Source organism: Ambystoma mexicanum, chromosome 3p, assembly GCF_040938575.1.
Source record: "Ambystoma mexicanum isolate Mex_15411 chromosome 3p, UKY_AmexF1_1, whole genome shotgun sequence".
Lineage (NCBI taxonomy): Eukaryota > Metazoa > Chordata > Amphibia > Caudata > Ambystomatidae > Ambystoma > Ambystoma mexicanum.
This window is the reverse complement of record NC_090925.1, coordinates 774,401,247-775,385,331: the sequence shown is the minus strand read 5'-3', so window position 1 is coordinate 775,385,331 and position 984,085 is coordinate 774,401,247. Positions and strand designations below refer to the sequence as shown.

The window sequence follows — 984,085 nt, the reverse complement described above, 5'->3', positions numbered from 1 at the left end:
TGGACTGAGCGTTGCTAGGAGAGTAGGTCTCAGATTTTCGTGCGTCAGGTTGCGGGTATTCCGTACTTGGATAGGGCTTTGGCTGATAGTAGGGTGTTTCTGAAGTTTAGCTAGGACGAGAATAAAATGTATGAGGAAGTGGTTGGACCAGGGGTCTGGTTCAATGGCTGAAATGTTGATAGTTGCATTTGCAGCAAGGATCCAGTCTAAGGTGCAACCTTTGGAATGTGTGCGTGCATCTATCAGTTGGTTGAAATTCATATCATTAAGAGCTGTTGTAAGTGTAGTGGCTTTGGGGTCTATGGCATCATTGTAACCTAGGTTGAGGTCGCCTATAATAATGCATCTTGTTAGGGGTTTCATGAATGGAGTGATCAAGAGTGGGATGTCAAGGTCGGGGTGACTGGGACCTGGTTGTCTGTAGATAAGGAGCAAATTAAAGGTGGTTTGGGGGTCAGTAGTTAGTTTCTCGAGTAGCATTTCATACCACGGTGTGGTGGATATTGTGCAAGGCCTAATCTGCAGGGAGGATTTGGCATTGATGGCGACCCCTCCGCTTATGGCGTTGAGGCAGTCTGTCCTGAATATTGTGTAAGAAAAGGGCAAGAGGCATCATGAAGCCAGGATTCAGTGGTGGCTAGTAGGTCCAAGTGATGTTCCAGGATAAGGTCATGAATGTCTATTGCATGTGCTACTAGGGATCTGACATTGATCAATACACATTTTAGGTCCGGTATTTGCTTTGAGAGGGGAGTGGGGTAATAGTCCAGAGCAGCTGGCAGTGTTTTGGGTGGTGTGATGAAGGGGCCCGGCTCCGATGGCTTAGTCTGGCCAATCTATCGGGATGGGCACACCCTAGTTCTCAAAACCACCCCTTCTGTTCAGACCCCTCTCTACTCCCCTGCCCTCCACTCAGTTCCAGCCTACTCCCCACTCCTTCTCAGTTGTGTCTTCACTTCATGATACGTGGATGTTGTTCAATCATTGTCATCCCGTTTGGAGATGAAGAGCCAGGTTTTTAAACGTTTTCTGAATTTTAGTTGGTCTTTCCTAGTTCGTATTTCTCTGGGGATGGAGTTCCAAAGTTTTATGGTTAGGCAGGAGAATGCTGATCCACTATGTTTTTTACTTGTGTATGGTTTAGGTTCTAAACGGATGTTGTCTCTGGATCTGAGTGTTCTAGTCGGCTGGTAGATGGTGATTTTCTTTTGTATGAATTCTGCTCCTAGGCCATGGATTGTGCTGTGTGTTATGCACATTGTTTTGAAGGTGATTCGTTTTTTAACTAGGAGCCAATGTAGCATCCTCAGCACTGGTGTGATGCGGTTCCTTCGTGAGAGTTTGAAGAGAAGTCTGGCGGCTGTGTTCTGTATTTGCTGTAGTGTCCTCAGCAAATAGTCTGGCATTCCGAGATATAAGCTGTTGGCGCAGTCCATCCTGGACATGAGGGTGCTGATGGGCAGTGTTTTGTGCGCAAAGGAGAGTAATCGTAGAAGCTTTTTAATCCTGTGCAGATGGTGGACGCATGTCTTATCACGCTTAGTTGCGGTTCTAGTGTTAACTTGCTGCGCATTATCATTCCAGGGTTTTTGACAACTTTGGATGGTGTGGTTGGTGTTCTCAGTTCCGTCGGCGATGGGATGCATTGGTTACTTCCTTGGTTGTTGGATGTAATAATGATTTCCGTCTTGTCCAGGTTGATTTTGAGGTTTTTAGTGTTCATCCATTGGTAGAAATCTTTGAGGCAGTCTATTAGCGTTGTGTTCTCTTGTTTTGTTTATCGCCGATTTTGTAGATGATTTTGGTATCGTCTGCGTAGTTTTAGCAGGTGAAACCGTGTCTTTTGATGAGGTTGATTAGTGGCATCATATAGATGTTGAAGAGACACAGGCATAACAAGGATTCTTGTGGTACTCCACAGGTGGCGTCCCGCGGTGTGGATTTGAATGGTTTTATCCATACTGTTTCTGTTCTTTCAGACAAGAAACATTTGTGGTGCGCTGCTATTGTGAATGAATTTGTTTTGTTTACCTTGAAGGAATTTGCCTTTTAAACTGGCACTGCGAGCTGCTACTGTGCTCTTGCCGGCATCTCTGCGCTTTCTGGAGGAGGCGGGGCCACATTTGCCACGTAATCCATCACGTGACCCAGGACGCTGATAAAACGCAGAGGCTGCCACCCGAGCGGTGTGTGCTGCTATTGTGAATGAACTTGTTTTATTTACCTTGAAAGAATTTGCTTTTTAAACCGGCACTGCGAGCTGCTACTGTGCTCTTACCGGCATCTCTGTGCTTCCTGGAGGAGGCAGGGCCACATTTGCCACGTGATCCATCACGTGACCCAGGACGCTGATAAAACGCTGAGGCTGCCGCCCGAGCGGTGTGTGCTGCTATTGTGAATGAACTTGTTTTATTTACCTTGAAGGAATGTACCTTTTAAACCGGCACTGCGAGCTGCTACTGTGCTCTTGCCGGCATCTCTGCGCTTCCTGGAGGAGGCAGGGCCATATTTGCCCGTGATCCAGCACATGACCCAGGACGCTGATAAAACGCTGAGGCTGCCGCCCGAGCGGTGCGTTAAGCCCGTCGGGGTAAAGGACGGTGACTGTTGTGCGGCTGTTTGGTGGCGTTGGCAAGACGATAAGACGCTGAAATTAATACAGTCTGAGCCACATTGATCTGCCCCCAGATCTATAAGGGAAGACAGAAAATACTTAGTGGAGACTGCGGGCAATTAGCCTTTGATCCACTATACGCAACAACGATCTGGGAGGCACACACAGGAGAAAGCCCCGGAAATTGGCATTCAAGAACTCAACTCTTCGTAATATAATTAAAAAAAAAAAAAAAAAAAAAAAAACAACGCCCACGACACGTTAAAAATAAGCCGCAAAACAGTAACCAAAAACTACATACAAGAGAAAAACATACCCTAGAGTGCCCGAACGGGCAAGAAAGTGTGTATCTCTAAAAATCACTCTCCGAATGACACGAACAACAAAGCGCGGGAAACCCGTTGAACTAACACCCCCGCACATGAATCTCAGAAGAAAGACAATGGAGACGCCAGAACTACAACATGAAATGACCAAACTCTGTGGTAGCAACAAAAATACAACCCCTAGAGAATGTAATACCAAAGAATCACCAATAATTACTGTAAGTGATACCAATACAAGCGGAGCAACGGAAAGAATTCAAATAATGGCACCAACAAATGAATGTGACGGAAACACCAGAGAACCTTCTCCTCCAATCTCGAAAGCAGATATGAAGTTGAACTCCCCAATTAAAAAGATACAAAATACATCCGAACCAAAAGAGAAGCCTGTAACAAAAAGTGAAAATGAGAATTTAGCAACAGGAGACATGAAATTTGAAAAAAAAGAGTTCATGAATGTGGAACGAAGCGATAATACTACCCCTGTTCAAAAGAACAAAATCAAAATAAAGAAAGAGGATGAGATAAAGGAAACCGAGAAGAATCCAAAGCTGCCGGCCCTACAAGAAGGAAAGGACGAAAAAGAAAGAAAAATTATAACCCAGCAGGAAAAGGCTGCCAAAGCACAAAAGAAATGGCAGGCCCTATACGAAAGCCGTAGACACTCGCAACAACTGGACTCAAAGAAAAACGAGCAGACAAATCCAAAAACCGCAAGATTATCCCTTGATATAACAGAAATTGAAAACCTAATGAAGAACCATGAAAGAAGAAAAGAGGTCTTCGGCAGCCCACCATCACTCGGAAAGAAAAAAAGAGACAGACACTTGGATACAAAAGCAACAAAAAGGAAAAGTACGAACACCAAAAGAACAAGAATTCCACAACAATGACAGAAGATCACAAAACAAAAATGATTGGCAAATCGAATGCGAAGAAACACAAAATCCAAACCAAGAATTATCAGACCAATGCAGATGCGATCAACATACTGAACAAGAATTAGCATCTACATCGACTTCAATGCTAGACCTATAAAATATGCTGATCACAACTACAACACAATCATTATTGCCATACATGCAGCTGCAAGAGGCACTAGTAGATTCAATAAAAGACCAAACAACACTCATTGCATTGATACATTCAAAACAAAGCTACTTAGAACAATGTATGATTAAAATACTGGAGCGACTAGAAATCGAAGCACAAAACAGCCACCTATGGCAAACTAGGCTATTTGACATCGCACGCAGCGACAGAGCAGAAAAAACAGATCTGACTCACGCACTAATCACAATGATGACACAAGGAAACCAAGAAAAACCAAAGCAGATGCCTCTTTCAAATCCCCACAGTTTAAGCAACACGTCGACATGGCAAGAAGGGATGGATAACAGCGATCCCCCAAAGATTGCAGAAAGACAAGAAGCAAAAAGCAATCTCACTTCCGTAGAAATAAATCTAATTGACCTTACTGGGGAACCTCTTAAAGTGATGAATACAAACAACCACATAGATAGAGACAAAGGAAAAAAGGAAAGCAAACCAATTGATGATAAGAAACCTATACTCGATCGGAAAGCAAAAGAAACGTATGAAATTTTTGCGAAAGGAAACAAGACTCAACTCAACAGAGAGCAAGATAAAAAAGGAATAACACCCAATAAAAAAAAGCAAAGAGGGTCACGCGCTTTCCTAGGAAACCTGACGAATCCCCAAAAAGAACTGCATCCAAAAATGAACAAATTAACACAGCAGAACAAACAAAAAAACATCAAACCCAAAGAGAACAAGATAGGTCTAGACCACAACGACGAAGTCATACTAATAAATTAACTAATCAACCTATCAACTTATACGGAAGATGAAACTGAACAATCCGAAGAAGCCCAAATCGAAATGGCAGAGACATCTTTGATAACGATAGATCAATATGAAGAAGAGCACCCAGAAGAAGACCATAACCAGGAAGAATCCGGATACGAAATGAAACTTGATGAAATATCAAAAATTGAATGGGAAGATGGCAATGAAACAACAGCGGATGTAAATCAATTCACACCGACAAGGGAATACCAAAATAACAATGACAATGATGAAACAACTGATGAACAAACAGGAAAAGTAATACAACTACCAATCTTTGTACTCCCACAAAATCAGCAGGCAGAAAAAATAGACAAGAAAATAAAAATAAAGAGAACAACAACAAAAAGCGATAACTTAATCATGAACCGCTCCAATGTGCTAAGACTGATACAAGCTATCCCAAATATGACAGAAATCACAATGAAAGATATACGAACAGTAGAATTATTTTGTGATGAAACAACAACGGACCAGGTGAAAATCACCTTTGAATCTGAAAAATCACTGAACAGATTGCTAGACAATAAACATATCTGCAAGCAGATAGGCTTCGAAGTGACCTTGATCAAAGAATTGCAAAATACAGAGTGGAGGAAAAAACAAAAAATATTAAGTTGGAGCCAGACTGGGATGAACGAAAGTAGTTGCGAAATGGATGATGCCTATGAGAAGACACTATCTGAACACAAGAGAAAAGATGACAAGTATGAGAATAAAACAAACGACAAGAAAGACTATCAAGACCGTCACAACCACTACAGAAAATACGGAATATGGAGGCAACAAGACAATTCACCTATAAATACAGAAGAAAGATACAACCAAAAAAGATAACAATTTAAAGAAGACAACCTGCAAACCACCACGTTATGCTCATGGAACACCCGGGGACATAGCCATTTATTCAACACAACAAACCCGAATCTTATATCGGCTGACATAATCTGCATCCAAGAATCATGGATTACGCAACCACCGATATCTGACGGCTACACCATACTAATGAACCCCGCAATCCAAAAGCAAAAAGGCAGACCGTCCTCTGGACTTCTAACTATAATCAAAAATGGACGAAACATCGACATATTAGAATATGAAAACTTAAACCCGTGGATACAAATTACAATACTTAAGCACAAAGCGGGAAACAAAGAGAAAGAATCCCCAACAGTGATTCATAAGAAGGACCACATATGGGCGATAATGAACCTATATTGGAACCCGGCAGGAATAACGGATGAGAAATTTATAGATATGGTAACATCAGCAATAGACAACACCAAAGGAAAATATAATGAGACAGAATTTATATTATGTGGAGACCTAAATATCCACATATTTAATGAAAAAGGAGAAGAAATAGAAAAATCTCATCTGTCACCCCGAGCCAAATGCTGGACCAAAGAACTACTATGCAGGAACTTAAGAAGATCGGATAGCATCGATACAATAACTGGAAGGCAAAAGGAAACCTGGGCAAGAGGCAAGTCCATCGCCATAATTGATTACATTTACATGACTGAAAACATACATGAAGAACTGAGGGAATCAAGAAATATTAAGACAGAAGCAAGCGACCACTACATAATAAAAAGATCGTGGAACACTGGAAAAATGGTAAACAATTAACTGGTCTCAACAAAAATCGAAATAAACAATGGAAAAAACAGATTAAGAATTGGAAAAAAAATAATGGAAGAACTGCCAAAAATAATGCATAACTCAACATTAGATGAATTAGAAAAATCAACTATGGATGGCTACTTTTACCAAATAGATGCCAAAATACATCAAATGGAAAGCAAATAACAAAGAAACACACCCATGCATATAACGAGAAAATAATAATAAAGAAAAGAGAATTGAGAGCAAAAATAAAGAGGATGAAGAAACAAAATCCATTGGAAAAATACAAGGAAATTAAAACAACAAAACAACAATACAGAAATTGGATAAAGAACAACAAAGCTATGATAACACAAGATGACGCGGAGAAAATGCTCCTGACACTAAAGAATAGAAACATGAGACAACTATGGTCGTTACTACACGATCAAACGCAAACACAGAACAGCATGGTCACTGATGTACCAGAAGCAAGATGGACGGAATATTTTAAAGAGATCTATGGAAACAATGATTCAATGAAAGAAGAACATAACACACAACAAAAAGCATGGCAATGGGAATATGACTATGAAGATCTAGAAAAGGCAATAAATACCCTAAACACCTCCAGAGCCCCAGGTCCAGATGGCCTTTCCAACATGATAATCAAGCAGAATGCAGTAGTCTGGACAGCGATATGCGAAAGCATCTTCAAGATGATACAAAACACACAATAAATTCCAAACACAAAGACACAAGCCGTCATAATACCCATATTCAAGCATGGAGACAAAAAAGAACCACAAAACTACTGACCTCTGGCACTTTTAAACCCTTTGGGTAAGATTTTCGCAAAAATACTACTAGGGAAACTGGACAGATGGGCAAATAAAGAAAAGAAATACGCAATGAGACAAACCGGATTCATCAAAACACTGGGCACTAATATCACTCTATTTTTACTAAATCTATTGAAACATGAAGCCATAATAAACAAAACACAAATTTACGCCGCCTTCGTAGATCTACGGCTAGCTTTCGACTCTGTGAGTAGAGACATTCTATGGAAAAAACTGATTGCATGGAAATGCCCAACTGATATCATCGAACCGATTAAACTCTTATATGGGGATACCAGTGTGAGAGTCAGACTATCGAGAGACGGTTCACTCACGGAACAAATCAGAACATGGAATGGCCTAAATCAGGGATGCCCATTAGCAGCTACTCTATTCCACCTCTACATGGCCGATCTGGAAACGAACATTTACACACCGCAAATAAATCCTCCAAAAATAAACAATACAGCCATACCCTGCATTATGTATGCTGACGACATATTGCTTCTTGCAAAAACACCGAGAGGATTGCAGATTGTACTAGAAAAACTAGAAACATACCTGACAAAGAATAAACTGAAAATAAACACGAAGAAAAGTAAAGTCATGTCTCTAAAGAAAGAAAATAAGATCAATCGCCAGCTCCCATCTTTCCACATAGGAATGGAAATAGTTAAAACCATAAAATATATTGGAATATGGATCTCCCAATCGCCAACAGAAGAAGAATGGGCGGTACACCTCAAAGAAAAAACCTTATCCTTAGCCCGGCAAGCGAAAATATTCCATCGAAAGTACGGAAAATTCTCAATGACCCCAGTAGTTACATTTTACAAACAAAAAGTAACGGCCATACTAACATACGGAGCAGACTCCATGATAAATATCAACTCCAACATCTGGGACAAACTAGAAGGGTGCTTCTGGAAAAAAGTACTAAACCTGCCGAATTCACTACCCATCACACGAATCAGAGCAGAACTTGCACTTCAATCGCTCAAATTCATTGCCTCATGGAAACAACTTGATTTATACAGGAAAATTATGACCAAAACCAATACCCCACCTCTGGAAATATACAGAACGGGGAAAAATTGCAACAGAGAACATGCCTTAGAAAAATGGAAAACAGCGACAGAAGCGAAAAGAGAAGAGCAAGATATATCGATGGAAATGTTATTAGAGAGACTGCAAAAAGCGAAAATAAAACTAAAAGAGAATGACTGGATGAAGACTAACCAAGAGAAAAACAAATATCGGCATAATATACATAACCCATTTGATAACAGAAGAATTAACCAACTACCTTCATACCTGCAAATATTTCCATCTTCAAAAATCAGAGATACATTTATGAGACTTCGGTTGAACATCCTCCCGACACAAGAAATAATGGCAGCTAGAAAACAAATCCCCATAAGCAAAAAATACTGTCGGTTTTGCAAGAATCTCAAGATGACCGAGAGTTTACATCACATAATCATGATATGCCTGGCATTGAATGAAAAAAGACAACAATCGAGAGAATGGTTCATGAACACTGAGACTGCACTAACACCTGAAGATCGCTGGGCGAGGATGATATCTGGGAATGAGAAAAAACTGGTTGCCCTAATAATATCATTCTGGCACAATATCATGAACAATAGATGAGTACGACAACACATATACATGAGGAAAGAAAACAAGAAGTAAGAAAAAGGACAAAGCTCCCATAGCACTCGCTTTGTAAAATGAATAAAGATCACAAGAAAAGTAAGATGAAAGGTTTGAATGCAAACCAAACGTTTTATAAAAAAAAGAAGAAAAAAAAGAAACATTTGTTCCAGAGCAGCAGCGTGTCGGCGATCCCCATTTCTTCCAGTCTCTTGATAAGGATGTTATGGTTGACTTTGTCGAATGCCGCAGAGAGGTCGAGTATTAGCAATGCTGAGATCATGCTGGAGTCTGTGTTTGTCTTTAGGTCCTCCCATATTCATGATGTCTACTATCTTGACATGCAAAAAAATAAAGCTGCTTTAAGTCACTAATCAAATGTTTTCAACATCATGAATAACACCAAGCTTGAAGTTTGTGACAAAGAATCTGCATATCTATGTTTATTACACAATTTATTTTATTACATATCTTAAATTGCAGAAAGTACAGAGGGGTTAACGAGATTTTTTAGGTTGGCATTATCTTGCATTCTGGGACTTAGAGTTTACCATTCAGGATGTGAAAATTAAAGCCACAAAGATATTCTTTTGGCTTACCATGTTGCTATAAGGATTTACATGTTCTCATGTGGCTTTATTATACAATTTGTGTTTTTTTCTAAGTAAGCTCTATAAGACACTAGGTGGGGCACCCAGCATTGCTCGTGTCCTGATCGAGTGGTGTCTCATGTGCCCTGGAGGAAGTTGCTCTTGTTGGCAAGTCTTGCTTCAGTTTGCTCTGGTGTCTCATGTGCCCTGCAGGATGTTGCTCTTGTGCTTTTGTCAGCAAGTCTTGCTTTAATTTGCCCTGGTGTTTCATGTGCCCTAGTGGATGTTGCTCTTGTCCCCATGTCAGCAGTTTTGCTTCAGTTTGGTCTGGCATCTCATTTGCCCTGGAGAAAGTTGCTCTTGTCCTCTGGTTGGCAAGTCGTGCTGCTGTTTGTTGTTCTGTTTCAGAAGCTCTTGATATTGATTTTTGCTTTGCATCAGATGGAGCTTTTCCAAGTGGTGTTTGTTTTTTGTGCGGCAATATTTCAGTCACACAATGGCTTCAGCACATTTGAGAAAATGTCGAAAAAAGATTGATTGTGCTCTCTTCTCGTGAATGAGCTTAATTAAACTGTAACCTTGCCATTTCCCATATTTGAAGTGGCATGATTAAACATTATTTTTTTTTAATTCCCTTTAAAAATGCTTTAATAAACACTTTCGATCTGTCTACAGTAGTAATACATTTCAAAGGAATAACCAACACATCGAACATTTAGCTTCAGACACCTCAAAATGTTGCCTCCTTCTAGTACCTGCTATAGTGAATCGGGGTAAATATCAGTAAATGAGGGTGTCTATGGATTGCATTTTTTTGTATCCAAACAGACTACAATCTTGCCCCAGACAAAAGAGTAATCCATGCAAAATTTGGTATAAATGGGTTCAACAGTGTGTATTTGTATAGCCGGACAAACATACACACATACATACATTCAGCTTTATATATAAAGATTAATGCTGTAGACCTTGAAATCCAACAAGTTGAGCCAAGGTTTGTGATCCTGCCCCCGCCCCACCCCGCTAACCCAGAGCCCAGGGAAGAGGCAGAAAGTTTAGAGCCAAATAAAGGAAGGAAGGAAGGAAGGAAGGAAGGATGACACACCACAGGCACAGCTTCCTGGTGTACCGGAAACCTGACACTGAGAAGTGCTGTCCTAGAGCAACAGGTTGAACCATGGACAAGACCCGACAGAGAGGAAGTCGGACTTGTATTTCCACAGCCGGTGGAGACACTGCCTTCCCTGTAATGCACTGCCGCAAGAAAAGAGACTGGTTGCGGGTGGAGGGTAGCGGCACAACGAAGAAGCCTGCAAGGAGCTAATACTGTGAGGGGCCTAAAAGGGGCTGAAACTGCAAACAACCCATGAGGAGTTGCAATTGAGAGCATCGTAGGAAGGGGAGAACCCAGAGAACAAAGAGACCCACAAGGGGCCAAAAGTGTGAATACCCAACAGGGGAGTAAAAGGAAACAAAGAGACCTGCAAAGGGATACCGGTGAAAATATCTGTGAGGAATCTGATGGTGTCATCACTTCTTTCCCGGCATCAACCTCTTCCCATGTGGCCAGGAGACGGCAGCCACTGCCTGATCCTAACCGTGGGGGCATGGCTATATGAGGGAGGATCACATGGAGGGAGACAAGTTCCGGGAGAGTATCAGGGCACCATTGGACACGGCATGGTATTTCCCTTCCTCTCCTGAGGATACCCCATCCATACTCAATGCCTTAATGGCACATTGTTACACCTCCCCTCATCCACCTAGGAAGGGCACTGAAGACCTAACAAGATCTGTATGTGAGCCATCAAAATCTGACTTACCCTCTAAGACTCATGAAAACATCTTTGCAGACTCTACCTACAAGTTATTCAGAGCTAACTTGCCCTTAAAGATCACTGAGAACAGTTACCCAGACTTTACATGTAAAACATCAAGAATGGACTTCCATGCCCATAACTGCAAGAATACTGGGACGAGGAAGATGTGCTGAGTAATTCAGAGCAGAAAAGACCAAGGACACAAGCTGTGCTCTAGTTGTTGTGAGCGCATACATGTGGCTGGGAAATGTAAACAGCAGAAGCAACTGACTGAGGTGCGCTGCTGGAGGGAGAAAGCTGCTTCTTTCTGTAAGGACCCAGACACCGTGGGGCTACCAGGAGTTCTGTGGAGCCATCTGGCTCAAAGAGGAAGAAGAGGAAAGCTGACCGCGAGAGAGAACATGTTGCGGGAATGCCAGAAGCCCGACTCAGGGCCCCTGGGCGTTCACAGGTGCTGAGCGGCAGCGTTTGCCTTACTGAAGTTTGATACAAAGCAGAAAGGCCCAGCAGGAACCACGAGAGGCAGAGAAGCCAAGAAACAAAGGCGGCAAGATGGGGAAAAACGCTGAACACCTGCCATCGGCTTGCTGCGAGAGGAACGAAGTATGCCTACAAAAAACGGTGAGTCCTCAGAAGAGAAACAGGGACACTGGGGCGTATTGACAGACATGCCTAAGTCTAATAATTGTTAAGGAAGCAAATGAAGTACACGAAAGAGAAGGAGCCAATGAACATTTCTTTAAAAGAGAAAACCGATGAAAAGTAAGAGACTTTCAAGTTTGTGAGTGTATGCAATACACACTTAAGAAAAGCTCTGGCAGGATAGTGTACTAGGCAGATACAGCATTAGATAAAGCAAACAGAAGAAGATATCACATTTGGAATTGTGTGCAGATCCCACATGAGAAAAACCCTTAAAGGAGAGTACACCAGGCAAAGTAAAGCTGCAAGTGTTTGCATTTAAGAAAGCCGTAATAGGAGAGTATACCAGGCAGTTGCAAGTCTGTTCATATAAGAAAGCCCTGGTAGGGAAACACACCTGGCAAGGACAGACTGCACAGTGTATAAGAAATATATCACCTAAGATAAAGAGCCAAAGTGTTTTGTGTACCAGTTGTGTTGTGGATCAAGAGAACCTCAAGGAACGGATATCTTTGAATATACAACAGAAGGAAGAGAAATCCAGGGGAACGGAACAACCCTCTGGAGCAAGGAACTCTATTCTTCTGGAACCTTTGTGTTGGAGTTATGCATTTTCCTTTTTTGAACATTTATAAATCACATAAGGCCAAAGACATTCTCGTTTTCACCTTAGAGTTTATTTTGTTAGAATGTAAGAGCCAGAATAGTACTTTGTACACAGGACGTTTTACTTTGGACATTCCGACATCCAATATACCCATAGTTTTGTTTGAGGTAGGAAAACACCTCTTAGTGCAGGGACAGAGAGGCATTTTCCCAAAAACTTTTTCGTTTGTTAATACAAGTTTATGCCCAAAACCATAAGTCTCTGTGTCAGTGTCTCATTTCTGGTTTCTCACATATCCCATTGGAGGCAGACATAGCACAAGAATCCTAAAGCCAAAAAAGCCCAACAGCCTATGAGAAACTGACAGGAACTCCCCAGCAGGTGAAAGCAAACCAAAAAGCCATTGGCCTGAAGGGCCAAATAGTTCAAGTCTAACTAGAAGAGATAACTTCAGTAATGCATGCTATCAGAAGGAAATAGAGACTTACTTTGAGAAGCAAAGCAAGTGACATTTTGAATACCAATCACTTGTAAGTGTAGAAAAGCTTCTTAGAACTGTTGGGACAGGTTACTTGGAGCCCCTGATTAACCTTTTCTAGGGGCAGGAATAGACCCCCAAGTACTGAACCTTGAACATTTCACCAGGCCTGAGACAGAGAGAAGAACTGCATTGGGATCAGAAATCAGCCACCCAGTGCCAAAGTTTAGTGAAGCGAACTGTGATGCTGGAAATGCCTTATGGAGGGACAAGGCCTCCTAGTCCTTGTCCTACAACTTCTCTTTGTGTGTTTTCTCTATGTTTTCTGCCACTGAGGTGTATCCTGGAACTCTGGCAGTGCAGATGTTCATGTTTTCCTTTTGGTGCACAACACCCATGGGATACACTTATGGCACCCATGGGCGGGGGGTACACCCTTGTACCCCTTATGTGTGTTTTGGGCACCTGTGTGTTGTCCACAGAGAAGGATATGGGCTGGTGGCAGCTACATGCTGACTTGGCAGTGGCTCTGAGTGTCCTCCATTTTGGGACACCCACGCCTTGCGTTAGGAATCTTGGTTTCTATTGCCTTTTACCTTGTTTCCCAAAGACCTGGGAAGCCCTGTCTCTCTTCCCTTCCCCCTCAGTGGCTGTTGGGTGGAAATACCATACATGGCTCTGGTGCTGCCTCCTGTCAGATTGACGGGAGCCTTCCCAGAGGATGTGTGTTTTGGTTAGACCCTAGGTCTGGGACCTGTGTGAATAGAGTCTGAAGTGAACTCACATTCTGTGTTATGGGTGTCTGGTTCCTGTGTGTGACACAATGACAGAGACAGCCCTGACTGAAACTGATATGAATGCAGTGTAGTGTGCTGAAAGGCTGGGTACTTACCCCAATCCACATTCTTTGTTATGGGTGTCTGGGTGGAGTGAATGGCCGGAATGCCTGTGAGCCTAATTGGCTGCCTGCCTGCATGAATGCCCTTCTGCGTGATTGGTTGCTTGATCCTGGCTCAGCCTGAGTGAATGGGAACCAATGTGTATAACAGGGGACCTCTCATTCACCAATTTGTTCAGAAACTAAAGTCAAAGCGGAAGCAAGAAGAAGCTAGCTGTTCCCTGAAGCCCATCTGGAGGAGAAGTCTGCGGCTGCATTTTCTTCATGTAATCCAAAAGCTGCCGTGTTCTTCCAAAGACTGATCAAGAGAGGACCTGCAAAGGAGACCTCTCCCCGAGCTATGAGGGAACATCGTGCAAAATGCTGCTCTTCATCTGAAGTGCCCTGGAAGCCAGTCCTGTGTACCTGCCATCTAGAGAAGGGGTCTTTGTGAGTCCTGAAAAGGAGTGCCCAGACATCCAGAGTACATTGGGGGTCACCCAGGGTCCAGAGGTGTGTTTTGTGACCGCTGGAAGCCATTGCGGTCTACTGCCCAGAAGATGGGGTGCCCTGGCATGGTGCTGCTGGACACCCGGAGCTGTGAAAGATCCAAATTGCCCAAGAACTTTCCAAGGGACATTCTTGCCATCATCACTGACCACTTTTTCCCACCAGAGAGAGAGTCCAGAGTCGCTGAGTGCAAAGGAAGGTGCATCGGAGGGTTTCCCACCACAAGAAGCTAACAAAGACCTCCCGAGGGTTCAGACTTAGTGAGGGTCAGAGGTCCACTCCAGTGGTCGAGTCCTGGTTGCCAGAAGCCATCCAGAGGTCTGTGCTGCGGCTGCAGTACCAAAGAACGGGACAGTAAAAAACAGGGATATTCCGAAACCCGACATCAAAAGTGACCTATGCAACCGTCGCCGCCAGAAGTCATCTAAGGGTCACAGGGGTCTTACTCTCATCTCCAAAGCCTTTAAGGAGCCCACAGCAAGTTTCATCTTCCCAGGACGTCTACAGTTGGAGAAATCATCGACCAACGGAGAGCACTGCGAAGGGCAAAACTGCTGCACTTCAGATATACTTTGGCTCCTTTTTTACTTGTGGACTCAGCATCCCAGTGGCTCTGTCTTTCAACGGGGGTCCACCCTCGGAGGGAATCGTCGAGTGAAACGGAAAATTCTGCCACTTCACCGGCCAATGCACCAAAGGTACTGTGACAAGGAAAAGCATCTTCTAGCCTTGGGAGTCGTCCAGGGGTCCCAGATTTATCTTAGATCCTCTTCTCCTGTGGCCTCCCAGGTACTTTGGAGTGGTAGAACCTTTTAAAAGAAAGTTGAAGGCTATTGAACAATATTGGACTGAGCTGTAAAAGACAAGACAAGTTACTCCCTAACTTTTCCATTATAGATTGCCCAGGTGGGGGGACCTTAACACAGAATTGTATCTCTACCCTGAAGAAAGCATTCTGCCACTGTTCACAAATAACCTGCCTTTCTTTCATATTCTATGCTGATCCACATCACTTAACAATTCACATGCCTATTTAAAACTGTCTGCAAATAGTGCATCTATTACTGAATTTATGTATTGTGTGGTACCACATAGAGTGTATATATCTGCCATTCCTTGAATAAGTATTTCCAAGTACAAAGTATTAATATTTAAATGTATATATGTGGGTAGCAACCCTATTTTATATAAAGAAGCTGTGTTATCACCTAGCATAGTGTGTGGACATTCCTTTTGTGGGGTTTTGGGGAAACATGCCTGCATTACCTCCTGAGAGCTTAAGTCTTGGTTGCTCGTCTATTCTGCCATAGTAGAGAACCTTGGCTGGGGTCCTCTGTCCCTTTGTCCCAACCAAATAGAGGGCAGAAGTACAGCTACCCCCTCCAGTCTTTACACTAACTTACGTAGGCCAGGTAGATGGTTTAGGTTTTAGTGGTAGGGCTAGCATAGTATAGAATAGGTTTTGGACGGAGGACAGAATTTATGTGAAACATCCTGACAAGCACTTGTTTGTTATTTTTGTTGAAGAAAGGGAACCTCATCGTAGACTTGGGCTAATCTAGGTTTTCTTTTCTTTCATAAATACCCTTGAAAGATGTCTTCTTGTCCATCTCCTATGTCTGACTTACCACAATGTCCATTGATTACATCGCCTGAAAACTGAAAGTCAGCCCGGACTTTGATGTGAGTTTTCAGCAGATGAAAGGGCATAATGTATGATTGAAGGTCTCTTTGTAGTAGGTCCCCGTGTCATAGGAGCATGTGCTGTGGGAGTGTGTGTCTCATCGGAGCGTGCTTAGTAACAGTGTACGTCGTTGGAGCATGTGTCTTAGGAGGGTGTGTCATAACAATGTGCACCATAAAAGTCCGCCTTAGGACCGTGCATAGTAACAGTATTTCATAGGAGCATGTGTCATATGTGCACATGTCGTACGAGCATGTGTTGTAAGATTGTGTGTCATAGGAGTATGTGAGTGTGTCATAGGAGCATCTGTGTGTCCTAGGAGCGTGTGCATGTGTGCATGTTGGTGTGTGTGTTGTGTGAGTGCACGTCGTAAGAACCTGTGTCCTAGGAGCATGCGTAGTAAAAGTGTGTGTTATGTGAGGGGTCAGTAATGTGATGCTCATGACTGGATTGAGTTTTCTCAGGATTTGCCTTTTTTATTTTACATAAAATTATAACAAAAATCCTAACTAAACCTGCTCTACCGGGAGATTCCCTACCTATTCTAAGATCTCTGGGAAAACTCCTTGCATGCACAAAACTAACCTTCACACTAAACAATATAAACATTAAAAGCAACATAAATACAACATAAATAAAAGGTTACCAAACACTGAGTCTTGGATGACTTCTCCGGGTCCTAGGCAGATCCTGCTCCCCCAGGAATATCCCAAACTCAATTTTCTCAAAGGAAAGTCTTGACCAAAGTCGGAAAGTTCCAAAGAAATAAATGTTCACACAAATAAAATACACTAGCAAATGTCTCTTCTTTGCGTGGTGAAAAGATTCTTCCTTTACGGTTCCACAAAGAAAAGAAAAAGAATAGATGAAGTTGAAGACAAAAGTACCTCTTCCACTTTGACAACAGCTTCTCTGCTTTCAACTTCTGCAGTGTCTTATATGCAATGTTTGTCAGGATGCCTGTGCTTAAAGGCATGGTCTAGTAAAAATTTTTATTGTCCCTAAGGGTCGGCCATGTTTTTTTAAGCCTAAGTGGCTCGATTTTAGAAAACTTTCCTATGGACCTTACCCGAGTTTTCGTCCATTGAACGCACGCGAAAACAAGCACCAGGGAGCCGTCATTTTCTGATAATCCTATCTTTTCCCCGATCGCCCTGGCTGACCTGCTTTTGCGGCACTAAATCAATTCCCCCGCCCCTGAGCCTGACATTATCAAAACATTCATATTCCCCGCCTCTCCCCGTGACGTTACTGTGCTGAGTAGGCAAACGCCCCCAGTCGTCTTCTGCGCGACTCCACACAGAACCCGGAAACCAACACAGATCAACTCACAACACAGCGCGCCACAATTCGGAATATGAAACTGTACTTTAAAATGAAACAGCAACATGGTACTTTTGGTAAAGTACATTTATTTGACATTAAATGTTTAGAGAATATTCAGCAATTGACATATGAACTCCGGAAGCCATTTATTTTCTTTTATCTGTATCTGCAATAACTGTTCCGTTTCATCTTGAGTCACGCGCTGTTCCTTTATGGTACACAGGGTGTTCATTTTCGTAAAAAGGATTACAATTGTGAAAACATAACACACACCTGGGGTCGACAGCACAGGTACATATCACCGGCTAACCACGAATGAAACATTGTGTTCAACAATCAAATTACAAGAATTCCAGCTCTGATGATGACGCTCGATGGAGCTGTCAGTAGCCATACCTCCTGATGTTGAAAAACATCTATAAATGTTGTAGATGTGGCGGACGCTTCAGCATCTCCCTGAAAGACAGTACTTGCATTAGTATGGATAACACTAATTATAACTGAAAAGATACACCAGTGGACGATAACTAAGGTGTATATCAATTGGAAAGCAGTAACCAAACATTCGGTAAAATAATTACACGATAGAATAAAACTATTACTTGACATGCATAAAACAAGTATGTAGCGGATTAGCCTAGTAAGATTACCTGATACGCGCTAGAAGTGATTGATAACTGCGACCACGTCAAGGATGTAGAATATTCTTGCTTCAGATTCAAGGGATAGTCAAGAAGTTGTAAAGGTCAATTAATGATTGATAATGAAATGCCAATATTAAAAATAGCCATGTAAGCTGACAGAATACTTGAAAAATGCTCAATACAGCACAGTTCCCTGTCCCCATATATATATACATTGCGTTTGTGGGTTATGAAATCGAAAAAGAATATATTGATAAATGTCAATATTCAAAAAACTATACACTCATATCAATATCGAAATTATTACAAGGGATAGAACACCTACAATATCTATTAATCCATTCGGCTACACACTACCGCAAGGCCGAAAGCTAAATCCGGACACTTGACTCACCGGTGGCGGAATGTGGACGAATAGAGTGGGAATAGCGTTTTCGCGCAATTTCCGTGTCGTTCGCCTTTTATTCTTCTTTGTTACCCAAGAAGTTGTGTACATGTCCAAGGAAAAGTGCCGGCTGCAGATGCAGTATCGATCACCCCTCTTGTCCTCTAAGACTTGTTGGACTCTACTTTCCAGCTCATCCATTGGATATCCGCAATGTCTGACCCATTCTCTTATTCGATCAACAGTTTTCGGGAATACATGCATTGTAGTTCCTTCAGATTTCGCATGGGTCTTCGAAGGGCAACCGCTAATCGAACAGGCAGGCATTGTTGATAAATCTGAAAAGTAAATATCGACATTATTATACAATCTTCAAGAGTAAAGATTTGATACAAAAGTAAATGAATCATACAATGATCAATGCAAGGTTTGTTTTGGTCGCAGGAACTATACCAGTTCATTATGTGCTGCTTAGTATTTGCATAAATTGCAGAAATGTATAATTGATGTGACTGAAATCTGAACATGTGACTCGTCCCTTGGATGTTCTGTCTTGCACGAGAAGGAAACATGCTAACATTATTGACTGGACCCCCGAAGGATGCAATTCAATCACAATAGTCACAGATGAAAATAAATAGATCTATTGATAGCATAGCAATGGAAACTCAAATCAATAACAATGAGACCAATGCACATAGCACTATTGTGTACTTTACTCGAAAATAGATAGAAATTTAAAAATCTGCGAAATATGACCAGGATACATGGCCTTACCTTGACCAACAAACAGTTGGATTCAGCAAGCAGAGCAGTATGTTGCGGGAGAATAGGTGGATGGCCACAGGTAGCGCACTGATGGGTATGCTCGAAGCGGTCACAGAAGTTCACGGATAGCACGACGACGAGCAGATTAGCATAGATCTCAGTGGTTCCCAGGTAGCACGTTCAAGAGTTGACTTGCAAAGCACAAAGATGTTCTCATGAGACATATCGAGTGGTTTTTAAAGTATTAGAAACTGGGGTGTGTTTGTGAATGAATGACGTATGTATGTTGTGGTATTAGGGGGGCGGCCTGCTTGAAGGAGAGGCCTGCCTGGAGACACGGGGTCTGAGGAGGCCATGTGACCGATGGCCCCTTGGCGTGGGACACCTTTTGAAGTGTACATGCAGTTTGGCACCTTGGCCGTTCGCGCCCCTGACAGCCCCCCATGCCAGCGCTCATCCCCGGGTGTGAACCGCCTTTGATAGAGGGGGGGTGGGATGGATGGGCCTGGGGCGTGCAGATAAGGCACAGGAAGACTGCTGAATGGAGACACACTTATGTGGATTGCAGGGGGGGCGGCCTGCCTCAGGGGAGGCCTGCCTGGAGACACGGGGTATGAGGAGGCCATGTGACCGATGGCCCCTTGGCGTGGGACACCTTTTGTAGTGTACATGTAGTTTGGCACTTTGGCCGTTCGCGCCCGTCACAGCCCCCCATGCCAGCGCGCATCAATATATCGTTGCTTATCATTAACAAATGCCACATACCGGAGATTCTTGTGAGCACAGACACACACTTCAACCGGTGTATTATAGTGGTCAAGACTGTATAATCCAATGGTAAATGTTAGTATAGATATATGTGTAACTTTTATAGAGACATAACCTACTGAAAGACTTTGAACAAGTGTGTTTTAGTGCATGCATTATCGAGAATATGTTATGTTAGCTTAGATAGATAGTGACCACCCTGCTTCACAGCAACCAGACCTTCACCCATTCGGAGCACAGATGTCTGACGTCCATCCTTGAATGGAGACACACTTGATTCATTTAAAAAATCGAGACAACCGTTGTTAAAATATATGTGGTGTTTTATTTTGTATCTTATTTTCATGACACAAAAATACAAGACTTTAAAGATTATACATGTCAGGTTGCAGCCAGTGAGAGAAAATCCCCTGTACTGACCGCTGTCACTCGGGAACGTTTCTCTAATGGCACGAACGGCACAGGCGAGTATCACTCTTCGAAAGCAGTGTCCAAGCCTCCCGTGAAGCCACCATGTAAAGGAACGATAGGCCACCAGCCTGTACCACCTGTGAAAAGGAATGAAACAAACTGTTTTTAAATTGTCAATGACAATTCTTGTAACTAATGGCATTTTACACAGACAAATGCTATCTAGACAATGCACACTATTCAACGACTTACATGCGTTACAATGATATGTAGATGTAATTTTGGATATAGTAGAAGACCATGAAAAAGGAGTGGCATGACAAGCAGAGTATACTTACTCGTTACTCGGATTACGAGGACGAACAGTTGCTCGAAGTTCGTGCATAAGCACCATCATTATTCTCAACACGGCCCGTGTGAGGCAGGCTGCCCTGAAGTCTGGCAGCTCGGTGATGCATTGCGGTCGTGGCTCGACTTCCGAAATGTAGGCCAGGCATCCGGAGTTTTCTCGGCAGCAGCAGTTCTCGTCCTCGGTTGGCATTAGCTCGCACCGATTGCATGTGCACCAGGTGGAGACGCCGTCCATTCGACTAGGCCCAGGCTCTTCATCTGTTGATTCGTCCTGCCAACTGCCGTCCGAATCCCCATCGTTTTCGCGTGCTTCCCTTTCCAATAGTTCCTCCTCGGTATACTCGGGCTCGTACATGTAGGGCATTATTGTAGCCATTGTGTGTTAAACAAACTAAAATAATTTATAAGGGTGGTACTGGTATCTGTTCACACGGGCTACAAGCGGTGAAGGTAGCTGACCAGAGCACAGAAACGACTCACAGAATACTCAAAGTAACACAGAGAGAGGAATGGAATCGAAAATCGTCTGCTGTGTGTTGTGAAACGGTCTGTTTATACTTATTGAGGAGAGAGGCGTCCTGCCATTTCCATGGCGACACGTCATTAGCTGAAGCGCAGCGAATGTTGACACGAGACGTGCTTTGGCGTTGGGAAATGGGCGGTACGAGTCTGCTGATGACAGGCTCAGGGGCGGGGGAATTGATTTAGTGCCGCAAAAGCAGGTCAGCCAGGGTGATCGGGGAAAAGATAGGATTATCAGAAAATGGCGGCTCCCTGGTGCTTGTTTTCGCGTGCGTTCAATGGACGAAAACTCGGGTAAGGTACATAGGAAAGTTTTCTAAAATCGAGCCACTTAGGCTTAAAAAAACATGGCCGACCCGTAGGGACAATAAAACTTTTTACTAGACCATGCCTTTAAGGTTTGCTCCTCTCTCAGCTACTCACTTCTGCGATAGAACTGTGAGTGCAGGCTCCCTGCCCCACAGTTAATTTCAGCTGCTACTCCTTCCAGCTTATATTGTTCTAACAAAATATTGACAGCCAGAATCCTGCTACTGCTACTACAAGTTCTGCCATTAGGTATTTTGCTGCTACAACTGCAACTTCAAGATAGGCAATTTCCACAAGACATCTTCTACCTCCACAGGTTGGCAAGGCACTCTTCGTTCTATGCCAAAGAAAGGGCAGCCTCTTTGCCTGTCTTGCAGATACCATAGAATCTGCTTCTAGCTTCTAGACCACTTCTTCTTCCAAATAGTCTCTGCCACGCAGATATGAAAACAACTTCTGTGAACAAACACCCAGCTCCCTTCCCCAGCTTCTTATATACCTCTCCTTCAATGGTTACCCCAAAGCTGTTGTGCCACTCTTCCAGCTTTGGATGAATATTTTTGGGTAACAATAAATTCAACAACTTCAGAACACTGGTATACAGTTTATTTATCAGTCACTTGTTAGACACTTATACAATTAGCAAAACTGTTTCAAAGCGCCCACAGGGCAAACAGGGTGGCAACAGGGGAAGGTAGACAATGAATTACAGCAAGGATAAATAATTATATTAATAGTACAAACAAATAATGAGAATAAAGGGAAGGGGAGATGAACCTACTATGCAGTGTGAGTGTTCAGAACGTGCAAGTGCCTAGGGGGTGGGGAAGGGTGCTTTGATGCTCATGGAGAAGTGCTCAGGGTAAGTGCTAAGAGGAGAAGAACGTAGGTGCAGCCACTCATGGGTCGAGTGAGCCCAGGTAAGTGCAGCAGAAAGACAGCGGCTGGGATGAAAGATGTGGGGGGTCAAGGCCCAGAGGACACATAAGGGCCCTGCACATCAGTCACTGCTGTAAGATTAGCAGGGAAGAGAGGAGGAGAAGGAAGCGGTAAAGAGAAAGGTCTTGAGGCTTTAATGGAACTTAAGGAGGTCATGCTCAAGACGCAGAAGGGGAGGGAGGCTGTTCCACAGGAGGGAGCCAGCCGTGGAAAGTTCTTACATGAGCAGGATTTACTTTTATAAAGTTCACTCTGTGGGCTTGGGTAATGCTTGTTCTGGCTTCAGCTTCAACTACTTCTATGACTTCCGCTTCAGCCTTTAAGGTGTTACAAGATGTGTATCTTCTACTGAAAACAAAATCAGGCCCATGCGATTTTGTTTCACTCTTGAACTGCCACTTCAAAGAGAGACACGCTCCCACCTTTCGGTCAGCACTCAGCCTCCAATGTTATCGGGTAACATTGTCTCACGCACGGCCCCTTTAAACAATACTTGCAACTCTTCAGGAAAATCAGTCTCAATTCAATTAGGCTACCAGCAGCATTCTATGTGTTAATTGGAGACACGCAAATGTTTGGCAAGAATGTAATGCTGATGTTAGGGAAAGGAAAGGCTTTTATCACACGCAAGCATTTCACATAATGCGTGTTGCTTTCCCATTAATAAAAAGACTTCCCACTTCTGCGGTTCACTTCTACTTGCTTAAATGTGAACGTGAGTGCAATTAAAAGCTGGCTACAGTTACCGGCAAGAAATTTCTGCTGCTCAAGCATACAAAGCTTCCTTTTCTGACTCCCAATTAAAACGACTGCAGGCTGCTGCTGCTTCCCGCCCCTTCCAGTGCTGCCACAGCAATTCAGAGTTTGGGAACACAGGACCAACTCAGAGTTTGCAGGTGAAATCTCCTCTCTACTCTGGCGTCCCTCTTGTGGTCACATTTCCTTGTGAACTGCTGGCTATATGCTCTGTTTCATCGTCCTTCCAGCTCCTGCCCCAGGTCCTGCCCCAGCTTCTTTTTACTGCTCCTCCCTGCTGCAGCCTTTTATGCCCCACAGGTGGGCTAATTAGGTTCATGTATAGGCCCTCATGATTAATTGCCTGACCTTGTCTAGAGTCATTAGGCTTGCCTGCCCGACCTGGACTGCTGTATGCCTCTTCAGCCCTACACTTCTTCACAGTCCCTGAGGGATTCTAGTACTTGTAGTTTAATTCAAGAATATTTGATTTCTCTAATTCTTCAAAAGGTTTTAAAATTTATTTTCTTCCCAGATATTATTAAAAGTAGTATTATACACAGATAAGAAATGGAAGGGCCAGTTGCAACGTGCTCTCACTCCCTTTGAGCAAGTATTGAATACACATCTGGGTACCAAAGGCCTTATATCCAGTATATACAGTGCACTCATTGACAGGGGCCACCTCCCCACCCCAAGCGTCAAGGCAAAATGGGATGCAGAGCTAGGTTTGGAGAATGATCAAAAGAGATGGGATGCCATATACAGGGCGGTATGGAAATCCACCATTGCGGTGGTCATCCCCCTGTCAGTCGACTACGAGGTAGACCAAAAAACCCTCAATTTCATTTACACCACCATCCAGACCTGGATGGCCAAAAACTGGCTCTGCCTCAACAGCGAAAAGACTGAACCTCTTATCATCGGCTCTCCAACCACAATCAAAAAAATGGGCCCTTGATATGACTCCTTTCTTATAGACAGCTCTCGTATTCCTGTATCCCAGTCAGTCAAAACACTGGGAGTCGACCTGGATTCCAACCTCACCATGACAAGACAGGTGAATGCTATCTCATCAGCGGCAGCCTACCACTCAAAACTTATCACTGCTGCCAGGCCCTTCCTAACGCAACAAAACTCCCTTACCATTGCCAGAACAATCATAGGATCTCGCCTAGACTACTGCAACGCACTCCTACTAGGCACATCAGCCAAGAACATCAAGAAACTTCAAACAGTGCAGAACAATGCTCTCAGAGCAGCCACAGGAATCTCGAAAAGAGAACACATTTCGGACACCAGCAAATCCGTCCACTGGCTGCCCGTTAAAGAACGCATCCTTTTTAAATCCCTTGCACTCACCCACAAATGTCGCCATGACACAGCACCTCGCTACCTCGCGCAAAGATTCTCTGCGCCTCCATCAAGCAGACCTGCTAGATCTGGTCAAACCTACCGTCTTTCTATTCCCAAAAGCCTCACGATTAGAGCAGGCGGCTCCAGCTTCCCAGTCCTTGCGGTGACCAACTGGAACCTGCTACCACCCGCCATCAGAGGCATGGAATCCCAAACGGCCTTCAGAAAAGCTTTAAAAACCCTGTTGTTCGTGTAAGCCGCTCGCTCGTCATGCCTACCTGTAAGGCATTTGACCACTGGAACACTGTCTGTCAGGGCTGGGACAATTGGCAGTATTTTGGGGCTTGTTGGGGGTGTTGGGAGGGCCCTGGGAAGTCCAACCACCTTGTACAGGCATGTTCTCCTTCCCTTTCGCAGAGTAAAGGCCCAAGGAAGGAGAACCGCCAAGAGACTACATTACCCAGCAGGCCGTGCGCATCACGGGCCTGCTGGGAGGAAAAGGAACACACGCGCGCTACTGCGCATGCGCGAGCCGCGCCCTGAAAGCAACGCTCGCAATACTGACCTTCGGCTGAGGAGGACGTGTTTGACTCGAGCTCCTGCAGGCACGCCTACGCGGGGCACCGCCCGCCAGCTCAACCCCCGGCCCCGCGTACATGAAAAGCTAAGTACACGACTTTAATATTAGACAGCTGATTTAGCCCGTGGGAGGGGATCGCACTACACGCAGAAGAAATAATCTGTTGACATTCTTGGAAGCACGAAAAGACGAGTTAAAGTTTGCATGCAGAGCATGAATACTAACCCGGAGTGGGAGTTAGCTTGGCGGTGAAGCAACCGCATCTTTAATAACGATTTTAACCCTTAGGGAGCGTTCCTTTGGAACGGCAATTCGCACGCACGTGCACTGACTTTGTTTTGCTATTTGCAGTTATATGTTTGAGCGGACTGCTGAGATTTATCACGCCCATCAACACGAAGAGGCTAAGGACCACAGAACACTGAGCTAAGTGTTTTAGCACCTCGAGTGCATGTTATTGTTTGTTACTATTGTACTGGGTGAAGTGGGGAGTTTGTAAGCTGCATACTGGTGGGGATTTACCACAATATGCTGTGATGTTGGTGGGTTTGCCTTCATGAAGAAATGAGGGCGAAGATTTTAATGCAAAGGCAGTGAGAGAATCAAGATAGCACTAGAGAATACTATCTAGTGGTGAGTTGGTTAGAGGCTCCAATACAAAGGTCTCCACAGGAAGAATTCTGAATGATAGTTGTGAGAGAGTGTGAGTGAGCAGCTGCAAACAATCAGCAGCAAGTGGAGCACTGGAGCCGAGGAGCATGTTTTCCTAAAGACCCCCTGCCCATCCATTGTGTTTCCCTAAACCTCTTTCCGGTGGTCCTGAACTCCCTCTACCCATCCACTCAACGAACCCTAACCCTCTTTCCCCAGAGGGTTGCGTGGCCTGTGGTTTCTATTTCCCAGGTGCCAAGACCCAATGGGGAGGGAGGAGTTCGTGCTGCCTCTGCGCCTTTCAAGAGAAGTGAGGATCTGACAGAATTGCGAGCCCACGTATTCTTTTGGCGCCTAGGCAGCACAATTATGGCAGACATGGTAGCTCTTCTCCAGGACCTGAAGGCCGAATTGGCAGCAACCAGACAGGATTACCAGAATTTAGCAGGTCAAGTCCACACACTGACTATCCAGACTCAAGCCAAAGCAACGCCCTTGCCTAGACAACCTCCGCCGGTGCCAGTACAAGTGCAGGTAGCCACTGAACCATCCCTGCCTTTAGCTGCCCCAGAGAGGTACCATGGGGACCCACAGAATTTTAACCAATTCATTATGCAGTGTCAGTTGCACTTCTTGACCAAGCCAGGAATTTTTAGGACCGCACAAGCGCGCACTGCATTCGTAATATCCTATCTCACGGGGGATGCAGCTTCTTGGGCAACACCACTGGTTCGCAAGGATGATGCCGTATTGTACGACTGGGATACCTTCTTGGACGAATTCGGTAAAATATTTAACCGTAGGGCAGCAACATTGATTAAAGATCGAGAACTGCTAACGCTGAGGCAAGGAAGCAGAGATTTGGTTTCGTATGTCACAGCTTTTAACCGGTTGGCAGTAGAAACCGATTGGCCCCAGGAAAAGAGAATGGCCCTATTCTATCAGGGTCTAAGGGAGGAGTTGAAAGATTTAGTAGCGCAAGTAGACCCCCAGCCAGAGAACTGCTCCACCATGATTGATCTGGCACTACGTCTCGATCAGAGACAAAGTGAACGTCGCCAAGACCGCAGAAAATGGGACAATAAGCCTATGGTCCGGCTGGATCAACAGAGAAACACCAAGTTAACAGAGAAGGGAACCGAGGAACCAATGCAGATTGGGACCATACGAGGCCCCTTGACGAAAGAGGAAAAAGAGAGAAGAAGGAGAGAGAAGTTGTGTCTCTATTGCGGAAAGTCGGGCCACTTCGTCCGAGAATGCACCAATAAACCATCCGCCAAAGGAACCCCCTTGGGAAACGCCCCAGCTCGTCCTTGAGGGGGGTGAGGGTGAGCGAATCTGAAGACACCCCAAAGATGCTAGCAAATATACATCACACTCCGTCCGCTCATATTATGCTGGCTGGTCATCTGGATGTTCAAGGAAGGCGTATACCAGTGTCGCTTATGGTCGACTCAGGGGCCACAGGTAATTTCGTAGATGATCAAGTAGCTAAAAGACTAGGTCTTTCCTTGGTGACTAAAGAACAGCCAGAACAAGTGAAATCTGTGGACGGATCACCGTTAGTTTCAGGCCCGATCACTCAGCATACGCAGCCCATGCAGCTAGAGTGTGGGAAGGGACATCAAGAAGTTATTGAGTTTGATGTGATTTCTGCACCACAATTTGGATTCATTTTGGGCTTAACTTGGCTAAGACTCCACAATCCAGCGGTGGATTGGGCCGCCGGTACACTACAGTTTTCATCAAAGCATTGCCAGACTTATTGTAGTATGGGGAAGTGCTGTCCCCACTTCATCGGAGGCAGTACAGATATGGTTTTACCTGAAGAGTATGAGGAATATCGGGATGTCTTCAGTAAGGTGGCCGCCGAGATTCTACCCCAACACAGGCCTTTTGACTGTCGCATAGACCTGGAAGCGGGCGCTGTGCTGCCTTGTAGCAGGATATACGCACTCACTGAAGCCGAGAATGAACACTTGAAGGAATACATCGAAACCAATTTGGCAAACGGCTTCATACGGCATTCTACGTCTCCAGTGTCCTCCCCTTTATTTTTCATACCGAAAAAAATGGGAGACTTGAGAACTTGTATCGATTATAGGGCGATTAATCGCATTACCATCAAGAATCGTTACCCGTTGCCCTTAATCCCAGTGTTGTTGGACCAAGTACGAGGATCCACTGTTTACAAGAAGTTAGACCTGCGAGGCGCGTATCATCTGGTACGCGTCAGAGAAGGCGACGAGTGGAAAACGGCCTTTCGGACCAAGTTTGGCCTGAACGAATATCAGGTCATGCCCTTTGGGCTGTGTAACGCCCCCGCAGCATTCCAGCACTTTTTAGATGAGGTGTTACGTGGTTACCTAGATGTTTTTGCCATCGTATACATCGATGATATCTTAATCTTTTCTCGCAATGCTGCAGAACATCAGGGCCATGTGAAAGCTGTTTTACAAAGATTGCGGGAACACAAGTTGTGTGCCAAACTAGAGAAGTGTCAATTTCACCAAACCACTGTTGAGTTCTTAGGATTCATCTTGTCACCTCAAGGCATCACAATGGATCAAAAGAAAGTGCAGGCCATAGCCAACTGGCCCTCTCCGAGTTCTGTGAAGGATGTTCAAACAGTGTTGGGATTTGCCAATTTCTACCGCCGGTTTATTGACGGTTTTGCCAAGAAGGTCCAACCCATTACGCACCTACTACGAAAAGGAGTTCCTTTTCAGTGGAATGAGAAGGCTGAAACTAGCTTTCAAACTTTGAAGGAAGCATTTGTAACAGCACCAGTGTTGCAACATCCAGACCCTTCTAAGCCTTACATTGTAGAAACCGATGCATCAAGTTATGCGGTGGGTGCTATTCTGTCGCAGCGTGATGACAATGGACAACTACATCCAGTCGCCTATTACTCACGAACATTGTTACCGGCAGAACAAAATTATGTAATTGCAGACAAGGAACTGTTAGCTATTAAGGTGGCCTTCGACGAGTGGCGTCATCACCTCATGGGAGCCCATCATACTATATTATATGATATGATATGGTATTTGTAACGCGCCTATACACAAGTGTTTCAAGGCGCGACGAGGCAGGGAGGGAGGGAAACAAGGGGAAGACAGACAAACGATCCTACTAGGCCAGGTGTCATTCAGATCGGGCAAGTGCAGAGGTAAGGGGAAAAGGAGAAAGTGCAGGGGGAGGAGGAGGGGGGGAAAGTGCAGTACACGGTAAGTAGCGTAATAAAATAATAAATAATAAATAAAGGGCCAGCTGGTGGCAAGTGCGAGGTAAGTGCAGAGCAAGTGCTAGGAAGGGGGCTGTAGGGATACAGTGACAGTCCCACAGTGCAGGGGGAGCCAGGGAGGCAGTGCAAGTGGAGAGTGGCTGGGCCCTGGACCGAGGTCACTGAGAGTATATCACCATATATACCGACCATCGTAATTTACAGTTCTTGAAGTCTGCTAGGGCGCTTAGTCCAAGACAACTCAGGTGGGCCATGCAGTTCTCAGAATATGACTTTGTCGTCACATATCGACCTGGAGTGGAAAACCGAAAGGCAGACATACTCTCTAGGTACCCAGAGACACCTTCAGCCCTGTCAAAAACCATAGACGAACCCAAGCCCATTGTGGATTCAGCACGAATAATTGGTAGTGTGGTAGTAGACGCCATATTTGAAAAAATCCGGAAGGCCATGTCAGCACAAGATCTGGTGCTATGGGCTAGCAGGGGTCAAGAACAAACAATCAAGGAGGGGTTGCCATTCTACAAATCAGCACTTTACTTACCTACTATACCGCTTCAACAACAAGCCATCAGATGGTGCCACGACTCCCCTTTCGTGGGCCACCCTGGAACACTGAAAACCAAGGAGCTAATCATGCGTCATTTCTGGTGGCCTAGTGTACAAAAAGATGTGAAACAATATGTATCAAGATGTGAAACCTGTTTAAGGAACAAAACTGAACACAGAAAACCTGCAGGTCAGCTGCAACCCCTTCCAACTCCTCCGACACCTTGGCACACAGTATCGTTGGATTTAATTGTCGAACTCCACCAAGTCAGGGATTTTCAGCCATACTTCTTGTTGTGGACTACTTAACTAAGATGGCTCATTTCATACCTTGCAAGGGCACACCAACAGCCAGCATGCTAGCAAATCTGTTTTTACAAAACGTGGTACGGCTTCACGGTATACCGTATGGAATAGTGTCAGATAGAGGGCCTCAATTTACTTCACGTTTCTGGCAGGCCTTTTGCAAGACAGCAGGGATTGATATTCGCTTGTCCACCAGTTACCATCCGGAAACAGATGGTCAAACCGAGAGACTAAATCAGACTTTGGAACAATATTTGCGTTGTCTGACTCAAGGAAAAGAACACGAATGGGCAGAAGTAATCTGGCTAGCCGAACTGGCTTACAACAACGCCATACATGCATCAACCAAGGTCACCCCATTTTATTGTGCCTACGGCTATCACCCACGATTTCAGCCGGTGCCACATGACCCAGTGCCCGAAGTTCCGGCAGTCAAAGAAAGACAAACATCTGGAGAGCATCTGGCAAGCTGCGCAGTGCAATTTAAATCTTGCTAAAGCTACTTATAAACATCATGCGGACAAGAAGAGGAGACCAAGTCCTCAATACCAGGTGGGGGATCAAGTGTGGCTTTCGACACGCAATCTACACCTACAGGGCTCCCGCAAATTTAGCCCCCGCTTCATTGGTCCATTTCAGATTAAAGCTCTGGTCGTCCCTGTGGCAGTAAAGTTAATCCTACCCCCATCCATGAAAATACACCCTGTGTTTCACATCTCATTACTAAAACCAGCCCCAGCTTCCATAAGAACCAAGAAACCCCCACCGGTCTTGAGAGATGGCGTCCCTGAATATGAAGTCCGCAACATCCTAGATTCACGCCGTAGACGGGGTTCCCTTTGGTATTTGGTGGACTGGAAGGGATATGGCCCAGAAGACAGATCGTGGGAGCCCGCATGTAATATTCATGCTCCTCGGCTCCTACGCCAATTTCATGCATTAAACCCCACTAAACCAGGACCTGCTGGAGGGAGGGGGAGTATTGTCAGGGCTGGGACAATTGGCAGTATTTTGGGGCTTGTTGGGGGTGTTGGGAGGGCCCTGGGAAGTCCAACCACCTTGTACAGGCATGTTCTCCTTCCCTTTCGCAGAGTAAAGGCCCAAGGAAGGAGAACCGCCAAGAGACTACATTACCCAGCAGGCCTTGCGCATCACGGGCCTGCTGGGAGGAAAAGGAACACACGCGCGCTACTGCGCATGCGCGAGCCGCGCCCTGAAAGCAACGCTCGCAATACTGACCTTCGGCTGAGGAGGACGTGTTTGACTCGAGCTCCTGCAGGCACGCCTACGCGGGGCACCGCCCGCCAGCTCAACCCCCGGCCCCGCGTACATGAAAAGCTAAGTACACGACTTTAATATTAGACAGCTGATTTAGCCCGTGGGAGGGGATCGCACTACGCGCAGAAGAAATAATCTGTTGACATTCTTGGAAGCACGAAAAGACGAGTTAAAGTTTGCATGCAGAGCATGAATACTAACCCGGAGTGGGAGTTAGCTTGGCGGTGAAGCAACCGCATCTTTAATAACGATTTTAACCCTTTGGGAGCGTTCCTTTGGAACGGCAATTCGCACGCACGTGCACTGACTTTGTTTTGCTATTTGCAGTTATATGTTTGAGCGGACTGCTGAGATTTATCACGCCCATCAACACGAAGAGGCTAAGGACCACAGAACACTGAGCTAAGTGTTTTAGCACCTCGAGTGCATGTTATTGTTTGTTACTATTGTACTGGGTGAAGTGGGGAGTTTGTAAGCTGCATACTGGTGGGGATTTACCACAATATGCTGTGATGTTGGTGGGTTTGCCTTCATGAAGAAATGAGGGTGAAGATTGTAATGCAAAGGCAGTGAGAGAATCAAGATAGCACTAGAGAATACTATCTAGTGGTGAGTTGGTTAGAGGCTCCAATACAAAGGTCTCCACAGGAAGAATTCTGAATGATAGTTGTGAGAGAGTGTGAGTGAGCAGCTGCAAACAATCAGCAGCAAGTGGAGCACTGGAGCCGAGGAGTATGTTTTCCTAAAGACCCCCTGCCCATCCATTGTGTTTCCCTAAACCTCTTTCCGGTGATCCTGAACTCCCTCTACCCATCCACTCAATGAACCCTAACCCTCTTTCCCCAGAGGGTTGCGCCACCTGTGGTTTCTATTTCCCAGGTGCCAAGACCCAATGGGGAGGGAGGAGTTTGTGCTGCCTCTGCGCCTGTCAAGAGAAGTGAGGATCTGACACTGTCTGTAAAAATGTATAACCTATGATCATTGCAAAACTGCCTGTTAACAATGTATAATTTATGCCTACCCCAACCCCTGTAACTAAGTCACATTCTTGAAACAGCGCCACGATGCCTCCGGGCTGCCAGGCGCTTTACAAATAGAAAAATAAAATAAATAAATAAATAAATAAAATATAAGATGCATAATTGCAGGATCTTGATGCAATGGCACCTGACTCCCCAGCCCCTATCCAAAATGTACAAAGGGCTTTCTCCCCTGTGCTGGAAAGGATGTAAACAAGTGGGTTCTTAATGGCATCAGTGGTGGGGGGGCCCCCTGTATGCAACTATTCTGGAAAGAGATTTTGGGGTTGATACATCAGGTGGAGGGTATCAATAGAGTTTTGCATCCGCTGCTGGTCCTCTTTGGAGTGGAACTAACAGGGGAAGAATACACCTTTCACCCACACTTGCGCAGAAACCTGCTGCTGGCAGCCCAGGTCTGCGTCACGATAGAATGGAAATCCCCAACCCCACCAACACAATCGTCTTGGTTACACAAAGCAAAGGAAATATATGATATTGAAAGTCTAACGGCCCAGCTAATGAAAACGCATAGGCATATCGACCAGCAGTGGCTCCCCTTCTTGCAATATTATAGAGAGGTACAGATACACTCGGGGGGGGCAACAGCAACCTGGCTCCACAAGTGGCGGCGGAGCACATACCCACCCCCACAATCGCCTATTAGTCTCCAGCCGCTAGGTCTTCAGGGGTGTAGACCAGCCCAAACTTCACCCTTCAGCTGCCTGAAGTAAAGTGCAATAGATTCAGACCTTCTACAGTACCAGTTTCCCCTTAGCAATTGGAACCCCAGGGGAAAGGGAGGGGGCCAGGGGGTTAGGGCGGGCTTTTGATGCGATACTCTCTCCACATCTTCGCTGTCACCATCTTCCTTCTTTCAAACTTTGTTTTTTTTTCTTTGAACCCTACGATTTAAAATGTAAAAAATATTATATTTGTGATCTAAATGTTCTTTTAGCTTATGCTATAATGTTCAATGTTGTTGTACTTAAATATCGCAATAAATAAATATTTTTAAAAAAGAGAAGTATTGTAAAGTTTAGCTCTTTTAGAGACAGAAGGGAAAGAAAAAGTGTACCGCTCACCTGGCTCCCACGGAGGCGCTGGTCTGGTCTGGGTTGCTGTGGCCTCTTCAAGCGTGATGCGCAGAATTCGGACCACCGATTGAACAGGACCCCCAAATCTTGCTTGTCTGGCCCGTAGGAATATCCTTCTGCAGATGAGAAAGGGGATTAACTGTCTGCTGAATAGTGTGCTTGCTCCCCCCTTTCCCCCTTCGTTCTTCTCCGACTTCCTCCAAAACCCCCGGTTTAAGCTCACCTTATGGTTTGGAAGGATGAACTCTCCATCCTGCTTCTGGTGCAGGGGCGCGCGTTCGTCCAGTTACTTCACTGGTTTTCAGAATGGCGCTGGCACATCCACTTGACTTTTCTGAGCGATACGCCGTAAGTATGAAGATGCAAAAGTTCAAGTGTGAGTCTCCTTTTATGTTGTTTTTTCTGTCCTTTATTTCAGGTGCAGAACAAAGGCGATGCGTTGAGGGGTTAAATTGCCGGTGGTAAAATCAGGTGAGTTAGTGATGAGGGCGACCCCTCTAAATTTCTTTATAATTTCCCAGTAATGTCTTTTGTCCTTTCCCCATAGTGGCCGGGGTGCGGTACCTGCCAAAGATGGGGCGCCGACCCGAGATGTGGAATGGTTCACCAAGAAAAGCCGCTTTTAAATGGAAGTCTTCTTTCAGGAATGCTGGCGTGAAGATTCCGGATGCAGGTAAGAAGGTTGAATAAGTTCTTGGTTTTCACCTTTCTCTTCTCTTATTCCCTTACAGGTGTTCCAGGTTCGAGGCGGGCGTGGCTGGAGTCCAGATGCAGGAGCAGACACGGTGAGCGTTCAGCTGCTGGGATGCAGAACAACGCGAAGCACGTGTGGCTGTCCGGGCGTGGCTTAAATAGCTTTGGAAGAAGTTCCAGGTGAGTATTCTTCCACAGCCCCACCCAAGTAACAAAATAGTTCCTTCAGAAAAATAGTCCCTCCTAAGCCTCATTTGGCTTGGTTCTTCATGCAGCATGGTCTGCATCAGGTGAGTGTGCAGCATGGTCTGCTTCAGGTAAGTGCACCAAACACTTCCCCTTATGAGCCTGGCGCCTATGGCGCCAGGACCGATGTCCAACATGAGCCTGGCACCAACGGTGCCAGGACAGAGTCCAAAGAGCCCCTATAAAGGGCCGCTGGGCTTTTACCCGGGGGCGTGATGCCTGCTTCCGGGGGTGCTGGGCCTGGCCTGGTGTTCCGGGGGTAGGCATCATGACAAAAGGTCACATGTTCATTGTTCCTGTTGGAATACCATTAATATTCTGGAGGATATGGGAACCTAGATGTATAAAAGATTGATTTCTTGGGTTCAACACAAAGGAGTCACTCTTTCAGGTTTTAGCTTTTCATCCTAAATAGGGGATCGAAATGTATCAAAATGGCAATAAGCCAGTTCTCCCTCTAAGTCTGGTTTAACAGTATTCCTCTTCAAGGAAAAATACCATGTCTCACCCTGTGCAATCTCCCCACCTCCCTGGGCCTGGGATCCGCCCAGGTGATCCTCCCACAGTACACCATCTCCAGGATTGGGATCAGGAAGCGTATGCCCTTTCCTGGCCACCTGGAAGGAGACTCTAGGTAGGATTTTAGAGGAGGATCGACAGGATTCTCCATAGTTATTAGTACAGGTATGTTATGTTGATTTATATCTCACACTGCTGCCATTTTCATGGTCTCAAGGTGCTCGGATAAACAAAATTTAATCTCACACACTTACATCTAGGGTTTTAATATAACATTTAAGTTAATTCTGCTTATGCACTGTATGCCTCCTATGTGTCTGAAAGCTCACATTAAAGTTAAATTTACCATTGGTGTGCGCTCTCACTACGTATATGAGGGGTATATGACTTTTAGTTTGTACGTGTATGCAAAGTACATCTCCTGAAAACTGACATAAAAAGTCAGACCTGACTTTCATGTGAGTTTTCAGATTTAAATTGCCTAATGTATGAACTGTAAAACTCATAAGCCTGTTTGTACAGCTTGTGCACATTAATTACACCTGAAAACTGATATCAAAGTTAGCCCTGACTCATGTGAGTTTTCAGGAGATGTAATGGTGTAATCTATGAACTGTGAAACTCATACGCCTTGGGGCCCATGTCATAGATGCAAGTGAAGTAGGTGCACATGTCGTAGGGGTGTGTCGTAGGAGCGTGTTTTGTAGGAGCGTGTGCTGTAGGAGTTTGTGTTTTAGGAGCCCATATCCTAGAAGCTTGTCATTAGTGTGTCTCACAGGAGTGTGTGGTATGAGGGTGCACATCTTGTGGCGGCACGTGTCATAGGAGTGTGTGTCCTATGAATGTGCATAGTAAGAGTGTGTTTTATTAGAGTGACTTTTACATTTTGTACTTGTATGCAAAGTACATCTCTTGTAAACCGACAATAACAAGTCAGCCCTGACTTTTATGCAAGCTTTCAGGAGACTTCATGTATTCAATGTGAAACTATAGAACTCATATGCCTCTTTGGATAGTTTGTGCACATTAATTACATCTCCTGAAAACTTACATGAAAATCAGCCCCATCTTTTGTGTGAGTTATCAGGAGATGTAATGTTGTAATGTATGAACTCTGAAACTCATACACCTCTTACTATAGTCTGAAAGATGCACACTCATTCTGGGCATGCACCAAATATAGATACAAAGTCGATTTTCCAATGAATTTTTTCAGTGTGGCAATTCCTGATGAAATCTAGGTGCATGGCAAAAATTGAAGGGGACAATTTTAAGATATTTTGGCCGAAAATTATTTTTTCTTTATGGGGAAACCCCATGTTAAAAGCTGTTCAAAACGTGATCGCAGAAACATTTTATCATAATATGAAGCCATCCATGAAAAATTTGGAAATTTACCATGCACAGGCTGCTGCCTCGAAATTTTACTGTGGAATGTTTCCAGATTGTTTCATGTAGGGTTCAAAAGTTAGAAAAGGATTTTCAGGGGCCGTGGTCAGCAGCGGCAAAGGTAGCAGTACTTTAGGTGTGTTCCCCGGTACCCACCCGCTCTCGGCTTGAAAGGAGAGTTAAATACAGCCTAGGGGGAGATCACTGTGACTATAATGGACAAATACCATGCTTGAGGGGCTGTAGTGGGGACCGTGAGGATCGGCATAGAGATCTATCCAACAACAGAGCCGCTTCATGCTGGGCATGGCTTGTCGTGAGGCCCGGCAGGGAGTTGGGAGTGGAGCAGCCACCCGGAGGTGGGAATGAACAGTAATCTGAGCCGCGGACTACGGCACGGTGCACTTGCGGGGGGGGGGGGGAAGCAACCCACTCTGCAATCGATTCACTTGTCCCTGAGAGTTGCGTGGCATGCAACCTAAAGCCTCTGTGCAGCAGTGGGTCGGTGCAGCTCCCCGAGGTGGACCAGAGGATGTTGGCAAAGAAAGAGAAGACACTCTGGCTGTGAGTTTACCTGATCCCTGGAGCAGTGGAAGGTGTGGTCTGGTGCCCCCGCTCAGCTCCGTGGAGGTGAGATCAGCCAGGAGAGAAGGGAACCCAAAGGGAACCTGCAGGGAGGGACCACAGACAAGTTGCCGCCTCCGATAGTGTCAATGAAAGGGGTGCCACCAAGAAAAAAGAACTGCCATGCTGCACAGCTGAAGGAGGCACCATGAACTTGCGATCTCAAAGGAAGGCCCAGTATCTCCAGACTGGCAGCCACAGATCTGTGGCAATTAAGTGAATGGGGACTGCTCACTTGGCCGCTCAGTGCTTTGTATATTACTTCCTGACGGGGGAAAGTTGATTGTCTCTTCTTTACTGATATACACTCAGTTGGATCCGGATCACAAGGTAACGCTACCGTAAACACTGCAAGGAGATCAGGGCTCCCCACGGTGGGATGCCCCACAAAGACACTCTGCAACCCTAAACAGGGGACATGCAAATATCACAGTGCAACAACCCCAGGCATCTCATGCCAGAAGGTTTTAATGAATAAGCAGAGCAAGAAGACCACGAAAAGGAGGCATGGATGCTTTTGTTGACACCACCTCTTGCTCCCGCCAACAAAATAAACCTTGATGGGACGAGTGAAATCAGACACAAACATGGGGGAGTAGGACACAACAGCACTCCAGTAACATTTAACAAGCAGGACCTTATAGTGAGCGACCTACAAAATTCAATAAATCAAGAACTCTCAAACCAGAAGGAAGAAATTGAGAAAAATATAACTGAGATAAAACAGGAACTTGCCGCCATGGGAGACAGGTGGAAGTGTGAGAAACCTGAAGGTGTCTCACTCACTGGTCCCTGGGGATCTGTCATCCAGGGGGCCAGGACACGGCCATCGCTATTGGATCCAGTCCCTGGGGGTGGACCAGTGCGGGGGGGGGGGGATCACCTGGATGAGGGGTCTTCAGGGAGTGGAAGTGGGATACCAAAGGGTGAGACGCGGTATTCCCTTCCTTATGACATCTTTTCCCCATCCTGCCCAGTAGGATATTTAGAAACTCTATCCCCCTTTCCAACGCAAACACTTTCTCACACCGTGAGTGACAACCGACTAAAACCAGAGCTGTTTACCTGACGTGTCCCAACACAACGGTCAGGCAGAATCAGGCAATTGCCGACAACTACACACATCTGTCTGCCCTTTCCCTTACCCATAGAGAAAAAAGGCAGAGCATGAGAGCACATTCTGAGCAAAGCCGAACGCACGAGAAAGCAGTTATTCAAGAACGGCAGTTCAAACGGAGGAGAAAGTCGGCCAGACCTGAAAGGACGTCAAGGAGGGAGTTGCCCTTGCCCATTTCAACCCAGGTCTGCAAAGCCTCAGACAAAGGAAACATAAGACCAGGAATCGCAGCTGGCGAATGGTGTAACTGATGTCAGCGGTACATGGAACGCTCCTGCACTGATAACCAGTGCGGGGAGACGCGGTTGCCATTGTGGTACCGTCCTTGACTACAGCAGCAAAAGAAACGCCAACGAGTTCAGCACAGCCGGTGAGTCGGAACAAGCTGATAGGGGACAGGACTGTGTTAGGCTCAAGTTTGCAGTGGCAACATTAACAAGATTGACAGACATAGGTCTTTGTTGTGAACGAACTTGGTACCAGAGATAGAGTGGTCAGGCGCCACATGGGCACTCATTCGAAGGTCTCTAGCTGGTACCCCGCTCCTGAACAAAGAGAAAATGGAATTACAAAAGTATTGAAACAACAAGTAACAGAAGGCCCTAGGGAAGGGCGGCGTGAAGTGTCAAGGTGGTCATAAAAGGGTCAAGCAAAACCCTTTCTACAATCAAAAGTCCTTGACATGTTAAAGACGTTTTGACGATTGTGAAATTGCGAACCCGACTGAGGGAATTGCATTTGCGCCCGGCTGGGGGGAACGCTGTCCGAACTGTGTTTTTTGGGAAGCCCACACTTGCCATAGGCTAACAGAGTGACCCGGCGAGACGTGATAACCCTTCGGAAGTCTCTGTTTAAAATTGGTAAGCGCTTTGGAAGATCTGAGCCCAGACGAGGGGGACCTAACTTAAACATTGTGAAGTTGATTAGAAAGACATTGAGACTTTTGAATATTACAAATTAAGTGCTTGTGATTGAAAGGGGGTAGTGAACCCGACTGAGGGACGTCAAGAGAAAAGCTAAGGGAAGTGAATCCCACTCTGTGAAGAAGCTAAGTGAACTACATTGTGACGACAAGTATGAACCCGACTGAGGGATGTCCACAGTGAGTGTTTGGTCTGAGCCAGACTGAGGGAGGCTGACAACTGAGAGAAGGATCAGAGCAGGCTGAGGGGGATCCAAGGGTGAAGGGTAATTGCCCGATGTGAAGGTTAGCAGAAGGAACTTTTGTTTTGTTGTTTTGGCATATCAGGCCCTCTGAAGCAAGGGGCTTTGCATGAGAAGAGACTTGGGCGTAGAAGGCCCTGCTATATAGAAAAGGAACTGTAAGCTCTTGCCAGGGAAGCCCAGGAGTGTGCAGTGCTCAAGAGTCCCGCCTTGTCCTGTGCTAAAAAACGCAGGGAAGGGAGACCCCAGCCATAACATCCTGACTTATCATTTTGTGAAAACTTCTTTCTTTTCTTGTGAACATTATCCCACACTATTTTGTAGCATAGCGGTAGGGATTGGCAATATTTTCTTTTAGTATAGGCCCTTTTTATTTGACTTGACTCTACTAGGACTGTATTATTATTATTTGATGATCGTAGCTTGCTCCCATGTTAGATTTAGGTTTAGATTAGACATTTATCACGCCCATTTTTACAGTTTAATAAACACCCTTGAACTGTGATCACTTCTATCTGTCTTACTTTGATACCATGCCTTCCTTACAATAGACAGCAGACCAATCACCCAATGAACTCACAGAGGACCATCCCAAAGTACAAACCAAACTGTCCTCTCATTACACAGCCTAACCGAGCAGCCGGCACTCAAGGGCAAGAATTTGACCTAAAAGAGGCGGAGAGGCTTAAATATCTGCAAGTTAGGCATTCAGTCATGCACACGTGATTGTTAGGGAGAATTATCTTCAAAGGCTAATTTCCCTTACCTATAGAGTCCCCCAGCAGCTTTGCTGGATTTGAGGGGTTTCTTTTTTTCTCCTGCTAAGAGTGAGACCCTTTTTTTCCCACTCTTAGACAGATTGCTAGTGTATGTTTTAAGCTATCTTGTGTGCTTATGGTCTATGGGGTTTTCTCACCCTCATAGGAGTAATCCTTTTAACATGTGTGGCACACAGCACCCTCTGTGCCGTACCACAGGGTGTCATAGGGACCCCCAAAACAAAGACTCCATACCCCGGGACTGACTACTGTCTCCCAGGGCATGTAAAGTCCCCATTGACTTTACTAGTCAATAATTATGAACTAAACCAGTACAAACCATCTTACTATGGAGGTACTGGGAAGGGTTAATAGTTTTCCACTGAAAGTGGTTACTACCGTAAATATTCCACCGCAAATATTTCCCTATGGGATTTTCCCATTGTTCTAGGCTACCACTTTTACTGACAGCCTCTAACATACGGCTGGTTTATTTTAATATTAACTTTACTCCGGTAGGTTTTTATTGCCAGAACCTTAATAATATTTCTTTCTCTTGTCTTTCTCTGAAATCCTAACCCGGATCGGGGATCCTTTGTTCGTCCTTTTGGCGGGCTTCTGCACAGAAGCCCTCCTCTGAGCGCCACTGAGTCTGGGGTAGACAGGATGTGTGGGAGGGGGAATAGGCACCCTGGACAGGGTTACCTGCGCAACCCAAGTTGCACTCTTCCCTGATAGGCTGGGGGGTTCTCCCGCCAGGAGAGCCACCCCACTGTGTGAGTGAAAGCTAGGCTGTATGAATGGGGGTCTTGCTGCATAAAAGCAGGGTGCTGAGGACTGGAGGACAAGACGTCGCCACTGGAAATCAGAAACCGAAGAGGAGAGAAGCTGAAGACATCTGCAATGACTGAACCCCCGGTGAAGCCCTGCTGCAGATCCTCACCACTTTTCTCCAACGACTTGAGAATATCTTCCTCTGAAATAGTCTTCTTCCCTTGAGCAGGAGGGGCCAACCAGTTCGCCAATCACCTTCCAGGACCTGCCTTGGTCGAATCACCAGTGCCCTGCACTCGGAGACCGGATAGCCAGGCACCCGTCCACCACGACCGCGATTTAAAGGAGCGTACCTTTTTTTTAGTTTTGGCAGCACCGAGGCTGGTTTCATCCCTGGGTAGTGGAGCAACTCGAACCTTCCTCCACGACGAGAGTCTCTCTTCCTCTGCTGGATCTCCCGAACTGCAGGAACTGCCAGGAACTACCGCCACCGCAGGAGCCTCTTCCACGTTTAAGGTACATTGTTCCGCCAGGCCTCCCGTTTCGTTGGGTATCGCTAAAGGTGTTTTAAATCCTTTACTTTCCTACTGGGTTGGCCGCCCCTATCGTCTAACATTGTCTTTCACCTTCTGTGACCACCTTTTCAAATCGTTAAACAAAGACTTGACTGCAGCTACTAGAACATTTTGCACCTGGGCACTTTGCCATGTACCATTGACTCTGGCACAGGCCTATTGACTTGGGCTAAATTTGTTACAACTGCCTTCTCTAGATTGCTTCTCACCTAGAAATGTGTTGGTGCACCTAACTCTTATAACCACCTTTTTCCTTCCCCCCTTTTAAACTTGTGAAGTGCCATTTTGCTCGGTTTTCATCTAAGTATTGCTAATACTAAAGTATTACCTTGCTTAACTTGTTCACAATTTACTTGGGAAGTGTTGCTGGTGTGTTAAAGAGTCTAACCCTGCGTAACTTATTTATTCATTTATTTATTTTAATTCTTGTAATGCGCCAACATGCCCGTAGGCCTCAGGGCGCACATAAAACTGAACAAAACAAACAAACCCACATGGCAAAGAATGAAGAAGGGTCAAAGAGTTATTCCAGATTGAAGAAGTGGGTTTTTACTGCACGTTTGAATACAGTGTAGTCCTGGATCTGCCGCATGTGGGCTGGGAGTTTGTTCCATAGAAAGGCACCTTGAGCGTCAAGAGTGGTACCTCCAAATTTGGCTGTCCTATATTTTGGATGCTTGAGAATAGTGGCAGAGGATGAACGAAGGTTCCTCGCGTTAGATTTAATGCTAATGCGGGCTGACAAATAAGTAGGGGTACAGAGGCTGAGGCATTTGTGGGTCGTGGTCAATATCTTGTGCGTTATCCGATGTTTAACGGGAAGCCAGTGAAGTTTTTTCCTAAAAGTGGAGATGTTTGTACGACGGGACTGATTGAAGATATTACGAACAGCATTATTCTGAGCCACTTGTAATGATTGGATGTTGGAGGCTGTGGTGCCCGCTAAGAGGCTGTTGCAATAATCCAATCTTGAATTGATCAATGCAGTGGACTGAAGGGCACAGTTTTCTTCCGAAATGAATGGTCGAATAAAACCTATTCTTTTATTTATAAGACCGCAGCTAGATTTAATGCTGGAGACATGGGACTTCATAGAGAGTTCTTCGTCAAGTACGATGCCCAGGGTCTTGACTTTCTTTTGGACGAGAATGGTATTGTTGGCAATATGGAAGCTAGCATAGTTGGAGTCGAGTTTCGCCTGGGTGTTTTTTGATGCTATGATGAGGAGTTCAGTTTTTTTGTCGTTCAGGGCAAGAGAATTGCAGGCCATCCAGTCTTGTATGGCTTTGTATATTTTGTTGATGATTACTGTATCGCTGCAATAGGAGCCACTCAGCTGTATGACCACCTGAGTGTCATCAGCGTAGTTCGTGTATTGCACTCCTAATTTGTTTAAGAGGTCAAGAAGGGGACGGATATAAAGATTGAAAAGCAGAGGCGATAGACAGACGCCCTGAGGAACTCTGCATGTCTGAGATATTGGAGAAGATTGATCATCGCCAACACAGACCCTCACCATTCTGGGACCCAGAAAGGAAGCAATCCATCTGGATGCAATTACGGAGCAGTTGGCGACCTCTCCGAGCCTTGACACCAGTAAGCTGTGATCAACTAGGTCGAAGGCTGCAGAGAGGTCTAATAACATGAGCAAAGCAGCTTGATTATTATCAGCTATGCTAGCTAAGGTAGATTTAAGATCTAGCATTGCTGTCTCAGTCCGTGACGAGCCCTATAGCCCGACTGACGGGTACCCAAGATGTTATATTTTTCGACATGGGCTTGTAACTGTAAATAGGCAAGTTTGTCAATTATCTTGAGAACATATGGCACGTTGGTAATGGGCCTGTAATTGTCGTTGTTCGCTGGGTCAAGATTTTCCTTTTTCAATAAGGGTGTAATCCACGCTGATTTTAACAGTTCCGATACCAGGCCCTCATCAAAAGAGAGATTGACCAGTTTGGTAATCCATGGAACCAGAGTTTCTAAGGACTCCTTAAGAAAGACTTGTCCTTTCCCTCCCTTTTGAGAAATTGTTAGAGTGCCATTTCTGCTTGGTTTACACTGTGCCGTTTTGCTCAGTTTTCACTCTTGCTCAAACTTGTCTACAATTTAAATAGGGAGTTGTGTATACTTTTCTTGACTGATTTAACTTACTTTATTAAAAGTGATTTGTGTGTGAACATCAGAGTGTGTAAAATAAATATATATTCTTTTTGATACAAAGCTTTGGTCAGTGTTTCCTTGTTCCATAGTACTGAAGCCCTAAAGTGTAAACCCTGAATACTGCTCATCTCCCTCTTGAGATAGGTCTGACTGCTTAGCCACAGCTACCAACTAAACCTGTGTGGTACAGACTGATACCAAATGAAATTTATTGCATATACCTGTAGTCTTAATCTTCTGTAGTGCTCCCTAAGGGAACTGCACAGGATTCTGCCTAACACTGGTGTACAGCGGTGGGATAAAAGTATTGGATTTACATTTTAGAGTGCTGCTAGTACCTTGGTTCAATTAACCACAAGGCTTAACAACCCCTAAAAGTGAATTAAAAAAAAGTCAACTATGGAAAGCTATAGCCAGGAGACCCTCCTTGTAAATACTGCTGATTATTTAAGGGATTTGTGCAGACAGAAAAGTCTTCCTGTCAAAGGCAAGAAATCAGAGTTGATAGAAAGATTGTTAGAACACCAAGGTCTGGGGAGTGGAGCTGTAGTGCCTACTCCTCCAGCAAATGTAGCAAACATTGAGGATAATGTTGATGATGTTATTGTTGAAACAGATGAGGAAGTGGAGGATGACAATATAGCTCCCACTGGACCTCTACCTGCTCAAAGGCCTCAACCTGTGGCTACTGGACCTTTGTCAGGTCCCACATTAAGTCCTGAATGTATCCCTCTAGAAAAAATGAGACTTGAACTTGAATTCAAAAGAATTAGTGCCCAAACTGAACAGAAACATCAAGAACTAAGGCTCAAAGGGCCTCATTAGGACCCTGGCGGAGAGGGTATTACGCCAGCGTAGTGCATGGCGTACCTCTCCGCCATACTACGAGTTCCCGTAGCGCCATGGAGGTTTTCTCCGCCTGGTTTTACCAGCCGGAGAAAACCATGGCGCTACGGGACCTCGTTGTTAATTACGCCACCGTATTTTACGGTGGCGTAATTAACTCCTTCCCCACTCCCATTATACCCTATGGGGCGAAAATGGGAATGGGGAAGGGCAGAATGGGGATTGGGGATTTACCGCTCCGCCGAGGTCGGAATGGGGCGGTAAATCCGCCAACCCCCATGGCGCTATCGGCGGCTTTCCGCCATGCTTCGCGGTGCATTTAGCACCGCGAAGTCCGCCTGGGTCGTAATGAGGCCCAAAGAAATGGAGCTCAATCATGAGCTAGAGATGAAGAAATTGTCTTTGGAAAATCTTTCTCTCCCCAAATCCTCGAGATCCTCCAGTCCAAAAAGACCCTGGATGCCTAAAGAGATTGTGGGTATGTATGAACCTAAGTTGATCCCCTGGTTATTCTCTAGCCCCCCCTCCCTGTTACATCTGATGTGGTAATGGAGTTGGGGGAGGTGGATAGGATGGATTATGAATGTGTAAAACTAGCTCTGATAGCTAGATTTGGGAATACCCCTTCCCAGTAGCTTATGTGGTTTAGGATCCTCAAAAAGCATGATAGTACCCCTTGGGCTACTTGGGTGAATGAGTGTTTGAAAAACTTAGAGGGATGGATTAAGGGTTACAGGGTGAACACTTATGGAGGAATGAGAAATCTTGTCATTTTGGAGTCTATCTATGATGCTTGCTCTCCTGAGCTCAGACAGCACTTGGCTGATTCAAAAGAACTAGATTCCAAGAAGCTAGCTAAGGCTGCTGACTTGTGGGTTGCCAACAGGGCTACTCACAAGGATTCAGGGGTCACTCAGAAAAAGAATGAGGGAAAGCAGCCTAAGAATGACAACAAAGCGAATTCAAATAATTCCAATCCCAAAGAGGGCCACAAACAAAATTCTAAGGGTAAGCCACAAGGGAAACCGAATCCGGCTAGTGTACCTTCCGGTCCCAGACCAGAAGGGGGTCAGAGCAAGCCACCATTCATAAAGACATTTGGGAAATGTTATGTTTGTGGTTCAACTGACCATGTGAAAGGGGATCCCAGGTGTAAGGGTAAACCTTCAGGGATCCACACGGTCTCCTTAGCCTTCACTCCAGATGAGGAAGTACCAATGACCAGTGGAAACTTTCAGCCACTAGCTGAAGACCCCATCCGAGTCTCAGCTAGTGTACCTTTAGTATCCTTTGAGTTGTGAGAACAACAGAATTTAGATGTGTATAATTCTATCACAAATAATACTAAAGAGTATTATAAAGACAGTGACCTAGTGAATGGTCAGGAGACCCCTGCCATTAGGGACACTGTGTCCAGCATAACTGTGGTGGATGAATCTTTTTTCAAGGTAGAGGATGTTGCTAAGGCACCCAAATGCCTCACCAAGTTAGCTGGAGGGCCTGTGCAGATGCTTCCCCAGTTACCAGATCTCATCCAGTGCAATGGCATGACTGTCAGAATACCTGTTAGTATCCAATCTGAGGTACCTGGAAGGGTGTTGTTGGGCAATGGTCTTAAAGATCTTGGAGTAGTGTCAAGTACTCCCAGACCTACTAGTAAGAGACTACAGGAGCTCACCAGACCTGCAAGGGAGAGGACCTTGAGAGGCTCTCCTGAGGAGATGATAGAAAAATAAATCACTCCTACTCCACTGGGGTTAATAACTGCAATTTCTAAGCAACAAGAAGCAAAGGGGAAACCCAAGACTTCCAGAAAGAAACCAGCAGGAAGCACTCCAGTGCTGCCAACCAGGAAATCTCCTAGGTTATCAAAAATCACGCCTGTGATTCCTCCTCCAGCTGAGGCTGAGAGGGAGGTACCACCCTGTGTGGTTGAACTGGAGCCTGAGGATTCAGATCTAGTAGAAGGCCAGGATCATATTGGAGATCTGGACCCTTTGCACTACCCTGAGCTGAAGTCTTTACTGGCAGAAGGTGGCCCCAACAGGGCAGAATTCAGTAAGGGGCAAAGAGAATGTCCAACTCTGGAAGGTCTTCGCCACCAGGCATCTTCTCAGCTTGAAGGGCAAGAGCCTGGGAAGTATAGGTTAAACTGGGAAGATGGCCTCTTCTATAGTGAACCGACTGAGTCCACCCCTGGAGACTACAAAAGACTTGTAGTGCCCCAAGAGAACACAGTCCAATTCTTGCAAGTAGCCTATGAGATACCTTTGGCTGGTCACTTGAGTTTCAAGAAGACCAAGGAAAGGCTCTCACTTTACTTTTATTGGCCTAAAATGGGGGCTGAGGTAGATAAGTACTGCAAGAGTTGCCACACCTGCCAAACTTCTGGTAAGAGTGGGTCCAAGAACGTTGCACCTTTAGTGCCTCTCCCTGTGGTGGGAGTACCATTTGAGAGGGTGGGAATCAACATTGTCGGTCCTCTTGACCCTCCAACCTCTTCAGGCAACAGGTTTATACTTGTTGTAGTAGACCATGCTACTAGGTACCCTGAAGCAATTCCTATGAGAACTGTTACAGCTCAGGCTGTGACTAAGGCTCTCCTTGGTATTTTTACCAGGGTTGGGTTTCCTAAGGAGGTAATATCCGACAGGGGGTCAAATTTGATGCCCCACTACATGAAAAACTGTGGCGTTACCTACAAATACAATTCTCAACCGCATACCACCCTCAGACCAATGGGTTGGTAGAAAGGTTTAACAGAACCATGAAGAGCATGATAGGAGCTTTAGAAGACCCCCTTAAGAAAAAATGGGATCTTCTACTGCCATGCCTTCTCTTTGCATTTAGAGAAGTCTCTCAGGAGGGAGTGGGTTACAGTCCCTTCGAACTTCTCTATGGCCATCCGGTCAGGCCGGATCAAGGAGGGGTTGGAGAGTGCTCCTTCCCCCAAGCCAGTCAGAGTCACTGACTATGTTTTAGGACTCCGGAGGAGAATGTCACACATGATGGTTGAGGCAAGTGATGACTTGAAAGCAGGTCAGGCTCTGGTTAAGCATTGGCATGACCAGAAGGCCAACATGGTTGAGTTCGCTCAAGACCAGCTAGTTCTTGGTATGGTGCCAACAAGGCAGAGGGCCTTGCAGGACAAATGGATAGGACCCTTCAAGATTGTGGGAAAACATGGAGAGGTGAACTATCTGGTGGACTTAGGCAATCCTAAGGAGGCTCCCAGAGTCTTTCACACAACCGTCTAAAAGCTTATTTCTCGAGACCAGAACTGGGAGCTTTGCTTCTAGCTGCAGCTCAGAAGGAGGAGGAGAGTGAACCTCTGCCTGACCTTCTCAAAGGCAAGCCTTTAGATGAGCAAATAGAAGGAGTCCATCTCTCTTCTAACCTGACTTCTGAACAACAGGAGGAGTGCAAAGTTTTGTTAAATCAATTTGCTCCCTTGTTTTTTTGTCTTTCACCAGGCTTGACCCCTTGGGGCCAGCATGACATAAACACTGGTGACTGTTTACCTGTCAAAAGCAGGGGGTACAGAATGTCATGAAATGTAAGAACCCACATCAAAGGAGAGGTCAACAAGATGCTTGATCTCGGGGTCATAGAACCTTCTACTAGTCCATGGTCTAGCCCAGTTGTGTTAGTACCCAAGGCAGGATCCAAGGAGTTGAGATTCGGTGTGGACTATAGAGCTCTAAATGCAGTCACCAAGACTGATGCCCATCCTTTGCCAAGGACAGATGAGCTGGTGGATAGACTTGGTTCAGCCAAGTTCCTCAGCACATTTGATCTCACGTCAGGCTATTGGCAAGTAGCCCTGACAGACCATGCCAAGGAGAAAACTGCATTCTCCACCCCAGTTGGCTTATACCAGTTTAAGGTTATGCCTTTTGACTTAAAGAATGCACCTGCTACATTCCAAAAAACCAGGTTCTGAATGGGATGGAGGACTTCTGCATGGCATACTTGGATGACATTGCAATGTTCAGCCCTACTTGGAAAGACCATGTTGTACACCTAGGATATGTTTTGCAGGGTTTATAGTGACTTTTTCCACAGTCACTATTTCGACATACCAATATGTTGAACCAAAATTGCCGATTTTTTTTTTCAAATGCCTTTTTTTTAAAAAAAATTTGGGGGGGGCTTTAAGAAATATATATTTTATTTTGCTAACTAAACAAAACGAAACCCTAGAAAATAAAAAAAACAATAAATGCGAAGAAGAAAAATTCACCAATTTTGGTTCGACATATTGGTATGTCGAAAAAAAAATTTCAAACTATTAACTGGATACCGTTTTGCAGGCTCTTGAGCAGGCCCAGCTGACCATAAAGGCAAGCAAATGTCAAATTGGTCAGAGTAAAGTGGTCTACCTTGGACATGAGGTAGAAGGTGGTGAAATAAGGCCTTTGCTCAGCAAGATAGAAGCTGTGCAAAATTGGATAAAACCTACTACTCAAACCCAGGTGAGAGCCTTCTTAGGTCTCACTGGGTATTACAGGAATTTCATTGAGACCTATGGGACCATAGCTTCTCCACTGAATGTGATATCCTCTCCTAAACTGTTAAGAAGGTCAAGTGGAATGAGGATTGCAATCAGGCATTTGAAAGCCTAAAAAGAGCCCTTTGTCAAGCTCCAGTTCTAAGAGCTCCTGACTACCACCAACCCTTCATTGTGCAAACAGGTGCTTCCAATACAAGTATGGGTGCAGTCCTTAGTCAACTGGATGAGAAAGGTAGGGAGCATCTCATTTGCTTCATCAGTAGGAAACTGAAGGAACCTGAGACAAGGTGGGCAACTATTGAGAGAGAATGTTTTGCCATTGTGTGGTCTCTGAAGAAGTTTAGGCCATACTTGTATGGTTCTACCTTCACCATTCAGACTGACCACCAACCCTTGAGATGGTTGATGCAAATGAAAGGGGAAACCCCAAAACTGTTAAGAAGGTCAATCTGCCTCCAAGGTTTTGATTTTACCATTGAGCACAGGTCAGGATGTCACCACCAAAATGCTGATGGTCTCTCTAGGATGTTTTTAACCGACTAGAGGTAAGAGACTCATCCAGGAGTGGATTAGATCCTCCTGTCCCTTAGTCTGGGGGTGGGGAGGGCGAGTGTTAGGGATAATTCTCTTCAAAGGCTAATTTCCCTTACCTATAGAGTCCCCCGGCAGCTTTGCTGGATTTGAGGGGTTTATTTTTTTCTCCTGCTAAGAATGAGACCCTTTTTTCTCGCTCTTAGATAGATTGCTAGTGTATGTTTTAGGCTATCTTGTGTGCTTTTGGTCTATGGTGTTTTCTCACCCTCATAGGAGTAATCTTTTTAACATGTGTGGCACACAGCACCCTCTGTGCCGTACCACAGGGGTGTCGTAGCGACCCCCAAACATAGACTCCATACCCTAGGACTGACTACTGTCTCCCAGGGCATGTAAAGTCCCCATTGACTTTACTAGTCAATAATTATGAACTAAACCAGTACAACCCATTTTACTATGGAGGTACTGGGAAGGGTTAATAGTTTTCCCCTAGTGTTCATTTTCGAGGGGGTACCGTACAGTCCCTCTCTCAAATGTTTCTGGCTGGTGGCAGTGGTTACTACCGTAAATATTACACCGCGAATATTTCCCTATGGGATTTTCCCATTGTTCGAGGCTACCACTTTTACTGACAGCCTCTAACATACCGCCGGTTTATTTTAATATTAACTTTACTCCAGTAGGTTTTTATTGCCAGAACGTTAATAATATTTCTTTCTCGTGTCTTTCTCTGAAATCCTAACCCGGGTCAGGGATCCTTTGTTCATCCTTTTGGCGGGCTTCTGCACAGAAGCCCTCCTCTGAGCGCCACTTAGTCTGGGGTAGACAGGATATGTGGGAGGGGGAAGAGGCACCCTGGACAGTGTTAACTACGCAACCTAAGTTGCACTCTGCCCTGATAGGCTGGGGGGTTCTCCCGCCAGGAGAGCCACCCCACTGTGTGAGTGACAGATCCTCACCACTTTTCTCCAACGACTTGAGAAGATCTTCCTCTGAAAGAGTCTTCTTCCCTTGAGCTGGTGGGGCCAACCAGTTCGCCAATCACCTTCCAGGACCTGCCTTGGTCGAATCACCAGTGCCCTGCACTCGGAGACCGGATAGCCAGGCACCCGTCCACCATGACCGCGATTTAAAGGAGCGTACCTTTTTTTCATTTGGGCAGCACCGCGGCTGGTTTCATCCCTGGGCAGTGCAGTAACCCGAACCTTCCTCCACGACGAGAGTCTCTTCCTCTGCTGGATCTCCTGAACTGCAGGAACTACCGCCACCGCAGGAGCCTCTTCCACGTTTAAGGTACATTGTTCCGCCAGACCTCCCGTTTCGTTGGGTATCGCTAAAGGTGTTTTAAATCCTTTACTTTCCTACTGGGTTGGCCGCCCCTCTCGTCTAACATTGTCTTTCACCTTCTGCGACCACCTTTTCGAATCGTTAAACAAAGAATTGACTGTAGCTACTAGAACATTTTGCACCTGGGCACTTTGCCTTGTACCATTGACTCTGGCACAGGCCTATTGACGTTTAGTTTAGTTTATTGATTTGTATCTATTTATCTACGTGGGCTAAATTTGTTACAACTGCCTTCTCTAGATTGCTCCTCACCTAGAAATGTGTTGGTGCACCTAACTCTTATAACCACCTTTTTCCTTCCCCCTTTTTAAACTTGTGAAGTGCCATTTTGCTCGGTTTTCATCTAAGTATTGCTGATACTAAAGTATTGCCTTGCCTAACTTGTTCACAATTTACTTGGGAAGTGTTGCTGGTGTGTTAAAGAGTCTTACCCTGTGTAACTTGTCCTTTCCCTCCCTTTTGAGAAATCGTTAGAGTGCCATTTCTGCTTGGTTTACACTGTGCCGTTTTGCTCAGTTTTCACTCTTGCTCAAACTTGTCTACAATTTAAATAGGGAGTTGTGTATACTTTTCTCGACTGATTTAACTTACTTTATTAAAAGTGATTTGTGTGTGAACATCAGAGTGTGCAAAATAAATATATATTCTTTTTGATACAAAGCTTTGGTCAGTGTTTCCTTGTTCCATAGTACTGAAGCCCTAATGTGTAAACCCTGAATACTGCTCATCTCCCTCTTGAGATCATTCTGACTGCTTAGCCACAGCTACTAACTAAATCTTTGTGGTACAGACTGATACCAAAGGGGATTTATTGCATATACCTGTAGTCTTAATCTTCTGTAGTGCTCCCTAAGGGAACTGCACAGGATTCTGCCTAACAGTGATTACGACAGGCAGCTACTTGACAGCTTACATCCTTTGAGAAATGGATATAATCAGGCAAATCCAATTTGAGAAAGTTTGTGGGTGAAACACTCTGAAGATCTCTCCCCTATGCCTAAGACCAGTATGGGGAAATTCCAGAAGCCAAAATAGGAAGCATCGATACTGCACTTTTATCTGCAGGACATTAAACTACAGATCAGAAAGAGTAGTAATTCCAGAGCTCCTCGGACAAATGGCCTATGTAATTAGGTTTTTAAAGGTGATCCATTGATGTGTGTGTACCTATTGAATGAATTGTTAAAGTTGATGGTGCAGTTGAACCAGATCCCGGACACGTGGAAATTAGCCCATATTGTCCCGATCTTTAAAATGGGTAATAGGGGTTACCCACTGAACTACAAACCTATTGCCCTGTTTGATGCAGGCTCAAAGATTGTTGCATCTCTCATCTTGAACAAAATAAAAAGTTGAACTTCACTTAACGGTATTTTGAAACCCAACCAAGTAGATTTTCAGACAGGAGTGCGAACATCAATGGCTGGATGGGTTTATTGACTCTATCCAAAAATTGACTTGGGAGAAAGGGGTGGCAATAGTATTTGCAGTGAATATCGACTGGTCCCTGGCTTTCGATAAGGTTAATCGGAACAGTCTATGGATAAAACTGGGGAACTTCAGACTGGTCTGTTGAATATTCTTGCATATTTGCAAACCGACTCTGCCCTGAATGTTTGGCTCAATATGGCTGGAGATTCCCCCCCTTGAAATTCCAACTTTTAGAGGCCTGTGCTAGGGGTGCATTTTAGACCCTTTTTTAAATTTAATTTATACTTAGCAGATCTTGATCAAGCCATGGAAGGGGTGTCTTTTATTCTGCCTACAATAAAAGATAGGAAGCGCTACTGGATGATGTACACTGACGATTTAGTCCTGTTTGATTGTACCCAAGTAGGGTTACAAAGACTAATCAATCCCTCTGAGGAATACACTAACAGAAATGATTTACTTGTTAACACGAGTAAGACAAAGGTGTTGAGATTTTCCTCAGGACAAAAAAAGTCAGCCAGAGTTGGTGGCCAGATGGACGAAAACTAGAAATTGTCAATAACCTTAAATACTTAGGTTTTAAAATGTATGTCCAACCAAGTAAGATTGCCTTAATAAATTATTTTTGTGTTTTAGTTCAAAGTACTTTTCACAATTGTTTAATTAATACATAAACAAATAATCACATACATCACATGTATCATATATTAAATCACAATCCTCTAATGTAAATATTATAGCTAGAATCCACATATCTTGTGTTAAAAACAATATAATATGTATACATATCCACATGTTTCTTACTTATGTCTTCATGGTTTTCCCCTGAAATAAGTAGATTTTGTTTTATTTATAATCTTAAGCAAGTGATGTAACCTGCACCCTTTTAACCTTATGCCGCTTCCAGAAGTGCCATGATTCTTTGCCACAGTTTAAAGAGAGTCATATTTAACTGGCTATTGCTAGCCAGTAGGCATTTCCTCCAAAAGGATCTACTTTTATTCTCAGCCAAATCACTAACAAAATCCCCAAGATAATTAATATACAGGTGTCCTTGAGTGACAACGGGTCAAGACATGTTGGATGGGCTCAAGTAGACTGTTTACCTTACATAATCTACAACCCCTTTGCTGAACCGGCTCCCCAATCCTCTGCCCTGAAACGCACAGCTCAGGAAGTAGGTTTAGACGTAAATACATAAGGAATTTTCTTAAAGCTCGGGCTTGTGATATCAGTAAGTATTTCTGGGGAGTCAAGTACGAGATTTGACAATTTACATAATCAGTGTCGGTTCTCAATTTGGATAGATGTACGTGATTTGTTCCCCAGTCCCACATTTTCACTTATCCATAAATTCCTTTCTTAGAATATACTACTCCTTCTCCAATGCTGGAGTCCATCCAACACACACAAACAATTCTAAACAATGGTGCTTAAAAACTCCTAGTTCCCCCGAATCGGTGTTACGCATGTTGCCTCCCATAGGGGACAGCAAAGGACATTTAGGCTCCTTCGTGGCTTTTATATACAGAAGACTAAGTATCAAAGAAACGTGACATCTAATTGATATTATACCCAGCTCCAACCTTATGGCCTGTATAGAAAAACTGTGCCAGGCTAGGTTATCGTCTCCAGATCCGGCCCTACAGCCTATTTAATGATTCCAGGTTTAGATGGTACATTACTTCAAGATCATATACTGTGGCCGGCACAATACACTGCTTAAAAATGTTAATTATGCCAGCCATTTGATTGGTAAATGTCCTGTGAGAGCATGGGCATTAGTCTGTTTCTCCTGTATCATTACTTTATATTTCATCTCTTGGCTAATGCGCACACACAGATAATGACTTATAATCTGCAACGCGCTCAACACATGTATTGGCAATATAGATGTTATTTCCCTTCCTCTTATTTGGCCCAAAACACAAGTATTTTGTCTTGTCGAAATTAATGAAATGAAAGTCATTACGAGCGGTGTATCTGGATAATTGGTCAGCGGAATGGTTCAAACCCACCTTAGTGTGGTCCAACAGCACCACATCGTTCACATACAATATCCAAAATACCCGCTGATCCCCTAACTTTTGTGGAAAATGATTGCACATTGCCAGGTACTCAGGTAAATCTGCCGTGTAAATATAAAAACCATGGGTGGCAGCACACATCCTTGCTTTTCAGTCTAACTTGAACACGCGTGTTAGTGTACAATTCTCTAGGTATATGTAGTGAATCATGTGGCATCCCCCAATTTATCAATTTTCCCCATAACATCTCACGATTCACAGTACCAAACAGCGATTTAAAATCGGCGTACAAGTGTAACGGGGATTACAGGGTTTTAAAGCCTTATTGATAAGAGTATGCAGTAGTAACAGGCTAAGGGGGGGTACTTGAGCCGGCTCAAAAACCAATCTTTGGATTCTATTTTTCTCGACCCACTGTTTCACTCTGTTGAGTACAAGTGCACCAAATAACTTCCCTGTAGAGTCTAACACGGATAGCAGCCTATAATCAGAGGGGTCTGCTTGCTGGAATTTTGTATACACTGGAATGATAATAGCTTTTTTCTAGCTATCCAGAACTTTACCTTCCTCACAGACTCTAGAGAACAGGGTCATTAGGATGTTGGCCCACCACTCAGGATAATTTGTTATCACCACATTAGGAAGGCCTTCAGGACCTAGGGCCCGCAAACCCTTTAATTTCTATGTTTTCATGATAATATCTAATTTATCAAATCACACGTCTAAGTATTGCTACCCAACCACAGAGGGCACATGACCAACAGGCCCGTTACCTCCATAAACATTTTCAATATGGTCCTTCCCCGCAAATTCATCTTTAGGATTGATAATCCATTCCACTTTTTTTCCTCCAATATCATTAAAGGATCTCCACAAATGTTTTGTGTTGGTATTCGTTAATATTTCCAGCATTCTTTTACAACTGAGCGTTCCTGCTGGTCATTTGCCATATTTTTGCCTAGTTTCTAGATTTATTTCTAAGGGCAGCTAGTAATATATCTGATGTTTGCCTTTTTATTGTCCTAATCCTTTTCCTAAAACCGCATTTCGCTTCTCGGATTCTCTTATCATAACATCTGTTGCTCTCGTCCCATGGCTATAGATATATCTATTACCAATAGGGACAGCATCTTTTATTGACTTCATGTACCAGGTAATTATACCCTGGGCTTTACCTTCCATGTTATTCCACAGCTCCTTAGGCCTAAACTTGGCTAAATGATCATTCATGGCCCTGATATTTTTATCTGTCCATGTGATGCGTTGTTTACTTTTGTTTATTTCAATATTTCCCATTTTTCTAGATAGCTTCGTAGGTTGCCTTATAGTCATGGTTATTGACAATGCATGTTCACTGTGGGGGTTAATCTTGGTAGTTAATTCCTGTAAACAATCTATCTATCGCAAGTGGAGGCCCCAGGTACGTCCCCACATGTACGACCACACACAATAACACTAGAAGCCCTCATTTCATAATTAAAGCAGTGAGCATTGAGATAACCACTAATCAGCCTACATGCATCTCCTACTTCTACCATCCATTCGTATTTTATTTATTTATAAAGCGCACCGGGCCCTGGGCCAAATGGGCGCATAATCTTAGAGAAAAGATTTAAGTTACATACAGTAGACATTATAGACACAATAGTATCATGAATTTCGGCTGCAAGCAAACTAAATGGCGGTACATAAACATTAATGATTAACATCCTTTTTCCACCCATTCCCTCAGGATTTATAACTTCCACTAAAAGGACATTGAGGGCATTCTCTGTGACCTCCAATCTCTTTGCTGAGAAAGCCTTAACCTGCCCAATGATCAGGCTACCTTTTGGCTCTGCCAATGGGCCCTCTACAGCTGGAATCTGAAACAAGGAATAACCATCCGGGATTTCTTGAATAAGCCCTGTTTCCAGTAATAGAAAACAATCCTAGTCACACAGTATCTTTTGGCTGTCATCACCAGACAAAAGGTCAGTGTGTCCCCTGCTGTTCAACAAAAGTAGCTTTACAGATCATGGTGGTTCAAACTATTTACAGGAAGGAATCCAGTAAGCCATAACCACTCTTACAATGCTGAATTCGGATTTCCATAACTACCTTCCGCCCTTGTGCCGTAGTCGTGATAGCCAAGCCAATCGTTCGATTGCCATCATCAATATTACTACCTCTGGGGACCTCAATGTCTTCATCACCAGCTCTTTTCCGTAACTGTAAATCGCAATCTCTTTGCCGGAGAACTTGAATATAGGGGAACGAACCGGGTTAGATTTGACAATTTCAATATCGTACATCATTTTTAGCAGACGGCAGGAATGGAGCCCTACCAGCTCTACCTTATCCTGAGAGTAGCAGTGGACAATCGAAGGTGGGTTTTTACTATTTTCCATTTGCTCCACCAAATCCGTATCGCTTGATAATATAACACAAATATGTGGAACAGAATTTAATACCCTCATTATTGCTTGACGGTTCAACTATTCATCCTTATCACCAGGAAACAAATGGCAAATGTCATTTTTTTTACTACCAGCTGCCGGCATACATCCACTTTCATTGGATTGGTGTTATTACAGACCACAACCTGACTTTTTGTTTTGGGTACCTTCTGTGCAGGCGTGGACCCTTCTGCCATAGTGAAGGATACAACCTCTATACTTTCCTTATCATCAATTACATCCTCCTCCTGCTATGTTTTATTAATAGATGTGTTAATTAACCGGCTGGTTAATGTCCCACCCTTCTTTTTCACTCTGTTCAACTTCCTATTTGCGCGTTTACTGTGTTTTTTTGTGCATTTGCCAGGCTGATGATTTCTATGACAGTACTAATCTTGTTCACCTTCTTGTCTGAGTCACCAAGCTGGATGTTCTTCGATTTTATTATAGTAGACCGTTTTAATCGTCTTCTCTCCTTCGTTGTCAGAAAAATACTACCCCTCACTTCCTTTTGAATTCTCTAGGGATGTTTAGATCCGGTCCATATTCACTCGTCGCCTCAGTGTGTGAGTTGTGTTTGGTTCCCAGCTATGTTGTTGTTGAAAGGATGGGTTGCAGTCAACAGTGAATCAGAGATTTCGGTAAGTTGCAGGGTCAATTCGTTCAAGTGCATACTGTCCAGTGGCCTTTGAGTGGGAGCCAGCATGGCTCCTTGGTCTAGGAGGAAGAATCCTGCTTTTCTAGGGTTTATTTTCAAGTATGTGCTTGACATCCATGATGAATGGTAGCAAAGCCTGTATCGAGGCAGGCGATGTCCTGGGGACCTCAAACATTTAGGTGTAGCTGAGTGTCTTCCATGTATCGGTGCCCCGAGATGTTGGATTCGGCAAGGAGTGCCCCCGAAGGGTCCGATGCATAGCCAGACTAAGACCGGAGACAGAAGGCAGCCCCGTAGGGAATTGCAAGTTCCATGTAGTGTGCCAACCTCAGGAAACACATCTGGATGGCCTGGTGCCTCCTAGATCAGTGAGAGTGTGAATATTACTCTAGACCTCTCAACTGGTGGTCCCCATACACCAAGTGAAAGCACCTTGGCCTTGACTGGGATCCGGAATACATTGGATTTGAGTGATGTGTGGGTCACACTTCTCCCTAGTGAAAGTCAGTATACATGCCATTCTCTTCCACATTACTTTTATTTGAGAATGGACTATATTTTTGTATCCAATGCTGAAATTGACGAGATTGCAATAGCAGATCAGGCTGAGGTCGAATGTGTAAGGCTTGAGGTAGCCTTGAAGTGGTGGTCACAGTCAATTCCAGCTACTTTGCTACTAGATGTTGCCCCAGTAGACTAGTGTATGTCTGGAAATTTTGAGGCCTTTTTTCAGGGTAATGGTCAGTGAGAAGTTGTATCATATTGAATGCACATAAGGCCTATCTTCGAAGGGAATTCATTAGTTGTGCTGCGCATAGTATGCAATAGCAAGACAAAAGTGCGGTGCTGCAGAGGAAAAGAAGCTGAGCAGTGCTTCCCAGAAACGAGACAAGAGGTGGATAAGGTGAGACGCATCAGGGCCACGGAGGAGCCGACTATAATGTTTGAATTGTAACAAACCATCATGAGAGTGAAATACCCTGAGCTGCTTTGACATTTTAATACCAAGAGGATTCTGCTAATTCTCGTTCTGAACGTAGGATCTGGCACACCCCACTTTCATAGTGCTCCCTGCCAAAAAAACAGAATGCACACATGCACCTTATTGCAACCATCTCCCGACATGCCCAGCAGCAGGGCAAGTTCAAAGGTAATATATGCATTCTTGAACAGAGCTGATGGAATCCAAGGTTCCAGTAGACAGAGGTTTAAAACCTTATAATTGTGTATCTCAAAAGCCTGATGGCAGCCGTTAAAAACTATATATAATCCACCTTTACTTTTGACTTGGTGACTACTCAGACTGCACAAGTATATAGCCAAATGCATTTGATGTCATAGTCTGGTCAGCTTGGAGGACAATGGGCCTCATTATGAGCATGGCGGTAAACGTGCCTGTATGGCAGGCACGGCTACCGCCATGCTCGCTACCGGCACCGCCTCCCGCGATTGGGCAATAACCGGCCCATTACGAGCTGAAGGGGCCGGTAATTGCCCATTCGCGGGAGGCGGTAATGCTGGGCTCCCGATCTCCATTCTGCCCAATAGGGCACAATGGGGGGTCAGGAGCATGGTTGCACCGGCACCGTTCTGGTGCAATCACGAGTACTGCTCGCGGGTGCCGCACAGCCTGCTAGGTAAGACCTGGCGGGCTGTCAGGAACCCGCGAGAGAAACTCAGAATACGGCGGTACGGTATGGACGGTGCCGGTGCTATACCGGCACTGTCCATACCGTACTTCAGGGTCGTAATGAGGCTGACTTATTTATGACAGGTCCTGCTGTGTAATGAGCTGCCTAGGCACAGAGAACCCACAACATCCATTTTGGATCGAGCGCAGGAGGCCCTCTCTTCAATTGCCCTAAAATGGGTTGCCACCTTCTTCCAGGGAACAGGAGCAATCCCTGGGAGGTCCCCTGGCAACTAGTGCTTCAAGGAGAGCCATGTCACTTCAATGGCCACCTCACACCAAGGTTCTAATTACTGGAGTACTTTTGATACAGACAGAAGGGGAGGAGTTAGAACAAACCAGGAGAGAGTTTCAGTCCAGAGAGGGGTCTCACCATCTTGGATAGGGCTCCTGAACATCCTGTCCCCCTCAGCACTTCCTGCAGACAAGGTACTCTGGGTATGACATCAGAAGGCAAAGGACACATGTTACAGCCGCCAGGGTTAGCCTCTTAAACATCGGCTTGCTATGGACCTAGCCACTTTAGCATTTTGCCCAAAAAATGGGGTAGGGAGACACTCACCTTAGCCGATTCATCCTTGGACAATGATTTATTGGGACCTTATTCTGGTTCAGTATACTCCAAAGTCCTCTGCCAGAGGAGAAAAGACCAGAAACTTACAAAAAGAGGAAATCTCTTCTTTCTAACCATCCCAAGGACCTGCCTTTGGATGACCAACTTGTTGGACAAAGCCTATTGCAACTGAGACTCTAGTATGGAAGAGCCTGCTCAATCGAGGTGACAGAGCCCTACTGGTTGGGAAGGGTAGATGAAATGACTTAGCTTGCGCATGAGACACTAGACTTAGTTCCCCAGCACCCAAAGCACTGAGAAAATGGCCCAGGCTCTGCCTGTACCTCAGAACCACCTAAACACTGGTTGGGCACCTTAATCGTCACCCAAGCTGCTGCCAGGGAACCACTAGATCCATCTTTGGCCACCTCTGCATCTCAGACTTTTGCTCGACACTAAAGCGCTGTTGTCTCCACATCTCAGACCTGCTGAATCTTAGAATCCCAAAGAAACACTGCCTGCCTGTTTACCGGCTTCTTAGCGCTCCAACTTGAGCCAGCCCAGCCTTCTTGTTGCTGAAGGCAAGCCTCTGATTCTACAAATTCAAGGCTGTCTTTAGGTGCCGCCAACCTAACATTACCTGCCATTTCCCAGCTTCTTGGATCTGAAAGCCATGAGTGCACTGCATTGTTGGATCCAGCCAATGTCCCAATGCGACTAGATACCTGCTGCATGCCGAAAGAGCCTAAACTCTAGGTTCGATGCCAAAAAACTTATGAGAAAAGAACTAAAAGATATTGTAAGCGGCTCTTTCTCCCGATCCAACTGAAGGGAGCTTAGTCCATTAAGCCCCTTTCTCTACCTTTTGAAAGACATTCAATTATTGTTATTTTGCTGCTGAAATCTTTGCTTGAGCACCTATCCACAAACCAAGAGTGTGCATTTATTCTGAATGTCTGGTTCTAGGTTTTCCCTTACAAGTGTGGGCCTTTAGTGTTTTTAAGAGCTGTGTGCATTTCTGTTAGTTTAATTAAATATCCTCTTTTTATAGAACATTAGGTGCCACAATATTATTGTTTGGATTGCTTCCGTTTCAGGTCACAGCCCACGTTAACAAAAGAGGCGAAGATAAATCTGCTGGGCTGTGCCCTTTTCACATTCATGACCGTAGCTTGAGAGCCTGCAATGGCAGGTTCAAACCCAACCAACCGGCTGTGGATACCTTTTTTAGTTACAGTGGCCATTCGAGAATCGATAACATTCTCATTAGAATGGAAGAATGACTTTTGGTTGACAACTTTGCGGTTCATCAGCGAAATGAGAGTGATCACAAGACTCTCACATGTACCTTACAGTGCAAGGCTGGGGATGTGACGCTAATTCAGGGCCAGCCATGTGTGGTGGAGATTAGCATAGCAGGCCATGGTAGGTGAAAAAGTAAAATGGGTGGATGCTGAGAGGAACAATCGAAAGCCTGAAATTTATGGCCTTATACTGGATGATATTGATGCCATCTGTGGGGCCCCTGTTTGTAATCAATCAATACTGTGTCGTTATGAGGCTCTCTGTCCTGTCCAAGAAGAGAGCTCACATCCAAGCCCGCAGCATGTCCAAACTCTTCAAAATCTGCAAGGAGCTGGCCAATCCTACTTCAGGCTCCACCTCCCCTGTTCCCTCCCAGGCCCTCTGCATGGCTCTGGCTTCTCACTTCACCACTAAAATGCAGGACATCCTGTCCTCTCTCTCCTCTTCCTCTCCCTCTACCTCTCTTGGCCCCCCTAGGCCGCCTCTCCCTGAGCTTTCTCGTTTTTCTCTGCAATCACTCCTGACAATGTTTCTAGAGAAGTCCGATCGAGGAAAGTGTCGGCCAAGCAGGTGCTCCACTTGTCCTCCAGAACCATCAAGGACCACATCAACACCCTCGCTCCAGCCTTGGCCGATTTCTGCAATCACTCTTTTGCCACTGCAGCCCCCACCCCCTTGTGCACCCCTCCTGAAGAAGCCTTCCGCCAGTCCTTCCTGTCTGGCAAACTAACACCCGATCTCTATCACTACTTTCCTGTGCAAACTCCTGGAAAAGCTGACAATCTGTTTATTGCAGCCAGAGGCACAGAAACTGCTCTACTGAACACCCATGAAGATCTGCTCACTAATCCTGACTCTAGCCTTCCTTCTGTCCTTATTCTCCTTGATCTTTTCTCTGCTTTTGACATGGTCAATCATGCCATCCTGATCAATTGTCTCAGTGAGAACCTGGGCATCACAGATCAAGTCCTGGCTTGGTTGATCTCCTTCCTCCTAGACCGACCCTTCCAGGTCCAACTTGGGCCCTTTCTCTCCACCACCTCTCTCTCCACATGTGTTGTTCCCCAGGGCTCTAATCTCTCACCCTGATTTTTCAATCTCTACTTGGCCCATTTGGCCCACCTCATCCCTACCTTTTCCTCTAAGTTTCAGAGTTACATTGATGATACTCAGCTCTCCTTCAGGCTCCCCTCAGCCTCCTCTCCTCTCTCGCTCATTGCTGACTCTGTGATTCAGGAGTGCTGCGCCTCCAACGGGTGTGCAGTCATAATGTCGACTGCAAAAAAGTCCCAAAAAAAAATAGAGTGTTTTTTTTATTTGTATATTTTTTTGAGTTTGGGTAGTAAAAATAAACAGAGGGATGGGGGGGAGGGGTAACCCCCCCCCCACCATTAAAAAAACAAAAAAAAAAAGATTTTTTTTTTAAGATATTTTTGTATTCGACTTTTTGGAATTCGACATTATCACTATGAACAGCTCCAACGATCTCTGCTTTAATGCCAGTAAGACTGAGATCCTTCTCATCGGGACACCTGCTGCCGCTTTCCTGGTTTCAATTTGGCCGCCCTCCTTGGGCCCTCTCACTGCGCCTTTCTGTTAGGCAAAAAACCAGGGTGTCATCTTCGACTCCACTCTCTCCTTACATCGCTAAGAAGGCCCACTACCAGCAGCACCTCCTCAGAGGTGCTCTTCCTTTTCTCACTTTCCCCCAGAAGCTCACTGTCTCCAGAGCCCTGGTTCTCTCTAGGCTGGACTACTGCAACAGCCTCTTGAAACTCTTGTGCCTTGAAACACTTGTGTATAGGTGCGTTTATAAATGCCATATATCATATCTTTCTAAATCTGCCTTACTCTACTCTCCGCCCTCTGTAATTAATCCAGACTAGAATTGTGAGACTTAATCTTGGCCTCAAGCCTCAAGACATCAAACTGTCTCTTCCTAAACACCTTCCTTCTCAAGCCCTTCGCTCAGCCACCTACAGCTCTCTAAGGGTCAGACTCTTCTCCAAGCAGAGAGTGGGGGTAGCTCTCTCTCCTCTGCAGGTGCCTCCCTCTGGAATGGCCTCCCTGCCCCTTTCAAACTTGAGCAGGACCACCTGAGGTTCTGGAAGCAGCTCAAGACCTTCCTTTTCGCTTGTCTCGCTGTCCCCTGCTGACCTACTTTTCTGCTGCGCTGACTGGTTGCCTGGCTACTGTACGAAACCAGAAGGTGTCTCACCCATTAGTCCCCAGGGTTCTGTCATCCCGGTGGCCAGCACACAGCCATCACTTTTGGATCCAGTTCCTGGGGGTGGACCACTGCGGGAGGATAACCTGGGTGAGGGGTCTTCGGGAGTAGGACACCTGATGTGAGGCACAGTATCCCCTTCCTTTTAACACTTTTACCCCATCCTACTGGAAAGGATATTTAGGAACTGTACCCCTCCCCTTTACAACACGAATACTTTCTCACGAACAGCCCGCTATGAGAGAAAACAAGACTAACACCCGAGCAGTATACCTGACGTGTCCTAATACAATGGTCAGGCGAGGTCAGGCAATTACTAATCATCACACACACCTGACCTCCATTACACTTACCCACACGGATAAAAGGCGGAGCACGAGAGCACACTCAGAGAGGCAAAGCACATGAGGAAACAGCAGTTTCTAGACAGCAGCTGAGCAAGAGAGGAAAGACGGCAAAACCGAACTGGATCACAAGGAGGGAAATTCCCTTGACCTTTTCGACAAGGAACCGTTACTTTCCAGAGACCTTGAGAATATAAAGCGTAAGACCAGGAAACCACACTGAAAAATCCTACATTCTGTGTCAGAGATACCTGGGGCCCTCCTGCATCAATAATCAAGGCAGGGAGAATCCCCAGCCTCTGTGGTACCGTCCTTGGCAAGAACAAAGTGACTTCAGTGAAATCAACACAGCCGGTGAGTTGGGGAGACCGATACAAGACCGGTCGTGTTCAAGCCAAAGTTGCAAGCAGCAATATTGTATGGCAAGCTCTGGACATTGTTAAAACGCTTGTGATAAGAGACGCAAGTGAAGTTGAACTGCTGATGAGTGGTTGAACTTTACCTTTGACAATGTGATCTGGCACCGCTTGGGGTCTCCATCGAAGGTCTCCAGCTGAGAAGTAACAAAAGTAGATACATTTGGTCCAAGCCCAGCGGAGGGAGACCAATTGAAAAAACAACAAATGTGAATCGAAGTGGTCCTGCGGCGGGTCAAGCAAAATCCTTTGCACAATTAAAAGTCTTTGATTTTGATGAAGTAGAGAAAGTTTGAGAAAATACATGAATTTGGTCCGAGCTCGGCCGAGGGATACCAATTGAAGGGTTTGTGTTAAAGTGGGTCTGAGCCTGGCAGAGGTGGAGCTGCGGTGAACAGTAAATCACCTGAGAAGTTGTATAAGGGAAAATCCTGGGAGAAAGGAACTTTAATGTTTTGTTGTGTTGCATCAGACCTTCTGAAATAAGAGACTTTGAATGGCAAAGAGACTTTGGCACAGAAGGCCCTGATGTGAGAGTTTTGAACTGCATCCTTGTATTAGAGAAGCCAGAGAGTGTGCTAAGCCTGAGTGTGGTGCCTTGTACCGTGCTGAAAACGTGGGGAAGGGAAGCCAACGGCCTGAATATCCTGACATATCATTTTTTGAACACTTTTCTTTTGCATGACATTGTTTCCCACACTATTTGTATTTAGAATTAAGGATTGGCAATATGTTTACTAGTATAGGTCCATTTTATTTTGACAGACTTGACTAGGATTGCGTTATTATTATTTGATGGTCATAGCGTGCTCCCATCTTTAGATTTAGGATTAGATAGGCATTTTTCAAACCCAATTGAAGTTCAATAAACACCCTTGAACTGTGATCACTTGTGTCTGTCTTACTGTTTGATACCATGCCTTCCCTACACTACCCTCAGAACCTCCATGGGCACCAGGCTCGTCCACGACCAGAGCCCCTGCACTGCCTTCGGGCCCACCACGCACTTAGGGGCTGTATCTGTTACCCTACAGTTCACTGCCTCCTTTGCACTTACCCTGAGACGGCTGGCCCGGCTGCACTTACATAGAGCAATGCTGCCCCTGGCACTACTCCTCTCCCTCTGCACTTGCACGATCTGAATGACACAAGAACTTGTAAGATTGTTTGTTTTGTCCTCCCTCTGTCTTCCCTACCTTGTCTTGTCGTGTACAGGTGCATTATAAATGACTCATATATCATGATACTAGGTTTGCAACCTGTCTTCTCTAAGCCTGCTACAACTGTTAAAAAGAGGGTGCTTAAACAAGCGAGTTGGTTCAACGAAAGTGCAGAATGGCAAAAAAGGATCTTTTTTATATATGTAAAGGAAGGCCCGCCTGTGCCGAAAGCGGGGCTACGTTCTCTTAGTGCCTCCTATAAAGTGCTGACTAGGGGGAAAAAAAGCCTCCGACAATCAGGACCAATGGGACGCCCTTATATCTGCATGCAAAGAGGGCAATTTCCAGCTTTTCTGGAGGATGGCAGCAGGGAAAGATAAGAACGCTCCAAATACCCATCAGTGTAGCATACCATCTTTTTCATGGCAAAAGCACTTTAGGGAGCCATTGCGATTCAGTAGAACATTCTCCCATTGAGAGTTTGGAACTCTCACATCCCATTACGATGTTGAATTCAATCGAAGGGACAGTGAAACAAGTAGCACACAAATCACCTGTGCCCTCATCAATTCACGTTCCCTGCCGGCACACTGCCTTGATGTTCATGATCTCATTAGCAAAGACAACCTGGACCTCCTCTTTATCTGTGAGACCTGGCTTACGGACACATCTGGCCCTTCGCTCTCTCTTAGCAAAAAGAAAGAGGTGATGGCTGGAAGGTTTAGAATTAATCTTAACCACTGGCAATGCTCTGGGCAACCCTCCAGACCACCATTCTTCGCCTGCCAAGCCATTACAGAAGGGAAAGACCATATGCAAATCAGGCTTGGCCCCACCCCAAAAGGGGCAGTCCAGTCCGAACTGCTAGGCCACATCCCTTCTGCACGAGACCACAAGCACCCCCAAACATGTTTCGCCCTTGTTGGGGCTCATCAGTGAGGAGTAGCGTGGGTCTCTAGGCCCAGCAGGCACGGGACCCACGTCTGGGCATACCCGTCCCACTCGGGGTGACATAGCAAAAAGAAAGAGGTGATGGCTGGAAGGTTTAGAATTAATCTTAACCACTGGCAATGCTCTGGGCAACCCTCCAGACCACCGTTCTTCGCCTGCCAAGCCATTACAGAAGGGAAAGACCATATGCAAATCAGGCTTGGCCCCACCCCAAAAGGGGCAGTCCAGCCCGAACTGCTAGGCCACATCCCTTCTGCACGAGACCACAAGCACCCCCAAACATGTTTCGCCCTTGTTGGGGCTCATCAGTGAGGAGTAGCGTGGGTCTCTAGGCCCAGCAGGCACGGGACCCACATCTGGGCATACCCGTCCCACTCGGGGTGACATAGCAAAAAGAAAGAGGTGATGGCTGGAAGGTTTAGAATTAATCTTAACCACTGGCAATGCTCTGGGCAACCCTCCAGACCACCGTTCTTCGCCTGCCAAGCCATTACAGAAGGGAAAGACCATATGCAAATCAGGCTTGGCCCCACCCCAAAAGGGGCAGTCCAGCCCGAACTGCTAGGCCACATCCCTTCTGCACGAGACCACAAGCACCCCCAAACATGTTTCGCCCTTGTTGGGGCTCATCAGTGAGGAGTAGCGTGGGTCTCTAGGCCCAGCAGGCACGGGACCCACGTCTGGGCATACCCGTCCCACTCGGGGTGACATAGCAAAAAGAAAGGCAGGCTGAAAAACGATGGTCTGGAGGGTTGCCCAGAGCTTTGCCAGTGGTTATGATTTATTCAAAACCTTCCAGCCATCACCTTTCTGTTTTGCTACCTTCGCTCTCTCTTGCCATCCCTGCTGGTTACACCATATAGAGGCAAGACCGGGTTGGGCAACGAGGGGGTGGGGTAGCTGTCATAGCTAGAGACACTATCTCCATCAGGCAGCTCAACAGTGAACTATGCCAAAACTCTGATCATCTCCCACTAAAACTGTACCTCTCCCCGAACTGTTCCATCACCCTTCACCTCGCCTACCGCCCCCATGGCCCTGTCACTGACTTCCATACCTCCTTGATTCATGCACTCTCAGACAATCTGAAGGAAACCTCCAAAATCATGTTGCTTGGCGACTTCAACCTAGGTCTCAATGACCCTGCTGACCTAAACTCTGCTACCCTACAGAAAGCCCTTTCAACCCTAGGATTCTCTCAAGCCATCTCACAGCCCACCCACGAGAAGGGACGCGTGATTTACTGGGTGTCCGCCCACAACTGTTCAATCCTGGTCTCGGATATCACCCCCATCCCCTGGTCTGATCACCACTTTATTAAATTTAGCACCTTAACCACTAAGGGGGCTCCAAAAGGAACTACTCCTTTGCCTGCCGCTCTCTCGAGAAGCTCCCGTAAACTCACCAAAGAGAACATCATGCCCCTCCTCGCAGTACCACCCCTCCAGCCACCTTTCTCCAATGATCCCGACCTCCTTGCCTCAGCCTTTAATGGAGCCATCTCCTCAGCGGTCGATAAAGTCGCACCCCTCACCTTAAAAAAAAACAAACATGCCAATGCCTGGTTCACCCAAGAACTAATGGAATTCTGTGCTAAAAAGAGGGCAGCACTTGCCACTTGAAAAAAACACCCCACAGACGCCTCCAAAGCAGCCTTCAAAACCATCTCCAGAGATTACAAAAACTCTGTCACTCAGGCCAAGGCGGCATCTTTTAACACCAGAATTGCCAACGCCAAATCAGTAACGAGAGAAATCTTCTCCATCTTCAGGGAGCTTGAATCTCCCGCTCCCCCCCCATCCACCATACTAAAAGACACTGCATGGTGCAACAAGATTCAAACAGCCCTCCTGGACAAACTTGAAACATTGCATACTAAAATCCTAAACCACCAAAAAGCACTCTCGGACCTCCTTCCCAAACCTCGCGACATGGCGCCTCCAACTATTCCTGAGAACCCCTCTCCTGTGTTTAACTTCAGGGATATGACTGAATCTGAGGTCTGTGCTCTCCTCAACTCCATCAAAGCCTCCAACTGTAAAGGCGACGTCTGTCATGCTCAGGTCATCAAAGACTGCGCTTCTGCCCTCACCCCAGTCATTACCGCCTTTATCAACTCCTCCTTCCAGACAGGCCGCGTCCTACGCCACTCAAAGAAGCATGGGTCTGCCCGCTCCTGAAAAAACTATCACTCGACCCTCTAGTCCCTGGGAACTATAGGCCTATTACCACTGTGCCATTCCTACTAAAAATTCTGGACAAAGCAGCTTATCTGCAAGTCCAAGAATTCATCGAGAACAACCACCTCCTCGGTCTGCGCCAATCCGGCTTCCGTCCGAGACATGGCACGGAAACTGCCTTGCTTGATCTAAAAAAACAAATGGACGATCTCAGAGACATCGGCAAACCCGCGCTCCTTCTCCTACTGGACCTCTCCGCTGCCTTCTATCTGGTGGATCATCAGACCCTATGTCACCACCTCTCCACCGCAGCTAATTTCTCTCCAAGCGCCTGTACCTGGATAACCTCTTTTCTACAGGATAGAGTCATGAAGGTTTTTTCTGACTCTTCATGTGCCGACCCTAGTCACATCAAATGCGGCGTAATACAGGGATCCTGTATTGCCCCCACATTATACAATCTCTTTACTAGGCCACTCTTCTTAATTCTGGACGCCCTAGGCATCTCTTACACCAACTACGCGGATGATACTCAGGTATTAATCCCACTCTCAGGTGACTACCAGTCTGACCTTAACACCCTCAATATTATTGTCATGCCGCGAGGCGTGTGGAGCCTGTGGAGCCGCTGGCGGCACAGATACTAGCCCGTCACACGCTCCGCTCACCCGTCACGTTCTCCTGTAGCACCGTTCTAGTGTTGCGCGCTGACGCGACTCGGAAGCTTAAAGCCTCCCGCTTCCGGATCACGGACGCGTTGCAACGCTTCCGGTTTCCTTTTCCGATAGTGCTCTACGCTCTGTGCTTTCCGCAGCTTTCACGCCCGTGTATTTTCTTGTCGGTCCCCGATCCCTATCGGGTTCCGTTCCTCCTCTATTACTTGCCTGCTCCTCAATACTCTGAGCTCTTTTCTCTTTTCTCTCCCTCCAGTCTTCTAGCCCTTCCCCTGTCCCATCTTTCATTCACTCTGTGTTCCTTACCTTTTCTCCGTTCTGTCTTCCTGTACCAGTCTCCTCCCTTGCTTCATCCCATCTTCCTGCTGGATTCCCTGTGTACCGGACCCCGGCCTGTTGATTTCGGATTGTCTACTCTACCGCTTGGTCACCTTCTTCTGTTGCTTCCCAGTGTACCGGATCATGGCCTGCTATTGGACTGCCAACTTCTCCTGGTTCTCTTTTCTTGAACTGGGGTTCTCCCTGTGATCACCCATTACCTTTTGGACTGCCTTCCTCCGGAGCTCCTCCAGTATATCTCCGCTGATCATCTCTTCAGCCAGGACCCGTCTAAAGTCTACATCTCAGGGGTCGCTCAGGGTTTTTTTGTGCCTTCGGGCTTTTTCCCCCTTTTTGGCGTTCCCGGAGGGGGGCCCCGGGCACCCTTTTCGGGTAGCACGGTGGCTTCCTTCCGTGGCCGTCCTTATCTACACAAAAAAAAGGAGCGACCAAGAAGAAAAGGAGAGAAGGGTACGGAAAGGAAAGAAGAAGGTGAGGAGCTAGGGGAGGGTGGAGAATCGGAAACAACGTTCTCTGACGAAGATATCTCTGATCCCAGTGACAACCATCTACTCTACCATACAATCTTGGATGGCAGAAAACTGGCTCCGTCTCAATAGTGGGAAGACAGAACTTCTACTAATTGGATCCTCAGGCACCCTAGGAAAACTGGACGAGCAATACTCATCCTTCATTATCGCCAACATCCCCATTGCAGTCTCCAAAGTTATTAAGACTCTGGGAGTGTACATCGAACCTGACCTATCCATGAACAGGCAAGTCACCTCTGCATTAGCATACCACTCCAAACTGCTCAACGCAGCTAGACCCTTCCTCTCCCAAGAAAACTGTCTCACTATTGCCAGGGCGATTATCGGCTCCAGGATCGATTACTGCAATGCACTCTTTGTAGGGACCTCTCGCAAAAACCTGGCTAAACTCCAATTAGCTCAAAACAACGCTCTTAGAGCCGCCACAGGCACCTCAAGACGCGACCACATCTCGGAAATCAGGAGGATGGTTCACTGGCTCCCCGTCAGGGAGAGGATTGTGTTCAAAACACTGGCCTTGACGCACAAATGCCTCCATGGGCTGGCGCCACCCTACCTAGCCCACAGAATCATCCCCCACACCACTTCCAGACCATCTAGAACAGCCTACGCCAACAGAATAATTGCACCCATCACACACAAAGTGCGCGCTGGCGGCTCAAGCTTCCCCACCATGGCTGCCACCCACTGGAACGCTCTCCCACCAGAACTGCGGCAGATTGACCCTCACGCTGCCTTCAGGAAAGCCATCAAGACTAGGCTCTTTGTCTAAACAGATGCCTGAATAGCCTTAAGCAGATGCACTCACTGTTTGCCTCCCTGGAATGCCGATTGTAACTTTTCACCATGTATTTTATCACTCTGCACCAAGTATTTTTGTGGGGCCGCATTCTTGTAATCCTGAATCATGCCTTCTTACATGTCCTTCATAGCGCCTCAATGCCCGAGGGCTGCAGTGCGATCTATAAATATAAAAATAATAAAATAAATAATGAAAGTGCCATTAGGTCTCTGATGGGCGGTAAAGCCCCAGGTCCAGACAGAGTCCCAGTTGACCTATATAGGGAAGAACCACAGATTTGGGCCCCATTTCTTTCCTGTGTGTTCAATGCAGTTATTAAAATGGGAACTGTTCCTCAATCTTGTTGTTCAGCTGAAGTTGTTCCTATATACAAGAAGGGCGATGGGGACCTCCCTGGGAACTATCGCACAATATAACTTCTTGACGGAGCAGGAAAACATTTTGCCAAAGTTTTGTTGGAAGGTCTGCAGTATTGGGCTGAGTCAGCCGGGATCATCAGCTACTTACAGGCTGGGTTTCAAAAGAGGACAAGCTCAATAGACCAGTTTGGAACGAATCCTCAAGAAATACAGTCTTAAGCAGGGCAAGGGTTAATGCACTCTTCATAGACCTTAAAACTGCTTTCGACTGTGTCCCAAGAGAATTGGTGTGGCAAGTGCTGGTCAAGAAGAATATCCCTAGAGATCCATTGACCACAAGCCAATCAGTGTATCGGTCCAACAAAGCGTCTGTTAGATGGGGCCTAGGAGGCAAGCTGCCTGGGCCAACTGATGTCCAGAGAGGAGTCAGGCAGGGGTGCGTACTGGCGCCACTCCTCATTTAGTTTATACATTAATGAGGGGATTGAAGAGCTGGTGGTGTTTAGTCTGGACCCCCCCAACCCCAAAGAAATTGGCAAATCTACATTTCCTGACCTTTTCTTTGCAGACAACGCGGTCCTGCTAGTGAAATCTCCAATAGGACTCACATTTATCCTGGCAAAGTTTTGGAGAAAGTGCGAGAATCTGAGGCCTGAACTAAATGAAGAGAAGACTAAAACAATGGTCTTCAGGCGGACTGAACAGGCAGGTTAAGCTACATATAAGTGTCAAGGGGGTTGAACTCGAGCAAGTCACCAGCTATGATTATTTAGGGATCAAGTTCTCTGAAAATGGGTTATGGCCCAAACAAGTAGCAAAGGCGACTGCAGCCCTAGAGAAGTACAACAGGTGCATAAGATGTTTTTATCGTAGCCACTCTAATGGAGCAATTACCCCAGCTCTCCAACTGTACCGGTCCCAGGCACATGCCTCTGCCTGTTATGGAGCCGAGATATGGGCCTGATCTAGTATCCATTCTATGAGCATAATCGAAAATAAGTTCTTGAAACTTCTCCTGTTGCTACCCATGAGCACTCCTGGCGCAAGTCTACGCATGAAATGTCATCTCCAACCAGTTGCGGACTACATCATATTGAAGCCATTGTTATACTGGGCTACATTGTTGTCCTCTCTGGGACTGGCATGCTACAGGGAAGCATTAAGGTATATAATGGGCCTCATTCCGAGGTGGGCGCAAAGGGATTACCGGCACTGGTAAGGACCCCAGTGGCGGTAATCCCTTCGCGCCCTATTCCGAGGTCCCTTTGAGGCTCCGTCCTTAACTCCTGGTTTTACCAGGCGTTATGGACGGGACCCGCAAAGGGACTTCAGAGCTAATAACGGTACCGCAATTTGCGGTACCGTTATCAGCGCCTTCCCATTAAGCCCTATGGGGGCTGAAATGGGAATGGGGAATGGCTTTTTCAATGGGGATTTACCAGTCCCGCAACTGTCAGACTAGACCGGTAAGTCCCCATTGAACGAGGGCGGATAGCACCAACCTTGGAATGAGGCCCAATGTCTCTGGAGGGGTCGAGTTCCCTCATGTGGCTGAAACATATAAAAACATAGGGCCTCATTACAAGTATAGCGGTAAGGCAACAACAGTGATGGTAGTGCTACCGGCACCGTTGCTTACCGTACCATCATACTAGGAGTTGTTCTCACTGGTCTCGCTCTGCCCGCCAGGTCCTACCCGGCGGGCATTGCAGCACCCGCGAGCACAATTGTGGATGCACCAGCACCGCTATGAACGGTGCCGGTGCATCTGAGCTCCCCAGTACCATTCAGCCCTATGGGGCAGAATGGGGATGGGGAGTCCCTTATTACCGGCACCCGCGAATGGGCAATTACCGGGTCCGCCAAACTCATCATGACCTGGTAATTGCCCATTCGCGGGTGCCCGATTTTTTCGCAAGTTTGAAGGTAGCCTCCCCTTATTACAGGCATGGCTACCTCCAAACTTGTAATGAGGCCCATAGTTAATGAGGTTGAATTTAGGTCACCTATGGCTAAACCCGGAAGCCATGACTAGTGAAGCAAAGGGGCTCATCAAACAGGCAAGTGTTGAGTTTTCCAGGCACTCTATGGTGGCAGCCTGTGGAAAACTCACCACCGGCCGAAAATATTTAAGAAACAAGGCCGGTTTTTGCTTTGAAGCCTATTTGGACATAGTGAGCCCTTGTTTTGCGTGAAGCTTCTTTGTTGAGCTCTGCATCAACACTTTGAAGTGGGCCCGTACACCAAAGATTGGCGTGGGAACCATAGGGTGGTGTATCCAATGGGTGGAGCAACTGAGGAGTCTATTGCCCATTTTGTTTTGTTTTCGTAAGAGTTATGATGACCTCAGAACAAAATACTTGGTTCCGCTGTTCAAGCAGGTCGATACTGGAAAGGTCGAATTGGCCTTGGATCTCTGTGCAGATACTGGCAATATAGCAGTGGCTTTTACTGTTGCCAGGTATGTACACAGAGCGTTGGTGAATGGATTAAAAAATAACAGTGTTTTTGCCTTAACTATTGGTTGATTCGTTCTGTTGCAGTAATGGTTATGCAAACCAGGAGCATGAGTTTTAAAATAATTGTACTGTATCGCACTGCACTTTAACCATCGAAAATTACGAGATGCTGAAAGAGTTTTTAATAGGGTTTAAGCTGTATGTTATGTCACTCTATTACTAGGTGCTTTGTTATTAGTAATGCTTTTATGTAATTGTAAGAATTTGAATGATGTTATGGCCATGTGTCAGCATTGCATTGCACTTTACCAAATAGTAGTATCAGTCGTTGATTCAGGTTTCAGGCAGTGGGAGTTCCTCACGCAAGTCCTTGTCCCAAAGCGGGAGTCTCTCCTCGTGAGGTTCTACTTGCCTCAACCTCTAGGAAGGGTATTGCAGAGCAAGATCACCTCCCTAGCCTGACATGGGGCTCCACTTTTGGGAGAAGGGGCGAATTCCCTCGATTCGTCACAGTCCTTGGACCTGGTAGAATTGCTACTTGGTTGACTTTGGTGGGTAATGGTCTTTCTGTTTTATTTTCATATACGCCAACAGTAGACGGTTGCCTTTCTCCTTTCAGGGTTTTAGTTTGTTCATGTAATATATTTGGAAAGGCTTTTTTCCAATCTGATTGCGGGAGCTTTTATGTTGGCAATAACAGGAGTTCAGTAAGAAAATAGGGACTAAGCCAACAGCTTGTTATGGGTTGCAGGAAGTAACCCCATAACTTTGTCGCAAACCTTGAAGCTTCCTAATTGGGCCTTCTCATTATAGTTCTTCTCCTGTCTAACCTTTGCGGTTTGCATATTGAACTTAATCAGTCTTTGCATAAATTCCATTAATTCCTTGCTATTCTGGATTAAGTGGCTATCACTCATGTGTCTATTCTCCAGCTCTTTGCATTCCTCTTTCAATATATCGAAGACATCCCAGGGGTTCTGACCACATACTAGTTCAAATGCGGAGAAGCCAGCCTAGTCTTGAGGGGTTTAACTAGCTGCAAAGTGGGCCCAGGGAATTAAATCATCCTAGTTCCATCAGTCTTTGGTCACCAGCTTCCGCAAGAGTTGTTTGAAGGTCTGTTTTAACCACGACACCTGGCCATCCTTCTGGTGCTGGGAGATGGAGGTTAGAAGTGTTTTGATGTGCACCAACTCCTTCATTTAGCGCATAAGCTTTGACATAACACTACTCCCTTGGTCTGTTAATATCGCCTTAGGGAACCGTACTCGGCTGAAGAATGGTATCAGGACCTTGAGTGGAGGACTTTAGTGGTGTTTCGGAGTAGGAAGACATTCGGATATCTGTTGCATAGTCAATAATAGCTAAGATATTCCTTTTCCCAGCTCTCGGTGGCTCTGTGGGTTCCACAATGTCCATACCAATTTCACAGAAGGGAATATCGATAATTGACAATGGTTGAAGAGGGGCTTTAGGAACATCAGCTGGCAATGTCTTTTGGCACAGGGGACAAGCGGCACAATGGTTCTTAATCTGTGTGTAGACTCCTTGCCATTTTGTTAAGTCTTCTCTTATCCCAGATGCCCCATCAGCAGGTGGCTACAAAACAGTTCCAGAAGGCCGTCCTGGAGCTAGATCACTCTAAACAGCTGGTTGCAGTTGACACCATTGCCTCTTGGATTAGAGTCGACCATGTGGAGTGTCCTCCATGTCAATGAAGAGGGGAACCTTTGCACCCTTCCCTTTTTCACGGATCAGATTGTTATTTGCCTGCTCGAGTAAGAGGGGTTAGAGGGTGGGCTTCTGCAAATTCCAGCGGCCCTGCACCCAGAGCTCCCTCATGGGCCTTGTCAACCTGTCCTGCCTCTGTTATCTTTCCAAAGCCGGCTCCACCTTGTTCTGTGTTCTCTAGGTCTACGACCTCTTCCTGAACAACCCACCACATCAGTCTCCTCGTCTGAAGTTTTGGAGACCCTCCCCCACTCCACCTGACTTGAAATACAGCCTATGTGCCTTTCCGGTGTGCATGGGCTGGCACTCTGGGTCGCCCTAATCGCGTTGGCCATCTTGGAATAGTTCAGTCCACCGGCTTGGTTGCTGATATTTGGCCTTTTAGGGTCACAGTGTCTCCAAGCAGGGAATTCCGGTGAGTTGGCTGCTCTTGGCTTTTCCGATAAGTCAGTGACAGTAAGTGGAGTGCTTTTATTCTGTTGCAGGACCCTGTTGAGGCATCCTGGATTACGTGGTCCTTCTAATTCTGGTTCCTCATTCTTCCATGCTAAAAAATGAAAGCAAGAGGGAGAGCAGTCCTGCAGCAAGGGTGATACGTGCCGTGACTGGGAAAGAGGTACCAAGTGGACAATATACACACTCTGCGTCAGGGGTCCCTAGGTCTGGGGTACTTTCGGACACCATTATAATGCCACTTGAGTCCTGGGGAATTTGACAGGGACTCATTGTATCCCTATCACACACCTTACCAGATTCTCCTCTGAGAAAGTGCAATTCCTGTTGTGCCTATCTCCATCACGCAATGAGGGATGGTAGATCATCTCAAAAGAGCAGTCATACCGTGCAAACTCATCTCTAGAGAATTTCATGAAAGGACCGGAATATCACCTGCATGTACAACCTCAATGGAGCCATCAGTCCACATTTTCTAAAGTTGCTTTACCAGTAAGTTCTCATGTTTTGTCTCCCTACTCCCAGTAGCGTTGATGGGTGAGTGAATGATCCTGCCCTCTCAGTCTGGGGTGTTATGTTAAATTGAGTTATACCACAGACCGTTACCATTGGCATGGTGCCCAGGCGCTCACGTGGTTCTGCGAGAAAGTGGGTTGGGTAGGTTAGTGAGAGAAGAGGGAGTAGGATAGAGGTTGTATTTTTCTGTTGCTGCTTGTAAAATCAGGAGAAACTGGCATCTGCAAGTCTGCTTTCTAGGTGTGTTTGGGTTGTGTGCACTGGAGTTATTCTGTCCGGAAGGTCAACGTCCAGTGACTAGGTTGTATGTTTGCAGTAGTTCGTTTTTCTGGTGAGAGTGTGTGTGTGTGTGTGTTTGTGTGAGGTGAGACTGATCTGTTAGATTGTGTGGGGTACGCTGGAGAGGAGTGTGGAGCGGGCAAGGTTAGTGGTTGGTAGGGTGTTTGTTTTATTATTGGTTCCAGAATGTCTACTGTCCTTGGATTATCTTGGGTCCCCGGTGACATTGTTGGCAGCATCCGTTGTATAGTGATCATTGAGAGTTGAATAGCCAGGTTTTCAGTCATTTTCTGAAGGTGAGGTGGCCTTTTGTCCTTCTTATCTCCTTCAGGATTGAGCTCCATATATTGCCAATTATACGTGAGAATGTGGTTCCTCTGAATTTCCTTTTTTTGTATTGTTTTGATTTGGTGTGAGACGCAATTGCTACTGCTCTGCTGGAGTGAAGGAGTAAAGCGTCTACTCAGCCCCACACCACTTCTGAATCAGCAGCTATCCTAATTGTAAACGTCAGTCAGAATTGCTTCATTTTGGCACTGAACCATAAAAACTTTCTAATTAAAAGAAAATAACTACAGTTTGAAAAGTAGAGGAAATATTAATAGTTACTCACCGTAGTGACTAACATACTCTTAGTCCATAGTCTACTTTCCTCCATATTGCATGGGCGTCGTTCGCTAGGGACGGGAGACCGAACCTTTTTCATCAGAAAAAACCTACTTCCCCTTTAAATTTAGAGGCGTGCAGGGGCGCGGCCCTGGGAGCATGGGCTCCCCTGAATCCGCTGATCAACGCCACTCCTCACTCCCCATTGACGCATCAACAATATTTACCATTGCCTAATGACACCAGTATTATTAGGGGGGAGGATAGTGGGACCTGTGGAGGAAAGGGGACTATAGACTAAGAGTACATTAGTCACTACAGTGAGTAACTATTAATTACTCTTATGTCTTGTCCCCTTTCCTCCATACTGCATAGGCAATTACAACTGAATGCAGCCTCAGGTTGGAGAGGAGACCCTCCTTAGGAAAATAGATTCCTTAGAACCGCATGCCCGACAGCCGGGTCTGATGTAGAGCCAGCGTCCAAACAGTAATGCTTACAGAAAGCCGACAGGGACAGGCTAAAGGGGGAGGTTGGGCCGGATGAATGAGTCCCTGTGGGGAGGAGGAGGGGCTGGGTGAGTGGGGGTAGGTCTAGAGGGGCCAGGGGATGTAGGATAAAGTTGGCCATGGGGAAGAGGGCCCTGAATTGTGGAGGGGGGGGGTGTAAAGGTGGGTCCAAATGTGGGGAAAGGAGGCATAAAGGGTGCTGGATGGAATGGACCCCACCATTTCTTTTTTATCCAGCTCTACCCCCTTTAGCCTGCCCTGCCTCCTCCTTTATTTACCCTGCACTTCCTCACCTCCACAGTCCCGCCTCTCTGCTTTCTTCCACCCACCCATTACCAGGGAACCTACGCCCTGCCCCTCTATATCTACCCCCACTCACCCAGCCTCTCCTCCTCTCCACATTCATCCAGCCCTACCTCCCCCTTTAGCCTGCCCCACCTCCTTTACCCTGCACTTCCTCGCTTCCACCCTGCCTTTACCAGGGAACTCTTTTCATAACCAATGAACCTTTCAGAAGGAGCGTGGGTACCCACAACTGTAAAAGGAGATTACCCAACTATTCTATTTATGTGCAGAAGGCAGGACTCGGGGGCACCCCCCCACCCTACGCTGTAACAGAAGCACTTAACTTCTAGGCCACTGCAGTTAGCTGGTATTTGGTGAAGTGGGGGCCAGATGTTCTATCCTCGTTGGCTTCAGTGAACATGTTTCACAATGCAAATGGATATGCTCTCAGGGGCATGCAGAAGAAACATATATATGCCCAAAAGCTACTCTCAGAAGCACAGCTACCAGTGGCAAGTGCTTGGTCTTGGAATGCTGGAGACCTGAGTTCTAATCCAATGTTCGGAATCTCCTGGGGGCATGTTTTTTTATTAAACATTTTTTTTTTACTGAAAATGGGTATGCATTGCCCTGCGCGATCAGCCAACAGCGAATGCCCCTTCAATACCTTCATTCCTACTAACAGTTGTGCCTTTGTTTTCTGCACTCTGGCCCTGGTAACACCCATACAAAAGCTTGTCTCTCTGGCCCCAACTGACTGGAAAAAATGAGGGGAATCTACGGGTCATAGTTGATAAGATAGTTTTACTGGGACTCAAACAGGACACCTTCTCGAGGTGCTGCGAGGTGGCCACCCGCCCCTCCATAGCAAGCAAACCTGTTGTCATGATGCCTGCCCCCGGAAGACCAGACCAGGCCCAGCAGCCCCGGAAGCAGGAATCATGCCACTTGGAGCATGCCCAAAAGCCCCAGTTAGGGGCTGTTTGGGTACAGTCCTGGCGCCTATGGCGCCAGGCTCATAAAGATAAAGTCATGGGTGCCAGGCTCATTATTGATAACTTACCTGAGGCAGACCATGCTGCTTGAAGACTCAAGCCAAATGAGGCTTAGGAGGGACTATTTTACTGAAGGGACTATTTTGTTACTTGGGTGGGGCTGTGGAGGAATACTCACCTGGATCTTCTTCCAAGGCTATTTAAACCACGCCCGGACAGCCACACGTGCTTCGCGTTATTCTGCTTGCTGCAGCGTAACGCTTACCGTGTTTTCAGCAGCTCCAGTCACGCCCGCTTCAGTCCTGGGACTCCTGAAACAAGAAGACAAAAAGGATAAAAGTTAGAACAGGAGTTTAAACTTTAATCCTTACCTGGATCCTGATCTATTTCGCCACGGAACTGAAAGAAAGAAGTCTTTGAAGCATTGCTTCGCATTCCTACGGCGCCGCAGTGAACTCACCTGCTTGGCGGTACTTCAGAATTCCATCACGCTCTCTCCATCCCGCGGCCTCCCTCTGACACCTAAGGAGACAAAGACAGCAAGGTGAGCAAGGGGACTCTCTAAGGCCATACAAGCTACCCCCAAGGACTTACCTGATTTACCACGGGGGTCTCACCTCATCTCGGGTCGGCACAATCAACTCTGCTTCATCGCCGTACCACGGCCCCTAAGGGGAAAAACACAATAGACTTACCTGAATCTTACCAAGTGCCATTTGGAAATCTTCGAGTGGATTAATAGGCAACTTGCAAGGAATCGGACAGAGTGAAGAGCAGACATTTGAACTCTTATGAACAATTGGACTTTAGAGTCGATACTGGAACTCACCAATTCCTCTACGCCAGTGAAGTAACTGGTCATCAACGCGCCCCTGCGGTCGACGCAGGATGGAGAGCTCATCCTTCCAAACCATCAGGTGAGACTAAGGAGGGGACATCAAGAGTTATCAGTGGGAAGACAACGGGAGTGGGGAAGGTGGGTTGACACTCAATTCCACAGGTGGTTAATTCCTCTTCTCCTTTGCAGAAGAATATTCTTGCGAGCCAGACAAACTAGGCTGAGCGGGCCAGTCCAGTCAGTCATCTCGGCGCTACACGTCACGCTGGTGGAAGTAAAAGCGGGCCAGTTCCGGTCGACGCCCCCGTGGGAACCAGGTGAGCGTAACACCTGTATCAGCATCTCATCAGCAACTGAATGTGTCACCTGCAGGCTACACATAGGATGCTGCAGTAGGTGCATTAACCCAATGGGCTGTCGACCCTCCTTCCTCTGAGAGCAAGAAACTTGAATTTCCATGTTGTCTTCCTTAGGCACATTAAATCTATCTTTCAACCCAATTCAGAGGATGTTTGTTTCACAGATAGATGATAATCATTGTGAGGTGTGAGCCACTAATAGCTAAGCAGGTCAGTTAAATCTTTGACTTTGTCATTGGGGGTGTATTGATATGCGCAGGGCAGTCTTCTGTCCTCTGCTAGTGTATGCTCTCTTATTGATGCTTGTTCATGATTTTTAAATTGAAACATTCTGCTCTCAAAAGTGAAAGATTTCGAAGACTCTTGATGTAGCGTGCCTTTCCCACTCTTTGCCCTGGGGGTGAGAGGGCTGCTTTCTGCCTTCAACTTCCTCAATTATGGAGTGGCTGGCTCCACCACTGACAATCAGGGCCTAATCTTGGAGAGAAACTGTCAGAGGGCTGCACCCTCAGTCCTCCACGCGTCCCTAACGCTCCCAAACGCGATCACAGCCCTATGTCCTATGCATCCCCTCTAGTGCAGCGACCTAACAGTTTAGGGTTAGGATCTGTGCTCTTCCATGTAGGCCTGGCCAACTGGGCTCCAGAAAGTATCACAGTTTGCTTTGGAAACCTTAGTGACAGTGGCCTAGGTGAAGATCTTGCTGGAATACTGATGCCTTTTTCCTCCCAGAAGCCGCCCGGGAGCATAGTAAAATGAAGGGATGTGCCTGATCAGCTGCCCTCTGTTTACCCTCTGCCTAAGTGACATTAATTCTGGGCTCTCCAGGCACATGTATTAATTCAGGAGAGAGCGAGGAATAGGACGTCTCTTTCTGCAGGCACAGTGGGGAAGACTCGGAGAGCTGCATGCCCGAGACATCTTTCCTTGTTCCTCGCTCATTGTTGTGTTCTCTAACTTCTAACTCTCTGCCAGGCCAGCCCCTGTTTCTTTTACTGCCAACCCCCGACCTCTTGTCTTCCACCTACTTCCCGCTCTATTATGCCTTCTCCTGTTTTGCTCTCTTCTATGGCCCTTTGAAAAGGAATGCAGGTCTAGGTAAGCCTCACGAAGGAAATCTACCAACAAAAGATGCGTCCTCACTTATGGGAGGTGTTGTGAGACGAGTAAGAAGGGCTGAAGGGGTGATTGGGTTGTTGAGTTGGGAAGCAGCTATGCCAGCAGAGGAGTGTAATGGTGGTGGAGGAGGCCTTGGTATGTGGAAACGAGTGAAGGTAAGGTGACCCAGGGAGGAGGAGGTACCAATTAAAGTCTGCCTGCGAGTGTGAGTGTGAGTGTGTGTGTGTGTGTGTGTGTGTGTGTGTGAGAATTAGGGTGTGTGGTGGTGATAAGACCAGAGTGGGAAGGAGAGGCGATAGAGACATAGACCACGAGATGTGGAGACCAGAGAGAGAAGCAAGAGTTAAGACAGAGAGTAGAGAGAGAGGAAGAGAGAGAGAACAAGAGGGGGAAGAGATCGAGAGAGGAAGAAGGAGAGATGCTCAGAGAGGGAATGGGTGACACCAGGAAGTGTGTGGAGAGGTGCAGAGACCTGGTGTTGCTAGCAGAGTTGAGGCACAGAGACCGGAGCGGGTGGGACAGAGGGTGGGGTGAAACAGAGGGAGAGACAACCACCAGGAAATGTTCAGAGAGGTGCAATAGAGACCTGGTGCCGGTAGCAGAGAGTTGAAGCACAGAGAGAGAGGGAGAGGGTTGTTCAGGAGAGGTTGGAGGAGTAGCGGTGGGACCAAGAGAGCAGAGGAGTGGAACAGTGGTGGAGGAGAAGTTGGTATGAGGAAAAGAGTGAAGGTAATGTGTCACGGGGAGGAGGAGGTGCCAATTCAAGTCTGCTTGTGAGTATATGCAGGGTGTATCTGAACGGGAATATGAGAGTGGTTGAGTGAGAGCCATAGGGTGTACAGTGCTGGCAAGAGCGGTGAAGAGACCAGAGAGAGGAAAGGAGGGGCAATAAGAAACAGAGCAAGAGAAGTGGAGACCAGAGGGAGAGAGAGGAAAGAGTTGAGATACAGAGACCTGAGGGAGGAAGAGTAAGAACAAGAGAAAGATAGCGAGAGAGGAAGAGGGAGGGAGAAGGCGAGAGTCAGAGGGAATGCCAGGAAATATGTGGAGAGGTGTGACAGAGACCTGTTGTCGGTAGCAGACAGTTGAGACAGAGACGGAGAGAGAAAGAAGAAAAGGAAGGGAAAGGAGGAGACAGAGGGGAAAGGGGAGGGAGAGACATCAGGAAATGAGTGGAGAGGTGTGACAGAGACCTGGTGTCAGTAGCGGACCCCTCTCCCACCCATCCAAATATAGGAAATGAAACTGCTGTGGGACCTACTGTAGGAATCCCCAGGGAGAGACAGTGCGATAAAGTTATGACCTTTAGGCCAGAGTCGTCAAGGCTTTGCAGACTCAGTAAGGGCACTCCTGACAATAGTTATTTAATGCCAATACTTGGCAAAGGGTATGAGGGAAGCCTGGGCTAGGGTGCTGGGCTACCTGCCAGGATGAGGGCTATTTAGAAGTTAATCTGAAAGAGAACACAGGGAGAGAACAATGGGCTCCTGACAAATGTATGTAAAGAGCCTCAAACAGACCTGAATGTTGTAACCTCCTATCTATGTACCTGTCACACTGTCACAGGTGGTAGACATTATGATGATGGGTTAACAGTGGAATTTTATAGAGAATACAAATCCCTCCACTTTTTTGTCCAACGACCTCAATGAGTACGGGATGGTTGCCTGCCAATCTATGAAAGAGATAGATGTAACCCTAATATTTAAACCTGGGAAAGAGTGCAACAGACATGACAGCTACAGGTCCATTTACTTGTTGAATCTTGATACTGAGGTTTTAAAGTTGTGGCATCTAGATTTTGCTGAATGGTGTTATGGTAGGCAGACATAGTAACGCCAACATCAGAACCTTGATAGATATGATAAGCATTTGCAAAGACCATCCTCTGGCGGATCACGCAGTAAGTGAGAATGCACAGAAAACCTTTGACCCGGTGAGCTGTCCGTAACTCAAATATGTACTGTGAAAATTTTGATTAAGTGTGTGGTTTACATGTGCACATCAATCAATCAATACAAGATCAACCATTCTGACTAATGGTGTCCTTTGAGGGGGCCATTACTTAAAAAGGGGACATGGCACAACTGCTGTGTCACTGCTTTTATTTAGTTTGTCTTACCATTTGCCAAAGCCATCAGGCAGTGCCCAGAAGTAGAGTGATTAAGGCTCAATGAAATGGTGTATAAAAGTGCCTACAGTGCTATGCACAGGACATGATTATCCTAATGAAAAAACAACATCGAGGTGAGGGCCACACTAACAGGCTGAATAGAAAGTACTCTGCTATCTCCGACTACAGAAAGAACTGGGAAAAATCCAAGGCCTTCCCCTTTTCAGAGGTGTACAAAGTTGGTACATGCCCTGAGAAAGCTTCTGAAAACCAACTTGTCAATGCTGGACAAGGAACAAATTACTTAGCTGTAACTGTTGTTCTCCAGCATGGGCCTGGCATGGATTCACATGCTCATGAATATTCCCTGTTGTCAGGCCGGGAATCCTCGGTAAAAGAAAAAACAGTTTCACTTTCACTTACAAACGGTCTTTATCCTATAAACCAATCACTGAGCCCAGCCAATGACTGCCCTCTCGCTAAGCCCCTCCTCTGGCAGCCATCTTCGGATTTGGTAGCATGTAAAGTGGCAGTATGACCAAGAAGAGCCACAGAGGGGCAGGAGGGAGGGTTTGCATGTGAATCATGCCAGACCCATGCTGGAGAACAACAGTTACAGGTAAGTAAAGGCAGCGAGTTTGTGGAATACCCTACCAACTACCCTCAGGTTTGAATTAGATCTCAAATCCTTCAGGAGAAATCTGAAGACTCTTCTCTTTGGTTAACTGCCTTATCCATCATCCCTAATATGCTAACTCAGGCTGTCTTGTCTTATATGTTTAGTTTCCCCGTGTTCATGTTTAGCGCCTGGATGCCTGCGGGCGTTTATAAATATATAAATAAATAAAAGTAACTTGTTACTTCTCCAGCATGGGGTCTGGCATGGATTCACATGCTCATGAATAAAGAATAAATAGCAGTACAACATTACACAACCACGGGATGTGGCAAGGCTCAACAGAAGCAATTACTCTTACCTCCGGAACAGGCTCACCTTCAAGCGAACTGGTTGTGTAGCACAGCTTGGCCACCTCTGGACTCCTCTCTGGAATCCCTGTCGATGCAGTAGAATCTTGTGAAAGTGTGCATGGACTTCCACGTAGCAGCCCTGCAGATGTCCATCAGGGGCACACCACTCAGGAACACCGTTGTCGCAGCAATCGCTCTGGTGGAATGGGCTCTCGGACAGCCGGCCAGCAGTCGGTTTGCCAACCGGTGACAGTGCGTGATACAGCCGGAGAGCTACCTGTAAATGGAAGCTTTGGACAAAGCTTTCCCATGGTTCACAAGAGCAAAGTTCACAAATAGTTGAGACGTATTCCGGAAACTTTGTGCGTGCCACGTAGAACTTCAGAGCACGCGCCCCATCCAGCGAGTGCAAAGTCCTTTCAGTCGGCGATGAAGATTTCGGAAAGAACACAGGCAACACCAAAAGCTTGTTGAGGTGGAATTCCGCTTGAACCTTAGGCATGAAGGAGGGGTGCGTCCAAAGCACCACCCTTGTGTCGTGAAAAGACTGATAAGGCCGCTTGCAGGACAGGGCCTGGATCTCACCTACCTTCCTGGCAGATGTGATGGCCACGAGAAAAGCAGTTTTCCAGTAAAGGAACTTGAGAGGGGCTTGATGCAAAGGCTCGAAGGGGGGCCCCATGAGCCTCATCAGTACCATGTTGAGTACCCACACCGGGGCAGACGCCATCTCCGGCAGCAATGATCAAAACAGTCCTTTGAGGAACTCCTTGACTAGACAGTGTGACCAAAGAGAAGACTGTCCCGGAGACCTAGTGTAGCAGGAGATAGCCAACAGATGCACTTTGATAGAGGTGTGCGCCAGCCCCACCTTGGCCAAGTACAGAAGTATGTGTGGGGCCATGACCCTCAGAAGGTTGATCTTCTGCGTCCGGCACCATGTTGCTAAACGTTTCCACTTGTGCCCATAGCACCAGTCAACGACGCTGTGGCCCTGGCAAGGACCTCCCTGCAGTCCGCCGGCAGCTCGTACCCTCCGAACTCTAAGGCTGCAGTAGTCAGGCCTTCAGGTTCAGCGACCCTGGGTCATGATGTAGGATTGCGCCTCCTTCTCTGGCAAGCAGATCGGCGACCACTGGCAGCTTGACCGGGGCCGATGCTGACAGGCTGAGAAGATCTGGGTACCAAATCAGCCTCGGCCACACCGAACATAGGGAACGCATACAGGAGCAGGACTTCCCACAGGAAGGAAAACATGTCCACCATGCTCCTCGGCTGGTGGAACCTGCTGGCGAATCTCTGGCATTTGGAATTCATCCCGTTGCAAGCAGATCGATCTGGGCTCTGCCCCATCTGAGGAAGAGGATGTCCACTTGATCCTGTTGAAGTTCCCACTCGTGGCAAGAGTGCAGCTCCCTGCTGAGGGAGTCAGCAATGGTGTTCTTAACTCCCGCCAGATGAAAAAGAATAATGAACATCCCTTGGGCGACGGCCCAGTGCCACAAATCCTGCGCCTTTCTGGAGAGCGCTGGGGATCTGGTGCCCCCCTGCTTCCTGATGTAGACCATTGTGGTGGTATTGTCCGTGAAGACCCTCACCATCTTGCCCTTGAGGGACAGAGGGAATGACTTGAGGGCCCAGAACACTGCCCGCAGCTGCGGAGATCCCTTTCCTCCGGGAGCCACAAGCCTCTGACGTGGAGACGTCTGGTGTGGGCTCCCGAGCCCTCCAGGGAAGCATCTGTGGTGACCGTCTCCTGGTACGAGGGGCTCTGGAAATCCGTACCCCCGGCGATGTTGGAGCACACACCCCACCGTCTGACCGCTCGACAGAACTCCTTGTCGAGAACAATCTTGTTTGTGAAGCTTCCAGATACCTAGATCCACTGACCGTCCAGGAATTCCTGAAGGGGTCGAATCCGCAACCTGCAGAGTCGGATCAGGTAAATGCATGACAACATCATGCCGAGCAGCAACTTGATGGTCTTTACTGTGGAGGTCTTCAGCGCCAACAGCCATTGTGCCTTGCCCTGCAAGGCCACCATCCTCTTTTCCGAGGGGGCCGCCAGACAAGAGACCGCATTGAGCATGGCCCCCAGGAACACAGCGTTCTGCGATGGTATCAAGCAGGGCTTTGGATAGTTCATGGAGAACCCTAGATCCGTCAGCAGCCAGACAGTCCTTTCTGTGTGTTCGACGGCTACTTCCCTTGACTTGGCACGGATGAGCCAGTCATCGAGGTACGGGTACACATGAATCCCTTCTAGAGGTAGATGGGCCACCACTGGTGCCAGGCACTTCATAAACACCCTGGGCACCGACTTCAGCCCGAAGGGAACTGCTTTGAATTGATAGTACTTTGCCTGTACAACAAAGTGCAGGAACTTCCGATGCTCCTCGTGAATGGGGACGTGGAAGTATGCATCCTCCAGATCCAGCGACATCAGGAAGTCTGCTTCCTCCAGTTGGCCGAGCACGTGCTGCAACATGACCATCCTGAATTTGTGGGACTTGAGGTACTTGTTGAGATGCCGCAGGTCGAGAATGGGACTCCAGCCCCCGGTCTCCTTCTTTAGCAAGAAGTATCTGGAGTAGACTCCGGAGCCCCCCCCGAGTCGATTTGGAACCAGCTCTATTGCCCCTTTTCTTATCATGGCCGTACTTCCTGTAGGAGCTGAGGGATGTGCTGCTCCTGCCAGGCCACTGAGGGTATCCGCGAACGCTTCTGCTGGAAATCTATAGTGTGCCCGTGGGCTAGAGCGCCCATCGGTCGGTGGAGATCTTTTCCCACTCGCTGACGAAGACCGCCAGCTGGCCTCCGACCGGGGTGCATGGGTGGGGACCCAACATCCTGACCGGTTCAATCTTGCTTCGGGGCCAGCATGCCACCTTGAGAGCGATGACGTCGGCCATCTCCGAAAGCCTTGGAACGGCCGCTGTAGGCCTCCTGGGTCATGGAATGGGGGGGCTGGCGGTACGAGGGTGATCCCCCACCGAAACACTTTGCCGGATTTCCATCCTGAGGCACGAAAAGAAGGACGATTTTGCTGAAGCGTGCCAAGGGCACGGGCCGACTCCATGTCGGTCTTAATGGCTTGCAATGATTTGTTGACGGCCTTGCCAATGAGGTTGCTGAACCTCCTATCGAAAGTTGGTGGCTTTAAACCAGCCACGACGACGGAGGCAGACACCATTCCCCATCTGTCAGAACCCTGTGTCTGTGATGTCCAGGGCCACAGTGATGGCATGGTCCGATGCCACCTCGCTCTCCAACAGGATCTCAAGCGCCTCGACCCGTTTGTCGTCAAGGAGAAATTCCAGCAGCGGGGCCATCTTATACCACAGCTCCCCGTCAGATCTGGCCAGAATCGCAAGCGCATTCGCTGCCTTGACTGTCGTCACTGCCGAGTAGATCACCTTTCTGCCTACAGCGTCCAACTTCTTCTCCTCGCTGTCCAGGGGAGCGAAGGCTGAAGATGAGGGATTAGAAGATTTCTTCATTGCAGTTGCCAAGACCACTGAGTCCGGGGAGGGCTGCGACCGTAGGCACTTGGGTGCTGACTCCGACACCCAGTACTTCTTTTCCAGCCTGTCTCTCTTCGCCAGGGTTTCTCATCAGTGCCAGGCCCTCATCCCAAACGTCATCCAGGAGAAGCACCGCCAGAATAGTCTTCCTCTTGGCTGCACGTCATTGGTAAAGGAAAGCTTCCTTCTTGGTCTCTTCTGGCATCAGCTGGAAGAGCTCAGACACACGGGCGACCATGCGTGGAACGACCCCACTTCGTCCAGGGAAGAAGCACTCGGCAGCAAAAAAACCCTGCCGTCGTCGTCCATGTCCGTTGTCGCCGTGTCCGTCCCCATATCCCTAGGGGTGAGGGCATGTGCATCAGTTGATGAGGTGGCTTAGGGTGCAGTCTTCTTTTCTTCGCCGGCGTTGTGCCCTGTGCCACCAGGGTCAGTGCCAGAGGTGCCGTTGGCATCCTCTTTTGGATCTCAGACACCAGTGTGTGGAGAGTTAAAAGGATGTCCAGAAATACATCCCTTGGAGGTGTTGGGGGGCAGGATTGCTGGGTTCAGCGGCCACGTTGTCACCGGCATTCCCGCCGTCATCCCCCTTTGTGTTTCTGCCGTCGTCATTCCCTACGTCCTCCGGGACCGTGTGAAAGGACACCAGGTCCTCCTCGTCTGAAGAAGAAATATCTGTGCCCTGGAGCATGGTTGAGGCCTCCACTCCCCCCTCTTTTTTGTGTTGTGAGGGGTCGGTCTCTGGCTTAGGGATGGCATCCTCTTCTCTGGCGTTTTCTCTACCGGCTTGGACGAGGACTCTCGCCTCGGTGGGAGGGCCACTCTGGGCACCATCGGGGTCCCCTGGACCGGGTCAGCTCCTTTCGCCTTCGAGAGGACGGCTGCCACCAGCTTGATTGTCGAGGATGACTTTGCCTGGATCACCTGGGCCTTCAGGGGCAGGTTGGACACCTATCCCTGCACCTTGGTCTTCTCCGGCTTTTCCTGCAGCTTCCCTGGGTTAGCCGATTTCCTCTTCGAAGAGGAGCTGGAGCAATGACTGGAGATGGAGGCAGACGGTGAAGATGAGCGCTCCCTGCTCATTGCGGGACCCGCTTGTGCGGCGACTCTGACGGAAACGGACTCAAGGTGCTTGGCCTTGTCTTGTGCCCCCACGGATGGAGCACCCTCAAAGGACTTAGAAGCCCATCCTTGGACCGGCCGGTCCTGAGGCATGCCCCTGCTTGCCACATGGGGTAGAGGCTTTGGTGTTGAGCCAAGCCACCAACCTACTGTGACGATCCTTGATGGTGCGCTTGGAGAATCCAAAGCAGATCTCACAATCCGCTTCCCTGTGGTCCGCATGGAGACAGTAGAGGTACTGGGAGTGTTTGTCCTCCACAAACACATTCCTCAATCCGTAGCTGGAGCAGAGCTTGAAGAGGGAACCTCTTCCTTCTTCTCCTCCGACATGCGGTGTAGGCCCGATGGCCTCTGGAATCTTCGATGAAATTCTCGATGATTCTTGCCCTGGAGGTGTGTTGAAAGATGCTGACAAACGGATCCCTGCTTGCCGGGCAAAGGAGCAAAAGAGCACACAGGCTCTGACAAAAATTTGAACTTTTTATCGAAAAAGCACGATAACGTAGAAAAGCTCTTGGAGCAAAACACAAGGACTCCCAACACTTGAACATGCAGTGAAAATCTGAAAATGGCTGCCAGAGGAGAGGCTTAGGCAGAGGGCAGTCCTTGGCTGGGGGCAGTATGGCCCAGAGCTCAGTGATTGGTTTATAGGAGAAAGACAGTTTGTAAGTGAAAGTGAAACAGTTTTTCTTTTACAGAGGATTCCGGCTTGGGGACGAGGAATATTCATGAGCATGTGAATCCATGCCAAACCTCATGCTGGAGACGATTAAGACTATGTCGAGATGGGAATGGCTTAACCTGTGGGTGAAAAGTAACACTGATGTGGCCTCTTTCCTCAAATCTTCCATACACTGCAAACACTTCTGCTACCCTTGCAGAAGAAAGATGTAGAGGGGAAGAGAATGCCTTTAGGGACTTCTGGTGGTTTGTGGGGAAAAGTCAGACTTCCTGTTGAAGGGAAACAAGTGAAAGGTGTGGCATTTAGACTCCCTTGTCTTTTGGATGGTGTAAGGAATGCATGGTATCATGAATGAAGACAGACACAAATGAAACACAGTTTAAGGGTGTTTATTTAGAAAAGATGGGGTGATAGAAAGCCTATCTAGCCCTATATCTAAGGATGGGAGCAAGCTCGACCACCAAATAATAAATAACGCAGTCCTAGTAGGGTCTTGTCAAATCAAAATGGCCCATACTAAAATAAAAAAAAAATGAATGCCAATCCTTACGCTATTGTCATGATGCCCGCTCCCGGGGAGCCGGTTCAAGCCCTGCGTCCCCGAAAGCGGACATCCAGTCCCCAAGGAAGGACCCAGCAACCCCATATAGGGGCCCTTTGGACAGTGTCCTGGCGCCTATGGCGCCAGGCTCATAAAAGACATCAGTCCTGGTGCCATAGGCGCCAGGCTCATTATGGGAGTGCTTGGGTGCACTTACCTGATGCAGACCATGCTGCAGGATCCCGGCCTCCTTGAGGCCTGAAAGGAACTACTTTACCTGTGGGACTAATTTACCATCCGGGCATGGTCGGGGAAGGATACATACCTGGAACTTCTTCCAAGGCTATTTAAACCCCACCCGAACAGCCACACGTGCTTCGCGTTGTTCTGCATCTAGCAGCTGGACGCTCACCGTGTCTGCTCCTGCATCCTGACTTCTGCCACGCCTGCCAGCATCCTGGATCACCTGCAAAGGAAGAGAAGAAGAGAACAGAAGAAGGAAAAGTCCTTACCTGCTAAAACCGCATCCCGGAGACATCTCGCCGACAATCCTGAAAAGGAAGACTTATTTAAAAGCTCATCGCGTCGATCGCTGCAGCGCCGCATTCAACTCACCTTTACAGGGTGCCTCCATGTTCAGCAGCGATCATCCGGATTCGCAGTCACGCCCCCGCGCCTAGGGAGAAAAAGACCAGAACAAAAGGTGAGAGAGAGAAGGGAATAAGGAAAGCTAAATCTCCATGTTAAGACTTACCTGTTGATTCATTCCCTCTTCATTTCGGGTCCGCGCCGCATCCTGGCATTTCCGGACCCCGGCCCCTAAGGGGAAAAAAGAGACATCAGCGTTAATGAGCGAATGAAAAGACATTACCAAAAAACGCTCATTAAAGACTTACCTGATTTCTACAAGGATTTCACCTCTCATCTCGGGTCGGTGCCTGTTCTCCGGCATTCCGTACCCCGGCCCCTATGGGGAAAAAGACACGAGCATTAGTACATTAATGCATGGACACAAGGGGAACCTCTTATCAAAAAACTTACCTGGAAGCCAAGCAAGTTTGGTTCTCACCAATCCGAAAATCCAGTGAAGTAACTGGATACCAACGCGCCCCTGCATCAGAAGCAGGATGGAGAGCTCGTCCTTCCAGACCCTAAGGTGAGACGCTACGAGGAATCACAGAAGGGTTTCGAGGAGGGTGAGAGGGGAAAGTGGGAGTCCGATTGCATTACCCCGCAGACAGTTAATCCCCTATTTTCGCCTACAGAAGGATACTTCTGCGAGCCAGACAAGCCAGATTTGGGGGCCCGGTCCAGTCCGTCTTCCGAACCCTGCGCATCATCTTAGAAGAGGTCATAGCAGCGCGAACCAGGCCAGCGCCTCAGTGGGAGTCAGGTGAGCGTTACAGAACGCAAAGCCTTCCTACAAATTCCCACCCAGGTGCTATGGAAAGTTCTGAGACTGATCAGTTGGTCCAATTACTGGGGGAATTACGGGCCGAAGTACATGCCGCTCGTCAAGAGACTAATGCCCTCAGGAGGGAATTAATAATATCAAAGGAAAGAACTGATGACCTGGCCAGACAGCTTTTGCAAGGTCAAGCTGGGCAAACTCCTCTACCCGGTTCCGGAGGGAACCCCACTCCTGTGGTTTCCAGTAACCCTGTGCAGATGAATCTACCTGGAAACATGCCGCTGGCCCCACCCGAACGCTTTGCTGGGGACCCCAAACGATTCGGCGTATTCATGAATCAGTGTTGTTTGCACTTCCTATGCAGACCTGGGGCCTTCCCTAATGATCAGACCAAGGTAGCCTTTGTATTGTCATATCTCAGCGGCTGCGCTGCCGATTGGTCAGTTCCACTGCTTACTCAAGATGACCCGATTCTCTGTGATTTTCAAAGGTTTCAAGCAAGCATGGAAAGGTTATTTGCTCGACACTCTCAGGGGCAGGCTCTGGATGACGAACTTCTATCCCTGCGACAGGGCAATCAGGACCTCCTATCCTATATTGCAACCTTTAATAGACTAATTGTGGAAACGGGATGGCCAGAGGATAAAAGAGTCACGTTGTTTTATCGAGGTCTACGCAGAGAACTTAAAGATGTCTTGGCCCAAGTTGTAAATCCGCCCCAAGAATGCACAGAGTATATAGACTTAGTGGTTCAATTGGATCACAGACTTCAAAACAGAAAAGCAGATCGGTCCAGGTTTGAGACCCGGGTGTTGGTCAAGACCCATGCTAATCCCAAGGGAGTTGATGTCTCTGAGCCTATGCAAATTGGAGGGGTTAAAGGACCCTTAACTCAAAAGGAACGTGAAAGGAGGCGGCAGTTAAAATTATGTCTTTATTGTGGGAATTCTGGACACTTTCTACGAGATTGCCCGGCAAAACCGCCCCGAAAGGCTGTAGGATCCGCTGATAAAAACCATGAAGACTCTGTTTCGGGAAACTACTCCGCCCGACAAGTGTAGGGGTCAGCTTGCCGAGCTTGAAAAGTAACTCTCAGAGCTCGCATTTCATTGTGCCAATGGTTCTCGTAGATCCAGAACAGCCTAAGCGGTTGCATGCAATAAAGAAATACATCGATAGTGGGGCTATTGGAAACTATGTGGATCGTGAATTGGTCTCTAGGATTAACCTCCCTCTCCGTCCTAAAACCAGCAAAGATGTCATCACCACAGTCGATGGAACTGAAATTGCCTCTGGACCGGTAACACATTCCACTACTGAGGTGACTCTTATTGGTCCAGACGGCCATCGGGAGGGTGTTGTGTTTGATGTAATCAAGGCTCCACAGTTTCAGGTTATTCTTGGAATCCCTTGGTTAGAGACACATAATCCTCGAATTGATTGGCCAGCTAAGAGAATAACCTTCCCGGACTGTACACAAACCTGCTACCCAGAAAACCTGAAGATTAATCTAGCATCTGTAACCTCTGCCTCCATGCAACTACCTCCGGAATACCAAGACTTTCAGGACGTCTTCCAAAAGGAACAGGCCAACACGTTACCTCCTCACAGATCGTACGATTGCCAAATCGATCTGGTGCCTGGTACACAACCCCCTTGTAGCAGGATTTATGCCCTTACCGAACCTGAGAACCTGCATTTGAGACAATATTTGGATCAATACCTAGCTAATGGTTTTATTCACCCGTCAAAGTCCCCGGCATCCTCGGCTTTGTTCTTCGTGCCCAAAAAAGAAGGCGACCTTAGAACTTGTATCGATTACCGCGCATTGAACCAGATAATGGTTAAAAACCGTTATCCTCTGCCTCTGATCCCTCAACTCCTTGACCAGGTGAAGGACGCTTGCATATACACCAAGTTAGATCTCCGGGGGGCTTATCATCTGGTACGAGTTAAAGAAGGCGACGAATGGAAAACTGCCTTCCGTACTAAATACGGATTATTCGAGTACCAGGTGATGCCTTTCGGATTGTGTAACGCGCCAGCTGCCTTCCAATACTTCATGAATGATGTCCTTCGGGAACTCATTGAGGTTTGTGTTGTTGTATATATCGATGACATTCTGGTGTACTCCTCTTCAGAATCTGATCACAGAAAATACGTCAGGGCAGTACTTGAAAAACTGAGCCAACACAAACTATTTGCTAAATTGGAGAAATGTGTTTTCCATACCACAGAAGTCGAGTTTCCAGGTTTCATCCTGACACCCAATGGAGTCCGAATGGACTCAAGAAAAGTGGATGCCATCCTCAAATGGCCATCACCTAGCTCTGTAAAAGGGGTTCAAAGCATGCTCGGCTTTGCCAATTTCTATCGCAGGTTTATCCCGGAATTTTCACGCGTGGTACAACCCATTACTGCACTCTTGAGGAAAAATAAATATTTTGAATGGTCTGAAGAAGCCGAGCAAGCCTTTCAGGATTTAAAAGCTAAGTTTACCTCTGCACCTATATTGAAACACCCGCGTTCAGATCTCCCTTATGTCGTCGAGACTGACACATCCAGCCTAGCCATGTGAGCTGTCCTGTCCCAAAGAGATCCCGAAACCAACCAACTGCATCCCGTAGCATTTTGGTCCAGAAAATTCTCGGCACCCGAGGTTAATTATGCAATCACGGACAAAGAACTGTTAGCCATTAAGTCCGTTTTTAAAGCCTGGCGGCATTATCTGCTTGGCGCTCGACATACCATCACAGTGATCACTGATCACCGGAATTTACAGTATTTGAAAACCACCAAGGCTCAGTCATTACGGCAGCTCCAATGGGCTTTGTTTTTCGCTGAATTTGATTTCGTGATTACCTATCGACCTGGCTGCAAGAATGGCAAAGCAGACACTTTATCCCGAATTGGAATGGGAGAATCTGATACAAACTCAGAACCAGTACCAATAATTCCCGAACAGAGGATTCTAGGCATGACTTTGTTACAGACGCTTGAAGACATTCAAGCCAGAGTGAAACAACTCCTGGACCCTACAACCTTACAGGATTGGATACAAAAGGGATCAGACTTTACCATAGATAATGGTTTACCTTATTTCCAAGGACGCTTATTCCTGCCACATAAGGAATTACACGAACTAGTTATTTCCGGTTATCATGATACATTAATAGAGGGACACCCCGGTATTGCCAAGACAGAGGAAAAGGTGAAACGACAATTTTGGTGGCCCTCTTGGCGAAAAGATGTTAAATCTTTTGTGATGTCCTGTGGTGTTTGCGCCCAAAATAAAAGTCAAAAGAAAAGACCAGCCGGTCTCCTTCAACCTCTAGACATACCGCCAGCACCCTGGCACACCCTATCAATGGATTTTATTACGGACCTGCCTCCTTGTTCGGGGTACAATACTATTCTGGTAATTGTGGATTTGTTTTCCAAAATGGCCCACTTTATTCCTTTGAAAGGTTTACCTTCAGCTTCTATCCTAGCCAAAGAATTCCTCGAAAATATTGTTCGGCTACATGGATTCCCATCTATACTAATCTCTGACCGGGGAAGCCAATTCATTTCCCACTTCTGGCGCAAATGTTGTCAAATGGCGCAGACCTATGTAAGATTATCGACCAGTCACCACCCTCAGACCGATGGTCAGACCGAGAGGACAAATCAGACCCTTGAGCAGTACTTACGGTGTATGTTACAGCAATCTGAAAGCAACTGGAAAGACATTCTTTGGATAGACGAATACGCATATAATAATTCGGTACACTGTGGAACTGGCCACAGTCCTTTTTATACTTTGTTTGGGCATCACCCTCGAACCTCAAACCTTGACTCACCTCAGAACCTCGGAATGCCTGCAGTAGAACATCTGCATTCTACAATTACCCAAGCCTTCAAAGAGGCAACTACGCATTTACAACAAGCCAAGAGAAAATACAAGGAGAATGCTGATCTACATCGGAGTAAAGCACCTCCGTATCAGATTGGGGATCAAGTGTGGTTAGCTACCAGACATTTACCACTCAAAGGGCCTCAAACTTTTAACCCAAGATATCTGGGACCTTATTCTATTACGGCAATAATTAACCCAGTGGCTGTTAAACTTGATTTACCAGCTAGTATGCGAATTCACCCTGTTTTTCATGTGTCACTTCTGAAACCAGTGGTACCCGGAACCCGACTACTCAAACCTCCAGAACCTATTCTAATAGATGGGGAGCCCGAATTTGAAGTGAAGAACATTTTAGACTCAAAAATGTTTAGGTCAAAACTGTTCTACCTAATTGATTCGAAGGGGTACAGACCTCAGGAGATGTCGTGGGAACCCAGCGACCAGGTGCATGCACCTCGATTAGTCAGGAAATTCCACCAACTCTTCCCAGACAAACTAAAACCCCCGGAGGGAACATCTTTGGGAGGGGCCTTGGGGGGGAGAGGGGGAGGGGGAGTGCTGTCATGATGCCCGCTCCCGGGAAGCCGGTTCAAGCCCTGCGTCCCCGAAAGCGGACATGCATTCCCCAAGGAAGGACCCAGCAACCCCATATAGGGGCCCTTTGGACAGTGTCCTGGCGCCTATGGCGCCAGGCTCATTATGGGAGTGCTTGGGTGCACTTACCTGATGCAGACCATGCTGCAGGATCCCAGCCTCCTTGAGGCCTGAAAGGAACTACTTTACCTGTGGGACTAATTTACCATCCGGGCGTGGTCGGGGAAGGATACATACCTGATTGGAGGAAGGATACATACCTGGAACTTCTTCCAAGGCTATTTAAACCCCACCCGAACAGCCACACGTGCTTTGCGTTGTTCTGCATCTAGCAGCTGGACGCTCACCGTGTCTGCTCCTGCATTCTGACTTCTGCCACGCCTCCCAGCATCCTGGATCACCTGCAAAGGAAGAGAAGAAGAGAACAGAAGAAGGAAAAGTCCTTAACTGCTAAATCCGCATCCCGGAGATATCTCGCCGACAATCCTGAAAAGGAAGACTTATTTAAAAGCTCATCGCGTCGATCGCTGCAGCGCCGCATTCAACTCACCTTTACAGGGTGCCTCCATGTTCAGCAGCGATCATCCGGATTCGCAGTCACGCCCCCGCGCCTAGGGAGAAAAAGACCAGAACAAAAGGTGAGAGAGAGAAGGGAATAAGGAAAGCTAAATCTCCATGTTAAGACTTACCTGTTGATTCATTCCCTCTTAATTTCGGGTCCGCGCCACATCCTGGCATTTCCGGACCCCGGCCCCTAAGGGGAAAAAAGAGACATCAGCGTTAATGAGCGAATGAAAAGACATTACCAAAAAACGCTCATTAAAGACTTACCTGATTTCTACAAGGATTTCACCTCTCATCTCGGGTCGGTGCCTGTTCCCCGGCATTCCGTACCCCGGCCCCTATGGGGAAAAAGACATGAGCATTAGTACATTAATGCATGGACACAAGGGGAACCTCTTATCAAAAAACTTACCTGGAAGCCAAGCAAGTTTGGTTCTCACCAATCCGAAAATCCAGTGAAGTAACTGGATACCAACGCGCCCCTGCATCAGAAGCAGGATGGAGAGCTCGTCCTTCCATACCCTAAGGTGAGACGCTACGAGGAATCACAGAAGGGTTTCGAGGAGGGTGAGAGGGGAAAGTGGGAGGCCGATTGCATTACCCAGCAGACAGTTAATCCCCTATTTTCGCCTACAGAAGGATACTTCTGCAAGCCAGACAAGCCAGATTTGGGGGCCCGGTCCAGTCCGTCTTCCGAACCCTGCGCATCATCTTAGAAGAGGTCACAGCAGCGTAAACCAGGCCAGCACCTCCGTGGGAGTGAGGTGAGCGTTACAGCTATAACAAATGTGTGCGGTAAAAGGGTGTATGCAAAAGAAAACCGTGTTCAAGAAAGTGTGCACCAGGATGACTAACAATGGGGTTCCCTTCCCCATGTTTTCAGCATGGGACACGGGTGCACATTCGGGCATTGGAACACTCTTGGCTTCTTCAGCTCAGGGATGCAGTTCAGGATATAAGCCAGGGCCTTCCGCGACAAAGTCTCTTTCCAAAACAAAGTCTCTCATTCGCAGAATACCTGGGCACACACAAACCAAAGTTCCTTCTTTTTAGGATCTCAAAGTTCTCAAGGCTCAGGTTCACAGTTCATACTGGGTCTCCCTCAGTCGGGTTCGGCCCCCTTTTAAACACAAAGTCTCAATATGTCTCCTTCAGTCAGGCTCAGACCCTTTTAAACACAATGTTCGTTTACAGGTCTCCTTCAGTCGGGCTCAGACCTTTCACAAGGGATTTCAAAGTTTCTTTAGGTCTCCCTGAGTCGGGCTCAGACCTTATCCTGATGTCGAAGACTTTAGAATGTGCATATCTTTTACTACAGACCTCTGCAGGACCACTTGACTCCCTTCAACTCACAGTTTCTCACAGTCTTAAATGTTTGTCTAAACAGAGACTTTCGATTGGGTACTTTCACTATGCCAGACCACTCTGTTACTCTGTAGCATCTGCCCACAGTTCACAAGTTATAGGCAAGGTGCAGATGTCTTTGTGGTTGTATTTCCACTACATGTCCCATAATGTCCCTTTCCTTATGGTTAAATAGTGGATTTCATGCTCATAAAAAAAATTCATGTATTTCTGACAAGTTCCAGCTTCAGTCTCACCTGCGTGCAGTATTATGTAATATTGTCCCCATAAATAAAGTCACTATACATATATTTGCTGGGAAACGTTATAGGCGTCATTATTTATGGGGACAATATATGGGGTAAATGAGAGCAGGAGTTGCACGGGTTTCCCCCGCTCCATTTAAAAAAATGTGGGTGTTGCGGGTTTGTCCCCCGCAGGTTCCATATGATAATGTTGCCTCAAAAAAACTGCGCCATTCATGTATGGCATCATTTTTGCGGGGACATTATCACATGGAACCATGCATGCCGGGTTGCCCCTCTCTCAGAAACTTACCGGCCACATGATGTTGTCGGGAAAAGACTTGTAGCTCTCAGATCTGAGGTCAGGGTCTCACCACCTGCCCCTGTGTTCCCCTTGGGATCAACATCCACCCAGGAAAAGCAGCACAGGCCTCTATCTGGCCTGCTATGAGCAGCCCTCCTTGCTTTTTGGCCCTCTCTCCAGGCTGCAAGCCTCCAGCCACACTGGGACAATATTCTGGTGTCTTGCTTTTGCTTGGCCCAAACAGCAAGTGGGGGTGGTGTTGAGAAGGGATTCCCTGCCAGACTCAGCCACACAGCCTCCCTTCAGTTCTCCCAACAGATTATCCCTGTTCTGCCAGGAACTCCACCTCATATACACCTGTGTTTCTTTAACAGGCTGCAAGTGTGAGTTTTGGGCTGGGTCTGCCGGTCCTTGCCAGACTATTAGTAGGACAGTCCAGTATTAACATGGGGCAGTCTGTCTTGTCTCTCAACATGGTTTTGAGTAATCTTTATTCTTCTTAGTCGCCTCCTCTTCTTCTTAGTCTTTTTTGAAATTGGGGAGGGGGAGTTTTGATGGTAAAATGTCCTTTAAAAGGCAGAATGGATGTGATTGAGCGCTTGACCCTGCTTGGTCTCAGTGGGGCAAGGCCAACGCATATAACTAGAGGTATTCTTTCTAGTTGTAGTACATGGGCAACTCAGTGGGGTAAGGGAATTATGGGAGTTGTAGTTTCCTGTTGTGATGAAGATAGCTTGTGTAGAAAAGGAGTGATGTATTAAATGTCCTCTGGGTTTAGAAGAGGGGGGGACTAGGTTACTTTTAAGGGTTAAAAGATGGTTTGATTTCCCATGGTGTTTTCGCTTTCCCTTTTTTAAGTTAAAGAGTTGGGGTGTGACAGGGTTCTGCTGACAATATCCTCTAAGGATAGAGGGGATATATTGGGTAAGGGCGTGTCGGACAATGGGGGGGAATACCGCATCTCGCCTGAGGGCATTCCTCCAACAGTCCCCAAGGACCCCCTGTCCAGGTGATTCTCCTGCACTGGTCCACCCCCGGGTTCAAAAGGCGATGGCAGTGCCCTGGCCACCTGAACAAAGAATCCCCGGGGTCTATATGTGAAACCACCCTCAGGTTTCTCACAATGGTCATTGAGCTTTTGTTTTAAGGGATGCTAGGCACTGGTTGATGGAGCAGCAGGGTATAGGGGGCAGGTCGCTCAGTTGGTTATCACTAGAAAAGTCTTTTTGTGCTCATCTACCTGAACAATGGGTCTAGAAGCACAGGATACTCAAGCAGGCTAACACTCTTACAGTCGGTGTCTTGCATGGTCAGGGCTTGGCTCTCAGCGATAAAGGAGAGAATCTTTCACAAGGAGATCTCCATCTGCGTTAACCTAGCGTGGAATGACACACTGGAGGTTCTATTGCCCTTTTTGGATTCAAGTGGGGATCTTGAGAATCTGATGTGTGGAAATGAAAGAGTGGTGGACTTTGGAGTATCTCTGGTAATGAGATGGACAGATCCACTAAACTGCAGTGTTTGCTGATAGATTGGATGCCCTTCGTGATGGGAGATGTTGCTTGGATGGCAGCTCTTGCTGCTCTTCTCCTTGCATCCCCTGTTTCAACATCTGGCTCAGCTCATCTGGCAAACCCTGCCTTCAACCAACTTGTGGGGAGAGGAAGACAACAAGACGGTTGGTGCGTAGAATTGGGCTTCGAGACAATGGGTTCCCAATTGCAGCTTGTGTCTACATAAGGCCAGAACAGGAATCTGGACCCACGCTTGTAATATACACAGCAGCAGATTATAGTTCACATATATTTCGCCCAAGCGTAGATGAGTGACCTTTTGCGGAACTGTCACAGGGCACCTGGGTCCCTCCAGCTTGTATTTTATGGGACTGGCGAGAGTTGTACAGCTCTAGACAGATATGGCAGAGAAAGTTTCCTTAGAAATGGGTAGCGATTTACCTACGTACTCCGGGAAGGTCCTGCTACATTATCCTATTCTACTAATGGAAGTGAGCCAACTGCACAGACTTTGGTATGTCAGTGTTCGAAAAGATTTCTCTTTTGGGCACTTTCCCTCCATATTCTATGGACCCCAAAACATTTTGCTTTTGTTTTTGAACCTGTCTTGACTTTTTGCAGGAAGTGAAGCCATCAGCTTCACTCCCTTGACCGTTTGCTCATTTTGTTATGGGGAAACTGATCAGTCCTTCACATTATCAGCATTGGGAGATGTGAGAAACCAGAAGGTGTCTCATCCGCTAGTCCTCAGGGATCGGTCATCCAGGTGGCCAGGACATGGCCATCACTTTTGGATCCAGTTCCTGGGGGTGAACCAGTGCGGAAAGATTACCTGGGTGTGGGGTCTCTGGGACACGGTATCGCTCTCTTCCCTGCAACACCTTTACCCCATCCTACCCAGTAGGCATATGGAAACACTTTCACACGGACAGCCCGCTCCGGAAGTAAACCGACGCACACGCGAGCTTTGTACCCGACATGTCCCACTACTATGGTCAGGCAAGGTCAAGCAATTAGTGGTAACCATTCACACCTGACTTCCATTAAACTTCCCCACACAGATAAAGGCGGAGCATGAGAGCACACTCGGAGCGAGGCAAAGCACACCAAGGAACACCAGTTTCGAGGCAGCAGCTGAACGAGTGACAAAAGACGGCAAACCACAAAGGGTGCACAAGGAGGGGGATAACCTTGACCTTTCAGGTGGAAAGCCGTTACTTTCTAGACACCTTAGGATTTCAGAGCATAAGGCCAAGAAAACAGACAGAGGAATCCTGTATTGTGTGTCAGAGATACCCAGGGCCCTCCTGCATGGCCGATCGAGTAGGAGAGAAGCAGCAACCGTTGTGGTACCATCCTTGGCTCCAAGATTAAAGAAAGATCAACATAGCTGGTGAGTTGGGGAAACAGATGCAAGACCGTTCTGTGTTGAAGTCAAGGTTGCAAGCGGCAACATTATATACAAAGAGCAAGGATAAAGATTGCTGAACACGCATCATGAAAGACGCAATGACAGCTTAACGGTTGATGGATGTTTGAACTGTAGCAAAGAAGATACAATATTCGTGACAGAGAGGTCCGGCACTGCGAGTGTGCTCAATCGAAGGTCTCTGTAATATATGCAAACAAGAAGTGGCAGAAACGAAATTAAAAGATAAAGAATAAGAATTGGTGTGAATCAAAGTGGTCTTACAATGGTTTAAGTAAAACCCATTGCACAAATCAAAAGTCTTTGGTTTTTTATACAAAGGGGTCTGAGCCGAACGAGGGGGATCCGTGGACCGAGCCAAGATGAGGGAGACCAATTGCGAACATATGAATGTGAAAATCTTGATAATAAAGGAACTTTGGTGTTTGTCACGTCAGGCCCTCTGCAATAAGAGACTGTCTTTGGGAGAGAGACTTTGGCAGAAGGCACGGATACCTGTGCTTCAAACTGTTTCCTCGTGGCCAAGAAAGGGGGTGTGTGTGTGTGTGTGTGTGTGGGGGGGTGTGTGTGTGTGGGGGTGTGTGTGGGGGTGTGTGTGTGTGTGTGGGGGTGTGTGTGTGTGTGTGGGGGTGTGTGTGTGTGTGTGGGGGTGTGTGTGTGTGTGTGGGGTGTGTGTGTGGGGTGTGTGTGTGTGTGTGTGTGTGGTGTGTGTGTGGTGTGTGTGTGGTGTGTGTGTGGTGTGTGTGTGGTGTGTGTGTGGTGTGTGTGGTGTGTGTGGTGTGTGTGGTGTGTGTGGTGTGTGTGTGTGTGTGTGTGTGTGTGTGTGTGTGTGTGTGTGTGTGTGTGTGTGTGTGTGTGTGTGTGTGTGTGTGTGTGTGTGTGTGTGTGTGTGTGTGTGTGTGTGTGTGTGTGTGTGTGTGTGTGTGTGTGTGTGTGTGTGTGTGTGTGTAGCTCAAACATGCCACCTTGTCCCGTGCTGAAAATGTGAGGAAGGGAGGCCAACTGCTCAACTATCCTGACATATTATTTCTTGAACACTTTTCTTTTGCCTACATTGTTGTCCCACACATTTTGTATTTAGAAAGATTGGCAAAAGGTTTATTAGTATCAGCCCTTTTATTTTGACAGAGACTCCACAAAGGCTGCGTTATTATTATTTTATGGTTGTAGCTTGCTCCAATCTTTAGATTTAGGATTAGATAGGTGTTCAACCAACCCACTGAAGTTCAATAAACACCCGTGAACTGTGATCACTTGAGTGTGTCTTGACTGTTTGATACCATGCCTTCCTCGCAGAACCCGTTTCCTTGCACACAGCATCTTACAATGCAGTACAGTGTGGATACTTTTGTATCACCCTAGTCTTTTCCACTTGGGATTTTAGGTTACTTTTATATGTGCCTAAAGACAAGCTGGTGGAAGCAATTACATCTTTACATTATTTCTAGTGTACCCATTAGGGTTTACTGCATGTGGCGACTAAACGTGGCTAGTGCCTTAAAATGGCCATGCCACGAGATTTCTTGCTTGTTCTTTGACCATATTGTTGTTTGGCCTTCTTCCTGCCTTTTCAGATCAGGAAATCTCTTAGATGGTCATGCATTCAACCGGGAAAGCTGCTGCTTTGGCGGGCTACTGCTGACTGTGTGTTTCTGGACTCAGGAAGTGGGTGGGACTGTCTGGTCCCACTCCACATCTGGGGCACTAGAGAGTCTAGGTGTGGGGCATGAGTGAAAGCCACAGTGGTCCCTGATTGGAACACTACTGGCTGTTCGAATGGTGAAGATCCTTACCATTGGTGGGCCTAGACTTGCTTCCAGTCAGGAATTTAGGTTAAGGACTCCTGCAGCCATTTCTTGAAATCAGCATTGGAGCCAAGTATCCTGTGTAAAAGAGTGGACGACTCCCGAAGAGGCCTGGCATCCTTTCCTGTGATTCGGCCGGTGATGCCCTGCTGGACTACCTGATCCGAGAGTGACCAGATCGATGCTTCAACCCTTGGACTGGGGGATTAACCAGTCTCGATGCATTCTCAAGGATCCAGCCGTCATGAGCCTTCATAAGTGCCCCTGGACTACCCGGTCAACTGACCACCTCTCCAGAGGGCCACCTCAGTAGAATCGTCACTGTTCCGCGATCGTTGTCAGAACTTCAGTGGTTGCCAGCTCGTGCCACAAGTCACCTTCCTGCCCAGTTTCAACTTCCCAGCCTCAGAGATCCTGCTTTAGAAGTTCTTCTTCAATCGCGACTGGAGAGATGCATGCGATCGTCGCTGTGCGGTGACCGTCAGTGGAAGTCGCTTCCCTGTCTGCTGTGAGGTGTCCAGAAGAGTCCTGCAGCAGTGAATCCTGCTTGCCTTCTTTGCCAGTGGTTGCATTCTGCACCAGCAGCCGAACAGAGAATACCTCAGACATCCTGCACTGCAACAAATGTCAGGAAAACCTATCTCAAGCGACCCCCAGTCGACCCATCTAGTCATATTGGAAAATCAGAGTCAAGGGGTTAAGTAATTGCAACACATTCTCCCCCATTATTCCAGGTCATCGCTTTTTGAAAGTCAGATCCAAAATCTTGTATCTTAAGGATAGGAATAACTGTACTGACCTGTAACGCTGTTGGATAACTTCTGGAACATTTTGGCAGCACAAGAACTCTTCCTACACCAGTCCCCTTTCCTAAGAAGCAGTTTTGTGACTTTTGGGCACAAGCCCCATACATCATAGGGATTAGACTTTTAAGTTAGGGCATACTTCTTGTGAACTGGTTTCATTCTACTGCCTCACTACTTACCTTCATTTTGTTGTCTAAGTTACTGAATGCATTTCTAAGAAACAAAGGAGACTGAATATATGTTTGATAATGGAGTATTACCTGCTTATTTCCTTTTCTAGTGTCTGCTGTTGGGCCTATAGTGAATGGAGTATTTTTGCACTTGCCTGTCTAAATTGAATTAGTGTGTGCTTGATTGTGTGGTCTCATTGTGGACCCCTGACTCCACTCACTTTCACCTGAGACTAAGCCTTTACCACTCTCCATGCTTACCTTGATTGGGTTCGGCAAATCTCTCAGAGTTCCCCTGTTCACTATAACTATGGTGGCCTCCTAAAATCTGTCCACCAGGCCAGAGTCTAGAAATCCATCTCAACAGTCAGGGCGTTAGTGATAATCAAAACAGAGATGTTATGCTAATGGGAATGTGGGTAGGCACTTGTGTGCTCCAATCTAGGTTGGAGAAAGGACAGTAAAGGAGGAGTGATAATCTAGTGATAATCTAGATGAAATCTGGGGATACTGCGAAGGGCTACATGGATATGGATGTTGGAGTAGAAGAACCATGGTGGCAATTGGCACTCTCCTTGCTTCATGAGACCATGAAAGTGTGCATGTTCCTTTTGTTCTTTACCCTCCTCCCCAATGTTGTATAGTCTACTGTACTTCCCTATGTGCTCTCCTAATGTGCCTCCTAGATCGTATGTTAGTCTTCAAAAGTTTGTATTGCCTACAGTCTTGGACAAAAAGATGGACTTAAAAAAAATGCTTCATGTATGTTTAGCTAGGGGTTTGCCATTTTTGGGAAGACAGTCTGGATTTCTTTCAATTACCTGCGATTTTCAGAATGTCTTGCTTTCTTTTGTGAACTGCTTCTAACACTCAAGTCTTTCAAACAAAGTGGTCACCTGAGCCTCTGCCCAGCCCCTTTTTGCAATAAGCTAGCTGGCCTGACCACAAACCCCATTCACAGAGGTTTTTAGGTTCTGCTCTGTTACAAACTCGCTCTCTGGCTGCTTTGTCCCTGGAACTTGAAGATGGCAGGTCGGCTGACCTGCTGGGGGAGTTTGCCCACCATTTTAAAACCCTCACTTGGCAATACTTGGTTAGTGCAGTGGCTGGGCCGTAACACGGGTTGGGTTTTTTGCTGCCAGAAGTCCAGTCTGGATTTCTTGAAAACTCCAGGTGACTAAACATCTGCTGGATTAAGGCCTTTACTTTGGGGACCATTTGTGGCCCGTGTTACCGCTGCATACCGCCAGGACCTTCTGCTTGGCTGTGGTGTGGGCACCCAGAGAATAGCTGCAAGGTCGTTTTTGTGCTGCTCATCATTCCGGGCCGTCTGAAGGTGCCACAAACCGTTGTCCTCATCCTGGGACCGTTTTCTGCCATGCTGATGCCTTTTGTCGCCCTGCTGCTGGGACCCACTTGTTCACTCTACTGGGAGACTCCTTTGTCAGCTCTTTCACTGCTGGCTAGAATGTAGGGATCCTGGGAGGAGCTTCTGTTTCTTTTCTGCATTGCTGTTGCTTTCGTTAGCCGAGGGTTCAGTCCCAGTGAGGCGAATCCTACAAACTGCACCTGTGAAGAAGAGCAGTCTACTTTCTGGGTTGTTTTGGTTCCCTGGAGTCCTTTCCACCAAATCTGCTGTCGTGAGTAATTACCCTGGGGTACTAGAAACGGTTATTCAAGACATTCACTCCTGGTTGTTTCCGTGGTAGTGATTCCTGGGAGGCGAGTCCTAATTGCGGTTCCCCATAGACTTGCATTGGGGAGACATTCTGTTCTGCAACATCTTCATCTGGGGTCCCTCTCCGATCTATGGAACTCTGCCTTTGCATCTCCTGTTGCCTTCCCTGGGGTTGATTGTTTCAGCATCTGCACCTGTGAGGTAGAGGTACTTCCCTCCTTCAGTGTGGATGGGCCTTTAACTTGTACCATTATCTCCTATGGAACTTTGAACTGATATTGAAACCTTCTTGAAGTGACTCTGGGGTACTTACCTGCCTCTTGATATTTCTACTGGATCCTCTAGGCGTTCAATGAACTCTGGACAAAGGCTCGCTATTTCAATACTTACCTTTGATTTTCTAACCATGTTTAAAGTAATCCCTTGTATTTCTGCACTGGTAACTGTACTTGAAACACTAACTGTAACTGGTAACATTACGTATATTTTTTCAGGAAACGTAGCAGGGAGGGGACCATTGTTGAAAGTCTTAGAGAGGGTGGAACAGCAGTGAACATTAGCAAAAGCTTCTGAGACCTTAATGTATTGTTCTGGGCAACTGGACATTATTCCTGCATTTAGGTTGTTGGGAGGGAAATGGTTTATTCCACCCCCCTCACCACTCCCCCATGACACGGATCTCCCTTGCACTGAAGGGGGAAGACGTCATCCCCTTCCGCACAACAGTAATCAGTGTTAATTACGTATTTATTACTAACAAGGAAATCATGCAATTAGACTTTACTAACGCACAAAGACTCCATTAGCCATCGTTTCCTAGGCCTGAAAATGATCTCTAAAAGTTTGTCTCTCCCTCTGCCCTGCTCCTCGCACTCTCAGCTCCAGCCCCCACCCCACTGCCTCCTGTCTGCTTCGCACAAACCCTGTTCTCACAGAAGTTCAGCCATTCATTGTTGCAACCTTCAGTATCGCCCCAGAACAGATGAGCTCACTGTCCTGCGGGAGACCAGAGCAGGCCCCCGTCTGAGTGCACATTCGTCTCCACTAAGCTGCCAGTGTCCCTCTTTGACCCCCACCCTGCTAAGCTGTAAACTACCAGGCCCATGCCCCTCTGTCCTTTGATACAGATACACATCTGGCCCCCTGTAGTGACCCAACAAAGACCCCCTCGAGAGCCCCGTCCCACATATATTTCTTTCCAACCATAACACTTGTCTATTCGTACCATGAGGCAATAGGTAAATCAAAAACCTCCAAGGTGGGCACCTGGGGCAGGGATTCTAGGTTTATGGGCACTAAGGTGCAGAGGGTACAAGGCCTGCCTATAACTTGTGTATGAACTCTGAAAGGCACCCACATGCCTACCTGACTTTATGAGGGTCATTTGTCTCATGCTCACAAATGCTGTTTTTGCAAGATCAGTTAATCAGGGAAAGTGCCATTTTGCTAGTCTGACCTTCGCCTTGCAAAGATGAGCCCAGCTGATCCACGTGCTGCTGGAGTGATGACTAAGCACTCACCAATCCCATAAGCTCAACCCATATGGATCCATACTGGACTGATGATCTGGCCCAATCAAGCCACAGGATTGTATATTGTAATGTGATGTCATTTGTGACACTGAATGCCTTCTTAATGTGCTGCCCGTGTAACTGTTGGCAGAGCACTCTCCGGGCAGCAGAGTTCTCTGTGTGCACAATTTTCTTTATGTAAACTTTGTTCAACTTGCAATTTCTCTCATGGTCTCATTCCCTACTGGGGTGTGTCCATTACTCAGATTTTGGGATATTGTGTCGGGGAGTGGGCACCTTCACTGTCCTAGCAAGTCTAAATTAATGGTGTTTTGTGTTTTAGGCCTGGGGATTGTGAATCTATTTGCCTTTGGGTTAAATTGTGTTTCCCACCTCCTGCCATATGTATTAGGGGCTGGCTACTAGGCCTAGGGTCTTTCTCATCTTCTAGGGGTGGGATGTTTCTTTTATGACACTGCATTTGGTTGTGCAGGTTCCTAGGTGCTTAACTACCTGTTGGGTTGTATAGTATAATTGTCCTGCCCATCCTCTTGTTATTTTATATTGGGTGCGGGCCTTGCAAATGACCCAAATATAGAAATTGGGTTTGGGAGAGTCCTTGTATAGGCATTACCTTTTTTATACATATACTTGGCATCTTTTTTAATACTGTATATTAATGTTTAAAGTACTATTCGAACTGATCGGGTTTCATGTGTGACTATTAAAGTATATATTTTTCAGTATATCAGTGTGATGTATTTTCTGGATTTAGGTTTTTGGACTAATTTTACCTCTGTGTCAACAAACGACCCTTACCTGAGAGTTATGTCTTGTCGCTGTGCCCACGCTACCCACATTTAAGAGAGGTTTGACTTCCCTTTCTTGTCAGTGTTTTAGCCTTCCCACTAGGGCTAGTTGTTGTAGCACCCTCAAGAGAGGGTGGTACAAAAACGGCCTTGACAGACACCCTAGGGTTTTTAGACATGCTCTGTCTATATATTACCCAACTTTACAATTTTTTTACCACTTGACTACAACAATATAGTTTGACCTCCCTCACAGAATGCTCGCGGCAGACTAATTAAAAAATGTACTATCAGAAAATCAAAATAATGTTGAGCAGCAAACATAGACCATATGCAAATTTTGTTTGGAAGATTGATAATAACATAATTGAGGAAGTAACATGTGCACCTGGGCGCAATGAATACCTCTTTGGGTTTGGATGAATTGGCGCAGGTGTACACAGCCCCTAAAACACTTCGTAGATTTTAAGCTATAAAATCCTTCATACTGATCAAGGGTGGCTTTTCCATGGAGGGCATGCTTCACGCGTATAAAGTCAGTATTGCCCCTCTTATGCTATAGAATTTTGTACAGATAAATAAGCAGACTGGCTGTCCCAATTGGAAGGCAAACTTTGGCGTTGTAATTTAGGTATGTTATGTTAAAGGTACTTATATAGCGCACCGTCACCAACGGAATTGGTCTCCAGGCGCTCTGGCGGATCTGTAAACAGGAAGGACGGGTAGGGTTAGTCGGGAGGAGGGGAGCAGGAGAGTGGGAGAAGTGATGACTTGTTGGCAGCTTCAGCTCGTTATACACCGAGTGCTGGGCTTTGGTGCTAGTATCGGATCGGGCGAGACCTCGAGTACTGTAGGTGATGTTTATGTGTTGTTGATGCGGTGTGGTAAAGTGTGTGCAGATTGCTGGGAGAGAGATGGTTGTGTGGCTTTGTGTGGTTTAATTATGAAGAAGATTGAGGGTTGGGTAAGTGGGGTCTGTGTCGTGATTCAGGTACTTCCGATTCCGTTAGAGTTGTATCGCTGTGGGTTGGGTTGATGCTGGTTCCTCATGGGCCGACTAACTTTGTTGGTGCTGTGCTGACCCCGCTGTATCATAGTGGGTATGGTTTGGATTGATAGGTGCTTCTGAACCTTTCTTCGGGTGTTGGACTGGGTTGGTAATATCTCTATTCTCTTGTTATCTAGTGTGACACTGGTCAGTTGAGGTTTGTAATGGTTCAGGGTCGGAGTGGTGTTGATATGGCGTTCTACTGCTTCCGTCTTAGTGAGTCTGTGTATTCAGTCGTTAGTTTCCTCCCGTCATGACTGTCATTCCATTGGTTCTTTGGTTTCTGTGGGGTGAACATCCTTGGGAATTTTCACTCCCAGTCGAGGCCCTTCGACTTGAACTCAGCTTGATATCATTAACTAGCCAAGCTAAAAGAAAAAGATCACAGTTTCTCCTTAAAATCTTGAAAGACAAAAGGGAAATAATACTTGGCTGTAACATGCAAGAGGGTGGTAAGCAAATGTATGAGACATATGCCATGAGTTTATTAAAGCCGGATCTACGTGAACATTTCGAATAAAAAATACTGAGGCTGAAAAGGCAGTTTGTTTTATTTGAAATGTTCTACTTTTTTTGCACTCTTTTAAAAAAAAAAATGGAGGGTGAGACCCATCAAGCTCCCCCAACATTCCCCCTATTCTGATCCATTCCCTTACCCCACTCCCCCATCTATTTATTTGCAAAAAAGGTGTATTCCCTCTAAGTGGCATTTAATGAATTTCAAGCCTGTATTGGCTGGACAATTGGAGAGGATATGCCCCATTCTGTTGCCAGGAAACCACTGATTGATGAGGTTAACACATGGGATAGAGCAAGAACCATAGATCATATTCATGGTAAGACCACTTTGGCTGAATACTATAGAGAAGCATTTCCACACACGGAGCCCATGGAATTCATTAAACAAACAGTTGATCAAGGTTTATGTCGTTTTATAATGTTGTTAAGGTTTAATTTGCTTCCCTCCAATACGATTACTGATGCCTGGAAAAATATCCCTATTGAACAAAGATTATTCAGTATGGAGAGGCTTGAGAATACCAGACATTTACCAGACATTTATTGACCCAATGCTCGGCACTTGCACAACTATACACTACACATTATCAATCGTTATCAATCATTTTGAGTTTTGAAAGGAAGATATTTGGGATGATCAATTCTGGTCGAATTATACAGGGCCAAATCTAGGGTTATTTCCAACGCTGCTTATTTAATATGGAAGCACCTTATTACTAAATGGAATTTTGTTCAAAGGATGTGAAATGAAATTATTTAGAGGACATTTTAGTTTAGCTTTAAAGTGTAGCTCAGCATTTAAGACGTTTTTTTAGTAGATTTAACATGGAACATACCACTAAATGGGACATTTTCGCTCTAAGGATGTGTAATGAAATTATTTGATGAAATGTACGTTTTAAATTGTATCTTAGCATTTATGACGCTTTGGTAGAATAGTATTGTAAGGTCTTAATTCTTTTGGTATTTATAATAAATTGTTTATGTTTAATGGTTTTAATTCCAAAGAACATGGATCTTAGTTTCTGCCCATGTCTTTTTCTCAACCACAGTGGCATTTTAAAAACGGCTACAGTTGTGGTGTACCAATCCATGTGTCCACCAGTATCTAAACCAGGTCGCCAGGCTGGATTAGTTACACCCAGGTACGTGCGGTTTGTAGATGTGTGTGTGAGCATACATGGACTGACTAATCCATCATGGCGACCGGGTTTAGATAAGCATGGCACCGGGAACCTAAATTGATATTGATATTTTATTTGTATTGCGCTCGTACACAAGTGTTTCAGAGAGTGACGAGGCAAGGGAGGGGAACAGGGGAGAACAAAACAACGATCTTACTAGGCCCAGTGACATTGAGAACGCGCAAGTGCATAGAAGAGGGAAAGGGGAAAGGAGTGGAAAGTGCTGAGCAAAGGAATACAGATAAATAAATAATATAAATAATAAAAAGCAACAGACAGTGGTAGTGCAGCCACTAGTGGTGCAGCCAGCAAGTGGCAAGTGCTGGGTTAAGGCCACAGACAGGGTGTGTCTGGTAAGTGCAGAAAAAAGGGGGGGGGGAATGCATGGTTACAGATCCAGATTCCAGTGCAAGGGGTTGCCAGTAAGCAGTGTGGGTGGGTGGCAGGGTGAGCAGGTACCTGGGCCCGAAGTCAGAGGGTAACCAGATGCACAATGCCGAGACAGAACAGGTCAACAGGGGAGCGAAGGAAGAAGCAAAGAGAAAGGTCTTGAGGTGCTTCTGGAACCGGAGATGGTTCTGCTCAAGTTTCAGAGTGGCAGGGAGGCTGTTCCAGAGGGAGGCCACAGCCGAAGACAGATCTACCCCAGCTTGTTTCTTTGAAAAACGACTGACCCTGAGGGAGTTAGAGGTGGAGGAGCGAAGCACTCGGGAGGGAAGGTATTTACAGAGGGACAGCTGAAGGTATTTTGGACCTAGGCCCCAGAAAGCGTTGTGGAGAGGCCAACGGGTCTTGAATTTAATCCTTGCAACCACTGGGAGCCAATGAAGAGATTTCAGGGCTGGAGAGATAAGATCCCAGGGCTTGAGGCCAAGGACAAGTCTTGCGGTCCTGTTCTGGATAAGTTGCAAAGGGCAGAGAGTGGAAGCAGGTAGATTTAGATGGAGGCTGTTGCAATAATCCAACATAGAGAGAACCATGGCTCGAGACCCACTGACCTTCTGGGGGAAGGAGAGGAAAGGCAGAATACCTCTGAGGAGGTGCAGTAAGAAGTTTGACTTTTTAGAGACACCAGAGATGTGGGCAGAGAAGGAGGGCGTGGATTCAAAGATTACCACAAGGTTCTTAGCCTCGCAGATGGGGGTATAAGGAGGGCCAAGGGAGGCCGGCCAGAGAGTGACAGGAAACGAGGGTGAAGGTGTGCCGATGAGGAGGATCTCCGTCTTGCTGGCGTTCAGGCAGAGATTGTTGGCGGCACACCAATCCTGAATGGCAGATAGGCAGTCAGAGATGAGAGAGGGAGAAGAAGTGGCTGAGGGAAGCCTGAAAAAGAGTCGAGTGTCATCAGCATAGCACTGAAAATTGGAGTAGAAAATGGCAATGCGCTGGGGGCCCTTTGCGGGTGCCCTTTGCGACCTCACATGACAGCTGACGCAGGGCTTTTTTTCCTTGGTCTACAGATGCATCAACACGGTGTCTGAATACTGACAGCTAGATTTGGTTGTTACTGTGGCTTCTCCCACATGGTCTGATTCAACTGGTTATTTGAATTCAGGCCTTTTCAATGGTTTTTTGCCACCGGTTAGTCAATCCACCCCCTCTCCTTTGCCCCGACAATGAAATGGCACTGCCTCCCTTTACTAGCCAAACAACCCCAACACCCCAACCCGTGGCATGGTTCACGGGTGTCACCCTCGGTTAGCACAGTGTTTCTCTCCTTTTTTTTCCAAGATAGATATTTTATTTATTATTAGCCAAAGAAATAACAATTAAACAGCAGACATCAGTATTGGCATAAGCTTAAAATGCCACAGTTCATTGTAGTGATAATAAAATCATAAAATGAACATATATTTAATTCACAGTGTTGCTTGGCCGTGGAACCAGGGGTGGAGGAGAAGAGCTCCGTGTGGGGGAGGGTGCCTCGACTTGTGATTCAGTCTAGACAAGGGGCGGCGGGAGGCTTTTGCGTGAGGGCTGGATAGCGAAGTGCAGTGATCCGTTCCACCATGGCGATGTCCCAACGCTTGGCCCACCATAGTGGGATAGAGGGACCCTCAGGGTGCTTCCAGAGACGGGCGAGGGCTATCTTGGCAGCTGTTAATAGGTGTGTGCACAAGCGGGTTGCATTCCCTGACAGCGGCAAGTCCCCATCCCCCATGTCTCCCAGCAGAATGATTCCGGGATCCCACGGGATACTGAGACCTGTGATTGCTTGGAGTTTCTCTCCTTTTTAAATGTCACTGGTGGACACATGGATTGGTATACCACAACTGTGGCCGTTTTTGAAATGCCACTGTGGTTGAGAACAAGACATGGGCAGCAACTAAAATCCATGTTCTTTGAACTTTCCCCACAGGGTTAGTTGCAAACATAGGAGAACAATTAAAGACACCTCCTTCCTTCCACATGTGTTGTCCTGAAGAGGGCTGGTCCCAGGTTGCGCCGGAGCCCAGTTAGCGCCCAAAACTCGAGTTGACATTTCCCTATTTTCACAGTCATTAGGTTGCTCTTGGTTCTATTTCACCTTCTTGTAAGGCATTGTAGTTTTCATAATCTACCAGCAAGACCATCTCATTTGCCTGGGAACTTGTATAAAGGCCTAGGCTTGCTGATGGAAGTAGATTATCTTTGTATTCTTTTACCCACATTGGGTTATAACCGTTTTCATTGGATATTTGCCATTACTGTTGTGCGTTTCTTTATTTTTTATTTTTTGCTTAGTTTGTTTATTATGTTTGGGGTGAATGTGATGCGATTGTTATACATGTGTTAGGTTGTGCGGTGTGGTCCTATTTTCTCTTTTTCTCTCCTATGTGAAGTCATTCTTGTGTCCTCACGATGAGAATTTTTTTTTTTTTTTGCTGGTACAGGTGGCAATATGAAGCATTGCGATCACCTCTGCCATGTATTGATGTATTTTAAGTGTTTTTGTTTTTCCTAAAATGAATACATTCTTGACATCAAATTGACTCTTTGAAATTATTTTCTTCCTGCGTCCACCCTGTTGGGCACAGGTTCCTTAAAATAAATTCTGTAAATTACAGACTGGGGCATTATTTTTGTGTGTCTGCTTGAGAAGCCTTAGACCCTCGTCTGAACAAATTTAACTCTGGCCTGACCATCCTTTTTTGTTTATAAGCTACCATTGTGAGTCAGGATTAACTTGGTGGAAACTCCTGCCTTACAGTATAAAGCTTTTTTTTCCCTAAGCTCTTACCAGAGGACTGTTGAAAAATAATATCCCTAACAGTTAGGGTTAGCTGTGTCACAAACCAGAGAAGCGGAGTGGAGTCCTTAAACTGAAGGAGACTGCTCAGTGTACATACAGTTACGTGGTCCTACTCTCTGAGATCCTCTCATGCTCAAATCATTTCACTGCCATATATACACCCTGGAAGGCATTTAATTCAAACAGTTCTATACTTATTGATAAGCATTCATACCAACACATCACTCCAGTGAATATTTTATTTGTCTTTTTGTCACAGAAAATATATTTTTCTCCATACAAAACAAATCACAGAACCTGTGCATCACAAGTAAGCTGTGCAATAGAACTGAGATCAAACAACAGTAGGACAACGTGTGATGACGCAATTTGGCAACCGAGTCCACGTGGTCCCCAGCATCATGACAGTGCACATACATTGGGTTTGATCCTAGCAATTTTCAACAGGCTGTGCCACACATGTATCAAAACAAAAGGTGCCAAAACAGTCCTCATTGGAATGTCAGTGCTCAAGGAATGCATTAATTCACCCCTCCTTTAAGAGCACATGTACTGGAACAAAGCTTTCTCTGCACGGTCACTGCTGCCTGGATGGCATAGGTTAATATGCTACAGTGAGAAGACCTGCTAAGCCCTCTGATTCCCACTACAAGCCACTGCTCTGATTCTGAAGGCACCAATTGCAGGCGTTCTGGAACATTCGCATCCACGGCGAGACAGTAAGGGTGCGGCGCCAGTCCGTGGGCATCCAGGGCCACTGCCAGGTAAGAACACAACGTTCTGGGTGGGGCATCATTGCGAGGTGGCGGCCATCAGCTGAACAAAGCCCTGCAATGCCCAGGGGTGAACCATTGGGGTTCATAGGGTACTCCTGAGTGGGCTCTCCAGAATCATCCATGTAGCGGAGAGGGGCTAGTTGAAGCGATGTGACATCATTTAGAATCTTGGCACTGCGGAATCGCATTAAACCTGCAAGAGTAAGAAGAGGAGATGTGAATCAAAGAAACAGAACTTAATATGTTTACGTGACTATTTTTACTACAGACTGTATTCATCTGCAGTGAAGCATCTCAGTTTTCGCTACAGTTCCAGTTAACAAAATGAAGGACCTGCCTACTCAAATAGGCAACCCGTTATCACCTCTGCAGCATTTCTAATGCTGCCTTGACCCAAAGCGTTCTCTTTCTGCGTAGTGCTCTCATACCTTATCCGCTGCACCGCCACCCCTTTCTCAAAGCCTTGTCCAGTCGTCCTAAAATCATTTTACTTCTATTATCAGAGTGGTTTGCCCTTCTCAAGGCCTATTCTTAGACTCTAGCAAGCAACACACCTTGTAGCGCAAGGGCAGCAGTGCTGACTGGGAGGATGCCAGCATTATTATTATATAAAGCAAGGGGGAAAGGCATCCCAGCGGTACGGATACTCAAACATCTGGGACGCTCTATCAAACAGAAAGCTAAAGGTGAAGAAAATCCATCCTCCTTTGCAGCACTGGCATTCACAGGGATTCAGGACAGCTGTGCTGATGTCATTATGTGTGAGGAACTAATGTATGCTACCACCCTATAAATAAAGTTCGAATTAGCTCAACCAATCAGGAAGGAGAATTCAGAGCAAATTCTGGACACAGAGTCTGGATCTGCTCAGAATTTTCCATCTTGAGCAGCTGGGTAAATCTGAATATCCTCTCTGGTCTCTTTCCCGGTACCACACTAGCCTGCTCATGGCACCGCAGCCCCCACCTGTCTCTCCCCAAATGGCACCACCTGCGCCTCTGGACCTCACTCAGACACTGGCTCATGTAGCTGTGTCCCTGCAGCTACCTCTGTAGCTATGTTCACACACAGCTGCAAGAATGCTGCGCCCCAACAATGCTGCCACACTTTATCCTTTTAGACACTAGATGAACCTTGGCCCTGGCGCACCACGCTAGAAGCCATGGGCGCTGATAGTCTTTGCAGCCGTAGAGGGTAGGATTCCTGGGCATTCGTTTTCCATAACCCTCCTTAACACCCTTGCTCTGCTCAAAATGTTAAGTTGGGGTTTCCAGGCATCTAATGCCAAGGCAAAGGCTTAATGTTTCAGAGTGGTAATCTATTCTGCAAGGCTAATGTTCAAGTGCTAGCAGTGCACCCTGCAATCAGTGGAAGATTAATCTTCTGAAAGAGGTGACACTAAGGAGGGTTTCGCCATTAAACGTTCATACATCAGGTACTGCATATGATTTAATCTAGGTCAATGCAGATTGTAGCCAATGCTTAAATGTAGGTGAATGTAAAATGCAGCTAGTGTATTGTAATATGCACATGTTATATTGCACATAAATGTCTTCCCTGCTTCACATATCTTGCACAACACCTCTACCATTAGAATGCAGCCATCTCCCACGATACAATTCGGTCTAGCTGCACACAATATCTGTTGCATACTCTCCAGCCTACCTCTCGGCACCCACCCATCTGCTCAACACGGGTGACCAGCAGAGACTTGGCCACCCCTACCTACCTTTGAAACTGCCAAAAGGCACTCTGATGAATTTAACATACTCTGGTCTCCAAGGGCGTTCAACCTGCAGCTCGTTGACACCACACCAATGGTGAAAGGCCTTATACAAATGCCTATTACATTACATTAGTAATGTTAAGAAAAAGAGGGTCCAAACAGAACCACCAGCAACTCCCTCTCATAGCATGTAGAGGCAATGTTAGTCAGGAAAATGTATGTCAGTGTGAAGAGCTGCCGGTGGTAACAATGGAGGGTCATGGAAACTGTTGACAAAGTCAATGGCCCTCATTAGGAGGTTGGAGGTAACCATGCCGCATTTAGCGGCATGGTTGCCTCCTTACCGCATACCGGGTTCCTCAAATGAGGACTTCCCGGGCCATGCCAACCTTGGCGGACCCGGTAATTCCTTGTCCGAGGAACCCAGACCCGGTCCATCCCCATTCCCATTCGAGCCCCCATAGGGCTCCATGGAAATGGGGAAGGAGCTAACGTTGTTAGCTCCCTGGTCTCCTCGCGGGACCCGATAAGGACTTTGCGGGTCCCACAAGGAGACCTCGTAATAGGGCGGAATGGGTTTACCGGTACCGGTAAACCCATTCCGCCAACCTCCAATGCCCAGTTAAAGTTCCAGGATAGAACAACAAACCGTTTCAGATGGAAGTAGTGAACCAACCCCTTCAATAAATTAAAATAGATATATCGGCCAAATATCCCTCAACAGTGCATACATTAAGGCCACTGTGAGACGAGGACAACAATAACTCCAACAACATAGCCATTGGACATGAAGTCAATGGGCAACCACAGCACCACTGCAAACTTTCCACCCATGGGCATAAACTACCTTTGATGCTATATAGAATAACATCACCACATTAAAAATCTCTTCTGCTAGGATCCAATTCTGGTACCTCAGCATCTCAATAAAAAAGCAGGACAAAAAAGCAGGACAGTTGAGGGTACGATCCATGCCCCTCCCCACAACCCCCTCGACAGACCATCCTTCCACAAAGGGAAGCCAGGAGGATAATGGTCCCCCTGACTTTCTTTGCCAGTGTAACTGGCAAGAATGCATGCATGATCTTGAAGTAGCGCAATCCACAATCAGGCCATGTCCTAGAGACCATGCGAGAGGGCACTCCCTCTCTGAACAGGGGACATATGTAGTTCTAACTTGAGGCAAACAGATTTGACAATTTTACCGCCTGATGCAATGCTCAACTGTGGAAAGTCGCCTCCTGACGGCACAAAGCACTTAACAGGACTTTCTCATTTCCTGCCAAATTGGTACCTGAAAAAGTCCTTCTCCCTTAGGGACCAGAACCAGATCCTCATTGCATGTGGGAAGGGAGTAAGTTGCTGAGACAATGCATTCTTGTGGGACTGTTACAACATTCCTCTGATGTTTGGGAGGAATGTCACCAGGGTGAATTGGATGGCCCAGAGTTCATGAAAGAGACTGATCTCTGATGCTTGCTCGGCCTGTTGCTGACTCAAGTCAGACATACGACTTCCCCAACCAAAAATAGGGGCATCTGTCAAGTCAATTATGGCCACAGGTGACAATATAGTTCCTCTTCAGAGTAGACTGGATGGATAAGCCCACCAGAGAACATCCTGAAGCACCGTAGCTGGTACCATAATCCGAAAATCCAACACTCTCTTCAATTGGGATCACACCTATAGTGCCCATTATTGAGACAACATCCAGAGCTGTGGCTCTCGCACTAGAAAGATGGACAAAGCCATAAAACCCCAGAGGTGGAGACACACTGAAGTCTGCAGAAGGAAGTCTGGCTTGAACAGGCACTGACAGATGTCCTGTACACACATAGGAGAAGAGGGGAGCAATGTACACAGCTTGAACTTGCCCTCCTGTGAACTGAATGTGGTTTGAAGGTCACAGATGGGACAGATAGTACCCTAAAGACCTAAAAAGTGGAGGAGTGTGCACATCTTCAAGGCATGTACAATAACCAGAATGATGAAACTATATTTGATGATCTGGCCTTGATCAGATGCCTGTCCTCCAGAAAAGGAAAGAAGTGAATCCTATCCCCCTCTTCAGCTGGCCTACCATTGCAGTTAGTACATGTGTGTCAACCCACATGGCTGATGTAAAGCAGTAGTACATTGCAATGTGACCCAACACCACATGACAAACCCCAGGTATTGCATTAGTTGCAATGATAGCTATGTGAAATTCCACATTATGGAGACAGAAAAAACCAACCAATCCAATTCTACTTCAAGAATCTAAGCCAAGGTCGCCATTTAGCCATTTTATATTTTTAAAAATACGTTCAACGCGTGAAGGTGAACAATAGGCTGCAGATCATTCCCTTTCTAGGGGACGGTAGAGTATATTGAATAAAAGCCTCTCCTAACTCGCAATACAGAAGTAATACCAGATTAAAATAACTTTATGAGGGGATGGGCTGGAGGGTGAGGAGGAATGGAAAGGGAGGAAATACCTAAACAAAAGCATGTGGTCAGGTAATCTGTGCCCGCTGATCCTAGAAATTCGAAATTCTACACTCCAGTTCATAGGTGTAGGAAGTTCACCTCATTAAAGAGGTTTAGAGGAGGAGGGGCTCAGGTTGCACAGAATGGTCTGTTAAGGTGCAGACCTTAGTGGTACCTTTGCCCATGCTAAGGAATATGTTTTTATTTATTTTGCAATTTATATAGTGCGCCAAACCCAGGGGGCATCTGGGCGCTGAGCTTTACATGTGACGGCAGTACATGAATCAAAAAACAGGGTAACAAATATACCATGTGCAGCAAATATAGAGGGTAACATATACACATTACAGTTATGGGATACACCAATAATGATAGTAGGGCAAACCTAGAGGGGGGAGGACAGGTTGCTGAGTAGGTTGGGCATGTTTTTGTGAACAGAGGGGCATACTTTACTTACTGGATTGCGGTAAAAAGAGGTGTGTTACTTACCTGTAACTCACGTTCTCAATCATTAGTATTGATCTTAGATTCACATGCTTTGAATGAAATGCAGGATGAAATACACCAGGGTATGGAAGATTTGTACAGCACCTTCCCTACACCAGAGGGACCAAACACTACAAATAGTTGAGGTTTTCTGATAGAGCTTAGTACGGTCAATTTAGTATTTCAAAGCACGTACAACATCCATGATGTGAAGAGTTCGCTCTGTTGGGGATCCTGGAGAGCCGAGGAAAACTGTTAACACAATCGGTTCATTTAGGTGGTAAACAAACTTTTGGCACAAAGCAAGGATTAGTGCGCATGACCACGTTAGACTTGTAGAAGGTAAGAAATGGTCTTGTGCCAGAGAGCTTGGATTTCGCCCACTCTATGTGCTGAAGTGATGCCGACCAAGAAGGCCAACTTCCAAGAAAGGGACTTAAGCAAAGTGCTGTGTAGGCGCTGAAAAAGAGGACGCATAGGCCTTGTTAGGACCACATTATTATGGTATTTATTGAGCACAGACCTAGCTTTGAGAAGCAACTGAACAAACTTTTCAGAGGTAACAGAACAGATATACAGTGGGGATAGGATACAGAGGGGCACAGAGGAGGGCTGTACAGGGTGACTGGGAGGAGAGAGGCGGACATAGTCTAGCGGTCAGGTGGCATGGGGGCGACGTGATGGCCTAGGTGTTGGAGGAGAGACTCCTTGAAGAGGTGGGTCTCAAGTTATTTTCAGAATTGTAGGAGCGTGGGGGCTAGTCTGATGCTGACGCGGCATAGGCACAGAAGACTTGTTTTCTGGTCCCTTCCTTTTTGCAGCCGCAGATTTCAAGTCTGCATGTGTCCTGGCTTCTGGTGGTGGGCTGTCCAATGGAGATGCTGAGTTTCTCCGCGAGGTAGCTGGGTGACTTGAGTGCGACTGCCTTACAGATGATGCAGCATGACTTGATGGTGATTCAAGCATGCAGTGGGTGCCAGTGAAAACCGAGGCAGGCTCGGGTGATGTGGTTGTTTCTGCGTAGACCCGGCATGCATCCATTTGTACGACACTTCTCAGGGGCACAAGGGAGGACGAGAGGCATTTGAGGAGGGCATGGTCCTCATCCAGGTGGGATAGGACCAGTGCTTGAACGATGGATCTAAAGCTGTCCAGGGGGAGTAAGGCCCCGACTTTCTGCAGGAGGGAGAGCTGATACCATGCTGTCCGAGTTTTATTAGCTATGCGAGTCTTGAAGGAGAGGTGTTTGTCGATGTAGAACCCAAAGGACGTGGTGCAGGAGGTGAGCTTGGGTGTGAAGCCCTCGGGGTTCATGGTTGATAGCCAGGTCAGTAAGTCTGGGTGCTCTGTTATTGGTGAGGTGTAGGAATTTGGTCTTGGAGGGACTGAGCTTCACGTATGCACTGGACATCCAAGACTTGATCAGTGAGAGGCAGGTTTTGAGCCTGTGGATGTCCATGATGGAGTCAATGTTGAGGTATAGATGTGTGTTGTCGGCATATTGGTGGATGTGGATGTTATGTGTGGCTAGCAGGGCTCTCAGCGGCTCCGTGTATAGATTGAAGATCATTGGCAAGAAGATGGAACCCTGCAGATCTCCACAGGTGGCTGGTAGCATTGGTGATCTAGAGGAGTCCATCTGAACAAACTGCTGGCGGTTGGCGAGGTAGGACTTGCACCAGCATATGACAAGGTTGTTCATGCCGATGTAGGGTGTCCATGAGCGCCTGGTGGTCTACTGTGTAGGAAGTGGCCGAGCGGTCAAGCAGAACCAGGAGGCAATGGTGGCCGTCATGGATGTTGAGGGCGTCAACCACCACTATGGTTGCCTTCTCTGTGCTGCATATGGGTCTTAATCCAGATTAGTAGGTTTGGAGGAGATTGTTGGTCTTGATTTGTTGCTGCAGTGGCACAGCATTCACTTTCTCGATGATTTTACCTAGGAAGGGAAGATGAGTGATGGGGCGATAGTTACCTAGGGTGTCGGGATCCAAAGTTGTTTTTTTAGTAGAGGGAGGATATGTCCTGTCTTTAGGGTCAATGGGAAGGTGCCTTGGGTTAGGGAGCCATTGATAATCTCCAGGTAGCGAAGGAGAGCTTCCGCAGGGAGGGTCATGTTGGGAGGATGTCGTCTGTATACGATGTGGCTTTGAGAGCGGGCAACGTTACCAGGTCCTTTGTTGTCACTAGGGTCGGTAATATCCTCTTCTTCACAAGAAGACTCCGTTTCACCACCCTCCCCAAGCTCCTGACCTTCGTCCTTCTTGGTTTTCCTTTTCTCGTTGCTTCTCGGTCTCTGCTTTTTTTTGTGAAGATAGGGACGTCCAGGGAAGGATGCCACCGAGCCACCGTAACAGGTGTGATGGGGGTTAAACCTCAGTAAACATCAATATAGGGGAAAAAGCCAACAGCACAAAAAAACTCTTGAGACTTCCACACAGTGATCGTGGAGCAGGCTTGAGTGGACTGGTAGATGAAGTGGAGAACGTGGAGCAGACGGTAGTATCAAGGCGGCAAAGCAATCTGAAAGGTAGGCTGAGGTCTGGTTCACTGGCCGGGGTGTTGAGTACAAGGTGCGTGGCAGAGGCAATCCGAAAAGGCAGGCAGAGGTCTGGTACACGGGCTGGCTGATGAGTACAAGGTGCGTGGCAGAGGCAATCCGAAAAGGCAGGCAGAGGTCTGGTACACCGGCTGGCTGATGAGTACAAGGTGCGTGGCAGAGGCAATCCGAAAAGGCAGGCAGAGGTCTAGTACACTGGTGGGCTGTAGAATTCAAGGCGAAAGACAGAGGCACTAAAAAAGGAAGGTCGAGATAAGAAAACAGGATAGTAAGAAAAAGAATCCGAAGAGAAGATAGAAGCAAGCTGAAAATAGGAAGAGAAAAGGAGAAGGGACAAAAGGACAAAGGCGGCTAACGGGAGAGAAGGAAGAATCGGAACGAAGGAGAGAGAGAGTAAGAAGGCGTGAAAGTAGGAGGAGCAAGCGGGCGGAACAGAAGCTAGGAAGGGCTCCTGGAGGAATATGGGAGAGGAGAGGGGAAGGACAGATGCAAGCTCCAAAAACGGGAACATACACAGCGAGAGCGACGGCAATACGGGTGGGTAACCAGGCAACATTGCAACGCGTCCGTAACCCAGAAGTGGCTGAATAAATACCTCCGGTTACGTGCGCGTGCAAGAACTAGACCGGTAACACCTGCAAGAGGGAGAACGTGATGGAATAAGCTATGGCAGACCACAGCGCCAGCGGTTCCAAAACCGCCAACCTCGCCGAGACATGACATCTGTAGAGAGTATCTAATGTTGTCCAGGGTGTGAAGATTTTGCGAGAAGGGACGTGAAGTGGCTCTGTGGATGCAGAGATGGTATCTATGTGCTGGTGAATCCTGCCGATTTTGTCGATGAAGGTGTTGATTGCGATGGATTATTTGATGGAGTGTGGTATGGCAGGGTCGGGTAGCAGGTTGATGCAGTGCTCTACTGCTTTGAAGAGGGCTCTGCTTTTGTTGTTGGCGTCTGCTATGGTGCTTTGATAGGAGGCCTTGGCTGTGTTGATTAGTTGTTGGCGGGTTGTTCAGAGTTCCCTAAGGAGCGCCAGATCCGATGTGGTCCTGGAGCGGCACCAGGTTCTCTTGTTTCCCGATGATTCTTTTGCTTGCAAGTTCTTGCATGTACCATGGTGTGTCACGCCACTTACCTGGAGACCGGGGTCCTCTGCTCTGACTCGCTCTCCTCCCTCTTGGCGGATCTACCCGAGCTTCCGCTTGCGGGGATCCGCCATGGGGAGAGCTTCTGGGGTTCCCGTCGGGAGTCCTCTGCGCATGCGCGGGAGACCACGGTCTCGATTCCGCGCATGCGCAGTTCATTGGGCTCTCTCCTCAGCAAGGGCTCGCGTTCCGAGCCTCGCTTTGGATGTGCCGGCACCCAGTAACGAGGCGGCTTGCGTTTCAAGCCTCTCTTGGGTGCCGGCCATCCTATAAAGCGAGCCTCGATCAGGAGCAAGTCACGTCTCAACGCGGTTTGTCCTGATCGTGGTCACGCTCGTTACGCTACTTACCTGTTCTGGCTCTGCTCAGTCTCCAGCTTCAGCCTGCATCCTTCCCTGGGTTTCTTGCCCCTGCAGCCTTTCTGGTCCTTCTCCCTTTGGGGTCTTGGGGATCCTGTTGGGCTTCTGAGTTCTCCCTGGGGATCTGTTTAGTTTTCCCTGGGTTCCCCTTCTCACTCCTTCCAGTCCTGTTCCTGGTTTGGTTTCCCAGTTCAGTTCCTGGGTTGGGTTCCCAGTCCTGTTCTGGGGGTCAGGTTCCCACACTCTGCCTGAGTCATCGCCTGTTTCCTTTGAAGCATTGAGTCTCCCAGCTGCTTTCAGTCGGATCTACCATCTGCCTGCGATCCCTGTTCCTCCAGTGTTTGCGGAAGTTCGACTCTACCACCAACTACGGACTTCGCAGTCTTTGGACTTACTACATCTGCCTCTCCTGTCAGTGCTTGCACTGTCCTGTAGCCACGCAAATCAGGAGAGTGCGTCCCGTGGCGTTGGGAGTAGGTCCAGCTTCCACCCTGTTTAAACCTAGGGTGGCGGAGAGGCCGGTTCCTCGCGTCATACGCTCATAGTCAGTCTGGCTGCCACGTCAAGATCTTCTTCCAAGTCTTCAGGTACGCTTCACTCACGAGATACCCAGCTTAACATGGTGTTGACAGTTGCGGTTGGCAAGCGCGTTGTTCGGTCGATGGAGGCTGTGAGGAAAACATGGTGTCAAACAGTGAAACAGACAAGTGATCACAGTTCAAGGGTGTTTATTGAACTTCAATGGTTTGATTGAATGCCTATCTAACACTAAATCTAAGGATGGGAGCAAGCTACGATCATCAAATAATAATAATGCAGTTCTAGTGGAGTCCATCAAAAGAAAAGGGCCTATACTAATAAACCTATTGCCAATCCTTACTTCTAAATACAAATGGTGTGGGAAAACGATGTATGCAAAAGAAAAGTTTTCAAGAAACAAGATGTCAGGATAGTTGAGCAGTTGGCTTCCCTTCCCCAATGTTTTCAGCGAAGGACATGGTGCCACACTCTGGTTTCTCTGCCACAAGGATGCAGTTCAAAACATAGGTATCTGGGCCTTCTGCGCCAAAGTCTCTTTCCCAATAAAAGTCTCTTATTGCAGAATGCCTGGCGTAACAAACCAGTACCAAAGTTCCTATCTCATCAGGATGTTCACATTCACAAGTTCTCGGGTTCATTGTTCACCATGGGCTTCCCTCGATTGGGCTCGGACCATATAAGGAACAAGTTACTTACCTGTAACTGTTGTTCTCCAGCATGGGTCTGGCATGGATTCACATGCTCATGAATATTCCCCGTCGTCAGGCTGGGAATCCTCGGTAAAGAAAAAAAACCAGTATCAGTTTCGTTTCTGATCTGTCTTTCGTAGTAATAACCAATCACTGGTCTCTGCGTCATACTGACCACAGCCAATGACTGCCCTCTACCTAAGCACCGCCTCTGGCAGCTATCTTCAGATTTGGAAGCACGTGAAGTGCCAGTATGACCAAGTGGAGAGACGCAGAGGGGTAGGCGGGAGGGTTCGCATGTGAATCCATGCCAGACCCATGCTGGAGAACAACAGTTACAGGTAAGTAACTTGTTCCTTCTCCAGCATGGGGTCTGGCATGGATTCACATGCTCATGAATAAAGAATACATAGCAGTACACACATGCACAACCACGGGAGGTGGCAAAGGCTGAACATTAAGCATTACATCAAACTCAACATTAAGCATCTTACCTCCTCACCAGGCTCACCTGAGGCGAACAGGTTGCGCAGCACTGCTTGGCCGACCCTGGACTCCTCCCTGGAATCCCGATCGACGCAGTAGAACTTCGTGAAGGTGTGCGTCGACCTCCACGTAGCAGCCCTGCATATGTCCAGCAGGGGCACACCAGAAAGGAACGCCGTGGTAGCTGCGATCGCTCTGGTGGAATGGGCTCTCGGACAGCCAGGCAGCGGTCGGTTTGCCAACCGATGACAGTACATGATACAGCCGGAGAGCCATCTGGAAATGGAAGCCTACGAGAGAGCCTTCCCCTGATTGACAGGTCCAAAGTTCACAAAGAGTTGTGACGTCTTCCGAAAACACTTCGTGCGGTCCACGTAGAACTTCAGCGCTCTAGCCACATCCAGCGAGTGCAAAGTCCTCTCAGCCGGCGACGAAGGCGACGGGAGGAACACAGGCAACACCAAGGGTTCGTTGAGATGGAAGTCAGACGGTACCTTGGGCATGAAGGAGGGGTGCGGGAAGGAGGGGTGCAGGAAAGGGCCTGGATCTCTCCCACCCGTCGTGCGGAGGTGATGGCCACAAGAAACGCTGTTTTCCACGACAGAAACTTCAACGGGGCCGAGTGCAGAGGCTCGAACGGAGGTCCCATGAGCTTGGTCAGCACCAAGTTGAGCTCCCACGCCGGGGCCGGAGCCTTCACCGGCGGGAACGATCTGAACAGTCCCATCATGAACTCTTTCACCAGACGATGAGACCACAAGGACGTCCGCCCCGTGGTTCTGGTGTATCGGGAGATCGCAGCAAGATGAATCTTGATGGACGCGTGTGCCAGACCAGCTTTGGCCAGCGTCAGCAGGTACGGCAGTACCTGGGATGCGTAATCCGTAGAGGGTTAATCTTCTGTGCGTGGCACCAGACAGAGAACCTCTTCCATTTGTGTCCGTAGCATTTAAGAGTCGAGGACGCCCTGGCCTTTGCAAGAACCTCTCTGCAGTCGGCCGGTATGTCGTATCCCCCAAACTCTAGCGCTGCAGGAGCCAGGCCTGCAAGTTCAGCGATTTCGGGTCGTGGTGGAGGATGGCGCCTCCTTCCCTGGAGAGTAGATCCGCGTCCACCGGCAGCTTGATTGGCGGGGACGTTGACAAGTCCAGAAGGTCCGGGAACCATATCTGCCTCGGCCACGCAGGTGCGACGAGGATCATCCTGCACCGTGACCTCTTGAGCTGGTTGACGAGCCGGATTAGCAGTGGCAAAGGAGGGAACGCGTAGAGGAACAGGCCCTCCCAGGGGAACGAGAAAGCATCGCCCATGCTCCTCGCCTGGGGAAACCTGCTGGCGAACTTCCGGCACTTGGAGTTCGTCGCCGTCGCAAACAGGTCGATCTGGGGTGTGCCCCACCGTCGGAAGAGGCGATCCACTGCTGAGTGAGTCGGCGATGGTGTTTTTTATCCCCGCCAGATGAAACGGCACCAGAAACATCCTTTGGGCGACGGCCCAATGCCACAGGTCCTGCGCCTCCTTGGACAGTGCTGGGGACCTGGTTCCGCCCTGTTTCCTGATGTAAAACATGGTGGTGGTGTTGTCGGTGAAGATCCTCACCACCTTGCCCTTGAGGGACGGAAGGAAGGACCTGAGGGCCCAGAACACTGCACGGAGCTCCAGGACGTTGATATGGAGGGACTTCTCCGTCGGGAGCCAAAGGCCTCTCGCGTGCAGATTTTCGGTGTGCGCTCCCCACCCTTCCAGGGAGGCATCCGTGGTGACTGTCTCCTGGTGGTCTGGGGTCTGGAAGTCCATCCCCGCCGTCAGATGCGCGCGGGTGCCCCACCACCGGACCGCTCGGCGGAAACTCTCGTCGAGTGTGATCCTCTCCTCGAAGCCGCCCGTCGTTTGGATCCAGCGCGCGTCCAGGAACTCCTGCAACGGGCGCATCCGGAGCCTGCACATGGGAATGAGGTAGATGCAAGAAGACATCATTCCGAGGAGGGACTTGATGGACCTCACCTTGGCCGCGTCAGAAACCAACATCCGCTGTACCTTGCCCAGGATGGACCTGGTCCTTTCCTCCGACGGGGAGGCCAGAAGGGACACTGTGTCGAGCTTTGCTCCCAGAAACAGTGCGTTTTGTGCGGGTACCAGGTGGGACTTGGCGTAGTTCACGGAGAATCCCAGGTCCGTGAGAAGTTGGACGGTCCTTGCCGTGTGCTCCACGGCGAGCTCCCTCGTCTTGGCTCGGATGAGCCAGTCGTCCAGGTAGGGGTAGACGTGGATCCCCTCGCGGCGCAGCTGCGCCGCCACCGGTGCAAGGCACTTGGTGAATACCCTGGGTGCTGACCGTAGTCCGAAGGGGAGGGCTTTGAACTGGTAGTGACGCCCTTGGACCACAAACCTGAGGAATTTTCGGTGCCCCTTTAGGATGGGAATATGGAAGTAGGCATCCTCCAAATCCAACGATGACAGGAAGTCTCCCTCCTCCAGCTGACCCAGGACGTGCTGGAGGGTGACCATCCGGAACTTCTGCGCCTTGATGAACTTGTTCAGACATCGCAGGTCTAGGATAGGACGCCATCCTCCCGTCTTCTTCTTCACGAGGAAGTATCTCGAGTAAACTCCGGAGCCCCGAAGCCTCTTTCGGACGAGTTCGATGGCGCCCTTCCTGAGCATCGCCCTTACCTCCAGGAGAAGCTGAGGGACGTGAAGCTCTTTCCTGGCCACGGGGGGGACGCGCGGGCACCTTCTTTGAAACTCGAGCGCGTGGCCCCGGGCTAAGGTGTCCAGCACCCAACGGTCGGTGGAGATGGACTCCCACACGCTGACGAAGCTCGCCAGCCGGCCTCCCACCGGGGTGCTTCGGTGGGGGCCCGACCCCACGGCCGGTTCAATCCTGTTTCGACGAGGCTTTGCCGCCTTGACCTCCTTGGCGACGACGGCGGGGTCTGCCAGACTTGCCTCGTCCTCTGTAGGCCTCCTGAGACGACGAGCGGGCCGCTTGACGGTAGGTGGAGAAACCGCCACCGGAACCTTTGGAGGCGCCCTTGCCTCCGCTGCTCCGAAAGGGCGTCCGTCGTTGCTGCAGAACCCCAAGGGCCCGGGCCGTCTCAGTGTCCGCTTTAATGGCCTGAAGGGAATCGTCCACTGTTTTCCCAAACAGGTTGTTCCCGTCGAACGGCATGTCCAGGACTCTGGTCTGTACGTCTTGACGGAAGTCCGTAGCCTTTAGCCATCCACGCCGCCTAAGGCACACGCCGTTGCCCAACTGGCGAAACCCAGTGTCGGCGATGTTCGTCGCAATAGTGATGGCGTGGTCCGATGCCACCTCACCTTCCTGTAGGATCTCCAGGGCATCCGCCCTCTTGTCGTCCGGTAGGAAGTCCAGCAGGGGAGCCAGTTTGTACCATAGCTCCCTGTCGTAGCGGGCCACGATAGCCAAGGCGTTGGCCGCTTTAATCGTCGTCGCTGCAGACGAGATGACCCTGCGTCCCATAGCGTCCAATTTCTTTCCCTCGCCGTCCGGTGGGGAAGTCGATGTGGAGGCCGCACCCCCCCGCTTTCTTCCTGGCCGCCGCGGAGACGACGGAGTCCGGGGTAGGCTGCGCCCGGAGGCACAGGGGGGCCGCGTCCGGGACCCGGTACTTCTTCTCGTACCGGTCTCTTCTAGCTGGCGTCGTGGAAGGGTTCTTGAGGAGGGCGAGGCCCTCATCCCAAATGTCGTCCAGTAAAGGCACCGCGAGGACCGTCTTCCTCTTGGCCTCGCGCCGTTGATAAAGGAATCCTTCCTTTTTCTTCTCCTCAGGGCAGAGTTGGAAAAGCTCAGATGCCCTGGCGATCATGGAGTGGAACGATCCAATCTCGTCGGGCGGAGAAGCCCTGGTGGGAGGTGACGATGGTAGATCCTCGTCGTATACCTCGTCGTCCGTGCCCGTCGCTGCCGTGTCAGTCCCCGTATCATCCCCTCGGGTGGACGGGGAGGAGGGCTGGACGGGGCGCGACGGCTGAAAAGGAGGTGGAGGGTGAATCCTTTTCTTGGGCGGAGGAACACCAGAAGGTCCCGGTTCAGGATCCCCCGCCGGGAGAGGTTCCTCCGTCGGCAACGGTAGTCTCGTCCTTATCTCTGAGCATTAGGACTGTATAGCCTACAAAATGGCCGCCGAGTTGTCTTGCGGCGCTGGCAGAGGGGAATCAGACGGGCGATCAGGGGCCCCGTCGGCACCCTCGACGATGTCGTCATCACCTGCATCGGGATCCATCCCGACGGGCCGGTCTTCTTCCACGCCAAGGCCCTGGTTTAAGACCTCGATCAGCTCTTCCTCCGAGGTTGAAGTCGAATCTACGACGACGCCCTGCCCCCCCTTTTTCTTCCCCGCCGGGGATTTCACAGGGGTCCTATCGATGGGTACAAAAGAGGACTCCCTCCGAGGTGGCAGGGAGACTCTGAGCCCCGAGGTCGCCACCACTGGTGTAGCCTCCACAGGCTGAGCCAGGGCCGCTGTGACAGCTTCGATAGAGGGCTTGGCCGGATGGATTAAGGCCTTCACCACCTTAGGTGCGCTCACCGCCTTATCCTTGAGGGGGGGGACACTGCCTCGCTCCCCCTCCGATGGGGCCTTCGAGCTCGACCGGGGCCTCTCCAGGAGCTTCGCCGGGTGCTCGCCCTTCCTCTTACCCGACCCAGAGCGTTGGCTCGTGGCTGAAGGTGCCGGGGAGGGTGCGGCCTGCCTGGCGCCCGTAGAGCCCGATCGTTCGGCGCTCCCGGTGCCAGCGGACTCGCGGTGCTTGGCCTTGTGTTGGACCCCCGTCGCCGGGGCGTCCTCAAAGGTCTTAGAAGACCGCTCGGATTTCTTCCTCTTCTTCTCGCCTGACAGGCTCTTCCCTTCCAGCCAGTTGGCGAGACGTTGATGGCGGTCCTTCATGGTCCGCTCCGACATAGTGCCGCAAAACGCACAGTCCTTCTCCACGTGCGTCTTGTCCTCATGTAAGCAGTAGAGACAAAAGGAGTGTTCGTCCTCCTTAAAGACGTTCTGCAGCTGGCATCCAGGGCAGACCCTGAACAGCTTTCCGGGCGTCGAGCTTCCCTTCTCCTGGGCCATGTCCGGGCCTGAGAAGCTTCTGGAGTCCTCCAAAAGCGTAGCTCGACGAATTCTTCACCCTTGAGGGGCGCAGACGAATCCGACACGGGTCCCCGTTGATCGGATGGAGAGTCGGTGGAGCTTGAGGCTCTTTTGACCGAAAAAAACGAAGTTTTTTGAGAAAAAACGTGAAAAAAAAGCACTAACGCTCGAGAGCAATAGCACGAGGATCCCAACACATGAACGTGCGGTAAAAATCTGAAGATGGCTGCCAGAGGCGGTGCTTAGGTAGAGGGCAGTCATTGGCTGTGGTCAGTATGATGCAGAGACCAGTGATTGGTTATTACTACGAAAGACAGATCAGAAACGAAACGGATACTGTTTTTTTTTCTTTACCAAGGATTCCCAGCCTGACGACGGGGAATATTCATGAGCATGTGAATCCATGCCAGACCCCATGCTGGAGAATCTCACTTTTTTTGTTATCAAAAGTCAAAGTCGACTGTGCGGGGGATTTTTCTTAAACCATCGCAGGACCACTTCGATTCACTTCATCCATAAACTTCACTTTATTGCTTTTGTTTCTGCCACTTTTTGGCTGGGTACATCACACAGAGAACTTCGATTGAGCGCACCCGCGGTGCCGAACCACTCTGTTACTTTGTCTCGTACCTTCTCTACTTCATATTAAAGTTCAAACATTGATCTGCAATTGAACATTATTTGCGTCTTTCATCACAGGTTAATATTCTTTGCTCTTGCGCTCTTCAAACAATGTTGCCGCTTGCAACTTTTTTTTTAAACTCTTTATTAATTTCCAACACAAACAAAAATTAACAACAACAACAACAAACACTGCACTACAACTGGCACTTCGTGTTGGGATCAGCACTCTATCATCCATCTCCTTGGCACATCGGCTCGGCTCCCTCCTTGTTTGTCTATAATGTTCAGTATTTGATCATCCCTGGCTCCCGCATTAGGCCCCTTGCGGCATGTCCATAGCCCCCACTGAGTTCCTTTGCTTACATTGTCACCGGAAATTCAATCCTCTGGCCCGCTAGGGCCCGTTGTGTCTTGCCCTTCTGTGCTGTTAAACAGGTCCAGTATGAGAGAATTCCAGGCTTGCATTTGAATCCCATCTGCCTCCGCCCTCATTCTTACTGTGTCCCAAAAGTTAAGTATCACCGGGCAGGACCAGAACATATGTGTCATATTCGCCTCTTCTGTCGCACAACATGGGCAGCTTTGGGCTTCATCGTGTCATTTGCGACATTCTCTTGGGTGTGAGGTATACCCTGTGCATGAGGTACAGCTGCATTTGCTTGAATCTCGCATTTCTGGAGACCTTTTTGGCATACTGAAGCGTCCTGCTCCACTCCTCATCAGTGAAGGTCCTGTGGAGTTCCTCTTCCCATCTAGCTCTTGCTTGCAACGCCCTCTCATTATTGCTATGCAAGAGCTGCTCATAGATATCGTGTGTCCTCCCTCTGAGACATCGTACCACGCGTCCAGTACTCCCTCACTGTCCCCTTCTCCTGGCAGTGTCCTCCACCTCTTCTTGATCCTCTGTATCATACTACTGTACAGTAGGAATTGTCCGCTGTGTACTCCCTGTTCATCCATCAAGGTCTGAAAATCCACCCACTGTCCATCTTTCCATAGGTCTCCAGTCTGTGCCACTCCCACCCCCACACTGCACGCAGTGGGAAGACAAGGATTTGTCCAGAGTAGGGGTCCCGTGACCATTGCATCTTCCACGCTCTCCTCCACAGGGTCAGGCCCAGTTCAACTACAGTAGGGAGTGGTTTGGCTAAGGCTTTGTCCATCCAAGGGTGCTCCCTCAATTAATAGTGCCATATTGCTGGCTGAAAAAGCAGTGTATCTATGGATGTGTCATCCCCCCCAACCATTTTACAACAAATTGGAGTTATCCTGCCAGATAGTAACGTTCAAAGTCTGGCAACCTGATCCCCTCCGCTCTCATAATCCCTCTGTAGTGCGTTCAGCGCTATCCTGTTCCTCCCCCCCACCACACAGGAACTCTGTTGCCAGTGTGTGTAGGCGTCTAAAGAATGGTCCGGGATGTTATATGGGATATTAGTGAAGTAATACAGTAGGTGAGGCAGGACCGTCATCTTGAGTAGGGCTGCTCTCCCCATCATCCCCAGAACATCATAGATTTTTCCATTTTGGCTAGGGTCGCCTGTGTGTTAGCCGCGTGCGTTGCTGTGATGCTGTGGTGATTGTTCACCCCCAAATAGCAGAAAGTGGTTGGTGTCCATGTGAGTCCTAGACTCGGTAACTGGTCAGGGGCGCCCTTCCTCAAGCCTGCCAGTGGGGAAGAGCAAGTGTTTCTCCTTGTTGATCGTGATACCAGACAGTCTGGCAAATGCCCCACTGCTTCTAGTAGATCCGGCATATTTTCCCTCGGGTTCCCAACATAGAGGAGTATGTCATCTGCATATATCGCAATTAAGTGTACCACACCGTCTATTTCTATTCCCGCGTTCCCGTACTCTGCCCTAAGGAAAACAGCAAATGGCTCCAAAGCCAGTATATATTGCATCGGGGATAGTGGGCATCCCTGCTTTGTACCCCTGCCAATCTTCCACCCCTCCGAGATGTGCCTACCCATTTTCACCCTTGCTCTGGGTTCACTGCAAAGAAGCCGTATCCAGCGGAGGTACCCCTCCCCTATCCCAAAATGGTCAAGAGCCCCCAGGAGCCAATCCCAGTTCACTGAGTCTAATGCCTGAATGGCGTCTAGCGACCCCACCGCGCAGTCCCCGTTTCTGGTTCGTGCTCTCAATAACGTGGTGGAGTCTGCGCAGATTCCATGTCGTGTTTCTCCCTGGTACATATACCATTTGGTCTGGGTGTACCAGCGTGGATATTACCTGCTCCCGCTTGCAAACTTGACATCAACACAGACCGGCCTTGCATTGGTCTCCCCAACTCACCGGCTGTATCGATTTCTCTGGCGCTGCTTTGATCCTGGGGCCAAGGACGGGACCACAGCGGCTCCTGCTCCTCCCAGACTTGGCCAGTCATGCAGGAGGGCCCCGGGTATCTCGGACACACAATGCAGTATTCTTCAGTCTGGTTTTCTGGCCCTATGCCTTTTAATTTGAAGGTTTCTGGAAAGTAACGGTTTCTCGCCGGAAAGGTCAAGGTTATCTCCCTCCTTGTTCTCCCTTCTCATTTTGCCACCTTTCTCCCCTCGTTTAGCTGCCATCTGAAAAACGCTGTTCCTTTGTGTGCTTTGCCTCACTCAGTGCACTCTAGTACTCCGCCTTTTATCCGTGTGGGGAAGCGTAATGGAATTCAGGTATGAGTTAACAGTAATTGCCTGACCATAGTAGTGGGACATATCGGGTACAATGTTCGCGTATGAGTCGGTTTTCTCCTAGAGTGGGCTGTCTGTGTGAAAGTGTTCTTGTGGGAAAGGGGGGGGGGCAGGGGGGAGTTACAGTTCCCAGGTATCCTACCTGGTAGGATGGATTAAAGATGTTATAGGGGTGGGGGGGATACTGCGTCTCGCTATCAGGTGTCCCGCTCCCCGAAGACCCCTCACCCAGGTGATCCTCCTGCACTGGTCCACCCCCAGGGTCTGGATCCAAAGGCGATGGCCATGCTCTGGACACCTGAGAGAAAGATCCCCAGGGACTAGCGGGTGAGACACCCTCTGTTTTCTCACAAGGCTGAGAGGGTGGTGTTGAGTGCTTCCAGTAGAGATGCAGTTCGGTTGGGGGAGTTCGGTCCATGTGAGGTGGAGGTTGGTGAGGTCTTCTGTGAGGGATTCCATCTGGAAGTTCTTGAAGGTTTGTCCAATGGGTTTCTGCTGCAAGTGCTTGACTGCAGTGGTGTGCAGGATGTTAAAAGACACGGCCAGGTGGTAAAACCAGTCAAGCGGGAGAGGAAAGCTGCAGTGGAGGGAAGGCAGTGCAGTGATGATTAGGTCGAGGATGTTACCTTTCTTGTGTGTTGGGCCTTCTGTGTGCTGTGTGAGGCGGAAGGTGTCGAGAAGGCAGTTGTGAGCTTCCTTCTTTGGTGGCCTTTCAACTCCCAAGCCGGTGCTGGTAGGTGGATAAGTGCGAAAAATACCTTTTAGGAACTCCTTGACCACAGAGAAGCTTTGGAAGAGGAATGGGTGTAACGGGATACTGCAGCAATGTGCACCTTAATGGATGCATGTGCTAACCTAGATTGGGCCAAGGACAGCAGGAAAGCAAGATGTCCTTTGGTTGAACGGTACGAGGATCAAGCCCCTGTGTCAAGCACCAGCTGGTAAAACGCTTCCATTTGTTTTTGTAGCAGACAAGTCTGGAAGGGGCTTGTGCCAAAATGTCTTTGCAGTTTTGAAGTAATGTGATGGATCCAAACTCTATATGAGAACAGGAGCCATGCCGTCAGCTTTAGAGATGCCGAGTCGTGGTGGTGAACGGCACCCCTGTCTCTGGATAGCAGATCTGGACGAAGAGCAAGTCTGAATGGTGGGCAGAGCGTAGTGACAGGAGGCCAGAGTACCAGAACTGTCTTGACCATGCAGAGGCCACTAAAACCAGTCTGAACTTGGCTATCAATCTTGCCATCATCGGTATCAGAAGGAACACGTACAGGAACGGTTACTCCCTGGGAATTCAGTTCAGAAGGCATCCCGTAGGCTCCCTGGATGCAGGAACCTGCTGGCAAAAAGAGCACACTTACTACTTTAGACAGTGGCAAACCGGTCGATATTCGGGGTACTGCAGTGGTGGAGGACTTGGAACAGTTGGGACTGGTTCAATTCCCACTCGTGGAATGAGCTGTGTTCCCTGCTGAAAGAATCTGCTTCTGCACCTCCCATGTGTTCAAAACACCATGGCAAAGGGATAAGGAGATATTGGGTTTCAGTGCCCAGTGCCACAGGGCCTGTGCCTTCTTGGAGAGGGCGAGAGACCTGGTGCCTTCAGTGAGAAACCTGTGTTAAAGACTCCAATCAAGCAGTCCCACTAAGTCAGTGCCTTGTCTGGGATTGCTCAAGGGAAGCCCTTATTTATATATTTTTATGTCCAGTTCGTGTACTCTGGATGACAACCCTTATATAACACCCCTCTCTTAGAATCCCCCTGACCCCACTGAGCCAAGAAGTAAGTTTGTTTTGCAAATTTAAAAGGTTTATTTGAGAATTAAACAATATATATATATCGCACTTTTATAATAAATTAATAATTGATATCACACTTAGACATATGACAGTGAGTGATCAACAATGGATGATGTGATACTAGCACGCTGGTTTAATTACTTAGGAGTAGTATAGAGGATAAGGTAGCTGAGAATGCTTTATATGGTACACGGAAATGCAAGGTGGAAAAGAAGCAACACAGGAATAAACTTGATATGATTTCAGCAAAACATAATATAATCACTTTTCCCCTTTTGGCAATTCACCCCCCCCCCCTCTATGCAATGTAAGGAGGTGGAAGTAACACACACAGTTTTCAGGAATACAATCACAGTACCATCCGAATTCAGTTCCCCCTAGCAAGCTTAGATCACAAGGATGATTTTAAACACAGGCAAAATCCTTTTAAATGTGTTGGCAATGAAGTGAAAAATATACTCAAATTGCTTTTAATTCCCTATAGGAGGTTCTGGGTGAGTGAGAGATACTTTAAATCAGTTCAGGCTCACTTTAGCAATGCTCTATGAATGATTGTCAGGCTGCAAACGAATTTCAGCAAAGGAAAGCAAGGAGCTGCTATTTTGACACGTGAAGAAATTGAGCCAAATCGCAAATCGTGGCAATTTTCCCGAGTGCGTCGAGCCCGATTACGGAAAAAGTATAATGAATAAAAGGTTGGTTCTGGGTTCGTTGGAAAGCCCAGAATCCTAGCTTTAAAATGTCATTCCTAGGACAAACGGTTCAAGAGATACGGACGATTTAGTGCAGGTAGATTTTCAGAATTGAAATTACAGTTTCAGAATGACAGATGCTCTTTGGAAGGTTTTGAATCAACAGGATAGACACAATTTCTGAAGATGCAGTTCTAATAGGTTAAAATAGCTTGAATTAGATTATTTTAAACTAAGAGATTGGTTTTGCACAAGCCTCAGGCTACTCACTCATAATTTTGGAAGGACTGGGCCTCGTTACGGATCTGGTCAACAGGTTGGATTGGACTTCTGTCGAGTGGTTCTGAAGTCACAGCGATCTGGGTCAGCTCTGCCCTCTGGGTCTGTCAGGCACCGGTTCTGCTCACAGCGGTCTGGTCTGGGTACAGCTCTGCTTTCTGGTCTAGTCTGTGGTTCTGGATTCAGCACTGCTTTCTGGGTACTGGCACAGGGTACTAGCCAGAATCAGACAGCTCAGCCCGGCTGTTTGAATAGTTTGGTTTGGTTGCTAGGTTTTGAAGGCCTGCTGATAGGAGTTCAGCTGTTGGGTTCTAGAGTTCTTGGAGTTTTGTTCTGGAGTCAGGAGTCTCTGGATGTGAAGTCTGAAGTCTGGATGTGAAGTTGTCTGTCAAATTGCTGCGCAGAAAGTGAAAAAGAAAGTCCCTGTCTGGCTTCCAGTGGCTCTTTGTATGTGTTTTGAAAATGGGTGGGTTGGCTATTTCTGCATGCCCAACCCTCTCAAGATTTGATAGGCCAAAGGATACTTTGGTCTCTGATTTGAGAAAGGATAGTGTGTCAGAGTGATGTCAGCCATTTACGATCTATTGAAGAAACGCCCCTTTGCTTTTACCTTAGAAATCATTTTTCATAACTACACATATTTCCCAGATACAAAGTTGTTTGACATTACATGTACATATTACAGATTACTTAAAGTACATTCTGGCCCAACTCTGATCTTCCTGGGGGCTTGCATTAAAAAAATGACAACTTATTTTCGTTTTTAGTTGATTTACCAATATCGGACGTTTACCAAAAATGGCACACATGTACACCGCCTTTCTTCCCATATTCCATTAATTTACTAGGTCTCTAGCATAAACACAGAGTCTGTAGTATTAATAATTAGTGGGGTTTTGGCTCAGAACATCACAGAGCGACCAGCCTAGTTTTGAACTGGGAGTGAATGTGTCAATTTAAAGATCCCAAAGTTGTACATTTCTGTCATCTGGTTACAGTTAGTTATCAGTGTTTTTATAAAACATATATTTGCCTTCAATTCAATTCACTTCAGTGTTCGGGTCCGCCCATGTCTCTTCTGCCAGACAGAGCTCTGTTTACAGTCCACACCCAAATGAACATACCCCATTCAATGGCAAGAGTCTATTGTGTCGGCTGAGGTCAGCAGGCCAGGGGGCCACTCTGCATTTGGTTAGCATGTCCATGTGATCTCCTGGCTTCTTGTGTGTAGTTCTGAGGTGAGAAGGTTTCCCAGCCTCTTGCAATGTTAATTGAATCAGCCTGTCTTCAGGGAACAGCAGGTGTTTAAATTTTTAATTAACCAAAAAGGCTTTGAAGTTTCCAGCTGTCTCAGGAGGCTGGCAACTCCTGAAGTACAGTTCTACTGTCAGAGTTTAGACCGCTAGTGCCAGCTTGTGTCTAAAGCTGGTACTGCACCTATTTTTTTTAGGAGTTGTCCTGAATTTTACAGGAGGATTTTGCTTGACAGCTCTAATCCTTGCTGCCATTGTTTTGATGGGCATCCTTCCAGTAGAGTGGTGATGTGGAACCCCCCTCAGAAAGGTTGAATCTCTAGAGTGGTCTTGTGCCTCTGATTTTAGCAACTTGTTGACATCAATTAAAAACAGATTTTGAACACATTGAAATGGACATTTTGAGCTTGCACTTCAGAGAAACAGCAGTGATTTCAAGGCGCTTTTGGTCTAACAGGCACTGCTATTTTTCCTTTGGCACCACCTTTCACCCCTGGCGCTTCCGGTCCATCACGCTTGCACTGGTGTGTGGCAGGTTAGGCGACCATTTTGGTGTGCGCAAAACTGCGCGGTTCTCATGGTTCTGGGATAGAATGATGGGCGGCGACAGCTCAATCCCCACATTTACCCAGTCTATTGATTTAGTTTTGTTCTGGAATAGAATGATGGGCGGCGACAGCTCATCCCCACATCTACCCAATCTATTGCTTTAGTTTTGTTCTGGCCTAATAATTCAACATGGGTCAAAACCCTTGACACCTGAAGGTGTCTCCCAGACTAGTCCCCAGGGATCTGTCATCCAGGTGGCCAGGACACGGCCATCGCTGTTGGATCCAGTTCCTAGGGGTGGACCATTGCAGGAGGATCACCTGTATGGGGGGCTCTCGGGGAGTGGAAAGGGGACACCGATGGGGGAGATGCGGTATCACCCTTCTTATAACACCTTTTCCCCATCCTACAATGTACGATAATCAGAAACTGTAACCCCCCCTCCTTTTCGATACAAACACTTTCGCACACCACGAAAGACAATGGACCAGCACCAGAGCCGTTTACCTGACATGTCCCAACACAAGTATCAGGCAAAGTCAGGAAATTAACCAGAAGCACACACACCCAAAGGCCCTTTCCCTGCAGGGATAAAAGGTGGAGCACGAGAGCACATTACGAGCAAGGCAAACTGCACGACGAGACAGCTATCCCAGGGCGGCAGTTCAAGAGGAGGAGAAAGGCGGCGAGAATCGAAGGGGTGACAAGGAGAGAAGAGACCTTGCCCTTTTCGACCCAGACCGACAAACCCTCTGTGAAAGGAATCATAAGACCGCAAATAGCCAGTGTGTGTTGCAGCAGATGTCAACGGTACACAAAGCCCTCTGTAAGAAACCCATGGTGGCAACTGAAAAGACAGACAAGTGATCACAGTTCAAGGGTGTTTATTAAACTGTATAGGTAGGTTGAAAAAATGCCTAATCTAAATCTAAGATGGGAGAAAGCTACGACCATCAAATAATAATAAGGCAGTCCCAGTTGCGTCTTGACAAATAAAAGGGCCTATACTAAAAAGGAAACAATTGCCAATCCTTACAACTAATTACAAAAAGAGTGTGCGATAGTGTTCATAAAAAGAAAGAAGTATTCACAAATGATAAGTCAAGATGTGGTAGCCGAGGTTCTCCCTTCCCCACATTTTGAGCACGTGACAAGGCGGGACTCCGGAGCACAGCACGCACTCTAGCTTTCCCAGCACGAGACGACAGTTCCGTTCTCAGCTATCAGGACCCTCAGTGGTTAAGTTTCTTTTCTATAAAACGTCTCTTGCCTTTGAGGACCCGAAGTGTTCAAAATAACAAACAAAACTTCCTTCTTGATTGCACTTGGGGTGATGATTCTCCACCCCTGGGTCCCCCTCTTCCGGGCTCAGACCCCTCTTGAATATCAGCCTCTCTCCGTCAGGTTCACTATGGCTTGTATTTTAAAAGATTTGGTGTCTATTATTTTCACGTGTCGGTGGGTGATCGCTTTTCACTCCTGATCCCTTCTTCCGGGCTTGGATAGCTGTCGCGTCATCTGCACTGCCTTGCTCGTAGTGTGCTCTCATGCTCCACCTTTTATCCCTGTGGGGAAGGGAAAGGGCCGTCAGGTGTGTGATCTGGTCAATTGCCTGACTCTTGTGTTGAGACATGTCAGGTAAATGGCTCTGGTGTTAGTCCGTTGTCTTTCATGTTGTGCAACAGTTTTCGTGTCCGGAAAGGGGGTAGAAGGGTAGAGGGTCTGAGAATACTTCGTGGTAGGATGGGGAAAAAGTGTTATAAGAAGGGGGATACTGCGTCTCACCTGTCGGTGTCCCACTTCCATTCCTCGAGGGCTCCTCACCCAAGTGATCCTCCCTCACTGGTCCACCCCCAGGAACTGGATCCATGATGGCGGAGTCCTGGCCACCTGGATGACAGATCCCCAGGGACTAGTTAGGGAGACAACTTCAGGTTTTTCACACGTCCTACAATAATCATACGGACAGGGAGAGACGCTTGTTACCGTGGTACCGTACTCGACTCCAGAGACAAGAAAAGCCAAGCAGTTCATCACAGCCGGTGAGTCGAAGGGAGAACCGATAAAAAACTGAACTGTTTTGACCGAAATCGTAATTAAGGGAAAAGCCAGCTGCAGAGGGGTCCAGCACCACGTGGATGCTCACTTGATAGACTCTGGTTCATTTCACTATTGTTGAAACTACCGATACCAGAAGGCCTTAGGAGAGTGGCAAGGAAAAGGTCAAAGTGGTCATAGAGGGGTCTAGCAACACCCACTGTACAGTTGAGTGTTTGACCAGCACGTTGTTGGAAAGCTAAGGGAAATGAAGCCTGCATAGTGAGAAAATAGAAGGTGGTTGACAATCGTAAAGCCGGCTGAGGAATGCCTGCAGAACGGTGAAAAGCATGATGCCCCAATGAACATTGCGTTGACCAGAGTGAACCTGACGGAGGGATGTCCACAGGGGATTGTTTGAAAAGACATTAAGATTTGTGAATGCAAAAGGAGAAATGTTTTGGAATGAAAGCTGGAATTAACCCAATGGAGGGAGGCTGCTATTCAAGAGGGATCTGAGCTCAGAAGAGGGGGGGATCCAGGGGAGAAATGTTATGACCAAACGTACATATGGAAAGGAACTTTTTATGTTATTTTGAACACATCAGGTCCTCAGAGGCAAGAGACCTTTCTGTCGAAAAGAAACTTAAGCACCGAAGATTCTGATACAGGAGAATGGAACTGTAGTCTTGTGCTGGGAAAGCTCAAGGCTGTGCTGCGCTCAAGAGTCCTGCCTTGTCCTGTGCTCAAAACGCGGGGAAGGGAGACCCCTGGTTAGAACATCCTGACATCATTTTTGAACACTTCTTTCTTTCTTGTGAACATTATCCCACACTCTTTTGTATTTAGGTGTAAGGATTGGCAATATTTTTTTTTTTAGTATAGGCCCTTTTATTTGACAAGATGCCACTAGGACTGCCTTATTATGATTTGATGGTTGTAGCTTGCTCCCATCTTAGATTTAGGTTTATATTAGGCTTTTTTCCAACCTACCTATACATTTTAATAAACACCCTTGAACTGTGATCACTTGTGTCTGTCTTTACTGTTGCCACCATGTGTTCCTTACATATGGTGTCAGTAATGGGATGCGACTCAATTGAAACTAATAGGGGAACCCTACAATTTCAAAACCTTAGCCAGAGAGCTTCTAACCCTTCCATCGCCACCAAGGAATCAATAGGAGTTGATATATGTAGCAGTAGGGAAGCTATTATCTCCCCTGAGAAAAGAGGAATGATTCCTACTGACTTGGTTTTGATACCCCCTCTGGCGTGCTACATAAGATTGGCCCCGAAATCTGACCTAGCATGGAAGTTCAGGATAGACGTTTTAGCAGGCGTTATTGATCCAGAGTTCCGGGGAGATGTGAAGGTTCTCTTACAGAACCATGGTGAGATCCCTTTTGAGATACGTCGTGGATATCAAATTGCACATGGTTTTCGGAAAGAGCTCTATTTCCTCAGTTTAAAGAAAGTGAACCAGATAAAACAAAAAGAGGTAACTTGGGCTTTGGCGAGGCTGATAAATCTAACATCGAAGAAAGGAAGGGAGAAGAGCCTACCATCTATCCTGACCTGGCCATCCCCCATCGAAATGATCCAACTCTCGGTGAAGCTTTTCTACAACCAATTCTGTAAGGAGAAGGCTCAGAGAAGGGAAGCCCCTTTTTCTTCTTAAAACACAGATTGCTTTATAGAAGAAAGACATCTATGGAAGGTTTAGTAAAAATACAGTTGGTAATACCAAAGAGCCACCGAAAGGTTGCACTGGATATCGCACATTCCCATTTTACCGGGGGGCATTTATGACAATATAAAACCCAGGTGCATTTTAGTGGCAAGTTTTACTGGCCAGGTATCCACGCCAATATAAAGACCTTCTCCAGACATGAAAAATATGTCAAAAGACCAGCACGCACATCCCATTACCTGCCCCTCTGAATCCGTTGCCGATCATAGAAGTCCCCTATTCAAGAATCAGTATGGACATAATTCGACCTATAGAGACATCCAAACTAGGCAATACATATGTCCTTGTGATTGTGTATTATGTGACCCGATATCCTGAAGCATTCCCAATGCGAAATAATACCACACAGTAGATCCTTAAATGCCTTTGCCCGTATTTCTCCAGGGTTGGCTTTCCCAAGGAAATACTAACAGACAAGGGTTTGAATTTAGGAGTACGTTTATGGCCAAAGTCAAAGAGCTACTCCACATTACCACCTTGCGAACTTCTGTGTGCCACCCCCAAACCGATGGCTTGGTAGAAAGATTCAATAAAACCCTGAAGCTAATTTTACAAAAATTGGTAGATAAGGAGGGGAAGATTGGGACCGAATGATCCTGTGGGCACTATTTGCAGTAAGGAAAACCCTCAGGCTTCCACAGGTTTCTCTCCTTTTGAACTGCTCTATGGTAGAGAGCCCAGAGAGGCCCCCATTCCCATCTCGCAAACCGCCACCAGAATGCAAGAACATATGAAATTGGTTCGAAACTTAGTTTGTGCTCATATGGAAAAGGCCCAGAGCCAACAAAGTATAGCTCAGTGGCAACGTGCTGGTCTTGGAAGCAGGACGACGCATAGCAACCAAGGTTCGAATCCTGGATCCGTGCTTAGAAACCTCTTTGGTATTAAGCGCGTTATAAAAAAAGAATTATAATTATAAGTGCAGGAATCTCGGCTGACTAGGCTCTCAGGAGCTGCAAGTCCCACTCCAGGGTTTCAATGACAAAAGCAGTCCTTGTTCTCTGGCTCCCAAACATGGGGTAGACTGGCACACACCTGCAGGGGACCTTCGCACGGTGAGGTCCTGGGTTCCAGTGTGGCTGGCTGAGGCAGGTCTTCCTCCAGTAGCAGGCCACCAACAATGTGCCCTGGGGATGGTTGGAGGGCAGAGCTTGCCCTTGCTTTGGACTACCTGTCTTAACCACCCAACTGGAGGACTTTGAAAAGGACTGCTCTTCCAACAGGGTCCAATGAAGTCCATAGATGATTCAAACAAGGAGTAAGGATACCCCTTCTTTTAAAGGCCACTGTCTACAGGTAATTGGACAAAAGCAAGCCTGCTCTAAGGGTTCAATATCTGTTCTTAGACCAAGTGGAATATGCCTTCAGACATCACATCCAACATACTTTGTGGTAAAGGAAGTGGAGGCAACAGGAAGGAAGAGAGGTGGTGGAACAATCCTCCAGCGCTGTTCTGAGCTCCCTCTGCCTTTACTATATCCATCCGCTTCGCTTGTCAATCGCATCAAAGGTCCTTTCGGTATGCAACACCCTGGTGCGAGGCTAGTCCTTTTGTGAAGCGTATCTTGGATTCCTGCTCCCAAAACAGCTTTCTGTGGAGTGGTTGTCTCACTGCAGAGGGTGCTACCTGCCCTACAAACCCCGGAACAGCAGGGACAGCCTGGCTGGAGGGAATACACAACTCTTCCACAGCTAAGCTGAGCTGTGCTCATGGGTTAACATGTGTGATATCAAATGGATGTGGCTTGGATAATTATGAGAGATACTAGCCACCACACTTCAAACTCAGGTATGGCTGAATCTTACAGTTTAATTATCTGCCACAATACCAACTCTCGTAATGATGTTGTTTTTGGAACAGAGGTGCAAATCTTAAATGCAGCCCTTGTGCAGCAGGGGACTTGGCGGTCACTACACCAGTGCAGAACTGGACCTCTGTAACTGCTCTGTGCCACTGGAGAGCAGGCACTGCAGATCAGGGTACTATTCTGGCAGGGCGCAGGTGGATACTATGCTTTTGGCATGGTGTTCCTGAAAAGGGGACATAGTTAGCAGGTCACTCTTTCTGAGTTGGAATTACCTGCATCATTATATTAGTTGATACAATTTTTAAAAAGCCTGGACTTCTACACCCTTGCCAGATTTCAATTCCTCACAGTATCCCCACCACACTTAACGGTAAGGTTATGTGTGCTGTTTAAAGATAGCAACAATTCCATGAAGACAGTGCCTCCCAGTAATGACAGTCATGGGGACTGATCAGTCTCCTTATAAAAGTGAGCAAAAGCTAGGTGAGTAAAGCAGAGGGTAGCTCACTGACACCAAAAATTCAGCTCTGAATGAATCCCATTGCAAAAAGATGACCATCCTCTATTCTTGTCCTTTCCTTCCACCAACCCCATCTTTAGGAATCTTTCTCTTGAAAGATGCTTTTCCTCCTGGAGGTCTAGGTTTACTTCCTGTCACCCAAAATACTAACCACTACAAGCATTTGGTAGCAGATGTTGGGTGTGTGCAGGGCAATGCAGCCTCAAGCCCTCTCCCAGTTAATGGAAGCTACTGCATGTTGGCAAACACAGGAATAAGGTAGGAGAGACCACTGATGTTAACAACTCTATGTTTACTCTTATTAGGGAGTCCAGTGAAGAGCCAGTTCTGCACTTTTCTTGCTTTGTTCCCAGTCTTTCCCTGGGCATTGCAGACCTAGGGTGTCTAGCATGCAGAATGCCACTGCCGACTCGTGCTGTACTAATATGGCTGGAATGTGACACTGGGGCAGCCCCATCCTGGATTTTGTATAGGAGGGTCTGGAACCATTTTAGAGGTCACTCCCTGGAAACAGGTTTCCAAAGAGTGAAGGTAAAGCAGAGGCGAGACGAAGGACTGCTGCTTAGGAGCAAGTATTGCCAAAGCTATCCACTGAGGAACACCTGGGCCTAGGCCTACTTCAGCGACATGGTCATGCTTCTCTTTTCATAATGTCCTTTTGATTCTCCAGCTAGTTGGCGACAGTCTTCAAAGCTCCTGGGATGGGACCTCTAAATAGAACATATCTAATCTACCATCTTACAACAGGGGGCTGCCTATTGGATTGGTCATCTCTGTGGACAACGTTCAGACCCTTTTAAACTGCCTGAAGATGTATAATAGCATTGTTTTGCTGAATGTTCAAGCACCTAAATTGGACTTTATAGAACCAGGATATGAACTCTTATACTTTGCTTTTTAAAAACAAATAATAAGACTATATTTTTCAAAATCTATGCACTTTCACTTTAAAACGGTCAACTTGTGGCTGGTAAGAACTATTCAGTTTCAATTGTGTAACAAATAAAATGTCTTGAGTGACCCCTTTAGACGCGAACAGTTTATTGCATTCATTGCTAAATTTGTACTTCCCTCTTGTAGATTTTCATTTTCTGCACACACCTTTTAGATACAAAATATATATTTTTCAGTAGATACCGTCACAAATGGCCTAAGAAATACTCTGAGTCTCAGAGACTGATCAAAGGTGATTTGATTTCTCAGGGCCCTTGTGTCATCCTCTCTCATCTAGTAATCCATGGTTCTCCCTAGCCCAGGCACCCCTACTTCCCATGCTGGTATATACCGAATATTGATCCCCTACTGCCTACATTCTAACTTGTACTAGAAGAGAAGACCCAAAGGCAGTCCGCTTGCTCTGTAACCTTCCCAAGGGACTTGCTACACTATCCAGCGGTTGATTATCTAAAAAGGGGTTTGGATTGTGCCTTTCGGACACTCTGCCCGATTTGGTCTCCTATCACGCCCATGTTCTCCTCTCACTACTCTCCCCCCTTTCAACTGCACCCGCTTCCCCTCATCTAAAGCCTTTTTCTGTCCCTCCAATGTGTCTCACTCCTTCAAAGCCATGCCTCCATACTACTGTTCCCTCCTCCACACTACTACAAAACTTTTACACTACTACACCTACTCACTAGTACTACAACTCGTTCACATCTTATACTCAAACACCCTTCACTTACACTTCACATTCACCCTCTCTCCTAAACACACTTGCATACTCGCCAACACACTGCCACTTGCACTCAGTAACCTTGCCTCACTGGATCCAAATTTTTCCTCTACAATCCACTCCACTCTCCTTCCTCCTGCTGGTCTCTTGGTCTGCCACCTGGTGCTCCTCTCACCACACCCAAACCACCCACAACTTCCTGTTTCCTAGGGTCTCTTAACACTCACCCAATTCTCAGGTTGGTTTGCGCTCCTTGGCTAATCTGGCCCGGTTTTACCAACCAGTGAGGTGTTAGATACAAGAGATCCTTCATATAGACCCCTTAAGCCCAGTCACCTTTCTCTGCAATGGCCCCCAAGGAACAATGGCGGTTTGTCTCAGATAATGTCCCAATTCGTGTTAGGGAGTGGCCTGGCCACAGCTATGGTATGTGCAGTCTTATTTAGTGCGGTTTATGCCCCTAATGGTCTAGGGGGCTGGCTCCATTTCCTTCCAAGGTGGCCCTGTCAAAAGAGAAATTATATTGTGCCTCCTATTGCAATAAATCTATGTATATTGGCCTACGCCAAGCTGCTTGAAGGTCGCTTGCGAAAGAATCCGTGTTGCAAGGTCCTGACCTTAAAATCAATGTAAGTCGCCATTTTAGGCCAATCCGCCATTTTAGGATTCGCTTTGTAAAAGTCACCCTGTGAGTTAAAATTGTGGACGATGTCATTCCAAAATACAACATGGCCGTCTTGACCTCTGTACATAGCTAATATGTAACTTGCCTGCAGGCCACTTGTTGAGGTCGTGAACTGAGACCTTGTCCTTCATTGACTTGTGTGTAAGGGATTACTCGTGTAAAGAAACTAATCTACGAGTATCCTATAAAAACAATGTATTCAAATACTGAACATAGAACACTTGTTGAACCACATTGTGTTAATGTTTAAGAAGACTAACATGGAAAATCCCAGATTACACAGTTGCTGTATAGGCTTGTTGATACGTGTATTAAAAGCAAACCAGTTATCTGCGGTTGTTCGAGACTTGGCATGAACCCTAGATCGGTGATGTATTAAGTGGAATATTAACCCGAAGTGGGGCTGGACATCATGCTCACATAGTGTATAAAAAGCCAATGCATTCTAATGTACAGCGTCTCCCACTGAACACACTGAACTACGCTGGAGTTCGTTGTGTTGTACTGAGGTCCGATAGCTATCTGATTATGCTCTGTTTTTGAAACTGGATTCAGTATAAAATAAAGTACTTTGTATGTTCCTCTGTAACCCGTGTTCGGTGTATTTCCTTTTGGGGTACTCAGCCTCGATATTGTTTTCACAGTTGGCGCCCGAATAGGGACCCTCAAGATTGATGCCGGATTGTTGAAGGTTGACACACGCTATCGGACTGGGATCGGACGGTGTGACAAAAAGGGGCCCCTGTCATGATGCCTACCTCCAAGGAGCCAGGTCCGACCCAGCAACCCCAGAGGCAGGCATCATTTTCCCCCGGGGGAGTGCCAGCGGGCCCAAGCTGGGGCCCTTTGGACGCAGTCCTGGCGCCTTAGGCGCCAGGCTCATGTTGGACCTCTGTCCTGGCACCTTAGGCGCCAGGCTCATAAAGCTAGACATGTGTTCAAGTGTTTTAATGTGCACTTACCTGATGCAGACCATGCTGCCACATCCAGGCCCTCTTGAGGCCTGAATAGGAACTACTTTACCTGTGGGACTACTTTCCACCCGGGTGTGGTCAGGGAAGGATACATACCTGATCGGAGGAAGGATACACACGTGGAACTTCTTCCAAAGCTATTTAAACCACACCCGATCAGCAACTCACGCTTCGCGTTGTTCTGCTCCTCGCAGCTGGACGCTCACCGTGTCAGCTCCTGCATCTGGACTTCAGCCACGCCTGTCAGCATCCTGGGTCACCTGCAAAGGGAGACAAGAGACCTACCAGCTAATCTGCACCACAGAGACATCACCGACGATCCTGAAAGGGAAGACATCATTTTTAAAAGCATTTCGTTACGATCGCTGCAGCGCTGCATTACACTCACCTTTCCTGGGTTCCTCCATCTTCAGCAGCGATCATCCAGATACACAGCCACTTCCCAGAGCCTAGAGAAAAAGACAAGAATAAGAGGTGAGAGAAGGAAGGGAATAGGAAAAGCCCAGTTTCCTTCTAAGAATTACCTGTTGGGTCATTCCCATTTCATTTCGGGTCTTGCTGCTTCCAAGCAGGACCCCGGCCCCTATGGGGAAAAAAGACAAAGACATTAGATGAGCGAATGCAAAAACATTACCTGAGCGCTCATCTAGGATTTACCAGATCTTTACTGGAACTGCACGTTTCACTTCGGGTCGGCGCCATATCTCCGGCATTCCGAACCCCGGCCCCTATGGGGAAAAGACATCAACATCAGCGCTTTGTTGCAAGAAGTCTCCAAAGGAATCTTCATTCATCACCTGAAAAAAGACAATGAACATTATTATTTAAAGCTTGAACTTTTGAACTTGCAACAGAACTTTTACAGCGCCTTACCAGTATAATCAAGCTTACCTGAACTCCCATCCAACCTCAATCCAGTGAAGTAACTGGGTTCAACGCGCCCCTGCGTCAGAAGTAGGATGGAGAGCACCTTCATTTCAGACCCTAGTGTGAGACTTCACGGGGAATCGTGGAAGGGTATCGTGAAGGGTTGGAAGAGAGTGGGAGGCTTGAGCATAACTCAGTCAGTAGGTAATACTCCCTTTTCACGCACAGGGGAATATTCCTGCGAGCCGGAGAAGCAAGAGTAGAGGGCCCTTCCTGTCCATCTTCAGAGTCCTGCGCTTCACCATTGAAGAAGCATCAGCACTCGAAGCCAGACCTGCGCCTCCGTGGGAATCAGGTGAGCGTTACAGAACGCGAAGCCTACCCACAATTTCCCACCCGGGCGCTATGGAGACTTCCGAGACTGACCAGCTGGCCCAGCTTTTGGGGGAATTACGGGCAGAGGTGCACTCAGCCCGCCAGGAGACGAACGCTCTCAAAAGAGAACTAATCTTATCTAAGGAAAGAACTGATGACCTAGCCAAAAGGTTATTACAGGCCCAAGCAGGGCACACTCCTTTACCTAATTCCGGAGACATTTCCACATCAATGGGTTTGAGTAACCCGGTACAAATGAATCTACCTGGACACATGCCTTTGGCCCCGCCTGAACGTTTTGCGGGGGATCCCAAGAAATATGCCGTCTTTATGAACCAATGTCGTTTACGCTTTCTATGCAGACCCGGAGCCTTCCCTAACGACCAGACCAAGGTAGCCTTTATACTATCTTACCTCAGTGGCAGTGCTGCCGATTGGTCTATTCCATTGGTAAATCAGGATGATCCCATTCTCCAGAATTTTCAGGGCTTCCAGGCCAGCATGGAAAGATTGTTCGCTCGACACTCTCAAGGACAGGCCCTTAATAACGAACTGCTATCCTTACGACAAGGTAATCAGGATCTTCTGTCCTACATAGCCACCTTTAACAGACTGGTTGTGGAAACTGGATGGCCAGAAAGCAAAAGGATCACATTGTTTCATCGAGGCCTGCGCGGAGAGCTTACGGATGTTCTAGCTCAGATAGTAAACCCACCCCAGGTCTGCGCAGACTACATTGACTTGGTGGTTCAACTTGATCACAGACTTCAAAATAGAAAATCAGATCGGTTCAAGTATGAAAACCGAGCACCGATCAAAACCCACGCTACCTCCAAGAGTACCGACGTATCTGAACCTATGCAAATCGGTGGTGGTAAAGGACCATTAACGCAGAAAGAACGAGAGAGAAGGCGGCAAATGCAACTTTGTCTGTATTGCGGGACTTCCGGTCACTTTCCTCGAAATTGTCCAGCTAATCCACTTAAGAAGGTGGTTGGAGCTACTGATAACGAATTAGTGACACCTGATTCGGGAAACGACCTAGCCCGGCAAGCGTAGGGGTCCGCTTGCCGAGCTTGAAAACTAACTCTTTGACCTCGCATTTCGTCATGCCAATGGTGCTTGTGGACCCAAAACAGCCTCAGCAGTTGCATGCTATAAAGGCATACATCGACAGTGGAGCTATTGGAAATTACATAGACCGTGAATTGGCTTCCAGGATTAAGCTTCCTCTCCGCCCGAAAGTAACCCAAGATGTCATTACTACAGTAGATGGAACCGAAATAGCCTCAGGGCCTGTAACGCATTCCACTGTTGAAGTGACACTGGTGGGTCAGGATGGGCATCGGGAAGCAATCGTGTTTGATGTGATCAAGGCCCCACAATTTCAAGTAATTCTTGGAATTCCTTGGTTAGAAACACATAATCCCAGAATTGACTGGCGAGCAAAGAAGATAAGTTTTCCTGATTGTGAACCAACTTGTTATCCAAGAAATCCAGCTATGGGTCTAGCCACAGCAACTTCCACCCCTGTACAGCTACCGTCAGAATACCAAGAATTCCAAGACGTTTTTCAGAAAGAACAGGCTAACACGTTACCTCCCCATCGGTCTTATGATTGCCAGATCGATCTGGTACCCAATGCTCAACTACCTTGTAGTAGGATTTATGCTCTTACGGAACCTGAGAACCTGCATTTGCGTCAGTATTTAGATCAGTACCTAGCCAATGGTTTTATTCGCCCGTCCAAGTCTCCTGTCTCTTCAGCTCTGTTCTTCGTGCCAAAAAAAGAAGGCGACCTTAGAACGTGTATAGACTATCGCGCCCTAAATCAAATAACGATTAAGAATCGTTATCCTCTGCCCTTGATCCCTGAGCTTATCGACCAGGTGAAAGACGCTTGTGTGTACACCAAGTTAGATCTCCGAGGAGCTTATCACCTGGTGCGCATAAAAGAAGGCGACGAATGGAAGACTGCATTCCGCACCAAATTTGGGCTCTTCGAATATCAGGTGACGCCCTTCGGTTTGTGCAATGCACCTGCCGCCTTTCAGTACTTTATGAATGATGCTCTTCGGGAACTTATCGATGTCTGCGTCATTGTTTACATTGACGACATCCTGGTGTACTCTTCTTCAGAATCTGATCACAGAAAACATGTTAGGGCAGTTCTTGAGAAACTGCGCCAGCACAGACTATTTGCAAAACTCGAAAAATGCGTTTTTCATACCACAGAAGTTGAGTTTCTCGGATTCATCCTGACACCTCAAAGAGTCCGAATGGACTCGCGAAAGGTGGACGCCATCCTCAAATGGCCATCTCCAAGCTCGGTGAAGGGAGTTCAGAGCATGCTCGGCTTTGCCAATTTCTATCGAAGATTCACCCGGGAATTTTCCCGAACAGTCCAACCCATCACCGCTCTCCTAAAGAAAAACAAACGCTTCGAATGGACTCTTGAGGCCGAACAAGCCTTCCAGGACCTGAAAACCAAATTCACCTCTGCACCTGTATTGAAGCACCCGCACCCAGATCTCCCGTACATAGTGGAAACCGATGCTTCCAGTTCGGCCATGGGAGCTGTCCTATCGCGAAGAGACCCAAAAACTAACCAACTACACCCAGTGGCCTTTTGGTCCAGAAAATTTTCTCCTCCTGAAATCAACTACGCAATTACCGATAAAGAGTTAATGGCCATCAAATCTGCTTTCAAGGCTTGGCGTCACTACCTTCTCGGGGCAAGACACACCATCACCGTAATTACGGACCACAGAAACTTACAGTATTTAAAGACGGCCGAAGCTCAATCTTCACGACAACTCCGATGGGCTCTATTCTTTGCGGAATTTGATTTTGTAATTACCTATCGCCCTGGCTGCAAGAATGGAAAAGCAGACGCCTTATCCCGGATTGGCATGGAAGAACCTAATTCGAGCTTAGAACCTGTGCCCATCTTACCTGAGCAAAGAATCTTAGGCTTAACTTCATTGCAATCTATTGAGGATATCCAAACGCAAGTAAAACAACTTCTAGACTCTTCAACCTTACTGGAATGGAGTCAAAAGGGTCCTCATACACCGTTAAGGATGACTTACCCTACTTCCAGGAGCGGTTGTTTCTGCCAAGTAAAGAATTGCAAGAACTTGTTATTGCCCATCATCATGAATCTTTAATGGAAGGACACCCTGGTATCGCTAAAACGGAGGAAAAAATCAAACGCCACTTCTGGTGGCCTTCTTGGAGAAAAGACAAAGTCTTTTGTACTGTCTTGTGGAATTTGCGCCCAAAACAAGGCTCAAAAGAAAAGGCCAGCCGGCCTACTTCAACCCTTGGATATTCCACCGGCACCATGGCACACCCTGTCAATGGACTTTATAACAGATCTGCCTCTTTGTGCTGGTTACAACACAATCCTTGTAATTGTGGACCTATACTCCAAAATGGCCCACTTTATCCCTTTAAAGGGTTTGCCTTCAGCTTCCACCTTGGCCAAGGAATTCCTGGAGAATATAGTTCGCATACATGGTTTCCCTTCCATTTTAGTCTCGGATCGTGGAAGTCAATTTATCTCACATTTTTGGAAGAAGTGTTGCCAACTAGCACAAATAGATGTGCGGTTATCCACCAGCCACCACCCCCAGACCGACGGACAAACCGAGAGAACCAATCAGACTCTCGAGCAATATCTTCGGTGCATGTTACACCAATCCGAGTTAAATTGGAAAGACATCCTTTGGATCGCAGAATATGCATACAACAATTCAGTGCATTCTGGAACCGGACAAACCCCCTTTTATACTTTGTATGGTCACCATCCTCGGACCTCTGATCTAGATCCACCTCTGACCCTGGAAATGCCCGCAGTAAATCATCTGCATTCCACAATAACCCGAGCCTTCAAAGAAGCTGCAACTCATTTACAGCAAGCAAAGAAAAAGTATAAAGAAAACGCTGATTTGCACCGAAGTAAAACTCCTCCTTACCAAGTAGGAGACCAGGTATGGCTAGCAACTAAACATTTACCCCTCAAGGGCCCGCGAACCTTCAATCCCAGATTCATAGGACCTTATCCCATCAAAGCTATAATCAACCCAGTGGCCTTTAAACTGGATCTACCGTCCAACATGCGTATTCATCCAGTTTTTCATGCATCACTTTTGAAGCCAGTACAACCAGGAACCCGATTGTCCAAGCCTCCAGATCCAGTTCAAATTGAAGGGGAATTAGAATTCGAAGTTAAAGACATTTTAGACTCCAAGGTGGTAAAGTCGAAACTCTTCTATCTTGTTGACTGGAAGGGATATGGACCTCAGGAGAGATCGTGGGAGCCTAGTAACCATGTCCACGTACCTCGATTAGTACAAAGGTTTCACCGGAGATTTCCGAACAAGCCCAAACCCCCGGCGGGAAGAACCTTGGGAGGGGCCTTGAGGGGGGGTACTGTCATGATGCCTACCTCCAAGGAGCCAGGTCCGACCCAGCAACCCCAGAGGCAGGCATCATTTCCCCCAGGGGAGTGCCAGCGGGCCCAAGCTGGGGCCCTTTGGACGCAGTCCTGGCGCCTTAGGCGCCAGGCTCATGTTGGACCTCTGTCCTGGCGCCTTAGGCGCCAGGCTCATAAAGCTAGACATGTGTTGAAGTGTTTTAATGTGCACTTACCTGATGCAGACCATGCTGCCACATCCAGGCCCTCTTGAGGCCTGAATAGGAACTACTTTACCTGTGGGACTACTTTCCACCCGGGTATGGTCGGGGAAGGATACATACCTGATCGGAGGAAGGATACACACGTGGAACTTCTTCCAAAGCTATTTAAACCACACCCGATCAGCAACTCACGCTTCGCGTTGTTCTGCTCCTCGCAGCTGGACGCTCACCGTGTCAGCTCCTGCATCTGGACTTCAGCCACGCCTGTCAGCATCCTGGGTCACCTGCAAAGGGAGACAAGAGACCTACCAGCTAATCTGCACCACAGAGACATCACCGACGATCCTGAAAGGGAAGACATCATTTTTAAAAGCATTTCGTTACGATCGCTGCAGCGCTGCATTTCACTCACCTTTCCTGGGTTCCTCCATCTTCAGCAGCGATCAGCCAGATACACAGCCACTTCCCAGAGCCTAGAGAAAAAGGCAAGAATAAGAGGTGAGAGAAGGAAGGGAATAGGAAAAGCTCTGTTTCCTTCTAAGACTTACCTGTTGGGTCATTCCCATTTCATTTCGGGTCTTGCTGCTTCCAAGCAGGACCCCGGCCCCTATGGGGAAAAAAGACAAAGACATTAGATGAGCGAATGCAAAAACATTACCTGAGCGCTCATCTAGGACTTACCAGATCTTTACTGGAACTGCACGTTTCACTTCGGGTCGGCGCCATATCTCCGGCATTCCGAACCCCGGCCCCTATGGGGAAAAGACATCAACATCAGCGCTTTGTTGCAAGAAGTCTCCAAAGGAATCTTCATTCATTACCTGAAAAAAGACAATGAACATTATTATTTAAAGCTTGAACTTTTGAACTTGCAACAGAACTTTTACAGCGCCTTACCAGTATAATCAAGCTTACCTGAACTCCCATCCAACCTCAATCCAGTGAAGTAACTCGGTTCAATGCGCCCCTGCGTCAGAAGCAGGATGGAGAGCTCGTCCTTTCAGACCCTATGGTGAGACTTCACGGGGAATCGTGGAAGGGTATCGTGGAGGGTTGGAAGAGAGTGGGAGGCTTGAGCATAACTCAGTCAGTAGGTAATACTCCCTTTTCACGCACAGGGGAATATTCCTGCGAGCCGGAGAAGCCAGAGTAGAGGGCCCTTCCTGTCCATCTTCAGAGTCCTGCGCTTCACCATTGAAGAAGCATCAGCACTCGAAGCCAGACCTGCGCCTCCGTGGGAATCAGGTGAGCGTTACAGCCCCACTGAACGAGACGCAACACCTCAGCAGCGCTGCACGACCCGATCCCTGGACTATTAGCTTGTGGTCTGAGACGGCATCTTCACGAGGGTCCACTTATCGAGGCGGGCAGATTTGCCGAAATCACCATACACGAGGTAAGATTAGTTAGGTAAAATTCTTTGAAATCCGATCGGACCTCCTTAGGTTTGTTCAGGTGAGTCGTGACCCGACTCTTAATTCAACCCTGAAAATTTGAATTTGGTGCATTGTATCTGCAGACACAATTATTGACCAGGTAACACCAATAATTTGATATGCCTGGGAAATTGTCTACCTGCTTCAGGGCGTTGTTCCGCAGCGATAGACAATCTTTGGAATTTAGCCGTCCGGCACCACAGGAGGGGTCACCGGCATGTACTATGTACTGTAAGCATGGCATTGGAAGTATAGTATTTAATGACATTTGGCATAGACAAACCAGACATGCCTCCGAACTTCAGTGGCCAATCAATGGTAGTTTTGAAATCCCTCGTATTAAGTATTTAGAGTCAATTCTATTAAAGAAAAAGGCTAGACCTGCAGCATTTGATGTTTTGCAGAATTGGAAAAAAGAATCGTTGCAACAACTTAAAAGTAGAGAAAAGCATGCGCACCTTCATAAGACGAACGCCGAAAAAGCATTATTGTATGATCAAGATAAACATTCTGAATCGACTAGGAATATGGATAGGGCTTTCTCACTTGGAATTCAAAAAATATATCCGTCCGAAGACCTCCATGCTTCCGATTAATTTATAGATAAATTGTTAAATGAACGAAGGCCTGGTGCCTCTGCGTCACCTCTGTATGTTCCTCTTCCTGCTGCTTTGCCTCTTCCTCTTGTTATTCCTGCTCTACCTGCTGTTGTTCCCGTTGTTCCTGCTCCTCCTAATGTTCCCCTTCCTCCAGCTCCTCCCCCTCTTCTTATCGCACCATTTACAGTACCTCCATTGAATTTGCCTGCTCCCTCTCTTCCAAGTGGTCCTGAGCCGCTTGTAATCGATCGAGGTGCAGGGTCAAAGGTTGTCACTCGCAATACTGTACCACCGGAGAAGAAACGTGAGTTAATTGCATGGGCTAAGCATTGTATAGAGAGGGATGATCAAGCTAATGTTTTTGCCACACTTTGTAATATGGATAATTTTCCTGAGAAAAATGTTTTTATTGAAGGTTTAGGGATTCAGTTATGTGCAATGTGGGGAGAATTAAGTGATACAGATCTCCCGCATGGGTTAAGGGATCTAAATACTTTAGCGTTTTCTAGAGACACTGTGGAGAAAGTAAATGAGCATATCGAGAGGTTATTTGGGTATAGAAAGGAGTTAGAAAAATTGCAGAATGAGGATGAAGAGGAGGAAAGTATGTATGTATGTACAGAAACGGTTCCTTCCTTGTCGTAAATCGATATCTGAGGAAGCACGAATTTGTACGAAGGACGCGCTTAGATGGATTTCGGATATGTCAATAACTCCAGTTGAAGTATATGACACATATAGTCAGTATACGCCAGAAATGCAGAGGAAAGTGATACAGGTAATGATAGAGTACCTACAGGATGATTGTGTAAAAAGAAAGATTAGTTGTCCCACAGGGTTATTGAGTATTTACAAGAGAGCTTTTTCATTTGACACTTCGACTGCTTTAGCGCTCGATTTAGCTCTGTTGCTTAGTAAGCGTTCGGAGTCACCTACTTCTCAGTTGCCTATGAGATAGGTTCCTCCGACATTTGTCCCGAAGGTTGAGATTGCGGCCGATGCTGCACAGGGTATAGTCGCTGTGAACATTCCTGCACATTATGTATCACAGTTCGTTCACGTCCCGTTCTCAAGACAGGAAGTGAATACTATTAGGCAATCTATTCATGATATTAGGAAAAATCCGACAGGATTCTATAAAGAACTAGAGTCCGTCTTGCAATCCTCAGTATTCACCATAGGTGATATTGATTTGTTATTTCCTGTACTCCTGCCTGTAGATTTGTGGAAGCAAGTTAGAACTATAGACGATGTGCCAGGGTTGGGAGATACATGGACAAATATAATTAGACTCGATGGAGAAAGGCCAGCTGGTGAAAGGCCACCACAGGTGATATTGACTTTGCCTGATAGAATCATTGCTAAATTGAAAACCATAATTCCAGAGAAAAGAATTATATGGGACAAACTTACGGCCTGTGTCCAAGGAAAGTCTGAGGGTGCTACCGAGTTCTTTAATCGGTTCGAACAGGTATTCTCGGATTTCAGTGGACAAGACTTAGGCACAGAGTCTGGGAAAAGGTTGTTTGTGGACAAATTTGTGCGTGGATTGCTGCCTGACATCCAGTCACAAATGATGTCTTCTGAGAGCACTTGGCAGGCAAAATCCCAATCAGAAGTGCTGTATATGGCTCAGTACTACAAGAACCGTGTCAATAATGAAAAAGATAGGGTTGAAAAACGAAAAGACGATTTGAAAACTAAAGTGCTATTGCAGCAAATTGTTAGAGGCCCCAGAGGGGGTCAGATTAGAGGTCAGTATGTCCCACAAGGGAATGTGCCCTTGGGTCCTGTGAACATTAACCAGTGTACTTATTGTCGTCAAGAGGGTCATTGGCGAGCACAATGCCTCGTCCTTCAACAAAGGTCAAATAATACATTTGGAAATATGGGTAGACGATCTAGAGGTCGCCCGGGTATATCGCCCGATGTAGAGGTCAGTTTACACAGGATCCTCAGCAACCCTTCTCGCAGGATAATCAGAATTTGAGTGTGGACACCAGGAACATATTTGATCATCCTTCTGCTGCATATTTATCTGAAGAACTTCCTTTTGATGACATTCTGTTTCGTTAGGATTGCCCGAAGCAGGGTTTGGAACCTACACCTATTCCCATCAATCAGAAAGGTCCCTACGTTGAAATAATGGTGAGAAATAAGAAAACATCAGTTTTTGATAGACACTGGAGCACAGAAGTGTTCCATTGATCATTCATGGGTTCCAAACATTCCACTGTCAGGGCAAACCAATGTTTCTGTGGGGTTTTCTGGCACAGCAGTTGTTTGTCCGGTTTCTTTGCCGGTACCTATTTCTTTGGGTCCCTTTACGGACCACTGTCCATTTCTGTTGACTTCGAATTGTGGAGAGAACTTGCTAGGGTTGAATCTGTTAAAAGAATTAAATGCAGTGGATTTATTGTTCTTCTGATGGAGTGCGCTTGACGATTTCACCACAGCAATTTTCTGTCTCGCAATTCTTGACTAGACCTTTGCCGCCAGAATTCACTAATGTACCAGAGAGCTTGTGGGCTGTTGACGACAATGATGTCAGTGTTTTACAGATTGAACCTGTTAGGATAGTTTTGAAACATGGAATTGAGCTGCCATGTATTCCCCAGCATAAGATTTCAGTTGAGGGCGAGCGAGCTTTGAAATGCATGGTTTCCGATTTTGTGCATCGCGGGGTGATTGAAGAAATTTCAGGAAGTTTGTGTAATAGTCCGATTTTACCTGTGTACAAGAAAGGCGATAATGCAATTCCATTCCGTTTCATAATTGATTTACGTGCCATTAATAAAGTCGTGGCTCCACAATTTCCAATTGTGCCTGATGTAAAGACAATCCTAACCATGATTCCAGCTACAGCTCCTTACTTTAGTGTGGTGGATCTAAAGAATGCTTTCTTTAGTATTCCTATGCACAAGGATAGTAGATACTTGTTCGCGTTCACCTTAGGGGGACGCTTGTTCACATTTACTCGTGCACCTCAAGGGTACACAGAGAGTCCTAGCATTTATAGTAGGGCTTTGAAAGAACAACTTGATACCCTACCTGTACATTGCTTCAGTATGATGATGACTTGCTTTTAGCTGCTGACTCTGAGAGCGCCTGTAAGGAGGGCACTGTGTTATTGCTTATCCATCTAGCTAAGCATGGTCACAAAGCTTCGCTTAAAAAATGTCAATATTGTTGCCAGGAGGTCGCCTATTTAGGCTATCTCCTGTCAAAGGAGGGAAGAAGATTGACACCTGAAAGAATAAAACACATTTCTGGCATGTCTGTCCCAAATACACAGAAGGAAGTTAGAGCCTTGATAGGTATGGCTTCTTACTGTAGATTGTGGATCCCAGATTTTTCACTAGTGATCAAACCGATGTTGGCTTTGATGAAGAAGGGCATTTCTTTGCCATTGCCATGGAACGCGGAACATCAGCAATCGTTTGACTTGCTTAAGACTGCATTATGCTCTGCACCAGTTTTGGGCACACCAAACTATGAAAAGGCCTTTGTGTTGTTTGTGCATGAATGTGATGGATGTGCTTTGGCTGTATTAACGCAGGAACATGGAGGGAAGAATAGGCCGTGCAGTTACTTTTCTTCTGCCCTTGATCCTGTAGCATGCACTTTGCCAAGATGTTTGCGAGCTGTCGCTGCTGCGTTTGTAAAACAGAGTGAGGGAATGGTCCTAGGCCATGATCTAACCCTGATGGTGCCCCACTCTGTAGATGTTCTACTGAACCGAACTCAAACGCAACACCTCACTTCTGCGCGGTTGACAAGATATGAATTGATCTTGTTTGCTCCTCACATTCAAATTAAGAGGTGTTGTGTTCTTAATCCGGCTGAACTCCTACCTTTCCCGCAAGATACTAAATGCGGCAATGAAGAGCCACATGATTGTCTGTATACTACTGAACAAGAGAGAAAGGGTAGTATTGATTTGAAAGACACTCCTTTGGATAATCCGCAAGGAGAACTGTTTTGTGATGGCTCCTGCTTCAAACTTCCGGATGGTTCATCCACAGCTGCTTATGCAATCACCACATTAAGCACGGATGTAGAAACTAAGAGGATCACGCATAATTCTCCGCAGGCCGCAGAGATTATAGCATTGGCCCGAGCTTGTGAACTTTCCGAAGGGCTTCTTGCAGTAAATATATATACGGATAGTAAGTATGCCTTTGGGGTGGTTCACAACTTTGGGAGACTTTGGTCAGAGACGGTTTCTAACTTCACATGGCACCAAAATCCAACATGGCTCCCTAATAGTACAACTACTCTCAGCGCTTGCGCTCCCTACTCAGTTAGCAGTTATGAAATGTGCAGCACATCGAAAGGTTACAGATGATATAGGGAAAGGGAATGCTTTCGCTGATCAGATAGCTAAACAAACTGCTACCGATCTCCTTACGGAGATGTATGTTTCAAGGGAGACTGTAAATGCTTATGCAATGGATGAGGGTGTTGGGTCTGTATGGGATATCCAAGCTGATGCCACGTTAGAAGAATCCAAAAGGTGGGCTGAATGCTTGGGGAAACTTGATGATGACGGGTGTTGGGTGGATATGGCGGAAGGGAAATGGCTACTCCCTGACGCGTATGTAATGATGATGGTCATCATGGCCCATGGTCCTACGCATGTATGTGCCCAGAAAATGACATAAATGTTAGAGAAAGTTTGGGTAAATGACAACATTTTGAAAATTGCCCAGTGCTACGTCAGGGTTGCATGATTTGCCTACAACACAATGTGGGAAAGGGGACAGTAACTCCAAGGGGAAGTTATGGGCCTCCCTCTGTCCCCTTGGAAGTGATCCACTTTGACTTTATTGAAATGGAACGATGTGAGAATAAAAAAAATGTGCTGGTGGTTATCTGCGCTTTTAGTAAATGGGTTGAGGCTTTCCCTGTTAAAGATGCTACAGCCATGACTAATGCAAAAATCATGTTAAGGGAATACTTTCCGCGGTTCGGGCTACCAAGAGTTATCTGGTCGGACAATGGTCCACATTTTGTCGCTACTGTAATTCTGCAGATATTTACGGCATTACGAATTGACAAACTGTTCCATTCGGCCAGACATGCTGAGCGCGCCAGACTAGTAGAAAGACACAACAGTATCATTAAGAATAAGCTCGCCAAGACGTGTGCCGGCACCAGACTAAAATGGCTGGACGCCTTACTGATCGTGTTGTTATCCATGCGTACAACCCCTCAAACTAAGACTGGGCTCTCTCCATTTGAGATGGTTATGGGGGAGCCCTGCCAAGATTTGGAACCTTCCTAAATGCAATTCATTGAGAAATGTTGAAAATGTATTACTTTCAGATTATTGCAGCCAGTTGACTAAAATCCTGTATTTGATGATATCAGGTACGAGAAGCGCTACCTGTGCGATACGAGGGCCCAGGCCACAGCATACGGCCTGGAAGCTGGGTGCTCATCAAAGCATTTGAGCGTTCTTCCTGCCTTGCGCCTCGCTGGCGTGGGCTGTTCCAAGTCCTGTTGGTCACCCAGACAGCGGTGCGGGTCTCTGGGAGAAAGAACTGGATCCACGCGTCTCACGTCAAGAAACTTCCTCACCCTATGCCACACGTTACAGAAGAAACAGAACCCCTCGCTGATACTGCAACCAACGATCCCAAAGCAGTAAGTAGCACTGAGAGTGTGTCGGAGAATCTCTCTGAGCCCGTGAGGCTTGGGAAAGCTGCCATTTTGTCTCCACACTCTCCAAAAGATTTGCATCCGGAAACTGCTATTTCAAATTCGGCATCTTCACTTGTTTCCGACACGTTGCTTCCAGCAGGAAGTGACAACATTGTTTCCGGATCAATCAGTACTGGGAAAAGTAAGGTACAATCTGCGTCCAAGAAAATAGACTTACGGCACGGTTTTGCTGTGCATTTGAAGAAGAAAAGGATCATCGAGGGCTTGTTTTTGCCCAAATTTAAGAAAGGGGATTCTGCCGGCTAGGGTTGTGGAAGGACTAAGAAGTCGCTCGACCGGGAGGTCACCAGCAACAAACATTGGGGTATCTGTTTGAGGACTACAATGCCTGCTACCGCTCGTATGGAACTTGTAAATAAGGGGGTGACCAACCGGGACAATGGACAAAATGCCTGGGCCCTGAAAATGTATTGCTGTATTTTTATAATGATATTTGGGTTTTTAATAGTCGCTGCCTTAGGATTGTGGTACCTTGAGGAAACTCATTCTTTAGAACTTTTGTTACCTACTGAAAGTATACCTATTGTTCCTACTCCCTTTGTACATTTGCATACTCTATCCCCTAGGGACTCTCAGCATAGACAAAGGTACCACAATAACAATCTACTGCTTATCATGAATGCTACGCATGCCATTTTTAATAAGTCTAACTGTTGGGTCTGCTCACATTTACCGCAACACGGGGATAAGGGGCTACATTGGTATATTCATCCTTTGCCTTTGACAACTGCTTGCAATGCTTCTCTTAGAGCACTGTTCTTTGGCCGATGGAATGATAGCATCTCGGGGAACTTTGATGGCACCAATTTGAATAGTTTTGGGAAACGTGTTTTGACTCCCCTGGGATGCTCGCTTTTTGCAAACAGGTGTAAACCTAACGTTGCTTCTATTAGGCCTTCTGACAGACTGTCTCGTCCCTTCCAATCTTTGATTTCCTTTAAGATGGCTCCAATAGGCAATAAGGATGCCATGCCTCCTTCTTACACTGTTAATCATAGCCCCGATTCAGTTTTTTTGCATACAGAGGAATGGAACTCAGTCAATGGGAAATCTTCTAGGTTGTGCCAACGTGGCAAATTTGACTGGGGAAAACAGACCTTTGTATGTAGGCAAACCTGTCTACTTTGTCTGCGGTAATGTAGCATTCCCATGGTTGCCCAGGGATAGGCAGGGAACCTGTTATTTAGGGATCCTGTTACCTGGGGTGTTTATAGCTAGTACAAGAGAAGTTTCAAAGGCTCGTCCACGGCGGGACGAGAATGGTGACACCGCAGCACAAATCTTGGGAGATCTAGCTAAATCAGTTGTGCCATTTTGGGGGCAGATAGCGAATTCAGAAGATTTCAGAAAACTAGCGAGAGTACTGGAGAGAACCATCAACCGGACCACGGACATACTCTATAATATGACGTTAGAACAGATGGCGATAAGACTAGTAGCACTTCAAAACCGGATGGCATTAGATGTAATTCTGGCTGAGCGTGGTGGAGTGCCTAAATTAGTGGGGTCCGCTTGCTGTGTTTTCGTACCAGATTCCTCCCCAACCATCTTTAAGGCAATACAGAATTTGCACGTCCTTAGTTCAGAAGTACATGTTCCCGAGGGAAACTGGGATCTTAGCGCTTGGTTCTGGGACTTCTTGCGATTTTGGGGTTGGAAGGTACTTTCGGTCTTGCTAATTATTTTGGGAATCCTGTTTCTTTGTTGCTGTATTCAGTGTCTACCTGGTATGTGTCGATGCTAGGGGGATGTTGCGCACAAGCGATAGGTTTGATAGGACAAAGTGTATGCCCCAGATAAAACTTCCAAAGAATATGTGTTGAAAGAAATTTTAGCAAATGACCTAATGGCAATAGATATTTCCGACAGCGATTCGGGATGCATGGAATTATTTGCAAGGAGATCCAAAGTAGTTTTAGCACTTGGAGGGTTTGTCAAAAGAGAAATTATAGCATGCCTCCTATTGCAATAAATATATGTATATTGGCCTACGCCAAGCGGCTCGAAAGTCGCTTGCGAAAGAATCCATGTTGCAAGGTCCTGACCTTAAAATCAATGTAAGCCGCCATTTTAGGCCAATCCGCCATTTTAGGTTTCGCTTTGTAAAAGTCACCCTGTGAGTTAAAATGGTGGACGATGTCATTCCAAAATACAACATGGCCGTCTTGACCTCTGTACATAGCTAATATGTAACTTGCCTGCAGGCCACTTGTTGAGGTCATGAACTGAGACCTTGTCCTTCATTGACTTGTGTGTAAGTGATTACTTGTGTAAAGAAACTAATCCACGAGTATCCTATAAAAACAATGTATTCAAATACTGAACATAGAACACTTGTTGAACCACATTGTGTTAATGTTTAAGAAGACCAACATAGAAAATCCCAGATTGCTGCATGGGCTTGTTGATACATGTATTGAAAGCAAACCAGTTATATGCGGTTGTTTGAGACTTGGCATGAACCCTAGATCGGTGATGTATTAAGTGGAATATTAACCCGAAGTGGGGCTGGACATCGTGCTCACAAAGTGTACAAAAAGCCAATGCATTCTAATGTACAGCGTCTCTCACTGAACACACTGAACCACGCTGGAGTTCGTTGTCTTGTACTGAGGGCCGATAGCTATCTGATTTTGCTCTGTTTTTGTAACTGGATTCAGTATAAGTACTTTGTATGTTCCTTTGTAACCCGTGTTCGGTGTATTTCCTTTTGGGGTACTCAGCCTCGATATCTTGATTTTGTTTTCACAACCCAAGGTGGGCGTGCAGTGCGAGGCTCTAGAACCAGCTGCATAGGCACTCTGGCTCCGCATTTGGTTGTTTGCTTCCTTCCAGCGGTGGTTCTAATCTGCTCACGCAGGACTCCAATCGAATGCGCAGGCCCCCTCTCATGTAGGGTTTTGTAAGTGCCTGCACATGGGGTTCTGCTGTTTTTCTCTGGCAGGTACATGAGGAGCGCAAAAGAATCAAGGCCCTCTAAACTGCCATCTCCCTTTGGGTTAGGACTGGCTCTGGATTCCTCCATGTTAGGCCTCCCACTCCGGGCTGAGAGGAGTTCCCATCCCTTCTTGACAAGGTCAGGCTACTGACCATGTCACTATACTATACTGATTGGTGCGTGTGATTAGGTGTGCTCGCTCTGCATTTATTACTAGTCCCCTCATAAGCATAAAGCCAAAGTTTATTACAGTGACGCTTTGGACAAACTTGGTGGAAACCATACATAAATTAAAGGTTTGTTTTTCACCAGACAAGGTTACAGAAACTTCCCAAGATACTCCTACGGGTTTACAACTAAGCGGGAATCGATTAGCAATTTGAACGCAGGGATTGCTTCAGATAAGTGGGGGCAGAAAGCCAATGCAGGCACAGAGGGTGAATGTCATTGATAAATGATAAACTAGCAGAATCTAGTTCAATGTACAAAATAGCGCTCTGGGAGAAGGTTTGCTTAGTATTGGGGTCTAGAAAGTTTGCAGAAGATCTGAATCATACAAGAAAAATCGAGTTATACGTTAAATGGCCAGAGACTTTCCAAGTGGCTGAGGTGGCCTGGAGAGGATGGACTTGTATTTGAAGTGCTTCTACTGCAGGCTTGCAGTATCAGCTGTTTAGGAAGGTTGACAGGAAAAGAAAGTGGAGAAGAACTGCCACTCCTGATCACCTAAGATCAAACAAAGAGCACAAATTCCTGCTTCAGAGGTACAATCAGCTTGAGATAAACTCTCCAACACTGGTGAGCAGTGAGCTATTTCTGGCTAAACCTTTTTCAGCAATAGTCTTCAGTGTCGAGTTTAGCATGGCTTCTACAGCCTGAAAAGTCTTCCTTGCATTCCAAAATGCAGGTATTCACCATTTACATAGCATACACCATAAACTCAGCCTCATTATGAGTTGGAGCGGTGCGATAAAAAGGCATATCATTACCACTGCATTACCGCACAACTATGAGTTTGGCGACAAGTTGGAAGATTCAACTCCAGCTAAGAGCTGGAGGTAAATCTGCCACCTTTCTGCCAGAACTCTCCGCTGTGATAATTCTGCCCAAATCCCCCATAGAGTCCTATATACTTCAATTAAATGGGGAGTAACACCGCCACCACCACTTGCAATTCGACGGTAATATCGCCGGACCAAGTGGCAGTAACAGTAATACAGTTTGGTGGTATCTCGGCAGATGTACTGCCGTGATACCACAATCCCGCAATGACGCGGAGTGTACTCTTGCTTGGTGATTTTTAAAAAGTGTTTGATTTTATCCAATTCAATGGTATTCAATTTATCAACCTTGTAAGGATGCAGGTCATAGTTGGCCCTGCCAGGAATTTAAGGGTTGTGGACGTTTAGGTGTAACCTGTGACCAGCACTTATTGTGCAGTGTTCAGACTAGGTCTTGTTACTATGCTTGCAAGGAGGAGTCATTGTAGTTCTTTGAATACTGCTCCAAAATATTACTTGTCCTCCCATCAAAGACAAGGAACACTGTAATCCATGGTTTGCTCAAGAGGTTTGTGCAATATTTGCTTGCGATTAGACGTTGCACAATTATTTGTTTTTAGAAATATATTTGTTATACTTTATTTTGCAGTGTTGTGATGGGTTCTTTAAGCAGATACCAAATATCAAAGAAAGACAATACGGAAAAGTAAAAAGCACATGATCTAGCCAGGTATTTGTATATGGTAATGTTTATTTGTGAAGCGCCTATACACAAGGCAAGTGTTTCAAGGCGCTCAAGGAGGGAAAGAACAGGGGAGAAAAACAACATTCAGAGCCCTTGAGTTTCTGAACGATAACCAGTCTGCACAGGCAGATTAAGTGCACGTAATACAGTTAAAGGGATGGTCTAGTAAAAAATGTTATTTAAAAAATAGATAGGCAACATAAAAAAAAAATACTAGCATTCTCCGTTTTAAAACTTCCTATGTAAAATTTTGAGCTATTCAAGCTCAAAATTCGCAAAAGCAAGCACATGGGCACATCCATTTTGTGAAATGGAGGCCCTCCTGTGCTGGCTTTTGCTTTTGCGGCACTAATGAAGGAAAAGCCAGCCAGCTGTAGTAAACAAAGGCTACCGCTGGGTGGCTTTCCCTTCATTAGTGCTGTAGGCGGAGGATGGGGACCGGAGACCAGAGCAGGAAAGCTGCAGCTGAATCTCCATTTCACAATATGGATGCGCCCATGTGCTTGCTTTTGCGAATTTTGAGCTTGAATATCTCAGAATTTTACATAGGAAGTTTTAAAACGGAGAATGCTAGTATTTTTTTTTATGTTGCCTATCTATTTTTTAAATAAAATGTTTTACTAGACCATCCCTTTAACAGTGTAGATAACAGCAAATAGGTCCGACAACGACTTTGCAGTTGTTCCAAGAGCATAGAGGCGTCCCGTGCAGGAGGGGAGACAGGGAGTAAAAGATAGACGATCTTCAAGGCATGGTACGTTCAGATCGTGCAAGTGCACTGACGGTACAGGAGAAGGGAGAGGGAAGAGGACAAGTGCAGGGGGTAAAAAAGCCCTGCAAAAAGCTCTCTCTCACCCACTTGCACACATCTGTAAATGTACAAAGCGTAAACACCCAAAGAGGACGTAACACCAAGGATATCCCGCATCATTACAAAAGAGAAACACCTCCATAATAAGCTGAGATGGACGGAACCCTTAGGACTACTGCTTGCCGGAATAAAGCAAAACCGCCACATACCTTCTCCATGTGCAACCCAGACTCCAAGCACGGATCCAGCCATCCCCTGCAGCATGATGGAAGGGCTATCCTGGATACCCACGCTAACAAATCGAGACTCAAATCGCCCGGAAAGATTGTGGCTCAATAATACCCCTTGATTGATGTCTCCATCTGTGAGTGAAAAGGAAGGGTAAGTACCTGAGTAAGTGAATAATTTCAGACCTTAATACACCTGTCCAGCTCTGAACTTCGAATCATTTCATTTTTCTGACCGATACTTTTTATACAGGCATTAATATGTTATGCTAAATTGATTTGCACCGCTGCCATGTTCATGTTCTCCAAGCGCTCAATATGCATGAGTGCGCCAGTTTTCACTGACATCCCTTTGTCAAGTGTGTATTTCCACTTGTGACCCAGTTTAGACCCATATGTCTCTGTCCACATCCACTGCTTGTCAAATTACATGGTCTTTACCCACATCGGTTTGCCAGAGTCAACAAGGCTTTGCCGTTTGTAAGGCTAAAATGTACAATTGGAATTGAAACAATTAGCAATGGGTCACCTTTTCCTAAATGTTCTTGCTTCTCAGAGATCCAACAATGATCTTTGTAAAAAGGGTCTACTAAGCACTGAACAAGCAGACACCTTTACAAAACAGATGCATCGGCTAATGCAGGAAGCTCTCAGTGAGGACCCAGAATAACAGTTTCTATGCATAGGAACGCTTTCTCAGTCCCCAGTTTCTGCCCCAGCCTCACGTGTAAGGGCATTCTGCATAGACTATGGGACAGAAATGACCCTAAAATAGGCAATACTTCCCAATAGCTTACCTCTATGTTCAGTCCCCTGCTCATCAGGTGCTACCCAGCCCAAGAGGGCCATCAGCTGGCAACCATTACAAACCCCCAGGCTGAAGGTGTCGCTGCGTCTGCGGAAAGCTTCAAACTGAGCACGGGCGGTGGCATTATAAATGACAGATGCGGCCCACCCTAAAAAAGGTACAAAGTACAAATAGGGATTTAATCTCCATCTTTGTTCCTCTTGACACATTCAAAGTAACTTCTACATGCCCTTCTGACAGAGATACATTGCCTGAATGCCAAGGATGTGAACATGCATGCCATTGCAGCGCCCGCTAATTCACGTGGCAGGACAGAGTGTAACACATACTGAAACACATTTGTCAAACATATGTCAGGCCCTGTGTACAACAGAAAAAGTTCCCAAATGGAATCAAAACGGACACTTCAAAGAGATAACAGCTCTAAGACTATTAAGGATGAAGCAAAAAGCTACTTTCTGGTAACACTAGTTTTGCAGTTTGGCATCTTTTTCTAGATCATTTTGCAACTTGGCAGCTTGATTTCTTTTTAGTATTAAAAAAATGTGTGTAGGCATAGAGTAGTGCCTTCCGATTCTCTCTGGAGTGAAGGGGGCCAGTCTTATCTGCACTGGTAACTTGCTCTAGAGACTGGGTGCATATTAGGAAAATACTTGTCTAACTCTTACAGTTCGTCGTTTCCAGCCTGGCAATGTTGCAGCTTCTGGTGGTACACTGGCTTCCGAAGATGGAGTTTCTCAGCCAGGATGAGAGGTGGTTTGGTTGTGACTGCTTTGTAGGGGATGCAGGCCATCTTTCTGCACCCCTCCTCCACCACCACCCCCAATCTCTTTCACTATGTTCAAGGTTTGCTCTGCGCAGGGGTCGTAAACACACATTCTGCTGCGTTTTACTTCATTCTCACAGATACCTAGCATATCTGCTGACTCTTGGTTTTCCCTGACCCTTTTTGGCAATTGAGGTGATATTTTCAGCACACTTGTCCCTGCAACTCACTGGCAAGTATTAATTTTGCCCCAAAGTTACCAGTACAGCGGGACCTGTTGTCTCATTTCTACTATTGTGTAGCAGTACTACCTGCCCTATGGAGACTGGTTCAGAGGGACACAGTCGCCAATTACCATTTCTGCAAAACGTGTTTCTTACACATTTGTTAGAGTTTCCTAGACAGGCAGGTGGCAGTATATATTTATTTTTACCTCTTCAACTGAAACACTACTGCACACCTTTATTTTTACTACAAATGTGCCTTTTGGCCACTACGTCTGCCTGTTGTTCAAGCCTTTTCTCTGCAGGGCACTGCCATTGTTGGCAGTCCTTCTCCTGCTGGAGCTAGGAAATTGGCCAAATATTGTCATGCCTCTTCGCAAAATCTGTCCAGACCCCAGGGAGAGTAGCTGTGTCCATGGAACTGATGAGGAGTTGTTTGGGGTCCAGATTGACAAATACACAAGTTGGAAATTTTAGAGCCTTTCTTCAGTCAACCAATGGAACAATACTCCAAAAGGTATCCAGTGAAAACAGCCAACCCAAATGTAGTCAGTACAAAAGGCATGGTGAAAATACATCTGCAGTGAAAAAGTTGCCAAGAAAAAAGTAGTCAATATATGCAGCTGAAAAGTAGCCAAAATGTTGAATGTAGTGCTGCTACGGTAATTGTTAGGGTGAATCGTGGTTTAGTAGGTTTATGATTGCCTGGTTTAGGGTTAGGCTATGGGTAAAGAAAAGATGTTTGGGTTTGGTTAGTCGTTAGGGTAGATTAAGTGTCAGGATTAGTGCTAGGGTAGGGGTTATTGTAAGGCTAGGGCTAATACAGTAATGGTTTGTGCAGCTGTTGAAGAAAGGGATAGGGAGGTTGGAGAGAGGCTGGGAATGTTGGCGTAGGACAGTAGTTAGGATACACCTAGTGGCTAGGGTAAAGTAAGCATTGGGGTAAGTGGTAGAGTTGCAGTCTTGGTGAGGCCATGGTTACTATTGGAGCAAGGGTTTGGGTTAGGGCAGGGGATGTGTAATTTGTGATGAGCTGGTGATAGGGTTGTAGATGGGGTCACTGTTCATTTTCTGTTTATTTTGTATCGAGTAACATGCCAATAAAGTGCTTTAGCACGCTGAAGGCTTAATGTTCTGTAAGAGTTTGCGGTAGAATATGAGTTGTAATTAGAGTTAGGGGAAGGTTTAAGAATGGAATAAGAGTGATTGTGGAGGTTTGGGTCATATTTACGGTTAGAGCCTTGTACTTTTGTGTATTTAAAAATATTTTTACATGTGCTGCTAGAAAAAAACATTGGTTAAGCAAACTCACGAAGCTCTGCCGCTTTTGACAAGAGGAAACCTACTAAAGGGTTCTCCTTCTCTTGAGCCAGTACAGACAACTTCTTCCTGCTCTTCATTTTGGCAGCATGCTCCTGTCTCGTAGGACCTGCAGATTAGCTCCAGTCCAGAAGGTCTGCAAATCCTAAGAGGGGACCCCATCTTAAATCTGGACACCAAGCTTTGTACTTGTGCTGCCCTTTGCAGTGCAACAGAGGCACAGAGGTACAACTTTATGTCCCTCTAAAGCCCTCGCATGACATGGCTGCAGTGTTGTGCGACGCAGGTGCGCAGGAGACACTGCCCAACGACACGTAGCACGTAACGCAACTTCTATGCTCCTGTTAGGCAAGATTGTATGCAGTACCCTGTGGGAGAATGCACCAGCCTTGTCCTCTTGGCAATAGTTAACCCAATCTTTGGTATAAGCATGTACGACACAAGTTGGTAGAGTGACTGAGCAGCCAGGCTCATTCTCAAGAGGGGTCAATGTGAGCTGTATGGTTGTAAAAGAGTTTCAAAGTGACAAGTATCCAAATAACACACACTCAAGGTTTCTTGATTAAACAATTATTTATTAATTTAACAGTCAGTTTGAATGAGCCTTATTTAGAAGGGTGCAAATATGTAACACAAATATACTTCAGAATACACACTCAGTTTCAATAAATTAGTAGATGCCCATTTGGAATGGCACACAGACGATTCCTACACCCTCAGGTGACTTCAATAGTAAGAACACTGTGGACACTAATATATAACTGGTACATTTAGAGCAATACTGAGGTTGGTGTCAAAAGGAAAAGATCAAGGAAGGAAACAATGATTAACAAGTTTCTCAAACAGGTAAGTACTTTTGAACCCCCCAATGCAAAGTAGATTAACCCTTTCCCAGCTATACAAGTAAAGAATGCATGACTTTTTGGAGGGATAGTTAAAACACAAAGTCAGAGGTTAGAAGAGTCTTCAGGGAGCCAGGATAGCCAATGTCAATTGAGCAAAGTCTAGGGGAGCTGAGGCACTTCTTGAAGGTAAGCAAAAGGTCTTGCACAATGTTAGAGAGTTTTTGTTCAAAATGAAATCACTGTTGGGCCACAAGCTGGGAGACTTGTGATGGGCAACGCTGCAAGCAACTCTGCAAAAGGCAACAATTGCTCAACTGAGAGCAAGTAAGTTACACAACAAGAGGTAAGTACCCCTTAGTTTACAGTACCCTTGGAATGAAGAAATTGGTTCCAGCTGGCTTCTGTTCCTGAAGTAGTATGGCAGATCCTGTTTTTCCTGTTCTTCAGTCGTGGGGACAATATGGAGGATATCTGGGGACTCCTAAACTACGATTTGAAGGTCGGCAGCAGCAATGGGCAAAGTTCAGATCAGCGGTACTTCGCAGTTTCAGCCTTGTGGGCTTTCCTTGCTTCATGGGGTGCAGCACTGTTGAGGTGGCTCGGGCTTGGTTAGTCCTGCTTTGAGGGAGTCCGGAGGATCCTCCTGGAGCTCGGGTCCGACTTATAAACAATGCACTTGATTCTGGTGTTCCTCTCCCTGGCACTCGGTTGCTGCAGCAGCAATGGAAGTACAGTCAGCAACGAGAGGATTTCCAGATGAGTTCTTCTTGGGGTTGATTGGTCCACCAACACAAGGGGAGAAGTCGCCCTTTGCAGGGCTTCTCTAGTCGAGGCGAATTCCGAGCTTCAGCACTGCAGCAGGGCTTCACCGGGCAAACTAACGGTCCAGGAGATGCATCAAGCTTCTCTTCCAAGTTCTTCTTATTCCTTCGTCCAGTGGTCGACTCTGCCTTCCTTGCAAAATACCTCCCCTTTTATGCAAGTCTCTCCCATTCATTCACAGCCTAGCTGTCAATCACACAGCAGGGTATGGGTCATATTCAAGGTCAGCCAGCTGGCCAATCACCTCTGGGTGCATTCCTGTAACCAAGGAGACTAAGCACAGGGAGTTTCGGGCACCTCCCTCGATCCTTCCATGCCAGACACACTGGAGCCAGAGGCGGGCTTCACCAGTGAACCCCGCCAAAGACAAAACTGACAAAGGGACCAAACTTGGTTAGGTGTGCAGAGTAAATATCAAGAAGGACCTTTCCAACAAGAAATGCCGAAAAAAGAAGACATGCCATTTTGACAAAATTTGCACCCATGGGTGCTTTACTGCAGCTGCAACGCAGCCCGTGGTAAAAACACACAATCGTAGGAAAAAAGTAAACCACTGCCACCAGCCATTAATTGTAGAAAGGGTAACATAAAAATGTTACATGAAAAAGTAGACAAAGGGGATACTAAGTAACCCCTCGTGCACTATATGGAAGATAGTGTGTACTGGGTCTACAAAGTTACAAAAGGTAAGTAAAGTCAATTTCACTTTACTAATCTTGGCAACAGTAGTTTATCCAAGAGAAGCTATTTAAACCTTTGGGAAATCTAAAGGACTTCCCTGTGCCACTGCACTGAAGGTGATATGTGTCACAATGTAAAAAGATGATGTCTATGGAGTGTGTCAGACTCAGAAACCAAAAGAAACAGTGTTCAGATCAAAGAAAAAATACATGCGAGAGTGGTAAAAGGGTCTCACTCTCCCCAGGATAAAAATGAAAAGTCCTAAAGTCCAGCAAAAGAGCTTGGGGTCTCTACGGTCGAAGGGAATTATCACATTTCTGAGAATTCTCCTTAACAGCTCCCGAGCTTTTAACACCCAAGGATCGGACCCTCTGCGGCAAAGCCCTCGCAGGACAAGGCCGTGGTGTTGTGCGACGCAGGCGTTTGTCGGCGAAAGGGTAGCAGCGTAGGTTGCGAGCGCAGACGATACTCCATCCGCCTAACCGCAAGTTAAGAGTGCGGAGAGGGAGAGTAGCACCTCTGCACTACATGCAACTCCCTGACCTTGCACGTCCGTCCCCATTTGCCCGTCTCCACGTGCGCTCCCCCCCACAACTCAGTTTCCGCTTCTCCCGGCCTTGAACACCCTTCCACTCTTTGCCCCTCTCCATGTGCGCCTTCCCCCCGCTTTTTGGGTCCTTCTCCACCCTCTTCCCTCCCCCTTCACGTCCCCGGCCCAGCTGTGACTATTTATTGTATATTTGTTGCATTGTTTGCAATCACTTCTTACTCCTATAGGTCCCCTAGGGTTACTAGCATTTTGCATATTTTGTACTGTATTTGCATTCCCCTCTCACGCTCTATTGTATTGTGACTGTTGGAGTGTATATTTGTTGTGTTGTTGCATTTCTCTTCTTACTCCTCTAGGTTCCCCAGGGTTACTAGTGTTCTATGTATTGTTGTACTGTTTTGCATTTCCCCCACTCACACTCTTGTCCCCCTCTCCCCAGAGGTCTCTTTTGTACTATCACACATCATTGCACTGTCTCCTTCTCTTTAGGTCCCCACCCTCTCCAACTGTTGTTTCGGTACTCTGTGCTCATTTAACCCATCCACCTCGTGTGCCTTCCACCTTTGTGTGCCCCTAGTGTGTGTGACCTCACCCCTCCTGCTTGGGCTGCCTTCTCTTTTCTCTCAGTCTCCCACCCCTCCATTGTGCTCTCAGTCTCGCCTATCTTCTCTAACTACTATTCTATCTCCTATCCTATCCCTCTCACCAGGTCTGGTAGGAAGAAGCTCAAAAGGGATATACTGGTCTCCAGCCCTGGCCTCCCTATCGCCGATACCTATACCAGGGCTTCCTCCAGACAGACCCTCACTGACATCCTCTGACGTTCCCTCTCCAGGCCTATGGACCCCTCATATGGTATCTGTCTTCTCTCCTTTTTGCTCCTCTCCCATTAATGGTGGCACTCAGTGGGAAGTTCCACTGGCCCCCTTCCACTCCTCCAAGACCATAATTAAGGTCTATCTGAATGGCACTGTCTTGGTCCAGGGCCTCTAGCCCAATCTCCTCCTTTTCGATAGACGCTTCCCACGTCTGATCAACTTCCTTTGTTCTCCTGCTTTTCCTACCTGCATCTCTTTGGCTCCTCCGCCATCTTCCTCTTCCGCTACCTCTCTAGCACCCTACTCCGCTTCTCTGGTTGCTCTGCCAACTCTCTGGCACCTTCTTCCTCTCTGACTACCCTGCCATCTCCTTCCTCCTCTGCCCACTCTCGGGCACCTCCAACACCTCTGCAGGGAGTACCTCATGCCTGTACCCCTCCATGGAAGTCTTTCAAATGTGGCAATCTGTTCCACGTCGCTACCCTTAACTTTCGCTCGGCTGTCAAACACTCCTCTGACATCTGCCGACTTCGCAAAGAACTTGATCTGGATGTCCTAGGTCTCACCGAGACAGGGTTCACGCTGGCTCTGTCATGACTTTTCACACTCTCCTCCTCGATGGCTACAAGATCCTCTCCGAACCCAGAACCAACCGTCCAGGAGGTGGAGTAGCCCTGATCTTCCTGGAGTGGATCCCTGCTTCCGTCATTCCTATGCAGGCCTACTCCTCCTTTGAATGCCTGGTCTGCAGGCTCTCCATCTCTCCTGGCCTCTCTCTTACTGTGGCCAACACCTACAGGCCACCTGGCCAGGTCGCCCTCTTCCTCTCCGACTGGGCCGACCACTCCTCTTCCCTCCTTACCTTAACTTCTCAACTTCTCCTCCTCAGAAACCTCAACATCCACTTGGATGCTTCTAGGTCTTCTAATCTCATCAGACATTCCCCTCTCACTACTCCTTGCTCTTGGACTGACCGCTTTCTTCTCTCCTCTCACCGGTCACTCTCTGTCCCCCAGGTAAAGCCGACCCTAGTACTGCCACCCACCTTCCGGCCCATTTAGCGGGTGTCAGTGGAGGCTTTCGCGGCTACTTTCAATCCTCCTCCTAAACCTGCGGCTGACTCACACTTGTGACATCCCTTTCCAACCTGCATCTCTCAATCTCTAACACTCTTCATGTCCTTGCCCCTGTCATGAGGATCCGTATGAAGCCTACATCCAAGTGCAACTCGTGGTACGAGTCCGAGCTTGCCACCCTTAAACGCAAGTGTAGGGTGGCTGAGAAGAAGTGGAGGGGATCAGGATGATCCTTCGACAAACTGATCTGACGCCAGCTCCAAATGGAATATAGACTATGTCATGTCCAAGAAGAGAGCTTACATCCAAGCCCGGGTCTCTCCAGAATCTAACAACTCGGCCGAAAATCTGCAAGGAGCTGGCCAATCCTGCTGCAGTCTCCACCTAACCTGTTCCCTCCCAGGCCCTTTGCACAGTACTGGCTTCTCACTTCACCACTAAAACTCAGGACATCCTGTCCACTCTACTCTCTCCTCCTTCTACCACTCCCGGCCACTCTCTGGCCATTTCTCCTCCTTTATCCTCGTTCCCGTGTTCACTCCTGACAATGTTTTTAGACAAGTCCGACCTATGAAAGTCTTGTCAAAGCAGGTGCTCCCCTGCTCCTCCAGAACCATTAAGGACCACATCGACACCCTCGCACCAGTCTTGGCCGATTTCTGCAAGCACTACTCTGCCACTGGAACCTTCCTTTCCCCCCTAAAGCACTTGCTTGTGCACCCCCTCCTCAAGAAGCCCTCTGCCGATCCTTCCTCTCGGCCAAACTACTGCCCGATCTCTAATACTCCTTTCCTAAGCAAACTCCTGGAAACGCTGACCATCTCCCAGCTTACTCTACATACTGAATCTGTTGGGTGTCTCCATGACCACCAGTCTGGCTTTAGAGCAGCCTGAATCATGGAAACTGCTCTCCTGAACACCCGTGAAGACTTGCTCTCTAATCTCGACTCTAACCTTCCTTTTGTCCTCATTCTCCTTGATCTATCTTCTGCTTTCGATATGGTCAACCACACCATCATGATCAATCGTCTCAGTTGATAACCTGGGCATCATGGGTCAGGCCCTAGCTTGGTTGACGTCATTTCTCTCCGATCAACCCTCCCAGGTCCAACTTGGGTCCTTTCTCTCTACATGTGGTGTACCCCAGGGTTTTAACCTCTCATCCTGGCTCTTCAACCATTACTTGCCACCTCTGGCCCACCTCATCTCTACCTTCTGTTCTAGCTCGCCTTCAGGTGCCCCTCAACCTCCTCTGCTCTCCCGCTCATACCCGGTTCATCTGCGAATCAGGAATGGTGTGCCTCCAACCCTCTCTGCCTTAATGCCAGTAAGACTGTGATCCTTCTCATTGGGACCCCTGCTCCTGCTTTCCCTTTTTCACTCTGGCCGCCCAACCTGGGCCCTCAACCCGCACCTTGCTGTGAGGCGGAGAACCTTGGTGTCATCTTCAAATCCACCCTCTCCTTCGCTCCCCACATCTCTGACATTTCTATGAAGTCACACTATCAGCTGCACCTCCTCAGAGGTGTTATTCCTTTTCTCACTTTCCCCCAGAAGTTCACTGTCTCCAGAACCCTGGTTCTCTCTAGGCTGAACTACTGCAACAGCCTTTTTCTAAATCTGCCTGCCTCTCCGCCATTTGCTACTAATCCAGAACAGGACTGCAAGACTTGTCCTCGGCCTCAAGCCCAGGGATCGTATCTCTACAGCACTGAAATCTCTCCTCTGGCTCTCGGTGGCTGCAGAACTCAAGTTCAAGACCCTCTTCATCGTCCACAAGGCTTTTTGGGGTCAGGGACGACACTACAAACTCTCTCTTCCTAAGCATCTTCCTTCTCGAGCCCTCCATATATCCACCGCCAACTCTGAGGGTCAGATGCTTCCCCAGACAGAGTAGGGGTAGTTCTCTGTCCTCGGATGGCGCCTCCCTCTCGAACAGCCTTCCTGCCTCGCGCAAACTTCAGCAGGACCACCTAAGGTTGCGGAAGCAACTCAAGACCTTCCTTTTGGTTTCTGCTTTCTCTCCCTCTACCCTGCTGATGCTCCTCTCTGCTGGGCTTACTGGTTACCTGGCTCCCCACTGAACCTCACGGACACCAGGCTCCTGCACAACCAGTAGCCCCTTGCACTGCCTCCGGTCCTCCCAACCACTTAGCGACTGTATCTGCAACCTTACAGTTCCCTGCGGTTTATAGTGATATTACCGAATTACATTATGTCGAAAAAATAAAAGTCTAAAAAAAAAATCGAATTTATTTTGTTTATTTTTTGTTCGAAATGGGGGGGGTCCCCCCCCAAACTCAAATTCTTTCTTGTCTTACCCCTTTTTTTTTAGTTGGGGAACCGAAAAAAACCCCCCCAAAAAATAAAACATTCGACATTTCTTTTTTCGACATTTTCTTTTTCAACATTATGACTTTCAACATAATGTTTTCGACTTTCACTGCACACCGTCCCCTGCCTCTCTACACTTACTTGAGCCAGCACCCTGGCTGCAATTACTGCGTTTTGCCATTGCACCCTTCCCCCAGCCCCCTAGCATTTCTCTTCCCTCCCCCTCGCATGATCTGAATGACACAAGGCCTAGTAAGATAATTTGTTTGGTCCTCACTCCGTCTACCCTTCCTTGTCTTGACGTACCTAGAAACATTGGTGTACAAGCGCATTATAAATGACTTATCATGCATCATTGATCTGCTGCTGCTTGTGGCCTCCAAGCTAAGTTTACCCACCAGAGCTGAATTCCTTTGTTACCTCTTCATTGACAGCAGGCGCTTGCTGGGTCACCTGAAAACTGATCACGACGAGAGATTTGGTCTGCCCTTCTGCAGCAGGACATCTACAGTGGCCTTCGTTCATCAGGATACGGAGGTCCAGCTACTGGCACCAACCATATCCGAGGGTCCAGAAATGGAGACTGGAACAGCTGCCAACCAGACCAAACCCCGAAGCTCACCTTTGCACCTGTGAGGTCTGGACCTTCTTCACCACAACCAATAGTGTGAGTAGTCTTCCCCAAGACTTCTGACGTACCCCAAGTGCCTGGTCATCTGAGTGGGGGTCTCCTGCACGTGCTCGCATATTATTCCTGGTTTCTACGGACCACAAAAGACTCCACATGCCCCAAAGTTCTTACATGCTGCAATAGTCTTTGACAGTGGAACGTAGGTATTTACTGTGGGATCACAGACACCTCAGATTGGTGGCTTCTCCCTTTTTCTTCTGGAAAGCACTGCATATACTTACCACTGCATAGCACAATGAGCATGACATTGTCCTATGTTAACATATGGGAGAATATTTTTGTATGGACTAAACCTCTCAAAAATAAGTAAAACTGCTTACTTGTGACATTAGCTTAACATTTGCTAAGTGGGGTGGGGTTGGATATTTCAAGTCCTGACCATTTTGTAGGATTGCCTTTATTTTTTCTTGAATATTTTGATATAATTGAACCTACATAAACACATTTTAAATCAATAACACTATAACATAAAAAAGCATTATCTACAGTATCCTTATCAACAATTTCCCATTGCACACTCATCACCATTCACTATTATCCTTCATACTGAATCCACAATGGCCATAATGCATGAACCCTTCTCTGCTCAATGCCTCACATTCTATGAGAAGATAGAAAATGCTCCCAATGATGGATTTGTCACATATGCCGATATCACTGTGTACTCAATAATTTTGCCCAGATACCCACATATTCATGTTTTCTGTTTAATAAACTGAAATAACATATTTACAAGGATAAAAATGGCAGAAATCGGTGGGAACACTTCAGCAGGTCAGGACGCCGGCTCCTTCCAAATTGCAGAACAAGAGCATGGACTAGGCAGAGCTTTAAGTACCACAGCAAAAAAGGGGCTGACCTTCACCAATAACTAGAGTGGCATGGGTGCAAAGGGTCAAATGTTCTACCATATCGGTTGGTCAGTAGGGCTGCCATTCAGCCCACACCACCCCAACAGGAAGTGAGAGAGGGAGCAAAGGGATCTACAGTGGTGTAAACCAGTTAGAACCAACATGGAGGCTGTCATGTGACCTCACAAAAGACCGTCAAGGTCAGAGTGGCCATTTTGAATCTACATTATGGCTTCCCCGAGTAAAAGAAGCTCTACAATACAAATACAGATTTAAAAAAGAAAGAAAACAGGCTACAACTGCAGCAAAATGGTTTGCACAACTGGTGAAGCCAAAACAAAAGCAATGCAGTTGACACCAACCTACACCCAAAAACCAATGTAGGGTGATATGATCACCATAGGGTGAAACTAGCGAGCCTCAGAGGCGCCCCTGGGAACCAATAACTTACCTTAAGACAAAAAAGTGTAGCAATGGCAGGGGGACTTCAGAAGAGCAGATGAGGCGGGTGTGGAGTCTTTAACACCCTTCCAGGCAGTGGTAGCTTTCAGCACCAAGGCAGTACGACCTTGGCGGTAAAACTAGTAGATGGCAGCAGACCGCCCGGAGAGCATACCGGCATGGAAGACTGACCCAGCACACAAATGGAGTTAGTAAGAGGCCAGAGAATGCCCAAGATGGATGTCCATGAGCAGAACATTGTAATAATGGAAGTGCTGTGCGTGCATCTCATTGTAGCACTGGACCACTTCCACACCCTCCTGAGTCTAAGCCTGACTGCTCTGCTACTCTACATAGATTGTGTTTGCGTAGACATCATTGTCTTCCATGTTCTCCATAACAGGCTGCCTCTCAGAATCCACTGCAAGGGTTGATTGTGAAAAGCCATCTTAATACCTATCTACCCATAGCTTCTGATCGTCAAAGGTGAGTAGCACTAGGAGAGGCCACTCAGATTGGGAGTCCAGGGCAAAAAGTAGTTGGAAGAATTTTACTTAAATTAAGTCAAGCTGGTGATCTTTTGCTGAGCAGTGACCATCGCTAGGATCCAAAAGGAGTTAACCTAGAAGTTGCTGTGTTGTCTTCAGACTCCTCTGAACACCTCGGAGGGCGGAGGATCAAAATCACTTTGTAGCAGGGACCCTCGCAGACAATTAGTGCGATATATGTCTTTCATTATGTTAGGAAAGATGGCCTTTTTGCTGCTTTCCTCCCATAGACATCTTTTGGACAACCTTTCTTTTTGCTAGTTTTGAACCCTGTCCTGACTTTTTGGAGGTAAGTAATTCTTGTATGCACTACTTCTCTTGCCAGTTTGCTCATTCTAATGGGGCAACTGATCGGTCCTGAAGACTATCAGTACTGAGAGACTATGTCTCCCTTTGTGAATTTCTTGTATTGTTACAATTACACACATGACCTTACAGTTAAGTACAGTGAGATACTCTGAATCCTTATAACTTTGAATAATGGTGTTTTTGTTACTTTTTACAATGTGCCCAAGACAAGCTGGTGGCAGCAGGGATACCTTTAGTTTTATACATTTTACTAGTGTACTTTTGGATTTATTGTGAATGGCTACAAAAAGGTGGCTAGCACCCTAATATAGCCGTGTCACAAGGTTTTATGCTTGTTCTTTGGCCATATGGTTCTTTGGCCTTCTTTTTGCCTTCTCAGATCAGAAAATGCCTTATATGGAAATGCCTTTTCCAGAGAAAGCAGTGGCTTTTGCGGGATAAGGTGATGTTTGTGTGCATGGTCAGAGGAGGGGAGCTAGGACTATCAAGTCCCAATCCACATCCCTCGTGCCTGAAGGTCCGCTGCTGGGTAGATGTTGGGGCCAGGGGCTATTAATGATTGGATAGCCACTGGCTGTTTGAATGGTGCAGATTTTTACAATTGGTGGGTTTGGGCAAGCTCCCAGCCCAAATCTTGGATAAGGAAGTTGTTTCTTACCTGTAACTCCATTTCTCCAGCGTTGGTATCTTTCATAGATTCATATGCTGTGAATATTTCCTGTCGTCAGGCTGGGAAACCTCAGTAACTTTAATATAGCGGTTTTCCTATGGAAAACTCTGACACAGAGTGTCCTATCAACGTCTTTATGGCAGGCCCGGCTCCAGGAATATTCATCTGGGTGGGCCAGGTTTGTGATAAGGGGGCCGAAATTTCATTGGGTTTGGGTCTAGGAGCACCCTAAAGAAAGTGTTGGCATCAATCCAGATTTACCAGATCCGTGATCCAGCAAAAATCTCTTGCCAGATCTGGAAATACACATTTGCACCGCTCTATAAAAAAAAAAAACGTACAGTGGAAAAGGAGAAGCAAGGAAAATAGTGTTGCAAAATCAATCTACTTATCTTCCCTTCCCATCTGCTCTTCCCGTGCTATTATGTCCTATCGTCCTCCACCCCCAGTCACCTTCCTTCAGCTCCCCTAATCACTATTCCCATTTACCTCCACTCCCACATACTCCAACCAGCCGCCAACATGTCTTTCTTAGCCTGGCTGGGCAACATTGAGGGTGATGCATCCTCCACCTCCTCTGAGAGGGCTGAGCAGTGAGGCCCCCAGTCTTTGTACCATCTCCGATGGTGTTCGCCCAACAATGCCTTCCTGAACACTGTGGCTACACCCAAAAGGCCCTAGAGGAGGTGCTTGTGGTCCCTCCATCTTATGTGAAAGATAGATTTCCCCCCCCAGAATACTGAAGTAAAGAATATATTTTGTTTCTTAGAGAATTACGTTGCATTTTTGCAGCACATTTTAATTGAGTTGAGGGTGTAAAGGGAGTGCTAGCATGTAGTAGATAGTGCTATGACTGGGAGAGCTGCATGAGGAGGAAGACTGTGTAGGTTGAGGGGTTTCCGGCCTCATGGTATCACTCCTGGTGGGGTGTGGCAGGGAGGAGCGGGCCTTGCTTCCCTGCCATACCTCTGTACATCATCGTTTGTTACATACTGGTTATAATATGCAATTGTCCATGATGACTTTTTGTTTGATGGGTTTACTTTCATTTGCTATTGAATAACACAATTTTGTTCAATAAATGCAGCCTTATATTTTCAAAGAAAGATGTGTGTGTGTGTGTGTGTGTGTGTTCTTGGCGGGTTCCAATGCGTGTGCTGCCCATCTATGAAACCATGAGTGGAGCATTTGGAATAGCTTATAATGCAGAATGAATCACTTCTTGGGGCACCTAATTTTAGCGGGCACGACATAGTGAAATTAAATGATGTGTACAGGATCACACACTTTGCTTAATTGGTAAAGCCAGAATTTGAGCCTAACCTGAAATTTAGATACTTGACCATGCATCTTCCAAGCTCATCTTGGTACAAATATGTTTTGAAGTTTGGTTTTGAATACCTACAATAATACTTAATTGTATACAGATTACTTTAAAAATGCACAAGTCAAATGATAAACCAACCTGACAATGTATTCATCATTGTAGAAATGTTTTAAAAAATAAAAATATTTTTATTAGTTTATTCAAACAAACAATACAAACCAAACTTGCAGTGCATATGGTAACATTTCAATTATGCTCGTGTCTTGCCATACCATGGTTTTTGCCTCAGCCCATTTCTGTAAATCTTCCCACCATACTTATAGTCATGGTCTGTGGCATGACTTCTACCCCATAGCAATTCTCCTCTTTGCAAGTGCATACGCCAGGTCTTTTAGTTTGCTCACATGCTTAAGTTTACGTGGTCTAGAAAACCCACCTATCAAGCAGGCCCACACTGTATCCACCACAATCTTAATACCCCTTTCTGCTAGTCTGTGTGCCACTTCACCCCAGAAACGCTCAATGACTGGGCATGAATGAAACATATGCACCATTCTAGCATTCTCCTCATCACATTTGGGGCATGCTTGCCGTCTTGCACTTTTCAATCTAGCTATCCTCTGGGGTGTCATATACGCCCTATGTGTAATATATAGTTGCATCTGTTGTAGTCTTGCGTTCCTTGACACCTTTTTGTGATACCCTTGGGCTCGTTCCCACATCTCATTATCCATCGTGGCTCCCACTTCCGCCTCCCAGTCCTGTCTCAGTTGTACTACCTCCTTTCCCACTTTGGACATCATCAACTCGTATGTTCTGGATATCTCATGTCCCCCTTCTGCTATGTCATATATTGTATCTATGGTAGCGTCTGGTTCCTCTCCCAGTACCACTTCGGACAATGTCCTTCTGTTTCTCCGCACCACTCTACGATACGTGATATACTGGCCTGTGTGTAACCCGGTTTCCTCCCCAACACTTCAAAGTCTATTATAGTCCCCTCTTGCCATATATCTCCCATTGTTGCTATCCCCACCGGTTACCAGTGGTTGCTGATCATCATCCTTAGTTGCTTTTCTTCGCCCGCCAGCGCCAATAGTGGTACCTGCGGGGAACACGGGAATGGGTTCTCCATCATCTGGCATGCCCTGCGCCATATCTTCCACCCAAGCATCATCAACTTTGGACGCCCTTCCATTTCTTCCTTGGGCAGCCACATCATTTCCTTTAAATAGAATGGAGCACAATCCTGTCGGAACAGCCTGGACTCAGAGGTTGCCTCCTCTGAGAGCCATATTGCAGCTGGCTTGCTATATAATAAACTTCATAGTTAGGCAGTTTTATACCCCCTTTGTCATATAAATTCTGTAGCTTCCAGAGGTCACTATTTCGTGTTCCATGCCAAAGGAAATCCCTGCACATACCGTCTAATCTAATGAAGAACTTCTTTGCTATCAAGTGCGGCATGTTCCCAAAGTAGTGCAGGAGCCTGGGTAGGACCACCATCTTCAACAATGCCCCACGCCCCATCATTGCTAAGGGCAGCTTCACCCAGACCCTCATGCAATTTTCAATTTTCTTAATCGCTGTCTCTGTATTGTACTGATGCTCCTCTTTCACCGTATGGTATATATCCATCCCAAGATATCGAAATGTGTTAACCTCCCATGGTATCTGTAACACCGGTAGCTGTTTTAATGGGATCCCTTTATATCCACCCAATGGGAACATGCTAGATTTCGGGGGGTTCACAGCTATGCCAGACAGCCCTGCATCTTGGTATTATCGTCTCCCCTCAACGCCCTTTCTAATTCTTTCTCCGTTTCCTGTAGCTCAGCCAGGATCCCTCCTTGCAGCCCTTTGGACTTTGCTATGGCTACCCCTTTCATCACAACTTTAAAGGTCTCCCAAAGCGTACCCGCCGGTCCACACTGCCAGTATTTATTTCAAAGTAGTTAATACTCTCCTTCCTCATATCCTCCCTAAAAAAGGGGTCTTTCAGCGCCTCTGCTCTGAGGTGCCATGCCGGGATCCTCGCTCTTGGGGGCGATATTGCCATCCTAGGATTAATGGCGAGTGGTCTGAGATGACCCTCGCTTTATATTCTGTCTGCGTGATCTCCGTCATTATTTCTTGCGTGGCAAAAATATAGTCCAACCTAGTATGTAGTTGCTGCGGAGCAGAATAGTGCGAATCCATTCCATTTTCCCCATCTGATCTGTCTACCTTAGGGTTTAGTATGCAATTAAAGTCTCCTCCCTAAATCACCGCTCTCCCCGCACACGTGCTGAGGTTGCTACACAGGGTTCTAAAATATGCCGCCGTGTTTTTATTCGGGGCATACGTATTTATAATGCTTATCTCCCTGTTTTCCACCAATCCCCTCATTATGACCATCCTCCTGTCCGTTTCAACTATCGTCTGTAACAGCTGAAACGGGACATGCAGCGCCGATGATCACTCCCCTAGCATAAGCCGAATATGATGAGCCCACCACAGTCCCCTTCCATTTCTTCCCGATCATCTCCATCTTATCTTGCGTCAGGTGAGTCTCCTGCAGCAGGGCTATGTCTATCGTCTGTCTGCGTAGGCATAGCATAACCTTATTCGTGTTTAAATAGCTGTTGAGCCCTCCGACATTCCAAGTCATTATTTTAAGATCCCCCCATGGCTTGTTAGAGTTCCACTCCTCCCCCCACCAGTGCAGTCCAAATCCAAGTGTATTTCCCTTCTATATAGGCTGGTTTCCCAACTTGAACTTCCCTTAATTAAAACACAACAAACACCCCAACCTCCGTACCTCCCACCTCCCTTCACTGCCCAAACATCACCCTCCCCAACTGTTGACCAGCTCCATCCCTGGATCTCAGGCACCCCCGCATCTAGCCCTTTCTGGCAATAGCCTGTACTCGCAGCTCAGCTGGGTAAAGTCGCCCTAGTGGCTGTCTTACTACTACTTCCTGGGGGTAGGTTGCCTTCATCCTGCTGCTCCTGTTTACTTCAAGTTCACCACGCTTAATGCTACCCAGTTTACTTGTGTATTTTATACTCTATATTCCAGTCCAACAAGTTCAACGAGTCCAAGAGTATCATAATACAATTTCAATGTTATCTGTCTTTGGCCCTCCCCTGTTATCTGTGCCACAGTCATCTCTGGGACTCCCCCCTCCCCACCCTTATGCCCCCCATTTATCCTTTAATTATGCATGAAATATCCCCATCACTTATCGTGCTCCTCGTGATCCTGCTCCTCATCTCGTTCCGGACAGCCCTGCAAGTCCAGCCATGCCGCCGCTTCCTCTGGGGTATCGAAAAAAAAAAAAAAACGCTCTACTTTTATGCAGGACTTTGAGCTTCGCAGGATACAAAAGCATGTACTTGATTCCAGCCGTGCGCAGTGTTCTCTTGACCGCCACATAGCTGTAACGCTGTCTCTGCACCAGCATGGTGTAATCGGGATAAGCTGTGATGGTTGCAGATGTCCTTTCTATCGTTCCACCTTTTCGAAAGTACTCCAAGATCTTCTCTCTATCTTTATAGCTCAGGATCTTTGCAATTAGTGTCCGAGGGGGGGCCCCGGGCCGTGGTTTCCTCATCAAGGCCCTGTGTGCTCGTTCAACAGTAAATCCTTGTGAGAGCTTGTCGGCCCCTATCTCTTGCAGGATCTTATTCTCCACATAGTCCGTGGGGTCCTGGCCTTCCTCCCCATCCGGCAGGCCGACCACGCGGATGTTGTTTCGTCTTGCCCTTCCTTCAGCTTCTTCTGCTCGGTTCTCGAGGTTAGCCACCTGCTGCTTCAGTATATGGACCTCCTTTGCGTTGCTTGTGCTGGTTTCTGTGTTGGTTTTCACCACACTCTCTAGACCACTTGTTCTTTCTGCCAGCGCTCTGACATCTTGTCGCAGCAGGGGGACCTCTATTCCTACTGCATCTATTTTGGTCTCCAAGGCAGTTTGTAGGTCCGCCATTGCTGTCCCCCATGTGGTTTTCAACTCTGTTATAGCTGCTAGGATCAGGTGGTTTTCTTTTGCCAGGGTACCTTCTACGGATGCTGCTGCTGCGCTTTGTGCCGGAGCGGTAGGAGTCTGCTGCGTCTTGGCGAAGTCGTCCATTGTGGGTTGCTCGCTCTTGGCCTTAGGTCCTCTCATCGACATCATGCAACCCTGCTTGTGTATCCAGGTCCAGCTCTTCCGTAGCGTGTGAGTTCTGTTTCCCTGTTCTTCTGTGACGCCACAGGGACAGTTGGGGCCTGGAAGCGTTGTCCTCAGAGGGCTGCGGTATATGTTAGTATGCACTGTGTTGTGTTTCGAGTGGGTTGTGTCCTCCCACATCCTCAACCGTTGTTATTTCTTCCTATAGACCTTCTTTGACTCTTGGCAGAGCCATCCGTCGTCTGCACGTTCTATACCCTGTGCGCCCGTGTTCATACAGGTCCTGCAGGTACCATCATTGATCTGGCTCGACCCTGCATGCAATGTTTCCACAGCTGTGGTAATCATTAGCCTATTTGTTTTTTTCCTAGGGCCATTAGATGCACCTCCTTCTCCACCGCCACTACGCCTCAGGCTCATATGGTACTTGGTGCCATGTGAAAACCTCGATGAGAGCTTTTCTACAGTGTTGGCATTCAGCTTGCCTGCCGCCTTTATTCTTTTTGTGTTATCATCCAGCGACTGCCCAGGATAAGCTAAATTCTTGCTCAGTCCAATTACTATCATGCCAGTGTTCCTCAACGCTTTGTATTCTTGGGTAACAGCGTGCCAGCGTGGGTCCGACTTTATTGCATGGGTCCCATTTTCTCTTTGGGGTGGCAATACTAGATTAGTTACTTGGGCACATGTTCCCCAGCAAAGTAGGAAAACACTCCCTCCCTCACTGTAGCAAGTTGCCGGCGTCCGGCATCCGTGTCCCTTGGGCACCAGTATGGCACTTCGCTTGTGTGGGGTACTTATTCCTTCTAATGTGATGGCAGGGCAACGTTATGTTCGGTGTCTTATCTTGGCTTCCGCAAATAATTGCAAGCAGGAATTTATCATGCAAGCCGCGCTGGCTCCCACTCGCACAGCACGGCTCGTTCACTGTTTGTTTAGAGTAACAGTGTTTCCTTTTTGCCGGCTCTGCACATTTTGCTACATTCGTGTCTGGAGCTCCGCCGCTGTTGTAACCAAAGATCGCTGAACTGTATCTACTGTATCTGCCGTGCAGATCGCTCCGCCGCTCCGAGTCCCGTAATTGGCCTCAATAGCATAGAACGTTGTTTTCTATGAGCGAATTCTGCTCATAATGTTAGGAGCGAGCAGATGCAAAGACAAAGCACCGCGTGAACGCTGAATGCTGGTCCTCTTCCTTATTCTCCGCCGCACAAATCTATTCAATTACTCCTGCGGCCGCGGCTTCGATCCCTTTGTTGTCCGCCATCTTGCGTTTCTTTGTTTCCATACAGCTGCATTCTTAAAAGTCCTTTTTCTTCTTAATACTTCACCCGATTCACTTGCTTTTTTCAGTTGTTGCGGGGCACCTGTGCCGATGCCTCGGCTTTCATTTCTGAGGAACGTGGGTCATTTTTTCTGCGTGATATTTCGGATCAGTGTTGGATCCACAGGAGCTGTTCAGCAAGGCACGTCCTACTCCATGGCTAGATAGCCACCCCCCGTAGAAATATGTTCATGAAAAGAGTAATTAAGAGGAGCATTTTGTTTATTAATCCTAAATTGCACAGGAAGGGACAACTCCAGTTTGCACTTTTTGCAAAAGGGGCAATTCATTAATTTTTGCTCTTTGCATTTCCACTACTTGTCTGGGAAAGTGTAAATCACTTCCACAATTAACGATTGTGGAAGCCAACCACAATGGATTCCTTTGGAATCTGCCTGCTTTTACCAGGTGTAAATGTCAGACGGATGCCAAAGGAATCGATTGTTTTTTTTGCCAACATAAGAATACATGCTGGTGGAAAACCAATCTGATTTGGCAGGGGGACCTCTGGTCTCCAACCTCACATGCCAAATCATACAAAATCCTGCAGGTCATAAAAAGTGGAGATGCATGCATTTATAACCACTTCGTGCACTCTGCTTTGCTTGCAAAATTACCCCTATGATTGTAGCTTTGTTTTCCCCATCGTAAATGGAAGCATATAGGCTCCAGCATAGACATAAATGAGAATTAACAAAAAATCTCATACAGATACAAAGTGAAATGAAATGAATGACAAGATCATTGTTTCACACCACTTGTTCTGTATCCTAATCATCCAACAATCACACTTAAAAAGCTTGTTAAAACCCTATATAATTTAAAGAAAAACGTGCCACAGCAATGATCACTACCTGTTACTTTTTCTCATCTCTAATGACTTTCCATTAATCACTTCCTGTTATAAATAAGTTGCCTCTGAGACATGTTAAAAAGATACAACCTCAGTGGGAGGCCCTGTGCAGCCCTGGCTGTTTGTATTTGGGATAGAGAGGCAGAGCAGGGGGGCATGGGCATTTGTCCAAGGTCCAAATGTTGAATCCACCTCTGATTGCACTCTTTAAGAAATATTTAAATACTGCTTTTTAGTTTTAAAAGATCTACCCCATTGTTATAATTTGCACGCAAAATTGTAGGAAACTCTTCTCTCGTGTTATTTTAAAGGTGCTTTTTAAGAAATTCCGGCACTGCCTAAACACCCAGGATTTACATTATACTTTCCAAACAAGACCCACAATGCACATGATGTATTCTGTTGGAATGCAAACTCTGTTAAGTTACTCAAACAGTATGAGCTTATAAAGTCGGTACTTAGTTTGAATCATGAAAAGTTCTGGCAGAGTAGCCTAGGCTTCCACACAGACAAGGATACATTCATTTAGGTCGGAGCCCCATTTTGAAGTATGCATGAGAAGATTCGATACTGGTCCATACTTGCCATCCTAGCCTTATTTTCAGGTAGAGCCTTTTTGGACCAACTCAGTGAGGTGCAGCTTGATTACCTAGGCGTAGCAAGCAAGGTACTCAAATCTGGGCATATACATGCTCACTTCGGGAGACAAACTGAAACCAACATGTATTGACTAAGCCAACAGCTTGGGCTTTTCATTAGGCATGGATAGGCATTTGCCAGGCTCTGTTGGCTTTGCGATTGCTTGTTTAAGACAGTACTTCAGGCAGAGGCATTGACAAAGATATTGCTTATAAAATCAAGTGGCACATTAAGAGTTTTTTTTAATCATACCAGGAGCACATTTATAGTGGCAATTAAGTAATTGAACACTAAAAAATACTTAGATATAACCCTGGCAGACCCTGTATAGCAACACGCTTGGTGTTAATTTGTGATAGAGCTTGCTCAAAGAGTTCCAGAAAGGTTACGTTTTGGTGGCAAGAGGCAGGTAGTTGGTGGTAATGCCATGTGCTCTAACATAGCCATGGCCAGTCATTGGGTGGGTAAATGACGAAACACACCCATAGGATGTGTGTTTCTCCTCAAATTTTATCTCCATCCTATATGTGTTCCACTGCATGAGTTCTGGATTGAACCTAGTAGGAAAAAGTCTGAATCAATTATAACCACTGGCATTGCACTGGCCAGCCTTCTTTACCATTGTTTGCAAATCAGCCCTGGCCCATTCACCAATGCGAAAAGCCCTTCCTAACTGCTAGACCACAAGGCCTAAACATGCATGTGGTTGCTGTGTTCCAATGCAGAGGGGTCATGGCCTAGCAATTGAGACTGGGCTGCACCTTTTGCTGGCAGCACCAAGAGTAATTTGGTAATGGGTTGTCCCCTTCGGTAATGGTACAAACATACTGCAGAATTATGACATGGAATGTTGCGCTGAGCAACGGTAGTGGTAATGTTTAATTCAAACCTTATTTTACTACACTCCAGAATTACATTTGTCTTACTATCAACCTTATATTTTTACTTATACTCAAGTAGTTAATGCAGCAGAATAAATACTTTGAATGTAATTTATAAGGTCCCCCAGTTAGATGATGCACCTTCTTCAGAAATCTGTGTTCAAGCAACATCAGCTGTAATTAATTATTAAGCATGATGCAAAAAAACGTTATATTAGTACAAAAGATAAACATGCTTTAAATTACAGAAAGCAAAACTGATTTTAGGTTTGAAAAAATAGTTGTAGGCAGCCAGCTTGAACAAGTGTGCTGCCTCATTTATAGATGTGAATGGCCCTCCATCTCCCTGGTTATGTCATTGCTGTGGGGCATACATTTCTATTTCTATATATTGAGCGCCAAAGCCCATAGGCATCCAGGTGCTACATCATTTTCTAGGGCATGAAAATAAATCCTAGCTGACCTCCTGCAGTTCAGCCTCTCAGAATGATATCTAGGAGGTTGCTGCTGCTGCATGTGTCGAGTGAAATCCACCCTCACACCCATATCTCCTTAGGTCCCACTGGCATGGCCTACTTTCTAGGGGGGCCAGAAGGGGACCTTGGGGGGCCTGGCCCGCCTGCTAGAGCCGGGCCTGCTTTATGGGTGCTTTAGGCTGCACCAATAGGACTTCCAGTATAAATAGCCCGGCGCCGCAGCTTCCCTTCAGATTTTAACCTCCCCAAAATAGAGAAACCCGAAACGTATGTTTGCCTGAAGTGGGGAGGCCGGAGGGCGCATGTGAATAGACGACACAGCAGTACAAGAACCTGGAGGTGCAGAACAGGCAAACAATACCCCTGAACCAACAATAGAAAAAAACACCCATATTCAATAAACATGACCGAAAACATTAATAAAATCAAAAAACCCCGGAAGCTGTGGGGGTCTACCTTATTGGAACAGGTGCTGGTGGTCCGCACGCCCCACCTGCGCATCCTCCACATGTTGTTGACCCAGACAGTAGTGTCTGGTGAAGGTATGCGGCACCGCCCATGTTGATGCTTGGCAAATCTCACTGAGCGGAATGCCTGCCCAGAGCGCTGCTGACAATGCCGCGGATCTGGTAGAATGGGCCCTGGGAGTGGAACGCAAAGGCTTGCCGGCTTTCTCGTGGCAGAAGGAAATCGTAGAGGACACCCAACGGGAAAGGCCTTGCTTCGAAATCACCTTCTCCCTGTTGGAGGGGCCGAAAGCCACAAATAGTTGCCTCGATGTCCTGAAGGACTGAGTCCTGTCGAGATAAAACTTCAAAGCCCTCTTGACACCCAATGAATGAATCGCTTTCTCCGCTGGAGTGGTAGCCTTTGGAAAAAATGAGGGTAAGACTATCGTAGTGTTCTTGTGAAACTCCGACAGAATCTTAGGAATAAAGTGAGGATTCATAGACAGGAGAACCTTGTCCCTCATGAAGCGCATATATGGCAGGCCTATGACCAGAGCCTGAAGTTCAAAATCCCGCCTGGCAGACGTAATGGCCACTAGGAAAGCGACCTTCCACGTGAGAAACTTCACCATCGTCTTGGGCATGGGCTCAAACGGTGGTTTCATGAGGGCCGAGAGTACCACATTGAGACTCCAGACCAGAGAAAACCTCTTCGGGGCGAGGGGGGGAAACGTCCTAAAAATGACATTGAGGAAATGCTTAATCAATCTGTCGCTGAACAGAGGTGTAGAGTTGCGCTGCCTCGTGAACCTGGAGATGTCAGCCAAGTGGACCTTGATCGATGACAATGCCAGACCCCACTTCGCCAAAAGTAGACGATACAGCAGAAGTTGCTGCAGCGAAACCAGAAATGGTTGCAAGTTCAGCTGCGTCGAGCACCAAACAGAACCTTTTCCACTTTCGACCGTAAGACACGTTGGTAGATGGCGCACTTGAGGCTGCCAAGATGTGGCGACAGTCACCCGGATTCTCTAGGTGTCCAAATTCGGAGTGGTCAGGAGCCACGTTGCAAGGCTGAGGGATCCTGGGTCGTGATGCCACACTTTTCCACCGTCCTGCGACAGCAGATCCGGCTCTGACCCTAGATGGAGAGGATTGTCACTGCTAGGTGAAGAAAGTCCAAGAAAAAGTCCAAGAACCAGGTCGGTCTAGCCCAGAACGGGGCCACCAGTATCACCTTGCACTGAACCTTGCGCAACATCTGGATCGTCTTCCAGATCAGAGGAAATGGAGGCAACGTGTACGCGAACAGGCCCGTCCACGGGAATGAGAACGTGTCCCCATTCGAGTCCGGATGAGCCACCCTGCTGGCAAAGAGACGGCACTGCTTGTTCTTCGGGCCCACAGATGACATGATGGGGCCTGAAAACACACTGGAACAGCAAAGGCTGCGTAGAAAAAACAAAGAGCAGATTCTCAAGAGAGAACACGAGGTGATCCTAACAGTTTGGAGACGGTTGAAATCTGAAGGGAAGCCGCAGGGGCGGGGCTATTTATACTGGACGTCCTATTGGTGCAGCCTAAGGCACCCAAAAAAAAGGTTGATAGGACACTCTGGGTCAGAGTTTTCAGTAGCAAAACCGCTATATTAAAGTTACAAAGGTTTCCCAGCCTGACAACGGGAAATGTTCACAGCATGTGAATCCATGAAAGATCCAATGCTGGAAAAAAGGTCTCCTGCAGCTATTCGACAGATAAACGGTGCAGCCAAGCTCTCTAAGAAGTGCAGCCTGCTGACGACCCACAGCCGAACCCTGAAGCTGACCAGCATCGACTCCAGTGCTGTCCGGTGAAGCCCTACTCAGTCCTGTTATCATGAAGACCCTTGTTGGTGCTTCGACTGCTGGACCAGTAGGAACAACCAGTCTCTACCAGATGATCCATGCCTTTAGACGTGTCCCTCAACTAACCAGTGGACTGATGAGCTCCGTTCTGAGTGCCTTTCAACTTGTGTAATGTGAGAAACCTGAAGGTGTCTCACCCGGTAGTCCCCGGGGATATGTTATCCAGGTGACCAGGACATGGCCATCTCTTTTGGATTCAGTTCCTGGGGGTGGACTAGTGCGGGAGGATCACCTGGATGAGGTGTCCTCGGGGAGTGGAAGTGGGACACCGGAAGGTGAGACGCTGTATGCCCTTCCTTGTAACACCTTTTCCCCCTCCTACCAGGTAAGATACCTAGAAACTCAACTCCCCTACCCCCTTTCCTGACGCGAACACTGTTAGGCAAGATTGTATGCAGTACCCTTTGGGTGCACTACAACAACCCTGACCTCCTGGCAATAGGAACCCAACCTTTGGTATACGTCTGCACTACACAGGTTGGTAGTGTATTGAGCAGCCAGCCGTATCACAAGAGGGGTCAATGTGAGCTGTAGGGGAGTTACAGAGATTCACAGTGACACGTATTAAAATTAACTCTTACACACAAGGTTTCTTGATTAAACAATTATACATTTATTTATCAGTCAGTAAGAATAAACCTTCTTCAGAAGGGAGCAATATAAAGCAACACACAAATACACTCCAAAACAACACTCTTAGTTGTCTAAATCACCAAATACCCATTTGGGATGGCATACAGGCACTACCTACACCCTCGGGTGACTTCAATAGTTAGGGTGCTGTTGACATTAATACATCACTGTTGCATTTAGAATATCGTTGAGGAGTGTTCAAGAAAAGAGAATATAGAATAAAACAAGTATTCACACAGTTATCCTTAAGGAGGCAAGTACTTTCAAAATAACCCCCCAATGCAATGTCAGTTAACCCTTACCTGGAAGGAAGGTAAAACACATAGGCAAGGGAGAAAAGAATCATTCAGGGAGCCAGGCCAGCCACTGTTAAGTTAGCAGAAGTCAAGGTGAACTGAAGCACTTCTTGCAGGTAAGTAGAAAGTCTTTCACAATGTTCAAAAAGTCTTTGTAGAATAGAAGAAATCAAAATAGGGCCACAAGCTGATTAGGCTTGTGAGGTAGAGAAGCTGCAAGCAACTCTACAAGAGCAACCGAGACACGTCTCCAACAAGGACAAGCAAGGCAGCACAGCAAGAGGTAAGTTCTCTCAGACATTACATTACCTTAGGATGAAGAAAAGTGCAGCAGGTGACTTCTGTTCCTGTACGGCTCTGAAGATCCTGGTGTTCCTGGACCTGAGTCGTGGGGACAAGAGGGAGGATGTCTGGGGACTCCTGCACTGTAATGGGACGGTCACTGACCGCAACCGGCAAGCTTCAAACAAGTGGCACTTCAGTGTTTCAGCTCCTCGCGTCTACCGCAAATCGCACCACCGTGGTTCTTGGCTGTCGAGATGGGCTTTGCATGCATCTGGGGTCCCGCACTATGTTGAGGGGGCTTAGGCTCGGTCAATCCTGCTTCCTGGGAGTCCGGAAGATCTTCCCAGAGCTCTTGGCCAGTTTAAAAGCAACACACATGATCTGGTGTTCCTATCCCTGGCTATTCGGTTCCAGCAGTGTATATTAAGAGTGTATATTTCCTGAAGTGTATTTGAGTGTTACTCTTATATTGCTCCCTTCTGAAGAAGGCTTATTCTAACTGACTGATAAATAAATTCATAATTGTTTATTCAAGAAACCTTGAGTGTAAGAGTTTATTTGAATACTTGTAACTGTAAATCTCTGTGTAACTCGACTACAGCTCACATTGACCACTCTTGGGACAAGCGTGGCTGCTCAACATGCTACCAAAACTGTAGTACAAGCTTATACCAAAGGTTGGGTTTCCTATACCTGTAGTCAGAGTTGTTTGTAGTGTTCCCATAGGGTACTGCATACAAAATTTGCCTAACACAGGGGCTTCTCTGTCGATATGAATCTGGAGTTTCAGTACAGCAGCAGGGCTTCACCGGGCAAACCAACGGTCCAGGAGTTGCAGCAGGCATCTTCTTCAAGGATTCCTTCGTCCAGTGTTCGACTCTGCCTTCCAAGCCAAAAAGCCTTACCTTTGATGCAGGTTTCTCCCATTCATTCCAGCCCAGCTATCAGTCACCCAACAGGGTGGCTGTCCTTGCCGGACAGCCAGCCAGCCAATCACCTAAGAGTGCATTCCTGTCTCATAGGAGACTAAGCACAGGGAGTTTCAGGCACCTCCCTTGCGTCCTGCCCCGCCAGACACCCTGGAGCCAGAGGCGGGCTTCACTTGTGAATCTCGCCAAAGGCAAAATTAACAAAGAGACCTGGTTTGGCGAGCAGAGTAAATCTCATGAAGGACCTTTCCACAAAGAGATGGCGAAAAAAGAAGACCGGGGCCATTTCGACAAAAATGGCACCCATCTGTGCTTTACCGTGGCTGCAAACGCAGCCCGCGGTAAAATCACACAATGCTAGTAAAAAGTAAACCACTGCTACCAGCCATTCATCGAGGAAAGGGTAACATAAAAATGTTACATGAGAAGCTAGAGAAAGGGGATACTAAGTCACCCCTCCAGCAATCTATTGTAAGATAGTGTGTGCTGGGTCTAGGAAGTCAATTTCACTTTACTGCTCTGGGAAACAGTAGTTTATCCCAGAGAAGGTATTTAAACCTTTGGCGAAATCTGGAAGACTTCGCTGGGCCACTGCACTGAAGGTGCTTTGTGACACAATGGGCCTCATTACAAGTTTTCCGGTCCGGAATGCGGTGATTCCGCGGCGACAGTAATAAAGTTTCCGTGTCCGCAAGGTTGCGGAAAGATAGGCCAATTATGTGCCGTCGGTCGCGCGCACCACACGGACGCAGAAAAGGTGTCACTGTTGCCACGGAAACACCCACGTAAATGGACATAGCGGCGCCACAAGTAGTCTACAAACCGTGTCCGCGGCCGCTGTCACGGACATGGAAGCGGAAATACCATGATCACGAAAACCGGAAACAGAAGCGGCCATCATATAAAGCACAATCCATTGCCATCCAGCACAAGCCAAATCTACACAGTGAGAAGGCAGAAAGGACCACCAGCATGTCTGCCAGGATTCCTGCCCAGAGGCAATGCAAACAGCGCTTTAGTGAGGCGTAGCTAACTGTATTAGTCGACCATATAGTGCAGCATGCTGAGATGCTGTTTAGTGCAGACCAACGGCGTGCTACACAGCAGCGCAGGAAGGAAGTGTGGGCGGAAGCTGCACGCAAGTGCACCGCTGTGTGCGTGACTACGAGGAGCGTCAAGGACTGCCACAAGAGGTGGGACGACCTCAGACTGAGGGTGCAGAACCTGATCTGAACACACCGGCAACGCAGCAGTGGGACAGGTGGAGGGCCCCCTTCCCCACTGAGGCTGCAAACATGGGAAAAGCGCTGCAGCAGTGTCCTCCACCTTGAGGGCATCCATGGGATCGGGGATGCTGAGGCAGGAGTGAGTCCACCTGCAGATGCTGGTAAGTGCACAAATATGAATGCCATATGAGTACATGTTGAGGCCAGGAGTGGCCCAAAGGACCCATTAACAACCCCCCCAGCCAGTGCATGAGTGGCCCAAAGGACCCATTAACAACCCCCCCCCACCCCCTCAGCCAGTGCATGAGTGGCCCAAAGGAGCCATTAACACCCTCCCCCACCCACCAGCCAGTGCATGAGTGCCCCAAAGGACACAATCATGATCCAGATGACGATCCGCATCACTACAATACATGACCGTCGACAAGCATATGTGTGTAAATGCTACTGTTAACTGATCAACCTGTCGGATGCATGTGATGCACCCACCAGGCATCACCACACAACTAATTGCATGCCCTCAGTGTCCCCACAGCCATATCAAGTGACAGTGACACGGCACAACAGCCCAGGCAATCGACTCCTGCACGTGTGCAAGCCAGCGCCCCTGCCCAGGAGGATGCTGCCAGCAGTTCTGCAACTCTGTCCCTAGTAGCATCTGGTACACATGTGCCGGCCACCAGCACCAACATCTCCACCATCTCCACACTGCCTGATGCAACACAGGTGCCACGGGCACCCATCATGCCTACACAACCCACCCCAGAAAGTATCTGCACTGCAGAGGAGGCAGCAGGTAGCGACAACAGTGGACCGGCACTGCAGTCTGATTTAGGGCCACAGGGGGAGGTGCCCAACCTTGATGACTTGGCATCGTTCCATGACCTGGAGTAAAGCCCACATCACTCCGCAGTCCAATGATGTCACCTACCCCCTCAATGGCTGAGCTCAATGCCTGCATGCAGCGGATGGAGGAGCAGCAGGATACCCTCACCCAGCTGGTGGAAAGGCAGCTTGAGGAATCCAGGCTGCAGAGGGAGAGCTACAGCACATCTGTACGTCGCCTCTCAAGGTTGATTGGACGCTTCGCCACCACAATAGTGACCCTGGCACACCATGTGTGGGAGGGCAATGACAACACTTCGAGAATGGCCGAGTCCATGTTCATTGCCCACCAGGCATATCTTGCACATTTGCCACCAATGCCAGCAACAGTGCCATCCACTAGTACCACCCCATCCAGCTCCACTTCTGCCAGTCCATGGAGGCGCTCAAGTTGGCTAACAGGGCCCTCGGGCAAGGATGCACAAGCGCCGAAGCGCACACGCAAATGATGGCATGTGTGTTTGGCACTGCAGGACACATGGGGACTAGAAGGGTGTAAGGGGGTGGGTACATTTAGGTGGTGGGGGAGGTCCATTAGGGGGTTAGTGTATTGGGGCCTGGTTGGGGGTGGGTATGTTTGGGTGGTGGGTGGGCACGGGTGTACAGCTTTCCTAACCATTGCACCTCCTTCCCTGTTGTAATGTTATGAATATATCATCATTGAAAAAAACATTCATGAGTGGACATCCATCATTTCATTAGAAGTACATCAATTTATTTACTGGCATCGTCATATCCATGCAATGCTGTTATGTGCAGTCTCTCAAAAGTAAACGCGAATCAGTGCATCCTGTGCTCGTTGTCCATCTAGTGCACCCCCAGGAGGAGGTGGAACCATCCCATCTCCATCTCCATCTCAATCTTCATCATCTGCGTCTGGGGGCACCGGAATGTTCCTGCGCAGGCACAGATTGTGCAGCATGGCACAAACGAGCGTAATTTTATCCGTCTTCACTGGGTTGTACAGCAGTTGACCATCAGATCTGCTTAAACAGCAGAACCAGGCTTTCAGTAGTCCAAATGTCCTCTCAATCATGCCACGAATGCGGACGTGTGCCTTGTTGTACGCCTCTTCATGCTTGTTCCTTGGCCTCTGTACAGGTGCCATCAGCCATGGCGTGAGTGCATATCCAGCATCACGTAGATGGGATGTAGATGTGGGGGACATGTCAGTGGGTGTTGAATCATGTCTTCATCAGATGCAGTGCAATCTTGTGTCATTGTTCATTCATGCAAATGTGGCATGCAGTGGTTGGACCGGTGGGTGATTACCATTCCTTGGTCATTGTAGTGGACGTTGGCATCTGGACATTGACCAACGCTTTGGTGTGCATGTGTACTTTGCCCTGCGGGTGACATTGGTTGGCAAGTATGGCATTGTGCAGTGATGTGCACACATGGCAGAGTCAATCAGTCGACTGTGATGATGTTGTCGATGCAGGATGTCTCATGTGCAGGCCTCATGTGAATTGGGAGGGCAGTGCTACATATTGTGGGTGGAGGTATGCAGTGGCTACAGGTGTATGGGCCAGTGGCAGTATTGGCTGTGTGTGTAATGTGGCAGGGTGCGTACAGGCACACTGTGGCAACCTGTCATGTGTTGCTTTGTGATGTTTGGGTTGTGCTGTCTATTCAGTGAATGGCCGGGGGGGTGATGCATGTGCAGTCGCAGCAGCCCACTCACATTGCTCATTGCCCTGGACACACACACACATCCCTTCCACAGGGCCAGTGCATTGGCAGCTGTACTCACCCAATAGCCATGTGCTTTGTCCAGAATAGTGTTCCATGTACCGTGGCAATGTCGAATTCCGCAGTACCATTGAGTCATGTGTTGAGCCCGGGAAATGTGCGAAGCAATGTGTTATCACTTGTGCGGCATCACATACCATCTGTACATTCAGTGAGTGGTACAGTTTCCTATTGCGGAACACCATCTCGATTGCACGTGGTACTGTGAGCTCGATGTGGGTGCAGTCGACTGCACCTATGCAATTTCGCATGCCTGCAATGGCATGGAAGGACAACTTGGTGGCAATGACCTGGGGAAGGATACGGGGTAGGGCGATCTGTTCAGATACATGGCGCAACAGGGCATGCAGTACCTGTACCAAGATTTTAGAGAAACAGGGTTGTGATACGCCGTGCAGCTCACCAACTGTGTTGATAGGTTCCGGTGCCAAGAAAATGCAGTACTGACACAACCTTTAAGGGGGCGAGGGGGTGGCGGTGGGGATGTCAATGTGGCTGCTGATGTAGTCCTCTTTCATGGTGGTGATTTACAGGATTGTTGGACGGTCCAGCCGGTATAATGTGTGGATCTGTCCTGGGATAAGGTTCCAGGGTGAGGCCCTGACGCATGGTATTGCAGGCTGCCTGCGGGGTGGTGCCGGCTGGACAATCGGGTTTGCCATGGGTACAGGGTTGGCTAGTTGCCGCCTGCACCTCCTACGCCTCCGCCTCCTCCTCCTCCTCTGCACCATTATTGCCATCATGTGTGGTGCTGCCTGTTGGTTGAGTAGGCCCAGACCCAATGCTACTAGAGCCGCTGCCTGTATGGTTCTGTTTGGAGTTGGCCTGGGTGTGGCCCTTTTGTGGCTCCCAGTGGCCTGCTGGGTCCAGCTGGGCTCATTTGGTGCACCTGTCGTCTGATTCAGGTCACCAGGCACTGTTTAACGTCATGTTAGCGGTGGCAGCAATACCGCCACTGTGGTCACGGTTTTAGCGCCATTTTTGTGGTGGTGTTTCCATGTCCATGCTACTTGTGATGCTCGCGGTGTTTAGTATTGCTGGTAACGGAGGGGTTTCCGTGCAGGCGAAGTTTACGGGTGCTTACACTCTGCGGTGGCGGTTTATGGTGGTGCTATTTCCGGGTCCGCAGGTCATAATTCGGCGATCGCGGAAACGGTGCCGGTATGGTTATACCGGCAGCGTTAAGTCCGGACCGGAGTACTTGTAATGAGGCCCAATGTAAAAGCAGTTCCAAGATGGCAGTTTAACATGAGGAGAAAGACTGCGAGATCAGAGAGGATTGCAAGGAGGGGGATTGCCCTTGGCCTTTTCAGAGGAAAGAAATCACTACTTTCATGAAACCTTGTGGATAAGAAATATAAGACCCAGAGATAAAGCTTAACAAAGGAGCATTGTGTGTCAAAGGTACCCATGCCTTTCCCGCATAGACAACTGAGGCGGGGAGAAGCGATTGCTGCTGTGGTATTGTCCTTGGCTCCGACAAGAAAACCGCTCCAGTAAAGTCAGCACAGCCGGTGAGTCGGGGAGACTGATAGCAGACCGGTCTGTGTTAGAACCAAGGTTGCAAGCAGTAACATTGTATGAAGAAATATGCAAAGAACAAAGTACAAGGCGTGCATGGTGAGTGACGCGAATTGAGTATCCAAGGAATACCTGAATTTTTTGTAAACCAAGGTAGATACCATACACAGAGTGGTCCGGTGCCATGTCGGTGCCCATTCAAAAGCCTCTGTACGGTATCCAACAATAGGATGTAAAAATTGTGAACTGGGAAATCTAAGTGGCCCTGCAACGGGTCAAGCCAAACCCTGTGCACATTTGAAAGTCTTCGAAAGCTCACGCAAACTGCAGTTGGTCCGAGACCAGCTAAGGGAGACTAATTGGAAACAAGGGATCTGAGCCCGGCTGAGGGGGATCCGGGGTGAACCGTGAGTCACCAACATATGTGAATATTTGGAAACAAACTTTTTGCTTGTTTGACAAATAAGGCCCTCTGAATCAAGAGACTTTGCAGGAGACTTGGGCATAGCAGGCCCTGATGCTTGTAACGGAACTGTGTCCTCGTGCCGAAGAAGCCCAAGAGTGTGCTATGCTCGAGTGAACCGTCTTGTGCTGTGCTGAAAACGTGGGGCCAACAGCCTGAACATCCTGACTCATCATTTTGTGAACACTTTTCTTTTTATGAACATTTCCCCGCACGATTTGTAAATTAGTGGTAAGGGTTGGCAATAGATTATTTTGTTTTTTAAGTATAGGCCCTTTTATTTTAACAAGACTCCACTAGGACTGCATTATTGTTATTATTATTTGATGGTCGTACCTTGCTCCTATCTTAGATTTAGATAGGCGTTTATCACAACCTTGAGACGGTTTAATAAACACCCTTGAATTGTGGTCACTTGTGTCGGTCTTATTTGATACCATGAATTCCTTACAGTAACAAAACACAAGCTCCTGCATTTTCAGCCTTCTTGCATGAATGGAAGCTGTGCTGGGCTTGCTCCTTTGTTCGTCCATTGAAGACTGCTTGTCGCCATCTGATTTGTGGCGACTCCCGGTGCAACACTCGTTCAATCCCTGGGGGTGTCCTGAGGTGGTCTGCGCTCTGCAGAAGTCTTCACCTTTCTGTGTTCTACTGGAAGCTGTCTGGAACTGTCCCAAAAGCACGAAGACCGATCAAAACTAAATCCTGCATCGGAAAGAGCCCTCTGCACCAAACGACCACTGGGGCTTCCTCGACGAGTCTAAGTACAGAAGATTGCGTTCCCAACGGATTCCGGAACACCAGCAGTGGTCTCTGGAAATATTTGAGGCAGGGCGTAAGAACTTACTCATTTCTGTGGTTTCCCTTTCTAACCATAGGGTTACATGGGTGTAAAGTCCTGTCCCTAAATCACTCTTTACTGACTTTGGTAAGGATCCCTTCCTAGGGCTATCCTAAGGATTGGGATTGAGTGAGCTTACTTTCCTGAACTTTATCTAACTTTTTGACTCTTGTTAATTATAACCGCCGGCATCACCAATCTCTTCATAAACCTACCTGTAGAGAATATACTCTGGAATCGATGCCTTTTGGGCACATGGCCCCCAACCATCTTAGGGTTGGACTTTGTAATAGTAAGGAAAGCTGTTCTATGATTATCCTGAAGTGTGGTTTCCATTTTTAAAACATATGAGTATGTACAAGTCTTTCACTGGTCATTGAATCAAATGCTATTCTATTTCTCCTAATGGTGAATGTATATATCTATGTCATAAGGGCTTGTGTGACAATATTTGCCATGAGGTTTCATTGCTTAGTGTGTATTCTAAAAGCATACTAAATCATTGAATATATCTTGTACTTACCGGTCTAAATGGAATTACTGGTTTTGCTTTGTGTGGATTCATTGTAGCCCTAGACCTCTCTTACACCCTTCCAGAGACTAGGCATTGCTGTTCTGCTACCTTACTTTGATTGGGTTTGGCTAACATTTGTGTTTTCCCTGTGCATCATAATAGGATGGTATCACAAAATCCTCTCCCCAGGGATGATTTTGGAAATCCATCTTAACACATTGACTCCAGACAGGTTCAGTAGACACTCAGCTTGGCAAGTGAACTTCAGCTACTCGCAGGCTCCTCTTCTGGAGATTCAAAGCACAGTTTCAGCGTTGCAGCAGAGCACAGAGGATACCCATGAAGATTTCAGCACGAGGCTGGATAGAAGTCCTTGTAGCAGAGCAAAGCGTGTACCGGTTGTTGCAGGCCAACTACAGAGGTTCAAGCTCCCACATCTGGAAGAGGGCAATGCAGGTCGAGCAAGTGGTCTGGATGGTACTTGACAAGGTCTCCCCTGGTGAGCAGGAGTTGAGGTCTGAAGCGGTAGTGTTGTGAGCCAATGCTGGTTTCTGCAGCAACGCTCTGGCATCTCATGGTCGGCACCTTCAGATCTCTTCAGGTGTAGTGGCAAATTAGTTTCATGGCTCCTTGTCCTTATAGCCAGAAATTGGGCTGGATATGATCCCAGCACTCAAGAAAGGGGCTTAATTGAATAGTTGCCAGCCAGCTTCCCAGAATCTTCCCATTAGCTGCCATTTCTCTGGAGCAATGTGGATTAAGGAGGACAGCCTTCCCCCCCAACCCAATTCATGCCATTTGAAACATACTGGTCCCCCTTAGCAGGCTTTTCCGGGTAAAGGCAGCAAAGATACATAAATAACGGAAACCTTGCTCCACTTGGAAAAAGAGAATGATGGTCAACAATTTTAAGTACATGATCCAACTAAATTCATTGTCATGGCTAAAAAGGCAGTACTCACTTTAGCATCTGAAAAAATTGTAAATAAGGTATTGACTCAACAGCCTGTTTGGGAAAAGTATGTACAGTAACACAAATATTACATCTGACAAAATGAGGGGGTCCAAAAAGTTCCCACAGCATAGCATGTAATTTGATTTGTGCTGCACAGGAAAAATGCACATCATAAAAAGGGTAGGACACCCCATGCACTGGCAGGCTCATGGGCTACAGAGCCAACCCAAAACAGCATCGAAAAAAAGGGCCCCTGGCAGGACTTCACAGAAGGCAAGGGGTTCTGCCACAAGAATAACACAGATGCAAGAGAGTTTACCCAGCACTAGTACACTGGTAACCTAAACTAAGGGAACCAGTGTCCCTGGAACAAAACAAGCAGCAGGGAGTGAGGTTGACAAACCTCCCTCATCTTCAAAGTCAATAAAATATCCAGACAGTGCAGTGCTGCATGCTCCAAGGAAGGGGAAGATGTTCAAAAAAAAAAATCTCCCCAACAATGATGATATTGCAAGCTTAGTCAGTTTGCAATAGATTTTAGCGTAATATTTAATTGATTACTTGTCGCCATGTGTGCTTATAGGGTTCCACTGTATCCTGCAGTGCAATTTTCCAATATAGACTAGTATGTTTTTAGTCCGAGTAAAATACAGTAAACTTATTTAAGCTTGGAAAAATCCTCAATGAGGCGTTTCCTTCAGATGGTTTTAGGCAGTATTTCATGCTCCAAAGCTTAATGGGATGAAGTAGCAATCGAAGCTCATGCCGGGTACACCGTCCATACGTTTTATTTTTAACACTCACCTTTGGCCGATCCCAATACATCTGCGTAACTGAATCCTCCAACAAAGACCAAACCCCTGAAGGAGTCCAGCGTCATTGCACCCGAGCACAGATCCTGCATGGTAACATCCCACACCTGAGTAAGGGAACAGAAGAGCAGTGAGAAACATACAGGCCAGTCCCAGGTAAGGAAGGAATGCACCAAACAGGAAGGGGACATCTGCATCTACACTTCTCAATGATCACAGACACTAGAGAGGAGCGGACTCTGTTTAGGGACTACACTACAGGGGGAGCATCTGAGTCTCAGTCTGGAGAATAACCAACACCTGTGTAATAAATTATCAATGCTGTAGAGCTGAAGACAAAGGTTGGCCTTTTCGCTGGTGACATGGGCTGGTCATTTCTAGAAGGCTCAGCTTATATGACTTATGTCAATAGACAAAAAAACTCATGACAGTGTTTCATTAATCCTTTCCACTCCAATGCTTTTCTTACCTGACATTCAACAGTAAGGAGGGAATAGCCACTGACATTGGATTACCAAATAACCCTAAAGGCAATGCTGATGCAGAATACCCACAGAGCCAAATATGTGGGCTTCTAGCACCAAAACCATCCAAAAAGAGAGGAACCAACATTACTTTGTAAGATTCAAGTAAAAGAAAATCACAGGAGATTTAGTGTGGGAATGAAGGCTCACTATTGGCCAATGCAATCTGAGCTGAGCTCACCTGAAATCCAGCCATAATAAGGGAAGCTACCATCTCACGATCTCCATTACTTCCCTCCTCCCGCAGAACAGCAACTCTTGGGACAGAATCGCCTGTTAAGAGAAAGATACAGGATTAGAATTTAATCCAGACATGTACTCTTTTCTTACTGTGCCTTAGAGAGGCTCAGCTTCACCTCCCTGATAAGGTTCAACAAGTGCTAAACACATCTGGGGTTGCTGATGGTACTCCTGTTCAGAGGAGAATGGTCTAGAATTTTGGTGTTGGGCTGCCCTTGTGGATGGGTCCAGACTTCTATACAAATGGTATTTCTCCTCTGTGAAGGGTGTAGTGGTTGTAGACCCTCTGAGAGGAAGAAATTCCATAGAACAGGTTATTTGAACCATGTTCATCCTTAGTAAAGGGGTTCCCACATTGTTTATTTTAGAATTGAATCAGACACACTATTCGGGCTCCCCAACATATGACTGCACTTTAAACTGTGCACATGCACAGCCTGCTGTTGTGCACACAGCACCACAGCGATGCCCCATGTTATAGAAGAGCTTGAAATAAAACCACATATTGTAAGTGAATGCTTATACCGAAAGCATGCCACTAGTCATCTACTGCCTTCCATTTCCAGAACAGCTTCTTTACCAGCAGATATCACATTAGCACTAAGAAATAAGCTACTTACCCGTTAATGCCGGTTCTCCAGCATTGGTATCTTTCATAGATCCACATGCTCCACATGCTGTGACTATTCCCCCGTCAGGCTGGGAATCCTCTGTAACATTGAGTAGTTTAAACTTAAGGGGGTAGTTCTCTCAAAAATGTTATGGTTTAAAAGAATTGGCCATAATGAAAAATAAATATAAAAAATATTTGTACAAAAAGATCCTATGTACGATTTTTAGGAAATCAGTCTCAAGGTTTGCACTAGGAGGCATCTATTTTGTACAATTAAGCAGCCTCTTGATTTTTTGTTAATACTGTTCTTGCGGCATTAATCAATCAAAAGCCCCCTACTGGGAGCTTTTACTTACTGTTCCTGGAGAGCAGAGAATGCTGTCAAGCAACAGAATATTGAGGCAGCCGCTGCAAGCCTATGTTAATGAACTTCATAAATATAGAATTGCAGCGGCCGTCCAAGTATTCATAATTGCCCTGACTTTTGTTTTAAGTTTCCAGGGGCAGCCGGGAAAATTAAAACAAAAGTACCGGCAATTATAAATACTCTGCCGCACGCCGCAATTCTCTTTTCACGAGAGGAGAACCTGTGGTCATGGATTTAGGATTGCAGTGGCTGGAGTAAATATAAATAGAAATTAAAGAGTCGGGGCAGCACTCACAAGGAGCACAGGGACAGCCTTCCATCATTCTCTGCTCTCCGACATCAATAAGCAAAAGCTCCCACTAGGGGGCTTTTGCTTGAATAGTGCTGCAAGAGCAGAGTTAACATGAACAGAGGAGGCTTGTTCATTTCACAAAATGGATGCCTCCTAGTGATTAAAAATCCTGACTGAGACACATTTCCAGAACATTGACAATTGTTTTCAAATATATTTTTCATTATGGCCTATCTTTTTAAACCATTACATTTTTGAGTGAATTACCCCTTTAAACTGAACGCTTTCAGTCTATTGTGTGCTCTAGTACAGTCATTTTTGGGTCATACTGCCCACAGCCAATAGCAGCACCTCCCTTAACTCCTCCCGTCGGCCATCTTCAGATTTGGCAAGCGCACGCGAGTGCCAGTAAGAGCCAAAAAGACTGGCCATGTGGGGTAGGTGGGAGATCGCATGTGTCTAAGAAAGATACCAATAATGGAGAACTGGAGTTATAGGTAAGTTACTTATTCCTTCTTCATCATTGGATCTTTCATAGATTCACAGGCTGTGAATAGATTACAAAGCACTATTACAGCACTTATATGGGCGGAGGCAAGTTCCCAGCATAACTTACCACTGGAGACTTACTAACCTCAAGCAAAAAGGCTCAGCAGAACCGACTAGCCGACTCCAGCAGAATCTCTGTCGACATAGTAGAACCTGGTGAATGTATGCACCGATCTGCAGGTGGCTGCACAGCAGATGTCAGGCAGTGGAATTCCGGAGAGAAAAGCAGTAGTTGCAGCCACCGCTCTGGTGGAGTGAGCCGGGGGAAGTTGATGACAGAATAAAATGCAGGCTGCAATCCATGTTGAAATGGAAGACTTTAAAAGAGCCTTCCCAGGCCCAGAAGGTCCAAATGAGAAGCAGTTGATCTGTAGTATGGAATGACTTAGTACGTCTTAACACTGAAAGGACCGGGGAATGGGGGGGGGGTCTCATACCTGAGTGTACCTTTTATGTTCACACATTAGAAGACTCAGGTTGGTCTATTCTGTAGGGGATATTTATGTCAGGGTTTTTTATTTTTTGTTTAGGGTTCGCCCTCTTGTGAGGTACTTGGGATTTCTTTAAAACTGCTTCATAGATTAAAAACCTTTTTTTTATTTTATTTCTCTATCCACAGGATGTAAAAAAGAAGAAGATACATGTATATGTATTTCTGTTGGATACTATGCTTGTTTGTCTTGAGACATAGTATCGGGTGATCTCAGAGTCTTTTAATTCAATTCTCCCATGTTTTTTCTCTACTGGTCTTTTTCGTTATTTTTCCAGAATCCAGTTAGAGATTTGGATGGGTCCCATCTTGTTTTGGAGAATCAGACCAAAAAAGGCCCACAGATTTTCAAGCAAATTTTCTACTTGTCTTGGTTATTTTGGTAAAAAAAGCTGCAAAAAGCCTACCGGTTTCAGTGGCACTATTGAGTAGAGGCCACATTCATCAGGTCTGGGCAGACACTCAAGATATGATGTGTCAAAAAGGTTGCTGATTTTAGAATTGATTAAGACAGGGGATCCCACCCAGTACGTACACCAGCAACCAAGCACGGATCGGCACCCTTTACGAACCGGCTTTATGGGATCCTGACTTGAGCACAGAAGATTCCACAGCATGACAACTTTTCTCATGCTCTCTCAGGAAGTTACCAACGAACCCTTCCTGAGCACACGGATTGATACCTTTGGGGATCACCACACTGGGTGGGATCCCATGTCTTAATCCATTCTAAAATCAGCGACCTCTTTGTTGACACATCATATCTTGAGTGTCTGGCCAATATTTGAGGACACCTTACACTAACGTAATAAATCTGAAGATGGCCGACATGGGAGGAGTTATGGGAGACGCTCCTGTTGGCAGTATAACCCAAAAATAACTATCCTAGAGCACAAAAGTGACTAAGTTAATCAGTTTAAGTTTAAACTGTTCTGTGTTACCGAGGATTCCCAGCCTGACGACGGCGAATATTCACAGCATGTGAAACTATGAAAGATCCAATGCTGGAGAACTTAAAACATCTGAGCATACACAAAATGGCATCTGGACAAGACTCTTTGGAGATCTAAGCTCTACCTACATAATGCTACTGCCTGAAATAAAAGCACTCTCTCTAAGCCTTACATGCTACTCCTCATCTGCACTCAGGCCCATCACATCACATCTCAAGCTTCACTTTAATGTAAGGAACAAGTTACTTACCTGTAACTGTTGTTCTCCAGCATGGGTCTGGCATGGCTTCACATGCTCATGAATATTCCCTGTCGTCAGGCTGGGAACCCTCGGTAAAGAAAAAAAATCAGTATCAGTTTCGTTTCTGATCTGTCTTTCTTAGTAGTAACCACTCACTGGTCTCTGGGTCATACTGCCCCCAGCCAATGACTGCCCTCTCCTTAAGCCTCGCCCCCGGCAGCCATCCTCAGATTTGGTAGCACGTAAAGTGGCAGTATGACCAAGTGAAGAGCCACAGAGGGGTCGGAGGGAGGGTTCGCATGTGAATCCATGCCAGACCCATGCTGGAGAACAACAGTTACAGGTAAGTAACTTGTTCCTTCTTCAGCCTGGGGTCTGGCATGGATTCACATGCTCATAAATATAAGAATACATAGCGGTACACACATGCACAACCACGGGAGGTGGCAAAGGCTCAACATTAAGCATTACATAGACTCAACATTAAGCAACTCTTACCTCCTCACCAGGCCCATCTTCAGGCGAACAGGTTGCGCAGCACTGCCTGGTCGACTGTGGACTCCTCCCTGGAATCCCGGTCGACGCAGTAGAATCTCGTGAAGGTGTGCGTCGACCTCCACGTAGCAGCCCTGCAGATGTCCAGCAGGGGTACACCAGACAAGAACGCTGTGGTAGCAGCGATCGCTCTGGTCGAATGAGCTCTCGGACGGCCAGGCAACGGTCGGATTGCCAACCGGTGACAGTGCATGATGCAGCCGGAGAGCCATCTGGAAATGGAAGCCTTCGAGAGAGCCTTCCCTTGGTTCACAGGTCCAAAGATCACAAACAGCTGTGATGTCTTCCGAAAACTCTTCGTTCGGTGAACTTAGAACTTCAGCGCTCTAGCTACATCCAGGGAGTGCAAAGTCCTCTCGGCTGGCGATGAAGGCGACGGTAAGAAAACTGGTAACACTAAGGGCTTGTTGCGATGGAAGTCCGACGGCAACTTGGGCATGAAGGAGGGGTGCGTCCTCAGCACCACCCTCGTCTTGTGAAAAGGTCAAGTATGGAGACTTGCAGGATAGGGCCTGAATCTCGCCCCCGCGTCGTGCAGAGGTGATGGCCACAAGGAACGCTGTCTTCCACGTCAAGAACTTCAACGGAGCCGAATGCAAAGGCTTGAATGGCGGGACCATGAGCCTGGTCAGCACCACGTTGAGCTCCCATGCCGGGGCTGGCGCCTTCGCCGGCGGGAACGACCAGAACAGTCCTTTCATAAACTCCTTCACCAGGCAATGAGACCACAGGGATGACTGTCCTGCAGTTCTGGTGCATCGGGAAATCGCTGCCAGATGTATCATGATGGAAGCATGAGCTAGTCCAGCTTTGGCCAGCGACAGTAAGTACGATAGCACTTGAGGGGCCGTAATCCGTAGAGGGTTAATCTTCTGTGCACGGCACCAGACAGAGAACCTCTTCCACTTGTGACCGTAGCACTTGAGAGTTGAGGACGCCCTGGCCTTTGCAAGAACCTCTCTGCAGTCCGCCAGGATATTGTACCCTCCAAACTCTAGTGCTACAGGAGCCAGGCCTGCAAGTTCAGCAACTCCAGGTCGTGATGAAGGATGGCGCCTCCTTCTCTGGAGAGAAGATCTGCGTCCGTCGACAGTTTGACTGGTGGGACGTTGACAGGTCCAGAAGGTCCAGGAACCAGATCTGCCTCGGCCACGTCGGTGCGACGAGGATCATCCTGCACCGAGACATCTTGAGATGGTTGACGAGTCGCAGTAGCAACGGCAACGGAGGGAACGCATATAGGAACAGGCCGTCCCAGGGGAACGAGAAAGCATCGCCCATGCTCCTCGGCTGGGGAAACCTGCTGGCGAACCTCTGGCACTTGGAGTTCGTCGCTGTCGCGAACACGTCGATCTGGGGTTTACCTCATCGTTGAAAGTGTCGATCCACTTGATCCTGACGCAGCTCCCACTCATGGCACAAGCGCAGCTCCCTGCTGAGCGATTCGGCGATTGTGTTTGTCCCTGCCAGATGAAAGGGTACCAGAAACATCCCCAGGGCAACGGCCCAGTGCCACAGATCCTGGGCTTCCTTGGACAGGGCTGGGGATCTTGTTCCTCCCTGCTGCTTCCGGATGTAGAACATCGTGGTGGTGTTGTCGGTGAAGATCCTCACGACCGTGCCCTTGAGGGACGGGAGAAACGACATGAGGGCGCAGAACACTGCTCGGAGCGCCAGTATGTTGATGTGGAGCGTCCTCTCCTCCGGGAGCCAGAGGCCTCTCGAGTGAAGATCTCCGGTGTGCGCTCCCCACCCCTCCAGGGAGGCATCCGTCGTCACCGTCACCTGGTGTGCTGGGGCCTGAAAGTCTGTGCCCGCCGCGAGATGGGCGTGAGTGCCCCACCACCAAATTGCTTGGCGGAATACCTCATTGAGCGAGATCTTGTCCTCGAAGCTGCCCTTCGCTTGCATCCAATGGGTGTCGAGGAACTCCTGTAGAGGGCGCATCCGAAGCCTGCACAGGCGCACCAGGTAGATGCACGAGGACATCATCCCCGAGGAGGGACTTAATGGACCTCACCCTGGCCAAATCCGAGGCCAGCAGACGCTGCACCTTGCCCAGGATGGCCTTCGTCCTTTCCTGCGACGGCGAGGCCAATCGCGCCACTGTATTGAGCCTGGCTCCCAGAAACAGTGCGACCTGCGACAGAACCAGGTGGGATTTGGGGAAGTTGGAGAATCCCAGGTCCGTGAGCAGCCGGACAGTCTTCGCTTTGTGTTCGATGGCGAGTTCCCTTGTTCTTGCTCGGATGAGCCAATCGTCCAGGTAGGGGTAGACGTGGATCCCCTGCAGGCGCAGCCGCGCTGCCACCGGCGCTAGGCACTTGGTGAATACCTTGGGCACCGACTTCAATTCTAATGCGAGGGCCTTGAACTGGTAGTGCCGTCCCTGGACCACGAACCTGAGAAACTTTCGGTGTCCTTTTAGTATGGGGATGTGAAAGTACGCATCCTCCAAATCCAACGACGATAGGAAGTCTCCTTCCTCCAGCTGGCCCAGCACGTGCTGGAGGGTGACCATCCGGAACTTCTGTGCCTTGATGTATCTGTTCAGTCAACGCAGGTCCAGGATGGGATGCCATCCTCCTGTCTTCTTTCTGACGAGGAAGTGTCTGGAGTATGCTCTGGACCCCGGAGCCTCTTTGGGACGAGCTTGATGGCTCCTTTCTTGAGCATCGCCCTTACCTCTAGCAGCAGTTGATGTATGTGGTTTTCCAACCTGGCCACGGGAGGAATTTGGGGGCACTTCTTGAGAAAATCCAGAGTGTGCCCGTGGGCTAGGGCATCCAGCACCCAACCGTCTGTGGAGATGGACTCCCACACGCTGACGAACTTCATCAGCCGGCCTCCCACCGGGGTGCTTCGGTGGGGGCCCAACGCAACGGCCGGTTCACAGTCTTGCTTGGAAGCGGCCTTGCCGACGACAGCGAGATCCACCTGACTTGCCTCGTCCCCTGTAAGCTTCTTGCGACGAGGAGCGGGCCGCCTGACGGCACGTTGAGGAGCCACCGCCGAATCCTTTGGAGGCACCTTATTTGCCTCCGGAGTTCCGAAAGGGTGGCCGTCGTTGCTGCAGAACTCCCAAGGCCCGAGCCGTCTGTGTCGGTCTTGATGGCCTGCAGTGACTCATCCACTGTCTTTCCGAACAGATTGTTCCCGTCGATGGGCATGTCCAAAACCTTGGCTTGCACGGCTTGGCGAAAATCCGTCGCTTTGAGCCACCCCCGCCGTCTAAGGCAAACGTTGTTGCCCAATTGGCGGAAACCGGTGTCGGCAATGTCCGTGGCTACCATTATGGCGTGGTCCGATGCCACCTCACCTTCCTGTAGGATAGCCCGGGCCTCCACCCTCTTGTCGTCTGGTAAGAAGTCCAACACGGGGGTGATCTTGTACCACAATTCCCTGACAAGATGACTCGTCGCCCCATGGCGTCAGTTTCTTTCCCACGCCGTCCAGTGGGGAAGTTGAGGATGAAGTCAATGGCCCCCCCCCCGCTTTCTTCTTGGCTGCTGCCGAGACGACCGAATCCGGGGTCGGCTGTGCCCTCAGGCACAAGGGGGAGGCGTCGGGGACCTGGTACTACTACTCATACCGGTCCCTCTTGGCAGGCGTTCCTCGCCCCAGATGTCATCTAGCAGCGGCACCGAGAGGACCGTCTTCCTCTTGGCCTCGCACCGCTGGTAGAGGAAGCCTTCCTTCTTTTCTTCGGGGCAGAGCTGGAAAAGCTGGGATGCCCTGGCAATCATGGCATGGAAGGAGCCAATTTCGTCGGGCAGGGATGCCCGAGGAAACGGCGACGGGAGTTATGTCCCATTGTCATCCGTCCGCGTCGTGGCCGTATCTGTTCCCGTGTCATCCCTCGGGACCGGGGAAGGAGACAAAGGCTGAGGGGGCCCTGAGGACTGAAATGGTGGGGCTGGATGAATCCTTCTTCTCTTGTTTGGAGGGCTTCCCGATGGGCCCGGTTCAGTTGGGTCGTCCGTCGGGGGTAGGAGCAATTTCGTCCTTATTTCCGTGCATAAGGCTTGGATTGCCGTCAAAATGGCCGCCAAGTTGTCCTGCGGCTCGGGCTGCGACGGGCCCGATGGTTGCTCCTCCTCCACAGGAGCCTCGTCGTCGCCACCCTCGCTCTCATCGTCCCCCTCGTCGGGATCCCTCCCGTGGGACCTGGCCTCTTCCAAATTCTTGTCGAGTCCCTCTTCGACTTCGACCAGCTCCTCCTCGGAGGCTGTGTTCGTAAAGGGCACCGCGCCCCCCTCTTTTCCCACCGGGGTCTTCACGGGGGTCTTCTCGATGGGCTTAAAAGAGGATTCCCTCCGCAGAGGCTGGGAAACTCTGGGCCCCGAGGTTGCCTCCACAGGCTTCACCAGGGCCGCAGCGACTCCCTCAATAGAGGCCTTGGCCGGTTGAATCAAGGCCTTCACCACCTTGGGCGCGCTTGAGGCTTTCACCTTAGGGGGAGGGTCACCGCCTAGCTCCCCTTGGCCAGTTCCTTCGAGATCGACCGGGGCCTCTCCAGAAGCTTAGCCGGGTTCTCGGATTTTCTCTTCCCCAAGCCAGAGTGTTGGCTCGTGGTTGATGGTGTCGGTGTAGGTGCACCCTGCCTGGCAGCCGAGGAGCCTGACCTTTCGGCGCTCCCGGTGCCCGCAGACTCACGGTGCTTTGCCTTCTGTTGGGCCCCCGTCGCCGGGGCGCCCTCACAGGACTTAGAAGATCGCTCGGACTTCTTCTCACCTGCTGGGCTCTTGCCTTCCAGCCAGTTGGCGAGACGGGTCCGATGATCCCTCATAGTCTGATCCAACATGTTCATGCAAAACGCACAGACCTTCTCCATGTGTGTTTTGTCCTGGTGAAGACAGTAGAGGCACTTCGAGTGCTCGTCCTCCTTGAACACATTCTGTAATCCGCATCCAGGACAGTTCCTGAACAGCTTGGATCCGGGCGTCGAGCTTCCTTTCTCCTGGGCCATGTCCGCGGGGTAGGCCTCAGAAACTTCTGGAATCCTCCAAGAAGTGTAACTCGCCGAAAACGTCACCCTTGAGGGACGTAGAAAATTCCGAAACGGGTCCCCGTTGGTCCGAAGTAGAAACGGTGGAGCTTGAGGCTCGATTGACCGAAAAAATGAGATCAAACTCCTTGAAAAATCGCTAAACGCAGTAAAAGCTCGAGAGCTATAGCATGAGGACTCCCAACACTTGAACGTGTGGTAAAAATCTGAGGATGGCTACCAGGGACGGGGCTTAGAGAGAGGGCAGTCATTGGCTGGGGGCAGTATGACCCAGAGACCAGTGATTGGTTACTACTAAGGAAGACAGATCAGAAACAAAACTGATACTGATTTTTTTCTTTACTGAGGATTCCCAGCCTGACGACAGGGAATATTCATGTGCAGGTGAATCCATGCCAGACCCCATGCTGGAGAAATTGTGACTTTCCTCAACCCTTTATATCATATCTGATCCATCATTGTTCCTATGAAGGTCCACTGCTCGCAATCACACCCTAGCTACTGCTAAACCACATCACACATCTCGTGTAGTTTTATCATCATGCTCTGCAATACATATTTTAGCTTATTTAACTATGCAGTATATGGCACGGTATTCTCTGTTCTGCCAAGTGCATACATTGTACGTAATGTAAATAAACACCTTTAGTCCTGGATTTCATCTGCAGATCACAAGAAGCAGACTCAAACTTGCAAGATATAGCTGTGCAAGAGGACATCTCAGACAGAACAGCACAAGGGGACATCTAATACACATAGAACAGACAATGATCTCTGAGACATAAATGCACAATAGGGCATCACCAGGACATAAACGTCAAAGATGATCAATGTGACATAACAATAGGACATGGCAACTCATGCAGCGCAAAGGGTAAATTAAAAACATTTAACAAAAGAAAAAAAAGAAAAGACCAAGACCCCATCTCCTAGAGACCACAAGGCTTATATGCAGCAAGTAACATACACCAGACCAGGACAGATGGATTTAAGGGCTTCCACAGTGCTACTAAGGCATCCATAGTGCTACCATCATCTCTAAAATACTGCACGGATCGCTTAACACCTTAAACGTCAAAGATGATCAATGTGACATAACAATAGGACATGGCAACTCATGCAGCGCAAAGGGTAAATTAAAAACATTTAACAAAAGAAAAAAAAGAAAAGACCAAGACCCCATCTCCTAGAGACCACAAGGCTTATATGCAGCAAGTAACATACACCAGACCAGGACAGATGGATTTAAGGGCTTCCACAGTGCTACTAAGGCATCCATAGTGCTACCATCATCTCTAAAATACTGCACGGATCGCTTAACACCTGGCAACCTAAAACAGTGGCAACTGATAACCAGCAGAACTATTAGCATCAATGAGTGTGACAAAAAGAGCTTGATTACCCATTTCTTGGAGAAGTTGGGATTTTTCTGATGGGTTGAAGGAGAGCTTGAAAGAGGGACCACTGCGTGTGCGCAACCCTGCTTCTTCCTGAGATGCACACATTGGGTTTGTTTGCAGCCTCTCCAACTGAAAGCTGGTGGACTCCCACAGCCCTCGTAGGTACGCAGTCTCTTCACACAGTACGCTCTCGCTATTTACACATACCTTAATCTAGAAGAAATCAATGGGACACATAAATGGACTGATCATCACATTGATTATTGGCCATGGTCATGTGAGTTTACACAAAAGGCAAAATGCTGGATTTCACTCAAAAAACCACAAAATGTATGGGACATTCAGGAAAGGAACCACGGTCCTGCCACACATGTTATTCCTTCTTCATTTTGCTGCTAGTGTCTTGATCCCCCTTATCTCCAGCCCATCCCTTTAAATCCTTCTGGTCTCTGAAGCATGCTACAAATCATAAACTATAAAGAGACCTTGCTGTCTGAATACTTACCGCCCATTGCTTGGTCATTAGGCCCAACTATTCGCCCTGGCAGATGGGCCAAACTCTGGTTAGCTAATCAGCTACTAATTTCCACAACTCCTTTTTTTGCAATGTTTCTCCAGTAGTGGCAAGATACCTGAAATAGCAAATAGCCTCCACTGCAATACTACCTAGACCAGTTGTTGAAATGATAAATTACAGAATCCATAAAGCCTGGATAAGCTAGCTCTCTACTTACTTTGCTGCCTGCATTTGAAAACAGTTGAACACATAACGTTTGCAATTTCTCCCTTGCTGCACATCACAAGCATTGTCATCACAATTTACATTGTTAGTGGTGCGGGTGTCCAGAGTGTTTGTTCATACAACAGGGAGCATAGAGAGCAAGAGATTTAAGTGCAATGTACCAAGGCTCAAAATCTCCAATGTATACTACGCGAAGAAACCATCTCCCTGCTCTCAAACTCCTGTCTCTCGCCAATTGCACCAGCCATCAACACATTTATTGTTATATTCTCATTCTTCCTTCCTTCCCACAGTTGCAGGGCTACATGGACTCCAGATTGTACCCATATCTAGAACGCACTACAGCATGCATACCCTACCACACAAGCCTTAAATGCTGCACCTGCTGCTAGTCATTGGTGAGTTATAATTGACAGTTAGCGAGTAACACATGGTGTGCTATGTGGAGAATTGAGTTGGAAAGTGAATTTGAATGCATCACTAGTGACTCAAAACTTGAAAACTTTACCCCTGACAAATGTTGGGAATCTCCACTTCACTCTGTCCTTTCTTTGCAGGCCTAGAATCTAGGGATCCACACTGTTCTAGGGCTTTCTACACTCCTAGGCTTAATTGTACATTCCTTGCTATTAAGGTGTTTTACTAAACTCCACCTGTTGTAGGACTTCCGAAGACTCACTCTTAGGAGTACAGGGCTCAAACTCTTAGGTTTGGCCTGAACTACTGTTAGGACAGTTTTTCTAAAGTCCACCCAGGGGATTCGTAAAACTATACCTTAGGCAATACAGAAACTCCAACTCTTATTATAAGGCTGTACCAGCTGATATTAGCGTAGCAATGACAGAGCAGCCAGGCTTTTCGTAAGAGGGTGAGAGGGCTGTAGATGGGTACAAAGAAACACTGGTACACTGATGTATTGTAAACATAATGGTTTATTTTATACATACACAGGCAAAGAGAATTCCTTAGAAAGCTAAGCACTATTATCACTCAAACACAATAATAAAAGCCAACACAATACTTATGGTATGCAAACCAGGGTATAAACCTTATTTAGAATAGCAGTAGGCAGTTCAAGTCAAGCCTAGTGATACACATTTAGAATGGCAGTAAGCTATTCATGGGGAGTAAAACCAGATTAGTAGACTTTTGGAATGACAGTATGTAATTCAAGGTAAGCAGACGCTATTGGCAATAACCTACAGTGCTATTCTGTACCAGGAATACTATAGTTATACCAACACTGTTACAAGTATACATGGCCCCTTGCATAAGTTAGTCTGTTTCAGGAATAATACAATTACACTACTAGCTAACAGGTAAGCATTTTGTAACTTATATAACTTCTACTTCTCGCAGGAATGATAAAGTTACACCAACAATACTTTTCAGAATAGTTGAACACAATTCTAAGGTAAGCAATAACTTGTGAATTACTTTTCAGAGGGGCAGTAAGCAACTCATGGATACGTAAGAAATCAGAATACACACTTAGAATTGCAATACGCTATTCAAGGGGAGTAGAACCCAATTGGTCATACACTCTAACAATATCTTTATTACAGGAATAGTTTGTTATACCAATGTTACTTTTCAGAAGAGTGGAACACAATTCTAAGGTAAGCAAGAGCTATATCAGACTTTCTAGAAAGGCAATAAGCAGTTCAAAGTAAATAAGCACCTAATGTTACACATTTAGAATGGCAATACGTTATTCAAGATGAGTAAACCCTACTGGTAGACACTTATACTTATTCAGATTCAGGAATAATAAAGAAATACCAACTCAGTTAGTTTCTAGAAAAGTGGAACACAATTCAAAGGTAAGTAAATAATTTGTTATAATTTTCAGAGGGGCAATAAGCAACTCAAAGCCAAGTAAGAACTTCGTAACACTTTAACGTATTTTGTTTCAGGAATCAACGTTGCACACCAACACCTTTACAAGTAAGCACTTTGCAACACTTGTTGTATTTTCTAGTCAGAGGCCTAATACTTAAATATCCTTCCCTATTTTAATGCACAGGTGATCTCAGAGGCAGAAGAGGAACATTAGTGGTCTAGTGGCCAATAATAGGCAGGTCAGGAGAGGGCTCAGATGCAGGAAAGTCAGAGTTCCTGAGGATTCCTCATTAAACAAGTAGGTACAGGCTTTAGAGTTACTATAAAGTGTTCAGGGACTTCATAGAAGGCTCCCTAAATGTGTTCCAGCATTTGGCCTCGGTGAACGTTAAGACCGAATTCCCAAACACACAAATCACCCACTCATCTGCACAGGAGCGACACAAGCCTTTAGGCAAGTACTACCCTCAGACACCCAGTACCTCAGCGGTGAAGAAGAGCCTGCAGACAGACGCCTTCACGATGCAGCAGCACAGGACCCGGTCTCTGGATTGTTGGTCTGGGTGACGAAAGAACTGATACTGGATGGGAACTTGCAACAGCAGTCAACAGAAAAGGATCCCAACAAAGGATTCTTTGGTGCTTCTCGTGGCTCAGTGGATTTGGCACCCTTTTCAAGGTACCAGATGAAGGACTGTTGTCGCTGGTCGGATTTGCTTTGCTATTTCGGTCCTGCACTCTGTTGAGGGGACTTCAAGGAGTGGAATCTGGTCTCTGGAGGTCCAGCAGGAGCCCACCAAAGTTTCAGCAAGAATCAGATTTTGCAGGACAATGCACAGAACACATGCTCAAGATCTCAGGGTATTGGTGGTTTGCAGCTCAGGAAGGTCACAGTTCATCAGTGGATGGCTCGAAATCCAAGCCATCGCAAGACTGATGGGTCCCTACAGTCTCTAAGCTGGAGTCTTCATCTTCAGGACTCTTATGTTGCTTCAAAGAAGGGGTCAGCACAGGCAGCGGTTAGACAGCAGGCAACTCTGGTCGATGGAAGTAGTTATAGCAGTCTTCTCCTCTCTTCTTCGTCTGATCTCCTGTTCCAGTCGTCGACTGTTCTTCAGCTCCAAGATCCAGGCTAGATATACAGGAACCCACACACCTCTGCAAACTCTCTCTGTAGTTTACAGAAAGGGGTGGGTGGCTGTCCAATCAGGACAGCAAGCTCCCCAGTGGGAACTGGTTTCTCTCAGGCACACCAGAACACAAACGTGAGCAGAGCTTTGGAATCTCCCTCACTTCCTGCCTTCACAGACATGCTGGAGCCTCGGTGGGCTACACCAGGGGTTCCAGTCAAAGACAAAAGAACAACCAGGACCCCCCCCCCACCCCCACCATGGATGGCAGAAGGACCCAGAAAGGACAAGCACAATCAATATTGTGAAAAAAAAGAAGCCACCATTCTAGCAGAATGGTGACCCTTCTGTGCATTACCGCGGCTGATTTGACAGCCTGCATGTAATATTAACACACATGCAACTTAAGTATGTCCACTGCCACCAGCCATAATAGTATGCTTGGAACAGTGAGAAAGGGGATACCATGTATCTCTGCAGCACTCCACATAAGGTGGAGTGTGCTGGTCTCACTAAATAATATGTAAAGGGGCTGAAGGAACAAGTTACTTACCAGTAACTATTGTTCTCCAGCATGGGTTTGGCATGGATTCACATGTTCATGAATATTCCCCTTCGGCAGGCCGGGAATCCTCTGTAAAAGAAAGTTTCACTTTCACTTACAAACTGTATTTCTCCTCTAAACCAATCACTAAACTCTGGGTGAAACTGCCCACAGCCAATGACTGCCCTCTCCCAAAGTCCCTCCTCTGACAGACATCTTCTGATATGGTAGCATGTACAGTGGCAGTATTACCAAGAAGAGCCGCAAAGGGCAGGAGGGAGGGTTCGCATGTGAATTTATGCAAGACCCATGCTGGAAAACAATAGTTACAGGTAAGTAACTTGTTCCTTCTCCAGCATGAGGTCTGGCATGGATTCACATGCTCATGAATAAAGAATACATAGCAGTACAACATTACACAACCACAGGAGGTGGCAAGGCTCAACAGACGCAATTACTCTTACCTCCGGAACAGGCTCACCTTCAAGTGAACAGGTTGCGTAGCACTGCTTGGCCGACCTTGGACTCCTCGCTGGAATCTCTGTTGACGCAGTAGAATCTTATGAAGGTGTCTGTGGACCTCCATGTAGCAGCCCTGCAGATGTCCAGCAGGTGCACACCAGACACGAACGCCGTTGTCCCAGTGATCGCTCTGGAGGAATGGGGTCTTGGACTGCGGGGCAGCGGTCGGTTTGCCAACAGGTGACAGTGTGTGATACAGATGGAGCCACCTCAAGATGGAAGCCTTAGACAAGGCCTTCCCATGGTTCACAGGATCAAAGTTCACAAATAGTTTAGACGTCTTCCGGAAACTCTTTGTGCGTGCCACGCTGAACTTCAGAGCATGAGCCACATCCAGCAAGTGCACAGTCCTTTCCGCCGGCGACAAAGGTTTCACAAAAAACACAGGCAACACCAAGGGCTCGTTGAGGTGGAATTCCGGAGGAACCATTGGCATGAAGGAAGGGTGCGTTCGAAGCACCACCCTTTTGTCGTGAAAAGTCAGACATGGCTGTTTGTAGGATAAATCCTGGAACTCACCCACCCGCCTGGTGGAGGTGATGGCCATGAGGAACGCTGTCTTCCATAAGAGGAACTTTAGAGGGATCTGATGAATAGGCTCAAAGGGGGGCCTCCATGAGCCTCGTCAGCACCCCGTTGAGTTTCCATGCCGGGGCAGGAGCCTTCACCCAGGGAAAGATCGAAATAGTGCTTTGAGGAACTCCTTGACTAGCTGGTGTGACCAAAGAGAAGAGCGCCCTGTAGATCTGGTGTAGCGGGAGATAGCCGCCAGATACAGCCTTAATAGAGGCATGTGCCAGCCCTGCCTTGGCCAAGGACAACAAGTACAGAATAATCTGTGGGGCTGTGACCCTAAGAGGGTTGATATTCTGCGACCTGCACAATGTAGCGAAACGCTTCCACTTGTGCCCATAGCACGATGATGTTCTGGCCTTGGCAAGGACCTCCCTGCTGTCAGCCGGCAACTGGCATCCTCCAAACTTTAGGGCTACAGGAGCAAAGCCCTCAGGTTCAGCGATCCTGGGTCCTGGTGCAGGATCGAGTCTCCTTCCCTAGTGAGCAGATCTGTGACCACCAGCAGTTTGACCGGAGGAGACGCTGACAGGCTGAGAATATCTGGGTGCCAAATATGCCTTGGCCATGCCAGGGCAATGAGTATCATCTTGCATCTGCACTGTTCGAGTTGATTGATGACTCACGGCAGGGGAGGGAGCGCGTACAGCTACAGGCCTTCCCACAGGAAGGAGAACGCATCCCCAATGCTCCTCGGCTGATGGGACCTGCTGGCTAAGTCCTGGCATTTGGAGTTCGATTCCGTTGCAAACAGATCGATTTGGGGTCTTCCCCACTTGAGGTAGATGCGGTACACCTGATCCTGCCAAAGTTCCCACTCGTGGCAGGTGTGCAGCTCCCGGCTGAGGGAGTCGGCGATGGTGTTTTTGACTCCTGCCAGGTGAAAGCAGATGAGGAACATTTCTTGGTCGACGACCCATTGCCACAAGTCCTGCGCCTCTCTGTAGAGTGCTGGGGACTGGGTGCCCCCCTGCTTTTTGATGTAGAACATTGTGGTGGTGTTGTCTGTGAAGATCCTCACCACTATGCCCTTCAGGGAACACTGCCCGCATCTCCAGGATATTTATGTGGAGATCCTTCTCTTCTGGCAGCCACAGGCCTCTGGCATGCAGACATCTGGTGTGGGCCCCCAAGCCCTCGAGGGATATATCCATGGTGACCGTCTCCTGATATGGGGGGTTCTGAAAACCTGTGCCCCGGGCGATGTTGGAGAGGACGCCCCACCACCTTATCGCTCGGCGGAACTCCTCATCGAGGGGGACCTGGTCTGTGAAGCTTCCAGACACCTGTACCCAGCGAGCGTCCAGGAACTCCTGAAGAGGTTGCATCTGTAGCCTGCAGAGCCGGATAAGGTAGATGCACGAAGACATCATGCCGAGCAGCGACATAATGGTCCGTACTGTGGCGATCTTCAGCGACAACAGCCATTTCACCTTCCCCTGTTTGGCCGCTACCCTCTCCTCCGAGGGCGATGCTAGGCAGGAGACCGTGTTGAGCCTGACTCCCAGGAACATTGCGTTCTGCAATGCAATCAAGCAGGACTTTTGATAATTCACTGAGAATCCCAGATCCGTCAGCAGCTGGACGGTCCTTTCCGTGTGCCCGACGGCCACTTCCCTTGACTTGGCCCGGATGAGCCAGTCGTCTAGGTACGGGTACACGTGAACCCCCTGTAGACATAGATGGGCCGCCATTGGTGCCAGGCACTTCGTCAACACATTGGGTGTCGACATCAGGCCGAAGGGGAGGGCCTTGAATTGGTAGTGTCTTCCTTGCACCACGAAGCGCAGGAACTTGCAATGCTTCCTGTGGATGGGAATGTGGAAGTATCCGTCCTCCAGATCCAGTCACGTCAAGAAGTCTCCTTCCTCCAGTTGGCCGGGCATGTGCTGCAACGGGATCATCCTGAGTTTTGTGACTTGAGGTATTTGTTGAGACGCCGCAGGTCTAGAATGGGCCTCCAGCCCCCATTCTTTTTCTTTACTAATAAGTATCTGGAGTAGACTCCGGAGCCCAGGAGTCGTCTTGGAACTAGCTCTATCGCCCCCTTTCACAGCAGGGCCCGTACCTCTTGCAAGAGATGAGCGATGTGCTGTTCCTACCGGGCCACCAGAAGGATACGCAGGCATTTTTGCTGAAACTCCAGGGTATGCTTGTGGGGGAGAGCATCCAGCACCCATCTGTCGTTGGAGATCTTCCACTCGTGACGAACCGCGACCGCCAGCCCAACGTCTTGGCCGGTTCAGTCCTGCTTCGGCACCAGCGTCCCACCTTGGGAGCGGCGGGAGCTCTGTCCACCCCTACTGAAAGCCTTGGAACGGCCTAAGTAGGCGTCCTGTGTCGTGGACCGGGAGGGGTTGATGGTACGATGAGGAACCTCCACCGAAAACCTTAGTCTATCTACTGGACTTTCCGTCGGAGGCGCGAAAGGAAGAACGGTGTTGCTGAAGAATGCCCAGGGCACAAGCCGTCTCCGTGTCTGTCTTGATGGCCTGCAAAGACTCGTCGACGGTCTTCCTGAAAAGGGTGTCCCAGTCAATGGGCATATCCAGTACTCTCGTCTGGACCTCCTGGCGGAAGTTGGTGGCCTTCAGCCAGCCTCGACGCCAGAGACAGACACTGTTCCCCATCTGTGTGAAATCTGTATCCGCGTTGTCCAGGGCCTGGCATGGTCTGACACAACCTCCCCTTCCTGGAGGAGTGAGATTGCCTCTACCAGTTTGTCGTCAGGTAGGAAGTCCAGAATAGAGGCCAGTTTGTACTGGAGTTCTCTGTCGTACCTGACCACCACCGGCAGCGCATTGGCCGTCTTGACTGTTGATAGTGTAGAGTAGATGATCCTTCTCCCCATGGCATCCAACTTCTTTCCCTCGCTGTCCGGAGGGATGGAGGACAAAGACGAGGGGTAAGATTATCTCTTCCTCGCCGCCACCGATAACACAGAGTTTGGCGACGGTTGCGACCATATGCATCTGGGTGCGGACTCCGGCACCCAGTATTTTTTCTCCAGCCTATCCCGCTTGGCTGGGGCTGTGGCCCGGTTCTTCATCAGGGCCAGGCCCTCCTCCGAAATGTCATTCAGGAGGGGTACTGCCATGATGGTCTTCCTCTTTGCCTTGCGTCTCTGGTAAGTTATGATATGGCATTTGTAACGCGCCTATGCACAAGTGTTTCAAGGCGCGATAAGGGACATTCCTTTTTGGTCTCTTTGGGGTCTTAGCTGGAAGAGTTCGGACACTTTGGTGATCATGGAATGAAATGACCCAATGACCCAACCTCGTCGAGAGGGGACGCCCTCAGCTGCGGCAAGCCGCCCGCCGTGACAATGTCGTAGTCATCGCTGTGTTCATTGTGTCCCCCCTTGGGGGGGAAGGAGTGGGTGGCAGAGGTTGATGAGGAGGTGCTGGGTGGCCCTTCCGCTTTTTCGCCAGAGGTTGATCCGAGGCCGCCAGTGTCAGGGGCATCCTCCTCTGAATTTCCAACACCAACATGTGCGCGGTCGAGAGTATGTCCAGCGACACATCTCTTGCAGCCGGTTTGTCAGGCTTACTAGGCCAATGAGCTGCCGGCATTTCCATCGTCTCTGTTTCTGCTGTCGTCTCCGGCTGCGTTTCCGTCATCATCGTCCCCCATGTCCTCATGGATCGTGTATATGGGCCCCTGGTCTTCCTCGTCTGATGACGAAACATCAGTTCCTTGGAGTAATACTCGATCTGAGGACGCCTCAACCCCCACCCCCTCTTTGCACCCTGAGGGGCTGGATTCGGGCTCAACTCCACCATCCTCTTTGCCGGTGTCCTCTCCACGGCCCCAGTGAAGGCCTTAGGGACAGGTACACTCTGGGCATGGCCAGGGCTACCTTGACCAGGTCAGCCTCTACCAACTCGATCGTTGAGGACAATTTCTCTTGCGCCGTCTGTGCCTTTTTAGGCAAGTCGATCGCCTTTTCTTGCACCTTAGGCTTTTCGAGCTTCTCCTGCAGCTTAACCAGGTTGGCCAATTTCCTCTTTGAGGAGGAGCTGGATCGATGGTTGGAGATGGAGGTAGATGGTGAGGCTGAACACGCCCTGCCCATTGAGGGACCCGCTTGCACGGTGACCCCAATGGAGACGGACTTGCAGTGCTTGGCCTGATCTTGGGCCACCACAGATGGAGAGCCCTGAAAGGACTTAGAAGCCCACTCCTCAGACCGGCCGGTCCTGGGTGAGGGATGCCTCTGCTTGAGGCACGGGGCAGAGGCTTTGGCGCTGAGCCACGCCGCCAGTCTACTATGACGATCTTTCATGGTTCTTTTGCTGAACATGAGGCAGATCTCGCAATCTCCTTCTCGGTGGTCCGGGTGGAGACTGTAGATGCACTGAAGGTGTTTGTCCTCTAAAAACACGTTCCGCAGTTGGGACAGAGCTTGAAAATGGAGCTTTCCTTTTTCTTCTCTTCCGATATGCTTCCGGAGTGCGGAGTAGGTCTGATGGCCTTCTGGAACTTTCTAACACTCTATGATCATTGCCCTTAAGGGGCACGACATTCACAGACAAACGGATACTCGTTTGTCAGCCAATGTAAAGAAAGAGCACACTGGCTCGGTTTGATAAAAATAGGACTTTTTCTTGAAAAAGCGTGAAAAACAGAACAGCCCACAGAGCAAAACTCGAGGACACCAAACACTTGAACGTGCGGTAAAAATCTGAAGATGGCTGCCAGAGGAGGGGCTTAGAGCGAGGGCAGTCAATGGCTGGGGGCAGTATGACCCATAGTTCAGTGATAGGTTTAGAGGAGCAATATCCTTGAGATATGGTCTGCAAGGTAAGTCAAGAGAAAATAGAAAGGGAATGGACATGCCCAGTGATTGGGCGCTTCTGGGGGGGGAAGTAGCACAAAAACTAGAGGAAAAGGGAGTCGGGATGATTGTGAATACAGCATGGACTTGCCTGCTGGGGGGGTTCCCCAGACCGCAGAAACTTAAGCATATTAACAAATTGAAAGACCTAGCATATGTGCTCGTAAAAAGAAGGATTGCCATGGGATGGAAGACATGTCATAAGCCACGAGTGGAGGTGTGGTGGAAAGATTTGCAAAAATGGGCGGAGGCAGAAACCATGGTATGGCAAGAGGCAAGCACTACAGGGGGTGAAGAGGAGGCGGGAAGCTTGATGGCATGGAGATTATTAATAGCGGAATTGTTTGGAACAGTACAAGACCTGACAGGATCCACGGTGTGCGAGACCCCACCACGTGAGGCAGATACGGAAGGCTTGGAACAAATAGGCTCGTCAGGGGGAGGGAGGGGGGGGAAGCAGTGACCAGAATAACTTAATGAACATTTGTATTGCTGATGCATACACTGCGTGTTTGGTTTGTATTGTTTTTGTTTTGACAAAATAATTAAACAATGTTTTAAAAAAAATAAAATAAAAATAAAAAGGGAAGCCCAAGGGGCAACATTGCACAGAAAGTGTGTGTGTGCTGCCTGTATATGCCCACTGGTTATAGGAAAGGATAGATTCAAAAATATACTATGGAGAGTCAGCAAAATTACTCCCATAAAAAGAGGAAAAGAAAGGGTGAGTGGGGAAAAAGGTTCCCACTCACTGAGGAACATGGAATAATCCACAAGTCCAGCAAAAAGTGAGCTTTAGCATAGAAATTCAAATCAAACCTAACAACTACTCAAACGGTTTGGTAGCTATGGTCGAGCAGCCAGATTTAGTCTAGGAGGGAGAAGGGCTGTAGGTGAGTACAAAGACCTTTGAGCACACATAGTCAAGTAAACATTTACACACTGTAGTTATATACAAGTATGGTTATTTGTTATATAGACTAAGGCAATGTTAAACTCAATATGCAATTCAGGTAAGTAGAAATAGTTCACACAGATAGACATATACATTAGATATTGGCTATTGCAATGCTCAATTCAAAAGGGGACATTTAGATGAATAACAGGCAAGTAGTAAGAGAAGCATCAGGTTAGCAAATCATTTCATAAACCACATTTACTGGAAGGAGCAATACTGGTAGGTAAATAACTTTGTAGGCCTTAACTTTAGAAGTCCAACCCTACCTGGGGAATGAGTGTCTCAAGGGTCAGATGGAGGCAATGGAGACCAGTGACACCTGGGCGGCAGAACAAACGAAGGCACATTTTGGCAAAATTATACGTTCTCAGAAGATGCTTTTCGTAGCAGGTAAGTCATGGAAATTGATTCAGAGTATTAAGGGTGCTAGTTAGGCCACCTGAAAGGTTTCAACCCTAAGCACAGAGGTCCTGAGGCCATGTGAAAACACAGTTGGTTTTTCCACCCCCAACATGACTCAATAAGCTCTGGAGGAGCGCGGAACACACAACAAAGACTCAGGTAAGCACCCGAGATGGAGACAGTACCTTTTCTAGTGAAGAACAACAGTGTCACCAGCGGGTCCCCAAGATAACACACAGAAGCTCTGGTTCGGGTCTCTGGCCTTGGAGGCTGAAGGAAGAACATTTGGCAGGAGCAGACGATCCGAATCGGTCACAGGGATGCCCAGCAGACTATCTTTGTGGAACCAGTTTGGGGAGACTCAACACAGGCTTCATAGCAGAAGCGGTTGTCACCAAACAGACTTTCATCCTTCATTTGGTCCACGACTCAGCTGAGGGAACTCCTACGATCAGGATCAAGTCGCTCTAGGCCCAGACAGATGGCCACGAGTTTGCAGCCAGAACCACACTTGATGAGACAATGCACCGCAGCAGTGCCAGTGGTCACAGTGTATTCAGAGATTGCAGGCCCCAGAAGTTTGCAGCTCACCGTGGGATGGCTCAAACTGTAGCTGGTCTCGAGAACCAATTTTGCCCATCAGTCCAAGGGAGGAAGTCGCCTGGTCTGGATCTTCCCTGTCGCACAGAAGAGAGGGCTGGAGATGTATCGGTCACTCAGTCGGCTCTGGCAGTCGCTGGGGCTGGCTGCAGGCGTCGTCCTTTCTTCTTCGGACTGGATCTTCCAGAGGTTGACTCTTGCTTCTGCATCAAGACCCTTGCCTTATATACAGGAACCCAGCCAATCAGCATACATGCTACATTGAATCTTGGGGTGGTGGATGTCGGAACTGGTTCAAAGCAGACATACTGGAGGACAAAGACCTGGGGAGTTTTGGTGTCCTCCGAGCTTCCTGTCCTCCCAGACATACTGGCGCCTCTGGTGGGCTTTCCCATGGAAACCCGGCAAAGACAAAAGACAGATCAGGAGCTCTCCCACCCAGGTCAGCACAAGAAGGCTCAAGTAAAGACAAGTCATTGTGAGTTGGCAAAAAAAGAAAACCTGCACCATTTTATGTCAACAGCTGCAAATACAGTCTGTGATGTAAGTTTTACAAAATCAGTAGAAAATCATCCACGGCCATTAGCCACTGCAACAAGAAAGTTCCAGGAGAATTGAGAAAAGGGATACTGTGTGTCCCCTCGGCAGTACACCTAAGGTGGGGTGTGTGATCCCACAAAAAGTGTAGTTAGGATAGAAATTATCCCCCTATCCTGGAAAAATCATGTTGGCACAGGAAAATAAAAGAAAACCAAAGAGGGAAACTCAAGGAGCTTCCAGCAACGCTGCACAGAAGGTGCTGTGTATGCAATAGTAAAATACAGATGCACAAAAAGATGGAGCAAAGCAGGCCATCAAGAATAACCAAAAAGGGTTCCCAGAGTCACAGAAAAAGGAGTGAGGAAGGAAAACGGTCCCTACTCAGCCAGGAGAATCTGACAAAACCCCAATAGTCCAGCAAAATTGCTGGGGGACTCACCAAGTGGGGAGAATTACACACAAGGTGGAAATTCTACCTAACACTGGCCCCATCTGTGCTACTTCTACCCTTTTACTTAAAATAGTGATTTCATGATGCTTGCCACAATGATATTCTTCCTGGATTTGCTGATGGACATCAAAAATTCCTCTGCTGGTGCACATACAGCTACTGACGGATGCTGTGAGATCTTGATGCGGACACACAGCTCTTAATGATGCTGTGGTACATTGGGATGCTGCTGCCGAGATACACACATCTCTTTACCACTGACGCAACATGTCCCTTAATATGGCGTTAGTACTTTGGGATCCTGCTCCTATGAGGACAGACAGCAGTGTACAAAATCCATGGTGAGGTGTAGGAGAATGAGTCCCCAATGCCTAGACTCCATAGGCACCTCGTCGTCTTATTTATCAGTGGTTTACAATGTGGGTGCCCTGGACCGATCAGTGGTTTCAGATGTAGGTGTGAGACCTTACAACACACTCAGATCTTGCTGCCAGATCTCAGTGCTTTTAAAGCTCAGGGAGTGCCTTACCTTCCAGAGCATAGAAGTCATGGAAGAGGTCATGGCCCATTCCTACTAGGTCTCAGATGCAAGAACGAACGAACGAACGAACGAACGAACGAACGAACGAACGAACGAACACACTACATTAAAAAACAGACAAGAGCAGCAGTCGTTAAATTCCTAATCCTTAAAAGCTTTTATCAGTAACATTTGAAATAATTTTTATATACAAGAAATTATTTAGCCCGAAGCGAACCATACACCCTGTAAACACAGGGCTGCACACCATCCTGTGGTGTCGGGAACATCAGCACCTCAAGTTCTTGCAGTCGCTTGGAAGGGCACGTGTGTTCCAGAGTCCTGGTCTGATGCTGCGGAGAGGTCAGGATGTGGATAATCTGACAGACAGCATCCAGTTATCTTGTGAAGGACTGGCATGTCAAGCAATTCCTCCTCGGTCAACACGCCAAAAAGCACATATCACTTCCTCGGTGCAAAGTGCTCAGTGTCACTCTCTAAAATACATGGGGCCTCATTACACGGACGGCGGTAAGGGTTAACGGTCACCGTTAAAGGCAACGGTGACCGTTAACCCTTACCGCCGTACGACGAGGTCCCTTTGCGGGTTGGAGGATTTAACGCCAGCTTCTTGCAGGCGTTAAAATCCAACCCGCTAAGGGACCTCGGAGCTAATTACAGCACCGCAAAATTGCGGTGTCGTAATTAGCGCCTTCCCCATTTCCATAGAGCCCTATGGGGCAGAAATGGGAATGGGGAAGGGCAATGGCGGAAAGGGGATTTACCGCCCATCCAACCTTGGAATGGGGCGGTAAATCCCCTTTCCGCCAAGGCGGTGCCGGTATTTTACCGGCATGAGCCATGGCGCTAATAGCGCCATGGCTCACCGCCTTCCGTGTAATGAGGCCTATGGTCTTCTAGGGCTGGGTGCCTGGTCAGTGATATTAGCACGGTTGTTAAAGCATTTCTATCTAAACTACATGAAAATAGCCAGAGCAGGTTACCTCAAGGATTGTCCATAGGCCGATTTCGGCACTCCAATTTGGCACAAGACTCCTGCTAAAGGGGTTAATGATCTAAAACACAAGACAGTGCAGATAGAAAGAGCAGCAGGATTCTTGCAAACAACATAGACCAGTCAAGGACGTACTGCTCAATTAACAATCTGGGCAAGAAGGGATACATGTAGTCAATTCCCGTTATGTTTATAGCGGACCTTTCATTTAGTATATTGAAATGCAAATTGACCTTGCCTTCACAGCAAATGGCCAATACGAAAAATGTATCAGTTTCCTGTGAGCCAGCACTACAAGCCACAAGGTGCCATCGGCATATGATTGCATCAATGAGCGTTCTAAATTGTGCTGAAAACTATTCACTTACCAAAGAGCCCGGTCCCTTCCCTGAGGTATGCCCTATGTTCAAGCACTCCACTCCTGCCTCTTGGTAAATCCGAGACACCGTATCCACTGCAGACTCTGGTACCTCTAAAACCAAACCCAGCTCTTCTGCAAACAGGAGATCAAGGGCTGTAGAGAGAAAATGACCGTCAGGCCCACAACTTTGAGGAACAATACAGTACAGAATTCGTGCATGTCTGAGCTAACATGATGCAGTAAAAGTGCCACCATTATGGTGTTTTGCTTGCCAAGTGCAACAGTATTTCAGCAGCATCCCCCCCCACCCCCCACCCCCCACCCGAGCGGGCGAGGAGTGTTGGCTTCATTCACGTGGCTTTTTGTCATTGTCGGATTCATTTTTTAATGGTCGGATACATGTCATCAATAGAACATGATAAACTCATTTTCTCGTTCAATAATGCTCATAGGAACGAAAAGTGACTTTAAAACTAAGCAGAAAGCTGCACGTATCAGCTTTACAGATGTATGCAGGCAGGCAGTAAACTCAATGCAAATAAGAGGTTGCCAACCTTCGAAACATTCGAAGGCATATGGTTAAATACGACATAGCCATGCAATGTGCAGCTAGGGATGACATTCTGTGCTCAAATGAGTATGTTAACATGGAGAATGGACCTCTGTAAAGAGGACATGGAATATGGATGCCGTCTGCCTGAAACACTTACCAAAAAAGTAATCACTTGCTTTGGGGTCGTTTGACTTTTGTCTCACAGAGGAACTTCACCAATCTGTCACTTGCCTTGTGTACCAGTCAGTGATTCAAGTTTCCTTACCGATAACTGATTATTCCTTGAGGGGTCCTAATCTAAGGACTCACATATTTCCCCATTCTAATGATGCAGCTAATCAGAACGTAGACCATTTCTCCTGTTTATTTCAGGGACAAACCGCATGGCACAGTTGGAGGAGGACAAGCTTAGTGGTAACCCCATGGTACTTATTGCCCTGTGCCCAGGTAAACCAAGCACCAGTGATACAACCGCTGACCCTTAACCTGTGGGTAGAAGCCCAAGAACATTCCCAGCTACGAATTTGGGACATTCTATAAAATAACTTACCTCCCGACTTACCTGCAAAGGTTATAAAAAACAAAAACACACATTTAAAAAAAAAAGACTTGCATGCAGAATTACATGGACTGTGTTTACCTTAAACCCCGTTTGGACAGTCTTTTATTGAAGGTGCCCAGTAGCAGAGGGGTCTCTCAGGCTCCCATTTTGGCACTAAGGATATTCTATCATCCTACACAGGTTTCAGGCAGTAGGTTGAAGGCAGTTTTCAAGCAATTATACTGCATTGGCAGCCAATGGGCTAACACTTTTCTTTTTTAAATCCTGCTCTTGCCATTGTTTTTCAGGGCTTCCTCGGCTCAGGGAGAACACGAGGGGGCCTAGCCGGTTTAGGTCCATTGATTATCCCTCTCAGTTTTTGTGGAGGTGGCTTGGCTGAGTGGCACTGCTGCTGACCAACCAGTATGGATGGTAAAGAAAAAGTGTCTAAAAAGTAAGACACTCCCGTCCCCTGCACACCACATATACTGAATAACACAATCAAAAAGTTAATAGCAAGTATTGCATTTTTACTTGTGTGTTTCACAAATTAATCTGATTAGAAAGGTAATGGATACACATTACAATTTGTTTCAAGTAAAAAAAAAATGCACTAAAAGTAACCCCTATAACTTTCGGGGTGAAGCTTGGTTGTACAGCTATTCGAAGCTCAACGCTTTTCGGGGTGTGAACCCCTTCTTCAGGAGCAAGTGATTGTGTAAAAATATACATAAGGAAAATCAATCAGGCTTTTATGCTCTTTAGGATTCATACAATTTAACAACAGCTGACAGTGGTATATATTCAACATTGTTAAGATAAACCGGCATCTCCAGAAAAGTGGATCACTGTGCTGATAGAAAAACCTTCAGGCTTTAAACATGGCTATGTAGTTGATGTGCACCTCTAGCATCTATGTACGTGACTACTCCGTTCGTCTTATTCATGGGATGACCCACTTCAGTCCATCCCACCCTTCAATTGCCAAGTCATTAGAAAGTTCGGCCTTAACGTTATAGGAGAATGATGTTAAAATGGTTGACCATTAGAAATAGCCTTTATTATCCCGTTATTAACCTTGATAACTACTCTCACAATTACTTGACAATATTGCCTAAATATGGTAAGTTTAATCCAACTCACAGAGTTCCTGCCTAAATTCCTGCCTCTAATGAGAATTGAGTAATCAACATCGTTCTGGTACCTGAAGTCCTAAGGGACCATCATTGGATTCAGTGTTAGCCTGTGGGATGGCTGTCAGGGGCACTCTCACAGTGTGCTCTCTCAACTAAGTCTCAGTGTCCTTCAATAGAGTCCGTCAAGTAGAAACACTCCTATGATGGAACATTAGAATTCCAAAGTTAGGGGTATGAAAATTCAATTCAATCCAGTTATAACAAATCTGGCTGCGGCACACTCACCTAATAAGAGAATGTCCAGCCCTGCACCCAAAGTGCTTTTGCATGATACGCTATTGAAGAAAGTAGTAACAATATACTATATTGGTGTGCGCATATAGTTATTTTCATTGCCTAGTCAACCAGTATGGATGGTCATCTGACTGATTCGCAGGCACCTTTGTGCAAGAATTTGTGGGCTTTTTCCTTTTTCTTTCTCTTGGTGGTTTGCAGCCCACGTGAAGGTCACAGCTCATCATGGAATGGTTCGAAAAGCAGGTCATCTTACAACCGATGGTCCCACCATCCTCTTCGGAGTTCTCCTGATGCTTGGAAGAAGGGGTTTAGCAACAGCAATTACACAGCAGGCATCTTCGGTCATCTGAAAGCGGCTGCAGATAACTCTTTTTCCTCGTTGATTCTTCTGTTCCAGGGGTCAGCTTGTTTTCAGCCTCAGGATCCATGCCTTTTATGCAGGATCCCAGCCAATCAGCACCCATGCACCATTCAAACTCTGAATGGCGGCTGCCCTTCAGGACAGTCAGCCACCCACTTGGAACTGGTTCCAGGCAGGCACACCAGAAGACGAACAGCCGAGCTTGGGAGTCCTCCCCCATTTCCTGTCCTCACAGACACACTAGTGCCTTGGCAGGCTTCACAGAGGATTCACGCCGAAGACAAAAGTCAAACCAGGACCTCCCCCACCCAGCACTGCAGAAAAAGGACCAAGAAGGGACAAGCAGACAGGAATGGTGACAAAAAGACAGCCACCATTTTGGGTCAATGGTGACCCTTCTGTGCACTACCACAACAGAGTGCAGCCTGCAAGTAACAATTGCACAAAAGTACGTAGGATATAACCACTGCCACTAGCCATTCAGGTTAGCTTGCCGCTGTAACCAAAAGGTTATACGACTAGTGAGAAAGGGGATAAAATGTAGCCCCTCAGTACTCCACATAAGGTGGAGTGTGCTGATCTCACAATAGGGAAAGATAGGAAGGATAAAAGTATCCTCCTATAGTGGAAAATAAAAAGGGAAGTCCAAGGAGCTCCCAGCAACACTGCACAGAGTGCTGTGTGATGAAAAAGTCAAAAGACAGATTCTTTAAAACCTGGAGGAAAGCTCAACTCCAAGAGAAACATATCAAAGGAAATTCTCATTCTTTTACCCTCTCCTTTGGTATACTTTAGGAGTGTGGAAAAAGGTTCCCACTCAATCAGGCGAACAAATAAAAAATCCAGTAGTCCAGCAAAAAGTGCTGGGGGACTCGCATGTGGAGGAGATTGTGCATAAAAATTAAAATCTACCCTAACACTACTTGTTTGTGCAACTTGGATGCAGCATGTTTGCGAACCTGCTGAAGGAGTTTTCCCATGCATCCTGCCATTGTTGTGATTTTATGAAGCACTCGCTTGACAATACTTGTCAAATGCAGTGGCTTGGGCATATCCTCCACTCGGGAAAGGATTTCTGGACCGTTTAGCGCAGCATTCTGCTGTTTACCACAAGGATCATCCACTCAGTTGTGGGTCGCTCTGGTGTCCAGAGGTGTACTAAAATGCCATCACTCCACCAGATCATCAGCTTGGGGCATCATACAGTGCCTCCAGATGTTGTCCCCGTCCTGAGACGGTTTGCTGATGTGCCGCTTTCTTTTGTTCGTTGAACTTCTAGGGGCCAGTTTTTAGGTACCTACCTCTTCCTGCGTTCCTCCTTTCCTAACGTAGGATTGAGGGTCCAGGTCCTGGAAAGAGACCTTGTATCTTTTCTGCAATCGTAGTGTGCCCAGGGTGCAAGTCCCTGACAACCAAATCCTAAAAACTGCACCTATCGAAGAGAGCAGTTTACTCACTGGGTTGTGTTGTGATGCTGGAGCAGTTTTCCCTGGAACTACTGACCCCAGTTCCTACCTCTGAATCCTCAGGTGGCTGTTGATTGGCGATGCTCATCCTCAGGTCTAGTCTCAGTTTCAGGGTAGATATTCCTTGGGGGCCTGTCTTTGCTACAAACCCCATAGAGTTCTATTGGGTGGGGTCTCCTATTCAGCTACCTCTTTATCTGGGTCCATCTTCCAACCTCTGGAACACTTTCTTGAGGTCCCCTTTGGCCTTCCCCCTCAGGTTGCTTGTCACATAACTCACTCTGGTGGGTAGATCACCAGATGATCCTTTAACTTTTCCCAACAAACATTCCTATGGAATGCAAACCTGCTTTGGAACTTTGCAGAATAGACTCTGAAGTACCTACATGCCCCTGGATATTTTATCCTGGGTCCCCTAGCGATCCAGTGAGCTTCTAGAACTGACCTCTGATGATTTTTAAAGTCATGTTCCACATTTCTGCAATGGGACTGCATTTTAACATTGTCACTAAACTTAGAAACTCTGTATTAATGTGTCCCTAAACTCTATGAACAATATTACAGTTTCTAAAATGTTACAATAATTCTTGAAAGCATTTTGCTTTGATTTAAAATGTTTTTCTGCTTCCTAAGGCTTGGATGTATTCGCGGGTGTACATATGCATTAAATTTAATATGATGCCCTAGGGGTTTATGGATTTTTAACATTTTGCTTCTGGTAAAAATTGCATTTCCCTCCCAAATAGATTATGTGCTTACCATCAGGTCGAAGATCTTCCACATATACTTGGGCTGGGTTGTGCCTTTAGGGCACTGTAAATAATTGTGCAGGCCAATATGGTTTACCTCCTTCCTCGCTAGGTTATATGGTTCTATAGTCCTCCCCATCCACCTCCCATTATTTTATAATGGGTGCTCGCCTCTGGTAGAAGGTCCACATATGGACAATGGTGTTAGGAGAGCCCTTGCATAGACATGGCTGTTTTTATCACATGCTTGGTATATTCTTAATACTTTGTATTACACAAGTACTTAGTTGAACAGAAAGTTTTAAATTTGTGACTTTTAAAGTGTATATGTTTCAGTATATACATGTGGAGTATTGTTTAGAGATGTGTGTGGAGTAATAGTACATTCGTCAGCCTGCTAGGCCAACCTGAGAATTAAGCCTCGTCTCTCTGTCCACGTTACCCACCTTTAGAAAGAGTTTTGTCTTTCTTTTCTTGTCAGGCGTGTTAGCCTTCCCCCTAGGGTTAGTGGTTGTAGCTCTCTCAACAGAGGGTGATACTAAAACTGCCTTAACACTCATGAACCCTTCCATGAAAATAATCGACAGTAAAATGTCGAGGAAGCCGATCCTGAATGAAACATTTCCGAATTTTCCTTGGATAGCTTTATTCTTTAAAATAAATGTGTTGATCCCGTTTTGAAAAGCTTTTAATATAGGGGTTCTCGCATATGGAAAACCCCCCAAAGATTTTCATCCCAAATATCTCAAAATTGTTTCCTTCGATTTTCAAGATTGTTGGCATGCACATGACAGAGCTATTAATCGATGCACTGAAATTCTTTTTGAAAATCGAACTAGTCAATTTCAAGATATTCACATTTTAAGATTTATCGATAAACAGGGCATGCACAGAATAGGTCAAACATTTTATTTCTGATTTTTCCTTTCACAATAAAAACACATTCACAATAACGACCTTAAATTAGACAGTAAAATAAGTTTCAAATATTTCCCCCCCCCCCCCATAGAATTACAATTAGAACATATACCGTGGGTCAGATCAAATATTCATTAGATGCTCATGACCTCTCTTGTCCTATATCGTGCATAGTATGCAATATCAATTTTGCAGCAATATAAACTCTGCCAGATTATATAAAAATTGAGCATCCTCAGAGTTAAATACAGCGGACATAGTGCCCTTAAAAGACCCGATATTATGGCCTTGGAAGTATGGTTTTAACCATTCCTTCCTGTCCTTTTGATACTGCTCATGAATTAGGAGAAAGTGAGCCAGATCCTCATCCACCTCGATGTGGTATAGGTATTTTGTGGCACCTTCAGCCAGCTCGTACCAAGTAGGGGCAGTACATTCAAACAGGCCAGAATTAGTCTCCTACCTGCTGGTGAGTTTAGCTGAACAATGGAACCTGGACTCGCCTTGAAGTACTTCAGATCTATGTACATTTCCAGAGAAGAGAGATTTGGTTTTTACTACATCAGACTCCGGAGCCTTTTTTCTAGTCCAAGTTTGGATGTTTAATTTGGCTTGCTTCAGAGTGCCCTTCACTGAATTGTCTCCATTTGTTGTTATGAATTCACGCCAGAGACTGCACCCAATCCTGGCCACTCAATTGTGCCCATGCGCTTGGATGTCTCCATTCCGAGAACCCTACAAACCACATTGGGGTTGTCTGCATGACCTAATTTGAGTTTTGCAAAATAAGATAAATATCTGGACTGTGCTAGTAATACCACGATCCGGAGCCCCAGCTCAGTCCTCAGTGAACTACTTGGGCTACCGGATGAGAGGCCCAGTAATTATCTCAGGAACCTGTTCTGTGCTACCTCCAGGGGTTTACAGTCCTGGTGTCCCCATACTTCACTTCCATACAGCATTAGTGATGATACTTTCAGCTTTCAGACCGCCATACACTTTTCCAACCCTAACGCTCCATATAGATGGTAGAATCTCAGAAGCCACCTAAGTGCCGCCTTTCAGTCTGGTATTTAATAGGTGCGCCCCATTGACCATGCCTAGAGAACATCAAGCCTAAATACATATAGGAGTCTACTACCTCAATTGGTACTCCTTTTATATTCCAATTGCCAAGGTTTACATTGCTTGCCAAAAATCAAAATGTTGGTAGATTTAGCTTGTTCTTTTATAGGAAATGGTTGGCATATGTTAGTCCATGCTTGAGGCTTCTGGGGAGTTAGTGCCAAAATCACTATCGTCTGCGTACAGTAGGGCACTGTACTCAACCTTACCTAACCTTGGGAGGAGAAGCTTATTATCGGCTCTACCCGAGTTGAAATCTGACAAACAAGATGAACCACAATTGGGCAAACGGACAGCCCTGCTTTACCACCTTGTTGGTATCAAAATAAGGGGTAATGCCGCCTGCGCACCTAACTGCAGCCTTGGCGTCCGGATAACAGATTTGAATCAATTTCAGCAGCTCCGGCGGCACCTGCCTGAGCCCAAACCTGTGTCATAGAGTGCACCTGTCTATGGAATCAAATGCCTTCTCCAGATCGAAGAATGCTGCGTACACAGTGCGCCTCTCACCCATACAAAATCTATTGATGATTGTGCTTATTGTTTTGTTTTATTGTGCATTTGTAAGGCGCTTCTACATCAAGTAAATTGTGTTTCACAGGGCAACAGGGAGGGAGCATGGGAATGAAAAGCAAATGTAACGATGAAAGATAGAGGCGGACCTACTAGGCCTTGTGAGCATTCAGACCGTGCAGGTGCAGAGAGAGAGTGACTTGGTGAGAGCGGTCAGCTGCCAATAAATAAGTAAGTGCAGGCTTGTGGTGGCATAGGCCAGTGGGAGCCAATGCAAGTGCTGGGAGCGGGCATATGCTAAAGGTGACTGGGTGTGGGCGGCCAGGACCCAGGAGGATACAAAGGCCCTGGTCACTAATCTCAGCAACTGTGGGGTTTAGCAGAGGAGGGAGGAAGGGAAGGAGGAGATGAAAAGAAAGGTGTTGAGGAGCTTCTGGAATTTGAGGAGATCCAGCTCAAGCGGAAGAGGAAGGGTGGGTAATAGTGGAGAAGCCATGCCTGAAGTAAGCTTGGGATGTTTGCAGGATGTTATCTCGGCTACCCAATCCTCGAACTGGATTAAAATACATTTGGCATAAATGTTCGATGATATGTCCAGTAAGGAGATGGGTATATAACAGTGGGGATCGTCTAGAGCATCCTTTTCTTTTTTGTTTTTTTATTGTCTTTTTAGTACACAGAGTACTTTATAGAAAAATACACTATCTACATTACACAAAATATAAAATAACCTCATTCGAACGGCCATCATCTGGGCCTGCCGCTTTCCCGTGCGTCAGTTGATCAATGGCCTTAATGATCGCTGGCTACGAGAAGATTATCTTACTACAGGTGTAATTACCAGTGGGCCGAGCCTTTTCCCGTTGCTCATCACAGAAAATCCCCTGGAAGTGTGACACCCATGTATTCTTAGTGATCATTCCTCCTGGGGGGTTCCCTTCTTTTCTCCCATCCTTTGGCTACCAGTTCCCAAAATAGCATATAATTGTTGGCAGATACCGATCGAGACAAAAGATTACACTGTTTCGCTGTATTTTCATGCTTCATATTTTTTTGCAAACCTTTTATGTTCTCTTTTCTGTTGGTATATTTGGCCAGCCAAAAGGGTACCTCCACTAATTGCTTTGTTCAAAATTCTCTTCTGTTCCCTACAGTGGGCGTCATACCAAGGGGCATGAACATGTGTGAGGAAGGTATTCCTTGAGTGCCAATTGTGAACCTCACATATTTTGTCCCGTAGCCACTTCATCTCAACAGAATATGTAGAAGATGCACATTTCATACATGTACACTACTATATGTATGAACACTCTGATCACTTTTCATATGTATATAAGACCTTTAGGGGATGTAATTTGCATACATCTACTAAATGTAAAGCTCCTATACTCCTCGTATACATATTGAAAACTTGCATCAAAGTTATGTATAACTTTAATGTGTGCTTTTATATGTAGAGGAGGTGTACAACAAAAGCAAAATACATGTACATCTTATACATGAACTGTACACACACGTGTACGAGATGTACATGTATGTACATTAATATACGTATGAAAACTCACATTAAAGTCAGGCCAATTCTCATGAGATGAAAATTGCCTACATGTAGGAAATGTTCCACTTTTATACACCTTCAATACATATAAAAACTCACAAAGTGAAAACACACTTTAATGTGTTTTTCAAACTTCTAGGAGGCGTACGTGACATGTGCATTTCATGATTTTATACTAAACACTCACCAGCTACTTACACGTCCATACACTCACATGCCAAACAGTTGCATACCAAAAACTCATGGGCAGTACAACACACTCACGCCACACATTCACAATCAATATACACATCCATGTAGGAGATGTACATGCATGTTTGGATTTTTTTTTTTTTTTTGCTGCTATCCTCTCAGGCTTCTATGGGACACCCTTTTTATTTGCTATGTTTGGGCCCTGACCCGACTTTCGGAGTAGGTAAAGCCTTATGCTTTACTTCCCTTGCCCTTTTGCTAATTCCTATTCTTATGGGGAAACTGACAGTCCATAAGACTATCATAACTGAGACACTAGGTCTCAGTAAGTGAAATTCTTTTATTGTTACAACTGCACAAATCACCTTACAGTGAAGTGCAGTTAGGATACTTTGCATCCTTATATCTTTTACTATAATGGCTTTTTGGTTACTTTTACAATATGCCTAGGATGAGATAGTGGCAGTGGATATTTTTCTGTGTTTTTGTTTTTACTCACACATTTTTGCATTTCCCGCAAATGGCTAAGAAGGGTGGCTAAGCATCCCAAAATGGCCATGCCACAAGGTTTTCGCTTGTTCTTTGGCCATATTGTTCTTTGCCTTCTTCCTGCATTCTCATGTCAATTTCCAGGGGTAAGCTGCTGCTTTCACAAGCAAACAGGTGGGCTGTGTGTGAGCCCACTGTAGGGGTGGGCAATGTCGGCTCCCAGTACACATCCTGCCCAGTCGCTATCCATAATTGGGTAGCCAGTGCCGGTTTGAATGGTGCAGATCCTTACAGTTGGTGGGCTTTGGCTCCTAGACCAATTCTGTTTTTCCCCACAAGTCCAGGGGTTGAAGCACTGACAAGGGTCTTCTTGAGATCAGGCAGAAGAGCCAGGCTTCACTGGAGTTGGTGCTAGTCAGCTGCAGGGGTCGTCCTCGGGTCAACAACATGCTACCAGTATTTGTGGAGGACTTGGTCCAGCACTGATATGAATAATGGCTGCAGGTTGTTATCCAAGTACTGGATTGGAATCTCTCCCAGGTCCACCAATGGTAAGGAGCTGCACCATTCAACAGGCAGAGGCTATCCAGTTATGGATAGCCACTGGCCACCACATCTGCGCAGCAATAGACATTCTGACAATCCCAACTCCCAAATCCAGGCTCACAAACACAACACGCCCCTTTGCCTGCAAAAGCAGCATCTTTCCCCGGGAAATGGCATTCAATTTATGGAATTTCCAGACCTGAGAAGGCAGGAAGAAGGCCAAAGAACAATATGGCCAAAGGACAAGCAACCACCTTGTGACACAGCCATTTTAGGGTGCTTGCCACCTTTAGCAGCCCTCTGCAGTGAATGCAAAAGTGCACAATTAAAAGGTATAACAAACAGTTGTAAAATACCTGCTGGCACCAGCTCATCCTAGGCACATTGTAAAGTAACCAAAAAGCTATTACAGAAAAAGTTATGAGGATACAAAGTTCCTTAACCCCACTTTAAGCTGATGTGTGCAATTGTAATACAAGAAATTCACAAAGACAGTCTCTCTGTACTGATTAGTCCATAAGACTACCAGTTCCCCATACGAATGAGCAAAAAGATTAGGGAAGTAAAACACAAGGCATTACTGACCTCAAACAAGTCAGGACAGTATTCAAAACAAAGCAAAAGGAAAGGATGTCCATAGAAATCTTTGGGAGGAAAGCAACAAAAAGAAAGTATTTGCTAACAGACAGCCACTGGCCAAACAATCTGCCCAGCAACAAACACACTGTAGCTTGGATGTGGACTGTGTACCCGGTAGGGTTCATAGAGTCAGAGTATTGTTGTACTGCCTTGTCAGACCCAATTACTGTGCAACAACTTCTTGCATGTCTAATCCAATGTATGCCCTTGTTACATACGGAAATTGAGCCCTCAGATGTATCTTCTGTCAACTTTGGAATGACACACAAATTGGAATGACACACAAATATAAATAAAACCAATGGTTAACAGGTAGACATACGTGGGGAGGACTGGGCCTTATAGGTCAATGACGGTAAGACTACTGGTTTTATAGACACCATTTGTCTATTGTTTCACCTGGTCTTGGAGGTAGCAGGCTAAGCCTAGTATTATTGTGTTCTAGCTGTCAAAGGGGGTAGAATAAGATCCTCGAGCTTAGATTTTTGAGATTTAACAATAGGGCATTTAACTGACACATGTGGGCCTTTAACATGGTCTGTCAAATTTCCTTGTGAAGGTTTGTCAGCAAATTTTCGAGAACGATTCCCAGACCCTTTTCCCAGCATTAATAAGTCTCAGCATTGTTCCAATTCCAGCCTTACATTTAAAACAATCGCCTTAACATGTAAAGTTCAGCTTGCAAACAAGAAGTAGTACCCTAAATTTAGTAAATGACTAATATTAAAGATGTCAGGAATGTTCATATACCAAATCCCCATTCTATATATTTGGGTCTCCGCCTTCTTTCCTTGACAGAGAGCTGATGTGTATTGGGGATTGTGAGAATCCAGAAGGTGTCTCACTTATTAATCCTCGTGTATCTGTAATCCAGGTGGCCAGGACACACCCATTGCTATTGGATCCAGTTCCTGGGGGTGGACCAGTGGGGGAGGATCACCTGGATGAGTGGTCTTTGGGGAGTGGAAGTAGTAGACCGAAGGTTGAGACCGGGTACCCCGTTCCTTGTAACACCTTTTCCCCATCCTACGCTGTAGGATATTTAGAAGCTCTACCCCTCCGCCCCCATCTTTCCGACACAAACACTTCCTTACACCGTGACAAACAACTGACTAACACCAGAGCCGTTTACTGGACATATCCCAACACAAGGGTCTGGCAAAGCCTCCGAAAGGGGAATCGCAAGAACGTGAAGTACAGCTGGCGTGTGGTGTGACAAGCGCCAACAGTGCACAGGGGCCTCACGCGTTGGTAACACAGGCGGTGGAAGGCACGCTGGCTACCGTGGCGCCGTCCTTGACTCCAGGAGCAAGACAAGTCAAAGGGTTCAGCACAGCTAGTGAGCCGGAGAAAGCGGATAGCGAACCAAACTGTCTTGAGCCCAAGGTTGCCCTCAGCAACATTATATTAATGCGAGGAACTTGTCAACAAAGAATGTGTGTGTGTGTGTGTGTGTGTGTGTATGAACTTCTGGGAAAGCCCAGAGCAGGGTTAGCTGCAGAGTGGTCAGGTGCCGCAGGTGCGCTCATTTGAAGGACTCTGGCTGGTCCCCTTTTTGGGGACTACAAACTACAAATACCAGAAGGCCCTAGGAGAGGGCAGCGTGAGGTGTCAGAGTGGTCCTACAAGGGTCATATCAAATCCCTTGTACAATCGAAAGTCTCTGACCCAATGCCTAAAGAAAGCTAGGGGAAGTGAACCCCGCTTCTGATGAGATGAGCAAATCATGAATTGCATTAGAAAAGTAAAATGAACATTGTGTAAAAATGGCTACGTGAACCAGACGTAGGGATGCCAAAGGAAAAGCTAAGAGAAGTAAATCCTGCATCGAGATAAAAGCAAAGTAGACTGTGAAATTGGCAAATGTGAATCCTGTTGAGGGATGCCTGCGAATCGTGGTGAGGCAGGATACATTGTGTTAAGATTAAGAGTGAAAGGCTGTCGCGAATTCGACAGAGGGAGGCCCACATATTGTGAGCTAAGGCAAGTGTGAACCCGACAGAGGGATGCCGAAAGAAAGCTAGGGGAAGAGAAACCTCGCTTTCTGATGAGATAAAGCGAAGCATGAATTGTGTTAGAAACTCATGAACTGTGTTAAAGAAGGCCGCAGTGAACCCGACGGAGGGAGGTTCATGTTGCAAGGAGGATCCAAGCCCACAGGAGGGAGATCCCAGAGGTGAAGAGCAATCACCCAAGGTGCAAGACCACTGAAGGGACTTTTGTTTGTTGTTTTGATCCAGCAGGCCTTCTAAGGCAAGAGACTTTGTAGAAAAGAGACTTGGCCGCTGAAGGTCCTGACAACGTTGAATAGAATTGTGAACCTTGTGGTGGAGAGGCCCAGGAGTGTGCTGTGCTCAGAAGTCCTGCCTTGTTCTGTGCATAGAACATGGGGAAGGAAGACACTATCCATGCCATCCTGACTTATTTTGAGAACACTTCTTTCATTTCTGTTTAACATTATCTCACACTCTTTTGTAACTTAGTGGTAAGGATTGGCACTATTTTATTTTTAGTATAGGCCCTTTGTATTTGACAAAACACCACTAGGACTGCCTTATTATTATTTGATGGCTGTAGCTTGCTCCCATCTTAGCTTTAGGTTTAGAATAGGTGTTTTTCCCACCCATTCATACAGTTTAATAAACACCCTGAACTGTGATACCCTTGTAGTGGCAACAGTAAAGACAGACACGAGTTCCTTACAGGATCAACTGAGGATACTGTAATCCTCATTATTAATCAATGTTTTAAAAAAAAGTTTGTAACAGATCAATAGCCACTTCCATCCCAGTAGACAACATACAAGACTCATAAGTAACAGTATTTACATTTCTTGCAGATGTGGTTACTAATGTAAAGGGAATCTCATTAAACTCATTTAACGATATTCTGTGAACATACACGGGAACACAAAAATAACGGCCACCCTATAGTTCAGGATTTCTTGCTACCTCACATAAGCAAGTAGTTCACCTGTTTCTTTAAATGTTATATGAATGTCAGATTTTGAGCTACATCTTGGATTGCGTGGACAATTACCATAATATTAGTATCAGGCAGTCTCATTGCGAGGAATACTAGAGACTGCATATCATCTGGATTTACTGTTTTTATTGATTTAAATGGTTTCTTATTCAACTCTTTTGTAGTTATGCATTGATTTACTCCCAGTACCAGAGATGATTTATAGGTGACAGAGGATAGCAGGGCATCGAATCCTGAGAGTAAATTCTCAATCTCCCCAATCAAAACATTAGCCTCCACTATAGGTGCCAAGAAAGATGTTGCTTTTGCTTTAGCTGCTTTGCTTTAATCGACGTCTATGGGACACCCTTTCTTTTTTGCTATTACCTCCAAAAAGTCAAGTCATCAGGCGAAGCCCTTGGCTTTACTTTCCTTGCTTTTTGCTCACTCTTACGAGAAATCTGATCAGTCCCTAAGACTATCAATACTGGGAGACTGGCTTCCTTAATGGATTTCTTGTATTGTCAAAACTGCACAAATCACCTTAAAGTCAAGTGGGGTTAGGATACTTTGTATCCGTATACGTTTTCCTTTTGTAATGTTGTGGTTACAATTGCAATGTGTCCAGGATGGGCTGGTGGCAGCAGATATTTTTCTACTGTGTTTTTTTACTTCTAAATTGTGCACTTTTGCATTTTACCGCACCAAGATTTTAGCCTGTCCTTTGGCCATTTTGTACTACAGCCTTCTTCCTGCCCTCTTGGGGCTGGAATTGCCAAATGTGGAATGTCCTTTCCAAGTCAAAGCCTCTGCTTTCCTGGGCAAAGTGGCAGTCTGTGTGTGTGGCCGATCTGGAGGCTGGTCTGGTCCTGTCTGGTTCCAGCCTACACCAGAGCCACATAGTGTCTACTGCTAGGTAGAATGCTTGACCAGTGGCTACCTATGAGTGGACAGCCCAAGCCTATTTGAATCCCCATCTAGCTCCGTCCTCGCACTTAGCATGTGGACCTTCATTCCCCTACACTCCCTGCATTCCCCTGGCACTCATCCATCTGGCCTCCCGCTAACACTTGCTGAGCCCAGGGGTCCTCTTCTTCCCCTCCTACTCCTCAGCGCTTCACACTCTCCACTCCTACCTGCACTTCCTTTCCCTAGCCAGCATCAGCGCTTTCCGCACTGACCGGCCTCCTCTCCCCCTCCTCCTTCTCCTCCCCCCTGACCACTCCCCTGCACTTCTGAATGACACAAGGCCTAGTAGGAGCATTTTTGTTTCTTCTTCTTCTTCTTCCTTTCTTACATGTATAGTGCACTGCCATTGTACAGGGACAAGATTGATAAGTACCACAAGCAGTGGGTGGTAGAGACACAAGGGGGGATACCCCGCTCCTGGCCAGGGCAGGGCACGCACAATAAGGGGGTGTTAGAACACATGAACACATTCTTAGCAGCAAAGTATAAAGGCAAGCAGCTGAATAAGAGGAAGGAGATTTTAGATATTAGAAAAATTATTGAGGACGCAGAGGACCCTGAAGAGGGAGGGGCGTAGATACCCATGGAGGAACAACCGTAACAGGGGGTGGGGGATGGGATCTCAACAGAACATAAGGGATTATATCGGTTACGGGCTCGCCCAGCAACGTGATACACTACGCCGACATTTGTGCCCACCCTGGCCACCGCCCGCTACTACCATACGTTTGTACCCCAACTCCCGCCCCACCTCTGGACTGTAAGGGACAGAAGGAATTAGTGGCGGCGCTGGCGCTTTTAAGAACAGCACAGACAGAGTAAAAGGAAGTGGATTAAGATGAATGGAGGGTGGGAAAAAATCTTATTTAGACTGGATAGTGCAGCAATAAAGGATGTGTACGGCGGGCAAGCAGAAAGCATGGGCTATGGGACAGCGAGGTCCGATAGAGCAACAAGACAACAAATTGAGGGAGGATGAATGGGATACAATAGACTAGTTTGAGGATGATGAAAAGGAGGCGCAGCAGGCACCAGAGATAAACCCACAGGTAGAAAGCCTGTGGAATGAGAATTTAAGGAACAAGTTTGGCCAAGAGGCGTTGGCTAGAAAGAAAGAGAGGGGTGGACAGAGGGAAGGTAGGAGGACGGACACGCAGATGCCACTGCTACACAAAGGTCTGGGTATGGCGTATTATGTGCCCTTGGCACAGATTAACAAAAACAATTTAAATCAAGGCACCCCTGCCCCTTACTGCAAGCGCTGGGAAATGGATTTATGCATTTGAACAGACGTCCCTTTAGCGATGGGGGATATGAAAAGCTTGTTGGTAGCAGTTGTTGATCAGGCCAGATACATATGGGTGAAGGCGGGATAACCAGGGGGTGAAATTGGATGACTATGCACACAATGGGGCACCTTTTAACAACTTAAGGGCACAAGCGTGGGATGCATTACGGCGAACGTACCCTGATATGGCAGACTTACAATCTATAATGCAATACACTATGGGAGAGGATGAGAACCCCGCACAGTACAAGGTCAAACTTCAAGAGATGTGGAGGGCGGAGACGGGAGACCAGTGGGACCGATCAGTTCATCTTTTTTATTTTGTAAAAAGGGGCTTACCCAAGGAGGTGCACAAGGTGCTCGACAAGATAGTGGGCATTGAATCGAAAAGGTGTGAGGAAAGTCAGAGGATAATACACCATTGAAAAAGAATTAAGGAGCGTGAAAAGGAAGCTGCACAGTGGATACAGGCAGAGGAAGCTACATTGGTACAGCAAAAGCTAGCTAAAATAGTTGGAGAAAGGACGGTACCCACATCTGCACAGATAGAAATGACAGGGAACACCCAGGTTCTCGCAGATGTGAGGACAGCTGCATTTTGGCCAGCAGGAGAAGGACAGTGGGGGGCATCAGCATCCCAGCCCCGAGTGGCAGCAAGGAGGTCAGCAGTGGGGAAGAGGTGGGTTCAGAGGACAAAGGGGGTTTTGGGGGATTTGGAGGGATGGGACCCCGAGGGGATGGATGGGGCCCTTGCAAAGTTGGGGCTGCAGGAAATAGGGACTTGTTGCAAGAGACTGTAGGAGCAGGCAAGGGACGGGGTATAACCCTGTGACAACCTGAATGATAGTCCGGCCAGGGAATACTCAAAGGAGGGTTGGTAGGGACTGGAGGCCGACAATGCAACCCTTCTGGAAACCGAAGCAGAAACGCATACATGCCACGAAACTCACGGCTACGGCCGTGTGATTACAGACATTACAAAAGCATCGGCTCAGGCAGCCGCTGGAAGGGAAATGACCCCTATAAACGTTTTACACATCAAAAGGCAGCAGATAACTGCTGCGGTCAAGCCGCTGTTATAATACCAATAATAGAACACCTTACGAGCGAGTTAGCACGGAAAGCAATACATGACAGAACAAAATAGAATGCCGCACTGATGCAAAGTAGAACTCACCATGGCCTTTACAACTGGAAAGAACGAAAACCAGCGTTCTCCACGAGGCACGAATGCAGCCTCCATTATGGCGACCAGGATCCTCAGAGGAAGGGGGCAGGGCTTGGAGGAGCTTTTCAAGCTTTCGGGCGGGGAAGCCTACTGATTGGGTAGAGAGGTTCAAGCCCCTATTTAAGGAAGGAAATGAGGAAGAACTGAGAGATTTGTTTCCCTTCTGTTTCAGAGGACAGCCGCTCGCGAGGAAGAAGCAGATACGTTCCGTTGGGCATACGAAGACTAACCTACACTTTTTGCCATATCCTCTAAGCAAACCTGCTTATTACGAATTTTGGGCACCAGAGAGGGTGTTACACCCACCTTAACCTTTCTTTTTGCTTTTTTCTGAAAGTCAATAAAGACTAATTTTTGTTAACCTAACGCCGGCTCATAGTGATCCCTTACAAACCCACATAGCAATTATTGTTTGCAGCCCCAGCCACAAGAGCAGCTCCAAATTCCAAATTCTGTACTGTATGAGATACATCAGGCATACACCCATTTGCCCCCTCTGCCCCAGGTGCAGAAATGGAAAATCCACAAGCTGCTCAACCACATGTGCTCCCGCCCAACGCTTTGCATGGAGGACACATGCACGCAAATGACGTGGTACCTAATGGCACTGTGGTACCCTACCGGGGGGTCAGCGTCAGGAGAGGTAACCCTTTTCTGTTCCCAGGTAAAAATACTGACCCTGACTCGGACAGCCCACAGAAAGCTCTTGCGTGCCCATTACTATCCATGACAGTTCATTCTGACGAGGAACCCATGGGTGGGTGCTGAGATAGGAAACTAACACTCCTTCATCGTTGACACAGGTGCCACTAAATCATGCATCAATGAGGGGAAACGTCCAGCTATTGGGTGAAACTGTTGACTCTGGGGCTGTCGCCAAGGTTCCATACACTAAAGAGGTTGACATTAAAATAGAGGAGAAGGTGGTGTGGGCTCCCCTATTGTATTCCGAAAGTTCCCTGATAAACATGATGGGCCGCAACCTGCTTAGCAAATTGAACATGACTATCTCTTTCACAGACAGTGGGATTGTATGTGCTGCCCCAGAAATGTGTGCCATGAGGGCAATGGTCATCATATATGCAAAAGGAAGAGACGTAGTGGTTCGCAGAATTCTCGTGGACCCAGACATGTTCATGTACGGGATCACTGTGCTTCTTGAGGTGGTACCCCAAATTGGCAAAGGTTGCTGATTTTATTTTTCACCCTGTGGTGGCCACTGAGCTAGCGGCCAGAATGATATTGTCCCTAGATTTGCAAGGTCTGGTGGTTTCGGCAAAGAGAATTGTTGTCATAGGGATTGACCATGATGGATGCGAGTGGCGCACGGTGCTATGTATCGAGTGTCTCATAGGGAAGTGACTGATGTGGAATTGTTTGAAGCCAAACCAGATGATGGTGAAATTATGGTACAGTACCGGAAAGTTAAATGCCCTCTCAAGGCCCTTTCAGCCCTGCCCCACTTCACTGACAGAGACTTAGAGCAAGTACCCGAAAGACTAAGAACACCCATGATGTAGGGCTGTTACATGGAGTGACTGAATAGCACTGAAGCCAGGTGCCATGTTGCCCAGAGTGAAACAGTACCCACGGGGCGGAGTAAGGGATTATGGCACCATCACTGCCCTATTAAACCAGGGAATAGTGCCATCTACCTCCCCATGCAGCACGGCTATTTACCCTATAAAAAGAAAAGTCAAAGGGGGGGGGGGGGAGTTGGAGGATGATCCAGGATTTGTGTCCCCTAAGTTACATTGTACAGGCTGAATTTCCTGTGGTCCAAAGTCCAGCAACAATACTTTGTAACATCCCCAAGGAAGCAACCCACTTTACTGTGGTGGATCTCAGAAACGCTTTTCCATTGCACCCAGACTTACAATACCTCACATGGGGGTGAGATTCGAACAGACAAGATTGCATCAAGGGTACTGCGAGTCAGAGTATTTTTAACAGAATTCTCCACGCAAACGTATGAAACATATAGGTACCTAGCACCATCATCCAGAACGTGGATGACTTGCTGGTGTGCAGTAACAGCGAACACCAGTGTAGAAAAGACTTGATAATACTCTTACAGCTTTTGGTCCGCAAGGGCTACAAGGTCGACCAGGCCAAATTACAGTATTGCTTGCAGGAAGTATTGTACTTGGGGCAATCGGTACCTGTGAATGGAAAAAGTATCATACCTGATCGTACCGAATCTGTACGCGCCACCACAGTGAAGGAGATGCTAAAATTCCTAGGCCTAACAAACTGATAACAAGGTTGTCTGGACAGAAGACATGCTCACCAATTTTTATGCCCTCAAGGAAGTGATATCTACTGCCCCAGCGCTAGCGACCCCAGACTACTCTCCGGAAGTTTACTTATTTTCTCACTCCAACAGTCAACTTATGATTGCAGTACCAACACAAACAGTGGCACGTTACATTTATTAATGCAGGGACAATTTGCATGCAATCTGGCACTTGCTGCTGTGGTGTTTGCGTTTGACAAAAGCTCCACCATAGTAATGGGGTGCTCCGTCACCTTAGACGTGGAGCATGTTATGTTTGCTATCCTGTAAAGATCAAAATCCACTCTGACAACACAAAGAGCGTCTGCCTATGAAATAATTTTGTCCAGCCCAAACATACACACTGTAAGATGCAAAACAGTAAATCCGGCTACATTTTTGACTGAAAAATGCACAAACGAAGACATGGCCCGAAAGGATTGTGTATCCTATGAGGGGAGGGGAGGACGACATTCCCAAAGCAAAAGACAGCCCACTCGAGGGGGTGGAGGGGTCCTATTTGTTGATGTGCCAACAACAATTAACCAGTGAATGGGTTGAGACACTGGGGCAGCTGTGGTGCGCCTTGGGGACGGTGAATACGAAATATTAGTGCACATAAGATTACCCATGCACTTTTCAGCTCAGGCAGCGGAGCTTATAGCACTCATAGAAGCGCCACAAGCGTTGCAAGGGTGCCACGTGACCATCTACTCTGATTCGACGTACGTCACTACAACAGTGCACGCCGGTCTTGCGCGTTGGAAAAGGAGGGGTTTGAGGAGGGTTGACAGATCCCAAGTTCAACATGTCGCATTACTAGATAGGCTCATTTTTGCACTCCGACAACCATCCGCAGTGGCGGTCGTAAAATGCGCCGCCCACAGTAATAACACAGACAAGGTCTCTCTCTGAAACACCACCGGAGATGCAGCGGCCAAAACAGCAGGATATCCCATGTTAACACCCAGCGTAGAGCAGCCCCCCCTCTATCCCCTATAATGCCCTACAAACTGCACAGATAATGGAGTTATAGGGAACAGCCCTTGTAGAGGAAAAGCAATTGTGGTTAAAAAGACGGTGTAAACAATCCCCCACTGATTTGTTATGGAGACAGGAGGCGACAGGAAAAGCAGTTATGCCACAAAAATTATTAATAGCAGCATTTGACCAGCTTCATCATCCATTGCATGTCTCCAAGCAGCACATCGCTGAAGACATCCAGGAAGACTGGTTTGTCCCAAACCTTCAGGAACACTTAACCAATTTGGTTATTTACTGCACCACATTTCAGAGGTACTGCACACGGATGACACTGCGAACAATAAGAGGCTCTCTGCCCCGGCCGACTGGGCCATTCCGCGAGTTGCATATAGACTACGCAGATATGGGCGAGAGGTGCAACGACTCCAGATACTGGATTGTTGTCGTCTGCCCCTTCTCCGGTGGGTGGAGGTGGGACCATGTGCACATCCATATTCCAAATGCGCAGCTAAAGTTTTACTGCACAAGCTTTTTCCTCGATGGGATGTGTGCGATCTATTGAGGTCAGAGAGGATAAACAACCGTCTAATGAGTATAATGTCCAAGCCCTCTTCCCCCCCCCTTTCACCCCCCTCTCTTTCACCTTCCCCCTCTCCCCCGTTTCACCTTCCCCCCCTCTTCTCGCCCCTCTTCTCCCCTCCTTAACCCCCCTCTTTGCCCCCCGACCCCCCTCCCACCCTCCCTCCCTCCTCCTCCTTTGATTATATCTTTCTTTGAATAAAATAATTGCTTTTCAGAAACAGCCAAAGATGGTACCAGCACTCACAAAGGACTCCTTGTGTATTAAGAAAAATATGAATGATCATACTGAGTCTAGGTTTTCATATTCGTACTAATGTGTCCTGCATTATATTGCAGGGTTGTTTGCAATTTTTTATGTTTGCATTAGGCATTCATTTAGGAGCCGTTTTTATATGGGGTCCACATATAAAAAGCAGCTGGGGGTTGTTTATCAAAACACCACTGCTGATAACGTATATTAGAACACTGGTACAAATGCTAACTTACAAGGCAGCAGTAACAGTTCTGTCAAAAAGAGTATCCAGTGCTTGCCAAGACCATATTTGGTGTTACAAGGACTTAAATATGTGGCAAACTAGTGGCAAGAAGCGATGCTGAGTTGCACGACAGGTGGCTTGATAGGGTTTGAAGACAGGGTTCTGGCCCAGGTGAATGCAGCATGTGTACCCTTCTGGATTGACCATATGTCAAAATTGACATGGATAGAGGCAATGGAAAAACCAGTCAAAGTGCACAGAGAAGAAACATATGGACTATGCTTTTACAATGAGGGGACTGTTTCTGTAGGGGCCAATGCACGTTGTAATACGACTTTACTAATTCAAGACCTCAAAAAAGGCACAGCTGCAGTTATGGACTATTATTGGGTGTGTGGTCAGCAGGCGTAATTGCACCTCCCACCATCATGGAGGGGCTACTGTTCGTTAGATACCTTGCACACAGCACTGCTTGTAATACCCAAAGAGCATCCTCATGGAGGGCCGGCGGACTCATCACCACCAATGGCAGATACCACCTTCCGTAGGGCCTACCCGAAATAGGTTATATGCCCCGGAGTTCCACATCCTCCCTGAAAGCAAAAGAAAAGAGAAGCTCTGGAGGAAGAAAAGAGCAAACTTTATCTCACGGTTCATCTGAACTTCTCAGTGAGCTACCCGATGAGTACAGACTATTCAGCGGCACAGAAACCTTTGCCTCACTGTTACTGCCTGGGGTCCAAACGGCGACTAACGCCAAATGGCTGCAGATTGGCCACTGGGAACTGATACACCGGGAAAATTACACAGAACAAGGGTTCAATACCATAAAGGTAGAGTTGCGAGCATTGCAGCTGATGACGATGCAGAACCGCTATGTTGTTGACCTTCTCACGGCGATGGAAGGAGGCGTGTGCAAAAAAGAAGAGATTCCTGTTGCACATTCGTGCCTCCTAATGATGCAGAGAATGGCTCCCGCTCACAAATAGCAGTCATACACACCCTAGGAGTACACATGAAAAAGGAATTTGGAATACAAAGTGAGGACTGGTTTGACAGCATTTTCTCCTGGGCTCCGTCCTGGATGGGAACAATAGTAAAGATGTTGGTACCAGTGATCGTGTTCGTCGTCATCTGCACCTGCCAGCTGGGCCTCAGATGCTGTGCCAAATGGCCTCAGTTGGTGTATCCAATGCACCTTGTGGTACCACAGAACACGGTACCCAGACAGACGACCCAAATAAGCCCTGCACGGTCCGACTTGAACATAGTTGACACCTCCACGGCACCATTACTAGACACCCCCACTAAAACCGGAGAACTTTACAGGACAATTTGGTTGTTTTAGCTGGGGATGGGGGATGTATATACATGAATTGCACCCCTGAAGAATATGCCCGGTCTGGAGGAAGTATGCGCAGCATGTTTAGAGCATGGGTTCCTAAGGAGGGATCGCCACCATATTTGGAAGCTTAACGGTTAGAAAGGGTACAGATATTGGAAGAGAACGATTACTGGGGCTAAAAGGGGGAAGCAATGCAGTGGAATTTGTTAATATAGAATTAACAAAAGGGGGGAATGTTGGGAAGGAGAGAGGATCTTCCCACACCCCTAGCTGATTCTGAATGAGAAACAAACAAACCCCACTTCGAGATAGCAGGGGTCAGTGGAGGATCACGCAGGAGAGCACATAATTGTGGAGTGCATGCATTAGGAGCTACATAGTAGAGGTTGAATGTAAAGGCCATCTTAGCTATTGGCAGCCATTTTGGAACGTAGACCCAAGTGCAGCGAAAGCACAAAACGGGTTACCAGTAGGCTTGTATTATTGTCAGAGACATAATTCACACCATAAGTAAGCTTCAGAGAGTTACAAGCCATTCATTGTCTCAAAGGTTGCAGACCTTCACGCCCCAGGAAGAATGTGCTCTGCAAGGCCACGAGAAGGAGGCAGAGCGCTGCTTGGCAGTTACCATTCTGCGATACAGATGGCATGACCTTAGCCCCCAACACCCCTATGCATCAGAACTACAGCCTTCCTAAGCTTTCATCCAAAGACCTCGACATGCCACTGTGTCAGCCAGGCCCAGACCACCGACCATAAAGCTGTAAGACCCCCAATCGATCAAAAAGATCACAAAGCAAGGCTATCTTGCCTTCAAATTTGGGTCATGTGATTTGTGCTGCGAGGTGCCAGGGAGGGATTCAATTATAGCTCAAAACGAGGGTGGAGGACCGTGGAGACAAGCCAAGCAGCACCCACGTGGACATAGACGGACAAGAAGGCTGGGACCAATGGCCTAGTATCCCCTATGAAGTGGGCTGCCCACGTATAGGGTCACTCCAACCAGCCTTGCAGGTTTGTACTGTATGTAATGATGACATTGATGCCACAAGGCGTCCTTTTAGCTTGCTGCACATCCCATTTTGGCAGAACGTTTGGCGGCAGCAGAGTCCATTGCTGATGCATTTATATTTTGTAGAAATAAAAATACTTGTTATCCTTGCAAGCAGTGTCTTGGGCCTTTTTGCCTAGCAGGTTGTATTTTTTCTGGTGTGAGCGTGCTGGGCGTGCCGTCAAAGAGCAAGTCAACAATATTACAGGTAAGTCTGATTATTTTTCTATCTTTCAGAACAGCTTTTAGAACAAACGTTTGAAAAATGATGGAATGGAATCAACCAAAGTTTATTGTAAGGTTTATTCTAGGGGAGACATGGGCAGCTGATTGAATTACAAGTACTAACAACCATGATTCTGATTTTCCCAAGTGACTAAGCAGGTCGACTGGAAGTTACTGGAGGTAGGTTTTCCCACTGTTGGATCCAGTAGAAGATGCCCAGAAGATGCAGGTGCAGAGATGATTTTGTTGGGTCCAGGGGCTGTGTGCAACACTTTTCAATGAAGAAATGTAACAGGCACCGATGCAGACCTCTTCAGGACACTTCATCAGACAGGGGAAGGCAAGTTGCATCGATGGCTACCGCACACCAGTGACAGCAGGTGTCTTTTCAGTCGTGGTTGAAGAAGACCTTCCAGAGCAGGATCCTTTGATGGTGGGAAGCACAAACTAGGCAGGGAGGAATCTTGTGGCGCGAGAGAGATGGCGACCACTAAAGTTCCAGCGGCGAATGTGGAACAGCAACGATTCTACAGAGAAAGCCCACTTGGGAGTTGGTCAAGTACCCCGGGTGGTCCAGGGAGACTTCCGAAGGCTCAGGTCAGCTGGATCCTCGAGAATGCATCGAGACTGGTTGGTCCCACCAGTCCAAGGGTTGAATCTGCACTCAGGGGCTTTACAGGTCAGATAGTCCAGCAGGACTTCACCGGGCTAAACGCAGGAAGGGATGATAGGCCTTTTCAGGAGTCATCCACATCTCTTCAGTTGGCTGCTCTTCTACACAGGATATTGGCTCCAGCGCTGATCTGAAGAAATGGCTGCAGGAGCCCTTATCCTAAATCCTGGCTGAAAGCAAGTCCAAGCCCACCAATGGTAAGGATCTGCACCATTGAAATAGTCAGCAGTGGTCCAATCAGGTACCACTATGGGTTTCACTCATGCCACCCACCCACCCAGAGTCTCTGCCACCACAGATGTGGAGTGGGACCAGACAGTCCCACCCGCTTCCGGAGCCACACACAAACAAGGCATCACTAGCCTGCGAAAGCTGCCACTTTTCTGGGCAAGTGCAGTACCTTCTGTGGGATTTCCGGACCTCAGAAGTCAAGTGAAAAAGACTAGGTTGATACAAAAGTATCCCCACTGCACTGCATTGTAAGATGCTGTGTGTGATGTGTGACGAATCCTATGGATCCCTCACTAAAACCATGTCTAAAGTCTCTTCCCAGGTGGCCTGGGGAAGGCAGACGTTTCCTTATCCCAACCCTGGGGTGGTGTACTGCAGGAGGCTCACCTGGGAGGAGACAAGGACTCAGGGTGGTGAGGGGAAATCCATGGAATGAGACATTGTATTTTTCTTCTGACGGAGAGCTACCACTACACCAAAGGAGATCATAACTTATTGTCATTGTAATGTCTCTCAACCGGATAGGAAATGCAAGGCTGTGAAATCTAAACTTATAAATTCAGAGCACATTATATCTAAAGTAAGACCCTTATTTGGTACCCCAAACTAAATACCCTCCCCAATCCCAAAGGTGCAAGGTAAAGCATTATGGAAATATTTCCTCCACACCATCTTCCTCTGGGAACGTTAACTCTTCCAGCCCCTTTGTTAAAAGTATTAAGGGAATAACACCTATCTTTCAAAATATTGCTGAAGTTGAAAAACCTAACTTTTATAGGAAAAGCTACAAGTCCCAGAATCCTAGAGGGACTGAGATGAAGAAGTGGGCTGGAGAGGCATAAAGGTGTGGCAGTCAGACAAAGCCTAGCAGCCACTGTAGGAGTCAGGCAATTGAACCCAATGGCTCACACATGAAGCCTGTTAAGCAAGCTCGAAGGCATAAAAGGCCCCAGCCAGAAAGGAGTAGAAGGAGCTGGAAGGCGGACTGGAAGGCTGACTGGAGCAGCAGTAGTAGAGAAGAAGCACAAGGCTGGCAAATCACAACAAAGTGGCAGAACAGAAGGGATATCAGAGCGTGGAGACAGCAGATTTCACCTGCGAGCTCTGAGAGAGCCCCTTTCTGTCAAACTCTCAATTGCAGAGGCTGTGCAGCGGAAGACATGCAGAAGGCTGAGTTTTCCCCATTTCTTCTTTTTAAACTTAATTTGTATTTACATTTGTTAAGAGAACAAGACATTTCAAACATAAGGATTCCAATCGCTAACCATGTTACTATCAAAAATCTTGGCCACCATCCCCTACCCGACCACCCCCAACTGTTCTACCCCTAGCCTCCCCCCCCTCCCTCCGCCCCCTCACAACCAATCTCGTTCAGTGGTGTTGTTTCCCCTTCACCAATGTCTCGGAGGCTCTGTCTGTATTTAAGCTTTGTTGGCTCCGTCTGTGGCCTCTCCCATCTCCTCCAGAGTTCAAAAACCACTCATGTGCTTATTCGACTCCCAACGTTTCCCTCATCCAGCCCCCACTTGAGCAACAGTGCGCTCCACTCTGCATGAAACTCACTCAACCCATCGTTCACTGCTGCGGTCAACCTCTCCATTATCATCATGTCATGTACTTTCCCCGGAAACTTTTCCAACACTGGGCTATGGCCAATCGCCCTGCTCTCAAAATTGCTTCCCACATCTTAGGGAGCTTATATTCTTCCCTGTCCTTTTGCAGGATCCTCAAGAGCATCTTCAGCGGGTCTAAGCCCAGCTGTATTTCCGTAACCACCTCCATCCTGCTCAGCACCTGCTTCCAAAACACCTGCAACGTGGGACACCGCCACCACATGTGGGTCAGAGACCCCTGCTGTCCACAACCCCTGGGGCACATGGTAGAGGCTCCCGCAAACATCTTGGACAGTCGCATGGGATCTCTATACCAGTCCATCAGCATTTTGAAGTTGTGTTCTATCGTCTAAGTGAAAAGGCCACCCTGGAAGGCGACTTTGTAAATTCTTGCCCAGTCCTCCTCTGAGATTTCTTCCCCCACCAAGTCTACCCAGTAACTCTGGAATGTTGGTCTCTCCTGTAGACAGGTCTCATTTATAGCTTTATACAGCCTGGACAGGATGCCCTCTCTCATGGTGGATAAGTATATTAACTTTTCAACTGCTGTTAACTCTCTTGCCACTGATCTTTCCCACTTTGGGTCCGTTACTATACCCTTGATGCAGAGATATTTGAATACTGAAGTCAAGTCCCTCCCCAACACATCCCGAACTGCTGCCAAGTCAAGAAATGCCCGTCCTTAAATAGTTGTCCCACCCGGTCAAGGCCCATATTTGACCATATCCGTGAGGGGGTTAGCCCCTGGTGCCCAAAATCAAATGGCGGCCCCCATACTGAGGACATAGGAGAGGGCCATGTTGTGAGTCCATGGGTGCCCCTGGACTCACGCCAGATTGATCAGAACACCCCCAGATTGGGATGAGACCTTAACCGTTCCGGGAAGGACCGGATCAAGGACCAAAGAAAGTCCCTCACCTTCAGCAGGTGTGCCACCAAAACCTCCAAATACGTCCAGTAGATCCTCCCTCATATGCTCAAGCATCACCCTCAGTTGGGCCGTCTTGCAATACAGGCAAATGTCTTGGAACCCAAATCCCCGCTTATGCCTTGGGAGTGTCAGTGTCGCCATTTTTACCCCAGGCATCTTTTCCAGATTAATCTATGGAGCTCTCCTATTATTTCTAAGAAGAACTTCTCCGGGAGCTATCTCGGGATAGCTGTAAACAGATAGCAGCCTGGGGAGCACATTCATCTTTATTGAGGTCATCCTGCCATACCAGGTCAGTATGAGGGGATCCCATCTCTTCAGGTCAGCCATCAGTTGTGCCCGGAGGGGGGTCATAATTGGCTGAAACCATCTCCTCCAGGTCCCTAGTTACCTGAATACCCAAATGCTGTATGCTCCTTTTGTCCACCCCCATACTGGGGCTCTGTTTCTTAAGTATCGCATGCGTTGAACACCGTCACTAAATACGGGCCAACAATGACCTGAAAAGTTTATAAAACTTAATCGAGAAATCATCCTCCCCCAGTGCTGACCCCACCTTCATCCCCTTGATGGGCAGTAGGACCTCCTCTGCAGTTATGGGGCATTTGAGGTTCTCGACAATTTTCTCAGGGAGCCCCGGGATGGATAGTCTCCTCAAAAAATCCTCTAACTGTACCTCACCCCATTCCGAGGCATACTTCATTACTGCAATGCTTTGAACATTCGTTTCCGATGCTTCTGGAGTCATAGACGGACCCTCGCTCCTCAGTCTTTATAGCTCCAATGGTTCTCCATTTCCTCTCCTCCCTCAGTCTCCATGCGAGCATCTTATCCGCCCTGTCCCCTTTCTCATGACATTTTTGTTTCTGGAACAGGAGGTTTTTTTCTGTGTCCTGAATGAGAATGGCCTTCAATTGTGTTTTAAACTGTCGGAGCTCCTTCGTTTCAGCCAGAGAGATCTACTTTCCCTGGGTACCCCCCCCCCACCGCCCCAGATGTATTTGTGCTATTTTCTGACACAGTGGGTTCTCCTTCTCCCCCCACCCTCTCTTTTTTCTTTTTTGAGCCTATCCTTATCAGGACCCCCCCCTCACCACGGGTGGTAGCCTTGAAGCCCTGACAAACAGATTGGATCCCGACCTCTCCTGTATCATTGATGCAGAATTATTCCTGGATTCCCACGAGTAGTTCCTGCTGCACTTATCTTTTAACAGGTAGTCATTGCACCTCCAGCTCACCCCCAGGGCCCGCTGTCCTCCCCATTTCCACCACGACCCTCACCATATCATGGTCAGACTATGGGATTGGGGAGACCTGGGAGTCCAAAACTTGTGCCTTCAAGGTCGAATCTACCATTACCACGTCTATGCGCAAGAAGGGGTTGTGTACTGCAGAAAAAAGGTGTATGGCCTATCACATTCCAGTGGAGGTGTGAGGGAGTCACACAGGCCCAAAATCTCATTTACTTGCTTAAAGCGTTCTGAGACTACCCGTTTGCCCTAGCTGGCGGTCGCACTCCCATTCTCTTGCGGTCCCTTATTGGGTCCAACACCATGTTCAAATTAACCCCTCCCCCACCAGTTGCCCTTCTGCAACCACAATCGTCTTGTCACAGACCCCTCCTAACAAAATTCACACTAGCCCACGTTTGGAGCGCACACTGAACCCAGCATACGCCTGGAGCTGTGCAACTGTCCACATAACTCCCGTTTGAGTCGGCTAATACAGGTTCCACCAGAAAGCCCAGCCTGGATGAGATCAGGACTGCTACCCATCGCCTTTTTTTCACATCAGAAGCCATGATCACTTCCACCCATCTCCCGGGATTGTACCCGGGCTCTTCACCCTTTGGCCAGTGTGTTTCCTGGAGACACATCCAATCAAGTCGTGACCTCTTAAATTCCAGGAGGACCATTGATCGCTTGTTCAATGAGTTGAGGCCCTGTACGTTGAGGGAGCCAATGAACTTTTCACCAGGACCAGACATCACCCTGCTGTCAGCACTTCACATAAGAACCTCCTCTGCCGAGACTGTTCCATTGATGAGCCCCTAATGCCTGGGCCCATGCTGCATACACCTCGTCATGAAAAGAGACACCCTGAACATTACATAACACAATCCCCCTTAACTCCTCTCGACCCCCACCAGGCATCCAACCCCAGCCAGATTTATCACCTCAGACGGGATTAAATCACCAGAGGTCCTCCTAAAACCCGGACCAGCTTAACTAAGCTCTTTTCCTTGAGCCCCCTTCCATCACCATGTTTCTCAACAGAAACAAATCCAAACTACCCCCCCCCCCATCACAGTCAGTCACACACACTTCTTATCCAATAAACTGGCTGTTCTCCTTGAGCTCAAGACAGCCCAGCCGGGGGGGGTATTGAGTTTCATAAATGTACTTGAGCCTGGGACTTTGCGCCTGCGTGCCCCTTTATGCGCCATCGCCAATCTCCAGGGTTTTTCTCCTCTCCTTGCACCATTGGTGCTCCCCTCCCATCAGCTCTCTCATGACCCTCTGTATGTTGTCCTCCGTTACCTGTTTCTAGTTATAGCCATCGCCTTTAAAGGATATAGAGAAGGGGAAGCCCCATCTGTAGCTCACTCCTGTCTCGTTAAGGCATTTCATGAGGGGGGCACATAAGCGCCTCTTTGTCAGTGTAAGCGAAGACAGAGCCTGGTAGATTGCTATTTTCATATTACCCAGGGCTATTGTGCCCTGGCCCTTTGCTTTTTCCAGGATTTTTTGCCTGTCCGGGTAATTGTGGAAGTGTGAGAGAACTGATCGTGGTCCCCTCCCAGCTGCTCCCGCCCTGTGCACCCTGTCAATTTTAGGTTAATCGATATTCTTGTCGCCAAACAAGACCTTCACCACCTCATAGATGGTCCTCCTTAGGTCCCTTTGCGCTTCTGCTTCTGCTTCTTCTTCCTACTCCGGGATTCCAAAACATCTAAAGTTGTTCCTCCTCTCACGGTTTTCAACATCATCCATTTTCAGGGCCACTTCACCCCCCCCCCCCCCCCCCCCTTTTCTACAATTCCGCCAACCTCATATCTATTTGAGTCTCCATTGTCTTGAGGGAGGTCAGGTTGTTCTCGACTGGTTGGAGTCTTTCGTCCATTATGTCAATTCTGACATTTATTCTGTCCACTTTCCCTCCAATGTCGGCCCTCATCCCCCTTATCTCCTCCAGGAGGGAGGCAATGCCTCTCTTGATAGACAGTGTCATCCCCTGCCTCTGACATATTGGAGTTCAGTGTAGCTCTCCGACTCCGACCTCTGGAATTCAAATTGTCCCAACTTCACCCTCCAATCTATGGGCGGATGGGGTCCTCTATTCTGGATTCGACCCTACCAGATTCACCGGAGATCTCTTGCGGCGCAAGTGGGTTTTGTCTCCATGTCCAGGGCCACCCTTCACACTGCTCCCTTGGGGGTGCTCTCTTTGTGCCTCCACGTCTCCTCTGGGTCTACACCACCTGCACAGGTGGGGGCCATGGCCTCAGGTCTCCACACACCGGTGGTTCTTGGGATCTCGCCTGATGGTGCCGCTAGGGCGGCTTGCTATCCTCTTTGCCTTTCAGGACCTTCCCCTGGTTTCACCGCTTTCCCCCATCGCCACACTCTTTCTCCTCCACCGGGACTCATAGGCGGGCATACACCCCAGGCTCAACTCCGGGGGCGCACACCTAGTCACTGCCCTTTGTGATTATTTTGTGCCCAGAGACCAAGCGTTTTAAATGGCTGGGGCACAATGGGGCGGGCATACGCTCCTCTCCTTCAGGGAGTCTACACCTCTCTCACCAGCTTCCCAGCTCTCGGGAGGCCCGCTTCGCGGCCCTTTGTCTGTCCCAGGTCTCCACTGGTCTCAATGTGTGTTGCTCCTTGCTCCCTGTTCCTTCTAGGAGTGTGTGGTGTTCTTCCCCCAACTCCTCTACCCTTCTTGGTTCTCTGCCGCCTGAAGGGGAATACTTTCCTAGGCGGGCACACGCCCCAGGCTCCTACCTGGAAGCCCACACCTAGTAACAGCCTCTCGCGGTTGGCTGAAGCGCCGTGGAGTGGGAACGCACTCTTCGCCTTAGTCGGGGGGAGCAGGTCCTCCACTGTTGGCACCCCCCATGCTTTATGGGCCCCCCACGGACAAGATTCTCTCAAGTTCAGGCCCCCACCAGGTTCCCTGCGCCCCTGGTGCATGCGCCACCTCCTTCCCCAGGCGCTCCTCGCCTTCCGATTGCATTTCTGCAGGGGGGGGGTGAGGCGATCACAGCCGGCGCGCCAAGGCCCGTTTCCCCAGGGCCTACTCACCTCTGGTCTCTCCTCAGCGTGCCCGTGGTGGTCTGGGCCATCACAGCTAAGCTCTTCGCCAGCTGGATTACTTTCACTTTCCCGCTGGCTTTTACAGCACAGTAATCTCAGCCCTCCCGTGTCAGATTTACTCTGTTTTTGGACCAGAGTGTGGCCTAAAGTGTCCAGGGTCACATGGTCTCTGGTGGCACCGTCCATGGGGATCAAATCGGGGGCTCAGTCCGTCTTCCGGCCTGTGGGGTCCAGAGATGCACGTTCAGGTTGCGTACATATGCGTACCGCCAGGTGGCCTCGAGTTTTCCCCATTTGAACCGTGTTGCAGTGATTGCAGAGCTGTGGAAGTGCTGCAGGAGACTAAAGTCAAAAGCAGAAGGCAAGCCTCGGGTGATGGGAGAAAAGGTAATGTCCACAGTGGATGGACCGAAGACACCTGTGCTGGAAAGGGGTGTGGGTCCCCAGCAGGCAGGAGCAGCAGAAGTGGAGGAAGTCGAGAAGCAGTGAAACCCGCAGAACCAGTTTTACTGAAGCCAGTGAGTCAACATGAAAATATGCATTAACTCCAACGTGAGTCAATTAGGAGCTGGTTAGTTACCGGCAAGGCTCACGCAGTGCACTTGAATGCCGTGCTGGACTCACTGGCTTCAGTTTTACAAAAAGGCCGTCCCCTACTCTGTCCAGGACCGGGGATTTTTAACAGTCAACACAAATAAGTGTCCCGACAGAAAAGTGAATCTAAGCAGGAAATGATTTCCTATAACTTGTAAGGTGTAGAGTATACAAGGCAAATTCAAAAGTAGATGCCTATAGCTATTCTAATACAAATTTAGAATATTCATCTTTGTATGAAATAAATCACTTCCAGAGACATATTGATATTTTTTCTTTGCAGCATTATATATTCTGTAATTATTTTGGCAAAGCATATCTATATATAAAAAGGACATGTGATCCATTTTGCATAACGCAGTACAATGTTGCAATGTGTGGAAAATTCCACTCAGACGTAAAATAAACCTTCAAATATTTGTTGACATTACCTACATAAAATGAGTTAACACAAAGAAAAAAGGAATGTAAGAGCATCTAATCCTCTAGGGAACCTATTAGATAGGGGAAATCCTTTATGTAGCTAATAACATACTATTGTTAGAAAACCCGCCACAAGGGTCAACTTTTGGTTTCAAGGGTCTAGGTAGGGCGCAGTACTTATGTACTAGTACTGAGCAGCCACAAATGTGTGCCTGCAGAGATCACACAGTTCGGCAGTATCCATGTCATTCCGCCTTCCTCAGGACCAAAAACTATTATTTTACCAACCCCCTCTCTGGTGAAGGTGGAAGTTCCCACCGGGAGGTACAAGAGGCTCATGCGCTGCTCCCCTTGTGAACATTTCAGGAGGCAGTTCACTGTAGAGCAATAATCATAGGGCAGAGTTGTACTGCAGTCGTAATTAGGCTGCGATACTAGGCTACGGGTGAGCTAGTTTCGCTGTTAGTCATGCCACTATATCAGATGGATTCAGATCAGAATGCCCAAACGAGTACAAGCCGATGCCTGCTGACACTTCAGCAACTTAATGCTGGCTGCGCATATAGGAAGGCAACTAGCATAGGACCCCCTCCAAATCTTCTAGGTGAATTTATCCCGCCTCCCTCCCAACCAGTGTTGCGCCATAGGGATATGCACACAGACTGCTGATGCCGATCCATGTGACATGACTAACAGCGAGACTAGTCCACCCATAGCCTAGTATTGCAGGCTAATACTCACATAAAGACATTGTGCTTATATTGCTTATTATATTGTGCTGCTATATAATTGTCTTTGTATATTGGTTGTTTAGTGTGAGGGCCAGTTTACTCATGCTAGAGAATGCTCCCTTAGTCTTTAGACTGGGTAGGGAAATCCTCGGTACAGTAGCGCAAGCAAGGTATTATTTCATTACATTTTCATTAATAAAATGGCCTAGTTTGATAAATCTACAAGCAGTTGTCCGCCTTGCATTACTGACCCCTCACAGATGTTAAAAAAGTTACGAAAAAGGTAAAAGGACAAAAGGAAAACATGGTTTCCCAGTACCGATAGTGAAGGACTGATCAGTTTCCCCATGACAAAATGAGCAAAAGGCAAGGGGAGTGAAGCTGAATGTTTCACTTCCCTGTAAAAAGTCAGGAAAGGTACAAAAACAAAGTATGAGGGTCCAAAGAATATGGACGGAAGGCTGCCTAAAGTGAGATGTTTCCGAACAGCAGTCATGCCAGTCAATAACAAAAAGAGTGAAAATGTGTACATGGTCTACAAATCAAAGGAACTCTAGAACGAGGGACTTACTAATGTTACAATGTACAAACTACATGTAGAATTCACAGAGCAGCGTACATCCGAGTGTACCGGCCATTAGCAGACTGCCCAAACTAACGTGGGCCAGCGTATCTTTTCAAATCCACACTGCACTACTCCCTAAACGGCCCCTTCCCCAGTTATCCTGGTTGCCCATACTGCTGCTCTGAGATCAATAGGCATGTAACGCTCAGGTATAAGCAATATTCAATTCGGTGGAACAGCATACCACAAACAAGTTAGTGTGTACACGTATATGCAGCAGTGGTTTCTTAGTTACTCCAAGATGAAGAGGCCAACTCTTTAGATGCCCTGACCTGGAGTCAACTAGCACTCACTAATGGAATACTGGGTTCCTGGTTCAGAATGCAGGGCGGCAATACATCGGGTCGGTACACACATTTGCTGCACAGAGCCTCAGGAAAGAGGGGTGTTGTGGGGGGGTATGGGTGGAGCATCACCCTCATACAGTTGTGTTCAACTATGTGCACCCTCAGACTATGGCAATATGTACTGTACCAACTATTTAGACTCAGTAACAATGCAAAGACGATTTATGCCTTCCAAACCATGGTAAGAGTCAAAAACAGACATGCAAGGAAGGGCTTTCTGGGTCGTTATTTTATGGTAATAGGTTTATGTGATCATTGGGACGTGCCAAAGGGGCTCCTTAATACGCTAGTACAGCTCTATACTGGCGGTTTGGTCGTGGTGAAGCTGGTTAACTAGGGTCATAGTACAAGGAAGATCAGAAATAACTGGGGCCTGAAGCAGGGATGACTGTTTGCACCATTTTTACTCAACCTTTATATCACATACCTACCAGATAGACTCAAAGAAATTAGCAACTTTCCACCTAGGATTATGGGCACTCATGTAAGAGGGTTGGCCTATGCGATGCGGTTGATCAATCCTACTGGACCATACTCCCATAGGATTCAGGAGATCACTTAATGCCCCGTGCAAGTTTGACAGAGCATGACCTTACCATAAATATGTCCAAAACTAAGAAACCTGGTCTTTCTAATAATTGGCCTTTGGGTAATTCCAGCACTTAGTCACCCTTTTTCATAATAAGCTTAGTGAACAAGCCACCTGGGAGCACATCACGACTAAAATCTTGAGAAACGTGGGAGTACTTAGCCATTTGGCAATAGAGTTTGGCGGATTTTGTCTAAACGGCACTATCGAGGTCCATCGTCCAATCTGGTGCCTTCTGTATTATAGGGTATTAACGTGGGCCTGGTACACTCCAGAAACAGATTGGACACACTAGAGGGTATTATCTGGAGGAAGATTTTAGGTCTTGCTAATGCTGTTCCTATTCTGGTTATTAGATTGGAATTGGGGATTACTTCCATGTTTGTATTAGCCATGATAAAGGAAGGAACCCTGTATGTAAAAATACACCGGTGTACTTCATCCAATTTGGGCATTGATACTTTGAGCCAATAACATAAGTAATTATGTGTGGCTAAACCATATCTGCAAACGAGTCCAAGCATTCCTTTATATGATTGGCTGGCACAGTGAGTGGTACTTAGTGTACGAAAAATGTATTGCACAACTCAAAAAAGGCTTACAACTGGGACAATATATATATATAATCGTGAGCTGGTCCTGAACAATAAATCTACACAGTCTTTGGCATGCTATATTTTTTACGGTGGCCAGCCTCAGCGGCACTTGCTAACATTTCCGTGCCCTAAAATAAGGACATTTCTATTACTTTACTTTGTTAGGAAGTTTTACTAAAGTCCACCCATTGTAGGACTATGGAAGACTCACTCTTAGATGCACAGGGTTTCCAATTGTTAGAAATGGTGCAAAGTACCCAAAAGATTTGGTAACAATGGCTGAGCCGCTAGGCTTGGTCTAGGAGGGACAAGGGCTGTAGATAAGTACAAAGAACTCGGGGCACACCTCCACACTGTAGTATTATAAAAAATATGGTATTTATTATAAACACGAAGTCAACTAACAATATTATAATCACAAGTAAACATTCACATTTATACAGTAAGACATTCAAGCATTACTCAAGGCAATAGACTTTGATGAGTACAGGTATGTAGTCCGAGTAGTAAATCAATTCTTGTAACCAACATTAAGTAACCCAACACAGATACTGGTAAGTACTTTTAAGCATCTTATACTTCTGCCTCTGGCAGCCATCTTCAGATTTGGTAGCACGTGAAGTGGCAGTATGACCAAGTGAAGAGCCGCAGAGGGGTAGGCGGGAGGGTTCGCATGTGAATCCATGCTAGACCCATGCTGGAGAACAACAGTTACAGGTAAGTAAATTGTTCCTTCTCCAGCATGGGGTCTGGCATGGATTCACATGCTCATGAATAAAGAATACATAGCAGTACACACATTCAAAACCACGGGAGGTGGCAAAGGCTCAACATTAAGCAATTCTTACCTCCTCACCAGGCTCACCTTAGGCGAACAGATTGCGCAGCACTGCTTGGCCGACCCTGGACTCCTCCCTGGAATCCCGATCGACGCAGTAGAATTTCGTGAAGGTGTGCGTCAACCTCCACGTAGCAGCCCTGCAGATGTCCAGCAAGGGCACACCAGATAGGAACGCCGTGGTAGCTGCGATCGCTCTGGTGGAATGGGCTCTCGGACGGCCAGGCAGCGGTCGGCTTGCCAACCGATGACAGTACATGATACAGCCGGAGAGCCATCTGGAAATGGAGGCCTTTGAGAGAGCCTTCCTCTGATTGACAGGTCCAAAGTTCACAAAAAGTTGTGACGTCTTCCGAAAACACTTTGTGCGGTCCACGTAAAACTTCAGCGCTCTAGCCACATCCAGCGAGTGCAAAGTCCTTTCGGCCGGCGACGAAGGCGACGGGAAGAAAACAGGCAACACCAAGGGTTTGTTGAGGTGGAAGTCCGACGGCACCTTGGGCATGAAGGAGGGGTGCGTCCTGAGCACTACCCTCGTGTCGTGAAAAGTCAAGTACGGGGGCTTGCAGGAAAGGGCCTGGATCTCTCCCACTCTTCGTGCGGAGGTGATGGCCACAAGAAACGCTGTTTTCCACGACAAGAACTTCAATGGAGCCGAGTGCAGAGGCTCGAACGGAGGTCCCATGAGCTTGATCAGCACCACGTTGAGCTCCCAGGCCGGGGCCGGAGCCTTCACCGGTGGGAACGATCTGAACAGTCCCTTCATGAATTCTTTCACCAGACGATGAGACCACAAAGATGTCCGCCCTGTGGTTCTGGTGTATCGGGAGATCGCAGCAAGATGAATCTTGATGGATGCGTGCGCCAGTCCAGCCTTGGCCAGCGTCAGAAGGTACGGCAGTACCTGGGGAGCCGTAATCCGCAGAGGGTTAATCTTCTGTGCGTGGCACCAGACAGAGAACCTCTTCCATTTGTGTCCATAGCATTTAAGAGTTGAGGACGCCCTGGCCTTTGCAAGAACCTCTCTGCAGTCGGCCGGTATGTCGTATCCTCCAAACTCTAACGCTGCAGGAGCCAGGCCTGCAAGTTCAGCGACTTCGGGTCGTGATGGAGGATGGCGCCTCCTTCCCTGGAGAGAAGATCCGCGTCCGCTGGCAGCTTGATTGACGGGGACCCTGACAAGTCCAGAAGGTCCGGGAACCATATCTGCCTCGGCCACGCAGGTGCGACGGGATCATCCTGCACCGTGACCTCTTGAGCTGGTTGATGAGCCGGATCAGCAATGGCAATGGAGGGAACGCGTATAGAAACAGGCCCTCCCAGGGGAACGAGAAAGCATCGCCCATGCTCCTCGGCTGGGGAAACCTGCTGGCGAACCTCCGGCACTTGGAGTTCGTCGCCGTCGCGAACAGATCGATCTGGGGAGTGCCCCACCGTCGGAAGAGGCGGTCCACTAGATCCTGTCGTAGTTCCCACTCGTGGCACGAGCGCAGCTCTCTGCTGAGCGAGTCAGCGATGGTGTTTTTTATCCCAGCCAGATGAAGCGGCACCAGAAACATCCCTTGGCCGACGGCCCAATGCCACAGATCCTGCGCCTCCTTGGACAGGGCTGGGGATCTGGTACCGCCTTGCTTCCTGATGTAGAACATGGTGGTGGTGTTGTCGGTGAAGATCCTCACCACCTTGCCCTTGAGGGACGGAAGAAAGGACCTGAGGGCCCAAAACACTGCACGGAGCTCCAGGGCGTTGATATGGAGGGACTTCTCCATTGGAAGCCAAAGGCCTCTCGCGTGCAGATTTTCGGTGTGCGCTCCCCACCCTTCCAGGGAGGCATCCGTGGTCACTGTCTCTTGGTGGCTGGGGGTCTGGAAGTCAATGCCCGCCGTCAGATGCGTGCGGGTGCCCCACCAACGGATCGCTCGTCGGAAACTCTTATCGAGTGTGATCCTCGCCTCGAAGCTGCCCGTCTGGATCCAGCGCGTGTCCAGGAATTCCTGCAACGGGCGCATCCGGAGCCTGCACAGGCGGATGAGATAAATGCAAGAAGACATCATTCCGAGGAGGGACTTGATGGACCTCACCCTGGCCGCGTCCGTAACCAGCATCCGCTGCACCTTGCCCAAGATGGCCCTCGTCCTTTCCTCCGACGGAGAGGCCAGAAGCGACACTGTGTCGAGCTTCGCTCCCAGAAACAGAGCGTCTTGCGCGGGCACCAGGTGGGACTTGGCGTAGTTTATGGAGAATCCCAGGTCCGTGAGTAGTTGGACGGTCCTTGCCGTGTGCTCCACGGCGAGCTCCTTCGCCTTTGCTTGGATGAGCCAGTCGTCCAGGTATGGGTAGACGTGGATCCCCTCTCGGCCCAGCTGCGCCGCCACTGGTGCAAGGCACTTGGTGAACACCGTGGGTGCCAACCTCAATCTGAAGGGAAGGGCTCTGAACTGGTAGTGACGCCCTTGGACCACGAACCTGAGAAACTTTCGGTGTCCCTTTAGGATGGGAATATGGAAGTAGGCATCCTCCAAATTCAACGACGACAGGAAATCGCCCTCCTCCAGTTGACCCAGGACGTGTTGGAGGGTGACCATCCGGAACTTCTGTGCCTTGATGAATTTGTTCAGTCGTTGTAGGTCCAGGATGGGACGCCATCCTCCCGTCTTCTTCTTCACGAGGAAGTATCTTGAGTAAACTCCGGAGCCCCGAAGCCTCTTTGGGACGAGCTCGATGGCGCCCTTCTTGAGCATCGCCTTTACCTCCAAGAGAAGTTGAGGGACGTGATGTTCTTTCCTGGCCACAGGGGGGACGCGCGGGCACCTCTTTAGCAACTCGAGCGCGTGACCCTGAGCTAGGGCGTCCAGCACCCAACGGTCGGTGGAGATGGACTCCCACACACTGACGAAGCTCGCCAGCCGGCCCTCCCACCGGGGTGCTTCGGTGGGGGCCCGACCCCACAGCCGGTTCAGTCCTGCTTCGACGAGGCTTTGCCGCCTTGTCCTCCTTGGCGACGACGGCAGGGTCTGCCTGACTTGCCTCGTCCCCTGTAAGCTTCCTGTGACGACGAAAGGGCCGCTTGACGGTAGGTGGAAAATCCGCCGCTGGCACCTTTGGAGGCACCCTGTTTGCCTCTGCCGCTCCGAAAGGGCGGCCGCCGTTGCTGGAGAACCCCAAGAGCCCGGGCCGTCTCCGTGTCCGCCTTGATGGCTTGAAGGGAATCGTCCACTGTTTTCCCAAACAGGTTGTTTCCGTCGAACGGCATGTTCAAGACTCTGGTCTGCACGTCCTGACGGAAGTCAGTAGCCTTGAGCCATCCACGCCGCCTAAGGCACACGCCGTTGCCCAACTGGCGAAATCCAGTGTCAGCGATGTCCGTCGCAATCGTAATGGCGTGGTCCGACGCCACCTCTCCTTCCTGCAAGATCTCTAGGGCTTCCGCCCTCTTGTCGTCTGGTAGGAAGTCCAGCAGGGGGGCTAGTTTGTACCACAACTCCCTGTCGTAGCGGGCTACGATAGCCAAGGCGTTGGCTGCCTTAATCGTCGTCGCTGCCGACGAGATGACTCTGCGTCCCATCGGGTCTAATTTCTTTCCCTCGCCGTCCGGCGGGGAGGTTGATGTGGAGGCCGCGCCCCCCCCCGCTTTCTTCCTGGCTGCCGCGGAGACGACCGAGTCCGGGGTCGGCTGTGCCCGAAGGCACAAGGGAGCCGCGTCCGGGACCCGGTACTTCTTCTCGTACCGATCCCTTCTAGCCGGCGTCGTGGATGGGTTCTTGAGGAAGGCGAGGCCCTCATCCCAAATATCGTCTAGTAGAGGTACAGCGAGGACCGTCTTCCTCTTGGTCTCGCGCCGTTGATAAAGGAAACCTTCCTTCTTCTTCTCTTCCGGGCAGAGCTGGAAAAGCTCGGATGCCCTGGCGATCATGGAGTGAAACGATCCAATCTCGTCGGGCGGGGAAGCCCGGGTGGGAGGTGACGACGGGAGATCCTAGTCATAAACCTTGTCGTCTGTACCCGTCGCGGCCGTGTCAGTCCCCGTATCGTCCCCACGTGTCTTGGACGGGGAGGAGGGCTGAACAGGGCGCGATGGCTGAAAAGGAGGTGGAGGGTGAATCCTTCTTCTCTTAGGGGGAGGGCTCCCAGAAGGGCCTGGCTCCGGGTCCCCCGTCGGGAGCGGTTCCTCCGTTGGTGGTAACGGCAGTCTCGTCCTTATCTCCAAGCATAAGGACTGTATAGCCAACAAAATGGCCGTCGAGTTGTCTTGCGGCACTGGTTGAGGGAGATCCGACGGGCGATCAGGAGCCCCGACGGCATCCTCGACGCCCTCGTCGTCTTCCACGTCGGGGTCCCTCCCGACAGGATGGCCTTCTTCCATGCCAGAGCCGTGGCCTAAGACTTCGATCAGCTCCTCCTCAGAGGCTGAGGCCGAGTCCACGACGACCTCCTGCCCCCCCTTTCTTTTCTCCGTCGGAGGTTTCACGGGGGTCCTGTCGATGGGCACGAAAGAGGACTCCCTCCGCGGTGGCAGGGAGATTCTGGGCCCCGGGGTCGCCACCACTGGTGTAGCCTCCACAGGCTGAGCCAGGGCCGCCGCGACTGTCTCGATAGAGGTCTTGGCCGGATGGATCAAGGCTTTCACCACCTTAGGTGCGCTCACCGCCTTCTCCTTGGGGGGAGGGTCACCACCTCGCTCCCCCTCCGATGGGGCCTTAGGGCACGACCGGGGTCTCTCCAGGAGTTTCGCCGGGTGCTCGGCCTTCCTCTTACCCGAGCCAGAGCGTTGGCTCGTGGTTGCCCGGTGCCAGCAGACTCGCGGTGCTTGGCCTTCTGTTGGACCCCCGTCGCCAGGGCGCCCTCAAAGGTCTTAGAAAGACCGCTCGGACTTCTTCTTCTTCTCGCCTGACGGGCCCTTCCCTTCCAGCCAGTTGGCGAGACCTTGATGGCGGTCCTTCATGGTCCGCTCCGAAATATTGCCGCAAAACGCACAGTCCTTCTCCACGTGTGTCTTGTCCTCATGTAGGCAGTAAAGGCAAAGGGAGTGTTCGTCCTCCTTAAAGACATTCTGAAGCTGGCATCCAGGGCAGACCCTGAACAGCTTTCCGGGCGTCGAGCTTCCCTTCTCCTGGGCCATGATCGAGATGGGCCTGAGAAACTTCTGGAGTCCTCCAAAAGCGTGGCTCGACGAAATCTTCACCCTTGAGGGGCGTAGACGAATCCGACACGGGTCCCCGTTGATCGGATGAAGAAACGGTGGAGCTTGAGGCTCTTTTGACCGAAAAAAGAGAAATTTTTCTGAGAAAAAACGTGAAAAATAGCACTAACGCTCGAGAGCAATAGCACGAGGATCCCAACACTTAAACGTGCAGTAAAAATCTGAAGATGGTCTATTTTTGAAATAAAATTTTTTGGGGCGAACCATCCCTTTAAGAAAGGACAAGTCATCAAGAGTTGGCAAAAAAGACGACAGTCACCATTTTAGTACAATGGTAACCAATGTGTCCCTTATCACAGATGTGACAGCAGCCTACGTGTATGTTCCACTAAGAATTAGGTAGAAACAATCCACTGCCACCAGCCACTTGCACCTTAAAACACTTGTGTATAGGCGCGTTATAAATGCCATATCATATCTTGTCACTGTAATAAGGAAATTACAAAGTTGAAAAAGGGATACAATGTGTCCCCTCAGCACTCCACATAAGGTGGGCTGTGCATATTCCACACAAAAATAATAAGGCAGGATAAAAAAGTATCCCTCTGTCCTTGGAAACAGTAGTTCTCACAAGGAAAATACAAAAAGGGCAGCTCAAAGAGCTCCCAGCAACACTGCAATAATACATTGCAGATGCCTTAAAAGGTGGAGGAAAGCATTAGTCCAAAAAGGTATAACCAAAAGGGTTGAACATTTTTCCCATAGACATGGAGTGTGGAAAAAAGGGACTCACAAGTGGGAGAATACTGCACTAATGAATTTCTACCCAACAAACGAACCATCTTCCATGCCTTGCTACCCTTGGCCCTAGGGTTGGTCTCCCCATTGACAAGAGGTGTTGCTGTCTTGTGATCAAAAACATGGGCAGGAAACCGTTTGGCAACTTTTGCACGAGTGTCCTCGAGTAAACCATCTAAGACAACGATACCTTAAGCCAGTTTGTCCATTCTTCTTTTATTAACAAACACAAATGTTTGAGAGCTACCCAAATCTCTCTGGCTATTGCTCTGATGAAGTTATGGACTATAATGGAGAAGGAATTGCCACCTCTCGGAAAGACATAGTGCTGACCAGGGACTATAACCCAGAACTACACTTAAATGTATTCAGTGTAATGTTGAATGGTTTTGATATCTATTGAATGTAATGATGTCTAGTGATAAAGTATTGTCATATATAAATAATACAATACGATAAAATACAATGTGTTTGAGATATTGTATTTTAGGTTGGGTTGACCTTTCCTTAATGAGCTCTGACTGTGAGACGATTATTTTACTGCAGGCGCTTTTATCTGTTTACCTGTAGTTTTCTTATTCCTCTCTTCCCTTTCTTTTATTGTATGTGCATAGTGTGGAAAGTTTAATTTTAAACTGTTAACACTTAATTTAAAAAAAAGTAATACGTTAACTGCAAATATCTGAGGGCTTTAAATAATGGACACCGAGTAGCCAGAGTGGTGCGCACATATAATGTAACGCATAGCCTTGGAGGAAAAAATGTAAACAGCCCACGTTTGCTTTAAGCAACGGAAAGAAAACCATGCATTTCACTTACTTACATTAATGGATGGAACAGGGACAAACTGGTCCATTGAGAAATGGGGATATTTCCTGACTGAAAAGGTCATAACATTCAGAAAGGAAAGAGGAAACCTAGAATGTGCATCTCCTTTTTGCCATTCATCCTTCATACTCACCGCTGACTCCAGGCCTAACAAGGTTGACTTCCAGTCCACAGTTTCCAGCAAACGCCATCTCCAGCAGGCAGGTAATCAGCCCACCATCACTGACGTCATGGCCAGCGCTCAGGACAGTCTCTGCAAGGCAAGAAACACATATGTAAACTAAGTGTCAAGCTGAAGTGGTCTTTGCTCACGGTGAAACGACAGGACCAAACTCCTCTGCTGAAGGTAAATAGAAGAATCAATTAGTGAAATAATGGTGTTAATCCAAGCTACCGTTGGTGACAATACTGAAAGAACCCACACAACTCTTTCACAAAAGAAAGCATGACTGACCACTGGTGCTACCATCTCATATAATGAGAACATTGACAGCACCACCAACCATGCTCCAGAATGAAAGTTGTGCCTCGCCTACAATGAGGCTACCAAAACAGTGACACTGTCATGTAATTAAGATGGAACCTTATAAGAAAATTGAGATTGTTGCAGACGGGAGCAATCGACAGAGGAATATGTACTTGCCCAGGGCGTTTAAGAGAATGTCAGACTACCAACCTATGCAATGCTTCTGTCAGAAGAGATGGCTAATCAAAGAACCAAAAACAAACAAAATCGTGGTATCCCGCTACACATCCAACGTATGCAGTATGGCTTGTGCTGCAACACAAGGGTTGAAAATATCACCTTTGCTTTTCAACATATACATGGCCCCACTCTTGAGACTCAAAGGTCATTGCCTAATTATGCAGATATTCAAATTATTTTCAAAGTAATATCCTGCAAAGGCTCAGATGCAGCCCTCACCAGCTCCTCACTCAAGAACGCGAGTGATGAGAAACAACCTAGTACTATACCCTAACCAGACAAATTTCTTGACTTTGCCCACCAACTACCCACCTCCTACCACCCTTATATGCAGCAATGCAATCGCCAAACGAGATTGACTGTTTCATGGGTATTCCAGAAGTGGGCACGAATTTAAGCGCTTTGATGGGCAGAGGACGATCCTGGAACTACAAATTGATACAATTATTCAAAGAGGTGCTTTTACTACTTCGACTCAGATGGCGAATACCCTTCTTTACCTTTCCACAAAGGACCATCCCTGCCATATCCCCGGTTTTAGGAAAAAAACAACTAAAGTATATCCCATAGCATGCCGGCTCACATTCATAAAACAATATATTGTTACATAAAAAAGCCTAGCCACGACACAGAAGCAGATTGATCAAGAATGTAACCCACAAAAAGTCTGACCAAGCCGGAAAAGATGTGGCTGCTCCGACCGCAAATGCCCATTCACATAGCCAATAGTTAATCTATCCTAAAGACAGACATGTTGAAAACAATTCTGAACCACAACATTAGTGGACATTAGGGCGATGGAGAGCAAAAATGTCAAGCTCCTGGGTTGCTCCCAGGCAGAGAAACCATTTTAGGTCTCTCTGCCTAACAGAAGAAAGCAAAGTGAGGCAATGGAAGCTAAGGTGTGCGAGGAGTGGGCCTTGGTCCCAAAAAGGGCCTAGTGTGCGCTGTTGCCCTTTTTTGTGTCTTTGAGTTGCATACTTTGGATTTGTCCACATAGAAGAAAGATGTGCCTTCAGTATGATTGAATAGATCAGAGACAACAAAACATAAATTTAATATAAATATCACCAGGTATGTAGACTTTCCATCAAATTATTTCCAACGAAGAAAAGTGCATCGAATGCATATTTTTGATTATTTATGTGGGGTAAAGGGTTAATTTTGTTTCGGGTGTGTTTTTAAGGGTTAAAAACAGGGAGCAAGGTGGAACCCCAAAAACATTTTTTTTTTTTTAAATTGGATGGTACTTATCTTCGATGGAAAGACATGCAACCATATCACCATCTACAATTAACTCAGTGGAAAGAGGTACTTAAAGAAGTTATCAAATGAGCAACTGAAGACGGCATCTAAAAAAGGAAAAACTCCCACCTTCTTTTTGGCCAATGCCACCTTAATGTAGTGACAAGTGCAGTTACCCAAACCTCCCTCCTGGTTGGACACCATCAAGTGGATATCATAACTCATTTATAACACGCCTGTACACAAGTGTTTCTAGGCGCGACAAGACAAGGAGGGGAAAACAGAAGGACAAATGACGATCTTACTGGGACTTGTGTCATTCAGATTGAGCAAGTGTGGGGTAGATGGGAGCGGAGAAATGCCAATCGGTTTGGGGGGGTTAGGAGAAGTGCAAGTGACTCAATAAGTGCTGCCAGAGGGTGGCTCTTAAGTGCAAAGAGAAGGGACTGTAGGGTTACAGATACAGACCCTTAAGTGCTGAGGGAGCCCGAAGACAATGCAATGGCAACTGGACATGCAGGAACCAGGGCCCGAGTTCAGGGGTGGCCAGGTGACCAGTGTGGGAGCTATCAGGGACATTAGCAGGGGAGAGAAAGATCAAGCGGAAGCAAAAAAGAAGGTCTTGAGTTGTTTCCGGAACCGGAGGTGGTTCTGCTCAAGTTTGAGAGTGGCAAGGTGGCTGTTCCAGAGGATCGAATACCTACTCCTCAATTGAGGATAATCAAACACCACACAAAACATCTCCCCAACAGACCACTGTTTATTCTTTATCACTTTGCAACCAGCCTTCATCTAAGCAAGCTCAAACATTGTACAACAAAAACACAATACCTCACACTAGTCATGGCTACAGTTCAGTACTAACATCTTACCTTCTAGAAGTTTCTGTGTTGCATTAAAACAAGCAGCAAGTATCTCGGGATTCTCGAGATCAGGACATTGGTCTCCGAGCTGCGAGTAGCACTGGGCCAATGCACTCCCCCCAAGACGGTTTCGACTGGAATTAATAGGCACGTACATGAGTGTTCCTGAAGCCAAGAAAAAAAAAAAAAACATTTAATAAGACGGATATCCATCGGATGCAGGTAACACCTATACATGGGCGAAGGAGGTCTGTAGAGCAGTCAGTCTCTCGCTCTCTCTCACTCCCTCTAGATCTCGCTAAGCACACCACTAACCACTGCCCCACATCCCTTCAGGTTTGCGTGCAGTTTCTCCAGGGACTGAAGCTAGGATGAAAAAAATGGTCACCACCACAAAGATCCGCCCTTTGCAGTTGTTCGCACCGACTCTCATCTCCCTTTAGAACACTTTTGGAACAGCACTAGCTAAATGGGACCACAAGATGAGCACCAGCCAAGACATACACAGCCACATGGAAGCTCAGCCAGACAACGCATCCCGACAGAGAGCATTGCACCAAGCCCATTTATCAGAATTGCTCTGAAATACAAATAGTGTGGAAGAGATGCAGGACCAAGATAGTTTGCAATTCACCTTTACATTAATCCAGCTAAGTAGAGTTTCTATAATACAAGACAATTGGACAACCATACTAGCCTTGTGGTTGTTTTCTGTCATACAGGTAGATAAGCTGGTTGATAGAAATTCCTGGTGGTAGATCATTAACTGCAGGGTTCGAAATTGAGGGGAGGTGGGAGCTACCTTTTGGCTCCTAGGGCCAACTGGTGCCTTTCAAACATGTAAATGTGACATCAACTTTGAGTATTTGGGAATGTTAGTAAAGAATAATTATAACACATCTAATACACATTTAAACACAACGGTTCATACAAAATGGACACAAGGTTAAAGGAGCATCCCCCAGGAGCTGGTTTTGGCTCCTACTCATCAAATCTCAATTTCAAACCCTGACCTGTGCACAAGTCTCAGAACTAGAAAGCTGACGCTGCAACAGGTTAGAATGCACATTTATTTGCACATGGACTGAACGAGAAAAAGGAACTGCTCAGGGTGTGGGCACGTCCCCTGAACAGTGTGTGTGTATGTCGGTGATCTCGGAAAGCATTTAGCTTTTCAATTAGCTGGGTTATGGGTATACAACAGAGTTTAACAGGTGAGGAATGAAGTGACCTGAAAGAGACTTTCGCTTCACTGGTTCACTGAACTTCAATAAGATTGGCCCACTGCCCAGAATTGAAGTCACACAGATACCATCTTGGTTTCTTGAATTTACAAACTAATCCCAAATGAGGGTCATAGCCCTCACTTGAATACGTGCATACATTAGTAAATGGAACACAGTTCCTAACTTTACCTTTGCCCCCAGGGTTCTTGAGGTCAGGGGTCACTGTAGCGGTAATATCAGGACAGACTGCATAGACCGAGATAACAAGGGCCCCTGTTGAGAAAGGTTTCAGAGAGAAATACAATACACATTAGCTGCAGAAAGCAGTGATTTAGTTACTAAATGTCAAGAGACTACCTTGAATGCAAGCAAAGAACTACAGCATCTGCTAGTGACAATGGATGTTAAAGCACTTTATACTTCAATCAATCATGTTTTGAGGGACAAGTCTGCATCATACTATGTGCACATCGAGATGTTGAAAGAACTATTGTTATTTACTCTCGAAAATAATGTGTTTTTGTTCGATAATGTGTATTAAAATGCAAGAAGTGGGCATAGCTATGGGGGCAAGTTTTGCCACAGCCCTGTCCAATAATTTCATGCATCATTCTGAACAGCAATTTGCACTGAATAACTCTGTTTTCAATGCTCACATTCATTTATGACGACATTACATAGATGATGTGATAATGGTCTGGTCTGGCTCATTTGAGCTCCTAATGGAATATTTTGTATATCTTAACTCTAAAGATTGGGGGCTTGCTTTCACTCATGCATGCAGTATTGATTTTTTTGGACTTGAAAATGAATCTGACACCAACAGGGTATGAGATGCATACGTTTAGAAAAAGTAAATCGGTTAACGCGGTGTTACATGCAACCAGTTGCCATAAAAAGTCAGTTATATCCAATATCACCAAGAGGGAATACATAAGAGCCAGACGAAATTGCAGTCGCACAAGTGACTTTCTTACTGAATGTGAAGACATTAGAAGGAGATTTATGGCCAGACGCTACAAAACAGTGACATATGTTTTGTTGGTATAGCCAATATATAATTTGTTGATGTACTATGCAATGTGTCACCTCATGGTTATTTAATGCATTGAATTGCACCATTCCACCCAGACAGACAGTAATTACCGGGGCATATTTGGCATGCACAGTATGGCGTCACACCAGAAACAATATAACATTGTAAATCTATACAGTGCACCCACTGGATGTAATGCTAGCAGTGGTTGCCATGGAACCTTCTATCAAGGTGTTAATTCAATAGTTGCTCCACAGACAATGGAATAGTGCAATCACATACACGTGACTGGGAACCCCTCAGAAATTGAATCATAATTTTTTAGAAATTGGCGGGGTAACCCGCGAACAGGAGAGCCATTTAATGGACAGTTCGCTCAGCTGAACGTTGTATTTGTAATCATAAATTGTAATCTGCAAATGAATTGGTGAAGGTTTGAGTCAAGCGTCAATAATGTGTGCAAATTGCTGCATGTGTTTGCAAGTTATAATCCCAACATTCTCAAAGGATGTTTAAGGTTAGGTGTTAAGATGGTGAGCTTTGACTGTACAAGTCTGGGTTATCCCTCACCAAGATGGCGGGCATGTTGGGCTGCTTCCTGCATAATGAGCACCAGTCGAGTGTTTCAAGTATAAATTCAGTTGCTACAGGGAGGCGCTGCTTGCTCCACAATACTTTGAAGTTGAAAAGCATTCACCATGTAAGGGCGCGCTGCATCATATGAGCCAGACAGGTTGGCTGATGGGGTGGGGAGGGTCTTTGTTACTGGGACCAACATTAAGTCCTTTTCGTTTCTTTCCTTTTCCTCACCTGCGCCGCATGCGGTTCCCTTATGTCCTTTGAAATACAGCAGATGGGTATTCCACAATTGTGGGGGGATTTAACTTCTTGATAATTGAGGTAAGACCTCTTTGGAAGTCTTTGCACATGACAATCTAGGAGTGGCGTGTTAATGTACCACATTAAATCAGAATGTAAATCATGCTAATCGCAAACATTGTGGATATCATCCTTCTAGATATGCAACTACAGACTTGCAACAATCCTGAATCGTTTTAGGTAAGTGGCCTGACATGGTTATAATGAGTATCATTTTGTGAGGCCAACTAGTCCAGTAATCGATACTATTAATAATGTGTAACAGGAGGTTTATGTTAATTTGGATTCTATTTCGCTCATGTAATTTTAGTACTTACCCAACACGCGTGGGCGTGACGAGGTTTAAGGTACGCAACCATTAAAAAAAAAAATGTCATTTAGTTTGAGATTGTTATTTTATGGGTTTGAATTAGTGAGCTTGGGATGTTCATACCAATATGGGTCATTATTGAATGTTATGGTGTGACACAATCTGTGAAACATGGACAATTTCAAATGGGATGTTTATACTTACAAATTGTTTGACATATTATATGTGAAATGTGACTCTTGACATGTGATTGCAAAGTAATTCTGTGATCTGCCCCCAACCCCCCCTTTCTTCCACCAATCCTTTCTGTGTGTTTTTTATACCGTCTATTGGAAACGTATCCTTTTGGCATCTAATGATGCAGTGAATTTGAACATGCATACGCATTATATATGATTTTGTTGGACCAATTTTGGTGGTGTTTTATTATCTATTTGTGATTGATAAAACACTCCCGATGCATACTGGGCTTATGGTTATCTATAATTTATATTTTGTATTGTTTAAATTACACATTTGATTGGCTTCAACAAATGACAATAATTGTATGATGAAATACACACATTGGTTAATATCAGCCTCAGAAGAAGAGCTGTGCTCAAAACACGTGTCCACTATAACCAATTTACTGATCTTATCCACATAAAAACTATTGGTGAACATGCGCAGTGTGATTGTATCATTCTTTTAGTTCTTCAACTGGTGGAGTTCCTGGGCAGGGGTCCGACGTCCAGACGTAATCACCCTCTACCAATCACCAAGTTGTTTGTTCTGGATTAGTTTGTAATTGATTATTACCTGTACACGCACTGTGGTTCCCAGTCTCTTTCTGCCATGGTTGATCATATATCAGTCCCAGTGAAGCCCTGCCCCTATGTCTTGATCTCAAGAAGACCCTTGTCAGTGTTTCAATCCCTGGAACGATGGGAACAACCAGTCTCAACCTCTGCTAAAGGATCTGTGCCTTCAGAAGTGTTCACCAGTTCTCTCCTTGGCTACCTCGCTGCAGCCATTGCCACTCCGTGTGCATCCTTGGAACATGGAGGACCTTAAACATGTGTTACAAGATGCCTGCTCCTGCATTTTCAGCCTTCTAGTCCCAAGGGACAGTCATACAGTGCCTGCTGTAAAGAACTCATGGTGGCAACAGTTAAGACAGACAAGTGATCACAGTTCAAGGGCGTTTATTAAACTGTATGCATGGGTGAGAAAAACGCCTAATCTAAAACTAGAGCTGAGATGGCAACAAGCTACCATCATCAAATAATAAGGCCGTCCTAGTGGTGTCTTGCCAAATGAAAAGGACCTATACTAATGTTAGGGAGAATTTTCAGTTTAGTGCTAAATTCCTCCCACCTTAGAGACCCCCAGCTCTTTTGCTGAACTTTGGGACTTTTATTTTTATGTGTTTTCTGCGTTTTTCTTTGACTTTGGAGTCTGACAAACTTCATATGCATCATCTTTACATTGTGTCACACAGCACCTTCAGTTTACTGACACAGGGAAGTCTTCCAGATTTCCCAAAGGTTTAAATACCATCCTTTGGTGAAACTACTGTTTCCATGAGCAGTGAAGTGAAACTGACTTTACTTACATTTTGTAACTTTCTAGACCCAGCACACACTATCTTGCAATAGGGTGCTGGAGGGGTTACTTAGTATCCCCTTTGTCTAGTTTCTCATGTAACATTTTATGTTACCCTTATTACAAAACTCCATGTGCTTATTCCCCTTGGTTACAGGAATGCACCCAAATATGATTGGCCGGCTGGATGTCCTTGGAGGACAGACACCCTGCTGTGTGAGTGACAGCTAGGTTGCAAATGAATGGGAGAAACCTGCAGAAAAGGCGACTGGACAAAGGGATCTGAAGACGAACTTGGAAGAGACGCTTGCTGCAAATCCTGGACCGTTGGTTTGCCCTGTGAAGCCCTGCTGCATTGTTGAAGCTCCAAATTCGCCTCGATTAGTGAAGCCCTGCAACGGACGACTTCTCCCCTTGGGTTTGTGGGAAACAATCAACTCCAAAGCAAACTCGTCTGGACATTTTCTCGGAGCGGACTGTACTTATATTGCTGCTGCAGGAACCGACTGCCAGGGAGAGGAACACCAGATCGAATGCATTGTTTTTAGGTCCGACCAGAGCTACAGGAAGATCCTCCGGGCTCCCATGAAGGATTGAGCAGGCCTGATCCACCTCAACAGAGTGCTGGACCCCAGATGTGAGAAAAGTCCATAAAGGTATCCGAGAACCGCAGTGGTGCCGTTTGTGAGAGCCGCGAGTAGCTGAAGTCGCGAAGTGTCGCTGATCTGAAGCTTGCCCATTGCTGTCGCCAACCTTCCATTCGTAGTGCAGGAGTCCCCAGACGTCCTCCCTCTTGTCCCCACGACTGAGGCCCAGGAACAACAGGATCTGCAGACATACACAGGAACAGAAGCCAGCTGGAACCAGTTTTCTTCAAACCAAAGGTACGGTAAAACTAAGGGGTTTCTTACCTCTTGTCGTGTAGCCTTGCTAGATCTCAGTTGAGACTTGTCCTGGTTGCTTTGCAGAGTTGCTTGCAGCTCTGCCCCTCACGAGCCTACCAGCTTGTGGCCCTACAGTGATTTACTTTTGTTCAAAGACTTCTAAAACTTTGTGCAAGACTTATTTACCTACCAGAAGTGCTTCATTTCACCTAGACATTTGTTCAATTAACATTGGCTGGCATGGCTCCCTGAAAGACTCCTCTTACCTCTGACTTTGTGCTTTAACTATTCCCCAGGAAAGGGTTAATTTACTTTGCATTGGGGGGTTTAAAAAGTACTTACCTGTTTAGGAATATTTGTTAACCATTGTTTTATTTCCTCCTCTTTTCCTTTTGACACTAAACCTCAGTATTGCTCTAAATGTACAAGTGATATATCAATGTCCACAGTGTCCTAGTTATTTAAGTCAAATGGGTATCTACTGATTTATTAAAACTGAGACTGTGTAGTTTTGAAGTATATTTTTGTGTTACATAGATTTGCTCCCTTCTAAATAAGACTTATTCAACTGACTGTTAAATTAATAAATAATTGTTTAATCAAGAAACCTTGAGTATAAGTGTTTATATGGATACTTATCACTGTGAATCTCTGTGTAATAACCCTATCTCTGTGTAATAACTCTACAGCTCACATTGACCCCTCTTGAGATAGGCCTGGCTGCTCAGTCACTACCATCTTGTGTACATGCTTATACCTAAGGTTGGGTTAACTACTGCCAAGTGGACAAGGCTGGTGCCTATCCACAGGATACTGCATACAATCTTGCCTAACAACTAAAATACCTATTGCCAATCCTTACAACTAAGTTAAAAAAAAAAAAAGAGTGGGATCATTTTCACCAGAAACAAAGTAGTGTTCACAAAATGAAAAGTCAGGATGGTATGGCTGGGTCTCCCTGCCCCACGTTTTAAGCACAGGACAAGGAGGAACTCCTGAGCACAACAATATTGTCAGTTTTCCACTCCAATATGGCGGCCTCTCTGCTACCCCATGTCTATGTCAGTTCGAAGTAACGGGCCACACAAGGCGTGTTTTCCTTTTTTCGCACTCTAAAAGCCTGCTCATTAAGGGCTCTGAAAAAACAAATAACTCTATGGCACGCAATGCGTCAGTTTTGTGTCGTTCCACCAGAAGGTTTAAATCTGCATGGTTAGGGATGCAGAGTTAGTATGCTGTGTTTTCGAGCGAGCAGCATCGTATAATGACGTTCGCCCACACAAAAGGTAAGCCAGCACTATTGGGATGGCCGGTTGTCTTTTTTTCAAAAGGGTTCAGACGCCCAGTCACCCGATAGTTTTCTTTTCTTTTCCCCCTCTCTCCTCCTCTCCCTTGCCCCCACCCTCTCCTTCCCATGAGGCGGGTATGACTATTTTTCACTTTTAGTTAATTCGATGATCCCTAATAACTGTGGGAAGCATTGACTGCAAGGCGGTTCACTCTGTTCCCGTCACTAACACACAAGGACAAGGTATAGATTTGAGTTTGATTCTGGCTGATTTGCACACCAGCGGAGCTCCGGGAGCAGCAACCGGCTTGCTGCCCTTGGAGACCTGCATCCAATTAGCCTCTAGTTGCGGTTTTGACTGTGTAACCTTGGTTGCTGTAGGTTTGGATCAGTAGGACTAGTCCCAATTGGTCTTAGACCATGGAACTCAGGACACGGTTATGGGTTGCTACCTCCAAGCTCTTTTTTCCTTTTTATTGCCCCATTTCCGGGTGCAGCAATCGGTTTGCTGTCCCCGGAAATTGATTTGGTCAAACTTTGGGTGACGGAACATGATAGTCTCCGTTTGGGTTAGGTATAACATGCCAATCACACACATGTGCACAGACCAGCACATAACTCACTTCAGGAACCGAGAGTAGAAGGTTCGGATTACGAAATATGCCCATAAACAGGTCCGTTAGATATAGTGTTAACACATTTTAAAGGTCACAGGTGTACTTGCATGACTGAGTAAAGAAAGCATGCCGTAAAAGCGTAGAAGGATGTGCACATTTTCAATTATGGCTGCAAAGGCTACTTTTTTGCAAGCACTCTCAAAAACTCTTCTTGTTAAACTTCCAACAGATTCTATTGGGATGAGCTCCTTTTTGGTCAACCTTTTTTGCCTACAGCGCAGATGTTAAGAATTTTGCAGCAATTTGCCGCCACATGGGTTAACTACGGTATCTCCCTGTGGAGTGTGACCTAGATCCCTATTGCAAAGGTAAACAAATGTGAGGTATTCCTTGGAAGTACTGAATGACTAATCGCATAGTTCCTTTGTTTAGTAGTCTTTATTTGTTTTGTATACTACAGAGACATACTTGTGTGCAAGTCTGGCATGCACAGTATTGGCACGAACATTGTATCAGAGTGCCAGTTTTTTCTTTGGCTCCAGAGAAACTGTAATGGCCCGTGGCCTGCTCCGGGCAAGGTACATCCTCTAATAAAATATGGATGTGCTTACAGTATAGGTATGGTAGTTCTTTTCCCACAAGAATAAAGCATCTTTTGGTTAGACAGGCCTGAGCTCGTCTCGGATTGGGTCCAGGCTTTGATATATAGAGCCAAATGTGGCTTTTCACAGTCTGTGGCTTTTCACAGTCTTTGGCCACACCGTGTTGTGGCCTTTGCAGTGCACCTCACTCCCTTTGACTTGGTGTTGTCCCGGGTGGGTTTTGGTTTTTACAGTGAAGGTGGATGGTTCCACAATCCTTTAGACAGATGAAATTGATCTTGATTTAACTTTTTGAGTGATAATATGAAATGAGCCAGAAAAGAGATAGACTGATTCACCAGTAGGTGTTTTCTATTTTAAGGTTAACTTAGGAGGATGGTGTTTCAACTCCTGAAATCAATTTGACAGATGCAAAGAGTAAACAATGTTTAAATAATTTTAGCAGTTGAGAATACTGATCTAGATATGTGCTTGTTCTCTTTTTTTACGAAATTCCTGCAGACAATCCATTTAGTCAAGCAAATTGAACACACACCTTTGTGATCAAAATTAAAGACTGCTTATATGTCCTGATGAGGGTGTTGGTTGAAATATTTCATCAGCAACCAGCCCCGAAACTCGAGTCGACACGAATATCATTCTAGTCTATCATTTTAGGATTTTGACTGCTTTTTGGTCTATATAAATGTATCTGGTGAATTGTACATGTTCAGAACAATTTGAGAATATGTGCCAATGATGTATGGTTAGATGATAAATATGTATTTGTTTTAAAATGTCTAATAGATAGTCCTTATGCATTTAGAAACAAAGGTTTACAATAGCATATTTTGCACAGTATGATTGGTTGGTTTGGAATGAGGATGGGCATGATTGAAGTGTATGAATAGGTATGGGGGATTACAATATGGTGTGTTTTTTTTTATATATAATGGAACTGCATTATTATATTTGCTGATTTTTAATTACAAATTGTAGCAAGAATTTTAAATATTGTGTATCAATGATTGCCAGTTTGTGTATACTGTCTCTATATTTATGAATATGATGATATCTGGAAGAGAAAAAAGAAAATATGAATATAATAAGAAAAAATTGATTCCACAATAAATGTTTCATGAGTTTTTAAATTAATCTCTCTAAAAGGGATTGGTGTGTGAACAATTGAGAAGCAATAAGGAATGCAAAGAAAGTCTGTACATGTCTTCTGACAATTGTACTTTTTGTGATGGAACTCTTGAGCACAGCCCACTCCTGGGCCTCTCCAGCACGAGGCTCTCAATTCTATGTCAAGACCAGAGGCTCCCATTATGCTTCTCTTTCTTTTATTCGACAATAAAGAAAAAGCTCAGCAGCAAGATATTTGTGCACCAAAAGTAAATGTGCCATGAGTAATGTGCAGAAAACAGGTGCACCCAATATATATAATAAACATAGCAATATAACAGTAATATAACAGTAATATCTTAACATAAAAGGTAAAGGTCTCTGAAGAAACTACATTTCCCAGGGAGCTTAGCTCCAGTTCCTTTAGAGGCAATCAACACGTGACCTAGTCCACCAATAGTAGTTCAAATCCACTGCATAAACAGTCCTAAACATGATGACACTTCCTCTTTCTTTGCTACTCACAGCAAGAGATAAGTACTTCATGTTTAGCACTGCTTACGTCATGATTTTATAATTTAAAGATAACGTTGCGAAATGTCATAATATATGTTTACTGCATGGTATAAGACTTATACGAATTTTACTTTCAAAATGTATTTAAAAAAAAATAATAATTTGTACTTTTATGTTGAGCTCCGACGTCAGTCCTCTGACCTCGGAGACCGCTTCACATGGTCACAGCTGATCAACAGTTATTTATTTGGCTCGTCGAGCGGATCCCCCGACGGCTCGCGCCGTCTTCCCCGCAGCTTTGTTGCGCTCCTGAGGTAACGGGGATCCGGCGCGGCCTAGTCGGACCACGCTGCACCGCATGCAGGCTGCCAGGGGAGCTCCTGCTCTCCAGGTCCTTTCCTCTACATTCCGGCGCTCGAGCGCGCATGCCCGTTATAACGGTTCTTGCAGCTCGAGCGCCGGAATCTTTCCTCAGACAAGAACGACAGTTTCTTCTCGCATATATCAAAGAAATTTCCTATTCAGCATATTAAGAACAATTACAAAGCTGAACAGAAATAACATTACTGGGCAGTGAGAGAAGGCGTTCAGAAGCCCAGAAAAGAAAACAAAAAAAAAGTGAGTAAGGTGCATTTATTTTATAATGGCAGGAAGTACTCGCCTCAATCAGATCAGGCTTGGTCTGAGGCTGAGGGAGATCACTGCTACATAGATGAAGTGGCAATGGCTAATAGTTTACAGAAGGTTCTGGGATCCTCTGTGGAGACCAGTGTTAAGAAAGCTGTAACGGATATGCTCATTCCCATACAAAATCGTCTAGACACTATGGAGGAGCATTTCAGAGTGACCTCCCCTCCTGGGAGGAAGAGAACAAAGCAAGGAAAGCACCTTACCGAAGGGGGATGTACACCGGCTTGCAAGAGTAAAAGCTCTATGATCCCCCCCCCACCCCCCCGAGCCAGCCATCTAATGCCACAGCTGCCGTAACGGACGCCTTCTCAAGGCTAAAACAAGCATTCATGAATAGGAAGGTAACCCCTTCCCATCAACCCTCTTACCCTGAGGAGGAAACCAGGGGAACTAGACCCTCAAGCCTGGAGGGACATAGACAGGGCTCGGAAGAAGAAGATCATAACAAGAACGTCTACGACGCTGATCGTTCTCACTCCTCTTCAGATGAGGAATTTCATTTTGAGGATTCAAGACCCTCTGCATCAGGGATTGCGACAAACCGCATCCCTAATGACTCAACCGGGACCAAACCTTCTACTGAAGGTACATTTACCCCGGAAGACTTAATACACCCCAGGTCCACCGACTGGGGACCATCTTCCAAGACATCGAGTTACATCCACCTTAGGCTGCGCAAGCCACTTGATAAAGAAGTTCGGGCCAGACTACGTGCTGAATGTCCACGACCAGACATTGCGGATAAAGTAGCTCTGACTCAAGAGCTCGATACTAAAATGATTACCTTTCTGGGTAAAAAAGTTAGGAAGGGTATTGATCGCACCTGGAAGGCATGCCAGGATAAAGTACTGGACATAGCAGGTCCACTAGCAAAAATCTTCGATCTTGCGAATGCAGCCATCACCTCATCGGACCCAATCGACCAAGTGATACTGTCCGGTTGGGTCCAGAGGGCCATTTGCCTCTTGGGCAACGCCAGTTGCGGCATCTCAACAGAGCGGCGGAAAGGCATCCTATACAAGATAGATGCCAAATTAACCGAACTGGCAGACACAGAATCTGGCCCAACTGCGCAAGGCCGGCTTTTCGGAGACCCTTTCATGAAGGAGAAGACAAAATTCGTCGGGACATTCACGGCGTTGGACACAGCACAGGCTTCAATAAAAAGAGTATTTGCAACCAAGGTTTTCTCCAGGGCCGGACGAGGAAGCAGTCGCTCTTCCGGCCGTTACTTCTTCGGCAAGAGACCTCAATAATCCAGAGGTCAGCATAACTCCTGGCAAGAACGCCCTGACACTTTCTTCCCCTCGAGAGGTCGTGGAAGAGGGCGTCCCTGGAGAAGAGCGGCTAGATACCCAGCCCAAAAACAACCCACAGGTCAGTGTACTGATAACTGCGCCAGCGCCACTAACACCTATAGGAGGGAGGTTAAGGATGTTTGCAAATGCTTGGGATACCTTATCGGGAGATGCCTGGGTCAGGGACACAGCTCGGGGTCTACACCTAGAGTTTTTTACACAGCCCATTCAGACATGTCACCCCACTCCCATAATAATGTCTCTATTGGACCAAACCGCTTTAGACAGCAAAATACTCAGTCTCCATCAGAAGCAAGCGATTCGCCCCTGCTCAAGTCAGGGAGGCTTCTTCAGTCCCATTTTTCTGGTACGCAGGAAGCAAAAAGTGCGCCCAGTCATAAACCTCAGAGCGCTCAACAAATTCATTCTTTACCGCCATTTCAAAATGGAAGGTATACACATGCTCAGAGATTTTCTCAGACCGAACGACTGGCTTATGCGCCTAGACTTAAAAGACGCTTACCTCGCAGTACCGATTCATCAAACACACATCAGTTACCTCAGATTTTCCTGGAGAAACCGAGATTGGGAATTCACAAGTCTCCCATTCGGACTCTCTTCGGCGCCTTGGGTATTCACCAAACTCTTAAGACCTGTAGTAGCTCGATTAAGAGAGCAAGGTGTCCGTCTCATAATTTATCTAGACAACATTATTTTCATGGCCCAATCACAGGAGTTAGTTCAGAAACAAACCGAACTGGCAATAAACTTGCTACACAGCCTAGGTTTTCTTATAAACTGGGAGAAGTCAGTTCTACTTCCATCCAAAAATATAGAATTCCTAGGATTCATAGTGTTAGGGAGAATTCTCTCTTTAGGATGAATTTCCTAACCTAGTGAGTCCCCCAGCAGCTTTGCTGGATTTCTGGAGTTTGTTTTTTTCTCCTGCCAAGAGTGGGACTCTTTTTCTCCCACTCTTGGACATGATTTATGATGTTCCTTTCACTGTTAATGTGTTTTATGGGCTATGGGGTCCTTTACTCCATAGGGTCTCATGTGTTTTTACTATGTGTGTTACACAGCACCCTCCATGCAGTGACACAGGGGTGTCATTGTGACATACCACCATAAACTCCATACCCTGGGACTGACTACTGTCTCCCAGGGCATGTAAAGTCACCATTGGCTTTACTAGTCCCAAATTATTAACAGAAACGGTACAAACCATCATATTGTGGACGTACTGGTCGGGGCAATTCGATTGCCCTGGGGTCTGTTAGTCGAGGGGGCACGTCTCCGTCCCCTCTGATCGAGTTTTGGCTGGTGGCAGTGAATACTACTTTTTATATTCGACCGCGAATATATCCCTATGGGATTTTCCCATTGTTCAAGGCTACCAACTTTAATTTAATTATTTAATTCTCATAGCCTCGAACATACCGCCGGTTTATTTATTTAATATTAATTCGCCGGTTGTTTTTTTTTTTTGTGCCAGGACTCGATTCTAAAATGGCATTTGTGTTCTCTTCTGCAACTCCAACCCAAGCCGAGCCCTTTGTTCCACGTTTTGGCGGGCTTCTCCACAGAAGCCTCCAAAAGTGGTACCACTCTGTCTGGGTACCACAGGGGGTGTGGAAGGGGATTTAGGCACCCTGGACTGAGTTACCTTGGTAACTCAAGTCGCACTCTTGTGTGACTGGCCCAAGTGGTGAGCCGGCATGTTTGATTGACAGCTAGGCTGAGTGAATGGGGGTGTGCTGCATAAAAGCAGGGCTTTGGGGACTGGAACTTCAGAAGTCGCCACAGGACCTGAGAATCCGACAAGGGAGAAGCTGAGCCGACCTACCACGACACCACCGGTGGAGCCCTGCGGAACCGACTCACCACTTCCCGACGACAGAGAAGATCTCCCGGCTGGAGAGGCTTCTTCCCCTGACTGGTGGGTACAACAAGTTTACCTTCTTTTCTTCGCATCCCAGGACGTCTTGTCGTCGAATTGCCCGTGCCAAGCACCCGGCAACCGGATAGCCACTTACCACTGGACCGCGAATAAAAGGACCGCTCCTTTTACCTGAGAACTCCGCAGCTGGTTTCTTCCCTGGCAGTGCAACGGACTCTTATCTTCCTCCCCGACGAGTTCCTCTCTTCCCCCGGACGAAGCACTGACTTGCATCCGCTGCCAGGAACAACTGCCCCCGCTGGAGTATTCTCACCACTTTAAGGTACCGTGTCCGCCAGGCCTCCCTTTCTAAAGATTGCTACAAGGTAATAATAATCCCTTAACCTTCTGGACTGGGCTGGCCGCCTTGACCCTCTAACTGGTCCCTTTCTTTTGGTCCAACTCTTTCTGAACCTTTGCAAGACTTTTGTGCACTTCAACCGTGTGACCTTGGACACATTTCGTTCTGATCCTCTTAAAGTGGATCCGGCCTTCTGAACTCTAACTTCGCGGTTTTACTTGCCTCCCTCTCTTGTTGTGTTCTTGTGAAAGTGTTGGGATCTGTTTCAAATTATACTCTGCTTTTCTCTCCCTTTTAAAACAAATTATTAGAGTGCCATCTGCGTTAAGCGCTCACCGCTGTCTGAAAATAAGTGGGGCTTTACTTAAGACTTGTCTAATATTCTTCTAAGGGAGTGTATATCTTTTAGTGACCGTGTTTTTAACTGCTTAACATTAGTGCCTGTGTGTTTTTCTAGATGTGGTTTTAAATAAATAATTATATCTCTTTTACACCAAGCTCTGGTCAGTGTTTACTTGTCTACTGTGTCCTTTTGACCTATTGTGAATACTCTGTATACTGCCTAACTCTTCTTGAGGGAAGTCTGACTGCTCAGCCACAGCTACCAAGTGAATCTGTGTGGTACAGACTGCTACCAAGTGGGTTTACTAAATCTTTTGCAGTGGTCCCAGAGGGAACTGCACAGGTTTCTGCCTAACACATAGTGGATACACAGAATTCGCAGCTTCGACTCCCATCAGCCAAGATTTACTCTACCAAAAGAGAAATAAGCAGACTCTTACAGAAGAACATGTTCTCTCTCTTCGAGAACTAGCAAGAGTGATAGGGCTACTTTCATCTTCCATTCAAGCAATATTTCCCGGCCCTCTTCACTATCGAGAGCTACAAAGACTAAAAGGCCAATACTTAAGGAGAAACCTGTCTTATTCTCAACTCCTGACACTGTCTCCTCAAGCGAGGACAGAGCTCAACTGGTGGCTCACTCACATGGAAGCCTGTAACGGCAGAGCCATCTTCGGCTCCGCTCCAGATATTATTATAAAGTCGGATGCCAGTCGCTCCGGTTGGGGAGCGAGATGCGGTCCCATAGCCACGGGAGGGACTTGGTCTCCTCAGGAGCTGGACCTTCATATCAATTGTCTAGAGCTTCTTGCAGGTTCCTTTGCAGTGCGCTCTTTTGCCAAAGACAAAGCGAGTTGCTGTATTTTACTAAAGATGGACAACATCTCAGCGGTAAGATACATCAACCATCTGGGCGGCACCAAGTCGAGACCCCTAGCAGAATTAGCCAAGGACTTCTGGAATTTCTGTCTGGATCACCAGATTTCAGTTACAGCGGAGTACCTTCCCGGCCTCTCAAATGCAGTAGCGGACTGGTACTCACGCCACTCGACAGATTACAGCGATTGGAGAATCAAGAGAGGTTTTCCTCCGCCTTCAGGAGATCTGGGGTCCGATGTCCGTAGACCTCTTTGCTTCCACACTCAACTCCCAACTACCAACTTTCTACAGCTGGAGGCCGGACCCAGCAGCAGCTGCAACAGACGCATTCCTACAGTCATGGTCCCAGGGAATGCTGTATGCCTTTCCTCCTTTCACTATGATAGCGAGGACCCTGGCGAAGGCCCGTCAAGAGCATGAAAATCTGATCCTTATAGCGCCGGTCTGGACATCTCAGACTTGGTATCCAGTTCTTCTGGAACTTTCTATGGATTCTCCAATCCTACTACCCCAGTTTCCGGATCTCCCATTAGATCCATCAGGTCAGCGTCATCCTCTCCTCCTCAACAGATCTCTGCCCTTAGCAGCCTGGAGGATTTCAGGTCAAGATGGAGAGTCCCAGGCATGTCTCACAAAGCGGTCAACCTTATTGAAGAGAGCTGGGCTCCTAGTACCCGGAAGAGATATTCCAACTTCGAGCATCTGGAGCTCCTGGTGTCGTGAGAAAGGATTACATCCAATTTCAGCACCTGTAGAAGAGATTTTGAATTTTCTAGCATCCCTAGCGGAAAAAGGGCTCGCCTACAGGTGTGTGAACGCTTACCGTTCAGCAATTTCCGCAGGTCATGACCTTATCCAAGGAGTACAAGCAGGAGAACACCACCTCGTCTGCAGGTTGCTCAAGGGTGTAAGGCTTACCGTCCCACCTCCAGCTCGCTATGACAAGCTTTGGGACGTTAATAAAGTACTGAACCTTTTTCTGGCATGGCCTAGTAACGAAGAACTATCACGTACAGCCCTATCTGGCAAACTCACTACTCTACTCTGCTTGGTCTCCTGCAGGAGAGTCTGAGACATCAGAGCTCTAGATCTAGCAGGCAGAACCTTTTCTCCTGATGGCATTGTATTCCATATTCATAGAAGAACAAAGTGCAATTCCAGGGTGATTTCCTATCCCGCCTTTAGAGATCAACCAAAGCTCTTCTCGGTTAAATGCTTGAAAGTCTATGAAGAAAAGATGGCTCCACTCAGAACCTCCCCTAACGGGCAGCTACTGATCGCGCTGCCTAAACCGCACAAAGCAGTATCAGCACCGACCTTAGCACGTTGGGTCCGGTGGACGCTAGCTCAAGCAGGGATAGACACCAAGCATTTCGGAGCCCACTCAGTTAGAGGAGCCATGGCCTCCAAAGCCTTTCAGGCAGGAGTTTGCCTAGAAGATATCATGAGGATGGCAGACTGGGCAAGTGAATCAGTATTCAAACAATTCTACCTAAAACCGGTAGATCAGCCAGCATCTATTGTGGTAAGTAAGCTTTAAACAAGCATAAAGGGGAGCCTCCGGTCTTGACATAGAATAAAGATTTTCCATAATAACTTACTAGAAAGTCTTAATTCTATTAAAGACTTGGAGGCGAGCATTATCCCACCCGGCGAGAAAATAACAGCACCTTACCTGATGTTAATTAAAGATGTAATGAAAATATTAATGTTCTGAAATTTACATGTACCCTATCGGAATACCTCCACGATTTTCTCCCTCCCTGATAAGGGATCTAGGGTTGTCATATGCAAGAGACTAAAAATTTTCGTTTTTCTTGACAGCGCCTACAGACAAGTCCGTCTGATCACGACCCGACACAAGTTTTTCTTCTTCTTCAAGTTAGCTACAGTTATCTTCTACTATGGACAGGTAAGTTCGCAGCCCAGAAAGAGGAAGTGTCATCATGTTTAGGACTGTTTATGCAGTGGATCTGATCTACTATTGGTGGACTAGGTCACGTGTTGACGGCCTCTAAAGGAACTGGAGCTAAGCTCCCTGGGAAATGTAGTTTCTTCAGAGACTTTTACCTTTTATGTTAAGATATTACTGTTATATTGCTATGTTTATTATATATATTGGGTGCACCTGTTTTCTGCACATTACTCATGGCACATTTACTTTTGGTGCACAAATATCTTGCTGCTGAGCTTTTTCTTTATTGTCGAATAAAAGAAAGAGAAGCATAATGCTCGCCTCCGAGTCTTTAATAGAATTAAGACTTTCTAGTAAGTTATTATGGAAAATCTTTATTTCAGTTCAACGATACCAGAACTTTCAGGGGCCAAGTCTCTTTTCTACAAAGTCTATCGCTTTCAAAGGCCTGATGATCAAAATAAGCAAACAAAAGTTCCTTCTGTAATCTTGCACCTTGGGCGATTGCCTCTTTGCCCCTTGGATCTTGCTCCACCATGCTTAGATCCTTCTTGCAATTTAGGCCTCCCTCTGTCAGGTTCACTACGGCCTTTCAAATGCACCTTGCAATATTCAAGAGCCTTAATGTCTTTTTAAGCAACTTCTAACTGTGGACAACCCTCAGCCGGGTTCACTCTTGTCGATACAATTTTCACAGGTGTAGCCCGGTTCACTTTTGCCAATTACACAGTTCTGTAAGGGACTCATTCTCATTAGCTTTTCCTTTGGAATCCATCTGCCGGGTTCATATAGCCATCTTTAACACGGCTCATGAATTTCTAACAGTTCATCATTTGCTCAGTTTCATCAGAAAGCGTTGGGTCCCTTCCCCCAGCTTTCTTTCGGCAATGGGTCAGACTTGATTTTACAGGGGATTTGCTGTGACCCATGTAGGACCACTCTGACACCTCACCCCGCCCTTTCCTCTGGCCTTCTGGTATTTGTAGTTTCAACACAAAACCAAAGGGGCCAGCGAGAGTCCTTCGAATGAGCACTCCTGCAGCACCCGACCACTCTGCAGCTGGCCCTTGTCTGGGCTTTCTCAAAAGTTCAAACACACACACAAGTTCTTTCTTCTCAAGTTCCTTGCGTTCGCATAATGTTGCCACTTGCAACCTTGGGCTCAACACAGTTAGGTTTGCTATCAGCTTCCTCCGTCTCACCGGCTGTGTTGAACCTGTTGGCTTGTCTTTCCTCTGGAGTCAAGGACGCGGTACCACGGTAGCCAGCATGCCTCCCCACCTGTGCTATCAATGTGGGAGGCCCCTGTGCACCGCTGTACCTCCTGGTCTTGTGATTGCCTTTTCGGAGGCTTCACAGGTCTGAGTTGAAAAGAGCAAGGGTAGTTCCCCCTTCGTCCTCCCTCCAGGTCTCGCCACCTTTCGCCTCCGTTTGAAGTGCCAGTATCCTGAGTGCTTGGGTTTTAGGAAAGGATCCCGTCGGTCTCAGCCTTGCAGCCTCCCTCCTCTGTTCCCAAGAGCGATTGCCTTCCCTTCTCCTGCAGGCTCTTTTTAAGCACCTGTGAGATGTTAATGTGCTGCAGTTGTGTGGGTGGGATTGGGCCTGCCCGTCCTCATTAACAGGACAACCTGCTGTTAGTAGAGGAGAGTCTGTCTTCTGTGAATTAGTGCTTTTCTTGTTTGCACTCTTCATTAGCCCGGTTGCCTCTTCTTCTCTGTATTTGTTAGGAAAAGCGGGGTGAGGTGTGACATGGAATGACACTGTATATCGTTTCTAAGAACAGAGTGGGCATGTTGGTGAATAGGAACCTGACCCAGCCTGCTCTTCTCACTGGGATAAGACCACTGTATATTGTCACAAGCTTCCTCCCCTTTTTGGCCTTTGGTTATGCATGATGGATATAGGGATTGTGGGAGTTGTAGTTCTTGTCCAGATGAAGGAGACAAAAGGTATTGTTGTAGGTGCATGGGTTTTGAATGATAACCTATAGCGACTGAGGGGATTTTGGGCAGGGATATACTGGAACAGGGAAAATACTGCGTCTCACCCGCAGGCGTTCCTCCCACAGTCTCCCAGGGTCCTCTTCCCAGGTGACCATCTCTTGCTTATCCACCCCCAAGGTTGGGATCCAAAAGTGATGGCCCTCCCCTGGCCACCTGAGTCAGGGATCCCCGGGAATAGCATGGAGAAACGCCTCAGGTTTCTCACACTGCTCCTTTGTTCGCTCAAAGACTGCCCATCACTGCTTGATTGTGGTGGGTCCCATTGCAATCAGTCTTCTTTGCTCCCTGGATGTGTCCAGATATCGCCTGCTCTGCAGAAGTCTTCATCCTTTCGTTGCAAGGCTGTTAAGCTGGACAGTGTCTGGAACCGTAATACAGGTACCACAACCGACTGAAGATAAATCCCATGTCTGAAACTTACCTGTGCATCCGTGACCCACGGGCTTCCCTCAACCGTATCAACCTCAAAAGGACATGTCACAACAGAATCTGGAAGAACCTCAGCAGCGGTCACCGAAGAAATGGGAGTAAGGGGGTTAAGTTAACACAGCGGTTGATTTTCACTCCTATCCTCCAAAGGGTTACATGGTGTAAAGTCCTGTCCCTATCCCTCTCTTTCCTGACTTATATCGGTGGTGATCTAGTCAAGGATCCCCTTCGGGGACTACCCTAGTGTACAGGGATTGAAAGAGTTACTTAGGAACTCTGAACCATAATGACTGGCATCAACCAATCACATAATAAATCTACCAGATACCTACCTTCTAGAACAGATGACTTTTGGGCAGTAGGCCCCAAACCAACTTAAGTAATAGAGAACGATTATAGAGTTGCTAAACATGGTTTCTACTGTGTTTTATGCATACGACTATTTACCTGTATTGCACTGGTTTTGAATCAAGTGTTTCTTTTGGCAGCATAGTTAACAGCGCAGTGAATTTTGGGTAGCACAGTGTTTCTTCACTTTCTACGCCTGGGAGGTGTTGCCTCCAATCAACTTCATAAAACCACCTTCTCCCGCGAAGCTTGCCGCGAAGTGGAGAAGCTAAGTGGCAGTCTGCAATGTTTGCAGAGGACTTTGGATAGCACAGTGTTTCTTCACTTTCTACTCCTGGGAGGTGTTGCATGCAATCAACTTCATTTAACCACCTTCTCCCGCGAAGCGGGCCGCGAAGTGGAGAAGCTAAGTGGCAGTCTTCAGTCCGAAGGCAGAGGCGTGGCACAATCCGCTTTTTTCACTTGTTGGATGACCGTGCTGGAACGGTAAGTACCAGCTGCCCCTCTAATTATGCCCACGTGGCTGCTTTTCTAGCGGACTTGTGAAAACCTATCAAGCAACTGCGAAAAACCTCATTTTCCAGAGACTGCATGGTTACTGTTTTTCCCTTTGATCTGGGAATGGAGTTATTACTTTGAGACCGGCTTTTTGATTTACGATATGCTAAACGCATTGTGCCTGGTCACGTGCAGAGCTATTTAACAGCCACGGTGTACTCCAGGAGACCGCAGGGATACTTCTGCCTATGTGTATCGTGCTGCCGTTTGGGGTTAATAGCTGATTCCATATGGACTGTCTGGAGAGACATAGCAGAACCAGTCTCTTAAGATCTTGGATTTTTTCTCGCTCTTTTCCTGATTATACCTTCTGACTGTACTTGCTGTGTCCCAAAGCTACCCTTGACGGTAATGAGTAGTGTCCCTGATTTCTTGGGTCAGACGTGCCAGTTACATTGACTAGATCTTACAAGTCCATACAGCAAACATGCGATCAGGCTTACGAAGCCAAGCGGGTCGAAAACACCAACTGGGCCCTTTAAACACCCTGGAACCAGCGGCCATGTCAGAGTGTGCTCTTTTGCTTGGCAGTAACAATCTGGCTCCTCAGATTCTGTTGGCGTCTACCTCGCTGTGCCGGTTCTCCCCTCCAAATTACAGGGTGGAGATGCCTTGCTTGGCAGCTTGCGCTGAAAATATTGATGTCATCCAGGACCTCATTTGAATCTAAATATGGATGATCAGTTCAATCCGGCTGCATTACCTACTTTGGTTTCAGCACTCCCAGCTATTGCTTGGAATGTATCTGTTGGGACTTCATTTGCCAATTCCTCAGCTTTGTTTAAAATTCCTCGAGTCAATAACTTGCCCTGGCCTATTTCTGGGCAACGCTTTATAGATTACTATTTTGAAACATCAGCAACTACAAGTACTGAAATGAAATCATTTCCGGCGGTAGGAGGCAAAGCAATGCTGGACCACTCCGATGTCTGTGCAGGAAAACTTTGGTGGCCTTAAAGACCTTACAGATATCAGCATCATTGAATTTGCTGATCAGGCTGTGAACCAGGATGTCAACTGAGAGCCGACTGTCTTTGATAATGCTGACAGTGTGGTCCAACAAACGTGCGATGCATCATTGTATGGCTCCCTGTCTGATCTTACTAATCTCATCGACAGGTATGCTATTAGCAATGGACAAGAGAGACACGTTCAGGTACAATCTGACTGCTCTGCGGAAGCTGATGAACAACAAGAAATCCCTGCTATGCATAGGGAACTTGATGAAAGAATTTACCTGACCCATCCAACGGTCTCTGCTCTTAATATGGTCCTGAGCTCATTTGTTTCGCTCTATGATAACATCTGGGCTGAACTAAAGTCAACAAATGTATTGATGGCTGAGGTGAATAGCAAATAGGCCCTGGTTCGAGTGATCTGGTAGCCGCCTTTGGGGGGGCTACAGACAAAATCTGCTGCTGCTGAAGACATTATGGAAATAATTAAAATCTCTGATACTAACATACCTATGGGTATAGACCAAAGGGTATAGACCAAACTCTCACCAACTGTACACTCACAGGGCCGAAGGAGGGGCTTGTTTCGCCCAGTTTGCCATGAAAGGCAACACCAAGGACATCTCAAGAATTGACTTGACGAACGACCATTGTGTACCTAAGATGTCGAGTACGCTTGGTTCTGATTATCTGGACTGCTTAAATCAATCAAATATTTTGATGATCTTTGCAGAAATTCCAGCCCTGGCCCTGCTCTGTTCCTCGGATATTGACAGAGTGGCCTTTCCAGACAGGAATAATCCAGATAACAGTATTATTTACCTCAATTCCCCACTAGTAAAAGAGCGTGTCCTCTCTCAGCGATCCAGCCTTCTGGACCTAGGGTTTGATATCAGCCAGTTCAACACAGAGGATGGGGGTCCTTCGGGCAAAAGAAAAAATGTGAGAATTGTGGTTCAACCAGGTGATAATGTGAGTATAAGAGAGGGAATGGTGGATGACCGAAGGTATGAGAGCAAAATAGACTGGGCTGCTGTTACATCAACTTTGTGGCGGAAACCAGTACCTTAACCGAGTAAATCCGGGGGCAGGGAGCAGAGAGTGATATACCTGTGCCTTAAATCCTGGAATATTCATGGGAGTAGCAATCTCTTTACCAATCCCACTTGTCTGGCTAACTTAAGAGAGGCAAATTGCATATGTTGCAAGAGACTTGGTTGACCTCTACCCATGTTGGATGGTTTTCAAATGTTCTTCATCAGCTAAAGCAAGTGCTGGAGGGAGGCCATCAGGGGGTATGCTTATTGCTGTGGAAAATGCCGTAGGCCTTATTGGGATCTCCCTCAAAAATCTACCTTTTGGTGCCATGGCGGTGGACCTATCCTCCCCAGATGGCACTTTGAAGATCCTGCTTGTCAACATCTATTGGCATAACGGTATCTCAGAGATTGACTGCCTTGTTGAGAAAGCGTGTGGATGTATTGATGAATGGTCTGCTAGTCATCCAAATGACGGAAAATTTGTTGGTGGAAACTTGAATGCCGATTTAATAAAGCTGCATGGGAATTGTGGGATTCTCTTACAGAGAATAAAAACATCACCTCCAAATGACAAGCAGGAAGAACGTGGTATTTGAGACTAGGGGCCCTTGGGTTACAGCCTCTGGTGGGGAACATGATTACTCAGCTAAACTAATCAGAGTGGCATACCTGGCATAGAGGGAATAGCTCCTCCTTATTAGATTACGTATTTGCTGATAACTATATGACTAAGTGCAAAAAGTCTGGCAAGAAGAGCAAACATACAATGTGGAACATTGGAGGGATGTCCGTTAAGAACACCCTGGGCATTGTATAACTGGGGTTCTACTTTGGGGCGGATAAAGGTCTAAAACCAGGTATTGATACACTGATGCAAACGGCAGTACAGTTACAATCTCAGCTGCTGAAAATCGATCGTAACTTCGGTAGATTCTCACTTAAGCTGGATGTTATGTTCTTCGAAGGGAAAATTGTCCCCAAAATAATCTATGGCCTTGAGTTATAGAGTGGTATAATATCTAAAACATTGGATAGAATTGAAAGCAGGTTGTGGAGGAAGATCCTTGGCGTGCCAAATGCAGTACCACTGGCAGCCATTAGCTATGAACTTAGGGCCATCTCATTATGGGCCCAGGTGAAGTAGCGTACCTTGTAATGATTTGTCAAACTTCTTGCACCCATACTTGACTCTCTATTTCGGTTATTAGGTGAAAATCTGAACCCTTGTATTGATCTGGTCCAGTTTAGGACAAGATGTGAAGCGATCTTGTCTAGAATTGGTTTCGGATCTTGAGACCTTAATTAACAATCCCCTGAAAACCAAAATGTCTCTTTTTGATTAGACAACGGATGCATTCCAATCTTATGCATCCATGAGCCACCAATCCGATGAGCATAAATCCTGAGGAACGCTCTCTACAATTCTGACTCAATTCCCAAACCGATACCATCGAGGGTTGCTACTTCCGTTACGATGGAACCTTCTTCCAACCAAGGAAATATTGCTCAGGAGAAGACAAATTGCAGAGGAGGTCAGATGCAGATTCTGTAATCTCAAATTGGAAATAATAAAGCATCTAATGCTCGAGTGTGAAACATACGTTGAGGTCTAAATATATGATGCCTATGTGAAATTACCGAGCAGGATGTACTGAGGACACTATATGGAAACGATGCCTCAACATGCAGAATGTACATGAGGACTTGGCATTATCAGGCTTTATCAAAAGCCATAATATTCTGAAAAGCTGATGGAACATTTACTTCTTACTACTCTGTATTTGGTGAACTGTTTTACTGGAATGTAGATATTTACTTTTAGATTTTCTTCTTTGTTTTTCCTCTTATCCTTTTATTTTCTTCTGTTGGATTCTTCTGTTCAAATTACTCTGAATGATCGATTTATAGGAAAAGATTCAAGGTGAAACGATGTATAAGATACTCTATTCGAGAGTATGTGGTTTTGTATATAATCACATGAAGGTCTGATTCTTTTTAACATTTAATCGGTGTATCGTGTTTTTGTATATTGTACTTTGGTCATTTTAGCTGTTTTCTATAATATAACATTTTGTAAAGGTTTAATTTAAACCGAGTGCAAGAAAAACTTTTTTGAATGCTTTTTTATCATCTCACAATGAATGTATATATGTGTTTTATAGCAGGTATGTGGCAATATTTGCTCAGAGGTTTCATTGCTTAGTGTGTATGTTAAAAGCCCAATAAACCTAAGCAGTTCAATCCCCAAAAAGAATGGGGCCTTGTGCCCCAAAATTACAGGAGCCACAATGATTCTTCCCGGAATGTATCTGTAGCAGGTAGTTATTGTGTTGGTGATTGTTTAAATTCGATATTCAACAAGGCCACTAGGTTAGTACATTTTGTTCTCATGTTTCAGGTGATACATCTCAGGTTTGATGACCAAAAGACAGTGGAATGTAATGTTAGGATACAAAGGGACTGGTACCCAATGTGAACAGGACGACGGGGGAGGTGGTTTGCCTTTTCATACTCCTTGACTCAGATTTTCCCAGATGACTTCATGGCTTGACTGTTAGTCACTGGAGGTTGTATTTCCTGCTGTTGGTTCCGGTGAGAGGTGCCCAGGAGCTGCAGGTGCAAAGATTCTTCCGGTCAGGTCCAGATGCAAGATGCAACCGCTGTCTATGAAGAAATGTAAGATTCAACAAAGCAAACCTCTTCGGGACTTCACAGGATGGGAAAAGCGAGTTGCAGCTAGGGCCACCTCACAAAGATGACAGCAGGCATCCTTCCAGTTGTTGGTGAAGAGGTTCATCTAGGACAGAATCCCTTGATGCTGAGATGCAGAAAAACGCAGCGTAGGCAACTTGTACCACAAGCTGGCGACCACCGAAGTTCCGGGTCTAACCAGGGAACAGCGACGCTCAGGGGATGTAGTCCAGGAGAGAGCTGGTCAGTCCACCGCGTGTTCCAGGGACACTTTTGAAGGCTCAGGGCGGCTGAAGCCCCAAGAAGGCGTTGAGACTTGTTGGCCCCACTTGTCCAAGGGCTGAAGCATCACTCAGGGTCTTTAAAGATCAGGTAGTCCAACAGGGCCTCACCAGGCCGACTGAAGATCCAAAGAAGACTCCTGGAGAGGCCTCAGTTATGTGGTTTTGGGAATGGGTGTATGTCATAAATACAGCGCAAGCACTGCAGAGACTTGGCTGTCACTGCAGCTGTGGCCCCTGAACCTGCTCTGTGCCACAGGAGAGAATACGCTGCTCTGCAGATCAGGGTACTGATCTAGCAGGGCACAGGTGTATACTATGCTTTTGGCATGGTGCCTATGAAAGGAACATCTGGTAAGCAGATCATCCTTTCAGAAATGGAATTACCTGCATAATTTTATAAATAACAAAAAAAACCCAAAAAAGCCAGGGCTTCTATGCTCTTTCCAGATGGCAATTCCTCAGAGGGATAGTTTGTGGGGAAAGTGTTAGTCCGGGGGCAGTATGCCAGTATACATGTGCGTGGCGGTTGTATGAATGCGCGTGTATGGGGCTTCAGTGTGTGGGGTGCAGTGGGCATGGCTTTGTAGGGGTAGTGTGTGTGGGGCGAGTGTGTGTGTATGTGTGTGTGTGGGGGGGCGCATTTTGTGCACATTGGGGAGGCCTCTTGTGCATGGGAAGTGTTAGTTTGTGGGGGCACTTTGTGTTGGGGCAGTTTCGTGTGGGTGGGTAGCGCATGTGGTCAGAGATGGCTCAAGAAATATGCCAAGCCCCAGTGACACTGCAAGGTTTTTTTATTTGATTATTCAGGGCTCTAGGGCAGTTCCTTTCTCTTCCTACCTCAATATAAATTGACCTAACCTAGGTGTCGCTACTCCCTAGGCTTGTAGTTACACCACAAATACCACCCTACTGTTAAGATCTAAAAGCAGAATGTCTTCTCCGTTTAAACTCCTTCAGGGGCTTCCTATACTGTCCGTACTCTATCCAGTGGTTAGTAATCTAAGCCACTCTGCCCATTTCAGTCCGGGTTCCATCTCACCCATGTATTACTCTCCCTTTCACTTCTTGATGTTCTCCACTCACTCTCCTCATGCGTTCACTCTTCCTGTCGCCTAGGTCTTCCTCTGTCCCTCTGATGTCTCTCACTCCCAAGTCTTGCCTCCACCCTTTCATGTTACTACTTTCTCTTGATACTACTTGTCCCGCTGTTAGGAAAGTTCTCATGGAGCAACTTTTCCTCCATATTCTATGGACCCCCAAACCTTTTGCACTTTGTCCTGACTTTTTGAAGTAAAGTGAAGCCTTATGCTTCTTTTCACTGGCTGCTCATATGTTATGGGGAAACTGACTAGTCAATCAGACTGCCAGTAGTGTGAAACTAGGTTTTTGACTTAGTTCTCTGTTTGGGTACTTTATTACCATTGCACACAGAATCGGCCAATGTAGTTCAATGGGGATATATTTTTTATCACTCTAGACTACACTCAAATGAATTTTTAGTTACTTTTTAAATTGGCCTTAAGACAAGCTGGTGGCAGCATTTACCTTTTCACTATTTGTACTGTATTTTTAGTAAGAGCCTTCATGTTTACCACGTTTGGCTACCAACTGTGGCTAGTTTCCGAACATGGGCGTGCCACAAGGTATTTGCTTGTTCTTTTGGTCATTTTGTTTGTTGACCGCTTTCCTGCCTTGCCAGGTCAGGAAATTCCTTTTATGGCCAAGCTCTTGCCTGGCAAAGACTTGCTCTTTGTTTGGAAGCCAGTAAGTGGGATGGGACTGGCTCACGCCAATACACAAACTGGTTTCTTTATGTCTAGAGTGTATGATTGAGTTTCACCAACAGTGGTCCCTGATTGAACCACTGCTGGGGTGTGTGTGAGGGGCAGATCTTCATTGGTTGGGCTGAGTCTCTGTACTCACCTTAGTTTTTCCATATGAAGAGGAGTCCTGCAGCCATTCCCCAGAGATCTGACGAGAGCCAAGTATCTTGCATAGCCGTGAAGAATTCAGAAGATCCGTGGACCAATCCAGAGAAGGCCTGGCGATCAACTTTGCTGTAGTTTGGGTGAATCCCTGTCTGGCTACTGATCTTAGAAGACCTTTTAGAAGACCTCTGCTGACTGAAGATACTGCTTCGAAGAAAACTACGGTTGGTAAGTTTTTTCTATTAACTATGAGATTCTGCTGTCTTTTTTTCTGTTAGCTAATGTTTATTTATTTCTCTCCTTTGACAGGTTCTGTGAGGAGAAAGCGTTGGTAGCCTTACCCGATGTCAGCGGAGAAGACGCGAAGCGAGCGCTTCAGCGCAGGCAGGGCTTAAGTAGCTCCCTCTTCAAGTCAATGGAACGCGCTGTCACATATGAATTGGATCTTGCGGTAGGCATGTTTGGAGTATAAGGCCAATGTTAACACTATGAAAGTCCATGGAAACTGATGGTGGGAGTGGTGCAAATGCCATTTATGCCAGGCTAACATCCACTTTAGACACACTGACTGAGGTATTGCTCCTGGCTTATCTGGGATCCCTGAATGTATACTGTGCTCTTTGGCTGAGATCATGACACTCTTCCAAATCTGTGTGTGCTAGAAGCAAGTATCGATTGCCAAACCCACAGGGAGGTTGGAACAAGCACAACGTGCCCCTAGGGCCATGGACTCCTCATCTGATTTCATTGTGGATCTAACCCCTTCAAAGGGTTTCACTGCGATAACGGTCACAATAGACGCATTTACCAAGATGGCTCACTTTACCCCATTAGATGGAGTCCCGTCAGTGCCCCTCATGGCTGTGGTATTCCCGAGGGACATATTCCATTTACACGGTCTACCAATATCCATAATCACTGACAGGGGAACTCAATACACTTGTACATTCTGGAAGACTCTTTGTGAATTGATGGGGATAGAGAGCACCAGCATCTGGATATCACCCCCAAACAAATGGACAGACTAAAAGATTAAATCACACTTTGGAACAATACTTGTTGTTCTACCACTAGTTCTCAAGATTCTTGGCCATACCTACTCCCCATAGCAGAATTTTCCTACAATAACCCTTTGCACTCAGCGACCAAGGGGAGTCCTTTTTTGCCATTCTGGCTATCACCCCAGGGGTTTTCCAGAGACTATATGTCCACCCTCCAATATTCCCACTCTGAATGAATTCCTAAGGAGAATACAAGAAAACCATAAGACTGCTCATCAACAGGAAATATGTAGACCGACATAGGAGAGAGAACCTAGACTGGGACATTGGAGAGAAGGTCTGGCTTTCTTCAATGTTTCTTCCCAAATGGATTCATCCCTCAAAATTCTCCCCTCGCTCTGAAGGACCATTTACCATTTCCACCAAAGTCAATCCTGTGGTTTTCAAACTTCAGTTGCCACATACCTGAAAACGCATTCATCCTGTATTTCAGGAATATCAGCCAGATGCATTTCATTTCTCTACTAAAACGATGAGACAAGATACTACCTCCTCAGAACCAGAAGAATATGAGGTGTCAGAAATCTGTGACTCCAGGTACTTCAGAGGCTCTCTATAATATCTGGTTCACTGGAAAGGACGCAGCATACAAGAACAAACCTGGGAACCGGCAGCTCATCTTCATGCTCCTGTCTTGGTACGCCGGTACCACAGGCAACAGCAGCCCTGGAAACCGGGACCCAGTCGGATAAGAAGGGGACATACTTTCACAGCAACCCATTGGCCACTGTGGCATCGCTGGTGTAAGGGGCGACGGACACTCCATTGCGCAGTGTTGCGCTCCAGGACTGCGAACGTTCCATCATATTGCCCGACTATCTGTTGCTGCGGTCTAGATGCTATTCAAGATGGCCGCTCGCATTACAGCATTCACTCTTAACCCGGAAGAGCCCAACGCGTATTGCGTTGCAACCCTCATCACCTCGCTGTGTGGTCAAGACGCTTGTTGCCTTTCCTTTGGTACACTTTCCTTCCTTGCATTCCTGGTTCGTCCTCATTCTTTCCCTGGATTCCCGCATTGGGTTCTCCCCACTGCTTTCGCCTTCTTTGTTCTCCCGAGCATTGCTTGTCGCATTGGCTTCTCCTTGCTGCTTTAACCGTCTGTGTTCTCTGCTCTCTTTTCTCTGCTCAGAAGTTGGCTTCTCTCTGCTGCTCTCGTCCTGTGTTCTCCTGCTTTCCCTTCTCCATAGTACCCTTTGTTGTGGACTTCTCAACCCAACATTCTCCTTTCAAACTCTTATGAAGACGTGTTGTCTAGCGCTCCCTCCAACATTAACCATCTGTAACAGCTCCTGCATACTGTGATCGTTCTGAGGGCTTGGATTCTTCCAAGATCCACTCACAGAGGGTTTTTGTGCATTAGGGCTTTTCCCTCGTATCTCGGGGCACATCCTGCCTGACCACTGCAGTACCCTATATGTGGTATCCTACACGGGGTCATTGTGGCGGCGGAGCAGGATAGGACTTAACTCTTCCAAGATCGATTACGGGACAAGTCTAAAAGCAAAAAAGGAAGTCCAATTCATCTTGAGAGGATGTAGACATCAGATTCCAAAGACTACAAGCAGGAGATATCCAAGACCACCTGTAAGGACTCTGTATCAACTGCCAAAGGTGTGATAATTACACACACACACACACACACACGACTTCCATCGCACTTCCCCATACAGATAAAAGGTGGAGCACAAAATCACACTCTTAGCAAGGCAAAACGCACAAGCAAGCAGGAGTTCAGGAATGGCAGTTTAAACCGCAGAGAAAGGCAGCGAGATCAGACAGAATGACAAGGAGGGCAATGCCCTTGCCCTTTCCAAAAAAACAGAACTGCGACTTTCAAGAAGCCTCCAGGAAAAGAAACTTAAGACCAGGGATTGCAGCTGATGAATGGTGTAGCGTGTGTCAAAGGTACACTGGGCCCTCCCGCATTGATAGCCAAGGCGGGGAGAAGCGATTGCCGCAGTGGTACTGTCTTTGACTCCAAACGCAAAGCAACGCCAACAAGTTCAGCAGAGCCGGGGACTTGGAGAAAGTGATAGCCGACCGGACTGTGTTATGCTCAACGTTGCAAGCGGCAACATTGTATGAAGAGAACGTGAATACAAGTGAACTTTGTGAAAACAAGATAGGTACCAGATACAGAGTGGTCTGGCGCCACGCGGGTGCTCACTCGAAGGTCTCGGTTTGGTGCCCCTCCCCCTTGAACGGGGAAGAATTATTTAACTGTAAAATCGATGCAGCGGGTCACATTAAATCCCGTGCACAGTCTATAATTGTCTGTATACTGAAATTGGTCTGAGCTCGGCCGAGGGGGACCAATTGTAGGAAATGGGTCTGAGCCCAGAAGATGGGGATCCTGGGTGAAAAGTAAAACACCTGAGAAGATTGTTGTGGCAAATGTGAACCCGACTGAGGGAGGCCTAAAAATTGAAGTTGGTCTGAGCCCGAATGAGGGAGGCTAAAGGTGAAAGAAGGATCGGAACCCGGCTGAGGGGGATCCAGGGTGAAGAGTAAATCGCCCGACATGAATATTGAGAAAGGAACATGCTTTGTTGTTTATGGTGCATCAGGTCCTCTGAGGCAAGCGACTTTCCATAAAAGAGACTTGGGCACAGAAGACCCTGATATTGGTGAAAGGAACTGTGACCTTGTGCCAGAGGAGCACAGGAGTGTGCTGTGCTGGAGTGACCTGCCTTGTTCTGTGCTAAAATCGAGGGGAAGGGAGGCCAATCCTGACTTATCATTTTGTGAACCTTTCCTTTTTGTGAACAGTGTCCCACACTATTTTGTAGCAGAGCAGTAAGGATTGGCAATATTTTATTTTTTAGTATAGGCCCTTTTTATTTGACTAGACTCCACTAGGACTGTATTATTATTTGATGGTCATAGCTTGCTCCCATCTTGGATTTAGGTAAAGATTAGGGGTTTATCTCACCCATTTTGCAGTTGAGTAAACATCCTTGAATTGTGATTACTTGTGTCTGTCTTACTTTGATACCATGCCTTCCTTACATAACCGAGACACCTAGTGGGAACAGAGGGCAAGTTTTTCCTCTGGTCTAACTACAGGGCGGCATTCCAGGCGGCTTTCATGAGGGGCTTCCAAGGGACACTCATTCTTCTGCATAAAAGAATCCCATTTCAGCTGAAGGATTTGTGTTGGTAAGGGGGGAGTTATATGGTGCCACCTGGGGTATGGTGGCTGTGTACGCACCCCCCGCTGCTGGCATCCGATATTCTTTGGGAACTGCAGACATTCACCCTCCAGGGCCAGGCCGATGTCCGGGTGCTAGGGGGGGCCATTTCAACGAGGTGATGGATAGAGGATTAGACCGAACGCACATGGGCACCAGGAACCCATTGCTATACACTAAACTGTGCTCCTTGGCCACCGACCTGGGCTGGGTGGAAACGTGGAGGCGGCTGCATGCAGCGGAGAGGGGGTTCTCCTTTTTTTCTGGGGTTCACACCTCCATATCTAGGATAAACTATTTCTTTATCCCATCCGCCACAACTCGCAGGTTGCTGTCTGCTAGATTCTTGGCCACTCCCCATTGGTCATCAAGTTGAAAAGAGGGCAGTCCAGGCCCGCTGGATGCTGGCGCTTGAACGCCTACTATTTGAGGGACCCGGACTTTGTGGAAGACATGTTAGCCAAGACTGAGGAATTTAAGACCAACACAGGGACTGTCGACACTCCTGTTACATGATGGGCGGGCTACAAGACATTGCAGGGAGAGGAGCTTTTGCTGGTTGCAGGGAGGCGCTAGAAGCATAAGATAGTAGTGGAGGCTGCAGAGCGGGAAGTTGAGTGGGCGGAGGAGGAGCTCCTCTCCTCTGGGACAACGGAGGCGAGGTTGTCATTGACCACAGCGCAGGAACACCATGTGCAACGTGGCACTAGATAATGCCAGGGAGGTGCACTGGACGAGACAACGTCACATACATGAAGCAGGGGATAAGGCAGAGAAAATGCTGCCATGGTTAGAAAGGAGGGAGAAAGGGAGTGGGCATGTACGGGTTACAGGATGCACAAGGGCGGGATCTGGCAGAGGACAAAGAGATTGCAGAAGCCTTTGCACAGTTTTATGAAACTCTCTGTAACCCCCCACATCAGTGAGCTCCGGGGATTGGGGACAGCTATGCTTGACCAGGAGCCCCTTCCAAAACTCACCGCTCAGGAGGCTCTTGGTATGTAGGCCAACATCTCTGAGGAGGAGATCTCTGCTGCAATGACACAGCTGCAGATGGGTAAGGCACAAGGACCCAATGCTTTCCCGGTTGAGGTGTGGAAACGACTAGGTGAGCAAGTGGTGGGACCACTGCACTGCCTTTTTCGCAGTGCAGCCGGGAGGGGGCTCTCCTGCCGGATCTCCGAGCGGCAAACATTGTGGTTCTCCGGAAGCCAGGTAAACCACCGGAACAGTGTGCCTCCTATAGCGCGATTTCACTGATAAATAGCAAGGCAAATATGCTTACCCGGGTTCTAGCTAATCACTTACTGGGGGTAATTGGCTCCCTGACCCCACCCGGACCAGTGCAGATTCATGCCAGGTGCAACTGGCCATGGGCTTGGCAACCGAAGTGCCACACTCACTGGCCCTCCTCGCGATGGACTTCGAAAAGGCTATTGACTCTGAGATGGGACAAGCTTTGGGAAATCATGAACCATATGGGGTTTGGTTGGAACTTTCTGTCCTGGTCCGCCTACTTTATACTTTTCTGGTGGTGGCAATTTGGGTGAATGTAGTCTCTTTGCAGGTCTTCTCCCTTGGACGGGGTATGTGGCAGGGATGCCCCTTTATCCCTGCTACTATTCACACTGGCAGTTGAGCCACTGGCGATACAATTTAGAGAGTGCTCAGACTGGGAGGGATTCAGATGGCCATGGGGTATGGGGGAGAAGAAAGGGTATCACTATACGCTAACAACCTCCTAATATACATGACCAACCCAGGGGTTTCCTCCCTAGTGATAACCTGTAAAATGGCAGCATACCAAGATCCCACAGGCCTGCCCATACATGATTGCGACCTGCGGCTTTAAATATCTAGGTTTCCACCTAAGCCTGAACTTATTCAACTTCTCCTGGTTTAATCTCTCCCCCATGGTGAACAGGTTCGCATTAGATGTAATACACTGGGAGACTCTTCCATTGGGCCTGCTGTACAAGGCGGCTCTATTTAAAATGTTAACACTTCCCAAATTCCTCTATGTCCTGCCGAATGCCTCATTAACAATTCCCAGACACATCTTCATGGAAATTGAGGGATCCCTACGTGGGCTGCTCTGAGGGGCTAGGGGGTCAGCCACAAGTGGCATTGAAGACGCTACAGAGGTGTCTGCGTCTTCTTCGTTATTTCTCAGTGGAAGCTACTGAACCCCACAGTTCCTCACCGACTGCTCTGTGTCCTACTGATTCTATAATTCTAGCAAGACTCAGGTCAGTCTGGGGGGAAGGGGAATTGGATAAAATAACAAAAGACATTGGAGCGCTTCCTGATTCGCTGCTGGGCTCTGTGTACATGAATTAGGCAAAGTTATTACAAGGCACTTTCAACAGCCAACCCTGAATCACCTGCGTTTCCTCTGCAAATGCAAAGATGATTTAATTCAACTGTAGTTGCACTGGATGAAAACTGTACACCTGTTATTGAAAAAACTTTCTTGCATACTTCTGTCCAACTTTTAAAATGGAAAGTCTTATTTATTAAAGTCTTGCATTTGCGATAACCATAACCTTGCTTTTCTTCTTGAAAACTGTTTTCTTATCTCTTCAAATTTTAGTGCAACCTTGTATCCTTACTCCATTAGCCTCTACTTTCATTAATTGTACTTGTTACGCTCACCTGGCTCCCACAGAGGCATTGACCTGAACTGGATAGCTGCGGTCTCTACCAATGTGATGCGTAGGGCCGAGATGACGGACTGGACTGGCCCACCTAGCTTCGTTTGCTTGGCTCGTAGGAATATTCTTCTGCAAATGGAGAAAGGGAATTAACCACCCGTGGAGTTGAGCGTAAATCCCCCCAGCCCCCGCTGTTCTCCCCACAGATCACCTTTGATGTCCCCTCTTATAGTCTCACCTGATGGTTTGAAAAGATGAGCTCTCCATCCTGCATTGAGCGCAGGGGTGTGTTGATAACCAGTTGCTTCACTGGCTCGAAGGAATTGGTGAGTTCCAGAACAATATTGACTCCGAAAAGTATGTAGTTCGTAAGAGTTCACATGTCTGACTTTCACTCTTGTCCGATTCCTTGCAGTTGCAGCTTGACCCCAGCGAAGAGTTCCTCGTGGTAGCTGACGAAGTTCAGGTAAGGATTTGGCTTATCCTACACAGTTCAATAAAATAAGGCCAGAATGTAACCTGTTGCTTGCTCCCTTATTCAGGTTTGGAGAGAAAATATGAAGTTCGGGGAATAATGCCTCCGGCGGTAAAATTAGGTAAGTCTATTGTGGTGAGAAGAGTTCCCCTTGTTTGTCCCTTTGTCTCACCTTGTTGTCCTTTTGTTCCCCTTAGGGGCCGGGGTACGGCGAGGATGCAATGGAGACTGCGCCGACCCGTGAAGAGGAATAGTACCCCCGGCGGTAATCAGGTAAGTCTATGGGGGTAATTACTATTGCCTCTGTTTATTCCCTTGGCTCACCTTTGCTGTTCCTGTGTTCCCCTTAGGTGCCAGAGTGCGGCGGGAACGTGCAGAAGGATGCAGTGGATCGTGAGGATGCTGCAAAGGCCGGTGAGTTCAGCGCGGCGCTGCAGCAGACGAGGTGGCGAGCATAAAATGCTTCTTCCAGCTCGAAGGCACGGTGGATCCGGAATTCAGGTAAGGATCGAAGGTTTTGCTCTTATTCTAACCTCTTCTCCTTCTGTTCCTCCCTTTTTCTAGGAGTTGCAGACTCGAGGCGGGCGTGGCAGAAGACTGGATGCAGGCTTGCAGACACGGTGACCGTTATGCTGCTGGATGCAGAATAACAGGAAGCGTGTGCTGCTCTTCGGGCGTGGTTTAAATAGCCTGCAAAGTAGTCCCAGGTAAGTATTCCTCCCCAGCCACACCCGAGTAAAAAATAGTCCCTAGGTAAAATAGTCCCTTCCAAGCCTCATTTGGCTTGGAGCTCTGCAGCATGGTCTGCATCAGGTAAGCTTGCAGCATGGTCTGCATCAGGTAAGTTCTACTCTATGAGCCTGGCGCCATAGGCACCAGGACAGACTCCATATGAGCCTGGCGCCATAGGTGCCAGGACCACACCCGAACATGCCCCTAGCAGGGGTTTTTGGGCTTGCTCAAAATGACTTGATGCCTGCTTCTGGGGTTGCTGGACCTGTTCTGGTTCCCCGGGGGTAGGCATCATGACAGTACTGCTTTTTATCAAAGTGGCTTAAAACATTTAAACCATGCAATGCAAATCTGTACTTTTCTTTTCTAGAACCAGAGAAATATCTAAGAAAAAACAACCACTCACTAATGTCAAAGAAAATGGCCGCCCGATTCCTCAGAAGAGCAACGAGCTCCAAAGTGACTACGATGCTTCCAATTCATGGAGTTATCCACTCAGCGGGATCTTGCATTATTTTCTACCTAAGGTAAGTGTATAACTTGAGTATTTACTTTCTATTCTAAATTTAGTGGCGCAAGCTGCGACTTCCAACGCCATCTAGTGGCGAGCGCGCAATGGCAGTTAACTTTAATTTCATTTAATAATACAAGTATTTCATCGGCAAGCCGTTAAAGATTTCCCTGCACATATCTGAATGCGCCTTATCTTTTCAAAGCAATAGCAAGTGTAGATTAAAATGATTAAGCTTTGCTACTCAGGATATATTAAAATGTAGAAATAACTGTCTTGCTCCTTTCATACAAGATTCTTCTATTTCTCACAAATGTTGCTTCCTTTATACTGTTCAATCAAATGCTCGAAGGTCAAAGAACATCAGAACACCAGTCTCTTGCCAGTAATGCAGTTAAAGAAGTAAATTAGAACTAGAAAAAGAAAAGAAAAGCAAGCAATGCAATTGCAGCACTCCCACAGGTAAATAGTTGCTGCAGCTGTTCTACCATCTTCAACTTCTGTCCTGAATGATATGTTACTGAGAAGAAACTCCATCTTGCCCTGGGTTAGTGCCCGATCCTCCATCTTGGAGATCGCTGGATTAAAAGGATAAGGAACTTGGTATGCATTTTCTTTTGCTCCCAAGCCCCTGAAACTGTTGGCGCACAATTAATCCAGCGTGTCCTCACTCCCAACCTAAATCTTGTAAGCCGCCTACCTTAAACCCTGACAAGAGGTTGTTATGGGAGGGGGTATATGTCTGCCCAATCTACGCAGGTACAATTGGGCCACGCGACTCGAGGCTGTGAATGACTGGCTGCATGGCGACCCGACACTCCCGCACATTGAGTTCAAGTGCAGGAGGATGAAGGGTACAACACCTAGCCAGGTATTGTACGCAGGGGAAAAAAGAACAGGGGGACCCTCCCCAGGTTGAGTCGGCACACATGCCAAATATGGGCCGAAGCCCATCTGGACATTGGGTGGGGGAGCAGACCAACCCTTGCTCAGCCCATCTAACACAAAGCACACCTAATTGAACTGTTGAAAGTGGGATACCTCAGGAGCTGGGAAGCTAAGTGGATAACCACCCTGGCAGATATTTTGTGCAGTGAGGGCCAACTTAGTTCATTTGAGATACTGCAGGGGAAGCATGGTTTACCAGGGGGTCGGTGGGAGAGAGGGGGAAGGTTTGGATATGTACAAATCGCACACACCATGGGTGCCCAATTCCCCTCTCTTGCAGGTGCCCCGAGCAGACCACCCCTGGAGGCTAATCTTCTCCCGGTTGGCATGCCCTCCAAAGTACCGTCTACATTGTACCAGGTGATCATGGCCTTCAGGGCTTAGGAACTGACCTGCTTGAAGGAGAGATGGGAAAGGAATGTCGGGCAATTGGAACCAGAAGAGCGGGTTTCTGAGGGAGGTGGGAATTGCGGCCAGACTGCAGCTAATACAATTTAAGATACTCCACCAGGCGTACTACTCTCATACCGCACTGACCAAATGGGGCGCCGTGGAGAGTGATGCAAGTTTTAGATGTAGGCAGGACGGTGGTACCTTTTTTCATATACTGTACGCAGATCCAGGTCTTCTGGGGAAAATGTTTGCGTAAACTGTCTGCTACAGTGGGCACTAGCACCAAAATTGATCCCAGATTCACGAACCACTGGGGTTCTGCGGAAATGCCAGAGATTGAGCCAATGGGTATCAGAGGTGAATCGTTGCTCATCCCTAGAGTGAAGAGTGTACAGAGCGAGGGGCTCACCCCAAAAATGTGTGAAAGTATGGGGCAAATGGGTTGGGGGAGGGTTCAGAGTGTTTTGTAGCTGGTTCTGCCTCAGCCCTGGATTCTCATAGCAGAGTATGTAGAGCCGCCAACACCCTAAGTTTGTCTTATTATGTTCTCGCATTTATCACACTGCATGGAATCTGTTGTAACATGCTTCTACGTACCTATGTTTTTTTTTCTTCTTTTCTGTTTATGAAGAAAGTAATAAAAAGATGTTAAAAACAGTTTCACTTTCACTTAAAATGTGTATTTCTCCTTTAAACCAATCACTGCCCTCTGGGTTATACTGCCCCCATCCAATGACAGTCCTCTCTCTAAGACCCTCCTCTGGCAGCCATCTTCAGATTTGGTAAGCATGTAAAGTGGCAGCATGTTAGGGAGAATTCTCAAAAATGTGCTAATTCCTCTCTTCCTTAGAGACCCCGAGCTCTTTTGCTGGACTCTAGGACTTTTATTGTTTGCCTGGAGAGAGCGAGACCCTTTTTCCCCACTCTCTCATGTATTTTAATGTGAACCCTGTTTCTTTTGGTTGTGAAGTCTGACAAACTCCATAGGCATCATCCTTTACATTATGTCACATAGCACCTTCAGTGCAGTGGCACAGGGATGTCTTTCAGATTTCCCCCAGGTTTAAATACCTTCTCTTGGATAAACTACTGTTTCCAAGAGCAGTAAAGTGAAATTGACTTTATTTACATTTGTAACTTTCTAGACCCAGCACACACTATTTTACAATAGGGTGCTGGAGGGGTTACTTTTGTCTAGCTTCTCATGTAACCTTTTTATGTTACCCATTTCTCACTGAATGGCTAGTGGCAGTGGTTTACTTTTAACTACCGTGGTGTGCATTTATTGCGGGCTGTGTTCAGTAAAGCACCCACGGTGCCATTTTTGTCAAAATGGCCCTGGTCGTCTTTTTTTGCCATTTTGTTTGTGGAAAGGTCCTTCTTGAGATTTACTCTGCATGCCAAACCAGGTTTGGTCCCTTTGTTCGCTTTGCCTTTGGCGGGATTCACGAGTGAAGCCTGCCTCTGATTCCAAGGTGTATGGTGGGGCAGGAAGAGAGGGAGGTGCCCAAATCTCCCTGTGCTTAGTCTCCTAGGAGACCCAAATGCACTCTGTGGTGATTGGCTGGCTGACTGTCCAGCAAGCCATTACAGAAGGGGAAAGACCATATGCAAATCAGGCTTGGTCCTACTCCAAAAGGGGCAGTCCAGACATGGGTCCCGTGACTGCTGGGCCTAGAGACCCAAGCTACTCCTCACTGATGCGGCCCAACAAGGCCGAAACATGTTTGGGGATGCTTGTGGTCTCGAGCAGAAGGGATGTGACCTAGCAGTTCGGGCTGGACTGCCCATTTTGGGGTGGCTTGGCAGGCGAGGAACTATGGTCTGGAGGGTGCCCAGAGCAATGCCAGTGGTTAAGATTCATTCTAAACCTTCCAGCCATCACCTCTGTTTTTGCTTTGTTACCCCGAGTGGGACGGGTATGCCCAGACGTGGGTCCCTTGCCTGCTGGGCCTAGAGACCAAAGCTACTCCTCACTGATGAGGCCCAACAAGGCCGAAACATGTTTGGGGATGCTTGTGGTCTCGTGCAGAAGGGATGTGACCTAGCAGTTCGGGCCGGACTGCCCCTTTTGGGGTGGGACCAGCCTTATTTGCATATGGTCTTTCCCCTTCTGTAATGGCTTGGCAGGTGAAGAACAATGGTCTGGAGGGTGCCCAGAGCAATGCCAGTGGTTAAGATTCATTCTAAACCTTTCAGCCATCACCTCTTTGTTTTTGCTTGGGTAGTAGGCCTGTCACACCTACTACCCCAGGAAATGTGGGACTCCACCCGGTCCATCACTGAGTCCAGAATTTGTGTATCTTGAGAAAATGAGACTTGAGTTAGAATACAAAAGATTACAAATCCAAGCTGAAACCAAACATCAGGACATCAAACTAAGGGAAATGGAAATACAACATGCTCTTGAAATGAAGAAATTGTCTCTTGAAAATGTTTCTATCCCAGAGTCTTCTAGATCTTCCAGTCCAAAGAAACCTTGCATGCCTAAAGAAGCAGTGAGTATGTATGATGCGAAATTTGATATTTTGGATTGGTTGGGTGCTTTTGAATATAACTATGGGATTCAGGGTTTCACAGGGAATCAGTCGATTGCTTGGTTAATGTTGAGGCTCCCCCAGGTTGCAACTGATGCTGTAATGGAGGTGGGGGAACTTGAACGATTGGAGTATGAAAATGTGACTCTACCTTTGATAGCTAGATTTGTGAAAACTCCTTCCCAGTACCTTAAGAGGTTTAGGACCCTCAAAAAGACTGCTGGTACCCCTTGGGCTACCTGGGTGTGTGAGTGTTTAGGGTTACAGAGTGAACTCCTTTGAAGGAATGAGAAATCTATTTTTGTTGGAGTCTATTATTGATGCCTGCTCTCCTGAGCTGAGACATCACTTGGCGGACTCAAAAGAGATTGATTCCAAGAAGCCAACAAAAGCTGCTGACTTGTGGGTTGCCAACAGGGCCACTCACAAGTATTCTGCGGAAACTCAAAAAGGATGAGGGGAAGCAGCACAAGAATGAGGACGAAAAGAATTCTAAAACCTCACATCCAAAAGAGGGCCACAAACATAAGAAGGGTAAGTCATTTGGGAAACCAGGTCAGACTAGTGAAGCCTCTGGTGCCAAACCAGAGAGCTCAGCAGAAACCCACATTTGTCAAAACATTTGGTAAATGTTATGCTTGTGGGTCAAATGACCATGTGAAAAGGGATCCCAGATGTGAGGGCAAACCTTCAGGGGTCCACACTGCCTCCTTATCCTTTGTCCCTGAGGGAGAAGTTTGTATGGCAAGTGGAAACTTCCAACTATAGGCTGAGGACCCCCATTGGAATCTCAGTCAGTGTTTCTTTAGTGTCCCTGGGTCTGTGGGAACAGCAGAATGTAGATGTGTATAACTCTATACCAGGTAACACAAAAGAATACTACAAGGACAGTGTACTCGTAAATGGTCAGGAGACCCCTGTCATTAGAGACACTGGGGCCAGCATCACAGTGGTGGATGAAACCTTTTTCAAACCTGAGGATGTTCCTAAGGCACCCAAAGGCCCCACTAAGCTTGCTGGAGGCCCTATCCAGATGGTTGCAATACTACCAGTTATCATCCAGTGCAACAATAGGACTGTAAGAACCCCTGTCAGTGTACAAAGTGAGGTGCCTGGGAGAGTCCTGCTGGGGAATTACTTAAAAACTCTTGGGAGTTGTATCAAGCTCCCTCAGGCCTCACAGTAAAAGGAAGCAGGAGCAGACTAGGAAAGCCAGAGAGCTCACATTAAATGACGCTCAGTGGGTTTTTACAGAGGAACCTTTAACAACCAGTCCATAGGAAGAACAAACTTCTATTTCCAGGTAGAAAGAGACAAAGGGGGAAATCCAAGGTCTCAGGAAACAAGAAATGTAGCACTCCTGTGCACCAAACCAGGACATCCCCGAGAGGACAGCCCAAAGTCACACCTGTGACTCCTCCACCAGCTGAAGCGGAGTGTGAAGTTCAACCAGAAGATGGTGAATCAGCTACTTATGACACACAGCTGGAAGAAGACCTTCCTCCTGTTGGAGATCTGGATCCTAAAGACCATCCAGAGCTGCAGACTTTGCTTGCAGAAGGTGGCCCCTTAGGGCAGACTACAGCAGAGGTCAAAGAGTGTCCTACTCTTGAAGGACTTCGCCAACAGGCAGCTTCCCATCTGGAAGGGTTAGAGCCAGGGAAGCACAGGTTATACTAGGAGGATGGCCTCCTTTACAGTGAACCTATTGAGTCTACACCAGGGGACTAGAGAAGACTTGTAGTGCCTCAGGAGTGAGACCTCAGTTTCTATAGTTAGGCCACGAGATTCCTTTAGCTGGTCATTTAAGCTTTAAGAAGACCAATGAAAGGATTTCTCTCTGGGGCCTGATGTAGATACACTCTGTAGAAGCTGTCACACTTGTCAGACATCTGGCAAGAGCGGAACCAAGATTGTGGCACCTTTGGTGCCTCTCCCAGTGGTGGGAGACCATTTTGAGAGGGTAAGAATCAATATTACTGGTCCCTTAGACCCACCAACATCTTCAGGCAACCAATTTATATTGGTGGTGGTAGACCATGCTACCAGGAATCCTGAAGCCATACCTATGAGGACTGTTACTGTTCAGGCAGTGGCTAAGGCCCTCCTTGGCATCTTTACCAGGGTTGGTTATCCTAAGGAGGTTATCTCAGACAAGGGATCCAATTTTATGTCCCACTATATGCAGGCCATGTGGAAAAACTGTGGAGTAACCTACAAGTTCTCAACAGCCTACCATCCCAAACCAATGGGTTGGTGGAAAGGTTTAATAGAACTATGACGAGCATGATAGGTGCTTTAGAAGAACCCCTTGCCATGCCTTCTCTTTGCTTATAGAGAAGTCCCTCAAGAAGGGGTTGACTTTAGCACCTTTATGCTTCTCTATTGTCATCCGGCTAGGGGTCCATTGGCCCTAATCAAGGAGGGGTTGGAGAGTGCTCCTTCCCACAAGCCAGTGAAAGTCGCTGACTAGGTATTAGGTCTCCGAAGGAGAAGAACAAGTTACTTCTTACCTTGTAACGTTCTTTCGATGGGATGTTCCTCCGATGTATTCCTTATCTTTGATAGATCATCTCCTAGCTTGCTGGCCTCTGAAAATATTTTTCAGTAGAGGGCGCTGCGCGTCGACGTCCCGAGCCGATGTCCCTCGACGGCCTCCGTATCGGCGCCGACGTCACCACGCGTATAAATAGACTCGCGCAGCGTCCGTTGCTCAGTTCCGTTTTGACGTTAAGTTGTTTTACATGAATTGGTTATTGACCTTGAAGGAGTGTAAGCTGCAACCACAAGGGAAGTATTACTGTAGGGATGGATGGGAGGGGCGATAAGGAATACGTCGGAGGAACATCCCATCGAAAGAACGTTACAAGGTAAGAAGTAACTTGTTCTTTGAAGGGATTGTGTCCTCCGACGTATTCCTTATCTTTGATAGACTCCCATAGCAGTGGTGTGCAGTTGGAGGTGGGAGTAAAATGCCATGTTTCCTTTTAGGAATGAACCAAATGTAATACGGCTTTGCCAAACCTAGTATCTTGACTAGAGGAGGAATCCAGGTTGTAAAATCTTGTGAAGGTATGTGCGGACGACCATGTGGCAGCCGCACATATGTCTCGAACCGGAACCCCTCTTTGGAGGGCCAAGGAGGCTGATATACCCCTGGTTGAATGAGCCCTAAGATTTTGAGGCGGCTCTTTCCCTGCCAGTCTGTAACATTCCAGGATGGCCAAAATAAGCCATCTGGAAATGGTTTGTTTTGTTATCGATAGTCCCAACTTGTGCCCTGAGTAACCCACGAACAGTTGGTCTGCTTGCCTAATCCTAGCAAGTCTGCTGATGTAAAAGCTTAACGCCCGCCTTGGGTCCAGCCTATGTAGCCTTTCTTCCTCTTTCACTGGATGGGGAGGCGGATAGAATGAAGGTAAAGTAATTTTCTGAGTGATGTGGAATTCAGAAACCACCTTTGGGAGGAAATTAGGCTTCACCTGTAGGACAACCTTGTCTTTATGAAAAATTGTATGAGGGGGTTTACAAGATAGAGCTTGTAATTCGCTCACCCTTCTAGCAGATGTTAAAGCCACTAATAAGACAGTTTTAAGGGTGAGAAATCTTAGCGAACAAGAGTGGAGTGGTTCGAAAGGAGTACCCATCAGGAAATTTAAGACTAAATTTAAGTCCCATAAAGGAACCTGGAAAGGTCTTGGAGGGTAGACATTAGTTAATCCCTTTAGAAATTGTATTACTAAGGGTAATTTGAAATACAAAGGTTCTTCCGCAGTGCGCTTGAAGATCGATAGCGCTGCGAGATAGCCCTTGATAGTGTCAACTTGAAGGCCTGAATTTGCCAAGTAGAGTAGAAAAGATAACACTGTTGGTGTACCACATGAAAAGGGGTCGATATTCTCTTCTCTACACCAGCTGCAAAACTTGTTCCAACGGCAGCGGTATAAAGACTTTGTTGCTGGCCTTCTGGCCGAAAGCAACACTTCCATGACGTCATCAGGGAGGTCACAATCCTTGTATCTCAACCTTTCAGAAGCCAGGCGTGAAGGTTGAGGGTCCTGATGTCTGGATGGAGAACCTGACCTCCCTTCTGTGAGAGAAGGTTCTCCTTGAGTGGAAGACGAATTGGAGGGCAGATGGACATGTCCAGAAGGTCTGGGTACCACGTTCTCCTGGCGCAGTCTGGGGCAATTAGGATCATGTTTCTCCGGAATCTTCTCAACCTCCTGATCATTTGAGGAATGACAGGGACTGGTGAAAACGCGTACAGGAGTGGAAACCTCCCAGTCCACTACGAACGCGTCCCCTAGAGCTCCTCTCGGGGGAAATTCCCTTGAACAAAACAGATGGCACTTTCTGTTGGTACTGGTGGCAAACAGATCCACTTGAGGGGTTCTCCAAAGGGCGAAGATCCCCTGAAGGACTTCCTGAGCTAGTTCCCACTCGTGGGAGACTGTGCCCTGCTTGCTCAGAGCGTCCGCCGTCAAGTTCTTCTCTCCGGCTAGGTGGACTGCCGATAGAGATTCCTTCTTGAATTGCCCAAAACCAGAGATGCATTGCCTCTCTGCACAGTGGTAGTGATCCTACGCCTCCTCTTTTGTTGAGGTAGTGCATGGCCACTGTGTTGTCCGTCATTATCAGGACATTTTTCCCCTGTACAGATGGCAGAAAAGCCTTCAGCGCTAGTCTGATTGCTCTCAGCTCTAACAGGTTGATATGTAGTCTGGACTCTGATGGAGACCAACGACCGCTGATGGTCAAGTCGTTGGTATGGGCTCCCCACCCTGTGAGTGAGGCATCTGTGACTACTGTTATCTCCGGCCATGGTTGCCAAAACAGTTCCCCCTTCAAGATGTTTTGCTGGCAGGCCCACCACTGAAGGTCTCGAGCCACCTTGTCCGGAATGTGAAGGAGGTCTGTCATTCTCCCTGAGAATTGCGACCACTGAATTCTCAGTGCCTACTGAAGAGATCTCATTCTCAGGCGAGCCTCTGGCACAAGGAAGATGCAGGATGCCATGAGGCCTAGCAACCTCAAAAAGTCGAAGGCTGGGAGACTTTGGGCATTTTGAAACTCCGTGACCATCTGCAGAATATCTTGAGCCCTCACCTCTGGTGGCGAGGCTTTTCCCAGGGAAGTGTCCAGGACCGCTCCAATGAACTTGAGTCTCTATGATGGTATTATCTGTGACTTCTTTAAATTGAGGGAGAAGCCCAGTTTGTGAAGGAAGTGGCAGACATAATCTAGCTGGATCTGAGCTTGTTCCGAAGATACAGCTCTGATCAGCCAATCGTCCAGGTAGGGGAAGACGTGGATCCCTTCCCTCCTTAGACTTGCAGCCACTACCAACATTAGCTTGGTGAAGACCCTCGGGGCGGAGGTCAGCCCAAATGGCAGAACTCGAAATTGATCATGAGGGCCGCCAATTGCGAACCTCAGGTATTTCCTGTGTTTGAGATGGATTGGCACATGGAAATAAGCATTCGGGAGGTCCAGAGATACCAGTTAGTCCTGGAGCTGGAGGGCTTGAAGGATCTGAGAGAGAGTTACCATCTTGAACTTGTCCTTCCTGAGGAACTTGTTCAATTCTCGTAAGTCCAAGATAGGTCTCAGTCCTCCGTCTTTCTTCGGTATGAGAAAGTAGGGGGGAGTACCAGCCCTTGTTCCTCTACGCTACAGGTACCGGTTCTATGGCACCATTCTCTAGCAGGTCTACAATTTCCTGCAAGAGGAGCGGATCTGGAACTCTGAGAGCTGTTCCCTGGTGGATGACTCTGAGGGATGCGTAGAAAAGGCAGGCAGTAACCTTGGGCAACTGTCTCCAATGCCCAAGCATCTGACGTAATAGCCTGCCATTCCGTCAGATGTTGAGTTAACCTGCCCCCTTCTGGTGTTTTGTGAAGAGAGTCCTCAGAGCGGTTTGGAGGCAGCTGATGCAGATGCCGAGGGCAAAGAGGCACCTGCTGCGGCTTTTGTGTTTTTACCCCGTCCACCTCGGGTGAATTTCTTCTGACCCCTTTGAACCGGCTGTCCTCTGCCCTTTCCGAATGCGGAATAGAAGCGAAAGGACTTACCTCTCCAAGAGGTTCCTGAGGGGCGATATGGTGTCTGACGGATTGCAGCTCCTAAGGATTTTGCTGCTGCCTTTGATGTTTGTAGTTTTTCTAAACTGTCATCCGCCTTCTTACCAAACAAAGAAGAGCCGTCAAAGGGCATATTCAAGAGTCTGCTTTGCACATCTGGAGCAAAACCAATCTTTCGCAACCAAGCAAATCTCCTGGTTGTTGTACTTGCCGCCATGGCCCTGCTGATACGGTCAGCAGAATCGATGCCAGTCTGAAGGGATTCGCACATTGCGTCCTTACCATCCTTAAAGATGTTGAGAAACGCTTCCCTTTTTTCTCCCTCCCAGAGGCAGTCAGCCGCTAATGAAGTACACTCCCAAAGTGTGTGGCTGAACCTTGCGAGCGTACAAGTAGCATTGATGGATTTCAACGCCATGCTACATGCGGAAAATACTTTTTTGGCCATAGAGTCATATCTCTTATCATCCCTGTCCTGTGGAACAGTAGGGTAAGCCGATTTACTACCTGCTAAAGTAGCTGCCTGAACAACCAGACACTCCGGAGTTGGGTGTTTGGATAAATATTCAGGGTCAGCAGAAGACACCCGATATTTAGCTGATAATTTTTTGTTAACTGCCGGGATTACCTGTCACGCTCCGCCGCGGCTGGCGTGCATGGAGCCGATGGCGTTGGAGCGGCCATTAGCTGTTCCGCCACGTCTCCATGCAACGCTCAGTGGCGGTCTAGTCTTCCGGCCGGCCGCCGGGGGAGATCGCTTTTTAGCCGCTCCTACCCGGAAGTCTGCGCGTTGCAACCTACTCGCGTCAGGCTTTCGGGTTGGAGCGCTCGTAAGTTTTTCTCCTTTTGTGTGCTGCACTGCGCCTTTTCTCGGTGCCGGCTTTTCTTCCCATCTGCTAGCGCCCTTCCTCTTGTCTTTCTGTGTTGCTATCGCCCTGGGACTCGCAGGCTCTCGCCAGGTTTAGCAGGGAGCTTAGTACATATTATCCCTTCCCTTTTCCTCCAGCTTTCCCTATCTCTCTTGCTACAGTATTCTCACGGTCTGCCCAAGGTTCTCCAGTCCACTTTTTACTGCATGCTACTTACCTGCCGGCTTCTCATACAAAGACTTACCTTCTGTTATTTTCGAATTGAAGACCATCACAGTCCATCACCCAGGGGTTTTTTATGCCTACGGCTTTTTCCCCTCTGGTCTGAACCGGAGGAGGGGCCCCCCAGACCTTCTATTTGGAAGTCAGGGTGGCTTCCCTTTGGGGCAGATCCCTTTCACAAAAAAAAGGAAAGAAGAAAGAAGAGCGGTGGAAGAAGCGGTTCGGAGGAACCTTACATTCAGAACTCACAGGTGAGGAGGAAGGGGATTGGAGTGACTCGGAAGGGGTGAAGAGAACACCTGAATCTGACAGTTTGCAACGCCAAAAGATTCCAATGGCTACCCCGGAGCAGTTACAAGAGTTGGTAGCCGCGGTTCAGGCTATGAATATAGAACTACAGAACGTCAAGTCTGAGAATGCCACCCTGAAGCAATTGTTCACTAACCGAGACGCACGGGAGTTTGATTTGCCTCCCATGGCCTTGTCCTCCGGCAAGTTTGATGGAGCCCCTAAACGCTTGAAGGAATTTTTGGAAGCATGTTCTGTCCATTTTGCCTTTCGTCCACAGACCTATTCCACAGACCACATAAAAGTGGGATTTATGGTGTCTAATATGACAAGCAATGCCCTGGCTTGGGCTACACCTCTCGTCACATCCAACGACCCAGTTCTTCGGAATTATGATGCCTTCCTGTCTGTGCTGAAACAGACATTTGAACAGCCCGACATAACACTTGTAGCGGCTGAAGAGCTACTCGAAGTGCAGCAGGGATCCAGTGATCTGCTTTCCTACATTTCCTCTTTCAAACGGTTGGCTACAGAAGCAGGGTGGCCGGAACAGGTCCAGTATATCCTCTTTCGTCGAGGTCTTAGGGAGGAACTCAAGGACGAGCTGGCTCGCATAGCTCGACCCACAACCTTATCAGATCTCATGTCGATGGTTCTACAGATAGAATATAGACTCTCTGAACGAAAGGCTGAAAGGAGGAAGCAAAAGACCCCAGTCACCCATCCCGCTGGAGCCTCCTCTCTACCTACCATCCCATCCTTGTGCCATAAGGAAGAACCAATGCAGATCGGAACAGCTCGGCCTCCTTTGACACCAGAGGAAAGAAGACGACGGAGAGAATCTGGTCTATGCATGTACTGCAGATCTAATGCCCATCTACTTAGAAACTGCCCAGCTGTACCACCTAGGCGGGCGGGAAACGATCGACCTCGGACCTAAAGGGGACTAGCATCCGAGGTCTAAACCTTAGTCCCTATGTTTCTGTTACCGTTTCGCCCCAAGTCCCAGCAATGGATGCGCGTCTTATGGTAGTAGCTATCCAGTTGAAGACAAGACACGTAGAACTTACCACCATGGCTCTGCTTGATTGTGGGGCCGCGGGGGTGTTCATGGACACAGTATGGGCCAACCAGCAAGGTCTCATCCTCTTGCAACGTGAAGATGCTCAGAAGGTGGAAGGGGTGGATGGTACCCCACTCTCCTCCGGACCTATTACTCAGTCCACTGAGTTCCTAACTGCGACCATCCTTCAGCATTCCGAACTGATACAATTTGATCTCATCAGAGCGGCTCATTTCCCGATTATTCTCGGGATTCCATGGTTTAGGAAACATAATCCAACTATAGACTGGAACCGCAACACTATGGCTTTCGAATCAGATTTTTGTAGACAGAAATGTCTCGTTCAGCCGCAGGTTGATACGGTGCAGATCATTACTTCTGAAGATAAGAACATTTGTGCTGTGTGTCGGATCCCTCCAGAATTGTCGGAATACCAAGAAGTGTTCAAGGAAACTCCGGTCCTGGACCTGCCTCCTCACCGGCCGGAAGACTGCGCCATAGAGCTAGCCCCGGATGCCCTAGTACCCTTTGGGCGCATGTTTTCGTTATCCGTGACAGAGAAGAAGGCCCTTCGTACCTATCTGGACACTCATTTGACTAATGGGCTCATTCAACCTTCACGGTCCCCTGCTGGAGCCTCGTTATTTTTTATACCCAAACGGGATTCTCTGGAGCTAAGACCGTGTATAGACTATCGTGGCCTTAATAAGGTCACCATCCGGGATCGCTACCCTATGCCGCTTATTTCAGACATCCTTGAGGCCGTACAAGACGCCTCTGTCTTCTCCAAATTGGATTTACGGAGCGCCTATCATCTCCTCCGTATCAGAGAAGGGGATGAATGGAAGACGGCGTTTAGAACTCCTTTTGGTCTGTTTGAGTATAGGGTTATGCCCTTTGGACTTGTTAATGCTCCAGCCGTTTTCCAGCGCTTCATGGACCGTCTATTCTCGGATTTGCTCTTTCTGAATACCATAGTTTACCTTGATGACATCCTAGTGTTCTCATCCTCTCAACAAGAACACACCCAGCACTTGAGAACAGTACTTAACCGTCTTCGATCTCAACACTTAAAGGTCAAAACAGAGAAATGTCTCTTTAAAGTCTCATCTGTGCCATATTTGGGGTATATCCTTTCCTCCGAAGGCATCACGATGGATCCCAGGAAGGTGTCGGCCATCCTGGACTGGCCAGCTCCTACTTCCCTTAAGGAGGTTCAGCGCTTCCTGGGGTTGGCAAACTTTTATAGGAAGTTCATAGGTCAGTTCTCCCAAATAGTTCTACCCATCACCGCCCTTCTCAAGAAGGAGTCACGACCTTTTCTCTGGACAGAACAAGCGGACCAAGCCTTTTTAACGCTTAAAGAGAGGTTCTGTTCTGCTCCCATCTTGAGTCAGCCAGATCAAACCAAGCCTTTCATTGTAGAAGCAGACGCATCGGCGAGAGCCCTAGGAGCGGTGCTTCTACAGACTAGAGATGGGAAGGAACATCCAGTGGCTTACCTCTCAAAAACCCTCACTATCAGTCAGAAGAATTATTCGGTGATTGAGAAGGAATTACTGGCATTGAAGGCTGCCTGCGAGGAATGGAGACACTTACTACAAGGAAGTCTGCATCCTTTCACCCTACGTACGGATCATAAAAACCTACGGATCCTCAGGAATATGGAATGTGTGAACTCTCGACAAGCACGCTGGGCTCATTTTTTCAGTCAATACGATTTCATCATTACCTACATTCCTGGAACCTTGAACGGTTTGGCAGATGCTTTATCTAGGCGCAACGTCCCCGAAGTACTACCAGAACCCACACCTGAGTATATGTTTCCTAGGAACCGTCTTGTGGGCCTGGTCTCCGCCTTTCTCCAAGAGGTCAGAATAGTCACTACGTCCGAATCAGAGACTCAGATACCTCGGAACCAACAACACCAGGTCCGATGGTCTGATGGTTTATTGTTGGTGGGTCAGAAGTTGTTCATCCCCACCAAGACCCTACAATCTGGGATCCTACGTTGGGGCCACGACCATGTGACAGCAGGTCATAGAGGGATAAGGGGTACCTTAGATCTTATTTCCCATTCTTTTTTCTGGCCCACTCTTACCCAAGATGTCAAGAGACATTGTAGAACTTGTTTGACCTGTGCCAAGAATAAGAATCCAACTCATAAACCTTATGGCCTCCTCGAACAACCGGAGACCCCTGTACAACCGTGGTCCCATATTTCTACAGATTTTATTGTAGATCTACCTCCGTCTCAGGGCTGTACCTGTCTGATGGTTACTATAGATTCTTTTACCAAAATGGCTCATTTCTCCCCTCTAACCGGAGTGCCATCTGCTTCAGTCATGGCGGAAGTTTTTCTTAGGGACATTTTCAAGTTACATGGATTGCCTGAGAAGATTACCAGTGATCGAGGAAGTCAATATACCTCCCGATTTTGGGCAGCGCTATGTCAGCGTTTGGGAATCGAACGTGCCCTTTCCTCGGGGTTTCACCCGCAGACTAATGGACAGACTGAGAGGCTTAATGCCTCCCTTGAACAATATCTTAGGTGTTATGTTAATAGCGTACAAGATAATTGGGTATCCCTCCTACCTACTGCGGAATTTGCATATAATAATTCCTTGCACTCAGCTACAGGTCTTAGTCCTTTTTTTTGCACCTATGGAATACACCCACGGGGATTGCTTCCCTCTTTCAAATCCTTCTCCAATATACCTACGCTTGAATCCCATTTAGCTGAGATAGCCACCGCTCACAAGTTTGCTCAGCAAAGTCTACGCCAATCCCGCAGTAGGTATAAGGAGCAGTCGGATCGATCTCGCCTTCCTTGTCCCGAGTGGAAGGTAGGTGACAGGGTATGGCTGTCCACCAAATATTTACCTCGATGGGTTCACCCGAACAAACTTACTCCCCGATTTCTGGGCCCCTTTAAGATTGTCAAGCAGATAAATCCGGTGGCCTTTAGACTACAACTTCCCAGAAGTATGCACTGGATTCATCCTGTATTTCACTCCTCCTTACTCCGACCGGTTGATTCTGATACTCCTTACAAACGGAAACTAACCATACCTGTAGCCCAACAGCCTTTCCCCGAGGAATACGAAGTTTCGAGTATTCTGGATTCCAGGTATCGACGAGGGCGGCTGGAGTATTTGGTGGCCTGGAAGGGGTTTCCCCATTCTGAGGACTCTTGGGAGCCTGAGTCTTATGTACATGCACCCAGGCTGACTCGACGGTTTCACCGACTCCATCCGGGTAAACCGGGGGGTGTGGGCCGTGGAGGGGGGCATACTGTCACGCTCCGCCGCGGCTGGCGTGCATGGAGCCGATGGCGTTGGAGCGGCCATTAGCTGTTCCGCCACGTCTCCATGCAACGCTCAGTGGCGGTCTAGTCTTCCGGCCGGCCGCCGGGGGAGATCGCTTTTTAGCCGCTCCTACCCGGAAGTCTGCGCGTTGCAACCTACTCGCGTCAGGCTTTCGGGTTGGAGCGCTTGTAAGTTTTTCTCCTTTTGTGTGCTGCACTGCGCCTTTTCTCGGTGCCGGCTTTTCTTCCCATCTGCTAGCGCCCTTCCTCTTGTCTTTCTGTGTTGCTATCGCCCTGGGACTCGCAGGCTCTCGCCAGGTTTAGCAGGGAGCTTAGTACATATTATCCCTTCCCTTTTCCTCTAGCTTTCCCTATCTCTCTTGCTACAGTATTCTCACGGTCTGTCCAAGGCTCTCCAGTCCACTTTTTACTGCATGCTACTTACCTGCCGGCTTCTCATACAAAGACTTACCTTCTGTTATTTTCGAATTGAAGACCATCACAGTCCATCACCCAGGGGTTTTTTATGCCTATGGCTTTTTCCCCTCTGGTCTGAACCGGAGGAGGGGCCCCCCCAGACCTTCTATTTGGAAGTCAGGGTGGCTTCCCTTTGGGGCAGATCCCTTTCACAAAAAAAAGGAAAGAAGAAAGAAGAGCGGTGGAAGAAGCGGTTCGGAGGAACCTTACATTCAGAACTCACAGGTGAGGAGGAAGGGGATTGGAGTGACTCGGAAGGGGTGAAGGGAACACCTGAATCTGACATTACCTCAGGTGTTTCCCAGTTTGCCAATAGTCTCCTTTGTAATGCCGCATGAAATGGCACCACAGGATCTTCCTGTGGACCTTTGACAGGTCGTCTTGCTGAAAAGCAGGTGAGGGTGTGGACCATCCCATAAACTCCATTATCCTTGCCATCAAGGTTCTATAAGGGGTTTCAGCATGTTCCCCTGGGTCTGGTGTGGCAAATTCCACTTCTGGGGAAGTGTCCAACCCACTTGCTTCCTGTAGGGTTTCATGGAGGTCTTTCAACCTACCTTCCTCAGAGGTAAATTCCTCTGCTGCAGGAGTTGCAGATCCCTGTAACTCAAAAGGTCTTTCCTGATCTGAATCCTCCCCTTCTTCATAAATAGACGATAAGACCCTGGAGTGGTCAGGTCTTGAAAATGGTATAAATCCCATTTCCAGAGCAGAAGGAGCCAAATTTGTCATGATTGGCTGAGAAAACGTCGACGCAGACGTTAAAGGCTTCGAAGCCATCGAAAAAGGCGTCGAGACAGGTGGTAGAGGCCTCGAACTTGAGAGTATCGGGATTCTACTCGAGGTTGTCGATGACATTCTTGTGCTCGAGGCTCTGGGTATGGCCACTGGCTGTGAGGTGGCCGTGGGTTTATCCTTTCTCGGCGTCGACTTGACTGACCTTTGCGTCGAAGAACCCTTCAATAACGGCATCGCTGACGCCGATCTATGTGTCAAAAGGATCTTCGGCGACGAAGACGCAACTTTGCCTTTACTCGAGGGTTTGTGATGCTCTCGAGTGGCTTTTTTCGCAGGGTACTGCGACTCGCGGCTTTTGATTTTTCGGGTCTTTCACCCAGGGTATCACCCTCAGCAGTCTTCGAGGGGTCGAGCCGCTTTCTCGAAGACGCTTAGCATCTTTTTCCTGAATTCCTCCCACTCAGCCTGAGAGCTATGTTTTGTGGGGCAGGAGACCCTTTTTGGGGAAACGGAAGAAGACGAAGAAGGGGATCTTAGACGTCTCTTTTTTGAATGCTTAGATCTCGAAGAGTGATGGGAACTGCTTCGAGACCTAGAACGAGAATGTCTTTTGTGATGGCGAGGAGACGAATGTCTCAACTCCGCAGAGGAAAGTTTCGAAGAAGTTTTAACTGCCTTACCTCTCTCGAGCTTCCCCTTATGCTCCTTCAAGGCTTTCGCCGTCATGGACATGCAGTCCTTGCACTCTGAACAATGGTGCTCGATTCCCAGGCACCACAAACCGATCCTGTGAGGATCCGTCAATGACATTTTCTTTCCACAGTCTCGACATTTTTTGAAGCCGGACCGTGGAGTCGTCGGTTCGGGTGAGGAAGCCATTGAGTACGAGTCGGTATTCACGAGGAATATATTGATATTCCTGACTGAATAACTAAGCAACGAAATTCCGAGGCCCCACGAAGCGCGGAAAAACAGAACTGAGCAACGGACGCTGCGCAAGTCTATTTATACGCGTGGTGACGTCAGCGCCGATACGGAGGCCGCCGAGGGACATCGGCTCGAGGGACGTCGACGCACAGCGCCCTCTACTGACATTTGTTTTTTCCCCGAGGCCAGCTAGCTGGGAGATAATCTATCAAAGATAAGGAATACGTCCGAGGACACAATCCCTTCGGATAACACACATGATGACAGAAACTTCTGATAACTTGAAAGCAGGTCAGATTCTGGTGAAGCATTGGCATGACCAGAAGGCCAAGATGGTTGAGTTTACTCAAGACCAGCTAGTTCTAGTTATGGTACCTACAAGGCAGAGGGTCTTAAAGGACAAATGGATTGGACCCTTCAAGGTTGTGGGAAAACTTGGAGAGGTCAATTATTTGGTGGACTTAGGCAATCCTAAGGAGGCCCCCAGGGTCTTTCACACCAACTGACTAAAGGCCTATGTCTCTAGACCAGAAATGGGAGATTTGCTTGTAGCCTCTGCTCAGGAGGAGCGTGAGCCTTTACCTGACCTCCTCAGGGGACAACCTTTAGATGGGAAGATAGAAGGAGTTAATCTCTCTTCTGATCTGACACTGGAACAATAGGGGAACTGCAAAATTCTGTTAAATCTGTTTACCCCTCTGTTTTCACTAACACCAGGCTTGACCCTTGGGGCCAGTATGAGATTCTAACTGGTGACCGTTTACCTGTCAAAAGCAGGGGTTACAGAATGTCAGACCATGTAAGAACCCACATGAAGGAGGAGGTCAAGAAGATGCTCGATCTTGGGGTAATGGAGCCATCTACAAGTCCATGGTCTAGTCCAGTTAGATTAGTACCAAAAGCAGGATCCAAGGAGTTGAGGTTCTGTGAGGACTACAGAGCTCTTAATGCAGTCACCACGACTGATGCCCATCCTTTACCTAGGACAGATGAGCTGGTGGACAAACTTGGTTCAGCCAAGTTCCTCAGTACATTTGACCTAACCTCAGGCTATTGGCAAATAGCTGTGACAGACCATGTCAAGGAGAAAACTGCATTTTCAACCCCAGGAGGCCTCTACCAGTTTAAGGTTATGCCTACCCTCTCCTCCGACGGAGACGCCAGGCACAACATTGTGTTGAGTCGGGATCCCAGAAATAGCGCATCCTGCGATGGAGTCAAGCAGGACTTTGCAAAGTTCACCGAGAACCCCAGATCTGTCTGTAGGCGAACAGTCCTCAGAGTGGTCGACAGCAATCTCTTTCGAGCTGGCCCGGATGAGACAGTTCGCAAGATAAGGGTGGACGTGAATCCCCTGTAGTCGCAGCTGCGCTGCCCCTGTTGCCAGGCACTTGGTGAAGACCCTTGGCGCCGACTTCAATCCGAAGGGAAGGGCCTTGAATTGGTAGTGCTTCCCTTGAACCACTAAACGCAGGAACTTGCAGTGCCCCTTATGGATGGGGATGTGCAAGTATGCATCGTCTAAGTCCAGCGACGACAGGAAGTCCCACTCTTCCAGCTGTCCGAGCACGTGCTGAAGAGCGACCATACAGAATTTTTGGAACTTGATGTATTTGTTTAGTCGACGAAGGTCGAGGATGGGCCTCCAGCCCCCGGTGGTCTTTTTCACGAGGAAGTACCTTGAGTACACACCGGAGCCCCTGAGCCTCTTTGGGACATGTTCTATTGCGCCTTTCCTTAACATGGCCCGAACCTCCAGCAGCAGCTTAGGGACGTGGTTCTCCTGCCGGGCCAGCAGTAGTATTTGGGGACACTTCGGTTAAAAATTCCCGGGTGTGTCCGTGGGCAAGAGCATCCAGCACCCAACGGTCGGTGGAGATGGTCTTCCACACGATGAAAAAGTTTGCCAGCTGGCCTCCCACCGGGGTGCTCGGGTGGGGGACTGACGCCACGGCCGGTTCAATCCTGCTTGGACGTCGAAGGGCCGCCTTGGGGACCCTGGCGATGATGTCCTCCTCCGAAGGCCTTGGAGCGGCCCCTGTTGGTCTCCTGGGTCGGAGAACAGTAGGATCCTTGGAGGATCCTGGGGAATTGCCGCCTGAGGTCCGAAAGGACTGCTTCCGTTGCTGAAGAGTGCCCAAAGCATGCAACGTCTGTGTCCATCTTTACTGCTTGGAGAGACTCATCCACAGCCTTCCCGAAGAAATTGTCCCCATCAAAGGGCATGTCCAGCTCCTTAGACTGAACATCCTGCCGAAAGTTGGTGGTCTTGAGCCAGCCACGACGATGAAGACAAACGCTGTTGCCCATTTGGCGGAACCCTGCATCGGCGATGTCCGTGGCCACTCTGATGGCGTGGTCCAACACCACCTCACCTTCCTGTAGAATTTCCAGTGCTACTGACCTCTTGTTGTCGTGGAGGAAGTCCAGGATGGGAGCCATCTTGAACCACAACTCGCGGTCATAACGAGCCACGATGGCGTGGGTGTTTGACGGCCTTGATGGTAGTCGCTGCAGAATAGATTACCCGTCGTCCCATGGCATCTAACTCCGTGCCCTCGCTGTCAGGCGTGGTGGAGCCCACCGAGGCCGAACCACCCGAGGACTACTTCCTAGCCGCGGACACCACAGAGTCCAGAGAAGGATGGGCTCGTAAGCATTTGGGCATGGAGTTTGCCACCCTGTACTTCTTCTCAGGGCGGTCCCTCTTCACCGGGCCTTGCAAGGGTTCATCATGAGAGACAAACCTTCGTCCCAAATGTCATCCAGGAGTGGGACCAGGAGGATGGTCTTCGTCTTCGCCTGGGTTGATATAGGAAGCCCTCCTTCTCCTCCGGAGCGAGCTGAAAAAGTTCAGATGCTCTGGAGATCATCAAGTGGAACAAGGCAATCTCATCCAGCGGTGAAGATCTGGGCAGTGGAGATGGGAGGTCCCCTAACCCGCCGCCATCGTCCATGCCTGTCGTTGCTGTGTCCGGATCCGTCTCATCATCGGGGAAGGGGGGGGGCAGGGGGTGGGGTCGACGGCAGTGAAGGGTGACAAGGAGATGGAGAGTGTACTCTCGTCTTCTTGGCCCGGGGGTTCCCCGGTGTGGGGGGGGAAGGGGTCAGCCAGCACGGGCGCCGTGGGCGGTGCCGCCGGCGGAATAGGCATCCTTGTCTGAATCTCAGAGACCAGCGTATGCAGTGCCGAGAGGATGTCTGCCGAAAGGTCTCTAGGAGGTACCTGAGGTGGGGGTGGCAGCTGAGGTGCAGGCGGAATAGGTTGCTGGGGCACCAGATGTGAGCCCAGGCACACGTCGCCATGCTGTTCCTCAACTGTGTCCTCGCCGTCGTCACCTTCGTCAGCACTATGGATGGTTTGTAGACCGGTGAACTCATCCTCAGAGGAGATATCTGTACCATGGAGGGCCACAGCGCCCCCCCTTGTTTTACTTCCAGCGGTGAAGGTCTCGGGGAGATGACAGGTATGCTCTTGTCCGGGGTCTTCACTATGGGCCGGAACGCAGCCTCCCTCCTAGAAGGAAGGGACACCCTGGCCTTAGGGGTCATGTACTGTGGGACCGTCTTGACGGCCTTCGCCAGAGACACTGCCACCCCCTCGATGGAAGGCTGGGCCTTCGCCGGGTGCACTTGGGCCTTCATGGTCAGGGCCAGTGTCCTGTCCTGCTTGACCTTCTCCTTAGGGGGAGAGTCTGAGCCCTGCTCCCCCTTGAACTTCTCTGGTAGGACGTACTTAGGCCTCTCCTTGAGTTAGCCAGGATGGTTGGACTTCCTCGCGGCCTAAGATCCTGAGCGTTGACTGGTTATGGAGGCTGGAGACGGCAAACGTGGCCCTGGCCGCAGAGGAGCCCGTCGCAACGGCGCTCCCGGTGACAGTGGACTTGTGGTGCTTAGCCTTCTGTTGGACCCCCACGGGAGGGGTGCCCTCAAAGGTCTTAGAAGTCCGCTCAGCCTTCTTAGAACTGGGAGAGGCATGCTGCTGGGACCCACCCGGAGAAGGGGCCTTGGCTTGTAGCCACTCATTCAGCCACCTGTGCGATCCTTCAACGTGCGAGGGGCCATCTCCTGGCTAAACGCACAATCTTCCTCCTTGTGCTTCAGGTACAAGCAGTAAAGGCATTCAGAATGCTTGTCGTCCGAAAAGACATTCCGTGAGCCGCAGCTGGAGCAGATCTTGAACAGGGGAGTTAAATCCTTCTCCACTGACATGGTCCACGTGGCATAGGCCTGAAAGAATCTTCTGGAAACTTCCACGAAGAAACGTGATGAAATTCACCCTTGAGGGGCGCTGAAGAATCTGAAAACTGGTCCCCGTTAATCAGATAGGTTGATCGATGGAGCACAAGGCCCGATTGACCGAAAAATAGAGTAATACTTTTCCAAAAAGCGAAAAAACGCAGTAAAAGCTTGAGAGCTAAACACAAGGACTCCCAAAACTTGAACGTGCAGTGAAAATCTGAAGATGGGCGCCAGAGGAGGGGCTTAGGTAGAGGGCAGTCATTGGCTGGGGGCAGTATGACCCAGAGCTCAGGGATTGGTTATTAGGATAAAGACAGTTCAGAAATGAAACTGATTTTTTCTTTACCGAGGATTCCCAGCCTGACGATGGGGAATATTCATGAGCATGTGAATCCATGCAAGACCGCATGCAGGAGAAATCGTGTTCTGAATGGGATGGAGGACTTCTGCATGGCATACTTGGATGACATTGCAGTGTTCAGCCCTACTTGGAAAGAACATATTGACCACTCAAGATATGTATTGCAGGCTCTTGAGCAGGGCAATCTGACCATAAAGGCAATTAATTGACAAATTGGTCAGAGTAAAGTGGTCTACCTTGGACATGAGGTAGGAGGTGGTGAAATTAGGCCATTGCCTACCAAAGTACAGGCTGTACAAGACTGGACCACCCATACTACTCAAACCCAAGTGAGAGCCCTTCTAGGTCTCACTGGTTACTATAGGAACTTCATTGAGAACTATGGGACCATTGCTTCTCCCCTAAATGTGATCTCTTCACCCAAATTCCCCAAGAAGGTTAGGTGGAAGGAGTGCACTACGGAAGCCCTTTGTCAAACTCCAGTCTTAAGAGCTCCTGACTGCAACCAGCCCTTTATTGTACAAACTGATGCTTCCAATACAGGTATAGGTGCAGTTCTGAGTCAGCTGGATGAGAAAGGCAGGGAACACCCAATCTGCTTCATCGGTAGAAAAGGACCCTGAAACAAGGTGGGCAACCATAGAACGTGCATGTTTTTCTATTGTGTGGTCTTTGAAGAAGTTTAGACTATACTTGTATGGATCTACTTTTGTAATTCAAATATACCACCAACTCTTTAGATGGTTAATGCAGATAAGGGGGAAAATCCTAAATTATTAAGATGGTCAATGAGCCAACAGGGGTTTGATTTTACCATATAACACAGGTCAGGGTGTAATCACCAAAATGTTGATAGCAAAGTCTGACCGACTGGAGTAAGGAGATTCATCCAGGGGTGGATTAAATCCTCCTGCCCCTTAGTCTGGGGGGGACGAGTGTTAAGGAGAATTCTCTGAAATTTGCCAATTACTAGCTCTTTCGCTTGATTCTAGGACTTTAATGTTTTGCCTGGAGAGAGTCAGACCCTTTTTTTCCCCACTCTTTCATGCATTTTAATGTGACTTTGAACTCTGTTTCCTTTGGTTGCGGAGTCTGACAAACTCCATAGGCATCATCTTTCAGATTTCCCCAAGGTTTAAGCACCTTCTCTTGGATAAACTACTGTTTCCAAGAGCAGTAAAGTGAAATTGACTTTACTTACATGTGTAACTTTCTAGACCCAGCACACACTATCTTACAATAGGGTGCTGGAGGGGTTACTTAGTATCCCCTTTATCTAGCTTCTCATGTAACATTTTTATGTTACCCTTTCTTCACTGAATGGCTGGTGGCAGTGGTTTACTTTTAACTACTGTGCTGTTCATTTACCGCGGGCTGCGTTCGCAGCTGCAGTAAAGAACCCAAGGGTGCGATTTTTGTCAAAATGGGCCGGTCTTTTTTCGCCATTTCTTTGTGGAAAGGTCCTTCTTGAGATTTACTCTGCATGCCAAACCAGGTTTGGTCCCTTTTTTAGCTTTGCCTTTGGCAGGATTCACGAGTGAAGCCCGCCTCTGGCTCCAGGGTGATTGGTGGGGGAAGGAAGTGAGGGGAGGTGCCCGAAACTCTGTGTGCTTAGTCTCCCAGGAGACAGGAAGGTACTCCTAGGTGATTGGCCGGCTGACTCTCCGGAAAGGACAGCCACCCTGCTGGGTGACTGACAGCTAGGCTGCAAAGAATGTTAGAAACCTGCATAAAAGATAAGGCTTTTTAGCTTTTAAGGCAGAGTCGGCCACTGGATCAAGGAATCCGAAGAAGAACTTGAAGAGGACGCCTGCTGCAGCTCCTGGACTGTTGGTTTACCCGGTGAAGCCCTGCAAGGACGACTTCTCCCCTTGAGTTGGTGGGACCAATCAACTCCAAAGTAAGCTACCTGGACAGCTACCTGGACATCCTCTCGGAGCTGGTTGAAGGAACACCAGATTGTGTGCATTGCTTTTTAGCTGGTCAACAGCTCCAGGAAGATCCTCCGGACTCCCAGGAAGCAGGACTGACCGAGCCTCAGCCACCACAGAGTGCTGGACCCCAGATGCAAGGAAAGTCCATCTCGACAGCCAGAAACCGCGGTGTTGCTATTTACGGTAGAGGCGAGGAGCTGAAGCACAGAAGTGCCACTTGTTTGAAGATTGCCGGTTGCAGGCGGTGACCGTCCCATTGCAGTGCAGACGTCCTCCCTCTTGTCCCCACGAATGAGGCCCAAGAACACCAGGATCTGCAAAGCTGACCAGGAACAGAAGCCATCTGCTGCACTTTGGTTTCTACAACCTAAAAGGTACTGTACTGTCTAAGAGAACTTACCTCTTGTTGATTAACTCTACTTGTTCTCCGTTGGTGAGACTTGTTGTGGTTGCTCTGTAGAGTTGCTGACAGCTTCTTTGCCTCACAAGCCTAAACAGCTTGTGGCCCTACTTTGAATTCCTCTCTTCTACGAAGACTTCTAAAAACAGTGTGCAAGACCTTTACCTACCTCTGAGAAGTGCCTCAGTTTCACCTAGACTTTTGCTCAATTGACTTTGGCTTAGCCTGACTCCCTGCATGACTCTTCTTCCCTCTGTGAATGTGTTTGGTCTTCCTTCCAGGAAAGGGTTAAGGGAGTAGTTTCTTACCTGTAACTCCATTTCTCCAGCGTTGATATCTTTCATGGATTCAAATGCTTTGAATATTTCTCCGTCGCCAGGCTGGGAAACCTCTGCAACTTTAATTTAGCGTTTACCTATGGAACACTTTGACACTTTAGTGTCCTATCGACGTTCTTTTTGGGTGCTTTAGGCCACGCCAATAGGACGTCTGATATAAATATCCCCACCCCCACTGCTTCCCTTCAGATTTTAACCTCCAAAGTAGAGGGAACCCAAACCCAGGTTTGCCTGCAGGGGCGGCCGGTGGGCGCATGTGAATACATTAAAGATACCAACGCTGGAGAAATGGTGTTACAGGGAAGAAAATACTCCCTTCTCCAACACTGGATCTTTCATGGATTCACATGCTGTGAATAGATTACATAGCAGTACAACCAATGTGTGGGGGTGCATCATAGACAAAACAATCCATAGCATCTTATCACATACATGAGACAACCAACCCAGCAAGTGATGAGAGTAAAATAGAAAAACCCCTGAAGCTGCGGGGCCTACCTTACTGAAACAGGCGTTGGCAATCCGCTCGGCTCACCCTGCACATCCTCCACATGCTGCTGGCCCGGACAGTAATGCCTGGTGAAGGTATGCAGTACCGCCCAGGAGGCTGCCTGGCAAATGTCCACCAGCGGTATCCCAGACCACAGCGCCACCGACGATGCTATGGACCACGTAGAATGAGCCTTCGGAGCTCCCCTCAAAGGCTTGCCAGCTTTCATGTGACAAAATGAAATTGTAGAGGAAACTCACAGGACAGTCCTTGTTTGGAAATAGACTGCCTATTGCTGGAGGGCCAAAAACGCCAAAAACAGCTTTTTTGACTTCCCGAAGTCCTGTGTACGATTCAGATACAATTTGAGTGCCCTCTTACCGTCCAGAGAATGCAGGGCCTTTTCTGCCGGCGTAGATGCATTAGCAAAGAACGAAGGTAACGCAATAGCGCCAAGTTTGTGAAACGCTGACGCCACCTTCGGGATAAACTGCGGGTTAGGAGCCAGGAGAACGTTGTCCTTCATAAACCTTAGATAGGGCGGTCAACGACCAGTGCCTGCAACTCCGACACTCGTCTGGCCGAGGTAATCGCCACTAGAAAAGCCACATTTCACGAGAGGAACTTCAAAGAAGCCGTCAACATGGTTTCAAGAGGAGGTTTCATCAAAGCCGAAAGAACCACAATGAAGATCCACACCAGTGCAAACCACTTGACCGGGGGAAATGTCCGAAATAGCCCTTTAATAAAATGTTTCACCAAGCGATCACTAAACAGAGGAGCGCCATGCTGCCTTCTCGTGAACCTAGAAATCGCAGCCAAATGCACCTTAATGGATGATAACACCATGCCCCCTTGTGCAAGGTGTAACAAGTACGGGAGAACCCGAGCCGGGGAGACGTTCAAAGGCTTAATCTCAGGGTGACTCACCAGGTACAGAATCTCGCTCTTTTATGACTATACGAGACATTGGTAGAAGGGGCCCTTGACGCCTCCAAGATCAAGCGACACTCCCTGGAGATCCCTACATGACCGAACTCTGAGTGATCAGGAGCCACGCCGCCAGGCTGAGAGATGCTGAATCGTGATGCCACACTATGCCGTCGTCCTGAGACAGGAGATCCAGATCTGCTCCCAACTGAAACGGCTCTTCCACCGCTAGATCAAAGAAATCTGAAAACCACATCTGCCTGGGCCAGAACTGGGCAGCCAAAAATCACCCTGCACTCGTACTTCCGAATCCACTGGATGGTCCTCCGAATGAGTGGAAATGGGGGAAAACGCATACGCAAAGAGGCACGTCCACGGTAACGAGAACGTGTCCCCCAATGACTCTGGATGAGCCCCTCTGCTGGCAAAATCCGGACACTGCTCGTTTTCCCTCGAAGCAAACAAGTCTATCGGAGGAGACCCCCATTGCCGGAAGATTCTTGCCACCTGCTGCGCCTTCAGCCTCCACTCGTGCAGCTGACTGGCGTCCCTGCTGAGTACGTCCGCTTGAACATTCAGATCCCCTGGCAGATGGAAAGCGACAATATTGATTCCTTGAGCTAGAGACCAATGCCAAACATCCTGCGTCTCCTTCGACAGGACACTGGAATGCATGCCCCGCTGCTTCCTTAAATAGAACTTTGTGGTGGTATTGTCCGTTAACACCCTCACCACAGATCCGGGGATGCGTGGAAGAAGCGACTTCAGGGCCTAGTGCACCGCCCTTAACCCGAGCACATTGATATGCTACGCAGTCTCCACCCAAGACCATAGGCGCCTCACCTTATCTGGGAAGCGTCTGCCACGACTGTGAATTGGAACTCTGGCTCCAGCAAGGGCATGCCCCTAACAAGATTGGTCATGTAAGTCCACCACCGAAGGGCGTCCATCAAGCCCTTGTCGACCACCAGCTTGTCTGACCATAATCCTCGACTCTTAGACCACCTGTCTGCAAGGAACTCCTGCACCTGCCGCATGAACAGGCGGCAATTGGGAAGAAGAGGGATACAGGATACTATGGCCCCCAACAGCGACATGTAACCTCGGACAGAGATCACTATGCCCCCCTCTCCACTAGCCTGCCTTGGACCGCAGCTTTTCCACTCGCTCGTTGGAAGGTTTTACCAGATTGTCCTGGGTAAGAAACTGCAGCCAGAGAAACACCAATTGTCTGGACAGGGTCAAGTACGATTTGTCGAAGTTGACGGCGAATGCAAGCCATTGCAAAAGTCCCATGGTCGCCATTAAAAAAAAAAAAAAAAAAAAAAGACTCCCTGCCCGTTCCTGCAACAAAACCCTTACCAACCAATTGTCCAGGTAGGGGAACACATGATGACCCTCCCTCCGGAGGAAGGCAGTCACCGGGGCCAGACACTTCGTAAACGTCCTGTGTGATGACTTTAGGCTAAACGGGAGGACCCGGAACTGATAACGATCTTCTCCGACCACAAAACACAGGAACTTGTAGTTGTAGTGTTTCTGCCTCATCAGGATGTGAAAGTAGGCATCCTGCATATCTAATGACGCCAGGAACTCGCGCGGTTGCACCTAGCAGATGTCATCTTGAAATTCAGTCATTGCAGATTCTTGTTCAAGGCCCGAAGATCTAGAACAGGCCTCGACTTGCTGTTGTTTTTTTTTATGACAAAGTACCGGGAGTACACCCCCTGGCCCTGCTCCATGACCGGAACTGGTTCAATCGCCCCTTTCTCTAGCATGAGAACCACCTCCTGCCACAAGATCGGAAGATGTGGCTGCACCACATGCAATGGCGGAATAGGGACCGGAGGATGCCGAAACTCCAAAGAGGGGCCGAGACGTACCGAATCCAGCACCCAGCGATCTGATGTTATCCGTTGCCGCTCGTCGACATTGGTTCGCCACCCTGCCCCCCAGCAGATTGTTCATAAGGCAGTCATTGTTGAGGTTTTGACTGCCTTCATTTAGCAGCCGAGGCCTGCAAACCTTTCTTTCGCTGAGCTTGAAAGTCCCTGCTTTTTTAGCCGACTGGACTGATCGCTAATAACCTTGAGATGAGTAGCTGGATCGCCCGTAAATGTGATCTCTGGAGGAGGCAAAACCGGGCATTCCCTGAGGCTCCACGAAAGGCTCGAAAGGAGTGAAAAGAGCGACCACTTTGCAAGGAACCCAAAGACTGCCGTTTCAGTAGCCTCCGTCATACTTTTCAGGGCATCAATTTTTTCGCCGAACAAATGTTCACCCTCACAGGGCATATTGATGACCTTATATTGGACCTCTGGATGAAAATCTGTACACTTCAGCCAGGCCTGCCGTCTGAGCACCACCCCATTATTAATGTGCTTAAACCCAGACTCTGCCAGGTCCACTGCAATATTGATGCTGTGGTTGGAGGCCTTCTCCCCCTCTCGCACCAACAGCATTGCCTCCTTACGGTGTTGCTCCGGAAGATGTTCAAAATTCAGGGCTAGCCAGTGCCACATCTCCCAATCATATCTGGCCATAATTGCTGAGGAATTTGCAGCCTTCACAGTCATAGCCCCCATCGTCAAGACCTTCTTCCCAAAGGCATCCTGTTTCCTGGCCTCACTCCCAACAATTTGGAGACAGTGGGCCTCATTACGACCCAGGCGGTAAGTTACCGCCTGGGCCGTGACTTTACCACCATGGCGTAAACTATGTTTACGCCATGGTGGTTGGCGGACTTACCGCCCCATTCCGACCTTGGCGGGGCGGTAAGTCCCCAATCCCCATTTACCCTTCCCCATTCCCATTTTTGCCCCATAGGGCATAATGGGAGTGGGGAAGGCGTTAATTACGCCACCGTAAATTACGGTGGCGTAATTAACTCCATGGTCCCTTAGCGCCATGGATTTTAACACCTGCTAAAAGCAGGTGTTAAATCCGCCATGGCGCTAAGGGACCTCGTACTCAGGCGGTAAGGGTCGGCGCTGTTTACGCCGGCGTAAACCCCTTACCGCCTGAGTGGTAATGAGGCCAAGTATATCTGAAGGAAAGCCGTGGGGGTGGGGCTATTTATATCAGACGTCCTATTGGCGTAACCAAAAGCAACCAAAAAGAACGTCGATAGGACACTAAAGTGTCAACGTTTTCCATAGGTAAGTTAAAGTTACAGAGGTTTCCCAGCTTGACGACAGGGAAATATTCACAGCATGTGAATCCATGAAAGATCCAATGCTGGAGAACTAACTTTACATTGGGGGGGGGGGTTTACAAAAAGTACTTACCTGCTTTGTGAATATTTGTGAGATCTCTTGTGTCATAATAACCATAAATCAGATTTTAAATGCAACAGTGATATATTAATGTCCCCAGCACCCTAACTATTGAAGTAACCCGAGGGTGTAGGTAGTGTCTGTGGGCCATCCCAAAAGGATACTTACTGATTTAGGAATATTAAGAGTGTATTCTTTAAGGACATTTGAGTGTTAATGTCATATTGTCCTTTCTGAAGAAGGCTTATTCTAACTGACTGATAAATTAGTAATTGTTTACTCAAGAAATCTTGTAAGGGTTTATTTGAATACGTGTCACTGAATCTCTGTGTAACTCCCCTACAGCTCACAATGACCCCTCTTGAGATAAGCCTGGCTGCTCAACACGCTACCAACCTGTGTAGTACAGACGTATACCAAAGGTTAGGTTGCTATTGCCTAGGAGGTCAGGGTTGTTGTAGTGCACAGAAAGGGTACTGCATACAATCTTGCCTAACACAGTATGACCAAGAACAGCCGCAGAGGGCTCAGAGGGAGTGTTTGTATGTGAATCCATGCCAGACTCATGCTGGAGAACAATAGTTACAGGTAAGTAACTCACACCTTCTCCAGCATGGGGTCTGGCATGGATGCATATGCTCATGAATAACAAATACATAGCAGTACAACATTACACAACCACGGGAGGTGGCAAGGCTCAACAGAAGCAATTAACTCTTACCTCTGGAACAGACTTGCCTCAAGCGAACAGGTTGCTTAGCACTGCTTGGCCAACTCAGGAACTCCGTCGTCCCAGCAATCGCTCTGGTGGAGAGGGCTCTCAGGTGGCTGGGCAGCGGTCGGTTCGCAAACGACAGTGAGAGATGCAGCCAGAGAGCCACCTTGAAATGGAAGCCTTGGACTTGGACTTCCCATGGTTCACAGGACCAAAGTTAACGAACAGTTTTGAAGTCTTCCGAAAAGTCTTCCGAAAACTCTTTGTGCGTGTAAAGTAGAACATCAGGGCACAAGTAACATCCAGCGAGTGCAAGGCTCTTTATGCCAGCGACAAAGACTTTGGGAAAAAAAACTGTTAACACCAAAGGCTCGCTGAGGTGCAACTCCGACGGAACCTTCGGCATGAAAGAGGGGTGCGTACGCAGCACCACCCTCGATTCGTGGAAAGTCAGGTATGGTTTCTTGCAGGATAGGGCCTGGAACTCACCCACCCTCCTGGCAGAGGTGATGGCCACAAGGAAAGCCATTTTCCACAAGAGGAACCAGAGGGGCTTGATGCATAGGCTCGATGGGGGGGGCCCTCCCATGAGCCTCGTCAGAGCCACGTTGAGTTCCCACGCAGAAGCAGGAGCCTTCACCGGCGGGAAAGATCGAAAAGTCCTTTGATGAACTCCTTGGGGAGTCGATGAGACCAATGTGAAGATCTTCCTGAAGACCTGGGATAGCGGGATATAGCCGCCAGATGTACCTTGATAGAGGCATGCACCAGTCCGGCCTTGGCTAAGGATAGCAAGTATGGAATAACCTGCAGGGCCGTGACCCTCAGAGAGGTAATCTTCTGAGACCAGCACCACGTAGTGAAACGCTTCCACTTGTGACTGTAGAACTTCAAAGTCGATGACGCCCCGGCCTTGGCAGGCCGCAGGCAACTCATATCCTCCAAACTCTAGAGCTGCAGGAGCCAAGCCTTCAGGTTCAGCGATCCTGGCTTGTGATGAAGGATTGCGCCACCTTCTCTTGTGAGAAGATCCGGTACCACTGTCAGCTTGACTGGAGGCGAGGCTGAGAAGGTCTGGATACCAAATCTGCCTCGGTCACGCCAGGGCGATGAGTATCCTCTTGCATGGACACAGAGTGTGTTGACTTGTACCAGAAGAGGGAACAGGGGAACGCGTATAGGAACAGCCCTTTCCACTGGAAGGAGAACACGCCCCCCCATGCTCCTCGGCTGGTGGAACCTGCTGGTTCTTGGAGTTTGCCGGACTTCGCAAACAGATCTATCTGGTGCTTGCCCCACTTGAAGAACAGGCGGTCCACCTGATCCTGACAAAGCTCCCACTCATGGCAGGAGCGCATTTCCCTGCTGAGGGAGTCTGCAATGGTATTCTTAATGCCCGCCAGGTGGAGAGTGACAAGGAACATCCCCTGTCCGACGGCCCAGCGTCACAAGTCCTGCGCTTCCTTGCAGAACGCTGGGGATCTGTGCCCCCTTGCTTCCAGATGTAAAACATGGTGGTGGTGTGGTCTGTGAAGATCCTCACCCCCTTGCCTTCCAGAGATGGGAGGAATGACTTGATGGCTCAGAACACTGCCCGTAGCTCCATGTTGTTGATATGAAGATTCTTCTCTGGCAACGACAGGCCTCTGGCCTGCAGACATCCGGTGTGCGCTCCTCATCCCTCTAGGGAGGCGTCTGTGGTGCCCGTCTCCTGGTATGACGGGCTCTGAAATCCTGTGCCCATGGCGATGTTGGAGGGAACGAATGCCCCACCAAACTATAGCCCGGCAGACTAATCGCTGAGATATATCTTGTCTGTGAAGCTTCCGGACACCTGAATTCAGCAGGCGTCCAGGAATTCCTGAAGGGGTCGCGATTACAACCTGCAGAGCTGGACGAGGTAGATGCAGGAGACATCATGCCCAGTAATTACTTGATGGTCTTCCCCAGAATGGCCGCTATCCTCTCCTCCGAGAGTGACGCCAGGCAAGACACCGTATTGATTCTGGTGCCTAGGAACATTGCATTCCGTGATGGCATGAAGCAGGACTTTCGGCCAGCACCCCTCAGCGGGCGCGAATCAGCCAGTCGTCCAGGTACGGGTATATGTGTATGCCCTGTAGACTTAGATGGGCCGCCACTGGTGCCAGGCATTTGGTGAACACTCTGGGGGCCGACTTCAAGCTGAAAGGTAGTTCCTTGAACTGGTAGTGCTGTCCCTGCACCACAAAACATTTGTTTTTTCTTGTGAATGGGGACATGGAAGTAGGCGTCCTCCAGGTCCAACAATGTCAAGAAGTCTCCTATTTCCAGTTGGCCGAGCAAGTGTTGCAACGTGACCATCCTGAATTTTTGGGACTTAGGGTATTTGTTCAGACGTCGTAGGTCTAAGATGGGCATCCAGCCCTCTATCTAGAATAGACTCCAGAGCCCCGCAGTTGCTGAAGAACAAGTTCCATCACCCCTTTTCGCAGCATGGCCCGCACCTCTTCCAGGAGCTGAGGGATATGCTACTCCTGATGGGTAACTGGTGGGATCCGCCGACACCTGCAATGAAACTCCAGAGTGTTCCTGGGCGAGAGCGTCCAGCACCAATCTTTCAGTGGTGATTTTCCACTCGCTGGTGAACTTAGTCAGCCGGCCTCCCACCGGGGTTCAAGAGTGGGGACCTGATATCCCAGCCAGTTCAGGCCTGCTTCGGCGCTGGTGTCCTGGCGGTGAAGCTGTCCTCTGCTACCGTATGCCTGCGAACAGCCTTTGTAGACCTCCTGAGCTTTGGATCTGCAGGGTTGACCGTACGCAGCGGAGAAACCTTCGGAAGACTTGCTCGACTTTCCCATGGAGGAGCGAAAAGAAGAGCTATGCTGCTGGAGTGTGCCCAGGAAACGGGTCATTTCTTTATCTGCTTTGATGTCCTGGAGGGACTTGATGACCTAAAACATTTTTTTTAAAAAGAAAGAAAATCTGTCCAAGGGCATGTCCAGTACCTTTGCCTGGACCTCCTGACGGAAATTCATGGCCTTCATTCAGCCTTGGCGACAAAGGCAGACATTGTTCCCCATCTGCCGAAACCCTGTGTCTGCGACGTCCAACGCCTGGAAGGGTGCTGTCGATTGCGCCCCATCCGCCTTGGGGGCTGCTTCCGCAATGAACTCGGACTTGCGGTTCTTGGCCTGGTCTTGTGCCCACATGGAGGAGGCGCCCTCAAAAGACTTAGAAGACCGCTCCTCGGACCGGCCAGTCCTGGGTGAGGCATGACCCTGCTTGAAGCACGGGTCGGATACCTTGGCATTAAGCCAAGCTGCCAGTCTACTGTGCCTGTCCGTCATCTTCTTGGAGAAGCCAGGATCTCGCACTCCACTTCCTTGTAGTCCGGATGCAGGTAGCAGAAGCATTGCAGGTGCTTGTCTTCCACAAACACATTCCGAAGCCCGCATTTGGTGCAGGGCTTGAAGAGGGACATTCCCTCCTTCGCCTCCATCATGGTCAGAGAGCACGAAGTAGGCCCGATGGCCTTCTAGAATATTCAACGATCTTTGCCCTTGAGGGGCACTGAAATTCACGGACAACGGGTCCTTGCAGTCGCCAGATGGAGAAAAGAGCACACAGACTCTTTTGGAACAGAAATAGAACCTTTTTCCATTGAAAAACACGAAAATAAGTAGAAGTAGCTCAAAGAGCAAACTTGAGGACTCCCAACACTGAAGCGGGCAGTAAAATTCTGAAGATGGCTGCAAGAGGAGGGGCTTAGAGAGAGGACTGTCATTGGATGGGGGCAGTAGGACAGTGATTGACTTAAAGGCGACATACAGTTTGTAAGTGAAACAGTTTTTCTTTTACCGAGGATTCCCAGCCTGACAGGGAATATTCATGAGCATGCAAATCCATGCCAGACCCCATTCTGGAGAATTGTTATTCTTTTCAAGGCAGAAGCCTTTTCTTATGTAGTCCTTCCCTTATTCTATAGCATGAGTTTGCTCAGCGGTCGTAGAGGTACCCTACCTGTCTAGTTGCCAGCTGTAGGCAGGGTGAGATAGAGGTCAGTTGCAGGCAAAGTCTGAGTTCCAGAGGAAGACTGTTCAAACATGTAAGTATTTCACTTTAAGGTTAGTTGAGGGTCCAGGGACCTCAGAAAAGACACCCTAGGAGGATTCTGCAGTGGCCTGGGTGAACTGGATGAGTGGCCTCCCAATCACAGAAAACACCCCAAAGCTATACAGAAGGCTTAAGGTAGGTAAAATACCCCACCCAACACAGTACCTCAGCACGGAAGAAGAGTTGCAGCAGGAAGACTTCAGGATCTGCAGCCAAAAACCTCGTCGATGGATTCCTTCGTCAAGAAGACGGAAGACCGGACTTTGCAAGGACATTTGCAGCAGGGATCACAGGAGAAGGCTCCAGGCAAGAGTTTCCTCGTGGCTGGATGCTGCTCTGTGGATTTGGTGCATTTTCAGGAGCACAGAAGAAGACAGAATATTCCTGGTCGGATTCTCATTGTTTGCAAGGTCCAGCAGGATGCCCACAAAGTTTCCGTGAGATTCGGAAGACCGTGCACTGCACAATGGCTCGAAGTCCCAGGGTATTGCAGCCCCGCAAGGTTGCAGCACGGCATGGGATGGCTCAAAATGCAGGTCGTCTTGAGTCTAGTGGGTCTCACCAGGCTCTGGGTCAGGGTCGTTGTTTTTAGGTTTCCCGGGTCGATTGGAAGGAAGGGCTACAGCAGGCTCCGGTTACACAGTAGGCTCTGCGATAGCTGGAAATCGTCTAAGCTAAGGTTTCTTCATCTTCCTCTTCGGTTCCAGTGGTCGACTACTTCATCAGCTTCCAGGATCTGACTTTTATGCAGGAACCCAGCCAATCAAACAGCCTTGCAACATTCAAACATGGAGGGTTGGCAATCCTTTCAGGACAGCCAGCCTTCCAGTTTGAACTTGATTCTTGCAGTCAGGCTGGAAGACTAAAGGCTGCAGAGTTCTGGACTCCTCCCTACCCACAAATAGATAACCTAACCTGGAGTATGATCGATTAACCAGTAAATAAATGGAGTGTTCCCAGTCATCCCTGTGTGATACTCTCCACAATTCCATAAGGTCTAGCTCAGACCCCACTCTAATGAAAGACCTCATTGACTTCAGCCTGTGTACCATATCTGTGCTAGAGGTCCGGTCCAGATAATTAAAATCATTGCCCCAGATAAAAATGTCGCCCCCCCCTACCAAGCGCGCTAAAGCCAGTACCGACAAAGTATTCCTCGTTGTCTGCGTTAGGCGCATAAGAGTTTACTATACAGAAGCATTGCCCCTCCAATCTCCCCTTTACCATGAGGGTCCGTCCCAACGAGTTTCCTTTGGTTGATTCGATATGCAACGGAACCTTACCCTCTACCCAGATCAGAACCCGCTTAGCGCACGATGAGAATGTAACCCCTACAACTACTCCCTCCACCCCCATTTTCTACAAACCTCTTCCAGGTCCGGGCTTGTTAAGTGTATTTATTACAGCAATGCCACCGGGACCCTATTTCAAGTGCTATACCTTGAATCGTTTGGCCCTACTGCCCAAGCCCCAGACATTCCATGTCCCTATCTTAATCGCCATCAGTTCCCATTAAAACCTCTGCTGTACTCAGATCCCTGCCTAACACTGTGGGGTGTTGCCCCCTGTCCTGAAAATTCATCCCAACAGGGTTGTGTATGAAAATGTCCTGTTTTGTCACTTAATCTGACTGTTGTACTAACTTCTAACTAAAATCACCCTGTCCTCCTCAACTCCCTGCCTCCCTCCTCTCCCATGCCCTCTTCTCCAAAACCATATATCTGCTCTTTCAAACAAATTCCCCCCAACCGTGCCTCCTCCCCCACTGCTCTCCTTCACTCTCCCCCCACTACCAACTCCCCTAATGCACTTCTATTGCAAAAACCTTCTCTCTCAATTGCAGCATGCCCATTCTGCAAGCCTTCACTGAAATATGTGATGTAACCCCAGTCCATCTACCCTAACACTTACAGCCCTCAAGGGTTAATGGCGCTGTGGTCAGGGGTGTAACCATGCTATCAGCCTGGCCTCCAGGTTACTCTCACTCCCGTGTCTCTCGCTTCGCCATGGTTCATATTCCTGTGAAGGGTCTGCCTCCATTCCCATCTGTCATCTCCCCATGGGTCCTCCGCCCTTCATTTCCTGCTGTCGGGTTGTGTCCCCTCCTTGCCGTCTGTCTCCCAAGTCGCCGGCTGTCCATCCTAGACTCCAACCAGGACCAAGCTGCCAATGCAGAAAGAAAAGAAACTTGAGTTTCCCGTCGCCCAACACTTTTAGCTTTTCCGGAAAAAATAGAATGTACTTCAAATGATGTTCGTGCAGCTTCCGTTTCACTGCATCGAAAGACCTGCACTGTTTCTGGACGCCTTGCGTGAAGTTGGGGAAAACAAGGCTCCTCGCACTCCCCTGCTGGATACTGGCGACTCGCCTCCTGTAGGATCACATTGCGGTCCCTAAAATTAAGCAGTTTGGCCACAATCGCTCTGGGGGATGCTCCTGGCGGTGGTTGCCACCACGGCACTGGGTGCCCGCTCCACGGTGAACAATTTCAAGAGGCCCTGCAGGCGTAAAGTTTCCAATACCAAGTTTTCCAGGAACAGTTCTGTGCAATTATTCTCCTATCTTTCAGGCACCCCACCAGTCTAATAGTACACCTTCAGGAGTGGTCCTCCGCTCCATCCTCGAGAACTCTCCTAGCTCCCACCAGGGCATTAACCTGATTTTGCATTAGTGCCAGCGCGTCTTCCTAGTCACTAACCAGCTCAGATACCCCATCATTGACCACCTTTAAGTCTGTGCGTACCAAGGACAAATCCACCCACACCTCCTGGATTTTGCTCTCCAGAGCCTCTCAAGTCCTGTATTGCCACCATCAAACTTTCCATTGTCACCGCTCCTGTTACTTGCTCAGTCCCTGCATTATATTCCGGCCGGACCGTGGCCTGCTAGTGCCGTCTCGGTATTGCCCCCATGTATTGCCTCCATCCTCCGTTGTCCCTTCACCAGCACTCTTCCTTGGGAGGGTGAATCCAAATCTGGACTCCGGGGGTGCCTTGCCCACAGCATTGATATGTCCGTCTGGTCATATCTGGCTTTTCAGTGCCTATCCAATATGCTTCCCCCCAGGTCACATTCAACCTTTGTGCTTCCATTCACTGCTCTCTCCCATGTGCTGTTGTCTCCTTTGCCTGCTATAGCAACCTTCACCCCGAGATCCTATGGTTGCACTGTACTCCCGTACTGTCCCACTGCAAGCCCTGCACTTATATGTGCAAGAGCCCTCCTCCTCTTGCTTGTTGGTAATCTAGGTTTCCTCCTCTGCTGTCCTGCGGGCCCTACTCCAGGGTGCCCGGCTATTGCTGTTCCTGCAGTCAGGAGCTCTGCTTTCACTGTGTGCCAGGGCTCTGCTTTGTACTCTCTATCGGGCTCTGGGTCATTTTTCAATACCTGCTTCGTACTTGCAGGCCGCTCCGTGCCAGGGATCCTGTTGCCTCTCCGCCTCATTGCCACCGGCACTCTAACAGGAGTGGCCTTGTCCACTTGTTCTCTTCCCCGCCCTCTGGCACTGTCAGGGCTCCACCTGTGCTTCTCCCGGGGCATGCGCGGGCAAGGCTCCCCCTTCCAGTGGCTTCCCAACATTTGAGTGCCTCCAAGGAACTATGCGGCAGCCGCTCTCCGAGTCCCCTCGCAAGATGGCCTACGCCTCAGATGAGGCTGCCTCACAATGCCGGTTCAACATTGCTTCTCCACTCCAATTATACTATTCTGAAGCAACGTTCCCAGTCTCCTCCACTTCCTCCTCACGGTCATTCAAAAAAGGCACATATTAGAATCATTACAGGATGATGTTGGGCCATCCGCAGCGCTCTGCATGCTCACGTCTTCATAGCTCTGCTGCTGGCCACGTCCCCCCCAATCAAGGCCTCCATCTCATCCCACATTTGTTTCTTTCAATCTCTCTCTCCACCCTGGGGCTTCCTGCCTTCTTAGCCTCCACTGGGTTTCTCTCAGTCTCTCCCCACTCCAGGGTCCTTCTCATCCACACGCCGCACTCTGGATTTTCTTCAAACTCTCCCCTCTGTTGGTCGATGCTCTTCCTCACTCCCCACTGTGAGAAACCAGAAGGTGTCTCACCCACTAGTCTTCACGGATCTCTCTCTCTCTCAGGTGGCAAGGGCACGGCCATCCCCTCTGGATCTAGACCCTGGGGGTGGACCAGTGAGGGAGGATCACCTGCGTGAAGGGTCTTCGGGGAGTGGGATACCGGATGGAGACACAGTATCCATCTCTTCCCGACTCACACCAGACTTCCATTACACTTCCCCACGCGGATAAAAGGCAAGGGCACGAGAGCACACTCTGAGGAAGGCAAAGCACATGAAGGTACAGCAGTTTTGAGTCGGCAGCTGAACGAGAGGAGAAATACGGCAAGACACAAGGGTTTTGTGAGAAGGACAAACTCCTTGACCTTTTTGGCAGGAAGCCGTTACTTTCAAGAAACCTTCAAGGCAGAAAGTGTAAGATCAGGAAACCAGGCTGAAGAATCCTGTATTGTGTGTCGGGGATATCGAGGGCCCTCTCGTGTAACTGACCAAGGTGGCGACGAGTGGCAGACACCTTGGTATCATCCTTGGCTCCAAGAACAAAGAAATGACGGAACAACACAGCCAGTGAGTTGGGGAAACCGGGGCTAGACCGATCTGTGTTGCAGCCAAGGTTGCAAGCGGCAACATTGTAAAACAAACTAACATTGTTAAACGCGTGTGATGAGAAGCGAGTAAAACTACATTGCTGATGAATGTTTGAACTTAAAATGAAGGAGACGATGCCATTGACAGAGTGGTCTGGCACCGTGAATGTGCGCAATAGAAAGTGTCTGTACAGTATCCCGAAAAGGGAAACGCAAGTTGATGTAAAGTACAATTGTGTAAAGGAATTGAAGCTGTCCTGCAACGGTTTAAGCAAAGCCCATCACACATTTGAAAGTCTTCGATTCTGGTGTCAAAAGGGATCTGAGCACGAAAGAGGGGAATCCATGGTCCGAGCCCGGATGAGGTAGACCGATCTTGAATTTATGAATGTGAGAATCCTGACAAAGGAAAGAAAACTATTGGTTTTTGTTTGCCACATCAGACTCACTTCAATAAGAGACAGTCATTGCGAGAGAGACTTCGGCGGCAGGCCCTGATGCCAATGTGGTGAACTGTTACCCCGTGGCCAAATGAATAAATAATAAATAAATAGTGTGTGTGAAGCCCGCACGTGCCGCCTTGCCTCGTGCTGAAAACAAGGGGAGGGAAAGCCTACTGCTCAACTATCTTGACATATCATTTCGTGAACACTTTTCTTTTGCATACATTGTTATCCCACACTATTGTGTATTTAGAAGTAAGGATTGGCAATAGGTTAATTAGTCTAGGCTCTTTTATTTTGACAGACTCCACTAGGACTGCATCATTTGATGGTTGAAGCTTACTCCCATCTTTAGATTTAGATAGTTCTACCAACCCATAGAAATTCAAGAAACACTCTTGAACTGTGATCACTTGTGTCTTCACTGTTTGATAACATGCCTTCTTTAAACCACCCTGGGGTTTCCTCTTTCTCTTCCTACTTTGGGGCTCCCTTCCTTCCAATTTCCCCACTCTGTGGTTTATCTCTTCCTCACACCCTGTCCTGTGGTTCTCTTTTGTCGGTTTCCCCACCCTGGGTTTCTTTTGCCTCTCCCCTCTTTCACTCCCCAGCCTGGTGTTTCTTCTTCCTCTCCCCACTCTGGGGCTCTTCCTTCTCTGTCTTGCTCGCCCGCCTGCCTACCTCTCTGCTGGAGCCACAGCGTAACTGATTACTGTAGGCAGTGGTCCTTGGGAGGGGTGTTGGACTGGTTCGGCTCTAACACATCAAGGATCCACTTGCGTGACTCGTCCACTGGACTCTGCTCGTCCCTTCTCATGCTCGCTGTTTGCGGCTTCTCCGGCGCACATTGGTTCGGCTCTCCGAGGTGCTTCGTCTCCGGTCTCGATACCTCCCAGCGCTGCTTCGGCCACTTTTACCTTGTGACTTGATGCACTCTCGTAGTGCAATCGCCGAGTGACAGGCAGAGACTGGCATTCTCTTTCTCTCGATGGCCATACCTCCTGTGGTTTTCTTGCTGCTGTTAAACGCCACGGTCTTCCGGATTCTCTGCCCAGATTATTTTTTCCCTGGGCGCTCCTCCAGGAGGTGGGGTCAATTGTCTCGCCACAGTCTGCCAGGGGAACTGGGCAAAAGGAGGGTCAGAAACCATGTCGGCCATGATAAAAAGGTGTAGGGATGTATCATATCACCTAGCCGCTGCATACCGTAATGTGTCTTTGGAGGGCCCGTGACTTGTAACATTCTCTGGGGTCTTCATGTTCCCTAGGCGGGGGAGTCATTTCCAGAGGGATCCTGCTTTACCTATCCCCTACAGGGTCTTACGCATAGCAGGGTCACCTCCCTAGTCCCAAACGGGGTGGGTTCCCATTGGGGAGAGGTAACCATCTCTTTGGATTCTTCACAATGGGCAGTGTGTCTGGGTCCAGTATGTATGTTTGTAGTGGGTAGGGCCAGCGTTTGTGGTAGGTAGGTGGGGGAAGAGTGTTTATGGGAGTGATCAGTATGCATAGGGTGGTCAGTGTGCATGTTGGCCCTGTTTGTATGGTGGGGCAATAGAGGTGTGGGGGATGTGTGCGAGGGAGTGTGTACGTGTGTGTTAGAAATGTAATCAGCTCATAGCTTCCTATATCTCCATAATCTACAAAGTCCCCAGGTGTGTTCAGAAAAGAGGTCCTAACAACCAAGCTCCATAAAAAATAAATGACGAAAGAACTGGACTTTGCGTACAGGGCGCCGACAGAGGGGAGACAATTGTTGATGCTTGTGAGGCCATATTTCAGTTTCCAATTTCTGGGTGAAAACTGTGCCAGCAATTCAGTGATTTCAATCTTCATCAGCAAACTTTCAGGAATAGATCTACACCTGACTGAAGCTGCAGGAAGGACTCTGCAATAACTCCCACAATGTTGGAGGATACCCAGGGCATCTTCAGGCACAGCGAGTAGTTCAATGACCACATACAGGGGGTGAGCAGGCACAAAGAAGCAGGACTGGTGAACTATGGCTCCAGAAGGCTCATCTTGTGAAACAAGCAGCATCAGCACAGCAACAAAGGTTCAGTCCTACAACAAGGATGTCTGCAAAGTTTAGAGCTCCAGGGCTAGGCTAGGTCTGCGCAATGGAGGAGTAAGCCAGGTTCAGGCGTAGTGACTAAGGTTTAAAGGACAAGAGCACCAGAGCAGGATTCAGGACTAGTTAGGCCCACCATTCTATGGGAGGGAGGCCCCAGGTACAGGACATCACTGTCAAAGAATAGACCTTTGTGATCCTCCTGGCTCTTTCCTGCTTCTGGATGTTTAGCGCCCAGATGCCTTTTTGGCCTTGACTGCGCTGAATACATCCGTTTACATTACATTTGCTTCAATGATAAATGGTCTAGCACCAGTCCTCCCGTGACGTTCTGTGGTCTCTGTATTCATGGCTCCGTTGTCCAATTGCCGAAGGTTGCCAGATCCTCCTCCCCATCTAATATATGAATTCCTGGGCTTTGGGTGACTCCATTTATTTACTAGAAGGACCTGCACCATTCTAACAGGAGATGGCTGACCATTCCTGGATAGCAAATGTTACACTGTGAAGTGTAAGAACTGCAAAATAAGAAAATTAAGGGTAAATAATGTTTCCCCAAGCTTTTAAATAGGGGGTAAGTGTCCCCCTGCGCTGGTGGCCATAAGGACTGGCTGGTGCCCTCAAATCAAGCGAGTTAAGCCAGTGAGTGAGTTTTTAAAAAGCGCTCACTCCCAAAAATCGTTCCAGGATCCCACAAAACATTTAAGGTATGCTGGGGGTGTGGAGACTCCCATTGAAGCACACCAAAAATATTTTCTGTTTGCAATTTTTCCAACACATTTTAAGAAAGGAGTAAGAACTTGAGCTATAACGCACCTGGAGCTTTCACGGTCTCTGCACCAACTCGTGCTGCCATACTGAGAGAGTCCTTGCCACCATCAACAGCAATGCCCAGCTCGGCCATGACTTTACACATTGCAACACAAGCATCGTACAGTGCTGCACCCTCGCCTGGAAGCTTTGCAGCCCACATCCAATTTCCACTGCACTTCACATCCTAAAAGAAAGCAGGAAAACACAAGCATAAGCTTAACTGTCGACCTTGTGAATACAGGCCATACTGTATTGGATATTCCTACATTCACAGTAGTAACACGCTGTAAAGTCAGCGGGGGGCTCTGTACTAATAACCACTATATGGTTGGGATAGAGGCACAGAGGAACCCCATCCAGGGCTCTCAAATGGTAACATTGGGCAAGCAGCCACGGCTGAGAATCAAGGGAGCTGATGCAGGCTGGCTCTTAGGTACAGTGTATTCCCAAGCCCCCACAAAGGAATGTCCACACACTATGTTAGGCGCTACCTTAGTTCTTTCATTAACTAACATGTGTATATATACAAATAAATTCGATTCACTTTGTACTATGAAATTCTACTCAAATAGCTAACACAATATATACAGTTCTATGGGATCGGGGTTGAAAGAATGAGGTAGAAATGTTCGAGGGAGAAAAGACCGAAGATTATTTTTCCAAAATAACCTTTGGTCATTTCTCCCCTGAACATTTATGACTTGGACCACATCCCTATCCACACCCACACCCAAACCCCAATCCCCCTACTTACCTTGCTTCCGACTCGCTGTATCCCTGCAACACCTTTTCCCTTTCACCATTGTGATCGGGAACTGGCGCCGCAGGGTCCTTTTCTTTTTTTTTGGGATGGCTGGGGTGGACGCCCCCACACCCCGTGCTCACAATATGTTGAGGGGGCTCAGGCTTGGTCCTGCTTCCTGGGAGTCCGGAGGATCTTCCTGGAGTTCTTGGCCAACTTAAAAGCAATGCACACAATCTGGTGTTCCTTTCTCTGGCTTTTCGGTTTCCAGCAGCAACTCTCTGGAAATTCAACCAGCTCAGAGAAGGATGTCTAGGTGGCTTACTTTGGAGTTGATTGGTCCCACCAACTCAAGGGGAGAAGTCGTCCTTGCAGAGGCTTCTCTGTCGATACGAATTTGGAGTTTCAGCAGAGCAGCAGGGCTTCACCGGACAAAACAAAGGACCAGGAGTGGTTCTTCGGTTCCTTCGTCCAGTGGTCGACTCTGCCTTCCAAGCCAAAAGCCTCACCTTTTAGTCAGTTCTCTCCCATTCATTCTAGCCTAGTTGTCAGTCACCCAGCAGGGTGGTTGTCCTTGCCGGACAGTCAGCCGGCCAATCACTACAGAGTGCATTTGGGTCTCCTAGGAGACCAAGCACAGGGAGTTTCGGGCACCTCCCTCACTTCTTGCCCACCGCAGACACCCTGGAGCCAGAGGCAGGCTTCACTTGTGATTCCCGCCAAAGGCAAAGCGAACAACGGGACCAAACCTGGTTTGGCACGCAGAGTAAATCTCAAGAAGGACCTTTCCACAAAGAAATGGCAACAAAAATGGCACCCATGGGTTCTTTACTGCAGCTGTGAACACAGCACGCTGTAAATGCACACCACGGTAGAAAAAACAAAATCACTGCCACCAGCCATTCATTGAGGAAAGGGTAACATAGAATTGTTACATGAGAAACTAGACGAAGGGGATACTAGGTAACCCCTCCTTCACCCTATTGTAAGACAGTGTGCTATGGGTCTAGATAGTTACAAAGTAAGTAAAGTCAATTTCACTTTACTGCTCTGGTAAACAGTAGTTTATCCCAGAGAAGGTATTTAAACCTTTGGAAATCTGAAAGACTCCCTGTGCACAATGTAAAAGATGATGCATATGGAGTTTGTCAGACTCCACAACCAAAAGAAACACACAGAGTTCAATAAATCACATTAAAATACATGAGAGAGTGGGATAAAGGGTCTCACTCTCTCCAGGTTAAAAGAAAATCAAGTTCTCAAAATCCAGCAAAGTTGCTGGGTGTCTCTAAAGTGGAGGGAATTAGCACATTTATGAGAATTCTCCCCAACAGGGGTCTTCAGATATGCACATACCCCCCCCCCCCCATTCACTGAGGCTGAGCTAGGCTCAGTCAGCCAATCACACACTAGTACATTTATCATGCAGCACCCAATCAGGCTCATCACATTCAGTCCATTCACCCGAAACCAGACACTAAAAACAGTTGGTGTATTGGGGGCAACTCCTAGCCTTACAGAACACACCCTGCATTCACTCCAGTTCCAGAAAGGGCTGGCTAAGGCAGACCACAGGAATTGTGACAACCAAAACCAGACACCCACAACACAGAATATGACTTGACTCCTGTCTCCATTCAGTCAGGCTCCTACAGTATAGCAGGGGAAGCCCCAGAGCCATATATGGTCCTTCCAGCCAACATCCAATCACGGCAAGAGAGACTGAGCCAGAGCTTCTTGGGACTTTGAGAAACAGGAAGGCAAAGGCAGGAATCCATGAGGCTTTCAGTGGCCATCTTGCCTTTGTTCAGGAATCTATTGATTCCTATGGCAGGGCCTGTATGTCCCAAAATGGGGGAGACGCAGAGACACTGCCAAGTTGGCATGTAGCTGCCATCAGCCCATTCGCTACTCTGTGGGGCAACACCAGGTGCCCAAAAACACACACCAGGGTTGTACCAAGGGGTACCCCTACACATGGATGCCATCGGGGTAGCCCATGGGTATTGTTCACCAAAATAAAAATAAAGAGCTGCACTGCCACAGGTTTAGGCTGGACTCCTGTTGCAGAATAACACAAAAACACCAACAGGGAAGTCAGGGGACAAGGAGTCCCTGTACCTCCAAAGCATTTCCAGCATCAAACATGCTCACACAGGCCCATTTGTGCTTGCACTGTGGGAATAAACAACATTGTACACATTTCTCAATATATTAACTCTAGTACCCTTCATTTATTAAAAAAAGATATCAAATTCTATTGGGCGTCCTCAAGTACATGGTTGGTATTGCAAGGACTAAGAGGACAATTAGCATCAGAGTTATTACAGTAACTGCTTGCAAACAGTGTTTGCTTGGGTTGACTCTATGGCTCTATGTGGCGTCTTCGGTCCGCTTCGCGCTTATGCAGCGTAGCTTTGCCGCTTGCTTTCCACTATGCACTGCTTCCACATCTTTCCGGTTTCTCTCGTGGCTCCACTTCTGCACACCTGCCTTCCTTCAGGTTCCAGTAAGTATAACGTTGCTTTCTCGAACTGCTGAATTCCCAGAAATCTTCCCTTGGTTCCTGGCATCTCTGCGGCACGTCCTGCTCGCACAATGTTCCTCTTCCTTTTTGCTGGCGAGCCTCTTGGCTCCGCCATACCGGTTGGTGCTTCCAGCTTAGACACGCCACAGATAGATGCAAAGTCTTCTCTCGAACAGCAGCTTCCAATAGTTTGCTTTCCATCTTATCTTTAAATGTCCCACATACGGTGCCTTCTGAAAACAATTAGCACACTCATTGTACTTGAGGATCCTTCTTCTCTGCATCGTTCATTAGAACTGAAAAAGGTACTCTTAGAGCTTTTACTTTTTAGATTAGGGATGGAAATTTTGCCTCCAGGGTTTTGGGAAAAGGTTTTGCTATTTTCCCTAACGGGGAGAATGGACGCATGGCAGCAAGCCATTAGGGCATTGCGTATAAAGGGGTTTTCTTCATGGGCAAATGTCTCATCCAAAGAAGCTGTGCTATCATCTCAGTGGCTGTCTCCTCCCGTGTGATCCTCCATCATATAGCCGCCCCCAGGGTAAGGATCAGGTAGTGGCTGCTATCCCCTGGCCACACGGGAGGAGGTTACTGTCGGGGAAACTGATTGGATTCATCACAGCAAGTACAAAAATACTATATTTATATGCCAAAAAACACACTAGAAAATGAAACAAGCAGGTAATATCACACAACACTCTAAATATAAAACATATATACAGTCACCTCTGGTTATAGAAATGTACACAAATCACCCAAAAAGGAAGGTAAGTAGTTATGCAATAGGAAAACCAGTTAACAAGAATAGAAGCCCCAACCTTTTAAAGTACAATAACAAAGTTGAATGGGGCCTTGTGCCCAAAAGTCACACAGTTACTTTAGGAGAGGGGACAAAGTTAGGAAATGTTCCTGTGATGGTGAAAAATGTTCCAGAAGATTTCACTGCTTTTGCAGTCAAGTAAGATACTTTATCTTTTAGGGCAGCCTTTTAAAGTTAACGGTTAAAAAGCGAAGGAAAGGAATACATCAAAGTTCTTCACAAAACTTTAGAATGAATGGAGGCGATGGGGGAAGCTGTAAGTATTGCGATTACTCACCGCCCTTGCTCCGATTTTCCCAAGTGAGGTCGACTGGGAGTTGCTGGAGGTAGGTTTTCCCGCTGTTGGATCCAGTAGAAGATACACAGGAGCTGCAAGGAAGATTCCACTCGGGTCCAGGAGCCGAGTGCAACTCTTTGCGAAGAAGAAACGCAGCAGGCACCGATGCAGGGCTCTTCAGGACACTACCAGATTGGGGGCTGGCCGGTTCCAGCAACAGTCACTGCACAAAGGGCGACAGCAGGCGTCTCTCCAGTCGCAAACAAAGGCAGCCTTCCAGGACAGGAACCCTTGATGCTGTGAAGCTGAAGCTTTGCAGGAAGGCGACTTGTTGGACTAGCTGCCGACCACCGAAGTCCCACAAGAAAACACAGAACAGTGACGCTTCTGGCGCAGTAGCCCAATTCAGAATTGCTCAGTCCACAGGGTGGTCCAGGGACACTTCTCAAGGCTCAAAGCTGTAGCAACGCAAGAAGACGTTGAGATTGGTTGGTCCCATCAGTCCAAGGGACAAAGCACGGACGAGGGCCTTGTGAGATCAGGTAGTCCAACAGGGCTTCACCAGGACAGTTGCAGGAAAGGTCGCCAGGCAGCTACACAGGATACTTGGCTCAGTTTCTGATCTGCTGGAATGGCCTCATGACGCCTTATCCCAAATTCAGGTGAGTGATCAAACTGAGCCCTCCAATAGAAAGAATCTGCACCACTCACTAAGCAAGCAGTGTTCCAATTGGGGACCTCTGTGGGTTTCTTTCATGCATTCACACCCGACTCACTTGGCACCAGTTTGTGGATTGGGACCAGACAGTCCAATCCCACTTCCCGAGTCCACACACAAATGGCATGCACTACCCCGTGAATACAGCAGCTTTCCTGGACAAATGCATGACCATATTAGGGATTTCCTGAACCGAGAAAACAGGAAGGCTAAACAACAAAATGGCCAAACAACAAGCAAAAAATCTCATGCCACGGCCATGTTCAGACACTAGCCACTGTTAGTAGCCAAATGCAGTAAACGCGAATGGGCATACTAAAAATAAAGCAAAAAAAGGTAAAAAGCTGCCACCAGCTTCTCTTTAGGCACATTAAAAATTAACAAAAAATCCCACAGGTAACGGCCTAGGGTGACGCAAAAGTATCCCCATTGTACTACATTGTAAGATGCTGTGTACGATGTTAAAGGTTCTTGCGTTTACCCCAAATTGTATAATATATTCACAAAGCCATTGTTCGATAACCTAGACCATCTGGGTGTCACCTACACTAACTATGCAGATGACACCCAGATCCTCAGACCCCTCTCGGGTGAGTATGACAAGGACCTGGCTTTGGTGAACAAAATATACCTCATCATCCAGGCCTGGATGGCCCCACACGGCCTATGCATGAATGATGACAAGACCGAGCTTCTAATCCTCGGCTCCACATCCAACCTCAACAAACTAGGCTCGAATTAAACCATCTTCAATATTGATGGCAACACCATTAAAGTGGCAAGAGAAGTAAAAACATTAGGTTTCTACCTCGACTCTGCCTTCACACTTAACAAGTCGGCACCATGGCCTCCTCCACAGCCTACGCATGTAAGCTGATTAGAGCATGTAAACCATTCCTGTCGAAAGAAAGTTGTACAACCTTAGCAAGAGCACTTATCCTATCCAAACTGGATTATTGTAATGCTCTGTACCTGGGGACAAACAAATACATCATCAAGAAAATCCAAATTTCGCAAAACAACGCTCTAAGAGCAGCTCATGGCATACCACGAAGACCACATTTCACATCTGAGGAGACAGATCACATGGCTCTCTACCAATGACAAAATCTTGCTTAAAACCCTATCTCTAACGCATAAATGCCTCAATCACGCAGCCCCTATCTACCTCTCTGAGAGAATCACTAATAAATCCACTACACGCCGCACCAGAACTCAATTCAGCATGTATAGTTGTACCTATATTTAAGCTAAAAAAGGCAGTGGGGTCCAGTTTCCCTGTCATGGCAGCTCAAGCATGGAACACCCTACCCCCTCACAGAGAGCCGGCCAACCCATGTACATGTTCAGGCGCAACATAATAAAATGGCTTCTCACCAATGACACAAACGATAAGCCCTAATCTTATACATACAATGACATTGACTATTCCAACTTCCCTGACTCCACCTACTATCTCTCGCTGACCACTAAGTAACTTGCTTACTTTTGTACTTCTGTATATACACTCCTTAAGTGTGCTTGCTTTGCATCATTTACTGTATTCCTGTTTCATTGAAGCTATTGTATCTATTGTAACTAAGCCTAAAGTATAATTGTAAATCACTTTGCAAAAGGCGCCCAGATGCCCCCGCGCTGGGTGCGCCATACAAAAAAATAAACAAACTAAAGAAGGTAAGAAGTAGAAAGTGAAAAAGGGAAACAGATTCTCAGTACTGACAGTCTGAAAGACTAGGAAGTTTCCCCATAACAAATGAGCAAGGGGAAAGGGAATTGAACCGAAGGACAAAAGTCAGGACAGGGTCAAAAACATTAGCATAAAGTTTGGGGGTCCATAAAATATCGACGGAAAGTTGCCTAAAAGAGGAATCTTTCCTAGCAGCAGCCATAAGGTACAAGTTACTTACCTGTAACTCTTGTTCTCCAGCATGGGCCTTGCATGGATTCACATGCTCATGACCCTGTCGTCAGGCTGGGAATCCTCAGTAAAAAGAAAGCAGTTTAGCTTTAAACTGCTCGTCTCCTCTACAGCACATCAGTGTCCTTTGGGTCAAACTGCCCCCAGCCAAAGACACTCGTCCTCCTAAACTCCACCCCTGGTGGCCATCTTCAGATTTGGTAGCGCAAGTAAAGTGGCAATATGAACCAAGAAAAACCACAAAGCAGAAGAAGGGAGGGTTTGCATGTGAATCCATGCAAGAACCATGCTGGAGAGTAACTTGTATCTTCTCCAGATGGACAGTTACCAGAAAATCCCCTTCCTTCATAAGGTTAAGCACCTGCAGCAACGTGACCATCCTGAACTTTTGGGATTTTAGGAACTTGTGGAGGCGTCACAGTCTGGGATTGGTTGCTACCCTCCTAACTTTCCTCACCAAAAAAGTATCTGGTGTATACTCCAGAGCATTATTAATTAAAGAGGAATCCTGGTAGTTAGTGATCCACTAGAGGGGGGAATTAAAGAACTACTCTGTCTATACCCCGGAGGGGAAAACATTAATATATACTAGGAGACAGAGTTCAATAACAGGTTGAACACCACCATCAGGTATCTAAATTACTTAATAAATCTTTAATACACAAAAGTTCTAAATCACATCACTAATATGAAAGCATAAATTCCTATACATAAACTCTATTAAGATCAACATCTAAAAAAGAAGAAAGGATTTCGTCAATTTCCAACAAATGGTATGGTAAGACATAGATATACATTACATTCAGCAAATCAATAGCTATGTAGTACAGTTTCTGATTATTGTTTGATAACATCAGTTGGTCTAGTCCTGTAAACATCCAGGACGTTGTCTCGACATGTTTCTGTTCTTGGTAGGTTTACTCAGAGAACTTTTATCAGGAGAGTTAATAAAAATCACAAAAATACAAATATTAAAAGCATACACCGTTATGTCAGTGGAACAGTATAGAGTATGCGTGCAACCTGTAGATAAAACACAATGAGAAGGACAGATAAGGAGCTTGGAACTAGCTAGAGAGCATCTGTCAAATTCCCCTAAATGGGAAAATAGAGTACCAAGCGATAGGTTATAATTACCTTTTGTGGTGCTAGTGGGGGCTCACACCATAAGTCAATCAGGTTGTAGTCAGCTAAAAATTGCTGGAACTCTGTAATAAATACAAGAGACACCTAAATCAGTGTTTCTCGAAGGAGGTAAAAAACTGGGCGAGAGGTTCCATAGTTACAGTCAAAAAGAAGTTGTTAAAATGGTGCTCACCTGACACAAAAAAAACAGCAAATGAGCTGTGCAATGAGTCGTGACAGAAAGAGTGTGGTGGAGCTCTTGTAATGGCTCTAGACGTGAAGAGCTGTGGCCATTACTTTTAAGTAGATAGGTCTGTTTGATGGCCAGAGGCGTATCTAGAGTGAGAAAAAAAGAGGCATACTCTTAAATGTAGTGTGATCTCTAAACACTTCATGAAACTCAATATTTAACGAGGCAGAGTACCAATGATTGGACTCGTTCCAATTTGGCTGTCCTATTTTCTGACCACGTAGCCTGACGTTCGGAGCTCCGAGCGCAAGTACGCATGATCACCATAGTAACCAATATACACACTGTGCTACTGTAACACGCCCCTGTTAGAGACGCTGGCGAAGAGCAAAAGCACTGCACTAGAAGCGTTTAAATTATCCACGATCGGGAAGAACGCCGTCGAGGTATGTACACGCGGCACCATGCCAACACCGGTCTGCAGCTGCTATTAGCAACAAACGCAGGCTGCACAGTTATGCATAACCCACTGCTTTCATTTCTATAGATGCAGACGTGTACCAAGGACACCTGTGGACGTCCCATATTTTGCGAGCCACTGCAGTTAGTTTTATAATTACGGGCCGATTAAGCTGTCAAACCAAGCGGTAAGCGTTTTGGTTTTACACTTTATAGTTCTACCACGCGGGTGTCGCACTACCCCGATTTTGTACAGTTTTTTCTACATTACATCTGGCGCTATTTATATAGATACGTGCCCCCTCCTACACTTGGCTAGCACTCCTCTGCACTCTTGGGCTCCTGGTTTTTTCGGGTGTGCTTACACCCGCACACGCCTATGGCCACATTTTGCATATGTTTTATGGACACAGCGCTCCTAATACGCTACTGTCTTTTTTGCAATAATGTCACATATATTTAGTCATATATGTTGATTATCCACTTATCTCTTTTTATGAAGGTACTCTGCCTCGTTAAATATTGAGTTTCATTAAGTGTTTAGAGATCACACTACACTTAAGAGTATGGCTCTTTTTTCTCGCTGTAGATACGCCTCTGGCCATCAAACAGACCTATCTACTTACAAGCAATGGCCACAGCTCTTCACGTGTAGAGCCATTTCAAGAGCTCCACCACACTCTTTCTGCCACGACTCATTGCACAGCTCATTTTCAGATTTTTTGTCAGGTAAGTTTAACAACTTCTTTTTGACTAACTATGGAACCTCTCAAGCCCCGTTTTTTAGCTCCTTCGAGAAACACTGATTTAGGTTTGTCTTGTATTTATTACAGAGTTCCAGCTATTTTTAGCTGACTACAACCCGATTGACTTGTGGTGTGAGCCCCCACTAGCACCACAAAAGGTAATTATAACCTATCGCTTGGTACTCCATTTTCCCATTTAGGGGAATTTGACAGATACTCTCTAGCTAGTTCCAAGCTCCTTGGCTGTCCTTCTCATTCTGTTTTATATACAGGTTGCACGCATACTCTATACTGTTCCACTGACATAACAGTGTATGCTTTTAATTAGGATTTTCATGATTTTTATTAACTCTCCTGATGAAAGTTCTCCGAGTAAACCTACCAAGAACAGAAACATGTCGAGACAGCATCCTGGATGTTTATAGAACTAGACCAACTGATGTTATCAAACAATAATCAGAAACTGTACTACATAGCTATTGATTTGCTGAATGTAATGTATATTTATGTGTTACCATACCATTTGTTGGAAATTGACGAATTCCTTTCTTCTTTTTTAGATGTTGATCTTAATAGAGTTTATGTATAGGAATTTATGCTTTGATATTAGTGATGTGATTTAGAACTTTTGTGTATTAAAGATTTATAAAGTATTTTAGATACCCAATGGTGGTGTTCAACCTGTTATTGAACTCTGTCTCCTAGTATATATTAAAGTATACTCCAGAGCCACAAAGTGCTGTGGGACTTGTTCTATTGCCGCTTTGCATAGCATGGCCTGACCTGAACCTCCTGCAGCAGCTTGGCCATGTGTAGTTATTGTCGCGCGACAGGAGGAATGTGGGGGCACCGGTCTTGAAATTCTAAAGCGTGTCCCTGCTGAAGAACATCCTGCCTCCATTTGTTTGTGGAGATCTTTCGCCACTGATCAACAAAGTTTGATAGCCCGCCTCCCACTGGGGTTCGAAAGTGGGTGCATGGGTACTGGGCCGGTTCAGGCCTGCTTGGGCGTCTGCATTCTGGATGGAGGTGACAATGATGATGCGTGCCACTGTGATAGGCCTTGAAGCGACCCCGGTAAGTCTCCTCGTGGTGGAGCAGGAGGGTTAACGATAAGTGGTGATCCCCCTTGAACGATCTTGAGATGTTCCCCTTTAGGGAACAAAAGGAATATCTTCTCTGCTGCAAAGTCCACATAGAGCATGCCGTCTCCAAGTCGGCCTTGATGGCCTGGAGGGTGTCATCTACTGCCTTCACCAAAATGGTTGTCCCCTTCGAATGGCATGTCGATGACCTTGGTCTGCATGTCTGTGCATACATTTGTGGCCCTTAGCCAACTATGGTGTCAGAGGGCCACACCATTGCCTATTTGGCGGAAGCCTGAGTCCGCTATGTCGAGCGTGACACTGATGGCGTGGTGCAAAGCTACTTCTCCTTCCTGGAAAAGGGGCATGGCTTCAACCTTTTTGTCATCGGGAGCAAGTCAAGGATGGGTTGCAGTTTGTACCACAGCTCCCTGTCGTATGTTGATAGGATGGCGAGGGCGTTGGCGGCCTTGATGGTGGAGGCTGCTGTGGTAATGATGTGCTTGCCAGCAGCATTGAGCTTTTTGCCTTCCCGGTCTGGAAGAAGCATGGATGATGAAGAGGGGTTAGATGACCTCTTCATAGCAGCAGTTGACACCACAGAGTCCGGCGATGGGCGAGACCTGTGGCACCCGGGAGCAGAATCTGGAACCCAGTATTTCTTCTCCAGTCGGTCACGCTTGGCAGGCATGGGATTTGGAGCCTTCATGATTGCCAAGCCATCCTCCCATATGTCGTCCAACAAAGGGACTGATACAATGGTCTTCTTAGTGAATTCCAAAGCTCTTTCTATGGATTCTTCTCCCGCAGATTACTCATCTTGCAAGATATTTTTCCACAGCTCTGCTGTTCGGAAACTTTTTCCACAGGGGGTGTAGTGGACCTCGAATCGGCCGTCGATCATCGATCCGTCTTGTGCGCCAGACATATAACATGTCACTACGCCCGTGCCTCAGTTCTTCCGAACTCCCCCCGCCCCTGAGCTCAACGCTGCATATGAAAAATGGAAGGAGGCTAACCAGCCTTGAATGTAGCAACTATGGAATAGAAACCAAAGGATAAAAACAATCCAATTAGAAAAACATTTTTTTTTTGTTGATTTTACAACTGAGATGAGCACCCCAAAGCCATCGCCAACATACTACATGGAATCAGAAGTGAAAAGCCACACACCTTGAGCAGGGAAGGCCGGGCGGGGGCATGAGGGATCTGGGGGAGAAGAATCCATAGAAAGAACATTATGGCAAGGTAATTTCTCCTTCAATGGATTGCTTTTCTTACGCAGATTCCTCATCTTGATGGACTCCCCAAGCAGTAAGCCAAAGGAGGAGGGCAGAAAAGGAATTACACAAGCAGGTTCTGCAGAACCACTCTGCCAAACCGTACATCAGCCCACGTGTCCAGAGCATAATGCTTCATGAAAGTAGGTTAGGAGGACCACATTGCAGCACAGCAAATGTCCTGATCAGGGAGCCCCCTCTGAAGGGGCGTGGAATTGGAGACTCCGCTGGCGGAGTGGGCCCAGATACCCGGTGGGACTTCTTTTCCTGCCGACTGGTAGCTCTCGGATGCATAAAATGATCCAGCGCGAGATGGTCCGTTTAGTAATCACAAGACCTTTGCGTTGAAGAGAATGGGCGACAAACAACTGGTCCGTCTTCCTGAACTCTGCTGTGCAGGCAACATAAATGATGGCTCTTTTAGGATCGAGGCGGTAAAAACGCTCCACTTCGTTCGAAGGGTGGGGAGGAGGGAAGAACACCGACAAGTCAATAGACCACGAAAGATAAAATTCCGAAACAACCTTCCGAAGAAAACTTTGCTGGACCTTAAGAGAAACCTTCTCTCTGAAGAAATGTAAAAAGGAAGGCTTGCAACATAAGGCCTGCAGCTCACTAACTCTCCTGGCTGTTGTGAGGGCAATCAAAAAGGCTGTCTTAAGGCACAGCAGCCTAAGTGAACAAGAATGCATAGGCTAAAACAGAGCAGCCATCAGAAAGGGGAGAACCAGTTTATGGTCCAAATACGTAACAAAGGGAGTTGGCAGGAATTTATTGAGAAGGCCTCTCAGGAATTGGGCCATGACCAGTATGGTAAAAAAGGAACCTTGATCCGGGGGACCTTTTCAAAACAGAAAGGGCCGCCAAATACACCTTGACTGTTGTAACCTGAAGACATGAAAAGGCTAGTGACAGCAGGAAATCCATCACCTTAGACGTAGGGCAAGAGACGGGGACAACCTCGCCCTCCCTGCACCATGCCTTAAATCTTCTCCACCTGCACGCATTCAGAGATCTTGTAGATTGTCTGCGTGTAGCCAGCAACATATCAAGAACTTCCTCAGAGAGGTCCCAGTCATCATACCTAATCCGCTCAAGAGCCATGCATGTAGGTTGTGGGAATCCGGGGTCGGGTGTAGAATCCGACCCTCTGACTGGGTGAGGAAATCCAGTCGCTGAGGCAACCGTTGAGGCAGACAGATCCAAGAGGTTGGAGTACCATGTCCTCCTCGCCCAATCCGGGGCGATCAAGATCATGGTCGCTCGAAACCTCTTCAACCTCCTGTGAAAAACCTGAAGTTGTCTTCCTGACTAGTCCCTGGGGATCTGTCATCCAGGTGGCCAGGACACGGCCATCGCTATTGGATCCAGTTCCTGGGGGTGGGCCAGTGAGGTAGTGTCACAACCCTCAGCCCTGATCCCCACTGGCAAGCCCATTGGCCAGGTGGAATCAGACTTCGGATCGCAAATAAGGCCTGGCATCCGCTTCACAGGCCCTCTTGGGGCCAGTCCTGGCGCCTTTGGCGCCAGGCTCAATTAGGGAAAGACATCAGTTTAAGGAACTACTTTATTCAGGCTTTCAACCAACATGGAGGCATCCATATAGCTTGATTTCTAGAACCAAGCTATGCGGTATAGTGTTTTGGGGGTGGTGGCCTAGGGACTACTTTACCTGGACTACTTTGCAGAGGCTATTTAAACCACACCCGAACAAGACAACAGGCTTCGCGTTACTTTGCTACTAGCAACGTGATGCTCACCGTGTCCAGCTTCTCACGAGCCTGGCAAGATCCGGACCAGCAGAAAAAACAAAGAACATCGTTAGCAGCAGAATCTTACCGGCAATCTCCATCCTTCACTGTTCACAGCTCCTGGGCAGCTCCGTTTGGATGGTTTGCCGCCCGGATCGAAGGACCTGAGAAAGGAATAAACACATCATTAAAGAAGGTAGTAGAGACATGTCAACCACGAACTGCTCAGAGACTTACCTGGCTGGTGGTTGTTTGACCGGTATAGCTCCGGAACTCCATCCGCGCTGGGAGCCCACTGCGACCTACAAAAACGAGAAAACACAGGTCAGTGAAGAGAAGACATTGACGCGCTGCGCAAAGCACCTACTTACCGCATCATAGCGCTATTGTGCGCCATCATTCTCTGGCGAGAACCAGCCTACCCAGTTCGCCAAGCGGACGCTCCGCGCACCTGAGGGAGATATAAAGAGACATTATTGAACAGCGAAAAGGCATGCAAGAATAACAATGCCATAAATCGCAATCAGACCTACCTGAAAGACATTACTTGGGCCGCTGTCAGTGAAGTAACTGGACCACAAGCGCCCATGAAAGGGAACGCGCCCTGCCCAGAAAGCAGGACGGAGAGCCCACCAACTTCGATAACAAGGTGAGAAGAGAACCCGGAGGGGCTGAAATCACAAGGGAGGTGGGGGAAACATTACCTTGGCCGTCCAGTCCTAAACAGTCTTCATTTCCAGGCAGAATTCCACCGAGAACCGCACCAGGGAATCATTGAGAAGGGCACCGGCGACCAACTGGCAGGGTGGTGTCCCCGTGGATACCAGGTGAGCGTAACAGGTAGGATCACCTGGATGGGGGTTCTTCGGGGAGTGGAAGTGGGACACCAACGGGTGAGAAGCAGTATCCTCCTCCTTGTAACACCTTTTCCCCATCCTACCCCAAAGAATATTCAAACACTCTACCCCCAGCCCCTTTCCGACACAAACACTTTCGCACACTACGAAAGACGGACAAACACCAGAGCCGTTTACCTCATATGTCCCAACACAAGGGACAAGGGTCTGGCAAAGTCAGGCAATTGACCAGAATCACACACACCTGACAGCCCTTTCCCTTCCTCCACAGGGATAAAAGGTGGAGCAGGCGAGCACCATATGAGCAAGGCAGATGCACGATGAGACAGCTATCCAGACACGGCAGTTCAAGAGGAGGAGAAAGGCGTTGGACCCGAAAGGCTGACAAGGAGAGAAGCGACCTTGCCCTTTCCAACCCAGGCTCGCAAAACCTCTACAGAAGGAATCGTAAGACTGCGAACAATAGCCCAAGTGTGTTGCATCAGATGTCAACGGTACATGGAGCAGGTCTACGCTGATAAGCAATACAGAGGGCGACGCCTGCTACTATGGTACCGGCCTTGACTCCCGATACGGAAAAAGACAAATGGTTGATCACAGCTGTTGAGTCAAGGGGAGAACCAATAAAGAAACCAATCTGTGTTGAACAAAAGTAGCAAACATCTCATTGCAGAAAGTACAAAGAACTGTTAATGTGAAAGGGGGAAGCCAGCTGCAGATGAGCCAGGCACCACGTGGGTGCTCACTCGAGAAGAGAAACTCTGGCCGATTATCCGATGTTGAAACTACTGTTACCAGAAGCCCTTGGGACGGACGAGAAGCGGGTCAAAGCGGTCATACGGGGGTCTAGTAAAATCCTCTGTACAGTCTAAAGTCTTTCACCGGAAGATGATCGTAAAGCTAAGGCAAGTAAATCCCACATTGTAAGAAAGTGGAAATAACAGTGTTGACAAGAGTGAACCTGGCAGAGGGTTGTCCACAGTGAACTGTTTAAGGCATTAAGATTTGTGAATATCACAAAGGAGATTGTGTGGAAACCCGTAGTGAACCCGACGGAGGGAAGCAAACATTCGAGAAGGGTCTGAACCCGGAAGAGGGGGATGCAGGGGTGAAAAGGCATCACCCAACGTACCATTGCAAAGGAACCTTTTTTTTTTTTTAACATATCAGTTCCTCGAAGGTAAGAGACGTTTTACAAAGAAAGAGACTTGGCCATCGGCGGTCCTGATAACAGAACTGTCGTCTCGTGCTGGGAAAGTTCGAGCGTGTGCTGTGCTCCAGAGTCCCGCCTTGTCGCGTGCCCAAAATGTGGGAAAGGGAGACCACAATTACTGGATCCTGACTTATCATTTGTGAACACTTCTTTTCTTTCTTGTGAGCCCTATCCCACACTCTTTTGTATTTAGCGTACGGATTGGCAATGGGTTTTTCTTATTATAGACCCTTTTATTTGACAAGACGCCACTAGGACTGCCTTATTTTGATTTGATGGTCGTAGCTTGCTCCCATCTTAGATTAGGTGTTTTTCCACCATACCAATACAGTTTAATAAACACCCTTGAACTGTGATAACTTGTGTCTGTCTATTCTTGGTACCATGCTTTCCTTACAGTCCTGAGAATTAAGAGGATGGCGGGGATCGGAGAGAACGTGTAACAGAGGGAAGGTCTAATCCACCAGAATCGCATCCCCCAGTGCACCGTTTGCTGGGAATTCCCTCGAGCAAAACTGTTTGCACTTCCCGTTGGCTTCTGTGGCAACAGATTCACTGCTGGGGTACCCCAGAGGGTGAAGACCTCTTCCTGCACTTCTTGCGACACTTCCCACTTGTGTGAGACCGTGCTCTGCCTGCTTAGAGCATCCGCCAAACTGTTCAGTGTCCCCGCCAGATGAAATGACTGAGATTTGATTCTCTAGCAACCAGTACCACAGCTGCATCGTTTCTGTGCAGAGGGGACAGGAATGCACTACACCTTGCTTGTTTAAGTAGTGCATGGCCACCGTGTTGTCCGTCAGAATCAGGACATGCTTCCACTTGAGCGATGGGGCGAAAGCCTTCAGGGCTAGACAGATGGGTCGCAACTCCAGCCTGTTGCTATGCCACTTGGCTTCCGATGCAGTGCAGAGGCTGCTCATCTGCAAGTCCTCGCAATGAGCTCCCCAACCCTTCAGGGACACATCCGTGATCACTCAGGCCTGAGGCCAAGGAGGCCAGAAGGGTTCTCCCATCATCAGATTCATGCACGTGTCCCACCAGCCGAGTCTGCAAACTACCTGGCTGGATACCTTGAGAGGATCTGAGAAAGCTCTCCGATACTGGGACCATCGGTCCGACAGGAGCCACTGAAGAGATCTCATTCGCAGTCTGGCCTCTGGCAACAGGGAGATGCAGGAGGCCGTGAGTCCCAAAAGGCGGAGAAAAAAAGCTGCTGGTAAGGTGGCGTGGTCCCTGAACAACTGGACCATCTGTTGTATGTTGTTGGCTCTCTCCTTGTGGGTGGGGGAAGGCCTTACCTGCCAGAGTGTGTACGACTGCCCCAATGGACTGGTATCATGTGGGACTTCTATAAGTTCAGGAAGAAGCCCAGCCTGTGCAATAGTAGACAGGTGTCGTCTAGATGAGTGAAAACCTGTCCTGCTGACTTCCCCCAGATCAGCCAGTCATCCAGGTACGGGAATACATCGACTCCGGATCTCCTGAGGTGAGCTGCGACTACCGCCATGAGCTTGATGAAGAACCTTGGAGCGAAGGGCAACCCAAAGGGCAGCACTTTGAACTGATAGTGCTTGTCCCCAATGAGGAACCGCAGGAATTTACTGTGCTTCTGATGTATGGGCACATGGAAGTAGGCATCCTGCCGGTCTATGGACACCGGGCAGTCCTGAGGCTCCAGAGCCTGGAGAATTTCTCTGAATGTCCCCCATCGTGAATTTGTCTTTTCTCAGGAACTTTAGAGCCCTGAGCTTCTTTTTTGGGTACCAGGAAATACTAGCCTCGCCTCTCTCATCAGGAGGCACCTCTTTCACTGCACCCTTCGACAACAGGGCTCTCCGTTCTTCTTGGAGCTCCTGTCCCGGTTGGATCGGTGAAGGTGGGGGTCTGTCCGGAGGTTTTCACAATAAGGGGAGGCAATAACCCCATCGAATTAACTGCAAGCCCAGGCATCAGAGGTCATCTCTTTCCGCTGGGACCAATGCCCTGCCAAACGTCCACAAACCGGCCTGTCATGGGAGGGGAAAATCAAAGCGGCTTTGAAGGCGCATTGCCCCCACCGCAGCTGCTGTCTGCTGGTCCTTAGAAGCTCCTCTGCCCCTTCTGGGATGCGAGAAACACCTGTGCCCCTGCCTGGCTTGCGGGGGCTGCCCTTTCCTGCCATAAGACACATAGCGCCTATAGCCTCTGCCTCTGGAGGCAAAGCTGAAAGCAGGCTTAGCACAGCGCCCAACGCCTTGGCAGCAATTTTAGACTCCTTGAATTTCTCCAAAGAGTCATCCGCCTTCCGCCCGAAAAGCACTCCCCCTCAAAAGGCATATCAAGGCGGCAGTTTTGTACATTGGGGGAGAAGCCTGAAGTTTTCAAACAGGTCTGCCTTTTAATAACTACTGCCGATCCCATGGCGCGGCCAACACAGTCAGCAATATCAAGGTCTGTTTGCGAGGACTGCTTGGCAGTTTCCATCCCATCCTCCAACAGCTGTTGCGAAACCGCAAGCTACGTTTGTGACCTTAAGAGTCATGCTGCCGGAGGTAAACCGCTTTTTGGCCAAAGAGTCAATCATTTTCCCTTCCCTGTCTGTAGGAAGATTCGACATGCATACCGTGGGCCTGGAGGATATAGTGGCAGCCTAAACCACCAGTCCTTCCGGGGAAAGGCCAGATTCTAGAAGTGAATCTTAACACACACATCACCCTAAGGTAAAGTACAGTTGGGATTTACAATGTGCCTAGGATGATCTGGTGGCATCAGATGACAATGCATTACTAACCGTAAAAGCATTTCTGATGGTTGTATCTGCTTAGATTCACATGCTGTGCATAGTCCGACATCCAGTGGTCACTGCGGAGTATTGCATTTTGTTTTTCGTAGTCGAAAAGGGGACGTCGACAAGGCGTGTCTGTAACACTATCCCTATAGTGACGTGCGGTGTACCCACAATCCCTCACGCGTCGAGGTCCGCCTGTTTGTATTTCTTCTGCCCTGAGGGAGCCTTCTAGACGTGAGTGAGTACAGAAAAGAGAGAGATATAAAAGGATGTCTATGTTCCTTCCATCCGAGCGGGGAGGAAGGGTGGGCGCATGTGAATCTAAGCAGATACAACCATCAGAAATGCTTTTACGGTAAGTAATGCATTGTCTTCTGATGTTTGTTAATCTGCTTAGAATCACATGCTGTGCATAGACTAACGATCAGTACCCGGAGTTGGAGGTGGGTTGTGAGAAGGAACAGTAGAGAAAAGGTGTCTTAATACTGCTTGTCCCACCTGGGAATCAGCTCTAGAGTGGGCATCTAGACAGTAATGTTTTGTAAAGGTGTGTACAGAACTCCAGGTTGCCGCTTTGCAGATGGACTCAAGGGGAACATTTGCAATGAATGCTATGGATGCCCCAGTGCCACGAGTAGAGTGTGCTCTTGGCATGAAGGGTAGTTCTCTCTTAGCAAGAGTATAACAGGGAGTGATGCATTGAACAATCCATCTAGATATAGTGGACTTTGATACTGCACCTCCTTCTCTTCCTGCTGCCACCGAGACAAAGAACTGATTAGTCTTTCTCAGTGGTCTAGTTCTTTCCATATAAAACATGACAGCTTTGCGCACATCAAGTGTATGCAGGATTCTTTCTCCTAGATTTGAGGGATTTTGAAAGAACGTTGGTAGTTCTATTGACTGGTTGACATGGAATTTCGAGATGAATTTCGGTGCAAACCTTGGGTGTGTGCGTAGAACCACCTTATCTCTGTGAACCGTTACAAAGGGGTCTAGAACAGAAAGAGCCTGTAGTTCACTTACTCTCCTAATGGAGGTGATAGCTATTAGAAAAGCAGTTTTAAGAGTGAGGTCTTTAAGAGTTGCCTTGTGCATGTGTTCAAAGGGTGAACCCATGAGCCTGGTGAGTACCACATTTAGGTCCCAGCCGGGAGCTGGGTTTGCTATTGGAGGGTGTATCCTTTTTACCCCTTCCATGAAGGCTTTGATCACTGGGACTTTCCACCACGACACTTTGAGTTGGGGAAGTGGTGTATGCAGAAAGTGCCGCTAGGTGACTTTATAGAATAACAGTGACGAGTGTTAGGTTTTCTAGCTTCCCTGAGGATGTCCATGCACCTTTGTGGAAGTTGTAAATGTCCAAATTCTATGACCTCAGAAGCCAGGCTGCTAAGTTCAAGGTTTGAGGGCATGGATGCAGTGTCCTGCCCTTGTCCTGTGACAGCATGTTGTACGGGCATGGCAGTTTGACTGGTGGAGACAGAGACATCAGATGAGCGAACCATGGTTGCCGGGCCCACATTGGGTCCACTAGTATCATGGTGGTTTGTTCCCGGTGCATCTTGTGCACAATTTTGTTGAGAAGGGGAGTCGGGGGAAAAGCGTAAACAAATTTCCATGGAAAGACCATGGAATCGATAGACCGTTCCCCTTGGACTGGTTCTGAGGGTACCTGGAGGCGTAATCTTAGCATTGTGAGTTCTCCAGAGTTGCAAACAGGTCTATCTCTGGGAAACCCCACTGTGTGAAGACGTCGAAGACGATGTCTTCGTGTAACCCCCATTCGTACTCTGCGGGCAGGGGGAAATCTCTGCTGAGTTCGTCTGCTAGCAGATTAAGTTCCCCTGGTACATGTTGTGACAGTAGGAACATGTGTCCGAGAGCCCACTTTCAGATGTTTTGGGACAGCTTGGACAGTCCTGGAGAGTGGGTTCCCCTTGCTTGTTGAGGTAGTACATGGCTGTGGTGCTGTCCGTGAGGACCATCACCGTCTTTCCTTGTAGGTGCTCCTGGAAGGCTTTCAGTGCCTTGAACACCGCCAGTAACTCCAGTAGATTTATGTGCTTGGATGCTACGCTCGGAGTCCACACTCCGTGCGCAGTCTGATGGGATAGATGAGCCCCCCATCCTGTGAGGGATGCGTCTGTGGTTAGAGTGGCTTCCACTGCGGGTGTGGCAAAAGGTTTCCCTATTAGCAGGTTTTCCTTTGTCCACCACCGTAGCAAGAGAACCAAGGCCTGCGAGACCACCACTAGATCGTCCCATTGTCCGCTGGCCTGACACCACTGGTTGTTGAGCCACTCTTGCATTGGGCGCATGCGCAGGCACGCGTGAGGTACCAAATAAATACGACACCATCATTCCTACCAAGCGCATTGCTTTGCGTAGCGTAACCTCTCAACCTGCCACGTATTGGGGGATCTGAAACAGCATGTTTTGGACCCTCTCGTTGGAGGGGAAGACAAGGCCGTCCTTTGTTCGAATTAGAGCCCCTAGAAATTGTTTGATCTGGCTGGGGTCTAAGCTGGACTTCTTCTCATTGATGGAGAAGCCCAGTTGGAACAAAAGGTCTACAGTCTTTTGGGTATTGGAGAGGCATGTTTCATAAGAATCCCCTGTTAGGAGCTAATCGTCGAGGTAAGGGTATACTGGGATGGACAACCTGCGCAGATGGGCCGCTGCCACTGCCAGTACTTTTGTGAATACCCTTGGTGCTGATGCTATCCCGAAGGGTAGCACTCTGAACTGGTAGTGTTTGTTCTCTTTCATGAACCTGAGGTATTTTCTGTGCGCTGGCAACATTAAAATATGAAAGTATGCATCTTTCATGTCCAGTGTTGTCATGTAATCCCCTTGTGATAGCAAGGGGATTACTTCCTGTAAGGTTACCATGCAAAACTTTTGGGGCTTGACAAATTTGTTCGCTGGGCGCAGATGTAATACAGGGTGCATGGTTAGGTCCTTTTTGGGTACAAGGAAGTACACTGAATAAATACCTTCCGTTACCTGAGATAGAGGCACGACCTCTATAGCTTCTTTTTCCAGTAGCTGTTCCACTTCTTGTAGAAGTATGGCGAGGTGTTCTGGTGTCATGCGTCATCCCCGTGGGGGTCTGTATGTTGGGGAACTGTTGAATTCTATACAGTAGCCGCGGGCTATGGTTGATAGTACCCAACGGTCTAATGTTATTCCCTCCCATGCTGGAAGAAACAATGTTAAACGGCCCCCGACCGGCGATGCATGGGAGGGGACCCGAATCTTCGGGTCATTTGCTGTTATTGGCCTGGGAGCCTCTAGGGGTAGAGGCCCGACCTCTCCCCTTGCCACGGCGTTGGCCTCTCTGATTGTACTGGCCACTATTACCCTGGTTAGAGGACCAGTTGTTGGCAGAGTATTGTTGTTGTTGATTCTTCTGCTGGCGTTTGCCACGAAAAAGGCGCGTATTGCCATAGCCGCGTCTGTTAGGGGGCCTAGAAATCTGGTCAAGGGTCTTGATTGTGTCAAACTCCTTTTTAGCATTTTTTAGAGCCTCATCAACTGCCTTACCAAAGAGATTGGTATCCTCTATAGGTTTGTTGATCAGGGAAGCCTGTGTTTCAGGTTTAAACCCTGAATTGCGCAGCCAGAAATGGCGTTTGAGGAGTATCCCTTGGACTAGGGAACGCCCAGCAGTCTCTGCAGCATCTAAAGTGTTTTTAACGATGCTTTGGTTCACTAGTGTCCCTTCCGTGATTGTGGCCAGAAGGCGTGTACGCAGGGGTTCTGGTGCCTCTTCAGCGTCGCTACGTAGCTTGCTCCACTGTGCGACTCCTTGCTGAGAAAGCGGCGGAAGCTGTGATTCTTTTCCCCAGTGCATACAGCTTTTTCCCCTCCTTGTCTGGAGGTGCCTCGCTGGTGGACAGTGGCACCCCTGCCCTCTTCCTTGTATTTGTCACTACAAGGGAGACTGGTACAGAGTGGCCCCTGACATATAAACGGTCAGCAGGAGATGGACTGAAGAGTTTCTCTATTCGAGGGTTGACCCCTCTGACCAACGCAGGAGTGGATAGAGAAGGGGTGATTCTTCTTTTTACTGAGGCCAGGAGTGGAATGGTTTGACTGACAGGGGGTTTCTCCTTAATTACTTTTTCCACAAAGTCAATGTCGGGAGAGGTCTCCCCTGTGTCTAATTCGAAATGTGCTGCTGCTTTGCGCAACAGTGCATTAAACGTAGGCTGGTCATCTATAGGAGATGTGTTCCTAATAGGCGAGTCTTTGGGAGGAGATAGGATTATGGCATCAGGGTCAGAGTACGCTGATGGGGACTGCCAGGGGTGTGAGGTAACTACCTCTAGTTCCTCTCCGAAGCCCCCTGCACCTGTATCTGGATCTTCTTGAAAACCCTCCTCCTCTATGTTTCGTTCTTCGTCTAAACCCAAAAACTCATCCTCTTCCTGAAAATGTTGTTCTTCTTCAGTGAGGTCATACACATTTAATTGGTCATGCGAAGGATTAAACAGCCTAGGAAATTTGACCCTGGGGTCCTTCTCTTGGTCTTTTGGGTGTTGGTAGGTTTTGGGTTTCCATAAACCTTTCCATCTTCTCCATACAGAAATGGAGTCTCTCCAGGGTTTCATGGGGTACCCCTGAGTAGTCTGGGGGGGGGGGGGGGGGGGGGGGGGGATTAGTGTTTTCTGCCTGGAAACGCTTTGATCTCTCCCACAACATCGAAGAAAGGTTTCTGTCGTCGTCTGAAAAACCTTCCGGTAGGCCAGGAGTCCCTCTAGATGAAGGGGGAAGTTCTTGGCTCCCCTTCGGCTTTTTCGGCATGTCTTTAGCCCTTTGCGCGGTATTCTACGTGTCTTTCATCGTCCGCTTATGGGTATCGGCGGAAACAATCCTCGCTGGGCTCTCGACAAGTAAATTGTCTGTGGAGGTTTCTGGTCTCGATGTTACGGGCGTTGCGTGTTGTACTGCGACGGGCGCTCTTACATGGAGCGTTACGTCAGATGGTTTTGGGGTAGCGCCTTTATTTGTGGAAAGCCCAGTCGCTGGTCGCAGCTGCGTTTGTGAGTGGGGCTTTAGACTCTTACGGTAGACACCGGGGTGGCCCTGCGTCTCCTTCGGCGCTGATGGATTCTTCGTCTTCGACGAAGAAGAGCCTTGGGTTGTGTGCTTCTGGGAGTGAGTCTTTTGTGCGTCCTGGTCGTTGGGGTGGTCATCCCCATAAGCAGGGCGTGAGCTGAGCCCGTCGGGGACGGACGTCGAGGAGCACGAGCGCTCCCTCGAGAGGTTTAAGACTTCCGCAACGGAGGTCATGTTATCACCTTCCTCGTCACTTTCGGCGACGGCGGGTGAGGAATCGGACTTCGACATGGCGTAGGCCGCCCACCTCTTGACTCTACGTTTTTAGAGTTTTGGGTTTTAAAAGCTGACAAGCCGCGAAGCCGTCTTCTTTATGATCGAGGGGCAAGCAACGATTACAGCGTTTATGCTTGTCCTTCCAGGTGTACTTGCCCTTGCAGCGCGGGCAAAACCTAAAGGGTGTCCTCTCCATAGCTGAGGCAATAATTAGTGGTGATAACAACCCCGAGGGAAAGGAAAAGGAAAGGCATTCTCGAAAGAGAAACAAGATAGTTCCACCCCCACTCTCCCTACTGTATGTTGGCCGGCGAGGCCAGGCCACGTGTTCGGCAGCGCCGAAGGATCTCCTCCGTCTCGTCTCCTCCGTCGTAGATCTTGTTTGGCAGAGAACCAGCTTCGCAGCTACGTCGAGGGGAGGGATCTTTGTGTTAATGTAATAAGTCAGGACCAAGGTCCAGGAAATATGTTTTGCAATGTCTCTCGAGGAGCTCCGCGTAAAGGCGACCAAAAGCTGGGTGAAAAAAAACAATCTGAGAGACCTCGACGCGTGAGGGATTGTGGGTACACCGCACGTCACTATAGGGATAGTGTTACAGACACACCTTGTCGACGTCCCCTTTTCGACTACCAAAAACAAAATGCAATACTCCGCAGTGACCACTGGATGTCGGACCTATGCACAGCATGTGATTCTAAGCAGATTAACAAACATCAGAAATATTTTTATTAACATTTTTCAAATAAACTACTTTGACCCCCCTCCCTCCGTCCCCTCTTCATCCAACACCCCCCTCCGAACACCGGCAGAGACAGCATAACATTTTTCTCCATTTCAATTTGGCATCAAATATTCTTGCTTAGTTAATATTCAACAACCTTATAGTATGTGGACACCATTATTGTACAAAGTCACTGTTGAGAAAGTCCAAAACCAATGCCCATTCTTGTCGACATTTTTCCTGTTCCCCTTGAAGGTTATAGGTCATCCACTCCAAGGAAATAAACACCCACAGTTTAATTAACCAGTCTCTTACCCCTGGTGACTCCATTTTCAAGCACTTGCGATGACCAGCCATGCAGCTATTACCATTAACATGAATGCTTTACTTTTAATTTTGGTAAGCAAACAATTTTCCAGGTCAAACAGACCACACAACCATTCTTTAGGTGAACATATTACTACAGAGGAAACCAGTTTTTTAATCCGATTTGTGACCTCTTCCCAACAGTACAATTTTCGGCAAACCCACCATATATGCCACCAATCGCCCTTCCCTTCCCTCCTCGCCAACATCCCTCAGAGGAAGTCAGGAACATTTTCTGTAGTTTTTCAGGGGTGAAATGCCATTGGTACATGATCCTATACCAAGCTTCCCTTCTCCGGATAGACCTTGTTAATTTTAGGATGTTTTCCATAGATATTCCCAATAATTTCTCGGTAGGTCTGTCCAGAGTCTTTTCCCATTTGTACATGTACCCCCAAGCATGTCCCTTTTCTTCTTCTGTCAGTATCGAATAAAGCTTTGACACTATTTGTTTATTCCCTGAATGTGTGGTAACACATTTTTCAAATTTAGTGAGCTCTCTCCCCGCCGCTTCTCGCCCACCAGATCTAGCTAACCAATGTCTCAGTTGGTAGTACTCCAACCTATCTTTTTCCTAGAGACCCAGTAATTGTTTGCATTCCTCAAACAAATAAATGTTCCCTCCTTGCATCATATCACGCATCTTTGCGCAGCCTACTTCCCGCCATTCTTTAAATGTACCCTGTATTATCCAAGGCTGAAATTGAGGGTTCCCAAATAGTGGGGTAAATGGTGTTGGGCGTGTAGCCAAAGCTCCTTTAATAGATGATCCCATATATCAAAAACCTAGTACTAGGCTAATCTGCGTATTTATAGTCCCATCTTGTCTGTTTAACAACAATACCCCTTCCAACGGGGACCCTGCCACTGCCCCATTCATTTTTACCCAAGATTTCTTGGTATCCCCTGTAAACCATTCCCGGAGTACCCATAGCTGTGCAGCCTCATAGAATTTTTCAAAATTCGGTAGGCCCACTACCCAACTTTCTCTGGATGCCATCAAAGTTTGGTATGCAACTCTTGGAGTTTTATTCCGCCATAAAAATCTCCTAACGTCTTTATTCAATACCTTAAAGTAAGACAAAGGAACTTTAACTGGAAGAGCTTGAAATGTACAGAGCAACCTTGGCAGGGTTACCATTTTGATAGTGGCTATCCTACCTAGCCATGAGATTTGTAACTGAGTCCATTTCCCTAGCTGTTTCTTCATCTTCTGCAATAATTGCGGGTAATTACCATTGAACAGCTGGGAAACCTTCTTTGTTATGTTAATTCCCAAATATCTAATAAAATTGTCCGCCACCGCCTCTTTAAACGATGAATAGGAGGAAAGAGTCTCCTTCTGTTGCGTGAATGAACCTAATTCCAAAACCTCCGATTTCCCCATATTTACCTTAAGACCTGCTACTCTTTCTACATCAGCCAATTCTTCCAACAATGACGGTACGGATCGTTCCAGTTCCTTCAGTGTCAACAGCATATCATCTGCGAAAGCCGCAATCTTATGATCCTCGCCCCCAAATGTAATTCCTCGTATATCCTCTCACTGTAATTTTATATAAAAATGGTTCTAGATATATTGCAGTGGTGAATGCGGGCATCCCTGTTGTGTGCCCCTAGCAACTTTTATACTACGAGACAACCATATTGTGGGAGCTTGATAGTTAGCCCGCATCATCCAAATAAATGTAGCCCCCATTCCCATCTGTTCCATCGCAAAAACTAAAGGCAATTCTACGCGATCAAATGCCTTTTCGGCATCTAAAGACACTAAAACTGCAGGATTCGGTTTAATATTAACTTTTTCAATTAAATGGGCAACTCTCCTAATGTTATCCGAAGTCTGTCTAGCCAATATAAACCCGGATTGATCCATATGTATCAAATCAGGCAGGAACTTCGCTAATCTTGCTGCCTGCCAATATATCAGTAAACAGCTTTGCATCAATATTTAACAGGGCTATGGGTCTATATGACCTGCATTTCGTTGGGTCTTTTCCAGACTTTCCAAAAACCACCACCTTTGCCTCAGACATAGTTGGTGTCACGGCCCCTTTGACCACTACCGTTTTAAATAGTTCCCTTAATAGCGGGACCAACTGCCTCGCATATTTCTTATAAAAAAAATTGACGGAAGCCCATCTAGGCCCGGTGCTTTGTTTATTGGTAACGCCCTTATTGCCTCCAGCACCTCCTCACTAATTCACCTATCTAGATTCTCCTGTTCCTCCGTTATTATAGGCAGATTTATCTCCCCGTGTAACATATCTCTAGATAATCAGGGAGACTAGATGTGTATAATAATTCGTAGAATTGGGCAAATATTTCGTTATTTCCTCCGTCCCAGTAACTATTGACCCATCAGGCTGTGATATTCGCTGTATCAGCTACGCAGCCTCCATTCCCTTCAGATGTCGGGCCAGCAACCGCTTTATTAGCACAGACATAATATCTTTGTTTAGTTAGAAGCAAAGATCTCTCTGCTCTCAGAGTTCACAATATATTCAGCTGATTGTCCATTAAATTGAAGGAGTTGAATAAAGCCCTCGTTCTATGTTTAACTATAGCCATTTGGCTATCCTGCACTTGGGACTCCAGATCCACTTCTGTCTTGGCCCTCTGTTTCTCCCCCCTGAACTTTTACTGCTATGAGTTCTCCTCTTATCACCGCTTTGAAAGCATCCCATGTTCCCTCTGGCGAGACTGATTACAATTAATAGAGAAATACTCCATTTTAATTCTTATTTCCTCAGCTGTTCCTTCATCGTGCAATAATTCACTGGGGAAAGTCCAAGCCCAGAACCCAACATGCAGTCCCTTATGCCTAAACTGAACCGTTAAGGGGGCATGATCCGACAGAGCTATGGATCCCACCTCTATTCCTTTCACTTCCCCGATTAGTTTGTCCGATATGTCCGATACCCATACATAATCTATTCTAGAGGGGTTGATATATGTGTGAAAAGCACGTTTATCCCTTTTCGTCCCCCCTCTTCATCCGCCATACATCCTGCAGTGTTATGTTTTCAAAACTGTTTTTTAATGGCTGTGAGGGTTGAACTGCTCCTTTCCCTCCACCTCCACTCCTGTCTACTTTAGGATCCCAGGCTATAATAAAATCTCCCGTGAGTAGTATTTCCCTGCCTACAAAATCTTCCAAGTTGCTAATGGCTTCCCACAAAAATGTCCCCTGTCCTGTATTAGGTGCATATACTGTTGCCAAGGTAATTCATTTCTGTTCCATTTGTAGCAGTACGAAGCAATATCTTCCCTCCATATCTGCTACGTATCGCAGCACTGATGCCCATAATGTATCTCTAAGTCCTATCATTACCCCCAAGGTCTTCCCAACTGCGCTGGATTGGTATATTCTAGAGAATCAGCATAATATCCCCACTAGTTTTCCTGCAACATAATGATATCCACATTTTCTTTTTGGAGTATAGCTTCCACCTTTTTTCGCTTCACCAGGGAGTTTAACCCTCTCACGTTATAAGATACAACCTTAAATGTGTACTATGTAGAAACATTCACTATTCAACTCAAATAATTCCCCTATAGACATCATTTCCCCATCTGCTTTAACTCTGCCCCCCTTCACCTCCCACCCCACCTTCCCCAACTTACCCCACCCACCCCACCAACCGATCCCAGGCCTTCGATCCTATGATACCGTCAGGAGACAACCCCCAAGCCAAGGCCCGATGCAAACCAACCGGGAAGTATCCTACCACCTCCCTTGGATTCCAAGACATCCTCTGCCAGCCCTCCTCTCCGGCCTTCCCTTGAGCCAGTAATTTGTGTTCATCCATGCCCTTTTGTTTGTTTGTTTATTTGTTTGTTTATTTATTTGGTAATGCGCTCCAGGCCCGTGGGCATATGGGCGCAGCAATACAAGAGGACTCGAAACTTAGTTATAATGCCTGACTCAGGCTATTACAGAAAAACAGTGGTCGCTTACAATGGGTGATACAATACATATAGAATAACAAGGGTTAAGCGCATAAGAATAACATCTTAACAAGGTTGTAACGTTTCCGCTAGGATGAGGATCGTTGCATGTCGTTGTTGTGCAGCCATTTGAGAGCGTAAGATCTGAATCTTGTGTAAGGTAAAGGGCGTCTAAGGTCGGATGGGAGTGTGTTCCATGATTGTGCAGCTCTAACTGGGAAGCTCGCTCCGCCCGCTGTGGTGAGTTTGAATCTAGGGACTTCCAGTAGGAAGGTGTTGGCAGATCTCGTCAGTCGGTTAGAGGGTCTCCAATTGATTCTTTCCGCTAGGTAGGGGGTGCTTGATTGTTGAGGCATTTAGAAGTGAGGGAAATAGTTTTAAGGAGGATTCCGTCCTTTATCTTTAGCCAGTGGGCTTCTGTCCGGTGTTTGGAGATATGCTCTCTGCGTGGGATGTTCAGAGCTGCTCTAAGAGCGTTATTTTGTAATCTCTGGAGTTTGTCAGTGACCGACTTATTTGCACCTGAGTATAAGGCGTTGCAATAGTCCAGTCTGGACATGACAAGGGCATTGGCCAAGGTGAGGCAGCTGGCACAGGACAGGAAGGGTCTGGCGGCACGGATGAGTTTACACGTGTAAGTGGTTGAGGAGGCGAGGGAGTTCACTTGCTTTTTGAGGGTAAGAGCTGAGTTTTCTTACTTAAAAATGCATTTCTTCTTTTAAGAAGTTTCTTCACCCCTCTTTCCATCCCCTCTGCCTTGTCCTTTCTCTCGAGGACCTGTCAAGTTTGCTCCTCATCCACCCTTCTTCCCAGTTACCAGTGACCAGTTCCATCGTTGCATTCCCCGTTGAGCGAAGGGCCCCACGCGTCGCTCTTTGTCCCTCTTCTTCCTCGATGTTCAGCAATACCAGTCCTTCAGCACACGTTGTTATACAGTGTTGTAATCGCTCCAGAGTGAATAGCAACCCGAATGGAAACGTCCATTTATACAAAATCTTTTTTTCCAGCAGAGCATGTGTTACTTGACTCATACCTTCGCTTCTGAAGTGTCACCAGTGCCAAGTTTTGATACAGTTAAATTTGCATCCCGTTAATTGTAACATCCCCTTTAACTCTTGCTGGCCGTAGAACACTTCAAAACATACGAGGTGACTGCAACCAAGACATCTCTAGGTCTAGTGCTGGGTTCTCTCCTACTCGGACCTACTCTATGGACCTGATCAATCCCAAAATCATGCGGCACCAAATTGCCAAAGCATTGTTGCACCATAGTTTTTAGATCAGTGTCCGAGATTGTCTCAGTTAAGCCTTTAACGCAAATACTAGACGATTCTCCAGATCTTCAGCTTGTATTTCGAAATTGTGTGAGATTTGCGCCAGCTGTTCCAAAAGTTCACTGTTCTGTCGAACCACCTCTGATGTCTCCGCCAGACCTTGCTCAGTGACATCTACTCTTTCACCCAGCTCTTTCAATTCCGTCAATGAGGATCTCAATTCTTCACATAGCAACGTGAATTGTAGCTGGAAGTTATCTGCACGCCTCCCTTTCATCTCTCTTAAGCATTTTTTGAGGTCTTCTTTGCTGAACGCAATTTCACACGCTTCCGGGGTATCCCTTTTCTCTCCCACTGCAATATCTTGCTTATTATGTCCTAATCCTGTATCTCCACTTTGTTTCCAAGACCTCCCAAGTCGGCCTTCCTGTTCAGCATGAAGTTGCCTCCTTTTAGCATGGGTACCCTTATTCTTTAGATTTTGGCATTAGGATTTGTTAAAATGTCCTTACAGGCTCACTGTACTTCTACTTGTCCCCTCTCTGCTGGTTTCCACCGATTTTATTGGAGTGACTTTATTGTCTCAGCTTTGCATAGGCCATCCACTCTTATAGCCACATTTAATTCATTGCCGCCTGACCAGCTTTTCTTCAGCTGTAGCCTTATTTGGAGGGAGAAATTGCTTTAATCTATCTGGAGTAAAACTAAAATCAACCAAGCACCACTGCTGATGGCAGACACCAGTCGCTTGCTCTCTAGATTAGTTGCAGCAGTAGAAGCACTCTGTCCCCATAGGTTTATGCGCCATAACCAGTCCACCACACCCTCTCTCTCCCAGCCTCTGAAATCTTTACATCATTATCTGCACCATGCATGGGTAGAACTCCCCTTGAGCCGATGTCTGCTCCTCAGGACTTTTTCGTTGCTCCGTGCAAATCCTGGGCCACTATGTATTAGCTCCTCCTCCTCCTCCTCCACCTTAACGATGTTGCTGGTCCCTCGAGAGAAATTGTTCACACCAACCACTATATTGCTTCCCTGGGCTGCATCATTCTCAAATTCCCTGCTTACCGTCGGGGTAATGCGCCTTCATAGTCTCCTACACACGCATTCACGGGTTCCTAGTGACTGTTTCGACAGTCAAAGTTTTGAATGGCAAAAGTTCCGACACAAAAGTGTCGAAAAAAAGTTTCGCATTTTTGGGGTGGGGGGGGGGGGGAGGTTCCCCCGAAACTGCTGTTTTTTTCTTTTTTTAACACTTATTTACCTATACTAAATAAATTAAAATAAACCCTTTATTAAATAAATAAATTCAGAACTTTTTTTCGACACTTTTGTGTCAGAACTTTTGACATTCGAAACTTTGACTGGACACCGCATTCACGGTGGGAGCCTGTTGCTTCACATCTATAAAAAGCTATCCTTTCCGCTTGCTCCAACTCCGGCTCCTCACCTTCTGTGGCTTACCCCACCCCGTTCAAGCGCGCTGCATTTAGCCGGCGCCAAAGTCACTGATTTGCAGCCTGTTAACGTTACGGCCCAATGTGGAGGAAAGGGCTTTACACCCGTATTGGAGGTGACCTTCTTCGATTGGCAACGTATGCCCCTTCTGGGAATCGTTTGTTTCTTTATCCGTCTCTTACTTCATTTCCAGAAGGTATCGCGGGTTGTTTCTCGACCCTTTCTCCTCTGGCTGCTCACTCACTGCGTTCAGTCCGGGAGCAGTCTCCGGTTGCCGCCATGGTCACTTGACTCGAGAAGACCTCCGTCTATGGCTCTGTCCCTCATAACCTAACAACCATATCACAAGGATTCCTTATGTTCCGATTCACCTTGTAGTCCTATGTTCTTCCCAGCACCAGCCTCAGCCTTAATTGGCTGCGCCACCAGCCACGTAGAAAGGCACCGCCCATTTTCACTCTGTTGGCTGGATCTTCCCGTCACTCAAAAAGAGAGGGGGACAACCTTCACTTTGGGTCTCCTGTTACGCACAACCCTTTGCAAACCTTTCTAGTGCCCAACCCAACTCCGGATGGAAGCGGGAGGGCATGCTTTGTTATCGGGCCGGAACGGAGCTAAGGACCACACGTCCCTACTCACCAGCGGCCATCTTGGAATGCCTTATTCTATACTTTTAATTGTATTCAGTCACTGCACTTAACGCCACCTAAAGAATTGTATTATGATATGGTTTCTAGCTGTGGCTACGTTTTTTTCAATCCTTTTTTTAGGTGTCTAAGGAGACTGTGCTTTTCTGGTACTGTAATACTAAGCCTATTCTGACCTTTTGTGGGCCATTTCAGCTTTGTTGGAAAAATGTTAAGCCCTTCGTTTTACTCACTCCTGGTGTTGTATCTGGTTTACGGTCTACATATGCAATAACATGTTCACTATGTACTATAGGTTGAGGAGTGGTTACAGTGACTATTCATTTCTTGGCTTTTTAGGTCCGGGAACAATTGTGTTGGGTCATACGTAGCATTCATTACACCAGGAACACTGTTTTTCTGCAGCCTACTCTGTGTTGGATGAGGGTCTGCCAAACACCACAATATACATATGTGGGGGATATCTGAGTGTATAGAGGTTTGTGTGGCCAACCCAGATATGCTGGCTGCCACATATTTGAATGATAGATGGTTGTGGATTGATAGGCAGGGTTAAACCTAGGTGCATGTCCATAACTAGGTAGACTCCTGGTACCTGCTCAGATTCCCACTGGAAAACATACTGTGCGACTACTGGGGAGATGCAATGTTCATGAGGGTTGGACTTTGCTGTCCTTGCTGGGCCTGTTCATTTGTGGATGCCCCCACCCTCTCTCTCTGTTGGAGAATCTCTTGCTGAGCTTTTCTTCTGCTTCCCTCCAGTGCTGCATCCTGGGAAATGAAGCTTGCAGTTTCTGATGCTCTCCTGAAGCGAAGCCATTCTGTCCCCATAGTTTTCACTAGACCCCTCCTGCTGTCTTGGTGGAACTTGAGTGGATGGATGCTGCTCCACCTCAACTTTGCTCCTTCATGAGGCACCATTTAAAATGTCCTGACGTGGTTCTTCAAATGGAAGTTCCTGCTGCATGTGACCAGATTGCTGAGTAGTCCTTGAACCTGCTGGGAGTGTTCTAGTACCACCCCAACAAAGTGACCAATATTTAAATTCATTGTAACGGTCTCTTCCACTGGGTTGGGTCCTGTGTTGTCCCTTTACTGTTTTTACAATCACAGCAGTTCTCCTTTATTTACTTTCTATGCTTATTTGGATTATAGGTAATTAATGCAATACTTCTACTAGAAAGATTTAAAAGAATATATATATGTGAACAAGTAGCGTGTGTGCTACGAAACGCAATGTACCGTGTTTTCTTCCTTTTTTTAATGACTGCGAGTCAAAAATAAAGCTGGAATATTCTAAAGAACTTGTTCTGTTTGGCATTCCTACGCGAGGAATTTTTGGGAGTGTTGCCCAAGTGTGCCATCCCCTAAATATATAGAAATATGTAGGAAAGTCGGCGTTGTGGAATGTGTGACTGGGCTCAAATGGACGTGCCTACTTTCACATTTCAGGTGAAAGGTTTTTTTGTTCAAACGTTTTTAAACCCACCAGAACGTTCTTGGTGTTGTGAAAACATGGCCAAATGCTCCAACCACAGGGCTATCAGGACTATACTGCACTGACGATCCCTAATAAGGGTGAAACCAGGTATGTAGTTGTCCTTGCAAACATGCAAATGTCTGTCTTGGGTTGATTAAGCTATGTATAAAGTAGCACTGCCCTCTTGGACAAAGACAATTTCCTGGAGAAAAGGGTGTGCATTTGAGCTAATTTGCATTCCGACAATGCCTGTTGTGGCGGCTCAGAACTGGGGGAGAACTTCCAGCGATGGCTACTAGGTGGCATTGCGGAATGTGTGACTGGGCTCAAATGGACTTTCCAACTTTCAAATTTCAGGTGAAAGTTTTTTTTTTCCAACCCTTTTTAAACCCACAGTAACTTTCTTGGTATTTATATACATATTACAAAGTCTATACTATTATAATAGCCGCTCCAATATTTGCTCGGTGACGTCCTACAGACAGCTCCAGTTACCATTGTCGACTGGAGATCCTGAACTCATATCAAACATTACTTAAACAGTGATCGCCTTTCTGCGACTAGTAGCTGCTTAGAATTGCATGCTTTGCATTGCCAGCCATCTAGTGGTTGGCTCAGAATATTACATCTTGTTTTTTTCAGATTCAAAAAGGGCACTCGACATGGGTGTTCAGGTCACACTATTTCTACAATAGATGCACAGGATCCACCATCTTTCCCTCATCCTCAGATTCTTTTTGCAACACTGGTGGGCCACATGTATGCAGAGTGGAAACATTAGTATATATTATATGAAACACTTATGTATAAGCGCATTATAAATACCATATCATATATCATACAATATTGAGTGTTTGTCTGGGACTAATTGCATCTTCATATTCACCCTCTGCCCTCTTGGGAGTTAAACCAGACCGCTCAGTCACGTTACCACAGAATGGTTTGGACTGACTAGAGGGATTCTGAAAAACTCCAACATCTTCATGCTGTACAAATGGTACCTACAACACATGGATCAGGACATGTCAGAGAGCGGAAAGCATCCAACTTTCAACTGTACTTGGTCAAGTTCAAAAACCAGAGCCACAATTCAGAAATTGCATTCAAAAGGAGACAGACACAGAGGGACAATTTCACTATTATGTAGGAGGTATATTACACGATAATACCAAATGACAGTCAATTTTTGTCATCACTTAATATCTTTGCTCTGAATAAATTATATAGAATTCTTATTACCCTTAGGTTTGTAATACGGGCAAAAACCAGGTTAGTGAGTGCCTCTGCGACCGCCATGCGAGCCCCCGCTGCAGGGTCCAGCAGCCCTTTGATTGGCTGCTCTCCAATAGCTGTGGCAGCGCCAACTTTATCGAAGTATGATAGAGCAACCACAGCAACATCAGCCAAAGGTGTGTGAAGTGGACCCACACACTGCTGCTGGGCCACAAGTCCAGTCACAGAGCGGTCAACCTGTGAACAAAGCATAGTGTTTACAAGAACATGCAAGAGACAAGAACTAAAAGGTGTACCTTACAAATGCACTTCTATTTACCCACAAGCAATGTAAAAGCGTTTATTTACAAGTACTCATGCTCAATTAATTTCCCAGGCAACATCAATTGGTAGACAAGCTCCAGAATGTTCCAGCTCTTTCTTGCATGCACACACTTCGAGAGTAAGGTCATTCATGTTACAGGACAAAGGGTGCACTTCAGGATGGTGTGAACACAACGTCTGTTCACTATTTAGAAGCAAACCTAATCTCACCTGATCTTAACCCCATCACTTCTAAAGGAAAAACATTATCATCAAAACACAAGTAGTTTCTCTTTGGCCGGTTTCTGACCTCGCCCTCAAAGTTCTCAGGAGTAGAGAAGGCGTCTTACCTTGAACAGACCTCCGATTTGTCAGCAGACAATGTCTCTCGGTCTCTTGCCCCAATCCACAGTTCCAATCAAATAGTTCAATAAGATCTTTTGGGCTTAAAGAAATAGTCAATGCCTCTAGGCCTCCTGGTCTGCTATTCAATGTCACTGTTCTATGAGTAAAAGTTCTTCCAAATGTTCTTGAGTAGTCGGGCCATGTCCGGCCTTTGGAACTGGTGACCCCAAACCACCTTCGTGTTGGACTTAAGACTAAGGCAAGCTGTTATTGTGTGGATTCTACAAGTTCTGCCTATTTGCCTTGCATTGGACTACTCGCCTGTACTGCATGGCACTGGTAGTTGATTCACATGCAAGTCTATTCTCCTAATGATGAATGTGTATATATCTTTTATAAGGATTTGTGTCACCAGTTCCAATGTATATACTTTGTCAAAAACATGCAGTGGGCTGTGGTGGTGATTATAGCAAAGTTATACAGAAAGTTCATGTAAGTACTCACTCAATCCAGCACACTAGGATTGGCCATTGGAAGGATCCTGAACCTAGGTTCCACCACCAAACTTTGGGTCAGAGTGAATTGTGGGACAGGGTGGAGGGGTGAAAGGGGACAGAAAATGGTATGTTAACTTACCCCCCCAATTCCTCCAGAGACTATTGCAGGTGTTCCGGAACCAGTTGGGAAAATGTTCTGGGCTTGGTCTGGTCAAGGGAGGCCCAGGGGTTGCAGGTGTAGAGGTCACATTCGGCGTCAGGATTTAGTTTTGCCAGTCGTAGTACACAGGAATCAATACCAGACAGTTTCCAGTTGAAGACCCAAAACAATGAATGATAAAGGCTTCAACAGTGCAACCCCTCCCCCCAGGACACCTCACAGGATTGAAGGAGTTGCACTGTCAGGCGGCAACAGTCAATCAAACAGCAAACCCAGGAGTAGGTCGAACACAGCTTCTCGGAGTGAGATGGCAAAGGAGCAGGTGATGTGTGACATAAGCTGACGATCTGAAAAGTTGCAAGGCTCTTCTCGAAACAACTATGGCTGGAGCTAGGTAGCCCGGGGAGAGTGTTGGTTAGTCCATTTGTTGGTCCATAGACCGCAGGAATGGATATTCAAGCAGGGGTCGAGACTGGTTGTTTGTACTGGTCCAGGGATCAAAGCATTAACAAAGGCCTTCTCAGGCTCAGAAAGAGGAGCTGGGCTTCATCAGGTCAACAGTGCTGTTGATGCTGGTCACTGGAGAGGTGGTCTTCAGGTCGTCAGTGGGCTGCTCTTCGACATAGAAGTCATGGCTCCAACAGTGATCTGATGAACAGTTGCAGGAGCCCTCCTTTTATCAAGTATTCAGGCTGGGAGCAGTCCACCAATGGTAAGGATCTCACCATTCAAGCAGCCAGGGGTTTTCCAATCATGAAAAATATCACAAAAACAGCAACAATATCTCAGGTGACACTATCTTGTCTTGGGCATATTGTCAAAGTAACAAAAAAGCCAAGAGGTAAAAATGTATTAGGATACAAAGGAGCCTAACTGCACCTTACTGTAAGGTGATGTGTGCAATTGTAAAAATACAACAATTCCAAAAGCGAGCCAGCGTCTTTCAGTAATGCCAGTATTAGGGACTAGTCAGTTTCCCCATAAGCAAAACAGACAAGGGAAGTAAAGCAGACCTGACCTCCACAAATCAGGATATGGTTAAAAAATAAGCAAATGGACTGGGTGTCACATAAGAATCTGTGGAGGGAAAGGTGCAAAAGGAAAATCTTTCCTAACACCAACCTTTGGACTCTAGGATAGGGTTTCTTGCTAGTATGACTTTTGGGGCAAGTTGAGAAGCTAAACAGAGGATACCACAGCGTCCGTGCCCAACAGACTCGCCCACAAGATCGGACTAAGAGGAAGGGGTAGGGAAAGAGTGGGGGCTGGGTAGGGGAGAAAGCGGCAACAAGCCTCCAATTCTAGAGATCAGAGTATATTTTCAAACCTTTATCTTGACTCTTACAAAACCTTTGTTTTGCTGCTTTCCCCAATGTCAAACCCCCCCCCAACATTTGGCTTTTGTTTACATCTTGATCTAACTTCTGAAGGCTAGCAAAGCCTTTTTGTTCTAGCTATCCTCATCTGACTGGTGTTCCACGCCCCTGTAGACCATCTCAGAAAACTTTCAAAGGCAGAGACCTCCTTCATCTGGCGACTCTTAACGCTCACTCAGCAGCAAACAAACTCTGCTGACATCTGCCTCCTTCTTGAAGACATTTACCTTGACATTCTCGCTCTTACCGAGACTTGGTTCAATGCCAGCTCAGTCACTGCTTTTGACTCCCTACTCCCTGATGGCTTCAAAATCATCTCCAAGCTTCGATCTCACCGCACTGGCGGGGGGGTTGCCTTAATCTTCCCAGAGTGGATTCCTGCTTCCATCTTACCCACCCAACATACCTCTTCCTTTGAAAGACGGGTTTGCAAATTGGTCACGTCTCCCATCTCCACCCTGAACATTGCTACCATCAACCGGCTTCCAGGCGCCACCACCCTGTTCCTCTCTGAGTGGGCTGACCTTTGCTCTTCCTTACTTTCATCCACCTCCAACCCCTTACCTCCTCCTGCTGGGTGATTTCAATATCCAACTGGACTCCCCTGGCTCTGCACCCACTCTCTTCACAGACCGCTGCACCTCTCCATTCTACCTTCTGGGCCAACCCACTCAGCTGGACACACAATGGATGCCCTCATACACTCTGACCTCTCTCTCTCCCCTCCGATAGTCACCCTTATCTCCTGGTCAGACAATTCTCTCCTCTCCTCCCACCTGGGTCCCTTTGGCCCCCTCACCGCCCCCCAAAAAGCCCCTCCATCCTCGTTCACTAACATCCACCCGATGAAACAAGTGACTGATGCTGCCTTTCCTTTCCACCTTCATTCCTCCATACCCCCTACCTCTGACTCTGCTCTCAGCAACCTTCACCAATCCCTTGAGATTCTCGCCCCAGTCTTGAGGATTTGCCTGAAACCTGCCTCTAAGCGTAACACCTAGTATGACTCTGAACTTGCGGCCCTGAAACAAAAGTGCAGTGGCAAACATCAGTCTCACGCTCTGACAAACTGGCCTGCTGCAAAGTCAATACAGACACTCCATCCGCGCCAGGAAAAGAGCCCACATACAGGCACAGGTTTCTGGTGCATCCAATAACAAGGCTGAACGATCTGCAGGGAACTAGCCAACCCTTCCACAGGCTCTTTCTCCCCTTCTTCCCAGAACCTCTGCAATGCACTGACCACACCACCAAAACTCTGGACATCCTGAACTCCCATGCTAGCCAACCTCCGAACCCATCTCTCACCCCCTTGCCTCTCTTGTCCCCTCACCCTCCCCTTGCCTCCTTCTCCCCCGTCACACCTCAAAAGAGTGGTCCGCTCCATGCAGGTCTCTTCTAAACAGGTTTTCCCTTGCTCATCCATAATCATCAAGGATAATATTGGCTCCCTTTCCCCAGCACTCACTGATTTCTGCAATCACTCTTGGCACTGGATCTTTCCCCCTCCCATTGGCACCCACTCCTGAAAAGAACCTTCAGCAGACCCTACATGCCCTGCCAACTACCGCCCTATTTCTATCACCCCCTTCCTGGGTAAGCTGTTGGAGAAGCTGGCATTACCCCAACTCAACTCACACACCGAACTTGACGGTCTCCACGACCATGAATCTGTATTCCGAGCATCCAGAGGCACGGAAACTGCTCTTCTGAACACCCGTGAGGAACTGCTCACATCTCTCGACTCTACTCCCCTGCTGTCCTCATCCTTCTTGATCTCTCCTCAGTCTTTGATGCAGTCAACCATTCCATCCTAATACAAAGGCTCCACGATAACCTTGGTATCTCGGAACGCGCAGTGGAATGGCCGACATCCTTCATTACTGATAGCTCTTTCCAAGACCTCTTGGGCACCCTCTCCTCTCCTACTTCCTTCTCCACCGATGGTGTCCCCCAGGCTACAATCCTCTCCTCTTGGCTCTTTAACATCTACCTTGCCCTGCTTGCACGCCTCATCTCCTCCAACTTCCAGTGCTACGCAGATGACACACAGCTCTTTTTGAAACTTCCTGCTATCACTCTTGCACCCTCCATCATGCCTGACTGCCTATCTGTCATGTAGTCCTAGCGCATCACCCACAATCTCTGCCTCAACGCCTGTAAAACTGAGATCCTTCCTATTGAGACCCCTGCTCCCTCCTTCCCTTCACTCTGGCCTTCCTCCCTTGGCTCTCCCCCGGCTCCTTCTTCTGAAGACAGAAACCTTGGAGTCATCTTCGACTCATCTTTCTCCTTCCTCCCTCACACTAAGGACATTGCCAAGAAGTCCCACTTTCAGCTCTTCCTTCTCAAAGGAATTCTTAACTTAATTAATCGTGTCAAAGGCTAAGATTATTTAATTACAATTTTGTCAATCAGTACCCCTAAAAAAGTTCAAGATTAATTGCAACAAAAAAGACAAAAACACTATCATATTAAGTGCTTAATAATAATCATCTTTATTGTGAAATAGCTAGATGAGCTTTACACAAATAAGTAAAAATAAATAATAACTGTAAGGACCGACTTCTATTCCCAAGTATGTATACGTGTGTGTGTGTGTGTGTAATTTACTGTACCTAGCTCTGTCTCAAGTTTTACCCTGTTTATCTTGTTCCTGGTTATTTGCATAATCTGGGATTTTTCAAGGTTAAATGGTCAGATTGCTTTTAACCACGAACCTAGCTAGCTCATTACATAGCACTCTAGTGTCAGATATAGTTCTAGCAAACATGATTAAGTCATCTGCATACACACCGCATATAGCATAGACAATATCATAACTACACCAATTTGTGGGGATGGGGGGCACTGGGATTTAGCTTCTAGCAGGCCTGGGAGGTCCAATATCCAAGTTATACAACAGGGCAAAGTACAACCTTGTTTGACTATCCTGTTTACCTGGACTCCCAACGTAACTGTCCCCTTGTTGTCTAAGCATACACATGCCTGGTTTTTAGTGTGAAACTCCACAATTGTATGTAATAGCCATGAAGGACACCCCAGTTTATTCATTTTGGTCCACAAAGTAGACCTATTGACCTGGTCAAAAGCAGATTTAAAATCAACTTACACCACATATAGGACTGGAGCGTCTTTCCCCCAGGCTTCTCGTATCAGATGATAAAGTACTCTGAAGTTATATACTGTGCCGGAACCAGCCCGGAAGCCTGGCTGAAAAGAATGGAGGATAGAGTTTGTCTCCGCCCAATGCGTCAATTCCTTTAAGACCAGAGTAGCAAAGAGCTTTCCGGTGATGTCCAACATGGACAGCAGTTTGTAGTTAACGTCCAAACAATCTCCTTTCTTTTACACTGGCATAAATAGACTGCTGACATGAGGACAGCACGGATAGCTCTCTACAAACACGGGCAAACAGTATCAGCAGCACCTGCGCCCAGTTATCCGCATCAGCCTTCAAGATCACATTTGTTAGGCCGTTCAGGTCAGGGGATCTCGAATGCTTCAGATTAATTATTGCATCTTTGATCGCCACCCGACTCAACGGTAAAGCCCAAAGGGCACTGGTGTTCAGATTATGAGTAGTAGAGGGAGGGTTTAAGAATTTCTTGTTCACATATTCAGACCAAACATATCGTGGGATGGGATTTATCAATTTTTTTTCAGTAACATCTTTGGACAAAGTCAGCATGTCCCAAATTGCACGATAATCACGCTTTTGAAAGATGGAAACAAATTCTTTCCAGGTTCTCATGGTTTTACATGCTTTGTGGTATTTTAACCAAAGCCTATAATTCTTAGGGATGACTGCAATGTCTCTGGCCCCTGGGTTAAACCTGGCTTGACCATTTGAACAGCCCTCATAAACACCGCTTGGCATTGGGTTAAACCTGGCTTGACCATTTGAACAGCCCTCCTAAACACTGCTTGGCATTACGGATGGTAATATCGAATTTTGTAAGATTTTCCATCCTGGTATCAAAAGCAGGCCCCCTGCCACTCAATACCACTGTGTACAATGTTGCTCAGCCAATTCTCACTGGCGTTGGCTTTTTTGCCCTTAAGAGTACGCCAATCAAATCTTCCTGGGGGTGGGGGGGAGGAGACTAGTGCGCACAATTTATTGATGTTGAATCTCGACTATTTAAGACTGTTTCCAGCTACATTTAATATCAGCCTCCACACATTTGGACACAGTAGTGCTTAATGAAATATAAAAAACATACATTTCAATTTAAAGAACAAAATTCAGAAGACGAGACCAAAAGAGGAACCACACTCAGTAGTCAAAAGGATAATAAATCATCTGTGGATACAATCAATTTGGATGAAATGGTGTCTACTGATTAGGATTTAAGTAGTCATGAAATTAAAGATATATATTTTCAGCAAGACTTAATCCCCAGAATTTAAAGAGACACTTTTTTTGGTCTTGATATGGCCGACGTGAAAGCTACAAAATTATGCAATGACGTTTGGGCAATGTGCTATTTTAATACCTTCATCAAGAAAAAGAGTTTGCCATCCCAATCATTAAAGAGATCTAGGGCCTGATTCATGGAAGTGGTTTATAATGGCGCAATCCCATAAGAAAACGTTCCATGAATCAGGCCCTAGTTCCTTCAGACGAGATGAAATTAATTCTTATATTCTTGGTCTCTTATTCTTTATCTGGGTAAGAGGACACCAGTTTTTTGCCATCAGTCTCTTTACCCTCATCCCGGGAGGATAGCTCAGTGGCAACATACTCGCATTGGAAGCAAGACAACATGAAGCAACACAGGTTCGATCTGGGTATTTAAGCGCGTTATAAATATGCAACTAAGACAACAGACAAATTCTCTAACAGCGCCTCGATGCCCCCGGGATGTGTGAGCGCTTTAAAAATGCAAATATATAAATGAAATAAAAAATAAAATGAATAAGAGCTAAATCAATATTTAAAATCAGAGGAATGGAATTGTCTGCATTGCTGTTAAACAAGGTAATCACCCACCTATTTTCCAACACATGGCGACAGAGTTAAGGGGAAACTTACAGTCTCGAGTTCTAAAAACATAAAACATGGAATAAAACACCTGTGTCAGGTTTCCCTTTTGTGTACAAGCTACGAAAGGTCCCATCAGGTGTGAGGTGCAAGATGGGTGCTGGTTTCTAAAATTGTTGTGCTCTTGCCAAGAAAGTCAAGCCCGATTTTCCTTAACACAATTTATTGTAGGAGACAGAAGTGACCCCACGTTAAGATGGAGTTACTAATTCCCAGTGATGATTGGTCATTCGGCTTCAGTGAGGTGGTTTGGAATCCTGTGAAAGGTTCTAAACTGCCCTTCATTCAGACACTCAGTTAATAAGGTCACAGTATTTTTGAGCTCAATTACAACGAATCCAACAGAACTAATTTCAAAATAACGAATTCGGAAAAAATGAAAAAAGGGGTTGAGAGTGGGAATAGTGGTTTTGGGGTTGGGTGAAAAGCATTAGGTACAACAAAAAAAAAAAAGGATTTTTTTCTTTTAGAATTCGTTATTTTGTTATTAGTTGTAATTGTATTAGTTATTTTGGATTTGATGACATCACATGTAACCAAGGAAAGATACCATAGACAAGGCCAGAGTGGAGAAAATAACAGTAAAAAGTAAGAAGTACTGACTGCAGCAACAACTGGATCCAAGTGAATTTTGGGTCTCTTAAAAGGAAAAGCTAAGTTTAAATGACATTGTAAATAATTTAACGTAAATATCCATGGTTAGTTCCTCGCTGTAAAGCAAGTAGAGATGGGTGTCTGTACTCCTGCCCTCTATATGGCAAGAGGAGAGGCACAGAGGACCCAAGCCAAGATTCTCTATATGGTATCGTGGTCGAGCAATCAAAGGCTTCAGCTCTCAGGAGGTGATCCGGGCTGGTTCTTAAGTACAGTGCAGTCCCCAAACACCCACAAAGGAATGTCCACACTCTATGTTAGTTAAAACACAGCTCTTTATATAAATAAGGTTCAAGGTTATGTACACTAACACGATAATACACTTTGTGCTCTGACAATTCTAACATGGTAAATATATAAAGCTCTAGGTGGTACCACGATTACTGTGATTCCATTAAAATGCATCAACTGTATTCAGTTACAAATAGCATACGAACAATACAGCAAAACAACATCCACCATAGACTTCGGAGGAAGAGAAGTTGGTGAGACAATTGGCAGAATACCGGCCCCATTACATAGACACAGTTCCGTGTGAGAATCCCCCCCCACCTGGGCAACCTGTGAATGAAGATGCACTACAAGCCCAGACCATATATTGTCTATTTGAGTCTTATCTTCTTCTATAGTTCTGCAACTCAAATGTACCTTGTGTTGTAGAGTTCTTCATCGTGGAATCGACAGGCCCTTCTCGAGTGCACTCCCTTTCAAGCAGGAGCCACTGGTCGTCGAACTTCCAAGATGAAGAAAAGGTGAATGTTGTTGAGACAGCAGCTTCGGTCCTTGCAGTGCTCGTTGACGATCGGTCGAAAATGTCCTGCAACAGGTGAGGCGTGCAGTGCACCTCGACGACGAGTGGTTGTTGCAGCAAAGAGTGGATGAAGAACTTTGGCCCAGCAAGAGCGTGGAGTCGTCGGCGCTGGCGCACGGGACGTGCACACGGCTGGCTGCAGTAGCTTCGTCGGCGTCTGAGTTCTTCGGGTGGCGGGAAACCCACTGGTGGATTCTCCTCAGTTGTCGGTGGCCTTGACTTTCTCCTGCAGGATGAAAACGGTCAACGAGGATGAACAAGGGAGTCCCTGGGAGACAACGGGAGTACTGTGGCAGCCTTTCGTAGGTCCGTCTACCAGGGAGCTTTGGCAAAGATCAGCTGGTGCACGATGGTCCCTCGTAGCTGGGGAAAAGGTCTCCTTACCTGGTCCTCTCTTGGATCAGTTCTTGAAGAGACAGCAGTTTTCAGATTACACGGAAGGGAACAGCGGTTCACCTTCTTCTTCCGGCTCGGCTTTGAGAGTAAGCATTAAGTATTAACTTCAGCTTCTGAACGATTTCTAGCAGTGAGAGGTCCCCAGATATACTAGTTGAGCTCCCATTCATTCTGCTGGGTCACACTCAGGCAACCAATCAATCCGAAGGGCAGTCAGTCAGCCAATCAGGCGCTCGATGCATTCAGGCCATTCGCCTCCATCCAGACACTCAACACAGAATGTGGATTCGGACAAGCACTCTGCCATTCAGCACTACACACTGCATTCATACCGGTTTCGGGCAGGGCTGTCTCAGTCATTGTGTCAAACACCAGATAGTAGACACCCATAACACAGAATGCTTATTCGTCACACACTCCATTCACCCAGGTCCCACCCCACAGGCGTACCCACAACATACGGTTGTTGAGAAGGCTCCAGCCAGTCTGGTCGGCACTTCCCCCACACTACCATATATGGAACTTCCACCCAACAGCCAGTCAGGGGGAAGGGACAGAGTCAGGACTTCCCGGGAGTTGGGAATCCAAGGTAACAGGCAATGGAGAGCAAGAGGCCACAGGGGCCATTTTGTCTCCATTAGGATTGCACCGATTCCAATGACAGACGCTGGGCATCTCAAAATGGAGGCTGCACAGGGCACCTGCCAATTCAGCACGGAGCTGCCACCAGCCCGTACCCTGCTCTGTGGGCCACACACAGGTGCCCAAAAACAACCACTAAGAGTACAGGGTTGTACTCCCACGCATGGGTGCCATAAGGGTATCGCAGGGTCTGTTCACCAAACCAAATACAGGAAGAGTCTCACACGAACTCCTGCGCGGAAAACAAGACAGAACATACATAAGGCAATAAAGGACAAGGATTCAGAGGCCCTGTCCCTCAGATGCATTTCCAGCATCACACTCCCGTAGCGTTGTTTGAACTGTTGTGCATTAACACAAGTGCATGAAATTAATTATTTCCAGGTGCGCGCATAGACATCACTAAAACGACTAACTCTAGTCTTCGTCGAGGGTGCGTGCTCCAGTATAACAAACGCGCACGTGTTTACCTTCCTTTTTCGGTTCACAAGCCGCCGGGAATACACAAGCATTACGAGGACTGTTAGAGAAAATGACCTATTGAAATGTCACATCTAAAGAATCAACAGTTCGCGAAAGGTAAAATTACAGAGACTCGAGTGGAGTTGAGACAGTCTGTCAGATTTTGAGGTTAGAGTAAAGAAGAACAGAGGAGCAGAGAAACATATTGCCTTTCAGCAGAAAGCAAAGGCTGACAATAAAGTACAATAAGGTTCTTGGGAAGGTATATGCAGCGGGTTAGGGGAAATTCAACTGAGTAATGTAATATCTGTATATTTGTTTACAGGTCAAAGGGAGTCATCAATCCGATTGCAAGACTACAGAGGGCAGTAAGCAGGACCTGGTTTGTTATTTTATCCACTTTGCTTTTCCCCTCTAGGTTGTCGGCCCTGCAATTTATTAGAAGATTGTAGAGTGGGCGAACCTAGGGGGTCAGTGGGTCCATTGGCAGCTGCTGCAGGAAGAACGAACTGGGACCTGATAACCCACTAGTTTAAATTATATCTGGTACGCTTGTTTGATGTGCCCACAGCATTCATAGGAACACCATGCCTTTTCATTCTAACAGGCGATGGGCATAACAGGGATGTCATATGACGTTATGTGGGTGAACGCTGTATGTTGTCTAGCAACAGAATTCATATTCAAGATGTATACATTCTTGGGCATCAAGATTTCAGGACACTCCCTGCGGATGTGTCACATTCTGTTAGTGGTAAAAATTGAGAACGTCTTCTTCACCTTTCAACAGCGATGCGTACATGATTACATGCATCGTCACATTGCCTTCTCATGTGCATGCACTGAGGTAATAGTAGAAACATGCATGCACTTCAGGAACTACTGTCCTCAAACTAAAAAGTCTGCTAAATTTGCCGACCCCATATTTTGATAATAAAACAAATTATCAATGTTCACTTTTCTGAGTTAGTATATTAACCAGAGATATCTGTAATGACCTCAAGGGGTTAGAGAACATAACATTCATAAAGTTCTAGTGACAGTCTCTCCTTACTTGTTCAAAATTTGCACAAAGAAGTCTCATATTTAACAATCCAACATCATCCAAATAAACCACATACAGTAAGAACATCAGTAAGCATAGCAAAATAACAATTATCTATTGATTCCATATAGCACACAGCCTGCAAGAGATCCCCAACTAACAGGCTGCGCACATAACACTGTTTGAACAGACTATATTAGCTGCAACACAGTTACCTTGCTTAGTTAATGTATCACAGTACTCAAGTTGCATGTTAAGGAAATACATTCTTCAAAAATTAACAACGCAGCCCAGTCAAAATCCTCATCGAGACCATGTTTATGACCATCTAGCCTGTAAATCCAAACATGTTATTTATACATTAAGTTTCTTGTCATATTGGTTGTATTTAGAATACATTCTACTATCCACCAAAACATATAAGCTGTATGCCCCCCGAGTACAGAAAGTGTCTCTCTAGTGGTGTATTTTCTTACAGTGAATGCTAGACCTGTGTTCACCTATACAGATGTAGGCTGATCTTGCAGTGTGGCCAATACATCTTGGGCCACAAGGGTACTCAATACAATACACCATTCTAGCAGATTTGCAATTGGTAAATTGCTTTAAATGCCACGTATAGTCATCTATTTTAAAGCTTTCCATTTTGATTGCGAGTTTATATACAGCACAGGAACCACATGGGTGGTGTCCTGTAAGAAGACCAAGGGCCCATATTGATGGTTGACGATTCAGAACTTGTGGGGATGGAAAACAGGAATGTACCAATAAATTTAAGTTGCGATTAAGTGCAAAAAGAAGGTCTTCTCCTTCAAGATGCAATGGTATCAAAGGCCAATGTCATTTAATTGCCCGTTTTAATCAGTGTATGTGGACGATTGTTAGGGAGAACTCTCAGAAATGTGCTAATTCCCCTTGCCCTTAGAAACCCACAGCAACTTTTCTGAATTTTGAGGACTTGAATTTTTAACCTGGAGACAGTGAGACCCTTCTTCGCACTCGCACATGTATTTTAATGTGATTTTGAACACAATGTTTCTTTTTGGTTGTGGAGTCTGACAAACTCCATAGGAATCATCTTTTACATTGTGTCACACAGCACCTTCAGTGCAGTGGCACTGGGAAGTCTTTCAGATTTACCCAGGTTTAAATACCTTCTTATGGATAAACTGCGGTTTCCAAGAGCAGTGAAGTGAAATTGACTTAGCTAACACTTGTAACTTTCTAGACCCAGCACACACTATCTTACAATAGGATGCTGGAGGGGTTACTTAGTATCCCCCTTTGTCTAGCTTCTCATGTAACATTTTTATGTTACCCTTTCCTAACTGAATGGCTGGTGGCAGTGGTTTAATTTTAACTACCGTGGTGTGCATTTACCGCGGGCTGCGTTCGCAGCTGCAGTAAAGCACCCAAGGGTGCCATTTTTGTCCAAATGGTTCGTCTTTTTTTTTTTTTTTTCGCCATTTCGTTGTGGAAAAGTCTTCCTTGAGATTTACTCAACCAGGTTTGGTCCCTTTGTTCGCTTTGCCTTTGGGGGGATTCACGAGTGAAGCCCGCCTCTTGCTCCAGGGTGTCTGGGGTGGCCAGGAAGTGAGGGAGGTGCCCGAAACTCCCTGTGCTTAGTCTCCTAGGAGACCCAAATGCACTCTGTAGTGATTGGCCGGCTGACTGTCCGGCAAGGACAGCCACCCTGCTGGTGACTGACAGCTGGGCTGGAATGAATGGGAGAGAACTGAATAGAAGGTGAGGCTTTTGGCTTGGAAGGAAGAGTCGACCACTGGACGAATGAACCGAAGAACTTGAAGAGGATGCCTGCTGCAACTCCTGGACGGTTGGTTTGCCCGGTGAAGCCCTGCTGCTGTGCTGAAACTCCAAATTCATAGACAGAGAAGCCCCTGCAAGGACGACTTCTCCCCTTGAGTTGGTGGGACCAATCAACTCCAAAGTAAGCCACCTGGACATCCTCTCGGAGCTGGTTGTATTTCCACAGAGTTGCTGCTGGAAACCGTATAGCCAGGGAGTGGAACACCAGATTGTGTGCATTTCTTTTAAGTTGGCCAAGAGCTCCAGGAAGATCCTCCGGACTCCGAGGAAGGAGGAATGACGAAGCCTGGGCCCCCTCAACAGAGTGCAGGACCCCAGAAGCAAGGAAAGTCCATCTCAACAGCCAGAAACCACAGTGTTGCTATTTGCGGTAGTCACGAGGAGCTGAAACACCGAAGTGCCACTTGTTGGAAAGATTGCTGGTTGTGAGCAGTGACCGTCCCATTGCAGTGCAGGAGTGCCCAGAAGTCCTCCCTCTTGTCCCCACAACTGAGGCCCAGGAACAGTGAGATCTGCAGAGCTGCACAATAACAGAAGTCATCTGCTGCACTTTTTCTTCAATACAAAAGGTACTGTAAAGTCTGAGAGAACTTACCTCTTATTGTAGAATTGCTTGCATCTTCTAATATTCACAAACCTAAACAGCTTGTGGCCCTACATTGATTCTTCTTTTCTTCAAAAGACTTCTAAAATATTGTGCAAAGACTTTTCTACTTAACTACCAGAAGTGCTTCAGCCCATATAAGACTTTTGCCCGTTGACTTTGGCTTAACCTGTTATAACTGAATGACTCAGCTTAGTGGATCTAAAAGTATTTGTCTGCTTAAGAATATTTCTGATCTCTTGTTTGTTCCAATAACTTTTTCCTTTAATCAATTTCTAAAAGTATTCTAAATCCAACAGTAAGATATTAATGTCCCCAGCACCTTAGCTATTGAAGTCACCTGAGGGTGTAGGTTGTGACTGTGGGCTATCCATAAAGGGTCTTTACTGATTTAAGAATATTGAGAGTGTGTGTTTTTAAGTGTATTTGCTCCCTTCTGAAGAAGGCTTACTCTAACTGAGTGATAAATAAATTAATAATTGTTTATTCGAGAAACCTTGTGTGTGTTTATTTGAATACTTGTCACTGTGAATCTCTGTGCAGCACTCCTACAGCTCACATTGACCCCTCTTGAGATAAGCCTGTCTGCTCAGCCACACTACCAACATGTGTAGTACAGACTTATACCAAAGGTTGGGTTCCTATTGGCAGGAGGTCAAGGTTATTGTAGTGCACTCAAAGGGTACTGCATAAAATCTTGCCTAACAACCCCCGACCAGGGAAGCGTTGGAGGGGACCTGAACCGGTGAGTCATTTTGAGGTGGAAGTCGGGGAGCCTCTAGGAGTAGAGTTCCTGCCTCTACCCATGCCCCTATGAGGGCCTCTCTGTTGGTATTGTTTGTTACTAGATGAGCCTTGGCCGGAGGACCAGGGGGTATTCCCTGAGCCGTATTGTCCTTTGGAAGAGCGGGAAAAAGAGTGGCCACGAAAGGACCGGCGTAAGAGCATCCACGCTGGTGGAAGGATTTAGCCGTGATCTGGCTAAGCGACTTTAGCGTTTTGTGTTCTTTCTTTGCCGTCTCCAGGGCGTCATTAACAGCCTTCCCAAAAAGGTTGTAGTCTTCCACTGGCTTGTTGATCAGAGAGGCCCGAGTTTCAGGGTTAAAGCCGGAGTTCTTTAACCAGGCGTGTCTTTTAAGTAAGGTCCCCTGGGCTAGGGTGCGTCCAGCAGTCTCAGCAGAGCCCAGAGTGTTCTTTAATATGTTATGGGTGACTTGTCTGCCTTCAGCCATAACCACCAGCAAGCGTGATCGGGTGGGCTCTGGAACCTCTTGGAGACCATCCTGAACTAGGCCCCATTGGACATCACTGTAACTTGCCAGAAAAGTGTTGTTATTTACGATCCTTGTGGAGTAGGCAGCAGAAGCGGTGACCCGTTTACCCAGGGCATAAAGCTTTTTACAGTCTTTGTCCGCAGGGGGTTGCGCTGAAGACCGTGGAACCCCCACCCAATTCCGAGTGGAAGTGTCCAACAAGGAATCTGGTGTAGCGTGACCCCTAATATAGAGTGAGTTGGAAGGAGATGGGCGGAATAATTTTTCGTCCCGGGGGTTGACCACCCTTGTGAAAGACGGGGACAGCAAGGAGCGAGCCAGGCGCCTCTTTATAGAGTTTAGTAGGGGGATGGTTTGACTAGCTGGAGCCTTATCCTTAAGGATATCCTCCATAAAGTCTGAGTCTGGAGGTGACTCATGTGTTGAAATTTAGAAATGATCGGCTGATCTTTTTAAAATAGCATTAAACATCTGGTCAACAGGTGACAAATCCCTCTGTGGAGGAGAAGAAGGCGTATCTAGGCAAATGACGTCCAGGTCAGGGGTATACGTTGGTGATAGCCAAGGGCCCGGATCCTCTGCCTGATCTTGATCCCAGTCTGGGTCTTGATCAGCAGTGTCTTGTGCAAAAGGATTAAGCTCTTCATAAGTGTCCTCCTGTGTTGGGTTCTTTGGGACATCAAAGATATCTTCCTGGTGTCCCCGAGCAGAGATGGGTAATTTCTACAGTTTGTAAGGAATGGGGCAGGAGTCCCCTTCCTTGGGTATTTTGGGTGTAATGCACATGTCTGAAAAGTCAATAAACTGGGCCATTTTGTCCATGTATTGCTCAAACCTCTCCTAGTCCATAGGGAAGAGGCAGAAGGGTCTGAAGGTAGAAAAGGTTGCCCAGGAGGGGGGAGCCCAATGAGGCCTTAGAAAGAGGGTGGGGGGGGGAGAGCCCAATGAGGCCTTAGAAAGAAGGTGGGGCTTTCAGAATACTCCTCTCGACGAAAGGGGGTGCTCTCGTCCTTGCCGAAATAATCGCTGCAAGGCTTTCGCGAATTTCCGGCGGTTGTATCGAAGGTCTCAATGCGCCTCAAGGCGCAGTCACGATCGGTGACTCCACCGAGGGACGGCGTGTCGACGACGGTATATTTTTTAGGGTGAACGCCTGTTGTAGAGGGATGCCCAGTCGCATGGAGGGTGCTGAACGAAGGTGCAGTTGGGAGTTTTCGGCGGCCCTGTTGGCGCTGTACGCTTCTTCGACGACTCCGAAGAGGCCTTAGGGGTTGTGTGCTTTTGTATCCGTGGTGTGTGAGTGCCTTTGTAGCCGGGGTGTGATCTCCCCATAACAGAGCCGGTAGCCTGTCTGTCGGGGCCAGGGACGTGCATTTGGGAGCTTGCAGGCTCCGCTGAGAGGTTGATGGCTTCCAATTCGGAGCCATGGCTGCCGATGGATTCCTCGTCGTCCGAAGTCCATGTCGATGTCCCCTTTCCATCTTCCAAAAAAAGATGCAATACTCCACGATTTCCACTAGATGTCAGACTATATGCACAGCATGTGATTCTAAGCAGATCCACAGGGTACACCCCCTTTTGGCACGGCCGTTTCACCGCGGGCCGGTCCCGTGCGGCCAGTTGGCTGCGCCCATTTCGGCACGGGAGCCTTTCTGGCACCGCCGATTTGCCGCGAGGGACGTTTGGACGTGGCTGACATTGCAGCCACATCTAAACTCCCTCACGCCAAATTTAAAAGCATAATTATTTTCAAATGCAGCACGTTGACAGGAACTGTGCCTGACAACGTGTTGCATTTGAAAATAATTTGGGGTCAATTGACTGGCGTGAAGTGTAGTATTTTTTATTGTGATTTTCCCAAATGCTTTATTATTTATTTTTTTATTAGACTGTTCAATTATGCAAGTTAAATATGCAACTTTTGCTCCCTCAGGAACAAGGCCAGTTTGGTCTTGTGGTTAAGTGCCAAGCCTCACAATCTTGCAGGCCATGGTTCGTGGCTGGGATAAAGCTTTTAATTTTATTCTATTTGAAAAAAAAATAATGTGATATTTTGCAAATAGAATAAAATTAAAAGCTTTAGCCCAGCCACGACCCATGGCCTGCAAGATTGTGAGGCTTGGAACTTATCCACAAGACCAAACTGGTCTTCTGCCTGGGGCTGCAAAAGTTACATATTTAACCCCCATGATTGAACAGTCTAATAAAAAAAAAAAATAATAAAGCATTTGGGCGATTCACAATAAAAAAGAACCCTCTGCCCACTACCACCTCCCCCCTCCTGCCAGCTACCACCTCGCTCCTCCACCCCCTGCCCACTTCCACCTCACCCCTCCCACCCCCTGCCCACTACCACTTCCCCCCTCCCACCACCTGCCAGCTACCACCTCTCTCCTCCACCCTCTGCCCACTACCACCTCCCAGCTACCACCTCGAAGGTAGTAGCCTTGTGTTAAGTTCTCTACCCCAGAGTTTTGCAGGCCATGGTTTGTGGATAAACAGACCCTTTCTTTAATTCCCCCTTTTAAATAAAAATAATGTGATATTTTGCAAATAGAATAAAATTAAAAGCTTTAGCCCAGCCACGAACAATGGCCTGCAAGATTGTGAGGCTTTGAACTTAACCACAAGACCAAACTGGCCTTGTGCCTGGGCAGCAAAACATTTATATTTAAGTCCCATGATTGAACAATTGATACAGAAAAAAAAATAAGAAAATATTTGGGCAATTCACAATAAAAAAATACTCTAAAGCATGTGCTTTAAAATAAATCCTGTAACCCCCTCCCGCGCCAAAACATCCCCACGGCCAAACGTCGCAGCGCCGAATCGGTCGCGCCAAAATGGGTGCGCCTAATTGGCTCCCGTGCCGAATCGGTCGCGGCGAACTGGCCGCGCCTAATCGTCCTGCTCCGGATCCACAAGCATCATAAATATGTATATTATTTTGTGTGATATGACTACCTGCTTATAGTCATTTTTATAGTGTTTGCTTGTATTTAAATACTGTTTTTATAACTACTTGTCTAATTGCATCAATCAATTTGATTTATTACAGATTGCGCCATTAGCATTATCAGCAATACCTAAATGGAGTACAAAATCTTAAACTGTATTGTTTGCATTCAAACATTTTCATCACAGTTCATTATGTAATTTATTGCAGCTCTATCAGTCCTAATTCCATTAGTTTTAAAACACCAGCGCCAAGTATCTTCTTCGTAGTTCTATAAAATGTGGGTACATTTACAGAAAGTGTATAATGTCTTCTTCACAGCCCATAAAACAGCCCATATAAAATTTGCACCTTGAGTCTGTATACTTCAATTTCATGGGTTTCCTTAGCGGCAAAAGATTTTGCATGCCAAGCAGCAACTATCTTCTCCAAGCTGGAGAAGCTATCCTAATCCTGTAATCCTTGATTGCTTGCCCAGTGGACTTATTGTGGACGCTTGACCAGGCTCACCTCTTCCTGAGACTTAGCCTTAACCAATCTCCATGCTACCTTGAATGGTTTGGATACAGCTCCCAGAGATGTCCCTCTTCACAAACTAGATTGGACTCCTACACATCTGTCCACCAAGCCAGAGTATAGACATCCAGTCATAACAGTAATATCCTCAATAATGGTTTGAATACCATTGGTAGGATCTCCAAGCAATTATTTAAAATCGGTTCTTTCCTCTAACAGTTCTCAAACCATACACTCATATTGGCCCCTGCCCATTACGATGATTTCCCTGTAATCCGTTGGTTTAATCACTACAGTATCATACTTTTTAAGACTATTTAATGTGTTGCGTTGTGCCCGTTTTTAATTTATGTCCTCAAGGACCAATTGTTAAAAGGGCGTTAGGTTGTCTGGAGCCGTCTGAGACCAGAATCCTTTGATTGCTCATCATAAGGATGGTCAGCAACAGACCTACATCAATCGGTGGCACTCACAGTGTCATTCAACCCAAGAGAGGAAGATGCTTCCACAGACGAAGCAAGCAACCTGTGATGGGCATCTGGTAAAGGCTGAACTGTAGAACAAACTATGGTCTTAGGAGAGTGGGGAGGCAGGGAGGGGGGACACACAAGCTATTACAAATGATGCATTGATGATATTAATTGGTTTTGTTGATGTTAAAAACCCAATAAAATACTAAAAAAAATAATAATAAAAAAGAAAGATGGTCAGCAAAAACGTTTTTCAGCTTTATTTTCCTTAAGAGTTTCCAAATGAAGTTTCAGTACACAAACAATAATTGTGTGTGTTAGGTACGAAGGATAAACCCTTAGTAAGCAAAGCTAGCTCTGAACCATTGAGGCTTCTTTTTGAAAGATTAAATATAGGAACTTCATGATTTATCGCAGATATTCGCGCCACTGGGTCTTAAACATTTCCCAAAGAACCCTGATTCGGACAGTTTGATGGTTGGCTGTCTCGCCCTCTTGCTCTTCGACGCTCTCTTCCTAGAAACGTTTTTCTGTTTGCATAATTAGGGTCAGGCCTGACATCATACTGTTACTCAAAGAATCTGAAAACGTGACCCATCTACAGCTGTATGGTCTGCCTCTATTGAATCCAAACATTTGTTCTAGGAAGTGTTAGGGGAGCATTCCTAAAGTCCCACTTGGAGGTAAGACTTTAGTAAGCTATCGCAGTGGTTTGTAGATCCCCTCAAATCTTATTATCAGTCTGTACTACTCAAGGACCTTGGTAGCGTGGCAGAGCAGCCGGGCTTATCTTAAGAGGACGATGTGAGCATTAGGTAAGTACACTGAACCTAGCTAGTAATGCACATCAAAGAAACACTTACACATACATTTATATTAAAACAGATTATGTTTACACAAGAGTCACTGTTAAATACTTAGTACAATAAACGAACACACAAGTATATTTTACAATACTTCCAAAATGCAACTACTGTACTATCAATAATAACGCACACCCACAAAGTAATACAGTAATTGAATTTAGTCAGCATACACATATAAAATAGTGATTTCTGGGAAGGAAAACAATTAGTTAGTGTAATTCTAGCAGAGCTTTAGGTTCTAGAGGCAGTTTCCCTGCACAAAATCCCAAACACAACCCTAGCTAAAAGGCAGTTTGCAGAGACTTAAAGTCTTGAAAAGCAGCAGAAGTCAAAAGTTCCTGTGGGTACTTTCAAGTATCTAGGACGGAAGATACAAGTAGACTTAACCGATGTTGTTGGAGACCCTGTTAAAGGAATTGCTAAAAGGGACACGCGCAGCAGCTCGAGTCTCAGGTAAGAGGGGGTTGCCATGGACACCTCTACGTGTACTCCAACGCTCTGGAGCCACATTCTGGAATAAGGTAAGCAATACCTTTTTTTCCCCACAGTACCTTAGGTTTGAAAAAAACGTTTGTGGTGGATGATCCGTGATGTTGCGGCTCTGACCTCGACTTGACAAAAGGCATTACAATGGACAGGATCTCTGAACAGCAGTCTAGAGGGAGGATCTCTGGCACAGTTTTCATTAACTTCTCTGGTCACGCTGCAGTTTTGGCGCCTTTTCGGCAGCACCAACAAAGGACACCATTCGCCCGGTCAATCTTCTTCGGTTCATGTCGTCCCACACTCTAATAAAGGGGTCTGGTTGAGTTGGATTGGGTCTCTGGAGTGTCTTTGAGGGCTCAGCAAAGACTTCAATTGATTCAGCTTTTCCACAACGATGAGCTCAAAATGGGCAGCAGGTCTCCTGGTATTGGGATTCCGCAGCTCTGGAAACTCACAGGACCTCGGGAGATGGCTCAAAACAAAGTTCGCCTTGCGAATGTTTGTTCCCCACCAGTCAAAGTGAAGGAGTCCTTTTCAGAGTTCGTCTGTCGCATAGAAAACAGGGTCAGAACAGCAGTGGTCGCTTCATGGTGTTGCAAAGGGTCTGCAGGCGCCTTGGGTCGGCTTCTTCTCGAGTTACTTCAGCTTCCAATGGTCGACTTCCTTTTTACTCTAGGAGCCTCACCTTTTATATATTTCCAGCACTCACTCCTCTGCAATCTTCATCAGCAGTTTACAGAAAGAGGCGTTTGGCTGTCCCAACATGCACTCTGGCAGATAAAGGACAGGGGGGTGGAAAACTCACCCCCACCCACCTTCCTCCCTGCCCAGACACACACTCTGGAGCCTAGGAGGGGATACCCAAGGGTTCCTGCCAAGGCAAAATGCACACACAGGCCTCCTCTCCCAGAATGGTAGAAGAAGGGCTAACAAAGAACAACGCTAGTAATGGGGAAAAAAGAAGGGAGGCCCCAAGTTGGTACTTGGTTGCCCATATTGTGCTCTACCGAGGTTACGGACATAGCTTGCGGTAGAAAAATCACACAATAGTGGGTAGAGCACGTCCACTTTCACCAGCCATAACTAGGAGATTGTCTATGTGACTAAAAAGTCACAGGAGCAGAGAGAAGAGGGATACTAGGCACTCCACATAAGGTGGCGTGTGCCAATCTCTCAGACTACAACGTTATAGGAGAGATACGAAGTATCTCTCTTTCCTGAAGAAATGTAGTTACTCTAGGATATAGAAAATAATCTCAAAGGAGAACCAAAAGGGTCCCCAGCAACACTGCCCATAAGGAACTGTGTTTTGCAATAGTACAAATACATATGCCTTAAAAGAGATATGGAGGAAAGTAGGCTTCATAGGACAGTAAATTACAAAGGAAAGTTCAAAAAGACAGAGCCCATTAGAATGAATGACAGGAAAAAGACTCCACTCATTCAGGATTAAAGAAAAAGGTCCAGAGGTCCAGTTAAAAGTGCTTGGGGTCTCACTAGGAGAGGGGAAGAAGCATAAAAATGATAAATCTCCATAACAAGTACTCATTACACAATTCAAAGAGTTCCACCTACCAAATTCACAAAATTCCACTCATTCATCAACGACCACCTACTTATACCAAGTACTCACTTTTTTTATTTTTTTAAAGTTTTTATTAAATTCAACCAAAACAATACAAACAAAGCAGAGCATTTGTTATCAAAACCATTGTACATTTCACATCAATGCTCTGCCCCCCCCACTCCCACCCGAGCCCAACCGACTTCTCATTCTGCACCTGCGTCCTGTGGTAGGTGCTCCATCCCCTTGTAGTCATCTGGGTCCAGAAATGACCCAAACAGTTCCACTATTAGCGATTTCCAGGCCATCAGGGACTCTGTCCCTTCCAGACCCCCGACACTGCTCGCATCCTGCCAAACCATAGTTTCTGCCTCTGCCCATTTCTGCAGGTCCTTCCACCACACCTCCACCCGTGGACTATGACATGTCTTCCATCCCATGGCTATTCTTCTCTTTGCCAGCACATATGCCAGGTCTTTCAACTTGCTCACATGTTTTAGCTTCTTAGATCTTGGAAACACTCCCAACAAACAGGCCCACACCGTGTCTACCACAAACGTGACCTCCTTCTCGGCCAGTTTACGTTCCACCTCCCTCCAGAAGCGTGCAATGACCGGGCACGACCAGAAAATATGTACCATGCCCGTATTCTCCTCATCTCACTTAGGGCATGCCTGTTGACCTACATCCGCAAACCTTGATATCATCCGGGGCGTCATATACGCTCTATGCGTGACATATAGTTGTATCTGCTGCAACCTAGCGTTTCTAGACACCTTCTTATGGTACCCTTGCAACCGTTCCCACACCCCATCTTCCATCGGGGTCCCAACTTCCGCTTCCCAATCCAGTCTCAGTTGGGTGACCTCTTTACCCACTCTGAGCATCAACATCTCATAATCTAGATATCCCATGCCCCCCTTCCGCTATGTCATATATCTTATCTAATACAGCCTCTGGCTCTCCCTCTAGCACAGCTCCCGGCCACACTGTCTTAACTCCCTTCACTATTCTATAGTATGCAATGTACTGACCCGGATGTAACCCAGATGTATCCCGCAACTCCTCAAAGGTAACTATTGAGCCCTCCTGCCAAATGTCTCCCATGGTAGCAAGCCCCACCGGCTCCCAGTGGTTTCTAATTATTTTCTGTAGCTGTGCATCTACCCCCGTCAGTGCAACCAATGGTATCTGCGGAGAGCATGGAGCTGCGTTTTCCATCAGCCTGCAAGTTCTGCGCCACAACTTCCAACCTAGCAACATCATCCTGGGACGCCCATTCAGTTCTGCTCTGGGTACCCACATCATTTCCTTCAAGTAAATGGGTGCGCAGTCCCGCCCAAACAGCCTAGATTCAGAAGTTTCCTTGTCAGAAAGCCATTTAGCGACGTACTGCAGTTGACTGGCCACATAATACACCTTGTAGTTGGGCAATTTTATCCCCCCTTTTCGTGAAAGTTCTGTAACTTCCATAATGCCACTCTATTCCGCGTGCCATGCCACAAGAAATCTCCGCACATACTATTCAGTTTGAAAAAAACTTTTTTGGGATCAAATATGGGATATTCGCGAAATAATGCAAAAGCCTAGGCAGAACCACCATTTTAAGGATCGCTCCCCTCTCCATCATAGCTAAGGGTAGCTTCACCCAGAACCGCATGCAGTTTTCAATTTTTGTCAGAGCTGTCTCAGTGTTATGCCTATGCTCTTCCTCCACCGTGTGGTAAATGTCTATCCCTAAGTATCGGAACGTACCCACCTCCCATGGCACCTGCAACACAGGCAACTTTTCCTCCGGTATCCCTGCATATCTGCCCAACGGGAACATGCTGGACTTCTGGGGATTCACTGCTATACCAGAAAGACCCGCATATCTATCCATTACCTCCAGGATGTATTGGAGATTTTCTTCCGGGTACCTTAGGTACAGTAACATGTCATCCGCATAGAGAGAAATCAAGTGCTTTTCCCCTCTCACCTCAATGCCTATTGTGTTATACTGCTGTCGGAGGTATATCGCTAGAGGTTCCAGGGCCAATATATAGAGCATTGGGGACCACGGACAGCCCTGTCTGGTACCCCGGCCTAGCAGCCACCTATCCGATATCACAGATCCTGTCTTGACACTCGCTAGCGGTTCCCTATACAATATCTGCGCCCACCGTAGGTATCCCGGACCCATCCCATACCCTTCTAAAGCCGCCATCAGCCATGGCCACTTGACCGAATCAAAGGCCTTAATTGCATCTAAGGACACTATCGCCATTTCCCCAGTCTGTCCGCTGCTACTTTCAATAATTTGCTGGAGTCGCCTGTGGTTGTTCGAGATGTTTCTGCCTGGGACATATCCCGTTTGATCAGGGTGCATTAGTCTGCCAATCACCTTCCTCAGTCTGTTTGCCAACACAGTCAGTATTTTGCTGTCTTGGCTAAGCATCGACAAGGGGCGGTACGAACTGCATCTGTGCCCGGGTTTATTGGGTTTGGGTAGCAGTATTATGGTCGCTTCTCTCATTGACTCTGGCAAATTTCCTGTCTCAAATGTTTCGTTTAACACGTCCAGCAGCGGGGGGAGGAGCTCTTCTGCGTATGCCTTGTAAAACTGACTCGGTAGTCCATCTGACCCCGGCGTCTTACTAGTGGGTAACTGTCTTACCACCTCCCCAAGTTCCTCTAGGGTAATTGGCGAGTCTAGCTCCTCTCTCTCCTCATCGCTTATCTTGGGCAACCCTATATCCTCCAATGTTCCTGCTATTGTGTCTCGGTAATGTTCCCCGTGGTCTGCATACAATGCCCTATAATAGTCTACAAACTCTTGATTAACTCCCTCCTGTGTGTCCGCTACACTACCGTCTTCCCTAGTAATGGTCCTGATCGTGACCCTGGGATTTTCGCTTTTATATAACCATGCTAAAAGTCGAACTGTATACCAGGTACTCACTTAATTGCAAATTACGCGCACCTCAGTTATCATCCACCTTTATTTTGTTACATGAAATGTGCTTCAATTATTAAAGAAGTCATGTGATTATTATAATCTCTGTGCTTTAGAGTCACCTTGTTTGTCAGATATCTCTTACTGCCAACAGCCGGTAACTTCAGCACACGATGGAGGGCGTCTCTCACTGTGAGTTCACTGGGAAGGGTCAGAGGTTGAAGAGCAGGGATCATTCGATTGAAAGTAAAGTCCTACAAAACAAATAATATAATTTACTTAGTGTTCTCACCTTCACACACAGAAAAACTGGAGGCGGGGGACATGTGCGTTTAAATTTGGCACCAACCAAATTGATTTACGGTCAGTTTGCCGCGACGAAATAGAATTCGGTCAAACATACCCAAACCTTCCCACCCTCACACACAGCAATGCTTACGCAAAAATGAAATTTGAGACAGAATCACATTGCTAAGGGCTCTCGGAACACGTAGGGCGAAATGTGGATTAAACATCACGTCGCATACTTTTTGAAGGTGCTGCTGGATTTGTTCATATGCAGAATCAAAAATATTTAAGTAGGGTTGTTACGGTGCAGCTGGTTAATAGAAGAATCATGAGGCATGACTGAAGTAAGAAACCCACATTTTACTGTGGTCTACAGACTCCAGTGAGAGCAAATGTTAAAACCATGGTAGGATACAACTCTGCAACACAGTGAGGGAAGAAAGCTCATACGTCTAGGGAATATTCAGACGGCTGAGGGCCAGTCACTGGGAGGGTCATTGTCTGGAGTTTAAATGTTCACAGGAAAAGGGTCCACAAAAACTCATTCACAGTTCAGTTGAAAGTTCTCAGCAGGGGGGCTCCTCTTTGCTTTCAAATGTGTTTATTTTAGTCTTTGATCAATTTACAGTTAACCCACATTTCCCTGCACTCCATTATTTGCAGCTTTATTCTCCTTGTTGGTCTTTTCATCCATGGGTTCAACCTCTAATCTACCGTCTCTAATTTACCTACTAACAGTAGGTCTCAGGTGCCTACGGGAGCCTCCAGGTCCACAGAGACTGGCTCTGGGACTGCATGTTAGGTACAGTAGCACCAAGTTAGGTGTTTTTTGTAAAACCGTCTGGTGAGAGCTCTACAACCACTAACCTTAAGTTGGGGCAGTGCACCAAACTCAAAAAGGGAAGCCAAACCGCTCTTAAGGAAAGTAGTGTGACAGAGCAGACAGGCTCAACTCCAGGGAGGTGAAGTAGGCTGACAGAAAAGCTAGTTAGTCCCAGACATATCCAAATAAAAAAAACACTATACTGGTATACTGAAAAAATACACCTTTATTTTTACTTACACACAGACCACCTAAAGCAGCAAAAGTGCCTGGTGTATGTAAAAAATAGTAAATAGCCATAAATGACATAACCAACTCATGCTATATTGCAAGCCCACTATCTAGTGACAACCACGTTACATAGAGGAAAAGGGTGGAAAGAGAGGGGAACCAGACTTTCAGACACTGTTATCAATAGTTATTACAGAACCCGAGATAGCAAACCTAGTCACTGTGACACTAGACATCTAGGACATAGAATTTGGAAAACTACAAATAAGCAACACACAGTCAATGTGGGGGGTAGAGGAGGGACGAGGACAATTCTTACACACAGCCAGAGGCCACCAGAAGAGCAGGCACATTGAAGCTTAGAGCATCAAAGCATTACCATTCAGAGAAAAATTGATACTGCATTACCACAAATAGTTCCAATGTAACCAAGCATTCACACAAGAAATGGAACACAAGACTTTAGAAATATATTTTTCAAAATCACACAGGTACATGCTAAATGTTTTGTCTTTGGCATACAACCCTCTGGACCAAGGATCGCTGTAGGAACAATGTCCAGTGTCAGGCAAGTACCACCAAAGACATTGGCAGGTAAGTACCACCAAGGACATTCTTTTTTTTTTCTTTAATATTTATTGTGCATTAGCGACAAAAATCATGACTTTTTACACAGTACAAAAAGAAATAAAACAGTTCAAATACATAATATTAAAATATTAACCGGAACAGGAGAGAGAAATAATAAAGAAAAAAAAAGAGATCATCAGTCAACAGACCATCACAGATCAGCACTAATCAATTCAAAAAAGAGAAGCACAGAAGAGAAGAAAGGAGCTGCTGTCATGGGTCTATTAACCGCCCAGCCTTCAAATCAGCTATATTACCAGTCAGGTTAAGCTCCTTTAGCAAGGCAGCCACTTCCATAGTAAGAAAAACTTCCATTCCCGATATTAGCCTGTCCCAGAACACATCCGAGATAAGTAAAGAAGGGTCATGAACAAATCTTTGCAATTTAGATACTCTAAGCAGGCATGTTCCAGAACATTCCACCATAAAATGACGAATAGTTTGTGTTACATTTGTATCACAGATGTTTGTGCCATATATGTGATCATTCCGAACATGCAGAATTTCCAAGGTAGGCAGTAAGGGAATAGTTTCTTACCTGTAACTCTATTTCTCCAGCATTGGTATCTTTCATGGATTCACATGCTTAGAATATTCCCCGTCGTCAGACTGGGACCCCTCGGTACACATATATAGCCTTTTCCTATAGGAAAACTTCCGACACTTTTATGTCCTATCCTCGTCCTTTTAGGACCCGCCTACGCATGCTCCGCAGGCCGTCCCGGTATAAGAGGCCCGCCCCCGCTGTTCCCCTTCAGATTTCCGCCCCTCCAAAGTAGGAAGGGTTAAACTTATACATCACATACATTGCAGTCCTGGGGAGGCTTGGCGGGCGCATGTGAATCCATGAAAGATACCAATGCTGGAGAAATGGAGTTACAGGTAAGAAACGATTCCCTTCTCCAGCATTGGATCTTTCATGGATTCACATGCTTAGAATAGATTGTATAGCAGTAACATTTGAGACGGTGGTGAGAATGCAATGTAACGTACCCTCACCCTACTACTCAACACATATGCACAGCAGTAATAAGTTTACTCATATAACCTTTCCCACCGAGAGTATACTGTCATCAAAGGTAGAAAACACACTCTCCACAACGTGGAGCTTACCTTTACTGAAACAGATGTCGCAGGACAGCTCTTCCCATCTGCACCTCATCCGCATGCTGCCTGGCAAGGCAGTAGTGGCGGGTAAACGTGTGGGGCACTGACCATGCCACAGCCTGGCATATGTCCGTCAGCGGAATTCCGGCCCATAACGCTGTTGAGGATGACATCGACCTTGTAGAATGGGCTCCATGATGTCTTTGCAGTGGCCTTCCGGCCTTAGAGTGACAAAAAACAATCGTCGACGAGACCCATCTGGCCAATCCCTGTTTCGAGATGGCTTTACCTCTCGTCGACGGACCATATGCGATGAACAGTTGCCGAGTAGCCCTGATGTCTTGTGTGCGATGTAGGTAGAATTTCAGAGCCCTCTTAACGTCCAGGTTATGAAGAGTTTTTTCTGCTGCCGACGATGGAGTGGCGAAGAAAGTAGGCAGAACCACGGATGAGTGTTTGTGATATACCGTCGGCACCTTAGGGACGAACGTAGGGTTAGTCGCCAGGACTACCTCGTCCTTAAAGAATCTTAGGTAGGGCGGGTCCACGACCAGCGCTTGTAGTTCCGAGATACGTCTGGCTGATGTGATAGCTATCAGGAATGCCAACTTCCACGAAATTAATTTCATGTCGGATGTGGCCATAGGCTCGAAAGGCGGTTTCATCAAGCCTGCCAACACTGTGTTGAGGCTCCACGCCGGGGGAAAACGTTTCGCCGGGGGAAAGGCTCGAAATAAACCCCGCATGAAGTGTTTCACCAGTCTGTCACTGAATAGAGGAGACGACTGCCTCTTCCTTGTGAACCTCGAGATGGCTGCCAGGTGTACCTTTATCGATGAGGGGGACAATCCCTTTTTTGCTAAGAGGAGCAGGTAAGGTAGAACTTGTTCCGGCGTCACCAACAATGGTTGTAGGTCCAGCTGTTTACTACATCCTTCACAGAATCTTCGCCACTTATAGGAGTAGGATTTTTTAGTGGAAGGGGCTCTAGCCGCCTGCAGAATTTCTTGGCACTCCTCTGAAATGTCTAAGGCCCCAAATTCCGAGAAGTCAGGAGCCAGGACGTAAGATTGAGACTGTCCGGGTCGTGATGCCACACCGTGCCTCTGTCCCGGGACAGAAGGTACGGGACTTTCGGAAACGCTATGGGATGTTCCAGCGATAGATGGAGGAGGTCTGAGAACCACGGTTGCCTCGGCCAGTATGGTGTCACTAGAATCACCCGGCAATTGTATCTGCGTATCCACTGTATTTTTTTCCGTATGAGGGGAAACGGGGGGAAAAGCATAGATGAACATGTCCGTCCATGGGAAGGAGAACGCCTCCCCCACCGAACCCTCTTGGGGCCGCCTGCTTGCAAATTTCTCGCATTTCTTGTTTTCTTTGGTCGCGAAGGCGTCCAGAGGGGGGTGGCCCCATTTCTCGAACACTTTCTTCAAGTGAACCGTGTCCATTTCCCACTCGTGTATCTGGGCCATGTTTCTGCTGAGGGAGTCGGCTTGGCAGTTCCTCACTCCTGGAAGGTGATGAGCCACGAGGGAGATATCGTGCTTCGATGCCCAATGCCATGTTTTCTGGGCTTCTATGGAGAGAGTCCTTGATCGTGTCCCTCCTTGTTTCCTCAGATAAAACATGGCTGTTGTATTGTCGGTCAGTATCTGCACCCGCGACCTCTTGATGTGTGGTAGGAATGCCTTCAAGGCCCATCGTACCGCTCTGAGTTCCAGTACGTTTATGTGTAGGAGTGACTCCGTTGGCGACCAGCGACCTTGCGTTTGGAGAGCACCCATGTGCGCTCCCTATCCGGTTAGGGACGCATCCGTAACTATGGTGCTCTGGAACTCCGGCTCCTGTAGGGGCACACCTTTGTTCAGATTGTGGGAGCTCTGCCACCACTGAAGGGTCCGAAGTAGCTTGTCGTCGTCGACGGTTATTCTGTCCGACCACAATCCCTGAGCCTGTGTCCATCGGTCTGCGAGGGATTCTTGGACTGGCCTCATGAAAAGTCGACAGTTTCTCACCAGATGGATGCAGGATGCCATGGCCCCTAGGACCGAAACGTACTTTCTCACTGAGATCCTGGTGTTTCGCCGTAGCCGGGCCGCCTGTTGAATGAGTCTCGAGGTCCTGTCGAGAGAAGGTTTCACCAGCCCTAGCTGAGTCTCGAACTGTGCCCCCAAGAATACCAGCGGTCTCGATGGCCGCAGAGAGGATTTCTCGAAGTTTATGGCGAATCCTAGCCGTTGTAGGAGCTGCATGGTGGCTTGCAGACTTGTGTTGGTCGACGCTGGGGAGGATCCCCTTACCAGCCAGTCGTCGAGGTATGGGTATACATGGTGGCTTTGCTTCCTTAGCCAGGCCGCCACGGGAGCCAGGCATTTTGTGAACGTTCTGGGGGAGGTTTTGAGCCCGAAAGGAAGAACCGTGAATTGGTAGTGGGTTCGCCCCATTACAAAACGTAGAAATTTCCTGTGTTTCCGACACATTGGAATATGGAAATACGCGTCCTGTAAATCCAGGGACGCCAGGAAATCTCCTTTTTGAACTGCGCGGATTACTTTCTGCAGAGTGAGCATCTTGAATTTCAGGCTCTTTAAGTACTTGTTGAGCTCGCATAAGTCCAGAATGGGACGCCATTTGCCGTTCGGCTTTTTTATGACGAAGTATCTTGAGTAGACTCCTTGGCCTCTCTGTGATGTTGGAACTAATTCTATCACCCCCTTCGCTAACATGAGTGTAACCTCTTGTTGCAGTGCCTTCATATGGGACTGCGCAGTGAACGCAGGTGGAATTTGCGGAGGGTTGTGTTTGAATTGAAGAGAGTGTCCGTGTCTTATAGTGTCTAACACCCATTGGTCCGTCGTTATCCTTTCCCATTCGTCGACATACGCTGAATCTCTTCCCCCAAGAACGGGTTGTGGAACGTCACTGCTGATCTTTAGTTTGCTTGTCTCTCGTCGACGATGGGTATGATGGTCGTTTTCTGGAAGACTGGAAGTTTCGTCGACGGATAGCCGATTGTGAGGCATGTTGGTATCCCTGGGAGGGGTAAGCCGATCTGGCGAAGGATCTGTCTCCCGAAGAGAATCTTGAATTACCTGAAGCCCCTCTAAAGGGGCGAAAAGACTTGTAGCTTCTGCCACTCTGGAGGGCACCCAAAGAACGTGCCGTGTCCGAATCTTCTTTCATCCCTTTTAGGGCCTCGTCCACCTTCTCACCGAAAAGAAGGTCTCTCTCAAAGGGCATATCTAAGACCTTGTATTGTACTTCTGGTCTGAAGTAGGTACACTTCAGCCATGACTGTCGACGTAATACGACCCCATTATTGACTTGCTTGAAGCCAGACTCAGCAAGATCCACCGCGATGTTTATTGCGTGATTTGAGGCTTCCTCGCCCTCTCGGACCAGTAGCATCGCCGCCTTCCTCTGTTGTTCCGGAAGATGGTCAAGCAGCGGAGCCAGCCTGTGCCACATCTCCCCATCATATCTGGCTACAATTGCCAGAGAGTTTGCTGCCTTTACTGTGGTCGCTCCCACGGAGAGCACCTTCTTGCCAAAGGCATCTTGGCGTCTCGCTTCATTCTCGGGTGGAGTCGTGCACTTGTGCTGCGCCTTTGCCTTCATCGCTGCCGCCGCCGACACCACCGAGTCTGGTGTTGGTTGAGAGGATAGGCACTTGGGTGTAGACTCTGGAGCCTTAAACTTTTTTTTCTAGGCGTCCTTTCACTGCTGGTTCTGAGAATGGGTGTCTCATTGTCTGCAACCCCTTCTTCCATACATGGTCAAGTATCGGTATCGAGAACACCGACCTCCTTCTCTTGCCCATGTGGTCGAACAAAAAACAGTCCTTTTTCTGTTCTTCCTGGGACAGACCAAATTCTTTGCATGCCTTCTCCATCATCGAATGGAATGACGCAATGTCGTCCGGAGGGGACGGGTGAGCTGGGCTTCTGGGGTTTTCTAGCTCCGCCTCTGACTCCCAGGTAGGATCCCTGGAGGGGGATAAAGCGACCTCTGACATGGCTCCCCTGTCCGACTCCGAATCTGGCAGCTCACCTTCCTCCTGCGCCAGTGTTGGGATTGGCGTGCGTGGGTGTGACGGTTGACGGGACGGGCCCGGCTCGTCGACGGGTGACTGCGGCAGGCTGGCCTGGGGAAGTCGCTGGTCCAACGACCGTAGCAAGGACAGAAGCGAGGACAGAATATCCATCGACAAAACCGATTGAGGATTGAGGAGAGGGGCAGATACCGGTGTAACGGATGCCCTCGTCGACGACTTGGCAGCCGCTCGTAGCCCTAGGTCTGCTGCGCCAGCCACTCTCTCGCTCTCGTCCTCCGAGGACAGCAACATAGCTTGCTCTTGTAGCAAAGCCTCTGGACGAGTAGGGTCGAAGACCTCAGGCCTCCAGGCCTCCTGCAGGACCCCCGTCGACGAGGCTCTCGTCGACGCCATTGTCGACGGGACGGAGGATGCCCCTTGAGCTAGTGGCGGGAAGGCGGCCGGTGACTGGATCGCCGTCGACGACGCCGGCTTCGCAGGTGGTTTTGGTGGTCCCGCCTTCTCCACACTGTGCCCGCTTTTACTCGACTCTCCACTCGTGGTCGATCTGTGGTGATCGCCAGAGGAGGATTTCCTTTCCTTCTCATTCTTTTTTGATGAGGATGATTTCTTTGACGAGGAGTCTGTAGTGGAGTGAGTTCCAGACGACTCTTTTTCCGACGGTCTAGATTTCTTCGCCGGTGGTTCTGACGAGGCCGCGCGGCGTGATGTTTTCGCCGACTGTGTGGAGCCTACCTCCGAGGGGGGGTACGCCCCCGCACCCTCATTCAGCCATGCCACCAGGCGTCGGTTCCGGTCTTTGAGGGTTTTTTGAGAAAACCCCTTGCATATGTCGCAGGCATTCGCCGAATGTTGAGGGTGGAGGCAATATATACAATCCATATGTCCGTCCCCCTCGTAAACCTTTTTCAAGCCGCACGTCGCGCATGGACGGAACAGCGCTTTTCCTGATACAGAGGACATATTGTACTCGAAATCCAATAAGGCAACCTAGTACAAAATAGCAAGACAACACGAGGAGATCCCACTACTTTGGAGACGGTTGAAATCTGAAGGGGAATCGCGGGGGCGGGCCTCTTATACCGGGACGGCCTGCGGAGCATGCGTAGGCGGGTCCTAAAAGGACGAGGATAGGACACAAAAGTGTCGGAAGTTTTCCTATAGGAAAAGGCTATATATGTGTACCGAGAGGTCCCAGTCTGACGACGGGGAATATTCTAAGCATGTGAATCCATGAAAGATCCAATGCTGGAGAAATTAAGTCTCACTCTCATAAAATTCATTTGTACAGATGAATCACGAAATTTTCTTAAATATCTAGGAAAAAATATGAGGTTTATCAGTTATTAAGGGCGATGACAAGAGTTTACACTGCCTCATTTTACCTATGGTCCTAATCCAATCCATACAAAGAAGAGCCTCCTTTGCTTTTATCAGATTTGTAGTTAAAGTATTATTAGTATCAGACGCATCCAACGTCTCATTACATCGGAGTCTTAATTTATTCAAAAAAGAGTTAGGGCATTCTGCAAGAGGTTTAGATAGAGTAACATGTTCCCCATAGGAGTCAATAGGACAAGGAAAATGGGCAGACCACATGGATAAAAAGGCAGGCAAGTCCTTGCTCTGCCCCACCAATGAGGCTTTGTAGGCCAACACCCCAAAGGGATCACCGAGAAGACCCTCGGGAAGGTATCCAGAAGCAGGTTCAAGAACGAGCAGCCCTGAGAGGAGATGTAGCACACGTGTGAAAAGCCTACAAGAAAGGCCATGGGAACCCCTGGGGTTAAGTATCAAGCATAAATCACCAACCCAAGACTCAGGGGTAGGTAGTCATGGGTCCCGAAACATCGGTACAGGAATCTCCAAACACCATACAAGTACAATGCTTTTCAGGTGCGGTTTACATACCCTGAAAAGCCAAGGCCTTGAACCCCTGGACGAACGGTGACCCAGATGATGGAAAAGAAGGACAAAAAAAAAAAAATTCGACCTTCCTAGTAGTGTGACCCACAAGCAAATGCAATGGCAAAGCTGATTCCGGAAAGGCAGAAGAACCCATCAAAGCAGGTTCCAGCAGCTCAACAATGAAAGAAAGGCCCAGAAAGATAAAACAGTTACACAAAGATACTACAGTGGGGGTGACACATGACAGTCCAGAAGACCAAATGGCAGTAGTGTGTTTTGATGAATTTCTAAAATCAGGCACCTAGAGGAAGGATTTTAGGAGGCCACCCTATTTATCGTAAATAGTGAAGACACTGGAAGGTTAACCAAAACCCAATCAAAGTAGTGTGGATGAGCAGTCAAGGTTTAGTCTCAGGATAAGTGTGAGAGTGTGTTAGGCAGAAACCTGTGCAGTTCCGTTTGGGAACACTGCAAAAGATTTAGGCCTACAGGTGTTAGCAGTAAACCCACTTGGTAGCAGTCTGTACCACCCAGATTTACCTGGTAGCTGTGGCTGAGCAGTCCGACTTCTCTCAAGAAGAGTTAGGCAGTATGCAAAGTATACACAATAGGCACTCAGATACAATAATACAAGCAAACACTGACCAGAGCTTTGGTATCATGGTATATAATTATTTATTTAAAAACACACAGTTTGAAACACTCCAGCACTCTTATTGTAAAACACTCTAAACACAGTTACTATTATAATATATACAACCCTTGTTCCTTATCAGAGAAGTCTTAGTTAACAACACTTATTTCCATACAGAGTTGAGCGCTTAACTATAGATGGCACTCCAATAAGTTTATGAAGAAGGGAGGGAAAAAGACAGATTATGGAAAGGTACACCACTCTAAGATTTAGGAACACTATTAGCAAGGCAGAAGAGCAAAAGTCACTTGTGAGCCAAAGTCCATAGGCTGAGCCCACTCTTAGAGAGAGGAGAGTACAAATGCCCCCCAGATCACACAGTTACACTAGGCTTAAAAAGTCTTGCAGAGAGTTCGAAAAGAGTTTAGAGAGGTTCAGAAAAGTTCAGCCAGGGTGTCCCAGGCTAACCCAGGTTCGAAAGCCGGGGGCTAAATCTACCCTGTACAGCCGGTGGCAAGGGAAGCCGGGCGGGACACAGTACCTTAAGTGGGAAGGATCCTCCAGCGGTGGCAGTTGTTCCTGGCAGCAGGTGCAAGTCTCGTCGTCCAGGGGAAGAGAATATCTCGACTTGGAGGAAAGATGAAGGTCGTTGCACTGCCAGGGAAGAAACCAGCCGCTGAGTTTTCCGGTTAAAGGTATTACCCTTTAATTTGCGGTCGTGGGAAAAAGTAGTATCCCGGTTGCCGGGGTGCTTGGCACAGGCAAGGCGGCCACGAGATACGTCAGGAAGGCGAAAAGCCGGTGAAACTGGTTATCCCCACCAGTCAAAGGAAGAAGACTCTCCGGCGGGAGATCTCCTCTGTCGTTGGGAAAAGTGGTGAGACGGTCCAGCAGGGCTCCACCGGTGGTGTCGTCGTGGCAGGTCGGCTCAGCTTCTCCCTCGTCAGATTCTTAGGTGCAGAAAACCCCCATTCACTCAGCCTAGCTGTCACTCAAACATGCTAAGAGGTGAGCCGGCCAGCTCACCACTTGGGCCAATCAGGACGGAGTGCGACTTGAGTTGCTAAGGCAACTCAGTCCAGGGTGCCTAAATCCCCCTCCACCACTCCTAAGTACCCCAGACAGAGTGGCACCACTTTGAAGGGCTTCTGTGGAGAAGCCCGCCAAAAAGTGGAACAAAGGGCTCGACTTGGAGTCACATGCCATTTTAGAACCGAGTTTTGGCAAAAAATACCAACCGGAGAATTAATAATAATTAAATAAATCGGCTGTATGTTCGAGGCTATCGCAATTAAATAAATAAAGATAGTAGCCTCGACCAATGGGAAATCCCATAGAGAAATATTCGCGGTTGAATATAAAAAGTAGTATCCACTGCCACCAGCCAAAACTCGATCAGGGGGGACGGAGACGTGCCCCCTCAACTAACAGACCCCGGGGCAATCGAATTGCCCCAGCCAGTACGTCCACAATATGATGGTTTGTACTGGTTCTGTTCAGAATTTAAGACTAGTAAAGTCAATGGTGACTTTACAGACCCTGGGAGACAGTAGTCAGTCCCAGGGTATGGAGTCTATACTGGGGAGTCACTATGACACCCCTGTGTTACTGCACTGAGGGTGCTGTGTAACACACATTACAAAAACACATGAAGCCCTATGGAGTAAAAGACCCCATAGCCCATCAACACATCTAGAGTCAAAGATACACACTCAAATTATGCCCAAGAGTGAGGGTAAAAGAGTCTCACTCTTGGCAGGAGAAAAAAATAAACCCCAAAAATCCAGCAAAGCTGCTGGGGGACTCACTAGGATAGGAAATTCAGCCTAAATAGAGAATTCTCCCTAACAGAGTGGTGTACGGCTATAATGAATCCACACAGAACACCATCAGTAATTCAAGTTAGTCAGCAAATATACAAAAAATACAATTATTTATTAGGCCTTTATGAACACAATAAGCATAAAAAGAAATCACAGGTAATATGTAATAAAACATATCACATATAAACATTTACCATTAGAAATAAGATTGCATATGCATTAAATACCAGTATTCAACAGGTGAGTAGTCAGATGCAGGAACACAGAGTAAATGCAAACACAGTCCCCCTGTCTTAAGAAGTTCAGCACTAAGATGTATTGGGCCTTGTGCCCAAAGAGTCACAAGTTCCGACTAAGGTTTCTTCAGGGAAGACATTTCAGATATGATGCAGTGGGCTCTGATGGTGCGTTAAAAGTTGAAATGCCTTCCCTAAAACCTTAGATGGAACTTGTGACTTTTTGGGCACAAGGCCCCAGACATCTTAGGCAAGATGGGTGTCTGACACCTTCACTTAGGATTCATCTCATGTAGGTGCAGTCCTGCAGGGCATGTCATTGTCAAACGTTGTTCATAAGGGAATCCATTTCCCACTGTATCTCAAAGTTGAAAAACAATGAAAGTAATGTTCTTAGGAGACCATCTCCCAATCTAACCACCTTAAGGAAGCCAAGTGGATGATCCTTGACCAGAACTCCACCATTCACGTTGTTAGGCAAGATTGTATGCAGTACCCTTTGGGTGCACTACAATAACCCTGATCGCCTGACAATAGGAACCCAACCTTATAAATCTGTACTACACAGGTTGGCAGTGTGTTGAGCAGCCAGGCTTATCTCAAGAGGGGTCAATGTAAGCTGTAGGGGAGTTACACAGAGATGCACAGTGACAAGTATTCAAATAAACTCTTACACACAAGGTTTCTTAATTAAACAATTATTAATTTATTTAACAGTCAGAGCAAGCCTTCTCCAGAAGGGGGCAATATAATAGTAACACAAATACACTCCAAAATACACACTCTTAATAGTTATAAATCAGTAAGTACCCATTTGGGATGTCACACAGATTCTGCCTATATCCTCAGGTGACTTTAGTATCTAGGACACTGTAGACATTAATATACCACTGTTTGCATTTAGAACCAGACTTGGGAGTATGTCAAAGAAAAAAAGATTATAGGAACAGAACAAGAGATCACACAAATATTTTGAAGCAGGTAAGTACTGTTGGTAACCTCCAATCCAAAGTTAGTTAACCCCTTCCTGGAAGGAACGCCAAACACAATGTCAGAGGGAAGAAGAGTCATTCAGGGAGCCAGGCTAGGCCAAAGTCAATTGGGCAAAAGTCTAGGTGAGCTGAAGCACTTCTTGCAGGCAAGTAAAGGTCTTGCACAATGTTTTAGAAGTCTTCTGTTCCTGTGCAGCTCTGCAGATGCCATGTTCCTGGGGCTCGGTCGTGAGGAGAAGAGGGAGGAAATCTGGAGGACTCCTGCACTGCAACGGGATGGTCAGCGACAGAAAAGGACCAACTTCTATTCAGTGGCACTTCACGGTTTCAGCTCCTCGCGTCTAAGCAAATAGCAACACTGCAGACTCTTGGCTGTCGACCACTGGACGAAGGAATCCAAAGAAGAACTTGGAAGAGACGCCTGCTGCAACTGCTGGACTGTTGGTTTGCCCGGGGAAGCCCTGCTGCTGTGCTGAAGCTCCGAATTCGCCTTGACTAGAGAAGCCCTGCAATGAGGACTTCTCCCCTTGGGTTGGTGGGACCAATCAACCCAAAAGTGAACTCGTCTGGACATCCTCTCAGAGCTGGCTGTACTTCCATTCTGCTGCTGCTACCGAAGTGCCAGGGAGATGAACACCAGACCGACTATCGCTTTTAAGTCAGACCTGAGCTCCAGGAAGATCCTTTGGAGTCCCAGGAAGGAGGACTGACCAAGCCTGTGCCACCTCAACAGAGTGCTCGACCTCAGATGTGAGGACAGTCTGAAGTGGTATCTGAGAGACCACGGTGGTGCTATTTGCTGAGATGTGAGGAGCTGAAACCGCAAAGTACCGCTGAATTGAAGTTTGCCCATTGCTGCTGCCGACCTTCTCATTGTGTTGCAGGAGTCCCCAGAAGTCCTCCCGTTTGTCCCCACGACTGAGGCACAGGAAAAACAGGATCTGCTGAGCCACACAGGAACAGAAGCCAGCTGGACCCATTTCTTCGAACCAAAAGGTACTGTAAAGTTTAAGAGGACTTACCTCTTGTGGTGTAGCCTTACTTGTTCTCAGTTGATCCTTGTCTTGGTTAACCTTGCAGAGTTGCTTACAGCTTTGCCCCTCACAAGCTTCCAAGCTTGTGGTCCTTCAAGTGATTTTATTCCTACAAACTTTTCTAAAAACATTGTGCAAGACTTTTACTTACCTACAAAGAAGATCTTCAGCTCCCCTAGACATTGCTCAACTAACATTGGCTGTCCTGGCTCCCTGGGTGACTCTTCTTACCTCTGCCTTTGTGCCTTTACCTTTCCCCCAGAAAAGGTTAATTTACTTTGCAGTAGAGGGTTCAAAAAGTACTTACCAGTTAATGAATTATTTGTTAACCTTTGTTTTATTCCCCTGTCTAACCTTCGCACCAAACTCAGTATTGCTCTAAATGTACCAGTGATAAATCAATGCCCACAGTGTCCTAGCTATTTAAGTCACATGAGGGTGTAAGTGTATGTGCCATCCCCAATGGGTATCATCTGATTTAGAGAAACAGAGTGTGTTTTGAAGTGTTACATGTTTTGCTCCTTTCTGAAGAAGGCTTATATAACTGACTTAAATAAATTAATAATTTTTTAATCAAGAAACCTTAAGTGTAAGAATGTATTTGAATACTTGCCAATGTGAATCTCTGTGTAACCACTTTACTGCTCACACTGACCCCTCTTTAGATAGGCCTGGCTTCTCAGCCACACTACCAACATGTGTAGCACCAAAGGTTGGGTACCTATTGCCAGGAGGTCAAGATTGCTGTATTCTTCCAAAGGATACAGCACGCAATCTTGACTAACAGCTGCTTAACCAAGGGAAATCACTTGTGACTTGGTTCCATCATCACTGCCTTTGTTATGCTTGCTTACTTGCTGAATAAGTAACAATGCATTTATGAACCTATGGAGAATGTATAGATGTTTATTATTGAGTACTGTGCGATAATATCACCTGGTAGTTACATTTTACAGTGTGTGTTAAATGCCTAGATTAAATATCTGTATTTTTATACTTTGTCTAAGTTCAATTATTAGTATTCTATTGTGTGTGGACTCGTTGAGGGACTCTGACCTCACTCATACTCTCCAGAGAATAGCTTTTACTGCTCTCCACGTTTACCTCGATTGTGTTTTGGCTAACCTCTCAGAGTTCACTATAACTAGGTTGGCCTCCTAAAATCTGTCCACCATGCCAGATTCTAGAAATCCATCTTAACAAGACCTGTACAGCTTCCCTCTTCCATAATCAAGTTTGGTTCCATACCTTGCGCGGCATCTTCCCCAAAACCCACTCCAGTTGTAGATCCACAGGATGATATTTACGATCCTCTGAATCATTCCTGGAATTCGGCACACTGTCCTCCATTAACACAATCTGAAACACAGAAAGAAGGTGCTGTCAAATTGGGGGTACTCCCCGTAGGAGGTTGTTGTAGTAATGTAGAAAATTTAGCGGTCACCATTAAAACAAAATCCTACTTTGCCACATTTTTCCAAAATTGGAAAAAGAAAATCAATTGAATAATCGCCAAACCACTGTCAACTCTCCTGTCATTCTTAGGAAATATGCCTCAGTGCATTCTATTCCAAGTCACAGTGTGCACTATTCTAAGGCCAATTGTCCTACTAGGTTTTAGTTTAACATTTGCTATTTAGTCGCTTAAAGCAGTTCCATCGAATCTTGCATATTATGACCAATACTAAAATGAGTTCAGCCATCTTTTTTAGGCAATCATATACACAACAAAAAGATAACATAGAAAACCCTTTTCTTGCCCCTCCACCACAGCAAAATATTTAAACAGCGTTGTTTACTCACATTTTAGCTACAACATTCCTGAGCATATGGCCAAAATGTCTCATCTCCTCTGCCTTGTTCTCTAGAGGGTCTTCTGCAGGCCCTGGTAACATTCTGCATTGTCTCGCACAGAGGGAAGGGGCGGCCAAGAAAGGCACAGCTAAATGAGAAAAAGCATCCCACAGTACACTTACTCTGCCATCCCCAGTGATTTCGCCTACAAAGTCAACAGGGCACTTCTCACGACGACACACACTTTTAAGAAAGTCAGCATCCTGGGTGCGCATGAGAAGAGCGTTGGACTCTTGGTACTCTGCACCCCAGATCTCAAGCACACTCAAGGTGGGATCCCCCAGCTGCAAAGAAAAGAAACACTCTTTGTGACAAACAATTGCATGCAGCATGAATACCAAAATTGTAAGGGAGCATACATCAGCAAAAAAAAAAAATGAAAATCAACAATTGACCCAAAAGGAAGTTATGCTATTTTTTTTAATGGGAATTTTGAGTAGCAGGATTCCAACTCTACATTTGTGCAACCATACAAAAAAATCTGTTTGAATGCAGCATAGAAATCTCGGAAATACCTACTGTGATTGCTAAAGTATTATTATAATGATCTAATTATGTAGATAGTAGTGCGCATTTAAAGAAAACTCAGTTATATCAAATTTAATTTTTAACGATTTTTCAATTCTCAATTTTCAGTCAGTTAAACCAAAGATTGTTTTTATATTTTTCAATCCTCCATTCTCAAAAATTCAGTTTTCACAAAATCTTGAGTACTTGATCCTTATTGTAAATCCTTTTATGCTTAATCTTTAATCCACTTAATACATAGTCCAAATCATTAGTCCTCTATCCTCTTTCGATCATCAATACTTTAAATCATTAATCTTCAAGCATGAGTCTTCTCAATAATTTAAAACATTAATCCTCAATCTTCTCAATTTAAATCATTGGTCCTCAATCCTCAACACGTGTTTTACCATATATATGGCTCATCAGGAGGATTAGCACTAGCAAATTATGTTCAGGTTCTCAAAAGAAACTTGATACACCTTGAGAACTGCTTCTCTTATTTTTAATTATTGTGAATGGTCTTCAGTTAATTTCATGGACTTTATATATTTGCCTTTCGATTTTGTAGAAAAGAAAGTATCTCTGCTTATAGAAACAGCACTTATTTCGTACTCTCGAGAACTCCGCTTTTTATGATTAATTATAAATATTTGAGAAGATTGAGAACCAATGATCGAAAGATGATAGTCCAAATCATTAGTCCTCTATCTATGAAGCGTATTGAAGAGAAAGCATTAAAGGACTGGCAATAAGGATGAAATATTCAAGATATTGCAAAAGAACAGAAGATTTATGATAAGAGGATTTAAAAGACTGAAGATTGAAGAGGATTGAAAAATCTAAAAACTAAATTTGATATAACTTTTTTTCTTTAAATGCACACTACTATCCGCACAATAAGATAATAAGCTTTGAATGGGTAAATCCTTGGTTGGTGTGCGAGTGTTTGGGAGTAGGGGTACATAGTAAGGAAACATTTTCTTTTCCCAACTTTCCCTCCATAGTTATCTACGGAACCCCATTCTTTTTGCTTTGTTTTTGATCTGACCCGAGTTTTTGATTGTGCAAGGAAGGCATGGTATCAATAGTAAGACATACATAAGTGACCACAGTTCAAGGGTTTTTATTGAACTTCAATTGGGTTTGAAGAACATCTATTCAATCCTAAATCAAGAGATGGGAGCAAGCTACGACCATCAAATAATAATAACGCAGTCCTAGTGGTGTCTTGTCAGTCGAAGAGGCCCTATACTAATAAACATATTGCCAATCCATATTTACATCTGAATACAAATAGTGTGGGAAACAATGTTATGCAAAAGAAAAGTGTACAAGAAATCATATGTCAGGATATTCAAGCCATTGGCTTCCCTTCCCCACGTTTTCAGCGCGGGACAAGGCGGCACACTCGAGCTAAGCACAGTCTCTGGCTTCTCTAGCATGAGGGCACAGTTCAAAACTTCAACATCATGGCCTTCTGTGCCAAAGTCTCTTAGCCTCTTCTTACAGAGGGCCTGATGCAACAAACAAAGCTCCTTTACTTTTTGTATTTCACATATACACAATTTTCTTAAATGATTTACTATTCACCTCGGATCCCCCTCCGCCAGACTCAGATCCGCTTTGACACAAAGCTTGCAAATGATCTCCCTTTGCTGGCCTCAGACCAACTTTATCTACTTCGTTATAAACTTTCTTGACTGCATCAACATCGAAGATTTTCGATTGTCCGTGGGATTTTACTTGACGCATCAGAGGACCACTTCGATTCACAATCCTTTGCTACTCTTTCACTTTTCTGTCAGCTCGATACCTTACAGAGACCTTCGAATGAGCACACACGTGGTGCCGGGCCACAGTCAAAGGTATCGTATCTTGGTTTCAAAGTTCAATCACTCATCTGCAGTTCAACTTTACTTGCGTTGGTTATCACATGCGTTTCATACAATGTTTGTTTCAGTGCTCGCCATACAATATTGCCGCTTGCAACATTGGCTTCAACACAGACCGGTCTTGTATGCGTCTCCCCAACTCACCGGCTGTGTTGATTTCACTAACACTGCATTGTTGTAGCCAAGTACAGTAGCACGGCAGCTGGCGCTTCTCCCCACCTTGATTATTGATGCAGGAGGGCGCCGGGTACCTCTGACACACAATGCAGGATTCCTCAGCCTGTTTTCCTGGTCTTATGCTTTTTATTCTCAAGGCTTCGTGAAAGTAATGGTTCCTCGTCGAAAAAGGTCAAGGGAACTTCCCTGCTTGCGATCCCCTTTTGTTTCGCTGTCTTTCTCCTCTTGTTAAGCTGCCATCTTGGAACTGCTGATTCCTTGTGTGCTTTGCCTCGCTCAAAGGCTGCTCTCGTGCTCCGCCTTTTAGCCATGTGGGGAAGCGTAATGGAAGTCAGGTGTGTGTGATGGTCAGTAATTGCCTGACCATTGTATTAGGACATGCCGGGTATACGGCTCGGGTGTTAGTCCGTTTTCTCTCATAGCGGGATGTCTGTGAGAAAGTGTTATTGTTGTAAAAGGCGGGCAGTTGAGTTCCTAAATATCCTACCTGGTAGGGAGGGTAAAGGTGTTACAGGGAAGGGGATACCGCGTCTCACCATCCGGTGTCCTACTCCCCGAAGACCCCTCATGCAGGTGATCCTCCCGGACTGGTCCACTATGTCAGGTTCCCACTAGTCAAGTTGGTTAAAGGAAGGTATAGAGTATGGAGCAGGCGATCAGGGAAAGGGTTTTAGATTCTTGTCATTAAGGCAGTGGGTTAATGTGAGCCTTTTACTGTCTTTTCCTTAACTCTAATGCAAGACGGTGGCCCAGCAGAACAACGATTGGTCCAGAGCTCTGGTCAGGTAGTCTGGAATATCTGCAGAGGTTCTAAACTGCTTTCATTCAAGACAAGTTCACAAAAGGTCAAAGCAAAAAGAAGCTCCAGAGAAAATGTTATTAAGCAGATGTTTCCTGAAGTTAAAGAACTATGAACAAGAACTCCTTGAACAGTGAGATCCAAAGAAGGTAGATTCAGATAAGTGTCAATTTAAAATAAGGAAGAGACACTATGCTTTTAAGAAGTCAAAGTATTTTTTTATTTTATTTTTATTGAAAAACTACAGTCTTGACATTTAGAAAAGACTTTTGTTTCAAGACAAGTAAACGGACAGACTGCGAAGAGAAAAATTACAAGAAGAAAATTACAATTACAAGGTCCGGACCAAAATTATGAGCTGCAATCCTTCACAGCAAAAAACATCATTGCCAAGATTCAGGTAGCAGGCAAATTCCTATTTCCTTTGTTGCATTTTAGGACAGTATTAGTCTGAATAGGGAATTTCAGAAGTTCATTCAGATAATTAACTATTGCGCATACATGTTTCGGATTATTGCCAGATGAAATCGTGTGCCACCATGCTGTCATGTCTTCGTCAGCAGGTGCATATTGACCCAAGTGTTTCGAACGGATCACACAGATTGTTTGGCAATTTAGAATCAGATGTTTTGTAGATTCAACTGCATCCAAGCAAAAGTGACGATAGTTATCACTCGTTGCAGGATTTTTCCTTTGCCATAGAATCTCTTTTGACTGCAACGTATTTAAACGAAAGCGTAGGAATTGCTCGCAATAATAGCGAGAATAGCATCGTAGCAGATAATTAGCCTGTGTAGTTTTTTCTGATCAGGTCCTAACCAGGCGGCTGCTACCAATTTTTCCCGTTTCTCTAAATTGATGATCCATGACCATGTTTCAAACTTTCTCTTGGCATGTTGAGGGCGGCGAAAGAGGTCAACATTGCTAATTTCAGCCGCATTGATCCAGTCTTGCACTCTTGAAAGCCATTGGTTCAACAAACATCCAGTTTTCGGCTGTTCAATGCTCGCAAAGATCTTATATGCTGGAGCGCCATCGATCTCTCTCATCTTCCGCATTAATGAGATGGATTTCCATATCACCTGGCTGAATAGCAAGTTCAAAGATAACTTGTGTCGTATCAATATTATGGAGATGCAGGATGGGAGGTTGAGGACACCCCGCCAAAATTGGCCCTCGAGTTGGTTCCATATTAGCTCGCTGATGTTCCAGCCCGCTTCGGTGCCAAATGTGAGGATGGAAACCACCTTTTGCTGGTAAAACATTAATACTGGTGTGAGAGAGAATTTGCCATAATCTTTGTTTATCTTTAATGCTTGCAAGGCTAGTCTTGAGGTTTTTAGTTTTAGGTCTTGTATCCACTGATCTTCACAGATTGATGTATTAATCTGTACTCCTAAATAGCGGATTGAGTTGACTGAAGACAGGCACTGACCATCAACTTTCCATTTGAAAACTCGGTCTTTCTTAGAAAACCCAGGGCCAATCGAGAGAATTTTTGTTTTGTCTGTATTGATGGTAAGCTCATTGTTAGACAAATACTCATGAAGACTGCTTAATAATCGTTGAAGGCCGATCTGTGTTTTATCTAATAAGACCAAGTCATCGGCATATGCGATATATCTCACCAAGATTCTGTTTATTTTTGGAGGAAAGCTGTGGACTTTCTCTAGATGAGACGGAAGGTCTGCCAAGAAAAGTTTAAATAGGTCTGCTGCAAGTGGGCAACCTTGTTTGACACCTCTTGTCGTTAATATTTTGTCAGACAGCATACCAGCTTTGTTCAGACGAACTTGGAACGACGTCTTTGAGTGAAGCGCAATAATTGGATTTAAAATCTCAGCAGGGCAGCACCACTTGCGCAATTTAGACCAGAGCAAGCAACGATTAACTCAGTCAAATGCTTGCTTCATGTCTATGAAGGCAAGATGAAGCTTGCCACTTGTTTTGAGTGCCTCTAGTTTCAAATTTGTTAGTATTGCCAAATTCACATCCACACCAGTTCCTTTCGAAAATCCTGTTTGTCGAATTTCACAAATTCCTGCATTTTTCGCACAGTTCACCAATTTCAACCTAAGGTTCGAGACGAAGAGTTTACCAATTGAGTCTAGTAATGCAATAGGGCGGTAGCTTTCTGGAGCCTCCCAGCTGCCCTTCTTATGGATAGGCACCACAATGGCCTTTAGCCAGGAAGTGGGTAATATCCGGGTGGAAGCACTTTTCTCGAATAGACACTCAATAAAGGGAGCCCATTGACTTGTGTCTTTTTTTTTTTAACATTACATTACTCACCAAGTCTGGACCGGCTGCACAGGAGTTTAACTTCTCGATAGCTCTGACAATGTCTATTTGTGACATTGTCACATCCCAGAGCACTGGGTCATTGGCCAGGTCTATTGTGGGCCTATTGCCGTTTGAGTTAAACACTGCTGAGAAGTGTTTACACCACCTATCTCCCGCAATTGTATTCTGGGTTGAGTTTAGAGTGTTTAGGTGGCCCATGTTTAGAATTTGCCACATATTGCGGGTGTTCTTGGTGATTAGTAGCTTCAACATGAATTCCGCACGATCCTGCTCCACAATGAGTTTGTTGGATCTTACTGTCATGAGCACTGCTCCTGAGGAGCCAGGACAGGTCCAGCATCCTCGGAAGCAGGCCCGCCTTTCATTCTTCCGGACCCAGCAGGCCCCTACAGAGGCCCTTTGGACCGTGTCCTGGTGCCTTTGGCGCCAGGCTCATAAAGGGTTTCAGTCCCGGCGCCATAGGCCCCGGGCTCATATGGGTAAACCATGTCATAATGCTTGGGTGGACTCACCTGGGGCAGACCATGCTGCATACTCACCCAGAGCAACCCAGTCAGGCTGAAGTTCCCAGCCAGCAGGGCTGAGAGGAACTACTTCCTCAAATCAGGAACCCTTTTCTTACCTGGGTGGGGCTGGAGGAAGAACATGCACCAAAGCTCTGCTACACTATTTAAACCACGCCCGATGGAATTCACGTGCTTCGCGTTATTCTGCAGCAGCAGCAGGACGCTCACCGTGTCGGCTCCTGCATTCCTGGTCCGGATACATCCTCAGCTTCCCGAGCAGCAACCTGGGGTTAAGAAAACACGCCGGAATTCATACATACCTGAATTCAACCTCCAGAATCCAGTCTCCGAGACCTGCAAAGAAAAGTTCAAGGTTAGAAAACGTGCAAAACGCCCGCAGCCGCGCTCGCTTACCTTATCCATCCTTGATCACTCCAAGGCTCACCTCGGCCTTCATTCCGGCAGCATCCCCGCATCTAAAAGGGAAAAAGACATTGTTAAAGGCGCCCATTTGGATAAGGTTACAGTTTAACTATTACTTACCGGCCTCCGCACGTGCAGCAACGGCGGCATCCTCCACAGCATCCCAGCACCTGAAAGGGAAAAAGACATTGTTTAAGGCGCCCATTAGGATAAGGCCACGTTTCAGTTATACTTACCGGACTCCGCACGTGCAGCAACGGCGGCATCCTCCACAGCATCCCAGCACCTGAAAGGGAAAAAGACATTGTTTAAGGCGCCCATTAGGATAAGGCCACGTTTCAGTTATACTTACCGGACTCCGCACGTGCAGCAACGGCGGCATCGTCCACAGCATCCCAGCACCTGAAAGGGAAAAAGACATTGTTACAGGTGCCATTTTGGAAAAGACCATAGTTCAATTATATTCACGTGTCTCCGCACGTGCAACTGTAACAGCATCGCCCAACCGAGTCTCAGCATCTAAAGACTATTGCAAAGGGACTCTTACCTGCACATTGAATTCAACCAGTGACGTAACTGGACTCCTTGCGCCCCTGCACCAGAAGCAGGATGGAGAGCTCACCTTCACCAAGCCAAAGGTAAGAGCTCGCTGAGACTTGTTGAAAGCCTAGAAGTGGGAGAAGCAAGACTGGGGGGGAACCTCATCCTATCACTTGGGTATTTACCCCTTTTTTCCCCCCATCTACAGAAAAATACCTCACAAACCAGGCAGTTCATATTCGGAGGTCCCACCCTGAGCGCATCCCGAACCCAGGGTCGCAGTCCAGCCTGAGTCAGCGCCTCTGTAGGAACCAGGTGAGCGTTACACTTACCCAATTTCTGTAGCTCGCTCTTCGTGATTTTATTGCTTCAATCAGTTGAGAAGAATTAAGATTAGAAGTCAAAGTAATGGGAACAACCAGAGTGATAGCTCATGTCTAACCATTAGATGTATTTATTGCAGGTTTCCTGATATCAGAAGTTTTGGAGTTGGAGACATTTCGGGGCGACCTGATATTTGTTATTTTATCCACTTCCCCTTTCCCCACAGGAAGGAGCTGGAAACGTCTAGTCCCAGTCCACATCCCTGGTGCCAGAAAGTCTGCGGCTGGGGCGCATCTCAAACCAGTAGTTGTCCCTGGTTGCACAACTACTGGCTGTTTGAATGGTGCATAGCCTTTCCATTGGTTGGCTTGGACTTGCTTGGCTTTTGGACTTGCTTTCAGCTCCAGTATGGATAAGAGGACGACTCCTGCAGACATTCGTCAGATCTATGTTGGAGAAAAGAATACTTCAAAGATGAGCCGTTGATGACCCAAAGCATCCTATTCAGTGACGGGGCCGGTGATGCCCTGCTCCTCTGCCTGATCTGAGAAAACCCTTGTCAGTGTTTGTTAGGACTGATTTTCTATACTCTGGCCTGGTGGACAGATGTATAGAAGGCCAACCTATATTGTGACAGGGACAACTCGGAGCTGTAGCCAAACCAGTTCATTGATGAGGGTCTATGCACGCCTCAAGAGGTGGCGACCTTGTAAAGGGTCCACAATGAGTACACACAATGGGAATCACAGATTATACAGACAGCATGTATACAAATACAGTTATTTATTTATGGCCAAACAACGCTATGAAAAATGACTAGCAATAGGTAGAAATATCACACAACACTAATAATAGATTACATATATACAATCACTGGTTGGGGGCATAATACAAATCAAACCCCTGTAAAAGAAAGTACAGATTACATTATGCACCAAAGGTCCACAGAGAGTTAACCCTAACTTCAAAAGTCCTTCCCCAAGTTGTCTGGTTCCTTATGCCCAGAAGTTCAGGAAAGTTCCAACAAAGATTGTGAAGCTGGGAAAAATGAAGATAGCGTCTCTGGTGTCCGGTGAACAGTTCCAATGGTTAGAGGACAATGTATTCTAACTAATAGAAGTGTCCCCAACTTTCGGAATGCTTGTGCCAGCAAGCTATGGTAAAGCCAAAGTATATTAAAAGTTTTGTAAACATTAGGAAATCTTTTAAAGGGATTTTAGGGGCAGGTAAGAACAACTGTAACTGACCGTCCCGTATTCCAATTCTTCCCTAGACTTGGCAGGCCAATGGAAGAGGTTCAGAGGTTGCTTTTCCCGCCAACAGTCGCAGTCCTCGATTTGCAGGGGTTGCAGGTTCGAGCTAATCTCCTGCTGGTCTCTTTCGCTGGTGCAAGAACTCAGGACTGGACTCGGGTCAGGTAAGCTGTTTCGGATGGCAGACACTGCAGCACAAAGACGCAAAGGGTCTCACTTGTCGCGGTCAGGCTTTCCCTCCTATCTCGGGTCTCCAGAAGCTAGGACTCCGAAATTTCACTGAGGTCAGTCTTATAGGACAAGCTAAGGATCTCTAAAGTGCCAGATTGCAACTCAGAACAGTGACATAGGCAGCACGGTAGCCCAAACTCTGAGCTGATCAGCAACAGGACAGTCCCGGGACACTTCTGAAGGCTCTTCCTTGCACGTTACCGAGGAGACGTCAGGAATGGATGTTCCCTCCACTCTAAGGGTCGTAGCTCCCTTGCAGGACTGCTGAAGATCACAAGCAAGACAGGGCTCCACCAGGACAGCAGCAGAAGTTGGTCGCCAGGCCTCCTTCAGTCTGGTCTCCGGTCTCTTCAAGGGTCTCTCAGGTGAACAGGAGTCTTGGCTCCTTCAGGTTACTCCAGGGCCTCTGAAGAATGGGCGCAGGGGTCCTCTTCTTATCTTAAAGGCCAGGTAAGAAACTCCCACTAGCCAACTGCAGGACTAGCCCCCACACACACCCCAGCAGTGGTCCAATCAGGACCACTGGCGGGAACACATGCGTAACACTCAGACAGACTGAAACCACTTTGTGGATTGGGACAAGACAGTCCCAGCCCACATCCTGCTAGCAAACACACACATCCCTCCAAAAGCCTCTGCTTTCCCAAGCACTGGAAGTCTACATAAGGATTTTCCTGGCCCCACAGGCCAGGAAGAAGGCTAAAGAACAGGACAAAGAACAAGCGAAAAACCCTGTGGCACGGCCAGGTTTGGACACTAGCCACAGTTAGTAGCCAAACGCGGTGAGGCTAAAACAAAAAGTACAAAAAAAATTGTAAAAAGTCACTGCTGCCACCAGCTTGTCCATTTAGCACACCTTGAGTAACCAAAAATCCTTTCAATGTTAGTCTCGGGCAAAACAAAAAAGTGCACCCCATTGTACAATGATAAAAGTTACCACAAGTGATAAAAAGTTACTAAACAATGTTTCCCTGTACCAACAGCCTGAAGGACAAGCCAGTTTCCCCATAACAGATGAGGAAAAGACAGTGTAGTGAAGCGTAAGGCTTCACTGCACTGTAAAAAGTACAAGTCAGGATCAAAAATAAAAGCAAAATGTTTGGGGGTCGATAAAAACGGAAGGAAAGGTGCAGTAAAGAGAAACCTTTCCTAATAGTGTTTCGCCCCATGGACTTGTGGGACCAAATAGTCACGTCTTTGAGGTTGCATGCCCCAATAGCCATCAGAAGTGTCCCTGGACTGACTGACCACCTCCTTTATGGGCAGAGTCACGTCTGGGACTTTAGTGGTCGGCAGCATGTGCCATAAATCGCCTTCTCCCAAAATGTCAGCTTCTTAGCATCAAGAAAACCGGTCCTGGGACTGCCTTGTTGACCGCGACAGGAAGAACACCTGTTGTCGCCTGCAATCAGTGACCTTCACTTGAACTTGCCTTCTACCATCCGGTTTAGTGTCCTGAAGTGGTCTGCATCGTGAAAGTCTGCATTTCTTTTTTTTTATTATGATTTTTGGCTTATTACAAACCTTTATCATTATCTGTCTTTTCCAATTCATGATAAAATTCATATATCCCATCCAAATAAAACTATTAATTGGGAACCTATAGCTTACATACAGCTCGAGTTCAATTCAAACACCTCTTTCAAAAATGTACAAGGAAAAACTTTGCTGAAAAATCTCTCTCCATAGAAACAAAGTACAGATCTCATCTGCATCTAGGGATTGCGATCCAAAATCGGTTTTATCCACGTGCTTAGTTCTTCGTTCAGTTAGCCCTGGTCAAAACAGTGTGACATGTTTAAGCCTCTCCTTCACCTGGTGTTTAGCACATAATCTGCACACCAGTGTTGAAGTCTGCTTGTATATCTGTAGAAGTTGTTTAGTTGGATATAGATTCATGCTAAATCGGAAGAACTGGCTTCGATACCATGAATTTGGGAATTTGGATAGGTATTTTGAATATGACCAAAGGATTTGTTTTCATTTTTCAGTGAAGCTAGCAGGCAATGAGAGTTTTTTTTCCTCCTGGGTTTTGATCCAGTTGTCCTGCAACAACTTCCTCTTCACCTTTGCTGGATTATGGATTAGCTCAACCATTAGTTTATAGTTGTTCTAAGAGCAACCGACAGCCATTGCGCTATTGCCCTAGTTAAACATTCTTATTATTACCCAGCTCTTTTCCCAGTATTTGGTAAGGCTCCCCAGGGGAGAGCATCATACACTTACGGTATAAAGCCAGCATTTTCCAGGTTGACCTTGAACGTAAGGATATCAGACCGAGCTCGAACCTCATCGCTGATGCCGGTATTACATTTGGAATCCTCAATATTTTCCTCCAAACGCAACCCTCTAGTAAAGATCACATTTTCCAAGGTGTCAGAGAAAAGCCTTCTGCTCCGCTCCATAAATTAGAACTAGGATTATCTTGAAATTGTAAAAGGTCAACACTGGGAATATAGAAAAGGCGCCATACTTTCTCTGGATCAACCTACCTTGAGATGACAAAATGTTCAGTTTGGATTTTGACGCCAATTGACTGTTTGGGCCCAATACCAAGATATTTGTTTTTGAAGAATTAATCGACAGCCCGTTATTAATATAATCATTAAAAGTGTCCAAGCTCGGCTGCAGGCCTATTGGTGCCAAATCAAGAAGCACAAGGTTGTCGGGGTAGATAATCCTTGCTAGTTTTTGTACTCCAATTTTAGAAGTAAATGCTCTGACCTTGTCTAGGGTCACACCCACATCCGCAAGAAACAAACTGAACAAGGTCTGCGCCAGTGGGCACCCCCGTTTTAGACCTCTGTAGGTGTCAATTGGTCTGGTCAGCAGGCCTTGAGAATGGAGTCTAATTTGAACACTGGTAGACACATAAGGACTTCATGGCAGCCAACAGATCAGATGGGCAATTCCAGGCTTCCATTTTGGACGGCAACAATGGTCAATCCACACTGTCGAAGGCCTTTTTTAAGTCAACAAAAGCCAGATACATTTTCATCCTGCAGTTAAAGGCAACCCCTTTCAGGATATTTCACAAGAAGAGGTTGAAGTCGGTTCCGACCCCTTTGACAAAACCAGTCTGCTGCGGGTCCGCTCTCTTCAATGTCCCAATCCCAGTCTGTAGTTTCAAGAGGAACGCTGTAAAGAGCTTGCCCAGTGCGTCCAGGAGAGCAATAGGACGGTAGTTCGAAGGATCCGCCCTATTGCCTCGTGTGTAGATAAGTACAATTACAGACGATCTCCAGGATTCTGGAATTGCACCAATTCTCATGATCTGGTTAAAAAGCACAAAATGAAAAAGTATCCAGGCATCCGGAGCTTCCTTGATTGTAGAGTTTGCAATATCATCTGGTCCTGGGGCTCTATACGGGTTAGCTTTTTTGATCAAGAGTTCAATATTCATCTGGTCGAGGGGAAAAAGCCAGCCTGACTTTTTTGTTAGACGTTGGATAATTCATCTCTCCCAGATGATTGAATCATTTTTCATAAAAGGCTATCCATACTTCCTCTGAAACCACGTTGATCATAGACGTTGCGCGGAGAAGCACCTCCTTCATTAAGTAGTTGCCAAATAAATCTCACATCATTTTCGAGAGGGCCAATAGGATAACCTAAGCCGCTTTCTCCAATACATCAGCTTTGTACAGAGACGGCCAGTTTTTGTATTTTTGCTTTCTCTTTTTCACCGCTGTTGAATTGTGTCCAGCTTTCAAACGATTTATCATCCTCAAATCCTTGCGCAAATGTTTTTTTTCCAGCTTGATTCTTTCGTCAAACTTGTGTTTGGAAATTGTAGCCTTTCCCAGGCCCATTCTACTCTTTAATTGGAACTCAAAGAGCAGCAGAACATAATCCAGGTCCCCCAGTTTTTCCAGTTGACTGAAACATTTATTTGAGAGGGATCTGATGTCATGGAGTCTCAACCTTAAGCGATTTGCCCCTTGCGTAAGTTCGACATTCTGGAATCATTCTGCGTTCTTTGTTTGCCATTCCAAGTAAGTTTTAATAGAGCATGATCACTTGTCACCTTTGGCATTACTTCCAGTGATATAACATTGTGGATGCACGAGCTGGAAACAAACATATAATCCAGGATGCTAGAATTTACACCGTTGGACGTGGTCGTGCCTGCCGGCAATCACCTTTGGTTTGGCCATCGAGTATATGAAGATCTCTAGCATTCATAAACTCCATCCATCTGATGGCTCGGGCATTTCTGCTCGTTGGCAATCCTTGGCCGAGTCTCAGTGGTTCTGGTTACTCACAATACAGAGACAGTTCAAATCGCCCCCAAAATTATGAAGTGAGGGATGTTTTGCAGGGCAAATTTATCAATGGCGTCTGTAACTGCAGTAATGAACAGTAAGCATTTAAAATCAGACCACAGCTATCTTCAAAGTCAGGACCTTCCTTTATAGTTAGACCTATAGTTTGGAGGAAGGAGTTCAGACACCAAACTTCTCCTACACACATACCAATTCCTGCCATGGGGCGCCCTTTGGCGTTGTGACAGGCTAGGTTAACAAAAGGAGCTATAGCCATCTAAACTAGGAGGGGCTTGAAGCCAGGTTTCCTGTTAACATACGTCCACGGTATCTGAAAGTATGTCCACATCAATTGGTAAATGGACTGACCCCCTGGTGTTCCAAAAGGCTATTCACCAGGAAGAATATTGTGGTTAATAGGAGCTTTGCTGAGGTGTTAATAGTGGTCCCTGGAGTTCAGCTGAGGAGATTGTGTCCCTGCATTTGTTGGGCATTGAACCTTGGCTTGTCCAGATCAGCACTGCTAAATGTGATCTTCAGAGGCGCTTACGGCATCCTCATGCTTACTTTTTCTTTCAAAATTAAACTTTATTGGCATTTCGCAAATGACATTACAAATCATCATAAATCCTCACCTGAAAAACCGGCCTTCCCTTAAGCCCCTCCACCTATTTCCTTCCCCCAACCCCTATGCAGTGAGCACTAGTATATTCCCATTGTTGTTAGCCTTGGGTGTCGCCCCTTCTCTGGGTGGACGATTCAAAGGCCCTCAGACCTACATTACAACCATTTCTCAATGGTTCCCATTTTCCTCCTGAACTCCCCAAAAATGTCAAGCAGGACATGGCTTTGCTATGACTGATAGGACTCCCCTTCCCCACCCCACGAACCACTCTACTCTGGGTCTTTTTCCTCCCCATTTCCCCCTTAGCTTCCATACTTCTTGAAAAAGGGAAGCCATAGACCCTCAATATTGGACCGGGATTCATCCAGAAGGTGTGTGAGGTATTTTATATCATATATGGCTCCGATCTTGGCAACCATTCCCTTTCCACTGGCATGCACAGGTTTTTCCACTTTTGGGCTAGGCAACATCTCTCTGCTACCAGCATGATCTGCAGCATATGACTCTCTTCCTGTTCAGTTTCTTCCTCTAACCATACTCGAAGAGGAGCCACGGCGAGAGCTCTCTGAATCCCATCCACCCCTTTTATCCACGGTAACAATTCCCTCCAGTATAGTTGTACCTCAGGGCAGCCCCACCACATGTGGACGTAGTCCCCCGACTCCTGGTGGCATTTCCAGCAATGAGGGTCATATCCCTTACACATCTTTGCTATTACACCCGGCGGGTAGTGCCACCTGTGTATCAGTTTCAGGGCCTGGTGTCTGTATCGCAGGGAGATCGTAGAGTACACCACCCTCCTACACATCTGTGTCCATAATGTGTTGTCTATGTCCTTCCCGAAATCTTGACCCTGTTTGACCATGGCTGGAGGTGGGTCTCTAGGTTTCGGTAATAGAATTGAGCTATAAAGCCCCGCAATGAGTCCCTTGGAACCTCTTCTCGTTATCAGGAGCTGCTCAAAGCCTGTCAGTTCCCCTCTTCAGATTTTTGCCCCAACGGGTTTCTGTCAGTGCCCCTTGCAGCTGTAGATAGCAGAATGGCGACAGTTTCATTAGACCCATTGCCCCCTCCAACTGGTTTAGCGCAATAAAGTCACCCCATCCCACATTTGGCGGGCCCTACTCAACTCTGCCTCATACCAGGATGGACTTGCCAGCGATTCTACTATCCCACCCCTCAGGGGGCGGGGCACAGATACAACTCAACGGTAATGGCTATGTGGTTAGCCATCTGTTCCCTTCCCCTTCCTCCTTCCATATGGTCCACAGGACTTCCAAGACCAGGTGGTGTAGAACCCTCCGTGGGATGCAAGATTTAGGCACCCATAACCACTCACCTAGGGAGACCGGGGCCCAGACAGCGTTGTCCATCTGTATCCATTGTTTGTCAGACTGAGGGTCCAGGTGGTCAACCAGGATCCTGAGCGGAGTCTCCTTATAGTAGGTTTCGAGATCCGGCAGGCCAACGCCCCCCTTCCTCCTTTGGTAAGATCAGCGTCTTATATGCTACCCTGTGTTTTGCCCCTGCCCAAAGGAATCTAAGCGTTGCCACCTTAACCTCGACGAGGAAAGATGGCAGAATCACCACTGGGAGCATTTGCAATAAGAATAGAAATGGAGGCAGTACCACCATTTTGATGCAGTTCAGACGCGCCATACACGATAGCTCCAACCTCGCCCATTTTCCATATCCCTTTTTACTGTTGCCCATAGCGAAAAAAAGTTTCCAGGGAACAGTGTCATGATGCCTACCCCCGGGGACCCAGACCACGTCCAGCAACCCCGGAAGCAGGCATCAAGTTATCCTAAGCAAGCCCAACAACCCCTGCTAGGGGATATTTGGGTCCAGTCCTGGCGCCTATGGCCTATGGCGCCAGGCTCATAGATTAAAACTTACCTGATGCAGACCATGCTGCAAACTTATCTGATGCAGACCATGCTGCAAGAGCTCCAAGCCAAAAGAGGCTTGGAAGGGACTACTTTACTTAGGGACTATTTTTTACTCGGGCGGGGCGGGGGAGGAATACTTACCTGGGACTACTTTGGGGGGCTATTTAAACCACGCCCGAAGAGCAGCACACGCTTCGCGTTATTCTGCATCCAGCAGCCTAACGCTCACCGTGCCTGCAAGTCTGCATCCAGCCTTCTGCCACGCCCGCCTCGAGTTTGGAGCTCCTAGAAAAAGGTAGAAAGAAAGAGAAAAGGTTAGAACAAGAGCAATCCCTTTAATCCTTACCTGAATTCCCGATCCATCGTGCCTTCGAGCTGGAAGAAAGAAGTTATTTTATGTGTGTCGCCTCGCCTGCTGCAGCGCTGCGCTGAACTCAGCGGCCTTCGCAGCATCTTCACATTCCACTGCATCCTCCTGCATGTTCCTGCCGCACTCCGGCACCTAAGGAGAAGACAAGAACGGCAAGGGGAGCCAAGGGAATACACAGAGGACTATTAGTTAGCCCCCCATAGACTTACCCGATTTTACCGCCGGGGGTACTATTCCTCTTCACGGGTCGGCGCAGCTTCCACTGCATCTTCGCCGAACCCCGGCCCCTAAGGGGAAACAAAAGGACAGCAAGGTGAAACAAAGGGACTAACAAGGGGAACCCTCCTCACCACAATAGACCTACCTGATTTTACCGCCGGAGGTATTATTCCCCAAGACTTCATACTTTCTCTCAGCGCCTGCATAAGGGAGAAAGCAACAGGTTACATATTGACATTATTTTATCGAACTGTGTTGGAAAATACAAATCCTTACCAGAATACTACCGGTTGCCACGAGGAACTCTTCATTAGGGTCAAGCTGCAACCTGCAAGGAATCGGACAAGAGTGAAAGTCAGGCATTTGAACTCTTACGAACTTTATACTTACGGCGTCTTGCCGGGAATCTCGGAGTCAATATTGTTCTGGAACTCACCAATTCCTTCGAGCCAGTGAAGCAACTGGTTATCAACGCGCCCCTGCGCTCAATGCAGGATGGAGAGCTCATCTTTTCAAACCATCAGGTGAGACTATAAGAGGGGACATCAAAGGTGATCTGTGGGGAGAACAGCGGGGGTGGGAGGATTTACGCTCAACTCCACGGGTGGTTAATTCCCTTTCTCCATTTGCAGAAGAATATTCCTACGGGCCAAGCAAACGAAGCTAGGTGGGCCAGTCCAGTCCGTCATCTCGGCCCTACCCGTCACATTGGTGGAGACCGCAGCTGTCCAGTTCCGATCGACGCCTCTGTGGGAGCCAGGTGAGCGTAACAAAGAGATTATCATAGTGGCGTGTTACCTGTATCCCTAAATAACTGAAAGAGTCTCCCTGTATCTGAAACAGAAGCCTCTGACTATATGCCTTCTCTGTCTCAGTCAGCCCTCCTACTTCATAAGCCACCCGAGTTCTCCAGGTTGACTTTGAAACCGGATAGATCCCGATATCTCACTAGGCTCTCCAAGAGGGGAGGGACAGATCACTCCGGCTTGGTGATTTATAGCAGGGCATCGTCCGCAAAAGAGGCTAATCTTGCACTTGACTCCCGTTAGCAAGACTCCCCTTATTTCCTCTTTTCCCATAATCGCCACCGACCATGGTTCCATTACCAATGCGTAGGGCAGTGGGGCGAGTGGGCATCCCTGCCGTGTACCTCGTTGCAGTGGGAAAGCTGTGTTTTCCACCCCCCTGTCCTTTGTCTGCCAGAGTGCCTGAATAGGTCCAGCTCCCACAGGGGGACTGGCTGCCCTAATAGTCCAGATAATAATTAGAGATCTGTATGAAATTCAACAAATCTAGGAGTGCATAACGGGTGGACCCTCTATTGCCATCTGTCCTGATTGGACAGCCAAACCAGGGGTTTTGCTAGGTCTGGAAAAGATTCGGGGCTACGCTAATTTTGAGACTGTCGGGACTTGGGGCCAGCTAACCTTTTTGGTTGTAACCCCTGAGCTTATATCCGGGGCTACAACCAAAAGACCCGCGGCTATAGCCCCCTCAGCCTCCACTAGCAACGCCTCTGAGCCAAACACCGCTTTCTGTAAAATGCTGACAGATTGCAGAGGAGTGTGTCCTGAAACTGAATAAAAGGTGAGGTTCCTCAGGTGAAAGCCTAGTTGACCATTGGAAACTGAAGTAACCGAAGAAGACGAACAGAGACGCTTGCAGACCCTTTGCAACACTGAATCATCCACTGCTGTCCTGAACCTGTTTTCTGTGTGACAGAGGAGATCCAAAGAGGAATCCTTCCCTTTGGCTGGTGGGAACAAGCAGTCCCAAGATTAACTTTTAAACAAGCCATCAACCGAGGTGTTAGGAGCTTCCAGAGCGGCAGAACCCCAAAACCAGGAGACCTGCTGCCCCTTCGAGTGCATCGTCGTGGAAAGGCCGAATCCGTTCAAATCTTTGCTGAACCCGTAAGGACACTCCAGAGATCCGATCCAACTCATCAAGACCCCCCCCTTACCAGAGTGTGGGACTGCAGGAAGCAAAGAGGATTGACTGGATGATCCTTGTCCTTTGTTGGTGCTGCAGAAAACGCACCAAAAACCAGCAGAGCTGAAAGTCGTGCCACAAGTCCTCCCTCGAGACTGCTGCCGAGTGATCCTGTCGTTTGTCCAGCCTTCAGTCACCACACCAAGGAATCCGGAGGTCGGGTCCAGAGCTACAGCAAACGCGGAGCATCCAGCAAGACATTTTCTTCTAACCTAAGGTACTGTGGGGTTGGAGTGCAAATAGAGGTGCCCAGGGCAACCCCCTCTTCCCTTTGACCCAAGCCGCCGCTTGTTAGGCATAGTTTATATGCAGTACCCTTTGGGACCACTACACACAACTATGACTACGGGTGTAAGCAAAACCAACCTTTTGTAGAAGTCTGTACTACACAGTTTTTGGTAGCGCAGCGGAGCAGCCAGGCTTATCCCAAGAGGGAATGTGAGCTGTAATGATGTTACACAGATTCACAGGTGTTCAAATAAACTCTTACACTCAATGTTTCTTGGTTAAACACTTATTAATTTATTCAACGGTCATTTATAAAACATTCACTAGAAGGAGGCAGTTAGATATCGTACACAAATATACTTCAATACTATACTCAGTAAGTTTGAGGCATTCAGACTACTTTTAAGGAGGAGCAAAATGGCATTCAGAATACTTTGAAGGAGGAGCAAAAAGGAATAGTTTCAGAACATAAAAGGATTACAATTATTTTTAGACAGTGCAGATTCTTAGAGTTCGCCAGAAGCGTCAATTCAATTCAATAGGCTAGGCCAAAGTCAATGGACTAAAGTCTTGGATAGGATACAATGGTTCTGGTAAGTAAACAGTTAAGTCTCTGTAGAAGTTCTCAAAAGTAGTTTGTAAAAAGAAGAATTATATGTTGGGTCACAAGCTGATTAGGCCTGTGAGATGGGAAAGTTTCAAGCACTTTCACAGCGAGAGGCAAGTGCTCTTAGTCTGATTTTACAGTACCTTTACATATGAAGAAAAAGCTGCAGCTGGTGACCTCTGTTCCTGGTAGTTCCTGCATATCTCGCTGTTCCTGGGCCTCAGTCGTGGGGACAAGAGGGAGGACATCGGGGGACACCTGCACTGCACGGGGACTGGTCAAAAAGCTGGCAAATCTTCAATTCCGGTAGCTGTAGTCAAGCACACAAGCTGGTGTCCCTCTTCCTGGTTATTCGGTTTCCTGCAGTACTCTGAGGAAAATATAACTAGCTGTGAGAATGGTCTCCAGGTGGCTTAGTTTCGAGTTGATTGGTCCCACCAACATAAAGGGAGAAGTCGTCCTTCTGTCGAGATGAACGTAGCGATTCGGACCTGCAGCAGGGCTTCACCAGGCAAACCAACGGTCCAGGAGTTGCAGCAGCCGTCCTCTTCAAGTTTGTGTTCGGTTCTATCGTTTCAGTGGTCGACTCTGCCTTCCAAGCCAAGAGAGTTGCCTTTTATCCAGTTTCCTGCCATTTATTCCAGCCTAGCTGCCACTCACCCCGGAGGGAGGCTGTCGTTGCCTAACAGTCAGCCAACCAATTACGCCAGAGTGCATTTGGGTCTCCTAGGAGAATAAGCACAGAGAGTTTCGGGCACCTCTCTCACTTCCTGCCCACCCCAGACACTCGGCTGCAGAGGCGGTCTTCAGTTCTGAAGCCCACCAAAGGCGAATGAACAAAGGAACCAAACATGGTTTGGCGCACAGAGCAAAACTCCAGAAGGACCTTTCCACAAAGAAATGGCAAAAAAAAGAAGACTGGGACCTGTTTTTACAGAGGGAGCTCAGAAAAACATGGCTCCCACGATTTAACGCCACCGGTGTTCGTAGTCGTGAAAAATCATGGTAGTTCGTTGTAAAACCACTGCCACCAGTCATTTCGGGAGGAAAGGGTAGCATATGACTGCTACATGAGTATCTAGACACAGGGGATACAAAGTAACACCTCAAGCACTCTATTGTAAGATAGGGGGTGCTGGGTCTAGGAATTTAAAAAAGACTAGTAATGTCAATTTCACTTTACTTACTCTGGGAAACAGTAGTTTATCCCCGAGAAGGTATTTAAACATTGGGAAAGCCTGAAAAGGTTTCCCTGTGCCACTTAAGTGAGGGTGCTCTGTGACACACATGAAAAGATGATGCCCATGGAGTTGTCTAAAACTCCATAATCAAAGAAAACACAAGAGTAAAACACATTTCAAAACACATGAGAGTGGGGAAAAAGGGTCACACACTCTCCAGGTAAAAGACCAAGTCTTCAAAATCCAGCAAAGTTGCTGGGGGTCTCTAAGGTGACAGGAATTAGCACATTTTTGAGAATTCTCCCTAACACTGCTTATGTCCCCTTTTCAAGTCCGTTTTAAGGTCTCCTTTGTTAGTTGTTAACTTGCTGCTTCAATAACTCTAGACACTGGAAGAAATCTACAGGTAAATCTACAGGTACTCTTTATTATTCGCCGATTGTCAAGACTTCAAACCCTCTATGAACTGCCATTAGCTAGGGTTGAGTTTTGGACTTAAAAGCCTTACTAGGCAAAGAAACCGTCTCTAGAACCTTGAACGGAGCTCATGCAACACTAACTAACCATTTTCCTCCCTTTAAGAATTTTACTATATGTGTTTGCAGAGTAAAAGTACTACTGTATAAACCGTTGAAAACTGCATGAGTGCCCAATAACCCATAATACGATAACATGTCTTTTCCCTTTCTAACGTTGTTACAAATGTAACCGCAAACAAACAGAAAAGTGAAAGTGCCTTTTGAAGTGCATTATCAAGTATTCCTAAGTGTTCGAACATAAACGTCTGAAGTTTTTAAAGTGATTCTGCTGTAATAAATATAATAAATATATACTTTTAATATAAATTATAAGTGTAAGTGCTTCTTTGTTGTGCCTGTCTAGCTAAGATTCATTGTACTTACCTACAGCTCACATCTTCCTCTTAAGATAAGCCTGACTGCTCTGCCACTCTACCAAGGTCCTGAGCTAGTATAGACTGATACTAGGAGTTGGGGGATCGACAAACCACTGGCATAGTTTACTAAAGTCTTACTACCAGTATAACTTTAGGAAACGTCCCACAACAGCCTGATCTTAGGCATTCAAATTCATGGTTTCGTAGAGCTTTAGGAATGGCAAGAGAGAAATCGGGAGAGCTGCCATCATGCAACATTGAGATTTGAAAGACAGAGTTCAGAACCTGACTCGAGTCGCCAGAGGGTTTCGGGGAAAAAGCTGAGTCACCTAAAGAAGGTGCCACAGACATAGGTTGGTGACCCAACGGCTGCAATTGTGCGACTTGACTGTCCGTAGAAAAATAAATGAAGCAATGATGGTCCTTAAGTGAAAGACCATTATTTGGAGGGGGAGAACTGACCCACCTCAAGCAAATGATTTGGTTTGTTCCATGAAGGGGGCAAGTGGGACAAGGTCGAAGCATCCCGAGCTACAGTACCTATATTCGCCCTTCTTTTTGGATCAAGGGTGGGGAGTGGCGCTTGGAGTCCATTTGGTTTTTGGTAAACTCTCAGTCCAATAAAGCCCCCGACTTAGACATACGGGTAGAAGAAGACTGAAGATTCTCCACTTCTGGAGTCGGCGCTGGCAAATGTACCATATCCAGATTTGTTCTATTAGCTGCGGCAACAGCTACGTCCTCCTGTATATTAGTGGGAGAAGTGGCAGCCGCTATAGGATTGGAGGAAATAGCAGTTGATCTCATTTATAGCCCATCTGAACCTTCTACGTCCACCTCCAAGATATGAGGCAGCATTACACTATGTAAGTTCTCTGCATCTGTTAAATCAAGATCGTAGCGCCCAGCGAATGAGGGGGATTCCATTAAAGGTGGGGCAGTGAGAGCCGCATCTTTCATTGGAAGTGCAGCGCAAGTAATTTTTTTTTTTTTTTACCTTTTAAGGCGCTTGTCTGCCCCGAACACTCCATACCCCCCTTGGAGTCCTAGAGCCATGTTTTAGCGTCTTGCACTACAGTTTGCGTACGCCTGCCTTTGCGTCATATCCAATGACGGAAAAGAAAGTAGCAAGGATTGCTTGCGTGTTTTTTTAGCTTTTGTGGGAAGTCCGCTCACCTGAGATCTGAGATGCGGACGCATCCGAGACATCAGAAAAAACTGAACAGAATCCATGGCGGCATCCATCGACTCTCTCAAACAGACGAAATGCAAAATTTCTCCTCACGCCTCCTAGCCAGCACACACAGCACACACAGCACACACTCTGCCCTGCTCCGCGACTGCTAGGGTGTTTTAACTGGAAGCCCCACCTTGCTGTAATGGAGATCAAAGGCAGACTTTCCACCCACTCGCCGGCAGTCTTGTCAGCGATAGTGTCAACATAGCCAACACTCCTGCACAGTCTGCATTTCTTTATTGACTGGTGTGAAGTAAACTGAGGGCGTCCTCACTTTTTTCCCAGCATCCTCTGCTTAGGTGGCCAGAGAAAGGCCATCACATTTGGATCCTGACCCTGGGGGGTGGATATGCAAACGAGGATCACCTGGGATGAGAGAACTTGGGGAATGGGGAAGAGGACGTCCTTGGGTGAGACATCCGACCCCCCCACCCCCAATTCCCTTTTCACAAGGAACCCTCTCTGTCCAAACAGCTTTTGTAAGTTACTGTCAACGTCCTCCCTTTACGTTCTTTCAAAGTGACCCCCAGAGGAGCCATGGTTATACTAGGACAAGGGAAAGATATACTTAGAGGACGTATCCTCATTTGGTTAAGACACGGTTCCTCCCTTTCCTTGTCAAAGTGAATTCAATGTTATCCCTGCCTTTCTAGGCTATTGTCAGCCCATGACGCTCTATTCTGACCAAAATGTCCCACAGTCTTTTTACTTTAAGATTGGGATGAAGAGAAAACTGGGAGCTATACACACTCCCCTGCAGTCACACTACTTTGGTACTCCGACAAGGAAGAGGGCTTTTGAGGAATTCAACTACAATAGCCAGGCATGTCTCACTAATAAACTACAACAAGGTTGGGCAATTAATGTGGAGGACTTGCACCTGCAAGCTGTTAAGTCACAGGTGTATACGAGGGAGAAGGAGAGACGGCAAGAGAGGAGAAAGGAAATGGCGAAGGATGCAGCGCAGGAAGATGGAGCGGGCTGGAGAGGAGCAGACTTGAGAGAAGCCAGGTTAAGCAGGAGTGCGAAGGAGACGCCAGGCTGTGAGAGGGTCGAGACTCCCGAGATCTCTCCTCTCTGGTGCCCATAACAGAAGCTGTGAGTGCTGCCCAGGGTACTGCCGGCAGCTGAGAGAGCAAAAGAGTATCTCAACAGCTCCTGCCGTGTAAGAGCAGGGCTGTGAACTGCGTAGGACAGCGAGCGCGGCTCGCTGGGGATCCCGAAGGAAGGCAGAGCAGAGAGGAGACGTGAACCGAGAAGCCTGGAGGAGCGAATACTTAACGATGAGTGCAGAAAAGGGAGCACTCATACCGGGGTGCTCTGGGGCTGGGAAACTGACGTACCTGAATGCTGAACAAACTGATTATTATTGCACATGCTACAGAAGGTCAAATAAGATGACTGTGAAAAACGAACAAACTACCAAGTATAAGTATTTTCGAAAGGTGCAACAATCCCTATTGAATACCGAACTAACTAAAGGATATTTTGAGTATGTTCCGAATACGGTAACAAAGCAAAACAAGTGGTGAACCATTATGAGCATTTATGAATGAAGTAAAAGCAAGGTGGTGAGAAGAGCAAAAATACCACAGAGTGAATGATCAGTTATGGCATTAGCTAGAAGACTGCCAAGCAAATAAGGGCTGAAATACCATGATGAGATGCAAATTGTGGTTACGTCTAGAAGACTGCCAAGGGTCGACTATCAAGTAATGAAAGGTATGAGATACAAGTTGTGGCAAAGTCAAAGAGACTGATAAGAAGAATGTGAAATAAGTATTGATCCAAAATAAAATAGTCCACAGGATTGCAGGTTGAGAGTGAGAGAAACCTGCGTTAGCCAGAACCTGAGGAACACAGAAGTAGAGAAACCTGTGTAGGCCAGAACCTGAAGAATATAGATGCACCGCAAAATGTAGAGGGTTATTGGTTGTGTGACTTGTAATGGGTGGACCGTATGGGTCAACAACTGCACCTAGACTGAGTGGCCTCACTGGGAAATGAACACAAAATTGAACTGTTACCATTTTGAGTGTCAAAGTATTTTAACTGACTCTGGGTTTTTTTGCAAGCAGAAAGAGCCAGTGTCTTGGGAAAGGATCCTCCAAGAATGTATAAACTGGGTTGAACTCTTGGGGGTGGCAACCAAGAGGTCTTTGTGAATCTATTTTGAACTTAAGGAAGGGGGAAGCAGAGAGAAAGCCAAAGAGCTGGAAGTAGCTCTTAACATTACTTTTGAACATTATTTTTTTGTTGCCGACATCCCTACACATTGTATAGATTAAGTTGTGAGGGCAAGTATAGGTTTTGGAGATGGAGAGACTTTTCATTTGAACTCATTGACACTGCCTATCCTTAGTTTTCTTTAGGTAGGGAAGTCCCACCTTAGCATAGGGCAAGTAGGACTTACACCATACTATCATTTAAAGAAAGTTGAATCAGTTGTTTTTGTATTACTTCATGATGCCTTGACACTGGGCTTGCATTTTGCAGTTGCATCTGACCGTAATAGCACTTGTACCTGCAACCCAAGGGCACCTCTCACCCGAAAAAGGACAGAAGAATGAGCTCCCAGATGATTCATCGTGACCCCTGGAATATTCTGAGTAAGGGGCGGGGGGTTAAGTAAGCATACCTGTTCCTCCCTGCAGCCCCCAACCCCCCAAACCCCTTCACGTTCCACCGGTACTCTATGGGATAGCATTGGGTGCAAAGTCCTTTGTCTCCCATCTCCCTCTCACTTCTCTTCGGTCATCGAACCTGGGTCAAATATCCTGCCCCTGCATTGACCCTGGGTCTGAAAGAGAGATGATAAAGTATCCGTCTTTTGACAATTTGTTGCCCATCTTTAATAGGTTGGAACGGTTTTGAATCGCCACCACAAGCAAAATTCCAGAGAATACCTTCCCGCAAGAAACCTTCTGTATGGGGCATAGTGTCCAAATACATCTTAGGTCACTGGACTTCTGAAGTAAAGAGAATTGTACTTGTGACTGATTCTAATCATTTTACCTACATCTGAGCACTTACCCATTTCAGTTGGTTAGTTGTTGAGTAATGTATTGTAAATGAATCTACTAGTGAATGTCATATTTGTATTACATGGCTTTGTGTGATATTACTACCTGCTTGTTTCATTTCCTGCTGTGTTTTTCAATGCCTAATTTTATTTTTTTTTTTATAACTGACTGTCAAAGCAGAATTATTGTGTGCAGGGTCGGACTGGGAAAAGAAATAGGCCCAGACACCCAAAAAAAAAAGTGGCCCACCCCTCGCCTCATGACCCTTGACTTCTGATGACATCACCGGAAGTGTTGTCATTTGACCCTACCCCAAAGTGACATCCCGGGAAGCGATGAAACACGACTTTTCATCCCTTAACAAAACAGGAAGTGGCATCAAATAGCATTGTTCCTAAGTACACTGCGAACAATATGGTTATGATTTCACTAATGTGATATACATTTCATACAAGAATGGATCACCAGATGTATCATTAATATCTGTGTGTATAGATCCGTATTGTCAAATTACTGTGAATGCAAGCAGACTTCAAGGCCAAATGATAATATGTTATTGTAAAGCACTTACGCTTAAGCTCATTTTTTATAATATGCATACACTATCACCCAGCCTGTGGTGGTACTCATTTTTCGACCTAAGAAGGATGAAAGGCTGAGATGGCCTTGCTGGGATTCGAACCTGCAGATCAAACGCATCGCAACAGCGAGCGCTCAACCCACTGAGCTATCATATCGGCTACAGTAAAATGAGCAATTATTCTGTAGTGGATACCATTACATAGGTGTTAGGCAGAATTCCGTGCAGTGCCCTTAGGGACCACTACACACAATTAAGACTACAGGTGGCAATACAAGTTTTACCTTTGGTACAAGCCTGTACTACTAGGTTATAGTGGTAGCAGTAGCGGAGCAGCCAGGCTTTTCTCAAGAGTATATGAGCAGTAGCAGAGATTACACAAAGGGACCACAATTACTGTGACTCAAGCAAACACTGACTCAAGGTTTCAGGTAAAAAAATTATAAGTACATTTATTTTGAAACCATTTGTTATTAACACAACACTTCTATTTATTCAAAAACCACACGTAAAATATACTACAACTAACCAATTCACTTTGTACAGTATTATTCAAGGTAAGTACCCTGTGTTTGAATGGACCGGTGTTATGAAACAGAACACGTTACCGTGAATACAATTGCGATCACTTTTTGACCGTTCGGTCTACTAGATAAACGCGTATTCCTGGCAAGAAATGTTACCGGGGTAAAACACACACTTAGTACCCGAGATACCCAGAGAGAGTTGGGGGCAAAAATCACAGGCAATGTTGGTTAGGCAGACAGAATCGAAGAACACACAGACAGAAATTCAAGAGTCAAGGGGGCCGGAGTCAAAGTCAAATGACACCGGGTGCCTGTTGTCGAGGATCAATCAGTCGGACAGTTTCAGATTCCACGTTGGCAAGAGTACTTTGATATTGTCAATGTTCGGAAGGAAAAGTTATAAGAAGGAGGGAAAAGTAAGGATGAGCCTTAAAGTAGAGAAATAGGGATTTCATCCAAAATTCCTCAAACAGGACACAGTACCTTTCTCAAAGAACGAAGCTGGTGCCACGGCAGTTGTTCCTGCTGGTTTCCCTCCGACTCACGCTTTCCTGCAGCTTCAGCACGAAGAAGGACGATGAGGGGGTCCGCACCACACAGGGATGAAGCCGGCAGCAGCGACAATAAATAAAAGGTGCGCTTCTTATAAACAGGAGAGGTTCTTCAGGTGGCTATCCGGACCACTACATCAGTGTGCAGCGATTTCGACCACAATGGCGACCTCTGGCTGAAGAAGATGAGCTGGTTATCCCCACCAGGCTCAAGGGAAGAAGACTCCGGACTGGATCTCCTCTTAGTCGTTGAACCTCTTAGTCGTTGAAGGGTAGAAGTGGAGGAGAGGTTGACTGCTGCAACTTCCCCGTACCGGTGAAGCCCTGCTGCAGTCAACCTCTCCTCCACTTCTCGTCGGTTGCTTGTAGTTCCAGTGGCGACTCTCTGACTTCCAGCCCAAGAGACCTGCCTTTTATGCACAAAACCCCCATTCACACAGCCTGGCTGTCAATCACCCAGCAGGGGGGGGATGTCCAGCCCGGACAACCACATTGTCCAATCAGGTCAAAGTGCGACTTAGGTTTCCTAGGATACCCTGTGCAGGGAGGGACTACACCCCTCCCTCACATTCAGCCCACCTAGACACCCAGGCGCCTTGAGGAGGGCTTCTAGGTAGAAGCCCGCCAAAAGACAGTGAACAAAGGAGGCAAAACTGGTTTGCCGCGCAAAGTAAAACACAAGTCTAAATGTTAAAAGATCAAAACAATGCTCTAGGGGGTACAGATAAAAAGAGCTAAGCGTCAACCCTCCCAGCACTCCATGTAAGATGGGGTGTACTGGATCTGGGGTTAAATGTGACTAAGTAAAGTTAATGGTAACTTCACCCTTTTCTGGGGGACGGTAGTCACCTCAGAAATGGAGTCGGGGGGAGTCTGAATGACAACGCTGTGCCACTGCACAGAAGGTGCGGTGTGACACACAAAGAGGGGGCTACCCCAGAGCCCACCATCACAAAAACAGGTCACAACACATAGCAAAATACCAGTAAGAGTGGGGGGAAAAGCTCACACTCTTACCAAGTGGAAAGAAAGAACTCCAGAGATCCAGCAAAGCTGCTGAGGGGCTCACTAGGTAAGGGAAATTAGCCATGAAATGAGAATTCTCCCTAACAGGTAACTGAGATTTAACAGCAGACCAGTTAAGTTCATCTGCATGTCTGGTGCAAAGTTGGCTGCATTTCAAGCCTGAATGCATCTACTTTCAGCCTTCAGAGGCTGGCAAAATAGGATAGGGAAATCAGCGCACTCACAGGACATCCCATACTCTGAGCACTCGTTACCTCATACATGCAAACAAACCTCCTGAACAGCATGCCAGTGAGATGGGAAAGATCGACGCATTACAACAAAGCATTCATTGTGGCACAATGAAGTCAATGGCCACTTGATGTGCTATGTGTTAGGCGGAAACCTGTGCAGTTCCCTCTGGGACCACTGCAAAAGATTTGAGACTACAGGTGTTTGGCAGTAAACCCACTTGGTAGCAGTCTGTACCACACAGATTCACTTGGTAGCTGTGGCTGAGCAGTCAGACTTCCCTCATGAAGAGTTAGGCAGTATACCGAGTATTCACAATAGGTCAAAAGAACACAGTAGAACAAGCAAACACTGACCAGAGCTTGGTGTAAAAGAGATATAATTATTTATTTAAAACACATCTAATAAAACACACTGGCACTAATATCAAGCAGTTCAAAAACACAGTCACTAAAAGATATACACTCCCTTCAACGATTAGTTAGACAAGTCTTATGTAAAGCAACACTTATTTTCAGACAGCGGTGAGCGCTTAACGAAGATGGCACTCTAATCAATCGGTTTAAAAGGGAGAGAAAGGCAGAGCAAAGATAGAAACAGATCCCAACACTTTCGGAAGAACACAGTAGGAGAAGAAGGCAGGTTAATACCGTAAAGTCAAAGTTAACAAGGCCGGACCCACTTTAAGAGGCTCCGGTCGAAATGTGTCCAAGGTCACACGGTTCAAAGTGCCCAAAAGTCTCGCAATCAGTTTAGAAAGAGTTGGACCAAACAGAAAGGGACCAGTTAGATGGTCAAGGCGGCCAGCCCAGTCCAGAAGGTTAAGGGATTATTATTACCTTGTAGCAATCTTTAGAAAGGGAGTCCTGGCGGACACAGTACCTTAAAATGGTGAGAATACTCCAGTGGGGGCAGTTGTTCCTGGCAGCGGGTGCAAGTCGGTGCTTCGTCCGGAGAAGAGAGGATCTCGTCGGGGAAAGCAGGAGTCTGTTGCACTGCCAGGGAAGAAACCAGCCGCGGAGCTCTCAGTTAAAAGGAACGGTCCTTTTGTTCGCGGTCCAGTGGTAAGTGGCTATCCGGTTGCCGGGGTGCTTGGCACGGGCAATTCGACCACAAGACGTCCTGGGATGCAAGAAGAAGGTAAACTGGTTGTGCCCACCAGTCAGGGGAAGAAGACTCTCCAGCCGGGAGATCTTCTCTGTCGTTGGGAAGTGGCGAGTCGGTTCAGCAGGGCTCCACCGGTGGTGTCGTCGTAGCAGGTCGGCTCAGCTTCTCCCTCATCAGATTTTCAGGTCCTGTGGCGACTTCTGAAGTTCCAGTCCCCAAAGCGCTGTTTTTATGCAGCACACCCCCATTCACTCAGCCTAGCTGTCAATCAAACATGCTAAGTGGTGAGCCGGCCGGCTCACCACCTGGGTCAATCACACCAGAGTGCGACTTGAGTTACAAAGGTAACTCAGTCCAGGGTGCCTAAACCCCCTCCCACACCCTCTGTGGTACCCAGACAGAGTGGCACCACTTTTGGAGGCTTCTGTGGAGAAGCCCGCCAAAAAGTGGAACAAAGGGCCCGACTTGGGTTGGAGTCACAGAAGAGAACATAAACGCCATTTTAGAATCGAGTTCTGGCAAAAATACCAACCGGCGAATTAATATTAAATAAATAAACCGGCGGTATGTTCGAGGCTATAAGAATTAAATAATTAAAGTTGGTAGCCTCGAACAATGGGAAAATCCCATAGAGATATATTCGCGGTCGAATATAAAAAGTAGCATCCACTGCCACCAGCCAAAACTCAATCAGGGGGGATGGAGACGTGCCCACTCGAATAACAGACCCCGGGGCAATTGAATAGCCCCGACCAGTACGTCCACAATATGATGGTTTGTACTGGTTTCTGTTCATAATTTGGGACTAGTAAAGCCAATGGTGACTTTACATGCCCTGGGAGACGGTAGTCAGTCCCAGGGTATGGAGTCTATGGTGGGGTGTTACTATGACACCCCTGTGTCACTGCACTGAGGGTGCTGTGTAACACACATAGTAAAAACACATGAGACCCTATGGAGTAAAAGACCCCATACCCCATAAAACACATTAACAGTCAAAGGAACCCCTCAAATCATGTCCAAGAGTGTGAGGAAAAGAGACTCGCTCTTGGCAGGAGAAAAAAAACAAACTCCAGGAATCCAGCAAAGCTGCTGGGGGACTCACCAGGAAATTCAGCCTAAACAGAGAATTCTCCCTAACACTATGGTCAAATATTTGTACACTGTACAGAAACTTTTAGGCACAAGGATTTTGTCAAGTGACCGAGGACACCGAGATGGAATGTCTTGTGATGATCGTAACAGAGACAACGGAAGAAAAAAACATGCTATAACTACAACTTGCGAAAGGCAAAATACATGGTCGGAAATGGATGCTTATTCTACTCTAAAATTGGTTGTTTATCACTAATACCACTAATACATATTTATCACTAATACAAGAGCACAGCAACTCCAGGGGGGGCACCATGCCCCCTGGAGTGGCGGCACAGGGTCTGCTGCTGGCCCGGCGGCAGCCCCGGCCCCTCAACTTTGCATGCTGCAGCAGCAGCATGTGAATGATGCATGCATCCTAATTTATGATGCACACATCATATATGCAAATAAATCATCAAAGCAAGGTAACGTTTGTTACTTTGCTTTGATGAATTATGCCATTGCAGGTATTTCTTTTCTCCAAAAATATATATATTTTTCTCAAAACTTTTTTTTTTTTCAAAATATTTTATTTTTGTCCAAAACGGCCCATGCATGGCCAGAAACCGGCCCCCACTCCCTAGGGACGATTTCGGCCCAGCCACGGGCCGAAAGGCCGAGGGGCCAATCCAACCCTGATTGTGTGTTATTCTGTGTAGAGTAATTGAGTTCCTGGAGCACACTCTCACTCTGCAGAGACTAAGCCTGGACTGCTCTCCACCCTAACTTAATTGGGTTTTGGCGAAGCTCATTCTCCCTGTTCAACATAATTGGGATGGCCTCCTAAAATACGCCCACGAGGCCCGATTTTAGAAATCCATCTTAACACAGTCCTTAGAAGTGGTGCCAAGAAATGCAAGCTCTGCACAAGAAATGCTACGGTTACAAATGCTATTAAAAGGATCTTAAATCCGATTTTCCCTATTTAGTCGTTGCTCTCCCCTCCTTCATTGCCTGCTTTGTAGACCTGGCTTATCAGAATTTCTTGGGGAGATGATGCATCCCTAATTGATGAAGCATCCAAAGAGTAATGCTTGCTCAAAGCTAGTAGTATGGAACAAGTGCTTGCCCTAAACATTTCCGAGAGAAAGAGATCTATTAAAAGCCACCAATGTAGATTATGCTCTTGTGGAATGTGAAATGTAGTTTTCAATTGATGGGGATTACTTGAGGTTGGTAGGAACAGAAAATGCAGGAAGTAATCAAATAAAAGTTGAGCAAGTGTGATTTTGTACACTGTATTTATTTTGGTTGTGGAGTCTGACAAACTCCATAGGCATCATCTTTTACATTATGTCACATAGCACCTTCAGTGCAGTGGCACAGGGATGTCTTTCAGATTTCCCCTAGGTTTAAATACCTTCTCTTGGATAAACTACTGTTTCCAAGAGCAGTAAAGTGAAATTGACTTTAGTTTTACAAAGGTAGCGGGCGCCCCTCTCTCGCAAGAACAGACATGATAACCTGTTCAGTGGTTATTAACCACTTGAGAGTTCGCAGCCACTGCTTTTACTCACTGTGCCTTTCACAGATGGGAAATATCCATTTGCATATCAGTCTTTGTCCTGCCCAGGGGCAGTCCAGCACCGAAATACAATGGCAATTCCAATCTGAACGAGAGTACCACCAGCAACCCCATACACGTGTTTCACCCTTGTTGGGGATCATCAGTGAGGTGAAGCTGATGCCTCTCTAAGCACAGTGAGAGGGAGACCACGTCTGGTTGCCCCCAGGAGACCTAGGGTTACCAATCCCAGGTTCCTTAACAAATAGTTTTACAAAGGTAGCGGGCGCCCCTCTCTCGCAAGAACAGACATGATAACCTGTTCAGTGGTTATTAACCACTTGAGAGTTCGCAGCCACTGCTTTTACTCACTGTGCCTTTCACAGATGGGAAATATCCATTTGCATATCAGTCTTTGTCCTGCCCAGGGGCAGTCCAGCACCGAAATACAATGGCAATTCCAATCTGAACGAGAGTACCACCAGCAACCCCATACACGTGTTTCACCCTTGTTGGGGATCATCAGTGAGGTGAAGCTGATGCCTCTCTAAGCACAGTGAGAGGGAGACCACGTCTGGTTGCCCCCAGGAGACCTAGGGTTACCAATCCCAGGTTCCTTAACAAATAGTTTTACAAAGGTAGCGGGCGCCCCTCTCTCGCAAGAACAGACATGATAACCTGTTCAGTGGTTATTAACCACTTGAGAGTTCGCAGCCACTGCTTTTACTCACTGTGCCTTTCACAGATGGGAAATATCCATTTGCATATCAGTCTTTGTCCTGCCCAGGGGCAGTCCAGCACCGAAATACAATGGCAATTCCAATCTGAACGAGAGTACCACCAGCAACCCCATACACGTGTTTCACCCTTGTTGGGGATCATCAGTGAGGTGAAGCTGATGCCTCTCTAAGCACAGTGAGAGGGAGACCACGTCTGGTTGCCCCCAGGAGACCTAGGGTTACCAATCCCAGGTTCCTTAACAAATAGTTTTACAAAGGTAGCGGGCGCCCCTCTCTCGCAAGAACAGACATGATAACCTGTTCAGTGGTTATTAACCACTTGAGAGTTCGCAGCCACTGCTTTTACTCACTGTGCCTTTCACAGATGGGAAATATCCATTTGCATATCAGTCTTTGTCCTGCCCAGGGGCAGTCCAGCACCGAAATACAATGGCAATTCCAATCTGAACGAGAGTACCACCAGCAACCCCATACACGTGTTTCACCCTTGTTGGGGATCATCAGTGAGGTGAAGCTGATGCCTCTCTAAGCACAGTGAGAGGGAGACCACGTCTGGTTGCCCCCAGGAGACCTAGGGTTACCAATCCCAGGTTCCTTAACAAATAGTTTTACAAAGGTAGCGGGCGCCCCTCTCTCGCAAGAACAGACATGATAACCTGTTCAGTGGTTATTAACCACTTGAGAGTTCGCAGCCACTGCTTTTACTCACTGTGCCTTTCACAGATGGGAAATATCCATTTGCATATCAGTCTTTGTCCTGCCCAGGGGCAGTCCAGCACCGAAATACAATGGCAATTCCAATCTGAACGAGAGTACCACCAGCAACCCCATACACGTGTTTCACCCTTGTTGGGGATCATCAGTGAGGTGAAGCTGATGCCTCTCTAAGCACAGTGAGAGGGAGACCACGTCTGGTTGCCCCCAGGAGACCTAGGGTTACCAATCCCAGGTTCCTTAACAAATAGTTTTACAAAGGTAGCGGGCGCCCCTCTCTCGCAAGAACAGACATGATAACCTGTTCAGTGGTTATTAACCACTTGAGAGTTCGCAGCCACTGCTTTTACTCACTGTGCCTTTCACAGATGGGAAATATCCATTTGCATATCAGTCTTTGTCCTGCCCAGGGGCAGTCCAGCACCGAAATACAATGGCAATTCCAATCTGAACGAGAGTACCACCAGCAACCCCATACACGTGTTTCACCCTTGTTGGGGATCATCAGTGAGGTGAAGCTGATGCCTCTCTAAGCACAGTGAGAGGGAGACCACGTCTGGTTGCCCCCAGGAGACCTAGGGTTACCAATCCCAGGTTCCTTAACAAATAGTTTTACAAAGGTAGCGGGCGCCCCTCTCTCGCAAGAACAGACATGATAACCTGTTCAGTGGTTATTAACCACTTGAGAGTTCGCAGCCACTGCTTTTACTCACTGTGCCTTTCACAGATGGGAAATATCCATTTGCATATCAGTCTTTGTCCTGCCCAGGGGCAGTCCAGCACCGAAATACAATGGCAATTCCAATCTGAACGAGAGTACCACCAGCAACCCCATACACGTGTTTCACCCTTGTTGGGGATCATCAGTGAGGTGAAGCTGATGCCTCTCTAAGCACAGTGAGAGGGAGACCACGTCTGGTTGCCCCCAGGAGACCTAGGGTTACCAATCCCAGGTTCCTTAACAAATAGTTTTACAAAGGTAGCGGGCGCCCCTCTCTCGCAAGAACAGACATGATAACCTGTTCAGTGGTTATTAACCACTTGAGAGTTCGCAGCCACTGCTTTTACTCACTGTGCCTTTCACAGATGGGAAATATCCATTTGCATATCAGTCTTTGTCCTGCCCAGGGGCAGTCCAGCACCGAAATACAATGGCAATTCCAATCTGAACGAGAGTACCACCAGCAACCCCATACACGTGTTTCACCCTTGTTGGGGATCATCAGTGAGGTGAAGCTGATGCCTCTCTAAGCACAGTGAGAGGGAGACCACGTCTGGTTGCCCCCAGGAGACCTAGGGTTACCAATCCCAGGTTCCTTAACAAATAGTTTTACAAAGGTAGCGGGCGCCCCTCTCTCGCAAGAACAGACATGATAACCTGTTCAGTGGTTATTAACCACTTGAGAGTTCGCAGCCACTGCTTTTACTCACTGTGCCTTTCACAGATGGGAAATATACATTTGCATATCAGTCTTTGTCCTGCCCAGGGGCAGTCCAGCACCGAAATACAATGGCAATTCCAATCTGAACGAGAGTACCACCAGCAACCCCATACACGTGTTTCACCCTTGTTGGGGATCATCAGTGAGGTGAAGCTGATGCCTCTCTAAGCACAGTGAGAGGGAGACCACGTCTGGTTGCCCCCAGGAGACCTAGGGTTACCAATCCCAGGTTCCTTAACAAATAGTTTTACAAAGGTAGCGGGCGCCCCTCTCTCGCAAGAACAGACATGATAACCTGTTCAGTGGTTATTAACCACTTGAGAGTTCGCAGCCACTGCTTTTACTCACTGTGCCTTTCACAGATGGGAAATATCCATTTGCATATCAGTCTTTGTCCTGCCCAGGGGCAGTCCAGCACCGAAATACAATGGCAATTCCAATCTGAACGAGAGTACCACCAGCAATATTTCCCATCTGTGAAAGGCACAGTGAGTAAAAGCAGTGGCTGCGAACTCTCAAGTGGTTAATAACCACTGAACAGGTTATCATGTCTGTTCTTGCGAGAGAGGGGCGCCCGCTACCTTTGTAAAACTATTTTTAAGGAACCTGGGATTGGTAACCCTAGGTCTCCTGGGGGCAACCAGACGTGGTCTCCCTCTCACTGTGCTTAGAGAGGCATCAGCTTCACCTCACTGATGATCCCCAACAAGGGTGAAACACGTGTATGGGGTTGCTGGTGGTACTCTCGTTCAGATTGGAGTTGCCATTGTATTTCGGTGCTGGACTGCCCCTGGGCAGGACAAAGACTGATATGCAAATGGATATTTCCCATCTGTGAAAGGCACAGTGAGTAAAAGCAGTGGCTGCGAACTCTCAAGTGGTTAATAACCACTGAACAGGTTATCATGTCTGTTCTTGCGAGAGAGGGGCGCCCGCTACCTTTGTAAAACTATTTTTAAGGAACCTGGGATTGGTAACCCTAGGTCTCCTGGGGGCAACCAGACGTGGTCTCCCTCTCACTGTGCTTAGAGAGGCATCAGCTTCACCTCACTGATGATCCCCAACAAGGGTGAAACACGTGTATGGGGTTGCTGGTGGTACTCTCGTTCAGATTGGAGTTGCCATTGTATTTCGGTGCTGGACTGCCCCTGGGCAGGACAAAGACTGATATGCAAATGGATATTTCCCATCTGTGAAAGGCACAGTGAGTAAAAGCAGTGGCTGCGAACTCTCAAGTGGTTAATAACCACTGAACAGGTTATCATGTCTGTTCTTGCGAGAGAGGGGCGCCCGCTACCTTTGTAAAACTATTTTTAAGGAACCTGGGATTGGTAACCCTAGGTCTCCTGGGGGCAACCAGACGTGGTCTCCCTCTCACTGTGCTTAGAGAGGCATCAGCTTCACCTCACTGATGATCCCCAACAAGGGTGAAACACGTGTATGGGGTTGCTGGTGGTACTCTCGTTCAGATTGGAGTTGCCATTGTATTTCGGTGCTGGACTGCCCCTGGGCAGGACAAAGACTGATATGCAAATGGATATTTCCCATCTGTGAAAGGCACAGTGAGTAAAAGCAGTGGCTGCGAACTCTCAAGTGGTTAATAACCACTGAACAGGTTATCATGTCTGTTCTTGCGAGAGAGGGGCGCCCGCTACCTTTGTAAAACTATTTTTAAGGAACCTGGGATTGGTAACCCTAGGTCTCCTGGGGGCAACCAGACGTGGTCTCCCTCTCACTGTGCTTAGAGAGGCATCAGCTTCACCTCACTGATGATCCCCAACAAGGGTGAAACACGTGTATGGGGTTGCTGGTGGTACTCTCGTTCAGATTGGAGTTGCCATTGTATTTCGGTGCTGGACTGCCCCTGGGCAGGACAAAGACTGATATGCAAATGGATATTTCCCATCTGTGAAAGGCACAGTGAGTAAAAGCAGTGGCTGCGAACTCTCAAGTGGTTAATAACCACTGAACAGGTTATCATGTCTGTTCTTGCGAGAGAGGGGCGCCCGCTACCTTTGTAAAACTATTTTTAAGGAACCTGGGATTGGTAACCCTAGGTCTCCTGGGGGCAACCAGACGTGGTCTCCCTCTCACTGTGCTTAGAGAGGCATCAGCTTCACCTCACTGATGATCCCCAACAAGGGTGAAACACGTGTATGGGGTTGCTGGTGGTACTCTCGTTCAGATTGGAGTTGCCATTGTATTTCGGTGCTGGACTGCCCCTGGGCAGGACAAAGACTGATATGCAAATGGATATTTCCCATCTGTGAAAGGCACAGTGAGTAAAAGCAGTGGCTGCGAACTCTCAAGTGGTTAATAACCACTGAACAGGTTATCATGTCTGTTCTTGCGAGAGAGGGGCGCCCGCTACCTTTGTAAAACTATTTTTAAGGAACCTGGGATTGGTAACCCTAGGTCTCCTGGGGGCAACCAGACGTGGTCTCCCTCTCACTGTGCTTAGAGAGGCATCAGCTTCACCTCACTGATGATCCCCAACAAGGGTGAAACACGTGTATGGGGTTGCTGGTGGTACTCTCGTTCAGATTGGAGTTGCCATTGTATTTCGGTGCTGGACTGCCCCTGGGCAGGACAAAGACTGATATGCAAATGGATATTTCCCATCTGTGAAAGGCACAGTGAGTAAAAGCAGTGGCTGCGAACTCTCAAGTGGTTAATAACCACTGAACAGGTTATCATGTCTGTTCTTGCGAGAGAGGGGCGCCCGCTACCTTTGTAAAACTATTTTTAAGGAACCTGGGATTGGTAACCCTAGGTCTCCTGGGGGCAACCAGACGTGGTCTCCCTCTCACTGTGCTTAGAGAGGCATCAGCTTCACCTCACTGATGATCCCCAACAAGGGTGAAACACGTGTATGGGGTTGCTGGTGGTACTCTCGTTCAGATTGGAGTTGCCATTGTATTTCGGTGCTGGACTGCCCCTGGGCAGGACAAAGACTGATATGCAAATGGATATTTCCCATCTGTGAAAGGCACAGTGAGTAAAAGCAGTGGCTGCGAACTCTCAAGTGGTTAATAACCACTGAACAGGTTATCATGTCTGTTCTTGCGAGAGAGGGGCGCCCGCTACCTTTGTAAAACTATTTTTAAGGAACCTGGGATTGGTAACCCAGGGTCTCCTGGGGGCAACCAGACGTGGTCTCCCTCTCACTGTGCTTAGAGAGGCATCAGCTTCACCTCACTGATGATCCCCAACAAGGGTGAAACACGTGTATGGGGTTGCTGGTGGTACTCTCGTTCAGATTGGAGTTGCCATTGTATTTCGGTGCTGGACTGCCCCTGGGCAGGACAAAGACTGATATGCAAATGGATATTTCCCATCTGTGAAAGGCACAGTGAGTAAAAGCAGTGGCTGCGAACTCTCAAGTGGTTAATAACCACTGAACAGGTTATCATGTCTGTTCTTGCGAGAGAGGGGCGCCCGCTACCTTTGTAAAACTATTTTTAAGGAACCTGGGATTGGTAACCCTAGGTCTCCTGGGGGCAACCAGACGTGGTCTCCCTCTCACTGTGCTTAGAGAGGCATCAGCTTCACCTCACTGATGATCCCCAACAAGGGTGAAACACGTGTATGGGGTTGCTGGTGGTACTCTCGTTCAGATTGGAGTTGCCATTGTATTTCGGTGCTGGACTGCCCCTGGGCAGGACAAAGACTGATATGCAAATGGATATTTCCCATCTGTGAAAGGCACAGTGAGTAAAAGCAGTGGCTGCGAACTCTCAAGTGGTTAATAACCACTGAACAGGTTATCATGTCTGTTCTTGCGAGAGAGGGGCGCCCGCTACCTTTGTAAAACTATTTTTAAGGAACCTGGGATTGGTAACCCTAGGTCTCCTGGGGGCAACCAGACGTGGTCTCCCTCTCACTGTGCTTAGAGAGGCATCAGCTTCACCTCACTGATGATCCCCAACAAGGGTGAAACACGTGTATGGGGTTGCTGGTGGTACTCTCGTTCAGATTGGAGTTGCCATTGTATTTCGGTGCTGGACTGCCCCTGGGCAGGACAAAGACTGATATGCAAATGGATATTTCCCATCTGTGAAAGGCACAGTGAGTAAAAGCAGTGGCTGCGAACTCTCAAGTGGTTAATAACCACTGAACAGGTTATCATGTCTGTTCTTGCGAGAGAGGGGCGCCCGCTACCTTTGTAAAACTATTTTTAAGGAACCTGGGATTGGTAACCCTAGGTCTCCTGGGGGCAACCAGACGTGGTCTCCCTCTCACTGTGCTTAGAGAGGCATCAGCTTCACCTCACTGATGATCCCCAACAAGGGTGAAACACGTGTATGGGGTTGCTGGTGGTACTCTCGTTCAGATTGGAGTTGCCATTGTATTTCGGTGCTGGACTGCCCCTGGGCAGGACAAAGACTGATATGCAAATGGATATTTCCCATCTGTGAAAGGCACAGTGAGTAAAAGCAGTGGCTGCGAACTCTCAAGTGGTTAATAACCACTGAACAGGTTATCATGTCTGTTCTTGCGAGAGAGGGGCGCCCGCTACCTTTGTAAAACTATTTTTAAGGAACCTGGGATTGGTAACCCTAGGTCTCCTGGGGGCAACCAGACGTGGTCTCCCTCTCACTGTGCTTAGAGAGGCATCAGCTTCACCTCACTGATGATCCCCAACAAGGGTGAAACACGTGTATGGGGTTGCTGGTGGTACTCTCGTTCAGATTGGAGTTGCCATTGTATTTCGGTGCTGGACTGCCCCTGGGCAGGACAAAGACTGATATGCAAATGGATATTTCCCATCTGTGAAAGGCACAGTGAGTAAAAGCAGTGGCTGCGAACTCTCAAGTGGTTAATAACCACTGAACAGGTTATCATGTCTGTTCTTGCGAGAGAGGGGCGCCCGCTACCTTTGTAAAACTGAAATTGACTTTACTTCCAATTGTAACTTTCTAGACCCAGCACACACTATCTTACAATAGGGTGCTGGAGGGGTTACCTAGTATCCCCTTTGTCTAGCTTTTCATGTAAACATTTTTATGTTACCCTTTTCTCACCGAATGGCTGGTGGAAGTGGTTTCGTTTTAACTACCAAGGTGTGCATTTACCGCGGGCTGCGTTCGAAACTGCAGCAAAGCACCCAAGGGTGCCATTTTTGTCAAAAAGGCCCCGGTCTTCTTTTTTCGCCATTTCTTTGTGGAAAGGTCCTTCTTGAGATTTACTCTGCGCGCCAAACCAGGTTTGGTCCCATTGTTCACTTTGCCTTTGGCGGGATTCACAAGTGAAGCCCGCCTCTGGCTCCAGGGAGTCTGGAGTAGGCAGGAAGTGAGGGAGGTGCCCAAAACTCCCTGTGTTTAGTCTCCTAGGAGACCCAAATGCACTCTGACAATTGGCCGGCAGACTGTCCGGCAAGGACAGCCACCCTGCTGAGTGACTGACAGCTGGGCTGGAATGAATGGGAGAGAACTGAATGAAAGGCGAGTCTTTTGGCTTGGAAAGCAGAGTCGACCACTGGACCAAGGAACCGAAGAAGAACTTGAAGAGGACGCCTGCTGCAACTCCTGGACCGTTGGTTTGCCTGGTGAAGCCATGCTGCTGTGCTGAAACTCCATATTCGGATCGACAGAGAAGCTCCTGCAAGGACGACTTCTCCCTTTGAGTTGGTGGGACCAATGAACTCCAAAGTAAACCACCTGGAAATCTTCTCGGAGCTGGGTGAATTTCCACAGAGTTGCTGCTGGAAACCGAATAGCCAGGGAGAGGAACACCAGATTGGATGCGTTGCTTTTAAGTTGGCCAAGAGCTCCAGGAAGATCCTCCGGACTCACAGGAAACAGGACTGAACGAGCCTGAGCCCCAACAGAGTGCGGGACCCCAGAAGCAGGGAAAGCCCATCTCGACAGCCAGAAACCACGGTGTTGCTATTTGCGGTAGTCGGGAGGAGCTGAAACACCGAAGTGCCACTTGTTTGATGATTGCCGGTTGCTAGCAGTGACCATCCCATTGCAGTGCAGAAGTCCCCAGAAGTCCTCCCTCTTGTCCCCACAACTGAGGCCCAGGAACAGTGAGATCTGCAGAGCTGCACTCTTATTGTAGAGTTGCTTGCATCTTCGACTTCTCACAAGCCTAAACAGCTTGTGGCCCTACAATTGATTCTTCTTTTCTTCAAAGACTTCTAAAACATTGTGCAAATACTTGTCTTACTTACCTACCAGAAGTGCTTCAGCTCATATAGACTTTTGCCTATTGACTTTGGCTCAACCTGTCATACTGGATGACTCTGCTTAGGGGATCCAAAAGTATTTGCCTGCTTAAGAATATTTGTGGTCTCTTGTTTGTTCTAAAAACCTTTTCCTTTGACCAAGTTCTAAGAATATTCTAAATACAACAGTAAGATATTAATGTCCCCAGCACTCTAGCTATTGAAGTCACCTGAGGGTGTAGGTCGTGACTATGGGCCATCCCAAAAGGGTCTTTACTGATTTAGAAACTAAGAGTGTGTAGTTTTGGAGTGCATTTGATTGTTGCTTTTATATTGCTCCCTTCTGAAGAAGGCTTATTCTGACTGATGAATACATTAATACTTGTTTAATCAAGAAACCTTGTCTGTAAGTGTTTATTTGAATACTTGTCACTGTAAATCACCAACCTGTGTAGTACAGACTTATACCAAAGTTAGGGTTCGTATTGCCAGGAGGTCAGGGTTTTTGTAGTGCACCCAGAGGGTACTGCATACAATCTTGCCTAACAACAATAACTATGCACACCCGACGCCTCTTTCTCTTCCCCACAGGGATAAAAGGCAGAGCACGAAAGCACACTTCGAGCAAGGCCGAACGCACAAGGAAGCAGCAATTCCGGACTGGCAGTTCAATCGGAGAAAGGCAGAGAGATCTGGTGGGACGAAGAGGGAATTGCCCTTGCCCTTTACCAATCAGACCCACGAAGCCTCCGAAAGGGCAAGCATAAGACCAGGAAGTCAAGCTGGCGTGTGTCAGTGACTGGTGTCAGCGGCACACAGGGCCCTCCTGCGCTCATAATCAAAGCGGGGAGAAACGCTTGCCGCTGTGGTGCCGTCCTTTGACTGAGACAAGAAACTAACAGTTCAGCACAGCCGATGAGTCGGAGAAGACAGATAGTACAACCAAACTGTGCTGGGCCCAATTTTGCAGGCGGCAACCTTGTTGAACAAAGAACTTGTGTAATTGAACTTTAAAGGAACCCTAGTAAAAGGTTCAGAAGCAGAGTGGTCAGGCGTCGTGGGGACGCTCATTCGAAGGACTCTGACTGAAGCCTTTTTTTGGGGTTGTGTTTGTTGAAACTACAAAAACCAAGAGGCCTTAGGAGAGGCTAGTGTGAAGTGTCAAAGTGGTCCTACGAGGGTTAAGCAAAACCCATCGTACACTCGAAAGTCTTTGACACATTGGAGAAAACTGATTGAACTAGGAAACTGGCAAATGTGAACCCGACAGATGTATGTCTGCGAGTTGTGGACAAAACAGCGAAATAACTGAACATTGCGATGACACGTTCAAACCCGGCTGAGGAATGTCCACAATGGATAGTTGGTTAAAAAGACATTAAGACCATTGAATGATACGTTTTTTACTAAAAGGCCGTAGTGAACCTGATTGAGGGATTGATTGATTATTTGTTTAGCGCTTATACACAATGTGTTTCAAAGTGCTTCAAGGCAGGGAGGGAACTAGGGAGAAAATAGTGACATTCGTACAAGTCCTTGATGCAATCAGAAAGTGAAAATAACTATCATTTCAGATAGTGCAAGTGCTATTGACAATGATGGGAGGGGGGGATGGGAGAATGAGAGACAAGCGGCTACATTACTATGCCCAACGACAATTGAGGTAGTGCCAGAATTAACACGAGGAAGTGGGGCAGGGGGTTGGAGTGAGGGAGAAAGACGAGAACAAAACAAGCGACAATCGTACTAGGCCTGACGACATTTCAGAGAGTGCTGGGGGTGGGGGGGAGGGAAGGGAGACAGATGAGGTAGGAAAGGAGAGACAAACAAGCTGCTATCAAATCGGTCAGGAGACAATAAGTGAGAGTAAGGGCTATAGACATTGATGAGGAGGGGTGTAAAGGGGAATGAGACAGACAAGCGGCTACCTTACTATGCCTGATGACAATTGAGGTACTGCCAGAGCATGACAAGAGGCAGGGGGGGGGCAAAGGAAGTAGGTTTACAGGGGAGAGGAGAAGAACAAAACACACGACTATCGTGCTGGGCCTGACGACATTTCTGATAGTGCTGGGAAGGGGCAGGAGAAAACAAATGGGGGGGTTTGGGGGACAGCCAATAAGCCAACATACAAGTCAGGTGATGTTTCTGAAAGCGTAAGTGCTAAGGATACAGTGAAGGGGGGGAGGGACAGAAGAAGTAGGGTTCAAGAGAGCAGACATGGCGAGACAGCAGGGCAACAGGTGAAAGGGGGGACACATGGACTACACAGGGAACAAGAGGGAGAGTGATATACAATTGCAGGAATCAGAGAATAACACATAATGAAGCAAGAGAACAATGAAATGCAAACCAGGATTCAGACGAGGAAGGTCACAGCATGACACAGTTGCCACCATGAGATCAAGATGCAGTGGACGTCCAGCATGGAGGTTGAGAAAATGGTGAACACCATGAGTCCATAAGTAAAGACAAAATCCCAGTATTGGCCAAAAGACAGTGGAGATGAGCAGAATGCATTAAGTCAGCTCCTGCAGAGCGGAGGGGGGGGGGGCAAAGAGGTACAAACAAAGGGGAACAGAGGTGCAAAAACAAGGGGCAAGAGGGGGGTGGGGGGTACACATATGCATCACGGGGGCAAGGGGTATTGGGGGTACACACATCACGGGGGCAAGAGGGGATTTGGGGTACACACGCATCATAGAGGCAAGAGGGGGGTGGGGTACAGATGCAAACAGGGGTAAGAGGGGGGATGCGAGGTACATACATGCATCACAGGGGCAAGAGGGGGGATGGGAGGTACACACGCATCACAGGGCAAGGGGGGGGGGGGGCAGCGTTCCTTGGCAGACAGGAGCAGACCGGGCCCCATCGTGGGCCTTAGAGGTTGCAGCCGGCTCCGGCCTCCCAGTTGCAGCAATTGGCCCATACGGACCAACCAACCAATGGCAACCAATGGGAGGAGGGGGTGCAGACAGGCCAAAGATAGTAAAGCAAGGCAGCCATGTTGGAGAAGGCCGGAACAATAAGGCCAAAGAAGGTAATGTCATGGAACAAGTAAAACCCAGGAATTGGGTTCATTTTCAGAAATAAAGCAGGATAAATCAGTCCGCACCCTGCGTGAGGCAAAGGGCACAATTTAGAGGCCCAAGATTGTAAGAGTCAGCGCAACGTATTGAAGCACGGCTGAGGGTAGCCCAAGGGGCGAAGAGCAATTGCCCATCGTGAAAGATTACCAAAGGAACTTTTGTTTATGGTTCAGCAAGCCTTCTAAGGCAAGAGGCTTTTCTGGAAAGAGACTTGGCCCCAGAAGGTCCTGGCATTGTAGAAAATAACTTTAACCTCGGGGGTGCTGTTGCCCGGCTTGCAAGATGGCCGCCATCTGGGAGCGCTCCGTCGAAGGCTGTAACATTTGGCAATAAATGTGTGCTTTGGTGACCTGCTTGCTCGTCAGTGAAGGCGTGTGGTACGCCGGAACACTTGCTGCATCCACCGAGCGGTGGAGGACTCATACGGCCCTCGCATTCATGGGATACCGGCGATATTCGGAGGGCCTGCGTGGCGCTGGGCTGCCCATCCCCCACCAGCAGCTTCACCTGTGGAGCCTTGGACCAGGGTTGTCTCTGCCTGGGGCCCAGGTGGCATCCCCTCCCTGGGCCTGCTGCTGTGGGGCGTGCCTGCTGTTGGTTGCCCTCCTCGGATCATTTGGGGCTGAGGGGACTGCCTGTCGTCACGCCCCCCCGGCGCCGCGGCATCCTGCTGTTCCTGTCGCCTGGGTGCCGTTGGTGTCGCTGTGTGCCGCGGCGGTTGAGGACCCCCGTTGCGGGACCCACCAGGAACCATTTGGGGACTGTGCTGCATTGGCGGGGGCAGCCCTGCTGTTGTCTGGAGGGGCTGGGCCCGGGCTCCGGTTCGGCAGGGTGCCGTGAGAGGCACCCGGGACCACGCACCGTGTCCGGCAGGGAAGACCGGCTGCTCCGCCTCCTACGACATCTACACGTCAGTGCTGACCTGCGCAGCGCTGGAGGACACTGCTTCGAGCAGGGCGAGGTGAGCCTGCACGGACAGGGGGGGGGGGGTCATCTGTGTGTGTGTGTCCCCTTTTCCCCCTCACACCTGTTTTTGGACACAGGTCTGCCTTGAGGCCCTGGCCCGCTGGGGGGGGGAGCCCGCCCTGAACCATGTGTAGAGGAGAGGGGGGCTCGGGAGGGGGCGAGCCCCATCTGTTTAGGGAATATACCCAATTGTGCGGACCCTACTCCCGTGGTGCGCCTTGAGTGCGGGTCTTGTGCCCCAGCTGGACTGGCATTGGAGGTGCTTGCGTCCTATATTCACCCTCTGCATTGTTGCCCCACACCAGAGCAATCGGCATTGTGTGGATCCCGGATTGGTATTGGGAGGTGCTCTGTTTTACTTGGACTCTAGGCGCCATCCTCACTAAAACTATTGACAGCTGTTTCGTGCCCACCCCCCTGGTTCTCCATCGGGGTGTGGCCGCCCCTTCGATCATGAGGATTGGCCACCCCTAAACTTGGCGCACCAGGCTAAGCTTCCCTACCCCCGGTTTAATAATTGGAAAACAGTGCAGAGTCACCTCAAGAACACTAACCTGATCCTCTCCTAAGGTGTGATTCTGGAAACTCTGGCTGTCATCCTGTACACTACTTCTGCCCAGCTGTCGGAGGCTTTCGCTGGGATGGGAAACCAAAAGAAACAAGCCAAAATGGAGCAGTTCGTGAGATTAGATCATGACTCCCCTCCACAAGAGGAGTCCCCTGGCCCCTCACAGCTGGACATCGCGGGACTTCAGACTCTGTTAGCATTAAAATGCACCACAGTCAACCCTGGCGCGAAAATCGACACCTTGACCTGTAAGGTGGATGTTTCAGCTGTTCAAATGGAGAAGTTATGCTGCAGGATGTTTGAAGCCGAACACAGGCCTGGTCTGGTCGAAGATAATATAAGGACACTTCAACGCGAGGTTGCTACCCTCAAACAAACCGTGCAGTGTGGTCGCCAAGAACGATGATCTTGAAGGGAGATCCAGGCGAAATAACATACGGATCACAAGGGTGGCATAGAGTACCCAGATTGACAACAGAGCAATTTGTCGAGAAGCTACTTCAGTAAGTACTTGGAAATCCACCGGTCACGCCCTTCTTCATGGTGGCGCGTGCCCACCGCTCGCTGGCGGCTAGACCTTCTACGAGTGCACCCGAGAGGGCCATCATAGCATGAATCTTCAACTACCGTGATCGAGACATACTGTTACGAGCGGCAAGGGAGAAAGGGTCCTAGAAGTGAGGATCCGTGACTATCTGCTTGTTTCCGGACTTCAGTCAGCAGGTACAGGAGCAGAGAAAACCATTTCAAAACGCCAAAAATGTCCTCAGGAAGAAAGGAGTACGGTATGCTATGCTATATCCAGCCAAACGCCGAGTCGTCCATGATGGCAAGACGTCTTTCTTCACATCCCCGCAGGCGGTGGGGCGTTTTGCTATGGAGCTTCCAGACCCGAGGGCCTCTCCCCGGGAATCTTCTTGAACAGAATCAGAGTAAATGTAGGTCACCACTCCTACCGAGAGATTCTCCCCTCTGCGTGATGGGGTCGCCCATAGTTTGGCTACCTTTGGTGCCATACAAAAACTAAGGAACGTAACCGTTGTTAGGCAGAAACCTGTGCAGTTCCCTTAGGGACCACTGCAAAAAGTTTAAGACTACTGGAGTAAGCGGTAAACCCAATTGGTAGCAGTCTGCACCATCCAGATTTACCTGGTAGCTGTGGCTGAGCAGTCAGACTTCTCTCAAGAAGAGTTAGGCAGTATTTAGAGTATACACAATAGGGCTAAAAATACAGTAGCACAAGCAAACACTGACCAGAGCTTTGGTATAAAAGTATATAATTATTTATTTAAAAAAACACACTTGTAAAAATACACTGGCACTAATATGTCAAGCAAGTTCAGTCACTATAAGTATATACACCTCCCTAGTTAATTATTCGACAAGTCGAGGTTAAGACACCACTTATTTAGCAAAACAGAGGTGAGCGCGTAACCGTAGACGGCACTCCAATAATTTGTTTAAAAAGGGAGAGAAAAGGCAGAATAGGAAAAACACACAGTACCAACACTTTTAAGAAACCACAGCAAGTCAAGAAAGGAAGGGTCTACTGTAGAGCAAAAAGGTCATAGGCCAGGCCCACTCTTGGAGAGAACGAGGCGGAATGTGCCCAAGATCACACAGTGGAAATGCACTCAAAGTCTTTGCAGAAAAGTCAAAAGAGGTTGGATCAAGTCAGAAAGGTAATGTTAGCAGGTCCGAGGTCACCCCAGGATAGAGAGTCAAGGATTTACGGGACACCTTGGACAGTCTCTTGCAAGGGAGACCAGGCGGGACACAGTACGTGAAATAGTGAGAAAGCTCCAGCGGGGGCAGTTCCTGGCAGCGGGTGCAAGTCGGAGCTTCGTCCAGGGGAAGAGATGATCTCGACGTGGAGGAAAGCTGGAGATCGTTGCACTGCCAGGGAAGAAACCAGCCGCGGAGTTTCCCGGTTAAAAGGTACAACCCTTTTATTCGCGGTAGTGGTGAAGCGTGGCTATCCGGCCACCGGGGTGCTTGGCACAGGCGATTCGACCACAAGACGATCCAGGAAGGCAAAAAAGGCGAACTGGTTGGTCCCACCAGCTCAAGGGGAAGAAGACTCTCCTGGAAGATCTCCTCTGTCGTCGGGGAAGTGGCGAGTTCGTACAGCAGGGCTCCACCGGTGGTGTCGTCGTTGTAGATGGCTCAGCTTCTCCCCTCTTCGGATTCTTTATGTCCTGTGGCGACTTCTGAAGTTCCAGTCCCCAAAACCCTGCTTTTATGCAGCAAAACCCCCATTCATCAGCCTAGCTGACATTCAAACATGCTACGTGATGAGCCGGGCGGCTCACCACTGGGCCAATCACACAAGAGTGTGACTTGAGTTGCCAATGCAACTCAGTCCAGGGTGCCTAATCCCCCTACCACAAATCCTGTTGACCCCAGACAGAGTGGCACCATTTGGAGGGCTTCTGTGGAGAAGCCGACCAAAAAGTGGAACAAAGGGCTCGACTTGGGTTTAGAGTTTCAGAGGCGAACACAAACGCCATTTTAAAACCGGGTCCTGGCAAAAAGACCCAACCGGGGAATAAATATTAAATAAATAACCCAGCGGTATCTTTGACATTGCACCAAAAATTGGTGCGTTTAAAATGCATGGGAAAATCCCATAGGAAATATTCCAGTGGAATATTTTGTGTGGTATCCACTGGCACCAGCCAGAAACTCGACAAGGGGGGACTGGACAGTGCCCCCTTGGAAAACAGACACAGGGGCAATTGAATTACCCCTACCAGTACTTCCACAATAGGATGGTTTGTACTGGTTCTGTTCACAATTTGAGACTAGTAAAGCCAATGGTGACTTTACATGCCTTGGGAGACAGTAGTCAGTCCCAGGGTATGGAGTCTATGTTTGGGGGTCACTATGACACCCGTGTTACTGCACTGAGGGTGCTGTGTAACACATACCAAAAACACATGATGCCCTATGGAGTAAAAGACCCCATAGCCCATAAAACACATTACATAGTCAAAGGACATTCTCAAATCATGCCTAAGAGTGGGAGAAAAAGAGTCTCACTCTTAGCAGGAGAAAGAAATGAACCCCAAAAATCCAGCAAAGCTGCTGGGGGACTCACTAGGTTTGGGAAATTAGCCTTAACAGAGAATTCTTCCTAACAACCGTGGATTAATAGGCATGGCAACTGGCCTATCGACAGCAGGAGCGCAGCGGCCGTCAGCATCCCCCCCATGCCCAGTGGCAAATTTCTCTATCTTGGAGTTGTATTACAAAGTTACTTGGGAGGCGGTTGGGAAATAGCAGCCGGTAGATTGGAGTTTCTGGCGTGGGTGGGAAGTTCTAAGTTATGTAAGGTTGGCGCTTGGAGCCTTTAGGGGAGCGGTAAATGGGAAGAGTTTTTTGAGGTACCTACTTCCTCATGCATTTGGGGTACTCACTGAAACTCAAGTTCACCACACTGCCACACTTGGTCCCGAGGACAGAGTTGGGAGGACTTTCCTGTTCGGGGAGCTGGGGATTCATCTGTTAACGGCCCAGTGGTGTCGTGACGCATCACCAGAGTGCTGCACTCCAATCCAACATAGCCATTACCTTAGCCACATGGAACATTAGAGGGTTCACCAACGGGTAAAAAAACTCTTATTTCGAACTATGTTAGAGGCCACCACGTGAATGTTCTATGTATTCAGGAAACCCACCTAGGGAAAGGGCATAAGCTTCCCGCTCTGCCCGGATGGGAGAGTCATAGATATGGGTCAACATATTCTACTCACTCCAGGGGGGTTGCAATATATATTCATCGCCAGCTGGAATGCAAATTCCACAAAGCGGTAACCGATGACGAAGGGCGGTTTGTCCTGGTGGCGGGGGAAATCGCGGGGTGGTCTGTGCTATTTGTAAATGTATATGGTCCCAACTACGACTCCCCGGTAAGTCCTGCTCTGACCATTTACAAACTTTTCCGGATACAAGATAGTGTGGGCGGGCGACTTTAATTTCGCCATCTCACTGTCACATGATAGATCCACTTCTGTACAGACGTCCCTCTCCCATGCGGCAAAAAAATGGTTGGCCATCGCTGCGCATTACTCTCTGGTTGATATATGGCGTCTCCACCACCCAGATAGCTGCGAGTTCACCTTTTACTCTAGCGTACACGGGAGCTCTTCCAGGATTTACTATATTCAGCTGTCCCCGGAATTGGCCCGTACAAGTCCCTTATCCTCCCTCGTACCCTATCTGATCACTCCCCAGTTCTCGTGCAGTTCATGGGTCCATCCACCCCATCCTAGGCATCTCAGGTGGAGATTCAGAGCCCGTGCGCTCGAAGATGTTGCGTTTAGGGAAGATATCCGACAAGCTATTTTGGAATTTTTCCAGATAAATGCACGTTCTGTCCCGGGCCCCAGGTTGGTTTGGGAAGCGTTTAAAGTGTATGTTCGGGGATGGTGTATCTCGCAAGAGGGGGTGGGGGGTCTTCAAGTGCATTCGTAGATAGATTAAGTCCACGATTTGAAAAGTATGGAGGACCTTTATGCTCAGCATAAGCCTCCGGAGCTTCTGGCCAGGCTGGATGTGACGAGACAAGAAATCCGCTTGCTGATGGCTGACGAGGAGAGATTCTTGGGGGATCCGATTGCTGCCGCTAGATACGTTGAGGGCGACTGCCCAAGTCGAATTCTGGCATGGGCCATAAGGCAGGAACGCCACCTAGACCCAATAATCGAGGTCAAGACACGAGATGGGGACCTCATTAGGGACTCTGGGGTGATAAATAACACATTCCGACACTATTGCAAGGCATTATATACATCCCAGAGTACGGCCGGGCACGACGATATTGTGCAGTATCTAGATCAAATTGCCCTGAGATGGCTGGACCCAGCAGTAGGCTCTTTGTTGAACGAACCCCCCACAGATGAAGAATTTCTCAAAGTCATTCAATCCCTCCCCAACGGCAAGGCCCCAGGGACCGACGGTATTACCGCAGAATTGTATAAAGCTTTCCCTTTTCCCCCTTGTTCCTCATCTACGCAGTATGTTTGAAGTGGCTAGCTCGGCTGGTGTACTCCCTGAATCCACCAGGACTGCCTTGGTGACGGTGTTACTTAAACCAGACAAGGAGTCGCGACAATGTTCGTCCTACAGGCCATTGTCATTGGTGAACACCGACAATAAGATTCTGGCGAAGCTCCTTGCCGGCAGACTGTTACCCCACATGCCTGCCCTGATCCTCCCAGACCAGGCAGGATTTATACCTGGCTGTTCCACACAGAATAACCTTCAACGGTTGTTCACTCTTATGCACAATGTGAACACTGAGGTACCAATAATAGCGGCCGCGCTCGACGCCGAGAAGGAGTTTGATTAGATCGAATGACCTTTTCTGTTCGAAGTCCTCCGTCGAACCGGCTTGTGGACCAAATTCCTGCATTGGATTTGCTTGCTCTATACAGTTCCACGGGCCATGGTGTACACAAATGGTGTCCGGTCCGATCCTATTTACCCGTCCTGGGGAACCAGACAGGGCTGTCCCTTCTCCCCTACCCTGTTTGCCCTAGCCATTGAACCGGTGGCATGTGACCTGAGGGAATATCACACCCACAGGGGGGTTACACTTCACTCACACACGTCCATAGTTTCTCTATACGCGTACGACTTGTTAATCTATATCAAGAACCAACAAACTAATTTAGAGCCCGTGGTGGCAGAGATTACTAAATTCTGTGCATCATCTGGTCTCTGTATAAACTGGTCCAAATCTGAGGTGCTCCCCCTCACCGCAAGATGTTGGGGATGCCTTCGCTTGGCGCCCGCAGGGTATTCGCTATCTGGGTGTTCTTGTGTCCACGTCACCGAGTAAATTATACGAAGAAAATTATAGCGCAGCGCTGCAATACCTGGAGAACAGAGTATTTCGAAGATGGTGACGGACGTATTTTTATTAACGTCCCGATATGGCCTCCCGCTTCCTTCTGGAAACGGACAAGGAGTCTGATGCTCAAATTAATTTGGGCTGGGAAGCACCCCGTGTCTCTCTGGAAACTCTGACACGCCCGTACTCCCGGGGTGGGTTGGACGTACCTGACCTTTTTTAATATTACTTGGTAGCCCAGGCTCAATACGCTGTTTGGTGGTGGTCCCCCTCGGCTGATCTGCCCCACGTGCGAATCGAGAGAGCTATTACCCGCCCAGGTGATCTGAGGGGACTCTTGTGGGCTGCGCGAGAGAGGTGCTCGAGAGCAGAGGTACAACCCTTAGATATTTACCTTAGGGCTTGGGAGAATTTGGTGAAATGGGCCGGACTAGCACAATGGTATTCTCCTGACAAGGCTATATATCATGCTCGAGGTAAACCGCTTACCCATGAAAATATATTCAAACACTTCACCGGCATACAGGTACATACATTGGGCGACCTCGCCCGAGAGGGTGTCTTCATACCCTGGGATGCCCTTGTTTCTAGAGGGGTATGGACCCCAGTCACGCAGCTTCTCTATTATCGGTTGCGGGAGATGTTAAGGGCCAGCTGGACGGACTTCCTGAACGCCCCCCTCTATGTCCGCACTTCTGACATACACCACCGCACGACCGTCCACTAGGAGGTTGATTTCGACAATGTACGGTATGGCTCGCGCACTCTCCCTCAGTCCATTACAGAGTCAGATGGGAGGACACCTTGCCGAAAACCTTGTCAGAGGACCAGTGGGGGTTCATTTGTGCCCAGAACAAAGCCATCTCCTCCAATAATAGACACTGCCTAATCCATTTTAAATTCCTATACCAAATGTATTACTCCCCTCTTACCCTGCACAATCTGTTACCCTCTAAGTCTCCGGAATGTAAACTATGTCGCCAATCCCCAGCTGACTTACCACGTGGCCTGGCTATGCCCAGGGATCCAGTTCTGGTCCGGCATCATAGAGACGGTGGCAAAATAGCTTGATGTCCCGGTCGATTCCTCCCCTGAGGTGTGGCAACTGGCCCTAATTACAACTGGTTCCCGGAACGAGAAGCGATTAGTCGGTATGGCCTCTGTGGTGGCCAGGACTCTACTGGCGCACGCATGGGGGGCATCTGCATCTCCTAAATTCCACCACTGGCTTAACCTCATGGCGAGCTGTGAACAGAGAGAGACCCAATACAACCTAACTCTCCCGTCAAGCTGCAAACCGAGGGACTATTGGGTGGCCTTCCAGAGCTACCAGACCATGGTAGATTATCAAACTAACGGGTCGGATGTACAGACTCCACGGGGCACGCCCCCCCGAGGTTGCCCCCCCCATAAGGTCACTACAAGTGGTTGACTGGGTTGGTGTTATTTGGGGTGCGACTGGTGGAATTCATGAACTTAAAAGGAACTGTCCGGAGTGGCGTAACATGTGACTTGTATTACTTCAATGATATTCAGTGAAGTTGAGTTGTGATGTTGATAAACAATGGAAGTAGGTGGGAGTGGGAGGGGTGTTTGGGCCTGGGGGTCCCAGGCTGAGTTCTAGTGTCATGTTTAATTTGTCAAAAGTTAATAAATACAGTTTTTTTAAAAAAAAGAAAACAACTTTAACCTTGTGTTGGCGAGGCCCAGGAGTGTGCTGTGCTCAGAGGTCCTGCCTTGTCCCGTGCTAAAAACGCTTGGTTCAAAGGAGACACTGGCTAGAAGATCCTGACTTATCATTTGTTAACACTTCTTTCTTTTCTTGTGAACATTATCCCACACTCTTAATGAAATTAGCTGTAAGGATGGCCGACAGTTTTTTTTTTTTAGTATAGGCCCTTTCATTTGACAAGACGCCATTAAGACTGCCTTATTATTATTTGATGGTCGTAGCTTGCTCCCATCTTAGATTTAGATTAGGCATTTTCCAACCCATTTATGCAGTTTAATAAAAACCCTTGAACTGTGATCACTTTTGTCGGTCTTTACTGTTGCCACCATGAGTTCCTTACAACACAAAGAAACTACAGTATTGCCAGGAAGAAGTCCTGTATATAGGACAGTTAATCTCTCAAGAAGGGAGAAACGTGGCACCTAAGAGAGCAGAAGCAATCGTGAAATCTCCAAGACCTAAGACAGTGAGGGAAATTCAGCAATTTTTAGGCCTATGTAGGGCCTGGGCTTTTGATTACAGTACATATATTGGGCCACTTTTGAAAGGATGTAAAGAAGCACAGATAGGTAAAGACGACATGCATTGATAGACGATATGACAGAAGGATTTAAAGAGTTAAAAAAGGTGATTTGTACAGCCACTGTATTAGGGATTCCAGATTACAATGAGAAGTTTTATTTATTCTCGCATTCAAATGGAGTGGTAATGAGAGCAGGCCTCACGCAGAAGACAACATTAGGGCATGGACATAAACCATTGGCTTATTATAACGGGATTCCAGACCCACTAATGAGAGGCATTACCTTTGCGAACAAGCATTAGCTGCTGATGCTATTGCAATCTAAAAAGCTGCAAGTATTACAATGGAGTGCTCAATGACCTTATTCGTTGAGCATTCCATATTTGCTATTTTGGAGACAAGGCACATTGACTACACAAAGAGCGTCCAGTTACGAGGTGATTATTTCAAACCCAGCGATCAAAAATTGTTGGATGTAGAGTAGTGAATCCAGTGACATTCACAGCAGAACCAGTAGGGAAGGAGGATTATGTACATGATTGTACAACGTATACCGAGTTTTATGATGATATTCCCAACGTTAAAGAAAACGCTCTAGGCGGGGGAATTCTATTCATCGATTGCTCTTCAAACGACAGGAGAAAGGCATACAGGATCGACAGCAGTGAAGTTAAAAACGAATGGTGAATTTAAAGTAGTGACGAGTGAGAGATTGGTTTCACATTGTTCAGCACAGGCTGCAGAATTTGTGGTGCTTCTCGTCGTACTTAAGAGATATGAGGATGAGGAAGTGACAGTGTACTCGGACTCTGCCTATGTGAAGTCAACTGTTCATGCAGGGTTGTCACGTTGGAAAAGGAGGGGCTTGATACGCGCAGACGGCACACCAGTGCAACATGCGCCGCTATTGGGCAAGCTTATTAAAGTACTAAAGATCCCATTGGCTATCACCATGGTGAAATACATAGCCCATATTAAGAGGGCAGACATGATTTCCCGCAGTGTTGAAGCGAAAGAGAGTAGCATATTTTCCAAATATTTCCAATTTTGAAGTAGAAAGCGTTAATCAAATGTCAGAATGTTGCATGAGGAAAGCAGGCTTTAATATGTTATACATTGTACAGTTAATTGAGCTATAGGGTCGAACTCCACAGGAAGGACAGGATCTATGGAAAAGATGGGGGTGTTCTTTATCCCCCACAGAAGCTTTATCGAGGCAAAATAGTACTGGAAAGCCAGTTATGCCTCTAGACCTATTAAGAGTTGCGCTGGATCAGCTTCACTATCCTGCCCATAGAACCAGAGAGAATCTTGCTGCCATGATTGCAGAAGACTGGTTTTCACCAAATCTATTGCAGTTCTTGTGAATTGCATTGTCTGCCAGAAATTCACAGCAGGGCTTACATGGCAAACACAGAGGAGCAATGCCCACCCCAATGGCCTATTTCAGCATCGACATATCGATTACGTGGATATGTTGCAAACATGCAATGGCTACAGATGTATGCTAGTAGTGTGTCCTTATTCCCAGATGGATTGAGGCAGAACCATGCACGCACCCAGATGCCACATGTGCTGCCAAGTTTCTCGTACATTACGCGTTTCGTAGATGGGATGCATGCAAAGTCCTGCGGTCTGATAATGGGCTGCATTTTGTAAACAAGATGTTCAAACAAATTACTGTTCTATTCAGCATCAACCATATTTTTTCATTTGCTGATCACCAACAGGCAAATGGTGTTTGGGAGCGCTTAAACGGACTCCTTAAAGAAAGGATAGCCAAGATCAAGATGACTTTGAAGGGATGTCTACCCCTTGCTCCATTTGCATTGAGAAACGAACCTGGCTCAGATCTCCACCACACTCCTGATGAGTTGGTAACTGGACGCTGCATGCGAGAGCCCATTGCTCCTACCACTCGAATAGAAAATGATGCCCATGGTGTAGCAAAAACATAAGAGGGTGAGATGCATGACAAATATGACCGGTAGTGTTTCTTTTATTTCCAAACAGATCCAAAATCAGAGGGAAGGGTAGAAGAAGATAGCCAAATGATTAATCATGTAGCACAGTTAATGCCACCTAGTTTGTATCTAGGGGAGCAAGTGCTTGTTAAGAGTTTTGTTCGCACTTGGAATAAGCCCGATTATGAAGGACCGTATATAGTAGAGGGGGTCACTCCCACCACTGTGAAGATCCAAGAAGACTAGTTTGGCTTCATCTGAATGACGTAAAGCCTTACAAAAGGAAAGATCCTTACCCCTCTGGCACCGTGACATTCAAGCAAGAGAACAAGTTCTGCAAATTCAGACTAGATCGGCTACCAAGAGCCAACATCGAAATAAAAACAATTTGAACTTCCGATTACTGACAGGTTTTAAGGGAAACAAACAAAACTTTGTGTTCACAGAACTATTTCTATTAGATTAAAAACACAATGTTTATCAGACAGAAAAAAGAGCATATAACACTTCCATGCTACCTATAATGCTACTCACATTCTTATGTTCTGATTTCACTTATATACTTCGATCATATCTAGCTGTAGTGAGGCGAAATATTGACATTGTCCCCTTTTTTGGAAATCCCAAAACAGCTCCTATTATTTACAGGACCATCATCGCAGTACTATTACAATTTCTGTTATAAAAGAGTGAAATTATTATAAAGAATAATAGGAATTACACGTTGATAAGAGGTTGGGAATTTTCCAGTTTCTGAAAAACACATTGCTAGTAAGAAGACTGATTAATACAAAAAATGCTGTAAGACGTGAATCCTTATGAAAGCTCTGTTTTGAACAATGTGTAGTCTTTATTTCCTTACTATTTTAACATTTCACCAAATTATGTTTTATAATACAGATGGAGTATTCCTATCCCCAACACAAGCATGTGTGTTATTTTCCCTGATATTTCCAAACAAATTAACCGGCTTAAGAGGGATGCTGGAGAAGATCATGAGGAAATAAATACATAGCTTGATAACTCAGCCTATTTAAAGAATCAAATGTGGCATCAGCACATGAAGGAGGTGTAGAGAAATATGTCAGATGAGAGCTGCTATGCATGTTCTCTCATCCCTTATGCCACGAGTACAGCCAGAACATGTATAGCAAGAGAAATACCTACACATGATGCAAAGTGTCTCAGTCATCTAGTAGCATGCATGGACAATTTGAAGGAAGATGGGCAACCCTACGATGGATGTCAAAGAGAACGTTTCCATATGAAGATGTTTACATAAAAACGCAAAAGAGGATAAAAGACCCAGGTTGGAAAAGCAGAATGCCCCTGTGCTCATTCAGTGGTCTGACTGGAGAACAGAAGAGGATTGTTGAACAAAAGAGACTGGATTGTGCAGACACCAGGATTGCCAGGATGCTTGGAGGAACCTCAGCTATTGGAATATGGAAGAGTAGCTACCAGTCCAGGATGGAAAGAAGGAATATTGGGATGCAGTGCACACCTATTGATGACAGCACTAGTGCAGATAGTGCAAATAGTGAATGATGAATGCCTTAAGGAATGGACTAAGTATTCAAAATTATTAACATGGGTTGAAAATGAAGCAGTGCCTGTGTCCATATTGCCAATGAAGAATGCAACACTATTTCAGAAACAGTGGTCTGACCAAAGCTGGAGAAAATAAAGGATGCAGGTAAATAATTGATGTACCAGAAATGAATGGAGGAACTGCCGTGCTAATGGACCACTATTGGGCCTGTGGATCTAATGATTATATGAAGCTACCTATACATTTGGGAGGAATATGCTCTATAGTGATAATACATGTTCCTGCATTGGTGATCCCTAAAAGTGATCTCAATATTACCGACTTTCCAAAAATGGATGCACACCAAAGAAAAAAGTTGCTGCTCAAACACATTTGACACAAGAGAGGGAACTATTTTTTGCCAAAATCAACTGAAACTTATTACAACATTCCAGATGAATGCAAATTGTTCAGTAGGACAGCAGCGATATTTACAGCCATATTCATGCCAGGATTTCAAACTGCAGTAAACGCCAAGTGGTTAAAAATCACCAGGTGGGAGCTGCTACAAACACAACAATAAAAGTATTTAATGCGATTAACGAAGAATTGATGGCCATCAGACTCATGATCCTCCAGAACAGTTATGTCCCAGATTTAATTACTGCAATGGAAGGAGGCGTGTGCACCAAGATCTAGCCTTCTTGTTGTACATGCAAACCAGCCCATGATGGAGAAAATTGAACCCTGACAGAAGCAATAACTATGCGGTCAACACTGCATACAAAAATGGTGGAAGAGGTAGGTGAGACCGAAGATGAAGATTGGTTTTCATCCCTGTTCCCATGGGTTCCAACCTGGATTGCAAATGCCTTCAAATTAATGGGAGTAATACTAGTGTTGATGGGATTCTGTTTTATAAGAATAATCATAGGACAATGTAAGAAGACAGCAAAGAAAGCTATTGAGATGAAGATAATAATGATCGATGTGACTGATGTGGCCAACGAGCACACGCAGTCTGAAAGCACCACCCGTGAGCACCTGAAAAGAAGTACGATGGCACCCCCTGGAACAAAGTTTTATTATCCCAAGGATCATAAGAACTATGTGGGACATTGGGTGTTCTGTCAACCAACTGCAGAGTGCTGCCATATGACCTGTAGTATGGATGAACATTAAAGAATGCAGGTGACCCGAGGGGTGTGACAAAGATATGGATTCCGAAGAAACCAAAAGGTGAAGAAAATTGAGAGGTGGTTGATGACTTGACCAGAGGTAAGAATGTAGAGAGGCAGATGTACACGTCATCTTTAGAGCCCACCACCTCACCTCCATCTTACTGGAAGAACAGCAAGAGAACACATTGACGGTATGAGAGACGCTATACACTCAGACAACCGCATCGAATGTATCCTCGAACTGAGGCGGAAGACATGAGTTTGCAGACACCACTGGATACAGAAGAACTATAAGTAAAGTCTGACCGCTGCGACTGACGTCATGAAGAAAGAAGATACATAGATGTAGTGAATCTGATTAATGGATATGCAAAGAATGAAGATGTAACTGAAGCAACGAAGTAAACCATATACAAGTAGAAGATAAGTGACAAGAGATGCAGTAGATGTATATACGCAGAAATGCAAAGCAGACAAGACAATGTAGAAGCTTGCTAAAGAAGGAAATACAATACGAGTAAAGCAGCCATGTTGAGAAAATGGACATCGGCAGTGTATGATAGTAAGCAAGACATCTCGAGGAGAGAGACCAAGGCTGCAGAGCTGACAGGCACTGGAATACAGATTTGTGCAAGAACAAAGGGTATTTGCTTGGCTCAGGATCAAGGATGCTACAGCAAGAAGCAACTGCAAGGCATAAAGGGAGTCGAAGATAAGCTACATACGTAGGACATATTTCTCTTAGATTAAGTAAAGGAGTAAATCATTATGAGTGCCAAGTATTGGACAATCAAGCCGCTGTCAGGAGGATATGCACAGCTATACATCATCAAAACAGTTGTACTGCCAAATTGTAGGGTGTACCTTTCTAGATAATCTACCCAACTATTCATAACACACAGTTCTCATCCCCTAATTTTTCCGGTGTTCAGTTTTAAGCCTGAGAGTTCCTCAGATGAGAGGAGTCACCTACCCTGTAACAAACTCACCTTATAGGCACACACATGGGTAGCTGTGGCTCATTGCTCACCTTAGAGCCTCGTTTTAGAGTCATGGTCTCTTCACACGTGGTGTAAGACCAGAAGACAAGGCCTATTCATAAAGCTCCAGATGAAGGATGCAATGCACCCTCACTCCACAGGGGGGGCCCAGAGCAGCGACAGGGGCACAGGGCGCCCAGAGCAATGCCAGGGGCACAGAGGGCCCAGAGCAACGCCAGGGGCACAGGGGGCCCAGAGCAACGCCAGGGGCACAGAGTTTCGCCGGGATAAAGTAAAAGTACAGAGTGCTGAGGGATCCATGGGCCAGGCGGTGAGGTGCACAGGGGCAATGGACGCAGGGTTCGCTAAAGCGAAAGAGGGACAGAGTGGAGCAGAGAAAGCGGACACGAGAGGCACGGGGGTCAAAGCAGCAAAGGGACGCATGGGCACAAGGTGGGTACAGAGGCCCAGAGCAGCACAGGTACATGGGGGGCATATGGAAGAACAGGAGCTTTGACAGGAAAATCGCAGAGTGCAGAGGATAGCGAGGCCAGGGGATGTGTGTAGGTGCCATGTGCAAGGTGGGTGAGCTTGAATGTCTCGGAGCACCAAGGATTGATGGGACTTTGGTGAAACAGATGCTGAAAGGATGGAAAACAACAAACACGCACCTGGAACTTGCTGGCATAGATTACAGCTCCTGCCGGTTCACACAGCTCTTTTAAAACATTTCCTGAAAAATAATAAATGACAGTAAATGTAGGTCGTCGCCCTGGTCCCTCTAGCTACGATAAGGTTGACTCTGCCACATTCCCTACACTCTGACTTTCCTGTCCTTTTACCCCAAATACATTGTTCCTACACTCTTTCTACCCATATACTTGATATGAGAATGATTAGTCAAGTCCCTCTCCCCATGCACACACAAACCCTGGCTGCTTTTATGATACTTGCCTTTTGAATTCACCACCACCCCTGAAGACCCACCACTCCCTTTGCCTCAAGAAGCCTTTATAATCCAATTACCATTGCCTCCAGCCCCCTGGTCATGGATGCTACAGATGGGGTTTGTGGTGAGGCGCTCCACACAGGCACGGATTGCACGATTCATTTTTTGCTCCATCTCCGCATCACCACGCTGTACAGCCCCAAAGTCCAGCTCACTCGCATTATCTCCTTGGACCTAGAGGAAGGAGCATAACAAGTCAGATTTCATCTGCACCCACAGGTCGAGGCTTTTCCATGAACTCAGATCAAAATTCTCAATGCTCATTGACAGCGGAACTCCTCTCACACAGTCACTTGCAAGTCCGATCGGTCAGCCACAAGTCCACACTGACCATTTACCTATGGTACAAAATGCGCAAAACATGCTTTCATAAGTAATTGGTATGTCACAAAAAGCAATACCAGTAACACTAGTTCCAGAGCTTGGCATCCTTCAAATGTTTACAGGCAAACATATCCTACAACTGGAGCCAGAATATGTTTGTAATGTTTAAATTAGACTAGGAGTGTCAGAAGCAATATCTTGCCAGCACATACTAATGAGACAATAGAACCAGACAAATGTAAGTTCCGAGAATAATGGTTTATTCAGATTTTTTCAAACAAGAATTGAAACATGACAGGGAAGGTAACAGACTTGCAGAAAAAAAGCAGATTAATATCTGCCTGCCCCAAATATCTCTACCTTACCTTACAAGCCTCCTACAGTCCCTCAGTCATGTTCTCTTCCCAGATGGGTTCAGGTGCATGTCCAACACAAAAACATGTTCCAAAACAAAATTGAGGATGACATATTTCCAAGTCTCTGACTATCCAAGATTAAGAAAAAGAAATGTCTTCCAAAAGGTCTCCAAGTCTCTCCCCAGTGTCACCAAAAAGAAGTAGTTGTTCGAATTGCAGATCATTTTGACTGGTGGGGATGTGGGTTTGGATAAAGCAGCTGTTGTCGGAGTTGCTTGTTATGGCTGTATCGTCAAAGGAATTAATTCATGAGGAATCTCATCCAAATCTCTTCCTAGATAAAATATGGGCATTTGGTTCTCAGAAGTGAATGGCCTGACTCTGCACAACATGGGGGCTGCGTCTGGGGCACTGGAAGATGCTTACTAGGTTTTTAACGTACACCCAGAGGCCGCCTTCTTGGTTTCTCAGGTTTAAGTAACTCCTGCTTGGTCTCCTAGACTACTTCTCGGATCTTCTCTCCAAGTCTTTCTAAGGTGTCTCTTCTTTTCAACACCTCATCTGGGGTTCTTAGTACCTACTTCACTCTTCCCTTCACACCCACCTCATCTGCTCTTCTTTTCAATAAAAATGTTTCTCATCACCACCACCTACTCCTCTGCGCCTGTTGACACAGAAGCCCAGACACCTTGAAAGGGGACAGCTTTCTATTCCAGGCCCCCTACTGTTAAAATGGATTTCTAGAACCTGGCCGGGTGTACAGATTTTAGGAGGCCACCCTAGTTCTAGTGAACAGGGTAACTGAGAGGTAGCAGAGGAGAGCAGTCACGTTTATTCTCAGGAGAGCGAGTAGGGTCAGGGGTCCCCAATGAATCCACACAGTGAAGCACACAAAAATTCAATTTAGACAGGCAAGTACAAAAATACTACATGTATTCTAGACCCAAAAAACACTAGGAAATTAAACAAGCAGGTGATATTACACAACTCAATTAGAACTTATAAAGCACACATCTACCCGGAGGCAACTTGGCGTTAAGTAGAATACATTTCAGCGGCTCAGACTCTGTCATAACGTTAGAAAAAAAGATATGTTTTCAGTGACCGGCAGAAAGATACATAATCCTCTGTTGCCCGAAGATGAAATGGGCGGGAATTCCAAAACCTTGCTGCCGCAACATAGAAAGCATTCCCCCCCACTCGTTAAATAAAGATAGTGCATGACTCGAGGGAACAAAGCGGACAGTTGGCAACATCAGGGAGGAATTTACAATGCAGGTATTCTGCTCCCCGGCCATAGAATTCCCAGTGCACAATAGACAGATTTAAATTGCACCCTCTGGACCACAGGGAGCCAATGAAGCGTCGTAGAGCAGGCGAGATAGATATGTGGTAGGGTGTGTGCACCACCAGTCTAGCCGTCACATTCTGCAGCAATTGGAGATGATAGATCAAATATGGTGGCTGGGCTAAATATAACGAGTTACAATTAACCAGTGCACTCAGCACCAGTGCAGCAACCATTGGTGCATGAAACTGATGGGAGAAGGAACAAGTTACTTACCTGTAACTGTTGTTCTCCAGCATGAGTCTGGCATGGATTCACATGCTCATGAATATAAGAATACATAGCAGTACACACATGCACAACCACGGGAGGTGGCAAAAGGCTCAACATTTAGCATTACATAAACTCAACATTAAGCAACTCTTACCTCCTCACCAGGCCCACCTTCAGGCGAACAGGTTGCGCAGCACTGCTTGGCCGACTCTGGACTCCTCCCGGTCGCCGCAGTAGAATCTCGTGAAGGTGTGCGCCGACCTCCACGTAGCAGCCCTGCAGATGTCCAGCAGGGGCACACCAGACAAGAACGCGGTAGTAGCAGCGATTGCTCTGGTCGAATGGGCTCTCGGATGGCCGGGCAACGGTCGGTTGGCCAACCGATGACAGTGCATGATGCAGCCGGAGAGCCATCTGGAAATGGAAGCCTTCAAGAGAGCCTTCCCTTTGTTCACAGGTCCAAAGTTCACAAACAGCTGTGATGTCTTCCGAAAACTCTTCGTTCGGTCCATGTAGAACTTAAGTGCTCTAGCTACATTGAGCGAGTGCAAAGTCCTCTCGGCCGGCGACGAAGGCGACGGAAAGAAAACTGGCAACACCAAGGGCTCGTTAAGATGGAAGTCCGACGGCACCTTGGGCATGAAAGAGGGGTGCATCCTCAGCACCACCCTTGTATCGTGAAAAGTCAAGTAACGAGGCTTGTAGGATAGGGCCTGAATCTCTCCCACGCGTCGTGCGGAGGTGATGGCCACAAGGAATGCTGTCTTCCATGACAGGAACTTCAACGGAGCCGAATGCAAAGGCTCGAATGGAGACCCATGAGCCTGGTCAGCACCACGTTGAGCTTCCACCGGCGGGAACGATCGGAACAGTCCCTTCATAAATTCCTTCACCAGTCGATGAGACCACAAAGACGGCCGTCCTGCAGTTCTGGTGTATCGGGAGATCGCTGCCAGATGTATCTTGATGGAACCGTGAGCTAGTCCAGCTTTGGCCAGCGACAGTAGGTATGGTAGCACTTGAGCTGCCGTAATCTGTAGAGAGTTGATCTTCTGTGCACGGCACCAGACAGAGAACCTCTTCCACTTATGCCTGAAGCATTTGAGAGTTGAGGACGCCCTGGCCTTTGCAAGAACCTCTCTGCAGTCAGCCGGGATATCGTACCCTCCAAACTCTAGTGCTGCAGGAGCCAGGCCTGCAAGTTCACCGACTCCGGGTCGTGATGAAGAATGGCGCCTCCCTCTCTGGAGAGAAGATCTGCGTCTGTTGACAGCTCGACTGGTGGGGACGCTCAGAGGTCCAGAAGGTCCGGGAACCAGCTCTGTCTCGGCCACGCCGGTGCGACGAGGATCATCCTGCACTGGGACCTCTTGAGCTGGCTTAGTCGAAGCAGCAGCGGCAATGGAGGAAACGCATACAGGAACAGGCCGTCCCAGGGGAACGAGAAAGCATCGCCCATGCTCCTCGGTTGGGGGAACCTGCTGGCGAACCTCTGGCACTTGGAGTTCGTCGCCGTCACAAACAGGTCGATCTGGTGTTTGCCCCATCGTTGGAAGAGCCGATCCACTTGATCCTGGCGTAGTTCCCACTCCTGGCACGAGCGCAGCTCCCTGCTGAGTGAATCGGCGATGGTGTTTTTTTATTCCTGCCAGATGGAAGGGAACCAGAAACATCCCCTGGGCGACGGCCCAGTGCCACAGATCCTGGGCCTCCTTGGATAGGGCTGGGGATCTGGTGCCTCCCTGCTTCCGGATGTAGAGCATCGTGGTGGTGTTGTTGGTGAAGATCCTCACGACCTTGCCCTTGAGGGACGGGAGGAACGACTTGAGCGCCCAGATCACGGCGTGGACCTCCAAGATGTTGATGTGGAGAGACCCCTCCTCGGGGAGCCAAAGGCCTCTTGCATGGAGATCTCCGGTGTGTGCGCCCCATCGCTCCAGGGAGGCGTCCGTCGTCACCGTCTTCTGATGTGCCGGGGTCTGGAAGTCCATGCCCGCCGTGAGGTGTGCACAGGTGCCCCACAACTGAATCGCCCGACGGAAAACCTCGTTGAGCGGGATCTTGTCTTCGAAGCTCCCCGCCGCTTGCATCCAGTGGGCGTCAAGGAACTCCTCGAGAGGACGCATCCGTAGCCTGCAGAGGCGCACTAGATAGATGCAAGAGGACATCATACCGAGGAGGGACTTGATGGATCTCACCATGGCCACGTCCGTGGCTAGCAGGCACTGCACCTTGCCTAAAATGGCCTTCGTCCTTTCCTCCGACGGAGACCCCAATCGTTCCACTGTATCGAGCTTTGCTCCCAGAAACAGTGCCACCTGCGATGGAACCAAATGGGATTTCGGGTAGTTGATGGGGAAACCCATCTCAGTGAGTAAGCGGACGGTCTCGGCCGTGTGCTCGACGGCGAGTTCTCTTGTCCTTGCACGGATGAGCCAGTCGTCCAGGTAGGGGTAGACGTAGATCCCCTGCAGGCGCAGCCACGCCGCCACTGGTGCTAGGCACCTGGTGAACACCCTGGGTGCTGACTTCAATCCGAATGGCAGAGCTCTGAATTGCTAGTGGCGTCCTTGGACTACGAATATGAGGAACTTTCGGTGTCCTTTTAGGATGGGGATGTGGAAGTAAGCATCCTCCAATTCCAACGACGATAGGAAGTCGCCCTCCTCCAGCTGTCCCAGCACGTGCTGGAGAGTGACCATCCTGAACTTCTGTGCATTGATATATTTGTTCAACCAACATAGGTCCAGGATGGTGCGCTAACCGCCTGTCTTCTTTCTGACGCGAAGTATCTTGAGTATACTCCGGAGCCCCAGAGCCTCTTGGGGACAAGCTTGATGGCACCTTTCTTGCGCATCGCCTTTACCACCAACAGCAGTTGAGGGACGTGATTTTCCTTCCTGGCCATGGGAGGAATGCAGGGACACGTCTTTTGGAATTCAAGAGTGTGCCCGTGGGCCAGGGCATCCAGCACCCAACGGTCGGTGGACATGGACTCCCACACGCTGACTAACTTCGCCAGCCGGCCTCCCACCGGGGTGCTTCGTGAGGCCCGACGCTACGGCCGGTTCAATCTTGCTTGGAGGCATCCTTGCCGCCTTGGCCTCCTTGGCGACAACGCCGAGATCCTCCTTGCTTGCCGTGACCTCTGTAAGGCTCCTGGGATGAGGAGCGGGACGCCTGGCTGCACGTAGAGGAGCCACCACCTGATCCCTTGGAGGCCCCCCCTGTCTGCCTCCGGCGCTCCGAAAGGGCCGTCGTTGCTGAAGGACTCCCAGGGCTCAGGCCGTCTCTGCGTTGGCCTTGATGGCCTGCAGCAACTCATCCACCGTTTTCCCAAACAGGTTGTTGCCGTCGAACGGCATGTCCAAAACCCTGGTCTGCACGTCCTGACAGAAGTCTGTCGCCTTGAGCCAGCCACGTTGTCAAAGGCAAACATCGTTGCCTAACTGGCGAAACCCGGTGTCGGCAATGTCCGTTGCCACCGTTATGGCATGGTCCGACGCCACCTCACCTTCCTGCAGAATCTCCAGGGCCTCCGCCCTCTTATCCTCTGGTAGGAAGTCCAGTAGGGGAGCTACTATCTTGTACCATAGCTCCCTGTTGCAATGGGCCACAATCGCTAAGGCGTTGGCTGCCTTAATCGTCATCGCCGCCGACAAGATGACCCGTCGCCCCATGGCGTCCAATTTCTTACCCTTGCCGTCAGGTGGGGAAGTAGAGGTCGAGGCTGTCGCTCCCGCCTCCGCCTTCTTGGCCGCTGCTGAGACGACCGAATCTGGTGTAGGTTGAGCCCTGAGGCACAAAGGGGCGGCGTCGGGGACCCGGTACTTCTTCTCGTACCCGTCCCTCTTGGCAGGTGTCGTGGACGGGTTCTTGAGGATCGCAAGTCGCTCGTCCCAGATATCGTCGAGTAACGGTACCGCGAGGACCGTCGTCATCTGTCCCCGTCGTATCCGTCGCTGTGTCATCCCTGGGGTCCGGTGAGGGGGATGATGGCTCCACGGGTCGTGGGGGCATGAAGGGCAGGGAGGGATGAACTCTCCTCCGCTTTTTCGGAGGGCTTCCCGATGGGCCCGGTTCTGGATCGTCCGCTGGGGTTCGTGGTAATCTCGTCCTTATCTCCATGCATAAGGTTTGGATTGCCATCAAAATGGCCACCGAGTTGTCCTGAGGCTCGAGCAATGGCTGCGACGGGAGGGAAGGCTGCTCCTCCACTGGGGCCTCGTCAGCGCCACCGTCGCTTTCTTCGACCAACTCTTTGGGATCCCTCCTGTGGGATCGTACCTTCTCGAACCTGTTGTTGAGGTTCTTCAGTTTCCACCAGCTCCTCCGTAGAGACTGAATCCGTGTCCGTAATGGCCACCGGGGTCTTCACGGGGGTCTTGTCGATGGGCTGGAAAGAGAATTCCCTCCGCGATGGCAGGGAAACTCTGGGCCCCGAGGTTGCCTCCACTGGTGTAGCCTCCACAGGCTTCGCCAGGGTTGCCATGACTCCCTCGATAGAGGCCTTAGCCGGGTGAATCAAGGCCTTCACCACCTTGGGCGCGCTTGAGGCCTTCACCTTGGGGGAGGGGCGGTCACTGCCTCACTACCCCCTCGGCTGAATCCTTTGAGATCGACCGGGGCCTCTCCAGAATCTTACTCGGGTTCTCGGATTTCCTCTTCCCCGAACCAGAGCGTTGGCTCGTGGTTGATGGTGCCGGGGAAGGCGTGCCCTGCCTGGCAGCCGAAGAGCGTGACCGTTCGGCGCTCCCGGTGCCCGCGGACTCGCGCTGCATAGCCTTCTTTTGGGCCCCTGTCGCTGGGGCGCCCTCACAGGACTTAGAAGACTGCTCGGACCTTTTCTTCTTCTCACCTGCTGGGCCCTTCTCCAGCCAGCTGGCGAGGCGTGTACGACAATCCCTCGTGGTCCGTTCCGATAGGTTCTTGCCGAACGCACAGTCCTTCTCCATGTGCGTCTTGTCCTCATGAAGGCAGTAGAGACATCTCGAATGCTCGTCCTCCTTGAAAACATTCTGTAACCCGCATCCAGGGCAGTTTTGGATCCGGGCATCGAGCTTCCCTTGTCCTGGGTCAGGTCCATGGTAGGCCTCAGATCTCGTGGAAATCCTCCAAGAAGCGTAACTCGATGAAAACTTCACCCTTGAGGGGCGTAGAAAATTCCGAAACGGATCCCCGTTGATCGGAAGTAGAACGGTGGAGGTTGAGGCTCGATTTAACTGAAAAATTAGAAAATCTCTTTGAAAAAAGCGCAAAAACGCAGTAAAAGCTCAAGAGCTATAGCACGAGGACTCCCAACACTTGAACGTGCGGTAAAAATCTGAGGATGGCTGCCAGGGGAGGGGCTTAGGAAGAGGGCAGTCATTGGCTGGGGGCAGTATGACCCAGAGACCAGTGATTGGTTATTACTAAGAAAGACAGTTCAGAAACGAAACTCATACTGATTTTTTCTTTACCGAGTATTCCCAGCCCGACGACGGGGAATATTCATGAGCATGTGAATCCATGCCAGACCCCATGCTGGAGAAACCCCATCGCCCTACGCAAGCGAGGGGGAGATTTTATCCCTCAAATCCTTCACAACGGAAACCCGGGCTAGGACAGGGACCAAGAAAGGGAGGCCAGAAGGCAGGAGTCCAAAGAGAAGAGACAGAGATAGAAGGGGTGCCAAGCACCAGGATCTCAGTCTTGTCCCCATTCAACTTAAGCCAATGTTCATAACACTTAAATCCAGCCCTGATGGGGAAAGAGGCCTAGTGCCCAAACGTCAACAGTTAAACAAGACACACTGTTCAGGTGGGTTTACTCTTGGAATGCGGCAATAGATACCCCAAAGACCACAGGTTGGAGGTAAGTGAAGTTCAGAAAGGTTTCTCTTCCAGCTCCACCACTCTAGGGAAGGCCCAGGGGGAATCCATGACCAGATGACCACCAATCTTAGTCAAGCAAGCCATATGGCTGCCGGTCAGAGACAAGAAAAGGTATAACCTACTCTCTTGCTCAGATTTCTCTAGAGACCACTTTGGGGGTTCCTCGGTCCACTGAGTCGACTTACTTCTGTGTTTTGTCCAGTCAAGCAAGGTCCAGGGGCCACTAGTACAGAGGCCACCTTTGGCACCAGAATTGGGTCCCACTAGTATGTGGTTCCAGACTCCAGTGATACGGTTCTGAAGACTTGACCACTGCACAACCTTGGCACGAGAGGATGCAGACATAAATGGGACAGGAGACCTCAGGAGACCTACAGGTCACGAAGATGGCAGGTTGCAATGGGAGCCACCAAGATCAGGTGGCAAAATGCAATCTTGGTATGGCGTACAAAGGAGCAGGCCCTGCACAGCTACTCTTCGTTATGTTTATGTTTATTGAATTTATATAGCGCTTTACAATATAACAACAGGTACAAAAGTGAGAGAAGCATATTTACAAACATGAAAGAAGTCATTAGAACAATATGTAGAACAATTTACAAGGAGGAGGGGAAGAGTGGGGGAAGGTGATGGGGTAACAGTGTCCGTTTTGAGGTCAGGGAGTGGGAGGAAGGGGTGAGGGGAAGGGAAGGGGTAGTGATCTGGTGTCCTCAATGACCCTAAGTGTTATCAGTGATGAATTTAAGGTCAATAGAGCGGGGGAAGGAGGGAGGGGAAGGAGGGAGGGGAAGGAGGGAGGGGAAGGAGGGGGGAAGGGGAGAGGGGTAGGGAAGGAGAGTTGGGGGTGAGGGGAGTGAAGAAGAAGGGCTTTCAGGGAGGAGCGGAAGAATGAGTAGGTGGGGGTGGAGCGGGAGGGAGTTCCAGTGTAGAGGGGCCAAGAGTTGGAAGGAGCGGTAGTTTGAGGAGGCACATGGGGCTGGGGGTACAGTGAGGAGGTAGAGGTCTGCTGAGCAGAGAGAGCAGGAGGGGGAGTAAAAAGAGAGGGGGGAAGAAAGGTAGGGGGGGCAGGTCATGGAGAGATTTGTAGACAAGACAGAGGAATTTAAATTTCAGTTGCGAGAGGAAGGGAAGCCAATTAAGTTGAGAGAGAGAGAGAGAGAGAGAGAGAGGAAGAAATGGAGTCTCGAGGGCCGAGGAGACAGAGTATGAATAGAGGAGTGGTAGATGGATTTTAGGGGAGTTAGGTGAGAGACATGGAGTCCAAAGAGGAGAGAGGAGCAGTATAAGAGGCAGGAGAGAAAATAAGGCAGGAGATTAGGAGTTTGGAAGCATGGATTGGGGGAGAGGAGCGGATCTTGCGGATGTTGAAGAGATGGTGACGACAGGCTCGAGAGGTTAGAGGGATGTGGTTGGAGAAGGAGAGAGAGGAGTCGAGATTGCGGGCATGGGTAGATATGGGGAGGTTGGAAGGTGGTAAGTGGATGAAGCGAGGGGGGGTGAGAGTGTTGGGAGGGAAGAAAAGCACCTCAGTCTTGTCAGTTTGAGGGAAAGAAAGTGGGATGACACATCCAGTGAGGCAAGTGTGGTGGAGGTCAGATGTGAAGGAAGAGAAGGAAAGAAAGAGTTGGTTGTCATCAGCGTAGAAGTGGTGGGAAATGGCGAAAGAGGAGATTACTGGGGAGAGAAGGGAGGTATAGAGAGAAAATAAAGGGTCCCAGCACGGATCCCTGGGGGACGCCATAGTTCAGAGGGAGGCTGGAGGAGGTACGGCCGCCCCAGGAGACAGTGAAGGATAGATTGGAGAGGTAAGAGGAGAGCCAGGAGAGAACAGAGCCTTTGAAGTTATGGCAGGCTGAAACTGCAGGAGCAGAAGTCTTGTTGGACAAGGTGAAATCCACAAGGTTCCAAGGATGCACTCGCAATGGCGACAGCTGTAGCAAAGTTGCCCAGGAGAGAGCTGGTCATTCCACAGGGTGGTGCAGGGACACTCCTGAAGGCTCAGCAGGCATGGATCCTCAAGCAGAGGATGGAGCAGGTTGTTCCCACCTGTGAGAGAATGGGCCTCAACGACCGGTGGGGGGTGTCTGTACTCCCACTCCCTATATGGTGGAGGAGAGGCACAGGAGACCCCAGCCAAGATTCTCTATTCGGTAGCAATGGTGGAGCAATCAAGGCCTAGCTTCTCAGGAGGTGATGCAGGCTGGTTCTTAAGTACATTGTATCCCCAAGCCCCCACAAAGGAATATCCACACTCTGTATTGGTTAGAACACAATCTTTATATAATCAATAGTTAAGGTTATGTACATTTATCATAGTAACTCACTTTGTACTCTGGCAAAATCTACAATGGCAAATATTTACAATCCTAAAGTGGTACCACCCTAGATCTCATTGAAGTGCATGAACAATACTGTACAATGTCACACAGACCAATAGAGGGAAACCAGCAATAGAGAGAGGAGAGGAAATAAGAGGGTTGAGCAATAGGCAGAATACTGACCCCTACCACTAGGCACAGTTCTGTGTGGAGATCCCCCCACCTGGGCAACCTGTAAAGAAAGATATAACACAAGCCCAGTCCATATATTGCTCTGTAAGTCTTATTCTCCCCTATAATGTTTTTACCCCCCCAATGTACCTGGTGGAGTAGAGTTCCTCGAAAAGGCGTCGACAAACGTCGAGGGACTCGGTGTTCGGCGACGGGGAATCGACGGCCCTTCTTGAATGCCTTCCCTTTCAAGCGGGAGGCACGGGGAATCGAACTTCCGTCGACAAACGAGGTAGAACGATGTCGAAGAGGCAGCAGCTTCGTCCGAGTGGTGCTCGTCGGCGTCGGGGCGTCGGCGTCCTGCAAGGCGGAGGTGTGCGGGGCACCTAGATGACAATAGTTCTAGACCGCAAAGATTGTAGAGACGGGAGCCCAGCAAGGGCGTCGAGTCGTCCGAGTCTTTGAGGTCGTCGGGTGGCGGGAAACCCACCGGCAGGTTTCTCCTCGGCGCGTTGGTCGTCCTCGACTTCTCCGGCAGGATAAGCGGTCGACGAAGCGGTCGAGGGAGTCCTTCGATTGAATGTTCTTAGGCAAAGGAGCGGACGGCTCCGGTCGTCGGCGGCACGGCGTCAAGTGGTTCCCACGGCTGGGCAACACAACTTCGACGGGCCTCCAGCGGTTACACAAACCTGCGAACCCTGGTCGACGGCAATGGACTTCGACGGCGTCGATGTCCGGGTGCTTCACTTCGATCTCCTCGGTGGTCCCGTCTCGGGTCGACAACCTTTCGAGGGTCTGTCTTCCAGGGCGCTTCGGCGAAGATGGAGCGGTGCTCGATGGTCCCTCGGGGCACGGGAAGAGGGCGCCTTACCAGGTCCTCTCTCGGATCAGTCCTCGACGAATTCGGCAACCTTCAGATCTGTCGAAGCAAATGCAGCAGCAAGTCTTCTTCTTCCAGCTGGACGTCGAGGATCAGCAGTTCCAGTTACTATTGAGTGGAGACTCAGCTTCTGATCGCTTCTGAACACAATGGTCGCTTCTCAACCAATGGTTCCTTCTGAACAATTTTCAGTGGTGAGAGGTCCCCAGATATACTATCCTCTCTCTCATCCACGCTGCTGGCACACACCCAGCAGCCAATCATACTGCAGGGCATTCATGCAGTCAGTCAGCCAATCGGGCACACAGTGCATTCAGGCCACACTCCTCCCTTTCAGACACTCACAACAAGGAATGTGGATTGGGACAAGTACCCAGCCATTCAACACTACACACTGCATTCAGGCCAGTTTCGGGCAGGGCTGTCTCAGTCTTTGTCTCACATGCCAGAAACCAGACAACCACAACAAGGAGTGCATATTGGTCACCCACTCCATTCACCCAGGTCCCACCCACAGGAGGTACCCATAACATACAGTCACTGGGAAGGCTCCAGCCAGTCTAGCTGGGCCTTCACAACAACACCATATATGGAACTTCCACCCAACAGCCAGTCGCGGGGAAGGGACAGAGTCAGGGCTTCCCAGGACTTTGGGAAAAACAAGACAACAGGGAATAGAAAGCAAGAGGCCACAGGGGCCATCTTGTTTTCTATCAGGAATCAACTGATCCCAATGGCAGGGCCTGGGTATCCCAAAATGGAGGACACCCAGAGCACCTGTCACATTCAGCATGGAGCTGCCACCAGCCCCTACCCTGCTCTGTGGGCCACCCACAGGTGCCCAAAAACATACACTAGGGGCACAGGGTTGTACCCCTACCCATGGGTGCCATAAGGGTATCCCATGGGTCTGTTCACCAAACCAAAAGAGAGCTGCACTGCCAGGAGTCCCACATGGACTCCTGGGCAGAAAACATGACAGAACACACGATAAAAACAGTAATAGGACAAGGATTCAGAGGCCCTGTCCCTCAGATGCATTTCCAGCATCACAGTCGCCCCCCCCAGACTGAGATGGAGGGTGTCTAATCTCCCACGGGATAGACACCCTCATCCAGACGGTCAACATACCTTCTGGAAAGGCCATCTGCATTATCGTGACTCTTCCCTGGTCTGTGCTCTATGGTGAAGTCTAGCCCTTGCAGGCTAATGGACCACCTGAGCAATTTCGGGTTCTCACCCTTCATCTGCATAAGCCACTTCAGGGGCTTATGATCTGTTTGGACCTTGAAGGTAGACCCCGTAAGGTAGGGCCTAAAACGCCTAAGGCTCCAAACTATACTAAAACACTCCTTTTCAACAGTAGCCCACCTACGTTCTCTACCCTTGAGTTGTCTACTGATGAATATGATAGGGTGTTCTCTCCCTTTGTCATCTAACTGGGACAAGACAGCTCCAATTCCGGTGTCGCAGGCATCCGTCTGGACGATAAAGGGTCGGCTGTAGTCAGGCGCACTTAACACAGGTGCCCTACACAGACTTTCTTTCAAGCCATCAAAGGCCCTCTGACAGTCTTCAGTCCAATTAACCTTCCTAGGCTGTTTGGGTGAAGTTAGAGCTGTCAGGGGTGCAGCTATGGTTCCATAGTCTGCCATGAAATTGCGATAGTACCCAGTGAGGCCGAAAAAGGCTCTCACCTGGGTTTGAGTAGTGGGAGTCTCCCAGTTCTGTACATCCTGTACTTTACTGGAGAGAGGTTGGATTTGACCCCCTCCTACCTCATGACCAAGATAGGTAACTTTCCCCTGAGCTATCTGGCACTTGGTGGCCTTGATAGTGAGGTTAGCCCTTTTCAAGGCCTGCAACACCTTATCCAGATGTGTCAAATGCTCTTCCCAGGTGGAACTGTAGACGGCAATGTCGTCTAAGTAAGCCACACAAAAGGCTTCCAGCCCACTGAGCGCATGGTTGACCAATCTCTGGAAGGTGGCAGGGGCATTCTTCAACCCAAAAGGCATGACCCTAAACTGGTAGAGTCCCTCAGGTGTTGAGAAGGCCGTCTTTTCCTTGGCATGGTCCGTCAGAGGTATTTGCCAATAGCCTGAAGTAAGGTCAAAGGTGCTCACAAACTTGGCAGCACCGATGGTGTCCACGAGCTCATCAGCCCGGGGCAATGGGTGCGCGTCAGTTTTGGTGACGGCATTGACTCCTCGGTAGTCCACACAGAACCTCCAATCCTTGGTACCCGCCTGGGAACTTGCCTTGGGGACAAGGACCACTGGACTGGACCAGGGACTGGTTGAGGGTTCAATAACACCCAGATCCAACATCTTGGCGACCTCAGCCTGGATGTGGATCTTGACGGTATCTGACATACGGTAGCACCTGCTTTTGACAGGCACACTGTCACCAGTGTCAATTTCATGCTTACACCATGGTGTAAGGCCTGGCTTCAGTGAAAACAGAGAGGCGTACTGTTGGAGCAAAGCCCTACAGGCCCTCTGTTGCTCTGTTGTCAAATCTGGAGAGAGATGTACTCCCTCCACTGAGCCATCCTGAGGGTTGCTATGCAGCAAATCAGGAAGGGGCTCACTCTCATCCTCTTCTTGCCCTGAAGCTAGCAAGAGACATGAGACCTCTGCTCGCCTGTGGAAAGGCTTGAGCCTGTTGACATGGAATACCTGAGGGGCTACCCCAGAGGCACCCATGTCAACCAGATAATTGACTTCGCCCATCTTGGAGATTATCCTGAAGGGTCCAGTCCACTTGTCTGCCAAAGCTCTAGGCTTGGTAGGCTCCATCACAAGGATTTCCTGTCCCGGAGTCCAATCCACTTGCGAAGCTTTAAGGTCATGCCAGTACTTATTCAATTCCTGGCTGGCCTTGAGATTTGCTGTTGCCTGACCCATCATTTGTGTCATCCTCCGCCTGAGGCCTAACACATAGTCACCCACTTGCTTGGCGGGACCTGGAGGGGTGGCTTCCAAGCCTTCTCGGATCAAGGCGAGGGGCCCCCTCACGGGATGTCCAAAGAGTAACTCAAAGGGGCTGAAACCAACACCCTCTTGAGGTACCTCTCTGTAAGCAAACAGCAGGCATGGCAGGAGGAGATCCCATTTCCTCCTTAGGGGCTCCTCCAAAGCACCTAGCATGCCCTTGAGAGTTTTATTAAATCTCTCAACCAGACCATTGGTCTAGGGGTGGTAAGAGGTGGAGAACTTGTAGGTTACCCCGCACTCTTTCCACATGGTTTTCATGTAACTCGACATGAAGTTGGATCCTCTGTCAGAGACAACCTCCTTGGGGAATCCAACACGGGTGAAAATGCCCAGGAGAGCCCTGGCAACCACCTTGGCCGTAACCGTCCAAAGGGGTATCGCCTCAGGGTACCTGGTGGCATGATCTACCAAGACCAGGATGAACCGATGTCCACCTGAAGTGGGAGGGTCAAGGGGACCGACTATGTCGATGCCCACCCTCTCAAATGGGGTGCCAACCACTGGCAACGGCTGCAGTGGGGCAATGACACTGCCTCCAGTCTTGCCAGACAACTGACAAGTTGGGCAGGTCTTGCAGTGGGACTCCACTTCTACTCCCATCCGTGGCCAGTAGAAATGGGCAGAGAGCCTCTGCTTAGTCTTCTTGGTCCCAAGATGACCAGCCAAGGGCACCTCATGCGCCAACTGCAGTAGGAAAGGCCTGTAAACCTGGGGTACCACCAACCTCTTGCGGGCACCAGGTTCAGGCTTAGTGGGCTCACTAACAAGGAGCTCACCCTCCCAATAAATCCGGAAATTCCTAGGCACCTCTCCTTGTGCCTGGGCCAGGGCCTGTTTCCTCAGTCCCTCGAGAGAGTGGCACTCTCTCTGTCCCTTACAGAAGTCCGCCCGGGAGGGTCCCCCTTCAGCTAACAAGCACTGAAGGTCGGGATGATCCTCCGGGTTGAGAACCTCTCCCACAGGAGAGTCTTCTGCCTCTTCTCCCAAAGGAGAAGAGTTTGGGTTTTCCACTGGACCCAGCCCGTCCGGAGCAGGGATCCCAATGGGTGCTGTCGGAACAGCAGGAAGAGAAGGTGCTCCCTCCACAGAGGTGGCCTTCTTGGTCTTCCTTCTTCTTGCCTTAGGCCTCGCCTTTGGCTCGGGTACCTGACCCACAGCCAGACCCGGTGTCACCTGTGACCTAGTGACTGCAGCAGCAGTCATGGGAAGACCATCCGAGATCAACCCTAACTCTACTAGATCATTCCCTAACAAAATGTTAGCAGGGACATTGTCCTGAACCAGGACAGGAAGCTTCGCTGTCTTGTCGCCAATCATGAGTGTGACTAAGGCTACAGGTGATAATTCGGGAGGCCCACCAGCTAACCTGGTGGTTTGCAGAGGAGCACCTTCATAGTCCTCTGGCCTGAGCAGGATCCTGTCCACCGCTGCCATGCTTGCCCCAGTGTCTCTCAAACCAGTAGAAGGCTGGCCATTCAAGAGGACACTTCTCAAAAACCTATGGGTGTTCTGTGGGATAGTCGCCAGTACTTCTGCGTACTGGTCCCAGGCCCCAAGGGACACTAAGGAAATCTCTACCGGAGCACCAAATGTGATCCCGGCAGAGGAGGGGAGGACAGTGGCCTCCACCTCAGACACGGGGTAAGGGTAGGTCAGGCTGACAGCCTGTACTCCAAGTGCCTTACCTTTACACTTGGGGTCACCCCTTCTGTGATCCAGAGCCCCACAGTCCCAACAAGCGCCAGGAGTGCGGGGTACGGTACTGGAACCACTGGGAGCCTGCTTTGCAGCAGGTGGACCACTACTCTTATTCCCACCCCCAGATGACTTATCCCCACTAGATTTTTGGGTCTTAGGAGAGGAAGGTTTTGGTTTACCCGACTGTGACTGCTTGGGGGACTCCTCAGCTTTCTGAGAGGCCCCCTTCTCTTTGTCCTTGTCCTTCCCACTAAGTTCCTAGGGGACACCCAGTGGGAGACCCACTTGTCAGCCAACCTAGCCAGCTTAAAGGGGTCCAAAATGTTCTGGTCAGCCACATACTGACGCAGCTCTGGTGAACAGGCTTCAGAGAAATGCTCAAAAAACAAGAGGTGGGACAATTCAACAAAAGTCTTAACCTTGTATCCATCGATCCACCCCATCATGTTCATGTGCGCAGCACTCACCCAGTCAACCCCAGACATATTCTACTTTTTCTTAAAATCCCTGAACCTCCTAAGGTATTGGGTAGGTGTCTTGCCGAACTTGGCAATCAAAGCAGACTTCATACACTCGTACTGACCCCTTTCTTCCACACTCAGCTTCAGAATACAGTCATACCCGGTTTGAGGCACTCTGCTTAACAAACACTTCGCCCAATCTCTTTTATCCACATCATGAATCTCACAAGCCATTTCAAACGCTTCAATCCATTGGAGGATATCCGAACCCTCCACAAATACACCAACCAAATCTTTCATAAACTTGGTGGCGGGGGACCTGACACTCTCACTGGTTCTAGCTGAAGTCTCCACTCTAGCTTTCTCTAGCTGGATCCTCTGACATTCAGTGTCCTGGCTCTTGAGTTCAAGGTCCTTATTTTTGAGTTCAAGATCCCTATTCTTGAGCTCCACTTGTTGAGCCAACTCCTCTTTCTTAAGCTCAGCATCTATTTCCAACTTGCGGTATTCAAAGGCCAATTCCTTAATAACTCAAGCTCTAAGGAATTGCTGGAGTTTGGAATAGAATCAGCAGGAATGGCGGCATTCCCAGAAACAGATTCAGCAGAAACCCCAGGGGCAGAGTCCTCATTGGTTGCATTCCCCCCCTCATCAAGAGTTTCACTATCAGTCTGGTAGTCCACCAGGGCAGCTATCAGCTCAGCCCTAGACTTCTCCACAAAGTCTAACTCCCTAGCTTCACAAGCACTCTGGAGAGCCTCCAAGCTCATCCGAGTTAATTTGCCATTCGCAATAGACTCCATTGTTTGTAATGCAGTTACCTTGTACACAACTAAACCTTAATTCAATAAAGGGCAAATATCCTTTGTAAGTGGCACGGTTATACACTGATTCTTAAAACCATAAGCATCCCACCGCTTGCCACCAGTGTGAGAGAACGGGCCTCAACGACCGGTGGGGGGTGTCTGTACTCCCACTCCCTATATGGTGGAGGAGAGGCACAGGAGACCCCAGCCAAGATTCTCTATTTGGTAGCAATGGTCGAGCAATCAAGGCCTAGCTTCTCAGGAGGTGATGCAGGCTGGTTCTTAAGTACAGTGTATCCCCAAGCCCCCACAAAGGAATATCCACACTCTGTATTGGTTAGAACACAATCTTTATATAATCAATAGTTAAGGTTATGTACATTTATCATAGTAACTCACTTTGTACTCTGGCAAAATCTACAATGGCAAATATTTACAATCCTAAAGTGGTACCACCCTAGATCTCATTGAAGTGCATGAACAATACTGTACAATGTCACACAGACCAATAGAGGGAAACCAGCAATAGAAAGAGGAGAGGAAATAAGAGGGTTGAGCAATAGGCAGAATACTGACCCCTACCACTAGGCACAGTTCTGTGTGGAGATCCCCCCACCTGGGCAACCTGTAAAGAAAGATAGAACACAAGCCCAGTCCATATATTGCTCTGTAAGTCTTATTCTCCCCTATAATGTTTTTACCCCCCCAATGTACCTGGTGGAGTCGAGTTCCTCGAAAAGGCGTCGACAAACGTCGAGGGACTCGGTGTTCGGCGACGGGGAATCGACGGCCCTTCTTGAATGCCTTCCCTTTCAAGGGGGAGGCACGGGGCTTCGAACGTCCGTCGACAAACGAGGTAGAACGATGTCGAAGAGGCGGCAGCTTCGTCCGAGCGTCGGGGCGTCGGCGTCCTGCAAGGCGGAGGTGTGCGGGGCACCTCGATGACAATAGTTCTGGACCGCAAAGATTGTAGAGACGGGAGCCCAGCAAGGGCGTCGAGTCGTCCGAGTCTTTGAGGTCGTCGGGTGGCGGGAAACCCACCGGCAGGTTTCTCCTCGGCGCGTTGGTCGTCCTCGACGTCTCCGGCAGGATAAGCGGTCGACGAAGCGGTCGAGGGAGTCCTTCGATTGAATGTTCTTAGGCAAAGGAGCGGACGGCTCCGGTCGTCGGCGGCACGGCGTCAAGTGGTTCCCACGGCTGGGCAACACAACTTCGACGGGCCTCCAGCGGTTACACAAACCTGCGAACCCTGGTCGACGGCAATGGACTTCAACGGCGTCGATGTCCGAGTGCTTCACTTCGATCTCCTCGGCGGTCCCTTCTCGGGTCGACAACCTTTCGAGGGTCTGTCTTCCAGGGCGCTTCGGCGAAGATGGAGCGGTGCTCGATGGTCCCTCGGAGCACGGGAAGAGGGCGCCTTACCAGGTCCTCTCTCGGATCAGTCCTCGACGAATTCGGCAACCTTCAGATCTGTCGAAGCAAATGCAGCAGCAAGTCTTCTTCTTCCAGCTGGACGTCGAGGATCAGCAGTTCCAGTTACTCTTGAGTGGAGACTCAGCTTCTGAACGCTTCTGAACACAATGGTCGCTTCTCAACCAATGGTTCCTTCTGAACAATTTTCAGTGGTGAGAGGTCCCCAGATATACTATCCTCTCTCTCATCCACGCTGCTGGCACACACCCAGCAGCCAATCATACTGCAGGGCATTCATGCAGTCAGTCAGCCAATCAGGCACACAGTGCATTCAGGCCACACTCCTCCCTTTCAGACACTCACAACAAGGAATGTGGATTGGGACAAGTACCCAGCCATTCAACACTACACACTGCATTCAGGCCAGTTTCGGGCAGGGCTGTCTCAGTCTTTGTCTCACATGCCAGAAATCAGACAACCACAACAAGGAGTGCATATTGGTCACCCACTCCATTCACCCAGGTCCCACCCACAGGAGGTACCCATAACATACAGTCACTGGGAAGGCTCCAGCCAGTCTAGCTGGGCCTTCACAACAACACCATATATGGAACTTCCACCCAACAGCCAGTCAGGGGGAAGGGACAGAGTCAGGGCTTCCCAGGACTTTGGGAAAAACAAGACAACAGGGAATAGAAAGCAAGAGGCCACACGGGCCATCTTGTTTTCTATCAGGAATCAACTGATCCCAATGGCAGGGCCTGGGTATCCCAAAATGGAGGACACCCAGAGCACCTGTCACATTCAGCATGGAGCTGCCACCAGCCCATACCCTGCTCTGTGGGCCACCCACAGGTGCCCAAAAACATACACTAGGGGCACAGGGTTGTACCCCTACCCATGGGTGCCATAAGGGTATCCCATGGGTCTGTTCACCAAACCAAAAGAGAGCTGCACTGCCAGGAGTCCCACATGGACTCCTGGGCAGAAAACATGACAGAACACACGATAAAAACAGTAATAGGACAAGGATTCAGAGGCCCTGTCCCTCAGATGCATTTCCAGCATCACACCACCAGACCCTAGTTCGAAGAACCGACGGGGGACTCCTTAAGATCAGGACAGAGAGGTAGGGCTTCACCAGGCCTTCACTGGAGACAACACTGGTCAGCTGCAACCAGGGGTGGACGGCGAACCAAAATCGGCCCTGGAAACTTTTCAAAGTGGCCCCATATTACCCATTTTCAGCTAGTCCAACCCTTTTCCTATGGGAACATATGGAAATACCATACGAAAGAGGCCCAGGGTGCAGAGGCCTACCAGGAAATCGAGTTCCCTAAAGGTCAGTGGCTGCAGGTGGCTGCAACAATCGTCCTCTGGTCTTCAGCAGGCTGCACTTCTTCATAGGAGTCTTGGCTCCAATTATCACTGCAGAAGTCTTCCTTATATCCAAGATTTGTACTGGAGTCGCCACCAGTGCCGCCAATGGTAAGGATCTGCACCATTCAAACTGGTAGGGGCCGTCAAATCATGGACAGCCAGTGGCCACAAATTCTACCCAGCAATAGACACTGTAGCTCAGTTGTGAGCTCGGTCGACAGGCCCGCGCCCCACATCTGGCCACACACACAGACCGCCACTTTACCTCAAAGAGGCTTTGCCAAGGGAATGGCTTTCCGTATATGGTAATTCCATCCAGATAAGAGAGCGCAGGAAGAAGGCCAGAGTATAAAATGGCCAAAGCAAAGGCGAAAATTTTCTGGCTAAGGAGATTTAATAGTGTATGATGCTGTTTACGGCATTATGCAGTAAAATACAAAAAAGTGCAAAAACTTAAAAGTAAAAAGTTAAAAACAGTAGAAAATTATCCACTGCCAACAGCCCATCATGGACGCACTGTATTTGTAACCACAAAGTTCAAAGGATACAAAGTATCCAAACCACACTTAACTTTAAGGTGATGTGTGCAGCTTTTAAAATACAATAAATCCACTAAGGCAGACATAGTCCAAGGAACTGATAAGTTTCCCCATTAGAGCGAGCAGAAAACAAGGAAGCAAAGCTGAAGGCTTAACCAACCTCCAAAAAGTCAGGTCTGGAAACAATAGCAAATAGAATGGAGGTCTAAGGCAGGAAAGCAGCAAAAATAAAATCATTCCCAACACCATCTAACAAGGAGACCTGAATTCAACGTCCATGTTCCAGACTTGGTCAGCGTTTTGCGATGAAGGGCAGCTAACGGTTGGTTCCTATATCAAAATAAAGTTTGCAAAGAAAACAAACTACTGTGCTAGCAGGACAGGCCACACCGGCATTGTCCATCAATTGGTGAATTTCTTTGCTGTGGTATTAAAGTTGCAACAACAGGTCTCCTTTATCACTGCTCGGAAAGATTATTTTTTTGCTGCTTTCCCACCATAGACATCTATGGTCCCCCTCCCCCAACTTTTTGCTGTTCTGAACCTGACCTAACCTACACATCTGTTGCTTAATTTATCTTGCTTAGCTTATCTGCATTGGAGGTACTGTTTAGTCTCTGTTGCCATCAGTGCTGGGTGACACTGCCCTTCATTAGGAAATTCCCTGTTCGCTTTACCATGCACACATCACCTTACAGTCTGATGCGGTCAAGCTTCTTTGCATCTCTTAATCTTTTTTTCATTTTTAACTATATGGTAACTTGCACGTTGTGTCCAGGACGGCTGATAGCAGTTGATATACATAGTGCACGTATAAAAACAGAAATGGCGAGTTAGGACTGTGAGGGAGAATTCTCATTTCTGTGCTAATTCCCTTCAACCTTAGAGAGCCCCAGCTCTTTTGCTGGACTTTAGGACATTTTAATTTTAACCCTGGAGTAAGTGGGACCTTTCTGCTCACCCTCTCATGTGTTTTGACCTGATTTGGATTATGTTTGTTTCCTCTGTTTTTGGAGTCTGACTAACTCCATGGGCATCTACTTTTTTGTACAGTGACACACAGCACCTTCAGTGCAGTGTCACAGAGAAATCCTTTACATTTTTCATAAGGTTTAAATACTCTTTCTTGTATGAACTACTGTTCCCAAGAATAGTAAAGTGAAATTGACTTTACTTACCTTTTCTCTTTGTAGGTCCAAAACACCATTTTATGTGGAGTGCTGAGGGGTTACCTAATAGCCCCTTATCCTACCTACTCATGTAAAATTCTTGATGATACCCTCACTACTTTAAATGGCTTGTGGCAGTGGTTTAATGTTCCTACCATTGTACTTTTCTACCATAGGCTGAATCCTCAGCTGCAGTATAGCACCCATAGGTGACCATCTTGTCAAAATGGTCTCAGTATTCTTATTTCGCCATTTCCTGTTTGTGAGCTCTTTCTTGGGGTTTACTTTGAGCGCCAAGACAGGTTTGAGCCCTTTGTTAGTTTTGCCTTTGGCGTGCTTCGGTCCTGAAACCTGCTTCTGGCTCCAGTGTGTCTGGAAGGGCAGGAAGTGAGGGAGATTCCCGAAACTCCTCAGTCCTTTGTCTCTAGGAATGCCTGAATGCAACCAGTCCTGACTGGCTGGCTGTGTTTTCAGGACAGCCACCCTGCTGTGTCATTGACAGCATAGGTTGTGCATGAATGGGAGAATCCTGCTTAAAAGGCGAGGGTTTTGAGTCTAGTGGCAGAGTCGACCACTGGGAGAAACACCCGACGAAGAAACCGTGAACAAAGCTTACTGCATCCTCCTGGACCTTTGAACTGTCTGGTGAAGCCCTACTGGTGTGCGGAACCTCCTTTTTTTGATCGATAAGAGAAGCTCCGGAAGGGACGACTTCTTCCCTTGGGTTAGTGGGACCAACTAACCACAAGATGAACTCCACTGGACCATATTCCCTGATTGGCTGTACTTCTTCGCTGCTGCAAGACCCGAGTGCCAGGGGTTGAGAAATCCGTAGCCAAGTGCAATGTCTGTGATCCGGCCAGAAGCTCCAGGGGTCTCCGCAGGACCCTCCAGAAGCAGGACGTCCAGAACTGGAGTCCCTTCACCAGAGTGCAGGACTCAAGGAGTGAAGGAAGCCCAACCAGTATCCAAGATCAGCAGTAGTGCTGTTTAGCACGCGCTGAAACCGCAAAGTGCTGCTGATCCGAAAAGAGCCAGTAGCTGCCGACGACCTCCGAATTGCTGCCGCAGGAGTCCTCCAGACGTCCTCCCTCTTGTACCCACGACCGAGGATCAGGAACCCAGGATTTGCATTGCTGCAACAGGACAATCCAGCTGGACCACTCTTCTTCAAACCAGAGGTACTGTTCAGACTTTGGGTACTTACCTCAGTGTCTTGTCTTTAGCTTTGCTCTTCCGAGTTAAGACTTGCAGTGGCTACTTTTGTTAGAGTTGATTCCAACTCTGCGTTCCACAAGTGTAACAGATATGACCCTACAAGTGATTTCTACAAAACTCTAACTTTGTAAAGGGCTTTTATTAACTACTATGTGCCTCAGCTCCATAAGACTGTGCTCCAATTGACTGTGGCTGTCCTGGCTCCCTGCAGACTCTTCTAGTCCATTGACTTTTATATTTCCTATCCCTCAGAGGTGATAACTTGTTTTTAGACGGTTATTGCTGGGAAAGACTTTGTCTAGACTTCATTGGAAGATTTAAGTATACTCACATTCCCCGAGAACCTGTTTAACCTTTTTCCTTCCTTTAATCTTTCCTTTCTGCAACCTCAGAACCTGCAAAGTGTACTAGTTATACATAAATGCCATTACTGTCCTTGTGAATGAAGTCACCTCCGGGTGTAGGAAGTGTGTAAAAAGCATCTCTAAAGACAATCCACTAAACGTATGCTGATTCTTGAAAAGTATTTTAAAGTATATTTGATTGTTACATATCTTGCCCTTTTTAAATAACGCTTATTTAAAAATTGATGTTAAATAAATAACTATTTATAACTGAAACCTTGAGTGCAAGTGTTACTTGGCTACTTTTATTTTTGAATTTCATTGTCACAGCTCTACAGCTCACATGTACCCCTCTTGAGATAAGCCTGGCTGCTCAGTCACACTACCAACTTGTGTAGTACAGGCCTATACCAAAATGTGGGTTACCTAATACCAAGTAGACAAGGCTTGTGTAGTCGCACACAGTGTTACTATATCAATTCTTGCCTAATTAGGACCTAACTCACCCCCCCAACATTAAAATACAAGCCCACTATCTGGGGATAGAAAATGCATGTTCGCGAAGTTGGGAAGAAAAGGGGGCCCTACACACAACAGAACAGCACACTCAGTCATTCTGAGCCTCAGGGGTAAACCCAAAACCACTTCTGTATTTCAAACCCTCTAGGACATAGCATTATACACAACACAGATGCACAATTTACAGTAGATCTAGGACCTACAAGGGGGTGTCTGGGGTGGGGGAAGGAGGGCAGGACACTAGCACATAGATAGAGGCCACCAAAAGGAAAATATATTAGACTGATAGTACCAACACATTGCAATCCCAGGGAAAATAGTTACACTTGGGAGTTCTACATTAAGGCCAAGAATTTCTCCTTGACAGGAGGGAAAACTAGCAAAACTAACTCTGTTCTTGATATGTTTTTTTCATTTTAACCTACACTTTCTTTGCTTTACCGATACCTGGGTCTCACCAGTCATCACTGCCATGCCTGCTGCTCTCGCTACTACTTCTACTGCCTTTAAACAGCCCGCCCCTCATGCCAAGGGGTTGCTATGCTCTACCACTCCTCTTTCTCACTTTCCTATCCCCTCCTGACTTACCAACATTTTCATCCTTCAAGTAATAGTACTCATTCTTTAAAGGTCCCTTTTCCGTAACCTTCCTCCTGCTTTATCGTTCCCCATCCCACATTGCCTCATTCTCCGAGGACCTTCGCACACTGCTCTGTTCTTCTGCCCCTAGATGCCCCTCTTATTCTTCTAGAATACTTTTACCTCCACCTCTCTTCGATTCATTGTTCTGTCCCACGCATCTCTATTCTTGGCTCTTGCCATCCATTTTCTGTCCCCTCTACTCCCTCCCACATTATTGGCTCTTCTTGCGATTACATTTTTCATCTCTGCTTCTATTCCCTCTGTTGCTGATCTCTTCCAAGCTCTGTTTCGCATTATCTCACCCCCTTCTCCCAATCCTGCTCTTTCTTCCCTTTTCTGCTGATGACCCGGCTCTGTATTTCTCTTCTAAGGTCAGTCTTCTCCATAACACTACTTCATCCTCTTAATCTTTCGGCTCTTCTTTTTCTCTGCTGCTACCATCGGCTTCTCCATCTTCCTTCACCACTCTCGCTTACTAGAAAACTGCTTCTCTTCTGACTAAGGCACACCCTACATTTGCCCCTCTCAATCCCATTTCATCTACTCTTATTCTCGAAGTCTATCCTCTTCTTCTTTACATTCTTACTGCTCTGTTTAATACTTCTCGCTCGACTTTTGCTTTTTTCTACTGCATTCAAACATGCCACTATTCTTCCTATCCTTACAAAACCCTCCCTGAACAATTCTCTTCCTTCTAATTTCCACCTAATCTTTCTAAGCTCCTTGAACGTGCGCCGTATTCTGAAAGCTCATCCTTTACTTCATCAAACGCACTGCTCCCTATCTGGCTTTCGCCCTCACCACGCCACTGAGGCTGTTCTACTCGGTCTATAACTCTTCTCTCTATGCGCTACACCAAACACTCTTTCATTCTATTTCTCCTGGATCTATCAGAAACCTTTGATACTGTTGATCACTCATTCTGTCCTCTCTGGGTTTTTCCATTCCAGTTCTTAACTGGTTTAAATCCCATCTGGCCAATCACCTATTCCGTCTCTTGGGCTGGCAAGGTGTCTCCATCTCGTCCACTCTCACGGGGTCCCCCAAAGGCTCTGTCCTGGGTCTCCCTCCTCTTTTCACTTGCCCTCTTGATGCTATCATCTCTTCCTTCCTTCCTTCCTTCCTTCCTTCCTTCCTTCCTTCCTTCCTTCCTTCCTTCCTTCCTTCCTTCCTTCCTTCCTTCCTTCCTTCCTTCCTTCCTTCCTTCCTTCCTTCCTTCCTTCCTTCCTTCCTTCCTTCCTTCCTTCCTTCCTTCCTTCCTTCCTTCCTTCCTTCCTTCCTTCCTTCCTTCCTTCCTTCCTTCCTTCCTTCCTTCCTTCCTTCCTTCCTTCCTTCCTTCCTTCCTTCCTTCCTTCCTTCCTTCCTTCCTTCCTTCCTTCCTTCCTTCCTTCCTTCCTTCCTTCCTTCCTTCCTTCCTTCCTTCCTTCCTTCCTTCCTTCCTTCCTTCCTTCCTTCCTTCCTTCCTTCCTTCCTTCCTTCCTTCCTTCCTTCCTTCCTTCCTTCCTTCCTTCCTTCCTTCCTTCCTTTCATCCCGTTTACTGGCCATTCTATCCTGGATGGCCGATAACTACTTCGTATTAAACTCCTCCAAAACTGAGGTTCTATTATTTCCCGCCTCTTCTACCCTCTCGCCTCAGTATCCATTTCCTTTATTCCCTCTCATCTACCCATCTCTTCTACTGTTCGTAATCTTGGTGTTACTTGGACTCTACCCTTTCCTCTACTTACTACATATCCTCTCCCTCATTCATGTACTGCAAACCTATTTTATTTATCAACTAATATTGCGCACCGGTACCCAAGGGTTTAAGGACGCATACAAAAAACACAGGACAACAATAAAACATAGTTCCTTAGCAGTTTGATACCGGCTGTTAATGATCAATAACTAGAAGAAAAGTATCTAGGAAAAGAGAAAAGTCTTTAATTTCTTCTTGAAATCCACTGTCGAGGCGATGTTTGAGGGCGGGAGCTAAGTCATTCCAGACTAGGGTGGCCTCGATGGAGAAGGCTCTAATGCATGCTTTGTTGGTCTTACAATGCAGTGTCTTCAGAAAATTCATATTAGTTGATCTTAGGGTATGGGAACTAGATTTCTTAACAAGATCTTCCATTAAGTAGGAGGGCATGTGCCCACTCATACATTTGTGGGTGATAAGCAGGAGCCTGAAACGGACCCTTGCCTGTACCGGTAGCCAATGCAGGCTGCTTCTTGCCTCCGACACATGATCTCTACGCTGGAGTCCTTTGATAACCCTCACAGCCCCATTCTGAACCACCTGGAGATGATGGAAATCTGTCATTGGAATGCCTGTCAACATGCTACCACAATAATCCAATTTGGAGCAAATGATCACTCTTGCCAGGGTCTCGGTTTTTTTCAGAAATAAGAGGCTGCAGGTGTCGTATCAATTTGATAGAATGCGAAGACAAGGAGACCAGACTATTAACCTTAGCTTTCATACTGAGATTCTTATCCAGGATGACGCCTAAAGTCTTGACCTTGCTCTTTACTTCGATGACACATTCATCTATACAAAAATTCTTGTATAAAAGGGCCTAACTTTCCCAATTTGATGTCAGAGCCTACGAGCATTAGTTCAGTTTTGGCACTGTTAAGTGCCAAGCCATTCGCCAACATCCAATTTTGGATTTTTAGATAGATTTGATTGATGAACAACTCCTCATCGCAATGTATTCCTGTGATAGGAATAACACATTGCGTGTCATCGGCGTAGTTGGCAAAAACGATCCTTTCTAACATGGAAAAGAATGGAAACATAAAAATGTTATAGAACCCTGGGGATACGCAGGCTCCTTGAGGAACCCCAAATAATAAGGGAACTGGATTAGCCTCTGCTAAATCGCTTGCAACCCTTACTTGCCTACCACTAAGAAAGGAAGAAATCCATTTAACTATTTGAGGAGAAAAGTTGCCAAGTTCACTCAACCTGGTGGACAAAATGGTATGGTCCACCAGGTCGAAAGCCACTGAGAGATCCAAGATCATCAGTAAGGCGTTAGGACCTTTATCCATGCCTTGGTGTAGATGAGGTTTTAAGGCCAGGAGCGCTGTCTCCATCGCATGGTGTTGACGGAAGCCTGATTGGAACTTATGTAGGATCTGATTGTTATTAAGGAAAAGCAAGATCTGATTATACGCTACTCTATCCCAAATTTTCAAGAGAAACATAGTGTTGGTTATCGGTCTATAGTTTGAGAGCGTGAGGGGGCACAGGTTAGATTTTTTTAATAGAGGCATAATCCATGCATTTCTTATGCCATTGGGAACGCTCTGCTGACCAAAAGAGGCATTCACAAATTTTGTGAGAGCAGTTATTAAGACAGGCGCTCATTCCTTAATAATGATTGACGAGCAGGGGTCACCCCCGCAGCTCGTAGTTTTTACTTGGGCAATCATTTTTGCAAGTTACACTTCTGAAATGGGAGAGAAATAAAAAGTCTTAATTTCCGTATCTTTGGGTGGTTGCAGAAGGACATTTATCTCTAGATCCTGTTTGTCAAGAGATGATTTTTTCTCTTCAATAGAGTCTTGAATGGTTGAACACCAAAGATTGTTTTTTATGACCGGATCTTGAGCAGGGCTTTGTGCTTGTTCTTGCTCTTTTAGAATCTTAAAGAGTTCCTTTGAGTCTGATTTGGCGTTAATTGTATCGTTATTTTTGCTACAAACATGGCCGATCTAAAAAGGCCAGCGGCTTTTTTATAAGCTTCTAGGCTTAATGGGTCCCGACATAGTCACCAAGCATAGAACAGTTTAATTTTAGTGGACTTAAGCTCTGCGAGATTGTCATTAAACCAGGCATTACTTGTATGTTTAGATTGAAATTTAACCTTGGCAGGAGTTAGTCTTTGCATTACTATGTTGAATGAATTAGCAAAGGTTCTGGTTATTGCCTCCAGATTCCCTATATTGGTAATCTCGGCATTCAGAGATAGGGCGCCACAAACTCAAATGTTCTAATGTCAATTTCTTACAGAGCCTGATCAGTTGAGAGACTCTGGGCTCCTTCAGTCTTTTTGTGAAATAATCCATATTAGTCTGAAAAAAATATACAAAAATAATCAGACCAAGGACACGGATGGATTTCCCTATCAGACAGTGTCAAATTATGGGTAGAGACCTAATCTAAAGTGTGTCCCTTAACATGTGTGGGCTCTCTAATGAAATGAACAAAGCCCAATGAGTCTAAAGTGGTCTCCAACACCCCTGCATTGTTATCCACATCACTGCCTAGTCAGAAATTAAAATTGCCCAACAATAACAATTTGGTACTGGGTTTAAGGAAGGATAAAACATAATTGCTCAGTTGAAGTGGGAAAATGGGTGCTGATGTTGGGGATCTGTAGAGCAGCAACATGTTAAGTTTTGTTTCAGCACTAATGCCATCTTTAACATGCATAAATTCCACTCCTGGGACAAGGTCCTCAATAGACTTATGTTCCCAGGTTCTGAGTTCTGACTTAATAATGGCCACCCCCATCCCCTTCCCTCACTTCTATGCCGCCTTATCACACAATATCCTTCTGGAACTGCTAAAGCCAGTGTAGGACCGGCAGCCTGGATATCCAGATTGTGTTCCTCAATTAGAGTAGACACTTCCGTAGCGTGTTTGATCAATGACCTAGTATTGAGCAACATGAGTTTCAACCTGCAAGACAAGGGTCCAACTGGTGGAACATCCACTTGTAAGCTTTGGGCATGATTGATCAAGATTCCTGCGACTGTTGGGTGACAAATTGTAAATAAGTATTTATATTTTTGACTGAAGAGGAAGGTGGGTATAGATACTGAGAGCGCTGAATTTGTATGTCAGGTGCTAGTTTTGCCAGCCTGTATGGTATCAGAGGGGCTACTACTACAGTATTATCCTCTTTCCCGCCCTTATCTGCAGATTCAGCTATTAGCACAGTATGACTTATCAAGAGGGAGTTCAAGGAGTGAGATTTCACAGTAGACTCAACAATCATATCATTGAGTTTTAGAGATTCGGTGGGGGGGGGCATCTTGCATTCTATTCTCTCTCTATCTTTCTGAATTTCCTGTAGGACCTCAAGGATTCAAATAATGGGCAAAATATGACTTACCAAGCCGAAGTTGCAAAACCTCCTCCATGACTCCTGCAATGAATGGGAAACAAACTGGCTCTTACGCGCTGGTGCTTACGCACCTGACGTGAAGATAAGTACTGACTAGAACTACAGAAAAGGCTGGGAACTGTAGTTCTCAAGTGTAGGATAGCCCATGGGCTGTTGTAGCACTTCAGATCCTGGAAAAAACTAAAATAACGGCTGACTAGGAACACAGCGTTCTACAAATCCAATGTAGATGCAGTATTTCGAAATTACAATTTCCTCCTAAAAACACAAGCTAAACTCTAATAAAATCAAGCCTAAGCAGCACAAACACTTCGGCACATGTAAACAGTTCTAAAAGCTAAAATAAAGCTAGAGTAGCAGCAACGAGCGTGGTCTAACAAATACGGTTATATCAATTGCTATCTGTAAAGCGGGACCTTTTATTTCCTTTCAAGCTACCAAACTCGTAATCTCTTGCCCCATTTTCTCTCAACTATCTATTGCTCCTCCTTGATCTCTTGTCCTATTGCCTTCCGCTTCAAATAAAATAAAAAATTAAGCCCACACAAATCTATCAACAATTCCTTGATCCATCTCTTATTTTCTTTGTCTGTGCGTGACTTCATCTCCCTGCGCTTTCCTCTCTGAGCTGGCTCTCCTTTCACTGTTGGCTCAAGTTTAATCTGCTGTGTCTAGTCTTCAAATCTCTCTATAATCTATCCCCAGCTCTCCTCACTGGTATCCTTCTAATTGCTCCCAATCCTTACGGTCCCCCCGACTATGCTCAGTCCAGCTTACATTCCTTTGATCTCCTAGCCCCACTCCACTGGAATGCACTCCCTCTGGCTCTTCGCTCTCTCCCCTATGTTCCAAACCCACCTTAAAGAGCTTTTCCTATCCTCCTAGTGGCTTAGTTTATTTTATTTATTTCTATAGCGCACATAAAGGCCCCAAGGCATATAGGCGCGACAAACAATAAAAACACAGCAAAAAACAAAAACACAACATACAAAACAGATCATGAGGTAAACAATTCCCGAAACCAGAAATAGAACAAAACATAATTCCAGGAAAACAGCAACAACCCGCTCTAATTACATTAACATTTTTACAGAAACTCAAAGTTGGTCTGACCACAACAAACAATAATACAGTCTTTATTTGTTCCTTGACACCAGTCTTGCATTTGGACCCTCTGTAAAAATCTGATATCTAGGGATGTGACACAGCCCGGGCCAGCTCTGCTACGCAGCCAAAATTAAACCTTATTTCTCAGAACTTCTTTGTTTTGTGTCGATACACATTAGTGATACCATTTCTATGATCACTGCCCAACCTCCTTATGTCATGGTCTGAAATCCCAGGCATTTTTTTAATGCAATGTTCTTTTTGTTTTTGACAAGGAAAATCATCAGCGTTATCATCGGCATACTTCAAAATAGACGTAGGCCGAGAAGGGGAAGCCACTAACAGGGATTATTTGAATTGAGATTTACAATTTTCCACCCCACCATTTACTTTATTATGGCCCACTGTAGGGGCAAGTTGAAACTGTGTCCGACAAAGGCGGGTGGGCCTGCAAAACCATCAAATCACATTGGCAAGTACTCTGAATCTTAGACAGGCACAGCAAAGAATCACTTACACACATATTTATATAAAAGATACTGTTAGGCAAACTTTGAATGCAGTACCCTTTGGGACCACTACAGACACCTATGACTACAAGTGCAAGCAAAACCAACCTTTAGTAGAAGTCTGTGCCACACAGTTTTGGTAGCGGGGCTGAGTAGCCAGGCTTATCTCAAGAGGGAAAGTGAGCTGTAATGGTGTTACACAAAGGTCTACAATCACATGTGTTCAAACAAACTCTTACACTCAAGGTTTCTTGGTTAAAAATACATATTCATGTATTAACCATTCAATTATAAAACATTCAATGGAAGGAGCAAATTATATTATATACACAAATACACTTCAATACCAATTCAGAAATACTTTTCAAGAGGAGTAAAGGACAATATTCTTTAGTCCACATCAAAAATCAAATCAATTATTTTTGATGTGGTTTTGCGGAGGTCGGCAGTGAATATCATACTACTTTCCCGTAAGGACAGGGGTGGTCGGATTGCGAGACATTCTTGTTGGAATGATAGAGCCATAATGGTGGCTATCAAGTTAATACTCAGGGTTTGGAAATCGAGGAAGAAACTTAATATAGATGAATGGCTGACGGAATTACATGTTTTGGCACAGTATGATAAGGTTTCGTTTCATAATAGAGATAAGGATGAGGATTATTTGAAACTTTGGGGTCCCTTTATGGCTCTATATGATTGATGGGAAAGTGGACTAGTTTTGATGGTTATGGTAGTTGTAGTGGATATGGTGGGGTTCCTTCTCCCCCCCCTTTTTTTTTGTTGTTGTTTGTTTGTGCTGTCTTGTGTGGTTGTGGTTATCTTGCTGGATATGTTTCACTACGGTTGTTTTTTGTAAATTTTATTCTTTATGCAGATTGTGAAGCTTGGTTGCTTTTACTATTATTGTTTATATGGAAATCAATGAAGTGTTGTTGAAAAAAAAACAATATTCTTTAGACAGTGCAAATATTTAAGAGTTCACCAGAAGGGTCAGTTCAATTCAATAGGCTAGGCCAAAGTCAATGTGCTAAAGTCTTGGATAGGACAAAGCAGTTCTGGTAGTTAAACGGAAAAAAGTCTCTGCAAAAGTTCTTAGGAATAGTTTGTAGCAAGAAGAATCATATGTTGGGTCACAAGCTGATTAGGCCTGTGAGTTGGGAAAGTTTCAAGCACTTTCACAGCGAGAGGTTAAGTACTCTCAGTCTGGTTTTACAGTACCTTACAAATGAAGAAAAAGAGGCAGCTAATGACTTCTGTGCCTGGCAGTTCCTGCAGATGTCACTGTTCCTGGGCCTCCATCGTGGGGACAAGAGGGAGGACTTCGGGGAACTCCTGCACTGGACTGGTCAAAAATCTCGCAAATGGCAAATGTTCGATTCTGGTAGCTGCAAGTCAAGCACACAAATTGGTGTCCCCCTCCATGGTTATTCGGTTTCCGGCAGCACTCTGAGGAAAATACAACCAGCTCTGAGATAAGGTGTCCAGGTGGTTTAGGGTCGAGTTGATTGGTCCCACCAACTCAAAAAGGGAGAAGTCGTCCTTTTGGGTGCTTCTCTGTCGAGGTGAACTTGGCGATTCGGACCTGCAGCAGGGCTTAACTGGGCAAACCAACGGTCCAGGAGTTGCAGCAGCCGTCCTCTTTAAGCTAGTCTTCGGTTCTTTCGTTCCAGTGGTCGACTCTGCCTTCCAAGCCAAGAGACTCGCCTTTTATCCAGTTTCTTCCCATTCATTCCAGCCTAGCTTCCACTCACCCAGCAGGGTGGCTGTCCTTGCCGTACAGTCAGCCAGCCAATCTCCCCAGAGTGCATTTGGGTCTCCTAGGAGACTAAGCACAGGGAATTTCGGGCACCTCCCTCACTTCCTGCCCACCCCAGACACTTGGGCGCCAGAGGCGGTCTTCAGTCCTGAAGCCCGCCAAAGGCGAAGGAACAAAGGGACCAAACCTGGTTTGGCGTGCAGAGGCAAACACTAGAAGGACCTTTCCAAAAAGAAATGGTGAAAAACGAAGACCGGGACCTGATTAAACAAAGGGGTTTAAGGCGCCAAATTGAAAAACATGGCTCCCGCGATTTTTAGCTACCAGTGTTCGCGGTCGGGAAAAATTATGGTAGTTTGTTGTAAAACCACTGCCACCAGCCATTTAGACAGAAAAGGGTAGCATTTTACTGCTACATTAGCTTCTAGACATAGGGGCTACTAGATAACCCTTCCAGCACTCTATAGGAAGATAATGTGGGCTGGGTCTAGGAATTTAAAAAGACTAGTAAAGTCAATTTAACCTTACATTCTCTGGGAAACAGTAGTGTATCGCAGAGAAGATATTTAAACCTTTGGGAAGTCTAAAAAGACATCCCTGTGTCACTGCACTGTGGGTGCTGTGTAACACATGAAAATATGCCTATGGAGTTATCTTAAAACTCCATAATCAAAGAACACAACAGTAAAACACACATCAAAATACATGAGTGGGAAAAAAAGGCTCACACTCTTTCCAGGTAAAAAAATCAAGTCGTCAAAATCCAGCAAAGTTGCTGGGGTCTTCTCAAAGGTGAAGGGAATTAGCACATTTTTGAGAATTCTCCCCAACAACCACCCTATCTGGGGTTACCCTTTCCAATTCAGCACCATACTCAATTGGACAAGTGATATATTTCGGCCAACACGACTATTCATGGTCTTTTTTTTCTATTAATTTGATACTTCTGTGACCTTGTGATTCATGTTATCAAACGATTCTCCATTAGGAGATTTTCAGGATTCTACCAACATTAGTGCTGCACGGCTTGAGGACGACCGGTGTGTCGAAACACAAGTCGGCTGTTCGTGATTTCATTAAAGCATCAAATTTATTTTGTTGTGCCCTAATGTAATGGTGCTTTAAGCGCATTTCTACCCCATCTTCCATACAATTAGTTCACAGTACCAGCCAGGGTGGACTGACTGGCGTGGGTAGGTTTGCTGCTTGCACTACTTTATCAAGTAATATTCGATTCTATTACCATAAGTGATCACTAGCGCACAGATATCCAGTTGCGAATCCACGTTCTTGTTTATGATTTCACCCCATGTGGAGTGCTGGGGAGTTACTTAGTAATTTCCTCACCCACTTCTCATGTAAAATCATTTGTTACACTAACTCACTTTAAAATGGCTGGTGGCAGTGGTTTACTTTCACTACTAGATGGCATTTCTACCACAGGCTGAAACCCTCATCTGCAGTACAGCACTCACAGGGGACAATTTTTTTCCAAAATGGCCCAGTCTTCTTCTTTTGCCATTTTCTATTTGTTAGTTCTTCCTTGGCTTTTACTCTGTTAGTTGAAACTGGTTTGAGCCCTTTGTGTGTTTTGGCGGGCTTAAGCCCTGAAGCCTGCCCAGGCTCCAGTGTGTCTGGAAAGGCAGGAAGTGAGGGAGGGTCCCAAAACTTCCTGTCCTTTGCCTCTAGGCGTGCCTGAGTGAAACCAGTCCTGATTGGCCGGCAGGCTGTGTGATTGACAGCCTAGGCTGTGAATGAATGGGAAATCGCATAAAAATCAAGGTTTTTTTGGGACTAGTGGCAGAGTTGACCACTATAGAGAAACATCCGAAGAAGAAGTGACGAGACGCCAGCAGCACCCTCCATGACTGCGAATGGCCTGGTGAAGCACAGCAGCGGTGCGGACCCCATTTTCATACTGACTGGGAAGACCTGTACGGGACGACTTGGGCTAGTGGGACCAACTAGCCTCAGGACAAGCTTCCATTTGGCAAAACCCCCGACTTGCTCTACCTCAGCAGGGATGCAGAAGCCCCATGCCCGGGGTCCTGTGACCATTGATAAGTGCATTGTATTGCGAAGTCCGAATCTGGCCAACTCTTTGTGGGCATCCAGAGGACCCTGTACAAGCAGGAAATCTTGATTGAGTCCCCCTCACCAGAGTCCAGGACCGAGGAAGCAAGCTTCTTCCAAGCAGAGTTTTCGTTCTTCAATGACGCAGAGGAAAAGGCAGCAAAACATTGATATGCAGATGAAACAAAGGAAATCCATTGCTAGGGAGTCCCTCACCAGAGTACTGCCGCAGGAGCCAGCCAGACACCCTCCCTTTCGTTACCACGACCAAGGTCCAGGAACAAGGGTCTGTCAAGCTGCAGCAAGGAGCAATCCAGCTGGACATTTTTTCTTTGAATCACAGGTACTAAGAGTCTTGGGGTTTTCACCTTTTAGCCATATGTGGTGCTTCCGATCTTGCAAAGTACTTTTTGGAGTTGATCACAACTCACCTGCACTGGCCTAACAGCTTGTGCTCTCTACAAAGTAGCTCACCTGAGTTACTGTAATTTCTTCTGAACTTACTAACTTTGTCAAGACTTTATCTAAGAAGAAGTGCATCAGAACTATTGACTTTATCCATTGACTTTGGCTAAACTGGCTCCCTATGGGCACTCCTCTGAACCTACTGGCTTAGGCAGTACTTGTTTCCTCATAGGTTATAATTGTGGCTACCATTATTGCTGGATAAAAAACTATATATAACTTCATGTGTGCAAGTGTTAGTTGGCTACTTATACTTGTTGATTTCAATTGTATAGCTCTACAGCTCACATTACCCCTCTTAAGATAAGCCTGTCTGCTCAGTCACACTACCAACTTGTGTGGTACAGGCCTATATTAAAAGGTGGGTTACCCAATACCAAGCAGTTAAGTCTTGTATAGTCCTCACAAGTTGGACTGCACTAATTCTTACCCAACACTCCCCCTCTTGGAAGTGACTTGCGTCTGAGGTCATACCTCCTGCCTCACTCTCATCCCGACTGCCTTGACATCATGTCCTGCCTGGGCAAAGCCCAGACAATGTCGGACTAAGACGGCCCTGGCTGTCTGCAGTGAGGGCGCGTTTCATCTTGCTACCATGCCATCCTACCTCAACGCCATTTGCCCAGCACACCCAGGTAATTAATTTCCTGGTTTCAAGTCTATTTCCATCAAGGTGCTGGCAACACTACTCACGACTTTGACTGTACTTGTCTTAATACCTCAAGATGACCTTCACTCTGCTGCTATACCCACATGCACCGATATCAATACCAATCTCATTTTACCCCCCCTAATTTCTACAAACACTGCTGCTATTGACCTAGGACTTCGGAATGCCAGGTCACTTTGTAAAAAATGTGCCGCAGTTTGGCTTATCCCCAAGACTAAATCTTCACTTTCTGTGCATTACAGAAACTTGGATTCTGCCTCATGATACTACTGTTGCTTCTTTAACATCTTCAACCTCGTTTGACCATGTCCCCCATGCCACTAGTCTTGGAGGGTGCACTGGCATACTTTACTGTTCTTCTCTTTCTAATATCTCTTCTCCTCTTTCTCTCCCGTCTTATTCCTCATTTGAATTCATCTATAAATCTTCTATAAACCTTTTCCTGTCACTTATATCATTTTGTATCATCCCCGTAGTCCAGTTGGCTTTTTTTGTGAAGACTTGATCATCTGCTGTCTCACATCTTGCCTTCTCCTACTCCCGTTGTACTATTAGGCGATTTTTAATCTCCATCTATCCTCAACTCACTCTACCATTTCTTTTCTCTCAGTTCTTGACTCAGACTTTCTTCTGCCTCTTGCGGCCCCTCCATCTCACATGTCTGGCACATCGTTTGAGCTAATGTTCATCTCAACCTTCACGGCCTCTCCTGTGTGAGCCCTACCAGTTTATCTTTCAGATCACCATCTGCTTTCAGTATCGTTACTTCCCTTTAACCCTCCTATTTCCCCGGTTCTCTCCCCTCAACGTTTTTTTAGACATGATCTACGCAACTTCAACGCTACACTTTAACTCTACTTGCATCTCTGCTCTACCTTCTCCTCTTTCCTTCTAAGCTCTTAATGCTGATGAGGCTGCGTCTTCCATTTCCTCCTCTCTCACTATCCTCTCTAGACCACCTCTATCCTCCTTTCAGCCCACCGGAAAACCACCCAACCTTGGCTATCCCCTCATCTTCGTTCTATGCGTCGTTTTCTACGCCACCTTGAAAAGTACTGGCTTAAGTTTAAATCAACGCCTGATCATTCTTTGTACTTTTATTATCATGCTATCTATGATAAATGTCCATTTCCTGCAAAGCGTCTTTATTTTTCTGATCTCTTGCACACTCAATCTACCCACCCTAGGCGTCTCTTCCAAACCCTTGCGTGACTTCCTTCGCCTCCTACACTGGACAATTCTGTTAATTCCACTCTATCTGCTTCTGATTTTTCTAATTTCTCTTCTAAAGTTTTTTCTCTTCTTGTGACATTGAGGCTTCTCTTCCACCGGAGGCGTCACCTCCCCTTTATGTCCATGCCTCATACCCTTATCGCTCACTTTGCTCCAGTTTCTAATACTGATGTTCTTCTTTTATTAGCTATGGCCCACCCCACTGCTTCTCCTACTGACCCAATCCCTTCCGCACTAATCCCCAAGATCTATCCTCTTCCTGTACCTTATCTTGTCTCCTTTTTCAATATCTGTATTTCTACCTCTATTTTCCCTACATCCTTTAAACACGCATCTATTATCCCTATCCTAAAGAAACCCACTGCTGATCCTTTGACTGTTTCCAACTTTTGTCCTATTTCTCTATTACCATACCTAACCAAACAGTTAGACCGTCTTGTCTACTCCCAGATTTCTTCATTTGTTTCCAATTCTTCTCTTCTTCCTTGATTTCAATCTGGTTTCCGTCCTTTTCTTTCTAGTAAAACTGCTTGTTTCCATTCTAAATTCCCTTCTCTCAGCTCGCTACTCTAAATACGCACCCTTTCTTATTCTTCTAGATCTATCGGCTGCCTTTCACACTGTGGATCACTACTCTTGGCGTCACTTTCTTCTTTTGGTCTTACTGGTTCTGTTTTGTCTTGGTTTCATTCCTATTTGTCTAATCGAACATTTTCTGTCTCCTGGGCGGGCAAGTCTATGTCTCTCTCGCTTGCCCATGGGGTACCTCCAGGGTCGGTCTTTGGCCCTTTTCTCTTCTCTTGGTACACATCTCATCTTGCAGCTATTTCCTCTTTTGGTTTATCTCACCACTTTTACACAGAGGACAGAACTATTTCTATCCTTACCTTCTGAAGTTCAGCACACCCACTCGGCTTGTTTAGTTGCTATTAAATCTTGGATGTCTTCCCACTTTCTTACTCTTAATGCTAGGAAGACTGAAGTACTGTTATTTCCTGCTAACACTCTTCCTCCCACCTTCTTTTATATCCTTTCCTCCTTCTAAACTCCCAATCTCATCTACAGCTCGTAATCTTGGTCTCTACTTTGACTCAAATCTATCTTTCTCTCATCACATTTCTCTAACCTTTCACTCTTGTCGTTTTCATCTCCACAACATCCGTAAGGCTCGCCCGTTTCTCACATTTCAAGCATCTAAACTCTTAATCTCCTCTTTAATCTTTTCTCGACTTTCCTAATGTTCTACTGCTCTTTTTGGGCGCTCTATTCTCGTCTTGCCCCTCTTAGATCAGTATTTAATTCTTCTATTCGTTTACTGTGTCTTCTCACTTATTGGGATTCTATTTTTTCTTCTCTTGCAACTCTCAGCTGGCTCCCCTTTCACTCTCAAATTAAATTAAATTTTCTCTGTCTTGTTTTCAAGTTCCTCTATGGTCTTGCCCCTAGTTACCTTGTTGCACCAATATCCTTTATATCCCCTCTGTCTCGCTCTTCAGTCTTCTTCTCAGTTCTGACATTTGGCCCCTTGTGCTCCCTGTGCTCAATCTCGTTTTCAATCTTTTGAACTTCTTCCCCCCCTTCATTTGAAAGCTTTTCCACTTTCTCTTCGTTCTATCTCAGTCTACTCTCTCTTCCGTGGTTCTTTAAAATCTCATTTACTTCAACATTCTTTAGTGATCATTCTGTGGACCCAACCGCTTATTCACTTTTATTGTACTGTTTCTCATTTATGTTCAGCGCTTTGGCTTAAGGCGTTTAATAAAAGACAAATAAAATGCAAAAAATGCAAATGAAGTATAACACTTTGTAATGGGAAGCAACAACCACAAAAGGAGTGTGTGAACTCTGGCAAAGTGCAGACTGCAATGCAATAATGGGTAGGAATATGAAGGGTTTGTTGCGTCATGGATTGCGTTGATATACCGTGCAGTGATAGCAAGTGTGAAGGCATATCATGCAGTAAGTTACTCCTTAAGATCCAACTAACAGCTATACTCAAGCCAACTCTCCTGGCTTTCAGGAACATTTTACCAAAGTTTAAATGCATTCACCTGGATAGACGAGGCAGCTCCCCCACCAACTCCTATCCTGTACACAGGGCCTCCGACCTTAACCACTGCCATGCCTGAAAATAAGAAATAGACAAAGTTGAAAATGCAAACCTCACTTTAGAGGCATCTTTATGAAATCCCTATACAAGATCTCAATAGTTACAGGGAGGGGAGTTTGGTGTAATATTTGTCTAGTAACAGGTTCTCTTTATCTGGAACCCACATTCTAGGCAAAAGTGAAAATGGATAAATCTTAAATTCAATGTGAGCTGCTAGCAACTTTGGCGAACAAGGCAGCGTGCCATTTGGTCTCGGACACGGAACGGTCCAACCTTAACCTACCACATCAAGCTCACATGGGAACCAGCCCGTCTGATAGGTCATGGACGGAATTACTTTAATCTACTAATTAGCATTTGTGTGGAAACTAGCCTTTTTGAATGTAATATCATTATTGATTTGATATAGTGCCCTGGTAAAAGCCCAGATGGGCAAAACTGGTGGCCATGCAGTTGGCATTCTTTTAGATGGCTCTTGTGTGTCGGACAACAGTTGTATGTGAATTAGGAAGGATTTAGTCATTGATATGCAACTTCAAGGCACTTATTAGGAAGGGCTTAGTGCCTATGTAAATTAGTACACGTATTACTAGTTTATGATGTCAATAAACCTGTAAAATGTTAATTCAAGACTGTATATATTAACATGTGTTAGGTAAGAATCAGTGCAGTCCAACTGGTGAGGACTACACAAGACTTATCTTCTTGGTATTGGGTAACCCACCTTTTAATATAGGCCTGTACTACACAAGTTGGTAATGGGACTGAGCAAGCCAGGCTTATCTTAAGAGGGGTAATGTGAGCTTTAGAGCTGTACAATTGAAATCGATAAGTGCAAGTATCCAAGTAACACTTAGAGTTATATATAAATATGTATTTATAATATACACAAGGTTTAAATAAGCATTCTTTAAAAAGCGTTATATGCCAATAACATTCAGTCAAAGTTAGGATTCAGTTTTTCAAAGACAATAAAAGTTGGTAAAGACTTTTCTTATGCCAACACATGTTCCAGCACATGAAGTGACTTCAGTAAAGGTCAGTATTGAACTTAGTTACCAATTCAGTTATTGAGTTTAAGGAAGGAAAGGTTAGAATAAGATTTTGGACATACTTTCAACAGTTTGTAAAACAATTACAATCTCCCAAAGGGAGGCAGGTAAACTTTTATCCCGGCAATAATAGTGTCAACAATTAAAACCTATGAGGGAACAAGTACAGCCAAAACCAATAGGTTCAGAAAAGTGCCTTTAGGGAGCCAGGACAGCCAAAGTCAATGGACAAAGTCAATAGTTCTGATGCACTTCTTCGTAGATAAAGTCTTGGCAAAGTTAGTAAGTTCAGAAGAAATCACTAACTCAAGTGAGCTACTTTGTAGAAAGCACCAGCTGTTAGGCCAGTGCAGTTGAGTTCAACTCCAAAAAGCACTTCACAAGGCAGGAAGCACAATTTATGGCTAAAAGTGGAACACCCCAAGCCCCACAGTAGCTGTGATTTCAAGAAAAACGTTCCAGCTGGATTGCTCCTTGCTACAGCTTGGCAGACCCATGTTCCTGGATCTTGGTCGTGGCGACGAAAGGATGGATGTCTGGCAAGCTCCTGCGGCAGTACTTTGGAGAGGGACACGTCTGAAATGGATTTCCTTTGTTTAAGATGCACTTCAGTGTTTTGGTGCCTTTTCCTCGGCACCAATGAATAACAAAAAGCTCTGGCTGGCAAGGGCTTACTCCCTCGGTCCTGGACTCTGGTGAGGGAACCCTGGATAAAGATGTCCTACTTCTGTAGGGTCCTCTGGATGCTTATGAAGATCTGGACAGATTCGGACTTCGCAAAACGATGCACTTGTCAATTGTCACAGGACCCTCGGCATTGGGCTTCTTCAGCTCTTACGAGGCACGGCATGTTGGGGATTGCACCAAATGGAACATTGTCTTGAGGCTAGTTGATCACACCAGCTTAAGGGAGGAAGTCGTCCCGTGCGGGTCTTCCCAGTCCATTTGAAAACGGGGTCAGGACAGCTGCAGGGCTTCACCGGGCACTTCGCAGTCCAGGAGGGAGCTGCTGGCCTCTCTTCATGTCTTTTCCGGATGTTCCTCTCCAGTGGTCAACTCTGCCTCTAGTCCCATTCATTCACAGCCTAGGCTGTCAATCACACAGCAGGGTGGCTGTCCTTTTAGGACAGCCAGCTGGCCAATCAGAACTGGTTTCACTCAGGCACACCTAGATACAAAGAACAGGGAAGTCTCGGGACCCTCCTTCACTTCCTGCCTTTCCAGGCACACTGGAGCCTGGGTGGGCTTAAAGGCTGAAGCCTGCCAAAGGAAAAACACACAAAGGGCTCAAACCGGTTTCAACTAACAGAGTAAACGCCAAGAATGAACTAACAAACGGAAAATGGCAAAAAGGAAATGGGCCATTTTGGAAACAAACTTCCCCAATGGGTGCTGTACTGCAGCTGAGAGTACAGCCTCCAGTCGAAATGCACACTGGTAGTAAAAGTAAAACACTGCCACCAGCCATTTAAAGTATGTTAGTTTAACAAGAAATGTCACATGAGAAGTGGGGTAGGGAATTACTAAGTAACCCCCCCCCAGCTCTCCACATAGAAACAGGTAGGTAAGACATGAACCATCTAACTATTCTTGGGAACTGTAGTTCACCCAAGAAAATGTAATTAAACATTAAGAGAAGTCCAAGGGACTTCTTAGTGGCACTGCACCTAAGGTGCTGTGTGTCACCATGCAAAAAGCAGATGGTTATGGAGTTTGTTAGACACTATGAAACGGTATAACACAAAAATCCTAGTCAGGAAAAATACATGAGGGAGTGAGAAAAAGGAACCACTCACTGAGTAAAAATCACAAGCCCCAAGTCCAGCAAAAGAGCTGGCGGTCTCTAAGGTTTAAGGCAATTAGCACAGAAATGAAAATTCTCACAAACAGCATGGAGGGCATGCTTGGGGGTGAATCGCTACCCACTCACTTTTAGGTACACGTAGCCCATGGTTTTACGCTACTCACCCTCCACTTGCTGCTCCATAATAACTTTAATTGTTTGGACAGGTGCAGCTATATGATCTGACAAACACTTCAGCATTCATCTTAAATTCTTTGTCTGTGCTAATAGTATCTACATAGGCCTCATGGGCAGTTTTCTTATTCTCAGTCTCCTGACATCACATCTCATCTTTCCACTTGGCTAGCTAGACCAAAAGCAACAACCAGAACCACCACAAATCACAGACCCACATCAGTTTGTGCATGTTGGGTCACCACGCAACCAATGCATGAACCAAAGACACCAACCAACAGACCTCCCTCTCTGCACAAACAGCCATTTCGAGGGGATTGGGTCCTCCGACGTATTCCATATCTATGACATGTAATCACCACAGCTGTGCTGCTTCGGAACCTTTTCCGGCGTCTGCGTCCTGCGTCGATGACGTCGATGCGCCGACGTCGAGGACCTCCTCCGACGTCCGACGTCATCCGATGTGATAAGTAGGACGCACGACGCCCGTAGCCTCAGTTCCGTTTTTTCCGCGAACGTGTTGCTTCGTGTTTCTCGGTTCTCAGCCTCGACTCTTTGGAGTTCTGTTCTTTCTGGTTCTTCGAACCTGTTCGTTTGTGAATTTCCTTCGGCGATGTCTTCCACTTCGTCTTCAACCCCGCGTCCGGGCTTTAAGAAGTGCGGGGAGTGTGGGTCCAAGATGTCGGTGACTGACTCGCACGACGCCTGCCTCTGGTGCCTCGGGGAGGCCCACGACACGGATGACTGTATCGACTGCCAGTCGCTCACGTCCAAAGCCTTACGCGAACGTAAGAAGAAGTTGTCGGTAGGTCGGGTGTCCAAGCCCCGGAAGTCGAAGTCGGCGGGGCTTTCGACGGATGATTCGAGGGGTGACTCTCCGCGTCATCGTCGGAAGTCTCGTCGGTCTTCTTCTAGGAGTGGTTCTCGCCACTCCTCAGCCTCTTCGAGGCATTCTCGGAAGCGCCGACACCGGTCGCCTTCCAGGTCCTCTTCCGAGGATTCTGCCCGGCACGTCGGTTACCCCACCAGCCGTGCGACGCCGGAGGAATGGGCTTCCTTCGGGAAGAAAATGTTGGCGATTCTTGAGTCGCAGGGTACTCAGCCGTCCGCACCCCCGAGTGGGGTCGGCCGTGAGAGGTCGAGAGACACCGCTCGCAAGAGTGGTCGGCACGAGTCACGGGAGCGGTCCCGTTCGGACAAGGAGGCTCGTTCTCGCCGTACCCGTTCCAGGTCCCGGTCCTCGACGCGTTCGAGACCGTGTGCTCCTGTGAAGTCTTCGAGGAAGACATCGACGTCTGAGGCGTCGAGGGCGTCGACAGGCTTTCTCGAGGCTCCGGCTTCGAGGAAGTCGTCGAGGGACACGCTCGGGGCTCCGGCTTCGAGGGCTGTGTCGACGCCGCCGATACTGGAGGCGCTGCATCTGACGTCGATTTCCTCGACGTCGATCCTCTCGGCGCCGTTGCCGGTTTTCTCGACGTCGGCGCCGATTCGCTCGACGCCATCGACGCCTTTCGTGTCGGAGGTGCCCCGTGTCACGGGTGTGCCCCCTAGGAAGGGTCTGGTTAAGAGCAAGCACTCTCGGGTGCCTTTTCGCCACCTGGAATATATTTCAGAGGCGGATGAGGATTCTGATGGCCTGGTTCCTAGTCAGGTGCCAGATGAAATTGTCTCGGGCCATAGTCAGTTTGACGATTTGAGGCAGTCACTGCATGATGCCAGTGGACTGGACACCTCTCCGGAGGTGGAATTTTGTAGGCCTGAGCCTGGCTCCCATGCCGATTCCTCGTACCGACGCCTTATGGCTAGGGTTTCTGAGTATCTGGGATGGTCTGCTCCCCCAGGGGAGTTTGTGCAGGATGATCTGACGGACATCCTTGATGTTGGTCCCCCAACTGACCCGGTACTGCCGTTCCATATGGCTTTACAGAGAAGGGTGGCGGCGGCTTGGACTGCTCCGGAGAGTCTCCCGGCGGTGGGCAGATCCTTGTCGTGTAAATACCGTCCAGCCAGTAGCGACCCCTGCTACTTGACCAGGCACCCCACTCCGGAAAGTTTGGTGGTGCAGGCGGCCACGGCCCCGGCAAAGCAGGCGTCGTACCCTACCATCCCTCCTGATAGGGACGACAAACGTTTTGATGGCTGGGTGAAGAAAGTGTTTTCTTCTGGTGGTATGGCGCTTCAGGCGGCCAACTCCATTTGTGCCTTGTCACGTTTCACGCACACTCTGTGGAACTGTGTTGCGTTAGCGGCTGAACATATTCCCGAAAGGGATGAGCGGGATGGTTTTCTTGCTATGGTCCAGGATGGTAAGGATGCCATGTGTGAGTCCGTTCAGTCGGGTCTGGACTTGGCTGAATGCGTCAGTAGGTCCATGGCGGCGAGCACCGTGATACGCAGGTTTGCGTGGTTGCGGAAGTCGGGGTTTGCTCCTGATGTGCAGTCCCGGCTCCTCAACATGCCCTTTGACGGTGAACATCTTTTTGGCAGCAAGGCTGACGAGAGCCTTGAGAGGTTGCAGACCTCAAAAGCTGCAGCGAAGTCGTTGGGCGCTGCAGTTAAGTCGTTGGGCGCTGCAGTTCGCCAACCTCTGCTTTTTCGTCCTAGGGGACAGCAGTGGAGGGGTGGTTCCTTTCGCTATTACTCGTCCTTCAGTAAAGCGAGAGGAGCTGGCAGTCAAAGAGGCCAACGCAGGGGTACCAGAGGTGGACGACAGGGTACCCGTGGTGCCAAGGCCGCTCGGGCAGTTGCCTCTTTGCCCTCAGGTAACGCCGCAGCCGCTCCTACTCAGTCATGAGGCCATGTCCCATGGTTCGCCGGTTGGGGGAAGGCTGGCGCAGCATCTTGTAGAGTGGCAAGCCATTACTTCGGATGTGTGGGTTCTGGAGATCATAACCCACGGCTACTGTCTTCCCTTTCGGCACAGGCCTCGCGACAATCCACCGGGGAACCTCTCTTTGAAGTGTCCGGATCCGCTCCTTGCGCAGGAAATTCAAGCCCTGCTGGAGAAAGGCGCTATAGAACTGGTGCCTGTAGCGGAGAGGGACAAGGGATGGTATTCCCCTTATTTTTTGATTTCCAAGAAAGACGGGGGATTGAGACCCATCATGGACTTGCGCGGTTTGAACAAACTCCTCAGGAAGGACAAGTTCAAGATGGTTACTCTCTCTCAAGTCCTCCAGGCCCTTCAGCTTCAGGACTGGTTGATGTCACTCGACCTCAAGGATGCTTACTTCCATGTGCCGATCCATCCCAAGCACAAGAAGTACCTGAGGTTCGCGGTTGGCGACTCGCACTTTCAGTTTCGGGTCCTGCCGTTCGGATTGACCTCCGCCCCGAGGGTTTTCACCAAGCTCATGGTGGTGGTGGCAGCGCATCTCAGGCAAGGGGGGATTCACGTCTACCCCTACCTGGACGATTGGTTGATCAGGGGGAGCTCTCCCGAGCAAGTCCTGGATCATCTGTCCGTCACCTGCCACTCCCTTCACAGGCTGGGCTTCTCCCTCAATTTAAAGAAGTCCCATTTGACGCCAACACAGAGGCTCCAGTACATCGGAGCAGTGCTCGACACTTCCCTGGGGCAGTGTTTTCCTCCCCAGGTGAGGGCTCTTCACATTCAGCAGATGGTGCACAAGTTTCAGCATGCCCAGACGCTCCAAGCGTTCGAGTTCTTGAGGTTGCTCGGCCTCATGGCATCCTGCATTCTTCTGGTGCCAGAGGCTCGCCTGCGAATGAGATCTTTGCAGTGGGCACTCAAGACGCAATGGTCGCAGTCCTCCGGCAGGATGTCGGACCCGGTTCAGGTGCCGCCCTCGGTCGCCCGGGACCTTCTGTGGTGGGCCGTCGAAGGCAACTTGATGAAGGGGGCTCCATTTTGGCTTCCCTGGCCGGAGGTGACGATCGTGACGGATGCATCCCTCACGGGATGGGGAGCTCATGCCAACGGGCTGACAGTCAGCGGTCGTTGGTCTCCGTCGGAGTCCAGACTCCATATCAATCTGTTGGAGCTGAGGGCCGTCAGGCTAGCCCTGAAGGCTTTTCTGCCGACTGTGAGAGGAAAGAATGTCCTGATCCTGACGGACAACACAGTGGCCATGCACTACCTCAACAAAAAGGGGGGGGGGCAGGGTCACTTCCTCTGTGCAGGGAGGCGATGCAGCTCGAGTTCTGGGCCATCCAGCAGGAAGTTTCGATCTCGGCAGTTCATCTGGCCGGAGACGAAAACGTGACGGCGGACGCTCTGAGCAGGCAGAGCGCGATCTCTCACGAGTGGGAGTTGGCTCAGGAAATTCTCTTGGAGATCTTCGCCCTTTGGGGGACCCCTCAAGTGGATCTCTTCGCCTCCAGTGTCAACCGGAAGTGCGAAAGGTTTTGCTCGCGGGAATTTCCTCCGAAAGGAGCCTTGGGAGACGCGTTCGTGGTGGAGTTGTCATTCCCGCTGCTGTACGCGTTTCCTCCAGTCCTCGTCATCCCGCAAGTGCTGCGGAGGTTACGGAAGTTCGGTTCCCGGATGATCCTCATTGCTCCGGCGTGGGCTCGGAGGACGTGGTACCCGGACGTTCTCGACTTGTCCATCTGCCCTCCACGTCGTCTTCCCTACCGAGACGATCTGCTCTCACGGGAGGGGGGTCAGGTTCTCCATCCAGAGGTCGGATCCCTCAACCTTCACGCTTGGCTTCTGAAAGGTTGAGGTATATGGATTGGGACCTCCCTGAAGACGTGATGGAGGTGTTGCTTTCGGCCCGTAGGCCAGCAACGAAGTCTCTGTACCGTTGCCGTTGGCGTAAGTTCTGCGACTGGTGCAGAGTTCGGAATGTGGATCCTTTTGCATGTGACATCCCCATGGTTCTGTCCTTTTTGCTTTCTCTGGCCCACAGGGGCTTGCAAGTGGGTACCATTAAAGGTTACCTGGCGGCGCTGTCCATCTTTAAGCGCTCGTCTGAAGAGTGTTCTTACTTTAAAATCCCTTTAATTTCACAGTTTCTGAAAGGGCTCACTAATGTGTTCCCTCCGTCACCTTTCCTGGTGCCCGGTTGGGATTTAAACCTTGTTCTTAGGTTTCTTATGGGTGCTCCGTTTGAGCCTTTACATTCTTGCCCTTTGAGGCTGTTAACTCTGAAAACTGTGTTTTTAGTTGCGGTTACTTCCGCTCGCAGAGTGAGTGAGTTACAGGCACTTTCAGTTAAGCCACCCTTCACTGTTTTTCACAAGGACAGGGTTGTCCTTCGAGTTTGTCCTTTTCTTCCGAAGGTAGTGACGGAATTTCATTTAGCCCAGAAGGTTGTTCTTCGGCTCTATCCTCCTCCGCATCCTGGTAAGGAAGAGGAGAGGCTCCATAGGCTTGATCCTAGGAGAGCTTTAAGTTTTTATGTTTCACGCATGTCCCGGGTCAGAGTGGACGATCAACTCTTTATTGGTTACGCTGGAAAGCGTTTGGGGCAAGCTGTGACGAAACAGACTTTGTCCCGCTGGATTATTTTGGCCATCTCGGAGTGTTACCGCTTGGCGGGTAAGGACCCACCGGCTGGCTTGCGGGCCCATTCTACCAGGGGTGTGGCTGCATCTACTGCCCTGCAGAGGGGTGTTCCTATTCGCAACATCTGTGATGCAGCCACCTGGGCTTCAGTACATACATTTGTACGGCATTATTCCCTCGATTCCATCAGAGGGCAGGATCTGGCCTTTGGCAAGGCGGTCCTTTGCTCTGCTATTTGATTGGCTATTCTAAATTTTTGCTTCCAAATTCTTTCCCTCCTCCTTGTTTTGGTACTGCTTTGGGAGTCTGTCATAGATATGGAATACGTCGGAGGACCCAATCCCCTCGAAGAACAAGTTACTTTCTTACCTGGTAACGTTCTTTCGATGGGTTGGTCCGACGACGTATTCCATATCGCTCCCGCCCTGCCTTCCCCGCTGCAGAATTTCTTTTGCGATTGCAGCTTACGTTCAGCAAGGCTTTGTGTCTGACTGGCAGTTGACTTATGTCACACGTTCTGGGGGGAAAAAACTACAACTGAGGCTACGGGCGTCGTGCGTCCTACTTATCACATCGGATGACGTCGGAGGAGGTCCTCGACGTCGGCACATCGACGTCATCGACGCAGGACGCAGACGCCGGATAAGTTTCCGAAGCAGCACAGCTGTGGTGATTACATGTCATAGATATGGAATACGTCGTCGGACCATCCCATCGAAAGAACGTTACCAGGTAAGAAAGTAACTTTTTCAACTATCAAATCTATCATAACATACATAGGTAATATACACAACATGAGTATCTACCTGTGTTGGGTAAGATTTTCATATCAATGATAAATATTCCTGACCTGTGTCAAACCCAGAACATTTTGCTCTGACTGGGTAACTATTTTACCTTGATCATAGGTGAAGGGGAATCTTTTTCCCCTCTCACCTAGTCTTTTACTCTTTTTATGGGTGACTTTTTTTATCTCTCTCGATAGTGTATGGTTGAAGTCATAGTTTCCTACAACTTTTGGGCTTAGGCTGAGTTGCCCCTATGGGCTCCCCTGTTAATTTCTCTTCCATGTACTTGGGTGAACTACAGTTCCCAAGAAGTAAAGGGGGATTTTCATCGCCCTTTACACTTTATATAGTGAGCCAGCACAGCCCACCTTATGCGGAGTGCTGGGGGGGATACAGTGTATTCCCTTTCTTACTTACCTGGTAACATTTTGATACAATTGCGAGTTTTACATGAATGGCTGGTGGCAGTGGTTTTACCTTTATGACTGAGTCTTCATTACTCACAGGCTGTTTATTCAGTCTCGGTAACGCACAGAAGGGCCACCATTTTTCTAAAATGGTGTGCTCCTCCCTTTTTTCACCATTTCTTGTGTGCTTGCTGTGTCTGAAGTCTTCACCTGCCATTTTAGGCGGGAACGAGCTCAGTGGCCGTTTTGTCTTTTTTCAGGAATCCTGTGGATTCCCTGCCCATTCTACAGAGTGGCCCTCATTACGACCCTGGCGGAAAGCGACTGACCGGAGCGCCACAGCGTAAATAGCGTTTCCGCCATTGCACGAAGGAGCAAAGTGCGGCCCATTCCGACCCATCGGGCACGAGCACCACGGCATGGCGGAAGTGCAAAGTCCGCGATGGCGGAAAAGACCCCAAAACGGCCCACACCGCCGCCGTACGGCGCCCCAGGTGCAATACCGCCACCCCTCTTAGCGGTCACCGCAGTGTGCGCCTACCGGAAAGTACGGTGGCCGGAAATATACGGAAACGGAAGTTAAAACATGGGCCCGGAACGGGAAACAACCCGGCGTACACCTATAAATACACTAAAACCACACAACCACTAAAATCACTACCCTGAAACACACCCCAACCCGTCAACCACCCTAGCGAAACCAAGAATAATGGGAAAAGCAGCGAAGAAAGCGTGCGACCGCAAGCGGCAGGTCCACTTCTCCCGTGAGGAACTCACCGTGCTAACAGAGACCCTCCAGGAGAATGCTGCCGTCGTCTTCTGCACGCAAATGACCAGGACGGCACTTGCAAACAAGAAGGCCATATGGGCTCTGGTGGCACAGCGGGTAAGTGCGGTGGGGACCGCACCCCGCACCCCACAGCAATGCCGCAAGCGATGGGACGACCTGCGGATACGCGTCCGCAGCATACTCTCTGCCAACCGCAACATTGCCACAGCCACCGGGGGAGGTCCTGAATCACCCATCAAGTTGACCCCCTGGGAAGAAATCTGTGCCTCCACCATCGGAATGGAGAGCATAGAGGGAGTCGGAGGGATGGAGAAAGGAGTGCAGACATCCGAAGATTCAGGTAGGTGGGCCAGATAAAACAATGCCAAATCCACACAGTCCATCCATGTGAAGTACCATGCGTCCACATAGTGCAACAGAAACACATGTCCAGGAGAACGTCCACACACATCGGCCTGATAGCGCACGTTAAAACCCACAATAAATACATAAATAATTAAAAACCCCTAATACACGCACTACACGTGCAGCAGGCACACCCTAACTGCAGGCTGCCAAACAACTGCACCCTCACTCCACACACAAATCAAAGCACCTCCAAGGGCCCGGCCCAAATCACCCTCAGGTACCACCCCAATGCATGTGACACAATGCAATTCCAATTCCCACAGACCCACCAATAACCCTCGCCCTCCTCTACTCCACCACAGGGTCCGATCCAAACGACGAGCTACAGGACACCCCTACCAGCACACCTGCAAAGAGGGCCAAGACCAACGGCCAGAGACCCTCCACCTCAGCTGCACGCATCAAGACACGGCAGCAGCACAAATCAGGTGGCAGCACAGAGGAGGGAACATCAACAGGCACCCCAGCAGCCAGCATGCCCACAACACCACCACCACAGGTCCCCCCAATGGATGCCACAGAAGGCACTGCCTCCGGTGGCAGCAGCACCATAGGTGACACCCCATTGATGGCAGCATGCTCCGACACAGAAAACGGGGATGCCGAAGTCAGATCCATCCATGACCTGTCCCAATCCCCCTGTCTGTCCCATCCCGTACAACATGAGGATACCACGCAGGGGCACCCACAAGACGACGACTGGCCATCCCCCACAAGCCCTGTGGCAATGCAACATGAGGACAACAGCCCCTCTGTGACACCCCCGCAAATGGCCTTGGCCCAGCAGAGGCAACAGTCCCTCGACCAGTTGATCGAACAACAGCAGCAACTGGCCACGCTCCTCAAGGACCATGCTGATGAATGTGGGGGCACTAAGGCAGACATAGAAACATCAACTGAGACACTCAGGGCACAAATCGAGAGTAGCACCGAGAGCCTGAGAGTCCAAATGGAGAGAAGCACCGAGAGCCTCAGGGGGGAACTGCATGCGACGGCCAAGGACGTATGTGCCGAACTTGCCGCAGTGCGCCGTGTGCTCACTGAGCTCTCGCAAACCCTTAGGGACATGCATGGACGTGAGCAGGCAGACACATCATCCGTTGCAAGCTCCGTCCAGGGCAGCCCCCAACGTAGATCTGGAAGGAACCTGCGCTCCACAGGCAGGGGTGCCCCTGATACCCGCAGAGGGGGCTTGCAATAGCGACAGCCCACTGACAATGAGCATCTTTGGACACTGGTGTTCGGGGGGGACGTAGGGGGGTGGAGGGGGTGTGTTGGGCTCACTTGGGTGGCGGGTCGATAGGGTGTTCAACATGGCATCACATATGCCATAAAAAGTGCACGATCAACCAATGAGATGTGTGGACATTGATCTTTGTGTACTAGGCCATCATAGGCGTACAGTCCATATTGTGCATGTCCCAGACACACGCAGTGCCACGAGTCCCGTGTCCATGTATCAGCCACCAGGCGTGAGTGCTAGAAGCATACATCAATGAGATGCTGACGAATGTCACGGGCCTCCGGTGCCTCGCAGACTCCATGAGGTGCTGCCACATCCCCACCCTCATCATGACCATCATCAGGTGCTTGCAGTTCTGCGTCAGGGGGCATTGGCACATTTCTACGTACGCACATGTTGTGGAGCATGACACATGCCATGACCATCTTTGCAACCTTCTCATGGCGGTACAGGAGTGCCCCGCCAGACCTGCTGAGGCAGCGGAAACGGCCCTTCAGTAGGCCGAATGCCTGTTCTATGACTACACGGGTACGTGAGTGGGCATGGTTGTAGTCCTCCTCATGCTGGTCCCGTGGGTTCCGGACTGGTGTGAGGAGCCATCTCTTCAGTGGATATCCAGCATCACCTGTATGTGGACGAGAAACGTATGATGTGGAATGCCATTGATACGTACGCACACCCCCCCCCCCTTCCTGCCAGGTCATTGCCAATTCACATACCCCACATCATCATGCATGTAATGAGACTCACCGAGTAGCCAGGATCTGTTCCCTGCGTGTCGCTCCATGTAGCGTGGTATTGTAGAGTTCCTCAAGACCATAGAATCATGGGTTGATCCAGGGAATCGGGCACAACAATGTGTAATGATCCTGTTGGAGTCACACACCATTTGTACATTCAGGGAATGAAATTGTTTTCGGTTGCGGTACTGGGCCTCCATGGCATGTGGGACGACCAATTCCACATGGGTGCAGTCGATGGCACCAATGCAACCCGGTATGCCGGCAAGTGCATGGAATCCCACTTTCGTGTTTGTAATTTCCTGCTCCGAGCGTGGTAGGGAGATGTAGTCGTCTGCGTGCTGCAGGAGGGCATCGAGCACTTGCAATAGTGTCCGTGAGAACAGTGGCTGAGAAATGCCATGCAACTGTCCGACTGTGTGCTGGTAGGTGCCTGTGGCCAGGAAGTGTAGTACAGACACCACCTTCAGTAGGGGTGGGATGGCGGTTGGGCTATCTATCATGCTGACAAGGTCAGCCTGTGTCATGTCCACAATGGCGGCTATGGTGTCCCGGTCCAAACGGTAGAGGGTGTGGATCTGCTCATCAGTGAGGTTGAACGGATGTGCTCGGAGGCGTGGGATTGCGGGCTGCCTGCGTGGTGGTAGTGGCTGTGCTGGTGGGCCTTGCTGGCCCTGCCTTGCCCTCCTCCTCCTCCTGCGTCTCCTCCGTGCGGCCGGTTGTAGTTGGTGTTCGTCTTCCTCTTGGAGTTGGAGCACTTGCAGTGCTATCAGGTCCCCCAGGGCCAACATCGCGAGTCCTGCCGGTAGCATTTCGGTGTGGTTGTGGGAGGAGACTGGCTGTGCAATTCATGTGTTTTCAGGCTGTATGGCCTCCACCTGTGGTGATTCATTCCACCTGTGCAAACTGCTCTCCCCTTTGGCCGAGCACGTCACGCGCACAACGCTGCAATTCGGGGAATGGTATCTTGCTATTGCTATCATGTATTTGTACCCGATGGGCGTGTTGGATTGGTTGTTATGTTCATTCGGCTATGGTCCCATTGTTTCCCATTCTATCTGTGCAGTCGCGAACAGACTTGTGAAGGGTCAGTGGAACGTAGTACTCGAGCAACGGTGGGCCCTCATGCATCACTGTACCGAGTTGCAACGACGGGCGGGGCGTCCCATTCGTGGGTGAAGGCAGTTGCCATTTTCACACACAGCCGCACTCGATGGAATAATTAGTGATTTCAAACGGCCACAGATGCCTTTTCGACGTGATGTTGCAAATGAGGAATTCGGAGGGCGGCGCTTTCGGTTATCAGCTGGCGGCGAGGAGATGCCCACAGGTCTGACTGCAAATATAACGTTCTATTGTTCAATGTCCTTGAGACAGGGCCCATGGCGAGGGAGCAATGACTGATATGAATAGTTTGGGATGCGCATTAGCTACGTGGCCGATGAGGCCGGCCGTTCCCAAATACATGTTACTTCACAACACTTGAATTACGGGCTGGGGCACTGTGGATTTTGCAGGCTGCATAACGCACAGAATCAATGGATGTTTCTAATGTCATGTGAGTAAATATTCAGGCGTTTTGATACCGGGATGAGGGAATGATGAATGGATGCATGGGCAGGTGATTTGATACAGAGTTTGCCATGTACAGGGCTTCTTGGGATCTATCCGCCTCCCCTAGGCTATGTGATGCAGGCCTGCCATAGTGGGACCATCGTCTATCTGGCCTTGTTGAGCCCTCCCTGTCTCGAGGCGCCCTCAGACACTTGTGTCCATGCACGTTGACATTCCCATCTGATGGATTCTGTTTTGACAGACGCATGCACAGGTACACTCGTTTGTGATGGTGTTTGCACCTCGATATAGATGGTTATGAGTCGCAAGTGGTTTTGGGGTGGTGTTGATCCTTTTGAGTGGGCTAGCATGCATATGGCTGTGGATTTCGTGTGATCATTGAAGTGAGTTGTTCGAATATAGTTCTGATGGCCATTCTGTTCTTTTTCTTTTCTTTTGGTTGACAGGTGTCACCTCCCCTTTTGCCACTGCCATCTGTATGCCACTCCTGCAGATGGATTTTACTCCCGACACCTGCTGCTTCGTGTTAATCGGTGGAGCAGCATTACGATCTTATGGGACGATCGCCAATGGCCCACATGCCCTTACGCAGTACTGGTGTCTCGGAGCAACATTTCGGCCTTTCAGCTGGACTAGTGCCTCCCCATTGGGACAGCCCTGCGGTTCTGTGCGCTTCCATGTTGCCTTTTCGTACGTGAATGTGGCTCTGTGTACCATGGGGGTACAGGGCGACACACAAGTAGTGGCTGGTCATTTCTTGCGGATGCAGCCCACAATGGTGATTGGTGTTTTGGAGTTCATGGCCTGATGGCTGTATGGGCTTGGTGTCTTTGATGTGCATAAATTGCTATTCTGATTTGGCCCGTGTAGCGTTTTTCTTTGCAAGTGATGTGGCATATGCCTATTTGGGGGGCGATGTATTGTGAGGAGATCTGCATTGGGTTCCAGCTTCGGGGTTTAGTTGCGTGGTACTGTACTGGGCGCGTTTGCCTACTAGGCCCGTGAGGTCAGGGATGGGGGCTGCCTATATGACAGTTTGAATGTTGTCATGCTCAGGGGCGGGGGATTGGGTTTTGTGTAACAGATGCCGGTCAGCCAGGTGGACTGGTGGAATGATGTGATTTTCGGAATGTTGCTGGGCACAGGTGCCTGTGTTTGCGTGCGTTTCTTGGTGGGGGACTGTGGTCATGTCCATTGGGATGGCTTCTGTATTCATGCCATCTGTGACCTGCAGCTCCCATTGGCCCCTCTTGTGTTGCTTTTGTTCGTTGGCATGCATGGGTGCTTTGTACATTTCAATGGTTGCATTGTGACTTCCTTGCACCTACCGGGAGTTGTACTTTGTGGGCAGGGAGCTGTGTACAGGCACTCAGTGGGGCCGTTTACGGTTGATTCGCAATGCCGTACTTCTCGCCATGGCGGAATGGTACATTCCGCCATGCCTGATGGCGTTAGGTACATGTCCGCTAGGGTCGGAATTGGCGTACCGTTGCACCATGGTGGTGTTTGCGGTTTGGCATGGCGCGCGCGCGTGCTTGGTGCAGTTAGCGTTGGCGTTCACTACGGTGTCGCTAATGGCTTCGTACTTTGCGGTGACGGGTCATAGTCGCACCGAGCGCTATTCGATGGCGGTATTGCATTTCCGGCATCGTTTTTCGATTTCCGCCAGGGTCGTAATGAGGGCCAGTGTCTGGAAAGGCAAGAAGCGACGGAGGGGGTTTGGGGGGTGTCTTCCACCTTGCATGAAAGGGAACAACTCCCAGTTTGTTGATTAGACAGCCAGACCACCCTTGCTGCAAAATAAGGGGAGAGAATGCAGAGGTTGTGCTGTACTTCCTGATAAAAACTCTGAACCTAGACGCTGCTGACAAGTTGACCACTGGAGCTGAAACCAAAGAGGAAGATGAAGAAACGAAGGCCATAGCGATTTCCAGCAACCACAGAGCCTGCTGTGTAACCAGATCCTGTTGTAACCCTTCCTTCCAATCGACCTGGGAATCCCAAAACGGACGACCCCGACCCAGAGCCAGGTGAGATCCACTCGACTCAAGATGACCTGCATTTTGAGCCATTCCACGTCATGTTGCAACCTTGCGGGGCTGCAATCCCCAATACCATGGGACCTCGAACCATTGTGCGGTGCATGGTCTTCTGAATTCTGAATCAAGCTGAAACTTTGGTGGCATCCTGCTGGAATTCCAGAGACATGATCAGAGTCCTAAATGTCCTCTCATCAGAGTGCTGAACCGTGCAAACGATGAGAATCCGATCAGCAATATTCAGTGCTCTTCCGCTCCTGAAAAGGGTGCCAAAGCCACGGAGCCGCATCCAGCCACGAAGAAACTGTTGCCTGGAGCCTTCTCCGTTGATCCCTGCTGCAAATTCCCATCCAAAGTCCTGTCTTCATGACAAAGGAATCCATCGACCGGGTTGCTAGCTGTAGATCCTGAAGTCTTCCTTCTTCAACTCTTCTTCTGTGCTGAGGTACTGTGTTGGCTGGGGCATTTACTTACCTAAAGCCTTTGTTATTTCTGTGTAGCTTTGGGGTGTTTCCTGTGATTGGGAGTCCTCTCTTCCAGTTCACCCAGGCCCACTGCCGGAATCCTCATAGGGTGTCTTCTTTGACGTCCCTGGACCCTAACTAACTTTAAAGTGAACTACTTACTTATTTCAGTCTTCAACAGGTACTCTGACTTTTGCCTGCAACAGAACCCTATCTCACCCTGCCTACAGTTGGCACCTAGACCACTGGGGTCCCTCTTTTGCCCCCGAGCGAACTCATGCAATAGAATAGGGAAGGACAGGATAAGTAAAGGATTCTGTCTTGAAAAGTATAAAAAGTGTTTGAAAAGTACTTACATGTGAAAGAGTTCATTGGTAACTGTAACTCAGAGTGAGCAGTTACAAATGTTCTTACTTACCTTGAATGTGTGTTGTGCCATTCTGAAAAGTATATACAAGTTTAATTTACTCACCTGTGAATTGGCTGCGCCTCTTTCCCAAAAGTAATGCTGTTGGCTTCACTAACCATTTCTTTCAGAGAATAGGTGTATGAGTTCCCCAACTGGGTCTTGATTCCCCTAACTTGCTGTATAGCCCGTTTAGAATAAGTCTGCCTTAGGTTTTTAGCTACCTAGAATATAAAGTGTAACATTGGGTTTTGCTTTCCCTGTTCTGTTTTATACAGATGTTAAAACAGTCTTGGGTCTATAAGTTGCTGATGGCTCGTTTAAAAAGTATACAGGATTTACTTACCTTGAGCTAGCGGTGTCATCCTAAATAAGTTAGAGTTGTGTTACAATGATCTGAAAAGCAATTGTAATAGTATATTAGAACATTAGGTTCTTTAGGTGTTGCTGACCTTGGTCGGCCTGGTGCATCCTAAATTAGTGTAAAGAGTTCTTGCTCATCTTAGACTGTGTTCCACGGAGCTGAAAAGCAACTGTAATTGGATATTACACCAACAGGTCTTACTCACCTAGAATAAGTGTGTTATCCTCAAAGTAGTTATAGGTATATACTGTTCCTTGAATCCGTTTTCCACTATTCAGAAAAGTATCCTGGTAACAGGGTTGGTTGATTAAGTGATTTCTTAACTGAGTGTCACTGCTAAACGGACAGGGTCTACTACCCTTGACGTACCGTAAAGTAATCTGAAAGTAACTAAGTTTTAGTCCCCATGAATAGGTGTGCCCTATACTAAATGTGTATGATAAGATCTGACTTACCTAGAAATACAGTTAGTGTTCTGAACAAGGTCAATGCTTTGGTCGGTGTACTTTAAAGCATAGTGTTGTGTTTTCATAATGATCTAGGAGAATACTTAATTGTCCAAGATTTACCTTGGTCTACTTGTATTTAAATAAATCCTTTATTTTTACAGTACATAGTGTTTCAGTGTTTCTTTGGAGCATATGTGTACTACAATGTCTTTGTACTGATTCTACAGCCCTCGCTCCCTCCTAAGATAAGCCTGGCCTGGCTGCTTGGTCTACGCTACCATATAAGCAGGTGGTACAGCCTTATACTAAGAGGGGTGTCTTGTACTGTCTCAGTTGAATGGTTTTACTAAGTGGACGTCAAATAAACTGTCCTAACAACCTGAGGGAACCGTCGTACCATATCGTAATGTGCTATTCACCAAAAAACATTCAAAAGCTTATCGCCCTCCTACGTGCGCGCACACACACAATACTAATTTGAAGAAGCACTGTGATGCATGAGAAGTGGAGGTTTTTTGATTTTGATCAGACAATTGTCAACACTGATGTTTAACAATGAACATACATTCGTTTTTTTGTTGTTTTTTTCCTGTTGAACGAAATGCGCACTTTAATAAACTAAGATTGCGGTATGCTGCAGTGTGTTTGAAGGAACGTGCTGTGAAGAGCAGGAGTGTTTCTTCACTTTCTATCACTGGAAGACGTACCAACCCAACAGTCCTTACTCCCAGGGGCGTGCTTCACTGTGTTTAGAGTTTGGAGAAGGGCGCGATGGGAGGTCCCACCATTCGAGTCTGAACTGCGGTAAGGAATTACAACTTTACATCTGCTGATTCTGATACTAATTTGCCGGCACAATCTTGGTAACATTACTTCTTTAAGGTTTATTTCAAGACTGATTGCTAAGACATGGTACCTTTGTTTTCCGACCAAGTTTGGTTGCCTCGTCCCATATTGCAACGTTTAGCGCTTACGTCGATGGCGGCCGCATTGCGTAGTAGGAATAGAGGACTTGAGCCTCCACGTGATCCCATCACTTCCCAAGGAGAAGTGGGGCGGCACACGACGGGGCACCCTGATCGGCCATAACCCTTACTGAACAGGGTTCTAATATACCAGTGGACTTGGACACGATTATGATGGCAATTAATCCTCAGCTAGTTAACGTGAATACGTCCCTAGTAGCACCTTTGAAAACATTGCAGGTGAACCCCAATAAGAGGATTACTTACACACAGGTGTTACAAGTAGAGGATATGGGCCCAACTGGGCTACCACCCACATTAGTTGCACAGGTGTTGGGGAAAATTGAAGATTTGTCAACGGGGGTGTGGGTGGGGTGTGGCGATGTCGACAGGGTGGTTCAGATTAATGACCCCCCCCCCCCTTCCCCTTGTTTGGAGAACTCATTAATACTCGATGAATCCTTTCTTAAACTCTGTAAAGACAAGGTCTCCACCCTTAATCGAGGAGGCCCTACCTCATTGAAAAACCAAAGGGGGGGCAGCCTTTCCTCCCACCGTGCAAGAGTCTATCAAGGCATCCTTGCCCACAAATCGAGTGAACAATCTAAACTCTGAATTCTTTACACCAAGAAATATACAACTGCGGAGACAATCAGAGGTATTTCCAAGGGTTGAAGCCTTGGGTCGTCTTCTATATCTGTATATCTGTACTACACTTGGTATTAGAGTCTCTGCTGAGACTATATGATAACATTAAAGACATTAGGCCTCATTATAAAACCGGCAGGCTGCCGCCAAACTTCTGAAAATTTCCGGCGCTTGCGAATGGAAAATTACCGGGGCATTCCAGCCCCGCTAATTGCCCATTTGCGGGCGCCGGAAAAAAGATGCTCCCCATTCCCATTCGGCCCCATAGGGCCGAATGGGAATGTGGAGGTTGGATGCACCGGCACCATTTATAACCGACCTGGCGGGCAGAAGAACAAGTTACTTACCAACTGTAACGTTCTTTCGATTGGATGTTCCTCCCACGTATTCCTCATCTTAGATATCTTGTCTCCCAGCTTTGCTGCTTCAGAAAATATTTTTCACCAGAGGGCGCAGTGTTCGAGGCCGTGGAGTCGTAGCCCCTCGAGGGCCGCTGTCAAGCGTCAACGTCATCCGCTGTATAAAGGGCTCGAGCCGTGCCAGTTACCTCAGTTCTGTTTTTAAGGTGTTCACGGTCGCATCAGTTGATCAGGCTCTTAGGCTCCCCAGGCTCCTCAGGCTCTTAAGGAAGTTCGAGTACAACTGGCGCAAACTGTACAGGGGGGGGTAGGTTGGGAGGGTCAATGAGGAATACATGGGAGGAACATCCAATCGAAAGAACGTTACAATTGGTAAGTAACTTGTTCTTCGAATGGATTGTGACCTCCCACGTATTCCTCATCTTAGATAGGCTCCCAAAGCAGTAAGAATTTGGAGGAGGAAGGAGTACCAGAAAATTCAATCATGGACTGAATGAATGACAGCTTTTGCAAAGAGTCCTCCTTGATAAGAAGTAGAGTCCAAGCAGTAATGCTTCACAAAGGTGTGCATTGACGACCAGGTGGCCGCAGCACAAATTATCCTGCACCGGAACACCCCTCTGAAGAGCCATGAAGGTTGCCATGCCCCTGGTTGAATGATCCCTTAACCCATCCCGAGGCTCTTTTCCAACCAATTTATAGCACTCCGAGATAGCTAGAATTATCCATCTGGATAGAGTTTGTTTAGACACTCCAAGGCCCAATTTGTGTCCAGTATACCCAACAAATAGTTTGTCACATTGTGGAAGATTTGCCAATCTGGAAATGTAGAAACTGAGAGCCCTTTTTGGGTCCAGTCTGTGCAATCTTTCCTCTTTCTTACTAGCGTGAGGAGGGTAAAAAGAAGGTAAGGTGATTTTCTGTGACAGATAGAAATCAGGAATGTAAAGGTTCGAAAGGGGCATACATGAGAAATGTTAAGACTAAATTAAAATCCCAGATGGGCACCTGAAAAGGTGTCGAGGTACACATTTGTCAGCCCTTTCAAGAATTGAATGACTAAGGGCATTTTAAAATAGGACACGTCTTCCGAGAAACGCTTAAAGATAGATAGCGCTGCCAAATATCCTTTTATAGTGCCAACTTGGAGCTCCAAATTGGCCAATTGTAAGAGGAAAGAAAGTACTGTAGGAGTATTACATACAAAATGGATCCACATTCTTATCCTTGCACCAGTTACTGAACTTGTTCCAACAACACCGATACAAGGATTTTGTTGCTGGCCGCCTGGCCGAAAGCAAGATCTTCATTACATCATCCGGGAGGTCCCAATCCTTATATCTCAGCCTCTCATAAACCATGCGTGAAGACTGAGTGTCTTGACCTCTGGATGGAGAACCCGACCTTCCTCTTGCGAGAGAAGATCCTCTCTTTGTGGAAGACGTATTGGAGGGCAGATGGACATGTCCAGAAGGTCCGGGTACCTCGTCCTCCTGGCCCAATCCGGGGCAATTAGGATCATGGTTTTCTTGAACTTTCTCAACCTCCTGATTACACAAGGAATCACGGGGACTGGAGGAAACATGTATAGGGGTGGAAATACCCAGTCCACCACAAACGCATCCCCTAGAGCTCCTCTTGGGGGAAATTCCCTTGAGCAGTACAGTTCGCACTTCCGGTTGGCACTGGTCGCAAACAGATGCACTTGAGGGGTTCCCCAAAGGACAAAGATCTCTTGAAGGACTTCCTGAGCTAGTTCCCACTCATGGGAGACTGCTCTGAGCGTCAGGCGCTGTGTTCAGCTCTCCGGCTAGGTGAACTGCCGATAGAGAGATTCCTTCTTGCATGTCCCTGAACCAGAGCTGTATTGCCTCTCTGCACAGTGGGAGTGGTCCTACGCCTCCTCTTGTTGAGGTAGAACATGGCCACTGTGTTGTCCGTCATTATCAGGACATTCTTTCCCTGTACAGAGGACAGAAAAGCCTTCAGCGCTAGACCGATTGCCCTCAGCTCCAGAAGGTTGATGTGTAGTTTCGACTCCGATGGAGACCAACGACCACGGATTGTCACATTGTTGGTGTGGGCTCCCCACCCCGTGAGTGAGGCGTCCGTCCCTACCGTTATCTCCGGCCAGGGTTGCCAAAAAATGTCTCCCTTGAGGATATTTTCCTTGCAAGTCCACCGTAGAAGATCTTGAGCCACTCTGGCCGGGACTTGCAGAAGATCTGACATCTCCCCCGAAAATTGGGACCATTGAGTCTTGAGGGCCCATTGAAGAGATCTCATCCTCAATCTGGCACCAGAAAATGCAGGATGCCATGAGGCCTAGCAACCTTAGAAAAATGAATGCCGGCAGATGTTGGGCATTTTGAAACTTTGTTACCATCTGCAGAATGTGGTGAGCTCTCTCCTTGGGAGGCGAGGCTTTCCCTGGGGAAGTATCCAGGACTGCTCAGAGGAATTGGAGTCTTTGGCGTGGAATCATTTGTGACTTCTTGTAATTGAGGGAGAAGCCCACTCTGTGTAAGAAGTGGCAGGTCATGGCCAGATGTTCCTGGGCTCGTTCGGGTGAACTTGCCCTGATTAGCCAATCGTCCCGGTAAGGGTAGACGTGAATCCCCATTCTGAAACTCGCTGCCACTACTGCCATCAGCTTGGTGAAAACCCTCAGGGCGGAGGTCAGCCCAAATGGTATAACCCGAAATGGATGAGCATCGCCAACTGAGAACCTCAGGTACTTTCTGTGCTTGAGATAGATTGCAACATGAAAGTAAGCATCCTGAAGTTCCAAAGAAACCAGACAGTCCTGAAGCTGAAGAGCCTGAAAGATCTGAGAAAGGGTCACCATCTTGAACTTGTCCTCCCTGAGGAATTTGTTCACAATTTTTAAGTCCAAGATAGGTCTCAATCCTCCGTCCTTTTTGGGGATGGGAAAATAAGGGGAGCACCAACCCAGGTTCCTTTCCGCTACAGATACATTGTATTGCACCTTTCTCCAGCAAGGTGCAAATCTCCTTCACAAGGAGCGGGTCTGGAATTTTTGCAGAGTTGGCTCCCGGTGGATGATTTTGAGGTCTCAGATGAAAAGGAAGGCAGTAACCATGGGTCACTATCTCCATCGCCAAGGAATCTGACGTAATGCCCCTCCATTCGTTCAGATACCGAGTGATTCTGCCTCCCACCGGGGTCTTGTGGGTGAAGACCTCAAAGTGGCTTTGCAGCGGCTGCAGCAGTGGCTGAGGAGGTAGTAACCGCTGCTGGGCTGATCTAGCACCTCTCCTTTTTCCACCACAAAAGGGTTTTCTCTGTTGGCCTTTTTGACTGACCTGCCCCCTCCCTCTTCCAAAAGAGGAGTAGAAAAGAAAGGGGCTAATCCTCCAGGAAGATGAGCCTGCGTAGGAGTGTTGTTGAGGCAGTTTTATAGCGGTGCTGAGTGATTTCGCTGCTGCTTTCGAGGTCTGCAGCTTCTCCAAGCTCTCGTCTGCTTTGCTGCCAAACAGCCTCAAGCCGTTAAAAGGAATATTGAGTAATCTAGACTGCACATCAGGTGCAAAGCCAGATTTCCTCTTAGCCATGCAAATATGCGTAGGACCGTGCTAGATGCCATGGACCTGCTTACACTATCAGCAGTGTCCAGCGCTGACAGAAGGCATTCCTCCAGAGCCTCTTTCCCATCTGTTCCATTCGCCAGGAAACCATCCCATTCCTCACCTTCCAGGATGTGATCAGCCGCTGATGTCATACAGTCCCACAGGGTGTATGTAAATCTTGCTAAAGTGCAAGTTACATTAGTTGATTTAAGGGCCATGATGCCCAAAGAAAAAGCCTTCCGAGCCCAAGCATCAACTTTTTTTTATCATCCCTGTCTGGTGGTATTGAGGGGTAAGCTGATTGCCTAGTGGAGGTTGCAGCTTTTACCACTAGACTTTCAGGGGAGGGATGTTTAGATAGGTATTTCAGATCTGATAAAGATGGCCTGTATTTTGCTACAGATTTTTTGTTTACTGCTGAAACCAAATCAGGAGTAATCCAATATACCATCACCCTTTTTTGTAGGAAGGACAGGATCTTTTTAGAGGACCCTCACTCAGGATGTCCGTCATATCATCCTGGTCGAAATTTGGGGAAGCTGCCTTCCAACCCATGAAATCAATGACACTTCCCATGAGATTTCTAGAACTATGACCTGCATTATCTGTAGGGTCTGGTCTCTCAAATTACACTTCAGGGGAAGTGTCTAGGTCACTGGCATTTTGGAGACAGTCAGATCTGTTATCTTGGTATTCGGGTCCACTAGCTCGTCTGGGCCCTCTTTGGCTCCAACTCCAGCTGAAGTAACATCCTCTTCAGAGGATTGTTCTTCAAAGATGGATGACATGGATCTGAAAAATTCCTGTCTGGTTTGAGGATGGAAAACTTTTTCAGGTAAAGCGGGTGGTATCGACTTGTGCATGGGCAATGGCATCGATTTAGGTATCAGGATTAAAGAATGCCTCGATAAAGGCGTCGAAGGCGTTGATAAAGACGACGCTGACTTCGAAGTTTTCGAAGGGGGCTTCGATACAGTCAAGGGAGTCGACGCAACTTTCGTCGGCGGTTTCAACACTGTAGTCATCGACTGTCGAGTCGAGTTTCGACTTCGACGACGATGTCGATTCCGCTACCACCGATTTATGCACCGGAGGTTTTGCCTTAGTACGAGGTGTCGGAGAACTTACCCCTGATGACACTCTTTTTCGGCTCTTGCGCGTTTAGTCTGATCTCCCTCAGTCACTTTTAGAGTGGGCAGGGGCATGATCTCCACGTGGCATCTTCGAGGGGGGTCTGGCCCGCTTTCTCAAATATTTTAAGCATCAAAGCTCTAAAGGCCTCCCATTTTTCAGGGGAATCGTGCTTGGATGAATAAGTCACTCTCCTCTGAGAGGAGGAAGACATGTGACGTGGCTTTTTTGACTTCTTAGATGAAGACGAGGAGGATTTCCTCGAGTAACTCTTCAATCTCGACCTCCTCGACCCTTGTCGAGATTTTTGACTCAATTCTCCCGAATCCATATGTGCCGTTTCGTGACACGAAGCAGTTGCTTGGAAAAACAGAACTGAGGTAACGGGCGCGGCTCGAGCCCTTTATACAGCGGATGACGTCGACGCTTGATGATGGCCCTCGAGGGACTATGACCCTGAAACCTCGAACACAGCGCCCTCTGGAGAAAACAAAAATTCTGAAGCAGCAAAACTGGGAGACAAGATATCTAGGATGAGGAATACGTGGGAGGACACAATCCATTCGAAAGGCACCCATGAGCACAACTCATAGTTTGCCGGTCCGGGTACTACGGTACCGGCAAGCTTCCCGGACATAATTCCCGGACCAGCAAACTTATGAGGCCCATGTTTCCAGTAATGCTACAAAACCTTTAACTTTGGAAAAAGCTTTCCTTACTACAAATGGCATATCAAATTGGAAACAATTTCCTCTACCTACTACCCCTGATGAGGGGCCAAATATTCAGCTTCATAACAAAATCCTGGTCTCAGAAAGGGGGGAGGCCCCTACTACAGACCTGGTGATGATTAGCCAAACAGCCAACTCCCCAACACCATTGCTAGAATGTGTATCTAGACTGAGTGTGTCACCTATCCTCTTTGACTCTCTGGATCCCGTAAGAAATGGGGGTCTGGTTGAAGATTAACAGGGGAGTCCTATGGTCCTACTCCTCAAGCACACTAAACATAAGAAGAGAAACAAAGGGAGAAAGTGCAGTAAAAATAAAAACAAAAATCAACCTGCACCAAAAACAAATCACAAAAGTTCTGCACGCAAACATCTACATCAACTCCCTGGGACGGATGAGATAATGGACCTAAACTCAGAGGGCAGTGCATTAAGTCATGACAATGATGATTGGGGAAGATCATTGCCCTGCCCCAAAGGGATCTTAGAGATTCCATCTAGAATATCGGATCAGACGGTTCAGCCGACCCTTGCAACTTCCAGGGAAGTGACATGTAACTGCACTTCAATGACAATAAGAAAGGACTTGCAGACCTCCAAGGAGATGATGCTGGGTGGATCATCGCAGAAGGACCTGGAGACAAATTGTCAACATGATACTCTGAGCGCCTTGCCCTCTACAACTAGGTTGGCTCTCAATCATAGGAAAGATCATCACACTAAAATGACTACTTTCCTGAGAGTTCACAAGCCGACCCATTTGCATTATAAAATTGGCAGGGGCATTAGCGAAGAGGTGACTCGGGGAAGTTCTTCCAACTTAGCTGGCTAAAAAAACCTGGCAGGGAGGTTGTACCTCTATCATCGATGAGCCTACTTTACTGATTGAAGTGGTCCCCTTTCCATTGGCTTCTGAGCCACCAAAGCTTATGGTCTGGGAATGTATATTGTCAAATGAGGTAGTATATTTGAATCAAACCAAACTGCAGGGAACCTTTTTAGCAGATTTCACTTTTAAGATCCTTGAAATTGGAAGATATTGATTCTATATCTTTTCCGACAGCATTTAACAACAGAATGGTTTTGCAATTCCATTCCCTGATCATTTCCAATATGGTATGGGAGCAGCGTAACAATTTAAAATCACTGGGAATCGTTCTTCATGAACTGAACTCTATAGAAGATGCTAATAGATTTGGATCCAAGACCCCACAGGAGAATGTGTTGCTGCCAAATACCACCAAAAATACGAATGTGGATTGAAGCTGCATTTAAATCCTTTGCGGCAATAATCCCTACCCTAACTGACTGACTGACCCAACCCTAACCGTGACTCTCTAAAAGGTAGCGTCTTGGAATATATGTGGCCTAGCTAATCAAGGGTTTTCAGAACTCAATATTGATGCACAGTACTAATATCTTTTGTTTTCTCCAAGAAACAATGGCAACTACTCACTTTGATCTCAGGGCATACACTTTTTTTTGTCCCTGCCAGGCGAGCTGAATGGGGTCGACGACCAAGCGGAGGGATGGCTATAGCTATTGACAATGCCCTGAATTTACAAGCTGTGCTGTTCCATTTGTGTGAGAATTTTAAGGCTTGTTGATGATCAATGTGTATTGGAATCCTGTGAGGTGTTCCATTACGGACTGTCAGAAGGGCTGGAGTCAAATAATTGAACTATTGCTGTTGGAGGGAAGAGAGCATGCAATAATCGTAGGGGGTGGCGGGGGGGATTTCAATTTAAATTGTTTGGAGGGGAAAGATGGAATTTAGCTGGTGCAATTCCTCCTTCAACGCAAACTAGTATTGGGAGGGGGAGTCCTTTATGGACAACTGGGTCCTCACCCTGTTCGAGGCCAAGTGTACTTGCATTTCTCAGCCATTTACTTGGCATAGGGAGTGTAATTCATCTTGGATTGATCATTTTTTCGTGTCCCGTCAACTGAAGTTAAAATGTGGGTTGCTTTCGATCTATGACCCCCGGTCGGGGTATCATTTCATGATATTCTTTGAACTTATTTATAGCCATTTTGAACACGAGAGTAAAATAAATACTGTATGGCTATCCCCTGATAGAGGTGGTCATTCACTAATATAGAATGTCTCAATGGGCCTTAAATATACCCATCTCTTACAAGTAGCAGTTGAAGAAGCCAATATGAACTGGAATGGGGAACATCCTCTCTGTATTTCACTGGTTGACTTGTATTCAATTGTCACAGCCTGTATTAAACGTGGAGGAAAAGGGGTGGTCAAAATAACAACTACGTCACACCAATATTACCCGTGAATTGCCTCCTCCAAGAGACTAAAGCGCAAACGTCGGAAGCTTTTAAAATCTAGGGGTCTCTCAGCAGAATAACACTTTTTGGGTAAAATATTGATTTGCCAACTTCCTAAGAATTGTCTGAAATCGATCAACTATGATCTCCATCTGCATGACAACCAGTATATTGTAAAACTGATTGTGAAAAATAACTCTGCAGTTTTGGGCATCTATGAATCAAGAGGTTGGAGGGGTTCAACACATATAGACTGCTCAATTATAGAGTGGGATCGGGTGCAATTTATCAAACGGAAATTTGAGCTACAGCTTGTGGTGCGGGATCCCACAGAGGGCCTAGTAGAAAGAGGACATTGTCCCTGGTCAGAGGAGGATCGTATTTGGCCCATAGAAAAATGGAAACCAGCTAGGGCCCCCGGTCCGACGGACTACCCCCCCCCTTTGCGTTGAAATAGGACTCTGTGGACTAGACCATACTATCCCCCCCACCTGGTCACAATCTATTGTTATATCAATTTTTAAAAAGGGGGCCAAAGATAATCCAACCAACTACCGACACATCGCACTTATTGACTCGATTAGTAAAGTTTTCGCAATTCTTCTTTTGAGAGATCTCAAGCAGGTTATGCGACAGTTGGGCATTCTGGCATTCTGTCACATGGCTTTAGACATAACATGGATACCCCCTTAAATATTGGCACACCTGCTGCAAGAGGCAAGGCGGGGAGAGGGGGGCTGTACCTCTATTAATGGCCTCACTGGATGTGTCGTACACCTTTGACCGAGTGGTGCGATTTGTCCTGTGGGCTAAGATGTGTAATTATAGTCCGCAGGATGAAAAATGGTTCAAATGATCGCTTCCCTTCACTCAAATTCATCCCTTAAGATCCGATTAACTAGGGCGGGATCTATGACCAGAGAAAATCCAGAATCTATGGTACTAAAACAGGGTTGTATCCTGCCACCCACCCCCTATGGGGCTTCATCGCAAGTTGAATTTGTTTAATCAATACTGGACTGAAAACCACTAAGATCAATGGGTCAAACCCAAGGCAATGCAGTGGTCCATTAGTAAAGTGTACTGAAAGGGTACTTCAAGTGAGATACTTATGATAGGATACAACTTAACTAACTCCGTTTCCGCGACAATGTGGAGAGAGTCACTAAGAATTAAACTCCTGCCTTATATTTCCCATATGAGACATTTTTTCTAAGCTGTGTAAATTGTCTATCTTACCAGCTTTGAATTATCATTTGGCAAAGGTCGAGCCAGTTCTACTAGTTGGCTTGACCCTCTCGTCAGTGGATTTAGGCAAATCCCTAAATGTTATTCAGGGTGGACTATTAAAAAGGTGGTGGGGCTGTCTCCCTTGGTGCCGAATACCATTATTCGACATGAAATAGGAATGGTTTCACTAAAATCACGATACTTCTAGAGACAGCTAATGAATGTCTCTAAAAAATTGATCCTCCCAGAAAATTCTTTATATAATGATCTGCATAAAATCATGACTGAACAGTCGTTTTATTACATCAAATGTTTTAGAACTAAAATGCAAGATTTACTGACACCCGGCACATACCAAAATTAAATTGTTCAGGTATGACTGGTCAGTGACTCTTGATTCACTAATTACGTATTCATCATACCCAGCATAAGCTACATTTCAATCTTCCTTAACTGGTCTGTTTTCCCTCTAATAAGCTACAGAAGTTATACTTGCGTTTCAGACTAAACCAATTGCACACTAGGGAAAGAATGAGACATTGGAATTTAACTGACTCAGACGATAGTTGTGACTTGTCGCTTCTGCAGGAATGGGGAGCTGCTGGAGATGCGACGTCACTGGGTCAACGATTGTCTGTTTTTTTTCATCTTGTAGAAAAAGAATGTTTGAGAATGTTGGTTTATTCCTTGACATGGACATTTCTAAAGATCTATTCTGGTCCAGGTCTATGCAAGGAGAAAATGTTAAGGTTTACTTTAAACCAATTCATAAAAAAAAAAACATTTTTTTTAAACAAAATTGTTCTGTATCATAACGACGATTGAATAATTACAGCTAAAGTTTCAACTTCAAAAGATTATTGAACATAAAATGTTACAATAGAGTTATTTCATTTATAGGTTTTGCGCAGTCCTTACCATGGGCCGTTTGCCCTAGTTCTCTTCCTTGGTATTGTGAGCACCATTTTGCAGGGTGTTTTTAGAAGGACGTGCACCCTGAGATGGGAATAGTTTCTTACCTGTAACTCCATTTCTCCAGCATTGGTATCTTTCATAGATTCACATGCTTGGAATATTCCCCGTCGTCAGACTGGGACCCTCGGTACACATATATAGCCTTTTCCTATAGGAAAACCTCCGACACTTTTGTGTCCTATCTGCGTCCTTTTAGGACCCGCCTACGCATGCTCCGTAGGCCGTCCCAGTATAAGAGGCCCGTCCCCGCGTCTCCCCTTCAGATTTCGGCCCCTCCAAAGTAGGAAGGGTTAAACTTATCAAGCAAATACATTGCATTCCGGGGAGGCTGGCGGGCGCATGTGAATCCATGAAAGATACCAATGCTGGAGAAATGGAGTTACAGGTAAGAAACTATTCCCTTCTCCAGCATTGGATCTTTATGGATTCACATGCTTAGAATAGATTGTATAGCAGTAACATCTGAAATGGCGGTGAGAATGTAATGTAATATACCCTCACCATAATACACAATGCATATATACAGAGGAATAAGTTAACTCATATAACCATACCCACATAAAGTATGCTGTCATCAAAAGGTAGAAGATCGACTCTCCACAGCGTGGAGCTTACCTTACTGAAACAGATGGCGCAGGACAGCTCTTCCCATCTGCACCTCGTCCGCATGCTGCCTGGCAAGGCAGTAGTGGCGGGTAAATGTGTAGGGCACTGACCATGCCGCAGCCTGGCATATGTCTGTCAGCGGAATTCCTGCCCATAATGCTGCTGAGGAGGACGTTGATCTTGTAGAATGGGCTCTAGGATGCCCTTGCAGCGGCCTTCCGGCCTTGGAGTGGCAAAACGCAATCGTCGATGAGACCCATCGAGCCAATCATCGTTTAGAGATTGCTTTTCCCCTCGTCGACGGACCATATGCGATGAACAGTTGACGAGTAGACCTGAGTTCCTGTGTACGATGTAGGTAAAATTTCAGAGCCCTCTTAACGTCCAGGGTATGAAGAGCTTTTTCTGCCGCCGATAATGGGGTCGCGAAGAAAGTAGGGAGAACAACGGACGAGTGTTTGTGATACACTGTCGGAACTTTTGGGACGAAAGTAGGATTAGTTGCCAGGACCACCTTGTCCTTAAAGAATCTCAAGTATGGCGGGTCTACGACCAGCGCTTGCAGTTCCGAGATTCTCCTGGCTGACGTGATAGCAATTAAGAATGCCAACTTCCACGATATGAATTTCATGTCCGACGTGGCCATGGGCTCAAAGGGTGGTTTCATTAAGCCTGCCAACACTGTGTTGAGACTCCAAGTTTGAGGGAAACGTTTCACCAGGGGAAAAGTTCGAAATAAACCCCTCATGAAGTGTTTCACCAGTCTGTCGCTGAATAGAGGAGACGACTGTCTCTTCCTCGTGAACCTCGAGATGGCCGCCAGGTGCACCTTTATCGATGTGAAGGATAAACCACTTTCTGCCAAGAGAAGCAGGTAAGGTAGCACTTGTTCCAGCATCACCGTCAACGGTTGTAGGCCTTGCTGTCCTCGACACCATTCACAGAACCTCCTCCACTTATAGGTGTAAGATTTGTTGGTAGAAGGGGCTCGAGCCGCTTGCAGAATTTTTTGGCAATCCTCCGAAATGTCTAAAGCACCGAACTCCGAAAAGTCAGGAGCCAGGCTGCAAGGTTGAGACTGTCCGGGTCGTGATGCCACACCGTGCCTTTGTCCCGGGATAGTAGGTTCGGGACTCTCGGAAACGCTATTGGATGTTCCAGCGACAGGTGAAGCAGGTCGGAGAACCACGGTTGCCGTGGCCAGTACGGTGCCACTAGAATTACCCGGCAAATGTATCTGCGTATCCACTGTACTGTCCTCCGTATGAGGGGGAACGGAGGAAAAGCATAAAGAAACATGTCCGTCCATGGGAAGGAGAATGCCTCCCCATGGAACCCTCCTGAGGCCATCTGCTTGCGAATTGCTCGCATTTCTTGTTGTCCTTGGTTGCGAAAGCGTCCAGAGGGAGGTGACCCCATTTCTCGAACACTTTCATCAGCTGAACTGTGTCCAGTTCCCATTCGTGTATCTGGGCCATGCTTCTGCTGAGGGAATCTGCTTGCGAATTCCTCACTCCTGGGAGATGGTGAGCCACGATGGAAATCTTGTGCTTTAATGCCCAATGCCATGTTTTCTGGGCCTCTATAGAAAGAGTTCTTGATCGCGTCCCTCCTTGTTTTCTCAAATAAAACATGGCCGTTGTATTGTCGGTCAGTACTCGTACTCGCGTCCCTTGATGTGTGGTAGGAATGCCTTCAAGGCCCATCGTACTGCTCTGAGCTCTAACACGTTTTGTGTGTAGGAGTGACTCCGTTGGAGACAAGCGACCTTGCGTTTGAAGAGTACCCATGTGAGCGCCACATCCGGTTAGGGGCGCATCCGTGACTATGGTTCGCTGAAACTCCGGTTCCTGTAGGTGTACACCGTTGTTCGGATTGTGGGAACTCTGCCACCACTGAAGGGTCCGAAACAGCTTGTCGTCGTCGAAGGTCATCTTGACGGACCACGATCCTTGGGGAGGATCCCCTTACCAGCCAGTCGTCGAGGTATGGGTATACGTGGTGGCCTTGCTTCCTTAGCCATGCCGCTACTGGGGCCAGGCATTTCGTGAACGATCTGGGGGAGGTCTTGAGCCCAAAGGGAAGAACCGTGAACTGGTAGGGAGTCCGCCCTATTACAAATCTCAGGAATTTTCTGTGTTTGACACATTGGAAGATGGAAGTACGCGTCCTGTAAATCCAGGGACGCTAGAAAATCCCCTTCTTGAATGGCGCGGATTACTTCCTGCAGCGTGAGCATTTTGAATTTCAGGCTCTTTAAAGACTTGTTGAGATCGCGTAAGTCTAAAATAGGACGCCATTTGCCGTTCGGCTTTTTTACGACAAAGTATCTTGAATAGACTCCTTGACCTCTCTGTGATGTTGGAACTAATTCTATCACGCCCTTTGCTAACATGAGTGTTACCTCTTGTTGCAGTATCCTCAGATGGGAATGAGCGGTGAACGCAGGTGGAATGTGCGGAGGGCTGTGCTTGAATTGTAGAGAGTGTCCGTTCCTTACAGTGTCCAGCACCCATTGATCCGTCGTTATTCGTTCCCATTCATCGACATATGCGGACACTCTTCCCCCCAGAACGGTGTCTTGACTGTCACTGTTGATCTTTATTTTGTTTGTCTCTCGACGACGACGGATAGGATGGTCTCTTCCTGGACGTCTGGAAGTTCCGGCGTCGGTTTGCTGTCTGGGAAGCACGCCTGTATCCCTGGGAGGGGTAAGCCGACCTGCCAAAGGATCTGTCTCCAGACGCAGAGAATCTGGAATTACCTGAAGCCCCTCTAAAGGGACGAAAAGACTTGTAGCTTCGGCCGCTCTGGAGGGCCCCCAATGAACGTGCCGTGTCTGAGTCCTCTTTCATTCCCTTTAGGGCCTCGTCTACCTTTTCTCCGAATAGAAGGTCTCCCTCAAAAGGCATATCTAATACTTTGTATTGTACCTCTGGTCTGAAGTAGGTACACTTGAGCCATAACTGTCGTCGTAATACGACCCCATTATTGACTTGCTTGAAGCCTGACTCAGCGAGGTCCACCGCGATGTTTATTGCATGATTGGAAGCTTCCTCACCCTCTCGGACAAGTAACATTGCTGCCTTCCTATGCTCTTCCGGAAGATGATCCAGCAACGGCGCTAGCCTGTGCCACATTTCTCTGTCGTATCTGGCTACGATAGCCAGAGAGTTTGCGGCCTTTACTGTGGTTGCTCCCACGGATAGCACTTTTTTGCCAAAGGCATCCTGGCGTCTTGCTTCGTTTTGAGGCGGAGTCGTGCACTTGTGCTGGGCCTTCGCCTTCCTCGCCGCAGCCGCCGACACCACCGATTCTGGCGTTGGTTGGGAGGATAAACACTTGGGGGTAGACTCTGGAGCCTTAAACTTTTTCCTCGAGGCGTCCTTTCACTGCCGGCTCCGAAAAGGGGTGACGCATTGTCTGCAACCCCTCCTTCCACACGTGGTCTAGTATTGGTATTGAGAACACAGACCTCCTTCTCTTACCCATGTGGTCGAACAAAAAACAGTCCTTTTTCTGTTCTTCCTGGGACAAGCCAAATTCCTTACACGCCTTCTCCATCATAGAATGGAATGGTGCAATGTCGTCCGGAGGGGACAGGTGAGCTGGGCTTCTTGGAGTTTCTAACTCCACCTCTGACTCCCAGGTTGGATCCCTGGAGGGGGATGATGAGATATCCGACATGGCTCCCCTGTCAGACTCCGAATCTGGCAGCTCACCTTCCTCTTGGGGTGCCAGTGTTGAGATTGGTGTGCGTAAGTGCGTCTGTGGACGGGACGGGCACGGCTCGTCGACGGGTGACTGAGGCAGGTTTACCTGAGGCAGTCTCTGGTCCAATGACTATACCAAAGACTGAAGCGTGGACAGAATTTCCAACGACAAAACAGATTGAGGATTGAGAAGAGGGGCAGATACCGGTATACCGGATCCCCTCATCGACGACTTGTCAACCACTCGTAGCCCGAGGTCCGCCGGGCCAGCTATTCGCCCGCTCTCGTCCTCCCCAGAGGACAGCGACACAGCCTGTTCTTGCAATAAAGTATCCGGGGGGATCGGATCAAAAACCTCAGGCCTCCAGGCTTCCTGTAAAACCCCCGTTGACGAGGCCACCGTCGCAGTCGTTGTGACGGTGGATACCACATGCGTCAGTGGCAGGGTGGAGGCTGATGATTGGACCGCCGTCGACGACGGTGACTTAGCAGGTGGTTTAGGCGGTCCCGCCTTTTCCCCACTTGGCCTGCCTTTACTCGACTCTTGACTCGAGGTCGATCTATGGTGATCGCCCGAGGAGGATTTCGGCCTTTCCTTGTCATACTTTTTTGATGAAGATGATGATGATTTTTTCGACGAGGATTCTTTAGCTGAATGACTCCGAGATTACTCTTTTTCCGTCGGTCGAGATTTCTTCGCCGGTGGTTCCGACGAGGCAGCGCGGTGTGATGTTTTCGCCGATTGTGTGGAGCCTACCTCCGAAGGGGGTATGCCCCCGCTCCATCATTCATTCATGCCACCAGCCGTCTATTTCGGTCTTTGAGGGTCTTTTGAGAAAACCCTTTGCATATGTCGCAGTTATCAGCCGAATGATGAGGGTGGAGGCAGTATATACAATCCATATGTCCGTCCCCCTCGTAAACTTTTTTCAAGCCGCATGTCGCGCATGGACGGAACAGCGCTTTTCCTGACATGGAGGAAAAATGTCCTCGAACTCCAACTCCAGTACACAACCTTGTACAAAATAGTAAGACGACGCGAGGAGATCCCACTACTTTGGAGACGGTTGAAATCTGAAGGGGAGCCGCGGGGGCGGGCCTCTTATACTGGGACGGCCTACGGAGCATGCGTAGGCGGGTCCTAAAAGGACGCAGATAGGACACAAAAGTGTTGGAAGTTTTCCTATAGGAAAAGGCTATATATGTGTACCGAGGGTCCCAGTCTGACGACGGGGAATATTCCAAGCATGTGAATCCATGAAAGATCCAATGCTGGAGAAGTATTGTTTTGATGATTAGAGATTACTTTGAATCTAGTTGAGTGGTGCCAACCCCTATCACAAGGTCAGTAATATGACCATGTCACAGGGGGATAGGAATCCTTCTCAGCCTGGTGTGGGAGGCCTACCAGTGTGGAAGCAAGAGCCAGTTGTAAGGGTGCAGAAGGAGAAGACCGACACAGGTGCTATGGTTGTTGGCATACTCTTTTATGATAACAGAAATAAAAGAGAACACCTACCTCTCCCAAACTCTAAGAGAGGTTTCCCTAACTCAACTAAAATACTAAGGATTCAGTCATGTAATTCAAGAGCCGTGTGTCAAAAACCTATTTCTATTTAATGAAGAAGAGGATCTTCCTGGTCGAGAAGAAGGTCTCCCTTCTTCTGGACAATGGATCACAGCTTCAAGTGTGTGGTGGGATCTTTACCTGAAAGAATGACTACCTTCCCCAGGTCTCAATCCCTTTCCAAGGCACAAAACAAAGTTCCAGGATGAAATGCTAAAAAGCAGTAAAGTTCCAGTTCAAACATCAACATTCCTTATTGCCCATATTTGTTTCTCCACTATTGGGTTCCTGGAGAATGACTCCCTTCTCCAGATATCTTGCTCTCAGTGTTTTCACAACGCCAAGGGGAATGTCTCCCTTCCCCTGGCATTTTCTCACACTTTTTTCACAGTTCACAGCACCAGCATAAATGGATCTACGTGATCACTGCAGGCCCCATTATTTCGAATACGGAAATGTCTAATACAAAAACAGCGGCGCACAGTGATCACACTGTACTGCTTTCCCGCCTACCCGCAACCCGGCGCTCCATACTTACCTTTTCTTCCAATTATTTACCTTCACTCCCGAACGAACCTTGCCTCACCAGTCTCTCTGTGATGCAAGTTTCCTATCCCTAAAGTGAGTAGCGACTTCTGTTGCATGGTCCTTTTTTTCCTCTAAACTTTATCCCACAGCGACGCAATCCTTCCAATGGAAGCGGGAGACACCCCCGCAATCCTTGTTCCACTTGTTCAGTATTATGGGATTCAACATTTTCGTTCCTGCAGAATGCGCAGTAAAAGCACATTCTGCATTTGTTTCTGTTATTTTCTCACAATACCAGAAAAATTACTCCCTTTCCCTGACTTTTCTTACACTTTGTTTCACAGTTCACAGCAGCAAAACAAAACAGTGATGGCTGGAAGGTTTAGAATTAATCTTAACCTCTGGCATTGCTCTGGGCAACCCTCCAGACCATCGTTCTTCACCTCCCAAGCCATTACAAAAGGGGAAGACCATATGCAAATCAGGCTTGTCCCAACCCAAAAGGGGCAGTCCAGCCAAAAACTGCTTGGTCACATCCCTTCTGCACGAGACCGCAAGCATCCCCAAACATGTTTCAGCCTGACATTACCAGAAGAAATCACTCCTTTCTCCTGGCTTTTCTTTGTATATTCAGTAAGGCAGACCTGGTTCTCTCTCCTGCCAGGTACTGCCACAAAGATGATAAATTATGTTAATCTTGTGTTGGTGCGAGTCCCAGACCCATGTCTCAGTTTTTCTTCTGGCAGACCTGGCTCACTCTTTTGCCAAGTACAGTTACGAGGAAGAGGACTGGCAATGATCTTCCCTTTTGTTTTTTGTGGGTGTTGGTCCCAGACCAGTGTTTATCTTTTTTTTCTTCTGGCAGACTTGGCTCATTCCTTTGCCAAGTACTGCCACGAGGAAGATGACTGCCGACAACTAGGGCACTCATTCACGTTCCTCCAAGTGCTATGTACCTCCTCCTCCCAGTACATCTCTAGGAAGTCCTTGTTAGATCATCCCCACTCTTCGTCTGTGAATGTTAAAAATTCAGTCTTGCAGACAAACAGAGGTGGGTGATACAGACGTGTGATTCATAGGGTAGGAGGATGTAAAGGGTGCTAGGTGAGGGTTGGCATACCGCATTCTTCCTAGATGGTCGTCCTTGTCCCCATGAGATCCTCTAGCTGTGTACCACCCCAGGGGGACTATCAGGTGGAGGCCTCACCACCCTGGCTTCATGAGAAGGGGCTCCCCCTTGGGGGGTGGGGGGGGAGTGACAACATCTAAGGATTTGTCACAGAGTCCTAACCCTGAGGGGATGGTGGCAGTTGAGAGGACTCCAATTCCTGCCCCCAAGTGCCTCTTTATACCTGGGTAGTACCGACTTGCATCACTTCATGTCTCATGATACAAATGCTCGCCACGTTTCTGCTTGGCTTTAGATCAAGGGTCAATGTGTCAGCAGTACAGAAAAGGCAACGGAAAGAGCACAACCCACCAGTGTTCCATGCCATCTGCTTTTCAGTCCCAGACCCTGCAAAGGCAAGATAGGTACATCTTGTGCGATAGGCAGATACGCCGCTCACCTCTCCCCATCACGCGCAGCAGCGAAGCTGCTGAAAACCCCCTAACCACCCTAGGGACTTAAGTAAGAGCTACAACAATCAAGGACTGTACTCACCTTGTGGGAAGCCACGCCAAGGCCCCCAACACGAACCTGGATTTGGTGCAACACGGCCAATCACTGCTACCTAATGGCAGCTCTGTGTGGAGAAAAGGGGCAGGGCTTAACCCAGCAATTAAAGGTTTTTAATTAAAGGTTTTTCTGTATGCAACAGCTCCTGGGTGGGAAACACAGGGCCAGATTGGACAGGCTAAGGCAACCAATCGGAGGATGCGGAAGGGAATAAGAAGGACCCAAGGAAACAGGAAGTTGTGGGTTGCAGGTGAAGTCAGAGGAGGAGGCAGCAGATCAAGAAACCAGCAGGTTGAAGGCCGGGACAAGATCGTGGAAGACAACGACAGAAGGCGAGATGATGGTTAGTGGCTGGAAGTGGTACGGTGTTGTAATTGTGCCTTTATGACAAGCAAGAGAGATTGTAGAGGGTGCATGCCAAGTGGTTGTGAAAGTGAATTGTAGGTGTGTATAGGTGTATAGGTGTATATGTGTATAGGTGTATGTGTATGTGTATAGGTGTATATATGTGTGTGTATGTGTACGTGTATAGGTGTATGTGTATGTGTATAGGTGTATATATGTGTGTGTGTGTGTGTATAGGTGTATAGGTGTATATATGTGTGTGTATGTGTATGTGTATAGGTGTATATATGTGTGTGTAGGTGTATATATGTGTGTGTATGTGTGTGTGTATAGGTGTGTGTGTGTGTGTATGTGTGTGTGTATGTGTGTATGTATAGGTGTGTGTGTGTGTGTATAGGTGTGTGTGTGTGTGTATAGGTGTGTGTATGTGTATGTGTATGTGTGTGTGTGTGTGTGTGTGTGTGTGTGTGTGTGTGTGTGTGTGTGTGTGTGTGTGTGTGTGTGTGTGTGTGTGTGTGTGTGTGTGTGTGTGTGTGTGTGTGTGTGTGTGTGTGTGTGTGTGTGTGTGTGTGTGTGTGTGTGTGTGTGTGTGTGTGTGTGTGTGTGTGTGTGTGTGTGTGTGTGTGTGTGTGTGTGTGTGTGTGTGTGTGTGTGTGTGTGTGTGTGTGTGTGTGTGTGTGTGTGTGTGTGTGTGTGTGTGTGTGTGTGTGTGTGTGTGTGTGTGTGTGTGTGTGTGTGTGTGTGTGTGTGTGTGTGTGTGTGTGTGTGTGTGTGTGTGTGTGTGTGTGTGTGTGTGTGTGTGTGTGTGTGTGTGTGTGTGTGTGTGTGTGTGTGTGTGTGTGTGTGTGTGTGTGTGTGTGTGTGTGTGTGTGTGTGTCCCCCCGAACCAATCAAGGTAGCATGGACAGTGGTCAAGGCTTAGGAAGAGTGAGTGGTCAGGGATCCACGATGAGTCCACACAATGAGCAATCAAGTATTAACCTTGGGCAAAGAAACACTATGAAAAATGACCTGGAACAGGTAGTAATATCACATAGTACTAACTAATATGACACATATATACAGTCACAGTTAGTCAATGCATAATAATCACGGAAGGTAAGTAATTAGTCAATACACCACAGTCCACAGAAATACCAACCCTAACTTGAAAAGTCCAACCGAAAAGTTCTATGGGGCCTTGTGCCCAAAAGTTCAAAGTTTCCAATAGTTTTAGGCGTTGGGAAAAGTTAGAGAAGGTCCTGTGGATGTGAAGATTGTTCCAAAAGTTAGTCCAAGGAGTTTACAGGTGAGTAAAATTATGTTCTAGCTGGAGGGCTTTTGCAACCAGTGCTGGCAAAGCCCAAGTATGGTAAAACAAAAGTTCTTCACAACTTTTGAAAGGTGGAGATAGGGGTACCAGTATGTGTTGTTGTAATTTACCACCCATACTCAGACTTAACAGGTAATTGGAGGGTCGCTTGAGGTAGGTTTTCCCACTGTTGGTTCTGGTCAAAGAAACCCAGAAGCTGTGGGTGCAAGAAGAGTTCCGGTCGGGTACATAAGCTGTGTTCAACCTCATCTCATGGAACAGTGCAGCAGGCACCGGTGCAGGACCCTTCAGTATCCTCGACTTGATGCAGGAAAGCTGGTTTCAGCGATTGCCACCAATGCACAGCGACAGCAGGCATCACAGATGTCGCGGTTGAAGACAATCTTCTATCTTGGGACCCGTTGATGCAGGGATGTCTATCTTGCAGGAGAAGGTGACATGCAGGACAAGCTGAAGACTCCTGAAATTCCGAGTCAAAATGCAGAACAGTACTGCTTCTACCACGGTAGACCAAACTGTCAGTCTACTGGATAGCTCAGTTGGTCAGTCTACTGGATAGCTCAGGAAAGCTTCCGAAGACTCCAAATCGCAGGGCACTGAGAAAACGTTGAGAATGGCTGTTCCTACCACCCCACAGGGTCGAAGAACAGACAAGGGTCTCCCAAGATCAGTAGCCAGACAGGGCTCTATCAGGACTGTAGAAAATATTGGGAGCCAGTCCTCCTCATGGGTCTTCCAAAGTTTTCACAGCTATACAGGATACTTGGCTCCTCTTCAGAACTCTGGTGAATGGCTGCAGGGCACCACTTCTTAGCCTAAATTCCAGGTGAGCACACAACGCATCCCAACCAATAGAAAGATCTGCCCCACACACACTCCCATCAGGGACCACTGTTGGTGAAACTCAAGAATACACTGCAGACTGAGAAACCACTTTGTGGATTGAGACCAGCCAGTCTTAGCCAACCTCATGACTCTCAACACACATGGCTTGCACTAGCCCATGAGAAGCACTGCTTACCCGGGCAAATGCATGCCTATAAAAGGATTTTCATTACCCGAGAAGGCAAGAAGGCAGCAAAAAGACAAAATAGCCAAAGAACAAACGCAAAACATTGTGGCACTGCCATGTTAGGACAGTAACCACAGTTAGTAGCCAAACATGGTAAATGCGAGAGCTAAAACAAAATACAGTCAAAATGGTAAAAAAGTAGCCAGCTTGTCTTTAGGCACATTTAAAAGTAACCAAAAATCCTTTCAGTGTTGGTCTAGTGTGATACAAAACACATTACCCAAAATACATTACATGGAAAAAGAAAAAGGGAAACAGTTTCTCAGTACGACATGAAGGACTGGTCAGTTTCACCCATAACAAGTGAACAAAAGGGCAGTGAAGCGAAGCTGAAGGCTTCACTTTACTGTAAAAAGTCAGGACAAGGTGTAAAAACAAAGCAAAAGGTTTGGGGGTCCATTGACTATGGAGGAAAGGTTGCTCCAAGAGAAAACTTTCCTAACAAAGAGGGTGAGAGGTGCTGAGTCAGTCATGTCTCTGGGAGAGGTAGCCATGTGAATGATGGTAGTCATGTGGAGGGGTAGCTGTGTGTTTGTGGAAGGGAGGGGTAGTCTTTGTTCGGGGGGAGGCGTAGTAGAGTGGAGGAAGGATTTGTGACATTAAATGGTGGAGACAGCAGTAGGAATGAGACAGAGGGACAGAATAGATAGGAAAGATGCAGGAAGTAGAAGGAGTCAAGCTGTGTGGAAGTGGAGAGAAGAGAATAGGAAACTGACAGGGAAAACAAGAAGGGTGAATCAGGCAGAGTGTCTGAAAGACACATCCTGGATCTGCTGGTTGCTACTAAGAAATTGGTGTAGGGTGAAAGGAAGCGCCCCCAATTCAGCACGATCCTCCCCGCAATGAGAGACAATAAGGGACTCTCCCGTAGTGGGAATAAGACCAAGACAGAGTGCGGGTGAGCGTAAGTGGGAGTTTATCCAAAATAAGGCATGCAAAGAACTCTGCAACCTACGAGAGCGCTCTGTCTGACAATAGCAAAGACAGGCGTATTTCTAATACAAAAAACGTCATCAACACCTAAACACTATAGGGGGCACAAGTCGATTGGGATTGGGTGGCGTCGACTAACTATAGGTGTTGCTGCCGCGGGGTTGGTCCTGGCGTGACGACGTCACTGGTCAGCCTCGTGGGTTGGGTTGGGCCTGGCAGGCCGGCTTGAGGTCATCTGTACGGTGTTGATGTGCTGGGGCAGCCTGTGACAATGACGAATACCTTTCCTGTCTCATTTGCCCTAGGCCATGCACACTGCAGTTATTCAGAAAATGACATTTAAGTTCATTAATAAATCGCTTCAACAGCTTATCTTATAAAATAAACACAACACATGAGGAATGCACCTCGTGAGAGGTCTGGTGGTTGTCGGTTGGGGTGAGATTTACCTGTGTCTTATTGACCGGTATTTTAGGTCACGGGACGGGGCTCTGGGGCCTGGGCCGAGTGATACATGTCTGTCTGCTGCGTTAGAAGTTATTATATAGATGGGTCTCTGTGTCTTGTCCCAATGATGGGGGTCGTCCTTGCGCGGGGTCAGGATTCTTGGGGGGTTCGTGAGATTTATGAGAGGGTGCTGGTAGATCAGTGGGTTCAACCGTGGGTTTATTACCGTGCTGTAAATAACACAGGTGGCGGGCTGTGGCCTTGGTTGCGGTGCCGGGGCCTCTGACTCTCTGAAGTAACGCCAGCTTGGTTGGGGGAGGTGAGGGAGCGCGGCACAAGTCTTAGCTTTGTTATCTGGCAGGCATGGTGGGGTGGGAGAGGGAATGGCCTTGCATATATCCACAAAGGTATTTTCCTCGTGCGTTGCTGATCAGTGAATGCAGAAGTTCTATACTGTTCTGCCTTATTTTGACGTTATTTAGACACACATATATATTTCAATTTCGTTACACATTTCTTTAATACAGTCGGTTCCAGTACCTTTTCATTACCTAACATTATATTCACTACATTGTGTGCGTATTGTATGTACATTAGACGTTATACGAGGGATATCTAGGTTATGGCCTACAGAGATTGATGCTCGCCGCTTTGGGTGATTCAAAAACATATATGAGTTCAAGTTTCTACATACTATTGAAAAACACTTTTACAAAATAGAGGTTACACGTTTAGTCAACATCTTTCTCCGTGGTTATAGCAGCATTAGTCCAGACCTGGAGGGATATCATATAACGTTACATTTTTATGGTTTATTCACATTTTAAACAGAGGTAGTTCATTAATACCAATACTTGAATTATTTTCCACCTTCTTCAGATAGTGATGCTTCAGCTTTTTCCCCGTTACCCCGGCCTTGCGGTCCGGGTCATACGGGGTGCAATATCACATTGTTACTAATATAATGTTGCCGTGTTGGCATCTCGGGTTTAGCTCATCTCCGACTTTCTCATGGGAACGCGCTTGCAGCGGATCTGCCAGGGCTGCTGAGGCGGCAGAGATGCATGAAAGGCCCTCTAAAGGTGGGGGCCTCGTTACAGTGTGCTGAACTCACACCATGTTTGCTATGCAAGATGGCGTCTAGGCCTAACTTAATTTTTGGTAACTGCAAAGACAGGGTGCGTGTGGGCAATGTCGTCGGCGGGTGAACCCTCCTCCACCTGGGCCCGGGTGGCATGAGGGTGCGCCCATCGAGCCATGGTCCTCACCTGGGGAGGGAGCTGTAGGTGAGGAGGGCCTCGTGGCCATTCCTCCCCTACATTTCCCCCCTTTCGTTACTTAAAGTAACGAATTTCTTTAGCTCTTCTAATCTTCTACATTCTTGTTCCTCTAACACTGCACCATCCCATGCAGGGGTTCCTTTTATAGGCATCCATGCTCTGCACACCCCCCTTAAGCTCTCACCTCTCCTAGCATACTCGTCTGGTGTACATGTTAAATATATACAGTCGCCAGTTTCTTCCAGATCTACCCAGACCTCCTCATACCATTCCAGTTCTACGTCTCGTGGTTCTTTGATAGTGGTGTGCCATAGTTTATCTACTATGTACTTATCACGGCACATAGGCACTAACTGGTACCTGGGGGTGTTATCTGCTCCTGTCTGCACATGTACTTCTTGTGTTGCTTTAATTGTACCACCGGAGTTGCCCATTGTCACCATCATCATTGCACCGTTAGGAACTGCGTTAGCACAACATCGGAGGCCCACCTGGCACAGGCAGAACATCACAAGGATGATCACCACTATTGGTATCAGGAACTTCATTGTCACTCCAAGCCATGAGGGAACCCAAGAGAAGATATTGTCGAACCACGAGCTATCCTCAGCTCCACCTTCAATTTTCATCTTCTCGCCCAGGTTATGTACTGCTTCAATAACGTGGGACAGGGACCCATTTTCTGCGTCTTCAGAAGGTACGAACGTGCAGCACGCACTTCCTATTTTTCGGCAAACACCTCCATCGATAGCTGTTAACAGGTCTAGAACATACCTGTTCTGCATGGTCATTAATCGCAGAGCTCGTAGTTCCACCTTTATTATGTTAAACCCTTCTTCAGTGTCATTGGCCAACTGGATCAGTTCCCACCGTGTGATCTGGAGCCATTTTGCATTTGCTCTTGCTTGGACACTTGATACTAGCGAAGCAAAGAATGTTTCCACGGAGCTGAACAGGCGATACTTGTCTGGGATCTGTGCCAATAAATCAGATGATGCTTGTGATATGTAATTCGAGGCTCGCTTGTTCCTTGAGAGCTCTTCTCCTTTCCCTCCGGAGGACAGGACATAAAGGTGCGCTTGTGTAGTTGGAGACGCTGCATTCTGGTTCAAGCCTCCGTTCATCATGTTACTTCTGTCAATATGGCTTTCGGGAATCACCATTAGTGTTGAATGCAAAGTGGCCATTGAGCAGCTACCACTCCATGATTGGGGAAGGTGCAGGTACGCCTTGTTTCCGCATACCCAGTAGGTGTCCATTAGTGCTGCTGTTCCTTTTTTCATATCTGGGATGGTGAGAGTTTTGTTACAGTTCTTGTTCGTTCCTATTGCCATTTTTCCTTCTCCCTTGAAACATAGTTCGTTTTGTATTTCACTTTGTAGCTTGAAGGGTTTCTCCATCGCTGTTACCCATGTTAATTTAGGGATGTGTTCTTTCCATATTGGCAAGCACGTTCTTTCCATCCACCGCAGCTTTTCCGGTTGGACACCCTTCAGTGCTTCTGCCTTGCACAGCACTTCTTCGTCTTTCCATTTGTTTTCGGAAAACAGTGTCCCTTGTATTGCAAAGAAAGGTTCTTTAAGGCAGATCACTCCAGACACTTGCAAATAGCACGTTTTGTTGTTCTGTAACATTCTGAAAGAGACATCGTGTGCTTGGAAAGTGTTCTTTATTCTACACAGCGTGAGATGAAGGAGACATTGGGCATCCACAATGGGCAATTCTCGTGGCAACAATACTTTAGGTGTGCCTGATGCATGGGGGATAAGTGAGCAGACATAACAGCTCTCATTGGTTGTTTGTTTGGCTGTTGTGCTCATGTCTGCATACCATTTATTTGCTTGGTGAGGGTGTCGTGGGTCTTCCATTTTGTCTAACCCTAGCCCATAATACTCATCATACCCTTTTCCACCAGTCTCTCTTCTCCGCCTACTTTTCTCCCTTCTTCTGTACCTTCTCGTTATAGGAGGTGAAGAACCAGGCCCCCCTTCCTCCCTCCCACCCCCCCTTTTCTAATTCTTCATATAGGGACTTGTGTTCTGTCATCATAATCACTTTTCCATCCTCCTTAATAAACAAGAGATCGTTGTTTGAAATTGGGGCGGGAGGGATCGTGTGGTTGTTGTATGTTCCAGGTTGGGACATTGTGTCATTATCTACATTTTTGGTTCTCCATTGTGAGAGGACAGCAGTGGGTGGTGTAGTATAGTATCCCCACACAAAGTGTGATCCATCCCAGATCAAGAAATCACCTTCTTTGATACCTACAGTCGGAATTGTTTTCGTTCCAGGAGCAAGGGTGGTGTTGTTCCCCCCTCCCCCCTCGTTCATCTCGGTAGAGATGAACGCTATAATCCAGTGTAACACCAGACAAAACATTGAGATGAAGAACACGATAGCACATATTGATAAACCACATTCAAATGAATATGTTAATCTAGCCACTAACATTTCTCTAAATCTAACATATCTATTAGTTGCAGGCTGCCCATTCGATGCCATGATAAATCCTGTTTGAGACACAAAAGTTCATTAAATACAAACATGTAAGCATTTCCACGTTGTAACGTTTCGGTGATAAAATATAGGGTTGGGTGAGGGAGGGGGTTTGTTGACAGACAAGGTAGCTTTCAGTCATCATTATTTGTACCTTACTATATATATATATAAATAATAATAAAAAAAACATCACATTTTAAAAACAACAATAATAAAAAACATCTTAAAGAGCACAGGAGGGGAAAAAAGAACCCCACGCAAAACTTTCAAAAATTGTAAAAAAGAAAATTTACATATACATGTGTACGTGTTTTAGTCCAGGACATTTGTTGCGCGCTAATTGTGTTCACCGTTCATTTCATGAAGCACACAAAATTCCAATCATTCATTCCGCACAACTTCATCGTCCGCTGTTGCCTGTGCCTCATCCTGCACCTCACTCTCCGCAGCGCTGTAAGCTTTACGTACATCTGTCAAATGCACCCAATATCGCAGGCCCTTAACCTTTACTGCTGTAGGCGTGCAAAACACTACCTCATAGGGGCCATGGAAGCGTGGTGCGTTCCACCTCCGCACAAAACTTCTAACATATATAAGGTCACCAGGCATTAGCTGTAGTGGTTTTTCAGGCAAACCGTTTGGTTCAGTCGCGTTCCCCTCCTCCCTTGTCGAGGGGGGGGCTAGTTGCTTTGCAATTACGCGCGCTGCCCGTGTCAATTTTCGCAGGTATTCTGTGAACTCCTCCCCCAATATAGCTGCGCTTCTGTGTGCATCAGAACGTTCACGGAGAGGCGAATGCGCTGTGTGCATTCTTCTTCCCGTGACGATCTCGTGCGGGGACAAATGGTGATCCTTACTGGGCTGGTTTCGTAGTTCAAACAAGGCCAAAGGCAGGCAGTACATCCAAGTCTTTTTAAGGGAAAAACAAAGTTTTGATAATCTGCTTTTTAACAGGCCATTTATCTTTTCCACGACGCCATTACTTTGAGGATGATAAATCGAACATAATTTGTGCTTTATACCCAATAATGTAGTCACTTCTTTAAATAATTCATTAACAAAATGCGTCCCGTTATCTGAGCGAATAACGTCGCAAATTCCCCAGCGCGGAAACACTTCCCGCACTAGGAACTTCGCGGCGCCCTTAGCGTCAGGGCGGGCACATGGGCCTGCCTCCACCCACCTCGAAAATGGACATACAACCACAATCATGTATCGAGCCCCGTTACACCTTTCTCCCATGTCTACATAATCAATGTGGAGCTCTCTGAACGGGCCACTTGGTTTTGGTATCGTACCCCTTAGTGTGCGCAATGTCATACCTGAGTTGTAAATTTGACATGTCGTGCATTCTAGAGCTAACCTTGTGACGTGTTCCTGGAGGCAAGGTGCAAACCAATCTTCTTGTATTTCTGCCATTATGTGTTTCTTTGTGTTGTGTGCGGGAAAGTGTAGTTGTTGAAATGCTATTTCTAGCAGCGTAATTGGCATTACCACTTTTCCTGAACTCTCTTGTCGCCACAATAAATCAGTTGGTGATTTGCTGCATCCTCTCTTAGTCCACAGCAATTTTTCCTCTGCACTAGCTCCCTCTTGCAGCTCTATTATCTCCTGTGTGGACATCATGTTATATCCTGTGGGGACCTCTTGGCTTGCTGTGTGGTGCAACATATACTCCCCTATTTCACCTTTTTGTAAATATGAAGCTGCTTTGGCAGCGGCGTCTGCTGCCGCGTTCCCCAAAGATATAAAATCTGTATTTGTGGTATGAGCTTGACATTTTACGATGGCCACTGCCGTGGGGTCTTGCAGGGCCTCAATCAGTTCTTTCAATAATTCTGCATGCTGGACTGGCGTTCCGTCTGCTCGCCGAAACCCTCTCCGCCCCCACCGGGCCAACCCACCGTGAACTGTTGTTGTCATGTATGCTGAGTCTGTATATATGGTCACTGCGCACCCCTTGGCGGCATGCAATGCTTCTATTAGCGCTATTAGTTCTGCTGCTTGCGCTGAATAGTGTGATGGGAGGCGGTGTTGTACTAGTATCTCATATTCATCTTCCTCTAATCGTACCACTGCCATACCCACATGCTTTTCTCCTGTCTCCATGTCTATTGATGCTGACCCGTCCACAAAATACACCTCACCCTCGGTCAGGGCATTTTCAAAAATCACTGGATCCTTACTTTCGTCACCTGTGTACGTGGCGCAGTTGTGGTTTTGCATGTCCTCTACGGTGCATGCCTCTGTGATGAATGTGGCTGGGTTCACTGTTTTACATCTTACTATATGGATGTTAGCGCTGGACAGTATTATCTCATATGCTGTGGCGCGTTGTGTTGTCAATGTGCTCTTTGTTCGCTCTAATATTGCAAAAAGTGAGTGTTCCACAAACAGTGTCACCGGGCAGCCCATCACTATCGTGGCACTTTTTTCAATTGCGAACGCGGCTGCAGCTAGGGATTGCTCGCACGCGAAATGACCTTGCATTACTGCGTCTAGGGTGCCGCTATAGTAAGCAAGTGGTTTGTGCCCTAAAGATGTTTTCTGCGTCAATACTGCTGTCATCAGTGTTCCTTTGCAGTGTGAAAATAAGAAGAATTCGCGCCCATAATCTGGATTTGCTAGTACTGGAGCGCTTGATATCAGCTCTTTTAGTGAGTTAAATGCTGTGTTCATCTCCTCTGTCCATTCTATGTGTTTGTGTTCTTGTTGTGCTTCTTTCAGTGCCTGTAACAAGGGCCTTGTGTACGCCGCATAGTCCAATATCCATGCTCGGCAATAGTTACACATACCCAGAAATTTCTGCATCTCTTTTACTGTTTTGGGCTCTCCAATTGTTCTAATCGCCTGTGCCCTGTCTGGTATAATTCGCTTGCCATCCTTTGATATCAGCTGACCCAAGTATAGGACCTCTGTCAGACAGTACTGTAACTTCCCCTTGTCCACCTTGTATCCTTTATTGGCCAATAAAGTCAAAAGTGTTATCGAGTCCTGTCGGCACTCTTCCTCCGCCTGTGCACAAACCAATAAATCATCAACATACTGAATCACTGTGCTTTCTACAGACAAATTCCCCAGATCTTCATGTAGTACCCTGTTAAATATGCTTGGGCTCTCGCAATATCCTTGTGGTAGTCTGCAGTGTTCGAACCTCCTTCCTCCCAATGTAAATGCTGTCAAGTACCTGCTCTCTTCCGCTAAGGGAATCGAGAAAAATGCATTTTTTAAGTCAATTACTGTGAAGTGTGATGCTACTTTTGGAATGTTGCACAGTATTGTCGCCGGGTTCGGGACTAAAGGGAACTCCTTCATTACCACATCGTTCAGTGGGCGTAAATCTTGTATCATCCTCCACGAACCCCCCTTCGCCTTTTTTATTGGGTAAATGCATGTGTTGCATGGGGAGTTTGAGGGCACTATTATACCCTGTGCTAGCAGTGCATCGATTGTCTCTCTGATCCCTTCTTCTGCTTCTCGTGACAGTGGATATTGTTTCACCCGGGGTAGTATAGCTCCCTGTTTTAATTTTATCACCACAGGCTGAACTTCATGCAGCAACCCTACATCGTGGGGGCCATTAGTCCATAAGTTAGTGGGTACTGAACTCATGTCTTCATCAAAAAATGTGTGCGGCGCTCCTACTACCGCCATTAGTTCAACCTTGGTTTGTCTGGCTGTAACTACAATGTCGCAGGGCATTGCCAGTTCCATCACTATTTCACCATCTCCCTCAGTGTCAGAAAATAGCTCCTCGTCCGAGAGCTCTCTCAGCGGGATATTTGCATTTGTACACAATACTGTCCGCCACTCACACCCCTCCATGTCAATACCAATCACACATATTCTGTTTGCTGATACATGTATTGCATGCAAATCCAACGATAGTACTGCCCCAAGAGCAGTGTCAGGGCTTGCTATGGGACGAAAAAGGAATTCTGCTGGGATCCTCCACTCCACCCTTTTTAGTTCTGGTACTATGAGAGCCAATGTTCTCATGCCTTCAACAAACATCTCCTCATTTCTTGGTACCCCTCTGATCTCTTTTATTATTGTGTGGCCGTGTATTACTGCTAATATACGGAGGGGGCATATGCCTGGCGTTGAACATACGATGCCGCTCCCTGTGAATGATATGGTCATGTTTAGTTTGCTCAAGAGATCTCTCCCCAGTAAGTTGATGGGAGAGTTTTCATAGTACAGTAAGGGTGCTTTCACTGTTTTACCCCCCACTGTCACATCCAATACCTCTGTGTAAGGAACTTCAATTACAGCCCCAGAGAACCCCTGCGTCTCTAACGTTCTATTAGATAACGGGAACCGGCCCTCTCTAATGCATGATTTCTCCGCTCCCGAATCCACCATGAATATGAATTGCTTGTCTCCTATCTGCGCTCCTATCAATGGTTCCTCTGATGCATTGTGGGTCGTAGACAGTACTGGACACGCAAGTGCTCTCTGTGGGCTGTCCTATGCGGGGTGTCTCATTGCCCCCCCTTGATCGAAAATGTTCCCCGAAACTACTGACACTCCACTGTAAGGTGCGGGGGCGGGTGCCCCATTAGCTACTGTGGCGAAAGTGTTACCAGGTGTGTAGTGCACATTGTCATTATTCTGTGGGTTGGTTTGTGTTCGGTACTGATGTCCGTGTAGTTGTGCGTTACTCCTTTGTACTACATTGTCTGGTTGCTGGTATTGTCCCATAGGGAGGCCGTAGGGGCTTCCTGGATGGGGGTGTCCATACTGTTCTATCTCTTGGAAACCGTTGTTTTGTCTGCTCCTGCATTCTCTTGAGTAATGCCCCCATCTCCCACAATTCCAACAGCTCCCCTGTGGACCTCTGGGACCCTGCCACCCATTTCCTCCCATTCCTCCATACCCTTGTCCTCCTCTTCGACCCCTGTACCCACCTCTTCCTCCTCTTGGGGCCCACTCTTGCCACGTTGGACCTCCGTTCTGCTCCTGCTCTGTCCACTGTCGTTGCCCTTGTCCTGCCCAATTCGCTGCTATTCTTCCTTGTATTGCTATTTGCCCCTCCTCTCCTTCCTCTCCCTCCCGTATGAGTGGGAGTCCCGCTACCGCGGCTGCGACCTTCACCAACTTTGATTGCACCAACTTCGCCTCGTCCGCCAACCTTTTCTGTGCTACTTCCCTCTCTCTTTCTTTGATCCGTTTACAATGGTGTACTATTATGCTTTGGATCTCCGGCCAGCCTTTTGCCTCAACGCCTGCTATTTTATCTAGTGCCTTTTGCACTTCCTTTGGGAGCCCTCTCTTAATGATGAAATAAAATAGAGATGTGGATTGGTGCCAGGGCGTGCCCGTTTCCGCTCTCCACATCTCCTGCACCCGGAGAATGTAATCCATAGCGTCCTCCCCGTCATTCATGGTACATTGCATTACTGACTGCAAATCAGGGGTATCTGGGAAGGTTTCCCGCAGTGCGTCCCACACCCTTGCTCGCACGGTGTTAAAAGAAGCCCCATCATGGCGATCACACTCTAAAGTTACAGCTGGAAAACCCGCTTTAGCCCATACTCTGTCTGCCTGATCCCCTACTGCGGACACTAGTAGGCTTTTCACATCGCCTACTGCCAGCGGTATACCAGCGGTATGTTTCTCAAATGCATATATCCACTTGCTTGCCCCTCCCGACAGCTGTGGTAGTAATTTCATTAAATTAGCCTTGTCCATCTGAGCCCACGGTATATAGTTTGGCCTCCCGCCCCCCCTGTGGAGTAATGGGAGTTGTAATTTCCCTTTTGCCGTTGCAGCTTCCTTTTCCTTAGTCACTGCTGACTCTAATGACGCCATCTTCCCCACCCTATTTCTTAGTCGTCCCATCCATTCATCTTCTATAGTCCCCAGTGAACATGCACCATCTAGTTCCTCGCCTTCTCCTCCTATTGCCATGCTCAATCTATCACTCTCATCCCCCCCTCCTCTGACATCACATAACAAATCCTCTCTGATCCCTCTCTCTCGCGAGACGTCACCAATGCTTCCTTCTGCTGTCCCCACTTCTATTATCCTGGTCGGTTCTTCCTCAATTCTGAACAGTATTTCCCCCTTTTTCCATCCCTCCTCAATTTGTCTACTTTCGCTCGACGCTCTAGACGTGCGTCCAGATTGTGTGGGGGCGCATGCTGTGCGTTCACATATGTCTTTTATTCTTGAGAGTTCATCTCTTGCCACTGTAAGCCTCGACTCTAAGTCACTCGTTAACTTCTCTATGTCCACCCTCTGTGTGCCTCCCTGGGCGCGCTCTCTGGTGTTTTCGTATGGTGGGGGTGCAGTTGGTCTTTGTGGTGTGCTGGTCGAAGGGGGAGGCACATAAATCGGGTCGCTATATCCTGCTGCAGGGGCTGGTTTAGGTAATATTGGGTACAACTTAATCACCTCCGCCGGTTGTTCTGTACTTAGCTGTTCCTTTTCCTCCCGCGGGATCATTAGTGGATTATCTGTGGTGGAAGGTAAATCAATATTTGGTGTTGGAGCTTTGGGTGGGGGTACTTCCTCAAACAATCTCCAGAGATCTAATATCTCCTTCCTATTCTGCCATTGTTTCCCCTTATACTTGAGGCGAATACATGTACATACCATATCAAGAACGCTTTTGTCAAAAGACCCTCCTTCTGGCCAAATCTGGGGCAACCCCTCCCCTTTCAATTCTGTTAACCATTGATCATGATATTTATTTATGCGTTCAGCATATCCCGGCAAGCTCTTACAAATGTGTGACAAGGGAGTTTCAGCCCCCATCCTCTAAATCGCTAGCGCTACCGCGTTCGCCTTCGTTACTTTTGATTAGGTGTAGATATGCGTATGTATACCTTTACGGCACAGACAAGAGCGGACCTCTCAAAATTATCACCCACTGTTATTCACTGTGCAAATCTTTTCTCACTCACCATATCTCATCTCCTTCCCATTCCCAGGCACTCTTATGTAATCTCACTTGCAATTGATCAAGTAATGGTTATGGCCACACTCTCTGGCACCACCTCGCGGCCACCCGTTCGTCTCCAACACTCGTACGGTGCGCGCACCCTTCACAATACTTTCCACTCACACTTTTGTCTTTTTCCTCCCTTTCCTCCCTGGCCAGCTGTCCCTGTTTCCCTGCTAAGGTTACTGTGTTCACGTCTGTACGTGCCACTACTGAGTCCCCACTTTTTAAGATGTTCTAACTACTTTATACCCTTCTCATTTTCCCCCCCTACCCCGTGGAAATGGAAAAAAAAGAAATAGAGAGAGAGAGCACAATCACTAAAAATATTCCCGGTGTCTCCTTTTGCTAGACACCAATAACTTATTTCTCACTTCTTCATATATTCCCAGTACTAGTTTAGATAGCACTATGCGGCGCCGCCTTCCACCCCCTTTCGGAGCTAGGTTTCCGTCACTTCTACCACGTCACTTATTTCTTACTCCTAATGGCCATATGCAAAGAAAGAATAAAGAAAGTTTCAAGACCCGTCTCTAGTAGACCCCCGATATTCTTCTCCTCTACCTGTCCCCGTTCTTTTATTCCCAATTCCCCTTCTTCTCCCCTTGACGATCACTCGCACTCGGTACTCACGTGCCCGTCTTGAACCGATACTCTCCGAAACTGGGTCCGTCCAGGCGGCGTCACCGGTAACTCAACGGTCAGCCCCTGGCTCCGGCGAGCGGCACTCAAAGGGGATTTTTTTCCAATCGGGATCCCGTACCCTTTCTCATTGAGTGCGCACTTCTTATTGTGCCGGTCGCCGTTGGCGGGCGGCCTCCCGGAGACGGCTCACCGTGCGTATCCCTTCTCGACCGGAGATTCTCGTGCCACAAGGGGGTCGTTTAAGAAGGAGTTAGGAAAAATAGTTTGGAGATATCACGCTATCGGGGTCACCACTGAAAGGAAGCGCCCCCAATTCAGCACGATCCTCCCCGCAATGAGAGACAATAAGGGACTCTCCCGTAGTGGGAATAAGACCAAGACAGAGTGCGGGTGAGCGTAAGTGGGAGTTTATCCAAAATAAGGCATGCAAAGAACTCTGCAACCTACGAGAGCGCTCTGTCTGACAATAGCAAAGACAGGCGTATTTCTAATACAAAAAACGTCATCAACACCTAAACACTATAGGGGGCACAAGTCGATTGGGATTGGGTGGCGTCGACTAACTATAGGTGTTGCTGCCGCGGGGTTGGTCCTGGCGTGACGACGTCACTGGTCAGCCTCGTGGGTTGGGTTGGGCCTGGCAGGCCGGCTTGAGGTCATCTGTACGGTGTTGATGTGCTGGGGCAGCCTGTGACAATGACGAATACCTTTCCTGTCTCATTTGCCCTAGGCCATGCACACTGCAGTTATTCAGAAAATGACATTTAAGTTCATTAATAAATCGCTTCAACAGCTTATCTTATAAAATAAACACAACACATGAGGAATGCACCTCGTGAGAGGTCTGGTGGTTGTCGGTTGGGGTGAGATTTACCTGTGTCTTATTGACCGGTATTTTAGGTCACGGGACGGGGCTCTGGGGCCTGGGCCGAGTGATACATGTCTGTCTGCTGCGTTAGAAGTTATTATATAGATGGGTCTCTGTGTCTTGTCCCAATGATGGGGGTCGTCCTTGCGCGGGGTCAGGATTCTTGGGGGGTTCGTGAGATTTATGAGAGGGTGCTGGTAGATCAGTGGGTTCAACCGTGGGTTTATTACCGTGCTGTAAATAACACAGGTGGCGGGCTGTGGCCTTGGTTGCGGTGCCGGGGCCTCTGACTCTCTGAAGTAACGCCAGCTTGGTTGGGGGAGGTGAGGGAGCGCGGCACAAGTCTTAGCTTTGTTATCTGGCAGGCATGGTGGGGTGGGAGAGGGAATGGCCTTGCATATATCCACAAAGGTATTTTCCTCGTGCGTTGCTGATCAGTGAATGCAGAAGTTCTATACTGTTCTGCCTTATTTTGACGTTATTTAGACACACATATATATTTCAATTTCGTTACACATTTCTTTAATACAGTCGGTTCCAGTACCTTTTCATTACCTAACATTATATTCACTACATTGTGTGCGTATTGTATGTACATTAGACGTTATACGAGGGATATCTAGGTTATGGCCTACAGAGATTGATGCTCGCCGCTTTGGGTGATTCAAAAACATATATGAGTTCAAGTTTCTACATACTATTGAAAAACACTTTTACAAAATAGAGGTTACACGTTTAGTCAACATCTTTCTCCGTGGTTATAGCAGCATTAGTCCAGACCTGGAGGGATATCATATAACGTTACATTTTTATGGTTTATTCACATTTTAAACAGAGGTAGTTCATTAATACCAATACTTGAATTATTTTCCACCTTCTTCAGATAGTGATGCTTCAGCTTTTTCCCCGTTACCCCGGCCTTGCGGTCCGGGTCATACGGGGTGCAATATCACATTGTTACTAATATAATGTTGCCGTGTTGGCATCTCGGGTTTAGCTCATCTCCGACTTTCTCATGGGAACGCGCTTGCAGCGGATCTGCCAGGGCTGCTGAGGCGGCAGAGATGCATGAAAGGCCCTCTAAAGGTGGGGGCCTCGTTACAGTGTGCTGAACTCACACCATGTTTGCTATGCAAGATGGCGTCTAGGCCTAACTTAATTTTTGGTAACTGCAAAGACAGGGTGCGTGTGGGCAATGTCGTCGGCGGGTGAACCCTCCTCCACCTGGGCCCGGGTGGCATGAGGGTGCGCCCATCGAGCCATGGTCCTCACCTGGGGAGGGAGCTGTAGGTGAGGAGGGCCTCGTGGCCATTCCTCCCCTACAAGGGCTAGCTTAGAAAGCCCCTGGCAGAGTCTTATCAATAAGGCAGCTACCTTCAGGTCATCCCAGTAAGCTAGCCTAGAAATTAGACAGCAGGGGCAATACTCTATGGCTACTAAACTAAGTTAGGGTGGAAAATGCAATTTCTAGACAAGAGGGAGAGGGGCAGCCCTAGCACCCTGCTGAATCAATTAATAAAAACCCTTGAACCTTCTCTGTGAGTTAGAATAGTCTTTAAGACATCTGTGACAACCACCAACCTCTCTCCTTGTGGCACTAAATTAATCCTGTAATCCTCATGTAATGATGTAAGCAATCCTTGGTCAACTGGCCAATGTTAGTATGAATGGCATTGCTTTGAATACATAGAGGAATTACTTGGCCTTATCTTCTTTCTTCTATTATTGCTTTTTTCTGCTGATATTAGAGGATAGCGGTAGAGATGGCGGTAAGAGATTGATGGGTATGGCTGAAAAGAAAGGTAGATCTTCAAAGGGAATATCCCTGAGAAAACTGGCATCTCTGACACACCACACACAGATCTCTGAACACAACTAACTACAAACACACCAGTCCATCTTCAGACCTAACTGCAGCAACAAGGCCAACACCACCCAGGTCATAAACAATGATCAAAGAAGACTTCCAGTTCCATGGTCCCATCCTAACTTCTTAATCATTTCAACAGTCGATTAAAACATGCTTCTCAGCATTTGGTGGTCTGGGTTTTTACAAAACTGTTTTGTGCTAGTTAGCTTCCCATTTTACTGACACTGCTTTGTCCAAATGGGGCACAACAGATTCCGCTTATGTTCAGTAAGTAGATTCCATACTATCCCACAGTAAGCTTTAATGGCTACATGGGCCAGCTGGGAACTCCAGGCCAATCAGATCGAGATGCAACATGCTAATGAGACACCACAAAGGCAAAACTCATCCAAGTTCATAGAATGGTGACATAAATTAAGCACAGTGGATTTACCACCCACCTGACTGCCAGGGCCATGTGACACACAATTAGAATAACTAACACAAGTTAAACAATTAAAATACAACTTCATTCAAAATAGCCTATAATGAATTCAATTTTAATATGCCAGTATGAAGAAAAGAAAAAGAAATTCCCATTTCACAATAATTCACATAACATAATTAATTTGTAGGCAGTCCACTCAAATAAGTGCATATTGTGAAACTCTCCAAAAGTGGGAATAGAGTGGAAATGTACAGTTGTTAATGTGGACGTAAGCTGAAAATTGTGTGAGTAGGAGCTTTTGCTTTTCTAGTAATACTATAATATTTGATGAACAGCTTAAGGTACAGGTATGGAAGAAGCCCCCCATGTTAACATTCCTTTTTTTAAATGTAATGTAATGCTTAGCACAACAAATATTTTTTTTAATGGAACTATTACAAATATTGCTTATTTTTTATATTTTATACACAGCTTCACAAACATGAAATACAAAAGTGAACAAGGCAATACATTGTTTGGCAATAATGGCAGAGATCGTCACAAAAAACAAGCCCACTTTCAGCACTAAATGCATACCAATGTGCGTTTAGGACCGCCCATCCCAGGTGGAACTTGGGCCCTTTCGCTCTACCATCACTCTTTCAACCTGTGGCGTTCCCCTTGGTTCTAACCTATCCCCCTGGTTCTTCATGTCTACATGGCTGCCATGGCACGTGCGATTACCACTTTCATCTCTAACTTCCAGTGTTATGCGGATGACACACATCATATCCGACTGTCTGTCCGCAATTCAGTCATGGTGTGCTGCAAACTACCTCTGACTCAACGCCAGTAAAACAGAGATCGTTCGCATTGGGACTCCTGCTCCCGCTTTCCCACTCTCTCTCTGACTGGCCTCCATTGGCCTTGCGTCCGCACCCACCTGCGGGGCAAAAAACCTTGGGTCATCCTCAACTCCACTGTCTCCTTCTCCACTCACATTTCGGACATCTCTAAAAAGTCCAACTATCAGCTGCACCTCCTCAGAAGTACTCTTTCTTTTCTCACCTTCCCCCAGCGGCTCACTGTCTCCAGAGCCCTGGTTCTCTCAAGGCTGGACTACTGCAACAGCCTCTTTCTCAACCTCTCTGCCTTTGCTTTGCGCCCTCTGCAACTCATCCAGTACAGAACCGCAAGTCTTATCCTTGGACTAAGGCCCAGGGACTGCATCTCTCTGGCGCTGAAATCCCTCCACTGGCTCCCCGTGGCTCTAAGGATCCAGTTCAAGACCCTCTGCATTGTCCACAAGGCTTTCTGGGCCCAGGGACATTCCCATCTGCAACAATGCTTACCCAAATACTGTCCTTCCCGAGTCCTCCGCTCATCTACCTCCCACCTTATGCGTGTGATCCGGATCTCCAAGCAGAGATTTGGAGGGAGATCTTTATCCTTAGCAGGGGCCTCCCTCTGGAATAGCCTCCCTGTCACCCTTGAGCCTGATCTCTAAGTTCCGGACACTCCTTAAGACATTCCTCTTATGCTTCTCTCTCCCTAACCTTGCTAACCTCGCTCACCGCTCTATCCCCCTCTCCCTCCTTTTCCACACAGCTTGCTGACTGGCCGCCGGGTGTACCTCAGTCTCACAGGTCCCTGGCACCCGCGTCCTCTCGCACTGCCTCCGGGCCTGCACTTTCCTCATCGCTACTGCACTTGGTCAATGACCCATGAGAATGGCATCCATCAGTATTTACCCCAGGTTCTGACTGACTGGGCGCACTTGGACCCCCCTCCTACCCCTTGCACTTGTCCTCCCTCCCTCCCCTGTACTGTCTGTGCACTTGCACGATCTGAATGTACCATGCCTTGAAGATAGTCTATCTTCCATGTCTCCCCTCCTTTCATGGTGGCACCTCAATGCACTTGGGGAACATTGTGGGCTCAATCTTCCACCCTTTGTTTCAGTGAGTGGTGCCCAGGAGTTGTGCGATCAAGGATTCTTTCGGTTGGGTGCAACAGCAAGATGCAAACCCTTTTGGCGAGAAATGCAGAATCCAACGATGTAGGCCTCCTCAGGACACTTCACAGACAGGGTGGAGGGGGGGGATAGGAGAGCTTGTTAGGGAGAATTCTCAGAAATGTGCCAATTCCTCTCTACCTTAGAAACCCCCAGCAACTTTGCTGGATTTTGAGGATTTGAATGTTTAACCTGGAGAGAGCAATACCCTTTTTTCCCCCACTCTCATGTATTTTGAACCCTGTGTATCTTTTGGTTGTGGAGTCTGACAAACTCCATAGTCATCATCTTTTACATTGTGTTACACAGCACCTTCAGTGCAGTGGCACAAGGAAGTCTTTCAGATTTCCCAAAGGTTTAAACACCTTCCCTTGGATAAACTACTGTTTCCAAGAGGAGTGAAGTGAAATTGACTTTGCTTACACTTGTAACTTTCTAGACCCAGCACGCACTATCTTATAATAGGGTGCTGGAGGGGTTACTTAGTATCCCTTTTGTCTAGCTTCTCATGTAACGATTTTATGTTACCCTTTCCTCACTGAATGGCTGGTGGCAGTGGTTTACTTTTAACTACCGTGATGTGCATTTACTGCATGCTTTTAAGATGGCCAAGAACTCCAGGAAGATCCTCCGTACTCCCAGGAAGCAGGACTAACCGAGCCTGAGCCCCCTCAACAGAGTGCAGGGCTACAGATGCAAGGAAAGCCCATCTCGACAGCCAGGAACCGCAGTGTTGCTATTTGCAGTAGACGCGAGGTGCTGAAACACCGAAGTGCCACTTGTTTGAAGATTGCCGGTTGTGATCAGTGACTGTCCCATTGTAGTGCAGGAGTCCCCAGAAGCCCTCCCTCTCGTCCCCACGACTGAGGCCCAGGAACACCAGGATCTCCAGAGCTGCACAGGAACAGAAGTTATCTGCTGCACTTTTCTTCAACCTAAAGGTATTCCTTCATTAAGAAGACAGGAGACCGGAAGGGTTTTTTGCAGCAAGGATCAAAGGAACGCTCTAGGCAAGGTTTTTCACGCGGCTGGATGTAGCTCTGTGGATTTGATGCCTTTTTCAGGAGCACAGAAGCAGACCGAATATTGCTGGTCGGAGGTTTTTGCTGCAGTGCTGAAACTTTTTTCAAATCGACAGAGAAGCTCTGGAAGGGGCGACTTCTTTCCCTTGGGGTAGTGGGACCAACTAATCACAAGACGAACTCCACTGGACCACCTTCCCCGACTGGCTGCATTTTCTTGCTGCTGCAAGAACCGAGTGCCAGGGGTCGAGAAATCTGCAGTCGAGTGCAACATCTGAAATCCGGCTAGACTCTCCAATAGACTCCTAAGGACCCTCCGGAAGCAGACAACCAGTGCTCGAGTCCCCTCGCTAGAGTGCAGGACCCAAGGAGTGAAAGAAGCCCAACCAGTATACCGGATCCGCGATGGTGCTGTTTACCAAACACTGAAACCGTGAAGTGCTGCTGGACCGAAAAAGAGCCCGTAGCTGCCGACAACCTCCCAAGTGCCGTCGCAGGGGCCCTCCAGACGTCCTCCGTCTTGTCCTCACGTCTAAGGCTCAGGAACCCAGGGTCTGCATTGCTGTAACAGGACAGAATCCAGCTGGACCCCTCTTCTTCAAACCAGAGGTACTGTTTAGACTTGGGGTACTTACCTCATTGTCTTTTAGCTGTGCTCCTCTCAAGTGGGAATTGTATTGGCTTACTTTTAGAGCCGATTCCAACTCTGCTTTTCACAGGCTTAATAGCTGGTGACCCTACAAGTGATTTTTCTACAAACGACTTTGATACTAAGAAGTGCCTCAGCTCCATAGACTGTTTCAAATTAACTTTGGCTATCCTGGCTCCCTGCAAACTCTTCTGGCCCATTGACTTTGATATTGTTTGTCCCTCATAGGTGGTAACTTTTTTATACTGTTATTGCTGGGAAAGGCTTGTCTAGATTTCATTGGAAGATTCTAAAGTGTCCTCACATATACCAAGAGCCTGTTTAACCTTTTCCTTCCTTAAAACTTTCCTTTCTGCAACCTCAGAAATGCCATTACTGTTCTTGTGAATGAAGTCGCCTCAGAGTGCAGGAATTGTGTAAACACCATATCCAAAGAGTATCCACAAAATTGTTTGATTCTGAAAAGTATTTTAAAGTATATTTACAGTGTTACATGAAGTGCTGTATAACTGAACCCTTGAGTGTAAGAGTTACTTGGTTACTTGTATTTACGGCTTTCATTGCTACAGCTCACATTAACCACTCTTGAGATAGGCCTGGCTGCTCAGTCACACTACCAACTTGTGTAGTACAGACCTATACCAAAAGGTGGGTTCCCTAATACCAAGCAGATAAGTGTTGTGTAATCTCACACAGTGTGACTACATCAATTCGTGCCCAACAAGCCCCTTTAAAAAGTGTATAGGTTTTACTTACATTGAGGCAGCCGTTTGCCATCCTAAAATAACTTACAAGAGTTTTTGCTTATCTCAATCTGTGTATTACTGATCTGAAAAAGCACCTGTAATGGAATATTACATCTTTAGGTTTTACTGACCTACTATAACTGTGGGTTATCACAAAAGAAGTTATAGGTTTACTGTACCGAGAATAAGTGTTCCCACTGCTTGGGTCTACTACCCTTATATTACTGAAAGTAATCTAAAAAGTAACTATTGGTTTGACTTCCCTACAACTCCTGTTGAGTGTTCCAAATTAGGTTATATGCTTTGGTCTGTGTACCTTCAAGCATAGTGTTGCGTTTTTCTATAATGCGTTTATATAATCTGTGATAGTACTTATTCCCCCAAGATTTATTTGGGCCTACTTGGATTTAAATAAACCATTTATTTTTACAATACATAGTGTTTCAGTGTTTCTTTGGACGATATGTATATTACAATTTCATGTACTGACTCTACAGCCCTCTTTCCTCCTAAGATAAGACTGACTGCTCTGTCTACGCTTCCATTAACTCAGGTGGTGCAGCCTTATAATAAGAGTGGAGTTTTGTACTGTCTAAGTTGAATGGTTTTACTAAGCCCTTAGTTGGACTTCAGAAAAACTGTTCTAACAACCCTCACACAAGATACTCAGTCAATCATTAAACTTTATTGCAGCGTTATCCAAAAACCAGCAAATAAATAACACAATACACACTGAACAAGAGAAAAGAATGACCGAAAATATCCAAAATTAAAAACAGCATGTCCAAATAAAAAAAAAACATAAAACGAGAAGTGAATGCTTATTCAGATAAAATCTGCAGCGTCATAGGGAAATTAGGCAATGATCTGATTGGGGACAAATGACGTTGCATCACACATTTTGCTTCTCTTTAACCATGCCCCATGGATGTATTTAGACACAAATGTACAGTTGTCAAATTACGGGTGTCCCTGCAATGAGCAGAAGCTTCATCGACATGGCGAATTTCAGTCAATCTGAGAACTGGGAGGAGATATTTTGCAAAATAGCCCTTATATCCCACACAAAATAAAAATAAAAAACAGTAATAATTCTTAGTTTGCCCCACAGACCAAGCACGCAATAACATTTGAGCCTCGCCAATTCTGTGTAAAAGATGCCACTTTTAAATACTTCAGGCGTAATTGTATGTACAGGGATCGGGCATAACGTGGGATGATCATATCAAGGTGGTAAGGCTCGAACCCAAACTCAGGTTTGAATTGCAAGTATTGCTGGCCCACACTGAGCATGATACATTCTTCTTCCAGCCTACGGCAGGAATTAACGTCACCTGCACATTTGAGTCACTGGTCATTACTTCAGGTGACCTCCAGTATAAATCCAGGTTCAGTTAGGACAGTTCTGCTTTCGCAAATTTCAACCATAGGAGAGATTTGGACCCCACCAGGGACAGAACATGAACCAATGTATCACTTTAAACTGAGAGGTCTGGCGAGGTCCAAATCCCTGTCCAGTACAAAAGGGGCTTCAATCTGACTTGGTCTTCCACTGGTTGGAGATCACATTCCATGAATATGCTGGCACTGGGTGAAGACCTTGGTAGCATAAGCAGCATTTTTAAGAATTTCCTTTCAGCCAGTGCTCCAGATAAGGCGGATATGCATGAAAATCTTATAAATATGCCAGCTTCATTATTTTCCTGGGTACATTTACGCACAGGTTTAGAGCAGAGGGCAGTGCAAAGGTCAGGTTACTTGACAGAAACTAGGAGGCTTCTTTTGATTTTTATCTACATGTATGTAATTGCAAGCCACCTCTGAAACAGAATGTATTTCTATGAAGCCTTTCAAAAAAATAAACACTGATAAAAGGAATGGATTCTTTCCATTCAGTTTAAGAAGCACTGGGCATGTTTTCCAAGAATTTTAGGACTGTATAATTAATAAGATGGAAAACTAAGTTGCAATTGATATTTTTTTTTAAACAAGTTATGCTTTTTTTTCCAGTGAAAGCAAACCAGTATTGCACAATTGTATTTTTCAGAGTTCATGCGCTGTGTGCATAATCATGTAGAGGCAGATCATTTCTACACTTCTAATTTAATTTACAGTTGAATTATAAAAACAGTGTCTAAAAGTAGGACTATGCAAGTCTAGTTTACATCCAATCAACCATGGAGTCAATGGGGTACATTACTATAAATGGTCGGTGGTAGCAGAGTCTTTGCTCAAGGGTGAGTAATTGTCATTACACTGATCACAGGAGTTCTAGCCTCTCAAATCTTCAAGACTACAAATAAAACATCCAAAACCTGACTCTCAAGAAAGTGCAAGCACTGTTAAAAAACAAACAAATGAAAGTTACATTGGTAATTGAAATAGAAACTCATCAAAATCTGTCCCTGTGATAATCCAGATAGGTATTTAACTTTATGTAGCGCTTCACAAATGGTTTGTCATACATCTACGTACTGTGATCAGAACTCAGTCGATATTCAGCTAACCAACCTCTGAAGGATGTTAGCCAATAAGCTAGCTCAGCTGGTTTAGCACTAATTGCTGCAATCTCTGCGTGATCTGTGGGTTGCGGGTTCGAATCCCAGCAAGTCCAACTCAGCCTTTCATCCTTTCGTGGTCAATAAAGGAGTACCGACTTTGGTTTGGTGGTAATTGTGATAAATAATTTCGATGTACAGCGCTTTGCCAAAAGAGCTATATAAATAACCATTTCACCATTAGATTAAATATCGAATTTAGCATAGAGTCCTTCCCTCTCTGCTCTGTTGTATCATGACATTGGCATAACATTAGGTAGTAATAGCTCCAGGAAAGTAGGACTTTCATTAAACATCAAAAGACAATTCTGCTATCGAATCTCAAAACACACAACCTTTAAATATATACAGGAGAGATCAAATGGCCAGAAATAATCAAAGGTGTATTCTGTCACAATGCAGAAAGCTGCCGCATAGTAATGATTTCCATGCAGTTTTTTCCCACGTCGGCTGGATGTCACATACATGTTACTCTCTTGCGAAGGAGAAAAGTCATTTTTACTCTTAAAATCACATTTACTCTCAAAGTTAAAAATAGAGAGTAAAATACTTCCACCTCAAAATCTTATCTGGAGCACTACTTTCAGCGGTGCCCAAGGAATTTGCTCCCACATGTCCCCAAAGCTCAGCCCCACATAACGACAACGCGATTGCCTGCATCTGATGCAATAATAAGGCTGGACTAATGGCACCACTATGATGACAGCGATATTGCCCTATGCCGCCACAATACTTTTCAAGAGTGGCCGTTGCTTTGGTTACCTGTTGTTACCATAAACCATTGTCCGTATACCGGACTCGGAGATAGTCGTAAGATGAGACCTGTTCGAGAGTGGTACCATCCACCTTGATGTCAAGCTTCAGGGGTTGGACTAGACGAGGTCTGAAGACTATGTTTTAGTTTTCTCTTTATTCAGCTTCAGGACCAGTTTGTTACATTTCCCAATACACTTTGCCAGGGTGGTCTTGAGGCCCATTGGGGATGTGGCCAGCAACACAGTCGTCTGCGAATAACAGTGCAGGAAATAGTGGTATTGCCCAATCTTGGCGGGTCAAGGCTGTGTGCTTCCAACTAGTCAATCATCTTGTTTTAAAAAAAAATAATTTTTTGACTGGCCACCAGGGGGCGCACGGGTGATGTCGTGCCCCGTCTGAGCTCGCTCATCAGAGGTCCTGCGAGAGGTCTGAGCCCCCACTTCTAGGACCCCCCCACAGCTGAGACTCGAGACGAGGCTTTGGGAAGGTGCCCCCCGCCAGTGGCAAAAAACCCAGAGCGAATCGGTGGAGTTTTCGCCCCGCACCGATCAACTGAAGTGCTCCCCCGTTTCCACATCGAAACGAAACGAAAGCGTGGAGCCCAGCGTAGGCCCCGCCTAGAAGGAGCTCCGCGGAGGCCCTGCTTCCAAATACAGGCAGCTTCGAGTGACTGGAAGAGGCAGCGGCACAGCGTACATTTTGCGCCCTCCCCCCTGCACAGCTCCGAACGGCGGACCGACAGAGAAAGCCGTGGACATTGGAGCACCGACGGTGCGCGGAGGTGCGCTCCCGGTCTGCGGGGAGGCCCCGTCAGCGCACGGCTCGTGTGGGCCGTAGCGGTAAGGAGACCTACAAGTCTGCAGCGGGGCGGCTCTCACCCCCGGCAGTTGAGCCGCGGATGGTTCTACGGATTTGGGAGCTCGAGAGACCGCCTACACCCTCTCAAAAGTGCGGTGCGGACGGCCGCGGTTGGGGTAGGGTAGCCCCGCAGAGCCGCAGATCCCCACAAGATCCGAGACGAAAAGGGGCGACTACAGTAACGGGTCGAGCCGGTGAGTGCACAGCAAAACATTTGCTAGGAGGGCAGCAGACTGCAGGACCAGGGACAAGGTCCCTAATAGACATTCGTGGGGGAAAATTGGAAAAACACCCAGACCTACGGGACGGACCCCTCTACATAGGGCCACATAACGTGGTGGGGTTCGCCCAGTTACTGAGACAATTGGCAAGCTGAGGGTTGGGCCCCCAAACCTTGGGGCGTGTGCCCTCCTCGGTTACGCTGGACAACCCAATATCGACAGCCAAAACACGTCAGTGGGTGGACCCCTCACACGCTTAGTGTGGACACCACAGCAATGAGTCTCTTCTACGCCTGTTAATCAGGCAACCCACTCATCGCGCACACAGTGACCGAGGTAAGGAGCTACAAATCCTGTACCCAGAAATCCACACTGCGACTTAGATCTCCCTCTGCCACCCCTTTGGCTCGCTACGGACTCGTTCCAGCACTATTGGGGCCCTGCTTAACGGATTACTGGCCCACTTTAGATCTATGGACTTTAAACAGAAATTGGCCGAATTTCAGTATAATCAGGTCTCTGAAGTACCACCCCTGCGCGAATCCTCTACCATGGCCTCCAAAAATCCAGAGGCTGCACTGACCAGGGATGACATCGCCGACCTCCTTTCGGAAATGAAAGGGATGAGAGCAGACATAGGCAATAAGATTGACAAGATCACAAGCAGAATTGACAAAATGGAGGAAAGAATCGAGGAGGTTGAGCACAATCAGACCTCCTCAGGCATCCTTGAAATGCAGGTAGACCACCGCCTTATGGAAATGGAGGGCAGGGAGGAGGAACTCTGACTAAAACTCGATGATTTAGAAAATAGAGAGCGTCGGAACAATATACGTGTCTTTGGTATCCCTGAGGTGGATGGAGAATCAGAGAGACACCTCAAAAAAACCCTACATGACATTCTGAAACTTTTGTTTGAAGACGATGGAATAGATGAACCCAAAATTGACAGGATCCACAGAGCCGGAGGTAAAGCGGGTAACCCGAGGTCCGTCCTGGCCCGATTCCACAATTACGCAGACAAAGCCCGGATTCTAGATAAAGCCAGGCTTGCATCGCAGATTTCCCTGGAAGGGTCATGCATCACCATTTTCCAGGACCTGTCCTCCCTTACACTAGCGCTACGAAGGAAATGCCAACCAATTACCAAATTTCTCAAAGATAAAGGTGCCAGATATCGGTGGGGCTACCCATTCTCACTGACATTCGAATGGGACGGCACGAAGATGAAACTCACCTCTGAAAGAGACATTTCCAACGCCGTTACTGAATTACTAGGCCCCCAAGCAGATGGAACTCCCATCCCAACAAAGAAAAATGCTGAAGAAACTTGGCAAACTAAAGGCCCTCGAAGACTGAGAATGCAGGGTTCCATGAAATTTAGGAGGATGAACGCCTCATCAGACATGGAACATTGACTTCTCCACTATTTTGTTCATCCACTATGAAGAGGCAATTCGAACGACAGAAGCGAATCAGGTGACACATCTACTACGCTGACTCCCAAGCTGGACCCAAGTAAGAGGTTGGAGGGCGGAGTCATGCGAATTGAGGTACAGGTTGGGAGCAAGGGGGGGAAATGTTTAAGATCTCGACCACACCTGGGCGGGAAGGGCCATTTTTGAGATTCTGTTGGCCAGTAATGGAGGAGGCCTCATGCCCTCAGGCATCGAATGACTCGATTGGGGGGCTTGAAAGTTTAAGTTATGATGTGTTTGTAATGGGAACGGACCGATTGTTGTGCGGTTCACATTGGTGGTTCGATAACGGTTGGGTGATGTCAACCCAAATGCATCGGACGCCGCGGGAGGGAATGTTTAGGGGTGACCCTACAATGGGCCACTCTGTTCTTGGTGGGTGGGAGGGGGTTTGGGGTAGAAAGTTGGACTTTTACAGGTTCCTTTTACAGAACGCAGGATACATCTACAAACAGGTGTCGACATAAGAGCACTTACTCAGTTTGGCGAGGAGCACACTTCGACCACATGGCTACGAGGGTCCGCAAAATCAACACGACAGGCACAGAGAGTAGCAAAATCTTCATCAGTAAGCCCTGATGGCAACCACACATAACATGGATCAACTACGCATAGGCACACTGAACGTTAAAGGCCTAAACTCCCCTACGAAGCGCTCCTTGGTTGCAAGAGAATTTAAGCGCTCCAAGATTGACATCTTATTCATCCAAGAGACACATTACCCGAGAGGACAAGAGAGGGCAATCCTAGGTAGACCTATTGGTTATACCCTATGGAGCTCCGGTATAACAAAAAAGGCAGGAGTGGGGATATTAATTCGTAAGAACCTACGCATGTCGGTCCAAAGCTCATGGGTTGACACAGAGGGAAGAATGGCAATCATTACAGGGCTCATACAGAACGTGCCTGTCACTCTGGCCACGGTATATGCTCCCAACCAGGGCCAAAAGAGGTTTCTCCACAAAGCAATTGAAAAAGTGTTCAATATGGCAAAAGGGCAAATGATCCTTGGAGGAGACTTCAATATGTGGATGGACCCTGCCCTAGACAGACAAAGTGAAACAGACACACTCAAACCACCACGGCCAGCTGAGGACACCGATATGAAAGTGGCGCTCTCAACATTTGGGCTAACTGACGGTTGGCATCATCTCCACCCCACAGACAGCGGCTTCACCTTCCGCTCCATTCCCCATGGAACCCTCACACGAATTGATTACTTGTTCCTGTCCGAAAACCTACTAGGAGAAACCTTTGCTGCAGAAATATGTCCGATCTCGTGGTCAGATCATGATATGGTTATGGCAGAGATACGTTGGGTGACGCACATCCCCAAAAACACAAAATGGAGGTGCAACAACTCTCTCTGGAAAGACACAGCGTTTAGAGATGAATTTGAAAACGAAATTAAACAATTCTGACACTGGGGAGATTTCCAAAACTTCGGTATGGGAGGCAGCTAAAGCAACATGGAGGGGTATCCTTATTAGAGAGGGGGCCCGCAAAAAGAGAGAGCGAACCTTGATCGAAGAAAATATCAGGCAGAAATTGAGCGCAACAGAGAAGCTGGCACAATCAAACCCACATGAAAGAGCGAAATACATCAATGAAGCCAGGGAACTCAGAGAAGAACTAAAAATACTGGAAGTCGGCAAAATTACCCAAACCCTACAGCATTTAAAGCAAAAATTTTACGAAAAAGGTGACAAGGCTGATGCTCTTCTAGCAGCAAGACTATGCGCACAGAGAGCTGAGAGGTGGGTGAACGTAATAGAGAGAATGGACCGCACACTCCTAGACACCACCGAAACCTCACCCTAAGGAATTCAGGAGGCGTTCGCCTTTTTCTATGAAGACTTGTACACTTGTGATCCGCCATCTCCGCCAGGTGCCATAGAAGAATACCTCAAAGACGTCAAACTACCATCGTTGTCACGCGCTGAATCGGAGGCGCTCGATGTCCCTGTAAGTTAAGAATAAGTCGCCGACGCTATCAAGAGACTCAAACAGGGAAGTCTCCAGGAGACGATGGATTCACCCCTGGCTTCTATAAGTTGTTCACCGCGTACGTTGTCCCCTTCTTAACAACGCTCTTTAACGAAATCTTTGAAACAGGCAAAGTGCCCCCCTCCTTCGCACAAGCATTGCTAACGGTTATTCCAAAAGAAGGTAGAGACCCGAAATTATGTGAATCATATCGTCCCAATTCGCTTTTGAATATAGACGGCAAAATATACGCAAGGGTCATAGCAGCCCGAATAGAAGTCCATTTGCCGCGACTGGTGAATCCGGATCAGGTTGGCTTCGTGATCCAAAGACAAGGGGCAGACACCATGAGGAAAACACTCCATCTGATACACGAAGCACGGGGCATGCCGGGGGACCCCACCCTCTTGTCACTGGACGCCGAGAAGGCCTTTGACGGGGTGGACTGGGACTTTCTGGAAAAGGTACTTATCGAGGTGGGACTCGGCCCGAGGCTCCGCCTTGCTATAAAAGCTTTATATTCATCCCCGCAAACGTCAGTCTCTGTCAATGGTGGCTATTCTAGATGGTTCCCCCTGGAAAGAGGAACGAGACAGGGATGCCCCCTGTCTGCCATCCTGTTTGTCCTCTCTCTCGAACCTTTGGCACACCGGCTAAGACGGGACACCGGTGTCCGGGGGATCAGAGTCGGAGACAAGGAATATAAGTTGGGTCTCTACGCCGACGATATATTGCTTCATCTCACATACCCCCTCGAATCTATCCCGGCAGCTCTAAATATTATTGAAGAATATGGACAGATGGCAGGCCTGAAAATCAACACTGGGAAATCAATCCTGCTCCCGCTTGACAAGAGCAGAGACGACGAAGTGGAAAGATTCGCCCCTCTAGGAATGAAAGTGAGCCTGACCACCCTGCGATACTTGGGCATCAACATCACCCAAGACCTCGATACTTTGTACCAAGCTAACTTCCCTCCCATGTCACTAACATTGCAAAACGATCTGAAAAATTGGGCCAAACTCACAATCTCATGGATGGGGCGCCTAAACGCCATTAAAATGGTAATTCTCCCTAAGATCCTATACCTGTTTCAGATGCTCCCTATAAAGATGCCTAAAGAATTCTTCACCGAAATGACGAAGTCCCTGTTGGCTTTCCTGTGGCAAGGTAAAAAACCGAGAGTCCCCAAATCCCTTCTGTATCTCAGGAAAGATGATGCGGGAGTGGGCCTCCCGAACTTGGAATCATATTACAGAGCGGCCCAGCTGTGAATATTAATCCCCCACCTGAGACAGCAGACGGACTCGCATTGGATAGCCCTGGACAATTTTCATCTTCGTCCGTATACTGTTAGCGAATGGATATGGGTTCCTGGACCCCAACTGCGAAACAATATCAGAAATCACCCGATACTCGGGACCATTTGGTCAATATGGAAACCAAATAAGGATATGAAAGGCATCAGAACCTGACCCTCTCCCCTAGGACATCTTTGGGTCCCGGGAATATGTAACGACATATCCGAACCACTAAGCTACCAGTCTTGGTATGAAGCCGGCCTAGAGCGGGCAGGCCAATTGTGGAGAAATAAGGCTTTCATAACCATACAAGAACTCGAGGAGGCACTCAATATAGGTCCTCTATCAGTTTTCCAATATTTAAAACTAAAAGGGATGATGTCACGAGAGAAGTGGAAGGACCAGCTGCAGAGGGACCTCACGCCTTTTGAAAAAATTCTGGATACCTAGACAGGCTCCAGAGGTTTAATAAGCGCCATGTATAACGCCCTGATAACCAATATAGCCCCCTCAACCAAACTAAGGAACAAATGGGAAACAGACCTACGCAGACCCCTGCACGAGTTGTGGCTGCGCATGTGCAGGCAGACAGCCAAATCATCAATATCATGTCAATATAAACTCCATGCGCTTAAGCTCCTCCACAGGTGGCAGTATGACCCGCTCAGACTTGCCAAAATGTATCAAGGGGTCAACCCGCAATGCTGAAGGGGCTGTGAACAAGACGCAAACTATTGGCACATGTGTTGGGGCTGTAACAAAGTACAGGCTTATTGGGACGAAGTCCTCAGCTGGATAAAAGATCTAGACGACGAGGATAGAGAGAAACATCCCCTACTGGTCCTCCTCGCTTAATTGAGGAAGACGAAATGATCCTAAAAGCCCCTAAGATGATCTTGGGTCTACTGCTGGCTGCAAGAGCTTGCCTCACAATGGCATGGAAAAGGCCATCCCTCCCCACTAAAACGGAATGGGTGAATGTCGCACGAAACATCTTCAGAATGGAGAGTTTGACCACTGCCCTACACGGTCATGGTACCTCGGTGGAAACCGAATGGGCTGACTTCCGTGCACAATATATTACATGAAAATTGGTGTGTGTAATGCCTTAGTTTGATCTCATAGACTTATCCGATGCCTGTATAAAGAACATGTTGTGTGCATTTTTCTCGAACACTCGTGCCTACTGTTGCCATTCGAATTCTGTAAAGAACTTTTATATGTAATAGGAGAAATGTCCCTGTTCATATCCTGGACGCAACTGAAAGGGAGGAGGTGATTGATGTTTGTGATGTTCTCCTTTTGTTGTTATCAGTATCACATGCCATACTCTTATATGTTTTTTTTTTCCCCAGGTTATATGTTCTTTCTCCGCGCACATGCATGCATAAAAGCGATGTATCTGTTTTAACTGTAAAACCAATAAAACTGAAATTTCAAAAAAATAATAATAATTTATATTATTTTATAAACAACACTTTGAACATTACAAACAAATAGGACGTTCATGATTAAGCTTCAGACATTATATTGTAGAATGCACTCTTCGGTCCTCCCCCCACCTACCCCACTAACTTGAGCCATTGTACCCATGTCATCCACCTATACATCTTCGGGCGTGTCCACTATCATTATCTCTTCCATGCCATCATCGCTGTGGTCGGCCTGGGAGGGACCCACTATTGAGGCCACCAATTGTTTCCATGCTATTAGGGGGGCCACCTCTTCCTCTCCCCCCTGGTAACAGCTTCATACCAGGCGGCCGTTTCAGCTTCTGCCCACTTTAAGAGGTCCGCCCAGCACATCTCAATTCTGGGCTGATGGGCCGCTTTCCAGCACATTGCAATTCTCCATTTGGCTAAGATGTAGGCCAGGTCCTTCATCTAGCTAATATGTCTCAGGTTACGCGGTCTGGTGAAACCCCCAAGCATGATTGCCCAGGCCGACTCCACATCCAGCGTGACCCCTTTGTCTGCCAATCGTGTTTTCAGTTCTGTCCAAAACCTACTCACCTCCGGGCAAGCCCAAAACACATGCAGTAGCTCAGCCTCTACCTCCCCGCACCTAGGTCATTTCTGTGTCTCCGGGCCGCCAAACCTGGCTATTTTGCTGGGGGTCAGGTATGCCCTATGAGTGACATAATCCCAATCTCGCCTTAGTTGGAGCAGCTCCCTCCCCGCCCTGATGCTCAACAGCTCATATATACAGGATATTTCGTGTCCACCCTCCGAGACATCATACATCGTCTCTATGGTGGCATCAGGTTGTTCTGCAAGCACTGCCTCAGGCCATCGTTTTCTCACAAATTTAATAATTCTAGAATAGGTGATGTGGTGGCCCAGCTGACCTGCCATGTAATATAACTCGAAGTTCGGCAGGTTTATGCCCCCCCCCCTGTCACACGAGTTTTGTAATTTCCAGAGGGCCACCCTGTTTCTGGAATTGTGCCATATGAAACCCCTGCACAGGCTGTGGAGTTTGACAAAAAAGCGTTTAGGGATCACATACGGGATGTTTACAAAAAAGTGTAGCAATCTGGGCAGGACTACCATTTTACGCAAAGCCGCCCTCCTCATCATGGCCAGGGGCAATCTGGACCAAAATCCCATGCTATTTTTAATACCATCAACTGCTTTCTCTGTATTGCATTTGTGCCCTGCCCCCGTCGAGTGGTATATATCGATACCCAGGTATCAAAACGTCTCGGTTCGCCATGGTATTGGCAAAACGGGCAGGTTTCTCCCTGTGGTGCTTTTATACCTCCCCAGGGGGAATACACTAGACTTCCTGGGATTCACTGCTATGCCCAAGAGGATAGCGTAACATTCCATCACCTGCAAGACATATTGAAGGTTCTCCTCCGGAAAGCGCAGATACAAAAGCATGTCATCGGCGTACAGTGATATAAGGTGAGTACCTCCCACAGTACGGATCCCCATCTCCCTGTATTGTTGTCTAAGGCACACTGCTAGTGGCTCTAACCCTAGGATATATAACATGGGCGACCAAGGGCATCCCTGTCTAGTACCACTGCTAAATTGCCATTTATCTGAAATTATGGCACCCGTTTTAACCCTTGCAATGGGGGAGCTGTACAACATCTTGACCCATCTCAGATACCCCGGCCCATACCATATCCTTTCAAGGTCACCAGCAACCAAGGCCACCTCACTGAATCAAAGGCCTTGACTGCATCCAGCGAGACAATTGCCAGCTCGCCGGGGTTTTTCTCAGTTTGGTCAATAATGTGATGTAATCTCCTATGATTGTCAGTTATATTCCTACCAGGAACATAGCTCGTTTGGTCAGGGTGCATCAATTTGCCAATGACTCGCTTAAGCCTGTTAGCCAGCACAGCTGTAAGGATTTTGCTGTCCTGATTGAGCATCGATAGGGGCCTATATGACCCACAGTCTGTGCTTGGCTTGCCTGGTTTTAGGAGCGGGATGATCACCGCTTCCCGTAGGGATTCTGGCAGCCCCCCACGTTCAGAAGCCTCATTAAGCATGGCCAGTAGCAGCGGGAGCAACTCTTGTTTATACGTTTTGTAGAATTCACTGGGGAGCCCATCCGATCCCGGAGCGCTGCACGTGGGCAGGTGCTGGATCACTGTCTCTAGTTCATCTGAGGTGATGGGGGCGTCCAGGTCAGCCCGTTCAAGTCGTCTAGAGGGGGCAAGCCTATGTCCTCAAGTGTTTCCTGGATCTCCTGGTCCCTATTTCGCCCCCCCATCCTCATACAGGCATTTATAGTATCTACAAAACTCTAAATTTATTCCCTCTTGAGAATCCCAGATCTGGCCCTCCTCACCTCTAACTTCTCTAATCACAGGTTGTGGGGTTTCGTTTTTGTATAGCCAGGCCAGCAATCTGCCCGGCTTGTCTCCTCTCGCATGCTGCCTTTCCACGCATTTCCTATAGTTCAGCTTACATAATTATCCCAAAGCTCACTGCTAGTTTGCTGCAGCAGTGTCATCCTCTCCCCCTCCTCCCGAGGGTCACCGCCCTTGGGCATCATGGCCTCCAGTTCCCTTTCCGTCTCTTGTAACTTCTGTGCTATGCCTCCACGCACCACCACCTTGAATGCCTCCCACACTGTCCCTGCCGATTGCACGCTACCAGTGTTAATATCAAAGTACTCAGTGATTGCCTCCCTCAGGTCCTCCCGGAATCCCGGATCCCTACAGAGCCTCCGCCCTTAGCTTCCACGTCAGGATCCGCACCCTAGGGGGTCGCTATCGCCACTCCAGTACCAAAGGGGAATGGTCCAAAAGCACCCTGGCCTTGTATTCCGCGCCCATCATTTCTCCCGCTATCTCAGCCGCAGCGAACACATAGTCCAGTCTCGTGTGCAGACCGTGTGGCGCCGCATAGTGTGAATACTGCCCGTCTACTGGATGCAGCCGCCTCCAGACATCTTCGAGCTTAAAGTCTGTCAGCAGGGCCTGTAACGCCTTCGCAGCCGGGGTGGGTTTGTCTAGCTTGCCATCTTGGGGTTCAAAGTACAATTGAAGTCCCCTCCCCATAGGATCGCGTCACCCACCAGGGGCTGCTTTTGCCATATAGAGTCCTAAAGTAAGCCGCTGTATCATGATTAGGGGCGTATAAGTTTACAATGCTCACTTCTCGGTTTTCCAGCACCCCTGCGCTACAATCATTCTGCCTTCCGGGTCCAACGTCGCCCGAGTCAGCTGAAACGGTACGTGCGGTGCCACCCATATGATGACTCCCCTAGCGTAAGCTGAATATGTAGCTCCCGTGATGCTCCCCCTCCATTTCTTCTTGACCACCTCCAATTTCTCTCTAGTGAGATAGGTTTCCTGTAATAATGCTATATCAATCCTCATCCTTCTGAAGTACATCATTACTTTATTGCGCTTTATGTAACTATTGAGGCCCCTCACATTCCAGGTCACCACTCTGAGGCTACCCGACCCCATTTATCTGATGTCCCGCCTCCTCTCCCAGTCTCCCCTCCTGCCCCTGATGACACAAAGTTTGGCTCGCTCCTCTCCCAACAAACTCCACTCCCCCCCCATTCCCCAACTTCAAACCACTGCACACCACCCCTTCCCACCCAACCCTGACCCAAAACCCAACAAGTTCCCAGCTCCATCCCTGGATCTCAGGCCCCCCCATCCCTGGATCTCAGGCCCCCCGCGTTTGGTTCTGACTTGGAATGCCCAGGCCAGGAGCCCATCAGGGTGTCACCAGACTACCGGTGACCTAACTAAACTTCTCGTTATGGGGGTGTGAGGTCTGGCTCCATAATGCTCCCATGCTAGTGCCAAAGTTTTCAGTGCCAACGGATCGTACTTGTAACTGTAGCCCTGGGCGTACTCCCCAGTGGGTTATATACAGTGCTATATTCAAGTCTCATTGTCATAAGCTATGGCACCCTGGGTGCTCCAGACACATATTACTTATCTACGCCTCCTCATTCCTGGATACCCGGTTCTTGGGGGCAACTCTGCGTGTCCAGCCATCCCATGGCGTCCTCCGGGGTTTCAAAAAACAAGGTTCTGCTCTTGTGGAACACCTTCAATTTTGCTGGATAGATCAACATGTACCTGTGGCCCGCTTCCCGCAATCTTCTTTTCACAGACCCAAAGTTCATGCGACTGCGCTGCACCTGCAAGGTATAATCCGGGTATGCCGTAATGTTTGCCGACCCCCTTTGTATTGTACCACCCTTCTGAAAGTGTTCAAGGATTTTCTCACGCTCTCGGTAGTTCAGGATCTTAGCTATAACTGGCTTTGGGGGGGGGGGTTTGGGTTCCAGGCGGCGGCCTCCTCATCGGGGCCCTATGCGCCCCCTCCACAGCAAACCCCTGAGACAGGGCTCCCCCAGTTATCTCCTGCAACAGCATAGACTCTATAAATTCCGTGGGGTTGGTTCCCTCAGCACCTTCAAGCAATCCAACGATACGAATATTGTTTCTTCGGGCGCATCCCTCTGCCTCCTCCGCCCTACTCTCCAGGTTGCCCACGCGTTGCATTAGGGCGTGAAGTTCCAATTTATGGGCTGCACAGTCCACCGTGTTCGGGGCCACCTCTTTTTCCAGGTCACCTATGCGCTCAGCCAGTGACCGTACATCTTGCCGGAGAAGATTTACCTCCTCCTGCACTGCCCTGACTTTGATCTCAAGTGCAGCTTTCAGTTCGTTCATGGCCAGTCCCAGTTTAGTCTCCCAGGCCACTTTCAGGCCTGCAATCGCCGCAAGTATCTCCTGGTTGCCCAAAGTGTCTGGGTCCCCGTCAGGGGTCTTGTCTGCCCCTGCCCCTGATGACACAAAGTTTGGCTCGCTCCTCTCCCAACAAACTCCACTCCCCCCCCATTCCCCAACTTCAAACCACTGCACACCACCCCTTCCCACCCAACCCTGACCCAAAACCCAACAAGTTCCCAGCTCCATCCCTGGATCTCAGGCCCCCCCATCCCTGGATCTCAGGCCCCCCGCGTTTGGTTCTGACTTGGAATGCCCAGGCCAGGAGCCCATCAGGGTGTCACCAGACTACCGGTGACCTAACTAAACTTCTCGTTATGGGGGTGTGAGGTCTGGCTCCATAATGCTCCCATGCTAGTGCCAAAGTTTTCAGTGCCAACGGATCGTACTTGTAACTGTAGCCCTGGGCGTACTCCCCAGTGGGTTATATACAGTGCTATATTCAAGTCCCATTGTCATAAGCTATGGCACCCTGGGTGCTCCAGACACATATTACTTATCTACGCCTCCTCATTCCTGGATACCCGGTTCTTGGGGGCAACTCTGCGTGTCCAGCCATCCCATGGCGTCCTCCGGGGTTTCAAAAAACAAGGTTCTGCTCTTGTGGAACACCTTCAATTTTGCTGGATAGATCAACATGTACCTGTGGCCCGCTTCCCGCAATCTTCTTTTCACAGACCCAAAGTTCATGCGACTGCGCTGCACCTGCAAGGTATAATCCGGGTATGCCGTAATGTTTGCCGACCCCCTTTGTATTGTACCACCCTTCTGAAAGTGTTCAAGGATTTTCTCACGCTCTCGGTAGTTCAGGATCTTAGCTATAACTGGCTTTGGGGGGGGGGGTTTGGGTTCCAGGCGGCGGCCTCCTCATCGGGGCCCTATGCGCCCCCTCCACAGCAAACCCCTGAGACAGGGCTCCCCCAGTTATCTCCTGCAACAGCATAGACTCTATAAATTCCGTGGGGTTGGTTCCCTCAGCACCTTCAAGCAATCCAACGATACGAATATTGTTTCTTCGGGCGCATCCCTCTGCCTCCTCCGCCCTACTCTCCAGGTTGCCCACGCGTTGCATTAGGGCGTGAAGTTCCAATTTATGGGCTGCACAGTCCACCGTGTTCGGGGCCACCTCTTTTTCCAGGTCACCTATGCGCTCAGCCAGTGACCGTACATCTTGCCGGAGAAGATTTACCTCCTCCTGCACTGCCCTGACTTTGATCTCAAGTGCAGCTTTCAGTTCGTTCATGGCCAGTCCCAGTTTAGTCTCCCAGGCCACTTTCAGGCCTGCAATCGCCGCAAGTATCTCCTGGTTGCCCAAAGTGTCTGGGTCCCCGTCAGGGGTCTTGTCTTTCTTCCTGGCCCCTTCAGTGCCTGGTGGTGTTTTAGCATATTCATCAAGTGTGGGTTGCTGGCCTTTCGGTCCAATAGGTTTGTTGGACATTGTGATGCTTCGGCAACGCATGAGCTGGCCCCACCGCACGTGGCCCCCGGCCCGAGCAGGCTAAGTCACCCAAAGTGTCTGAGCCCAGCCCGACCGTATCAGGGGTGTCCTCAGGCTGCCTATCCTACTCCTGGAATGGGCTGTGACCTCCCACGTAACCATGTGGTTTCATTCCTTCCGCTCGGATCTCGGGCTCCAGGCCCCAGTTGGTTCAGGTCCCCAGGCGCCCTTCCCGGTGCTTATGTAGCTCTCCAGGTGTGTATACTGCTGCTACGTGAGTCTCATAGGTACCTCCGCAAGCTTCCTTCCTCACCACGCCTGTGGTGTTTTATGAGGCTTGGCGCCGGATCCTCTCGTTATGCTTGTGCCCCGGCAGCCGATGCTTCAGGTCACTGTCTGCGCCCCCGGGGCCCATGTCCCTATTTGGGTGATGTTGCAGCCCTGGCTGCCCTCAGCAGAAGGTGTTACCTTCAAAGATAAGCTCCAGCGGGAGTTGTGCCCCGGGTGATGCCCTCAGCACCTCTTATTGCACGGGGTGGTTCTGCTAGTGTGCCAGCTTCCTATAGTGCAGTGTCTAGGGGTTCGAGCTCCTTGTGATGGACTCCCGCGTGTCCTTCTCCTGGATGTTGGGCCAGGGACCCGATTCTGGTGTCAGGCGCCCAGTGTTACTGGTCCTGGCGCTGCCCTGCCCGTATCAATGGACTGTGGCCATTTAATGTCCCCAGCGCTTATGTCCCATAACAGCCTGCCATGCCACTATCAATATTGTTCTCTCAGAGGCCATTCCTCCCCGCCCTGGATACTGCAATGATTCACATCCACTGCTTATAATCCATTGCTCACCGCTGCTCTTGGGCCTTTTATCTTCCAGTCCGTAGTGTGTTTGTGCAAAACTTCCCCGGAGAGCGCTTCCCTGCACAGGTGCCGGGCATCCCAGTCTCTACTTGCAGTCTGCCCAAGTTCACAGCGAAACCAAGGTGCTGCTTGTGCCACCGCCGGGCTCCGCGCTCAGTGTGTACTCGCCTGGGCAACAATGTATCACGGCAGGCTTCACAGCTTACAGCTGCGACCTACGCGGCTCCCGGCAATCAGCTGGTGGATCGGGTTTCTCCGCCCGCAGACTCCAGCTATGGGGTGCCTGAAACATTACACCGCCAGGCCACAGGATCCAGCAGCTCACACCAGATTTCATGCACGGTCCTAGCGCTGGCCGCCCCTCAGCCTCGCCTCACTCTGCACCACATCTCCGTGCAATCGGGGCCATCAAAGTCTGGTGTGCTCTGCAGTGTCGCCACGTGATTTGCCCCTCACCTGATCAGCTTGCGCTCCGGCTGCTCATTCCGTGGGCGCTACTTCGGGTCCTCCTTCTTAATTCCTTTGTTCTTGATCATCCGCCATTTTGTGGATACGTGCCTCAGTCTTTGGAGTTTTCACTTGCTGACAACTTAAGTTTCCTTGCATTCTATGGGCTCCTAGCCGTCTGCATCTACGCACTGCATTTTCATGTGCTGGCACTTATAGTATTGTCCTCCAAGGGCACATGCATGTGCACCTTTAGCCCGGATTCTTTCAGGATCAGCAGGAGCTCCTCCGGGAGCACATCCTCTTACATGGCCCTGTAGCCATGCCCCCCATCAATCATCTTGTTGATATAGATGCTAAAGAGGAGTGGAGCCAGCACGCAGCCTTGCCCAACACCTCTCTGTACCTCAATTGGGCCTGTCAGCTCACCCCTTAAACCCCAGCGTATAGATATTTTATTACTGGTGTACAGCTGTTGGATTGGAATCAACAAGTCTTGGGGAATAATTTTGCTACTTAGCACTTGCCACAAGGAGTTTCTAGGAGCGCTATTGAAAGCGGTATTTAAACCACAAAGACAGCATATATCCTGGCTCTATTAAGCACTGTGTACCTATCCAAACTAAGATGAAATTGCAATCTCTGGTCAATACCCTTTCCGACAACTGGCTTGTAGGAAAGAGTATTCTGCTATATCTGCCCGATCTTCTAGTCGTTCTAAGGTAACCTTGGTAAAAATGGTCCCTGCCCGTCAAGAAGTGCTATTGGGCGGTAATCCCCTGGCTGGCCCCTGTCCCTCTTAAAAATCTGGACAATTTCCACATCACACCATGTCCTTGGTATCGCCATGCGCACCATTGCTACATTATAAAGACTGCAAAATAAGGGAGCCCATCTTAAGGGTTTGTCATTATATAGGTTCACTGGGATCTTATCTGGGCACAGTGCTTTGCCCCCTGCTTGTTCATGGATCGCCCTCTCTATAAGCAACAAAGGGTTTGCACACAAGGGGCGGGGTGCTCCCTCAAGTTGGGGGCATCCCTTCAGCAGGTCCACCCCCTTTTGGTACAACTCCCCAAAGTGATTCTGTCATATTGAGGATGATATACTGCACTGGAGGACATTGGGGGCATTAAGATCTTTCCATACAACCATTTTCCAGAACAGGCAGGAGTCATCACGCACACGATACTATACACCAAGAAAGAGGGAGGAGGGAAGCAATTCTAGGGGGTTCTCGTTGTAATCAGCAATCCAACTGCAGTGGTTCGTTCTCACGCTTTCCGTTCATTAAGTATGGCCGAAGACACTGTTGACATCCTCTTGCCCAGATTTGTTTTTACAAAACAGTCTCAAAATCTGACAACATCCTTAGGCTGAACCACACTTCTAGCAAGAATGTCTATGGTCTTCTAAAGTTTGAGGGTTCCTTGTCACTTTATTTTTACAGATTAAATTACTTTCAACATAAAAATATCAAATCTAACATATTCATTTAAACTCTTCATTTATACTTTGTTAAAATATCTTGTTAAACATATCTCAAAAACTGCCCCCCCCTCGCCCCTTTGTGACTGAGTCACCATCGATGACAACTTCAGAAAACACTCAGTACTCAAGAAAACACAGACTACCTGGTACCATTTCACTGTTCAGTGCAAGACCAAGCCCTTCATTCCAGACTTCAGAATAGTTCTCTTAGCCCAGATACTCTTACACCTGGATTGTGGCAAGAACCTCCATGCATGCGTCCAAGCCCAGCATGGCTCTACTACAAGCCACCCAGCATGCCACTGCCTGGTTCACCAATGGCCACAGAAATTCGACCGCATTACGGTCACTGTCATCCATACCTGCAAAGACTGCAAGATTGCTTGCATGACTTTCAAGACAGGGACAACAGAGTCCAGCTCAACAAGATGCCATGACGCTACCAGGCTACGAAACAAGATATACAATAAAAATGATAAAAAAGCCAAACCTCAGATTGTTATGCACCCCTACCCAAGCAACATAGCAATGTACACCGGATCTGCTCCCTGCCTCTTGCTTTTCATCAGTCACTGATTGCTGGATTATTTCCATGGTAGAACTATCGCCCTGAGTTCTCCCTTGCCTTGATGTTTTGTTTCCAACCCTTCTACTGTACAGCACTCTGTTGCCATACACATTTGAGAAGCTTGTTGGTCTATACTATGTCACCTCAAGAGGCTGTTCCTTCACAAGGCAATGGTAGTGTGTTGTGACGCCACCCCCGTACCTCAATTTGGTTACATTTCATTTAATTGCCTGCAATTTCATCCCCTGGCATTTTAACATGTACATTCTAACGAAAATGCTCTCATTGATTTTCTTTTGGGGGGGGGGGGGGTTACCCCCCCACAATTATTTTTTAGCTATTCCCTACCCCCCAAACCCTTATCTGCCCTTTCGCACCCCCCTAAAAAATTTGATGAGCATATTTGTTGAAATTTACACGTTAAAATGTCAGGGGATGAAATTGCAGGCGATGAAAGGACGTTGTACCCTCAATTTGAAATCCTTAATTTGAAATTCTCAAAGGAGTTACCTTTGTGAGTCATCAATACTTAAGCCTACAATGTCAAAATGACAGGACCTCATCCAGCCACTGGAGGGGTCATGACCCTGGTGTGCACATAAGGCATTCCCTTACCTGGTTCTGGTTTCTCTTTCTGGATGTGGATGGCCTCCATGGATCCGATCCCTCCACTAAACATGATGGGCTTAATCCACTCTCGCCGCTCTCCTCCTGCCAGACGCATGCCAAAAGACCGGGCAAACCCTACAAGAAAGCAAACAGCACATTTAAAAGGTTGCCCCATGTACCTCACTGAAGGACATCGTCACTCCGCAACACCAGAGATCCGTACATGCCCAGATCTCAGATCATCTTGCACCAGCACAGAACCCTCATCACAACGCCAGCCCTATCGAGCAGCAAAGAAATTAAACTATAGTCATTCTTACCACCCCTCTTTCCACTCCCTCAGCACCTTACTGGCATACTAGTGACACATAACAGACTATCAGCTGGCAACACATTACCCATTACATCGGACTCTCGGACTAAAAGTACATGTTATTTTGCCCCTGCCTTCATTAATGTGCCAAACATAATCAGGCTCTCATCCATTTGCTTTGAAGTATCAGATTCAAGTAATTTTGATCCAAAACCTGCCTTTTATGTCTACAATTGTATGTATTTCATACAATTGTATCCATTACATAAGCTAAATTTCAATAGGAGGCATTTGTTAGGCAAGATTTCTCCCTTAGCAATTTTCACTCCATAGTTCTATGGACCCCAACATTTTTTGCTTTTACGTTTTAACCTGTCCTGACTATTTACAGGGAAGTGAAGCCTTCAGCTTCTCTCCCCTGGCCTTTTGCGCATTTATTTAATGGGGAAACTCATCAGTCTTTCGGACTATCAATACTGGGAAACTTATGTTTCCTTTTTAAACTTTTGTAATGTTTTAAAATTGCACACAGCATCTTACAATGGGGATAATTTTGTTTCACGCTGGTCTTTTACACTTGGGGTTTTCGGTTACTTTTAGATGTGCAAGCTGGTGACAGCAATTCTACTTTTACCAGGTTTGTGTTATTTCGTGTTTTTCGCAAATGGCTACTAAACGGTCACCCCACGAGATTTGCGCTTGTTCTTTGGCCGTACTGTTGCTTGGCCTTCTTCTGCCTTGCCAGGTGAGGAAATACCATATGGGGTCATGCACTTGCCTGGGAAAGCCCCACATTTCGCAGGCTAGTTATGCCTTTGTGTGTATGTTGCTTAGGAAGGGGGTGGGATTGTTTGATCCCTCTCCACATCCATGGCGGGTGCCTGAAAGTCTGGGTGTGGGACATGAGTGAAACCCACAGTGGACCCTGATTGGACCACTGCTGGCTATTTGAATGGTGCAGTTCCTTACCATTGGTGAGCTTGGACTTGCTTCCAGCCAGGATTTTGGATAAGAAGACTCCTGCAGCCATTTCTTCAGATCAGAGTTGGAGCCAAGAATGCCTCAAAGACGAACAGCCAACGGAAGATCTGAAGAAGACTCCTGAAGAGGCCCAGCATCCCGTCCTATGTCTGGCCCGGTGAAGCCTGATTGGACTATGTGATCTACAAAGGCCCTGCTGCAGTGCTTCAATCCCTGGACGGTAGGGACAAACCAGTCTCAATGTGTTCGAGGATCCAGCCGGATCCAGCCGTCCTGAGCCTTCTTTAGTGTCCCTGGACCACCCAGTGGACTGACCAGCTCTCCGGTGGGCTACCTCGCTAGAATGGTTGCCGTTTTGTGTTTGCAGTTGGCACTTCGGTGGTTGCCAGCTTGTGGTTTAAGTCGTCTTCCTGCCAAATTTCAGTCTGCAGGCTTCAAGGGATCCTGCTCTGGAAGGTCGTGTTCAACCGCGACTGGAAGGGTGCCTGCCGTTGTCTGCGTGAGGTGGCGGTCACTGGAACTCGCCTTCCTCAGTCGTGCAAAGTGTCATGGAACAAGTCTGCATCAGTGCATTTCTCCATCATCACGGGTTGCACTCTGCTCCTGGACCAGAAGAATCCTTGCACCAGCAGCTCATGGGCACCTCTCACCAGAACCAATGGCAGGATATTTAACCTCCAGTGAACCCCAGTCCACACATCCAGTCCTCTGGGAAAATGTGAATCATTAAGCATTTGTCTCACCCCTGTCCCTCCATAGGATAACATTGAGAACAAGTCTCTTTGTATCCTTACATTCCACTGCTATTTGATTGTTGCATCTGAGAGTTGTAACCTGAAAGATAAGAACACATGTTTACTTACCAGTAACATTGTTGCATTTCTTCTCTTGAACATTTCACCAGCCAAGTACTTTACCTGCATCAGATATATTCTGGGAAGAAACATTGTGACCCTTGGACACGAGGCCCCACTCTTCATAGGGATTGCACCTCTGAACCTAGGGCATCATTCTTGTGACTTGGTTCCATCTTCCTGCATCACTTACTTACCTTATGTTATCAAATCATTGAATGCATTTTAAGAACCTATGGTGATTGTATATAGGTTTATTATTTAGTGTTGAGTGAGATCACCTGCTTGTTTCATGTTCGAGTGTGCACTTTGGGCCTAGAGTAAATGTAGTATTTTTGTACATTCCGGTCTAAATTGAATTAGTGTGTGCTTTACTGTGTAGACTCATTGTGAACTCCTGACCCCGTTTACACTCTCCTGAGAATAGCCTTGACTGCTCTCCATTGCTACCTTGATTAGGTGTTGGCCATCCTCTCAGAGGATGTTCACTATAACTAGGGTGGCCTCCTGAAATCAGTATACCAGGCCAGAGTCTAGAAATCCATCTTAACAGCTTTTATTTACGCCTGCCCCTAGAAAATGTGGGATGAATTTTCTAGGGGCTTGGTGTTAAAATGGATTGTGGGATGGACGGCCACCAGGGGGCGCACGGATGAGTCGCCTCTCCGTGTGAGCTCCGTATTCAGGGTCCGGAAAGTGACAGTGAACCCCCACTTTGAGACCCCCCCCGGTGCTGATTTTCGAGCGAGAGGTCACGGACGGTGTCCTCCCCGTCTGAGAAAAAACTTGGCGAGAATCGGTGGCGGCATCACGACGAAAATAACTTTGGCCTCTGGCGCGGTGTGCGAGCTGCGGATCTTCCGTTGCAGGCCAGAGCGCACGCGGGAAGAGCCGTTTTCTGGAATTGCTCCGACGCGGTTCCTGGAGCTGTGCGCTGCCGCTCTATTTGGCTGGGAGCCCCCTCTCAGAGCTCGCCGACACCCCTACCGCCGCACGGTGAGTGGATCTCCCCCTCCCCCCCTTGCGCCACAAGACGACTGCCCCCTCCGCTGCCGGTCTCTGCTGACCTGTCTTCGGCCCCCGGCCCGGTGGCGCGGTGGGGCATAGCCCTCTCCCGCGACCGCCCTCCAAAGGAGCCCGGCACTCGCTGCATGACCGGAGGGGAGGGCTGGAGGAGGACCCGCACATATTGACCGTGGAGGAAGAAACGGTCTGCGCAGATATGGAGCCCCGGAGTGCCCTGTGGTGTCCCCCCCCCAGCGGACGTGGCTCTACCTAGACACCCTGCATGTGGTACAACACCGCATACCCCACAAAATCACCGGTACTGAGGGTTGGGCCCCCAAAGGATTGGGGCGTGTGCCTCCTCGAGTACCCCAGCAGCTATCACTGTGAGAACGGAAGCCTACACCGCGCACTGGCAACACACCTTGGAGTCCTCGCAGATCTCCTCTGGCAAACCCTTATGTCTCATCGTACTTGCTGGACGCGCTGACATATGCTTGTGTCTCTCCACCCGAAAGCAAATAGTCAGTCCAAACTTAACTTTCCCTGCTGCGCAATCCTACATGTATATCTCCGCAGTCAAGTACTGGTAAAAGATTTATGAGATTCTGGTGGCCCGTGTCCATATCAGAAATATTGTGCATCAGAGACCCAACACTACATCCATGGAAGATTAATAGGATCCTTCTTACCCTGCTGGGTGTTTCGGGGTCCCATCCCCCATGGACCCTAGGACCAAGTTGGCGAAATATACGTTCTCACCAATTGCCAGATCCCCCTTTTTGATTTCCACGATGTCATCAGCAGGGCCCGAGGCTGCTGCGACCAAGGCAGATGTAGCTGATTTGCTTGCTGAAATGAAAGGCATGCGAGCAGACATTGGCAGTAGGATAGATAAGATCACACAACGGATAGACAAAATGGATGACAGGCTCGAACAGGTTGAGCACAATCAAACATCTCTGAGTGTATTAGAAGCCCAGATGGATCACCGCATTGCCGACATAGCAAACAGAGAAAACGAATTGCGTCTTAAGGTCGACGACCTTGAAAACAGAGAGCGTCGCAACAATATCCGAGTTTTTGGTGTTCCGGAGAAAGAGGGTGAAACCGAGCTGGACCTGACACGCTCACTACACGCTATCCTGAAGCTCCTCTATAATGACGACACGATAGATGCACCTAAAATTGACCGAATCCACAGGGCTGGAGGTAGACCTGGAGGCCCGAGATCGGTCCTGGCCCGATTTCATAATTACGCGGACAGAGCACGAGTTTTGGACAAGGCCAGAAACGCTCCACAACTGTCCTTGGAAAACTCCGTTATCTCCCTCTACCAGGACCTATCCTCCTTCACACTAGCAATGAGAAAAAAGTGCTCTCCGATCACGAAAATGTTGAAGGACAAGGGTGCCAGATACCGATGGGGGTACCCATTCTCCCTCACCTTCGAGTGGGAAGGCTCGACAATGAGACTTGCCTCGGAAAAAGATATTGCCGACTGCATATCGGATCTGATAGACCCGCCGGAAGATGCTTCTTCTCATGAGGATCAGGGGAAATCTGGCGGCGAATGGAAAACCAAGGCTCCACGGCGGAGAAGGATTCCAGGTTCTAGGAAATACAGAAAGATGAACGCTTCCCAGGACATGGAACACTGAAAGTGTGTAGACTGTTCAGGTTATTCTGCTGAAGAGGTTATGGGTTTGTGTACAGGAGTTATCCTCCTGCTCCGCGACTTCCATAGATGGCCTGTAGGCCGAATTCCGATTGCTCATTTTCTCCACGAGCTAGGTATCCATAGCTCTGTGTGCCTCAGAAGCCCACCTTGCGATATGAAGTAATATTCACATTGTGTTGGCTCCTGGGGGGAGGTTGATGACTCTATTATTAGATTATTGCTAGCGTCAGAAGCGCATGAAAGTTGGGGGTTCACTGATATATGTGATTGTATTATGGTAGGACCGTCTGTTCTGCGGTCTTCACTGGTGGTCCGAGCTCGGCTGGGTGATGTTAACCTGGGCGAATCGGGCGCCGACTAAGTTGGGGCTGGGGAGGGGGGTGGGGGAGAGGGTGTTTGGGGAACGCACAGTTTGCACTAATTTTGACCCAATAGAAGCACAGATGCATCTCGGAAACATTGGGGTCTATTGTACGCACCGAACGACCTGGTCGTTGGCCTTTAGAAAATTCTTTGGGATCCACTCATATGACACTGACCCACACGTTGCAATAGCCGACGGGTTATGTGCCACGGCTCAGACGAAATGGCCGTTCACGTCCTTTGAACATATCTATGATGGCACCTATGTCCTGTAGCGACACATTACGCATTTGCACACTTAACGTCAAAGGCTTGAACTCCCCCACAAAACGATCAATGGTGGCCAGGGAATTCAGGCACTCGAAAGTAGACATCCTGTTCCTTCAAGAAACAAGATACCGGAGGGGTGAGGAGAGGGCCATACCATCACGGGAGATTGGGCTCGCTTACTGGAGCTCGGGTATACTGAAGAAGGCTGGGGTGGGGATTCTGATTCGCAAATCTCTGCGGATGACAGTTCTTGACATATGGACAGATACTGAAGGTAGGGCGGTCACGGTTGTGGGCAACATAGGGGGCATAATAATTACTTTGGCCACACTTTACGCACCCAATCAGGGACAAAATCGGTTCCTTCATAAAATCTCCGAAAAGGTCTTCAATATGGCTAAGGGGCACACTGTCCTGGGTGGGGACTTCAATACATGGATGGACAGCTCCATTGACAGACAAACCAGAGCCGACGCATTGGACCCGCCCGTTATCCGAACTGAGGCCGACATTAAGTTTACCCTTGACCTGTATGGCCTTGTTGACAGTTGGCGATATCTGCACCCGTTAGAAAGAGGCTTTACCTTTCACTCCCTCCCCCACGACACACTCACACGCATCGACTATATTTTCCTTTCCAACGACCTTCTGCGCGTGCTGCAAGCCGCCACCATATATCCCTCCGCATGGTCCGACCACGACATGGTTGCGATTGACATGTCTTGGACTGAGCTCGCACCCCGAAATACCAAATGGAGGTGTAATGATTCCCTCTGGGCTGACTCAGTCTTTAAGGAGACCTTTGAAACCGAAATCGCGCAATTCTTTTCCACTAATGATACAGGAGAAGTGGGGAAGGTGTCTGTGTGGGAGGCAGCCAAGGCAACTTGGAGGGGAGTCCTCATAAGGGAAGGGGCCCGAAAGAAAAGGGAACGTGCCTTAGTGGAGAGGGGCATTAGGGAGAGGCTTGGTGTGGCCCAGAACCTGGCGCAATCTTCCCCGTCCGATAGGCCTAAGTACTTAACTGAATCCAAACAACTCAGAGAGGAATTGAGGATACTGATTGCTGGCAAAACAGCCCAGACCCTACAGTGCCTTAAGCAAAAGTATTACGAGAAGGGGGATAAAGCAGACGCTTTGTTGGCGGCTCGCCTTCGTGCACAGAAGGCGGAAAGATGGGTCGATATAATTGAGAGGACTGACGGCACTCTTATAGATACGACGGTCACGTCCCCGGAGGGCATACAAGAGGCATTTGCCTACTTCTATGAAGACCTATATATGTGTGACCCCCCTCCCCCTGTGGGATGCATAGACGCATATCTTGAGGACGCACGTCTTCCTACTCTCACGGGTACGGAGGCCGAATCCCTAGATACACCAATCACTGAGGATGAAGTTGACAATGCCATTAAGAGGTTGAAAATAGGGAAAGCCCCGGGGGATGATGGATTCACACCAGGTTTCTATAAAACATTCTCCAGCCTTATTGCCCCTTTCCTAGCATCCTTATTTAATCATATCTTCAATACAGGTCAGGCCCCCCCATCCTTCTCTCAGGCCCTCCTGGCTGTAATTCCTAAGGAAGGTCGAGACCCCAAATACTGTAGCTCTTATCGCCCCATATCACTCCTTAACATCGACGCAAAAGTGTATGCCAGAGTCATTGCGGCCCGGCTTGAAACATATCTCCCTAGATTAATACACTCCGACCAAGTTGGCTTTGTCCTGGGTAGGCAGGGCGCAGATACCATGAGGAAAACGCTACACTTACTTCACGAGGCACAGGGAATGAAGGGGGACCCATCTCTTCTGTCATTGGATGCTGAGAAGGCTTTTGATAGGGTGTCATGGGACTTTTTAGAAAGAGTGTTAGTGTCTAATGGGTTGGGACCGAAGCTCCGCTGCGCCATTAAAGCGTTGTACACCTCCCCCACGACGTCTGTGGCAGTGAATGGAGGATACTCTCGCTGGTTTCCCCTTGAGAGAGGAACGAGACAGGGTTGCCCAATGTCAGCAATATTATTTGTGATGTCCCTCGAACCATTGGCGCAGAAACTAAGGAGTGACAGTAGAGTTAAGGGCATCAAGGTAGGAGATCGGGAGTACAAACTGGGATTATACGCGGATGATATCCTGCTTCATCTGACGGACCCCTTAGAATCAATCCCAGCTGCGCTCAGCATAATTGAAGAATACGGTGCACTGGCCGGCTTAAGAATCAACACAGGAAAGTCAGTCCTCCTCCCGATTGATAAAGACAGGGACTCTGAGATCGCGCGCTTTGCCCCGCTAGGAGTTCAAGTCAGCCTAACTACCCTCCGTTACTTGGGCATCAATGTCACCCGTGACCTTGACTCCTTATATGGAGCTAACTTTCCACCACTATCACTCGCTCTACAGAAAGATAGCCAACGGTGGTCTAAGCTCACGATCTCCTGGATGGGCCGCTTAAATGCCATAAAGATGGTCTTTCTCCCCAAGATATTATATTTATTTCAGATGCTCCCCATTAGGATCCCCCCAGAATATTTCACAGCAGTGAGACAATTGTTCCTGACCTTCCTATGGCAGGGCCAGAAGCCAAGGATTCCGAGACCTTTACTCCAGCTCCGCAAAGACAACGCAGGAGTAGGCCTCCCGGATATGGAGACATATTACAGGGCGACGCTACTTAGGGTTCTCGTCCCGCACTTTAGGCAACGTTCAGAGCCTCAGTGGATAGCGCTGGATAATTATCACCTCCGTCCCTTTATTGTGTCAGAATGGTTGTGGGTCCCCAGATCTCAATTGCGAGAGGGAATCAGATCCCATCCTATCTTGGGCGCATTGTGGGCTGTATGGAAACCTGGCGGGAAAATGAAGGGCGTCACGACATGGCCATCTCCCTTGGGACACCTTTGGTCACCAGGAATTCGGGATGCAATCCCAGAACCGGGAGGCTATGATACATGGTATCAAGCAGGGCTGGAAAGGGCGGGTCAATTATGGCGCAATGGAACCTTTATAACCATTCAGGAGCTCCAGGAGGCGCTTGACATAGGCCCACTCTCAGTCTTCTTATACTTAAGACTCAAGGGGGTGATGACAAGGTCAATCTGGAAGGACCAACTGCAGAGGGATCTTACTCCGTTTGAAATGATCCTTGATCGATGTACGGGCTCCAGTGGCCTGATAAGTGCTATGTACTCGGCTTTGATCGAGGCTGATACTTCCTCCTCCCTGGTCCTTAAGAGCAGATGGGAAGTAGATATGGGTAGACCAATCTCGCAAAAATTGTGGCTACAAATTTGCAGACGTACTGCGAAATCCTCTATATCCTGCCAGTATAAACTGCATGCACTAAAGTTATTGTATAGGTGGCAGTATGACCCGATCAGACTCGCCAAGATGTATCAAGGGGTCAGCCCATACTGTTGGAGGGGCTGTGGGATGCGGGCTGATTACTGGCACATGTGGTGGGGGTGCACAATGGTTCAGACTTACTGGTCGGAGGTTCTTAGTTGGATTAAGGACCTGGACAATGAAGAAAGGGTACAGCACCCAATGCTCATTCTGTTTGGTCTGATTGAAACAGAGGACAAAGTTATAAAGGCATCCACGATGGTGCTCGGTCTTCTGATGGCTGCACGAGCCTGCCTCACTATGGTATGGAAGAGGCCAAAGCTCCCGAGTAAAACCGAATGGCTTGGGGTTGCCCAAACCCTCTACAGAATGGAACACCTGACTGCCGCCCTACGCGGAGACCTTACGGATGTTGAAAGTGCCTGGTCTGAGTTCAGAGCCAAACACGCCCTGTAAAATCAATGTGTGCAGACTATTGCTGTGATTTCTGTCAATACTAACGATGAACGATGAATTTCGTTATCGCGGCGTCACGGGCCGTGTCATATGTCCTGGTCGAATACTATATTTGTACTCAAAGCTTTTCTTGATGTGGTCTTACTGTTTAATGTCGTTTTTCAATCCCATAGTTAGAAATGTTAAAGAAGGGAGGGGAGGGGGGAGGGAGGGAGCGAGATTGGGTATTACAGATTTTACTTGCAATATTGAGCAATTCTAAGGAACTAATGCGCATTCCATACGGAAACGGTACTCTACTTACAAGCCATTTACAATATCTTATTGATAAACTCTGTATGAAGATGATTGTTGACTTTGCATAAAATCAATAAATTTTGAATTTAAAAAAAAAAAAATGGATTGTGGGAGGGCAACCTAGTCTGTGAGCACAGTTATTGACACTGAATCTAACCGTACACAATGCGAGCTGAGCAGAAAGGCAGACTACAGGAGCCACGATGGTAGTGTTTAAGTACAGTTAACCAGACAGAGCCAGTAAAATAGTGCAGTCCAAACAGAAGTATACAAATCTACTTATTTATCAGGCATTAAAACACAAGGGCTGATTCATGAAATGTGTTGCACGGTTCAAAGAGACTTTGCACTGCCGACATAAACCCCGATTCATGGAACTGTGCAAAGTGTATTTTTGCAGTGTAAAGTTATTTTTGCAGTACAAAAATGATTGCCGTTATTGCTGCATGTGTATTATGTACAATTCTTTTGAAATTAAACAAAACAAAAAAAAACAGATTATGCTCATGCACCCCTTGGTACTACCTCCTTGCGTTATCAGACTTGTCGCCCTGCATTTATAAAGGAAATAGGAATCTACACACACAAAAATGCAAAGAATCAAAGCAGTTGATGGGCTCCAGCTGCCGGATTGGGGGTCGAAATAAGAGCTTCAATCAATTTTGCAGTGAACCTTAAAACATGCACTACCACAAGTTATCATTGTAGTAGGAGATGAAGAGGAAGGAGCATTGGGACAGAAGCACATGTATATGTATATTTCTTTTTAAATCTGCATGCAGGACCAAGAACTCAGAAAACCTTAAAAAAGAAACTGTGTGGAACTAACCCGTGCATCACAAAAATTACAACAAAGCCCTTGGTATAACAGAACATTTGCATATTTACTAAATGTACTGTTAAATAGAGCCTGGAACCATAAAAAAGCTGAACTGAACATTCCAAATTACAGATTTAACTACTATTTCTTAGCTGAACTGTCAATTTCCCATATAGAACTAGTATTTGAGTGAGAATTATTGCCATACAAGCAGACATTTGATCATGTAGACAATTTGGATCTTCTCTGACAAGTGGCTAACCAAGTTTTTTTTTTTTTTTTTTTTGCCCTTACGCTTCGGGAAGCCAAAAATGTACTCCAAATTGCTACTTTTAAAAATACATGGTCCATACAATAAAAAAAATAAGGGGAACATATGACCTATTTCAGTATGGATCATATGGAGGTACAAAAAATGCTTCCAAGTTTCCATTAGATTGCAGTGCTGACCACATTGCTTTTAATTTTCAATTAAATACGGGAATACACGTGTAGCAAGGTCGCTGTTGCCATCTACCGGTTATTTTCGGATAAGCCCCTAAAAGGTACATTTCCGGGCGGACAGAAATCTGACTCAATACGATTTGACTGAAAACAAAAAAGCCCAATCACAAAAGATACATATACCCATATGTACACCGGAGGGCAAACCTACAAGTTGCAAGCTACTAGCCAGCCATAAAATCAAAGTTCCTTGCCACCTCAATTCAATGCATACACACAGGACATCATTTCTTACTCGCCGAGAGTTAAATATCGCCAGCCAATGACTAAATGGAGGGTGCACATTTTGCACCTTGTGTACACAATTGGTCATCTCAAAATAAAAAAAACATACACTTGATACTAAAAAACACAGAAAAACAGCAAAGCAACGAAACTGTAGCAAGCAACATGAAACAAGTACTACATTAAAACAGACAATATAATGTGCCTCAGAAATATAAGATGGGCAGCAAACATTTGCAGTCCTAACCCATCAGGTAGAGGTCGGCCTACAGCCTCAACTGTTAAAGCTCAAGGTAAGCACCTAAGAGGAGGCGTAGGAACTACCAATCGTTTTGCCGCACAAGCGTTGTCAAGTCCACAGGTTGGTAAACGATTAAGTTAAAAAGCAACTTTTGATTTCACAGGTAAGAATTTTAGGGGTACACTCTCAATCCTGGCAAACCAGGCCGGAGGCTGGTGGGGAGGGCGGTGAAGGGACCCGAGCTAGAATGCCACTGATCAAAACCAGGTAAGTGTGTAAGGGAGGAGACTTTGCATCCATACAATCTCTACGGTGTTAGGGGGCACAGAAACAGGCAAGCTTACTCCAACTTTCCAAGCGACTACCCTTGGGCTACTCAGAATTAATGGGGACACTTCTGCTGTTGGTCCGGTCGATGGAACAGTCGGAGTGGCAGAGATTATTGGGATTGAATGCGGCTATGCAGCAGTTCAGATTTCTAGTTATGGGACAGCCATGACAGACTTGCAGCAGGACAGACCAGACATCTCCGGTCAGCAGCCACAGCTGTCGCACAATGTGAAGAGACATCCAGGGCACAGAAGCAGGTCACCACCGAAGAAACCAGGGTCAGCAGGCGGGAATCGTGTTGGTGGGTAAATATTTGGCTCCAGGAGAGCCCCTTTTATCTAGGAAAGCAGCAATGGCAGGAGAGATGATCTGAAGGCACACATTGAAGTCTGCAGAGTCCCCATGCTCCAGCTCTGGACGGCGACCAGTGCAGCAGAGATGCCTTCGTCTTTGGATGGGATGCCGACAGGATCATTCCAGGACAGTCCTGACAACATCTGGCAGCAGGCTTCAGGCGCAGAGTGCAGGACTACTTGGTCCTACGAGTCCAAGGGTCAAAACGCTGATTAGGGTCTTCTGTGGTTACAGCAAAAGCAGCAGGGCTTCCTTGGGAGATGGCTTTGGCAATGCTGGTTGTCCTAGGCAACAATCTTTCAGGTCTTCAGCATGTGCTCGTCTTAGGAATCTTGGGTCCACTTGTCAAGCTAGGTAAGGACTGCCTAATCTTAGACAACAAACAACCCTAGATCTGTCCAGCAATACACATTTCCAGGCAGGCGCGTGTATTGGGACCAAACAGTCGCAGGCCCGGCACTACCCAGTACATTAACACAAAAAGCATTAGCCCAGGAATCCAAGCCAGATCCCAAGAAGTGGTGTTTCCTGACCTTAGAAGGAAGGAAGATGGCCAGAGAGCAGGTTCGCCAAAGGAAAGGAATTGCACCACATGACAGACATTTTGAGGATATGGTAATCGAAATGACACTGGTGGTACAGACAGATAACAGTAGTGCACTGGAAAAAAGTAAAAAAACAGTTCACCACCAACCTTTCCTAAGCACATCCAAAACATGAAGAGGTTACACAAAGCAAAGGAAAAAGGGGATACAATAATGTGTGCTACATTAAAAACCATGAAAATCATGAAAGTGTACCCAGTGCCCCATCTCTGGTAACCTTCTGTCCTGACCAGTGCCCCTAAACTGAATTGCGCAAAGTAAGAGGCTTAGTCTCAGGAGAGTGCGAGAGTGGTCTAGGGCATCAGAAAGTCCACATGAAATAATGCGCAATAATTAAGCTTAGACAGTCAATGTACACAAAATACATTTATCAGGAATTCAAGAAGACATTAAGAAATGAAGAGGATGAATTATCACTCAAAAGCAGATCACAAAGATTCACATTCACCAGTAAGTTCACCTACAATGCATCGAGCATTAATTAACCAGGTAAGTAATCGGAAGAAGATCAAATGAATAGAACCAACACAAACCCAGTTCCTTTTTACTTAAGTCCAGTCCAAAAATGTATTCGTCCTAGCGCCCAAAGGTGACAGGTTCCAGTTCAGGTTTCTCCCAGGAAAGGTGTTCTAAAAAGGATGCAATGAGCTTGGGGGGAGGGGGCGGGGATTTAAAACCATCCAAAACTATTTCAAAGTTAAATAAGTATGTATCCAAAGACAGGCAATTACTCCTCTCCATCCCAGTCCCAAGGATAGCTCAGGGTTAGGATAATTGACCCAGGTTCCATGACTAAAGGAAAGTAAAGAGGGATTTGGGAGACAAGGGGCTTTGCAAATAATGGCACCCTATGGAGGACGGTGGGGGGCGGGTGGACAGAAACAGTTAGGTTTTCTTAGCCCCTGACTCAGACTTTCCCAGGTCACACTGTGGGTCATCTGGGAATCGCTGGGTACATGATCTTCTGTCCGTTCTTCGGGTGAAGGGTACCCAGGGCTTGCAGGTTCAAGTGCTTCTTCCGGGCAGGTTCAACTTCACGATGCAACCCCAAAACGAAGAATGCAGACTGGCACAGTGCAGACCCCTTCAGGATACTTCACAGGATTGGGGAAGACACTTTCCAGCAATGGTCACCATTTGCATGGTGAGACATGCAATCTTTCAGACGCGCTCACAGAAACAGCTCCAGTACAGGCTCCGTCCCTCTATCCATTAAGCACTCCTTTGTGCACCCTCTCCAGAAAAAGCCATCTGCTGACCCTTCCTGGCTGGCTATCTATCTTCCTATTTCCACCACCCCCTTCTTGGGTAAAGTCCTGGAGACGTTGGGCCTCCCCCAATTGATCCTTCATACTGAACTCGCTGGTTGCCTCCATGATCTTCAATCTGGATTTTGGGCATCCAGAGGCACGGAAACTGCTCTCCTGAACACCCGTGAAGACATGCTCGTAAATCTTGACCTGTGGTTTTCACTCTCCTCGATCTCTCCTCTGCCTTCGACATGGGCAATCATCCTATCCTCATAAAATGGCTCTGCGATTCCCTCAGCATCACGGATCGGGCACTGGACTGGCTGACCTCTTTCCTCTCTAACCGCCCATCCCAGCTGCAGCTGGACCCTTACTCCTCCACCACTTCATTCTCCACCTGCAGCGTCCCCCAGCCTCTATCCTATCGCCATGGCTCTTCAATAACTATCTCGCCCCTCTTGCTCACTTGATCTCTTCCTTCTCTCCTAATTTCCAGTGTTACGCTGATGACACTTAGCTTTACTTCAAACTTCCTCTTCCTCCTCCTTCAGCCCCGACTGACCGCTATCCAGGCATGGTGTGCGGCTAAATAAAAACCTCAGTCTTAATGACAGATCATTCTTATTGGGACGCCTGTGCCCTGTTTCCCTCCTACTCTCTGGCCGCTCTCCTTGGGCCCTTTAGCTTAATCTTCCCTTGAGGCTAAAAACCTTGTGGTCATCTTCGACTCCTCCCTCTCCCTCACACCTCACATCTTAGATCTTGCCAATAAGGACACTTCCAGCTTCACCTCCTTAGAGGCATTCTCCTTTTCCACACCTTTCCCCAGAAGCTCAAGGTTTCCAGAGCTCCGGTCCTCTCCAGGCTGGACTACTGCAACAGCCTGTTCCTCCATCTCCCCCTCATCTCCCTACGCCCCCCTCAGATAATCCAGAATAGGCCTGCAAGACTTATCCTTTGCCTCAAACCCAGGGGCTGTATCTCTCCAGCCCTAAAATCTCTCCACTGGCTCCCGATGGCCACAAGGATCAAATTCAAGACCTTCTGCATCATCCACAAGGCTTTCTAGGGCCTGGGACCACACCATCTTCAACTTTCTCTCCCTAAATATTTCCCTGCTAGAGCCCTGCACTCCTCTAACTCCAACTCTCTGCTTGTCAAACACTTCTCCAAGCAGCGAGTGGGAGTAGGTGCCTCTCTTCAGCTGGTGCCTCTCTCTGGAACAGCCTCTCTGCCCCTCTCAGACTGGAGCCGGACCACCTTAAGTTCCGGAAAACTTCTCAAAACTCTGCTTTTCTTTGCCTCTTCCCCCTTTCCCGTCCCGGCTAATCACCCCACTGCCTCAGACTGGCTGCCTGGACCTTCATGAATCTCCCAGGTACCAGGCCACTGCCCAGTTGATACCAGTACCCTCTCACCCCTCCCCCCAACACTGCTCTTCTGAGCCCCCTACTGGGTGGCTGTGGATCCAACTCGTGGGATTCCCCCACCCTAGCACTTAGCCAGCAGATCCTCCCCTGGCACCCTCAGCACCTCCCTCCCGGGCTCTCACCAGCACTTGCCGATACCTTCTGGTATCCCCCTCTCCTGCACTTCTTTTCACAGCACTTGCACGCCCGAATGCCACAAGGCCTAGTAGGACCACAATTGTTTATTTTCTGTCTTTTGCCATTATGTAATTATCCTCCCCTTGTTCCCTCCCCATTTTGCTGTGTGGCGCCTTGAAACACTATTTTGTTGTGCAGGCACCTAACAAATAATAAATAAAAAGATGGGAAGCTGAGATTTCGGGAGTAGGAAACGCATGGCACAAGCTGGCAACCACCACATGGACAAGGCGTAACACGGAACGGCAACGGCTGCAGTGAGGTAGTCCAGGAGGGAGCTTGTCAGTCCACCGGTCAGTCAAAGGACACCTCTGAAGGTTCTGGGGGACATGCAACCTGGAACAGTGGTCAAGATGATCTGGTACCACTGGTCCAAGGGTCAAAGCGCAGATGAGGGGCTTCTTAGAGCAGCAGAGGAGCAGGGCTCCACCAGGCCAATCACTGGAGAGGATACTGGTTAGCTGCAGAAGTCACCCTTGCATCGTCATTGGGCTTTTCTTCGCAGGAATCTTGGCTCCAAGGTAGATCTGACGAATGGCTGGGAGTAGTCTTAGCTAAACCTGGAGCAGAAGCAGGTTCAAGCCCACCAATGGTAACTATCTGCACCATTCAAGCAGCCAGCAGTTTTGTTTTTTTATTTCATTCTATTGGATAGTTCTAATGCGCCTATTCACAATGTGTTTCAAGGTGCAACAAGACAAGAGGGTGGGGGGAACAGGGAACACAAAACAAAACAATCCTACTAGGACTTGTGACAGTGGGATCATGCAAGTGCAGTAAAAGAGAAGTGCAGGAGGAGAGGATGTCGGGGGGCCGGAGGAGGGGAGTGCTGGTCAGGGCGAAAGGGCCTGTTAGAAAAGCGAGTGCCAGGGGGACAGAGCCAGGGGAATACAGAGAGTGCAGGGGAAGGAATTTCCATGATCTAAGTGCAAGATAAGGGGCTGGAAGGGCCACAAGGGTGCAGGTCCAGCCATGCTAGTGCGGGGTGAGGGCCCCGGAAGGGCAAGTGCAGGTTGAACGGGAATGTAGGGGTCAGGGGAGACTTAGTGCAGGGATAAACTGCACTAGGGGGCAAAGGTACCCGGCAGCCAGTCCAGAAGCAGACATTAGCAGGGCATGCGGAAAGGGAAGGAAGAAGAGGAAAGGAAGGTCTTGAGAAACCTCTGGAACTTAAGGAGATCCGGCTCAAGTCTGAGAGGGGCAGGGAATCCATTCCAGAGAGGTGTGAGAAACCCGAGGGTGTTCTCACAGATAGACCGAGGATCTTTTGTTGAGGTGGCCGGGGCCCAGCCATCGCCTTTGTAACCAGACCCTGGGGGTGGACCAGTGCAGGATTATCACCTGGACAGGGGGTCCTTGGGGACTGCGGGAGGGTGGTCCTTGAGGACTGCGGGAGGAATACCCTTGGGAGGGACGCGGTATTCACCCCTCTCTGACACCCCTACCTGACATCCCCTCAGTCTACATAGGATATGTTAAACCCAGTTTTCCCATAATTAGTAGAAAGCACTATGACTCCCTAACCCCCCCCCCCCCCCCCCACCAAAACACTGAGATGAAGAAGAGAGGGATTGATTGAATGAAGATTACTGAGAAGACACACACAGACACAGAAGACAGAGTCTTGCCTTTTAACAACAGACTGTCCTCTTAGCAAGGACAGGCAAGGTCAGGCCTCCCTTGACAATCAGTCTCACATGAGACCTATTAAGCCTCCCCCTCACTATACAAGGCAGAGCACAAAAGGCACACTCTGAGCGAGATGGGGATGCTGGATGGCGCATGGAAGCCAGAAGGAGAAAACTAGAGCTGGAGAGACCCTGGAAGGCCTGGAGGAAGGACTGCCTGATTGCTGGGCCTGGGAGTACAGAGGAAGCTGCAGTGTGGAAAGGGAACTGTACCTCCAGGAAGCCAAATCATGGGCACCTGGGGTTACCAGGTGGTGCCCATAACAGAGCTCCTCCCCTGGGCAAAACAGGCAAGCCCAGGTCATTGAGGGGCAGGTGGCGAGACCCTGACCTCAACAAGAATCCTCAAACTCCTGCAGCTTCCAATACCGCCAAAGTGCCAAAGGGGGGAGCTACCGAAGTGGGAGCAAAATCAGAATGAAGGCTTCTGGGACTGGAAGTCCAAGAACATTTATTTTGTGAAATTTTGAATGGGTCCGAGCCTGGCTGAGGGAGACCTGTCTGTGAACTTTAAGGAGAGGGTCTGAGCCTGATCGGGGAGACCCCTGAAGAAAAGCAAGGAAACTGAATTGTGCTTCAAGAATGCCAGCGACCCTCCCGGGTGAACAGCAGAGTTGGGGAGGCAAGGCCAAACCTGTGGACTTAACCTTGACTCGTGGAAAACTGCAGAAACCAGAAGTAAGACGCACACAGCCGGTGAGTTGGCAAGCGACCTGAGAGACCTGGGTTAGCTAAGAAAGATTGAAGTTTGCAACAATAGATTGCAAGTGAAGGCTGCACGCGTGTGGATGAGACGCAAGGAAAGGCAGACCTGCAAATTAACTTTAAAGTAAGGACAGCTGTGGAACTAGTGATAATGAGTAACGGAATAGTCTGGCGAAGGGAAGTAGTCCCATCGAAAGTCTCTGTGAAAGGTACCTTGTTTGTAGCGATAAAAGTGAATGAACTGTAAAAATTAAAGTGATAAAAGTTAACCCGAGAGAAGGGGAGAGGAAAAGTTGAACAGTGAACTTAAAGTCGAAGTGGTCCTGCGGAGGTCTGTAAAGAAACCAGGCACATTCGAAAGTCTTCGACATCCAAAAAGCGGTCTGAGCCCAACTGAGGGAGACCCGAAGTGTAAAAAGCTTGGGGAAGGGAAGCCCAGCAAGTGTTGAACTGTGATAGCTCTATGGCCGGTGGAGGGGGACCAACGTTGAACTTCTATTTTGAAGGGGTCTGAGCTCGACAGGGGGAATCCACATGAACTTTCTACTTCAAAAGGTCCGAGCCCAACTGATGGAGACCGGTGTGAACCTTTTGCTGAACTTTATATTGAAGCTGGAAAAAGACTTTAGCATTGAAGGCCAGACGGGCCTCAATCTACGTTATGAACTACCTTTAATTTTGAAAAACCTGAGCCACAGTGTGTCATCCTGTCTACGGGGGTCGCCTTTCCCCGTGCCGTCCAATGTGGGGAGGAGAGCTGACTCAGCCACATTGATTCTTTATAGTCTTGCACATTATTCCTTTTGCATACACATTTTTTCCCACAAACATTTTGTTACATTAGAGTAAGGGCTGGCTTTAGGTTGTGTTAGCATATGCCATCTTGTTTTGACACACTCCACTAGGGCTGTGCTATTTATTATTTGATGGTTGAGCGTGCACCCATCCTAAGGTTTTCCAAACGTATCCTTTGGGTCGGTCTTCTTTTTGATGCCATGCTTCCCTTACTGTCAGGATTAATCAGGTGAGTACAAAGGCAGCGAATATGGCAAGGGAAATGTGCACAAAATCGCACAGTGAATAACCTTGAATCAAACAACGTGCACACAAGAACCACGACTCATAATACTAAAACCCAGGAGTGCAGATAGAGTGAAACAAAAATACCTATATATGAAAAGGGATGTGGGATAAGCACTTAGAACCTCCTTATGACTGAAAGGAAAGTCGGCAAACTCCTTACCCACTATGCTCTTACAGATACTGAGAGCGCTAAGCCCACGTAGAGGGCAAGCAAGGACAGGATCTGTGTGCTGACACTCTGGATGATACTGAATAAGGAACTTAGAAACAGTACTCACGAGAACCGGAAAGACCACTTGAATGTCAGTAAACCCACGAACCCAGTTGATCAAACAGGGACCCAGAAGGCTATAACAGCAACGGTGGAGGATAACTAAATACCTAAGACCTAAGTCAAGGAGCAAGTAGGAATTGTGATTAAAGAAATAGTGAGGAAAACAAAAGGCATTCACACAGGGACTAGTTACTACAGCACCCCACACCTAAATAATTAAATGGGAAATAAATGCAGAAGTGAAATGGAAAACATGGCATGGATCCCAATAGGAAGTAAGGAGCAGGGAAAATGATATCACAAAAGGAAACCTTACCCACCCATCCAAGGAGAAAAGGCAGGAAACTAAATCTAAAAAAGGGAAATCCAGAAAGCAGAAATCAATTTAGCACATGAATCCGAAATCCAGGGTGGAGGAACAAGAAACAGGAACTAGGAACTAGGCACAAAAGCCAGGAACAAGGGACTAGTCACAACAGGAACACTGCAACGATGACCAGCGCTGGACTGAAGTAAACTGAGGCTTTTAAAGCTGCTTAACGAGCACACCCCTCAGGTGTGCCACCTGCTGCACCTGCAGCCACAGGTGTTGCCTATCCTCCACCCAACCTTGTCCTGCAAGGGAGGAGGTGAAGCAGTGAGCCAGGCATTCTGGGAAGCATAGTCATTTGAGTAAAGTAGCATGCTGGCTGCCAAAAATCTGGAATGGATCCGGAAGGGAAGTAACTTGGAAAATAAGGTTTTAGCGCTCCCAATACATCACAGCACTGTAGCATTAGGTTCGGAGGAAATGTCCAGTAGGGAATAAACCCCAAAACATGCCCCAAAGTGGCAGGAACGGGAGCGAAGGGAGCGAGTCGTGACACTTACAGAGGCACCTGCGGCGGAGAGGGTTCTAGAGAGAATTGGATGTTGCAGGGTCCCAGCCCCCAGAAAGACTTGTGGATGATGCAGAGGGTCTTGAATGTGATCCTTGCAGCAACCCGGAGCCAGTGGAGTGATGCTAGGGCTGGAGAGATGTGGTCCCTGGGGCGAAGGGAGGAGTTAGGCAGATTGAGGAAGAGGCTGTTCTGGAGACATTGAGTTTCTGGGGGAAGGTGAGGAAAGGGAGAATGCCTCTGAGAAGGTGCAGCTGAAAGTGGGCATTCTTGGCAAGGTCCGTGATGTGAGGACATAAGGAGAGACGGGGGTCGAATATAACATCATGTTTTTTTGCCTGACAGGGACAAGTAGTTGGTTTCAAATCTGCCCAGTATCAGACTTTCTAGCACCAAGGGATGTGTACTGGGACCAACAGCTTTTCCGGACAAGTGCATGTCCGCATATGGGATTTCCTGACCCGACAGGGCAGGAAGAAGGCCAAACTACAATATGGCCAAAGAACAAGCAAAACACCTTGTGGCACAGCCATCATTAAGTGTTAGCCACCGTTATTAGTCTTTTGCGGTAAACACAAAAGTGCACAAGTAAAATAATACAAAAACAGTAAAAATATAATTGCACCCCCCAGCTTGTTTTGTGCACATACAAAAACCCAGAAGATCATAGGTTATGTGGATACAACGTATCCCCATTGCACTGCACTGTAAGGTGCTGTGTGCAATTGATAAAATACAGGAATTCTAAAAGAGACATAGGGCCTCATAGGAGTAAGCCGGTCTAGGAAAAAAGCCAGTAAAATAGCCGGTACTACCTGCTCTGGCATTTTTCCCAGATCGGCTTACTCAGAGTCTGCCAGTAGGGGCAGTGAACTAGCAGCAGGCCCGACCTGCTGAGAGTTCAGTGCCATACCGCAGATAAATCACTGATGCACCGGCACCATTAAAAATGGTGCTCATGCTCCAGTAGTTCCCATGCCATTCATGGAATGGGAACTTACCGCTGTTGCCGGCACCCATAATATCCCAATTTTACATGGATATCCGGCACCGGTAACAGTAAGGCGAGTCTGCCGGTAACCCAGCAGACGAGTAATGAGGCCGATAGTCTTTCATTGCAGACAGTCTTCAGTTTCCCCATAACAATGAGCAAGGGAAGAGAAGTTGAGGGCTTTACTTCCCTTCAAAGCAGTCAGAACAGATTAAAAAACAAGCAAAAAGAAGGGTGTCCGATTGAAGTAAATGGAGGGAAAGGTGCAAAAGAGAAAAATCTTTCCCAACACTGATCTCTTGAAGGCCTTCGCCAGTGCTTCAACCTCTGGAGTGGAAGGCGTTGAGATGGATTTCCAAAATCAACCCTGGTGGGTAGGTTTTGCGAGGCCACACTATTATGGTGAACAGGGAGACACTAAGATTTTATTTTAGTCCTACCCAATCAAGGTAGGTAGCAGAGTGGCAGGGCTTACTGTCATAAGGGCTGTGAGTGATGTAGGGCTACAAAGAGTCCACACACAACACCACCAATAATTGCAGTTTTTTATATACAGGAAAGAGCAATGCTCTTTTGATAGCAAACAAACGTGCACTAGATAAGACATCAGATATGACAGGAAGCTTCTTACACTAGGGTGGGTTTGAGTGACCTTCTGACCAGGTTATGGTGAGGAGTAACTGGAACGGTCACTGGGACAATACATGGGTGGACCTACATAGATTAAGGACCATCAATATTGAACATATTTAAATGCAGGTAGGCGGTACGTCCAGCTATGTTAAGAATGTTACCATGATGGATTTAGTGTTCGAGTGGAAGCAGAGAATGTGAGGGACAGAGCTAGGTTAGAGGCAAATGAACCATTTTAGCTTGAAGGCAGATGAGAGGTAGTTAAGAGGGTAACTCTAAGGTGATGAGTTTGGCTTTAAACAAATCGCTGTGGACGGTTTCTCGGATGTCCAGGGGAAGATCCATAGGGTAGTTGAGGAGGCAGAGCAGAGATTACGAGAAGGCTTGCAGATTTGGATAGAGGAGGGTAGCTGCAGTGGTGCCTTACCGCGGATAGATTTGTGAACCAGGAGAAGAAATTAAAATCTGGACTTGTTTTTTATCCAGCCGGATGATGGAAAGAGGTAGGTATGAGGTGAGGCAATTCAAAGACTCCTGGTAGTGAAGTTAATGATCTTGTTGAAAAAAATAGTTGGGGAGAGCAAAGAGGATGCCGGCACAGTAGACCAGTTTGGAGAAGACCAGAGTGGTTAAGATATACTTGCCAGTATTGAATGGAAGGAAGTGCCCGATTTTCCTAATATTTAGGACGATGAGGCGAGCTGCTGTTGTAGTTTTGAAGATAAAAGTAGAGCAGGTGTGTGAAGAGTCATAGATGACGCAGAGGTTTCTAGCTGAAGAGGATTAGGGGGGAGAGAGTCAGGTGGGAACTGGATAGGCAGGGGAGGAAACGAGAGAGCATTTAGCAGGGAAAAAGTGCACACCTGTTTGGGAAGAGTAACATCAAAGAGTGCGAAGGTAGACAGCCAAGTATGAAAACATTCAATAATTCAAATAATTCGACCTTTGAAATACACACTAAGCAAGTAAAACCTCTAGTCAAATATTGTCACACCAACACTATGAAATACATCTATACATTGACCCTTAGGAGATATAAGATAGCATGCGTTTCAATAGCTGGTACAAAACAGGTAAGTTTTCTTTTTTAAATTTCTTTTTTTTTAAATGTATGTGCATATGGTTAAATATCAACCTTTCACACAATTTAATCAACATTACTACAAATTACCATCATTTGAAATATAACTAACATTTTAAGAAAAGACAACATTTCCTATATAATCGATAAATACAATTTCAATATATAGCTGATAAAAGCCACAAAGGTACCAAGCATTATTATTAATTTGTGCACCTAAACACCACTGTTAAGGGCAATTTAAAGTTACGCTACCTTCCATATGTGATAGGTAAGTATTCAGATGCAGAAGAATTAGAAAAGACACTTTAGAATAACCTTTCACAGATCCCCTTATAAAGTCCAACCCCAATATGGTTAGGGGTTTGCGCCCAGAAGTCAACAGTTCAGGGATAGCCACTGGCCACAACATCTATTCAGTCATCAGGATGTGTACTGGACCAGACCGACCCAGCCCCAGATCTGGGTTCACACACAAACTACCCCTTTGCCCACGAAAGCAGCTTTCTTTGGGAAAGGGCATTCCATATATGGTATTTCCTGACCTTCAAAGACAGGAAGGCGGCCAAAGAACAATACGGCCAAAAACATGCGAAAACCTTGGAGCACGGCCATCCTAGAGTGCAAATCACCCTTAGCAGCCATTTGTGGCAACTGCAAAAGTGCACGAGTGAAATTAAAAGTAACCAAAAAACAATTGCATTAAAAGTTAAGGATAAGGATACAAAGTATCCTAACTGCACTTACAATTTCACACATCACTTTAAATGGTAAGCACAAGAAATTCACAAAGACAGTGTCGCAGCACTGATAGTCATATGAACTGATCCGTTTCCACCAAAGAAAGAGCAGAAGGGCAAGGGAAATAAAGCATTAGGCTTTACCTACCTTCAAAAAGTCAGGACAGGAGTGAACACAAAAAGAAAGGGTGTTCCCTAGAAGTCTATGGGAGGAAAGTATTAAAAAGAAAAGTTACCCTAACAGTCACCAGCTTGTAACCCCTCATCCCCCAACAAACCCTTGTAGGGGCCCTCATCATAAAGAATATTTAAACTCTGTGTGGTGTTCCAGGTGTGGTATGATATACTAGATATGCAGAGCAATTGAAAACTCCTGCCTTATCCAAATTGCAATGCTCCCACATATGACTACATTGAGCCACTTTCATCTCAATCATCAGCATATATGTACATACTGCCCCTTCTCTTGGCCCTCATTCAGCACCATAAACTACCATGCACAGTTGTTACATGCACAAGCTTCTGCATACTGTTGTAACAGGAATCTGCAATGCAAACACTTGATCACCAGACACTTACCTGCCAGTACAGGCTCCCCAAATTTGTTGCCATAGTCAGATGCTCCATTACTGGCCTCAATTGCCACCTCCATGGGCCGAGCAAAGTTTCTGGGGTACTCGAGAGATGGATCTTCCCAAGGAAGTTCATAACCTAGTAATTGTCAGGCAACCAGTGAGTGGAAGAATGATACACTTAATAAGCGAAACGAAGAGTCAATAGAAGGAAAGGGGGGGCAGAGAAAACACAAAAATACATATAATACAGAAGAGGCAGCTAATTTGGAAGCAACAAGGAGATTCAGCATTCAAAATAGCAGCACACAAATGGGTGGCATCCATGAAAAATCTTATTGAGGGTGCTTCCTAAGGCATACTCTTAAGCAACTGTTCATGACACCTCACAGTCAAGCTCTGTTGCCTGTGTGACAACTACAGGCTAACTTTCTGTCCAACTAGATGCAGATACACAAAATTGTAAACAACCTACCTGGTATCTGTAGATTACCAAAACAGTATCCCGCTGTGCCTGCGATCACATGAGCACCGCGGCCTGTAGATTGAACATCCCGGATTCTGCCACCTGTGCCAGTTGTGGCACCGCTAAATGGAGCTACACCTTGAGAGAAGAAAGACCAGCATGTCATTTAATCTGCACCAAATGACGTACCCAATGTCAAAGAAAATGGCATTCAAGAGAAAATGTATGCAAGAAAAGCAGGCTATGAAGGACTGTAGAGACATGCAAAGTAAAAAACGGGTGCAAAAACCCACGCAAGAGGGCAGTAATAGAAAAAAGGTTCAGGGAAAACAGAAGCATTCCCAGTATTATACTTGGTGTGCCAGAAAAAATAAGAAATAAAATACAAGAGAAGATCACTAGTAGATTAGCAGAAGAAAGAGGAGGCATGCAGAATGAACAGTGCAGACTATGGAAATATACCACCAAAAAAAGACATATGCACTAAACACATGCAAACAAAATAACTTTGGCTGAGTAGACATGAACGAGGACAGAGTGTGCAAGTGACAATCAGCAAGAAACTGTAACAGTGGAGGGAGGGGTACCAGAATGAAAGCAGTGGAAAGGTTGTCCTTGCCATTAAAAGAAGACGATTCAAGGGAAGACTGCATGAAAAAAACAAAGTAGGTATGAAACGAATACACATGCATGTAATGGGAAAAGTGCAAGAGACAAGTGCAAGAAAGTGGAATGTAGGACGGAGGCTACAAGCAAGAAGGGGCTGCAGTGCAAGAGAAATGAAGTACAAAAAGAAGCTATGCAAGAACATGAAGTGGAACAAGAAAAGCTATGAGCAAGATGAGTTCTGGAGAGAGGCAACTTTAGTGAAAAAACTGACCCGCCATCAACTGCCCTTAATAATTGAGATGAGCCAAAAGAGATTTTTTAAAGAGACAATAACTATACATTTAAAAAAAACATAATCCCAGGCTCAATGCAGAGTAGCCACGTAAAATAAAGCCACAGAGATGGACAATGTAAGGCAGGGCTGTTAAGAGGAAGGGAGAAAGAGGTCAGAAAAAAAGAGAATGAAGAAAAGGCGAGAGGGTAAGGGAGAGATTAACAGATTATAGAGAGGTTGGGAAGGAAGTAGAATCAAAATACTGGCGATCGTGGAGCAGATAAGAGTGAGCTGTTGCTGAGGAAGGATTGGGGGAGAGAGTTAGCGTTGGAGACCTACAGAGATAAGGGAATGAAATGAAGGGCAGTGAAGGATGATGAGAGGGAAAGAGGATGAGGTGTTAGGAGCTATTCTAGACACATCAACAAAGACCAGTTTAGACACGGTCACAGATGGCCTCAAAAACACAGCAGCTCTCAAAGAAAGTTCAAGTATTTTTATTGTCAAGAGGTTCTCTAAGGGCATTCTCTCTATCTTGTCTAGAGACTAGAGTCCCCTCACACAGCTACCCAAGTTATAGAATGTGTGACTTTTTGGAGGGACAGATCAAAACACAAAGTCAGAGGTTAGAAGAGTCTATCAGGGAGCCAGGACAGCCAATGTCACTTGAGCCAAGTCTAGGGGAGCTGAAGTTATTCTTAAGGCAAGTAAAAGTCTTGCACAATGTTTTAGAACTCTTTGTAAGAAATTAAATTGCTATAGGGCCACACGCTGGGAGGCAAAGCTGCAAGCAACTCTGCAAAAGGCAACCAAAACAAGTCTCAACTGAGAGCTAGCAAGGCTACACAACAAGAGGCAAGTACCCCTTAGGTCTGAGGAAATTGGTTCCAGCTGGCTTCTGTTCCAGTTGAAGTTCCTGCAGATCCTGTTGTTCCTGGGCCTCAGTCGTGGGGACAAGAGGGAGGACCGCCTGGGGACTCCTGCACTACGATTTGAAGGTCGGCAGCAGCAATGGGCACAGTTCAGATCAGCAGCAGTTTGTGGTTTCAGCTACTCGCAAATAGCACCACTGCGGTTCTTAGACACCTTGTGGACTTTCCTTGCTTCTGCGGTCCAGCACTCTGTTGAGGGGGCTCAGGCTTAGTCAGTCCTGCTTCATGGGAGTCCGGAGGATCTTCCAAAAGCTTTAGACCAGCTTAAAAAAGTAATGCACACAATCTGGTGTCCCTCTCCCTGCCTATACGGTTCCTGCGGCAACTCTCAGGAAAGTCAACCACCTCTGAGATGGGTGTCCAGGTGGCTCACTCTGGAGTTGATTGGTCCCACCAACTCAAAGGGAGAAGTCGTCCTTCCAGGGGCTTCTCTGTCAGTGCGAACTTGGCAAGTAGTCACTGCAGCAGGGCTTCACCGGGCAAACCGACGGTCTAGGAGTTGCAGCAGGCATCCTCGTCAAGCTCTTCTTCGGTTCCTTCGTCCAGTGGTCGACTCTGCCTTCCAAGCCAAAGACTCGCCTTTTATTCAGTTCTCTCCCATTTATTCCAGCCTAGCTGTCACTCAACCAGCCAATCACCACAGAGTGCATTTGCGTCTCCTAGGAGAGTAAGCACAGGGAGTTTCGGGCACCTCCCTCACTTCCTGCCTACCGCAGACACTCGGACGCCAGAGGCGGGTTTCTCTCAGAAACCCTGACAAAGGTGAAATGAACAGAGACCAAACCTGGTTTGGCGCGCAGAGGAACTCTCTAGAAGGACCATTTTAGCAAAGATGGCTGGATGCCATTTCGAAAAAGATGGCTGCCGCGGTTACTTTACCGGAGCCGCAAACAGTCATGGTAAATGCCAATCAAGGTAGTTCAAAACAAAACCACTGCCACCAGCCAATCAATTGAGGAAAGGGTAACAAAAATGTTTACATGAGCATTAAGACACAGTGTCACAGAGTTCCCCCCCCTTCTCACCTGAGTCCGATCTTTTCTGGAGTTCATGGTCGATGTCTTCTTGCGGACGGACCTGGTCTTGAATAAGGCTTCACGAGTCTCTTCCGACTCCAGTGTGCGTTCAAAGTTCCGGGATGCAACGATCCAGGAATCCGGGAAACGAAGAAGGTGCACAACTCAGCACACGAGTCCAGGAGGTAAGAAGAAAGGAGAGGGACTAGGAATGGGGTTAGGAGGGACAGAATCAGGGAATCAATACCGCGAGCTACGGAGTACACGTCTGGTCGGTACTTCGCAATAGCATTGAGACGCGCAGAGCCGCGGGGGGTGTGGTCTATCAATAGAATACGCTACGTCCAACATGTAGAGCGAAGAAGGGGTTCCACGCTGGACGGCCATGTTGGGAGTATCAGGGAGTGCAAGCCCCGTTGTGACAAGGACCAGGAAGCCCAAAAGGGACGCGTTCTGTAGTTCATGACACACAGGGGATACTAAGTAACCCCTCCAGCACTCTATTGTAAGATAGGGTGTGCTGGGTCTAGCAAGTACAATGCTAAGTAAAGTTAATTTCACTTTACTGCTCTGGGAAACAGTAGTTGATCCCAGATAAGGTATTTAAACCTCAGGAAATCTAAAACACTTCCCTGTGCCACTGCACTGAAGGTGCTGTGTGACACAATGTAAAAGATGATGCCTATGGAGTTTGTCAGACTCCATGACCAAAAGAATCAGAGGTAAAATTCACACAATAATACGTGAGAGAGTGGGAAAAAGGTCTCACTCTCTCCAGGTAAAAAAATCATGTCCTCAAAATCTAGCAAAGTTACTTGGGGTCTCTAAGGTGGAGGGAATTTGCACATTTTTGATAATTCTCCCTAACAGGGACCAAACCTGGTTTGACGCGCAGAGTAAATCTCAAGAAGGACCTTTCCAAAAAGAAATGGCAACAAAGAAGACCGGGGCCATTTTCACAAAATGGGCACCCATGGGTGCTATACTGCAGCTGCGAACACAGCCTGCGGTAAAAACACACAATAGTAGGAAAAAGTAAACCACTGCCACCAGCCATTAAGTGTAGAAAGGGAAACAAAAATGTTACACGAGAAGTTAGACAAAGGGGATACTAACTAACCCCTCCAGGACCCTATTGTAACATAGTGTGTGCTGGGTCTATAAAGAAGAAAATGGGTCTATAAAGAGGAAAATGTAAGTAAAGTCAATTTAACTTTACTACTCTTGGAAACAGTAGTTTTCCAAGAGAAGGTATTTAAACTTTAGAAGAAATCCAAAGAACTTCTCTGTGACACTGCACTGAGGGTGCTGTGTGACACAATGTAAAAAGATTACGCCTATGGAGTTTGTCAGACTCCAACACCACAAGAAACACAGGGTTCAAATCAAATAAAAATGTATGAGAGAGTGGAAAAAGGTCTCACCCTCTTCAGGATAAAAATTAACAGTCCTAAAGTCCAGCAAAAGAGCCAGGGGTCTCTAAGGTAGAAGTGAATTAGCACATTTCTGAGAATTCTCCCTAACACTGCTGCCATGCAGCCTGACAATTCCATACATTTCTAAGGGAGGCACCTGTGAAAGATTTTTATAGAATAAGGAGGCAGTAAAAGTTGAATGTAACATTTGTTTCATTCTTTCTGCGTTAGGAGCCATGGCTTTACATATTAGTAAGTCATAGTTTTTCATAATCGCGCCCATGATTTTCCAAAAGATAGCTCTTTTATTAACCTTTATCAAGAAATTAAACCAAATATATTGTGAAATGAACTGGGATGATTTTGTAACAGAGGTAAACATATAGGTTCTAAGATAATGGGCAGATAGACTTGCACAGTTAATTCATCTATTTTTCCTATTGCTGATTTAGCAATCAGCAAGAGTTAGAGGGGAAACCATCGCTCTCTCCAAAAGAAGCCACGTAAGCGCATTGTTATAGTCAACAGGATTAAACCATAGTTGTGCTTGTCGAAAAACAAAGGTTATATGGTATTTTTTTAAATCTGGAAACCCTACTACGCCACAAGCCCATGGTTTTTTAAGTTTACATAAAGAAATTCTACCCTTCTTCTTTACCCAAAGGAATTTAACTAAACAGGAGTCAATAGATGTAAAGAAAGAAGAGGGAAGGGGGATTGGAAGCATATAAAGAAGATATAACATAATTGGGGATATTATTAATAGATTTCAAACAACCCCACCAGGATAAATAGAAGGGAGACCATGCGTTTGTTAGCGCTTTTACTCTAGACAGTAAGATTACAGTGTTCTGTTTAATAATATCTTTAATAGAAGAAGAAATATGAATACCAAAATATGCGATACATGTAGGGCACTAGTTCATATCTATAGATGGAGTATGATGCTTAGTACAGTGTATGTTAAGGGGCAGAATTTCCTATTTATCTGTATTTAACTAATAGCCTGAAGCTCGTGAGAATTGCGTAATAATGTCCAGCAGGTATTGTAAACCGATATCAGGTTTTTTCAAAAGCAGTAGTACATCGTCTGCATAAGCTGCAGTTTTACCCTAGACTCTTCCACTTAATGTCCAGTATACTGTTCTCCTGTCTAATTGCCTCTAAAAAAGGTTCTAAGGCTAAAATGAAAAGAAGTGGGGCAAGAGGGCAACCTTGACGTGTGCCTCTAAATAATGGAAAGTATAGGGACATTTGTCCATGAATAAAAACTGCTATTTTTAGGGTTAGAATATAATACTTTGATCATGGAGAGAAAGGGGAAATCGGTCCCATGCCACTTTAGGGCTTGAAAATTGTAGTCTCATTGTACTCTATCAAATGCTTTTTCTGCATTTAGTGCTGTAGCAGGGATCTTTGGATATATGAATTGTGTCTAGAACATCCAAAATATAGCCTAATATTGGCAGAAGATAATCTCCCTTTTACATATCCAACCTGGTCATTTTTAAGTACATTAGGTAATAGGGGGAGAAGTCTATTTGCTCGAATCTTGGCAACCACTTTGCAGTCAGTATTAATTAAGGAAATTGATCTGTAATTCTGGGGCAATTCAGAGTCTTTATTGGGTTTAGGGAAAACTTAACATGGCTTCCGAGAAGGATCCCTGTGCCTTTTTATTTGTTAGGAAACGGGAATAACGTTCATTAAGTTTGGGAACTAAAAGATTGCTGAAGTGAGCAAATAAATCAATAGGAAAGCCATCTGGGCAAGCAGCGTGACCTTTTCTGGCTTTTACGGCACTGAAATCCCTCCACTGGCTCTCCATGGCTGCAAAGATTTGAGACACTTTTGCATTGTTCACAAGGCTTTCTGGGGCCTGGGACCCACCTACCTTCAACGCTGCATACTTAAATACTGTCCCTCACGAGTCCTCTGCTCATCTACCACCAATCTTCTGCGAGTGAGCCGGTTCTCCAAGCAGAGATTTGGTGGGAGATACTTATTCTCAGCAGGTGACTCCCCCTGGAATAGCCTTCCTGCCGCCTGTTAGGGAGAATTCTCAGAAATCTGCTAATTCCTTGCACCTTATAGACCCCCAGCAATTTTACTGGATTTTGAGGTCTTGATTTTTTTAACCTGTATAGAGTAAGACCCTTTTTCCCCACTCTCTCATGTATTTTAAATGTGATTTTTAACACCGTGTTTCCTTTGGTTGTGTAGGGGAGGACTGGTCCAAAACGACCCCCCTCGCCTGCACTTTCTCCCCAGGTGAGGACTGTGGCTCTCTTGGGCGTCTCCTCGTGCCACCCGGGCCCAGGTGGTGGAGGGCACGCCCACTGGAGACATTGCCCGCACGTATTAATTGCCCGCACATATCGAATGCCCACATCTATTGATCACAACACAAATTTAGTTAGGCCCAAAAACCATTCTCTGCCCAGTAAAGATGGCGTGAGCTCAGCGCACTGTAGTGCGGCCCCCACCCTTGGAGAACATCCCTGTTGCCGCAGCACCCTGGTAGATCCGCTGCGAGCCCGTTCCCACGAGCCAGAAGGACATGAGCCAGTGTAATGCTCTAACATTGTAACAGTCACTTTCCGTAGTGTATCGTATCATCGCTCCCAGCATGACCCGGCCAGCAGGCTTAGGCAAGATACAATGAACAGTAAAATGGTCGTCACAGGCCTGACAATCCTCATATATTTATGTTTAAACTACTTGCAAAGGATGCTTTCCTCTCATAAAATCCCTTATATTATAAAAGCCTGTAAGATGTATAATTAAAAAGAGATCATGCCCCCATGATATAAGCAACAATGAACATACACCATTGCAGTTGGATGTTAATAATAAAAGAACGCACCAAGAATCTATTTGTTACACGTATTACTGAGATACTTACACCCCATGGGCTCGCGCCATAACTAAAGCTAATGCTGCTAGAGTACACGAGAAAGCGGATGCAACTATACTATGAACTCATTAAAGAATGCGCAAGAGTACACGTATCATGTGTGAATGTCTGAGCCCCTCATATGCAACCACCGTCACGGACGGTGGCGGGCCGTTTTCTATGTACTCCACTGATCCAACCACTACCTCATTTACCGCAAATGTATATGCATGTAACTAAAACACTGTAGCTGCTAGAGTGTAATGTACAAATATGATGCTCGATCTGGGTATAATCGAAACGCACCCAGCAAAGGTTAAAAGCATGTTTTTGACGTGATTCTAAATAAGTATTATAGAAAGTGTTCAAATGTTTGCGATGTCTTTACTTGTATTCAGCAACACACGAGGGAGATACCTTTGTGAAATACTTGCAAGGCCATTCCCCCTCCCACCCTGTGAAGGCTGCCAAAGGCATGAGAGCAGAAACCGCGCCGCGCTGCTTTACCTCCCCCAAACCAGACTGGAGCCGCTTCAAAGATTTGTAACCCCCTCTGTAGCACCCAAGGCCACCACCCGCCACCTGCATTATTTACAGCATAGCAGTAAACCTCACAACCCACCAGACCACCTCAGACCTACGGCCCTGTGCAATAAAGACACCCCACGCTTTGACAACACACAGCGGAACATCCATAACAACTTCTAACAAAGCAGAAAGACATGTACCGCCCGTGCCAGGCCCTGAAGCTTAGCCCCTCGACCTATGGCCCCGGTCAACAGGACACTGGTAACCATGCCCTGACGTATTGCCTCCAGTCCCCTCACAAGGTGCATTCCTCCTGTGTTGCATTAACCTGTTGCATAACCTATTGTAAGATTTACTGAAGAAGATAACACTAAAACTGCTTGAATGACTGCGGTGTGCATGGAATAGGGCTAATAAGTCAGGAAGAGACATTCATCTATGCCACTGGCCACGATGGCCCCACAACACCGCCTGGATGAACTCCGCCACCCGGCCAGGCCCAGCCCAACCCACGAGGCTGCCCAATGACGTCTTCCAGCCAAAGCCAACCACATCACAGCAGCACCTATAGTTAGTCGTCGCCACCCAATCCCCATGAATTTGTGCCCCCTATAGTATGTAGGTTTTGATGACGTTTTTTGTAAATATATACGCCTGTCTTTGCTATTGTCAGACAGAGCGCTCTCGGAGTTTGCAGAGTTCTTTGCATGCCCAATTCTGATTGATAAACTCCCATTTACGCTCACCCGCACTCTGTCTTGGCCTTATTCCCATTTTGGGAGAGTCCTTCATTGTCTCTCATTGCGGGGAGGATCGTGCTGTTTGGGGACGCTTGCCTTCAGTGGTGACCCCGATAGCGTGATTTTTTCTTCCTAAACTCCTTATAACCGTCCCCGTTTGGCACGAGAATCTCCGGTCGAGAAGGGATACGCACGGTGAGCCGGCTCCGGGAGGCTGCCCGCCAACGGCGACCGGCACACTAAGAAGTGCGCACTCAATGAGAAAGGGTACGGGATCCCGATTGGAAAAAAATCCCCTTTGAGTGCCGCTCGCCGGAGCCAGGGGCTGACCGTTGAGTTACCGGTGACACTGCCTGGACGGACCCAGTTTCGGAGACTATCGGTTCAAGACGGGCACGTGAGTACTGAGTGTGAGCGATCGTAAAGGGAGTGGGGAGAGAAGGGTAGGACAGGGAACGTGAAGGGGGTACGAAGATATACTAAGGATTACTCTAAAATTTCCTTTCTTTTTCTTTTTCTTTGCATATGGCCATTAGGATTACGAGGTGAGAAAAGAGATAGAAGTGATGGGAACCTAGCTCCGAAAGGGGGTGGAAGGCGGCGCCGCATAGTGCTATATTGACTAGTGCTGGGAATATATGACGAAGTGAAATACAAGATAAAAGTGTTCAGCAAAAGGGGGCACTGAGAATATATTAGTGATCGCTACTACTTCTTTTTCTTTTTCTTTAGGGGTAGGGGGAGAATAACAACGGAATTAGCACAAACTTGGGAGAAAAATAAGAGAACAAGGGTCCTACTAGGGGGGGAGAGAAGGTTAAAACCTATAAATATATGCACATGTGCTGAGCAAGATAGACAGGGACAGCCGGCTAGGGAGGAAAGGGAGGGCAGCGTGACTGGTGTACGGAGTGTTACCAAGAGGTGTGTGCACCTCGTATGTGTTAAGGGATAACTTTGTCATTTGCGAATGTGTAAAACGGATATGAACGTGTAATTGTCAAATGGTCATGGTAAGTGTGACCGGATAAAAATTCTTTTTGAAGCAACGCTGAGAAAGTGACGTGAGTGGGTACCCTTTGATTTCCGGGTTGATAGTGTTAAAATAAATGATGGATTGCTCTTGTATGTGTCTCCCGAAGAGAACAAAGTAGAAATTGTGTACAGACAGTTTTTGTATCGAACAATTAAGGGAGGGAGAGCCCAAGCGAGCATAACACTGGAAGTGGAGTAGAATACAAAAAGTAATATCTATACTATAGTACCATTGGAGGTGTAGAGATACAGAGACACATAAGCACCAGGGGAGCACACAAAGATGGGGCCTGAAACACCATTATCACATATTTGTAAAAGCCTTCCAGGGCACGCGGAGCGGATCAAGAAATACCACGACCAATGGGTAACCGAGCTGAAAGGAGAGGGGCTACCCCAGATATGGCCAGAGGGAGGGTCATTTGACAAAAGCGTTCTAGATATGGTGATGACATGCATTTTCTTGAAGTACCGAGGGAAACAGCTGCAGAATAGGAGGGAAATATTGGATCTTTGGCGGTTATTCGAAGAGGTGCCACCGCCTAAAGCGCCAGCACCAAATCCTGATCTCCCATCTACTACAGACAATCCACTGGTATTACAGAAAGATATCAAAGAATTGCCAGGTGTCACAACACCAGTGGAGGTAATAAGTTTATACCCGATATTAAAGAAACCTGTACCCGCAGAAGGATACAGTGACCCAACGTACGTACCTCCCCCGACAACTACCACACCCCACCGGCCCACTGCACCCCCACCTTATGAAAGTACAAGGGAGCGAGGCCAGGTGGGTACACATAGGGTGGACATAGAGAAGCTCACAGATGATTTAGAATCAAGACTGAGGATAGCAAAGGATGAGCTCTCTAGGATAAAAGACATATGTGAACGGACAGCACTAGATGCACCTAGATCAGGGCGCACGTCCAGAGCGCTAGGTGAAAATAGAAAGCCCGAAGAGGGGTGGAAAAAAGGCGAGATTTTGTTCAGAATTGAGGAAGAACCAACGCGAATAATAGAAGTAGGACCCGGAGAGGGAGATAGTGCAAGCGAAGAAAGGCGGGGGGGAATTAGAGAGGAGTTGCTATGTGACATAAGGGACGAGGTAGAAGAAAATGACAGGTTGAGTATGGCGACAGGAGGGGGAAGCGAAGGAGGGGAAGGTACGTGTTCGCTGAGAACCCTGGATGATGAGTGGACGGGGCGACTAAGGAGCAGAGTGGGAAAAATCGCATCACTAGGGACATCAACAGATCAACAGGGTCCGGACGGAACGACAAAAGGAAGGCTACAGCTCCCATTGATACACGGGGGAGGAGGGAGGCCTAACTATATCCCATGGGCACAGATGGATAAGGCCAATTTATTGAAGTTATTGCCCCCGTTGTCAGGAGGGGCAAGCAAGTGGATATACGCCTTTGAGAAACATACTGCCGGGGTACCCCTAGCCATAGGAGATGTGAAAAGTCTACTGGTATCAGCGGTAGGTGACCAGGCCGAGAGGGTATGGGTTAAAGCCAGTTTCCCGGGAGTAACGTTAGACTGCGACCGCCATGATGGGGCATCCTTTAACACGGTGCGTGCCAGGGTGTGGGATGCCTTACGCGAAACATTCCCAGACACACCGGACTTGCAGTCAGTGATGCAGTGTACAATGAACGACGGGGAAGAGGCTATGGATTACATTTTTCGGGTCCAAGAGATGTGGAGAGCAGAAACGGGCACGCCCTGGTATCAATCGACATCTTTATTTTACTTCATTATAAAAAGAGGGCTCCCAAAGGAAGTACAGAAGGCGCTTGACAAGATAGCAGGTATTGAAGCAAAGGGATGGCCAGAAATTCAAAGCATAATAGTACACCATTGTAAAAGAATAAAGGAGAGGGAGAAGGAGGTGGCGCAGAAAAGATTGGCAGACGAGGCGAAGTTAGTACAGTGAAAATTGGTGAAGGTTGCAGCAGCAGTAGCCGCGCTCCCACACAGTAGGGAGGGAGATGAGGAAGAGGAGGGGCTGATAGCAATACAAGGAAGGATGGCAACTAATTGGGCGGGAACAGGACAGCGGCAGTGGGACGAGCAGGAGCAGGGTGGAGGTCTGCAGTGGCAAGAGAGGACCCCTCGAGGGGGACGAGGTGGGTACAGGAGCAGAAGAGGAGGTGGACCACAGGGGTATGGAGGAATGGGAGGAAGTGGATGGCAGGGTCCCCGGGGCCCCCAGGGGAGTTGCTGGAACTGTGGGCGATGGGGACATTACTCCAGGGAGTGCAGAAGTAGACAAAACAACGGGTTCCAGGAGGTGGAACAGTATGGCCATCCCCATCCGGGAAGCCCATATGGCCTTCCGATGGGACAGCAGCAACTGAGGGACCCAAGCCAGGGTAACACGAGCCAACAACAGGGACCCCAATACAGAACACAGAACCACCCACAAAACATGCCTAACAACGACAGCATGCAATATACACCAGGCAACCCTTTCGCGACAGCAGCTAACGGGGCCCCCGCACCAGCACCCTATAACGGCATGTCAGTGGTCTCAGGTAACGTATTTAATGAAGGGGGGGCCATGAGACACCCCGCATAGGACAGCCCACAGAGAACACTTGCGTGTCCACTTCTATCTACCACCCACAGTGCAGCAGAGGAACCATTGGTGGGGGCGCAGATAGGAGACAGGCAATTTATATTCATGGTTGATTCGGGAGCGGAGAAATCATGTGTCAGAGAGGGCCGATTCCCGTTATCTAACAGGAAGTTAGAGACGCAGGGGTTCTCTGGGGCTGTAATTGAAGTTCCTTACACTGAAGCTTTGGATGTCACCATAGGGGGCAAAACCGTAAAAGCACCCTTACTGTATTATGAACAGTCCCCGATAAATTTGCTGGGGAGGGATCTAATGAGTAAACTTAACATGACCATATCATTTACCGAAGGAGGTATAGTGTGTTCTACACCCGGGATATGTCCCTTGCGTGCAATGTTGGTAGTGCAAGCTTACACAACCACACAGGAGATACGAGGGCTGCCACAAAAGGAAGAGATGTTTATTGCAGGGCTAAAGACTTTGGCCCTCATAGTCCCAGAACTAAAAAACATGGATTGGAGGATTCCAGCAGAATTCCTCTTCCGCCCCATAGTGTGTCCGAATGCAACACCAGGGACAGTGGTGTCGTTGGACTTGCACGCTGTGCAGGTATCAACGAAACGGATCGCTGTGATTGGAATGGACAGAGAAGGATGTGAATGGCGCACCGTACTGTGTACAAACGCCAACCTTGCCCTACGCGAGGTAACAGATGAGGATCTCTTTTCAGACACAGAAGTAGATGGTGAGATAGTAATGGAAATAGCGATGCCCTGTGACATTTTGATCCAAGCCAGAGAGATCCCCGCCCAATTGATGGCAGTGGTAGGAACACCACCGTCGTTTTTTGATGACGACATGAGGCTAGTACCAAACAATTTATGGACAACAGGCCCACATGATGTGGGACTGTTGCATGGAGTACAACCTGTGAGAATAAACCTAAAACAAGGAGCTATCTTACCAAGAGTTAAACAGTATCCATTGTCCCGTGAAGCTGAAGAAGGGATAAAAGAGACGATAAATGCACTACTAGCACAAGGAATAATAGTGCCTTCAAACTCCCCATGTAACACATGTATTTATCCAATCAAAAAAGCAAAGGGGGGATCTTGGCGGATGATACAGGATTTACGCCCCCTCAATGATGTAATACAAAAAGAGTTCCCTCTAGTTCCAAACCCTGCATCCATACTATGCAGTATCCCAAAAACAGCATCACATTTTACAGTGGTGGACTTGAAAAACGCATTTTTCTCAATACCTCTGGCTGAAGAGAGCAGATACCTTACAGCGTTCACACTGGGGGGAAAAAGATATGAACACTGTAGACTGCCACAGGGATACTGTGAGAGCCCGAGCATATTCAATCGCATATTGCATGAAGACTTGGGGAACCTATCAGTAGAGAGTACGATTATTCAGTATGTGGACGATTTATTGGTGTGTGCGCAAGACAAAGAAACGTGTAGAAAAGATTCAACAACGCTCCTGACTTTACTGGCCAACAAAGGATACAAGGTAGACAAGGAGAAGCTACAGTATTGTCTGCCTGAGGTCCTATACCTGGGACAGCTCATATCGAAAGATGGAAAAAGAATAATTCCCGACAGGGTAGAGGCAATAAGATCGGTAGGAGAACCCACAACAGTAAAAGATATGCAGAAATTTTTGGGGATGTGCAATTATTGCCGAGCATGGATATTAGATTATGCAGCATACACCAGGCCCCTCCTACAAGCACTCAAAGAAGCACAACAGGAGAATGTAAAAATAAAGTGGTCAGAAGAAATGCGCACATCGTTCAAAACACTGAAAGAACTAATTTTAAGCGCTCCAGTACTAGCAAACCCTGATTATGGACACGAATTTTACCTATTTTCCCATTGCAAAGGAACACTTATGACAGCGGTGCTAACACAAAAGACATCCTTGGGACACAAGCCCCTGGCTTACTATAGTGGTACTTTAGATGCTGTAATGCAGGGTCATTTCGCGTGCGAACAATCGCTCGCAGCAGCCGCATTTGCGATTGAAAAAAGTGCCACAATAGTAATGGGATGCCCTGTGACATTGTTTGTGGAGCACTCATTATTTGCAATACTTGAAAGATCTAAAAGCACACTGACCACACAGCGGGCAACAGCATAGGAGATTATATTGTCCAGCGCCAACATTCACATAGTGAGATGTAAAACAGTGAACCCTGCCACCTTCATTACAGAAGCATGCACAGTAGAAGATATGCAAAATCACGACTGCGCAACCTACACAGGAGAAGGAGGGGAGGGCACAGTGGTGTGTGAAAACGCTCTCAGCGAGGGGGAAGTGTACTTTGTGGATGGGTCCGCATCAATTGATATGGACACGGGAGAAAAACATGTTGGCATGGCGGTAGTGAGATTAGAGGAAGGTGAGTTTGAAACATTAGTACAGTACCGCCTCCCGTCGCATTACTCTGCATAGGCAGCAGAACTGGTTGCACTCATAGAAGCACTACACGCAGCACAGGGCTGTGCGGTTACAATATACACAGATTCAGCTTACATGACAACGACCGTACATGGAGGTCTAGCAAGATGGGGCCGTAGGGGTTTCAGAAGGGCAGATGGAACACCAGTACAACATGCAGAATTGTTAAAAGAATTAATAGAGGCCCTACAAAACCCTACTGCCGTAGCAATAGTGAAGTGCCAGGCCCATACCTCCAACTCAGATGTTGTGTCTTTAGGGAACGCGGCAGCAGACGCTGCCGCCAAGGAGGCTTCCTATTTCCAGAAATACGACACCGGTGAGTTCATGATCAAGAACGCAACAACTAAAGAACTGTCAGAAGGATATAACATGATGTCCCTATCACAAATACTAGAATTACAGGAAGAAGCTAGTGCAGAAGAAAAACTAACATGGTCAAAACGGGGATGCAGCCAATCAGGGACAGACCTACTATGGCGGCAAAATAACTCAGGGAAAGTGGTAATGCCACTGCAATTGCTAGAAGTTGCGTTTCAACAGTTACACTTCCCCGCACACAACACTAAGCAGCACATCGCAGCAGAGATACAGGAAGAATGGTTTGTGCCCTGTCTCCAGGAACATGTGTCTCGATTGACAATGGAATGTACAACATGCCAAATATACAACTCAGGAATGACATTACGCACACTCCGGGGAACAATTCCCAAACCCATTGGCCCCTTCAGAGAACTGCATATAGATTATGCAGACATGGGGGAAAGGTGTAATGGCTCGCGGTACATGATCGTGGTAGTGTGCCCATTTTCAAGGTGGGTGGAAGCGGGACCATGTGCGCGACCTGATGCCAAAAGCGCCGCCAAGTTCCTAGTAAGGGAAGTGTTCCCGCGCTGGGGAATTTGTGACGTAATACGCTCAGACAACGGCTCTCACTTTGTGAATGAACTTTTCAAGGAAGTTACCACGTTATTGGGCATCAAACATAAATTATGTTCGATTTATCATCCACAAAGTAATGGCGTAGTGGAAAAGATGAACGGCCTGTTAAAGGGCAGATTATCAAAACTATGCTTTTCATTAAAGAAAAATTGGATTTACTGTCTACCCCTGGCTCTATTTGAGTTGAGAAATCAACCAAGTAAAGACCACCACTTGTCCCCACACGAGATCGTGACTGGGAGACGAATGAACACAGCACACTCTCCACTGCGTGAACACTCAGATGCTCACAGAAGCGCCGCAATATTGGGGGATGAATTCACAGACTACCTAAGAAAATTAACAAGGGCAGCGCGCGCAATATCAAAGCAACTGTCCCCACCCTTCACTAGAGAAGAGGGAAATGTAACAGGATCTGTCGCGGAGCCAGAGCAACAGCTGCAGTTAATGCCAGGTGACTCAATCTATGTCAGAAGCTTCGTGCGTCGGTGGAATGCACCACAATTTCATGGCCCATACGAAGTAATATTTTGCACGCCCACAGCAGTAAAGGTGAAGGGTTTGCGATACTGGGTGCACTTAACCGACGTACGAAAAGCATACAGCAATGTACACGAGGAGATAGACGAGGAGGCACAGACAACAGCAAACGATGCAAATGAGTAGGATGTCTAAATATCGGCTTGCGTGAGTGTGTGTGTGTGTGTCAACACTGGACCTAAATGGAATACTGTCAGCACTGGAATTGAATGAAATAATGCCTGATAAGGATATAAAAAAAAAAACAAAAAAAAAAAAAAAAATGTGTGGGATTTCTTTTTTTTATCTAGGCGAATGATGTATAACTAATGAAATAATAATATTATAACTTGTATATACCCTTGTCTGTGAATACCCCTCCCCCGCACCCCCACCCGCTTCCATTCCCCGTCAAATGTATTGGCACAGATGGTGCCAACAAAACGTTTACATGCATGCACTTAATGCACTTTTATATTTCAAACAGGAGCTTCCATGGCATCTAACGGGCAGCCTGCAACGGATAGAATTAGTAGAATGAGAGAATTAGTATATGAAAGATGTAGATATTCGTATGAGTGTGGATTATCAGTATGCATCACATTGTTTTTTATGATGATGTTTGGCTTGGTTACATATTGGTTTATAGCGTTCATCTCTATCGAGATGTACGAGGGGGGAGGGAGTAATAACACTACTGGACCAATTAACAGTACCAACGGGCCCAATACAACTGCAGATGTCAATACCAGGGAAGGTGATTTTTTGATATGGGACGGAACTAAACTTGTCTGGGGGTATCATACCACACCATCAAGTGTTGTGGCCACAAAAAGAGAAAAGCCACATGGTGAAATACAGAGCAACACAGCATCTCCACCAGGGGTATTCAGTTACAATGCCCATAGTCTCAACGATCGAAACCCGTCTGCCATATCATGGTTGTATGACACCCCCACCAGCAAACTTGCCCACATTCCAGAAAACAATCTGCCAGATAACGTCGGAAAAGAAAACGACAAACTACTAAAAATACACGAAATACTATATGATGAATGGGCCCAGGGGGGCGGGAATGAGAAAGGGGGGTCTAGTTTGCCCACTGCTCAGGGGGATGGGAAATACATGAGTAACAAGAACATCAGACGAAAGAGAGAAACAGGGAGGAAGAAGTATGATGAGTATTATGGGCTAGGTCTAGATAAGATGGAAGACCCACGACACCCCCATCAAACAAATAAGTGGTATGCAGACATGAGTGCCACAGCTAAACAGACTACAAACGAAAGCTGTTATGTCTGTTCCCTCATCCCCCATGCATCAGGTACACCCAAAGTATTGTTACCCAAAGAGTTGCCTATTGTGGATGCCCAATGTCTCCTTCATCTCACGCTGTGCAGGATTAAGAACACCTTCCAGGCACACGAAGTGACTTTTCGAATGCTGCAGAACGAGAAAACCTGTTACCCAAAAACGACAGGAGTAGTATGTTTAAAAGAACCATTTTTTGTGATAGAAGGGACACTTTTTTCTGACAACAAACGGAAGGATGAAGAAGTGCTGTGCAAAGCGGAAGCACTAAGAGGTGTGGCGCCGGATAAATTACAGTGGATAGAAGAAACGTGTACACCGGTATGGAGAGAACACATCTCGAAGCTAACTTGGGTAACTGCCATTGAAAAGCCATTCAAACTACAGAGCGAGATGGACTATAACCTGTGCTTTAAAGGGGAAGGGAAAACCCCCATGGGAGCAAACAAGAACTGCAACAAGACCCTCACCATCCCAGACTTAAAGAAAGGGACTGCGGCCCTCATGGACACATACTGGGTGTGCGGCAAACAAGCATACCTACACCTCCCCCAGTCATGGAGTGGCAGCTGCTCAATGGCCACTCTACACTCGGCACTAATGGTGATACCAGAAAGCCACATCGATGGGAGCAAAAGGACACAGGAACGCGTGCAGAGTGTGGCTCAACCCACTGCAGAGACACAAATATATGTCCTGTCTTCTGGAAGCAAGGGAGAAGTGCTAACCCGTAAAAGACGAGCATCAAATTACATCTCAAAAGCATCAGAACTATTGGCCCAGATCCCAGACAAATATCGATTATTCAGCTCAGCAGAAACATTCTTCGCCTCACTAGTCTCAAGTGTCCAAGCAAGGGCAAATGCAAAATGGCTCCAGATAACACGCTGGGAACTGATTCAGCTGGCGAACGACACTGAAGAAGGATTCAATATCATCAGAGTCGAACTAAGAGCTTTACGACTAATGACCATGCAAAACAGGTATGTCCTGGACCTGTTGACAGCGATGGACGGTGGTGTTTGCCGAAAAATAGGAAGTGCCTGCTGCACTTTCGTACCTTCCGAAGACGCAGAGAATGGCTCCCTGTCCCATGTAATCGAAGCAGTCCACAACCTGGGAGAAAAAATGAAAATGGAAGGTGGAGCAGAAGCGAGCACCTGGTTTGACGACATCTTCTCCTGGGTTCCCTCATGGCTTGGAACAACTGTGAAATTTTTAATACCAGCTGTTGTGTTCCTCCTTCTACTTTTTTGCCTGTGCCAGGTGGGTCTTCGAGTCTGTGCCAACGCAGTACCAAACGGTGCAATGATGATGGTGACAATGGGCAACTCACACGGTACAATGAAAACAATGCAAGAAGCACAAGTACAAGTACAAACAGGAATAGATAATTCACCCAGGTACCAACTGGTGCCCATATACCACGATAAAGATATTGTAGATAAGTTGTGGCACACCACCATCAAAGAGCCTCGTATACTAGAATGGTATGAGGGAGTTTGGGTAGATTTAGAAGCAGATGGTGGGTGCATATATCTAACATGTACTCCAGATGAATATGCCCGAAGAGGTGAGAGCTTAAGAGCAGTGTGCAGGGCATGGATGCCCATCAAAGGAACTCCGGCATGGGATGAGGCAGTGATGGACGAGGCAGAATGTAGGAGGATAGAAGATTTAAAGAATTCGTTACTTAAGTAACGAAAGGGGGGAAATGTAGGGGAGGACTGGTCCAAAACGACCCCCCTCGCCTGCACTTTCTCCCCAGGTGAGGACTGTGGCTCTCTTGGGCGTCTCCTCGTGCGACCCGGGCCCAGGTGGTGGAGGGCACGCCCACTGGAGACATTGCCCGCACGTATTAATTGCCCGCACATATCGAATGCCCACATCTATTGATCACAACACAAATTTAGTTAGGCCCAAAAACCATTCTCTGCCCAGTAAAGATGGTGTGAGCTCAGCGCACTGTAGTGCGGCCCCCACCCTTGGAAAACATCACTGTTGCCGCAGCACCCTGGTAGATCCGCTGCGAGCCCGTTCCCACGAGCCAGAAGGACATGAGCCAGTGTAATGCTCTAACATTGTAACAGTCACTTTCCGTAGTGTATCGTATCATCGCTCCCAGCATGACCCGGCCAGCAGGCTTAGGCAAGATACAATGAACAGTAAAATGGTCGTCACAGGCCTGACAATCCTCATATATTTATGTTTAAACTACTTGCAAAGGATGCTTTCCTCTCATAAAATCCCTTATATTATAAAAGCCTGTAAGATGTATAATTAAAAAGAGATCATGCCCCCATGATATAAGCAACAATGAACATACACCATTGCAGTTGGATGTTAATAATAAAAGAACGCACCAAGAATCTATTTGTTACACGTATTACTGAGATACTTACACCCCATGGGCTCGCGCCATAACTAAAGCTAATGCTGCTAGAGTACACGAGAAAGCGGATGCAACTATACTATGAACTCATTAAAGAATGCGCAAGAGTACACGTATCATGTGTGAATGTCTGAGCCCCTCATATGCAACCACCGTCACGGACGGTGGCGGGCCGTTTTCTATGTACTCCACTGATCCAACCACTACCTCATTTACCGCAAATGTATATGCATGTAACTAAAACACTGTAGCTGCTAGAGTGTAATGTACAAATATGATGCTCGATCTGGGTATAATCGAAACGCACCCAGCAAAGGTTAAAAGCATGTTTTTGACGTGATTCTAAATAAGTATTATAGAAAGTGTTCAAATGTTTGCGATGTCTTTACTTGTATTCAGCAACACACGAGGGAGATACCTTTGTGAAATACTTGCAAGGCCATTCCCCCTCCCACCCTGTGAAGGCTGCCAAAGGCATGAGAGCAGAAACCGCGCCGCGCTGCTTTACCTCCCCCAAACCAGACTGGAGCCGCTTCAAAGATTTGTAACCCCCTCTGTAGCACCCAAGGCCACCACCCGCCACCTGCATTATTTACAGCATAGCAGTAAACCTCACAACCCACCAGACCACCTCAGACCTACGGCCCTGTGCAATAAAGACACCCCACGCTTTGACAACACACAGCGGAACATCCATAACAACTTCTAACAAAGCAGAAAGACATGTACCGCCCGTGCCAGGCCCTGAAGCTTAGCCCCTCGACCTATGGCCCCGGTCAACAGGACACTGGTAACCATGCCCTGACGTATTGCCTCCAGTCCCCTCACAAGGTGCATTCCTCCTGTGTTGCATTAACCTGTTGCATAACCTATTGTAAGATTTACTGAAGAAGATAACACTAAAACTGCTTGAATGACTGCGGTGTGCATGGAATAGGGCTAATAAGTCAGGAAGAGACATTCATCTATGCCACTGGCCACGATGGCCCCACAACACCGCCTGGATGAACTCCGCCACCCGGCCAGGCCCAGCCCAACCCACGAGGCTGCCCAATGACGTCTTCCAGCCAAAGCCAACCACATCACAGCAGCACCTATAGTTAGTCGTCGCCACCCAATCCCCATGAATTTGTGCCCCCTATAGTATGTAGGTTTTGATGACGTTTTTTGTAAATATATACGCCTGTCTTTGCTATTGTCAGACAGAGCGCTCTCGGAGTTTGCAGAGTTCTTTGCATGCCCAATTCTGATTGATAAACTCCCATTTACGCTCACCCGCACTCTGTCTTGGCCTTATTCCCATTTTGGGAGAGTCCTTCATTGTCTCTCATTGCGGGGAGGATCGTGCTGTTTGGGGACGCTTGCCTTCAGTTGTAGAATCTGATAAACTCCATAGGCATCATCTTTTACATTGTGTCACACAGCACCTTCAGCGCAGTGCCACATGGAAGTCTTTCGGATTTCCCAAAGGTTTAAACACCTTCTCTGGGATAAACTACTGTTTCCAAGAGGAGTGAAGTGAAATTGACTTTACTTACATTTGTAACTTTCTAGACCCAGCACACACTATCTTACAATAGGGTGCTGGAGGGGTTACCTAGTATCCCCTTTATTTAGCTTCTCATGTAACCTTTTTATGTTACCCTTTCCTCAATGAATGGCTGGTGGCAGTGGTTTACTTTTTACTACCGTGGTGTGCATTTACCGCGGGCTGCGTTCGCAGCAGCAGTAAAGCACTCAAGGGTGCCCTTTTTATCAAAATGGCCCCGGTCTTCTTTATTCGCAATTTCTTTGCAGAAAGGTCTTTCTTTAGATTTACTCTGTGCGCAAAACCAGGTTTGGTCCCATTGTTCGCTTTGCCTTTGGCGGGATTCACGAGTGAAGCCCACCTCTGGCTCCAGGATGTCTGGGGTGGGCAGGAAGTGAGGGAGGTGAGTGAAACTCCCTGTACTCAGTCTCCTAGGAGACCCAAATGCACTCTGTAGTGATTGACCGGCTGACTGTCTGGCAAGGACAGCCACCCTGCTGGTGACTGACAGCTAGACTGGAATGAATGGGAGAGAACTGAATAAAAGGCAAGGCTTTTGGCTTGGAAGGCAGAGTCGACCACTGGACTAAGGAACCGAAGAAGACTTTGAAGAGGATGCCTGCTGAAACTCCTGGTCTATTGGTTTGCCCGGTGACTCCCTGCTGCTGTGCTGAAACTCCAAATTTGTATAGACCGAGAAGCCCCTGCAAGGACGACTTCTCCCCTTGAGTTGGTGGGACCAAATCAACAAAGTAAGCCATCTAGACATTCTCTCAGAGCTGGTTGCATTTCCACAGAGTTGCTGCTGGAAACCGGAACGCCAGGGAGAGGAACACCAGATTGTGTGCGTTGCTTTTAAGTTGGCCAAGAGGTCCAGGAAGCTCCTGTGGACTCCCAGGAAGCAGGACTGACCAGGCCTGAGCCCCCTCAACAGAGTGTGGGACCCCAGAAGCAAGGAAAGTCCATCTTGACAGTTAGAAACCGCAGTGTTGCTATTTGCGGTAGTTCTGAGGAGCTGAAACACCAAAGTGCCACTTGTTGGAAAGATTGTCAGTTGCGAGCGGTGACCGAGTCCTCCCTCTTGTCCCCATGCAGAGCTGCACAGGAACAGAGGTCATCTGCTGCACTTTTTCTTCAATACAAAAGGTACTGTAAAGTCTGAGAGACCTTAACTCTCATTGTGGAGTTGCTTGCATCTTCTACTACTCACAAATCTAATCAGCTTGTGGCCCTACATTTGATGCTTCTTTTCTTCAAAGACTTCTAAAACATTGTGCAAAGACTTTTCTACTTACCTACCAGAAGTACTTCATCCTATACAAGACTTTGCCCATTGACTTTGGCTTAACCCGTTATACGGAATTACTCTGCTTAGGGGATCCAAAAGTATTTGCCTGCTTAAGAATATTTGTGGTCTCTTGTTTGTTCTAATAACCTTTTCCTTTTACCACCTTCTAAGAGTATTCTAAATGCAAACAGTAAGATATTAATGTCCCCAGCACCCTAGCTATTGAAGTCACCGGAGGGTGTAGGTTTTGACTGTGGCCCATCCCAAAAGGGTATTTACTGATCTAGAAACTAAGAATGTACAGTATTTAAGTGTATGTGTTTGTTGCTTTCTTATTGCTCCCTTCTGAAGGCTTATTCTAACTGACTGATAAATTAATATTGTTTTTATTAGAGAAACCTTGTGTGTAAGGGTTTTTTTCACTGTGAATCTCTGTGCAACTCTCATACAGCTCACATTGAACACTCTTGAGATAAGCCTGGCTTCTCAGTCACACTACCAACCTGTGTAGTACAGACTTATACCAAAGGTTGTGTCCCTATTACCTTAGGGTCAGGGTTGTTGTAGTGCACCCAAAGGGTACTGCATACAATCTTGCCTAACACCGCCCTACGTCTTGAGCTGGATCTCCTGAGGTTTCGGAAACTCAAGACCTTCCTCTGCTCCTCTGCCTTCTCTCTACCCTGCTAACCTAGTTCTCAGTCCTTTCCCTCTCTCCCACCCTCCTATTCCTTACAGCATGCATGCCGGGTGTACCTCAGAGTCTCACTGGTCCCCGGCACCCCTGCCAGTCTTCTCCCGCACTTACCTCAGGGCCCTACACCCCACCCACACTCAACACATGGTGAAATTAACCCTAAAGAGTGGCTCTCTCTGCACTTACCCCATTCTCAACTGACCGGGTGAACTTGATCCTCCCCTCCCTGTGACCCTCTGTGCACTTGCTCGATCTGTACACACCACACCTGAAGATCGTCTGTCTGTTTCTCCCCCGTCTTCACCCCTACTTGTAATGTTAAAATTGCAGAATCGCCGTCAGGCCTATTTGCTATATCTCATGCTGTTAAATGTATTTTGTGCACTTACTCTGCCTGTGCAGACTATTATTGTCTCTGAGTGACCATTTATTCCCCGTGTTCCCACCCTACTTGAACGCCTGGAAACACTTGCCTGTTTATAGGCGCTATATAAATAAACAAAACCATACCATACAATTTATGAATATCATTGGGAGATATAGGAACGTTCAATGTTTGAAAATCAGTCTTTGGATATGTCACATGATGTACTTGTCGAGGAAAGTCTTGAACATAAGTATTATTGGGGGAGGGGAGAATGTCAGAATATAATTTCTGGTAAAATTTAGAGAAAACTTGTATTATTTCCTTATGTGAAAAGATTCTATTACTCGTCTGATCCTTAATGACCGCAATCCTGGCCTTTCCTTTTTTAAGTTTGAGGTATCACAAGTAATTTACTTGATTTATTGGAAAAGTGAAAAATGTTCGCTTTATATTTTAAAATATTAGCACATGAGTATTGTGTAACAATATTATTATATTGCACTCTAAGCTTAATAAGCTCCTTAAGAAAAGACAGAGTTGGTATGCATGTTCTGAGATTCAAGGGATTTGATTCTTTTAAGAATATTATCTGATTCTTGTTTGAGATTTCTCTTTTTATTGGCGGCAAAGGATAGAATATGTGCTCCAAGTACAGCCTTCTAACAATCCCAATTACTGGCAATAGATTTATCTTGGCTCTTATTTTCTGAAAAGAAGTAGTTATGCTGTTGTGTAATGAATTGTGTGAATAGCTCATCTTTCAAGAGGGCCGAATTAAATCTCCATCTATTAGATGATTTCTAAGTATTTTGTGAGGTTATGATTCGGATATGGACTGGTGCATGGTCCGATAGAGCGATGCATTCAATTTGGGCATCCAAAAGACGGTTAGCCATAGATTTAGAAATTAATACATAGTCTAATCTGGGGAAGGAGCTGGGGGACTGGAGAAAAAGTAAATTCTATATCAGAGGGATGAATTATCCGTCAATAAGACGGAATTCTGATATGAAGTTTGTAAATTGCATGTGAGATGTGGTGCTTTTGAAGCATACACTTTACATACTTTCCAAAAAAGAAGCCATGATCTCATTGCAATCACCACATACCATTAGATTGTTAGTGTTAGAATGAATAATGTGGTTTCTTAATTGTAGCCAAAAGGAACGATCAGGATTTGGTGGGCCATACATTTTTAAAACACTGCATTCAATGGAACCTACTAACATCTTAACCAGTACCCATCTACCTAGATCATCCAGTTCAGTTGTCCTAATTTTAGATTTGAACGCCTTATTAATAAAGGCAATAACTCCATTCTTTTTCCAGTTTGATACACTTGCACCTGATCCACCCAGAAGCATTTCAGTTTAGCAGCTTCTGCCTGAGAAAGATGTTTGTCTTGGATACATGTTTAGCTCCATTAAGACGAGATAGCACTTTCTGTCTTAACAGGGTTATGCAGTCCTTTAGCATTCCCAGAGGTTATGTTAAATGGCATGTTTTAGAGTGAGGTTAATATACACATGAATAGCCAACATTATATGTATGTTTCATCAATATGAAGGCTAGCATGACAGTGGGAGTAGTAACACAATTTGGTAGCCGTCCAGTAAACAGTAAATGATCTGCATAAGTAGTGATAACAAAGACGCAGAGACACATAAGGGAACTAGGTAGACAAACAAAAACAACATGGATATTTGTAACATCCAAGAAAGAAAAGTAGCTATACATAGGACTGTAGCTAACAGGATACAGCCTCTCCCATCCATGTTGAGCATGAATGACAAAACGGGGGTGGAGAGCCACTCGGGAGAAAGCTAGCCTAAAACCCGACTCTGGTGAAAGGCATTAAAACAGTATGTATTAATCCTCCAAGACAAGTGTCAATAGTAAAGTAGGTGGTCTGGACATATCCATTTCTTCTCTTCTATGACTCTGAATATAATTTTCAAGTCAATTGGGTTTTGAAAAGGTAGAGGTGCGACCATCGTAGGTGAGCTTTGGAATGGCTGGATGTAGGATACCATAGCGGTCTTAGAGGAGGTCTGAAGGCAAGTCATTCTTTTCTCCTAGATGCAGTCGCATTAGACACATCCTAGGATATGAAGATCTTTTTACCCTCCCAAGTGAGATGCTTTATTAGCTTCACTTTATCCATAATAAGTAAGAGGTGTATAGTCTGGTATGGCAAAGACAAAAGTTCTGGAGGCATTATTAGCATTGCGTACTGAGTCGATCGGCCCCACACGATGTTGAGCTGCATGGACGCTGGATGGTCAAGGAGTTTAGGAAGCATAGAATTTAGGAACAGAATGGGATTATCTCTTTCAATTCCTTCTGGAAGGCCCACAATCTGCAGGTTGTTCCTTCTATTTCTGTTTTCAAGATTTCCGATTGTTTTGCAGGGACTTGACTGTAGTTTCCACCAATTCAACCCTACCAGTAACATCCTCAGCATCACTTACACGTCTCTCCACTTCCTTTATTCTTGACTCAAAAGTAGACCATTTATCAAGCATTGCAGTTTTGCATTTCATTTGTTTCTTCCATAACTGGTTTTAGGGCCCTTATTCTGTTAAAATAGTTTGCATGGCTGGATCCTGAATATCTTCTTTTGGCGTGGGTGAATCACTTTTCTGCCTTTTGGGGGTATTATTAGAAGATGAGGATATTTATTTCAGTTGCCCACTTTTTTTTTTGACTTTTGACATCATAATGAACTGAATAGTATAGCTATGTAGTTTTAGCAACCGTAATATTCCGATATTGTATTAGTCACCTTCAAACATGGACCACAAAAAATATATATATTATTTAGTGGAAATCCCATTCATAAACCTGCAGTGCAGCCGAGCACTAAATAAGACGCCCACAGCGAGTGTAACTAAGCAGTATTGTTTGGCTGTTGAGCTGCAACAGATATTATTTGTAGTGATTCACTCTAAATATTACCTTGGTATTGTGTATACACATATTCCTCCAGTAAAATATTTCATATACAAATACTCACTTGTTGGTGGCAAAATGTTCATTTAAACTCCTTTGGAATTGGGGACCAAATATATTAAATGTTTCCAAATAAGGCAGAAAGTACCTTTTCTGCTTAAAACCAACCATTCCAGGGCTTTTTTTTTTTTTTTTTTTTTTAAGTGTGAGCCTGTGTTGTAACTGACAGGAAACTGTCTCCAGATCACGGGACCTTGCTGATACAGGTCGCGTTTACAGACTCTCTCACCAGCACTCTCTAGGCAGGTTCCGTCACCGGAGAGAATGCCACGGACTACCAGGGACATTTAAGGTAAAGGAAAACTAATTTGTTTTTATAACGAAAATTAATACGCCATAATATATTCTATATTCTCCAGAGTGGGAGTGCGAAATCAGGCGGCCATCTCGGTCGGCGTTTAGCCACGCCCCCTAAAAAATTGGTAACCTTTGAATACCTCTGCATGCTTTTCCTGGGACTTATAGGGTTTCCTATTTCTGAGAGTGTTATATACTTTCTAAGAGTTTTTCTCATTCTTACTACATGACCGGTTACGATCATCTTCACTCATACACCAACAATTAACTTTAGGGAATAATCGTTCTCATTGACATCATGCCATTATGTGTGCTGGCATTAATGATATCCCCTTCCTTGAGTCAGATAAGTAATGCGTCTCATCCTATGAAGTCCTCCTGTTTCTTTGGGGCCCTTCTGCACCCAGGTGATCATCCCGGCTAACACCGCCCCCATAAGCAGGATCAGTAAGCGTCTGTCTTTCCCTGGCAACCTCAGAGGAAACTTTAGGTAACGTGTTCATGAGGACTCCATAGGATTCATCACAACAGGTACAGCGAGAGCCGATGGCTCCAGGGATAGCTACTATGGCTCAGCACAGTTGCAAGAACTATCATATCCTAACCTACAATGTCGGGATAGCATGCCTATGAAGCTGTCTGCACAGCCTGTAACAGGGGGTCAATTCTTACACTGGCAGACAGACTTCATACAGCTCCCCATGTGCATGTCAAATTTGTATTGTCTGGCCCTAGTGGATGTGTTTTCCAGATTGGTGGACGCCTATTCTTGTAGGAAAGCAGATGCAGTCACTGTGGGGAAGAAACAGTTACCTGAATTTATACCTCGGTGTGGGTTGCCATTCTGTATAGAGTGACCGAAATACCCACTTTATGAGTGAAGTTGTCAGGGAAGTGTGTAAAGCTTTAGGGAAAAGACAGTAACTCCATTGTGCTCATCATCCTCATTCTAGCACACATGTAGAATGCCGAAATGGTGACCTCAGGTTAAGGCTGTCTAAAGTGTGTAAGGAGATTGGGTTGAAATGGCCCAATGCTCTGCCCCTGGTTTTGCATGCTATGAGAAACAATCCCCAGTGTAAACATAGGTTGTCGGCCCATGATAGTCTTACTGGTCGCCCTATGAGAATGGGAGCTGCACCTCCAGCATTCAACCATGTACAGTGCATCATTGGAAGATGATCCCTTGATGAAATATTGTAGCACGTTAATTAAAATGGCTCGATCTCTTCATGCTCAGGTTTGCAATGCTTCGTCATAAACAGCTACAGTACCCAGCCACCCTCTGTGCCCAGGACACTTGGTTGTGGTGAAAGTCCATCAGCAAAGGGCTGCACTTTAGCCGAGGTGGCGTGGTCCCTATATAGTCTTATTAACCACCAACTCAGCAGTGAAGTGTGCCAACATCCCAGTCTGGATTCACGCGGCACATTGCTGCAAGGTCGCCGTGCCAGCTGATGACCTCACCTCATCGGCCAGCAACTTCCGTGGAGTAGCTCCAGCTCCTCAAGACCACTGACACCGCTGCCAGTGATGCTGTAAAGTGTGTGTCAGTGTCCAATATCTCCAGGGCTCCAGGAACAGAGCAGAGCACTCAGTATCAGAGGGAAAGGGAATGGCCCTCAATCAGACAATAGGCTTACACACTGAACCGGGATCCGCAGTTGCAGATTCTGTTTTACACAGTAGGGTCTCAGTGGGGGTGGTTGAGAAGGCTCCTCCGACATGCGATCCAGGCCCACGAAGAGACGCCATCGAGTCAGTGTCCTCTTTTGGCATACAATCTCCAGCAGCTACTTCCGCTGGACCTCACCGAGCAACCATTCAGAGATATGCACTGCGATCCCGTGGGAGGATTTCCAAGAGTCACCAGTTCTAATCAAGGTGTCAAATGGACCACATTACTGACCTCTGGATGTGTAACCCCAACAATGAGGAGTCCCGTTGAGGAGATGGTACAGCGATGGAGAGCCTGCGTGTGTCATACCGTATTTATCCCAATGTACTAGTGAAGGAACTTTGTTTGCAACCCACAAACTATTGTCCCAAGGACCTGGCTCAAAACTCGAAGAGGATCATCATCGAATAGCACCAGGGACACAATGTTATACTATATCTCTGCTAGTTGGAATGTTGATTATATATATAATATATACAGACACAGACACAGACAGACAGACAGACGGACTGTCTGTCTGTCTGTCTGACACACACACACACACACACACACACACACACACACACACACACACACACACAATGGTTACTCAGGCTTTTCGAACAACATGCCACGAGATGGATGGGCCTACAGCCTAGCCCTGAGTACACAGTGAAAACCCATATTTGCACCTGTCCTGGCAGTATGCGTGCATTTTCAAAAGTAGCCGACTGCTGGGTGTTCGCCCACTTGCCCCAGGATTTGTCATCACGATTCCCTATTGCACAGATCCCCTTTTAGTGGGGGTGCAGGGGGGTCAATATTTGGATCTCAAGCTGGACTCCCAGTCACCAGGCCCAAAACCCTGTAGAGATGTTCAGTCCCTGTTGGGGGCCACCAAATTTCCCTGTGCCGTCCCTGGTACACCGGAAACCCACTGCCCTCCACCTATCATCCCTGGCGGCGGGCCTCTTGTGTTATACTAACCAAGGGTCTGTGTTCATAGGAAACAGCAGATGCCTGTATTATATGTCCACTAACACCAGTGTAGTGATCAATAATTTACATTTGCTTCTGATCGGAATTTCACATTTCCCAGGGCTGGATATACCACTTATCCCGGAAAGTATTTCATCTGTGGCGATAAGGCATACTTGTAGTTACCCATCAACTGGGCAGTGAGTTGCTACATGGGATATGCTCTGCCGGCATTGCGTTACACCACTAAATTCCCTGCACTGGCTTGCCCTAAGCAAAGTTCTTCATGGGAAAGCTTTGTCACGGCCAAAGTTACCAGCACTGGGGATTAAAATAATTATCCAAAAGGGCTACCCTCTTCTCCAGAGGGATATACAGCAATAAACACGAAAATGTGCCCACTGGGAATGAGTCAATACTGATTTCGAAACTAATGGAGGGCTAAGCTTCCTGTAACTCTGAATGGAGGTTACGAGGTTGCAACCCTATGTTGTTCCATATTATAAGAATAAGAAACTTATCTTGAAATATCAACAAATGTTTAGCTGTTTACATCAGTATATGCATATTTACAGGATTTAATCAAAGAAATGTCATCAAAATTAATTAATACAGAAGCATCAAATAGCAATGAATACTAACCAGTACACCATTAAACAAAGAAGAGATATGACTTAATAGACTGGGATGCAAGCAAATACAAAAACAAATGAAAAACAACAAATTGATGATACTTACAAATGGCACAAAAATCGCATAAGCCAACCGTTGATCTGTCAAATAGCTGCAGGCAGCAGGAGCCTACTTTTATCCAAGAGTCAGGCTGGGAGCTAGCCCAAGCACACCAATGGTAGGGATCTGAAACATTCAAAGAGCCCACAGTTGTCCAATCCTGGACAACCACTGGTCATCACATATGTCCAGCAACAGATTTTCCAGGGCCAGAGGATGTGGACTGGGCCCATACAGTCTTAGTCCCCTCCTCTGCCACAGAGACACACACACACACACACACACACACACAACGCTCACTTGTCTGCGAAAGCAGCAGCTTTCCCCGGGAAAGAGGTTACAATATGCAGCATTTTATGACGGGCGAAGGCAGGAAGAAGGAAAAATGACAAGATAGCCAAAGAACAAGCATAACTCCCTGGCTCAGACATTGTAGGGTTCTAGCCACCCTTAGTAGCCATTTCTGGTAAATGCTAAAGTGCATGAGAAAAATATCACAAAACAGTACAATCCCACAGCTGCCACCTGCTTGTCTTAGGCACTTCGTCAAAGTAATCAAAAAGCCATCAGGCAAAAAGTTATACAGATACAAAGTATCCTAACTGCACTTCACTGTAAGGTGATGTGTGCAATTGTAAAAATACAGGAATTACAAAAGAAAGACAGTTTCTCACTACTGACATTCTAAGTGACTAAGATGTAGCACAACTATGAGCAAAATAGGCAAGAGAAGTAAAGTAGAACGCTTTACTGACCTCCAAAAGTAAGCACAGGGTACAAAAATATGCACAAAGACTGGGGCTCCCATAGGAATATATGAAGGGAAAGGTGCAAAAATAAATCTTTCCCAACAGGGGCTTATGGATCACCTGAGCAGTTTCGGATTTGCCCCCTTCATGTTCGTCAGCCTTTTAAGGGTTTATGGTCAGTTTGTGTGATACAGCAAGTGCCAAAGAGGTAGGGTATCAGCTCCCTAAAGGCCCACACAATGGCAAATCTCTTTCCACTGTGGCACGCCTTAATGCTCTGTCCTTAAGCGGACGGCTGATAAAAACATATAGGGTGTTCCCTGCCTTCGTAAACAGAGAGGACTGCGCTTATTCCAGTATCACAGGCATCAATCTGTACAATAAAGGGTGGCTGGTAGTCCGGTGCCCAGAGAACAGATGTCTGGCAAAGTGAATCCTCTAAGCTCTGAAACAACTTCTCATACTCTACAAAGTAACCTTTTGGGGTTTCTTAGGAGTAGTTAGTGCAGTCAAAAGGTGCAGCTATGGCTCCATAGTCTACCATGAAATTCCTGTAATACCCAGTGAGGCCTAAAAAAGCTCTAACTTGGGTTTGGGTGGTCGGGGTCTCCCAGTCTTGTACAACCTGTACTGTGCTGGGTAGAGGCTGAATCATTCCCCCTAGAAATACAATTCTGAGGTGGTTCACGCATTCTTCCCAAGTAGGGCTGAAGATTGCAATATAACCAAACTTTGTGAAGTGGCAGGTGTTCAGATGAATTTCTAGAATCTGGCCTGGTGGACAAATTGTAGGAGGCCACCCTGGTTATAGTGAGGGGGAATTCTAAGAGGTTAGAGAAAACCCAATCAAGGTAAACCTGGAGAGCAGTCAAGGCTATTCTCAGGAGTTTGAAAGGAGTCAGGTGTCCACAATGAGCCCGCACAGCGAAGCACACAATAATTCAATTTAGACAGGAATGTATACAAATACAGTATATATTCTAGGCCTTAAACACATACTAAAAAAAAAAGAAACAAGCAGGTGATACGATTGAGTTGTGCAAACATATTTATACAGTTCATCATAGGTTCTTAAAATGCATTCAATGACCTAAATCAACAAGTGATGCAGTAAAGATGGAACCAAGTCACAAGTGATATTATTTCCCAAATTCAGCAGTCCAATCCCTAAGAAGAATGGGGCCTTGCACCCAAAAGTCTCAACAGTCACAATTCTTCTCCACAGAACGTATCTGTAGAAGGTACGTTACTTGTGTTGCTGATTGTCCAAAGGAGAGATGGAACCAAGTTACAAGGTAAGTAAATTATGTTCTCATCTTCCAGATTGTACTACTCAGGTTTGACGATCAAAAAGCTGTGGAATGAAAAATTTGTTGTCAAGGTTATCCTATGGAGGACAGGGGGTGACAAATGCTTTGTGTGTACTTGGCACGATGTTCTTTTATCGTCAGGCATTTCAAAGCCTGCAGTTAAACGTGTTTCACAGTTCATCGAATTTATGGGGGGGGGTGTTAAAGGAAAGGGCAGATAAGTGGTTGGGTTGGGGGGGGTTCAGTATAGGTAAAAATAGGTGCTGGAAGGGGGGATTGGCGGGCCCCTCCCCTCAACCCCCCCCCCAAAAAAACCAAAAAAAACATTTGATGAACTGTCAAACACATGTAAATTGCAGGCTTTGAAATGCCTGATGATGAAATGACATGGAACCGTTTACTTGCCCCCACTGACTCCAATTTTCCCAGGTGACTGGATGGGTGGACTCGGGGGTCACTGGAGGTTGATCCTCTCGCTGCTGGTTCTGGTGAGAGGTGCCTAGGATATGTGGGTAAAAGGGTTCTTCTGGTCGGGTCCAGGAGCAGAATGCAGTTCTTGTCGATGGAGAAAGACCAGATTCACCGATGCAGGCTTCTTAAGACACTGCACAGGATGCTGGAAGGCGAGTTTCAGCGATGGACACCGCACACAGACAACGGCAGGTGTCCTTCCAGTTGCGCTTGAAGAAGTCCTTCCAGGATAGGATCCCTTGAGGTTGAAATTCGGCAGAAAAGCAACTCATACCACAAGTTGGCAACCACCAAAGTTCGACTGCAAATGCTGAGCGATGACGGTTCAAGCGAGGTAGCCCGCTAGAGAGCTTGACAGTCCACTGCGTGGTCCAAGGACACTCCTGAAGGCACCGGACGGCTGGATCCTCAAGAACACATCAAGGCTGATTGATCCCATCTGTCCAAGGGATGAAGCAGCACACAGGACGTTCGCAGATCAGGTAGTCCAACAGGGCTTCACCGATCCAGACGGCAGAAGGAATGCTGAGCCTCTACAGGAGTCTTCTTCGGATCTTCAGTCAGCTGTTCTTCTAAAAGGAGTTCTTGGCTCCAAGGTGGAACTGAAGAAATGGCTGCAGGAGTCATTCTCTTATCCAAAATCCTGGCAAGTCCAAGCCCATCAATGGAAGGATCTGCACTATTCAAACAGCCAGCAGCAGTCCAATCAGAGACAACTCGTGTTTCACCCAAGCACCACACTTGGACTCAATGGCTCAAGTGTTAGGTAGGAATTGGTGCAGTCACACTGTGCGAGACTACACAAGACACAGCGGCTTGGTATTCGGTAACCCACCTTTTGGTATAGGTCTGTACTACACAAGTTGGTAGTGTGACTGAGCAGCCAGGACTGTCTCAAGAGGGGTCAATGTGAGATGTAGAGCTGTACAGATGAAATCAGTCAATACAAGTAACCAAGAAGCACTTACACCATCAAGGTTTGTTTTAAATATATATTTATTTACACATCAGTTTTTTAGCTAAGCATTCTTTAAAAAGCCATTTGTAACAGTCAAGCGAACTTGGAATCACTTTACTAAGTCAATAAAGCTGGTGAATACTCTTTGGGTATGCTAATACATTTCTCCTATGCCCTGAAGGGACTTCAATAACAAGTATAGTATTTCATTTATCTTCAACACCAATATACTTTTTAGACTCTGTGGTTCAGGAAGGAAGGGTTAAGGAAATAGAAGGGGTAGAACATACTTTCTTGTAATGTGAAGACAGTTTGAATCCTCTAATGAAATCTAGGTAAGCCTTTACCAGCAGTAAATGTGTTCAACACATTACAACAAATTACACCTATCAGGGGACAAGCAATGCCAAAGTCAATGGATTAGAAGGGGGCCTTGAAGGAGCCAGGACAGCTAAAGTCAATTGGACCAAGTCGATAGTTCTGATGCACTTCTTGGATAAAGTCTTTCACAAAGTCAGATAGTTCAAGAAAATCACTGAAGGTACACAAGCTGTTAAGCCTGTGTAAGGGGAGTTGAAATAATCGCAAAAAGGTAAGCCAGTTCACTTCTCAAGTGAGAAAGCACAACTTATGGCAATAAGGTAAGTACCCAAAGCCCCCACAGTACCTCTGGTTTGAAGAAAGTGTTCCAGCTGGATTCCGCCTGGCTACAGCCAAGCAGACCCTTGTTCCTGGACCTCAGTTGTGGGGACAAGAGAGGACGTCTGGCGGGCTCCTGTGGCAGTACTCGGGAGTGGACTTGGTCAGCACAGATTTTTCTTAGATTTAGCAGTTTTTCATGGTTTCAGCACCTCCCAAACAGCACCGATATCCCCGGTTGGACATTCCCTTGCTCCCTCGGTCCTGGGCTCTGGATCGGGATTTCCTGCTTCTGGAGTGTCCTTAGGAGGCTCCTGGAGCTTTTGGCCCAATTTGGTCCACGGAGCACTCGATAATGGACACTCGACCCTTGGCATTGGACTTCTGTAGCACTGGAGAGGCACAGCAAGTTGGGGGTTGTGCCAAAGTGGAGTTAGTCTGGGGGCTAGTTGGTTCCACCAGTCCAAGGGGAGAAGTCGTTCCGTCCGGAGCTTCTCTGTCGATGCGAAAAAGGAGGTTAGCACAGCAGCAGGGCTTCACTGGGCACTTCGAGGTTCAGAGGATGCAGCGTGCTTCTCTTCACGATTTCTTCTTTGGATGTTGCTTCCAGTGGTCGACTCTGCCTGTAGTCCCAAGAACCTTGCCTTTTAAGCTCATTCTAATTCATTCAGAGCCCTAAGAGGTCAATAAGCCGGCAGGGGGGGCTGTCCTTTCCGGACAGCCAGCTGGCCAATCAGGACTGGTTTTGTTCAGGCACACCTAGAGACAAAGGACAGGGGAGTTTCAGGACCTTTCCACACTTCCTGTCCTTCCAGACACACTGGAGAGAGGGGCAGGCTTCAGGGCTGAAGCCTGCCAAAGACAGAACACACAAAGAGCTCAAACCTGTCTCAACCTACACAGTGAAAGCCAAGAAAGACCTTACAAACAGAAAATGGTGAAAAAAGAAGACAGGGGCCGTTTTGACAACATGGTCACCCCTGGGTGCTGTGCTGCAGCCGAGGTTTCAGCCTGCGGTAAAAATGCACACTGGTAGTAAAAAGTAAAACACTGCCACCAGCCATTTAAAGTAGTATGGGTAACAAAAATGTTACATGAGAAAGTAGCATAAAGGGGCTGCTAGATAACCCCCCCAGCACACCAGATAATATGGTGTGTAATGGACAAAGTAAAGAGGTAAGTAAGATCAATTTCACCTTAGTATTCTTGGGAACAGTAGTTTACCCAAGAAAAGGTATTTAAACCTTAAGAGAAAACCAAGGGATTTCTCTGTGACACTGCACTGAGGGTGCTGTGTGTCATTATACAAAAAGCAGATGCCCATGTAGTTTGTCAGACTCCAAAACAGAGAAAGATCCCACTCACTCAGGAGTTAAAATTAAAAAGTCCTAAATCCAGCAAAAGAGCTCGGGGGTCTCTAAGGTGGGGGGAAATTAGCATAGAAATGAAGATTCTTCCTAACCGCAAGGATAGACATACCGCCATTAACCATGGTCTTGATTTTGGGATGGGCCCAGAAGCAATATTCTTTGTACATGAAAAAGAAAGAATAGAGACGTAGAATATATCAAAGTCATGAGAGACACAGGAAAGGATACCAAACAAAACCACGAAAGAGACAAAGGAAAGTGGTGCAGTGTAAATGTTATATAAGGGGCTGAAAAAAAGGGGAATGAGACAGCGCGATGAAGCGAGAGATCAAGAGGAGTAAGAGCAAGATGGAGGGACAGAGATAGACTGGATATTGAAAGAGACGGTGGATGGGAGTAATTGAACAGAACCACATAAATTAGGGTAGCTGTTTAAGAGAGGGAGCAATCCTGCAGTATAAAATAAAAGGTGTTAGGAGACAGAAAGAGCAATGTGAGATGTGCATTGTTGAAAATAAAGAGTGTGCTTTGAGCACATCACTCACCAGTTGGGAAGTTGTGCGTCTCAGCTGTGAAGATGACGTGACGAGTGGACTGGTGTCGCTCGAAGGGGCTGGCCTGGGAGGGATCTGTTGGGTACAAGGACAGCACTTCTCTACCCTGAATCCCACTGAAAAGGAAATACAGACAATCAAGAGATCCAACAAACCTTTAATGGGCAGCTCCTGTTGAAATAAAACTATCAAGGGAGCAAGCTATACAGCGATGGAAAGAACGTGCACATTTAGGGATGCTACAGTCCATATAGGTACATTAAACTGATACATGTCATTACTGTGCAAATAAAATCACTGTGAATACCCAAAATATCGAACATTTTTGTTTCACATGTTTCCACTTTTTCCTCACAAAAGCAGAGGGGGTCTGTGGGGGCGACTGCAGCCTCCCCACACCCCGTTCCTAATGAATACCTCTACCCCACAACCCACCTATATTTGCAACAATAAGTGAAAAAATGGCATTTTAAAAGTCCCATGCTTTCAGCCTCGCAGTGGTGGGGAAGTGAACATTTTTGTATGATACCCATTGAACAAAAGAAGGTGCTGCGGTCTGTTGGTACCAGCAGACTAAACCAATTGCAAAGGACACTTATCCGTTCCAGGAATAGGGTTTGAATTAAGCTAGCTGTATAAAGAGAAGGGAGGAAGTGAACATTGCTAGTAACAGTTCAGATATAAAGGCGTGATCTACTTCTGACACAGCACTGCATCATAGCTAAGGGAAAGACTGGCTACAACACTAGCACAAGGTGGACTGACTGTGCACCCAGTAGGAATCACAAGACGCTTTCCTTGGAACAGAGGACAAAGTAAAATGAGAACGTATTTTTAAAGCAAATTCTTCAGAGTTACAGGTGGGGACCCACAAGTGGCTGTAACTTTACTCTTGTCCAATATACTTTATTATTTTACCATGACATTTTACAACTACGTTGACAACGCCTAAAGACTTCGATCTGGATGGAAATACTAACTGGGTAAGTCATCAGCTAGATAACGAGAAATAGTCTAAAATTTTATGTGCAAAAACTAAGAATGTTCTGTGCCAAGTTCTTTCTCCTACCAAATCCAAATATTGAATTACTTTGCCTCACCCAGATAAGATTTCTGTATGGTAATTTTTTAGGTTCATCCATGTAGTTAGTAGTGATATTGCAGTATTTCCAAAATGCATAAGCCATGACTCTTCTTAGGCTCTCCAGACTAAAACCCACCTCAAATGCTCTTAGAAACTGCAGGTGAAAGACACAGATAAGTTTAAGGTTGATTGCTTTTGCCCATGAAATTCAGGAAATATGTTCCAGTCCACTCTGATTCAGCTGATGATCTAGTCTTAGTTCCAAAGACGTGCTATGTGAAAGGTGGATGACGCCGCTTCTCAGGATAAATATCTATATTATGGAACTGTAGTCCTCTTTCCTGATGTAAATTGGATTATTTAAAATTCAGGAAACTACTGAAAAAGGCTTCAGCCAAAAAGGTACTCAAATGAAATTCAAGGCGGTTAACTCCCAGCAGAAATGTTCAGCTCGAAGGTACCCTTAATAAGTACGTTAGCGCTTTACAGATATTTTAAATTCAATGTTTAATGTGAAGGCACAATCAGACCAGCACTCCTCAGAATCAGACCATGAACAACTTCCCCTTTTAATCTGCAGTCTTAGAAATGAAACATGAACGTAGAACAGTCTGTGGAAAGAGACAATGCAACAAAAGAATATAGAGTTGCATGCTTATCTTAAGCGTATGGTTTGCTTGTTCTCGAGTTCCTCGCCAGTTTGGGGTGGAATGTTCGGATCTAGTCACTGTACGATTTATGATCTTGAATACCTGCAGGTCACCCTGTGCTCCAATTTAAAGTGCATCTATTCTCTGCATAGGCCTTCAGTATGAGGACATCCTTGTGGTGTCCAGCACCAACAAAATACATTGCATATCTGTATCCAGCACCACATACAAAATGACGTATTGTTCTATTAATACTGATTTGCAGGCTTGAGTGAAAATGCCCAAGTACTTGGTTACTGGTTAGGGCAGTCCTCCAAATGCATCAATAGACTGGGAGAACAGCAGAGGAGCGGGAACAAAGCTAGTCACTCACCTGCTGTTGTCGCAAAACTTTATGACATTGTTTGGATTGCTGCTTTCCTGGGTTTTCATGATCATATCAAAGAGAGATGCCTCCTTCTCCTCCCCATCAAGCAGGAGGTGACCCTTGAAAAACCAGTGCCGACTGTGCTCACTGACAAAGAAAGCAAGACAGATAGTTGGTGTGGACTTACAGGAGGTGAAATGTTTCTGGGTTAAAACAAGTTAAGCACAATGAAATGGATAAGCAAGTAAAAAGGAACACAGAAGAGTTGAGACCTTCAAATAAGGAAGCAAGACAGAACAACCAAGCAGAAGCAATTTCATTGTGCTGCAACCAGTCATATTAAAAGTGGCGCGTAGCCAGACTGAACAAATCCAGGTCTAGGTGTCGACAGAGCACAGCTTTCTGTACGTTTTATACATGGCTCACTTGATGAAGATTATCCATTTCAGCTTCTCCCCACCAGCCCCCTGGCTATAGCTACATCAGTCTATAATCTTCTACCGGAGAAGCTGCTCAATTTCTGCAAAATATTAAGCTGGGTTAGGAACAGCACCCACAAAAGGCGTGTGCATAGAGATGTGTACTCAAAGTGCCCTGCTTCTTACACAACAGCTTCCCACTGTTTTGTGGCCACTATTTTTGCTAAACGCACAAACATCCAATGCAAAGTTACGTACCTTTAACACCAATTTTGCAGCACACTTCTGTGCAGCATGCATTTGTTATAGACCCAAATGTTTTACACAAAGCAACAAGCCACACTTTTAGGGAGGTTTTTCAATAGGCCTCTCGTGAGGGGTGTGAAGAGACCTATCCCAAGGGGCAAAATAAAATGTCCGCCACGCGAGAACAACACACTCTCAAAGGCTAAGGTAGCAGAGCAGTCAGACGCCACTCTTAGAAGGGGGTAGGAGGTACCAAAGTATAATTAATCCCAGACACACATGCAATAAAATGCACCATACAATATACTGTAAAAAGATAAACATTTATTTAGTATTTCATTATGATGAACACACTGTCAAATAAGTACTTCAAATTACAAACGAAAGTTGTTAAGGAGAATTTTCCTTACGTCCTGTGGTCAGGGTATTTAGGTATGTCTTCCTGGCAGAGGTAGCAGTGTCTCATACTGTATGCATAAGCTTGTTAGAAAAGGTTTTGTTTTTGCATCTTTCCCTACATAGATTTATATACAACAGTTTTCTTTTTGATACTTTTTTAACCCTGTCCTGATTTTTTGGGAAGTATGTAAACCCTTCTGCTTTACTTCCCTTGCCTGTTTTGCTCTTTATTTTGGGGAAACTGACTAGATCTTAAGACTGCCATTGCAGAGACCAAGTTTCTCTTTATGAATTTGTGTACTGTTACAATTGCACATATCACTTTATAGTGATGTACAGTTAGGATAAATTGTCTCCTCATAACTTTTTATACAGTGGCTGTTTAGTTACTTTGAGTATGCGCCTAAAACAAACTGGATGCAGCTGTGATATTTTTACCTGTGTGTTATTTTACTCGTGCACATTTGCTTTTACCGCGTATGGCTACTAAAGGTGGTTAGTACCCTAAAATGGCCGTGCCACATGATGTTTCGCTTGTTCTTTGACCATATTGTTCTTTGGCCTTCTTCCTGCCTTGACAGATAAGGAAATGTCACCTATAGAAATCCCTTTCCCAGGGAAAGTTGTGGCTTTTGCAGGCTAAGGGGCATTGTGTGTTGTGCGCACACAAACACGCACACCAGAGGAAGGGGTTGGGTTTGTCTAGTCCCAGTCCACATCTCTGGTGCCATCATGTCTGTTGCTGGGCAATCATTGGCTATCCAAAACGATTTAGAAACTTGTGAGGGTCTTGAACTGGACTCAAAATGGGATATACATTTCTCTTTGGATCACAATCATCATGATTAAAAATGTAAACAATTCACAAGCCGCTGGTCCAGATGGATTACCCAATCTTGATGTAAAAAAATAATTAAATCATGTGGGCTAACATCTTGAATGCTTGTTTATCTACGGTCTTAAGCAGTAAAACAATCCCTACTTCCTGGCAGACTGTTTGTGGTTGCAATATTCCAAAAGGGCAATCGCCAAAACCCTGCAAATTATCGTGCAGTTACTCTGCTAGACACTAGTTAAAAAATGTTTTAATCTCTGTTTCTTAAACAGATGGAGTTTTTAGCATCTGGGACAGGCAGGATGGACATCCACCAGTCTCGCTTTCAAAAAGGGGTAGGCATTGGACTTAATGGCCTTCTGCACATTAATACAAAAACAAGGCTGTAGCCTCCTTGTTATGTGGGGTAGAATTCTTACATCTGAAGGATTTGTATTGGAATTGATTAGAGGGGATCCTCTGGGGAAGGGAATCTGCCCTACCGAACTCCACTTCCTGCATAGTGATTCGATTTGAGTTGGGTTCTTACGTCACTGGTAGTCACAATTAAGTAGCAAAACATTCTTTTATTTCAGAAAATGTGGGACTGCCTGGCACATTCTTTGCATTCATAAGTGAATTTCTTAATGAAGATAACAGATTGAGGTTCTCACAGCTTGGGTTGATCCTTGTGATCGAAATCTTTCCGATTTGGCTGGGACTAGGGAGGATCTAATGGTTAAACCGCTCAGGATAAAAAAATCCCTTTGGGATGCAGGCTGGTGCTAAACTTCAGAATCAGTTTCTGCTTACAGGTGATTTTCTGACCTGGCCTTAATGGAGAAGATAAATTGTATTTCTCCATACTTAAGTGTCCATCTAAATGTGTACGTACACATTCATGCGGATAAGACTAAACTTGCATAAGACCCATGAAATAATTGGATGTAGAATGAATTTAAAATATGTATTACGGCTTTGTAGGCCACGTCACTCTCCTCGTAGTATAGATATCTTGGAACACTTGATTCTGTTAAGCTGCATGAATTACAGATAATATTTCAGAGTTTTGTTTTTGAGACTTCATCTTTGCATACTCACATTTTTAGAATGTAATTTTAAATGGGCAGCAGATATCGGATTATTGCACCAACTAATTTTATAACAAAAATGTTAAAACATATCAATCATCCTTAACTTTGAGTGTATTTGATCTACTTGGAAATGAGTTGGTGTCATGTATTTTACCATTTCTATTTTGCTTATATTTGGATTGTATTTTTGTAATTTTCTATATGCAAATTGCACAATGAGCTGTGTGAAAAGTTATTTTGTGTAACTATATCACACAAAAAAAACGACTTTGCTTACCTATGTTTTTTATCTGCTTAGTGTGCTTAATAAATAGTTGCATTTTATACACTTCCATAGCTAACTGGAATTACTGGCGTCGCTTTGCGTGGACTCATTGAAGCCATAAAGCACTATCACACCCTTCCTGAGACTAAGCCTTGCTGTGCTGCTACCTTGAATGGGCTTGGCCAACTTCTCAGTGTCTTCCCCATTTACCATAATAGATTACTCCCCCCCCCCGCTCGTCCACCTAACCCCCGACCCAAAAAAAAGAAAAAATCCCACCAAGGCTGATTTTGGAAATCCATCTTAACAGGGAGACTTCGGTAGAAGTCACCTAGCCCACCAAAATTAGGACGGTCAACCAACAAAATAAATAGATTGGTAAAAAATAAAGTGGATCCTAAAAAGAACCTAGAGAATTCCCAAAAATGAAATGGTCTTAATCAAGACGCATAAAGAAGTAGAATCAGTAGCCAGGAAGATGGCAACAGGAGCACAGAGGAAACTGAACAAGGTTCCAGGTCAGCTCAGAGGAGCAAGAAGGGGAAGCCAGCAAGAAGTGGTCCCATGATGGGATAACAGCAGGAGGCGACTCATGACTTCTCAAAACCAGAGCTAAGTCACAGCAGGCGCAAACCATCAGCAGGAAGACCCCTACCTTAATGCAGTTGGGCCAGAAAGATTTGCCTAGGAGGCTGCAGTACAGACCAGGATGATTCCCCACATAGTAACAGCTGGGAGGATGGAAGGAAGCTCGGCAAGAGTCCAGCATGGGATTCCACCAGCAGAGAGGGAGCAGGGAGCAAGAACAAGGAGCCATGGTACAGCCAGTATGGACACAACAGGATTCTGAGCAGCAATTTCCCCCATAGAGCTCTGGTTCTCTCTAGGCTAGATTACTGCAACAGCCTTTTTTCTTAATCTCCTCTTCTTCTCTGCGATCCCTTCAGCTAATCCAGAATAGGGAAGCAAGACTTCTCCTTGGTCTCAAGCCCAAGGACTGCATATCTCCCCAGCCTTAAAAACTCTCTGCAGTTGCTGAGATTGGGACCAGGGCCCTTATGTGTTCTCTTGGGACCTGGTCTCCCAATCCCAACCACCTTCAGCCTCCTAACACTCCCAGCACTTGCCTTGGCACCCACTGGCATATGCTACCACTGGCCTGCACTTACTTATTGGCATCTGACCACCCACTTAGGCACTTACAGCTGCTCATCCCTAGCACTTCTCTCTTGGTACACCTAGCACGTTCCTCCCCACCCCCTTACCTCTACTCTCGCTCTCTACACTTGCACGTTCTGAATGTTCACAAGGCCTAGTAGGTATGCCTCCATCTTTCATTGTCATATTGGATTTTCTTTCCCATGTTCCCTCCCTGTTGCCATGTGGGCGTTTTAAAACACAATTTACTTGATGTATAAGCTCCTTACAAATGCACAATAAATAAAATCATCCAGGAGTTCAGGTACACAATCTGAGAAACACACAGGGTCTCTTACCAATAATGTATTAAATCTGGGACAAGCCCAAGATAGCCCACCAATTGCATCACAGATGAGGATACAAAGGTTTTGGGAGCCAGCCAATCAGGCTGTCTCAGAAACCACCAAACAGTCATTACTCCACTTAGGGGAAAGTCTGTAGGAGTTTTAAACAGTGTACATCAATTTAAAATAAAAGCTATTATACTGGTGTGGTCGTAAGATGAGCCTACTTCAGCAAAAAGGCCATTTTGGCTGTGCCTAATGGTCCGCATAGAGAAAGGTATGGCCTAAAAAATGGAAGGGAGTAGGGCATCAAAAACACGTAAGTACCCCAATGACGAACAAAGAAAGTGCTTTGGGCTACCATTGGGTGTAGCCGAAACTAAATCACACCAACATCCAAGTCATCTCTTCAACACACTTTAAGGGTGACAGTCACACTGGGACCCAATGGGGGACTTGAAAAGCATCCCTGCTAGCCCTTTGCAATTCTTTGGACCACATAACAGAAAAAAGGTTGCAGGAGGACTTCTACTGAAGCTATTCTAGCCACAAAAGAGAAGTCAAAGAAACATGGAAACCAGCAAAAATGTAGAAGTGTCGGAAAGTTAGGGAAGCAAAATCCTCAAATAAAATTCTGCAACAACAAACCCTTACTCCCCTCTGGAGTGCTTTGACTACACCCATTAGTTACCAGGCTCCCAGATGTTAGTTCAGCATAATGCATGCCAAAATTCATCTGGCCTTGCTCAATTCGCTTTGAGATTATATAAATAGGCTAGACTATTTTACAGATCAAACAGAGTCATTCTGTCATATAATGTCTGCATTCTAGTAGAATTTGAGGTTTGTAAACATCATTGTTTACTCTGTCTGCTTCATATGGACACACAAAGCACTTTCGGTGCAACAGGAATTCCCGCTGTAGTGACAGACCGTTCACGTCCATACCATCCTCAAATCGGGGGTTAAGGATTTTTTGGTAGCAATATTCACTGTGGTCATTTACTTATGGATCAGAGTAAATGGACCTTAAATCAAATCTTTACGCATGGATGATTAATCCATTCATCCCTCAACAATGCTTAAATCAGTGCGATTTTGGCAATCCCGCAAGGTTGAGCGTACTGCTACTTTGTATCCGGCAAGACCCGCGCAACACACTATGCAATAAGTCTTTCTGAAGAAATCTATATTTATTTATTTATTTTTTAAACAGCTGAAATAACTATTTTGCTTTCTATATGCAATACAATTGCAGGACAGATACAAGCAGACACTTTGTTTGGAACTTTTGCCAAAGGAAAGACTTGGACTCCTTCAACCTATTGTTTACAGAAACTTAATAGGCTGAAAGGGTCATGAAGATATCCTGTACTGTCAACAAAATTATTTTCTAGTTGAAGAGGGACGTCAAATTCTGAATACTCAAGTTATTCAGGGCAACTTTTTTTTTTTAGAAGTGCCCTTACATAATTACTTTGACGTTAGCCTTGAATCCAAAGAACCTTTGAGGCAGCCAGTAGAATGGCATCACTGACATAACACATGCAGAAGAGTCACACGGGGCATCCCAACGATTGCAGCAATATTAGTCCTGCGCACAAGGAGCCGTAAAGAACCTCTTTGTGATGACATCACTGACCTTTGGCCTGCATCTAAGTAGCCATGGCAACAGCCCCACAATTTATTTATTGTTCACTTGTTAGGCGCATATACAGGAAGCAAATATGGTTTCAAAGCACCCACAGGGCAACAGGGAGGGCACAGGGGATGATAGACAATGTAATTACAACAATGATTAAATAAATACAACAATATGAGAAGAGACAATAGGGGAGGGGGAAGACTGAGTGTTCAGAACGTACAATTTCAGAGGGGAGAGGGGTAAGGGATAGGTGCTGTGGTGGCCCATGGAAAGCAGCAGGTGAAGTGCTATGAAGAGAGGTAAGTGCAACCTCCAGTGGTAGAAGGCGAGTCGTGGCAAGTGCGGAGGATTGACAACAGCTGGCAAGATAAGATGTGGGAGGTGAGGGCCACGAGGATGCATAAGGGCCCAGCATACCAATAAAGCTACTGTGCGATTAGCAAGGGAGAGAGGGAGGGAACGTCGAGTTAAAGAGGAAAGTCTTGAGGCTTGAGGCTTTTCCGGATCTTACGAAGATCCTGCTCAATGCAAAGAGGGATGGGAAGGCTGTTCCAAAGAAGGGAGCCAGCTGAGGAAAGTGATCGACCACCTGCCCTCTATTTAGCAAACCGCTTTACACACAAGGAGTTAGTACCAGAGGAAAACAGGTGTGTAGAGGGGGAATTTTTGTCAGAAAGAGTTGCAAACAGAGTGGACCCCAGCCCCATATAGCCTTGTGTACGATGCAGAGTGATTTGAATATAATCAGTGCTGCGATTGGGAGCCAGCGGAGACTTTGTAGGGCAGGCGATATGCGGTCCCTGGGCTTGAGGCCAAGGATAAGTCTTGCTGCCCTATTCTGGGTTAGCTGGAGGGGTCGCAGAGTAGAGAAAGGTAGATCAAGGAGGAGGCTATTGCAGTAGTGATTGCTGAATTTACTTAGGAACCACATTCTAGCATCTAAACTGACAACACTAGAACTAATTACCAATTTGGCGTTAAGACACTAAAAAAACGACACATTGCAAAATACGTCCATGGAAAAACAATCAGTCAATGTCGGGGTCCTCGAATTGGCTCACCTGTAGTTTCTTAATCGCAGACTTCTTTGGGAGTTTTCCTTGCCATTTGGGCAGCGTGTCATTAAGAAAAGGACAAGCCTCTCCAGACGCCACCCTGCCCGTGAGGGGTCCCAAGTCGGGTGACCTCTGGAGAAACCGCCAAAGAAATCCAGGAAAAACCTTTCAGAGGAAGGAAAAAACCTGGGTTGTATGTCAAGGTGAACAAGATCTAGGAGCGTGCAGCTAGACTCCCAGGACGGCAGGATTTCACAGTAAGTTGGTGGTAAGCAAGCAGAAAGAAGCAGTCCCAGTAGAAGGAGAACAAAGTACAACAGTGGAAGGCAACCAAGGCGGCGGCAAGAAAGGCAACGGTGGAGAAACAAGGAGAAAGAGAAACAAGGAAACGGAGCGCTGAGCAAGGCAACATATTATCGAGCGTTGAGACGCGAAAGGAAGCATCTGCAGTGAGCATTAATGGACGCGACTTGTGCTGTCGCTGCCAATCCGCAAAAGAGTAGACCACCCACATCATTCCCGTGCAGAATGGCAAGGAGCCATGTTGAAAGTAAAAATGGGCTCCGCGATGCGAACTTCCAGGAGGTCCAAAGCGACCGGGATGGTAGAACATTTCTCAGAGTACCTCAAGGAAAGGCAATCCTGGAGGGGTCTCCACTGAAGCACATTGTACTACCTCGAAAGCAGTTAGTAACTCAGCTTCTGACATGGCGTCTGGCAACAGATTTGGCCACATCCCACCGGATGATGCAGCCCGCATGGAATTCAGTTGACACTCCTTCGTTGACCCATCAGATGATTAATATTGGCTCATTCTTTACACTTTTCCAATAACTGAAGATTTTGGCAAGGCCAAAAGAAATCTGAAGCAGCAAAAGGAGTCTGAAAGTTCCACACTTTCTTAAAATAAGCAGAGGCCTGTTCCTTTCTGGAAGCACTATAACTGGGAAAAATTACCCAACTCTGTGCTAGTGGAATAGGACCACCTTCTGGACTTTGGTCCATGGACCTTTTGGAGATTATTTTGCTGTGGTTTATTTCAAATGTAAACTATATTTTGTAGTCTGCCTCAAACTGTTTGATTTCATCCTTTCAGTGTGTTTGCATGAGCTTTTTTAAGAATTGTATTTTGTTGTTCAGCACTTTGATAAAGTTATGCTACTGTTCCCTCTAAAAGTAAGTTAAAACAGCAATTTAATCATATGATTTGACACTAAACCTGAAAATATTTATATATTTTAAGGTGGTACCATGGGCAGACAGAACCTCCTTAGCAGGGTCTAGAGTCTTATCAACCCAGAGAGAATGAATGGAGAATGAATGAGCCAGCACATCAAACAATTCCTTTATTTCATCTTCACTTACACCAGTCCGAGGGACAAAAGAAAACTAAAATCACCTGTTGGACTGGGCCAAATCGAAGCACTCAACACTGGTGGGATTCCGTTTGACTTTCTGGAAGAGTGCAGTGTAAAAATCCATATCCCAGGAGTCGAACGCCAAACCTGAAGGAAACCACAAAAAACAGGTAAAGCAAAAACGGAAGCGCCATTATGGGAGTGCAGGAAAGGTAGGGAAAGTTTATGTATGGTCTGGCAAGTTATGGAGAGAGTAATGAAGTTAAAAGGTAAAAAAAAAGTCATACAGCAGGGTTGCAAAGAGAATTGAGGAAAAGTAAAGTTAAAACAGAAAGGAAAACATTAAAGAAGTTAAGATTACTTGGAGAAGAGAGGAAGGACAATGGAGAAGGCGAGGATGAAACAAAAGCCTAGAGAGTGAGAAAAGAAGTGAAGGTCGGGAATGAGGAAAAGGAGGAGAGAAATGATGGGTGAGATTAGGAAATAGGAAACTGAATAAAGAAACAATGGGGAAGGGAGAAGAGGGTAAGGAGAGCGGGTTGGGAATGAAAAATAGGGTAATTGCCAGAGTCTTCTAACCATTTCCATTTATAATGTATTAAAGGGCCCAACTATCAGACTAAAACCCACTGAAAAGGGCCAGCTGGGAGTAACCCCATCTACTGCACTTGTACATCAAGACGATTTGGATCTGTAACTCGAGAGCATTGATAAGTCAAGTGTCTGTGCTTTAAAAGGCTAAATATGGTTTTTAAACCACACATGGAGTTTTCTCTCAGACCCTATTTCTAGGACACAGATATAGCAAACTACTGGGTTTACAGAACATGAGTTCCTGACTCTCCACAAATTCCAGATTGACTTTTAGTGAGGCTCACAAGCCTCAAACACTATGACCCCCAAGTCTCAATTTTAAGTCTATTGTATAGTAGGACTCAATGGCTCAACATTAACCCATGGGAGCAACTCTGAGACCTGCAATGGGGCCCTGTGAGCAATTATGACCGAAGGAAAACCTCCAGTATGAATAGAGATTGGAGAGGCGAGTAGTGACATCACAAGCCGAGGAGGTTGCAGATCGGTTCTGGGTGGCCTAGCTCACCATGGGAGCATTGCAGCTAGGGAAGACTAGAGCAAACACCTAAAGGGGAGACTCCATCAATAGGAGATCCCAATGAAGAAACGAAGACACTTGCTCCAGTAAAATGCCTCTAGAGTGGAGTCCACAGAACTACAGCAAAGATGGTCACAGTTGTCATTCGGATGGACAAGGTCAGCAAAAGAATACCTAAACCCCAAAAGAATGGGCAGGTGAGACCAGCTATCGGGAAAGAGTTTATCCTGATCTATTTTAGTGGGATTGTTTTCCCCTAAAGCAGTGTAGCCGACGTAGGTTGATCATTGGGCATACGATTTCTTACTGCTATAAAATGGATAATTAAGTGGCTTAAACCCGGTCTTTGTGGCTCACTGCCTCTGTTGGCAGTCTTCCTCATGCGCAGAGTAGGAATTGGCCAGTGCCTTTGAGTGCTTGGAACTGGTTTGGACCAGGAAAGGAGACCTAGATACCCTAATCCACATCTAAACTGAAACAGTGTTACGACTGTATCCTGTGACGCCCCGATGCGTGTCCCGTCGCTTGCTACGGCATTTTTCTCGTACACCCCTGAACTCCCTTTCTCGGATAAACAGTGGGGACCCCCTAAGCACACATAACAAGGAGAGTTATAGCTCTCCACAAAGGTGTGTGGTGCTTTACGGCACCTTTTTATTTGCATTGGCAGCTGCCCTGGAAATTAGCTGCTTGAACTACACTACCCAGAAAACCTGCTAATGTGTGTAGTTCAGAGGCGTTAGCATGTGAGCCTCGTTTTGCGATGGTTCCGCCTCCTGGTTCATTTAATCTGGGCGGTTCTCGGAACGCTGCTTCCATTTACAGTTACAGCCGGCACTTTTCGAAGTTATTACTTCTGTGTCACTTCGCTTACTCATACCTTTCTTGTGTACCCGACCCTTTTATTTGCACAGACTTCCTTGCCATTTGATTTTGCCTTGGCCACCGCCCGCCTGTGTACCAGACCCTCTTGCCTGCTAACAGACTTCTGGCCTCTAATTGTGCTATTGTTACTGCCCGCCTGCGCATCTGTTACACTTACCTGCTCACGGACTGCCAAACTTTTGGGACGCTTTGCTGCTTGTGCACCACCCCGAAACTAGCGCGACCCTCGTGCCGCCCGTGTATAGCTACCTTACTAACCAAACCTATTTTTTGTGTTATAATTTCTTTGTGTTCTGGACTCATTCAATCATTGCTACCTCCACCAGTGGTAAGGTCCTGTTTCAAGTCTATTTTCCTTATTGGTTTTGTTCCTCATTAGACTAGTACCTGATGTTTTCTTCTGTTCTGTAGGTTGCTTCTAGTCTCTCACATTGCATAAGGGGAAAACTGCTAAGGTATTCCATTAGAGGATAGGAACTGGGGAGGAAGGGATCTATCCTATCTGAAAACTCACCTCTTGTCCTTCCTTTGCAGCTGGGTCCGTGGTGGTGCGTTCTCCCCGCTCTTGAGTGATCGGTCCCCTTGTCTGGTACCTCGCACAGCAGAGGGTGGAGTTATCTACCCTCACAGAGAGGAGGCTCGGGTGGAGGCTCCAACCCGAGCTCTTCAAGCAAATACCCAGTTGAGGTCCTGGTCTGTTGTCACGTGCTCCCCTCAACGGTGAGTAACATATCTGAGATGGCTACGATTGCACAGCTCTCAGGATTTAAATATTGCAGATCCTCTGAAGGGTCGGCTGGGTTCCCCCCAGCCCAGTTTTCTGTATATCAGGAGAGAGATCTGTCTACTGCTGGCTTCAACGTAAACATTGACAACAAACTTAAATCAAAAGGCTGCTTTTTTTTTTAGCATGGAGCATAATCCAGTCAATGCAGCTCTAGGCAATAGAAGGACTACAAGCTTACCCTTCCTCCCCACCCAATCATCCATCAACCTCCCTTGGAGTCAAAGTTCCTACCCAGATCCTTGTTGGCTTTCTCCAGGGCAGTCCGTCCCTGGCCAAGCACGTCTACTTCAAACACCTTCTCAGGCCTTGCCAAAATGTTGAAGCTCTCAATGGGATGGTCATAGCGACACTCGGTCATGCGGTCATAAAGGTGTGCCACAATCTCCTCCTCCTCCAACAACGATGGGTGATTTTGACACTAGAGGGCAAGAAAAGGAAACCGGGAATGAGAATATCAGACGATTATAAATCTACAAATGTGTCAATCCTATGTCCAACATTCCATTTACTAAAGGTTCTACAAACTGAAAAATAAGCACCTTGTTGGCCTCACTTTCTGAACTTGTATTTTCACTATGTTACGCATTAATCATTGAAACCAGCAACACAGTCCATCCATGTGCAGCTTAGAGTAGAGTGGTGGTTTCTTGGAAAAAAAGCCCAACATTTTGAAACGGTCAAAAGAAGCCAGCACCTAGGTAAGTATTGCTATACAACTACTATAAAATAAATATATACATTTACTCCTGCGAGAAGATAGGAAAGCATTTGATTCAAAACCAGGGAATTGCAGGCAAGTAATAAGATTCCAAAAACACAGTAGAACCCCTTAAGAGCAACACTAAAATAATGTCCTAACAGTAAGGCCAGCCCTGAGATGCAATGGGGTCTAGTGCCCTAGTCATTAGTTCCAAAACACATGCCTTTCAGGTAGGCTTACTAGGTGATTGGATAATGCCAGTGGTTGCAATTCAGAGTTCCAAAAAAAGTTAAGCCATGTTCAACTAAGTAACTAGACTACCACTGATCTAAGTCAGGAAACTTAAATAGGGCCAGGACTTTACGCCCATGTAACCTTATGGGGTTGGGGAAGGAGCGAGAAACCGGTATGTAAACTTACCCTCCTTACTCAGACTTTCCCAGAGATCGCTTGAAGGGTTACAGAATCAGTAAGGGCCATGTGCTTCTGTGCCTGGACCGGTATAGGGAGGACCAGGGTTTGCAGCTGCAGAGGATGATTTTGGACACAGGATTTAGTTTTGGTCGGTAGCAGTGCCTGTTACGGTTCCAAGGACTGTCCGGCTGATCACCCTTGTGATGAAACGAGGCAGCTAAATTGTTTATTTTTAGCTACACCAACCTATAGCTCTTTGTCCTTCATGGAAGCCAATCTCCTGTACATACTTGCCCATTGGGCTGCCAATGCATTTTAGAAATCCTACACCCGGAGACCGCTGGAGGGTGCAGCAAAGATGGCCACATAGAGCACAGTTCCAGACCCCTCCTCCATACTTTAAGGTTTTTGGTGTGCAGACGCCCAGGGAGGAATGTGCTGCTGAGTAGTGGCATGAGGAATGGTGGAGTGAAGTCGGGAGCTTTCCCGTGAAGAACCGAGAAGCCGGGGAGCAGCAATAGAGGAGCATCTGGTGCCATGGAATGGCCTTCGCTGTGGTGAGCCCAAGCAGTCATAAGGCCCCGGTAGCCGGCGACGATGGTCGGATGAAGGACACAAGCGGTCTGCTGCACACGGTCAGAGCGAAACCCGACCCAGGTCCTCCTCAACTGGTCTTGCTGCAGAAAGCAGAGAGGGGCTCTTAGTCCACAGCCAGAGGACGCGCTTGTGCCCTGTGACGTTGGCCGTGGACATCTGGCCCTTGGGGCTGCAGAAAAAATGAGCAGTAAGGTAGTAGGGCTGGGGTGCGGCCTGTGCTGAGGCATACATGCCAACATTCAGGCGTACCTGGGAGGGAGATTTCCACAGGGAAATCGGGAGACATACATTTCCCCATAGGAATGCATTGAGGCTACAGTTATTTTAGGACATAGACTGTGAAAAATAACAAGTCTCCTGCCTAAATCGGGAGGGTTGGCATGTATGCTGAGGTGCGATTTGGCTGTGGCACGGCCTGCTTTGCGGATAGAGAGGATTGGTGGAAGGACCCTCACTGGCAGACCTCTGTGCACGGCCAGAGCGGGTGCTGGCTCAAGTCCCCTTGAACTGGGGATGCGGAATACAGAGTACAGGACAGCTAACCCCCCCCATTGGAAGAGGCAGTCGGGCCTCGAAATGGCAAAGAAGGCAGCTTGTCCCAAGGGGTGGATGGAAGAGCGAGTAAGAGGGTGGAAGAGCCGGCAAAGAAGCTCTGTGGCAAAGCCGTGAAAGCAGGTCATCAGGGGAGATATTCAGTGGGCCACCCAGCTTGGGAGCCTGGAGAAGGTACGGAGAGAAGCCCCCCTATGAGGCTGTAGGGTCCTAGCAGTAGCGACATGGCGCAAAACGGATGGAGACTACTCATATTAAGTCACAGAAGAGGCAGCAAGGAGCTCTGACTGGGCTTCAGAGGACACACTAGTGTGAATTACGTATGGGAGCGGAAGAATCCAGGGAACAACTGGAATGTCGAGGAAAGCCTGAGACTTTCAAGGAGAAGGTTTAAACCGCAGGAGATGCACTGGAAGGGAAAATCTGTTGTAGTGTGCAGGCCCTACAGAAATTTCGCAGAAGCTTCTGGTCAGAAAGAGGGGCACAGTATGGCGCAGAAGTTAACAGACAAAAGTGGCCCCTGAGATGTGGACTCCTTGAAAAATAGAATTGATGGAATGGAAAATAATCAAATCAGTGGTGATCTCATGGATCTGGAGAACAGAGAAGAGAATGTCCACCTGAAACTGGACAACCTCAGAAATGGGGAGTTGAGGTGCAACCTGGGAATTTTGGGCCTCAAGGAACAGAAAGGGGAAACACCGGGCGACGTTGAAGGGAATGTTAAAGAGGTTGTGAACATGCTCTTTATTGGGGAAGGGGGAAAGGAGGTACTCCTCGACAGTGCCACATGGGTGGAGGCGGAGGTGGAGGTAAAGGGACCAGGTCAGTGGTGGTCCACTTTCATTATTATGCAGAACGAGTAATGGCCCTGGACAGAGCAAAAAGACTCCCGAGCTCCGATACGAAGCGGTGTGGATCAATATACATCACGCCCGGTCGAGTCCAATGTTGACGAAGAGGCGAGAGTGTAGACCACCAACGGCCTAGCTGAACAAGAAGGGTATTTGATCCAGGTGGTCCTTCCCCCTTTGCCCTGATCCTTGAAATTAAAGACACGGATTACAGGATTATATCTGGAGCAGATGTGGCGCAGGCACTCTGACAACTCATAGAGCACACACAGGAGGGGGTGTGTGGATTCGATTAAGGTCAGTTCTTTGCACGTGACGGGTCTGAATTCCCCAACTAAAAGATCCTTAGTGGGGAAGGGAATTTCAGCGTCTCGGCTTGGACATAGTACTGGTTCAGGAAACAAGACTTATAGCGGGAGAGGAGAGACGGATCCCCTGCTCGCTAGTGGGAGAATCCCATTGGGCTTCGAGTACGGAGAAGGAGGGAGTGGGTATCCTGTGCCATAAAAGGCTGAAGTTCTTAATCCCCCCACAAGTCCTCAGGAGAGTGCTGGTGATCAAGGGCAAAGTATGTGGGTGCGACATGACGATCGCTACAATCTATGGCCCAAACCAGAGACAGGCAGTCTTCTGTGCGAAGGCTCTCGACATGGTGCTTCACGAAACACGGGTGTCCCTCATAATAGGTGGAGATTGCAATATGTTGACATATCCCGAATTGGATGACATGCATTACTTACCGTAATAGCATTTCTGATGATTGTATCTGCTTAGATTCACATGCTGTGCATATAGTCCGACATCCAGTGGTAACCGCAGAGTATTGCATCTTGTCTTTCGGGGACCGAAAGGAGACGTCGGCATAGGCGTGTCTTTAACACTATCCCTATTGCGACGCGTAGTGTACCCAAAATCCCTCACGCGCCGAGGTCCCTCCGATTGTATTTTGTCTGCCATGAGGGAGCCCAAGGCTATAGTGAGTGAGTACATAAAGTGAGAAATTAGTAAGACGTCTATGTTCCTTCCACCCGGAGCGGGGAGGTAGGGAGGGCGCATGTGACTCTAAGCAGATACAATCATCAGAAATGCTATTACGGCAAATAATGCATGTCTTCTGATCCTTGTTAATCTGCTTAGAATCACATGCTGTGCATAGACTAGCGAGCAGTACCCGGAGTTGGAGGTGGGTTGTGAGAAAGAACAGTAGAGAAAAGATGTCTTAGTACTGCTTGTCCCACCTGAGAGTCAGACCTAGAATGAGTGTCTAGGCAATAGTGTTTTGTAAAGGTGTGTACAGGACTCCAGGTTGTCGCTTTGCAAATGGACTTGAGGGGAACATTTGCAATGAATGCTATGGATGCCCCAAGTGCCTCGAGTAGAATGTGCTCTAGGCTTGAAGTGCAGTTTTCTCTTATCAAGTGTAGCCGCCATTCGTATTCGTTGGGCAGAGGAAAATCTCTGCTGAGCACGTCTGCCAGAATATTGAGTTCCCCTGGAACATGTTGGGACCACAGAAACATCTTGTGTTTGAGAGCCCATATCCAAATGTTTTGGGACAGCTTGGATAGCCCTGGAGAGTGAGTGCCCCCCCCCCCTGTTTGTTCAGGTAATACATGGCTGTAGTGCTGTCCATTAGAATCAGCACTGTCTTCCCTTGTAGTTGCACCTGAAAGGCCTTCAAAGCCATGAACACCGCTAATAGCTCCAGTAAGTTTACATGGTTGGACACTACTTGAGGGGACCACATTCCGTGCGCTGTCTGCTGAAGCAGGTGAGCCCCCCATCCCGTGAGAGATGCGTCTGTTGTGAGAGTGGCATCCACTGCACTGGTGGTGAAGGTCTTCCCCTTCAAGAGGTTTTCTCTTGACCACCACTGCAGAGAGAGAACGCGGGCTGGCGAGACAACTACCAGATCTTCCCATTGTCTGCTGGCCTGACACCACTGGCTGTTGGGCCACTCTTGCATGGGATATGCACGACGCCATCATTCCTAGCAAGAGCATGGCTTTGCGCACCATCATCTCCCGATTGGCCACATATTGAGGATATGAAAAAGCATGTTCTGAACCCTCTCGTTGGAGTGGAAGACGAGACCGTCTTCCGTCCGAATTAGAGCTCCCAGAAATTGTTTTGTTTGACTGGCGACTAGACTGGATTTCTTTTCGTTGATTGAGAAACCCAGACTGAAGAGAAGATCTACTGTTTTTTGGGTGTTCGAAAAAAATGTGTCGAATGAGTGCCCTGTGATGAGCCAGTCATCGAGGTAAACTGGGACGGACAGTATGCGCAGGTGTGCTGCCAGGACTTTGGTAAACACCCTTGGCGCCGAGGCGATGCAGAAGGGGAGTACCTTGAATTGGTAATGCCTGTCCTCTATCATGAACCTTAGATCTTTTCTGTGCGCTGGCAACATTGAAATATGAAAGTATGCATCTTTCATTTCCAATGTTGCCATGTAGTCCCTCCGTTTCAGCAATAGGATCCCCTCATGTAGTGTTACCATGCAAAACTTCTGGGGTTTTATGAACTTGATCGCAGGTCTAGAACAGGGCGCATGGTGAGGTCCTTTTTGGGTACAAGGAAGTACACTGAATAAATACACTTGTTTACCTGAAGAATAGGGACGGCTTCTATGGCGTCCTTTCCCAGCAGTGCTTCCACCTCTTGATTCAGGATCTCCAGATGGTCCGGTGAAAGGCACCATGAAAGCGGCGGTCTGAATTGTGGAGGTCGGGCAAATTCCACGCAGTACCCGTGGGTGACCGTCTTTATGACCCACTGGTCTGAAGTTATCCCCTCCCATGCCATGAGGAAAGATGTTAATTGCCCCCCCTACTGGGGTGACATGGGAGGGGACCTGGATCTGGTGGTCATTTCTGACCAGAGGCTGCGGCTCCTCTGGGATTGGGGCCTTTACCTCTGCCTTTTTGGCGCATCTCTGACCCCTTAAAGGGTAGTATGCAGGGCTTCCCGAAGTTTGTCCTGTGTTGAAGTCCCCCCCCCCCTGTCATAGTTGTTTTGACCAGCACAGACTTGCCCTCGAAAGGACCGCCGAGAGTTATTATCTTCGTAGGGGTTTGGGGGCTTTCTGTGTGATCTGTTGCAGAGACTTAAGAGTCTCATGCTCTTTTTTAGCTGTTTCCAAGGCCTCATTCACCGCTTTCCCGAAGAGGTTAGATTCCTCAATGGGCTTATTGATGAGGGAGGCTTGTGTTTCCGATTTAAAACTTGAAGTACGCAGCCAAGCGTGTCTTTTAAGTAGGGTCCTTGGGCCAGAGACCTGCCCGTTTCAGCCGTGTCCAGGTTTTTTTTTTATCACATTCTGGTTAACTTGTCTTCCCTCGATTACAATGGAGAGAAGCTTGGATTTGGAGGGTTCAGGAACCTCTTGGAGGCCTTCCTGGAGCAGGTTGCACTGAGCGTCGGCATAGCTTGCCAATAGTGTGGTATTATTAGCAATCCACGTAGTGTATGTGGCAGCTGAAGTTACTTATTTGCCTAGAACATACAGTCTTTTGGATTCCTTGTCCAGAGGTGCTTCCCCTGTGGCAAGGGGTACCCCTGCCCTTTTCTGGGTGGTAGTCAATACCAATGAATCTGGGATGGCGTGCCCTCTAATGTATAGAGGGTCGGAAAGAGAAGGGCGAAATAATTTTTCCACTCTTGGGTTCACTGCCCGAGATTGAGCTGGTGATACCAATGAGGGGGCCAACCTTCTCTTGATAGAATTAAGGAGGGGGATGGCTTGGCTAGATGGAGGCTTCTCCTTAAGGATATGCTCCACGAAATCCTGCTCAGGCACAGCCTCTTGAGTGGAGATTTGAAAGTGTTCAGCTGCTTTTTCAACATGGAGTTGAAGGCCATTTGGTCATCTACAGGTGAGGCTAGCAAGCTAGAGTGGACGGAGGAGAATCTATGCACAAAACATCAGTGTTCTGATCTTGATGTGTCCATGGGTCTGTTCCTTCCTGCTGGGTTTCTTCCCAGTTGTCTGTGGTACCCTTCTGTTCCTCCTCATAATTCTGCAGAAATGAAGCTTCTTCCTCTTCATTATAAATGTCCCTATATGTGTCCATGTGGACAATGGGCCTCATTACGAGGTTGGAGGTAATGGAAAAACGATGCCGGTAAAGGATTACCGGCATCCCTTACCGCTCCGGTGTATTGTGACCCCGCAACCCGCTATTAGCGACACCCTAAATAACAGTGCCACTAATAGCGGCATGGGCGCGTACACGCGCTCCTTCGGGGAGCAAATACCGGCATGCCGGTAATAGGAGTACATCCCAACCCACCCGGACATGCAAATACCGGCATCCAGAAGCCGGTAATCATGGCTCCACGATGCCGGCCATACAGGCATCGCGGACCACCCGCAATCAGCCATCAAGCCAACTGCCACAGGTGCACATAATCACCACAGATGGAGTCAATGGAGGCTGGGCCAGTATAAAATGAGCACACCCACACACCGCACCCCTTCCAACACCAACATGCTACCACTAGCTGTTGCAATCATGACACTGGAGGACATGCCAATACTGCTACAACTTAAGCAACAACACCAACTACAACAACAACTACAGCAGTAACAACATGCAGCACAGAGGAGACGCAGGAGAATGAGGGTGAGACAGGCCGAGCAATTACCACCAGCGCAGCCAGCAGGGCCTCATAGGCAGCCACCAATCCCTCGCATCAGACGCAGGTTATTCAACCTAACCCCTGAGCAGATCCACACCCTGTACCGGTTGGACCGGGACACCATCACCACCATAGTGGACATGATACACGACGACATTGCCAGCCTCATAAAAATACGCACTACCATCCCCCTGCCACTAAAGGTGGTGTCCGTGTTCTGCTTCCTGGCCACAGGCACCTATCAACACACAGTGGGGCAGCTGCATGGCATTTCACAACCACTTTTTTCACGCATGTTGAACCAAGTGATGGATGCCCTCCTGAAGCACGCAAGCACCCACATATCCCTACCACGGACTGCCCAGGAGATAGCCGACACCAAAGTAGGCTTCCATGCACTGGCAGGCATGCCCAATTGTGTTGGTGCCCTGGACTGCACCCATGTTAAATTGGTAGTCCCCCATGCCATAGAGCCAGTGTACCGCAATCGCAAGCAATACCACTCCATCAATATGCAAACGGTATGTGACTCCAGCACGATCATCACACATTGCTGCACCCGATTTCCCGGATCAAAACATGATGCCATGGTGCTGCGCAACTCCACGCTACCCCGTCACATGGAGCGACATGCTGGACCACGTGCCTGGCTGCTTGGTGAGTTGCCCAACTGGCCCATGGCAGTACTTTGGGGCACTGATGTATAGGGATGCATACTCCAACTGGGTGGGTAGGGGTGCATACTCCACCTGGGTGGGAAAGGGGGGGGTGCATACTCCACCTGGGTGGGATATGTCAGTGATTGTAGAATGCATGCAGAGCCAAACACTCCTATGCATGCAGAGCCAAACACTCCTGACCTGAACTGCCCAAACAGAACAGGACACATCACTGGCACACATTTTACCATTTATGCATATCGAAGACAAGTAAGAGGCACGACCAGGCCACCATGGGTAGGTATGACAAGCAATGCATGCTTGAACAGGATTGCAACTGTGCCAATGTGGCTAGTGTGACCATGCACAGTGTAGAATACACAGCATGAACGGGAGGCTAAACAATGTCGTACAACCACAGTACATCTGCCTCAGCATGCATTATTACACCCTGCATCATCTATTGAACGCCATCCAGACTACCACGCCTCAACAGTATAGTATGCATCAACGTTACAAAATGCATACGTACAGTGACATGTGCATGTCCACACCAAATAGCTGCGGCCATGATTGTGCCACCTGAAGGTGGCAGCTCAGAGTGACAGGTGGTCATTTGCTTGCAGGTGATGGAGGATATCCCTTGAGGCCGTGGCTACTTACCCCTGTGCGGAACCCGCAGAACAGCCATGAAGGAGTACAATTGTGTGCACACCCGTACCCGTATTGTGATTGAGCAGACCTTTGGCCTGTTGAAGGCGCGTTTCCACTGTCTAAGCAGGTCTGGTGGGGCACTACTATATAGTCCTGAGAAGGTGGCAAAGATCACCACGACCTGTGTCATGCTGCACAACATGTGCCCCCAGAGAAATGTACCACTGCCACCTGACATTGACATGCATGCACCGGGTGAGGATGATGAGGATGGAGACGGAGGTGAAGTAGCCCCCCTGCCAGTACGTGATGCACTGGATGGCCATGCAGTACGCCAAGCACTGATTCACGAATACTTCTGAACCACAGGGACTATGATAGACATGTGTCACTGACACACTGGGTCCATGTGGACAAGCACACTGGGATTGTTGGGGGTTGGCCACTGAACACTGGCACACATTAAATGGATATACACAAAATGAACAATGTCCAGCCATTGAATTTTTTTGCACACAACGGGTGTATTTGTTCTGACAGAGAAGAATGTGACCACTCCCCCCCCAGGCCCCAGTGAACTCCCAAACCCACCTAACAAACGCCAGTGCACTCCCAAACCGACCCAACTAACTAACCCCAAAAGTCCCCAAATGTACTCCATGAAATGTTCCCCTTCACCCACAACCATATGTCCCACTCCCATTGTCTGGGCAATCTATTTCTGGGACTTTTTGTTGCCTGGGGTGGCATCTCCGAGTGCCGTGCACTCCTCCGGGTCGGCCGCACAGGGCTTGCAGGGACTGAGGATGCAGGTGTGGTGGCTGTGGATGTGTCCGAGGCAGGTTCCACGCCTGCTCCAAGGTGTGGCCGCTGCATATGGAGCAGGATGGAAGTGAGGACTTGGGTTACTGCCCCCAGACAGTCCCTCATGAGCACAGCCCACGCATTCACGGCGGCTGTGTTCGCTGCAATGGCCGCTGTGGATCCCCCGCAATGGAAGTTGCAATACCCCTCCTTGTGTCCTCACCATCAGCAATATACTGCCGCAGGAGATCCAACATGGCCTCCTGTTGGGCCTCCACCCTCGACAGGCGTGACTCCAGGGTGTTGGTGGGAGCTGGTGTGGTGGATGGTGCATGCACGGGGCCTACATCCTGGGTGTTGTCCTCCTCGAAGGGGCACAGGTCCGAATCCCTCAGGTCTGAGTCATGGAGGCAGGGATCATCACTGCTGTAGGTGGTTAAGGGCTCCATATGGGGTGGAGGGGGGCGTAGAGGGCTTGGGGTGGGTGTAGAAGTCACTACTGTGACTCCCTCAAGGTCCACATTGGCATCCACAATGTCCTCGGTGGTGGGTGGCGCAGGAAGGGACCCCTCTCCAACTGTGGTGGGTGTGTGCTGCTGGTCCCGATGTGTGTCCGGCACACTGGCAGCAGGTGTTGGTGGCTGTCTTTCCACCCGGTCAGGCACACTGCCTGTGGGTCTGACCCGTTTGTCTGGCTAGGGGGTGGGGGTGGCCCTTGTCTTATGGTGTGATGTGGATGCCGTTGCGGTCCTCTCCTGACTGGCATCTTCCTCATCTGTGCCTGGGGGTTAGAAGCGATGCAGGTCATCAGTGATGGTGTCACATGCCAGAGGCATACAATTGTGCTGTTCAATATTCATACATTCATGCATCCATGTCTTACAGGTGTGTCGCACTTGGTGTTCTGAGGGGGCATATTGGCAATCACTGCATGGCAGGTGGTATGCCGTTGATTTGGGGTTTGTGTGATGTGTTACATGGGCACGGTCCAGGTGTGTTGGCCATGTGTTGGTAATGGAATTGGCACTCAGCATGCATTTCTATGTGGCTGGGTTTGGGCCGCAATCTGGACTTGGATATGTTGATGTGGGTGTAGGGACATGTATTGCCTTGCCTTGTCTCTCTTCCAGATCACTTGTGCTACGTCATGGTTTCCCCTACAGGGATGTGCAGGGTCACTCATCTCCTTCTGGGGATGATGCCGCACCCATCTCCATCTCTCCAAATCCCTCAATCGACTCAGGATCGATGAAGCTGCTAGCAGTCTCCTCCCAGGCCATCAGCTTTGCAGGTGATTGGGGACCCCCGCGTGTCACCATGGCCGCCCTCCTGTTGCTTGACAGGATGTTTTTGACCCTCAAGTGGAGGTTGTCCAACCTCTTGGGGCAGTCACGCACAGTACGTGGGGTGGTCCCCACGGCTGACACCTTCCGGGCAACCTCCTGCCAGATTTCCTTTTTCCTCATCTGGGCCTCACGCTTCATATCATTTGCTTTCATGATGTCTGCATGTGCAGCCAGAGTGTCCGCCAACATATTTAGCTCTGCGTCGGAGAAACGCTGTTTCCGCTGCCGTGGGGGGTGGTCTTCCGGGTAGCCTTGGACATCCTCAGGGTTTTTCCACAGAGCACAACACTAATCAAGTGATGGTTTGGGAGGATTGCAATGGATTGTGTTTTTACAGATGGCTGCCGGCCAATTTCCCGTTCCGACGCAATGACGTTATTTCCGGGTCCGGTTTTACGAGCCCGGTATTACCGGGTCAGTATGTAGGGGTTCCTCCTAGGCGGTGCCGGTATCGGCGGGTCCCGTGATGCCGCTATCTGGGGTTGGAGGGCCTTTTTGCGGCATGCCGGTATGGCCATTATCGGCATGGGTGCTCGCGTGCACTCATAATCACCCGCTATTAGCGGATTCATATGAGCACGGACCCGCTCGTTCCACCATGCCGGTAATGACCACGGTTTTACCGCGCTACTCGTAATGAGGCCCAATGTCTTCCTGCTGGACGGGGATAGAAGGCTGATCTTCTTGAAAATGAGAAGGAAAATGGAGGCTAGGCTCTACCCGAGAGAGTTTTTCAGGGATGGATGATCAGAAAAACGGATAATCTTCTCCAGCCGATCCATACACACTTCAAATTTCTCTCTAGTCCATTTAGAGGACCCAGGCGGACCTACGGGTGGAAAAAAGTTGTTTTCCACCCTACAGTGCCGAAAAGAGTCTCTTAGGGTGTCGGAAAGAGGCTCATGACTATCTTCATACGTATCGTAAGTCCCATGACTTTAGGCGTAACCGGGGTAAGACCCACCACCGCCGTAATTCTTTCGATGCAGTCTTCGATAATTGCAGAATCGGCATGAGATAGTTACTCCGATGGACTATCGGTAGGTGTATTACCTTCCGCGGCGCTACAGGGCCTAGCGGTTGGTTTCTCAGGTAGAGGCCTAGTTGTAGTTTTTGGGCCTACTGCAGCCTTCGGGACCGTCGCAGCGTCGGATTTCCACGCTTCGACGTGTGAAGTTTTAGGAGTAGCGCCCTTACTTAATTTTGGTTGCCCAGTCGCAAGACGCTGCTGCGGATGGGGGGTGGGGGAGAGGGGAGGGAGGCTTTGGATCTGAGCGATCCGAGGAAACCGTCGATATTTTCGGCGGCCCTGTTGGCGCTTTCACCTTTTTTCGACGAAGACGTTGAAAACGTTGTAGGGGTTGCTTTCTTAGTGTGATGCGTTTGTACGCCTCCGTCACCGGGTGTTGTCCATGAAGCGAGACCCGAGTCAGGCCTTAAAGGGTCGAGGACGGTCGTGGCAGACCTAGAAGTGTCCGCCTCGAGGTCTATAACATCCGCAACCGATGTTTGGTCATCCGAGGTTCCCCCGTCACCCTCAGCGGGTGTGGCGGTGGGGGTTCCAACCACGACATACCGTACACAGCCCACCACTTTACACGGCGCTCCTTGAGGGTCTTAGGCAGAAGGAGTTTGCGGGCCGCACACTGCTTTTCGTCGTGCTCTAGGGGGAAGACAGGCGTTGCACGTCCTGTGTTGGTCCTTCCAAGGATATCTGACCCTACACTTAGGGCAGAATCTAAAAGAAGTCCTTTCCATAGCCAAAGGGAAAGATGACCAGACCAAAAGGGTAAAGAGGGGAAAGGAAGAAAGACATACCGACAATATGGCCGCCCCGACCCCACTCTCCCTAATTTACAGTCGGCCAGAGGACCCGACCACGTGAAAAATCCGGCCGCCGGATCTTAGGCGCCGAACTCCACAGCCGTAGACGAATCCCCTGCAGTCTTCGTCGAAGATGTTCTTATGATCGAAGGGACTTAACGGGGAATAACCGACAAGTCGGTAGAAGATAAACAAGGTCTTCTGTAAGAACTCCGCTATAGGGCGACCAGTTATCTGGGCGGAAAAAAAACAATCGGAGGGATCTCGGCGCGTGAGGGGTTTTGGGTACATAAACACGTTACGATAGGGATAGTGTTACAGACACGCCTATGCCGACGTCCCATTTCGGTCCCCTAAAGACAAGATGCAATACTCCGCGGTTACCACTGGATGTCGGACTATATGCACAGTATGTGATTCTAAGCAGATTAACAAGCATCAGAAAGAAAAGTTACAAAATGTTTACGTCTCTGGGGTGATCTACAAAACAGGAACATTTTGAGTGGTCTGCTTCAGTCTAGAGGGCTGGGAGACATGTGGGGGGATCAAAGCACGCGGGTCACAGTGGTTATACCATCTTTTCCCACCCGCGTGGAACATACACCCGGATTGACTTGTGTGTCCATAGAGAAATGTTGGGGAAGGTGGAGTTCGTTAACAGTGCTGGTGCTCCCATGAGAACTCTGCGAGCGGGTGCCATGCCACCCGGCAGGTCTGACCCTGGTTGGGCGGGACAGCACCCGCAGAGTTGTAATGAGGCCCGTGGTGTTGGCGGAGATAGCTCAGGGAGTTTTGGCAGTCTGGGACATTCAGTGGAGGTGTAACAAGTCACTATGGAGGGACGTGGTGTTTGCAGAGGTGATGCTTAATCAGGGAATATTTTGAGGTAATTGACAATGGGGAGGTGGAGGTATGTACGGTGTGGCAGGCCAAAAGGCAACGTGGAGGGGGGTCTTGATAAGGGAATGGGCGAGAAGGAAGAGAGAAAGGTGGTTGGTGGGAGATGAGTTGTGTAAGGAAATGGGGGACCTGGAGCGGAGGATACATAGTTCAAAATTGGTGGATGACAGTCTCCTAACAGGGGCTCAAGGGAAAAAGAGTGGAGATGAGGGGCGTGGGAAAGTTGTTTGTAGGTTGGAGTTCTTGAAGCAAAAATTAGATGAAAAGGGAGACCAGGCTGATTCTCTGTTGGCTGCGAGGCTGAGAACCCAGAGAGCTCAGAGGTGGGTCATGGCGGTTGAAACACCAGAGGGCGGGTTATGTACTGACGTATATCACAGGGCTTTGCAGGCTTTAATGAAGATCTTTATGTGAAGGGTCCGGATATAGACCTTCCGCCACCGACTACTGAAAAAACTCAAGCTTTAGAAGCCCCCTTTACACAGGAAGAAATCATGAGGGCTACATCCAGAAAGTCCTCTGGGATGGCTCTGAGGGAGGATGGTTTCTCTGGGGGTGGAGAGTAATGGGCAGTTCTATTAGAAGTTCACTCCCTTGATAGCACCATTTTAATTCATATTGTTCAATCACATTTTGGATATAAGCAAGGCCCCTTCACATCGTTTGGAAAGGCCCTAATCGTAGTAATCCTGAAAGTTGACAAGGATCCCACAAATGGGCTTCGTACAGACCGATCGGCATCCAGGATGGAACAGGTCCTACATAAACTGATCCACTCTGACCACGTTGGGTTTATCCCAGGTAGACAGGGGGGAGACGCAATGCTCAATACCCTGAATCTTATGGATTGGACTAAAGGAGAGGTAGGGAACCCGTTGCTCCTTGCATTAGATGCAGAAAAAACATTTGATAGAGTGGGGTGGGACTTTATGTTTGCTGTCTTGGCGAAATTTGGGTTTTGGTCCCAGCTGCTAAAGAGAATAGAGGCTATCCTACGGCGAGAGTCGGGGTAAACTGGAGATGCTCAGGAAGGTTCTCCCTAAATAGGTGTACGGGCAGTGGTCAAAGTGAGCGGGAAGGTTCAGGAGCAGAGTTCCACTACTTTTTTTTACTGTTAACAGTTCCACTATTTTTTGCAACCATTTTCATCATTCCAGAACTGGTCTTTGTGAAATTAAAGGACATTTCCCACTTTTCCACCCAACAGCAGCTGCATCCAAACTGATATCTCTTTCAACTCAATTGGCTGTCAAACAGGATGGCGGCAACCCTTGAAAAATGTGTTGTACGTTGCTTCCCGCCCATGTCACAGTTGTACCACTGGGTATGAGGTAGGGTTGTCCACTGTGCCCGATGCTCTTTGCCCTCACAGTAGAAACTTTTGCGGCGAGGATTAGGCACGCTCCGCAGGTGAAGGAGTTGGTCCTTGGGGACAAAGAATTTAAAATAGGTCTTTATGCAGATGATATTCTTCTCCATTCGCGGGATCCAGCAGAATCGGTCACTGCTGTGTGTAAGTAATTGAAGAATATGGGGCTCTCGCTGGATTTAAGATTTAACAAATCAAAGTCAGTTCTTTTCTCTTTCGGGGACGAGGGAGGGAAGGGAGTAGAGTCCCTGAAGTACTTGGGACTGGAGATTCGATCAGAGAGTTTTACGTATTTGGGGGTAAATGTGACCAGAACAATGGAAGAATTGTTTGAGTTGAACTTCCCTCCATTACTGGAGACATTGTGGGAGGAACTGGACCATTGGGGCAAACGGACGCTCTCCTGGATGGGACAACTGAATGCCTTAAAAATGTACATTCTTTCAAGTATTCTCTACTTGTGCCAAATGTTGCTGATAAGGGTGCAAAGGGGATGATGATGGAAGTGAAGGCTAGGATGTTGGATTCCTTTAGAAGTGTAAGAAGTGTTAAGGAGAATTCTCATAAATGTGCCAATTCCCTTCACCTTAGAGACCCCCAGCAACTTTGCTGGATTTTGAGGACTTGATTTTTTTTTACCTCCAGGCACTCTCCAGAGTTCGCAAGCCTTTTTCCCACTCTCTCATGTATTTTGAATGTGTTTTACTCTTGTGTTCTTTGATTATGGGGTTTTAGACAACTCCATAGGCATCATCTTTTTATGTGTGTCACACAGCACCCTCAGTGCAGTGACACAGGGGAAGTCTTTTAGGCTGTCCCAAGGTTTAAATACCTTCTCTGTGATAAACTACTGTTTCCCAGAGAAAGTAAAGTGAAATTGACTTTACTAGTCTTTTCAAATTCCTAGACCCAGCACACCCTATCTTACAATAGAGTGCTGGAGGAGTTACTTAGTATCCCCTATGTCTAGAAACTCATATCAGTCAAATGCTACCCTTTCCTCTCGAAATGGCTGGTAGCAGTGGTTTTACAACAAACTACCATGATTTTTCCCCAACTGCGAACACCGGTAGCGTTAAATCGCGGGAGCCATATTTTTCAAGATGGCGTCCGATTCCCCTTTGTTTAAACAGGACCCGGTCTTCTTTTTTCACCATTTCTTTTTGGAAAGGTCCTGCTAGATTTGTCTCTGCGCGCCAAACCAGGTTTGGTTCTTTTTGGAAAGGTCCTTCTAGACTTTGTTCCTATGCCTTTGGCGGGCTTCAGGACTGAAGACGGTCTCTGGAGCTCGAGTGTCTGGGGTGGGCAGGAAGTGACGGAGGTGCCCGAAACTCCCTGTGCTTGTTCTCCTAGGAGACCCAAATACACTCTGCCGTGATTGGCTGACTGACTGTTTGGCAAGGACAGCTTCCCTGCTGGGTGAGGGGCAGCTAGGCTGGAATGAATGGGAGGAAACTGGATAAAAGGAGAGTCTCTTGGCTTGGAAGGCAGAATCGACCACTGGAACGAAAGAACCGAAGACAAGCTGGAAGAGGACGGCTGCTGCAACTCCTGGACCGTCGGTTTGCCCGGTGAAGCCCTGCTGCAGGTCTGAATCGCCAAGTTCATCTCGACAGAGAAGCCCTTCAAGGACAACTTCTCCCTTTGAGCTGGTGGGACCAATCAACTCGAACCGCAAGCCACCTGGATACCATTCTCAGAGCAGGTTGTATTTTCCTCAGAGTGCTGCAGGAAACCGAATAGCCAGTGAGAGGGACACCAGTTTGTGTGCTTGTCTACAGCTAACGGAATTGAAGATTTGCCTTTGCCAGCTTTTTGAACAGCCCCAGTGCAGGAGTCCCCCCCGACATCCTCCCGCTTTTCCCCACGACTGAGGCTCAGGAACAGCGAGGTCGGCAGGAACAGACGTCTTCAGCTGCATCCTTTTCTTCATTGTAAGGTACTGTGAAAACCCGACCGAGAGAACATCTCTCACTGCGAAAGTGCTTGAGACTTGCAGGCCTAGTCAGCTTGTGACCCAACATATGAATCTTTCTTTTACAAACTACTTCTGAGAACCGTGGCAAAGACTTTTCCGTTTAACTACCAGAACTGCCTATCCGATACAAGACTTTAGCCCATTGACTTTGGCCTAGCCTATTGCATTGAATGAACGCCTCTGATGAACTCAAACTATTTGCACTGGCTGAGAATAATTGTATTATTCTTTTTATTAACCTATGCCTTTTTGCTCCTACTTTAAATACTCTGAATGCCATTTTGCTCCTCCTTCAAAGTAGTTTAAAGGCCTCAGAAACTGATAGTGTGATGTACTGAAGTATATTTTTGTGCGACATAGATTGCCTCCTTTTAGTGAATGTTTTATAACTGACTGTGAAATAAATTAATAAGTGTTTTACCAAGAAACCTTGAGTATAAGAGTCTATTTGAATACTTGTGATTGTAGACCTCTGTGTAACATCATTACAGCTCACATTCCCTTCTTGAGATAAACCTGGCTGCTCAGCAACACTACCACAAAACTATGTAGTACAGACTTATACGAGAGGTTGGTTTTGCTTACACCTGTAGTCCTAGTTGTGTGTAGTGGTCCCAAAGGGTTCTACATACGAACTTTACCTAACAAGAAGCAAAGCGTTGCGTATGGTACGCTCATCCTCCCAAAGGAAAGGAGGGGTTAGGTCTTTCTGGACTTGCCAAATATTACAGGGCAATGCAGTTGAGGGTCCAGGCTTCACATTTAAGCGTGAACAACCAAAAACATTGAGATGATCTTAAAAACATTTGCCCGAGACCGGTTGTGGTTGCCGGAGTGGTTGCGGGTACCATAAACTCAACTGCCAAGACGTGTTAGAAGTCATGGGATTTTGGGGAATGTTATGGGATAGATGGGAGCAAGATCTGGGAAGGGATGTTGACCCAGACATGTGGGGTGCAATGTGTAAGGGGGCATTTAAGACATTGGTGGCATGTCAGTGTAAAATGCATGGGATAAATTTACTGCACAGGTGGCAGTATGACCCCGGAGCGGTTATCAAAGATGTTCCCAGCTGTCGACCCAATGTGTTGGCGGGCTTGTGGGAATAAAGCATCCTACTGGCATATGTGGTGGTCCTGTAGTAAGTGTAGGCCTTCTAGAAAAAAGTCTTGGGCTGGATTAAGAGGGTGGAAGGAGTAGAGCAACAACTGGAACCGATGGGGGTGCTATTTGGGCAGGAGCAGGAAGTATTTGAGGCCGCTCCTTCACTCAGCCCATTTCCTACTGCTGGCAGCGAGGGCTTCTTTAGTCTTTAGGTGGAAAGGGAAATCATAACCCTTGGAGGCTGAATGGGCGTCCAAGGACAGGGAACTAGATCTTATGGAGAGTATTACATCTACACTACACAACACGACATTCAGTCTTCAAGGGAGGGGGAGTGGATGAGGTTTTTACACAGGTATAAGGCGGGGAGCCAAGTGGTCAAGGGAACATATGGGTCTTGAAAAGGATTCAGAGTAGGGAGTCCCCCCCCCCTAAACCTCACTGGACATGTAAGTCACCCCCTCCTTGACCCAGTTTGTCGTCATGTTGAAATTCAGGAAAGAGTATTATGTGGTGCCTTGAAATTGAAAAATTGATAGATAAAGAATTTAAAACAAATCCTACACCCCAACCATTTTATTTTGTGTTGTGTTCTTTTCTATGTTGCAGCGGAACAAGAGGTACAGTCACAATGGTTGAGAGCAAGCAACAGAGTGCAACCCTGTAGCATTCTGAAAATTCATTGCTGAATCTACTTGTAAGAAGCTGGAGAGGGAATGTGTCCAAGTATCCTTCTGCTGTCATACTATTGTAATCCTGCCCCCCCAGACCCTTCCTGCCTGGCTTCTTAGTCTTCTGGCGAGCCTCCTGGACGAGACCCTCCATGCCTGCAGTGTCTGCTGCCCTACTGCAGCTGTGAACGCAGCCCGCTGTAAATGCACACCACGTTAGTTAAAACGAAACCACTGCCACCAGCCATTCAGTGATGAAAGGGTAACAAACATTTTTACATGAGAAGCTAGACAAAGGGGATACTAGGTAACCCCTCAAGCACCCTATTGGAAGAGTGTGTGCTGGGTCTACAAAGTTACAAATGTAAGAAAAGTAAATAGGTATTCAAACCTTTGGGAAACCCGAAAGACTTCCCTGTGCCACTGCACTGAAGGTGCTGTGTGACACAATGTAAAAGATGTTGCCTATGGAGTTTGTCAGGCTCCATAACCAAATGAAACAAAGCTCAGAAATCACATTAAAATACATGAGTGGGAAAAGGGGTCTCACTCTCTCCAGGTTGAAAAAAATCAAGTCCTCAAAATCCAGCAAAGTTGCTGGGGGTCTCCAAGGTGGAGGGAATTTGCAAATTTCTGAGAATTCTCTCTAACAATGATCAGTTGTACAATCGATTTCAATTGCTTTACCCATTCATGTAAGAATCTTGTGTTAGTTCATTGTTGTACAATCAAACATCAATTTACAATTTTTCAACTATTTGCCCTTGTATTAATTCAATTTTACAAATTCAATGTAAATCAATGTATAGTGGTTGGTCTATTGCTTCACAATATTTCGGGTTGTTTGCCCTTGTAGTTAATCCATTTTTGGCAGTCAATATACATCAGCTAGGAGGTTCATCTTGTTAATTCACCATTTCAAATGTTTTGTGCTTGGATTAAAATCAATTATTAGACAATTGATGTGTATTTTTGGTCATTTGTGTGTCAAATTACGATATATAACAATTGTCGATGAGCAAACAGCTTCACATCTATTTGCAGGTTGAAGTTGTTCAACAAGTATGTCTTTGAATAAAAAATACAAAAAATCACTTCTGGATATACAAAAGTGCATGAATTAACAATTTGTAATAGTTTATAGTATGTATCAATTAGCAATTTGGGATTTGATTTGCCATTTAATTTGAATTTAGGGTGGTTTGCCAACACACGTTTCACCAATTCTGGGCTTTTTCAAGGTTACAACCATTGATTTCTTAGTGCTAGTCTATACATGATTTATGTGTTTAGTCCAGTATGGCATTAGATAAAACAATGTTATCCAACAAAAAGGAAAACACAAATGGGAAGAACCAGAAAAGAGAATTTCATTACTGATGGAAATATCTTTTACATCATATTAGTGCATTGAGTTTCAAATTAATTTTTTTATTTAACCACATAATAGGAGTACCATACTCAAAATTGCTTCCCCATGTAGTGCAAGTCCTATCCTTTGGCCATCTTACTTTTTGTCAGTCCTCCTGCCCTCTGTGAGAAACCTGAAGGTGTCTCACTTACTAGTCCTGGGGGAATCGGTCATGCAGGTAACCAGGACATGACCATCGCTATTGGATCCAGTTCCTGGGGGTGGACCAGTGGGGTACGATCACCCGGATGAGGGGTCTTCAGGGAGTGGAGGTGGGACACCGACTGGCGAGACACAGTATCCCCTTTCTTGTAACACCTTTTCCCCATCCTACCCTGTAGGATATCTAGAAACTCTACCCCCCCCCTTTTCCAAAACAAAAACTTTCCTACACTGTGACAAACAGACTAACACCAGAGCTGTTTACCTGACATGTCCCAAAACAAGGGTCAGGCAAAGTCAGGCAATTGACAACTCCGCACCTGACAGCCCTTTCTCTCCCCCACAGGGATAAAAGGCAAAGCACACTACGAGCAAAGCAGAACGCACGAGCAAGAAGCTATACCGAACCTGCAGTTCAAGCTGAGGAGAAAAGTGCCGAGACCTGAAAGGACGAAGCGGAGGGAATTGCCCTTACCCTTTTCAACTCAGACCCGCGTTGCCTCCGAAAAGGGAATCACAAGACCGGGAAGTACAGCTGGCGTGTGGTGTGACAGGTGTTAGGAATTTGGGGTGGTGGAGGAGGAAGAGGCGTCAGGTCCTCAGAAGGCTTAAATAAAGTGATAAGGACACAAGAAACTACATTTCCCCTGCAGCCTCTGGGTATGGTGTAGTTCTGGTGGTGCGCGCGTTGAGCCAGCTGTCTGTAATTAGTAACAGCTCATTAGGGCTCAACGGCGCACGGCAGGTGTGGCTTATTTTGGGTTTGGAGAGGAAGCCATTCCGGAGGATCTTGTGAAGAAACGCCCGCCTGCAGTGTCAAGCAGGCAACTGGAATTGGAGCAGCGCCGCACCGTGTCTACACGCGGATCCCATGCCGCTCTGCATTTTTACTCCGAATGTTGCACGAAGAGCGCGAGGCGGCGGAGGTTGCCGCTCTGCGTTCTTTCTCTAATCGTGGCCCGGAGAGCGCGAGGCAGCGGAGCTTTCATCTCTGTGTTCTTTCACGGAACGCGGCACGAACGCGAGACGGCGAAGAACAATCTCGTACTGCAATTAAGGCTTCATTATCTTACATCTGGGAAGGCTCTCAAGCTTCCCAGACACGCAGACAAGTGCCGATTGAGTTTTCTTTTTGTTACTTGCATGGGCAGAATTGAACTTTGCAGCAACTGTTATTATCGATGGTGTGAAGTGGACCCTTGTGTGTATATATGGATAATACCTGGCAATAAGGGCAGCCTGCCATCCGTGTACTAGTGCTAAAAATTCTTTACCCTGTGAACCACGGGGTTATGTTTGGTGGTGCTACTAAGACCACTGGTGCCTACATGCTTAATGTGTGTCAATGTGCTACTGCTTGCCCATTGGGCCATGTGTTATGTTCTTCATGTTGGGATACTCTCCCATGAGTTTGTCTCCTCTTGTGCTTGCATATGTGTATTTCATGTAATGGGAGTATTGTGTGTACCTGTAGTAAGAAGGTACTAGGAGGTTAGTAGTGTGCAGTAATGACCTGTATTAAGAGGACATTACTGGTGTGCAGTGGTGACCTGTATTTAGAGGACATTACTGTTGACCTGTGTTGTATATTAGGTTCTATGGTTCTTTATCTTCTGTAGGCAGAGTAGGGTTTTTCCTGATTACGTCCCCCATCCTGTCCAACCTAGGTGTTTCCTAACCGTCTATCCGGTTTTCCTAACATTCCCTTCCCCGTCCACAATCTCTTCCTAACCCTCTTCCCCCCATTGGCTGCCACGTGGTATCCTGTATTTATTTATATCAGGTATCTGTGCCAACCACGGGTGGAGGGTCACTTCATTCGGCTTCTGTGGTTCGGGGGAAGAGTGTCGACACAATTTCCTCTAGTATTAAGTTTGACAGGTGTCAACGGCACACAGGACCCTCCCGAGCTGATAGCCAAAGCGGGGAGAAGTGCTGGCTACCGTGGTGCCATCCTTGACTCCTGGGACAAGAAATGTACAGCAGACTCAGCACAGCCGGTGAGTCAGAGAAAAGTGATAATAAACCGAATTGTGCTGGGCGCAAGGTTGCAAGCGCCAACCTTGTATGAACAAATAACTTTTATATATGAAGCTTTAAAGAAAGCCCAGTTGACCTGATGTGATGCGGCCAATCCTCACAGGTGGCTGGGGATTTAAGCAGGGGAAAGGAAGCTGGAAGTGTGGGTCTTTCGGTGAAGTCTGAGGTGAAGGATGTACAAGCGACCAGCAGGAGGAAAAGAGGGTGCAGTGGCTTGTTGAGGAGTTACATGGAGTAGGTGAGGTATTGGTTTATGAGTAGAAGTGGTTCTGCAGAGTCATTGTGCATATTTGGGTGGTGAGTGAGTAGAGAAGGGAGAGTAGGAAGTGAATGTGAAGTGACAGGGTGAAAGGAGAGTAGTAGTAGCAGCAGCAGAAGATTACAGGTGGAAGCAGGAGGAGCATAGTGGAAAGAGGAGGAAGGTAGTAAGATTAGTAACAAAGGGTGAAGGCAGTACTAGGAAGAGTGAAATATTGGAGCGAAAGAAGATTATTGTGAGGAGTAAAGTGGAGAGCCACTAAGAGTAGAAGAGAAGTAGTGAGCATAGGTGAGCGTGATCCAGCCTGAATACCACAGAGCAAATTGAAGGAACTATTCCAATTAACCATTAAAGCACCAACTCTTGGATATATTAGGGACAGCTAGGGATAGCATGCAATGAGGGAAACGCCTATAGTAGAATTTTGCTATTAGACAGGAGCGGTCAGGTTTTCACAATCCATTATAAGTAAGAGAAGGGTCAATAGATTCAAGGCAGGCTCATGACACAGGGGTTGTGTTGTCATCTGAGTCTGTGTGGTTAGTGTGAGCTTTCTGGGTTGGTTTTGTTCCTTAACCCAATTCCGGGAAGCTGGCGTCTCCCCAGTCCAAGATGGAGCAAGCAGTATGTCGCATGGATTGGCTGGGCAATTGCTGTGATGCAGTGTGGAATCTAGCAAAGGATTCTAAACTGCTTTTCATTCTGACTACAGCCAGAGCAGGTCACAGCAATCAAAGCACCAGGAATTATTGAAGAAGAATTAACAGTGAAACCAGTTTGAAAACTACAGAAGCCTGAGAACCAGTAAGAAGACAAGGGCACTTCACAACTTTCTGCTGAACTTTTAGCAAAACATTCAGTGAAGTGAGAAAGAAAATGTTCTGTCAATTGACTAATATGAAGACCAGTTGTCAAATGCTTAGTTTGAGAAGAAGTTGTTTAAAGTGAAAAGGAAAATACAGTTTTCAATTTTAGCAGAAAATGTAATCTTAATATAGAAACGTGTTTAGTTGAAAGAAAGCATTTTTCGTGCCAGTTACTAAGGTGCATGTGAACCTACTAAACTAGTGTGCGTGATACCGGCGTGTTTGAATGTATTGATGCGCGCGATCAAAAGACATTGCTGTGGAGTGAAATGCTAGTAATATTCACTAACCTTTGCACGCGGTGTCAGCGGGTAAAGTATTTTTCTCACATTGAGCTTTAACAAAGTGCACTAGTAATTTTCGGAAGAGCATTGCGGTTCCCGGCAGCACAGAAACATTTTCATAAGGCCTTTCGAGGAAAGGACCCAATAAGGGGCACGCGCGTAGCATCCTGAAGCAGGAACTCAAGCTGTGGTAAATTGACGACGCATGAGTTTATTTAAGAGGCTGCAACGCGGCAATTCCTGAACTTGCCACGTTTACAGAGTAAATACACAGCGGTTTTCTTTGTCAAGAACAAAGGAATGAGAAGATACCCAGACACCGGGTAAAAGACTTTGATTTTTGAACTTCATAGTTTTCTGTTTATGAACTGCAAGGCAGCAACCAGATTAACATATGATTAGCAAGACAGAAAAAGGTTTTACAAGTGTGATTGAAGGAAGAGAGCCATCTTCAGCATCAACAGAAAAAGCCTTTGAGCAATTCAACAAATGCAAACAGGTAGATGGGAAAACCATAGAGCAGTGAATAGTGAACCATAGAGAGGTGCGTTTATAACATTGCATGCGTTTCATTTTAGGTCACTTCAGCAGTAGTTCTCAGAAGAGAAATCAAATAGCCAGGGCTTCAAGCAAGACAAGAACTGTCTTTCGTTATTTTATCCACTTCCCCTTTCCCCTCGGGTTTGCTTGTTCAGCAAATCTTAAACGTAAGGAATGTTGGACGGGCAGGTCTAGGGGTCTGGAGGGCTAGCATCATCCACTCCTGCAGGAACAAAGAGCTGGGACATGTGGTCCAACTTTCAGGTTATGACCACCACAAAGTAAGGATGCAGATTTCCAAGTTAAATAGGAAACCTGGGAGCCACGTGCACACTCTGTAGTCTCACTGGGCTTCTAAACCCAGGACACTATTTTAACGGGGACCTGCGGAGAACAAGATTATAAAATAGCTGCACAAGCATGCAACCCTATAAAAGAACAAACGTTTACCACCAGCAAGTGACTTGTATAAGGTGCTTATCAGGGCATCTTGTTTGGGGTCCCACAGGGTATATCTTTGGCAAACCCTGAATTCCAGGGTCATAGACAGAGTCACATCTACAGGTATGCCCAAGATGGGGATTGCCAGGCAAAAGAAAAGGGTCAGTAAACCATGAAAGAGCAAAAATATCATGGGACTCGTACTGCAACACAGATTAAGACTTTTGTGAAGAAGACTTTTCCCAGCAGGTTATGTGAGGGGGCAGTAATGCGAGGTGGACCACTGCTTGTAGTTCTCAATATCTGACATTTTATTTCAAAGAAAAGTGGAAATAAAACCTATCTAAGCCTACTCTACCAGGGAATTCCCTACCTAGTCTAGGATCTAAAGGAAGATATCCTAGCATACACAAAACTGACTCTCACTCTAAACAGAACAATCTAAAAAATCATAAACATAAATAAAAGACTACTAAATAACCAGTGTCTAGGATGACTTACTTGTCCTGGGTAGATTTTGTTCCCCCAGGAATGTCCAAAGTCAATTTCTTCGAAGAAAAAATAAAGTTCTAAATCAGTTCTTGCAAAGTTCCAAAGAAACAAAAGTTCAAACAAAAATCCACTCTTAACAATTCCTTTGTCGGTTGTTGAAAAGATCCCCTTAAGTTCCACAAAGAACACAGTATCAATGGCAATCCTGGATAGCCTCCTTCCAGGATAGAAGGGATGAAAGTCAAAACAAAAGTACAACTTCAGCTTGAATGGCAATTCTTCTTTTGTAACCTCTGCAGCGTCATGAATACAATTTGTGTCAATGCTTCTTCTAAGGGAGTTGCTTTTCCTGAGCAACACTCTTCTAAAAATGACACCGATAGCAGGCTCCTTTGCCTCACAGTTATAATAGGTAATTTATATCACACTTAATACCCAAAGGTTTCGAAACGCTGACTCGGGGATCGAAGCTGTGTTTCTCTACGTTGTTTTGTTTCCAAGGCGAACATGTTGCCCCTGAGCTATCCTCCCGAGCTAACAGTCTACTACTGCTTCGACTACATTCAACTGAAAATGTTCCGACAAAATTATAGACAACCACATTTCCAATACAGCTTGCTTTAAAATTGTATTAGGCAACGTTATACAAGACTCTGCGACCTCTACAAGTTTGCAAGTGACTCTTCTCTCTATGTTATAGGAAATGGCAGCCTTGTTGCCTTTCCTTAAAGTCATGCAGCTACCACAGAAATTTGTCTGAGCTCCTGGACTGCTTCTCTCTCTGCTTCACCAGTATGAGCTTCACAGATTCCTTATTAGTTCTTTTAACGAGCACCCAGCTCCATTCCCTAGCTACATATACGCCTTTCTGTTTCCAGTAGTTACCCTAAAGCTTTACTGCCACTCTTCCAGCCTTGGATAACCTTGTCACCCTTGTATCAGAGGACTGTGGTTTTATACAAGCTTCAACAAATTGAAAACCACAGTGTTCAGTTGTTAAATGGGCTGGTTTAACCTTAGGAAGGCTCGGTCTACTAGCTTGGGTAATAGTGGTCTTTTTGTGACTTCAACAACTTCTGCAATTATTAACAAGTTTGTCCTGAGTGTTACAAGATTCAGGTTTCCCTTCAGAAAAAGATTTGGGTATACGCAATCTCCCTTTGTTGAGGAACTTCAACTTATATGTTAAAGAGAATTTTCATTTTAGTGCTTAGTTACTCCCACCTTAGTGTAACGCTCACCTGGTATCCACGGGGACGTCACTCAGCCTGTTCTGACCTCTTACTACCTTGAACCCTTCCCTGGAGTCTACTCGACTGGAGACTGGGCCTTGTTTTCTTGGAAAGTGTGCTCTCCGTCCTGCTTTCAGCACAGGGGCGCGTCGATTGATGCGGGCTCGTTGCGCCCTAGTTACTTCACTGGCAAGAGTCCGACAGGTAAGTATAATGAGTCTTTTGAACAGTTCTCTAACTTCGTTCCTTTCCTTCCTTAGATAATGGCCAGTGTCCGGGGATGGCGACGTGCTGCTGAGATGACTAGCACTGAAGGTGAGTGAGAGCGCGATGCGCCCCTTTCGTATTTGTATTGAACTGAGTTATTTTTCTGTGTTTTAGGTGCCGCAACGTTTTCAGCGTGGATGCCGGTTATGAAGAAGAAATACAGTGAGTAAGCGCGGTATGCAGCGCCTCTAGATGTTTCCACGCTAACCTGGAGTGTCTTTTCCCTCTTGCAGATGCATGAGAAGTTCCGGAGACAGAGTTCCCCCAGAGCGGCTGGGATTCAGGTAAGCGTTTGAAGCTCGTACAGTCTTTAAAAATAAGCGAAGAATTGCAGAATGCTTACTAATGCCTTTTTTCTGTTCTTTTCCCTTTTCCTTAGGAAGCGGCGTGCCGGGATGGGAATGACACGGCCGAAAATGCCAGCAGAACAGAAGGAGCGATGAATGATGGGCAGAAGCGCCGCAAGGTAAGGCTGTCCCTAACGGTGTTCTTTTTCTTGCAGGAGCTTAGCGCAGAAGAAAGATGCAGGCCTACTGGAGACCGATCCGAACACGGTGAGTGTCACGCTACAGGTGCAGAAAACACAAAGCATGTTTCTCAGCCTGGGCGTGGCTTAAATAGTCTCTGGGTATGCCAGGTGTCTCTGGGCTGAACCACATCCAAAAGACTAGACTGCACATGCAGTTCTGGGAACCGAAATATGTGGGGGCATCCATCTTGTCCCCATCAATGCACTACAAGTCCAATCGCCAATGTTATCCTATGGGAGTGTGTGAGTCTGGTGCCACAAACGGCAAGTCTGACTCCAAGTGGGTCTTTGGAGGGATGGAGAGGCCCTTAAGGGCCATGTAGGTGATCATGGCCTGGCTCCAGCCTGACATTTTGGAGGGATGGGGACATGAGGGGCAGGAATCATGACACTCCGAGAGCCCCAGCTCTTTTGCTGGACTCAGGACTTTTTCATTTTAACCCTGGAATGAGAGACCTTTTTCTCACGCTCTCGTGTTTTGACCTGATTTGGATTATGTTTCCACTGTTTTTGGAGTCTGACAAACTCCATAGGCATCTACCTTTTGTATGGTGACACACAGCACCTTCACTTTCAGTGCAGTATCACAGAAAATCCTTTAGATTTCTCATGAGGTTTAAATACCCTTTCTTGTGTGAAGTACTGTTCACAAGACTAGTAAAGTGAAAGTGACTTTACTTACCTTTTCTCTTTGTAGGTCCGGCACACACCATTTTATTGGTTTATTTTTCATACATTGTGCTTTTCTAACGCAGGCTGAACTCAGCTGCAGTACAGCACTCATGGGTGACCATTTTGACCCCCAACTTCCTTTTTCGACATTTTCTGTTTGTGAGGTCTTTCTTGGGTTTTACTCTGCGAGTCAAGGCAAATTTGAGCCCTTTGTTTTGCCTTTGGCGGGCTTCAGCCCTGAAGCCCGCCTCTGTCTCCAATGTGTCTGGAAGGACAGGAAGTGAGGGAGGGTCCCGAAACTTCCCTGTCCTTTGTCTCGAGGAATGCCTGAATGGAACCAGTCCTGATTAGCTGTTGGCCGTCCTTTCAGGACAGTCACCCTGCTGTGCGATTGACAGGTGAGGGTTTTTGGGACTAGAGGCAGAGTCGACCACTGGGAGAAATACCAGACGAAGAAGCCGTGAACCAAGCTTGCTGCATCCTCCTGACCTTTGAATTGCCCGGTGAAGCCCTGCTGCTGTGCTGAAACTTCTTTTTCAATTCGACAGAGACTCTCCAGAAGGGACGACTTCTTCCCTTGGGTTAGTGGGACCAACTAACCCAGAGACGAACTCCACTGGACCATGTTCCCTGACAGGCTGTACTTGTTTATTGCTGCAAGTACAGAGTGCCAGGGGTTGAGAAATCCACAGTTAAGTGCAACATTTGGAATCTGGATAGAAGCTCCAGAAGTCTCCTAAGGACCCTCCAGAAGCAGGCCGACCAGAGCTCGAGCCCCCTCACAAGAGTGCAGGACCCAAGGAGTGAAGGAAGCCCAACCGGTATCCGATATCCGCGATGGTGTGGTTTACCAAGCGCCGAAACCGTGAAGTGCAGCTGAACCGAAAAGAGCCTGTAGCTGCCGACGACCTCCCAAGTACCGCCGCAGGAGCCCTCCAGACGTCCTCCCTCTTGTCCCCATGACGGAAGCTCAGGAACACGTGGTATGCACCGTTGTAGCAAGACAGCATCCAGCTGGACCACTCTTCTTCAAACTAGAGGTACTGTTTAGACTTGGGGTACCTACTTCATTGTCTTTTAGCTGTGCTTTTCTCAGTTGAGATTTGCAGTGGCTTACTTTTAGAGTTGATTTCAACTCTGTTTCTCACAGGCTTAACAGCTTGTGACCCTACAAGTGATTTTTCTACAAGCTCTCTAACTTTGTGCAAGACTTTTCTAAGAAGTGCCTCAGCTCCATAGACTGTTTCAAATCGACTTTGGCCGTCCTGGCTCCCTGCAGACTCTTCTAGACCATTGACTTTGATATTGTTTGTCCCTCATAGGTGGTAACTTGTTTTAGACTGTTACTGCTGGGAAAAGCTTGTCTAGATTTCATGGAAGATTTAAGTGCCCTCACCTATACTGAGAACCCGTTTAACGGTTTCCCTTTCCTTTCTGCAACCTCAGAATCTGCAAAGTATGACTATTGTGATATATAAATGCCATTACTGTCCTTGTGACTGAAGGCACCTCTGGGTGTAGGAATTGTGTAAGAAGCACATCCAAAGATTATCCACTAACTTGTCTTGATTCTGAAAAGTATTTTTAAAGTGTATTTACATTGTTACATAAATTGCCTTTTTAAATATGGCTTATTTAAAAATTGATGTTAAAAAAATATTTATAACTGAAACCTTTACTGTAAGTGTTACTTGGCTATTTGTATTTACAGATTTCATTTGTAGAGCTCTACAGCTCACATTTACCCCTCTTGAGATAGGCCTGGCTGCTCAGTCACACTACCAACTTGTGTAGTACAGACCTATACCAAAAGGTGGGTTACCTAATACCATGCAGATAAGCGTTGTGTAGTCTCACACAGTGGGACTGCACCAATTCTTACCCAACATTATAAACTTGTGTTCCCTTTTGATTCAGGCAGCATTCTGCTTTAACATGTATGGAGAAACACAATATCTTATAGAAGAACATTTCACATCAACGAAATGTTGTGTAACACTTGAACGATTTCACTCGCTTTAACTTCTACGCGAGTGTGAACTCTGCTTGTTACAGTTACCGGCAAGATATTTAGGTATTTCAAGTGATTTGGAGTACGGGGCTTCACTCACCGGCTCTGAAATCACAATGGTTGTGGGCTGCTTCCGCTTCCCGACTCTTTCTGTTACAGGCTCTCTTGGGACTAACACCCCTCCACAGTACAGGTCTCTGATCCAGCCTTGATAAAAGGAGTCTCTCCTTCTCTCCAGCTTCCCTCGACTTGCTTCTGCACACAGGCCTCGGATAAACGCACGGCTTCAGCTCTGCATTCACAGCAATTAGGCGCACCTGGAAAGACTGCCAGTCTCACCCAGTCTCGTCCAATGCAGCCACAGCCAAACAGGGTTTGAGAGCACAGGACCGACTCAGAGCCTGCAGGTGAAATCTGCTCTTCCTTTGCTCCGGGGTCTCGTCTGTGGTCACACTTTCTAGTAAACTGCCAGCCTTGTGCTTTGCTTCTTCTTCTGCTACTGCTGCCGACCTTCCAGCTCCTGCCTCAGCATCTTTCTACTACTCCTTCCTGCTGCAACCTTTTATGCCTCTCCGGTGGGTCAATTGACTTCAGGTGCAGGCCCTTCATATTCATTGCCAGACCCTGCCAAAGGCTACAAGGCCTGCCTGTCTGTACTTTGCACCTCTAAATGCCTCGTCAGACCTCTTCTTCGTCACAGTCCCTGAGGGATTCTGAGACATTTTTTTTAAAGGAAATTGGATTTTCTTATTTCCTTACTACATTTGATGGCACTTTCCCAGATATTATAGAGGAATTACAGGGCTTTACCTTTTTAGAGATAGATCGGACAGGAAAGACCACATTTCCATCACCCATTTTGGTATACCTTTGGCATTGGGGAGGATATATGTTTTAGGGAGGACGAATACTTCAAATATGGTACTTTGTTGGGTTATAACCTGGGAGTTTGTCTTACAATCTTCAGTAGGAGGTTGACATACTTTAAAATGACAATAAACCAATTCCTCCTTTAACCCAGTGGCAAGAGTATCCCTCTCCAAGGAGAAATACGGTGTCTCACCCTGTGAAATCACCCCACCGCCCTATGCCTCATCTCCACCCAGGTGATCCTCCTGCAGTACACCGCCCCCTGGATTGGGACCAGGAAGCGTCTGCCCTCTCCTGGCCACCTGGGAGGAGACTTTAGGCAAGGTTTTAGTGGGGGATCCACAGGACTCTCCACAGCTCACACTTTCCATAATACGTGAGAAGTGAGAGCATGATTTGTTCACTGATTAAAAGGAGTCGAGTTTCCTTACTTTACTTCCTTGAAGAATACATACACTATTTTTGTTATGTTCATGCAAGATCTATATTCTCATTGTGAATTGCAGGGAAATCACTTTCATCATGACAGGTCACATTTCAAATGTTTGCACACAGAAAAGCTACACTGCAGTTCTAAGCACAGAGCACAGTTCTAGACACATAAGTGGACATAAAAGGGTTTGACAAGCCGAAGTTATAAAGGCAGCTCTGGGGCATTGCTAAATAAGCACAAGCTATAGCCAGGTTTCCTTTTGCACATAACCCTTTAAGCTGTAAACATCTAGCTATGTCATAATTCTCCACGGCACACATTCCTCCACCAACGGTTAAATAATGTGACACTGGTGTGCTTGTATGGTACCAGCTCCAGGTAGAGGTTGGTGTCTATCTCACCAGGCTTGTGTAGGTTAGAAGCTTCCACCAATTGTTATCCCTGCATGTTGGTGACAAGACACAGGCACTGCACATTCGTAAGCTCAAACTTTATTGCCAATGCTCTAGACAAAAGGAGAATTGCACAGCATGCACCCCAAGTACCTCCTTCTACTACCTGACAAAGAAAATTACTCCATTACATATTGGGAGAATAGAAAGTGTGGGGTTGGGGTGCAGTGGGGAAGGGAACAGCATTGTAAAGACACCCAAACCAGGTCTGCAAATCAGCAGGAGATAAAAAGTCCTGCACTTCAGAGCATAGTAACAAAGGGGAATGTGTGTGGCGCGCCTGAACAAAGAAATGGTACGCTCTTGGAAATCCTTGGTCATAAAGACACAGAGCCTTATTACACTTCAACCCCTGGCACCCTGACTGATTAAGGACAGTATTTAATGCATAATTTCATCCGTTACAGGTAACAACCCATTCTAAAGGATTTTAGACTCTTGATATAAAGCAAACCAAAATGCAATAACCATGCCACAAAAATTCCCACGATTTTAGCAAGCCAAACTTTGTTGCAAATTTTAGGGTTTAATAAAGTTTTACAGAGAAACATTCAGTGAGCCTTAAGGCAAACAGTGAAACTACAGGCAAGCTCAGTTCCCTCAGGGGCATCTGTTCCCTAGGCGGCTTTGTATCAAGAGGGTGCGCCGGTGCACACTCTGCTGCAACACCCCAAACTCACCTTGATCAGGTACCTCTGTGAGCACTCGATTCTATCTACATTGCCCAGGCCGACAGCCTGACAAATCGACACTGCATTGGTCGATGCAGCAGTGGAGAAGTTCAACCTGCCACAAAAGCATAAAAGAGTAATCATATAAGCTGACAAAAGAAAAAAGGATACATACCCCAAAAATAATAACATACCAGTTTAAACAGTGAAATGCCAGTATTGCCCATGTTAAGCACACCAATATGCCCATTCTTTAATTCTCAGAAAATCAGTATGCCTCACAACATTGCTCCTTGACACTGCGTACAGAATATTGCCTCAGGTGTCCTCACTGTCGTGCCCTTACAAAGACACAAATTACTTGATTTTTAAATGAAAAAAAAAAGAAACCGGAGTAGTGAAGATGCTGTCTGTCCCTTCGGCCGGAAAAGGAACGAGAGAAAGGGCTAAGAATGGTCAAAGGGCTTGGTGAATCCCCTCGGGGGAAGTACTAACAACTATGCCCTGACCTCTCCTCGGCAGGGCTGGAAGTGCCAAGTGACTTCCCATGCATGCGTCTTGTCCCAGATTATACTTTAGGCTAGAGGTCTGGTGAACCAACCTCGGGCCTGTGACTGGAAAGTTCAGGATGAGGGAGCCCAATTCCTTGACCACAGTGTAGTATTCTGTTCCCAAGGCAAGCTGCATCATATGGCAGCCATGTGTTTCCTGCTAAGGCCATCACGCTGCAGCACGTCTTATCAGAGTAGCACAGAAATGTGACCGAATTACCCCCATCATACACGAACTACATTGGCTTCCACTCCAAGCCACGATACCGTTCAAGACTGCATGCATCATCTACAAAGCAGTCACGAGTAGCACATCAGCTTAACCGACGGCTAAGCTCCACACATCTGTGGGCACACACTCCTAGCGCAGCAAATAGACCAACTGGCTTCAATCACAAATCGTCCGTAAAGAGGGGGCCCACAAATAATCCTTCTCTTGTCATGCACCCACCCTCTGGAACTCTATCCCGGTGTTTGCTCGGAATGCCCCCACTATTCTCCAATTTCACAAATCTCTCAAAACATTGCACTTTCAACAACACCCAACCAAGGATGAATTCCAAGGGACGCACATACCGGCGCAAAGACCTCACAGTACTGGGCTATTGTTAAAAGATGCCAGCCCAAATGTCGGCTACCCACACTCTGTACTGCGCACCGCTGCTCTCGAGCCAATGCCTGCGCATAAAACAATAACATACATTTAAAAAAAAAATTAAAAAAACACATACGGTATCAGTATCATGGGCATCAGCCAATGGGCAATATACACAATGTAATGTTTTGAAAATGGAAACGGCACACAGCTTATCCGTTGCATTAGAGGCCAAGTGTCGGACAGGCATTTGCTCTCTAATGCAATTTAACCCCTTAAGTGCCACCGACGAGCCGGTTTGTCAGAGGAAACCGCTCCAGGTTGCCACCGACGAGCCAGCTCGTCGGTCTTGGCACTCTGCTTTGCTCGATCCCTGCATGTGAACCCTGGGGCAGATGGCTGACCATCTGCCCCCATGGAATGTAAAAAAAAAAAATGAAATGATGGGAAAAGGGGGTGGGGTAGTGGGGGTAGGGGCCCTCCATTTGGGGTGGGGGCTGAGTGCCACCCACCGTTGCAGTACAACATTTGCTGCCAATTTAGGGTGGCCCTCAGCCCCCCCTAAAAAGCAGCCTACGATTTTGTATTATTTTCTTTGTTTACCCAACTTCGCTTGACACAGATGGCCACATTATTGTGCCAATCTGCCCCCAGGGTGCCCATACCCTACTGCCCCATCTATTGGGGGTCCTGCCCCACCTTTTGTGGTGGCCCCCCCAACACAAATGGCTGGGGGTGGGGGGGGGGGACACCTCATGCAGCCCTCCCTGAGCCTCCTAGGAAGGGCTGCATGATGTGCCCCCCACCTCTGTTCGGTGTGGGTAGGAGAGGGCCCCCACAAATGGTGGGACAGGCCCCCGAATAGATGGGGCAGTAGGGTTTGGGCACCCTGGGGGCAGATTGGCACACTAATGTGGCCATCTGCACCAAGCAGACTTGGGTAAACAAAAAAAAATACAAAATCGTAGGCTGCTTTTTAGGGGGGGCTGAGGGGCACCCTAAATTGGCAGCGAATGTTCTACAGTAACGGGGGTGGCCCTCTCCCTGCCACCCCAAATGGAGGGCCCCACCTCATCCATCCCTCCCAGGGGTCAGATGCCCATTCCTAGGAGCAGATATCTGCCCCCAGGGAGGGTTGCATGAGGTGGGGCCCTCCATTTTGGGTGGGGGGGTGAGTGCCACCCCCCGTTGCAGTACAACATTTGCCGACAATGTAGGGTACCCCTCAGCACCCCCTAAAAAGCAGCCTACGATTTTGTATTATTTTCTTTGTTTACCCAACTTTGCTTGGCGCAGATGGGCACATTAGTGTGCCCATCCTCCCCCAAGGTGGGTAAACACTACTGCCCCATGCAATGGGGGGCCTGTCTGGGTGGTTTGGCGTTTGGCTGGGCTGACACAGATAATTTATGTGTTCCTTTGTTCCCTTTACAGGTCTTGTGCAGTTCAAGCTTCTCCCTTGTTATGTAAGTATTGGCTTTTGGTTATGGGAACATTGTATATTACGCGGGGGGCGGATTGCTACTCAGGTGGGTGGGAACTGGGCCTGTAGTGTGGTGGTGTGAACGGAATTGGGTGCTCTGGGGAGGTATTGGGGTGGCCAGGGACACATTTGCCGTGGTAGGTCACACATTTCTCCCCAGAGCAGCTGAACAGTGCTGTTCCCCTGGGAGGGTAGTTTGCCACGTAGCTATCTGTACAAGTTTTTTTTTTGTGCTGGGGGTAGCCATACGCCTATTCGTCTTAATTCCATTTCCTATCGGTGTGCAGTGTAGCCTTCCGTGGTGGTAGATGACTGCGATGTGCCATGTATCGGGTGGTAGAAATCGAAAAGTTAGCACAAACCCCCAAGACAGTTTAGATGTGTTATTGGTAGGCTACGTACTGAATGTAATTATTTTTTGTTTCCTTTGCAGTTGTGGCTCCTGGAAAGCTTTCGCTGACTGATGCAAGTACTGCATATATTACTTTTGTAGATATCCATTGTAATGTGGAGGTGGATGGTTACTGGGGTGGGAGGAACTGTGGCTGCAGTGTCAGTGGTATGGGTGGGAATGGGTAGTGGGGATGTCCTGGGGGCAATGATGGTTGTGGCTTGCATAGAGGAAGGTGGTTGCTTTGCAGAAATACAAATGTGGTAACGATAACTAGCAGCAGTGTCACAAAAATGTTTGCAGTAGTAATGCAGATGGTCATTTCTTCTGAGCATGCAATGCCCACGTGGTACAGAGCTCATTCCTTTTATTGCAATGGTCACCACTTCTGTTGTCCAAGTCCAGGAGTGGTCCCAGTGTGACCCGCCAGAGTCCCCATCCATTCACAGGGGGGCAAAGATCTAGCGCAGGGTAGCCAGAGGGGCAGGACAGTCAGGGGGTGATGTCACTGGCCTTGGGCGCTTGTCTCCCATGTGGGTCTTTTGTCCCCCAAGTTCAGCAGTGGTTGCAGGGAGCCCCGGCAGGGTCCCCATCCCTTCCTGGAGGGGAAAGCTGTAGCTTTGGGCAGGCAGAGATGTAGGATGGTTGCGGTTGATGTGTGCGACTCTGGCCACCTCTCTGCCTTGTTGGTCGACTGCCCCCAAGTTCACCAGTGGTGCTGGAGCTGTGGCCGAAGCTCTCACAATGAAACTGTCCAAAATGGCATCCATTTGTGATGAATGGTGCACATTCTTTCAGGGTGCCTATATTTAGAGAGCATACAAAGCACACGAGCTGTGGAATTCATTTCCTGTCAGAATAGTCACCCTGGCAAAGTAAACGTTGCAGCATGTGCAAGTCACCTTACCACCGTGCAGTCCAATTGGTGGCCCACAGGAGCAGAAACTTTCACCGATTGCCATTGTGACAGCAGAACTGTGTCATTGGCACACAGTGACAGAGTGTTCTTCACCTCTTTCCCAGAGAAGAATGTGCCAATTCTGTAAGCACCTACTGTAATCTCACATGAGAAGTGCATGTCAGATTGGGGGAAGTGTGTGTCTGGGATTGTTACAAGAGCCATGTGTTCAAGCAATAGTTGTGCTTATTGGTGAACTGTATGTATGGCCATATTTATGGGGGTTTTCCCGTTTCCATTTCCTAGTGAGGATGAGGGTTGTGTGGATTAGCGGCCACTCTTTAATCAAAAGGGCTGCCCGACTTTTCCGAGGGCCAACCGCATCTGGGGCTGGAAGGGATGGCCTCAATGTCCATTGGTTTTGGGTTGGAGGAAGCGCCTTCACCAACTCAGAGGAGCCATCAGCGATGGCCAGGCAAAAGGAGATGTCCCCCCCCGCCCCCGACCTTATAGTGGTGCACCTGGGAGGAAATGAATTGGCGTCTGTGGGACGGAAAGGGGTACGGGAGTTGCTCATGGCGGAACTCAAATAGATTGCACAGTGTTTTCCAAACACTGTGGTGGCCTGGTCCCAGATGATTCCCAGGAGGGATTGGAGAACTCCAGGGAACGCAAGGGCCATCAACTCCTCGGTGAGGAAACTGAATGGGGAGCTGGCCAGACTAACAAAGGGGAATGACAGAATTAAAACAATCCATCATGGATTCATAAAAGGTGAAGTGATGCTTCACCGAGACGGGGTGCACCTTTCTAAAAGAGGCATGGAGCTGTTTATTGCAGACATCCGCACCTTTGCCCAGACGATATGTTGCGGGGGGGCGGGGGGGGGGAGGCCAATAACTGATGGATTTACTCGATTTTGTAAGTGTAATAAACATGTAAGTACATTTGTTGCCACTGAGACTCCAACTTCCTAGCAATTGCTTTGTGTTCATGGCATGTGAATGTATTCAGTATGTCGGTGCTGCTAACCATCACCACTTTCAACAGCCTAATTGCACTTGCTTGCCCTTGCAGTAGTTTCGTCCTTGTGACCTTTCACCTTCCAACACTGAACCCTACGTGAATGAGCAGGGTTTTTTGTGAAAAGTGTGCCAGCAATTGTCTGGAAGGATCTGGCATGTACTTTCCTTTTGTTCCCTGTCTGAGTTTTGATCGCCTCTGCCTTTTCAACTCACCCAATCACTAATACGTTACATGGTTGCTTCTCAACGCCATTTCCCATGCATCAGCATTTGATGGAGGAGGGGAGGGTGCAACGCACATTGGCTGTCTCTGAATTGGTACTGTGGGTGCAATCCTCGTCTCCACACTTGTATTTCTGTAATGTATAGTGGAAGAGGACATCTTCCTTACATTTTTTTGTTGTCTTTGTTTTAGGTGCAGTTGTGTTGTAGCTGTCTACCCACTTGTAAGTAAGCAGTGAGCTGGTCCTTAGCATTTCACGTGAGTGTTTGCAAAATTGTACTCCGTTTTTTGTAGCGTGCTCAGAGTACGTCATATTGCAGAGGGCTGCTGCAGTTTTTGAGCAGAGTTTGGACATTTTGGCGTCCTTGTGTGGTGTAGGTTTGTGGCATTGCATAGCACTTACTCTACTAGGTTCCACACTTTGAGAAGCACACATAGTTTAAGTCTTTCTCTGTTCTTTGGGCAGTGAAGGGTTCCACAGCAACAGTAGTCATGGCTTCTCGGCGACGATCACGGTCTGGTGCAGAGGCGCTAGCTGCACTGATGGAATCTGGCTCAGAGCCTGGCACAGAGATGGATATGGAATCTGAAACAGATAGTGCTTCTGAGGGTCAGCATGAAAGTGATTGGGGAAGTGATATCTCTGTGGATGGTAGCTATTCCTGATCATCATCTGATGACGAAGAGGTGGAAAGAGTACATGCACCTATTCCCACCCTTCCCACACGCAGGAGACCTGTAAGGGGGAGGGGACAAGCAGGACGTGCAAGGCATGTGCCAGTTCCTGTCATGGATGATTGAGTCGCAGAGGGTGCCTCCAGCAATGGCTCAGCCTGTTGTGCCCCCTTTCACTGGAATATCAGGGTGCACAGTAAATACAGATGGGTTTCAGCCTATTGACTTTTTCAACCTTTTTGTTGATGATGGGTTAATTGCAGATATGGTTCAGCAAACAAATTTGTACGCTGCACAGTTCTTGAGGTCAAGGGGTCCCACTCTGAAACCCCATTCCAGGGCACAAGCATGGGTTCCAACAACCGATCTTGAGATAAGAAGATTTTGGGGTCTCATTCTGAACATGGGAATATCGCTGAAGCCGTCTGTCTCAATGTATTGGTCTACTGTAGCGGTTCATGCAACCCCGTTTTTTCCAGCTACAATGAGTAGGAATCGCTTTCAAGCACTGCTACGTATATTGCATTTCAATGACAACTCGGCAGCATTACCCAGAACGGACCCAAACTTTGATAGGCTGTTCAAACTTCAGCCATTTCTGAATCACTTGACTCAGTGATTTGCAGAGGTTTATGTTCCTAGCCAGAACATATCCATTGATGAGTCATTGATGTTGTACAAAGGCCGGCTAGTGTTCATTCCTAGCAAGAGAGCACGATATGGGATCAAGTTTTACATGTTGTGTGAAAGTACCACTGGGTATGTCTGCAACATGAGAGTCTACACTGGGAAAGACTCTACCCTAAACCCTCTGGGCTGCCCAGCCCATTTAGCGACAACTGGGAAGATTGTTTGGGATCTTCTCACACCATGGCTCCACAAGGGTCACCATTTGTATGCGGACAATTTCTACACAGGAATTCCACTGTTCAGGGAATTGGTCAATGTGGACCCACTGGCATGCGGTACAATGTGCTGTAACCGCAAAGGCTTCCCCAGAAAACTTGTGTGCAAGAAGTTGGCCAAGGGAGAATGTATGGCATTGCGGCGGGATGAGGGATGAACTGTTGGCAGTAAAATTCTGCCACAAAAGGGATGTGTACATGCTGAGTACTATTCATGATGAAAGTACTTCAGCAGTCACTGAGCGCGGGCACACTCAGCAAGTGTGGAAGCCCAACTGCATTCTGGACTACAACAAGTACATGGGTGGAGTAGATAAAGCCGACCAAGTGCTTGAGTCATACAAGGCTGAACGCAAGTCGCGCTTCTGGTACAAAAAGTTGGCCACACGCATTATGCATATAGCAGCGTACAATGCTCATTTGGTGTACCGTGCAGCTACTCCACAAAACAACCTGTCCTTATTGAACTTTGAAACAGAAATTGTTCAATCGCTGACTATGGGCCATGTAGAAATTCCCTCCGTTCCAAAAGTAGAAGATGTGGCCAGATTTCAAGATCGACACTTTGCTGATTTTGTTCCTGCCACAGCAATGAAGACACACCCTTACAGAAGATGTAAGGTGTGTAGTAAACAAGGAGTGAGGAAGGATACTCGGGTGTACTGTCCCCAATGCCCTTCCAATCCAGGCCTCTGCCTACAGCCTTGTTTCCTTTTGTATCACACAAAGGAAAAGTATTGGGAGATGGACTAATTTCCGGAAATGGCCATCATCCCTTGAAAGGAACCATTGGACTCCTGGATTTTGTGCACCTCTTACAAAGGAATGGCACTCCTGCTCCCTGCACTGGAGGTGTACCATCAATGAAAATGCAACAGCATTTCACCTCACGTCACTTCATTTAGCGTGCCTTCACAAGCATTGCTAGTGCTGCCCCCTCCACTGGAGGGGTGCGTTGGTGAAGATGGGAACACCATTCCAGTTCCCTCCACTCAAGGGGTGTATTTTAGAAATAGTACACGCCACTTTGGCTCCCTCCCTTGAGGTCGAAGTGTCATGAAAGTGGTACTTGGACACCTACATGGCGGCGGTGTCTTGCGTACCTCGTACCACCCTGCCCTCTTTATTGTTTTACCGTAACTTGTGGTATGTGTGGTGTAGCTGAAATGTCTTCTGTAGGAATGACTTGGATAAGATTGGTGTGTGAGTGAGGTATAGCAACAGAACATGCAGATGTCATTTCTGTGAATGCACTTTCCCAGCACTGCAGAAATGAGTAGCATGTTAGAGGGTGTTAGCTTAGTGTGGGTAAGGTTGCACATATTAGTGCTGTAAAAATCTTGCTATGGACATACTTGAAGTTGGTGTGAGAGACAGCGCCTGTAGGCCAGGTAGCTAAGGGAGCCAATGTGCACTTGATATCAGTGTGCAGATACGATTGTTGGCACATGCTATTTGAATGCGGACAGTTGATGTGCAATTGCTGGAAAATGATGTGAAAGATGTTGCCTGGAGACACGGTTGCATTGTGAGCACACGGACACATGGGACAAGTGTGCAGATACGCTTGCTCTGGCGCAAGTGATTTGGTAGAGGTGTGACTGCTGACATGGATGCCCACTGACTGCAGACACAAAAGGTGTATGAATGGCCAGTGATACGGTGGGTGCCTTGCCATGGCATCACTGCTCACAAGGATGTTCCTCCTTGTGCGAAGCATGGAGGCTCGTCCGTGTGCCAATTCTCACCTTGCTTGTGCGACTGCATTGTGACGTGAATGTATGAGAAGTGTGAGCAAAGGTGCATGTGAAGGGGCTTACTGACAGCACTTTCCTATGTACTGGGAGCACTAAAGACCACTTGCTGTGCAAATGATGTACCCATTCTCACTCAAGTAGGATACCCACGCATACTAGGTCTATCTTTCATTGGGACACGTGTGGGAACGCGGGACGGTAGGCCATGTGGTGCTGGCGACGTGTTTCAGTGGGTGACCAAAGGGAAATGTCTGACAATTGTGGTTTTTTTGGCCAAATTTCGGACTTTGCCGGGATTGTGGGTAATAAATTCTGGCCCGATTGGCGCAAATCATACCTCTGCGGATTCCCACGGGTGTCTTCTTTTCGGAAATGCATGAGGGTCCCTGTTTTTCTTGGTGGCTGCAACACCCCAGGACCAAATCTGCAGGTTGGCTCCCCAAACCCTTTGGGGGGATAGCAGTGGTTTAGCGTTATTCCTTCGCGCCCAGGTAGGTGCACCCACACATGTGAGGTATATTTTTCATCGGGACACCTGTGGGAATGCGGGATGGTAGGCCATGTGTTGTTGGGGGCGTGTTTCGATGCGTGAGCCGAGCGAAATGTGCAGAAAATGCGTTTTTCCCCCACATTTCGGACTTTGCGGGGGTGTATGGGTAATACATTCTGGGGGGATTAGCCCAAATCATAACTCTGCGGATTCCCGCGGGTGTCCTCTTTTCGGAAATGCATGGGGTTCCCCGTTTTCCTTGGTGGCTTGGACACCCGAGGCCCATATCTGTATGGTGTGCCGGTCGGCAGAGGGCCTGAAATTCCGGTCTGAAAACAGACTTGGGGTTACTTGTGTTTTAGGCTTTCCCCTTGGCGCCCAGGTAGGTGCACCCACACATGTGAGGTACCGTTTTCATCGGGACACCTGTGGGGACACGGGAAGGTATAACATTTGTTGTATTTGTGTGGTTTTCATAACGTTTTGACCCATTTGCTGGTGCCCTTTGTCACACAACCCTTTCATTTCCCAAATGTGACCTACATTTATTCGCTGCTTTAGCCACCATACACTTTTGTAACCTGCACAAGTCACCTACCCTTGAAAAGATCTGCCTATGCTCTTTCAAAAAATGTATGCTTGCCATTCCTCACCACATTGGTTTTCCCGATTTACACATACTAAGTGCGTCTGTTCAGGCCGTGAGCGTAAAACTCCTGTCCACCATGGCTCAGTGTTTGGCTTGTGGTATTGCTTGTTTTGTAAAATACTACAAAAATGTGTGCTCTCCTAACTGCAAGAGTCGGGGGAATGTAGTGGAGCATGGCTTTTCTCAAAATTCATAGAAGCCATTGCCGTACCAAGCCAGCCATGTCCAACACATACCTATTTTTTTCGGTCATTTTCCCGCTTTTCCCCCAATATATGGCAGTTTCCCCTACCTAGTTGTTGTCTGACCTACGCAAATCACCCCTTCCTAAACTTGGAATTTTGTCTACTTTTCAGAAATATATGCCTTTCTGTCCTCCAATTCGGCTTTCCTACCCTTTTCTTCCATTCTGTCCATGCATGTCCAATTGGCAAAAATGGACAAAATCGCCTACCTCTCACAAAATGGTTGATAACCACATCAAAATAAATTTTTTTCGTTTCCACTCAACCTGTTCTTGAAAGCCAGGAAATTGGGGAACTCAGCATAGCAAACCATTTGTTCCTAGCTCTTACAAGGAAAAAACCACAGGCTTCTTTGTACATCATTTTATTGGCATTTTCTGAAAAAACCCAACATTTTCCCTCTTTTTGCTTATTTTCTCTCACCCCCCCTACAGGTTACGACCGCCTACATGTGGGAAAAAAAGGAGCCAAATTTGGCCGAGATATCTAATGTAACAAAAAAGTTACAAGCCATTGAATGGCCACATACCGAAATCACCAAAAAGGCCCTGGCACTGGGGAGAAATACCCATGGCACTTAAAGGGTTAAGGTGCAGTATGCCAGGGTCCAGAAGGGCCCAGGAAGAAAGTCATGTCCCTAAACTACTCCTTCCTGACTTTGGTTGGTGAAGGCCTGGTAAAAGCTCTCTTCCTAGGCCTATCCTAGTGACTGAGATGGAGTTAGTTTACTTACCTGAACTTTACTTGCCTTTTTGACTTTTTGATCCGATTCTTAAACTTAAGTTTCAAGTATACATTTTGGAACCGAGGACTTTATGGCACAAGGCCCCAAACTATCTTAGGGTTGGACCCATTAAGTGTTAAAGAAACTATTCTGTGGTTATTCTAAGGGGTCTACTACATTTCATGCATAGAGGTGCTTACCTGGGTTTCACTGATAAGTAAATGCTTTCTTTATTCTCCTGATGGTGAATGTATATATCTGTTTTATATTAAGTGTGTGAGCATATTTCACTGCAGCGTTCACTTGCTTAGTGTGCATTTTAAATGGCCTAATTAACTATTGTATACTTGTATACTTCCCTAACTGAAATTATTTGTTTTGCTCTGTGGAGACTCGTAGCCCTACATCGTGCTTACACCCTTCCTGAGACTAAGCCTTGCAGCTCTGCTACCTTACCTTGACTCGGTTTGACTAAAATCTCATTGTATTCCCTTTTCACCATAATAGGTCGACCACCCAAAATCTACCCACAAGGGTTATTTTTGGAAATCCGGCTAACAGGGGTGTAGGAGGAACTCCGCCTCCAAACCGAGGGATGCATCATCCAAATTGGTGCAATCATTTGAATGCCAAATTCAAATTGTGCGGGTAGGTTGCCTACCCTTTGGGTTTGGCTATGCATTCCCAGTCAAAGCTTCAAACACCCTTTCACACGAGTCCTGTCTGCGCAGATTCAGATCAGACCCAGCAACAGTGGCGCAGTGAAGAAATGTCCTGATAAAGTGACATCTTTGCTGTCTATTTTGATCACACAGGGTTGGTTTCCTGGTCTACCTGCCAACTGGGGCAGATGAAGAAAGGTCTCTGCGTGTCACCATTTGTATCACATTCACCTACATTTGGGTGGTTATGTCTGCCTGCGGGATACCACACTGGTTTTTAACAGGTACTCTGCAGCGCTACCCTGGTTTGCCACGTACACTGCATCTACAATTCGGTATCTGCCACCAACCAATAAGCGTACTTGTTAGAGACAGAAATTCTATTTTGCGGGGTGGGAAGAATAGGTACACATTCTAAGACCCTTCAACTTTTTGCCTTCTTCCTTATCTTTTTTTGGATCGCCAACTTCTTTTTGGTGGCCAGAGGGACTTCTCCAGAAGCCCCCCTGCCATTACAACCCTATTTGCTTTACTTAAGGAATATGGTGCTGGGCCACCATTAAGGTCCCAGTCCCTGGAGTACCTTTTAGGCACCCCATTTTCGCCCTGGGTCTACATTGGTTCTAGGCAGCAGGCTGGTGGCAGCTGGAGAATGTAGTTTTGGCTTCACAAGGAGTGCAAGCCATTTTGATTTTGCTGCATCAGTAGTGTGATGACTCCAGGGAATTCATCCCTGCTCCCCCCCCCCCACCCCCCAAGGGGAGCCATCCCCTTTGAAGCTAGGGAGGTGAGCCCGCTACACAAAATACTCATATGGGATCAGGAAAGTGGGATTTCACTGGGGGTGACCCCACCCCCCCCCTTCCCCCTCTCAGGGGACAAGGACTCCCCAGTAATTGTTTATTTGTACAGTGCTTATACACAAGTGAAGTGCTTCAAAGCGCTACAAGGTGGGAAGGGAGCAAGGGAATACAGTAGTCATTCTTAGGCCTGGATGTTTTCGAATGATCTAACAAAGTTACTAGCGTACTAGGCCTGACAGCATTTCTCCTAGTGCAAGTGCATGAAGTGTTTCAGGCGCAACCAGATTAGGGAGGGGAGACAAAAGAGGGACAAGACAGAACTTCCTAGGCCTAGTAAATTCAGGTCATGCAGTGTACAGACGGAGTGCAAGGGAGGGGGGAGGGGAGGGGAGAGGGAACAAGGGCGCCCAGTCCAGCAGGGTCCTGGGTTAAGTGCAAAGAGGTTACCCCTCTCATGGAACGTAGGCTGAAAGTGCAGTAGTGCAGAGTATAGTGCAGAGGCCCGCAGGCAAGTGCAAAGACAGGCGGGGAGTCTGGGACCTGTGAGGCTCCGGAGGTGAGCCAAGCGACCAGTCAGCAAAAGCTGTACAGAGTTAGGGGAGAGATTGAGGAGTGAGGCAGAGATAAAGAGAGGAGGTTAGCAGTGGAGAGGGAGAGAGAAAGCGGAAGAGAAGAGGAAGGTCTTGAGAGGTTTCCGGAACGTAAGAAACTCTGGCTCAAGGCAGAGAGAGAGGCAGGGAGGCTGTTCCAGAGGGAGGCACCTGCAGAGGATAAAGATCTACCCCCAAATCTCTGCTTGGAAAAACAGCTCACCCGCAAAGAGTTGGAGGAGCAGAGGGCTCTAGAAGGAGAGTAAAATCTTGTGGACTATGCAGAGGGTCTTGAACTTGATCCTAGCAGCCACAGGGAGCCAGTGAAGGGATTTCAGTGAGTGACTAACATCTTCACTACCAACAATTTGTAAAAGGGTTATTGCATACATGGGGCGATAATGTTAAAGAAAAGGGACCTTTAACAATGCTTTGTTGGCTGCTGAATCCTCTGAGACTAGAATCCCAAGACCAATGGAATTGGGTCTCATTTTGCAGGGAGAGACTTAGAAGGGACAAGAACCTTACCTGGCGTAGAGGAGTGGACACAGAACGAGTTGACCGCTGGAGGCAGAAGAACTGGAGCGCCAGACTGCAGCTGCTGCTGTAGGGCCAAGCCGACACATCCTGGAGGCAAGAGTATGTTGCATATGTAGTGGGCGGAAAGCCTGCAGAACGCTGCAAAGTCCAGGAGCGCTGGAAGCCCCAGGATCGAAGCTCTCGAGAGGAGCAAAACCGAACCATGACCAAGAGGGAACACCGGCGTGCCTGAACTGCAGCTCTCGAAGGAAGCAACAGGGAACAGATGAACCGAGGAGCCTAGTTCTACCGGAGAAGAAGGGACTGCCTCTCCAAATGTCACTGAATAGGCAGATATGCGGTTCAGGGCAAGAAGGGGAAGCAGGGCAGTTGAGCTCTGTGGCACATGACAGGGAGACAGAGGGCTGAGAAAGCAGACCAAGCACCAAAGAGGGCAAACTGGCATATTAAATCACAGAAAGCAATCGAAATACCCAAAGGGAGAAGCTATAAGCCACAACTCGTGAGAAGTTACGAGAAGACAAAGCAAGAACAATACCAAATAGGGGTGAACTTGAACGCAACAGGTCACAAGAAGGTACAAGTCCAGAAAGTAAGCCAAATACCAAAGGAGGGTAAAGTTGAAAGCCACAATCCACGAGGGCTCTCCAGAGGCCAGAAAGGAAAGCCAATACCATACCAAAAGGGGACAAACTTGAAAGACATAACCCGCAAGGAATGCACAATAAACAGATCAAGAGATAACAGAAAAGGGAAACATCCCAAAAGAGGGGGAGGACCTAGCTAAGAGCCTAGAGCCCAGTGCAGGATAAGATTCTCAGCTGATAAATCCTCCCAAAATCCAGGTGGAAACCTACAACCTCCCAAAGTCTCAAGTAGAGGCAGAAGGTTGTTAGGCCCCAAGAATTTACTATTGGCATATATCCTAGAAGCCCTGGAGGCAAGAGCGAGAGACAGCAGTTGAACAACGAAAAGACATACAAAATCAACTTGAGCATTTACAAAATTAACTGTTGCAATTAACCTAAACGTGGAGGATCGGCACAGCCCAGTGTGTTGGTGCTGAAACACAAAATACTTTGTTGGTTTTAACTGTGGTAAAACAAATGATGAGAATTAAAACCTGGTGGAGGGGCACATGAGTGTGCCTGTTGTGTTTGTGTTGGAAACCAAGAGACTTGTGGCATAAAATGCACAAGAAACTGGAAAGTGAAGGACAATTTCCAGAAGGGGACAGGCACCAGCCAGCAACCTTTCTGGGTTTTATTAAAGTAAAAGCCCTCACCTTGCCCTATATGCTACAGTGTGCATTCATTATTGTAAGAAAATAAAGAAGTGTTCGTCAGGATGTCATACAGAACTCAAGCTCAACCTCAGTCCAAACCTAGGCTATATTTCTAACTGATCATACCACGAACAAAAGAAACACAAACTTAGCCCAGAGAGCTTTTCCTACTCCGCCTTGCTTGGTTTATGCTGGCTGGTGTTGGGCCCAGCCCAAAACTATGCCTCTGGAATTACCTTTATTGACTTCCCAAGATTTCTCGTATAGTTTAAAGGAATGGTTCGGTAACATTTTTTATTGCCCCTACGGGTCGGCCATGTTTTTTAAGCCTAAATCGCTCGATTTTAGAAAAATTTCCTATGGACCTTACCTGAGTTTTCGTCCATTAAACGCACGTGAAAACAGGCATCAGGGAGCTGCCATTTTGTGATAATCCTATCATTGCCCACATCGCCCTGGCTGAACTGCTTTTGCGGTACTAAATCATATCCCCCGCCCCTGAGCCTGTCATCAGCAGACGCGTACCGCCCATTTCACAACGCCAAAGCACGTCTCGTGTCAACATTCGCTGCGCTTCAGCTAATGACGTGTCACCATGGAAATGGCAGGACGCCTCTTTCCTCAATAAGTATAAACAGACCGTTTCACAACGTACACCAGCAGATTTTCGATTCCATTCCTCTCTCTGTGTTACTTTGAGTATTCTGTGACTCGTTTCTGTGCTCTGGTCAGCTACCTTCGTTGCTTGTAGCCCGTGTGAACAGATGCCAGGACCACCGCTATAAATTATTTTAGTTTGTTTAACACACAATGGCTACAATAATGCCCTACATGTACGAGCCCGAGTATACCGAGGAGGAACTACTGGAAAGGGAAACACGCAAAAACGATGGGGCTTCGGATGGCAGTTGGGAGGACGATTCAACAGATGAAGAGCCTAGACCTAGTCGCATGGACGGTGTTTCCACCTGGTGCACATGCATTCGGTGCGAGCTAATGCCAACTGAGGACGAGAACTGCTGCTGCTGTGAAAACTCGGGATGCGTGGCCTACATTTCGGAAGGCGAGCCACGACCGCAATGCATCACCGAGCTGCCAGACTTCAGGGCAGCCTGCCTCACACGGTCCGTGTTGAGGATAATGATGGTGCTTATGCACGAACTTCGCGCAACTGTTCATCCTCGTAATCCGAGTAACGAGTAAGTATACTCTGCTTGTCATGCCACTCCTATTCATGGTCTTCTACTATATCCAAAATTACATATGCATATCATCTTAACGCATGAAAGTCGTTCAATAGTGTGCAGTGTCTAGATAGCATTTGTCCGAGCAGCATGCCATTAGTTACAAGAATTGTCATTGACAACAAACGTTTATTAAACTTATCTTGTTCATTTAAAAACAGTTTGTATCATTCTTTTTCACAGGTGGTACCGGCTGGTGGCCTATCGTTCCTTTACACGGTGGCTTCACGGGAGGCTTGGACACCGCGTTCGAAGAGTAATACCCGCCTGTGCCGTTCGTGCCATAAGAGAAACGTTCTCGAGTGACAGCGGTCAGTACAGGGGATTTTCTCTCGCTGTGCTGCAATCTGACCTGTACAATGTGTAAAGTCTTGTATTTTTGTGCCATCAAAATAAGATACAAAATAAAACACCACATATATTTTAACAACGGTTGTTTCGATTTTTTAAATGAATCAAGTGTGTCTCCATTCAAGGATGGACGTCAGACATCTGTGCTCCGAATGGGTAAAGGTCAGGTCGCTGTGAAGCAGGGTGATCACTATCTAAGCTAACATAATATATTCTCAATAATGCATGCACTAAATAACACCTGTTCAAAGTCTTTCAATCGGTTATGTCTCTATAAAAGTCACACATATCTATACTATCAATCAACATTGGATTATACAGGCCTTAGGTTAAGGGTCTTGACCACTATAATACACTGTTTGAAGTGTGGGTCTATGCTCACAAGAATCTCCGGTATGTGGCATTTGTTATGGATAGGGAACGATATACTGCAGTAGGGGTCTAATGTTAGTTGGGTATCTGCTAGGTGAGCATCATGGCGTGGTCAGTGGTCTGGCACATGAAGAGAATACCTTGCAGGGACACAGAGTCAGAATGGCAGTAAGTTTCCACTGGTGAGGGTGCGTTGGCAAGGACACGTTTGTGAAGATGAACGAGCTATGTGCTTAGTTCAGGCTGGTTCACACGCAGGACAGTGATCTCAGAGGAAGAGTGATGTGTTACATTTATTAGCTGTTGCAAATACCTCTGGAGTTTTCACGTCAAGAGTGGGAACGAGGGTGGGGGCCATGTGCTCTGCGCAGTGAGGCCTGGTCACCAAGATGGAATGGAAAGGGGGTACAAAAATGGATGCCCCGTGTCCTGCTCAGTGGTCCCATCTACACGAATGTCAACCAAAGTTAACATCACATAAGGGCAAGGGGCGAACCCACTACTGGAGGCACTTGGTCCGAGTTTCTACTGAGAAGTAAAGGATGAGAGGGGTCTGATGGCCACTCGCTCCCACACACTTGCCTGCATGCCCACCGGCCCATCCATCCCACCCCCCTCTATCAAAGGCGGTTCGCACCCGGGGATGAGCGCTGGCATGGGGGGCTGTCACGGGCACCAACGGCCAAGGTGCCAAACAGCATGTACACTTCAAAAGGTATCCCAGGGGCCATCGCTCACATGGCCTCCTCAGACCCCGTGTCTCCAGGCAGGCCTCCCCTGAGGCAGGCCGCACCCCTGCAAACCACATAATACCACGACATACACACATCATTCATTCACAAACACACCCCCGTTTCTAATACTTTATAAACCACTTGATATGTCTCATGAGAACATCTTTGTGCTTTGCAAGTCAACTCCTGAACCTTCTACCTGAGAAGCACTGAGATCTATGCTAATCTGCTCGTCGTCGTGCTATCTGTGACCGCTTTGAGCAAACTCGTCAGTGTGCTACCTGTGGCCATCTACCCGTTCTGATGCAACATACTGCTCGGCCTGCTGAATCCAACTGTTTGTTGGTCAAGGTAAGGCCATGTATCCTAGTCATATTTCGGTCATTTTTACATTTCTATCTATTTGCGATTACCGTATCCAATAGTGCTATGGTCATTGGTCTCATTGCTATTGACTTGAGTTTCAATTGTTATGCTATTAATAGATCTATTTATTTTGATCTGTGTCAATTGTCATCGAATTGCATCCTTCGGGGGTCCAGTCTATAATGTAAGCATGTTTCCTTCTCGTGCAAGACAGAACATCCAAGGGACGAGTCACATGTTCAGAGTTTAGTCACATTTAAAACATTTCTGTAACTTATGCAAATACTAAGCCGCACATGATGAACTGGTATAGTTCCGGCGACCAAAACAAACCTTGCATTGAACATGGTATGGTTCATTTACTTTATGATATTTTTATTCATCAAGGTTTTATAATAATCTTGAAATTTACTTTTCAGAATTTTCAACAATGCCTGCCTGTTCGATTAGCGGTTGCCCTTCGAAGACCCATGCTAAATCAGAAGGCACTACAATGCATGTATTCCCGAAAACTGTTGATCGAATAAGAGAATGGGTCAGACATTGCGGATATCCACTGGATGAGCTGGAAAGTAGAGTCCAACAAGTCTTAGAGGACAAGAGGGGTGATCGATACCGCATCTGCAGCCGGCACTTTTCCTCGAACATGTACGCCACATCTTGGGTAACAAAGAAGAATAAACGGCGAACGACACGAAAATTGCCCCCAAACGCTATTCCAACTCTATTCGTCCACATTCCGCCACTGGTGTGTCAAGTGTCCGGATTTAGCTTTAGGCCTTGCGGTAGTGTGTAGGTAGCCGAATGGATTAATTGATATTTTAGGTGTTGTGTCCCTTGTAATACTCCCTTGTAATACTTCGATATTGATATGAGTGTATAGCTTTTTGAATAATGACATTTATCAATACATTATTTTTCGATTTTATAACCCCTAAAGGAAATCTATTTATGGGCACAGGGAACTGTACTATATTGCGCATTTTCAATAGCATTATTCTCAAGAATTCTGTCGGTTTACATGGCAATTTTTTAATATTTGCATTTCATTATCAAAGAATAATTTACCTTTACAACTGCTTGACTAGCCACTGAATCTGAAGCAAGAACATTCTACATCTGGGACGTGCCCGCAGTTTTCAACCACTTCTAGCGCGTTTCAGGTAATCATACTTGGCTATTCCGCTACAGACTTGTTTCATGCATGTCAAGTAATAGTTTTTATGTATCGTGTGTTTATTTTACAAATTGTTTGGTTAGTGCTTTCCAATTGATATACACCTTAGTTGTTCGTCCCCTGGTGTTTGTTTTCAGTTATAATTAGTGTTATCCATACTAATGCAAGTACTGTCTTTCAGGGAGATGCTGAAGCGTCCACCACATTGACAACAGCCCTAGATGTTCTTCAGCAGCACGAGGTATGAATACCGACAGCTCCATCGATTGTGATTGTGGAACACTTGGCGTTTGATTGTTCTATACCACGTTTCATTCGTGGTTAGCCAGTGATATGTACCTGTGCGGTCGACCCCAAGTGTGTGTTGTGTTTTCAATATTGTAATCCTTACTAATGCAAATACTATCTTTCAGGCAGTTGTTGAAGCGTCAACCCACGCACTTGATGCTGAGCCTGACATTCAAGTAATTCCAGGGGAAACGGGACCATGCGGATACGAATCGACGCAACAGCTTTCGGAAGTGGGCACCACATTTACTACATCCATAGATATTCTTCAGCAGCACAAGGTATGGATACTGACAGCTCCATCGAGCGTGATCATATAACGTGATTCCATTTGCTATACTTTCTTCCCTATTAACGCAAGTATTGTGTTTCAGGGAGACGATGGAGCTTCCGCTACAATCACAAGATCCCATTTAGATGATGCAGATGTAAAGAAATCAGAGAAATAAGCCGATTAAATTTAAATATTCCTTGATTCTTTTAGACAATGCAACATTTGTGGTTATCTCTTTATATGTACCTGTGCCGTCGACCCCAAGTGTGTGTTATCTTTACAATATTGAAAACCATACTAACGCAAGTACTGTGTTTCAGGGAGTTGCTGATGCCTCCTCTTCAATACAATCATTCGTGGCAGTCCATGCAGAGCCAGAGGTATGGATACTGACAGCTCCTTCGAACTAGGTCATCAGAGCTCGAATACTTGTCGTTTGATTGTTCCACACAATGTTTAAATCGTGTTCGGCTATTGAGATGTACCTGTGTGTTCGTCCTCACGTGTGTTTTATGCTAACAATATTTTGATACACAGTAATGATAATACTATGTTTCAGGGAGTCGATGGAGCCTCATTCCGTGCTGTCTATGCGGATACAGAAAATATAGTCGTTGCAGCGCAAGAGGAAGGGGAGACATGCAGATACGAATCGGAGCAACAGCGTGCAGATGTTGAAGGTCGAGTCAAAAAAGTTGCAAAGAAAAGAAACAAAAATAAGGTTAGTTACAAACAGTTCATAACTTAAGAAATGTTTATGTTTTTTTCCAGTCAATTGTACTATACTTTATCTTGTGTTTAAACTGAACATCCCTTTTCCAATCTGTCCTCTAGTTACCCGTGGGTGTACGAACTATACATACACAGACAGTGAAGCAAATGAGAGATGTTGCTTGCCAGACCATTTACACTATGGACGAACTATTAATTCAGACGCCGCATGTTGAGACTAGAGATGCTCATATCCAATGGCCAGAACATGAAATGAATGTGTCCGGAGAATCCAGCAAAGTTGTATTGGACCACTGCTACAGTGCGACCGCACCACCACAACAACATAATACTGGATGTATTGAAGATAGCGCTGAAGTAGTCGCAGATCAATTCACACAATCTACATCCGCCAAAAAATTGTCACCAAAAAAGCTGTCGACATTGTTGTGTTCTCCCATCAATGTTGAAGTAGCAGATGTTGAAATGACAGAGAATGAACCAGCAGCAGCATTCACCGACGCATCAGAACTTGATAGCAGCAATATTTCTTTCAAATGTGGCGATATGTCCTCAACGTCACAGGCCGAAACAACTTTGAAGTCGGATGACAGTCTAATGAAAGAGGGCAAACACATAGTATTCGACAGTTGTTTGATGAATATTATAAGAATGCTGAAATGTAGGCATTCCGTTAGAGGGAAAGTATGTGGGAAGCCATTGATTCATGTAATTCGTCAAAAAAAGGCAGTAACGTCAAAATAAATGCCGCCTGTAGATTAAATCATACATTCTCATGGTCTGCACAACCGATGCTGGGGAAACTGCCAGCAGGAAATCTACTGTGTGCAGCTGCATCACTTTTTAGTGGGTCTAGTTTTAGAAAGTTAGAGTCTTTCTTTAAGTTTGTGGGACTCCATTTCATTTAAAAAACGCAGTACTACAAATACCAACATGATTATCTGTTTCCGGCCATTAGTGATGCTTGGATAATTGAACAATTGTCTCTAGCAAGTACATTCGAAGGCAAACGATTCAAGCTAGCCGGCAATGGACAGTGCGACAGCCCTGGATTTTCTGCCAAGTACTGCACCTACCACTTTCAGGTCATGGATAGTAAGAAAATTGTGAGTTTGGTGGTCGTGCAGGTAACACAATGTACATCCTCAGTGGCCATGGAGAAACTAGGATTTATAAAATCAGTGGAATATCTACAATCGAGGGGAATGCACATCGACCTCATAGCCACGGACAGACATGTTTCAATTGCCAAGACAATGAGAGAGCAGTTCCCACATATTAAACATCAATTTGACGTATGGCATCTCACTAAATCAATCAAGAAAATCTCGGCAGCAGGGAAAAAAAAAAAGGTTTGGAAAGTATTTCAGAGTGGTCCCAGTCTATCAGCAACCATCTTTGGTGGAGCTCCAAAACGTGAAGGGTCAGTGGAAATACTACTTGAAAAATGGCAGTCACTGATGCACCACTGTACAAACGTGCACCGCTGGTCAGAAAACCTACATTTCCACCAATGTGAACATGGCCCTTTGTCCCCAGTGGAGGCACGGAAGAAGAAGTGGTTGATTCCATCTTCACCGACACACAAAGCCATTGAGAAGATGGTTTTCGATAAAACTCTCAAGAGATTTGAGTGGACTGACAGAATTCTGTCACACAGGAGGTTTGGAGGTGTTCCACAATATGTGCCTAAAGTACAGGCAAAAGCGCTTGCATTTCAGCATACAGGGCATGAGACATAGGACTCTACTTGCCGTCTTGGCCCATAACGAGAATCTCGGCCGTGAACAATCTAGGACTACGGGTAATGCAAGGATGCCTCGCTACACTAAGGCCTTTTCAAAAAGAAGTAAGCAATGGGTGATCAAACCAGTCTATGAGGAAATGGAGTTCGACTTTGTCAAAAGCCTTTTTGTTGCTGTATTAGAGAAGCACAGATATGGAATTCTGAACGTTTCTGTGCAGAGCACTTATCCATTGCCACCAAACATTGCCAACCAAACATTGCCACTGTGCCATGTCCACCCAAAGGAGAGCTGGTTGTGAAGTACAAATCCCGGTTTAAATAATTGTAATACGATTGTCTTTTTGTAAATAAATGTTATTGTACAGTGTACATACAAAGTATGCTAACCCTAACCCCTACCTTCACCATCCTGGGTGGCGAACAACCTGGGTGTCATCTTGGAATTCTCCCTCTATTCACCTCATATTGCTGACCTTGTCTATATGTGTATGTATATATTTTTTGTTGATGCGAAAATTAGTTGCAATCTCATGTAAATGCTGTGCACTGTTAACCGAGGGGAGGCTTGCGTATTGCAAACAATAAATCTCACTTTCAACTCAACTCCTCGGCTAATTTATACTTTCCCTGACCTTCCCCCAAAAATTAAATGTCTCCAAAGTTATGGTTCTTTGGGGCTGCAAAGCTCGCAGACAAGGACAAAATTGGGGGCCTTAGAACACGCCAAGCGAGCCGTTGCAGATGGGAGAGAAGCCAGGTTGCATTTGCACATTGAGGCGCAGTACATAGATGGATTCGAAACATCAAGTTCTCACAGATGGCTTTACTACGGGATGTTGCAAAGAAAGAATGTGTGCTAATTTCTAGTGAAGGTCAGCGGCTTTGATTTTCAGCTCGCGGCCTGAAGAGGCGCACAACTCGCATCGGCAGTATAAGGTTCTATTGTTTTTTTACCTTGAGAGACAGGGACCATGCCGAAAGCACTTCATTTGAAGGGGGGGTGCAATAACGTAAGAGACGATAAGGCAGAAAATTCTGAAACTAGACCGAGATTTACGGACTGCATTACGCAGAGACACAATGGAAATTGCAAATATAATGTAAGTAACTCTTTAGACGCTTTTATACCGGAATGAAGAATTAATGAATGGATGCATGAATAAATGAATGAATGAAGAGCTAAGAAAACGTTTGTGGGATCGTCCTTGTAGCGGGCACATGGGCATGCAGGTCCACATTCCACACGCATGTAGACCAACAGTCGTTTCTCATTGTGTGCTAACCTCGATTTATTTCGTTACTTTTCGCAAGGATTTTAGAGCCGAAAATACTCCATTGCACTATCCTTGCAAGCAAATAGTTTCAGATCGGCCGTGATAAATAAAATGAATAATATTAATAAAGATCGGCTGGCGAGACTAATTATAATTTTTATGTTTTCAAAACAGGTATATCCTACCCTACTGCTACTGCCACCAGTTTCAGACCCCGGCAGACGGCTTCTTCAACCGCCAGCTGCAGCTTCTTGTCAACAACTGCACCACTTTGACGATCTTATGGGACGATCGCCAAGGGCCCATATGCCCTTCGCGGTACTAGTGGCTAGAAGCAACATATGAACCTTTACGCTGGCCTAGTGCCTAGTTGATGGAACAGCCTTGCGGTTCACTGTGCGACCAAAGTGCTGCTTTTAACGAAAACCAACACCCTGTGTACCATAAAGGAACAGCGTGTGACTCACGATAAAACGGAACAGTTTTTGCGGATAGAGATAAAAGAAAATAAATGGCAGTCCGAGTTAATATGGCAATTGCTGAATATTCTATAAACATTTAATGTCAAATAAATGTACTTTACCAAATGTCCCGTGTTGCTGTTTGATTTTAAAGTACAGTTTCATATTCCGAATTGTGGCGCGCTGTGTTGTGAGTTGATCTGTGTTGGTTTCCGGGTTCTGTGTGAAGTCGCGTAGACGACGACTGGGCGCGTTTGCCTACGCAGCACAGTAACGTCACGGAGAGAGGCGGGGAATATGAATGTTTTGATAATATCAGGCTCGGGGGCGGGGGATATGATTTAGTGCCGCAAAATCAGGTCAGCCAGGGCGATGCGGCAAGTGATAGGATTATCATAAAATGGCAGCTCCCCGATGCCTCTTTTTGCGTGCATTTAATGGACGAAAACTCGGGTAAGGTCCATAGTAAATTTTTCTAAAATCGAGCAACTTAGGCTTAAAAACACATGGCCGACCCGTAGGGGCAATACAAATTTTTACCGAACCATTCCTTTAAGTAAACAACAAACTTTTGGCTTCCACTGCAAAGCACAATGGACACACTCCTCGTCCCTCCACCAAGTTTTAGTTCTGGTCTTTTCACACAGTCCCTGCAAACAACAAGTGTCTTGAATTTGTTGATCGTGTAGTTTAACGTCTGTTTCTCGCTCACCCCTTTGGGGTGTCTAAGACTGGTGCCAATGGGGAGTTCTCATGGCCCCACAGGAATCTTCTGCCTCCAATTGATGTTTTAAGATACTGTAGGTTTCCACCCTCTGCAAGTGGCTTGGAGCTTTATCCCGGAGTGGGCTCTGGGTTCTTAGGCAGGTTTTACCCAGTTTCTCTGATCCTTTCTCAGGTATTCCTCGCAATCGGTCTGTTAGGCACGATTTGGTGCAGTACCCTTTGTGTGCACTACAAGAACCATGACCTCCTGGCAATAGGAACCCAACGTTTGGAATAAGTCTGTACTACCACAGGTTGCTAGTGTGGCTCAGCAGCCAGGCTGATCTCAAGAGGGGTCAATGTGAGCAGTAAGAGAGTTACACAGAGCTTCACAGTGACAAGTATCCAAACAAACACTTACACTGAAGGTTTCCTGATAAAACAATTATTAATTTATTTAACAGTCAGTTTGAATAAGCCTTCATCAGGGCAACATAATAGTAACACACACATACACTCCCAAAATACACACTCTTAGTTTCTGTAAATCAGCACATACCCATTTGGGATGGCACACAGACACTCCCTACACTCCCAGGTGACTTAAATAGCTAGGACACTGTGGATATTATCATATCACTGGTACATTTAGAGCAATACTGAGAGGAGTGTCACAGTAAAGAGGTTTCAGAATAAGACAAGAGTTCACACAAATATTCTGATGCAGGTAAGTACTTTTGAACCCCCCAATGCAAAGTAAGTTAACCCTTTCCTGGAAGGAAGGTAAAAACACACAATCAGAGGAGAGAATGGTCATTCAGGGAGCCAGGCCAACCAATGTCAATTGGGCAAGAGTCTAGGTGAGCTGATGCACTTCTTACAGGTAAGTAAAAGTCTTGCACAATGTTTTAGAAGTCTTTGTAGAAAAAGTAGAATCAAAGTAGGGCCACAAGGGGAGGCTTGTGAGGTATAGAAGATGCAAGCAACTCTACAGGAGCAACCAAGACAGGTCTCAACTGAGAACAAGTAAGGCTACAAGACAAGAGGCAAGTTCTCTTAAACTGTACAGTACCTTTGGTTAGAAGAAATGATTCCAGCTGGCTTCTGTTCCTGTGTGGCTCTGCAGATCCTTTTGTTCCTGGGCCTGACACATGGGGGCAAGAGGGAGGACTCCTGGGGACTCTTGCAACACAACGGGCAGGTCGGCGACAGCAAAGGGCAAACTTCAATTCAGTGGCACTTCAGCGTTTCAGCTCCTCGCGTCTCAAAGCAAATATCAACACTGCAGTTCTTGGATACACTTCCGACTTTCCTTGCTTCTGGGGTCCAGCACTCTGTTGAGGTGGCTCAGGCTAGGTCAGTCCTGCATCAGGGAAGTCCGGAGGATCTTCCTAGCGCTCAGGTCTGACTTAAAGGCGATTCACTCGATTTGGTGTTCCTCTCCCTGGCACTTCGGTTCCAGCAGCAGCAGTGCAGCCTGCTTTGAGAGGATGTCAAAACGAATCACTTTGGAGTTGATTGGTCACACCAACTCAAGGGGAGAAGTCGTCCTTGCGGGGCTTCTCTAGTCTAGGCGAATTCGGAGCTTCAGCACAGCAGCAGGGCTTCACCGGGCAAACCAACGGTCCAGGAGTTGCAGCAGGTGTCTCTTCCAAGTTCTTCTTCGGATTCCTTCGACCAGTGGTCGACTCTGCCTTCCAAGCCAAAAAGCCTCGCCTTTTATGCAGGTTTCTCCCATTCATTCCAGCCTACCTGTCAATCACACAGTAGGGTGGCTGTCCCAGAAGGACAGCCACCCTGCTAATCACCTTTGGGTGCATTCCTGTAACCAAGGGCATTAAGCACAGGGAGTTTCGGGCACCTCCCTCACTTCCTGCCCCTGCCCGACAAACTGGAGCTAGAGGTGGGCTTCACTCATGAATCCCGCCAAAGACAAAAACGAACAAAGGGACTAAACCTGGTTTGGCGCGCAGAGTAAATCTCAAGAAGGACCTTTCCAGCAAGAAATGGTGAAAAAAGACCGGGGCCATTTTGACAAAATGGGCACCCATGGGTGTTTTACTGCAGCTGCGAACACAGCCCACGGTAAAGACTCCCAATGGCAGTTAAAAGTAAAGCACTGCCACCAGCCATTAATTGTAGTAAGGGTAACATAAAATTGTTACATGAGAAACTAGACAAAGGGGATACTAAGTAACCCCTCCAGCACCCTATTGTAAGATAATGTGCGCTGGGTCTAGAAAGTTACAATTGTAAGTAAGTCAATTTCACTTCACTCCTCTTGGAAACAGTTTATCCAAGAGAAGGTATTTAAATCTTGGGGAAATCTGAAAGACTTCCCTGTTCCACTGCACTGAAGGTGCTATGCTTCACAATGTAAACAGTGTTTAAATCACAGACAAATACATGAGAGAGTGGGAAAAATGTCTCACTCTCTCCAGGTTAAATATCAAGTCCTAGAGTCCAGCAAAAGTGCTGGGGGTCTCTAAGGTAGAGAGGAATTAGCAAATTTCTGAGATTTCTCCCTAACATGGTCTTTCATCTGAACTCCTTGAGGGTTATATCTTTCAAGTTTGTTCCCTTTTGCTATTGTTCGTTTGTTTATTTATTTATGTAGCGCGCCTGACCCAGGGGTAAATGGGCGCTTAAGGAAATGGTTACAGGATACAATTAATACATTTAGACAGTTTGTGCAGAGTAATACAATTTACAATAGTACAGATTATATTATAGAAATTATACATTTTATACAATATGTACACAGAAATAATACAGAAATAAAACCATCGAACACATAGGTAGGAGAGAGCGAATACTAGGGTATGTGTATGTGATGTCCGGAGTGACATGAGGTAGTGTTTAGTTTTTGTTCAGTAACCAGGTAATGACATGGTGTCTGAATGATTGAAAGGTTGAGATAGATTTGATAGCCAGTGGAAGTGTATTCCAGAGTTGGGAGGCTAGAACCGGGAAGCTGGTTCTGCCGGCTCTTTTTAGGGTGTATCTAAGCACCACCAGGCATAGTGTGTTAGTAGATCTGGTGATTCTGGTAGATGATTTCATGGTGAATTTATTGGTGAGATATGGAGGGGCTAGGGGATTCAGGGCTTTGTAGGTGAGACATATGGTTTTTAGGTCGATTTTTTGTTGTATGGAGAGCCATTTGCAGGATTTTCTAATAGTAGAACTATGCTCTCTTCTGGGAATATGTAGTGCAGCTCAGAGTGCATTGTTTTGGAGAACCTGCAGTTTGTTGATTATGGATTTGTTAGCGCCTAGATATAATCTGTTGCAGTAGTCCAGTTTGGACTGAATAAGTGCCCTGGCTAATATGAGGCAGCTGTTAGAGGACAGGAAAGGTCTGCAGGCCCTGATAAGCTTACCTGTGTTGGCAGTGGCTGAGGCGGTCATGTTGATTTGTTTAGAGAGGTTGGTATTGGCATCTAGGTAGAAACCAAGGGTTTTTACACTTTTAGCAATATGTATAGTATTTCCATCAATGATAATGCTGTTGTAGTTAGGACTAACTTTCAGGAGGTTGTTGGGAGAGCCGACAAGGAGCAGTTCAGTCTTATCATTCAGCAGAGGCATGTGTGGCCATCCATGCCTGAACGATGGTGAAGACTTGGTTAATCCGGCCGACGTCAGCGCTGTAGTTACCTGACAGGGTTAGGAGTATCTGGGTGTCATCTGCATAGTTAGTGTAGGTGACACCCAGATGGTCCTGCTTGTTGAATAGTGGCTTTGTAAATCTATTATACAAAGGAGGCGAAACACAGGAGCCCTGTGGGACACATGTAATGGGGATCGGGTCAGCTGCCGCTATGGGTGAGAAGACCCGCATGGATCTGTTAGCGAAGAAGGATTGGATCCACGTGACAGCAGAGTGGGAGAAATGTGCTGCTGATGAAAGGTGGTTGCATAAGATTTTATGGTCAACCAAGTCAAAGGCTGCTGAGAGGTCTAAAAGAAGAAGGATGCCAGCACTACCCTTGTCTTGGAGTTCATCGATCTGACTTTTGAGGTCAACAAGGGCCGTTTCTGTACCATGTTGAGGTCTAAAACCAGATTGACGGATTCCTAATAGTTGGTATGCCTCTAGATAGTCTTGAATTTGTAGGTAAGCGACTCCATCTAGGATTTTCAGTAGGAACGATACAGTGGTGATAGGTCTATAATTGGTAGGTATAGACGGGTCAAGTGTTGGAGAACCCATGACTGTTCCAGATTGCTTGGGACTGAGTTGCTGGTAAATGATAAGTTTATAATTTTGGTAATGAAGGAGGATAGATCCCTAGCTGCGTCTTTTATAATCTGAGCAGGGCAGCTGTCCCCTTTACAGTTAGATGGTTTCAATGAGGCTATAATTTTTTGTACTTCAGGTATAGTTACCTTATTGAATGTAAAGCCTGAGTTAGTATCGATAGGCGGTGGTGTGGAATGACTGGTAGTTATGCCATTGGTAAGTTGTTGTGGTTTGTTTTCTATTTTAGTTTGGAGCCCAGTAATTTTGTTAGCGAGGGCATTCTGGATGCTAGTGCACCAGAGTTTGTCCTTCGTACAGGTATCTGTAGGAGGATTAGGGTTTTCTAGTTCCTTTAGAATGTTGAATAGTTCTCTAATGCTAGAACCTGCCTGGTTTGTCCTAGAGTTGAAGGTTTCTTTTTTGGTGCGTATTATCTCATATTTGTATAGAGCGGTGATATTAGTGAGGTTGGTTCTGTTTTCTGGGGAGGGAACCATTTTCCACAGTGTTTTAAGTTTACTTTTTTTTTTGTCTAAGTAGTTTGAGTTCAGGGGTGTACCACAAGTTCAAATGTGCTCTGGGTTTCCCTTTGCGCATTTTTAATGGGGCAATGGTGTCCATAGCTTTAGACATGGGCTCGTTGTAGGTGTTGACCAACAAGTTCAAGTCAGCGGTGACCGGTAGTGCGTTGAGAGTGGGAACTACCAGGGGTATTAAATCTTCAGCTGTAATGTTACGCTTATTCCTGGTTGGGCAAACTGGTGCATTGGGGGGCTTTTTGGGCTCTAAGTTATTGATATCTAGCGAAAGGAGATGGTGATCAGTCCAAACAAGAGGTGAGGAGTCCTTGAGGGTAATGTTGCAATTAAGAGCGGCTACCCAGTCGAGAGACCTACCTTTCGAGTGAGTGGGTTGAGAACTGAATTGTAAGAAGCCATGCTCAGCTAGTGCATTAGCTAAGGAAGTAGCTGGGGGGTCATTGGGGTCACTGTAACCAAGGTTGAAATCCCAGAGGATGATCATTTGTGCTGAGGGTTTAGAGCTCTCGGCTACTAGTGATGTGATCTCTTCTTCGAAGCGATCCAGGAGGGCCTGGGGGTCTGTATATTAGGTGAATCGTAATTGTGCTTTTAGGAGATGTTTGAAATTTGACTGAGATGTTCGCATGATTTTAGCGGAGAAGAGGCTAGTCTAATGTCTAGAGAGGATTTAAAGATGATGGCTACACCTCCCACTCGAGCGTTGGGTCTATCGGCTCTGAAGATGGAGTAGTTATCAGGAATGGCTAGGGTTGAAGAGGGGCCCGCTGCGTCTTGCAGCCAGGTGTCCGTCACGGCAAGGAAGTCAAGGTTGTTGGACAGGATGTCATCAGCGGTCTCTGTGGTGTGGGCGACTAAGGACCTGACATTAAGTAGTGCTCCTTTTAAAAGGGAGGAGTTTAGAGTTATTAGAGACTTTACTCCGATTGTTGGTCTTGGTGTGGGGTTTGACTAGTAGGTTGCTGTTCCAGGGCAGGGCGTGATGAGCTCGGTCTAGATCGGTGACACTTGGAGCTGCCAGTGTTGCGCTTGGCTAGGGTGTCCGCTAAGTGGTCACTGCTACAGTTAGAGTGGGAGTGGAAGGAACCTAATGGGAAGGGAGGTGTGGAGGGCAGGAATGAAGTAGGGCAAGTATTGGGGTGGTGCCCAGGGCAGGCAGGTTTGGCTGGGCCATTTTTGTAAGCTATGCAATTGTTGCCGCTACAGGGTACACTATCTTGCAAGACACAGAATGGGAACAAGATCAGGGTGAGCCAGATTTGCATGGTGGTAGGCTGTTGCAGTGTAACTGGGGCACAGTACAAGGATCAACAGTGTGGCAGCAATAGCGTAGGGCCAGACTAGCATCAATAGCATGGGGTCAGACTAGTACAGTGTACCAACAATAGCAGAGGGTCAAACCAGTACAGTGTAGCATTAATAGCATAGGGTCAAACCAGTACAGTGTAGCATCAATAGCATAGGGTCAAACCAGTACGGTGTAGCATCAAATAGCATAGGGTCAAACCAGTACGGTGTAGCATCAAATAGCATAGGGTCAAACCAGTACGGTGTAGCATCAATAGCATAGGTTTAGACCAGTATGGTGTAGCATCAATAGCAGAGGGTCAGGCTAGTATCAATATCATAGGGTGAAACCAATACAGTGTAGCAGCAATAGGTAGTGTAGCAACAGTAGCATTTGGCCAGGCTAAAACAATGTAGCAACAGTAGTATATGGCCAGGCTAAAACAGTGTAGCATCAGTAGTATAGGGCCAGGCTAAAACAGTATAGCAACAGTAGCATAGGGCCAGGCTAAAACCGTGTAGCAACAGTGGCATAGGGCCAGACTAGTGCAGGGTAACATCAAGTAGATTGAATTTGATGGTTTTACTAAACTATTGGCTTTGCTTCCTGGTTTCTCAAAAGCCCTTGCGGGTTATGGCTTCCAACTTCACCTCCTTTTGGTATTTAGTTTGCTTTTGGGATTCTAGTAACATCTCGTGGCTTGTGGCATGTGGCATTCAAGCTCATCCCTGTTGGGTATTTTTCTTGCTTTCTTTTCATTACCTCTTGCAGGTTATGGCTTTGAGCTTCCCCCCCTTTCGGTATTTTGTTCCCTTTCAAGTCTGATAATCCCTCATGGGTGGTGATTCGCAGCTTCACCCCACCCCCTGCCCCCCTTTCCTCCTTTTAGTTTTTCAGTTGCTTTCTGGTTTCCAACAACATTTCGCAGGTTGTGGTTCTCAATTTCACCCTCCTCGGGTATTTCTCAGAGGTTTTGTGGGCCCCTTTGCCTGCTTGGCACCCTGTTTGCTTGCTCAGTGTTCTGGATCCCTGTCGGAGTCCCACTGAGCTTAACAGCGCTCCACCCTCTCTGTGCAAAGAACTGCATACCTGCTTCTTTGTGTCAGTATTCTGTAGGTGGGCAGATAATCCTTCCGTGGTGGAACCGGTCGCCTCACGCCATCTGTACCCTCTTGCTTCCTTCGACTCCCATGGTCCCAGCACGCTAGTCATCCCGTTCGGTCTTGCTCCTCTCAAGACCTTGGAGCCTAGGGTGTAGCAGAGTTTCCAGGCTCGGAAGTGTACCACGGGCTCTCCATCCACTACGTAGGTTTCATGGTCCTGGCCTCCAGGAAGCATCAGCTCTGGGCTACAGCAGAGGCTTCTGGCTAGCACAGTCTCTCACCAGTTCTTCTGCCCCCAGTGGTCAACTTGTTCCGCATCAACTTCTCTACACCAGGTAAGGCTCTTGCCCCTTATGACTTCCTCCCCATAACGAGGGACATAATACTATTGGCCCTGGGATTCTTGTCTCAGGGAGGGGTCAGTAGCCCAAGCATAGTTAAAGGTCCCTTTTCTTTAATATTGTGTTGAGTCCTGTGAAAAACCAGAAGGTGTCTCACCCACTAGTCCCTGGGTATCTGTAATACAGGGGGCCAGGACACACCATTGCTTTTGGATCCGGTTCCCTGGGTGGACCAGTGAGGGCGTATCACCTGGGTGAGGGGTCTTGTGGGAGTGGGACACCGGATGGTGAGACATGGTATCCCCTTCCCTGTAACATCTTCCACCCATCCTATCAGGTAGGATATTTAGGAACTCTACCATCCCCCTGCCCCCTTTTACAAAACAAACACTTTCACACGGACAGCCCGCTATAAGAGAAAACAGACTACACCCAAACAGTATACCTGATTTGTCCCAATACAATGGTCAGGCGAGGTCAGGCAATTACTCACCATCACACACACCCGCCTACATTAAGCAACCCCACACAGATAAAAGGAGGAGCACAAGAGCACACTCTGAGCGAGGCAAAGCACACAAGGAAACTGCAGTTTTCGAGGCAGCAGCTGAATGAGAGAATAAAGACGGCAAAACAGAAGGGGATCACAAGGAGGGAAGTTAACTTTTTGACAAGGAGCTGGTACTTTCCTGAAACCTCAGGAATAGAAAGCATAAGACCAGGAAAGCAGGCTGAAGAATCCTGCAATGTGTGCCGGAGATACCCGGGGGCCCTCACGTGTCAATAATAAAGGCGGAAAGAAGCAGCAGCCTCTGTGGTACCATCCTGAGCTCCAAGAACAAAGCAGCATCAGTGAAATCAACGCAGCCGGGGAGTTGGGGAGACTGACACAAGACTGGTACATTATATGGCAAGCACTGGAACGAACATTGTTAAAACATGTTTGATAAGAGATGTAAGCAAAGTTGAACTGCTGATGAGTGATAGAACTTTAAAAGCAAGATACAATACCTTTGACAGAGTGGTCGAAAGTCTCTGTAAGGTATCCAGCTGAGAAGCGGCAAAAGATTATAACAAGAAGAGAACGAGTAATTGGGAATCGAAGTGGTCCTGCAACGGGTCAAGCAAAATCCTGTGCACAATCGAAGGTCTTAGATTTTGATGAAGTAGAGAAAGTTTGGAAAAGTAGATCAATTTGGTCCGAGTCCAGGACAGGGGGACCCGGGGTGAACAGTAAATCACCCGAGAAGTTCTGTATATAAAATCCTAAAATTAAAGGAATTTTAATGTTTGTCGTGTTGCGTTAGGCCCTCTAAAATAAAAGACTTTGAATGCCAAAGAGACTTGGCACAGAAGGCCCTGATGTTGAGGTTTTGAACTGCATCCTGGTGCTAGAGAAGCCAGAGCGAGTGCTAAGCTTGAGTGTACCGCCTTGTCCCATGCTGAAAACGTAGGGATGGGAAGCCAACGGCTTGAATATCCTGGCATATCATTTCTTGAACACTTTTCTTTTGCATAACATTGTTCCCCACACTATTTGTATTTAGAAGTAAGGATTGGCAATAGGTTTATTAGTATAGGCCCTTTTAATTTGACAGACTCGACTAGGACTGGGTTATTATTTGATGGTCGTACCTTGCTCCCATCTTTAGATTTAGGATTATATAGGTGTTTGTCAAACCTAATTGAAGTTCAATAAACACCCTTAAACTGTGATCACTTGTGTCTGTGTTACTGTTTGATACCATGCCTTCCTTACAGTCCCCATTTATGCAAGAACCAATTTGGACATTGGTGGCAATTGTTAAGCTCACCTGGTCTCTGGGGAGGTGTTGGAGCACAGTTGCAGCCCTCCCTGAACTTGAATCACCCCCTTGAGGCCTCTCCCTCAGTAGAAAATCTGTGAGCGGTGGTACGTGGTGATACTGCTCCTGCTTGGAGAGAAGAGTGTGTGAGTGCACCAATCTGCGATTGTTGTAACTCTCGAACCCTTCACGCCAAAGTACAGTTTCTGTGAGCATATGCTGGCCCATAAAGCTTGTCTGTGAATTATGGAAGATAAGCTCTCAGTCCTGCTACTTCTGGCAGGGGCGCGTCAAATGGGATCTAGTTCCTTCACTGATCCCTGATGAGGATTAGTCCAGTCCAGCTGCGACTATGCTTCTCCTTATGATTCGTAAGTCTTTCTTGAGCTCTTGTGATGCTGTTCGTTCTGTTTAATGCCTTTGTGTTGCTCCTATTTATGCCCGCAATAATGTCTCTTCTGTTTTCTTCCCTTGGATGGAAATGAGGCCTCAATGCAGCTGTGAGACGCGAGACACGGCCGGATGGAAGATGGATGCTACTGCAATGTTCGACAGCAGGTAAGTGATGGTTTAAGGAAAAGCGCGAAGTATGGCAAAGCGCAACCTTAACCCGACTGTTTTTTCGATGTCTAACCTTGTCTTTTGTTTTTCCTTGCAGGCGCTGCTGTCAACGATGGAGTGTGTCGTGCTGCAGTGCCAAGCTGAAGATTTCGGCGTCCCTGAAAGTGTAAAGATGAATACTTGGTTCGCCGAAGAGATGTACAGGTAAGAACAGCTTCCCCCAGTTGGTAAGTATGCTGGCAGGAAGCAGGATGTCCAGGAAGCAGGATCTTCAAAGGTAAGCCTGACCTCAGGCGACGGTGAGCGTTACGCTGCTTGCAAGTGCAGAATAACGCGAAGAGTCAGTCTTGAGGATCGGGCCAGCTTATATAGCTGAGATCGTGGGCACGCCCATTAGGGCCGGTTTACCAGCCACACCCTGCCACTCCTAGAGAGTGAGCACGTGCGAAGGCAATCCATTAGCAGCCACACCCAAGAATACACTTGGGGCTGCTTAATGGATGGAATGTTCAAGGTTAAGGCATCCTGCTTAATGGGTGGAATGTTCAAGGTTAATGCATCTGAAGTGCTATGTCCATAATAAAAGCTTTTTGGTGTTAAATGGATGTTCGTGTTTACTTTTGTTCATGAGCCTGGCGCCAAAGGCGCCAGGACAGTATCCGCCCAGGTCTCCTGTGCATGTGACCCCTGCATGCCTGTGCCCCAGACTTCATGACCATGACAGTAATAGAGCCGTTAGTGGTTTGTTCACTAGGGAGTCATTGTCCTCTAAGCGGGTGCGCAAAGGTCACCCTCGTGAGATTCCGCTTGCACAGTCACCTAGGGAAGGTTTTGTGCAACGGGCTCACCTGCCTAGTCTCAAAGGGGAAAGCTCAACCTGGGGCAGTAGGGGCACATTCTTTGAATTTATCACAGTACTGTAAAGATGTCAAAGTAGGAAACTGACATAAAAGGTGGCATGGTTGTGGTTATAAACCTATTAGGGCAAAAAAGAAAAAAGAAGACCCTTACTATCCCCATCTTCTAAGAGGGGTTTCCCTGCCTTAAACTAATACTAAAGAATCCATCAAAATCAAACTTCTCTGTCACAACCTACTTCTATCCCTTACAATAAAACTAAAGAATACTACAAAAGAAAGTTCCTTCTTCAGGAGAATTACTTTCCTCATGATATTCGGGTAGTGTTCAAAGAAATGTTCTCTTGCACAAAGGGCGTCGGGGGGAATTACTCCATTCCCCTGGCTTGCGGGTTCCACACAATCTTTGCACAACTTGATGTTCTGGACCAGGAGAATGACTGCCTTCTCCTTTTTTCTGTATTGGTCTATACAGTTCACAGTAAGGCCAAGGGCAATGACGCCCTTCCCCTGGTGTTTTAAAAGCTCTTTTTCGTGTCTTACACTTGATGTATATTTTGCCACTCTCCCTCGGTATTAGCAAAGTCCCAAAACCGGTCTCTGGTGATCAAGGGACTTATCTATGCTACTCCAACAAGGAAGTCCTCCTCAAATGCCCTATTCACTTATGTTGGGTTCCCAGACGCTCCCCTGGTGCTCAGTGGGCGTATTGCTGCCACTGCGACATGGACGTTCTCCTCTGACACTCAGTTCCCTTGTGTTAAGGAACCAGATCCATCTCTGCTGGTCAGTGGGCTTATGGATGTCGCTGCAACAAGGAAGCTCTCCTCAGATGCTTAGTTCGCAATTTCTAGGGCCCCCGACCAGCCTCTGGTGGTCTTATGCCATCCAGTAGTTTTTTCATTACTACTGGGATGAGAGAGATCCTCCTTGACGTACTCTATACAGTTCTGTTCCCCAATAGCCCTATACCTGCCACTGGGTTGAGGAACATTACCTCTCTGCCGCCCCTGTATGCCAATCGGGTCTCCTGTGCCTCCCTTTACCTTCTCGTGGGATGGGGTTCCTGATCAGCAGCTTCCTCTGCTCTTCTCGTCCACTTCAACGATCCCGGGGAACTTCTACAGTCCTTCGCTCCTTACAGTCTTTGCTTCACTCTTGGACTAGACGGTTCACCTTGTTGTGATCATGCCATTGATTCTTCCATTCGGCCTCGCAGTTGGGTCTGCTCCCGTTAGACCCATGATGGATTCCTGTAGCCTGCTGCCAGCATCCTCTCAACAGCCTTTCTTCCAGACCTCAATCAGAGTTTGAAACTCCCAGGCTCCAGCAGGCTTCTGGTTTCCCTGTGATCTGGCACACTTGAGTCCATCTTCTCTTACCGTTTTATCCCTGGTACGGTGCTCCCATATAGTGTCCACACCTGCAGTCAATGTATCTTTGACATTCCTCATGCCTCTGCTGAGCCACCACATGGCAGTACTTAAGAGATGTTGATTCTTCATTCTTCTTGTGTTCTTCCTCCTCTCAGTACGTTCTGTTCTGGATATACCCCATACAAAAATACATGGATTTGTGGGGGCTAGGGAATGTTGGGGAGTGACATTGCTGAACAGGCTATACCCATGGTGATGGTCCTTGCCCCAGAGGGGTGGGGTGGGGGAGGGGAGTTCCTCCCTAGGAGGTCCTTCCACATTACAATACCCCTAGGGGGGCTATTGGGTAACGGCCGCACCTCCCTAGCCTCATGGGAAAGGGCTCCCATTGGGGGAAAAATGACGACCCCTTTGAAATCGTCACAGTACCCTTTCAAACATCCGTTAGGCAATGACGGTGCACTAGGTAAGGATTTGCAATGTGGGTTTAAAGTTTCTTTCACATTTATGATGTGAAGTGCGCCACATTGACATGTGCCGACCTAAAGTCTATTGTCTGAATTCTTAATAGGAAGAACAGCTGTGCTACTGGACTGATGTGGTCTGCCTTCTGGTTTTCGCATTTGGGAACCTCAGTGAAATCCTTTGCTTAGGCCCAGGCAGCCTTCCTTCAGATGCCCTTCCTGCTCTCGCTTTGGTGGAGAGAGGTTTGGGTGAGGTGTGAGGTGTGAGGTGGCGGGGCGGGGCGGGTTTGGTGCTCACCAAAGCTGAGCTGGACTTTGCTCCCTCCCAAAGACCAATTTCAGTGAAATTTAACCAATTTATCTTCCCAGTTCCAAACAACCTAGAAGCATGCAAACCAGCAATGGACGACTTCAAAAGGCACAGCTAATATATCAGTCAGTCCTGCATACCACAGATAAATCTTCTAGATTGCGAGTTTAACTTTGCAACTCTTCACAGAGTATAAAAGAAATTATTAAAATGAATGTCCAACTTAACACAGCGAACTGAGCGACAGTACCTTTACCTCAGGCAGGAAAAGAAAGTTGCACTGCTTTGGTGCATTATGCTGGAACATGGGTCAAAATGATTCTTCTCATGAAAAAGGGCACCAACTCCCTGACATACCCGAGAGAGAGGCATTGGAAGCCCGATGGTCACAGGATAATCAGAATTACGCTGTGTTCATACTGCAGGTCACAAGTTCAAATCCTAACCGGGCTGACTCAGAGTTTGATAAAGGAGTACCATTAAAACTGATAATAGAAGCAGCTAGTATTCACAGTGCTACAAAAAGACAAGACTGTTAGCATTTAAAAAGAAAAGGGTTACAATTCCTGAAGAGATCGGAGGATATGCAGTGATGAGGGGGCAAAGCCTCCCCTAAAGGAGGCACGAGTTTAACCGTGCCTTGGCCCAGCAGCAAGATCTATGCCCCGAAACTGGGCCTCAATCGGAGTGGGCGGAAAAGCCTGCGAAAACAGGCTGCAAGCCTGGGAAAAATAATGAGGGACTGCTGGAGGGGGCGTGGCCAGCCAGCCAGGGGGCTTTGTTATCCAAGGGGCATAAAAAGGGGCTCACCTGTCTGGGCAGCACCAGATACCCCTTTTTACGGCTGACCCGTTGTGTGATTACATCAGGACAGCATTTTCCTCTCAGCAGACCCTACATGGAAGAAATTTCAACCAAGGACAAGGCATGTATCTGGAACAAAAACCGCTGCAGGGCGGTATGTAAGCGACTTGTTGGACTGTAAAGACTATAAACAGAGCTTGGAAGACGTTAGGAGGGGTTTTCGCTCCTCCCGGAACCATCCCCTCTCTGAGGTTCAGCGGCGAGGAGGCTTGAAGAAAGGAAGAGCTCAGCTTCCCCCCATCATGAACAGCACTCCTCCAGCCCAGGCTCTCCAGCGAGGGTAGGCGGATAAAGGAAATTTTCGGTTGGGAGAGCTTTGGCCTAACAAACAAAGTGGAGTTGGTTGGAAATAAGGGGGAAGCAAGGACTTTGTGATTTAGTCGGCTGGTCACTGCACAAGAATATTTTGCCAAAGTATGTTTTGCAGTGATAACAATCATGTAGTAGATTTGAATTAGCTGATTGATGTGGAAATGTAATAAACCTGCAGCCTTTTATGGCACAAAGAATCAACTGACTGACAATTCTGTATATCGCTAGAATGAAGGTGCAGGTATGGGATGCATATAAAGTATGGGGTATGGTCCAGGAAGTGGCCAAGTGCCCAGGTTATGGACTTGAGAACGGAGTTAGGGAAATTCTACTATGGCTTGATCCCTTCAGCTCATTTGTAAGTTGGTCACTCTCCCCATTAGCACCCAGGGAAGTGGCGCCATTCAATCAGGAGGCTCAGAATGTGGGCATGAAAGGCCTGCCTTGCATTCCATCCTCTGGTGCCACTCCCCCCAATTTCCTTGTCCAGAGCCTCATTTCCTCTACTCCCAGTCCTCCCCTCCCTCCCAACTAGCACACACTAAAACCCTTTGCCCGCATCCCAACACTTACCTATCCGCTTCTTTTTTCCCAGGGGCACGCGGACATGTGCGAAATGGCGTTCAGCGCTGCGTTGTGGGGCAGGCTTTCATCCTAAAAGACCAGCGCACACACAGAGGTTCTAGCTTCACAAGGGCCTGCAAAGGTTCAGGCTGGCAGTATATTACCACTAAAGAACGCCTATAACGCGCCATGCTACACTGGTGTAGGATTTCTTAAAAATCCTTTCTCCATTTTCTCTGGAGGGTTGTCAGACTCTGCAATATCAGTGGCATAACTGAGCACATCATCACCTGCATCCAGGTACTTACCTGGGTCCAATCTCCACCAACAAATCTGAAGCCTCTGGCTTGAGGAACGAGGAGCTGGATATGGCCTGAGAATCAAAGGGGCAACCAAACAACCACTGGAGGACCTCCTTCTGGTGTGAACCTGGTGGTGTGGCTCCTGAAAACAGGGACCAAAATGAAGTGAATTAAGGAGAATTAGAGCACGACAAAAACTAAATAAAAACATCTTTACAAAACATGCAAATACACATTCTAGTTGACAAATTGAATAAAAGATCAATGATGCTTAAAAAAATGCTTTTGTAACGTACTACAAACTTGTATATTCTAGTGTTCATCTGCAAAATAAACATCACTAATAGGAAACCTTATACTCAGGGTTATATGAAAAATCGCAGAGAGATCTACCAAGGCAGCCGCAGTTGCACAACAGGCAGTGGGTGCAAACCCTGCTAGGCTGACATACTATGGTTTAAATGAATGAAAGCTTTGGGGAATTTGATCTCATGCTCAGAGTGTGGCAAAGCCACCCCCTTAACATTTGGAAGCAAATGAAGTCTATAAGTGACATTTGCATTTGAACATTAACTGAAGAGTTGGAGGGTGGGGGGGGGCAAGGAAACCTGGCTCTCTGCAACAGTACAGTTTGTGGCAGTTTGGCTTTGCAATTATTTGCCACCGATTGCATGCATGGCCTCTGGCAATTTAAGCCAGGGAACAAGTGATCTCGGGCAACATAAGCTGATCTGTAAAAATAGGAGCTTTTGAAACGTTTTCAATGCCCGATTAAATGACTTTTGTTAATTTTTCCTTTTCTCCATTAGTCTCATCCATGCGCGGCCACCAGATTTTTCAGGCAACGCTCAGTCAGGGGTTAAAAAGACTCCAGCAGAGTAACTAGAAATGAAGGGGTAGGAGTAGGGAGACAGATTAAGGACTGGTGTGAAGGGCTGCATCAGCTGTTAACTGGAGAGGCTTTAATGAGGACAGGCAGCTCCATTATATGGAGGTACAGCACTACACACCAGTCATTGCCATTAAGACATAGGTGAAATGATTTTTACTGGGGCCAGGAGGGGGGCGGGAGGGTGGGGGTTGTGTTTGCACCACTCTGCCCCGCCATGAAAAAAGAGTAAATGGCCGGGAAAAGGTCAAAACAAGATGGCTGCCAGTTAAACTGAAAAGGGTGTTAATTCAGACGAGAAACAGTTCTTTCAGTTTCCATTTCTGCACACAGGAGGAAAATGTAGTCACGTGGCTAAAGGAGCACAGCGCAGGAGGAGACGTAGTTGCATTTCCGTTATGTGAAATGTTTTCCTTTTTGCATGGTGGGAGATGAGACTGGGACAATCAGAAGGCAGAGAGTGGGGTTTAAAGTGAGAGCAGTTTTCTGCCAGCTCTGAATGCAAGCTTATCAATCCTGCTCTCAGAGCTTGCCGATTGAATGATTCACCCATTGAAGGGACACATTAGCAATGGTCTAGCTATGAAAAACAAATGCAAGTGGCAAAGTGAAATTGGCACCATGGTTTTTAACAGAGCTGGGGAGATCAAAGCTGATAGCCACAGGGATACTTAATCTAAAGATGGCTGGTTGCTAATCTTTAAAAGTTCTCATTACAGTATCCATGCCTTTATCATGATCAAGCATTTAAGGTAAATATAAGGGGCCAAAAAAATTGTTTTATATCCAACAGCGGTACATGTTAAAAACCAATGAAACGGGGGGTGTGGCCAAGATGATGGGCTAAGCAGATGCGACCAGCGCGAGCTCCTGACCTGAGCATTTGGTGAAATACAAGATCCTCCTGAACCCTCACTGAAGGTAACTGGAAGTAGATAAATAAGGGCAGAGAATGAAGAGCTAGCCTATGTGTTTGGAGTCTGAGGAGATTCGCCTGGCGGTGAGAGCGCGATCAGCCTAAGGCAGAGGGCCAGGGTGAGAAAATGGTAGCGGTAACGGCCTGAGTGGAGTAGAGATCAAGGACCCCTCACCCCTCAAGCAACAGCAGAGGAGAGCAAACTTGTTGGAGGCTCTGGCGTGGAGGCTGCTGGTGATCATCACATTGAAGCCAGGAAAACTCATTGGTGCAAGCGCCGACCGGAACAGAGCATCCATGCATACCTGCCTGGTCTCTGGATTTAGCCCGGAGATTCAGGGTTTCCATGCTCTTCTTCGGATATCTGGGGAAAAGCATGGAGTGTCTGGGTTTCTGGCTGTTTGGGGACAGGCCCCTTGATTCTGTAACATCGGACGGAGGGCGGATATATCGTTCAGGTTAAAAGTTAACTGAGGAGAGCTGCAGTGAAGACGCTGCATGTTTCTCTGTGAATGTGCAGCCCAGCACCAGAAGGGCGCTTTGCCACCAGCTCACGTTGCATGACAGTGTGTTGAGGTAAAGTGCACTATATGGGCCATCCCCATGGAAACAGAGGTGTGAAAGCTAGCCTTCAAGCTAAACTCTGCATTACAAAGGCTTCGAGCAAGTGACTGCTTTGCAAAACTCGGCTCCCCCTTGCTAAGGAGTCTTGGAAAACTCTTAGTTTGTGGTTTCATGTAAAGGCAGCAAAAATCCAATGGCTGTTTACTGTATGAACCCCAAAATCAAAAAGTACATTCAAAAATTTAAAGGTTGCCCACAGTGGTGAATTTCTGTACCCGCACCAGTTTACTAAATTAAAAAAACACCCTTTACTTAATTTCTAGGGGGGTGGGGGGGTCTGCCAAAATAAGGATTGCAGTTTTTGACAGCTTCAAAAACGAACAGTTCTATGACAACAACCTTTGCGGAAATTCAGTGTACACATAAAAAAAGTAGAAGAGAAAATGGACGATGAAAGGGAAAAGGCAGGCCTCTAGATGAACTATTTACACCTGGCATGTGAACTTGATACACAAATGGGTGGGTTGGCAGAGTTAGTGATGTCCTGTGAGCCTTTTTTTAAATGAACGGAGGGCCAAGGAGACAAGAATTTTCAGTGCAGGGCTTTTGGCCAAATGTGGGCGTGGCGGTGGGCGGAGTCTTCAGTGGATGTGGGCGGGGCGTTGTGTGCTGCAAATCTCAGGTGTTTTCTTTTTTAAAATGTAGGCAGGTATGCATTCAGGTGGGACCTGGACACCGATGCACCTTGAAACAAACTGAGCAGCTGGAACTGCAGGCACACCAGCACGCCAGCTCAGTGCTGTCGGAGGTGAGAGAGGGGAAGCTTTGAGACCAGGTGAGGCCGGCACAGCGCTGATGCCGGGGCCGGTGGGTGTGAGTGACAAGGCAAGGAGGGTGAGGCAGCGGTAGCCACACAGTGACCATCCAGTGGCAGAGGCTTGAATCGGGTTAGGAGGAGGTGGAGCAAGTGAGCAGACAGCACTGTTGTTGAGGTACCTGGCGTGAAGAGCAGTGAAGTCGCTGTGCAGGACTGAGGCGGATATTAGGGAGGTGCAGCCCGCGGATCACTGCGCTTCATGCATGGGAGTATGTCGATCACAAGGGAAGCCCGGGGTCCACTGGAGGATGTAGAGAGCGGAGGTAAAGAAGGTTGGTGGGCCCTTTGGAGATGGAAGTACTCGCATAAGAGGTGCACAACACAGCCAGGCTGCTGTAAAGTAATCACTAGAAGATAAGAAAGGGAATGCACCCAAGAAAAACAATAAAACTGGGAGAAGTAGAGAGCGAGGAACAGAAGAGGAACCCTACAAAGACCACACTACACTCTGTGCAACAAGGGGAAAGAAGAGACCGAGATGCCACTCAAAAAGGAAGAACTGGACTCAGTGTTTGCTAGACTCAAAAGTGACATTACTGACGGAGTCGAAGCAGAAGCAGCCAACATCAAGGAGGACTCATCTCAAGCAATTGTGGCATACAGAAGGGTGATCCACAGTCTGGTGGATAGAGGAATGGAATTGGAAGGACAAGTGGTGGAAATCGCCAGAACAGTGTCTGGGGTATCACAATAGGCACAGAAGACTGAGGAGAGTGTTGATGTTGGAAGAAAAACGTGAGGACTTGGAAAATAGGCCAAGGAGGGAGAGCATAAGGATCAACGACCTCAAGGAAGTAGTGGAGGGCACGGGCCTAGAAGAGTGCGTCTAAGAGATCTTTTCAGGGATGATACAAGAGTGCAGAGAGCAGGAACTGGAGATCGAGAGTGTATCCAGTGAGCAGAAGGAGGAACAATCCTGGGGCTCGCCCGAGAGATGTGCTGTCACGATGCATAATTTTAAGGAGAAGACGAGAATGAGTTCTGCCAGACATCAAGGAAAAGTACAGGTTAGGGTAAGCAAAGTCCAGCTGTTTGACGATTTAGCCTAAGTGACGCTCGCTAAAAGGAGATCATTGAAGACACTCACTGAAGAACTTGCGAAATAGTATATGAAATAGAGGTGTCTCTTCCCAAGAAAGCTCCCATTCTGGATGGTAAGCTAGGAAAAGACCGTCTCCAGTGTCGATGAAGGGATGAGGATCCTGGGGGTGACCGGAATCGGGAGGGAGAGGTGGGAGGAGCGCAAAGGTGGCTGGTCAGACATGGTGGTCCTCGAAGAACGCCAAAACGTCTTGACCTAAAAGGGCATTTAGAGGAAGTGTGTTGGTCCAGCAAAGGTTGACCTGAACATGGTTTGGGTCACTGGGGTGGGGCAAAGTCAGGCCCAGCGCAGTCTTCCACATCTGCCTCAGCTCCATTGCCCCCATGTCATTAAGCAGTCACTGGTAGTGAGGACTTATCACCCATAAGACCAGCAGTCCCTGCGCGGGACCGCCACCTAATTGCCTGCTCCTCTGGGGGACTTAGACAGAGTTTCTGTGAGCATACCAGCGATGGATATGGAACTACACCAAACTCATTTTTCAGCCCGCACATCGAGCCATGAATTTACATTAAGATCAATCCGTGGGCAAAGCCCAGGCAAAGTCTAGGTGCAGCGGTCTGCTGTTTTCCACTGTTGGGTGCCCATCGCTCAATCTCCATACTTCCTTTAGAATTCTACGATGTGGTTTACTGGTTTATGTTCCTTCAGTCCAGTATGGTTTTCATTCGTGTTTAAGGCACACCCAGCTCGCTTATTAGCTGTTGTCCTCCTGTATTTGATCTTAGTGCTGCGTTCATCATCACATATTCTTTATGATACTTCTAGCAATTCTACTCCTTTCACTATGCCTAGTGCAATACCCACTCAATGCTCCTGCCGCAGACTACCTCATTTTCTAGCTTCATGTACTATATCTCATCTTGTTTATCCACCTCTTGTTTCTCATCATTCTTCTATTAATGTTGCACTTTGGAATGCTCGGGCCATTTATAAACAAATACTCGATTCTTGATATGTTTTTATGTCTTAATTTAGATTTTTTGTGTTACTGAGACATGGCTTTCCTCTTAACTCGGCTATACCTGCATCTTTGCTGACTTCTGATACTGCCTTCACGCAACAAACCTTGCTCTTCGGGTCGTGGTGGAGGCACTGGTATCCTCCATCAACCATCTTCTATGATTCAAACTACTTCCTACTCTTTAGCTACTTTTACTTCCTTCGAATACTCGGTCTACTTTCTCCAAATCTTGTGCTGTGACTTTTCTTTTAATGTATCGTCCTCCTGGTCCCCTCTCTACTTTTTGTGACGCCATTAACACTCCTCTTAGTGCCATTCTACCTTGCTCTAATGCTTTTATACTTTTAGGCTATTTTAATGTACATCCCTCTTCTACTCATGCCTCCATTACATTTCTAGCTATTATTGATTCCTACCTCTTCCTACTCCACAGCCTCACATTTCTGGATCTTATTTTCACTTCATCTATCCATCTCAGATGTTTCTATCTACCCTGGCTACTCCTCAGATCATCACCTGCTTCTTTTCTCAATCTTTCCTCCAGTTTCTGATACTTACCTTTCTCTTGCTGCTACCCCTTTTCTTCATCGTGATCTTCGTACTTTCAATACCCTTTTGCATTGCTACTTTCTTCTCATTCTGCTTTCCTTGCTCTTTCAATGGACAAAGATACCTCAGCTCCCTCCACTTCTCTTTCAACATCTCTCAATACTTTATATCCTCTCCGAATTCGTACCCTCTCGTACCCTTCCCAACCTTAACTCACTCCTCACCTTCAATCTATGCGAAGGGCACTCCGTTGCCTGGTGCGTCGCTGGCATAATTCCTGTTTCATGGCTGATGGTGAATAATTGTTTTCCTACCATATTCTTTATGAAGATGCTCTTCTTTCATCCAAACGCTTTTACTATTATGATCTTTTACACTCAGAATCTTCTCATCCAGTCGTCTCTTCCAATCTCTCTCCTCTCTATTGACTCCTTCTCTTCAATCAAATCTTAATGCTTCTGACTTTGCTAATTTCTTTACTTCTAAAGTGGACTCCCTTCGCTCAGCTATTTCTCCTACTTCTCTTTCTTCTTCTCACACTGCTTCTCTGCCTGCTCTGTCCGAGGGCATATGGAGAAGAGGGAGTGAGGTTGTGGAGGGGAGGGAGTGCTAGCGGTTAGAGGTCTGCAAGTGGAGGACACACCTAGAACCTGGATGGGAGTTCCAAGGACAGAGAAAAATGACTTGGGGGAACAGGTGTATGGTTTTTGAAATCGACTTTCAGGGGGATGATGGGGTCTCAATTGGAAATGCACAGCTTAAACAAGGGGAGCAATAGAGCAAAAGAAAGTTATGTGTTGCGGAAGCCAGGAAGGAGGAATAACAAAAACTCGAGAAAGAAAATGAGGAATTGGAAACAACCCATAATAAAGCGGGGTCCAATAAGAGAGCCAGACAATTGGCACATTCGAAGGGGAAGCTCAAGCAGTTGACCAATAGGTCCGTGGAGAGCATCCTCTTAAAATGCAGAAAAACATTTTATTAACATAGGGGGAAAAAAAAAAAAAAAAAAAAAAAAAAAAAAAAAAAAGAAGGAGGACAGTGTTAGCAAGGCAACTGTGATCAAAGTTTCATTTCAGGTCTGGAGGATGAGAAAGGACGGACAGTGGTGCAGGAAGGAGGCAAAAGAAGGCTGATGGATGAATTCTTTGCAGCCCTGTATAGAGAAGACTCCTGTGATAGGAGGGAAGAAGAGTATCTTGCAAAATGGACAGGACCATAGTTAAGTGAGGATCAGGTGGATTATTTGGAAGCCCCAATCACAAGGGAGGAGGTGCAAAGGGCAATAGACTGAAGCTTCACAAAAGCCTGGGGGTGGATGGCCTTACGGCAACATTTTACAAAACATTCAGTAGGCAAGTGAGTGGCTGCTTGACGGACCTCTAGAACGGGTTCCAGGAAGGAGGGCAGAATATCACCATCAATAGAACTGGTCCACATTACACAGATCCCGAAGCCGGGGAAGAATCCTCCAGATGAACTCCTATAGACCAATCGCACTTCTTAATATTGATGCCAAACTCTATACTAGAGTACTAGCGGCAAGAGTAGAGGAAGTCCTACCATCTCGGAATTCGCAGGATCAACTGGGTTTCATACAGGAGAGGAATACCTTTGACAATATAAAAAGGATCTTGCACATTATAGATAAGACTGCAAGAGTGAGGAACAAGACCCCTAATAGCCCTTGACGCCGAGAAGGCATTTCGATCGAGTAAACTAGGCCTTCATGTTTCCAGTAATGCACAGAATGGGAGTTGTACCGCGTTTTCTAAGAATGGTTCAAGCCAATTACCAAGACCCGGTAGACATAGTGAAGGTGAACGGTAGGCTGATGAAACCCTTCCCAATTATTAGAGAGGACAAAACTAGGTTGTCCCCTGCTACACCTACACCTACACACACACACACACACACACCCACACACACCCACACCCACACACTCTCCCCCCACCCCCCTTTGCCATAGTTATGGAACCATTCACCCAGAGAATAAGAGAAAATGGGGCAATAACAGGGTTAAGTGGGCAAGCAAACAGCATAAAATAGGATGCTTTGCGGACGATGTAATACTAACGATCACAAAACCAGAGCCATAGTTGTGTAAAATAAGGGAGGAAATAGGAGCGTTAGCGATCGGGCTTTAAGGTAAACTTCTCAAAGTCCAAAATAATGAATCCATCAGTGGGGCGGGGCGGGTTTGAGCACTTGAAAGCTAGAACGCCATTTCGAAGTACAGAGGGCCCGGTCATATACCCATGTGTAAACAGAACCCCTAACTTACAACACATTTTTAAAGCAAACTACCCCCCACCCCTTCCACCCAATTCGACAAATCAAAACAGACTTTTCAAGATGAAAATGCCCATTCGTGTCATGGTTCGGGAAGATGGCGATTGTTAAAATTAATATTTTACTGCAGCTCCTATACTTGTTCCGGGTGCTGCCGGTGATGGGAAGGGTGTTGAAGGGCATACAGGGTGAACTAATCAATTTCATCTGGAATGGGGAAAACCCGTGCATAGGGAGAACTACATTGTATAGCAGCAAGCAGAAGGGAGGAGTGGAGTGCCCAAACATAGGGACGTATTTTCAAGCCTCAAAATTGGGGGTGCTGGCGAATGGCGGAGGGAGGCAAATGGGGGATCACTGGGTACGGATTGGAACAAGCAATTGCAGGGGGGAATATATCTGGAAAATACCATGGCTGTGAAAGGGGGATAGGCTAACAATATAATAACGAAACATACTCTTGATGTGTGAGACAAAGCAACAGAAGGTACGGCCTGGCTCCATGCCAGTCACCACATACCCTCCTCTTTAGAAATCCCACCTTACCGCCAGGGACAGAGCATAGTAGATTTGAAAGATGGATGGTGTTGGAGGCTTGGCAAAATTAGAGACCTAGTTGATGCAACACGTCTGCAGACCTTTAAAGAATGTTCTTTGGCGTTTGGGCTACAGAAGGAGGCTACTTTGCATATCAGCAGATTAAGCACTGGGTTACTATGCTGTCAATGGAGGAGGGAGCAACTAGAGCCAAAACGGAAAGGGAAAGATTGTCAAATAGAGAGTCCAACAGGAGCCTCATTTCGACCATGTATAGATTAATGAAGGCAAAGGAGAAAATCAATTAAAATTGAGAAGTAAATGGTGGCTGGCATAGGCAGGCAACTTGCAAAAAGTGAGAGCTAGATATTCACAGTGTGTTTGGACCCTATACATCCACACAGAATCAGGAATTACAGTACAAGATCCTGCATAGATGGCACCTCACACCGGATAAAATGCATAACATGTACAGAAGTATTTCACCAATGTGATGGAAAGAGTGTGGCAAGGAGGGGACAACAAAGAATATCTGGTAGGGCTGTCCACACCTACAGCACTTTCGGCAGGAGTTGAAGTTGAAAAATTGGATGGATCTTGGCATTAGAGTTTCCATTAGATACAACGCTAGCACTTCTCAACGTCCCTGCGACAGAGTTAACAAGATCAAAGGAAAGACGGGGGTGCTATGTGCAAACCCAATATGTGCCAAAAGGTGCATTGTGTGGACAGTGGCGGAAAAAGGAGGCGCCCTCGATTGTGCAATACCATGCGATATTGGACATTCTAAGTTTGGAGATGGTCACAGCAATACTGCATGATGATGTGAAAAGAAGATTCGGCAAGATTTGGTCACCCTTTATTATGTATGCCCTTAAAGACTTAAACCGCTTGTACATTCCCATAAGGCAGAGACTGCTTGATACCTTACCAGAGGAAGAAGAGTAGAAGGTAGACGGGGTTGTAAGCAGACACCTGTATACTCTCAATAGACCTGGGGTGGGGTAGAATCACCTATAGTTGATTAATTGGAAAATGTGACAATTACCTCTGGTATTTTTAAAGGGAGAAACGTGTCATTGTTTTATGAATATTGATATTTCTTTTTTGAATATGGCTCTTGAAACTTTTGTGAAGACAAACACAAAGGACGGGATGAAGGTTCTTTAATCCATGTAAAATCACATTCATTAAATGTTTGTGACATGCGTTTGATTTGACACTAATGAAGTATTGGCTAAACAAAACAAAAAAACAATGAAAGGGAGAGGAGTCATACTGTCTGCCGTGAGGCGACACAGAATCGTGCAACTCCACCTCAAGGCTCCAGTAAATGTCTGCATGTTAGGAGGGAATCCAGTCAGAAAATAGTAGGCCAGTCAACCCACATACCAACACTTGTGTTTGCTTCATCATTATGCCAAGAAAAAAATATTAAAAAGGTATTTGTACTGTGCACCATCACCAACGGAATTGGTCCCAAGGCGCTCAGGCGGATCTGCAAACAAGGAGGCGGGGCATGGTCGGTTTAATCGGCTTAAGAGGGAGTAGGAAAGTGAGAAAAGTGATGTCTTGTTGGCAGCTTCAGTTCGGTTTTCACTGTGTGCTGAGCTTGGGAGTGAATATTGGATCGATGCGAGTCCTCGTGTGATGTTGGTGCGAGTTTTGTTGTTTGTTGTTGCGGTGCGGTGAAGTGTGTGTGTTTTGCCGTGCAAGAGGGTGGTTGTGTGGATTCTTGTGCGATTTAAGTATGCAGAAATTTGAGCTTTTGGGTTAGTGGGTTGTATGTCTTAGTTCTTATAATTCTTGTTCTATGTATCCAGTTGTCCTATGGAGTAGGCATATTCTTTTTCTTTCCTGTCTGTCTAATTGTTAGGAGTGATGGCGTGGCAAGTTCCCAGCTGTGTTATTTCCGAACTTTGTGTACCAGGTTGAAACATAACAAATCCCATTCACCTTGCACAGGATTACGTGCAAAACATTCTTTACCAGTGTGCCCCGGCAGCCAAGTCACTGAATTCCCCCTCCCCCCACCAACAGCATTATGGAACCTAGCACAGAATGCTCCTTCACAAGGAGTATGCAGACAAGATTTCAGACTACTTTATTGCCATTTGCCTTCAATCTGCTTTAAACAACCCCCTTCTCCTATTCCCACTCAACTCTTCTGCTGCATCTAACGGCCCATAACACTCCAACCGCGCTAGTCTACGTTTCACTGTCTCTACCCAATACCCGCCAAGAGGAAAATTCATCCTTGAAAAAACCACGGTGCCTGCATACACCAAGGCTTTCAAGCTCTCCCTCGCCCCCTTCTCTGGATTCCATGTACTTGGCATTTCTGGAATTCAGTTCACTTTTGGAAACTGCTCTTGTGCAACATTCCTCTGCTCGCACCTATCCTCAACCTGAATCTCTCTGGCCGTTGGCCATGCGCTGCTAGAGCAAAACCCACTCTCCTGCTCCATTTGCTACAAGCAAGCAATCAATATTGCCCTCCTCATTGGTCTGGCACAATCAAGTCAAAGTGTTAAATCCACTTCTGCTCTACTCTCCACTTCCATCCTCAAGCTGTCCAGGACCCTTCAGTCTATCAATTTGTGGCCCTCCTCAGCCCTGCCTTTTCCCCCCTACGCACTTTCAGTTCCCTACTTTGACAGCTGGTTCTACGCCAAAATCTCCAAGCTATGGGACTCCCCTGGTGCCTGCCTCTGCCCACATGCCGTCTTCCATCTTTTTAGCATCCCTCCCATATAATACACTGCTGTGCTGCTACCGATCCTAAAGGTGGCCAACCGCGCCTGTGCCCCTCTGCCCCCATTTGCACCAGCAGCAACGAAGGATCTGGAATCCCTAAACTGCTGCCACCTCTCACTTTCATCTGGAATCTTTTCAGCCTGTTTCAGGGGTGCCAGAATCGCACCCCCTTATGAACCGGGGGTCTCATTATTTTTAATTGTTTGAACGTGTAGTCTTTTGCTGTTTCACAGACTACTTGAGGCCAATTAAATCAGTGACGCCTGCACTCTGTGTTCCACAGCAGACACTCCACAGAGACGGCACTCACCATACCCCCAACTCCACCACTGCAGCAGACTACGGCCATCTGACCTCACTCGACTATCTCTGTACCACCATTAACACAAGTAATCAGACCCCTCACCTTCATGGTCTCGCATGCAGTCTTTTAGGGTATTGTTTGCGATTGGGAGGTCTCCTAACTAGTCATTCTATCTCTGTTTCCCCGCAGCACTGGGACTTCCTCTGTTGCCTACCACTCAGTCGGAGTCCCACAAGGGTTTGTTATTGGTCCCTCCTCTTCAGATGCTATTACTCCCTTCTCTGACAAATAATCTCTCAATTTGGCTTCCTACATAATCACATGAATGGTAATAATCAAGTCTTTGCATTCCCCCTCCATCTCCCACACCCCTCTCTGAGCCTGTAAGCTCTTCTCTTGAATCTTCCTCCACATCTGCCATCATCGCTGTATGCCCCGGGATTGCTAGAGGCTCGACGCCTCACAAACTGAAGTATCATTCTCCTGCCCTCCAATGCCCCTTCTGTAGCCCTTCTACCTCACCACCTTATCCACCTCTCCACCTCCCCCCCCTAACGGCTTGCATTCTGGGGGTTCCCTTTGACACTGACCTGAAACTTCCTCACCTTCACTGCCATGACTGCCAGGTTTAATTTCTTGAATGTGTGTGAACTTCATCCACATCCCACCTTTAAATCTACCAAAATGCTCAGTCGCACTTTTTCATCAGCAGGCTGAATTACTGCTCTATCCCACACATGGCATCCCCTCAAAAAAATGTATTGAGCTTTACTACCTGTACTCTTTACAACCTACAATGATCTTCGCTCAAGTATGCACAACTTGTTTGTACCTGGTGGCTACCTATGCAAAATTGCTTATTAATCAAAATTCCTCCTTCGGTGCAGATCCATGAAGGGATGGCATCCTTGCATCTTGCTGAAACCAGATTAGTCTACTCAACCCCCCCCCGACCTCCCACCCCACTATATTGGTGGACCTGAGCGTTTGGTGGTTTTTAGGGCCAGCTTGGCTGGCAAAACTGTTTGTGCATCTGCCTGGTGTGCAACTGGAGGGCAGACTTCTACACTGTCATAACTAGAGGCGGCCCTGGGCATAAATAAATTCTTAACCAAGCACTGGGGGTTTGCCACGACATTGGGCTGCTGAATTTTAGGACAAGGTTTGGCCACACTGACAGAGCCCTGGGTCTTTGGTTTCTTGCCCTGGTTTCAACTTTTGCCTCCTCAACTTCCTTCCTGAGATGTTGCTTGTCCTCTTCGTCCTACTCACTGGATGGGCTGGACATCCCGTGCTGGGGTTGTTTTACTGCCGTCTTCCCATTTTCCTCTCCCGATCCTACCACCTAGACGTAGGAAGCCTCTGCCCTACAGAACTGTTTTGAGACCCTACTACCGCCCCTCTGCTCATAGTAGAGGCAGCTTTGGGTCGCCTCCACAGATTCACCCTGTCATGGGACTGACTTGCGCTCTAGCACTTTGAAGCGTCCTTGTGCTAGATGGAATTACCAATAAAATGGCATATTACAAAAAAGTAGAGGGGTGGGATTGGATTAGGGTAACATGTCTACATATGGAATGCATGAATGTTCACTCTCTCATTGGCGGCCCCTTGTCTGTAGGACACGCCCTGCGCTACTTCTACATTTGTAGTATACCGATTACAGCAGAGAATGTGGCAGCAGAATAGCAATTTGCAACATTGTATGTAAAAGTGCATTGCAGGCTTTTAAGATTGGTTGGTAACCTAAATCCAATTTTGGACATTCAGCTCACTAGCAGCACGCACATAGAAACGAAACCCAGGTGCTTTGAGATACGTCAGCCCTCCCCTTGTTTCCCCAATTAGTCTATCCTCTCTCATCGGTAGGCCTCATGCCCGTGTCCTTTGGTTGAAGATCGACCTTTCCAATCTGCACTGTCCTGAAACATTCAAGGGAGTGTAGGCACACCATCATCTTAGTTTCAAGCCTAATGAATAGCCCTCCTTTGTGAGCTCTCCGTCACATGTTAAGTGACCACGAATGTGTCATTTCGACAGTGTATTCAACACTATTTGATTCAATTATACTAGGTGCAATTGCTCCTCTTGGCCTTCATAGACTTGCTCACTCTATCCCATTTAAATTTTATACGCTTTTAATTGTCCAATACTTGGCATCTGTAAATGTTCTTGTTCCTCCTAATCTTGAGAAATATGTCCTAAGCACATGATCTGCTCATTGGACTCCCTTTGTATTTTTCCTTCATCTCTCAATATATCATATTTGGTTCCAGCCCAATGTACTCCTTTATTTTGCAAGGGAAAAACAGCCTCTTCATCGTCTTCTCACTTTATGATCCTGGGCTCATATTTTGAGGTAGCTGGGTTGATTGACATAAGCAGTCGTCCATCTTCTTCCAATGGTCGTCCTAAACGTTGAATATATACCTCTATAAGCAAGCTTCTATATGTTCCTTCTCCCTTCTTTGTGTTCATGATTACTGTATCATTGGGTACATGTTTCTCTTCGTGCTCCTGTTACATCGTCATTCTTAAGTATTTTCATATCGTTTCAGCATAGGTTCTTATATCTTCTTTAAGACATTCTATTGCTGTCAGACTTTGTTTTAACGTACTTCCATTCTGTTAACTGCAAGGGGCATCCTTGTTGGTAGCATTCCTCCACTATGTCAGCTTGTGGGTACACTCTAAATGATTGCATGTGTGCATATCGCCTCTCATATACTCTACGTGGTACAGGAATATTGCAAGGATTTATGCACAGGTTTCCAATTGTGGCTCTTCGTCTGTCATTCCAATGGGAGGGTGATAAGGCGCAGAGAACAAGGAAGGTGTCCACCTGCTCCTCTACAGACTTCTGTTGGGTGGCTGTTCCATTTTGACCTTTGAGCTGTCTGGATCTGCTTGGTCAGGTTGCTACGCCTTCAAGGTTCCTGCCTGCTTTGTCGTTAATGCTGCTCCTCCTGGTGGATCACAAAGAAAGATTGTTTTTGGGTCATTGCTGGTCTGGGGTGCAAGTCCCTGGGTACCGGATCCCTTAGTTCACCATGTAAAAAGTGTTTTACGTACTGGGTTATTTCGCCATTCATGAGCCAAGTTATATGAATCTGGCGCTGTAAATGCTTACTCTCTGGGTAAGCACGGGCTGCTGAGATGTTCGTAGGATTTTCCCTCAGGGGTCCCTGGGTCCAGAAATGGAGAGCTTCTGCAGGGCCCAAATCCTGCATGGCTTCCTTCCTCCTTGTGCCGTTTATCCAGAAAGGAATGGAAACTCTGAGGTGGTTTACTCTGGGTTTGGTTGCACTTTTTCCACACCTGGGGGGTAGAATACAAACTTCCCAGCCTTTAGCCCATAACCGCAGCTCTGCCTATGGACTCAGTCCAGTTTTAGCCTATCGACAACTTTTTTACAGCTTGACTCCACTGAAGTGACTTTGAAAGGTACTCAGCTGAAAACAAACATGTCCTGGGTCCCCCCCAAGGATCCTCGGGGAACTGAAGACTGGCTTTTTGGCCGATACCACTGATTCATTAGGAATGTTCTTAAATCATTGCATTGCCCTCCTGCCTAGAGGAATGTATTAGGCTTTAATGTGTTATTGCTGGTTATATTGTATTCCTGAATTCTTTGGAGTGTAATGCAACCATTAAGATCAGGTGCTGGCTTAGATGTAAAATTGTCAAGTTGCACAAAGCTAATTTTGCCCTCGGATCCGCACATACACACAGCACACCATTTCTTACCTGGAAATAATCAATTTTCAATATACAATGGTCAGAGCAAATTTTGTAAATTAAAACCAGATTGTATTGGCCCTCTGGGCATTGCTGTGAATGGTTAACCAATTTCCTCGCCCCATAGGTTACATACAGCGCATGGACCACATCTGTTCCTATACAGTAAAGGTGGTGAGAGATATTGGATTTGTTAGTATGTTGGCATTGAGGATCCCAATTAGAATAGTGTGAATGCATTTTAGTGTTGTTGAGTTCCCTCCTCCCCTTCTACTGCTTAGCCCTATAGGTGTTCTGTACCAACCACGAGGTATTGGGCATACGTTGGAAGCAGTGGTCCAGGTAAGATTTTGAGGTGTGAGTATTTTACTCCCTATTTGTTAACTTAAGTAAAAAGTAAAATGACTTTTCTACTTTGCAAGAGAATAAAATGTATGTGACATGCAGCCGACATGTGCAAAAACTATATGGAAATCATTACCATGCGGCAGCTTTTTGTATTGTGACAGAATACACCTTTCATTATTTCTCTAAGTTCTGGCCATTTGATCTCTCCTGTATATATTTAAATGTTGAAAACACAAAATTCTAGCCAATTGCAAAATAAAGCCAACATGAATTGTATTGTGTGTTTGAGGTTCGAAAGCAGAATTGTCTTTTGATGTTTCATGAAAGTCCTCACTTCCTGGAGCTATTACTACCTAATGGTATGCCAATGGTATGATACAACAGTGCAGAGAGGCAAGGACTCCATGCTAAATTCTATATCTAATCTCATGGTCAAATAGTTATTTATATAGAGCTTTTGGCAAAGCGCTGTACATAGAACATATTTATCACAATTAACAAACCGAAGTCGGTACTCCTTCATCGATCTCGAAAGGATGAAAGGCCGAGTTGGCCTTGCTAGGATTCAAACATGCAACCTACAGATCATCACGCACAGATCGCAGCAACAAGCGCTCAATTGGCTCTGCTATCTTATTGGCTAACATCCTTTAGGGGTCAGTAAACTGATTATCTACTGAGGTATAATATTCACAATGCCTAGATGTTGGACGAACCATGTATGAAGAGCTACATTAAGTTAAATACCTATCTGGATTATCCACAGGTTTTGCTGAGTTTCTATTGGAATTACAAATGTAACTTTAAATTTGTTTTTTTAACACCGCTTCCAATTCCTTGAGTCAGGCTTTGGATGTTTTAATTGTAGGATTGAAGATTTGAAAGTTAGCATCTGTGATTGGTGTAATGAAAATAATGCACCCTTGAGCAAAGGATACGACGTCCTTTCATCGCCTGCATTTTCATCCCCTGGCATTTTAACGTGCATATTACAACGAATATGCTCATTAAATATTTGGGGGGGGGGCAGATAAGGATTTGAGCGGGTAGGCAATAGCCAAAAATTAGTGAGGGGGGGTTGGGGACCCCCCCCCAAAAAAGTTTTTTTAAAAATAGATGACCATTTTCGATGGAATGTACACGTTAAAATGACAACAGGATTAAATTGCAGGTGATGAAGTGACATGGAACCGAGCAAAGACTCTGCTGCCAGTGACCATTTATAGTAATGTAACCCCATTGACTGCGAGGTTGAATGGATGTAAACTAGGCTGTGCATAGTCATCATTCTACACACTGTTTTTATAATTAGAGTGTAAATTATAAGTGTAAAAATGATCTGCCTCTGTATAATTATGCACACAGCACAGGAACTCTGAAAAATACAATTGTGCAATACGGTTTGCTTTCACTGGGGGAAAAAAAAGCATACTTTGTTACAAAAGATTAATTCTCAATTGCAACTTAGTTTTCCATTTTATTAATTATACAATACTAAAATACTAGGAAAATAATATGCACGGTGCTTCCGTTTGCTACATGAGCATCTACACACAACAGAAGCTGAATGGAAAGAAACCATTCCTTTTATCAGTGTGCAGTTTCTTTTTTGAAAGGTTTCAGAGAAATACATTCCGTTTCTGAGGCTTTTATCCATGGAATGGCTTGCAATTACATCCATGTAGATGTAAATCAAACAAAGCGTTCTGTTTTCTATCAAGTAACCGGACCTTTGCACTGCCCTCTGCTCTAAACTTGTGTGTAAATGTACACAGGAAAATAATAAAGCTGTCGTATTTACAGGATTTTCATGCGTAAAAAGGCCTAGTACGAACCTTATCTGGAGTCCTGGTTGGAAGTGTCTGCTTGGTACCCCAACTGTATTTCTGTTTCTTTTATTACATACACTGGGCTTCATTATGGGTTTGGTGATACTGCCAAACTCTATTCCCCAGGCGCTAGGCTTTCACCAAGACTAGGGTTCTCTGGTCGGTCACCCCGCCGTGGAGTTTATACACCCGCACTTGGGATTATGCCTCTCACTCCTGTGATGAATCCTGCAGATCCCTCATTAAACCCCTCTTAAAGTCTCCTCCCAGTTGGCAAGGGAAAGACAGACGCTTTCTGATCCTGACCTTTGGGGTGGTGCTCTGCGGGAGGGTCACCTGGGAGGAGACACGGGTCAGGGTGGGGAGGAGATCCCGTGGGATGAGACACAGTATTTGTCTTCAAATGAAAGAACCTTTTGCAGATCTCAGAACAGCAGGGTTTGTATTCAGCATCCGATAAGGTAGGTGGGAGCACTAGTGCCAAGGACCCGGTAGACAAGTGCCCATCTGATGCCACCACGAAGGACCGGGGATGGGTTCAACCCCCTGGAGCGGAATAAGGAAGAAAATACGCCCAGAACACTGCAAACTTACCGCAACCATGGTGATCCTGACCAGAGGGAAACCCAGCAACGGGAGCATCCACCTTAAACGGAGGGCTAGGGGTTACGCCCAGTAAAACGAGGAAAGGGCCAGGGATGAACTAGAGAATGGAGGACCAATCCAAACCACCTATGGGGGAGGACGGAAATATGAAGGCAACGTCCACAACTGAAGGGGTTGTTCTTCACTCTTCTCCACACAGGCAACTAAGGCGCCAGCAGGGGTAGGAAAGTTCTGGGCACACAGATGCAAGAATCCCCCTGTTGAAGCAGAGAAGGAGCCTTCTTCCAATATACAACCCGTGCCTCAGGAACACATGCTGGGGGAGCATTCATGGGAATTGAATAATTGTCTTTGGATTGTGATGTGGGGATCTAGTGTTTCTATCATGCTCTGGAGGTTGTGGCAACCCATGATCATTCAAGTATCCATTGATACTGCAATTGTAGATTTACATTTTGTGAAAGTTTCTATAGTTTATGGGTTTAAACAACTATTTCAGTAAACATGTTAATTTGAACGAGGCTCCCAAACAGAACAAGTTATTGGTTTACACGTCTTCGGACGTTTGTTTACTTTTTCAGGACTACTGCGTCGGATCTGTGACATCATCGTGTTCGTGCAGTGGCATCACGGAATGGCAACACTGCATGGCACATATGGTGCGGGGCAGTCTATAATGTAAATAAATCTCGCCGAGACCAATACATCTCTTTGCGAGCTCTAGCTTCTAACCAGGCAGGATGGTTGTGGAAAGTTAAGCAACGGGTCCTCTTGTAGGGCCAGGATGTTGAAGTGTTCGAAGATTTGAATAATATGGAATGTAGTACAGTTTAATGACAGGTTTTGAATTCTCTGTTCCTGTCTCGCGCCCTTTCTTTTCACTAAAGCTTTCTTTTCAATACAGCTTGCTTGCAACAGTTTAGGACCACTACCGATTGTACTGGCTTCATGAACTGGTTAGAGTTTCTCTAGCTTCCACCTGCCAAATGTCATGTACATACATTCAGTCGTTTTGTATACATACGTTTACTTTTCAGGCTCCTAAGGTGCACGATTATATAGTGACTTTAGTTAGATGTGCAGGTGGACACAGGTAGCAGTGATTTTAAGATGTATAACCAAATGGATGAGAAGTGAAAGCAAAGAAAAGGTTAACGGTGTATTTTTCTGTTCTCTTTTTTTTCCTTTGGGTTGATGTTTTATTCTGTTCAGATTTGGCCCTGAAGACGAACACAGTCCGAAATGCATTGGCCTTATGTTTTGATGGCATGGATCTGTTCTTCTCATTTATTTAGACAATCTGATATGTGAAATCAAAAAATAACAATCACTGTAGGTAAAATTGTTTTCACGTACATGATATATGAATTATGCATCAAGGAATTTCGGCTGAGGGTCCCATGTCCTAGTGGTGAGCACAGAGTACCTAGAGGATACTTTAGGATTACACCATCCTACCGCCCAGGATGGCTTATTACTGCAGTGCTCCATATACAGAGTATAACATATAGCGTATCTAGTTTAAGCAATGCAGCTATCAAGTGGTGCCCACTCCATTATCATCTAGATTACAAGTTTCACTCTAGCCTTTTCTCTTCACAATCCCTCGCTAGAAGGCTACAGACAATCCTCACCGACAGTCATCCATCTATCCCCCAACCAGTGCCACTGCTGGGGCACAGACGTGTAAATGCGGAAATGATGACGACCTGTCCCCATTTACCATTCCCAGCTCCTATTTCACAATGATCAGTTTGAATCCCGGCAAAGCCAACTCAGCCTTTCATCCTTCAGAGGTCGATAAAGGAGTACCAATTTTGGTTGGGTGATATCGTCTGTAAATATGTGCCCTGTAAAGCGCTTTGGATTAAGGCGCTATATAAATAACACATCATTATCATTTACTGACCACATCATGACCTAATGAAGCATCCAGCAAAGGGACTGCTCCAGGCATCAATATGCCTTCTGGCAAAGCACTTTTCATTTTCATTGAAAAAAGAATTGAAAATACAAATGCTGTCATTATAACCACTTTTAAAAGCAAATAAAGATTCATGTCGTTTTTCAACAAAATCCAAGTCCATGTTATGGTTTTATTTAAGGTGTAACGGATTAAAACCAATGGCAGGTGCTGTTGTCAGCTCGCTTGCATCATAAAGGGTTCGCATCTTATTTGCTTGTTGTTCAAAGGCATGGTCGTTGCCCCCTCCCCAATGGATCCAACCAATGGGAACATACTTTCGGGTAATGTCGGTCTGGTGCCACTTGGGTGCCAAGTGCTTACTAAAAGCCAACTGTTCCCATCTGTTGGTTCATGGGACTAATCAAATGAACGAGACCCTCCTATTACGACAAGATCCGAAAATAAACTACATGTGTGTCTATTCACAGTCCTTTCAATGAGTCTACGTTTCTGATTAGGCCAAGTCAAAGCTTGTGCAGGTCTTGGTTTGTTCCAGGCAAATCAGAAACAGGCAATTTTCTGACTCATAACATTTAAACATCTTTCAAGACCACTCAGGTCAAAAAAGGGTCAGGGAACCCACAAGGATGAGTGGCCCAGGTTAGTACACTAGGTCTGTAGTAGCCCCAGCTAGAGTAGAAGACAGATCTAGTACAGATCCTGCAAAGCAGCGCTCATCCATTGAGATCCTCCAGTGTGCCATGCTGAGGATCAACTCAATTGGGATAGTTGGAAGCCGTCATCTGCAGGGCGTGGAAGGACACCGTGTGCTCAAGTATTAGATCTACTCACTACAGCAGGGCTCAAGTCGAGGGTACACGCGGGGGGACAGAGTCCCCCACTTTATTCAGAGGGTGGACTCAGTCCCCCCCCCCGCCCTCCAGCTAAAAGAGAAACCCTGGATGTCCTCTTTGAATGTACGAATTAAAGAAGACCTTGGGGATCAAACCGCAGTCGTCAGGTTTGCAGGCCGGACACTTCAACACTGCACTATATAGCCTGATCAAAACTAACAAACAAAGGTGAAATATCCTATTTCGGTACTGCATGTCCCATTTGTATTGGTTCTTGGAGTTTTAAACATGCACACATTTTTACGTTTTCATAAACACTATTAGAAGAAAATATCCTGTCTTGGTTTTGTGTGTTGATTTTATGAAAGACAAATGCCAACAGAGACAAATGTTTGACAGCTTGAGCTAAATGCAGGCTTTATTAAAGCTGCTTTTAAATTCCAGGGTTGGACTTCTACTCAAAATATTCAAACTATCAGGCCTGCACTTGTCAGCCTCTACAAGAAAGTCGTGTGTGTTCATGACAACTAAAAGGCCCCAACTGTCTGCATCACAACTGTCCAGATTCCCGGACATGGCTGCTGCGGCCCCGGATTATCCTCGCAGAGAAACATGTTCCACACAACCCAGTGCTCAGAGTCCTTTCCACATGCCCAATTCGCAAAGGGGGGGGGGGGCATGAGAGGTGCCACGCGGAGGCCAGGCGAGTGGGGGAGGAAAGCAGACAGTACAAGTACTGTTTGCTGCCGCTGCCCCCCTCCGCTTTACATCTACTGGATTATCGTTGCCGTTTCACTTCCTTGCTGCCGTGTTGCAGCGGACCTTGCTGCAGAGAGCAGGCTTTGCCAGGAGGAAGACTTGGCTGGTTACACCAGCGTGCCTGACCTGAAAGGCACTTCCTACTGTTGTGGCCACGCCCCCTGTGACGTTTCACGCTGCCACTGCCTTCAAATTGTATCAGTCTGGCGCACCCGTGCCGCGCACCAAGTACCAGACAAGTACTGTTTGCTGCCGCTGCCCCCTCCGCTTTACATCTACTGGATTATCGTTGCCGTTTCACTTCCTTGCTGCCGTGTTGCAGCGGACCTTGCTGCAGAGAGCAGGCTTTGCCAGGAGGAAGTCTTGGCTCGTTACACCAGCGTGCCTGACCTGAAAGGTGACTTTTACCTAGTGCTGCCTTGTGCTAGTTATTGTGTTGCCCCAATAGAACTTGCGTGCTTCACAACTTGTGTGCGTTTAAACTGCACGCTTTACGGCTTGTGTGCTTATAGTTGTGCACACGCCGTCGTTAGTCCACAATCACAGGCATCTAACTCCGCTTTTTCTTTTTGTGTTGAAGGCACTTCCTACTGTGGTGGCCACGCCCCCTGTGACGAGTCACACTGCCTCTGCCTTCAAATTGTATCGGTCTGGCGAACCCGCGCCGCGCACCAAGTACCGGACAAGTACTGTTTGCTGTTCGTGGCGCGGGGTGCGGTAGTGTCTTTAGGGGGGGTCTATCATTGTATATACTGAGAAGCGGTATTCCAGGCGGTAAGCATTGAGTTGATTGGGTGGGTCTGGTTGTGCCCTTACGTGCATCATGGTAAAAAAATTGCGAAATGGGAAGAGATGCCTAAATGGAATACCCTCAATGCTGTCTGAGGGGAATATGTCAGATGAAGAGTCCACTCATGAAACGGTTAACCAAATTAGGAAAAAGGGAAAAGGTATAACTGAGAACTTGAGTATTAGTTCGCAATTGAAGCCTTTAGAGGACACAAATGGGATTACTCTAATACCACCTGGGTTAGCAAAAGTCAAAACACCAGAAATTGTAAATGAGGTTAACATTGTCGCCCAAATCCATAGGGAAGGGAAAGAGAGTATAACCTATCCTTCAAACCTGATACATAATGTACCCATTACAGATAGCTCAATATCGGGAGCGGTATGCGACGACTGTAATATGCCAACTATAGATATCTCATTAGTTGCCCCAGTAGTCCTAGCTGAACTCCACAGCAGAACACGTTTATCAAATGGGCCCTCAACGCCTGCTGCAGAGTCAAGGGGCTTCAGGGAGCAAGTTCATTTTCACGCAGCTATAGCGGAAAATCTGAATCAACTAAAAGAAACGAGAAAAAATGCAAAAGGGTGGGGGGCTAGGGATTTAAAACATTCCGCTAGCTCACCTACACATGAAATCCAATTTAATCCATCTGATACAATCGCTCCTCACTCACCTGTACTGGGCTTTGACCCTATACCATCAAAGCAAAGCTCTGAAAAACTTTGTCATCCTACCTCCTCATTACCGTTATATCCACTTGAAGACACTTTAGTGGACTTAAACCCCCAGGAACTACAGACTGTTCCAGTCTTGACTTGGATCCTGATCTTGCTGGATAAGGGCACAAATGTACTCATGAGGCGATCGGTGCTCTGAGTCTAGCAACGTCAGAGATCAATTCGAGAATATGTAAAATTGAAGGCTTTTTGATGGCTCAGGAAAAATGTCACACTTTCTGGGCTAAGCAACACTTGTGTGAGAAAGCTAGAAGCAATAGTAACTGAAATAAAAGCCGAAAAGCTGCATAATGTAAAATCTGTAGCTTCTCAAATTGAGAATGTAGAAAAAATTGACCCTATTGAAACAAATTTACCAAGTGGGGCTAAGACTGAGACATTGAATCAAACTCCACCGTATGTGGAGAAAAGAATATTGACCCTAGAAAAGATAGTCCTTGCTGCAAATCTAATTTCAATGGAGAGGATGGCCGACGGACTCAACATAAACGAAGACCCAAAGTTAACCCCATCAAGATACGCCCCTGATAGTCCCTCTGCGCTTATAGACCTGATCGATTTAAATTCGGATCCTACCCAGAGGGAACAGGAATGCATTGATGACTTGGCTGAGGTAGAAAACGGAAATCAGAGCACATTTTTTATGTCTCGCAAAGCTAAAAAATGCAGCTTTGCAAAATCCTTTGACTTTAGCAGGGTCCGACACAGCTCATAATAATAAAGTAAAAAACAAAAAGTCCATGACAATGGAAAAACAGAAAGTAAAAAATCAACAACAAAAATAAATAAATAATAAGAGCGCTTCAAAGGATGACAACAACATCGATATAACGCAACTTAACATCGAAAGTCAAGCTGTATTGGGTATAAATGATTCTGTGCCTCCAAACATTGTTCCCTTAAGCGCAGGGGCGAATAAAAAAAAAAAAAATGATCAGCCATCAAACAGCTATGCTGTAAATATAATTGACGAAAATGTGCTATCCTGACCTATTCTCATACAAACGCAGCTAGTTTTTTTTGAAAAAATGGACAAAAAAATAACTTCCTTAGTCCAAAAACCACAAAATGTCGTAGACACCAGTGCTAATTGCTCTGTTGCGAACAATTTAGTAAATAGTAGTGTCCATAACCAAATAAGTAAGGATGAGAACGAAGTTGCAGGTTCTCAGGAACAAGACTCTATTAACTCACAAGTTATGCAGGGAGGCCCAGATGTACAGCAAAAATTGCAGTCTATGCCTCCCACTGCATCCTTTGATGGAGAGTGTGCGGATAAATGGTCTTACTATTACACTTTGGGGCCTGAAATGAAACTGGTAATGGGTTGGACGTTGGATCCAACGAAAGTAGATAAACCTATCTTAAATCGAGCGTCTTTGATGAAATTATTACATCAAATACCTGCATTGCGCAATTTAGTGTCTAAACACATTGATTAGATTCGCTTACCGTATGTATCGAATGGTCGAATGTTATGCAAATATCAAAACACTATCATTGCTGCACTAATATGGAAACATTCAAAAGATTTCCAATTGCTCGGTTATGAGTTATCCATGTACAACTCATTGGAAAATGCTACACTCTTTGTAGAGTATCAGCCCTCAGCACCACATAATAATAATCTCATCGAAGATCATGATAACCAGTTTGCAACCCTGTATGAGAAAATCAGAATACAATCTGAATCTGTCGCACAAATTGCTACAAGCCTGGCATGGTTTGAACCTCTTATAAAAACCCAAATAGGTGATATGCCAGCCAAAGAAAAACAATAAAACAAAGTAGTGGTTATAAATTCTTGGAATTGCTGTGGTTTCAACAATCTTGAGCAATGGTTTCAGAATACGTCACATGCACAGCTACCAGCAATAATTATATTGCAGGAAACCATGGCAACTCAAGACATTTATTTAGAAGGATATGTAGCCTTTTGTTCGCGTGCGCTAAGAGGTATACAAGGCCGTCCATCTGGTGGTCTTGCTATCCTTGTGAGACATTTATATTATACTAAGTTGTTGCAAATCTATTCATCCTCAGACATATTGGTTGTGGAAGTGTCATCGAATGCTCGAGTGCTTTCTCAGTTGATCATTATTACACTGTATTGGAACCCAGTGATTACAACTCTGGGCGCGTTTATTAAAAAAGTGAACTCTGTATTTTTACAAGTTGCAATCAACGCTCCAAATGCACAAATCATCATAGGTGGTGATTTTAACTCAAATCTTAATTCAAAAACGGTAAAATCAGATAGTGACAAATATGTATGAAATATTGGCTTTTGAAAGGGGGCAAATATGGAGGAATTTCTTGAATGAATGGGAATTGTCTGTAGTACCCTTTGTACAAAGTGTGCATGCATACTCGTGGTCTTGTGGAACGAAAAGATCAACAATAGACTATCTGGTAATTTCGGACCCATTAATAGGATTCACAACTAATTGTAACATCATACAATAACATCTAGGTGATCACTGCATATTGGATGTCTTTTAGATTGCAACTTACCAATGTACGAAGCTAAATCTGCATTGTCTTTGTTGGAGATAGACCGAAAAGGACTCTCCATCAGGTGGAATGCTCGCCTATACAGGCAGCTAAATTATCTGGCTAACAGAGACACTGTAAAAATAAATATCGAAACGATGTCTAGGTGTGATCTTATCGCATGGGAAAGAAAAAACGAGGGCATGATACGTGGTCATCTTGATACCTTGATAAAGGAACGCTCAATGGTCAAACAGTTTGCTTGCAAGAGCAGTTATAACGCAGAAATTGCACTGAAGAAGAAACAAAAAAACAATGAAATCCGTAAATTGATGAAATTATCTAATGAAACAGAGGGTTATGCGAATCAGAAAAAATAAAATTATCACAGGCTATAGAAATGATGTCAAACAGTTGAAGATTGGCATATATATAGAAACCAATCAAAAAATGATTCTGAACCTAATCGGGAAAAACCGGTAAGGGCACTGGTACCGGTAATCCCTTACCGCCCTATTACGAGTTCCCTTTGCGGGTCCTCCCTTAACAGCCGTTAAGGACGGGACCCGCAAAGGGACTTGAGGTAATAACGGTACCGCAATTTGCAGTACCGTTATTACCGCCTTCCCATTCCCATTGAGCCCTATGGGGGCTAAAATGGGAACTGGGAAGGGCCATGGCGAATGGGGAATTACCGCCCCAGCCAACCTTGGAATGGGGCGGTAATTGCTCCATTTCCCATGGCGGAATCAGTAAGGTTTTGGAGGCAACCATGGCGCTAATAGCGCCATGGTTACCTCCAGGGTCGTAATGAGGCCCATTGTGTGCATGCTTTTTCTGCGTTTACGCCTGCTGCTTGCTCTAGTCATGGTTCAACTGAGCGATACACCTGGCGAATAATGATTATATATCTTCAAGATCTGGAACACACAGAACTGTTGAAAGGACGTGCTACACAACATGGCCACCTTGCCATGGTTAAAGTACTAAAGACTCTACTCCAACTGGGGCAAATTCCTATGCATCAACACATTTAAAAAAAAAATAAAAAAAAAATAAAAGAATTGGAGGAGTTGAGCGAAACGAATATCAGGAAAACACAGATACAAGGTCCTCTTGCCGAACCACACTCGGGGCGCCGAGAGCCTTAGGAGTAAAATAATTGCAGACAAGCGGCGCTACATTAACGGCCTCCTACCTTGCCCATGGGCCTAATTTTAGGTGGTTGGGGAGCGGGGGCGACAGGGGTGTTAAATCCACCCCCAACTTTTGTGGCACACCATTTTGTCCCACCCATTTGGCAGGAGCGCCTTTCATTTAGATCTCATGTCCCCCCCTGACCCCCTCCCCCGCCAACATTTTCAGCAAAGTTACTCCAGTGCAGCTCTAGTTCTAGGCCTAGTCAGCGATGAATGCTTTGAGGTTGCTGATCAGCAGGCAGAAATAACCTTACACCACAAGGTGTGCTTCCCGAATTCCCCAGTTACACAAAACAAGAGCCCACATCCCAGAAAAGCTTTGCTGGCAGGAATGTGTGTCGAGGGCTGTGCTGGCAGCAAGACACCTTTTGGCATAGGAGCGGTCTCAGTGTGCATCCGTTGTAATGTTCAGGCCAGTGTGTACTGCAACAAGCAGGGGAACTATCCTTTCAGCCATCTGAGATTTTCGAAAAACGCACAAGACCACACGCTCAGGGCGCACAATGTCCAAACACGGTGCCGCCTCGTGAGGAGAGAAAACTCTGACTCATTTATTAGAAAAGCATTAAGAGTAATACTTCTTATCCAACCTAAGCAAAAGCAGTAGCTACCTGTAGGGGTGCCTGATAAAACATACATCTGTACAATGACCCTTCATGACCAGACATGTGCATCGAGCAAAACGAGACACTACACACTCCCAGCATTGAGTAAGATCATCCTTGTCACACTACCGGGGCAATCGCGGCCCTACCACCAAGCAGAATACACAACATGCTGTTTGTTAGCAAAGAAACCGGGAACTTCAAGACTACAAGTCAGCATCATGTGGCAGCCCTCTCCACAATATTCCAGGAGAAAGGAGGAATGGAGATTGGTTGCCAAGTGAACAGTAGGGCTTCATTTCCTCTAGGCCAGATCAGAAAAAGGTCAGACAGGAAGCACATGGTCTTAACGAGAGGCCCGGACAAGCATGGCAACCATCGGAGCCCTTCTACCCAAGTAGATTTTCTAGGAGAACGGGGGACAATGTCGTAAATTGTGCCGTACATCCCAGGCAAAAACTGGATTCAAGTGGCAGAAATTAGGGGCAAGGAAATCCAGGAGATGAGCTGTCTTTCAGATGCACCATCATCTCAGTAGATAAAAATCAAATCACTTCAGCAATGAGTGACTTCCCAAGTGCAGAACTAGGGGAACCTGCTACGCGTCTCACTTGGGCAGAAAGTACCACGATGAAGGCTCAGTCTGCCTAATCCAAGCCAGCCACCATCTTCAAGAGTTGCACAGGACTACTCTCTGCAGTGCAACGGTAATATCCTGGATGGCAAATGTTTTCTTCCTAAACTGGTCTCCCTTTGGCAAAAGTCCATAAGAACACCAGAAAGGATTAGCGCTCAGCCATATGTGCCACACAGACAAATTGTGCTTCATTGTCTGGAACTCCCATGCATTCAAGTGCATGCTCACAGGAACGCGAGAAGGAACCTGCACAACACAAAGGATTCTTCTCAATCAATTTAGAAGTCGTGATACTCCCAGTGTTAGAGGATAAGCGACCTACGGAGACATTAAACCTTCTTTATACCTCCTTCTCTTTTCCAGAACTCTCCTCTAATCTCTCCATCAAAATTTCCAACTGTCTCTGCCATTAAATATTGGAAGGCTTTGCACTCTCCGATGTTAAAACTCTACCAAGGAGAGACCACCAGTGGGCGCGGGGAAACATGGCCGCTTAGACTTCGGCTCCCGCACCCTCCAGCACAAAGGAGACGAGAGAGCAGAACCTGCCGACAAGTGGTGGAAAGTAGTGGCAGAGGCAAGCCCGTAAAAAAAGCGAGGCAGGCCAACTCGAAGCCAGAGTGGATATTCACTAAATCGGCCCGGCCAGCCAATAAGGACATCAGTGGGGCCTCACTGACTTCAGACGCTCAGCAGCCCCTGACCCCCAGAAGAAGTCGGAACACCCGCGAGAGAGGGTGTGTGCGTCCGGAAACCCTTATCAACTTGAGGGACAGGAGGGCCCGTGGCGAGACTCCGCTACAGCAAAGCCGCGATCGGGGAGGAGTATAAGCGAGGGAGTGCGGCCCGGGCCTCTTGAGGAGCGCAAGACAACGAGGCGGAATAATACGGCACAGGACACCACAGGCGGACTACACCAGACCCGGTGCACGACGGCAAGATTGCGGCGGGGGAGAGTGGCTCCGGGCAGGTGATGGGAGCGAGACGACAGGGGCTGTCCTATGGACACTCTGGGCGCCAGAACTAGCCTCCCCACAGAAAGGAGGTTGCAGGAATGAAGCCTGGGGCCCTTGGGAGAACAATTACCTGGGGAGACTGGAAGGGTGTCCCGATTACAAGTACAGAGCTCCTCTTTCTCCTTCCTCTACTGCGGCCTCCATACTGTACACTACCCACACCAGCTGTCCCACTGTCGCAGAGAACTTGGCACTGCAGACTTTGCCAGCAGCGGTGTCACCGATCAGGGCAGCACGGTGCACATTGTCAGAATCCAGACAGAGGTACGTGAATGCAGCAGAAAACTTGAAGAGTTGTAGATCGGATGTCCAGGAGGTTTTGCAGACTTCAGAAACTCCTGAGGGACAAGATTAACTGGGACAGAGACAAATCCCCCAGGAGTTCAGACCCCTACAGTAGCGGGTGGCGTTGTGATGCAGAACGTGCTGCAGAACATGTAACCAGGGTCAGGATACCGGGAGCCGGCCTTTCGTGGTGATGCCCTTACACTCTATGTGTCCTCCTCACAGCTCGTTTGAGTACCTGCATCTGGCGAAGACACCGACCAGGACATTCCTGCCTCGCTCTGCCCTGTGTAACAGCCGACAGCCGACACACTGACTACTCAGCCACCATAACTGTGCTACAAGACAGAGCTCCGCAGCTGTTATACTGAAAGAAAGTGGAGGTGGCAGGTTTGAAAGGCAAAAGCGTGCCCTGCGAATGGGTAGCGAGTGGTGAGGCACCCTGAGGCACACAGATATAGCAGCGGGGAGGGCAAGTGGCAAGGCATACACTGCACTTTGTCCCTGCTGCTGGTACTCGACCTACTGACCCCCCCACCTACGCCAGAGGGGAAGAGAAGAGAACACACATCTGGGTGCCACAACTGCAGAGACTCCAGAGATTGGGAAATAAAGGCGACAATGAGGTAGCCTCAAGACTGGACAACAAAAAGTTGCAAGCAAAAAGGTGGAAACTGCTCTGGAGTCTGACTCTGGGCATATTCTAGCAGAGATCAAGGCTCTCAGGGGGGACATATAGGACTCACTGACGGACCTAACAAGAAGAGTGGGCACCGTTGAAAGCAAGGTGGAGGGTCTGGAAAATAACCATCTCAAAGCGGACATGGTGGAGATGCGTCTGGATGCAAGGATGACAGAACTCAAGCTGAGGGAAGAAGAGGTGATGGTGAAGATGGACAATTTAGAAAATAGAGAGACGGAGAAAGAACTTCCAGAAACTGGGTCTCAGAGAAATGGTGGGAGAGACCCCGAGGCAAGTGGAGGAGAAGGTGCAAGCCCTTGTCCACCATCGTTTCGAAGCAGAAGGAGGCAAAGTGGTGCAACTAGAGAAGGCGCACGGAGGTGGAAGATCCTACGGAAACGTCCCACGCTCCATAGTAGCCACATTTTTTAGATGAAGGATAAGACGGAGGTGCTGATCATGGCAAAATAGTGTGAAGAAGTTGACTTTGAAGGATCAACGGTGACAATATACCAGGTCTTGTCTAACCTCACACTCTCCAGGTGACGGGACTGCAGACCCCTCACAAAATGGTTACAAGAGAAAGGAATCAGATATAGATGGGGTACCCATTCCCACTACAGTTCGAAGTGGAAGCAGTGGATTACTGCATAACCTCAGCAGATTAGATGGAACAGGCCCTGTCTCACCTCGGACATGGAAGTTGATCTAAAGGACCCTGATGGTCTAGCCACGAATAGGGAAAGACAACTACCAACCACAGGCCCACAGAGAAGAAATAGGACAGACGGGAAGAACATACGCCTGAATGGCCAGTCACCGCGCAGGACCCCGACGACACCTAAGCAGCCGCAGGATGGCAGAGCCCCTGAAGGAACTGGCTAGAAGCTGAGTGTACTAACGTGTGCCCAGTTGGGCTGGAAAAGTACTAAGAAACAGTGCTGGAGGGAGGAGGAAATCCCCTTCACTCCAAGGTGGCCCTCTGTGGAAAAGAGGGCGCCTCAACAACTTTTTCAGCACTTAGCTGGTTGTTGTTACAGTTCGTTATAATGTTCATTGGGGTGTTTAACGGGGATGATCCTCAGAGTAGCATGTGTCTGTCAATATAACAGTAGACTCTGTAATAGACTGGATGGGAGAAGGTGGAAGTCAGTGGAGGATGGAGGAGAAGAAGGGCGAGTAGCCGCGATGAAGAAAAATGGGTCCAAATGAAGGGGGCAGGAGGCTGGTTGTGGGTACCCCTTAAATGTAAAAGTACTGAATTCTCCAATGAAGAGCACCATATAGGCAAGGGAATTTCGTAATGCATCCCTGGACGTACTATTCTTGCAAGAAACGCATCAAATGATGAGGGAAGAGCAGAGCTTGAGAGGCGCAGGCATTGGACAGGCCCACTGGGCCTCTGGGCTGGTAAAACGGTGCAGGGATGATCCTACATAATCAATGCCGACTGCAGGGGTGTGTAGTGTCCAAATATATGGAAAGACAGCTGCTTGTGGTACAAGGCATCCTCGAGGGGGCACGGGTAGCACAGTTTATGCCCCTTACCAGGGGAAGGAATGATTTATACTGAAAGCACTAGAGACCATACAAGTGCTGGAATTGAAATTGTATATAATTGGGGAGGGTGGGGCCTCCTTCAACTCTTGGGCGAATTAAGTATTGGACAGGAAAGTAGCGGGAGAGGTCGGGACCCGCAGAAAGGAAGAAAGACTTAGGCATCTGGGGCAGGCAATAGAGGTGCGTGGCTTAGTGGACATGTGCAGGTTAAAGCATCCAGGAAAGGGGATACACCTTCTTCTCCGCACCGCATACGACATATACCAGGATAGATTACCTGCTAATTAGAGACAAGGGGGCTAGAGTAACATGCTGTGACATTAGAACAGTGGGGTGGTCTGATCATATGGTCTGGATGTTGTTCTACATAGATGGGATCCACAGGCCGGATAGCAGCTGGCGATGAAATGATCTCTGGAAAGACCTTATATTTGCAGACCAGCTTACCAAAGAAATAGCGGAGTATTTTGAGATTAACTACACTGGGGAGGGTGGCATGAACGGAGTATCGGACGCTGGGAAAGCCACCCGGAGAGGGCTCCTGATCAGGGAAGGTGCACAAAAGAAACAGGAAATGCGGCTTCAAGAGGAACACATTTTGAAAGTTAATAATAGAGGGAGAGGTACGGGCGCATGCCAAGGTTGAAGACACGGAAGAGATGCTAGAAGCACTACAGGCAAAGAGGGCAGAACTGAAAGCTCTAAGAGTAGGGAAAACCCTGGGTAAACTAGTTAGACAGAAGTTTTACGAAAAGGGGGATAAAGCGGATGCACTCTTGGCAGCAAGGCTTCGGGCACAGAAGGCGAAAAGATGGGCGTCTACCCTGGATGACCCAAGAGGAAGCGTGAGAAATACACCGCTAGAAATAGCGGAAGGCTTTGCACAGTACTACAAGATACTCTACGAGTCGGGGCACCCCAAAGCGATAGCAGAAGAGTACCTAAGGGGAGTTAATATGACCCGGCTCACAAAACCGGAGATGGAACATCTAGGAGGGCCCAATTATCACAGAAGAAGTGCAAGAGGCGATTACTCGCCTCCCGAACGGGAACGCCCCAGGGGAAGACGGCTATACCATAGGATTCTACAAGAAACTTGCAGGGGTAATCCTGAGTCCTATAATAAAGCTCTCTAATAACATACTAGAGACAGGGAAAGCCCTGGCAACCTTTAGCAAGGCATTGATAACTGGGATAGCCAAGGAAGGGAGGGACCCAGCCCACTGCCCCTCTTGCCGGCCCATCTCACTATTAAATGTGGATGAAAAGATATTCATGCGCATATTGACAACCCGACTCGAAGAGAAAATGCTGCGCCTAATACACTCAGACCAAATGGCCTTCATAGCAAGTAGACAGGGCCCAGACGCGATACGGAAGACTCTGGATCTCATGGAGCACGTCTCCAGGGATCCGGGTGACTACGCATTGCTGAGCTTAGACTCCAAAAAGGCTGTTGACCGGGTGGAGTGGAATTTTTTTATTTGCGGTGCTGCGTATGGTAGGCTTTGGGGAAAGAATGTGTCAGGCCATCAGAGTGATCTATGCTGAGCTCATAGCACGGATAGTGGTGAATGGGAAAATGTCCAGGGCTATTCGACTCAGCAGAAGTACTAGATATGGATGCCCGTTGTCACCCTTGCTTTTTGTGTTAAAAATGGAGCACCTAGGCACGAAGGTGAGGGAGGAGGGCTGTTAAGCGGCATCAGGGTGGGGGAGAAGAGTTATAAAATAAACATGTATGCCGATGATGCCCTGCTAGACATTTCAGATGTAGTTGTATCAGTCCGCAGTGCCCTCCGCATATTGGAGGACTACGGGCGGGTATTGTGATTTCAAGTTAATGTGAACAAGTCAGTTCTCCTCACCCACGGAAGGGAAGCAGTTGAGAAAAGTGGGGAATGGAGCAACCTGGGGATCCCAATAGAAGATTAATTTATAAAGTATTTAGGGCTAAGAACACCCAAGGACCTGGATAAATGATATGAAGTTAACTTCACCCTGTTGCGGCACAGGCTCTTTGGGGAGCTAGAAACATGGTGGAGACTTACAATATCTTGGTTCGGCAGACTGAAGCTGTGAAGATGACGTTGGTCCCCAGAGTTATGTACCTGTACCAGGCATTGCCAATTGAGATGCTTGACCTCCACTTTGCGGAACTGAAGAAGAGAATCAGTAAATTTATATGGCAAGGGAAGAAGCAGAAGCTCCCGTACAGCGGGTTGGTGCAGTCGAAAGAGGGGCGGAGTAGGGCTCCCAGATATGAATGGTAATTTTAGAGCAGCCCAATTTAGAAGAGGGATCCGCCACCTTAGGATGGACCAGCAGAAACAGTGGGTAAACATCGAAAACTACCAATGGAGACCGGTCACACTGGGGGAATGGCTTTGGGCACCACAGAAGCCAATTCAGAGAAAGGTAAAAGCACACCGAATTATGGGACCACTCTGGGCACTGTGGCGGGTCAAGAAGGAAATGATTGAAGCTATGACCTGGCCGTCCCCACTGAGTCACATATGGCGCCCCCCTGCCCCCGATACGAGATCATATCCCGAATCAAGCCAGATTTCAGGACAGGTTTGAGGCAGGATTGGAGAGGGTGGGACAAGTGGTCAAGGGAGGGGAATTTGTAGATGTGGTGGAACTAGAGGAGAGTATGGGCATAGGTAAAATCTCAGTGTTCAAATACTTGCAAGTCAAGGGTGTACTAATGTCCGGGATATGGAAGGAGAAGCTGCAGAGGGAATTGACAGAAACGGAAATGAACGCAGCGAGGGAAACTAAGGGACTAATATCAAAACTGTATCAGACCCTACTAACTGCACAGGGAGGGGAGATAAAAGTATATAAAAAGAGGTGGGAGAAGGATATGAGAGTAGAGCTGGATGCAGGACAGTGGAGAATTTTATGTGAAAATGCGCATCAAACATCAATTGCCTGTCAGTACAACCTCCACGGCATCAAGCTACTGTACACATGTGGCAGTGGGATCCAGTAAGGTTATCTAAAATGTTAGCAGGGGTAGACTCCCGATGCTGGAGAAAATGCGGCCAAAAGGCAGACTATTGGCACATGTGGTGGGCATGTGGGGGAAGTACAAAAGTTCCGGAAGGAGGTCCTGGGATGGATAAAAGTCCTGGATGGAGTTGAAAGAAGTCTAAACCCCTTGTTGGTGTTGCTTGGGATGGAAGTGGTAGAGGGGGAATGGACGAAATTGCCCCACTTGCCCCACTATTTTCTGTTGGCAGCAAGGGCATGTTTGGCAAGGGGATGGAAGAGGGAGAACCTTCCCAGTGAGCGACAATGAGCCCTGAAGGCAAGGGATGTGCACAAGGAGCACCTAACCGGGCAATTACACGGCCTGGCCCCCTTGAGGGAAATTGAATGGTCTGCCTTCCTTAAGAAGTATGGCCCGGAGAAGACACAGTTAGGTGAAGGCAATGTACAAATTGAGAATGTTGAATGATCCAGAGGCTAAGGATAGGGCACAACGGACATTTTACATTTTTTTGCATTTTTAAAGCGCTCACACAGCCCGCGGGCATCGAGACACTGTTACAGGAATTGTTTGTTTCTTAGTTGCGGATTTATAACCCGCCTAAATACCTAGAGGTTTCTAAGCACGGACCCGGGAATCAAACCTGTTTTGCTTCGTGTCATTTTGCTGCCAAGGTGAACACGTTGCCGCTGAGCTATCCTCCCAACATTGAGGTTGGCAAAGGAAAAGGTAAAGTAAGGAACAACTCATATGATGTGCATGAGAATATGAAAGGTAATACTGAACCCCAGACCAGACCCTGTGAAGAAAAAAATAAAATAAAAATAACACGAGAGAATGCTCTCACTGCATGGTGGAAAAAATGGAATGGCGGAGCTCAAAGCGTGAACTTCAAGGGACACAAGGTTTGGCTACCCGCAGTGGTAGGGGGGAAGAGGGGGATTTTCGGTGGGATTGGGGAGGGAAAAAAAATTCAAACGAGCAGACGGACATGATGTAGGGAACAAGTAATGCTTGAGTTTGATTTTATTGTGTTAAATCTGCTAAAAAATCTGGAAAAAAAATATACAAAAAAAAAAACTCTACCAAAACCGAGGCGCTCTTCTTCCCTGACAAAAGCCTGCTTTTCTTCCCTGCCAAAAGCGCTCCCTCATCTCTTCCTCTTCCTATCCAGTTCCCACCTGACACTCTACCCTACTCTTCTTCAGCTAGAAACCTCTGCATCATCTATGACCCTTCTCACAGCTGCTCTTCTTTCATCTCCCAAACTGGAACAGCAGCTTGACTCAACCTCCGAAATATTAGGATCATCAGGCACCTCATTCCTTTAAACACTGCTAAGCAGCTTTTAACCACTCTTGTCTTCCCTAAACTGGACTATTGTGCCAGCATCCTCTGGTCTCCCAAACTATGCTTTCTGTCCTCTCGACAAGATCATTAACTTTGCTACCAGGACTCCTCCATTTCACACCTACTTTCTCGTAGAGTCACCAGACTGGATGGCTGATGATGCAAAACAGGGACAGATGTAAATCTCTTCTCCTGGTTCACAAATCTATCCACGGTAACGGACCACTATCTATCTGCCTCTATCCAACTCTACAAGCCTTCTCTGCTCTGCCTCCTCGACTACTCTTGTGGCTCCTCGCCCTCCGTGTGCTCCCTCTCGCTTCCGCACTTTCTCTCTTCTTGCTCCACCTGCATGGAATTCTCTTCCCCGGACATCCGAGAAACAGTCCACAGGGATTTGTTCAAAACTAAACTAAAAGCCTACCTCCTTTCCCCCAACATACCCTTTTAACTTACCCCTCATCTGCCAGCCAGCTAAAATGTTTTCCTCGCCTCTACCTTGTCCCTCACTTCCTCTGCCTCCACTCTAGCACTTCACCCATCATGGTCACATCCCAAACACAGCTGGTCGTACCGCCTACCTGCACTTAAAAATGTCCAATGTCAGTTGTCCTTAATCTACATATGTCCACTTAAGTATTTTCCCTGGGGATTGGTCCATTTACTCGCTCCACAACCTGATCAGAATGTTCCCCAAACTCATCCCCTTGTAAGAAGCTCACTGCTTCCCAGGGGAGTTGCTAGGTCTGGAAAAGACCCGGGGCTACGCCGATATCGGAACCGTTGGGACTGGTGGCTAGCTAGTCTTTTGGCTGTAGCTCCTGAGATTCTATCCGGGGCTACAACCAAAAGATCAGGGGCTATAGCCCCCTTAGCCTGCCCCCTAGCAACGCCCCTGCTGCTTCCCGTCAAATCTGATTCATCTATTGTAGGTTCTTTTGTGATCAATAATACATTGTAAATATAATATATCCAATATCACTTTAATATGCAGCATTAAAACTACAGCTGTGCAGTAGATGCATCACAGGCATCAAGTGATGGAGTTGTGACCAACGCTTGCTTCATTTCTACTTGCCACAAAGCCCCCTTCCCTAAACACCTTCAGCAGGGTTATTTTCAGTTGGGCCAATCCGGATTGCATCTACAGGAAGGAGGGGAAAAAGAATAAGCTTGCAAAAGCTTTTTGTATTCCACGTTTTATTCCGTTGCTGCGTCAAGACACGCTTATAGCGAAGCAGGCCTATAAAATGCATAGTACATTGCACCCCTTTCACATACCTGTCCAGTTCACATTGAAGCACAGCTCCCTCTCCACACTTCGAACATTTTTGGAGCCGCTGCCAGCCCCCCTGAGGAGACTCCCGTGACTGGTGTCAACAGAGCTGGAAGGACTTCGGAAGAAGCGATGTACTGTCATTTTCGGATCAGGCCTGTTGAAGAAAGGCACACAAATATACATTATTGGAAAGTCAGGCTCACTGGGGTAAAACCACACTCCCATGATAGCCAGCGTCATATGGCTGTGGAAACCTGAAGGCCGAGCCTAGGCCTAAACTCACTCTGATCACTTAATACCCCAGTACTGGCAGATCCTGCTGTGCGACCAGAACCAGATCAGGACCCTCTGTGGACTTTAACCTGTTTTGTGTTGGCCATGCCCCTTTCACCCTTGAACCCGTAAAACCTACTACATATGGGGAGTGGGAGGGGGTGCATTGTGTCCACCTTTTTTGTCTGCTAACCTAGTGTGTGGCTGTGTGAGAGATTTTAATACATTTCATGTGAGTTGGTTTTAGCCATGTTGCTTTCTGCTGCGTTGTGTTGTGTTTACACAGGTAGGTTTACATGGTAGTTGCTTTATTCACAATACTTGACAAATGTATTGCTAAGTTATCGATCGGTTTTCATTCCCTGCCAATTACGTGTAATTGAATGCATAGGTCCATCTAGTAAGCTGTGACCGTGTACGCAGTTTATTGGTGTGAATATCACAGAATATAAACATTACTTTCCTCCATTTGTGGTATAGAAAATATAGAGCATAGTGGATAGAATAACCCAGATACACGTTAGTTGGCAATGGAAGTGGAAACGGCGCATAATGAGGCTATGGTGGCCTGTAGTGTTGAATGCATGAATGGTGTGTGCGAAACAGTTATGTCGAAGTACTCTTTACATGAAACACTGGCCTCTAGGCCTAGAAGGCGTTGTGGGCGGCGAACCTGAACACCTAAAATAATTTCTCATGCCAATTCGGCAACCAATGTAAGGAAACTAACCACTTTCTTCATAAAGAAGAATGCTTTGAGCAAAATTGAGGAAGAAAAGGTAGTGCAGGAGATTGTGTCCGAATTGAATCAGTCATTAAGCTGTTTGGGGACTAAGCTAATAGATGATGCGGTTTCAAAAAATAATAATAATAATAATAATAATAATAATAATAATAATGTTAAGCCAGCAATAGCTGACCCGCTGGATGCGATTCTGATTGAATCCTCATTAGCGCAAGAGGGTAATTTAAATGAGCATTCCGTTAAGCAGGCTCCAAAAAGTTTATCTTGCCACTCTCAACTCTCGCTCTGCTGTCAAACACTCCTCTGACATCTGCCACCTCCTTGAAGAACTGGACCTGGACGTTCTTGGTTTTACAGGGACATGGTTCACGGCCAGCTCTGTCACGAGATTTGACACTCTCCTCCCCGATGGCTACAAGGATCCTCTCCGCACCCAGAGCCACTTGCCCTGGAGGGGGTGTAGCCTTGATCTTTCCTGAGTGGATTCCTGCCACTATAATTCCCACTCAGATCTACTCCTCTTTCGAATGCCTCGTCTGCAGTCTCTCAATCTCTCCAAGCCACTCTTACCGTTGCCACTCTCTACCAGCCCCCTGGTCAAATCACCTCTTTTCTCTCCGAGTGGGCCGACCTCTCCTCCTCTCTCCTGGCCTCAACCACTCAACTCCTCCTCCTTGGTGACCTCAACATTCACCTTGGTTCTCCCTGTCCCTCAACATTGCTCTTTCGCGACCTCTGCGATTCCCTCTCTATCCTCCCAACTGGCCCAACGTACTCTGCAGGGCGATGTCTTGATGTCTCCCTCTCCCTCCCTCCCTCCCCCTCCCCCTCCCCCTCTCCCTCCCCCTCCCCCTCTCCCCGTCCCCCCAAGCCAAGCCTACCCCAACACTGCCACCTTCCTGGACATCCGGCCCATGAAGCGTATGTCAGTCGAGGCATTTGCTTCCACCTTCTCCCCACCCCCTCTTCCTCTGGCTGACTCACACCCTGACACAGCCCTGTCTTCTCTCTATTCTTCTATTTCGGATACTCTTGATGTTCTTGCCCCTGTCATGAGTGTTAGGGAGAATTCTCTGTTTAGGCTGAATTTCCCTACCTAGTGAGTCCCCCAGCAGCTTTGCTGGATTTCTGGGGTTTCTCTTTTTCTCCTGCCAAGAGTGAGACTCTTTTACCCTCACTCTTGGACATGTTGAAGTGTGTTTTCTTGATTAAACCTTGTGTTGAATGGGCTATGGGGTCTTTTACTCCATAGGGCCTCATGTATTTTTGTGATGTGGGTTACACAGCACCCTCTGTGCCGTGACCCAGGGGTGTCCTAGGGACTCCCCAACATAGACTCCATACCCTGGGACTGACTACTGTCTCCCAGGGCATGTAAAGTCACCAAAGACTTTGCTAGTCTTGAATCCTGAACAGAACCAGTACAAACCATCATATTGTGGACGTACTGGCTGGGGCAATTCGATTGCCCCAGGGTCTGTTAGTCGAGGGGGCACGTCTCCGTCCCCCCTGATCGAGTTTTGGCTGGTGGCAGTGGAAACTACTTTTTATATTCGACCGCGAATATTTCCCTATGGGATTTCCCATTGTTTTAGGCTAACACATTTAATTATTTATTTACGGTAGCCTTAAACATACCGCCGGTTTATATATTTATTATTATAACTCCGGTTGGGACTCTTTGCCAAAACTTGATTCTAAAATGGCGTTGGCGTTCGCCTCTGTAACTCTGACCCAAAGTGGAGCCCTTTGTTCCACTTTTGGCGGGCTTCTCCACAGAAGCCCTCCAAAGTGGTGCCACTCTGTCTGGGGTACTTAGGAGGGGTGGAGGGGGATTTAGGCACCCTGGACTGAGTTACCTTGGTAACTCAAGTCACACTCCGTCCTGATTGGCCCAAGCATGTTTGAGTGACAGCTAGGCTGGGTGAATGGGGGTTTGCTGCATAAAAGCAGGGCTTTGGGGACTGGAACTTCAGAAGTCGCCACAGGACCAAGAATCCGACGAGGGAAGAGCTGAGCCGACCTGCTTCGACGACACCACCCGGTGGAGCCCTGCGGAACCGTCTCACCACCTTTCCCGACGACCGAGGAGAACTCTTAACGGAGTGGCTCCTTCCCTTGACTGGTGGGGACAACCAGTTTTCACCTTCTTTCCGCTTCTCGAGGTATCTCGTGGCCGCCTTGCCCGTGCCAAGCACCCCGGCAACCGGAATACCACACTTTTACCCCTAACCGCGAAAGTCGGTACAACCCTTTAACCGGAGGACTCCGCGGCTGGTTTCTTCCCGGGCAGTGCAACGACCTTCTTCTTCTGCTCTTCAGCGAGAACTTCTTCTCCCCTGACCGACGTCGAGCCTTGCTGCCACTGCCTGGAACAACTGCCACCGCCGGAGGATCCTTTCCGCTTAAGGTACCGTGTTCCGCCTGGCTTCCCTTGCCACCGACTGTACGGGGTAGTTTTAGCCCCCGGCTTTCGAACCTGGGAGTGCCTGGGACACCCTGGCTAAACTTTCTAAGCCACTCTAAACTCTTTCAAACTCTTTGCAAGACTTTGAATCCCTACTAACAGTGTGATCTTGGGCACATTTTCGCTCCGGCTACTCTAAGAGTGGGCCCTGCCTAGTGACTTTTGCTCACCTGTGACTTTGTACTTCTTTGAGCCTATTGCAAGTGTTCTGGACCTTAGAGTGGTGTGTTTAACCTATTTCTGTTTCTTTTATCCCTTTCTTGAACCTACTAGAGTGTCATCTAACGTTAAGCACTCACCTCTGTTCGAATTATGTGGTGTTAACCTAGAGTTGTCTAGATAGGAGTAAGGGTTGAAACTGCTTTCATTATAACTGTGTTTGAAGAGTTTTTACTATATTTTTGCTAGAGTGATTTCAACTTATGTGTGTTTAATAAATAAATAACTATATACTTTTGAAACCAAGCTCTGGTCAGTGTTTGCTTGTGCTATTGTATTTGAGTACCTATGGTGTATACTTTACATACTGCCTAACTCTTCTTGAGGGAAGTCTGACTGCTCAGCCACAGCTACCAAGTAAATCTGGGTGGTGCAGACTGCTACCAAGTGGGTTTACTGCTATACCTGTAGTCTTAAATCTTTTGCAGTGTTCCCCAAGGGAACTGCACAGGTTTCTGCCTAACAATGAGGATCCGCCTGAAGTCCAAAGCCAAGTGCAATTCCTGGTATGACTCCGACCTAGCTACACTTAAACGTAGGTGTAGGGCAGCTGAGACAAAATGGAGGGATTCCTGCTCATCCTCTGACAAACTGGCCTGTCGCCTTCTCCAAATGCAATACAGTATCTCCGTCCGTACCAAGAAGAGAATCCACATTCAAGCCTGTGTCTCTGCGGCATCTAACAGCTCGGCCGAACTGTTTAAAATTTGTAAGGAGCCTGCCAACCCTGCTGCAGTCTCTACTCCTCCCCTTGCCTCTCAGGCTCTTTGCAATGCCCTGGCCTCACACTTTATCTCAAAAACCTAGGACATCCTATCCACACTCTCCTCCACCCCCTCTCCATCGGTACTCACTGACCCTCCTCCAGCCACCCCCCCACCCTCCTTCTCTTCCTTTCCTCTCTTCTCCTCTGATGAGGTCGCTAGACAAGTCCAATCTATGAAAGACAGATTCATCCCTGTTCCTCTAAAACTCTCAAGGACCACATTGATACCCTCGCTCTGGCCCTTGCCGACTTCTTCAACCACTCCTTTGCCTCAGGATCCTTCCCCTCCCCTCTTAAGCACTCCCTTGTGCATCCTCTCCTCAAGAAACCCACAGCGGATCCCTCTTGTCCGGCCAACTATCGCCCAATTTCCATTACCCCCTTCTTAGGCAAACTCCTTGAAAAGCTTGTCATCTCTCAGCTAAACCTTAATTCTGATTCTGTTGGCTGTCTCCATGACCATCGGTCTGGCTTCAGATCTGGCAGAAGCACGGAAACTGCTCTCCTGAACTTCCGTGAAGATCTGCTTTCCAACCTTGTCTCTAGCATTCCCTCTGTTCTCATCCTACTTGATCTCTCCCCTGCCTTTGACACGGTCAACCATAGCATCCTGCTGAACCGTCTCCGGGAAAACTTGGGCATCACTGATCAGGCTCTGGCCTGGCTGACCTCTTTCCTCTCTGATCGACCCTCCCAGGTCCAACTTGGGTCCTTCCTATCATCCGTCTTCCTCTCCACCTGTGGTGTTCCCCAGGGGTCTAACCTCTCGCCCTGGCATTTCAACCAATACCTGGCAACTCTCGCCCGCTGTATTGCCATTTCCTGCTCAAACTTCCAGTGCTACGCAGACACTCAACTCATTTTCATGCTGCCCTCGGCCACCTCCTCAACCTCTCTCATCACTGATTGCCTAACTGGCATCCAAGATTGGTGTGCCGCCAACGATCTTTGTCTTAATGCCAGCAAGACAGAGATCCTCCTCATTGGCACACCATCACCTTCCTTTCCCCTCACTCTCTGGCCAGCCTCCCTTGGCCCTCCTCCTATCCCCACCTGCAAGGCCAAGAACTTTGGTGTCACCTTTGATTCCACACTCTCCTTCTCCGCCCACATCGCTGATGTATCAAAAAAGTCAAACCTCCTACTGCACCTCTTCAGAGGTATTCTTCCTTTCCTCTCATTCCCCCAGAAGCTCACGGTCTCCCAAGCTCTGGTTCTCTCTAAGCTGGACTAATGCAACAGCCTCTTTCTTAACCTACCTGCCTCTACTCTCCGCCCTTTACAACTTATCCAGAACAGGACTGCAAGACTTGTCCTTGGCCTCAAGCCCTGGGATCGTATCTCTCCAGCTCTGAAATCTCTCCATTGGCTCCCTGTGGATGCAAGGATTAAATTCAAAACCCTCTGCATGGTCCACAAGGCTTTCTGGGGCCCGGGTCCAACATACCTTCAGCTATCCCTCCACAAATACCTCCCATCTCGAGCACTCCGCTCCTCTACCTCCAACTCCCTCAGGGTCAGTCGTTTCTCAAAGAACCGAGCTGGGGGTATATCTCTGTCTTCGGCTGGGGCCTCCCTCTGGAACAGCCTCCCTGCCACTCTAAAACCTGAGGAGAACCATCTCCGGTTCCGGAAGCACCTCAAAACCTTCCTCTTTGCTTCTGCCTTCTCCTCCCCTCTCCCCTGTTGATTCTGCTATCCCTCGGCACCATGCACCTGGCCACCCTCTGTCCTCTGGGCCCAGGTACCTGCTCATCTTGCCACCCTCATTCACTGCCTCCGGGCCACCCCCTGCACTGGGGTCTGTATCTGTACCCATACAGCCCTCCCCTTTTCTTCCTGCACTTTCAGACCTACACGGCCTGCTGCCATAAACCCAGCACTTGCCACTTGCTGGTTGCACTCCCATTGTTTGTTGCCTTTTTATTTATTATTTTAGTTTTTTTTCCTTCTCGCTCCGCACTCTCCTTTTGTTCCCCCTTCCATGCACTTCTCCCCCTTCTTCCTCTACCCTGCACTTGCACGTTCTCAATGTCACTGGGCCTAGTAAGATCGTTGTTTTTGTTCTCCATGTTCCCTTTCCCTGCCTGGTCACGCTCTGAAACTCTTATGTATGAGTGCGGTAGAAATAAAATATTAATCAAAGACCAGTATGGGTAAATTGATTGACATTAATAACACTGCAAATGGGACTGTGGAAACGCTTGATAACCTTGTGAACACAGAAAATAAAACATTTGGGTTGACCAAGGTTATGATACACAAGGAGGTAAATGATGTAATCACTTGCCTCATTGATTTGAATAAAAACATTGATCTGCCCCCTGAGAATGAAGAAGTAGAATACTTAGGCAATGCGATTGATATTACATCGACTCCGTGTGTCAGGTCTATAGACCCACAGACTTTCTTTGAAAAGACGATGAATGATGAGGAAGCGGAGAGCGAGGTGGCAAATGACGACATGCGGAAGATGGGTGCATCACCCGTGCATGTTGGTTCAAGTAATAAGGCCGATACTGGGACCAAGTTACATAATGATACAATATTGGTGTTGTCGGAGAGCAGCCTAACAAGCATGTCCTCAAACGAGACGTTCTTAGCATTCAAATGTCTCTTAACTACACTAGTGTCTAACTGTGGTAAATTAGAAAACAGGCTTGATATTCAATCAGTAAATGTATAAAGAAGAGTTGTAAAACAATGCGTGACCAGAGTTGTAATACAGATCTCTGGGGACGAGGAGTACAAATTTCATATTTAAGGCTTGCAAACCTGCAGAGGTTGTCAGAGGTTTATCATCTAGTGACTTAGTAAAATCCATAACACCGACTGTACCGATAAATGTGATCTCTAGAAAGAAAAATAAAGCTGTCTCCCATGCCTTCATGTATGCAAAATGGTCTAAAACATCGAAAAATGCATGCTGTGTAAAAATGAAGCATGGGCCTGGTAACACGATTGAACCACTTGGCTCTGAACCAAATGGTCTAAGTACATCTACCATGGGTAGTGTGCAAAGTGCTAACCGACTGTCGCGTAACACATCAGAGTTATTAATACCTTCCAATGTGTCTCTATTGTCTGCTGGAACGCCTTCCAGTGCAATACAGCATCAGGTTTGTGTGCGCACTCAGTCTCTAAAAAACACCGACACCTCCTCCAACCATAATGTGGCGAGTGACCAATCTTGCCAAACAAAACTGACTGATCTTTGGTCCACAAATAAATCTAAGGTGGCCTTTTGAACTCATATGGGGGCAGCTAAGAAAGCTCTACAAATAAAACTTACTTCTGATAAATATCTTCTACCTCTAAACAGAGCATCAATTTTAAGCATTTTCCATTTAGTTGTTGCTCTGCGAGTTATAGGGACCGACAATATAAAAATTAGTGGATCAAACTGATCATACATCTACAAGTATTTCAAACATTTGGTATGATTCCGAAGCAACACTTGAATATATCTTAAAATATGAGACCAAATTATATCGCCTGGACTACATATGTAGCATAGAAAACATCTTTCCAGAAAAAGCTAGATCTTACGAAACACCAAACACCCATGGAGATAATACCCAAGGTAATATGAGAACTAAAGATATTGAAATAGCGATAAAGAGACCCTAATAAACCATTAATACAGAAGGCACTAGTATAACTCCTATAGAAAAGAATAAAATAACGGAGCAAGATAAAGCTGAAATGTATAGTAATATGGGAGCTGAGACTGGTGGTTATGTTCATGATAATGGAGAGAATATGGATGATGGATATTGGCAATGATTGCACTAGCTTTTAAAAACACACTTTTCTGTGCTGAGCCAATGACACAGACGTAGTGGGTTTGTGCAACAGTCTTGATTTTGGAGAAAATGGGTTGTGGTCTAATTTGGAGTTATTCCCTATTATAGTTTTGCAAGAAACTTGGCTTTTTGAGAATTTTCTACTGGGTGGACGTGTGCCAGTCCAAAAAGTAGCAACAAAAGGTCATCTGGGCCGTCCTAAGGGAGGGCTGTTGATATCTGCCAGTCACCCCTGGTCTGTTGTTGAGATCCATTGTGAGTCTTCAATGGTGTTGGCTGCCAGACTGTTTATATCAGCTTCAGGAGGTGGCTGGGCCTTCCCAATCTCTTGGTGGGGTTCCTGCTTTGTCCGCCCTCTCCGATCATTGTTAGCACGGATGCCAGCTTGATGGGGTGGGAGGTGGTTGCCCTGGGACGGGAACGGCAGGAGAGGTGGTCCTGGAGGGACGCGGCCAGGTCCTCCAACTGGAGCGAACTCTCAGCAGCCTTCAGGGCTCTTAAGTCCTTTTGCCCGGTCTTGGAGGGGCAGGCTGTTCTTCTTAACTCAGACAATACTGCCACAGGGGCGTGTATCAACCGCCAGGGGAGCACTCAGTGTCGGTCTTTGGGATCTCTTGCTCTTCTGTGTACTTGTACGGAGTCTCATCTTCAGTAGGTGTCTGCATGTCACATCAGGGGCCGGGACAATGTGGTGGCAGATGGCCTCAGTGGAGTGTTCCCCTCGGAGGAGTGGGTGCTGCAGGAGGTGGTCTTTTGGAGGATCTGCAGGATTCTGGAGACTACTCTGGTGGATTGGTTTGCCTATACCCAGTCTGCAAAAGTCTCCCGGTTTTTCCCCCAGGTTCCCCTCTATGGGGGTGCAGGGGGTGGATGCTCGTGGCCTCCGGGGCTCCTGTATGCCTTTCCGCCCCTCCCCCTCATTCAGAAGGTGTTCCTGCACATCTGGGACTCTCGGGCGGTGGTGACCTTCGTTGCTCCGGTTTGGCCTCTCGGGCGGTGGTGACCTTCGTTGCTCTGCTTTGGCCTCGCAGGTGCTCTTTTCCCTTTCTCCTGGACTTGGCTGTGTCCCCCATGCTGCCTCTCGCTGGGAGTCTGGACCCGGTGGTGAGCCCCTTGGGGTGGAGGGCCCCAAAACTTGGTCTGGGGGGCTTGGTGACTGAAAGTGCATGCCTAGTTTCTGGGGGTCTGACAAGGTGGTTTCTCACATTTAGTGGGACCGGCGTCCTTCTACCTTAAGGGCCTACGAGAGGCACTGGGGGCACTTCATGTCCTAGTGTCATGGGGTACCTCCTCATTGGGTTCAGGGGCTCCTGTGCTGCAGTTTCTTCAGGATGAATTTAACTTTGGTCTCTGTCTCCACACTGTGGGCTCAGTGGGCTGCGATCCGCTCATTTGGGGATCCGAATGTGGGTGGTCATTCTTTGATGGGTCGACTTCTCCAGAGTTTTTCTCTTGCCCTGCCTGTCTATTTCTGGGTTTCCCTACTGGGATCTCCCACTGGTCACTCAGGCTCTGCGGTCTTCTCACTTTCAGCCTTCGACAGAGATTTCCCTCTGTGCCCTTACATTGAAAGTGGTATTCCTAGTGGCTATCACTTCGGCACGGCGGGTGGGGGAGCTTGGTGCCCTCTCATGTGTGGCACCGTACCTGGTGGTTTTCCCCTGATGTGTTGTTTAAGTGCCACCTGGCCTTTCTTCCTAAGGTGGTTTCTAGGTTTCATGTTACCCAGAAGATTGTTTTTCCTTCCTTCTTGCTCTCGCTCTCCTCCCCAGAGGAGATTCGTTGGGCCGCTCTGAATGTGCGGCGGGCAGTTCTGCTGTATATGGATCGCATTGGGGCTTTTTGTTCCTCTGCTAGCCTCTGTTACCATTTGGAGGGGCGGTCCCCGGGAGGAAGGTCTGTACCCACCATCAGCTGTTGCCTCCGGGATGCTATCGCTTTGGCTTGCTCCTCTGTATGGTCTCCCCTTCCGTCTGGATTGCAGGGCATGTGCACAAGGGGGATGGCTGCGTCCTGGGCTGAAGCCTGTGGTGTTCCTATGCAGGACATTTGCAGCGCCGCCACCTGGTCTGATCTGAACACTTTCATTAACCACTATTGCTTGAATCTTCACTGCCGGTGGGAGCCTTTGGGGCAGGTGTTTTGAGTGTGGCGTTCTTGTGAAATACCTTGTTGCTGCAGTCTGGAAAAGTGCATTTCAATACATTGGTGTTGGTCGGGTTGCATTTCCATTTGCCTTCTGGTGTTTCTTTGCGCTCGACCCATTCTCTCTCTCTGGAGTTGGTACGTCTCATTGATAAATGCGGGGACGAGGAAGAGTGGACGGTGAGGTAAAGCCCAGATTACTTACTGGCAATCTTCATTACTCCTAGTCCTTCTCTTCCTCGTCCCAGAACGAGTTTCCATCCTCACCCTTCCCACATGTTGAATGGGACTATTCAGCAGTGTTACGTACCGTTTGGTCTCGGGGAAGGCAGGCTGCTATTCCCGGAGGCACGAGGTGGAGGGGGCGGGCCTGAAGGATTTAAAGTAGAAACAGAGTTCCTATAAAGAGGTGGAACAGCTCATTGATAAGTGCTGAAGTGCTGGAACGAGGAAGTGAAGGACTGGGAGTAATGAAGATTACTGGTAAGTCATCTGGGCAAGACTGAAGGTGCACGTCATCTGGGTGCTACTCCAAGGTAGAATTTCAGAATGAGAGGGAAAAGGGTAGGTTTGGTTACAGGTGAAGGTAGTCATTTAAAAACGACAAATACGTTTAAAAACTGGTAACACAAACCTCTTCTGTGCAAGAACAGACAGGGGAAGTGTCAAGCTGCAAGCTACTAGCCAGCCATAAAACGGGACTGCCAGTCACTCACCACCTCAATCCTGCAGATACGCAGCGCACACCATCTCTTACTCGCCAAGGAGTAATTATAACTTGCCAATTACGAGTGGACATTTTGGGAACTGCAGCAAGGGTACCAGGAGGCAATTTTTAAGGTACTCATAGTTGCTATTGCCTCCCCATCCACTGCTGTGTTGGTCGCAATGTAATTACAGCACAAACGCGTAATTAACTTTGCTCATCTGTTTCTTGCACTTTTTCTTCACACAGTACAATCATACACGCCATGTGTTTACTGGTGGAAAGCAGCGTCAAAAACGCTGCCTTCTATTAGATGCTGTACAGTCCTGCACACACAGGAGTCATCCTTACTGGTCGCACCAAGTGTTCTTGACTCTGTAGTACTTCCCTGTCTTATGGAACAGCAGGCGTTGGCGTTAGAAGTGGACATCACAGAGGAGGAGGAAACGGTGGCGTTCTCACAGCTACAGTCAGGCAGAACCCCGGGGCCCAATGTCTTCCCTGTGATCAACGCGGAGGCCAAAGTGTCGGCGTGGGTCCTAGCCAATAGTCTATTGCAGGTGATTGGTCCAGGTGTATTAAGGAATCTATGTGGTTTCATGCCAACTAGATCTATGCGCATGAACCTTCGCAGAATACAGTTGGCTATCAGTCAATCCACCTTAATATCAGACCCAATGGTCCTTCCGGCAGTAGATTTTGAGAAGGCCTTCGACTTGGTTTCTTGGGCTTCTCTCTGTGATATCATGGGTTACCTGGAGTATGAGGAAGGTTTCCCCATCATGGGTCCGGCTGCTGTATACATCTCCGGAGGCAGTGGTTCAAGTTCATGCTGTAACCTCCAGAGCATTCAACCTGGGAAGCTGGACGAGGCAGGGTGCCCCCCACCCCCATTTCCACCCAGCTGTTTACTTAGGCCATAGAGCACTCACAATTAAGTTTAGGACGGCACCGGAATGGGCAGGATTCAAATGGCCCTGGGGAAGGGAAGATCAGGTTTCACTCTATACCGATGACATCTTGATTTATATGAGCAACCCTGTGGTTTGTTGTCCAGCTGTGACCACCATTTTGGCGGAATACCAGAGATTCAGCAGGCTAAAGATGAACTGGCAAAGGGCTGTCCTCTTCCCACTACACGGAGGGGATGGGACTATTCCCAAAACGGTCCTTATTCAGTTTCCGGAAGTATCTGGGCATCAACACGAGTTTGTGCCCCTCAATTTCTCTGACTCAACCTGCACCTGTTAATGATCAGATTCACCTCTGATGTGGTGCACTTGCAATCCCTCCCGCTGACGTTATTGGGTAAAGCGGCTCTCGTATAAATGCTCACGCTACCTAGGTTTCTATATGTGCTGCAAAACGCTCCACTCACTGTTCCCAAGTCAATCTTCACCACAATCAAGGGCACGCTGTGGGGACTGTTGGGGGGGTGGGCGGAGCATCTGCGTATCACTCTTTGAACAAGGAAGCGCTCTGTATGGGAGGGGGTATCGGCCTAACCTGCCTTCTTTGGTACTGCTGGTCCGCACAACTGGGGACGGCGAATGACTGGCTTCATGGTGATCTCAGGCTTCCTCATATCGCGATAGAATGGGACATATGCAACCCAAACAAATGCTTTATGGGGCGAGGGGTGAGCAAATGGATCCCCCTCCGATGTTATTACAGGTCCAACAGATCTGGGCTGATGGACACCAGTCTAGCGGCGGCGGGGGAGCAAAGATAGAACATCCCTTTTGGAACAATACACACCTCCCTGAACTAATGAAAATGGGCCTGTTCAAAAGCTGGGAGGACTGCGGGGTGCAGGTCCTGGCTGATGTGGTGCAGGATGGATGGCTCGTCTCAGTCGGGTTGATCCAAGACACTTTTGGGCAAGCGGGTAAAGAACAGTATAACTATCTGCAGCTGTCTCGCGCCAGTGGCTCCCAGTTTCCCCTTGTTGGTAGAGGTCCCAAAGCGTTCAACCCTGGAGGCCAATCTTTTTCCAGCCCGTATCACTACAAAGGTCACCTCGACGCTGTATCAGGTACTGATGGCATTTGGGGCTCGGGAACTGTCCCAACTTAAGGGCAAATAAGAAGGGGGTGTAGGCCCACTGGACTCAGATAAATGGGTAGAGGCTCTCATGTTCCCACATGAGATCGGGATTGCTGCAAGACGCCACTTATAAAATACTGCATCGAGTACACTAGCCACAGACGGCACTTGTGCAACGGTGGGGATACTTGTCCGAGGTGTGGGAAAGCGGTAGACATTTTTTTTCTCTCCATATAATATGGGAATGTGAACAAATCCATATTTTATGGGGGAAGTGTATCTGCAGGTTAACATTGCTGCTGGGGTCGCAGGTGCCTTGTGAAACGAAACTGGCATTGCTGGAATTTGGGGGAGGTGTGGGTTCACCAAGTATGAAAAGGCGGTTCTCTCTGCAACACTTGGACGGACTAAAAGAATAATTGCGGCAATGTGGGGCTCGACAGATTGCCCAAGACTCAGTCACTGGTCCGCCGAGGTCGATAGGCGCGTCACTTGAGAGGCGAGTATATAATGCAAGGGGCGGCCCCAGAAATTCCAAAAGGTGTGGGGTTGGTGGGTGGGCGAGGGCTCAGTTAGGGTCCCATTGTTTTCTGTTTTTTACCGGTTCCCTGGCATTGGCTCATTTGTCACCATCACAATCTTACCTCTGCCGCAGTGACTTCATGACACACTTCTGAGGATGTTTTACCAAGCAAAGGCACATGTTTGTTATGTAATGTTTCTGTAAAAACAATAACAAGTTATATATATTAAAAAAAAACTCCCAAAACAGTGGTCTCGAAACCTAGCCACTGCAACAGTGTTGCCAGAAGATGCTGTGGGGGCACATTTCAACAAGACAGTTGAGGGGTTTCCCCCTTGCATAAGAGTTTTACAGATCCCTGCTAGCTGGCCTCTTGCGATTACTCAGAATGGGGCCAAGTCAGAAAGCACTGAGACCAGGCAGGCATTACAGAATAAGGTCTGGTCCTGGCTTCATGCAAAAGTAGGCCAGGATTCAACTCCCGCAATGGCGCTCTGAAAGTAACAGACTGCATCATTATTGGTTGTGGTAAGAGCAGCCCGCCTGCTTTTCTGAACCGGTAGAAGAGGCTGAACAATTGGCCACTGGTTTCAACAGTGAGAACTGTCTTACACTGATCCTATTCATCCCCACCCCCACATTAATAAGTAGAGTTCACTGTTTAGATTGCGTTTATCCTGATTAGGACGTTTGGCCCTGCTTTTTATTTTTGCTTTCCGATGTTTTTAGTTCCTGCTCGTTACTGTATTCCGGTTGCCTTAGGCGGTTTGTGTTGTTTGTTCCATCTGTGCGCCCGTTCTCCTACGGGCCTAAGGCGCGTAAGAAATGTAGTAAACAAACATGTGGAGAAAAAAAGGTACCACAGAGGAAACGAGGCGACGCCCTGAAGGGCTCCAACAAATGCAGCAGGTATTGTCCACGCTACAAAGCTCCCATTTTAAAGTCCTGAATGAAAGCCAAAGATTGCTGCGTCATAAGACTGCCAACATTGGGGCAGTTGGTGGGGGCTCCCTAGCAGTGGTCAAAGAGGGCGGGAGCCAGTGGCACTGGAAGTAGGGGTGCTGCAGCACCCGCATAAATCAAAGAAGTGGACTGCTGACAGGATAGTCTTCAAATGTTCTAGGGTTCACAATTTCTTTCAATGTGTAAAAGAGGCAGAAGCTCAGATTGCTGAACAGAAGGAAGTGGCAGATAAAGTCCAATGCCTGTTTTGTTAACCCCTGCTGCGACACTGAAGAAGGCAACTTCAGACAGTGTTAGATATTTATTGTCTGCTGCTGTGTCATTTAAAAGGCTAGTAGATTATCAGCTGCCTTGATTCACTTGCCAATCCAGGGATGTCATTTCACCAAAATGCCAGGGTTAGTGGAAGCAACATCACATGACCCTTGACCAATGATGACATCACAGGAAGGGATGTCATTTGACCCCACCCCAAAGTGACATCACGGGAAGCGATGGAACATGACCATTTACCTCTTGACAAAACAGGAAGTGTAAGTGTTTCTAAGTACACTATGAAAAATATGGTTACAATATTACTGTAACATGATATACATTTCATACAAGAATGGATCACTGTATGTATCGGCAGAAAAAAACATTTCTATAATTGCAACTTGCGAAAAGCAAAATACATAGGCCCTCATTACAACACCGGCGTTAAACCATGGCGCTATTAGCACCATGGTTGGTGACGGTGTTGTAACGGGTGCGCCATGGTTCAATGGGGAATTACCACCCCATTCCAAGGTTGGCGGGGTGGTAATTCCCCATTGAACCATGGCCCTTCCCCATTCCCATTTTCGCCCCATAGGGCTCTATGGGAATGGGGAAGGCGCTAAGTACGGTACCGCAAATTGCGGTACCATACTTAGCACCAAGGTCCCTTTGCGGGTCCCTACTTTAACGGCTGGTGTAGACCAGCCGTTAAGGTCAGGTCCTGCAAAGGGACCTCGTAGTAAGGCGCTAAGTGTTTAACGGTGCTGCAGCTTTTTACGGCGCCGTTAAACACTTAGTGCCAGGGTCCTAATGAGGCCCTTAGTCCAAAATGGATGCTTATTCTACTCTAAATGCTTTATGGAGGATTTTGTCAGCATTGTGAATTTGAGGTGTTTAAGAACAGACTAAATCAGTGACTCGCCCCCTGAATTGTGCCTGAAATAAACCTTTAATGAGTCTAGCAATTATTGTATGGAATTCCAGAAAGACGAATAGTTTAAATAGCCACATGGCATTGGCCACAGCACAGGAGCTTCAAATTGTAAAAAAAAAAAAAAAAAAAAAAGTTTTTGTTTATTTCTTTTTTAGGGGTAGCAAGGGAGACCACAGAGGTAGCACTGGAGACCTCAGGGGTCGCAAGTGCGACCTCTGGCGACCCCTAAATGACGTGCCTGTGCCAATTACTAGCTTTCTGTATTTTCAGCAAAGCACTTGTGCATAATATTGCTGACACGTTATCAACATTTTTGTTCTCATCGAGTCTAATGTGTGAAATTATGGTAATGTTTTGTAAAAACGACTGGGGTCACATTTTGGTTTGCCATTTTATTTTGTTCTCTGTCCAGTAATGAAGGTAGTCAACCTGTATGTTTTGAAATTCGGCTTGGAATGGAACAAAAATAGGTAAATGCACCAAAAGAATCACGGGCCATACGTTTACTTTAATGAGAAAGGTTGTTACAAATGGTGCCATTTAACGCACATTGGGCCTAATCTGTTACAAATTACTAGCTGCAATGTGAACTAAGGAATCAAAGTGTCCCACAAAGGCTCACAAAAGTGTCACACGCTAGCTTGATGCTGAGAGCATTGCCGCATTGCCACATTGCTGTCAAGGCCATCCAAACCGGTTTTGTTTATCTAGAGCACAAGGTTGAGTAACGACTTAGTAGCGCATGATGAAATTCCCACTCCATTCACCTGGTTTCTCAAAAGCATTGAATGACAATGTTTTGAGGATTGGAATTTAAAAGAGAAAAGCCCTCTATGTGAAAATCACTCTGGTACTCTCAGCAAAGTTGGCAAGGATTGTCTGGGGATGCAGAACATTGATCTTTCATAGGCATTATATGTATATACCAGCACTTTTAGGGTAGCTATAAATGGCTGAGAACCCATCTTTTGTATTAGGTCTAATATCATTCTTATAGTACAGACTTGCTACTTCTTAGCAGGGTTGCTAAACAAGTCAGCAACATGTTTCAGAAAGAAGTACATGCTAAATGACATAGTGCCAGCATTTCTCAGTAGGAATGACATACTTTTTCTTTATTAAGACAGTGCCTACAGTTCTTGGAATTTTTTCTAAGCTTCTAATTGCTCCCTATTGATATTTTTGGGCAGTTTCAGGCGAGAGCCAATGGAACGAACGGTACCAATATCGGAATGTCTTCCTCTCTTCATGTGCAAGTATGTTGGACGCTGGTGAGCAGTGAGAGATTAAATTATTTCCATAGGCAACATCCTGGCGTAGTTTAAAATGTTGCTCCACACTTTAGGAACTGCACCACACTGGATACTTGTGAAAAGATTGGCATTTATTCTATTGCCCTTAGTAGATAACGTCTGATTCAGACGATAGGAGATTGCTCGCTGCTTGTATGGGGATAGATCCCGTGATTTTTTGTTTCACTTAATTGAATAATCTTGATTTGGAATATAGCCTTACCAATAGCCCGGATTTGAAAAAGACACTGGTGTGTCGAAACACGTGTTATCTACTAAGGGCAATAGAATAAATATCAACCTTTTCACAAGTATCCAGTGTGGCGCAGTTCCTAAAGTGTGGAGCAACATTTTAAACTGTTTTCCCAAGGGGTTGGGTTCAAAAGCCCCTTATCTGCCACACACCAAATGCAACATTTGTTGGAATTGCAACCATAGCCGGGCGCATGGAAACCTTTGTAGTTGGTACAAAACACAACCCCAAAATTGTGATATATCCTGGCGTAGTCGTCTTAATTTGATACCTTTTATGGCGTCTCCATCCCACGTAACCAACAAGTGACGGACACTTCGCCAAACCTACCAGCTTTTGAAAGGCATCAGCCTATTTTTAAATCTCCTGATTTGCATCAAGGGCAAACCGAACATCTGCCAACCGATAGCACCGTGATAGAGCCGGTCACAAGTTAGGCAAGTGTTAAATGTCACCAACAGTGGGCAAGTCCTATGGGCCTGCCGAAGGCGCGAGCCATGTGCAAAATATACCTCCGCGCACCTGAGCGGAAGTGCCCTCCAGAAGTGCCTGCCTGTTACGCCTGGGAGACTGTGGAGGACTGTTGGAGTCGTGTGCTGTGGATGCCACAGACTGCTGTTTTCTACATTCATTGGCCGGCAAGAGAGCCCGCCCCTTTTGCGAACGCAGCTTCCGCGTTAAAGCCCTTGGCGCACGCACGCTAGCACGCGCGCCCGAGCGGAAGTGCCCGCCAGAAGTGCCTGCCCGTTACGCCTGGGAGACTGTGGAGGACTGTTGGAGTCGTGTGCTGTGGATGCCTCAGACTGCTGTTTTCTACATTCATTGGCCGGCAAGAGGTGGGGCCGCGGCACGGGAGGGATTAATACTGTCTCTCATGGACTTTCATGGACGTTGGTCATTGATGGTGTTCTCTCACTTGCAGAGCCTGCCCCTTTTGCGAACGCAGCTTCCGCGTTAAAGCCCTTGGCGCACGCGCCCTAGAGCGCGTGCCCGCCAGAAGTGCCTGCCCGTTACGCCTGTTGGGCTGTCGGGCGGCGATAGGCAGCAACACGCTGGCACCCTTGCTGCTTTCACAAGTTGAGTACACCTTAGGGTTGGGCAGGGGGTGAATGTGGCCGTATTTGTATTGGGAAATAAATATAGCCATTGACAATTCTCAGATTTGAACAGCCCCGTGTGGAGTGAGGCTGGAAGTAGAAGGCTAAATAGTTCTGTAGTCTCGAAAATGTCGAGGCGACGTAATAGCTTTGAGTATGTGTACAACCAGCCTTCTGTGAACGGCCTGGGAATAAGGACAGCGAAGGGTCCAGGGGTAAGAATGTATGACAATATTTTATCGGCCCCCTTGATTTTTACGCCGGTAAAGAATACGTTACGCATGGCAATGAGCATGCCCCTGCCGCCCTCGCCTCCGGAACCCAGCGATTCACTGGTACTGGAGGGGGCGACTATGGCCCATTCTTCCATGTTATCAATGGGAGGAAAAGTGTCTAGTAAGCAGGAGGTTGCATCTAGTTATTCCCTGTTTGATAACATTCCTGAGAAAAGCGTAAGCAATGCCCCACTAGCCTCCTTCTTAGACACACCATTAGATTTCTTTTCGGTGGATACAGAATTGCAAAATATGTCTCAACACATACATGAGATCTCCCCCTCACAAGAACCCTGGCCTTGCCGTGCGTTTTGGCCACTGGCGGCTACGCGGAGCACAGGTGAGCACACGGATGGTGATGCGTGCGGTGGGGGAGACATGAACAGGAGTTGCCCGCACTAGGGAGGACCTCGGTTGGTGCCATATCTGTTGGCCAATTCAATCACAGTAACTGGGTGAGGAGACTGAGGGCACCGTGCAAGGGTGGTAATCCCACACTAATACCCCCAGGACACAGCTGCGGCACAGGCGGATTCCCAACACAGGAGACTTGCCGGCTAGTGCCACGGCCCTTAACTATTTTTAGCGCGTTTTAGTGGCGCAATCTGCTGGTGACTACATGCGGCAACGTGTTCCTGGAACACGAAGTGGAGGGTGCCCCCTGGACAGATGGCGGGACCCCGGGCTACTGCACGAACCCGTGTGGACGCCCGGCAGTGTGAGCTGTGACACCTCTCCTGGCACACCATTGGGGGCCGTGCGAGCCGGAGCCACGCAAGATCCCAGATACCCAGAATCCAACGTCCGATACTGCGTTGACCTCCGAAAATACCGCTGAAAGTGTGAATCTACACAACCCCTGTGCTAACACCATGTATGGCCTGATCCAGACGCTCTCAGGCACTCCTGGAGTCTGCTTTACACTTCTCTGCTGGGCCATAGAAACATTTGCCAGTGGGACCCTTTCACGTTACTAGCCCCGCATAAAGGAACCCTGAAGTCTGCTACAAGTGTGTGGGGATACGTGGGAGGACAGGCCACTTGTCTCGCCGCATGGGCCGCCGCGAGCAGAGGGGAGTGCGCTCCTGGACTCCTACACCAGTACCCAGCCTAGCGGATCTGCAACACCTCCGCCGAAGCTGACGGATAGCCAATCTGGGCTACCGATGGATGAGAGAGAAGACAGATTGATGTCAATGGTTCAAAATGGCTTCCTGGCGGTTAACACTAAATTAGACGATATTGGGGCAACAATTAGCTCCCTGAAGGCGAGGGTGGACAAAGAAAGTGCACGCATTACTGAGGCCGAAAATAGGATTGGCACTAATGAAGATTCAATAATACAGCATGGCCGCGACATCGCTCAACTAAAGGGTGACCTCCGGAAGACCCTTGATAAATGTGAGGACCTCGAATCTCGTTCCAGAAGGAACAATATCCGTCTGGTTGGGGTGGCTGAATCATTTGGTAAAGGGTCCATGGAACGTGAAGTGGAAGCCCTCCTAAGAGACATCCTTCGTCCAGACTCCTTTTCGGACCATTTCCTTGTGGAACGTGCTCACCGCACGTCGGCACCTCCGCCTAAACCTGGAGCGCCACCTCGCACGATAATAGCCCGCCTCCTCAATTATAGAGATAGAGACGCTATCCTGCGGATGTCTAGGGAAAAGGGGACTTTATTACACGAAAATAACAGGATACACACACATATATCCGGATTTTTCTAATAATGTACAGAACCTGTTAAGAAACAATTGAGGCTCCGTCAAGTTCCCTACTCGCTTGTCTTCCCGGCAAAGATGAGGATACTACATGGAGGTCGGGCCCATTTCTTTGAGACTCCTGCTGAAGCTATGTCGTATGTTGAAACCTCTATCCCTTTGCCGGCCCGTGATCGGGCCATAAATCGGAATCTACCGCCTGAGGCCGCAAAAGAGCCTGATGACCCTGCTGGTTGACCACTTTTTGTTCTGGCTGCACTGATGCATCGTTTAAACCATAGGGGGTGAAGCGGCCCTGATTGTCGTTAATTGCTGAAGTAGAGCTGTGTTGGTTTCCAGGATTGGCGGCCATGTGGGTGCAACTCACACCCAAGGAGTTTTTCCAGGTTATGACTCAAGGGTTACTTCATCGGGTTGGGGTTGATGATGCGTGTGGGGGTTGGGGGGAAGAGCGGGTTATGGTTGTGCCTGGCGTCATACCGGGCCTTTTGGGGGAGCTATTACTCCGAGTTGTTGTTAAGTTAAAACCAGAGAGCGGTTTTTCAGCAGGTGGTTTGTGCCTCTTGCGACGGAGGCAATGGTACGGACAGAGGCATGCCACACGGTTTGAGTACGACACAGGCTAACAAGGGCCTAAATATAAGGCTACTTTCATGGAATATCAGGGGACTAAATAACCCGGCTAAGGCAATGAAGATTGTTCGTACATTACACGCCAAAAACCCCACATCTTATTTATACAAGAGACACATGTGCTTGGGCAGGTCAACACTAAATTCCTGCCAAAATGGGGACCTCAGATATTACACAAAATATTCTACACAATCCAGGGGAGTGTTGACGCTCATACATCATAAGCTTTGCTTTAAATATCACTCTAGCAAAATAGACCAACACGGTAGATATGCCCTGGTGTGGGGGGAAATGGCGGGTTCCCCAATAATACTGGTTAATACATACAGACCCAATATTGACGACCCACAGTTCTATTGTACAATGCTTGTTTTGTTGTCCACGTCAGGGGAGGCACAAATAATCTGGGGTGGCGACTTTAACATGATATTAGATCAATCCACGGATCGCTCCTCGATCACCCCTAGAATCCCCTCCAGGGCTGCACTAGCCGTGAAACAGCTAATGGAACAGATGGGCATGATAGACATTTGGCGTGCTCTACACCCATGTGAAAAGAAATTTACATTTTATTCGACTGTACACGATTCCCACTCACGTATTGACTATTGGCTAGTTAGTCACTCCCTGGCCGGGGCGGTCTCCAGTTGCGAAATACATCCCCGCACCCTTTCAGATCACGCACCGGTAACACTTGATATTAACCTGAGTAATGTCTCCCCACCAGCACGAAGGTGGAGAATGCCCCCAGACGATCCTGCAGGACCCTAACATCTGTGAATCCCTACACACGGAGATTTCAGAGTTTTTGGAGGTGAATGAGGGTTCGGTCACCACATATGCCACCCTGTGGGATGCATTCAAGGCCTGGGTCCGGGGGGCTATCCTTGGCAAGTCCACTGGTATGTTGAGATTGGTGAGGAGTGAACTGGACGTTGCCGAAGCCAAAATAAACGTATTGCAAACCGAATATGGTATCACGCGCGATAGTAGAACCCAGTTACAGATTCACACTACCCTAAAGAATTTCATGAACTGGCGAATAGAGAAATCCTGTACATGGCCGCCCCAGCCAAAGCCCGACGGTATGGGGAGAGCAACAAGGCAGGGAAATATCTAGCCGATATGCTGAGCTGATAGATACCACAACCCGATCCCAAGCATACGGACACCAGCGGGAATAACGGTCAATACTGACCGGGACATTAACTCCGCGTTCACTGAATTCTACTCTACCCTATACTCTAATCATGACAAAAAGAACAGAGAAGACACGTTCCGCTATTTAGATAATCTAGATCTCCCTACACTAACCACTGGAACCCGTGATGTACTGGACAGACCGGTTTGTCAAAGAGATCGCGGAAGCCATCAAATCCCTATCGAGTGGTCGTTCACCTGGCTCTGATGGCCTAGGTGCGGAACTATATAAGGAATTCTGTGATGAATTGGCCCCGCTACTGTTAAAGGTGTGGGATGAGGCGATGAACCAAGGGATTCTGCCAGAATCGATGCGTGAGGCGATCATTACGGTCCTTTTGAAACCCCGTAGACCCCCACATGATATGGCTTCCTATAGACCTCTCTCCTTGATAAATACCGATGTGAAAATTTTCGCTAAAGTGCTGGCCACCAGACTCCTTCCATATATGCCGATCCTAGTCCACCCCGACCAGGCGGGCTTCATACCTGCCCGTTCAACGGCTCTTAACTTGCGGCGGCTATTTAATGTAATGGCGCAAATAGACCCAGAGGCTAAGGCTGCCGTGGTAGCATTGGATGCCAAAAAGGCTTTCGACTCCGTATCCTGGACGTACCCCTTCCTAGTATTAGAGAGATTTGGTTTCGGTCAGTACTTCATGAAAGGTGCACGACTACTATACACACAACCGACTGCCAAGGTATTGACCAACGCCACACTATCCCCTACATTCCATCTCCACAGGGGGACCAGGCAGGGCTGTCCCTTTTCACCAATACTCTTTGCACTTACCATAGAACCTATGGCAGAATTCATACGTCAAAACCATTCACACAGAGGTCTCAGAATGACTGGGCCCCCCCAGATTATTTCGTTATACGCTGATGACACTCTACTTTACGTCCGCAACCCTGGGGAGAACATACAACCCATCATGTCCGATATACAGGAATTCTCAAAATATTCAGGATACAAGATCAATGTCCCAAAGTCTGAAATATTTCCCCTGACCGATGATACGGGCGACCTGACTGGGATTGAAGGGTTCAGGCTCGCTCCAAATACGGTTCGTTACTTAGGGATTATGGTCGCTAGAGAAAAACAACTGTTGTACACACATAATCACGGGGAACTGTTGCAGAACCTTACGACCAAGCTCCAATTATGGGCCAACCTTCCATTGTCCCTGTATGGCAGAGTGGTACTACTCAAGATGATCGTTCTCCCTAAACTATTGTATTATTTCAATAACATCCCGATCTGGCCTGGTAGACCCTTTTTCTCGAAGCTTAAATCACTCGCCTCTTCGTTTATTTGGAACGGGAAGACAGCCAGGATGGGGTGGGACAAGATGGTTGAACCCTTTGCACAGGGTGGTATCTCGGCACCAGATTTTGAACTATACTATTTGTGTGCACAAGCACAATTTGCGAAACATTGGTTTAACGCTGACGACACAGCCCCACACGTATTGATTGAGAAGCACTCTGTCCGTCCCAATGACATTCGTTCAGTCCTCCTTACTCCTAGATACGGTGACACCTGTCCATTTGACCCGGTCTACACGACTACTCATGCTTGGGTTAGATTGTACAAGAAAATGAGTATAGACTCCCCCCTACGATCCCGAAGTCCCTCTGTGGAAATTTTCCGGTATTTCCCCCACATTTGATCAGGCCCTCCAGCATTCCTGGGACCCCAGGGGACTGTTTACATTAGGGGATATGTTCCCAGAGGGCAAATTTTGCGACCTTGCGAATTTCATTGAAGTGTTGGGGGTGGGGGGCAGCTTAAACGCTTCCAATACCATCGAATGAGAGCTGCGTTTTCGGCAAGATGGCCAACATTCCCGTTAGAACCCCAAACACATGAATGCATTAGAGCGATAGTGTCCACGGCAAAGGGGTCTCGATGCTGTATTCCCTGGCGCAGGCCCACTCCCCTTCACGGAACACGATTAAAGAAATTTGGGAGCGGGATGTGGGCACCCGGATAGATGATATCCGCTGGGCCCGTTACTGTCAACTTACCCGATCTGTCTCTATGAACTCTGGGCTCCGTCTGATCCAATTTAAAATCTTGAACCAACTCAATTACTCCCCTGCCAGAGTGGCTAAGTTTGTAGACAATTGCACGGGTGCCTGCCCCAAATGTGATGCTCCGGGTGCGGGCCCTTACCATATGTATTGGTCATGCCCACTGGTTGTGAAATTCTAGGGGGAGGTTGCGGAACTGCTCGAAGACATAACTGCTATCCCGGCGACGCTTGCTCCCCTGAAATACTTGTTTGGTGACATTGGCAAGGTAAAGGAGTCTACAAGACGGTTGTTCAATGTTTCATGTGTTGTCGCCAAGCGGTGTATCCTTAAATGCTGGAAGTCTGCAACCGCCCCGACCAGAGCTGATTTTCTAAAAGATTTATGTACAGTGAATGATGATGGGGAATTATTTGTACTATCGGTCCCGTCCCCATGCTGCCCTAAAGACATTTGGACATTATTACGACTTTACCTGTGTGATTTGAACTCCGATCCGGATACTACACCCTCATCATCACCATGGTGTTCAGTGACTTGCTCTTTGTTTGCATATGCTACTACCGCACCCGATGCATATCCCTGCACATGCTGTAAGTGATTCAACTCCGGTATGATGTTTATTTGATCTGTTGCGCTGTAAACCTGCTCTCTTAATAAAAATATGTTTAAAAAAAAAATATATAAGCTCGGACATAATGGAATCTCTCCCCATAAAATTGACCACGCGTTTTCTTGCTCTGGGGATGGTAACGGCAAATCCCCCAGAAAATGACTCAGAGGCTAACACTGGGGAATCGAGGCAGAGGGGGCAGGTGTCCTCACCTCCGCCTTCCGCCCCGACTTCACCGGAGTCTGCTTCCCGACAACAAACTAAAGTGACAGGGGAGGGTAAGAAGGGCATAACCGAACAAAAAAAGAAAAACATTCCTAAAACCAAGAAAAACAATAAAAAAGGCTCCCGTACGCATGCAAACAGTCAAAGCCAGAAATTTGCAAAACATACTTAGAGAAACTTCATTGGGAAGGAAGTGGATCAAGTATTAACTGCAAATCTGGACGAGAGCGAGTCTCACAGTAATCAGAACAAAACTTACTTCTCTCCCGCTAATTCCTTATCAGAAGAAATGTCCCATAAACAGAGTTCGAATAATAAGGAAGATCCTGCTAATGCAAAGTCCTCAGCTTGCCCTCTAGTTGAGGGACAGTGGAAGTTGGGAGTAAATGCCCCTATAACTATGCCCCAGAAGGAAATATATGGTCTCTTTTGCAAATCCAAAGATACCCCAATAACATCAAATTCTGCTGTGGGGGGTGGGGGAGAAGTCAGCTAGCAATGGCTGGTAACCGACAAGAGGGACCCCCAATATTCAAAATTGGGGTTGACCTTTTGCCGAGGGATCGGCCTCCATCTTTAGGGGAAAATATGTCAGGGGGATTACCCGGGACAAAGGAACTGGAGGGTCTCCAGAAATTAGCTCCAGAGGCTCTGTCAAAATCGACAGATGGCAAAGAAGATAAGACACCAGTAGACGCTCCCCAGAAACCAGTTTTGGTGACACCTCAGATCGAGACAGGAGTCTCCCCCGCCAAGATGCATGAGGACTTGGCCCTCATGGTTAGTAGAGCGGTGGAAGCAGCGCTCAGGATTAGACTAAACACCGATTTAAAGCCTAGAGCACCTGACTTGGGGAGCCCACTCGACGATATGCTACACCCTAAACGGGACAAGGAGAAACTAAATTTGGAAATAGGGGAAACTCCAGTGGAGAAACATGCTATTATATCCCCGCTAGATGGAAACGTGGGGGAAACAGTTTTGCCACAGGACTCCCAAAATGTTCACTCCTTGCCGATCCACGCACAGACAGCTCCACCGAGGGCTCAGGCCCCACGTGACTCTCTGGACATTCGGGAGTTGGAGGCAAACCCGTATGCAGGGTCATGGGGGTCTAATTTAAGATCGCCGAAACACTATATGGAGACGGATTTGAGGGATGTAGTATGGAGGTAACCATGCTATATGGATTTTCCTAGCATTCCAATCTACCCTTTATTTGATTGCGGCAAACAGCCTGCTCTGAATAGGGGTAGAATCTTAACTCTCATCAATGACATACCGTCGTTGGCGGAGTTGTCGTGCCCCGACATTAAGAGGGGGGACTTTATTCACCCTTACTGCTATGATCATGTTAGGGTTGTCTTCCACTCACAGCTGGTCTTTCATAAACTATTAGCTGAATTAGACCAATTTAATAGAAGGGGCTATGACATACTGATTTTTAGTGATGGGTTGAAGCAACCTCCCGAAAGTGAAATAAATGATATGTCTAGGCCTCTTTATCCAGACGGATCTTTTCAAACAAGGGGACTAGAGAGTGCACCGGAACAGGAAACAAGTTGGAGATGGTTGGCATTGAGCCTACGAGACTTGATCTCCAAACTCCAATCACTCAAACAACATTATTAGGAACAGAGAACACCCGCTCATTAATCTGTTGGAATTCACGAGGGCATTCCTACCTTTCATCTTCCTTTGAGTTAGGCTGTAAATTAAAGTCCAAACATATAATCTGCATCCCGGAGTCCTGGATGACTTCCATGGAACAATTTGATGGTTTTGAATGTATACATCTATTAGCGACAAAAGGTTTGGTGGGTCGCCCTTCTGGGGGCATAATTACCGTGATTAAGCTTAATTGTGGGATGGTGGTAAAAGAAATCTTTAGAGAGGCTCCTTTTGCCTTGGGCACTTTATTAGAAATACGAAACAATCTTGTGCTGCCATACATTCTATTATGGAATTTTTATTGGACTCCTGGATATGATCTGTATGCCCTTTTGCTAAAAATTGAGATAACAGTGGAGAATTGTGTGGTGCGTTTCCCAGGGGTCAAATTAATGGTCATGGGTGATTTAAACACGAACATGAAATCTCTGATGTCCGACATAAGAGTACCCCACATCCCTCCCAATGTAATAATAGACCATTCGGGCAGGAGCATGTCATCCTTTTGTCCTTCAGACAGGAAATCCGACTTTAAGGTGTGGAATTGGTTTTTTAAATCCTGGGGCTTAAGATCTGTGCATCAACAGCTACTTGGTTTTCGGGGGATAAGGTTTCAGCGATTAATTACATCTACACCTCGGAAGTGTTATCTAACTCAATTGTGCATTTTGAAATATGCAGAACGCCAATGAGTGACCATGGCATGCTAGAGCTTGATCTGTCTGTTGATAGAGGATTAGGCGTTCAAGCCCATATGCCAACTGATCTAGCTCTTAATTTAAGGGGGAATAGGATCATTTGGCATGAGGGAAATGTTGAAGCATGTAACACGCTTTTCAGAAATGTTTTTTCCATGTCATCATACGAAGAAAATTGTGCAAGTTTCTCGCAAGCAAATGTTGGTTTACATCTAAAACAGTTCATAGATAAATCGGTAAAAAGGCCACGGAAAACAGATGTAATCAAATTACACGCTCATAAAAGTGACAACTGTTAGGCAAGTCAGGCTTATACTCCGCAGATTACTAAGGAAATTAAAACTTCTGCAAATCTCACCCATTGCCAGACAGGAAGGGGGGAGATACCTGAAACAACAGTATAAAAACTGGTTGCGGGGACATAAGTGTAAAATGTATCAAGCAGATAACGAACACATGCTCGCTGCTTTGACGCATAATTCAGCTCGCCAATTTTGGCGACTGGTTAATAGATCGCTGTCACCGATCCAGGTCTGCACCCTGAATCCAATAAACGAACAGGTATGGGCGAAACCTATATCCAATTTGTACGCAAAGAGAGAACAGGGCACATTTGTGGTAAAATCTTTAAAAAGTTTCACATGGAAATGTGATTTCTCCTCCTTGGAAATTAGGAGGAGAATCACATTATCAAGCCCTTCGAGGGCTGCTGACCCCAATGGCATATCCAACAGTCTAATGAAAGGGGACCCAGATATATGGGCCAAGGCGCTGGAAAATTTGTTCAAGGATGTCGAGCGCACTAAATCTATCCCACAAACGTGGAATATGTCATTTATAGTGCCCACATATAAGAAGGGTGATAGATTGCTACCGGCCAACTACAGACCCATCGCACTTTTAGATGCATACTCAAAAATCTTTGCCAGCCTGGTACTGCAGCAAATTGAAGATTGGATATCGGGAAACTTGATCCTGTGTTCTAACCAATTTGGCTTCAGGAAAAAATGTGGCACAATGGCTGGCGGCCTTCTTATAAGTCTCTTACAAGAAATGGGCTGGAAAAAGGGTTCTCTGCCAGTATATCTGGCAAGTATGGTCCTGTCCCTAGCGTTTGATCGCGTGAATCGTGGACATCTTTGGGCAAAGTTGCAGAGATTCGGTATTCCCTTGGAGATTCTGGCGATATTAATTCATCTGCATGAAGGTTCGAGTATCCAGATCAGACTAAATAATGATGGCCTTCTTTCTGCTCCAATAAAAACCTTTAATGGCTTAAGGCAGGGATGCATTTTTGCACCGACCTTATATAATTTGTATACCACAGACATAGGACCATGTCTGGAAAAGGCTGCATTAGTACAACCCGCTGTGGAAGGCAAAAAATGTAGTTGGTGCTCGTATGCGGGCGATTATCTACTATTTGATAGGACCCAGGTGGGGTTACAGCGTCTGCTAATTGCCTTTCTAACATATATGACTGAAAATGGTTTAGCGGTGAACGCTCTGAAATCAAGCGTCGTATGCTTCACTCAGCACAGAAAGTATCGTAAGAAAAACTGGTTCTTAGATAAGAAGAAGCTGGAAATCAAACACAGTATAATCTATCTGGGTCTGTTTGTAAACGATACACCTGAGCGAAAGCTAACCTTCAATCATTACATGATGAAAGCAAAAACATGCTCCCTACAAATGCGAATAGTAGATCAAAATGGGGCTTTTTCGTGCTTACCGCTCCTGAAATACTATAAACTCAAAACTATTCCGAAAATCACATACAGTATTGAACTACCATTTATCCATGGTAAAATTGACTTAAATAAACTGGAATTGTTTCTGCTGCGGAAAATGGTATGGTGGCTTCCCAACGTTTGCCCTTATCAGCCATAAGATATGAACTTGGGTTACAGTCTCTAAAAAGTATCATTGAATGGAAATGTTTGATGTTATTTCGAAATACTGTAAGTAACAATGGAGCCACCTTATATAATGTTCTGGCCAACCTCTTGATCAAAGGCACCACTAAATCTGTCTTTATGGGAAAACTGGTAGAAATATGCAAAAATCTACTGGAGAAAATGGGGGCACCAGTAAGCTCTCTTTTACTTAACCCATATAAAGTTAAATTATTGCTAAGAAATTGTACGGTCATATGGTGTCATTTTATAATTGCATGGTCTTGCCTGAACCGTATCTCCATTCATTTCCGCAGTTAGCTTGGAGAAACTTTGAGATTTCGTTTTAATGTGCTCCTAACGGGAGAAATTATGTTAGTTAGAACTAAGGTGTCTGAGTCAGTAGTTGTGTGTAGATTTTGCAGAACAGCTGAACATAGTGAGACACTAAGACACCTTTTAATCGAATGTCCTGCGTTGTGACAGGAAAGGCAACAATATTTTAATCATTTCGTGTTTGATGCCTCAAAGGATGACCTAGATCTACTCTGGAAACGTATGCAGTTTGATAACAAAATTCCTCTGCAATTGGCGGTTGTTCGTTTCCTAAAACTGGAATGTAAATTGGTATAATGAGGAGGTAAATGCAGAATCGTTTTAAAACATATGGTAAACGTAACTTGCTTTTCTTCTTTCTGTTTTAAAGCAAATGTGATGAAATGTACTGAACTGTTATTTTTGTGAATTGTTTCTTTTAACCTTTTGTATTAATTTGTAAAGGTTTCTTTGAAACTACATACAAATAAATAAATAAAAAAATAAAGCAAATACCTCAGTTAATGCACCTTCTGTAGAGACCTAGGTTTAACCTGCAGGTTCCAATCTTGAAGAGATAGATTGGTTGGTTAATGGGTGCCTACTGCAAAAGTATGTGTTTAAAGTGCAGGTCATGAATACCAGCTGAGTCGACCTAAACATCCATGTTATACTTCAATTGCGGTAAAGCCAACACTTCTCAGTGGGTTGACTATACTTTCAATAGAACAGTTGGTACTTTTTAGCAGGACTTGTATATCTCCCAAGGGACTGTTAGGTATGGATCCTCAGTGTGGCTATACTTTTAAAATCGGACAGTAGTGACACTTCTCAGAAGGGCTCCCACGCTCATTCTGTTCCCTACACCAAAAACAGATTAATCTCTTTAGGAGTCAAACAAATATATAATTTGTAGAATGTTTCGACCAATCAAGTTAGTTGGGACAGATGGGTTATGTGCATTTTTGGTTGGTGTGATTCCCTGCAAATTGGAATCACCATTTCACATTAAATGGAGGTGTCCTACCCATCTCTATAGACAATGCACCATTATTCAGCAGGATATATTACTTTAAAAAAAATATACTCCTCTTTTCAGTGTGGAGGGATAGAATCAGCACTCATTGTTTCCATGGACAGTACATGCACTACGTAGCATGGCAGCTATATATTAAATGTATTTATCTATTTTATTGCTTATAGAGAAAACCTATCAGAATAGGGGCAGATCACTTTAGAACAGGAGGTTACATAGAAATACATACGATTGCCAGATATACACTAATAAAAAAGAGGTAAAGGATGAAAAAATGTGATACGTGATGAGGAAAAGAGGCAAAACATCTGCAATATACGTACGAATTCAAGAATTGGCTAAGGGCCCACAGAGTAATGTGCAGAATGCTAATTGGAAAATTGTAGTCAGGCTATGTAGAATTCACGAGGTAAAAAATGTTTGGTATCTATATAGGCAATATATTACAGAAGAGGATAATAAATAGGTCAATGTAATATCAATAGAAAGATGAACAGACTACATATCCTCACTATATTTTGAGAAAAACAAAATCAATATCACAAATGGAGATTAGTTGGACTAAAGATGAATTGATATTCCCCTTTGGACAAGAGGATGTTCTAAAGATTATAAATACTATGAAATCCTCTAGGGCCCTGGGGCCAAATAGACTTATATAGACAAATATAGTAATAAAACGCAACCACAAAAAATGGGCCACTATTTTGCTAGAACTCTATTCATGGATATGGCAATGTGGCAAGATCCCCGACAGCTGCAGAAAGGCCATCTTTATCCAGATTCATAAAAAAGGGGAAAGAAAGTGCCCCGAGAATTATCGGTTGTTGGCTATGGCGGACTCCAGCTGTAAGATTTTTTTGCTCATTATTATTGCAAATGATAAACCAATGGAGCAAATTAAATAAACGTATATCTCTTCTCCAGACAGGGTTTAGATCAGGGTTCAGTACCATAGATGTTTGTTTTTTTTAAAAAACAATTTTATTACATTTTCAACCAATAACACCATTACAAACCAAATATGCAGTGCAAGTATCAATAATGCAATTCCACTTTGTTCATTACACAGTTTGATCACTGCTCCCCTTATCCCACCCCCCTTACGAGCCTATTTAATCCTATTCACTCTGTATCCGCACCGCATAGTGAGGTCTGTTTTCCAGTGGATTCCGCCAAATCTGGCATCGTTCCAAACAGTTCCGCTACCAACGATTTCCATGCCATCAGGGTTCCCACCTCTTCTTCTCCTCCTATGTTACTTGCCTCCTGCCGTACCATAGTCTCTGCCTCCGCAACTCCTTCCACCACATCTCCACCCGTGGCCTATGACAAGCCTTCCAACCCATGGCGATCCTCCTTTTTGCGAGCACATATGCTAAATCCTTCAGTTTATTGACATGCTTCAGTTTCTGCGATCTAGGGAACCCCCCCAGTAAGCAGGCCCAGGCTGAGTTTATAACAATAGTGACCCCTTTTTCCTGCTAGTTTCCCTGCTACTTCGCTCCAGAAGCACTCAATCACCGGGCAGGACCAAAACATGTGTACCATGTCAGCCTGTTCTTCATCACATTTGGGACATGCTTGTCTACCGGCATTTTCAAACCTTGATATCTTCAGGGGTGTCATGTACGACCTGTGCGTAATATATAATTGTATCTGTTTCAATCTAGCGTTTGACACCTTTTTATGATACCACAGAGCACATTCCCACATCCCGTCCTCCATCGGGGCTCCCACCTCAGTTTCCCAGTCTAATCTTAGTTGCGTTGGTTCTTTCCCAACCTTGAGCATCAGCATTTCATACAATCTTGAAATCTCATGCCCTCCCTCCGTTATATCATATATCGTGTCTATGGTACCATCTGGCTCTTCGAGTACCGTTTCAGGCCAAGTTTTCTTGATTTCCCGAACCAATCTATGGTATGTAATATACTGACCCACGTGTAGTCCTACTTCCTCACCCAACTCTTCAAAATGTATGATGGCTCCCTCCCGCCAGACATCTCCCATAGTTACCAACCCCACCGATTCCCAGTGGTTTCTAATTGTCATTCGTAGCTGCACATCTCCTCCAGCCAGCGCAACCAGCGGTATCTGCGGGGAGCATGGGGCCGGGATTTCCATCATCCAGCACACTCGGCGCCAGATCCTCCACCCAAGCATCATCCCAGGGCGCACCTTCATTTCACCATAGATAATGGTTACGCTGAACTATATTGTCGCAGATACCATAAAGAAAAAGACAAAATTATATACTTTTTTGTTGATTTTTCCAGGGCATTTGATTGTGTAAACACGGAAAGACTATGGGAAAAATTAAAAAAAAATGGAAAATATGTCCATTAGTCCTGCACTTCTTTAAATAAATGTACAGGGAAACCACAGTAACTATTTGTGTAAACAAAGGAGTGGATAGAATCTGCACCACAGCAGACCTGAAACAGCTATATGCAGAACCCCCCCACCCTTTGTTCAAGGAAATGGAAGTCGATCTGAAACGCTGGGTGGGGGGGGGCAGGAAATCTCGTTGCTTGGCAGAGTAACTGCATGCAAGATTAACCTTCTCCCCAGACTTCTATATCTCAGCTCGACCCTGCCGGTTCGTCTCCCGAAACAACCTCTGGAGCAGCTACAGAAGAAACTCTCAAAATTTGTTTAGAAAGAGGGTAAAGCCAGAATCCTGCTTAAAGTCATGACAGGAGCGGCCAAATGGGGAGGCATGGGCCTTCCTAATCTTATCAACTACTTCATAGCAGCCCAACTCTCAAACGCTACAGCCTGGGAGGAACAGGCAAACCCCCCCAAAATGGACTTGCATCTAACAGGCTAAACGCCCTCTCCAGTTGAACTCCTTGCTCCACATTCCAGGCATGGAATATCGTCCACCAATGCCACACTAGACGCATGGTCATAGGCCCAGCGCAGGAAGAAGCTAACTAAAGGCCTGGGACCCCTCTCCCTGATCCTCCGGAACCCAGACCTCTCACCTGGGATGGCTATAGCAAATTTTAGCGGATGATCCAAAAGGGGGCCTTCGGACGCTTTCACAGCTCTATGACAATGGCACCCCACTCTGCTTTGAAGAATGCAAGATTTGCTTTCAGCTAATGGTCCAAAGGGGGCCATGAGAGACCTCCACTCTAGAGCATGCACTGCAGGAGGGCCCCCGAAGAGGAGAGAGCACTAAGCTGTACAGACTCCTACAGGAGGACTTGCTGACGACCAAACCACTAAATATGGCCAGATGGGAGGAGGACCTAGGGCACGCCATTGAGGAACAAACATGGGTGGATATCTTGACAAGGATCAATTCAGCCTCCAAATGTATTAGCAACAAAGAATGTGCATTGAAACTCCAACACCGCTGGTATTATTCCCCGGAACGCTTGCATCACTTTCAGACATCTTTAGACCCGACCTGCTGGAGGCGATGTGGAGCTCAGGGGACCTTCTTCCACATGTGGTGGGAATGCCCTATAGCGCAGGCCTTTTGGGCTCAGATCATACACATTATTGAGGACATAACCCACCGTAAACTCCCCATTGACCCGCAGGTGATCCTTCTGGGAGTACCAAGACCACAGTGTTACCCCAGAACAGGGCGCACTGCCAAACTGCTTCCGCAACTGCTTCTGGCAGTCAAAATAACTGTGGCCCGTAAATGGAAAACACAGGAAGGACCCCTAGCACCACTATGGAGATAAAAGTGTGGGAGATCCTGGTGGCTGAGAAAGTCACAGCGGCGAAGGAAGGAGCTCTACACCACTTCATTGACTGTCCCCGTTGCTGGAGTACCACAGCCGGTTCCCAGTACTAACCTTTCAACTGCAGCTGGCGACAAAATTCCTGGGATCCTAGAGGCCCTCGCCCGGCCCATGTGCAGCGATGGCCCACGAACTCCAGTGATGCAGGGGCAACCAGAAAGGGGAACATGGGAGGGGGAATGGGTATACTAATATACACCATGTTATGTAAGGGACAGGCTGTCTCTTGTGCTTAACTGTTTACATATGCTGCCACCAAAATAAATAAAGTTGTTAAAAAATAAATAAAAAGGAGTGGATAGGTCTTTACCTATTGAAAATAATATGGGTCTCAAACAGGGCTGTGTGACATCCCGCGTCTTATAAAATGTTTATGTATCAGACATGGGAGTGTGTTTTGAAGAGATCAATAACCACCCTCCCAAGATAGGACAACTACCCATTAGTTGGATGTCATACGCCGATGACACTGTCCTCATGGCCAAAACCCCCATTGGACTCCAGAGGATGCTCAATGCCCTCAATCATTATGCTAAAGAGAATAACTGGAGCATAAATGTTGGGAAAACAAAGACACTCGTATTTGGAGGGAAGGGAGGCAAGAAAGAAAAATGCACATTTAGATAGAAAATTCATACCCAAATTATTGAAGTAGTTGAAACAAACCCATATTTGGGCAGGCTGGTGAGGAACAACCCCCCACCCCCGACATTACCATGAGGAAATGCTAGAGAATAAAGTGGTAAAAAAGTGGAATGTCATCAGAGCATATAGGTCTATCTACTAAGGGTGAGCACTCGATTGATGGACTGTTGGAGATATATAGGACTTGCATAATACCTGGTGCATGTATGCGCTGGAAACGGTTGCATCTAGATTCACTAAAGATTTGAGTAAAATTGAAAGAAAATCATGGAAACAGACCTTGAGACTAGCTAAATCAACTCCTATTGAGGCCATTAGTTGTGAATTAGGTCTTACTTCTTTGATAACATTAGGGAAGATTAGACGTTGTAAGTTATATATAAAATTGAGAATAAGGAAGATAGTCTGATGAAGGTGATAGGTTTGTGCATGAAAACGAGTGAACCAATGAATGAGTTTACAAAGGATTTGACAGACACTTCCGTTGTTTTCTTAAAGGATATCAATATGAAACTGCCAAAATACACAGAAGATGTGAATGGTTTATATAAAACTTTGAAAAAAAGGCTATACAATGAGACCTAATAAACAACTTGGATTGTTTAGCTAAAAAGAGCAAATATGCAAATTATTGCTTGAAAGGAATGAGACCTGGGAAACCTCGTAGTTACCTGTGGAAGGTCAGTAATGGAGAACTCTCCAGATTTATAATGTTACTGAGGTTTACTATTCTACCCTGTTATGAATATGTGAGAGCTTGGAGGGGAGTTCCCATGAAAAAAAACGTGCAGATTTTGTAAATTGGAGATTGAAACTTCTAGGCATTTATCCATAGCATGTGAACAATTGGAGGAATGGTATATGAAAGGCTATAAGGAACTGGTTCACGACAGGAGGATGATTTTATCGGAAACATTTTGGTCAACAATCTACATGGCAGAATCTTTGTTGTATGTGGTAGCAGCTTTTTATGTTTGGAAAAGGATCCTCCTATAATGGGGAAAACTGAATTTGGAGATTTAAAAAAGGGGAATGTAGAGTACGAATTATGTAGATCTTCATACGGAGCTGTCAAAAGAGGGGCTTTTGCCACGCTATATAAACTGGAATGAAATATTACTTCTATATTTTCAGATCTGGTATTTTGGTATATTTTAAAGAACAATTAAGGAAGGAACGATTAGATATCAATTGGAATTAGTTTTTATAGAAGGATGTAATGAATTATGTCAATTTGAATGATTTTAATCTGTTGCAAGAGAATGATAAAGTGTTATTTATATAGCGCCTTTATCCAAAGATGTAGTAATATGTTTTGTTATATGCTGTATTTATAATTAGTATGGTAAGTACTTGAATGCAAGAATGGTAATCTGCTTATAAGTGTTAAGTTTTTAATTAACCAAATACACTATAATAAATAAAATAAAAATAATTTGTAGAATGTTTCGACCAATCAAGTTAGCTGGGACAAATGGGCCATGTGCATTTTTGGTTGGTGTGATTCCACTGCAAATTGGAATCACTATTTCGCTATTTTGCACTAAATTGAGGTGTCCCAACCATCTCTATAGACAATGCACCATTATTCAGCAGGATATATTACTTAAAAAAATATGTACTCCTCTTTTCATTGTGGAGGGATAGAATCAGCACTTATGGTTTCCATGGACAGTACATGCACTACATAGCATGGCAACTATATATTAAATGTATGTATTTATTTATTTTATTGCTTATAGAGAAAATCTATCTGAATAGAGGCAGATCACTTTAGAACAGGAGGTTACCAGCATTTGACTTGGTATTTTATACAGTAGACGGTACTGTTGGTGGATGGAGAGTTGGATTTTTGTTCATCCAACAGGTTTTTATGAAAGTGCCACATTTTTAGTGTTTTGCAGAAATGTAGGATGGTGGTGGCATTTCGAGCCTCTACCAGTACTGAATCACAAGCCTGGACAGGGATCATAATGGCCAGTCACTGTGGGGGCGGGGGGGGGGGGAGTGCTTTTTGCAAAGCCACTCTGCTAAACCACAAGGATGTCTTAAGAGACCATTTAAGTGGTGATCTGGTCTCAAAACAGACCAGCCCCTAGCATATCACATTGCGTCTATGTATTTGGTAAAAATGTGTGTTAAATGCACAACTGGGCCTTATATGTTCAACAATATATTGAGGTCAATAACCCACCCCACACGCAAGTTCCTCTGATAGGTGTTCACTTACTTACTACACACACTGGTTCAGTAGCACAAGGACTGTTCACGACCCAATAATTATTGTGACATGATATCACTGGCCAGCACCCCCAATCTTAAAATTGTTCCAGCACCACTGGCGGGGGTGGTGCTCCGCCGCTACTTCCGTTTTACTGTTCCTATAAAGAAACCCTTCCGGAATGGTTTAGTTTTAAAATAAACGTGTAGGAAGACGTTGAAACTTGCACATCAGAGCACTGCACTTAACATTCCCATAAACAGCAGGTGTATTTGTTTGGGGGTTTGGGTTGAGCATGGGAGAGGGCGTGGCATTGGGGTTTGTTGGGAGCGGGCAGATCAGCAGGGAACATATTTCCACTACTTCTTTTCGTACGCTTCCACTGCCCCCTACTGGCGCGAGGCCCCGTCAACTGAAATGGTTGAAAGGGTTTGACGTCGTCCCTGCCCCGACAGTTCTATATGCCCTGCTCTTTTTATTGGGATCAGAAATACTGCTTTAAAAGAGCAAACTATTTTACGGGCAAACCTTACATCCGCGAAACAAGCAGCCAGTAGCACTCCTGCAGCTGTCAATGAAATACGAGAAATGTGGGATTAAGTAAAGGCCACCTGCAGCGTTCTGCTTGCTCTTTCGACGTCAGAACCGTTTATTATCAGCTCGCAAGTGTTCGACTCAACGAGAAAGGGCAGCAGACAACCAGTCCGTGCTGACTGAGCCCATTGCTGACATCCCTTCACCGCTCGTGTTTTGAATGTTTTTCTGTTGTCATCCCTCTCTCGTCCCTTTCGCCCTCCAACCTAAACTCCCTCCCTGCCCCGTCCTCACCCACTCCTGCCCATCACTGCACACTTTTCTGCCATAGACATCCTGCTTACCAACTTACTCTGTCCCTAATTAGCACAACTGTTGACTGTACCTTGGCTCCAAACTTGATGTGGACGTGGCTTTGGAAAGACCCGATAGTGTGACAATCATTACACTGTGCGGTTAGCCCAAGGTTGTGGAGTAGGAGCCATCTTAACAGTCTGTTGGAGTACATTTAAGCACCCACTGCGATTCGTTAATGGCACTGGAACTATGGTGCAGCAGCACCCCCTGACATCCTGGACTGTACCAGTTCAGCAGCAGAATAACAAAGAATGCCATCGATTCTAGCAGTAACTTAACAGTCTGGGAAACGTATTCTTGTGACAAATTGCTATCTTTTTTCTTTCAGATGTATATTTTTTTACTGACTGGGAAGTGAGGGTAGTACCGATTAAGCTGGTTACACTTTTGCTATGTCAAAAATATGCTCACAAATAAATTGATCAAGAACCAAACCAGAAAAAGAAGGCATGCCGAGCCTGTTAGACTGTATCCTTAGACGTAACAGGAAGGCGTGTTTCAAAAACGTGCAGTAGTTGAGATGCAAGTTGAAAGCCAGACCTACCGTTTTAACACCACCAGGTGAAAAATGTTTTCAAACAAGAACATTGAAATCAGCAATTATTTTTAAACTCCCTCCACTCGGGTTTGTCTGAACTTATCAAGGATAACCTTAGATCTTGACTTTTTAGATATAAATGGCTGAGAACCCATCTTTTCTATTAGGTCTAATATAATTCTTATAGTACAGACTTGCTACTTCTTAGCAGGGTTGCTAAACAAGCCACCACAACATGTTTCAGAAAGAAGTACATGCTAAATGACATAGTGCCAGCATTTCTCAGTAGGAATGACATACTTTTTCTTTATTAAGACAGTGCTACAGGTCTTGGAATTTTTTCTAAGCTTCTAATTGCTCCCTAGTGATATTTTTGGGCAGTTTCAGCTGAGAGCCAATGGACTGAACGGTACCAATATCGGAATTTCTTCCTCTCTTCATGTGCAAGTAAATTGGACGCTGGTGAGTTCGTTGAAAGAGACAGAATTTTGAAATCACTAAAGAGGAGTCTGCTTTGTGGCTGACAAAACCATCTTCGTCTTCCTTGCATTCAAATGGAGACTGTCCTTCATCCAGTGCTCCAGATAAGATTGAGGGCAGAGTATTTTACTCCCTATTTTTAAACTTTGAGAGAAAGTGTTTTTAAGAACTTTTCTCCTTTGCAAGAGAGTACAATGTATGTGACATCCAGCCGACGTGTGCAAAAACTGTATGGACATTATTATTATCATCTATGCAGCAGCTTTCTGCACTGTGACAGAATACACCTTTCATTATTTCTCTAAGGTCTGGCCATTTGATCTCTCCTGTATATATTAAAGCACAAAAACCTAGCAACTACATAGTAAAGTAAACATGAATTGTATTTGTGTGTTTTGAGGTTCGATCTCAGATGATGTTTAAAGAAACTCCTAATTTCCTGGAGCTATTACTACCTAATGGTATACCAATGGTATGATACAACAGTGCAGAGAGGCAAGGACTCCATGCTAAATTCTATATCTAATCTAATGGGCAAACGGTCATTTGTATAGCGCTTTGGCTGAGTTAGCCTTGCCCGGATTCAAACCTGCAACCTACAGATCACACAGAGATTGCAGCAACGAGTGCCTAACCAACTGAGCTATCTTATTGGCTAACAGCCTTCAAAGGTCGGTTAAATGAGTATCGACTGAAGTATAATAAATTACCTAGATGTTGGACACACCATTTATGAAGCGCTGCATAAGGTTAAATGCCGATATGGATTATCACAGGGACAGGAGAGTCGAGTTTTGGATGTTCTAATTGTAATCCTGAGGATTTGAGAGGCTAGAACACCTGTGATTGTCATTACACCAATCACTAACCCTTGACCAAAGACTCTGCCACTGACCATTTATAGTAATGTACCCCATTGACTGCAAAATTGAATGGATTTAAACTAAACTGTGCATAGTCATCATTGTACAGACTGTTTTATAATTAGAGTGCAAATTAAATTAGAAGTGTAAAAATGATGTGCCTCCGCGTGATTATGCACACAGCACCAGAACTCTGAAATACTGGTTTGCTTTCACTGGAAAAAAAGCATAATTTGTTACATATTATTAATTATGCAATCCTAAAATTCTAGGAAAATAAATATGCACAATGCTTCTATTTGCTCCATAAGCATCAACCCAACAGAAGCTGAATGGAAATAAACAATTCCTTTTATCACAGTGTACAGTTTCTTTTTTTAAAGGCTTCAGAGAAATACATTGTTACAGAAGCTTTTATCCATGGCTTGCAATTACATCCATGTAGATAAACATCAAAAACCCTTCTGGTTTTTGTCAAGTAACCTGACCTTTGCACTACCCTCTGCTCTAACCTTGTGTGTAAATGTACACAGGAATATAATAGAGTTGTCGTAGTCACAAGATTTTCATGCGTAAAAAGGCTTGGTACGCACCTTATCTTGAGGCCTGCCTTCAATCATTGCTGAAGGTGTTGGATGCTTATGAGAGGTGCAGAGGAAGACATTAAATACTGCTCCATTGTAGGGATTTATATCCAACTGCACTCCCGGATACCCTGCTCTCCTCCAAAGCTCGTCTGACCGTTCCCCCATTAGAGCCATGAATAAGCTTTTCATATTCCCGATGGCCAACTGGACACCGGCAGTGTGTTTCGCTAAAACATAAATCCACTTTACCTCCCCTGCAATGAGCGAAGGGAGTATCAAATTATTCCGATTCATGTGTCTGACCAAGGGACTACTGGAGCAACGGAAACGGAGTTACACCCAATTTTATTGGGGCTTCCCCATCTCCCTCCTGCTATTTGCGACGGCCATGCAGGTACCACGGTGCGTCCTACAACTCCATGGTGTGTGTTAGGAAAGATTTCATATTTGAATGTAATTTTCCCTCCATGTGTCAACCCCCAAACATGTTGCTGCTGTTTAAACACCTGTAACTAAACTTTGCCAGAGAAGCACAGCCCTCAGCTGCACCCCTCTGGGCTTTTCGCTCACTTTTAATGGGGAAACTGACAAGCCCTTAAGGCAGTCAGTACTGGGAGACTGTTTCCCTTAGTCCTTTCCTCATGTTGCAACTTTTGTGCAACATGTAACAAGTGTACAATGTAACTTACCTTACAGTACACTTGGGTCTCTAGTCTTTCCAAAGACCCTAGAAACTCTTGCTGGACTTTTTATGAACTGTGCAGATGTGTCAGGGACAGGACTGGTGGCAACTATCGTTTACATGAATTTTTAACCCTTTGCCATGTTAAACCGCATTAACCGCACTTGGCACGAATAGGTGGCCTGGCTCCAAAATGGCCATGCCACGAGGTTCTTTGTCCTGTCCTTTGGCCATCTTGCCCCTTCACCTTCCCCAGGTCGAGTCGACGAGGGTCAGTCCTTATTTGGTCATGCAGTTTCCCACGAAACCCAATGCTTTTGCGGGCTTCTGCATGCCTTGTGTGTGTGCCTCCAGGATGTGGGCTGGGATGTCTGTTCCCAATACACATCCTGGGTGCCAGAGAGTCTGGAGTGTCCTGAATGCCTGGGACCACCGTGGTCCATGATTGGTCCACGTATGGCGAGCGTGTTTGTGAGAAGATCTCCCATTGGGTCCTCTCCGTTTTGGCACGAAGGGAACTTTGGATAAGTGGAGGCTGAAAACACCACTACCATGTCAATCTCCTGAGTTCATACCGAACAAGGGATAAGGAGCCAAGTATCCTGCAACAGAAGCCGAGTCAAGGAATCGCTGGGGACCCGCTGGAAGGTTTGGCACCCTGAGGCCGCTGTCGTCCCGTGAGACCCCTCTGCATCTGGTCGTCCTAGAAGGTCTGCGAAGGCCCTTCGACCCATTGGAATAGTGGGACCAACTATTCTCGGCACCTTCACCAAACCCTGCAAGTAAACCTCTTCGGACGTGTCCCTGGGCCAACCAGTGGGCTGACCAATTTACACGGGATGTTTGCTCCGTCACCGCCGCCGGTTGGAGGAGAGCCTCGAAACTTGGCATACCGCTAGCTCTGTGTGCACGGCACCCTCACACCGAATTTCGTACACTTGGCGTTCCCAGGTCTGAAGTGAGACGAGTGTAACCGGACAGGAGTAAAAGCGGTTGCCGTGTTGCCCTGCTGTGGCAACGACCTGTGCAAGTTCGCTGCATTTGTGACCCCTTTGCCCCCGAAGCCTGCTGCAGTGGAACTGGGCTGATTCTTCCACCCTGAGCGGAGAAATCGCCACTGTCCCGTTTGGGAATCCTCGCTGCAGCTTGGGAACTACACAGTGTCGAGACGTCCTGATTGTCGCATTCGAACCTGCCAGCGAAGTGGTCTGTACTGGCGAAGTTTGGGTCTGCCTGCGTCGAGGACTGGTGAGTAATCCTTACCCCAACCGGTGGCCCCTAGAGCATGAGCCCATTTTTACACACATAGTGGCCCCTGAGGACCCCTTCTCTTCCACACCTATTGTTAAATAGCGACTCCATCCCAAACTCTCCAACTGCCTCTGCCTCTGCCAAGGGGCCTGGACATGGGTCTGGGGCCTCCTCTCATCCAAGGTTTCCAAAAGATCTGCTCAGTGTGTATGAGGAAAAGAATGACATTATGGACTGGCAGAATACATTTGATTATGCATGTGAAGTTCAACAAGTTGACAATGCTGAAAAAAATTGCCTGTTTACTTTGCAGACTGCCCCATTCTGGCTGCAGTGCCATTATGGAAATGTCAAAAGCTGAGAGAGCAGATTTTGCAATGTTGAAGCAAACTCTCATCTTAAAGTTTGGAAAGATTCCTGCCCAATACTTAAAAAGATTGAGAGTACAAGGAAAAAGAATGTGGTACTTGGGTATCTTATGTAACTGAATCCTTAAAAAACGTGACTGGCTGGGTTGAGATAAGTCTTGTCATGCTGGAACATATTTTTGCATCTTCTTCCCCTGAGCATAAGCAGCATTTGGCAGATTCAAAGGAGATAGATCCTAAGAAGCTTGCCATTGCAGCAGATTTGTGGGTGTCACATACAGTGTCCCATAAGGACAAGACTCATCCTGGTAAGCAGGAGGAAGGGAAAAAGTCCAAAGATAAGGAGGGTGGGGAAACTGATAAATCTTCCTCCCATAAGGGCCACAAAAAGAAAAATAAGGGTAAGACCCAAGAGAACTCAGGGTAGTGGAGGTCAGCCTCCAAAACAGAACTCTGGTTATAGTAAGCCTCCCTATGTAAATAGACCCAATGGATCTTGTTTTGCTTGTGGAGCAACTGACCACGTGAAGGGGGATCCCAGATGTAAGGTCAAAACCTTTGGGTTCCATTCTGCTAATCTGGCCTTCTCCTCCTATGAGGAAGAAGAGATTACTGGAGAATCCTTCTCCTCAGGCTCCTTCCCCAGTGGGATAGAAGCGGAGGTAGTTTTAGTTTCCCTGGGTTCCTGGGAGCCTAAAGTCTCAGAGGCATAAGCTAGGATTCCAGGTAACACAAAGCACTACTTTAAAGACAGTGTGCTGATCAATGGCGTAGATACTCCAGCTCTTAGGGATAGTGGGTGCAGTCGAACTGTAGTGGATTCTACCTTGGTAGACCCAGAGGAAGTTGCCAGAGCTACTCTGATGCCCACTAAGTTGGCAAATGGCCCACCTTTCATTTTCCCAGTGATACCTGTAAATCTTACTGTCAATGGTACAGCTGTCGGGATTACAGTGAGCATACAGAGGAGTGTCCCAGGAAAGGTCTTGTTGGGCAATGATCTCAGAGCTTTAGGGCTGGTGGGAGACACTGCTGACAGACCATGCACAAGGTCTCAAACAAGGGCAGCACTGGCCAAGACCAATGCCCCGCCCCAGCCAAAGGGGAAACCCAAGGCTAAAGGAGTCAGAAAATCGAAAAGAGGGAAAGAAAATATTCCCCCCAACTCACCTACCACTGAGGTGGAGGTAGTTGGTCAATCACCAGGACCTGACGAGGAGGTTGTGATGCCTGAAGTATTTGACCCCAATGGCCATCCTGAACTAAAAGATTTGTTAGTAGAATGTGGTCCTGACAGGGAAGAATTCCGTAAAGGCCAACGGGAGTGCCCATCTCTAGAAGGCCTAAGGAGACAGGCCTGCTCCCAGCTTGATGGTGAACCTCCTGGGAAGCATCGGATCTATTGGGAAGGTGGGCTCCTGTATAGTGAGCCCACAGAATCTACAGAAGGAGACCATAGGATGTTGGTGGTTCCCCTTGCTGTAAAACCCTTCCTCCTGCAGTTGGCGCATGAAGTGCCCCTTTCTGGTCACCTTGGAATTAAGAGGACCAAGCAAAGGTTATCCATGCACTTCTACTGGTCCAAGATGGGGATGCAAGTAGAAAGTCACTGCAGGAGTTGTGCCTCCTGCCAGTTATCTGGTAAGAGTGGCACAACAATCCAAGCTCCATTGGTACCACTCCCAGTTGTGGGGGTACCATTTGAGAGGGTAGGGATCAACATTGTTGGTCCCCTTGACCCCCAGACATCCTCAGGCAATAGGTTTATCCTGGTGCTGGTCGACCATGCCACCAGGTATCCTGAGGCCATCCCATTGAAAACTGACTGCCAAGTCAGTTGCAAAAGCTTTACTAGGCAGCTTTACTAGGGTTGGCTACCCTAAAGAAGTTGTGTCTGACAGAGGCAGCAACAGAAGCCGAGTCAAGGAATCGCTGGGGACCCGCTGGAAGGTTTGGCACCCTGAGCCCGCTGTCGTCCCGCGAGACCCCTCTGCATCTGGTCGTCCTAGAAGGTCTGCGAAGGCGCTTCGACCCATTGGAATAGTGGGACCAAATATTCTCGGCACCTTCACCAAACCCTGCAAGTAAGCCTCTTCGGAAGTGTCCCTGGGCCAACCAGTGGGCTAACCAGCTTACGCGGGACGTTTGCTCCGTCACCACCGCCGGTTCGAGGAGACCCTCGAAACTTGGCATACGGATAGCTCTGTGTCCACGGCACCCTCACATCGAATTTCGTACACTTGGCGTTCCCAGGTCTGAAGTGAGACAAGTGTAACCGGACCGGAGTAAAAGTGGTTGACATGTTGCCCTGCTGTGGCAACGACCTGTGCAAGTTCGCTGCATTTGTGACCCCCTTGCCCCTGAAGCCTGCTGCAGTGGAACTGGGCCGATTCTTCCACCCTGAGCAGAGAAATCGCCACTGTCCCATTTGGGAATCCTCGCTGCAGCTCGGGAACTACACGGTGTCGAGACGTCCTGATTGTCGCATTCGAACCTGCCAGCGAAGTGGACTGTACTGGCGAAGTTTGGGTCTGCCTGCGTCGGGGACCCTTACCCCAAACGGTGGCCCCTAGCGCAGGAGCCCATTTTTACGCACATAGTGGCCTCTGAGGGCCCCTTCCCTTTCCACAGCTATTGTGAAATAGCGACTCCATCCCGAACTCTCCAACTGCCTCTGCCCTCAAGTGGAGGTCCTGTTTTAATAGTGGGAACTTGTTGTTCAATCGCCTTATACACCTTCCTGAGCTGCTAGAGACCCTTGAAGAGACCCTATTTTGTCCATTGGCACAAGCACTATTGAGCATAAGGCTCCCCTCTCCGTAGGGCTTGGACTGCCTCTTAAGTTAGGTGTGTCCTCGATGTGGAACTGGGTCTAAAGATTATTTGCACTGCCTGTTTTCCTCCCCATCTAGGTGGTCTACATATTCCGTGCTTTTAACCCCTTAAACCCCAATGGTCTTGCATATATATATATATATATATATATATATATATATATATATTGTACTGATATTGATGTATTGGTTTATTCTAGTGTTACTGTGATTCTTTGCTATGGTCTATCTTACAAAGGCCTTGTAATAAATGTGTATATATTCTTAATAAAACACCTGTCTGGAGTAATTTGTAAGTGTCCCTGCTTTGTATGCTCATTGACGTCTTTCAGTCACCCTCACCCCTCTTGAGACTTAGTCTTAACCGTCTGCCATAGCTACCCTGATTGGTCTGGCTTGTCCAGAGGTTACCCTGTTCCAAGAAACTAGGCTGGCCTTCTGAATCTCTGCCCCTCCAGGTCAGAGTTCAGAAATCTTTCTTAACAGTGTGCTTTCCGTCACTGTTAGTGGAGCGGGAGGTGGGGCTGCAACACCCTGCTCTCCCCGCTCAAAATACCACTCCATTTTCTTTCGTCTCTTACTCCCGTTATCACTTAGCCTGATGCACGGAATGATACTCTGCACTGCCATAGGGTGCCGGGTCCCGTTCTCCCAGCTGGAATCCTGTACCCATAGCTATACTTATGTCCTCCAGGTACACATTGACCTCTTTGATAACTAATGTATCCAACCTAACAAGAACATGCCCATGACTCCACCTTCCCCCCTCTACGTCCCTTGTCGGTCTACTCACTTCTTTGGCGCCGTAACAGCACTACCTCTGCCTCCACTAGCCTCAGCGCTTCTTCCAATTTTTTCCACTCCTGTGTCTCTACTACCATTCACAGCATACCCTCTATCCAAGTGGTAAAAGGCACAGTCTCCCCTTTCTTCCTCATTCTCAACACTTCATCTACTCTTCTGGCAGCCGGCCTCACTCTTGTTCCACCAGCCTTAATCTCTCTATTAACCTAGGCAATCAGGGGAGTTACTCCCTTTCCGCTCTCCATTCTCAACCTTTTTTCAGCCCTAACCATCGAAGGAGTTATCCTTACACCTACCTCCATATCCCGTTTGAGGCATCATATCTGATGAAGGCTTGAGAGGTTCGAACTCAGGGTCATACCCTTCTGTGGACCATGAAAGATAGCACCCATATGGGGCGGTGCAGAAGGAATTCCCACACCCTCCTTTCTCAGCCCTTCCTCTGAAACGTTAACATTATGGGCCTTCTCGCCTTTTTTTTTTACATTCTGTATTAGAATTTTGTAATAGAAGTAAACAAATGATACAATATAAACAATCAATAAATAAAACAAGAATCATGTAAAGAATGTGAACACAATTCTTTTACAATATTTACAGGGGATGCAAAGCTCGGAAAATTGAGAAAAGGAAAGGGTGGACTGAAACTAGGGGGGAAGAGAAGCAAAAGAAGGAAGAAGAAACGTGATAGGAGAAGAGAAAGTGAGGAAAGTGATAAAGAAAGAAGAAAAAAAAAAACTTCCTGCTTTTTCCCAATACATCCTCCATAGCTCTAAGATGTTTAACCTCTTCTCTAACTTTAAGCCCTAGTGTCTTGTAGTGAACAAAGTATGCAGGTTTCTAATTTTCTCTTATCATCGGTCCCCTCAGTAGGCCAAGAATTAAGCATTCTACCCTTAGTTTCTCACAGCCATTCCTGATGGTACTTTATAATCTTCACCTTATAGCCAGGAAGTACCGGACACAAATGATTCAGCGGAGTCTCCATACTTAAATCCAATTTACCCAAAATAATATCACAAACAATAACACAATCTAAACTTGCTGCATAAAATTTCCACCGAAAGAACTTCCTTCTTCCCTCCTCCCCAGTTTCCTAGTCTTCCCCCACAATCACTCACCTTACTCGCGTTGACAGTAATCACCTTTCTTAGCTACTTATTTAATTATATTTCTTAATCTTGCACAAAGGACAGCATCTTTATCCAAAAAAAAATACACACGCCGGACAATATCTCCAAGGTATCTCCATCACTTGAGCAGAGGAGCACAACGTTTTCTACTACAACACCAGTGCTCTTGCTCCCTTTATTACTAGTACAGTATTTTCTACTACAACACAGCCCCCCCCCCCCGACTACAGCAAGATAAATACCCTACACTAACTACTTCGACTAACCAAGAAAAGTGAGGTGAGGGCTCCGTCCGCACAGTCAATACAAAATGAAGGGTGCCAAGGGTATACTTCACGAAGGTGCCTACGGGTGGATTTACCATAAAATGCCACCTCGCCCTTGAGGGCTCCAGCCTACCAGACAAGCAAACTGAAGGGTATCACGACTAACCAAACAATGGACGTGCTGGTCGGGGATACCACCTCACACCTTCAAAATAACAAACCAAGTAAACAATATATACAAAGGACTTGCAACATAAGACAGTTCACCAACTCCTTCAAAGCATTCACCCCTTCAATCCCTGCAACCTCATCAAACTCCACGCACAGACTCCGATTCTACCCTTACATCAAAGGAACAACCCTCTCCCCCGCCCCCATTTCCCCTCTTGCTTTACTCCCCAAAAGTGCACACACATGAACCCGAAGCGCTCCGAAGTGGTGCTCCTTCAATTCACCCTGCAAGGCTAGACCACAGTACCACAACTCTGGGGAACAGACAGGCCTTTAACCAATATGGTGCCCGTAAACCTCTCTTGCACCATGCACGAAAGACTGGACCCCACATTCTGGTCCCCGCAGTGAGGTGCCGCAGCCGAGTTGTGCGGACAGGAGATCCCCAATGTCTCAGAAAGCCGGGGCCCGCCCAGGCACACCAAATATGCAGATGGGCCTGTAATCAACGTAACCCAAAGCACTCCCACCACTTCAGGTGAGTGCACATTTGTACATAAAGCAAGTTTAATGCACAATCGTCCGGGGAAGGGCTAGATGACGCTGTAGAGTCAAACTAACCCAAGTCTCTCCAAACCAGAGGTTGACACAATATATACATTTTTGCAACAATTCAAAAACTCCCATATATTTTATTACAAACCACCCCACACATGTGATTTTCCAAAACCTATACAAAAGCATCTTTCTCCAATTTCCCCATTCTCATTGGTTGCAGTTCATCTTGAGCTCATGTTTACAACACACCCTCTTTTAGGATTTGTCTGTGGTAGGTCACAGCATCATCATATAGTTCACATACAAACTTAATTAGCAGTCCCATCTGGCCCGAGATCTAACCCTGAACGTAATTGCACATGGTTTGCTATAGTACTCAAAACAATAGGAGGCAGGGACGAATAAACAGGTTCCCTTTGAACTAGCGATAGCCATCTCACCCACCCCGACTTGCTGGTGTCTCTAAACGCTCGAATCTAAACAACTACCAATTCAACACGCATGGCCTCTGGTCACATCCTGGAAAAACAATTTAAGCACATGGAGTATCGGTCACTCAGGCTTCGAGCGTCACTTCACCCCAAGTTCACGGTTGGCCAAAGCAAATGGATGTATCCCCGGAACAATAAATAGCATGCTCCCATGCACTAATTGCATCTTCCTTCCAAGCCATAAAAACCTGTGAACGGCTTGTTGGCTGACCATCTGCTAAGGTCATAGTTGCTCATTACCTTTCTTACGGCCTCTGGAATCCTGCAAACCCAGTTTTTCCTAGTCACTCAGAATTCACCTTGCAAACACTGACCAGAGTTCAACCAAAAGAACACACGGCATATACATTTGTAAATTCCATATGTATGTATTTCAGTGCATGCATTGTTTAATGACTAATGTGTAACGGTTGATTGATAAGCCACCCTCCCCATTCAAGTGGTTATGCAACAAACTATTTAACAGATTCTTTTTTTTAGCCCCATCTTAGAAACATATCATGCCCCTTGGATCCCTCTCCCCTGAACAAGCAATGAGCCAAGAACCAGGTCGGTGTACGGGAAATATATTGGTATTTATTTAAATTAACAGTAGTAGAAATTAGCACGAAAATGTCAAAACACCACTTTACACGTGGCACAACACAATCAACTTCTCGCAGCATAAATAAATCACAAAAGTGAGTAAAAAAAAAAAACACTATTACAATTCTTACTTTCTGCAAATTTCACTTCACAAAATAATTACACTGATCAATAGCAAAAGCACTTACGAAATGTGCGATTTTGATTTTCCTGCAGGCTTAAAAGGCTAGCAGTAGGATTTTAAGATTGGTAAAAATACATTTGGCAATTAATTTGCCCACACCTTTGGTTTAGAATAAACACGGGGTGATTTATCGCTTTGTTTTTCAGACCCTCCCTTGCTTTGGTCTAGGTTGGGAAGCAAGACAAAACATTTGAATGCTTTGGAGAATTTTGGATTTCAGACACCACCTTACTAAAAGGCCTGTGTTGGTGAAGCTGCATAAAAAGGCTTGACTAATTTAAGAACAAGGACACCCCTCTTCCTTAAAGAAGTCGGGGTCAGCTGGACAACAAGGATTACCCAATTAAATTATAGGCTATAGTTTTCAGCACACCCTGGCAAGTGAGCTTTGTTAATTTTGAATTTTACCAAAATTCACCCCATAGTGTTCTGCCAAATGGGGAATTCATTAAATGAATATTTTTGGTTAAATAGGCTAAGGATCTACACAGTTTTGCCCCCCCCCCCTGCCCACTATAAAGGGAAGAAACATATCTGAGGTTGCTTGTGTTTCTGTGCTGAGGGGACCTGGCCTAGCAGTTCGGGCTGGGCTGCTACCATTGGTGGCAGTACCTAACCGATTTGCATATGGCTGGACCCCTTTTGCAATGGCGCAGACGGGCTAAAAAATATTGTCGAAGGTCACCCAGAGAAATGCCAGTGGTTCAGATTCATTCAAAACCTTCCACCCATAACTTTTGTGGCTACAATTTGTCTCACTGTGTTAGAGAGGGTATGCCCAGACGTGGGTCCCTTGCTCGCTGCGCCATAGGGAACCAAGCTGCACCTCACTGAGGAGGCCCAACAAGGCCGTAACATGTCTGAGGTTGCTTGCGTTTACGTGCTGAGGGGACCTGGCCTAACAGTTCGGGCTGGGCTGCTACCATTGGTGGCAGTACCCAACTGATTTGCATATGGCTGGACCCCTTTTGCAATGGCGCAGACAGGCTAAAATACGGTGGTGTGGAAGGTTGCCCACAGCAATGCCAGTGGTTCAGATTCATTCAAAACCTTCCACCCATCACTTGTGGTTACAGGATTTCAAGGCAAGCAGACTCCCCCACCTTTTGGTTTCCCAGGGACCAGTCCTACTTACATAAGCCAGCTGCATCTCAGGACACTAAGGAAAGATAGGGCAGGGGGTCTGGTCACTCCACTTTCAAAGATGGCCTCCCACTCTCCACCATAAGACCCAGTCAGCTTTGCAGCCTTCCTAGAGATACACAGCTCCACCCAGATGCACTCTCAGCAATCTCCTCCGATGTCTCCTTACAGCTGTCAGATGGTAAGATTCAGCAGCCTTCCTGGTGGGCCATCTCTTATCTCAGTCCTTCTGTCTTTCTCCTTTTTCTGTCCCCTTTCCTGTTGCAGTCCCCCTTATATAGCAGCAATGACACCACCAATTTTACAATCTTGGGGAGGTACCCTGCAATAATTCATGCCACTAGGATTGGACAGTTACCCTTCTCCCTCCTCCCAAACCCTGCCTCTAAGTCAGGATTGGTTTAGGGGTCTGGAGCAACATATGGCAATTCCCATTTGTCATCCTCCTTAGTTCTCCTTTCAATGTTTTGGCAAACAACTAGTCATGTATCACAACTTGATAATTTACTAGCAACTACCAGACTAAACATTTTCTGTTTTAGCTAATCATGGGGAATTAGGTAAGCCGACCATCAAATCTGTATCATGTAGCACAGCCATATGGCACCTTTGTGCCATTTCCATAAAAAGCACAACAGTTATGAATATGTAAGTTATTAAGCATATCCCTAATTTAATTTTCCACCTGCTCACAAACTCTCACATTTGGAACATGTCCAGATCAGCCAGAAACCTAGTTTAAGTGGCCATTACAGTTCCCAGAGTCACAGGAAGATGGATGTTATATCCCCAAAATTGCCTGGCAATAACATAAAAATGGTACATAGATGAAATCCATCCGCCTTATGATGGCTGAGAAACAGGCCTAAATGATAATCATCCTTTTAAATTAATTTTGAATCTTCATGTGGGACAAATGGCCCAGACTCCTGCCTTCCGAGCATTTGTTTTCACTGGGTCAGCCCGTGCCCACAGTTTAAAAATAAAAAATAAAAAAAAAAAAAGGATCTCCTTTGTGTTGGAAGCTTGCTCCAGCCAAGGGTGACTTTGCTTTCAGAGCCATCAGGTCTGGAGAACACTGAATTTCGACGCCTTTAGCAGGACATTTGTAATAGCGCTTGCTTATTAGATGGGGGATGCGACATCCAGGCTGGGAGTGGGAGTTTTCCTTGTGATGTTTTGCCCACAGCCAGCAAAAGGGTCTGCCTTGGGCTGACATTTTTTTCATGAAGACAAAGTGACTCTTCAAATGTCACTAGAGTTTTCTGGGTGAAACATAATATAAATTGCTCTTTGTCAACCCACACATGAGGTTTTGTTTTCCAGACATTTTTCTGTGAGCAGTGATATTTATTTCACGTTTACTTTTTCAGACCGTTTTTATTTGCACACACATTTGCAGGCCGTTTTTATTTTCAATGTTTAAAAATCCTGTTTCCCATGGGACAGGGACTTCCGTTTCCTCCTTTTGTGAATTAAAATGCTGCTTATCCATTAGTAATGGCAGGTAGGCCCCTTTACACATGGCGCTTTAATTTTACTTGAAAAACAAAAACAATGCCAGGCCGTTTTTGTTTCAGAGTTTAAAATCATGTCAACCATGTGAAAGTGACTCTATTTGGGGCCCTGAAATGCATCCCACAACTGTGTTTTAATAGTGGGTTCTTCGTGACAAATCCCCTTCCTCGCATGCGCATAATGAAGCTCTTCATTGCTCAGCTACTAGGCGCTTCGTAGCACAACATATACAAATTGTAATTTTATATCTCATTGGTGATTTTGACATTTATCTTGCTGCGCGTATGCAAACCTTAAATGTATCAACTCACAAAGTAACACTTAAAGTAACAATCCCATTCATATTAACAATGCTGGATTTATATGAAATTGCAACATTGCACCCACTTCGCTGCTTCCCGAGCCACCAATATGAAGCGTGCAACCTGAACCCCTCTTTCTTATTGGGACCTTTCCTGATCACCCCAACACTATGGAGGTTAGGCAACCGTGGATGATCTCCAGTTCTTGCAAGATCTGGAAGCTAATAAATATTTGACCATCCTCCAAGGCTTAGTTTATGATTTCAAATTTTCTGTTTACAGGACGTATTGATGTTAACCACTAATTTATGCATTCTTAATTAACCAACTTGCAGGAAAGATCCTCATTAATTAGAGACAAAATGTTTTCTGCTAGGGAAAATGGGCACCAGAAAGTCAGTGTACATTGTGCTCCCACAACATGTACCCTGGTAGGGCTGACTGTGTGCGCAGTCCTGAACAGGTAAGCTCCTAGAAAACTAACCCCAATTACTACATGAATCTTCCTAGATAAAATAAGTAGGCAATGACATTGGGTGGGGGAGGGGGCTTTTATTGGAAGAAACAGTGCGTGAGGAAGCATGCTTCCATTTTCTTAGGTGTAGAGCGAGCAGGTCCTCATCTTTGTGTCTTCAATTGTGGAACCAACTAAGAGGAGGAAAATACCAGCCTGATTTATTCTGAGAACTAAGCAATCAGTACTCCGTAACCCCATGCAACAGAAGCATAGCCACTCAAGCTTCCAGGGCCAACTGGGACATTAAGGCATGATGGAGTGGAGAGGGGAGAAGGACAAAGGTTTGTAACAAATAAATCCTAAAAAATGAACACTCAGCCATCCAAGTGTAACATATGCTACCATTCAGTGCAGGCAATACTGAATTCATTTGATTTTATTGCATATAGCGCAAAAACCCGGCTCAATAATATCAGAGAGCTTTACAGTGGGTGGCCGGCAGGCCGGATTGTCCTTTGCATTTTGTACAGTTGCGCTGTGTCATTGGGGGAGGGAGGGAGGGCCGGATGTTTAATCACCTGGCAGGTATTGTGAAATATCTATGTTTTTAGTGTGTCGCGGAAATGGAGGATGGTGGACTCACTGGAATTTAGTTCCAGATAGTCGAAGTGTGACAGGAAAGTCTTCTCTGTATGGCCTAGCCTAGCCGTTAGATAGTTTGGCAATAAGATATCAATGTAAGCTTATATATTTGGCAAGGTTATAGGTATACACCCGTAATTAGTCACAGAAAAATACATCAGAGCTGGATTGCGGTCCTAGACTAGGAAGGAAACCATATTGTCTGAGGCCACGTTAAGAGCTGTGGAACCTATTTGTGGGCAGCACATGTACAGCATCCTGGGAAACTCTGAACTCTGAATCATTCGGATTCCATTGCCAAGCAAGGGTGTTCGCCCCTGAGCTATTAGGAGCTACATACAAAAGGCCTGGGGCTATAGCCCCTTCAGCCCCCTGCCCTCTAGCAACGCCCCTGGCTGACAGCACGGTCTGCAAACGGTCAAAGGGCCAACATTACTTTAACTGTATAAACGATACAGACCACTCCTGTTCCTTGACAGAAGCATGTGCAGATCGTTACCGTAGATTTCTTCAAATACCATTTCCCCTAATGTGGTTTCACCGGATATATTTCACCGAAAATAGTAGGGGAAATAGTGTATGTGTAATGCATAATAGGAGGGGTGTAGGGGTAAAGGTGTAGGTTGGTGTAGGGAGCGTTGGGTCTCCCCCGCATAAAAAAAGATCTGGTTTTACGGTGAAATGGGTTCGGTGAAATCTCCAGTAGGAGAAATATATTCAAAGAAATCGCATACATCCTGTGCAGATAAGGTCCAGAGTCTGTGCCTTTTTAATCAGTGAAGGAACCAATCCCAGAAAACTGTTAGTTGTTCCTTATCTGTAACTGGCCCTTTAAAAGACTTGTAGATTCAGTGCTGGTTTGGATGCTTTTTTCCGGTGTCTCGATTCTCTTGCAAATCTCTTGCTTTCAATTAATTTCCATAACTGAACTGGTTAGAGCATAATGTTATTAACAAAGTTTTTCTAAAACTTCGGAGAACATTTAAAATAATTTCTGTTCTTGAGCGTAATGTTTTGTCACCTGTAATGAATGTAGTCGAGCTGTATGTTCCCCCCTCCCCCCTCAGGTTTTGGAATCAGGGTTGGACTGGGACAAAGACCCATGCAGCAAAGAAACATGGGCCATTTTTATGGGAAATGTTGTGGCATGTGGTACATTTTAAAGCACTTTGGGCCAATTACATTTAATACAAATTACTAGTTGCACTGCGAACAATCAAACTGGCTCGCTTTGTCTGCTAGTCAGACGCTCTAGTCTTTACAATATTGCACATCTGAGTCTGCGCACAACGTGCAATTGCTTAGCGCACTAAGTTGAGCAATGCCTTTCTTGGGGAATTTTACTATACTGTACTTTAACCTTATTTCTGAACATCATTTGATATCTTGAGGTTTTGGATGCGTGGAAGTCTGATGGGCATGCAGTACATTGACCATTGGTAGGTATTGTGAAAATATACCAGCACTTGTAGCACCACTATACTACAAATGGCACAATACCCATCTTTTCTATTAGCACCCGGTAGGGGGGTGGTAGCGGCCTCCCAGCCAATCAGGAGGCTCGGAACAAGGGCTTTACCACATGGTAAAACCTCTGTACCGAGCCTCCTCTGAAGCGGGAGGCTGCCATCTTCCCCCGCTGGGACGAAGTGAAGTGTTCCCCTGCACTCCTCATACCTCACTCCTAGTTTCCACATCCCTAACCCACCCCCTCCCCACTTACCTGGCATTGCCTTGTCCCTCGCTTGCACCAGGAACAGTGTTCCCGGTGCATCGCTGCCCAGGCAATAGCCACCATGGTAACATAGAAGGGAACTACATGTAGTCCCTGCTCCCTGGCAACCATTTTGGATTGTAGTTTTGTTCAAGTTGCGAAACGGCAAAGATGCCATTCCTCAACTTAAAAAAAACCTATTAGCATCACAGAAAAAAAGCATTCAGTTATACTAATAGCAATAACCCCCCCCCGCCCCCAGGCCAGGGGCATTAATATGTCTGGTAATGACCCGGGCCAAGGTTAAGGCCCTTGCGGCTTTTCCCCAGGCATTATTACCTGGCCCAGTAATACCACCGCAGGTCGGAGTCTAGAGGTGGTATAATTCAGGTAGTAGGGACCAGTTACTTTTTAGCAAGGTCACTAAATGAGTCAGTGACAATATGTTTCAGCAAGAAATGCTACACTTAATGGCCCAGTGCCAGCATGTCTCAGCAGAACATGCATATGTTTTCTTTAGGAAACAGTGTCTACACTTAAGTGTTGCTATGTTTGCAAACACTGTGTACTGACATTTGTTGGCAGTTTCAACAAAGAGCCAAAGGACTGAATGGGAACAATGTGTGAACTGCACCCTCCCTCCCTCCCTTCCTCCTCAGTGGTGGGCTTGTATTTCTGTAGGCCCAATCTTGGCATGGTGGTCTCATGGCCTTTCTATCTCACATAACTGACAAGTTCTCCAGCATTGGATCTTTCTTAGGATTGCCAAACTGATGGGGAATATTCAATCTATGAAAGAACCTGCGCTGGAGGACTGTAGCAACAAGTAACTTGTCTTAGTGACATCTCCCGGAACCTACCAGCCTTTGAAAGGCAGCAGCCTATTTTCAGTCTCTGATGTGCATCTAGGTCAGACCTTTAATTTGCCAATAGCACAGGGGCAGAGCCATCTCTCTTGGGCATCCTTGCCCTGGGCGTCCCACCCAAAGCGCAACCCTCTTAGGACACTGGTTTCCCTGTTCGTACCAGGGCATGCCCGGTATTCACTTAACACGTGCCTGGATCATTGACCTGTACCACTATGCCCTTTCTTCCCCTATCCTTGCCTTCATTTCCTCTGCACCTTTCTTCATGGACATTTCTGTTCGCATCTCTACTCACTCTAAACAATATGCATCATGCTCTGCCTCGCAGTCGTCTCTCATCTACCCTCATGTTTCTGACTTTTCACCCTTTTATTTCAATCTTTGCTTATGGAATACGTGCTTGAGTGTTTCTAAAACTGATCTCCTGCTTGAGCTCTTCCTTTCAACTCGATTTCTTACTCATCACTGACACTTGGGTATGTCCTTAAAACACTGCTACTGTGGCAGTTCTTACTTCCGGTCGCTCTTCCTTTTCGCATTCTGTCTGGCCCCATCGCCCTGGAAGCAGCACTGGTCTCTTATTTCATCCCTGCTGGATTGCCGTTCCTTCTCTTGATCTTGCCGTCTCTTCCTCTGAATTTCTCTTCAAAGCAATCTCTCCCCAGTTCCCCTTTCTATTTGGACCATCGACCTCCTGGTCCCATCGCATGCTTCCATGATGATTTAGACTTCCTATTATCTTTGATTTCTCTTTCCGACTCCCAATTAATCTTTGCTGGCGACATTAATATTCATCTTCCTCAGACTGACTTCCTTGATTGTCCTCTATTTCTTACATCCGCTTAAAATCTAAAGCTATTGCCTTCCCCCTCCTACTCATGTAATAGGAGGCACCCTTGATCTAATCTTCATAACGGCTGATCTGGACTCTAATAAATCCATTACCTCTCATTCTTTTTCCTCCTGCGGATCATTTCCTGGTTCGCACATCACTTAAATTTCATGACCACTCATTTCCTTCTTGTTCGCCCTCATCAACCTTTCTATGCAGTGATCTTTGGAATCTTGATTCCGCCTACCTTACAGCATCCATTTTGGATCAGCTTTCCAACCTTCGTCACTTTGCTTCTTCTAATGCTAGCAATCTTCTTGTTTCTTCTTTGTATTCGGCTATTAGTACTTCTCTTGACTCCATCGCCCCGTCTCTAACTTTCATCCTAAGTGCCATCTCTCTCGGCCCGATTCTCTCCCCTCCCATAGAGCTGAACGCCAAATCCCCTGCTACCTATCTTCTATTCTCTGTTTCTCTCACTTCTGGTCTTAAACAAGCTAACTCAAGCAACTTTCAAAATCTTATTTCTTCTCAATCCAACTCTGCCAAACTGCTTTTTCACACATGCTTCTGTCATTCCCCCCAAACCTCCTCTTTAGTCGATCTCTCTATGTCCTCGATGCTTTCTCTTACAGACTTTGCTGATTGTTTCCTCGCTAAGATTGACACTATCCATTCTCCTGCTAGCTCTGTGGTCTCATCATCTAACTTCAGTAGTCCCCCTGCTTTCGCCTCCTCTTGTACCTTTCCTTCTTTGTACTCTTCACTCTTTTCGCTTTTCATACACATTGCTGATGGTGATGTCATAGCTACGATCCTTCGGACTCACCCTGCGGCTGCTCCTTCACACCCTCTCCCTGCATCTATGGTTAAATCAGTCCATCATTTTACCCTGCTTTACCCATTATGCCTTCTCATTTAGCCTAATGTGCCAACTTCATGGCCTGAAGTTCCGCCCTAAGGGCTTTTTCAAAGCAATTATTATGGCTTGTATAGAATGGATAAGTAACAGTAAAAACATATTACTCCCTAATCGCTTTGCTGGTCAGGTTTGGTCTGTATCCATAGTTACAGAGGTATACAGATCTTGTGTTCAACAGTATTCGCACTTCAATAGCTGGTCTTGTGAATCAGTTAGTTCCCAGTATCGGTCAGTACTTGTGATCTGCAATAATCGGTGAAGTGGATCTTAAGTCCCAGGTTACAATTCCCACTCCTCACCTCCAGTGAGGAGGAACTACGGATACTGGGAACCAACTGATTAGGGAGTCACTACAAAATACGTTTTTACTGTTACTTAACCTTTCTATACTAGCCATAGAAATTGCCTTAAAAAACCCCTTCAGGGGAAACTTCAGGCCGCAGAGTTGGCACATTAGGCTAAACAGACTAAAAAACAAATCACTCAACCTACTAACACCACAATTTGTAGAACTACAAATGCATATGATGTTATGCGACGATGAGTTATAACTCGAATTCTACCAAAATACAAAATCACAAAGCTAAGACTTACCTTTTGACTTGTCTTATTATTGATACATGTGAGAAGCGCTACAATGGGTGATCCAAATCTTCAAATGTATATTCAAGCCCAGGTTGTGGGATTTCCCTCCTGTGAGCAGCTTTCTGTACTTACCTAAACAGTAACACACAAGCAATGCAACCCACAGTGATAAAGTAGCAGCGCCCAAACTACTAAAACAACCACAATTTTGTCTTAAATCAGTCTCTCCTGCTTTGGCTTCCTTCCTTCCTACTTTCTTTAATCTCCCCTTGCTCTCTGGTTTATTTCCCTCCTCCCTTAAACATGCCACTGTTCAACCACTTAACAAAAGACCTTCTCTTGACTCATCTGACCCCTCTAAACTCTGTCCTATCTCTCTCCTCCCATACTTAAATAAAGTCTTGGAATGCTTTGTTCACTCAACTTTTCTCTTTTCTTAGCTCAAATAATTTACTTCCTTCTCAACACTGGCTTTAGATCTAGATTTTTACTGAAACTACACTTAAGGCCTGATTCACAGCGCGTTTTCCAATGGGACTGCGCCATTATAAAATTATTCTGTGAATTAGGCCCTTTGAATATTCGATTCCATTTGTCAAGCACACAATCTTAAACTTTCCTCCCCATTGATTCTGCTTGACCTCAGTGTGGCCTTTGACACTGTTGATTGCTCCTCTGTGCGCTCTGCTCGCACTTCCTTGGTCTCTATGACAGTGTTCAACAGATTCTCTTCCTACCTTTCTAACTGCTCTTTCTAGGTTTCTTGGAAGGTTCTTCCTCTTCTTCCTTTCCTCTTTCTCATTGTGTCCCGCAAGTGTCTGTCCTTGGTTCAGTCCTCTTCTCTCTTTACACTTCGTCCCTTCCTGCTCAAATCACTAGTTTCGGGTGTCAGGTACACCTTTACGCCGATACCCGGATTCTGCTCTCATTTCCTACCTTTTTTGACTCTAGTCATCATCATCTATTCTCCTGTCTTTCTGCTATCTCTACCTGGATATCTTCCTGTTTATTGTGCCTCAACTCAAAGAAAATCAAAATCTTGTTCTTTCCCGCTTCTTCTAGGATTCCCCCCCTCCATTTACTTTCCTCTGCTGCACTTTCCTTTGTTCTCTCAAACACGGATCCTGGGAGTCATCTTGGACCCCACCCTCTCCTTTCAAACTTCTATCTCGTCTACATCTCGCTCCTGCCATTTTCATCTGTTTAACATCAGAAAAATTCAACATTAATCACGTTCTCCTCCACTAAAACTTTGCTCCAATCCAATTTTCTATGTTCTTCACTTTATGTTGGCCTACTCAACTATGCTATTCTTCCTTTACGTTCCATTTTGAACTCTGTGGTCAGGACCTTATTTGGTCTTCATCCCTCTGTGTATATTTCACCTTACCTTGCCACCTTAAAGGGCACTGTGTTCACACGGTTGATGTGAATTAAATTGTCTATGCTCGTCTTTAAATGTACCCATGCTCTCACCCCATCTATTCCTACTACCCCTGTTACTCCTTTTCTAAACCCATTTTGGCATTTAGATAGTCTTCCTGTCTCAGTCTCAACCATTTATTTTGCCAATTCTTTTAAGATCACAATGACAAATAACTTACTACATGCATCTTTTAGGGCAGTGGGCTGATAATTACTAGGTGAAATTCTATTTCCCTTTTTATAAATTGGGACAATGGGAGCTTCCCACCAAATTGCAGGTATCCGTTGAGTAATAACCATTTGGTTAAACAATCCAACAAGGATGTGCACCCATAAACCAGGATCTGCTCTGATAACACAAATAGATGGGCAATTTATCGGGACCAGGTGCATGAGAATTTCTCGCATTCTTAAATTGCATCGGTAATTGTATCAAAATCTATAGTCACAAACCAACTATAAATAGCCTAATCTTTATCCAGTTTACACTCGCTCCTAGAGGGCCCATAGACTTCTGTAAAATACATGGTCCAAGCAGTAGTATGATGTAAGACATCCAGAAATCTGCAGTATTCTTGGTTGATAGAATGCTAAACATCTTCTGGCTATTGTTAAATAACATGTTGCTTTTAGGACTCTTGACCCAATTTGTATACAATTGTTTTAGGGGTCTAGACCAAGCATAAATGATCAAAATGATCTAATGACACATTTTCCACATTTCTCAAATTTGATCTTAATTCCTTTTTCTTACTAACCACCAATTCATCATAACAATAGGCCCGACAATCAATATTGGTGGCAATACTTCTTCCCATCTTCCTGCATTGTTTGTTTCGGAAAAGCTTCTAGATGTAATTTGCAAAAATTGGCTGGTAGAGTATAAAAATATGTACCTTCCCAGCTTACACTACTAAACTGCATTTCTAGATTGTGACTATACTTTGTGATGTGACTTTGAAGCCAAGGGATTGTTTCTTTGAGAAGAGAGAATACGATTGCCTGAATCACCTGTGTGGTCCGTAGTAACTGTGCCCATATCAAACAACGCACACAACAATTAGGATCACGAAGACTCGATAGTTCCACATAAAAATACTTACATCTACCAAACATGATTGATTTTGACCATATATAGTCTATGTGTGATAAATATTGATGCTGTGCCAAGTAGTAGGAGCGGGAGGAATATCTTCCCTTACGTTTCCATAAAATTTGGATAGACCCCACATATCAAATAGATGGATCCAGCTGGTTACTATTATTTTCGATGCAGTATTCTTAGGGGCAGATTTACCACCTCTAGTTAATTCTCTCATCTTTCCATCTGTATCAGGGCAAGTCAAATTAAAATCTCCTCCCAAAATTATAGTAGGCTACAGACCTTTCTTGAACCACTCAGAAAAAGGTTATCTTGTATAATGGACAACTGTTTGCACTGGATTGTAGTACAGTTTTACAAGCAATAGTTCTCAAATGCAGGACATCATCTGGAGATTTGTCTTAACAGCCATTAAGCCATACAATTCATTACACCAAATTACAGATTTATGAAACATGCCATTGTTCATTGCTATTAAAAGATCACCTGATGGTCATCCCAATTTACCAAAAAGAGCTGGTTAGAGAAAGGTGAAGAGTCATAGAAATATCAGGCATTCCTTTACCCAAGCGTCCTTGAATATCATGATACCCATCTAAATCAAATTCTGGACAAGCTTTAGTTGGCACAAATAGGTTTGTATGGCCCCCCCTAGTATTCCAGGAGAGTATGGTCATAGGTTTACCAGTAAAAAGGCATCTTTGATTGTGAAATACCCTCTTTTTCTTTTACACACAGTGCTAAAAAGGTAACCAAGATCTATCCTGGGTTGTTGGTACTTCAATCATGGCATCTCGCGACAGTTGTACCACCCTATTACCAGACAGAGCATTAGAGGAAGTTATTTTCAAATCACTTCTTAGGTCTTGAGTAGCACTGGGTGACGAATTATGTTTTTTGCTAAACTCGGATCTGTCAGAATATGAGAATAATTTGTAACCCATGGATAAGAGATGCTTATTTTACTCTAACAGTTATTCCACCACAATATGGGAGTTAAAATGAAAGCATAACAAATCAGTACGATTTGTGTCAATAAATTCCACCAAATCAATGTCTTTTGAGACCAACTTTTGCAAAGCAGGCATTTCATAAAATCATGCTAACATTTGCATGGTTCAGTAAAGCTTGAGAAGGAGAGAAGAATAAAGCTTCCAAATCTAATTTCATAGGAATAATTGCCTATTGCTCCCTTTTCATGCCCACGACCCCTACACATTTAGTCAACATGGTAACCTCTTCAGTAACCATTGGGATGTTAATATCAGCTGAAAAAACAGAAGCACTGACGGAAGTCAGAAACGTTTCCAATTCCTCATTAGCGTAGGACCTTCGGAGTATAAGCAGTTCTCTGGTTTCTCCAAACAAGTGACCTTATTTTCTTCCGTAGTATGTTTGGTACCCAATTTCTTGGACTTCTTGTTTTCCTTTTTTCTTCTTTCCACCATCCGTCAAAAGAGAGGTTTGTATTAAGAGAATTAGAAGGTAATTCCTCCTCAAAAGGTTCCGTAGCCTTCACATGTTTCTTCAGATGCTTAGAAATGTTCTGGAAGATCTACTATTTATAGTCTTATATATGTTAACGTTTTTTTTCCGTTGGTTGTATTTTCTTGTTTAATTGCTCCGTCAATGGGGTTGTTATTACTTTCTATCAAGATCACCTCTCTCTCAGATGTTAATTAGTCTTCCAAAAGTGGTATTGAAACACCTGGTGCACTCAATTCCTGTATAGAGGTATTCATATCTTCTGTTTGAGAAGTTTTGTGCATTAACTATAGGAATCTTGTTGTCCCAATACTCAAGCCTTAATTCAATTTAATTAAGTGAAGTTGTACTTCCGTGTAGATATTCTCATATAGATTTGGTAGGGACGAAAGGACACAGTTTAGTCCAGAGAAAATATTAGTATCGTGGTTCACTCAAACTTTTAAATGCTCAAGCATTTTGCACAAGGAGTCATCCTCAATTGCAAAATGTTAGTAGAGACTGCATTATCGTCTCTAAATAAGGCAGAAGACTAAAAAAGATTTTCTGAAACTTCAGTTTCTTTTCCCATAGAGAATTAGGATCGCCTTTTGTGATTATCCATAAGGTCTACCAACACAGTTGGTGAGTGATTCGGTTGAATGCCTGTAGAATCCCCTCATTACATTGATTAACCCGTAATGTTTCAGTTTCGGACTTCTTGTTACTCATAACATTCTCACTCCATGGATGAATCAAGGAAGGTGGAGAGGTTATCAACGTGTAACAACCTTGTGAGGAAAGAGTAGAATTATTTTTTGAAGAGGAAGAGGTTTTAGACTGAAAGGTTTGCTCCACTTCTTTGCTAGAGTGCGTTAAGTGTTTGGAGCATATTGGCATGCTTTCTAGTGACATGCTACGCGTAGGTTGTGGTTTGCTGCTCAAATTGTACGTGTTACTGTGTAAACATAGCTACCAAGGGTATGCCCTGTGGAGAGTCAGAAGGATGACACCGATTCCAAGGACATGGTGTACGATATTTTATTAAAGTAAAATATAAAGCCCAACTTTCCCCATTACTATGGGTGCTCCCTACCTATACTACCAACTAAGGTGCTTGGCAGTCAGTCGTGAGCGTCCACAGAAATAAGCCCACTGTCCGAAACTACCCTTACTGAACCGTACCATCATGAAAACTAACTCAGTCAGAAAAAGGACTCCCTTCTCCCGGGGGTACTTCCAGTACCAGTCTGCAGTCTTTTCTTTAATGAACAATACATAAATAGGATCTTGTGACTTCTTGGATCATTCCCTGGGGATGGTTAGGAGACAGAGCGTGTTGCTGCCTTGGGCACTCAGTCTTCACTTCACTGGCGGCAGACTTTGAAAAGATTAAGTCTCTCAGAGGTCTAATGAAATCTTCTTGAAAGGTTGAAGTCCAAAAGATGATTCAAAGAAGTGGTGCGAGCGCCCTTCTTTTAAAAAGTCCACAGGTGATTGGACTAAAGCTAGCCTGCTAGAGGGGCCCAAAACCTGTTCTTGAAAAAAAAGTGGAATTTGCCCTTCTGACTTCACACCCGAAGTACTTTGTGCTAGAGGAAGTGGGGGAAAACAGGACGGAGCGGCAGAGAGAAACAAGATGGCAGAATCCTCCTTTGAATGTACAGAGCTCTCCCTGTCTATGCCAACACGGCCCCCTTCCCATCTCAATAGGATCACAGGACTTTATATATATGCATCACCCTTGTGTGAGGCCAAGCCTTTTGTGAATGGGCGTGCACTTGGATTCCTGTTCCCAGGCCAGCTTCCTGTCAAGTGGCCGTCGCTGGGAAAGGGTGTTAATTGCCCTTACAAAGGAACAAGGAGAGGCAATCCACCACCAGGCTACATTTCTGCCATTAGGGCAAGGTCCAGCCTATCTGGGGAGTATACACATAACTCGTCCACAGCTGACCTGGGCTTGCACGTGTGGTATCCATTTGATGTGGTTGCCACATCAAAAGGCCCCGTCTACCCCTGTCCACCACGGTACTCCTCTAGCCTCCCCTTCTAGGCACCCTTGAGGGTGTACTTGCACTCCCCTGCCCCCGCCAGTGTCCCCATGTCTCCCCTGCCCCCCGCCAGTGTCCCCATGTCACCCCTGCCAGCATCCCCTTGTCTCCTCTGCCCCCTCCAGTGTCCCCTGTCACCCCTACCCCGGCTAGTGACCCCTTGTCACCTCTGCCCCCCGCCAGTGTCCCCTTGTCTCCCCTGCCCCCCGCCAGTGTCCCCTTGTCGCCCCTGCCAGTGTCAGTGTCCCCATGTCTCCCCTGCCCCCCGCCAGTGTCCCCATGTCACCCCTGCCCCCGCCAGTGTCCCCATGTCACCCCTGCCCCCCCTCCAGTGCCCCCATGTCACCCCCACCCCCCGCAAGTGTACCCTTGTCATCTCCTCCCCCCAGCCAGTGTCCCCTTGTCACCTCTGCCCCCCCCGGCAAGTGATCCCTTGTCACCTCTGCCCCGCCAGTGTCCCCATGTCTCCCCTGCCCCCGCCAGTGTCCTCTTTACTCCCTGCATCCCCCTTTTCCATCCCCCTTTCTTCACCCTCTTTCTTCCATTTTCCCCCTGTGTTTGCTTTCTTCCCCCCTTCTTTCCTTCCTGCCTTTACACCTTGCCCCCTCTCCCCTCTCTCCCTCTCCACCACCTTTCCCTCCCCCTCCTGTCTTCCGTCTGTCTTTTCGGGCACGACCCCAATTGCCGTCAGGCATAGTAATTCGTAGCCGCCTTTCTTGTATACATTTCCCCCTCTCCCTCCCTCTCTCCACCCCACCCCTTCACCTCAAACTTTAATGCACTTACTTTTATCATCGGTCCCTCGACCACTGATAACAGCTTGTCCGTCCACCCTTTCCTTCCGTTTTGTCCCTCCCTCTCCCTCCCCAGCACTATCTGGAATAGTCGCCGACCTTCAACTGATAGTCACTTGTTTTGTTCCTCTCCTCACCTCTACTCTCCTCTTCCCTCTCCCCCCTCCTTCCCCCTCCTCTAGTCACTCTCGCACTGCAACAATTGTCGTCAGGCATAGTAATGCTACTGCTCGTTTTGTTTTCCATCCTTCCTCCCTCAACTCTCCCTTATTGTTACATGCACTTGTACTATCTATTATGATTTGATAGGTATTTCTCACAATCTGTACTGTTTCGAGGACTTGTATGAATGTAGTTTTTTTTCTCCCCTGTTCCCTCCCTCCTTGAAGCGCTTTGAAACACTTTGTGTATAGGCGCTATACAAATAAACAATCAATCAATCAATCTCCAATCAATCAATCAATGATTACGAGCAGTGCCATGCACCATCCTCTAACTCAGGCATGGCTTATATGTAGAGATTATCCTGCCACCAGCAAGGCCTACTTAGAATCATCATAGTTTGGTACAGGGGTGCAGAGACTTCGCTGTCACCACAGCTATCAAATGGGCACCTGTGACCTCTGAACCTGCTGTGTGCCACTGGTAGAGCAGGCGCTACAGATTAGGATACTGATGCAGCAGGGCACAGGTACATACTATGCTTTTGACATGGAGCTTATGAAAGGGGAATCTAGATTACCCTTTCAGAGATGGAATTACTTGTATAATTTTATTAAATTAATTAAAAAAACAAAAAAGCCTGGGCTTCTACACCCTTACAAATGGCAATCCGTCACGCCAGAGGCTCACTTCAGATTAGCATAACACATGTGAAAGTGCCAACATGAAACAAACAGAGCCTTAAGCCGGGTAAGGAGGGTAGCATGTGGATCTATGAAAGATACAAATGCTGGAGAACAGGAGCTACAGGTAAGTAACCAATTCCTTCTCCAGCAATAGATCCTTCATAGATTCACATGCTGTATGAATAGATTATGAAGCAGTATCCATGTAAGCATCAAATACAAAATGGGGAGGAGGAAGAGGAGGCTCACCTGCAGGAAAGCTCACCTCTCAAGCGAATAGATGGCCCATTACAACCCTGTGAAGGAATGTAACCGTCTCCATGCAGCTGCCCTGTAGATGTCAGACATCAGGACTCTGGAGAGGAAGGTCATGGTGAAGAGACGGCCCTGGAGGTGTGTGCCCTCAGCCTATCCTGAAGTGGCCTGTTGTCGATGCAATAGCAGTATGAAATGCAGGCAGACAACCATCTGGAGATAGTGGCTTTAGAAAATCTTTTGCCCACTGCCGTGGGGCCAAAAGCTACAAACAGCTCTGATGACTTACAAAATTGTTTGGTGCGAGTTACATAATATTTCAAAGTCCTCATAATGTCCAATGAATGCAATCAACATTCCACCGGAGTAGCCATGCAGTCAAAGGAAACGGGCAGGGCAAATGTCTCATTAAGATGAAAGGATGAAGGTAAGATTAGTACGTAGCCGATATTTCAAAAAAGGTAGCAGGTGCTCCTCTCCAGAAAGAACATGGCATGATAACCTGTTCTGAGATGAGAGTTTGCAGCACACGCCTTTTGCTCACTGTACCTTTCACAGATGGAAAATATCCATTTGCATATTAGTCTTTGTCCCGCCCACATGGGCAGTCGAGTAGCTGAACCTTGGATTTGTGGAAGACCAAGTAGGCCGGTTTGCAGGACAAAGCTTGGATCTCCCCCACATGGAATGCCATTTTTCATGACTGGAATTTGAGATCTGCCTTATATAAGGGCTAAAAAAGGGGCCCACAAGCTTAAAATAAAACTTTAAAAAAAAATACATTAACTTCCCAGGCGGGGATGCTGTGTGCACAGGTGGAAACGCATGAAAAAGGCCTTTGAGGAAACCCTTGACTAGGCACTGCCTCCACAGCAGGGTGTACCCAGGTGCGGGTGGATCTTGATATAGTGGGCAGTGGTTCTTAATGGAAGAATGTGCTAACCCACTGCAAGTCAGTGATATCAGGTATGGCAACACATCATACGGCTGGAAGCGCAAAGGAGGAGCATTGCTTGTTGCACACAATGTCGTAAATTGCTTCCACTTACTATCATAGCATGAAACTGTAGATAAAGCATGGGCTTTCGCAAGAATGTCCTTGCAGTCTTGAGGCAGAGGAACATTCTAGGGAAGCAGGAGCCAGGCCTTCCGGTTGAGAGGGGCTGGGTCGTGGTGCAGGACAGCTCTGTTGTCCCTGGACAGAAGGTTGAAAATAGGGGGTAGTCAAATGGGAGGTGCCGATGGGAGGCTGAGGAGAACCCAAGCCGGCACCAAAAGGATGAATATACACCGACATGGAGTGAAAGAGTTGAGGACCTTCAGAATCAGTGGAGACGGCAGGAATGCATAAAGGAGTGTGTTCAACCAGGCAAACAAGAAAGCATTCCCCAGGCTTCCATGTTGCAGGAATCTGCTGGCAAATGCCTTGCATTTCGCATGCTTCTTTGAAGCGAAAAGGTCGAAGTCCACGACACCCCATGCTTGGAAGACGCAGAATACCTGGTATCGTGGTGGAGTTTCAACTCATAGCAAGAACCTTGTTTCCTGCTGAGGGAACCAGTAATTTAGCTGTGAATGCCTGGAAGATGGAATGGCAGTAAGGACATCCCATGAGCTACAGCCCACTTCCATAGTGTTTGAGCTTCCGTGGAGAGGAGTAGAGATCGGGTGCCACCCTGCTTCTGAATGTACAACATGGTAGTGGTGTTGTTCACAAACAACTTTCCCTTGGAAGTTGAGCGGGAACGACTTTAGCGCCCATATTACCACTCTCAATTAGAGGGAGTTGATACGTAGCAGTTTGTCTTCTTGGGATCAGTGACTACTGGCGTGGTATTTGCCAGAGTGTGCTCCCCAACCTTTTAGTGAAGCATTGTTGCCCAGCCGCAACGTACTGTGTACATGTTGGTGACCATACAGAAGGTTTGGGACTTCATGAATTTGTTGAAGAGGTGGAAACCCATAATGGGGGACTAACCACCCACGTTTTTCTTCACTAGGAAGTATCTTGGAGTGCACTCCTTGACCCCTTTGGGCACAAAGGACCCTTTCTTTCGCACCCTTGGAGAGGAGAGCACATACCTTATGTCAGAGATATTTTTCTTCCCTTGGAGAGTGAGGTATGTTGGGAAAGAAATTCTGGGGCGTTATCATACCAAAGCAAAGACAGACCCACTTGTCCTTGGAGATGTTTTCCCAATTTTGACAGAAGTGGGAGAGGCGCCCGTCGACCGAGTGTGGAATTGGAGGGGCGGTTTGTAGCCTGGTCAGTCATGTTAACCCAAGTGTCATCTTGGCTGGGGAGACCCTCATCGGCACTGGTTCCCTCTGTAGACTGGAGACTTTACTCAGTTGCTGTCTCCAGAGAAGTAGGTGATGAAGTGATAGGACTGCGATCGATTGGAAGGCCAAAAGTCCTGTAAACTCCTGGAGAAATGGGTTTTCCCAGACCAATAGGACTGACCGCCCTGCTGAAGGGTCCCCAAAGATCGTGAAGTGTCATTCTTAATAGTTTGTAAGGTATAATCCATTTTCTTTTCTTAGAGATCCTCACAGTTGAAAGTCATGTCCACGACCTTGGCTTGAACATCTGGGTGGAAGTGTGTTGCCTTCAACCAATCTTGCTGGAGTTAAGGCTACAGAGTTTCCCCATCTGCTGAAATCTGGTGTCAGCAATGTCCATCGCCACAGAGTTGGTGTTCTGAAGCAGCCTGAAGGTTGTAGACTAGATTGTAGACTAGATTGATGTTGAAGGGGCAGTCGTCGATGGAGTGGTGGGTGGAGTCTTTGGCCTATGGGCCGATGAGAAAGAGGCCGTCAACATTGTCATCATTGACAGGGTAGCGGACTGAGCATCGGGTCTATGGATAGACAACAAAGATGGCATCTACAGGATCGTCGCTGGAGATTCCGAGTGCTTTGCAGACACTGTCAGCACTGTGGCCATAGTCTAGGCCTTCATAGTGACCATGAACACCGTCTAGGAGTCGATTATTTAATGTTGTCCCGTTCCACAGGGGCAGCATGGGAGGAATGGACCTTCCTTGATAATTTGGCATTAGGAACATCCTCATGAGACCTCAACCTGTTGGAAGAGGGAGTACGCTCTTGGGGTCCGAGTTGAAAAGGGGCCCCGACTACGAATGGAAACAGTGTCTGAGGCCATAGTCCCATCATCCAGCCAAGTCACTAACCGTAGAGGACTGTCCATGAGGGTTTTGCTGGAGAATGAGTGACAAATGGAGCAGGAAATCACATTTTGCTTTGGATCATGCTGGTCTTCTGCATAAACATTTTTCAAAAGGCAGGTTGAGCATGCCTTGAAAAAGCTCTTTTTAGCCTTTTGATTGGCCATGGTGGCAGAAGACACTGAAGAGGCTTGTTGACTATGAAGCTGGTAGCAGTTGCACTGAGGCGTGCTGGAGCAGGACTCTGCAAAGAGGGTCTGAGATCTTGGAACCTAAGAAGACGCTACTAATCGGGGTAGATTAGATGCCCAAATACTGTACAAACTGTAGAGGAATCTGTCAAGTTGTTAGAGGACTCCCAAAACTTGAATGTGCTGTAAAAATCAGAAGTGAGCCTCCCTGGGGCTACAGGAACGTTTGCGGAAAAAAAGAACCATGGACAGGACATCCCCTGGACTGGGTGAATGGACTGGCCTCGAGGGAGAGAACACGAAATAGGAAGAGAACAAAAAATAAACGTAGGAATAGCTGCCCGGGAGAGAATGAGGAGGGGACTAATTGAGGACGGCAGCCTCGAGGATTCCCTCCACCCACCCCCGACACAAAGCGCTAAGAGCCCTTAAACTCAGGCAACGAATGCCAGGAGTGGACCGGCCTGGTAGCAAGCACCGGGATGAGTGCAGGGCAGTCCGGATAAAGTGGCAGCATGAGCAGCAAGACAGGCCACCTTCGGGCCAAACTGGGAAGGCCCAAAGAACCACAGATAATGGTTGCATGAGCAGGAGTCCAGGTCTGTCCAGAGCCAGACAGGGTAGGCCAAAGAATACCCAATGCCTCCGTAGTGGAAAATGGATGCACAGCCCCAAGGGGAGTGTAAATGCGGAGGGGGCAGGGTAATCTGCTGTACCTGTGACAGTGGCACCCCCACATTAGCATGGGGAACCACTGACTGTGATCATCTTCCTGGACAACGGCAGACAAGGTGGTCCCACCTCTGTACGGGGAACCGCAATTAGGACTGGATTCTCTTGGTGGTGATAAACTAGCAGGGACTGGATCAACTAAGAGGGAGTGCCCCGCCTCAATGGGACCAGCAGTTAGGAGGCAGGCATCATCCCCAGAAGGCAGATCATGGTTGGTCCTAGCACCTTGGAGTGCGCATTCAAGTCCTATGGGCCAGACTATTGATAAAAAGGCACTGCAAAGGAAGCATAGTTAACTGGGTGATCATATCCCTCCAATTAAGAATCAAGGACCTTTTGCAGTGTTGCCAGGGCTGCTGTACATTTATTTGTACACATGCGTTGTTAAATGGGGTGGGTGTGTAATTGTAATTTATATAGTGCCCTTTCCCCATTTGTATGGCTTCAATGCGCTTTGCGGTTGGAATGCCCCCGGGGACCGAAGTCCATGTATGGGAGATTCTAATAATTAAGTTTAAGAAGCGTGTGTGCATTCTGCCAGGCTAGAAATTACGAGGGTTAATTGTGCCTCAGTAAGCAGTCCTGAGGTCAGGCAAGTGTGTGGAATAGGATAGAGTGCTAGTACTGTAGATTTGATGTGGGCCCAGCTAGAACGCATTTTGTACGTAGGTTGTCGCTGTATACTAATGGCAGAGATGTTGAGGTATGTCAGGGGTTTCAGTGTGGGCAGCTATGCGAGCTGCTAGACCGGATTTGCACAGCCATAGCTGCATTCTAGAGAGTGTGGATGTGGAGCCGTGCCTGCGGCAATGTGTCCACAGAGGTGGTGCTGGTTACACATCCCCTAGTCTTTTACTGATTTTCGTTCAGTGTCGTTTTCTTGGGTCTCAAGGTGGAAAATTGGTCGTTCAAGTGCATCTTGGTGGTGTTAGCATACGTCCTTTGTGGAGGACCTGTGTGATATATATATATATATATATATATATATATATATATATATATATATATTAAATATGTTTACGGTTGTTGTGCATCAGGGATGGGGACTGGGTAAGGTCTCAGTGTAATCTAGGTAGCCTGGTTAGTAAGGAATAGGGATAGCCTGCTAGAGGTAATCAAGGTGGAGGGGTAACAAAAGGGACCACCTAGTAGCCCTAAAAATATGTGAGTGGCAGTGGAACGGGTTGTAGAGGGGTCTGCTCTGATGGCCGTCTCGGACGGAAGGGGTTATCTTTTCACCCCTTTGAGAGTGGGGCAGGTAGACTGAGAAGGTCCCCCATGGGGGGGCGGGTTACACCAGGGCAAATTATAGACGGGGTACATGTTCTTTGTGGTTACGGTATTGTTCTGAAAAATACAGGTTTATGTGGTGGCTTTGAAAATCAACCCCAGTGTCAGTTATCACAGACAAGATAATTAATAATAACTTGAAGGAGAAAACAGGAGTATGGCCTATTTTGTTTGATATCATTTTAACTGTTCATTGGCCGGTTGCTACCACATATTCTTTCTAGCTCGTCTAGGGTGGTTACAGCAGTGGTCCCTCTACCAAGCCCGGGGACGACATGCAAGGGTCTCCAGGCCAGCGCAAAAAAACACCTGGGCTACATCAGCCTCTAAAGAGTTTTTAGCTGCACAATGTCCAAGCCCAGAGAACCAACCAAGTAAGAACACTGCATGGATCAGGTTATTACGTCACTTCCTATATATAATCTTCTGCAATGACTTCACCCACTTGTAGATTTTCAAATTCTACTATATGTGTCTACCACAGGTCCTACTGGGAAAGCTGTGAAGCGCATATGAAACAGCTTTTGCAAACGGCTCTGATTTGAGTCGTTTTTGCTCCTGCGTTTCGTCCAAGTCCAAAGTGAAGATTACCCACTGAGCTTGATCCCAATGCTGAGAATGGTCAAGTCCCCTGGCAGGCCAGTCAGACTTGTGATACCAGTCCACTTAAAAGACCCAGACTTAGATAGGGATCCATTATGTGATATTGCAGGCACTAATGCACGATAATAAAAAAAGCTGAAGATAATTTTTTTAACTTATTTACTCTTTGCAGTTTTCACGACAAATCTTTTTGGGATTCCCAGATAATGAAATTACCCAATAGGCGAGTTGGATGTGCATTTGCAATTTTTGAATAACTTGGCAACTCTGGCAGAGTAGCGTCAAGCTTGGACTGCTCTGCATGATTAGGAAGCAGGGGTAATTCAACAACACTTTTGTCTGCCTTTATTTGAGACTGAACAAATGGGGTGCTGTATGGTCGACTAAAATGTTACATCACTAGTCACTTGCCCCACTTCTACTCTCAGTTTATTACCTCAAATCCCCTCTTCCTTGTTCCAGTACTTACTTTTGAGGTTATCCACCTCACATGTAAGAACCATTTTCCATGTCCCTCCCCGGTCTCCAAGAGGCATACACTGCTCCCATTACCCCCTTACTCTTAATACGGCAAGCTCAAACCCTTTGAGAAGGTAAATCATTCAGGTTAATGCCTTTCGAGGGAGGCTGTGGCAACAGAGGACACGTCTAACAGTTTGGGGCTCCTCTCCTTGGATTCTCCAAAGTAGGATATGCACCCCAAGATTTCAAAGTAAATAAGGATTACTGGTGGTCTTGGATACCAAGAGAATAATTCTATAGGAAAGGAAAGAACCACAGCAGGATTTCTATGTCCAGCCTTTTGTGCAAACTACGCTACTAATGGCAAGAAAGAAAGGTCTTTGCCTTGCGAACGTCAAGGTGGATGAAAATCTTTCCTATCCTGGCCAGTCAATCCTCCATGGCAGACAAGTCCACCGTACATGATCCGGTAACAAAGCCTACGTGGGGCACACCAGGCATTGAGGTCCAGCATCTACACCTGTTCACATCATAGGCGGTCCTCAATGGTTTCACAGATCTGCAATGGGACATCTGGAATGGATCATACTGTGCTTCTAATATAAAGCAAAAGAAGCCCAAGTTGAATTCCTCTCCAATTTTGCCTTTGGCAGAGTAAGGGCAGCGGCGAGGACTAGGTGAGCTATCAAATCAGGAAGTAGACACATCCATGTTTGCAACTAACATGCCGAGGATTCCCAGAAGTCCAAACAATAAGGTTGCCATTTGAGGGTGTTATTTGTAGTGATACACATACGGACAAACTACATCAGAATAAGAAATGGCTTTCTCAGTCCAAGAACTCCAGATCACTGCAACGATATAGGAAGCATTGTGAGGTCTGCTTTCAGTTCAAGAACAAGTTCCATTATAGGTCAGGGGCAAGGCAACAACAGACATTAGGAACATCTTCATCCGCTGCAAAGCATCAAAGAGGCTCTGACTACAATAGTCTCTGGGTTCTCTGGTTTCTTAGAGAAACAAAAGACCATGACGGATCAACAAGTGCGCAGGGTGATAAGGTTGGAAAGCAAGATGGAATTCCCGATTCTTCCTGCCGGACCATATTAATCCGAGCGCCAAAGTCAGAAGGACAAGAGGGATCAGGTTCCTACTCTCTCGGTTTTCTGCTAATGACAGAGCAAGGGAAATACACACTGATCCTCGATCTCAAAGCACTCAACCTCTCAGTGATCAACAAATCATTCAAGATTTGAATCATTCATTCCCTTGACCTCAGTGGGAGACTTCCTAGCCTGACGACACCTCCAGGTTCCTACTTACACATACCAATAGGGAGATCGGACCAGAGATTACTCAGTTTTGCAGTCCAGGATTCACGCTTTCAGAGTCAGTCTCTCCCTTTCAGACTCAAATCAGCCCATAGAGTTTTCACCAAGGTCCGAGTGACTGCCATGGCAGCCTTTCACTTGGAGGGAATGTATACATTTGCCACCCATCAAGGCTCACGTCGCTCTCTTCTCTTGTCTCACATTGCCTGGACTTGTAAATCAGTGGAGACTCTGGGGTTCTTCACCAACTTCCAGAAGTCTTGCCTGTGTCCTTCCCAGGATCTTCAGTACATCAGAACCCATTTCATGACTGACCTGGACAGGGTATTCCTCTGAAGGACAGGTCAGACAAAGGAATCTGCTCCTCTCCATTGTGCAGTGTGACTGTCAGGCAGGCTCCCTCTGGGGCTGCATGGGCACATGGCATCCTGCATTCAGCTGGTCCCATGAGCAAGGTTCAAACTGCTCCCTCTGATGTAACGTATGCACAAGTACTGTAGTCCGGCCTCTCAAGACTTTGAGGCAACAATACCAGAAATAAAGACTGAGGCATGCTTTTCATTGGTGACTACAGGAGAAGCAAATCATTCACAGCCAGCCTTACTACAGATGCCTGCAAGAATTGAGATTTAGGGGTGGGGTGTGGAGAAAGGAACTTTGGAGCAGGCATGCCATCAAGAGAAGTGGGGAAAGAAGGTAGAGAGGGAACAATTCAGTACAATTAGAGGGAATGTGCGGAACTCTTCAGGAGCCCTGTGCAGGCAGGGGAGGTAGAGTTTCTGTAACCTGGCAGTTGTGGCTTTTCAGTTAGGATGTTGGGCAGTACTAACCTCCCTGCAAGCAATCCACAATGGGAAGTGTGGACAACTCAGCAACAGATACTCTCAAGCAGTAGGTTTTCTCCATCTCAGGAATGGTCAATTCCTCTCGCAGCGTTTCAGCGAATATGCTCCAGATTCTAGAAAATGCAGTACTTTGATCATTCTGCTCCAGGTTCCTCTACAGGGAAGTCTGGGGGTAGACATGGCTCTAATATATCTTCTTCGCCCCCACCTCCAAATTCAATTCCATTGATACCCAAGGTGTCCAGAAAATCAGGGATTTCAGGTGGAAGTGATCTCATTCGCCACTTATTGGCTATTAAGATCCTGTGAAGGTTTTGGTCAATAGATTATGGACGAGCCTCTTGTTGTCAAGGCACATCCGGATCCCTCCTTGCTTCCCCTGGTTCTCAGGGCTTTGCAAGCTTCTCCCTTTGAGCTCATAAGAGTCCATTGATCTGACGTTTCTTACTCTTAAAACAGTATTTTTGGTAGCCAACACCTGTGCTAGAAGTCTGTGGGACAGAAGGAGATGCTAAAAGGCCCCACTTTTCTGACTATCCTGCCTCAGTCATTCATTCTGAAATGTGACCCTTCTCCCAAAGGTTCTTTTGAGGTTTCATCAGTCCTAGGAGATCATTCTCCCAGACATTTTCCTGATCCCTCCACTTTCGAGGTGGAATGTTGACACCATCTGGATGTCAGAAGGACGGTCATGACTTATTTAAATAGAACTGCCGCCTAAAGAGGATATGACAATTTGTTTGCGACTTTGGAGGCAGAAGGAATCACTCGTGGCCCCCATAAGCATATGGATCCACTGTTGTCTATCTATTTAGTGCTTCTGAGGGTCTGGGTGATTCCCCTCCTAGCTAGGGTGCATGGACCCCAATACCTTTATCTGACATTACAAACTGAACATTGCAGTGGTTTCTTTCTGTGTGTTTGGCACAAGCATTTTGAACACAGGTACCAGCTGAAAGATCATGGATATTATCAATAAGGGGTACTCCACATTTGGCTAAATCTATTGGTCTTCATCAACTTCCATTTTGATTTGGTAATCCGCAAATGTAAGTACTGGGACAAGGAAGAGGGACATGGAGTTAATGCTACAATAACGTAAAATGTAACATAACTGCACAGGACACATCCTTAACAAAATATAGTCACTTAACTTCTAGGGAACAAATAACAGATTATAAAATTGAAGGAGGTTAGAGAGGGGTGTTCCATAAAAAGGTTTTAAATTTCTTCTAAAAAACTACACCCGCACCCACTGACAGACTAATTTATGTTAAAGACAGTTATTAAATAGGGGGGTGGTGGGGATTCACCATTGAAGCTACATATGACCAGTGCCCAAAACAGCTCACCAGATCAGGTCAGGTCACAAGATGGTATCCTGCTAGGCAGGAACTACTCAGCCTTCATCCCAGTCTTTATGGGAGGGGAAAAGGGTCTTGTGCACCGGGCCCACAACTTGGGGTGGTTGAATGGGGGAGTGGTCGGGGCACATGGCTGCCTGAATCAAAGCCATTTTTAACAAAATATGACAGGATGGATTATGGTGTGCTGCTGAAACTCTAAAACTGCTGCCTGGATGTTGTTCAAAGTATAACCTGTTGTGGTCAGTTAATCCTGTAACGTTTTCTGTGTTAACTGCAGTACACAAAGTGGGCCAGATTCTGAAAAAGCCTTCTTTGGTGCAAGTGATGAAATACGCGAATGCATCTAATTGCTTGACCCAGAAAAGGGTGCACCCAAATCCACAAAAGGGACCCTGAATGTGTGCATATTCCATGTCCACATTGAGATGCCCATTTCAATCCCTTTGCATTTTGGGCTAACTGCACAAAAACCCAGACTCGCTTGAAGTGGAAAAGGTTGCTTGAATGCGACAGGCCACAGCTTACAAATGCACGCTAATCTGGCTCCTTGGCCTTACAGACTACAAATCAATAAATCGCCAAAACAATTAAACAATTCATCACTTGCTGCCCCTTATTCCTTCCCCTTCAGTTCCTCTGAACCTCAATTCCCGCTGTGCACCCTCCCCCAACCCCATCTTCTCCCTGAGACCACGCCCCTCCAATACCTCTTCCCCCTTTTTGTACGCCCTGGGCTAGCCTGTCCGTACCAACAACGCTACCACCCTCCTTCACTGCGCTGCTACCCCCTTTTGCTTCCCCCAACTATCCTCCAAAGGGCCATGTTGGGAGCACCCCACCCCTTATAGACCTCCCCCACCATGCTCACATCAACACCAAACTCATTACATCCTACTCTTGCTCACACAGCCCGGATGACCTGCCACATCAGCAACAACATGAACCATTTTAACATCCAAGAAAAATCCCACAATGCCCCAGCCTGTCATACCAACGCCACCACCCCTCAATGTATAAGACCACCCTCGCAACCAGCAACCTCCTCCCCAAAAAGGAAACAAAAACAACCTAACTACCCAGAAAGACCTGGCACATCCTTCAGCGAAAAAACAACCTAAAGGGCGGGAGGGAGGGGTACACAACCAAAGCCACCAAACGTTGCTTGCTCCCGAACCCTCCCTGGCCTTTTTATGCCCCGGAACAAAGGGCGCTCTACTCTAGGCCTGCTCACTGGCCTGTGAAGTGCCCAAAATTACCCCGGCTGAAAAAGTTCACACGTACCCCCCGGTTCCTCCCTTGTGCAACTAAGTGGGCATTTTTTGCGCATTTCAATACACATCCCAAATCCACAAATGGCACGCGCTTTGAAATGTGCAACAAAGAAAGATCTTCCCCTGTGCCATTTTGGACTAGACGCAGGGGAGGGCCAAATGCATGATAGGTTAATTTCTGGCCATTTCATGCATTTTCTTTAAAGTGGGAGAGAAGTGGTGTTAACTGCTGCTCCCCAACTTGCAGTTCGATCCTCCAAAAAAGGATAAAAATGCATTTATTTTGAATTCACACTCTAGTCAACTGAATTAACTTTTCCTATTGCTAAGATATGTCCACTTCTGGTAATAAGTTAGGGAAAAAGTGCAGTAGCATTGAAATCTACCACCACATTATTAAAGTGCTGTTACAGCTGCATTGGCATGGACAGTTGCCACCATAATATTAAACTCAACTCCATTGAGTACTGCAGTGCTCGTATGGCCACAGGTGGTGACTTGCAACTATTGGGCTTTTTCTTGTGCTACCATACAAAACCGATTGCAAACTGTATGACTTTACCCAATTTGTCATTGAAAGTGCTGTAAAATGCACTATTTCAACCAACTATTTTAAATGTTCTCAAGAGCGCGAAACCCCCCTAAGCCCCCATTGTTTAGTTTGGGCTTCCCCACTGTGCTCGGTCGATCCTGCATAATTGGCGCAAACATTGAATTCACCAGCCACCACTGACCATCCTCTTAACTGTCACTGTGTATGATATGCGTTTTATTACACACATAGGAGCAAGGCGCTCCATAATGCTGGCATCATGCACCGCACACCGTCATGCCAGTCTATATATTTATGCATAGGATGCAAAACTTGGTCTGGAATATACCGTTCTTCTGTAGAGAAACATGACTTTGCTGTGGTCGATTTATTTTATTTATCCATTTCGTACGCACCGCAGCCCGCAGGCATTAGGGCGCACAAAGAGGACACACCCACAAAAGACAGACAATACTAACCTGGAGTCCTAATCACAAGGCTATTTCAATTGAATAGCATTGTCTTCAATCGTTTGCGGGATGTGAGGAGGTTGCTATCTCTTCGTAGGTCCACCGGTAGTCCATTCCAGGCACTAGCTGCTTGGACCAGAAATGAACGACCACTTGTTCTCTTGACCTTTGGGCATGCAAGCCTAAAGTATTGCTTTATCTCGTATCCCTCCTATATGCTTGTAGAGCAATGCTTTCTTGGAGATAGGATGGTGCGGCTCAAAATAAACATTTGTGTGTCATAGTAATAACTTTGAAGAGGATCCTAGATGCAACCGGTAACCAGTGCAATTCCTTTCTGGCAGTGGCAACATGGTCCCTTCTTGATATATTGTTGACGATGCGCACTGCATCATTCCGCAAAATGTGTAATTTATTTATGCTGCTTTTATTAGTCTGGCCATAATAGTTACCCGGACTAGAATTTCACAATTCTTATTAGTGACCTATGGTTTCACCAAACTCAATAATCTAAGATGGTACTGGGATTTCTTTACCACACTGTCTACTTGGGCATTGGCACCAAGGGCTGCGTCCAACACCTCACCCAATGGCTTCACCTTGTCCTGTACTTTAATACTATACCCATCAACAGTGAAGCTTGAAAACCCTACATCCAATTTTATTCTGGCTTGCGGTGATCCAAAAATCAAAATTTTCCACTGTTCAGACATAACCAATTGGCTGTCATCCCTTTCACCAGTTTGTAAATACTTAACATTTTTCTGCTATCCTCAGCATAATCACCACACAGCTCGATCAAGAGCTGTGTATCATCAGCATCATTTGTAACTTTGCCCCCGCCTTTTCTGGGAGATTGCACAGGGGGCAAATGTAAACGTTGAAGTGGGCCGAGGATAGACACTCTCCCTGTGGAACTCCACAGGTGGATACTCTATCCATAGATGTAGCATGACTCCAAAAAACCCTTGACTTTCTATTTGAGAGGAAAGATTCTATCCCCCCGATAGCATCCTTTGAACAACAATCCACAGTTGACAAGGTGGTCAAAAGCTTCTGATGATCTAAAAAAATCAAAAGCTGCTGATAAATCAAGCAGCATCAGCAGCCCTGTATTGCTCTGATCCACAATTCCCTAAATCAGAGTCTGTAAATCCAAGAACGTAATCTTGGTTCCAGGATTGGCCCTAAACCCTGATTGTCTAGATTGTAGAATATTTTTATGATCTAGATGTTCCTGAAATGGTGTCGTAGCAACCTTGTCTATAATGTTTAGAAGAAAAGGGACATTTGTAATGGGCCTCAAATTATTTGCGTCCATTGGGTCTTGTACCTTCTTTTTTTGCAATGGTGTAACCACTACTTTAACGCTCAAATGAATAGTTTTATGAAAAAATAGGCATTTGTAAAATGCGTTAAAAATGGCGCAAAGTACCAATGTTATTCAATATAATTTTAGCAGCAATAGTATCCCTCAGGCAGGATGTAGGTCGCATTTTTCCCAATATCATCTCCATAGAGATAGCTGAGAAATTAAACACTGAGGAACTTTACCCCTCTAATCTTCGTACCTGTCTCAGATGAGACGCAGGGGTAGATTCTGCTGCAATCTTAGCGTGTACCCCAGACAGCTTGTCTGCAAAAGCTGGTTGTATTCTCATGCAATCCTCATTCGTGGGTGAAAAGGATGGATTCGGCCTGCGTTTCAGAATCTCAAAGTTTCTGGGTATTATTAGCTGCCTTCATAATTTCTCTGTTAAGAACATTCTTGCTTCACAAATACTCGCTTTATAGAGGTTTTCTATATTTTTCCAGGTAGTTCTGTTTTCATCAGTTTGGTTTTTACTCCAATTACGTTCTGCCCTCCTCTTCTCTCATTTAAGCTTAGTTAATTCTAGAGAGAACCAATTGTGATGATTAATTTGGTTCCTGACCATCTTAGTTTTCATTGGTGCAATCTTATTCAGCATTTCCTCCAGATCCTCCTCATATTTTGCTGCCAGAATACAAGGGGGCAGGAGTCAATTTCAGAGGTATTTTCCATAATTTTACCAAGACAATTATCTAAATCTTCTTGTCGAACCGTTTAAAAATTTCTACAAGTCATTTTTTTCGGTGCATTGCTCCTTAAAGTCTCTACCATGCAATATTATTTGAAAAGTGACAAAAAAGTGGTAGGATCAAATACACGGTTCCGTAATAATCAAATTAACCAACACATTTCTGGTGGCAACCCAATCTAATATGTTTCCTTTATTATGTGTGGGCTCATTATTATGAGCAACCACCTCTATGTTATTCAACAATTGTTCTAGTAGTAGTCCTTCTTTGTCGGCACAATCCCCCTTCCATCTAGTCAAGTCCCTGATCATCAACCTGGAGCAATTTAATTTATTTAATCTAGACAATTGACCAATAAAATCCTCGTTGAAATTTGCCATGTCATTAGGTGGCTGATAAACCACAACAATATCAGTACAATTTACAGAAGAGGAGGCGAATTTTAAATGAAGGGTCTCACAACCATCACAACTCATAGGAGATTTAAATAAACATAGTTCTTTCTTTGCTATGACTGCAACTCCCCCCACCCCTCCCTTTCCTCCTCCTTTATTCTGTCCAAACAATCTATAGCCTTTAGGGGTTGCCAGATCAACAATACGTCCACTGGAGTCCTGGAGCTAGGTCTCTGTAATTGCCAAAGGATCCATTTCATTATCTAGGATATAGAATTGTGGATATCTATGGCACATTTCCCCTAAGGCCGTGTATTAAGCAGAGCTATTTTCATAGTTGTTTGTTTGTTAGGACTAGGTCTGAGGTTCATCCTTACTAGCTGTTTCACCTGGGATAGTAACATTACACAACTCTTACCAGCTACAAAAATCCTCCAGGATTCAGCACTACACCAATCAGAGAATGTAACCAACACAAGACTCAGAAGCGTGCACTAGTGTAGACTAGCCTGAAAATAAACTAATTGTGCGTGTGGACTACAATGCTGCTGGGAAGTGCAGTCTTAGCGTAAGGCTCACAACCAGTACCAGCAGTGTAACGATGTAAGGGAGCCTTGTTTCACGCAGAGAATCACAAGGAAGAAATAGTATGTATAAGACTAAAAATATAATCAATGCAATTTTTTTTAATTAAATGATCAAAAGTGCATTCTTCTACAATTTCAAATGTAATAAAGAGACTACCTAATGCTACAATGCAATTGATCTAGTGCAACACAGAAACAGAGTTAATGTTAATATTTGAGGCGCGAGGAAGCAATAGTATTTATGGTAGCTTAGACTAGCTTGCCCCTGATGCGCCGGCGCTGACGCACCTGAAAATAAACTAATAGTGCGTGTGGACTACAATGCAGCTGGGAAGTGTAGTCTTAGCGCACGGCTCACAACCAGTACCAGCTGTGTAACGAGGTAAGGGGGCCTTGTTTCGCGCAGAGAAACAAGGGAACAAGAAACAGTATGTATAAGACTAAAAACATAATCAATGCAATTTTTTTAAAATAAATGATAAAAATTTATTAAAAGTGCACTCTTCTACAATTTCAATGCTACAATTTATTTGTAAAGCGCACTAGCAGCCTAAGGGCATCGAGGCGCTATTTCATGAGATTGTCTTAGTTGCATGAAATTGTCTTAGTTACATACGGATACTTGGCTCTTGGTTACAGTGAGCATGATACAGTTCCAGTGAAAGGTACAAAAATAGTCAGACTGGAGAATACAGTATTCATAGGACAATGGTGACAAAGATAATTAGTTTGATGAACAGCATGGTTTAATTAACTTCCTGAAGGCTAAGTGTGATTCAACATTTCTAACCTGTGGGGGGGGGGGGTAAGGCGTTCCAATGTGTCTCTGCCAAAACTGGGAAACTAGAGCCTCCTGCACGCACTCTCCGGGTTTTAGCAACGGATATCCTATTAGTATAGGCCATTGTTGTGGGTATAGTAGGAGCCGACTTGACAACTCTTTGAGTCAGGTATAAAGGTGCCCGGTTGTGGACACATTTATGTGTTAGGGCAAGAGCTTTGAAGACTATCCTCTCTTTAATGGGGAACCAGTGAAACTGCCTCCTAGTTTCAGAGATGTGTTCCCTTTTGGAGATACCAGCGGCAGCTCTAAGGGCATTATTCTGGAGTTCGGTAAGGCTTTTTGTGGACGTCCCCAAAAAGAGGGCATTGCAATAGTCCAGCTTAGATCCAATTATTGCTCTTGCAATGGTAAGACAGTTTTGTTCTGAAAGAAATGGTCTGGCTACGTTGATCAATTTAGAGTGGTAGGCTGAGGTCGATGCAATGGCAATTGATCTAGTGCAACACAGAAACAGAGGTAATGTTAAAATGCAAGGAAGCAAGGGTATTTATGCTTGAGTAGGCTAGCTTGCCCCGGACGCGCCCATTTGCAGGGCTAATAATAAACCATATTCAGGTTCAACCACACATGAGCTCATGGGGAGATTTATTGCATCTACTCTTTGCGGCAGCGCCATTGGCCCGGCCCTGGTCTAAAAGGATGACTTTAGAGGCCATCCTGGAGTCATCTGATGATCATCGAACTACAAAAAGTCATTCCCACATCAGAGGTCATCAGGCTGTTAAAGTCATTAGCAAAAGTTTCAGAATGATGGGTGATGATTTGCGGATGAGCTTAAGATGACTTAATGAATATGCCAACATCATCCCTATTTTAGAAAACTTTGTTGCTGGTGATTTTAGAATGACTTGCTGATCACTTCAAGAGATCAGCATGTTTGTCCTTGATGATTTGGGGATGATCTGCCGATTACTTCAAGAGCATCACCGTGAAACAGGTTTGTTCCTGATGATGTGGGAATGACTTACTGATTACCTCAGAACATCAGAGTTTGTAGGATGATATGCTGACTAATACAGATTGTAATTCAGCTCAGTTGCGCTTGTGCTGAATGACCCCCCAATGTGGCAAGGGTAAAGCTCGAGACTACGTTTGGCCAAAGTGGAAGCCAGAGACCTAAACATAGCATGCGCCCACTGGGTGAGAATCCTTTGCCATCCCAGTCAAAAGCAGGCACCCAGCCCCCTCACAATCCCAAATGTGGCAAGGGTAATGCCTGAGACTATGTTGGGCCAAAGTAGAAGCCAGAGGCCTAAACATAGCATGCGCCCACTGGGTGAGAATCCTTTGCCATCCCAGTCAAAAGCAGGAACCCAGCACCCTCGCAATCAATACATTTCCATGCTGACTGCACCAATATATGCCAGTATTCACATATATTCATTCACACAGTATTCATGTTTGCTTTGTGCATAATGCCAGTAATTAAACTATAAGAAAACATGCCCACCCTGGCTCTGCCACACACTCCTGTTGGCTTTGCCTTTAGAAAGGGCTCGTCACAAAACATGTCCAAATGGGCAGCAGAATGCAGGCGAGTATAGATGCGTAATAATGCTCATGAGGTTTGCTTTACCCTTGATGCCCAGTGAAAAAAGCCACGCCACAGTAAGAAATGGCTTGACTGGGTGCCCCAAAATGCCAGTGCAGCCACATAAAAGCACATTTCATCCTTTCCAAAAAATCAACAGCACTTGGTACTGGCATCTAGGATGAATATCCAGTAAAAAGTGCATCGTGATTGGGATTCCAAGATGGCCACTGGGGGGGGGGGGGTGGGGGAGCAGTGTGATCTTGGAGCCCTCACCCCCACCCGCCCCCCCCTGCAGGGCCAGACAATAAAGATAAATTAAAAGAGCCTTTCCCAGGCAGGGATTTCTCGATGAAGGCTTCGGTGGTGGTGGAGTGGACTCCGGTAGAAGTGGGTGTGCGGCCTTCGTCTCCACTGGGTCGGAGGTGCAGAGGCACTGCGCCTGCGGTGGCCGAGCTGAGAGACACGATTGCAGACCGCGAGCAAGAAGAAGCACTTCGGGAGACCCGGTGCGGCCAAGCACCCCGTGCGGATGCAAGGCGGGGTGGCGCAAAGGAGCCAGTCAGGAAGGAGCTGCCTGCGATATTGGAGGCCCACTGGGGCTGGATTCGTAAAGCACCAGCGGGAAGATCAAGGCGGGACTCAGCCGCCCTGCGCCAGAGAATCAGTGTCTCAACAGAGAGACTAGTTAGAGCCGGATGGGCCATACCTGTAGCCCACTGCAGAGAACTGCGTAGCAGAGAAGAGCACCCGGAGCAGCCAAGAGGCTGCACAGCGAAAGTCAAGAGGCAGGAAGGTGGCGACCCCGAGGGGCTCGACTACCACCCCCCCCACACCCCCCTTGGGGAAGAACCATCACAGGTCAGCGTGCGCCCTGGCCCAAGGAAAGGGTGCAAGCAGGCAGAGATCAGCCACCAGTAACCACCAGCTTTGAGCAGAGTGTCAGTGAGGAGTGGGGGGAGCGCAGCAGGAGGACCCCTGCCCAAGCTTTGAAGCCAGCACTTTGCAGAGAAGACCAGGGGAGGCCATGTGGTGTTTAGCCGGGGCGACTGGAGGCCCATTTGAGGTACATTTTGGAGCTGCATATAGTGCCTCAGCCAGCGCACCTCCATCCGGAAGCACAGCAAGGGAGACAAAGGAGCAAGAGGCGCACCATGCATAGGAGACAGTGATCGGTGGGGCCCTGTCCTCCCCAGGCCAAACCTGAGGCCGAATAGGGGGCTAAAGAGCCCATCTACATCCTTAGTGGGCAAGGAAGAATAAGGGAGAGGCCACTTGGATGGGCTCAGGGCAAAGTTATCCTGGCACCAGGGCCAGGAGGAGGGTCATTTGAAACCCGAGGAGGACAAACAGTGGCTCACCTGTGCACAGTTAGAGGGGAGTTCCACCCTCCACCCGTACGGTCAATGGCAGACCTACAAAGCGGCAGAGGGAGGAGGTTCCTACAACCTGAAAAAGTGTCCAGAAGAGGTCCAAAGGGTGTGACACGATATCAGGTAGAAGAGGAGGGGGCAGGGCTCCCCATCAGACCTGCCTACGCACTACGTCAAAAAACAAGGGGAAGAACATGCAAGCTGCTCCTAAGTCGGTGAAGAAATCTCAGGAGGGCAATCTGAAGAGACTCTGGTGCAGAGACAGCGAGGTACTGGCTGGGGGAAATCAGGGGCCCGTGGCAGGAGAGGATTTGTGGGCGCTGGCAGGCACCGCAAAGGATTAAGGGGTCACCCAGGAGGTTCTTCGCCAATGCTTTCAGGATTTTGGGGACAAGATAGCAAACATCATTCAATCGCAGTTGAACATGATGCAGGCGGAACTGTCCCAAACGTTGCAAGAGGTGAAGGTGGGACATAACAAAACTAGAGGTGCGAACTGATGCAGTGCAGAGCGCCATACAAGAGGTTGCAGAGGACATAAGGAAGCTAGACGACCTGGTAGAGCAATTAGCAAGGGTCACGCAGAACCTCATTAGTGCGAGCCGCATGGTAAGACAACCATGGAAAGGAGGGCAGTGCCTCGGGTGACCTCCCTAAACGTCAGGGGGCTGAACTCCACGTTTTAGAGAAGGAAGGTGAAACAGTTCTTGGGGCGGGGGAAGTCAGTAACTGTAGCCCTCCAAAAGACGCATGTCAGAGGCGAGACAGGCATACGCTGAAAATCAAGGGGTACCGCCATCTGTTCCAATCCAATGCCCCAGGAAAGACAGGGGGGGGGTGTTAATCGCTATTCGGGACATCTCCGGTTTCCGGGTCATAGCTACAGAGGGGGAAACAGAGGGTAGGTATCGGGCGGCCTCTTTCCAATGGGAGAAGGGGGACATATACAGTGGAAGCAATCTACGTCCCAATATAGGGCAAAACAGGTTCTTGCAGGCGACACAGACCCGATTTGAGACTTTTGCCAAAGGGCAGATAATATTATTAGGTGTATTAGGTGACTTTAATCTGGCGTGGGACCCAGAGAAGACAGGAGCACAAAGGTTTGCCACAACCAGGTGGTGCCATCTGCCTGCTTGAAGGAACACATGGGCCAACTGGCGTTGGTAGATGGCTGGAGGGACCTGGAGGGGGGGGGCGATACACATTTTATTCCCACGTTCATAGATTCTTCTCAAGGATAGATCATACCTGGATTGCGAGGTCACTATTGGGTAGGGTCGCAGGGATAGTGCTAGGAGTGATCACCCTGTCAGACCATGCACCCATAACGATTACCTTAAATATGGGGCAGAATGAACCAGGCCTACGGCGGTGGAAGTTTCCCCTAGCCACAACCTTAAGGATGGAGTCCTATATGAGGACAAAGAATAAAATCTTGGATTACTTTGCACATAACGTAACAGAGGGTGTACATGACCAGGTGGTGCGGGACGCGTTTAAGGCTACATTGAGGGGGGAGCTCATCGCGATGAAGTGCCAGAGGGACAAACAACTAGGTCTCTTACATGAAGAATTGGAAGATAAAATTAAATTAAAAATTTGCTCGAATGGCATATAACACAGGGAGTAAGCTGCAAAGGCAATATCTGCTGATTAAGGGGCAATTAGATGTTTTTTTCAGACTAGTGCTGCAGAGCGTTCATTGCTCTACCTCCAACAGAGGTATTATGTCAAAGTCAATAAGGCGGATCGCCTGTTAGCGGGGTTGATTAGGAAAAAAGAAGCATGGAGGACAATACTTAAAATAAAAGCGGGGGGGCAAGAAAGCACTGCAGGACCCCCCTTGTTAATTTGCATATTTAAGAGCGAGTTCGCGCTCTGAAACACTTGTGTACAAGCGCGATAGAAATAAAATATTAATCAATCAACCAACTTTGGGTCTCACCCTAAATTACTAGGGGAATCCAGACGTGGACCCCTTGCTCACTATTCTTAGAGAGGCACAGCTCCACCCTACAGATGAGGTCCAACCAGACCGAAACACGTGTCTGGGGTTGCTGTTGGTACTCTTGTTCAGAAGAGAATTGCCTAGCATTTCGGTGCTGGACTGCCCCAGGGCAGGACAAAGACTGATAGGTTTGGGATATTTCTTCTCTATGAATGATAGTGAGCTAAAGACTGTGGGTAAGTCCCTCGTAACCAGGACTAATGTTTGGCAGAGGGACTCCCAGGACCACCCTTGTTAATTTGCACTGCTTTACCTGACATAATTGTGATCTTCACAAAATATTATTCATCGCTGTACACATTAGATTCCCCTGACGAGGGAGCCCAAAGGGAATACCTGTCCCGGTGCCCTCTCCCTAAGATCACTCCTCAAGAACAGGAAGAACTTGAGGGAGACATTACTCTCAAAGAAGTAAGGGCGGCTATAGAAAGGCCCCTGGCCCGGACGGCTTTCCAGCGTGTTTCTACTCAACATTTAGACTGGCATGGATACTGCACTTAGACCAGCTCTTCAACTCTTTTGGCTGCAGGAGAGGCGGGGAGGGCAGGATGCATCACGCCGTCAATGGAAGAAGCCATGGTTGTGCTGCTCCCAAAGCCGGGTAAGGATGTCACTATGTGATTCGTACCGACCGATTGCCCTTATTAATCTAGACACAAAGATCTACACCAAGGTTCTGGCGTCAAGCCAGGATAAGCTCCTCTCCAAACCAATTGAGCCCAACCAATCAGGATTTATTAGGCATAGGCAGACCTCCGATAACATTCAGCGGGTCTGTCATCTGATTGAAAATGTAAATAAATCTAGAACCCGTGCACTTATACTAGTGTTGGATGCCGAGAAGGCATTTAACCGGGTCGAATGGCCATTCCTCTTCCATAACATGGAGGTTATGGGATTCGGTTCTAAATTCCTTTCAATGGTAAGAGCCAACTACTGAACTACCTCCTTGCACCTGGCAATCAACAGCAACTTTCCCAGAGGATCAAGGTCTCACGAGGCACTAAGCAGGGTTGCCCGCTCTCCCCGCACTTATATGCCATCCACCTGGAGCCGCTCTTGGCCAGCATTAGGGCCTCCCGGGATATTAAGGGAATTCCCTTTGGGGGTGAGGAGCATAGAGTCGCAGCGTTTGCTGATGACATGCTCCTCTTGATCACCAAACCAGAAACCTCATTTCCAGGGATCTCGCATGAACTTTGGGGGAGGTGGCAGGGTTAAAAATAAATGCTCACAAGTCAGTTATTAAACTTGACCATCCCCTCAGAAAAGGTTCTGGAATTGCGGGGTTTAGATATTTGGGGGTCCAGATTACTGGTTCTCTGGGTGCTCTTTACCGTGCTAACTACCCGCCTTTAGCAGAAAAGCTGCACAGGCTGCTGGCGGAATGGGTGCTCTTATCAATATCATGGATGGGGAGGATAAATGCCCTTAAAATTGTGATTTTGGCAAAAAACCTGTACCATGTCACGGTCCTGCCAGTGGGGTTGGTTCCCTGAGGTTTCTTCAGGACCTTCCAAAAACATGTGGGGTAACTTATTTGGAACCACAAGAGACCCAGGGTAGCTATGCAGATGCTAATATCTCCCAGAAGCAGGGGAGGGCTGGGAGCGCCAAACATCGGTCTCCATTTCCTTGTGGCTCAAATCAGAGTGGTCCGGAATTAGTTCTGGGGCGATCGCGGGATGGTCTGGTGTCCAATGGACAAAGCAGTGGTGCGATAGTCGCTGGATGAGGCGTTGTGGCGACCCAAGGGAGATAGGCCAGCAAACATGTACTGTAGCACGATATGGGCCCTAGTGGGGGACTCATGGGATGAGCTGGTGCAGGGGGTGAACTTGACCATGTTCTTTTTTATAATTATTTCAAACATTTCAACCACTGATTATTCTTTTCCACAAGTAAGTATACACGATAACACTGCAAACTTTAGTGGACGGTCATGTGTTACAAAACATCAAGACATAACATCAAAATCAAAAACCACACAAGCATTTGTTGTACAGTCAAAAGTAAAACAAACTGCAGTTTAATCCTAGGATTGGTCATTTCGAAATGTTACCCTGCATTGGTCCTCATTTAACTTACAGCATTGGCCACTTCTTGAGACTGCAATATGACCACAATTAGGACATACTCAAAACGCACACATGATTTCAACTCTAACTGTGTGAATGCTACATAGATGCTACAACTAATTATGCTGCACTAAAGTTTGCTCTTTTATCATTTATACTTACTTGTGGAAAAGAATAATCAATGTTTGAAATAATTATAAAAAAGAAGAAAAACATTTAATTTGTTACTCACCGCTCCGGTAATCGATCACTGCCTGTAGATGGGCGACCTTGGAGACTGTAGTTTCCACAGATATTCACAAGACAGCCTCTGGTAACCCGACATCCCCTGAATTCTAAGATTGAGGCTTCCTCAAGGAGGGGCTCTTTTCTGCGATGTGCCTCTCTGCTGTTTCAACCTTAACAGGCAGAATTGCCAATCGCCTAAAAGAGCGGGGAGAACACACACCGCCAACCAATGCTGCAAAGGAATACAAAGATGGTTAAAGGAGCTAAGGTATGAAGGAATGAAAGAAAACAATAGTACTAAGGAGTACCTAGGAGTGGTTTGAGGAGTGGAATCTGCTATAGGATTGACCTACAAAAGAAAATAAACTATTACCCTCTACATCAATGTAATAAACCAGAGCATCCCAGAAATAAATGGGTAAGTAATTCAAACACAGACCTGAAGGGAGAAGTGGCAGGAATTAATGAAGTCCAAATGGAGGGAAACAACGAAAGGATAAAATTTAAAAAAGAGGAAGGTTAGTACAGGAGAGTAACCCGGGCGGCACAGGGGACGCACTAGTGACGGGTTGGTGCATGTACCGGAAAGCGTCAATATGCACTTGGTGAGTAGTTCACTGTAGAATGTTGAAGTCCAAAAGGATGTAGAAACCAAGTTCAAAAGGAAAGGCTAACGGTGGAATCCAGTATGAACAGTTCAGGATAATAGCAAGTGAAATGGCCTCAGGAACAAGAAAGAGACCAGGGACTAGTACTGAGGACAACCAATTACCTTAGTGGGCCGAAGACCTAGGAAGTCACTGAGGAAAAAGGCAGGCAGTCCTTGAAGGAGTCCGGGTCAGTAAAGCAGCGGGCATAACCAAAACAAAAGGAGTATCCAAATGCAGTCCAAATAGAATAGCCAAGCGTCGGGAACCAGAAGATCAAAATAGAGCACTGACTGGGTGTCAGAAGGGAAAACGGAACGTAACCGCAAGGAGAGTAACACTACAATTAGCAGCAGTGCTTTAAAGTACATGGGGCGTGGTTTAGGTGCGCGTTCCATACACCTGCAAGGTGCCAGCTGACACGAGACGCGCCGGCATGTAAACAAGCGCCATGGCAACCTGTATCGATTCCAGAGGGGAGCTTGCGAGTATGCTCTTCTTCGCGTGAATGCCGCGGATGAGCCGGCGCTGTCATTCCGGTTAGAAAACGTAACATAATGTTGGGAAAAGAAAAAAGAAAAAATGTTAACACATAAAACAGCAGTATCAGACTGAACCGCATAGAAAAACAGAAGCAAATGTTATATTTGTGCTTTGTCTGATGGCAATACCTATACCTTTGGGCTGCCTTTCTCTCCTGACCTAGCCCATCTAGGACTCGTAGAGGTTCTTTACAGGCTGACTTATCCAGGCCACAGAATAACAAACTTGTTACATACTAGATTGGAAGTATGACAAAATGAACTAGTGGAAAGAGCATGCCTCACTGTTTCTTATACAGCCTTATTGGGACATGATCTGTGCATCAATGAATAGTATTGTTGGTAGTCAGATGCCGGACAACATAGCGGTTGCCATCCTGGGAAGGGGCGGGGTTCTGGAAAATCTACTCTTGAAAGCTCAAGAAAGACATACGTCATCCTGATAGTGGCAGCAACGCTTGTGGTGCACACAAATAGAAACAAAAAGCTGGCCCCACAGAACAAAAATGGGTTAGTAAAATCTGTAAGTTTGTGGCACTCGAGTGGGTGACCTATTTGATTCAAGGGGATCACCAAAGGTTTCTCCCGGCCTGGGACATTGTCCTGCATCACCTGCAGCGGGACTCGCAGACCACATGGTGCCCGAAGAAAATTTGATTGCTGGGAGTACTCGCTCCACATGGTGGAGATGCCTTTGCATGAGATGGGAGGAGATATGCCTGAAGTTTCTAGGGGAGGCGAGGACTATGAGGGGCAGGGTCCTCAACGGTGCAAGGGCCCATACACTGGAAACTCAAAGAAACTTGGGACCAGGAGCCATCTACAGAGTTTATGGACTCAGGAAGTTCGGAGGGGGGCCAGGACTGGGTGGGTTGTTGGTTGCATGTGTTGGGATCGAGAGGTATAGGGGGGAAAGAGAGAAGGTGGGGGGCAACAAAGGATGGGGAGGGGGGTTACATGCTTTGTTACTGTCAATAATACCAATAAAATACATTTAAAAAAGTGCATTGTTACTGTGCTGCCCTCACCAGCCAAAATCAGCTCCTTGGCCCAGCATAAAAACACCCACATTCTTTGACTCAACATTCACTCGCTTATTCACACACAGCATTCACTCACTCATTGCACAAGAGGATCAGAAGTGACCTTTCCATACGTTTTATATCCCCCTGCACCTGTTCCAAATAGGCACAGGGACATTTATTTTTTCCCTGTGCTTTGAAAAGTGCACCTCTTTTGAAAATTGGGGTTTACTTGAAAATTCCCAGAACCCCCTTTCCACCCTCTGCCATGCGCAGTTGTGCATTTGGTGGGAAAAGAGCCCCTCAATATGCACAACTATGATGCACACATAATGTCCTTTGTGCACGGTTCACCACCTTTTTGTCGAAAGTGAAGTGAATGAGCATTCCATCAGCAACTGTTTCGGCCATCATTAACACCAGATTTGCTCATGAGCAGGTATTGTGTAAATACCATAAGCTCCAGCGCAGATACTGTGACTGGAATCGTTAGCCCCAGAGTACATACTGTGCATGCCATCATTCTCGCAGAGCAAGTATTGTGTTTGTGGTTATAAGCTCCAGGGCAGGTATTCTGTCATATGTAACCAGGCGTGCAACGTCATTGAGCCGACCGGGCTGAAGCCCTTACCCCCATCCACCAAAATGTTAGCTATTGGGCTGGGCTTTTGTGCCCTTGAACAGTTCAAAGGATCAGAAACATGTTTCTGGGCGCATTTTGTTTCTTCCGAGGGAAATCTACTATCTGCTCGGCTCGGATGATCAAGCACTGCCCGTTTTCCAGAGTCACTGCCCCCACCCCAAAACACACAGGCTGCATCCCTGGCTCTGCAGCCAGTTCTGTAATGAACTCGACAACGCATTTATTTTGTCATCAGCAGCATAGCCTTTCTTATGCATGATGGTGAATTTCCAACTGAAAGACCACCAGTTACCTTGCAAATCTGTGACAGTTAAAGCGAGCAACACAATAAAGCACCCTTTGAAAATGTGTTCATACCCGTAAAACCAGATTTCACATAAATTCCACCCGATAATGAACACTAGCCTAAGCACATTCCCATTGCATTGAAAACCGCATCCGAATGAACCTGAATAAAAGCAGACTACGCCACCATTTTAGAATCATCTGCCATTTTTGATTAACTCCTGCTTTCTGTCTCATGTTAAACTTTGTTTTCGGCTCCAGCAGAGAAAAATGTACTTTGTACTGTGTCAACATGTTGAGGCTGCCAAAAGCAGAATGTTTGTCCTGCACTAAGAAACCTTGGAGCTGAACTGAACCTCAATTTAGATGTTGTCTGTACCAATAGTATCATCCTTATTCAAACAGTGGAACAGAATGCTGAATAGCTGAAATCGTGTGCATTTGCAGAAATCCTTTGTGTTAGTTTCTTGAAACTGTACTTACTTTAAGCTTTAAAAAAATATTACCATTGTATTTGTGTGCAGAAAAGCATGTTTAGTGTTTAAGGAAAACATTGAACAATGTATAATTATTTGATTCTGTATTAGAAATGTGAACTGGGTATGAACCCTAGTGAATTGTTAACTTGAAGAGGGGCAGGATGATGTAACCGGAATTGGGGAAAAGAGTATACAAGTTGATGTCTTTGTAATGTCCAGCACTCTCTCCCCTCACGGTGTCTGCTGGTACACACTGCAAGGTGTTGGGACCCAGATAGCTATCTGCCTATTAAAATTGTACATGTACCTCGGAACTTGTGACTGGCGTATTTTATTTTTGGTGGTACTAGGCCTCGATATTTCTTTTGGTCTTTCAGATGGCGCCCGAATAGGGACTGGGGTGGTATATACATCCAACTCCTTTAACTACTGCCCGTTATGCCACACTCAGGGCATTATTCTTTGGTCAATGGAATGATAGTGTCACTGGGAATTTTGACGGGACCAATCTTAACGAATTTGAGAAACGAGTCTTACCACCTTTAGGATGTTCTTTGTTTACTAATAGGAGCAAGCTAAATGTTGCTTCTATTAGGCCTTCGGACAGACTCTCTAGACCTTTTCAGTCATTGATGTCCTTTAAGATGGCTCCTGTAGGCAATAGGGATGCTATGCCTCCTTCCTATACCATCAATCATAGTCCAAACTCTGTTCCATTCTGCATACAAAGGGAAGGTTCTCAACCAATGGGTACATTTGAGGGATGTACAAATATTGCAGTTTTAACTAGTGAGGATTTTTATTCATTTATTCGCATTTGTAGAGCGCACGTACAGCCCAGGGGCATCGTGGCGCTTATTACAAGAATTTGCAAAGAATTTTCATTGGTGTGGTTACATATGACCAGAAGGTCTCTTAGTTACAGGATACAGTTAGTAAATTTTCTTTGAGCATACAAAACACAGAAAACATAGCATGTTATGTTGGTTAAGTGAAGAGATATGCTTCGAGTGCTTTGCGGAACGCAAGGTGGGATTTAATCATTCTGAGGCTAGGCGGGAGGGCATTCCACTGTGAGGTAGCTATCGTAGGGAAGCTAGATCCTCCTGCACGGATTATTTTGGTTTTGGGCACCTGGATAAGGTTGGAATAACCCTCCCTAAGGGGTCTTACGGCCGTGTGTTTGACAATCCTTTGAACAAGGTATGGAGGGGCAGTATTGTGGAGGCATTTGTGTGCCAGTGAAAGAGTTTTGAACGTGATTCTCTGTTTGACTGGGAGCCAATGGACTTGTCTCCTGATTTCAGAGATGAGATCTTTCCTTGACGTCCCAGTGGCTGCCCTGAGGGCATTGTTTTGCGCTATTTGCAGTTTAGAGAGGTTTTTGCATGACGTTCCAGATAGTAGGGCGTTGCAGTAATCTAGTCTAGAGCCAATAATGGCTCTGGCTATGGTGAGGCATTTATGTTGTGAGAGGAAAGGTCTGGCTGCATTAATGATTTTGGCGTAGTAGGCTGATGAGGTGGAGATAGCATTTACTTGTCTGTCCATGGTGAGGTTTGAGTCCAGGTAGACGCCCAGTCTTTTAACGTGGTCAGACACTTTGATAGGTGTATTGTCGATGGTGAAGGAGGCGTATTCCTGACTGAGGTTACCCAGGGTGGTAGGTGAGCCTATGAGTAGGAGTTCTGTCTTTTCACTATTTAAACAGAGCCAGTTGTCTGCCATCCATGATTGGATGGTTGAGTATATGTTCGTAAAATTGCCCATGTCAGTCTTGTAGTCACCTGTGAGAGGGATTAACACCTGCGTATCGTCCGAATAATTGGTGTATGAAATACCCATGACGTCCAGGATGCTCAATAGTGGCCTGGTGAACAAGTTATAGATAGTAGGTGCTATGCAAGACCCTTGTGGGACTCCACATGTACGTAGGCTGGGTGCGGCGGTGGCCGAGTCCGAGAAGACTTTCATAGCCTGCCTTGGAGAAAGGAGGTGATCCAGTCGCGTGCTTTGTGTGAGAAGTTGGCTGCAGAGGCAAGGTGGCGGCACAGTGTGTTGTGGTCGACCAAGTCGAACGCAGCGGATAAGTCGAGGAGTAGGAGAAGTGCAGGTTTGCCTGAGTCCCTCAAGTCGTCCATTTGGTTTTTTAGATCGAGGAGGGCTGATTCCGTACCTTGGTGCGGAAACCTGATTGGTGCAAGCCAAGGAGTTGGCTTTCTTCGAGGTGTTTTTGGACTTGCATATAAGCTGCTTTGTCGAGAATTTATAGCAGGAATGGGACTGTGGTGATTGGTCTGTAGTTACCGGGGACAGTGGGGTCGAGTGTTGGTTTTTTGATTAATGGGCGTACCCAGGCTTCTTTGAGATCTTTAGGGACAATACCTGATATGAAGGAGGCATTGATGAAGGCAGTGATAAAGGGAGCAAGGGCGTGAGCGGATTCTTTGATAAGTTCGGCAGGGCAGGCATCGCCTTTGCAGTTGGAGGGTTTTAAGGACTTAAGCAGGGTGATGGCTTCAGCTTCCGTGATGTCTCTAAATTCGAATGGGGGGGGGATTTAAGTGCTGGTGAGGCATGCATTTTACTATGCTGGCTAGCTATTAGCTTTTCTAGCATTTTTTAGTGGCCAGTGATTTTGGCCTGCAGGGTGTCAAGTTTGTCTAGCATTGCAGATTGAATGCTGTTACACCACTTGGCCTCCTTGATAAGCATAGGGGGAGGAGTCGCAGGTTTTTCCAATTCTCTGAAGATGGAGAAAATTTCCTTGGAGTTGGATTTGGCGTCATTGATTCTAGTGTTGAATGAGAGGGCTTTGGGTTTGATGACATTGTTTTTATGACTTGGAGATGATTTTGAAGGCTTCCCCATTTATTTCTGAGGGGTTGGCTTTCCATGTGGAGAGAGCGGATCTTTTTTCTGAGCGTTGCTCGAGTAGCTCATTGGAGAACCACGAATTGGAGTGCTTAATTTTCTTGGCTTTCTTGAGGGATAGGGGAGCAATTGCATCTATGGCTTTGGTGATGACACTTTTGTAGGTGCTTGCGAGAGTTTCTGGGTTGTCGGAGGTGGGCGTTTGTATCGCGGGGATCATTAGGAACGGTGCCAGCTTTTCTACTGTGAGTTTACGTGAACTCCTGGCGAGTGCTGCTGGGCAGGGGGTCAGAGTGGGTGCGGAGTCTTTTATAGTGGCGAGGTTGAATTGGATATAGTGGGGTGTCTAGTCAAATGGTCGACAGACAAATGGCTGACAATTTGGTCGAATTTTTTTTTAAATTTATATATATATTTTTTAGGTTTTCGTTTAGGAAAAAAGGGGGTTTTAGCAAAAAAAAGGGGGTTGGGGGACCCCCCCCCCAAAAAAGTGAAAAAAATAATTTAAAAAAAAAAAAAATCACCCATTTGACCTGTCGACCTTTTGGTGTCGACCATTTGTCCGGTCGACCATTTAGATTCGACCAAATGACCTAGAACCATATAGTGGTGGTCAGACCAAGGGAGGTGGGTATTGGCGGTGACCAGGATGGAGCAGTTGTGCTGGCTAATCCAGTCCAAGGTGCGTCCTTTGATGTGGGTGGGTTCAGTGATGGTAGGCGTGAAGCCGAGATTGGTAAGGGCTTTGTTGAGCGCTTTAGCGTGCTGGTCTCTTGGGTCATTGAGGCCTAGGTTGAGGTCACCCAAGAGGATGGTTTGGGATGTTTTTTTATGTTGTCCGATAGAGCATGGACAATGGAATCTTGGAAGTCAGTGCAGGGGCCAGGTGGTCGGTATACAATATGCAGATTGATGGTGCAGGTGTGTGACACATTGATTTTAAGTGGGAGGTCGTCACAGTCGAGTCCATTTAGTCCCTGGTGTGCTGGTGATTCCCTAATGCTAAGGGAGTTCTTGGCTATGAGGGCGACGCCGCATCCTCTCTGGTTGGTGCGGTCTTTCCTGAAGATAGCAAAGTCTGCGGGGATGGCTAGGGAGAGGGCAGGTCCTGAGCTATCGTTTAACCAGGTTTCTGTGATGGCAAGTATGTCCAAGTTGTCTTTGGTGATCAAATCGTGGATGTCGAGGGGATGCGCAGGAATAGAGCGAGCATTAACTAGTGCACACTTTAGCATATGGGCAGAAGGTTGTAGTGTAGGTTGTGTTGTGGTGCGAGGTGCAGGCAGTTCAGTGGGCATAGGCACAGTGGCAACAACAATAGGTGCAGGCAGTTCAGCGGGCATAGGCACAGTGGCAACAACAGTGGGTGCAGGCAGTTCAGTGGGCATAGGCACAGTGGCAACAACAATAGGTGCAGGCAGTTCATTGGGCATAGGCATAGTAGCAACAACAGTGGGTGCAGGCAGTTCAGTGGGCATAGGCACAGTGGCAACAATAGGTGCAGGCAGTTCGATGGGCATAGGAACAGTGGCGGCATCAGTGGGTGAGGGGCGTGCAGAACCATGATGGTAGGTAGGGTAACTATCGTGAGTAGTAACCTCCTTGTGGAGCTTTAGAGTCTCTGCTTTATAGGCATTATACGTGAGCTTAGTTGCACAGTAATGTTCAGTGCAGTTAGCGAATCTGAAACAGTTTTCTGATCTGCGCACACGAGTGTGTAGGTGGGTGGCTCTGCGTGGGAACCTACTTGAGACTCTGAGGTTGCGGTAGTTGGTGGGCGGGGCGTATTGTGGCATCGGAGCTGGTACGATACGCGATCGTAAGCGGAGGTTCCTAACAGGTAGGGGAGCGGGGTATGAGTGGGCAAGGAGCGCATAGTAGCGGTGGCCAAACCTTTGGACAAGTGTAGGCGGCATGCGAGGGAATGCGCTCTTAGACCTTTGTAGGAGATCCTGTTCACTTTGTTTGCGGCAATGAGGCATATCCGTGGTTACCCAGGGACTGGGAAGGTACTTGTTACTTGGGTATATTGTTACCAGGAGTATATGTTGCCACCACCGCTGATATTTCTAAAACTCGTCTCAGGAGGGATGGGGATGGTGATACTCCTTCACAAGTCTTGGGTGATGTTGCCAAATCCTTTGTGCCATTCTGGGGACAGATAATGAATTCTGAAGATATTAGGAGATTGGCAAGGGTACTGGAGAAAACTATCAATAGGACCACTGACATTTTGTATAACACGACATTAGAACAAAAGTCCATTAGATTAGTGGCTATTCAATATAGGATGTTGCTAGACATCATTCTAGCTGAGCGTGGTGGGGTATGCAAAATGGTGGGATCTGCATGTTGCGTTTTTTTGTACCCAAATCCTCCCCCACCATATTTAAGGCAATTCGGAATTTACATGTCTTAAGTACTGAAGTACACGTTCCAGAAGGAAAATGGATTATTAGTACATGGTTTTGGGACGTGTTGCTATCCTGGGGTTGGAAAATCTGTGCAGTCTTAATGGTAATCCTTGGCATTTTTCTGTTCTGGTGTTGTTGCATACAATGTTGCTCTGATGAAGATAAGTGGTCTTTGAATAGTACAAATGTTGGAGTTATGCTCTTGGCTTAGGCCAAAAGGAGGGTTTGTAAAACCATATTTCTCATAACTACTGCCTCATAATGAAAACTGGCCTAAGCACATTCGTAATGCACTGAAAACCGCATCCGAATGAACCTGAATAAAAGCGGACTATGCCACCATTTTAGAATCATCTGCCATTTTTGATTAACTCCTGCTTTCTGTCTCATGTTAAACTTTGTTTTCGCCTCCAGCAGAAAAAAATTAACTTTGTACTGTGTCAACATGTTGAGGCTGCCGAAAGCAGAATGTTTGTCCTGCACTAAGAAACCTTGAAGCTGAACTGAACCTCAATTTAGATGTTGTCTGTACCAATCGTATCATCCTTATTCAAACAGTGGAACAGAATGCTGAAAAGCGGAAACAGTGTGCCTTTGCAGAAATCCTTTGTGTTTGTTTCTTGAAACTGTACTTACTTTAAGCTTTAAAACAAAACAAAGGTTACCATTGTATTTTGTGTGCATAAAAACATGTCTAGTGTTTAAGGAAAACATTTAACAATGTATAATTATTTGATTCTGTATTAGCAATGTGAACTGGGTATGAATCCTACTGAATTGTTAACTTGAAGAGGGGCTGGACGATGTAACCGGGATTGGGGAAAAGAGTATATAAGTTGATGTCTTTGTAATGTCCAGCACTCTCTCCCCTCACGGTGTCTGCTGGTACACACTGCGTGGTGTTGGGAGCCAGATAGCTATCTGCCTATTAAAATTGTACATGTACCTCTGAACTCGTGATTGGCGTATTTCATTTTTGGTTGTATTAAGCCTCAATATTTCTTTTGGTCTTTCATACCCATAATGTCTAATAGATTAATATGCTAAAAAGTAAAGTTTGCTTTGATGTCCTTAGTTGAAGGTTCTAAAAACCATACATAGCACCACGTTGGAGGTTTGTGACGAATCTCCAAACCTAATTGAGTTTATGACACAACTTATTTTATTGTGTGTCTTAAAGCGCTGAAAATAAAGTGGGTAAATAGATATTTTGCCTTTTGCATCTTATCATTTTCCATTCAGGATGTGGAAAATAAAGCTACACTGATATTATTTTGGCCGAACATGCTGCTATAAGGATTTACACATGGTCATGATGCTTTACTATGCAATTTGTGTATTTTGCAAGTAAACTCTATAGGACAGTATTATTGTAGGGACAGTATTATTGTAGGTCTTGACACCCAAAGCTTAAATATTTGTTCCAAGTAAAGCATGGAAGAAGGTGGCTGTGCCCAAATTGCAGAGTGGGTTAAAATCCCTGCTTTGTTGCTTAGCGTAAGTGTGTGATCCCGGACAAATAACGTAATCTCACCCTGACTTCAACTGCAAAAATTGGAGTGCTTTTAAGTGATTACGTTTACACCCTTAAAATAGGACAGTTTTAATAAGTGTAGGAACAAATTGGTGTACCCTGGTGCTCCTCTGCTAGTGGCTCCAATACTGTCATATAGAATTGCATTACTGCTGCACTGGCCCTCCCCAGTCTCATAACACTTGATTTGACAGGCAGACAGTCTCACCAGCCAGTCAGTTCACCAGAGAATTTAGTATAGCGGATTACCTGAGGTAGAACCACCATTACATTTTCTCCCCTGTTGCTCCCAGCCACTGAAGTTGGTTGGGGGTCCAGAGTACTGCCCCGCACTCGGCAATGTCCTGTTATGCTATGATATTTAGTCTTTTATTGCACACCATTTGCCATTTTCACACTTTCTAGGACCTTCAGGATCTGCAAGAAGTGGGTGCTTTCAGACTTAAAGGACAGCGTTAACTGATTGTAACATTGAAGCTGCACTAGAATAGTCTCATTACAATGAATAATTTAGTTAGTTACCCCTACATCAGTAAATGTGTCACTCCTCCACCGTCTCTGAAGTTAGCGCCTCTCCCAAAATTTGAAGGGTTAGCCACCGGCTACATTTTAGCCTAGGTTCACACCTGGCTGTGCGCACTTACATTTTGTTAGGCAGAGAGGGGAGGGAAGCCTTTCTGGTGGTGTTTAAGTTTTACTATGCTTGTTCAGAAAAATGTACTTTAACAAACGCAGTCAAACTTTAAAGCTGCTACTTTCAAGAAAGACTTCCATCACCTTTCTGCATATTGCACTTTAAAATATGCTATTTGATAGTTGGTCCCCACACCAGACCATGCCGGAGGTGGGGAGGGGGGGGGGTTGAACAGTGGGGATGGAGCCTCCAAGTCTGCCCTGTCTATTTTCTGAAGTGGCCACTCCCATCACCACTCAGCCCACCCCCGAAATGTAGTTTTCTTGCGCCTCTGTATGTAATGGAATAGCAGGTGCTATTATCAAACGTCATTAGTTCCAGGGCAAGTACTTTGTCTGGAATCAGTATCCCAGATCCAGTACAGGGTCTGTAATTATTTGCGCCAGTGCAGCGATTGTTAGATGTAGCTGATGAGCAGTTATGTATCGCAAGTCATTAGCTCGAGAGCAGGTACTGTGTCTCCACTCATTCGTTCCAGCCAGAGGATGTGATGGGCCTTTAACATTAGCGCTAGAGAAGGTTGTGTCTGCTGCTATTCATCGGGGTGTTGATTCTGTGTCTGCAGATATTAGACCTAAAACAGACACTGTGCCCCCAATTATTATCCGCAGATGGGTCCTTAGACCCAGAGAAAGTACCGTATCTGCAGCCATTAGCCCTGTGGAATCATTACTTTCAGAGTAGGCACTGGAGACAGTACACGTCTGCAATCCTTAGCCGGCACAGATATTATATATAGTCACTTACACCTAAGGTGACCAGACGTCCTGGTTTTGCCAGGACCGTCCAGGTACTTGGTGCACTGTCCCCCTTTCTCAGGATTATGTTCCGATTGTAAACTGCAGTGATCCCTTTGTTGTAGTAGGTCTTCATAGCTGGCAGGCAGGAATGCACGATCTCACACAGAGGGAATACTGCATTTTACAACTTATGATAGCGTTCGTTTGTGATAAATTAATTATAATATTGTTTATTTGAAGAGTAACAATTAAACTCCCTTCTCCTGCAAACGCTCCTTAAGTGTAGTGCCTTGATAGCCACTTTCAAGTGTTAGTCCTACTTTTATGTTAGTTGCCCTTGTCCCAGTTTTTTACTTTTTAAATCTGGTCACCCTACTTAAACCAGACCACGGTCTGAGTAGTAGCTGCACAGCAGTTACTGAGTCTGCGAGCATTCCCGAGCAAGAACTATACCGTAAAAGAGCTTCGGAGCAGCTACTGTGTCTACAATACAAACAACAGGCTGCCCTGTGTAGTTTAGAAAGTCACGTGCATACAATTTTCAATTTGAACATGCGTGGAGTACGAATTACAGCTCCAGCTGCAGGTTCTTACTTCAACGTGCATTTCCAGAGATTACAAAAGGGCCCCTCTTACCAATATAACAACAAAGGGGTGAGAATGCTCGAAGTTAATAGATGCTAAAAGAAAAGCATATCAAATTAATTACAAGAGCTGGATCACATGTACTCACCTGATGCTGTCTAGCAACTGAAAAAGAGCATTTGGTAAAGCGAGGACTTATGTGACTTCCATTATCAATTGAAACACATATTTGTCTAAAAGTATGCCGACACTTTCGGAAATGCCTTTAATGCGTCATGACGCATTTCAAGTATTTCTGATTGAAATTCCTAAAGTCGTCGTAACATTTATTCGTAGGAGGAAAGACGACTCTGTGCTGTGCACCGGCTGGTGTTTTTAGGTTCCCGTTGGTTTGTTTTCCTAATTTGATTTTTGTTGCAGCAATAGTGGCTCTTTGGGTGTCTTCTTAGCTGGTAAGTAGTATCCCCAACCCCGCCTCCAAACCGAAGTTATTCATGGCCGAGCAGAGAGAGGCTAGGGAAGAGGGGAAGGAAGGAAGGAAGGAAGGAAAGGAAAAGAAAAGAGGGACGGGAAGGAAGGAGAGAGAGGAAGAAAGGGATTCTCTTGCCATGATTTATGTAACTTTACAGATTTTACGAGGTGAGGGGTTCTGATTTGAACATTGAAGGGAGATGTGCATAACTTTACTGCTCAGCGTGTGATCCAGGATGATGAGAAAAAAAAATGTGTTTTTTTTGGCCGTAATTAACTGTATATGGCGAGCTACTCGGTTTTTTTCATTAAAAGCAGAGCTATTTTTTTTACTGTCTCCCGCCTAAAATAACAATATCCCCAATGCATTCCTATGGGGAAAATGCATTCTCCCTATTTCGGTGTTGAAATCTCCCTCTCAGGGGCTTCAGAATGTTGGCATGTCTGTGGTCATACAGCTGGAAAGAGGTCGATGCAACAACACAGCAGTTGCAGGTGCCGTACTTGATCAGGACCTGAGGATTTTAAAAGCGGATTGGGCAGGGCTTGTGCCCGAGAGGCCCCTGTACTGGAAGAAGCCGCCCGGTTCCAATCGTGGAGGAACAGTGCATAAGGTAGTGCGTGTGCCGGTTGGGCCGCGGCCTGGGAGAACACCGGCCTACATACACCCGGAGGTGAGTGAGGGTTGGAAGGGCAGTGCATGCACCGTGTATGCCGCTGCCAGAGGGACACTGGGCCGCAAGCGGGGACAGCAACACTGCGCTTGAAGGTGCCGTACTTGATCAGGATCTGCACCAGAGGATTTAAAAAAAGCTGAATGGGCTGTGCTTGTGCCCGAGAGGCAGCTACATCAGGAGGAGACTCCCAGTTACTAACGTGGGGGAAGCGTGAATAAGGCAGTCGTGGGCCGGTCAGGCCGCTGCCTGGCGAACACTGGCCTACATACAATCGTGATGAGTGAGGGTCGGAAGGAGCAGAAACGGGGGGGGGGTGGACAGCAGCGACCCACATTGAAGCTAATCAACCTTGGTTTGGGCCCCAAAGAGCAGGACACGCTAACAATATCGCAGTAAGGCAGTCTCAATCTTTCTTTTACACTGCTGCAAGGACATCCTACCTAGAGGAGGCGAAACGAGACTCTTGGCAAACAGGAAGCACAGAACAAATACTCAGGCAGTGCACATGCTAGGGTGTTCTTTGGGCACAAAGGCCGCAGCGAGATGGATGTCGCACACAGTACGAGCAGTGCTGAAAGGGACCTAGAGCAGTTCCTACGGATGGCAGCAGCCAGACACGGGGCCAACTGCTTACAAAAAGTTGCAACAGAGCTGGAAGGCGTAGTAGCTGGACCTTCAATGGACAGGTTGCAGTCTGCATTGTTACAGGAGCTGATTGCAATGGGAGAAGAGGAGCCAGGGACCAAGAGGAAGAGGACACTGACGGCAAAAGCAAAGGCAATCGGCAGCAAACGGAAGCCGCCAAGAAAAGAAAAGAAGCTGGGGAAACAGCTGGAGCAGATAGAGGGAAGAAACAGAGGCCTGTTGCCACCCTCGCAACCCCTCCCCATAGAGGTTCCAAGGGCGAGCAGCATGCATGCAGCCATCATGGCAGCAGAGGAACCAGAGGGATCTGCATCCTAGGAGCAAGTGAAAGGTATAGTGATGCAGTGCTTCCAAGCATGGGGCAATGGGGTGAATGGGCAAATGCTGTGTGGGAAGAGAGATGGACATATGGGGACAGGAGGAGCGGATCCTTTCGCGGGCGCTCCTCTTGGAATAATAGATCCAGCTATCAACAGGGGGAGCAAGCGAGATGCTGGAAATTTGAGCAAGGTTATTGCTCTTTCGGAAAAATCTGTAAATTCAAACATGCATGCACCAAATGTTCAGAGAGTCATAGCACGATGTCATGTGATGGGGTGGGGGGGAGAAGAGCAGTAGCGGAAAGACAAAGGAGAATACAAAGTGAAATTGACACCTCACTGACTAGACCCATACTCCTGGCTAAAATGATGCCATTCCTAAACTCTTATCATAACAGTGCAGACGCAAAACTAATTTGGGAGGGATTTAGGGGGGTTTGTAATCCCTTACACTGGTCCAATAGGCAACTTGGAGGCTGACAACTTGAATTTGGCGCTAAAAAATTTAGAGGTAGTGAAACAGAAAGTTGCAAAGGAAGTTAGTCTAGGAAGGGTGGCCGGTCCTTTGCCCTCCACCCCCCATAGAAAACTTTAAGGTATCACCCTTGGGATTGGTGCCCAAGAAAGAGGAAGGGCAGTTTTGACTCTTCCAGCGCCTATCATTCCCAGAGGGACAATCGGTGAATGATAACATTGCAGAGGAAAACTATAGGGTAAATTACGCCTCCTTTGAGGGTGCAGTGGCTCTGGTAAAGGCCATGGCGAGAGGGGCACTAATGTGGAAAGCAGACGTAGAATCGGCCTTCAGACTATTACCAATCAACAAAGGAAGCTATAATTTGCTTGGCTTCAAGGTCAATGGGCAGTATTATTATGACAAATGCCTGCCCATGGTTTGCTCAATTTCCTGTACATACATTGAAAGATTTGGCATGTTTTTAGAATGCGCACTAAAACAAGGGGACGGGAAAGTGATGCATTATTTGGATGACTTTCTGTTCGTCGGCAGGAAAGGGACAGATTAATGTGGCGCTTTAATTGACAAGTTCAAGGTATTGACACAGGAGCTGAGGGTTCCCCTAGCAAAGGGAAAGACAGTTGGCCCACTCTCGGGACTAACATTCTTGGGAATTATAGGCTGCCAAGAGACAGTGGAGAACCTGAAGGACACTATCAAGGGATTGAGGGGCGGGAGCATGGCGACATTGAGGGAACTACAGTCATTGACGGGGAAACTGAATTTCCCGGGCAGGGTGTTCGCCAGGAGCATTGAGTTAAAGACAGTGGGGCTGCAACGTGCATGCCCGTCTGGGTGCAGAGGTAAAGGAGGATTTGAAGATGTGGGACGCTTTCTTGGATAGTTTTAATGGGGTTTTACTATGGAGGGAGCAGTGGGCAAGTAGTGAAAGTATGAGGCTTTTTACAGACTTATCAGGCGCTCACAGGTTTGGTGCAATACTGGGGGAATTAATGGTGTGGGCACGCATGGCCGGCATCATGGCATGAAGAGGGTGTAACCCGAGACATCATACTGCTGGAGTTGTTTCCCATCATGGTAGCATTTCGGCTATGGGAGACGTCACTGGCCAATAAAAGGGCGATTCTGTGGTCGGATAACCTAGCAGTAGTACAGATCATAAACCAGGGGACATCTAGCAACTTAAGGGAATTGAGGTTGCTCAGGGAGCTTGCAACAAGCTTGCTCACTTAAACTCTGAAGTAAGAGCGAGACACATACCGGGCGTAAGGAACGTAGCAGCTGACTCTCTCTCATTTACAGTTGGGAAGGTTTCGGGAGAGCAGAACAGAGGCAAACGAGAGGATGGCCCCATTCAAGGGTCAATGGTGGGGTATGATTGGGAACATTTTAGCACACTGATCAGCACAATATTGGCACCAGGCACAGGAAGGAGATGCAAAGCGTGTTGGGAGCGATTTTCTGAATTTCAAGGAAGGTTTCCTGGCGGAGCATCAGGGGGGATCTCCAGTGCATGCCTTTTTTCAGGTGGGGCTGGCAGACTCAGAAAACCAGAGCCTGGGTAGCTTACCACCTAGCAACAATAGCCCACTACCACAAACTGGGAGGGAAGCCTGACCACACAAAGGCACATTATGTCACGATGGTTATAAAGGGTTGGGCTAAACGCACAGAGAAGAAAGTCGATCCCAGGCGCCCCGTAGACATTTTGAAACTCCACTGGTTGATATGAATACTGCCAAAGACATGCCAGAGCGAATGGGAAGTGGTACTGTTCAAGGCAGCATTCACCTTAGCCTTCTTTGGGGCGTTCAGAGTGAGCGTGTTGGTTCCAGAGAATAAGGAGGGCCAGGGTACAGGTTTTGTAAGGCTGGAAGATGTCATGATGGCAGGGGATCGGGCACAGATACGCCTAAAGGTCTAAAACTGACCAGAAAGGGAGAAAAATCACACTCTACGGCATTAAGGAAAGCCCATGCTGTCCAATAGCTGGTCTAGCAGCATACATACAATTAAGACCTCCTGCAGGAGCAGGTTTGCCTCTCTTTCTGCACAGGTACGGGACGGCCCTGAGCAGGTATCTGTTCAAGAGCGTGATGGATATGGCATTAAAGGACATGGGAGTGACAGAAGGGGTTTTCGGCACCCTCTTGTTCAGAATTGGGGTAGCCACATGAGCAGGAGGGCTGGACATGAGGCCAGAAGCAATTATGAAAATAGGGGGATGGAAGTATAGCTGTTTCAAGAAATATATACATCTCCTCTCAAAAACAGCAGCCGTAAGGAGGAAGCGATCCATTTGGGTGGTGGGTCATTCCTTCGTGACAAAGGCCAAGGATAAATGGACCCCGGAGAGGGAGAGGATGGCGGCTAGTGAGGTTCGGATCTGGTGGCATGGGGTGCCCAGGGTGAGATGGGGCAGCTGGAAGGGCATGTGCAAAGGCTGTTGCATGGACATCCCACGCCCGACGCCCTGTTATTCATCTGTGTGGAAACGACCTTAAAAGCTCGGGCGGAGGGGTGCTAATGAGGGAAATGATAAACACCCTTCAGAAATTTGGCTTCCTGGTTGGGAGACGCTGAGATCCTCTGGTCTGAGGTTAAACCAAGGCAAAAGTGGAGAGGAGCGGAATAATCAAGAAGGAAGTTAAACAGGAGAATAGCCAGTGATGTGGCAGTGTTTTAGCGACCAGCGACACTGTAGGTACTACAAACGAGCCGTGGGAAAGGGGGAGGTGTTTTTTCGCTCCTCTCACGATCAGCGCTCCTCTGAGGCCTAGCGGCAAGGGCGCTGGAGGTATCGAAGAGGCCTCAGCTTCCCCCGGCAAGAACGGCACTCCCCCAGCCCAGGATCACCTGCAAGGGCAGGTGGGGCGCAGACAATAACGGTTGGGGAAGCTTTGGCCTAGAGTGGACTTGCTTGAAAAATGGGGGAAGCAATGTTTGAGTTGGAGCAGTCGGCTGGTCGCCGCATCTGGAGAACAATTTTACAAAGTTTGGTTTTGCAGTGATGACAAACATGAAGTGTTTAGTAATGTTGTGATAATAAACCAGCAGCATTTTATGCCAGTAAAAGAACAAATGTCTGCCCTTTTTGCCCAAAAAGGGGGAGGTAAGGTTACGGAATGGAAAGAGCAAGACAAGTGACTAGGTTATGGAGGTGACGACAGGGGAACCTCAAGGAGGCGCCCAGATAACCTGTCAGCATCCTCCTTCCTCCCCCCGGATAAGGGGGAAGGGGTTGGCGAAATGCCTGCGAAAGGGCAACAAAGAGAAGTGGCGAGCCAGGTAACATAAAGGGGCTCAGCCAGCAGGCAGCATAATCTTCGCTGCATCGACGTTGGAGGAAAGAGTCCGGGAGCTTATTTTCTTCCCACCCACATTACATTGGGAATTCTACAGCAAAGGAAGTAGAAAGTCTTCACCGTTGCAGTCGTGGGGCGGTGTTTTAGCGACCAGGGACACTAGGTACTACAAACGAGCTGTGGGAAAGCAGGAGGTGTTTTTGCTCCTCTCGTGATCAGCGCTCCTCTGAGGCGTAGCAGCAAGGGTGCTGGAGCTGGAGGTATCGAAGGGGCTCGGCTTCCCCCGGCAAGAACGTCACTCCTCCAGCCCACCTGAGCAGGTGGGGTGCAGACAATAACAGTTGGGGGAGCTTTGGCCTAGAGTGGACTTGGTTGGAAAATGGGGGGAAGCAATGTTTGAGATGGTGCAGTCATCTGGTCGTTGGAGAATAATTTAACAACATTTGGTTTTGCAGTGATGACAAACCTGTAATATTGTGATAATATGCCAACAAAAGAACAAATGTCTCTGTCTGCCCTTTCTGCCGGAAAAGGGGGTGGTAAGGTTAGCGAATGGAAAGGGCAATAATGTTGGTATATCCTGGACAAGTGCCCTGGTTTGCATTGTGCGTCCAGGCTGCGTAAGGGTTCGAAATTGCCAGGAGCTCGGAGCTATTTAGCTTCTAGCTATAGCTAACGGGAGCCTAGTTAGCTTGCAGCCAAGAGCTACCAGGAGCATCTTGCGACTCCCCAGCCAAGTTGTGCCATACAAACATAGCTATGTGGTATTAACTGTGTCTAGCTTTGGGAAAGTTTGTAAAAGAGGCTCAAAGACACACCTAAGACATTTAAAGCACATTGGATAATATACAATGGAAAAATGTAGTTTGCCTCTCATACACTAGCTCCTGGTTCCCCAAACTTGGCTCCTTCCTAAATGTTGATGCTTGATGCCCAGGAGCTGCTTTTTGCTCCTGGTCAATCTATCCTAATTTCAACCCCTGACACTCGCTGTGTTGCAGCTTCCTACTGCTGCCAGCGTCGTCTAGCCGGGTAAGTGATGCCGCTTCTCAGTTCACACCCGCCCTGCACCACTGGTGGAGGGGGTGCTGAGAAGCGAGGGTTTCATGCCTTTGCCGATCCCTGTGCTCCCCTCTTCCCTCCCCCCCCCCCCCAACTGTGGACCCACAAAGGCTGCTGTGTTGGGAGAGGAGGCGAGCAGGTGGTCCAGTTCACTGTAAGGCATGTACCCCTGGGCCCCCACCTTGTGGGCGGTCACAGGAGAGAGGAGGTGAGCAATGACGGAAGCACGCATTGCTGGTGTTCTGATATTCGGCTTCCCCACTTCTGTGGGGGAGCCGAATATCATATAACCCCAGTCCCCCTGCTTTGGCTGCTGATATGCCTCGTCCCCCCTCTGGTCCATAGGCCTTTTCTGGCTGGGTTCGAGATCCGGCATTAGATGTCTGTCCGGATCTTGAGACCCAGCCTGTCTCAGCCCTGACCAGGCTTTACCATCCCCCAGCTTCGCTGAGGGCTTGGTGACGTAATCTTCGCTGTGCTCCTTTCCCCAGCTGTCACTCACGCATTTCCTGTCTGTTTGCTTATCCGTTTGTTTTCTTCTGTCCTGAAAGGGACACCATGGGAATCAATGGGCCATGAACATCACTGGGGAGGGGCATCGCTGTTGAAAGCAGGCATTATACATGCTGGGCACATTATAGTTCAAATCTGTATTTTGCATGTTCGTATGAAAAAAGTTATTTCCAAACTCAAAAATGCTGCTGAAACTTGTATGCACTAGTTTTCTTTATTTTTTGTCGGAGCACCACTCCAATACTCTGTAATTTGTGTGCCCGTTGCTTTGTGTTTTATCCCGGGTTGTAATGCTTCTGTTGTGCTGACAGCAGTTATTAGGAAATTAAACTGTGGGTTGAGAGGCAGCCCATTGCCCAACCCATCCCCTGGCCAAACACATTTTATAGCACTTCCTTTTTTATGATGAATTACAAAAAGTCATCCGATAAACACGCTTTGCATAGATAACATCTCAGCAACGGTCTGTCAACCTGCTGGGGCACCATATGCTGCAGAGAAGCCAGCGGCCCTCTTGTCTGGCACAGCAGCTACTACTTCAGCATTGTCACTGAACTGCAGTAAATGGGGGGTTAAGTACTACTGTGTCAGATTCAATGTAAGATATTTAGATGAATGATTGGAATGCCAGCAGACTGGCCTTATCAAGGATTCTAGGCAGGGAATAGAAAGGGTAATATGTAACAAGCTGGTGCTCTCCGTTTCTCTCGCTCTATAATTATTTTGTCTCTGACTGGGTATGAGTCACGTTTTCAGGTATGTACTCTGACTGCGCTCTGTTCTCTCTGCCAGCTGCGGTGGACTGACCAATAGGGAAGTTTGGAGATTTCCCGGTAGGACTCTGCACCCTAAATCCATTTTGTGTGTGGGGGGAGGATTGACCACTGACTGGCAGAGTGTAGTTTGCAAATATTGGTAAGGTCAATCTGGTAGGTCTATAATATTTTTTTATTGTACTTTTTCAATTGCAGGAACTGCAGGAACACAAATTGGCTGTATCATCCCATCTAGGACAGCAAAGTCCCCACCAACAGTGGCACCATCAGAAATCCTGACGTCTGTAGTAGGACTTGCCCAAGGTAAGGATGCCTTTTTAAATATTTTGGGTGAAGGTGGGTCAATTTTAAAGGTATAGTTAGGAGTCATCAGGGATTTCAAACCTATTTTTGAGTCTGTTCCTTTCTCATGTCGAGTTTGCGGGTGGAGGGGGTACTGAAGTTCACGTCTTATGTGGGAGTTCCATTTACATTGCACTGTTACTCTCTCCTGGTTTCCCAGCGTCCGGCATTAGCTAGTAAGCAGGACCTAACAGTCAAGAGCTGGTTTCAGCGCCTGCTCATCTAATCTTTTGAAGTCTCAGGTAGACCCATGTATTGTTGACTGTTTGGTTTCATTGCAGCACCATCGCTCCAAGCGGCAGTGTATCAACCTAACCATCTGTGTCCCTGCAAGAAGAAATCCAGTGAAGCACTTGACCCAGTCACGCAGGCAGGTAAGGATTTATTTTCCCTAAGTACCATTTGATGAGTAGAAGTGCTGATGGTTTATATCGGTGCTGTGCAATCTGCATCCAGGTGTTGTTTTTGCTGCATATCTGTGGCCTAGCCCAGGACCACACTTCAAACCAAATTTGAGCTAGGAATACACAATCTGAACGGAGTGTCTTTTGAGACTTGTGTCAATGTGGTGTTTTTTTATTTTTATCCAGCCAGTATTTCTGACCCATTTTTGCAAGGGGCTTTTTCACCCCCCATGCGTTTCACATGGTTCTTTTAGAATCTTTGCATGTAGTGTTTGCCATTTTGTGTGTGTGTGTTTTTGTAAAACTTGAAATGGTTTTTAACGTGAAATACACCAAAGTGAGAATTTGCAATGTTTTCAGATTCCGGCTCCTTTTTTAGATGGATAGTTTCCTAGTGCCCAAAGATGGTAGGAATCTCAAACGAAAAGCAGGAGAGGTGGGAATAGACAAAAGAAATGCAAAAACACAGAGATATGATGACACTTATTTGGACTTTGGGTTCACGTGGATTGCAGCCAACACAATTAAGGCAGCATTTTGAAACAAAAATGCTGATTTAGCAAAAAAGACCATGGATTTCTTTGCACGGCAGCTGCAAGGCATACAAAAGCAAAATGATACTGTTAAAACGTGGCCTCAGTACGTGCAAATGCTTTGAAAGATTCTTACCATTGCGTACTATCTGAGCAAAAACAAAAAGCGTTTTACAGATGCTGAGAAATTGATTCTGCCAACAATTCTCGCTGTCAACTGGGTAATGCCACTGCCATTTCAGAAGCTCATTTGATTGCTCATATGAGGTACTGGCACAGAAAGTAAATATTGGAGGATTTCATATTTTTTAAACCATTTCAGGGCATAGCAACTGCATCTGAACTCTTTGACATTGTTAACAATGTTATTTCCTACGTACCCACTTCCTAAAGTGGAAGCCGTGTGTTGGTTTTTGCACTGATGGTGCTCCTTCAATGTGTGGTGTTATAGCTGGGTTAAAAGCAAAAGTGTTGGCAGTAGCTCCACATATATTGTGGACACACTGCATGATTAACCGGGAAGCCTTACCTGTGCGCAATATGGGGAATGAACCTGCAGAGGTGCTGACTTTTTTTGTAAAGATGGATATTTTATTAAGATGCACCCTACTGATCTGTTTGCCCCATTATATGCAGAAATGGGAGTTGAACATAATGCTTTGTTTCACATGGAGGTTAGGTGGCTATCCAGGGCAAAGGTTTTAAATCGCATTTGTGAACTCGGGAACGAAGTGAGACACTGGGTTTAGGCCAGACAAAAGAAGACCCTATGCGTGTTTCACACTGGCTTGTACTATTAGCTTACCTTGGCGACCTCTTTGAAAAGCTACATTTTCTAAACCACACCCTGCAAGGCACAGAACCCACATGATTCGCTAAGAATGCAAGGAAAAGAGAAAATTGGACGGATATGGCACACCCTATTAATGTGGGTAATAGTGTATTGGATTATTGTCTAAGTAGGAAATGTAAGGAAAATAGAAAATCGATTATGAGGTGTAGAGGAGAGATAGGCAACCTTGACACCCAGGTTGCACAAAGTTATAAGAAACAAGATAAGTTCCCAATTAAGGAACTCGCGTCCCCTGCACACTTTCCAATGTCTGGAAAACCAGACCAACAACTAGTTTGTATACTGAACCGTGTTTCTAATAATATCTTTTGAAACCATTGCATTAAACCAAACCTAAGAAGGTGATTTATTAAAGAAATCAACATTCAGGCAAAGTAGGTCACAAGAACCAAAATTAATATTTATTCTTGATGTTGAAACTGTGGATGGCCCAACGCGTTGGGGGCAAATCAAAAATTCTAAGGAAAGATATGTACAAAATTTACATTACAGTGATATTTTCCATTACCAACAATTTTGCAAAACAAGTGGTTTCTACAAGCTTCAACTGGTATACAGGCTAATTGAATGAGCATAATAAACAGTAGATATCCAAAGTTCTGGGTACATTGACGCAACAAATTAACATGTTTTAACTGGACAGCTATCATAACATTTCTATTCGAATAAAAGCAGTAGATGGGTGTCATGGGATTACTTTATAGACTGTGCTGTGCACAAGGGTGACTATATGATCATGGAATAGATATAACCAGTGTAGACTAAAGAGTAACAGCAGATAGAAGTAGCGCTAACCTTGTGAATTTAGTAAAATATCTTCAAGCGAAGAGGTAGTAGGTCCAGGGAGTGTATCCCAGGTAATCGATGAGACAGTACAAGATGAGTGTTGTCAATGGACTCGTATCTGTAAAAGAGGAGTGAGTATCAGAAGCTAGTAAGAGGGTGCAGGAAGAGAAAACTAAGGCTACAAAAATAATAATCAATTTACAACTGATGGCGATCTATCTGGACACTGAATAATACGTATAGCCATGGTATAGTTCCCAAGGTTCTTAGTGGTCCAAGGGGGTGGCTTGAAAAACCCAGATTGTAGCCAATATATTTTTCAAATGTTCAGCAGGTATCCACTGTCACTAAAAGAAATAACAATGGGAAGAGTGGAAAAAATCTTAGCGGGCAAAAAAATTGGGAAGAGTGTAACTAAAGAGGTGCAGGACTTGGTGGGAAGGAGGTACTGCACAGAGAGGGCTCCTGTGCATATCAAGAATACCTTTGGTAGGGAAGATCTTACCTGTTTAACAATAGCGCTGCCAACTGGAGACCGGAGCCCAGAAGGAAAGCCGACGCCATTTGCAAAACTGCGTGTTTATATTGTGTTCTAAGGCGTGACATCATCACGCGGATTTGTGTGATGCGGCGTGCTCAAATTGGAGTATAATTAGAAGATATGCCATAAGTATTATCTGGGGAAGACATCACAATAGTGTAACTATTGTCACTGTCACAAAGTCAGTAATTGTTGCAGAAAAGTGCGAGGCAGAGTAACTGAGGCCCGGGATGTTGATAACATAACATCATCACGTTAGGGCGTGCATGACGTAATGTGTAAACAAACGTGAGACGGTGGACTTGCGATCCCTACAAGGCACATGGGAACTCGGAGTTGAGTATAAAGGCCTGTGAAAAAGATGCACGAAAGCAAAGTACTTCTAGTTCCGCTGGAGACAAGGCCAGTCGTGCTAATGGTGTGAACGGCGCCAAAACATGGCATCCGTGTCACGGAGAGTTAATGTAATCAGAGGAACATAAAAACACTATGTGAGCAGCCTAGAAAAGGCCCCCAAAGAAACAACCTAATAATATCCGGGAGAGGGAGATCAAAATCGAGGTATGGTAAAAAACAGCTTGCTGTTATGTTAACCAGCTATAAAAGGCCCCTGTAGGGGGAAGAAGGTGGTACTTGTTGCTCAGAATGAAGTGTACCAGAGGATATCCAGTGCACAGAACACAAGAGTGTTCTGTTAGAATAGTGAGGACTTTGTAGTGTAGGACCGCTGTAATTGGTCAATAAAGCGACCATTATGTAATTATTAGAGTAGTATATAGTGATTAGCACTGCATGCATAAATGATGTGACTGGAATTTATTAGAGTCCTTATTGGATCTGGTGGCACATAAAAGAGGGGCGAACGATCAAGGATATTAATCTAAAAACAACTCATATATCAAGAGTCACAAGGTCTATTATTTATGCCCCTTCAAAATATAGTCATTTCCATAATTATGATGTATAGGCTAGACAACTTCACTGCCCATAAATGGTTCACTATTTGGTTATAAATCAAGTGTCATAGAACATATTATCAATGACATATAACTAACACTTGGCCAGTCATGCAGACAGACTATAATTTGTGTATAACCAAATTAAGAGGCGCTCATCTGCCCATCGGCATGGTGCACAATCTAAAAGGTGGTCATACAGTCATTTAATCAGTTACATCTCTAGCCAGAACATATCAAGTGTGACTACAGGTGGTAATCAGGACAGAAAAAAAGAGTAAAATGTTGGTGAATTTTTTAAATAATTGGACCCAAGCAGTAGTCTTCGTTAAGCCCCAGGGAGGACATTGCATCAAGTCTATGTATCCAATATAGTTCTTTTTGTGCAAGTAGTTTTGGTAAGTCTCCTCCCCTTTGTAGGGGGTGCAATACTTCTAGTATCGCAAATCTCATCTGTGAGATACTGTGATTGTTGTCCCTAAAATGCCTAAACACAGGTGATTTGAGATTTTTGGTTCTGATCTGTGATTTATGCTTGGTCCATCTTTCCTTAACTTTTCTACTGGTCTTCCCCACGTAGTATTTGCCACAAGGGCATCTGATGGTATAGACTACATTTTTAGAATCACAAGTTGCATAGCTTTTCAAAGGAATCTTCTTGCCGTTGTTAGGATGCCTAATGTGATTGCCTTTTATGATGTTTGAACAATGTTGGCAATTCAGGCAGGGGAAAGTGCAGTTTTTGTCTTAGTTAAGTGTCCTCTGAGTGGAAGTTTTAGGTCTTTCTGCTTTTATTAGCCTATCTCTGAAATTCCTTCCTCTTTTATACGCTAACATTGGAGGAGATGGAAAGAGACGGTTGGTTGGGATCTGATTTAATAAGGTCCCAATTTTTAGTGATGATCTTTTTGACCTGGAAACTCTGTGCTGAGTATCTCAATGTGTAAATCAAGTTGGATTTAGTCTGTGTTGGTTGTTTATTCAGTAACCTGTCCCAAGGTTGAGATTCCGTTCTGGTGATGGCTTGCGTCACTACTTGTTCTGGAAATCCCCTTTCAGAAATCTCGATCTCAGTGTCAAATTCTGTTTGTAGCTTTTCTGTGTTGGAAGTGATCAGTTTGGCTCGTAAGAGTTGACTGTAGGGAAGATTGTTCTTAAGATGTCTTGGGTGGAAACTCCAGCATTCAAGTAGTAGCTGGAGCTTTGGAGGAGGAGGGTTGATGTTGGCATTACGGATTCCTTTATTATTAGCAGAGATGCTCTTGAGGAGACGGACTATGCTCTTTCGTGTGTTGCTGAACTAATAGGAAACCATCTCAGAACCAGTCTCTAAGTACTTTCCAGAGGATAATTGTAATGTCAATGGCTGGGTGGTTCAGCCTTTCCTAGCAGACGTAGGGGCCCACCTCCCAATACACCTGCAGGAGGACCTAATGGAGCTTCAAGGTGATTGCCTACTGGCAAGCCAATTCAAAAAAGTCTTTGGGTGGATTTTGGCAAAATGTCTGCAGAGTTTCCAACTTTACCAAATGTGCAGTCATTGTACTGTTAACTTTCAGCACCTCATACCTTTTGCGAGATTGGATTCACAGCTGTAAGGCAAAGTTTGTATGCAGTACCCTTTGGGAGCACTACACACAACTAGGACTAAAGGTGTAAGCAAACCCAACCCATGGTATAAGTCTGTACCACACAGTATTTGGTAGCGAGCTGAGCAGCCAGGCTTATCTCAAGAGGGAATATGAGCTTGTAATGGTGTTACAGAGGTCTACAATAACAAGGATTCAGATAGACACTTCTACTCAAGGTTTCTTGGTAAAACGCTTCTTAATTTATTACAGTCAGTAAACATTCACTAAAAGGAAGCAATCAATATCATAAAATAATATACTACAATTCTTCACACTAACCGGTTCTGAAACAATTTACACTACGTTGAAGGAGGAGCAAAATATCATTCAGAGCATTTGAAGTAGGAGCAAAAAGGCATAAGTTAATACAACGAATATTACAGTTACTCTTAAACAGTGCAAATAGTTTGAGTTCACCAGAGGAGTTGATTCACTGCAATAGGTAGGCCAAAGTCAATGGACTAGTGTCTTGTATAGGTAAAAATGGTTCTGGTATTTAAACGGAAAAGTCTTTGCCACTGTTCTCTGAAGTAGTTCACGGAAGAAAGGTTCATATGTCGGGTCACAAGCTAACTAGGCCTGCAAGTTGCCAAAGTTTCACACACTTTCGCAGTGAGAGGTAAATTCTCTCGGTCAGGTTTTTACAGTACCTTTTATATTGAAGAAAAAGATGCAGCTGAAGACTTCTGTTCCTGCAGATCTCGCTGTTCCTGATCCTCAGTCGTGGGGACAAGAGGGAGGATGTGGGGGGGGCTCCTGCACTGCACAGGGACTGGTCACAACGCTGACAAACTGGCAAATCTCTGGTTCCGGTAGCTGTCTTAAAGCACACAAGCTGGTGTCCTTCTCCCTGGTTATTAGATTTCCTGCAGCACTCCGAGGAAAATACAACCAGCTCCAAAAATGGTGTCCAGGTGGCTTATGAGTTGATTGGTCCTACCAACTCAAAGGAAGAAGTCGTCCTTGAAGGGCTTCTCTGTCGAGGTGAATTTGGCGATTCGGACCTGCAGCATGGCTCCACCGGGCAAACCAACGGTCCAGTAGTTGCAGCAGCCGTCCTTTTCCAGCTCGTCTTCGGTACTTTCGTTCCAGTGGTCGACTCTGCCTCCCAAGCCAAGAGACTCGCCCTTAGTTTTCTCCCTTTCATTCCAGCCTAGCTGCCACTCGCCCATCAGGGTGGCTGTCCTTGCCGGACAGTAAGCCAGCCTATCACGCCAGAGTGCATTTGGGTCTCCTAGGAGACTAAGCACAGGGAGTTTCAGGCACCTCCCTCACTTTCCTGCCCACCCCAGACACTCAGGCGCCAGAGGCGGTCTTCAGTCCTGAAGCCCGCCAAAGGCGTAGGAACAAAGGTAACAAACTTGGTTTGGCATGCAGAGACAAACTCTAGAAGGACCTTTCCAAAAAGAAATGCCAAAAAAAACCGGGCCCTGTTTAAACAATGGGGGCTGAGGCGCCATCTTAAAAAACATGGCTCCTGCGAGCTACCGGTGTTCACGGTCGGGAAAAATCATGGTAGTTTGTTGTAATACCACTGCCACCAGCCAATTCGATAGGAAAGGGTATCATTTGACTGCTACATGAGTTTCTAGACATAGGGGATACTAGTTAACCCCTCCAGCACTCTATTGGAAGATAGTGTGTGCTGGGTCTAGGAATTTAAAAAGACTCGTAAAGTCAATTTAACCGTGCGTTCTCTGGGAAACAGTAGTTTATCCCAGAGAAGGTATTTAAACCTTGCGACAGCCTAAAGGGCTTCCCTGTGTCACTGCACTGAGGCTGCTGTGTGACACAAATGAAAAGATGATGCCTATGGAGTTGTCTAAAACTCCATAATCAAAAGAAATAAACGCAGAAAACAGAATTAAAAAGTTCAAAGCCCCAAAGTTTAGCAAAAGAGCAGGAGGGCTCTAAGGTGGAGGGAATTAGCACATTTATGAGAATTCTCCCTAACATCAGCAATTGCAGCCCTAAAGATTCAATATCGGTCAAAGCTTCAAAGCTGGAGGTGGAAGTCGGGCCCACCCTTCTCCAATATGCCACTGTCCAACTTGCAAGTGAGAGCATTGATAGTAATCTCAAAGTTGTACTCAAGAAACAAATTGTTGCATATCAAACGTTACTGTAGGACAGCAAAATTGGCTGTTTTCTTTTGTGTGAAATAAATGGCCAACAATACTTTTAGTCAAGTCCTCTGTATTGTAGCAAAACATTCTGAATGCTGTGTTTACAAATATGAATCCTCTACTCTAATTTGCGTTATTGCGAACAATGAATTTGCAAGAATTGAGTGTTTGGCACCCACACCTCCATTTGGGGCACCATTCTACACCAGCGTGCGGTAACTGTTCGCGACCCATTTAAATTTTGGAGTGCATGTGTATAAGGGTCTCAAGCCAGGTACATTTTTTCATGCGGGCTGGGGGCAGGCTCTGGGTCAGAAAAGGTTAAACGTAAAAAAAAAAAACAGAGATCCTAATTGCTATCTTGCTGGCATAGCAGTTATGTTAACATATATTTTGATTGCTAGTTTAGAAGAGCACTTAGACCCTCTCCGGTCCCTAGGGGACGGTGCACGTGCAGGCTTTGAACGTCGGCAGCTTAATGTACTAAACAAACTACCTTCTTTGTTAAATCCCTGTTTGCTTTTTGACTTTTTAACGTGGTCCATTATTGTTGGGTAAGATTTTCTTAGCAGTTATGCATCGTCCTGACCTGTGTCAACGCCAGAACCTTTTGCTTTACTGGTGGATTATTTTTTAATTTATACCTCAGTGAGTGTGAACCTTTTTCCACACCCAAAAGTGACTAATTGTACTAGTTTGGTTTTTTATACATTGAGATCCGGTAATTGATCATTGTTTCACCTTTATATGTTATTGCTAATTGAAGGGTGTATTAAACCAAAGTCAATATGACATTGGGTTTGAATTATTGCAAATTGAGATTGTAAAGGTTGTTAATGTCACAAGCAATTTGTCTTTTTGGTAATGTTTTGACTTTTTGTTATATTTTTTCATGATGATGAATAACATTTTATATATTTCTTGTATACATTTGGAGATCTGTGGGTAGTTTCTGTTGATGTCTGACCTACCCTGTTGCTCTATATATTTTGGTATTGCTTTTACGCCATTTATTTTAAAGAACATAGAGAGCTTGGTTACCCCAGTTAATTTTTCCATTGCTTTTTCAGTTCACACTAGGGTGAAGTTGTGCCAGCCTTTGGGTGGGGGACAGTGTTCTAATTCCTTCCATGACTCGTGTGCTCATCCATCTACCTTAAGTTTATGTTCAGCACTCTGGGGAAGTCACTGCATGTCTTAATAAATACAAATGTAAGTTTCAGGGATCCAGACAGATGACTGCATGTTCTAGCTATTTCCCATTCTCTGCGTAGGTTCCCGGATTGTGTTTATTAATGCGTTCTACCCCCCCACACCCCTCCTGCACCTCAGGAGTTAATTGAAGATAGTTTGCCTGTAAAGTGTATGCTATTTATTGAATCCTTGCCAGTTCTAGTTGTGATCACTGTCATTCATTTGGAAATATCCATCATTGTGTATGATGATCTGGGGTGAGCGTTTTTTATGATGATGATGATTTTTATTTGTCTCTAAAGATGGCACCAGTTCATTCTCGTTTGATGTTGTGGAGCTTGGAGCTATCTTCTTGCTTTTCCGGATTTTTCAGCAGCCTTGTGTAACAGAGGACTGGTGCGGTAGCAGGAGTTTTCTGACCTGGGCCTGAAAGGAGTGCTGTTAATTGCTTTGCTATTAGTAAGTGTGAGGTCACTTTATACCTTTAAAGCAGTGGTCTTCAAACCTTTTTATGCTGCTCCCCCTTCACAAGCCACAAATGCTTTTATTTTCTATTAAACAGTCACCATAATCCGGTTTTAAAGAGCTTCGTACCCCCTCCCACAGGCATCCTTCGGGCCCCCAGTTTGAAGACAACCGCCTTAAGGCACCCCAGCTGTTCAACATAGAGAGACCCCCTTTTCGTGGTTGGGGCGTTTCCTTCCCTTCCTAGTTCCACACAATGACTGTACTACTGATCAGTCTGATCGCTTTCGAACTGTCGCTAAGTAGGGGGATATATGCTCCTGCTGGCTGCCCCTCTCTGGCTTTAACACTGTTGCTGCTCCAATTCCCCCACAATTTTCCACATGAATAGGTCCATGCCTTTTTCATTTAGGTTCACTGACCTTCTAAGTAATAATTTGGCTTATCTACGTGTATCAGGCCGTGGCACACGTGCGAGAAACATGCATCTGCAAAATGTACTCCTGGCTTAGTTTTCTTTGCAGGATTTTTCCACTGCTCCTGAGCGCTGCACTAATTCAGCTGTAGTGCATAATTTATGGCAAAGTAGCAATGCTTATGGAGGTTTCTGTTGACCCTTGTGAAAGATAGTGCCTTACTTGTATTAGTAAAAGCCTGCCTGCTAGGGTGTAATATTTCCATTTTGTTCCTCCAGTAAAGAGCATGGGTTCTGTCCCTGCTTACCATATAATTTACGGTCCCTATAATTTCCTGTACATGTTGCTGTCCACAAGCTTGGCCTCTCTAAGGTTGATGTTTACATTTAAGAAACTGGTACAGGTGCATGTCTGACACACTCAAAATGAGTGTGCAGCATTTTAGGTACAAGAGCTCTGCATTGCCTCTCCAGAAAACCCACCTCTAATTGTATTAGGGAGCAGATGGAACTATTTGAAGCCACAATGGGTGAAAGTCTTGGAGGAAGTTACCAAGCACCAAGAGACGCTTCACTGACAAATAAGGACACTTCAGGCGCATACATAGAAATCCCACTATAAATTAATGGTTTTGGGTACAGACAAGTTGCACAAATAACAGAACAACAGAAATTGATTTAGGTCTAAAAAAGCCTTGGAAACAAAAAACATTGACGAACTGTAATTCTTCTTTTGTCGTGTACGTGATCTGGTGCCCCTGTAAAAAGATCTATATAGGGAAGACAGAAAGAAAAATCAAAACACATATCACAGAACACAAAAGTTGTATAAAAAATAGAGTACATTCTGCACCTCTTGTAGATCACTTTATTGAGCTGATACATAAAGTAGAGGATTTAAGATGGTCAATAGTCTATCTGGTGAGGCAAACAAATGACTCCAACCTGGACAGAAGAAAACTGGCTACAAAAGAGAAAGAATTGATTTTCCTCACAAGGATCATAGAGATGGGTTTGAATGAAAAAACAGAATGATATTCACTGACCTGTTGATGACATGGGTGAAACCAGGGGCTAGTGCAGCATCAAGTATAACATGGATGGTTCCCTGTTCCCATTAATCCCAGATATTTCAAAGTGAAGAGATGGAGAGAAGGGAGTAGTAGAGATAATTTATACCTACTGATACAATGGCAGCGTGCACAATTCACAAGTGCGTCGCAGTAAGGATGAGAACAACAACTGGAAGTTTTTCTGATTAAAAATTGTTCTTTCCCCCATAAAAACAAAGGAGATGGAGCAAAACAGACCACTGGTAGCCTACCTTGTGTTGGACACCTGGAGAACAGGCGTGGTGCTTTTGGATATGCCGTGGAGCAACCGGCAGTATGTGCACCTCCGCTCCATGCTTTGCGCATGGAGCAGTCTCGGGCATGGCAAGCGGGATGCTGTACATCGGCGGAAAACCACGCAGGGACCGAAGGGTTATGTTGACACCGGGAAGTTGGCCCTTGAGTGTGGAGTCGGGAGCATAGCCCTGCGACGGATTTACAGACCGCTCAAACTAGAAGACTAGGGGGCCGAAGGCAATTAGCTGCCAATCAAGGAGCCTAATAGAGGGAGATTAGCATACGCAGCGTCCGGCGATCATGTGATGAATTGGTCACATGGCCTGGGATACAAGATAAAAGGACGGACTACAGAAGGCAACAGAGGTAACCACGAGTGGCCAGAAGTTGAGAAAGACGCTAGCCAAGCAAGTCAACGTGTTCGAGGAAGACGGGTTAGAAAATCGAAATTTCGGAGCCTGGAAGGAACGGACAACAAAAAGAGACAGCATAGGTAAGTACAATTAACGGGTACAGGTGATGGCTGTTGAGAAACAATATATAATCCTACAAATAGTAAAACTGAGTACTTTGTGTGTGTCTTACCATTGTAGAGAAAAGTTGATGTGGTGCCTGGGGCAAAAAGGGAGGACTGGAGAACAGTTTCCAACCTACCAGCGAATGAGAACATTGCAGAAGTTGTTAGTAGACCCCATGTTTAGGACCCAGTTCTATAATAAGATCAGGTTAGTATGAAAATATCTAACACGTTGTTTTGCGAGATGGGGATAACCTACATAAATTCTAACGGGGGAATAATAGATATTCTCCAAAGATAAACAAGTATCCTGTTGCTTTTTAGGGGAAAAGAACGGAGGATGTTCTAAGATAGCATCCGTTAAGCCAACCATCTAGGTTAAGCAAACAGAGCCATTTCTCCGAAAATCTAAGAATTAGAAGATTGAGAAGTCGAAGTGAATAAAATTAAGGTAACTGAAAGATATTCAACCCTAGATAATTAATTAATGTCAACATTTAATTATTGGGTAGACATGACAGACAACAATTGGCTGTAACATTATGAAGACCATCAAGTGTTCTTATAATATTCGAAGAGTAACCTGCGTATACCAAATTGGAGAGACGTGTTGTCCTACTAATTGTGTTGAAGGAGCTAATTTAAAAAATGTTTACTCCTTAGTGCTGTCAATAATGACAGTGGGTTATACATATTAGAAATGTAAACCGGGATGAGATTCGAACACTAATATTTGAATATCCCATTCTTGCTTCCCATAGTTGTCCGTTTGATGGTGAGATCTTATGGATTGATAAATGGAACCTCATTGACAGTGGATCCCTAGAAAGAAAATTCTATAGGAAGACAAACAAAATTGTACATCTAAATGAAATGTGGTATAAAAAAGTTTTTACCCCTGAAGAATTTCCTTGTGAGCTGTATGAAAGTGTATTAGGAATGAAACATGTCGGGTATGGTTTGAATGCGGTATGAAAGTAAGCATGGGTGATGTTAATACAGAGTGAAATGCTTTGTGGACTGTGTTGCACTGCTCTATGAGAGAGGGGAGCAAATAACAGATCCCTAATAAATTTTTATTTTGATAAAATGGTTACAAAGTGTATTACTACATGTTATTAGATTTGCATTGTGAATTTCAAAATCATTTAGATTAATGTATGTTTGTAAAAAAATGTGCATGGCGGCCCCCTGCAATTATAAAAAAAAGTAAATTAAAAAAGGGTTTTAATAACAATGTGTTCTAAAAAATAATAAATGACTATTTTTTATACAAATTGGTGTTGTTTATGACAATATAATGATTGTGAATCATATGTAAAAAGAGAATAATAACTAAAAAACGGTAGTGGGGAAGCAAGTGACCTTATAAACATATTGTATTGTTTAAGTACGAGTTCGTTGGAGGGCTGTTTATAAGTGGTCGGTAAATGAAGTACCTCCGGTCTCTTGAAGTTAGATTGTGCACAAATACTTGGAGCATACTAAATTTACTTTTTCTTTTCCTTTTAGGCAATGATTCAAATCATGGCACTCTTTGGCTTTTCTTTGATTCAGACAATTTTCTGTGTATTTGAAAGGATGGGGAATTTGAGCCTTTGGCAATTCCTGGAGAAGTTAATTGTAAATGGTTGACATGGGGTCTTGAAGAAAGTAGAAGAGAAATACATGAAGATAAGGATTTCAAAGCAGTAGTGCTTTTCCATTCTGCAGGTAAGCAAAGCATTTTTTTTTGCCCATCTGTTTGATGTTTGGGGGAGGAGAGTACATCTGATGTCCCTAAGCGGAGACATTCCCTTTTTTCACACATATAGATGTGTGCTGCACAATGCCCACCTCTCCTTAACGGCATCTCTGTATCCTCTAGAGTAACCCTCTAGTATAGATGGCCTGCATTATTTCTCTTATGTTATTGGGCATTTGTAGAGTGCATTTTACCATTGGTATGATCTCAACGCACTATGGGTTGAATGCCCTTAGGGAACTGTAGTCCAGGTCAGGGTATGTGTGTAGCTAGACTGAGTTGTGACGAGGGAGGGAAAGTGCCATGGAGTGCAAGAACAAGTAAAAAGGAAACCAAGGGGACGGATGGGATTGCACTTAAGGGGAGTCACTTAACCCAGTGTACAGCTCAAGGAAAAAGTCTTTTGTGTCGATTGTCACATTTTGAACTTTTAACTTGTCTTTTTCATACCCGCAGTCAAGAAACAGTGTATTAAGACACAGAAAACATTGTGATGCAGAGGAACTAATTCAGGCTTCAAAAAGAAAGTAGAGGAGAAAAAGCAATGGTGGAATGTGGCATCAGGGAAGCGCTGGAGTGTTGTGTGAACTACAAGAAGAAGATGCAGTGAAAAAACAAAACAAATTATATTTTAAAAGCTGATGGGTGCAAACCAACTATTCCCAAACTTAGTAATGGCTGTTCACAGTTATGGTCACAAAAGCTGGAAAACCTTGGCAGGGATGGCTAGTGTTTTTCATTTCTCCTACGTTCCTGGCTCTGTTACTTCATCTGGGCAATTGAAAGACATAGCAGTAAATTGGCAGATGTCTCTGTGGAGTGTTGCAGTTCCCAAAGATGTAGTTGCGCAACAATTACAAAATATTGGACTATCAAGTAACAGTCAATTGTCTGCTACAAAAGTTTTGCCTGACAGAACTAATTTGACAAGCAAGCTCAACTCTAGCACCACGTCTTCTCAACAGTGTGTTCTTGTTAAGGTATGATGGTCCTGCCTGTTTAGACGGTGAAGTGACACCTACGTGTTGCCACACATGTTCAATCATTTGGAGTATGGTCTTTGAAAACAATGGAATTGGAAAATTCCTACAACCGGGTTTGGTTGTTACATCAGCCCCTGCTACTAATTGATGATGTAATTGTAGCTCACATACTGCTGTTTGAAACTGATGATGCAAGTGCTTTGGTGTGTAGAACTATGGTGCCAACTTGTAAATGGTATGTGTTTTTGTGCTATTGTTTATGATTTCTGGTGGGGTCAGTGAGTGTTTTCTTGGGTGTGGTGAATGGTTGAACTAATTGTTAGCTGCTCATAGTGATATTGGGTGAAGTGACTGCCGGCAGTCTGTCATGCAGGTATACCTTTAACAGTTTCGGTTTAGGTCACTGAATAGTGCCGTCATTTGTAATTGTGGGAGTTTCTGTGTGATGCCATGTTAGCTAGAGGGGAGTTTACAGGTTGGTTCATTTTTGGGGGTGGATTTGTAGTTTTGTACAATAAATCGGCAAACTTAGTTAACGACATTTGAGTGCCCTAGCATAGAAGGCAAAGGTAGAAAGTAATGGCTGCAAATTCCCTTGAGGTTTTCCAGTACACTATCCATCAGTCTAACTAGACTCTCCCTATAGTAATACCACCTGTCATACATGCAAGTGGGATACATCCTGGGTTAATCGAAACCCTTTTCCTAAATCGTTTGCAAGCATCATGAAATAACTCCTGGAGTTGTCTCATTCACAATTCCAAACCCATCTGTTGTCATGGGGACATCCTGGAGTAACCCCCACCCATCCTGTGGTTGTTATGGGGCCATCCTGGAGTAATACAAGATCATCACTGGAAGTAATCAGAACTCATCCTGGAGTAGTTTGTGATAACTGAATCATCTCATTTAAATATGTTGGCCTATAGACATACTTCAGGATAGTTTCGGATGATCTCCCTCAACTAGTCATGGAGGACTCTAGGATGGAGCCACCTGATGACTTCAAAATCATTCCAGGAAGATCTTCCTTTTTTGACTTGGGAGTGCAAAACATTGTGCACTGGATGCTCCGTCCAGCCCTTTAAGATGAGTAGCGGTACCCTCAAGATAGATGGGGATGCAGATTTTATTCATACATCAATAATCAAGACGACACAAATAGTTTGGCAAAATTTTGTCTGTTTTAATATCAAGTATCTAAAACGTATATCAGCAATCGCTCGATACTCTGACTGTAACTACTTCATAAAAAACGTGGGCTTTTGTATCCAAAAGTGGTCATCACTGATGTGCTGACCTGCGTCATTACCAATGTCATCCTAAGTGGCATACTACAAAAGCCTATTGGGAGGTGGGATTGGTTCCAAATCTGTATAGAGTAACAGAAAGAGATAATTGGATAGTTAACATCAGGTGGGGCAACTAAGCCCTCCCCTAAAAATGGCCAATATGAATGTCAATAAGTGTACAACGTCCCATTGGCTACACATACTATAGTACCCCCAACTACGAGGTCCCCTACAATTGGTTGGCTTCTAACCCCCGTCCGTACTTTTCCACCTACGTGAACAGCACGCAGACTGAACAACCAGGTGCGGCTGAGCTTGTCTTTGCCCCAGCTTCCCACCAATTAAAATATCATCCATCATCACCTCAATGGTCCAGTGTCAATTAGTGCTTTGAAGTTGGCCTTGAGTTTGTACTGTTCTCTGAGAATTTTTAAGGAGTATGGGCACTAGCCGGCCTGCCTGCGTAGGTGTGATCATCTCGTTCGTCCAACTGCCTTGTATCACATGACTGGACACAATTAAATTGAGCCTTTTCGTATTTTTGATTTTATTTTCAATAGTTCTCTGACGTCTTTGTTTTTGCTTGACCTTTCTGAACAGGAGCTTCTGTTCTTTCACGTTAATTGTATCCAATGTCAACCAATTCCAGTTTGATAAGACCTTGTTTTTCTTGGCTCGGTCAACTCTTTAGCTGAGCTCTTATTCTGTTTAATTCAATTGCTTTTCTTGACTGCCACACTGAAATGAGGCCTTCTGTTTTGTTCAGTACTGCTTTTATACGTAGCGGAAACATTCATACTTTCTTAGTCCATATGTCTATAGTGGTATATATATATATATGTATATGTTGACGATTGCCGCGCGCGAGCTAATCGATTTAAAAGCATGTGGCTAACTTCATGATTGCTTTGCTGCTTGCGTTTCATTGCATCTATACACGTTTAAACTAAGTATCTTCATCAGGTCTGTGGCATAAGTCTTGTCATCCTGATCCCAAGAAGTCACTTATCCTTGGCACCTTCTTGTGCTTTACGAATCGTCTGCCTCTCTGGTCCGATTATCTTTCTATATGTGTCGATTTCCCCTATGTATGACGTCACCATTCATCTTTACCATTTAATTTCTTTGCTTCTTCAGAAATTTTGTTCAAATGGCCATCATATTGTCTTGGATGCAAGTATGGTTTCCTCAATGGGTACTTTACCTCCCATATTCTCTTAGGTATAGGTATTCTTATGGGTACTGCACAGAGTCCACGCTCTTCTCTTTGCTGGTTTAATTGTTCAGTATACGTCACATACTTTGGTTTATACGTCTCAGGTAATGTAAGCGGGGCAGTTGAGTGGGGGTACTTGGCTCCTCCTCTACAATTGTAAGGGGGGGCTTTTTGTCATCGGGCTCACTACACCTTTTGAAAGCCATGGAGGGTTGACACAGCCATAGATTTTGTATCCCTTCATTTCTTTTGTTGGCATGCCCCAAAATTCCTTATGATTGCCAGGTTTCATCCTTGTAAAGCCTGAAAACGAGAACTGTACCATTCAGTTGTGCACCTACCACCCTTACTAAACAGAACTCTCAAGATGATTCATCTAATTCGTGCCTAGGTTATTGGTCCCTGATGTGTTATAGTTCTTTTAGTTGCTGCCCATCCCATTGTCTATGTAGGAATATAATTCAGTGAAGGCAAAATTCAATCTAAAAGCTCTGGCTGCAACACTGTAACGACATGCACTTCCATAATACAATAGGGATGTAACGGTATACTGTTAAAGATACCGTGAACCACTTAATTGAACAATAATAACCGTCACATTGTTTATACCGGTATACCGTTTATACTGTTAAGTGTGCTTTTCAATCTGATTTGGAAAGGCTGCAGTAAGCAAGTGCTGTGCAGTCTTGGTCTTGCACTGTTGGATTTGCTGTCTGCCAAGTAGTTTCAATTGGTGCAGTTTTTATTGCCATGCTATAAACCACACGTGCCTGACACAAAATCACTATGTTAGCAATAGGAAGAATAAATACAGTGCCAAGAAGGAAAAGGGTTTAGTTTGGGTTGGCGGCGTTGGGGTTTATATATTTATAATGGATGTTTTCTAAACATATGACAATGGGGGATTTCCTTGGTTCTATCATTGAATTTACATATAATAAGTCACACTGCGAAATTCACTCATCTCTGTGGGTATTCCCTGCTGCCATACCAAAGAAGGGTAGCGGTAGCATGTCCGTGATTACTGAACACCTTTTGGCCTGCAAGTAAACTAAAGGCTGCAACGTAAAGCGGGAGTGCGTGTGTATGTGCACAAGCGTATACTACCATCAGCCTCCATTGATCTGTGGCATGCGGGTTATCAAGATGGCAACATGTTCATGTTCACCAGTAGCCAGTGGGGGAGTTAGAAGCCTAAATGACCACTTAAGAAAAGCTATTCAGTTTGCTATGCCAGTCGCTGCAGCCCCCCCCCCCCTCCTCCACCTACTCTCCACACGTGTTTGTGTTTGGCGGAAGCAAAGTTTGGCATTTCAGTGGAAAGTATGTTGAAAAGCCCAATTCTGGCCCTGGGTGCCTGGTTTTGTTTGTGATGATAAATCTGACAATTTATGACCTTTTAGAAAATATTTGTTATGATTAGTTAACTCCACCTGCTATACCGTGATAACCATGATATACCGTCATTTGGCAAGAAGGTTATCGTACCGTCATGAAACGAATACCGTGACACCCCTATAATACAATGCTATTATTATAAAAAGGAATGCTTAAAGTGCACTCTGGAAGTTTTATGGGTGATCAATGCACACTACCATGTCTTATCCCTTCAAGGGCTGAGGCTCAAACACTGTTGTTGAATCTCAGCTACTTCATGTGAACTCTCAAATAAAGCACACTAACTTTTATTTCTCCAAATTTACCTTGCTTTCCATTTTGCTTCCAACTCACAATGTGACACGAAAGTTACTTTAAAGTGCTTTATGCACACCCTCTGCCGCTGTGCACCAGTGTACCTTCTGAAACAGTGAATGTGGTCCTTCTCAAGTCACAGCTTGCTAGTACCACTGCCCGCAAACCCCTAAAGACGCGCTGTGTGGCTCTCACTCCCAGCAACTTGCAGAGATTACAAAACGTGGCGTAGGAGCAACAGACTCAGAGATGACGTTCGAACTGCTTCTGGGTGATGTGGAGAGAAAATATCTAGACCTGCAAAGCTTCTGTCATGACACAGGCAGTGGGTGGCCATCTTGGATAAGGCTCAAGCTGCTCAGCTGTGGGCATACGGTTTTCTGTGCAGGAGACTTCCGGTGTTAATGGCATAAACTTGCAGTTTAGTGTATCACCATTTGAACATTTAAAATGGGGGATATTTCATCTGCTGTGGCATACTATAGATGTACATGGATAAAATAATGTACAGAGCTTTCTGGTTTCCTCATTTCCCAGAAGCTCATCAATTCCTGTGTCATCCTTTTAAAATATGTGTCTTGTAGTTTTGTCCTTCCCAGTCCCAGAAGTCTAAGAAAAAACATGACTAGTCGAGTTTCTCATACATGGCATTTGGCATCTCAAGAGCTTTAACTGTAACTCGGAAAAATAAATTGAACTTGCGGATTCAACTCTAGTGTCCCAAAAAACATTCCACTATTGGCCTTATTAAGAGTTTGGCAGAACATCTACAATAAATCTTCTGATTTAACATCAAAATCAATTACTGTTAGTGCCTCTTGGCCCTGTGGACCATGGGATTACCAGTGGTTGCAGGGTGGTGTTAATCCCCATTTTTGGAGTCCTTGCGACTCCATGGGGCTTTTTATTGGATTAACCTTGAGCCGTAATGCCATGTGGTAAATCTGCAATAAAGTGGATGATTTGCCTCCAGCTTTCAGCTGGAAGTAAATCACCCACTTTATTTCCAAATCTCTTAGTACAATGCTGCAGTATTGTGGCAGCAACGGAATTACCACCATCCCTTGCCTCACCGCCATACTCTTAATGAGGCCTTATATCTTTCAATCTGTCAAATTTCTAAAGTGGCTGAAGCCTGTTAATTTTTTGAGCAATTGCTTTGAAGTGAATGGACATGAATATGCTGGTGGTGTGCTCCAAATCGAGCATACAGTGAAATTGAGCCTAAGGCAATTGAGAGAAGGTGATTTGAGAGTTTGTAAGATTTAAAGTATAGCAACCAACATCAAGGTGTTCTGGGCGATAACAAACATTAATAAAGCCAATAGTTTTGCCATTTGTCAAGTGTTTCTGTGTTACCAGCTTGGAGTGTCGTAGTGACGCAGCGTTCGAGAGCCGAGCACTGTGTGGGAGGGGAACAGTTTGAGAGCGTGAAGGAAGATGGCAACGAGCAGCGCTCTTTACCCATATTACCCAATTTTTCTAAATAAATAAGTACCCACTTACCTCTGTGGTCACTACACAGTGGTGTATAGCGGGAGCAGCTGGAGCTCTCTGATTCGGGACACATTGCGATCTGATGTTGGAGTAGCGGCCCTGGGATGGTGAAAGGCAGCAAAGCAGTAACTGGGATGGCAGCCTCTGTGATTCTGAGGCGCACCAGAAGGTAGGTTGTAGAAGACTGGGCGCATATGGCCCATGTAGGACGTGCAGCACACAATTGAACATGGGAGTTTCAAGTTGCTGGCCTGCGTTGCACATGATGCCCCCATGCTTGTGTTGGGCACTTGAGGTCCACGCAGCACCATCTGCTGGCCAAAAAGGGATAAGACCAAGATTAAATATATATATATATATATACACATCTGCAAAATTGTAAATTGTGGTTTTATACCTCTTTTTTTTTTACCTAGTGATACCAAACTACTAAAAGCTCACGGCAGAGCTATATCCCATGGATGCTGAATATTGGTGGGACCGTGAGAGAGTCAGTGGCAACACTGATTTGCTTTTACTATAGTAATCCAAATAAGGACCGTTAAACCTAGTAGAGCAATCCTACTCCCACCCCACCCGGGGCTTTCTTCGCGCACTCATAACACCAGCTACCCCTCCTCATCCTCCAACTATCTTCCTAGATCAGACCTTTTGACTTTTTTCCATATTAAGTGCCTCATCCAATCTGTTATTGACCCCCTCATGTTTCATCCTTTTGCACACTGATTTTTTCATCCTTTTTTTCACATTTTGTTTCCTTTCTTTTTCTCTTTCACATTTGTGTGCAATCCTTTCCCCAGGGTACACATATTCTAGTATTATCCCCCTTATAATCCCTTTTATGTTTAAACTGAAAGGGCACCTTCACACTGCATTTCCTTCCACTGCTCAATGTCCACCCCTTTCCCCCCCTCACAGCCTTAGGTGACTCTCCCCATTTTAACATGTGGCCTAGCATTTTCTCTGGCCCTTTCCACATGAAGTGGAACTGACTGCATTTCTGCAGAAAACACCCTTCCCTGTTCGGCTTTCTCTCCCCCATCATGTCTTATGATGGATGCATTCCTGAGCTCTTAATGCTCGCACCAGCGACAGGAGAGAGGGGCCTAGGCTCTTATCTCTCCCAACCTCACCCCCACACTTATGGCAGGAGACATCTGTACCAGTCCACGCCATGAGGGTTTAGATGTTGCTGTTTCACTTCACTACAGTTCAGTATTGAGGTAGTGATTTTCTGTTAATTTTCCTCCATAATATCTATGTTTATCTTTAATAGGTTTATGCAGTGCGTGGGTATATGCACGTTGCTGGACTGTGGAAACGGGCAGAGCCTCTATGTTGCCCCACAGAGACCTGTAACTGGAAAAAGTAAAATTTCTGTTCTAGATTTTTGTATGTACGTATAGATGTATTGTTTAGTGTGAACAAGTGCCCAGTGGGGGCACGAAATGTGTAGCTGTGTTTTCTTTTCGTGCGGACATTGGTCCTAATTAAAAAGAAAAATCATCAGACCTTTTGTGTCTGTAATGGTGCTGCCGTGTTCTGGGTATATATTTATTTATATATATATATATATATATATATATATATATATATATATATATATATATATATATATATATATATACATCTCTACGTGAAGAAGGCACCGGAAAACCAGACTAACACAAGCCAGACATGCAAAATATCATTGCCCCATGACATTCCTAGCAGAACCAGGCAAACCACCCATTCCTTGGGACAGTTGGGAAAAATCCTACGAACACTACACCACAGTGGTATGTGGCACAAACTATAGTGCAGAGAGAAGGAAGTAGTCCCTGTTGTTGCACTGTTTGGGAACAGCTGCCCAAAAACAGTATGGAAACCTGCTGAAACTTACAGATATGGAAGCTACGAACCTCTACAAGTATGAGAAAAGCATAAAGAGGATAGATGAGCATTATGAGAAAAGGACCAGAATGAGACTGAAAAGGCATAACTTAAGAAAGCACTGGCAGGAAGAAGGGGAATTGGTGGAGCAATACATAACAGCGCTCAGAGGTTTAGCTAAAATGTGTAATTCCGGACTCCAAATGGAAGAAAGGTTCAGGGACCAATTTGTGCTAGAATACAGGAACAGCAAAGCGAGCGACAAATTATGATCGAAGAATGATTGGTCTTTAGAGGAGGTCCTGCTCATTGCAAAAAAGGTGGAACCTACCAAGGTATGTGCAAAGACGCTGATAGAGGGAAATAAGTAAACTGAAACGAAACGAGCAGAGATGCACATTGGAGGTAATGAGGAGGCATCAGCCTCCATACAAGTTAATCAAAATGAGCACAAAAGAAACAACAATCGGCAGACAACTACCAGAGGTGGTAGTCATTTTTGTTTACAGAGTAAGAAGAGGCTCTGCACAGCGGAATGGTAGATGGGCACCACAGCAGGAGCAGAAGGGATGGTACAGATGCACCAGTATGGGGCAGTAATCCGGTGTGTCGGGCATGACAAATCATTTATAGGAAATGCAATAGAAAGGACCATCTCACGAAGTGTTGCAGAGCCACAGACTTCATCAACTATGTCGAAGATCTTAACCTAAGCTCCTGTGAGGAGGAGAGTGTCTGCATGGTGGCAAGTTTGGATGAGGCAATTGATGGTCCGACAGCAGTAGTGTATGCGAATGAGAAGCCTGTGGTTATGATGATTGACTGAAGGGCAAAATACTCATTGCTTCCAGAAGACAAGTTCAACAGTCTCTTCAAAGGTCAAGATTTACACAAAGTAGACATCAGACCAGTAGCTTGCAGTGGTGTGCATATTCATCGGAAAGGCTGGCTTGAAATACATTTTCAGTTCAAAGGGCACTCAGCTCAATGGAGGATGTATGTGATGAGCAGAGACAACATGCTCCTACTCAGTTGGGCACAACAAAATAAACTAGGTTGAAACCCAATGCTGAATAAGCAATTATTATGTGCACCGATCAAAGTGCAATAATGGAGAAAGTATTTGCTCCCTAGTTGGCTTGTCTCAAGGTATTTGTGCCTCAAATATGTGTGAAACAAGGATCCGTCCCAGTGGCCCAAAAGTTAAGAAACATTCCTATCACCAAAAGGAAGGAAGTAAAGCAAGAACTACAACATTTGATAAAACAAATCATTTTGGTGGCAGACAGGTTGTCACCCCTAGCAATGGTAAAAAAAGGCTACAGGAAAGTTACCTATCTGAGTGGACCTCTGGGCACTCAACAAATGCATCACTACAGACCGACATCCTCTTCCCAACATCTACGAAATCATGGCAACAATAGGGCCGGCAAAGACATTTTCAACATTGGATTTGAATGAGGCATACCACCACGTAAAATTACATGAAACATCCAAAGTACTTACTGCATTTATTACCCAGAAAGGCTATATCAGTATGTAAGAATGCCTTTCGTTTAGTATTTGCTTTCTCTGTGTTCCAAAACATCATGTATAGACTGATCAATGGTGAAGAGGACGTACTATTTTTCCAAGATACGCAATGAGATGTTGCTCTCGTCCATCGGTATAGCTGAGTATTATTCCAAATTTGTGCCTAACTTTGCCAACAGAATGAACGCCCAGGGGAAAATAATGAAAAAGGGCATCCCATTTGAATGGAATGATGAATGTGACAAGGAATTCGAATTGTTGGGAGTGCTAGGTACAGCTGCAGTCTTGGACAATTACAAGCAGGGAAGGAAGATTATCATAACTACATATGCCAGTAACATTGGTTTGGGGGCATTGCTACGCCAAAGCGAAGAAGGTAAAGAGTACACACTTGTATTTGTATTGCGATTGTTAAAGGGGGCTGAGAAGACCTACCCCACCATAGAAAAAGAACTGGTAGTAATTTAGTAGGCTATTCAGAACATTAGATTCTTCGTATGGGGCATACAATTAGAAGTGCACACAGACCATAAAATATTGAAGGAACGCGTGTCAACCAAGGGCCTACACAATGTATCTAACAGAATCAAAAGATGGGTTGTGAAACTACAGGAACATGCAATGGTGACCATATTTCTGAGGCTTGTGGAATCTGCTTAGATCACATGCTGTGCATAGGCCGACATCTAGTGGAAGCTGCGGAGTATTACAGTTTGTCTTTCGAAACTCGAAAAAAGGGCGTCGACACAGGGCGTGCCAGTAATACTATCCCTAGTGTGACGTCCACTGTACCCATGATCCCTCACGCGTCTAGGACCCTCAGATTGTTTTTTCCCGCCATACTGGTCGGAAGCATTTCGCGGAGTTCCCTGGCCTTAGCCATACTTTTGCTAAATATTGTTAAATTTACCCATTTCTCCACCCCAACGTCGAGTCACCGAACTTCCACACTCGACGCCGGCCCGGAGAAGAATTCTACCGTCGACAGCTGCACGACGGATTTGGGCCTAGGAAGGCCTCTGGCCTCGGCCCGGGCCTTGGAAGGCCGCTGGCCTCGGCCCTGCAAGTAGGGAGAGTGGGGGTGGACATACTCTACACTCTTTTGGTATATAGGTACATTCTTATATATTCCTACACTTACAAGCCCGCTGCCACAAGGTGCGTATGGAGGGTACCCCTTTCCAATTCTGCCCCAAGTGCAACCGCAAATACCCTTGGGTCGACAGGCACGCCATGTGCAATCTCTGCTTGCCGAGGGACCACCCCGAGGCAAACTGCAGAGCGTGTAGTAGGTTTAAACCCAAAACACTTAAGGACCGTTTGATCAAGCGTTGGACCCACCACGCCAGGCGTCAAGAGGCCATGGCAGCGGAGGGTGCCTTCAGCGATGGCAGCGACGCCGTGCTTTCGGACGACGAGGGCATTATGGCGTTGAAGGACAGCCGAGCGAAAGTCCCCAACCTCGGAAGGTCGTCCAGCAGGGCGGCTATGGGTAAGACCCCCGGCGACACAAGAGCTTCCCACAGCACTTCCACAAAACACATGAAGTCCAACCGGGACTCGACGCGCACGTCGAGTTCTCGGAAAGAGGCACACAGAGAACGGTCCGAATCAGCGTCCTCTGGGCGTTCTCGATCAAGATCGCCGCATGACTCCAGGCAATCATCCACTGTTGCCAAGAGTGCCTCGCTCCCCAAGGTAACGCAAGTTCGATCGTCGGAGGACGAAGCCGACTTCCATCCGCAGACCGCACTCCAGGAGTCGGCGCCCGCAGACCGCGTTAAGGCGGTTCCCGAACCCCTACCTCCACACTCGAAGGATAGGGACACTACCCCCAAACCTCGACGCCAGGCGTCGAAAGGCTCTGAAGGGGCGAAAAAACAGGGAAAACACCCCTTCCACTCACAGGGAGGGGGAAAAACAACAAAGGAAGCAGCCTCTGCCTACTTCCACACCTTTAAGACACTCCACTCATAAACAGACAGACAAGTCCAAGTCTTCTGCTATCACAAAGACCCCTACTCAGACCACCAAGTCTAGTCAGGATAAGTCAGAGAAACTTCCAGAAAGAGTCATCCCCAGTTCTAGAGAATTGTCTAGTGATGACATAGACAGGGTCATGTCAAGGATGTCATCATTGGCAGATTTTTACACAAAAAACCCTGAACACTTTCTCTCTTATACTCCCGACGGGTCAGCACCCTCAGGCTCTAAGGATCCTATTCCTCCAAGTAAAAAGTCCCGGTTTGAAACACCAAAACGGTCTTCGGACCCCTTCTATGTACAGCCCTACTCTCAGTATCAAGGAGAGACATCCTTTTGTGAGGATCCAGATTTGGGCATGTTAGAAGAACAAACTGGTACGGGCTACTATGGGGATGATGAGGACCAAGAAGAGGATGAGGACGACCCGGAAACCTACCGAGTAGATACCCCGGTAGAGAAGGAGCCCCTGGTTACCGACTCCCCTGTCGACAACCAACCTCTCCTGAATGAAGTTCTGTTGCGTGCAGCTGAACATTTCCACATTGACACCCAGGGTGCTCAAGAGGAGAAGCACTTTGCCGAAGAGTTAGTGTGAGAAAGGAGGCCTGTTGCTCAGGCCATCCCTATCCTGAAGTCTATTCAGAGGAGAATAGACCCTTCACTCGTAAATCCTAACCTCACCAGAGCAGTGAACCCCACGACTGAGAAACCTTTTAGGGCAGCCCAATCAGACCCACTGTATACAAGGGGGCATCAGAAACCGGACTCCCTGGTTGTTACAAACACCCGTAAGAGGGCTGGAACACCCTTGTCATCGTCCGAAGCTCCTCCCGACAAGGAGAGCAAGAAACTGTATGGTTTGGGCAGGAAAGTAGCTTCCACTTCCGCCTACCAGGCAAGGATTGCCAACTCCACCACCCTGTTGACCAGCTACAACTGCCATCAGTGGGAAGAAGTCGTGGCACTCATAGACTCCGCCCCAGAACCCTTAAAGAGCCAGTTGGCACGAGTTTCGACGGAGGGGAGAGCCGTATCCAGTTGCATTTTAAAGGCAACCTTTGATGCCGCAGATAACGCCGGCAGATTGATAGCAGATGGAACTGTTATCAAGAGACACGCTTGGTTACGGCAGTCTGGGTTCAAAGCTGAAACCCAAGCATCATTGTTAGATAAACCGGTGGAGCCGGATCTGTTGTTTGGTAAGGCGGTCGAGGACGCGCTGAAAAATGCCAAGGACGAGTATGAACCACTCAAATCCCTAGGCCAACTAACCAATAAACCCCCTAATCAGAGAGGGAATGGCAATTTTCGTCGCTCACGCGGCCAAAATTCCCAGAGAGGTTCTAACTATTCCCAGGGGCAGGGTACGCCGTGGAACAATAATAACCAAGTCTACCCAGGGTTACGGCAGAGGTAATAAAAGAGGACGCGGAAAAGGTAGAGGCAGCCCCAGTAGAGGAGGCGGCACGCATCCATCAAAACAGTGACGCTCCGTTCAGGGTCCCTTCTCACGCAACCCCAGTGGGGGGACACGTTTCCAACTTCACCCAAGCTTGGGAAGGGATCACATCAAACAGATGGGTGCTGTCCACAGTATCCGCAGGGTACTGCATAGAACTGTTAGAGCGCCCCAGAAATCATCCTCCACGACAAAAAATACATTCCTTGGACCACCAGAAGATCCTCCTCGAGGAGATTGTCAATCTGCTAGCAAAGGACGAGATAGAACTCGTTCCGGGGCACCAGGTAAACAAGGGTATTTATTCAACTTACTTCCTTGTGCCAAAAAAAGATTTGACAATGCGCCCAGTATTGGACTTACGGCCTGCAAACAAGTATGTCAAGCCCCAAAAGTTTCGCATGACTACTCTCCAGGAGGTAATCCCAATCCTAAAAAAGGGGGATTACATGGCAACATTGGACATGAAAGATGCCTATTTTCATATTTCCATGTTCCCAGCGCACAGAAAGTACTTGCGCTTCAAGGTGGACAGTCGGCACTACCAGTTCAAGGTACTACCCTTCGGGATAGCTTCGGATCCAAGGGTATTCACCAAGGTACTGGCGGTGGCGGCAGCACACCTAGGCAGGGAGGCAATCCCAGTGTACCCTTACCTGGACGACTGGCTCATCACGGGGGAGACCCCAGTAATTTGCAGAGCAAACATTCAAAGGACTATCAACCTCCTCTTCGAATTGGGCTTCTCAATAAACGAGAAAAAGTCAAGTCTGGTGCCAAGCGCATCCAAACAGTTCCTAGGAGCTATCCTAGACACTCAAGAGGGGTTGACCTTTCCTTCCGAGGAAAGAATTCGGAATATATTGCTGCAAATTCCGCAATATCAGTCCGGCTGCCAGATAACGGTACGCAAAGCAATGCGTTTGCTAGGCATGATGGCGTCATGTATTTACCTGGTCCCCCACGTGTGCCTGCGCATGCGTCCCATGCAGGAATGGTTGGCAAAACAGTGGTCTCAGGCAAGTGGTCAGTGGGACGATCTAGTGATTGTTTCGCCAACACTTGTACAAAGCCTTCACTGGTGGACAAGAGAGAATCTGTCCAGGGGGAAACCCTTTAACGATCCTGAGATACAGGCGGTAGTCACAACCGATGCATGCCTGACGGGGTGGGGAGCTCACCATCTCCACCACACAGCTCAGGGTCTCTGGTCGCACTCAGTGGCCAAGAATCACATCAACCTGTTAGAGCTTCTGGCAGTATTCAGAGCACTTCAAGCGTTTGAGCCCTACCTGTTAAATCTGTCAGTGCAAATCTGGACAGACAGCACTACAGCCATGTTCTACCTGAACAAGCAAGGAGGGACTCGGTCGCCAAATCTGTCCAAGCTTGCACAGAAAATCTGGATATGGGCACTCAGACGGAACATCTTCCTGTCATCGCAACATGTTCCAGGGGATCTCAATTCCCTAGCGGATGCTCTAAGCAGAGACCCCCTCTCAGAGGAACACGAATGGTGTCTACACAGAGAGGTCGTAGAAGATAGCTTCTCTCAGTGGGGTCTCCCCACTATGGACCTATTCGCCACAAGCGAAAACAGACAATGCCCAGGATTTGCATCCAGGTTCCCCCAACCAGATTCCCAGGGGAACGCCCTGTGGATGAACTGGTCAGGGATGTTTGCGTACGCTTTTCCACCAACTCCTCTAATCAGGAAGGTGGTCAACAAGATGAACAGAGAATCGATGACGCTCGTCCTAGTTGCTCCCATGTGGGCAAGACAACCGTGGTTCCCACACTTTTACGCAGATTGGCGGTGTGCGAACCCATCAAACTTCCGGGCTGGTACAACATACTGTCCCAGCACCAAGGTCAAACAGTGCATCCTCAACCCAACTCAATGAACCTGGCAGCATGGCTCCTGAGGTCATAGAGTTCGGACATCTCAATTTACCACAGAGGTGTATGGACATCCTAAAGGAATCTAGGAAACCTAACACGAGGCACTGCTACTTTGACAAATGGAAGAGATTCGTTATCTGGTGCCAGAATAAACAAATCAACCCAGTTGATTGCACTCCTTCCACTATTGTTACATACATGCGCCACCTGCTAGACGCAGGACTGGTTTTTAACTCACTGAAGGTACACCTGGCAGCCCTGTCAGCATACACCACTTCCCATAACAAGGTGTCGTGGTGGAAAGTACGAGTAGTTAAAGCCGTCATGGAAGGAGCAAAGAGACTTCACCCTCCTATTTCAAACCCACCACCAGGATGGGACCTTAACGTGGTGCTATCTAAGCTCATGGGGCCCCCCCATTTGAGCCCATGCACAAAAGCAGTCTCAAACTCCTGACTTACAAAACGGCCTTCTTAGTAGCAATTACATCTATAAGAAGAGTCAGTGAAATTCAGGCTCCGTCAGTGCAAGATCCCTTCTTTACTGTCCATAAAGATAAACTGGTTTTATGCACACACCCTAGGTCCTCACCTAAGTTTACTTCAGAATTCCACATGAACCAGTCCATCGAGCTTCGGCTTTCTTCCAAGACCCACAAAGCTCAGCTGAGTTGAAACTACACACACTAGATGTGCGTAGGGCGGTCCTCTACTATGTAAACAAAACCAGACCGCTAAGGAAAACAGATCAGCTGTTTGTCTCCGTAGCTACAGGCAGAGAGGGGGATCGCATCTCTAAAGGTGCCATCTCTAAGTGGATTATTAACTGTATCCAGCTGTGCTACTCACTTTCTGAAAAGGCTCTGCCTTTCACGCCTAGGGCCCACTCTACAAGAGGCATTGGGGCCACGCTGGCTTTCATTGCAAATGTACCCCTTGACACCATTTGCAAAGCAGCTACTTGGAGTTCTATTCACACTTTTACTCAGCACTACTGCATTGACACTGATTCCAAGACAGATACACACGTGGGACAAGCGGTTCTAAGACATTTATTTGCTCATGACCCTTCTCACATCCCACCTCCTTCTTCAGGTACTGCTCGCTAATCTATGCACAGCATGTGATCTAAGCAGATTCCACAAGCCTCAGAAGGGATACATTACTCACCGTAGTCGTATTTCTGATGCTTGTATCTGCTTAGATTCACATGCGACCCACCCTTCCTCCCCTCTGAGAGAAGGCGCATGGATGCTTGTAGTCTTACCTGTCTATCTATCTGCTTGGATTATCTGTACTCATGCTACTCCTCATGCTACCTCATGTCAGAAAAAATACAATCTGAGGGTCCTACATGCGTGAGGGATTATGAGTACAGTGGACGTCACACTAGGGATAGTATTACTGGCACGCCCTGTGTCAATGCCCTTTTTTGAGTTTCGAAAAACAAACGGTAATACTCCGCAGCTTCCACTAGATGTCAGCCTATGCACAGCATGTGAATCTAAGCAGATAACAAGCATCAGAAATACGATTACGGTGAATAATGTATTCCATATCCATGGAGTAAGCAATCGCACAGCAGACTGCCTGTCGTGGTTGACAAGCAAGGAAGAACAAAACAAAGAAGAAGGTGGCTAGGTCATGATGATTGGTCATCAGACGATAACGGAATCCGAATGGTATGAAGCTATGGCGCTTGATGAGGAACTGCTGATAATAAGGCAGGCAATTTGAGAGAATTTGTGGAATAAAAGAAAATTGAAGTGAAAAGGTCCGTAGGCCATATGAAAAGTTAAAGACGAAATATATCTGGATGGTGAGGTATTCAAATGAGGGGATAGAATAATACCACCGAAGAAGTTAAGAGAACGGTTAATAAACATGGCTCACAAAGGGCACTAAGGGATCACAAGGGCCAAACTGCGCATCAGAAGTGACTACTGGTGGCCGGGATTGGATCGACAAGTGGAAACAGCCGTCATGGAATGTATCCTTTGTAGAATGAGTGAAAAAGATTTTGTGAGCCACAAGTGTCCGATTGTCATGCCAAAGACTCTAAGGGTACCGTGTAACAAGGTAGAATTGGACATTGTGGGGCCAGTTCTGAGCGGTGGCCAGGTTTATTACTGTGTGATGCTGATTGACGTATTGACAAGATGGGCTGAAGTGTTCATCACACCCGATATAATGTCCAGGAAAGTCAGAATTTCTTAAAGGTATTTTTCAAAGAGAAGGGAACCCCGTGGTTATTCTAACAGACAATGGTGTACATTTCAAATCAAAGGAGATGCAAGAATACGTAAAGGGCAATGCCATATTGTTGCGCAATAGTGCTATATATCACCTCCAGACAAATGGGACGGTAGAGCGTTTGAGTAGTGAAATGCATGATCAGGTGTGCCTGGGCTAACCAAGGGATTGGAACGTGATAGTGACACATTGTTTTATCGCCACATTGCAACACTAGTATATCCCCCTTCTAATTCAGCAGGGGAGAAAGCCTAATAGCAAGTTGACACTGCCAGCAGGGGAGAAAGCCTAATAGCAAGTTGACACTGCCTTGGGTGCAAAAAGCAGGTGTCAAGACGATTGGTTGCATGATCATAGATGGGTGAATGAGTGGTGTTCAATAACATAATAAGGCGCAATATGACAGGAAATGAGTGTTTGTAGCTAGATATCCAACTGTGTGAGAATGGGTAAGAATCAAATTACTAACTGCCTTGATAGAAGGGCCATTAAGATGGTCCGAGCATATCCTGGTAGGGAATTTGTTAAAGAATGCCATTCAGCAGGAGGATGGCAGAATTTTGTATATGAAAAGGGTGATGGTGTGCAGAAGTGGTCCAGTGAGTGGTGTGGATGATGCGGGCAAAACGTGTAGCAAAACAAATTCCTTAGTTGGGAATCTTCGTGAAAGTAGTGGCAACGAGTTAAAGATGATTGGCAGCAGCAATGAGATGAAGCTGAGGAGAGAAGCATCGAGATCTAGAGTTCCTCCAGCATATCTAAAATACTATGTTCGATCGGAATCTGTTGGAAAAGAGGAAGGTGTGTGGTGTTGTGGTATGCGAAAGCCAAGCACCACATAGACCGCGAAGGAGGACGGCGCTGAGTGGAGCTTTTTATCCATGTTACCCATTTATTTAAATAAATAAGTACCCACTTCCTCTCCTGTGTGGTCACTACACAGCTCTTAACATCATATGACCAGGTTCTGACCATTTGCCAAGGATTGACATCCCCTAACCTGGTACTACCATCATATTCTAATATAATTTATCAGGTATGCCCAAGTACTCGCATCACATGGCAGGTACTTCCAAGGTACACCTCACTTATGACACCCAATGAGGCAGAAACATGTCCAGGGTTGCTTGTGGTCCTGTGCTGAAGGGATGTGACCTAGCAGTTCTGGCTGGACTGCTCCTGTTGTGCTGAGAGCAGCCCTCATTTCTGTAATGACTTGGCAGGCAAAGAGTGATTGGTTACATGTCTTTTTTTTATCAAAACATTTTATGAAGAATGCACTTGTAACAAAACTTTCATAACAATAAATATAACACATTTCCCCCCCCCAAATTCCTGTTTCCCACCCCTAAAAACATGCGCCAACCGTTTTGCCACAAGATTTATCCCTCACTCCATCCCTAAGTGCATTCTTCATAAAATGTTTTGTTATAAAGGATTCGATATATGTTCATTCTTTATGAGATTTTCGTTATCTTATCAATACTTGTAAAGCGCATCGTTCGCATCATGGTGCTACACTGTAGAGGTGGGAGCCCACCAAGGGGAAGAGTTCTCAGAAGAGAAAGGTTTTAAGAACCCGCTGAAAGGGAAGGTGGGCCTCAATATCACGCAGTCGGAAAGGGAGAGAGTTCCACGCCTTAGGTGCAGCCACTGAGAAGGCTCGGCACCGACCCAAGAGAGTCTGACCTTAGGGGCCTGAATTGTTTTCAAAGATTGAGAGCGAAGAAACCTGCGGGGTTTGTAGAGGCAGAACTTCATTTGATGGTATTCTGCTCCAGTTTTATATAAGGCTTGGTGAACCAGACACAGCAACTTAAACTTAATGTACTGTTTGACTGGAAGCCAGCGAAGCTGGCGCAAAAGCTGCGTCAAATGGGCGCCGACAGGGGGGTGGAGTACTGCTCTAGCTGCCATTTTCTGCAGCAACTGCAGGCGATGGAGTAGGTGTCGCGGAAGGGCTAGATACAAGACATTGCAGTAATCGATATTACTAATGACCAAAGATGTTATCACCGGAGCATGGAATTTAGATGGACTACAAGGAAGTACCTTCCGTAGGGTCTGCAATTTAAAATGCGGCTTCTGGCAGGAAAAGACCTGTTCAGCCATGGATAACAAGGCTGGAATCTTTACATCTAGGTCCTTCACTGATGAAACGGGAGAAGGAAACGGGCCAGAAATCAGGGGTCCAGAACAAGGAGGGGGTAGCTGTGCCAACCACTAACACCTCAGTTTTCTCACCGTTCAATTTGAGCCAGTTCAAAGCCATCCAGTCGCCAACTGCCTTTAAGCAAATCCTCAGACGACCAGCCGTCTCAGGCTGAGACGAGTCAAGACACACAATAATTTGCATATCTTCGGCGTAAGAGTAGCACAAAAAGCCATATGCGTGGATAATGGTGAGAAGAGGTTGAATATACATGTTGAACAGAGTAGGGGACAGCGAGGAGCCCTGAGGGACTCCACAAAGCAGAGGGACAGAAGGGGAGTAAAAAGGCGTGGGGAGCTGCCGTCGCAGCGCGCCAGCTCGTAATTAGGAGGAAGGGAATTGAATCACTGCAGGCTCAGAATGGGGGCCAAACCAGGTTTCAGAAATGAATACAAAATCCAGGCAATGCTCTTCACCGGGATTTTTACAATTTTGGCCGTGCCCCAACAAGGAATACGCATTAACCAGAAAGCTGTTCATGGTACTATTTTTTTAATTTTTTAATCAGAGTTGTACCAGGAACACACGCTCTGTCAAAGTTAGACAGAAAAATAGTAGTCGCTTGGGCCAGACCAAAAAGATCTGAGATGAACTAAGTACGGAAGGGTGCAAAACGAGTCCTACCTGATGCAGACTCCCAAGGTCCGGCCAGAGCACAGACGGGCTTGCCTTAAGCACGCCTTTGGCGCGCCCATCCGCTGTGCGGGTGTTCTCTCTGGCACATTAATGCTGAAGGGAATCGACAAGGAGGTGTTTAGAACGCCATGAAGAGAAAGAGGACTTATGCTAAGAAGCAGAGCCCTTCAGGAGGGTTAAAAATCACAACAAAGCTGTTGACAGAGCACAGTAAAATGCAATAAGTAGGATATGGTCAGCAATCAGTAATAAACACAATAAAAGCAAAGCAATTAAAATAATTTAGTTGTCTAAATGCTGTGAGTGGCTTTAAAGTGGCAGTCCCAGGGGAGCAGCCTCACCTTGTGTTATAAAGACTGCATACCGAGAGTGGTCTAGATGGTTGCCAAGAGAGATTACAGAGGTTAAGATTTATTCTAAACATTCCATCCATCACCTCTTTTGTTTTGCTTTAGTGATCCAGAGTGGGACGTGTATGACCAGATGTAGGCCCCATTGCTGCTGGGCCTAGAGACCCAAGCTGCGCCACACTGATGTCTGAAGCATGTCTGGGGTTGCTTGTGGTCTCATGCAGAAGGGAAGTGACATAGCAGCTTGGGCTAGTCTGCCTCTTTTGGGGTGGGCCCAAGCCTGATTTGCATATGGTCTTTCTGTAATGGCTTGGGAGGACAAGAACAATGACCTGGAGGGTTGCCCAGAGCAATGCCAAAGGTTACATTTTATTCTAAACCTTCCAGGCATCACCTCTTTTGTTTTGCTCTAGGTACTTCCATAATTCATCTTGACCAGATGCCATATGGTAAATGTTCTTACAACATTGCAGGGTACTCCCAACATATAGAGCCAGGTATTCACACAATGTTCCAGTTTTTCAACCAGACTCCCGGCTACTGGCTACTTACACAGTTTTGCCAGACACTCACATCATATGGTAGACATTGCCAAATACTGAGTTTTATGCATAGATGTCTAAAGGGTTCTATGTTGAAATACCGAATTTAAAATAACAAGGCTGAAAGGGCAGTTTCTTTTGGTCGAATTTCCAAAAAGCCTTTTTGATTTTTGCACATCGCCCCCCCCCATCCTTATTATATTCTCTTACCACACCCACCATCTATTTTTTGCTTTAAAAATTATTTTGTAATTCGTTTTTATGGGGGATTACTGTCTGAAGACCCATCTCATGCAAGAAAACTTGAGCCAGTCCTGGCTTTTCACTAATAATTCTGGGGCTTGTATTTTTTTCCCCATTATAAGAATGTGTCTACAAATCCCAGGGTGCAAAGTGATAACTCCGAACCAGTTCAAGGTGTTGCGCATGACATGTGCTCACTTGGCAGATATGTAAATGCCCAGACATACAATTTGCTAGCAATCACCATCATATTCCCAGGCATACCATTTCCCATGTTTTTGTCTCCTGTGTCCAGGTACTCTCACCATTTGCAAGGTATTATCATTTCATGCCAATGTAGTGACACCTGTGGACAGGTATTCTCTCTCTCTCTCTCTCTCTCTCTCTCTCTCTCTCTCTCTCTCTCTCTCTCTCTCTTTCTCTCTCTCTCTTCCCCATCCCCCACCCCTCCCCATATGCCTACTTAATCACACGATTTGTCACCTATTGCCGTCATAGGTGCCAAGGGACCCCATGTCAGGCGTGGCATGTTGAGCCAGTCTAGACTTCTGTGGTGTGCTGGAGGAAGAAGTCTGACAAAGGGGTGTGTTGAGAATCCTGCAGATCCCTCACGGAAACCCTGCCTAAAGTCTCCTCCCAGGTGGCCAGAGACACTGTAGTCTTCCTCTCAAGGGGATATTCTTACCACTATGTCAGGAGAGGTTATGGCTTTTTGTCATTTTAATATCTCTCAACCCCCTGTTACAATTAGGATGATAAAGCATAGGGTTGTAACACCCAAACTTATTATGCTAAAAAAGAATCCTTTTGTGCCCTAAAGCAAATGTCTTCCTAAAAACCAAGGGTACACTACAAGGAATAGCGAAACTGTTGTCTTCTCTACACCATCTTCCTCTAATAAAGTTCAAACCTACAGTACTTCTGTAAGAATTACTAAGGGAATGAATTAAATCTACCCTTAACAATACACAAGAAGTGGAAAAACCTAACTTTGAGGAAGTAAACTACATGTCCCAGAATCCCATAGGGACTGAGACGAAGAAGGCTTAAGAAGCATGTAGCTGTAGAAGACAGGACATTAGGCCTAACAGCCTTTGCAAGGTTCAAGTAATTAACATTAATGACCTGCACCTAAAACCATTTGCCCTATCTATGAGGTATAAAAGGCTGCAGCAGGATCTGGAAGGCTGGCAGTAGTAGCAGAAACAGAAGAGCACGAGGCTGGCAGTTCATGAGGGAGTGTGATCACCTACAGGACACCGGGAAGTGGAGACAGAAGATATCACCTGCAAGTTTTGAGAGGGTTCTGTGTTCACAAACTCTGGCTTGCCGTGGTTGCACTGAGAAAGGCGTGCTGAGAGTGAAGGATTTTCCCAGATGCACCTAGTGGCTGTAATTGCAGCACTGTGACCGTGCTGAAGCCCGGGGCCCATAGCTGGAAGCAAGCTGAAGGACAAAGGAGTGAAGAAAACTCCCAGTTAGCATGGCTGGACCTGAGACACACGTGCTGCAGGAGAGTGTAGGTGCCAGGTGTGCCCGAAGCAAATCGTAGAAGTGGAAGAAGTCGGGAAAGTGAAGCTTGACGTTCTAGTACACTACGAAAACCTTGTTGTTAACTGTTACCAGCTCTAAAGTGACTCGTGTAATAGTGAAAGCAAGTATAAACTTTTTGTCCTTGTGAAAAGTATTGCTGACAATGGAAATGTATCACATGCATTTCTAGCAAACTTTATAGTGCTCTAATTTCCTGTTATTGAACTATTTATGTTGCCGGAGTGGTCCTGTGTCTTTAAAAGAGGGAAACCTTGCTAAAACATTCCAAAAACACTAACGTTGACTTTTACAATTGTTATTACAGCATCAAAGGAAGGTCGCGTGTAGCCAATTGTGATTCCCACAAGGAGTTAGAAAGCATCTCTGTGATAACACGTGGGACTACAAGCCCTTGCAGTTATTTAAGGTTAAAGATCTACCTTAAAGAGTGGTCGTGTGTGCCTAAATCTGTTTCACCTTTGAAGACTGAATGTTGTAACATTGGAACAAGTATTCTTTTAACCCAAAAAGTGTTGTTAACACGAAGAACAAGCATTACCCAAGCCAAGAGGCGAATCCTTTCTATGGTGAAACAAGTTCATGTTAAAACTATCCACCAGAGCTCTGAAGTTGTTAAACGTCCAGTGTCCTCTGGTACATGTGTGACATAGTTATCCGAAGTTGGAAGTGTGGCAATACAGCTTCAAGGTAGCTACTAAAGGTTATACTTGTTGCAGTAAGACAGACAGAAGAGGCAAAATGGCTGCACTTTTCTTGGAGCAAAGGAACGAAGAGTGTCTTGCCTGCCTGTAGAGGACGAAGTGTCTTGTCTTTATATGCCTAACCATCTTGAATTATAAAGTTGAAACAGAAATACCATAACTGTGGTTGTGTATAACACTGTATGTGGATGTTCTATTGAAGTTGGTTTAAGTAGTGGCATACTGTGGAATCAAGGAGTCTGTTCCCAGGGTAACAGTATTAGAAGTGTGGTTGTCAAGAGGAAAGCAGCAACCCAAGAAGAAGCATCCTTACAATTATACCAAATGTACTGCAGAGGTTATAAACACATGTAAAGTTGTAGAAGGAGAAGTTGTTCCTCTTTTCTTTGAACAGTGGCAAAACAATCTTGGAAAGAGAATATCCAGGATTACCATTGGTGCTTTTCTTAACTGGAATTGGAAGGGGATCTTTTCAACTGAAAGCTGAAGAACGGTTACCAGTGCATTTTTGTTTGAACATTTGTTTTATTTGGAACTTACAAGAACTGGTTCAAGACTTTCCTTTTCCTTTTGAACATTTGGGGGAAATTACTTTGGACAATCCCGGGCAAGGGATTTACCCAGGACTGGTGAAGGTCATCCAAAATACTGGTTATTTGTTGTTCAATATTTTATGTTGTTTATAATTCACTTTGAATGTCTTGTTGTTTAGTGTGAGGGCTAGTTTGTTTATGTAAGGAGTTATTCCCTTACCCTTTAGACTAGCTAGGGAATTCCCTGATAGACTAGGTGTAGCAAGGATTTATTTGAAACCTTTTATCTTTAATAAAATGTTTAATTTTGAGAAAAACACAGCAGTTGTCCGCCTGGCAATACTGGCCCCTCACGGGTGGAATGGCATGAACACGTCTTTATTAAATAAAAAGAAAAGAAGGCCTAACTCTCCATATTCTAAAAGGTATTCCCTACCTAACGAAGGGAAACTAGGGTGCTTGTCATCAGGGTAGTTGTCCAAATGAAAAGAAATTACTGTCCAAAACTACCTAACTATCTACACAAACAACATAAAGAACATCATGACAATTACTTCCTTCTCCTGGTTCACTGGTATACGCCTTAAAGATTGGGTTTAAAAAAACAATCTTAACTAAGAGTTTGTGTTCCACAAAGATGTAGAACAGAAGGATGACTCCTCCTGGTCCAATGGTTACGTGTTTTGACAATATCTTTGGCAACTGTTGCCCTAATGTCTGAATCAACAAAACTGTACTGGGGGGGGCAGAAGAATTACTCCCTTCTCTTGGTTCACTTGACTTTTGATGACAATGTTTCTTAACAGTTCTTATTAAGATTTGTACTTCTCTCCAGCATTGCGCAAGAGTTAATTTAAGTGTTCTTGCTTCACTTTGCTTATTGTGGTGAGTAATATTACTCCTCAGTCTTTGGTTATCTTTGCCAGAGTTGCTGAGCTGAGAGAAATCACCCCTGATGCTTTGGTCAGCTTTACAACAATTACTGAGATGAAGAAGATCACTCTCAAGGTTTTGATCAGCTTCACATCAATTTCTGAGACAAGGGAGATCCCTCCTGATGCATTGATTAGTTTTGCAATATTTACTGTGACAAGGAAGATCACTCCCGGTGCTTTAATAATTCCCCCCCCAAACCTCTACCGGAACAACTGTGGTTCCCATTATCTCTTTCTTTCTAGGACCACATCGGTTCTTCCTGCGACGTTGGTGTCGCACTTCTGTGTTCGTCATTCGTCGCCACTCTTTCCCTGCTTCTCTCTACCCCGCTTCAGTTCTGCAGGGCCTCCGGTTCACCGGTATCAGCATTATTAAGTGACCTACCGGTCCACTTTGCTGAGGTCATGCTCCCATTAACGGGATAATCACTTCTGCATTGGTAGGGTCTCGACCGAGGACTTGCTTCTCTGTCCGTCATCTTAGTTGCCAGGTTTGCACTTCCAGCACAGGTGCGTCTTCACGCAGAGTTCTCGCTGGCTTCCTGGTTTCAGTTCAGGCAGTCCCTTGACTGTTTTTACGATTGTACCTGGGCCCTCCCCACCGCAATGTTAAAGTCCCTTGTCTGTATCAATGATGCACTCTTCAGGCCTCCCCGGGGCCACCTCCTCCCAGTACTTGGGTATTGCATGAAAGAGTAGTTTATATAACTCCCGTAATTGTCTTCACAGTATTTCCATAAGACTATGAATTAGGTTTTATAGGAAGAAAAGGAGGAGTGTCACAATAACAAACAGTGGAACTGTCAGGCTTGTCTTACAGATTTTTAGGGTTTTGTGGATTCAAAGGTAAGAGGTTTAGGGAGTTCCACCATGGAACGGGAGTCACCATCCCTAAGCGGGAAGTGCATCCCTGTGAGGACTTCCCGCACTTTACCATGCATAGGGGGAATATCAGGGTAGCAGCCTCACCTCCCTAATATCACAGAGAAGGGCTCCCCCATGGGGAGAAGCGATGTGATCCCATGATTCGTCACACTTCTCACCTTGCTTTCTGGGATTGAAGGCCCAAACTTCAATAGAAAAACGAAACAATTTTACAAATCCCAGTATGTAAATTGAAAATCTAGCACTGGTTCCAAATGTCACATATAACATGGGGCTATGTGGCAGTTACGCAGCATAATTTTCTCAGGTACATACTGTGAGAAACCTGAAGGTGTCTCTCTAGCTAGTCCCTGGGGATCTGTCATCCAGGGGGCCAGGACACAGCCATTGCTATTGCATCCAGTTCCTGGGGGTTGACCAGTGAGGGAGGATCACTTGGATGGGGGTCCTATGGAGTGGGACACCGATGGGTAAGACGCAGTATCCACCTCTCAACACCTTTTCCCCATCCTACCACATAGGCTATTCAAGACCACTGCCCCCCGCCCTTTTCCAGCTCAAACACTTTCGCACGACACAAAAGAGAACGGACTAACACCAGAGCCATTCACCGGACATGTCCCAATACAAGGGTCCGGCAAAGTCGGGCAATTGATGCGAATCACACACACCTGACAGCCCTTTCCCTTCCCCACAGGGATGAAAAATGGAGCGCGAGAGCACAGTATGAGCAAGGCAGACCGCACAACGAGACAGCTATCCAGACCCGGCAGTTTAAGAGGAGGAGAAAGGCTGCAAACATCAAGATGCTGACGAGGAGAGACACGACCTTGCCCTTTTTTCGACAAAACCCTGCAAAACCTCAGCAGAAGCAATCGTAAGACCGAGGACAATAGCCCAAGTGTGTTGAAGCAGATGTCAACGGTGCACGCAGCGTATCGACGCTGATAAGCCGGAGCAAGAGAGACTCCTGCGACCATGGTGCCGGCCTTAATTCCAGCTACAAGGAAAGCCAAGCGGTTCATTGTGTCGAAGGGAGAACTAATAAGAACTGGGCTGTGGTGAATGAAAATCACAAAGTGGTAAAGTGAGAGAAGTTCAAAGAACTGTATGATTGTAAAGCGGAGACCAGCTGCAGAAGGGGACCGGCACCACATGGGTGCTGCTCCAAGAAACTCTGGTCGATCCCCATCTGAGTAAATCTACAGATACCAGAAGGCCATAGGAGAACCGCAAAGATAGGTCAAAGTGGTCATACAGGAGGTCAAGCAAATTCCCATTACAGCCGAGAGCCTTTGACCTAAGAACTATAAATAAAGCAAGGGAATTGAATCCCGCCACATGATAAAGCAAGGGAAGTGAATCCTGTAAACATTGAAAGTAAATGTGAAGGTGAAGTTCGCAAGAGTGAACCGGGAAGATGGATGCTGACGAGAAAGGGCAAAGTCTTAAGTCCCAAGAAACAGTGTGTTGACAAAGGTGAACCCAACAAAGGGATGTCCAATGGAACTGTTTAAAAAGCCATTAAGATTTGTAAGTGAAAACATTTGTCGAAAGCCATAGTGAACCCGGTGGAAGGAGGTCAACAGTCGAGAGGGATCCGAGCATGAACGAGGGAGATCCAGGGGTGAAGCCATCATCCAAAGTCCATTAAGAGATAGAACTGTTATTTATTTATGTCATATGATTTGTGACAGGTCAGTGCCCGGAAGAGGGGGACCCAGGGGTGAAGAGTCCTCACCCTAAGTGAAAACAGGAAACAAACTTTCATTTTGTTGAAGAAACTTTCGTTTTTGTTATTTAAATACGTCAGGTCCTTGAATGCAAGAGACTTTCAAGTGAAACGAGACTTGGCCATCGACGGCCCTGATAGTTGCAAGTGGAACTGTCGACTGTGCTCGGAAAGCTCGAGTGTGTGCTGTGCTCCAAGATCCCATTTTACCCCATATTCAAAACATAGGCAACGGAGACCCAAGCTACCACATCCTGACATATTATTTGTGAACACTTCTTTCATTTCTTGAAAACCATCCCACACCCTTTTTGTATTAGTTGAAAGGTTTGGCAATAGGTTTCTTAGTAGGTCCTTTTTATTTTCCACTAGTACTGCCTTATTTTCATTTGGTGGTCGACGCTTTCTCCCATCTTAGATTTAGGTTTTGATTAGGCGTTTTTCCAACCTGCATACAGTTTAATGAACACCCTTGAAGTATGATAACTTGTATCTGTCTTTACTGTTGCTACCATGAGTTTCTTACAATACACAATATGCTAGATCTTGCCATCATAGGCTACTCACACTATTTTCTAGATATTGCTGTAATTTGCATAAGTACGGACTTCATATGGCAAATATTGCCACCATTTCCTAGACATTGGGGGTCATTACAGGTACCCCAGTCACGAAAAAATGCTGGTTAAATTGCCAGTAATTCCCACACCGGAATTTTCACTGGACCAGGGAAACACAAGTGTGCCTGTGTGGGCCACGGATCTACCTCCGGGACTGACCTTCCAGTAGATCAGGCCCCCCACCAGCAAAAACATGCAGCAATTACTCCATGGAATGGGAAGTTACTGGCATTCCCGCAGCCCGTGATACTGAGATATCAGGCAGCCGGAATGCTAATTCCCTTTTGGTAGCATCCGACTGGAATTACCAGTGGGATACCACCAAAATCGGAATGAGGGCCATTGCCATTATATTCTGTGATGACCTCCCCACCTTCATATTGCAGAGAACAAGAAGAGGTGAGTATTTTTTCTATGTGGGGTGTCAAGAGGATTTTTTTCTCTGCCACAATTGCTGTGGGGTTTATACACTTCTGCCTGCAGTGGGCCTGCAGGGCTTCCACAAACTTTGACCAAACTCTCACTGCTAGACATGACTGAGCAGTAAGGCTTTAATCGGGGAAGAGACTCACGCCTTGAAACACTTGTGTATAGGCGCGTTATAAATGCCATAACATATCGTATGTGGCAAAGATCTAATACCGACATGATACCAAGTGAAGGAAGCCATACAGGTAAATACTGAGAATATTTAGTATGTTTACTAACAATATATGTGCATTAAGGACACATCTCCAGACACATTTTAAACTCAATGAAATCTGGATCTTTTTCTAAAAGGTCAAACTTCAGGGGACCACCAATGCTAGAATTAATGCACTGTTGTGTCCTCTGCATGCAATTTTCTACTTTTGCAAGGCGCAGTGCAAAAGGAAAGGGTAAAACAAGGCAAAATCACTGTAGCGCTTTACTTTGATGCTATAACGTATAAGAAAGTAAATGCTGCTTGCAAATCATTCTTTGCTGATGACATTTACCAATGGATTGCTACGAAATCTGCATGCTTTAGCACGTGCTAAATGGAGGCGGATTACATAGGTATCCTTTCGTTTTAGCCCTGCATGAAAATCTCATACCAACCAAAAACTAATTTACTTTCAAGACGGAAAAGAAAAGCATGGCAGAGAGCTTAACTCTGCTTCGTGCCCCTTCTCCGCCTTGAAAACAAATGGAAATTGGACATAGAGAAAAATGATGGCGTAAAAGCATTACTCCTTGCTTTTTTTAAAACATGTTTTATATCTGCTCCTTTATTTCCCACTCCACATGTTGCACTTTGCAATACAAATGGTCACAGTAAGAGTTTCAAGTGGCCAAGGAAAGACATTTAGAAACGTTTCACAGGCCTTACAAAATATAAGGCACACCAGCAAATGTTGTACTACTTGATTAAATAGGGCACCCCCTATTCCCATATCAAATGTTCAAAAAGGTACGTTAGTAATTGTTTCCAATTACTAGGTGAGGAGTTTGAGTCTTATATGGACAGTTCTCCAAAGGATATCTTGGGCAAAAGCATTCCAGTAAGATGTGGTTATAGTGGCATGGATGGTTGTATTTATATGTTCTCGGAGGTGTCACAGATTGCCTCAAGAACACAACAACTCTCGAAGGCAGTTCAAGGGTTTTTATTTGTAGAATAGTCAAGAGGCTCACAAAGGGCAGCCCTTCTCTCGTCTAGAGCGGGCACTTCCCTCCCTAATTCAGGCATCCCTCAACCCCAGGTTTGTCACTAGAGATCAGTAACCCTTACCACTCACTGTCTGACTGTGATGGTATAAAGTCAAAAACCTTCGTTCTCTAAACTACCTCTGGGAACAGTCTAGGTGGTCCATACACTACCTTTCAACAATGTGGCACAACGCCAACATTGGTGCCTTCAGACACTCAGGCCCCATTTGATCATCTCCTTCCAAGACCTGGTCTTCCTCTCCCTGTCTCTCTGTTGCTCCTCCTTTTATCCTCATACTCTCCTCCCTACACCTACACCCACTGTCTCTCCTCTTTCTCCCCTATGCTTCCTCTTCCTTCCCTCCGATGTTCCTCTAGCTACTACCTACCTACCTCCATCCATTCATCTTACTCTCTATTTCTCCCTTCTCTACACTTGACTACTCTCCCCTCTTCACAGTACTACTACTACTACTCTCCTCTCCATACTACTGCTACTCCCCTCTACTATTTTCCACCCACCTTTTATCTAATGCACTCTCCCTCTATCACTCACACCACTTTTCTCACCAACCAATGACTCACCTTACCTTCTGCTTTAGCAACTCTCCTCCATACTCTTCTACACAATCCATCCTTGTTTGGTCAGTTCTTCTCCCTTGACCTCACCTGAATAAACCACACCTTCCCGTTTCCTGTGCCCCTATTATTCACGCCGGCTCTCACCTGGCTCGCCAGGCCAACCGCTGGCTTCACTTTCCCCAGCAAAGGTGTTGCAGGTGGACAAAAACAGAAAAGGGGTTTTAAGGCCCCCCTTTCTCATACACGGGTCCACCATCTAAATGTAATGACAGCCAGCTGAAATCAAAGTCAATGTTGCAGTTCATATTGTTTTGTCTTAGCTCTGTTGCTGCTGGTTTGCAAGGGGGTGCACTCTGCAGGACATTTACAGGTAAGAGGACTGTCGTGCTAATCTCGCAATGGTGCACGGAAGTTGCTGTAAAGCTGAGGGGTCTGCTCTGCCTACACAGTGATGCTGGTGTACGGTTCCTCATTCTGTGCTTTATTGCGTAGCTCCCTTTCCGCTGTTTCTCTTCCAGTTCGGCTCTATGCTGGTGATTCCATTTCTAAGGTTGCTAGTACTTGAAGTCCTTGGGGACAATAACAATGAAACTGGTCAGAATTGGCAGTGCAGGCATGGGGGGATCGACAGTGCAAACATGCAGGCACATAAAGAAGGTACAGGGACTGGAGTCTTCCAACTCCCACACCCCGCCTTTGGGGTGGGACTGGGGGAAGTTCTGGCTCTGGGAATCCCTGTGGTGGGCTTGCCACCCTAGGCTGAGAGTGCATCACCTCTTGACAGGTTCAGGTCTCTGACCCAGTTACAGAAGAAAGAAAGGTCAACCACCTACCTGGAGAGTGAGAGGAACCCCTCATGAGATTTGTATGTCCACCACCAAAGACTCGGCGCGGGGTGGCTGAGGGTAACAACTTCATGCCCTTAGTTGCAATCCGAGGTTGTGAGAAAAATGTGTATGCAAACAATCTCTAGGTGCTGCCAAGAGGAATATGTGACAAATCTGGGAAATGTGTCCCTTCTTCCCAGGGGGAGCCACTCACTTTGAGGCTAGTGAGATAAGCCTGCTAAGCAAGACCCTCCCTAGGGATCTTGGCACCTCACTGTGAGTGACTGCCCTCTAGGGGAGAAGGACTCCCATTCCTATATGGATCTCCTTTCACCCCCTTTGACGGCATATATGGGAGTAGAAAAGACTGAAGTTATTTCTATGGATCGGCCTACGAAACATACTAACATTGTTTCCATATCTTTTGCTGAAGGTAGTGATGGGAGCCACGTAAATTTAGCAGCTGATGGAGATACACACGCCCCTTTAATGTACAGCAGCAAAAATAAACAGACGAAGAACCTTGAATGGAGAGTGTGCCCAATTTCCAGACACAAGAGAAACATGTCCTTCAGGATGTGCTCACAATTTGGACTGGAGCAAATCCGAAGGCCCTGCAAGATTCAGGAGAGCCCCAACAAAGATGTAGGGTGTTGAACCATTTGTGCCTATTGATGTAAGAGAGGGAGACACCAGACAGGCTTCCCCTGATTGAGAGAGCAGAGCTTCACCTTACCTGAGCTGGGTTTGGCAGCAGAGGTACAAACATACTTCTTGGTCCTGCCCGAGGTTTGGTTTCAGTTCTGAATGTTCCACTATCAAGTGGCTTCGAAACCGTCCAAGATATACCTACATCTGCAGCTGTGGCTACCAGTACATAGGCATCTTTGCCAGACATCACTTAGGATGTGGAAGTAGATTATTGTGCCCGAGAGCTCATCCAATCCAAACCAGTTGCAAGCACAAAAATGCCCTAAATGGACTTTGGACTGGGCCCATGAAGAGGCATGTCCATACACATGCCTATTATTTGGTGCCTTGGGCAGGGTGACCTTGGAGGCTGGAGTGCTTCCCTAGAGTTATGATGATTGGCCTGGGATGGTGTGGGGGAGGATACCTAATTATCCTTCTCTGGACCCAATAGGAGGTCAGGAGACGGTCACTTTGAACAGCCAAGCAGACCTCTTCTCCCTATGCGAGTACACAATTTAATGGCAAGACACAAAGTCCCTGGGAGGAAACATCCACACTCAACATTGTGGATGCTCCAAAGAAACCCTGTTACTTTTTCCACAAGGTTGATATATGTGGGTGTGTGTGTTCACACTCCAGCGCAGGTTTGCAAACCGTACTCGGTCCATGAACCAGGTTCAGTTAGCAATTCCCACACCTAAACCCAATAGTGTGATGAATCCTGCAGAGTTATCACTGATCCACAGCCTAAAATCTCCTCCCATGTAGCCAGGGGAAGGCAGCCGCTAGCTGATCCTGACCGCAGGGTTGGCATTATGAGGGAGGATACATGGGAGGAGATGGCTGTCAGGGAGATGTGATGACTTCTGTAGGAGGGATGCAATATTCTTCTTTATATGAGGAGGAAATCCCCATGTCCCTAAATACCTGATGGCATGTTGTCATTTTACCAATCCTTTCCATGTTAAAACCAAACCACTGTGTGAGAAACCTCCTCAGCGGAATAACAATTACTCCTCAGGTATGCATGGTTTACACTCAACATACCTTGTTTATGAAGACTTGTATTTGGATAGGATCCTTGAGCACAACATCACTTCACATAATGTTCACATAATTTCTGCTGATTCTGACAAACTCTATTCCAACAAGTGTTTAAAACCATCTTGCCTTGAGAGGTCTAATATGTATATGAAGTCCAAATCCCATAATGCCTCGGATACTGAAACAAAGAAGGGAATCAAGGAGTCAATCGTGAGGAAATGTGACTTCAAGCGTGAGGTGCAGTCTAGTTGTTTAAAACCTAATTAACTGTGCAGGAAATTTAAACCCAAAGGTTTTCTACAACTGAAGGTTTGAGGAAGATGCAAGGAGAGGGGCTGCAGAGTACACGGAGCGGGAAGCCAGACCAGCAGCAGAGGCAGTTCAGAAGAGAAGAGCCATGGGAGAAGCAGAGAACAACTGCCTACAGCAGGTCGGCAGCATTTCAGACCGGAGAAGAGAAACTCCAACAATGAGGAGATGACTGAAGCACAGCAGAGTCAGGAGAGAAGAGTGGCGCCGGTCCCTGCAGCAAAGGAAGCAAACACCGACACACGAACCAAACCTCTGCATAAGTGGGGAAGCCAGGTCGCTGAAGACTCTCGCAGCCACAGCACGGTATACCAGCAAGTCAGCCTGAGAGTGGAAGGGGTCCCGGGACGTGCACAACTGTGAAAGAGTGTTTCAAGAATGTTTTTGAACGCAGCACGAATTGAAGGAGGATAAAATGGCAAACATTATACAATTTTCCTAATATGAGTTGTCTGTTTGAGAAAACCTGGGACCAGCGTTGACATATGCCAAAAGACAATGGGACAAAAGTAAAGAGGCAAACTTGGTGCCATTTATTTATTTATTTATTGATTGATTGATTGATTTATATTGCCCGAAAGTCTGCAGGCATCGGGCGCAGAACACAAACACAATTCTCTGACATGAGATGTTAGTTGGGGGAGAGCTGGGGCCAGCATTTCAATAAGTCAAGAGACATTGAGAGAGAGACAAGGAGGCCAATGTTTGGCAGCTCCACTGACATGAGATGTCAGTTGGGGGAGATCTGGAGCAAGCATTGTCAAGAGCCAAGAGGAATTGGAAGAAAAGTTGACAGACAGAGCTTGAAAAACCCCCTCAACTATCAGAAGTCTGCATTGGGGAAATTGGTGCATGTAGTCACTGGCGTCAACAAGATGTGCCACTGGAGAGATATTATTGCATAATATCTACTGTAAAAGGAAGACCTGATAAGAGTATCAGCCAGTAAGACTTTTTGGATGAAGACACCTGGCAGGAGAATACACCAGGGGTTTATGTGATTCAAGAAGAAGATATTACTGGCTGGAGAGTAAACCAGGATATTGAAGGATTAAGTTGAGAAATTCCTGGCAAGGAAGTATACCAGGAGGTGAACAGTTATGTAGGAGAGAAACCTTGCCAGTCTGAAAACAGTGCTCCATGAAAGAGACATTTGGTTTTCCCATTCTGAAAACAGTGTTCTATGAAAGAGAAATGTGGCTTTGCCTTCCTCAGAAAAGTGTTCTGTGGAAAAGACATGTGTTGGGCTATTCGGACAACTGTATTCTATGGTTGAGGCATTTTTGCTTTGCTAAATCCAAAGAGACATTTTCATTCATTTGGAAAGAACATTGTTGGAACAACATATTTCCAAAAGGCTTCCTGCATTGGTCCAGAGAAAGGGGGCCAACTCCTGAACACAAGGATTGCTTTACTGGTATCCCTTATGTGGACTTCCATTTGTTGGGTTTGAACTAGAGATATTTAACATGCACAGTTTTGTATATGTTAGTCTGAGGGTCAGATACCATTTGGACACATGGTCAATTTGCTTTAGTGTTAGTTTCGTAGATAGGGACATTAACATTAGGATAGGGACAGAGAGGCCTTTATCCCACCCTTTTTGTTTTAATAACAATGGCAAAGGTTGAGAACCCTACAGCTTTGTGTCCGCCTCTTATTTCTTACCCCTCACAACAGGGACACCAACAAGGTCTTACATGTATGAGAGTATTTCACGAGGGACCAGACCTGCCATTCTGCTGCAGAGACATGTTATCCATACAATTCAAAATGGCCAGCTCACTAAGCAACATGGCGTCACTTAACATACATGATGGAGGAACATTTTCGCTGAGGCAGTGACTTGTAACATTTATGGGGGCCGGAGGTGCTTCAAAGATGGCTCATTCCATGGTGCATATGCGAAAGACAATAATCCCCAAGAACTATGGATCATACTCATACATGTGCATGGAAGGGAAACAGCCCATGCGCAAATCTGAGTAACTTAAAATGGCTGGGAAGTGGCACATGAATGCCGAGAGACAGACCATCTCTGTTTGACATCAGTAATCCAATTGTTGAGCAGACAATTTTTCTCTTGCTTTTCAGATTTTCGTGCCCTGTGTTCTGTCCTGGATTGTCCTTGTCCTACTGATTCTGTTGTGTTAGTCTGCTGCTTGACCCCGTTATATTGCCTGTTGTTTGGATCTGCTGAGCCTTCTGATTTGGTTGTGCAGCTCTGGTTTAAACCCTAATTCGTTGTTCTCTAATGGACTGTTCTGTCCTCTGAGGTCTTGTTGGAACCTTTCTGGGGCCCCTGCATCCCTTGCATCTGTGAGCTTTATTCTACCTGGCATATTTCCTTTGGAACCAGAACTGTGTCTAGGACTCCTTTCCTGTTGGAACTGTCTGAACTGGCCCAAGGAAACTTTTTGTGTGCCCTGTTGTCTCTTAGTTGCATCCTCTTGCCAGTCACTTTTGTTTTTCTGTGCCCTTTTGTCGTTGGGGCGGGTTGCCTGGTCTATGGACTTTTGCTGGAGACTTGGCTTTGCCTTTGGTGTACCTGCCCTTGAGCTATTCCATTTCCCCATTACCAAGGATTGAGGGTGTAGATGGTTTAGGGTTTTATGTGTGTTCAACTGATACTCATTGTATCGTCTCTTTCTCCACCACAGCCACACATGGGACATTTGAGTTGTGATTATCCCAGACACTTTTGGGGGGCATTCAGCTTTTGTGGCTTTAGTAACTGAGCAGAATTGCTATCTGACGGGTGGCTGTGGCTCACTCTGAAGACACAAATCATTGCCACACATGACAGAACCTGACAGATGGTCAAGCCACTGGTGTCCGCCTGGTGAGACATGGACGTAGATCAGTGGTCTTCAAACTTTTTTGGCCGGGGCCCCCCTGAGCAAAATTTGGGCAGGTCGGGACCCCCCAGAAATGCCAAATGGACAGTATGTATTGCGCGCCGTCACCTTCTCCCATCACAGTCGCTGGGCTCCCTCATCCAACTCATACCCAGTCCCTGGTCTCTCCCCACCCCATCACACATCCTGGGCTCTCCCCACTCTGCTCCCACCACTATCCCATGGTTCCCGCCCATTGTGCTCCCATCATAGTCCCTGGGTTCCCCCATCCCGTTCCCAACACAGTCTGAGGGCCAGTGGCGGCTGGTGATTTTTTTAAGTGGAGGGGCATAACTATTTCCCTCAAAAATGCCATAGCGACCGAGCATAGTGAGGGAGCCCGAACCAATAAAGGAAGGTTTGGGGGGGTTTCCCCCTGTGAATTTCTGTTAAATAATGGGTTGAACTGTTGCATTGTAGAGCATACTTTTAACAAAAAAATTGGTAAATAACCAATCAGTTTGCAAATGGTGCTGGGGGGCTCAGGGGGCAGGTATGACATTTTTTACTGGACATCTATAATAGATGTCCAGTAAAAAGATACCATCCCTGTCTCCTGGGCCCCACTGGGCCTAACACAATCAACATGATTATGTGTGTATGCAAGGCGCTGCACATTCATACAGCAATCACTCTATCATTCACACGAGCATCCATCACCATCACTCACTCATAACATAAGCATACAAGCATCCATACACATGTTTAAATAAAAACAATGAACATAAACATACCTTCTGCATTGGCCTGCGTGTGGGTGCTGAAACGCCCTGCTCCAGGCTGCTCTATCCGTATGTGCGAGGAGGCTCAGGAGCTCCCCCTCGGACATACAGACATGCAGTGCCTCAGCCAGCATTTCCAATGAGCTATGCAATGCTGGCGAAGCAAAACACCCCAGCACTTGCATGGCTCAGTGAGCATGTGCGGCTGGGGAACTAAGTGTTTCCCTTTGACAGTTCAGCCAGCCCAGGAGCACTCCATCAGCTGGAAAAAGCAGCTGGGGAGTGCTCACTGTTTCACTGGGCTGGCTACTTAGCTCCTCCATAATGGGTGAGGGGATCACTGGGTGGGCGTCCCCTCGCCATTATGGATGAGCTGCCAGGCTCGTACTGGCCTATAGAGCAATGCCTGTACCAAAAATGTAAAATGCTAATGTGGGCCAGTCAAAATGGGCCACCATTTTGGCCAATGTGGACCAGGTTTATGAGTTACTTAACTATGCAGTTAGTAATTTTGACCATTGTTGCTGAATATATCACAATTTACTTACATTTTAACACAAAACACCCCCTTGGGTACTATTGAAACAGTGGGCCTCATTACAACACTGGCGGTAGCTGTGCTGGTGCATCCGACGAGCTGTGCTTATGGGTACCGCACGGCCTGCCAGGTCAGACCTGGCAGGCTGTCAGGCACCCGCAAGCAGAACTCGTACTATGGCGGTACGGGAGCAACGGCCGGTAGCTTACCAGCACCGTTGTTACCGTACCGCCATAGATATGATGAGGCCCAGTCTGTGACTACAGGAATGAATATCCATTTACAACTGCGGGCCACTTTTTCATTGTTGCCCGAGACAGTTTCATGTTTCAACCCGACCATGTGAGCCACCCCGGCCCATTTCTTCCAATCTAAAAAAAAAAAAAGAGAGATTAAAAAAAATATATATATTTCTTGCTGAGCTCTCAGGGCCCCCCAGGGGTGCACCCGCGGACCCCTGCGGGGTCGCGACCTACAGTTTGAATACCGCTGATGTAGATGCTGACTCGGTTGCTGCACTTATGCAGTCAGTCACTTCCTCATGCAAGGAGGTGGCACCAGCTGGGTTTATAGTGACTTTTTCGACAGTCAAAGTTTCGAAATACAAAAGTTTCAACTACAGCATCGAGAAAAAAAAAATTCGAATGCATTTTTTCTTGTTTTGTTAATGGGGGTCCACACCCAAAGCCCCGTTTTTTTTTGTTTTTTTAAAAAACACTTATTTTACTATACAAAACGAAACTAAACCCTTTAACATAAAAAAAATGCATTCGAATTTTTTGTTTTCCAAACTTTGTATTTGAAAGTTTTGTGTTTCGAAACTTTTTTTTCAAAATTATAATTGGATACACACCAAGCTGGGTCTGCAGCTTCCTTGAAGGCTGTAACTCCCTTAGCAGTGGCTGCTGCTCCAGCTCTTCAGAAGGTAGGTGCCATGCCTTTCCCTTTTGGCTTCACCCAAGCAGTTTACCAATTTTCTAGGGATCCTCATAGCTACCACCACTTCATTGAACACCTAATTTTTCATGTTGTCCAGCAGCCTTCCCCAATGTCATTGCCACAGCGGCCTTTGTTGTTTCATATTTTGGTGGAGTAACAGAATAATGGGTAAACACTGTTCTGGAAAAGAACAGACTGCTTCTATAAGATTTTGAAGCCCTCGCGGCTGAGAGGAGACCGATCTTTGATTCCTGACACAAGCGCCAAGCTACCGATCTAGAAGTGTTGGAATTATCACACGGCAACACAGATATTAGAAGCTATGTGGCACAATTTAATCAATTTGTGGTGAAAAAGTCTTGGCTTGAAGAGAAGATGTCCAGCTTCTTCTATAAAGGGCTGTGAGGCGATCTCAAGGGTGCCCTCTCAGTCATTCCGATAGGACATAGCGAGAGGAGAGAAAAGGACAATCTGTGTTTATATAATAATCCCAACACTCCCTTATGCATTATCTGCTCTGTATCCTCGGAGTTCACGTGCCACCTTGCAGGGTGATCTTCAATCTATCCTCACTAGGGTCCATCTGGAACCATGTACGATCTTACATCTCCCAGAACTACAACATTGAAGGAGAGACGACCGCTCCAAAATATCCTCCACCATTACCATAGTCTGTTTTTAGATTGAAAAAACCTGCAGGCTAAAGCAATTTACAGTCAAACGGGCCATCTTCACCCAAAGATTAAGTAGAAATATGTTGGTTTGGATCCACCAGTGAGGATTATCCAGGAGTGTGTAGATATCCACAGAAAGGTGCGGCATTTATTTTCTAGGATCTGTGTGCATCTACAGATCAGGTTAGATCTTAAACAAATGCTTTCACATCCACAGAAGCATCCGAACATCATCTCCAAGAATGCACTGGATTTTGTCAAGTGAGTTTCCCTACAAAAATGAGCCGAAAGAAAGGTGTCCTCTCTCCTTTCTCACTAAGTCAATCTGAAAGCTTGGCAACGTTTTATCACCTTGAGGTCACAAAGATCATGTTTGTGACCTGGCTAGTGATGTCACTTGGAAGGCTTGCTTGACCTTGTAACTCTATGAACAGTGTCACCAGAAGGGAACGTTTCATGAATGTTAAAATGGGATATTGTGTACACTGATAATTTCTAGTCATTCAAAATCATTTTGCACCCGATGAACTCGTAGCCTTTTCTTAGACAGGGTGTTGGATCAGTTGGGATATCAGTGATGAGCTTAGCCTTTAGAAATGGTACTTTTACTTTGGAGCCATTCTTTTTACGAAGCTTGTTTTATTCATGACTCAAATGCAGATACACAGGTTTTAATGTCCCGGTAATTGAACTAGTGTGTTTTAGGGATGTATGAGGAGATCATTTTCACTGATGGGAATTAGGTGGTGGCAGAGGTCAATATTGAAGTTATGGATGATAATTGAGAAGCTTGAGGAAGGCAAATAGTAAGAATCTGTATTTAAACCCACCCTGAGTTATTTCATGGTCTCTATTATACTGTATCTCCCCTGTTGTGAAGTCTTTCTAGATAGATTGTGATTTTTAAGGAAGACTTTTTCTAAATAGTCCTCAATTGTGAAGTCTTTCTATAGATTATGATTTTTTAGGAAGACTTTTTCTAAATGGTCCTCAATTTCCAAGGTTCAGAAGATGTCTTTGTAGTTGGCTGTGTAAAAAATAAGGAGTCATTTGCTTAGAAGTCAGGTTTCTATCCCCAATCATAACCTGCATGCAAGCCTTACAGACTCTAATGTAGAATATCACTTGATTATGTCAAGTCACACTTAGCGCAGTCTTAGAGTTTGCCACACTACCTCATAACTCTGTCAGTGCTGAGCCTCAATCCCCCCAGTCCAAGGCTTCATGAAAGTCACAATGGAGTGGACATTGTTGTATTTTGTCTGAGTGTTGCCACAGGGTGTGAGGTCTCTTTTCGTCCATTGGTGCTAGGAGTCCAATCTGCAGCTTCTTTCCTATCAGAGGTAAGGCCTAACCCCCACATGCAGCTGGATTTGTTTGGGTACATGCACTACTGGACAGGCTAGTCAACCAATCCACCTCAGAAATATCAGACGAGCAGCTGCACCTGAGGGAGCAACACACAGATATATTGACTCTTCGTTTCTAAGATGTTCCACTAACACAACCAATGCCTTGACAGTTGTCTTGAATGTGCGTTTTCTCTTAGCCCCCCTTTCCAAGTAGGTCATTGCACAATGACAAACACTTGCTCCATTGGAGAGCAGAAGCGCCTGAGTTACTTTCTGCAACCTTGATAATCAACAACATGAAGGCAATACCAGTATTCAATGTAAATAAGAAGAGAACACAAGCAAGGAGCAAACCCAAACTTCACATATAATATTATATGGGCGCTAGTCTGACAAATCATATCACCATCCTTCTCTCTACACATTGCTGGCAAGAGTTATACATGTGCAGTGTTACAAAATCTGACATTCGTGACATAATGGATAGAGACAGCAATCTACTGTCATCCCTGTAACCAGGCAACTGTGATCACACCAGCCTAGCACATATTAAGCACCAGAGCACATTGGAAACTCCTGGAGTGGGGTTCTACAGAAAGAGATGCATAAGCATATTATGTGACAACAAAATAAAAAGTGAGGTTATGTTATTGCTGAAAGATATTTAAAAACAGCTTGGAAATAGGGTACAACTATTCAAGAGAAAATGTGGACCACATTTCTAACAATTTGGCAATTTAAAAAAAGTAGATTCTTAATGCCTTTGTAAACACAAACGTATACAGCTTAAAAACGATTCAATGGCAGACCATTTGGATTTAGAAAAACGGGCTTATCCAGGCACTAATGTGTGATTGGCTATGTTTGGGTAAAACACTGTTCAGCCAAACTATGTACGTCTTCCATCACTTTTTCTATTTGGGAGACACAGATGTTGACATAGGATGTTCACAATGGGCGACTAATACTGGGTGCCTCTATGTGAGGCCTCTGCCTCCCCTGAAGAGGATCATATGTCCTCAACAAATATTCAGCAATGACTGGATTACTTCTGATTCTAATACAGGCCACAGCATCCTATGATCACTGGCAATGGGCATCATCTGACCTCTCTCTTTATGGGTCCCCACTACAGTAATGGCACATCCCTAGTAAGAGCGGCTGGAAGTTGTACTTAAAACCAGTTGGAATAGAACTCACCCAGAACAGGAAACATCACCCAGCTAGCTCTTCTTCTTTTGAGGAGAGCTAAACAAAAGCTGCATTTACTCTTTCATGACCCTCGAGGGATAGTGAAACGGTCATAATAAAGAAATAAGAAACGTATTCAAATAGGACATTTACCTGCTTGAGAATCTTTCACCTCCTGTTGTCTTTGGGTGCCAAAATACGGAGTAGAGTAGATTATGTAGAGTAGCCTGAAATCCACTGGAAGTTGGGACTTTGTTTCTCAGGATACGAATGAATCCAAACACCAGCTGGGTCTAAAAGAACTGTGTCCACGTCAACAGAAGGAACAGACCTGTGTTTTCCTACAAGTAAGAGCTAAAAGAAACGTGCCCTCTCTCCTTGCTCTCTGAGTCAGTCTATCAACTCGGCAACGTTCTATCACCGTGAGGTCACAAAGATCACTCTTGTGACCTGGCGAGTGATGTCATTTAGTAGCCTTGGTGATATTGCAACGCTTTGGACAGTGTGAGCAGAAGGGAGAGTTTTATGGATTTTAACCTGAGATGTCAAGAGCTCTGACCATTACCATTACCAATTATGGACTATCATTTTTCAGTCTTGGGGTCTTCTAGACCTTGGACATTTGTGATAATAGTGGAGGAGTTCGGAGAGAGGGGACATTGGTGGGGCATTCACCATCCATCATCCATTTGCCAATGGCAGATAGGCAGATTGTAATGTTCTGACAATGGTTCTTCTTGTTGGTAATTCAAGGGGAGCTGTGGGTTTCCCAGACCATACAGGAGTTTGTTATTGGGAAACATCCTCATGTGCGGCAGGGGGTTGATAGGGTATAACAATGCAAGTATCTTCTGTATTTCTACCCATGCTGCATTATTTCATTATCTCTGTCCTACATCCCCCGATTATATGCCTGTTAAGCCTTTCCTGTCATCAGATTTATGATGCAGTATTTGTCTGAGGGGTGATCATTTTGTTCGAGAAAGGTTATTTTCTTATTTGTATCTGTAAGGGAAAGTCATTTTCAGAGAAACAGGTGTCGTACCCTTATCTTACCCTGGAATCGTGCCACGTGGAGTTTCGATCCAGGATGCCACTAGATCAAGTGTAGACACCCCTGGCATTTGCTTGTACTTCCTGGGCCCCCTTCAGCTCTCTTTGTAGTAACTCACAATAACTCCAATACAAGGCTTTGGAAAATCAAACTAAAGAGAACATTGAGCCTAATTCTGAGTTTGGCGGTAATTCGTCGGTAATGCTGACAAATTACCTCCAAAATTGGTTACCATTACCACCACTTGGTCCCGTGGGTTTACCACAGAATACAAGTGGTGATAAGGGGGTGTTACTCCACTTTTTTGGAGTCCATAGGATTCGATGGGGATTTTGGTGGAATTACTGCGAGCAGTAATTCTGTAATTCTGCAAAATTGTGGTGTTGAAGTGGAGGGTTTACCTCCAGTATGATGCTAGAGGTAAATCTTCCACTTCAACGCCAAACTCAGGATTTGGAAGGGTGGTAAAAATGGCAGCAACTCGATTATCATCAAAAAAGTGGTGGTAACGGAATTACCACCACTTTTTTTACTGCTTGCCAAATTCGGAATGAGGTCCATTGTGTTTTCCCTGAGTGGGGATGTAGGATGTAGCATCTCTCATAGAGCAAAATAATCTTCCTGATCTTTCACGGCAGGCAACATTCCTCAAAACAGGGAACTGTGAGGGCAAGGCTCCCAATTACACATAAGACCGAAAGTCTAAAGCTGTAGCTATGTTTCTGGGCCCGTCTTTCTAAAAACTCTAACCATCACTACATTTTTAAAAAACATATCTTTGGAAAACACTAATGCCTAGAGCTCATCAAAGTCTCATTTCCTGATGTGTTTCTGAGTGGATCCTAGGTACTGTGGCCGGTCAGAAGAAGAACACAGACTCTGACTTTCACTCTCACCGCTTGTTTATTAAAATGAAAAGGTGAAACCTCCTAACTCTGCCTACCCTAAGGGTGTTCCCTACGTAACAAAACTAAGATGCTCGTCAGTTGTCAGCCAGAGGCCAAATCACCTTCCGTCCACTGTACAAACTCACCTATTCTACTCTACCAATATTAGAACAACAAAAAGCACAGGAGAATAAAGATTTTCCATAATAACTTACTAGAAAGTCTTAATTCTATTAAAGACACAGAGGTGAGCATTATGCTTCTCTTTCTTTAATTAAATATTTAAAGGAAGCTCAGCAGCAAGATATTTTCTTAGTGAATAGAAAATATATAACCATAAATTTAACAGAAAACGAAATAAAATGTCCTATAAATCCAGAAATAACATAAGACTTCATTTCCCATATGGTAGTGGAAAGGTTCAATATAAGGTCACCAACATGTAACCAGTATGGTCCAATGAATGATCAAGTCCCCACATAAACAGTCTGGAATATGATGCCACTTCCTCTTTCGAAGCTGCAAACTTGACAGATAGAAGATTGAACTGAATTCAACTCGTAGTAACAGGGGAAGAAGTGCCATGAATTAGGCGAATTTGTCGGTAGACGCTGCCGAGAGAGAGAGATAATTACAGTTAGTTCATGCGTATTACAACCCTAGTTCCCTTAAAGGTGTGGGAGAGAAATACATTGTGTTATTTTGAAAAAACAGTCACGTATTCAAAATCATATAACAATTGTAAAGCACATATACAATCATCAAACATGATACATTTCAATTTCTCGCTGGGTGGGATAATGCTCGCCTCTGTGTCTTTAATAGAATTAAGACTTTCTAGTAAGTTATTATGGAAAATCTTTATTCTATGTCAAGACCGGAGGCTCACATTATGCTTGTTTAAAGCTTACTTGCCACAATAGATGCCGGCTGTTCTACCGGTTTTAGGTAGAATTGTTTAAAGACAGATTTGCTTGCCCAGTCTGCCATTTTCATGATATCTTGCAGCCGTATTCCGACTTGAAAAGCCTTAGAGGCCATGGCTCCTCTAACGGAGTGAGCTCTGAAGTGCGAGGTATCTATTCCTGCCTGGGTTAAAGTCCACCGTACCCAGCGCGCTAGAGTCGGAGCGGAGACAGCTTTATGAGGTTTACGCAAGGCTATCAACAGTTGCCCATCAGGAGAGGCTCTCAGGGAAGCTGTAACCTCTTCGTAAGCCTTCAGACATCTGACTAAGCAGAGTTTGGGCTGGTCCCTAAAGGCAGGATATGAAATCACTCTTGAGTTGCACTTTGTCCTTCTATGTATGTGGAAGACTATGCCATCGGGGGAGAAGGTTCTGCCCCCCAGATCGAGGGCTCTGACATCAGAAACCCTCCTGCAGGCGACGAGGCAGATCAGTGTAGTGAATTTGCCGGATAGGGCAGTGCGGGATAACTCCACGTTATCAGCCCAAGATAGGAAAAGGTTCAGCACTTTGTTAACGTCCCAAAGTTGACCATAGCGAGACGGAGGCGGGACTGTAAGCCTGACGCCCTTGAGTAGTCTTCAGACTAGGTGGTGTTCTCCCCTCTATGGGGTTGTGGCCTGCTGAAATAGCAGAGCGATATGCGTTAACTGTTCTGTAGGATAGACCCCTTTCCACTAGGGATGCTAGGAAATTCAGAATTTCCTCTACAGGTGCCAAAACTGGATGTAAGCCTTTGTCTTGGCACCAGCTCCTCCAGGCGTTCCATGAATTAGAGTATCTTCTGAGAGTGGCTGGAGCCCAACTCTCTTCAATGAAGCTGACTGCCCTGAGAGACATGCCTGGAACTCTCCACCTTGACCTGAAATCCTCCAGGCTGCTAGGGTCAGCGATCCTTGGAGGAGAAGGGGGTGACGCTGGCCCGCAGGATTCAGCAGGAGATTCGGAAATCGGGGTAGAAGGATTGGAAAATCCGAAGAAAGTTCCAGAAGAACTGGATACCAGGTCTGAGAGGTCCAGACCGGGGCTACGAGAACCAATTCTGCTCGTTCCTGACGGGCCTTCGCCAGGGTCCTCGTGATCATGTTGAAGGGTGGAAAGGCCTAATGTACCCCTTCGGTCCAATTCTGGAGAAAAGCATCTGTTGCAATTGCCGCTGGATCCGGGTTCCAGCTGAAGAACACTGGCAGTTGAGTGTTCAGGCGTGAAGCGAAAAGGTCTTTCGACATGGGTCCCCAAATCTGCTGAATTTAAAGGAAGACTTCCCTGTCGAGTCTCCAGTCGCTGTAATCGACTGCATGTCGAGAGTACCAATCCGCCACTACGTTCGTAAGGCCTGGTAGATATTCTGCCGTGAATGAAATCCGGTGCTCTAGACAGTAATGCCAAAAATCTTTGTCTAGCTTTGCTAGGGGCCGAGACTTGGTGCCGCCCAGATGATTGATGTATCTTACTGCGGAAATGTTCTCCTTCTTTAGTAAGATACAACAGCTCACTCTGTCCTTGATAAAGGAGCGTATTGCGAAGGAACCCGCTAGAAGCTCTAGGCAGTTTATATGCATCTCGAGTTCCTGAGGTGACCATGTTCCTCCTGTGGCCACTGGACTGCATCTCGCTCCCCAGCCGGAACGGCTGGCGTCTGACTCTATCACTATATCTGGGGCAGATCTGAAGATTGCCCAGCCGTTCCAGGCTTCCATGTGTATGAGCCACCAGTTGAGTTCTGTTCTCGCCTCCGGTGATAGGGTCAGACGTTGTGAGTAAGAAAGACTGTGTCTTAAATGCCGTCCCTTTAGCCTCTGTAACTCTCGGTAGTGAAGAGGTCTGGGAAAAATAGCTTGAATAGAGGAGGAGAGAAGACCTATCACCCTCACTAGGTCTCAAAGGGATATATGGTCCCTCTGCAGGAGTCTGCGGATTTCCCGTTTGGTGGAATGAATCTTGGCCACTGGGAGGCGAAGCTGGGCCATCTCGGTGTCGACGACAAATCCTAAAAACTCTAGATTTCTGGATGCGTGGAGGAAGGATTTCTCCCAGTTTATGAGGAATCCGAGACTGTGGAGTAGATCTATGGCCAGCCTGGTCTGCTGTTCTACCAGAGCCTGAGATTGAGCCATGAAGATAATATCATCCAAATATATTATCAGTCGGACACCTTGTTCTCTTAAATGTGCCACTATGGGTCTCAGAAGCTTTGTAAAGGCCCAAGGAGCTGAAGAGAGACCGAATGGTAGGCGCGTGAACTCCCAGTCTTGGTGTTTCCAGGAGAATCTCAGGTAGCTTATGTGATCCTGATGTGTGGGCACCGCAAGGTATGCATCTTTCAGGTCCAGTCCCATAAGCCAGTCGTTGGGTCTCAGGAGGTCCCTGAGCATATGAATACCCTCGATTTTGAAATGGCGATAAACAATAAAATCATTGAGGGCCCTCAGGTTTATCACTGGACGCACTTTTTGTTTCCTGCGTACCAGAAATATGGGGCTGAAGAAACCGCCTTGACTCGTGCATGGGCTAATCGCTTGTTTCAGCGCTAAACTGTGAATTTCCCTGTCTAGGGCTTCCTCGTCCTCTTGGGACATTGTGATTGGAATGGGACGTCCTGTCTGAAAAGGTTGTGTGAAAAATTCTAGGCGCATGCCGCAATCAGTGTCTCTGACCCAAGCATCCCCTAATAAGGAATCCCATACATGCGCAAAAGGAGATAGCCTCCCTCCTATAGGCGTTAATGGGACGGGTGCTGTGATAGGTAGACTAACCTGTGGTCTGTTGTTGTGCTGGGTACCGGGTGGCTCTCCTCCAACCACAACCTCTTCCTCGCCCTCTCGAAGGGAAGAAGGTGTCTGTGCGATCCTGCTAGGTGTGATGATCCCTGGATTGCTGAGGTCTTCGATCAAGAGAGTATCGGCCGGACGAGCGACCCCTACCTCGCCCGGCCCTGGTGAAAATTTTAGTAGAGAAAACCCTCTACTGATGGAGTTTTGCGCTTTGTCTAGTGCCGTGAAGGTGCCAACAAATTTAGACATCTCCTTAACGAAGGAGTCGCCGAAGAGCAGACCCTGAGCAGCGGCTCCGGATTCGGTGTCTGCTAACTCACTTAGCTTGGTGTCTATTTTGTAGGGGATACTCTTGCGGTGCTCGGCTGAAATGGCACAGCTAGTGTTGCCCAACAAACAAATGGCTCTTTGAGCCCATCCCGAAAGGATCACTGGGTCGATAGGATCACCTGTGGTTATGGCTGCTTCAGCCAGATCCATCATTTTTGCTAGCGGGCCCGTGACGTCCAACACCCTGTCTTGGCAGGATTTCCAAGCCCGATCTATGCCCTTTCGTGGGTCTTTAGCATTCTTTCCCAAGAAAGTGATCATCTTGGAGTCTAACTCCGGTGTCAGGGCTACCTTGTCTGGGATTCTCGGGCATGGGCATTCTGCTTTGAGTCTCGCTCGGACTTCTTTGTCCAAAAGCTTGCGCAGCCTGTCTTTAATATACTCTGTTGTCCTTGGAGATGGTTCCCAGTCAGAAGATCTGGGATGGACTAAATCCTCTGAGGAAAACATCCCGCTAGAAGGAGGTTCCTGAGCTGGCATCTTAGGGATGGGGCCTGCCGCAATCCCTGAGGTTGAGGTTCGTGACCATATTGTCTGTGTGTCTTTGTTGGAGGAGATGGGAGATAGACTGTTATAGTCATAACCTTCTGGGTCTAAGCCCTGTTGATATCCCTCCGGGCTCGAGGGTCTGGTACCCCTGTTTTCTTCCACGGGGCAAGAGGGTCCATCAGCAGAAGGGGTTTCCTTCCTTTTCAAAAAGGCCTTTTTCAGCCTGGAGAAGGCGTCTGAAAGGGCAGACGTGGCTGGTTCTGGCTGGCTTGGGGGGGTCGTAGAGTTTTTACTCAGGCGAGCCGGAATACATCCCCCAATCCGAAAGGTGCTTTCTTTTTTGAGTCTTTTTTCTTGGTAGGGAGTTCTCCTGTAGTTGCTCCTTCATGTTGTCCAGGTGCTGCTGGATAGGCAGGAGCAATTCCGATACAGCTCTCTTGATGCTAGTCTCTACCGAGGAACCTAGCACCTTTTCCAGGCTGTTTGCCATCACCACTTCATCAATCTCATAAGTATCTTCCTCGTATTCAGGCCAATCTTGGTCCTCCTGAGTGAAGTACTGGGCTGCCATGATGTAAAATTGCACCTTTCTGTACTCCCTTATCTCTCCTTTTTTTTTTTAATGTGTCTTGTAAAAAAAAAAATTATATATATATATATTTATATTTATATATGTATATTTGTCCTTATTTTTTCTTTGTGGGCACAGACCGCCTTCTCTCAAGCCCACAGTTAAAGATGAGATGAGCCTCTAGCTCTGATAGCCTGACAGCGTCAGTGTTAGGCTGTGCCTCCCTCTTTTTTTCTGTTCTTTCCTCCCTTTTTTACATTTTTTTAAAAAATCAATTAGAATGTAGATATAGATGTGGATAATGACAGCTCCTGGCGCCCACAATTGCAAAGTTCGTTATGGAACGTAACGAAAATTGCGCTCGCGAGTGCCAGAAAACTGAAAAGAGCACCTGATGAAGCAGGCACTCCTTCTAGTGACCGCGGGTGGAGCCGCGGTCACCGGAGGCCCGCGCTGCTGCTTCCCCTGAACTCCGCGGCACAAAGAGAGTCGGGAAAAAAAGTGAAGATTACGAGTGGGGGCTCACGAAGGCAAAATACACGGCTTGCGAAAGCCAAACAATGATTATAATGCCTCGCAGTGCTCTCCGACGCCAGCAGGAAGTAGCTGGCGTCGGAGAGGTTTAATCGCGGAGCCGATGACGCTTAGTACTTGTGACTAAAAAAGGAAATACAGTCCTCAAGGACGCGCGGCGAACGCTAGATCAGAAGCAAAGCTCAATATAAACAAGTTTATGAACAAAGCAAATTGAAACTAGCAGATAATAAACAGTTTTGAATACTTATCTCTTGCTGTGAGCAGCAAAGAAAGAGGACGTGACATCATATTCAAGGCAGTTTTTGTGTGGACTTGATCATTCATTGGACCATACTGGTCACATGTTGGTAACCTTATATTGAACCTTTCCACTACCCTCTGGGAAATGAAGTCTTATGTTATTTCTGGACTTATAGGACATGTTATTTCATTTTCTGTTAAATTTATCGTTATATATTTTCTATTCACTAAGAAAATATCTTGCTGCTGAGCTTCCTTTAAATATTTAATTAAAGAAAGAGAAGCATAATGTGAGCCTCCGGTCTTGACATAGAATGACTCCGTTCTCCAGGGCAGTGGCTTTTCACTGAGTTCAGTTTAATAAAGTATCCTTAGGTCGTTCTTGGTAACTCCTTTTATCATGTCACACAGTTCAGATACTGGATTCTTTAAGGTTTCCTTCATTTCTTTAACATCATTACTTTGTCTGTCCTTCTTGTCCTCATATTGTCTTATTCTACTTGGGATCATCCCTTTTCTCCCATGGGATAAGGTTATTCCTGTCTCTTTATTTAGTGTCAAGATTTTCCCTTTTCTCAATATCCAGTTTTTATTTTGACTAGGATGACTTTGAGGGTTGCAGTATTGATTCTCGCACTACGCCTACAAATGATCTTTTCTGTGATGAGTATGAGCGTTCCAATATTTATTTTCACCCTCCTTATGTATTCTTGGCAGTTTATCTCTGTATGAGTGTTCCAGCAATGATTCTTATTCTCCTCAGATATTCTTGACAGTTTTTCCCGACTGGGATGAGTATGAGTGTTGCAGTAATGGTTTTCACTTTCCTCAGGTATTTTTGATATTTTGTCTTGACTGAGACAAGTATGAGTCTTGGATTAAGGATTCTCGCTCTTCTTAAATGCTCTCGATATTTTGTCTCAACTGAAGTGAGTATGAACGTTCAAATATTGGTTCTCAGTCTTGTTAGGTGTTCTTGGTACTTTGTCGCGAGTGGGTCTAGTATGAGCGTTCAACCAATAATTCTCACTTTTCTCAGGATTTCCAGGTTCCATGTAAAAATATACAAAAAAGGTTGCAGCCGCCCCTCTCTCGAAAGAACACGGCATGATAACCTGTTCAGTGGTTAGTAACCACTTTGAGAGTTCACAGACATCTGCTTTTTGCTCACTGTACCTTTCACAGATGGGAAATAACCATTTGCATATCAGTCTTTGTCCGGCCAACATGGGCAGTCCAGCACCAAAATGCTATGGCAATTCCTTTCTGAACAAGAGTACCAACCATGGATATCCATGTAAAAATATCCCTGAGAAAATGTCTCCATTACAAAATATCATCGTGATTTGGCAGTGCTAATGTCGTTCATTGCTAATGAAAGAAAAATTGTTTAAACTTCAATTGAAACAAGTAAATAAAAAAAATTAAAAATAAATAAATAAAAACCTTTTAAGTTACTTTTGTACATCTATCAGTGTAACAATAAAATGTTTATAGGCATATAATGCGCACGTGGAATTCAGTGAGTGAGCAGCCTGTCTATTAATCTGAAATTTAAACACGATGCAGGTCTCCAGTGCAAAGAAACTGTCCCAGCGTGAGCAGCCAAGCGTGAAAGAAAGCAGCTACTGTGTCAGTTAATTACCTCAGCAAGCACCCATTTCTTTCGTCATCTGAACATGTTTATTTAATTCCTTAACACAAGTGAAAAAGGTGCTGCACACACTTTTATTTAAATCTTATCTCTGCGAAAAACGAACCTCACACATGTTTATTTAATTCTTTCTCACACGCATGCATTCATTCATGTCATTGGCAGTCTTTTTCCCATGCGTTTCCCAGCATTAAAATGGTGTTAAAACAGCATGCCAACCCACCTAGCATGTAGTACAAAAAAGAAGGTGGGTGAGGCGCGCACTCCCGGGCCTGGTCAATTACACCTGTTGCAAAAAATAAGTAGCTGGGTCACATCCCAAAATGGACAAATATTCACAGGGTTAGATCCCTTCTGCTGCAAATCAGGTACTCAGTATTAACAGGGTTAGATCCCTTGCTGCAAATCAGGTACTCAGTATTAACAGGGTTAGATCCCTTGCTGCAAATCAGGTACTCAGTATTAACAGGGTTAGATCCCTCAGCTGTAGTTCTGTGGTCTGTAGTTGTTCTCCTCATATCGCTTTCTTATCTCAAATAATCATCAGGGAGGCTGTTGAGCAGGTGTGTCTAATTAGACTCAAAGGATTCTGGTAGCTGTAGTGAAAACGTTTTTTTCTGTTCAGGTGACCAGCAACCGACACCCCTCCAAAGCACAAGTCCTTCCCAAATTTGGGGGAGGGGAGAGAACCATCTTTATGATTCCCCAAAGTGGGGCACAGTCACCCCGTGGCGCTGCCTCTGGAGCCCGGGACTCCCATAGCATTCAGTACAAAAAAGAAGGTGGGTGAGGCGCGCACTCCCGGTCCTGGTCAATTAAACCTGTTGCAAAAAATAAGTAGCTGGGTCACATCCCAAAATGGACAAATATTCACAGGGTTAGATCCCTTCTGCTGCAAATCAGGTACTCAGTATTAACAGCGTTAGATCCCTTGCTGCAAATCAGGTATTCAGTATTAACAGGGTTAGATCCCTCAGCTGCAGTTCTGTGGTCTGTAGTGTTCTCCTCCTAGTGCTTTCTTATCTCAAATAATCATCAGGGAGGCTGTTGAGCAGGTGTGTCTAATAAAACTCAAAGGATTCTGGTAGCTGTAGTGAAAAAAGTTTTTTTCTCTTCAGGTGACCAGCAACCGACACCCCTCCAAAGCACAAGTCCTTCCCAAATTTGGGGGAGGGGAGAGAACCATCTTTATGATTCTCCAAAGTGGGGCACAGTCACCCCGTGGCACCGCCTCTGGAGCCCGGGACTCCCATAGCATTCAGTACAAAAAAGAAGGTGGGTGAGGCGCGCACTCCCGGTCCTGGTCAATTAAACCTGTTGCAAAAAATAAGTAGCTGGGTCACATCCCAAAATAGAAAAATATTCACAGGGTTAGATCCCTTCTGCTGCAAATCAGGTACTCAGTATTAACAGGGTTAGATCCCTTGCTGCAAATCAGGTACTCAGTATTAACAGGGTTAGATCCCTCAGCTGCAGTTCTGTGGTCTGTATGTAGTTGTTCTCAGGAGGGGAGGGGAGAGAACCATCTTTATGATTCTCCAGCGCTAGGAGTCCCCAACGACCCCCCACCCAGGTGATCTTCCCTCGCTCATCCACCCCGAGGGTTGGGATCCAAGAGCGATGGCACCCCATAGACCACATGAAGAAAGGATCCCGGGAATATCCTGGGAGAAACGCCTCCGGATTCTCACAGTGTCCAATGCCCCATGTCCATCCCAACCAAGGACACTGACTCCCTTGTGTGCCACATACAGCTTCCCTTTCATTTGTCTCCCTTTAAACTGGTTGTCAGCCTTCTCATGCCCTAACACAATGATGAGAATGTGTCCATAGGTGCTAGGATTTATGTCAGACGGTGCCAGTGTCTCCACCTACTTCTTAAAGGTCTCTTCATACAATTCTGGAGACACCATGGTGTAAGGAGACCCTGAGTCCACCATCATCTCAATGTCAGCACTGTTCACCTTCACTACATCCTGTGGTCAGTACCTCTTCTCCTCTTGCACATGAAGTAACACTCTCTTCCACCACAGTTGCACTCGACTTTTGCGACTCTTCAACCAAGTTGTCACTGTCAGTCCAGAAAAACCAAACACCCCTTGAGGGTCCGGAAATGAATGATAATTGGTTAGCCGAAGACCAACCACCTCATTTACAGTGTTAAGAATATATATTCATTAGTTATTACGTAGCTATTAGTTCAAATAGAGTGAGGCCATTTTAAGATGACCAGAATCGCCATTTTGTTTTCTCTCTCTGCTCTCTCTAACGTTGCCACTTTGCCTCATGTAAAACTGCTTTGCTGTAGATATTATTTCGCTTCAATGCTCCAAGGCTAAGAAACATGTTGAAACATTACACTGGAGAGCCAGACAGAAATGCCTGATTCCCTCCCTCACATATCCTTGAAGACAGGGAGCAAGGCATTTAATCAGTACACGAATGCCAGCGAGTCTCCTGAAAGAATAGCTATGTACGAAACTAGCATTTAAAGAGTTGAATTATGATCTTCTTTATGGCCCCCCTTTCTGAGCCCAGTGAGGCCCCGGAGAGCGGGCTGACCTCTAGAGCGAGAGTTGAAACTAAGAGATAGTGAGGTCTGGTATGTGCCAGTCTCCTACGCGCAGCTTGCCCATGAAAAACAGAAACGCTGTGTTCTTGCAAATAAAGAATGGTGTCTGTAAAATTGAATATTGCAAACCGTTACTAAATATGGTGGTCTAAGGTGTCATATTTGTCCCACTGGTCAATCATCACCTCTAATTCAAAGGGAAATGAATTGGGGGCGGCATCAAATGTGTCATACTGTGTCATTGCTGATTGTAAGGTGCTCGGTTTGTATATATGTAACTGATGTACGTTTCACGCTCTCTTGCGTCCCCCGAGGTCTGTTAGACACACGTCGCGGGGCGTGGGACCATTTGGCCAACTGGGACTTCTTTGTATTGCAATAAACCCTAGATTTTGGGAATGGAACCTCGTGTCTGGTGAATCTATTCGAGTGTGGTGACTGTGCCTTGTTTCCACATCCAAGGGTCCCTCAGGGGCCCCTTCAAGATGACGCCCGAATAGGGACCCTCCCCACTTGTTCCATCGTGTATGTTGCAGAATAAGGAAGGCGGTAAGAACGGCGAGGACGGGAGAGATCGAACCGGGATCAAGAGGTGTTCGGGGCGCCCCTGCGAAAGCGATGAGAGACTCCTTTGCAGATCTGCACACCGGTGATCCCTGATCGACGTCCATGGCCAGCGAACAAGGAGGCGAGTGTACCGAAACGAGGCAGGGCCGAGATACGCAGACACAACGACATTGGTTGCGTCAGTATACGGACAAATTGTGTCTTGAAAAGACAAATTGACTAATCAGGTGAGTCGTGCCCCGATTCGTAAGTGATCCTGATATTCGTTGAGAGTTGATTTTGCAAAATCAAACACCCAGAGTAAGTTTGATTAGCCAAGGGTAAGGTTAAAACATGCCTGGGGTATTGTCCACCTTAGCGGGATTTTTCCACTGCGGCGAACAATCTTTGGAAACTGGCCAGGAAGCACTACCGGGAGGAACGCCAGTTTATGATAGGTACATAAAGTATGGTATGGGAGCGATAATGTTTTGTGAAACTTGGCATAAGCAAACCAGAAAATAGGAAAATCTTCAGTGGCCGAGGGATGGGAGTTTTGAGATGGAACGTATAGATAACCTGGAAAAGGTGTTGATAAGTAAGAGAGCATGCCCTGGGGCACTTGATATCCTTAGGGACTGGAGGAGGGAAGCAATGCTCCGATTTAGAACTAGAGAGAAACATGCACGCAGGCATAAGTCAAAGGCGGAGAAAGCTGAGGAGAAGGAGGAGGAGGAGTGGAGTAATAGCTTGAGAAAGACAAGACGGCACGATGAATTAAACATAGAAAAAATATATCCACAAAGAGAGCTACACTCATCGGACGAATTAATAAACAGAATCTTAACTGAAACAAAACAGGGCGTGAAGAGTGAAACTAAAAAGACTACGTCAGTAGCTGCCGCTCAACCCCCTCCTGTTGCTCAGCCCCACCCAACGCCAGCACAGCCACAGGTTGCATCAGACACTGCACTGCCCACTAGCCAGCCACCCCCAAGTGTTTCACAATTACCACAACCCCAGCAGATGTATCCCACTCTCACTGCCCCCTCTGCACCTCCCGATCAAGAGGGTACCACTGTCCCCACCTCCCCTCGCATGAGTGGAACTGAGCAGAATGAATGTATGAGAGTAACTTGCAGCGCGATCAGTAAGGAGAGAAAGCGTGAGCTGCAAGAACAGGCGGAAATGTATATAGACGAGAATGATGAGGCATCCACGCTAGCGTCCCTATATGACTTCAGAAGGAACAACAAAAGACAGGTATTGTTGCAATGCATGGGGGAATATTTGTCGGGACAATGGAAAAGGTTAATTGGGAAGTTACCACCGCAACGATTGTTGGATTTGAATGCATTAGCCCATTGTAGAGGGAGAGATGAAGGAATAGAAGAGCATGTGAAGCGACTGTTTGAAATAAAGAATTAATTGGATGAAGAGTATTCTGAAGTACTCGCCACACCGGGAAATAGGAGAAACAATATTGAGAGAGGCAGGAAGGAAGCGTCAAAACTGTATATGCAGAAATCTTTGCCGCCACCGGGACAGATAGGTGATAGACAAAGATTGCAGGTATGTGTGCGGGAAATGGTGAGATGGATGTCAAGCCCTAGGACTTTGGTAGGGCAGATAAATGAGATATGTAATGAGTACCCTTTGCAAATAAGAATAGAAGCTCTGCGGACGATAGTAGGAGTGTTACTCCAGCAGGTAGCAGGACACAACAGGGGAAGGGGAAATGCACAGAGTAGGGGAAATTCGAATATGCATGGAGGGCCTTTGGGATTAAACCAATGTGCATACTGCAGAGAGGAAGGACACAGGTGGGCACAATGTCCGCATTTGCAAAATAGTCGGATATAGTCAGAGAAGGCCTCACAGAGGGCACATGGGAACAAATGGTCACAACAGAAATCATATGCAGCAGTACCTAAATAATTATGGGAATGGGCACAGAATCAAGGCCAGGCTCCGAATCAAACTACTCAAAGTCAAAATCAGCAGGGTGTACAAAGGGGAAGTAGAGGGAGAGGGGGGAACATTTTTGATAACCATAATAACAGTGGAGACTACACATCGGATGATGTGTTGTTACCCCAATAGGGCAGCCCAGGACTGGGGTCGGAACCGGTGACAATCCCCGTGAATCAGAAAGGACCCTACGTGAAGATGAAAATCGGGACTGAAGAGCATAGATTCCTCATAGACACGGGGGCACAAAAGTGCTTGATAGATCATCACTTGGTTCCAGACATACCTCTGTCAGGGCGACAGAATATTTCAGTAGGGTACGCAGGTACCCCAGTAATAAACCCTGAGTCCAAATCAGTAGCAGTGACAATAGGGCCTTTTACTGAACATTGTCTATTTCTTTTAACAGAGCATTGTGGGGAAAATCTTTTAGGATTGAATCTATTGAAAAAACTAAGCGCAGTTATTCATTGTACACCAGAAGGGGTATTTTTGACTATTTCTCCCCAGACTATGCCGACTTCTGAAGTTGTGACAGGACCTTTATCAGAGGAATTGAGTAAGGTACCAACTTGCATTTGGGCCGTAAATGACAATGATGTGGAATGCTTAAAAATAGAGCCAGTAAAAATTACATTAAAAGAAGGAATAACGCTACCACGTATTCCGCAGTATAAAATTTCAGCAGAAGGAGAAAAAGGATTGAAAAGCATTGTTTCTGATTTGGTAAAAATGGGCGTGATTGAAGAGATTACAGGTAGTGTATGTAACAGTCCCATTCTTCCTATGCACAAGAAAGGGGATAATGAGGTACCGTACCGTTTCATAATTGATCTCCGTGCACTGAACAAAGTGGTAGACCCCCAATTCCCGTTAGTGCCAGATATCACTACGATTTTGACAATGATCCCTGTGTCAGCAGAATACTTTAGTGTGATCGATTTAAAAAACGCCTTCTTCAGCATTCCAGTACACAAAGAAAGCAGGTATTTATTTGCTTTCAGTCTAGGAGGACATTCATTCACATTTACACGCATTCCACAAGGCTATACTGAAAGTCTGAGTATATACAGTAGAGCATTGAAAGAACAGCTAGACATGTTAGAATTACCAGCAGACTGTGTGTTGCTACAATACATTGACGATTTACTAATCGCTGCTGACACGGAGGAGATATGTAAAGAAGGTACTGTTCTATTATTGACTCATCTAGCTACGCATGGCCATAAAGCGAGCTTAAAGAAATTCCAGTACTGTCAGAAAGAAGTAGTTTATTTGGGTTACCTACTTTCAAAGGAAGGGAGAAGATTAACGCCAGAGAGGATAAAGAGTATTTCTGGTATGCCTATTCCAACAACACAGAAAGGTGTGAGAGCGATAATAGGGATGGCTTCTTATTGCCGTCAATGGATTATAAACTTCTCTTTAATTGTGAAAACAATGGTGGAATTAACAAAAAAGGAGGCTGTGATGCCTTTGCAGTGGAATGAAGAGTGTCAGAAAGCATTTGATTCGCTAAAAACCATTTTGAGTTCTGCTACAGTTTTGGGCACACCGAATTATGAAAAGGTTTTTAGGCTATTTGTGCATGAGAACGAAGGATGCGCGTTGTCTGTCTTAACACAGGAACAAGGTGGAAGAAATAGGCCGTGCGGCTTTTTTTCTTCTGCGCTGGATCCTGTAGCGCACGCACTACCACGATGTTTGCGAGCTGTTGCAGCAGCTGCTGCGTCAGTGAAACAAACATAAGGGATGGTCTTGGGGCACACCTTAATTTTGATGGTGCCGCATGCCATAGATGTTCTACTCAATAGAACGCAGACGCAACACCTCACCTCTGCTAGATTGACTAGATATGAAATTGTATTGTTCGCGCCCCACATCCAAATTATGTGGTGTAGCGCTTTGAATCCAGCAGAATTAATGCCAATGCCGGGGAAAACAGTGGTGGGACTGAATTGCCTCCCCATGATTGCCTAATGATTACTGAGGAAGAAACAAAAGGGAGAATTGATTTGAGTGACACACCACTAAAACAGAAGGGGAGGTGTTTTGTGACAGCTCCTGTTTTAAACTACCTGACGGCACATCAACTGCCGCATATGCTGTTACGACATTAAAAGGCGTTGTGGAGAGTAAAAGAATTCCTTATAACTCTGCCCAAGCAGCAGAGATAATTGCTTTAACAAGAGCTTGTGAAATTTCGGAGAACTTGAGCATGAATATCTATACTGATAGCCAGTATGCCTTTGGCGTAGTTCATAATTTCGGCCGATTATGGGCCGAGAGAGGTTTCTTAACATCCCATGGGGCTAGAATTCAACATGGCCCTCTGATTGTGCGATTACTGTCTGCACATACGTGTCCAAAGCACCTGGCAATAGTGAAATGCGAGGTGCATAAAAAGGTGACATGTAAAGTGGGAGAAGGAAACGCATTTGCAGACAAGATTGCGAAACAGACTGCCACTGATTTGAGTACGAAAATGTTGACAGTACAATCGCAGGAAGTGCCCTGCATGATAGAAAATGGAATTGTGACTGTTAAAGAAATGCAGGCGGAAGCTACTGCCGACGAAATACAGGGATGGGCCAGGGGCTCTGCAGAACTGGATTTGGAGGGTTGTTGGGTGGACAAGAAAAGCGGGAATTGGATGTTGCCAAATGCTTATGTAAATGCAATGGTTACAATGGCTCACAGTCCCACACACATCTGTGCGAAGAAAATAGTCCAACATTTAACCACAGTCTGGGAAAATCCACTTATAAAAAACAATGCCGAAAGGCTGGTACAAAACTGCATTACATGCCTACAGCACAATGTGGGAAAGGGAACGGTGACTCCAAAAGGAAGTTTTGGACCTCCCTCTATGCCATTCGAAGAGATTCACTTTGACTTCATAGAAATGGAGAGATGCCAAAATCTGAAGTATGTTTTGGTGATCATATGTGCATTCAGCAAATGGGTGAAAGCATATCCCTTGAAAGATTGCACAGCTATGAGCACAGCGAAAGCAATGCTAAAAGAGTATTTATCTCGCTTTGGTCAGCCCCGTGTCATATGGTCGGACAATGGTCCGCACTTTGTAGGTGCAGTGATACTGCAGATTTGTGCAGGATTGCAGATCGATAAAAGATTCCATTGTTCGAGACATCCGAGTTCGGCCGGTTTTATTGAACGGCATAACGGAATCTTGAAGTCCAAAATCAGTAAGATCTGTGCAGGCAGCAAATTAAGTTGGGTAGATGCATTGCCAATAGAGTTACTGTGTATGTGAACATCAGTGCAGGCCAGAACTGGGCTCTCCCCCTATGAAATCATAATGGGGAGACCGGCGAATGTGTGGTGCGCACCTCAGCCGAAAAGAATGAGAGAGGTAGAATACCCTGTACTCAGCATTTATTGTAATTTGTTAGTAAAAAAAACTGCGTTTGATTCATCAGCAGGTGCAGGAGGTATTACCGGTGAGGTATACTGGCCCAGGACATGCATTGGAGCCAGGAACCTGGGTATTATTCCGAAACTACGAACGGAAAACATCACTAGCACCCAGGCGGCGTGGGCCATACCAAATACTCCTGACCACGCAGACAGCGATACGCGTGGATGGACGGAAGGCGTGGATTCATGCCACGCACGCCAATAAAGTCCCATCGCCATTCAACACGTCAACTGATCGGGACAAAGACCAGAAAGAGATAACAGCGGTTCCAGAAAGGAAAAATGCCATTGCCAGTCCCTTGCCAAAGAAACTGCCTGATCCTGAAACAAAGCCTGATGAGATTGCCATAAAAACGGAAGAGCAAAGAGTGCCTCAACGTTGTCCAGCAGATTCTGCATCACTGCTGGCCGACATCAAGCGCATACATCTGTGGCGCCCTCCATCTTCTGTTGCACCACAGCCTGCATTGTCGCCTGGGCACCCATCATCATCTGCCATTGTGCCCCAGACTGACTCCAAGCTCGAGACCGGAAGTGCACCCGCACTATTTGTTGATCATACGGTACCAGGAGCAAATCGATACAACCTGCGGAGCAGAAAGAAGGAGTGATCACATTTTCATCTTTTGGTGAATTTCTTGCCTCTGTTTCCTATTTTCGGATGAAGTGGGAACCGGAGGCCTAGAGGAGGGTGGCATAAGAGTTGTGCAAGTTAGACAGCTCACGAAATGCAACTCCTCGGTGCTAAATCCATGAGACAGGAACCCGAGTGAACAAGCGGGGCACATGTGGTACAAAGGCAGCTGCTCTGAAACTATAGGGCAATATGAAAATGCACGAAGGCTTTGCCAAATGAAAAAGCAATCCAGGCAGATAGCAAACTGGCATAAAAGATTGTAGACATTGATTGAACTCTGTCAACATCCTGGGAAGAACATGAACAAGACATATTCACGACAAGCACAGCAGAAGAAGAAGGAAGAGAAGAAATGTCGGAACCAGCAAATGCCCCCTCCTGCACCAATGCTGATAGAGAATTAAACGTAGTACATAGTTTGGTAAAAAAAAGGACATGGGCGAAATAATTGTATGTTGGGTCTAGCCATAATAATGTGTATAATGAGTATATTAGCCCCAATATTGACCATATCAGTATTATGGTACCTAGAAGAAACGCACCCTCTTGAAGTACTTTTGCCTATTATGAACATTTCCACAACGGAAAGCCCAGTCCATGTGATTTCCTATACCTTGTCCCCAATGGAAGAGAAACATAGGGAAGGATATGGGAACAACACATGGCTGTTAATAATGAATATGACACACTCAATCCTAAGAAAAAATAAGTGTTGGGTTTTGTGCCCACCTGCCGCAGCATGGTGGTAAGGGAATAGGATGGTATGTACAGCCCCTGCCCTTAACTTCTGCATGTTATGCTTCTCTGAGTGCCCTATAATATGGGACATGGAACGAAAGTGAAACTGGTCAACT

The 984,085-nt window shown here is 46.8% G+C and overlaps 1 protein-coding gene across 1 annotated transcript; it reads right to left on the bottom strand.

The window, feature by feature from the left end:
* Window positions 1-114,100: 114,100 nt before the first annotated feature.
* Window positions 114,101-900,627, bottom strand: PFAS (phosphoribosylformylglycinamidine synthase). The gene is made up of 29 exons (XM_069651729.1): window positions 900,541-900,627; window positions 797,495-797,646; window positions 760,074-760,209; window positions 720,929-721,034; window positions 688,449-688,635; window positions 685,473-685,578; window positions 676,659-676,799; window positions 674,543-674,667; window positions 638,286-638,414; window positions 637,818-637,949; window positions 613,671-613,799; window positions 531,574-531,647; window positions 491,932-492,088; window positions 491,577-491,638; window positions 431,416-431,577; window positions 430,688-430,798; window positions 415,796-415,927; window positions 390,444-390,674; window positions 355,486-355,666; window positions 278,033-278,116; window positions 276,627-276,782; window positions 273,937-274,056; window positions 230,065-230,210; window positions 215,023-215,233; window positions 204,494-204,585; window positions 203,781-203,895; window positions 167,716-167,874; window positions 166,901-167,053; window positions 114,101-114,844 (listed from the first exon to the last, which is right to left on the bottom strand). Exons 2-29 carry the CDS (start codon window positions 797,631-797,633, stop codon window positions 114,522-114,524), a joined length of 3,999 nt encoding a protein of 1,332 aa, XP_069507830.1. The 5' UTR covers window positions 797,634-797,646; window positions 900,541-900,627; the 3' UTR covers window positions 114,101-114,521.
* Between the last annotated feature and the right edge of the window lie 83,458 nt (window positions 900,628-984,085).

Bases quoted from the DNA above. Each gene is read 5' to 3' on its own strand.
- PFAS (XM_069651729.1), bottom strand. From the start codon at position 797,633: ATGACAGTACATCGCTTCTTCCGAAGTCCTTCCAGCTCTGTTGACACC. The intron at 676,800-685,472 runs GTGATTTTAGTT...TTTCTTTGTCAG, and splicing joins GATTTGGCCCAGTCCAACAG to TGAGCACAGTCGGCACTGGT. The intron at 276,783-278,032 runs GTAAAGTTAGGA...TCTTGGCTTCAG, and splicing joins CAAGAACCCTGGGGGCAAAG to GAACACTCATGTACGTGCCT.